The 1153433-nt window shown below is 45.2% G+C and overlaps 1 protein-coding gene across 6 annotated transcripts; it reads right to left on the reverse strand.

Annotated features, from left to right (window-relative positions):
• Window positions 1-271168: 271168 nt before the first annotated feature.
• NCK1 (NCK adaptor protein 1) lies at window positions 271169-870341 on the reverse strand. 6 transcript variants are annotated; one of them, XM_085634334.1, is made up of 7 exons: window positions 869942-870302; window positions 745661-745785; window positions 601951-602028; window positions 501874-501919; window positions 456355-456601; window positions 296594-297303; window positions 271169-271796 (listed from the first exon to the last, which is right to left on the reverse strand). In XM_085634334.1, exons 5-7 carry the CDS (start codon window positions 456581-456583, stop codon window positions 271602-271604), a joined length of 1134 nt encoding a protein of 377 aa, XP_085490460.1. In that variant the 5' UTR covers window positions 456584-456601; window positions 501874-501919; window positions 601951-602028; window positions 745661-745785; window positions 869942-870302; the 3' UTR covers window positions 271169-271601. The 6 variants fall into 6 exon arrangements, with proteins under 6 accessions (XP_085490460.1, XP_085490461.1, XP_085490462.1 ...); XM_085634335.1 differs by lacking the exon at window positions 501874-501919 and having other exon boundaries at window positions 869942-870301; XM_085634336.1 differs by lacking the exons at window positions 745661-745785; window positions 869942-870302 and adding an exon at window positions 675504-675783.
• Between the last annotated feature and the right edge of the window lie 283092 nt (window positions 870342-1153433).

Raw genomic sequence — 1153433 nt, forward strand, 5'->3', positions numbered from 1 at the left:
GAGGACCTCATTTATTTCAAAGTGCATAACGCGTTTTGGCGTGAGTGTCTTATTCAAATGCTGATGACTCCAGGGCTCTTTTGCACATTTAATTTGCATTCATTGGAGGAAAACTGACTGCGTCTCCCAGCATTCCCCCATTCCTCCTTAGAATGAAATAAATAAATGTTAAATGGATATATATAATATATATTACCTACTGACAGTCACCAGTAGCTAGTTATAGCTAAGACCTAGTTTCCATAGGAAAAGTGTTTTTTGTTTTGCTAATAACTTTTCAAAACAAGTACGCCAATCACTTCAGCTGCTGTCTGGAAAGTGTTGGGGTGATTTGTCTAAAGGGGACCGAGTAATGGGGGTGGGGTATCCAAAATGCATTTTCCCAATGCAATTTCCCAAAGGGATTTTTAGGCACGACTACAACCCAAACCCCTGGATATAATTACACCAAAGTGGCAGAAAGCTGTATCTTGGTCCAGAAAGAGCCCTTTTTGTAATTTGGTAGTTCAAGTTGTTTTGGAGTTATTAAAGAAAGCAGATTTATGTAGACCCAGGGACACGAATCCTCTACAGATTTGACAGATCTCAAAATGAGAACTGATTGGCTGCCAGCACTCCAACTAGGAAGTGTTGGCAGCCATATTGGGACTCGGCCCAGTCCCAAATAAAAACATTAAAAAATGACAAGGGGGCAGAGTAGGAATACCCTAAGCCTGGGACCCCGCAGAAGCCAAAAACGTGTTTTTTTCCAATGTTCCCATTAAACTGCGGTGGATCTGCAGGAACACTTTAAAAATGCAAGCGTGGTTACCTGTGCTTGCTTTTTTGGCCTCCCGAGTGGGCCAGGTCCCAGACAGAATTCATATCATTATTATGGCGAGGGGGCGCAAAAGGTGCCCCCAACCCAAGGCCAGATTTCAGAATCGGAGACCCAATCTCCCAGGGCCCGGTCAATATTGATAAGCGGAGGGGGCTGCATGGCCCACCTCCTGAGCCATTTATGGCCCTGGGTACCCATCCCCTGGGGCATGGCTGAACTGGAAAAAAGCGGAGGGGGGCACGGAGCCACCCTCTCAGGTCTAAATTGGCCATAGGGACCCCATCCCCCACAGCCCAGCCATACTTAAAAAGGGAAGGGGTCTGGGTGCCCCCCTCCCCAAGCTGATTTCGGCTCCAAAGACCCATCCACTAGGGCCCAGCCACAATTGGAAAATGGAGGGGGCCGCACTGCCTCCCTCCCAGAGCCATTAATGGCCCAGGGGACCCCATTCCCCAGGTCCGGCTCCAGCTATGTCCCAGGGTGCCCACCCCCAGGACATAGCGGTTTCTCTGCCTGCCCAGGCAAGAGCATGGCAATGCTCCTGCCAAGCATGAGCAAACACTACGGGCCAGATGTTCGATGGTATAACCCGTTTGCGCATACAAAAACCAATAAGTGTATGTACCATTCCAAAATAGCGAGTCGCTATTAGGAATGGGTGTTCCCTTCTAATAGCGAGCGGAACCCCATGTACAAATGTTTTGTGACCGCAATTGCAGCCGCAAAACACTTGCAAATTACCACCCTCTTCAAGAGTGTGGTAATGGGGTCGCAAAATGGAAGGGGTCCCAAGGGGACCCCTTCCCCTTTGCAAATGCAGAGCAAAATACTTTTTAAGGTGAGGCTGTGGTCCAAGGGACCACTGTCTGCCCTAAAAAATGTAAACGAAAATGTTTAATTTAAAAAAAAAAAAAAATCATGCATTCCATTTTCCTTGAAGGAAAACGGGCTGCATTTAAAAAAAAAAACTGCTTTATTAAAAAGCAGTCCCAGACATGGTGGTCTGCTGAGCCCAGCAGGCCACAATCCCTAGGAGGGCTGGTATTCCCAAAGGGCTCGCAAATTGCGAGAGGCTCATTAATATTAAGGAGCCTCGCAATTTACGACCCCATTGCGAATCTCAAAACAGTGTAATAATACTGTTGTACATGCCTAATAGCGCCTCGCAAATTGCGAGTCGCAAAAGACTCGCAATTTGCGAGGCGCTATTTTGTTCAGAGCCTTTTTGAACATATTGATCCAATCTGGTTGTGAAGATTTTTGTTATCTACAATCTCCCCCTTGTTCAGATGCAGTTTGTATGCAGGTTGTGTGATTTTGAATGTGTTTGAATGAGTTTTGTGAAACTGATGTACTTATATGTTTTTTCCTTTTTTTTTTTTTTTTTTCTTCTTTTTATTTCCTTGACAGTTCCGCTATTATAAACATACATGATTTCCATACAGAAAAAGAGAAAAAGAAAAAAAAAGAACAGAAAACCAAAGCCAGATCACAGATATTACGATGTACTTGTACTATCAGAGAGAAAACTCGTAAGGGCTCCCCAAATTGACATTCCTAAACATTTCTTCCTAGTTCCTTTTAGCGCATACAAATTCATTTCAATTTCATAAATACGATACAACTTGGCTCTCCAAAATTCAAAAGTCGGGGGCTCAGATGATAGCCATTCTGTTGCGATACATAGGCGGGCAACCGTCATTGCAAGAAATAAAAAATACCCATGTTCTTGTAAGACCTGATGACTGTATGTTTTTTGACAGCTTCCCAATAACATGAGTGAAGAGGAGATCTTCAGAGGACAAGCTAATACCAATGACATAAATCTTTCGACATTAGCAAGAAAATGCGACAGTTTTGTACAATTATAAAAAATATGCAACATATCAGCTTCCTGATCTCCACACCGAAAACATTTACCATTGTATTTATCTCCCCAAGTTGCCATACGTTTAGGAGTGTAATATAACCTAAAAATCGTTTTATAAACTTGAGCTTTTAAATTAGCTGCCAGACAGATTTTTTTAGCGAGACATAAAGATTCCACTATATCAATTTGAGGGTCTCCCAGTTGGTTGATCCAATACTGATGATATTTTTGAATATCATCGTTCCTATATTCCATTAAGATCATATATAGTGGACCGATCCTTTTTTGAAGACGGATCCCCTCAATTAAGTTATTGGGAAGAGCGTCAATCTGATTTTTTAAACAAAAGTCGCGAACTTGAAGATATTTAAAAAAAAACGTCTGTGGAAGCTGATATTTGTCCATTAATTCTGCGTATGTTACAAATGTTGCATTTTTATCATATAAGTCACCAATTCTTGAAATCCCTTTTCTAATCCATGTCTTAGCATTAGCGTCCCAGAACACAGAGGGAAGTATTTTATAAGCATCAAAAGGAGTGTAATATATGATTTTACCTAATTTAGTCATTTTCTTAACATTTCTCCACACTTTAAATGCTGAAGCAAGTACCTTAAATCGGGTGTGTTTGTAATAGTTGCCCTCTAATTCCTTTAATAAGCATCCTTTTGCCTGTTCTCCTAAAAGTAAAAAAAAGATGGATGGGGCATCCGCCTCGTTTTTTGGATGTTCCCCTGTCAATATATAGCCCATTTTTTGTAAGAAACAAATATAGTAATAGCAAAGAAAATCAGGCAAACCACGACCTCCTCTTTCTTCCGGTAACATAAGCCATTTCATGGCTCTACGAGGTTTACCAGGAGCCCACACGAATTTCCCACATATATTTTGTAATTGCTGTATTTGCTTAAGTGAAAATTCCAAAGGTATACTTCGAAATAAATACAGGATCTTGGCTAAGATATTCATCTTGATTATATTCCCCCTTCCGATTATTGATAATTGAAGTCTGCTCCATCTATCTAATGAATATTTAATTTGAGCTATAGTCACCTCCCAATTACTTTCAACAATCTCTTGCATTTGGGTTTTGATCTGAATGCCTAAGTAAGTAACCTCGTTTATAACCCGAAAATCATTAAATTGTATGTTCTTTGTACAAAGAATTTGGGTTTTTTCGGCATTTAACTTGTACCCAGAGATTATTCCAAAATTTTTGGCTAATGATTCGATCTCCACCATTGCCTCCCTAGGATCAGTAGTCACTATAGCGATATCATCTGCATATGCAAATACTGTATATAGAATACCTGTAGCTGAAAAAGGTTTGATACGAGGAGAATTCTGTAAACTTATAATAAAAGGATGAATGTATAATGCGAAAAGTAAGGGAGAACAGGGACACCCTTGTCGTGTTCCTCTAGTAATGTTAATCTTTTCAGATTTTAGACCCATAGCTGTAATTCTGGCAATTGGTGACTTATATAATACCTGAATTGCCGTTAAAAAAGCTTTCCCAAAACCCATCCTTCTCATCACTTCCCATAAATAAACCCACTCTACACGATCAAAGGCTTTTTCAGCATCAAGCAGTATCAAAGCTAAGTCCCTCTTTTCAACATCTGCAAGATCAAATAAAGTAATAACTTTATTGATATGAGAAACCGTACCTCTTTTTGGTATAAAACCATGCTGATTTGTGGTTACTAATGAAGATATGACTTTAGATATACGGTTAGCTATCATTTTGGAGTATAACTTACTATCGCAGTTAAGCAAGGATATTGGACGGTAAGATCCAGGTAGTTCAGGAGGTTTCCCTTTTTTTACTGAAAATGACTATGGAAGCGTCGTTCCATGTAGCTGGTGCTGTTCCAGTTTGTGCCATCCTGAACATTGCTAACAGTACATTCTTCAGTGGCTCAAAGAAGCATTTATAAACTTCCCCGGGAATAAAGTCAGGGCCAGCTGCTTTCCCATTTGGTATTTGCCTAACCGCCTCCTCTAATTCCCCCACAGTAAAGGGGCTGTCTAAAATATCTGCCTCTACATCATTTAATTGATTTGCAGCGGCGGCATCAGGAATCTGAGCCGTAGTAAAGTTTGATTGCCGGGTATAAAGTTCCGAATAAAATTGATGAAATACTTCTAGAATTTCCAACGGAGCTTCACGAACCACCCCGAGTTGATCCTGTAATCTCAGAATCAATCGAGAAGTAGACTTCATTTTTAGTCTCAAGGCTAAAGACCGACCGATGGATTCGCCGTATTCGTACATGTGTCTTCTATTTGCCAGATATTTACGAGCAATCTCTTCGGCCCAGACTCCTGTTATAGTTGCTTTACATTGTGCAATTTTTTCTTCCATAAGCGATATCTGAGTTAAATTATCTTTTTTTATCAAAGCTTTAGCAAGACCAGCTTCCGCTACCTCTAATTGCTCATAGAGCACCCTCATTTGTGATCGTAATTTATTTTGATGGTATAGTCCGAATTTTATCGCTTCTCCTCTAAAGCAGGCCTTAAATGTGTCCCAGACTGTTGCAATATTAGCCGATCCTAAATTGATACTAAAGAATTCTGTCATCCATTCCGTCATATAACTTCTGTATTGTTCATTGAGACAGAGCTTCCTATCAAATGAAAAGCTTCTTAAAGTGTTTATCTCAGCCAAAATTGAACAATCAATCATGAGGGGGGAGTGATCCGCAGTAACTCTGGGAAAAGTCTGTATCCTAATCTTAGTATGAATAGTTGAAGATGTAAAAAAATAATCAAGTCGGACAAGTTTCTTATGTGGTGCAGAATAGTAAGTATATCCTGGAAAGGAAGGGTAATTTTTACTCCATATGTCGACCAAGCCATGATCGTTAACTAAATTGTATAAGGCTTTAAAAACCCGTGGTTTCCGTCCCTGATAGTATGCTAAACCTCTCATTAGTTCCGTAGTACTTAAATTAATATTCAGATCTCCGCATAGGATTAACGGAACTCTCCAATTAGCTAGCTCTATATTTAATAATTCCAAAACTTCTGCCTCGTCCATATTAGATCCATATATTGAGCAAATTGTGAAAGCCCTACCACGTACTGTCAGCTCAGCTATAGCCCATCTGCCCCATTTATCAGCTAATTTACGGCCCACTGTGCAATATCCGGGTCTAGAAAGGATCATAACCCCTCTAGTATTATTAATTTGTTGGGAAGCTACATTCAACATATCGCCTAAATCAGCTATAAGAAACCTATTATCCCAAGAGAGATGTGTTTCTTGAAGGCAGAGAATATCTGGTTGGATAAAGCGGATTTCTGCAGCTATTCTCCGTCTTTTATTACAAGAGTTGAGCCCAGATACATTAAAAGAACAGATTTTTATACTTCGAGACATTAAACATTATTCTCAAAATCGATATCCAAAATACATTATTAATCCAGTCAAGCTGAAAATTGTACAAGATTAAATTCTTAACATACGTACATCGTTCGAAAATATCCGTTTCCTGACTGTCATTTGGAACCGCCAAGGAATTTTTTCCTTTATTCCCACCCCAACCCCGAACCCACCACCTTCCCCTCCCCCTCTTTCCCCTCCCCAACCCCAATATCCCCTTCCCCCCTCCCATAATCGAGGCTTTAGGACACAGTCCTATGGATGGAAATGAGCGTCAACCCCTCTGTTGACTCCGGCAGCTCTATCTACTCTATCGCAAAGAAAAAAGAAAAAAAGAAAACAAAAGACCATGGGGGAACCCCCTTCCTGCTATGTGTCATCTGAATTTATCTAAATCAGTAATCTTTAACCCTCCATCCTAATCAGAGGATGATCCCCAGGGCATAACTGAATATGTATTATAAATAGACTTTCACATCCATAAATTAATATAGAGTACTTCATATCAGTAATAAAGAGAAAAGAATCCATTTAAAGGTCCTTCAGAGAGTGTAAATACTCTTTAGCAAGGGCGACATTAGTGAAAAATCTCGATTTTTCTTTGTAAATCACTTTGAGTTTTGCGGGGTTCATGATATAAGCCTGCGCGCCCTTTTTTTGAAATAGATCCACCAGTTGTCGCAATTGCCAGCGAATATCCATTGTGTATTTAGAGTAATCGGGTACCGTAAAAAAAGTAAAACCTTCCGCCATAGATTTGCTGTTTGAGCGAGTTTGCAGGTAAACATCTTCTCTAGCTCGGAAGCTATTGAAAGCTACAAGAATCGGTCTCGGTCTTGATCTTGTATTTTGCCCGGGTCGAGACTGAATATTAAAAGGAAATCTATGAGCCCTTTCAATTTCTCGATCCCAATCCCATTTACTTAGGGTAGGAAACGCTTTCTGAAAGAGATCCACTACAAATTTTCGTGGATCTTGTCCTTCGTCGCCTTCAGAAATCTGTATTACTCTTAAGTTATTGCGCCGAGATCGATTTTCCATGTCAGCCATTCGCCAGAGTACGTCTTCTTTATTGCTACTCAAGATCTCCGTAGCCTTTTTTTGCTTAGATAGTTCATCCTCGATGTTGGATATTCGCGTTTCGACTTCCGTAAATCGTTCTCCAAAATCTGATTGTGCTTTGACCAGCCTTCTAATCGACCCCTGTAGCTTCCGACAAGAGTTTTGAATCTTCTGACTGTCTAATGCAGTTTTATCCATGTGACTCAAGATGGTTTGATATATTGTGGAAAGAGTGATATCCGCCGCTTGACCATCTTGAGAATCAACAGCGCCCTCAGCCAAAGATGCATCGCGACCTCTTACAGTGGTGGGGGTGTCCTCCTCCCCAAGCTCACCGCTAGCATTCACCTCGTCTTCAAAGGAGTCAGCTTCCCCCTCAATAGACATCTGTCTCGTATATTGCGCAGCCAAATCCTCACACGAGGAGGCAGAGTTCTCTGATACAGAATAGAAATCCCCGGATTCAATCTCTGACGGCATGACCCTAGCAGGCTCTTCGGGTATTAGACTTTCATTCACAGTTAAAGCCTCAGAGGGTGATAAACACCTGGGCTCTTTTTCTTTTAATTCGTTATGAATCACCGTTTTTGATGCATTATCGTCTCCTGCCTCCTTTAATACATCGTCTACAACAGAAACATCAGACCGAGGTGTAGAGAGGGTATTGTCTAATTGAAACTCATTAGTCGACATCCCTTGGCGTTTTTGCTCAGTATTAGAAAACAAAGTCATAATAGTTTGTTTAACTTTCCCTGCCGGTGGATGTATACCAGTATCTCTCTCACCTTTTTTAGTTGCTAGGAGAGAAGTTTTTGCTTCCTGACCACGGGCCTTCCGAGCTTGTTTTGGGGCCATTACCACTTTCTTCAGCCGATCCGACTCTGTACTGGCAGAGTATTCGCCGCGAAGCCAAGTCGGAACACCTGTGGCGGTCGCCGCCCACCACGCTCTTCGCAGCCTCCACAACGCGGCCACAGTGGCTGCCGCCTCCAGCATCGGCACTTAAAATGATATCGGCGTTTTACAGACTCTCAGCATACCCGTGTGTCAGGATTCCGGAGGTGAAGCAAAGCGGTGGCTTTTCTTGAAAGAAACGCTCTTTCAGAGAAAGAAAGATGGTCCGCTCTCAAAAACCGCAGGTAACGCACAGCATGTTGTAGAGCTGCAGGACAGAGGAGGATCAGCTCAAACGGCCGGCACGAAAACTCGCGCAGGCGCCATCTTGCCTCATCTGCACCCTTCCTTATATGTTTTTTCCAGGGGTTTCTTTGTTAAGTAATAAAATATATGTGTTTTTTTTGTACTTTATGTAATAACAGTATTGGTCATTTTATTGTAATGTATACACCTTCAGAATAAGTTTTAAAAATGAAAAATGAAATTTTATAAATTATATAAAGAACTGAAATAATAAAGAAAATGAGAATCAAATTGTAATTGTCAAGTGTCACTAATGTGATTTAACTGATTATTGAGCCCAGTAGTGATTCAGTCCAAAGGATAATGGAAAGATAGGCCTCGAGGGAGCATTCTTAGTGTGTTTTGGTTTTTCCCCTCTTCTCCCTGGCCTGAAAGTAAACTTTCTAGAGGGGGTCCCCATTTATGCAGTAGCTATTTTGCGCATTGTACATCTGGCCCTAGGTCCTCTCCCGGCAGGTGGAAGCATGAATAATAGGGAAACAGATGAAAACATTACCCCCGCCCTTAGGGAGCAGCATTTTTAGCATCTCGCTGCGGGCGGTAGCAATGCCAGCCTCCGCTGTAGGTGGCAAAACAGCTGGGGCCGCGGGCCATTGGGGCTTACCCCATGGTCCCCAACAAAAATGCAGTGGGGGCCCTGGGTGGACTCCAGGACACCCACCCTTTATTGGCTTTGCCCCAGGAATAGGGGTACCAGGGCCAAAACCAGCCCAGGAAAGGATGGGCTATGTGGCCCCCTCCCCCTGGCTTAATAAGCCAGACCCCGGGGACGGGTTTTCCAGGGACAAAATCCTCCCCTATTAATAATTGCATTGGCCTGGGGAGGGAGTGCTCCTTGCCCCCTCCCCCTTTATAATATGGCCAAGCCCCGGGAGATGGAGTCCCCAGGACCAGAAATTGGCCCGGGATGTGGGCTGCGTGCCCCCCTCCCATTACAATATGGCTGGACTCCGGTAGATAGGGTCCCCAGGGACGAAATAAATCAGTCTGTGGAGGTGGCCTGTGTGCTCTCTTACCCCATAAGTTAAGTGGTGGGCCCCATGGGATGGGAGCCCGGGCCAAATATGCCCTTGGGAGGGGGGGCAACATAACCCCCTCCCCTAAAGAATGTGCTGCACCCCAGGGGATGTATCCCCCGGGATGAAATCAGCCTGGGGAGGGGGGCTGCGTTCCCCCCTCCGGGTTGGCTGCCTTTAGGGGGTTGGAAACAACCTGCTGCGCACAGCCAAAAGCCATGCATAATGTTGGCTTGACTGCATGTGGGAGGTTAGCCACAGGGTCTGGCCCCAGGCCTGGAACTGTGGCCAACACCCGCCAGGCACAGTCAAAGGCTGTGCTCAGTGTGGAGTTGGCAGCATGCCTGGGTTGGCTGCATGCAAGGGGTTGGTCGATTTTATACACACAAAACCATAGAAATTCAGTGGTTATACTTATCTCAAGAAATTATAACTCATGACCTACCTTGCGCCCCTGCCATGTGCACAGTTTACTCATCAATCATTTTATTGGGAATGGTACAGTGATATTATCAATGACGTCATAGAAAATGTCATGACTGATGCGGGTTAATTAGCAGTGTATGGCGAGGGCATAAGTTATAGTTACCTTAGGGCACGAGTTATAGTTTCTTGAGTCTCAAGTTTGAATGCTGATAAAGCAACTTTAGCCTTCTGAATTCTCTAAAGAAAGGAGAGCTTGGTTGGGTTATTGTGCTACCTCATGTTTACAGGACTAATAAATCGTCAATCGACTGTAGCAATCACTACAAAAAAATAAGCATTGACAGTGCCAACAGGCTTTGCTTTTTTGTGCTTTTTTTCCAATGTTGTTCAGAAACAGATAACTCAACAGGCCATAAAGTGTTATGGTCTGGCAATATCCCAAAATGATCGAGTTGGACTCTTCACTTCTATGTTTACTAAAAACAGCTGCAGCGATATGGCCCAGCATGCAGCGGAGCGGGTAGGTGAGCCGGACTGCTCTGAGCGGGAGCAGCGACACTACGTTGAGTGTCCATATACTCCGCTGCGGTCTGATGAAGCCGCACTTGAATCCTTAAGAGGTTGGCTGCTTTTATCCGGAGGAACATCCTACCGAGAGAAGAAGTGGTATGTAGAACCACACCACACACTGTAGATAGTTTTCATTTAGTCACTAGGTCCTGAGGAATCGCCAACTGATCTATTAGAGACATTTTATAGGCGAGAAACATGTTGACCACTAAGGGGTAGAGCGTAATTTTTGTCAGATTAAAACGAAATAGTCGCCCTCCTTCTTCTTTTTACTTTTTAATCAGGTTGTGACCTCTCCAGAATAAAAATAACTATAGAGGATTCCCTTACCTGTTTTAACCCACACACCACATCTACATCTTACCAGGCCCCTCACACCCATGGCACCTATATGGCAAGGAACAAAAGATCTCCGATGAAGAGACCCCTTTATGGGTGCCCGTCAAGCATTGCAGCGCCGGCTCGACGAGGAGCAGACCCATATGATGAAGCATGACACCTAGCTTGCTGGGTGTGTGAGGGTCCTAGTTCCGAAAGGAGGTATTTCCCACCTCCCCACCACTCTGAGTACTCACCAGGTGGCCAACTTGCCACCCAGGAACACCGTACCTCTTTTGTCTTCTGGTGTTATTTACATGCCAGCGTTAAGCCATGTTGAGTGGCTTAACCCCTTCGATGCTTGTGACGGAGCGGTTCCTTCATGCGCGTCGGTCGCGCTGTGCGCATGACGGAACCGCTCCGTCACGGCCCCGCCCGCGCACTGAACCTTCCGCACGGCGCGGTAATCCGCGCCGCGCTGAAAGGGTTAACGCTGCCTTGTAAATAAAGCGAAGCCCCTATTGCCATGGGAACATCGCAAAAAGTGACGTTCTCATGGTGATAGGGGCTTATAAATATGCCCCTAAAATACTTACTAATTTGAGTATTTGTTTTGTGTGCACACGTGTGTTTATTTTTTTCGAATTACTGTTATAATGTTTGAATTTTAAATCCTACAAATTGCTTGGGGGTCCCCGGCTTCCAGTGGTGACTCAATAGGGGTCCGCAGTAGTCAAAAGTTTGGGAACCACTGCTCTAGAAGGATTCTTGATGCAGATGGTTCTCTAGCCGTGTTATTGTTAGATCTCAGTGCGGCATTTGATATGGTTAATCACTGTATCTTAATGCATCGACTCAAAGATCTGGGTGTGACAGGAACAGCCCTGAATTGGCCGTGCTCTTTCCTCGAGGGTAGATCCTTCCAGGTCTTCGAGGGCGAGGCCATTTCAAGCCCTAGGCCCCTTTTTTGTGGAGTGCCTCAGGGGTCGTCCCTGAGGCCCACTCTCTTTATGGTTTACATGGCTTCTCTCGCAGACATTGTTCTACCCTTTGGGGTGCATATAATTACATATGCCGACGACACTCAATTAGTGGTGGCATTTAACTACAAAAGCAGTTCCCCTACTTGTCTTGGCCCATGCCTCGAGGAGGTGATGAGGTGGATGTGCCATTCCCATCTAAAACTGAACGGTGATAAGACCGAGCTTATGTTGCTCGGTAATCCCTCCCCCCTCGAGGTTTCCTCTATCTGGCCAGGAGGTATGGGCACTGTGCCTATCCCCAAGTCCGAAATAAAGCGTTTGGGTTTCTGGCTTGATTCTGAGTTTAGCTTTTAAACCCAAACAATGAAAGTTGTTGCCTCCTACTTCGGTATTCTAAGACTGCTGCGTAAAGTGTTGCCTTTGCTACCCCCTCAAGTAAGAAATCTCGTGGTCCAGGCACTTGTCTTATCCCGCCTGGACTATGGCAACGCTCTTTATCTCGGTGCTCCCTGTGCGGTCTTTAAGAAACTTCAAATCATGCAAAATTGTGCCGCAAGGATTCTTGAGGGTACTCCAAGCCGCCAGTCAGCCAAAGCTGCACTTAGATCTTTCTATTCAGGAAAGAGTCCACTTTAAAGCCCTCTGCACCACCCATAAGATGCTAGGGGGTGTGGGACCGGCTATCATTTCTTCCTTTGCCCAGCCCTACCAAGCCAACAGGCGGGTATGTTCAAATGACCTCCACCTGGCGTCTGTTCCCAGAATCAAGAGGTCCAGAAGTGGCAGCCGGCTCTTCTCTTACAACGCCGCTAAACTCTGGAACTCCTTGCCGCTTCAGCTACGTAAAGAGCCAGACCACACCGTCTTCCGCAGGAGGCTCAGAACCTGGCTTTTTCCAAATTGATTGCCACAGCTTAGTGCGGTTTCTGCCCTAGCGCAGGGATGCCTTCGGGTAACCATGCGCTTTATAAATGCTATTTCATGTCATTCATTTCATTTCATTTCATTTCAACTGCTCTTGTGGAAAAAGGGAGGAGAAGTGCTGATGACAGAAACTCCATGGCTGGAAGACAAATGGCTTGCGATTCCACTTTTAAGGATATTTGGGACATTCTGTGATTGGAAATGTATCCCACTTTGTGAATGTATTTTAATGTCAATAACACATATTTAACCTTAAATAAACATGTGTATCTATTGGTTAAATTAAAAAATGTAATAAGCTGTAACCGGTTAGTGAAATGGGAAACGAATACTAAAAATTGGGATATTTTGCTCTTTCTGCCACACCTCTCACTCCGCCCACTGACCCAATCCATTGGTTATTCCCGCCCTCTTATTCTCCTCCAACAGTCCATCTACTTTTTTTTCCCCACTTCGACCACTGCCTGGCACTAACATGCATTAGAGACAACTGTGAGCTTTTACCACTGGGTCTCTTAGAGAATGACACCTCAGGTCCATACACGGGGGCTAAACACAGCACGTTTCTGGGTTCTCCGCACAACGTGTTTGCTATTTGACGCCAGACTTCTGCAGCATGTGTTGAGGAAATTAAACATCCCCTTGTGCTTGTATAAAACATAGCTGCCAAGTGGCATTGGCACCATGTCGTGTCCATTGGTAGCTTTTATCCAACAACACTTTGCATGCTGGAATGTTTAACCCCTTACTTAGATGGTCACAGCACAACTCCCAGAATGCAAGTCGCTGTTGGCTTAAAATCCAGGCCTGGCTGGCGGTGTCACACGTGACGATAGAGCCATTTGGAGGCAATGGTGAATCTGTAATTTCGCAGGCACGCCTATACTCTTAGTAAATTGCAAATACCGCCAGTGTTAACACACTGAGGTCTGAGGCCTCTGTTTGTTATGAACTAAGGCCCAGTCTGGTGGTTCAGGTCAGTCCTTGTGAGGGAAGCTGCTGGACTTGTTTTTACCATGCACTTTGAAAGTATTTTCACCTTGATGCAAGAAGAAAGTTGGATTGTTTTACAAAACATGCTTGATTTTTGTATATTGCTGGACTGGTGATTTCTTTATTTTGCACTTTGAAAGTATTTTTCTTTTGCTTTACTAACTACAGTTTGTATAGATTGTCATTAGGTACTTGCTGATATGGTTTGTCTTTAGGTCGAGGACCGTCCGGTCTGCCGAAGGCAGAACCGGAAGTCGGAGATTTAATGTTTCTGAGAGTGGCTCCTTAGCCCGCCTCTCTTTTTGCCTCTCCTCCATTGGCTGGCTTCCTAAACGGAGGCCAGCCATTGGAGGAGAGAGCCGTCCCTCCAAATAGGCTCCGTCTTTTTCAGATTCGGGGGCGTGTTTCGTGCTGTTCTTTCCACTTTTTAGCAACGCCCTTTTTTAGGTGTGTTTTTCTCTCCTCCTGCCAATGGCAAGAGGAGAGAAAAAGAAACACGCCCCCGAATCTGAAACCGCCGCTGCGTTTCTCCGAGGCATTTCTGCTTCGCCTCGGAGAAAGGCAGTGGTGGTGTGCTTGCGCGAGAGAAATAACCGTCCTCTGTACTTAGCCTAGACATCAGGTTCCTCAGACTGCCTCAGCTAATACGGCGCCCCAGCCTTGCCGATTTGCTGGGGCGGTGCGCTGCCACACACTGTGGCCAAACGGAAGGGCACGATTACTCTGACCCCCTCCGCGGCTGCCGACCGATCGGGTGCCTTGCCAGCGCACCCGGTTGACCTATGACCTCGTGTGCCGTTCACCATTGCAAATAGCTGGGGTGATGTGCGGCAACAGCCAAGCCCCTTCAGGCCATACCACTGGCGGTTAATGGGACAAACGTCCGCCCCACAAGACCAAAGCACTGCTGTGTGCAGGTAGCTGCGGCTTACGCACTACCCGCTCAAGGCACCTCGCGGCAGTAACAGAGGGCAGCCGCAGACACCGCATCTTCACAAGATGGCTGACGTAGAGCCGACCCAGGACAACCGACCTGTACGTTAGCTAGTCCGTCTTCAGTTTCCATGAGAGAGCAAGCCCTGGACAGTCTGAAGATGGCGGCGTCCGTGGTGCTGAGCCTGGACACACTGCCCACTGACCCTTTGCTGCTCATCCTGTCCTTCCTGGACTATCGCGACCTGACCAGGTACCTGGGGGTGTTAAATGGTAGTGGCACCTTCAGTTGATAACCTTCAAGTATTGCCCGGCGGTAATCGCCTCTTATACCATTCGATGATTAACCAACAAAAGAGGCAGGCGCCGGAGACTGGAAGGCAGGAAACAAAGTTTTATTCCGTCGGAGCAGAACACGTCAGATCGGACGGCAAGGTATCGTCTCGAGGTGCTCTACCCACATCTCTGAGGCCTGGCCTCTTATACACAGGTTTATTGCTTTATTATACGTGACACATTCTTGTTAAGACTTTGATGTACGGAAAGGCATCCTTGGAATCCCCACTTCAAGCTTGTTCCTACACATATCTACGGTGGAAGTCCCCACCCCATCCACAGTAAGAGATGGCTATCACACAGGTGGACATTCCGCCAATTCCCGGGGGTGTGTGCGACTGGTCGGGTCTCAGGGGGTGGGGGCCTTGATCTACTGTAATCTCTTTGATGTGAGGTGTTTCCCTTGTGGGGGGCAATAAACTGCATCCGCAGGGCTAGGTGATGGCCTGGGATCGGTCCGGACAATCGTGCGCAGAGGAAGGGGGTTATCAAAAGGACGTATGACCATGTATGGGATGAAAGGAGGTGTTGGTCAGGTGCGGTATGTGGTTCCATGGCAGGGTCGCGCAGAAGGAGAGGGTTTATGGCCCATGTATGAGAGAGCGGGGGTGGCCGGCGCGTGCGGGGGGGTGCTTGCAGCGCCAAGGGAACGTGCTGGTGATCGGCGAGGGGCAGAGGGGCCATGGTGCTTTCAAAATGGCTACTGCTTAAGTGAGCGGACGGGCCTGAGAGGGGACAAGGTGGCGCCGATTATGTTGACATCGCAAACCAGATTTTAACAGTCCTCCCTTTTCAACATATCTAGCCAGCTTGTCTAGCCGACATCTATCTTCGTTAAATTTTTAGCCACGACATCGTAAATGCTTTCATGCGTTCCTGTTTCAAAGTACAGAGTCTTAGGACAGACAGGAATAATCTGACACAATTGTACATAATTACATGTAGTTGATGTGATAGGCGAGGTGGTAGCACATACAGAGTTACATCAGCTGCGTCATATGTCAGACCCGGAGATAGGTGGAGGGAAGCTTGCTTAAACACAAACCTGATACCGTAAAGAGTGGTCTGACAAAACAAGGAATATTACGTACATTACTTAAGGCCTAGACTTCGTGTGGATCAAACTAAACAGCATAGTCATGTGTACGGCTGATGCTATACAATTGTCATTTATACTAAGTTAATGTTTCTTAACTATTAGTGTGCAGTTGGAAGTGACCGATAAAAGACCTTGGGAACTTGGTTGGAGGATAGTCAATTAAAAGGTGATTGGGAGAGGAATTTCAACTCAACATGAGTTACAGTCAGAAAGGGGGGGGGGGGGGGGTAATGTCCACAAGGAAGTTCTTCTTCTTTCGTTGGCACTGTTGAGCACCGGCGGTGGAGCTAAGGTCCAGCTCAAATCCAGGTTTTCATGTTGCAGGGTGTGACCACTCTTTGCTCTCTGATCACAGTCCTGTTTTGTCCTGTTCCTTAACTGATCTTATCATAGGTACCTTGAGACGGGGTACCCGCATTTCGTTCCTTTTTCGTCAAGTCAAGTTCAAAATCCCATATGGAAAAGAGAGGGGGGGGGAGTAGGGACGTGCCTTGGGAGGCCGTGGGAAGAGGGGGTGGAGTGGGATAGGATCAAAAAGCGGACCAAGGAGAGCAGAATCTTTTAGCACTGAGCCCATCAATCGGGCTCGACGGGCTGGGACTTCAGGCATGAGCTGATCAGTGAGCAGGGGGCTTCGGGATAGCCCTTCTTTTTATCGCTTTCCATGCTGAGAATGGTGCCTCGTCCCGCCTCTTTTTGCTCCGTGGCTCCCCCTTGGTCGAGGCCATAGATGTTCCATGATCCGCAGCCTGGCTGTGCGTCACGTCCAACCCCTCTTCTCCGATGGCCGCATGTTATCTTTGAATGAGTACAAAAAAACAAAATCTTAGAGAACTGGTAGGGAAGACGTTTACACATTTCATTCTTTCTCCCAACCCCAAGTAGTCGGGGAAACGTTTATCGGTCACTCTATGGTGGATGTCTATTAACTCTTATGTCGGTGTATGCTGCTAACTCATTAATCATTGCTGTGGTGCAGGTTTGCGAGTGTTCCTGCAAATTTCCATCATTGGGTCTGTTAGGTGTTGATTCCTGTACCTTATAAACGTGGCAAGAAGTCTGACATCTATCAACTTCCTGGTCTATCAAAATTGGAACCGGCTTCTCCGGTAGAGACTCGTCTTTCTAACACAAGCCCTGTTCATTCATAATTTTCTCCAGGGACTGCTAAGTTTATGAAAAAGTGCGAGGTGCTACTGCCATAGGCTCACAAGTATCTGTTTCGGGGAGGAACACAAGTTAAACATTTTTCTTGCTGGAGACAATAGTTAACCTTTATTAGTTTTAGGCGATGTATCTTTAAAAACAAGGTCATCAGCTGTATTGCTTAAATTGTCCAGGGACGGCTAGTACAGGACTGGGACTATTCTGGAAGGACGGGGTGCTTAGACGCTCTATTTCTGTACAATTGGGCGAGGCGATTCTGAGCGAGGGAGGTGGAGTCGTTAGAGCCCTAAAACAACAAAAACCACTGACATATAGTTCCCGTCATAAGGGCCAGATTGGGAGACATCAGTCATCTTACCTGTCCATTCTTTCTCAGCCAATTAAGTTCCATCATTTTACAGAAAGGAGAGGTAGTAGTGTGGCAAAATACGGTCGTTTGGCTTCTGTCAATTTGTTCGAACACTGTCGTGTTTAGGCCAATTATACATATACTGAGGACGTACTGTTTCGTCATCTATTCAAAAGAGGGCAAGGGAGCTTTCAGCGAGGAAGAGAGAGAGAGAGAGAGAGAGAGAGAGAGAGAGAGAGAAAAAGACGCGCGCACCAAGTAGGCTATTTGGTACACGTACGACATAAAACGAGAGAGAGAGAGAGACGTGCACGATAATAGGCTACTTGGTGTACACACAACATAGAGCAGCACGAGTCAGTTTTACGTCCAGGAACACAAGCTGGGGGAAAACATAAATTCAACGTTCACATACACACAAATACCGAATAGGGTGTAACGGTACATACATCGAGCACAGAAACCTAAGACGAAGACACAGGGCTATTTTCGGTATCATCCGTAATTCATTTTTTGGGGGGGGGGGGTTTTGGATGAGTCCCGACCTGGGGTATTCTTAACTTCTCTTATTTAGTCAGCACACGAATCGACTCACTGGTGGTACATTTGGGTTATCGGTTGGAGTCGGGTTCGTCGTACGGGAATGACCCTTCAAGTTTCTGGTGTAGGTCACCCTCCAATTTACTAGCTCCCGGGAGAGGGAGAGTCCTTCCTTTAAACGAGGAGTTTACCATATTCGGGTTTATTTTCCCATCCCCTTGATCGGTAGACAAGCATTTCAGTCATACAAAAGACATTCTCTTCAGCGTCCCAGGCATATGCAATACATACATATTCATACCGTACAATCAGGGCACATACGCACAGTCATACAATACAGCTTTTCGTGTTCTCAGTGGTTGCCTGCACTCCACGCACCATCTTACAACGTTTGTCTATGTCTTTCCCTACATTTGAGCATAGTGCGGTCCATGGCCACTCCATTCTTCAGTCGGGACTTCCGATGTAGCCTACAGGGAAGAAAAGAAAAGGGGGGGGGCAACATTCAAAGTACGTCAGCGCGCATAAACACGAAAAAGTTCTACTTACCACGTACCAGGCTAGCTGTAGGAGCGTTTAATACCACAGATCTACTATATCCTTCCTGTTTACTATACAAAGATGCTTCATTTTATTTGTCCCTAAATTCGAGTTCCCTCGTCGTGCAGTTGTTTCTCAATCAGTCGTATATTATAGGACAGAGTACCATACCTTGCATTCGGCAGATACCTTAAGCTACAGTCAACCATTTTCTAACAACTCTGGAAAAAAAGAAGACAGGTGTGATGGATACAAATTTTTCATCAATCCAAAGTTCAGGCAAAGGGTCTGTATTATCTGTCTTCTATTGTTTAGGAATTTTGGTCATTATTAAAAAACTTTCGCCAACCCTAATGATTTGCTATGACGCTGATCCCATAATTCATTCGAAAACCCTTTATTGAAAAGAAATGTCAGTACACAAATACGGGCCTACAACCGTATAGGCCGGCCGCGGTGCAAGAGGCGTCGAGTATCATGAGCAATACTACCTTAATGCGAAAATAAAAATAATCAATAATGAGAAGACCAGCATCAATAAGGTTGTCCGCATGTCCAGCCAGTACCCTCCCTGTCCCCCGCCCGCCATGTGCAAAAAGACCGTATACATATCCCTAAATATCAATGTCAAGTAACCGGAATGCCATAAGGAGTTGTAGGTCCCGCCTACATCGGCGCCATTTTGGGGCGAGGTCGGGTGGGTCCAGTGTACAGTCTAGATGTTTCCACTAGCTAACGGTCGGACCAGAATCCCTTTCGGCAGTCCAAAAAATTTCCATTAATGCCAACAGAAAGAACAGACAGCATGAATCGTGACTCGAAGGTGGGGAAAGCAAAGTTGTTTCCTACCGGATCATGCTGAGGTTCCACCAGAACTGATTCGGGTTGGTAGACTACAGTGTCTCCTGGTAATTCAAACAGAAACTGGCGTCAGCATGAGGGCACCACCATCTTGCAGCGAAGCCGTGGTCCTTTCGGAGAGCGGGACAGCAGGCGTGTCTCTCCGCCGATACCCTGAATCAGTCTCTCTCACGGCACCAAACGGGGACAAGGTGGCTGCCGCCCGGGGCAAAGGCAAGTTAATGTGGAATGATCGAGCGATAGTGGCGGTTGCCCCTACCGGAAGTTCGCGGGAGTCGAGGGCCAATGACTCCCGTAGAATCTGCAAAGCTGAGAGGACGACTTCAAGCGTGGGGCCCACGCCCGAGCAGGCAAGCTTCCGAGTTCCGAGGTAGCCCAGAGCCATCTTAGTGGACCAGGCCCGAATCCAAAGAGCCGGCCGCCATTTTTGAGACTCCTGTGGCAGCAGCAGTTCACCACGGCCACCAGAGTGGGTCCCCCGACCAACCAACTGCGGGGGCCCACTTCTTGGGTGGAACGCCAAGGGCAAACTTGGTGCAGAAAGGAATTTCCACCCGGGTGGTCGTCCGGCAGGTGAAACGTTTAATGGCTGCCCTGCTGCAGCTGGCTGGTGAGTGAAGCGTCAAGGGGTGCCCTACTGCAACTGGTGAGCCTCCACCTGGGGAGGCGGGGGAGGCCCGTTTGCATCGCCTCCCCCCACAGGGCACCCCACGCCGTCTTTCGGTGCTGCATTGTAGGACGGCCAGGCCGGCACTACAGCTTGCTGGACACCACCTCGATGCCGTCCGGGTATCGGCGCATCGTGTTGCCTCCGGCCTCTTCGCACAACGGACCGTCACTGATGCCGTCTCGCAGGCGGATGGATTTTGTAGGCCCTTTTTATAGCCCAAAGCCGACTAAGAGACAGCAATGTTGCTACTTCGAAGAAGGAGGGGCGGGGACTGTGTTACGCGGACGGTGAATGCTTTGGGGGTGGATGTTGCAGCAGGCTGCCATGTAAATAGTTGTGTTTTAACGTGTTTTACCCTGTTGGAGTGTTGCATATACCTACAAGTTATTAAAGCGTATTAATCGTACTATTTTGTTGGAGTGTGTTATATATATGTTGGGAGGGAGCGTATGGAGGGGGCATATAGGCGATCGGAGGACCTAATAGTAATTCGTCATTCACTCGTTGCTTGGAAGGTAACTCACGGTAGAGCGTAGAGGGGGTCCTAACAGGGCACTGGCCTGTCGTTTCAGACTCTTGTTTTAGTTTAGCTTCCTTTCTATCCTTTATCTCTTCCTCTAACTTTCTAGCGGCAAGGTGAGCTGCCTTACGCAATTCCTTTTCTGCTTTTACTTCTTCCCTCTTTTTCCGTTGTGTTGCTTCATTGCGCCACATGCCGATACTGTCAAGCATAGTAGGCGTTGTTTTATTGCTACGTAGAGCTATTTCTAGCGTTTCTATTTTATGATCATCAAAGGATCCCATCAGTGGCCACTGACTATCGGGGTCCTTCTTTGTATATTTATGCCATAGTTTGCTATAAGCTACGGCGACTAGTCCATATTTAGTAAACATGTCCTTATTAGGGGTGCCTTCCAGTGGAGCCGGATGGTTCATCTCTAATAAGCGGTCCGGGCATAACCAACTACTAATCAGTGGGGAGAAGATAGGCATGACGGGTTACAACGGGGACAAAAGTCTGCACTACCTATCTTTTCACTGCTTGCAAAGACTAGATAGAATATCTCTATTCTACGTTATTTGCAAGTAGAGAATACCTCCAAAGAACCAATATCGTACAACCAATGTTCGGACAATCAATCAATCAAATGGTGAGAAAGAGATAGGCACGACGGGTTACAACGGGGACAAAAGTCTGTGTTACCTACCCTTCACTATTTGCAAAGACTAGACAGAATATTTCTATTCTTCGTTATTTGCAAACAGAGAATATCTCAAAGAACCAATATTCTTCAAAACAATCAATGTTCGGACAATCAATCAGTGGGGAGAAAAAGATAGGCACGACGGGTTACAACGGGGACAAAAGTCTGCGTTACCTACCCTTCACTATCTGCAAAGGAAGAGAGAGTATTTCTACTCTTCCCCGTTTGTAGACAGCGAATATCTCAAAAGGAACAATCAAGTAAGCAATACTAGTATTTTCAATCAATCAATCAATCATTTCGCAATTCGTTGTGTTACACGACCTTACCCGGACCGCATGGACAGTTTCTCGTCTTCCGCCTCCAGCGCCCGATCGTCCTCTACTCTCCGTATTTGCCGCGGCACTCCTGATGGTTCCCAGTCAGGACCGTAGATCACTCGAGAGAGGTCTGCTCGGAACCAGTGAAGTTCGGATGATCGGCTGCCAGACGAGGGTCTATCGGGCAGGAGCTCTTCCCGATCGTTGCAGTCGTTCACTCTGTCGTTGGGACCTCTCCCGTTGGATCCACGTGTCGCTGATGGGCCCCACGCTTGGGACGCCAATTGTTAAATGGTAGTGGCACCTTCAGTTGATAACCTTCAAGTATTGCCCGGCGGTAATCGCCTCTTATACCATTCGATGATTAACCAACAAAAGAGGCAGGCGCCGGAGACTGGAAGGCAGGAAACAAAGTTTTATTCCGTCGGAGCAGAACACGTCAGATCGGACGGCAAGGTATCGTCTCGAGGTGCTCTACCCACATCGCTGAGGCCTGGCCTCTTATACACAGGTTTATTGCTTTATTACACGTGACACATTCTTGTTAAGACTTTGATGTACGGAAAGGCATCCTTGGAATCCCCACTTCAAGCTTGTTCCTACACATATCTACGGTGGAAGTCCCCTCCCCATCCACAGTAAGAGATGGCTATCACACAGGTGGACATTCCGCCAGTTCCCGGGGGTGTGTGCAACTGGTCGGGTCTCAGGGGGTGGGGGCCTTGATCTACTATAATCTCTTTGATGTGAGGTGTTTCCCTTACAGTGGGGGCAATAAACTGCATCCGCAGGGCTAGGTGATGGCCTGCAATCGGTCCGGACAATCGTGCGCAGAGGAAGGGGGTTATCAAAAGGACGTATGACCATGTATGGGATGAAAGGAGGTGTTGGTCAGGCGCGGGATGTGGTTCCATGGCAGGGTCGCGCAGAAGGAGAGGGTTTATGGCCCATGTATGAGAGAGCGGGGGTGGCCGGCGCGCGCGGGGGGGTGCTTGCAGCGCCAAGGGAACGTGCTGGTGATCGGCGAGGGGCAGAGGGGCCATGGTGCTTTCAAAATGGCTACTGCTTAAGTGAGCGTACGGGCCTGAGAGGGGACAAGGTGGCGCCGATTATGTTGACATCGCAAACCAGATTTTAACAGTGGCGGGGAGCAGGGAGGGTGTAGGGGAAGCGACGAAGAGCAACACGGAGTGCAGAGGGTCGATGTTAGCAGTGGAGAGGGAGCAGGAGCCTGACAGTGGGAGCTACTTCAGCTGATGCACTTTCCACTTTATATGGTGGCAAGTTGGTCGCTGTTACGTTTGACGCTTGGAGCCAATCTTGCCCTTTAGCTGACATAAACTGCTACTTTGGGATTTTAAAACTTTACCTTGACCTGAAAATATGCAAATTGCAGGTTTCTGGGTGAAGATGTCACACAGGATACGGGGATGGCCACCTGGCAGCTCAGTTAGTCATTACGTGTTTGGCATCACTGCTCGTACAGGCAATAGAGTTGTTGGCACGTCTCTCCACACCCCCACGTTAGCTTTAAGATGCCTGTCAAAAATGTCTAGCTCCTTACTGGGAGCCTTAATGGCGGTCGCTCATTCAGCCCAAACTAGCGTTTGACTCACTAGCACATTTTTTTCTGTTCATTATTACGTATTATACCTCTACTTGTATCTTGTATGTATTCACCGCATTGCAGACTGAGACTGGCAAATTCCGTGACATCACTTCCGGTGACACCACCTAACTTGGAGCGTCCCCGAACTTCTGTTTTTTAGGACTTGTGCCCTGGTGTATTTATATATTTCTATCTCACTAACTCACTTTCACTCTCTTTTACTACCTCTCTCTCTATCTCACTACATCACACTATGCTTATATATCACTACCTCACAACATCCCTCTCCCTCACTACCTCACTCTTTCACTACCTCACTCTCTATCTCACTACCTCACTCGCTATCTACCTCACTCTCTATCTAACTACCTCACTCTCTATCTACCTCACTCTCTCTCACTACCTCACTCTCTATTTCAATACCTCACTCTCTATCTCACTACCTCACCCTCTCTCTGCTAATGCAATAGGTATCACATATGCAAAAAAAAAAAGCTAATGCCAATAGAAATGACAATGCCATTTATTTAGGGATACAAAAATAATAAAAAAGTAATGAGCAATACCAATAGCTCTACCTATAATATTGCCGAGACCATTGCATTGTAAATGCTTGTTATTCTACATGCAGTGTTGTTTATGGTGTATTGCATGCACTTGTCTGTAATACGTGTACCTTAAATCTTGTATTTAGCATTGTTTACACTACAGAAATGATACATTAAAACAGACAAACATCTGCATCAATGTTCTGAAGCATCCAAACAGTTTTCTTCCTCAGCCTTGTTTGCCTGCCTGTTTTGCAGTGCTGACTAATAAAGACATTATGATTGAAATTGCTTCCTCAGTTCACGTTATTATCATGCACAACCCTTGACAGTCGCTAGTGTGTGGCATGCAGATAATTCACCAGTCTATTTCTCTTGACTTTCGCAGGATACTGAGTTATAGCTTGTGTACTTCTCATGTATATTGTCAGTCGAGTTTTTATGGAATTGCAGGTTTGGGTTGGTCTTTCAAAGTTTCAAGGTATTGGCAATTCTATTTCAGACCCTTCATAGTTGTTCTTTGTTCTTCAGCCATAGGCAGTTCCTGAGACAATAGGACCGCTCCTTGGCATTGTTCTGATTGCTGCCTCAGTTAAATAATCTGCTTTTGACAGTATTGTTACAAATGGCATAGCTTGTATGTTAAGAGCGTTTCCCACTTTCTCATTAGAACTTAGAGAAAGACAATATAGAGGCATTTCATTTAAATGTTGGAGGTTTCAAATCAAAGTATGCTAGATTTCTGGGTGGTAGGGCAAAGTGGTAGATGGAGGGCCGCGCCGCCGGGGGAGGGGGCCCCCTCCACGTGCTTTGCAGGGGGGCCCCCTCAAGTTTTGTTACGCCACTGATATGGCCAACGGTGTCGTTATTTAGAAGAGGGGGAACATTCAGGCCCTTTTCCACAGACGAATCGCCACGGCATGACGGGTTAAAAAAAACACATTCCAGTGCATGTTCCCTCATCACCGCACTGAAAGGAAAGTGGAGATCCACAGTGCCTGCTTTTACTTGTGCTTCTGTGAGTAAAAAATATATATATATAATAATCACCGGAAATCGTTGAGTCTTTTCTGTGTTGTGGTGATTACTGTGAGCTGGGGATGTCATTGTGCTGAAGATGCATGTGAGCGAGGCTACGCTGCAGTAACGTGCGATAATGTATAGTGCCTAGAAGTGTCAAAACCTCCATGTTAAAGAACAGGAGATGTTTCAGCACCCAGGATCATATGCTGCATAGCTAAATACTTATGAGGTCCTAAAGGATTGCCGGTTGCATTGCAAATGCCTGTTTTTTTCTATTTTGGCGAGGGTCCTACAGTTTCCCCAACAAAAACTGCAACAAAACAAGCACTGACAAAGCCAAAATGCTGTTGGGAGGCAACGCCAAACCCATTATCTTTGCAATGCTTGTGTGTCTTTTAGTCCTAAAACGTTTGTTATTTTATTTGTTTTGAACGCGGAACTGGAAACCCCATGCAGGACTAATACGGTCTGCTTCCTTTGTTCCAGGAACAGTCTCCCGCGCTGTAAATCCGGGGGTTGGTCACTTAAATATGGAGCTAGCGCCACCTTGTGCCAGGAAATGGTACCATGTTCAGTTTTCATTGGACTTTAGTTGTGGTTAGAATCTCTCAACGTTTGTTTTTAACGCTGAAAACGTTACTTTTTCGGTTTAAATGCTTTACATTAGGCCTGGGCAAAAATTTCGTTCCGTTCGCGGAAATTGCGATATTTTGACATTTTTGCGTTCCGCGGAGAGCGCGAAAATGTCAAAAATTCCGGTTTCCGCAGCTTGGCGATAATTTGTTTCTTGCTCGCGCTGTAAAATGATACATTCTCGCGCGCGCGCGATCGCCTTACCTGAATCCCTGCGTTCGCCGACAAGTTTTCTTGATCCGGTCGCGTTCTCCATGAGATGTTGTATTGTTTTTAGCCATTTGCGCTGTCTCGCGACAGTTCGCGCCCGCAGTGACGTCATGCGTCGCGCGATCACGTCTTTCTTCTCGCGATCATGCACCGCGAGAACAACTCAAAACAAGATGGCCGCGCCCGCAAGCAGCCACATGGGTAAGTTGGCGACCCGCAACCATGCAGAAAATCGCGCGAACATGCCGGAAAAAAACTTCCGCATCTTCGCGATATTTCTGCTTGTTTGCGATAATTTTAAACATTCTCGCGATAATTTGCGAAGGTTAATTCCGCAAATTCCGCCCACCCCTACTTTACATAACAATAAAATACATATATATATATATACTCATGGCAATTCAATTAATATAAAATTAGAACTGATATAGTATAGGAAAGTTAGATTAATAGACAACGTTAGGCTGGTAAATTCTGCACATACTAGCAAGAGACTGTTTCGGTTTTACAATGCAGTACGCTCAAACGTGTATTGAATGCCTCTTTTATAGATGTTCAGGTATTTTTTTCAATCCTTCGTCTATACAAAGTCCTTTGTTAAACATTCTGCGGAGGTAAGAAGCTCTTGTTTTAGAAAATATACTATCACCCTCATTTATAGCTGACGAAAATCCGTTTTTTAAAGGGTTAAACATGAAGAAAATCACGTGTTCCTCATATTTTAACCATAACTGTACTGAAGGACAAAGGGCGATGAAAACGAGGTCTTTCTATGAGTAAGTTACAGAAAATGTGTGTAGAAACTGCGTTTTTTTATTCCACTGTATTTATGCACACTTTCCTCCGAACGCCCTTCATAGTTCCAAGACGTTGTACCAGGACTGCGGAGAAAGCCGCAGGAATTCCACATGTGTCGTGGTGACGGTAACACCAGGGGCGGCTGGTGACATTTGAATGAATGAAAAAGCTTTATTCGGTAAGGCATTTACATACCATAAAAGCATTTACATAGAAGAAAAAGCATTTACATTTATACATTTAACATGGATTAAAAAGTGGTAAATAGTTTTTTACCTAGCTGAATAGCAATATGTGCAAATTGGCAAAGAAAAATATTCATATGGCTTTCATGACCATTTAACAATGACTAAAATAGTAAAAGTGCTAAAAACTGTAAAGACGGAACGAAAACAAACCCCCCTGATAGCAGATTTAAGATGCGTAGGAGGGTAATCCCAGTTCATCGTAGGGTATGTTTAGGTGAATCGTGGGTGCCGTCTTATTGGTTGTTTATAAAGGGGACAAATTTCGGTTTATAGGTTTGTTCTGTGTCGCACACAGAATTTTAAAAACTTTGCAATGTTTTTTGCCAATATTTCTGTTTCTAGCATTTGGAGAACCATAAGGGCTGGCCGACATTGATTTAGTCCCAGCTGTTTCACAAAAGGAATCAGGTATAACTTTCTTGGTTCGGTATAGTATTTACAAAACATAATTACGTGCAAGGTCGATTGGGCAGAAAGGTCGTCGCAGGGACATAGAGTCAGTTGGGGTGTCCAGTCATTTATCGCTGGGAAGGCGATAAGTCGATGAAATATGTTCAGTCGCAGTCTCGTCAGTAAAAATTTCTCATCGTTACTTAAGCTGGAATTCAGGTAAGGCTCTATTTGATCTGTAGTCTGGATAGGGAGAAAGAGCTGTACTGAATTTTTGTTTGATTCGAGGACCAGACGCAGGTCTGCTAGATGGCTTATGCACATGTCTCGTAATCTCTTTCTAGGGATTAGGTTTATTTTAAGGGGGTTGAAGAAAAAGTGATCGAGTCCTAAGTCAAATAGGAAGTTTTTAACATAAGATAGCCAGGTGATGTGTGACCAATACTCCAGTTTCATGCAATCAGAGATGAGTGCCTGCGTGAATTTTAGTTCCGGTGTGGACCAGACGCGATGCCATAAAAGAATTGGCTGCATTCGTATCACGTCTGTGATATATGGGAGGCCCAATTCACTGTGGATATTGAAAGTCGGAGTGGACGACGGGACTGCCAACAGAAATTTCAAGAAGGAGTTCTCTATCTTTTGAATAGAATCGACTCGTACGTTGCCCCAAATCCCAGCCCCAGAAATTGCCGTGCTAAGGCATTTTGAGTTATAAATGTCAAGCATTTCTTTAGAGGCTCTTTTGCCTAATCTCCGAGCAAACGCTCTCAGGGCCGTTGTTGCTTTTAGGAATTGTAGTTTTCTATTTTCTGTTGCACTTTTCCAAGTGCCTTTGTTGTCTATTACAACTCCCAAATAAGGGTAGATGGTAGTATATTCTATTTTGGTGTCGTTTAGATAGATGTTTTTCATTTTTCGGAATTGTTTACCTGATGCCATTATAAAGGTCTTTTTGGCGTTGATGTTTAAATCCAAATGGTTCATGAAATTTTTATATCTGTCCAGAGCCCGTTGTAGCTCCAGGGGGGTACGGGCGACTATGACTGCGTCGTCCGCATAGAGAAGGGCGGGGATCGGGCGTGATTGAACGTATGGTTGGTCCTGGCTACCCTTTAACAGGGCTACTTCTAAGCCATTGGTGTAAAGATTGAAAAGAAAGGGAGCCAGGACGCAACCTTGCCTCACTCCCCGCTCAATTCCAAACGTTGACTTTAACTGCCCCCCTAAGCCATATCTTACTCTGGTGGTCGTATTGGAGTAAATTTCCCTAATGTAATTGACCAGGTTAGTGTCAATTCCCATTTGTGTCATTATGGTCCAAAGCTTGTTGCGGGCTATGCAGTCGAAAGCTGCGGATAGGTCGACGTATGCCATGCATAGGCTGCCACCCTTTGCAAGGACATTCTTCCCTCTCAGAAGTGTGAGGTTCAAGACCTGTTCTATAGTGCCTCTTCCTTCCCTGAAGCCGAACTGTAGGTCAGATAAAATATTGTTTGCCTCTGTCCAATTTTGTAGGCGTGCTAAAAGAATTCTGCCTACTGTTTTGCCTAAAGAATTGTTAGAAATGGGATTTCTGGTTGGCTAGGGCTTGCGCCAAAGCCAGGCAGAAACCACCACTCTAGTCAGGGCAAGGAAGGTACACGCCAAAGATAACCCCTGCTCACCCCCTTGGTAGCTTGGCACGAGCAGTCAGGCTTATCCCGGAGGCGATGTGTAAAGCGTTTGCGCGCGCACCCAGCAACAACAGCCAAGGCCCACCACAAAGGAAACTCCACACAAGGTATTATATAAAAATAGCCTTTGTATTACCAAAACACATTAGATAAAAAGACACACTTTACAATGTGCCAACAGGCACGGGCAGAATTTACAAGGGATTATATGTACAGGGGACAGGGCCACATGGACCACTGTCAGGAATTAGCACTTTTAGAACTTAGCACTTAGAACATAGGATATAAAATTACTGTAGCACAAAATTACACCAGCACACAACCAGTAACTACTGGTAACCGGTAAGTACCACCTACGCAACCCTAACCCCCTTAGGAAAATACTGCGCAGGGAATCAGGACCTCACTAGTACCATCTGTACTAGGAGAAACCAAACAGCCACCTAACTATCACAATACCTGTAGGGGTAAACGCACATTACACATGATGCATCACATTCAGAGGTGTAGGGAAGGAAAACACATGATGCATAAACTACATTCAGCGGTGTAAGAACAAGGCACATGACGCATAAAAACACATTCAGAGGTGCAGGTTAGGAACAACAGCGCAAAAACTCACATAAGCCACCACCTGTGGCAGTCCCTAGGCCAACTGGCATCTCATGGGGGGGGGGGGCTAGGACGCCCTATTGTCAAATGTTATGGCAAGGCTGCGCCAGCTCAACCGTGGAGGGCACAACCTAAATGGTGCAGTTGCCCACTAAGTGCTGGGCAACTGGGGAAACTGAGCGAGGGCACCGGCGTGCCTCTGGAGCCTCCCTGGGCTCTACAATACGAAATGCCCTGAGCCTCGCAGGCTCTGAACCAAGCAATGCCTCCGTGTACGTGGGAGCGGCCCGCTGCCTTCCGGGGCCGCTCCGCTGGTCAGGAAATGCGCCCGCAATCCGAGTCCCTCCGGACTCTTGGATAAATCAATCCCCAAGTTGGAGCGCCTCGCGCTCAAAAGACAATCGCTGCCCTCGGTGGAGTCCTCACTCGGGGGACTCTCTAATGGCACAGATGCCCCCCTGAGCCTTGCAGGCTCTGAATTGGCTGTGGGGCGTGTGGGAGCGCACCAGCGCTCAGCAACCACCTCGGCTGCTTTGTGCACCCTCCCGGCCATAGCCCCACTCACCGGGATGAAGGCGCTGGTCTCGGTCACCGGCAGTGCTGAGGGTGGAGTCCCGCTCAGGGACTCAGGAAGCCTCCGGACGCCGGCACCACTCTCCTGGGCACCGAGGGACTTGTTCCGCCACTCGTCCCAGCGCGGGGTAGGCTCCCGCCTGGGTCCGTGAATCCGAGCGTCGCTTCCTTCCTCGTTAAGGCCCCGGTCACGTGGGTGACGCTCCCTGCCGCTGGACCAATCCCAGCTCGGCAGGGAGGTGACATCAGCGAACCCTCGGGCTGCCGGCGGTGAATTCAAAACGGCTTTCTCCGAAGCGCGGGGTGGGCTCCCGCCTTCGGATTTCAAGTATCAAATGGCAGAAACAAGCGGCAAGTTCCTGGCGGGGTGGGCACCTGCTAGGGATATTGATTCTTCAATAAAGCGGGGTAGGCTCCCGCTCGGGCACCACAATGCGGGGTGGGCACCCGCTTCGCTACCAGGCGGACTAGCAGGGAATCCCTGCATCGGGGTTCCCTCGCTAACAATTGCAGCTCTGTGCTGCTGGCCACGCATAAAGCGCTCCTAGCGCTATAAGTAAATGGAAAGCGCTTCCAGGCGCTTAGGGGTGCCAGTAAACACAAAAGTCCAGCAAAGTCCTTAGGGAGGTGGGCAGGGGGCAAGGCTGGGCCAGGGGCCAGCTCATTGGGCCCTCCAGGCAGGAAGGCAGTCCAAAGTGGCGGTTCCTCCTGGCCTCCAGCAGCAGCAGCCCCCCTCAGGATCCTGGAAGAGAACAAATTGTAAGGGGACACAGCCCCTTTTTATACAGTAAAAGTCTTTGTCTGAAGGTGCAGGGAAGGGGCGAACCAGTTACAACAGGTTCCTGAGCACTTTGTTTTGCTCAGCCCCTCTCCCTATTCACTGGGCAGGCCAGGGTCATCAGACGCGCCACAGGGGCCGGAGCCAGAATTGTGTGGGGAAAGCCCTGTCCTATTCAGGACCCAGGTGTACTCCTCCCCAGCCATCAGTATGCTAAACTCCCCATTCACCACTGGGTGACTCCTCCTGACCCTGGGGATTTCCCTAGTCCGTCACATGACCTCCACCAGCCAATCGCCAGACAAGCCACACATTTTACACTGCACACCGAAGTGCCCACTTCTAGAAGTGGCACTTCCACACTAGGTACATGCACGCCGCACACATCATCGCACAGCATTCAATCACACGAGTCCGCACATACCAAACTCGGGCCTGCACACCCCACGCATCAGGAACTACCAGGGACACATACATTCCCCATGCATTCCTATGGGAGGGCAGGCCTATCTCACCACATGCACTCAAGAGTGCGCACGCACTTTACCCTGGGACACAGGGAAAGTGCGCAGAAACCAAAAAGTACTATCACCAAGTCACCAATAAAAGCAAAAAAAGTTCAGGGGTGAACCTGCCAGAAGGGCCAAGTCCAACAAGAATCCAGTAGGGATATGGGTCGGTAGCACGCGGGGCTATTCCTATTTCCCTTTTTAAAAATGGGAACTAGGATCGAGTCTGACCAAGAAGTTGGTAATCCTACCTGTCCCAGTGCCTCTAAAACGTTAAGTAGCAGGGGAGCCCAGAGATCGATGTTCGATTTGTAGAGATCCATAGGAACGGCATCCGGTCCCGGGGCCTTTCCTGATCTGCTTACGTTCAGGGCCCTCTTCACCTCGGCGAGGTTGAAGTCCATGACTAATGGGTTGGTTCGGTCCATAGGGGGGCTGTGAGTCTGTCGACTTTCCCCTGCTGGGATAGAATTTTTTTTTGAGAAATGGGTGACCCACTCTTGTTCAGAGATGGTCGTTTCAAGTGTGCCACTATCTTTTGGTCCCGCCAGAAAGGACGAATTAACAATCTCCCAGAAGGTGACCGAATCTTTGTTGTAACAACTATCATGTAAGGCAGTCCAGTGTGCCTCTTTTATTTCTTTTTTCCTGGATGCAATTACTTTATTATATGTTTTCCTGGCTTGTGAGACCTCGGCGATATTTCTTGGGGATTTTTTAAAGGTTTTTTGAAGGGTTTTATAAGCTCTGGAGCATGCTGGGTTAAACCACCGAAACTTAGGTTTGTCCTTTAAAATTTTTTGCCCTTTGGGGGGCACTGTCAAAGCGTTCTTTACTTCTGAAATTATTTTCTCATAGTTGGCCACAATCTCACCGGGAGATGACGTCTCCGTTAGGCAGACTACAAAGGCTGAGCGGGCCGCGTTGATTATGGTTTCTAAAATGGCGGTGGGATCCGTGTTTGACCATTTGAGTGCGTAACCATTTGAACGGGGCATTGAGATGTTATCATCATGGTATATTGTTTGAGCCTTTTTTTGTGGGGCCGAAGTTTAAATGGTGATGGACAGTGGGAAATGGTCGCTGAACACGCAGTCGTGAGTAGTGACAGCGGTAATCAAATTTGGGGAAATATTTCCTGCCAAGATAAAATCAATACAAGAAGATAATCCTCTACCGTTAAAGGTTGGAGCAAAGGCGGTTGAAGGCACGGTAAGTTCGTTTGCGAAGGCTAATTGAAGGAGGGTCATGGTCTCATTCAGAAAAGACCCCTTATGAGAATGCGAAAAATGAGAGATGTTATTATTTAGGTGGTCAATATAGCCACAATTACCATTTAGGCTGCTCTTGCATAGTGTCAGGTTAAAATCCCCTCCCCAAATTATTATTGGTTCTTTCCCTTTACTAAGAATAATTTGTTTTTGTAGAAAGTCACGAATTTCTGTTATGACCTCCATAAAACTGGGGTCTGTAAGGTTGTTATAGATATTGACTATTAGGATTGATGGCATTCTACTTACGGTTACACGTATTATCTGATATTGTAACTCGTTTTTGAGAGGGTGGGCTTCCAGAGTTGGAGTTAGGTTTGAGACATAAGTGGCTAATCCGCCCTTTGCTCTGCCTGATGTTGAAGGTAATGCTGGGCTAAAGAAAGTCTTAAAACCGTTTATGTGAGTGGGGGTGGTTGCCCATGTCTCCTGGAAAGCGATAATTTCACTTTCTTTAATGAAATTTAACCATTCTTCATTGTAGGTCTTTAGTCGAAGGCCCGATATGTTCCAGAATGTTATGTTTAAGTCTGAGTTCTTTGGGAGAATTTTCTTACGGCTGGTGGGAATACTTGGAATGTTTAAATTAACCGCGAGAGGGTCCACAAATGGACTGATGTCGCCTTCCCTGCAAGGTCTGTCTGTCAAGGGGGATATGTTTCCAAGCGCACTGGTAAATTTAGAGTTGGGAAATTTCCCTAATTGGTCTGTGAGCGCCGGGGGGTGAGAAAATAAAGGGCCGTGTTCTTGGCGTTGTCATAGTTGAAGTCAGGGTGTCCGTTTGGTGTAGAAAGAGTCAGGGTAACGCTTAAGGGAGCGGGATTGTCGGGAGGTGTTGATTGTCAGTCCACCTCCTCTAATGTGGCAAGTTGTTCAAATCTATTTTGTGTGAGAATACACCCGTTCCTTCTATGGTCAGTTGTTTGCTCATTAAGATTGAAAAAGTCGAGTGACACCAAATTGATGTTCGTGGTTCCATGTGTTATTCCCCTGTTGATCCTGAGGAGGGAACGCACTAGACCCGGAGATTTAAAATTTATGTCTCCAGGGCGTTTTTTGTGGGAGTCCCCGATCCAACCCACTCTTCTGACCATCAGAATCTGGTTTATGTGGTTTGGGTGAAAAAAGGTGTTTTTGGTGAGTCAATTAGTGACCTTATTCCTAAGTGAAACCCATGTTTCTGTTGAGTCTTTTTGTAGGGGCGGAACGCCTGTTAGAACTAGGACGTATGGCCGAGCGGCCGGTGGTAGATTTAAACGATCTTTATTTGGAGTTGGAGAGGTTATGAGAACAGCCATTTTGTTGTGGTTTGAACTTACAGGGGCTCTTGCAGATGGTTCTACTGTTACGTTTGGTCTAGTCGCCCCCTTTATACCCTGGTTGTTTAACGGTGTGGTTGTAGAAGTAATAATAAGGGTGTTTGCAGTGGGATTGTTAGAGTGTTCTATTGTGGAGGGTATATTCTGTTCCTCTTGAGGGGTGGGTTGACTATTTACAGACTGTATTCTGGGGGAATTTAGTCGTGTTATGCCATCGAGTAACGTGTTTTTGAGTTGGACGAATTTGTCTTCAAAGACAGCAGAGAGTATGGAAATCATTTCGCCCAATTTCTCTTCTATATCTTGGGTTACTGCTAAATGAATGGCCTTTACGCTATTTTGAGCTGTCAACTCGATCTTTTCGCTCAGGATGTCTGGTTGGACGGAGGGAGCTTGGTTGTTTTCCTCAGTTTGTGTGCCTATATCGCAAGTGACTGAGTGAATTGAAATCTTCCCCGCTTTGAGAAGTTGGCCTTTTCTGTGTACCCCCTTCCAGTATTCGATTTAGTTTTGGCTTTCCCTCGAGTTAGGGGTCCTTTCGCTTGTGGAGGGGTGGGTTTTTGCGGTGTTCCTTTACACCCCGGTGAATTTGGAGGGGAGTGGGCCGAGGGGTCGGGGACAGGTATCAGAGTGGGTGGTTTAGTCAGTGGGGGTGGATTTGAGACATCGGAAATTCTGATTAATCTTGTGGAAGGTTCTAATGAAAGCCTCCTTTCGTTAGTTTGTATTTCCTGGTTAATTAAGGATTCTGCTCTTAATAAATAGGCATCTAATGTACCCGCTGTGCTTTTACGTGTTTCCATTTTTGAGGCGTGAGATTAGGTGCAAAACAGAATAAGCGGATTACACAGTACGACTCGGTTTAAGTTGGCAGGGAATATGTCTTTTCCAAATGTTAGTCTCAGCCGGTCCGTATGTGGCGGTGAAGTGGCAGTGGGCTTGGTCCCAGGGGTATAACGTACCTCTTTTTCGCAAGATCTGGGTAGGACAGCAACGGGGGTGGCCCGACCCGGCCTCCTCTGGCCCCGGACGGCCACAGACGGCCCGCCCTCTGCCCGGGCTCAGCCCGGCGCCGCCCGCGCACGTCCCGCGACGCGGAGGGAGCCGCTGCTTATCAAGCGCCTCCGGGCGCGCTGTTACCCGGAAGTAAGCCGGGCTGCAAAGGATCACGGGAGCTGTAGTCTCCCCCAACTGCGGCCTGCGATGTTGTTGGGCGGCGGGGGAGACACACAGCGTTGGCGCCCCGTCCACTGTCTGCTGTCCGCTGCTTCAGTGCCCAGGTGAGTTCTTTTAGCTGCTGACCGGTGTGAGACAAAGAGTCAATGAAAGGCCCCCCGCTCCACCGAGGGAGCCGCTGCTTATCAAGCGCCTCCGGGCGCGCTGTTACCCGGAAGTAAGCCGGGCTGCAAAGGATCACGGGAGCTGTAGTCTCCCCCAACTGCGGCCTGCGATGTTGTTGAAAATGGCGTGGCGTAAAAGGGCTGGAGGAGTGCCCAGTAACAAAGTCGCGTCAAAACGCACTCTGAAACTAGGCCCAAAATACCCCTTCCCCTCCATGGATTTTCTTCAAAACACTTGCAATCAAAATTAGACCTTCCCAACTCTCATCCCAGCTAAGCAAATCCACTCGGAACCACCTGCAACACCCTACAATCGAACCCCAAAAACATGCAAAACTCACGTTTAACATGGGCTCCTATGGCAGCTCCTTCCCTTCCTCGACTTTGCCAAAAAACACCCTTCCCATGGATCGATTCCTCCCAAACTTCCTGCACACCCATCAATTCCCCCTCCCTACCACTCACAGCAGCCCCGTTCCTGTCGATCCACTGGAACACCCTAAAAACCACTTCTCCACGCACCCCACACCGCCCATTGGATAACATTGCAATCCGGGCCTTCACAAAAAATGCTTTTTTTGGCACTTCCACTACTTCGATCATCTTCAAACTCACTGGGACACTAGTTCCAGCGATTCCTAACAATCTCAGCAAGAATTACACAAATCCATCCACTGGAACGGGTACGACTTTTCACCCAAACACGCGCCCCCAGCAAACCCACAAAAACACCCCAAATTCAGCCAAATCTGGATGGATTTTGACAAACCACCCTAAAACCTTCCCAACACCATTATGCACGAACCTGAATTGGGCCCTGAGCCCTAGACTCCGGGAACCCTAGCAAATTTCAACCCTAAACACCACCCCAACCCTACCACCTAACCCTAAACACCACCCCAACCCTACCACCCGCAGCGAGAGAAATTAAAATTAATAAAATTAAAAGACCCTTACCTGACCGCCTCTTCTCCTGGTCCGCGTTGGCGCCTCTGCCCCTTCAAACCGGAACACCACGTCAGCACTGGAGTCAAGTGACTGGCAACCCCTCAGCCAATCCTGGCGCTGCTGCAGCGCCAGGATTGGCTGAGGGCACAGCTTACGCTACGCCCGCCGCCTGCCCATTAGGAGACCGAGGGGCTCCTAATGGGCATGCGCAAGGCAGTAAAAACACAAGTACGCATGACTGGGCATGGGCTAAAAATTACTCTCCATGCCCACTCATGCGCACTTGTGCTGCCTTTCCCTGGCTTGTCTGACAATGCATGTCAGTCAACATGACGCCAGACCGCCCACGGTCCGATGTCATGCTGACTGACATGCATTGTCAGTTCTCCCCACCCTCGGCGTCTCTGAACTTAAGTAAACTAAGTTCAGAGACACCGAGGAGGGAGCTGCGGGCGCGGGCGGGGGGGGGGGCAACGCCCCAACGCCCCAATGGACGCACCGCGCCTGGGTAACACATTGTTCTGAGCAACGCCTAGTGATATAAGAGGGAATGAAAATGTATCGAATAAGCTTGATTGCTCTTGCTGTAATCATGAATAATTATGGCATATTGACCTATAGTGAAGCGCTCTGACACATTCGGGTAAAGTCCGCGCTATATAAAAACGCATAAATAAATAAATGGCAGAAACTCGAGCTTCCACAAGGGGGCAGGTTGTTGTTTCTTTCGGTGAACATAGAGAACAAAGATAGTGAAGCACTACTTCCTACCTCGAGCATGCTCAAAAAAACAGCAGCATAACGCACCTGCATGCTTCATGCTTTTAGCACCAGAGTGCCAGGAGCAGCTCCTCCGTTAGAGCGGAGAAGCGTTGCCCCACTTAAAAATCTCCCCTAAGATGAAAAATAAAATGGTCAGGATGGGAGCAGGGCCGCTGCTGAGTGACAGAAGCATGTCACTCAGCAGGGAGGAGGGGGGTTGGTATGGCACTGTTTAAAAGTGCATATGTCTTTTTGGCCGCCGTCTTGCGACGGGCAGCCACACATGTGCACTTTAACCCTTAGATAGCTGGGTTGAGAGACAGTGCAGGTCTCCAAGGCCCTTTGGAGTGCTGAGTGAGGCTGCTCGAAACCAATCCTGGCACTGCTCACATGCTGCATGTGAGCAGTGCCAGGATTGGGCACTGGAGTGTGGTGGCCCGGTACAGGCCACGCGTGCTGGGTGTTGGGACAGTGACCACAGGTAGGCTAGGTACTGCTTAACCGGAAAGACCCCGAGCGGTCTTCCGTAACTTTATTTATACCCCCGAGGCGAGCCCGCCTCGAGGGGTGGGGATGCATGTACAGAGTTATACATTGTATGGTAGAGGCCGAGTGGCTCTCTACATCCCTCCAACATTTTAGACAATGCCAATCATTAAAGTTCTCCCTTAAGGCGAGGGGCACATAAAGTCTCTGAGTCTTTGGCTTGGAGCAGGATTCCCTCGCAACCGGGAGCCTGCTCCTCTGCTGGAACCACCTCTGTCCTCCAGGCTCCGGGAAACGGACTCTTCTCTTTGAGCTCGGTTTTCCTGGTGGCTGCCTGCGGTTTGCTCTGGTTCACCCTGTTGCACGCCTTCGCTTCGCCTTGGGGATCCCCTCTCCGGGGCGGCCGACCAGTCTGGGGAATCGTCGTACTCCATTCCGATTTCTTCGCTGTCCTGTTCTCCTGCTAGTTCCCCGTCAACCTTCTTGAAGTACGAGGCATTCCTCGTCACTCTCACATCGCCACTTCTAGCCGTGATCATAGTTCCTTTTGTTGCTAGCACTGTCCACACCTCTGGTTCGAAAGGTGCACGGAACTTCCAGCCAGGGTGCCGATCTTTTACTACCACCCTGTCTCCAGCCACTAGGTGATGCTCTCGGGCTCTCCGGTATTCACTGGCCTTGTTATTCATCTTCTCCCTTCGATCTTGCACCGCTTCATCGTCATGTGCCGGTGGACTCCAGGACGGATCAGTCGGTATCCCGTCTCGCGGGGCTTCTTTGAAAAGGAGATGGGCTGGTGCACACTTCGTCGTGCAGTGAGGCGTGTGTCGATAGGCGTCGAGGAACTTGGTCAAAGCTATCTCCACATCTTGTCCTTGTTCTACTGCAATGCGCAGGGCTCTGTTCAGAGTGCGCATCAGTCTCTCATCGTCCCCATTCGCCTGCGGCCACAGAGGAGTTATCCGCCTGTGTTAGATAGCTCACTTCGCCAGGTATTCTCTGAATTCTTGGCCGTGGAAGGGCGGACCATTGTCCGATCGGATTACCTTGGGGTTCCCTAGCATGGCGAAAGTCTTTTCCAGAGCCATCCGTATGTGTTGGAACGACGTGGACCCCACCACCTCCACCACCGGGAATTTTGTGTAGGCATCCACCAGTACTAGCATTTGTCTTCCATCCGGAAAACTGCCGAAATCCACACTCACGTTGGACCACGGGTGATGACATGGTTCTTCGGTGATGACCGGCACTGATGGTGGGTCACCTCCTGTGATCGTGCATGCTCGGCATCGCCATACTAGCTCTTCTACTTTTGCGTCCATGGTTGGAAACCAGACTTTGTTCCTGAGCCGTGCCTTGGTTTTCGCCATGCCCTGATGGCCTTCGTGTGCCAGTTGTAGGAAGCGCCCTTGCAGTGTTCTTGGGACGACCAGGAGATGGCCTCTCAGAACTGCGCCACACTCCCCTATGCTTAGCTCGTGACGAACTTGCCACAGCTGTTGTTGCGCGTGCTTTTCTTCTTCCGTGAGCGCCTTGTTACCTTCCAAGAACCCCTTCCAGTCGTGAGATGCCAGGGCCTTCTTGACTCTGGTCAGGGTCTCGTCATTGTCCGTGGCTTAGCCAACTTCTTCCAGGGTCACCGCATCTGGACAAGCGTCACGGCCTATCATCTGCACGTAGGCGTCGGAGTATCTGACGTCCGTGGGGACGCATGCCGGGGGAAGGTCCTCCGGGTGTCGGGATAGGTAGTCCGCAGGGTTGTGTGCCCCTGGGCGAAAAAGTACCGTGAACCGGTATTGCTGCAGCTGTACTGCCCATCGTTCAATGCGGGGTGGTGCTAGCCGTGTGGTGCCTCCAAACAGTGGGACCAAAGGTTTGTGGTCCGTGATCACGTTGAAGTCTTGCCCGAACAAGTACAAATGAAAATGTTGGCATGCCCACTTTATTGCTAAGGCTTCTCTTTCAATTTGTGCGCACCTCGTCTCTGTGTGATATAGCGCACGACTGGCATAGGCAACTGGTTTCCATGTGCCTCCTTCGTGCTCCTGTAACAGCACTGCTCCGAGACCCACCGGGCTTGCGTCCACAACGAGTTCAGTCGGCCTTCCGGGGCGGAAGTATGCCATGACAGTTTTATCTTGCAATGCCGCCTTGATCTTTATGAATACTGCATTGGCTTCCACCGTCCACATCCAGGGCTGGTCACTTTGTGTGAGGACGCGAAGAGGTTCGTACACGGCGGCTAGGTTTGGGATGAACCTCCCACAGTACGTTGCCATCCCGAGGAAACTCCTTACTTCGGTGGGTGACTTGGGGATACTTGCCGACCGCAGGGCAAGTGCCTTCTTCGGATCCACCTTAAGGCCTTCTCGCGTGAACGTGTAACCGAAGAAGTCAATTGATTCTTGATAGAACACACACTTCTCCTTGTGTAGTGTTAGGCCATGGTCTCTGAGCCGTTGGAGTATTGCTCTCAACTGGGCATGATGGTCTTCTAGTGTACACGAGAATACCAGGATATAATCGCTTAGATTGATTACTCCTGCCAGGCCTGACAGGGTTTCCTTAATGGCGTTCTGAAATACCTCCGCCGCTGAAGATACTCCAAAACTGAGTCGCTTATACCTTCTGAGACCCACATGTGTAGCAAATGTCATAATGTACCTGCTGTTTGGTTCTAGCTCCAACTGGTGGTACCCCGCGTTAAGGTCCAATTTTGAAAACCATTTAGCGCCGTTTAGGTCCGCTACAATGTCGTCCATGGTTGGTGTTACATGGCGCTCTCTCTTGACGGCAGCATTGGGTAGCCTCATATCGACGCATAGTCGAATCGCTCCTGGTTGTTTTGGCTTAGGGGCGACCACTAGCGGAGATACCCAGGGCGTGGGACCAGTGACTTTCTCAATGACGTCCAGCGCTTCGAGCTTTGCCAACTCCGCTTCGACCTGGGGCCTCAAGTTGTATGGTACCCTTCGGTGCCGCAGGGCTACCGGTTTGACTGTGGGATCTATGTGAAGCCGAAATTGTTTTCCTTTCAACTTTCCTAACCCTGTGAAAAGTTCGGGAAACTCCTTCATAATGTCCTCGGCGTGTGCTTCATGTACTTCGTTTGTGAAAAACACAAGCCCCAAGTCCACAGCTATGTGGCAGCTCAGGAGGGTGCCCTTCCTTCCTTCTGTTACATGGAATCTGGCCGTGGTGGTGAGAGGACCGCTAGTGACGGTCGTCTAAAAGGTACCTCTTAAAGGAAGGGAGTCGACGTGTTGAAAGAGACCTCAGCTAGGCCTACCAGTGCAAGGGGTTCGCCCTTCTCTGCACAGAGTCCTCAGACAAACAGGAAGAAGTTGGCACAGAAACTGGAATAGAAAATACAAAGTTTAATAAAACCTCATGAGGTGGAACTACATTCAAACAGCACCCTTCGGTATTGAGTGAAGTAGCACACAGAGTAGAAGAACCATGGGTCTTTTATACCCACACAGGGGCTCAAAAAGAGGGCGGTACAAGCACACATAGGAGAATTACATACATAGATGGTCATACAGAAATGCACAGTCAACAGTAAAGGAGGAGCTAGCAGTTGCTGACTCTGGTAGAAACAACCTGACAGCTACAGGCTAAAAACAGATGTATGGACAGTTAGATTCTTCTGCGCATGCGCAGAGTAGCAGAGTCTAAGTATAACCAGTCCTTTAAACAGAGCACAAGGGTAAACAACAGTGAAGAAGGAAACAGCTATTGGTGAGCACATGGCAGACAAAATGGCTGCCAGAAATACAAAATGGATTCCACAAAATTGACAAGATAGCCTCTAAATACCAGATGGATTCCGCTAATGCTAATCCAATCGCAGCCAATTTACGACAGAGGACCCTTTTAGCATTAGCTGAAGACATCTGTTCCTCTGGGGTAATCTAAATATGCATCCCGTACATCTATTAGCATTATTTCGGCCACTTCTTTATTCAACATTTGTTGGGCCTTTGTCTCTGCAATATTTCTTTTGACAGGTATACAGACAGAAATGCAAATGGAGCAAAGCATTGGACCACATTGGATACATACACAGCATGTAAAAAGTATCAAAATAATTATACACAAGATAGTTAGTAGCTTCCAGCCCCAAGCAGAAACGAGAGTCCAAAACCATCCAGCTAGAGTCCAAGTACCAGTCTCTGGATGAATTTCTGCAGCAATCTTATGCAGCTTTGATATTGCGTCATATACTGAAGGCGAGTGATCCGGTATGAATACACAACAGCTGCTGCCGATGATGCGACATGCCCCACCTCGATCAGCCAGAACCACATCTAGAACCATTCGGTTCTGGAGATCTACAATCCTTGCAATTTGCAGCTCCTCCGTAATGTTCCACGAGTGCCATAGCTGTCTGATTGGTAACAGCTTCCACAACTCTAGTCAATCGTCTTATTTTCCTACTGTTTAATGCAGCACCCACAAAGAAGAACAAACCTAAATTAAAATCAAAATATTGTTGCAGAGTGGTATCAGTTTGGTCTACTTCGTCAACACTTATTGTCCTTTTATATCTATTTCTAGAGATATCGTCAAATAATTTAAGGTCCCGGTGGTAGGATGCAGGTGCCAGAAACACAGGGGGCAATAGAAAGGACACATAGCACACGCCTGACCACCCAGCAGGTAGTTGATATTGGGGGCTTCTCATTTGGTCTACAGGACAGCGGACTTACCAGCAGGCAGAACCGGGCAGCTCACGGGACACCGACGCTGTTTGTTCCCCCCGCCGCCACTCTCCATCGTTGGCCGCTGTCAAGAATTCCTGTCATGCGAGGGGAGGAAAACGGTAACCAGCGAAAACGGACTACATCTCCCAGGATGCTTAGCGGTTGAGAGGTTATGTAAACAGGAGAGCTGTTACATAACTCAAGGAAAACACGCCCTTATGTAAACAGGAGAGCTGTTACATAACTCAAGGAAAACACGCCCTTATGTAAACAGGAGAGCTGTTACATAACTCAAGGAAAACACGCCCTTATGTAAACAGGAGAGCTGTTACATAACTCAAGGAAAGCACGCCCTATAAAGGGAGGAACCGGGAGGTACAACGCTGTCGGATATTGTGTTTACACCGACGTACCTGCTTAGTGAAGAGCAGTGTTCCGGAGTGGTGCTCCAGTAAGGCAAGAACAGAGGTAGGTCGAGTCGTTACTCCCTGGGCCGTGTCTTGCCCCATCGTCACCTGTGAAGGACCCGGAAGCTCTACCGGATAACCATTGAGCTTCGCTTTTTGACTCGGCTGAGTCAAAGCGCAGTGGCGCTTTTGCTGGTTGGAGTCGTAACTCCCAGCCCGACCAGAGATACAGGGACTGCCAGCTGTAACGCACACCAGGAGGTGTTTGCCGCGTTACAGACTCGGAAGTCCACAGGATCGATCGAGCGGCTGCTCTCGGTTCAGTCTTCTTTGCTTGTGATTGGGGTATCGGTGACGCATCACCAGGAGGTGACTCCGCGTCCCGGTGCAGTCTGAGGAAGAGGTTGAGCGGCTGCTCCCTTCAGGTAGAGACCCCGGCTGGGTGTTTCCCTGACTCCTCGATTCTCCCCAACACTCTTCGTGCCCCCTCACAGCCTACCGATTGGCATTATCGGCCATTTCATTTCTGCCCTCTGTTGGCATACGCCGGGATCGGCGTATATGCAGAGGACGGTTAGGACCATCCGTGCTGTGGGCTGGTAACGTACTTAGCCTGGAGGATTCCAGTGACTATAACCTTTGTTTATTCCTTGTATTATTTTTGCCTTCATTAAAATAACTAAACCTTCACAAGTGGTTGCGTTCTCATTATCGTGTCTGTTCAACGATCCTGAGACGTTCAGGGCGTTACAAAATATCCGACCCTAATAACACTAACTGTCTCCCGGTCGATAACAGACATGGCAACACTTGATGATGTGCTGGCTGCTTTAGCGACCGTGCAAATTGAATTGGCTGCCTCCAGGCAAGAAACAGCCGATGTAAAAGCCAGACTGGATGCTATCCAATTGGACCCGCTCACGCCCAGCACCTCCCTCACGAACCAGACCCCTGCGGTAGTAGTGGAAATGCCGGTAGCCGTCCCCTTGGCAACACCAGAGAGGTACAGTGGGGATCCTAACACAGTGCAGGTATTCCTCACACAAGTGGCGCTACATTTATCGTGCAAACCAAGGGCGTTCCCCACGAGTCAGGCTCGTGTGGCTTTCCTTATTTCCTATTTGGCTGGAAACGCGGCACAATGGGCCGTACCTCTGGTGAGCAGGGACGACCCCATCTTATGTGATTGGGGTGCTTTTCGCGAGGAATTCCTGAAGGTCTTCGACAGAAGGGCTGACTCGTACACGGCGGACCGTGAAATGCTTGAGTTGAGACAGGGATCCAACGACCTGGTGCAGTATCTCAACGCGTTCCGAAGGCTGGTTGCGGAAACCAAGTGGCCTGTTGCTAAACAGACGGCGCTCTTCCATCACGGGCTGTGCGATGAGCTCAAGGACGCCGTGGCTCATATTGACCCACAACCCAAGACATGTGAGGGCCTTATCAATCTGGTATTACGGCTGGAACATAGGCTAAGTGAAAGAAAGGGGGATCATGGGAGAAAAGGAAAATCCCTTCCATCCTATGTGACAGTGGGAAGTCCTGAAACTTCCACCGCATCCAAGGGAGAACCCATGGACATCGGCGCAATACGAGCGAGCCTCACAGCCACGGAGAAAGAGTCACGCCGTAAACAAGGATTGTGCCTATATTGTGGCAAAAAAGGCCACTACGTACGTGAATGCCCTGCCAAACCGAAGACGTCACGTTATCGGGCCAACCGGTCGGTAACAGCCGTGGTGGACGTACCGGCGGAAAACTAGAGGACTCCCAGACCAAAGAAGGGGCATCTCGGAGTCACTCATCCATCCCTTCACTTTCCAACTCGGTCACTAAGGGACAACGACACCTGTTTCTCACGGTGCACGTGGGAGTGCATGACCAGTGGATACCCGTTGTGGCCATGGTGGATTCAGGGGCCACGGGCATGTTTATGGACCACAACGAGGCATGCAGGCTAGGGCTAGTGCTTCTTCCCAAAGCTGTACCCGAAGACGTCTATGCTGTAGACGGAAGGCGATTGGTGACGGGGCCCATCGGGCAGCACACGGGGGTCCTTCCGATGAGATGTGGGAGGAACCATTTGGAACAAATCGATTTTAACATCATCCGAGCGCCCCAATATGGCGTCATATTGGGATTGCCGTGGCTACAGAAACACAACCCCTCTGTGGATTGGCCAACACATCGCATCGAACTGACGTCACCGTATTGCATCCTGCATTGTGGAATAAGAACGGAATCCCTTGACGCAGATGAGAGCGGGAGTCAGACGGTGGCTACAGCGGCAGAAAAAGATGTGGCTCTCCCCCAGGCTTATCACAGTTTTGAGGATGTATTTGATGAGGTCAAGGCGGAAGTGCTACCACCACATAGACAGTTTGACTGCCAGATCGACCTGGTGCCAGGGGCCAGCGTTCCCAGCGGCAGGCTGTATGCCCTGACGGAGCCTGAAAACGTGCATCTCCGGGGGTACCTGGATAAACTCCTCAAGCTAGGATTCATCCGCCCGTCCAAGTCTCCGGCCGCCTCGCCACTCTTCTTCATCCCGAAGGCTAATGGGGAGCTGAGAGCCTGTGTGGACTTTAGGGCATTGAATGCGATAACCGTAAAGAATCGGTACCCCTTGCCTCTCATCAGTGTACTTCTGGAACAGGTCAAGAAAGCTCGTATCTACACCAAGTTGGATTTGAAAGGGGCATACCATCTGGTGCGCATGAGGGACGGAGACGAGTGGAAGACCGCCTTTAAGACCAGGTTCGGCCTTTTTGAGTACCTCGTCATGCCGTTCGGTCTGTGCAACGCCCCGGCAGCCTTTCAGTACTTTTTGAATGAGGTATTCAGAGAGGAGTTGGATATCTACGTGGTCGTATATATCGACGACATCCTCATCTATTCGTCCAGTGTGGAGGAGCACGTACACCACGTCAAAGCTGTGCTCCAAAAGCTGAGGGAAAACATGCTGTTTTGTAAACTCAGCAAGTGTGACTTCCACGTCACATCTGTGGAATTCCTCGGAGTGATGCTGAGTCCAGAGGGACAGGAGATGGCAGAACGAAAGATCAAGGCGGTGAAAGAATGGCCGGTGCCCCAAAGCGTGAAGGACGTCCAAAGTTTCATTGGCTTCGCCAACTTTTACAGGCGGTTTATAGATGGATTTTCAGGATTGGTGGCCCCAATCACACAGCTACTGAGGAAGTCCAAGGAGTTTGTCTGGTCCCCTGAAGCGAACAAAGCCTTTGAGGCCCTGAAAAGCGCCTTTGGTAAGGCGCCGGTGTTGGCTCACCCCGATCCGGATCTCCCCTACGTGGTGGAAGCGGACGCATCGGATGTGGCGCTGGGGGCTATCTTGTCCCAACGCAACCACGACACAGGGGTGCTTCATCCCGTTGCGTACATGTCCCGCAAACTCAACGACGCCGAACGCAACTACCATATTGCGGAGAAGGAGCTTCTCGCAATCAAGGACGCCTTCACCGAATGGAGGCATTGGTTGATGGGGGCAAGACATGTGGTATCGGTGTACACGGACCATCGGAACCTACAGTTCATGACGGCCACAAGACACCTTTCTCCCAGACAGCTGCGGTGGATGATCTTCTTTGCGGGGTTCAACTTCCGCATCACATATCGGCCGGGGACGGAAAACCGGAAGGCGGACGCCCTGTCCCGTCAATCTGCAGTTAAGGAACCATTGCCTGCGACCGAGCATTCCATCATTTCCCCGAGGATGGTATTGGGGGTTATCCAACCGGATACTTTCCTGAGGGGAATAAAGAGAGGGATCAGGTCATTCGCATGGCGGAGGTGGCTCCTCAGTCACAGAGAATGGCAGCTGAAGGACGGGATACCCCTGAAGGGCAGGTGCCTATTGATACCCACGCCTAGGCTAAGGAAACAAGCATTCATCTGGTGCCATGACTCTCCATGCGCAGGTCATTTGGGCTTTGAAAAAACGGTGGCTAGCATGGGACGGCATTTCTGGTGGCCAACCATGAGAGTGGATGTCAGGAGGTGGGGACAGGAGTGTCCTACGTGTGCTACCATGAAGGCCGACCATGGCCGAACCCAAGGGCTCTTACATCCACTTCCGACCCCGGATAGACCATGGGATAGCATATCACTGGACTTCGTGGTGGGCCTACCGGTAGACCAGGGGATGACGGCAATACTGGTGGTGGTGGATTACTTGACGAAAATGGGGCACTTCATCCCCTGCAAGAGAGTCCCTACGGCCGGGGAATTGGCGTCACTACTCCTAAAGAATGTGGTACGACTGCATGGATTACCTGGGGTGATCGTGTCGGACCGGGGGTCGCAGTTTACTGCGCAATTCTGGAAGACTTGGTGCACTGCGCTGCATGTTAAGACCGCCCTGTCCACCAGCTACCACCCTCAAACGGACGGCCAAACCGAGCGCCTGAACCAAACGCTCAAACAGTATCTGCGATGTTTTGTGGACCAGGGCAGGGAAAAATGGGTCGACTTGCTATGGGTTGCAGAGATAGCCTATAACAACGCCACTGACAGCTCCACACAGTCATCTCCGTTCTATAGCAACTATGGCCAACATCCCAGGTTCTTGCCATTTCTACATCCGTTCAGAGAGGACAGGATTCCCGCCACAGCGGACAGGGTGGCACACATAAAAGACACGTTGATGCGCTCAAGGGCTGTCCTAATAGAGGGCCAAGAGAAGATACAAGGCTGCGGCAGACAGGAAGAGAAGGCCCGGGCCACTGTACCGCACTGGAGACTACGTCTGGATATCCACAAGAAACATGAGGTTTCGAAAGAACAGTGTGTTCCATCCCAAGTACATGGGCCCCTATCGAATTACCAAGTGTATGGGTCCCGTGAACGTGAAGGTGTGCTTGCCCCAGTCATTGCGGATACACCCTGTCTTTCATGTATCATTGCTCAAACGAGCAGCCTCCAAGCCGTCTGGGACACCTAGGCCGGTATGCGTGGAGTCGGAGGTGGAGTATGAAGTGTCGGGCATACGGGCGTCCAAATGGCGCAGGGGGAAGCTGTGGTACCTGGTTGCGTGGAAAGGCTATGGCCCGGAGGAGCAGTCATGGGAACCGGCTGAAGGGGTTCATGCTCCGCGCTTGGTCTCCTTGTTCCATCGGCGTTTTCCTGCCAGCGCTGGACCCGTGGGGAGCCGCTGAGAGGGAGGATGTACTGTCAAGAATTCCTGTCATGCGAGGGGAGGAAAACGGTAACCAGCGAAAACGGACTACATCTCCCAGGATGCTTAGCGGTTGAGAGGTTATGTAAACAGGAGAGCTGTTACATAACTCAAGGAAAACACGCCCTTATGTAAACAGGAGAGCTGTTACATAACTCAAGGAAAACACGCCCTTATGTAAACAGGAGAGCTGTTACATAACTCAAGGAAAACACGCCCTTATGTAAACAGGAGAGCTGTTACATAACTCAAGGAAAACACGCCCTATAAAGGGAGGAACCGGGAGGTACAACGCTGTCGGATATTGTGTTTACACCGACGTACCTGCTTAGTGAAGAGCAGTGTTCCGGAGTGGTGCTCCAGTAAGGCAAGAACGGAGGTAGGTCGAGTCGTTACTCCCTGGGCCGTGTCTTGCCCCATCGTCACCTGTGAAGGACCCGGAAGCTCTACCGGATAACCATTGAGCTTCGCTTTTTGACTCGGCTGAGTCAAAGCGCAGTGGCGCTTTTGCTGGTTGGAGTCGTAACTCCCAGCCCGACCAGAGATACAGGGACTGCCAGCTGTAACGCACACCAGGAGGTGTTTGCCGCGTTACAGACTCGGAAGTCCACAGGATCGATCGAGCGGCTGCTCTCGGTTCAGTCTTCTTTGCTTGTGATTGGGGTATCGGTGACGCATCACCAGGAGGTGACTCCGCGTCCCGGTGCAGTCTGAGGAAGAGGTTGAGCGGCTGCTCCCTTCAGGTAGAGACCCCGGCTGGGTGTTTCCCTGACTCCTCGATTCTCCCCAACACTCTTCGTGCCCCCTCACAGCCTACCGATTGGCATTATCGGCCATTTCATTTCTGCCCTCTGTTGGCATACGCCGGGATCGGCGTATATGCAGAGGACGGTTAGGACCATCCGTGCTGTGGGCTGGTAACGTACTTAGCCTGGAGGATTCCAGTGACTATAACCTTTGTTTATTCCTTGTATTATTTTTGCCTTCATTAAAATAACTAAACCTTCACAAGTGGTTGCGTTCTCATTATCGTGTCTGTTCAACGATCCTGAGACGTTCAGGGCGTTACAGCCGCAGCAGGGGGGAACTACAGCTCCCGCCATCCTCTGCTTTGAACCGGACTTCCTGCCGGCCACCAGCGCGCCCGGAGGCGCTACTTAACCAGAGGCTCCCTCCACGTCGCGGGACGCGCGCGGGCGGCGCCGGGCTGAGCCCGGGGCAGGAGGAGGCAGGGCAGGGCCACGTCTCTGTCATTTGAATCCTGGGGTCCGTGCGTCCCCTCCTCTACATCCGGTGTTACTCCTTTCTAAGGTACTGAGCCGTCTCTGTGGGGCCTTCTGTTACACCCGTAGCGAAATTTGTTTGTACACCACCTAGTGCGATAGTGCTAGGGCCATAATGGGCAAAAGGAAAATGACGGATGCCAATGGCAGCCTGGCTAAAAGAAATAAGGCCAGAAAATCTAGCAAAAAACCCATTCCATCTACAACCTTACAACGCATTGAATCCCTAGTTGATGACTGTACTACGATTCTAGATCCTGATCTAACTACTACGCCTTTGTCCCCGTCGCTTTCAAGTAATTCTCGCCCAGGTCTTGTTACTATCCCTCAAATGTTTAGTAAAAAAACTGCCCCAATTTCACCAATGTCAACAGCCCAGGATAGCATGCAGAGCCACTCTGTTATTCCTGGACCAACTATAGAAGTTGTAAGTCCTTGTGCCCCTGTGGATAACCTGGTACCCCTTGAACCTACCGTGATTGTTTGTAAAAATTGTTTTGAGGTATTATCTGACCTGGGTAATGACCCTGTAGAATGTTTGGACATTACTTCTAGTTCATCTATACCTGTTGTTTTAGACCTTCCTGGCGATGGAGTTCTTGCTCTTGGACCACCTCCGCAAATGGATAGTCACCAACAGGGGGTGGGGGCAGATATAGATCCAGCGCCAGGTCTAATTATGGAAACCATAAATGCATTGAAGCTTGAAATTAGTGATCTAAAAGCATTAGTTAAGGAATTATTATTCATAGCCAAAAGACCCTCCATGCAGCCTGCGCAATTACCAATTGTTCCAAACAGCACTGCCCATCATCCACACTTATCAATAACTCCTTTACTCACTAATACTGATTCTAGTGTATCCACACTTCCCCATCCGTCAGTGCCATCCTCACAAGTTAGATCAAATTTTATACCACCGACTAGAACTGGGATCAACCCATCTACCCTTAATAAAAGAACGTACTCAATGTTGCAACATAATGTTACAACCAACCAGTCTCATCTTCCCTTAAAATCTACAGCTTCTGATTCGCTCTCCCAATCCTCTGTAGTGCAAAAACCTAGGGTCAATTTTCAGCCTATTGTCCACATGGTGGGAGTCTCCACGAGTGATAGGTATGAGAGCGAAGAATCCTTAAAGAACAAAGTTACCCATTGGATTCGCTATACCAGAGGCTGTCGATCTCTTATTAGAGGTGATCTCTTGAGGGCTCGCAGATTAAGATTTAATAATTCCTCAACGGACACGATTGAGCTGACCCTAGCTAACCACGATCTAGCTGATGGCCTCATTGCACTTGAGTATAGATCTTCCTCCCCTGACTCGTCTTCCATTCAGTTTAGACATCCTCCTACACCGAGTCACGTCCCAGCGGGGTGGAGAGGTGGGCTGCCCTACCAAAGGCTTGAGGGCAAATCAATATTGGGACAAATTGATTGACTAACAACTGTGCCCTACACATCATCAATTTCCACCGAAGCAACACAAGCCGCTCTTACTTCCAACTGTAGATTGACCCCTGAAACATCGTCCTCTATCATTTCCTATGGGGTTAGGGGGGATGGTGTACCATCACGGGTTGTCCCAATGTCGAACTTACCAGACCCTGTCACCCCCCCTTCCCCAGCACCAAGTATGACTCATAAAATTATTTCTTGGAACATTGCGGGTCTGAAAGCTAAACTCCCACTCCCAGATTGGAATAACTTTATTGCCACCTTTGACTTCTGTATATTCCAAGAGACCTGGAGCATCACACCTTTATTTAAATCTGGTTTCTCATGCTATTGCGTCCCTGCGGTCTCCACTGGTCGTGGACGCCCCTCGGGGGGCCTTATAATATGGATTAATGTTGCCCTCTCTTGCAGAGTTAGACATGTACGAAGTCCATCTCCGGACGTGCTGCACTTAACCTTGAGTGGGTTGAATGGGGGGCCCACTATCGAGCTTTTTAACATCTATATTAGGGGCAATCAAGGTGGATCCAAGTCCCCTATTGTTACCATCCTAGAAGAGGAACTTTCCTCTTGCCCCCCGAATTCACTCACACTGGTTGCTGGAGACCTGAATTGTACCTTTGAACCTCTTGCCTCAGAAGATATCTTGGATGTCGCAGAGGAAGATACTAGGTGGGGTATACCCTCCCTCACTGTCCCCCCAGTAACGAGATGGTCACCAGTGATTATTCAACTGAATGCTCTGGTTATAGAATATGGGCTAAGAGCTGCTAATGGTCGACTCCCTTCCGACCTTCACGCAGCATCCACTTTTAATAGAATCTCCAGCCCATCACGAATCAATTATATTCGAAGACTCTGGCACTATGCAGTGGATATGGTTATTGTCCCTACCATCGACAGTGACCACAATCCCCTGTGCCTGACTCTAAAGAGCTTATGGACCCCCGATCAACCAACCTCCGACCACTGTCCGACACTGCTCACAAGGGATGTCATTCCATCTAATTGTAAAAGATATCTCAAATGGCCTAAAATTGTAGTAGACAAACAAAAATTGTCCGCTATAAAAGAAATACTGCTATTAAAAACTGCTGAACTTAGGCAAGCATGTGAAGACACTAATGTGAAATCAAGGGCTGTGTCCATCCACGCAGACACCATTGAGTTAATTGGGTCTTTTTTCATATCCCTCTCCTCTAACAACACCCACAAACACAAAACACCTGGTTCTTGGTTCAATTCTGAGTGCAGATCCAGCAGGAAAATGCTTGCAACCGCTATTAAATCTAAGGATTGCATTTTAATAAAAAATGCTAGGTCTGCTTATAGGAAGGCTGTAGCCAACGCAAAGTGTACATGGGAAGAATCTCATTGGCTGGCTTTAAAAAACGCTAGCCTAGCAAGGGACGGGACCACATTCTGGAACCTTTGTAGATACTCCCAAAGTCCAGAACCTGATACAATTCCTAATCATATCACCAATCATGAATGGTTTACCCATTTTTCGAAACTTTATTCGGATGATAATATGCAATGTACCAGTGCTCTTTCTCCTATTATCCCCATAGACTTAACCCCGCCAAACAATGATTTCTTTAATGAAACAGAAGTTATGTCTGCCATCAATAGACTGGTCCCAGCCAAAGCTTCAGGCCCAGACGGCCTGCCTGGAGACTTGTTCCGCTCGGACCCCAAATCTTGGGCTGTGTATTTTACCATCCTACTTAACGCCTTCCTTAAGGGGCTACCCATCCCCGAGTCATGGAGGGGGGCGGAGGTTATACCAATATTTAAGAAGGGCTCCAGGGAGGACCCTGCTAACTACCGACCAATAAGCCTTATTGATGTTAGCCAGAAGGTGGTCGGCAGGGTTCTGCTGGAGCGAATTCTACTGTGGGTCACTGATAATGACATTCTATCACACTACCAAGCTGGGTTCAGGCCATTCACGAGCACGATCGACCAGTTCTTTAGGCTCTTACTGTTATATTGGAAAACTGTTCTGATTGGCAGGGGCAATCTCCATCTAGCCTTTATTGATTTGAAGTCGGCCTTCGACCTGGTCCCTCGTGACCGTCTATGGTCTGTCCTCCATGACTTGGGTCTTCCGCCTTATATCCTCGACCTCCTGGTACGTCTCCACGAGGGGAACTTTGGCAGGGTGAGATGGGGTAGTCAGGCCCAAAGAACTGATAAGATCCCAGTCAGCAGAGGAGTCCGCCAGGGCTGTGTACTAGCGCCCACTCTTTTTTCCCTTTTTGTGAATGGAGTGGTGAAATTTTTGCTAGAAGTCCCGGCGGACGCTCCTGTTTTGGCGGGGGAAAAAGTCCCCACTCTTTTATTCGCGGACGATACCCTGCTGATTTCTAAGACACCAGCAGGGTTACAGAAGCTTTTAGACAGATTTCACTTGTTTTGCTCAATGAGAGGTCTGGTCATTAATACATCAAAAACTAAGCTCCTCTCTTTTAAATCTCGCAAATCACCTAGTGTATCCATCATGTCTGATGGAGTTCCCCTAGAATATGTCAAATTATTTGATTATCTAGGTATCAGGATCTCCGACACCCTGAGCTGGAAGCCCCACATTCACAAAATGCTGCTTAATCATAAACGAGCCACGGGGGTAATTGCTAAAGAACATCGCTCCTCGAGGAGCAAGCCAATCACTCCCGCATTAATGATCTACCAGGCCAAAGCAGTAGGTTCGGCTATATATGGAGCCGAACTCTGGGGCTTCGAAAACTCAGAAGATCTTACTCTGTCCGAGAATACATTTTTAAGAGAACTAGTTTCAATGCCAAGGGGCACTCCTTTGAAACCTTTATTTAGTGATCTGGGTAGGCGTTCGTTTAAAGACATTGTCAGGCTACGCCCTCTGCTATTTTGGGCTCGCCTATGGCGTACCCCGGAGCTAGCAAAATATACTGAGGGCTTGAGAGAAATTATGAATACAGTTGGCTCCCAAAAAATAAGCTGGCTTCGTAATATTAAAAAATCTCTTATCCAGCTTGGTCTAAACGATCTCTGGGAGCACGGAGCCCCCGTGAGCAAGGTGGATCTCAAAAAAGCATACTGGGCCTGGATTGACAACCAAGATCTTGGTAGCTCAAGCTCTGGAAGATTAACCGAAGCTTTTTACATCTTCAAGCAGACAGTTAACTTTGAGCCTTTCCTTGAGTTTATATTAAAACCTAGGGACAGATCATTGTATTTTCAATTCAGACTCGAGATCCTCCCTACTCGTGAATTTACTAGTAAATGGAAGCCTCCCTACCAGACCCCTGCCACTTGCCCGACATGTTCTGAAAAAGTAGAAAGTACTGCCCACATTATGTTTGAATGCCCAGCGTATAGAAATCCGAGAAAAAGATGGCTAGCCCCTGCCTGCCGTCTCCTGGGCATTTCGAACTATCATGTCGCCTTACGTATTCTTCGCTCTGACACAAGTTTGGTGCTAGTCTGTGCTGTGGCCAAATTTCTGGGCTGGTCCTGGATCATTAGAAGCAAACTCAATAGTTGCACTAGTTGATATAATGAATTGTCTTCTTCATATATGTCTTTTATAACTGTATTTTTAACTTATTTTAATCGTATATTTAGCATGTCTCTTTTTAAATCAGCCATCAAGCTTCTATCACGATTTCCTGTAAAACTTGTTCCCTAATGAACTTCGACTTTTACTATGCTTTTTGTATATGCTTTTATGATAATTCTTATCGAAATAAGGCTTTTTGACTGACTGACTGATAATATCCGTGGCTACCACAGATAAAATAAGTATTGTGTGAGGCTATGAAAGTGCTATTATTTATACCTTCAATAGGCAGAATTACAGTACATTCGCTTTTCCCCACTGGAATTCTTCCAATACTGCTTACACATAAGTCTGCTTTAGCTCTACTAACAGAAATCACAAATTGTTTATTACTGGTAAAAGTTCTCATATTTGTGAAGATATATGGCGTTGAAATATTGTCCGGTTAATACTCTTCCCATTCCCATTTGGTCTCTTTGGCTTGAGGATAACCATCTTTATCTTGGTAGCATACTTTATTGAGGCGAAAAAGAAGCCCGCCTACTGTACGCCTTCCAGATGCAAACAGAAGCTCATACCAAGCTTGACAAGAACCATTATGAGAAAAGGGAAGAGGAATAAAAGGTGTTCCTCCTTTCTTTTGATGTGCAGGTATCATCCCACACACCCAACAGTTGGTAGTATTCGTGGCATTGTGAGTATGATGCAACATCTGGATAAAGGAATTATTTAAGTAGGATTGTCGATGCTTCCGCTCATGATAGGGAAGCGTAAAGTAGTGGTGTTCAACTGGTACTGGAGTAGTGGCGATCAAAAGTTCTCGAGCAGGAGCCACTTTCTCAACGAACCAGGTTATTACTGCTACAGCCACCATAGCAACAACAAACCCTATAGCACAAATGATCTTTCTCTTAGAAACAGTTGATCTCATTGTGGACATGATCAGCTTATTGTTGAAAACAATCGTTGGAGCGCTTATCCCTGGGCAGCCGTTGATTTCTTCACCGAGGGTCAAGACGGTTGTCGCTACACTATACAGAACTGATCCCCCCCCTTGCCACATCGGCATTCCGTTTCACTAACCCACGGAGGTTGCTCAACCAGTCTATTTCGACGATGCAGGCTCTTTCCGTTGTCTCAGTTGGTATCGGGATACTCCAGGAATTGTGTGGTCCGGGAAGACTTCCTCAGGTTCGTCAGGTGATATAGCTTGGCCTTTCTCTGTGTCCAGGATGTCCCGATGGTCGATCAAAGCAACAGGATCCACCAAGGTAGACGGTACTTTCTTGCAGTGGGTGGAGTGCACCCAGTTCCTCCTGTTCGTCACTCGAACCGCAGTTCTCGTTGAAAGGAGCACCTGCTCCGGGCCGCGCCACCTCGGTTCCAAGCTGCTCGACCTCTAGAATGATCGGATCATCACCTGGTCTCCAGGCCGAAGTCCATGGCCTTCACCTGCAGACCTGTCAGGAAGAGCTTCTCGAGCCTGTTGATGAATAGAGACCAAACTGTCAGTCAATTGTGATAGGTAGTCACTCATCAATACACATGGCACATCATGTATGGGACGTGGTTTAGGAATTCCCCAAATGTTCATAGGCCTGCCAAACACCACCTCATATGGTGTAAGACCAGACCGCAGATGTGGCACTGATCTAATGGACAACAGTGCCAAAGGTAATGCGTCTGGCCAATTCAAGGATGTGGAGGCCAGTATTTTCACCAGTTTTAATTTAAGTGTGGCGTTATACCTCTCCACTAACCCTGCTGATTGTGGATGAAAAGCAGCGTCCTTCAGGACATATTCGACAACATGCCCAATAAAATGGGGTCCGTTATCACTCCATAAAAGTTTACAAACACCAAATCTAGGGAAAAATTCCTTCAAAAGCACCTTTGCTGTAGTGAGAGCTGTATTGTCCTTCGTAGGGTATGCCTCAATCCATTTACTAAAGGCACATACCACTACCAAGACATACTTTAAGTTATTACAGCGCTCAAGCTGGATGTAATCCATTTGCAAAACTTCAAAAGGTGCGGTTGGCGTAGCAAACCCTCCTGTTGGAGTTCGTGTCCCTTCACCAGGGTTATGCTGAAGACAAATCAGACAAGACTGCACCATCTTTTTAGCTGTGCCGGCAATTTCTGGATGCTCCCAAACTTGCGTGAGCAATTTTGTTATCGAGGAGGCTCCAACATGTGCCGGCCCATGTGCCATATGAATCATAGTTTGTAAATAGTCTGTCGGCAATCTCCACTTGCTCATCTCTTTATTCCTCCAACAGCCCTCATCATCCAATGTTCCCTCCTTAGACCATTGCTCAATTTCTTCTGCAGAAGCAGATCTCTGCATATCTAGCACTTCCTGTCTGGTATCATGCCAACGTTCAGCCTGTGACTTCACTACATACATAGACGTGGTGCTTCGCTGCATGGCAGTTTCACGGGCTGTTTGGTCTGCAAAAGCATTGCCTTGTCCTATCTTATCAATTACTTTCTTATGTGCGCTACATTTAACAATTGCTATTCTCTTCGGGTATGTTAAAGCAGTCAAGAGATTATGTACTAATTCTCCATGCATTATTTGCACCCCGTGGGATGTAAGAAAGCCCCTCTCCTTCCAGAGTAGCCCAAAATCATGGGCCACTCCAAACGCATAGCGGCTGTCTGTATAAATGTTCACAGATAAGTCAGTACTAAGTTCACACGCTCGTGTCAACGCTATTAGCTCAGCTGCCTGAGCTGACTTCTGTGGAATACGAGCTGTCTCAACTACCGTCTGAAGTGTTGTAATTGCATATGCAGCTGACGTTGTACCATCTGGTAACTTCAAACAGGACCCATCAATCCAAAGTTCCCCATCAACACTTGAAAGGGGCGTGTCTTGCAAATCGACACGGCCCTTTGTCTGTTCCTCAGTAAGGAATATACAATCATGAGACTCCTGTGACTGAGACTGAGTCACCGGGTATGGCAACAAAGTGGCTGGGTTTAGTGTCGTTATCAAAAAATGGGGGGAAAATAGAGGTTAACGGTTAGGTTCACCCTCCAGCAGTACAAATATCTAAGAACAACCTGAACTAGTCAAGTCAAAAGAACCTAACCTCAAGGAATGGGTGGTGTCAGAAATCTATTGGATTCTGAAGTACACCAATTTGAGAGAAAGGGAATTTTTTCTTTCTTAAGTCCCCTCACTCACCAGGGTTTCCCCACGGTGACATGCTTCATCATTGGGGTCCTCCCTGTCCTCTATGAACTGAGGCGTGCTGCGACTAGCGGATTACGCAGGAGCACTAGAAATCAGAATATGTGTAGTGCAAGTGAAATGTGCCCCCCGAATTCACTCACACTGGTTGCTGGAGACCTGAATTGTACCTTTGAACCTCTTGCCTCAGAAGATATCTTGGATGTCGCAGAGGAAGATACTAGGTGGGGTATACCCTCCCTCACTGTCCCCCCAGTAACGAGATGGTCACCAGTGATTATTCAACTGAATGCTCTGGTTATAGAATATGGGCTAAGAGCTGCTAATGGTCGACTCCCTTCCGACCTTCACGCAGCATCCACTTTTAATAGAATCTCCAGCCCATCACGAATCGATTATATTCGAAGACTCTGGCACTATGCAGTGGATATGGTTATTGTCCCTACCATCGACAGTGACCACAATCCCCTGTGCCTGACTCTAAAGAGCTTATGGACCTCCGATCAACCAACCTCCGACCACTGTCCGACACTGCTCACAAGGGATGTCATTCCATCTAATTGTAAAAGATATCTCAAATGGCCTAAAATTGTAGTAGACAAACAAAAATTGTCCGCTATAAAAGAAATACTGCTATTAAAAACTGCTGAACTTAGGCAAGCATGTGAAGACACTAATGTGAAATCAAGGGCTGTGTCCATCCACGCAGACACCATTGAGTTAATTGGGTCTTTTTTCATATCCCTCTCCTCTAACAACACCCACAAACACAAAACACCTGGTTCTTGGTTCAATTCTGAGTGCAGATCCAGCAGGAAAATGCTTGCAACCGCTATTAAATCTAAGGATTGCATTTTAATAAAAAATGCTAGGTCTGCTTATAGGAAGGCTGTAGCCAACGCAAAGTGTACATGGGAAGAATCTCATTGGCTGGCTTTAAAAAACGCTAGCCTAGCAAGGGACGGGACCACATTCTGGAACCTTTGTAGATACTCCCAAAGTCCAGAACCTGATACAATTCCTAATCATATCACCAATCATGAATGGTTTACCCATTTTTCGAAACTTTATTCGGATGATAATATGCAATGTACCAGTGCTCTTTCTCCTATTATCCCCATAGACTTAACCCCGCCAAACAATGATTTCTTTAATGAAACAGAAGTTATGTCTGCCATCAATAGACTGGTCCCAGCCAAAGCTTCAGGCCCAGACGGCCTGCCTGGAGACTTGTTCCGCTCGGACCCCAAATCTTGGGCTGTGTATTTTACCATCCTACTTAACGCCTTCCTTAAGGGGCTACCCATCCCCGAGTCATGGAGGGGGGCGGAGGTTATACCAATATTTAAGAAGGGCTCCAGGGAGGACCCTGCTAACTACCGACCAATAAGCCTTATTGATGTTAGCCAGAAGGTGGTCGGCAGGGTTCTGCTGGAGCGAATTCTACTGTGGGTCACTGATAATGACATTCTATCACACTACCAAGCTGGGTTCAGGCCATTCACGAGCACGATCGACCAGTTCTTTAGGCTCTTACTGTTATATTGGAAAACTGTTCTGATTGGCAGGGGCAATCTCCATCTAGCCTTTATTGATTTGAAGTCGGCCTTCGACCTGGTCCCTCGTGACCGTCTATGGTCTGTCCTCCATGACTTGGGTCTTCCGCCTTATATCCTCGACCTCCTGGTACGTCTCCACGAGGGGAACTTTGGCAGGGTGAGATGGGGTAGTCAGGCCCAAAGAACTGATAAGATCCCAGTCAGCAGAGGAGTCCGCCAGGGCTGTGTACTAGCGCCCACTCTTTTTTCCCTTTTTGTGAATGGAGTGGTGAAATTTTTGCTAGAAGTCCCGGCGGACGCTCCTGTTTTGGCGGGGGAAAACGTCCCCACTCTTTTATTCGCGGACGATACCCTGCTGATTTCTAAGACACCAGCAGGGTTACAGAAGCTTTTAGACAGATTTCACTTGTTTTGCTCAATGAGAGGTCTGGTCATTAATACATCAAAAACTAAGCTCCTCTCTTTTAAATCTCGCAAATCACCTAGTGTATCCATCATGTCTGATGGAGTTCCCCTAGAATATGTCAAATTATTTGATTATCTAGGTATCAGGATCTCCGACACCCTGAGCTGGAAGCCCCACATTCACAAAATGCTGCTTAATCATAAACGAGCCACGGGGGTAATTGCTAAAGAACATCGCTCCTCGAGGAGCAAGCCAATCACTCCCGCATTAATGATCTACCAGGCCAAAGCAGTAGGTTCGGCTATATATGGAGCCGAACTCTGGGGCTTCGAAAACTCAGAAGATCTTACTCTGTCCGAGAATACATTTTTAAGAGAACTAGTTTCAATGCCAAGGGGCACTCCTTTGAAACCTTTATTTAGTGATCTGGGTAGGCGTTCGTTTAAAGACATTGTCAGGCTACGCCCTCTGCTATTTTGGGCTCGCCTATGGCGTACCCCGGAGCTAGCAAAATATACTGAGGGCTTGAGAGAAATTATGAATACAGTTGGCTCCCAAAAAATAAGCTGGCTTCGTAATATTAAAAAATCTCTTATCCAGCTTGGTCTAAACGATCTCTGGGAGCACGGAGCCCCCGTGAGCAAGGTGGATCTCAAAAAAGCATACTGGGCCTGGATTGACAACCAAGATCTTGGTAGCTCAAGCTCTGGAAGATTAACCGAAGCTTTTTACATCTTCAAGCAGACAGTTAACTTTGAGCCTTTCCTTGAGTTTATATTAAAACCTAGGGACAGATCATTGTATTTTCAATTCAGACTCGAGATCCTCCCTACTCGTGAATTTACTAGTAAATGGAAGCCTCCCTACCAGACCCCTGCCACTTGCCCGACATGTTCTGAAAAAGTAGAAAGTACTGCCCACATTATGTTTGAATGCCCAGCGTATAGAAATCCGAAAAAAAGATGGCTAGCCCCTGCCTGCCGTCTCCTGGGCATTTCGAACTATCATGTCGCCTTACGTATTCTTCGCTCTGACACAAGTTTGGTGCTAGTCTGTGCTGTGGCCAAATTTCTGGGCTGGTCCTAGATCATTAGAAGCAAACTCAATAGTTGCACTAGTTGATATAATGAATTGTCTTCTTCATATATGTCTTTTATAACTGTATTTTTAACTTATTTTAATCGTATATTTAGCATGTCTCTTTTTAAATCAGCCATCAAGCTTCTATCACGATTTCCTGTAAAACTTGTTCCCTAATGAACTTCGACTTTTACTATGCTTTTTGTATATGCTTTTATGATAATTCTTATCGAAATAAAGCTTTTTGACTGACTGACTGATAATATCCGTGGCTACCACAGATAAAATAAGTATTGTGTGAGGCTATGAAAGTGCTATTATTTATACCTTCAATAGGCAGAATTACAGTACATTCGCTTTTCCCCACTGGAATTCTTCCAATACTGCTTACACATAAATCTGCTTTAGCTCTACTAACAGAAATCACAAATTGTTTATTACTGGTAAAAGTTCTCATATTTGTGAAGATATATGGCGTTGAAATATTGTCCGGTTGATACTCTTCCCATTCCCATTTGGTCTCTTTGGCTTGAGGATAACCATCTTTATCTTGGTAGCATACTTTATTGAGGCGAAAAAGAAGCCCGCCTACTGTACGCCTTCCAGATGCAAACAGAAGCTCATACCAAGCTTGACAAGAACCATTATGAGAAAAGGGAAGAGGAATAAAAGGTGTTCCTCCTTTCTTTTGATGTGCAGGTATCATCCCACACACCCAACAGTTGGTAGTATTCGTGGCATTGTGAGTATGATGCAACATCTGGATAAAGGAATTATTTAAGTAGGATTGTCGATGCTTCCGCTCATGATAGGGAAGCGTAAAGTAGTGGTGTTCAACTGGTACTGGAGTAGTGGCGATCAAAAGTTCTCGAGCAGGAGCCACTTTCTCAACGAACCAGGTTATTACTGCTACAGCCACCATAGCAACAACAAACCCTATAGCACAAATGATCTTTCTCTTAGAAACAGTTGATCTCATTGTGGACATGATCAGCTTATTGTTGAAAACAATCGTTGGAGCGCTTATCCCTGGGCAGCCGTTGATTTCTTCACCGAGGGTCAAGACGGTTGTCGCTACACTATACAGAACTGATCCCCCCCCTTGCCACATCGGCATTCCGTTTCACTAACCCACGGAGGTTGCTCAACCAGTCTATTTCGACGATGCAGGCTCTTTCCGTTGTCTCAGTTGGTATCGGGATACTCCAGGAATTGTGTGGTCCGGGAAGACTTCCTCAGGTTCGTCAGGTGATATAGCTTGGCCTTTCTCTGTGTCCAGGATGTCCCGATGGTCGATCAAAGCAACAGGATCCACCAAGGTAGACGGTACTTTCTTGCAGTGGGTGGAGTGCACCCAGTTCCTCCTGTTCGTCACTCGAACCGCAGTTCTCGTTGAAAGGAGCACCTGCTCCGGGCCGCGCCACCTCGGTTCCAAGCTGCTTGACCTCTAGAATGATCGGATCATCACCTGGTCTCCAGGCCGAAGTCCATGGCCTTCACCTGCAGACCTGTCAGGAAGAGCTTCTCGAGCCTGTTGATGAATAGAGACCAAACTGTCAGTCAATTGTGATAGGTAGTCACTCATCAATACACATGGCACATCATGTATGGGACGTGGTTTAGGAATTCCCCAAATGTTCATAGGCCTGCCAAACACCACCTCATATGGTGTAAGACCAGACCGCAGATGTGGCACTGATCTAATGGACAACAGTGCCAAAGGTAATGCGTCTGGCCAATTCAAGGATGTGGAGGCCAGTATTTTCACCAGTTTTAATTTAAGTGTGGCGTTATACCTCTCCACTAACCCTGCTGATTGTGGATGAAAAGCAGCGTCCTTCAGGACATATTCGACAACATGCCCAATAAAATGGGGTCCGTTATCACTCCATAAAAGTTTACAAACACCAAATCTAGGGAAAAATTCCTTCAAAAGCACCTTTGCTGTAGTGAGAGCTGTATTGTCCTTCGTAGGGTATGCCTCAATCCATTTACTAAAGGCACATACCACTACCAAGACATACTTTAAGTTATTACAGCGCTCAAGCTGGATGTAATCCATTTGCAAAACTTCAAAAGGTGCGGTTGGCGTAGCAAACCCTCCTGTTGGAGTTTGTGTCCCTTCACCAGGGTTATGCTGAAGACAAATCAGACAAGACTGCACCATCTTTTTAGCTGTGCCGGCAATTTCTGGATGCTCCCAAACTTGCGTGAGCAATTTTGTTATCGAGGAGGCTCCAACATGTGCCGGCCCATGTGCCATATGAATCATAGTTTGTAAATAGTCTGTCGGCAATCTCCACTTGCTCATCTCTTTATTCCTCCAACAGCCCTCATCATCCAATGTTCCCTCCTTAGACCATTGCTCAATTTCTTCTGCAGAAGCAGATCTCTGCATATCTAGCACTTCCTGTCTGGTATCATGCCAACGTTCAGCCTGTGACTTCACTACATACATAGACGTGGTGCTTCGCTGCATGGCAGTTTCACGGGCTGTTTGGTCTGCAAAAGCATTGCCTTGTCCTATCTTATCAATTACTTTCTTATGTGCGCTACATTTAACAATTGCTATTCTCTTCGGGTATGTTAAAGCAGTCAAGAGATTATGTACTAATTCTCCATGCATTATTTGCACCCCGTGGGATGTAAGAAAGCCCCTCTCCTTCCAGAGTAGCCCAAAATCATGGGCCACTCCGAACGCATAGCGGCTGTCTGTATAAATGTTCACAGATAAGTCAGTACTAAGTTCACACGCTCGTGTCAACGCTATTAGCTCAGCTGCCTGAGCTGACTTCTGTGGAATACGAGCTGTCTCAACTACCGTCTGAAGTGTTGTAATTGCATATGCAGCTGACGTTGTACCATCTGGTAACTTCAAACAGGACCCATCAATCCAAAGTTCCCCATCAACACTTGAAAGGGGCGTGTCTTGCAAATCGACACGGCCCTTTGTCTGTTCCTCAGTAAGGAATATACAATCATGAGACTCCTGTGACTGAGACTGAGTCACCGGGTATGGCAACAAAGTGGCTGGGTTTAGTGTCGTTATCAAAAAATGGGGGGAAAATAGAGGTTAACGGTTAGGTTCACCCTCCAGCAGTACAAATATCTAAGAACAACCTGAACTAGTCAAGTCAAAAGAACCTAACCTCAAGGAATGGGTGGTGTCAGAAATCTATTGGATTCTGAAGTACACCAATTTGAGAGAAAGGGAATTTTTTCTTTCTTAAGTCCCCTCACTCACCAGGGTTTCCCCACGGTGACATGCTTCATCATTGGGGTCCTCCCTGTCCTCTACGAACTGAGGCGTGCTACGACTAGCGGATTACGCAGGAGCACTAGAAATCAGAATATGTGTAGTGCAAGTGAAAATGTGGTGGAGTGGGATAAGGAAAATTAAAAACATCAGCTAGTGGGCCGAATAAACTTTATTGATGCTCCTGGCTGATATGCTTAAAAACGGGGTGATATGCTAAAAGGCCCTAACTATAATGGATAGGTGTACCTAGCATATGGTCTGGTCAACTAGTTTCGAGCTTCCCCAGCTCTTCTTCAGGACTACACCGGGACCAGCCCAGTGTAAAGACGCCACTCCTAGTTAACCTGATTCAGGTGCAAAAAAGTGAGACGCTGCAACTGTAAGGCATGCGTTACAATTAATACATACGTAATGTACGTCAGGCAATATCTGTAGGATACAATAAGACAAATATTAAAGGGAAAAAATAGTCATATGTACTGTTGTCAATATTAATTGTGAGAACACTACACCCAAGTGTTCGTACACTCTTGTCTCTGATGTGCCTCTTAGTGGTTTAAAACAAGAAAGAAACTATAATTAGCTTTCTCCATGCCGGCGATGTGCTGAAAAGTGAGTCGAAAATTACAATATATACAAAAGACTAACGCGTCTGACACAACATACAACACACACACAAATAACGAAAAAAGACATTACATACATTTTAAAAAGCAACAATGTGCCTCATGGTCAACGGAGGGGGTGTGGCGATCTCGTACATCTAAGGAAAAATGTACATGTAAATGAGGTCGTTAGGACTGTGGCGTGCTCCGTATTCATGGTTCGCCCTTGGAGAGAGGAATAACGGGAAGAATAACTGTTCTCCGCGTAACGAGTAGGCATAATGAGCTTGCCTAGTGCTATCACTTACTTGTACGTGGACAACCACACTCACGAACACCTACTGGGGCCAAACCTCACGGACCGCATTCTGACGTGTCCCCGGTGCGGAGCTAGTTATCAATGGGTAGTTTCGCATAGAAAGCGAGGAGGGCTCGTGTTCGAAGTCCCTTCCGGGGGCGCCATTTTGGATTGGGCGGACTGTGCGAGAGAGTGTGTGTATAAGCGATGAGACATGATGTTCACATCTGATCAGACACTTAAGTTATGGTGAAAGAAGGGACTAATTTACAAAACAAGAGTTAATGCCTCATGCGTGGTGAATTAGATAAAAAGGGGGGGGAAGCAAAAAAGGGCGTTATCACCAAGGAGCGGCCATGATGGATAGTGCCAAAATACGATAGAAAAATTCGGTTTAATGAAAAAACTTAATCAACCTCATACCAGATAATAGACAGTTCGAAATACGGTACCTGTCCTGGTTCGAAAGGTAATCAGAGGTAGGGAATTAGTTACCCAATAAAGAGTGATAAAGATATTGGAAAAAGGGTTAGAATCACATGATTCATTTACATGATAATAAATGTGAGGAGATGTAGTGAAATTCACAATGAGACTTCTTTGAGGAGCACAGTAGGATTAAGGAAGATACATTGGGTCTCTTGTCATGTAAATTGTCCCCAGGGTATGTCATCATTCAGACCTCTGCTGTCAGAGCGTAACTTAAACACCCATCGTTGTTCTTTTTCGTGTAGTTTTGTTTCAATGTTTGGGTGATTGTTTACGTGTTCCAGAATAACCCAGTTGAGGTCATTAGGTGTGTGTTGTTTTTCCAGAAAATGAGTGGTCATTTTGGTGTTGCTGTGTTTACACCTAAAAGTGCTTCGGTGCTCAATTATTCTGGTGTTCACCTTCCTTGTGGTCATCCCCACATAGTGAAGGTTGCAAACGCAGGTGATAAGATATACCACCTCTGTCGTATTGCAATTGGTGAAGGATCGAAGGTTCCATGTCATTCCATTGTTATAGGTTACTGTTTTTGTCGCTTTGGTTAAATGACATACACTACAGTTACTACATGGGTAATGGCCCTCAGGTAGTGGATGGAGCAGACGTAGAGGACCAATGGTTTTCGTGGGGTTAGGGCGAGTATGAACTAGAAAGTCCCTCAGATTTTTGGCTTTTCGATGACTGAACAAAGGTTTTTGTAAATCCAAACCTCCACTATTCAGGATCCGCCAATGTTTTTTTATTATTTTGGTTACTTGGTTTGATGCAATATTGAAGGTGGTAATGCAGATTTGTCTTTTCCGGTCTTTTTGTGTGGTCTCGGGTTTGTCTTCCAGAAGTGCCTCTCTATTATTATTTGAAGCTCTTTTTTGAGCCCTGGACACAAGATGTTGTGGATATTGTCGTCGTATCAGTTTCTGTGATAGAGCATTGGCTTGAATTTTGTAATCTTGTCGTGTGGTGCAGTTGCGTCTTAGGCGCAAGAATTATCCAAAAGGAAGATTGTCTTTCAAACTTCTAGGATGGAAACTATCATACACAAGTAGGCAATTCCTTGCTGTGGGCTTAAAATGTGTAGTAGTGATTATACGTCCTTCGTGTGCTGTTATGTTCAGTTCTAGAAAGACAAGATTGGACTTACTCATGGTACTGGTGAATTTCAGGAAAGGGTCTTGTTGGTTTAGCCAAACTAAGAAAAACTCAGCCTCTTCTTTGGTCCCTTCCCAGATCACGAACACATCATCTATGTATCTTTTCCATAGTTTTATATGGTCAATGTGTGGGTTGTTGTGATGGAGAACTTTTTGCTTCTCAAGGTGATGTACATAGAGCCCTGCTACGCTCGGCGCAAATGTACTTCCCATGCTGGTACCGTGGGTTTGTTTATACAAGGAGTTGTTAAATTGGAAGAAGTTTTTAGTCAAGGCCAAATAACAACACTCAAGGACCACATGTCTGGGTGTGTGGTAAACCCAATTACTTTGAAAAAGTACCTCCTCCAGGGTATCTAGAGTGTCCTTGTGTGGGAGACTGGTGTAGAGGCTCTCCACATCCAAACTGATCAGTATACTGGTTGTAGGGTTGAATTCAAGGTCCTGGATTAGACAAAGGACTGCCTTTGTGTCCTGTAGGTACGTATCGGTGGCTTGGACCAAAGGTCTTAAGAAAGCGTCTGCAAACTTAGATAGAGGTTCCAGGATGGAACCTATTCCTGATACTATTGGTCTACCAGGGGGCGCTTCCATTGATTTATGTATTTTTGGAATTGTATAAAAATAAGGGATTATGGGTTTTTTGTTTTCCAAAAAATCCGCTTCTTTTCTACTTATCCAATCATTAGTCAAGGATTCTTCCACCAGACTTGCGATCTCTATCCGTAGACGTTCGGTGGGGTCATTCTGTATTGCCAGATAATTACGTTCATCAGCCAACAGGCGTAGGCATTCTTGTTGGTAGTCAGGTGTATTTTGTAGAACTATTGCCCCACCTTTATCCGCTGGTTTTATTGTCAGGTCTTTATCATTTGATAGTTGGTGAATAGCATCTTTTTCGATTTTACTGGTGTTGTGAAATACTTTGATTGTTTTGGGGTCTATTTCTGTGACCTCCTTCAATACTGCTTTTTCTAAGGCTAGTAGTTCAATGGGAAGGTTATTGGATGGAGGAGTAAAATTTGATTTTTTTTGTAATCCAGTATCCGTGGAAGTGTTAGTGTTAGGTTCCTTGTCTTTAAAGTAGATTTCCAATTTAATCCTGCGAATAAACTCTTTTAATTCGCAGACCAGCCTGAATTTATCCAATGAGGCTGTGGGGACAAAACCTAATCCTTTCTCCAAAACAGTTTTTTGAATAGGTTTAAGAGTTGCTTTGGAGAGATTGACTACTAAGCTTGGTTGTTGCTCGTTGATGGCATATTCGGTGGACCCATACTCCGTGTGTGGCTCCTCACTGTCTCCAGGGGCTGGGCCCATTGTACCTGTTGGCCTCGTCTGTTTTTTCCTCTTAATGGAGTCTTTCCTCTCCCTAAAAAAGACTGACTCTGTTCCTGGTTTTGTGGACCATCCCAGTATGGGTAAGGTTGTGGTGGGTAAGATTGGTGAAACGGAGGTGGTCCGTAGAAAAACTGTGGTGGTGGGGAGTATGGTGGCATGTTTTGATATGAAGGCCAACCAAATCTTGGTCCGCCTCCATTTCTTTGACGTCCTCCTCTCGATCGTCTGTTCCTGTTGGTAAAATTATAATTCCTACTCGAATCTGAAAGATCTGAACCAGTGTCCGAATTATCGCTATCCGTATTGTAGCCTGGATTACGATTTGTGTGGATGTAATCATCTCTAGTGTAAGGGTACACTTTTTCTAGAAAGAAATTCTTCTGATCTTTTTGTAGTTTAGCGTATTTCGTGTCCTTTAAACCTATTTCAAATTCGGTCATGGTCTTGTTGAGTTCTTCAAGTCGTTTTTTCAACTCAGCTGTGCTCTGATATGTTTTTAAACGAATTTCCAAATCATGAATGCCAATCTTCATTTCTTCAGAGAGGCGTGCTGCAGTTTTTATAATTAGCACAAGCCAGTCTCTGGTGCAATGCCAGGATATTAACGACCAATCCTTTTTAAAGAGTTTGTCGTTTTGGAAAATAAAGGGTTCATTTCTGACAATCAAGCCACGTGGGGCAATATTGGCTCTTACATACTCAGTCATCATGATCCCATGTATCAATGTTTTAATTTGTTCTCGTTTCAATTCTGTCAACTCATCCCAGCATTGGCTGGCTTCGTTGGTGTCCCTGGTACTGGTCCCAGCCAGGGGAAGCATGGATGCTATGATTCTATCTACCTCATCTTGTGAGTAGGTGAGACCTGTTATTTCGGTCATATTGATAGGAGATATTTGAAATGGTATGTGAAGTGGAATGTCAGATGGTGGTTAGTTATAAAAAAAGGGGGGGGTTGGTTTCCCACAGCTGCACGCTGTAAATAATGGTTATCAAAAAATGGGGGGAAAATAGAGGTTAACGGTTAGGTTCATCCTCCAGCAGTACCAATATCTAAGAACAACCTGAACTAGTCAAGTCAAAAGAACCTAACCTCAAGGAATGGGTGGTGTCAGAAATCTATTGGATTCTGAAGTACACCAATTTGAGAGAAAGGGAATTTTTTCTTTCTTAAGTCCCCTCACTCACCAGGGTTTCCCCACGGTGACATGCTTCATCATTGGGGTCCTCCCAGTCCTCTACGAACTGAGGCGTGCTGCGACTAGCGGATTACGCAGGAGCACTAGAAATCAGAATATGTGTAGTGCAAGTGAAAATGTGGTGGAGTGGGATAAGGAAAATTAAAAACATCAGCTAGTGGGCCGAATAAACTTTATTGATGCTCCTGGCTGATATGCTTAAAAACGGGGTGATATGCTAAAAGGCCCTAACTATAATGGATAGGTGTACCTAGCATATGGTCTGGTCAACTAGTTTCGAGCTTCCCCAGCTCTTCTTCAGGACTACACCGGGACAAGCCCAGTGTAAAGACGCCACTCCTAGTTAACCTGATTCAGGTGCAAAACAGTGAGACGCTGCAACTGTAAGGCATGCGTTACAATTAATACATACGTAATGTACGTCAGGCAATATCTGTAGGATACAATAAGACAAATATTAAAGGGAAAAAATAGTCATATGTACTGTTGTCAATATTAATTGTGAGCACACTACACCCAAGTGTTCGTACACTCTTGTCTCTGATGTGCCTCTTAGTGGTTTAAAACAAGAAAGAAACTATAATTAGCTTTCTCCATGCCGGCGATGTGCTGAAAAGTGAGTCGAAAATTACAATATATACAAAAGACTAACGCGTCTGACACAACATACAACACACACACAAATAACGAAAAAAAGACATTACATACATTTTAAAAAGCAACAATGTGCCTCATGGTCAACGGAGGAGGTGTGGCGATCTCGTACATCTAAGGAAAAATGTAAATGTAAATGAGGTCGTTAGGACTGTGGCGTGCTCCGTATTCATGGTTCGCCCTTGGAGAGAGGAATAACGGGAAGAATAACTGTTCTCCGCGTAACGAGTAGGCATAATGAGCTTGCCTTGTGCTATCACTTACTTGTACGTGGACAACCACACTCACGAACACCTACTGGGGCCAAACCTCACGGACCGCATTCTGGCGTGTCCCCGGTGCGGAGCTAGTTATCAATGGGTAGTTTCGCATAGAAAGCGAAGAGGGCTCGTGTTCGAAGTCCCTTCCGGGGGGCGCCATTTTGGATTGGGCGGACTGTGCGAGAGAGTGTGTGTATAAGCGATGAGACATGATGTTCACATTAATTAATATTGACAACAGTACATATGACTATTTTTTCCCTTTAATATTTGTCTTATTGTATCCTACAGATATTGCCTGACGTACATTACGTATGTATTAATTGTAACGCATGCCTTACAGTTGCAGCGTCTCACTTTTTTGCACCTGAATCAGGTTAACTAGGAGTGGCGTCTTTACACTGGGCTGGTCCCAGTGTAGTGTTGAAGAAGAGCTGGGGAAGCTCGAATCTAGTTGACCAGACCGTATGCTAGGTACACCTATCCATTATAGTTAGGGCCTTTTAGCATATCACCCCGTTTTTAAGCATATCAGCCAGGAGCATCAATAAAGTTTATTCGGCCCACTAGCTGATGTTTTTAATTTTCCTTATCCCACTCCACCACATTTTCACTTGCACTACACATATTCTGATTTCTAGTGCTCCTGCGTAATCCGCTAGTCGCAGCACGCCTCAGTTCGTAGAGGACTGGGAGGACCCCAATGATGAAGCATGTCACCGTGGGGAAACCCTGGTGAGTGAGGGGACTTAAGAAAGAAAAAATTCCCTTTCTCTCAAATTGGTGTACTTCAGAATCCAATAGATTTCTGACACCACCCATTCCTTGAGGTTAGGTTCTTTTGACTTGACTAGTTCAGGTTGTTCTTAGATATGGGTTTAGTGTCGCACATCTCTTTAGTGTAATGTGAGGGGCCAACAATGTCAATTCATATCCTGTCAGACGAGCACTAGTTAAATGCTGCGTCTTCGTCTGATTTAAAAGAGCATCAACCGCATGGGGTACTAGCACCAACAGCTTATGTGACAAAACTATCCCTTCACTCTGACGTATTGACACAGCTGTTGCTGCAACTGAACGGAAGCATCCAGGTAACGCACGAGCAACAGGATCAAGTACTGCTGAAAAATATGCACAGGGACGCTGTTTGTCACCGTGTGTCTGCACTAAAACTGACAATGCGCATCCATCTTTCTCGTGTACATATAATGTAAAAGGCTTCGTATAATCTGGAGTACCTAACACTGGTGCTGAACAAAGAGCTTGTCGTAACTGTCGGAAAGCAGTCTCACATTCATCTGTCCATGGGAGGGGCATTGGAGTATCTTTGGTCAAAAGTGCTAGCAAGGGTTTAACAATGTGTGAAAATCCTAATATCCATTGCCTACAAAAAGAAGTAAGACCAATGAATGCACAGACATCTTTCTGAGTACGGGGCACTGGTGTGTCTAAAATAGCGTGAATGCGATCTGGTGTAAGTGCACGTCCCTCCTTAGACAGAAGGTGACCTAAGTAGGTTACCTTCGGTCTACAATATTGCAATTTCTTTTGTGATACTTTGTGATGATGGGAAGCAAGAAAAGACAGCAAGGACAAAGTACATTTTTCACACTGTTCAGGGGTGTCGGCTGCCAACAAGATGTCATCGACATATTGTATGAGAGCCACTCCTTCAGGCAAAACGAAAGAATCAAGTTGTCTTTTCAATGCTTGACTGTAAATACTAGGACTCTCAGTATAGCCTTGAGGAACTCTACAGAATCTATACGATCGATTATTCAAAGTGAAACCGAACAAATATCGGCTATCAGGATGAATAGGGATCGAAAAGAAAGCATTCTTCAAATCTATCACAGAAAATGTAGTCGCTGTCGGGGGAAACAAAGTAAGAAGTGTCGTTATGTCAGAAACCACGGGGTATTGTGGTACTACAATCTTGTTAACTTCTCGTAAATCAATAATGAATCTGTAAACCCTAGTGTCAGTATCTTTTTTCAAAATAGGAAGAATCGGACTGTTACAAACATTGTAAGGAACTTCCTCAACAACCCCCACTTCAATGAGATCATGGACAATACGTATGAGTGCTTCTTCCCCTTCCTGTGAAATTTTGTATTGAGGCAAACGTGGCAGCACAGCGCCCTCCTTGACACTAATATGTACTGGTGGAAAAACCATTTGCCCTACATCGGTGTCTGAAGTGGCCCACAAAGTACTAGGGAGTGAAGCTAATGCAATATCCTCTTTAACAAGACAAGCTCTCTCCGTCACAGGATGGTTGTCATTCAAGATAACACGTACACCTTCTGGAGAACATCGTATCGTAGCCCTGAAATACTTAAGCATATCAAGACCCACAATATTATCTGGTGTATTCGGGGAAAGCAAAAATGGACATGGAGCAGTAAATTTATCCACATGGAATGCAAGAGGTTGCGACAATGGGCTAAGGGAAGGGGTTCCATCGAAGCCTATCGATGTAATGGTTAAGCCAGACAGGGGAGCCCTTGGAACCAATTGTTTAGACAAGGTGCTACGAGTAGCTCCTGTATCAACCAGAAACTGATCAGTGGAGCCCAAAACATTTGCTGTGAGATAGGGACCCCTTTGATCTACTGGAACTTCAACTGATTCCTTACCCCATCCTAGGCAATCCTATGCATAAGCAGAACCTTGAATATCAGATGGCACATAGTCAGACATTTGATATTGGTTCCTTCTATCAAAAGTGTTGAACCCATCCTGCCCACGTATATTAGCATCAAACCTAGCACGATCACCTGTACTTCCTCTAGGCCCTGAATATCCTGGACGATTTCTCATTTGTCCCCTACCACGTGGACACTGCTGAGCATGCAGTGCTGGACAATCGGAAGCCCAGTGGCCAAATTTCTTACAGTACGCGCACTGGTCAGCAGACAAATTCGAACGAGTATAAGAAGGGAAAGACGAACCAAAAGATCCACGTCCACCTCTATCACTACCTCTAAAAGGCGGACCATAAGCCTGAGCCAACATAATCTTCGTTTTCAATTCTTTAGTCTTTTTATCCTCATTACCCTTTGCTTCTAATTCCTGGCGTTCATAATACTGAGCCATAGTCAAGAGAGAAACCGGGGAAGAGGTAGTCCATGAACTCTCACTGGCCTTTAGGCGACTAGCTATTCCTGGCAACAGGTTTGCGACATATTTATCAACAAACAGATGTCTGCCTTTGTCATCTGTCAATGACTGGCCACTAAAATCGTGAAATGCTTCTTCAAAGCGTGTAAAGAAATCAGAAACAGATTCATCTGCCTTTTGCTTACAAGATGCTAAAACAGTCCAATCTATCTTTTTAGGGGGAATAATCGTTTTTAACTTAGCTAATATAGCTGCGGGAAGATCTAAAATTAACTGACATGGCTTCTGTGCGGGTTCCCTTTCTGCATCCATTTGTTCTAAGTCTCTCCATAACGCCCCAAAAGCTGCATGATCATCAATTTTACGAACAGTTCTCCACATATCAGGTGGTAATATCAATCCGAAAAATAAATCAATATCAGGCAAAGTCATAGTGCAAGAACTAATAGCACCTTCAACTTCCTCATAAAAAGCGGCTGGATTTTTCCGCGGATCAGGCAATGCAGTTTTAAGTGCCATAACATCCGTCCTATTCCAAGGAGTGTAAACCCAATTATAAATAAAATAACCCTTTGCATCAATAGAGGCCTTATCATCATATAAAGACTGTTTTTAATCGGAACTGTACTGTATTGCGCTCTGCTATCTTTTAATTCCTGTGTACTGTGTATTGTACTGTATTGCTTTGGGGAGCGGGGAGAGACGAAGGAGGGCATTGTGGAGTGCTGTGGAGTATTGTGATACATCGCCTGAATATTGTACTTACCCGCACTGTAAAACTCCTCATCCACTCTCGCACTTTGCGAGCGACAGGGCACTGGGTTGGAACATTGAGTCCTTCGCACGGGTAGTCGAGAAGCTTTTCCCCCACTTCCGGTTGACACCGGAGCGCCGCCATTTTGGTCGACGCTCTAGTAGTTGAAATACCACAGCCGGGCCCTATTTAGGAGGAGACATGCTAGCGCGCAGGTCCAAAGACCGTTTTTAATCGGAACTGTACTGTATTGCGCTCTGCTATCTTTTAATTCCTGTGTACTGTGTATTGTACTGTATTGCTTTGGGGAGCGGGGAGAGACGAAGGAGGGCATTGTGGAGTGCTGTGGAGTATTGTGATACATCGCCTGAATATTGCACTTACCCGCACTGTAAAACTCCTCATCCACTCTCGCACTTTGCGAGCGACAGGGCACTGGGTTGGAACATTGAGTCCTTCGCACGGGTAGTCGAGAAGCTTTTCCCCCACTTCCGGTTGACACCGGAGCGCCGCCATTTTGGTCGACGCTCAAGTAGTAGAAATACCACAGCCGGGCCCTATTTAGGAGGAGACATGCTAGCGCGCAGCGCGCGCGCGCGCGCAGCGGGCGCGCCGATGGCGCGCCGGAGGCGCGCCAGAGGCAAGCCCGTCTGCGCCCGTCCGCGCCTCGTCCGCTCCTAGCGCCAGATACGCTGTGCGGCCCGCACAAAGTCCTTTTACATATACAAAGGAACAACTGCTGGATATTAGGAACAAGGTCAGTGGGGGAGAGAGGGCCACTAGGGCGCCGCGGCCCAGCCCGGTCCTTGAATGTGGCTTGCTCAACTGTCGCTCCTTGGCCAAACACCATTTGGAAGTATCAAATCTGGTGGAAGATCTGCAACTGGATGTGCTATTTTTGACCGAGACATGGTGTAGTAGTGACTCCTTGGTAGAACTGGGGCTTGCCTGCCCGGAGGGCTACAAGATCTTTCATAAGCCCAGAACAACGGGGAGAGGCGGAGGGGTTGGGGTGATGTTCAGGGATATATGGGATTTTGCCCCGTTCAAGGTCGACGAGGTGGTGGGTATTGAACTACTGGGCTTCACCCTACAAGAACAGAGGGGAAGGCTCCTTACTGGGATGGTCGGATACAGACCCCCGGGCTCTAATACTCAATACCAGGCGCTCCTGGATGTCATCGCAGCCCAGTCACTGACACATTCCAGAATGCTGATCCTGGGCGATTTCAACCTATGGGAGAATGGCAGTTTAGATGGACACCTAAGAGATCTCAGGGAAACCTGTGAAAGCTGCAATCTGCATCAGCTGGTCCAACAAACCACCCATCAAGGAGGGCACATTCTGGATCTTCTGTTTGCAGACTGTAATGAAACTGAGGTGACCGACATTTTACCCCAGACTTGGACTGATCACTCGCTGATCCGGTTTCAGATTCGCATACCTGCGGGAGAAGTAACTAGGCCATCCCCCGTAAAATATCGTATGGGGAGAGATTGGGCTAAACTTATGAAAAGTCGGACGGAGCCGCTTTTTCAAAACCTGCCTCCTTTTGATCCTTACGAATCAGTGGGGACAAATTATTGTCTGTACCACAACTACATCAATGAAGTATTGGATCAGCACGTGCCTCGGAAGCGCCTGAAGGTCAAAACTAAACATTCTGCACCGTGGTTTACTGAAGAGCTGAGCACCACCCGCAGGTCCTGTCGGCTGGCTGAGAGGAAATGGCGTAGGCACTATGCCGAGCATGACAAAGAGGCTTTCAAAGGGGTGTTAGCTCGGTACAAGGAGTTGATCGTTAAAGCCAAGGCTGACTTTTTTGCCAACACCATATTGTCCTCATCGAATAGTGCCAGAGCTCTCTTTAAGATCGTTAGAGACCTCTCTACGCCCGCTAGTCTGGGAAATAAAGTGGTGGCCTCACAGGGACTATGTGACAAAATTGCCTCCCATTTTGAGGAGAAAATTTCTAGGATTGTTGGGGGCCTCTCGTTGAGTGCCGTCTCCCCCCAAAATACTCATAGTCAGAGGCCGATGGAAGAACCAGGGGTGGTAACCTCTCTGGAGCATTTTACACCGCTCACAGAGGAGAATGTGAGGTCAGGGTCTCCGCTAGACCCCTTACCTAATAAGATCTGGAAAGAACATGCACAGGCACTGCTTCCTCGGATGCAGCAGATATGCTGCCAATCCTTGGAGGATGGGGTGGTGCCTGATGCATGGAAGCTGGCAGTGGTCACGCCCCTGTTAAAGAAGCCATCTTTGGACCCAGAAGATCCCTCTAGTTTTCGACCTATCTCCTTGCTGCCTTTTCCTATAAAAATTCTTGAAAAGGTGGTGAGTAGGTCTCTCTCAAGGTATCTGGAAGAGTTCCATCTTCTGGATAGGAGTCAGTTCGGCTTCCGGCCAGGTCATGGTACGGAGACGGCTTTGGTCACCGTGCTAGACAATCTGCGGATGCGGGCGGACAGAGGCCTGTCATCTGTATTGGTCCTCTTAGATATGTCCGCCGCATTCGACACGGTTAATCACCGAATCCTGCTGAACAGACTGGAACTTCTGGGAGTTAAGGGACGTGCCATGAGGTGGATGCACTCCTACCTTACTGGGAGACAACAGGTGGTCACCCTGTCCCCCTTCACCTCCAGCAAGACCCTGGTAGAGCATGGGGTCCCTCAGGGGTCGGCCATTAGCCCCATCCTCTTCAATATTTACCTGCAGCCACTGATCTCTATAATCAAGTCACATGGGGTCGATGTGGTCAATTATGCAGACGACACCCAATTGGTGTTCTCATTGGAGGGGAAGGGTGCTCTGACTATGGATGACTTCCAGATATGTATGCGCCAGACCTCGGAATGGCTCAGGGCCAACTCACTGCAGTTCAATGGAGGAAAGACAGAGGTGATCTACTGTTCCTCTGCTGGAGTACGTGACATGCCCTATGATCTCAGACTGACCCCAGAGGCGGAACCCATTCTCCCTGTGGCTACGGTGCGGAATCTGGGGGTTATGTTTGACAACAATCTTCAAATGGCCTCTCAAGCTAAAAAAACTGCGGGGGTCTGCTTTGCTCTCTTGAAAGCCCTACGAAAGATTCTACCGCTTTTGCCAGCAGAGAAAAGACCTTTGGTGGTACGTAGCATCATCTTGAGCAGGCTGGACTACTGCAACTCTCTGTACCTAGGAGCTCCTCTTTACATCTTTCAGAGCTTGCAGAGGGTCCAGTCTCTGGCAGCCAAACTAGCGCTGAATAAGAAACGCGGATCTTCAACCACAATGGCGCTACAAGAGCTCCACTGGCTTCCTATAAAGGAAAGGGTTAGCTTCAAAGCCTTATGCATTGCCTATAAAGCGGCACACGGCCTCGGCCCGATCTCCCTGCAAGAGAAAGTGTCCTGGTATAAGCCTGAAAGGATGCTGCGCTCTTCAAATGCCTTTCTGCTAACCTCTGGCAAGGTCAAGAAAGCTAGGATGGGGGGCAGGGCCTTTAGTACAGTGGCAGCACGGTACTGGAATGATCTTCCGCTGATCATTAGACAGGCCAACTCTTTGATGAACTTTAGGCACCGCTTGAAAACCTGGCTATTCCCTAGGGAGAAGCCCCTGATCTCCTGATCTTCTAATCCTGCATCTTTTGGCCGACCTCGGCCTCTCTTGTAGGCTGCATGCGGCTACCTGACCGGTTTAAAGTTTCTTTCACCATCTCAGTCTAGCGCCAGGATACCCGTTGGGTGACAGTAGCGCTCTACAAGATTAAAATACAATACAATACAATCACTTGTACCCTGTCCTTTAGGAGGAACATACAAAGGCGCGGCCTCCCGCATAGGTTTCGCATGAACTATCATAATCTTATCTGTTCCGGAGGTAGAAGCTTGTGCCATGCCGGTCTGAGATGTCTGTGCAGCTACGTCTGCAGCCTTTTTCTCCTCTCGCAAATGGACTGCATCAACATGCAGTTTAACCAAACGCCTGATTGTATCAGCCACCTGGGAGAAAACAAAAAGACCGTCACGCATTTGCTTATAATTATCTGCTACATCGTTAGGCTCTAACTCCTCAGAATATTTCCTAAACAGCTCAAGGACCTCTGCGGCAAACACCTCAGTAAAATACAGCTGCTCCCTTTCATACCACCCTCTCATACTATCTAGAAGTTCAGAGGCGGGGGCAGTACTACGAACTGCTTTACGAGCAGCAGATCGGAGCTGGGACGAACGCGCAGCAGTCAACATAGAACGAGTTTCTCGTGCCTTAAATTCTTCCGAACTAGAGTCCTCATCTGACTCATGAGGGGCAGAAGGAACAGTATATGGAGGTGGAGGACGATCTAATAATAAGGAATCATCTTGTGGTTTATTAAGTATAGGATAAAGGGGCCGCCGAACAGCGTATTGGCCAGTTACCTGTAAATTGAGCTCCCTATCTTCTCCCTCTTTTAACTCTTTTATTTCTTTGTTCTTCAGCTCTAATGCTTTCACATAAATGTTCTTTCTCTGTTCTTTTTCAATTAAGGCTTGTTCACGCTTCATTCGTTCACGCACTTCTTTCTCCCACATTCGTACACAATCAAACATATCTTGCCTAGTCTTTCGCTTAAACATACATTGTTCCACATACTCAATCTTTTGCAAATCTAATGACCCATACATAGGCCAACGCAACTCAGGATCCTTACGCGTGTATTTATTCCATAATGCGCTGTACATTATGGAAGAAAGACCATACTTAATATACATATCCCTATTAGGCGTCCCCTCCGGGGGGGCCGGTTGTGCTTCATCTAGTTTCAAATTCAAATTGGTACCACTACAAAAGCAACACATCCTACGAAGTGTGCTAAAAACAGGCATGCCAAAAATAGTGCAAAATATGCAGTATTATAATCAAAGTAGCACTTAAGGTACCTTTAGTACAATGTGCCGTTCAAATCAATTCAGATAGAGAACATTCTCTTCATTACCTGCCTATATAGATTGCAACCTATATATAAATATATCATAACAAACCAAGTTGGCCAACACAAAATGCGCATTCCAGAAGCCACAGTAAGTGTTACTAAACTACCTTACCAATCCCAGGCATCAAAACCAACAGCAAGCGCCGCCAAAGGACACTTACCAATCACTTGGTATCCAGGTTCCAACTGCCAAGTTCTAAAATCGACCAATGGTCACTGCACGGCGAATCAACAGAAGAGATCTCAGTCGAGGACCGGCACCACCTGGATGGTCAGATCAGAAAGAAAGGAAAAACGCCGTGGTTGCCAAGACTCGGGTCTCATCGGGCAGCGATCGCGTCCAGAGCGAGATTCCAATCCTTCGTCGCGACCAATCCTTTGGGCATCCGAGTCCCCGATGAGCCCCACTGGTTGGGTGCCAATTTGTTGAAAGAGACCTTAGCTAGGCCTACCAGTGCAAGGGGTTCGCCCTTCTCTGCACAGAGTCCTCAGACAAACAGGAAGAAGTTGGCACAGAAACTGGAATAGAAAATACAAAGTTTAATAAAACCTCATGAGGTGGAACTACATTCAAACAGCACCCTTCGGTATTGAGTGAAGTAGCACACAGAGTAGAAGAACCATGGGTCTTTTATACCCACACAGGGGCTCAAAAAGAGGGCGGTACAACACACATAGGAGAATTACATACATAGATGGTCATACAGAAATGCACAGTCAACAGTAAAGGAGGAGCTAGCAGTTGCTGACTCTGGTAGAAACAACCTGACAGCTAAAGGCTAAAAACAGATGTATGGACAGTTAGATTCTTCTGCGCATGCGCAGAGTAGCAGAGTCTAAGTATAACCAGTCCTTTAAACAGAGCACAAGGGTAAACAACAGTGAAGAAGGAAACAGCTCTTGGTGAGCACATGGCAGACAAAATGGCTGCCAGAAATACAAAATGGATTCCACAAAATTGACAAGATAGCCTCTAAATACCAGATGGATTCCGCTAATGCTAATCCAATCGCAGCCAATTTACGACAGACGCCTCCATATGCGTATATTCTCGCTTTGGTTGGTAGCAGAGGGGGTCGGTGCGCCAGTGCTTCGAACTGTTGGGAGTCCATGACATTCACCGTTGCCCCGGTGTCTATGAGTGCCCGGAGATCGGTACCAAATATCCTGACTGAGCACATGGGCGGCGGCCTGCGCCGGCTCCCTGATTGTCCTACAAAGGAGACATAGTATACCTCGTCGTCCTCGTCTTCCAGGTTGAGATTCTGGTGGTGCGTTGCCCCCTTTTCCGCTTCATCTGGGTCAGCTATCGACAATTGCCGGACTCTTTGTGTGAACCCTCTCAGTTTCCTTGGGGCAAACCGTGGCTGACCACTGCGGCACACTTTGGCGTAGTGGTTCAATTTCCCGCAGCGGGGGCACTCTCGCCCTTTTGCTCCGCATGTGGCCGTGGGAGGATGATCTTCTCCGCAATTCCCACAGGGTCCTCCAGGTGGCGGTCTTGACCTGACTGGTGCAGACGTTGGTCGCCTTCGGATCACGTCGACGCGTTTCTCTTTGATCTGAGGAGGCCGTGTGGTGCTCTGTGCCGGGGCGGTTTGTGGAGGGCTGCGGCCATCTCTTCCGCCCTGACGTCCGAGAGTTCATGTGACCTGGCTAGCACCAGGATCTGGTCCAGCGTGATGCCTGGCTGACGCAGTATCAGCTTCCTGAGCAGTATTGATTTGCATCCCAGTATGATCTGGCTTCTTATCTCCTCCCTCTGGTCGGCAAATCCTATGGCCGCTAGCTTCCTCAGGCATGCATGAAACATGTCAACGGACTCATCCTCTAACTGAAGGGAGCGTCGAAATTTGAATTTCTCAAAATCTGGGTTGAGTTGCGGTTGTGTTGATTGAGAGCCGCAACTGCTGCGTTGTAATCGTTCGCGTTACCTGTGTTTAGGAGGGTCTCGAATAGATCATATATCTCTGTCCCCCATAGAAGATTAGCAGGGAGCGCTTCACCGTGTCGTCCGTTTCACGGGTCCCCGTGAAATAGTTGTTGAGCTGGCCGACCCACGCTCTCCATCGTGGGGCTGCGGTGGCTGGATCCGCCATTTCGCTGAAAGGCGGAAGTGGGTTGACTGTTGCGTGATTGTGGCGCGGGTCGTTCGCCCTTCCCCCTCCTCCTTGGGCCGCCTGCTGGGCCGGTGGTGCGTTGTTACCTGCTTGTGGTGGGACGCTCATGCTTGTTGGCGGGTGATGTCAGCGCGCCAGGCGCCGCGCACGTGAGGAGCGGCTGGACTGGGAGAAGTGGGTGGCTTACGGGCATGGTGCATGCAGGTCGGTGCACTCACTCCACCGTAGGATGTTCCGAAGCCCCTCTTCGCAGTCGGCTCCTGGCAGCAGGTAGGGAGAGGATGGCACACTCACACCCGGCCGGTGAAGTCCAGCAAACCTGATGGATCCCACAGCAGCAGATGGGGGACTTACCGTTGCCAATGCTTGTTAGATGCTTGAATCCTGCTGTTGCCAATGCTTGTTGGAAGCAGGGGTACTTGCTTTTGCCAATGCTGGTTGAATGGTGGAGCTGTACATGCTCTTTCAGACCGTCTTGGCTGCCGGCCAGGTGGTTATCCCCCAGCGCGCTGGGACACGCTGCCTCCGCTCCGCTGACATCGGGGGCGGGGCGCTCTGGCAGCCACGTGGAGAGGCAGACTCCTGCAGGCGAGGTTCCCCGGGCTCAGTAATAGCAGCCGGTGGTGCCTACGCAGCGCGCACAGCACTCACCGTGGGAACTTGGCAAGGACGCGCCCTGCCCCCGGAGCGTGTCTCCGACGGAGAGGGAGACACGCGGGCAGGCGCGGAGGAGCAGGGCGGCTGGGGCGCCGCTGCTGGGAAGCGCAGCTGGTCGCCGGAGGATCACCGGCAGCGACGAGCGTCGCGGGTGGGCTCCGCTGACGCTGCGGCAACAGCTGCAACTCGCTGGTGGCACGCAGCGGGACTTCCGGCCTCGTCGCCAGTGTGGTGGCCCGGTACAGGCCACGCGTGCTCGGTGTTGGGACAGTGACCACAGGTAGGCTAGGTACTCCTTAACCGGAAAGACCCCGAGCGGTCTTCAGTAACTTTATTTATACCCCCGAGGCGATCCCGCCTCGAGGGGTGGGGGATGCATGTACAGAGTTATACATTGTATGGTAGAGGCCGAGTGGCTCTCTACATGGAGTTCCAGCATCCGGTTCCAGTTTTGAGTTGAGAAGAGGTCCGGAGCAAGGATGCCCTCTCAGGTAAGTTTAATTGATATTTATGTGTGTGCCCCGACCCGATAGATGCAAGCCGCCACTGCCAGTGACTGAAATAGTCTACATACTTGGCTCAGTTAGGAGCAGCCACCTGAAACGCAAGAAACCCGCATCTTTATCGAAAGATGCATTTTTCCATAAAAAGTGTGCTATTTCATTATTCGCTCTTACAGCATCGCAGAGTTTGCATGAGCAAAAAATTTGCCGGTCAGGAGCATATAGCGTAGAAAGTATAAATGAGGCTTCATGATGTGTTGACACTTTTTCTGTGCTTAGCTTAGAAACCCTTTAGTGTGTTTACAACAGGTCACAATGAAAACATGTGACCGCATAGAACTGGTTCAGGCCCTTGAACACTATGGGCAGGAGAGAGGAAAAAAATCCTTGTAATCCAAAACTTTACATCAACAAACGTCCACAGTTCAATTAATCCGAGATGGTGTAAAACCTCAGTTTCACGAGGCAATGTGTCCCTGAGGTAAGACATCTCCCAACACATCAAATACCACAATACAGTCAATTACGTAAAGGTCCAATTGATAACTGAGTTCTAGATCAGCAAAATAAATGTAAGGGGTTTATTACAAAAATTCAAAAGATCCGGTACAAAATTGGTAGATGCAAATGCATGGTCATTGCAATGAAGGCTCTCAGCAAATAGAGCATTACAGACTAGTGCACAATCAGATATATTCTAAGTCCCAATTGGGAAGCAAAATCAAAAGACCAAACTGGCAGCATCCCTAGAAGCATGAAAAAGAATGTTGCTCAACTCCAAAATCAAGGGTTTTTATACACTATTTTTGCATATTAAATGACTACAACTGCTAAGTCATCATGGTATGATCATAAATGTTGGATTCTCAGCAAATCAGAGAACCGTTTTATTAAGTGCCATATTGCCTTAGCACCTAAGCACTATCCCACCACATGAACATTGATTCTGCCCACACTATGCCAATGTAATTCCGAGATGGTTGAACAAAGTAGATGCATGAACAACAGCAAAATATTATGAATGAACAGGGCACAGAGAGCAACCAAAAAAACCTTGCAATAAGTTACCGTTTTGTGACCAAGCTAATTAAAACTTCATTGAGAATAGCGAAAACAATATCAGTGGAAATAAACAAATATGACTGTGGGCTGCAGATGTGAAATGTGAAGAAGGAAACATCCATTTTTGCAAAACATGGCTGCCAGGCCCAAATTGAGGCCTAGTTAATAAGGGTCAGGAAACCACAATTCTGAATGGCATATAATATTTATTTCAGAATCACATTCTACATGTTGTTATTGATGTACTAAAATATGAATGAACAAAAATCTTTAACAACATTTAATTCCCATGCTCAAAAGGTAATTGTCTGAGGATGCTGTTGTTTAAGTAGGTGTTTAAAAGACAGAATGGTTTGTAATACAGAAGCATAGGTGTCAATTAGGATTTATCACAGGGGGCAAGTCTAGCACCCAAGGCTTACCCTTTGGTGACTTTGACACTGCTTTTTAAGTTCTGTTTACTTAATACAGTTTCCACTCCTCGCCCTTATCTTAATATCAAAATAGGATTCTGCCAGGCAAGGACTGGGGCAAGTGGACAAGTCATTGGGCTTAAAGGATGTAAGATGTAGTTTTTGCTAGCAGTGATTTTTGCAGGGTTCAATGTCCATGGACTGAATTCAAGTGTTTGAGAAATGCAGAAGATCTCGTGAACATATGTGGAACAGAGTAGATGAGTTATGATCGTGTATGAACCAGTTACTTACTGGTAACCTTCATTACCCCAATTAGGGACCCTCCTCATCCCAGTCCTGAACTATGATGGTCTTCCCTTCCCTGACAGCTGTATCAATGCTAAAAGTGGCCTAAATTCTGATATGCACATAAATCACTAACACATTATTTTTATTTCTTAAAACATAACACTAGTCTTTTTTTCTAGGTTTGTCACCACATGACTATAAATAATCCCTCCAGCTGTGCTTCCTTCTGTTCAATTACCAAGCTGAGAAAAAACTGAGGTGCAACACAGGAGGGAGGTGGTGAAGTGGATTTGGACAAGGAGGGCCCCTAATCGAGGTACTGAATATTACCAGTAAGTAACAGGTTCATTTCCCCCTCATCGAGTCTTCCTCGTTGCATTCCCGAACTATGAGGATTTACCAAGCTTCAATAAAGTTTCACCACTCCAGATAGATGCATATGAATGTTGTCATAGATAATTACTTCATTGCTGAAGCAATAATGTTTAAACCAAAATTCTTATTCATGTCATCTGACACAGAAAGCCTGCAATGTTTCCTAAAGGTCTGATGGAAAAACCAGGTTGTTGTTCTGCAGATTTCAACTAACGAACCCCATCCTGCCCCTGCCCGAGAGGTTGAAACTGCTTTAGTCAAGCAACCTTGAACTTTGGCAAGAAGAGTCTCTCCCATAGATTTGTATGCTTATGAGATGGCCTGCCGAACCCACCTTCCCAAAGTTTGTGTAGAAACTTCTTCCCTTTACAACTGACCCAAGTGCAACAAAGAGAGACTGCAAGACCCTAAAAAGCTCAGTACATCCCAGAGAAATGAGGAGGGCTCACCTTAAATCCAATGAAGGGGACTCAGAATCTGAAGGAGAATATTGGAAAACTGGTAATATTACCTCCCGAGTGAAATGAAAAGAGAAGAAGGAAACTTAGGCATAAACATAGGATCCAATGTTAGTGCTACACGATGAGGAAAAAAATTGATGGTGGCTATGAGAACCTCCAACTCATCCAATTATGCAGCTGAGGTTATGGCAACTAAAAGACAACCTTAGCCGACAACCAAACAAGATCTGCTTCCTCAAGAGGCTCAAAAGGTACCTCTTGCAAACTCCTCAGCACAATGGACAGATCCAAAGAGGGAACCTCCTTGCAAACCATGGGTCCTTTCAATCTGAAACAACTTTACACATTTAATACCAAGGGTGAAAGTATAGACAAATCATCAGGAAACTGTGTAAAAGGCTCTGATCACTGATCACTGGTTGATAACGTTTTAGGTGCCAATCCTTTAAGAAAACCATCTCTAAGAAAATCAAGAATGCAGAAGGGACCAATCAAAGTTGGATCCTCTAATTTGGTCAAACACCATTTCGAGAAAGAATTCCAATGTTTTTTGTAGGACAACAGAGTGGATTGCTTCCAAGAGTATAGAATCTCAATCGCCACCTGCTGAAAAAGCTAAACCTTCTAAGATTAATCTTTCAAATGTTAAGCCATCAGCATGAGGCATCAGATGAGATGGGGAGATAACTGTAGAAACTGCATGGGAGACACACCATGGAGGAGATGAAAGAAAAGATCCCTGTCTAGGGATAGAGGAAGGAAACCAAGGGTGCCTCGGCCAATAAGGAGCTATTAGGATCACACATGCCTATTCCCCTTGCATCTTCTGAATTACCCTTGGAAGAAGAGAAATTAGGGGAAAAGCAGACAACCATCCCTGAGGCCAAGGAATCACCATTGCATCCACTGCCCATGCCTGAGAGCATGGTATTTCCGTAAATATTGGGGCCACATTGCATTGTCCAGGAAGGCAAAGAGGTCCAACCATGGTGTTCTGAACCTCTGACACACCAGATTGAACTGTTGTACGGACAAATGACACCTCACTGAAGATGGAAGGTTTTTGCTGAGACTGTCTGCCAATAATTCAATGTGCCTTGAATGTAAACTGCCCTCATTGCTAACTCATGACTCTCTCCAAGCACAAATATGCAAGGCAACTAGATTTAGGGATCTGCTCTTTGCTCCCTCCTGCCTGTTCAAGTAACATCTCGCTAACTGGTTGTCGGTTCTTATAACCACATTTGTCCCCTCCAACAGATACTGGAACACCACCTGAGCCCTCATGCCAGCTGTCAACTTCTTCCAGTTCAAGGGCCGGATGCTCTCCAGAGAGTTCAAGGTGCATTTTAATCCTGCTCCCCATAGACTGGCCTCTGATGACAGAAGCACAGGTGACAGGAATTGAAAAGGAACCCCCTTAAGGAGATTTCCTCCACCAACCACAATGATAGATCCTGAGGTATCAGAGCTGTTAACAGAATCAGGTGTTCGTAATTTTCTCAAGCTTGGATCCCAATGAGACAGGATATGATTCACAACAGGCTTGAAGTGAAGCCTCCATAACAGGAGTAAGATTGTTTAACAGCATTAGCTGTAGACATTAAAGAGGTTTCTAAAACCTCAAAGTCTATCCCATTCCAAACTGTGTGAAAAGTAAAGGCCTTAATACCTATAAACTTCAACCTGTTCTAATGGGACATTATTAAGGAACCATACAAACTACTTTGTCCTCTTAGAGAAGGTAAGAGTCTTAACCTTGTCAACATTAACTGGGGGGCTATTGAGTTTGCAATATTCTACAAGAGCTTTAAGTTTACACTGCAGCCCTATAGGAGGTTAATCCATTAAACTATATGATCTGTGTATGTAAGACACGAGACATTAGATTCTTTTGGGCAGAACTAATCGATCTTTGATAGTGTTCTTGAGACATTAAAGATAAAAAGACTAAATCACACTAAAAAGACTAAATCAGACACACTAAAACACACCCCTGTTGTAATCTGTTTTAGACTGGGATTTTTTTGGACAAAGTAAGAAACCCAGTCAGATCTACCTTGATCCCGTTTCTGGAATGCACCTGTTGGATCATATGTAACAGGTTCTATGGGATGCTAAAATGCTTTAGTTTGTTGCACACTATTTCATGATCAACTAGGTTGAAAGGGGCCCGGAAATCCACAAAGCAGCAGAATAACATGCCATAGATTTCCTCACCACTGCTCACAACACCAAACAATGGGCGACAGTGTAATAGTTTTCTCCAAAGCCACCTTGTTCCTGTGGAAAATGGCAGCTCTCAAGATAAGTAAAAAGTGTTTTTGCATAAATATTTGAGGTAGTCTCGAGCAAGGAAACCATCCTATAATATGCGTAATACCCCATTACCTTTCTAGTGGATTTGTTTAAAAATGGCATCACACCAAGAATCGGGTATAATGCCTGAGGCCGTTATCGATTTGGAGAAAGGTCTCAAAGTTCTAATTGTGGTCAAATGAAGTGGATAAGTCTTCGACAAATTTTAAAATTGTTGTCTCAGTTCAACGTCAAAATTAAATTGGCGGTTTGGAAATTGGACCATTGACTTACTGATGAACAGAGATCTGGCAGAAGCCAACTGTTTATAAAACCTTGCAATTGGAAAATAAGCAGATTTGGGAATAGTTTTGAATGTCAACAGGATTAGAAGAGGGTTTCTTTAGAAGTAGTTGACTATTGCATGTTTTAAGTGCTGGGTGATTATTCCAGAATAAAAAACTGAGGTGTTGATCAGATTGTTGAGAACTGGAATGAATGTTGGAAGATCTATGTTGCTTACTGTGCCATTGTCTGGGTGCCATAAAGGGAATATTTTCTAAAAGAAGCTAATATGTTTCTATTGCCTGACACATTGACAGGGATGAACACACTAAGAAGAGCTGTAAAGTAAGTCATTGGCATGTCAAAATCTGCTTCATGAGTGCAGTCTTTTCCTGAATGTGTTGATTTTGTTTGCTAATATCAGGTGCTTTTCACATAGGTAATATGAGGAGGGCTAAATGATTTGCACTTGGCTTAAAGTCACCATCTCTTTTAGATATGGAAGTGTTTTCTGTTGAAATTCACAGCCTGCCAATAAGGGTCCAGTGGGCCATGATGCAGATTACATTGTAGTCACATCAGTGTATGTGAAAGGCAGCTGATAGTTTGGATTTGTAACAGCATCTTTGTCTGTATGTTTCCATTTATGTCGACCTTTCTTGAACTGTTTGTAATCCTTCACTTAATCAAGCTTGCGACTGATAGCAAGGACTCAGCCAACCTGATTCTGAGTGCAAAATCAGCTATCAGATCATGAACTGACTTACAATCCAGCTATCATGATATCACTAAGAACCTGCTTTTTAATTCACAAACGACTGTAAGAATTATACAAAGTCAAGCAAAGCCACTACAGTGGCTTTACCATTGTCTTCATGCCAAGTTTGGTGTAAATAGTTGCTCCCGCTGTGAGAATGTTCCTGATAGAATTTGACCAGGAAATTTGACTTGAGAACCTAAGTAAAGTCTACATGCATATATACATTTTAGAACTTTTCATGTACATTTCTGAAATGGAGTCACAGGTATTTGTAATTAACCGCGTTTGTTTTAGTGGTTTGCTCCTTCTTTGCACCAACATAGTGACATACACCGGTAGAACAAATATTTCAAGACCCCCTGGTACTATTTTTGCCCTGGCCAGTTTCAGACAATCACCAGAGGTTGGGCCAACTCCTCCTCATAGTTAAACTTGTATTGCTACTGAGTGTCCTGTTATATTGATTAATATTTCCTTAGTCTCAATACTGGAATCTAAAGGCGAAAAAAGAGTCACTTGAAAATATATATTGTTGATGATATTCTTTTATTTTGTACTTGGTATTTGCAGATTGTCCTGCATTTATTCATACTCAGTACTTGCAGCCAACACGTGTTTCACCCCTTACAATGGCTGTGCGGCGGGGGCCTTCTCAAGGCTCTTTTTAGAGTCCTGTCGGGAAGTTGATGCACTTAACACCTCGTCAAGTCCTTTCAAGCAAAGGGATACAGCAAAAGGGCTTGTAATGGTGCTAAATAAATTAGCATATATATTAAAGAGCTGTCACACTGCCAGCCTGAGGGCCCCATCAGAATACTGATGGGACCCCAGCAGGATCTCTTTTCATCTAGATTCCCCTTTTGCAGCACACACAAGAAGAGAAAACTTCCTTCCACACTGCTGCATTCTTTTAAAATGAGCAGCTAGGGAAGTCTTTCTCTACGTGCCGTAATCCGATGTGCGCTCCTGCAGAGGTGCTGGGCGCTGTGAAAATGTAAGGTTCACACACGCACCTTACAGGGAACATAGGTTGCCACATTTGCCACGTAATCAATTATCTGCTGCATAGTCTGCAGATTTTAGCATAAAAAAGGTTTCTTGCTCAAATGGATCAAAAGTTAATAACAACGCAGCGACACATGCTGCCCCCCAGTGGAAGGTCCTTCACAAAGGTTGACTGGTCACATATATGCAGCTTATTTGTATATTTGTGTGTTAAACTGGTACCAATGAGGTGCCACATATGGCCAGACAGTGTTAACAAGTGTAACAAGCATTGGTAATGCATCAAGTTTGTCTATGTGATGAATAATAAATCAATCACCATCCGGGTCTAATGAAAGAGCTCCCTTACAAGTATAATGGGTGTCAAGAGGATGTGGCGCAGTGGCCAGAGCTGCTGACTCGAGTGCTGGGGATCCCGGTTCGAGCCTCAGTGGCACAACATCCTCTGATTCTGGGCAAATCGCTTAATTTCTCCTGGAGATACATTGCGCTATATAAATATGGTGCAAGACAAAAAGCATTAGGAGGCAAACCTTTATGGAAAAATAGTTCCACCAATACAGATCTTAACAGTATTTCAGCTACTGGAAACTGATGAGAGAAGCAGATGAGGAACAAGCATTGGTAAATGCAGGAAAATATGCTACTGCCATTAGAAATGGAGGAAAAGTAAGTGGCAAGCACAGGAGCCAATTAAAAGCTAGAAAAGAGAGAGGGTGGGATGTAAAACCCCTTTTAAGTTTATATTAAAAGCAATAGATTTCGCAAGCACAAGCGCTGTGCAGGCGAAACCTAAAAATGACAAAATAGTGAAGTAATATTCTCACGAAATGTGCCACATTATGCTGCATAATTTGCCTTTTACTGTCACATGATTTAGTCTTCCCCTGCTGCATAATTCAAGTAGCCCTGGATTTTCAGTTATTGAGAATGAGAGGCTGATTCTTAGTTTCCATTGATTCCAACGCATTTCCAATTCCAGCTTTAATGGCTTGTTCTCTCAAAGAGGATTGTTTTGCAGAGTTTTGGTAACTGCCATTTTGAGTGCATGACCTGGGTCCTCATTTTTACATGTTCATTTCACTCCTATGTCCCTGCATAAATACTTAAATCTTCTACTGCCACTCTTCAAAAGGTACCACGGATGAGGAAAGCCTTTTTTGTAGGTAAATCCTTCTCCGGTATCACAGTAGAGAATTGTAAATACTCATCCTCACACTTTGTGAATCAGAGTTATCAATAGTCTTTCAATGTCTAGACTAGAATTGTTTGGCTAGATTGCCTTGTAGAATTTTCTTTAGTACAGGAATAACTCCAGAGTATTCTATAAGTTACAGGCATCCCTTTATTATCTCAAGCCAGAACTTTCAGAGGTGAGACTGCAGTTGTTCCCCTATTACCAGGGCACTAGGTCCTCGGATAGCACTGAAACATTGGCTTCTCAAACCTCATTCATTTTGGTTGAACAGACCTGAATTAGATCAAAGAAAGTAGTGCGAAAGGTAAAATTGGATACAGTACAACAGAAACATTTAATTTTCAAAAGAGGTTAAATATCCTGCCAGAATTGCATTTTTCTATAGAAGAAAAAAGTTAATAATTCCTTGGGAATATAAACATTAAAAAATATATATATTACGGAAGATCTCCACAATTTTTTGTAGACTTGCATTTACTTACAGAGTCTTCACTCTATAGATGGGATACAATATGGTGTCGATATCTACTCACCCATATCTAGTTCCACTTGCAAAGGCAGAAATGAGAGGGAGAAAAGAACAAGAAAATAACTATAAATAAAAAGAAAAATGACTCTGTAACTATCAAGGTATCCCTCTTCTTTTAGGATTATTATTTTATCTGCTGCTAAATTCATCCAATTTTTAACCCCACATTAAATAATTTTAGACACATAGAACTTAGGTTTGCACTAGCACTTTTTTACATGGTGGGCGGCTTCCCAACCATGACAATAGCGCTTTTCATTAACACTTGTGTTGCACCAATACGCTTAAAATAATCAAAGTTTGTTGCTGAGTGTAAGATATTTATTCTTAGCTATACTTGATATCCAAGAGATTCGAGGATTTAATGACATCTGAAATACTGAGGGGCCATGTCAATTAAGCATTTATGCAGATATAAGGTTAACATTATTTTAAGAGATGATATTTCTCTTCTTCTATGTGCCTTCTTTGAGTAATCCTGTTTTTATGGTTTTAATGAAAGGCAATGTTTGCACAGATCGGGTCATCTGACTTAATATAACATCTGATGTGATAACCATGAAATGTTAATGCATTTAATCAGTTATAATTGTTTTAAAGTTTTTAAATATTTAAATATGAAGGTATTTATTGATGTTGCATACATGGTTTTAGCAATCTAATGCTGAGGAAAAATCAAATGCCATCTATGCATTTATATAGATTTCAATATTAATGTGATGACTGACACGGCCCGTCATATAATTATGGTGGACCCACTGCAATATCGCCTGTCTAACCACAACTTTGAATAACATAAAGAGTATGAGTTAAGTGTGCAAATTAGAAAGCACTTTTGAAGAGAAAACAGACTACTCTCGGTGACACAACACAGTATGATGTCTATGTCTAGTTACCATGTGACACGGGGGAGGTGATTCACAGCAACATAAACATTAGAAGCGGACTGCATTCCCGCATGTGATCAAGGACACCGTGTTGTCCGAAACGCGTCATAACGGCTTTGTGCAATGAATAAAAACCTTTTTTGCCACTCGTAATTGGAGTCCCAATCTCTCTTATCGCCGGCTGGAAGTTGAGAGAGCAAGCTTTGTCTTCATATATAAATATATGTGTATGTATTAACAAAATAAATTACACATAGATACACAATTAAGTCCAATTGTGACAATTGTCCACAAAGTTACACTTACTGTTTATCATTAAACAATTGCACATGCAATGCTGTTCATAAATGAAAGGAACACAAGGGATGGCAATAATGCAAATCCTAAACCACTGGTCGTGATCCTTAATTAATCGTGAACACTGGAAAACATATAGCAACCACAGAATATTAAGGGTGGATGCTGAAAAAACAGAAAACAAATATCTAGCACAGTAAAAACAAGTGTTTCAGGTTAAGGACTAGAAAATATGCAATGACTATTGGTTTATGATTAGGGTTTGATGGACCCTACAAAAATGGATATCTCTTTAGGAGGTAGAGCGACTATAGGTCGAGTGATCAGACTTTGAGAAGCAAAAACTGGGACCGATCAGACATAAAGGTAGGACTAAAGCCTTTAGCCTAGGGTGACCCGATGTCTCAGTTTTTCGATGACTGTCCCAGCATCTGGACACTTTACCAAAAGTAACCAAATGTCCCGGTTTTGAGAGAGGGTCTGGTTAGCGCATTCACTGTGCTATGAAGACTCACGTTCTCACCGGCCCTCTAATGAGCCCTTCACTACGATCACAAGCTACCCTTGCTACAGAGGTGTGGTGTTTCTACACACACCTCTGTAACCTGAAAATTAAAGACTTCCTCAGCCATGTTGGGGTGTGTTTTCCATATATATACACACAACAAAATTCCCCTCTGTGCTTTAATTTATAGAAGTAATGTCAATCAAATAGTAACCACTGAACCAAGACCTTCCCTCAAAATAACTGTGTAACAAAAAAACACATATTCAAATCAATGTATTCATTAAATTCATATTAAAACATATAACACATGCTCTAAAAACATTTTTTTGTTAAAATCCAATGGAGATGGATTTCCCTTGTCAGGTGATTTTTAGCATGTATTTCAGAATCTCATCACCATTCACATGTCAAAACCAGTTAGACATTTATGTTCTGTATATTGAACAGTATAGCTTTAAAAATAGTTATAAACAATTATACATACAATATAAACAATGATTAGCATTAAATAAAACAAGTGTCTAAACAATGATTCACATTAAATAAAACAGGTGTCGACGCAGCGGTTTGGCGATTTTATCTCCGCCTTCTTCAGGACTTGTAAATCAAATATTGCTTTGTTGCTTTTTAAAACCCAATACCTCAATCAATGCCTTTATGGGTCAGGTTAGCTTCTATGTGCCTATCATCCAGATTAGGGTGCACGTCCTCTAGTTCGAGGCTGTTTTCTTCAAAATGTATCCATCCATTAGGAAAACAGTTCTTCAATTTTGAAACTTAGGACATTTCTGGCTTTATTCAAACTTTCACAAAGCTCCACCGATAATCGTTTATTATTTAGGTTACCACCCCTGATTGAATTTTGGATAATGTTCAGTTCAATAAGTGCATTCTTTATATAGTTTCAGTTCTCCTTCATCCCGAGATACTTATGATCATATCCTTTAAATTGTTATGATCCCCGGTTTCTCTGGTTGCCGGTATCACGTACGTCTTGGGCTTCCGATCTGGACACTTTAGCAAAAATAATCAAATGTCCCGGTTTTGAGAGAGGGTCTGGTGAGCGCGGTCACTGTGCTGTGAAGACTCATGTTCACACCGGCCCTCTAATGAGCCCTTCACCAGGATCACAAGCTACCCTTGCTACAGAGGTGTGTGTTTTTACACATACCTCTGTAACATGAAAATTAAAGACTTCCTCAGCCATGTTGTAGTGTGTGTTCCATATATAGCCATTGACATTGAAATAGGGCTAAATATTGACATGGCACAGACAGGTGTCAATATTTAGTTATTTTTATATATGGCCTGTTCCAACTTTTGCATAGATTTTTAAATACGCATATATATATATATATATATATATATATATATATATATATATATATATATATATATATATATATATATAAACACATATATACACATACACATTTACAAGGCTACGTTCACATAACAATAGGTATGGCAGAACCTTCACCCTGCTCATCAACCATTGATTCGTGGCATTAGTCCATTTCTTCCCTCTTTTGAGAAAATCCACACTGCTTCAGTTTGGTAAGTCTTGCCACTATCTATATGGAGAATAAAATAAGTCACAAACCATTCATAAAAAAAAAATATTCGAAGTCTAACTTACTCTCATTTATCCTTTCGATCTATTCTCATGATTGGTGTTCTCATATGGGGGCATCCAGTGCATTGCACATAGAGACATTCTTCACTGCGGCCAGCACAATCCAGAACTTCACACTGCAGCACCAGAGCCACAGTGACGGAGCATGCTTATTGCCAAGATAATGGTCCGCCAGCCCATTTAAAAGCTGGTGGACCATAGGTTTGGCTACGGCAGTGACTACCCTGCCACTGCTATAGCCGAACCTCTACGATGGCCCTTAGTCCAGAGAAATGGCTATTTGTACGCATACCTAATTAGGTTGGGCGGATATATAGCCACTTTATACTGTTCGTCACTGCCAAGCAAAACCTAGCAGTAATGGACAGTAACAAAGGAATAATATCCCCCACCATGGGACATTACTCTTATTGCGAGGGGGGCATTATATTTTCAAAAATTTTCTTTTCAAAATATTTAAAGTAAAAGAGAAAACTGATTGAGGCAGGTTCTGTTATTTAGCCAGAGCCCTGCACCAAACAGCGAAGAGCACTGACAGGAACTGCCATGACGGAGGTTCCTTCCAGTGCTTTATGCATGACCTCCAGCTTGAGAAATGTGCTAAATTATACAGAAATATCTCCGGTTTTCTTCCTTATGTGGCAATTTTATAATAGCTGCTTGAACAGAAGTACTTAACATTCAAAAATATGTACATATTTTTACCCTAATTAAATATGTAGTTATAAATGTCATGAATAATACTTGTTTGTTATTGATGTGCCTAACTTGTTAAACAATGTTAGAATATGAACTCTTTCTCTAGGTTTGGGTTAAATATTTTTATAAGTACTACTAACCAGCGAAAACATTAAGCCTCTACCTTGCTCTGTTACCAAAGGAAAACATTACTGAGCTAGGGTGCTCTTCCAGGTCTCTAAGTCACTACTCAATTTTGGCAAGTTAACTAGGCCTGGGCGGAGTTCTCGGAGTCACGCTACGCGGAGCTCCGTGAAGTGCTGAAAAAACTCAGGAGTTCTGCAAGTGGCAGAGTCTGGTACGAAGTGCTGTTTCCGCTGATTTTTAGCGCCAGGAGTTTCTCCTGCTCTATATATTCAGCTCAAACTGCAGAGAACTAGAGGGTGCTGCTTCTTTCTGCCACTCAAGAAGATTTTCTACTCAAGCAGCTGCTTCCTCAATGTGAGCCGCAGCTTCCTCAACGCAAGTGGCAGCTTTCTCTATGCGAGCGGTTGCGACCTGCCGTGAACGCCTGGGTTCAGAAATCTCGCTGGAGGTGGTCTAGCATACAATTTTTCTCGCTAACCAACTTAACACTGGCAAGCCACGTGAGGGGAAAAAAATCTGCTTTGCATCTCTTCGCTGAGTATTTCAGAACTCCGCACTCTGCGCAGAGCCCAGAAAGGTCAAAACTCTACTAACTCTGCCGGCAAAGCAGAACTCTTTGCTCACCCGTACTGTTAACTGCACTATTCCATTAATTTCTGTACCCAGGACAGGCTCTGAAGAATACCAATTTTTTCACTACTGAACAACAATATTGAACGAGTACGGTCCTGTTAAATTCACTTTGCTTTGGTTCAAAAGATTTTAGTTAATTAACCTTACAGGGATTCCACATATGCAAGGTCAGCAGCAGAGGGATTTCAGGTTTGCAGAGTTTCAGCACTGCTTCAGGTTTATTCATAGCCTCGAGGAAGCACACAAAATGCAGCTCCACATTCAAAAACCTCCACAGCAGCACACATGCACTTATTCAGTGTAGATCTTAGATACACCAGGGAGTAGCTTCACCTTAATTCACTGTCCTTGTCTGTTGGACAATAGCCTGATGCCTGTTAATCTAAGTGCAAACTAAGAGTTTGAAATTCAAACCAACCAGGTTGTTCATAATGTTCCTCCTCAAGGGGGATGTGAGGTAGAGCAAGCCTTGGTTGTTTGATCGTAATATTGAATCAAAAATATCTTGGGACACAAATATTGTGGAACAGAATATAGAAAGTAAGAAAATGTTTATTTAGGCACTTTGTATAGTTTTTTTAAACAATTGTTTGTTTTGTAAGGTATTCTTTTAATGTTAATTGTGTGTAATTGTTTTGTGATATCATTTCTGATTTGGTAATACAGTAAACAATTTTTTAAATTTGTATTTGAATTTATTTATTGGCAGCGTGTTGAGTTTGTAGGGGAATATTGTGAAAAGTTATTTATAATATTTATTGTTTGTTTATAAATATTTGTTTTACTTTTGGTTTGTTAAATTAATTATGTAAAATATTTTTTCTGCAAATTATATAGTAGATAATGTTAAATAAAATAGCAAACAATTGTTGTTTTTAATTTGTTAATTATATTATTAATTTAATTGATTTTAATAATTTGTATATTTTTTCATTCATTATTATTTTAGTATTATTACATAATTTGTGTTAATTTGTTTCAGGTATTATTTGAATTTTGTTTGCCATTGTTGGATTTTTGAGGTAGTAGTTTGGGAAGTGTTTTTAATATGTATATTAATGTTTTTAATTAGTGGGCATTTTAAGTTTAATTTTTCTATTCTTAATTGTTAATGTATATAAACCGAAAAGGGGGTCAGAGCTTAAAAGTCCAGCACCAATCATTAATATTTGTAATGGCCTTTTCGTTCTATACTATATCTCGGTGCATTGAGTCTGGGATGTGACCCACATACATCCCAAAAAAGAGTAGTTAAAAACTACCACTATCAAAGATACAAGATTGACCCTGCACCTCAGAGAGACAAATTCTTTTTTGTAATGATACTCTAGTACATCATAATTAAACAACAGAACTTCATATAATTAAATGGCTTCCCAAATGAAAAGGCAAAGGGTTGTATTTCTTGATTGCAGACAGAATAATTCCTTTATTGAAAACATCACTTTGTTCTTTAATAGTATCACACCATTGCTAGCCAACGCGTTTCATCCCTGATGGGACTTCTTCAGGGCTAGAAGCAATTACAAAACACTATTTACATTGGGATCACATTACATTAAAAACACATATTACACATAGTCCAGACAGTTAATTGTTATTGTACTAACAGTATTACACTATTGGTCAACACCATAGTTAATCATGTTTCTCATCATCTGAATGAATGAGCAAAGGGAAACCACTTTAGCAAAGGGAGGGAACAAAGCAAAAGAATCCATCATCAGCCTCTTACAACAAGCCTTAATCACTACAATGCGTTCTTTTTGGAAAAGGGGAGAAAAGACCATAGCATGTAAACAGTCATCTCTGGAGAGAGCAACATTCGCTTATATCCTGAATACCTTTAATTAAAATATGTTGGTACATTTTTAGGAACCATCGTTTTTCAGTGGTTCATATACTAGGTCTGAACGAACATTCCTATAATCTGTAGTCACATATAATAATATTTACACACTGGCTCATACCTTAAAAATTGATTTTCTCGATCGTGAACACATAATTCCATGAGCCTTTATCATAATATTCATACTCTAGTTCATACCTTGATAAGCAGTCTGCATTAACTGAGGATGTCTTTATCAGTTCTTGCCAAATATGAAAATAATGTGAGAGACCCAATTTATCTATAAATAAGCACAATTTGTATGTAGCTATAAGTGTATATTACGAATAATGTAATATTTTCTAACTAAATCTTTATTCTCATTCCATTATTTAAAAAATTCTTATGTATAAAAATGACTTACTAATATTAGTTGATCATGCGTCTGTGTGTGCCATAAAGATCAATACAAGATAATGTGAGCTGGTGAGTCTGTATAAACCGGTCATTCAAAGTGGTTTTCTTCTGTAAGGAAACATAGAAAACCGACATTACGCCTCAATCCACTATGTCATGTGCTTCTAAACATTTATTATAAAGATCAGAAACATATTGATTGCCAGTCCACCTGATATCATGCATGATGGCCCCTAGGAAACTCTTCGGCACAAGCAGTCTTGTTCAAATTAATACAGCATGCGTGTTAAGTGTTGGTATTTAACCAAACAATACAGTCAACAGCCTCCCACCGAAAGGAAAAGGCTGGTGGACCTGCTTTGAGCAGTTCTAAATAACTAAAAAATCCAAGAGTTTAAGACAGCGTCTCCAAATATCCCTATCATAGCCATTTACCAGTAACCCACTGTGGCTAGCGTTCCCTAGACAATTAAAATAACCCGACACCACACAGGTGATAAAACTCCAAGTCAGTCACACCTATCTCGGAACTTACGGGTAATATGAATTCCTCTCGGAGTATAGTGTAGTCCGGGTTCCTCAAAGTCGTGTGGAACCGAACAACTTTCTCGTACACCATTTATACAATGGTGAAGTACCCACACCTGTTGCAGAACATGACTTTCTGGTCATGCGACCCGGTCGCGTTGTTGAGCACCATCTTGAAAAGGTGCAGGAATTCTATGTTTAACAACTGCTAAATCTAGTTATTCTTTTATAGTGAGCAGAAATAATATACTGAAGATCTTGACATTGCCTATGTGGCGTTATATTTTATAATGACACATTCAGATTAGTCCAAAGTGGAAATTTAAAATAATGGCCAAAGAAAACTATCCGGTCACATGACCCAGCCGAGATACTGAGCGCCAACTTAAAAGGGTGCAAGGATTCTATATTTAACAAACACTAAATCTGGTAATAATTTAATAGAGGGCGGTTAGTCACAAGTCCAAGATGTTTACGTTATCTCAGTAGTGTGATATATTGTAATTCGACATTCAAATTAGTCCTAAAGTAAAAGTATAAGATAATAACCTCACTTTATCCTGGTCCGTAGCATTGCAGTCTGGAAAACTAGTCAGTCACATGACCTCGTCAAAAACTGAGCGCCATCTTAAAAGTTGTAAAAATTCTACCTTTTGAAAATCACTTAGTCCAGTGATTCTTTTATAAAAGGCCAATCAATCAAATACCAAAATTGTTTTAAAAAAAAAGTTTTTAATATCATCACCATGTAATGATGTGTGCAGACCAACATTCCATTTGGTCCCAAAGCGCAGAATACCCTAACTAGGTGCATGCCCAAAACGTCAGCGTTTGGAGAAGAAACTGAGCTGTTGGTGTGTGTAAATTTTCTATCTGTATAATCATTAAGTCTATAAGGTTTAGTAGAAACATGACTGAAACACTATTCAGATATATATTATCGTAGCGTATAATTAAAGCTCGTCATTATTGTATCAAGCAATATGCTAAACAATGAGTGAGTTCTGCATGTATTATGGTTTCAAAACTAGACTTTGTTATATCGCTTAACGGATATGCACTGAATACTTGTTTAGGGTGGATCACAGGATAAGCCAATGAGACCATGTATCCCTTATCATTTTAAGGCCTCTTCTATCAGCGCCGTTCAAAAGAGCCAAATCTAAATGACAGCAATACTCCTATAATCATGTGTGCTTGATACAGTTCTAGTTTCTTAAAAGTCACATGACACCCACATGATATTGTGGAAGGTCATTCACATATAATCACAGAAAATTTTGGAATTCATTATTGCAGTTGAGGCCTAATGTGACTGCCTTCAAGCGGCACATCCACATTGCCTCTGTCTGTCTTAATAAGGTAGTCCTGTCTCCACCTCTAACACCGCCTTTCATCTGGTCTAGAGGGTGAAAGGTTATATTTGTTCTCTCAGGATGCATTGTGTATATATGTTGGGCCACTGGAGAGTGCTCATCTTTATTCTTAATGTCCCTAACATGTTCCTGTATACGTATTTTTAAACTCCAAATACTACTGCCTATATAAATGTGATCACATGCACATCTTAACACATACACAACATGTGTCGTGTTGCAATTTATAAACAAGACAATCCTAAATATCCTTGAGTTGTTGTACTGAAAACCGACACATTTGTTAAGTCCCAGCTTGCAGACACAACAATTGCCACACATGTAAAAGCCATTTGGCTTCTCCGGCAGCCACAATTGAAGTGCTGCTTTAGGTTCTTTAACATGACTTGGGCAAAGCATATTCCTCAATGTTTTGCCCTTTCAATATATAACTTGTGGTTTACAGGGGACAATGTTAGATGGAAGAGAGTTAGATTGCAACAGATGCCAGTTTTTCGGTAAAATATTATAAATATGTCCACTGTACATGTTGTATTCTGTGATGAAAGACACTTGATCCTGAAATTTCCTGTCCACATTGACAGACTTGACACCAAAGGTGTCCTTTCTATCAAGTTTCTTTACCTTTTCTTCCACTTTCTTAAGGCAACTGGTGTTATATCCCCTGTTTTTAAAATCAGTTTTAATGCTGTTTATAGTTTTGTTAAAGTTAGCTTCTTGGCTACAATTACGACGTGCTCGTACCATCTCGCCGTATGGTATTACTGACATGGTGGTACTAGGATGGCAGCTATCAGCGTGTAAAACGCTGTTACAGGAGGTTGATTTTTTAAAAATGTCACTCTGAACATTGCCTTCTGATATATACAATCTCAAGTCCAAATACACGATCTCTTGTTTAGAGCTACTGATTGTGAGTCTGACATTAAATAGGTTGTTATTAAGATACAAAAAATACTGATTTAATTCTTCATTACTGCCCTTCCATATTAGGAAAACGTTGTCAATGTATCTAACATAAAATAGGATGTTCTCAATCCAATCACGTGCTCCTGGGCCCTAGGCATGCTCCATCTCATAGAGCCCCGTGAACAGATTTGCATATGATGGAGCAAACCTGGAGCCCATAGCAGCCCCCTGTTGTTGTAAAAAACATTTCTCACTATGCATAAAAGCATTCTGGGTCAGAATCAAGTCAGCCATCTCCACTAACATCTGAATATGTTCTAGGTGGCATGCATTCCTATTAAACAGAAAATAAGTTAATGCTCTGAGACCTTGATCACTTTCTATGCACGTGTAGAAGCTCTCTACATCCATAGTCATGAATGTGAAGACATCAGTTTCCCACTGGAGATCCTCCAATTTACAAAGCAGTTCCCTCCTATCCTTTATATAGGATGGAAGGTTCCTGACAAATGTCTGAAGAAAAGTGTCTACATACTCCGCCAGATATTCTGTAGGCCCCATATTGCCAGATATTATTGAAAGTCCTGGGGGGAAGAAACCTCCCTTGTGTATTTTGGGGAGTATGTAGATGCAAGGATGTCTTGAATTCTGGACTAGAAGATATTTGTATTCAGAATCAGTGATCAAACATGACTCATGCACTCGGATAATTTGAAGTTAATATTTCGCTCAATCTATGTAGTCGGATTTGAGTGCAATTTTTTATAACAGCTTTCCTGATTCAGTTGTCGATCTATTTCTGTACTATACTCAATATAGTCTATCAGTACTATATTTCCTCCCTTATCTGCTTCGCGGATTACTACATTGGGGTCCTCTTTCAAGGATTTCAAAAATAGTTTTTCTTCTTTAGTTAAGTTAAAGGAATGCTTACATCTGGTCTGAGAGTTGTGTGTTTCCTCTAAACGATACAGATCTTATGTGACCCTCAATGAGAATTCATCTATTACAGAATTAGTATGACTAGGGGGTATGAATCTAGAGGTGTTGCGTAAACCACTATCTATAGTCGTATCCTCTATGACTTCCAAATTGCAGGCAAAATCAACCAAATTGCTCATATCACCTTCATCATGTAAGGTTGCTATGACATGTGACACATTTGTATCTGCAATGGTGAAATCAGACTTAGGTGCAGTATTAACAGAGAAATTTCTATACAGACGGATGTTCAGCAAAATATTGTTTTAATCTTAGAGAATGTACATTTGGATTTATACAAATTTGTTCCTAAACTAAGTACGGTTTCTCTGTTGGACAGTAATTCAATCCTTTACACAAAACTAAGGTCTCTTTTTCTGTTAGCACCACAGAAGACAAATTGATGACATTTAAAGCATTTGTATTGGTCTCTCTATTTTCACTGCCCACATCGTGGTTCACAGTCTCATCATTCATTTGTTCTGTCCATTTGCAATTCTTGCTTTTGTCCCAGCCCGCGTATTTTTTGCCACCCCGCCTTGTTCGTCTGTGTAATTCTTCTTTTTGTTTCCTAGACCGAATTGTTGGACCTCGCGTAAAAAAACAGACGGAGGGTCTTGATTAGTCATACTAGTGCTTGGACCTTCACTTAAGTCACTCCCTATTGAGGAAAGGGAGGTAGTGCTAGAGGACACACTTGGTTCTTTAGTTACATTATTGGAGATTTGGGGCGCTTTGTTAGTGATGTCATCATATTTCCTAGCGAAAGTAAAAATCCGACCCTTTCATAGTCCCCCTGATCTCGTTGTATCTTCTGTAATTTTTTATCCTTAAGATAAATTTGAGAATTGGCCAATTCTTTCTTTAAGATGACATCATTTTTTTGTATAACCTCCGTCATATTAGTCTCATTAATTTCTTTCTCTAAAGATAATATGTCATCTCTAATCTTTTTTACTTTGCGCTCAGAATTTCCGATTAAGATGTCCATCATTTTATAAGAGGCATTGTACAATCCATCCTCCCATTCACTCAGGTGGTCAGGGTCTAAATCCTCATAGTTTGGAAAAATGAGAATACGGAGACCGCGTGGGATTCTCCTGTTCTCCAGATATTTTTTGAGTGTTGCTCCGTCCTACCATTTGGCGAGCTCTGGCTTTTTCAATCTTTCCAAACGCATACATTTATTTTTCAGACCCTCTGTCCGTGGTGTCTTTGCAGCGGCTTGTGCCGCGTTAGTGTCATGTTTATCGAATAAATCTCCCAATAGTGCCTCCCTGTTGTCATCAAAATCCATATTATCAGATTATTTAAGGCACTTGTATAGAATGTGCTGATAAGCCCAAATTTAAGTATATAAACCGAAAAGGGGGTCAGAGCTAAAAAGTCCAGCACCAATCATTAATACATGTAATGGCCTTTTCGTTCTATACTATATCTCGGTGCATTGAGTCTGGGATGTGACCCACATACATCCCCAAAAAGAGTAGTTAAAAACTACCACTATCAAAGACGCAAGATTGACCCTGCACCCGAGAGAGACAAATTCTTTTTTGTAATGATACTCTAGTACATCATAATTAAACAACAGAACTTCATATAATTAAATGGCTTCCCAAATGAAAAGGCAAAGGGTCATATTTCTTAATTGCAGTCAGAATAATTCCTTTATTGAAAAAATCACTTCGTTCTTTAAAAGTATCACACCATTGCTAGCCAACGCGTTTCATCCCTCATGGGACTTCTTCAGGGCTAGAAGCAATTACAAAACACTATTTACATTGTGATCACATTACATTAAAACATATAATACACATAGTCCAGACAGTTAATTGTTATTGTACTAACAGAATTACACTATTGGTCAACACCATAGTTAATCATGTTTCTCATCATATGAATGAATGAGCAAACGGAAACCAAAGGGAGGGAACAAAGCAAAAGGATCTGTCATCAGCCTCTTACAACAAGCCTTAATCTGTATAAAGACAAGCTATCACTACAACGCGTTTTTTTGGGGGAAAAGGGGAGAAAAGACCATAGCATGTAAACAGTCATCTCTGGAGAGAGCAATATTTGCTTATATCCTGAATACCTTTAGTTAAAGTATGTTGGTACATTTTTAGGACCATAGTTTTTCAGTGGTTCATATACTAGGTCTGAACATTCCTATAATCTGTAGTCACATATAATAATGTTACATACACAGTGAGAACAGTGGCAGGGTATAAGCTCCTGCACCAATTACTTGTGTTCCTGTACAATATCTAATACATATTAGTTATTTAAACCAGTAGTGGTCCTACAAATGCCCACCTCCCGAAACTAGCCACCAATTTGGTTTCAAATATAAAACAGATATACAGAAAGAAGGGAGAGGCAATGCTATAATGACCAAAGAGTTAATCTCTTTCATTCATCACAGACGATGACAGAATAAATGATTTCGGTAGCCAGAAATGTTCTTAGTCTTTTTTTTATTTCAGTTTTGTATGTATAGCAGCAAAACAGCCAACGCGTTTCACCCTTTCAGGCTTCTTCAGGGCAACTATAATGTTTTGCAGAGTCTTCGGCTCGGAGTTTCCAGATACTCATTCTAGACACTTTCAAATTTTAGGAAATACACTGTTATAATTTAGTATCAGAGTTACTGTAGGTACATATTCTGGTCCACGTTCCTCTTTCCAATTCAGCGGGTCCTACTACCACACCAATAAGTGAATGCGCTCAATCGCCCAATCTTGCAAAATCAAAAAGTTGTCCTTCTATGTGTTTGAGTCCACACCCATGGTAAATCCAAGGACCTCGAGTAATTGACAGTAATGGCGGCGCTCAATCGCTACCCCTATTCAGCGTGGAGACTTCTCTTCCATACACAGGTCCGGCGTGAAAGTTTCTAGAATGAGTATCAGGAAACTCAGAGCCGAAGACTTTGCGAAACAATCGTCAGACAATAATGGAGCTCATAGGTTTACACAAACAGTACACAAAATACAGTGTATAATCAAACAAAGTGGCTGAGGGACAATATACAAGGGTGGGATTCAGAAAAAAACAGAAACAGCACACAGCAAAAGAATGCTTTCTCTTCTTTTAGGGCAACATTAAAGCGTCAACGGCGTTTCAACCAAAAATGAACTTAGAAGGTCATCATCAGGACAAGACAATAAACGTAGGAGCGTCCAAGCAATTTTCAATAAAACAACTAAAAAGGAAAATATGTACATGGGTATCAGGAATATTTATAATAGCAACAGTCACTATTTAGAAAATATAGTGCAAGAAAGTTTAGAATAAATGTACAAAGAAAAAGATCCAAAGAAAAATGAGGGATAAGCCAAAACCGAAAGACGCACAACCAGTACAAAGTCAGACTCAGTGCGACAAAAGATTCAGTCAAGTCAGAGAATCCATTTCTAAAAAGAGAATTAATTGAGTGAAACATACTAAATGATTTATCCAGGAACTAATACAGATGAGAAATCACATGAAGAGCCAAAACTCCGTACGGATACAAATTGAACCGTTCCGTATTAAAACTGCAAAGTGAAAAAGATGAAGGAAAGATAAAGAAAATGACAACCAGGAACACAATATAATGGGCTGTCTAAACTAAATACTTACAGCCTCATTGAAGTATGACAATTCACGGCACAAAAGATGATAAAGTAGTTCAGAGGACTTCAAAAGTTATTGAAGGAGACAGGACTAAATGAGCTGGTCTCCACGGGTCCAAAACTGCAAAGTAAATATATTTAAAATAAAGAACTGTATAATAACCAGTAGTGCTATCCTGAAGTGGACAATCAAGACATACTATACCTACTAGTAGATGTAATTAGTGAAGAATTAAACAACCGGGCTGGTAAAGGAGATCACAGGCGGTGGACTCCCCTAATCTGAAAATGTATAAAGACCAATGTCAGAAGGTGGACTAACTATCAAGGGGATTATCCTTTAGTGTATGTGTACTTAAAAGGATGTACTAAGTATACAAAGGCACTCGGGCACTAAACTCAGCATAAATAAAATATAAATGCGGATTTAGGAACGCAACGGCCTCATAATGCAGGATGTTCACGCTGTGATAATTATGTCAAACATTATTTTTATATCAGTGCAAATGAAATGTACAAAAAGGTACCCAGTATACAGAAAACACTCCGGTATTAGACTTTTCTGGGATAGGAGAGGGTATGAATACAACAGTCTCGTAGGGAAGATGTTCACACTGCAATAATCATAACGAAGTATGCCATACCGATAAAGTGCACAATTATTGCACGGAAAATAAGTAATGACAAGAACCAGCCCCTCCTGAATTTTATAAGGGAAGAGATATGACTTAATGCAGTCGATTACAGATAGCAACAAAAGGAGCAGAAAATAGTCAGCAAAGAAAAACTAAAGCAAGATAAACCAGAATAGTACTCACTGCCCCTTTTCAATTTGCCCGGTCCCACCAGCATAACAATCAAGAACTCGTCCGGAAAACAGATGGAGAAAAGTGAAGCTCAACCGACGCTGAGCACATATAGCCCCTAGCCAACAGGCATAGAAAGTGGACTAGGATTTTAGCCTATAGGCATAGAAAGCGGACTAGCATGGTGGCCAGAGGACGGAAACACGTCGGCCATTTTAAAGCGCCATAGAAAGTAGACTAGGATTTTAGCCTATAGGCATAGAAAGCAGACTAGCGATTTCATGGTGGCCAGAGGACGAAAATACGTAAGCCATTTTAAAGCGGCCAATCTAAACTAACCTTGTAGGATTATCTAAAGACCATATCGACCAAGCACTTAAGAAAGGAAAAGAACAAATGTAGAATTTTTAGACCAAGACAGATTGCAAGAAAGACAAAAATAAAAATATTAATAATAAACAGTGCACCCATAGAAATAGATGTAGAAACAGAGAGCAAAATAAATACAGAATCCATCAATCTCTATAGAAAATTATGGATCCAAACATGCTCTAAATTTATTGTCAGTTCGTGAAGAGCAAATCATGAGCATTATATGTCAACAATACCCTATAAAACAATCATATCCATAGGGTGATGATTCGTTTTACAATACATATAAGAAAGATCAAATGTGAGCACATAATGGATCCAAAACGCACTGAATTCATTGTCAGATCGTGAAGAGCAAATCATTCGCGTTAGATGTCAACATATATAAGACAAGCATTTACAATGCAATGGTCTCAGCAATATTATAGGTAGAGCTATTGGTATTGCTCATTATTTTTTTATCATTATTGTATCCCTAAATAAATGGCATTGTCATTTCTATTGGCATTAGCTTTTTTTTTTTGCATATGTGATACCTATTGCATTAGCAGAGAGAGAGTGAGGTAGTGAGATAGAGAGAGGGAGGTATTGAAATAGAGAGTGAGGTAGTAAGAGAGAGTGAGGTAGATAGAGAGTGAGGTAGTGAGATAGAGAGTGAGGTAGATAGAGAGTCGAAAAAGAAACAGCATAGTTGGGAGTTCTCTTTAATAATACGAATTGATTTCTAGCCAAATTAACCCTTTTTGCAACATTAATCAATGTTCTAATAATGTATACTTTGCAGTGTGTATGCAGTTCTGGGATGAAAGTTAATAGCTCACCATTCTATATTAGGACTTTAAGTTATAAATGGTAAGTAACAGAAGGATGTCTCTTTTGAAAGCAGTAATCTGTTTACATCATATGCACCCTGTAATCTACTTAGTACACGTTCTATTAACCCTCTGCACTAACTTCATATGAGTCAAAACCTCAACTATACAAAATGCTGCTCGCTCTCCCGGAAGATAATTAATCACACGAGTTTTCTTGACATTTAAGTGAGGCCTGGTAAATGCCGGCGGAAAGAAACGCTGCAGCAGGTGCTTCAAAAGTTTAATAAACTTTTGAACACGGCGCCGCCAGGAAGCCAGCACCCGGTGTGGTGGCACCAGTCGCACAAACGCAGAGTCGAAAAAGAAACAGCTTAGTTGGGAGTTCTCTTTAATAATACGAATTGATTTCAAGCCAAATTAACCCTTTTTGCAACATTTATCAATTTTCTAATAATGTTTACTTTGCAGTGTGTATGCAGTTCTGGGATGAAAGTTAATAGCTCACCATTCTATATTAGGACTTTAAGTTATACATGGTAAGTAACAGAAGGATGTCTCTTTTGAAAGCAGTAATCTGTTTACATCATATGCACCCTGTAATCTACTTAGTACACGTTCTATTAACCCTCTGCACTAACTTCATATGAGTCAAAACCTCAACTATACAAAATGCTACTCGCTCTCTCGGAAGATAATTAATCACACGAGTTCCTAAGGAATCTAGCTGACCACACTGTATCCTAGTGCTTCTAATGCACCACACTGCACCGCACCCTGGAGGCACTTGCCTACCACGTCGCACTCCCTTCCTGGGACATGAACACTTTACAAAACTTTGTGGCCCAGGGGCGGTTATGCACCACACTGCACTGCATTATCATAGCCCTGATCCACATTACACTGCATGATACTGCACTAGACATTGAAGAAACTAACTCACAAAACTGCAGAGTCTGACTCACTAAATCATACGAAAGTATAACAGCATCACAGCCATCCTGAGGGGCCCGCACCAGCCATCCCTCCAGGCCTGCGGTCTACCACCAACTGTGAGTCACCGAGAAAGCAGCAAAAACAAGCACGAGCGCACAACAAAGAAATGCCCTCACCTCGGCGGAGGAGGCCAGGCATCGATCGCTGCACAGGACACTGCTTCCTCTCATATTTTGAAGGACATGTCAGCAAATGGATTGGTTAACCTTGGATTTTTTTTTATCTAGAAAACCCATTAGCAGTAGAAGTAGCAATTATTTTATTAGGTAATCATGTCATTGCTGAGGATTTTGGAGCAAACAACCGGTGGCAGTCGTATTACAGCGATGCATAGGTGATAATAATAATAATACAAATATGAAAAGAAGCAGGGCGTGAGGGACTGTGAATAGTATGTTTTGTCATGAAAATAGCTACAGGGAGACGTGATTGGAGAACCCACTGAGAGAGATGCACCCGCAGTTCAAATAAAAAAAAAAAATAACAACAAAACAAAAACAAGAGTGATAATAATATCGACATGATGAAAATAAACCGAGCGTGGGGCATTGCTATAGTAGTATTGGCAGTAAATAACGCACCTACCGTTAACATGAAGCGCAGAGAATAAGCACCACTTTGAGGAGGCCCCGGGCATGCAGTGCAGACCACAATGACTGCACAGTGCTTAAAATACTATTCTAATATTGATCTGAAGCCGGGAAAAAGAATAGATCCCGGATCGGCATATACACTAAAATAGTTGACGTGGGCCAATTGCGTTCTTGGTTGAGACAACAGAAAGCTCTTCCAAACAGAGCTTTGTAAACAAGTCAGAGCAACAGGCATCGCGCAAAAGTGAAACCGCAATGCAAAAGTAAACAGACGGCTGACTTTGCTAAAGCCGAATGGAAAGAGAAAAGCAAAACGATCATCGGTGGCAGACGAGACAAACAAACAAGGAAAATACCTTACAAATAACGCACAACAGCAAAAAAAGATCCTCACAGCCAGAGAACAATCGTCACAGCTAGAGAACAGCAAAACAATGGCGGCTGGAAGAATCGTAACTTTTTCGGATTCGGGGGCGTGTTCCTGCTGTTCTAAAAGGGCGTGGCTAAAAAGTGGAAAGAACAGCAAGGAACACGCCCCCGAATCTGAAAAAGACGGAGCCTATTTGGAGGGACGGCTCTCTCCTCCAATGGCGGGCCTCCGTTTAGGAAGCCAGCCAATGGAGGAGAAGCAAAAAGAGAGGCGGGCTAAATAGCCACTCTAGGAAACATTAAATCTTCCGACTTCCGGTTCTGCCTTCGGCAGACCGGTAGTCCTCGACCTAAAAAATCAAATGTGAGCACATAAGATTTTAACAAAATAGCAATCCTCCATTCAGAGGAATTTTCAATCAATTCAAACAATTAATAAGTTAACATAATAATTGTGAAATACAGAGTTTTGTAATCAGGATCGTAAAGATCACAATAAGAGTGCCTGAAAATCTGTGCAAACAACCATATTCTATTCATATGGATAAGTTTACACAATGATAGCAATCATGAATGAATAAACCCTCAATTAACTTAATGATCATAAATCTCAAGCAAGGAAGAAAGGATCACAAGAGTCATATAAAGGATCACAATGTACATTTGTGCATTTACATACATTATAGGTTCAGTCAAAAGACCACAACAGTAAAAAACCCAACCTAATGGGACATCACATGAACATATACAAATATAAAAGAAACTCATCCAGATATTATAGTATTGCACTACTCAAGGGTATTTAGACCTTTGTTAATACTGTCGCATCGAAGAATCCAGCGACATTCTGACTTGTTCAATATATTTGCTAGATGGTTTCTTAATCATTTCAATCACCTGCCAACGTAGTTTGGAAGGCGTATGGTTGTGTTCAATGAAATGAGATACAAGGGGATCATGTTCATTTTTGCACCTAATGCGGCTTTTGTGCTGAGACAAACGAAACTTAATTCGTTGAGTAATTTGCCCCACATAAATGAGCTGACAGGGACACCATATGTCATAGACCACATTTTGTGAATTGCAATTGGTGTGGTCACACAAATCATAGGTTATTGCACCCTGTAGGAACTGTTTGTTGTTAAAAGTTGAGTCACACATAAGACAGTTGCCACAACGATAGTGGCCTCCAATCTTATTAAGACCCCATAGTGTGGTCAAATCAGATGGATCAATAGTAGGTAAGGCAGCACAAACTAAATGGTCACCTATATTCCTATATTCCCTTCCTCTCTTGAAGGAGAATAGGGGTTGCTCCTCAGTAATGCCAGTGGATTGAATCAAAGGCCAATATTTTTTGATTTTTTTTAGTTATCTTGTCACTCTGTGTGCTGAATGTTGTAACACACGGTATACGTTCAATAGTTTTGGGTGTCCGAGGTGAGAATAAAAATTCCTGGTGATTGTACCAGGCCCTCTTTAAAGAACGTTTGAGAAGTCTCTTAGGGTAGCCATGATGTTGCAGCTTTTTAGATAGAATGTCTGCCTCACGAAAATAATCCTCCCAGAATTGGCAGTTTCTGTGAATTCGCAGAAACTGCCCATAAGGAAGGCCATCCTTCAAACTTTTTGGATGGTGATTGGTGTATTCCAACAATGTGTTCCGAGCAGTGGGATTGGTGTAAAGTTTGGTGGCTAATTTACCTTCATGGGGGATGATGGTAAGATCGAGAAAGTCCACACATTAATTGCAGGAATGAGAGGTGAATTTAAGATCCAAAGAACGTGAATTAAGCCAGTCTAAAAAAGTACAGCTAGCACTTCGTGCTGGGATTTTGTACCCTTATCCTTATGGAATAAATAAAATATAAGGTACTGAAGCTTAATGCTGAATATTTGATCATGGTAAGCAAATATAAGGCTGATGCTGCAGTGGCTTCCCAGGTACGTCGTAGCCGCTTAATCAGAAACTGCAAAAGCATTCTGCCTAAGTGAATGGCTACTGGTTCTGTTGCAAGTGTGGTGCCAGCAGCAGCTCGGTCTGGGCATTAAGGGGAGAGTATGTGCCTTAACGGCTAGAGTGAGCGACTTTGAAGCTGGGGAACCAGTTTCAAGTCTCAGCAGGTACGTTCAAGTATCCTGTGATTCTGGGAAAATAACTTAATCTCCCCGTGCCGAAAATGAAGGGGTCCGTCTATAATGCAACTGGTGCTTATGTACAGCGCTCTGATACCTTTGGGTCGAGTTTGCGCTATATAAAATGGCAACAAAGAAAATGTAATGGAGCAGGCAGGCTCGATGATCACTGTTGTGGAAGATGGGAAGAGAGTTCCCATTATGCATCAGTAAAAGTCCATAAAAGAGGTATCCATCGCCATGTTCGTGCCAGAAGACGATATGCTGTACACAATGCTCCCCTTTATTTAAACCACAAAATTAGTACAAAGGCACAGTAGGTTAGCTTTCAAGTAGGGGCATCTGTGGTCAGGAAACGTATGAACTGCGCCACAGTTTTGCTTCTTCAGAAATTTAAATACCTCTCGTCAGGCCCACAATCTATAACAATTGATGAAAACTGGAAGCTGCGTATGCCTGGCTAATCTTTACCCTGTATTTTGTATCCATAGCTTATTAACCATCTCTCAGGAAGCATTTTCACGCCCCTTCCTGTGGCACTGCATCGTGTAGTAATGACGTGCCAGTAGCCCTAAAGGACACACATCCCCATAGTTATAAACTATAATACATATGTATTATTACCTGCTTGCTTTTTCCTGCAGCCGGAGCCGGCGTTTCTCCATCTTCCTCTAAAGCTGGGAGAGTCTGAGTTAAGGTTTCACTAGCGGCCTACAGAGGTGTAACTGGGTTCAAGTTACAGTCACCTGCTTAGAGGGCTTAATTACATCGACGACCCCTCCCTCTACCTGCCAGCGACATCTACCACTGATTCCCCCCACCACTAAGCCAGCCACATTCCTACCATCCGTGCAAAATCTGAGCTTCCCTTCAGAAATAACAAAGAGCCAGAGGCCCCACGAACATCAGCTGTGCCCGTAAGTTGATCTGCGACAATGGAAGCTGTATTTTCTTAAGGAGTTACATCTCGTGTCCCAAGGGGGCAAAAGTAATTGAGGGACATTATCTCTTCGGCCTGTTATTTTGCTGACTTTATCGCTGAAATTGTGAGCCAACTAGGTTATTTACGGCGCCATGCACCGCAAAAGATACAGGGGGCAAAACAGGAAGGAATCAAGATAACGGTGTCCGTCATTCCACAGGACAAACGGTTTGGGGCTGTGAATGAGGCAATTTTAACACAACCCAAGTGCTCCAAAAATACACTTACTAGGGAGGTGCTGATCACTAAAAACAGGAGGTGGCAAGTGCAATGGCAACACGACAAAGGGTAGCGCTCGCAAATAGGATCATATCGCAGATATGCTTAAAGGGAAACAAGAGTGGCTGCGGGCCAGAAAGAGGCGGCGGGGACCATTCTATGCAAATTAAAGAGTGCCTGAACAAACAAAAAAAGAATTCAAACATAATGGCACTTGTAACAGGGGAAGTCACCTCGAAATTGAAACCACACCCAAATGTGGGACAAAGAGCAGCGTTCCACCAGTAAAAACAAACGACTACAGAAAGGCGCACAAAGGAAAAAATAGAATGAGGGGGGTGGTCTAAAATCACAGATGGATTACTGCATGCCTCACAGAGCAGCGCATGCGTGCAGCCTCTAGGCTCGACCTAAAAATACCTGAAATTGAGCCTTTCATATAGTAGATTTTCTGTCTGTAACCGGAAATGCACTGTTGCATTGTGGCCATGGACTATAGGACCCCAAGGCTATGCTTGTGGGATGGAACACAGTTTGTGCAAAAAGTCTGATACAAATAGTATCTTCAATTTGTTAACAGCGGTATTACAGGCTTAATTTCAATATGTATTCACTAGCTTGATATTAGGGGCTAATTAAGAGAGGGGCTGTATGGCATATCTGCTTTAGAATTGTAGAAGTTATATTCACCTACACAGCATTCTTCTATCCTTTTAAGTATCTTGCGAAAAGGCTGCTTAGTCATGTTGTAGCCTTGACAAACTCAGGCCCAGGTTTACTAAACTTTCCCAAAATGCAGCACAGCAAGGAAACTTGCTGTGCTGGGTTGCATGTCGGGGAGAGCAGAAGTATGCCATATATCCTAATAAATGGTGCACTTCTGCTCCATTCGTGCGCAGGAACACTTGTGGCAGCCTAGCACCAGCACAAGTACCCTTGCATCATTGTGTCATGCAGCAACGGTGCAGGCGTTGTGTTCAGGTTACTTTTTGTGCAATAAGAGATTCCTTCCTGCACAAAAGCTATCCTTAGAGGCATATTCCTCATTGTGTGTGTCCTGCAGAATGCATCACACTTGCAAAGAGGAAAGCATCAAAGAGAAATATAAATATTTCTCCTTGTTAGGCCAAGGTTCGGTAGATGCACCATTTTGGGGTAAACTCTGGTTTACGTCCATATAAATGGGTGGATGCACGAGAACACCCATGCTCCACCCATGTGACGCCTACCTGACCGTGAGTAACGCAAGGCAGTACAAGAAGGCACCCTGCATTACTTTGCAGGTGGAAAGTAACACAAGGGCACACATATATCAAATTGCATAGCTTTGTAAATGATTCTTGCAAGGACAATGCAAGTGTTTGTTAAATCTTGCCCACTGTTATTAGTAACATAATCTACGTCAACCACGTTTCTCAGCAGTTACTGTTATATGAAAGAATATGAAAGGGGTCGGAGCCACTTTGGACTCTTTTCTAGTAAGAGCAGCCAGCGTCCTCTCGCATGAGATCGAGCTGACCGAAAGGCGTCTGTCTATGGAGCCATTCCCTTTAACACAGGGCGCGCCTTCAGGCCTTGTAAATTATGATATTCCAGACACACAATCGATACAAACGCCATTGCCCCTAAATACTCTAGTCTTTACACAAGACCAACATGGGCCTTTGCTCTCTAACTCGAATACAGGGAGCACACCAAGCAGAGGTACAGGGCACTCCCCCTTGAATTGCTCATTATTGGATTCTTCACCTATTCCACCGGCTAAGCGAACCAGAGCAGGGGGAGTTGTTAGTGGAATAAAAGCAAAACAACCTAAAACCACTCGTGCGCCCAAAACTAAAACTGTCCAAACAAAAGTGCAGATTACGAATTCCAAAATACCGGCAGCTCCAGTGCCCCTCAACACACCATCGCTTCAGGCGCTGCAGCCAGACTCTTTCTGGGCAGAACTCTCTACAAGGCTAAACGATATAATGGCTCCCATCCTAACCAAGTTGTCTTTAATTGAAACTCGGCTGGGGGAATTGGAAGCGCAGAACTGTTTACTACTTGCCCGTATGCCCCCATTGAATGTTGCTTCTACGATAGCACCTAGGAATACTGAATTAGCACCATCAATAGAAGCATGAGGGCTGCCTCCATTTTCAATAATGACATTGACATCATCTATACTCCCTGGAGGCTCCTCCAATCCTGTAGCAGAGCCCTTAATCCCCCTCCCTAATATGAATGTAACAAGCGTTACTCAGCCTGGCCAAGGGCTAACTGAAGGGGACCTAGCTCGCCAGCAATTACTACCTAGGACGGAAGCTAGAGGAGTTATGCACCAGGCAGGGCTACCTGAGAACTTCACTGGAATACTTAAGCACCAGCCAAAACAAACTCTCCATCTCCCCCCTACCGCTGCACCACTGGCCCTGGTTTTGGCAAATGTCCCTCCCCTTCGAGAAAATCAAAGCGAAACCAAAAGACAATTAATGGACAAAGGTCTTCATTGGTTAAAAAGTAATGTCCATATGACCGAGGGGGGGAGGCGGCAACTGGCTAATGAAGTTATTATGGCCAGGAAAGTGGGATGGGTGGGGGTTCAAGAAAAGCGATTGTGTGGTAATTAATTTTTGACAATGCATACACAAGTGCCTCTCTTTTAGCTAACTCCCATAGCTTTTTTCAAAGGAATTCCCAAATAATACCTTTATCCCTGGAATTCTTTTATACTGACCAGGGTGTAACCATGGGAGGGGAATACAGGGGCAGACAACTGAAAACACCCTCTGGTACGAATAAGGGACCCCTTTTAAATCCTGGGATTGGGCTATATAATAGATTTGCACCACTGTCGAACTTGGAGGAATGCGACTGACTACCTACATCACCGCCCAAACTACTTAGTAAGGCAACTACTGTGGCCCTTGTAGAGGTTACCCCCGTTGGGGATTCCTCCGATTCCACGGTCCTCCGAGGCTGTAGTGTCCTCCGAAGAGGCCACTACAGCTGCAAATCTAGCACCCAGGGTTCGGGTACACGAGCACCCCTTGCCAACCTGTACGACTGATATTAGGGAACCAGACCTAATATGATATCGTGGAACGTGGCAGGTTTAGCTTGCAAAATAGCCAATCCTGAATGGACAAATAAGTGGCAATCTATGGAGGTAGCAATTTTTCAAGAGACTTGGGACATAGGGGGGTTTACTTACTCTATTCTCAAATACTTTACCACTTCAAATCAAAGTAGTTGGTCCTAGGCATACTCACTTTCAGATCTTTGAGTTGGGTAGTAGGAAACAGGGCATCTGGACAATTGTTAATTTTTACAATAATGAGTTTGGGAGGAACTCGAGCCAAGTGGCAGACTCACTAGCATTAGAGATTGAGAAATTGTACCATGGGGAAAATGGGGGTAGTGCAAATCTTGTATGGGTGGAGGATTTTAATGCTCATCTTTGTAAGTTTAATGGCACTAGGGTATGCGGAGTAGAAGACTTCTACAATAACCTCTTTTCACACTTCACACATAATGAGTATAGTGAGGTTTTGAATAGTTTGTTATAAGTGGAATATGTCCTTAATAAATATATCTGAAGAGGGTGGGCAAGGGTCCACTTTTAGAAGGGGTACCCAAGAGTCTATTATAGTCCATATTTTAGCCTCGGCACATTTACATGGGAAAGTTGTCCATACGAGTACCCGATTCTCTTCTTATAGTGATCACGCCATGTTATTTATTTACCTAAGTATCTTATCTGAACCTAAACAGTACAATAAGATTGTAGAAGGTGTAAATTTGTCTAGAAAAAACGGTTATCAGCTGAAGTGGTCACAAGCACAAAGATTAAATTTACACCCTGAAATTATAGCTCAAATAAAGGAGGAAATATTAGCCTGTCTGGAAGAGAATTCATCACCTCATTTCTTGGTCAGCCAGTTTATTGCTCTTTTGGAAAAAGTAAAACAAGCACTCACACAGGTTAAGTCCGCTAATGCTACCGTCAAAATGGGGTGGTTTGATACAGCCTGCACAACAGCAAAAAAGCCCTTGTTAAAGCTCTAAACACGCACCCTAGAGATTGCTCTGTAATCTGTGCACTACGCAAAGATTATAAATTAGCGAGGAGGGCAAGGGAAAAAGATCTTAGAGCACAGGCATGGGCAGATCTCGAGGAAGCAGCTATGCCAGGCAGCAGTAAAGATTTCTGGAAAATCGTGAATGCCGCACAATTTAAAGACATCAATGATCCTACATTAGACGTGCATGTAGAGGAAGAGGCATGGGTGAGGCACTATGAATAAATATTTGGTTTAGCAACCCGTCCAACTTCACTGTTATCCTCACCAGAGATTTAACTACAGGGAGGGTTAACTTTCTCTGTATTAGAGATAAGAAAGTTGTTGGAAGCCTGCACCCCAGGTAAGGCGCCTGGGCCAGATGGAGTTCCAGTTGATCTCTTTCAGAAGAATTATAATATCTGGGTGCCTTTACTTACAAACATTTTTAATAGCATCCAGATAGTAGGCCCGCCTCTCTCTTGGAACCAGAGTCTAATTGTGCCCATTTTTAAAAAAGGTGACAAGGGATCCCCAAAGAACTATCGTCCCATATCCCTCCTTGACACTACTGCCAAACTTATGGGACGGGTACTTTTGGCCAGATTGGAGGACTGGGCCGAATCACACAATATTTTTATGAAGGCGCAATACGGGTTTTGGAGAGGAATGGGGACGGTTGATCAGTGTTTAAACCTCTCCCTAACTATAGGGAAATACACTAAGGCAAAAGCCGGAAAACTGTACATGGCCTTCATGGACCTAACCTCGGCCTTTGACTGTGTGTCACACCCGAGGTTGTGGTCCATGATGGAGGGCATGGGTACCGATCCACCAATAATTGGTTTCATACGCCAGTTGTACGCCAATGTCACTGCCTGTGTAAGGTATGACAGGAAGGGGGAGTGCACTCGCCTCTTTAAAGTCGAAAAGGGAGTAAGACAGGGTTGTGTTCTTGCCCCGTTCCTTTTTTCAATCTAAACGAACGGGGTAGAGTCTGCCCTGTCTGCTCTACCGGTGGATGTGCCTAAATTTGATCGTATCCCCCTTCCGATTCTGGCGTACGCTGACGACGCGGTATTGATGGCCAGATCTGGCTTAGCCCTACACACGCTAATCACAGCCTACTCCGCCTTTATGGCCTCTCTTGACCTAAAGGTCAATGAATCTAAATAATTTATAATCGTATCTGGAGCCGCAAGAGGTGAGAAACATCCTCATTTCCAGTTGGCAGGCAAGAAAATCGAAACAGTCGACTCCTTTTCATACCCTGGAGTGCTTTTTAGGTCTCGGCTCGAAGGCTGCGCTTGCGCAGTCTCGATCCGAGATTTAATGACTTGGAGAAGAGGGGCTTGAACCCGCCCCTCTTCTCCCCTGTTCTCCATTGGCTGGCCTCTTGAATGCTGGCCAGCCATTGGAGAAGAGGTCCGTCATTCCGATTAGGCCCCGTCCTTTTCGGATCGGGGGCGTGTTTTTTTCAGAAAGTCTAATTATCTCCTCCAGCCAATGGCAAGAGGAGATAAAAGCAAAACACGCCCCCGAATCCGAAAACGCCACTGCGCTTCTCCGAGGCATTTCTGCTCTGCCTCGGAGAAAGGCAGTGGTGTGCTTGCCTTTTGCTCTGCCTTGTTTGTTTTGAGAATCTGGTCACTCTAGGTACAGGCCCCACCTGTGGCCGGATCCCACCATTTGTGCATTGTCCCTTTTCGTACATTTGTTCCGGGGCCTATTTTCTGTCGTAGTCCGACCCTGCCTGAGCTCTGTTGTCTCCGCTCCGTTTATCTGTACCCACACACAGCAGCACGCGCTGCCTCCGGCCGACCCCGTGCCACTCATGATTTCCCCCGGTGCAGAGAGTTAAGCAGTTTATCAGAGGCGCCCGGCCCGTGCCCTGGCCCGGCGCTCCTCACCGCTGTCAGCAGAGCCAGCTCCCCCCGTGCCCAGCTCCCGCCACCAGCGCTCAGACACGGCCTTGTGACCTTGGACAATGGCCTCTGCCTGCCGCTGGCACGGAACCCGTCCTCTGACAGCCCTGCCCCAGCGGCTCGCGATGCAAGGCGCAGCGCCTGCTCCTGCTAATGAGGCGGGCACCCGAGCACCAAGGGCCACGAAAACACTGCTTAATGGAAGTTTCCACGAAAAAAGGCTCTATTAAAATGGGAACACTTTGCAACATTTGACAGCTCGATGTATTACTGCGTCAGTCCGGGAGCGCATCCTTCACTTGCATACAGACATCTGTTGCCGTGTAATTACAGTCCACCTTTTTGTGTGTCTGAATTTTGAATATTTTTCATGTCTGTCTGTCTAGCTGTCGCGCCACCTATAGAAGTTCTCCAGTCTCGAGCCCGCTATGTAAATATACACGCTCACTCGTTCTTTCGAGTTTAGCCCTCATTACGGGACATAACCTGTGAATTCTGGCGCCTTTCGCGCCAAAATCTGCTTGTTTGGGTATTTACAGGACCTTTTCCCTTCGATAAATGTCAGCAGATTCGACATGCCAATATTTAAATGGGGTACGCAGACTTTATTGAACCTAGTAATAAGCTCTGACCCACTGGTAACTGCAGCACCAACGGCAAACAGGGGTTTGTGCAGGATTATAATTACAGAGGCATTTGTAATCCGTGCATTAGGTGTCTCTAGGGTTTCAGTACATTGAGTCCTGAATAGAAGTGCCCATTACAAACAAAAGTTTGTACAGGGATCAGAATTGAGTTGTGTGGCAATTACCTCGTTTTCGCACTCACAAAGGAGACCTCGGCAGCTGTAAACGGGCCTCTCCTGCTTAGAATCCCTCTGTGAATTCCCAGCAGGCACAACAACAAGCATTTACAATGCAACGGTCTCGGCATTGTTAAAGTTAGAGCTATTGGCATTGCTCATGACATTATTATTGTTTATGTTTTTAAAACATGTAAAGAAACGGCATTGTTATTTACAATGTCAATAGCTTAATCTGTGTGTGGGTGCAAATGCAAAAGGTCTCGCATTTGAGAGTGATTAAGCTATTGACATTGTAAATAACAATGCCGTTTCTTTAAATGTTTTAAAAACAAAAACATAAACAAAAATAATGTCATGAGCAATGCCAATAGCTCTAACTTTACCAATGCCGAGACCATTGTATTGTAATGCTTGTTGATAAAGACCATTCATGGTCTAATTTAGTGGCAGCAAGAGCCCAGGGCATGCAAAGGAGTGTTAACACTGTCAAAAGATTTGCTACGAAGTTGGGAGGCAGCCCACTGGATGCAATTAAGAATATATATTCAGCTAAAATAAAGTCTGCTGCACTATATGGGGCAGGAGTGTGGGGTATGGCTAATGTTGCACCACTACAACAAATAGACTCCTTTTTTTAAAACCGTGTGTCCTTACCGCAATCAGCCTCAAATCATATTTTACACTGTGAATTGGGGCTTCCTTATTTGAGCGACAACATAAGACTGGCTCCAGTCTTGTTGTGGCTATCAGTATGGCGGAGGTCTACAGTGGATTTGACACAAACCATTATCAAGGACTGTTGTAAATTAATTATTATAAAATAATTGGATGGTTAAATTACGTAGAGGTCCATCTGAAAGCGTTAGGGATGGGAGATTTATTTCAGGACCCTGAGTCCTGCAAAAGGGTTTCAAAGGAAAGAATAACTGATTTATTCATTAAGAGATCAAAGTATGCCCGAAGAGAAAAGAAACGTATTTATCATTCCTCAACTCTTTATGATGTGGTACCACCAAGATCGGGGGGAGGTTTTCAGTATTTATCACGCATAAATAATGCGCAACACAGATTTATCCTTTTGCGTTTCTGCATGAACATGATCCCGCTACTCCTGGGATACCCCCAAAATAAATATAAATTAGCAGACCTCTTACCCTGTCCCTGTAACAACTACGCAGTTCAGTCAGATCTACACATTGTATTATTTTACAAGACCTATACAGAGGAAAGGAAAACATTCATACTCCCAATCCTGAGGTACCACAATTTTAGGCAGTGCCGGGTGGCCGTGTACTTTTTAAAAACTCTACCGGATCCATTTTTATGCTGTTCTGTTGCCTCATTTTTGTGGGCTTGTCTTAGGAAAAGGAAAAAGGTGGAACAACTTTTTAGTAGCAACAACTAATTAATTAATTTTAAATTCTGAACTGCTTTTTTCATAAACGTTTTTATATGAATTTACCCGGATCACTGCAACTGTTTAATTCTTATTTTAAATGTGTATATATGTGTATATATAGTGTTGGAATATTTAGATAACTTGTGCTTTTATGATCCGTTTTAAAAAGATCAAATAAAGCTGTGTGACTGACTGACTGAAAGAATACAACGTAAACTGCGGCAGTCCTGGTCCTGGAAACTTGCTGTGGAGATATTGAAAATGCAATCCAGGTAGGTTTCCAGTACCCTCATTTGGTGGTTCCTTTTCCACCATGCCTACTGGACATGGTAAAATTGCCACCACATAGTTAGTCCCCCTAGTCAGTTCTTATCATGTAAGTTCAAATCACCTCAGGAGAAAAATATTCTGCAGATTTGGCATTAATTGCTAGTGTGGAGGAGTTGTACAATCCACTGCATAAGTGAATTACATGGTCTTTCTGGAAAACCAACTTTAAAGTTATAACTTAAGCCCAGGGATTTAAGTGTGAAAAAAATGGGGTGCTCTAAAAGGGGTGGGGCTAACCTCATAAAGGGGTGTGGCCTATCCAAGTAGAGGCGTGGTCTAAATCAAGATAACTAGCATTGTGTGCTTAAGAAAATCATAAAGTCGCATTCAGCAAAGGATAATAAAATAGACAAAAAGGTATATTTATTAAGTATAAGCCATAACAATACAAAACATGTAAAAATTATTTACATTACTTAGAAATCTATTGCAGGATTTCCCAAAACCCTTGAAGATATTCACTGTGTCTAGTTTGCTGGGGTTTCTCACAACAATTTTCTTCAGCAGATCTTCTACCTTTTGCCAGCCAACTCTTTACATATAGCTTTCCGTCAAATGTTTCAAAAGGAGGACCATTGGGTTTTACCCATAAGCATGAAGAAATGGTCTCTACAAGAAGAGAGGCCCTTGTTGGACAAGCAATTAAGTTCATTGCGCTGAAACCTCTCTCGCAATCTGCATTACTTGCTGGCAGGGTTTCCATGCAAACTACTAACTTTTGTAATGCTTCAGGGGTTTTCTTTCCACCAAAATCTTTGAAAAGTCTAAAAGCTTGGATTGTATTTCTTGCTGGCAGCTGACGCTCTGAACTTAGCTTTTGGATATCTGTTTCACCATAAAGAATGCATTCATCACCAGACGGCAAGTTGCCTGCATCTAGCACACTGAAGCTGGTTATAAGTTCTTTCTCAGAATCGGGGTCACAACGTTTATTGATTTTTACAGACAAATGTTGGTAAAACGGATTTTGATTAAGGGCAACAGAGCTACTTTTTCCGTGAAAAAGAGGAATATTCTTGAATATGCCCTCGCCAACTGCTCTCTGAGTCGCAGAAGCAAACTCACATGGTGAGTCCTTCATTGCTCTAAATATACATACTTGACTGACCAAAAGTCTGTGGGCATTAACAATTTAATGTCCCTCCTCTGTAAGGAGAGTGATAAGTCTTTGAGCTCCTGGAGTGCATCACACATTTCCCCCAAATCTCTGATAAAAGAATAGGATGTAAGCTTTTTCAAGAGACCTTCATACTTACTCCGGTCTCCTATGGTTCTAGATGGGTCTTTAGAAGCATTCTCAAAATATTTGCACAAGGCAGGGAAGCAGTTCCAAACAGCTTTTACAGATCTCTAACTGGATGCTACCCATCTAGTATCAAGCATTTTCCCTATCTTCTGAAGCTGTACACATAGCTCGCTGGCGGCCGGATTTATCTCTCTCTGGTTTTTGGGTGACATGCTGTATGTGGCATACAATGAGTCCATGAAAATCTTGAAGTGATTGACCCCTGCAACCTCATCAACTGTATCTGCCACAGCAAGTTCTAGTCTGCGAGCCAAACAGTGCCATGTCAGTACAAGATTTGGAAATTCCGATTTCAGCAATGCTACTACTTCTCCTTTTTAGGTCGAGGACCGCCGGTCTGCCGAAGGCAGAACCGGAAGTCGGAGATTTAATGACTTGGAGAAGAGGGGCTTGAACCCGCCCCTCTTCTCCCCTGTTCTCCATTGGCTGGCCTCTTGAATGCTGGCCAGCCATTGGAGAAGAGGTCCGTCACTCCGAACAGGCCCGTCCTTTTCGGATTCGGGGGCGTGTTTTTTTCAAGAAGTCTAATTATCTCCTCCAGCCAATGGCAGGAGGAGAACACGCCCCCGAATCCGAAAGCTCCGCTGCGTTTCTCCGAGGCATTTCTGCTTCGCACCTCGGAGAAAGGCAGTGGTGTCTTCCGGTGCCCTCGGCTTGTAAACAGACTCCGTGTCACTGAAAGCCTGTAGTGTAGTGCCCAGCTGTTTTACGAGACTTATGTGAAATTGCTCTTCGTAGACTGATGCGTGGTCCCAAACGATGTTTACCTAGGTGACGTAACTGTGTGTGTACCCTGCCCCCCCCCCCCCCAAAACAAAACAAAGGATCTCCCAGAGACAAGGCGCTTGAACCAGATTTGGGTCTGTGGGTGACATGGGGTTGGGGAATTTCACGTCAGGAATGCAGCTGCCTTCGCGGAAGAACGGGTCATATTTCAACACGACTTTCTTGGAAGACCAGATTAGATGCTCTGTGCGGTGGCTGGGTATCGTGTGGCCTGTTTGTCTCAGCTCCCGTGCCGTGGGCCTCCGCGTGTTGCAATGGGTGGGTGCGCTGTGGCTTCAGAATGAACTCGGAAAAGATCAGGTCTGTGCTTGTTGGGGATGTACACACATGCACCAGCTGTCGGTGACGAGGACTGGCTCTGTGCATGGGCCTCTCAGGGGCAGGACACAGGAGTACACACCTCCAGTTCCCGCTGTGCCACATATCAGATCTTCATTACTTAATATGTCCTCAAGAATTTGGCAATGCTTCTTTGTTACTTGCTGCAGGTAGCTGGCGGGAAGGCAATTGTCCAATTACACGTTGTGTGTTGGCGTGCGGTGTTTGCTTATCACATTAGCTGCGGTCTTCGGGGCTGCCTGGCACAGAGCTGCTATGTTTTAGCGCGTTAACTCTACAATATAAAAATAATGCGGAGAAAACCGGACTGGGCCAATGCTTGTCTCTAATACAAGGACTTATCGTTACTTCTTCCATGGCACACCACGCCGCCTAACATTAACAAAGTAACATTCCACCAGCGTTCAACAAAATGCGAATATCGGATGCAACTTACGTTTGTTGAGCTTCTTTTTAAAGAACATTTTTTTACACTATGTCAAAACGAACATGAAGTACTGTGGAATGGCATTTAGACCGACTTAAAAAGTAATAACATTCATTAGAACAACGCTAACAACAAAAACTAGTGTTTCCTGCTCCAGTTTGCACAGACTTGAACAACGTGGGTATTATTACCATAAGGCATGCTTCCTAAATCACTTGACCCGGCGGCCTGCAGTATGTAGCCACGACATCCGCAAGGGGAGGCCGAGTGACTCGCAAACCCCTCAGCAGGCCAGTCTGTGGCTGCCACGAAAAGCGCCCATACGGCCCTTAAATGAACGTCTGCAGGACATGCCTGGGCATGTTATCGACTCGGCAACCTCGATTCAGAGGGTGTAGTGCTGAGAGAACACGGGGACACCTCCGCTATCTGTGCAAGACATCTGTCGCACGAGGCAACCTGAAGGTTGGGGGCACCAGCCAACTGTGTGCAGCTGGCTGTCTCTCCCTCCCCTGAGATCAAGAGAGCTGGAGACCAACCAACTACGGCCTGTACGCACACCTCCTCCTGGAGCAGAGGGTGTGGCAGGGTCGTGGCCTCCAGTAGCCCGCTGGCACTGACCACTGCGTGAGGCCAGTGATTAGCAAAACAAATCTTCACTCGATTGAGGGGCGAGCGTCTTCCTGTGAACTGAGCTGGGTGCAATGTGTGGAAAGTGAAGGGCAGCTGTGCGTCATGTTTGAATCATACCACAAAGTTCAATTTTTTGCATCAGGCGTACATTTGTAGTTTATATTTAGCGCGAGGTTTTAGAGCGCTTTACAGGAGCACCAGTTACATTACACAAGGAGAAAATATTTTTGGGTAGGCTTGTGGAGATTAAGTGATTTGCCCAGAATCACAGGGTGTTGAGTCGACGCCGAGATTCGAACCTGGTTCCTCAGCGCCAAAGTTATCAGTTGTAATTCTTAGTTCATAGGCACGACAGTGAGGTCCTGGAATCCTTGCAATACTAATCGATGACTACGATAGCTCAGTCAGCTAGGCACGTGCTCCTCTGTTGTGCGCTCGCCCCTGGATTCCAAAGGTTTGCATTTAGCAGGGGCCGCTAAAGGTTTCATCCTTCCGATGTCGATGAATGCAAGTACGTTCAGTAAGAGGAAGGAGTGTTGAGCGCCCAAGGGCAAATCTGTCGTAGCACTGCTACCATGCAAACTATAGGATAAGCAATAGGTTGGTCGAACGTATTAAAAAATATTTGACACCCTGACCACCCTAAAGTTCTATATGTAACAAGTCAGCGGCCGTATGCGCTATGTCCTTGGCAAAGAGACACTGCATTCAAAGAACAAAAGCTTACACATTAACACCCCGACCAGAACAACACTGAGGTAAAACGTCCAAAAAATACATGTCATTATTTACCCCCGCAATTTGGGTGGTGGACAGTTGAACGTCAAATTTAAAGAAAAAAAAGGGGGCAGAGTACAATCTGTTTATATCAAGGCAACATAACTTTTCAGCTGTTGGATTTTAGCGTGAACACACCGATGGCCCAGCCTGGCCCGTAGCCTCAGGCCTCTCACGCAAAGATACGCAGCCTGCCATTTACAATAGAAGACGGGGACGGCTTGCCCAGGTCAGCAACTGCTGTGACTGGGCCAACACCCAAACAGGCACAGTGTGCCAGCGTGTGTATCCGTTAACACATTCTCGGGGCTTGCTGCTGTTTTTAGGTCGAGGATCGTCCGGTCTGCCGAAGGCAGAACCGGAAGTCGGAGATTTAATGTTTTGGAGAAGAGGGGCTTGAACCCGCACCTCTTCTCCCCTCTTCTCCATTGGCTGGCCTCTTGAATGCTGGCCAGCCATTGGAGAAGAGGCTTTGTCACTCCGAACAGGCACCGTCCTTTTCGGATTCGGGGGCGTGTTTTTTCGTTACTTTTCTAATTATCTCCTCCAGCCAATGGCAAGAGGAGAGAAAAAGAAAAACACGCCCGAATCCGAAAACGCCACTGCGTTTCTCCGAGGCATTTCTGCTTCGCCTCGGAGAAAGGCAGTGGTGTCTTCCGGTGACCTCGGCTTGTAAACCGACTCCGTGTCACTTTCCCTTGCTCGGACATCACAGGGACTCCCCCGCTGCTGGCTCTGCTAATAGACTCCTTCCTGCTCTGTATCCACTTCTGCAAGCCTCTCCACAAAAGGTAGGCCATGTGAGCTGTGGCGGAGTCAGTTGTGTGTGGCCCGACGCCAGCCTGCCTTTAAGAGCGCTATTGTGTGAAGTCTCCGGTTTCCCCTGCATACCCCAGATTGCATCTGCTCTGGTACACTGCGTGTAGTGTACCCAGTTCCCCTTCTGCTGCTTTCTTGCCTTCGTTTCCACCCCGTGTGCATCTGTCCAATATGCCAGGTCTACATAATTAGGCGATCACACGTGGGCGTTGGTTGTCATGTTCACTTGAATTGCTAATTTCAGGCAGGATACAGTGCGCGCCCTTTCCACCAGCTCGTGCGGCATCTGTGGCAAACAGGAGGTGGTTGCGTTGGAGTGGAGGGTGAAGGCCTGGTCATTGGGGACGGGGAAACAACTATATTGTCTTAGCTGAGACTGCTTGCTTAGAAGGTGGCACTCCCTGCTGCGTGCAGTATCTCTCTTCATTTCTGTCGTCACTGCCCCGCCTCTACAATCGTGATCTGCCCTCTTGTCTCTCTCACCCTGTTTGGGTATTTTTCTACGTCCTTGCCCTCTCTTTATTCCCCTTTCTCTCGCCACTCCTTTTTTTCCTCTCTGTTGCCCCCCCCCCCAGTCTTTCTTTTCTCTCCCCTTTCTAGCCACTCATCCCCTTACTCTCTTCACCATGCTTTTCTTTGCCTACTTCTGCTTTATTTATCTCTTTCCTCCCTCTCTGTGCCACATGGACCTGTGCCTACTAGAAAGTACCCTGCTTGACACACGGTTCTTCCGGTTGCAACACACAAAACCTTCCCCTTTCAGTGGCAAAGACTTCGGTTTTGTTCCTGAAGCAGAGGTCTTGGTGGAGGGAGTGTTTGGGGGGGGGGGGGGCGGTGTCTGTGTGTGTGTTTGTGTCTCCAATCTGTATTATGTCGCTTTTATGTTTTTTCAAGCTCTTCGAGCCAGCGGGGTGCGGAGACGCCGGCATCCTACGGGCCCTGAAATGATAGCTATAGAATAATGTCATGAGCAATGCCAATAGCTCTAACTTTAACAATGCCGAGACCGTTGCATTGTAAATGCTTGTTTACCAAATATTACTGCTGCTTCATCTAAACATACCGCAATCAAGATATCATGTAGCAAACGTTTTGTGAGTCCAACTTCTTCGAAGTAGCTTATGAGCGCTGTCATTTGTTTCTGGCCGTTTCCAGGAGGCCGAAATAGATAGTCACTGGGGTACTTTAATTTCCAAAAATGCCACGGAAGTAGATGATTAAGGTAGAAGTATTGCTAATACTGTGATCTTTGGTTTGTGTTGTCTGATATAACAGACTAATCTGTGTTGCATTTCGAGTGCAATGTGTTTGATTATTTCAGTTGCAGTCACATTGCTGTGCAAAACACAGCCCATTGCACTGCCATTCTTTGTCTGATAGAGAATTTGATAAGGGTGGTCCATGAAAGGGCGATTTTTTTTGCCAAGTAGTAGGCAGTGACAAATACCCTGCATGTGCTCTCCATATGTTTTGCATTACATTTGTGTACTGTCGCCGTCAATGTATTTTTCTGCTGAGCTGTAAGAATGTCTTCAACTGCCAAGTGAGCAGCTCTCGCCTTATGCTCCATAATCTTCTTCCTGAAAGTTTTTCCCTCACTGGAAGGACCAACCTTGCCATCTTCCCACCCTTTACTTATGTGCTTGCCCTGGGTGTTATTGTGCACTGAAAGACCTGTTGAGTTACCCAGTTTGCAGGAAGAACATCCAATATTGCCTGACTTAAGATACAACCATTTATATTCCTCTTGAAAGTAATACCACTGTTTAGTGTTCCAGCAGTCAGGGTTCGACAGTTTCTTTCTCTGGCACACATTGAAGTCTTTGTAAAGGTGGACTGTCCTTGGCAGACTCTTGCTGAGTTTTACTAGCATCATCACTAGCTGGTTGCGCTGGACAAGACTTCCCTGTAACACGCTGGGGCTTCAGTGATGGTAGGAAGTCAATCCTTGAAGACTGCAGAGACTTGAGCTTCAGAGCAGAAACAGATAAGCCACTAGTAGCCATGTTAAAATTTAGAACTTCCTTCTTGAAAGCTGGACTGGTATATCTGAAAAAGAAAAGAAAATCTTCCTCTGCTGATTTCCCCTGCTGATTTTGGTTTCCAGGTGATAAGGCCTTGCGTCACGCAGCGAGAATATTTAGCCTCTTATCTGCAACAAAAATTGAATAGTTTACTCCAGTGATCAACAATGTTTAATTGAAGTGCCATCTGGCAGGCAGATGTTACTCTTCATTTTGTGCTGCTCCTGAAAGTATCTCTCATTGTGCAGTGGAGTTGTAAGGTTTTCCTGATCTGGAGGCCCCAAAATATTTCTTGCCCGAGGTTCCAAAAGTCCTTAAGATGGCACTGGTACATCTAACCAGACTTATCACACAACGACACTCAAAACACACGGACATGTATAGTTTAGTAAATGCACTCTAAATAAGTGTTTCCCAAACTGTGGGTGGCAACCGATTTTGACTAATTCTTCTGTACTTTTCTGCAGACTCCATTGCCTTATCCATAGCATACATTAACAGGGCACAGAGGGGCCTGGAGCACTGCAGATTATGGGCACCGCAATCACACCAGTGACCAGCTGTGTTTAGGTCAAGCCTTCTAGACAGTACATGCTAAGTCTGTTGCAAAGTAAACTGTGGCTCACCATGAACATGGAGAGGCTCGGAACCTGCCCATTGCTTTCCATTCAGTGGCTTTCCTTGTCACTCTATTTGTGCGAACATCCTGCTCGCAATGGAGACGCTGTTTATCTTATAGCTATTTGTTTCAATGTTATCTAATATTATGGCATTGGTGATTGCTTAGTACACGTCTTCACTGGACTAATATCCCAGGCAGAAGTTGAAGGCCCAATACAACAATATGGAATGAGCCCCTCTAACTTTAAAAAAACAGACACACACTCTGACCACCCAGCCAGGCCACACAACTGAATGTACTCCCCGAGTAGCCCACATAGCCACTTCCAAAAACACACACATTATTGCTGTCTTTCTGTTCCACAGAAACACTCTGCTGCCACACACACTTCCACTCTGCACACAGTTTTTCTGCTGTTGAACATACAAAGCTATATGTACACTTCTCCAGTCTACTTACCCCATCCTGATTTACATACACTGGGTTTGTTCGCTGCATCACACACAGATACCAGTATACACTGCCTGCACACTTCTCTCACACACATACACACACTCCCTGCTAAGGCCCAATGTATTGTATTGTAACTTGATTTATGTTACGCTTACTACCCCTGACGAGGCGTCGCAGCGCTTTTTCGGCGAGTAGCACGCTACTATGGAACCCATAAAGGATTAGTGGTGAATTAGTATAGTGAAATATGAAAGTAATTTGAGTGGTGGATAGGTTAGTAAGTTATTTGGATTAAGAAGGATAGCGGAGGGATGGAAGAGGGAAAAGGTTTGCATTTAGATAGCGCTTGCTACCCCTGAGGTGTTGAATTGCTTTTTTCGGTGAGTAGCACGCTACTCCAGAACCCAAACAATACAAAACCCACAGAAAAAAAGAAAAGCCTACTGCATCACTGCAAGGTATAAAGAATATCCTGAGACACTGCCATCCTACTGCATCAGTAAGACGACGTTGCTCCTGCGCTTCAAAAAGAGAAGGGAAATCCTGAGAGAAAATGGCTCTCTTTAAAGGATTTCCCTTTCCCCTACAACGCAGCTCACCTGGCATGACGACATGACGTCATGCCTTGACCTCCACTACTCAGTAGTGAGCAAAATGAGCATGCGCACATCGATGTGCATTCTCTCACTGCAGTCCAAGAAAACGGACTACCTTTGCAAGGCCCCAAAGTAGAGCCCGATAGAGACCAGTTTCGAGGCCCCCTGAAAATAACTGCCAGTGCTCAGACCCGGGCCACATAAAGCCCTGCTTAAGCCTCAGAGGACCTCCTTTATTAGTTAGTGGAACTGCAGTAACTCTTAGTGGGTTGAGAGTGTGTGTTAACTTGAGGACCAGTGTAGACTAAGGCAACTGAACTGTCCATCCTCACCAACACATTGGAAAGAATCCAATGTTGTCTAAAGTGGAGAAAACCTTTAAATACTGCTGTTAACTCTCTCCAGTCGATGTCTTCAGTGACTCTACCAAAGTCCATCTTGCCAGGTGTGACTATTTCTCTAAAGTGGCACCTTATGCCACTGCACTGGCATCTGTTGTTAGCACCAATAGGGCAAAATGTCAGGAATGGCATGCCCTTGGAAAGATTGTCTGGCACCAGCCACCACTGAAGCTTCTTCCTTATATCCTGAGATACTGGTACCAAATGAAAAGCTGGTGTCCAATGTTTCTGACGGTGCCATAGTAAAGGTCTGAGATGCAACTTCGCCCACTGAACAGTGAACACAAAGGCTGCCTTGAGGTCCTCCTCTCCAACCAATTGAAAGCAGTTGCTTCTTCCTTCTGAGGCATCTGTTGCAACAAAATCTGTAGTCAATATACTGCTTCTTATGCAAAAATCACTCTTGCTAGACAGGTGTTAAAGTTTGCTTTGATAAAAACGAGATCCATTGATGGTTTGCTCTGTTGAGGAGAAGTCTGTGTAAGTTAGAATAGTTATGCACTGAAATATTTTTTAGCCAATTGATGGGATGATGATGCTAGAAACAACCAGTCATCCAGGTACAGAAATAATGCTATCCCCTGCAGATGAAGTAGAGCAATTAAAGGTGCCACCATCTTTGTGAAGACTCTCGGTGATGACTTCAGCATAAAACAAAGGAATGATTCTCTACACAAAATCTCCGATACGTCTGATGGGATTTCTCCTTCAGTACATGTAGATATATCTCTACCATGTCCAAAGTTGCTAGGTATATGATCCTTCTGAATTAAAGGGACTATGTGATGTAAGGTCTCCATCTTCAAGGAAATATTTCTCACAAACTTGTTGAGATGTTTCAAATCTATAATTAATTGAAAACCTACACACACTTTTCGAAATCAGAAAGACTACTGAATAAACTCCTTTCCTCATTTCTTTCTCGAAGAATAGGATTACAACTTTCTTCAACCACAATGCTTGAATCCCTTCCTTTAAGGCTACTTGCATCACTTATGAGCTCAGAACAGGAGTAGGTATGATTCCTGAGTCTAATGGTGGTGCTATGAACTCTATCTGATATCCTCTCTTAATTACCGTTCGCTCCCATTTCTCTGAGACAGACCTGCCCAAAATCCACAAAATTATGGATGCTTCGACCAACCTCTAATCACTGCCCATCTTTTTGGTGACTCCCGTCATAGTCAGAAGCATTGATCTTTATTCAGAGGGTCTTGTCTCTGCTTCATCTGGTACTTGCGAGGAATGGCAGGAAGAATTGTGTTAAAAAAATTATGATTTTGACTGCTTCATAAAGGAGGAGAAGTGTTTTCTCTCTGCTTGTCTTCCAACTCAGACCCAAAATAACTGGCACCTCCAAATGGAATTCTTAAAGCGCAGATCTCTGTACCCCCTTCCCTCACAAAGTACTGATTGAGATGAGGATGAGTTGGGCTAAGTGTTATGAAGATTATCTGTAAGTAATTGGGCCATTTCCCATAAGACTGTACCTCCTGACCTTTTTGTGTGAATATTTTGGGGTTGCAAAACCTGTGATTGAATAACATTGAACAGTTTTCAACTGCAAAAGAGAGTTTTGAAATGTACTAAACCCTCTTTATGAGTCTGAAAAGCCTTTTCCAACATCTGAAAGCAGTTATGTGATTTATTCTGATTTGCTATTAGAAGAGGGAGTAAAAGGAGTGTGCTGCTCGGTTGCAGGCACCCAAGTTGGGGAAGTATCTGATTGGCAACTGTGAAGCTGTCCCCCTGGAATATGCCCCAGAGTAGGTGTCTAAGTACCATTCAGTGGCTGTTTGCAAGCCCTCTGCGCCTGGCCTTTGACTGCAGGATGCTCATGAACTGGGGGGAAAAAACAGATTTCAAGCTACCTTGTGGAGACACAGAGAGTCAGTCTCACAGGACAATCATTGTGGGTGCACATTGTGTTCCTGATTATTGCTGATCAGAAAATACTGTAGATTTATTTCTATTTCCAGAGGAAAACACCCTCATTTGTTTCTATGACTAGAGAAAATATAAGTGTACATATTGTTATGTTGTGTTGTTATGTTACAGGTTCTTATAGAGCGCACATCCACCAAGCGGTCTCTTGGCGATATTGATGAAACTTGTATTAATCAGCATGTCTTTTCACTCATTAGTTCATAAATCCCCACTCCTCCTCAGTTAGCTCCAACATTCCAATAATGACATCACTGGTGGCATCAGCGCTGGTTGGCACTGGAACATTCTGAACAACAACATTCACTAATACACGCTGTACTGCTCAATAAACTCAGTCAAATGTGCAGCTAATCAGTAAACACAGAACATGTTGTTTGAATCCTGTTGTGGGTAACTGACACTATGAACACCGTACATGCAAATACTATTCTGTACATCCCTCCTCGAACAATCTACAGTACATGACTTCTGCTAAATAATCATTCTGAAGCAAGCGCTTGAATTGTTGTCCTCTTTGGCACCACATTTCTAAACTAAGGCCCTCATTTACGGGGATTTGGCATAGGGCAGAGTAGCAAGTCACCTTGATGTGCTGCTCTATGTCAAAGTGAAAGGGCAGGAATGGCCTGTATTTATCTAATACGGTGCATTCCTGTCCTTTCCCCCAAACACTGGTGCCATTTCAGCAGCCTACGCAAGCAGGCTTGCACCAAGGTGCAAGGGCGCCTGTGTTGTCAGCAGGATTGTTTTTGTGCAAGAAGGGGCACCTTCCTGCACAAAAACAATCCTGAGATGCGTGTTCCTCTTTCTGTGTGTGCTGCAGAATGCAACACACATGGAAAGAGGAAACAACTAGGAGAAATAAAGTTATTTCTCCTTGTTACGCCTCCCCTGGGGAGGCATAAGGTTTTGGCGCATCCCCAGGTTTACATGGTTTTGTAAATCTGGGAACACATCAAAATCCATGGGTGTTGCGTGGGAACACCCACCGCAATGCCCATAGAATGCCTCCCTAACACAGAGTAAGGCAATGCAGCGATTTGTGCAGCGTTGCCTTACTCAATTTCTACGAGGCCATGAAAATCCACACAAAGTAACTTTGTGTGATATCATAAATTTGATTTTGTGATTTGCGCCACCGGAGCCTCACAAAAAGTGATGCTATGGTGGTGGTGCAAGGGACTCATAAATATGCCCCTAAGATCATGCCAATAAACACCTTGAATGTTGTTAATTATGGCAACGTAGATCAGGGAAATAAGTTGGTAACTTTGGATAAGCACTTCAGGCGAGCTGACGCTGTCTTAAGGGTGTTTTAGATTATTAGATTGCACAAACGTAGATAATTTCTAAAATGCATATTATTACATGGATGTCATATCTCTAAAACTCAAGTTGTCACAAATGGTGTTGACATCTCGCACATATACACACTGAATGGATGGTAATGTCACATGTGAGCATACTTAATATTCCGCAGCTATGAGACCTGGCTGGTAAGTGATGGTGGGAACAGTTGCATAACTATTATGCACAGTTACAACCTTGTCAAACCCCAAGAGCTAGCTCGAAGGAATCCATACATTGCCCCTTTTACCCCCGGAGCGTATTGACGCTGAAAGTTTCTAATGTAAAGCGCGCAGGAAGTTCTATAATCCTTCCACTATCCTTCAAGCAGGATCTCTCCCAGTTTAGACTTATTTATGCTGTTAAATGCTTAGTAGAGATCCATAAATGCCATTGAACTACATTTAGCAACCATATATTTGTATAAAACGAGATTTAAGTTCAAGTACTGCTCATGAGCCCCTAAGCCACTCCTAAAACCATACTGAGCTCCAGTAAGTAAGTCACCCATTAAGTACCTTAACAAAAGCCTCTCCAGGACTACTCTCCTAATGATCTTTACTATTGAGTCCAGTAGGAGTATGGGGCGACAGTAGTGTGGATCCCTACGGCAACCCTTTTTGAAGACCTGTAGAATTATAGCAGATCGCCAGAATTGGAGAAGTCCTGTCTTATGTGCAGCATTTATAGTCAGTAATGGGGCCCAAAGCCCTATATTATCTTTAAACTAATTTTTCCAGCATACTTGGCTCAGCTCAGCCTCGTTCGGTCATGGACAGGCACAGACAGGCCCATTAATGGCTGTGTTTTTGCCAGGGCTGGACTGGCCATAGTGGGCACCGGGCATTTTCCTGCTAGACCAGAAGGGTAGGGGACGGTTCTGGACCGCGGGAGCCAGCTTTGCAGCAGTGATGCAATATCGGTCCCCAGTTTTGTAGCAGTGCTGCAATATCGGCCCTCTGTAACAAAAGCGCAGCAGCAGTGTTTCCATGTTTCCCATCAGCAACCCTACCAACCCCCGCCCCCCCCCAGCCGATTAGACGTAATTGAATTGCCTAGACTGGCCTTGGTTTTCATCCCAGCGCACTCCATGCACATCCTGCACTCCTGGTCTCAGGAATGCTCTGAATAGTGCTGCAGATAGGGTGCCGCATCCTCCACTACCTCCTGGCACAAGGAGTATGGTCTTTGTAGTCTCCAAGCCCCACAGAGTCCTTTTCTCCTCCTTTCAGTCATTTTTGCCTTAAATACCAAGCTTACATATTTAAACTGTTTACCTTTTCAATTGAGGCATGCCTAGCTAAACCTGTTTTCTGTGGTTGCGCTTGTAAGGCTCAACTCAATTACCTTACTTTTTCACATCTCTATTTTAGTTTTGTTGGACCTCCAGTGCGTATCTGTCATCACAATAAACTGCTGGAGTTCATTGAAAGTTCTTGTGAGCACTATTGACCGGTTACTTACCGGTAACCATCGTTACTCCGAGTCGTAGACCTCCCGGTCACAGTCCATACCGCATGAGCATAGCTCCTCCCCTCAGAACTTCCAAGCAAAACTCTTTAGCCCATCCCTACCCTCCAGGCCACCCCCACATCCTGTGGCAAGTAATCCATGACCCCCCTATTCACATCCTGTACCCCCAAGCACAAGAAGCCAAACAGGGAGGGAGGGATGGGAACCAGGACTGTGATAGGGAGGTCTATGACTCGGAGTAATGAATATTACCAGTAAGTAACCGGTCATTACCTCCTCGTCAGACCTCCCCATCACAGTCCGTACCACATGAGCAGATACCAAAGCAAGAATAGGCTTCACCCAGTAGAAGAAATAGACTTTATTAGCACAAGCAGAAATTCACACCACCTGAACAGAACGCAACACTGAATCCCCAAACACAGCAGACTCAGTCCCACTCACCACCAAACGATAATGGGACATAAAGGTGTGAGGAGAACTCCAAGTGGCAGCCTTGCAGATCTCAGCCACGGAAGCCTGCTGAAAACAAGCCCAGGAAGCAGCCACCTCCGAGTCGATCTTCCCTGCACCGACCCAGGCGCCAGAACCCCACAAGCATCATACGCAGGCCCCAAAGCAAGAATAGGCTTCTCCCAGTAGCAGAAATAGACTTTATTAGCACAAGCAGAAATTCACACCACCTGAACAGAACGCAACACTGAATCCCCAAACACAGCAGACTTAGTCCCACCCACCACCAAACGATAATGGGACATAAAGGTGTGAGGAGAACTCCAAGTGGCAGCCTTGCAGATCTCAGCCATGGAAGCCTGCTGAAAACAAGCCCAGGAAGCAGCCACCTCCGAGTCGATCTTCCCTGCACCGACCCAGGTGCCAGAACTCCACAAGCATCATACGCAGCCCCCACAGCTCACCTCAGCCAATGACAGAGTAGCCCCAGAAGGCTTCAGTCCTTGACCAGCCAGCCCAAGGGTCACAAAAAGCGAATCCACCCAACAAAATGGTTTAGTACGCAGCAAGTACACCTCCAGAGCCCGCAGAATGTCCAAACAGTGCAGCCGCACCTCAACCTTCGAAAGAGGATCCAGGCAGAACACAGGCAAAACCAGATCCTCCGAGCAGTGAAACGAGGAAGGAACCTTGGGCACAATGGAAGGATCAGGTCGTAGAACAACCCGATCTGGAAAAAAACACAAAAAGGTCTCCGAACAAAGCAAGGAGCCCAACTCCCCAATCCTCCGAGCCGAGGTAACCGCGACAAGAAAAAGTACCTTGATCGTCAAAAAAACGCAGAGACACCCCACTCAGAGGCTCAAAAGGAGCCCCCTGCACCGCCCCCAAAACCAAAGGAAGATCCCAACTAGGAGCAAACGAACTAATTGCCGGTTTCTGAATGAAACAACTCCTCAACAACTGGTACACCAAGGGAACCACAGGCTCACAGTCCAAACCCCTAAAGGCCCTCACAGCCGCCCACTGAGCCCTCAGGGAGGACACAGCCAGCCCTAAGTCGAAGCCATACTTCAGGAAATTCACGATACGTATAGGGTCCACCTCCAAAGCATACCAACCCCGAGCCATACACCAATCCAGAAATGACACCCAATGCCTGGTATAGGACTTGAGAGTCGAAGGGCGCTGGGACCGCTGGATAAATTCAGCCACAGAAGGAGAACACCCCAAAGCCACCAGATTCAGCCTTTCAACAGCCAACCCACCAGCCGCAAGTGGGCCACACAATCCCTGGGACAGAGGGGGAAACGGCAGGGGACAAGGAACCACCGACAACTGCCAGCAAAGACCCACCTCCAACCTCAACAATAGAGGGAACCAAGGCCTTCGGGACCAAGCAGGAGGCACCAGGACAATCGTGACCTTCAGCAGGACCCACGGAATCACGGCAATTGGGGGAAAGGCATACATCAGGTACCCCTCCCATAGGAAGGACAACGCATCCACCCTCCAAACTGAATCCGACAGAACCAGAGAACAAAACTTCTCCCGCAAGACGTTCCCAGGGGCCACAAATAGGTCCACCACTGGGACCCAAACAGGTCCATCAGGCACCCAAACACTTCCTGCATTAGGCACATATCAGCCAGGGAGGAAAACACCTGGCTCAGGCGAGCCGCCTCCAAGTTCAAAACCTCCGGCAGATGCAAAGCTCCCAGAGATAACAAGTTCAACTCTGCCCATTGGCAGATCTGCTGAGCCAAGAAGTGAAGGAAGCAACCTTCGCACTCCCCTGGCGGTTGACATAACACACCCCCACCGTGTTGTCTGACTGCACCATCACATCCCGCTGCAGGACCCAAGGAAGAAAATGAGTCAAGGACAACTGAACCGCCTTCAACTACCTCCAATTGGAAGACATCTCTGCAGCCTGAACTGACCAAATCCCTTGTACAGATTCCTGAGCCAACACCACCCCCCACCCCAGTTCACTGGCATCGGTCGCCAGTACCAACCTCTCCTAGGACACAAAGGGAGAGCCCTTCGAGAGGTTCCGCTCCTCCAGCCACCAGGACAACTCCTCGGCGATGGCTACACCCCCCGGAATCATCAGCTCAGAATCCTGAGATTCCAATGCCCCAGAACATGATTCACCAGGGGGTACAAGTGCAAACGGGCCTAAGGAACAATCATTAAGGTAGCAGGCATCAACCCCTGAACACGAACCACTAGTGAGCACCCAACACCTTTCGCACCAGAGTCAGTCTGCGGGGCTCTGACAGAAAAACCCTCCTCAACTTGGTGTTGAAAACCCCCCCAATGACCAGCAGTTCCTGAGTAGGACAAAGATGGGACTTCTCCAAGTTTAGAATCCACCCAAACTGCTGAAGGAGCCTGCAAACCTCCTGGGCATGCCCTTGAGCCTGAAGGGAAGAAGAGGAAGAGATCAACCAGTCATCCAAGTAAGGAAACACCTGGATCTCCTGAGCATGCAACAACCCCACCAAGGATGCCAACATCTTAGTAAACACCCGAGGAGAGGCAGACCGCCCAAAAGGCAATACCTTGAGCTGGTAATGATCGACGCCCACACAGAACCGCAGGAACCGCATGGGAAGCCACGTGAACCAGCACATGAAAGTAGGCGTCCCTGAGATTCAGAGAAGCCAGGAAATCCCCCACTGACAGGAAGGGTAGATTTAACTGCAGAGACACCATTTTGAAGGACCGATGAGGGATACACAAGTTTACCGCCTTCAGATCTGGGACTGGACGAAAGTCTCCATTTGGTTTCTGGATCAGAAACATGATTAAGTAAACCCCCGACCCTGTTGATTTACAGGCACCCTCACCACAGCCCCTTTGAAAACCAGGTCCTGAACCCCGTTCAACAGAGCCTGACACTTGAACTGAGATCTGGGAACAGGGTTAGCTCTGAACACATCCACCGGAGGAACACCAAATTCGATCTGGTAACCCAGTTCGATAATCCGCAAGACCCACTGATCCCGAATGTATTCCTCCCAGAAGGAAAAAAAGACGTGAGGCGACCCCCTACCAGCACCACCTCCGAATCCCTCACATAGTCACGACTTGGAGGGCCCTGGAGAAGAGGAGGCACCCTAAATTTTTTTATCATTTTCCATCATGTTTAATTCACTGCAATTACAAATTTAAAAAAAATGAATTTGTACAAATAAATTGTGTTCAGTCATATGTCGCACATTTGGAAAGGGTAGAATCTATAGTGAACATTGTAATATACCCTCTGATCAAGCCAGGTCACAAGGCTATCCTCTATGGTCCAACTCCCATCCCCTCCCCGACCACCCCCCCCCCATGGCCCGGTGAATACCCTTTTTTAAGCAAGCTAAGTGGACCTAACTCAACCCACCCTGGATGGGACTATGCCTGTAGGCTGCTGTGTGGGGGGAACACCTATGCTAAGCAGTTATTCTTTGAGCGGCTCCCAAATATCTTTTGGCCAGGAGGCCGGAGGCTGTGTAGTAGCATAAAGTTCACCATTTGTGTTACAAAATGTGAGGCTAGCAAGCCAAGCTTTCAATGGGGGGGAGGCTCTACTGCCCCGTTTGAGTGCTATTTCCCTCTTCGCTAGCAGGAGGGCAATGGCAATGAATCTACGCAACTTCTTTGGCACATTATAAACATATCCCAGCAAGGCGACCTTGGGCGTGGGATCAATCTCAAGGTGTGTCATCTGGGATACTAATCTAAAAATGGCTCTCCAATAGTCCCCGATCTTAGCGCAGTTTCAATTCAGATGGTCAATATCCGCCTGTGGGCTCTCAAGCAGCTGTGTGAGCGGTTGGGGTCGATAGAGTGAAGTTTTGCCAGGGACATATAGATCCTCCATAAATATTTAAAATGTATTCATTTATGTCTGCTGTTCAGAGAGACCTCTCTAATCTGAGTACAACAAAACAACCAGTGGAAGTCCTGAATCAGGTGCCCCAGATCACGCTCACACGCCTCCCAAATCTTTGTGTCACGGCAAGGGACCAAGGCCATGCAAGCCTTAAACAGCTTTGAAATCAAATGATTCCCCCCTGACTAGTAATTAAGAGAGTCAGTGGAGAAAAGGACTCTGGCTCCAATGGACATTCCGGAATTCTATCTCGGAGCGCACTGCAAATTCTACTGAAAACGAATTGGTCCATAAATGTCGCCTCACTAAACCTCCCACCTTCTGTGCTGGAGAAAACATTACCCTCAGGAAACAGGTCCCCAAACTTGACTATGGAATAGGAAGCAAGCGTACACTAGACCAGCTTCTCTTCCATAATAGGGAGCCATGGCTTATTAGTGATGGGAATTTCAGAAGAGTAGAGGTCATGGCCACCAGCGACCCCCGCCAGTTCATGCCAGGTACAGCTTGTTGACACTGTTTGAATGTCACAAGGGTCTCGAGGAAACCCCCGCCGCAGCACTGTATTCTGGGGGGCTGGAAGCACCAGATCAGCCTTAGGCGTCCTGTAGGGAATTTGCACGTCCGGGTGATACTAGGAGTGTGCAAAGCTACACTGTGCCACAAGATAATACATTTGAAAGTCCGGGGCACCAAACCCCCCCTCTCATGCGGCAAGGTCATTGTATCCAAACTAACCCTGCCCCCCCCCACGCCAGTCTGATGAGATGTGATTGGAGAGTGTGAAAGAATCTATTAGGGAGTTGAATGGGAATGTTGTGAAACAGATACAGGAAACTTGGTAGCACAATCATTTATCAGCGCGACTCTGCCAGCCAGTGAGAGAGGCAGGGAACTCACAATCCCACCAAGCCGTGCCAGTCGTCGGAGGGAATATCTCGGACTTGCTCCAGTTTATGCCCAAACCAGCGAACACTCCAAACCGTATAATCTCTCTAATGAGGGGATCAAGGTTTTCCCGGAGGTTACAGATATACAGGATAATTTAGCGAAATTAGAAGCGGACCTGTTTTAAACTGGAGACCTCTGTGTAAATGCCGCTCTAGGAAATATCTAACCAGGGGGTCTAGTGCCAATATAAAAAGCAGCAGGGAGAGAGGGCACCCCTGTCTGGTGCCGCGAGTGAGAGCAAATGGGGAGGACGATGTGCCATTCAATCGAAGCCTTGCAATAGGAGCAGAATAAAGTAGACCGGTGAGGTCAATAAAGCCCTTAGGGATACCCAACTTCCACATCAGTGCCAAGAAGAAAGGCCACTCCAGAGAGTCAAAGGCCTTTTCAGTATCAAGCAGCACAGCAGCTGCAGGGACGTCTGGTGATATTCTGTGTGTTACTGAGAATAGGGTGCGCAAATTCAGAGCTGTCGATCTATGAGGGACAAATCCTGACTGAGTAGGGGATATAATGCAGTCCAGTAGTAGTGCAAGTCTCAAGTAGAGGAAGCACCCTGTTGACCCCGGGACTTGTAGAAGGAAGGGACACATTCCCTACCACTACAGGGCTGGGCCGCCATTTTGGTTTGAAACGCCTGCCCAAAAGCCTGTTTATATTAAGCAAACTTTCCTCTCTGCGAAGAACAGACTGGAGCCAACAACGTTTTGTCTTCTGCCGTTTTCTTAATCCAGGTCTCCAATGGCTCCCCAAACAGTTTAGAGCCTGTGAAAGGAAGCTCTGCCTTCCAAGGTTTAAGCCACAACTGTCTCCTAGCAGCCACTGAGACCCAGGCAGCTGCAGCACTAAGGGAATCAAAGGGCAAATCCGCCAGGAAGCACAACTGCTGTTCCAACATTGTCAAAGATTCAGATGGGTCCTCATTCTGTAAGAGCTGCTCAGAAATACCCTGACAGTCCTTCAGAAGTGACTGAACCAGGTAGCTAGTGTAAGCCGCAGAACAAACTGCAAGGTTAGAAGCAGCAAAGGACCTCTTCAAAGCCCCCTCAACCCGTTTGTACCCAGGATCAGAGGGAACCGCATATTCGGACACCACCAGGCTCTGAGAAGCCAGACCCACCAGCAGGGAATCCACCTTCATCACAGACGGAAATTCCTCCAAGAACCACTGTAAAGGATATCTTTTAGCCAGAAACCGGGGAAAGGTATGTTTGTCAATATCCTTTCATTAATAACTAACACAATAAATGGGGGGGTCTTAGGGAATTAAAGACCTGTTTTAGGTACAGTCCCCAAACTCAACAATCATACTAACCAAAAAACCCAGAGGGTGTGGAGTCGGAGGACCTTTTCGCCAATTATCAGAAAAAGGAGCCTGGGTGCCTTCCTATTCATAAGTCTGTGAGGAATGTGCTGGAAGGGGAATGAAAGGATATTATACTAACCAAAAAGAGGTCTATTCAATTCCTACCAGTCTGCATAAAGTCTAAATATGGAGATTAGGAACTGCTAACTATTATAAGAGGATTACAAAGTAAGAAAAGACCCTTCTGAGTGGTTGGATTCCCATCAAACACAAAACCTTGATCAAGCTTATCATCTGGGTTTCCATCCTTCCATCCACTTGCTCTCTTGATCATAGAGGGGTCAACCTGTGGAATATATCATGAAGGGGGTCTGAAGACGAGACCTGGAAAAACCTATCAGATGTAGACGGACCCTATAAAGAAGGTCCTATCTAATAGTGTAAAGTAGGAAAAATGAGTGCAGTGCAGAAAGTGTAGGTGAATATAAAAAAGGATTTATAGCAGAAAAATATCTTCATTGGGGTATCTTCTATAATCTTAGGTTGAAAACAGTGCATGGAGGCAGTTTCATACGTCACTGCCTGCTTATATGGTCAACATGTTACAGCTTTGGGGACCGTTAGTCCCTAACTTTCATCAGGACCTACTTATTAATTTGTAACTGCATATATGTATTGTGCAATAAGTTCAAAAACTATATAACAATAATAAAATCACAACAGATTCTCAAAATATGTTGCAGAGGATTGAAATCAATACAACCTCATATTCCAAATGTATATCCTCTGTATCCCCAGGGTATGATTGCACCTGGAACAAGAGAGTCATAGAACATAATGCACCTAGTTAGACAGAATTATACAGAAGACTGGTGGTTCATACTGAGGTGTAAAGCTTTTACAGCCTCCAAATTACAGCAACCTTGTAATACACAAAGGAATGGGCCTCACCTCGCCTGGAAACAACTCAGGTATTCGAGGCCCGCTCTAAAATGTGTGGAAACAAAAAGGGAAAAAGAGCAACAGTACAGAGATAATCTCGTTGTGCATCTATATGAAAAAACCTCTCTTAGTAATTCATACTACCACACGGTTCGGTTCATAAACTTTATTCGACAGTTAAAAAAAACGTCATAAAAGTACATGGATTAAAACATACATGTCACATTACACAGGAAGAATATATATCATCATGGGTTGTTTACGGGGCATACAGACGTCAGCAGTAAAAAACCAGAGAAAATAGCTAAAAAACCATACTTTTTCTTGCAGCAACAGATTTCAGAATAAAAGTTGCTATATAAAAACACAAATCCGGGCTGGCAAGTGAAAATAACAATTTCATGGCATTTGAAGTAGAAGACACAGAATGTTTTTTAAATAACGGTTTCAAATAGACAATACGTAGGGCTTTGTAGAGGGGGCAGATTAACATAAAATGAAGGGTACTTTGCTTGGTTAATTCATCACATGGACAGGCAGATGTTGTATAGTGTTTCATAATAGGAAAGGCCACAAGATTGTGGACAATACCAAGCCTAAGTCTGGATAGGACGAATTGGTGAGATTGCCTGTAAATTATTTGGAGATAGAGAGGCAAACCGGGACCCTCGTTTGCATTGGAGGAATAAAAAGCATGGGTTGAATAATTACTTGTGTCTGCTTTCCGTTGGACGAATTTAACCCTCAAAAATTCCTCTTTCACATCCTTTTTGGATAAAGTGGTTACAATCTCGGGATCTTTGCGTACATCCAAATCAAAGATGTCTCTAAAAGTGGTGAACACATACTTTATCCATGGTATATTCTTGAAATTATCCAAGGACAGACAATCTTGGATAATACTCTTTGTGAAGCCTGTTTCGTCCTTCAGCCAAATAGACCTCCATACCAGAAGGGGTCTCAGTTCAATCAGATCGGCTACATGGTTCAACCTTAATTCCTCGTGGACCAGGTAGTTGGATGCCGATGAGGGTAAACAAAGTATCCGTTTCAAAAATAGATTTTCCAGAATTTGTAAGTCTTTGCTACACCCGTGCCCCCAAACCCCAGAACCATAAAGTGCAATTGATGAACATCTGTGTCTATAAATATTTAGCATTGCTGGGATCCGTCGGCTTCCCACACATATACAACTATATTGTCAATACAAACAATAAAGTGGAGCAACTAACTCACAACTACAATGTGTAGTATTGCTTAAGCACAACTAAAGTCCAAAATTATAAACAAGAGGTTTTTAAAAAAAAAAGGGGGTCGGGTATACACCAGCATGAAAGGTCTACAATAAAAAACTGGTCTATTCAATTACTTAGGTGAAAACCTATAGGTGTCAGATCAGGAGTTCCTCAAAAAGAACATCACTGTATCTTCGCAATTATTATGGTCAAAATAATGATAGCTTGGGTGAAGCTACTGTCAAACATGCCTCTATATCAGTTACTACCACCTTGAAGTTAGCATGTGACATCACTTGTTGTGAAGGGTGCCGTCTGGCAAAAATGTAACATCAAAAGTTCAGCACCAAAGGACAGGAAAGGCACAGAGGGGATGTAATCAATCTCTTACAACATGCAGAATTTAGCACTCTAGACTCCCAGAAAGCGGCAGAAAAACAGCAAAAAAAAGGGTAAAGAAACAGAACAAGCAAAAAGCGGGCGGCGCTCTGCCTGATTCAAACATCCGTCGCTCCTTACCTCTCCGTCGTTGCCCCACGCAATGCCTGAGCTGTGGGTGGAGGTAACGACAGGATGGAGCGAGCGTTCTTTATGGCGTGCAGACGTCACCAGCTGAAAACCATCAACTGTTAGTTATTTCAAACGTCATTATGAACTACAGAATGACGTACAATACACCGGAAAATGTAGTTCAATAAGTTAATTAGACTCTGCAATCTCTTCGATGTTTATGAAGGGGTAGTCGTTTTATAAAAAGATAAGTAGTTATTGCTCTGTTTATAAAGCTTAAAACGAAAAGCAAAAAACAGTTAAAGAGCTAAGTCAGCACTCCACAGCTTAACGCGCACGACTACAGAATGACGTCAACTCAGTAGGAAGTCGTAGTTACTATGCACTAGCGCTCAGAATACCAAATATAGACACCGAGGGAAAACAATAACAAGATGAAACTTGCCCATGTCACTCATGTTGTATAACATGACCACGCATCGGTTAGCTCATTAAAAGACACATTCCCAAATGAGTGTTCCTCGATTGCCGAGTTACAAAAACATCACTGAGTATGGCTAGATAGAAGGTTATATTTGTATCTTATACGGATCTTATGGTTACAAGGTGCAGGAAACACCAACTCTGCTCAATATAATATTTAACTCCATAGCATCATTTGACCCCTATGTCGTGTCACCTAACAGAGAAGGCAGAGATGGGAGAGGGTGTATGTGATCTCCTACTATCTGATCAATATAGTGCCATCCATTGGTTATTAGTGTAAAGCAGTCCATGGTATGATATCATTCAACCCAGAAATGTCACTGTGTAGTTTAAAAACCCACCTCTGTTCTCTATTAAAAAGAAAGTTTGTTACATCACTAACATGTGGAGGTATGTATGGTTTTTCCGAAACTGTCCAGCAAAATTCTTCTGCCTTGTGATCAAACTCAACAAAGTGTTTCGTCAATTTGGTATTAGTTTTTTTGCACCTAAAGGTGCTTTTATGCTCTAGCAACCGCAACCTGACTTTTCTAGTAGTCATTCCTACATACTGACTTTGGCAAGGACAAGTGATTAAATAGATTAGGTTGTCACTGTTACAGTTGGTAAAGCGAGTCTCTATCCATTGTCTCTTAGTGCCTATGTCAATTGTTTTTGATTGGCAAGTCTGTGGGCAGATAGTACAAGCCCCACAGGGAAAGTGGCCTTGAACAGCAGGTAAATTCCATAATGTACCCACGGGTCTCGTTGGCGCACCCCATGGTCGGATGTGAACCAGTCTGTCTCGTAGATTAGTACTTCTTTTCAGTGAAAAAAGAGGGAGGGAATCTTTTCACTACAGCTGTTAAGAATCCGCCAATGCTTACGGACACATTTCTGTACCCCATTTGTCAAATTACTGAATGTACTGACAAACGTCAAACGTTCTAATGGAGGTTTTTCCATAGGTGGTTCCAGAAGTGCCTCTGGATTGTTATTGATGGCACGTTTAAGAGAGCGTTTAACAAGCTTGCTCGGACACTTCCTAGCTGTCAGTTGATCTGCCAAACGTTTGGCATGTTCCTTATATTTACTCGGAATGGAACAATTCCTCCGGACAGGGAGGAATTGTCCATATGGCAGGTTAAACGACGACCCACCACCACCCTCAACAAGCCCCCCGCAGGAGCTGGAACAAGATCACCGGCGACCAGCTCACCACCTTCCTCAGCCAGAACCCCCCCACCAGCTCAACGGACCCCAACGAAGCCGCCAACAACCTCACACAGTGGATCACCAACTACGCAGACGCCCTCGCACCACTGAAGAAGAACCCCCCCAGCAGACGCGGCAGCAAGAAAGCCTCCTGGTTCACCGACGAGCTCATCACCTCCAAGAAGAACTGCCGCTCCCTGGAGAACACCTGGCGCACCAACCAGACCACAGACAACATGACGGCCCTCAAACACGCCACCCGCAAACACCACCAACTGATCCGCGCCACAAAGAAGAAAGCCTTCAAGGAACGACTGGACAACAACACCCACAACAGCAAGGAACTCTTCAGCATCGTCAAAGAGCTCTCCAACCCCGACGCCGGAAACAATGACATCACTCCCTCGCAGCCTTCTTCCACGACAAGATCGCCAACATTCACAACAGCTTCGGCCCACCAACCACGAACCCCACCACCGAACCGATGCCCCCCACCGCCACCCTCCGCACCTGGACCCCAGTCAGCACCGAAGACACAACACGCACAATGAACACCATCCACTCCGGATCCCCTACGGACCCCTGCCCACACCACATCTTCAACACGGCCGACCACTTCATCGCACCCCACCTCCGCGACATCATCAACGCCTCCTTCAACACCGCCACCTTCCCGGAGTTCTGGAAACACGCCGAGATCAGTGCCCTGCTGAAGAAACCAACTGCAGACCTCTCCGACCTCAAGAACTATCGCCCCATCTCGCTCCTCCCGTTTCCTGCCAAAGTCATCGAGAAGACCGTCAACAGACAGCTAGCCGCCTTCCTCGAGACCAACGGATCCCTCGACCACTCGCAATCCGGCTTCCGAGCCAACCACAGCACGGAGACAGCCCTCATTGCAGCCACAGACGACATCAGATCCCTAATGGACAACGGGGAAACTGCGGCCCTCATCCTCCTGGACCTCTCCGCAGCATTCGACACTGTCTGCCACCGCACCCTGGTACAGCGCCTGAACAACACCGGCATCCAGGAGAAGGCCCTGGAGTGGATCACCTCATTCCTCGCCGGAAGAACCCAGAGAGTCCGCCTGCCCCCGTTCCGGTCAGCGGCCACCGAAGTCATCTGCGGCGTTCCACAAGGGTCATCACTCAGCCCCACCCTCTTCAACGTCTACATGAGCCCCCTCGCAACCATCGCACGTCAACACAACCACAAGATAATCACCTACACCGACGACACCCAGCTGATCCTCTCCCTCACCAGCGACCCGGACGCCGCCAGAGCCAGCCTACACGAAGGGATGATAGACGTCGCCGAATGGATGAAGAACAGCCGCCTGAAACTGAACTCAGACAAGACGGAGGTCCTCATCCTGGGATCATCACCCTCCGCCTGGGACGACTCCTGGTGGCCCCCCGCCCTGGGAGCCACCCCAAGCCAACGGACCACGCTCGCAACCTAGGTTTCATCCTGGACTCCTCCCTCTGGATGACCAGACAAGTCAACGCCGTCTCGTCTTCATGCTTCAACACCCTGCGTATGCTTCGAAAGATCTTCCGGTGGATCCCCACCGAGACCAGGAAGACGGTCACCCAGGCCCTCGTCACCAGTCGGCTAGACTACGGGAACGCCCTCTACGCCGGCACCGCCGCCAAACTCCAGAAGAAACTCCAACGGATCCAGAACGCCTCAGCACGACTCATCCTGGACATCCCCCGACACAGCCACATCTCCGGACACCTGAGAGACCTGCACTGGCTCCCCGTCAACAAAAGAATCACGTTCCGACTCCTCACCCACGCACACAAGGCCCTCCACGACCTGGGCCCCAAGTTCCTCAACAGCCGCCTGACCTTCCACAAGCCCACCCACCAGCTCCGCTCTGCCAGCCTCGCTCTCGCCACCGTCCCCCGCATCCGCAGAGCCACCGCCGGAGGAAGATCCTTCTCCTACCTGGCAGCCAAGACATGGAACTCCCTCCCCATCCACCTCCGGACAACGCAAGACCATCTCGCCTTCAGGAAGCAACTCAAGACCTGGCTGTTCGAGCAGTAGCGTTCCCCCACCCCTAGCGCCTTGAGACCCTCCGGGTGAGCAGTGCGCTATACAAATGCCTATGATTGATTATCTCGCAAAGATTTTGGATGCTGGCTGTCATAACATAATAATGAGTTTCGAGCCATGGGTTTGCGATAAAGTTCATTTTCTAAACCTGTTGGTGTGGAAAGATAGACAGATCTAAAAATGCTAACTTGTTCTTGTCTAATTCCACTGTGAATTTCAAAAATTCATTCCTGGTATTTAACCATTGTTGAAAGGCTAGAATTGAAGCAGGATTTCCTCGCCATACCACCAAAATATCATCAATGTAACGCTTCCACAAGTGGATCGACTCGTGGAAGGGGTTATCGGAAGTCAAAACATGTTGTTGTTCGAAAGAATGGACGTATAGATTAGCCAAACTTGGCGCAAAGACGCTGCCCAAACTGGTGCCAGAGATTTGCAGGTATATGGTGTCCTCATACCTAAAAAAATTCTCCTTCATGGCCAGTTGAGCGCAGGCCATGATGAAATGAACTGGTGTTATAGAGTTTAGTTCTGCATTTGTCAAAATGGCACTGATAGTCTCTAGGGTTTCGTCTTGTGGAATCGACGTATATAGAGACTCGACGTCGAAGGAGACAAAAAAGTCTCTATCCATGTCGAATTCAACTTGCGGTAGGAGACGTAGTACGTCTTTTGTATCCTGAAGATACGTAGGCATTTTCTTCACTATCGGTCTTAAAAAATAGTCTACAAAGGTGGACAAAGGTTCTAAAATTGAACCTAGACCAGATATTATGGGCCTACCTGGAGGAGGTCTTTGTGGTTTATGTATCTTCGGTAAACAGTAAAAATAAGGCATAACTGGGTGTGAAGTTTGGAGGAAACCTGCCTCTTGGGTGGTTATCCATCCTTCACTTATGGCTTCTTCTACCAAGAAGTACTAATCTACGAGACAGACTGGTTCACACCCGACCATGGGGTGCGCCAACGAGACCCATGGGTACATTATGGAATTTACCTGCTGTTCAGGGCCACTTTCCCTGTGGGGCTTGTACTATCTGCCCACAGACTTTCCAATCAAAAACAATTGACATAGGCACTAACAGACCATGGATACAGACTCACTTTGCCAACTGTAACAGTGACAACTTAAAACCTCTTGTTTATAATTTTGGACTTTAGTTGTGCTTAAGCAATACTACACATTGTAGTTGTAAGTTAGTTGCTCCACTTTATTGTTTGTATTGACAATATAGTTGTATAAGTGTGGTAGTATGAATTACTATGAAAGGTTTTTTCAAATAGATTCACAACGAGATTATCTCTGTACTGTTGCTCTTTTTCCCTTTTTGTTTCCACACATTTTAGAGCGGGGTCTCGAATACCTGAGTTGTTTCCAGGCGAGGTGAGCCTGTTCCTCGTACCCTACGGGTGAGCAAGACATATTGAGTGTTTTGTGTATTACAAGTTTGCTGTAATTTGGAGTCTGTAAAAGCTTTACACCTCAGTATGAACCACCAGTCTTCTGTGTAATTCTGTCTAACTAGGTGCAATATGTTCTATGATTTTCTTGTTCCAGGTGCAATCATACCCTGGGGATACAGAGGATATACATTTGGAACATGATGTCGTATTGATTTCAATCCTCTACAACATATTTTGAGAAACTGTTGTTTTTTTAGTATTGTTATATACTTTTTGCACTTACTGCACAATACATATATGCAGTTGCAAATTAATAAGTAGGTCCTGATGAAAGCTAGGGACTAACGGTCCCCAAAGCTGAAACATGTTGACCATATAAGCAGGCAGTGACGTATGAATCAGCCTCCATGCACTGTTTTTAACCTAAGATTATAACAGATACCTCAATAAAGATATTTTTCTGCTATAAATCCTTTTTTATATTCACTTACACTTTTTGCACTGCACTCATTTTTCCTACTTTACACTATTAGATAGGACCTTCTTTATGGGTCCGTCTACATCTGATAGGTTTTTCCAGGTCTCGTCTTCAGACCCCCTTCATGATATATTCCACAGGTTGACCCCTCTATGATCAAGAGGGCAAGTGGATGGAAACCCAGATGATAAGCTTGATCAAGGTTTTGTGTTTGATGGGAATCCAAGGACTCAGAAGGTTCTTTTCTTACTTTGTAATCCTCTTATAATAGTTAGCAGTTCCTAATCTCCATATTTAGACTTTATGCAGACTGGTAGGAATTGAATAGACCTCTGGGTTTTTTGGTTAGTATAATATCCTTTCATTCCCCTTTCAGCACATTCCTCACAGACTTATGAATAGGAAGGCACTCAGGCTCCCTTTTCTGATAATTAGCAAAAAAGGTCCTCCGACTCCAAACCCTCTAAAGGACTAGGGAACCCCAAATTGTCTCGCACATGTTGCAGAACACAGTGAAGGTGCGCCCCCTGGACAAAATGACCCTTCACCTCCTCATCCGACTCCACATCCATCCGGATCATTATCTGCCGAGGCATCCAACTTCTGCCTCTTAGGCCCCTTGGGTTCTCTAGCCAGAAAGCCCGCAGCCACGGTGGCTTAAATCATCTTCTGCACATCAGCCAGGGTAGGAGCAGCGGAAGACCCAGCAACCACCACCTCCTCCTCACACCTGAGCTCACTCATCTCTGATCGTCTACCTTCCATGATGGAGAAGGTCAGAGGAGTACACACACCCCTTAAATATCCTTTATCAATCGACAAAGACCCCCAAGGGCCAATCTGCAACAGCCCCAATGACACGCAGCCAATTACCAACAGGCCCGTAGGCTGCCTCAAAAACCATCCAATCAGAGACCTCGTAAACCCAACAAAAACAACGCCCGAACCAGGCCCCTGCTGTAAGGGTCCCCATCAGATCCACAGAAGCATCACAAACCGGGAACTAGAGAACCAAACAGCAACACCCTGGAACACAGGTAAAGCTTCCAAAGCAACTCATGTTATTTCGTGTCACACTCCCCTACAAAGCCCCAGCTTTGCGGGGAGATCATGAACACAAGCGTCACCCTAAACAGCTACACCATTTAGCAGAGAGGGGAGCCAACCCGGCATGACTCCCACAGAGCGGGCCCATACCCGGACCCCGCAACGAAGCCAAAAGCCAATTCAAAGCACCCCCAAGCACTATGCAGTGCGAACCGTTCTCACAGACCGGCCGCAACAAAGAAAAGAAGGCACTTACCGGGCCGAGGGTCCGCTGGCGCCACGCCGACTGGCTCTGAACAACACAAAGGGGCAAACGCGATCCCGTAACCACGAGACCTGAGCCAGTGTTGAGACGCCCTCCTAGGAGGAGCCGCCACGCCGAGACAGCCAATGCCACGCATTCAAACATACCCCCCAGGCGCTCCTTCTAGAGTAGGGATTGAACCCGTAAGGGAGGAAGCCGCAGAAGGCCCACCACCACTCTAATACAACAAGGCAGTACGGCCAAAAACCATAGTCCCGCTAAAGCAGAGACTCAAAAACGTACCCAGGCAGGCATACAGGCAATCAGCGGATGCTAAAGCTGACCACCGCACACTTACTGCGAAACGGAACAGGAGGCATCATGCACCCCCCGTGGTGAGTCTTGCACAGAGTAACTCCACAGAAAAAAAAAACAGGATGTGAATAGGGGCGGTCATGGGTTATATGCCACACGATGTGGGAGTGGCCTGGAGGGTAGGGATGGGCTAAAGAGTTTTGCTTGGAAGTTCTGGGGGGATGAGCTATGCTCATGCAGTATGGATTGTGACAGGTAGGTCTGATGAGGAGGCAATGTCTGCATGCTTAGGAACATCTTGCCAGATTTTCAATAGCAGCTCGTTTTATATATGTTTAAAAGAAAAAGGGCATGCAAGTGCTAATCCTTTACCCGGTCACTGCTGGAAATTATTGATAGGCACCACCTTGACCCTTGTGTCAATGTTTAGTTCCTTTATTAGTTACGACTCTGTTGCAGGATGATGATTCTGTGTGTTTTTCCATTGCTGCTTCCCTCTTGTCAATGAGTCCTCCCTTGGATATTTATGAATCAATACTTCAGTTGTGGTAGAAAATGTGATTAGTCGCTTTATTATAATCTTTACCACTTGGGTGCCAACAGTTTTTGAATGACACTATCTGACACTTCTTGGTTTGCAGTGGATTGCTTTATGGCCCCTTTACACTTCATCAAGATAATCTCAAATGAAGGCTTACGAATTTCGTTTTTCCATAACTTAAAGATGTTTTCAGCCTCTTATCAACTGGTCTGTTCTGTTCAGATGGATTGACTTTGCCATAGGATAGTATTTGGGAAGGTATTTTGGATGGGGAGGGGGCCTCTTTCCACCACTATTGAGTTTTTAGGGGTAAAAGCTGCAGTAATCAGAAGTCAGTGACCTTGCTGGATATGGTGTTTCCTTGACCATTCTTTCCAATATGTGGGCCTGGATCTGGAGTGGCCCCTTTGAACAGCCCAACCTTGTCTAGTGGCTCGGTGGACTAATGTATCCACTCCAGGGATATGTGTTTGACCTCATGACCAGAGGTTTGAGTCCCAGCGGGTCCACTCAGTCTTTCTTTTGTCAAAGTTCAATAAAATGAGTACCATTGATGTCGGAAATAATTTCAGCACCAAGATACCCTTCAGCTCCCGTGATCCTTTGGGGCAGACAACTTCCGGACTCCAGCGCGCCCGGAGGCGCTTTAAAGACGACTGCTTCCTCGACAAAGCGGGGGCCGCATTCTTTCCCTGACACGAGTGCTAGCTGTACCTTACCTTAACTCCTCGCTCCTGGGACCAGGGCTGTGCATCACTGACGGGCTGCCTGCGCTGTGTGTCTCCCCCGCCGCCTTATCTTCACCAGTGGCCACTGTTGGGGGAGACTACAGCTCCCGTGATCCTTTGGGGCAGACAACTTCCGGACTCCAGCGCGCCCGGAGGCGCTTTAAAGACGACTGCTTCCTCGACAAAGCGGGGGCCGCATTCTTTCCCTGACACGAGTGCCAGCTATACCTTACCTTAACTCCTCGCTCCTGGGACCAGGGCTGTGCATCACTGACGGGCTGCCTGCGCTGTGTGTCTCCCCCGCCGCCTTATCTTCACCAGTGGCCGCTGTTGGGGGAGACTACAGCTCCCGTGATCCTTTGGGCAGACAACTTCCGGACTCCAGCGCGCCCGGAGGCGCTTTAAAGACGACTGCTTCCCTCGCGACGCGGGACGCGCGCGTGCAGCGCCGGGCTGAGCCCGGGCAGAGGGCGGGCCATCTGTGGCCGTCCGGGGCAGGAGGTGGCAGGGCAGGGCCATACAATTGTCATCTGGCCACAAACAACTCCCTTGCAGGACATAAGGTACTGTTGAGACTTATTAGTGTGCTGGTGCAGTGATTTGGGGGTGTGCATTGGATAGTGATTTAAACTGTACATTATGCCTAAGCCCACTCTCCCCAAGCGTGTCCAAGGGGCCCGCGCATGTGCTGCTAAACAACAAGCCATTCTAAGAGCCTCTGAGGATAAACTTCCGACTGCCATCGATCTAATGCTTCAAAAAGCTATCGGTGTTGTTACCTCGGAAATTGAACTAACGGAGCGCCGACTTTCTCTAACCCCTGATTTTCCATCTTTGGGTTCACCCGTTCCTCTTACTGGGCCAGATTCCAATGAAACATACACTAGAAAGTCTTGTTTTTCACCAGCTGTAACTATCCAAGACCCAATAATAGCGCCCATAATTAACAAGAGCTCTATACTTATACCCCCCAAATCTAAGGGAAAAAGGAAAGCTGCAAGAGTTGGAAGTAAGACCAGGAAGGCTAAGGGGAGTCCCACTAAGGAAACTACATGCTCCAGGACCCAGACCTCTGGCACTACCATCGCACCAACACTCTCCCAGGACACATCGTACCCTGGTTGGGTCCATTTAGCGGTGACCAATATTGTTGACCAATGTAGGTCTATTATAAAGGAGGAGATAGCTCCTATTTTAAAACTAGTCCAAAGTCTATCGACAATTCCCACCAACCCCCCCTGTAGCCCTAAACCCAGTACATCCAACGCACAAAATGCTGGCCTATCTACACCTCAGACCCTATCGATAGCCCCAGTGACATTTCAACGTAAGACTAACCAAACTAAGGTAACCCAGCCCTCCCTACTAACTGAGGAACCCTCTATAATTAATGGCACTAAAAGATTCCTTTCCCACGCCCCTTCTGTACAAGACCTGAGCTCTAATAACCCAAATCCTCCAATACTGATTACTAACACAAATGAATCTATAGCTAATCCTACAATAGCATGTAAAAAAGATCTGGGAAATAATACGGTGACCATGGCTGCTAACCTTCCAACGATTAATCTCCCCCCAGCCGCATCCCCGTATGTGACTATACTGACCGGTGTCCCCGAACTTAGGGAAGGGACCAATGAAAACCATCTTGACCTCCGTAATAAAGTTCTTTTTTGGCTGGCAAGATACAAACAGTTCCCCTATGAGATGGCCAATGAAATTCTGACGGTGAGAAGGGTTGCATGGATAGGTCCAACAGTAAAAAATCTAAGGGGGGATTGCGTGGTCATTAACTTTAGATATCCGCGGACTAATCAAAAGGTTTTAGACCATCCCACACTATCCTTAGATCAGCAAACCTCAATTAATGCATCCCCCCTTGAATTTTTCTATCCCCAGGTACCCTGGATTTCTGTCCCTCACCGAATTGGTCCTATTTTCTCAGATAACGGGTTATCCCAAAACGTGCAACATAGAATCAATTTGAATACACCACACTTTGGAATTTCTGTACGCAATCGATTTGCTCCGTTAGAGGACGTCGATTGACTGCTAGATCTGACTGACATCGGGCCATCTAATAGGGGTTTGTTCCATCCCCCGCTAAATGATGCTAATACCACGATCAATTTCAGCAATAGCTTGACCCTCTCTTGCCCATACACCGGTCCTCTAAACACCATCAATCCCACCAAACCCATCTCCATCAGTCCAATCCCAAGTAAGGCGTCCAGCTACCTTTCTCCCCCTACGTTTACTATCTCACCTCCTGAAATAAAGAACCCTCAATTAAACAATATATTAAAGGTACTATCCTGGAATGTCGCGGGCATTGTTAACAAACTTCCTTGCCCGGACTGGGACTCTTTTATCAACCAGTACGACATTTGCTTTCTCCAGGAGACTTGGGCAAAGGAAGACTTTACTAAAAAGGGCTTTTTTACAGCTAACATCTTAGCCCTTGTGGGTCCTAGGGGAAGGCCATCCGGTGGGTTGTCTATTTTTATAGGGTCACATCTGGGTTGTGTAACTTCAGAAATTCCCACGCAGACACCTGATCTTCAATGTCTACAGCTTACGTTTTCCTCAGGTTCTCCCCTTATCTTGCTTAATGTCTACTCCCGCCCCACTCAGTCAGGCAGTGAATCACCTACATTAGACACCCTGGATAAACTTATCCAATCAGTAAAATATAAGGGCACTCTGATTGTCGCTGGAGATTTTAATTGCCAATTTGAGCCTCTACCGGGGCTCATCGATCCTATCACCAGGGAGGAAGATGAACAATGGTCTATACCGGCCCTCCAAATTTCATCTGCCAAGGCCTGGACACCTTTAGCCCTGCAAATCAATTCTCTAGTACTAGCTAACTCACTCAGAGCTTGCAACGGGCGCTCCTTGTCGGACTTAAAAGGAAATCATACTTTTAATCGTCCTGGTAAGACCTCGCGCATTGATTACATCATGGTTGAGGTCAAAACGTGGTCGAGGGTGATGGATTTTGCAATCCACCCTCGACACGATAGTAACCATAATGCTCTGACCCTCGATTTGCCCATAGTACTGGAGAATAGTTCCACACAAAATAGCGGTAGGCCCCGACCCTTAAACCTCTCTGGTGACCGTAGACGCCTTAAGTGGCCGTTGATCCTCAAATCTCCCGATAAAATTAAATCTATCTATTCGGCTGTATATAATGCCCTTGCACAAATGTGTCTTACTTTGGACCAGGATACTGATCCCAGAGAAAAATGTGTGACCCAAATCCACGCAGATCTAGTCACTACACTGGGAACTCTCTTAAATCCAATGGCACCCAGGAAAAAGAAAATCCTGAGGGCCCTCTCCTGGTTTAACACTGAATGTAGAAGTGCTAAATCAGATTTACTGGCCTCACTAAAATCTGGTGATAGGAATAGGGTTGCTGCGAGTAGAGATGAATATAAGCAGGTTGTAAAAGTGGCTAAGCAGAATTGGGAACACGATAAATGGGAGGACATTAAAAGAGCCCTTATCAAAAAGGATATGAGAAAATTCTGGGCAATCATCAGATCAGAATCCAAGGAGGGCTTAATAGCAGACGACCCTAATATTGCATCGAGCCAATGGATCGACCATTTCCAGAGCCTATATGCCCCTTTGGTTCCTGTTACTGAGATTTTATCCCTCCCTGATCTGAATGATGAAGTCATTGATAATATAACTCTTAAGGAGGTAGAAAGGGCTGTAAACAGACTTCCAGCAGGAAAGGCACCAGGCCTTGATAAAATTCCAGGTGACTTATATAAGCACAAACCGGAGGTATGGACCCCTTATCTTTGCTCTCTCTTCAACGCTATTCTCCAGGGCGCTTCTATTCCCAATACTTGGGCAGGTGCCGAGATAGTCCCGGTTTTCAAGAAGGGCTCCCCCCTCTTGCCAAGTAATTACCGCCCGATAAGTCTAATTGACGTCAGTCAGAAGCTCTTTGCACGTATCATTCTAGATCGAGTGCAAGCCTGGATGGATGAAAAATCAATACTAACTCCCTACCAGGCTGGCTTTAGAGAGAAGATATCCACGGTAGACCAGCTTTTTCGTTTACAACTGCTTCATTGGAAAACCGTGAGGGTAGAGGGTGGCAGCCTCTACCTTATCTTCGTCGATCTCAAAGCAGCTTTTGACTTAGTTCCTCGGCAAACCCTGTGGGCGGTCTTGGCTGAGATGGGGATGCCTGCCCGCTTACTGGGGATTATAAAAAGGCTTCATAACGATAACTTTGCCCAAGTTAGGTGTGGCAAGGGGGGCAATTTGACTCCAAAGTTCTCTGTTAACCGTGGTGTCAGACAGGGATGTGTCCTGGCCCCTACCTTATTTTCCCTTTATACGAACGCACTAGTGTCCCACCTGAGGGGAGTCAAGGATATTGATGCCCCCAAACTTAACAACGAGCAGGTGGTCTCACTAATGTTTGCCGACGACACCCTTTTGGTGTCAAAATCCCCTATGGGGATCCAACGCGCCCTCGATAGTTTTTCTGAATTTTGTTTCCATAGAGGTCTTGAGGTTAATTCCTCGAAAACAAAATTTATGGTATGCAACCCACCTAAAAAAAGTGCCCCTAATCCGTCTCTTAATGGTGTTATCCTGGATAGGGTTTCAGTGTTTGAATATCTCGGTGTTACACTCTCGGACAGGATGGAATGGGGTCCCCAGCTAGCAAAAGCTAAACTTCGACACAAGCAGACTTGCGGTGGGATCCTTAAAATACACAGAGCATCCATCTCCAAACCAATAGCACCCGCCATTGAGATATACAAAGCACAAGCTCGGGCTGCAACTCTCTATGGGGTTGAACTATGGGGGCATTCCCCAACTGGAGACATCGGCAGATCCGAAAATACGTTTCTAAGGTCATTACTGTCCCTACCACCTAGTACCCCCCCTTATACCACTCAGAATGGACCTGGGAGTTAATTCTATCCAAGATGAAGTCGCTTTAAGGCCTTTATTGTACTGGCGTAGGTTGTGGGCAGCACCGGAGCTAGTTAATTACCAAAATGATTTAAAATCATTATTGACTCCCCGTGGCATAGATAACACACCCTGGCTACTTTACATTAGAAGGGAGCTCACTAGATTAGGGTTTTCTGCTCTATGGCACCATCCTGAATTAAATGCTACAAAAACCTCTAGAGCTGAATTGGTAAATGCATTCTGGTCAAATAACAAAAATAGGATGCTTACCAATAACAAATTGGGCTCACTGACCGTGGATTTTTTTAATACCAAGATGGAACCCAAAATGGAGCCAGTTTTGGACATAATTGAGCCCAATTTCTCCAGAAAATTATACATGCAATTCAGATATGGAACTTTGCCCCTTAGAGCGTTCACAGGAAAGTGGTCAGTAGATAATCCTTCTAATTGCCCTTTCTGTGGAGCCACAAGCGAAACAGACCTACATGTCCTCTTCCTTTGCCCCATATATAAATCTATTAGAAAACGTTGGCTCCTTCAACTATGTAGGAATTTGGGGACTACACATTGCAAAGTTGCTTATAGAATTCTGAAGACTGACACAGCATTACCTATAGTCTTCTCGGTATCACGCTTCTGGCATGCTGCGTGGCGAAGGAGATGTTCCCTTTTATTGCTTAAACCTTAATTTTAACCAAACAGTCATTGACTTTGTGTACCACTGTTTTTATCAAATTCTTAACCTTTTATTCTTTTATTTACTGTTTTAATCAATTAATCATGGATTCATGTAATCTTCATTGTACATACCTTTTATGAACTGTGACTCCTGTTTCATTGTAATATATGTATGCTCTTGTGGATTGATTATCTTTTATGGTCTATGACCGAAATAAAGATTACTTTGATTGATTGATTGATTGAAAATGCACTTTACAAATACACGTTCTGTTATGTCTTCATCACCATTTGCACCTGACATTCTGGAACTTTAGATTCAATATCACTATTATAAATCTAACAAATCGGTTCTGGTTAGCAGCACATTGTGGGTGTGGTAGAGCTGTCTGGAGGTCGCGGACCATGGTGCCAGACCACTGACAAGTCACAGTGTCTGGCAGGAGTAACAAACAGGTATCAAGGGAGCTTGAGATGGTGCTGTAATAACTTGCAATCCTGAGTCACAAATTTTATACCGCAAGCCTGTGTGACTAGTTATATTTAAAACAAGCATTTTCAATGCAATAGGTCTCGCATTTGAAAGAGTTTGAGCTATTGGCATTGTAAATGGCAATGCCTTTTATTTATCTGTTTTGTTAATTAACACATAAAAGGCATTGTCATTTACAATGCCAATAGTGCAAACTCTTGTAATTGCGAGACCTATTTCATTTCAAAGAAGCGGCCGCCATTGTCCCGGGCTGCTTGGAAAGTGAACGCAAGCATGGCACGCTGAATGTTGCAGGAAAGCTTGTTGTGCCTGCAGTAGGAGAAACTCTTAAAAGAAAATAGTGCTTACAGGCTAAATAAGACATACCGTGAAACAACAGAAGTTTAAGGGCCAGTCCTTATGGGAGGTTACAAATGGAGACAAGGCGGTACTAAGGAGGGACTAATAAGCTTATTAACAAATCAGAAGCCAGCATTTACGAAGGACAATGACACAAGCCAATGACAAATATCCACGGAGAGTGGGCGGGCTTCAAGCCCACACTCTAATTCAGAATGCCTCGCAGAGCAGTGCATGAGCTGCCCAGGCTCGACCTTAAAGGTACCTTCTTCTGCATTCTCACTTCTGGGTTAATGCATCATCTTCTTCCTGTCAGGAGGAAGAACATGCACATAAACAATCCGCTCGTAACACAGGCACCATGGTGCAAGGATGCCTGCATTGAGGCTAGGCAGCCACAGGTGCGCTACCCAGGAAGAGAGCTGAAGTGTGCCACACCTTAACTCTCTCCCATTCACGCAACCAGTGCATCTGTGCTGCACTGCGTTGCATTAATTTTTAATAAATCATCACCTGAATGCTTAAGCAAATTTCTGGATTCACATGCAAAGTATTTTATTCATTATATGCCTTAAGACTTTGCCAGAATATGGTTGCTAAATTCGGCAAAATAGTTCACTGGTCAATTGATTAATTTCCCTTAAAATGCCTGCAACTTAAATGGAAACTAACCGGAGTTCCTCCATCTGGTTTGCACAATGAATGAATTTCTCAGAGCCAATCTTTCTCCTCGTTATGTAGCCAAATAGAGATCCTGTTCAGTTCCTGTATCTATTGTTTCGATAACGAAAACCTAGCCAATAGGACGTGGAGCACTGTATATGGTAAAAGGAAGCTTAAAGTCAGCAAGCAAAACAGTGGCGGCTGGCATGTATTTAGAGTGGTGAGGTAGGTGGAACTAAAATAAAAAATAAATTAAAAAATGGCAACTACCTTCCTGGTTTGCTGAACGATGCCATCCTAGTCTCTCCTCGAAGCTTCAGAACCCAGGAAGCTGCACTACCCAATCCTGACACAGCTCTCATGCTGTTAAACAGCATGAGAGAAGCAGCAAACTTTGAGGGAGTGGCCTCTCTCAGCGCCCTTAAGAGCGCTGGAGGCCTGTGCTTTCTCGAACCCAGCTGTCTAAAACAGCTAGGTTGGGAAAGTTTAAATTGTGCATGTCAGACTGACTGTCGCAAGACGGCTGGACAAAGGGACATGCGCACTTTAAACATAAGTGCACAGCTTCCTGCCGCCACTCGCAGCAATTGCCCCACCCCGTCCTGACACTTGGTTCAGGACGGGCTGTTGAAAAATAAAATTATAATAAATAAACTTTATTACCATTTTATTTGTCAGCTCTGGGGGCATTTTGTTTAGCTGGGGACGCTCCTCCGCTCTTGTGGAGGATCCGCTCCTGGAGTGATAGGAGAGGAAGCGAAGTTGATTGTTAAATGTGGGTGTGATCGGGGTGAGGGAGGGTCAGCCATCAGGGAAGAGAGAGCGCATTTCTATGGCCCGACTTGTCAACTGCCAGAAAGTTTTTTTTAGTTCCTGGTGGTCTTCAAGGAGCCCAGGACTAGAGTGGCAAATGGTAGGCTGTGTGTAAATGTTATGCCACATTAGGAAATCCTAGATTTTTTCTTGAATATTGCAAGAGGATGGGTCTGCTTGGAGAAAGAAATAGTCGCGATAGTGTTGTCGCTTGAGATCATTAAATAGATATTTTCCATCTCAAGGAGACAATTGATCCTTTGCCACCACCTCCGACCATGTTTGAAGGTTTGCTGCCGCTCCTGCAACAGTGAATCAGGTTTTCCACCTAAAGAGGTTCCTAATACCACACACTTACCTCCAGAGGTACTTGGGAAGCATTCAAAGAAGCTGTGTTTCCACTAACTGAAGAATTCTTCGTCCTATAACGCTTTCAGCTCAAGTATGATTTGCATTATTTCTACTGCCTTTATTCAATCTGTGCCACTAGGTGGCTGCATTGCTTATTAATGCAATCAATTCTTTGTTTTTTGCTCAGTAAAGTAATTGAATTATTTGCCAATTTCTACGAAACTGTATTCACTGTCCACTTGTATGTAGTGTGTAAATTATGTTTTTCTTGTAATAACCATTAAAATACAAAAGGGGGAAAATTCAAAATAGTTAATTTAACTGGACCCGACTGTATGGAAGCAATACAGACCTAGACCAGAAAATGATGTGTTTTACTGTGTTCCTAAGGACATCGGATCACTGAAAATTCCGCAAAGGATGCCTGAAGAAGCTCTTATTGAACACAGTACTTCATTGCAAGGCTAATGGAAACATCTTAAAATGTAAAATGAAACAATTGAAGTTATCTGAATAGAAATTGCTTTAAAACCATCTACCTCGTGTTTATTTTTATTTTTTTACCATATTTGATGTGCAGGAAATGCCAGGTGTCCAGGTTCTAGGTGCAGCATATAGATGTCACAGAGAAATCAGTTTCCCATGGTAGCAAGTTAAACATTCAACATAGTAAACAACAGAAGTATAATTGGAGCAATCTGTTTATAAGAGGTAAGCACAGGGGCAGAGAGGAGGTAGGTGGTGCAAGCTAAGTATTAATAAACAATACAAGTATCCTTGTGGCAATCTGTTTAAAGGAGGGGAGAGCACAGATAGAGAGGGGGTAAACTGGGGGCATAGATGGAGAACGAGGGGTATCTGTACAGACTGAATGAGTGGAGAGGTGATTGTGCGATATTATTGATCGGTGGATGGTCGCCATCATTTTGTAGGGAGTTGGAGCATTCATAGGGTGATGCCGTAGAGAGCTCTTGGGAGTGAGAACATACGAAAGGATGCAGGAGGACCAGTTGGAGTGATCTGGTTTCTGAAGTAGCATTGATGGATAAATATTGTTTTGAGAGTAGCAGTTGTTTTAGGAAGTTTTTGAAGGACGTGTAGTCATTCAAAGACTATTTTCTATGGATAGGTTGGTCCAGAGTTTTCCTACAGTCCTTTCAGGGTTTTGCCTCTGAATGTGACCTGAGCCGTAGTAAGGGGCTGATTAGTCATCGCCAGCTGTACAAACAAAGAACATCTATACTGCCACAGCAGGAGGAATGTGGATGTCCCTAGACTCAAGTCAAATTACCACTCTTTGTAATTTTATTATTTTATTTTAGCATGGGCGTGTTGTTCAGGTTACACGAAAGCATTCATAACACTTTCTCTGTCATGCAGTAAACATTGCTTCAAAATGCTCACTCCAGAAAGCCTGCCAACCAGTTCGTTGATAGGCTGTCTGGAGTGAGCATTTTAAAGTAGTGTTTACTGTATGACAGAGAAAGTGTTATGAATGCTTTCATTAGTGCACATTCTAGGTCGAGGCAGCAGTAAAGTGCTGTGACGTTCATCATTGAATGTTGGGTTGGATTTGGATGAATACAGAGGGCCTCATTACAATGTCGGTCGAAAAGCATTCCGACCGACCCCTTGTGGGAATCGTTTCCAACCAACTCGTGTTCGGGAGTCCAACCAACCGATTACGATGGTTCTGAGCACTGTTCGGTCGGACTCCCATTGACTTTAATGGGAGCCTGTGTCCCGAACAACAAAACAGGCTCCCATTGAAGAAAGGGGTGGTTGCGAAAAGCCTTGCACCCTGAGGCGGGCACCCCATGGTACCTGCCACACTGTGCATGGTTGTAAAAAGGGGTCCCATGAGTACCCCCACGGTCCTCAACCAAAGGCCTCCAGGTGAAGAGGGGGCGTGCTATGGGCCCCCAAAGTCAGTTTCTGACAGCCGTTCCATAACAGACAGAACGATTCGGAAAGGCTGGTCGAATTTGACATTGTATTCGGTCGTCGGAAACGCGGTCTGTAGTGCTGTACAATTCGGCTCCGACCGACTCGGAGTCTCTGATTGCCGGTCGGAACCGAGTTGGAAAGACCAAACGGTTACCTTCTATTGTATTCGGTCAGTAGGGAACGTTTCCGGGTCGGTGGGAAACATGGTTTCTGGCATGGCTTAGAAATATTTGAATGCCGTTCGGAGCCTTTCCGACCGACATCGTAATAAAGCCCTGAGTGTCAATTGCTTATGGCTGGGATATGCAGAAGACTGGGAAAAAGCATTGTCCAGTAGGTCTCTGATAGACATTTTGCACAATTAACCTCAGGGTAGTTTTTGGTTCAGAAACCTAAACAGGGACCCTGCTATGCTACTGATGAGATGGGTTCTAGGCCCTTGAATTATTGTCCCTATTTGTTAGAGCCCACTTTTATACCACATTGGCACTGTAGATGAGTGTTAATAAGATTACAAATAAACCATAAGGATCTGATTTCAGTTAAATTAGGTTGTCCCCAGGCAGCAAGTAGACAGTACAGATGAGAGTAAGAACGTGGGTGACTGTTTTCTCCCCTAGAATGTCTTTTATACTTAGTATTACAGGATAAAGGCAAACAAAGCCTTACTCAGTTGCACAAGTCAAAGCAAGCTTGGTTGCACCAAGTGATAATCGCTATAAGAAAGACAATCATTTTGTGTGGTTGCCCATTTTTGGACTGAATACCTGGCATAATTGTGACCTTTGGATAGTGAAAGATTGCTAAACGCTTCCTGTGTTCTACACTTTAAAAGTGGTAAATAATTGTAAAACACTAATTTATAATATCTGACATTTAGGCAAGCCAAGATTAAAACTGTGCACAAGTGGCTTAAATGTTGAATTCGTGGAGGAATATTTTTGACCATGCATAATAAAGTAGGATGCAGAGGACAATCCATCACAAGAGCTCCATTTCTGGAGTGCCTTCATTTCCTCACACAGGGAACCCACCAGTTGATCATCAACATGATAAACATTAATACTATCACAGGTAAAACTACAAATACGCTATGGGTCCAATTGGTGATGTCTCTCCTCTTTAGATCCATGCTGTGGAGAAAAAGAATATAGGGAGCTTCATGGAGAGTCCTACATGGAACAGAACTTTCAGAAGAAAGGATGCACTGGTCCCAAATACCAACTTATCAGGGAAAAAGGTAGTACATGGAGACTGAACTGACAAGTTCTGCAGTCTGCTGATGTGGGACACAGAAGCAATGGCTAACACGTTTCAAGCTCACAGTACAACTGTGGTCAGGCTGGAAGGGAGAAAGATTATCATTACAAAAGGAGTGTGGTGAACATTTGTGAATGCCCTTTTAATAAATACATTACCAAGGATGACCGGAATCGTGAGGGCTAAACATGCAAAAAAAATAAGGCCGGAAGGGCCAACATGTAAACTTAACTGTGCCAACAGGCAAGCCTTGATGGGCAAAACACAATACAAACAAAAGACAATTAGACAGGTTTACCTATAAAATATCCGCCTGCTTCTCATCACACAAGGGACAAATTTAGCTCAATAGCATGAATAAAATATCTTCTGTAACAATTTTGTACATAATCTTTCAGCAGGTTCTAACTTTGCAAATACTTCAACCAGACCTCTGATTTGTCTAGAAAATGTTACTCCTGGATCCCCAACTCCAAGTGGTGGTACCACGAGGCTCCAAATCGACTTCTGGATGGGATATATCAAACACGAAATGACTCCTCATTTTTGTTTTCTGCTCCTCATGGAGGCGTGCGAAAAGGCAGTGAGAGCCTCGACAGTGGCAAACACAGTACATGACTTATCTAAATCTTTATAATCACTACACTATCTCATTAAGAGGAAGGAAGGGTGGTGAGGATTCTCAGGGAACATTACATATCCGCTAGAAATATTACCGAAGGGTAAGTAATGTTTTCTTCTGAGGGATAAATCTTCTGACAGATTCCTCGCCTTATAAATGTGTCCCTAAGCAGTAGCTCCCTTGGAGGTGGGATTGTGTAGAGCCGATTAACCAGGGAAATCAAGCAACACAGCTTTGGCAAAGTAGCCATCGCTGACTGCCTGAGACGTGAGGCAGTAGTGCTTGGTAAACGTATGCAAGGATGACCATGTGGCTGCCCAGCAGATGTCAGTAACAGAGAGGCTTTGGGAAACAGCTATGTATGGAGCCAGACCCATCTGGGAAAGAGCATGAAAGTCTTCTAGAGTCTTTCTTCGCCAGGGGATAGCAGATTTTGATACAAAGGATGACCCAACACAAAATGGTGCAAACTCAGCAAAGCCCACAGATTGGATCGTTCACGGTGTGCTGGCGAAGGTGGTCAATGTTGTGTAATTAGGTACTTCTGGGGTCCAGTCTATGCAGTTGCTCATCCTCCTTGCTTTGATGCAGAGGAGAGAAGAAAAAAAGAGTGATAGTTTAGAGCATATGAAAGGCCGAAAACATCCTCACTAAGAAGGGTGGGCAGGTACAACGAACCAAATGATCCAGATAGTAAACCATGAAGACCGGGTGAACAAAAAGGGCATGAGTTTCTCCAATCCTGCAAGCAGAAATAATCACCACCAATAGACCTTACTGACAATGGACGAGGAGGAACATGGAAGCAGGTTAGAAACGGGTCACGGGACTCAGCAGGGTGGTGCTAGACTCTCTCCCCATGCACTGTACTTTATAGTATTTTTCTCTCTCCTTTAACTACATTACATCGCATCACAACATATATATATATATTCATAGTTGCTTACTGTGTCCGGATAGGCACAGGGTGCAGCGGTGGCCTTGTGGACTTCTGGGCGCCTCTTTCCCTTAGGCACGGTAGAGCGACTGCAGCGAGGGTTCACTCCTGGGGGAGCAGAGGCAGCATTCAGGGCCAGACTGGGAACCGAAACCGGCCCTGGCAAACTGCTCAGCTGGCCCCCTGGGGGTGCGGCCGAGCAGTTTGCTAGGGCCGCTTTCAGAAGATTTTGTTACAGGGGGCCGATATTGCCGACCCCTAGTAACAAAAACAGGCCCCCTGGCCCAAAACCGGCCCCCACCCTGGCGGCCCACTAGGGAAACGTCCGGTGCCCGCTACGGCCAGTCCAGCCCTGGCAGCATTAGCCAGATTTGGAAGTGATGCAGCATGTGGCACGAGGAAAACTCAAAGAAACAACAGGGGGAAAAGCTGTATATCCAGGACACAATGAGTAGATGGAGTCCGGGGCTTCGAGTGATTGAATCAGCAGAATCAGCCACCACTTGTGAAATAAAAGTCATTTTTAGAAGGGCGAGATGAAAGGCAAAAGTAATGCAGGTTTGAAATGAGGAGAGCACTGCAAGGGGGAGCAATTCAGTCTTTTTTCAGGACATGTACACTCCAGAGGTATTTTAAAACCTGCAGTGAGTGCATTAGCTTCCCGGAGCAGGTAGACACTAAGAGCAATCAGTGTAAACTTACAATTGAGGATGGCGGCGTGAAGCCCAGTTGTAGAGGGGAAGGCACTGTGGCAGGGAATGTGATCACCATGAAAAAGAGGTCCAGACTTATTTTTTAAAAAGGGAACCCCAAGAATAGACCCTCTTCATTGTGATAGCATTAAAAAAGCCTTCACCATCACTGAACTCCTCTTTTAAGATAATGTAGCAGGAAAGAGTTTGCTATTGCATCTCAGCAGAAGACAGCGATGTAACCAAGCAGGTAAATCAGCAGCAAAGCCAAAGAATGGAAGGTATAGGAGGGAGGGGTTGCAAGGTATCACTAATACCCTGGTCCTAAGTTTCCCTACTGTCAATGGATTTGAGGCATTGCAAACTCTGAACAAGCAGGGAAGCCCTATTGTAGCAAATGTATCCCATAGAGACCAGAAAGGTACGAGAGACCGCTGGGCCAGGAGAGAAGGGGCTTCTAAAGCGACATTTCACTTCAGTTAGATACGACCTCCATAGAAGCTATTCTGCTGGACACAAGAGCAGAAGATATTACAAGATTTGAGACTATAGAGAGTAACCCAAAGAAAACACAAGGGTCCTGCCATGCTTTGGAATGTCAATTAGGTGGTCTGTCAGAGAGAACTAAGATCTTGGAAGAAACTATACAGAAATGTAATATTAATTTGCAGAAAAACACACGAGAGATGGAAACATTAAGACTGCAAAACCGGGCGCTAACAAAAGATATTGAAAGATTGTAAAATAATTCATGGGGTAATAATGTGAGGTTTTTTAATATGCCAGAAGGATTTGAAGGTAATGACTTGAAAGGGTTTATAATAAAGATATTGCAAGAAGGAGTAATGAGAGGCAATACAGAATGTAACCGAGAGGCTGAAATTCAGAGAATTCATAAAGACCTATGCATGCATAATCCTAACCCTGCTTGAAAATTTTGGGGAATTTTCATGCTTACAGACTTAAGTAAAATATATTAGGAAGTGTTATAAAATAAAAACCATTAGCATGTGAGAATTTAACTTATCAGATCAGATATTGGTAAAAATGACTGGTCAGCGCCAATGAGAACTGAGGAAGCAGACTACATAAATTCTAAAAATTTGGGCTATGGTCCAATTAAAATTCCCAGCTATGTTAAAAATCATGTGCAAAAATAAACTGTTTAATTTTAAGAAAGGAGAGTAGGTAGATGATTTTGTAAGGAAATGTAAAGAAACGTTTGTGCCTGATCTTCCCACACTTCCTGCAGTACACTGGATACCAGTGGTATTGGTGGATACATGTACAGCAGGTGCAGAGAGCAGCTGAACCGGAACCATACGGTGGGACGTATATGGCGAAAAACTGAGGACACATTCAGGTCTGGGTTATGGCGAAATATCAACAAACAGATACCCTCATCTGGAGAAGTCAACCTCTGTCATCTAGGCATGTAGCTCCCATTCATGGTCCTCCAGTGAGAGGTGACCGAGAGCATCCTCAAAGCAGTGTGGGAGCCTGCCAGGCGAATCACCACAGGGCAATTTCCTTTGCTGCACCCACTTCACCAGGCAAAAATGTACCTCCTCAAATAAAGTCCATGATCCCACACAGCAGTCTGTTGATACTATGGATGGTCGTGGTGTTCAAATTTGGATGTTGGCCCATGAGACGGAAGGGAGGAAGGCCTTCAGGGAAAGGCAGACAACCCAAATATATATGTTCAGGAATTACCAGTAGCAGCTACTGCCAATAACATGTGCTATGGCGATGGGGAAAGAATTTTTTTAAAACATAAAAGAACTTACCTCCCGCTGCTGCCGAACACGACCTCGGTGCTCCTCTGCTGCCATCCCCACCTAATCACGCCGCTGCTCTCCATGAGAGCAGCATTGTGATTGGCCTAAGAGGGCTGAAATGCCGCTCAGTTAGGGCCTGGGAGCCTGCGCTTGTTCTCCACCCAGCTGTTCAACAGAGCAAGGTGGAGAAATGCTAACTGCGCATGACGGTTTGGCCAGCCAAACCACCAGGCACACTTAAAATGTACCTACCACACCTCCTCCCTAGCTGACAACACTGGGATAGAGAGGATAGCCCTGCCCTGAGTGGACTGGGAGAACATTTACAAAAATGATAATAAAATAGTTTTATTATCATTTTAATCTGTTGCCGCTCTGCAGTGGGGCAACACTCTTCCATCATAGCGGAGGAGCCGCCCCAGGGTGTTGCTCTGACAAGGACCAAAGGCCCAATGCTTTTTTTTTGCCTAGATGAGCCCCCAAGCACAGCAATGGTGTGATTCGAATCACCAGTAGACTGAGCTTCCAAGGGACTGAAAGGGCTACACCTCAGGAAACTGTAAGGGTCCATCCTCTAGTGAAGATCTTGAGTCCCTGACTGGAAGATCTGTAACTGAAAGACTTCCTTGATGTTACAACCACTTCCTCTTTACCCTCATCCACCTTCTGGGTGTTGCATGAGGTCTGTAAATCCAAATAAAGGCCAGCGTCAGTATAATTAGGAGGCAAGAGGTGATATCAGATTTAGAGTCATCATCCTCCGTGCCTCCATATTCCTTATTCTCCATAGCAGAGGTATCTAAAACAAAATTTCCTCTAAAAGTGTGAAACTCTGGGCCCTGAAAGAGGTTCGCATAGTGGTTCATCATTGAAGTTCACTCTGAATTTTACCCTTGCTACACGAATGAATAGCTGCCAAGCTTTTAGTTTGATTAGGTGTGACATTTTTGTGTTTTTCTGTGTGACATATGTGTGGCAGTTTGAGAGAAACATCATTTTGGGTACAACAAAGCTGTTATGTCCAGGCAGTGAAAACACTCTTTCTGCATGAAATTTTGTAAAAGAAGCGATCCAAGACTACGTAGAACACAGCACGCTGTTAAACCGCACCCAGAGATTCTTAGTCCACAGCAACCTATCTGTTCATTCCCGTTATCAATCGATGTCCCTCAAGGCTCTACTCTGTTCCCTACCCTCTTTAATCTCTACCTTGAACCCTTAGCTGAAATTCTTCGCACAGCCAACATCTCCTTCCACATGTAAGCCGATCATACGCAGATATACAACAAAATCTCTTCTCTTCACCTGAACGACACCCAGAAACTGACTGTTCAATGGCTCGCCAATAACCAGCTCAAACTGAATGCCCAAAAAACCGAGTTCCTCCTCATCTCCCCCCCTAATAACTCCAATGACATCTGGGAATGGATTAACTCGATCACAGCACTCAACTGCACACCGACCATTGTGGATTCTGCCAAATCTCTCAGTATAACCTTGGACAGCAACCTGAATATGCGCGAACACATCAACTTGATGGCCAAATCGGGCAGATTCCATCTGAGCTTCTTGAGAAAACTAAAACCCTTCCTTGAAACTGCGGACCTAAAAACTGCAGTTCAGGCGTTAGTTATCTCCAGAATTGAATATGGCTACTCTATCCTATCTGGCCCACCAAAGACTTCCATGGCCCTCTAAACGCAGCAGCTAGACTCTTATCTGGCTCAAGAATATTTTACCACATTTCACCACATCTGAAGGCCTTGAACTGGCTTCCTCTCAAGGCCAGAATCCAGCTCAAGCTGGCCTGCATCACACACAAAGCCTTGTACACGAACTCCCCGGCATACCTCGCCCAGAAAATTGTGGTATCTGGGAAACTAAGAAACTCCCGGTCCGCCAGAGACCTCGTGCTACAGCAACCCGCTTCCGCAAGGAAAAAAATTATAACCGAGCGTTCCCTGGGGCTGCCCTAAGAATATGGAACTAGCTACCATCCTCCATCAGAAGAATATCTTTTCTGTCAATCTTCAAAAAGGAAGCTAAAACCTTCCAAATAAGCAAATTCCTCCAATAACTCTCCTTGATCGCACATACCGCCTTTTATCATGACTTGTTTCTGTGCATAATCTCCTGTATTGCTTGGCACTCTCTGTGTACCAATTCTCACTCCTTCAAATGTTCTACCGGTTCTCTCTGCCTTTTGCTATCTTATCCCCCATATACAATTGCTGATTTTTCCCTTTTTATCGCTTACATGTTGCTCGCTGACTTTGGTTCTGCACTGATTATTGTATATAACTCTGGCTGTTGTCCTATTGTGTTCATTTCCCTAACGACCATTCCTTGCTTTTTGCCTATGCCTAATGCTGTACGTAACGTGTTTATCCCTGTAAAGCGCTCTGATACCCTAACGTGTCATGTTCGCCCTCTATAAAACCTCAAATAAAATAAATGAATACTGAAGACTTTGTCATAGATGTCTCAGCGACATCTGTCAGAGCATAATCAATAGCAATTTTGTTGCTTAATCTCGGACAAATAAAAGGCTGAGTAGATCATGCTAGGGTTGAAACTTGTAACCTCCAGGTTTCTTAACTGGATATTATGTAATCAAATCTTTAGAAAATAATATCTCTTCAAATCTGATTGAAGAAGTCAGCAACACCGCAGACTTCCTTGAAACAGATATCCATATATGGAGACGGGCCACCTCTAGAACAAATGATACGAGCATGGACGTCATTTAGGGGTGTACAGGGGTCGCAACTGTGACCCTTGGCTTGCCCCTTGTCACCCCTGACCTCAGCGGTGGCAAAATCAGTGACAGGAACACAGTGGGAGCTCATCATTATGGAAATCGGTTGGGGCTCCACACTCTTTGTTTTCTGTAAAAAATGTTATTACATTAATGGTGAATAGTATTATTCACTATTAGCGTAATAAACAAATGGAGTATGACCTTCCATGGCAGCTGAGGTAAGCAAAAATGCTTTTAAATGTATGCTGTGTGTGAGGGTGTGTTTATGTGAGAGTGTGTGTGTAAGTGTGAATGTGTGTGTGCACGTGTAAGCGTGTGTGAGTGAAAGTAATGTCACTTCCACTATCCCTGACATTTTGGCGAATTGACATCTTCGGGCACGAGTTAGGTAAAAGATCTGCTCTCCATGGAACAAGCTCTGAAATCTGCTTAACCTGTCTTAAAACGGGAAACAGCCTTTACAACAAGGTTTTTACCACGTTGTGCCATTACCGCACATTTTTTAGCACGTATATTTTTACCATGTGCATGCCTTTACCACACATTTAAGGTAAGTTGGGAGGTGTAGGGGGTTTCCCCCCACAAATACATTGTTTTTATATATATATAAACGATGTGTGGTAATGTCCTGCGTTGTAAAAGCATATTTGTAGTAAAAAATGCGTTGTAAAGGCATACAATGTATTTACCTGTGTTGTACCGTTGTACAACTCTTAAAACAGAGGCAAAATCTACCTTATTAGTGAGGGCTGGGGTCAAAGAATAGCTGCCAAGTTGACCCCATGTTTATCTATGGTAACTGATAGATTTGACATTTTTTGAAAAAAACACTTTGCATTCTGGGGCAAGTAGTTTCACTTTTTCCTTTTAAGGCCTGGGCTTCACATATCAGTAGACAAGTGGTGTTGAAATAAAATTCACATCTGTATTTTTGAGTCCGACACCCAGCCTTTGAAAACCTGAACATTTTCCTACAGCTAATCACAAAAGAAGATAAGTGAATTATGCATACTTTACAGTTAATACAGCCCGCTTGACAATAATGGAGTCTGCATAGGATACACATTACTTATACAGCACACAGACATTCCACATGTAAACAAATTAATTGGAGCCTTTAATGTTGATAAAAACTTTATGTTGCACTGCACGTCCTAAAAAACTATATGTGCAACCATGCTATGTATTTTTAAAGGCTTAACGTATACAAATCATCCATTTCCCCAAAGATCTGAACAAAACATGTTTTAAGGCATTACAAATGTGAATATATTTCATATGTTATCTTTTTCTGTATTTATTTCCGTATTTTTTCAAATTCTTTGCTGAACCACCTTCCCTTCCTGCAGGCACCTTTTACAGAAAACGTGACTGGAAGGAAATGAAATAAAAAACAAGCATTTGTAATGCAATAGGTCTCGCATTTATGGGAGTTTAAGCTATTGGCATTGCAAAAGACAAAGCATTTTATTTATGTTTTCATAACGAAAAAATAAAAGGCATTGTTATTTGCAATGTCAATAGCTCAAACTTGCGTAAATGCGAGACCTATTGCTTTGCAAATGCTTGTTTCAGGTGCACATGGGCAATAAAGGCGAACCACTACAAACTGAAAACACATGATTATATTAACTAAAACCCCAGCACTGGAGGGCCGAGTCCCCAGTAATATGGGGTGATCTGGTAAAATTATGGTACAGCAAATGGTTGAAGTTGTTAATTCGCAAATGTGACTTACCAGACTGCAGTAATGCAAATGTCAATTAGCTCGATAACCCCTGCCTAACAGCTACGTTCGGGGATGGCTCCCTAGTTAATCCCTTGAGTTTAGAAGGAAGCCTAGCATATGAACCTTGCAGGGTTCCTAATCCTACTCCTGAACGTCGCAAGGTATTGTGTAACGACAGCTAAAGGTACTTTACAGTCGGACAGTCCGGAATTCTCGGTAGGCGAAATGCGTGTTGCAAATGACTGGGGACGCACAAGAGACAGAATACCCTGCCACTATACTTACCTGACCACTGCCGTGAGGGGAACGGCCAGCAAGGGCAGCAGCAGTCCCTCCATCGCCATCTGCCTTCAGTGGACCGCCGTGAGGGGAACAGCCAGCGGGAACTACATTGCCCAGAAGCCCCATGCTCACCCCAGGCGCTTGCCTTTGACGTCACTAGGCAGCGCCGGGGGAGCTTAAAGCCGATGCAGGTGCCCCGCAGCGCGGGATGCACAAGAGACAGAATACCCTGCCACTATACTTACCTGACCACTGCCGTGAGGGGAACGACCAGCAAGGGCAGCAGCAGTCCCTCCATCTGCCTTCAGTGGACCGCTGTGAGGGGAACAGCCAGCGGGAACTACATTGCCCAGAAGCCCCATGCTCACCCCAGGCGCTTGCCTTTGACGTCACTAGGCAGCGCCGGGGGAGCTTAAAGCCGATGCAGGTGCCCCGCAGCGCGGGATGCACAAGAGACAGAATACCCTGCCACTATACTTACCTGACCACTGCCGTGAGGGGAACGACCAGCAAGGGCAGCAGCAGTCCCTCCATCTGCCTTCAGTGGACCGCTGTGAGGGGAACGGCCAGCGGGAACTACATTGCCCAGAAGCCCCATGCTCACCCCAGGCGCTTGCCTTTGACGTCACTAGGCAGCGCCGGGGGAGCTTAAAGCCGACGCAGGTGCCCCGCAGCGTGGGACGCACAAGAGACAGAATACCCTGCCACTATACTTACCTGACCACTGCCGTGAGGGGAACGGCCAGCAAGGGCAGCAGCAGTCCCTCCATCGCCATCTGCCTTCAGTGGACCGCCGTGAGGGGAACGGCCAGCGGGAACTACATTGCCCAGAAGCCCCATGCTCACCCCAGGCGCTTGCCTTTGACGTCACTAGGCAGCGCCGGGGGAGCTTAAAGCCGACGCAGGTGCCCCGCAGCGCGGGACGCACAAGAGACAGAATACCCTGCCACTATACTTACCTGACCACTGCCGTGAGGGGAACGGCCAGCAAGGGCAGCAGCAGTCCCTCCATCGCCATCTGCCTTCAGTGGACCGCCGTGAGTGGGCGCGGGAGGCGCGGGCAGTGCCCGGGCAAAGCCCGGGCCAAGGGCGGGGCCGTCTAAGGCCGTCATAGGCCGAAGGAGGCTGGGCTGGGCCACCCCTCCAAGTTTGTTAGCAGAGGCCTGGACTCCAGGAGACCGTGATTGTGGTGGGAGCGGGCATGAAGGTAAAGACATTGGGACATTAAAACGCAGGTGGTGTTTAAAGGGGGTGTTGGAGGCCCTTACGGGTGGTACGGGAAACCTTGTAGGGGTCACGTAGATTGTGTGTTGGGAGTACAAGCTGCCGAATATTGTGTGAAAGTACGAGGCTAAACCATAGATAGAATGGCGGGCAAAGTTAGAACACGCTCAACTAAAACCAAGCCTAGGCTGCTAGATTGTGAGTTTGTGGATACTCCCCCTTCTTGCTCGCATGAGCTTAGTACCCTGGATTTACATTGTGCCCAGCAGATCTCCGAGGGGGAAACGGGGGACTTGATAATGGGTACACCAATAGAGGTATGTAGGAAACGCAAAGCCGGACCAATGAAATCTAAATTAAAGAAATTCAGAACCGGCAGCGCCCCGTCTAACACCAGAACTAAACCAGGGGAAGGGAGGGAGGTCGAGCCAAAACAACATCCAGTCGCACCATTCTGGCTATCGCAAACAGTGGCTGACCTGCGAACACATTTGGAAGCTTTTATTGTAAGCCAGATTAAACCACTTGTAAACAGATTGGACAAAATTATTAATGAAATGAAAAATAGAGATAGGGCATATAGGTCAGCGGTGGATACGACTAACACCACAAATGCAACTGTCCCTAATCTAGCTCCTGCAATAGAGAGTCAAACTAGCAGACCTGAGGAGGGACAAGCTTTGGGCATACAGACGCCAATACGAGAGGCCCATATAATGCAGCAGCCCGAGATTATTAGATCCAATGAGAAGGATCAGCATAAAGGAGGGAGAGGACAGGGTTTACATACAACATCGAGGGATCACTCAAGTTCCCTGAATATAACTCAGACAAATCAGGCGACTTATCAGTTAGTGAGTGTGCCTAGGATAGTACCCACTGCCCCTCTACCGACGATTAATCTACCCGCAGAGGCGTGTCCACTAGTGGTGATTCTTGCGAGGGTCCCAGAATTAAAGGGCGAACAGAAGGAGTCTCACCAGGAACTAAAAAATAAGATTATACATTGGTTGAGTCACAACAAACCGCTGCCAGAGGGGAAAGATGGGGAGATCCTCTTGGTTAGAAGGGTAAACTGGCTTGGAAATAGGCATAAAGACATCGTAGGAAATTGTATTATTATCAATTTCAGGGACAATAGTGTAGGCAAACATATTCTCAGTGAGAACATAGTTAATTACACTGGGAATATAAAACCTCTGCCCCTGGATTATTTCTATCCTCGTCAGTTTGCCCCTATTGAGGAAACACGCCATCAGGAAGGACGAAGGGAGAGAATGTATACAAGCTCCCACATGAACCAGTGTCATCATGGAGAAATGCTAGGGATGTGGGAAGGAGGTTCGGCTAGCTGGAGAAACAGGTTTACCCCCCTGATGTCCTTAGGGGATAATGACTGACTAATTTCCTCTCCCGTTTCATTGTCCTCGCAAAGAAATGAGGGAAAGTTAAAAAATGCGGTGGCTCTGAGGGAGGGACGGAAGAGCCCACTACAGGATCGCTTTCCTTTAGTTAATTGGCCCACGGATAACCCCGAATCATTAGTGACACTGAGGGAAGTAAGAATAGAAGAGATTGCTGACCAGTTAATTCCACCTACCGGAGAAACATCGCATCCTATTAGGGTGGAAAGGGAGATAGAGAGAGGTGAAACCCCCCAGGGTCGCAAGGGAATGAATAGGGTGTTAGGGTCTATGGGAGGGTTAAATGGGGCACAACAAAATATTCAAAGCCTGGGTCAGGCAAGGAAGGTAGAGGGAGGCTTAAGTATTATCTCCTGGAATACGGCTGGCTTAGCAAGCAAGTTTAATAACCAGGAGTGGAGGATAACATCGAACAATTTCAGGTAATTAGCCTACAGGAAACTTGGGTGACCGATAATATTTCCTTCCACATGCAGGTTTATAAATGTTTTTTTACCCCGGCTCTAAAATCTAGTTCAGGCAGAGCTATGGGAGGTTTGTCCCTGTATGTGGATTTAAGGGTGCAAGGCAAATGGTCCAACATAGCAAGCCCATCCCTCAATGTACAGGTTGTAAGGTTTGAGGGTAAGGGACTTGAGTAAGGAATACCCACATACAAATGGGGCAATGAACCCATTTAATATAATCATGGGGGATTTAAACATTCATTTATGCCCATTCCTGCTCCCAACAAATCCAGATTGGTCACGTTGCCCTGCCAAAAAAGGCCCTCATTTTGCCCATACTCCAGAAGGAAGGGCCCTAAGTAAGATTTTGTTTAGCCATGATATGGAACACACGATAAATATGATGGCCATGGAGAGTGATGGCACCCTCCCCCCGACTTTTAAGGGGAGAGGGAGCTCGTCAATTATTGATTATATCCTAGTCTCTAGGCCCCTCAAACACAGGATTGTAGCAGTTGGGATTGAGTGGAGTCCATTTAGTGATCATAACCCCCTAACAATGGTACTCCAGTATCAGGTTTTACCTAGGATACGTTCAGTGGGGGGCATTGTTGAGAGGGTGATAGATCAAGGACGGAGACTCAAGTGGGCAAAATTAGAGAGTGCCACATTCTATAGAGCCCTGATGGAACAAGGGAAGCAGCCCATTGAAGAATGCCTAGACCTTGAAACTGATGGGCCACAATTACTAAATGCATTTGGGCAGATAACCAGTCTGGTCGAAGGGCTTTTGACAACACGCACCTCACAAAAAGCCTTTAACCAACCGAGATAGTTTGACAGGGATTGTTCACGGGCCCTCAGGGAGTTACAAAGCTGCCTTCAACAGAAGCCCCGGGACACAAATAGGGTAATTCAGTGCAGAGCAAAATACAAGGTCGAGGTCAAAAGGAGAAAATTAGCACTACAGGGGGAAGTGTGGGCAGACTTAAGGGAGGCAGCGGAAAGAAGGGATATCGCCAAATTTTGGAACATAATTAATAATCCCTGCTTTCATGACAGCAGTGCCCGGGAGGTTGGCGCAAACATCCTACCGGAGCAGTGGGTCTCCCATTTTAAGAGCCTGTATAATCATGGCAAGGAGACCGCTGCTCCGGAGGAGGGTGCTGCCCCTCAGGAGCAGCTGGCCGAGTTCACCTTAGCAGAAATTACTGAGGGCATTGGGGGACTAACTAAAAATAAAGCACCCGGCCCAGACGGGTCACCACCTGACCTGTTCATTAGTAATGTGGAGTGGTGGGCCCCGATTATGACTAGGGTGATAAACGCAGCTATCATGTTTGGTCTGCCCCGATCTTGGTCAACTGCCATTATTGTCACTATTTTCAAGAGGATGTATGACGTTACAACGCATACCATTACAAAACGTACCTTTACAACGCATTTTTTACAACGCAAATACATTTACAACGCATGTTGTTACAACGAATACTGTAACAACGCGAAATAGAGTAAATTAATGATAAGTACTTTTACAACGAACACAATTATAACGCATACATTTACAACGCTTAAAAATATATATATATATTTTTTTTTTGTTAAATAAAACCTGGCACGGGATGCAGGGAAATTAGGGGTTTTTGGGTGGGGAAGTGTTTTAAAATGTAGAGAAAATCTGTACGTAAATGCATTGAACTACATATAATTCTACGAAATGAATACGCGAGTATTAAAATTAATACTTGAGTACTAAAATTAATACTCGAGTATTTTAGAAATGGTTAAAAAAAAACAATTCTGAATTTTTTAAAAAAAACAATAAATTAATAAACAATTTAAATTCAATATATAACTACTTCACCAAATAACTAATCGGATAAACAAACATTTTACATACACATATGCGCCATTTTAAACATTGTAGATCAAACAATTGTCCTACAACACTTTCCATTAAAATAATACCACAACACTACTTTCAAAATGGATGCCAAAACGGGACTAAAAAGCGACAAATACAGATCATCAGATATTTTTTTAAATTATAAGTTTCCACACCAATAAATACAATTTTAAAAAATATAACCAACGCTGTGTTTCTAAAAATTAACAATGACAATGACTCAAACTTATAAATACGAGCAAGACGCCATTTTTAAATCAGTTGATTATCAACTCCCAGAGAGAGCAGACGCCTGAAGCTGACCCTCTGACCTCTTGACCCAGAGAAGACCGGAATCATTTTCAGAACCATTATTTGTCGACATACAAGTAAGTTTCTAAAACAAATAACCTTACTATTTCTTTTTTACATTTATCATGTTAAACATTTCATAGGCTGCACCGAATATTTTTCTGTTTGCATTTTTGTTTGTCAAAACGAATATCAATGTATTACTATAGTATTCGAATCATATCTCAATAAACATATACAGTCAATATGTTTGTACTGAACAATATCTATTAATAATTGTTTCTTCAAGAAAATAATGTATAAGTAAATAATGTATTTTACTAATTTTCCAAAATCCTAAAATGTTTTTGTTTTTCTTTATCAGTACTTTTCTCACATGTGACGAAAAAGATTAATTAATAAAAATAAACTTGTTTTCCAAAATAACCTACACTCATCATCCACAATAATTTGGAGGTATTTTAATTCAAAAACGTATACACCATTTTACATTAGCAAGTAGCAAAAACTTGTGTCAACACATATATATTTTTTTTTCCACACAGAAATTCAATAGCGTGAATTAAAAATAATACCATCTTTCAAAATTGAAACGTCGAGTTATAAATAAGGTAAATATTTGGTTGGTAAAATAATACCATTATTTTCTTTCATCATTAATTCTAAAGACTTTGTGAAACTGTAAGATAGTGTAGTTCTTAAGCAAAATCAGATCATTACTTGAAAGTGCACCATTGTCGAAAATGTAGGATCGTATTTGATAAAAAAAAAATGTTGTTTAAATCCAAAATGGTACACAATTTCGAAACTGTGAAATTCTTTAGGTGTAACAATTAATAATCTAAATAAAAGTAGATGCAGCACTAGTGAAACTGTTGGATACTCTAGGGATAAAAACTACCAAATTACCTCCATAAACGTTTTCCTTTAGGAAAATAATTGGTAAATTTAAACGTAATAATTAAATTTGTAACTCAACAATGGGTCAGCTGTGGTTAAAGTATGGGATGGTGTACAGATAACATTTACTATTTTAAATCCAGAAACCTACAGCAGTATAGAAAGTGTGTGATAGTGTAGGGTTAAAAATTACTAGTGGCAGTGAAAGTGTAGTTTAGTATGTATTTAGTTAAAAATAATATCTCAATTATACACAGTATTTTGTACTTTGTAATATTTTCTAAAATGTTATTTTAATTCTACATTTACAAAAATGCTTTTTTTTCTCAGATACTGACATAAATCAGATCAACATTTCAGAAAAACTGGAACCCAACAGGACCAGACAACCATAAAATCAAGCTATCAAACTAGAAAGCAACCCAGAAAGAAGGGCAAGAAAAAAAGACAAAAAGCAAAAGGTATTTTAAATTAACAATCCTTACTTTTAACGAAATTAATAAGCTAAACTTTTAGAAAAATATTCATATAATATGTAACAATACAGAAATTGTAGGATGCTGTACGAGTATCAATTACTATTCTAATTCCAGGTAGGTGTAACAGTAGGGAAAGTGTGGGATGGTGTAGGGGTAACAATTACTATTCTATCTCCAGGAAGGTGCAGCAGTAGGGAAAGTGTAGGATGGTGTAGGGGTAACAATTACTATTCTAACCACAGTTAGGTGCATTAGTAGGAAAAGATTTTGATATTGTAGGGGTAACAATTACTATTCTAACTCCAGGAAGGTGCATTATTGGATAAAGTGTTGGATGGTGTATGGGTAACAATTACTTTTCTTACTCCAGGAAGGTGCAGTATTTGGCAAAATGTTGGATGGTGTATGGGTAACTATTACTATTCTAACTCCAGGAAGGTTCAGCAGTAGGGAAAGTGTGGGATGGTGTATGGGTAACAATTACTATTATTACTCATGATACGTACAGTATCAGTGAAAGTGTATTACAGTATATAGATTGTTAAACTTAAAATGTCACTTATACACAGTATTGTTTACATTTTTCTATTTATTAACCCCTTGAGTGCCCCGCCCTTTCCCCCTCCTGTGCCGGCCCTTTCATTAGCGGGCGGGGTCCATGACGAGATAGTCTTGTCATGGGCACAGCGCAACCGCGCTCTATGACGAGACTATCTCGTCATGGGCACAGAAGGGGTTAAAACAGTATTAAATGTTTTTATTTGCAAAAAAATTTTGTTTCAAGATACTGACATAAATCAGATCAACATCTGATTAAAACTGGAAACCAACAAGACCAGACAACCATACAATCAAGCTATCCAACTAGAAACCAAACCAGAAACAAGACCAAGAAAAAAGCACCTAAAGCAAAAGGTATTTTAAATCAACAATCCTTACTTAAAAATAAATTAATAAGCAAAAGTTATTAGTAAATAATCATATAATATGCAACAATACAGAAAGTGTAGGATAGTGTAGGGATAAAAATTACTATTCTAACTCCAGGTAGGTGCATCAGTAGGGAAAGTGTTGGATAGTGTAGGGGTAAAAAATACTATTCTATCTCCAGGAAGGTGCAGCAGTAGGGAAAGTGTAGGATGGTGTAGGGGTTACCAATAGTATTCCAACTCCAAGTAGGTGTAGCAGTATTGAAACTGTTGAATAGTGTAGGGGTAAGAATTACTATCCTAACTCCAGAAAGTTGCAGTAGTAGAGAAAGTGTTGGAAAATGTAGGGGTAACAATTACTATTCTAACTTCAGAAAGGTGCAGTATTGGATAAAGTGTTGGATGTTGTATGGGTAACAATTACTATTTTAACTCCAGTAACATGCAGTATTAGGGAAAGTTTGGATGTTGTATGGGTAACAGTTACTATTATAACTGATAATAGCTACATTGGCAGTGAAAGTGTAGTAGAGTATATAAATTGTTAAACTTAAAATCTCACTTATACACATTATTGTTTACATTTGTCTATTTAATAAAACAGTATAAAAGGTTTTCATTTGCAGATTTTTTTTTTTTTCAGATACTGACATAAATCAGAACAACATCTCATAAGAAGTGAAAACCAACAAGAACAGACAAAACTAGGAAGCAGACCAGAAGCAAGGGCAAAAAAAAGCACCAAAAGCAAAAGGTATTTTAAATCAACAATCCTTACAGAAAAAGAAATTAATAAGCAAAACTTCTTGGAACATATTCATGTAATATTCAACAAAACAGAAACTGTAGCATGATATACGGGTAACAATTACTATTCTAACTCCACCAAAGTGCAGCAGTAGAGAAAGTGTTGGACAGTGTAGGAGTAACAATTAGTATTCTAAATCCAGGATAGTGCAGCAGTAGGCAAAGTGTAGAATAGTGTAGAGGTAAAAATTACTTTTCTAACTCCAGATAGTTGTATGAGTAGTGAAATTTTTGGATAGTGTAGGGGTAACAATTACAAATCTAACTCCAGGAAGGTGCAGTAGTAGCGAAATTATATGATAGTGTAAGGGTAACAACTACTCTTCTGTCTCCAAGTAGGTGCAGAAGTAGGGAAAGTTTTGCATACAGTATTTGTAAGAATTACTATTCTAAATCCAGGAAGGTGCAGTAGTACAGAAAGTGTTGGATAGTGTAGGGGTAACAAATATTATTCTAACTCCAGAAAGGTGCAGCAGTAGGGAAAGTGTAGGATGGTATAGGGGTAACAATTAATAATCTAACTCCAGGTAGTTGCAGCAGTATGGAAAGTGTTGGATAGTGTAGGGGTTACAATTACTATTCTATCTCCAGGAAGGTGCAGCAGTAGGAAAAGTGTAGGATGGTGTAGGGGTAACAATTACTATTCTAACTCCAGGTAGGTGCATCAGTAGGGAAAGTGTTGGATAGTGTAGGGGTAACAGTTACTATTCTAACTCCAGGAAGGTGCAGCAGTAGAAAAAGTGTGATGGTGTAGGAGTAACAATGACTAATCTAACTCCAAGTAGGTGTAGTAGCTGAGAAAATGTGGGATAGTTTTAAGAATGACAATGACTAATTTTACAACAGCAAGAAAAATAATTTGCTAAATTTTAGAATAGTGTAGATGTATGAATTATTATTTTTGTTGTAAGCTACTTGAACAGTAGTGAAAGTGGAGGATAGTATAAATGCAGGACTTTCTATTGTAACTCTAGAGAACTGTGTTTGTAATTCAATACTATTATATAGTTATTTATGTATTTTCTTTTTTATCCACCTAGTAAAAAAAAATCATTTTTTCTTCACAGATAATGTCTTCACAACAAACTGCATGCTACATTAAATCCAGAAAAGGAAACAAATTACTGAAACATTCAGGATACATATATTGTAAAGAAAGGATAAGTTTTCCTAGAAATCATTGGAGGTGTGCGCAATACTACTCAACCCATTGCAGTGGCAGAGCGATTACACATGATAATATCATTATTAAAACAACAGAACATAACCACTCTGCCTCTGCAATGGAGATTGATGTTAGAGAAACATTAAACGAAATGAAAGAAATTGCAAGCACCTCCAATGATTCCACTGGATCCATATTAAGAGAGGTTGCACAGCATGTCCCCAGTCATGTTGCTAGTAATATGCCTACAATTCCTAATTTGAGACGAATTATTCAAAGACAAAAGCAGGCAAGTAACACACAAACCACAACACCTCATACCTTTTCTGACATAGTGATACCACATGAACTAACAATCTCTTTTGCTCATGAACAATTCCTTCTCCATGACAACGAAAACCCTCAAAAACGTATTCTTATTTTTAGCACACCACGTAACCTTGTTAAATTAGAAAATAGTGAAATTTGGATGATGGATGGGACGTTTAAAAGTACACCCCATCCTTTCACTCAAATTTACACTATACACGCAAAAATTAACCATAATGTGATCCCCTTAGTATATAGTTTGCTACCTGATAAGACTTCTGCAACTTACTCTGAACTTTTATCAGTTATTAAAAATTCTACATCAAAAAGTCCTAGGAAAATAATTGTAGATTTTGAATTGAGCATGATCAATGTAATCAGTAAAACGTACACGGATACCCAAATTCAGGGGTGTTTTTTCCAGTTTTCCCAGGCATTCTGGCGTAAGTTACAAAAAACATCCCTAGTTGCAGAATACTCAAGAGATAGCAAACTTCAATCTGAATTAAAAAAATTAACAGCTCTTTGGTTTGTTCCTCCCGAAAGTGTAGACGAGTACTACACTGCCATTACAGAATCTGAATATTACAATACTAATGAAGACAAATTGGCACCCATCCTAAATTATTTTGAAGACACATGGATTGGGCACCTAAGCAGATCGGGTCGCAGGAGGAAACCACGTTTCCATGTGGAGTGGTGGAACTGTTACACAAGCTGTTTAGAGGGAGAAGCTAAAACAAATAATGCCATTGAGGGATGGCATAACTCCTTCAACCATACAATTGGCAAACCACATCCTAATTTCTACTCTTTCTTGGAAACTTTGAAGAAGGAGCAAAGTTTTCAAGAAATGAGACTTTCACAAACATTAGCTGGTAGTTTAAACCCACGAGTTTCTCATAAAACAAAGGAAATGTCAGAAAGACTATTGGGTATTATACAACAGTTTCCGTTGTGTGTGGCTCTAGACTACCTTGAAAATGTTTCTAACATTCTAAACTTCTAATTAACTTTTCAACATTTACTTTCCTGCTTTGCATTAAATTTTCTCCAACACAAATTACAATTGGCAATACACTTTTTCTAAAACATTTTTCCAAATTATTAGTTGGGTCAAGCTACCTTTTTTTTTTTTTCAACAATAAATGCAATTATTCAAAAAACCCAATTCCAAAATTAAACCATACTCAAAATGAGAAACAACCTGTTCATTTTTTTCTTAATGTGACAATCCATACCAAAGTTGCATTTATTACCACCTTCCAAATAATACTGTGACTTTATGTTGGATTTTACAATTGTTAAAGTATCGCATTGTAAAAAATTTTTATTCTTTGCAATAATCATTCGTAAATATAGTAAACAAATTATCTTTTCTTGTTTCCATAGTTATCTTATTTTTACCTTTTTTTTTCTCCGTACCAAAAGTCAAGATCGTATTTCTAAGTAACCATTCAAACTATTTTCAACCAAATACCCAAAAACTGTGTATTATACATAAATTTGCATAAAGTATTTAGGTGCCAATTCCGATCCGGTAAAAACCGGGTACGAACCGTCGGACGGAGCCTTTTCTCCGTCCGACTCGTACCCGGTGCGAAATCCATCCGAAAATGCAAGTACGATTCATACGGAAACACCATTTCCGTACGATTCGAACAAAACACCGACCGAACAGAAACTAAACACAATTCCGATCCTGAAAGGAGCCGACGTGACGTCGGTACGCATCCAGCCTACGTTTCACGAACCAGGAAGTACGATTCGAACCGACGTCATCCCGCACGGAAAATATTTACCGGCTGCCAAAAACTGCCGGGAAATCAGGACGACACACGCAAGGAGCAGCTGGACGCGACGAACAGACATGGACCCGAACCTACGTGCCATCCCTGCCCTCCTAGCAGTCCACCTGGCGTACAGGAACCGACGCAGACGCCGCAGAAGGTCAGCACAACAACCAGGGGCAAAGGGGGGGGCAGGGGCAGGACACACAACACCAACACATGGTACCAAATCACACATGGCCTGGACATACCTGACCATCAGGGCCTGGTCACTTCCAGGGGGTGGGGGCGAGGCCAGCAACGCAAGCGTCCGCCACAACGGAAGTGGATGGTCACGCGAACCGGTACGTACCCTACCCAGGCCGCAAGAGCGTGGGTACGGAACGTACCACGCTTCCCCCTACGTCACTCCAACAATAGCGGTACGGCCCGTACCCACGTCAGAAAGGCCTTGGTACAGCTCGTACCAGCATTGCTGGGGTCATGTAGGGGTACGCGTGGTACGACCCGTAGCCACGCCCCCAAGGCCTGTGTACGGTGCGGACCCCACGGCCCCGCAACAATGGTGGGACGCACCGTACCCACACACCAAAGGCATGGGTACGGCCCGTACCCAGGCACGCAGAGCGTGGGCAGGGGTATGTACGGACCGTACCCCCACCCGTGGAAGTACGGCCCGTACCCCCACCCGTGCATGTACGCCCCGAACCCCCACTCGTGTATGTACGCCCCGAACCCCCACCCGTGTATGTACGCCCCGAACCGCCACCCGTGTATGTACGCACCCAAGCGCCACCCGTGTATGTACGCCCCGAACCCCCACCCCACCCTGGTATGTACGCCCCGAACCCCCACCCGTGTATGTACGCACCCAAGCGCCACCCGTGCATGTACGCCCCGAACCCCCACCCCACCCGTGTATGTACGCCCCGAACCCCCACCCCACCCTGGTATGTACGCCCCGAACCCCCACCCGTGTATGTACGCACCAAACCACCACCCGTGTATGTACGCACCAAACCACCACCTGTGTATGTACGCACCAAACCCCCAGCCGTGTATGTACGCACCAAACCCCCACCCGTGTATGTACGCACCAAACCACCACCCGTGTATGTACGCACTAAACCCCCACCCGTGTATGTACGCACCAAACCACCACCCCAGCCGTGTATGTACGCACCAAACCCCCACCCGTGTATGTACGCACCAAACCACCACCCCAGCCGTGTATGTACGCACCAAACCACCACCCGTGTATGTACGCACCAAACCCCCACCGTGTATGTACGCACCAAACCCCCACCCGTGTATGTACGCACCTAACACCCACCCCAGCAGAGTATGTACGCCCCGAACCCCCACCCGTGTATGTACGGACCGAACCCCCACCCCAGCAGAGTATGTACGCCCCGAACCCCCACCCGTGTATGTACGGACCGAACCCCCACCCGTGTATGTACGCACCTAACACCCACCCCAGCCGTGTATGTACGCACCGAACCACCACCCGTGTATGTACGGACCGAACCCCCACCCCAGCAGAGTATGTACGCCCCGAACCCCCACCCGTGTATGTACGGACCGAACCCCCACCCCAGCCGTGTATGTACGCACCAAACCACCACCCGTGTATGTACGCACCAAACCCCCACCCGTGTATGTACGCACCAAACCACCACCCCAGCCGTGTATGTACGCACCAAACCACCACCCGTGTATGTACGGACCGAACCCCACCCCAGCAGAGTATGTACGCCCCGAACCACCAGCCGTGTATGTACGCACCAAACCCCCACCCGTGTATGTACGCACCTAACACCCACCCCAGCCGTGTATGTACGCACCGAACCACCACCCGTGTATGTACGGACCGAACCCCCACCCCAGCAGAGTATGTACGCCCCGAACCCCCACCCGTGTATGTACGGACCGAACCCCCACCCCAGCCGTGTATGTACGCACCAAACCACCACCCGTGTATGTACGCACCAAACCCCCACCCGTGTATGTACGCACCAAACCACCACCCCAGCCGTGTATGTACGCACCAAACCCCCACCCGTGTATGTACGCACCAAACCACCACCCCAGCCGTGTATGTACGCACCAAACCACCACCCGTGTATGTACGCACCAAACCCCCACCCGTGTATGTACGCACCAAACCACCACACCAGCCGTGTATGTACGCACCAAACCCCCACCCGTGTATGTACGCACCAAACCACCACCCGTGTATGTACGCACCAAACCCCCACCCGTGTATGTACGCACCAAACCCCCACCCGTGTATGTACGCACCAAACCACCACCCCAGCCGTGTATGTACGCACCAAACCCCCACCCGTGTATGTACGCACCAAACCACCACCCCAGCCGTGTATGTACGCACCAAACCACCACCCGTGTATGTACGCACCAAACCCCCACCCGTGTATGTACGCACCAAACCACCACACCAGCCGTGTATGTACGCACCAAACGCCCACCCCAGCCGTGTATGTACGCACCGAACCACCACCCGTGTATGTACGCACCGAACCCCCACCCCAGCAGAGTATGTACGCCCCGAACCCCCACCCGTGTATGTACGGACCGAACCCCCACCCCAGCAGAGTATGTACGCCCCGAACCCCCACCCGTGTATGTACGGACCGAACCCCCACCCGTGTATGTACGCACCAAACCCCCACCCGTGTATGTACGCACCAAACCACCACACCAGCCGTGTATGTACGCACCAAACCCCCACCCGTGTATGTACGCACCAAACCACCACCCGTGTATGTACGCACCAAACCCCCACCCGTGTATGTACGCACCTAACACCCACCCCAGCCGTGTATGTACGCACCGAACCACCACCCGTGTATGTACGGACCGAACCCCCACCCCAGCAGAGTATGTACGCCCCGAACCCCCACCCGTGTATGTACGGACCGAACCCCCACCCCAGCCGTGTATGTACGCACCAAACCACCACCCGTGTATGTACGCACCAAACCCCCACCCGTGTATGTACGCACCAAACCACCACCCCAGCCGTGTATGTACGCACCAAACCCCCACCCGTGTATGTACGCACCAAACCCCCACCCGTGTATGTACGCACCAAACCACCACACCAGCCGTGTATGTACGCACCAAACCCCCACCCGTGTATGTACGCACCAAACCACCACCCGTGTATGTACGCACCAAACCCCCACCCGTGTATGTACGCACCTAACACCCACCCCAGCCGTGTATGTACGCACCGAACCACCACCCGTGTATGTACGCACCAAACCCCCACCCGTGTATGTACGCACCTAACACCCACCCCAGCCGTGTATGTACGCACCAAACCACCACCCGTGTATGTACGCACCAAACCCCCACCCGTGTATGTACGCACCAAACCACCACCCCAGCCGTGTATGTACGCACCAAACCCCCACCCGTGTATGTACGCACCAAACCACCACCCCAGCCGTGTATGTACGCACCAAACCACCACCCGTGTATGTACGCACCAAACCCCCACCCGTGTATGTACGCACCAAACCACCACACCAGCCGTGTATGTACGCACCAAACGCCCACCCCAGCCGTGTATGTACGCACCGAACCACCACCCGTGTATGTACGCACCGAACCCCCACCCCAGCAGAGTATGTACGCCCCGAACCCCCACCCGTGTATGTACGGACCGAACCCCCACCCGTGTATGTACGCACCCAACCCCCACCCGTGCATGTACGCACCGAACCTGCTATAAGAATGGGGTGTGCAAAACACCCCCAGCAGTGCCCAGACACAGGAGGGGTGGGTGCAGGGTCCTCCCAGCAGTGCCCAGACACAGGAGGGGTGTGTGCCTATCACTCCCAGCAGTGCCCAGACACAGGAGGGGTGTGTACCTATCACTCCCAGCAGTGCCCAGACATCGGACAATATACCCCATCAACAAGTTCAGTGACCTACAAGGGTGATACCCCAGATGCAGGCGGAGCCATCGCTGAGCCAGCATGGCTATATTGAAAGGCAACCCTCACACATCCAGGAAATGTAGGCACAGCACAGCACAGCATTTGGGAGACACCCTGCAGGAAAAATGGCCTGGGCCACAGAGGACGGAACACACCTTGGGACAATGTCACCATACAGTGAGAGCAAACATGACCAAATACCATTTGCAGAGACCTTTGTGATGGCACGCAGATGGCAGGGTACACCCCATGAGCAGCACACTCCAACATTTCACAGACCCCTAACACATTATCACCACCCCAACGCAGGGAGCACCAGCACCAACAGCAAGTCCAGGAAAGCATCAGTGTGCAAAACAAAAAGAAAAGGCTTTATTCAGCAGGAAAATATATCTGAGAAAATGTCCACTATGTACAAGGGCCATGGGCCAGCCCAACAGCAATGTCCGGGGGGGGGGTACACATCGGGACGTGTGTCCCCTAGCTTGCCTGCACAGTTCACAAGTCCATTTCATCCACAGAAGAGGGGGCATCAGGGGGGAGGGTGGAAACAGGCACCGCAGGGACAGGAGGGGAAAGGGTAGGTGTTGTGGGTGCAGGGAGGGATGAATCTGCCACAGGGGGGGTGCCAGCGCCAAAGGTGGAGGACAGAATGGCGCTGCACACGTCGGCAAGTTCCCCCAGCGACTCCCCCGTACCCAATCCAACCACAGGCCCCAAGGAGGGGGGGGGGGCAAAGGGATGGGTCGCAGCGCCACTGGGGGAGGGTGTGGACAGGGTGGGGGACTCAACTCCCCTGGCCGGGTCCCGCCTCCACCGCTTGCGGGGTGGTGTCATCCTGGGGCTGGGGGGCACACTCGCAGTGGATGATGCTGTCACTGACTGTTGGCCAGGAGAGCTAAGGGGAGTGGATTTGGAGGGAGTGGGTTGTGTGGAATGCGGACTCCCACTGTGGCTGCGTGTTCTACGTTTCCCCCCCAACCCAGTGGGTGTGCCTTCCTCACCCTGTGTGTGCGTGACAGGAGGTGTGCGCTTCGACTTCCCTGGTGGTGTGGTGCCTGTGTCTGTTGGGGTGCGTGCACGCTGACGTCTGGATGTGCGTGGGACAGGCACGGGAGTGGGAATTGTGGATGGGGCAGGGGTAGGGGGTGTTACGCAGCGCTGCAGGAGATCCAGTGCTGCAGTCAGTGTGGAGTCTATGGACCTCAGCAACTGCCGTTGGTCAGACTGCGCAGCCGACATGCCCTCCATGTATGCCTCCATCTGGGTCAGCACCTGGGTGTGGGCATGGAGGACATTTAGCATCGCAGTCTGACCAACCTGCAACTGCCTCAGGATGTCCACAGACTCCGCACTCACCGCAGCAGTGGTGACAGGGGCAGGGGGTGCGGTGCCTGGCAGGAAGGAGACATGTGGGGACCGAGCACGGAGGGAAGGGCCACGAGCATGTGGGAGGCCGGTGATGGAACCTGAGGTGGCGGGGGGATGTGGAGGGCTGCCATCAGCTGGGGGGGCAGACTCCGCCACCTCTGGGAGCTCAGCCTCGGACCCGTCTGCGTCATAGTCTGTGTTGGCAGTCAACAGGTCCTCCGCCTCACTCCCTTCGGCCTCCGTGCCACTCCATGTGCCAGACAGGACAGCACTGCTGGTACTGGTGCTCAATCTCTCCTCCCGGTCCGTGCTAGTGTCTCCTTCCGTGTCCCCCGGCGATGCTGTGGGCAAGGTGAAGAGACAGGAGAAAATCAGACACCTGTACACTTATGTCACATGAGTCAAATATACATAGGTCACATTGCATAGCCTGAAAAGCAACAGGAGTAACACCTACAAAACAATGTACACATGTAGGCCATGGAACACACAGTTTTTCTACCCACCATGCCACTGAGACACAATGGAGATCATGACACAACAGCAAATCACTGCACCTGAAATTTTAGAGAGGAGTCAGCCTCTGGGGACAAATGTGCACAGCACCTGCACCACACTGCGTCGTCAAAAAGGGATGAGCATGAATCATATCCATTTACTCTTGCCGCATGCTGCAAAGGCAATACATGAAACCAGGCCACACATGACAGGGTCACTGCACCTTGAGCGTATGTCCAGTCAAACATCACACACAGGCTAAACCCAGCAAGGAGGATGAAGCTTCTGACATGTAGGCCTTGTACGCACATACCACCCACACCTGAGACAATCTCATTGAGACGGAGAAAGTATGTACACCTCTTACTCTGGGATGGAAACACATGGCCTCCACTAATTCATGACTGTACACACACAGCCCCTGGTGGCCATGTCCACACATCATTGACAGGCAAACATCATCAGATTGTCTCAACAACACACACAGGTAATGCCCACTGTGAGTATGCACAAGCAAAATGGGTCCCCCTGTACAGTGGACACATGTAGCAACCTGTAGGTCCTAACAGTTGAGCCCAGGGTACAATGCCACCCTACGCAACCCATGGCAAAGACACAGTGAATGGCCATATTGTTGGATGACGCACATGATACCTAGGAAGAGGTGCCCCAGGGCACAGTAGTGCCCACACTCCTCCATGGTCCAGGATGGACATGACTGCAAATTAAGCAACCGTCCCTGCACTTAGCAGGCCTCCCACTCAGGCACATCATGTCAGAGGGCACACAATTGGACATGCATGCTGGAAGGCTGTACATTTTGGAGACACACCCCTATGTCGTGATTCACAATCAGTGCCAAGTGACATGGACACCACAATGACTGAAATTGGCCATGGCACACGCAAGGTCCCCATACCTGTGGCACATCACCCCCACACATGATGCTGATAGCATAGGGCACCTGCATGAACTGCCTGCCTAAATAACCTCGTGCAAGAGTGGCGACAGACCAGGGAACACATTGCAAGGAGGGGAAGGGAGGGAGTGAGAACAGCACTGTGCTACTTTGTGGAGAAGTTGACGCACTGCACAATCAAACCCTGGCAGTGTATCCATGCAACTGCACACTTACATTGGCTGGGGACACACAACTGACACACATGTACCTACCCCCTTCCTGCTGCTGCCTCTCCTGTAGGCGCCTGTCCATATCGGGGAAGACCACCGCCAGCACACGCTTCTGGATGTGGGTCAGACGACGGCGGCCACGGTTCTTACGGCTCTCAGGTGAGTCCCCCAGCAGGAGCCGTGCAATCCTCCTCGTCCAGCACCGGATGTCCTTCCAGCGTTTCCTCACCTGAGACAGGCTCCGCCTCCGACCCTCTGTACCCCTCACGGCACTGACGGCTTCCCTCCAGATCTCCCCCTTGGCAATGGCGCCTACCTGTGAGGATGCAAAAGAGAGAATACATTAATCCACATGAGCAAAGACACAGAGACACACATATAGAACAATCCTCATTATGAACAGGCCATGGTATGCATGCAACTAATTGCACCTTTGTCATAGGGACATTATCCACTGTGGAAGGCCAAATGCACTACGTGCCAGTGGAAGCACACGGGTGGCATGAGGGGTACCACACACTCACTGACCAGGGATCACACTGTGCCTCACAGGCTACACCAGGATTATGTACAGCACCTCACAGCAGTCACCTGCCCCAGCACACTGATGCTACCTCAGCAGAGTACACAGACACACACAGGTACAGGACAATCACATGGCATTGCCAACTGCGGGTACACACCTCACTCTGCCCATGTGCCAGTAGACGGGGGTGTCACAGGTGTGGGGCTGGCTCAGCACGGCATGCACACAGCACTGCTCCCTGCTCACATCCGATGGCCAGGCCATATCCATCCCTCATGCTGCTTGTGTGCAACACTCCCCATATGCACTCACCCACATGACAGGGGACTAACACACACACCAATGTGCAGGGGACGAACACGGCCTTTGGACACTCACAGCACAGGTACACTGAACAAACACACATCCATGGGTACTGACACCTGTCACACTGGGGGGAACACAGGATCACATCAGGACTGTGGAAACAACATCCCCAGGAGGAGTATGCAGGCAGAATGTGGCATGCACCTTGCATTCATTGTCACAGTAGGCACTATGCAAGTGAGGAGTGCACACAGGAAACACAGCATGCTCTGCATGGGTGACATGAGGCCTTCCACACCCTGGGACCCACTCCAAACAACAGTGCATGTCTGTCACACATGGACACAATGCCAGAAGTCACTGTCACACAAAAGGGGCACAGTCTAAGCTAGTGGAGTCTGCACTCACCTGAACCCCTGGTCGACCATACAGGCTCTGGAACTGTGGGAGGATCACATCTATCAGGGCAAGGTTCTCCTCCTGGGTGAATGGCTGTGACCTCTCCACAGTCCTGGACATGGTGCCAGAGGAATCACTATCAGCAGCAGTGGTCATGGATGAATGGATGTGCAGGCAAGTGCTCTCTCATGGGACCTGGCTGCCTTATATATGCCTGGCTGGCCTGTTCATGTATAGGAGTACAGATTGATTGGTCAGTCACATTAGCATCCTACGTTTCATCCAATCCCTTCAAACCTACCCCAGTGTGTGGCTTTGCATGGTTTCAGTTTTGATAATGATGTCAAGTCAACATCCACATTGCAACAATGTAGATTCTTTCAAACTGACTTCTGCTGTGCACCTGGTGCTCAAATTCAAAAATTTAACTCAGTCTCCATGGCAACCATCAGGCATTTAGGCCCTTATACTTGTCCCTCATGTGTCCCCTATGTGTTTTCATACATTTACACACAGGTACGGTGCGTTCCACGCCCTAGGGCACCCCACAAGCAGTGATACCGACCGTACATGCGCTTGTACGGTCCGGATCACAATATTGGCGCTGGCGTATGCGTACGCCACAGTAGTACGGACTGTACACGCGCTTGTGCGGTCCGGATCACAATATGGGCGCTGGCGTATGCGTACGCCACAGTAGTACGGACTGTACACGCGCTTGTGCGGTCCGGATCACAATATGGGCGCTGGCGTATGCGTACGCCACAGTAGTACGGACCGTACAAGCGCGTGTACAGTCCGTACTACTGTGGCGTACGCATACGCCAGCGGCAATATTGGCCCAGGGACCCTATACACGCGCTCCGAGCGTATGTACGGTGCGTATAACAACTGTCAGTGGTGACAGGCGGCACACAGACAGGAATGGAGCGGACAGGTATTGCCAAGGGTGGACACCAATGCATTGTCTGTGCAATACCACCTGTGTGTGACACAGGTGTGTCAGGATGTGATGTGGCACTTTACCCCTGAGGTGTGGGCAAAGCACATGTACGATGAGCTGTGTACACATGTCGTGTGTGATGGTGCGCATTGTACCACACATCCCCTGCACTCCTTTGACATGTGTGCATGTCGTACACACTAGTGGAGCCATGAGTCACTTGCATGTCCCAGTCACGGACACCCGCACCTGTCCCCTGATGCCAGGTACACGGAATATTACATATGACACGTGTATGGCTGCGTTGCATGCTGCAACCATGTCATGTGTGTGGCATGTCTTTCCATGATTTTGCTGTAGGTGTGTGGTTCAATGCGTCAGCAGTTGCTGCTGCCAACATGTGTCTGTGTGTCGATGGGCATGGCACACTGTTCCGCACACCAGCCCACATATGTGATTTGCCATGAGGTGTGTATGTATCCAACTACACGGAGTATCAACACAAGTACATATCCACATGCTCCCTATGTATGTTCTGTCTCGACATGTACTCCTCAAAGGCAATGTGTGTGGCCTGTCCTATTCCTATGACATGTGACCAGTGCATATCGCATCCAACTACCTGTCTGTACCATACGCATACTACTTCTGCACATGTGTGGATGTCTGTGAATCCTGTGATGCGTGTGCATGTTCACTTACACTGGCCCACAGCTAGTCTCATGCCATGTCATCGTGATCTTGCCCCCCTCCGTTAGTGGCTGTCCCTTGGTAGGAGTGTAACCTGACTGGCGTACGTGTCCAGGAACTGTGGCACAGACCTGACTCACAACGTGGCATATGTGTATTGGCTGTGTAACATGTGCTCAGTGCATTGACGATGTTGTTGTACAGTGCTCACTCTTAGGTGTTCCTTCCATTTCACTGCAGGGCTCCGCCTCTCCCTCGACGTATGCCAGACATTGCTGCCCTGCATGAACGGGACTGTATACGCCGCTACAGATTCAGCCAACGGTTGATTGATGAGTTGACTGGCCGGCTGGAAGCACAACTCCTCCCGCGCCACAGGTATCCAAGTGCACTGACACCCAAGTTGAAGGTGATGGCAGCCCTACATTTCCTTGCCACGGGTACGTTCCAACATACCATTGCTGATGTCGGGGGCATGTCCCAGACGATGTTCAGCCGTGTTCTGCATGATTTCTTAGAGGCCATGTTGGTTCACCTGGATGAGTACATTAAATTCCCAAATCGTGAGCAGTTGACAGATGTCAAGCGTGAGTTCTATGCCCTGGGAGGGATGCCCCATGTCATTGGGTCCATAGATGGGACACATGTTGCGTTGGTACCACCACAGGCACAGGAGGTGGTGTATAGGAATCGCAAACATTATCACTCCATTAATGCCCTTGTGGTGTGTCTGTCCAACATGGTGATTTCACATGTCTGTGTTCGCTTTCCAGGATCAGCACACGATGCCTTCATCATGAGGCGTAGCAGGGTGCCAGAAATGATGCTGCAGCTGCGGAACGAGCGAGCATGTATTGTTGGTGGGTAGACTCTGGCAGTTCAGTGTTTGGCGTCATCTTCCAATCTCACTGCCTGTGCTGACACACTTCTGTCCATGATGTTTCCTTGTAGGGGACGCTGGCTATCCCAACATGCCATGGCTGATGACGCCTGTCCGCAACCCCAGCACGGCTGCCGAGCACCGCTACAACAACGCACATGGGCGGACCAGGAGAGTCATTGAGAGGACGTTTGGACTTCTGAAGAGCCGATTCCGGTGCCTCCACAAGACCGGCGGAGCACTCCCATATGCCCCGGTGAAGGTGTGCAAGATCATCATCGTCTGCTGCATGCTGCACAACATGGCAGTGGAGGAAGCTGTTCCACTCATACTGGATCAAGATGACCAGGACCATCCACCCGTGGAGGATGAAGGGCTTGGTGACGGGGCAAGTGATGTGGAGGAGGAGGAGGCTGTGGAGGACATGCGGAGTCGGCTCATACGCAACTTCTTTGCTTAGTGGTGAGTTCCAGTGTCTGAGTGTGCACGCATTGGGCCGTGTGTGGCATGTGTTGCAATGTGTGTGTCCATCTGCATGTCTGCCAAGTGAGTCAGTGGTGTGTATTGAAGTGTCACTCAAGTGATGGCGCAATGGAAGGATGTTGTCTGAGGGTCATCATTGTCACCTGTCATGTTAACAACATGATACGTGTTAAGTACATGCTTGCGGATGTGCTCCTTTGTGCTGAATCCTTGTGTGTCTCTCTTCCACAGGTCCATGTGCATGCTGTCTGCTGGTGGCATTGTTGTGCTCCTGCTACTCCTCATGAACACAGCGACATGTGCTGATTCAGCGTCACATGCACGGGCAAGTGTTGAAATCTCCTCAGGGTAAGGGATGCCTCACGTCGTTTTGGGTGTGTGAATTGTTTGTAGTCTGTGTGCACTTCTCCGGTTCATGTGTGTTCCATTTGCATACATGGTGATCCTACATGGGGAACATGACATGGGGCAGGCTTCACCTGGAGCCATGCTCAGACTTGGTGACTGTCATGTGGCAGGGGATTGGGGATTGTGATGAGGCCATCATTGTGTGTAACACTGGCCTCGGAAACATACAGATTGCACCGGGTTGACATGGTGTGTGATTGCCCCATCAGGGCCTCAATGGTGTATAGCGGCCTCTCCGTGGCAGCAGGGGGTGTTTAGCTGTTATCCGTCACTTGTGTGCCAGGTCAATGGGATGCCAGCATCTGTGTTGCAATGGGGGGTGCCAGTGTTGCTCCCACATGTACATCCACATGACCTGTGTATGTGTTGACAGAGTATCATTGTCATTCCAACACACATGACTAATAAATTTGTCCCTCTGTCTCCAAGGTGCCTCTTCCCTGTCAATGGTGCCCTGTTGCCACTGTGCGTGCCGCAGGTCTGGCATAGTTTTCATAGGTGGTGCATATGTGTCTATGTGTAGAGTGACAAGATGCTAGGGGTTTGTCAGGGAGTGGGAACTGTATTATGCACAAGATGCACAGTTCCATCCACCTCAAGGCAAGAGAGACCATCCCCCAGGGCAACTACAACATCCGTGTCGAATCCTACCCTGCAGTCTACGGACATGTGCCTCACGACTCCCATGGTACTTGTCCATATCCGGAGTGCATCTGCACAGCTCTGCTACTGCGTCGGGCAACCAGGCCACATCAACGTCCTAACGGGATGGGGGGAATGTTTCACAGCCAGCTGCAGGATGACCTTCTAGATCCACGCCCACACTCATGATGCAGCCCACAACCCCAACACAACCATGTGGCACAGTGATCCTAAACTGCATTCTGGCATCTCCATGCATCCAACCTTGGCCTAGCCACCATTCTCAACATCCGCCTGACGCAAGCATGCTGCACATTGTAGGGACACATGTCTAGACATACCTGGGAGCGGCAAGCCAGGTCACTCCACATGATCCCTGACCTCTGCGCATGACTGTTGCTCCCCTGAATGTGTCTGTAGCCACAGTTGTGCGGGAACCACTCAGCTGGTTGGGCCCAGCACAGGTGAGTTTGGTACTCCATGTCTGTATCAGATGAGACATTGGGACCCATGTGTGTCCTGGGCAAGACTGCGACCCCACGGTTTGGATGGTTGGAGTTTATTCTGAGATCAGGCATGCTTTGACTGTACGACACACACATGTATTGTAATAATGTAGAATCACGGCATCATCTTGTAAGTGTGATTAATTTATTTGTGGTGGGGTACGGGTTTGTGGGGATGACAAGAGGTGCACAGCGGGAGTGTAGAATCCAAAGTTCACTGGGGGAGTTGGTATCCTTGTCGTAGCAAAATGTCAGAGTCCATGCCACAGTCTTCGTCAACATAGGTCAGACAGTGACCAGCAAGTCCATGTGGCAGAGAATGTCATGTGCTGCTATTGGGCCAGAGGGCCAGGTGCCAGGCCAGGTGACCTGGGAGATGGTGATGTTCTGCTGACTCTCACAGTCTTTTTCGTGGACGACCCACCTTCCTGCGGGGACCCTCGGAAGCAGTCCGTGACGATGTCTGTGACGCTCCGTCGGATGAATCCTCCTCCTCCTGATCCCTCCCTGTGTCTGGTAATGGCCTTCGCCTGGTGCCACAGGGAGGGTTGCCCATGTTGTCGGCAATCCGACGGAGTACACCGGTCATTTGGGTTTGCACCGCCACGAGCTCAGCCTGTCTATCCTCCATCCTTCCTTGGTGTTGCAGTTGACAGGCATGTTGCTGGGACTGCAGGGTCTTCATCTCCTGGAGGGTCCCCTTGATGTCATTGAGGGTGGACGCAATCTGGTCCATGCCCCTGGTGTCACGCCGGTATGTATCCAGGATGTTGCTGACCTGGGACACTACCGGGTCCTGAGCTGCCTGGTCAGGTTCGCGCCTCCGCCGTCCTCCACTCCCGCCACCCCTGCCCACGTGCACCTGGCCTGCCGTTGTGGGTGCATCGGGTCTCCGGGACCCCTGAGGGATGGCATCTGCGTTGCCGCCTGCCTCCTCCTGGGTGCCCGGAGGACCGTGTCCCTCCTGGGCAGACTGGCTGGGTGGTCGTGTGCGGGCAGGGCTCCTGGACGTCTCCTGGGATGTGGCAGGAATGGGGGTGGTGGTTGGCACAGTTGTACCTGACGCAGGTGCTGCAGGTGGTTGGACACCAGAGGGGCCAGGTTGGTCTGGGTCATCCACGGAGTGGTGAGAGTCATCGCTGGCGGTGGGGTCATCATCCCGCGGAGCCTGGTCCTGTGTGACTTCCCCCCCAGTGTTGGGGGGTGTTCGTCGACGTTGACCTGTGTGTGAGAGAGACAATGTTAACAGTGTCACATGTGGCATCCATGTTGCATGCATTTCTGATTTGGCACTCTTCCTCTGGGTAGTTGGATCTGTCCTGCATTCCTCTCACAGTGCACTTGTGCATGGCTATGTCCCTTGGCCACAGCTGTCAGGGCTTTACGCATGTGTGAGACACAATCTTAGTTGATGCATCTATTTGGGTACACAGTCAGCAGTGTGGTGTGCGGGCGTAGCGAGCCATGCAGAGGCGCCTTACGTGTTGCACTGTACGTGGCCAAATGGTGTTTTGGCAAGGCAATTTGATGTTGCAGGTAGGGGACTGAAGCATTTGTGACAGGGTTCTTACCGACACGGTGGGTGGGTATACTGGGTGTGTGGTTAGGTCTGTGCCTGCAGCACGGATGGACTCGTGCACAGATTGACACATGGACCGGTCTTCATCTACGGAAGGGGGGGTTGAGGCACTGCCAGACCTGGTCTGCATGCACACAGTCCACCGGCTGACGAGTGGACATGGCCACACCACCCAAGGGTGATTTAGTCTCCCTGTGTCTCCCTTCCTCCCTCCCTCTGTCACCCTCCTCCCTCCCTCTGTCGGTCTCCCTCTGTCACCCTACTCCCTCCCTCTGTCTGTCTCCCTGTGTCCCCCCTCTGTCTCCTTCCCTCTCATTCCCCCTCTCCCTCCCTCTCTTTGTCACTCTCTGTCACCTCAGGCCAGCTTCCTGGGCACACACAGTTAGCCGGTCTTTGAATGGCCATTGGCTTGTTCATGTGAGTTAGTCCCTGTTCTCCGGGCACCCATTGGGCAGTGTGTCTGAGTGTAGGCTGCTGCTGTGGCGGTGTGTGCTGAGACTCTATCAGAGCGATGCATCTTCATTGTCTGCTGTTATGTGCAAATTGTGCCTTCAGACCCATGGCATCCTGCATGGCAGCCATCATTTGCAGGCAAGACAGTACTGTGTGGGTACACACAGTTTGTATGGCTGTGCCCTGGGCCATATGGGCTGAGGGCATTGTTGTGTGCTTGTGAGTTGCTCAATGTTAGTTTTGCTGCCCCCACTCCCAGCATCGACCACATCCTGTGTTGTGTTGGTGTTTTGTGTGGCCTGTGACTTGGCATGGCCCTGATTGATGCATGGGGCATGGAGGCGCCAGTGGCATGTGTGTGTTTGTGGAGTGTTGTTGTGTCCGGTGGTGGCTTGGGGGGGGTGGCATGCATGATTGATTGTGTATGGCATCCCCCCCATGTGAGGTGAGTTGTTTGTGTACTCACCAGGGTCTGGGAGTCCTGGCAGTCCGTGTAGTCCCTCCACCGCCAGCGTGGACATCACCTTCTCCTCCCAGGGATGGTATTGTACCGGTCTGGGGGGCGGCCCTCCTCCAGTGATGTTCCCCTGGTTGTGATTGTCAGTCATCTTCCTCTTGACCGTCCTCCGCAGATCGTACCACCTGGATTGGCACTCGTGCCTGGTCCTTCTGGTTGTCCCAACAGCATTCACAGAATCGACGATCCTCTGCCACATGGCGGTTTTTTCGGATATGCTGGTCTGTCTGACCAATGTCCCAAAGAGCTGTGGCTCGACTCTGAGGATTTCGTCGACAAGGATCTCCAGCTCCTCCTTTGTGAACTTTGGATTCTTGGTGGTGGACATGGCGTGGGGTGTGGTTGTGGGGGTGTTGGTGTGGATGGCTGTGGGTGTGTGGGTGTGGTAGTGGAGGTGTGTGTGTGAATGTGATGAGGGGGTGTTTGTGTAGGTGGTTGTGTGAAGGTATGCAAGTGTGAGGTTCAAGTATGGTGGTGTGGGTCGTCTGTGGGCTCTGGCAGCAGTGGGTCTGTTGCAAAGGCTCATGGTTTGTGTGTGTGGTCCATTTTTATTGGTCCATTTGTGGGTGTGGCTGTGTTTGAAATTTGTGTGGGTGTGTTATGAGGAGTGATTGAGTTTTGGGCCTCTGTTTGGCAGTTTGGCAGTTGCAGGTGAGTGTATGTGATGTTTGTGGGGTTGTTGGGCCTGTTTGGTGGTGTGGGGAAACTCTACTTGACTCTCCTTGTGTAAATATGGTTTGTCCGGGTTCAGTACGTGTTTTTTTGGCGTCAGTACGGTCCGTACATGCACTGGTGGGGGTGCGGTCCGTACAATCCCTGGTGGGGTGGTGGTTCGGTGCGTACATACACGGCTGGGGTGGGGGTTTGGTGCGTACATACACGGCTGGTGGTTCGGTGCGTACATACACGGCTGGGGTGGGGTTCGGGGGCGTACATACACGGGTGGGTGTTTGGTGCGTACATACACGGGTGGTGGTTCGGTGCGTACATACACGGCTGGGGGGGGTTCGGGGGCGTACATACACGGGTGGGTGTTTGGTGCGTACATACACGGGTGGTGGTTCGGTGCGTACATACACGGCTGGGGGGGGTTCGGGGGCGTACATACACGGGTGGGTGTTTGGTGCGTACATACACGGCTGGTGGTTCGGTGCGTACATACACGGCTGGGGGGGGTTCGGGGGCGTACATACACGGCTGGTGGTTCGGTGCGTACATACACGGCTGGGGGGGGTTCGGGGGCGTACATACACGGCTGGTGGTTCGGTGCGTACATACACGGCTGGGGGGGGTTCGGGGGCGTACATACACGGGTGGGTGTTTGGTGCGTACATACACGGCTGGTGGTTCGGTGCGTACATACACGGCTGGGGTGGGGGTTTGGTGCGTACATACACGGCTGGTGGTTCGGTGCGTACATACACGGCTGGGGGGGGTTCGGGGGCGTACATACACGGCTGGTGGTTCGGTGCGTACATACACGGCTGGGGGGGGTTCGGGGGCGTACATACACGGCTGGTGGTTCGGTGCGTACATACACGGCTGGGGGGGGTTCGGGGGCGTACATACACGGGTGGGTGTTTGGTGCGTACATACACGGCTGGTGGTTCGGTGCGTACATACACGGCTGGGGTGGGGGTTTGGTGCGTACATACACGGCTGGTGGTTCGGTGCGTACATACACGGCTGGGGGGGGTTCGGGGGCGTACATACACGGGTGGGTGTTTGGTGCGTACATACACGGCTGGTGGTTCGGTGCGTACATACACGGCTGGGGTGGGGGTTTGGTGCGTACATACACGGCTGGTGGTTCGGTGCGTACATACACGGCTGGGGTGGGGTTCGGGGGCGTACATACACGGGTGGGTGTTTGGTGCGTACATACACGGGTGGTGGTTCGGTGCGTACATACACGGCTGGGGGGGTTCGGGGGCGTACATACACGGGTGGGTGTTTGGTGCGTACATACACGGGTGGTGGTTCGGTGCGTACATACACGGCTGGGGGGGGTTCGGGGGCGTACATACACGGGTGGGTGTTTGGTGCGTACATACACGGCTGGTGGTTCGGTGCGTACATACACGGCTGGGGGGGGTTCGGGGGCGTACATACACGGCTGGTGGTTCGGTGCGTACATACACGGCTGGGGGGGGTTCGGGGGCGTACATACACGGCTGGTGGTTCGGTGCGTACATACACGGCTGGGGGGGGTTCGGGGGCGTACATACACGGGTGGGTGTTTGGTGCGTACATACATGGCTGGTGGTTCGGTGCGTACATACACGGCTGGGGTGGGGGTTTGGTGCGTACATACACGGCTGGTGGTTCGGTGCGTACATACACGGCTGGGGGGGGTTCGGGGGCGTACATACACGGGTGGGTGTTTGGTGCGTACATACACGGCTGGTGGTTCGGTGCGTACATACACGGCTGGGGTGGGGGTTTGGTGCGTACATACACGGCTGGTGGTTCGGTGCGTACATACACGGCTGAGGTGGGGTTCGGGGGCGTACATACACGGGTGGGTGTTTGGTGCGTACATACACGGGTGGTGGTTCGGTGCGTACATACACGGCTGGGGGGGTTCGGGGGCGTACATACACGGGTGGGTGTTTGGTGCGTACATACACGGCTGGTGGTTCGGTGCGTACATACACGGCTGGGGGGGGTTCGGGGGCGTACATACACGGCTGGTGGTTCGGTGCGTACATACACGGCTGGGGGGGGTTCGGGGGCGTACATACACGGCTGGTGGTTCGGTGCGTACATACACGGCTGGGGGGGGTTCGGGGGCGTACATACACGGGTGGGTGTTTGGTGCGTACATACACGGGTGGTGGTTCGGTGCGTACATACACGGCTGGGGGGGGTTCGGGGGCGTACATACACGGCTGGTGGTTCGGTGCGTACATACACGGCTGGGGGGGGTTCGGGGGCGTACATACACGGGTGGGTGTTTGGTGCGTACATATACGGGTGGGGGTTCGGGGCGTACATACGCGGGCGGGGGGTGGTGGGGTGTTCGGCGCGTATGCGGGCACATGTCTCCATGGTTGCTATGGGAGTTCGGTTCGGACGGTGTTTTTTGCGTACGGTTGTGAAATGGGGAGGACGGGAGGGATCGTACTTGCGCAGTCGGACTTTATTTTTCCGCACGGTGGGTTTCTCGCCCGGGGACGTGTCGGTGACTTTTCCCGACCCGAGGACGTGTGGGGAAATCTTCCCAATGTGATTCGTATGGACTTTTTTCCGTTCGAATCGTACTTGGCAGTTTGTACGCTACTTTGACGATTCGGACGGAAAAAAATCCGGATACGAGTCGGACGGGGAATTTTTTTACCGGATCGGAATTGGCACCTTAATGTTTACAACTTAGAATTATAAAAAAAACATTTCACTTTCACTTTCACAGACCCGACATAGGCATACGCTAATAACATGATCGCCGACATGCTTTTTTTACATGTTTTACAAAACATTCAAACACCGCAACCTCTCCTTATCCTTTCTTCACAATATATGTATCCTTTTTTAATCTAAAATGTATAAATAAAGTTAAAATTGTTTCCTACCTGGACGTAGATCAGCTTCCAGCTGCTTCCTCCATCGATGGTCTTCAAAATGGCGGATTACGTTTACGTTTACGTCCTTACGTCATTTAAAAGTTCAAAGATTAAAAACGGACTATTTTTTTCAATAAACAATCGAAACCAGAAACAATGTTTTATTTATTTTTATTAATGTATTATTTTAACAAATACTTATTTATTCTATCTTTTTACTTCTAAAATAACCTAATTTCATCCTTACCTCTACCCTTATATCATTTTCTTTCCAAAGTTCCCCTTTCTTCTTTTTTCTCATCTTGCTTTCCATTTCCGCGGGACATCCAGCTTCAGCTATTGAAATAAATGAAGGACAATTTTACCCATACAAATCAACAATAAACCGTGGGAATGTTTTTCTATGTATCTTTGTAATTAAATTTCCTACTTCTAAATTATGTTATAAATAAAAAAAAAAATTTACATTTTAAAGAAAATTGTTGTCATATTTTTTCATGTTTATTAATTATTTTTGGATATTTTGTAAAGCAAAATATTTTCTTTTTATCTTTTCTCTATATCTCTATTTTTAACTGTTAATATTAATGTATATTTATTTTTTCAAGACTAATAATTTCAAAATTGATAGACTATTTTACGTAATAATTTTATTATTCATTTAATTAATTATTCACAGTACGTTTGATTGATTACTTATGGTAATAATTTGTTTTTTTCTTACATTAATTATTCTCAGTATGTTTTATATTATATATACTAGATTATTACTAGAGTATTAATTATATTTTATTTTGCTTTTTTTGATTAAGCATATTAATTTAATTGTTTATTAAATTTTATTCTTTTGCAATATATTTATTAATAAAAATAAAAAACTTTTCCTTATTTTATTAGTAAATTAATTGATCATTTCACTATTATTTTATATTAAATAATATTAATTTACTAGATTCTTACAAAACTATTAATTTTCTTTTTATTAAAAAATAATTTCTCTTATATGTTATATTAAATAATTGAAATTTTTAAACAAATAAATAATTAATTATTTAACTGTTAATATTAATATTTATTTAATTTGTAAAGAGTATTATTTTGCAATTTGATTGATTTTTTTAGTAAATATTTTATAAATAATTTAAATAATTAATCACAGTAGATTTTTAATTATATATACTAGATTATTACTAGAGTATTAATTCTGCTTTTTTTTGATTAAGCAAATAATTGTAATTTTTAATTAAATAAATAATTAATTATATAACTCTTAATATTAATATTTATTTAATTTTTAAAGAGTATTATTTTGCAATTGTATTTATTTATTTAGTAAATAATTTAAAAAATAATTTAATTAATCACATTTTATGTTTAATTATATATACTTAATTATTACTAGAGTATTAATTTTCCTCTTTTTTTTGATTAAGCAAATTAATTTAATTATAAATATAAATATCTTACATAGCATTATATTAATGAAAATATTTTATAAACTTCTCCTTATTTAAAAATTTAATTAATTATTCTTTTCATTTTTAAAAAAAAAAATATATATTAATTTATAAATAAATAATTCAAAATTAAAAATATAATACTTGCATTGTAAAAGTCTTTGCGAAATAAAGGTACTTACGTTGTAAATACATGCGTTGTAAAGGCATGCGTTGTAAAAGAAAATGCGTTGTAAAAATTGCGTTGTAAAGGTAGTGCGTTGTAAAAGTTGCGTTGTAAAGGTTGTTTACCTTTTCAAGAAGGGTAATAGGGACAACCCTCAGTGCTATTGGCCCATTTCGCTGATTGATGTCTCTGTTAAGATACTGGGAAGGGTACTTCTTAAGAGATTAATTGAATGGACCGAGGAAAAAAACATCATATCGGACATTCAATACGGCTTCAGATCATCGAGGTCAACTAGTGATCAATGTTTGAACCTTTATATGCTAGTCGCCAAGTACACCAAAACAAGCAACGAAACCATTCATTTAGGGTTCATGGACTTGGCGGCTGCTTTCGATCATGTAAATAGGGACAAACTCTGGCTAATGATGGGCGAGCTTGGCATTGACCAGGGCCTGATCACCATACTCAGGGAATTACACAGGGACACTACAGCTAGGGTACGTTATAGCACCGAGGGGGGCCTTACTGATCCCTTCGTGTGTACTAGTGGGGTGAGACAGGGCTGCATTCTTGCGCCCTTCTTATTCTCATTATACATTAATAATTTAGAGCAGACCCTAATTAATCTAAATGTTGATTGCCCAAAAGCCGGTACACGCCACATCCCAGTTCTGCTCTACGCAGACGATGCGGTACTGTTAGCCCGCACTCCGAAAAGCTTACAGATTTTAATCAATGGTTTTGTCAAGTTTATGGGAACTTTAGATCTTTCCGTCAATCTTGGCAAATCATTTGTAATGACGGCAGGCAATAAACCTCGGTCAGAGTTCACGCACAGAATTGGGAGTCATATACTGGAAAAGGTGCAGACCTTCTCCTATTTGGGCCTACTGTTTGACGAGATGTTAAAATTCACCCCCTTGGTAGAGGAGCGATGTGGGAAATTAATATCATCAAATGGTGCAATAACTAGTTATGGGCGGAGGCTAGGGCGATGGTCTCCAGAACAAGTAATGAATTTGTACAGCTCCATTTGTTGTTCTAAAGCCATGTACGGCGCTGAAGTCTGGGGATTTGTAGATATAGAACAATTGCAGCGGGAGGAAAATAAAATTGTACGGTCAGTATTAAAAATTCCCCAGAGTATTCCAGCTGTTATCACCCACAGAGAGCTGGGGAGGCCATATATTGAAGATATGGTCAAGTACAGACCTATTCTATCGTGGCTTAATATCTGGAGAAATCCAGAAGCAGCTATAAGTAGGCAAATATTGAGAGACTGCTTAGGAAGAGAAAGAAGCATGAACATACCTTGGCTCAAGTATGTTAAGACCAATTTGGAGAACCTGGGCTATAAAGATCTTTTTGTTAATCCATCAGAAATTAGAGCCCAGGATAAACCCATGTTAAAAAGATTGTTCCTGGCCCAAAGAAATATAAGTAGAATGATAAAAGAAGGGACCAAGGGAACAGTGAATGCCCATAGCTCCGTAAGGCCACCGAGGGAATGGAACCCTATCTCTACCTCATGCATAATGCACAGGATAGATTTTTAATATCCCGTTTTAGGCTCAATCTTTTACCACATTTATTAGCTGACCCATTAGTTTACACTGTTTCGATTGAGCAGAAGGGTGCCTGCGGCTGCGACAACAGGTCTCCGCAGGACACCCTTCATTTTGTACTTTTATGTCCTTTTTATTCGATGCAGAGGCGGAGTTTTTTAATTGATATCATTAAAAGGGCCAAACTGACTCAAACTAAACCCACGCTACTTTTCTTACAAAGGGCGGCTGATCCATTGACTCTGTGTTGTATATTGAATTTTATTAAAGTCGCACTGAGATTAAGAGCAACTAGAGGACAGGAGTAAATTGTGATTGCTATGAATTTTATGTACCTCTCCTGTGAATATGTATTCTTTTCTACCAAAGTTCTCATGAAAAAGTATTGTGTATATATATCTTTTTATGGTGTTTTTAACAACCGAATAAAGAACTACGGAACTGAACTGAACTTACTGGGCTGTACCCGCCGTCTTGCCTTTTCACTGACCTCTGCTCTGTCTTTGTAGGATCGCTGTCCAAAACTGAGTACCACGTCCCAGTACCCCCATGATTGCCGCCATGCTCTCCTCCTGCACGGGTCCCCAAGTGAAGTACTGGGTGTTCTAGAAGATGCTTAGCGTGCAGCATTAGGGAGCGACGGGGCCATATTGGAATGAAGTCTATCTGATTTACTTTAATTGACAAATGAACAGTTCATCACGTTTTTTTTTTAAGTATGTACGGGAAATTACTTTTTTTAATAGCATGTGTGGAGTCTTACTAATTAAATTTTGGGGTCACAGATCATAGTTTACATTTGTTTTTAATCGTCAGGAAGATGGTTTGTTGATGTAAACGTTAAAGTTAACAAGCATTTGCAATGCAATAGGTCCAATTGCATTGCAAATGGTTAATTTTAAAACTGAGCGCGGCGCCCTTCAAGGACACCGCGCTCGTTTTAAAAAAAACTTTAACACTGAGGGCGGTGTCCATGAAGCGGTGCCGCGCTCAGTTTTAAAGTTTAAAAAAACCCAAGCTCCTGCGCTGTTCCAGCACTGCAGGAGCAAGAGAGGATGGGTTTGACGTTGTACAACACAAGGCAACTGTTTCTCCAAAATCACATATCATGTGTTGGGAACATGTTGGCTGGATGTCATAGATCAATAATTTCCTTTGCTTTACAAATAACAACAATTTTTAGCGGTTGAAGTGCGCCTCTGAAGAAGACACGATCTGCCGCCCTCTCTGCTCGGAAGAGGTTACCATCCATGAGCAATCAGGAGCTACAAGAGTCCAGTATGTTAGCACAGTAAGGAGAGAGCCCATAGGAAATTGTATAATTTCTAGAAAAATATACGTAACCAGAATATATAAAGAGGAAATGAAAAATGCCTCCAACTCTTAAACCTTCAAATTTACAAAGCAAACACACTGGTTACCCAAAACACGAATGAAGCTGATAGTTTGGCTGTTGTGTAGCGAAGAAGTTTTTTTTCTCAAGTTACACTAAATACAAAGGACATCTTGTGGAACCGTAGTGTTGGTTTTTTTCGCAATACAAACACACACACCAATTATGACACAAGCAGAAACTACGTTGTCAGTGCAACAGAGAAGGAACGGGTCCAGCTCAACAGGCAGCTGTGCCACATGCACTCACACTGAATACTTGCAGCACAGACCAGTGAAAACCACACCCAGACACACAAAACAGGTTAAGTGTGGAGAGCATAAGTGCAAGGGTCACCTACATGAATCCACAATATGACGACGGGAACAATGCAAGCTTCAGTCACTCTCAGAACAGTTACAGCCAATGCAGCAGTAGTGCAGGTTTACAAACTGCTGCTGCTCCTAGAAGCCAAAGGTCCTCCACCAACCCAAGTACAGTGCAACAGTTGCAGCTTTGCTGCTAGTTCAGAACTGAGCAAATACTGCAACCTACCACAGCTGCTGCAATTCCTAGGAGCCCACCCTGCCTTCAGTTTTCAACCATGCTTCCGCTCCAGCTAGGGCGTGGATTCATTGAGAGAGTTCAAAGACATGCAGGGCCAAGTTCATAAGCACAAGACACACAAATGAAGGACAGAATGCAGAACAAATCAAACATTCACCCACAGTTAAGAGATCTGGGTTAAATCCATCGTTCTTTTGCTCAGTATGCCAACCCAGTTTGGACACAGCCATATGCAAATCAGTCTTGACCCTGCACCTCGTGGGAACAATACAGCCCTTACAGCCAAGCCAGGTCCTCCCTGGACCACAAACAAGCATCCTGGGACCGGATTCTAGGTATCACCCCTCACCAGCCAGGCTAGTTTGATTCCAGTGGCACAGGGAGCCTGGGATCCACGTATGGGCATACCTGGCGCACTTAGAGCAAGAAAGCAAAAGACACATGTACCAGCCACTCAGCCTGCAATAGGTAAAAAAAAAATCTGAATCATATCAAGGAGCACCCATAGTGGGCAGGTGCCGAGAGGTACATCTGGGGCAGTAGCATTGGCCAAAGGTCCACATGAGGGGCAGATGTACATCCTCGAGTGGCAGGCAAGAGGTAGTAGTCAGGAAGCCTGGGATCAGGAACAGCAGCGAAAGACTGCAAGGAAATTAAAGAGAGATTTCATCAAAGGTACCCCATTTACACGGGTACAGTAACAGAAGTAACACAAAGTAGAAAGAGGGGAAGCAGTTGGTCACCCTCTGCCGCAGGCCCCAAACCTTTTAGAACACACATACTATAGTTTCCTATAGTTAGACTAAAGCTCATAATCAAAAATTAAAATATGGCTCAACACCAACTATGACCACAGTGTTCGTATGTAGTGGATACAACACCAAATTTCTCAATGGAGGACATTTAAAACACTGCTTCTATCTAAAGCTGTAGAAACAAAAAGGTGGGGGGGGGAAAGAGTCTAAACGTAAAAAAATGTAAAACAGTGCAATGAAACTGTAAACAGAGATTTGAGTAGAACTGGACCCAAGTGATAAAGTAAGGAGGGGACAAACAGTACCCTAAATAAAGGCGGGGGGGTTATTTAACACAAATAAGGTTTAAAAGGGAGTGCATGTTCCTCAGGCATGAGGGCAGTGCCCAGACTGGCCCATCTGCAATTATTTCACTGCATGCCAGCTCCTTGAGTGGCAGTCGCCCGTGGGCAAGAAGGAGAAACAAAGAATGAGTAGGAAATCTGAAGTTACGTCTTCAGAAAAGAGCAACTAACGCGAGCACCGAAACACTGACAGAATATATTCACATACACAGGTCAACTCTAAATGGAAAAAACACTGAATACAAGTAGGGGCTCTACATGCCAGGGTAGACATTTACACAGTTTTACTCCATAACGAACGCCCCAAGAAGTGAAAATACAACTCCAATCACCCATGGCTTACGAAGTGGTCCACTGTCAGCCAGGCACTAAGCATGATGCCGTGCTTATGTCAAATGTCTGTATTTTCAGTAGAAATAAACTTCACAGAGCAGGTAAACCACAAGACAACCCTGGCAGAGCAACGCAATGCTTCCATCATCTGTTTCGCACTTTCGCAACACATCACATTACTATAGGAGCAAGATGACGCCGAAGGCCAAGTCCTTATCAAATGTCTTTTTTGGATGCCAAGGAAACAAAGTCAGACTGCACCCTCAAATGCTAACAGAGGCAGGACTGGTGTAACTCAGCAGAAGCTGCTGGGAGCAAAGTGAAGGAGCTGTGAACATCAATGCAAGAGAGGTGTGCCACAAACAATACAGAAGTCATTTTGTGAAGTACGAGAACAACAACAAACAAGCATTGGCCGCACGGCTAATAGCGATCGTGATCAAAGCGAAAGTGATCGCGATCGCGAGGACGGGGCGCGCTGTGTGGCACGCACGCGAGTGGTGCGCGCGTGCACGCTCGCGTGCACTGAAGCTTTAGGCTACAGGCAGCACTTTAAAAATCCCACATACAAAATGTCTCTGCAAGCCAGCGCATGCGCTGGGCTCAGCGAGACCTAATGACCATTGTCCACCACTTGGGAGCACCAATTTCAGACTGTAGTGGGTGCTTTGCATCATAGGCAGGTTAGCTCCCTGCTACATGGAGACTGGACTGATGCTGGCAAGAAAGTAATACCCACCCGAGCTCTATGCCCTCCCCAAGTGGTGGCTGCTCAGGATCCGAAGTAGTGGGGCAGCAGGGAGCACGGGGCACAGGGGGCACTTGGATACAAAAATAAGTACAGAAAAAATATAGAACTTACCTACCGCTGCGGTCGTCTCATTGCTCGTCTCTCGATCCTGGTCTGGTTGCAGACTGGTCACACTGCGCAGGCTCCCAGATGCTAATTCCGGATGCTTCTCTTATGCGGTGGGATTGGTCTGAGATCCCTGGTTCGGCATGCAGACAGGGTCTAGGGCCTGTGGCTTTTCGCCACCCGGCTGAAATGCTAAGTGCGCATGACGGTTTGGCCGTGCCCATCAACCCTCCTCCCCACTGCTGTTGCACATAGAGTGCATGGCATTGCCCCGCCCTATGATGCACTTGCTGCAAGCCCCAGGTAAGAAGAAAAATAAAAAATAAAATTATGATAAACCAATTCTATTATTTTAAGTGTTTAACTCTGCTGCCACCTAGTAGGGCGACACTCCTATGCTATAACGAAGGAGCCGCCTCTGTGACCTTCCCAAAACCTGACATCTTGCTTGAACTTATATGTTGCTCTTTCTCAGAGACAAATGCAAAAAGAACAATTGATGGACAGAATGCAGAACAATGTCATAGATTCACCCCAGTACAGAGATCTGGGCCTAAATCCATCGTTTTTTTGCTCACCATGCCTTTCCAGTTTGGACCCAGCCAAATGCAAATCAGTCTTGATCCTGCGCCCAATGGAAGCAGTCCAGCCCGAACTGCCAGGCCAGATCCTCCCTGGACTGGAAACAAGCATCCTAGGACCGGTTTCGAGCTTTCAGCCCTCATCAGCCAGGATAGCTTGACTCCTGTGGCATGGCGAGCACGGGACCCACGTCTGGGCATACCCGTCCCACTCGGGGTGACAAATGCAAAAAGAACAATTGATGGACAGAATGCAGAACAATGCCACACATTCACCCCAGTACAGAGATCTGGGCGTAAATCCATCGTTTTTTTGCTCACCATGCCTTTCCTAGGATGCTTGTTACCGGTCCAGGGAGGACCTGGCTTGGCAGTTCGGGCTGGACTGTTATCATGAGGCACAGGGTCAAGACTGATATGCATATGGCCAGGTCTAAATTGGGGTGGCATGGTGAGCAAAAGAATGATGGATTTAACCCAGATCTCTTGACTGGGGTGAATGTTTTGATTTGCTCTGCATTCCTTCCATCAATTGTGTGTATTTTGCTTTCTCGCCCTAAGTGCGCCAGGTATGCCCAGACTTGGGTCCTGGGCTCACTGTGCCACTGGAATCAAGCTATCCTGGCTGAAGTGGGGTGAAACCCCGAAACCGGTCCTAGGATGCTTGTTTCTGGTCCAGGGAGGACTTGGCTTGGCAGTTCGGGCTGGACTGTTCCCATGAGGCACAGGGTCAAGACTGATTTGGATATGGCCAGATCTAAACTGGGGGGGCATGGTGAGCAAAATAATGATGGATTTAACCCAGATCTCTTGATTGGGGGTGAATGTTTTGATTTGTTCTGCATTCTGTCCATCAATTGTGTGTCTTTTGCTTTCTCAGAGACAAGCATGACAGCTGTGGGCGCACCAGGAACTGTGAGCAGAGTTCGAGGTGAAGTGACAGGTCTGTGGCTCTGCGGGCAAGGCTGTAGGCAGCAGGAAGCACAGCCAAATTACTGTGTCCGGCCCTAAGGTCTTTTACTGCCTGCTCACTTGCAGGTGGTGGCGCTACATGTCACGTGTTTCTCCCGATTTCTAGTCTTGGCCGCACAACAGGCTGAAATTTGCTTTTGAAAGCAGCCTTCCATGGGAGTTCTGCACTTGTGAGCAGCTCACATGGAGGGAGCGTACCTGGCTGAATGGTGCCAGAAGTTAGGCGTAATCAGGACAATCCTGAACTCTCCTCGGCCTGGGCATGATCAGAGAGAAGCTGAAGAGGAAACTAATCAGTGAGGAAGTCTCCATGCTCAACTGAACTCACCACTGTCAACCTGAACTGGTACAATAATTTGAACGACTAGCAAAACTCTGAATTGCGTGACAAAACATTTTATTGCAGGGATGCGGAATAGTAACAAACGTATTTGTGACCTGATGAGTCACACTTGGCAGAGCTGCAGATGATATGATCTCCGATCAACTCTGTGGCTAGTTCTGGAGACCACTCTGTGGACAGCTCACCAATGATTTTAGGGTCAGCCTGGATTGAGGGCCCTAACAAACAGAGGACATTGCTTTAGTCAGTTTCAGCTTCGCCCGATGGGCCCTGCCCAAGCTTATTAAAGAACAGCATTGAGAGATGGAAGCTACAGGAATCACCAAACCCTTAGGAACAAACCCTCCCTTGGTAGTAGCCAAGAGAGGTGCAGTACTGAGCTGAAAAGACCCTGCAGAGATAGCTGGAAGGCTTCGACCTGTGTGGGGGTCAGCCTAAGGACTGGGAAACTCCAGCCTTTCAGGTGAGGGGGTTCTCCTGAAGTCAAGGAAGAGTCTGGCGAATGGAATCATGACCACAAATGGATCTTGGAGTTGGACCTCTTCTTCAAGGAACAAGCTGATTAATCTTTCCTAAAGCACTATTTGTTTGACTCTGTATTAACAGATGGCTCCTTGGGGTGAATTACTCTTTGAAAAGGGAGCTCCCTTGGGGAGTTTTCACTGCAGGCTTTAGTGATCTCCAGACTACCACTGCAAATAAGAGGCTTTTTTTCCATTTGGGATGTATTCAAGAGAGATATCTAAGCCACTGGCATTTGGTAAGTCAAGGCACATACTCCACCCCTAATGTGGGAGGGGTGGAGTAAATTATATGCCGCCCCATCATCATCATGTGGAAGGTCCGGTAGTAGCAACCAGAGTCTGATCCAAAAATAGACTCCATTGTTCTGAAATACTGTTGCAGAGGATCTGAAAGGGAGTCGACCCTTACATATTGTTGCTTTCATTATAGTATAAAACAAGGGCAAACTCGAACCCAAGATGGACCCAAATGTGGGGCTGGAGATGAAACTAGATCCAAAAATAGCCCTGGTGGAGGCAAAACTAATTAGAAATAATATAATAATGAAATACCAGCATTTGTAAAGCGCACAGCTACCTTCGGAGAGGTGTCCCGGCGCTGGTGGCCCTCGGGAAGATTAAGCGAGCTATTGCCCAGAGTCACAAGGTGCTGGGATAACCTGCCACCGGTGCCGGGGATCGAACCCTGAGCCCCCCGTGCTCCGGAATCAGCCGCCCTGGCCACTGCACCACACCTCTTCCGAAATGCCTGCGACACAGGAAATGCATAGCCTTGCACTTAAGCAAGCTGACATCCGAGGTCATCGGTACATGGACCCACTGGTGGAAGTTTAATCAAGGTACAATAAATGCATCTGTGGGGCAGAAAACGTGCCAGAGGAAGCCAGTATTTGAAAATTTGCAGCATGGCATCATTAAAGGCTGCAACTTGCTGCAGAGATGACAATAGCCAGGGCAACTCTGGGCACTCCAGCTCCAGGTTTGGCATTGCCGCCAAGGAGGAAGGCGAAACAAAAGTCTGATTTTTCCAACACTGGCTTTGGCGCATATCCTTCGGGAGGGAAGGACTGAACATCAAAGAGTCACACTTGCCCTGCCTATGTTTCTTCGATGACCCGTCTCTCGACTTCACAGTCAACTTACTGATGAGGCAATCTGAACTGGGACCGGCCCAGTTATCTGGATTTACCCCACTACTTGTGATGGGATGGACAGCTTGGTTTCCTGCTCCATGATGGCTTTAGGGTGAATTTGTTGCAGACCTTAGAGCCATGTTTGCTGCTGCAGGACCACAGGCAGATGTCATGCAGGTTTGCAACCGATATCCGTTTCCTGTATGGAGAACACTGTTTGTACAGTTAAACAACTAAAGAGTGACAAGGGAAAAAGAAGGAGCAAAAAAACACCTCAGTTCTGGAAAAGGGGTTAGGTTTTATACCTACAGCCCGTTTTGATCGTTTCAAACTGAGATGTGAACTCTCAAATTTCTTTAGGAAACTTAAGCTCAAGAGTTTCTTTGAAAAGCGTCCTCTAGACAGTACCCCGCCACAAACGAGTGATACAGGGTTTAAGGTGAAGTCCACTTTCACCCCCCCACCTCACGCGATCCCACCTGAGATCACAGCGTTTGAACAGGCAGTATCAAATGACATTGAAGCTTTCATGGAACCTGATCGTTTCAAGAACATGAAGGCCAGCGAATTCCAAGCTTTACACGCCTTAAAAGCCAACACGGATATCGTAATAAAATCAGCGGACAAAGGTGGCGGTGTAGTAATTCAAGATACCACGGCCTATGATAAGGAATGTAGACGCCTCCTCAACGATCCCATCAGCTATACTCCTCTAGATGTGGATCCCACTCAAGAACTCCACAGCACCATTCATGATTTGGTCGAGAACGCTGAACTCCAGGGCTTTATCACCAAACAGGAAGCAATTTTCCTCACAACCAGTGAGGCTACCATCCCTTATTTCTACACGCTCCCGAAAACTCATAAGAACAGGATACCACCTCCTGGACGCCCCATTGTTTCCGGGATCGGCTCACTGCTGGAACCATTGTCACGGTACTGTGACTTTTTCTTGAAGCCTCTCATCCAATCAACTAGCACCTATCTTAAGGATACGAAAAGTCTACTGGCTCTCCTACGCGAGATCACACTCCCTGATGGAAGTCTATTCTTGGTAACAATGGACATTGAGAGCCTCTACACCTGTATTCCCCAGGATGACACCATTGATGTAATAAGGAGCTCCCTGGAGGCGAGCACCTGGAACTACACAACTCCACGGGAATTTGTAATTGAATGTGCCACTCTTGCTTTAAAAAGGAACTTCTTTGAATATAAGGGTGATCTGTTTTTACAGTCAACTGGCACATCGATGGGCAGTACCTTCGCGCCTTCGGTAGCAGGGTTGTATGTGTTCAATTTCGAATGCAAGTTCATCCTAGACTCGCAAAATCCTTATTCGTCCAATATATTCTTTTGGAAAAGATATATTGATGATGTTTTGATCATCTGGCTAGGAACAGAGGAACTTCTACTGGATTTTTTCAACTGGGTGAACACATGTGATCCTCACCTCAAGTTCACACATTCTTATGACAGAGAAGAGATGATTTTCCTGGATGTGGTCATCACCAGGACAGGCGGGACCCTACAAACAAAAACTCACCATAAACCTACGGCTAAAAACAATCTGCTACATTTCACCAGTTATCACCCACGTCCATTGAGGGAAAACCTCCCTTTTGGCCAATATCTTCGTCTTCGTCGAAATTGCAGTGAGGTTTCCACATACAAGCTACAGGCAAGTGATCTCACAAAAAAATTGAAAGACCGTGGTTACCCTGAAAAAATACTTGCAAGGAGCAACAAACGCGCACGCAATCAAAACAGGGAAGCACTCTTGGAAGTCCATGAGAGAAACGATTCTGACTCAATACCTCTCACTTGCGTTACAACTTACAACGCAGCATCCAACGCAGTATGTAAGTCCATTAAGAAACATTGGAATATCCTTACAAGCAACAAACATGACTGGGAGAAACCCCTATTTTCCTATAAGAGAGCAAGGAGCCTTAAAGATTCCCTGGTACATACCCGTCCGAAGATGCCGGACAGAAACCAGGACCAATCCATCGTCAGTGCTTGGGGTCTTCCCCCTATTGTTGGCCATCACCCCTGCGGATCGTGCAGTGTCTGCCATCTTACATCACCTTCGAAGTATTTGGAGTTGGAACAAGGCAAGCAATGGACACAGAGAATGCATACCAATTGCAATTCCACCGATGTGGTATACTTAATCACCTGTTCATGCGGACTGAAATATGTCGGCATGACTAGCAGGAAGATCAAACAACGCATCTGCGAACATCGCAGCACCATTCGCTGTCGCAAGCAGAGCACGAAACTGACTGAACATTTCTTGCTGCTAAACCACACACCAAATGATATGAAGTGGACAATCATTGAGAAACTGAAGCCTGGACCACACACCCAACAACTACTATTCGAAAAAGAGCAACGTTGGATCTATCGTTTATCGACACATCTTCAGGGTTTGAATGATAATATTCCTTGGAGTTCGATATTAAAACACTGAATTACAGATCCTAACGAGCCACTGTAACGTCATAACCTAAAATAGCCTCCGTGCAGTTCTCTCCACATTAAATGCCTTTGATTTGCCATTTTTCGCTGTCACTAGACTTCCCCATCATTCCACCTTGATGGTGACAAGGCCTGTCCTGAGTCATTGACTTATTAAAAGGCTATTTACGTTTTCTGTTCTCCCCCCTGTAAAAAGGCGTTTTTTAGATTTATTAATCTCAGTTGTTAATATCATATTTACTGGGAGTATTAAAAATCTGCAGAACATAAATGCCATTTCTAAATTCACATAACAGAGGAGAACTAAATTGAACGCTTTCACGAAGATTTTCAAACATGTAAAGCGTATTCATAACACTTTAATGAGTTCCCTTCTATACGGTGTATTCCTCTAGGTATCCCCCCTAATCAACAACATGGTAATTTTCAGCATCTTTCGCATGGCGAACAAAGTACGCCAGTTCATTTTGTCCATTACGTAGGATGAACCAATAGGAGCAGGTCTCCTTACTCTTTAGACACACGGAATGCATCACGCACACCCATACGCCTAAAACGAACCACGTGACTGGAACCACGGAGTATTTACTTCCGCGTTCCCCATTCACTCACTAATATCCGGGCCGAGGAGGACAGATCGAGGCTGACTGCGGGAGTGTGCGAGCATGGAAGTAAGTTGGGGAATCTTTCCTTGGCTAGAAACTAGTTGCGGTCGTCTTATTTTCTGTAGAGAACGCAACATTCTAACTTTTGTCTTCCATCTGACAGAAACTATAGCTCACTACCCCCCTCCCGGACCCATGATGTTAGTAACATCGAGTACTTAAGTAAGATGATTTTAACACCCTCTTTTATCCATGCAGCTGTTTTTTCACAACTAATTTGTAATCGCTAGACATGCTCTGGAGCAAACGGCGCTTGGCAAACACCACAGACGCTTGTTTACAGCATGCCTATCACTGCACGAGTCCGCTATTCCTACGGCATACACAGTGGCATATTAGCCACTACGATTGCACTTTGTCAACAACCCTGACACCACATAGATGTAATCGAATGCAGACACAAATAGTGCACAGGGTCTTATGGAGAATACCTCTATGAGCTCCCCCTTTTTTCTGTGACGAGGAATCACTCGCTTTTGAGCGTTTCAAGCTACAATTGCTATTGAGACACCCACTCCCGCTCCACAACACGGGATTATCAAATTGCTTATTCACCAAAACAAGCAAAATTTAAACAAATGTAAACCGATGAATTTATGTCTTGGTATGTTTTTATATATGTTGCGTCTGTCTTCTTCCTTTTCAGACATTTATAGCCCCGGAAATACTAGGATGGCTACTTGGTAAAACCGTGAGTTTTGCCATTTCGTTCTCCACAGGTTAGGGTGCGCCTTAGCGTGCGCATACCGCCGTGGAGACCCTTGTGGTCCTGATGAAAGCTTAGCCAATTGGGCACATTTAAGCAGAAACATGTCATGTCGACCTTATCACTAATTGGTTAAGCTCTGGTTAACCTAACAAACCAGAACTTGCCCAATTCACGTTTTTATTGGTCTTTGGTTTGCCGACATTAAATTAGTTGACGGTTAAAACCATTTACCTTTTAATTTCACTCCCCTCCACTTTCAGAAACCAGCTCCGCTGTAACTCAGGCGTTGTAGCACACCAGAGAGGCACTCGGCCTCTCTGGTGGGAACCCGATGATGAAGCATGTCACCAACTAGGTTGGTGAGTGAGGGTTCTTTTAACAATTCTTTTTGGTTTTTGCCCGTGTTTTTTTGCTCCTTCTTTTTCCCTTGTCACTCTTTAGTTGTTTAACTGACTTAACCCTGGGGGAACAAGAGTGATATTCCCTCACCCTCTTAGTGTTTTTGGGGAACACTGTTTGTAGCCTGTCATCTTTCGAAGTAACATCCTTTCACACTTCTAAAATAATATAGATCTGCATCAGAAAGGCATGGAAAAAGAAGAACTGAATTAAACGCACAGGAGTGGCACTTGCATACACATCTGTGTTTTGTGGGACAGTCATGATGGATACTAATTGTGCCACCTGCCGGAAGGCAGGAGCTATTGCAAGAGTTTTCTGATCCAAACTGGTGCCAGAAGTGATACACAAGATCAGATTTCTGCAGCTAGAAGTATTCTTCAGAAAGGTTGATACTTTCACTCTTCTACATAGGCAGAAATTGTTTGTAGTGTATGTAAATAGATGTCTTTGGCACCCAAACCTCTAAAATTATGAAGTATGGGCATTAAGTTGTCTTCTTGAAGCACAATGGCGTTCTGGTAAAGCATCCCCTACAGTCGGCTCACTATCATTAAGACAAAGGAAAGATCATTACAAAACATACTGGTGCCGATTACGATCCTGTAAAAACCGGGTACGAACCGTCGGACGGAGCATATTCTCCGTCCGACGCGTACCCGGTCGTACAAAATTACAAACATGGAATTACGATTCGCACGGGAACACCATTTCCGTACGAATCGTAAAAAACCCCGACCGAACAAAATAAACATACAAATGCGAACCGGGAAAGCGCCGACCTGACGTCGGGATGCACGCAGCCTGCCATTCACGAACCAGGAATTACGATTCGCACCGACGTCATCCCGCACGGTGAATATTTTCCGGCTGCCAAAAACTGCCGGGAAATCAGGACGACGCGAACAAGGACTACCAGTACGCGACGGACAGACAGGACGACGCGAACAAGGAGGACCAGTACGCGACGGACAGACAGGACGACGCGAACAAGGAGGACCAGTACGCGACAGGATGACGCGAACAAGGAGGACCAGTACGCGACGGACAGACAGGACGACGCGAACAAGGAGGACCAGTACGCGACGGACAGACATGGACCCGAACCTACGAGCCATCCCGGCCCTCATAGCAGTCGACCTCCTCTACAGGTTCCGACGCAGACGCCGCAGAAGGTCAGAACAACTAAGGGAGGGGGGAATGTGGGGTGGGGTGGGGGTGGCAGGACCAGGGAAGGCCACAAACCCCCCACCAAAGTCACACAGCACACATGCCCTGGACATACCTGACTCCCATGCCCTGGTCACTACGAGGGGGTGGGGGCGTGTCCAGATAAGCCAGCGACCGCCACAACGGAAGTCCGTCACGACGCGAACAGGCAACACAACCAGACAGGTACGTCTGGTACCCACGCCTGAAGAGCGTGGGTACGAGTCGAACCACGCCCACACCCACGTCACTCCAACAATGGCGGGACGGCTCGTACCCACGTGGCAAAGGCCTGGGTACGGCCCGCACAAGCATCACATAGCGTGGGGACGGAAATGTACGGACCCTACCCCCACCCGTATGCATGGAGCGTACCCCCACCCCAACAGTGTAAGTACGACCCGTACCCACCCGCGTACGTATGGAGCGTACCCCCACCCCAACAGTGTAAGTACGACCCGTACCCACCCGCGTACGTATGGAGCGTACCCCCACCCCAACAGCGTAAGTACGACCCGTACCCACACCCGCGTACGTATGGAGCGTACCCCCACCCCAACAGTGTAAGTACGACCCGTACCCACCCGCGTATGTATGGAGCGTACCCCCACCCCAACAGCGTAAGTACGACCCGTACCCACACCTGCGTACGTATGTAGCGTACCCCCACCCCAACAGCATAAGTACGACCTGTACCCACACCCGCGTACGTATGGAGCGTACCCCCACCCCAACAGTGTAAGTACGACCCGTACCCACACCCGCGTACGTATGGAGCGTACCCCCACCCCAACAGCGTAAGTACGACCCGTATCCACACCCACGTACGTATGTAGCGTACCCCCACCCCAACAGTGTAAGTACGACCCGTACCCACACCCGCGTACATATGGAGCGTACCCCCACCCCAACAGTGTAAGTACGACATGTACCCCCACCTCGAATGCATGGAGCGTAGCCCCACCCCAACAGTGTAAGTAAGACACGTACCCTCACCTCGAATGCATGGAGCGTAGCCCCACCACAACAGTGTAAGTACGACACGTACCCCCACCTCGAATGCAAGGAGCGTAGCCCCACCCCAACAGTGTAAGTAAGACACGTACCCCCACCTCGAATGCATGGAGCGTACCCACATCCGTGTATGTCATGAGCGTACATATTGTGAAATTGGAGAGGTGGGTGCAGAGTCCTCCCAGCAGTGCCCAGACACAGGAGGGGTGTGTGCAGAGTCCTCCCAGCAGTGCCCTGAGACAGGAGGGGTGGGGGCCTATCACTCCCAGCAGTGCCCGGAGACAGGAGGGGTGGGTGCAGAGTCCTCCCAGCAGTGCCCTGACACAGGAGGGGTGGGTGCCTATCACTCCCAGCAGTGCCCAGAGACAGGAGGGGTGGGTGCAGAGTCCTCCCAGCAGTGCCCTGAGACAGGAGGGGTGGGTGCCTATCACTCCCAGCAGTGCCCAGAGACAGGAGGGGTGTGTGCAGAGTCCTCCCAGCAGTGCCCTGAGACAGGAGGGGTGGGTGCCTATCACTCCCAGCAGTGCCCTGAGACAGGAGGGGTGGGTGCCTATCACTCCCAGCAGTGCCCAGACACAGGAGGGGTGGGTGCAGAGTCCTCCCAGCAGTGCCCTGAGACAGGAGGGGTGGGTGCCTATCACTCCCAGCAGTGCCCATGGAACGCAAAGGGTGGAGTAGTCACAGATACCATGCCCACAATTGTCAGTCAGGTGCACAAAGACCCTGCAGTACATGTACCACATGTGTTCGAGGCTGGGAGTATACGCATGCATAGCGCAGAAAAGAAAACATGTACACATGAAGTCATGTCAATAGGCCACATACACAAGTACAATGACTACCAAGGATGCCACGAATGACGCAGGTGGAGACATCGCTCAGCATGCATGTGCAAAGGTGAAGGACTACGTCACACACCCAGCTAATGGACACACAGCTCTGTGCCTAAGTCAGGGGACACCCTGCAGGGAAGAAGTCAGGGTACACAGAGGAAGGAATACACCTTGGGACAATTGCAACATGCAGCAACTGCATACATGAATGGAGAAAGGTAGCTAACACGGTGTGATGGCACACAGATCCCAGGGTCCCCCCTATGAGCAGCACACTACTACATTTCCCACACACCCAACACATGACCAACACCCACAACCATGTAGCAGCCCCACCAACAGCAAGGCCAGCAATGCAGGAGTGTTACAAGGGCAAAAATAAATAGCTTTATTCAGCATGATAAAAAAACTAGTATGACGTGAGTCCAATTTCAACAAAGGCCATAGGGCAGTCCAGGAGTCCCAACTGGATGGGGGACACAGTGGGATGCGTGTCCCCTAGCTTGCCTGCACAGTCACAATCCGTCGTCTTCCACAGGGGTCAGGGCATCATGTGGGGGGGAAGAAACAGGCACCGCAGGGACAGGAGGGTGAAGGGTAGGTGTCGTGGGTGCAGGGATGGAGGACTCCACCACAGGGGGTGGGGCAGGGCCAAAGGCGGAGGCCATGATTTCGCTGCACACCTTAGCAAGGTCCTCCAGGGACTCCCCTGCACCCGAAGGAACCACAGGCCCCAAGGAGGGGGGGGGTCAGAGGGATGGGTCGCAGCGCCACTGTGGGAGGGTGTGGACAGGGGGGGGAATCAAGCACCATGACCGGGGACCTCCTTGACCGCTTGCGGGGTGGTGTCACTATGGGGCTCAGGGACAGAGCGGCCATGAAGGAGTCTTTGGGGGAGATGTGGCCAGGAGAGCTGAGGGGAGGGGATTTGGAGGGAGTGGATTGGGTGGAATGCGGACTCCCACTCTGGCTGCGTGTCACACGTTTGCCCCCCGACCCAGTGGGTGTGCCTACTGCACCCTGTGTGTGCGTGTCAGGAGGTGTGCAGCGGACCTTCCCTGCTGGTGTGGTGCCTGTGTCTGTTGTGGTGGTTGCATGCTTACGTCTGGGTGTATGTTGGACAGGCATGGGAGTGGGAAGTGTGGAAGGAGCAGGGGTAGGGGGTGGGACGTAGCGCTGCAGGAGACCCACTGCTGCAGTCAGTGTGGAGTCTATAGACCTCAGCAAGTTGCGTTGGTCAGCCTGCGATGAATGAATGCCCTCCAAGTATGCCTCCATGTTGTTGAGGACCTGGCTGTGGCCATGGAGGACATTAAGGATCGCAGTCTGACCAATCTGCAACTGCCGCTGGATGTCCACAGACTCAGCATTGGCGGCAGCAGTGGAGACAGGGGCAGGGGGTGCGGTGCCTGGCAGGAAGGAGACATGTGGTGACCGGGCACGTTGGGAAGGGACACGAGCACGTGGGAGGCGGCTGATGCCAATGGAGGGGGCGGTGCCAGATGTAGGGCTGCTGTCAGATGGTGGTGCAGCCACCGCCCACTCGGAGTGATCATCCTCGGACCCGTCCGCTTCATAGTCTGTTGTGCCAGTCGACAGGTCCCCGGGGTCACTCTCCACCGCCTCTGTCCCACTCGAAGTGCCAGCCCCGATGTCACCGCTGGCACTGGTGCTCGGTCCCTCCGCGCCGTCTGTGTCCATGTCTCCCACCGTGTCCCCCGACGATGCTGTGGGCAGGGTGAAGAGACAGAAAGTAATCATACACCTGTATACATATGTCACATGAGTACAATCTACGTAGGTTACAGTGCATAGCCTGAAACAAAGGATGAGTTACAACTACAAAACAAGGTACATACGTAGGGCCTGCAAGACACAGTTGTGTGACCCACCATGGCATGGAAAAACTATGGAGAGCATGACACAATAGCAAATGAGATGACATGGCATTCTGACTGAGGAGCAAGGCCCTGGGGACAATACAGCACTGCATCTGCACCACACAGCGTGGCAGGAAATTGGGATGAGCAGGGACCAAATCCAGGAACTAGAGGCACATGCAGCATAGGTAATACTGAGAACATGCCCACCCTGACTGCCACGCTGCACCTTGAGTGTATGTCCAGACAAACATCACACACTGGCCAGTCCGAGCAAGGAGATGACAGGTCTTGACATGTAGGCCATGGCCGCCCCACCCACCCCCTACATGAGACACATCTGTGGAGACACAGGAAGCACTTACATCTCTTAGTCTGGGTGAAATACACATGGGATGCAATAATTCAAGATTGCACACAAAATACCCAAGGTGCGGCTGTCCAAAGAATCATGTACAAATGGCCATCATCAGATGATTGCTACGAGACACACAGGCAATGGCCACCGTGAGTATGAACTTGGAAAATCATGTCAGGCTGGACAGTGGACACTTGTAATACATCTCACGTCAATAAACATGGTGCCAGGGGACAATGGCACAGAGCACAAGCGATGCTGTAGACACAGAGATTGTCGACATTCTCGGATTACACACATGATACCTAGGAAAAGATGCCCCTGGGGACAGTAGTGGCCACACAACTCCATGCTCCTGAATGGAAATGACTGCAACACACGCTAACATCCCTGCACTATGCGTAACGCACACTCATGCACATCATGTCACAGGCCACCACATGGGACATGCCTGCTGGAAGGCCTCGCACTCAAGAGATTAACTCCCATGTCTGAAATCAGCATTAGTGCCAACTGACATGGAACCCACAAGTCCAGAACTGGACAGGGCACAGGCAAGGTCACTAAACCTCTTACACACCACCCCCACACATGACGCTGCAGGCATTGTACACTTGGAGAAGGTGTCAGGCTACATTACTTTGTGATGGAGTGACTACACAGAGACCAGGGAACACATTGCAAGGTTGGGAAGGGAGGCAGGTGAGGCCTGCAACACTGTGGGTAACAGGATTGTCACAACACCATAAACCCTGGAAGTGTATCCATGGAACAGTGCACTTACAAATGCTGGTGAAACACAACAAACACACACATGTACCTACCCCCTTCCGGCTGCTGCATGTCCTGTAGACGCCTGTCCAAGTCAGGAAAGACCACCGCCAGCACACGTTTCTGGATGTGGGAGAGACGGCGGCGCCCGCGGTTCTTGTGGCTCTCAGGTGAGTCCCCCAGCAGGACCCGTGCGATCCTCCGCGTCCAGCACCGGATATCCTGCCAGCGTTTCCTCACCTGGGACAGGTGCCGCCTCCGACCATCCGCACTCCTCACGGCGCTGACGGCGTCCAGCCATATCTGCTCCTTGGCAGAGGCGTCTACCTGTGAGGATGAACAAGTGACACTACATCAATACACCTTGCACATGTCACGGGGACACAGATTAGAACACATTTGCAGTCTACAACAAGGCATAGTATGCATCCAACGCATTGCACCTTTGTCATAGGGACATGATCCTCTGGGGGAAGGCCAAAAGCAGTACGTGCCATTGGAAGGACACAGGTGGAATGAGGGCAATTACACAATCAATGATCCTGGCTCACACTGTGCATCACACCCACCCCTCCTGTCTCAGGGCACTGCTGGGAGGATTCTGCACCCACCCCTCCTGTCTCAGGGCACTGCTGGGAGGACTCTGCACCCACCCCTCCTGTCTCAGGGCACTGCTGGGAGGACTCTGCACACACCCCTCCTGTCTCAGGGCACTGCTGGGCGGACTCTGCACACACCCCTCCTGTCTCAGGGCACTGCTGGGAGGACTCTGCACACACCCCTCCTGTCTCAGGGCACTGCTGGGAGGACTCTGCACACACCCCTCCTGTCTCAGGGCACTGCTGGGAGGACTCTGCACCCACCCCTCCTGTCTCAGGGCACTGCTGGGAGGACTCTGCACCCACCCCTCCTGTCTCAGGGCACTGCTGGGAGTGATAGGCCCCCCACCCCTCCTGTCTCAGGGCACTGCTGGGAGTGATAGGCCCCCACCCCTCCTGTCTCAGGGCACTGCTGGGAGTGATAGGCCCCCACCCCTCCTGTCTCAGGGCACTGCTGGGAGTGATAGGCCCCCACCCCTCCTGTCTCAGGGTACTGCTGGGAGTGATAGGCCCCCACCCCTCCTGTCTCAGGGCACTGCTGGGAGACATCAGGCATTCCCCCCCTGGGACCCCCCCTGCAGTACAAAGCATGTGTGTCACACCTGGACACAATGGCAGACGTCACAGTCACTAAAAAGGGACACAGTCTGTGCCAGTGGACACTGAACTCACCTGATAACCTGGTCGCCCATACAGCATGGGGTACCGTGGGAGGATCACATCCACCAAAGCCATGTTCTCCTCTAGGGTGAATGGCTGTGACCTCTCCACAGCCCTTGACATGGTTCCAGGGAATCAGTAGCAGCAGCTGGGTCGTGGAATACAGAGATGTACAGGCAAGTGCTCCCTCATGGGACCTGGCTGCCTTATATCTGCCTTGCTGGCCCATCTCATGCACAGGAGTACAGAGTGATTGGTCACTCACATTTGCATCCTATGTTTCCTCCAATCCCTTCAAACCTAGCAGTCTGTGGGTTCTCTATCGGTTTCATTCTCCAGCATGATGTCAGCCCCACAAACACATTGCAACAAAGTAGAAGAATTCCAACTGACTACTGCTGTGCACCTTCCAGAACACATTCAAATTTTGAACTTGGTCTCCATGACAACCAGCATGCATGTAGGCCTCAATACTTGTCCCTCATGTGTCCCCTATGTAATTTGGAGCTCCACACACAGGTACGGTGCGTTCCGGGGCCCTAGGGCACCCCAAATGCATTGCAACGGACCGTACACGCGTGCCTACGTTCACTATCACTATGGGTGTCCTCGCGTATGCGTAGTCGTAGTGGTACGGGCCGTACACACGCCTGTACGCTCCCTATCACTACGAGTACGCATACGCGAGGCCACCCATAGTGATAGGGAGCGTACAGGCGTGTGTACGGCCCGTACCACTACGAGTACGCATACGCGAGGCCACCCATAGTGATAGGGAGCGTACAGGCGTGTGTACGGCCCGTACCACTACGAGTACGCATACGCGAGGCCACCCATAGTGATAGGGAGCGTACAGGCGTGTGTACGGCCCGTACCACAACGTGTACGCATACGCAAGAACACCCATAGTGGTACGGGCCCGTACACACGCCTGTACGCTCCCTATCACTATGGGTGGCCTCGCGTATGCGTACACGTAGTGATAGGGAGCGTACAGGCGTGTGTACGGCCCGTACCACTACGAGTACGCATACGCGAGGCCACCCATAGTGATAGGGAGCGTACAGGCGTGTGTACGGCCCGTACCACTACGAGTACGCATACGCGAGGCCACCCATAGTGATAGGGAGCGTACAGGCGTGTGTACGGCCCGTACCACTACGAGTACGCATACGCGAGGCCACCCATAGTGATAGGGAGCGTACAGGCGTGTGTACGGCCCGTACCACTATGGGTGTTCTTGTGTATGCCTACTCGTAGTGGTACGGGCCGTACACATGCCTGTACGCTCGCCATCACGATGGGTACACATACGGCAGCACTCCCATAGTGATATGGGAACGTACACAGGCCCTCTTCGCAGCAGTACAGCGGTTTTCACACATCACAGTGGTGACAGGCGGCACACAGGTAGGGATAGGGCGGACATACTTGTCCATGGATGGACATACTTGTCCATGGATGGACATACTTGTCCATGAATGGACATACTTGTCCATTAATTGACATCAAGGCATCGTCTGTGCATTACTACATGTGTGGGGCACAGGTGTGACGGCCTGTGATGTGGAACATTACTCCTGAGTCGAGAAGGCACCAGATGTATGATGAGATGTGTACAGATGTACTGTGTGATGGTGCAATGTGTGCCAGGCATGCCCTTGACTCCTTTGACATGTGTGCATATCGTACTGCACACTTGGGGTGAGCGTCACTGGCATGGCACGGACACCAACACACGGAAGTGTCCCCTGATGCCCGGTACAGGGGTTATCACACCTGACTTGTCACTACCCACGGTGCACAATGTGACTATGTCATGTATGTGTGGGGGCTTCCCATCAGGTTGATGTTGGAGCACCCTCAAAAGCTGCAGCCGTTGCAGCAACCAACATGTGTCTGTGTGTAGATTGTCATTGCACACTGTTCCGCACACCATGCCACATGTGGTATCGGATGTGAGGTGCACATGTATGCATGGGACACGGAGTAGCGTGACAAGGACATGTCAGCATCCTCACAAGGAATGTGTGGTGAGTCATGACATGTGCACCTTCATGGCAAGGTGTGTGGGCTGTCCTAGTGTAATGTCATGTGACCTGTGGCTCCAGTGTTCCGCTACCAGTCTCTGCAATCGGCATCCTACTGCTGCTGATGTGTGGGCGTATGTCACTCCTGTCTTGCGTCTGGCTGTTCACTTGCACTGGGACACAGCTATTCCCATGGCGTGGCATGGGGAGGTTCTCAATCTCCGTGTGTAGCTGGGTCTTGGTAGGAGTGTCACCTTGCATCCATACGTGTCCTGGGCATGTAGCACATACCTGACTCCCTATGTAGCATATGTGTATTGACAGATTAACATGTGCTCAGTACATATGAATTGTTGTCGTAGTGCACTCACTCTTCCTTGTCACTTCCAAATTACTGCAGAGCGCCGCCTCTTGCCCGACCAATTCCGGACTTGGCTGCCATGCAGGAGAATGACAGCATCCGGCTCTACCGCTTCACCCAACCGTTGATTCTGGAGTTGACGGCGAGACTGGCACCACACCTGCAACCGCAGCACAGGTATCCTACGGCACTGACACCCCAGCTGAAGGTAATGGCTGCCCTACATTTTCTTGCCACGGGTACCTTTCAATATACCATAGCTAATGTTGGTGGCATGTCCCAGAACATGTTCTGCCGTGTGCTGCATGATTTCTTAGAGGCCATGTTGATTCACCTGGATGACTTCATCAAGTTCCCAACCCCTGAACAGATGACTGCGGTCAAGCGTGGATTCTATGCCCTGGGAGGGATGCCCCATGTCATTGGGTCCATAGATGGGACACATGTAGCTTTGGTACCACCACACACACGGGAGGTGGCGTACCGCAATCGAAAGCACTACCACTCCATCAATGCCCTTGTGGTGTGTCAGTCCAACATGGTGATTTCACATGTCTGTGCTCGTTTTCCAGGATCAGCACACGATGCCTACATCATGAGGCGTAGCGGGATGGCTGAAATGATGATGCAGCTGCGCAACGAACGGGCATGTGTTGTTGGTGGGTACAGTCTGTCTGTCCTGTATTTTGCATAGCCTACCAGCACGACCGCTTCACCACTTCTAACGATGTCCATGTGCTTCCCATGTAGGGGACGCTGGCTATCCCAACATGCCTTGGCTGCTCACACCTCTCCGCAACCCCATCACGCCGGCCCAGCTCCGCTACAACACCGCCCATGGCCGGACAAGGCGAGTGATAGAGAGGACGTTTGGCCTGCTGAAGAGCCGATTCAGGTGCCTCCACAAGACCGGCGGCACGCTCCCATATGCCCCGGCGAAGGTCTGCAAGATCTTCATGGTCTGCTGCATGCTGCACAACATGGCAGTTGAAAGAGCTGTGCCACTCATCCTGGATCAACGTGACGAGGACCATCCACCCGTGGAGGACGAAGGGCTTGGCAATGGGGCTAGTGATGTGGAGGATGTGGAGCCGCAAGAGGACATCCGGACTCAGCTCATACGCGACTTCTTTGCTTAGTGGTGAGTACCAGTGTCTGAGTGTGCACGCATTGGTCCCCGTGTGGCATGTGTTGTGATGTGTGTCTCCACCTGCATGTATGGCACGTGAGTCAGGTGTGTGTGGGTGTGTCACTGGAGTGATGGTGGCAGTGATGGTTGTATTTCCCCAGTCATAATTGTGACCTAGCATGTTGTGATCCATACATGTGTCGAGTAAATGCACATGCAAGTGGCTGTGCTTTTTGTGGCTGACTTCTTGTGTGTCTCTCTTCCCCAGGTACTTGCGCATGCCGTCTGCTGCTTACATTGTTGTGGCACTGCTATTCCTCATGGACATGACATCGTGGGCTGACTCAGCGTTACAGGCACGGACACGTTTGGAAGTCTCCATAGGGTAAGGGATGCATCTGGGGTGTATTGGGTGTGGCAGTTGTTCACGATGTATGCACACTGCCCCTGTCGATGTTTGGTTCCACTGCAGCCATGTAGCATCACCATGGGACACGACATGCAGCTGTGTACACCTGAATAGATGGTCTGCCTGGTTGACAGTCATCAGTGATGGGATAGGGGATTGTGATGATGGCATCAATGTGTGTGACACTGCCCTCGGACACATACGGTTAGCATTGGCTTGACATGGTGTGGGATTTCCACATCAGCGGATCTATGGTGTATGGCAGGCTCTCCGTGAGCAGCTGTGGGTGTTTAGCTGTTAGCCGACGCTTGTGTGCCAGTTCCATGGCGAACACGCATTTGTGCTGCAGAAGGGGGGTGCCAGTGTTGGACCCACATGTTACTCCACATGATGTGTTCATGTGTACTTCAAGTTGCCTCTGCAATCCCGAAAACATGACTAATAAAGGTGTCCCTATGCCTCCAAGGTGCCTCTTCTCAGTCAATGCTGGTGTGTTGCCACGGTGCATCCAGCATGTCTGGCATGGTATTCCCTGATTGTGGCTATGTGTCAATGTGTCGAGTAGCAAGATGCAAGCTGTGTGTGTGGGCTGAGACTGTGTATTGGGCATGATGTCCATGACTGTGTGGGTATTGTGACATGTGCCATCCCCATGCATCCAACGTTGTCCAGGCCCCCATTCTCTGCATCCACCGGACTCAAGCTTGCAGGACATGGTTCTGCCACCTGTCTACACATACCTGGGTGCCCCCCAGGACACTGGACTGGATCCCTGACCTCTGCGCATGACTGTTGCTGTACTCAATGTGTCTGTCAGCACGGTTGTTCGGCCACCCCCTCAGCTGGTTGGGCCCATCACGGGTGTGTATGGTGCTCCATGTCTGTCTTGCCTAATACACTGTGACCCATGTGTCCTGTGCCAGACTCAGGCCCCAGGGTGTGGATGGTTGAAGACAAAAGATGACTCAGGCATGTTTAGACTTTACATGACACATGTTAGGTAATAATTAGGGGTGGGCGACAATTTCCGTTCCGCTCCCGGAAATTGCGACAATTCGACATTTCCGCGTTCCGACCGAAACGCGGAAATGCCGAATTGTCGCAATTTCCGGGAGGGAACGGAAATTGTTGCCTGGCCAACCACAACAGGAAGCACTTACAGATATAAATAAAGCAGGGGCCCGAGTGGAAGCTCAAATTCAGTAACGCTTTATCAGCACAAAACATTAGGGAGCTAGGTCGAGGCTGGGCAGGTGTGCTTTTCCCCCAGGTCGTCGTCACTTACCCGATCCGTGATTCCGACTCGAGCGCAATCCCCGCGTAGTCTCCAGGAGGTTCAGTCTCCTCATCTGCTGCTCTGCTCGGTCTCTGGCCCATAAACAGAAGGCATGTGAACTGCATGGAAGCCCCGCCCCACACACCAGCGGTGGGCAACGTCTTCCGCCCTTTCCCCCACTGATGGACCTGGACAGCTGAGCTGACTCGAGGGACCCCAGGAACGTCGGCGCCGCAACGTTACAGACACACATGGTCACTGTAACGGCAGCGGCAGGCCGGAAGCACCAATTCCCGCGATCACGGAAATATCGCGTGATCGCGGAAATCGCGGGCATTCTCGCGAGAATTGGCGGAAGTGCATTCCGCCAATTCCGCCCACCCCTAGTAATAATGCTACCAGCAGGCATCTACTCTTCATAGTGTGATTTATTATTGGGGGGTGGGGGGGACAAAGTGAGGGGCTTTCCGGGATTATGGAATCCAAAGTTCAGTAGGGGAGTTGGTGTCCTTGCCATTTGAAATCCTCAGAGTCCATGCCACAGTCTTTGTCAACATTGGTCAGCCAGTGACCAGCAGGGCCATGTGGCAGAGAATGTCGCTTGATGCTGTGATGCTGTTGCTCCAGTGGGCCAGGTGCCAGGCCAGGTGTCCTGGGAGATGGTGATGTAGCGCCGACCCTCACGGTCCTTTCCGTGGACGACCCGGCCTCCTGCGGGGACCCTCAGCAGCAGGCCGTGACGACGTCTGGGATGCTCCATCGGATGTTTCCTCCTCCTCCTCCTGATCCCTCCCTGTGGGTGGTGATGTTCTCCGCCTTCTGGCACAGGGAGGGTCGGCCATGTTGTCGGCCATCCGACGGAGTGTATCGTGAATCCCCTGGAACGCCGTCACTTGCTCAGCCTGTCTGTCCTCCATCCTCCGTTGGTGTCGCAGTAGACAGGCATGTATCTCCGCATGTTGCTGGGCCTGCTGGGCCTTGATCCCCTCGAGGACGGACACAACCTGGGCCATGCCCGTGGTGTCCTGCCGGTATGAGTCCAGGATGTTACGGACATGGGAAAATACCGGTTCCCCAGCCAACTGGTCAGGCTCGCGCCTCCGCCGTCCTCCACTCCCACCACCCCTGCCCACTTGCACCTGGCCTGCCCTTGTGGGCACATCAGGTCTCCGGGACCCCTGAGGGGTGGCATTGACGTTGTCGCCTGCCTCCTCCTGGGTGCCCGGGACACCGTGTCCCTCCTGGCCAGCCTGGCTGCATTGTGGTGTTGGGGCAGGGATCCTGGGTGTCTCCTGGGATGTGGCAGGAGTGGGGGTGGTGGTTGGCACAGTTGTACCTGACGCAGGTGCTGCAGGTGGTTGGACACCAGAGGGGCCAGGTCGGTTGGGGTCGTCCACAGAGTGGTGAGAGTGGTCGCTGCCGGTGGGATCGGGCTCCTGCAGATCCGGGTCCTGTGAGTCTTCCCCCCCAGTGTTGGGGGGTGAACCACGACGTTGACCTGTGTGTGAGAGAGACAATGTTAATTTTGGTCCATGCAACATCCATGTTTTATCAGTTTCAAAGTTGTGACATTTCCTCTTGGAATTGGGATCTGTCTTGCAGTCCACTCACAGTGCACTTGTGCATGGGTGTGTCCCTTGGGCACCACTTTGGCCCCTTTAACTATGTGTGGCATGGTCTTACTTGCTGCGTCAAGTGTGACTGCAGTCAGCAGTGGAGTGGGCAGGTGTGGCGAGCCATGCATTGGCGCCTTCCGTGTAGCACTGTACATGTGCACATGGAGTGGATCCACACACTTATATGATCCAGGTAGCGGTCGTTGTGCTCGTGAACAGGTTGTGACATGGCCCTGTGTTTTGCCATGGGGAAGAGGGGGGGTTCTGGGACTGGCCACCCTTGTCTAAATGCACGCAGTCTACCTGCTGACGAGCAGACATTCGCACACGCCACACGGCTGATTTGCTCTCCCTGTGTCTCGCTCCCTCTCTGTCCCCCTCTCCCTCCCTCCGTGTGTCAGCCTCCTCCCTCTGTCCGTCTCCCTGTGTCTCCCTCCCTCTGTGTCCCCCTCTCCCTCCATCTGTGTGTCAGCCTCCTCCCTCTGTCCGTCTCCCTGTGTCTCCCTCCCTCTCTGTCCCCCTCTCCCTCCCTCTGTGTGTCACCCTCTGTCACCTCAGCCCAGCTTCCTGGGCACACACTGTTAGCAGATCTTTGAGTGGCCCTTGGCTTGTTGATGTGAGTTTGTTTCTGATCTCCAGGCACCCATTGGGTGTGATGTGTGTCTGTGCGCTGCTGCTGTGGTGGTGTGTGCTGCCACTCTTTCACAATGTTGGCTGTTCATTAGCTGCTGTCATGTGCAAAACAGTGCCTTCACCCCCATGTGTTGATGCAAGGCGTCCGCCATTTGCTGGCAAGTCATTCCTGTGTTGGGACACACTGTTTGTCTGGCTGTGACCTAGGCCATATGGGCAGAGGGCATTGTTGTCTGCTTCTGAGTTGCACTATGTGATTTTTGGGGCCCAGCCTCCCGCCATCCGGGTTACCGTGTCATGTGTTGGTGTCTTCTGTGGCCTGTGACTTGACATTGTCCAGCTGGGTGCATGGGGCATGGTGGCAGCAGTGGCATGTGCGTGCTCATGGAGTGTGGTTGAGTCATGCGATGGCTTGGGGTGGTTGCGTGCCTGTTAGTGATTTTGGTTGTGGATGCCGTTCCCCCCATGTGAGGTGCGTTGTTTGTGTACTCACCCGGGTCTCGGAGTCCTTCTAATCCTTCGACTGCCTCCACCGGCAGTATGGCCATCACCCTCTCCTCCCAGGGCTGGTAGTGTACGGGTCTGCGGGAGGGCCCTCCTCCTGTGGCGTTGGCCTGGTTGTGTTCCTCCTGCCTCTTGGCTCGGACCCTCCTCCGCAGATCGTACCACCTGTTCTGGCATTCCTGCCTGGTCCTTCTGGTGTCCGCAACAGCATTCACAGCATCGACGATGGTCTGCCACATGGCTGTTTTTGCTGCAATGCTGGTCTGTCTGACCAATGTTCCAAAGAGCTGTGGCTCGACTCTGAGGATTTCATCAACAAGGACCTCCAACTCTCGGTTACTGAACTTTGGATTCTTGGTAGTGGGCATGGTGAGGGGTGTGGGTGTAGATGGTGGGGGGGGGGGGGGGTGGATGGTTGTGGGTGTGTGGGTGTGGTTGTGCAGGTGTGTGTGTGTGAATGTGATGAGGGGGTGTTTGTGAAGGTGGTTGTGTGAAGGTGTGCAAGTGTAAGGTGTGGTGAAGCTTGTAGTATGGTTCTGTGGTGTCTGGCAGCAGTGAGTCTGTTGCAAAGGCTCATGGTTTGTGTGTGTGGGCCCTTTTTATTGGTCCATTGGTGGGTGTGGCTGTGTTTGAAGTTTGGGTGGGTGTGTTATAAGGAGTGGTGGTGTTTTGGGCCTCTGTTTGTTTTTGGCAGTTGCAGGTCAGTGAAGGTGTTTTTGTAGTGTTTGTTGGCCATGTTTAGTGGCTTTGTGCCATTCGTATAGTGTATTCTTGTGTTGTTTTGTTTTGTCCTGGTTGTGTACGTGCGTTTTGAGCGTGTGTACGGTGTGTACATGGGCCATTTGGTTGTACGGTGCTGTCCTTGTGTGTGGCTTGGTACGACTCGTACATGCGGTTGTGATGTTGGGGCCTGGGGTGTGCTCCGTACTTAGGAGGTTGTGTTGGGGGTGCGACTCGAACGAACTGGGGTGTACTTAGACGGTGGTACGACACGTACAGAGGTGGGGGTACGACTCGAACGTACTGGGGTGTGGGTACACAGTGGTACGACACGTACAGGGGTGGGGGTACGACTCGAACGTACTGGGGTGTGGGTACACGGTGGTACGACACGTACAGGGGTGGGGGTACGACTCGAACGTACTGGGGTGTACTTAGACGGTGGTACGACACGTACAGGGGTGGGGGTACGACTCGAACGTACTGGGGTGTAGGTACACGGGGTATGACACGTACAGGGGTGGGGGTACGACTCGAACGTACTGGGGTGTACTTAGACGGTGGTACGACACGTACAGGGGTGGGGTACGACTTGAACGTACTGGGGTGTACTTAGACGGTGGTACGACACGTACAGGGGTGGGGGTACGACTCGAACGTACTGGGGTGTGGGTACACGGTGGTACGACACGTACAGGGGTGGGGGTACGACTCGAACGTACTGGGGTGTGGGTACACGGTGGTACGACACGTACAGGGGTGGGGGTAGGACTCGAACGTACTGGGGTGTGGGTACACGGTGGTACGACACGTACAGGGGTGGGGGTACGACTCAAACGTACTGGGGTGTAGGTACACGGGGGTATGACACGTACAGGGGTGGGGGTACGACTCGAACGTACTGGGGTGTACTTAGACGGTGGTACGACACGTACAGGGGTGGGGGTACGACTCGAACGTACTGGGGTGTGGGTACACGGTGGTACGACACGTACAGGGGTGGGGGTACGACTCGAACGTACTGGGGTGTGGGTACACGGTGGTACGACACGTACAGGGGTGGGGGTACGACTCGAACGTACTGGGGTGTAGGTACACGGGGGTATGACACGTACAGGGGTGGGGGTACGACTCGAACGTACTGGGGTGTACTTAGACGGTGGTACGACACGTACAGGGGTGGGGGTACGACTCGAACGTACTGGGGTGTACTTAGACGGTGGTACGACACGTACAGAGGTGGGGGTACGACTCGAACGTACTGGGGTGTACTTAGACGGTGGTACGACACGTACAGGGGTGGGGGTACGACTCGAACGTACTGGGGTGTGGGTACACGGTGGTACGACACGTACAGGGGTGGGGGTACGACTCGAACGTACTGGGGTGTGGGTACACGGTGGTACGACACGTACAGGGGTGGGGGTACGACTCGAACGTACTGGGGTGTAGGTACACGGGGGTATGACACGTACAGGGGTGGGGGTACGACTCGAACGTACTGGGGTGTACTTAGACGGTGGTACGACACGTACAGGGGTGGGGGTACGACTCGACCATACTGGGGTGTGGGTACACGGTGGTACGACACGTACAGGGGTGGGGGTACGACTCGAACGTACTGGGGTGTAGGTACACGGGGGTATGACACGTACAGGGGTGGGGGTACGACTCGAACGTACTGGGGTGTGGGTACACGGTGGTACGACACGTACAGGGGTGGGGGTGCGACTCGAACGTACTGGGGTGTACTTAGACGGTGGTACGACACGTACAGGGGTGGGGGTACGACTCGAACGTACTGGGGTGTAGGTACACAGGGGTATGACACGTACAGGGGTGGGGGTGCGACTCGCACGTACTGGGGTGTACATACACGGGTGGGGGTTCGACACGTACACGGGTGTACATACAGGGGGGGGTGTACATTAACGGGGAGTACGACTCGAACGTATGGGTGCTGGGGGGAGTGTTTGGCGCGTATGCGGGCACATATCTCCATGGTTGCAATGGGAGTTCGGTGCGGACGGTGTTTTAACCATACGGTTGTGAGTTCGGACGCACGGGTGGGATCGTGATTCCTCGGTCGGACTTGACTTTTCACGTTTGTACGGTAAATCGTCCGAGGACGTGTCAGACACATTTTCCGACCCGAGGACGTGTGGGGAATGATTCCAAATGCGGTTCGTATGGACTTTTTACCATGCAAATCGTGATTGCCAGTTCGTACGGAACTTGTACGATTCGTACGGTAAAAAGACCGGATACGAGTCGCACGGGGATTTTTTCTACCGGATCGTAATCGGCACCACTATGTTTAAGAACTCAAACGGAATTTCAGGTAATTGTAAGGAAAGAATAGGAACAGGGTAAAGTTTGGGAATCTGTCAGTACCCCCTTTCCAAGGGCTACAGGGTTGACTGGACTCAGTCATGGGAGTTGTAGCCTTTTAGTCGTGCTGTCCCGGAGCCCGGTTTAATATTGTCCGTGAGTATTGTTCCCTTAAAAAAAAAATCCTCTGTAAGCATCGATAATGTGTCACTGTGCACTGCAGCCAAAGCTGTGAGCGCTGAAGGCATACAACAACTTACTATGCAAGTTAAGTTACCAAAATCATTGTTATTTATCACTCCAATTAAGGCCGGTGAGCAATAGTCACTGGCAATGCAAGCAGTCATGTCAAAGATTCTTAATATGAAAATATAGAACAAGTAAGATGCTTCAAATAATTTTCAGCAGCTCTTTTAGGTGGCAGGGTACACTGCACTGCTATGTCCAGGACCTGTCCCAGAGAGCCACCTACTGTGCAGGAAACACCTGAAAACTGACTTGTACACCCAGTCCTTCAACAGCTATCCATCCCAATTGACAGCCCCACTCCTAACATGTATACCCTTAAACTCCAGAATGGATCAGGTGTGGCATGCTAAGGCACACGCTGCCAAGTACTTCCATCAATTTTCATGTAACACCACACACATCTTGTCGAAAGACTCTGAAACTCTATTATCTCCAACATTTCTATGAACAGCCAAAGCTTCACACACTGACGTAGATGAAATCAACTACTTTCTGTCATAAAACACATCTATACATTGACATAAGGAGACATGCTTGGCACAGGTGGCAAGCAGGTAAATCTCTCCTTTGTTCCACCTGCAGTACCTTGGTGCATGTCTACTAACTTCTTCAAGGTAAAACCCTCCATATGTGGAAATCCTTTTGACCTGACCAGTTTCCCTTTGCAGGATGCCAACCTCTGTCCCGCATCTTTGGAAATCTATCCTACATCCGGCTGGCATTTACAATTTGGGGAGCCTTTGCTGGCTTCGGTCTCTCCGCTCTTTCTTTTGCATTGGATTCTGTCCTTTTTAGGTCTCGCCAAGCTATTGCGTAGAAATCGCTATGCGAGACTCTAGTAAGAGGCTCCCAAAAGTGGATTGCATGGCGAGCACGCGCACAATCACGTGCATCGTGCCGCCATGCAATCCACTTTTGGGGAAGCGCTTCAGCTCACTGGCGACGGGCGTGCGGTTACACGCACAATGACTAGCAGAGGCGCCATATGGCTTTCCTCTCTCGTCATGGTGCGCGCACACCACTCGCCAGCCATCCTGCTTTCACTTTTGCGGGTTCCTGTATGCGAGGCTACTTTGCTGGCATTGTTTTTCTTCCATCAGCTTTGTTCCTATTTTCAAAGGCTTCCTGCTTTCACTTTTACGGGTTCCTGTATGCGAGGCTCGCCAGGGCCACGCTTGTTATATATGCTTGTTGAAAGTGTTTTACATTTCTGGATTAAAGGTGAGCTACTTACGCATTCAGGGGACTCCGGGCTCTGTGAATCAGAAAGGCACCATCTCTCTGATCTCCCTCGCTCCTTCTCTGTGCCTCCCTATCTCCCTGGCTTTATACCCATTCTCTCTCTCCCCCCCTATCACCTGCATATCCCCGTATATTTCACGACTGTCCATTTCTATCCATTGTTTCTACGCGCCATTTTATCTCTTTTCTGCCGCACTTGAAGACCAATCGCTCTGTGAATCAGAAAGGCACCATCTCTCTGATCCCCCTCGCTCCTTCTCTGTGCCTCCCTATCTCCCCGGCTTTATACCCATTCTCTCTCTCCCCCCCCATCACCTGCATATCCCCGTATATTTCACGACTGTCCATTTCTATCCATTGTTTCTACGCGCCATTTTAACTCTTTTCTGCCGCACTCGAAGACCAATCGCATTCTCCTCTATCTGAAAGTTCATTTAAATGTTCCAATGTTTGTTGCCCCACGGCTCCCCCCTCCACGTGGAATAAATGGAATGTGTTGCCCTGGGGAGAGGTGGGCGTATTTCATTTTATAGGTTATTAATTACAAACATTTCAAAATGAAATTTCATTACAGGCAGGCGATTTAATAATTCATGAAACAAACCTGTAAAAGTAATTAAGGGTCCATCTCTACGTTCTTTGAGGCCTGATGTGAGGTAATGTCTTTCATTTTTAGGCCTCGAATCTTTTTGCGTTGAGACCCTAAGACTTTATGGGGCTCCTTTCAGTAGCCCACCCGTGCTTCCAGCTCTCAACCAGTTGTGTGATATTATTGTACTTTAAAAATACAGTGATATCATTTACAGGTTTTTCCTGCTAATGAAGTGTGTACACTGGAGCGTGCTTGCCAAAGACCGCTGCACGTACTGGCGTGGATCTCTTCCCGCCAGGTTGAAAAGGTGGTCCTTGCATGGCCTGGTGGTTGGTCTACGACAGGGATCTTTGGAGGGATTACCCGGAATTGTTTTCAGTTAAACAACAAGCATTTGCAATGCAATAGGTCTCGCATTTGCGAGAGTTTGAGCTATTAGCATTGTAAATGACAGTGCCTTTTATTTACGTTTTAAAAAAACCAAACTTAAATAAAAAGCATTGTCATTTACAATGCCAATAGCTCAAACTCGTATAAATGCGAGACCTATTGCATTGCAAATGCTTGTTTAGGTTATCATCATTGTGGACCCGCAGTTAATGAATACTTTGCTACTAGGCCATACTATGAAAATTATACTTTTCATGACCTTTAAGCACCTTTCAAAATCTGAAGTGTGAGGGCTTTCTGAAACTTGATAAGTTTGAACATGTTGCTCCATTGACTTTTGAGCCAGTAGCACATTCAGTTCAAGGCTTATTATGTATGGCCCATACTGCCATCTAAACTAATGACTCTGGGTTTTCCTGGAATACTCACCATATTTTGGATGTCACTCTCACCATGAGACAAGTCAATTCCTTAGCTAAACACCTTTCAAGGCCAGAGAAAGCATAGATCAAAATATGTCTGCCAGGAGTGTCTCTGCAGCAGTGTCTATTCAACAAAGCAGCTCCATACAGGAATTGTAAATACAAGGGTACATTTTTCTGACAACTTCTGGCTTGTACCAGGTTCCTTGGGCTGATTGCTGGATAACAGCTCTAACCACAACTCAGTGATTGCCGGGGAGCGAGCTGGGGTAGGTCAGTACACACTAACACATTTCTGATCGTGATGTAAGTGCACCTCACTGATTTGGCTGCCGATCAAAACCTTCACAAATGATCACTATGAGGTAGTGTCTGCTCCAGACAGTGATGAAGGCACATGCAGTCGTGGTTGCTGTTGTAGTAGAAAACATGTACTGTAGAAGGAATATGCTACTTACCAGTATGCATCTGTTCTTGGCATGTAGAGCTGCAGATCTATACACTGTGCATAGCTCGCCATCTGGTGTTGGGCCCGGATGTTTGCAGTTTGTTTTTCCTCTTGGAAAGTCTTTGGAAGTCACGAGGTTGGTGACTCCTCCTTTGGTTCGTATTGCGCATGGGCTTCGGCTCCATCCTCAGATTGTTTTTCGCCAGCAGGGAAAGATGGAGCGTAGTGATAACAGTAAAGAAACCCATGTGTGTTGTATCTAAATAAGATAGACTGGAACGGATACAGGTAGCCGGGGAGGCGGGTGGGCGTGTATAGATCTGCAGCTCTACATGCCAAGAACAGATGCATACTGGTAAGTAGCCTATTCCGTTCGAGGCATATGAGCTGCAGATTATACACTGTGCATAGACTATATAGCAGTACCCAACCCTAGCGGCGACCACCGGCATCCGTTGCAGTTGTTTGGAACAGTGTTTTTAGTACAGCCTGGCCCACACTAGCTTGTTGCTTGGTTTTCACATCTACACAGTAATGTTTTGTGAAAGTGTGCGGTGTTGACCATGTCGCTGCTTTGCAGATGTCATCTAGTGGTATGTTTCCTAGAAAAGCCATAGAAGCCCCTATCTTCCTTGTAGAGTGGGCTTTAGGGGGAACAGATAGCGTTCGTTTTGCTTTGTGGTAGTAAATCTGTATGCATTTTACAATCCACCTAGCTATCCCTGATTTAGAAATAGGGTTGCCTTTATGTGGTGGAGAGAAAGAAACAAATAGCTGTTTGGTTTTTCTGAAAGGTTGTGTTCTTTGGATGTAGTAAAGTAAGGCCCTTTTAACATCCAGTGTGTGTAGAGCCCTTTCGGCAACGGTTTGAGGTTGTGAGAAAAAGACTGGTAATTCTACCGACTGGTTTAGATGGAAGGGAGAAATGACTTTGGGTAGAACTTTTGGGTTGGTGCGGAGTACCACCTTGTTATGATGCATTTGAAGAAAAGGTTCCTGTATGGTGAGTGCTTGTATCTCACTCACCCTTCTAAGGGAAGTGATGGCCACTAGGAATGCGGTTTTCCATGTGAGAAATTGCAGCTCACATTTATGTAATGGTTCGAAAGGGGGTCCCATTAGCCTTGTGAGAACTATATTCAAGTTCCAGACAGGTGAGGGTGGTTCTCTGGGTGGAATTACTCTTTTGAGGCCTTCCATAAAGGCTTTAATGGCAGGCACCCTGAAAAGAGATAGGTGCTGCCTGTTGTGTAAGTAAGCAGCAATTGCTGCGAGGTGTAAACGAATGGATGTATATGCTAAGTTACACCTTTGGAGATGGAGCAAGTAACATAATGTGCTGTATGGACACATTTAGAGGATCAATTGTGTTGTTGTGGCAGTAAACAACAAACCTTTTCCACTTTGCAGCATAGCATGCCCTAGTAGTAGGGCATCTAGCTTCCCTGATAATATTCATGCAATCAGGGGGAAGGTTAAGGTATCCGAATTCTAGGACCTCAGGAGCCAGATCGCAAGGTTGAGCTGAGCTGGGTCCGGGTGCCTGATCTCTCCATGGTTCTGGGTTAGGAGGCATGGTGAGAGGTGTAGCTTTTGGTGTGGTACTACTGAGAGTTCCAGCAGTGTGGTGTACCACGGTTGTCTGGCCCTTGTTGGAGCTGCTAGGATCAGTGTTAGGGAATGCTGTTGTAGCTTTCGCACCACTAATGGAATTAGTGGGAGAGGTGGAAAAGCGTATGCAAATTTGTTTGACCAGTTCATCCATATCGCATTGCCTTTGGACAATGGGTGTGGATATCTGGCGGCGAAGCTTGGGCATTTTTTGTTTCGTGGGTGGCGAATAGATCTATGTGTGGATGCCCCCACTTCTGAAAGAACGGATGAAGAACCTGTGGGTGAAGTTCCCATTCGTGAATCTGTTGCGTTTGTCTGCTGAGCAGATCTGCCACGGTGTTTTGGACTCCTGGGACATGTTGGGCCAGGAGAAAGATTTTCTGTGGAATTGCCCATCTCCATATGCTTTGTGCTAATTGAGAGAGCTGTGGAGAGTGTGTGCCCCCCTGTTTTTGAATGTAGTACATGGCAGTCATGTTGTCTGTGCGAATGAGGACTGCCTTGCCTGCAATCTGCGTCTGGAAGGATTTTAGGGCTAGGAAGATTGCCAGTAACTCCAAATGGTTGATGTGGAGTAACTTCTGTTGCGGAGTCCATGTGCCCTGTACTGTGAGATGTAACAGATGAGCTCCCCAGCCGGAGAGCGATGCGTCTGTTAGTATTATTTGTGGAACCGGGTCCAGGAACGGTCGACCTCTGGAAAGGTTTGTGGTGTTCCACCACTGCAGAGAGCGATGGGTGCGACCGTCTACCAACACCAGATCTGTCAGTTGCCCCTGGGCCTGGTTCCATTGGCGTGCCAAACACTCTTGGAGTGGACGCATCTGGAGTCTTGCATGGGGCACTATGAAGATGCAAGAGGCCATCATCCCTATCAGTTGCATAAACACTCTTGCTGGGAGAGAGTGTTGAAATATGAATTTCTGACACAGAGCCTGTATGTTTGCAATCCTGGCAGGATTGGGATAGGCTATGGCTTTTGAGGTGTCTATGGTAGCACCGAGGTATTGTTTTGTGTGTGATGGTACCAGGAGGGATTTTTGGTGGTTCACCGTGAAGCCTAGCTGGTAGAGTAATTGATTGAAGTGTAGCGGCGGTGTGTTGCACACATTGTTCGTAGGACGTGGCTTTTATTAGCCAGTCGTCCAAATATGGGAAGACGTGAATGTGCTGTCTTCTGAGGTGTGCCGCCACTACTGCTAGGCACTTGGTGAATACCCTTGGTGCTGTTGTTACCCCGAACGGGAGCACCTTGAACTGGTAGTGTTGCCCGTCCACTACAAATCTGAGGTACTTTCTGTGAGCATGGTGTACTGGGATGTGAAAGTATGCGTCTTTCAAGTCCAGAGTGGTGAGAAAGTCGTTCTGGGAGAGGAGTGGAAGAACCTGTGAAGGGTCACCATGTGAAAATGGTCTGAATGTATGTAAGCATTTAGAGGTCTGAGATCTAGGATAGGTCGTAGAGTCTCGTCTCTCTTTGGAATCAAAGTACAGGGAGTAGACCCCTAAATTTTGTTGATTGATGGGGACCTGCTCTATGGCTTGTTTTTGCAGGAGGGAGGTTACCTCCTGTTTTAGTAACGTCACATGTTCTTGAGACATTGGGCGTTGCCTGGGTGGAATGTTTGGGGGGGTAGATATTAATTCTAGGCAATACCCTGAATGAATAATTTGGGTCACCCATCTGTCTGAGGTGATGGTCTCCCAGACGTGAAGGAAATAGTGTATCCTGCCCCCGACCGGAGTGGAATGGTCTGGAGGGAGCGGGGGAAAGTCATTGGGTAGGCGGTGTGGCAGAGCGGGCGGTAATTGTCTTGCCTCTGCCCTTATTATTATTGCCTCTGTATCCGCCTCTTTGATAACCTTTTGTGAAGGTAGACTGAGGAGGGGATTTGTAGGACGTGGATGCACTATCCGAGGAGTAGCCTCTACCCGTGCCCCGAAAGGAAGAGCGGCGAAAAGAGCGCCTAGGAGTGTGAGACTGTAGGGCTCCCATGGATTTCGCTGTATCAGTATCTTTTTTCATCTTTTCAAGGGGATCATCAACTTTGGGGCCAAAAAGATGATCTTGGTCGAATGGGTGGTTCAATATAGAGGCTTGTACCTCAGGTTTAAAACCTGAAACTCTGAGCCAGGCATGGCGACGGAGAAGGACACTGGTGTTTATGGCCCTGGAGGCTGTATCTGCTGCATCTAGGGCACAGCGTATAGAGGTGTTAGTTATTATTTTTCCCTCTTGGATCAATTTGTTAGCCCTATTCTTGTATTTTTCAGGGAGATGGTGCATGATGGTCTCTAACTCATCATAATGCGCCCTGTCGTATCTTAAAGCACAGGCTGGGCCTGCTCCCCTGCATTCAAAATCTTCCAAACTGGATTAAAATAAAAGCTGATCCTCTTTGTCGGCTATGTGGCTTGGGGCAAGAGGACATGCTGCACTTGATCTGCTCTTGTGAGAAACTATGCGATGAACAGAAACACTTGTTGAAACACCACTTCAATCAGCAAGGGATCCGCACACGAAGGAAGGCAGTTCTCGCTTGCTTTTCTCCCCATGATCCTCGCTTGAACTGCAGCTTCGTAAAATTTATGAAGGCAGTGGGAAAAAAGATGCCAAAAATTAATCTATAATGGTCCCTGTATTATCGTCTTAACATTGCTTGTCGATTGACATTACTGACCCTATGAGCTCATGAGGAAACCGGGAAAGAAGAAATAATCTCACTAACATGAAGTTGATCAATCTTTAAAAAAAAAAAAAAAAAAAAAAAAAAAAAAAAATATTCAAGAAGCTGCCGCGTGTACAGTCGATGTAAGGAAATGCGATTGTTTTTATTCTAATTCTATTTAGAATTGTACTTTTATTATACTTGCTCTTAATCTATTTTGTATAGCAATGGTTTTAAGTAACTATGCTAATAAAATGACTTACTTACTTACTGGCTTATCTGGCCAACAGCGCTTGCGTATTGGCGATACGCCATATATTGGCGGCTTGTGACGCAGTGCGCTTCCCTGACGCGTCTAGGAGCTTGGACTCTTTGTCAGGTGGTGGTGCTTCGCCTGACGCCTGAGAATTTGAGCGCTTCCTAGCTGTAGATACCACTAGGGAATCCAATGGTGCAGGGCCTTTAATGTACGAAGGGTCTGTGGGGGCGGCTTTGTATTTTTTCTCTATACGGGGGTTTAGGACCCTGGCCCTGACTGGGTCTTTAAAAACCTCCGGTGCATGTTTAATTACTCCTTTTAACATAGGTAGAATGGCAGTAGACCTATGTGCATTGTCGAAGGTGTCTAGGAGAAAATCGTCCTCCACTGGGTCACTATGTAACTCCACCCCGTGGTAGTGTGCCGCCCTTTGTAACAGGTGGTGAAAGCCTAAGGAATCTTCAGGCGGGGATGGCCTAGATGGGTAAAGGTCATCCTGTGGGACATCTGGGATGTCCGGATTGTGATAGTCGTCCCATGGGTCTGGAGATCCAGTAGGGGTGGGATCTTGTGGCACGTCTGCTGGATCATAATAAGGGTCTCCTAAATCGTCTGGGACAGGAGACAAGGTTGGGGAACGATGAGGCAGGGGTGGAGAGAGTGGAGGTGGGGAGGGTGGAGAGAGTGGAGGTGGGGAGGGTGGAGGAGGTGGGGAAGGCCCTCTGAAAGGGGAGGTAGCAGTGTCTTTCCTCTTTGGAGGCGGAGGTGGAGCTGGTTTGTACAAGTGTCTCTTTTTTTAAGACAATGTCAAATGTCCAGTTTTTGGATCCTTGGTGAGTGTCTTTTGCAGAGGATCCGGTGTGAAAAGTTCCTGCGACACTGGTTTTTCGGTCAGCGCCAAGGTTTTCGGGGCCGACGGCTTTTTAGGCTTGTCTAAACCGTGCTTCTTTGGGACCTCCGATTTTTTGGTCGGTGCCGAAGAAAGCTTCGGCACGGGAGTGTCGGTGCCGAGGGCCTTGTGATGTTTGGTCGGCGCCGGAAGGGCAGGTTTCGACACCGAAGGCATTGGTGCTGGGTTCGGTGTGGAGGTGGAGGCCGATCTTTTCTTCGGTGCCGAACGGTGTTTTTCGGTACCGCTGGCCGGCTGGCTCGAGCCCGAGCTGACGGAAGGCTTAATAGGCTTCTTTACCGGGCCCGAAGGTGGGGTGGGAGAAGCAGTATCCTTGGTCTTGCCTAGGCCCGGAGGCGAAGGTGTGACGAAAGCCTTTTTGGGTATCGGCGTGGGTGCGGGAGGGGGTATTGTACTCATGACCCGCTGCGCCGGGGTGATGTCCTCCACATCTGAGTCGTCGGCCTCGGAAGCACTGACGAGGTCGTCGTCCTCTTCTTCGATGTTCTGCTGTCCCGGAGCTTCGACGTCGTCCCCGAAGATGTCGACTGGAGCGGAGGTCGAGGAGTGCGCCATGTTGCGTCTAGCCCGTCGATCTCGAATAGTCTTTGTAGAGCGAAAAGACTTGCAGGCGGGACAGTCTCGGGCCTCGTGTTCAGGGGAGAGGCAGAGGTTGCACACCTCATGAAGATCGGTGTGGGGAAACTTGGACCCACATCGAGGGCACTTCTTGAAGGGAGTTCTTTCCATCAGCCGAGACCGGAGCCGGAATAGGCCCGAAGGCCGCCGTCGACAACCGGAATCGAAGAAGTGCCGAAGAGAAGGTGATTAAGATGATTTATTATCTGAAGGAGCTCGATGAGCGAGGATTTTTGCGTCGATCGTGGAACTGGAAAAGTTCAGACCCGGAGCGCTAAGTATTACATCCGAGCCCGATGGCGGAAAAAAACAATCTGAGGATGGAGCCGAAGCCCATGTGCAATACGAACCAAAGGAGGAGTCACCAACCTCGTGACTTCCAAAGACTTTCCAAGAGGAAAAACAAACTGCAAACATCCGGGCCCAACACCAGATGGCGAGCTATGCACAGTGTATAATCTGCAGCTCATATGCCTCGAACACATACTTTCTCAACTCTTCTTATTTCACTCTCCCCAGGCCTATGTCAATTCTTCCTCTGAATCTTTTGCAAATCTCAATGCCTTGTTTATTATACTTTCCTGAACAGGCTGTTTGGTTTTATATTTCAGTGGGACTGCAAAAAAGCACCACTGAGCAACTCATACCAAAATATTCATACGTGTTTTGTAATGTTTCCTAGCATGATAGGCTGATTTGGGGAAGCTGGGAAATAGAAAGGTTAAGGTGACATGGTTAACAGTCACATTGCATGGTTTTCTTACCCAGGCCTGTTTCCAACCCCAACAGCTCTAAGTAAAAGGGAACTTGCAATTTAATTTTCCAATTATAAATAAGTATTGACCTACAAAAGTTGCAGCATACTTAGCGCTGCTGGCTAAAAAAGCAAGAATGGTTGAAAATCACCTTTATATTATGGTGGAAGTTGACAATGGAACATTTTAAATTAAATGCTTTTGTGTGTTTGAGGGGAATACATGGATGTGCATAGGTCTGAGTTAAATTGTGTTTTCTGACATTAGGAGAAATACCTTCAGTTTTCATTGTATTGTAATGCTTCTAAAATCACTGTAATCACCACCAAGGAGAAGAGGAATAAAGATCCAAACAATACTTTTACTGTAGCTTACCTAATTAACCCCTTGTGTGCGCACGACGTCTCCCGGCAGTCGTGCATTACGGTGGGCGTGTGCGCACGACGGCCGGGAGCCGTCGTGTTCGCGAACGCCGTTTATTTCTACCGCACAGTGGGAGAAATAAACTCGCGCGCAAGGGGTTAAAACACAGGGCCAGATTTATCAAGGTTTTGCGTTGGCCTTGCGGCCTGCACGGGGAGCCAGGGCGACACAAACCTTAAGTGAGATTTATCAAGCCATGCAAGCCATCTTGCATGGCTTCATAAATCTGGAGTAACACAAGGCAGCGCAAATTGCTGCAATGCGCTACTCTGCCCCAGGAAGGCGTTCCATGGGTGGAACGTGGGTGTTCCCATGCATTCACACATGCATGGAAAAGTAAATGGAAATTTGGATGGTTGAACAAGAGGATTAATTGATGGATGAAAGGCTTTATTATGGTTGGGTAAGTCAAAGGATGGATCTATGGGTTCACTTAGCCATTTACATATCCTTTCACCCAGCCGCGCATCCACCCCCTCGTCCATCTACATCTATCCACCTTTTGCTCCATTCATAATTCCCATCACCCCTCATTACTTTCATCCTTCTTTCTGTTTTCAAAACATCTTTCTTTCATCCTGATACTTCCCCACTGTAGCAAGGTGGCGGGGAAGGTTCAGGACCCCCCTCCCATGCTCAGTACCACTTCAGTAATGAGTCTATGAAAATACAATAGCTGTTCTACATGGGCCTATTATTCAGCACAGCAGGATGTCAGCAGAAGCCTTAGCCTGGACTCCTGTGCCTTGCTGGCCTTGTCTTCTAACATTTGGGCTTAAATAAAGGCGAGAGTGCCCCTTTGCGGATATTCCGATCCATGAAGTTTCAAACAAGGAATTGCTCACTTTTCCAAGAAGCAACCATGCTCCCTAGCTAATAATCATGGCTCTACGGTGCTCTCTTAGCAACTGCAAACAGCTGAGTTTTACTGTACAAACAATTGGCAGAGAAAGCGAAATTGACCGGCACTGGCTGTTCCAGTCCTCGCAAGCTTCCCTGATTGTTCCCCACTCTTCTGAGACTAAGCGTGGAGCTGACAGAGCTGGTAAGAATCCCCTTTTTCAGCCCTTGCTAATCTCCTTCAGTGGTGATGGGAAAAGTCTGCTCAGATGACAAGTCCCTCACCTTTGGCTTGTTTCTCAATCGAGTTTAGTGCTTCTCCGAGCAGTGCCGCGCACCAAGAGAAGCACTAGCTTTTATGCTAGTGTTTCTCTTCCGGTGCCTGAAGCAGCATGCGTGCTCCCAAAATGACTTTGGACGCAAGAAAAAACAATGCAACCTGCAGGGAACACAGGCTGTGAAGAACTGGGCCAAGTATTACTCCTTCGACATTTTTCTCTCAGTGATAGCACAGGTTGCACAGTCCAAGGCTGTTCAGAGCTAGGTATGTGCAAGCTCAAAATACCCACATTTCGGCCCGATAATATTATTGTATAGTCCAACACTTACTTTTGGTAGGAAAAGCCGTATTTATTTATACATACAAGCCATAGCACCCTAAATGATCCTCACATCAAATATCTCAAGGCTTGTGCCCTAGCAAATGGTAGGAGCATCGTCCCTCCTGCAGGTGCCCCACACCACGCCACAGGCAGATCTTTGAACGTGACCCCATAGGTGCCAACTGCGTTAGCAGTTTGCATCCAATTCTGACTTTAGCCTTGACAGTTCTTCTGGTGTTGACTTGTCAAGCTCATGCAATTCTCAAATGGGCTTGCAGTCTTACCTGATCATGACCTTTGGATGTATTTGGTAGCCAGGAATGTCTTCTCATGATCTGGCAACTAACACCATACACAGCGCCCTACCGTGGTGGGCGGGGCAGTACTTTGAGGCGATCCCAGACGAGACGGCTTTCGGGTGCAGCAGCCTTCTTCCTCGTGGTTCCTGCTGGAGCAGTGAGAATGCTGCAGAGTGGCTCCTGACCTTGATACTGAGCCCCTCTGCTGGTTGCGGGTCCTCTACCTGGCATATGGATCACGAGTATGGGCAATGGCTACAATGAGGTCGGTTGTATGGGGCGATAGCCCCAACAGTCTCACTGGCTGCCCTCCAGGGATACTGGGGGTGCTCCAACAACAAAGATCCCGACTGGACCAGGTACCTCACAAGCTACTCATCAGGATCCCCACTGGGCCTCACTCCCTCTAGGCTCTCTCCTCCTCCTCCTCACAGGGCACATTGGTCGTGGCAGGCAAAAGGCTAGTACACCAGGCACAGGAGAAGTGTTCTTGGTGTCCTGGGTCATGGCTCTTTACTCAGCTGGAACAATCACAGACCTTGGTCTCCAGTAGCTTACTCCTGATAAATAGTACTGTTGAACAAAGTGTGTGATTCATGCTCCCAACGTTATAGTCCAAATCCAGACACAAATATGATTTAGTGTTTTGGCCCTTTAGAAATGTGGCTGTGGCCATCAGCTCCTTTGGAGTGCCCTCTCCTCTGCCCTGTCTTTTGTCGGAGAGGCAGCCTACCACAGCAGGAGTGAGCCAAGGGAGGAACCAGAGATCACACCTGGCTGCCAGCCTCCACTCAAATATGCCTCACGAATGTATAGAGGCCTAAGCCTTCCCCTCTATCAAGATCCCCTTATCAGTCGCATATCTCTTGGACAACAAACCTATGCTTCAGTGACCAGTAACTCAACCTGGAATCAAGGACATCTTTGATGAACATGCACCCCTTTGCTCCAGTGTGTGTGTTTCCCACTCAAGCCCACGGGAAGCCACATCTCCTGTCACAGTTTGCAGTCCTCCTACTAGCATTTGCAGAACCTGGGTTTCCAAAAAAGGAACCCACAGGCCTCACTGTTATTATGTACCATACAAAGGCTCACATGTTTCCCAGTACATACACACAAGCATCATGTGATGTCCTGCACTACACAATGGCAGAACTTTACATGAATGGGCCGGTAGGCACCACTCCGGTGACACACGTAACAAGCATTTGCAATGCAATAGGTCTCGCATTTACGCGAGTTTGAGCTATTGATATTGCTAATAACAATGCCTTTTATTTTTGTTAACGTTTTCAAAACATAAATAAGTCATTGTCATTTACAATATCAATAGCTTGTCGTGCCAATACGAGATCTATTTGCATTGCAAATGTTTGTTTAAGATTCTTGGCAGAGAATAAGGTACTTTCAAGGTTAGGAAAAGGGTCTCTGTACACTGGTGTTTTACAAAGCTTTTGGCATTAAAGCTTATTGGACCTGAGACATCTTCCATGTGGTTATTTGGTTTGTCTCTATTAGTAAAGATGTAGGCAAGGAAAATGGACTCCCGAGTAGTGCCTGAATTACTTGCATGTAATCTTCATTACTCATATTCTTTGTCAACACAGTCCCTGCATTTCAACTGCCCTCCCCTTGCGTACTCCAAGGATTCGGACCCCAAGTCTTGGGGATCTTCAGGTAGTAAAGAATATATTCTAGTCTACTATGCAGCCTACACAATGCAGTAGACACAGCACGTTTCTTTCAGTAGTGGTACAACACAGGTTTCCTTCACAGAAGATCACCTTCGTCATTGAAGCCTCTGTGGAGGAAGAGTAGGACTAATAAATAATCAAGGTAGGAGTTGAGCACCTGCAGACACTTCTAAATATCATTGTAAGCATCCAAGAACGTGCATGCCTACGAACTAAACTCTAATGTGATCTAAATACCTAATGGCGAGTCCCTTATTTAATTGAATTAATATTCATGATGCTGCAAAGATAAATATTTTTCAGACATTGAAGAATTTGCCTAAAAGGTATTTGTTCTTTCTGGAATCAACATAAGATGTATAAGGAACTTGAGGAGGTCTAGGACAGAAGTACAAAATGTTTTTGTGGCTACAAACCCTGCAATTCACAAAATCACAGTTAACAACAACAAAATGAAATTTCGGAATATACTAAACCCCTTTTGCAGCTCAGAAAACTCGAACCAAAATGCAAAAGGAGTTTACTGACATTTTGGTTTACCATTATGAAGGGGCATGAAATGGGCCTCCTTTCTCGTATGAACTTCAATGAGATGCATAAATGTTTTGGGACAGAAATCGAATTTTGCACACCAGTGATTAGTTAAAAACTCCTCAAAGGAAGTGATAACCCAGTGGACCTGACTGTCTACCTCCAACCCCCCACGCCACCAGTGTGTTCCAGATGGGTTAAAGCAGCACAATCCCTGTGTTGGAAGCCAATAGTGGGCGGAGGGGTCGAAACTAGTTTCCTGGGTATTTATCATTCGTTAAGCAAGGTATTCTGCGACTCCCTGCGACAGGATATTTTGCAGCAGAACGTATTAGTACATTAGTTGCGCCGTAAACTTACAGGCAAATACCAAGAGTTGGTGTGCAAATTTAATTCGGGCCACTAGTTTTTAAGCCTAATTATGCATTGGCCATCAGAATGTTATTGTTGAAGCGGTGTCTGTTTGGTATTTGGGTCTGGTAGTTGATCACATGTTAAAAATAATTAGTTAGCTTCTGAAAGTTTACAGCAAAACCTCAGCTTAATACATTGTATCTTCTACACCCCTCTCCATACCCATGCAAGCATTTGCTATGTACAACATAAAATATATGAATATCACCTCTTGATTTTTTGAAGTGCGGTATTGTGAATTATTTTGGGTTTCATTATTTTTATTCCAAAGTGGGACACATGTCGCTCAGGATCGTCATTTATAAATGGCTGGAAATTACACCATTTAATTGCTAATAAGTATTATTGAAATATCAAAGTGCATGTCTATCTGCTGTTATTTTATAACATGTCAGTCCTTCAAATCTCATCAGGGATGTAGGGCCATCACAGATAAGGGGTCTTTCCTTTTACAGAATCCATTTCTAATCCACAGGTGAGCACTGGTCCCACCATATATGGAGGAATACAAGAAGGCACCCAGCGTACTTTGCACTCCCATTTCTGCAACATAAGTTCAACGGTTATTTTTGACCCGGGATAGTTTTTTCTTGTCTTGCTGATATTACACTTTAAAAGTAAAAACATATTTGCTTGGGATGTAGCAAAAAAAATCACATGCAGCTGCACTTAAAGAAATGAAATGTATATGTGTTACATCAAGGAGAATGCAAGGTGCGAGAAGATGAAGTAAACATTAAACCGCACAAATATCTTTTTGAAAAGTAAGGAATGAACATACTAAGTGGTTTCATCAATATTGTCACTATCAGCAGAAAAAGGGGTACGCACCATGCCTTAGCTTCAGCAGCAGTCAAAAAGATGGTTTTGTGATTGCACCAGTGTTCATTTTCTCTGATATAGCGCCTGGCAAGTGCAGCATGCTAAACTTCCAAGAGCCCATGCATGCGAGCCAAAGTTATTCCCGCCGTTTGCAGCTGGGTTGGTAACTTCTCCCCTTACGGCCGAAACCTAAAATATGTCTTTCCCCACAGGGGGCCCAGCATAGTTACAAAGGAAGTGCTAAACACAGGATACAGTACTACAGAGCAACAGAGAAACAATAAGAAGCAAAGAAGGGAAAGGGTATTGTTGTGTTGGCACGTTTGGTATCAAGGGTTCAGTCTCGGCGCTGAATTTGCATTCGCTTCTGACAAAGTATTGTTAGTCAATTACGCTTCGCCTTTAAGGAGAATACACCTAGGGAAGTTACACATTGTGAGTGATTAGCACTTCGGGTGAACATATTCAGGATCGAGAGCGCCTTCTTTCAGCACAGGTCAGATCTGTTTTTAGCAACATTTAGTTCCCGTAGTCTGTCAGCTGACTATTTTTTTCATCCGTGCATCCCAAATTAGCAGTAAAGCGCTTTGCAATCATGTTGGGCTTGTGTTAAAAATACGGGCTTTCTCAATAAAAACAAGCTGTCGCCATTGTAAGGGAAGTGGGATAAGGGAGGGGGTGGCAAATGGTGAGCACTTTCCGGCCGCTTTGATGTTCTCATCAAAGCGGCCGCGAAATGAGCTTTTGTAAACGTGGGATTTGAAAGTGCAAACTAGTGCTTTCAGGCTGCCAAATGGTGCGCGCGCCCGGCGCACATGCACTGTATTTGGAGGCCTGAAAAGCACTAGTTTGCACTTCCAGATCCCCCTTTTACAAAAGCTCTCGCGAGAGCAGCACTAAAGCGCTGGCTCAGACGAGACCTAAAAAGTCCTGTTAACGCTACTGATTCTTACTTACTGTTGGAAGAACTTCATGGAGGCAAGCCGGACTAGACGATGGCTGGAGCCCTTGTCGAGAGTGGTCCAGAAGCCTCTCTCTACCATCAGTGGGCTGGTGCCATAGGAAATATTTCTAACGGTTTGTGAGCTGTAGAAGTGACCAATATGAAGATATTCAGCTTTCTATGGGGACTTTTAATGTTTTCAACTCTGGGAGGACTGCTCTTGCTTATGGACTTGAAGAAAAGCATTTTTTCTCTGTGCCCTTTTGCTCCTATTCCTCTTCCACTGAAGTGATTTCACCTCAAGCTGCCTCCCAAGCAATGACAGCTTTGGCGTCCTGGGCTTCTATCCCACCGAGGCCTTTCCTGTTCTATAGGAACTTTGAGGCTGTTAAAAACAGGCACCAATTAATCTAGATGATTCCTTCAAAAGAAAATACTTCATAACAAAAACATGATCCAATCACAAATCAAAATGACATTTTTTTTAACCAAATTTGATATGGAACTTTTAAATATGAAAAGTTCCACATCAAATTTGGTTAAAAAAGTTTGGATTGGAGGAACAATACTGACTGTGCTACTAGTCAACCGAGCTCCCCTCACGGCAATAGCCGGCATTTGCTGTATTGTACACAATGATGACCTTTTTTCTTCTTCTTATCATCGTGTTCTGGCCGCAATATTCTAAACGGCATGTAATTATATTATAAATTAATTTTGTATGTGATTATCTATTTCTGCAACACTTGGAATATGTACTTCTCTGGGTAAAATAAAAAAAAAGGAACTTTTAAATATTAATTAATAAGTCTGTAAGAAGACTGCTAGACACTGGCCCTAAACCAAGCTCTGAGCACCAATGTAGGAAACCAGATTGATTTAACTTTGTGGGAGCTGCACCACAGCTCTCAGCAACATTGGGACTGCCACATTTCAGTTAAAGCATGTTTTCCTGCAATTACCATGGGTCTAACTGGTCCTCGGAAATATAGAGGTAATATAGTTATGTAGTACTGAGCTTGGGAGAGTATTTAATAGGTACATTCTCTGATTTTCTATCTTCTCAGGGAAGATGTGTTGGCATTTACTAAACACAAGGTTTAACCAATGTCGTGCTTGGGTTTTAATGTGATGGTGTCAGACAGCAGACCTAAATAAACACAGATAATCCAAAGATTTGTACGGTATAGGGAATGTTTGAATAATGTCTGTCACAGACTAGCGAAATACAAGTGATTTTGTATTCACAAACCGTGAGGTGAGATACAATTTAAGTAAAGTACTAGGGGCCAAGTTTAAAATGTATAGCCACGGATAATAAATGACTGAAAACGCATAACAAAGCTTAAGAGAGAGAGGTAATCTCGAGTTAACTCTGTAATCATTACCTGTTTGCAGATCGTCATCCACTGGTAACCCCCGAGATGCTGGAAGATTTCGACCTGTCATGAGGAGCCAGCAACAGGGTGTCTGTTTAGGATTACAATCTGCTATGGTATGAATTCCACTACATATATAATAGATGTATTTTGATTACATATTCCGATATTGAATATGTACACTGTTGGTGTGTGTTCAAATAAATCAGTCATTATCTGCAAACTGTGTGACAAATCTTTTGTTCAGAAACATCTCTGTCCATACTGCAAAGAATCAAGAAGTTGGAGCAGAGGGAATGAAATCATAAGCAACTGAATATTAAAGAATGCATTTTTTCTGAAGTTATCCTCTGATGATTGTTGGGCATTGAAACACTGCTATTGTAGTATAGAGTTATTTTGGACTTGTAGCAATAAAAGTGAAGCCCCCCTCCTATTTCCAGTAATGCAGCATCATAGCCAATGCACAGCCCATTGGAAGAGGGAGTGTAGTTCTTCATGATACCAGCGCCTATTTACTATAGGAAGTGTGTATACTACATATTAGACCACAAAAGGCCTACATGGTGTGGTGGGTGTGTTAAACTCTTGATGGCATCATTCTACACTGAAATGGCACACATTTTCATGTTCCTAAAACGTAGATGAATCAATTTGTTCTTGATAAGAAGTCTTCCTTCTCGTCTCCCTCTTCCGGAACTCTGAAGGGTGTTATATGCCCTCGAAGGAAAACATGAAGTTTCGGGTTAAAACAGAAGTTTTGAAAAACACTTACTGAAAATGTTTGAGCCAAACTTTTTCTTAAGCCACAAAACGGATTTCTGTCTGTGGTGGTGCTCATAATCTAGTATGTTGTTCTAAACAGAATATAACAGCAAAAGTAGTTTCGCTTTCAACATTTCTTTCAGCATTCTTTTTTTGCTCCATATATCTCCTTTTGCCCCGTCAGGCTAATGAGGGGAATAACGCATTGAAAAACTGGGAAATCACATGTCGGTACAAGGCATTCCTTCATAAGGAGTAGTTTCTTACCTGTAACTCCAGTTCTGTAGTAGGGGTATCTCTGTTATAGTCATAGTCTATGAATAGTCCCGCCCATGTGCGGGGACCCCGGAGCAATCAAAATATCTCTTAAGCTGTCCTGCATTTGCAAACCTGCAAAGACACTTAAGAGACAGACAAAATAATACAGCCTAATAACAACATGGCTGCACTGGCCAGCACTTCATCTGAAGTGAACACAAAAGCCAAAATATAGTTTAAATGTCATTTTTATTCACATCTGACATGTTCCTTTATTGTATCACACTCCCTTCACCAAAATCCCTTTAAACAATAGAGAGGAAGGGGTGGACAGACAAGCCCTATAGGCTGTCATTATGTGTCTGCTAAAAGGATACCGTGCCTTTAAGGAACTCTCCAGAGACCCCCGGTATCCCAGGATGCACAGCCAAAGCAAGTTACTTTCAGTTCTTTTTGAAGGTGTATAACAACAGGCCTGATACTGTCAGGTTACTCCACCGGGGAGGAGGGAGGGTCGCTTATGACTATAACAGAGATACCCCTACTACAGAACTAGAGTTACAGGTAAGAAACTACTCCTTCTGTAGTAGGGGATCTCTGTGTATAGTCATAATCTATGAATAGACTGGCAAGCCCATCCCAACCAACAAACAGCGGTGGAGTAAAAACCGAACACCAACAAATTACTGTGCAAACAAATTCCTCAGCGAAGCCTGTCCAACCTGCGCATCTGCCCTAGCATCAGAGTCCAGGCAGTAATGCTGTGTAAACGTATGGACCGACTTCCACGTGGCAGCCTTACAAATGTCAGCAATTGGAACATTCCTAAGCAAAGCTGTAGTCGCTGCTTTGCCCCTAGTCGAATGCGCTGTAGGCTTACCCCCTAACGTCTTATTAGCTTTCTGATAACAGAGCTGAATACAGGACACAATCCATCTGGAGATGGACTGTTTTGAGGTAGCTAGACCAGTTCTTACTGAACCATAATTTACAAACAGTTGATCCGACCTGCGGATGTCTTTTGTCTTATCTAGATAGAATTTCAACACTCTACGCACATCTAGCGAATGCAGAGACCTCTCCGCCGGAGAGGAGGGAAGCTGAAAAAATGTAGGCAAAGTTATCATTTGATTTACATGGAAATCAGATATCACTTTAGGCAAAAACTTAGGATGAGTACGCATTACCACTTTAGAAGCATGAAATACAGTATACGGCTCTTGACAACACAGAGCCTGAATCTCACTTACTCTCCTGGCCGATGTAATGGCCACAAGGAAGGCAGCATTCCAGGACAAATGCTGCAGAGAAGCCTTATGAATAGGCTCAAAAGGCTCCCTCATTAATCTGGATAACACCACGTTCAATTCCCATGGTGGAGAAGGTCGTCTAACAGGGGGAAACACCTTACGCAAACCCTCCAAAAAATCTTTAATCACAGGGATTTGAAAAAATGAGGTTTGGGAAGGGCCCTTTCTATACGCAGTCAAAACTGCGAGATGAACTTTAATAGACTGAAAATTAAGCCCAGATTGAGCTAACTGCAGCAGATAAGGCAAAATAACATCTTCTTTACAGGATGTAGGGTCAATGTCCTTTGCCGTGCACCATAAGCAGAATCTCTTCCACTTATAGGCGTAAGAAGTCCTCGTAGACGGCCTCTTCGCCTCTTTCAAGATCTCCATACAGTCCTGAGGTAGGTTCAAGTGTCCATACTGTACTAGCTCAGGAGCCATGCTGCCAAACTCAAGGACGAGAGATTGGGGTGAACCATCTGTCCTCCGAACTTCGTGAGAAGGTCCGGCCGACACGGCAGGTGCCGGTGTGGCAGAACAGACCGGTGAAGAAGGTCGGTGAACCACCATTGCCTCGGCCACTCCGGAGCAATCAGGATCATCCTGGCTCTGGATTGCGACAGCTTGATCAGCACCGCCGGAATCAGGGGAATGGGTGGAAAGGCGTAGAGAAAGCTGTTGGACCAGCTGATCCATAGGGCATTCCCCAGTGTCCCTGGTTGGTAGTACCTGGACGCGAAGTCGCGGCATTTGCTGTTTTCTGCCGTAGCGAACAGATCGATATCCGGAGTGCCCCACTCTGCGAAGATGTCTCTTAGCACGTCGTCGTTTAGCACCCACTCGTGATTTTCTTGAACGAGCCTGCTGAGCGCATCGGCTTGGGCATTCTGCACTCCCGGCAGATGGGTTGCCGTGATCGTTAGGTTCCTGGCCACCAGCCAATTCCAGATAGTCTGTGCCTCCCGAGACAGTGTGCGTGAACGGGAGCCTCCCTGCTTGTTGAGGTAATACATGGTAGTAGTATTGTCCGTCTGAACTAGCAGGGAGTTCGTCTTGAAGGAGGGATGGAACGCCTTCAGGGCCAAGTGTACTGCTCTGAGTTCCAAAAAGTTGATGTGGTAAGTCATCTCCGTCTGTGACCATATCCCCTGAATCTGAAGAGGGCCCGAATGCGCTCCCCAGCCCTGGAGAGACGCATCGGTCACTATGGTCTGGACCGGAATATCCTTGGGAAAGGGAGTCCCCTTGCAGACATTCTCTGAGGAGCACCACCATTTCAGAGACTGTAGAGCGTGTTGGGACAGATGAATCGTGTCCTCCCAACGCCCCCGCCTCTGGTCCCATTGATCCTCCAGACATTCCTGCAGAGGCCTCATATGCAGACGTGCATTGGGGGTGAGAAAGATGCAGGAAGCCATCGACCCCAGTAAGGAGGACACCGTCCTCACTGTAGGAGAGTGGGCTGAGAGGAGGTGCAGGGCCTTCCAACAGATAGATAAGCGTCTCTCCTCCGAAGGACACACGCTTGCGTTCAAAGTATTGACTGAGGCCCCCAAGTACTGGAGACACTGCACAGGGATCGGCACTGACTTCGACATGTTGATGTGCAGTCCCAGGCGATGAAGCAAGGCAGCTGTCCTGTTGAAATGACACTGGGCTTCCTGGTGCGTGGAAGCTTTGATCAGCCAATCGTCCAGGTATGGATACACAAACACTTTGTTCTTCCGCAAGTGTGCTGCCACCACTGCCATGCACTTGGAGAACGTCCTTGGTGCAGACTTCAGACCAAACGGGAGTACTGTATACTGGTAATGGTTGTTGCCTACCAGAAACCTCAGGAACTTGCGATGCTTTTGTGAGATCGGCACATGAAAGTAAGCGTCCTGCAGATCTATGGCGCACAGCCAGTCTCCTCGATGCAACTGAGGGTAAATCTGGTGCAGGGACAACATACGGAACTTTTCTCTGCGGATCCACTTGTTTGCTTGACGCAGATCTAGAATAGGCCTGAACTCGTTCTTGTCCTTTTTTCTGACGAGAAAGAACCTTGAGTAAAGACCTTTTCCTTTTTGCCTCAAAGGAACAGTTTCTATCGCCTTCTTCTTTAACAGAATGTCCGCCTCCCACTGGAGCTCTCGCACCATGTAGGGAGAGCGCACTGGTGGAATCTGCGGAGGCGGGCTGGTGAAACTTGTCCTGAGTTATTGTTCTCCACTCTGCCAGGTAGTATTGAATACTTCCCCCCACCGGAGCGGGTAACGGATGAGGGGGAAGTGACCTTTCAGGGCTTCGACACGGCCGGGCCTTTGTTCCCCGGCGAGGATTGATGCTGGCCTCTGCCCCTCTGGCGCTTTTGAAAGGACTGCCTCGGGAACTGTTGTTGTTGCTGGTGCTGGTGTTGTTGTTGACCAGACTGACGCCCTTGGCCGCGTTGTTTAGAATAACGCCTGCCATAGGAACGGAACGACCTCTTCTGTTCCTTGGGTTTTCCAACCCCACGGCCTTCAGGGTTTCTGCTTCGGCCTTCATGCGGGCCATTTCGTCATCCGCATGAGACCCGAACAACGTCGTGCCAGACAAAGGCAAGTTAGCAATCTTTTGCTGCGCTTCAGGCTTTAGAGAGGTAAGCCTCAGCCAGGAATGTCTCCTCATGTGTACTCCATGACAGTACCCATGGGCCGCCAGCAACGATACATCCCCCGCTGCACTGATGATCTGGTTGGAGACCATCATTCCCTCATTCAACACCTCCTGGAAGTCCTCCCGTTTATCCCTAGGTAGGGAGGCAGCAAACTGTTGCAGGGAGTCCCAAAGCGATCGGTCATAGCGACCCAGCAGAGCGGAGGCGCTAGCAGCCTTCATAGTCGTGGCCGACATAGAGCACATTCTCCTCCCCAAGGAGTCCATCTTGCGACTCTCCTTATCCGGAGGAGCCGTGGAAGAGGGCGTCGTGGAGTGTTGTTTCCGAGCCGCAACCACAATGACAGAGTCCGGGGGAGAGTCCGGGGGAGGCTTCTGAGGCAGCGGCTGAGGGAGAGGCTGCGGAGTTCCATCACTCCTTGCAGGAGAACCCGGACTAGCACTGTCCGGACTCCCGTCCACCCTTCTCTTCTTGGCGGGCCTATCCCATGCTGAAGTAAACGAGGGGGAGCGCCCTCTTCTCCTAGATCCACGACTGGATATTGTAATCACCGAAGAAGTGTTACCCGACGTCCTCGACGTCGAACTGAGCGTCGACCTCGTACGGTTTCTCCTCGCCGTTGACCGCAAACGGCGTCCCCCCGACGTCGAACGGTGGCCACTCGACGGCGATCTCCTTCGCCTCGACGGCGATCTGTGCCTCGACGGCGATCTCCTTCGCCTCGACGGCAGCCGCCGGTGTCTCGGCGTCGAAGTCGATCCATGAGCTGACGGCGAAGGAGACGAGCGGTTTCGCCTCGACGGCGAGCTGTGCTGTCTGTGGGGCTCGGTACGACGTCGATGGTGTGTCGACGTCGATGGTGTGTCGACGTCGACTGTGAAATCCTCGACGGCGACCTAGTCTTAGGTCTCGCCGGCCCCTCTCTCGACGTCGAACGTCGAGAACGCCGAGATCCAGAGCCCTGGATTGACGGCGAACACACCGGTGCTTTACCTCTCGCCGTCGTCGCCTTCGACGACGAACGCTATCTACCAGCCGGTAGGTGTCGTTTCTGCTCCTTTTTCTGCCCGGAGGTCCCTCCAGTGGCTGAAGCATGGGCAGAGGAAGGGGAATGAGATCCTCCATGCCCCGAAGTCCCAGCTGTTCTCTGCTTCTCCTGTCCCTGAAGGCGAATCTTCTCTCTGTCTCTCAGGGTCCTCTTGGAGAAGGTCTTGCAGATGTCACATGTAGCAGGGACATGTGAAAATGATAAGCAGAGAATACAGACATCATGTGGGTCCGTCTTGGCCATTTTCCTCCCACACTCTGGGCATTTATCAAATAAAGCCATGCTAAGAGTGGGTCAAACTGCACCAAATTGCAGGATGCAGCAGAGAAAGGCTCTAGACGTCGAATGAACAAACTTCTTTATCCACAAAAAACAATTTTTATCCAAAATATCCACCCAAAAGGGTAGAGCTCAAGCTTCAGGGTCCTGCTAGCAGGCGCCGGAAAAAAGAACTGAAAGTAACTTGCTTTGGCTGTGCATCCTGGGATACCGGGGGTCTCTGGAGAGTTCCTTAAAGGCACAGTATCCTTTTAGCAGACACATAATGACAGCCTATAGGGCTTGTCTGTCCACCCCTTCCTCTCTATTGTTTAAAGGGATTTTGGTGAAGGGAGTGTGATACAATAAAGGAACATGTCAGATGTGAATAAAAATGACATTTAAACTTTATTTTGGCTTTTGTGTTCACTTCAGATGAAGTGCTGGCCAGTGCAGCCATGTTGTTATTAGGCTGTATTATTTTGTCTGTCTCTTAAGTGTCTTTGCAGGTTTGCAAATGCAGGACAGCTTAAGAGATATTTTGATTGCTCCGGGGTCCCCGCACATGGGCGGGACTATTCATAGATTATGACTATACACAGAGATCCCCTACTACAGAACTGGGGATGACAAGCTCCCACTGCCAGACACTAGGCGCTATTTTAAAATGGTGTTCGTGAATACACACCGCTCTAGGTAATATTTTAAGAGACTTTCAACACATGGAAATTAGTTTGAGTTGGTTTCTGGTAGAGACTCGCCTCCACTACAATCTGCTGAAGTTGCAAGCGATTTGCTTGGCACTGAAAACATTCCTCCCCAGTATCAAGCGGAACAAGTGCAGATTCTCAAGGACAGCACTACCACAAACTGGGTGGACTGAGGTTATGGGTTCTGTGTCAGGAGACCTTGCGCCACTGGAAGCCACTGAACCCCCAGGGCTCCCCGATTGCCCAGCACCTGGCAGATCTTCTGAGTGTCCTCTGTAGGTCCAGGTGTAAACTGAAGAGTGGAAGTGGGTTGGAGAGCACTGCTTGCATGTAACAGCGCCATTACCCCAAAGCATCTTGGTAGTTGTAGTTCAGTTTTTCACACAAAGATCATAATATTTTTCAGCTAATGCCATCTTTCGAAATCGTATCTCTAGACACCAGTGATTCGGGATTCCTCCCTCATCAGTAGAGCATATGTACAGGTTGCTGGACATGCTGCCAATTCTCTCAGGTATAATCCCACTCATAGCGTGCAGGCGTTCCAAAGCTCGTCAGCTTGGGGCATCTCACAAGAGCCTTTTATCAGTGAAAGTGGGTAGGAGCGCACTGCTTGCATGTAACTGCGCCATTACCCCATAGTATCTTGGTAGTTGTAGTTAGGTTTTTCACACAAAGTTTATTATATTTTTCAGCTAATGCCATCTTTTGAAATCGTATCTGTAGACACCATTCTTTCGGGATTCCTCCCTCATCAGTAGAGAATATTTACGAAGAGTGGGTCTGAGGGACCTATTTTTATACCTGGTGCCAGCTTTGAAGTAGAATAAACTTCGGAGGTTTTCCCCAAACAGATGTTTTTTTTAATTTCCTTCCTCTCTTCCCAGGCTCCAAGGAGTCTGGGTGAGAAAAGGCTGGTGTTAAGTTCTTTGTGAGTGTGTTGAGGCAGCTCCTCAGAAATGTAAGCGGGGCAGGGATGAGCTCCATCCCTCCCACCCTGGCAAGATGGCCCATCCTGCCAACATCTATTCCACCTTTGTCTCCTTTTCTGGGAGAAATGCACAAAGGCTAACAGCCACTCTAATCACCGTCTTATGACCCCGTACATAGGATGCAGGCACCAAATGGTTAGGAGAAGAAAATGCAATTTTCTTAAAGTGACATTTTCAGAATTGAGACTTAAAATCTGACTTTACTGTTAAAGATCATTTTAAATAGCAAATTATCATCATCATCATCATCAGTTAAATTTATACAGCGCACGGCTACCTCAAATGGTGGTGTCCCGGTGTTAACAGCGGCAGCAGCAGAAATAAAAAAAGAGAGGGGGGGGGGGGGGGACTAAGGTAGTACGAAAAGCCAGGTTTTCAATGCCTTCCTGAACATAGGTTCTGACTCGGCCTTCCGTAGGTGGTCAGGCAGCGAGTTCCAGAGAGAGGCCGCTCTCACTGAGAAAGCTCAAACACCAATCCTGCTTTTTGCGAAGCGAGGAATCCGGATCAATACCTGGTTATTCGATCTTAAAGCCCTGGTCTGGTGGTATTTCTGGAGTCTCTGCTTCAAGTATATTGGGCCAATAATTCTTGTTGCTCTATAAGCAAAGGATAGCGCCTTGAACTTTATGCTCTTTTTGACTGGCAGCCAATGAAGGCTGCGCAGATGGGGGGTAATGTGGTGGCGGAGAGGTACATTTCTAATGAGCCTAACTGCAGCGTTTTGAATGGTTTGCAATTTCTTAATCAAATAAGCTGGGAGACCCAGGTACAGGCTGTTCGCATAATCAAGCTGAGACGTAACTAATGCGTGGACCACTGTTTTATGGTAATCCACATGCAGGAGATTAAGGAATCTCCGCAAGGCTTTCAGTTTCCAGAGCAAGATGAGGAAACTTGGCATATCTGGGCCTTGCCTGAGAGGTTGGAATCGAATCTAAACCCTAGATTTCTAGCTGAAGCAACAGGGGCGGGCGGAGGGTTTAACTCCGCCAGCCATCAGAGAGCGGATCGCGGAGGAGAAGGTTGGTTGAAAAACAATCAATCAATCAATCAATCAGTGACACTTATAAAGCGCGCTACATACCCGTAGGGTCTCAAGGCGCTGGGGGGGGGGGGGGGGGGTGCCGCTACTGCTCGAATAGTCAGGTCTTCAGCTTCTTCCTGAAGGAGAGGTGGTCTTGGGTCAGGCGCAGGTCGGTCGGGAGGGAGTTCCAGGTCTTGGCGGCCAGGTAGGAGAAGGACCTTCCTCCTGTAGTCGCTCTTCGGATGCGGGGGACGGCGGCGAGGGCGTGGTTGGCTGATCGGAGGTGGCGCGTGGGAGCGTAGAAGTTGACTCGGCTGTTGAGGTAGCTCGGGCCTTGGTCGTGTAGGGCTTTGTGTGCGTGGGTGAGGAGGCGGAAGGTGATTCTCTTGTTGACGGGGAGCCAGTGAAGGTCTCTCAGATGTCCGGAGATGTGGCTGGATCGTGGGATGTCGAGGATGAGTCTGGCTGAGGCGTTCTGGATCCGCTGGAGTCTCTTCTGGAGCTTGGCGGTGGTACCGGCGTAGAGGGCGTTACCGTAGTCCAGTCGGCTGGTGACGAGGGCCTGGGTGACGGTCTTCCTGGTCTCTGTGGGGATCCACCAGAAGATCTTCCGAAGTATGCGTAGGATGTTGAAGCACGCCGAGGAGACGTTGTTGACCTGCCTGGTCATGGAGAGGGAGGAGTCCAGGATGAAGCCCAGGTTGCGTGCATGGTCTGTCGGTTTGGGTGCGGTGCCCAGGGCGGGAGGCCACCAGGAGTCGTCCCAGGCGGAGGGTGAAGAGCCCAGGATGAGAACCTCCGTCTTGTCCGAGTTCAGTTTCAGGCGGCTGGTCGTCATCCACTCGGCTACCTCTTTCATCCCTTCGTGCAGGTTGGCTCTGGCGGCGGCGGGGTCGTTGGTCAGGGAGAGGATCAGCTGGGTGTCGTCGGCGTAGGAGATTATGCTGAGGTTGTGTTTGCGTACGATGGCCGCGAGGGGGCTCATGTAGACGTTGAAGAGGGTGGGGCTCAGAGATGATCCTTGGGGGACGCCGCAGATGACTTCGGAGGCCTCTGATTTGTACGGTGGTAGGCGGACTCTCTGTGTTCTTCCGTCGAGGAAGGAGATGATCCAATCCAGCGCCTTGTCCTTGATTCCGATGTTGCTGAGGCGCCGTACTAGGGTGCGGTGGCAGACCGTGTCGAATGCCGCGGAGAGGTCTAGGAGGATGAGGGCCGCTGTTTCTCCATTGTCCATCAGGGCTCGGATGTCATCGGTGGCGGCGATGAGGGCGGTCTCGGTGCTGTGTTTGGCTCGGAAGCCGGACTGTGAGGGGTCGAGGGATCCGTTTGTCTCGAGGAAGGCGGCCATCTGCTTGTTGACGGTCTTCTCGATGACTTTGGCTGGAAACGGGAGAAGCGAGATGGGGCGGTAATTCTTGAGGTCGGTGGGGTCCGCTGTTGGTTTCTTGAGTAGAGCGCTGAGTTCGGCGTGTTTCCAGCTCTCGGGGAAGATGGTGGTGTCGAAGGATGTGTTGATGATGTCTCGCAGGTGGGGTGCGATGACAGCGTCGGCCTTGTTGAAGACGTGGTGAGGGCAGGGGTCGGTCGGTGATCCGGAGTGGATGGAGTTCATCGTGCGGGTGGTGTCTTCGGTGCTGTTTTATCTGTGTTTAATTTCAAGCAACTGTCTGAACAACATTTCTACTTGGATGACAAACAGTGCTTGAAATTATCGAATGCTGCCTCAGCGTGATCTTTAAAAGAAAACACCAGCTGAGTGACGTCAGCATATGAGACCACTCTCACTCCACATTGCTCGACCAGCGATGCAAGGGGGGTAATATAGCCATTAAAAAGAGTCGGGCTCAAAGCAGAACCCTGGGGAACTCCGCACACGAGCGGCCTAGAAGAGGAGACAGGGGGGCAAAGAAATGCCAGCTGGGACCAGGCGTAGAGAGATGAGCGGAACCAGGCTAAGGTGGTTCCTGTCACTCCCAGGCATTCCAGTCTCTCCAGCAGAATCTGGTGAGATACTGTATCAAAAGCTGCAGACAAGTCCAGCAGCACGAGCATGGCGCAGCTGCCCTGGTCTAAGGTTTCACGTATGGTTTCCAACACCTCCAGCAGGGCAGTTTCTGTGCTGTAGTCCGATCTAAAGCCGGACTGAGAGTCATGGAGATAGTTGTTAGCCTCTAGGAAGTCAGAAAGCTGCCTTTGAACTTCCTTCCCAAGGATTTTGGCTGGTGCTGGCAGGAGAGAGATAGGCCTAAAGTTCTTAAGTTCAGCCGGATCAGTGTCCTCTTTCTTGTTGATCAGCAGGACGTATGCCTTTTTCCAAGTGGGGATAGCTTCCCGTTTTGAGAGACGTATTCCAGATGGGGTTTAATTGAAAGTTAAGCCAAGGGGCCAGCAGCTTGAAATATCTAGCTGGGCAAGGGGCGAGCCAGATTTAATTTTATGTAGTTCAAGAAGGGATGCTTCCAGGCAGAATGGGCGAAATTCGGACCATACATTGGAGTGGTTGAGTGAGGGTAATGTCGTGTAAGGAGACCCCGTCAATGGGAAAGAGGAGTAGATAGCCTGAACTTTCTCCTGGAGGAAGCTAGATACATTTTCACATAGGGTGGCAGAAGGAGCAATGGAACTTGCGGCTTAATGAAGCCCTGAGCAATCTTAAAAACTTCTTTAACAGAGTTATCGGAAGATTTCATTTGATTGGCAACATAGTCCCTGATGGTATTACGTTTCAGCCCATGAAATTTTGTTTTGCGCTGCTTTGTAGGCGCACTTGGCCTCGGAATTGTAGGTTTTCCGCCAGGCACGTTCAAGCTTCTTACATAAGCTTTTTTCCAAGCAGAGTTCTGTAGTAAACCAAGGGGCAGAGGGCTTAGTCCTAGCCAGTTTCATAGTCTTAATATGCGCAACCTTATCGAGGGCTGAGGTGACCCAAAAATTGAAAATAGAATTCTTTAGGGACCAAACATGACAGCTCTACCAGTTGCAAAAAAATAAAAAGTTATCACTTATTAAACGTAAAGAGGTAACCCAATGTTATCCTATGGAAGAGGTAAGCCTCCCAGTAGTGAAAACCAAATTTAGTTTTTTACTACCAGGACATATAAAACTTAAAAGTACTTCAAATAATTACACCGAATGCAACCTGCCCCAATTGACTGTTTAGCTCCTACCTTAGGGTTGACCTATAAGTATTAAAAATTGAGATTTAAGCTTAGAAAATTGGCCAGGTCGATTTGCCAGTTTAAAACTGCACACAGGCTGCTATGGAAGGCCTGAGGCATGTTTTAAAGGAATATTTAAGTGGGTGGTACAAAAAGTGTTGCAGGCCCACTAGTAGAATTGAATTTACAGGTCCTGGGCATACGTTCCACCACTTTCCTAGGGACTTCTACGGACATTAAATGTGTCAATCAAGTGTATGGCAATTGTACAATGTTCTAAGGAGTGAGCACAAGCACTTTCGCACTGGTTAGCAGTGGTCAAATGCAGGGGCGGCTGGTAACCTTCGCAAGTGGTAGAGCGAGCGGAGTGTCCCACCGCTTCCCAAATAACGAAATAAATGCTGCATCCCTCCAAAAGCCCAAAATAAAATACTTCCCTACAAAACCCCAAAATAAAACTACACTAATATTCACAATAAATAAATTTTAATAAAAGGTACTTATCCACTGCAGCACGCCCTCCTCTGTGTTCTGAAATTGCAGTCTGCTGTGGAGCTCCCCTACCTAATCAAAACGCTGCTCTCATGCTGTTAATCAGCATGAGAGAAGTGCCAGGATTGGATGGAGCAGGTTGGCTGGACACTCCTTTAGGCCCTGCTGGCCTGTGCTGGCTCGCAACACAGCTATCTAAGACAGCTTGGGATGGAGAGCTTCAAAGTGCGCATGACAGGCTGGCCATGGCAAGACAGTCGGTCAAACTGACATGCACACTTTGGAGCATCTAGCCAGCCACTGCTCCTGTTCTGCATGCTGCCAATTGGTTGCAGAGGAAATGCCCGCATGTCTTTTGGCTCGGGGGTACTGCTGTGCGCACACCTGGCAAAAAAATAAAATGGCAATGAAATAATTTCATTGCTATTTTTTTTTCACCCACAGCTCGCACTGACGCAGAAGGAAGGGGGCACCTTACATCACCCTCGTGAAGAAACCGCTGCTGGTAAAATGCACAGTCCTAAAGCCAACGCAAAACAAATTTGAACAGGAAGCGAGTAAAGGGTTTGAAGGAAGACCACCCTAAGGGTGACAGGTCCAACAACTGCCTTGAGAACTCCATTGTGCAGACGCTTTGACCCCGTGTGTTCTATGCGTGGTGAACAGATTGAGCTAGGGTTCTCCCCATTGCTGGAAGATGACCTTTGCCACCTCTGAGCGCAATTGCAATTCATGATCAGCTTGGCAAAGTCGACTGAGTTTGTCTGCCCTAAAATTTAAAGATCATGCCAGATGCTCGGCAATCAAGGAGATACCTTGAGAGTTCAGTGACTTCCTGACAGAGCTCACAACCTCAGTCCTCCCAGTTTGTTGCAGTACCACAAGGAGGTAGTGTTGTCCTTGAGAATATGCGCCTGTTCCCCTCGATACTGGGATGAGTGCTTTTGGTGCCAAGCGAATCACTTGCAACTGTAGCAGACTGATGTGGAGGCAAGTCTACACCAGAAAGAAGAGCACTCTGATCTTTACTGCTCCCAGATGACCACCCCAGCAAGGGAGCATCAGTCACGACCATCAGTTCTGGGTGTGGTAGAGAGAGGAGTCTGCTGCTGGTCCAAAGGAGGTCGAGCAGCCACCACTACGGATCTCTCGTAGCTTCCTTCGACACCTGTATGGGCTTGGACAAACCTCCTTGGTGGTGAGCCCACTAAGACCTCAGATCCCACAGCAGAGCCTGCATGCATCACCTGGTGTGCTCCACAAGCAGGATGGCCAGAAGCTTTAACTCTCACTGAGACCCACATAAGTGATTGAAATATCCTGGAATTATAGAGGTGGAGGGATGGCAAGGAAAACCACCAAATCTAGGATTCCTCCAATGAAGTGGAACTGCTGTAAAGTCAGGTGTGACTTCGGAACATTGATGGAGAAGCCCAACGATGTCACCAGGTTAGTCATCGTCTTGAGGTGACTTATGACTGTTTGAGACAAGTCCGTCTTCAGTAGCCAGTCATCGACTAATGAGAAGACTGGTATTTCCAACCTCCAGAAATGAGCTGTGACCACCATGTTAGTTTGAGCTGTGGATACCAGAGTAGACCATCCAGCTCTGTAAATTACAAACGGGACCACTGTCGTAGCAAGGCATTTTGTTTTGTCCTCTTGCCTGCTGTGGAAGAGATACATGCCTTGAGGTACATGCATGGTATGGCAGCTGAGAGACTAAAGACCCAGATAGGTTAGGAGGCCTGGAAGTGTGAGAATTCCTGAATACCACATGCTTTCCTGTATTCACCCATGGTGCTAACTGACCACAAAGTCAATAACCAGGAAATCCCAGGAACTGGACTTTCTTTGGAAGATTTACATAATTAACGTGTCCCTAGCCTGAAGTGTCAACATTCAAATATGAAACCATGCAGTTCCACCTCAGAGATAATCATGACTACCGATATAAATGACTTGCCCAATCTGCATTGTCCCACGTGAATGCTCTGAGATACCTGGGCAAATAACGTTGGTGCTACTGATTCTAGTGAAAACATAATAAAACATAATTTGGCAACAGATATTCCTATACTTCCAGTAATTAGGTGGGAGAAATGAAATCCACCTTTTCTACAAGGTCGCCCTGACTTTTTCCCATTTTGTGGATCTTAATTTTTTACAAGCATGACAACTCTGACATTGCTGTTCAGTACCACAGTGTGCAAAATAGTATTGATAAAATTGATCTCACCCAATTTGTCTATTGTGCCTTGCAAGCCAGCAAAGTGCCTAGTATTTAAAAAAAGTTGCAACTATATATTTGAAAAAGGTGCCCTCGCAGTGACTTAAGGCATAATGGCAGTTTCCCTTGTGTAGGGTCAGCTCCATGTTCCATAAAACTACTTTGGGTGTAATTACAATATTTATTTTACATCTTAGCTTGCAAATTTGCTAAATAAATCATTCAAAGTTATTTTCCACATAGTTTTGCAAATCTAATGTAACAGTGAAATCTATATTTTGACGAAGGGTTACTTTGAGAAAACTCTTGGCTCTAGCTTCAGCAGGACAGAGGTCCATTTCGGACACTGACAGACGGTGAGGAGACTGGCTAGGGGTCTGATTGGAGCACTTCTGGAGAGAAGGCGGCTTCAGGCATGTTGAATGTAGGACTTCTGGTTATTTTTTTACAGTAGTGGAGAGAAAGTGCTCAAATGAGGGTAAGAAAGTAAAAAGTTTTGGGAGCTGAAAATTCCCCAATCACTGGCCATAACACAGAATAAGACTGGCACTTCACCACCTCCTCGACCTTGCAAAACTATAACTGAAGAAGGGCCTGCTAGAAGGAATCGTCTGTGACTCCCGACAGCACCCAGGAACTGCTCACCAAATGTCAAGTGGTTAGGCTCCTGCTCGAGTGACAAACAAAAGCAGGACTACTGAGTCCAAGAGAATCCAGCTGACTAGAAGACGTGGCCCTACACGAGTCCCGGGTGGAGACAAGTCCACTCTGAGGACCTGGGGTGGGCAAGAATGAACAGAAGGACCTTTTCCAGTAGGTACCTAGATGCTTTTTGGCATATGTTTAAACATTTTTCCCTCTGGGTCCTCTTTTAATGAATTGTCTCTTTATACCAATTTTTCATTATTTTTCTAAATTAGCTATGGATTTTTGCGCTGTCTTCTTTACTTAAAATTGTTGGTATAGCTTGAACTTTCTACAAACACTTCTATAAGGATTGGGCGCTGCCTATGCCATAACTACCAGAAAATAAGCAGAGATTCTTTAAGAACTGTGTTTTGGCCCAAGCACACTGAGTTAATAAGGTTTGTAGGGGCCATATGCTCCTAAATTAATAACCCAATATCTGGCAATTTCCATTCAAAACTGCTAAGTGGTAACATATGATGAAGTACTATTTCGGGTGAAAAACATGCCCGTGTTTAGAATCAGAAATTTCTTAGGAAGTTATTGGGATCATATTAGCCCCATGAGTTAAGAGGTTAGTATGCTTCAGTTTGTTTTCCCATTTCCCCTTACTATTATTCATCAAAGCATTTCTGTAGAGATACATTATTACAAATATAATTATTTTTATTGAATTGGTTTGGGCATTACTGTCCTATTAACCCATCACAATAACTCTGCTACGACTTTGAGTAAGTACTCAACTTTAGCCCGTTAATAGAAGGTATAACAAGGGCATATTTTAATTGAATCTTTGGTCTGTATCTGCAAAGCTCCACTGACTGGAAACTTGAAGTTAGCCATATGCACCCTTTTCAACCTATCAAGTGAATTCCAACAGTGAGACACAAGAAAAGAATATTTTGAACTTTATTACAAAGCAATAGACCCCACAGTGCTAGTTTTTGTTCTTTTTTTTATTCCTTACATTTTGTCGATTTTGGAGAAGGGAAACGTGTAAGCACAGAGTCTGAAGCAAAGGAGTGGGAGGGAAGGTAAAGGTGTGGGCAGCAGAAGAGGCATCAGCAACAAAAAGAAACCAGATCAACATGGCAAAGAGGCCAATAATTACCATACACTGAGGACAAAGAGAATACACAAATTCATAATAGAAAAAGAACATAGGTGCAGCTGTAAATGGAGTCATAGTCGATATAGTTAGACATGGCTGTCTCACTGGCGGCCAGGCCGGCAGTGCACTTAGATTCCTGTCAGTCTTTGCTGAATACAGCCGCCAAGGTTTTGGCAAAGTTCTGTTGGTTTTTGTTCCCGGCCCAGTTGCGCATCAGGACAGAGGCTTGACGAGGTAGAGCTTCTCGCCCTGCTCACTTGTGAAAATGGGTGCTTTTTTGTAATGTTCCACTAGCTCCTCCATGGTGCTGAACTTGCGCTGCCCGATGCAGTAGGTGCTGTCCTTCATCTGAACTTTAAAATGCTTGTTCTTGCCTTGGGCTTTCAGCGAGATGGAGAAGTCATGAGGCTTAAATGGGAAAAGAAAAACACAGATTGAGTATTCATACTCGAAATAAACGTGGTTATTGCTTTTCTTGCAGCACTGTTCTGTTTCGTAGCAGACTGGGTCAGAATACCAAAAATTACAATTTAACCATGACTATTCTGTTTTTGTTTGCTCACTTTTATTGCCGTTTGTTTTTTTTAATGATGTGTTTTTAGTGTTTTACTATTACAGGAAATCTGTGTCAATGGCAGGAGACAACCAACTCAGCTGCTTCTTAAACTACGACAAAACAACCTGATATTATTTAACAGAGAAGAGAGATATTTTCAGAGCTGCAATCTATACGAGACATCATAAAAAACAATGTCCTCTGTAGTGGGGCAGCTTGGACGATTCAGATATATTTGTGATACCTGGTTTAAAATTTCTGGGTTAAATATGGAATCCTTTATTGCCAAATGGGGCTCAGAAGCCTATTATGTGCTCTTGTTTTTAGGTCGAGCCTGGGCAGCGCATGTGCTGCTCTGCGAGGCATGCTGTATTAGAGTATGAACTTGAAGCTCTGCCCATATTTTTCATTGGCTTGTGTCATTGTCCTTTGTAAATGCTGGCTTCTGATTCGTTGATAAGCTTGTCTTCATTTCTAACCTTCCATGAGGACTGGCCCTTTCACTTCTGTTTGTTACACAGTATGTCTTATTTAGTCTGTAAGCACTATTTTCTTTAATGAATTTCTCCTACTGCAGGCACAAAATGCTTTCCTGCAACACCTAGCGCGCCATTCGCGCTTTCACTTTCCAAGCAGCCTGGGACAATGGCGAACGCTTCTTTGAAATGAAATAGGTCTCGCATTTACAAGAGTTTGAGCTATTTTATTCATGTGTTAATTATCAAAACAAAACAAAAAAAGGCTTTGACACTTACAATGCCAATAGCTTAAACTCTCGCAAATGCGAGAACTATTGCATTGCAAATGCTTGTTTTTTGTTCCACGGTAAGTTGCCATAAACTATCAATGCTGGGATGGGGCTGGAGCACAAGTTTATATAAAATGTGGGCATGGACTTTTTCTGAAGCTTATCATGATAGTCTTCTCTTTTTCAGGGCTGGCACAGCTCTTGCCGTAATAAAGAGAAAGTTGACTTTCTGACAAACTTCTAAACATTTGCATTTCCTTGCTTTTTTATTTTTTACCGTATACAATGGGATTATTTGGAAATGTGCTCCATAAAATAATTTGTTATTGCATCCAATGATTTCTGGGAATGTCACTCCCAGACAACAACTTGCTGATTACACTAAGTCCTTGCGCTGTTGTTTAAAAATACCAGAGATTCCCACTGACAGAAGACGGAAAGTACATACCTTGCTAGAATCTGGGAAAGCACGGACTGGAGTAGAGGGAGGAAACTGCTTTAGCAACTAAAGTAACTCGGTCTCAAAATGCAGCACTTAAAACAGACTCAGGTTTACACTAATTGACGAGGATCAGTGGTCTACTAAATCCCAAGTCCTGATGAAGGCCCCTACAAATGAGAACCAGAGGGTCGAACTGCAATGACCATACTGAAGAGGGAGAAGTAAAATAATAAGACTAGACCCCCCCCAAGGAGAACTGTGAAAACGAACCCTTGTGATACACACCGCTCCCAAGCTCACAGTTCAGCTAGTGTATTATTTTTCTTCAGGCATAGACAGATTAAATCTCCACCTTTGCACTATTTGGACAGTTTTCAAACATTAAAAGAGACAGAAAGTAATGAGATGTAAAAGTTGTCTCCATAGCACGGGCAAGAGTGGAACAAGTATTGTGCTAATGGCACTTGCTTCTGTAGATATATATATATATATATATATATATATACACACACACGGTAATATATTGAGATATATCAATGTGAACATGTAAATCAAAAATATGAATTGTTCTAAATTGTCTACACAATACAAAAATCCACAAAGCTCAGATTAATAATCACTAAAATTTTGAGTTAGCCAATTTATTTACAGTAAATGTGAAAAGACAAGAAATGCATGGTTAAAGTAAACACACAAGAGCATAAAAAAGAGATAAAATACAGCATTCTTAAAAAATTGTTTAAATGACAGTTTGATGACTAATATACAATACAATAGCCACTTTTCTAAGCATCAAGAATCTCCAAAATCCCTTTCAAATGTGAAATTGTTATTCACTTCCATAGTGTTCTGTGCAGAATTGGCAATTGAATGGGTATGTCCCCTGCGTGATAAATGGGTATATATCCCTGCTCCAAGTACCCGACTGCACGCGAAACTGGTATTCTGGCTTTTTGCTGGCTTCGGCATCACTCTAATCCACAGTGTTCCCACAGGCCTAGGCATCTCTCTCTGCTACTGCCAGAAACTATTCTGTGATCTAGAGAGGTGTTCCAAGAGTGCCCTCAGTTGGCACTGGACTACTGTTCAGTGCCCATGATGTTGGTAGCGTACCTTGTTTTGAGAATCAGTAGTATATCCAGACCTGTCTCATGAGTGACAAGCCTACTCGCTCCTTTCAAGTTAAGTTCTGCTATTATGTGAAACTCAGAATCTCGCATTGACATTCCGCATGTGTGTTGAGTTCGAGTATGTGTAGTGAGTGTGTGGCACATGTATGGCAGAGAGACTCAGTCTTGTGAGAGCCTGAGTATTAGGAGCACTGGGATACTTTTAGATTTTCCTGAATTAGCATGGCACAGGATGGTGGATTGACATAGCTTGCAGAGACAGTGGAAGTGTGGTGCATTTATGTGGCTCGAGAGTGAAGATCTAGAGACTGAAGGATAAAGACAGGCTTACCTTTAGCAGCTTGAGGACTTTGTTAGCAAAGGGATGCTGACTGGTTGTTTTAGAGCACTGAAATTTGCTAGATGGTAGGGGTATGGTGGAGTTTTTAGGCAGGGCCTGCTCTTTTGAAAGTCACTGATTCTTGCTTCATGAAAACTAGTTATAGTCAGGTGCAGAGATCTCATACTCCATTGTTTTTTTGGTTTAAATACTTCCTGCTTGCAGCCGGCCTCAATGCAGTGAGAGGCATCTCCTTGGTCAAAGGCTATGTCTGAGGAACAACGAGAATATGACACATGAAAGACTACCTCAGACTAGTCCTGAAACTTTGGGCAATAGATCTACATCCACTCAGGAAAATGTGTATGAAAGTGGGATCCAAACCCATGTTCTTCATGAACAAGGAATGGAGTGCTCAGCAGAGTACCCGAAGGACTATGGTGTAACCAGGGCTGGTGTCAGCATGACAGTCTACCAAAGGTAAGGGTGCATCACCTGAGATCTACATCTTTCTGCCAGGAGAATTAAAAGGTATGCCTGGTGCCTAGAAGCCAGCCTGCCAAGAGAGGGTAGAAAAGTGAATGACTCTGCAGAAGAGAATATTCAGGAGGAGAAGTCCAGCATGATGTAATTGCAAGGAGCATCCAGAGAAGGCTGACTGCTCTAGAAAGTGAAGCTAGGACACATGCTGTGGGAGAGTCTGCAAGTACGAGCACCACAGAGTTATTTGGAAGCTGTTCTGAGTCCAAGAACTGGCACTCCCAAGGCCAGAAAAGAGTAGCCATCTCGTTGCTGATCTCAATCAACCTGGAATGCTGCAACAACAGAAGACACATTACTACTGAGGAATCAGTGGGAAGGTCCCAACTGACGTGCCTGGGAAGCGTCTGGTCACTGCAATGAGGGCAGTAACTCCTCTAGACATGGTGGTACTGTAAAGGACTTGAAACCCTGACTCCGCCCAGAAGCTGCTGTTCCTAAAGAAGCTTGCCACGGAGGCCCCCATGATAAGAGGCTGCCAATGCTATGAGCAAGGACATGAGCTGTGCCCGCCACACCACTAAATCTGCAACAAACATCAAGCATATGAAGTGGGACTCATTTTGCCAACGGAACGATGGGAAAATCCCACGCTTTTTAAAAAGAAATTGCCAAACCAGGTACCTTTTTTGTTTAAAAAAAAATACAGTTTCTGAATGGTTAATGCAGACCTCTAGTTACTGAAAGGGTGTTCTATTCCACTTTTTAGTGTGTGTACGTTTTTCTTATATTTATTTCCTTACTTACCCATTTTCTGGAATGGCCTTGACCTAGAATGCTGGGCACCGTTCTGAAATGATTTAAGTATTCTGTGTTAGGCAGCTACTAGGAGATTCGAGGACAGACCGTTTTTCATGTTGTGGGCTCGTTGTGAAGGATTTCACCATTAAATTTTGAATCCATAAGAAACCAGGTCCTTAGGAAAAACTGGTTATGGATTTTTCTGCACCTTTTAAACTACTACCTGGCAACATGGAGTATTTAATTCTTGATTATTTCTAAAAACGGCCGTTGTTACTTTGTTGATCAACCTACTACCAAGAACGTGATCAACTTTTCGGTAATCATTTTCTTGATTTAGGGGTCTTTAAAGTGTATAGTGAGAAATAATGGTGCCCATTTCATTTCCCACGACATGCAAATGTTTGCAGATTCATTATATTAATCACCTTAAAGTAGCTTTGCATTGTCCAGCTTCAAATGGTATGATGGATCGATAAAGTTTCCTTAAGGAGGGCATACTAACAGCTTTGTCTTCTGGCTTAATTATGGAGAGATTTTGAGGGAAAATGTTTGGTAGTACCTTATATTGCCGCATTCTGTAACTGATGTATTTCCCTTTAAGTTGTTGAGGGGAAGGGAACCTAAGAGTAAGTAATTACCCAAATGGTTAAGAACTTTCAAAAGAGAGAGTATTTCCAGTGAGGAGGACCATCTGAGAGACATGAGTCTTTGTGTATGCTCCAAACAGCGGAAAAGTAAATTGTATAATGATTCGAGGCGAGGAGAGAAAGTTTGAGATTGGGTGCCTATATGAAACCTTGTATAACACCGAAGGGGAACTCTAGGTACACAGGACCCTCACAAATATTGAAGGCTTCTATTTTATTGGAAGGAAATGGATGGTGGAATAAAAATAGCCTTATTCCTATCATTGTTGGATAGGAAAAGGTCATACATGATTACAAACTTAATTTGAATCCTGTATGTTTCTCCTGTAATTATTCCATTGTGTCCACTGATGTCATACCAAGGTTTGTGTCAGTGTTTCTGATAAGGAAACGTCTGGGGATGAGGCATGTCAGGACATTTCTAGAGCAGATAGTTTATCCACTACCAGATCAGAGGAACGGGATGATGTGTCCTCAATTCCTGAACCACGCACTACTTTCAGCAAATCTTCTTGTGTTATAATTTCAAAAGAGGATATTAAAAGAAAGTCAGCAAGTGCTAAAAAACGCTTGCACCTTGAAAATTTGCTGATTATATGATGTCATAAATCTAAGGATATTTTGTTTATATTTTAAGTTTAGCTACTTCAGTGCCATAAATATTTTCTCCTTACTTTATTTGGGGTTTGTCTGCTATATTCCTCTTTTTTGTGTGTGTTTTTCATATATTTATTTCATGACTTACCCATTTTCTATAATGGTCTTGCCCTTGAATGTCGGGCACCGTTCTAGAATGATTCAAGAATTCTGCATTAAGAGTTAGAGATTTGAGCACTGGCTGTTGGTTCGTTGTGAAGATTTCGCCTTAAACTTCAAATCCAAAGAACTTCAGCGTTTCCTGCTTATTTTGCATTTCACTCCCACTACAAAGGGTCTCCTCTATTGTGTCACGAGAGAAAAAACAGACCAAATGAGAAATAAGCCTTCCGTCCATAGTGTCTGATGCCCGAAAGAAAAGTAAATGTGTTGAATTGGTTAATCAGCAAATGTAAAGGCTGTTTGGGAGACAGTATGGGCTTAATTGATAGCTACTTGAAGCTTCATGGTGAAAGAGTTATTCTGCTGCCAGGTCTGGGATGGAAACCTGCAAGCTACAGGCTGATCGCCTATTATCCAGTACCAAGATTCGGAACAGCGACCCTCCACACAGACACACCTGACCCTGATCGCATTTCCCACCATTAGTTTAATTTCCATTTATCTTTTATTTGCGGAGTGAGCATGCTATGTTATATGCAGTTACCTGTGGGTGGAAGAACAATATCGTTACTGAAGAGTTGTTCTTTTATCTGGCCGCACCCCTCACTGGCCGCTGTACTTAGACCACTCTATCCATACTTTTTAACGCACTTCACCCGCCGCTCTTATCCCATTTCCGTGTGTTTTATTTGGTTAAGGAGAAGACGCTTGTGACGCACGCGCCACAGCAGCAAATGGCTGCTCTCCAGCCCCCAGAGAGGCGCTGATTAATGACAGCAGGCCCAGCTGAGGACGGCGCCAGCAGGCAAACACGCGCTGGTTACAGACTTCCGGATGCTTCATTTCCTGGGTTGAGATCGAGACAATAAGCGTAGGTGATTAACTGACGACAAGAGCTCATCAGGGAAGGCATCTTGAGACTCGATTTCCAATGTCTATTTGTGCTAAAGGTTGGTTCTTTAAAAACACAGAGACATGAGAAGCTCCCAGTGGTAAAAGCCATGTATGTTGTGGCACCACCACACACAAATCACCCACACAAGTTGAGAAAAAAACAACAGTACTTGACTTGCTACTTTCGAATGGCTCTTTTGAAGCACACCAGGATTTCCAGTGCATTCGACCACAACTTCTGGCACTCTACTTCCCGTGGATTACAAGTCTGGGAAGGATGGATGCGCCCTCTCATCGTGTAAGGGTGGAGGAGCGTCAACCCCCTGCTGCCAGTGCAGCAAAAGTGAAAAATAAAACGGTAATAAAATGAATTACAGTTTTATATTTCACTGCTCACAGCAGTGTTTGGGGGCGGGGAATTGCTGCTGACTGGTAGCAGGGGGAGTGGTGCTCACTCCAGTTTACACTGCACGCGTCATTTTGACAGCCTGTCTTGCGACGGCCAGCCTGACTTGCTCAGTGTAAACCTCTCCATCTAGCTGTCTCAGACAGCTGGGTGGAGAGCAGGGACAGGAGGCCTGTGTCTGCTTGAGCGTCGAGGCAACCCGCTCCAGCCAATCCTGGCGTTTCCCTCATGCTGCTCATCTGCAGCATAAGAGAAGCGTCAGGGTTTGCAGAAGGTTGCCTGAGGCTCCATGAGGTGCAATCACTCTGACGGCAACCTAGAAGAAAGAAGGAAACACGGAGGAGTGCAAAACACGGAGATGAGCGCGGCTAAGTACATTAAAATAAATTTTTAAAAAACTATCATCTGTTTGGCCCCCATGGGTTTGGCTCTCGGTCCCCTCAACGTCTCTCCAGTGTTGAGGGTCACTGCCCACCACTGGCAAGGGGTGGTTTTAAATTTAAGGTTGGACAGTCCGAAATCGGATTTTTCCGCTAGGCAGAATAGTCAAAGATTACTTGGGCATGCTTCGAGTTGCATGGTCTGGCAGTTTCGCCTGAATGTTTCTTATGGGCTGGAAAAAAGAGATTTCCATTTGATTTGTTCCTCTCTGGAAAAAAACAGGCTAAAACCAAAGGACAGAAATGAGACCCAGAGTAACTATCATTTGCTGAGATTAATTGCAACATTCCATCTATCACTTTTATAACTCCGGTTAGATCAGGCGTTATTGAAAAGCAGGGGGTTGCAGGGAAAGCAGCAGACAAGGGAAGTAAGATACACTGTCCCACACGTCAGTTGCACAAGAATTAGAAAAGTGTAATTGTGGCTAGAACAAAAATGGGTCAAATTTCAGAAGAAAATACGAATTTCGGGACAAAATAACCTAATTAGAAACATTTAAAGAACTACTCGAAACATACCATACTCGTCCCGAAATTAGCAATACGAATCCAGTCCCAATACGTGAAGGAATGTGAGTTAGCAAGTAGAGCTAGAAGTCAGAAGGTTAGCCCGGTCAGTAAGATTGGGGGGTTGAAAGCTTCAGATTTTCCGACTTTTACGCTGGCATATAATGTCAAAATACATTCTATGTCAAGCAGGACGCCTGAGAGGTGCTTAAGGGACAGAGGAAAGCGAGAGGATTGCGGACTAGTAGGAGTACTAAGAGAAAAGACAATATTTTGTAAAATAACCTACATTTTTTAGGTCTTTCAAAATAGCGAGAGGGAGACATTGTGTGTGCTTTTTAGTCTGTGTGCATGTAAAAATCCCTAGTGAAATCAGACAGACACCTCACCATACCAGACTGAAAGCCCCTGTACCCACTACTTATTAGAAAATACATTTATTAGGGGGCTGTAACACCCTAAACACCCCCTCCCCCTGAAGCTAGGCCCCTGCTAGAAGTCTTGCGCAAGCACTGTCAGACGGACTGCTACCAATTCAATGCTTTGCAAAACAGGCTCTATATGAAATAAGAATTAACCCAAACATACATCTGCTTTTGTTCTAACAATTAGTTTGAGTAAAATACCATATAGGTCTTGTTACAAGGCCACCCACTGAATGCGGATTATTCAGCAGAAATCTAGGTGCCAATAATTTCATAAGCAAACCTCAAGTCAATTACGCACAGGATTCATAGTGAATCGCTCTGTTCCTTTGCGAAGAATAATACTGAAATCCAAATGCAACATAGCAGCTGCTTTACGGACCCAGTCTGACTCTTTTGTCCTCATGCAAGACCCTGACTATGTTAAACCAGGAGACCATTAAAAACTGAATATCCAAGAATGGCCTTAATAGTTGCAGAGTCAATGTTTTCAGAAGTAATGGTACCTCGGGCTTAAGGCAGGGCAGTTAATAAAGGAACCATGACTTTGTCTCTTCTGTTCTTGAGAACCATTATGTAGGCACTGTGTCGGGGAACCACCCGCCAGCTTGTCTCAGACCGACATCCCATTCCGTAGCACCAGAGATCCACAAATCTCCCGCTCTCTTACTATGCCTCTCAAAGCCAGGAATGTTCATCTTAAAAGGGAGCTAGAATCTGCTGGGCCGTCTCAGACATCCAGGTGCTCCCAAACCATCATTTGCTGTAAGTTGAGCACTACATTACTCAATGTGTTTTAGACAACTGGAATACCACAAATGTATTAAAACACAGTAACTTTTTTTCAAAATATCACACCTAAATCATATCAAATTTATCATGACTTCTTAATTTGCCTCTATTATATGGGCTTATAAAAAGCAATGAGGTGACACTTTCGAAAGAGAGATAAAAGTGCTGAAACTGAGTAGCCTGAATGACTCTGGGATAAAGACTGTTCCAGCCCCAGCTATAGGTTGCCTAAAAGGAATACCATTGATCTAGATCTTTTTGCTGATAATCTGAAATCAACTGGTGTTATCATCCTTACAAAATTATGCTTATTTCAACTGCATTGTAAACAGGAAAAGTGAATAGACCCACTGAAACTGTGAACTGAAGAATGCCTTCTATCCGGGGCTCGAGTCGAGGGTATATGCGTTTAGACACCGTTTACCCACTATTTTCAGCTGCAAAGCAGGTCGATTTCAGTGAGGTGCCACGGTCCTTTCCTACTTCTTCTGGAATTCACGGAAATATGCTGAACTTTTCCCGGTGTAATTTCCAGACACCGGGACATTTTCATCAGCGCCTGCACGTTGTCTGCTTTTGCCACAGAAACGTGGAGGCGGGAAAGGGGCTTATCGGATTCCATCTCCACCCATAACAAAAGCTAAAGTTAAGGGGCCATTAGGTATTGTTTGTTGGAGTATCCTAGCTGGGAGCTATGGGAGCCTCACACAGATGTAATGGAGGGAAAACAAAGGCTCACATCTTATCACTTTACAGGCACTTAAGAAAGAAAAGCTTTTAACCTTGCTCAGTCCCTGTATGTAAGAGATATGCACACACTGTAAGAATGTAAGATGTGTTGGTCGCCCTAGTATTTACACAAATAACAATTTAAATACCACTATTTTGTTTTATTTCTTTTATAGTGCATTAGCACTACTGTAGTGCTAAACTGCTATTAAAGAAATAAAACAAAATAGTGGTATTTAAATTATTTATACGTGTGATGTAAAACGCTCCAACACCCTGCAGTGGGTTGATTAGTGCCAATACTCATCCCAATGCAGGGTGTCGGAGCACTTTACATCACACGTAGATTATAAATTGACAATATATCATATGTGTGTACAGCAATATAAAGGATGTGGTACATAAGACAGTGAGGGTTACGAGGTGAAGGCGCCACATGTCCTTCATACCTCACTGCGCTATATTAGAAGGATTACAACTTATGAACTGCAAGTAACAAAAGCATCTCTGTCTTGAAAGCAGTAACCCGCTTACCCTTTTACATAAAATAAAAATCTGTCATCTGCGTGTTACATAATATGCTTTACAAGAGACATATTAATCCTTGATGCTATTTTGATTCAAAACTAGGACTAGGCAAAACACATCTCTCAAGCAAATGCGTTATACTCCAGTTATCTTACCATTATTATTATTATTCCCCGGGATTTAGCTAGCACACAAAGATATCTGCAGCAGATGCCTTAACCCCATAAGATATTTTAAAATAAAGACATTGCAACCAATGAAGCAGAACATATTTACTGCCACGTTTATCCTTCTTACTAGTTTATTTGTGGCAGGGTTTAAAAAAAATATATAAATTGAGGGCCAGATTTTGCGTCGAAGGTAACGTCAATATTTTGGCACAACTCCAGTGCAAAATCTAATTTGTTAAATATTGTAATGCGCTCAAATTTACTCATGATAGACCTGCTAAATATATGAGAGGGCTTAAGATCTGATGTCACTTCCTGTGCATGGGTTGTAATGCCACAAGCAATGTCACTTCCTGTGATGTCAAACCCATTCTGCCTAGCTCGGTGCCTAACCCCACTTCTTTTTTTGAGACTTGAACTCTACTTTTATCTACGTATTAGGTACCCAATCCATAGAGCTGCCCTAATTGAAAATGACAAATGAGACAGAATATGATGACTCCTATATAGAAAGACTGATGAATGAAAGGCAGTCCCCTTGTACATGATTAATACCACTACAGGGGAAGGGGTCTAACAGTGCAATGGAAAACATGCTCTATGATCAATAGTTAGTTCATTGTTACCTGTAGTGCAGACCTACATCCATCCCAGTTCCTGATCTCTGTACAACGTGATGGAGCGTAGGAGATACTCACACAGACGGAGCACGGTCGACATGAAAAACAGGAGAAATTTTCTTCCAGCTGGGAGACTGGCTGGCATCCACATTTGCGGGCCATGCCACAGCCTTAAACAATGAAAAGCAGCACATGTTGCTACTGCAAAGCCTCCTGTGAAAAAACGATGCTTCAAATTCTCATGTGCGTTTAGTTCATAACTTGCAGGTCTGGCGTGTTAGGGTTTAAATCAAATGTACATATTACATCCGATGAAGCGAGGATAGCCAAGTTACCGCTGGGTAGCCCATTGAACACAATGGATCATGGACAAATTACTATTTCATGGTGCCTCGGTTATTCATTATTTATTGGGCTGTGCTTATCAACAGGGTTAGTTGTTATTAAGCAGACTTCTGTTTGAATAAATGTTTTTCATTATATTGGAGATGATGGACTGTTCTCCATACACAAGGCATGAAAAGAATTATCTGGCTTTCCTTTTACATTTGAATGGACACTGAATCCTGGACTGACAGACGGGAGGTAAATTCAATGGATGTGGATAGATTTTATGAGGATCTAGAATGCCATTAGCATAAATCCAGTGCTTCAGTGAGATGGTCAATAAACTCTGCCCTGGAACCAATTAACAAGATGTCACACAAAAGTGCAATGCAGAATGCTTCAGAGAGCCACATGAAGGCTTTCAAGCACAACACCTTAAAATCTTCTACCTTCTTTGTAGTCTAGCCATGAAATACTCATCGTCTGGATCCCGTGGAATCAAATTCCCACCCACTCTTGGAAAAACTGTAAACCCAATATTTTAGGCATTTCCTTTATGACAGGTGTCCTTGACGCTGGACAAAACCAGCATAAAGGCTCTACTGACGGCAGAGGGAAAGTAATTTGCAGCAATAGTGAGATTTCATTCAGACAGTATAAGCAGACTTCAAGTGAATGCCACAGACTTCTCAATAAGTCTGCAGCTCATTTGCACCACCATGTTGACTGCAACCATTATATCTGTGGATGGTCTTTATGGGAAAACAAAGGATAAAAAATGACCTTACAACACCTGCTCCCCAAAAACATAACCCAGTGAAAAAACTTGAGAAAAGATCAAACAAACTGTTGAAACCAACAGAACTGTCCAGCTGGCGCCATAATGCAGTCACAAACATTCACACTTGGCAAGAACCTTATACTTGGGGTAAGTCAGTGTGGTTGCTGATAACCTAACTGGTCAGATTCAGAATCTTTATTTGTCTGATTAATAAAAACCATTAAACAATTACACATACTAAAAACATTAGAAAATAACCTACATGATAGGAAGATGCATGTTAATACATACGTATTGAAATATGAGTATCAAAACATATGTATCGGAGCATACGTATCCAGATATACGTGGGTCCCCAACGTGCGTAAAGTGATTGAAGTGCTGTCAAATAATGCCATGGCTTAAGACAGAGAGGCGTTTCAAATTACTGTATTTTCCAGCCACTCAAAGTGTAAATCGGATCTCAATTCAATTAAAAACACAGATCTCGGGTACATTTCATAACACCTTCTATTAACGTCACACGGTAAATAAAGTGCAATCTGGAAGGCTAAATAGCAAACCGAGGGCACATTGCACAAGGCTCGCTAAAGCGATGTTAAACCCCCAGTGTGCATACAGTAGATAAATCACTATCTACACACTGCAGATCACAAACACGAACCTCACTAAAGACAAAAAAAAAGGGTAGAATCTGTTTAGAATAGGTTTGGTTGCGCGGCGATTCGAGATCACAACAGAGAATACGAGCCCTCTGTTTTCTCAACTACTCATACCTAAAGACATAACTGCCACACAAACAGTCTCAGCCTTGAAAAAATGCATATAAAAACGAGTTAATGGGTCGAAGGACATTCCAAGTTTGGTAAAGTTCGCCACACTCTCTAAAATTACTCCCTTAAAAAAAAAAAACAGGGAAAACATCAAATATGCAGATTTTTGTCTCACTGAACAGCAACGGACAAGAGGAAACATTATTTTAAGTGGAAAACAGGGCAAATATGACCTGGAAATTACATGGTTGGGCATGTTGTGAAGCGTTTCTTTTTTCCATGAAGTGATAGGTTTGCATAGAGCACAGCTGCCTACCTTATTAATACATATTTTATTTACAGCGCTGTCCCTTCAGTCTCTCAGCCCACGCTTTTAAATGTTTTTTGGGGGAGGTGGGCGGTACTTACTGACAAGATATAAGTGTTACAGAAAATAATTAAGATGAAAATGTAAAGGAAACCGGTTTTGGAGTCCCTTGAGTGGCATTTTGAACAGGGCACATTCTGAAATGTCGCCTAGCTTAAACATTCAGGGGAGTGGAATGCAGCCTGGCAGGCCGCTGAATTAATTAAAGACTGTCGAACTGTTTTCTTTTCTCCCCAAACATTTGCTACAGATTAACTTTGCTAAATATAAAAAAAGGCCTACAAGGTTTGCACAGCTCCCGGTCTTTAGCTAACTAGGGCCTTTCACTAGGCTTTGAGAGATTAGCATTATACAAGGATCTCTTTGTGTTTGTGCTTGTTCTCCTGCCTCTCTTCACAGAGGCTTCTCTTCCACCGCCTAGCATGTTTGTTTTCAGTAGCCTACAATTCTCACCACACTATGCTACACATGGCAAAATGTAGCAGCGAACGCAGTGGTGAAGCAAGCGTGGCATGAGCCTCAAAACAAGCAAGGAAAATGGGGCTCCTGGCACGCTTGCTTCCCCTGGCAGGAATACACCATTTCCATACGGACTGGTCGTCACAAGAAGAGACACATACAAAGCGGTTTAAAAACGTTCTACCAACCTCACTGGATCCCTATTCCCTACCCTTAGCCCTTTTATTTTTTTAGGTGTGTCTTGAAAGAGCTTTTACTTGAACCGCAAAATTAATCATCAACAAGAACTTGAGAAACACTGCTACCAAGTATACCATACGGCCCCTTTCACTGGTACCAAGCTCGTGGCTTACGGACCGGCAAGGTTGTGGGTGTTGAACTGCACCTATACACAGAAGAAGTCACTGACCATGTTATTATTCAGGTCACAGACTAAGGACAGCGAGACAGTGTTTGTGGTTAGCCTAACATGGTGGTCCACTGCCATTAAACACAGCCACTGCACTAACAACCATACACCAGCACCACCACTCTGAGGTTAAACTGACAACCGGCATAAAGAGCTAAAACAAATGCTCTCCCAATAGAACCAAGTCAAGTAAGTGGAAAATGCTGCACTATATTAAAAACGCCTGCATTATATAACACCCTCATTAACATACTAGTATCACACAGCTTCTGACCTGCAACCAAGTGCCCATTTAAACTCCCAGCACGGCACCAACACTGTCACTAATAACTATCTTCACCACCGCACTACCATCTCAAAAGCACAGCACTAGACTGCCACTTCACATTAATGCCTCACTACCAAGTAGAGCACCATCATTCCACACACCTTTTATAAGGCAGAACTCACAGCTCACATCAGACTCAGGAACCCCACGGCACTACCCTACAAATCCTGCCCACTACATTAAAACACTCCACTGAATGTCAACCACAAGCACTGCACATCCTCTCTCAACACCACTCTACCACAAATCCCCAGCGCACTGACACAACAATGCCTTTCTCACACTTCCCTACCAATCTCCGGCATCCTAAAACTAGCCCCCAGCACCATGCTTACCTACAAAGCACAGCACTAAAGTGCCACATAATTAACATCTCATAGTAACAGCACTATTCCTCAAGGGATCGAAAAATAGAGCACATCTTCATGCTCAGGAAACCCCATGCCACTACCCTACAAATCCTGCCCACTACATTAAAAACACTCCACTGAATGTCAACCACAAGCACGGTACATCCTCTCCCAACACCACGCTACCACAAATCCCCAGTGCACTGACACTCAACACTGCCTTTCTCACACTTCCATACCAATCTCCGGCATCCTCAAACTAGCCCCCAGCACCATGCTTACCTACAAAGCACAATGTGGGGAGAGACACAGGGAGACAGAGAGTGTTGAAATATTTGTATTGGGAATGCTTAAAACATGTTGGACATATTAATCATCATATGTACAAGTCTCATGGACAAGAAGCACTGCGTAGCATTTACTGGAAATGTAACCGACAAAATACTGTGCACAAGTGCTCGTGAGTTGTGACGGTGCAAGTGACACATGAAGTGATATATACAGCGGTGAAAACAGGGCGCAACAGGAAATACAGTGATACAATAAGTCTTGCAAAATTAGGGCATCCGAACAATCAATGTTGGAAAATTACAAAGAACAATAAAACGTATGCCCGTACCATAAGGGCGCCAAAATTAACGCTGTTGGAATCGATGGCGTTTCGGCCTGTAGAAATCTAGGCCATCATCAGGACTGGTTACATACAATTTTAGGGCAGTGTTGTAGCCGCACAGAAGGGAACAACCAGATGGACACGGCCTCGGTGTGATTCGAGAGGTCCGTGTGTACAGTCAGAAATGTGAAAAGAAGTTGCGGCTCGGAACCCAGTCAATGAGTAATAAATATGAGACTAATCAATCGGGCACAGGAAAATCCATGGCGTGCAAGGAGCCGGCGTTTCCTGTTGCGCCCTGTTTTCACCGCTGTATATATCACTTCATGTGTCACATGCGCCGTCACAACTCTCACGAGCACTTGTGCACAGTATTTTATCGGTTACATTTCCAGTAAATGCTACGTAGTGCTTCTTGTCCATGTGACTTGTACATATGATGATTAATATGTCCAACATGTTTTAACCCCTTCTGTGCCACGCCCTTTCCCCCTCCTGTGCCGGGCGTTTTATTAGTGGTGGGGTTCATGACGAGATAGTCTCGTCATGGGCACAGCGCGACCGTGCTCCATGACGAGACTATCTCGTCATGGGCACTGAAGAGGTTAATCATTCCCAATACAAAAATTTCAACACTCTCCGTCTCCCTGTGTCTCTCCCCACGTTGATTTACTCCTCTAACCAATTTTATATTTATTTTTGTTTTCCCTATTTGTTCCCTACAATGAAACCCACACTGAGACATTGTTGTTTGATATAATGTACAGCCCCAGTCTCACTGTGGTTTACGGGCTACCTCCTGTGGTCTGATATTGTCTACCTACAAAGCACAACACTAAAATGCCACTTAATTAACATCTCATAGTAACAGTCACTATTCCTCAACAGATTGAAAAATAAAGCACATCTTCATGTTCAACACACAAAACAAGTTTCAGTATAAAAACCACAGACCTACTGGCATGTCTCGAATCGTCGTATCAAAATTTTCCATTGTTGTCTTCAGCAGACCTCATGTCCAGCGGCTGTCCAAGGGGGACAGGATTTACAGCTGTGTCTTTTTTTCTTCCTGACTAACCATCCAGGCATCCCTGGACTTGCATCTATTAAATATGACCTCTTGGATCGCCATTTCCCCTTCACCTCCTCTATTTTTTTACTAGAGTTGCCATTTCAGTTCTTTATTTGAGCCAAGGCTATTTCCCGCTCATCATTGTCTAATAACATAACATGTGTATTTCTATAGTGCATGTTCACCCAAGGGTAAACTGGCGCTGAATAACAGATGTTTGTTACCCAACTCAATGGTACTCATTCTATCGACCTCAAAAGGGTGAAAGGGTGAGTGGCTCTGCCAGGATTTGAACCTGTGACGATGAGGATTCATTAGTCCACTAAGCCACCAGACCCGGCTAACATACTTACACTTCTCTGTTATGCTGTTCAATCAGCCCCCTACTACATTGGGTTCTGCCATTCTCTAGTCTTTCTGTAGCAGTCTTTTCTTTGGTTAGCCCAGATGCCATGGTTACAACACTCACCTCTGCATTATTGGCAACCGTTTAAGTCCTTTTAAACATAAATATAGTTTCTCTGTAGTGGAAAAGGGTAAAGCACAAGCTCGCCACTCTTCTTTCCTATCGGGCCATTAATGAATAAGCTACTAAGATCTGTTGCAGACCTTAATTATCCGTTTTATAGCCACTACCAGTCTTCAAATTGCTTCGCTGATTAAGACCGTTCAACCATCTTCTTATCCCTAACTCTTCTGCAGCCTTCCTGATCTCTCAACCCTGTATTAAAATTTCATTCTTCACAGGGTCTATCTAAATGTGCATTTCCTACGGTCCTGGTTCATTAACTCTTAAATGAAATAATGTTCTTCCTCTGCACCTAGGGCTTCTCTCTACCCCTTTATTACCCCATTTATTTGACTATCACAATAAAGAATCATTCATGCTCAACAACATTTTGTTTTAAATTCACACACTTTATTTTCTTCCTTGGGCTCTAGCCAAAGTAGTCATTGTTGGTGTTAAAATCCTCTGTTTTCTCTTTTAGATGGCATGGATAGGTCCTTTGACGTGGTCCAAAATATTCAATATTCGGTCTTATCCCACTGTTCAAATCAATGAACATTTATTTGATTATGAATAAATAATTCTAAAAGTGCATAAAAGCATAAATGCATGGGAACAATATTTAAGACTAAGATAAAGTATGTTAAAAATCAGACAACGATCAAACCAATATAGTATTTCTAAAGCAAAAATGGACACAAAAAAAATCATTCATCTCATAAAATTAACTATAGTAGAACAGCAGACGTTTGTAGTACTGAATGGCTGCTTTTAATAGGCCAACTGTGGCACGCCTCGGGCAAAGAAAGTATTTGTAAATAGAATAAAGCCAGTCTAAGTCTGTCAAAGCCCAATTGTTCTTAAAAAAGGTAACATATCAACCTTGGGAGGGCTGATAGTATTCGCAAAAAAATTTGAAATGCAACAATGTTTGTGGAGATATCTTACTGAAAGGAAACTGTTTCACATTGCCTCAGTGGAAAGAATAAGTAACCGTGAATAGAGCCCATTCCTCCTTTAGTAAGAGGAGCCCATTCCCACGCATGTATTACAGTATTAAGATGAGGTTCGACAGGCAGTGTGGTCCGGACCACCGCATAGGTCCTAATATGTGGTTTTTGGAGTTCCACAGCTTCCCTCTCCAGCCGCCTGGCATTCATGCAAGACCGCTTCGTCCATAAGTTATCTTTAGCAGGTACAGAACCAGGAAACGGACATAAAGAAGGTCTACCCAGTTCCGCGCATGATATAATGGAGTCAGGGAATTTTGTGGCCAAAATCACAGGATAAACAAACTTCACTTTTGTCTTTTGTTAAAGGATGCACACTCTTTACTACAAAGCCATGGATCAGCTAGTTTAATCAAATCCTCCACATAAAGGGTCCGCTCCCCCGCCTGGAATGCGCTCCCCCGCCCCTTCCAAGCGCGCGCGCCACGCTCCGCCGGACTGGTCTTGTTTTACCAGGCATCCATGTTTTTTGACCACACATGGCTGGCTGCCACGGCCCCGAGAGACAGCAGATAAACACTGAACTGTTCACCGGCTAACAGGCCACTGACTCTACCGACGTCATTCGGGACTTTCTTTCACCGTGAAGCCTGCACACGTGACTGACCTCTCTCCTCACGGCTTTCAGAACTGAACGTGCCTAATTGCCACAGCCATATGGGACATTCGGTGACTGCTCTACAGGTACTTTACTACTACTGTGCCTCGTGCCTGCAGACCCCAGGGAGAGCGACATGTCTCAGAATCTGCCCTGCTATTCCTACTAATAGTTCCCATGCCCTGCCAGTCACTGGCGACTTGGACACGTCACTGCGTCTGATCGAGGTTCATCGGCCTCTTGAGAAGTCTCCAGATTTCCGCAGCAACCAGCCCACCCCTCGCAGGTAGAAATCCCTATTCACATCAGCCACGCACGCTGCCCTCTACCACCCTCGGGCTGAGGCGGACATAACAAAACAAGTGCGTCAGGAACAGGCAGACACAGCAGCCAGTGATGAACCACACCTGATTGGAAGTGGGGCCACTTCTGCTGAGGCCCACTGTTCAATCTGCATACGTTAATGGGCGAGCTCCACTCCCCCCCCCCCCCCCCCCCCCAAATAGAAACCCATCTGCCTGGGAATGGCCGCCCAGCCCCCCACTGGACCATTGGCAGCATCTGAGACAGCACAAATCGGCCACCACTCTCGCCAAAAGGCAACTTAGGGCTGCATCTCCGATACACGCCCATTGCCCGAGTGCCCGCCTTAACAATCGCTCCTGTTTTGCAATTGAGCTGTGGACCAAATTTTTTTTTTTTTTTTTTACAACCGGTGGTGCTTTTTGACCAAAATGGCAATAAAGAAATGTAAACAAAGTATGTGCTTTACAAGGCATGGGAGAAGGCATCGTGCAGGAAATGTTTGTTGTAAGATTCGGGGAATCCACAGTAAAACCCGGCCCAATCGCCCACAAACAGTCAGACAAGCATTTGCAATGCAATAGGTTTCGCATTTATACGAGTTTGAGCTATTGGCATTGTAAATGACAGTGCCTTTTATTTATGTTTTAAAAAAACCAAACTTAAATAAAGCATTGTCATTTACAATGCCAATAGCTCAAACTCGTATAAATGCGAGACCTATTGCATTGCAAATGCTTGTTAAAAACAGGTCTTTTAGTTAGCAGGTCGTGACAAGGTACTCCCAGGCCTCCTTACGGATTTCTTTCTTCCTATTTGTCAATACAACCATATATGTTAATCTACAGATAGCGATTGTTATTCTAACCCCAGGTTTTCAAATCAGAGCTTTACAAAGTATTTTGTTTGCTTGTCTACAGACAACATCAAAGCATCCCGGGGGGTCGGGGGGGATCTCAAGTACTGACTGGCTTCAGTAACAGATTCTTTGGGCGACTGCATCAATTGCTGAGAGCATTCATAACTTCCTTCGCGCTAGGGGTAAACATTGAAAAATGTCTACCACATGTTTTTCAAGAAACTTGGTCTTCAGCCCCAAAAGGCTAAGAGACTTTCATACAAGCCTTAAGCCTTTATTTTTTGTTGAACGGTACGTAGCCCCACTTAAATCATTACTATTCGAGACCTAGGATGCTACTAGGGTGGCCCAAACAGTGTTGTGGTTACTGTGAAGACTACCGTTCCTTCCCACAATTCCTACAATACTAAGTTCCCAGATGTAAAAAAAAACCTAAAAAAAAAAAAAACGGGCCCTTTCAATGTTGTAGCCATCAAATTAAAACACATATTTCATTAAAATAGGGTAAGCCAGGACGCAGTTTATATATAGATATATCTAGTTGCTAGGCTGACATTTTTTATTTTTACTTGCAGTATATATATAGATATATTTTTCCAGGTACCTGTGATGATTTAATTGTGTATTGCAATCGGACAGATTGCAATAGACTTATGCAGGATGTGAGGGTTTTCTACAAAGGATACGCTAAATGAATTGTAAACTGTGGGATTTATGGGACCAGATAAAGTAACTTCTACAAGAATAATGTAGGGAACATTTAGTTGAAAAAGAAAAAAGCAAAGCCGTAGGTAAGTGTGGGTATGGCATGATTTAGGACTCGGTAAACACTAATTATCAAAACTATGTCCTAGCTGTCTTAGCTCTTCCCCGGTCATTCTTCAGAGACAGCCTGCAGATTATGCATCACACAACCAGACACACACTACTACTGAAAAGTTTATGCATCCAGTTTATTGATTGTGCCTGGAAAGAGTTTAATCCCAGTCAAACAGTACATTCAGCAGCTTCCTTGAGTGAACGCAGCCGCGCACAATACCTTTGTATACATACACATCCCCATCTCCTTGCTCTGCTGTTGAATCTGGTCTTTCTCTGACTGCACTACAAAGATACAACCTTGCTAGAGACTTAACTCCTGTTCTTATGGGATATTTTTGTTTGTTCACTTGCTTGGCGTTCTGCCACTCTGTGCCTAAGGTCCTCACATGCTGTGCAAAGATCTTACTTAAGAAACGTACCGTGACGTCCCATCAGTATATAAGAATGACATCACTAGATGTACAGTACTCCAGCACTCACACTACAAGTGTCAAAAAGTGTGCGTCTCAGACCTGAAGCCTCGATCTTAGCCACCCGCAAGGCCCCCGCTGACTGATCTGAAGAACATTTACTAGGATTACAACATACGGACACGACTTGGCCAAATTCATTACAGGAAGTACTCCATGATCATGAGGGTGAGCTGAAGACTCATTAATTTCCAAGTCCCCTCGCCCATTCAAGGGGAGTTGGGCTCACCGACCCATCCCACCTGATGCCTGAGCTTCAGACAAAGGACATTAGGGGCTACAGCATGAGTAGAGAAGAGTTGTTCTGGGAAGAGCTTCTAATGCTTGGGGCAAGTGTACAGATGTTAGGGTTGAGCAACAGTTTAATGCAGCCTTTGAGCTGATGTTTGGAGCGTTCAATTTGGAATATGTAATATTGGGTGAAGGCTAGATTCTAGGAGACTCAAGTTTGTCACAAATATCAATATAGTCAAAAAATGTAGGGTTACTAGGGGTGTTGAGTAAAAATGCACATATGCTCTTTTCCACACAAGTTGATCTCTCGTGAGTCCCCTTTTGCAACCGGACTCAAGACGGTCTGTAGCAACGTAATGATAGTGCTGCGCTCCACAATCGGGGGTGGCTCACAACTCCCGGCACCCATCTCATTGGGGTTACGGTGGACCTGCACGTCAGCAAGCTCCACTCATGCTGACTGTGTTGGGGCACTGATTGATAACTGTTGCTCTGCCAATTCAATTGCTTTCATTATGACCCCCACTGCACGCAATAGAAATCAATACTTGGACCTTCAAGGTATTTTTTTTAAGGTCTTCCACCTGCGTTGCAAGTACACCTTATGTTTGCTTCATGAGTGGAAGAGGCTTGGCCCAGCCCAGTGTCCTTCGACCACGAATGGCTGAAGACAGATTCGCTCTTGGCCCACTCAGTCTTTGCCCAGATAGTGCCCAGGTGCGACCCGTGCATATCCCAAACTGCTGGAGGTGAGTGTGTGCTATGTAGCACTTCGGGCTCCACCTCCCGCTTTGGTAACCAGTAGGGCTCGTGGGCCTTGAAATCCACATCTCCTACAGGCAGCAGTGTCACTGTGTCCCACAATGTGGAGGTGGATGTGTGCTATATAGCGCTTGGGTTACTGCCTCTTGCTTTGGTAAAAGGAAGAGTTTGCGAACATTGAAGTCCATGGCCCGCACAGTCAGAGGGTGTCTCTGTGTCTTGAGCTGAGGGAAGTGAATATGAGCTGTATTGTGGATTGTGTCTCGCCTCCTCCTTTGGTAACCAGCAGGGCTTGTGGGCCTTGAAGTCGAAGGCTCCTCAAAGGCAGCAGCTTCTGTGTCCCCACAGTTTTTAGGTCGAGCCTAGCGCAACGCACATGCACTGCTCTAGGAGATGACCTTTTGGAATCGGTCTGCTGTTTTGTAACACTCGTGCGTGTGGCGGCATCCACATTGTGGGAGCGAGCAGCGGCACACAGAGGCCATCTGTTTCTAATTAGCATGGCCACATGGCCGCTTTCACTTTCTTGCCTGTCTCTCGATCACTTTCACTTTCGTGCCATATACACAAACGTACTCTGCTGACGGCATTATTTTTATTTTTTTTAAACACAGACGGCATTCATGTATTTTTTAATTAACAATAAATAGATATCATCTCAATTGCCTCGGCCAAACAAAGCAAATCACTTACACATGGGGAGACTCAATGCCGAGACCCCTCGCACGCCCGTTGCCACTGCCCAATGCCAAGCCATAACAACCAGTGCAACTGTAGCCGTAGGAGGAGGAGCCAGCACTACCGAGCACCATGGTATGGTGCGAACCTGGGATCCCAGTTTGGCATACCACCTTTCACCACGAAGGGATACGGGAAGCAATAAGGCACCGACTAAGACTCAGTTATAACACCGGCGACAGCTGTGTACACTTCTGTAAGAAACGCAACGTCAATACAGGTCCTCTGCATTTTATAACAATCACAACACTTCTGCGGGAGGTGAAGCATCGGCATGGACATAAACATAGGACAATGGCATGAAACTTTGAACCTCCCCACACCTCGTGTAAGGAGAGGTTGCAGTCAGGTGAGAGACTAGGGATGTTAATTAGAAAGATCTGTGCCATCTGTTAATAATGATGCTCTCCCATAGAATAGATGATCGTGAAAGTATACCACCAGCGATACCAAACCCACTACAACATGCAACACTACTAATGTAGTTCTAAGATGGCCAATACATATGTAGCAATTTCACAAGGCACACCAGCCACTCTATGATTTCCGGAGATAGCACCTTTCAAAGCTCCCTTTGAATTCAGTGCATCATTTTGGACCCACTTTTTCCTTAGGGCTTTTCTCACTCTTCTGGAAGTAGACTGTACTATCAGTCTCAGGCAATTGGTCAGAAGTGTGTGGACGTTACCTATTGTGATTGGCCCAGTAACTTTAATACCTGTCGTCACTCGATGCGCATTCAATAAATTGGAATTAATCACCTTTAAATAGTTTGTGATAGTATTTCTGTTGGTGAAAGTATGTGGGGAAATTACATTTTGTGTGATCGCGTGTGTAGATAGATAATCATGCTCACGCATATTCATGTATCGTGTTTGTGTATACGTGTGTGCACACATATATTGCTGTACTTGGGATATAAATATATTATGGAATGCAAACATAGCGAGTACATACCACCATCTGCCCCTGTGATACCTCACTGACCGCAGCTGGACCACCACAGACTCAGGTGCAGAACAATGACCTTGGCCTGACAAAGGGTGTGGTTGAGGGAGTGACCCTCTTTTAATCAAAATCCTGTGTTTGCTTTTACAATCGGGATGCGTTAGTGATGGCCCATATCTGCACTGCCATAACCTAGTATGTAGCAATTGTATAGCTCCTCAATCCCTGGTGGCACAACACACAGAATAATTTACTGCATGGCTAAACACTTATAAGATCCCAAAGGCGAGACCTATTGGCTATGCCAGTGCTTGTTTAATTCTGTGGCCTGCTTTTCAGCAATTTGCACAGCACACACTACCCCAAAAGCTTAGAGTTGCAGAGGCAACTAATAAGCTAGTAAAATAGCTATACGTGTGTGTAGTTAGGAAGTTACGGCCTTGAAAACCTGACCGGTCATTCCTGCCTATCAGTCTCTGAGTTGGAAAAAGTGGGTTCAATTAAATTGGGTTAATAGTAACAACTGATATTTACAGTTCTTTAAAAAAGAAAAACTGTTACAGAATAGGCCATAAAAAGGACAAGTTTTTATTATTATGACAGTCGACTGGGGAATGCCGGTGTATCTTCTAATAAATAGAGCAACCTAATGGGAAATTTAAAATGAGTGGGGTAGCACAGTTGTATCACAATCCCTCTAAATGTCATTAAATAGTTTTGTTTTTAACTTTTTTAAAACAGGAATAACCTTCCAACAAGAGGGGTGAACGTTTGGGCTTTAAAATAACACCAGTTGCCTGATTGCTTGGAAGACATTTCAAATGCTTATTTTGTGTACATTATAGCGACCAGCCATTCCAGTCTATAGTCTATGCCATACCGGTGACATCATATGCCACTACTATGGCATAGGTGGCAGCAAATCAACCTTTCCATGGGAGCACTTTGGCTGTTTAGCCTCCTGTTTGAATAAGGATTTTAAAAGCATAAACTGACCCAATCAATTCCCATTCTTATATGTCTACACCAAATGTAATTCCCACAGTCCAGGAACTTTCTGCAAAGTACAACTTACCGAAGATTCACTGTCACGAATGAGGAAGTCTCCCTCATTCCCCCTCTCGTTCAAGGCCATTTCTGCTTGGTGCCGCGTCACCTTCCCATAATACCAAGGGTTGCCAGCAAACTTGCCCATGCCAGAGGGACCAATGTAGTCGCATTGTGGAGGGGTAGGCTCCTCTAGGCCGCCAATGGGCTGAATGTTTTGCATGATAGTAACGTAGTTCTTGGGAACAAGGCCCACTTGCTTGTTGCTTTTCCGACACTTCCACCATTCGGGGTCATTTTCTGGCTTCTCGATCACATCCATGACTTCCCCCTTCTCAAAGTTCAGCTCCTCCTCATTAGAGGAACTGAAAGGATAAAGAGCCTGCACAACATGCAGTGATCGCCCATTCATGTCATTCACTACTGCTGCAAGCTTCTCAGACAGGGTTCCCAGCTGGTCTCCTGAGGGGCTATCGCTCTCTTCCGTCACATAGTTTGAGGGGAACCAGCCCACCTGCCCATTGTAGCTGCCACGCCACCACCCATCGCTGCACTTCTCCATGACTATGACCTTTGTCCCCTTGACCAAGGAGAGTTCATCTTCACGCTCTGCTACATAGGTAAACTTCACAAAGGCAGGCATGCTGAGGTCGTAGAGGCGCTCGGTGTCTGAGAAGCCGTCGTCAGCGGGGCACGCAGAGTCGGGCATACTGGGTTTTCGTTTCACCTTTCCAATACCTGTTAAAAAATAGAGGGTCAGATTAGCAGTGCATCTATGAAGATATCCTTTAATACAATAGTGTATTACCTCAAACACATATTCCCATATCACCTACTGTTTCATGATGGCAATAATTGGGGCTTGGTACGCACCGTGTTGGTCACATCAGTTACACCACATGACCAGTCGAGCCCAATGCAACACTCTGGGGTGACCCAGGTTTTTGAAGGCTATGTTCAGGCCAATTTTACTTCAACAACTGTCGTACCTATTAGCACAGACTTCTGAAGCACTGGGACAATTAGCAACAGAAATGCAGAAAAGCATATAGAATGCCAAAGATGGCATAAAGGAGACAGGTTGCAGATGATGCTTCATCTCTAGTGAATATGCCATGTTTAGTGCTGGATCTTGCGTGTACACGGAGGCAGAGATCCAAAACCTATCATTCATATCTTGCCCTTGTTCTAACAGAGAACGCTATAGCAAACCTACCACCTAATCTTCACATGCAACCCCACCGTCATTAAGAAGTGACAACAGAGTTGGAGCACATTTCATGAGCCACAACTAAATTGATGCTTGCGTTCATTCATCATAAAGTCCCCTGCACACACATTTGGAAATATTCTCATAATAAAATGCTGGTTATCCAGGTTTTCTTCTTATAATTAAATCATTCGCTTAAAGAAGGGTCACAGAAGAGTCACACATTTCCAATAAAAGGATGCAGGTTGGTGGAGGTGGGTGTCGATGAGGAACTGGGTAATGACAGACCTGTAGAGAAGGTTTTGGGAGGACAGGCTTTTAGAGCGAGCGAGATGAAAAATGTGGGGGTAGACAAAAATGTCTGAAGTAAGGTGGAAAATAATTCTTGAAGAAAGTTAATATCACTTGAAGATGAGGAGGAAGATGCCCAAGTGAAGGGAGTAAAGACTCCTCAAGGGAGGAATCCAAAAGCCTAAAGGTATGGGAGTGAAGTAAGTGAAAGAAGACACCTAAAGAAGGTGGGATTTAAGTATAGAGAGCGAAATGACATCTGAAGAAAAGTAAGAGGGGCAACTCTCTAAAACGTAAGCAGGACAAAGCACCTTAAAGCAAAATGCCTGAGGAGCCAATATAGGAGGCACGAATACCTAAAGTGAAGGGGGTAAACAAATAAATCAGAGTGAATCGGAGTCAACAAAGGCATCTAATGATAGAAATAATACATCTAAATAGAAGGGGAGGAAACAACTAGAGGAAGGCATGAGAAGATGCAGAAAGTGAAAAGAGACTTCTTCTAAACTGAAATAAGAGAGAAGGTGAAAACCACCTAAATTAAAAGCCAGAACAGACGATCCCTTGGAGAAAGGAGAACAGCTGTCAATGTAGAAAGAAGGGAGCAGACCCAAAAGGAGTAAAGAGGAACAATTAAAGGTATGGAAGTGGATCATAAGGGGGTGGGGTGCCAATGCATAAAGCAAGGGGATGACAACCAAAGTGGGAAGGTGGTGCAGGCAACTGGCTGGAACGAAAGAATACAAGAGATGAGGGCATGATAGTTAGACAGAGGGGGAGATTAAGCCTAGATCGATGGGAGACCCCATGAAAAAGACGTCACAAAGGAGGTACATACCAAACAGATGGGTACTGACACCTAAAAAGCGGAGTGGGAGGCCATGGTAAGATAAGAGGAGGATGATGACAGTGTAAACGGATAAGATCCTGAACAGTAGAGGAAAATGACAACAAAGGAAAGACTATTTAAAGGGAGCGATAACCCGAGAGGGAGTGTGAGGAACTTGCCTGATGGAAGAAAAGGGGTTATAAAGTGGAAGAACAGAGTATGGTAAGTTGTAGTCTGAATGGAAGCCTTATTACCACATCGACATTAAAGCTTGTCCTATTACAGTTATTGACTACCAGTATCGGTTACAATTTAACCCCTTCAGCGCTGGGCGAATTCCGCCGCGGTGCTGAAGGGTTCGAGCGCGGGCGGGACCATGACGGAACGGTTCCGTCATGAGCACAGCTCAACCGTGGCTCATGACGGAACCGTTCCGTCATGTGCATGGAAGGGGTTAAAGTGGTGCTCATTAAAAAACACAATTCAGTTGTTTTTAAATGCTAAAAATGTTCTGCAGGCTAAGTCTATCTCTCTATAGCTGCTCTCCTAAACGGACATGCCCCTACCAAATCTGAGATGCAGAAACGTGCACTATAAATGTTGAAACAAGCTTGTCCGCATTGCAACATTGGCTGCTTAAGAAAGGTACATGTTTGGAATGCTGAAAGTAGGTCTACAAATCTTACCATGCTGCGATTGTCTTCTTAAAATAATAAAACCACACCCAATCTGACAATAGGGTATGTGTGCCACCTAAAACTAGAAGTGGCTGCCACCGGAATCTTGGAAGGTTGAGAAGGTGCAATAACGGTGCAGTACCTCTCGGATAGCTGTGATTTAGAAACGTGAATGACTGTCAATATACTAAAGAGAAGACAGAAGGGTAGTGTGTGTCTAGTGGAGGGGGTGATGTGGGATTGTTGGAATGATTAACTTGGAGACTTTAAGCATTTGCACGTGCATGAATTACACCAAGGGAAACTGAAGCCATGAATTGAAGCAGGCCAAAACAGACACTGCTATGTATGCCTGCCAGACACAGCATCATCCCAGCAGTTTATTCAAACAAATCCACTGAAAATTAAATGTAAAGGACGTTTTTGGTCACAAACAACCTGCCAGAGGTGACATTTTCTCATACCCGCATCACTGAGATGAAATGAAAATGATATTTATACAGTGCTCGAATGCCTAGAAGGCTGTTCAGCATGTCTGACTATTTACTAAATAACCAGGTTTTTAGAGCTCTCCTGAACTGAAAGGGATTTGTCATTTCCTTTAGACTAAGAGGTAGGGTATTGCACATTTTGGCCATGCAGATGACAAAACTTCTACCTCGCCAGGAGGATTTTTTTGAAATTGGGAACAGCTATATTCTTTTCTCCAGATAAACGCAAGAGCAGAGAGGGGATGTACCAAGATGTTTTTTTTTTTTTTTAATTCAGAGCCTGAGTTATAAAAAGCTTTGAAGGAAATGCACAATGCCTTAAAGGCCATCCGCTGTTTTATGGGTAACCAATGCAGCTCTTTGAGTGCCAAAAATACAGACTGATGCTTGGAGATCCCATATAGCAGCCAGGCTTCCGGATTTTGCAGTAACCGCAATTTGTTGAGAAGCTTTAGCTGCAGACTGGAATATAGAGCATTGCAATAGTCCAATTCAGGTAAGACTACGGCCGTAACCACTGTCTTTTGTTGATCCTTTGGCATTTACGTTACATGCCAAAATTGCAACTAGTTAAAGTTTCCATGAACTTTGCTATATTTCTTCACCTAACTCCAAGGGCAATCCTTAACATTTCCAGTTATTCAACAGTATGTGTCGATTAAGTTGGGTTTTAGAACACATAGCAATTGACTGCCCCGCCTTCAAGCAACATTTAGCTGCAATTTGATGAAGTTTCGATTTCGGACCTCGAAAACATCTATTTTTTATCAATGCTTCTATGTTCTAGTGACATAAGTAACATTGTACTACCTGAGCAAAATTCTTGCAAATTATTAATGAACGGCAAATTTCATTTGGCATAGAACACCAATGACCTGTGACTTGTTGGTTCCAAGAGCTTACATTAGAAATTAGGTATAGAGGGGAACTGGCTGGACATTAGAAATTGGATTAAGTGCAGTTACACAATGCTTTAACTAGTATCACAATACTTCAAGTACGAATTTTGAGCAAAGTTGTGTCATTACACAATGGGGGATTTGCAGATATTTCTAACACACTGATGCGCTAACTTCTGCCCCATTAGCTTCTCTATTGCATCGCTCATTTCTCCCGTTACGGTCCTCCACATATTTATTTTTTGGAGCGTCCAAGCTGCAATCAGCCGCATGGCAGCTCACTTTTTAAAACATGCTTTCACACAGGTTTAAATTCTATTTTTTTTTTATTTACCACTCCAAGTGGAGTCAGCCATTTTGTTCCATTAAATAAAAATGGAAACAAAATGGTGGACGGGTCATGGCATGTGTGTGCATGTTTGATGATGTGCATTTTTTCATCACGCAGGGCTGCCATAGAAATATGATACGTATATAAGCGCAAGCACAAAATGAGCTTGTTTTTATTTTACTATTTTTTTGGGCCGATGGTGCACAACAAAGCCAAAAAGCATGTAGCATTTGTAAATATCATGGGCAAATCCAAAAAGTCCAAAAGTTGAAATTCTTTGGTTTTGAAAATGCTTGTTAGAATTTCTAAGAGAACTAAAATCCGTTTCTGCTACAATCCTCCAAAGCTTGTACAACTCTCCCATTGTTCGCCATAAGGCGGTTCTTGCCTGCTCAAGCCACTGCCCCTTCTCAAAGTGAGGGAAAAGGCAATGAGGTTCGAAATGTTATTTATAATGTCCTCAGTAGTTAACAATGTACTCTTTAATGGCCTGTGTCCACTCGTGCCTCACCCAAGATGTCACGGATTAAAACAAAGTGATGGTAGCACAACAATGGTGACCTGCAAACCTAGTTTGAAAGAGAGTGGGGGACGTTTACTATGGGTGCCATCAAGCGAGAGCTATTAAAATTAAACTCAAACCCCGAATCAGCAGACTAAACGTCAGATATTACAGAGTAACAACCTGCTCAGATGCTTAACGCTAAAAGGCAAGGAACCCCCCAACCCCTCCCACTCTTCCTGGGAGATGTGCGCACCTCGCTGCAAAGCAGAGGTGTGAAATCTGGACAGTATCTGTCCGCCCAACTCACGTTTGCGCAGAAAGTCTGGGTCTAGATTTGAGAAAAAGTTTTTTTGTTTTGTTCTTGGCTCCCATGCCTCGAATAATTTTCTGCACTAAGTACTTCAGCTGGATGTTTTCACTCAAATCAAAATTACATTGACGAGTCCCTGCTTTAATGGTTTTACTAACGGAAGTTACAAATGTACTTCGTTCGAAACTACGCAAAATTATTAAGATGGGCCAAGCCACGCAACTTTACGCTCTCTCTGTTCCCCTTCCATCTTATGTCCTTGCAGCTTAAAGAACCTCTGCTTTTAGGCTGAGGTGGCACCATTGTCCAAAGCACCTCATTATGAAGCGCTGACGCACGGGATTCCTGGAGTGACAGCATGTCTTGTTTGTGAGGGAGTCTCTGGGACGGAGTCCGGGGTGAAGTCACCGTCTACACTGCAGGACGGTGCATGAACGTGGACCGGACACGAGGCCGAGCAGAGGGCCGGACACGCAGTTTCCTAAACAGCCGACGAGGCATTTGACAGGCCAAGCTAACGCTCCTTCAAACAGGGAAAATAGAAACGCAATAATGCCTAACCACTACACTGTACCGCACGAAATCGGCTGTTAATTCTTGGAGACGTGGCCAGCCCCCCCGCCAGGGACACTTTTGAAATGTTTAATTTGAGATGACAACTCCTGGCAGGACAGCACGAGCCCCGCCCGTCCTCTCTGAAGATGCACAATAATGGTCGGGCTCTGTTCCCTCCTAGGCTGATCAACTGTCGTTACCACTGCCAAGTCCGTTCGGCAACAACACTTCCAGGCCAGGAAAGCCCTCAAGGGAACCTCAAACGATAAACAGTTTAAGAATCTAACGGCTTGCTCCTTTCTAGATTTAAATAAAAGGATACGAGGCCTACGATATAAGGCGTTTTCGCGGGCCATGACGAAAATGCAGGCTCACGTCTAAACCAGAAGACATGGCCATGGGCTGCACTCATGGCTTTGAGACAAATTCTAGGCGCTCTTCAGAACATTCCAGATCTTACTACCGACGACAGGAGGAGCTGTTGCAATCATTGCATTTAATCCTTTCCTTTCAACAACGTCTTCTTCACAGGTATTTGCAATGATGCAAGAATAAAGAAAACATGTTGCTGGAAAGATTGGTGCCCAGAAATCTTGTGTGATGGCCTGGTATACACAGTGAGGAAGCGCCTCTCCTACTTTCTGGTAAATAGAGGCCCTTAACAGACAATTGGAAGCCCTTCCACAAACGTATGGAAGCCGAGGTGGCATGGGTTGAGTACTCCAGTTGGAGGCCACAATCTAAGGGAGCTTCGGCCGACACATCAACATCCTGCTTATCCCAGCTTCTAACTGACTTTCCACCCAATTTAGACCGCTGTGGGGTTGTTTGGGGACCTTGAGATTAACCTGGCTTGGTCAAAGTGGACTACAGCTGCTCTGCCTGCCAGCGAAGTCCAGAGTCATGCGAATCCAGGCGTGGAAGGGCAGAAGATGACCAAGTACAGCTATCAGAAGCCTCCAAAGGGGTGAGGTCAGACCCAAAAGAAGTTGTTGGTAGACGAACGAGCACCCAAGGTTCACCGCAAAGGACTTACCATGGGCCCTGAGGGCAAGCGAATAGACTGAAGATCAGCTAAAGGTGAGAAGAACAGCTTTGAGCCTGAATTCGGGATTGCGGCTGCAGGGACTGGCGAGGCCTACACAGCAGTTTAACCGGTACTGGAGAGGTGCAAGAGGTGATGGAGCTCACAGCCTCCTGTTGAGCAGTGGTGACAGAGGCACCATGAAGCTGTCAAGGACCTGTGGTGGACCGCATCAGCGGGCACACCTCTGCTGGGATGCACAGAAACCTTGCAGCCTATAGGACTCGCAGATTGCGAAGTTGAAGAAGCGGCTCCTCCATCGACCCCCCCCCCCCCCTTCATTTTCCTCATTCTTTCTTCTGTTCCCCTCACCTGCCAGCAGTCAAGCAGAGGGGGGGCAGGGAAGTGGAATGGGTACTGTCGGGCTCGACCTGCAGTGCTGGTAGCCACTTGCCTCCATCGACCAAAGCAAACCAGGAGAATAAATCTGGAGCACATATGACCCAGGACCTGCAGATCTGACTTGAAATCCAGCCTACACATTCACCCAACCGTTTGGAGGGGCTGTTATCTCCCCGGTCCAAGACACTTTGACTACACCTTAGAGACTCTGGGATGTGGGAGCCCCATCCATTATCTCCAAGGGGAAAGGATAGTGTGGGGGGAGTGCCATGATTTCCCATACCAGTCGGCCTCGCACACAGTGACCTCATGGGTAAGGATCAGGAACATGTTGCAGACAAACGGGGCAAGACTGACACATTTAAAAAAGGTCATGTCTGGCCCAGTAGCACAACTGTAACTTGCAAAATTGAGAAAGGGGAAACGAAGTCCGCTATCACAGCTGCAATTTTTCAGGCCATCTGTAACAGACGCATTGCCCTAGCCTAGAAGGTAAATTAAGTAAGGTCGAAATTAATGTCTCCCTCCACCAAGAAGACCTGAGGAATGTTGGGATTCCATAACTGAAGTGGAAGGAAGGCTATCTATGGATCAAGACACGTCCAACCCAGTCTCTAAAGGAAGAGGTCTCTCGCCTAGGTCAGGTCACCAAACTCAGTGACAGCAAGAAGAGAATGAGCAGGTTCTGCAGAAATAAACTTTGATTTGTGGTATCCTGAAGGGAGCAGAGGATCTGCACACAGATTGATTCCTGGTGGCCTGTATCCATTCCTGGGTTGCAGTGGAGTCATGTTTTTTCATCAATAGAGAACATAGTGCACGGTGTAGATATCACCTCTGGGTGCCCCTCATCACCAAGGTGCTCAACTATATGGACCACGACAGCATCCTGTGCATGGCCCTTCACATAGAAAACTGCTTCTTGATTACCCGCAGCAACATATATGCTAATGTACACAGCCGTACCGGGAGTGCTTAGAGGAGGCAAATTATTATTTTTTCAGTTGCTAGTCACTGCCTGGGATGGGCTTAAGTAAGAAAGATCATTAACTGTGAGGAAAGCCCAGTTGTTGGGATGCCCGGTCAAAAGGGCAGCGGCAGCTGACCAGCCCGAGAGGGTGCAAAAAAGACATAGATGATGTCAACACGTGGATGCACGCACATGAGACTGACCGCAGCAATGAGGGGATTGCACCTCAACAGATGAGTGTAAGTGCAGCCTCATGTCAACTAGAATTAAATAAGGAATAGTCGATTCTACAACCTGATGTACGGTAGCAGCAACATTTAGGATTTGTCGCTCTGCTCTCTTTTCTGTCTTTTTGGTGAAGTACAACCAGACCCTTTGGGATTCCTTTATCAGGTGGTGCCAAGGGGCAGTGTGTCTCGCTCCCTTTATTTACTTTTCCAGCCACCAAATATGGGTCGTTTGTGAGGGTGGTGGGCCCTACAAGGAGCTGAATGCCTTTTGGAGCATTTTCTGGAGCTCTAAAGACCGAGCGGTCACATTATAAGTAATGTTATTGTTTTAGTTACTGGAGGGAGTTTTTTTTATGAGCAACAGATACTTAGACTTCAGAGAACCTAGTGTGGGGTGGGGGTATTCATGGGGATTGGTTTTATAAAGTTTGTATGATTCAAAGTTTAAGTTTTGTAGACACAGCAATAACAGCTCGCTATCTCACCTCTCAATAAGACCCAGGCTAGAGTCTTGATTGAATATCGGGTTGTATCTTGGAATGTGAATGGTCTCCACAGTAAAGAGAGGGGTGACCCTAAAATTCACTAAACAGCACTCCCTGGATGTGCTTATGCTGGAAGAAAAAAGCTTTCTAGGCACAAACTGCAGCTTCCTGGGATGCCATGGTTCACACACAGGTTTCAGGTAGGCTTCACAAAAGGGTCTAGAGGGTTAACAATATTCTTGCAGGTCCTTTCGCCTTCATGGTCTCATTGATGCACACAGATAAGTTGAGGCGTTATTTACAAGTGACAAGTTCCCTTGAGGGTCTATATTGGACGCTCCTTAGTATTCATGCTCCACCAACACTCACTGATAGCAAACTGCGAGCCCTCACAGATCTTCTGGTGGACACCCTGCTAGGCATGACTATTAAAAGGGGAGACTTAAATGCCACCATGGAAAGCATTGCCTCCTGCAGAACATGACACAATGTGTAGGGAAGAATCAATTTTGACTATCTGGCAGTTTCATTGCGGCTGTGTGATGCCTGGCATACTTGGCACGGGGGGGGGGGATAGCCCACTTCGAACTGATGTCATTAGCAGACATGGTGTTGAAGAGCGTATACACGGTGATCTGGGGTACGGCAATGGCCCTCATCAATTGGAGGGAACAGCAGTGGAAATGTCATTGCATTACAACCGAAATCTGTAAGTACTTGCAATGCTTTGTCGGTTGGAGGAAGCCAGAACTCACCTAAAACAGATTACGGTTGATGTTGCCAGACTGGCATGGATGGCCTTGCAGTATCACCAGAATGAGGTAAGGGATAAGACAGGCAAGTGACTACCTTCACAACCAATTGATGCAGCTCTACACAGACTAGCCCTATTGGCATCCAAAATTAAAAACCTCATGAACTGAGACCTAATTAACTAAACAATCCGATGTTTATACTAGGGGGGCCCTGATGCCACCTTCACACTTGAGGTGGAAAAGGCCCTCGGCGATATACCACCTTCAGGTCCCAATAACCTCACGCTTGAATTTCACAGAATAATCACACCTCTCCCGAGTCTACATTCATTGGCAGCCTATGAAGCCTCCCTCACTGGTGCATAATATACGATTTCCGCAATGCAACTTTATCAGTTTTGCTAAAACTGGGAAAGCTTCCAGATCGGTTCTTTTCATAATGACCACGTTCAATTATCAACTTGGAAACCAAAATCCTGGCCAAAATATTTGTTAAGTGGCCAGTCAGGGCCATAAATACTATGGTCCACAGTGCCTTCATGCAGAGGACAAGCACAAGTCAGTGTCTCAGGCGACTGCCGCTGCTACTCGCTCCGGTGGGTGAGCATCTGTACCCTAGCACACTAGTTCTGTGACCTCAAGAATACCTTGAATTCGGTGAGTTGGCCCTTTATTCACCATGTCCTGCAAAAACGTAATTTCTGCACCAGTTTCTTCTAATTCATAATGTTTTTATACAGCTGCTTGTGGGCAAAGGTGTGGGTCAACAGCATCCAGTCCACATTTTTTTACCACTGAGTGGGACACGTGAAAGTGGTGCCCTCATCTCTTTTTCTGTTCCCTCTCATTGTGGCTCGGTTAGTGGAGTGGATTAAACTAGATGTCTAAATTGGGGGCGTTTGGTGGGAGGGGCAATGAAGACTGTCTTATTGTAGGTGGATGATATCCTCCTGTTCCTTTTGAGACCCTCTGCGGACTGGACCGTGTTTAATGCAAATCCTAATAGTCTCTTGGGGATGTTTTAGCCTCTCTTGCCCCAGTTCAGGGTGAGAACCTGGCAACCGGTTGTCCAGGAAACACTCCCAGGCAGAACACTTAAAATGCCTGGATATACACATCTCACTGGATCCCCAGACGTGCTAAGTAAAAAATACTGCTACTCTAGTATACACGGTACAGAAAAACATACAGAGCAGGGTCCCTCTCTCTCATGGTGTGGGCAGGTTTATTTAAGATGTTCTTGTTTCACAGGCAATATTTCACACTCCAAAACTATCCCGATGAGAACCCATCAAGGTTTTTTGAGGGAATGTACACCTGTATTTGACATTTCCTATGGGCAAGTATCCAACTTGGTGCATGATGGTGGCCTGCAAGTGGCAAATATTCAACTTTATAAATGGGAAGCACAACTCCTCTCCATCAATAATTGGTGTTTTTTTAGTACACTAAAAACCCTGAACACCAGTTGGAGAGCGACCTATTTGAGGGGTCTGGAGTGTTGATTCTTCTCAATGGCTCGCAATCCCCCAACTCACTTTCTCCAGTGATAAGGTCTACCCTGTACTGTTGGCATAAGAACTTTTAAGCGGACACGTCGGTTGGGGAGATACTGACGAGAGACTCCTCTATGGCAGGGATGATGGCTCACCCATTCAGTTTGAATAGAGGGCTTATGGGCATGGGACCCGATTGGGAATTTCAAGCTCGTAGACATGGGATAGCAGTCACATGAAATCGCACAACAAATTTAAGGAGAAAGTTGCCCTCCACAACTCTGAGTTTTATTGATATCTATGAACGAGGCATGCTTTAGGACGTACACAAAGTGGAACTAGCTGCACTTAATGATTTCAACCCACTGAGGGACAAATTGACACTGGGGCTTCTGGGGGAGAAAAGGGTCTCAAGCGCCTACCCTTATTGATAAATACCCAGGCAGCTCTGCAGGATCGCCAAGGCTGGTGGGAGCGAGATAAGGTGCCACTGGAGGAGCAATGGTGAGAAGCCAACACATTTTCCCTGTGCCCAATACAATTTAATATCTAAACCCCTGAGAGTGTGTGCAAGGTGGACAAGAGGCCAACCCCAAACAGCCTTAGATGTGATGCCACAATATAAACATTTTGCACATGACCTGGAACTGCCCGGATTCAAGAGTACTGGTCACAAATTCATTGCACCCTGGGGAGTATCCTTGAGTGGTCACTTGCAACCTCAAGACTAGTGGATGGATGAAAAGGCCTAGGAGTAATCAAACATTTGAGTGGATGGGTCCTCTCCTGCCAAGCAGGGCATAGCAAGGCACTCAAGATCAGATAATGCAACCCAATCAACGTTTGGCTCAGAAGAATGGACTACAGTACACTGTCAGAAGTAATCTATAAAGCAAGATGTCCCAGGAAGCACAGAAGGATTTGGGAACTATGGAGGGGGTATGGGAGTATATTCAAGAGGGGATACTCTAAATCCTATTAAATCTGCATAATGGGAACGTTTTAATTGTGCTGATTTACTGCCCAAATGTCTCAACGCACTTGTTTTGTTAGAAAAAGGTTAAAAGATTAAAGAAAAAGAACAATTAAGGGAAGCCTGGGGTAACCCTCTGCTCCACTAAGTACGCTCCATTAATGTCGGTGATCGTGAATGCCTATATAATCGTTGTGTTCTAATGTCACTATAGGGACCATTGTTTAGTATCTCTTCAGTAAGTTTGCCCGGTCCCTTGTTTACCAACGTGTGCTTAATCAGGGCAGCGGAGCGAAAGCATCACTTCAAAGTAATGTAATTTCATTAACAGTGTTGTAAGCAATGCTCCTAGCCTTGAAATGGGAAGTGCTGAATGAAACATTTGTTAAGACCTCCCACTTCGTGCTTTTGAGAGCTTTAGATTAAGTAGTCATTCTCCACAACAAAGCTTCCAAGTAAGTTTGCAGCACATCTCTGGGAATAAAACGTTCACAGCTATCTCTATTTGGGCGACTGAATGAATAGCTTACCCTCTCCAATGTGTTGCAAGGATAACAACCATATAAAATCAATACCAGCTCCCAGCCAAAGATGCTCAGGACTGACCATCAAGTCTATTAAGGTTTAGCTTCCTGGCCTTCAGAGAGCTTCTCTGTTAATAAGGTTGCAGTTCAGATTTATCACGGTTTGTCTGGATACAAATGTTTGTTGGACTGTTAGTCTTCGTCAATATCGGTTTGACACAAGGCCGAATGGTTGTAGGGAGTAAGACACAGCTTCTTTATCCATGAGACAAAAAGACCTTCATTACCTTTTCTAAGTGAAAGAAATAAACAGTTTGACCTCCTTCATTTTCAGCACCTGTATCCATTTGCCATTAAGTTTTGAAGTGATTGAATTCCACGAAGGCTTTTCCATGTCTGCTATACCTTAAACACACTAAAATGTACCTTTTTAGCTGTGGGCTCTGAGCTACCCATATGGAATGTACGACGTTATTCCGCCATCTTTTTCCCCGCTTGGAATCACAACGCAGTCGTTACAACGACCGCGTTGTGATTCCGCATACCATTACTCCGCAAGTCGGAACAACGACTTGCGGAGGGGGGTGCTGGATGTTGGAATAGTATAATTTACTATTCCAACTCCAGTGTGTGCGGACACTAGGGAAGGTGTTGGATTTTAAATCCAACACCTCCCCCCCGCGCAAGTCGTTCTTCCGACTTGCGGAGTAATGGTATGCGGAATCACAACGCGGTCGCATTGTGATTCCAAGCGGGGAAAAAGTTGCGGGGTAAACGTTGTTTACCACCCATATGTTGCCTACATATCCTGCGTTTTTCTCATCTGAACTATCTTCCCATTAACTTAATAGTTTTGTTCAGGGGTGTGGTGGACCTGAAGCACCAGTCAGACTGTAAACATCCCTGCATGCTTTTCACTATACTGGGGATGAATTTGTGCAATAGAGCTGGGCAAGAGATTTCACTCCAGAAAAGGGAGGCAGGCACAGTTGATGTAAAGCGGTCTCATTTTTAGTTGTTTCATAGAGGTAAGGGCTGCTTGTTGTGCTCTTTTCAGGGGCATTACCTGTAATGATTTGTGCTTTCAGCAGTCCCCTTAATTAGGAAGTCTGATTAGCATTGCCTTAACACCAGGATGTTGTAATACATTAAAAGAAGGACCAGCTTTGCTTTTTTAGTATGGGACAAGCACTGTGAAGGTCAGGAGTACGAGCACTTTGTTTCAAAAACTAGAATCCACAGTGATTTGAGGATTTTACATAAGTTCGTGGTAGTCCTAATGTTTCTGATTAACGTGATTGTTTCAGGCACATTTTGACACATTTAGTGATTGCTTAATTTTTTTCAGCTGTATTTTGCATAATTGTTCTAGAATCACAGAAGGTCATCATGAGGGACCATGCAATCCCGTCAGGATACAATGTCATTCCGTTACACTTTTCTCACAAAGTTAATTGATTTTCAGATCTCCTATTAACAGACGATGCATTTCGAAGTGCGTCTGCAACATTGAAGAGTTGGTAGGTCAATGCAAGCAACAATATTTCCCTTAAATATACTTGTATCCCATCGCTTAACATACGAACAATGTTTGTTTAGACATGTATGAAATACTGGAAATAACAAACCTGGCACAAATCATTTAAGTTAACATTGTTTCCCTTCCATGTTGATTGCTTTAATATTTTTGCTAGTGTTTGAAGAGGCTGTGATGGGTTGATTGTGCGGTCAAGCAATAGCCACAGGGTCTATATTGAGTATGAACAGTCGCAAAACGCTTAAAGATTAAAAGGAGCCATGACACCCACCACCGGCTCAGACTTATTTGCCACATTCCTGTTTTTAGGTCTCGCCTAGGCAGCACATGCGCAGTCTCGTTCAAGACATGCAGTATTTGCTTTATGGGCTTTTGGCACACCCATCAGTTTTCATTTGTTTGTTCGTGTGCCTTTTCAAATTTCTTGGTTTTGTGTGGTGAATCGTTTACATGTGTCCCTCCTCTTATCGTGTTGGTCACGACCATGGACACTGCCCCCGTTACATGTATTATTTCTCTTCTGCCGATTTAGGTGTCTTTCGTTGGTTTTTTTTTTCTTTGTTTGCCTTGGTTTGTTGTGTTTGTGCAGTTTGGAAACTAAAGCACTTAAACTGCAGGTATTGTTTATTTGGAATTCTGTTTGTTATTTAGGTGTGTTGACTCAAATGTGCTTATTCTGATGGTAGTTGCATTTGTGTTCAAAGAACGGTGCTTTAGGAGACGGCATTTTTATTATTCAATGTGTTCTATATTTTCTTTTTTTTGCCTTGCCTAGTGTTTTATTGGGGTGTATTGACTAAAATTAGCTTAATTCAATGGCATTTGCGTTAAAATAAATGCACTTCATGCCTTGGGTTGTTGTGTTTGTGGGGTCTTTAAACTAACATGCTTAATCTGACTGTACTATAAGGACTATTTGTTATGTGTTGTGACCATTTTTAGCTGATAGGATTGTGGTTTAGGCATTTATTTATATTTTAAAACAAAACGCACTCAATCAATGGAATATTTAACATGAGAAACTGCTTTATGAATAAAACGTGCACCAATTTTGGCATTTACAGTCTATCTGAAATATGGTTTTGTGACCATGCTTAGCTGACAGGATCGTGTTTTAGGATTTTCTTTTTTTTTTTTTTTTTTAGTAATTCCAACAACAACAGTGCATTACTCTAATAAAAAGATAAGGGCACATCTGCAAACCAATTATAGCTTATAAACTGGACTTTAACCTAATTTATTCATTTTGAAAGGGAGGCCACAAATGGCAAACTGCTATTAATTGCAGCCATTAAACAGAAAATAAATAGCCTGCAGAAATCAATAACACTGTTAAACAGTCACTTTTAAAAGTCACCTCTCTATATCATCTATAAGTGATCTACTTCTTCTACAAAAATAGTATAACCTGGTGACAGCGCTGCCTCTGTATTTAAAAAGTTTCTGCATAGATTTCAAAATACAAAAAAAAAAAATCTTTTTAAAACAAATATTACCTGAAATATCAATTTCAATTCTAAACAAGTTATATCTATTTTGTTAATAGACAATATAGGGGAAATGTAAAATGCCTTTAAATACATCCGTTATTATCAAAAGTGTCTCCTTTTAGTTTTGGTAATTACCAAAAGCAGCAATGCATTCCTATTTTCCTGCTTTGTATTTTACAAATTAACCGATCCTTACCCTATTAATGTTACAGATCTAAAGATACAGCAACTAATTCAACCAATAAAAGCAGGACCACTTTCTAACGCAATCATCATATTTGCACAAAATAAAAAATAAATAAAAATTAAGGCCACCATTTGATTACACAACAAATGCCTAAATGTAATAAGCAAAAAGTCTAAAGTTACCATAAACATTTCAAGCCAGCAAAAATAGAAAGCAAATTTTAAAAAAGTAATTGTTTGCATACATGCCAACATGAAATAAAAATTAGGCGGCAACCCTAATGACAAATATTAAAAATATATGCCAGCTTTTTAACAAACATCAATATATCAATATATTTAAAAATGCATGTACTAGCTCAAAACAGATATAGGGGCTAAGACCTAAAAACCAAATTAAAAAAATAACATTTCCACGCTTATATTTTCAGGAAGACAATTAAAGTTGTATTCATCGGCGGACAGGAAACAAAACTTGAATCAGTAATGATAAAATACGTAAAATCACCTTATGGAGAGAAACAATCAACTTTCCTATAACAGAGTTTATATTAAAATTACACATTTAACAGTTCGTGAATGTGATGGCGAAAGAATACTTAATACAACTAGACACGACTAGACACAATGTGCCTCAAGTACAAAACCAAACCAAACCAAAATGCATAGTATAAATGCTTATGGAATAAACAATTAAACGAACACTAATCTTTATCCCAACATTTTTTCACAGGCAACAGAGCAATCACCATTAACAATAAGTATATTGACCACACAAGTGGAACACACAGAAAACATTTTATCAATGGATATCCATAATGAACTTTTAAAACACTTGTTTGCTATAAATCCACAAGAGGAAGACTTTTCTGATGTGTTGATGCCAAATTTACCCATTAAGGTGAAGTAATATTTTGCAATAGAATTATTACAAATATATTACAAAAAAATGCTTCAATGTAAATACAGTTAAAAAGCTCTATATAAAAATGTATTGGAAATACTTTATTTTGCAATATAACCAACATTATACTAATAAAATGTACGAATAAATGTTTTTATGCAATACACCTATACAGAAAACAAATAATTACACTCATATAAGACGCAATCAATTATCAATGCATACAGAACTTATATAAATGAACTGGGATGTCATTTCAGGTTTTCTGCAAATTTGTTAATATGGCTAAAACAGAAGCCAAATGAGAGATGACCAGGAAGGCTTTTTTTTTAATATAGCTTAAATGCCTTTGAATATAAGTACAAGAATGAACATCACAAAACACAAAATTACAAGAATGTTGAAAACGTTAAATAATATGTTTTGCATTGTCTAACAAGGTCTTCAACTCAAAGCATATTTTAAACAGCCCATTCTAATATATTAATAATAAAAAATAAAAACATCTGAGCAATGTAGTGTCTCTTTTGTAATAGTTATAACAGACCTGGGCTGCACCACGAAAACTTTGATACTATGTTTATATTTAAAGTTGCATTTGTTGTATGCAGGTTTTCCTCTGCTACCTCTCTCTTATTTCTAACCCTCTTTCTTTGTCACTCGTCCTCTTCCCTAATTTTAACCTCCTACCAATATCTCACCTTCATCTTCATTCTCTCTCATATTCCTTGATCCCTCTCTCATATCCATTTCTCTCCCTCTCATCTCTCAAGCACACTAATCTTTTTTCTCATTTTCCTGTTTTCTTCTTTTACGCCGGAATTCCTTTGTCACTCTTTCAATCCATCTCTAATGCTCTCCTTTATTTTCACCCCTCTTTTTCTTGCTCTCAACCTACTCACTTTCTATATATTTCTCTCAATTTTGATGTCTAGATCTCCACCCATCTTAACTTTCCTTTTTCAAATCTTCCATCTTTCAACTCTAGTCCTTCCAAATCTAAATTCTAACATTACCTAAACTTTTACTCAAACGTTATTTCTTTCAAAAACATCAGTTCACAATTTGTTTCTTACTCACTTGTCACATTCTCACCTTCACTCCCTAATTTGCATACCTTTTCCTAAACTTCCCACTTAACTACATATTCATTTTTATCTCTTTCACACTTCCTCTATCTCCCTTACTCTTCTTACACTTTTCTCTACTCAATTTATCTCTTTCCACAATTACTCTCATCATTCTTCTATCCTCTTTTACGTTTCCTGTTTGCTACACCTTTTTCTAGCCATCTCTACTCTTTTGCCTTCGTTTTCTATATCTTATGTTCACCAGACACATCCTCTATTTCAATTAATCTCTTTTAAAGTCACTCTCACACACTTATCTAATCCCCCTCTCTCACTAAATCTCTCTCTCAGTTATTCTAACCCTCAACAACATACAATATTTCTTACTCTTTCTCTCCCTCTTAATTATAAATAAGCAGAAATAAGTTGCTCACAGCCTCACTGACTAACTTTAAGGTTAATAAGGTTTCTATTGCGAAAGCAACCAGTCCCTCTCTCTCTTATACTCTCTCCCGCGTGCACTTTTCCCACCTTTCTGATATAATTAATTTCAGATCTTCGAGCACAGTTTCTTTTCTGTGCATTTTCAAAGTTTTGTCCCTCAATCTCACACTCTCCTCCTCTTTCTCTTTTTAGGGTGACTTCTGCGTACACAAGTGCACCATTTTTATACGCATGTCGCCTGTTCTCCCCCTTTTTCTCTCTTTCACACACACTTTTCCTGCTCCTCTATCTGGACTTCACTCACCACTGAATGCACAAACAACCTACCCCTCTCTATCTCCCTTTGTCTATTCTCTGCAGCTCTCACCCCTATCTATTCACCATGCCACAAAATTCCACTACACAAATCTACTCCACACCACAAAATTCCACACCACAACTAACAATCACAACACAGCACACATAATTCCACTGCATACCACATACATCCACTCCATTCCAAACCAAAAACATAGGTAAAAGTAATTGTCATTTACAATGCCGATAGCTCTAACTTTTGCAAATGCTGGATCTATTTGCATTGCCAATGCTTGTTATCCTTTTTATCCACACAAGGTATTCTAAATTGCTCAACACAGAATAGTAAAGCATTACCACTTTAACCATGCTATGGATCAATTTAAAAATAAAAAAATAATAAGATAACTTGTTACATGATTTCCTGATGGAGAAAATAATAGAATATAGAAACTAACAGCTAGTTAGGAGAGTTACTTAGAACCAAACTCAAATATTAACATGTATGCCCAGCGTTAATATGTGGGTAAATGTTTGTCCTAGTTGTTCAAAATAGGTGAATAATGTGCACATCTGGAGTAAAACCTATTTACACACGTTTTTCTCCATTAACTGAAAATGAACAACTAGGTGCAGGTGCAAAACAATACCAGATGGTTGTTTGTCCATGATGTGAACGTCCTTTCACTTGTTTCTACCCCCTGGGTCTAAATGAGCGCATTCCTGGCAACTTAAAATCAATTTCTAACAGCCATCCCTTATCCAAATAACTTAATTCTAATATACAATCAGCCACCCTGTAGCAAATGAAACTCTTCACGTGAGAAAAATTGGAGTGTATCGAGAGGTGAGGTTTGTAGGAAAAACGAAAGGTGAAAGGAAGAACCAAAAGAGAAAAAGAATGCTGGAGAGAAAAAAACAGAGAAAGGTTGGATGGTCAGTGTGAGAAGTTGGCCTGGCATTTGCTGGTCACTAGTTAAAGTGGCCACCTTGCACCAGTCCAATTCGACTCTTATGGTAGATAGGTTTAAGAAAACCTTTTAAAGAAAGCTATCCTAGTGGTAGCTGTGGAGAGCAGCCTTCCGGCTACGTCTTAGAGGAATGTAAAGCAGCTTGTTTTACCTTATAACCTCTTGAATTACCAAATGAAAGGACACCACACAGGTATATATATCAAATATATATGTATTTATTACTAGACACACTCTACTAATCTCTTTATGAGATTAAAAGTCAAGAGCATATGCAAATATCAACGTTTCACAAGAAGTTAAGCACAAATATGGCTGGGACCCTAGGGGCGTACCGGACCATATACTAAAAAAAGAGGTTTAGGAATGTCAACTTGCAAGGAGACAAGGCCTAGGGCCTGTAGAATCGCTGTGGCCTCACTAATCCACCCAAGGCAGGTAAGTAAAGGACCCACGGGAGACGCGTGCAGTGTGAGAACACAGACGCGGGTTCCCTATTGATTTCAATGAAGCAAGTCGCGGTTGGATTTTTAAAGTTTTAGGGTACTTCGGAAGAGTCTACAAGCAAACCACTTACAAGGTAAGTAATTCGAGGGCCAACACGCAAAGGAGTGCACGAGTTAACTCACCCAGGGAAGCCGGGTGCATAGGTGTCTTTTGGTGTCGAGTCGCGTCGTCGTTTTCAATGGAGGCCGAAGAAGGTTTGCTGCTTGTGAAGACTGGAGAAGTGTCCGGTGGAATTCAAGGCTGGATTCAGAAGAAGGAAGACCTGAAAGCAGAGGAGACAGTGTTCACAGTCACTTGCCAGTGACCCGGGCCCAGGAAGATGGATGCCCACAGTCGTCGGGTGATTTCAGGTGATCAAGGGTGTTTTGACTCTTCAGCCACGAGGTCCAGGAGGCATCGCTGATGACCAGGAGCTGGATTCGGAGTGTCCCACGAAGTCTGCAGCTTACTGAGGCGTCGGCAACCGGATTGGAGCCAACAAGCCTTGGCAACAGCAAGTCTCGTGGAAAGTAAAGAAAGTCAACGGTGCAGACCACCAAGGTCTGAGGGACTCACCCAGCGAGGGTAAGTCAGGGCAGGCCTGGAGCAACCAGGGTAGCCCTTTGGTTCGATGAAAAAGTCTTCAGGGGACCCACAAGCCAGCCGGCAAGGGATCGCGGGAGCGGGAAAGTTTGCGACCGTTGATTCAAGTTTTTGGTGCCTGCCAAGCAGGGGAGTCACTCCTTGACTCCAAGGGAGATTCTTTAGTCTTCCAAAGGTAGTGGAACGTCGAAGGGCCAGGATTCTTCTTGTAAAGCGTCGTCCAGGGATATCTAACTTGCAATGGCAAGGGTTCCCCATCTTATATTAAAGGAAAGGAAGGGACTAGCTCTATGACCACTCCTATGGGAGGGTCAGGGGAGTGGGTGGCTACACCCACTTCCCTTTGTCCAGTTTCGCGCCAGAGCAGGGGCTGGTAGCCCCTCAACCGGTTTAAGCTGGCATATGCACAGAGGAGCCTACTGCTCCCCCAGTGCAGGACTTCAAAGCACTCTAGAAGTGCACCCTCCCAGCCCCAATACACTAAATCCTGTCTGGAAGGTGGTTACACCTCCCTGTGACAGGATGCCTATTGTTGGGCCTCCTCCACTGCGAGTTTCAGTCAGCAGCAGGAGGGCAGCCCAGTCTCTGTGCTGGTGGCATCCATTTTGTGATGCCAGGGCTCTTTCAGATTTCTACCGTGTTTCCACAGTAGGTACATGTCTTCCCCTCTAGAAGGGTGGGATCATACTCCCACACCAGTTACTGGTGTGGGGGTATGATTCCGATTCCAAGTTTTTTGACACCAAACACGACATGTTTTGATGCAGTCATTCCAAAGTTAGCATTTACCGGTAGGTTATAATGCACTTAAGAGTATATGGTTTAACCGCATCCACAAACAGCCACAGAGAATAGACTCTGCCAGCTGCAGAGGGGCCCTACTCATGCAGAGGCACTCTCTCACATTGTAAACCAAGCACCCTGCCCTCAGGATTGATAGGGCCTGCCTTAGGGGTGACTGATAGATTTATATGTGTGTGATGGTGAGATATAGGGAACCTATACCTCAGTGAGGAGTGCTAACGCCACCTCATCCAGGATGCAGTAGCAGGCCTGTGGTGTCAGATTTAGTCTGCTTCCCAGGGGTGGCATAATACATGCTTCAGCCCCTGGTAGGCCTGTGAAGTACCTATGCCCTTGGTACCTAAGGTACCATATACTAGGGGCTCATAAGGTACCACAGTATTCAATCACTAGTGCATCTAATATGCACTCAAAGTTGTTTAGAGAGAACAGAGAGGCTGCGGCCCCGATTAGCAGGGACCCAGACTATAGCCAGAAACCAGTGTATACATCAGAAAAAAAGTGGGGGCAACATAAGTGCAGATCCTACTCTCCTACAGTCAGTAAATACATTGGAGATATGAATGGCTGGTCTGTGAACAATTTCCATTTTAGGTACCCAGCAATTCAAAGTACTTTATTACAATGATTGCATCACCCGATTCCTTCCTAGTTCAAAAAGTCCCCATAATACCTAAATACCTTGCTTGTAAAACTGATCTTGACTTAAAATGTCTGAATGTTTCTTGAAGAACTCCTTTAATGTCTCACGCAGACAGCGCTTGTGCTGTCTCTTCGAGACATTTTGTTTACTGTTAGTGGGCTTAGAGCCCTCCTATTATGTACCGCTGGTGTGCTTCAATGCTACTCTCAATTGCTTGCTTCCTCCTGGTCAGTTCTGTGGTCAGCACTTCCCTCTTCTTGCATAAAGCATGGCCCAAGTACTTGTTTCCTCACACATTTGTGACCTATTTTTTATTTTTGTTGACCCACTCTACAGAGTACATCTTTCCTAGCTGGCTCGATCGTCTGCTCCATCCCATTGTCTGTCTGTCTGTGTTTTCTTGTTCCCTCTCCCTCCCATTTCAGAGCAGCCAACTTAGTTTATTTACCTTCCACCACTGTTTGTAACTACATTTCGGCCACATCCTTACTGTGTTTTTTTAAAACAATTATTATTTGCCTGAGTTTATGTGTTTAAGGCATGACTGTGAGGGGACCTTGCACGTGAGGGATTGTTTATTCTTAGCTTAAGCACACGTTTTCACATTTGGGGAACTGCTTGCCTTTTATACACACACACTGTCACATTCAGGTTCCTTTAAGATAAGAAAATGTGCTTCTCACCCCTCTTCACTGGCAATGTGACGGGGAAATTCTGTTTATCTTTGTTACAAGTGTATATTAATTGATTTGCACCATTTCCATCAATTTAAATTACATTATTTCGTAACTTAAAATTAAACAGTTCTTTCCACTACACACGATGCATATTTACAAAATACACTCCCCATTTCCACCTTACTTATTACCTACCACTACCCTTTCCATTCTCTAAATCAAGCACCTCCAACACCCCCAAAACGTGCAATGTTTACTATATCACAATACTTTTTTTTAAGACAGCAGTTGTTCTTGTTGCTACTTCCCTTACATCTCCTGTTTTAATTCAAATCTTGTACCATCTCTAGCGCATAAATAAATAAATGAATAATTTCTGTTTCATAGCAATTTAGAATAAAACTTAAAACATCCTGTAAAACCACAGTGCTGTACAACATGGCTACACTAAACTAAACCGTAGGTTCTTGAAGAGGCGAGACCTATTGCCTTTGCCAATGCTTGTTTTCTTTTCACCCTCTGCATTACTCCTCTATCTGTGCACAGCCTACTCCAAGTCATATGCATGTTTGCCTTAATCCCTATTATGGTATTTCTGCATATTGTCCAAACCACATTTCAAAGATCAAAACCTTTGCTTTAAAGCTATACCCCCAGAAACTAACAATACCTAATTATCCTGTAGCTAATCTATTATTCCTGCAAATCATTTGTATGAATTCACACACCCTTCACCCCAACTAAAGATCACATATACCTCCTATTATTTTGATCTGCCACATGGAACCTGGAGCAAGTGCATGGAAGGGTATCCTTTAGAGCAGAAGACTAATCCCAATAACCAACAATATCTGAAAAAGCAACCACTAAACTTGAGTTGTGGAGCAGTGGTGCTCCCTCTTGTAAAGTACTTCAACGCTTCCTCATGGGTAGTAAGATTTGTTTCTAATACAACTACTATATAATACAATATGTAACCCACACTAAAACTGATATTAATATCATAACACTCAGCAGTTGGTAAGTTGATTGTAGTTCATACAGTCTGCATAATAATTCCCTTATACTGCTCGACGCGCTTACTCTCGCAAAAGACAAAACTGAAATGGGTAATGTCCATCCACAGTACCCAAAGTCCATCCCAGCAGATCTCTCCACAATGTCTCCCTTCAAACCTATGCCTACTTTGGACCATAACATTTAAACAAAATATCTCAGAATGTAAAACCCAGTGCAGCAACCAACTAAGTGGACCATGAGCATAAATACCACAAAGAGGGTTGCAGAGCTGTTCAAAGCTGCCAGCGTAGTGACCTACATTGCTTTATCCTTCACATTCCTAAGCAGTGTGTTCCTTAAGACGATAACCTCACCTTGGTGGTCATCTCCCACGACCTGGAAACACTGCCCACATAGGATCAAAGCAAAGTCAACATGCATTGATCTAACGTGGTGGATTTTCAGCCAGAGGGAAAAAGGGAACCTACCCCATACTGATTGTCTTAGAGGACAAATCAGAGGGCCTTGGAGACTGCTGTAGCAGAGGAGGAGTAAGGTGGATTACTCCTGCCGTGATAATGTTAACGACTTTGACCACCACTGTGTCATCTGCCACAAAAAGTCTGAATTGGTTGCAGCACTGACTAAGAAGGTTAGCATTGCCAGTGAGCTAAATCTCTTAAGTAGCCACTGATCTTCCTATAATGCGTATTGAATTAACGGACTGACAACAGTTAAACCAGGGAGAGTGCTGTGGCATAACTATCCTTAAATCGTTCCGGGCCGAATTGGCTCTATCTCCGAAATACAAAGGGCATGTTAAAAAAAGACGCCTGGACAAACCCTGAAAATCCGACTGCTTACATCCATTTTGGGACCTGATCGGAGTTGGAAAGTACTGGGGAGGATGGGCCCTTTGATTGTTGGCCTCATGGCTTCTCACCTGAATTCAAGTGGCGAAAGGGGGAAGAATCCTGCTTGACCTTCTTACGCTTATGGAATCTTTTTTATATTGACTTCTGTGAGCATGACCTGGTGCAGGAAGAGAGACTGCTGCTTCGAATGCTAACTCTTATGTTTGGCGATGTAAAGCTTTGCTTCCACTTCCGACAGCCTTCGAGAGTATCGGGGACACAAAAAAGTGACGGGATGCGTGAATTAATCTGAGTCACGGAAAATTAATCGGGCCACATCCCAACCCATCATTGTTTTGCCCACCAGGCTACCTCCTAGGTGAACCACCCATATACAAATTAGTCATTGTCCTGCTCCAATAGGATCAGCCAAGCACGAACTGCCAAACCAGACCACTTTTTGAACTCTAACACAAGCAACTCTTGCCACGTTTCATACCATTTGAGCCTCCTCAGAAGGTTGCAGCTTGGTTTCAGTGGCACACTATTTAACTGTTTATTTCGGAAATCAGTTATCTATAAACGTTATACAATATCGTGAGTAAATCACACAAAATAAACAATTACTAATTATATTTTTAGAATAGAAATATCAATAAAAGTATCACTATAAATTGATCTAAGATGTCAGGAAGAAAGAACTTGATAAAAGTGCTGCAGAAACCACAATTAAATCCCCTCTTCACAAAATCAATCATAATTAATTGATAACACGTTCCAAAGTCTAACAGTAGCTACTAACAAACAACTTGCAGATTAACAAACCAAATAGTGATTTGTGCGCCAATTTCCACGTTTACTCTTGGTGTGGGTTCTCAAACCACAGTGTACAACTCAGCATTCCTCTGGGTTTGCAAACCTCGGAGGGGATTATGCGCCCACAGATGCCCTGTGCCTAAGCCCCACTACCCATGGTGTTATTAATTTAAGTACATACATCATGAAAACAGGAATGAAATTCACTGGTAAAAACTCAGTTAAGGTTCTGGTTTAAACACATAAAAATACTGAAATTCACCAGTTATAGTTACCAGCGCATACAACATGCCATAGCTCAATACATTCGCCATGTCCAATACAACAATTTGCCAACGGCACAGAAAGAAAAACACAGTTTTTGGCAGGCGGCTTGAGTCATGGTTATCAGAGCATACAACACACACCATAACTATCAAATTTCAGTTGTCTTATGCATTTGAGCCAGATTTTTAACTGTAAAATATATCTGAAATATATATTTATATGTATAGATACATCAATATATCGATACATACATACACACATGAAATCACTTGCTGGGATCTTTAGTATTACCAACTAGGATACCTACTTTACATCAATGAGACCAAGCTGGTGATCCGGCTGGAGAGTAAGGACCTATCAAGAAACTCATTTCCAATGGAAATAGGGACGGAATTCGCAAGATGGATGACTAGCATTTATTTGGCTGACTTTAAACTTGATCTACACTGAAGTCATACGTCTGACAATCTAGTTTTGAAACTGCTAGCAAACCAAGCACATAAAGGTTTTTTATTCGACTGAAATTTAACATCTAACCCCCCCCCCCCCCCCTAAAATATAACTGGTGGACATATGCAACAATTACTTTAGGAACTTGAAATGTTTCACACCTTCTAGCTGACCTCTATGTGATCTTACATATTTACTACCTTTTGTCTATTCACTTCATACTTAATTCCTAGTGATGCAGGTCGTCCTTATGCCTCCCCACCCAACACCTAGGTTAAAAAAATTCCGGCTGCCAGTCATTTAGCCTGAACTTCGAAGTCCTCTATTGCTTGTGCGCCACTATTTTATAACCAATGATGCCTTGTGCAAATTGCTGCTTTATCTTACACACGTATTCCTGTGGTGCGTCTATTTTATTGGCAATCCAGTCATCTACTGTCAACAAGCCCCAACTTGTATGACCAATGGTGCTTTAAGCTAATGGCTGCTTTATTCTATCTACATAATAATTCTTGTAATGCTGTACTTGTTGACTGAATACTGACAAGCCACACACATATTATACGGCCCCATATAGGCGCTAAACCCTATATATTGGTGCTCTTCTTTCACTGCCTCTGATAACCTCTGACAAGTTTCAAAATGATATATTATTTGCTTCGTCATATCGGTCATTTAAAGCACCTTTATCTACATCAGATCCACTTGCAATCCTCTGTAATTCTCAAACAGTGCATGGTAACCAATTCAATGCACAATCACCGACATTCTGTACCTTTCGACTGAAATCCTTCATAAATCACCAACAAGCGATGTAGCGTAAATAGTAATTGCCTTAACGACTCCTGCATGGTGCAGTCATACCCACCGTATATACAGTGTTCTGAAACCCTGTTAGGTTAAGGTTGCACTATAAAAGACCGACAATTAAAAAAAAAAAAAAAAAAAACACTGACACCAAAACAGCAGACATCATTGTGGCCAGGCTGAATCCTCATAGTGCTGATTCAATTGGCCTCTGTAACAAACTAATGCACAAAATAGAATTATTAATGCTTGAAGTAATGTGTATGGCTCCAAAACCACAACAAACGCATATCAAGCAGTTAAAAATACTCAACTGATTCCAATTTCTACAGGTATGAATTTGAAAGTGCTTTGCTTTTTACATTTAGTTTATGAAGAAAGTGTAGGAGAGGAGTTGTTGCATACACACTTTCTACCAGAAGAAGAGGTTGAAAACTTTCTGGGGCAAAAAAAGATTTGCCCACAACATAATGAGCTGTATGTAGCTACTGGTCTTTCACTTCCGCATGGTCGGGAAGATCAGCAGAACAAATGATTTCCTTCCACTAATACAATAATCATGCACATATGATGGAAACTTGAGCGCTAGTGGCTAAAAAGAGATGAGTAGTTTAATGTGTGAGGAATAAAAGTACGAAATTGGAACAATCGATGTAGAGATACTGAGCTGCTTCCTTTCCAAAATGTCACATGTACTGGAGGCTTACACTTTCAGTAAGAAATACAGAGCATTATAACTGATCCATGGTTGTGCCAACAGATTTGCATCAAATGAGTAACCTGGCAGATTATAAACATTTGTAAATAAGGAAATTACCGAAATTACCGAAAAGATTCACGTGCAATATGTTGGACGAAAGGCTGTCATTGACAGCTAAGGTATGAAGCCCCAACCATCTTTAGTTTCAACCTAAATTTGGATTTTTGGCTGAGATAGAAATCTAGTAAGTCTTAATATCCTTTGCACATTGTAAAGTATCAGAATTAGCCAAAGTGATCATAAGCCTGGCGAAAGCAATGTTAATTCAGTGGGCTGAGTGCCATCAGGAATCAAGGGATGACCAAGACTTTGTTGTATTTGTTGGCTCACATCTTCTTTGACAGAGAAAGGGCCATGCTCCAACAAATCGCTGAGGCAGCGACACTAAACAGAAGCATTTGATTTATTCTGCAAGGAAAACCTGATTGGGGCACTGGAACATGCTCAACTCTGAGATGTGTCCACAAGCACCTGATGCAGAGAGCATGTCTGAATGAAAGTGTTGGACAGTAGGTAGGCTGTCACTGTTATTCCCTTGGGTGGAAAGTAGGCGAGTAACAGACAAGTCAGTCAATCCGCTTTATACATTTAAAACATAAAAGTATGCAATCCCGTAAAATGTATGCTAAAATCAAATATACAAGCAACTACTCCGTTTAAACTGAAAAATTCAAATTAATACGGTAATACATAAATTTGCGTAACTTTTTTTTCGCGAATCACACGTCAGATATAGGTTAAAACTCTAAGCCAGACATCAACTGACTTAAACTGTTGTAAAAAAAAACAATCAGGGTGCGTGCTATTGTATTTTCTGTTATTCTCTCTTATAATGGGGTTGATAAACTTTTGTTCTTCGAGTGTGAAAATAGCAGAAAAGCAAAGTGGTGTTTGTCTTGTTGGGCGGTGCTATCACAAGGCAAGGATCTTGATCAATCATTAGAACTCATCATTGTATCGAAGTAATTCTTGGCAGGAAGTAACACTCTTCCCATATCTCTCAGAACTCCCAATATGGCGCACAGAGATCTTGAAGCTCCAGGTAGGGTAAATCTTCGGTTTTGCTATTTCCAAGATATTGGGAGAATGATTGATGCTTAACATCTCTGCGAGTACGGGTTGAACACAAAATGGTCCAGTAGGGATATTTTATTTGACTATATATACTTTTCGAATTTTTGACAACAGGTTATACAGCCTATTTTAATTAAACATAATGTAAGAATGAGGTTAGGTGTTATAAAAAGTTTGTATGAGATGGCGTTTTTTTAGATGTCGCCCGTGCTATAGGTTGGTTTTAGCAGCAGTAAGAAAATGGAACAAGTTGGAGGTAATGTAAGGATACTATGTACATTCTGGATGTTATTGTCTGTGTTAGGGTGGCTATTGCAAATGTATTTTATTGTGACAGACTTTTTCTCTCCTATATCTTTGATGATGGCATCATGTATTTTGAGGGATTTTTTTCAAGTATAAGGCATTATGTATAAAAAGTCATTTTACCTATGGACAAGTCTACTGAGAGATTCAGTTTATGCTGGTTGATAATATGTGGCTGGATATCGGGATTTTATGAATGTATTATATGGATTTTAACCAATATCGTCAGTGTTTGTGTCTATGTGTATATATATATATATATATATATATATATATATATATATATATATATATATATATATATATATATATATATATATATATATATATATATATATATATATATATATGGCGAAGAAGGAGTAAAAGATATTTGAGCACTTACTTTGGGTCTGTGTCCTACTTTGTTCGGCGGATTATTTACACCGGATTTGGAAAACAAGTAATATATATATATATATATATTATTTTTTTGTTTATAGAAATTGTGATATGGTTGAATAAGGTGTGGCTTAATAGACTAAGGTCCAGATTAACGTCTTTCCTCTTGGAAGAGAAGTAGGCATACATGCTTAAGGTCTTTCCTGCCTACTTTCAATAGTCGTGGTGTCATCAAATGAAGTGTGGTTACTCTAATGTGTGACCTAGTGCTCTGATGTTCCTGAGCCGTGGTATGTGACACGCACAATCAAGATACAAACAGTCCCTTACGATCAGTGCCTCTTGATTTGTCCATACCCTGTGCCACAAAAGGAGGTGTTGAAGCCTCATATAATCTTTTATAAATGCCACTTGTAGTTCGCTATGACACAGTATGGAAACACAGCTCAACTGAACTGATAACTTATGTAGTCATGCATTTTCTATCAGGTGTAACTTTGTAGCTGAGACTAGACCTATACTCCAGCCTGGCACCTCGCACAATAGATGGTACTTATTTCTTTCAAAGGCTTAATCCCCAAATTAAGTGAGAATTCAAAAAGGGCATTAATACCCTTTGCGAGCTAATCATATCTCAGATTATTCTGCTGCTTCCATGTGCCTTCCTCATCAAAAAGCATGCCTAAGTCAGGTAAAGTACTGATCCATTTTAATGGCACGTTCTGAATAGTAAAATGACAAGGGTGCACCTGCTTGTTCCCAGTGATCTTTAACAAATTATTTATCTAGATTAACTTTTAGGTCCAATTCGCCCATAAACGAAAAAGGTACTGGGCAGAGTCAGCATAGCTCTCGAAGTGCAGGCTTTCAGCACTGCATCATCCGCACACAGGATACGCGGACAGTGCTGAACCTAATCCGTAGCATATCCCTATACCTCACCATCTAGACCCTGTGTAAATTATTGATATAAATGGTGAAGAGGAAGGGCGCCCAGACACTGCCTGGCCTCATGCCCCTGGTAACAGCGAACTCATAAGAACCCTCCATATTTATTCTGTACCTCACTCTTGCTGTGATCCCAGTATAGATGTCTCTAAGCAAAATATGGATGCCTACGTCCGCCCCCATGCGCTGCATCAAATGCCACGGATTACTGTGCAATACACAATCAAATGTGCTGGACAGATCCTTTAAAGCAAGATATCAGGCACCCATTGTTGCAGCCTAGTACTCGTTAATCATAAGGGATAGATTTAGGCATTGTTCAACAGTGCCTATTCCCCTCCGAAACCCATACTGAATATCTGCCAGGATCTGATGTTCTTACGCCCAATCTTTCAACCTCGCTAGCAGCATCTTCCCCTGGACTTTAACCAGGGTATTGAGCAGGGATATCTGGCGGTGATGAGTTGGATCATTGGGACTGCATTTTTTAAAGATCAGAACAATTGAAGGTCTGACCAGATTTCCAATTTCCCTGTTCTGCATGCAGTACTCAAAACATTGGCTAGAAGAGGGCCCCAGAACTCAATACCAGCCTTAAATTAATTTGCTGGGATCTCATCGGTTCCGGGCCATTGGCACATTTTGTGATGGCCATGATCACCCCTTGTGGAGTGGGCTCAAAATTCACACCATCCTCAGACGACAAGTCAGACCAAATGGCAGGATTATGGACTGAAACTGGTGTACTCCCACCTCAAAATGCACACCAGTCTCTAACACAGATGTCAGGTTCAACATTTACAATTTTAACAGGGCAGAAACTGATATGAAAGCAGCAGAAATCTTCATTTTGCTTTACATGATCAATAAACCATTCTTCTAGAGAGGTATCGTATCAACTGAGCAATTTAAAACAGCAGGACACTGAACTAAAGGTATTTATATTGCAGATCCCAATCAATAATCATTAATATTAAATGGGGATAGCGCGGGCTCGGAAGCATCCATCATTGGTTCATGACACAAAGAGCAGAGGAATCCTGGGCACTTAAGATTTAGGCTTACTAAAAACTAGTAACTCTGCAAAAGCATGAGAAGAAATACTCTAAGACAGGAAGAACTGGGAGACTTGCCAACCGCCACTCTAATTGGGAAAGCAGACTCACTGGACTGGTGAGGAGAGGGTTTGGGTCACAGCTGCAGAAAATAATTTTCCCCCCGATAATGCTGAACTTGAATGGTACTTTAGAAATGCGGAATGTTATGTTGATTGAGTATTAATTTGTAGAGGGTAAATTTCATCCAGTAACTGCATACTGGTGCTAGACCAAATTCCCCTGTACAACTGCACCTTGCAGCAAGACAATTAGTGTTAAACTTCTGAAAATAAGTTTGTCAAATGGCTCTTGACGTTCTGGTCTGAGCATCCGAGTTTATTCAACAAAAGATGGCCTTTGCATGCCAGGAAGCATTATCTCGCGCTTCATTCCTAATTCTGTGCACCTAAAGCTTATGTTGCTCATTTACACAGGGGCAAAGTTCGAAAAGTCTTTTTTTAATTGCACATTAAAAAAAACTGAGCGAAGATGTTATGAATTACACACAAGCACGCACACATACATACATACACACACCTACCCAAACAACCTTGAACTGAATACTACTCGCTCATGGCAGACAAAGGAAATAATGTAGTGCATCAGAAACTGATGAAAAGCGTGATCGATTCCGCAAGGACCAGGTACTGCTGCTGGTAGCACACACTGCTATTTTGTCAAGATGTACTTAGGGACAGCAGCATGAATCCTCTCTGGCAGTGTGGACATGGCCAGGGCCAACATTGAGGGATCACATTGGAGCGTATCTAATCTAGGTGAAGAGGCCCATGGAAGCTCATCTTATTATGGTACATGATCATGAAGAGATTTTGACACAATGTCTCACATCTTGAAGGGTTTGCTCCCTCTGGCCCCTACTGTTCCTAGTTCACATGCAGCACCCAGCCTAGGCTATTCAGATGTTCCAACTGCAGCTGCAGATACAAACAGACGATGCCCAGATTCACCTCCTATTGGAGGATGCACCTGAGACACAGAAAGATACTATAAGCTGTATAGAGCACATGTGAAACAAAAGCAGGAGGGTATTGTGATGTTAATGAAGCACTAACTGAGGATTTAGTGATGGGAAGCTGCAAACCATGATTTCCCTATCTTTTTTATACGAATTACTCGGCAGGTCCAAGCCAGTGGGAAACAAGTCAGAAATGTAGGTATTACATTTGATACAGAACTTTAATCCTACTCCAGTACAGGATTGCTAAGGGAGATAACCACAAGCTCAAAATGTCAAGGAAGATACTTGCCGTTATTTTAAGCTTCGAACCCATGAGCTGATCAGCTGCCCTTGCTAATATGTTGGTCTAGTGCACTTTAGCATGTACCAATTGTATGCCTGATTCTAGTGTCTATCAAAAGTACAGAATAGGACACTCTTTACAGGCAAATAATGTTGCTTCTGTCTAGAGTCTTACATCCTCAAATTTTATGCGGTCTCAAAAAACGTCCTCTAAATTCATAACATACAGCATCAAAACCGACTTTGTTTACATTTTTTTCGCCTCATTCTTCCTTTTAAGTGACCCTCTTCTCCCTTTTCCATCTTCTGCATGCCTTTTCTCTCAGGGCATAACCTTTTCTAAGATACTTGCATATTTTCCTTAATCCCTATTAATGTATTTCTGCAATTCGCTTCAAAGATCCCAACCTGTCCTTTTTAAAAGTCATGTGCCTGAAACCAAACAACACCTAATCGCCCCTAGATCATCTATTAATCATGCCAAACATCTACATGAACTCCCTTACTCCGCCCACTAATGATAACACCTAACTCCTTTTAATTTAATCTATAACAAAAACTGGAATGAATGCATGGAATGCTTTGCTTGAGCACACAAGATTAACCCTACTAAACAATAATAAGATTAACACTGGTCTAACCACTAACCTTCGGTTCTGGAGCAGAGTGGAGCTCAGCGTAAATGGCGTCAACACCCCTCACAGGTAGGAAGTGCTATATAAATGGAATTACAATTACAACCTACTAGAACACGAAGATAGCCAGATATTTCAGCCAGTCAAAGCAGGTCCTTAAATTTCAAATATTATAAATTTAAGAAGACATGATGAGCATCACAGTTCAATGTACATTAGAAAAGGCTCTCAAATCCTCCATACATAACACGTAATTACATCCTTGTTGAGTAAAGGACTAGCAAACAGACCTGTTCAAATATTTCTTTGCAGAGTTTGACGTAAAGCTACCCCTTACCAGACAGAAGCAGACCTCAACACTATCTATGTAACAACCATTAGCAAAATCACTCGTCATCAACATCCTTAGTCCATTAATGAATTTCACAATTCATCCATGCTTCACACCGTAATCCGAATTACAATACAAATATTCACAGTAGGATCCAAAATGTCATCTTCGATTGATTGTATAAAACAAAGGCACTGTACCTAAACTTTATACACTACATTCATACTTGAACTCATTTCCCTCAGCACTTTTGTTTGCCTATATTTTTCAGGCGACTCTATAGTAGCTATCTTATTCTGCTACAAAATGTCATATTTACATTGTCAAAACCTACTTAAAACAAAGGCTTTCTTAGCTCCCCCTGCACACCCCCCAAAAAAATGTTATTCTGAATTTGCCTTTCTTTGAGGCAATTACTAAAAGGGAGCTCTCCTATCTTTACATTTCATTCTAGTTACTGTCCAAATCTTCAGACGTGTGATTATATATATATATGTATATATATATATGCTTGCTTTGTACCCGCAGAAGAGCAGTTTACCTAAGATCACCAAGCAGTTCAGATACATTCAAAGCAATGCTGTCCACCACATATTGTTATCACAGTGCACCAGGCTGTTCAGGTGTTTGTATCTGGGAGTTGGGTGAGATCGGTTCACTTTTGCAATCACACTTGACACCGTGTCAAAGAAAGGGAAGGAAAGAGATAAAGGCCTTTTATGGAGACGCGGCTTGTGCTCTATAAATTTATGGAGGGGAGGAAACATCTTTAGACACTTAAGAGTCATTCTCAACAACACAACCAACTCAGCAGTGCAGGGCCCTCCCCAGCTGGTTTAAATTTAGAGCCCTGGAAAGGACTGAAGCATTCCATCAGCACTTACAATGCACTGTTCAATTTCCTGTTTTGCACACCAACATCCTGCCCCTCCACTCGGAGGCTTGCTTCCCTGATCAACAAAGGCTTGGCTTCTAGGAGGATATGCTTTCAGAGATCTAGAGGACACTCATTTCTGGTAATGCTGAAGCAGCGCGGGAGCAAATCCTCTTTTTGCAAAGCGCCAAAAGTGGCCCTTAACTTTTCTGTCCTAAACAACATCTGCTCCCAAATTCGAGGAAATAAGCAGAGAACACAAAGAACTCTAAAACACAGCTGTTTAGCTATGTTTAGGAGACAGATGAATTTGCTCATCCAAAAATGGATGGCCTCGGTGCACGATGATTTAGGTTCAAACCTATCAAAACGGTAGTCTCTTCAAAACACATAATGATAGTTTATTGCTTTTTACAAATGTCAAAATTACAGTGGGCCAGTATCCAGAACTGGGAAGTTTTCCAACAAGCATGAGGCATGGACAACAGCGAGGTTAGCAGTGACCGGAATTGTGAGGCTGAAACCCTCTGGGTTGTTTTCACAAGCAGCACGCCTCTGTGTGGCCAAATATAGATCACCTGGAATTTGTTTTGCTGCTGATGACATCACCCATCATAATAAAGTTCCACACTTTCACAGGACCTGGTAAAGCGAGGAGCACTGAGGGTGAAGTTTAAGATAGTGTGCTCCCGACAGGAGCAGCACTTGCCCCATCAATGGGAAGATTCTATGGAGATCACATAGCACAAGGCAGAAGCATGCACTTTAAAGAGCAAAGACGGGCCTCACTCGCGGTAATTTCATTCATTACAAAACTGCACATTTGATATAGATTGTAAATATTTTACATCTCTGACGTCTGTCCAACATAACCAAGGCAGTTTGAGACTCAAGATTGTGCTTACCTAAGGCTAACAGCTGAAACTCTCTCCAGGGAGGATCACGATAGAAGAATACCCACAGATATATGAATCTTTCAGCATATTGGAGTGGTGGGGGGGTTTGAAGGTGGGAGTGAGATACAGTGGCAGGCCGGTCTGCTCCCCAACAGCAGGAGAGAGTGAAGGTCTGGAGTGAGGAACGCCTTTTTTAGCTTACAAGAAAGTCAGAACAGAAGGTGATACAAGTGATGGGTAAAGTGCACAGAGAGCTATACAAGGAGCACCAGATGAGAAACAGCAAAAGGTGAGGCAGGACAGAAGGACAATGAAGATTTAGGGATCCATGGAACATCATGTGGCGTTCGAACCACAAGAGATACATTGGCAGAGGTGTGTGGAATCCAGATGCCGGAAAGGCAAGGCTGCAGGAAATAGCGCTTCTGACCAAGAGTGGAATGAATTAGCAAAGCTGTGTGTTGTGTTCTAAAAGTTCAGTAGCAGTAAAGAAACAATGAGGTGCAGGCGGGTGGAGTGGTCCCTGGTTGCATAAGTAGCGGTGGTGCTATACAATTTAACAAATGTACCATAAAAGGTGTGAATACATGCACAGAGCTTTGCCATTTATTTGTAATTCAGGGGATGGTTCCTCCGCTAAGGCGGAGGAGCAACGCCCCACTTCTTTAAGGCAGTGCAGAGGAAAAAGAAAATGATAATAACGAAACGCATTATCATCATTTTCTTTTTTCCTTCCTAGGTGCGGTGCGGGGCTGGCCAGAGCAGGGGAGGAGTGGTTTGCCCACTCAAAGAGCACATGAATGTTTGACTGGCCGTCTTGGGCTGAACTACGGTGCTCAGACAAATCAATGCTGCATTGTGTGTTTGCGCATGGAGCAAGTACTGATGAATTTCTTTAGAAGTGTTCTTCCGCTACTCACAATTGGTTTGAGCCATTTTTCTGTTGCTTTCCCAAACGGTAGGTTTCTCGTCACTGTTGCTTGCCCACATTGCTTCCACCCATCTGGCTCCCGTTATTGTTGTTTGCCTCCCATCATCCTCCCAAAATTGCCTAAACAACTCTAATATTTTTTTTACTGTTGTCAAATGCACTTTGCCACTTCAATTAAAACAAGCACTGGCATAGCCAATAGGTCTCGCCTTTGTGACCTGCTGCATAACTAAATACTTGTAAGGTCCCAAAGGCGAGACCTATTGGCTATGCCAATGCAAGACTGCAGAAATATTATAACCACCTTAAATCACCATTCAAGAGGCCCAGGGGAGTGATCACGGGGCCGGGGAAGGAGCTTGTCAGCGGGAGACGCCGTAGCGCCCGATTTACAAGCACGCAGTGGTAGAGGTGCATGTGCGAGTTATTCTCTGCACACGGGTGCCTGGTGGTAAAGGGACATAGATGCAGAGAGAAGACAAGGCACGCTTCAGAAGTGCTGCGCTGCCCCTTTCTGACTTACCTTCCATGATACTAAAGCCACTGGCACCAGCACAATACATTCTGATGGCACGAGGACCACGTGTGAAGGCTAAGCACTGCAGGATACAAAGATTGTGTATGAGTTAAGCACTGCAGAGTACGCGGTGGTGTTATTGTTAATTTTAGTTTATAGAGCGCTTAATACCTGCAGGTCTCTAAGCGCTGTGAGCAGATCTACGGAAGTTCCAGGAGGGGCTGTATCGCAAAAGGGATTATTATGCCCAGGCTTCTGTGAATAAAAGGGTCTTTAGTTTCTTCCTGAAAGGCAGGAGGCTGCTTTCAGAACGAAGCTGACCTGGCAGCCTGTTCCAGAGTTGCAGCATAAGGGCTGAGAAGGTTCGACCACCTTTAGAAGAGTAGTGAAATCGTGGGCATTTTAGAAGGCCCTCCGTGGAGGGCCTTAGTGCGCGACAAGGGATATATTTCTCCAGGCGTTCCTTGATGTAATTGGGCGCTTGCCCAAACAAGGCCTTATGTGTAATGCAGAGGCCTTTAAATTTGGCCCTCTGCTTGATGGGTAGCCAATGCAATTGTTGCATTAAGGGTGAAGCCCGAGTGTGCGTGGGTAGTTTGAAGATCAGCCTGGCCGCATCGTTCATCACCACCTGGAGTCTGTGCAGCAATGAGTCCGGTAATCCGATATAGAGCGAATTCCCATAGTCAAGCCGGGCCAGGATCAGGGTGGCCACCACTGTCCTCATCGTTGAAAAGGAGAGGATGGGGGAAGAGTCTCCTCAGCTGCCTCAGTAGGCTCACACAGATTCCGAAAACTGTGGTGATTTGATTGGCCAGGGAGAGTTTGACATCTATCTTGATTCCCGGACTTTTCACCACCAAAGCTGGGGCAACACCCAGCTCGTCCGGCCAAAAATGGGAGTTCCAGGGATTGCTGTCATTAGTGACAGCCAACACCTGTGTTTTGTCTGGGTTAATCTTGAGTGAGTTGGCGGTCATCCAGCTGACCACAAATCTCAGAATGTCTTTTACCCGAGAGTGGGCTTGAGGGCTGTTATCTATTTGGACAATGATTTGCGTATTGTCCGCATAGTTGAAAACCTGGCAATTCATCAAGGCAAGATCCTTTATCAGGGGTCTGAGGTATATGTTGAACAGGAGGGGGGGGATAGTGCCGACCCTTGTGGGGATAGACCCCCTCTCTGACACCCAGTCCCCCATCTGAATTTTTTGGGTGCGATCTGTCAGAAATGACTTGATCCATTGGAGGATAGACCCTCCGATGGCGATGTCTTTTATTCTGTCCAAGAGTTGTGAGTGGTTGACTGTGTCGAACGCTGCTGACAGGTCTAGGAGGACTAAGACACATGGCTTCTTGTTATCTGCTTTAATCCTAATTTCATCCAGTACAGATAGCATCACCCGCTCCGTACTATGGTGAGCCATGAAGCCAGCCTGCCTGCCTATCCCCAAGCAGTTGATGGTTCTCCATGAATCTGGAGAGAGTTTGGAGGACATGTTGCTCCATAATTTTTGCCAGGAAAGGAAGCCGAGATATGGGTCTGAAATTCTTCATATTAGAGGTGTCAGCTCCTGTCTTTTTAAGTAGGGGATTACTCTAGCTTCTTTGAACTGTCTGTGAACTTTCCTAGTTTCCAGCGAGAGGTTCATCAAGGCGAGGATTTCTTCCTCAGTCGCTGGAAGAGCAAGTTTAAAAATCCTCGGTGGGCACGGATCGGCAGGTGAGCCTGATATAATTTTAGTTACAATTCGTCGCAAGGACGGTGTGTGAGGACTTCGCAGTGCTGGGTACGAGGTTCAGGCTTCCAGCCAGGATAAGTCTTTCAGGGCGCTGTGTTTATGTTTGACAGCTGAGCATTTAAATATAAAGGGACTCTCTAAAACGGCTGACATTACTCGCCTCTGATGGCTTTGCACTGCATAGAGCAGGAGCCAATGAGTGCTGAGTGCTTTGGTCATGTTTCAGAACTCAGCACTTTAAGACAGGGGTCAAGTCTGAGGGCTGACATGGGTCATGTATGGAGACGGAGCACCTCGTGATACACTGGTCTTAAGTTACAACACATTTCTGCCAGGACGGAGCAGGAGATACGATGGTGATATGAGTCATATATTGAGGGCTGAGAACTGCAGAGCACAGGGGTCGAGTGTGACGGTTCAGCGCGGTAGGCGCGCATGTGAGGGAAGAACAATGCAGGGTACAAGAGCCGGGTGTTAAGACTCAGCACGTCGGCACACACACTACCCCTAGGATGAGCACTGCAGGGCAAAGGGACTTGAGAATTGGAGTGGGCATATGTGAGGGCTCAGCACTGCACGTGTGAGGAACGAGCACTACACAGGGCGAACACTACATCAGAGAGATACAAGTGAGGGCTGAAGACTGCGAGCTGAAGGGGTCTTGTGTGCGCGCTGGTAACTCAAGGACAGAGGGGTCGCGCGTGAGGTCTCAGCAATATAGGAAATAGGGGGCGGATTGCGTGGTAGAGTAGCACTCCTGGGTGAAAGGGACTCGAAGGGGTAGTGTGTGCGAGGTTCTGGACTTATGTGCGAGTTGAACACTTCAGATAACGCGTCTTGTGTGATGACTGAGAAAAATAAAGGCATTCAGGTTTGAACAATCCTGTTAAAACAAGACAAGCCCGGAAGTGGTGAGTGCGCAAGCGCGCTTGTGCCCGTCGCAGCGAAAGTGAAAGCGCCGCGTTTGTCCATATGTTTCCAATTAACTCGACTGCGAGACGCGGCGCGATAATTAGAAACATATGGCGCCCATGCTCGCTCCCGCGGACCCTAGGCCACAGAACAGAGAAGGGGGAACATGCACCCCCCTTGGGCCAATTGCGTGCTGTCTTTCTTAGAAAGACAGCACGCAAAGCCCAATAGCAAGTGATAAATTCCAAGCCCACGCACGAGCGCGTGTTTGGAATTTAAAAGCCCTTACAAAATGCTTCGCAGAGCAGCCATGCGCGCTCGCTCAGGTGAGACCTAAAAACATAACCGACCTGGAAAATAAATAAATAACAGCATAATGCATTGAGTGAGAGGGTTTCCATGTTTTTGCAGCAAATAGGCAGCTTTGTCAAAAGGAGAATTACAGATATACAAAAGAAGATGCAATCTTTGTCCGTCTTCTGTCTCAATCGTGTCCTCCGCCTCTGATGGTGTGCACCATCAGTAAGCTGAGTGCAGACGCCTCCTCCTGCCACTCTAAGATCTTGGCGCTCCTGCAATGGGCATCACTTGTAGGGTGAGTGTTGAGCTCTTTTCCCTAGCTTTTAGCCATATGCACAGCAGCCTGCTTCTGTTCAACATGGCTAAGACACATTGACAAAGTCAATATCTCTCTCACAGGCGAGACCTCTTGGCTTTGCTAATGCATGTTTTGTTTATCCATCAGAACTCCATGACAGTGCATGTGTTTTTTAGCTCTCCCCTACGTCTACTACTTCCCTCTCTGAAACATCATATTGTTCCCAGAGTAACCCCCCCCCCATAGGCTCTTCCATTGCTTTCCATTAATTTGGGCCTCTCCCAACCCAGCTTCAGGGGCTTTCCTTGCCCCCTGCACACTCCCTGTTTGAACCCACGCAATGCAGTACTATTTTTAATTTATTGGAGTGCATGTGGTACCTATGAAATGACACAGCTGGCGGCAACCTTTTGTCCTCTGTTTTTTAGGGGGTGATATTGAAAAGCATTAGCAAAAAACACTTTTTGTTGCTGCTACACGGCATATCAAGAGCACTTGCAAAAAAATAAATAAATAAATCAAAAAAAAAATAATTGCCATAAAAGCGACACCTAATGGCTTGGCCAATGCTCGTTTAAAAAAAAATCTAGGCAATTTGCGGCCAAAAACATGGCTTACATATGGCATTGCTCCAAACGTTGTGATTCTGCAACCAGTTCAGCTCTCTCATTTGTAGGAATTCTAAAGAGCTACAGAACAGGGTAAAACCTGCTTGGGTAGATGACCCTTTACATTTTCAAGCTTTTCAGAGCATGTGGCCATTGACACCTGTCTTGAATTAGCCTCCAAGATCTTGACAAAGAGAGAAGGCAAAATCCAGATAGTATGTTTGGAAGAGAGTCGTCTTGCTTCCATTTCCTGCTGGGCATAAAACATGATCTCCCACTTTATTTCAAAAAGTACATCAGTGGTAACAGCTGCTAATGACCACAGAGATTATGGTAATGCTCTTGGTCTGGGCATTACTTGAAACCTAATCCAACCACAGGCATTACAAAAAGCAGAACTCCATGGGAACTTGAGAAACGTACGAACTGCAACTGCAGCAATGTCGTATATGTCATCACATGCAAATACCAATTAAGATACATAGGCATGACTACACGTAAAATTAAAACATGCATCAACGAACACCGGAGTACCTTTCGGTGTGAGAAAACCATCACGAAATTAATGCGTCATTTCCAATCGTCATGCCACACAGAGAACGATTTCCCGTGGACCATGATGGAGAAATTACCCACAACCATAAATGATAAACAACTATTGAGGTTGGAAAAAAGATGGATTTATTGCCTTTCAAGCACCACAATGGGATTGGATGAAGAGATACATACCTTGGACCACTTCGACATAGAACTTTCATTATGAGAGGGTAGATCCAATAACGAAGAGGAGGGTCCTCAAGGTGCCTGAATTATGTAAATACACTACAAAATGAAACACTCATGATCGAGATACGTTGACAATGCAGTGATCAACAGAGGTATGTCGTGGCCTGCTTAACATATATACAAAACATTTTTGACATCAATGAGATTATTTTGTAAAATCTTTATCATTAACGTACACGGTCGCTCGACAAACGACCAGTGTGGGTACACCAACCATGAACTCCCAAAAAAGAAACATATCACAGCTGGGTACAAACTGATTCCCTTCATTACTTTATATAAAAAAAAATCTTGGTACCAAAAAAGTTTATTAATAACGTACACGGTCACTCAAAGAAACGACCTAAGTGGATACATCAACCACGAACCCCAAAAAACAAACAAATCACAATTGGGCACACACTGGGAGACGGTATTCAACCTTCCATTTACCAGAAAAGATTGCCATAGAACTAGAATCCTGTGCTCGAAAAGGACATGTTTCCGAGCACGGGACTACAATTCCCAGCATCCGTTTGAAGATAGATGGATGCACAGCAAGATGACGCAGGTTTAACGAGCGCGACAGAGCTTCAAAACAGACCAATCCCGACAGATCCAGCACTCGGCGGCCATCTGAGCAGGGTTTATGAAGGTAATCCCGTGGTGCTGGAATCTTTGATGAAGTAAGTGGAGTGAATGATTGTATATGGATGAACGTGGCGGTTTTTTAAATAGGACACCGCTATCCCCCATGTGTCGAGTGAATGCGAAACAAACTGTGCACCGGCATGGGAAATCTGTGCGGAAACTGCACTGGGAGGGGAGCGGTTGATGTTGTTTCAGACAGTTCGAAGGCCGTATTACAGTACGAAAAGCCTTGAGCATTAACATGAGCATGCATCAAGGTCCTCTGGTACACAGCGGGCCCCTGGGCTGAGGAATAATAAACCAGATGTACCGATAGACGGATAGTGCATACCATCACAGTATTAAGGGACCGAGTAATTAACTTCCACAAAATAACGCATCAAAGCGCAACTAACAATGATATCGGAGAGCAATAGTGTGAATAGCGAACCACATAAAACTATTTTCAAAGGAAACTATCAAAGGAATCATAAAAACGACCAAAAGAAATCTGCATTAAGAAAATCCATGTAAGCACAAAATATTGATAAAAGCGTTCTTTCTCCTGTAGTGTTTGACTACAAGACAGCACCTCCTGCCTGATCCGCATGCCCCTTGAATACAAAAGACCAGTGGGTAAGCGCGAGAGTGCCGAAGCGTGATTGACCCAACAAGGTGGCCATCACAGAAAGAATGCAGAAAGTTATAATCACCACACCTAGAGATTGCATCTGGACCTATCAGATAGCTCACTGCCTATAAGTATATAGGTTTTTAGATAAAGGACAGAGTTGTACAAAGTCAGATCATGAACCACAGAAATATAAACAGTCACGGGATCACCTATTCATTTTCAGTTTTTAATAAAGAGATATAGGGGAGTCTGTTGCCAGAGTGTCAAGCACAAATTAAAGATATGCATAGAACACAAATACACGGTCAAACATTATGAATGGATGACACTATTTAATGGTCCAGATGAGTGAGAGAAGTAACAATGGCCTCTTCATCTCTCTTCTTTCTTAGATAATCTCCTGAGGAAAAATTAAGGCAGGTGAGCGCTTTAGGCCTCACATTTGTGCATGCTGTGCATGCACTATAAAGAAGCAGGGAAAAAATAAAAAGTATAAAGCCCTGACGAAGGGCCTAGACCCACGTGGGCTCTTAGCGAGGGCCGAAACATGTTGACACCGTAACAGGGGTATAACTGAATCATTATATTAAGTAAAACCCATAAATTCATATGTTATCCATACCCCAGGTACCCTCCAAATAAAGCATAGCATACCTTGAGGTATTTTTAACAATTGCTCATCTGGATCCCTGCTTAGCCAGTATTGCTTTATCTAAGAACTCCCATTTTATCTATGGTGGAGTCCGCCCAGGTAGTATCATCGTACCCGGGTGTGGATAGACACCAATGATGAAGCATGTCATGACAAGTGAGTGAGGCGTCTACTCCAATATCTTTGGATAACCCCATCCTCCCGGATAGGGCAGAGGGAAATTACTACATCCTGACAGAGCTTTTAAAAAAAGCCCAGAGTTCCTCAGGAGAACTTCCAAAGCAGCAGTTGCTTGTATGTGATAGAATTTAAAAAAGCAGACCTGAGCTTGCTCACTGAAATTCGTAGTGCATCTATGGTCACATCATAGGTCACCAAAATAAGCATAGAATCCAATACGATGCTCGGACCTAGGCTCATCAAGCTCATCCTCGAAGTCCTTTCTTTTTAGTGGTGTCATTGAAGCCTCATGCTCCCACTCTATCTCTTTGGGCTAAAACTAATTGTCATGAACGTTGCTCTGAAGAAACATGAATTACATTACAAATAGAAGGTTGTTGTGCACCAAGGACCTAACACTACATACCAAGATTAGGCTTTTTAACACCACCATAAAGTCGGCCCTTCTGTATGGAGCAGAAACTTAAAGGACAACAGTGACCACCACCAACTAACTCCAGACCTTTATCAACACCCGCCTGAGGAAAATCCTCCACATTTGCTGGCCAAATACCATCACCAACAGCGACCTATGGCAGCAGGCTTTCCATGAAAAGATGCTGAAGCTGGATAGGTCGCACCCTCCGCAGGCCACATCAAACACCACCGGGCAAGCCCTGACCTGGAACCCTCAAGGGAAAAGGCCGAGAAACACCTAGCGCTGAAGGCTTGAGGCTGACAGCAAGAAGATGGTTTACACCTGGAGTCAGAGTGAAAAAAAAAGCCCAGGACGGAGGTGGCTGGAGAGTCCTGGTTGGTGGCCTATACCCCAGGAGGGGAAGTAGGCATAAGTAAGTTGGGCAGCAAAGACACAGAACGTAAAATAAGTAGGTCACTACAAGTGACAGCATGAGTTTGGGCCATGCCCAGGTATATGCTGAGACCAAGTAGTCGCTACAATACAGGGCTCGAGTCGGGGGTACACACGGGTGGACGGCGTCAGCCCACTATTTTCACAGCGTGGACGCCGTCCACCCTGCCAAGAAGTTGGGCACCACTAAAAAATATGCTGATTTCGTCCCGGTGTTGTTTGCAAACACCGGGACACATTCTGCAGCGCCTGCACGTTGTTGTCTGCTTTCGATCGCAACAACGTGCAGGCAGGGACAGGGCTTCCTTGTTTCAGACTCCTGCTGGGCCCATAAGAAAAACCCAATTTGAAAGGTCATCAGGCCTCCTTTTGTTCAAGTCTCCTGGCTGGGAGCAGTTAGGAGCCTCACACCCTAGATGCAAATGAAGCGGAGGAGAAACAAAGACTCACACCTTGTTAGCACATCACACATACTTAAGAGGCAGCTTTTCACTTTGTTCAGTCCCTATTTACAAGATATGCATGCGCTGTAAGAATGTCAGATGCATTGGTCTTTCTCTATACTTACTCAAAATAAATGTAATTTATTTGGTGCTTACTACCCCGGAGGAGGCGTTAAAATAATTTAAGTACCACTATTTTTTCTTGTAAAGCACTATGGGTAGAGGAAGTTTGCGCTGACAAAAGGCAACATTGTTTTAATGCATAGCTTTCAAAAGTGTGAATCTTCTACCTCAATCAGGAGGGTTTGCGTGTATACTCCAAATGTGCTCCAATGTACTGATGATAGACCTGCTACACATATGTGAGGGTTCGAGATCTGATGTCACTTCTTATACTGCCACTTCCGGTGAGGTTACACGCCGTGATGACGCGTGCCATGATGTCACGCGCCACAGTGTCACACGCTGTGATGTCAGGCGCCATGATGCCATTTGCATTCTGATTAACTAGGTTAGTCCCCCCACTTCTTTTTTTAGGACTTGTGCCCTGCTACAATATGTAGGAAAACTGACAAGCTTGGTAGTGCTTTTGGTCTCTGCTGTCACTTTACGTTTGTGCAGACACACTTGCACGGCATCATGAACCTATGACATTAAGCCGCCTCTCTTGGGTGGTTGAACAGGAAACTCCACATCACAAATATTGGCCTAGAGACAGAGCAACTCTAAGATCATCGCATATGTTCTTAACAGGTTGTACTGGAGATGTGAAGCTTGGTGGGTAGCAATCAACCATTTGTGTTGAGACTGAAAGGCTCGCAACCTAACCGGCCAAGGCAACCCACGAACCGGGGGCGGGGACAGGTAACCACAAACACTAACGGATCACGGATATGGTACGTCCCGGATGATGTTTGTTGGTGCTACCACGAGTTGTGTGTTGTTAGGGGAATGTTAACCTCAATTCAAGATTGGAGTTGATAACACGCAGTGAAAGATCTCTATCGGGCCCGTTCATCGGTGCATTTGTCTAAAATATATATTTTTTCTTTTAAACGAAAACCGCCGACAGACGAAATAGCAATTACGCAGTGTGCATGAATGGAACGTCTCCTCGAGGGCATATTTAATAACCAGTCAAGGCTCGTCATTCGCGGCTCAGTGTTTCTTCCTCGAATTCGGACTTTTTCTCCGCCTGTGGCAAGTTTACAAACAGACACTACATTCTATATTAGCGGCCATCTTGAGCGCGTGTATTTATAGCAGGGAATTCAATGTGCAACAACCTGACATCATGAGAACCGTAATCCCCTCCCTCTGGGCCCCCACAGGCCTGCAGATCCTCTGACCCCAGACCTCCGCCCCCCGGGAGGAAAGGGCACGCCTTTCCCATGTCCTTGCTCCAATCGGAGCTTCATGGGAACAAAGGCGCCTCTGTGCTTTTCACATCACAAAATAAATCGGAACTTGCAGCATTTATTTCCTTGTTTGCCACAGACGTTGTTTGAGAAGTGGACCGCTAAGGTCCCTTCTTTAAATATTCACCTTTTAGACACACGCTCAAGCCTCGTAGTTGCAACCAACATTTCTCAGTATTTAGGACGTTTGTTGACCTACGTTAAACAATTTCAGAGCAGTGCTTTCAATTGCCAGGTACACTAAGGTACTGCGTGCCAGCCAGCCCTTCTTAGCCGAAGTGCATTACACTTAATTTGAGAGCGACAACACTTTTCAATAGAAAACGTACTCTAGGATACTGAATACGGGCACTTTTATATTTCCGTTTCAAGCACAGCCTTCGAGTCCTCCTACACAAACGTAAGTTATCTTTCGATTTGCAGTGCTAACGTTCACATCACAGGCCAAAACGAATATGGCTTGCTCTTAAATTTATTTTTGGTCCGAATACGTCAGAGGCTCAGAAAACTAACATCGTCCAGGGCCAACTACTGCTAACATAGGCAACAGCCCTCCAGTCACACACGACACCTCCCGCCCTCAGAAGAAACATGCCATCTACGGGTGAAGTCCCCTTGCCCTCATCAGAAGGTACCACACCGGTCCACACCTCAAACACATGCCCGCACTCACCAACAAGCTGGCAGCTCCATCTACGCATACACACCAGACGCGCAACGCCCATTGGACTCACAGGGCTTCAGCCCCCCCCCCCCTCCCCCCCTCCGTCGTGTTTGGCTGCCCGGGATGAGACAGCTTCCCGGGCACACACACAGCCGCACCAGAGTACTAGAGTACTTCACAGGTCTTTAAAAGACCTTTTGCTTGTTAACGAAGCTTTGATGGTTTTCACCCCTGCTTAGAGCCCCTGCTGCTCCACTCTGCCTTTTGCTTGAAGAATCAGCCCCCCACCCCGAAATTTTTACTTAGCCCCCCCCTGAAATGTTACTCTAGTTGCGCCTCTGATATACACCAAAACACAACAGAAAGTCAACACTTCACCCACAGACAATACGTCATGAGCGAGAGCACCTGAACCAGGGGTATTAATGTCACTACTACCCGAGGTATCCCAGATGCTCAGACTCCAGCTCTAATCTGTAGGAGAATGTTAAATTGGTAGGCGTTCTAAATCATTCTTGGCCATAGGAGCCCACCCTCCCTCCTTCAAGGTGCCAGGTAGGGATCCCCATCCAATTGTGAAAACCTGCATGCAATTTACGGGTGAACACGGGCACGAGCGCAGTTGCATGCGCCTGGACTCTCGTATGAATACTACAATAATGCAGGGGCTGTACTGAGCAAAGATAGGTTCATAATAGCTTTAAAAGATGAAGCATCTGACATTTTGAGTTCCTGGAAGGACTTACTTTGGCATGACAAAAACGTATCTGAGGGGAAAATACTGTCGATGGCGAATTTTCATGTGCTTCTATGTGGAGTAGAAATCGCTCCATTATATTCTGGAAAATGTAATCCTAATGCTTCGAGGCCCATTAATCTCAGACTAGTCAAAGCAGCAAGATCAAAGTTTCAACCTGACCCAGAAGTCTTGCACAGCAGTCTAGCTTGCAGGACACTTGTCTGGGGCACCGCACTGTTAACCCCGATACTACAAATGTTCTAACCTAGTGATGCTGCTTCTAAATTTCCAGATTCCTCCCTAGACTATCGCTACCGCACCCCAGGCCAGCATCATCAGTTCCAGTTCCTTGCAGTACTACTGCCTTAGCAGCTGTTTAGGTAATTCCCTTAGATGCTGTGGAAAACTGTCATGTGGGTAGAGGAAAGGTGCAGCAAAATTTGCACCAACCATATTTATGATTACCTTTCCACCAAGCCTGGCATGCACAATATAAGTGCCATTATGGACATCCCTCTAAATCCCCCACATTAATGCAGACCGCACATGCACACTGTGTCACTGGAACCAAGTTGTACCCAGCTGAGACCATAACTAGGATGAAACCGCTCCTGGGTTGCTTGAGTTTCTGTTCCAGGAGGACCTGGCTTGGCATTTCAGGCTGGACTGGTCCCAAAAGGAACGGGGTCAAGACTGATTTGAATATAGCTGGGTCCAAAGTGAGGTGGCATGATGAGCAAAAGAACGATGGAGTGGGACGCGGTCTGAGGGATTACCAGTGGCTGAGATTAATTCAAGCATTCCATCCATCACTCTTTTGTATAATTATTGTGTCAGTCTAAGTGGGACAGGTATACCCAAACGTGGGTCCCGAGCACACGGTCACTGGAACCAAGCTTAACCTGGCTGATGAGCCCATAACTAGGACGAAACCGCTCCTGGGTTGCTTGTGTTCCAGTTCAGGCAGGACCTGGCTTGGCAGTTCAGGCTGGACTGTTCCCACTGGAGCAGGGTCACAAATGATTTGCATATAGCTGGGTCCAAACTGAGGTGGCATGGTGTGAAAAATAACAATGAATTGGGATGCGGCCAGAGTGCTTACCAGTGACTGAGATTAATTCAAACATTCCATCCATCACTGTTTAGTATATTTATCATTCCATGCGCTGGCAGCACTAAATCGGAATGCCCTTTGTTAATAGTGCAATCAATGAGCAGCACACACACACGATTCACACCAATAACCATCAACAGTATACATTATGATAACACTTCCAGCCTTGGAAAAGGGCACCCCTTACTAGGAATACTTAAGCAGGCATGCCATAAAAGCACACGATTGTTATACACTTCCATCCAGGAGAGGTAGGCCCACTGCCAACTAAGAAATCACCGGCTGCTAATTCAGAAACTAAAAATGTGTACACCAACTGCCAACACTGCCAGGAGCTAAACAAGAAGGACACACGAAAGCTTAAACCAAAAATAAATACAAAGCGAATTCACTGAATTCATTTCGAAACATTCTGAACTCTACAGCTGATCCACAGTCCCACGACTCTTTTCTTCTTCGCGATTGAAGCTTTTCGGCGACAGATGCCATCTTGTTCCTTCCAAGGGCTGGCAGCGATTGCTGCCCACGAAGGCAGCTTCTTCACATCCTCTCTGCTCGCCAGCGAAGGGCAAAACGGTCTCTTTCCAGAACGGATAAGGGCAAAAGAAAGCCTTAGACAGGAAACTGGCACGCAAATAGTACCTTTGTATATATTAAGAGTTTCTTGGAGCTTACACTGTGGTAGTTAATATTGCACGACTCCAGGTACTCGTGTTGTTTGCTTACCTCAGGATGATATAAGTTTGTGCTGCTGCTGCCGGGGCTCATACCAGTGGCATGCAGACTGCACAGATTTGCGGCGTCAGGCGCTCAACCTACAGTTTCATATTTTTTTGTATGTGTTTTTACATACATCTGGTACACCTTTCTTTAATTTGGATGTTATCATCAAGAGGTTTGCAGCTGGTGTTCCTGCTAATCAAATGCAGTCCATCTCCGCAGAACTTGCACGATCATTCTCTAACCACATGGAGTGCACATCGAAAGATGTACAGGAAAGCAGTAGTAAACTTATTTAAGAAGACCGGGTCGGATTTTACCTGGGCGATGAATTTCCAGCCTTGGGATGACAGCATCCTGCTTTCCAAGTATGGTGGGATGTTCTCTCCTGACATCAGTGTCTATCATTCAGCATCCAACATGGATAAACAAAGAAAAAGTGATAGACGGAATGCCTGAACAGGTCCCCGCCACATCTGTTCTCCGGAGCCGCATTCAACATGTTTTTTTTTTCCTCACTGTGCCACTCCAGTCAGGGTGCAAACTTATGCAGATGACCTTGGTCCTGCCAATGTCATGTGAACCACCCGGCCATGTTCCCTCTGAAAGCAATGCAAGTTACCTCAAACTGGTTTCAGCTTTGGTGGGCTTCGTTACGGAGGCTTGGCTTAAGTCATATAGCATAAGGAGATACAAGACCCATGCAGGAACACTCAGCAACTAATGGCATCATTGAGGGGAAAAAAATGATACCATCACTTAGCCCTCATATTACCTCCCTCGCCAATCCTCACAGACTATCACCTGGTACTCAGTCCCTCAGCCAACCAAAAACTAGGCCTCAACCAGCATCAAAGACCTTCAAGAAGTTTTAAGACATCCTCAGCGAACCCTCACAGATTTTCCAGGATCCACTTTAAACCATCAGAAACCCTCAGTTGACACTCAGATCCTCCACTGCCCCTTAGTCACCATCAATTGCAACTCTGATGCCCCTCAGCCTTTATTCAGTCTGTAAAACCAATCTACTGGGTATCAGCATCCCAACTAATGCCACAACTCCCCTTCAGTGCACTACCCTTAACTGGCCTTAAGAAAACACAAGAGACAGTTAGCTAGTCAAGTGACACTTAACTGACTCTCAGATGTCCTTGAAAGGCCATCTCAGTTCCGAAACCAGCCCTCACGGACGTCAATTCATACGCTGCCAGTCTCCAGAGCATCTGAAATGTCTTTCCGGTCTCTTTGAGCCGATCACACAGCCAAAATAACTCCAGCTTGCACTTGGACCCTGTCTGCTGATCTCCAGGGCCTCACAAACAATATCTAGCACATAAGACCTCCTTTATACCCTAATACAATCACCTTTTCTCCCCTATGGCTCTCAGGTCCCTCCACTATCCAAAAACTCATTCCATGTCCGGCACAGCCAACAAGACTATCTGCCAATATGCGCTCAGCACCCCATCCAAGAGAGTCCTCCAAGCATTCGCACTCAGTCTGCAGACAAGACCTTCAGCAGTCTATAGCTCCTAGAGTACCATCTTCGCTTCAAGCAAAATCTTGGATGTAGCTCTGCCTGCTTCCAAAGGGATGTGTCCTTTTGAAGCTTTGTAGAGGCCACACTAATAGCGCTACTAAATTACAAGACTGTTAAGAAGTTTCATGTGAAACAAGTATAAATGCGTTTGTGTACAAACACATGGTACATACATATATATGTATCACATGCAACTTTGCCTACAAACCTAGTCCAAATACAACATTCTTACTCTCTGAGCCTGCCTCCCAAAGCTACAAAAAATCCACGTCTCACAACTTCCTAATTTTGAAACTACAGAAGTCCTAATATCTTCTCAGTACACCCAAAATTAAACGCAAATTTGACTTTAAAGTTAGAAGAATTCTCCCTATTTAAATAATCAGAAGTAAACAATTAATGTTCCACACACGACAATACATTTTTGCTGTTATCCCACACAAACTGGCACGGGAATCGCTCTGTAGCCTTCACTTGCTAAAGAAAATGTACACAATCTTGTGTCCCCATTTTAAAACAATCAACCAGCTCTAATCACCTTTAGCCTAGAATTCAGAAATGCCTTTTGGCCAGCATTGTGCTATCCTTGCTCTGCTGATCAAAGCGTGACCACATCTTCTGATTCAACAAGAACTCCGATGGGTTTATTTGGAAACCAGATACACATCTAAATCAATCAACTTTAATAGATTATAAAATAATCATAAAAACACAAAACATAGCGCATAAAAATACAATTAAAATATTACAAACGCCTTACATAAATAATCACATTATATAAAATTTAAACAATCATTAAATTACTTTGAAGTGATGCAGACTTTTAAAAAAGCCCACAGAAAAGCAAACAACTGGCATTGGACAACATTTATAAGGGAAACAAAGCTGGGTAACTGATTGAATCCGTATGGTTTAGAACGGGTAGTAAATATCGCGTCTTTAAGAGGTTTGTAATATTTACAAAAAAAGACATAGCGACTTAATGTCTGAGTGGACGTTTCATCACAAGGACTTATGAATAAAGACAACACACTTAAAACTGGAAGCCTTGCTTAAAAGGCCACCCACGCGAACAATCCCCTTATTGGGCCAGCTTCCCATCCATCTCCAGTGATCAAGGGATACTGAAGTACAGAGACACACGGAAAAAGAAACCTTACCATTCACGACACCCCAAGCTTCGGAACAGGCATTTATTGGACGAGTTGCCAGCTCTGGTACTCTCTATGCATGCGCGAGATTACAAACTCACTTTTTTGATAAGCACTTAAACTAGATCTCTTTAATACAAGTGCTCCCTCGAGACCTCTTAGTGTCCCTCAACTGGTCCCCATGTTATCCAATTTCTTCCCCTAACAGCAATCATCTCTTCTGCACTCTACACGTCCTAATTAGGACACCATGATACTCACCGATGTTTAATTTTATGTTATTCAATTAATTATACAGGTTGAGTCCACATTCGAAGCAGGCTCCTATCAATAGGTGCAACTGCACTGTGTAAAACTGTTAAATATGGCCACACGCACACATTTGTACTTTTTTACGTGCTATCTGTTGCAACAATTTCTCAGTTTACTTTTTCGAATATTGCGGACAATGAATTCTATACATTTGGCTAGTAAAATTATGAAGGGCGAAAACAATTGAGTTTTGTGTGCCATAAAAGAGGAATTATTAGATCATACACGATTTATGAAATATTCATGACTATGCAATGCTGTTGTCCTTGCCTTCAACGAAAACAGAATACAAACCACCTGCCAGAATTATAACAAACCGTTTAATAGATTTATTTGTCTCTTGGCCAACCTGTAAAGTGAAACAAAGTGTGACACACCCTGGTTTTCCCTGATAAACCCTGCTGAAGCTGGGTGTGAGCGTCACAGCTGGGCTCCTCTAGTCAGCCCTTTGAACCCAAGAAAATAAAGCAATGGAAAGCAATTAAAGATGGCCGAGGTCTCACTTGCTTAATTAATAAATTCCCATGGCTGCGCTTCAGTATGCAACGTTTAACACTGCAGCAAGCGGAGCAGCATAGGCAGCTTGGATCTATGTAGTGGATCTTGTGCCTCTAAAACTTGCTGCATCGTCATCGGGGTGCGGGGGCAGTGGTCCCAGAGTTTGATGAACACTCGTATAAGGTAATCTATGGCCTAAAGTGCAGGCACATTGCAAGATAAGTTACTGACAGGGTGTTGCAGCGAGAGATGACTTACTGTTGGAGGCCAGAAGTTATGGGGCTGTCTGTTTTTCGTTGGTCTTCTCTCATTATTGGGTGGGGTTTGCTTTTTTCTTATTCTTCTTTGCATGTGGTTGGTGAACGGTTCCATTATCTGCTACAATCAGCGTGAAAACTGATTTCCTGCATGAAGATTTTTACTGATCCAATTCTAAGTGTTATATGAGATGACTGACTACTTACACTCTTTGTTACAGGTGCCATGGTATAGGTTATAATGCTTCCCAGTAGCAAGTAAATTACTTCCTGCTTTCACTTTTATGTACTAGTAATTTAAGCATCTAAATTGTGTTTGTACGGTGTAGAGTGGGAGTACTGAAGACAGCATATCGGAGGAACATGAAATTGTGAGTAGACTATCGAGGGGGAACAGTTTGAAAGGTAATTTTGTTTAGATTTGCAATACCTACCTTCACATATATGTACCTTGGAGATATACATATTCAAGGTACTTATAAGTGTAGTTAAGAACAGTGAATCCATACCTCCCTCTGTGCACAGACCTCTCCAATATTTTGTCACGCAATATTCTGGTCACAATATTGTGACCATTCAATATTCTGCCCTCAACATTCCCTACTACAATTGTTTTTATATGGCATCTATCGCTTATTCAGTTGTTTGTTTTATATTGTGCTTGTTCTCAAAAAGGCATCTTGGAACTAAACAGAACCAAGAATCAATGAGCAGAAGAGCTTGAGAAGACCAGACAGCAGGGGTTTAGCAAAATAGCAATGTGTTGAAGGCTTTTCTAAAAGCAACGGGGTTAGGCGGTCTTCTCAAATAGATCAGCAGGCTGTTTCAGAGTTTTGGACCCAGACCGTCTAAGGAACGACCACCTCCATGACAAAGCTTAAACTTCTGAACAGAGAGCAGATGTAGAAAACTAGATGAAATGGGTCGGTGACCGGTTAATTCTGTCTTGAAGGCAAGTGTTATCAAGAACCTAGAAAATCCGGTGCATGATGCCAAGGACTGAAAACTTTACCCTCTGCTTAATGGATAGCCAGTGCAGCTTTCTCTTTAGATAAGGCAAGGTCAAACCTGTTAAGGCCTCACCCTTTCCTGATAGCCAAGTTATTAATGCAATGAAGGGTCCAAAGCCCGAGCTAAAGGAGGTTGCTTTAATCAAGTTATGAGGGAACACATGCAGAAAGGACTTTTGATTCGAGGTTATGGAGTAGAAACAATTGCACTCTACTCAGCGAAATAAAAGGGAATGAACAGGCGGCAACCACAGCATTGATTTGATTGTATAAAGTCAAGTTGTGATTGAGCCGAGATCCTGTAAACTATTGTTGGAGGGCCACCCAGAAAGAGCAGATAAGATGTAAATATGCAACCTATGTCTATTTTCGCCCACAAGTAACAACTCTGTTTTGTTCCTGCGTTGTCTCAAAAAAAATCTTGCGAACACGCATTTTGAGAACGCAAACAAGCAAAAAATTCAGCTAAGCCACAGAACGCAGAATTTGAGCAATTCTGTGTTCTCCGCGGAACGCGAAATTACCCAAATTCCGCAAACGGAACGGAATTTACCGCCCAGGCCTAATGCTAACCGGCCTCTCGTCGGAAGCCTTTGGCCATCGCTTAGGTCTGGTCTCCCTGTCACCAGAACCTGCTGATTATAACCAAACAAAACTAGGCAGTATTTGACTAAAAATCGATCATACACACAAAAGTATACATTGACACAGGAGCATAAACATTGTAGTAGATAACGAACACAGGACTTGGTCCTCCGGCTTCAAAGCCACTGTGGATGGTCTTCAACCATGTTTAACAGGCTTTGGGTGCATGGTAGGGATTCCAGCAATGTTCTAGATCTGGTCCCCCTCACACTAACGGGCAAAGCCTCTACCCATGCCTATCTAATTATGTCAGTTACAGTTTGTTGCGCATGTATGATAAGTAACATTCTATGAAGCACTGTTACCCAAGTCTATCACACACCAAATACAGGCTGTCACAAGATCATGCATGTATACAAGGCTCCCACTTTTCTGTTTTTACTGATTTTTACAGATAAATACAGACAGAAAACAATGTGTTTCCTGCCTGTATTTATTTTTAAAACTCGAAAATACAGACAATTTGGATTCTTGAGATTAGCTCCACATGCCGTCTTTCATAGATTTCAGGCCTACAGACGAGCAGATAGTATGGGGAGTTTAAAACAGCTTGATGTTTCCTTAAATGCAGGCATATGTTACCATGTATTTGTAGTAAAAAGCCAATATGTTCACGTGCGTATATTGTTTTGTTATCTGTGGCTACTTAATTTGCTAAAACAAGATTGGCATCAAGAAACAAGTCCATGATTATCAGTTAAATACATGTGGAAATGTACCATTTTCCCCACTTGATTTATTCTAAAAAATAAATATGGATAAATGTCAATAAGATGGTCAAAAAATAAATATGGATAAATACGGACAGAAAAAAAAAAAAAAAAAAAGTATATGTCACAAAACTGGGAGCCCAAATCACAAAGTGATATCCATGTTGTATTTTCACTTACTCATCTCTTGAAAAAAGTCACATAAAAGCACTCAAAAAGGTACAACTAAGAATTGGTGCGATTTCACTCAAGCCTCAACAGAGGACTAATTACAGTGCGAAGGAACAGCAAGAATGTGCATGGGGAAGCAGTCCTCGTGAGACAGCCAAAAAAGGTGTTAGGTTTAAGCTACAACAATGTATGGGTGTAGGATAAATGAGCAGAATGTCTTCTCACTTCCCAAAGAGCAAGCTAAAAATGTATCTTTTTAGTTTGAAAATAAAGCAGGAACCTTGTGGTTGGTCTCAACTAGGATGACGTGGTGAGCAAAATAACGATGGATTAAACTCAGATCTGTGACTGGGGGTGAATGTTTTGCCAATGTGCAACATTCCGTCCATCATCTTGTGTGTTTTTGTACACTTTACCCATCACATTTATGTTTACTGCATGATAAAAGGAGAGCCCTTTTGTTTCACAGTACTTTCGTATTTGACTTAATAACCTGATAATTTTTCCTTCTTTAACAGTGTTGTAGCAGTATTTGGACAGTAGTGTAACATACTGTAAATAGTACGTTTAAATAACACAGTTATTTTACTTAGATAATTCCGTTTGTAAAATGTATGAATGTAACAGCAATTTTCATTACTGGATCTTTTATTAGTAAGTACATTACAGTAATATAGTAAAATAGTCAAGTAACTGATTAAGTGTCTAATACAGATAAGGGGTATATGCATGTGATATTACGGCCAGGGCTGCTGACTTTGGAACTGGGTTAAATTTTCGGCTCAACATTCTGAGCAAATCATTTAATACACACTAATATACACACACACACTAATATACACACACACACTAATATACACACACACACACACACCCACACTAACACACACACTAACACACACACACACACACTAACACACACACACACACACTAACACACACACACACACACCCCCTACATGACAGGTAAACCGTTTTAAATAGACCAGAAAAGTGAAAAAAATTGCAGAAGAACACTTCGGGGCAGATTTACAAGCCCCTTGCAATTAAGCCCCTCAGTATTCATTTCTCCAAAAATATCGCAAATACAGACAGCCTTTTGAGTCCACATAACTTAATTTCCAAAGTACCTCATCATTAATTTGCAAAGCATACCATTTAGAGGAATTAAGTTAATTGATGTGGAGAACGTTTCCTGCCCATACCGCTTAATTTGGGAGGGAAACTAAAAATAGAACTATATCTACACGTCTACAAATGAGTTCATCCCCACCTTCTAGCCCTGTACAGCTTGTGTGTCGGTTGTCTACAATATGACAGAGCTAATGCGGAAGAAACGAGGCAAAGTTCTGGAGTTATTACTCTCGGTACCATGTTTGAATAATGCTTTTAGGTATTCAAGGGGAATGTTACTCCCTCCCTCCTACTTCGACCGAATGTTACTGGTATTTGAAATTGCTGGTTATATTTTTCTTCATGGTATGGGCTTTCCAAATGCAGCACTGCTCTGAAATAAATGTTTCTTTCGAGAGACAGCTTTCTGAAAACTATGATGCAACCATGGAAGAACGTCACAAACTGATTTCTAGACTGCAAACGTGTTAGGAAACTGTTACTTTCAACTTATCCTACCGCGTTAAAAGTATATTAACAACACTATGCACTCCGATATCCAGACGATTTACACCAACCATACATTTCTTGAATGTGGTGCAGAATCATGCTTATTCTTTAGATATTCTCTTTTGCTAATACTGCGGATTAATTAATTATTTAGGGCATGAAAGTATCTCCTGATGTGGAAAGTTAATGCAAGTCACCGAGGGGTTCCGTGACCATGTAGAGGAACGAGGCCGAAGGCTGAGGTCCTACATAAGGCGATGGTACTTCGAGATAACTTGTACACCGTGAAGATGTACCACATGTCTACCTGCAAGGCCTTAGCTCAAGAACGCAATTTGTGTGATAGGTAATGCTAACAAGGGGTGTGCAGACTTTCAGTCAACTATAGCCTTTAGCAGCTTTTCACAAAAATACCCATATCTGAGGACGCAAAGCCGATGAACGACTCTCAAACATTGAAACTAACAATGCTGCAGAATTACAAACTTGGGGACAATACAGGCTATGATGTCCAGAAGTACCACCAGGATCCAGGAGACTAACCCAATTAACAGTGATAATCTTACTGTGGCTGGAAAGAAGCCCCCGTTTGCAACCAGTGACATGACTAGAAGTTAGAGACTTCAACAGATCATCTCTTATTGCATATACATAAATCGTCCTACCAACTGTCCATGGTCTGCTGTGCATACTCAACAGCAATCGTGTTCTAGCTGATAGAAGAGGTTCTTAGCTAAGCCACATAGGAGAGGACGTTATGAAGAACCACAACATGATAAAGCTTTTGAGACAACAAATCCATAGGTCTCCAATTAATCAAGCTAATGTGTTCGCAATAAACATCATACCTTTGAAAGACGGACTCCTTATTAGAAATTCTATATAAAACGCTAACTGAAAACTCAAGAACAATCAACACCACCCTTATGGATGGCCTCATTTTGGAAACTAGAGCATCCAAATAGGAAGTTGGGTTAACGGCGGATAATAATCACAGTAGATGGAAATTAACACAAGGTTGTACGTTAATCCAGCTATGCTATTTAAGTGATAAGGCATCTTTCAAGAATACCTGCTATTAGACAAGACTTGAGGGCAACAGGAGCACGGGCTCCTAGTAAAAGTGCAATTCGTTAAAGTTTGAACGATGCAAATTTCTCTGGGATGCAGTTAGGCGAGAGGTACAAATGGACAAGAATGAATACATCATACGATTAAGAGAAAGGGAGCAAAGGTACATTGTCTTGTCTGTAAAGTCAACTAGTCACGAGACCCAACTTCTACTGAAGCAAGCAGGATTCACCAGGGTAATCAGGTGTGATCTTGGTGAATTGTGAGAGTCAAAGAGATGGCTGCAGTTGTGCAAAATATATAGAAAAAGGTTAGTCCACCAACCGTATATAGTCAGAAAAAAGTTGCTTCCTTTGATGTTATGACATTTGATCATTCTAAAGCAAACTATACATTCTGAAAGTTCTCTTGGGAGTTACTGACATCTGGCAGTGACAAAATAATCTGGGTGTTAGCTTTCAGAAATATTACTGTGAGCAAAATAACCCAGTTTAACAACGTTGTTCTGGAAAGTTGCCATTTTCTTCTAGGTTTAAGCATACCAGCTGCCAATTTCAGAACTGAGCTCCTTGCACCGTAAAGGCTCTTATAACAAATATATTTTTTAGGGAACCGGATATACTCTCAATAAGGGATTTGGATGCTGATTGCATGAGGCCTCCTGGAACATATGCACAATCTTGTTAAGGGCTCTATGGATTTATCAACAAGTCAATAATTTGAATCCACGTCTACACTGGTAACACTTTCAAAGAACATAGCTAGGGAGAAATGTGGTTAAACTTTTAGTACTCAAAGTGTACCCCAGTAACCTTGTGTTACATAAACTGCAAACTCTGAATCACATAGACTTGCAGGCAGAATAAGTACCATTTCCAAAATCCAGCCTGCAAGATACAAACAAGCATTTACCATGCAATAGGTCTCGCAATGACATGGTTTCGAGCTATTGGCAAGGAAAATGTTATCCCCCCCCCCCTTCGTGAAGCATTAATCAAGTAATGGCGCTGTAAATGACAATGTCTTTTAACCCCTGACGACCCCCGCAAAGCTCATCAGCATGTGCCCGTCATAAAAAGGAATATCTGACAAACGCATCTTAAACCTTTTGCAACAATTCTATAGTTTCACCACGGTTCTAAATTAAATTGTAAAATAAAATGTATATTCTCATAATATAAGCACATTGAATGCATTCAAATAAGATTTACAATGCAAAGCAAAATTAGCCACCGGTTCGGAACTCTTCCTACTGTATTGGTATAAATTCACATCAAGCATGATTTTTAGCTACATGAAGATAAAAAGTTGTATTTTCTAGAAAATAGTTTGATAAAACAGTAAGAACAAAAAAACACATTTTAAACAGTGCTTCCCAGGGGCTCCCGGGAAGGGAATTCACAAATGCACCATCTGTTACGCGCTGAGCCCCGAGCAGCGCACGCGGGGTCTGTGAGGTGGTCTTTGTGTGTGGGGTACGGGATGAGGGGTGCGGGGGCCGCAGGAGCACGCGGGCCACGGTCTGGAGAGCATGGGTGCGAACACGAGACGCTTCCAGTTCTGTGACCGAGAGATCGGAGATGTCAGCCCCACAATCAGACCTAACTAGGGACCTACACCCTAACTCTGCCCCTTAGTGTTTCTTTAGGTGGACACGGCAGTGCCGTTGACCAAGTCAGCATGGCAACTACTCTTCAGGGACTGTTTCTCTTTGAAGTCGAACAGATAGATTTTATCAACTTGATAAAAACGTTTCCGCTCTCTTCACTGCAAGAAAAATAGATAAATGCGAACTCCGCATTTCAACCTTTACCTCCTCTTATATTTATCGGCACAGTGGCTTGAGTATGGCATATATCAGTGCGCCCGGGGCAGCAACTGCAAGCGGGAGGAGTTTGCAAACAGCATTACCTGCAGCCGAGGCGCAGACATCTCTCCAGGGGACTGCAAACATCCCCCCTGGAGTGGAAGGAGCTATAGTGCCTAGGTGCGATGCCTGCACCCGGAACGTGCCTCGCCCTTGCACCAGGCAAAGCCAGTTTTAAGCGGCAGACATTCTGAACAGCGGGGGGTGTGGTTATTTACAGCGCTTGAAAACTACAGCGCTTCTATACAGCGCTATATAAAATGTGTCAATGTATGCTGGATAAATCTCAGAATAAGCTCTCAATCAGGCTTCATTGCCAGTCCAGGCATTAAGCCACAGTGGGCAGGGACACTGCACATCCCTCGCACACACAGGAATCCGGGCGGAGGTGGGCAGCGGCGAGTTTCATTAATCACAGAAACTTAAATTATTCATGTGGAGAAGTGTGGCTCAATGATTAGAGCGGCAGACCCTGATGCAGAGGTCTAGCCCGGGACCAGGGTTCAATTCCCCGCATCGGCGGGTCTTGGGCTCAAAATATTCCACGGACCTGATAATTCTCGCCTCGGTGCCATTCCAATCATGGAGTCCCACTCTGCAACTCTGGGCAATAGCTTGCTTAATCTCCACAACGGCCCCCACAACGCTAAGGATGCCTGGCCTCCACCTTGGGGGTGCCCAGGAGTGGATGCCTCACAGGGAAAGCCAGGATGGGTTCCACAGCGGTATTCGTACAAGCGCCTTGAGACCCTTGCGGGCGAGTAGTGCGCTATACAAGTATCAATTTACATTTACATTTTACCTCACCAGTCTGAAGCAGTAAAAGAAAGAGATACGAAACCTGAAGCTGAAAGGTCAAATAAACACGAAGACCCGATGCTTAAATCTGACCCAGGAAGTCCTCTTCGCTAACCCGCCAGACGCTTTCACAGAATGACGCGATTTAAGTGCGCACTTTAAGTGAAACGTTTTCTAAAATGCGTGGATGTAAAAATACTCAGTCTCGGGAGTGGTTAGGTGCGTTTGGGCCGAGTTTCTCTCTCTAGTCGGCGGGACAACCCTGGCCATATCTGTGAAAGGTGTTATTGAAATGATGTTGTTAGAGGTATCTGCTACAGGGGTGACGGATAAAGTGAGTCATGGCAGGTTGCCCAGTGCCAGCGGGGAGCTGGGTTGCACCCATGTCCTGCCACAAGTAGGACAAGCCTATCTGCAATTTCCTTCCCTTCCTTTCCAAGCATGACAGTGGGAATTTGCACGTTCGTTTCCGCCGTGCTCCATTCCAGTGGCAGCTGTTGTGAGGTGAAGGTGGCCCGACCCCAGGCTCTGCCCTCTGACCCCCCCTCCCCTCCCCTCCCAATCCCTAAAGCCTGCCTCCCCAGGGGTTATTCTGGCACATGATCTCCCATTGTCCTGGCGGCGGGCACATTACCCAGTTTGTGTGCGCCTCACTACCTCGCGCACCCCAGCGTGCAAAGCATCCGAGATTCCCCAGCATTTCCAAACTATTGAATCTATTGAATAATCTGGTCTAAATGCATTATGGGACAGCCGCTCGAGCAGGTTGCTGCGATCTGCAATCATTTGAAAAGCTCTCCACTTGTTAACAAACGGGGGGCATTTACCAGAGACGCCCCCCGGAGCTCTGTCACAGAAACAAACACCGCATGGTTGTGTTTAAGAAAGATACAACGAGCACGTAAGAGGAGGTTGAAGCGCTGCAAATTTTACATCAGATACTCCCGATGAAGGTTTTTCAACCAAAATGCATTAAGTAGGATGTAAATTGAATGTTATGGATGAAATTCGGAACACGTTCATTCATAGGCCTGGATGGGCAATACATAGAACAAGTTACATGCTAAAAGTTTTTCAACGAATTTCACAGCTTTTGACGTGATGGAATAATAAGTGGAAAAATAATGATGAAAAATGAAGAAAAAAAAACGGCCAAAAATTGATTACTCAGGTGGATGTGTATTACCTTGAGATACCAATGTGCATACGGCTGTGCAACCTGCTAACTTGTGGGCCACTATTCTACAATGTGTTTAAGCCAGCGCCACCCCCATAATCAACACAGCCATCTAGAAATAAGAGCGACGGTGCCACGTAACCTAGTGACGTTTACGTAGCAGGCGGTGTGTTAAAAACAAACCTGTTGCGTGAGAATGTGCACTACTTGTGCCCGTAACTAAAAACGTGAATGTAATACTCCTAGCTCACTGATGCTACTCAGCGGCGGCACGTTGGCACTATATGACAAATACAGATCGGAATTATCCGGGTATTTGTTCAAAACGCAATAACTCTTGGTTAGAGCTGTTTGAAGGAACAAAGTCCTGTTTTTGCCCAGTGGAAGAGGTGTGGCGCCACGGCCAGGGCGACTGACTCCGGAATCTGGGGATCACGGTTCGATCCCCGGCGCCATATTAGCCCAGCACCATGTGACTCTGGGCAATAGCTTGCTTAATCTTCCCGACGACGCCCCAGCGCCTAGAGACCCTTACGGGTGATTGTTCGCGCTTTACAAATGTGGATTATTATTATGAACATTATCCCTCAGATTTTGCGTTTAATTCACATATTTTTAAGGGGTGAAGTATGAGTGTTAATTCACATGCCAGTCAAACCAGTTATAAGCGTAGTCACGGTAATGATTTTAGTATTGTTTATTTTTCTATTCATTTTGCTTTTATAGCGCCACGAGGTGGCTTCGTGGTGGCGCATGCCACTATAGAAAGCACCACATATCATGAGAACACTTGGTTGCTGAAACTGCAATTTTATACGCTTTAGCTTCACATATATACGTTCTTAAGTGTGCATGTATGTAAGAATGTGTGTTGCCACAAAGCTCCCGGATGACCCTGCCTGGTTTCATGTGAGCTCTATATTAAACATACAAATAAATAGAGCAATAACATGTTTTCTTCAGATAAAAGCCTAAAAGTAAAATACGTTTTTCTTAAAAGCAATTAGGAAATTCTGACTTTTCCAGAACTCAGCGTCTTCATAGACTGTTTAGAAACAACAGTGGTTGACTTGCACCAGGAGCTCAGGAGGAGCACAGTTCCTCTCAGCCCTTCTTGGTGAGCTTTGGTTTCACCTTCGATCTATCTTTATGGGTCCATGTGTTTCTAATTAGCGTGGAGGCGCAAACTGCCCTGACCTCTCAAAGGAAAAATATCTTGACAAAATCAAGATATTTTCCTTCAGAGGTCGGGGCAGTGCGCTCCTCCACGCTAATTAGCAACACATGGCCCGATAAAGATAAGAAAGTGCTTCACGACAGCCGTGAAGCAGACGAGCCTGTCAGAATGGGCCGTCTGAAAAGGAGAAAGGCCAGCGACTACAAAACCCCATTTCCAATGGCAGGCCACCGTTTAGCATAAACAGTGACGCAAGCCAATGGAAATGAGGGGCGGGGCTTCGAGCCCCCTTCTAAAATCTCCTTTCTAACTATAGGTCTCGCCGAGCGAGCATCGCATGCTCTGCAATGCTAGGCGAGACCCAAAAATGCTTTTTGACCAGTATTCGGGGAGGGTACGACAAAAGGCAGGATGCTACGGTGGTGTCCACTGGTAAAAGTAGCTTTTTCGTCAACGCACCGGCGACAGGGGTTACAGCAAGAGCTCAGCCACCAGAACACTCCGATATCCACCCAAACTTGTGTTCTCAGGGAATACGCTCACTGATGACGTCAATAAATTCAGTATCTAGATGAAGGAGGCAGTCTAGGTTAACATAAACTCTAATCTGGTGGGATTAAGATTCAAGCAATTATTTTCTGCCAATACTGTAGTGCAAGTCAGGCAGAGAATACCCAAAACACACAAGGGTGTTGGGAGCAATGCTTGCAATTTGTCTAACCACAGGCAATCCCTTGGGGTATCATCCCAACCCATCGTTCCTTTGCTCACCATGCCACCTCAGTTTTGATCCAGCCATATGCAAATCAGTCTTGACGCTGCCCCTCAAGGGAACAGTCCTTTCCTAACTGCCAGGTGAAGTCCTCCCTGCACCAGAACACAAACAACTCAGGACCGGATTCGCCCCAGTTATGGGCTCACCACCTGGGTACAGCTTGGTTCCATTGACACAGTGAGCATGGGACCCACATCTGGGCATACCCATGCCACACACAAAAGGTAATTGGAGGAATATCCCACGTATAAAAACTGGAGTGACAGAAAAAGCTATAAGGAAGGTCTGATGGCAGTACTTAGTTTTCTGGATGTGTTTAGCATCCGCTTTAATCAAATCTCTAATGATAACGCAAACGATGTGCAGCAAAAGCTGAAGCAAATAAAAAAAAAGTTCACACACTTTCAGCAGTATTTCTTGGTATGTTAGACTTTCGTCATTAATCTCTCCAGCATGAAGCAGACACAACATATCCCAGGGTAATGACAACACTCTCGGTCTTGTGGAGGCCCTTCGTGCTGTGCTTCACTCACCATCAAGCATGCCACCTGGTGAGCACAAGTTGTACCCGTAGCTCAACCCATTTTACAGATTTGGCAGTCTACTGTGCAAGCCTTCTGAGTGAGCCATAGCCCCAGCTTCCCAACTGTAACCGTACTTGTTGTATAGTTTAGAGAACACGCTCCAAGACACACCAATTACACAAGCACACACTAAGAACTCCACCCCTTCGATAACTGCTCCATCACATCCAAATACGTTACTGAGTACTAAGAGCACCAGTGCAAATGAATCGCAAGACTAAATAAAGGGACTTAAAAGTACAAAGAAAGGGGGGAAGCCACGAAATTCCCGTTTTGTGAATAAAAAAATTTCAGTCCCAACTCCCATCCACAAAAGGGTCAAGAAAACGACCTTCATCAAATCTCTCGGTCAGAGCCAAGCTCTCTGAACAAAGAAAACATTTAATTTTGCAGAGCCTGGGGAAACAAGTACAAAAAGTCACTAGCATTATAACACTCTCTATAATGTTGAAAGAAAGGTAGCTAATCAAATTGCTCGGTTTACATCCCCTAAATACCACGACAGCTGAAGTGTATTCAATAGAAACGTGTGTGTGTGTGCGGGGGGGGGGGGTGAGAGAACAGGGCTGTTAGTAATCGTTGTTTACCTTCTCATGCACCCTCATTTGCAGCCCGGGCTCAAAAACATGAGGCCGAACCACTAGCGTACTGGGCAACGGCACGACGGTAGACCAAGACAAAACAGGAAGCGGAGGCAGAAATGGCGTCTTGTCGTATGCATTAGCATACTTACAAAATACAGGAACCCAATAAAAGTTGCTAACATCTTCAAATAAATATAAGAAAGGCTGTATAGATTTCGGAGAGGTACTCCTTGTAAGGGAGAACATGAAGAGAATTCCTCGTTATGAAGGGTCATGCTGTAAATATCCTTTTTGGGAGCTGGGTTTTGCGGTGTGTTATTTATTTCTTATATTTCTACACACTTGTCCCTGGAGGGTTTCATTTGAAGATGGCAAAAAGGATTCTAGATGTACAAGGAGCGGACTGGATCTAAGTCTTTGCAAGCTGTTGTTCACTGTAAAAACGATCTAATTGATCATTAAGGCACACTGTCATTCTTTGGAGTCCAATACAAACCAAACGTAAGTAAAGGTCAGCCAAAAAACAGATTTCCCCATACTCGGAGGTTAAAAGCTTATTCTGAGTAATACACACAAGTGCATGGTTTCAGGACTCCACCTTTGGTTACAGTATTTATCTTTTCAAAATACTAAGCTCTGATCTGACAATTTTGGTAACGGTCCCTAAAACAATTTTAAGAATCAACCAAACCTAATCTCTACTCGGTTCAGGCAGATATGGATTTTCGACATTGTACATGTAAGTGTTTTTTCAACATAAATCTGCTGCTGACATATGCCAGAAGAGCAGGTTACTTACCTTCAGTAATGCTCTTTCTGGTAGAGACCCTATCTAGCCACAGATTCCGCACATTTGGAACAGTCCCAAGTGTCAGTCTGGATCCGGAAACTTTATAGCAGGTATGCGGCGCTGTGCTGCTATGCACTGACGCTGTTGCACTCCCAGAAATGACACGTGCAGTCTATATAGGCACTACTAGTGCGCTGACATCAGATGCTACCAAGACTGTTCCCCCAGACACAGAGCTTCAAAAACAAATTGGTGTGCCCAATGTGCAGATTCCTAGATTTGAGATTTTATTAATAGATAGAGTCCAGTCACAGAGGAGGGAGGATCGTGAGAAATATGTGACTAGAAAGTCTCTAACCAGAAAGAGTGTAACAGAAGGTAAGTAATTTGTTCTTCTGATAGAGACTTCTAGCTGCAGATTTCTCACCATTTTAATAAATATCAAAAGCAGTACCTTACTGGAGGTGGGTCTGTGAATGGACTCAAACCCTGAGGAACCAAGTGTGTAAAATGCCCTCTCAGAGGGACCGATGGTAGTGCTTTGTGAACGTATGGAGAGATGACCATGTAGCCACCTGGCAAATGTCCAGGACAGGGACACCACGTGCCAATGCAGTGGTAGAAGCTTTGGCCCTTTTAGAAAGAGCACGCAATCAATCAATCGGAGGCTGCTTTTTAGTCATCCGATCTTAATACAGAGCACATTGAGCGGGAGTTGCTTCTCTTCTGCACAGCCTTGCCTTTATTTGCTTCTTGGAGCCCCACAAAGAGCTGATTGGCTACCTGTTAATCTTTGGTACGATCTATGTCAAAGCTCAGCAATATCCTGTGGTCCAACCACTGGAGTCTCTCCTTCGAGGGGTGAGACAGAGCTTAGACCGCCAACATGGTGATGGTGTGACTAATGCGGAAGACCATCACAACTTTAGGTAAGAACGATGCTCAGAAGCGCAGAACCAGTATGGTTAGGGAAAAAGTTGGTAAATGGCGGCTCGACACAAAGTTTGAAACTTAATCACCTGCAGGGCTGATGTAATGGCGACAAGGAACACCGTCTTGAGGGCCAGAAGTTGCAAGGGGCAACTCTGAAGTGGCTTGACGGGAGTATACCTCAGGAACTTCAGGACCAAATTAAGGCACCACTGTGGCATGACAAAGAGGGCCGGAGAAAATATATGTTGCAACCCTTTTAAAAAACAGATAACTGGAGACTTAAAGGCTGAGCTGCCAACTGCAGAAAAGCTGATAGCGCGGAAAGATAGCCTTTAACAGTGCCCAGTGCAAAGCCTTATTGCTGGGCGAAGGCTAAAACAAATTAAAAGTCTGATAACTTGTCCTGGAGAGTGGTCTATCTGGTGACGGAAGCACTTTGCTACAAGTCTGCCTTAACAATAGGAGTCTACAGTTTTAGTTGAGAAATGTCTGACTGCCAAGATGAAGTCAACCACATTCGGAGGGAGATCAAAGTTGCTCAGCTGTCGGCCCTCAATTGCCAAGCATGAAGGTGGAGATTGCGAAGACCCAGGTGCATAACTTGGCCCTATTGCTGTGACAGCAAATCCTCCCAGAGGGGCAGCGGATTAGAGGGCAGATGCTCAAGTCCAGGAGTTCTGGTTCCATACTGTCCGTGCCCAATTCTGAGCCACTTGGATGACTTGGGCCCAGCCCCGGTCAGTCCTGATGTTCATGAGAATTCGGGCAGGAGTGGTAGGGAGAAAAGGCATACTGGAGTTCCGAGTCCACGTTGCGGCGAAACGTGTCTCCGAGTGAGAGAAGCCATGGTAACTCCAGCATGAAAAAATGCAGACATTGCGCATTCTCGACAATGGTGGAGAGATTGAGCTAAGGTTCTCCCCATTTGCGGAATAGACCTCATCACGCCACCTCCAGATGTAACTGCCACTCATAATACACTAGATGCCAACAGTTGAGCTGGTTGCCCTCGCACTCCCGATCCTGCCAGGTGGTTCACCATGAGGAAGATCCCTTGGTGGTCCAGTCATTTCCACAGGCGCAGGGAAAACTTGCACAGGGTTTGTGATCCCACCCCTCCTGGTTTGTTGCAGTACCAAGTACCACATAGCGGGGGTGTTATCCATAAGCACCTGTCCCAGCCTCCCTCTCATGAACGGTAGGAAGGCTTTCAATGCCAAGCAGATGGCCTGCAGCTCCAGAAGGTTGATATGGAGCCAGGACTCCGCCAGAGACCAGAAGCCTCTGATCTCCACCTTTCCCAGATGACTGCCCCAACATGGAAGTGGTGAATCGGTCACCACTGTCAATTCTAGATGAGGCATGGAGAGCGGTCTGCCACTGACCCAATCGCGATCTAGTAACCACTGCAGGTCTTTTGCAATCTCGTCTGATATCTGGATGTGCTCTGAGAGATACCCCTGATGTTGGGCCCACTGAGACTTCAAGTCCCACTGCAGAGTCTGCATACGACATGCTCAACCTGCAGAATACAGGAGACCATCAGTCCCAGCACCCTGCTATGCGGAATTAACATTTTTCAAATATGCAGCAAGCCCTGTGATCATTCCTGCTCTTATGTTCGGGAACTCCTAGTTGGCATTCAGGTTTTTATGTTAGGTAAGGTAACCAATTCTATCTTTTCTAGCCAACCAATCTCCTGTGGTTTAAATGGGGTACCCATCGATATATTTAAATTACTTGTAAACCTATAAGCCTCTTTTTTAATTATAGTCCTAATTGGAAATGTGAGAGAACTGATTTCTGACTCAAGTCAGGACTCTAATAGCATACTGATCTTTAAGGAAGGACACTTTAGTGATATCAGCTGCACCAACCAATTTAACCAAAAGATTCTTCAGAGAAGTAGTAAGCAGAATGCTTTAAGTGGTTACAGGTATGAGCTCCAGCTAATAATATATTCGCAGAGGGACAATACGCGTTTTGAAGCAGGGTGGGGACAGGTGAGCAAGTTTTCTAGTTGAAACATTGGGTGAATAAACATGAGAAGATCAATAGGGGTTTTAACACCTTGACTTTACTTGACCTTCCCATGGTCTTTGATTGTGAGAACACGGCATAACAACAGCACAGCCGTCGACATAAGAGTGCTCCCAATATAACGGGGGACTGACGCTCCCAGATATTGAGAGCTACTTCTGGGCGGTACACCGAATTAATATTAATGACGAATTATGCCCCTTCGTGATCGCCCGACATTTTGACTCAAAAACGCGCTGGCCTGGGAAGGCGCTCCTATTTAAATTACTTATAAGGAGGGAAAGGTATCCACAGATTGGCACCAGCAACAAAAGTGTCACGGACAGCCTGGGGTAAGGCGACAAAGACATTGGGGTGGGCACATAAAATTAAATAGGAAACTTCTATGTGGAAGGGGACATGGCTGAAGGAGGTGACCAAGCTGTGAGGATTTGGGTTTTAGGAAATGATATCACCAAGGTAGGATATATGCTTAAGGCGGAGAAAATTATGCCTTTTACTTTGGCACAAGTGTATCACCTTCACCAGTCCCAATTCTTAAAGTATGCAGAACTCAGTCATGCATGGCAGGCGGAGGGGCTGGGAGTGGTGGAGCTCCTACAATGTGCCCCTCTAGAGGGGCATTTCCTGATAGAGGACTTAGGTAGGGGTGCGGTATTTCAGTAACACCAAACAATTAACAATAACATGCCATACTCACTGTGCCACCTTCGGGAGCAGTGGATGCGGGACCTTGGCGACTTTGCCTGGCAAGCTGCACTGATGCACCCTCGTGAGGTTGCTATTAAGGCACGCTTACGCCTCATCCAATTTAAAACTCTGCATAGAGCCAATTAAGACCGCCGCCAACTGCATAATATCGGTAGGGCTCCATCACCCACCTGCTTAAGGTGCACTAAAGAAGAGGGCACATACATAAATACCTTATGGGGATACCCCAAAATACAGATATAATAGACTGCGATCACTCAAGAACTCGCACTATTCTTGATGCACCATTGCCACTCGACCCCAAATAAGTTTTGCCTGGCATTCCAAATGACATAGATCTTCTACGTTTCAAGTTACTGTTAAGTGCACTGGGTTAAGTAGTGGCAAAAAGAGACCTTGCTAGACACTGGGGTGCATCAGAAGTCCCCTCTATACATGAGTGGCGGAGGAGATGAATCTCTACATGGCAGCTGAAAAATCAGTAGAGGCTGCTCCAGATAATTTCACAAGATTTGGGGCTGGTGAAGGGCATATTATGGGCTGGACTCTGTAGGAGAATGGGTCAACACAGCGGCTGATACACGGGACAGGCAGGGTCTGTCAGAATAAGGGGTATGCTAAAACGTTCTGTTTTAGATCCACTTACGGCGGCTAATCTCTAGTTTCTTTATGTTGGGTTGATAAACAATTGTATCTGTGTGCCTGCAATAGGTATTCGCTGATACTGGCGCTTGTTGCGCATAACTGTCTTCTTTTATTGTTTTTTTCTGCTAAAAATACATTGAAAAAATAAAAAAAAGGGCTTCAGCGGGTTTGTTTTTTTACCAGCTACATCACGTTGATGGAGTTTATATCTTTCCACAAATGTTGCTAAGCCACAACTCATGTCTCTTGCGTGAAGAAAATGTAGAAGTCTAGCTTAATATACATACAAAATAGGTCTTAACAAGCATAAAAATGTTTCCTTACTTAGGAATTTGTTTGGCCTTAAACGTGAACCAGGCCCAAATTTCTACAAAATATAGAACAATGGTTTATGCAGTCTCGGGGGGAGGTGTTTTCCTTTGCATCCAGATTTGTCTTTAAGCCACTACCCAAATGTTAAGCTATTGATCATGTGTATGGAGGTATGGAGATGTGAACCAGCAGCCAAGGGAAGAGATCGGATTTTAAGGATTAGAGCTAGCCAATTATTTTCCCTGCATGAGGAATTTAGAATAATGCCACCAAGTTAAATTAACACTGCTGCTCTGGACTTGGATCTGGTGCAATCCGATGTGCTTGTCAACCACCAAAATCCTGGTGCAATCCGATGTGCTTGTCAACCACCAAAATCCTGTATAACCGTTTAAAACTGGATAAATACAACAGAATCCTCGAACTAAAAAATACCCAGGCCGGATTCTTTCACCAACAGCAGTTTAAAACAAACATTGGCAGAGACAATATGCTCCATTTTTTTTTGTAAACATAGGCAATTAACATTATATGTGTAACAGTAAAGCAAAGTAAAACACTAATATCTAAAGGGGGTGTGCATAAGTCTCTTTGAAAAAAAAAAAAATGATCACAAAAAATACTTCTAAAACATGAAATGAAAATAAAATTGAGAGCAGAGATTCCCCTACTCTGAAATGGTCTACTTTTTAGACACACGCACTTGTGTGAGAGCCATATGCTCACACTCATGGTGTAGAAAACCAGTGTCTTAAGGAGGCTGACCCATTGCTCCATGTGGTAGGCGGTGGAAGCAAAATGTAAACGCCAATTGAGCAGACCAGTGGTTGAACACAAGGGTAAGAGGAGAGAGAGAGAAAATTCACATTTATGTATTTTATTTTTATTTTTTCAAAAAATATGAGGAACATGAGACAAAGTTATAGCTATCTCTAGGCATGACCTAAAACAAATATTAGGAGGGCTTTGTAAAGCCGTTTGGCATTATAATCAAGCCAACATAGATGGAGTGAACTTTGAAAGAGCTCTATTACAGCTTATTTACTGGTTTGGCACCCTGGTAAAATTAGCACGCCCTGAGCGTGGGGCACACAGGAGATGCGGGGAGCGAGCCAGGGGCAAGAGGGCGCCCAGCTCGCTCCCCGTGCCTTTTAAAGTGCAGCTGCACCAGGGGTGGCCGGCCCAGCCGGCCCGCCCCCCCCGACCCACCCCCCTGCCCCGGAAGCTGAAAAGCTGCTTCCGGGTCACGGGGGAGGCATCAGCCTATCGGAGGTGGGGGCGCGCCGCGCGCGTCATCGGCCCGCGACGCACCCCCATCACCGAGAGGCCGGGGGAGGGGGGGCGCCGCACCACCATGTGGGCGGGAGGGCCGAGCGGCCCCCCCTTTACATTAGGTAAAAAAAAGGGTTACTTTATTTTACTTTCTTGTTATGTTTTCTAAAAGATGAGCGATTTCGTTTGCCATTTGTTTTTGTATGAATGATTTACAACCCAGAAATGTGTGCGCTATGCTTTTTCTGTTAACATTTTTCATATTTCGCAGTCAGACATAAAATACTGGGATTGAAAGTGTCTAGTTTTAGAAGCTGCAGCCCGCCCTGTGTTCGTCTGTTACTCCTATCACTTTTAATGTGCCATATCGTTAATAATGTTTTTTATCTCAAGTGTGAGGCTCAGAAACCATTACTTTCAAGTTGCAATCTATCCATCGTGAGCTTGAGTTGGGTTCCTCTCCTCATGACAATTTCATCTTTCCCACCACTCAACTTTCTGATCAAGTCATAACCGCTCTCTCTGACTTTACATCTGATGGATCTTGTCAGGTTAAGGCCTGGTTCCCAATTGACTTAATTTATTTGAAAAACGTACTGGGAAACATTAAGTCTCGCTCCCCACTTGATCCCCTTCCCCCATCCAAGCTCAGATGCCTGGACGAGCTGGCCCTCAAGTTGATTGCTAAGCTTCTTAATTCCTCCCTAAAACTGGGCCAGTTGCCTCGTAATTGGAAGCACGCTCTTGTGCTCCCATTATTGAAAAAGACTGGCTTAGATCCCCTTTGCTGGTCAAATCACAGACCTATATCTCTCCTCGCCACTTTTTCCAAAATATTGGAAAAACACATTAACTCTCGGTACATGTGACAAAACAGAAGCTATTTCATCCATCACACTCCGGCTTTCGTCCTGGTCACAGTACCGAATTGGGTCTGTTGGGAGTTGCGGAGAACCTGAGGCAGCAGCTTGACTGTGGGGGCACAGCAGCGCTCATCCTATTTGATTTGAGTGCTGCCTTTAACACGGTCTCTCATTCTATTCTGATGAATCGCCTTGAAAGCTCTGGTGTAGCCGTGAAGTGGTTGATTTCGTTTTTAAGGGATCGCTCCTTTCAAGTATTCTCTCACACTGCTATATCTAGTCCCATGGCCTTAACATCAGGAGTTCCTCAGTGTTCAATACCGGGTCCTCTGCTTTTCAGTCTCTACGTTCGTCCTTTGGCAGACGTTGCAGAAAAATCTGGGTTGACCATCCTTTCAAATGCTGACGATGCGCAGATTATTTTCACTTTTATCGCCGGCTCAACACCAGGATTCTTCCTTACTTTAATTTGGTCTGCGTAACATCTCCTTGTGGATGTCCAGAAATGCTCTAAGGCTGAATGATTCTAAGACTGAGGTTCTCAACCTGGGGAGCAATCCTGAGCTTTGGGGAGCCAGCCATTGCATTGGCCTGTCTCTTTGGGACCTTTGCCTACCCCGGTTCCTAAGGTTAAGAATCTGTGTTTTTCCTTTGATAGCAAGCTCTCCCTCGCTGCTCAGATCTCGGGAGTCACCTCGGCCTGCTTTGCTGTCCTCAAGTGGTTAAAGAAAATTCTTTGGCTAATTCCACCGGCTGCTCAGAGCTGTTCTGCAGACCCTGGTGATCTCCAGACTTGAATATGGTAATGTATATGGTAATGTATTGAATCTGGGTGCAGACAGGACCTCTGTACATCGTCTCCAGCTCATTCTGAATGCCGCAGCCCACCTACTTTTTAGGTTGCTTCGGCACGCCTCTGCTTCCCCTTTGCTCCATCAACTCCAGGGTTGGTAAGGGTATCGAGTTTAAAGGGGTCCCAAAATGCATTTTCTCTATGTTAATTTCCATAGGAAACTTTAGACAAAGCTACAGCCCGAACTGCCGAACGGAATTACACCAAATTTGGCAAAAAGGTAATGCTTTGTTCAGATAGCGTTTTGTTAACTGGTTTAAATCCGTTCAGTAGTTTCTGAGAAATTCAAAAGCAAAAGAAAATACCGATATCTGGCTGCTGCGGTGGATCTGCAAACCCTCCAGAGCACGACCTTTATTGTGATTGACTACCAACACTTCAAACCAGAATGTGTTGGCAGCCAAAACATGCTGAGGGGGCAGGGTAGAAACACCCTGACCCCCTAGGCCTGCTCATGGGGCCCTAGGGCCAAAAAAAGCATTTTTTTAATATTTTCGGCGGGCTCCGCAAATCTGGCCGAAAATGAAAAAAACAAAATGATGCACGGACTCCTGCTCTTAGTTTTAAGGCCCGGGGGGGCATGCTTTAATATGTTGCGGGGGTCAGCGGGGGCCCCTGCAGCGGGGGACCACCACCTCCCCGGGGCTTTAAACACTAAGAGAGGGGGGGCCGCGCAGCTTCCCTCCAAGAGCCTTCGATGGCCCTGGGGACCACAAATCCCCAGGTCCAGCTCCAGCAATGCCCTGGGGTGCCCACCCCCAGGACATTGCAGTTTGCAATGGCAGTGCTCCCGCCCTGTCATTGCAAACTTCTGCTCGCTTCATGGAAGCGAGAGCAGAAAAACTGCTCTCATTTCCATGAAGCGAAGCAGAATTGCTTTTGGACAAGGGAACTGCATATCCAAAAGCAATGCCGGCCCCCCTCCCCTTTAAAATATTTTGAAAAGGAAAGGCCTAGCCCCGGGGGTGGGGTCCCGGGGCCGTAATCGGCCTCAGGAGTGGGGCCTCGCACCCCCCTCCTTTACCATAAAAAAACCCACAAATGGAACACGTCTTGGGGGGATGGGTCCCCGAGGCCCAAAAGGCTCACGAGAAGGGGGGGCCACACAGCCCTTCTTTTTAAAATAAAAATATTGTTTTTGAACGGCAACTTGCTGGAGGCACCGCCCCCTCCCTGCACAACTCTGCAACCGCACCTCCTGGCGCGCTCTGCGTTGGGGTATTAAGGCCCATCGCTAAGGGTCCCCGGGGGCCAACTAGGCCACCAGGGACCTCAAGAAAGCCCCACACTGTAGGATTGCTGAGAGGTGGTACGAGGCCTCGCCCATTTTTACACCACTCTGCAAACGCGCCTCTTGGGGCACTGCTGGTGGGGTGATGAGGTTCCCTTGTGTCCTGAGAACCTCAGGACACAAGTGGACTTCTTCCCCCAAGCAGCAGTGCGCCATGAGGCACGTTTGCAGAGTGGTGTAAAAAGGGGGCATGGCATTTGAGATGTCATCAGCAATGTCATTGACCAGGTCATGAGTGATGTAATATGTGTCGTCATCAGCAGTGCATTGCGAGGGCACGAGTTATAGTTAGCTCAACTAACTATAATGGCCGAATTTCTCTGGTTTTGTACGAGTGAAATGTCAGCCTAACTATACCGTCCCTGAAACCTATGTTTTTTTCAGTGAATTTCTAAGGTTTTTTTAATTGCAAATTACTAACTATAACGTCCCTGAAACCTTTATTTTTTTCAGCGTGTGTGTGTGTGTGTATATATATATATGTTATATACTGGCGGTCGCCAGTAGGCAGTTATAGTTAGGACCTATTTTCCATAGGAAATCCGCAACATTCTATTTCCAATAACTTTGGCGCCGGTCAACGAATCTTCGCGAAATTTTCAAAACTCGGTGTGCGCTCCGGTCCGCTCCTATCTTGAAAGTTTCGGGGTGATTGGGTAAGCAGGGGCCGAGAAAAAAGGGGGTCCCAAAACGTGTTTTCCCCATGCAATTTTCCATAGGAAACTTTAGCCGCGGCTACAGCCCGAACTGCTGAACGGAATTACCCCAAATTTGGCAAAGAGGTAGCCCTTGGTTCAGAAAGGTGCCTTTTTGTTAAATGGTGTAAATCCGTTCAGTAGTTCATGAGAAATTATAAAAAGAAAAAATATTGAAATCTGGGCGGAGCCTAACGACACATCCCATTGGCTGTCAGCACTTCATCCTGGAATTGCTGGCAGCCATCTTGTGACCAATATACAAGATAGCACCCCATTGAAATGCTTTGTAGTGAATAGAATGTTTTGAGGGTCACCAAAAGGAGAACTATAAAAGGTAATAACAGACTTTAGTTACATTAGAATTCATTTGTTGATGGTACCATACTAATTTTAGGAATTGTGGTGTGTTCTAAGGTGATTTTACCTTGTGAAAAACCTTCTGCTGGGATATCATGAATCATATTTGAGAGAAAACAATTTTCTCATGCTTGTCCCATAGATGTTTGGAAGGTGCTCCAGAAGCTAAAATGAGAGCATATTATCTTTCGCAGTCATGCGAGAATGAAGTCTGACATTCTCAGTAAAACATGTACATCCAACAAGGGCAGAGACTGTCAGTTGATTCCTTTGTGTCCTACTGCGTCTTCCCAGAGTGTTCTAAAGAACAACTAGAGCGCTAACAGTCTTACTTATGACAAAATTATGGCACACCAGAAGCCATCTTGATTGGAATAAACTGGTAACATTTAAAACATTTAATTTAAAAAGGAACAAAATGAGGGGGTTCATTTTGTCATAGAAATTATGGTTAGTGCTGTAGAAAGAAAAATTAGGGCATGTTTTAAGAGAGATCTCAAATCCTCTTCTATTTAATTAGAAAATTCTGGCATGCAGACTGAACAATCACTTTCAATACAAGCAGTAGACTTCTAGTTAACTCCCAGGTGAGCACTCCCCCCCCCCCCACACTACCCAAACACCACTGCACTACCCTAAACTCTAAATCTACCCCCAGCAAGACCCCTTACACTACACAAACACCACTGCACGAACCCATAAACACTACACAAACACTACTGCACTACCCTAAACCCTAAATATACCCCCAGCACGACCCCTACACTACACAAACACCACTGCACTACCCTAAACCCTAAAACACTACCCCATACACTACACAAACAGCACTGCACTACCCTAAAACACTACACCCAGCACGACCCCCTACACTACACAAACACCACTGCACTACCCTAAACCACTACCCCAGCACGACCCCCTACACTACACAAACACCACTATGCTACCATAAATCCTAAAACACTTCCCCCGGCACGACCCCCTACACTACCCAAACACCACTGTGCTACCCTAAGCCCTAAAACACTACCCCCGGCACGACCCCCTACACTACCCAAACACCACTGCGCTACCCTAAACCACTACACCAGGTACGACCCACTACACAAACACCACTGCGCTTCCCCAAACTCTAAAACACTACCCACAGGACTACCACCTACACTACCCAAACACCACTGCGCTACCCTAAACCCTACCCCCTACACTACACCAACACCACTGCACTACCCTAAACCCTAAAACACTACCCCCAGCACGACCCCCTATACTACCCAAACACCACTGCACTACCCTAAAACACAACCCCAGCACGACCCCCCTACACTACCCAAACAACACTGTGCTACCCTAAATCCTAAAACACTACCCCCAGCATGACCCCTACACTACCCAAACACCACTGCACTACCCTAAGCCCAAAAACACTACCCCCAGCATGACCCCCTACACTACACAAACACCACTGCACTACCCTAAACCCTACCCCCTACACTACACCAACACCACTGCACTACCCTAAAACCCTACCCCCAGCACGACCCCCTATACTACACAAACACCACTGCGCTTCCACACTCTAAAACACTACCCCCAGCACTACCACCTACACTACCCAAACACCACTGCGCTACCCTAAACCCTAAAACACTACCCCTGCACGACCCCCTACACTACCCGAACACAACTGCGCTACCCTAAAACACTACCCCCCAGCAGGACCCCTACACTACCCAAACACCACTGCGCTACCCTAAGCCCAAAAACACTACCCCAGCATGACCCCCTACACTGCACAAAAACCGCTGCGCTACCCTAAACCGTAAAACCCTACCCCCAGCACGACCCCCTATACTACACAAACACCTCTGGCACTACCCTAAACCCTAAAACACTACCCCCGGCACGACCCCCTACACTACCCAAACACCACTGCACTACCCTAAACCCTAAAACACTACCTCGGCACGACCCCCTACACTACCCAAACACACTGCACTACCCTAAATCCTAAAACACTACCCCCAGCACGACCCCCTACACTATCCAAACATCACTGCGCTACCCTAAACCCTACCCCAGCACGACCCCCTACAGTACCCAATCACCACTGCACTACCCTAAACCCTAAATCTACCCCAGCACAACCCCCTACAGTACCCAATCACCACTGCACTACCCTAAACCCTAAATCTACCCCAGCACGACACCCTACACTACCCAAACACCACTGCACTACCCTAAACCTTAAAACACAACCTTAAAACACTACACAAACACCACTGCACTACCCTTTACCCTAAAACACTACCCCCAGCATGAGCCCCTATACTACACAAACACCTCTGCACTACCCTAAACCCTAAATCTGCCCCCAGCACGACCCCTATACTATCCAAACACCACTGCACTACCCTAAACCCTAAATCTACCCCCAGCACGACCCCCTACACTACCCAAACATCACTGCACTAAACCCTAAAACACTACCCCCTACACTACACAAACACCACTGCACTACCCTAAACCCTAAAACACTACCCCCGGCACGACCCACTGCGCTACCCTAAACCACTACACCAGGCACGACCCCCTACACTACACAAACACCACTGCGCTTGCCAAACCCTAAAACACTACCCCAGCACGACCCCCTATACTACCCAAACACCACTGCACTAAACCCTAAATCTACCCCCGCACGACCCCCTACACTACCCGAACACAACTGCGCTACCCTAAAACACTACCCCCCAGCAGGACCCCTACACTACCCAAACACCACTGCGCTACCCTAAGCCCAAAAACACTACCCCAGCATGACCCCCTACACTGCACAAAAACCACTGCGCTACCCTAAACCGTAAAACCCTACCCCCAGCACGACCCCCTATACTACACAAACACCTCTGGCACTACCCTAAACCCTAAAACACTACCCCCGGCACGATCCCCTACACTACCCAAACACCACTGCACTACCCTAAACCCTAAAACACTACCTCGGCACGACCCCCTACACTACCCAAACACACTGCACTACCCTAAATCCTAAAACACTACCCCCAGCACGACCCCCTACACTATCCAAACATCACTGCGCTACCCTAAACCCTACCCCAGCACGACCCCCTACAGTACCCAATCACCACTGCACTACCCTAAACCCTAAATCTACCCCAGCACAACCCCCTACAGTACCCAATCACCACTGCACTACCCTAAACCCTAAATCTACCCCAGCACGACACCCTACACTACCCAAACACCACTGCACTACCGTAAACCTTAAAACACAACCTTAAAACACTACACAAACACCACTGCACTACCCTTTACCCTAAAACACTACCCCCAGCATGAGCCCCTATACTACACAAACACCTCTGCACTACCCTAAACCCTAAATCTGCCCCCAGCACGACCCCTATACTATCCAAACACCACTGCACTACCCTAAACCCTAAATCTACCCCCAGCACGACCCCCTACACTACCCAAACATCACTGCACTAAACCCTAAAACACTACCCCCTACACTACACAAACACCACTGCACTACCCTAAACCCCAAAACACTACCCCCGGCACGACCCCCTACACTACCCAAACACCACTGCGCTACCCTAAACCCTAAAACACTACCCCCGGCACGACCCACTGCGCTACCCTAAACCACTACACCAGGCACGACCCCCTACACTACACAAACACCACTGCGCTTGCCAAACCCTAAAACACTACCCCAGCACGACCACCTACACTACCCAAACACCACTGCGCTACCCTAAAACACTACCCCAGCATGACCCCCTACACTACCCAAACACAACTGCGCTACCCTAAACCCTAAAACACTACCCCCAGCACGACCCCTACACTACCCAAACACCACTGCACTACCCTAAACCCTAAAACACTACCCCCAGCATGACCCCCTACACTACCCAAACACCACTGCACTACCCTAAACCCTAAAACACTAACCCCAGCATGACCCCCTACACTACACAAACACCACTGCACTACCCTAAACCCTACCCCCTACACTACACCAACACCACTGCACAACCCTAAACCCTAAAACCCTACCCCCAGCACAACCCCCTATACTACACAAACACCTCTACACTACCCTAAATCCTAAAACACTACCCCCGGCACGACCCCCTACACTACCCAAACACCACTGTGCTACCCTAAACTCTAAAAAACTACCCCCGGCACGACCCCCTACACTACCCAAACACCACTGTGCTACCCTAAACCCTAAAACACTACACCAGGCACGACCCCCTACATTACACAAACACCACTGCGCTTCCCTACACCCTACCCCAGCACGACCCCCTACACTACCCAAACACCTCTGCACTACACTAAACAACTACCCCAGCACGACCCCCTACAGTACCCAATCACCACTGCACTACCCTAAACCCTAAATCTACCCCCTACACTACCCAAAACACCACTGCACTACCCTAAACCTTAAAACACAACCCCCTACACTACCCAAACACCACTGCGCTACCCTAAACCCTACCCCAGCACGACCCCCTACACTACCCAAACACCTCTGCACTACCCTAAACAACTACCCCAGCACGACCCCCTACAGTACCCAATCACCACTGCACTACCCTAAACCCTAAATCTACCCCCTACACTACCCAAAACACCACTGCACTACCCTAAACCTTAAAACACAACCCCCTACACTACACAAACACCACTGCACTACCCTAAACCCTACCACCTATACTACACAAACACCTCTGCACTACCCTAAACCCTAAATCTACCCCCAGCACGACCCCCTATACTACCCAAACACCACTGCACTAAACCCTAAATCTACCCCCGCACGACCCCCTACACTACCCAAACACCACTGCACTACACTAAACCCTAAAACACTACCCCCTACACTACACAAACACCACTGCACTACCCTAAACCCTAAAACACTACCCCGGCACGATCCCCTACATTATCCAAACACCACTGTGCTACCCTAAACCCTAAATCTACTCCTAGCACAACCCCCTACACTACCCAAACATCACTGCACTACCCTAAACCTACCACCAGCATGACCCCCTACTTTACACAAACCCACTGCACTACCCTAAACCCTAAAACAATACCCCCTACACTACACAAACACCACTGCACTACCCTAAACCTTAAAACACTACCCCCAGCATGACCCCTACAATACACAAATACCACTGCCCTACCCTAAACCACTACCCCCAGCATGACCCCCTACACTACCCAAACACCACTGCGCTACCCTAAACCCTAAAACACTACCCCCAGCACGACCCCCTACACTACAAAATACCACTGCACTACCCTAAACCCTAAAACACTACCCCAGCACGACCCCCTACATGATGAGGAATTTATGCAGTGCCTCGTTTCGTATCCTCCTTTACAAAGATTCCTGTTTGCAGTTTCACGGTTTCGCTTTTAGCATAGTTTGTTTCCGTGCCTCTAGACTGAGGAAAAGTATTTCACTAGAGCAATGTCACATAATTGAGCCCTCCATTCAGACCTATGAAAGTGCCTCAGTCCTTTTTCAAAGGTTTGTAACGGATATTTCTGCAGGCAGTTAATGCAAATGTAGACATTATTCAGAGCATGCTAAGCAGTAGCACAGTTGAACTCTGATAGATCGCTCGCCACTTAAACGGTAAGGCAGGTGTAAAAGGGTGTGTGTCCTCGGACCACCTCTCTGCAACGCAGCTCTGTAGCGCTTACTGGAGGTACCTGGTGGGCTAGTTGGCCGTCCGGGACCCTCAGGATTCAAGGGGACTTAATCCTCAAACTTACAACGCACCAGGGGGCGCGTTTGCACAGTGATGCAGGGAGGGGGCGGGGCCTGATAAAACAAATGTGCAAACGCGCCCCCTGGCTCATTGTAAATTGGGGGATTAAGTCCCCTTGAATCCTGAGGGTCCCTGGGGGCCAACTAACCCACCAGGTACCTCCAGTAAGCGCCACAGAGCTGCGTTGCAGGGAGGTGTAAAAGGGGGCGTGGCCTCGGAACACCTCTGCAACACAGCTCTGTGGCGCTTACTGGTACCTGGTGGGATAGTTGGCCCGCAGGGACTCTCAGGACTAAAAGGGACTTAATCCCCCTAATTACAACACGCCAGGGGGCGCGTTTACAAATGTTATAGTTTGAAATTAGCTTTTAAAAAACCTTTGAAATTCACTGATAAAACCATAGGTTTCAGGGACGTTATAGTTAGCTGGACATTTCACTCGTACAAAACCATAGAAATTCCTCCATTATAGTTAGTTCTGCTAACTATAACTCGCGCGCCCGCAATGCACTGCTGATGATGTCACATATTACATCATTCATGACATGGCATCCATTTTCTAGGTTTTTTTTTTCTTGTGATGAAGCTTTTGGTTTTGTTGTGAAGGGTATTTGGAAAGTAATGATGTGGTGATCAGACCAATCACATGGGGTGATTTCAATGTTATGTATAGCTTTTTCTTTAGCTATGATCCAGTCTAAGGTAGAGCCTTTGGAGTGGGTTGGTAGCAGACATTCTTGGACCAGCGATTGATCTACAAGGAAGGCTTTGAGTAGATTCATCTGATTGTCAGAATGATCCTCCCAGTGAAGGTTGAAGTCTCCTAAGAAAATATCATTGGAATGAGGGGTAGAGTTTGCTGTGATGATTTCTGTCAGCTGGTCTATAAACCTGGTGTTTTTGCCTGGGGGTGATAGAATGTGTGTAGTTTGCAAATTTGATTATATGGGGATCTTAGGGACATACCGAGATACTCACATGACTCAAAAGGGTCAGATTGAAATTTCGTGATGGCAATTTCAGATCTATGTATACAGGCGATGCCTCCTCCCTTTTTGATTGGCCTGTCTAGTCTCATAATGCAATAGTTCGGGGGGACTAATATATTTAGGCATGGGGAGGAACAGTCAGATAGCCAAGATTCTGTTAGTACAGTTACTTCGATTTCCTGGCTTAATATGAGGTCAGCTATGTCTGCAGCGTGTTTCTTTGCTGACCGACAGTTGAGTAGAATACACCTGATGTGTTTCTGTGGTTTGATCGTTGGAGAGTCTAGATTTTCGGGAATTATCATCAAATTTTTTAGGTTGTTGACATTTGGTGATCTATTACTAGTCTTAGCGATTCTGTATGCGTTGGTTGGGACTGACTGAATCTTGTGATCTAATTTAGTAGGAGGAATAGTGGCTGGTTCATAGGCTCGTAAAAGGATTAGTATCTCGTTGTCTGTCAGATCGCCAAGTTGATTTTGGGGATGGAGTAGTTTTTTTGTCGCCACCATAGGGATAGATTTTAGTTTCTTCTGTGTTTCGTGGGTGGATTTCTGTATGATCTCCCATTTTGATAGACATTTTTCTGAAAGGCGTAGAAGGTTCTTCATGTCTCCGATAGCGTGTTGTATGGCTTTATAGGTCTTGATGGATTGCGAACTGAGATTATTGAGCTCCATGTTAGGTTGGGGAGGGCACTGTGATTCTCAGACTCCGTTCTAGGTTGAGGAGTGATAGGAAGTTGTACGGATGACCCGGATGGTATGCTTTCATAAATTGACTCTGGGGGATTGGGGCTACACTTCGGCTTTACTGTGCCTATTTCCTTGTATCTTGCTGCTGTTTCACGTTTCTTAGTGTCAGTCCTATGAATACTTCTCCCGTTGTCCTGATCTAATACTGCTGACTCCAATCTAATGCCAGTTTCCAGTATTGGGTTAGAACCGGTGTTTGGGCTTGAATCAGAGCTAATGGCTCTGTGGTTGGTTGTGGATACTATTGATTATGGCAGATGTGGGCGGTTACTCATAGCTATGGGGCTACTGGAATCCTGTGTCACCTGTTGGGCCCATTAGCGATGCTGCTTTCTATCAAATCCGCTTGATTCGACTGTTGGGGCACATTATATATGTTGTTTACTATCAGAGCAGATTGATTCCTGTGTGGGGAACTGGCTTGCGAATTGTTATTTGGATGGATTCTAGAGGGAGGACTGTTGAGGACGTGTTCTTTTAAGGTTGAGAAGTATTCGTCAAAACGTTCCAGATCTTTGTTGGCGGCTTCAATGAAGATCGTGCCATTTTTGTAGCATGTTATATTTAGAGTTGTTCTTAGTTTTCGTGAGGGTATTAGCATCTTTGTGCCATAAGGAATGTTTTTCAATTCATGTACCTTCAGCAGATTATTTAGGGTATTGCGCCATTTAGACGTTTTGGAAGTAAAAAATATTAGGTCGTTAATGGTGGCACCTTTTTTTGTGTTGAAGGAGGGGTCCAATATTAAGGTTTCAGGGTTTCTTCTAAGTAGGTTATGCTTAAAATTTTTGGATGCATTTTTAGAAAGATTAGGGGGGTACGAGATTGAGTGGTAATTCCTTCCTTCAGGTGTGCTCCTGTCATGATTATGAATGATAATTTCATATCTTATTTTTATTATTAATAATCCTCTATTGATATGTCAGACTAGTAGAAGGGGATAAATATAGAGGTATCTTATTGTGTGTTATTGATGGTACAGTGACGAAGTTTCAAACTTCCTCAGGTGACTTAGCGTTTCATGGGGCAGACTTGTTTAAAGCTCCAGTATATTCCTGAATACCACTCTAAGATGGCTGCCATGTTAGCTCTGAACTAAGGAGTAGTCCTATAGCTCTTTCAATGAAATTGGTTTCTTAGGGAGGTAGTCCTCTGTCACTTTCCCTGAAAAATGTTTGTAATCGACCTTTAATCATAGTCCTATGTCTTTCCAGCGATGGTGATGAATGAATAGTCCCTTCTTTAATTAAGTTGTTAGACCGGCCATTTTGCGGTAGGGCACAGGATACTTTATTTTCCTTTTTTTTTTTTAAAGCAAACCTAACATGGGATCTCACCCTGCCCACCGGGGTGACCAAAACGACAGTTGTGCAAGAATAATCAAAAGTTATGGCAGGGGACTACCTAAATTATATTAAACCATTTGCAAAGTCAGCTCAAAAGGACTAGCTCCTCACCTGCCGATCGGGGTAGCCTCCAGAGGACCAACGATCCTCTCCTGAGTCCATTAAACTTGTAATTATTTGCTAGGCAATGCCACCAATATGTTCGGTCAAATGATTAAAACGCCGTGTTCTTCCAGCGCACTTTGCCGCCCGTTATCTCATAAAGGAGGTATGGAGGGACGGTCTCCACCCGCCACTGACATCGCTCCTGCAGCAGAGCACTCCCGGGGATCTGCACGCCTCCTCCAGCGATGTGGCTGCATTAGGATCGAGGCCGAATGCCGCCTCCGTGGTGGGGAGAGAGGGTCTCCGTCGCTCCTAACCCCGCTCCTGCAGCGTAGTAACTCCCGTGGCCCTGCGCTCCTCCTGCGATAGGCGCTGAGCTTGCCCCGAGGTCCGATCCACCGAACCTCCTCCGATGATCGCGTCTCTGCTGCGATGCATGCTCACCTCCTCCAGCGCTGTGTTAACTCCTGGATCAAGGGTAACCACGTCCCTGCTGGGGTGGACTGCAGGGGATCCACGGTCCGTTTTCTGCAGTGCGAAGAGACAGGGTATTGCAGAGGTCAGAAATCCCTCCATCGGCGGTGACCTTGTTGTTAAGCAGCGTCCACCCAATGGACCACCGGAAACTTGACCATCACTGCCGCAGGTAAGTGACCCTCCGTAGTCTTTAACCCTGCTGACAATGACGCTTCCTTTTGCAATTCGAGAAGTTCCTTAGTTAATTTTTACAGTGCCTTGTAGAATTGTCTTGAGGTGGCGAAGCTAACAGGGATATTGTATTAAAATTCGATCCCTAGCCAAGGATGTGGTAAAAAGATGTTATTGGAAAACAGAATAGAAAATAGAACCCATTACAATGGTGGCGACTTAGCAATTAACTCGCAGAAAGCACAGTGTGAATGTCACGTCCTGAACCTTTACTCATGCCAATCTAAAGAAAATTGAGCTTAAGAAAGCTGAAAACAGAAGTACAGACACATGACTGTTAGATTAGTTGGCAAGAGGGGTTGCATTGAATCAGGCACTTACACACTCATCTACCCACAACAAAAGACTTTTGAGTTCAGTTAGTGAGTATGTGTGTATGCACCAGGAAAAGAATAATCAGTCAGCACTTCCCCTGGATACATACAAACAAATCAGCACATCAGAAAAGAAAACAATATAAAAATATAACTCTAAAACCTACATAGAGCTCCTAACATCCACAGACAGCAGTTACACCCTTTCCCCACACCCAATTACAAAGACAGTACAGAAAGTAACAATCATTCTGTATTTCGTTTCTACAAGCATATGTAATAGAAATCCAAAGTTTAGAAGTGAAAACGCCGCTGTCGAAACATGACCTGCATATTTATATAAAGAAAATCGAGTAAAAGTGACACTGCGTTTGAGGTAGCAGTGCACGTGCAGATAGCTAAGGAATGAAGTGAGCTGACCCACTGCGACATGATGCATGCTGTGGTTGCCACTAGGAACGGATCATGGATATGTATAAGCCCCTATATCAGTGTTTATGTATATATATATTTTTTTATTATGAATCGTTTTGAAAACAAAAGTCGGCTATCAAAACTAAAGCTGGCTCTATGCAAGACCTAAAAAGGGAATAAGGTAACAAAATAGATCAAAATTCGCAGACACCCAAGCATAAAAGTGACAACACAAACTACACACACATTTTCACAATTACATCCCCCAATAGCTCTCCCACAGACAGTGTGACTTACGCCACCAAAGGCACATTTTGAGACACCTAGCCAGCATTGCACAGATACATTCACAAATAACCTAGTCAAAAATTTTAGAAATGAGAATGAAAGAAAATATCACATTTCAGCTCAGCCACATTAATCTACGAGCTGTCATTGTTTGCAGGACCAGTTAAACAACAAGGTAATGCGGCTTTATCAGTCACTATTTCAACTTACCAATCAAGTGCCCTTACCCTTGTAAAGACATCCCAATCCCTAATCGAAGATAAAATTAAAGTGGTTACGAAACGTAATAAAGAAGGACGATCAATGGCGAAAGATAGAGTGGAGGCATTAGCCTGAAATACGAACATACATACAGACATCTGAAACATACAATGGGGAAGAGAAGCCATATAATAATACAGAAGGAAAGGAAAATTCAGAAACTGGTAAAAAGCTGATTTGCTCCAACTGAACAGCGTGTTGTCTGGTTCGCCACAAGCTATATAAAATCAATGTACTCATTCTTTTTCTAACAGCCACCATTCTGCATAATGATAGTGAAGCAGAAATTCAACAAATCAGTGGTTCATTTCCCCATACTCCTGGGGCCATCACTGAACAAAGCAATCAGCTCCCACACAACTCCTCTTTCACCGCAAAGCAACGAAGCGTGAAGAAACCGGAGGATGAAAGCCTGGCGGCCATCTTAAATCTCCCGTTTAATTTCTCTATAGTAGTGACAGGGCCTGTTCTTCCTCCTCTCAACAGCTGCTGTATGGAATGTATACCTTCTCCGGTGACGCTGCGCACCGTTACTTTCCTCCTTTTGTCTCTTTTTCTGTTGTGTCTTACACATCTGTCTATTTTATGTTCTAATCCTTTTTACATTGACTTCACTCGTCACTTGCTCGTGACAGCCAAGTCCTCCCTATTTGTTGTCACGAAAAATGTGATACATAGAAATTGTATAATTCATCAAAATGGCTTTCAAGTACAGCGGGCCCATTAAGACACTACTGGTTAATTATGTCAGCCAACGCCGGACTTGCTGGCTTTAGCAATGCTTGTTTTAGGTCTGGCGATAGCACAGACCTTTAACTTTCACTAATATTACATGCATAATAAGCATATTTATAGGGGCTTTTAGCCAGCCCTCTATATCCATTGGTCTGTTACTGGGTCATTCACATTTTTCTTCCACTCACTACAACATACAGCACGAGGCACTGGTCAGCCCACTTCAGCCACTGGCTAACTTCATGGTGAGTGTTCGCATTCTACCCTTCACAAGGAGCACATCGACACACTAAGCAGTTCCCTTCAGTTCCAGGCACTTTGCTTTTACTCCCCCCCCCCCCCCAAACACCCTTTTATTTTATTTTTAAGAGTGAGGATGGCCTGGCAGCTTCCCCCACAATAAAACTTTGCAAAACCAGAACAAAAGAGAATATCACTGACAAAAGCCAAAAGAAAGGCAGAGACATCCAGACCTAATGGCTTTGCCTGTGCTTGTTTAAATGATCTGGACCATTAAAGAAATAAATAAACTAGCCTATATGCAAATAACCCTCTGTCCTTCCCCAATAGGAGTAGTCGAGATGGACCAGACTGCCACGACCCCTTTTAATGGAAACCAAGCCCCTCCAGAAGGGTGGGATTGGGATTAAAAATCTGGTCGGGCAAGCTAAAAAAAAAAAAAAGTGGCCCACATTTGCATATTGCCTTTCCACTAAACACTGCTTAGGTGAAATTTTCTATTTAAAAAAAAATAAAAATACACGGATTAGTTTATACTGATGAAACACACCTGAAAACAAGTGAGGCCACTTTTGCTCAGGCCCCCTGCTCCCACTCAATATGTATATAATAATGGGCCACCCAGCAAGCGAAAGGGAGTGACACCTGCCGTTGATAAAAGGGAGGCAATGGACGCCCATCTACCTCGAGAAAGGCCACTCAGGCACCCACTGGGCCACTGGCAGCATCGAACAATGCAGAACAGCCCCCCCCCCCCCTCCCCCCCCCCCCAAAAAAAAGCAGCCCACAGCTGGAACAAGGATACCAGCCCGTCGGGCATTGCCAGAGTTACTAATCCAACACTGCCCTCCAGACATCCTCTGGCCTTATTACAGCATCAGTAAGGTGCTGCTTCAAACTCTATGGCACAGTGAGTGAACTCTATGATCCAAGTCTTGTCATACCCACCTAAGCTGACGTCACGCAGACATAAAAAAGCACGAGGGATAGGAATGTTTGAAGCATATTTGAGGACTGTCCAAAACCATCAATGTCACAATGGGACTTAAGCTACGCTTTACTGATCAGCCCCAATTCAGCCAAAAGGCGCTCTGAGTTACTTGTATGCTCCATCAGGACTGACATGGCCTAGAAGTTAGTGACAGGGACAACCTTTCGTGTTATATACAACGATGCATGTGGTTGGATACAATCTGCAAGGTCACCACTAGAAAAACGAATGCATTGCAGCACCGCAGAATTGCTACTGTTTGAGATTTATTCAAGTATTACTTCCTCCACTGATCAAGCCTCTCTCTAAGCCGTAACTTAGCCATGAGTTTAAGACGAGCACTAACCATGTGATTACTCTGACCATAATACGAATTCTAATGGCAACCATAAGGTAACGCCCAGCACAGTGCTATGACACTAACAATGTTACCCCCTAGGTCAAAAGCACACGCTTAATGCCAATCAGTTAACTTTTGGCAATGTCGGTAAAAAAAAAATTCTTTTTTTAAAAGACAATGTAGGTTTAAGATAACATATCAAAATTAAAGTATTCTAACTGAAGATTTCCAGTAATTGCGTTTTTGGCCTACACTGTTTGCATACTTATCGACACACATTCAGGGTAAACAAATGTTGTAACATTTTGGAATTCTATCTGAAGGCTCGTCACCTCTTTTCTCGCTTCTACTGTCTAGCAAAAATATGGATGGTTTTAGATGCAAACACATGGATTTCATTAGCTTGTTGACGCTTTCCATTCTCTTTGCAGTTATTAAGATCTATAGTCAACAAGGTGTTGCTGAAACACCCTCTTAACCAATAGTCAGCTTCAATTACCTAGCAACAAGTACCCCACTGTGTATGCTACTGGTCTCCACTGGATGGTAGGTAACCAATGGGCACATGCTCCACTTCCCTGAAACATGCCAGTAAATTATTCCACCATCTGTCTGCCACAAAGAAGCCAAACAACAACATACAAATGAGAAGAGACTGCCCTTTTTAGTCCAGGAGGGGTGGTGAACCTTTCATGGATTATTAATGAGCAAATGTTTATGTTTGCCCTAGATGAAGTTTCACTGTTTTCAGTTTGCTGATGGAGTGGGCAGTGGAGAAATGCTAATATGAGCAAGGTACAATCTCCTATTGACTAGCAAGAAGTCAGGCAGTGTTTATGTGGTTACCTTGCCAACTACTCTGCTTATCACCTTTAATTTCCTCTTTAAAGGAGACGTCATGTCATTATGGGTCTGTGAGAGTAAACCTACAAGCAATATCTTACTTTGGCATGACAGGACCACTGATTGGCCAGCTCAGCTTTGATTTTTAGGTCTCGTCTGCGTTGCAGCGCGCAAGCGCTGCTTCGCCTTGGCGAGATGTATTGTCGTAGCTTTTGTGTCCGGCTTCTCTGGAAGCGGGGTTGGTGTCCGCCCTGTCGGCATTAGGACCCGCCCACCTGGACTGGAGATTTCGCTTGTGCATAGCGTGTCTTCTAGAAACGTGTGTTTATATATGCATAGCGCTTTCACTTAAGGTGAAAGCGCGATGCATATATAAACAAGCGGCAGACCCACGGTTCTGGGAGACAGCAGGATTCTGACCTGGAACCATTTCACTATAAACATTTCTTACATGGTTCACGCAGAATTATCGGTCTCCTGACTCTTACCCCCACTCCCCAGTATCCTTCCCAGCAAAAAATGCACTGGCTCGTTCTCAGTGCTGTGTGATAATACATTCCTGGGGGGCTTAGTCATCCTGGCAACAGGACACCCCCAGCCGCCCCTCTGGTGATGTAATGCAATGCTGGACCCGCATCACCTGCAAGGGAAGTGTGTTTGCAAGCAATAACAGAACACGCAGCCTTCTTCAAACAAAACGGCAGATCTGACGCCGGCTGCAATTTATGTATACTTCTCCTGAACGCATCACTAAATCCTTTGCAACGCAGATGCGCTTTTCGCAGGGGGAAGAATGCCAAAACATATTTTTAGTGACTGAACAGACTGAAGAGTGAGTGCTTAGAGAGCGACAGAACAGAGCCGTGCAGTATGTGAAAGGCGCTTGCTCCACTGCCTGGCAATTGCCCCAGTTTTTACAAAGTGTGTGCTGATGACATGCAGTAGGATGGTGTTTTGGTCATAATGGTGAAGTTGCGGACTGTTACTGCCACCTCTGGCACTGAATTGTCGGCTTTTCATGAGGCATTACAGCATTCTCGGCGCACACGCCCGTTCTTTTCATCAGCATTCCCACCCCGACTCGGACTTTTCATACATGACACCAGGGGCTTCCCGAGCATTTGCAATGCAATAGGTTTCGCATTTGCGAAACTTTCAGCTACTGGCATTGTAAATTACAAAGCTTTTACCTATGTGTTGATTATTAAAAACAGATAAATAAAAGGCATTGTCATTTACAATGCCAATAGCTTAAAATTTCGCAAATGCGAGACCTATTGCATTGCAAATGCTTGTTGTCCTTGCAGCCTATATCAATCCCAAAGAGAACATTATAATAAACTTGCCATGGGTCTGCACATACAATACAAACACCTCAATAGAAGAAACCAAGCTTACATTATAAATCGTTTCTTAAAGACATGATAAAGGATGCCTACTGAAATAGGAGATGGTCAAAATATCCTATTCTCAACATTTCATAAAAAATGATAACTTTTGTACACTTTCTCCATTAGTACCTCTTAAACCTAATGTGACAGCTGTGGTGCTGTCCTGCAGTGGGACAATTCCACACCTCTCCTAGGGACATGCTGGTTCGATAACGGGGCTGGTACTATAACAGGTAATGGACGGATCGGTGTAACTAGCAAGGCACCAGACCCCGGAAAGTACTTTTAAAATAATAGCAAAACATAGAAATATTAGAAGAAACGAAAGATAGGATTGCTAATACAGTAATTGTGTTTTTTCAGCATCTACAAATAACCACGTTGTGTGTGCAAAAACAAAACACGAAAACACGGTACACAATCAAAACGAAAAGACAGCGGCGAAAGGAATGATGGGAAATGCAAACTTATCGACTTGGTTCCTTAGAGTGATGATGCGTGTGCGTGTCTTATGCCAAAAAAACAAGCAAAATACATAGATAATAAACCAGAGTATTGCCAGACTCTGTCCTCTAGTCCATCGAGGGCACATACTCAAGTTGAGAAGATATTAACTCCTCACCCTAAAAAACAGGTGAGCTGTGTAATGTTTTCATCTAACAGTGCAGACGCGGAGTCCACGTGTGTGGGCTGACCAGCTTTGCAGACTGCACCACGGACTCGAGTGACCGACACACCCTTTCAAGGACAGCTTGCACAGAAAACTCCGAGATGCAAAACATTGTGCTGCATTAAAGTAAATAAAAAACACGAAAGGCCTTCAGCAGAGACAGAAATCAATCTATTTAGGAGCCAATGTGTTGAGATTAGATGCAATGTTGTATCAACCCATTAAATGACGTGCCCGACCATCACAAGCAACTGAACACGTTTTAGCTCTGTGTACCACGATTTTAGTTTCCAGTGTGGTGGGTCGGCTTGGGATGTTTTTGAGTGTCATAACAGGGATCCAATTAAAAATACTCTTCACCTCAAACTAGCTAAACAAACCAAATAACCGACAAGTCTTGAGTTTTTTTAAACTATGCATGTCAATAAGAGCTGGAAAAAAGAGGATAAAAAAAGGCTTCGGCAGTAGATAAGACGGACAAAGGGTTCAAATCAGAGAGTGAAACTTACCTGAGATGCTAAAATAACAACGACCTAGCCCAATATACTTACACAATACAACTCTTTCTAATACCATGACCCAAACCAGGAATCAAAATATTGCAATGCAAGTTCACTATATATGATCTGGCTCACATTTATGCACTTTTTCAGAAGCTCTTGCTTGTGGAACTTGCACTATATAAATGCTACCCTTTTTCCCTCTTCTATCCCTCCACTATCCTTCTCAATCCAAATAAACGACTAACATGTCCACCACTCAAACTACTTTCATATTTCACTAAACTAATTCACCACTAATCCTTTATGAGTTCCGGAATAGAGTACTACTCGCCAAAAAGTGCTTCGACGCCTCGTCAGGGGTAGGAAGCGCTACATAAATGCAATTAGAATACAATATCTCTTCGCTCGTTTGCTTAGTGTCTCTGCCAGTCCCCAGTGTACTCCTAGTGCACAACCTTGCTGTGTTTTCTCCCAGTCCTGCCTGGGCATTTGCCACTGATTTCACCTACTGCTTCATTGCAGTTCGTCTGTCCCTGCGAATGTGCTTTGCCCGGTATTAACCAGATCCTACATTGGGCCTCTGCCCTGTACCTTTATCAGGTCTCTGATCTCCAGCTCCTGGTCCTTTCTCATGTATCTGCTCTATCAATCTGCTGCTTACTTTGTGGGCTCCTGTGCTCTTTTCTCTCGTCTCTGCTGCCTACAGCTTTAACTTGATTGATTGAATAGTTGTATTCGATTTTTCAGGAAATTCAGAAAAGCACACAATATAGCAGATAATAGAAACGCCTACCAGCAAAATGCAACAATTCAAATACTTCAAAGCCAACTAAAAACCACAAAATACATGAATGAAAAACATTGGAAATCAGCATAAAAATAGATAACAGACTCATTATACAAAACATAAAACAACAGGGTCACAAAAAAATCATAGCCCCTGAATGACCACAGATAAAAAACGAGTCAAATAAAAATAAACAGAGGGGGAATTTAACGACTGCAGAAAAAGAAAGGCAGGCCTCGCTTGAGTGAAGTTCATAAGTAGAAGTGAGCAAATACATCCATGCCTAAGATGGCTAAAAATTGGACGAACCATGAGGATATAAAATGTGTCAGGTATGGAGATCTCATCACAAATACAAGCGAGGAGTTGTGAAATTGTACACCAAGATACTCTGGGCAACAGGAGCTGATGATAAAATAAGATAATAATCTGTGATGAAAATTAGACATCTTTAAAGCCAGATAAGGTTGCCCTCCAGGAACTGATTTTGTCATTACAAAATGAAGAACAAAACGCTTTAACAGGGCCCTAGCCTCTCGGTTGCAGCAACCATGTCATGAAAAGCCTAAGTAAGCCATGGTATGTCCCTCCTAACTATAGCTTCCGGAAATGTAAACAACTCAAGGCGACCCAATGACTTAAAGATCTGCCAAACACAGGCAAACCAGGGGATGCTCTACCTGCCATACAGAGCCAAACAGTCTCTTATAATAATCCTCTTCAGAGATAGGTCCTCCTTGAGCCAAATAGACAGCCAAAGTAGCAAAGCGTGAAGTCTAATCAAATCGAAGATATACCCCATGTCTACTTCCTCATGCAGAATCTCAAAAGCAGTGCTAGCTGGGACTTTGAGCAAGCTTCTAAAAAATGAGCTTTAACTAGCATTCTTCGCCTAACCTTCCAGTTTCTCTGAGCTACTCTTTCTGTCTTGTCGCTCCAGCTTTAGGTGTCAGTCTGCTTCACCTACAGATTTGCTCTCTACTTCCTTGTTTCTTACTACAGTACCAGAAGCATTGTCATATCTCGTGTCTCACAATCTCTTGTCTTACAATCTCTAGGTTCAGCCTTATTGTTGGCCTAGATTAAATTTTAATTACACCACGATGATCCGAGTAATTTTGCTGAACTCTTGTGCTGACAAATTACTAAAAATGATGCTTCTACATGCACTTGCATAAAAGCACAGAAATAGCTGCTATTCGTGTTCTGTTGCATGTAGCGCAATATTCTTACAGCAAAATGTATCTTCGGGTCCATTTTGGATGCCGATCGAAAGTAGCACTAAATGCAGAGATGCACTCCTCATGTCATTCTGCGTAATCGCTAAGAATTTACGCTACACCAAATTACGCAAGTTAAGCCCACCCCTACTTTATTGTTTCTTGTCTACAACTTGCTTTAATCCTACATCAAGTATGTAGTGCCTTGTTGTAGCGTGCAACTATAGTGTCTAGCCCTTCGCTGTAGCTTGTAACACCGGGCCCTGCTCTTCCAACTTGTTGGGTAGAGCCTACCACACTAGCTGCTTTCCGCAAATATCGGTTTTTACAGGTCACGTTTCTCAGAAACAAATCTACAGTTTTGGAAAGAAACCATGCTGGAGACATGTTGCTCCTCACTTCACTTGTCTGCACCGTTTTATTTTTCCAAGGTGTAACTGCTAAACGAAGCACAATTTTCCGGCTAATGCACTAACTACAAACCAATAAGTGACAAATTATACGGACAGCAAAGTGCACATGCCACCGTCAGAGTCCTTTTAGACGGCCAGATAAAGGCCTAGAGCATCAGCAAAGCTAAAGGTCTCTTTACATCAAACCAACATATGTTATCGAGATGTAATACAAATACAACATCTTGATAGAGTGGATAAAGTGGTGCCAATAAGGAACAGGGAATTAGGGGAGGAAACATTAAAAGAAGGCATATAAGGGCTATCGAAGAAATGAGCATAGTGAGGCGGATTTGCCTACTCCACCCTGAGTACAAAGCGTAAAGGGCAGAATATAGGTATGAAGCTCTCTCCTCTGAACTCAACAGCTCAATAATTCTGCAAGCAGTAAAAATATATTCTTTAATATGGAGAGATTTGAGATAAATTAACACTAAACTGACATTCTCCTCAGTAAAGCCTTTTAATAGGGTAAAACATTAAGGCCAGATGGGTTAAAGACAACATATAATTGACCACTTAGGTAGCTTGCATTGTCAAAGCTAACGGGGTTGGCCTTTTGGCTTTTTACCTGCAGACGCATTAACTTTGCCACTGCACATACTTTTCGCAGGTGCTGAACTGCATTGGCAACAATATTTCTTTTAAAGCGTGATGATGTACTTGTGCCTGTGCGATCATGCAACAGAATTTTCTTTTATGTTTACCAATCCAAGTTGGTAGATGCCGAAATGGAGAGTGAGGGAAAGCAACGCAACAGACCAGTTAGGGGGTGGTAGAGCAAAGAAGGGAGGCGGGTGTGTGAAGAGGGAAGGAGCACACAGGTAAGAGAATAAGAAAAAAATGCCCTTTTGGGGTTGCTAAAGCAAAAGAAAGGAGGACTTTCCAGAATTTAATAGTGGGAGGATACAAGTCACGCAATCAAAAGGATGGCAAAGAAGCTATGCTCCAAGGGAGGCAGGCACAAAAGCAAGAAGAGGAATCAAAGCTTCTGAATAAGAAAAATGCAAATGAGTGACGAAAAAGGCAACAAATGATGAGAAGTGGGCAGACCCAAGCCCACTGTAAGTAGAGGGATTATCCACAAAAGATCTTTAAACAACAGGCTATACGAAAACTGAACATGGATTCTTGCTTTTGAAACAGTTTTATTCCATGGCGTGAATTTCACCTGTTGATTATGGCTCTTATAGAAAGTCAACATCGTGAATATCTGGTTCAAAACCTGTTCATTCATAACATAGAAACTGAATCCCTGGCTAAAAGGCAATGATGGGGTAGGCCCTTACTTGCTGCCGCCCATCGGTCTAAACACTTGAAGAATGCTGTGGAACTGTAGATTAAAGTCCACCGTCTCTCAGGTCTCTGCAGACCCAAGGTAGACAGCAGCATTCTCTCTCAGCAGACAGGCTCATTCAGAATCGCTGTCAGTACAGTACTCTATGTAGGAAGATCCAGAGAATCAGTGGTGACACCAGGGTATTACGTCGCTTTCAACTGAAGTAGGGCTCCTAACCCCATAATGGAGCGCTTGGAGTTTGGGGCATTAGCTAAAGGCATGAAAGGGGCATTCATATACTTTTCTCTGTACCACATATCCTCATACTTTGCTAGTACTGGTTCGTCTAACCCTGTCTTTTACAGTATTCTACCATTGTAACGTTGCCCACATATATTCAGGTGGTCCCGTGCACTGATCTGAAATTGGCCTGTCTACCTTCAGTTAGCCCTGCAGATGGTGGTGGGGAAGAGTGGCAAAAAGTGAGGTTTTTTTTTTTACATATTGTAAAAGAATGATAACTAGATGGCTCTGTGAATTACACATGTATCGATGAAAATTGTGTGATCTTGATGTACTGAGTTTGAATCCTGGCAATGCCAAATCATCAAGGTCGCTGCACTGCATATCATTAACAGTTATAAATGCTATTTATATTTCTTAGAAGTGGCAATCTGATGCATTACGTAAAATTCCATGTTTTCTCCCTTAATACATTAGACGGGGAAGCCTGAGAAGATGTTTTTTGTGTGTTTATTTCCTAGGACTCTTCCCGCCCTGAAGTGCTGCTCTATAGGAAAAGCTTTAAGAGAGGGGTGTCTTTGAGAGCAGGGCTATACACAGAAAAGTTGTGGATGATGTAGTTACCAATCACAGGGAGGGATCAACATCCAGCTTCTAACTGATGACTGAAATGTCAAGCTTCATGCTTGTTGCCCAGGATGTCACCAGGATCCCATTGGTGACAATCAAACCTCTTACTTACAGAAACCCATCTATCGTGTTAAGGGTCACCACAACTGTCTGAAAATCACATCAGCCAGATTGGAGCTGGAATATTAGTCATCTTTACCATCTAATTCTCTTCAGTCGCCATAAAATCATGTTCAGATCAGAGCCCCACAAATCTCTATCATATCCGAAAGTAAACAACTCCGAGCAAGTCATTATTTTTGCAACCCTGAATATGGTCAAGCAACTGAAGTTATCCTTCAAGCAGGATGGATGTGGAACTCACTCCCTAGAGACCTCGGATGCAACCCCTCCTTCTCCTGCTTCAAAAGGGACCTGAAACTCCATGTCCTCAACAAATACTTTACCGACCAATGTCAACTAACCTAGACTCTAATAACCTACTTGACTCCCCTCTCACTTGACTATCAAGGATAGGTGGTTACTGGACTGTGTCAACCACCTACTTTTTTTGTCTCCCTCCCCCTCACTGTTTGCCTCATTATTATGCTTTTGCTTATATCTTTTTTTTTGCTTCCTTGGTTTATGCTATGTAATGCAATCTTTATCTCCTGTGTATTTGTAAAGCGCTCTGATGCCCACGGGTCAAGCTAGCGCTATATAAAACTTTTTTAAATAAATAACTAAGGAGTGCAGCTGTCCCGTAAACCTGACACTTCTGAAGCTGATGTTTTCTCCAATCTGTAGATCACATCAGATCACGTCAGCACCTGAGATTCTCACCTCAAATCCTTAGAAAGGTTTCTACTGACATCAGAGGATGGGCTTCTGCCAACTCAGGAGGCTTGTGGTTATTCCCTTCAAATCAGCAGCTGAGCAATTCCCACATCTGAAGCAGTGTTAATCCCCAAACACAGGGCGCCAGAATCCCCAGACTCCATCACATTACTTGGAACTGCGCTTCTGGCTTCCACTCTTCATCACACAGCAGAACCTGCCTCTATCTGAAGAAGAGACCATACCTCAGCGGGGTAATGTCTCCCTCCAGTCCGAACCTGACCCCCGCGTGAGTCTGTTCGTTGTTCATCTCATGCCGCATCATGATCCGGACAGGCCCCGCCCCAGCCCCACATCGGTGGCGAGTTTTCTCCTTATCTCACTTAGGGAGATGGGCTCATTTCCCCTTTTATCAGCATGCAAGCATATGTCCATAGCCAGACCTGGGATTCTACTCTACATGATTTGAAAGCGCCCCTATTCTACAGGAGAAGAGCTTTTCCCTAAAGACTTTACCCGCTTCTTCATAATTGGGAGCTGGCTTTCTCCCGGAATCGAGGGTTACGCGTACCCTAGTAACTTCGTACCCACCATCGACGTTTTGCTTCTATCTACCCTTTTTTCGGCAGATCGCGTAGGGAGGGGCTTCTTCAGCACACCAATACCTCTACACTGCGACCTACATGCCACTACACCTACATACACTCGGAGTACAACGTCTACCTTCCCCAACCCACACACTCATCACCCACTCCAAATCAAGGGATGGCCCGTCACTCATCCCACATCAGAAGCGGGCAACCACATCCCCCCCCCACCCCCCCCCCCCCCCAACACTGAAATCCAAAGACTACAATAACCGGCATGCAGAAGAAACTGGATCTCCGTCCCGCTCCATTAGGCAGACAAAACCGCCCCAAGTTGGTGCAAAAGGCCCCATTCGAAACAACCAGGGCCGGTGGAAGAGGCGAGAAGGGATGGGGAGGGCAGACCGGGCATGCACCTACCACCGTCAAGATCTGACGTGCCCACTTACTGAAAAAGTGTTTGAAGAGGTTGGGGAGGTCCATGGCTCCCCTCGCTGCAGTGCTCCGCGGGTGTAAATCAACACTGGAGGAATAAAATTCCTGCAAACTTCCTGCTAACACTCGGCTGCCTGCTCAGCTCCGCTCCCCGCCTGCTTTCATTGCGCCCTCCCCTAAGCACGTGACCGGGCACTGGGATAGACATCATGGCCGACTCCCCTCCCTGGGAGAACCAGGGGACCTGCCCAGGGAGCGCTGCGGGGCTTTGCCATGGCAACGGGTGTAGGCGGGGAGTGGGAACTGGAAGGAAGCGGGCCTTCCTCACTCGGATCCGAAGAGCCGAGGATTTCCTCCAGAATGCACTTCAAAGGTCTCGGCGTGTGTACACACGCCTGTTTGCGCCTACCGAGGGGATAGGCTGCAGCACGGGCAGAGGCCGTGGGGCTCCTCTCTGCACACACCAGATGGAACCTGCAAAGTAAACTACCCTCCCCGGCAACTCAGCTGTACCAAGGAAGGGACTCTCGTGGGTGATTCTGAAAAAATAAATAAAAGGGAGACTATATTTTCCCCATTTATTTATATTGTAGCTGCAGCGATTTTTGGGGGGAGCTAAAATAAAGCCAGCTGTGTTTGGCTTCTAAATCGGGAGTCTCCTGTCCGAATTGTGTCTGTTGGTATGTATGCTGGTGTAACATTAAATGCATGTGCCAAGTATAAACATGAGATGTTGGAGCCCCGTGTATATATCAGCGGATCTCACTGAACTTTGACGGGTGAAACCTACTGGTCAAACAGCCCAGGACTCTGATCACTGGGACATTTCTCTCACCAACGTCCATACAAGGGCCTTGCACAGGTCTTCATGACAAAATCACACCGAATTAACTACAGAGCCTATGTAACACATTTCTCTACACAGGGCGGATGCTAGGCATGGGGTGTGGGGGCAACTGCCCAGGGCAAGCACTGAGCCCAGTAACATGGGGGTCTGCACTAACACGCCAGCCAGGCCACGGCACACCTGTCCTCTTGCTCATCAAATTGAGAGCAATGTGTCTCATTGCAATTGTACCCACGGGGGGGGGGGGGGGGGTAGCGACGCGACGCTGGTCACAGCTGAAGGATACACATTTTGCAGGGTTCTTCTACAATCAGGCCCCCGAACCTGCTGCCCATACAGAGGTACCACAGATGCCCATTGTCCTGCAGTTTAGTGTCCCAGCAGTTTTGAGCCTCTCTTCCTATAAGCAAATTTCACACCTTCAGCCCTTCATGAGCTGTACAAGAGGTCCTATGGGTGCTGCGAGGGAGGGGCTGCAGATCAGGAGCAGGGTCATCTGTAGGGATACAAACATCCCTGAATGTCTCACGTTGTGTACAAATTAGAGGCGGCCTCTCACATTCCCTTTCTGTGGTGAGGGAAAAATCCTAGAACCACCCCTGTCTCTACAGGACGCCTACACTCGTTACAAATTCTAATCCTTTTAGTACAATACGGGTATTATCATTATTAATTAAATGCATTACCTCCCTCGTAAAACGACGGGGTCATTTTTGACAGCTACACTATCTAGATTAGAATGTAGATAGACTGAAAAAAGTTTGCTTTTTTTATTACTCCTTTACTGCCAGGGTTACAATGTAGTTATATGCGTTTAACGCATATACACAACATTAAGGTAGTGAAATGCAACTCGTTTTTATGGTCTGGCTTGACAGCACAGCTGTCACCAAAAAATAATGTGAGAATCACTAGGAGATGGGCCTTGGCACCGCCCACATCTGGGAGTCAGGAGCCCATGTTTTGCTTGGAAAAAAGTTGTGTTCTTTCACAAAAAAGTGCTTGTCTTCCACACAGCTATGTTTATTTGTCCAGCTTCCTGAGTATACACTTTCAGGATCACACATAAAACTGAATTACTATCAACGCGTCTAACACAACTAGATCATTTTTGGCGTTGTTCTCCGCCAACAGCACAGACTGAAGGAGGACAGTCATGGATTTTTAAACATGGCTTAACAGTGCAACGGTCACCTGACCTATTAACCTACGCAAATATTCTACAGTTCTTTGTTTCCACACAAATACACATCAATTCCCTTTCTATCTACTTCGATTGCTTCACATTACCATCCAACATGCCTTTAACCTCTTGGGTGCTGGGGATGGCTTTGAGCCGACCCCAGCACCAGTGGGCGCGTGCTGAGGACGGCTCCAAGTCATCCTCGCACCCACCCACAGGGGAAGGGCTGGTGCTACCCCCGTGGGCCACCCCTCTACTGGCCCCTAACAAGGATGGCAGCGGAAGCACTTAAGCTGCCACCCCCAAACCACCCCCCTTGGCAATCTGATGACGTTGGTGCGTTCATGGCACGCCAACGTCATCAAATGAAGCCGGGGACGCGCTGGAAGCTATTTGCTTCTAGTGTGTCGGAGAAACGACCTCTCAAAAGTGAGTCCTTCTCGGTTTCTTTTTTTTAAACATAAAACAGACATGTGGAAAGGAAAGTTTTTCCTATCCCCCGTGCCTCTTTGGCGTGAATTCCTGCTCCACGATCGCAGGCAGGGCCGCGATCGTGGAGCAGGAATCCACACCATTGGACCACCAAGGCTTTTTTGGGAGGGCCCCTTTGGCAAGGGTCACTTCCTTTAGGGGCACTATATTTGTGCATGTTTCGGCACCCACTGGGGGCTACTCCAGCTGTTTTTCTCAGCCGATCTGCCCCTCCCGGGGGTGGGATCAAAACTTACTAGACGCCAGTGATGATCTAATTAGCACAATTTCAGGGAGCAACACCCTGGGCAAGGGTTGCTCCCCTTGGGGGCTTATTTTTTGGGGGGATTCCGCCCACTAATAGCTCAGATCAGCCATTTTTAGGCCGATCTGCCCTCTGGGGTGGTGGACGTTCACCATACCACAGGGCTTGTTTAGTTGTTGGGGGAGCGACCCCTTGAGGGGTATTTTTTTTTTGTATTCCTACCCCAAAACCTGACCTGTTGTTTTTATGCCGATCTGCCCTCAGGGGGGCGGAAGCCACTAGTCACCAGGGATAATTGTTTGCGCAATTTGGGGAGCGGACCCTTTGGCAAAAATTCCTATCCTTTTAGTTGGGCACGTATTTTGGCCATTTCTGCCACCCCCCCACCCTTGGGGGCCAGATCAGACATATTTTTAGGCCGATCTGTCTCCAAGGGGGGCAGTAAGCCATTAACACCAAGGATCATTTTATGTGCATGCCGGGGAGCGGCTCCTTGGGCAAGGGTCGCTCCCCTTTATTGGGGCAATGTTTTTGCCATTTTCTGCCCGCCCCGGAGGGCAGATAGGCCATATTTTTTGCCCATCTGCCCCCTGGCTGGCAGTGTGTGTGGACTGGCACTTGCCTGGCGGTGTGTGTGGACTGGCGTTTGACTGGTGGTATGTGTGTGGCTGGTGGTGATTGTGGACTAGCGCTTGGCTGGTGGGGTGTGTAGACTGGCACTTGGCTGACGGTTTGCATGGACTGGTGCTTGGCTGATGGTGTGCGTACACTGGTGGTGTGTTGGTGGCTGGTAGCCAGTATGTGTCTGGACTTGCTTCAGGTGTGTTTGTTATTTGTCTGATGTTTGGGTGCTTGGTGGTGTGACTGGTGTGTTAGTCCTGTTGGCGTATGAGAGTGATGGGCTCTTGAATGGCGCTGTTTGTAAATGTAAGTGTTGTATTGTGTTGGGCCTGCAGCTGGCAGTGTGAATGTTTTTCTGTGTGTAACGCATGGACGGCATGTGAATGGACTGTAAAGTGGTTGGTTCCTTGATGTGGCTTTACAGCTCACAAACGGTAAGTCAGTGGTTCTCTGATCTGAGGAAATTATTAACAATGACTTTTGTGGATTTTATTTCGTAAAGTCATTAGAGTATAAAGTTTTTTTATGAACCATTTACTTACCCTCTTGCCAAATCCAACCAGTATGCCGCTGATTGACTACGAGCCCCGAGAGCCAAGAAAATGTTGCTTTACTTACACAAGATGTCACCTTATGCTTTCTTTTTACATTGTGCTAGGCCTGGATTATAGACTTGGGGTCTGTTCCATACAAACTTTTTGAATGCATTTGCACTTTAGTCGTAGGCTTTTATGGATTGTTACAAATTGCTGGAGGCATTTTTAATTATGAATTATTTGATAATCGTTAAAATGACCTTGTTTTGTATGCTGCTATTACCTAGCCCAAGAGTGTGTTGCTCCACTTACACAAGATGCCACCTAATGCTTTTCTTTTCACGTTGTTCTAGGCCTGGATTGTAAACTCGGGGTCTGTTCCATACAAAACTTCTTGAATCCATTTTCACTTTAGTCATGGACTTTTATTGTTTGTTACATATTGCTGGAGGCATTTTTAATTATGAATTATTGGATAATTGTTTCAGTTGCCTTGCTTTGTATACTTCTATTACTATGCAAATCTCAGCCATTTTTTAATTGTAACATGTTTTAATATTCACATGTATGTTGTTTTCAAGCCAGTATGCAACAAACACGACTTGTATGGCTGTATCTTTTATGGTTTTTAACCGAAATAAAGAGTTGATTGATTGACTAATGAATGGGTGTGCAATAATGTTTTGGTGTTTTTTTGCTTTTTACCATTAATGCATACTCTCTCTGTAGTGGACACCTTCTGCCCTTGCATCTTTTTTAAAACTGGTCACTAAGGGAAAAATATGTGGTATATTTTGTGTGGATCCCAAAAGGTTTACTTACCCAGAAGCCCTTGTAAATTTGATTAATTGACAAAAACATATTTTTTCCTCACATTTCGGATTGAGACAGTCATGAGATGACCAGGCCAGTACAAATTTCCTACCATCCCGCATTCCCCTAAGTCTCCCGAATAATATGGTCTTTCACTTGTGTGGGTGGGCCAAGTGTCCCCAACAGGGAAGGGCCCAAAATGTATTGTGCAGACATCAAAATGATCTATTACAAAACAATCTGGTTTTGCAAGGGGAGCCCCTTTTTTTGGCCCCGGACTCAGCGGAACCTACCAATCCGGACACCCTGGGGAGTCTAGGGAGGTGTGGCTTGTGTGGATCCCTAACGTTTTCCTACCCAAAATCCCCTGCAAACCTGACATTTAGCTAAAAAGTCACATTTTCTGCACATTTTTGTGTGGTAAAGTTGTGGGATCACCAGGCCGGGCTACTGCAAAAGCCAACACCTCTTGACACTGAGCACTTAGTAACACATACAGTCAACATCTAGTTGAACTGGTCTGAAAAGAGTGGTATTATTTTGCGGTTTTCCTGATCCTGTTATTTTGAAGTAACAAAAGGAAGAGAAGTGGCTGTAACCCATACAATCACCCTTCTGTCATCACTAAAATTAACAAAGAAAACAAGGGAACTGGTTTGCACATAAGGTGCCAAAGTTAAATCCAACGGGGGCACATTCACGTACATCAGCGCTTGTTCTGAAAATCTGGAATATATATGGCCATTCTGGGCCTCAGTTGGACACCCACAGATTAAAAAATAGTGGAAGGAAAAGCATGAGACTATGTAATATCATGAACCTATGTAATCCTGGAGTCATTGTGTTGTGGACATATTTGGACACTAGCCATTTCAAAGCAAGCAGTTACTGTGCATAGCACAAGTATGGCTATCCATTGGCATTAAATAAAATATAAATCAAATGTACTATTACCAAACTTGGTAGTAATCAAGACTGGATATTTAGGAAGTAAACAGCTATGAACAAATATTAGAGAAGTTACTTGTTTTCAGTAATGCTCTTTCTGGTAGGGACTCTATCAAGCAGCAGATAGCCTCACCTTCTCTGGGAGGCAGGCTGGATCGGGAAACCCTTCAGCACTACCTCTGCACACCAATAGGTGGTGTCTTGCGTCTCTGCACTGACGCCGTTTTCCTCCGGAAAGGATGTGCGCAGCCTGTATAGGCTTCACTCCAGTGCACTGTCAGTTGGTGTGACAAACAAGTTACTTACCATCGGTAACACCTTATCTGGTAGAGACTATCTAGCTGCAGATTCCTTACCTTAGAATTATCCCCAGGTGTCAGACTGGATCCAGAATTTTTTCTTGAGCAGTACCCCAGTGCGCCGGCAGGTGGCATCGTCGACATTGTTTGCGCTGGAAGTGTCGGGTGCGGTGTCTATATTGGTGCCATCCCAGCACGCTGCCTTCAGTTATTTTTTAGGCTTTCCATATCAGAAGCACGGAGCCACGAAGCACACACTGGCCATTTGTGTGGACAACTAGGGCCCTGAAAGGGGAAAGCCCTGTACCTTGAAATCCGTTCGCACAACAGGGAGGATGAGTTGGTCGGTAAGTAATCTGCAGCTAGATAGAGTCTCTACCAGATAAAGCATCACCAAAGGTAAGTAACTTGTGTATCTGATAGAGACTTCAAGCTGCAGATTCCTTACTTCAGAATGGATACCCAAGCAATACCTCCCCGGAGGTGGGTTTGCGGACCAATTTCACATGATGAGGTCCTGCGGGACCGAACGGGCAAAATGTTCATCCCTAAGTACCCAACTGTCAAGGTAGTAGTGTTCAGTAAATGGGAGCAAGGAAGACCACGTTGCCGACTGGCAGATGTCCCAGATCGGAACTGCATGTGCTAACTCAGTGGTTGCAGCTTTAGCTCTAGTGGAATAAGCATGTAAACCCTCAGAGGGTTGCTTTTTAGCCAACACGTAGCAGATCTTTATACAGAGCACGATGCGTCGGGAGATTGTCTGCTTCTGCATTGCCTGTCCTTTCTTCGCTCCAACATACCCCATGAAGAGTTGGTCGTCTTTTTGAGTTCAGACAGTGTAGTCGCTCATCTCCCTTGGAGAAATCAGGCAGAGCGTAAAAAGTAGGCAGAGTGATGGTTTGGCTTATGTGAAATGAAGTGACCACTTTGGAAGAAAGGAAGCCCTCGTACGAAGCACCAGTTTGTCAGCGTAGATGTTCAGATAAAGAGGCTTGGAGGGCAAGGCCTGAAGCTCACTGCCCCTCCAAGCAGACGTTATAGCCACCAGGAAGGCAGTCTTGATGGTAAGGAGCCTGAATGGACAGTTGTATAAGGCCTCAACTGGCGCGCACATCAGGAACGTCAGGACTGGATTAAGGTCCCACTGAGGCATAATGAAGGGAGAAGGAGAAAACATATGTTACAAACCTTTCTAAAACCTATGTACAAAAAAGGATTGGAAGACGGAAGGTTGGTCAGGCAACTGCAGAAAAGCAGATACAGCAGAAAGATATCCTTTAAAAGTGCCCAAAGCAGAGCCCTGCTGGGCAAGGGAAAGAAAAAACAGGAGAACATTGGAAAGGGGAGCAGAAAGAGGGTCAACTTGTTTCTCTGCACACAATGCCACAAACTTGCTCCAAAGGCAGGCATATACCGTTTTGGTGGAGGGACACCTGGCTCCCAGAATAACACTGCAGACTTTGGTCGAAAGCTGTCAACTGTCACTGCTCAATCTCCACGCAAGAAGGCGGAGAACCCTCCCCAGCTGCTGCAACAGAAGATCCTCCCAAAGAGGCAGCCTGATTGGAGGACAGATGGCCATGCTCAACAGCTTGTGATACCAGACACTCCGTGCCCAGTCTGGGGCCACATGGATGACTTGGGCCCGGTCGTACATTATCTTCATGAGAACTCAGGGCAGTAGTGGTATGGGCAGAAAGGGGTAAGGAGGCATGAACTCTACTCAAAACGAAAAGCGTCTCCGAGCAAGAGCTGCCTTGGAAACTCCAGCAGACAGAACTGTGATATTGAGCATTGTCGGTGGCGAACTGTTCTAACCAAGGCTCTCACCACTGCTGAAAGAGACCTTGCCCCACCTCCTGATGGAGAGGCAGTTTGTGATCCACTAGGCATCTTTGGCTAAGTTTGTCCACTCTGCTGTTCAGACAGCACGCCAGATGTTGACCCACCAGGGGTATGCCCTGCTGTTCCTGTCATGTCCAGAGACGAAGACCTCTTGACAAAGGATCCACAACCCCAACCCACCCTGTTTGCTGCAGTACCACATGGCGGTGGTGTTTTCTGTGAGCACCTGTACTATCCTTCCCTTGATGGAAGGTTGAAAGGCTTTCATTGCCAGCTGGATCACCCGGGGCTCCAACAGGTTGATGTGGAGTATGGATTCTGCCAGGGGCCACATCCCAGGAGTGTCGCTTTTGTCACTACTATCAGATCTGGTTAGGGAAGGGAGAGGGGTATGCCAATAACCTAATTGAGGTTCATTAACCACCAGTGCAGATCTCTTGCAGTTCCCTCCCATATCTGGACCATGTTTGATAGATTCCCCAATGCTGTGCCCACAGGAACTTTAGGTCACACTGTAGAGCCTGCATATGTCAGCAGGCATGCGTCACAAGCAGGATGCAGGAGTCCATGAGGCCCATCAGCCTCAGAGTCATTCTCACTGAAATCCAGGATAGAGGCTTAAGCATCAGTATCATTTCATAAAGCTTTATTCGACAGTTAAGTCATAAAAGCACACACATTTAAAAAGAATCACCACTAATTCCATATGCAACTCATTTTTAGAAACATCCATATTCGATCATTTTATATAAATAATTAAAATGTTATTAAATCCCTATGTTAACTGTCATGTTATATAATTAAAATTATAATAATGAATTGATTATAAAAAAAAATATTCATTACTAACGCACAACAATGGTTTTCATACAGATTATTTATCATTGCCATAACGAAATAAAAATAATAGATTGATTTCTTAGCAGCATAATTAAGTTCTGTAAACACAAGACTAATACCATAAGTGGGCAATTATATTACTACAATGTCATCCACCGAACTAGCCACTATCTGCCTAAACGCAGAATCTGTGAACGAATGGACCATGCCCAATTCAAAAATTTACCAATGGCTATGGGCGGAGAGAAATCGGTACCCAATATTCGTAAAGCCTCTACATGTCTTCTAGCATTACATATGGGCTTTTCCCACTTACAACGTGGAGCCACATATAGCGGGAAAAAAAACAGTAGATGAGATACAGATTCTTGTTGGTCTATACACATAGGGCATTTATCATTGGTTGATCCAAACCACTTAACGGTAAATAGCTTTGTTGGCAAAGTACCTACCCTAAATTGGAAATAGAGTTTACGATCATACGGTTTCTCAATAAGATCCCAATACTTCTCTAGTGCAGGCCAAGACTTATAGTCTAAGAAACGTCCAGTGAGATAGGAAGAAAGTCCTGTTCAGCAAGCTGATGTGAAAACCATTTCCCAATACCTTTCCTTCAAGATCTTCCTTGTAGGAAAAACAACCGTGGAGGGATCATCCCATAATGCGGTCATATCCAATCTGACTAACAGAGAACGGATCTCCTTAAGCCACTTAATTTTATGGTAGAGATCTGCTTGGATAACATCAGTGAGGCCCTGAGCATAATGTATTAATTCCTCAGTGCACCATATTCTACACCAAAATAATAAGGTACGAAGCTTGGCCATATCTGCTACTGCTTTCCTTCCCAAGTCCAAGAAAAGGGGCCTCATAGGGGTACTTTGCGGGACACCAGTTATTTTGCGTAGAAATGCATTCTCTGCTATAGTTAGGTGCTTTCGATTTTCAAACCCCCATAACTCAGCTCCATACAGGGCCGAGCTCAATACCTTCATGCCATAGATTTCTAATACGGGGCTGATAGGTTTGGTAAGGGAGGATTTGAATTTAGTTAAAAGAATCCCAGCTTGCTGATGATGTTTTAGGACTGCCAGGTCAAGTTGCCTTTTCCAACACATGTTCTTCTGAAGGGTAACACCTAAGTAAGAAAAGGCAGTGACCTGTTCTAAGGTAAGCTCATTCATATACACTCTTCCTTTAAAAGATTTATGCTCTTTAAAGGACATAAATTTAGTCTTAGCAGCGTTGATTTCCAATCCAAGAGTGAGGCAAAATTCCTCAAACTGCTGGAGGGCCCTCTGGAGACCACTCGGTGATTTAGAGATGATTAGCATGTCATCCGCAAACATGAGGATAGGGATACGAATACCTGCCAACACCGGCGCGTCAGTGGGGGTCTGGGAAAGATAATCTGCAACTCCATTGATGAAGAGCGAGAATAGAGTAGGGGCCAGAACGCATCCCTGGTGTACTCCTCTTTCAACGGGAAAAGTTTCTGTCACATCACCCTGTGACCCCCACCGGACCCAGGCAAAGTTATCCTCATGTAAGAGGACAATCAATGTCAACAGCTCTGGGGCCATCCCCATCTCCCGAAGAACTTGCCATAATTTACAACGCGGGACTAAGTCAAAAGCTGACTTTAAATCAACGAATACAGCATATAATGTCCCTTTACCTAAGACCACTGTTCATCAATATATTGTTATAAAACAGAATATTTGGTCTATCGTACTCGTGGAGGGACGAAACCCTGCCTGCAAAGGGGACAGGATATTATGCTCCTCCACCCAAGCCTGCACCTTACTCAATACTAATCGGCCCATGACCTTCTGCATTGAGTCAATAATGCGGATGGGCCTATAGTTACCTGCAACAGCCTTATCTCCTTTCTTGTATACAGGTATTATCTCAGCCCCTTTCCACGAGGGAGGGACCGCTGCTCCATGTGCTATAGCATTAGACAGGATGACGATATACTGGCGCCAAATTTTCTTTTCTTTCAAAAAAAACATCTGCTGGGATACAATCCATTCCTGGTGCTCTACCCTCTGTAACAGCATCCAATGCTATATCAACTTCCTCTGGGCTAAAGACCACACCAGAATAAAATACGTGAGAAAATATGCTGTTTGACATTTCGTCAGGACTACTAGCGTACTGTGGTTTGAAATAATCAACCCATTGATTCTGGGCTACGTTATTCTGTGGAGGATCTGGACATCCCCCCCCTATCTCATTTGAAGATGTCTCAAAATAATTTCAGATTTTTGGCCTCACACACTTGTCTCAGCTCCTGCCATCTACATTGATCCCATTGCTTTTTAGCCTCAATGTGTGTTTTCCTATAGCAATCCCGTGCCTCTCTTACTTTGTCGAGGTCCCTTACACTTAATACTTCACCCAACTTAGCCCGGGCTTTTCGGCAGGCCCCATTATACCACCCACTGGGTTTCCTATTCTTTACGCTCTTACCTAATCCTGGTTTGTAGAAATACGTTTTTAACCTGGAGAAGAGCTTAACATGGGCTTCGATCATAATCGAATGAAAATCTGGTTGATTGATACTAGCACCCATATCTGCTAGTACATTATTGACTTCTTTAATTATGGCAACCAGGGTATCGGGATGTTTAATGATTTTACTCCATTTAAGATGACGCATATCGTTGGTCAGAATTAAATCGGTTACTACGCCTTTGTTTGCAATTACCTCAACCCCCGCCTGGAAATTAAATATTGAACAGAGGGGATTATGATCGCTTTCTAAACGTCCCACTATCACCATATCCTTTAGAAGTGCCATCATTTTAAATTAATTAGCAAGTAGTCAATACGGCTAGACCTGTAGCCATTGTCATATGTATTAGCACCTTGCCTATCGGAAGGTGTACGACCATTGGCAGCCCTTAATCCTTTCCCCATGCACAGCCCCTTCATTTGTATGGCCACTTCACAATTTTTTTATAGATATTAGCTCAAGTTTGGGGATACCCCATCTAATATCTTCCTCGTCAGTAAGATCCAGATCTTCTTGCCCTAACGGTTCAAAAGTTGTGTTAAAATCCCCTGCTATGAGTGGCAATATGTTACAAGGAAGAGCTTCCAATATATCATCTAGGGCTGTAATTACTTCTGAACTACGCCCCCCACTTGGCCTCTTGCATAAATGTTATAAACATCGATACTACAACCTGTAGATAAACGTATTCTCACTGCAAGAATATCATTGTTTATGACTGATAGTAAATGAACTTTGTAACTTAGAGCCTGCCGGACCCAGATAACAAGTCCCCCTATTAGTCGACCTTTATCTTTCTTTGTCGCAGGAACCTGAAAATTAAGATAGCCTGTACGAAAAACCGGGTCCACGGACCATGTCTCTTGAAAGATACAAATATCATATTTGTCGATGAAATTAGACCAGTCGGCCGATGATAATTTGGACCCAAGTCCCTCTATATTCCATGATAACATTAATATTTTGCAATTGTTAGAAATCTTATCATCAGGACCATTAATCCTACCGGGATAACATTGCTGTCTTGATTCAATTATTGACCCTGGTAATATCTTTATGTTCGATACAGCTACCAAATGGGTTGGAATTACCTCAGGGCTAAATAGGTCCTGGACTACATCCTGGATTCTAGTTTGCTTTTTGGGAAGACAGGAGTCGTTTGTCCCAATCTGAGAGTTGACTATGTCAGCAATTATATTTCTCCCCCGAGGTGGATTGCTATCATTTGGTATCTCAGCTTTTACCTTCTGCTCAAAATTACGATATGTACCTAAGCGTCAATCGCAATCCTCCAAACCTGACAAGGCATTAAATCTATAATTCAATCTGATTTCCCCTCCTTTACACACAGCTTCTCTTCTACCCTCCAAAGATGTAAAAGAAGGGACTTTATATCCACATAGGGGACACTTTGATGGAGGAGGTCTACAATAAAAAAAACTCTAAAGTAAGTGGAATTATTGGGGAGCTCCTAATTTGAGGAGGGAAAAGGTTAATCAATATTTTTGGGAGAACTCTTGGGTTAGAAAAATTGATAATAACACAGTCACCTTCAAACAACTTCTTCTGCGTGCCCACCCACCCCACCCTCCTAGCCATAATAATTTAATTAGCCAACTGGTAGCCCCCCTCTTTAGTAATATTCATATTATTAGTCAACCAATGTAAACATTTATCCATTAACCCCTTCCATGCGGGGCGGATTCCCCCGCTGTGCTGAGCGCTGCTTGCGCGGGCGTGGTCATGACGGAACGGTTCCGTCATGAGCACAGCTCAACCGACGCTCATGACGGAACCGTTCCGTCATGAGCGCCGAAGGGGTTAAATGGCTTGTATGTTCTGTTTGTTTGGCTCTTAACTGGGGAACATTTGCTAAAACTATAGCCAAAGGTGCGGCAGCTGGAACAGGATGAAATGGCATCGGATGAAACTGTGCTCTATGTCTAGTGGAGGTTGATTTTGTTTCCCCCGACTTGCTTCTGACATTTTGAATTCTAACTGCCAAATCTGGGGTACATGGAGGGCCTTCTTTCGACACATTCCTGGAGCAGATATTTGTCAAGTAAAAATTAGATGCATGGTTGTTCAAACCTAATTCAGGAGGAGATGGAACAATGATCTCTGACGAATGATTGTCTGTGTCCCCCTCGTTTCCAGGCAATGGTGGGGATATGTTTGTCACCACAGACGGGTTTTGGGGCTCAAACTCTCCATCTCGTTGACCATCCTTATTATGGGCATTAGCAATAATAAGCCTATGGCGATTCTGTTTTCCAGTTCAGTCATCCGATTTTCCATAAGCGACAACCTTATTAAAACTGGTGCCATTAGATTATCTATCTTTGTAGCAATAGTTTCCCAAAGAAGATTGTTAGACTGAATTAAGGTGGAAGAAGAGTCAATGGACACCTTAGAACCCGTCAGCTTTTTGGAGGGAACAGGTTGTTTTTTCATATTTGTTTTAATAACCCGAGTAGGCCTTGTCTGCTTTGCTTTATTAGAAACCACCGTACCTCCTATTCTTGTACAATTGTCCTGTAATATTGGCAGGGAAATGGGATCAACCGAAAAGGAATCCATAGGAAGCACCATCAAGCTATCATCATGAGGCGAACCTATAAGTGAAACAGATAGAGGAGGGATTGCTTCTCCTTGAATAAGATCCCTTAGAATACCTGGTGATGTTTCGTGAGAGGGTGAAGAAGGGGCATCAGAGACTTCAAGAACGACTCCCGGTGTTAGGCTCCCAACATCCATGGATAATCGCCTTTCGGTACGCTCAATTTCATCCGAGCGTACGCTCGCTGCTCTGGTCAGATATGAATCCAGGGTGGCCCCCACCCCTCCATTCACCTGGTCTCTTAAGCCCCGACGTTTAGCCATTGCTGATAATAAATAAAATTAAAAAAGCACTATACCTTGTCTTACTCAGAACGTTGGAGCGTAGGCCCGGCCCAGCCTCTTCCGGGCTCAGACGGGCTCAGACGGACACACCCTTGGCCCGGGCTTTGCCCGGGCGCCGCCCGCGCGCTTCCCGCGTTGCGTGGGCACCTGTCGGTGATGTAGGCGCCTTGAGGCACGTGCTGCGCGTCAGTCAGCGTGACCCCCGTGACCTCCTGGGGGCTGAAGTCCGAGGCTGCTGCCGCTCTCCTCACGGCAGGCTCAACCGGCAAAAGAGCAACTAAACTGCAGGGTTCCGACTAGGCAAGGAGTACTGCGTTGCGTGGGCGCCTATCGGTGATGTAGGCGCCTTGAGGCGGGTGCTTCACGTCAGTCAGCGCGACCCCCGTGGCCTCCTGGGGACTGAAGTCCGAGGCTGCCGCCACTCACCTCACGGCAGGCTCAACCGGCAAAAGAGCAACTAAACTGCAGGGTTCTGACTAGGCAAGGAGTATCATAGTCTGAATATTTGACTTCCTGCCGCCCCATAGCTTTCCTAGGTGCTGACTATAAGATATTGGGCAAGATATGCCACTAAGTCCAAATACTGCCTAACATCATCCACCATGACCAGACCGGGGTAGTCCCCGGATGCAGCATGTCCCACAATCTCAAACGCTTCTTCCATGTGATGGACCAGGCATCAATGAGATTCCCCCATGCCGCAAGTCTCATACTCTACTTAGAAAAGACATTCAACACGCTCTTCCACGTTTTGGCTACGTTGGTCATTGGTGAATGTCTTCTAGCATACACAGTTACTGTATACTGATCCCACATGCCGAGTGCGAATTGGCCTCATCTCAGTCTCGAATGGTCGTGGCACCCGCCATGGTCGCCCCCTCTAACCCATCCTGTTAGCCATCGCCATGTAGCCCCTAGCTTTTCGCCTCTGAGTGGAGGGAGAACATTGGAGGATAGAGTGAGGAGGAACAACCCACACAGTGTCACTGTATGCCGACAATCTGCTGTGCATTTCTGTGATGTCTGAGCAGACGTTACGCTGGTCCGCGCCACCCTCCAGGAGTTGAGGCCGCAGCAGGCTTGTGAGTGAACAGGACGAAGTCCCACACCTTCCCACTCTGCCGGGATACCCCTCCACAGAACTCCTGACTCTGTGATGCCTAACTGACCTGAGTAGGGGATACAGTGCGATATTTCAGAATTCAATTATACCGCTCACAGTGACCACTTTTGGGGCAATATGAAGAGGGCCCTTACAGCCCTCAAACCAGAGACCAAGTTCTGGATGCGGCTACCCTTGGCTGTCACAGGTAAAATCGCCTTCTCCAAAATAGTAATCTTCACCCGCCTCCTACACTATTTCGTCAATGTACCGGTTTGCCCACCTAGGTAGTTCTTCAGAGAGCTAGACTCCATAAACTACAGCTACCAATGGGACAGGGTGGGAACACCCTACCTCTCTGAGGTAGGGTGTTCCATGAGGAATCTGGGGTCCTCTGGAGTGGAGCAATGATGGCGGGCCTTTGTCCTGTTGACAGAAGCCCCTGTGTTGGGATTGGACCAAGTCCCAAAAAGGACATCAGAAGTGCTTCATTAAACGGGAGAAGTGGTTCTAAGGCAACACTCCCGGCTGAAGCGCTTCCGTCAAGACGGAAGTCCTGACTGCCACAGAGGGCAAGCTAAGGTCCAGGACCTTGGCCGTCCTCCTCACCACCATTGTGAATGAAGCTCCCTCCTCCGTAGCCATGTTAGGGGAACACAGCAAGCCAGTATCTGGAGAAGTATCCAGTCTGCTGGTGTCCGTCAAATCCTCACACCAGTCCATGTTGGCATCAGATGGCTGGTATTCTTCAGTGTCCAGCGGCAGCTCCTATTCCGCCCGATTCCTAGCCCATAAGAATAGTCCTCAGGCTCCAGCCTAGAAGGCATGGCTCCCGTCGGCGCCAGAGGCGGCATCCGTTGATACCCCTCTGGCTCCTTGTCAGGGATATACGAATATGGCGCCATCGGGAGCGTCGGTCTCGAGACAGGCACAGAAGGTCAATATGGTACGACCGGCGCCAAAGCCGCCGGAGTGGATCCAGTAGGAGCCCGCCTGAATCCACGTGGCCCAAAGGCACGCCAGAGGGAACAGGCCACCAAAATATGAGAAGCATATTCTCATAAAACTCTCTCAATTGGGTGAGGGTCACTTTGGCTCCTGGAAATTTGGTGAGGTGCACGGTCAGTCCAGGTGCTGGCTCAACTGTGCATCCAGGCCTCGACTGACGCCCCCTCATCTAGTCGGCTGACGGACGAGATGAAGCCAAAGCGTGCATCAATGACTTTTACTTCTTGTGGAGGGACTTACCAGAATGGCCTGATGACTTCGAGTGCAACGAGCTTCTCGGACTCCGCAACCGCTGCCTGGACCTTCTCCTTGAACAGGATCTGGGTTGTTGCACCGTCACACGTCAAACTGCTGGGAGCTTGAGGAATCTCTCCCTCAAGGCCTTCAGGTGCATGGTGCGGTAAACGGAGCAGGTCTTCAGGTCATGGTCACACTCGAGGTGAGGTGCAGGTCCATCACCGACAGAGCGGTGGCAGGCGCGGCAGGGTTTGAAGCTGGCCTTTTAAGATGACATTCCTGCCACACCAGGAGGAAAAAAACTCAAAAAACGTAGAAAAAATGTAGCCAAAATTTGACTAAGGGGTAGCTCTTCCCGGATCTGCCCTGACTGATGTGGAAAGAAAAGAACAGATGTCAGCGCGCTGGGGTGGCAACGATCTAGGTAATGCGCACATCACTTCCGACGCAGACGATGCCACGTAGAGCCAAACAACACAACCTGCTGACGTGCAGGGGTACTGCTCAAGAAAACGTTCCAGATCCAGTCTGATGCCTAGGGATAATTCTAAGGTAAGGCATCTGTGGCTAGAACACTATCAGATCAGTGTGCAGATTACTAGACTTGGGATCGAATTAATGAATGTAGTCCAATCACATAATGGGGTGGATCAGCGAGGAATCTGCGGTTAGACAAAGTGCCTACCAGAAAGAACGTTACTGAAGGTAAATAACTTGTTCTTCTGACAGAGTCTTCTAGTCGCAGACTTCTCATTTTCTGAACAGATACCAAAGCAAAACCTATTTGGAGGTGGGTCTCTGGGTGGACTCAAACCAGAAAGTCCTGTAGGACCGAGCAAGCAGTCTTCTCTAAAAAGTGAATGTGGATGGAGGATTCTCCTTGATGTTGGCTGACTGAGACTTCATATCTCACTGTAGAGCCTGTATATGCCACCTGAGGTGCTCAAACAGCAGTCCTTACAACCTCACAGTCAATCTCACTGAAATCTAGGACCGTGGCTGAAAGATTGGGATCATGGAGCAGTTTGGATACTGGTCCAGAATGGAGAAAAGGCATTTATGCTGTAAAACATAGATCTATTTATGTACATCTACTCTGGCATCGCCTTCATGGTGTGTTTCCTTTAACGGACGAGTAGCTGCTGACATAGAACCTCTATGGCCTCCAAGTAGCAAAATATCCCCATTCTGCAGGATAACAACCACAAACCCTACACCGAGGTGGTAGCCTCACCTTCCTGGAGCCAGTAAACTCCTTTTCTAAAGTGCACGACGATGCCCATTTCTCTTTCGCTGATTACCAGGGACGTTGTCATTTGCTGTGGTTATGTATTATTTAAAGCACAAACACTGAGGTTGTGAACATAAAAGTTACCAACACGTAACAGAGTAGTCCATTTTGGCTTCGGTACACTTCATTTTGCAGAGTATTGATCGCCATAAGTTAGTGATCGCAATTAACCTTATGAACATTTGTTTTACTGCATTTTAATGATAATATGCTTTTAGTTGCAAGATTATGCCGATGTTTGTAATCATTTTGTGATTGCGAATACTGTATAATATACATAGCCAGGGGCCCTGGTTTTGCTGCCATATTATATAATATTCTTTTTTTATGTGCATTATGTGCATTATGTTGTGTCCTTTCCATAATTTAAGGTACCTTTAGTACTGTGAACATAACTATATATATCTTACGTGAGTAGTTCGGTACTCACAGCTCTGGCTGGACATTCATATCTTTTATTGCGACTGTGACAACTGTTTTGCACCATACCCGCTCTTGCCCAATCATCTTCGAGTTAGGCCATGACTACCATTCGTGAAAAAATGGATGAGCAAATGAGTCATGGTGAGACCAGCTGCCAGTCTAAGACTGGTTACCCGGTTCTGTGGATGGACACACCAAAATAATTGTACTTTTCCAGAGCACTTGGTGGCCCCTCCAGTGGCGGACCCCTGACAAAACACAATACAACGTGCCTCAAACAGCTTCTGTCCGTTATTACTCAACAGTACACGAGATCAACTTTCCAACAAGGGGCACATCTATAAAGGAAATCATACAATCCCAGACACTTGAAAAACATTTTGATCACTACTCACCAAGGTAGTAGCAGAGTTTTCTTTTAAAATGTGCTATTATCTCTACAGCTTTGATCAAATGATATTTATGCATTTGTGTATCTTCTTTTCCTGTTCGGGCATTAGGCTAGAGTTTGAAAGTGATATTTGGGGCACCCCACGTTGTTGTGCAATAAACACATTTAAATGTAAACCTAAAAGCGAGTAGGACGACAGGTGCATGTTTACAATTGGACTTCATATAGATCTTTAGAATCGAAAACATTATTTGTTACTAGACACAGGTCTATAAAAGGTAGAAATTTCCCCGAGAAGCTTGACGCTTTCAAGAAGGCATTCGTCAGCTCTGTAATATAGGACATCCACAAGGAAGAACACCATATATTTAGTAGCAGGATCAATTGTTGCAGAAGAATGATTGTGTTAAAAAATCAACTACTTCCGTAATAGATATGTGCTTAAAAAAGAAGGTCCGTGACAAAGCACATTCATTTCAAACCAGAAAGACGAGGTGGTAGGCATCAGCCCTCCGCCCTCTTCAAACTCAAACACGCAAAGGAGTATTATTATGGCAGACAGAAAAACTGGGCTAACATCTGATGGCATGTAACCTAAAGAGGGGTTTAGCACTCAAAATATTTCCACTCCCCTTTTAGACTTATAAATAGCTTTTGCAATATTTTTTTCGCCCTTACTAGTTTTATGGTAAAAATATAAGCTGAAGCGAACAAACTTTATCATCAACTCGCAGTACAATGCAAATACACTCATACATGAGTAAGTTATGTACACTGTAGGAATACGTTCTGGAGAAGTTAATTTTAGGAAATAGTAGCAAAACATTGCATACGATATTGTTTTTCAAAACTGCCATCTGAAAGGATAACATTTTTTTTTTTCAAAATACAAAAACACACGTCCCTTCTTTGAGCCTTCAAGATCGAGACCAATTTTATTTTCCTGAAGATCCGGAGGCACATGCTCAATGTAGTATAGGTGAGTGCTAGAAACATCTAAGTAGACACATTTAAGTGTCTAATTGTACGTGTGTTTGTCGAGATCTTATGGGAAAACACAAGGAGTACTGAAAATAACTCAGTTTTTGTAACTGAACACGGATTTTACCGAATCTGATGGTGCTCTCCAATTAATCAGTTATGTTATTGTATCTGATCATCAGGTGGCATAGTGAACAAAAAGGAATAATGTTCCGAAGATTATTTCTGATCACAGATTCCTCACTTTTAGAATATTCCCCATGCACCTGACTGGATAGGGAATATTTCATAGCAATGCTCCCGCATGCCACTAGGTGGTGCCATGCAGACCCACATTGACTTCATTCTACTCTGAATGTGAGGTGCCACATATAAGCGCTACACCACTTGGCAATATCAATTCCTTCCTTTCCGCGCTTTAGCACGCAAATTCGGAGCTCCGCTTCCTTTTGTCGGTTGACAACTTTTTTCTACAATTACTTTCCAGCGTGAAAGGGACCAGTGTCCCCACCAACGGCTACAAGGTTCCCACCAAGGATTGCAAGCTTCAAACTGTGTTGTGATTGTTGGAAACAGATGGAAGTGACAGATCCCCATGAGATCTGCCTCTGGTGCTTGGGTTCGAATACAAGCCAATGTGCCCTTGGACACTCGAAGGCGATCCATGACTCTGAGGAAACGCTGTATTTCGCCGAACACCAAAAGAAATCTTGGACCTCATGTAAGTCCCGCTTCATGGCAAGGGCGCAAACTAATTCCACTCTCCAGGCCGCTCTCACAATAAGTCCTCTACACGGTCGTCCGGTAAGTCAAATCAAGCAAGAAGTCAAAATAGAAATCGCCCTCATCTTGCCACTTTTATTCCAAAGAGAAGTTGGGAGGGCATCAAGGTGCCAACAGATCTCTCGGCCCCTGGTTGCAGAGCAGTATCATCAATTGATCTTGTTGTCCCCCATATTTCCTGGGTCATCGGCAACACTGCAGTGGTTGGGGCCTTCAAGTAGGCTATACTGCATACCTTTAACAATCCTCTGCCTCCCTCTGGCGTGGTCCGGGTCCCTAGGACCCAGAGGGGCCTCCAGTCAAGTTACTGCCTGCAGATCCATCTTCAGTGCTACCTCAGGTTCTGCACTGACATCAGGGCTGACTTCTCCTTTGGCTCCAAGATCTGTGCCAGTCCTCTTTTCACTGACGCATGCCCCAACGTTGCTGACACAATAGGTTGGGCCCTAGCCAACTCCAGTATCCAGCCTCATCCGCTTCAACTTCGACGAAAGCTGCACCTAGACTCCACTTCAGCGTACCTAATCACTGTATGCGCTGAATCTGACAAAACGCTTCCTTTTACGTGAAGCATCCCTCAGAGGCTTGATCACCATTTTTGGGTCAGATTGTAATCAGTAAGGCAATGACGACTAAGAGGAAGGGGATGATTTACCCCACAATATGATGTTGACATTTACATGAACTTGTAAGAGGCAAGTGGTCTGGATACATTGGAGGTTACAGGGGATAAAGGTTTGATGTTGCGCACTGGAACCGCTACAGAAATAAGTGCAACTTTTGCTGCTGTCAGGATTAGATGCGGAGCTCAAGTCCTAGATTTACAGCCATCCTCCGAGGAAGTGAAAACCAATGAACCAACTGAAGTTTTGCACCGAGGGCCAGCTTCATCTAAGTTTAGAGCAACTACTATAGTATCTCTCCCTGAAATGGGAGAGTTGAGGAGGTGAAGAGCAGTGTTAGTACTTTGTGATTTCTCTTTGATTTGTGTCATGATTTCTTCTTGAACTTATCTGAAAGATGGTGAATGGGAACAGGGTCGGGAATGACCTTGCAATTGGTGTGGGGACCAACCTTGTTTTTTGTATTTGCTGATGCAGAGTTTAGCTTCCTGCTCCCTGGTGGGATTCGAGTACATCAGGAATCATTTGTTGCATTTGTCATGTTTGGTCCAGAGGCACCAAAGAAGTACATCATGTTGGTCTCTGACAGACATCTGTTTGCGGCATGTGCAACACGGTTTATAGCCTGTTATTGTGGGTGGAGGAGGGGATATGCATAGACACTGGTTAGGAAAGTTAATGGTCTAAGAACTAAAGGAGCTAAGCTCTGTACTTGTAACGAAGGGCAAGGAAAAATAAGAAGTAACATCAGGAGCAGGGGAGGCACCTCTATGTGGCTCCATGTTATTGTGTCTGCTAAAGAAAAGGAACCATGATTGAGGACAATGGCACCACCTGCTGCCACTCAGGAGTTTTTGCAAGAGTTTTCCAGATCCAGTCAGCCACCAGTGGTGATTTACAAGGCGAGGAACAGCATTTAGAAGTATCATTAGTAACATCAGAATGAAGAAAAAGGATTTTGTTCCATATTAGCTGCTCACGACACGCAAAACATTTCTTTTATAGTTTATTCGAAGTTTATTAAAGCAAACCAAATGGAGCAAAATAGGAACATTTTATTAAAGAACATCATAGCTCGTGGACACGATTCATTCGTTAAAAAAAGGAACAATTATACATTTACAATTATATATTTAAGCACTAAGGAGAACATTAATAAACTGCCAGACACTTTCTTAGTTGCGTCAAGTGTACCGCTATTCAAGAAACATGCACCTTATATCTCAAGTTTGTTAAAGATACATCAAACCAAATAAAATCTTGCATTGGACCCATTAACATCAAGTTTGAAGAACATTATGAAAAATAATGTTTATTGACAGAGTAAATCTGTTCCTGTGAGGGTTAACCTAAAATATCAGTTTTTCAAAAAGTACAATTTTCCCAGCTTTTTGAAAAACTAATTTTCCTGTACTTTCAGGAGAACAAGTTTCCCACTAAGAAAGTGTCCGGTTCTTTTGAGGAATATACCAATTTATAGTTGACCTGGTGAATCTATAAATGATTTTTGCTATCCCCGATGGAAGTGCAGTGCACGGGTGCTTGCTCTTTTGTAATGGTGTTCCCAGTGCTCTCTCCTGTGGCCCCCATGAAACGGATGGGGCAAGCGTGCAGCATAGCTCGAGTGATAAGCTGAAATAGATGCTTATGTCAAATCAAATCCATTTGCGAATAATAACTCTCAAGAGACTGCTAAGGACTTTCGGCGGCTGAAACTCTTGTGAGAGAGCCAACATTTCCGGAAAAAGATGCACAGCCACAGGGCAAAATGGGGAAAGAACAGATCCCTGAGGTAAGGCGTTTTCAGAGATCCAGTTATACTAAGCAGTTAATATCTGTGTGCGCCCTTTGCCAAACATACTCCTACATTTTTGTTCACCATTCCAGAATAATATGTAACAATCAAAGCCTTAACAACCTCGAAAATTACTGATCTCGCCACCTATTGGTACATTAGTATTTGTTATACACACTTTGTAAGAGATGAGCAGTCCTTCTAACTTCTATTTATATGTATTTCATTAGAACACGACGCTCGCAAAGTTGTCAAGTTTACAGACAGCAAATGAAGAAATGTAGCCTTCATTCCCATAAATCAGAGCTTTAATGTTTTGGTAGCTCGTGTTATCAGTTTTTGGTAAGCTTTTGTTGCCCAGGTTTCACAATGATGCATAAAATGCTGAACGTGAGATCTATGATCACTGTCAAATTTGGAAGCAACTAGAACATTAAATTCTAGTGCTAACTGTTATTCTACTTATAACTTCAAAAACTCTCCTCCAGGTAGCACCTTCCAAATGAGATTAAGACCTACCCCCTCTTCTACTGCAGAAAAGGCCCAGCAACGTACAACCTATTTTCGCTCACAAAAACAGCACTTTTATATGAAGGAAGGATGAGCTGTGCACAGGCAAACATCATCTTGACCAGACACACCAGGACCCCTGTACCAGGCGCACCATGTTTGCGCCCCGGGGCACTGTCTTGAATCCAGGCCCAGGTATTACAGAAAGGAACGAGTGAGAGCAGCTGTTGCACCTCCTCCCTCTGCTCTAGACAGAGGGCTGGAAGCATCGCACACCTGGGTACCTACCTCATAACAAAGAACAGTGAGGTGCAGTGTTCTATAGCGTTGACAGGGTCATTTTAGGGAGCTACGTCCAGCACGGCCTAGGCCTTGCGGGTATAAGAATGCTGAATATACAAGGACGATGACGAGAAAAGAAATATAATATCACAGATTAGCAAGAAGCACTTGGAACAGGTAGCTCTAGCCACAAACTTAAAGCAAAGAACAACTACAGTCTGTATCTGGAGCATGTGGGCAGCGCTAACACAGGCAACAGAGTGTGCCAGGGGTACGCCACCGGGAAGCATACACCATGTTGGGGTGGTTGTCAGCTGAGTTGGTGTGCTTTTGGGGGACAATGCAGATACAGAGGTTGCCCATGACAAAGTGCTCGCTTGTAAAGACTTGTACAAAATAAAAGGCAGGCTGGAAGACCAAGAACAGGAATGGTCATCTATGTGAAGTGCATACATTATCAGCTTGGCATGTCCATTTGTAGAGTGCTTGCACAGCCATATAAAACACTGGGCAGCAGGGAATATGGCAGGTAAAAAAGGTGGTGGTGCCAGGGTAACACAAATGCATACAAACAATGCCTTGCACAGCAATTTCGAAGCGGGGGGCGGGGGGGGGCGGAACACTGGTGACCTGTACACAGAGCCAGGCAGAATGGACAATCTCAGAGTGGGCGGGTGGAGGTAGTGTATTTGCAGAGCCTTAGTACCATTTAGAACTTGTATACAGGAACCCCATGGGGTGGGGGGGAAGCACACAACAGAGAGCTAACAACACGAGGGAGACCGCAACATGGAGCATGGGGTGGACATTTGGCATGGGGGAGAAGAAGCACACAAGAGAGAGAGTTAGAAAACACAAGCACTCTTTGTGGAGTGCTTAGGCATACAGGAAGAAAGTAGTTCCCTAAAAGTGGGTAGTGGACAAGTCAGCAAAGCCAAAGATGGAAAAGAGGCTTTTTCCCAAGGGAGGAACACACACAAGATGGAACAAGATGGATAATGAAAGCCAATAAATGAGAAGTAAGCAAATAAACGTGACAACAAAGCCAATCAATGGGTAAACAATGAGAGGGCTGTAAGCCTACTGTAATTTATTGGTAACACCACAATAGTCTTTTCTAACCACTTTGGTCTGTCTGGTGGGCGACACCTAAAAAGCAGACTTTTAAAGGTTGGCGACACAGGGTGGAAGCTGGAGCACTTTAATCAGCAGACTTTTTCTTGGTATGTTGTTAAAGCAGATAGTGAAGAACTCATAAAATGAACCTCTTTAGGTGCAGGATGTTTTTGGGAGGCAGGTTATCTGTCCTAGGGATGATGTTTTAGGGATGACTTAAAATGTCATACCTGAATTTATGAGTTATGCTGGAGAAGAACTTGGCGAATTCAAAGTTTTTTTGCAGCTAAGTGGGGGTTCTCAAAGTGGAGGATTTGTTAGGACACATATCTGACAGATTCAACCAGTTTGTACACAGTTTATCACTACGTCTTCAGGTTTATGGCTTTGGCTAGTCCCATACTGCTACTGCAGTTTGATGTAGGCACTCAAAAGCGGGACTTACCAAATACCTTTAGAGTGAACATTTTAGTTTTCGACTTGTTGTACCACCCTGTTATTCCTCCCAAGGACTTCTTCAACAAGCATTTGCAATGCAATAGGTCTTGCATTTGCTAGAGTTTAAGCTATTGGCATTGTAAATGACAATGCCTTTTATTTATCTGTTTTGATAATTAACACATAAATAAAAGACATTGTCATTTACAATGCCAATAGCTCAAACTCTTATAAAATGCAAGACCTATTTCATTTCAAAGAAACAGTCGCCATTGTCCCTGGCTGCTTGGAAAGTGAAAGCGCGCATGGCCAGCTGAATGTTACTGGAAAGCATGTCGTGCCTGCAGTAGGAGAAACTCATTAAAGAAAATAGTGCTTACAGACTAAATAAGAAATACCATGTAACAACAGAAGTAAAAGGGTCAGTCCACATGGGAGGTTACAAATGAAGACACGGCGGTACTATGGAGGAACTAACATGCCTATTAACGAATCAGAAGCCAGCATTTACGAAGAACAATTACACAAGTCAATGACAAATATGGGTGGAAAGTGGGCGGGGCTTTAAGTCTATACTCGAATACAGCATGCCACGCACAGCAGCGCATGCGCTGCCCAGGTTCGACCTAAAAAGCACTTGGTGAGCTGAAAGCAGAAATGAAAGGCAAGAAAGATTTGGGCACTGAAATGGAGGGATAAACTTCGGAGTCTGTAAGTGCGCAAAAAAGAAAATCCACATTTAATCCGTCAGCCAAAAGAGACATATCCAACGGGAATGTAATAAAAAAATACCAAAGATGAACATGACTAAGCTTAAAATAAAATGTAATAAAGACAACTAATGTTCCCAAAATTACGCCCAGCGACATTCTCGTGTCGGGAGATGGATGCATCATGGTCAGCTCAAAGACGCTACTCTGGACTGGCCCCCGGCCACCAGGGCACCGATAATACAGGGGAGTTGAGGCCTCCAGATAGGCTATCTCATGCGCTGCACGCAGACAGCGCCAGACAATGGCCTCATCCCTGTATGCAGTACAAAAGCGGGCTCCAGGCAATTGCCCGGATCGGCAGAGGAGCGAGGAGCACATTGAGTGAAACAAGCATTTGCAATGCAACAGGTCTCGCATCAGAGTTATTGGTATTGTAATGACAATTTTGCATAATGGTTTTGTTTGGAGTGTTTAAATGTATTTAACAGGTAAGTAGTTGTATGTATGTGTTTACTAAGTATGTAATGTGTAATTGGTTTAGTTAGTTTTGTGGCAAGAGGAGTAGTTAGCATCAGTGTGCAGGGTTCACTATTGCAATTAATTGTTGCTTGGATGGTATGATGATTTGTAGGATTATTAAGGGTATCAATAATGTGAATTACAGTTGTGTTCGAGTATTAGTTGTAGTATTGTGAAAAAAACCCCAGGAAAAATATATGCGAGAATGCGAAACATTTGTACGGGATTTAAAAACAGTAAGCAAAACTTTACAATAGGCATATAAGAATAACAGGTTATATGTGCATAGAAACCGTAACTACGGTTACTTTTTAGGAGGAGGCAAAAAATATATTTGTGGGTTGACGGATTAATTTACAAGTATGAAGGGGAACGATTATATGCATTTAAATAATGGATTAAAAAAACATATATTGTTTAACAAATCTTTGAAATAGGAATGAAAACTTCGCTAGCCATACCCTCCTTTTATACCAACACCTGATGCAGTGCATCACTGTGGCGCAGTATACAATACATTAGTGGCATAGTACCCCTTTTGCAACATAACTGTAGAAAAGCGGAGCGTAGGAACACAACATGGTAGTAGGCAATGTCACTAAATGGAAAATAGTGGTGCAATGCTTTAAACTGCTGAGCAGTAAGCTGGTAAATATGCTTCAAGTCACGGCGTTGGCTCACTATTGTGTGATTGTGGTCAAATCAGTTAATCTCCCGTGCCTTGTAAAATGCAATATCTTTTTGTATCAATGTGTAACTATGTACCGTAACTGGTTGTCTTGTAAAGCTCTTTGTTAGTGCGGGGTTGACTTTGTGCTATATTAAAATGCAAAACAACCAGCCAGCATACTCCATAAAGTAAGAGCTCATTACACTGGCTAAAGTAGATTACGCAGGGTTATGAGCTGCACGTGTTTAAATAAAGGATAAGATTCTATACCGTTTACGGGTATTTGGAATAGCAAGCAAAACTTTGCAATAAGCATATGCAAAGTCAACAGCTGACCCGTTTAAAGCCATAACTCTAACTACATATTTAGGGTAAACATACTCTGCCTTTGCTAACATAAGGCGGAAGAGACAGGGATTAGTAACCTGCCCAGAATCAAAGAACAGTGAGCCGACGGCGCGCAGGGTCGCCGGGAGCTTCCGAGATGATCTGGAGCCGACGGGGGGAGGGAAAGTGAAAGCACGCCATGCGCGCGCTGTGCTGAAATGCTGAGGGAGGGAGGGAAAGTGAAAGCGCGCCATGCGCGCGCTGTGCTGAACCGCCATGTGCACATCTCCTGTCTGTACGTGTGCACATCTCCTGTCCCCCTTCGCAAGTAAAATCGACACCAATAGATCTCGCAAGCGAGCAGCGCATGCGCTGCATGGCTAGGCGAGACCTAAAAAAAAGAGGCTCGGCAGAAAAGCACGAAGAGTGGAGAAGCAAGAGGCGAGCCAGAGCTACCCCCTTGTTCATGTAACTGGCCTCGGTCGGCCAAGGGGACTGACGAGTGTCTTTGGGACTGCCATGTGTCCCAGGTATAGCCTCAAGCACAGAGTGCGCCAGAAAGCTATGACAGTGAGGAGGGTCTCCTTATCTCCCCTGGGGACTGCTGTGTGTTTTTGGTACTGCCATACAAACTGAGAATACGCCTCCACCTCCATTAATCACAGCAAGCGCCTGAAGTAGATGAAGACGAGGAATCTCCTATTTCGGCCTCTGAGCCCTTCGCCGACAATACCCCCCCCTCCCTTGGCCTGCTCTGCCTCACCAGCGTCCGTTCATACACTAAGGGGGTCACAGTCAACATTTATGCCAGGAGTTAGGGACCAACGCCCAGTACATCGTGCCTGGAGCTGAGTCGCCTGCACTCCCAACGTCTCAAGCTTGTGCCTATACAGTGGATCAATGGCCTCGTGACTAGTCCCTCACGGATAGCTCCCGCTTCACTGTCCCCTCTGGCACGTCATACCGGCACCAGCTTTGGCTTGCAGCTGAAGCCTGTTGTGCTCTGCCTAACACCTCCTCACCTCCTCTAGAGCCCCTGGTATTGCATGCAATGATCTGCAAAGGAATCTGCCTGACCCCCAGCTCCATACTCCACACGACCCCACAGCAACTCACTATAATACCCCAATCAGAGCCCACTGCCCCCGTCGACCTCCATCCAGGTGGAAGTGGAAACACTTCTACACCAGAACTTGCTACTGTCTACCTATAATCTCATCCTGCGAGTACCTTGTGTCGTTATGCTTACACTGATAGTCTACACTGTTATATGAGGCCTATGTGCTATTTTGCTCATTCAATGTCAAAACTGGTGTACATTGTTATTATAGGCCTATATGTTATTATATGTTTTTTATGCTGTCTTGCTCTATCCACACCAACTACACACACTTTTACCTAAATCGACATGCCCTACCGTAACTACCTCAGAACTACATCATCTAAATATCCTACTATCGTAGACCTTTCTATATACAGTGTTGCCTTATCTCTGTACTTACCATATCATATATTTGTACCTACTCCATTTGTAACTCGTACAACTGGGACTGTTTATAGTACACATCTTGTGTACACTGCGATTGTATTTGCCCATATGTAGCTGGAATTGCAATCACACGTATGTAACTCGTGCAAGTGTTACCCTGCCAACTATACCTCTGATACCTTTGGGTCGAGTTCGAGCAGTACAAAACACTATAAATAAATAAAACTTGCAGCTAGGCTGCATTCAGAAGGATGGAGGGATAAACGTATGTGCCTATATGTGCTCAAAAAGAAAATCCGCATTCCCCATCAGACAAAACATTGATCCAACGGGAATGCAATTTGAAAAACTAGTAAAGTTGAACATGACTAAGCTAAAATAAAAGGTAAGAAAGACCACAAATGTTGCCCAAATGATGGCCTGCGTCATTCTCGGGTCAGGAGACAGATGCACCATGGTCAGCTCAAAGACACTACTCTGATTCACCTTTACGCTTTTCCAAGCAGCTGGAGTGATTACCAGGAGCCTGTAATTATAGGTGGACTGAAGCCGACGCACAGGTAGTGGCGTCCACAGCCCCCATTTCTGCGGCTAGACACTAGTAATATCACTTAAAACCGGCCGCCACCACCGGTTGGATAGACAGGGGGGGGGATTATCAAACTTAGTTGTGACGTACTTTAGAACGAGAATCAAGCGCTTGGCCTATTCATTCACTTCTGCGATAACAGATGCAGCAAACGAAATACGAAAGATAAAATGGAATTGTCCATTAATTATCAAATAGACAGCAGCTCTTCCATACAATGACCAAAATTAACTAGCAAGGCCCCATCCCTCTCAATGATTGCCTATACACTGACTAAATCATAGGTGCAGGAAGTAGGGGGGTGGACGGTGCTGCAACACCACTAAAATATCCATGCTGGAGTTCAGAAGATGAATGGGCAATAAAGATGCCTTGAAATTTTGTTTTCATCTAGTCACATCTGCTGGGCGTTCAAAGACCAAGGTCCAATGTCAGGTTATGTCTTCTGTCAATCTGCTGCTTATTCTTTTAACACTGCGATTGAAATTTAATTTCTTTCTCTGACAGTAAAGTGAGATCATTTTCAAAAGTGAACTATGAGACCGTCTAGAAGGAGTGTGAGAAAAAAACTCAACAACATTTAAATATCTGTAAATTAGTTTTACAAACTATTCCACATGTCACCAGTTAAAGCACAAATGAAGCACTTTTTGTAATTCTGCAGTGACAGAAACATAGCTTTTAAAATGAACAAAATAGATCAAAGCACTTTACTTAGTGAGAAGAAAACGATAAATAATTGTGAACAACGATTTAGACACATTATATCTGTGTATCCCAATAATTATATCAGTAAAACAGAATCTCTGAGTAAATTTCGAGGCTATGTCAATGAAAAATGTGCTGTCTGTAAATCACTGCCGGCTACTACGGCAAGCTTTAGTAATATGTGTGTGTGACAGTGCGCTCCAAAGTGCACCACTAACTATATACCACACTCTTCCCACTCTCCTGCTGAATGGGTGGGGCTCACTTGCTACACTTGTACTTAGTGTAACACATGAAATTTCACCATCCCTGACGTCAGTAAAACAACAGTACCACTGGACTAAATAATCTTACTCACAACTTTCCTAGGCTGAATCCCCGGGCCCTCACACATTGACTTAACCTCCTAAGCAGGCATCCCACATGCCATACGATAACCAGCTCGTTATTCTGATTTCTGGGCATCCAAAGCGAGCCGTAACCAACCTTAACGGGCAGCTGGTCTCCTTCACAATGACCAATCATCAAGATCACTGGAGAGAAAGCCCAACCCCACCATGCCTGGAAGTATCTTTCAACCCTTCCATCTGAAGTCTGGACATAAACCTCTTTTTGAGTTGCACTAATGTCACAATTAGATTTAGAATGTTAGAAATGAGAAGCAGGACTTGGCCACTGGTCCTGCTGCCCCCCTCCCGCTCTGCTGCCCTTTCTAAACGAGTGGACGAGGCCTCTTAGTTTCAGTGGCAACAAAGTCAAACTATGGACTGTGCTGGCCTTCACCACCTAAAGGGAAACTTGAGGCAGGGTGTTAAGTTGATCTGATCACAGGAACCTTGTACAGTACAATACGTATTTATTCTTATAACTGAACCCCACCAACAGGCACACTCCCCCTCGTCCAATTCCTCCCTGCAACTGTCAAAGGCGAAGACACAGAACTCCAATATAGAATGGGAGCTCGCGCTTGACCGCACTGCAGCGACAGTACTATTCTTAAAGTTATAACACAACCCTTTCCGTTAAACATTAAAAAGCATAACTAATAACTGTGTATGTATGTATATACATTTATGTATATATGAAAAACTAAAAATCGTAAATTTGCACAGCTGAAAAATCACAATAAATATAAAACAAAATTAAAGAAAATACATATATACAAAATTAAATGCATCAATTACCATCTTTATATAAAATAAAAAAAAATTACCCTAAAACTCCCCTAGGATAAGACAGGACCCTTCAACCATTTCCCTTACACATACACTTAGACATTCACACAGGATCCTTTTGCAACCTTTTCCCTTCCATGGGTACCTAAACCCACATTTTCTTTCAACATCATCGAACTGACAATAAGTAACCTCTATCCCTTTTTCAAATCTTGCGTTATCCCGCATTCTTTCAGGACTAAAATGGTATCCCTTCTTCTAGGAGTCACTTCTTCTTCCCACAACTTACCATCAACATTCTTACTCACACTTTCTGAACACTTGGTTCTCACCTTTCTAAACAGCAATTCTTATGAGGTTCCATACTTTAACATCACTTAGACTTACGGAAATTTTCAAATTTTGTCTCACTTCAAAAGGGCCTGAAAATTGACTTTCTCCCTTTCTCACCCTCCATGTGTGTTTTTTGTTTTACTTTAACCAACATTCCAACTTCAACACCTGAACCTCCTTCAACTGATCCTCTTTTATCATAATACCTCGTTTTGGATTTCTTATGGGTATCCTCAATGGTTTTCGTGACTATCTGCAAATTTACTTTACAAGAAGTTGACTTCACTGACCATGCAGGATTACTTTTGGTTCTTGGAACACAGACTCTCATAATTTCAAATGGGGAATATTTTGTCATGTCATTAACTGTAATTCTATACACCCATACTGTTTTTTGAATTTGTAGCTCCCAATCTTCCTCATCACTCTCTGCCATCTAGGTTGCCCCTTTAAGCACTCTATTAAACTTTTCAATCATACCATTGCCACAAGGATTATAAAGAGAAGTGGTACAGTGTTCAATTCCAACTCTTTTGAGAAATTCCTTGGCTTTGCCGGACACAAACTGTACACCATTATCAGTAATTATGTTAACCGGTAATCCTTCCCATGTGAACACCCTACAAAGGAAACTCAAACCATGCCAGTGTCTACATTCTCCAACACCTTTACCTCTGACCATCTCTAAAAAATATCAATAACAGTGATGATGTACTTAGATTGCACTCCAATAGGACCCATAATGTCTACAGCTACAGTATTCCACGGTTCTTTAGGAACCGTATGTTCACTCAGATTGGGCCTCAAAGTTTAGTGATGTGTCAGCTTTAGCACTACTTACACCATTTATAACTAATCTTTCAATAAAGATGCCCACTCCTGGCCACAAATATCCTTTTTAACCGTTCACGTTGTCCTAACTAACCCACCATGGCCTTTATGACCTTGCATAGTAATATTCCTCAAAGTAGACGGTGGAATTACACTGCTTCCCTTCCAAATTATACCATCCACTGAAGTCAACTCATTCTAATCTCCCCAAAACTTCAAATCTAAGACTTTAGTGCTCCCTTCGTGGGCCAGCCATTTGCCATGTATACTAGCACCTCTTGTCATACCTTATGTTTACTGTACTCTTTCATCCACACTTCTTTATCTACAATAGGAACACCATGATCATGCACCCATGCTATGACACACGTCCTGCTTCAAAAAGAGAGGAACCAAGAGCTTTTTAATGAGGTCCTGCACAGTGCTCCAAGATATCGAGAACAAAACCAGGAGTGCAGTTCCTCTGGGAGAGGGGGGGGTTTAGAGAGGGGGGAGAGCGATTAGTCTCTATAGAATGCCCTCACACACCTAGCAAGGTGTCATGCTTCATCATAGGGCTGTGCTCCTCGTCGGGCCGGCACTGCAATGCCCGACGGGCTCCCGCGAAGGGGCTCTTTATCGGAGATCTTTTTAGAGACAGCCGTATAGGTGCGTGGGGGTAGGTGCAACAAGTGTAGTGAGTGATGGTGAGGTGAGTTAAAATAGGTATGGTATTGCCAATCGATGAACCATTTTATTCTGGTGGTATACCAGCCTAAGTAAAATCGGTGACCCCCGAGGGATTATAATGCTCCCTAGGGAAGTAGAAAGGTCGACATGTTTCTTGCTCTATGCCCATACGGGTCGGTGGCAATTCATCAGGATCAAGTGAGAATGTGCTCCAAAAATTAAATAATAATAAACTCTACTACATAATAGGTGATTCAAAAGTTATAAGTACATCACCAAGCAAATCCATTGGGTCCCTAAGAGGAGTGGATCCGCTGTTGCGGTTCCTAAAAGAAAAAAGAGAAAGAAGGACAACACAGACACATAAAACATTCCAGCATTTAAAATTGGGTGCTGTTAGGCTCCCGTGGGAAACCGTGCGTCTATATGACACACGTCCTATCAACATTCAGATCCTCTTTAATTTGTAGAGGCATTCTGGACAAGAAATCTGTGGTTATGTTGTTTTCCTGGCACATAAATAATTTTGTAAATACAATTTTGAAGTCTCAGACATTCTTGCTATACATGCAGATGCTGTTATCATACCTTCTGTGGTAATCTGATCAAAGGTTTATGGTCACTACTTAACAAACATTGCTTTCCCCATACACAAGATCTGAAGTGATCTAATGCCCACACGCAAGCCAGGGTATCTTTCTTAATAACTGAGTATTCAACTTCAGATAGTGTTAGAGCTCTTGAAGCATACGCAATGACTTCTTTGCCCTTCTCCTTAACCTGAGACAAAAAGCACCTATTCCCTTGCAACTTGCATCCGTGGTAATCACACTCATCAAGTTGAGATCAAAACTACTCAAAGCTGTAGCCTTAGCAATGGCTATCAATAATTCCATTTGACAGTCTTTGCTCCACTCAAATTTGCATTTTTTCTTAAGTAACTGGTGAATATTTAAAGTTCTAGTTAAAAAATGTTGTACATATTTAGAATAGAACTCTGTGAGACTGAGGAATGATCTCACATCGTCCTTACTCACGGGTGCTGGCACCAGTTGGATTGCCACTACCAATTCAGGTTTGGGCTTAACCCCATCCTTACTTATCACAGTGCCTAAATAAGTAACAGACACCGCAGCAAATTTGCACTTTGTCAATTCTACAGTTAAACCTTACTCATTCAATATTCCCAACCACTTTTCCAAAATTTCACCACGCTCCACTTTGTCCTTCCAAAAAATTAAAATATCATCTTGGAAGCATTTAACATTTGCTGTTGATGCATTATTCGTTGAAAGACTGCTGCCGCAGACGCGAGGCCAAAAGACATTCTTTTATACCAATTGCAGGCCATGCGTGAAACAAATATTTTATAGGATCTGCACCCTTCCTTAAGGAAAGTTTGGTGATAGGCTGCGGAAAGATCTATTGTGTTGAATCCATTAGAATTTTATTACAAGGACCATCATTTCAGAAAATATTGGCAAGGGAAATTGATCTACTAGGAAATTGTTATTTAAATTGGACAAACAATCTGATTTTCCGAATACTGTGCTTGGCCACCACAAAGAGAGAAACATACACAGATGATTCAACCCCTTCAATAATGTGATCTTTTACAAGTTTCCGTAGTTCTTGCCCCACTCCCTCTGTAAGAAAAATAGGAATATTTCTAGCTCTTTGTATTTTTGGAATAGCATCTTTTTTCAGAACAATTTCATGCTCAAAGTCACGCAATTTCCCAATTTTTCCACTAAGCACATTTGGAAATTTATTTAACATGGTCTGTGCTGTACTTTCCCTCTCATCAACAATCATCAAAGATTCCAGATTATTGGGATTCAACGTCATGTACAAGTTACCCTGACCATACCATCCAAGCACAGAAGGTCCCTTCTTAGCAACATACAATTTGCCAATAGCTTTACGATTTTTAAACCTAAAAGTGAGCATCTGGTATCCTAACATCTCACTTTTTCCTTCAGAATACTCTTCAGGACTGATGTCAGGTTTTTCAAACTTACTACCTATTCTGTCAACAAACTTGGATCTCCATACACTTTCATTAACAATGGTATACAGAGAACCTGCATACATTTGGATGCTTACTCCTCCAATCATCAAATCACATAAAAGTTGTTTCTTTACTTTTTGGTTATCAATATTTAACACATTAGTGATACCATCACTAATATTTAAAACAAACTTGCCTACACTTCCTCCTGATTAGTATTTTCCTCACTATAATCTTCTTCGTCTAAACATTTTATCTTTTAATTTCTCTTCTTCATGCAAACCTTGGAGAAATGGCCAACAATGCCATAATTGGAGCAGTTTTGTTTTATCGTCAGACAAGATTTGCTATATGCCAGATGAAACTTGCTATTGCAGCAGTAACATCTTAAACCTTCTCTATTTTTGTCACCTTCTCTGTTTTCGTCAGATTAAGATTCATTTTTTGTTTACTAACTTATTGCTGAGATTTTTTACTCGTAATTTTACTCACACATTCATTACTTTTCACTTTTACTTCTGTCTGAATAACTTTAGGACTCCTACTTGGTAACTCTGCCTTTAAAGAATTGCCAGAATATCTTTCAAACTAGCATCTCCATTAACTCAGGCTTTCTTGAATTGCAGGGTAATTTACATGCATTACTATTTGATCTCTTATTAAATCTTTCTGCGAATTTCCAAAATTACAATCCAAAGACAAAGACCAAAGAGCAGCTACCTAATCATCTATAGTTTCATCTGCATCTTGTTTCTTTTGAAAGAATTTGTATTTTAAAATATCAATGAATACCTTAGGACAAATGTAACGGTCGAAATTTAGCAATAGTATTTTGAAATATATTGCCACCACCCCCAACATCCATAGTCATTTGCTCAAAAACCTTTAACACTGCTGGTCAGAAAGAATGTAAGAAACCCTTTTTTTCTGTGCTGGTAACATTTTTCCTTCTTCATCAACACTTGCTATATAATTTAGAAAATAAGACTTCCATTTTGCCCATTTCATACATTAGTACTACCCGCTGGCACAAATGGTTGCAGAGGAGCCAAAGAGAAATTGTGTGCACTCATGTTAAAAAGAGAGGCCTAGCTCACTGTACCAAACCTTTATTACAGAGTCCGTTCTTCACCTCACTGGCACACTGATGACTAGTTCACTGAGAAATCCATTTCTCCAACTATCTATTCTTGTCCTCAGTGCAAGATGGTAACTTGAGATATATTTTGAACAACATAAAATATAATATTACCCCAGATCCGTGTGTGCAAGGAACAAAGCAGTTGCAAATTAAATCCAGTCACGCTGTACTCATTTTCATCACTCACATGTGCCAAACATGTGCTCTGAAGTATTTGCGACGCAACTCCAAACATATATGACTACATCTTCTTTGACATAAGCGCATAAATGGGGTCTTATAATTGAACACCAGCCAACAGGTACACTCATCTTGCGTCCAATTCCTCCCTGCAACTGTCACTGGCGCAGACACAAAACTCCAATATAGAATGGGAGATCGGGTAATTTCAGCACTGCTGTGACAGCTCTATTGATTAAGTTACAACACAATACAGGTCTTTAAATGGGAAGATAAAGTGGGGGCCTCTAAAAGGGGCTTGCCCATGGTAATTATGGAAGTTAATTAATTGTGTAAACTACATTCCTGTGAATTTTATAATGTGCTATCCGACCGGTGTTTTTGTGCCTCTCTGATCTTTCTATTATTACATCCATATTTATAGACCACACCAGCTGATATACACCCAAAACCAGCCAGTACTATTGGCTTTGTCAATGGCTGTTTGCTGTTTAAGATAAAGGAGTAAAAAAAATGATTTTGATTTAAATCATTATTGAAAATGTTTTAATTCTGAAATTATGAGACTGTGAATCAAACACTACTGGGGTTTGTAGAAGGGGCATGGATTCTCAAAGTGTCCCAATCACTACCGTTGTGATCACTCAATGTTCCTGAATGCACTCTCACAACTCCTTAACTACACCATACTCAAACACACAATGCACGCAATCACCTTTAAGCACTGGATTTTCTTTTACTTTCGCCTTGTCAATATTTAGAGAACTGTGTACCTTCTGTGCACTCATTGCACCGAATCACAACTGGAATGCATGACCACTGCTTTGTGTGCTCTGCTGAGACGCCATGGATTGGATGACTGTATTTCTGAACACCTTTCTGACTCACTGTGAGAAACTCACCCTGCCTTCAGCCTCCATGCTAGAGCTCTCAATCATGGGCCAGAATAAACAGCTGGAGAAGACTTAGTTCAAACTACTGAACAATACAAGAGTAATATGCTAGATGAAAAAATACAGAGACGCAACATCCTGGAACTAGCAAACACTCCTAGGGAATACAAGATTAGGTAAAACATGTAAACTATATATATGTACCCCTGCCATACATGATAAGTATACCGCAAGTCATCTTGAAGTTCCATGGCTGAGTAGAAAAAATAAGCCTGTTATTATAAATATCTCCTTTCTGCTTGTCACTAGACAGCTAGAAAAAAGACATTTCGTTCCTTAAACAGCTACTTTAATTATGCTCACTGATCTGACCTGCCTTTCTTCTCAGCTGTGGCTGCAGGCATTGTGAAATCAGAACCCAACTAGAATACGTTATTACAGTTGAGTTCGGATGTAATTTCTTTATAATAGGCGACTGGGTGCATGACAAATCATCTATTGTAAAAGAAATTAGATACCGGTTTTTATACAGGGATTGTAAAATCCCATGTATTATAAAAACGAATTAAATCACTGACATAGATTATGTCAATGTTTTTTACATTCATTATTCAAAAAATAATCAGTGTTTTTGCCTGTAAAGTTAAAGACATGAATACAGAGCCCAACGGGGACCTGTTTCAATCTACATTTGTAATTGCTATGGGGCCCAGAAGGACCTGGCCCACTTAAAGCCCTGACATTAGGTAAAGTTCACTGTAAACTTTGAATGTGCATTTTGTTTCGGAGGGGGGGGGGGGGTACATGTGCCTGATGAATAAACTGGTGTCGCACACCATCCAGGAGCCTAAAGGACCCCCTAAAGGGCCCCCATGGAATCACAAATTAAGCCAGGCCACTAAATTGAGGATTTTAGTGTGTCTGAACTCTGGATATTTTTCAACTATATTGCTTTTCAAATAAGTATTTTATATATGTCTTGCTAAAGTAATAACATGGTTATGTTGTGCAGATTTTCATAAGATAATGTTTGGAATACGAGGCAGGAGTACGAAATACTGTAAAGCAGCTAAGTAGTAGGATGAGCATTATTGATTCAGACTCCCTGATGGAGCCATGTGATTTCTTTTTATCATGTTTTCTTTAGGATGGGAGTACAATCTAATCTCTTTAGGCTATTCCTGAAGTAACTAGTCCGCATTTTAGGCCTGGCTTGACAGTGCAGGTATTAGACAACCTTATTTGACCAACAAAAAAAGAGCTTTCAGAGTACTACTGAGAAAGGGGCTTAGACTCCACCCACATGTTGGTCCCCTCAGTACAGGATTTAACTGGGTCGAAGTTGTGTGCTTCCACTGGTAAAAGTATTTGTATTTCACTTTTTGACTTTTGGAAAAGCTTATACTCATCACAACAGGACTGAATTTGGTTAAGCCAATGATCATAGTAGTAAGCCTGATATTTTTACTATGGAACTTTATGATAAAGGCAGCTGATGTATTAACTCTGAAAAGCATATGGTAAATTATTTATTAATTGTCTTTATAGAGCACGCCAATCATCCCTAAGGGGATATCATGGTGCTGAGATGTTCCCTATAATTTTGGTTGAGGCACTAAATAGAAATGAAAAGATAGCAATAAGCTCTAAACAGCCAGGTCTCTTTAGTTTTTTCCTGAATCCAAAATAGTCTTCAGTGAGGCGCAGCTCCAATGGTAGCCTGTTCCACTGAACTGCCGCCAGATGCGAGAATGAATGGCCTTCCAGATCTGACTGTTTTTTTATTCGTTTGGTTCTTGCCAGTGCAAGATGATCTCAGATTACGTATTGGAGTGTAGAATTCTACTCTAGCTTGTAGAATTAGTGGGCCCCTGTTATAAAGTGCTTTGTGCGCATGACAAAGAAGTTTAAAATTCGCTCTTTGGCGCGTGGGCAGTCAATGCGGGGTAGCCAGACAAGTAGAGGCAGAACTATAGCTGCCTGTACTGGAGATTAGCTTGGCTGCTGAACTGTGCATCACTTGGAGTTGCGAGAACAAGCAATCCGCCATGCCCACATACAGTGCATTCCCATAGTCCAGTCTACTTGTTACAAGAGCCTGGACTATGGTTCGTCTCCAATTGACTGGTATCCAGAAGAATAATCTCCTTAACAGTTTAAGAATGCCAAAGCACTTGCCACAAGTAGAACCGACTTGTTCCTGCATAATGTCTTTTCATATTGATATAACATACTGTGTATCATCAGCATAGGAGCAGATATAAAAGCCCCATGTTTTGACGATCTTTGCAAGGGAAGAAACAAAAGTTAAAGAATGTCGGGCTCAAAGACAAGCCCTGTGGGATTCCACGTTTGGCTTCTGGCAGTTCTGGGGACGTGATTTGAAGAAGCCAGCTAAACTGGTTGTGTTCCATTTCTTAAAAACTAAATAAATCATTGCAGGGTTTTAGAATGAAGTACGATTTCATGCAGTTTTTTGATCAATTGACTTTGCAAAACTGTGTTGAAGACCTCAGAAAGATCTAGTAGTATGAGGGCGGCACACTTGCCCTGATCTACCAGCAATCTAACATTGTCCTGCATGGCAAGAAGGGTGGACTCCGTGCCAGTGTTAGCTCTGAACCCTGTCTGAGAGGAATCCAATAAGTCATTGTTCTCCAAATTAGTAGTAAGCTGACCATTGACAACTTTTTAGTATTGTGGATAAATAAGGGAGCTAAGATAGTGGCCACTAATTAGAAAGAGTAGAAACGTCACTTGTGCAGACTCAACCGGAGGGAGGAGCACTGTAGTGTGTGATCAGCAAAAGGTCAGCGCGAAGAAGGTCGCTGCAGGTACAAAGCAAAACAACAGCACATCAAAGACCCAGAAACTTTCTCCCCTTTAGCCAGAAACTGCGAAATCATGTTGGCACAGACAGGACAAAATGTACTTCTGCACCAACACTTTCCGCCTTACCCGTATTCAAGCCAAAGACCTACAGATCGTATGGGCAAATACTCTACCTCACATCAAAAAACAGTTGAGGTTAATAATGGTTTTACTGGACACCTTTTTCACCATGGTCTTTCATTTAATTTTTGATGCCGTTTTTTTTTGTTTTAATTTTTATTTTGGGTACTCTCTAGCGGTAGCGGTCGCAGACGGGTGTCAGAGCCATTTTAGAATGAGTGGCTAAAAATACAAGTTTAAGGAGATACATTGCAGGGGTATCATATGTTTTTATAACATTGCACGAATTTCTAGATGCCACGACTCCCTGTTGTGTGGCACATTCAGCCTGTCCCTTCCAATTTACTCTTTTTTTAAATTTTAAACGAACACTAATGCTTTAAATGGCAAAAGCAGAACAAAACTTAAAACTAAAAGTCCAGGACTGAACAAAGTGTGTAGCACATCGTTTACTTGGCACTGTGCAGCTCAAGAGAAAAGTATTAGTTGGTGGTAAATGAATGGCTTCCAAAGGGTGGCGGAGTGAGCTAAAGAATGATGATGGATTAAACCCAGATCAGTTGACTGGGGGTGACTGCTTGCATTGTTCAACACTCCGTCCATCATCCCCTTTGGTTTAGCTTTTTTGTAACCCTGAACCTCACATTTGACCCTAATAGGCAGGGATTTTGGTGTTGGTGACTCACTCGAACAAACCAAGGGTTTAAGGGACGTGGACTACAATAAACTTCATTAGATTCTCCTAGGAGGCATTTTGTATTTTTTTTTACAACTGTAACTGTGTAACATTTTTATGGTATACAGAACGGTTGCCTCGTAGGAAACCATATGCTCAACACAGTAAGCCTGAGTTGGTTATGGTGACATGCCAATGATAAAGGTTATAGTCCTGGTTGTTTGTTATGAAAATGTTAGGATGAATAAAGGCAGTAGACCTGGTGTATTTATTGTGACAAGCATACGTTTAATTCAATAGGCATTTAAGGGTGGATAGTTACTACTCCGTATTAAAGTCTGCAGATAGCAATTTTGTTATAAGCAATCTCAATATTATTGTAGTAGGCAAGGGTGTTACTCACTCTGACAATCCATGGGGATAGACGATTTGCACTGTAAGAGCACTTGTCAGACCTTCTTAGGAGATATAGTATTTGGCTCTGCCAACTGTAATTTTGTATGCTGTGTAATTGTATCATTGTGTGCCTGATGGCTGGGTTGCATTGTTGGAAAGATTACGTTCAATATACAAGGCATAGGTTGACTATGGTGACAAACCAATAATGACCAAAATAGGCCTGATTGGTGTGCTAGGAAACGTTATGCCAGATGTCATAAATGTAGTGTGTTTGTTATTTAAATGGATGACAAATGCAGTAAGACTGCCTTATTTATTGTGAAAACCATTTGCTAAAGCTAATAGGCCTCCAACAGTGGATTATCATGACACTATGTTACAGGCAGAATACATGCATTTTTGTTACATGCAATTTCACAGATTATCAAAGAAGGCAAGAGTGTTGTTGTTGGTCACCAACTCTCACAAACCCTGGAAGAAGAATAGTTTTGCTGAGATGATTCTGGCCCTACTGACAAGGATTGTGTATTTGTTTTTCCAACTGTATTTTTGTACATAGTTGTGATTTTATTAGTTTATGAATGATGGTTGCTACCAGAGTCAAGTCAATGGTAGTGGCTATATGCCTCATCGGTTCACTGGAAAAATTAGGTCAGATCCATAGATTCATTAGATGAAATCTGTTTAAAATGAAAAGTTATGTCAAAACTCCTTTAGTCACCCCTACAAGTAGGTCTCTGTTGGGTCACATTGTGTCCCTGACAAAACAAAACACCTAGACATGCAGAAAGAACGGTTTGTGTTTTGATCCTAAGCTAGGGACCCAAGATTGTATTCCTCTATGGGGTTCAGGTTCTCCCTGTGGGCATTGTAAGCTGCTTTGGGTTTGCTCTACTGTTTTGAAATGTAGCAAATGAGACCGGCAACTGTGTAATATTTCTTGACATGCCATGATTAATGACGTGGCCACCTTCTTTTACCTCCCCCTCTCCCCAGCTCCTCTCACCTCGACATCCCCGCCCCACGGCAATGCTCTGTTGTACTGTTCTTATATATTAAATGCCAATAAAAAGGAAAAAAAAGTTATGAAAAAGAAAATGGAATGTGGGGTAGGCGTTTTATGGTAGATTGTTATTAGCTTGTGCTAAAACATGTAGACAGGTGCTTTGTTACACAAAATCTTGCAGATTGTGGTTGTAAGCAAGATTTTTGATGTTGGTCACCCACCAGAAAAAAACATGGAGATAGACTATTTGCACTATGGTAATCCTTATTAGGATCTATTAGAAGGGATTTTATATTGTTTTCTCAACTGTAATTTGGTCCCCATTTCTAATTTTATCACAGTATACCTGATGGTATCCTTGTGGGAAATCTATGCCCAACACAGTGGGTCTGAGTTTGTTATGGTTAGGGATCCCGGTTTTATGGTATTTATGTGTCATTTCCATCTATATCCATAGTTATTTTTTGTCAACTTTATCTGTATTTAATATGGGTTTTGTGAAAAAAGTAAAACTGAAACTGGTATATTTCCACATTTATTTAACCAAATAAATATGCAGTCATGCTTGAATGCCTGCCACATTTCAGTGATATGAACAACCGCAGAAGATAAATCAATGCACCTATATGAAAATTCGCACATTTCAGTATCAGCTTTGTGCACAGCTACTACTGTTTAGTAAAATTCCTTTCTTTTTTCACCCTCTTACCTATCAATCCACAGTTATTGACCTGTCAGTCAGTCATGGCAAAGTGTATTTAGAATCACTCAAAAAGCACCCAATTTCTGTTTTTATCCACAAGAGAATTAATTGTTTTCTGTCTGTATTTATCTGTAAAAATCAGTAAAAAAGGAAAACAGTGGGCCTTAGATAACCTCTTCGACGCCAATGACGGAACGGTTCCGTCATGCACGTCGGTTGGGCTGTGCTTATGGCGGAACCGTTCCGTCATGGCCCCGCCCGCGCTCAGAACTTTCAGCACCGCGCGGGAATCCGCGCAGCGCTGAAGAGGTTATGGTACAAGCCAATAATAAAGGGTATAGGTCTGATTGTTTATTATGAAAAGCTCCGATCATAGCAGTATGCCGGACACATTGATCATGAAAAGAATAGGTCAGTAGACATTTAAGGATGCATTGTAATAATTCTGTAATAAAGCCTACAGAAAGTCCACAGAGAAGAATTTTGCTACATGGAATCTAACAAATTACAATAGTAAGAAAGGGTTTTGGTATTGTTAACACCCTCTGAAACTGCGGGTGTAGAAGATTTGCATGCTGAGAATCCTTGTTAGATCCTATTGGAAGAGAAATTATTTTGCTTGGCAACTGTATAACCAATGGTTGCCTTGTGTCAAAGCTTAATCGTAATACAATGAAGCTGGGTAGGTTATGCTGACAACCCAACAATAACAGCTATCATCCTTATTGGCGAGCTGGAAAAACTTATGTCTGATGCCGTTGGTCTGATCTGGTTATTATGAAAAGTTATTACAAAATAAGTAGACTTGACATATTTACTATGTAACAGAAGGCTTTTGAGAGCGGATTGCTTTTCCACTGTGTTAGAGCCTGCAGTGAAGTATTTTGTTACATTAAATATTACAGTTGTGTGGAAGGAATTTGTTGTTTACACTCTCCTTCAATCCATGACAGTATACTGCACGGAGTAATGGGTCAGGCCACTACAGTCATTGGCACTAATGCTCTGTGAATGATGTCAATTTCTGACCACATGCACGTTCTCCTGAAAATTGGGGTGCTTCAGGCCAGGGCTGGTTGGCCAGTACTTTAGTTTTTAATTTCTAATCTTACAGTGACCCTTTCATTTGTTTGCTTCAACTGTTATAGTTTTAATTTGTCTCAAGATGATACTACAGCTCCCTAGATAGTACTTAAGGACCATTTGCACGCCACTCCTTTATATACAGTGCACCGCTTACCTCATGGCCTACTGAACAAGGCAGCCATTATGGAATGCTGTTATCCAAGTGCATACTTGTTTTACCTTTCCAAGATGGCCAACACATTTGTTCTAAATGTGGCAGCAATGCTAGTTCTTTAAAACTATGATAGACTATGTAGAATACCACTACAAAACAGACAACCAAAGGTAAGTTTAGTTCCGTTATTGCAAGCATATTCCCGCCATGTTTAGACAGCAGCATGTTTTCTTTTTTCCTACTTGCATTCTTTTAATTTATTTTGCATTTGTTGTAGAGTTTGTGTGGGTTTTAGTTGGGCTGTGTCTGAGGATGAATGAAAGAATGATGAATTAGTGGATGGATGAATGGATGGATGGATGAGGGCGAACAGGAGTGGCAGAGTACATGCATGAAGGCTTATGGTGTGCCTAAAGCACCCACTGACACAAAAGGTGCTTTCATTAATACGCCAGACCTATTGGCATGACCAATGCTCGTTTGTAAATATAACTACTTTGCCTGAATCAAGTGTGGTTAATTGGAACTAAGGGCATAATTTAAAACAGATTTGATAAGTGCCTATCTGCTGCTGTTTCCGTTAGCTTTGAAGGACCACATAGCACATATGCCACGCTGGGCAGAAAGGAGGGGCTACTGAGCTACAAATTGCAAAAGATGCTCCTGCTGCACGAGACACCCTCTGTACCCTCTCTGCTGTGGTTTGCTTCTCCTTTTGAAGGACACGTAGCCCTTAAACCACTCTGGACTGAGAGGAGGAGCTAAGGAGCTACAAATTGCACAAGATGCTCCCCAGTGAGCAGAATGTGCCCTGGCGAAGACAGGGCCAAAAGGGTCCCGTCTAAACTGCGGCTGAGCTGCACCCTCTGGCATCTATTATCTTGTGACGTCACTACTATAACAACGAAATCCAAGTGCACCATGGGCACACGGAAATCGATTTTTGCTATAAGGACTGTTGTTGAACCGTCTCAATAACTAGCTATTAACCAGCACTATAGGTATTATCAATAATTACATGAAGAATGTTGAGGGAAGGCTTAGAACTACGTAGGAACTTACCAAATTACTAAAAAACTCTAAACCTTTGTCTGAATTGAGTGAGGACATAGTTGAGCCCCCCCCAAGAGTACTGCAAGTACCAGTGAACAACCCCTACATCATGGCAGCTGAACTGTGTAATATTAGCACCTGCCCTAAACCACTACTAACAGATTTCTGCACAAAATAAAAATGACAGTGTCAAATGTCAATGTGAGGGCTTCTGGATCAATAAAGTAATCGACAAGGATTTCAGAGTATTAGCCACAACTTGGAAGATTCGTATAGCCTCAAGTAAGGAATTGATAAACCATGATCAAGTCTGTAATGAATACGTTAAAGTCTATGGAGTCTACCTTAAGTAATTTACCAGAAAGGGTGAATGGTATAGTAATCGACAGTTGGGGAAGGTTGCTGAAAAGGAATTATCCAATATTAATGAACAACCTAGGGCCAAACATAATAGAGACAAAAGGGGTGTTATAAAAAGAAGAGGCAGAGAATAATTTACATCACACAAGGGAGGGTAGCTAAGAGCCATGGTAACCGCCTTTGACCTCTAGATATAATATTACACCATACAGGCATAAGCAAATCCCTGCAGCCACCACATGTTATCGTTCTTAAGGGAATTATGCTTCTCCACCCTATTCAGCCTGCAAATTGTTATGTTTTGAGAAATAAAACCATTCATTGACTTGTTAATCATGTGGGGAACATACAATGCCTCTTCAAAGAAATACTAATGGATAAGAAAAGTCCCATGTGTCGAGAGGTCACAAAAATCCAGCAGTGGAGATTGTATAGTGGTCTATTTCTGTAATCTTAACTATGAAAGCCACATACTAAATACCTTAAGTCACTCATCACAGCATTTTAGCACGGCTATAGTTGTTCCACTAGAGTAATTTTATAGACCTGAGGATCTTAGCAAGTTATTTCAGGCTCACCCAATAAAGCAATCCTTAAGCAGTAACAACACATAATACAATGTGAAGACCCATTATCGTGTTGCCCTTCTTGATTCAATTGAGATGTAGATTAACTTAGCAAGGCAAAGATTGAAGCTATATCGGTCCCACTACCTGGAAATACAACAGTTGATGTTGATATTCCAGTCGTAGGTAGCAAGTCAGACAAAATTCCATGTACTAACATAGTCCAAAGGAAAGACCAGCTGAGAAAAATTTAACTTTGGTGTCATGGAACATTTCAGGGTTGCGAGTAAACTTACTAATAGCGACTGGTTAACATCTAAGGTAGTTAGTTTGCAAGAAACTTCGCAGTTAAATTCATTGTGGATGTTTTTACAATTTTGCTGGGGATATTTGTGGCAGAATGGCTAAACACATTCCTACTTTTAGGGTAGAGGGCCAACAAGTACAATTGATCACATGCTGGGGTCAGCCAATTTAACAGCTCCACCCGTGGCTATATATATACCTCATCAAGACAAATGTCCCTGACTTAGTGGGATATGTGGTGATTGTTGGACCTAATGGAGTCAGGATTAAATGACCCAGAGTTGATTCTACAAAACTCCTGTTGATATTGGTTCCCCTCAAACAAAATAGATTTTGGTACGTCTAGAGCACAATGTGAGAGCTGCTGGGGCCAGAGCTTCTTTTGCTTCCATTTGTGCATCTATCTATAGTTGACAAAATCCAAAGGTGCTAATAACGATCAATGTTGAGGATGGTTTGATTGCGCTTGTAGTCAGGCACATACAAAATTTAAAGGGTGACTTGAATTAAATGGAGGACTAGAGCCAGGGTCTCAAACTGCAGATCAAGGTATAAACAGGTATTACAATCTAGGAAAATGAAAATCAGAGTAGAAGCGTGGGTCAATTTAGTTAGGTCAAGCAATTCCAAAGACAATACATTAGTTCTCTGTATTTTAGACAGTCAACAGCATCTTCAACTGATACACTCATACCAGCAAGAGACTGGTTTAAACATTACAGCAATATACTTAACACAACAACGATGTGATTGACAACAGCACGCCACACCATAACCTTAGGTCTGGAAACGAGGTGCATACCATTTACACTACCTGATGTCCGTTCAGCCCTGAACAAAAGCAGCCTTGGGAAGGCAGCAGTTCCAGATGGTGTACCTTTGTACATCAAAAAGAACATTCCAAATCTTCGGGCGCCTATTCTAACCAATGTCCTAATGATTGTAGGGGCATTCTTTCAACTTAGTTCGAATCAATAATGGTCCCTATTTTTAAAAAGTGAAATAGAAGTGACCCAAAGTGCTATCGACCAATCTCTATATTGGACTCCTCAGTTAAATTGTTTGGGAGATTTTCTTTTTTTAAAGAGAAACTGTAAATGTGGGGCGAAGAAAATAATTTTGGGGACAAAGTTTAGATTTAGGATAGGGTTGGGTACGGTCGAGTAATGTCTCAAATTGAATCTTTTTATTGGACAATACACCAGGACCAACAAGGGCCTTTTTACATTTGGGTTTTATGAATCTATAAAGAGCATTTGATTGTGTGAATAACGCCAAACTGTAGCAAACTATGAAGTCCATAGGGGTAGATAAAGCCATTATTAATCTCTTAAGTCAACTGTAGCAGAATGCTACTGCTAAGGTCTTTTATGGGTCCAACAGGGAGTGTACAAATCCCTTTAAGGTAAAAGGTGTTTCAGACAAAGGTTCTGGCATCTTTTTTTATTTACCCTATACAGTAATGCTCTTGAATAGTTCGTAGTGAATGAATGCTTTGACGTGTCATTTGATTGGTACCCATCCTATTCCTGCATTATTGTATGCGAGTGACACCATTTCGATGGTTAGAATGGTAATGGTCAACAACCGCTTTCAGATGCTTTTACTTATTTCATGGAACAATTACATTTGAACGTATATTTAAGCAAACCTTTTACTATGATCTGTGGTAAAGGAGTATCCAAAATATGCTCTATTCAATAAATGACATCCAGATTTCTAGAGTAAATACCTTCTCTTACATGGGTATACAAGTGGATTCCACAAGAAATCAGGTGCACTTAAGGAATATAAAAACCCAACAAACTAGAGTCAGTATTTCGGTTTGGAATTAAGCTGTGAATCAAACCTATCAAGGAGATGTACACCATTTATAAAACTAAATGCTTGTTAGCTGTAACCTATAGTGCAGGTCTACAGGGTTACATCGAGGGTGGGCAATTACAAAAGGCGGAGAATTCCCTTTTAAGATGACTGCTATTCGTTCCCCATAGTACTTCTATTTACATTTGTCATACAGAAGTAGGTTTTGTGCATACTGAAAACATCCCTTGATTATGCTTCCAATATTCCTTGGCTTGATTTTATATAATAACAATGTACAGTTGTTTTGATGAATCGGTGCATTTTAACGTTTCTTTCAACATTAATTTATATTCTTAATCACTATTGAAATGTCCGTTCAAACAATTTAATCACGATTAGAGGGATCGCAGAGAATGTGAAAAACCAATAAGTCATGCACACCTTTTATTACTCACCAGTATGGGCATTCAACCATATCTTGTGATAATGTCAAACCAACAATATTGCATATTTATTGACACGCTTCTGCATAAACATTATTCATTTTGTGGTTGCTTTCCCAAAGATGAATCAATGGCACACGAGCAGCTCTGTTAGCCCAAATGGCTTTAAACAGCACGAAGCACGTTACGTTTTTCTGTAAGTTTTTATACAATTCCTAAGTCACATTTTGTAGAACCATTATTATTACATTTTACTCAAAGTAGATGAGCACTTTTTTTCACAATCATTAAAATCCTTGTATACGTGTCTAACTGTAGTGAGTTATGTTACGATGGCAGTCAAGATCATAAAATGTCTGTTGAATATGAATGGAGAGAATATAAACTGAATGTAACTCTTGACTTGTCCATATGTGATCATTCCACTTTTTCATGTTTATAGAATCTTAATTTTAGGTGGTTTTATTCCACTTTTATGTAATATCTTTCATGGCTTGTGTTACAAATTGAATAAGGATTAATTAAATGAATGATTGACTCTGTTATGAACTCATACAGTTATTAATGTATTTCTTGTAATCTGATACAAAACTCTTTGGACTTCGCTTTTTGGTTGCGTGTAAAGAGCACAAATAATGCAGGGTCTAGTAGTGCCACAAAAGTTGCACATTAATAAATGTAACATGCAGTACAAATTAGCCTGAAAGCAGAAAAGGTCAGTCTATACAGAAAGAAGAAGGAGCAAGAAGCTTTGTGCTGTTCCGAAGAGGTCTGCCTCACGAAGCGCTGTTTAGTAGGAATCCTGATCCTTTAGTTGTTCAAAAGTGCGATAGAGTAGCTGTCACAACCACAGCCTTAAATAAAGTCAGTTAGACTGCAGTGTCTGTTCATACGACTCAGATGTTGGCATTCTCAGTGACTAGCATCAGACTAGTCTGGAAGCATTTTCCGAGCAGTATCACTCCAGCATCACAAGTTGGCTTTAAACGCGACACCTACACATAATCAACACTATATCATTGAGAAAGGAGGTAGCGGGGTCACGAATCTGCAAGTAGATAATATATCCACCAGAAATATCATTACCAAAAGTGAGTAACTTACTTTTGGTAGATACATTTTCATGTAGAGTCCTCACCTTAAGTATAAGCCCCAAAGCATTATCTCCCAGGTGACGGGAATGAGCAGTATCAATTAACTATGGAAGACATTTCGCAAAGCCCTGTTAGAGATATGCAGAGATGACCATATCACCAACCGGCAAATGTCAACTACTAGAACGAGTCTGGCAAGATCCGTGGAAGCAGTCACGGACCTAGTGGATTTGGTACAACTGACTGCCCTCTGATGGATCTTTCTTTGCCAAGACACAGCAGATCGTGATGAGCCAAAGCGAAATGTATATCATCATGCCTTGTCTCTCTTGTTTCGGGCAATGCCCACAAAGTGCTGGTTGTCCAGTCAGACCTGTAGAGTGTGATCATAGTAGTAGACTGCAAAACTGAGGTCCAGTAAACACACGCTCTTCCTCCTTGGTGGAACAAGGAGAACTGAAGGAGGATTGAAAGGCAATAAACAGGGACATCTGAAAGGCGGAAACCACCTTGGTCAAGAAGGCTGGACCAACACAGTGGACCAACTTGTTTTGGTGGACACTATAAAAGAGGGGCAAACTGAGAGGGCCTGAAATTTTGTGTCCCTAGGAGCTGAAATTATTGCTACCCATGACACTGTCATCAAAGTAAGAAGTCAAACAGGACAGCTGTGCGTCATCTCTAAAGGGAATACTGTTAATAAAGTCAACACAAGATTCCGATGTCATTGAGGAACAATAAATGGAGTGTGGGTAAACAAGTAAGGCAAGCTTTTTTTAAAAATGTGTCACTAAAGACAACTCAAACAATTATGGTTGATCAGAGAGATGCATGAAAGCGGATAGGGAAGACAGGTAAACCTTCACTGTAGCCAATGCCAGCCCTTGCTGTGCAAGAGACGATGCAAAATGGAAGACATCAGAAAAGCTTTGTCTAAAGGGATCCAAACCTTCTGACTCAATGTACAAATCTGTTCTAGCATCTTGAATAAATGGATTTTTAGCTGGTTTTCTGGCAGCCAAGATGACAGCAACACTTTCATTATGGAGGCAAAAGGAATCCAGTTGGTACACCTCGGCCCCCAAGTATGCAAGTGTGGGGTTTAGGGACCTGACCATCCTCTTTGAGAGCAGCTTCACCCTGCATGGGAGAGGAAGAAGCAGCAAAATGCTGAAGGCCAACAGATTGGCATATGCGAGCCTCCTTGCCAAATCCGGAGCAAGCACGATCAACCACTGCTTAATTTGTTACAAAAAAAGTAAATAAGTGTCAGCGCCCTTGTGAAGAGGCTACTGCAGCTTTCACCAGCTATTGTCCCTGCCAGTACTGACAATGACAGTAACAAAACCACTAACCAACACACTCCTACAAGTGTGACCATTCAGACTATTCCAGGCCCCCAAAACTAGAAGAATGGCTTGGGCGGCAGGTATTCTTTATTAGAATTAATAAACAACTGCTGTTATGCTAATTTCTAAATTAGATAAACAGTGCCACCTTGTGACTGACTTTCAGGAGAGCCACTTGTTAATACTTGTGTGCAGAGCACTGGAAACTACCAGCTCAGCTTAAGCACTGGGATCCGCCATGCCCAAAGCCTGACTCCTTCCGCATGACAAAAGCTTTTACCATTTGCCAGAAACGGAATCAATGGAAACATGTACAGCAGGCACTGGAAGCCAATGAACATGAAGGAATCCATAGAGAACCATTCACAGGGAAGTGTATAGCACAGAACTGAGGATACTCTGATGGGCCAAGGCAAAGAGTTCAACTGATGGACACTTTAATCCAGAGAAGATCACCTGTATCACTACAATGTGTAGTTCATACTTATGGTCCTCTATGGACAGATCATTATAAGCAACAATGGTCCCTTCAAAAGGGTAATGGACAATGGAACACAGAACCACAATAGGACCTGTATTAATATAATTCAATTGGAGATTCAGTACATTTATTCAATACAAAATAATTTGAAATCATGAAACAAACATATAAAAACTACGTGGGCAAAAGGTTTCAAGTCAGCAGATTTCCGAACCGCAGGCATTTATATACATGGTGAGTTTGTCAGTAAATGCATATTCAATTAGTCACAATAACAAAGGCATCTTATTGCTCCACAAAAATACACAAGCCGATCTGGAGATAAGATACATCAGTCGATGATGTTTCAATCCCAACTAGAATTGAAAAGAATAGAAAAGATGGCAGAGCCATACTCTCCGGTTTAGAGAAGCTACCAGATGGGCCGATGCAGGAAAAATCCACTGCCACCAAACCCACTTCCACAGACAAACTTCCTCCCAACATAAGGTCCATTACTCCAAACTACTCTGCCTTTGATGTAATGGGCAGGGGTGTTGTTGTCAGATATTATCTGAATGGAGAACCCAGACATGGAAGGGAGAATTACCATCATGGCAAGCAGAACCCCTTGAAGCTCCAGCCCAATTATGTGTAGACGCTGCTATGAAATGGACCAAAAGGCCATCTCATCAAGAAGAATAGCCTAGCGAGGAGAGGTACGTAGCCACCATAGCCTGCTCTTGTAGATAGCTGAACAGACAACCCAAAACTGATTAGACTGGTTCACCCACCCACCAACGCAGGTCTGAGTGGACTGACTGAAACATCTGCACCACAGAAGAGGCTCCCTTGGTAATGGAACCACTGCTGTTGCAGGCATCACAGGATGGAGCTCATCGTACCAACAGGATGCTCGAGGACGAGTTCAAGGAGACATAAGACCTTTAGGACCAATATATGAGTTTCAGTCAGACACCATCTCCCGTATATACATCCAACTCTGAAGCATCTTAAACGCGTCCTGTTTAATGAACAGGCTCAGAAGATGGAGATTAAGAACTGGTCTCAGACCTCCGCCCCCTTTTGAGAACATGCAGTAAAGTGGGGGAGAAAACTGTGCCCTCTTCTTCCAGAGGCACCACCTCTATAGCCAACTTGCTCAACCGAGCAAGACCTCTGCTTCCACAATCAAGGCGTTTCTGCAGAGCACACACTGGCAGAAGGAGCATGGTTTGGATGAAGGGACAGGAGGGGTCAGGCATAGTCCTTGCGGATCTGCTGAATGACCCATCTGTACATTGTGATTGTTTCCCAATTGACTGAAAAGAATAAGATTTCCCTTCCACCAGAAGCTGGTAGAGTAAAAAGGGGGAGGAGTCCGAGGTTTTGAGGTGGTCGAGCCACCAAAGGACTGAAGGAACTGGGTCTCCTGCTGGAACTCTTAAAGCCATCCCTACCACAAAAGCAGCAGTGTGTTTGCTGTGTGGTCCAAACTAGTTGAGAGTGCTGCCTCTGCTGGGACCGACTGTTGAACTTTGGAATAGCGCCACAATTCTATGTTTTGACCACAGAACTTCCTTACTTGTGTAGCCAGGTCCAGTCAGCGAGCCACAGTCCTGCTATTGCTGAAACATTCGTAGGAGGTAGAACCCATTCTAAAGACAGGCGATTGAAGCCCATCTACAAATTATGGTTAATAAGTGTTGTATGTCTCTGAGTAAGTCTTTTCGAAAACTCTATTGAGCTATCTAGACGAATGGGTTCTTGAGAATAGCCTTTTTCCTACTGAATAGGGTGGGTTGTGACAGGGCAATTCAACCACAACTGCTGCTTTGCCTTGTGGGAACTCACTAAGAAATCTTTTGAATTGAATTAAAGACTGTGCTGTTGTCTCATTGACTTTTGCAGCATTTGGTACTGTTAGAAGGGGAAGCTAGAGGAGAAAATTAGAGCATTGACTGTACCCCAAAGTCTGCTATGTTTAACACAGGCATTGGTCACATCCAACTGGGCGCATGTGGAATTAAAACATTTGGATCCTCTTTTCTAGGAAAATTAAAAATATTCAACAGTCTGCCTCAAGGCTGTCTTGGCATCATTTCTTTTTAATTTATATGTCGCATATTTGCTCTCTGTTCTAGGAGAGCCCAAGTCTTTCTTACCCAAAATGGGTTTTATGTATATTCCGGGTCTCCTCTTTGTTATACACGACCACTGACCTATCGAGGAAACATGACGCTTTAGCCATATACTGAAAAACGTCTTGAAAATAAACTTAGAGAAAACAAAGATCATGATCTTTGGTAAAAAAGGATCACATTTTAAAATGGATATTTGACATTAACAGGAAGTTGGGACCCTTGTGAAAGCAATTCATATTTATGGTGGATCCTCAGTGGCTCCTTTTTTGATGGCTTATATGAGAAAAATTCCTCCAACTGCCCTGTGTGTTTTAGAAGTTTTTTGTTAGAGCCTCAGAACATCAGGAAGTCAGTTGAGAGTCCTGATCATAAAACACATACTTAGTTTACCAAAGGGTAAGCATTCACTGCAAACTAAAGTTTATGTCCTAGTACCACATAGCAAGCTCTCGTGTTCTCTAAGATTTTTAGATAAATCATCTCTATGTGAACCCTCCGCAAAAAATCTAAATTATGTTGAGAGGAAATTCTCACCAGTGAAAGAAAATGAGCCATGGCCCTGGTCAAAAGAATCAAGGAAATCAAAAACAGGTACACTAAACATAATTTCAGATATTCTACACTTCAGGTGTCCCAAAACTAAGATAGGAATTTTCTCTCTAATAAATAAATAAGTTAACTTTTAATACTGTAGGCCATGCAGATCTTTTTGTTACGTAACAAATGTACCTGATCCCAAGATGGGTGCAGAAATTTTAAAGATATGACTTGCTTGTAAAGTCAAGTCAAAATCAACTTTATTCTGCTGGTTAGAGCCATAAAAGTACACCAAAAAACATAGTATAAAGCATCATACACAATAAAAAATTCATGTCCTAATGATCTTAAAAACGATTAAAAATTTAAGCAAAGAAAACAGTGTTCCGCCTTTTTGACATTTATAAACAGGGATGTTGCAAAAAAGACAGATAAACAGCTACTCCATGGCACAGTGGAATAATCAATCTAAAATCAACACGAAATTCATAAACATCGCTTTAAAAAAAAAAAAAAAAAAAAAAAAGAACAGCCGGTTAAAATACAGTCCGTCGTAAAAGGGACGAGACATTCAGTTTGAAGGAAAAACATCATTGTGAGATTCATACGAGAAGTATTCATATAAAAAGGTCAGCCCTTTATGACACACTTCATCCTAGTGGTAAAAATTACAACATTACATGGTAAAAATAGCCCTTCGTTAGCTTTCCATGGTGGCATGTAAATTAAAAACAATCATATTAATAATAAAGCAGGATACTGGGAGCGAGTATATAGTCTCATTAAGATTATATTGCATTATTTAGGAAATAAACATATTTATGCTGCCATGGTATCCACAAAGGCTAGCTCAACGACAACCTATTCCTATGTCTAATAGCCCCAATTAAAAATGTTGCCACCCCGACAAAGACTATAGGAGAGGCTAGCATTTGTAAATAAATCAGAGCCGGCCTTACTTCCACAAAATTACGGCCTGTTAGCAGAGGCAGAATGAACTTCCTGCGCAAGGAGTCGTAGTGAGCGCAGAAAACATTATATGAAGAGTGTCTTGCTTAGAGAAGTTGTCACAAGGACAACGGTTTGTTGAGTCCGGTTTAGAGTAGCCTTTAGGAAAAAGCCAGTAACCAGGGAACCATATTCAATTGGAATCTCGTCAGAACAAAGATGGTAAGCTTTGTTTACATATGATAAATATGGTTGCATCTGCTGGCCCAGGCTTAGTGTGACAAACTTTCTCACCGAGGGTTTGATTAGTTCTTTTTCCTCCCTTAGGCCTTGTCATTTGTCTAAAACCTGCTGTTTGAAAGCTCTAATAGCGGACTTGCCCAGAGGAGTAGGGGTCAAAAACAGATCGGGGCAGCCAAGATTCTCAGTCTGCTCCTTAATATATTTCAGCCAGGAAATATTTAAAGCTTTCTCTAGGGCTAAACAGCCGCAATCAGGTCTGAAATATAACCCACTCCCAGTTCTTCATGTAAATTAGAAATTGGGGTTGATACAGGGACCGAGAGAAGTTTGCGCATACAATTGTTCTCGGCCCCTTGGATTTCTTTCACGTCTTTATAGCCCCAGATGTCGCTGCCATAGGTGGTCATGGGAATACACTTTGCGTTATAGACCTTCAAAATCGCAGGGAACGGCTTCGACCCTATTCTTTTCGCAATATCTAATGTAGCCCCCGCTGCTCTGGCTAAAACGTTCTTTTTAAGTGCGCGTTGAGCGCACTATGAACGTTGGTCATCGAAAAGTACCCCTAGGTATGGGAAGGTGGACACTTTTGTTAACTCGGCGCCCTTACAGTAGAATTTGGCCTTTGCCGCCCTCCTAGAGCCTATGGTCATGGCGTGCGATTTTTTTAAATTGGTAATTAAATCCAAAGAGTCCATGAAGTCTATAAAGCAATTTAAAAGTAGTTGCAGCCCCCTAACTGTTCTGGACACTAAAACCACATCATCGGCGTACAGTAGTGCGGGATTCATTTTGGTGCCTGCTCTTGGTATATATTTACAACAGGTTATTAAAGTATACCCTAGTTTGTTGATGTAGAGGGTAAACAGCAGAAAAGCCAATATGCATCCCTGCCGAACCCCTCTTTTTACTGCCCAGGAGTCAGTCAAGCTACCATCTTCATTAACGCGTACTGCAGCTGTTGTATTGTCATGGACGGTAGCCAGGAATTAAATCAGATCAGCATCTAGTCCCATATCACGAAGGATCAACCACAGCTTAGACCTATTGACGAGGTCAAATGCTGAGGTTAACTCCATGAAAGCCAGATGTCTTGCTTGTAATCCAAGTTTCTCAACATCCAAATTATATAGGGAAACAAGAGAAAATGGTGTGCTTTTTTTAAAAAAAAGAAAAATTTCAAGAATTGCTCCATGTCATGTTCTTATTGACTGTCCCTTTTTTTGTAACTGCCCGTATCAAGTTTTTAAAACTAGTCTTTTAAACTGTCAAACATTTAAGATCATTCAGGACATTGAGGTCAAATGAATCTAAATATAGCTGCTTGTTCCATAATTTACTCAGTCTAATTTGTTCTGGGATTATAATAATGTGGAATTAGGATCTTTTAGAATATTATGTTCAATATACTTTCTTTTCATTATTAACTTCCTGTTTGGGTCTACTATGTTGTACTATATTGTTATGAATTTACTTGCCTTTATTTTCTTTAAAAAAAAATTACAACACAAAAAAAGATGCGAGGCAGCTGCACTTTTGGGAAATATGCATTTTCTTAATGTTGCAGTAAGAAGTGCTCGATTTTTAATTACAATCGAAATCAGAGCCCTTGTTCTTGGGTAGTCCGCTGTTTTTAATGTTTGTTATATGATGATGATTTTCAAGGTTACTATTTTATAAGTATTGTACTATATATTTGTATGTTTTATGGACGTAAGTCCCAATAAACTTGTATTATACCTACCTAACTGCCATTCCTGAAACATTCAAGAGAGGTGTCAGCACTCTCTCCAATAAGCTGCTGGTCATCGAAGGAGATGTCCATCAGAGATGTCTGGACTGCTCTAAAGACACAAAAGAGCGAAAGGCACCTGGACATGGAAGTGAAGTGTGTCAGGTGAGTCTATAGACAACACAATGCTATTGACTGAAACCAAGCTGCACTTCAGGATCCGCCTAGAATTGTCCAAGCCATTCACTAACCAAATTGCAAAATCGTTAATTTATGTGTACTGGTAGGCTTATAAAGCCTGTTTGGCTGTTTCGCAAAAGGCATGGACATGGGCAAAAATCTGGACTCAAGCAATAAACTGTTTATCAAGGCAAACCCTGACAGAATCTTTAGCCACTCAGATTATTTCAGTAAATTTCAAGGGCGACACCATGCTTGGAGCAGTTATTGGCTTTAATGGCAGGATCCTGGAAGAAGGCAGATGGACAGAAGATGGCACAGTGGACTGTGATTTCCTCCCAGGGGTTGAGTCCAGAACCTCTGGAGGCATGCAGTCGGGAGGATTCAAAGCTGCCAGAGTCAAACAAGCCGAAAAGAAATCTGGATGAGTGACACCCAGGAGGCTATTCCTTAAATGAGGAACTAGCAGGAAAACATATCCACTAGAAAATATATTGTGTTGGCATTAGGGGTCCAATATTGTACTTGGAATCAAACTGCCATATTCCAGTGCTAGAATAGTGTCTGTGGTAATATTTCACCTTGCTTTAGTGGTTGTTTGTGACTGAAAGAAGACCCATGGGTCCTTTTCTAGAGCAGGCGCACAGAAGGGCATTAGCTAATCATAGGATACATCCTACTGTACAATGCACTACCTATTGCAAGCCTCCTGGTGTTCATTTTCTCAAGCACCTTGCTGCAATTTACACAGCTTGTTATGCAGCAGGGTTAGGAGGTCTTCTGTATAAGAAAAATGCACAGTAAGATTACAAGGATAATGACCATGCTGCAGAGTATGACCCAAGTACCTTCTCATTATACTTATAAAATACATTAGTTTAGTCTCAGCAAGGGACATGTTGGCTCGCATGTCACATCCAGTACAGCGTGTCCACAAACACTATCTTCAATCGTGGAACAAATACAAGATGTCAAAGGTATCAAACATAACATTTCTGCTGTGATGATATTTTAACGGAAATCATTTTATTAGTAAATCATGTTATTCATCGCCCCATTTATAGGTAATGCTCCAAAGCACAGCAAAAATATATCTCGTACTTCAAAAACTGCAACGTAGTGTGCCGAAGGTTGAAATAAATTAGTGTTCTACAACAGACAGCACTTAAAGTTATCATAGCATTCTGTGACAAAGAATGAGGATTCATTCTCTACATAACAAAAGGAAAATCGACTAGGATGTGAAACTCTAGTGTGGATTCCTTTTTACATCACAGACAATTGACATCTTGGCCCTGATAACTTTGACTTGTCAGCTGTCTTTCAGTGCTCTCACGTTCCCTTGCCATCAAAATCCATCTCTTAAACAAAGCCAATACATTGGCATGACCATTATGGCTCATGTACCCGGACTGCTAGCAATGGATTCTGTATAGTAAACAGTCAGGTCAATATAATGGCAGGCAGAGATAAATGCCATGCAATGCTTACTGATTCAGGGACATGCAACCTTCTTACAAGTAGAACTGAGAATGTACAGTCGGGACCTTACTTTACACCCTAACCATTCAGTGGTGCAAGTTGTTCAGCCAAATATGTTTTGACAAATACCGTCACCATCTTATGGACATCTGGAAGCACCGCAGTTTATCATGATTATGCTGGGTGAATCTGGTCTAGTTTAGCAAGAACGATGATCAAGCCTCCTCCTCCTCCCTTAATATATCCAGAATTTACATTTGTTGGTGACAAATATTGATAAACCAAATAATTAAACTAAGTTTATTGTGGTTGGGCAAAACTGGTACCCTCTGACTTAGAATTCTCCCTTTCTAAGCCAAGCCCCCATTAAGGTAAAATCACCTCTCATGGTTATTCTGGTATTCGTTATCCTTGCTCTCCTTCCTTCACCACAGGCAGGGCAAGAACATGCAACAGATATTGATACATAAAATGTTATGCCAGTAATAACTTGAAAAACACAAAGGCACTTTAATAATTATAGGGAAAAAAAAATTGCAGACACTTACTGGAGTGTTGTACTGAATTCCATTACAATCTACTTGCATCACTTTTCAAACTCTCCTGTCTCCTACTCATCTTCTAATCTACCTAGTCCCACTTTACCAATTTCCCTTCACTGTTTAAGTTCTACTTGGAAAAACAGCTAATATATGTACAATATTTGCAGATATATGTATAATATTTATAGAGACACTAGACCTACCAAAAACAATTTAGATCTGTCAATGTAATACCTTGTTGGTAAAACTACACATCACAGCTTTTAATCTTTTTGCTTTATATTTTATCAATCTATTTCATCAATGTAAATGGCAATGCTTTACAAGCACCAGCACTTTCCTATCAACGCTGCTCAGCATTAGTATTCAATAGGAGATGCTGCAGGGTCAGCTTCATAAACTTACCCAATGTGTCCCGTAGGTTCTTTACAATTGAGGCTTTGCGGGCGCTGTTCTTGCGCTCAACGTAGTTTGAAGGCACAAAACCAGTCTTGTGCATGGAGTTTCTCACCCGCCACCAAGACTTGGAGTCGTCAAGTAGCCAGAGTCGTTCATTTTTCTTTATGTCGAGCTCCTGGTCCTGTTGTGCCACATAGTCAAACTTGGCCACCACCATCACCTCTTCAGACGTCATCTTCGAGCGCCTGGGGCACTGTGAATATAAGCATTGTAACCTCAGTTGAGGAGCACAAGCAAAGCAAGACCAGGAGAGCAGATGTCTCGATAAAAAGAACTTTAAAAAAATAACACTGTAGCCCAAATCAATCCCAAAAACAACTTTCAAGCTGCTAGTTCTAAAATAGTTGCTTAGTGAGTTATACTTAACCATCAAATTCCTAGATTGAATCGATTGTTACAGCATCATTTACTACAATTCTACACAATTATTCATATACTCCAATGTACCTATATTACACAGTTGTATTCATGTAAATGGAAAAATACAAGATGTTATTGCATGCAGATGTAATCACTGAAAACATATCGAGCAAGTATGTTATGATGCTGCCCGGACAAAACGATACTGAATACATTTGTGAAGGCACCAGTTGGTTCTTGAAGGTAAATGTCTGATCATACATCCAACTAAACTTTTTGGGGCTCTGCCATACACAGGTTGGAAAGTTAGAGAGTTGATGCATTAAAACCCCCAAGAATCTGGACCTTCATCAGACCTCAATTATTCTGGCAGAAATGTACCTTAGTCACTAGTGAAGAAGAATAACAGCATTACTCACACACTACTCACAAAATGTATAAAATGTATAGAATGTCCAATATGTACTGAAATATTTAAAGGCATGATGCAGAATTTATCGTTTGCTCAGGCTGGAATACTTGATTAGTCTGAAGTCGACATCTTAGTAGAAAAGCGGTTCAACACATTCTTTTAGACTCATGAAATGCAGAAAGCAAAATCATGAGAAACACTTGCTTTGGAAATGCCATAGCCCAGCGAAAAAAACAAATTGTTAAATATCATGTGTGGTTCACAGCTAAATGTACTGCCATCATAATAATTAACAGACTGCAGAATAAGCTTTGGATTTTCAGGAATTATAGCAAACCAGCTACACACTGAAACAGTAACTGGATTAAGAAAACAACGACTTTTTTTATCAACTCAAGTAAAAAGCTAGGTGGACCAGCAGGCCCTGCTACTGTTCCACACATCAGAAAACACACACAACCCAGCTTATCCACCTCAATCATTGCTGCATCAACACAAACCTTGAGATTGAGCATCTAGGAAGCACACGGCTCTACCAGCACACCTCATCCCTTTGTTCTACTATGAGCAAAACTTGCATTCTACCACTGGGAATACAAAGCACTTTGCTACTCTACCTAAATCTTACCAAGCAACACCACCATCCTGATATTCTGGCCCTTGGGAAAGAAACAAACTCTGCCAATGTATCTCTTTCACTGTCTAATGCTGCACCAACTCTATTACTTCACCACTGGGAACATACAAAGCAATGGCACAGCACCTCACTCCTTCCCTGCAGCGCACGCCCTACTATTTTGCCATTCCAAAAAAGAAGATCTGCAAGCACATCTCAACCCTTTACTGGCAGCAACCTATCCTATAGCTCTAGTTTGAGGTTCACACATCCATTAATGCAATGCTGAAAATTCATACAGCCAATTCCTCATTAAGTCTGAAATCATTGTTTATGCTTCATTAAAACCATATAAAATAAAAATACTTTTGGCTATCATAACACAGCTCAGTAACAATTTATCATTTTTATTACCCTGGTGAGCTATATTCAGCTGTTTTGCTCTCATAGATATACTTCATACTATGACCAACAATTTTAGCTAAAATTCTCTTAAAACAATATAAAATTGCTTCAGTAACATGTTATGGAGGAAATGAAAGATGAAAACACAGTGCAACAGCAGACAACAGCAGAAAGCGTCACACAGCTACACATGGTGAAAGAGCAATGCAGGTCTACAAACCTGCTGATGAGAAAGAGGGGAAGAGTTTACTTGAGGACAGAGTGCATGACCTGTAAGGTCGTAGTTAAAGGAAAACTTGTGTGGTGCAAGCTTGAAAGAATTTGTGGCCTTAGAAACAGGCACACCGGCATGTATTCTGTGATTTCAATAGACTGAAACATGTTTAAACAATAGGAGCAGGAGATTGAATCAGACAAGAACCTATGGAATCTAATAAAGGGTCTTAGGAGCACAATGATAAAGCACACACACATTCAACCCAAATACACATGCATTCAAAAGTAGAAGAATACTTAGTTTGTTAAGCACTGTTAGAACTGCAATAAATGATGTGTAGAGATTTAGGTTAAAGTTTGGGGTCACAGGTGGCTTCATGTTTTTCCAACAACCAATATGTAACTGCCTAGTAATTCATTGTTTGAACATTTGTTACAAGCATTGTCTGACTGTGTATAAAAATAGCTGCCTATGAAGTAGCAAATTAAGACTAGCTGTTAACCTGTGTGGAGACGGTTGCTATCCCTGCCGCGGCAGCAGTAAAGAGCTGTTTTTACATTGCCACGAGGAGTGTGACTTTTTCTTTATTTTTAAGCTACCCTGCAGCAAACAGATCTTCTGTCTCCTGAGCGGAAAATGGATTTCAAATATTTTCTGGTTAAATCAAGGAAACCTAGACACAGACAAAATATATGTTCAAAAGTCTCATACCAGGAATTGCAAAATAAAAAATAATTTTTTGATTTCACGTTTCATCAATTACTTCCGAGCTGAGCTGCAAGCTTGAATAAGGGTATAAGCTTGTTGTTTAGCAATATCTTACTTATATGATGTTCAGAAAATACTAAATGTTTGCCATTTCTGATCAACACATCTTTAACCACTGATTTTAATGTGTGGTTTTCCGTACAGTAACAGTCAATTAAATAGTTTATTTGATTAATACAAATAATTGCCTTCAGCGGTGTTAGGCCCAGTTCAATTGTTAAACAACGCTGTGGAGTTATTGGTCTTGAATTCAGTAAGCTTCGTATGCAATTAAGAAATAATATTTCAAATGTTCCTATTGATTGAGACTCCTAGTTTAGTATCCCACAGGAAATTGTTTACTTTTTTTTTTGTTATTGTAGGTCCCATTTTCCAACCTCTACCCACACCATATTTTGTTGCATATCTTTTTATGGCGTTGGTTGCATTGTAAATTTTACTTGAAAGTAGCTATGGCACTTGGGAGGGATGGTGCAAGGTGTGTTTTGGCAGCCTCTATAGTGTGTGTATTTAGAAAAACGTGTATTTAGAAAAACCTGTATTTATTCTTCTTTCAATAAATTGAAGACCACCATTTTTTCTTAAAGTTAATATAACATGCATGGGCAAAGGCAATAGGTCTGACGCTGCTAAGAATGTGTTTTTTGTAGTTATTCTTTTAAAGTTATGTAATATTCAACAACAATTGGCAAACATGTAAAAATATTTTTCAAAAACAAAGGAGTGGCCAAACGTCCAAAGGTAATCTACTCTGGTCGTGAACTTCATTTCTTTTTAGGTGGCTATTAATACATGTTTAAGCAAAATGCTATTACTCACAGTGCAAGACAACCAATTAATGAAGTGGGCTAACTGGACACATTGCTGTTTGCTGTGGTGGGCAGAAGCAAAACATGAATGTTACCAGAAGAGACCAATGAAGGCAGCAGGATTACTGAAATGTGAATGATACCTGAACAGAGCAATGGAGGAAGAGGGCTTACTATCAGCACTTGTACTTAATTATATATATATGTATGTTTTATAGGCTGAATTGTTTTTGGGAAAACATAAGGTGGGAAAAAGCACTGACAGACTTGTTCATATTATTTCATTTCAAAATGGAAGGAGGCACAACTTAATCAGAAGTGGCTTGCCCAAAGTGAAATCTCCCACTATCCCAACCACTTCTGAAGGATCTCTTTTGCTAGTTATGTGTCGAGGAAGTTCCCACCCAAGGCACTTATGAGGCTTTGGCGTCTTGTGAAATTTCAAATGTATGGAGTTAAGACTATGTAACTGTATAACACTATGTTCAATTGTATTTAATTCTAGTAGTGCATTTATTTATTCACTACACCACGAGCTCCATGCACGTCCAGAAGTGCAGGGGGACAGATTTAGAGGATTATCACGGACAATGTAAATGAGGTCTAGGTACATTTAAAGTACACAATTGCATCACATGTGGATATCCTGAAAAAGTGTCCTTTATCTACACCTCCCAGACCTTTGCGTAATGCCCCGGAAGCATTTTCCTGCTTACCAAACACTATTTTCCTACACCTGAAAAAACATAAAAGTGTCAAGGTATTCTAATTTGTAACTGGCCTGTAACTGTGGAAAAATTTAACCAATTGTCCAAAAGCATACAACAACACAATACATCATAGTACAAGTCAAATCTGATGCGGATGTCAATTTCCTGAGGAGTTAAAATAAGAATGTCTCTTTAATGATTGGTGCCACAGAACACTGATCGACCACCACCAAAACAGTCGAGTGCCTCCAACATTGACATTGAACTTGTTTTAATAAGGAAAAGGATCTGTCATTTTACATTTCATTAAAGAGACCCAACTGCATTCCAAATATCAAAATCCACAAAGAATGACAAGAATTAGGTACATCTCATTCATGCTCACAGAACACCACGCAGTCCTTAACTGGCACACATGGAGGATACCGCATTGTGTCTCAGAATATTCTTCTGACACAGTCAAATGGATCACCACAAGGATTTAATTTTAAGACCCATCACTCAACTTGTAGAGGTTATCTTGTGTTACCAGTTTTATGGCAAAGTGATGGATGATATAATACATTACACTCTTAGTATAGATATCCCTCGTTTCCTCACATTCTGCTATGTTGAAGTGTCCCACGGAATAAGTACAAATTATAGGGGCAGTACACTGTTCCAAACGACACATACAACCAGCCGATGTAAACAGTAATGTGAGCAGGAGAGGTAACTGAAGGTGTGTGAGGGGGAGAGGATTAGAAGGGTTAGCCACAGGAGGGCGGGATCATTATAACAGTACCAGTTCGAAGTCGTAATGCAAAAAGAAAAAAAAACTGCAGGAAAAGGCACACAGCCGGGAAGATACAAAGAACCTCAAAGCAGTGACCAACCTTCCTCCAGCTCATTATGGACACTGTCTCCAGCCCTGAACGTTCCCCTACAAATCACTATTTTCAGATGAGTTGGTCTAAGTATCTGAATGGAAGCATAGCAAGACTACACTACTACAGCTGAATGAACTGGGATATCACACAAAGGTCCACGACTGGAGCAGGCCCGTAATGACCTCAAGGGGGATTGTCACACTGACACTAAACCCATTTTAAGCAAAAGTAGCTAGTTCCCTCAAATACCCCGAAGTTGCAAGGGCACTGCAGCTGGTTTATTCAAACCTTACATCCAGTCACAAAGCTTCAAACTGGACAAAATGGAGCATGTTTACACCATATGCAACAGCCAACCTCAGATGATAAATACATCTACAAAGAAGAAAAATGCAACGTACCCATGCCGTTACGAGAAAAGATTAAGCTAGTGGAATGTGATACAGGCTAGTAGTATGAACTAAACATTCCCTTGTCTTACAGGTTACCACAACACATGGTGGTTCACTACGAACATGCCTTAATGAACCATGCGGGAAGGAATGCTTCCATACTTCATCACAGCTGTATATTCTTACATAACATAGCTAAATACACATCATTATCTCTAACTACATGTACGGTAACTGCGAAAGAGCAGGGCACTTAATGTAACAAAGGAGCATGCATACTCATCTGCGTACATAACATATTAAAAACCCAAGATACTGAATATATTTAGGTACGACAACTATGGAAAAAGTGTTTTTACGACATGTAGGCAGTAACAAATAATAAGAATCAAAAAGGAAGAGCAACCAGTCAGACAATAATTGGAGCAGTCAGAGCATGGCAAGAGATAAGTGGAAAAACTCACACCACTGAACTGCATGGAGCAATCCGAAAAACATCATTCAAAATGGCTTGATGATCAAAGATGTGCCTTTGTGGGACATGCAAGCCCCCTATCAAGAGGTTCAATTATGAGACTTCAACTGGTGATAATATAATAGACTGCAAATTGGATACAATCGGCAATGAAAGGAACAAAATAATAACCATTATCAAAATATACTTGAAGATGTTGCTTATTTCATTTGAAATCCCAGTTGAAGATAAAGAACCTTAGTGCAGAGGTGTAGTAAAGATTTTCAATGTGTACTATGCAGCTTGTTTTCCACAAGAATATCTTTACTTATTCACTGTTCATGAAGGGGAACCTTCACTTATCTCTCCCGTGGCTACTACACTCATCTGTTCTCTTATCTTTCCTCAGTTCTTTTTCTGACTCACTTTGCTCATTCATGCTTTTCTTCTAATTGAAACGTCTCTACTCCCAATTCACACTGATCTTTTTGTCTTATGGTCTATTTCTTTCTCAGATCCATCTGTCATATGTATCACTCATCATCTTGTGCATCATTTCCAATCCCATGTACTTCCTCTCACGACAACCGTCCCACAGATTTATCCAAATTTCCAATCAGGGTCCTATCCCTTCCTTTTCTTCTACCCCTCCCAACAGCGGCCCCATCAGTTCCTTTTCTCACCTGACTTTCCATGTCTCCCATTGTTGCATCCCAGTCACCCATTCCAATAAATATCAACCTCTTCTATTTCCAGCTTAACACATCTTTATGGTTCTGTTGGCATTTGAATGTGAAGGTGCCCAGGATTCCCAAGCCTATTGAAGGGTAGGGCCTAGTTTAAGCGTAAACTATTCCTGCAGAATGAGTGAGAAATGATAAAATCTGTGTTCCAAATAGGAGAACTTCCCTTTGGTTGGCTCTTGCTAGGTTACATGAGGGTAATGTGTGAGACCGCCATCGTATATATTTCAGAGGGACTAATGCTCGTTAACAAGAAATTGCCTTTGCTTTGGTGGTTACTGCATGGACCAATATTTTAATTCCTGAAAAAGACCAATTTATTTGCACAACAATAGCTACTCCATGTTAGGGTTCAAGTATCAGGGGCTAAGGTCTGTCCCCTAGTCTTAACCATCTATGTTACACCTAAAGCTAGAGAAAAGTGCTGCAGTGTATTATTGTGTTGTACTCTACCTGTGTGGTACTTAACTTAAAGCCAGTCTCCAGGCAAACAGATCCACCACATTCTAAGGACAGGCGTCTCTCAAATAGCATACCCCACCCCATCGCATCTTCAGTTTGTTATTTCACAGTTGGTTTGCTTTCTTGTTTGACATTTTTCCTAATCTTGGAATCTTTAGCTAGCAGGTGAAGGTTCGAGCCCAACACCAGATGGCGATCTATGCAAAAGTGTGAATTCTGCAGCTCATATGCCTCGAACATGATGTCTCCTTTCATTTGTGTAAGGAAGTTTATGCAGCACATTTTAATTCACATATTGCCTTTCGATTTTATGGTTGATTTATTTTCTGAAATCAGGAGGGCAAAATGTTGTAGAGAGTATTGGCGCCACAACAATATTCAATACACAATATCTTGACTTGTCACTATGACAAGCTTCCATCCAGGACAGGCGATACATTTTTTCTGTGTATTTAATAGGCTGAATTATAGATTTGAACTCTGGAGACCATATGCTCAATGTGTACTAGACCGATATTTATACAGATTGTCTGATTGCACTTTGCATTTAATTTTATGATGGGTTATGCAAGTTGTAATTTGTGGTGTGTTCCAAACAGCTAAAGTCTATTTTCTATGTTTATGCCTCGGTGGTGATGGTTATTTAAACACGTATTATTTACGGGACCAATCAGATTGATAAAGGCTGCTGCGCAGCCGAAACGCGCATCACTCCTACTGCGGGGTCGAGGGAGATCAGGAAAATAAATAAGCCCTATTCTTACTTCCCTGTACTTACTGTTAGCCCCGTAGGGATTACAGAGACACATGAGGCTACAAGTTTAGAGACACTATGTCTATGAATAGCCTCCAACTTTCAGCCCATTAACAGTACTTCGACAATTGCCGGAGAGGTAACTTTCTTAGCACCATCAGATCCTTGCCACTAGAGCGAGCCTATTTTTATTACCTTCATACGCCCCATGCGGTAACAGAATAACTTCCACCATGGAATTACACTGGCACCCAAACCCAATGAGTGCTACCCCCGCAGGGGCCGTAAGCGACAGGATAAATGTATGATTAACAATTTCTATGTTCGTGCCTTCAACCTAGATCTGTTTTGCTAACTAAGACACTGTTGTACCAATCAGTCCCACAATGCAAGTGTAAGTTGTATATATTAAAACTGTACAAGTCTCAGTCGGACGAAAAGCAGGAGACGCCTACAGTAACGGGATGCCACTTCTATTTAAAAACTCCCATTAAGGATCTTGATTAGTCATATTTAGAAATCATGTTAATGGCAAATATACTAAATGGAATACATTACGGCTAATATATGTTGTGTATATTAACACTGTTTGCAATCAATATTATGAAGAAATAATATGTATATAGGCAAATGGTATTCACATACTAACTATGAGAACCCATTACAAAATGGATGCCATGGTATCAACTAGCAATGACTAGCCAAGGAAAATGTATTGTCCGTCTACTATGTCTAGTGATTATATGTATGGTGATGTTGCTCATTGTCCAGTGTGTGAGCAAGGGGACGGCGTTCCTCGAAACGCGTAACTGGCATTAAACCTTTACACTTGGAACAACCTGAGAGAGCGTATTACTTGGAATGTGTGAGAAATTGAAATTTACAGAGGGCTTCGCCGGAGCACGCTCAATTAACCACGGGCTGTGTGGGTCGGAAGGAGCTACACGAGAAATTAAATATATATACACATATATATACACACATTATCTACTGGCGGTCGCCAGTAGATAGTTATAGTAAGGACCGTGTTTCCAAGGGAAATCTCAAAATTCTATTTTGAATAACTTTGGCGCCGGTTGACGAATCCTCGCGAAATTTTCAAATCGAATGGGGCGCTCCGCTCAGCTCCTACCCTGAAAGTCTCGGGGGGATTCGTCAAGCGGGGGCCGAGAAAAAAGGGGGTCCCAAAACGCGTTTTCCCCATGCATTTTCCCATAGGACCTTTAGTCGAAGGTACAGCCCGAACGGCTGAACAGAATTACTTGAAATTTGGCAAAGAGGTAGTCCTCAGGTCAGGGATGTGCCTTTTGCATATATGGAGTCAATCTGTTCAGTATTTCCTGAGAAAATTGCAGTTAAAGTACATAAATATCTATAGCCGTGCACCGTGCGCGCACCGTGCGTGCACCGTGCGTGCACCCTAACGTGCGCGAGCGTAATTCTGATTGGTGGTTACATGTCAGTCAACGTTCGAATCGGTCGAAATCAGGAAGTGTCGGCCGCCATTTTATTTGTTTTGAGTGCGAGAGTGAAAAAGGAAGGTGGCGAACGTGAAAAGGGGGCAGGGTAGAGAGTTCCTGACCCCCTAGCCTTTGTCAGGGGGTCCCTGAAGGACCCCGAAGGCAGCAAAAAACATTTTAATTTTGTATTAAAAAATCGCGGGGTGCGCGCACCGTGCGCGCACCGGTGAAAAACCATTAAAAAAAATATATATAGTAATAAATACATAACTTAGCATTTAAAAAACCAAACAAATTCACTGAAAAAACCATAGGTTTCACACACGTTATAGTTAGGAATTAGCATTTAAAGAACCTTGCAAATTCACTTAAAAAACCATAGGTTTCACACATGTTATAGTTAGGTGGACATTTCACTCGTAAAAAACCAATGAAATTCCCTCGTTATAGTTAGTTCAGATAACTATAACTCGCGCGAGCGCAACTCTATCAAAAGGATGATGTCATCAGTGATGTCATGAGTGATGCCACTGACCATGTCATGAGTGATGTAATATGTGACGTCATGAGCAGTGGATTGCGGGCGCGCGAGTTATAGTTATCTGAACTAACTATAACGGGGGAATTTCATTGTTTTTTTACAAGTGAAATGTCCACCTAACTATAACATGTGTGAAACCTATAGTTTTTTAAGTGAATATATATATACATACACATATATTACCTACTGGCGGTCGCCAGTAGGTAGTTATAGTTAGGACCATGTTTCCATAGGAAATCCGCAACATTCTATTTTGAATAACTTTGGCGCCGGTCGACGAATCCTCGCAAATTTTTCAAAATAGGTGGGGCGCTACGCTCCGCTCCTACCCTCAAAGTCTCGGGGGGATTCGTCAAGCGGGGGCTGAGATAAAAGGGGGGTCCCAAAACGCGTTTTTCCCATGCATTTTTCCATAGGACCTTTAGACAGGGCTACAGCCCGAACGGCTGAACAGAATTACTAGAAATTTGGCAGAGAGGTAGTCCTCAGGTCAAGGAAGTGCCTTTTGTAGGTTTGGTGTAAATCTGTTCAGTAGATTCTGAGAAAATAGCCTTTAAATCAATATATACATCTGAGCCAGCTTACGGTGCGCTTACGGTACGCTTACCGTACGCGTACGGTGGCGTGCGCGAGCGCGATTCTGATTGGCTCTTAGATCTTAGTAAACATTCGAATCGGCCGAAACCAGGAAGCGGCGGCCGCCATTTTCTCTCTCGCACTACAAAAACATGTAAAGGGGCTGTTTAGACAGCTCCCACACACATAGACAGCTCCCACACACATAGCAATGTTGAGGGAGTCCCCAAAGATCCCCCAAGGGCAAAAACGGAATTTTTATTTTTTTGCTAATTTCGCCGATTACGCTTACCGTACGCATACGGTAAAAAATTATAAAAAAAAAAAATTATCCACACTCTCCCCACCCTGTCTGCAATCGGTGCCCGAAGGGCACCAATTGTGCATGGCTTATTAAAGATGAGTTAAACTAAAATATTTAAAAAAAAAATAATAAACAAAAAAAATTATCCACACTCTCTCCACCCCGTGTGCAAATGGTGCCCGAAGGGCACCATTTGTGCATGGCTTATAACATATACGAAAAATTAAAATATTACCTTTCAAAACGAAGTGCATCATATGTCCTCCATGTGCGCACGGTGCGCGAAGCGCATCGTGCGTACATGGCCCATCTAGCGTAACGTGGGCACGCGGTGCGCGTAGCGCACCGCGTGCCCACCGTGCGTGCACGGCACTAACTGCGTAAAGTGGGCGCGCGGTGCACGAAGCGCACCGCGTGCTCACTGTGCGCGCACGGTGCGCGAAGCGCACCGTGCGCGCACGGAACGAACTGCGTTAAGTGGGCGCGCACGCCACGAATGGCGTAAAGTAACTTGGCGTTTAAAAAACCGTACAAATTCACTGAAAAAACCATAGGTTTCACACACGTTATAGTTAGGAATTAGCATTTAAAAAACCTTGCAAATTCACTGAAAAAACCATAGGTTTCACACATGTTATAGTTAGCGGAAATTTTACTGATAAAAAACCAATGAAATTCCCCCGTTATAGTTAGTGCAGGCAACTATAACTCACGCGACCGCAATCTTCTGCTGATGACATATGTGTCTTTATGAAAAAAAAATATTTGTAATATATGTATAGCTAAAAATGTAAGGAAGAAGACATGGGCAAATAAGTGTCTAAATACAGTATTAGCATCAGCAGAGGATTGCGGTCGCGTGAGTTATAGTTGCCTGCACTAACTATAACGGGGGAATTTCATTGGTTTTTTATCAGTAAAATTTCCGCTAACTATAACATGTGTGAAACCTATGGTTTTTTCAGTGAATTTGCAAGGTTTTTTAAATGCTAATTCCTAACTATAACGTGTGTGAAACCTATGGTTTTTTCAGTGAATATATATATATATCTCACCTACTGACCTTCCCAATCCACTAGATCTCTAGATCGTTACTAATCAACCAAGAAATCATCTTCTCTGGTGCTTGGTTCTGCCTCAGGCCTCATCCAATGTTATGCCGCTACCAAGCGCTTTTTCCAAGTTCTAGAGTGGGGAGAGGAGATGATAGTATTGCACTGCATTGTAGTTGCAGTGATGTAGCGCTTCATCCCCTGTCGAGGCGCATTTGTGAAAGTGCAGCACACTTCTCCTTGGGAGCTCTATGCTGCATCTGTCCTGGCAGTGTTTTGAGTTGTGCGGTAAGATCAGAGTTGGGCTTTTATCATGTTTCATATTTGCACTTATGTGTGAGTTCTAAGTGAAAGGGAACGAGTGATAGATAGTTCAGCATTAGATGAAAGTGTATTAATTGAGAGAAAGTGTGCGAGGGCAATGTGGCCAATGGCGAAAAGCGCTTTGATGCCCTGCATGCATGACTGACTGCTCAAACCATGTCTTAGCCCGTGTTGCTACGTTTAATGGGGAAGTTCATTTTAGTGAACAATTAAGTCATCCTCCGGGGGTATAGCATGCCAATTTTTAGCAACGTATAGGAGGATTCGATTGGATAAACAGTTTTTTACCAAAACAATATTGGAAATGCAGCAGCCGTGAAGATTCACAAAACGCTATTTTACTAAACTTTGAAGCAGCGATGGCACTATTTTCCGCCATTAATTAAATGTCATACCTAGTGCGCCATTCTGTTGAGCAAGCTGACATGCATTTAGTCCTATGGGGCTTAAAGGCCCCAAATCCCATAAAAAATAATATGTACATGCCAGAATTCATGGTAACAAAAACAAGAGTTGGCTATTCTTGCTACCCTACCCTTACATGAAGTAAGATAACAAACCGTATATTAGTTAGCATTGCTCTACCACTAGACAACATAGTTCCACACATCACAATTAATGTACATGTTTGAGGAAGGCAGAATGCAAATGTCAATTTCAGAACACTTTATGTAACACCAATTTTATTGCGATCACCTGGACAACCATACAAAGGGAGTTATGTTTGAATGAGTACAGAACTGGGAAATATTCAATTTCACTGCTTTCCGTTATAAATTCGAAAGTTGATTTCTTTTGTCAAAGTTGGGACACGTTACATATTCTGGTAAGTATTTCTGATGTGTACTATAGTCTGATAGTGCCTACGGATAAAAAAAGCTACTTAAAATCAATGCATATTTAGTACTGTGAGAATCTGAACACCACAGATACAGAAAAGACTGGCTTGCTTCTGGAATATGTTTGTGCAAGTGTGAGAATTGTAACAAAAATATCACATTTGCAATATTACCAATAATACCACAAGCTAGATATATACATCTCAGGTTATCCGGCCACGCCTCTCTAAAGACAGCAAAAAATCTGGCATTTGTTAAGTTGAAGCCAACTCGAACGATCAGTGGTATAGTATTAGGTATATTGACGCCACTTTAGGAAAAGTCACACATATATCGGTTGAAAAACGTATGGAGAGGAGAACCACCAACCTCCCCAAAATTGTGACCAAGGCCGACACAAAAAAACAAGCATTTGCAATGCAATAGGTCTCGCATTACTGAAGGTTTGAGCTATTGGCGTTGCTAAGGCAATGCCAGTAGCTAAAACTTTAAGTAAAGCGATACCCAGTGGACCCTCTATGTATACATGTGTGAATATGTTAGAGGTTAATAAGGCAGCCAAGCGATCTCTTACCAAACAAGCATTTTTTTTTTAAACTCCCCTTGTTAATCCAGGCAGGTACCTTTACGTTATCCCAAGAGATCAAGAAAACGACATTGTCTGTCATGGAGCACCTGCTGGTTATTGATAAACATTGTTTCAAAGAATCCAAACTAAATTGTGTGCTGAAGAGTTCGAGTAGTGCTCTTTCCACCCCTGTAAATATTACCCGAATATAGGCATCCTTTAGCCTTACACTCAACTCGCAAAATGTAACAAAACATAACCCACAAGAACCAGGGCAACCAGCCGGATACCAGTAACATTCAACTGGAAACACCCCATGGGATTCTTGCAGCTGCTGGGCATGGTGAGAGAGATGTACTGTTAGAACACAGTGTCTGAAGCGGATTAGGTTCACCTTGGTTAATGTGTTTTACTCTTATCGAAATGGTCAATGTCAAGAATGTTCTAGTGTATTACAAATTGCAATAAGAAGTACTGTCATACTACTTGCCACAGGTGGGGATTTTGCCGCAGAAGTGCGTCTTCTGTGTCTACGGCATAATCTGCCAAGGAAAGAAGGACGCTGGTTTTGAAGTTAGGCGCACAGCCACGTGTTCAATGTGTCTGTGTTTGTGTACAGCGTGGCTAAAGCATTTAACAAGGTCGGCTGTCCGTTTTTAGGTGCACACATATCTACAAATGATGCAAGGTTTTTGTTCCTTTTAGATACCCATCCTCAGGGCACAAGTCGTAAAAAAAGAAGAGGGGGGACGCGGACGTCACAACCGAAAGTGATGTCATGAAAGGTGGCTTGCACCATCAGGCTCATTGCCTCCCCTCGCTCACCCCTTAGATGCGATTGCAGCAGAGAAGCCAGCGCGTGAGCAGCATTCTAAATGGGCTCCGATCTCGCCCCGAGAGGCCAAAGAGTGAATGTGTGGCTCCATTTGCTCCAGTTATCGAGCTCCCGGTAAAATAAGTGGGGGGACGCCGTCCACCCGCGTGGTACCCCGACTCGAGCTCTGCCCATCCTTGTTGGATCGTTAACCGAAAAGAAAACAAAGCAAAGTGTGTTTTTTAGAGGCAGGTGTGGGACTGGAACCTGCATAGAGGAAAGGGTGCAAGAGGGAGAGCGCGAGGGGAAGCTAAAGCTATACAGGAGCGAGCAGGAGTGGGAAGCAATGGGCAGAAGCACACATGCAATCGCGCGAGAGGGGCGAGACCCGAGAAAAAGACAGCAACACGGAGTGTACGCCGAGAGAATTATATGACAGATACAGCTTCAACATACTTTTTAATGCTACTCTATTAGCAACTTTTCAAAGATGGAAGACCCAGGTGCCCTCTCGGTAATCATTAGCACTCACCACAACTCAAGACACTCCGCTCTCTCATCCAGGACAAGAACAATAACAGCTGGTTCAACACCTCATTGGCAGTCCCAAAACAAAAATACATAATAACCAAATAAACATAATGCCGCCAACTATGCACAAAAATGTACTTCTAATGAATAACACAAAACTATCTTCCTGGAAAAATACCATTCATATTCAAAGCTCACTCCACAACTAACCACTCTGATCGGACCAGACCCCGGAAATCACCCCTGGACGCAAACACAATTTATAGTCTGCGATTCTGAACACACCGCCAGCCTCTCGCTAATGCAGCTCTACGGTACAGCTGACAGAGATGGCTACGCACTTTTTACTGGCACATGCTTTATTTACGAACACTCACGCAAATACCGGGCAAGTGTGGCAGGGGCAGCATAGGCTTCTGTGGTGGACGTAAGAAGACTGTGCGATGGGCGGCACATGCTCCCTTAACACTCGACCACTAAACAGACGTGTCAGTAACGGGACAAGCTTCCTTCACACCCAGAAGAGAGAAGAGGCGCACGAGGGCCAGGACAGGCTCCCTTCCAGAACACGCATCACGCACACACCACGTAGTGCAGCTGCCCACGTTTACCTCATGCGGGTGTACTGGGCGGCAGCGAGGGAGACCACTCTCACACAGATCGGTGCCTTCTGGCAGCGACAGGACAAGCATTAATCATACGCGCAGTGTTCAGGTGCACCATGGGCAGCGACAGCACAAGCTTCATTCATATACAAAGGTCAAAGAACAGGTGTACCAATGGCAGCGACAGCACAACCTTAATTTATATTCATACACAAAGCTCAACGAACAGGCGCACCACGGCAGCGGCAGCACACGCGTCATTCATATACAAAGGACACTGCTCAATGGGAGTGCATAATAAACTTCCTTCACACACAAAGTGTAGTGCTTCTTGAGCAGGAAAAGCTTCATTGTTGTACGAAGGAACCGTGTCAATGGCATTGCAGCGCGAGATTCCTTTAAACGCAAAGTAAAGCGCTTTTAGCAGGGACAGCACAAGCTTCATTCACACGCAAAGGCTGATGCTTCGTGGGCAGAGACGACACAAGCTTCATTCACACGCACTGGGCGATGCTTTTTGGGCAGAGACAACACACGCTCTATTCATACGCACAGGACGATGCTTTCTGAGCAGAGACAGCACAAGCTTCATTCACACTAACGGGTCAGTGCTTCACATGCACAAACGCAGCAAAGGGTAGATCGGTAAAAGCGGCCTAACCTCAACCCACCTGTGGACTGCCACTTGGTGGTACTATCTTCATCTTTGTATGTGCTATGCCCATTCATTCCTTGACCCCTCTAGTCAGATTACCGACTACTGGTGTAATAAGAGCAGGATCTGTCCACTAGCACGCCGCCTACATGCCGCGGGTTAAAGAATAACTGGCAAATTCTTCAGTGGGAAAAATCCGCGAATTCAAAGCTAACGAGCACGGAATCTGAACCAGTGGTGCGCGCGCACCACAGAGGAGCGGGAATCGAAACCAGTGGTGAGTGTGCACCACAGAGGAGCGAGGGAGCGCGGCAGCGAGGCGAACGCGCGCTGCTGTGCGTGCTAGGCACGGACGGGAATGGGCGAAGCAAAGGCGGGACATGCGCCCGCCTTTGCCCAATTGCGTGCCCAATTGCGTGCCTTTTTTTTTTTTTTAAACACGCAATACCCAATGGCTGCCGGCAAAAGCAAAACCACACACACGAGCGTGTGGTCAGCTTTCAAAACCCCCTACATAAGGTCTCGCGCTGCGCACTGCAACGCTAGGCCTAAAAAGCAATCCACAGCACACGCCTACAGTGTAACACCACTATAAATGCAAAAGTATGCACAAATTGTAAACACAGTGTTAGTAGTTCTTCGTTTTCTTTCTTTATTCTTTTCCTTGTACTTGAGGGTACTGCGGGCTGTTTGACGGACTACTATTTCTCCAAGCAAGCTCGTAATTCTGGATCGAACTGAGATCCATTACTATTGTGGAGCTGGACACTGGACTCAGAGAACGGATATTATCCTTATCCAATGTGGGATGGAATTATCACCACATAAGAAAGATCTTTTACCAAAGATATTGAAGCCTTGTTTGAGACAAAACATGTGGTGGCTGACAAAGGACTTTAAGATGTGACGCAAGGAAAAGAATAAAGTAAGAAAACTAAGAATTACTAACACTGTGTTCACAATTTGTGCATACTTTTGCATTTATAGTGGTGTTACACTGTACACGTTTACTAGGGATTGTTTTTTTTTTTTTAAATTACGCTTAAGCTTACCAGACAGCGAAGCGTGCGGACATTCTGAAAGATTCCATGAGAATACATTCCACCCATTTCTTAATTTTGGCTCTGTAGTTTGTAACTCACATTTTATGGCTTACTATTTGCTGGCTTTATTTATTTTAGGTTGTTCCGCATGTCTTCATCCCCCCCCCCCCCATGGAGCAAAGCTTGTTCACCACAGCTCCTTGTATTCGTCCATGAGTCCTCGACATCTGTAAACAGGACATTACGATTTGTTTTTATCTTGTGACATTTGCTGTGCGGTCAAAGACAGAGGTCAAATTTTAGGCTGTCTTCTTGGACTTCAAAGTGAGAGAATTTATGTGACAATCTTGCCCAGTACTGAGAAAGAAAAGGTTTTATTCTAACACTCAACAAAATGTACATGTCTGTAAATAAACTGTGCAAATATTTCACAAAATATCACAATTAGGAAAGCATGAATGAAGCACTTTTTTTGTAACTCTCAATCGAAATGGAAACAAATATTTGAATGCGATCAAAACAAATCAGTACACTAGGTGATGCCATTCCCACACATTATCATTTGTGCCCTGTATAGTTTTTATCAATAAAACTATATATGGAAATGTAATAGTCATTTCAATTAAAAATGTGTTGTGTGTAATGGCAGTGCATTACCATATCATGCATATTCCACACTATGCCACTCCACTCTACACCGTTCCACTTCTATGACATGACACTTCACTTTATGCCACTCACCTCTATGCCACTCTACTCTACTACACTTCAGGCCTCAATTCCACTCTCTGCCACTCCATGCCTCGTTACTTCACTTTATGCCACTCCACGCTATGCTACTCCATGCCACTCCACATCACATCACGCCACTCCACCCACCTAACTTTTAGCCATCTAAACATCAGCCACACTGGTGCACAACATGGTTAAAACACATTGGCAAAGTCTATAGCTCATGCATAGGCAAATGCTATTGGCTTTGTCAATGCTTGTTATTTTTATTTTGGACCGGGTAAGTAGCAATAGACACAGTAACCTGAGGACACAAATAAGTCAATTTCTGGCCCCGTACTCAAGTGAAATGCCAACACATTCCTGCCCAGCTACAACTGGGGTGGTGCATCAAAGTCTTCAGCACTTGGGTTTTCACACCTTTTCGGAATTTTGAGAAATGAAGATCAAGTCTGTTGTGCACGGGCAGAGTTCAGCCTTGATGATAGAGAGCTCCCTCCAAACCGCTTGTGTTTTAAAAGTAAGCTGCAAGCAGAGTCAACTATGCAGACTTGAGGTGTCTGGTTTTAAACTGGAAAAAATAGACAATTGAGGAGAACCCAGCTAACACTCTCCAAACCTATGTCTCAACCAACACCAATTTTTCTCCCCTTAATACTTTTAATACCCTATCACAAAAAGAATTTCACAACATTATCATTGCAAACAGATCTGAAATCGCCTTCAGACCCAACAATGGCATAAATACCAGCCTACTGCGATACGGCTTAAGGAACTCAATAGCACTTCAACTACATCAACGGAAGTAATGAACCTAGTGGTACCCAGGGTTTAGGATTTATTCTTGATACCACACATCAATAAAGTAAAAAAGAGCACATTCTACACCATAAAACAAAACACTGCTACGCAACTTCACTTACCTTGGATACCAACGAAAGCTATATTCTATCCTCACATTTGTAATCTACATGCCAACAAAGAGCATATACCCGACCCCCCAGTTCCATCATAAGCACCATACAATAAATACATAATGCTACCACAAGACTCTTCTCCCCTTTCACCCAAAAGAGTACATGATGCTGGTACTGCAAGCACTCCATTGGGTAGCTGTAGATATATGGGAAATATACAAGGCACCCTGCATCATCCAAAGGGCCTCCCAAGGAAAAGGACTCCTATATCTGCACATTAAATTCAAGCAAAACAAATAAAACAAGGCACTACTCTCCAGGCTTGTATTAGAGATCATCACTACGCCTTACTATCAGAAATTCTTAGGAGGCACCGTTCTATCAGTACAAAATGCCAGGCTCTGGAACAGACTAGCAGCCAGAACTCGAAGTATACAGAAGCATATATGGTTCAGAAGAGAGGTGAAAACATGGCTGTTTCCAAGATGACTACTAAGAACAAAAATCCAAGACAGAACCCAGAACAGTAATCGTTCCTTCCAGTACAATCTCAGGTCCCAATGTATGAACGTATAAATGGAACAGCCAACCCATCGCCTCCGAGATGGAGACATCTGCGCTTGAGCTTATCTGCTGGGTGAACCCCTACACGCCCCTCCACCACAGTACTGCTGGCTTCTCCACCCGCCAACATACATCTCTCCACTGCACAGACGCAACCTGCTGCTGCCACCTAGTTCATCCAGCCTATCCCCGCCCCAGTTCATGGATTTACTCCCAGATTGCATCAATGCGGCGGTACACTCTCCTCATTTATATGGACTCATTACCAGGGTTTGCATGCACTTCGCTATTTCACACGCACTTATTTCCATGTTTTCATTTACAATTTACTGCTCCTGCTATACACTGCTGTGTGTGTTTTGTCATCCTGGTAGACTCTGCCAATTGTAACTGTTGTTCAGAAAGAAAAACGTAAACATTTTTTTTAAAAATTTAACAGCCGACGAGTAGAGTCCCCTAATGCTACTAAACAATATCTTTCTATGACCAGGAAAATTATGAATTGCTGAACTGTGTCTAGTCTGGGTATTATATAATAATATAAATTCATACATCAGCAATTCAACAGTCTATTGTAGTTCAAACAGGCTGCATAAAAATTCCAGTACACTGCACCTTCTTACACTCGCAAAAGACAACCACTACAAGTCAAGTCTATCTCGCAGTACCGCATTGGTAACAAGCATTGGCATCGCCAATAGGTCTCGCCTTTGGGACCTTATAAGTGTTTAGCCATGCAACAGTTGCATAACTAAACACTTCTAAGGTCCCAAAAGCGAGACCTATTGGCTATGCCAAGCGGCCGTGCGGCCGCAAAAGTGAGCGATCAAACATCAAAGTGGCGGCCGTGAAAGTGAAAGTAATCACGGTAAAAGAGGCGTGCGCGCCCGCGCACCTGCACTGTAGCTCTAGGCTGGCCTGGTAGCACTTTTTGGAGCCCTCTCAATAAGTCTCGCCAGACCAGCGCATGCGCTGGGTCAGGCGAGACCTAACAACACTTCCATTCACCAGCTGACATGGCATGGGATAACTGAAAAGATCTGCCACACCCGCTGACTACTGGATTCTCTAATTTATTTTTGCACTGCAGGTCTCAACCACCATACAATGATCGCTTTCTGATGTCTCACAGTGACTGGGACGACTGTAACTAAGTCCATCCGAGTCGATCTCCTGAGAATCTCTCACTACTATCTATGTGCGCTCAGGCCAATAAAAATAAATAATGGACAACCTTCTGGGGTAACCAGTGGAGTAGACTGTGACAGTAAGAAATACGGCAAAGGGACCTAAAGACAGGGCTTTAAGTGGGCCAGGTCCAGCGGTGCTCAGCATTGGCAGTTTTTGGGTCTCGCTGAGTCAGAGGATGCGCTGCTCTGCAAGACATTTTGTAGTGTGCTTTTAAAAGTGCTACCCCAGGGTTCTGCTGGCCTAGCGCTTGCGTTCACGCGAGCGTGAACGCGCGCAGCCGCCAGCTTGCTCCATGTTACTTTCTCCCTGTTAGTTTGCTTCCCTTCCCTCCACCCACCGTGTTGCTCCCCTTCTCCCCATGCATTCCCTGCCCTCTGTTGCTTCCGCCGCTCTCCTATTGCTCCCCTCTCCCGTGGCGTTTGTAATCCTGCCCCCTTTGTTGCCCCCTCGCCCTCCACTGTGCTTGCGTCTTTTTTTTTTTACTTTTCGCGTGCTTGTCTTGCTTATCCTGCAAGTCAGGATACCATTTCTTAATCACTTGGGGCTTTCTTTTTGATGTATTAAATTTATATAGCACATGCATTACCAATATCGTCTCTAGACACGCATTACACCTTTCTCGCTCCTATAGAATTACTATTTTAGTCTCTCTTTGCTCTCACTCATAATCTTTACTGCTGTTTTATGACTCTAAGCTCAACACGTTCTAGTCTTTCTTCTCTCTCTGCTTCCAGCACCCGGCTTCCGATCTCTTTCAGCGCCTGCGCTGTAGGAGAAGCCTGACCTTGATTGGAGTCAACATGTTCTCTCGGGCCAGTGTCTTTGTTTTGTAGCCACAATGGTAATGGGTTTATTTCTCAGTTGTTTGTGGTGAACTCGAGTAAGGTGGGGTGGGAGGCATGGTATTCGAGGTCCTGAACACGCAGTAAAGGGCTCTCTTTTTGTTAGGAGAGCTGCAGTAACGCAAGCGTAAACCGCGGGACACTTTACTAAACCCCTCTGTTGGTTGTGTATTAATATTGATTTAAGAAGGCTGTGATTCCACATCGGAGTGTGCTTTAGGATACGCGTTTATTTGTTAATGCCCTTTTCTTCGTTGATCGGTCACCTTCATTTGATGCCTTGGTCATTACCGGAAGATGACCATGTCAGCCAAAAGGCCCTTGCTTCAGGTCACCCTCATTTAGAGGATACCACACGAACTAGATAAGCGACTCTCATAATTTGGAATCCGTGCCACTCATAACCTTCACCACCCTTTCGAAAACCACAATTCGTCTGAATTGAAAAATCCTTCAAAATAAACTGCCAGTCCCCTCCTCGAAAGCTCAACAGGCAGATAGGTGTGCATGTACCCAGCGAGAATCGGCCCTGGCACATTACGCCAGTGACCAAGAACACTTCGCATGTTTACAACTGTAAAGTGTGTCATGCCAATGAACACATTGTGAGAACTGTCTTTGGCTTTAAGAAAGCACATATCTGATATAATCTTATTTAAGGGCGTCACTTGAGTTCGTTCCCTCTCCTCGGTTGTCTACATGGAGGATCTGCGTCGCAGCATAATCTCAGTTAGGAGATTACCTTGTGTCCACCCCTTCCACCGCCCAACCACCACCTCCCATGTCCCCAGTGAGGAAAATTACGCCCTTCGACCGTAGTAACAAAAATGTTAATGTCCCCAGTAATGAAACTCCCCCCTCTTCATGCTATAGTAAATATAATCTCATAAGAAGAATGACAGCTGCAGACCAACGTTTTCCCCCCCATTTATAACCACCAAGTAATTCTCTGTACCAATGCTCCAGTTTCATTATAGGTTTTCCTGAATTCTCCTAGAATACTGTAGGTTGGCGACTACTCTGATAAGTAGCCTACTTTCACTTGCACTCCAATTCAAACTTTAATGGCTGATTTTCTTAATGTTTATATCGACCAGTTGATATTCAAATGCTGTGGATTCTCAGACGGCATCCTTTCATGCAGCTTAAACACGATACTTGTAGGGCCACTGGTTTTCTGCTGTGGCATCATTCCCTTAAAAGATGCCAGATGCCAGCTCCGATATACAGTTAGTGGGGACACAGGATGCTGCACACCTCACTTACAATCAACAACAAGCATTGGCATAGCCAATAGGTCTCGCCTTTGGGACCTTATTAGTGTTTAGCCAACAGTTGATGTTGTTGCACCAGGGATATTGTGCTGCATAACTAAACACATACAAGGTCCCAAAGGCGAGACCTATTGGTTATGCCAATGCTTGTTAAAAGCAGGTGTCGAGACTGGTCCCTTTTGGGCTCTCCATTTTTACCATCAGGGTGAAAAAAAAATAATACCTTAACTCTGCAATAGTACGTCCGGTAACTCAGAGACTCGTTTTTCAGTTTTATATAGTGCAAACTTAACGCGTTTTACATGAGCACCAGTTACATTATACAAGGGCATATTCATTTTTTGAATCACAGGACGTCAGGCTTGATTGAACCGGTTTTCTCAGCTGGAAGGTAAGCTGCTCTAGCCTTACGCCGCAACCTCGCCCACAGGAGCGAGTGACATTTTCAATATTATATACAGCGAAGTGATAATTGTTGCTCATTATCTTATGCAACTTACAACCATTGACAAAGCCTATAGTCCTGGCGTGTTGTAGGCACAATGTTTCGTGTTGTGTTATATGTCCAGATGAATCGACAGAAGCAGCAAAACACCAGTGGGGCGGCACACTAAGCCAAGCACATATTTTTAGCGTAAGTGTTTTCCCTTAATTACAGCTGCCACGCCCCTACGAGAACCCCCCCCCCGACCCCCCCCCCCCCCAGTTTTTCAACCCACTTAAAGCCCTGCCTAAAGAGCAGGTCAAAGTTTCCAGCTCATTGAAAATCATAAACTGCGTGCGTGTCTTCCACGCTTTTCCATACATCACACAGCATCCGATAACACCAGAATCATCACCGTTCGGTGGCCATCACACACAACATGGAAACATAAACGAAGACAACACCCTTCACAGTGTACAGTGCGCAGAGTTTCAGCTTCGCGTGCTCCCTCTTGTGGTGTGCACGCGAGCTCTCGTGCGCTTGAAATATCCGTTTCCGCATGCATGAAGCAAAGGACATGTTCACCCTGGAGGCAGAGGACAGACGGCAGAGCCACATATCTGAAATTCTTTATGGGGCATCCCGACAGAATATTTCGGCCTCAAAGAGCAAAAGTTAGTTATTTCCGTCATTCTTTTCAAAAAATATTTTTACATTTGAAAAAGCATATAAGACCTTCTTGTTGCTTCAAGGAGCTGGGACTGAGTCTACTTTATGGAGCTGGTTATACTGAAAGGCATAAAAAAATATTCACCACTGCTGCACGAACTTAAACTCTGTTCCGTACCACCACCTACACTCACCGCAGGCGAGCGGTGAGGTCTGCTGTACCCGTCCGGGCTTGTAAGAGCTATGTAACCAGGGATGCACTCTTGCTTTCTAGAACATTCGCCTGTGGTCACCTCTGCAAACTAAGTGCTGACAATTACCAGACAATACTAACTGGTGGCTCTACTGCCTAAAGCCTGTACAACTATAAGGGGAGTCTATGGTCTAAAACATGCATTGGTTTAATATTTGGAAGTCAGTTTATACGTGTTGCCTCAAGAAAGCGGTCTTACATGTGCCCTAAAATGAGGCTTGCCGCTTACCCGAAGAACGGCTCTGAAGTTCACCCCTGTAAAATGCATGTAGTCCAAAAACAGTTCTGTTGTTTGAAAGACTTCATCTGTAAAGTCTCTTTAGGCTGTAGCTCTGCAGTTAGTGCATGCCTGGATTCAGTGCACAGCATCTGCTTGTCACCCCCCCCATCTCCCACAAAACGAGGCGATACTGGACCAAGGATCAATTTGGGCCCGGCCCACACACGCTCCGAGTGCCCCCTAGTGGAAGACGCAGAGGTCCCACTCTCACGGTAGTGGGTGTGTGTGCGTGTGCTGGAGCCCAATTCTCTGGACCAAGGAAAATGAGCTATGAAAGGGCTTGAAATCCCCAAAAACGATGACACGGGCTACTGTGCTCTCCAAACAACAAGTCGGAGCCAGCAGCCAAAAGCTGCTCCGCACGGGTGAAAAGCCTAATTCTGCCGTCGGCATCTATTGGGTAAGTGAGAAGCAAAGTTGGCTTTATTAGCAGGTGGGCTTTGCTGTCCTTTTGAGCATCAGATGCAGGACCCAGGTTGGCACGCCGTGCTCTGTGTGTGGGGACAGAGAGGGGCAGCTTGCTGAAAAGACTCAAAACAATGTGCCTGTTACAACAATGCAGTGGGGAGAGAGCCTGGCATGTGTCTGCCAACTTTGCCTTGTATTTTATATGAAGGGCCATGTGAAAAAGTACCTCAAAATGCTACATCCTCGCGAACGTACATGGCAGGGGTGCTTCACATATAGGTAAATGTGAAAAATGGCATGGTAATGTGCAATGCACATACTGGGGAAATGTGGAAACGAGCATAGGGATGTATGTTTTATATACATCTCTCCCACCTTGATGAAACTCTAGGAGCGCCCCGCCCCGCTCCGTAGCTAGCTGGCACAGATACCAACCACTTTCAGATGTTGGGTATTTCTATCACTGATTTGAGACCCCAGTAAGGGTCACAAACCACAAATACTTATCGTTGCTAGCCACAACTGAAGGGGTATGCTCAATTAATGCCACTTTTTCCTCTTATGAGCCGCAAGGACTCCTAATGTGGACAATTCTATTTGTGACTCAATGTCTATTTGTAAATTTCAATGTCTATTTGTACATTTTGTGCACCACAGGCTTTGCGAGTGCCAACACTTTGGCACATACCAGGTACATAATGGATTTTTGGAGAATACGGTAAGAGCATTATGGTTGAGAACCAAAATAAAAACAAGCACTGACCAAGCCAATAGGCTTTGGCTATGTGGGACCTATTGGTGTTGTACATTTTTCTTTAAAGATGTTACACAACAGCGCGGGCTGCTGTGCTACATGGCTTAAAGTAAATAAAAACAAAGCGCTAGAGCACGACCAGCACTGACAACATCATAGCGCTTTTTTTGTTTACTTTAAGCCTGCACTGCGGTTCCCCATCTTTAGAAATTTTAAGAAAGCCAAGAAGTACTTGGCTTTGTTACAGATTGTTTTTTTGTGGTGAACAGGATGGCCAGAGAGGGCATTTAAAAAAAAAGGCACACGAGGGAGGTGCAGAAAGGAGAGAGGTTGCAGCAAGAACAGACAGCGATAGAGGGCGCACTGCAAGCACTCCATTGGGTAGCTGTAGATAGATGAGAAATAGTCAAGGCACCCTGCATCATCCAAAGAGCCTCTGAAGGAAAAGGACCACTATATCTACAAATTAAATTCAAGCAAAACAAACAAAATAGGGCACTGTGCTCCAGGCTTGCACCAGGGCTCATCACGCCGCCTTAGTACAAGAAATTCATAGGAGAGACAGTTCTATCAATACAAGTTTCCCCCCTTGCTAGTTCGCACCATCTTGAAAAGCAGCTGCATCATCTTCAAAGCCGTCATGACCAGCACCTTTACCATCTTTAAAAACATTAACAAAGCCAAATAGCTCTGCAAGAGTTATGTGGGTTTGTTACGGATTTATTTTGTGGTGAACGGGATGGCCAGAGAGGGCATTTAAAAAAGGCACACGAGGGAGGTGCAGAGGGGAGAGAGGTAGCAGCAATCACAGACAGCGATAGAGGGCTGTAGTGCTAGAGGCGCGCCCATGTATTGAGACCATGTGTTGGCCTTTGACTACCATTATTTTAATTGACTTTATCCTAGCTTGAATGTACGACATCATGTTTCCTGCATGTGCCTTTTTTCCTTGAAGATTTCTTGTGTGTCTCTTTGCAGTTTTAGAGTGGGAGCGCTTTGACAGAGTAGAATAGCCTTGCTGATAACAGAACGCGTGGGATGTGCATTTGAAAGCATGAGAGAGAGGTGTGGAATGTACTTCTTGGTCTTGGAGTGCAGTGGTGCTCAAATGTGCATTATGTTGTACATTGGGAGATGAAGTGTGTGATGCTATAGGCAGTGGTGCACAGATGTGGATTGTGCTGTACATGGAAGTATTATGAAGTTCTTACTATTGGCTTTGACATGCCCTCATGCCATCTTGAATTCTGACTCAGTCTAGCTTCAGCTTTTGCGCACATATGCAGGCCCCCAGATTACTCAAGTTTGTTAAACTATTCACGGTCAAGGTTGTTTTACTTTTGGAGATTGTTTTGCTGTACTGCTAGAGACTTTCGTAAGCTTTGTTTAGATAAGAGGCTGGAACATGTGAGAGCACAGAAGGAACGTGAGAACTCTTTTGCCTTTAAAATGCTTGCATGGAGAGTGGCCAACTCAAGTAAGTTTCCTTGGTGCAGAGGAGGGCCTCTCGGAAACTTCTAGTGCTTTGAGATTATAAAACTGGGATTTGTTGACTTGGAAACTGGGATTTTTGGAATCTGAATGGGGACAGTTGCATCTACTTCAGTGGTAGAACTCGGTTTGCTGAGGCTCTTAACCCCGGCTGTGAATCCCCCAGTTTGGAGTGGGCTAAGATGCAGTGTTTGCAGGGGGTGAGGTGTTTTATCTTGGAGTATTGACTTTGTGATGTGGGAGTGTGTCTGAGTGCACATTCAAGTCTCCACTGGTTTTAATCATCTGAGGTGTTTTCATTGTGATGTAAGAGTCTGTCTGTGGGCACATTCAAGTCCTCAGTGCATGTAATCATCTGATGTATTCAGTGTATATATATTTCTGATTTCTTGCAGTGGACGGCCATCATATTATTATCTGCTTGTATTTTATTTTATATTATAATCTGCTTGTATTTCATTCCATGCATTTAACATTTGCATTTGCCTACTTATGACATATATACATCTATATCTCCATATACATTTGAATGTTTTTCATTTGACATCTGGGAAAGCTTTTTTGTTAGCAAGTGTTGCACAAATAAAACCCTATGCCTTATTCTGAAAACAGTCGTTGATGTGTTTCATTTTATAAATGTGAAATCCTTTTCCTGGTGGTGTTTTTATTGCTTCGCCGTTTTTGCACCTCCTTGTAGGAGGGCGGTATTTTCTATTATTTGGGAGGGCGAAGCAATACAAGGTGGTAAACGAACATGAGGACGGTGCGCATGGACGTCGATTCACCAAAATTCCAGGGGTAGCAGTAGTGACATCATATACCCTTTGAACTTCATGATGACACAGGAAGTGACATCACATGACCTTTGATCCTGCATCGTCCCAAGAAGTGATGTCACACAACCTTAATCCAGATGAAATCATATTAATTAAAATGGCAGAAGTTACATAACTGAATAACTAATATTATATAGTCTTATAGGGGAGAATGAAGGAAGGGGGGTTCTCTTCCCTGAGAAAAGATTGAAAAAAATTGGCTTTACTGGTGCATTTTAATGCACAGTTTGCACATAAATTTGCTATAAAGCCATAGGCTCTAAAAATAAATAAAAAACATCACTAAATATTCAAATCCTTTCATGGTGTGCCAAGCAACTGAAATCTGACAGCCCCCATGAGCTCACCCAATTATGTTTTTAAAATGTCCTATGGGTGCCCCTTATGTAAAAAAATGACCTCCATTGCTAGGAACAGCATTTTGCCACGGTGGCCCTTTTGCCCAAACATTACATCCAATATGCCAGTGCCACATTTTCCCCAACACTGCTTCTCTTGCACTGTGGAGCTCCCTTATGTCAAAGGTTATATCTAATATGTTATGGGCCACATTTTGTCATGGATGTCCACATGGCCTTGCCACAGTTGTCTTCCCATATGCCAATAATTTCCTCCAATGTGCCATCACAAGCAATTTGCCACAGCTGACAACAATGCCAAGAATTTTCTCCAGGAGGCCAGAGCTAGCATTTTTTCATGCTTACTCCATGCCAAAATATACCTACAGAGTGCCCGCAGTAGCATTTTGCAGCGGGTATCCCATAATCAAGTATTGCCTCCAGTATTCCAGTGGCAACATTTTTGCAAGGGTGCTTCTATAAGCCAATAAGCTTGCTAGGTCCAACAGTGAATCTGCAAGCATAACACATGCTCACTTATATTCACTTATTCACACACAATCTTTCATTAGCACTGACTTGCTCTCATTAATTTTCACCAACTCTTGTGCACTCACTCTCACCATGAATCACTCATTCACACTCTCTCATTCACTCTTACTCACTTATACTTGCTCACTCATTTTGACACATGCACACACATCCACAATCCCATATACAACCAGACATGCTCACACATACACACTCTCTCACCCAAACTCACTCTCACCCAGATGCACGCACACAACATACATTAAAACCATTTTATTTTTCTTAACCAAGGAGCCAGTGAGGGTCCAGATGTTGTTGCACCACTTTTTATTACACTTATAGTGAATAATAAACTATTATTCACTATTAAATGTAATAGAAATGAGCAGAAAACTAGGTTAGAGCCTGGCTCTGATAATGCAAGACACCCCTGTGTTCTTGGCACTGATTTTGCCACCTCCAAGGCCAGGGGTCTCAAAGGCAGTGCCAGAGGTATCAAGGGGCAAGCTAGGGGTCGCAACCGCGTCACTTGGTGACCCCTAAATGGCGTCCATGGCGGTGCAAGGAGCAACATTGGACAGTGTGAGGGAGCACCAACATTGGACGGGGTGGGAAAAGCAGCACGAGGGAGCACTGAGAGATTACACGATTTGCCCTGAATCAGAGTATGTTGAACAGATTTCTGGGCTTGAACCTGGTTGAAGACCGCATCTCCTCCTTAGTCATGCTGGGTCACCACCACACAACACCATGACCCATCATTGGTAGTGACCCCAGGTGCACTTCACTGACGAGGAACACCGAGGCTGAAAAGCATCTCAGTTTGCTTATGTTGGTAAGTACAGGGGACATGGGTGAGCAGTTTGGGAAGTCTGCTTCATTGGGCATGCTCATACTTATTTGTGTATTTTCTTGGCTCTGTTTTGAACTGACAAAAATGACCTAAAACGGTATCTCAGACTGCTACGCAGAAGAATCCCTGATGGTTAAGAAGCTTTGGTCTAAGCATTTCTTTCCAGCACGTTTTGGTTGACCTGCCAGACTGTCCATAACTTTGCATTAGTGCGGAGCACTCAGGAGCACTCAGCAGTTCACCCCTGTTTCACCAGTGCCTGGGTTGAATCCACTTCAATATTACTCACTTAGGTCAATGCTAAAATTAGTCAATAAATATAGAAGTGGCCCCTGGCTTACCGCACCCTGGCATCGCATCAAGAGAATTTGTGCACTGGTACTCCAGGCGCTTAGCAAGACCACTTGCCTAGCAGCATTGCATTTTTATTATGTGTAGGAGCTAAGCAACGGCATGTAGCTTTCAATCACGTGATGTGTAAACCACAACTCCCATTCCATGCACTCCGCCTATAAAGCAAAAGCGATCAGGTTTTATTCTTGTTTCTTTTCCTAATGGAAAATGTGATAAAATAAACCAAATCTGTTCTACTCAATGGTTAAAAGTCAACAAGCTATCTTTAGTGCCTCAAAACACACAGGGAAGGTTTTCACAACAACATACAGAATTGGTGGGTGAGAACGAACATGAGGGAGGCACAGGGAACAACAACCACAGCAGGAAGACTGGGAGGTGGGAGGGAGCTCCAACAAAGGACAGTGAAAGGAGTAGTGGGGTGGGGAAAGCAACAAGAGGGAGCAGGAGGAGGGCAGGTACGAGGCACAGACCCTTAGAGACATGCAATAGGTCTCGCATTTGATTGAGTTAGAGCTATTGGTGTTGTAAATGACAATGTCTTTTACCCATGTGTTATGGAGTGTAAGTATGTGGTGCGTAGTGGAATTATGTGGGTTGGATTGGAAGTGTTAGTTGTGAAATTGAGGCATGGAGTGGATCTGTGTAGTGAAATTAAGTGGCATGGTGTGCAGCAGAATTATGTGGATAGTAAATATGTGTTATTGAGTGTATTGGAATTATATGGAATGGGATTGTGTGTTATGAAGTGTAATTATGTGAAATGGTATTTTGTGTTGCGGTGTGGAATGTAATGGAGTTTGTGTGTTGTGCTGTTGACATTTGTTGCATGATGTGGAATTGTGTGGTGTGGAGTGTATGTATGTGGTGTGTTGTGTAATTGTGTTGTTGAGATGAAATATGTGGTTTGGTGTCAAACTATGTGGTGAGTGGAGAACAGAGGGAGGGATCACACGGCCGGGACACACATCAGGGACACAGTGGAAAGTAGATGTGATTTAAGAAAAAAGTTTCTGCATGTTAAAGAAATACTTTCCTTTGACTTTTGAAGCAGCCGGATGGGACAGTTGACAAAAGGCTCAAAGGGAGCACTCATAAGAACAAGCATTGGCATAGCCAATAGGTCTCGCTTTTGGGACCTTCTAAGTATTTAGTTATGCAGCACAATATCCTTGGTGCAACCACATCAACTGTTGCGTGGCTAAACACTTATAAGGTCCCAAAGGCAAAACCTATAGGCTATGCCAATGCTTGGTGTGGTTGTGTGTGTGTGGTTGTGTGTGTGGTTGTGTGTGTGGTTGTGTGTGTGGATGTGTGTGTGGATGTGTGTGTGGATGTGTGCGTGTGGTTGTGTGTGGTTGCGTGTGGTTGTGCGTGTGGTTGTGCGTGTGGTTGTGCGTGTGGTTGTGCGTGGTTGTGTGTGGTTGTGTGTGGTTGTGTGTCTGTGGTTTTGTGTGTGTAGTTGTGTGTGTATTTGTGGCTGTGTGTATTTGTGGTTGTGTGTGTGGTTGTGTGTGGTTGTATGTGTGGTTGTGGGTGGGTGTGGGTGTGTGTGTGTGTGTGGTTGTGTGTGCAGTCGTGTGTGGTTGTGTGTGCAGTTGTGTGCGCTTGTGTGTATGGTTGTGGTGTGTGTGGTTGTGTGTGTGGGTGTGTGTGTGGGTGTGTGTGTGGGTGTGTGTAGTTGTGTGTGTAGTTGTATGTGTGTGTAGTTGTATGTGTGTGTGTAGTTGTATGTGTGTGTGTGGTTGTGTGTGTGTGTGGTTGTGTGTGTGTGGTTGTGTGTGGGTGCAGTTGTGTGTGTGTGGTTGTGTGTGTGTGGTTGTGTGTGTGTGGTTGTGTGTGTGGGGTTGCGGGGTTGTGGGTGTGGTTGTGTGTGTGGCTGTGTGTGTGGTTGTGTGTGTTTGTGGGTGTGGGTGTGTGTGTGGTTGTGTGTGTGGTTGTGGTTGTGTGTGGGTGCGGTTGTGGGTGTGTGTGTGGTTGTGTGTGTGTGGTTGTATTTGTGTGTGGTTGTGTGTGTGGTTGTGTGTGTGTGGTTGTGGTTGTGTGGGTGTGTGTGGTTGTGTGTGTGGTTGTGTGTGGTTGTGTGTGGTTGTGTGTGGTTGTGTGTGGTTGTGTGTGGTTGTGTGTGTGGTTGTGTGTGTGTGGTGGTATGTGGTGGTGGTATGTGGTGGTGTGTGTGGGTGTGGTTGTGTGTGTGGTTGTGTGTGTATGGTTGTATGTGTGGTTGTGTGTGGTTGTGGGTGTGTGTGGGTGTGTGTGGTTGTGGGTGTGTGGTTGTGGGTGTGTGTGTGGTTGTGTGTGTGTGGTTGTGTGTGAGGTTGTGTGTGGTTGTATGTGCGGTTGTGTGTGTGTGGTTGTGTGTGTGTGTGGTTGTGTGTGTGGGTGTGGTTGTGCGTGTGGCTGTGTGTGTGTGTGTGGTTGTGTGTATGTGTGTGTGTGTGGTTGTATGTGTGTGTGTGTGTGTGGTTGTGTGTGTGACAGTAATAATAAAAGCATCTCAAAGTAAAGGCACACAAACATCGAGTTTGTGGAAAGAGAAAGCAGGTTGTAAGTCAAACGGGTGCAGCAAAGCATTAACACATCAACAAAACAAACAAGACCACTTAGCGAAGACTGAGTGCTGATAATTGATTCACACAGCCCATCACCTTAAGAGTTCGATTGCAGCCAATGTGCACTCAAACCTGCCCCCTCCTTGTGAGTTGCACCCCATATTTCATGAGTTGTAACTGCTGCACCCACCATAGCGCTTTGAGATCTAAAGCGCTACATAGGTCTAATCGATTAACCAGTCGCCAACATGCTGTGCTTTTAAAGAGAATGTGCCAAACGTTTCCAGCTTCCTCATCATGTCCTAATGAAAGCGCCAACGAAAGGACTCCCTGAATGGTGCAACGGACAGGAAGCAGCCGCTGCGATCAGAAATAAACACCGTGAACGTTGTCCAGTTTCACAGTAACATTTCCTTAATGTTCTTTAAGTCACAAAACAGTAATACTAAAAGCATCTCAAAATAAAGGAACACAAACATCGAGTTTGTAGAAAGAGAAAGCACACTAAGTCAAACGGGCGCAGCAAAGCATTAACACAACAACATGTCCTTTGATGTTTGATGTTCTTTGAACGAGAACATCAAAGGGGCGCCGCGAAAGTGATCGCGGGTGAAAGTGATCGCGGGCGCTTAGTGAGCATGACTAGGTTTGCCAGCCTCTGCTCCTAAGCGCACGCCCACGCAACTGCACTGTAGCTCTAGGCTGGCCATGGTAGCATTTTTTGAGCCCTCACTAAAAGTCTCGCCAGACCAGCGCATGCGCTGGGTCGGGCGAGACCTAAAAATGAGGACCAAATTAAGGTCCTACTGCGGTATAACAAAGGGTGTGGGCAGAAACAAGTGAGCAACACCTTTCAAACACCTATCTACAATTGGAGACCTGAAACAGGGGGTTGGTCTGGCAGCCACAAAAAAGTAGATAGAGCAGAAAGATAACCCTTAAGAGTACCCAAAGCAGAGCCCTGCTGAACAAGGGTTAGAATGAATAGAAGAACAGTGGAAAGAGAAGCAGTAAGAGGGTAAATAGACCTTTCTGTACAGTACAATACAATTTTTTTTGACGTGTTTTATATAGCGCGAACATGAGCCGAATCCAATCAGGCATCAGAGCGCTTTACATAGCACCAGTTAACTTCTGCCAACAGCAGGCGTATACGGTCTTAGTGGAGGGCCACCTGGCCGCCAAAATAACACTGCATACTTCAGGAGGAAGATTAAAAGCCATCAACTGCCGCAGCTCAATCCCCACGCATGGAGGTGTAGAGTTGACAGGTTCAGGTGGAGGACCCTCTACAGCTAATGCGACAGAAGATCCTCCCAAAGGGGCAGCCTGATCGGAGGATCGATGCTCATTTTCAGAAACTCTGGCTACCAGACTCTCCTCGCCAAGTCCAGGGCCATAAGAATGACTTGAGCCCGGTTGTCCCGATCTTCTTCGGAACCATGGGCAGGAGTGGTATGGGCGGAAAGCGTACAGCAGGCCTGAGCTCCACTCGCTACGAAAGGCGTCGCCGAGCGATAGCCGCCTTGGAAACTCCAGTGCGCAGTATTGCCGACACTGCGCTTTCTCTTCGGAGGTGGACAGATCTAACCAAGGATCTCCCCAGTGCTAAAAGAGACCTTACGCAACCTCCGACTGGAGACGCCATTCGTGATTCGCAAGGCATCAACAGCTGAGTTTGTCCATCCTGGCGTTCAAAGAACCTGCCAGGTGTTGAACCACCAGGGTTATTCCCTGCTGTTACAGCCATGTCCAGAGATGCAGGGCCTCTCGACAAAGGGTCCACGACCCCACCCCGCCCTGCTTGTTGCAGTACCACATGGCGGTGGTGTTGTCCGTGAACATCTGCACTAACTTCCCCTTGACAGAGGGAAGAAATGCCTTCAATGCCAATCGAATTGCTAAAAACTCCAACAAATTGATGTGGAGCACGACTCCGCCAGAGACCAGTGTCCCCTGATCGCCACCTCTCCCAGATGGTCGCCCCATCCCAGAAGTGATTCATCTGTCAAAACTGTGAAATCTGGTTGGGGAAGGGAGAGGGGCCTGCCGTTGACCCAATCGCGATTCGTTATCCACCACTGCAGATCTCTCGCAGTTCCTTCTGAGATATGGACCACATCGGTGAGATTTCCCCGATGCTGTGCCCACTGGAATATCAGTTCCCACTGCAGAGCCAGCATACACCATCTGGCATGCTTTACAAACAGGATGCAGGAAGCCATGAGGCCCAAAAGCCTTAGAGTCAGTGTCACCGAAATCCATAATAGAGGAACATCGGAATCATAACCTGAATATCTTGGACTTGCTGCTCGGCAGGATAGGCCCGAAACTGCACTGTGTACAGAACAGCCCCGATGAAAGGGAGCATCTGAGGAGTCAGGTGTGACTTCGGCACGTTTATACAGATCCACAGCGAATTCAGGAGGTCCGCCGTAGTCTGAAGGTGGGAGACGACACCATCGGGGCAAGGACGCCTTCAACAGCCAGTCATCGAGGTAGGGGAAGACAGACACCCCTAACCTACAGAGATGAGCTGAGACCACTGCCATCACCTTGGTGAACACAGAGGGGCACTGGTAAGTCCGAAGAGAAGCACAGTAAACTGAAAGTGCTTGCAGCCTACCTTGAACCACAGGTAACGCCTGTGGCCCGGCAGGATGGGATGTGAAAATATGCATCCTGCAGGTCCAAAGCTACCATCCACTCTTCTTGGTCTACGGCAGACATTTGGAACGCCAATTAATTTTGAACTTAGTGGCAGTGGCGTCGACTCCGTGCACATCAGAATTCCCCCTAGGATTGATCATCTACTGGACCAGTAGTAAGTTGACTAGCACCCTTGAGTATTAACTCATGGCTGCTCTATTTTCTTAATAGACCTGCTTTATCTTCCTAGCCACTTGGGTAGTGTATTTTGTCAGATTCACCCTTTAAATTACTATCCCAGTCCTCACAGATTTCTTGGAATCTCCCTTTCTGTAGATCTTATGATGTGGGCAATTTCTTGACTCTTCTCATCTCTAGACTGCGACTCTTTTTTTTCTTTCTATATAGATTCTTTTTATATTTTTATCCTTGCACATCTCTCTTCGGGTGAAGTTGAGGTGGAAACCGTCCTTTTTTTATCGTATTTATCTTTGATATAGGGGAGAATGCCCATAATTGTTTGTTCATGTTTTCATAGCTTTTATGGAGCTGTTGGCTATTAGAAATGCACCTGTGACATCCAGGCGGAGCTGGTCTTTCAAACGTCTCCTCTGCCCCTGCCTGCCTGGCATTCACCACCCTAGCGCTCTCTTCAGAATCTTTATCTTCAAGTGCCCTGAGGAAGGTGACAGCTACTGTGCAGCTCAGCACCGAAACGCGCGTCGGCACCGTGCAAGTCAGAGACCCCAGGGCGATAAACCACTGATTATACCAACTTGGTGCTCCTCTGCCCTTCATTATCTGGGGGTCCCTGGCCTGCGTATATATTGTACATATTGAATTTGTATTATGCAAATTAGTGAGTGTGTTGTATGACTGGGTAGATTGTTTGATATATGTTTTCAAGTCTTTGCCATTTTAGTTTAATGCACTGTTTTGAGCTCTTTGGTGGGGTAGAAAGAATGTATTAATTAGTTCTAAAACCCATATCATTTGTGATTCATTTGGTATGTTAAAAAATTGTTTTTCTCATGCAAATATTTATTGTGTCTTTGTTTGCTCCGTAAACGAATTCCAGAAACACTGAATAACGTGTAACTATTATCTCTGATTAAAATTCATATGATACATGTATTTGTGTGTATGGTTTAGTTCTGTTATGTATTTAGCTCTCCCCTAAACTGCATGATTTGCTCCCCTTTCATCCTCCTTAGACGTTATTACGCTCTTGAAATATCTAGTGGCAGGTGACAACCTCCTTTATTGTCCCTAAGGTTGGAATTTTTGGACCTACGGCAAACAAGACCTGAGCTAAAGTGAGCGTCTTGAACTTCTTCTTGAGGAAGAGATGGACGGCCCGAAGATCTAAAATGGGCCGCAGCCCTTTGTTGTTCTTTGGAATAAGAAAGGAGTTGGAATAACAGCCCCTGCCTACTTCTGAATCTGGGACCCTCTCTATAGCTCCCTTGGTCAGGCGAGCTGTATAAAATGATCTTCGGCCAGCCTATCTCGATTTGGCAGGATGGGAGGAGGAAAAGAAAGGAAAGGAAGAGAATAGCCCTCCTGAATGATCTGCAAGACCCACTTGCCCGATGTTATGGACCTCCAGTGGAGGAGATGATGATGGATTCTCCCACCAACTGGAGTGGTGTGGTCTTGCAGAGTCAGACTAGGAGTGCTTGGAGGCTATGACTGCCGAGGGCAGGGTGGCTGATGACTACTGCCTTCCATTCCTTGCTCGGAATGAACCGCGTCCCTGCACAACTTGGGAAGTCTGAGCATGCTCTCTCCGCCAACTGTGGCTACGGAGGAGGGGGCATCATATGCCATGCTGGTTAAGAGGGCAGCCAAGGTCCTCTGACTGGAGTAGCCCTCTGTGCAGGTCAGGACTAATCTGACCAAAGGGCTTCAACCTGGGGCTTCCACCTCTGAACCCCTTTAGCCCTTCAATGAGGCACTTACTGATGTCCTTCTAGGCACGTGGTTCACGCCTAGCACAGGGGCGACCCAAAGTTCCTCAGCCAACACCCCACCCCTGAAAGCTTCGTGGTGCAGGCTTCTACCTCCCAGGGCGAGTTCCCTTCCGCCCCTCCGGATAGGGAAGTAGAGAGGCTGTAATCACGCGGAAAGAAGATGTTTTCTTCCTCCAGCCTGGTCCAGCTGGTGCCCGGTGGGCACCAGCGGCACTGACTTCAGGTCCGATGCCGGGGAAGGTCGCGTTGGCATGACCGGCGGCGTCCCGGATCCAGGATTGGATTCCTGAGGCATGGCTGGAGCCGATGGCATCCAACTAAATGGGGCCCCTTCCGACCCTGCAGCCAGAGGGCTCACCAGAGGGGTCGCCTGCTCAAATACACAGTGCATTGCCTCATAAAAATCTTTAATTTGAGTGGGGGTCACTCCGGCACCCGAAAAGGGAGGGAGGCACGAAGTCGACCCTGACTCCAGCTCGGCAGACCCATGCCTAGCACGTCGGTGCTCCTTACCTCGTTAGTCGGCAGACGACAGTGGAGGTGGAGATGAAGTGCGCTTGGACTTCTTTATCAGGGCTCGAAAAATTCAGTCGACCGCTCGCATTTGCGAGTCAGATTAATTCAGGACGAGCTAGTTTTAGGTCCTACTCGCCCTTACTGGCTTGTAGGAATACAAACTGACACTTTACCTCTGCCTCGGAAAACAGGGGAAATGTGACAAGATAGCAAGATTTAAAGGCATCTTTATTGCTCACAAAGTAAATGAGTAATAAAAATGCTTTTAAATCTTGTTAACATGTCACATTTGCTCAGCTTTCAGATTAGAGGTCAAGTGCATTTCAGTTGAGTCCAGGAGATTTTGTAGGTTACTAGACCTGCAGGTCTAGTGCATTTTCTATGATTTTTTTAGCCCTGTTTATGTTCCATTTCCCCAAGTGTTCCGATAAACTTGAGTTGAACGAAGAGGACTTAGGGCTCCAGGAGCGGTAAAACGACCTCCTCCTCTTCCATTGGGACCTGGACCTCCGCGGAGTCTCGCTGGTTGGTGTCGACTGCCGGGCGGCAAGGAGCTTCATAGTCCGCTCCCGCAAGGCCTTCGGAGCCATAGCCCGACAGTCCGAGCACAACTTCGAATCGTGGTCACGCTCAAGACAACAGAGACAGACTAGGTGGGGGGTCAGTAACTGGCATCATACGGTGACAGGCACCACACGGTTTAAATCTTGTCTTCCTCAAAGACATCCTCGCACAAGTTATTGAAAAAATTCCAAAGTCAACAAAAAGCCGAAAAAAGCACGTCAAAAAGCGACAGAGGAATAGCTCTTCCCGGGTCGGTGCTCAGCTGGCACGGAAAGAAAAGAACTGACATCCGCGCACCTGGGTGTTGCCTACATAGGTGACTGAGATGTCATAACCAATGCTAATGACGCCGACGTCACACGGAGCCGAATGGAGCCACCCGACAGCACGTGCAAGGGGTATTGCTCGAGCAAAAGTTTCTGGATCCAGCTTGAGGCCTGGGAAATTCAAAGGTAAGGAATCTGTAGCTAGAAGTCTTCTTCAGATACATAATCTACATGGCAAACCTTTCAGGGGTCAGCTCTGTGCATCTGAGTTTGTAAAACCCTCACTTGACACAAACGAACAAAAGCCCAACATTCGTTTAATTATGGGAGCACAGGAAAAGCAAGTGCCTCGAGGCAGAGTACGAAGGGAAGAGGGGCGAGAGAGACAGAAGGACAAGCATACATTTTAAACTTTTTTTGCAAATGTGGGCATGGCTTAGTAAGTTGAGTGCTAGCTGCTGATGACCAGGGTAGTCTAATGCACAAGAGTTCGAATCCAAGCATTATGTACTCCGCTCTAGTGCTTCTCATGTTCATAATTTTCGAATTAACATAAAAAAAGAGGGTAATTACACATGCAATTAATAGAGCTAAGAATCAACAGATGTGAGGTATGAAGAGCTAAACAACAAGTTATGAAGCAAACCTTCATCATCCTCCACTTCCCCCTCACACAGCGCTCTGAGTTTATAGAATGCTCCTTTCCTTCCCGCCCCACTGACCTGCTGTTCTGTGAGATCACCAAACATGACACCAGTATTATTAGGCTGACAAGTGTTCTTTAGTCAAAGCAGTATTTCGTTGCAGCTGCAGGAAACAAGCGTAGCAGATAAAGCAATAGAAAAACCGAAAGAGAGAACCTGTCAGTGTCAGATCCGCAGAAACTGGCCGCTGATGATATAACATTTACTCATCTTCAGCGTCTGAATATTTATTACATAAAATATCCACTCCGAGTGCCTGCATGTGAATTCGTTTACTGTGAAAAGCGTGGAATTCAAGTTTTTGGTTTCCTTTAATTGCTAGCTGGAGGCGGCTCACAATACTTATTAGTCCTTAAGAATTAAAGGGGTGAAGTGGCAAGCAGAGGGCTAGTCACCTTTGTACCAATGAAGAATGCCTCGAGAGCTGCTCTGTTTCAGCGTCCGGGAGGGCTGTTTGATCAATGAGTGTAATGGTGCGGATTTAGCTGGTCAGGAGTGAAAGATTGCACCGGGTCCACTTGTTATGAGCCTTTCGTGCGTCTCTTTCAAGTGCCCGATTACGTCTTGCCCGGTTGCTGTAAGGCTTTTCGAGTGCGGGTACTTTGTGGAAATGCATTTCATGTTGGTATATGGAATGCGTTTTTGCAAAGCTTTTTCATTTGTGCTTGAAAAGCGAAACAGCAATTCATTGCTGTTACAACGCAAATGTAGAATGCCTGCATACGAACTCCTGAGCTGAGGCAGGAAACAATTGAAAACAAGCGGGAGGGGGAGGTGCACCTCGGCAGCGTCTGCTGAAATGCTGTTTGTGCAAATGCAGTAGGGGGAATTGCAGGAACAGGAGCCCTAGGAAGCATCTAATGCAAGTCAGAGTTGGGGGGGGAGGGGGGGTATTGCGCAGCTGTGCCTGCAATGCCAGCTACGATGAAAAAGTGATAACAAAAAAGAGTGCTTTGAAACTGTAAACAAAACATACAGAGTAATGTTACATGTAAAAGGGGCTGTCCTCGTGGGAGGTAACAGAAGAGAGGGAGGTATTAAACAGGAAGGAGGGACTATTAACAAAATAAACCAATGAAATTAAAAAAAGAATACTGAAAGACACAAGGAGCCAATTAAATGTATGGGCGGAGCTTAATGTCCTGAATACAGCATGTCTCGAAAAGACAGCGCAAGCGCTGCCTAGGCAAAACCTAAAAGAAAATAGCCAGAGCCAGAGGCCAGTGGAAGGGCACTGGCCGCAGACAGGAATCGGTACTTGGTCCATGCCCAATGGTAGACATGTCGAAGCCCCGGGAGGAAGCAGGAAGGAGCAGGAGCTGCTGATCAATTAGAACAAAGGAAACAAGAGTGACATGGAGGCCAACTAATGGTAAGTAACATGTGGGGTCTAAGCCCATTTTAAGATTTCTTTTTGTTTACAAGAGATTGTACAAGCACTGTGGAGGTAAAACCTAAAAACACCTAAGTTTCCTACTGAAGAATTCAACGGTCCTGTGTTATGTCAGGTCAGCAGTGAAATCACAGATGACGTCCCTTTTGAGGACATTCATGTACTTAGAGCAAACAACTGTTGGAATTACACTTGATTACATTGTTTGTAATTTGAAGGCTACTACAGCTCTACAACGTGTAGTTGTTCACACTGTGGATACTTACAGAAACAAGAATGCATTTCCACTGTCTGCAAACTGTTGGGGAAAAGTGCAATTAATTGTGGCTTCAATATCATCGTTGATAATGTTATTTCACAAATCATCTGTAAACTTAGGTAGAGTCATGAGCAATGCATTTGGGGGCGGTGAGGTGGGGAGGGTGTGTTTCTGGAACCAGTGAAATTTCAGAGTTGTATGTTTTCATTTATTACCCTAATGCTTCCTCAAATTAATTTCCATTGGTTGATTTCTATGCTACTTGCTAACTTACTAATAGCAAAATGAAACTAGATAGGCAGTAGCTCAAACGAGTTGAAATTAAACCTTGGTCCAGGCTATGGTCATCAGTCGCCTGGACTATGGTAACGCCCTGTTGGCAGGGGTAGGAGACACCTTGCTAAGCAAACTGCGGGTGATTCAAAATACTGCAGCTAGGATGGTAATGAATCGTCCAGTGGGCTCCACATCGGCACCCTTATTGCGAGAACTCCACTGGCTATCAGTGAGAAAGAGATCGTTCTTTAAGATCTGTCTCACTTACACAGCACTTAATGGTAGACGCCCCAAATACCTCCAAAAGAGACTTACTAAGCCAGTACCTAATAGAAACCTTAGGTACGGTGCGCGGGGTCTCCTACAAGTGCCGCGTATAAGGCTGTGCCGTTCTGGAGGAAAATCCTTTTCGTATTTAGCACCAAGATACTGGAATGAGTTACCAGACCCCCTGCGCAAAATTGCTATTTATAGCACATTTAGGAAACAGCTAAAAGCCTTTTTATTCTAATATATCTTGTCCTTTTTCAGTCTCAGGAATATTTCTAGTTAAGCGCCGAGATGCCCCCGGGTGATTCGCGCGCTACAGAAGTATATATAACATAACTTGTTATCAGAGAGGCTAGCTATAACTTTTGCATAATAGGGTAGTCATTGATAGTCACACACCTAAATCGTTTCAGCTGAGTGTGGTATCCAACACCACTTTAAGATTGGACCAATTTAATTCTAAACTACCACAACCTTTTTAAATATAGATAAAAACCACTATGTATTTCCGGCTAAATGCGCCAAATATTTTTCTTTTGATACATAGCCAATGTAAGCTAAAAAATAAAAAACACATTAAAGCAAAAAAGAGCTCATTTTAAAAACTAACTTTGCTGCTACAATGTAAAGAAAAAGCTAAGAAAAATAGCAAAATGAAACTAGATAGGCAGTAGCTCAAACGAGTTGAAATTAAACACTGCTCATTCAAGGACACCAGTCTCCTCTGTGTAAGGTGCCTTTAATCACTGTGATGCCGTCTAGCAAGGCGTCAACTGTACATCAGACATGTTGTAGAAATCCATCCTAAAAACTAGCACATCTGATACAGACGTTTTCTCCCCTATGAAGGTCTACGTCAGACATCAGTAGAACCATACATGCCAAGATTTTTAACCAGTAAAGTGGGAGTTGTAAAAAATAAAAATAAAAACACGGAAATGTATTTTCCCCATTGACTTCTATTGAATCAGAAGCCATTTTAGTCTGGAGACAACTAAACTAAAGCAATTGTTGGCTTTAAAAATTGGGAATCTCCCACCTGAATCGGGTCTGTAGGCATGAATGGTTGAACTACACCTAATTTAAGACCTCAAAATCATCTAACTCCAAAAACCTACAGAAAATTCTATCTTCAGAAAAGGGAGCTAGCTACACACAAAAAGGTAAACAACCCTCCGATAGAACATAAACTACATAGAGAAGGCAAGCTCCTGACATAATTATGACTGACTTCAATCAAAGTCTATTACTCCAGTTGGAAAAAAAACTATAATAATAGAGCTTAAGGTTCCCAGATGGCAGTTGCAGGTTCTTTTCCATTCTTATGCCCTGCAAACGGGCTGATAAATCCAAGGCTACGGGAAAGACTTTTGGGAGAATATAACTTTCTACTTTTAGAGAGTGACAGTGAAATGTCTTCTCATTTAATAAAAGGGTAGTTCTCTTTCCTGGTAGGAACTGTTGTAAGTGGGCAAAAAACTTGAAATAAAAAAAAAATATTTCAATTTTAAACCTAGGGCATCGAAGAGCAGAATTCATACAACATGTACGAAAGTCAAGATTAAATCACTGGAGAATGTTCAGCACAGATGCACATAGATGGAACATCAAAGTTCAAATCAATAAGTTATATAGTAGTCGCTTCCATATTAAGGTAGACAATAGGAACACGAAGTATGGTTCCAACAACAGAGACAATTCTTTATATATGTAGTTATAATCCACATTTGTAGGAGACCGACATGCCGAAAAGCATAGTAACTGGCAGCCTGAACCGAATTTGACTACATAAATTTGGGAATTTAAGTGCTTAACCTTTATCTGTCGTTGATGGCTTTTTGTGTTTAAGAGTTTTATATAGCGCGAACTTGATTGGGTATCAGAGCGCTTTACATAGCACCAGTTGCGTTACATGAGGACACATTGATGTTTTTTGTTAGGCACAGGGAGATTACGTGATTTGCCCAGAATCACAGGATGTTCAGCGTCATTGCCGAGACTTAAACCATGTTCCCCAGGTTGGAGGTCGACCGTCCTAGCCGTTAGGCCATCTCCTCTCCCCAACTTGAACACAGATGCCAAGAGAGGAGAACCAGCACAGTTGGGCAGCGACAGATCATCAATCATTCAGCAGGGAGAAGATAGCCTACAATTTGCTATATAGTCAATGACGACTCCTGAAACTAGGGACCCATCGGCTCCAGAGTCGGTGTCTCATTTGAAAAGAAAGATGAAGTCAGATTGCTTGAATGCAGACTCTGAACTTCCTCTGAAGCGGGAGCGGCTGGATGTCGAAGAGCTATGTTTGTGCTTCTTAAACCTTTACTTCGACCTGTCCTACATCTTTGCCTTAGGTTTATCAAACGAGGGCACCTGGCTCGGCATCCACCTCATTTCTCAAGTTCAGGGCAGTAGAATTGAACTTCTACTTCCTGAAGGTCTTGGGTGTGTCAGAGATCATTTGTCACAGGATTTGGAGTTGTTCTTGGAACCAGGACACCACCTACAAAAAACATGTGGTTCTGTTACAGACATCTGTGTGCAAAAAGGTAAGAAGCATGTCGTCTTTGGGGCAACACCCTGCACACTGTCAGAAGTTTTAGAAAAACAAACCTTTAGCTAAGAAATAAAAAAAATCCATAGGATTGAAGGTCTAGGTCCAGGTTATCAGTATGGTGCAAATATGCAGCTCCATGTCTTCACGTCTAAAGGCAGGACAGAGGGCAATGGTGCCCCTTGCCGGAAAGCAGAAGCTTGCAGACCCATTCTGGCACCTGGGAAGATTCACAATGTGAGGAAATTGCTGTTTTTCATCGTAAATAACACACTGCTTTTTTGGCTGGAGGTATTGCCGTGCTGAAGAGCCCAAGCGCACAAATATGGACAGAAGGGAGCTGACCTCAAATCAGAATAAGGACAATGAACCAATAGTCAGCAAAAATCAAATAAACCATAAAACTAAAAAACAATGGTATTTCATTGGGCATACAATCACTAATGACCCTATGAAGGAGGCTAGCCAAAAGGCGCACGCCTAATAGAATCCACAGCTTCTCCCGTTAGTAGAATCGCATTTACAATTTGGGATGTGATAGGGACTACAAAGGGACAAGATGGGCATAGGTGAGTGGGAGGGTAATACTTTCAGCATGACTGTTTACGACTATTAAAGCAAACCCACAAATTCATTGCAGCTTTAAAGAACACAGGATTTGTGCTATCGAAAGACAGGGCTAATATCCGAGCTAACTATTGGAGGCACAAAGCCCTTTGACTTATCAAGAACAACTAAGGATTGTAAGACAACAAAAGGTTCAGCTACAACCTGATAATACTGGGAGTCCACACATCCCTCAAGGAATGGGGCATTAACCGAATGGATAAGAGGGATCTCAGCAACCAGCTAGCTTCAGCTATTTATAAGTTCCTCACCCAAGACATTGGGTCTACAAAAAATAAATATAAGGTAGAACATTAAAAAAAACCAAGGAACATGCGTCTGTGAGCGGCATGGACTGGCATCTTCGCAAAAGCAAATATCAATCAGTTATGCTGCTTGGAAGGAGACGAGACACATTGTTTCCCAGCTGATTTCACACTCCTATTACGCAATTAAAATGGAATGACAAAATACAGAAGGTGGAGAAGCTGTGGGAGCAAGGAGACATATTTTTGGGAAATTACGTACAAATTTAAGCATTTGTAATTTAATATCAGGAATAAAAAAAAGAACATTTCTTCTCCTCCCTCCCCCCTCAAATGGTTACCCCACCCGCGTGACCCTCTCCTGTCCATTAGTTCTCCTTGCTGCGCTCTCAGTGTTGCTTACCCCCACCTTTACCCCCTGTGTTTGATTTTTAGCCATGCTGCACAGCAATATTAAAAATCACTGGTAAAGCAGATAGGTCCCAAAGGCGAGCTCTATTGCCTTTGCTAATGCTTGTTAGCAAAAGTCTTGAGAGAACAGAGCAACAAGGTTCAGATCATACCTGGCACTAGAAGTTCTAACATAGAAAGCAATGAATAAGTGTTGCCAGATTTACACATACCTCCGCCACATCTAATCTGTCAGTTTGAAAGATGTCCAAACTTTATCTGAAAGTAAAAACAACAGCTATAAGCCTTTTAATGAATAGAGGTAAAAGCTGTATATTTATATATTTTCATTGAAAAAACACAGTTCAAGGTCAGTAGGGCGGCTGAAATTCATAAGTTACAGTGTGCAATACAATCCACACCATAACTCACGTCCATCCCATATTATGTTCTTTGTAGGTAGAAGCCTTATGTTTATGTTTTTTACATGCCATCAGCAAAAGGTGCATTGTGTATGGCAGGGTGTGAGTTATGGCATGGATAACTGGCGAATAGCAGGACTTTTTCTGATCTGTGTTCGTTGAGTCCTAATTAGCCTCCAACTACATCTTTTGTTTTTTTTAACTAAATTAGTGTGCTTTTTAAGATATCCTAAATTCACCAGCTATGTAAGGGCTTTATCTAAGAAGCCCCGTGTCCTTCAGCAGTTCCCAGCGAGGGCTGCTTGCAGTGCTTGCCTGGCCTGCACTGAGAATTTCTTGCTGCCAAACTGCATGCAGATTCACCGAACAGCACCAAGGTTATTAGTGAAAGTATTTTTGCCCCTAATTTATTTTTGCCTGCCCACCACCATGACGGATCTGCTTAAACATGCCATAACCAACAGAAAGCGAAATAGGCTCAAATCCTGTCAGATTTGTAAGTCTTCAAACTGTGCCAAACGTCTTAGCAGATGTTCCTCTGACACCAGGCCTCCTTGACATCTGTCCCACAACTTTGATGGACCTGTATGATACTGAGAAACTCAAGATTAGGCTAAACATTCTAAATGTCTTCCAAATTTTGTGCAGATCCATAAAAAGGTGTCAAAGTAATTAAAACGATTTCACTCCTCTCCCAATCTTCACCGATATGCACACAAACTGAAAAACCTACACTGGATGCAACTTAACAAGGCTTACGTTAAAAGCAACTGAACATCCCCCCCCCCCCCATTTAGCATAGCTTCTCTCTTTGATGCATCTGCACAAAATCCTGACACACCTAATCCTCCCAAGCCTCAGGCAGATTTTATGCAAATTCATGATACGCATTCAACAAACGTGTCAACTGACATTATCAATATCTCAAAAACTAATCAAAAGCTTTACATCAAACCAACTAAAGCACACAATGTTTTACTTCATTCCAAGTATGGTAGAAATCAGTTCAGCAGTTTTTGCTGCAGGTGCAAGCAACATTTCCTACAGGAGCTAAATAGGGAAAGCATCCCCCACATTACCTTTTTCCTTGCACAGACATTTTAGGACTGTTACTGGGTCCCCTTGTACTGCACTTTGAAGAGAACAAAAGTATAACGAGACAAGGTAGAGGTATCCTAACATTTGAGCCAGGTGGGAGAGGGCCAAAAGAAAAAAACATTTCTTCACACTGCGGATCCTGGGGTACTTCCACTCTCATCCATATGCTTTACTGTCTTCTCACCTATTGATTTCAAGAAAGTCGCCACCACGCCACTTCTCAGAACCCATCATTCTTTTGCCTTTAATCATTTGTAACTTTACAAAAAGGATAATTTTTGCTCAAATCCACTAGGCAAATTAGACCTCATCCTCTTTTGCAAAGTTAATGTTCAGGGTACTGTAGGATCTGTTGTCTATTAACAGTAAGCCTACCATTCTGGATCCTAACTAGCTTGAACAATATAGATTTCTAGCTTTCTTGTACATTAAAAATTAAGATCGATCTCGCAGCTAAATCTTAACTGGCCCTTCTTTTTAAACCGTCAAACTTGAGCAACATAACACCGTCACCCACTCAGGACTCAAACGTTTGTATTGCCTATGATGTATGTTTTTTTCAGTTACTGGTGCTAGATTCCTTGGAATGTGTTAAGTTATTTTTCCTTCTCTCTCCTGGAGTGACTCTTCCAGCAAAAGCACCTCGCCGCTCCCGCTGGTGCGGGAGCCACATCATTGAATTCAGAGCAGTGCAGCGGGACCAGGACTACGTGTCCCAGGGGGCTTGGTGTCCCTCACCTGTAGCTGATTGATTCTCGCCGCCTACAAAGCACCTCGCCTCTCCCGTTGGCGCGGGAGCCGCATCGTTGAATTCAGAGCAGTGCAGCAGGACCAGGACTACGTGTCCCAGGGGGCATGGTGTCCCTCACCTGTAGCTGATTGATTCTCGCCGCCTACAAAGCACCTCGCCGCTCCCGCTGGCACGGGAGCCGCATCGTTGAATTCAGAGCAGTGCAGCGAGACCAGGACTACGTGTCCCAGGGGGCTTGGTGTCCCTCACCTGTAGCTGATTGATTCTCGCCGCCTACAAAGCGCATCATCACTTCCGCTGCTCGGACGCGCGCTGGGCGAAGCCCGGGCCAAGGGCGGGCCCGTTTAAGCCCGTTCAAGACCGGTTAAGGACGGGACGGATCATCTCTCTTACGTCCATTATAAGGTGAGGCTCATCATTATCATTATCATCCTGCCCTATTACAGAGTCCGTGTTAAATCCACCTGGATATCTTCATAAGATCTATCGCGAATACAGTAGAGGTTGAAAGTACCAACTATGACATCTGTCACTACAACAATTTTACGAGAGAATAGTGTGACTAGTGCTGGTTCAATGTTGGGCACTTTGGACAATTTCCTTATACGGGTGTCGTCAGCTCTGGCTAAAGATATCGAACTGTCAGAAAAAAGGCTATCCCTAGACACTGTATTCGACAAACGGTCATCTATGGGAAGCCTGGCAGGGGTTAAATCTCCTGTCTTTATTGACACCGAGCCAGATGATACATTATGTTCATTGGATGAAGCCATAAGAAGCCCACTTATTTCTACTAAAGACCTTATTGTGGTTCCGGCCAAACAGGTTATTGCTACTTTGGGGAAGAATACAAAAAACCCCACTCAGATTCCTCTGACTTCTCCTATAATCAAAACCAGATCAGCACTTCTAGCCAAAAAGGGTATGACGAAACAAACTAAGGGCATGTTTGTGGAAAACAAAAGCTTGGGCGATAAAACATCAATACAAACGAAACCCAAGGGAAAAAAAAGGAAGCTGGGAAATGATGTACTAATTAAGGAGAGTATTATAAATAAAGATTGCTCCGGCCCACCTTGTCTAGCAAACAAAGAAATGTCCCCTAAGTTGGGTGCTGAGAGAGACTTTCCAGAGGAGCCGGGTATTTTGTTTTGGAAAAAAATTGAAGAAATGTTTAAAAAGACGATTCATCCATTTTATGGAAGACTGGACCGCATTGAGTGTAGACTCTCATGTCTTGAACTTTCGCTAGTATCAGTCCAGCAGACCTTGGGTAACCGGACTAGCGAGCAACCAAGTAAACAGATGTCATCCCATTGCCAAAATGCTGTGGGTAAAACTCGTAATGGATTGTTAAATAGTGGCAGCACTCCTGCTGTAAATAAGCCTGTGTCTTCTTGTGCTGTAATTCCTCCAGACAAAGTTGCTGTGGCCAGTCAAACTGAGCAGGGTGCCAAGGGCAAAAATGTGGGGTTAAGTAAATTGGCATCTAACGTGGTTACTACACCAACTAAACCCGTAGAGTTTGCGGCACCTAACCTACCTACTGTAGATCTCCCCCCCCCCGAATCTGTCCCCTACGTGGTTATATTGGCAGGTGTGCCATCATTGGGACCGGGCAAGAGGGAGACATATACAGAGCTAAAAAATAAGGGTTCATTTTGGCTAAATGCAAATAGGCCATTGCCCGTGTATAACAGGGCCGAGATTTTGTCCGTGAGAAGAGTAAATTGGGTAGGTAAAAGCATAAAAACAGTCGGGGGGACTGTGTGATCGTTAATTTTAGAGATAGGAGATGTGTTTAACACATCTGTAACTGGCCACAAACTGATTCCAGATCTCGGATTCAATCACTCCCCTTAACTTATTTTTATGCTTCTGTGCAAGATCTATGTAGCAAAATGTCCTTATGGAACGATCGCTTTAGCCACCCGGTTGTACGGAATTTAAGTTTATTTAATCGGTTCTCGGCCTTGTCCGGATTGGAGGATTGTGACTGACAGCAAAAGGAGGCTGGGGGTGAGTTTACTAGTTTTAGTAGTTTAAATAGAACCTCTGAGTTATACCCAATGTTAGGTGAGGAACAAATGACTGTTGGTATAGCTATAGCTGAGGGAGGGCTAAGTCCTGGGGGCAAGTGTTCGCAATAGCACAATTATATGTTCAGGTATTGATCTCTCTTTAGACTTTTGCCCACATGGGGTAGTTAATTCATCGTTTACGGTCAAGAATATGAAGCCTGACTTTAGTACTATCATTACTAGGGATGTACTATCTGAGGAACTCCCTTGTTTCACCTTAGGCCGAAATGCCCCTAGTAAGGTACCACTCACCATAGCAGCATACTTGTCGACATTCCCGTGTTCCACTGTGGATAGGATTGTAGTTAATGATGGTAAACAGATTTTTCCTGGATTGATTTCAATGTTATCGTGGAACCTTGCTGGTATTGGATCTAAGGTTGCTTCTCCGTGCTGGCTTGAATTTATAAATGATTTTGATATCGGTCTCTTTCAAGAGACCTGGTCTGTTGAACCAGTTTATAACCCAGGTTATTTGAATTTTTATGTCCCTGCTGTGAGAGGACCCAGGGGACGCCCCATGGGAGGATTGACAATTCGGTTCAAACAGCATTTAAGATGTGGCATTCAATTAATCTCGTCTGGGCATCGTGACATTATGGCTGTTAGGCTTGACATGTTGGGTGACTTAAAAATTGTTATTATTAATGTGTATGCCCGAGGAGTTCCAGGAGGGAAAAAATCTGAAGTATTTTTGGCCTTAGAATCCCTGATTGAATCTCAGCCAGATGGGGTGTTACCATTAATTGCGGGTGATTTTAACTCAACTTTTGAACCGCTATGTCTGGGAAGTACTAACATACTGGAAAAGGAGGACAGTAGATGGGGTGTCCCCGAATTGGAGGCAGGGCCATCAGTTAAATGGACTGAGGCGGCGCTGTTTTTGAACGGACTTTGTTTAGGTAACCAACTAAGAGCCGCAAATGGTCGGACTCTGTCTGATAAGAAGCGAGTAAAAACCTACGATAATGGGTTAAGGTCTAGTAATATCGACTATTTACTCGTCCATTTGAAGCTCTGGCATACCCTGGTGGACATGGAAGTTAGTTCTCGTGATGAAAGTGACCATAACCCTCTTGCTGCATTATTTAGGCTAGGGCTTGAGGGCAGAGCTTCCCCCAGTGAAGATTTACCTATCCCCCAGACTATCTTATCAAATGATGAGCGGCACCTTAAATGGTCCATAGTGAGTAAACAAGCTGATACACTTATCGCCATTAATGCTCAGCTTGACAAGGTATTAGATAAGATGGGTGATGGTGTGTATTCTGGGCTGAAGTTCTGCCGATTTGAGCATGATCATAACGAATTGTTTATTAATCTCAAAGCTAAGTTTTGTAAAATTGGTACTACTAAGCCCATGGTGAGCAAAAAGCCCGAGAGGTGGTACAATAAGTCCTGCAGGGACGCTCGGGCTGGCTTGAGTCTAGTACTAAAAACAAGGAATTTAGAGACAATTAGAGCAGTCCGTTGTAACTACAGGAAAATAACCTGTAGGGCAAAAAGAGAGTGGGATGACCAAGTGTGGCTGAATCTTAAAGATGCATGCTTAACAAAGAACCAGGCACTTTTTTGGGATATTTATAAATGGGAAGGTGGTGAGCTTGTGGATAGCCCACAAAATAACGTACCCCAAAATTCCTGGGTCGAATATTTTAAGCCGCAGTATGCTAATACTGAAGGTAACTGTTGGGGGTCGACTTTCGCCCCCAAATTTTATGAAGGCAATGTTTTTAGCCTAGGGGATGTGGATAGGGCATTGAATGCTGTAATTGCAGGGCGAGCTCCAGGGATGGATTGCATACCTGTGGACTTATTCCTTAGTGATAAAGTGAGATGGAGAGTATATATTAGTTATTTAGCTAATGCCATTGCCCAGGGGATGGCTGTCCCTCACACTTGGAAAGGAGCAGAAATTGTGCCCATTTACAAAAAAGGTGATAAGTCTCTAGCAAGTAATTATAGGCCTATTAGCTTGATTGACTCCTCACAAAAATTAATAGGGCGTCTGGTCCTGGGTAAGATACAGGACTGGATGGAAGAGGGGGATATCCTCAGCCCGTTGCAAGCTGGGTTCCGCTCAAGGACTAGTACGATTGATCAGGTCTTTAGATTTATTCTTTTGTACTGGCGCGTTGTGGTATTGGGCAAAGATACATTATATGCTGTTTTCGTGGATTTAAAGGCAGCATTCGATCTTGTCCCACGAGGGAAGCTTTGGCAGGTATTGGAGGAATTAGAAATGGCACGGGAATTGTTATCTTTGGTTGTTCGCCTTCATGAGGACACCTATGCAAGAGTTAGATGGGGTAGGCAGGGGGAGACTACAGATGCTTTTCCAGTAGAGAGGGGAGTGAGACAGGGTTGCGTCATGGCGCCTACCCTGTTCTCACTTTTTATAAATGGAGTGGCTAAATACCTCTCCCTGGTCCCAACTGATGCCCCTGTGTTGGCAGGTGAGTGTGTCCCGGTCCTCATGTTCGCGGACGACACTCTAATACTTTCTAAAACTCCAAGTGGTCTTCAGAAGGCACTTCAGCGCTTTATGAATTTTTGCGATATGCGAGGGCTCGAAATTAATAGTGCTAAAACAAAATTTATGGTACTCACTGAACCTAGTTGCCCAAAACAAATAAAATGGTTCAAAGGAAGTATATACATGGGCAATTGCCGACTAGAGCGGGTTAATACCTTCACCTATTTAGAGGTTAACCTCCAGTGTGATATGAGCTGGAATATGCAGTTAGACACAAGTATGTTGAGGTTTAAGCAACAATCAGGCGCCTTACTCAAAAGATTTAAGTCTTCTTTCACTAAACCAATCAGATCAATTTTAGAGATCTATGGGATGAAAGTTTTGGGTTCAGTTCTTTATGGCGCCGAGTTGTGGGGGTTTTCCAATTTAAAGCAATTGGCTACCCTAGAAAATGAGTTTTTGAGGAAAGTTACTTGTGTCCCCCAAAGTACCCCCTTAGTCCCCCTGTATTGTGATCTTGGCAAGAAGTCTGTGTACGACTTGGCCAAGCTGCGACCAGTATTATATTGGCGTAGGTTGTGGCCACGGAGGAACTGTATCATTACGCAAGGGGTCTTAAGGATGTAATTGAGAAGGACAGCTTTCACAAAATTAAGTGGTTGAAATCAATTGGTTCTCTTTTAGGGAAAATGGGGTTGAGGGATCTGTGGGATGATCCAACTAACACTGTTTTTCCCTCCAAGGCAGAAATGAAGAAGATTTATTGGGAGATTATTTTTACCGAAAAGTGTTATGTAAATGCTTCTGCCCATCTCACAGAACGTTTTCTCGAATTTAAATCTTACCCATTATTGGAACCCTACTGGGACTCAATAGAAAAACCATTAGATCGAAAGCTTTACTTCCAATTCAGGATTGGATCCCTCCCTATAAGGGCATTTACGTCTAGCTGGGCGGGGACTGATGGTGACAAATGCCGTAATGGTAAGGACAAGATAGAGACAATGAGCCATTTCCTGTTTTTTTGTCCATTGTATGTAGCCCCAAGAAATAAATGGGTCAAACCAATATGCCGTCTCATTGGGGTTCGGAAACATGAAGAGGCATTAAGAGTATTACGTTCTGATCCTAGCCTGCCAATTGCATTGGCCATGGCAAAATTCCTGAAATGGGCATGGTTAATTAGAGCCAAGGAAGATCGCTAGGTACATGAAATCCAAACAATTTTTAAGAAGGAGGTTTGCACCAGTTATAAATTATTGAACTATGGTTACTTTCTGTACATCCCCTTTTTATGAAACATACTCGACACTAAACATATGAAATTTAATTGCTTTTTATACATTTTAATTATTTATAACTGTTTTTATGACTTGTATCATGTTTTATGTATATTGCGATACATTTATGACTTACTGTCGAATAAAGTTTACAAATGGAATGGTATAGTCTCAAACATGCATGTTTTAGTTCTTGCAGACTGGTAAAAATGAGTTGATTTAAGCTTCTTGAAATCATTCCGCAACTGCGGATTTCATTCCTACTTTAAAACTGGAATGCTGCAGTAATTATGCGAGGAAGCTGTCAGGAAAATCTATGTAGAGCTTTTTAAGCAAATGTAGGACTAACTGCTATCAAAAACATTCCATTCATAAAAAGTACACCAACAGTCTGTTGTTCTAACACAAATCTTTGTTCTGCGGTTTACATAGGAGCTGAACGTTAGCAGAATTATTTTTTTGGTGTGAAAGATCTATTTGTTTAAACAGACTGTGCAATGTTCAGACTACAACAGAGGCTGAAATACATCTTCAACACGTGCAGCTTAACCTTAAGAAGCAAGTAGGAGGCTTCGATTTTGCTCTAGAGGGGCACGAGTGAATTGGAGCTGGGATCATAAAGCAGGAACTGTCTTTGGACCTAAAGTAAAAACTCCAAGTGAGAAAGACAACTGTTTATCCAAATGGAATAGTAGTATGCTCATACCAGACACCACTGCTTCATAAAGAAAAGGAGCAGGTGCACAATAAAAACATGCACTGGTCTTTACTTTGGCTGCCAGACTTTTGGATTGGTCAGTGCTCGCTTTTTTTGTCAGGGATTTTATAAACTTATTGTTGGCGAAGCAGCTGGATCCTCACAAAATACGAAAAACTATTAGTTAAAAGCAAAATATATTTGGGGGTTTCAAAAAGCACACACCGATATTGTAGTTCCTGGGACTATGGGGGATTTCTTTGTGTGAGGATTTGCTTCTTGTGAAAGAGCGGAATGCAGTCACTCACAGTGAAGTAATTTAATGGCTGAAGTGGCCTGACCCATTGTTCCACACTGTATACTGTAGTGTGCAGAAGGAAAATACCAATGACACAACAGGTCAAAGCTAGCTGAGGCCCCCATTGGTAAGTATATTATACATACTTTTAGTACAATCAAAAGGTCGTGGCAAATGCCAGACTTAAAAATGTAAAGTACAAAATACTAATTAATCAGCTACAAAGGTTGCTTAAAGTTAGCACAAGTAAAGGCAAAATCGCAAATCTTACTCTAGAATGACTCGGGTTTTCAGCTATAGAGACTGCGAGTAATAATTAGTTCGTCACTGACTTCCCCATACTCTGTTATAAAATGTTCTCATCCTTCCTAAATTTCCTGGACATGACCAGACAAGGAATAGGCAAAATAAAAAATCGACTTGTTTGATGGGCATTTATACAGTATTTCGTACCACAGACGAGGCTAGGAAGTGCTTTGATGGTAGCAGAACCCTTTCGATGTGTATGAATGGATGAGTGTGAGGTTTTGTAATGTGGCGTTTGTTAGAAACTCCGGGTGTAGTGTAAGACGTTCGGATGATGTAGAAGGCACCACTGGTAACTTGATTTAGTTGTTCATTACAAGAGAAGATGGAGCACATAATTACTCCCAAATTCACTACTCAAGTTGTAGGGGTTGGGGCCAAAATAAGTATGGGTGACACTTAGTGAACTTTCCACAAGTGAGTATGTCAGTTTTCAAACTTTTTTTTTTGCAGTGACTGATTAGCATCCAGTGTTCAGAAGCTTGTAAGCAAGCGCTAAAGTCACAAGAGCGAATATCTGCCAAATTTATAAGCTGTAGAATGTCTTGTATAACATTGACATCGTTCTGGCATGTGAGGTTAGAGGGGGTACAATATTCTAGAGAAGGCGGAGGTATGCATCACACAGAAACAGGGAGGTGAGAGAAACCTTGTAGCATGTCCGCTAATCATGCGAAAGGCAGTGAAAGGAATTGAGGAAAGGAAATGATTAGAGAAATGTCTGCATGTAGGAGGAAATCTATTCCAGAAGAGTACCCTGTACTCTAAATTGTCCAGTCTCTGTAATGATGTATGGTGATGGTCAGCATCAATGACAGTGGAAACGCCTAGCAGCAGGAGAGCAGAGCTCTTTTCAGTCAGCAGTGATGGCCATTGTGGTATTCTTGATATCAGTACATGTTTGCATAGTATGTAAGTAATTGTTAACAAGCTTAGAATGTTATGAGTAGAATACAATGTAATGACATGGTGACTTGATGATGTCGCTATTGAAGGCAGTTGATGCCTGATGTCCTGTGGATGAGACCTTGGATGATGTATGTCCTGAATAAAGAAGATTTATGACAGATTGGTGTCAGCAGCTTCTTCACACTGGCGACGATGGATGGGATCTTTTCTCCTAGATATACATCAACTGACTGAATTTATACCAAGGTCTCAACGCAACTTTCATCTTACTGCGTCTCAAGAAGGTATTTGTTCTCTTGTTCTGAAGTACTTCAAGGATACCGTGAGACTTTTTAATGGGAAGCGGTGCGGTTTTCATGCAAGCTGGGTCCTCTTATGTGCGAGAAACCTATTGGCTTTTGTGCTAGCTATTCTAAATTTATAGCAAAGGGGATCGTTAACTGGATTTTACTCGAGCCACGGACAGGGAACAACCCTCGAGACTCAGAGTGAAGGCGTTTTTGTCTGTGTATGCCCCGACGCTCAAGGAAGTGTTTAAACACATTGAAAGCAATTTCTTGGTTTGTGTACATTCAAAAGCTACCTTTGACGCTTGCCTGCTCGCGCTTCAATTTTCGTTGTGTTCGTCGTCTGGGCTCGAGGTGCGCCATTCCATTATCAACAAGGCACTCTTGGCAACGCCTATGCTGACGTGCTGAGCTCCTGTCCACGTCACTTGACGACCAGCATTGCATCCCTAGCAACGCTCGTGCTTGGTTGCGTTAACCTCGGAATGAACACAAACGACGGGCTCATGCTGCGCGTATCCAGGCAACGCTCGTAGCATGTTAAGAAACATTTCCTCTCGTTAACTCTGGATAGTACCGGGCCCTCATTTAAATAACTTAAAACGCAACAATCGAGGAAGTCAGTGTTTGGACCTGCAACTAAATACAACTCACTTTCGAAGATTTAGTTGCTACCTCAAGTAAATAGTTGCTAATACACAGGTCCTTTATTTAACCAAATAGAAGGAAATTGACAGACAATCACGCTGATGTGCACAGCTTTGAGGATAACACTCTGACGTGCACAGATTACTATTCAACTACGCTGATGTGCACAGCTCATGAAATAACACATTGAGGTGCACAGTTAAATTTTGTAGCAGCGCTACATCAATTTGTGATATAGCCATATTTACATATCAATCTGTTTACTGTGTTACTATTGTCATCTAATGAAACAAGCGATAGTATTTGCATAGTATTTACGGTTAACATTATCTCTGCTCCCACTGCCACATTATATCTCAATGATAATTGTATTTGTGCACTGAAAATAACTATTTCTCCTCTAGGTTCAATTCACAAGCCAAGTTTTTTTTTTTTTGTCTTTTATTAAAAAAAAAAAAAAATAGAAATGCAAAATGTAACCTCTGCTCCATTCTTTCTTTCTGACCCTGGTGATCCACCCATTCGTTGGTCAAAATGGAAAAAAGTGTTTTTAAACTATGCATGGGTGTGTGGTGTATCACTTAGCGCAGAAAGTAAGTCTGCGCTTTTACTACATTGTCTTGGTTCAGAGGGACAAGACGTTTTTGAACATTTACCCGACTTAAATGAAGAAGAGTTAGGAATTTAAATGAATTTGAGATAAACATAAAGAAACTTGATAAACACTATCTTCCGAAGATAAGTACGATCCTGGAACAATACCATTTTGGAAAACGAATACAAAAAGAAGAGGAATCTGTGGAGACATATGTTACTGCGTTACAAAAGTTGGGAGCTACATGCAAGTTTGAAGACTCGCTGGAGGAGCGAATACGCGATCAGTTCATGCTCGGTTGCAACATCGAAAAAATAAAGGATGAACTTTGGCAAAAGGATGATCTTGATCTGGACGAGGTCATTGCTGTAGCAAAAAGAATAGAGCACTCTCTGGTGTGTGTTGAGACGATAAAGAAGAAAGAAAAAAATGTTCCTGAAGAAAAAGTACTTCATATCAGCAAGAAACAATCTCACTTCAAGTTTATGCCTAAGTCTACTGGGTCACAACGAGCCTCCACGTCTTCTTCGAGTTTGGCTAAATCCAAAACTGAAGTTAAGCTAAAATGTTACCGGTGTAATGCCTTTGACCATCTGGCTAATGACAAATCATGTCCTGCGATTAAGTCAAAATGTCTTAATTGTGGGAAGGTGGGTCATTTTACGAAAGCATGTAAATCACAAAACATAAAAAAGGGTAGACGTGTTAAGGAAATAATGGTAGAAGAAGAAAGCGACTCAGACTATGATGATGTGGATTGTGGGGAGGTCTATTTACCTAATTGTGATAAAAAATGTAAGGGTCCTCTAGACGAAGTATGGGTCAACAATTCTTGCATCAAAATGCTTTTTGATTCAGGAGCTAAGATTTCGCTTATACCAAAAGTTTTTTTTGATAAGGAATTGTGTGGTAAAGTCAAGGTATTCAAGCCTGATATCAAACCACTAGCATATGGTGGATAGCCAATAAAATGATTTGGGTATTTTCTAGGTGATATTGAATATAAAGGGAGGTTAACTGCAGGCAAAGTTTACATCTCCTGCAGAGGCGACAGTATAATCAGTTGGTTTCATCAAGCCGATTTAGGTGTGTCATTGGTTCACGGCTGTGACCCCTGCATAGCTCTCAGAGATCTAGGTACTTCCACTAGAGATGCTTCTCATAATTCTATTGCTTTGAACTCTGTGTCATGCAATAGTAAATCAAGTACTGCCTGGCATTCTGAATTTCAACAAGTATTCAGTGATAAATAGGGTTGTCTCACTGGGTTTATTCATAGTATAACATTAAAATCGGATGCCAACCCGGTTACATGAAAGGTACGTAATGTACCTTTATCGATGCTAGAGCCTATGCGTCTTGAGTTAGAGAAGCTAGAAAGGGAAGGTATCATTGTGGAGACAGAAGCATGCGAATGGTTGGCTCCGGTGGTTTTGGCACGGAAGTCTTCTGGAGAGGTGCGTTTATGTGTGGACTTACGCGCTCTTAATCATGAAGTCTTAGCTGACAAATACCCTTTACCTAACATCACTACCATGTTAACTCAGCTTGGGGATGCGTGTGTTTTCTCATCCTTAGATTTAAGGGCTGCATATCACCAGGTTAAAATTGATGAAAAGTCAATGAATTTTACATCTTTCATAACCCCATTTGGAACTTATAAATTTACACGGCTGCCATTTGGATAGATTTCTGCAGCACCTGTGTTTCAAAGGGTTATGGAAGATGTACTGAATGGGATTCATGGGGTTAAAATATACCAAGATGATGTGTTAGTGCACGGATCTTCACAAGAGGAACATGATCTGAGATTGAGAGCTGTTCTAGAACGTTTTGCGGACAGGGGTTTGACCTTGAGAGAAAATAAATGCAAATTTAATCTTGCAGAGATTGATTATCTAGGACACTGTCTAACGTCTAGTGGAGTCAAACCCAAAGAGTGTCTTGTTAGGACCATAAGTGAACTTCCCGTTCCACAGTCAAGAGATGAGCTGGTTACATTCTTAGGAATGGCGGAGTACTATAATAAATTTGTTCCTCATTTCGCTTGCCGTACTCCCAATTTGAGATCTCTTTTAAAAAAGGGAGTCAAATTTATCTGGTCTTCCAAGTGCCAGCTAGAATTTGATGATGTAAAAATGGCCCTTCATTCTGCTCCCTCGCTCCAGAGTTTTGATATAACATCTAACTCCATACTTGTTACTGATGCAAGCTCACGTGGCTTGGGTGCTGTTCTTAAACAAGTCAGGAATGGGAAGGAAGTTACCATGCTTTTTCTTTCCAGAGCTCTTGTAGGCCCGGAACTTCTTTATTCCGTGATTGAGAAGGAAGCACTGTGCATATTCTGGGCCATCAAGAAATTAAAAAAATTCCTTTGGGGAAATACTTTTATTGTTCATTCTGATCACAAGCCTTTAAAAGATGTGTTTTGCAAGAAGAGTTTTGATGTAATCTCGTCACGCATTTGCAAGTGGGTGATTGCTTTGCAAGACTTTGATTTTGTGGTCAAATATATACTTGGTGTGGACAATAAGGTTGCAGACTGTCTTTCTCGTCTGATCCCAGCGCAAAATGAAGATGGGGTTCTGGGCGTTGAAGACTCATGGGAAGTTGATGAATTTAAGGTGTGTGAAATTGTTGATGGTGTGGTTACTGAAAAAGATTGGAGAGATGCTATGTCTGAGGATGTGGATTTACAAGAAATTTGTGAATTAATGCTGAAAGGTTGGCCTTCGTTGAAAAATTTGAGCGAGAATGCTCGCAAATATTGGATCGTGAGAGATGAGCTTTCTGTGAATGAAGGACTACTATGGAGAGGGACTAGATTGATTCCTCCGTCTTCGATCAGAACAAAAATTGTTCACCTTGCTCATCAAGGGCATCAGGGTGTATCAAAGACCAAAGAAAGGGTGCGATTGCATTTCTGGTGGCCTGGTGTTGATATTGTGGTGGAACGTTTGATAAGAGATTGTATGGACTGTAACACCTCTGACAAGGTATGTAAGACTAGGGTGCAACCCATGGTTATTCGTGAAGCGCCCACACGATGCTGGCAGGAGGTAGCGCTGGACATCTTAGGGCCAGTGTGTGGAAATGTGGATTTTCCTGATCAGTTATGTCCCCTATCTTGGACCCCAACGGTTCTATATGCATGTTACAAGTACATGTATGTTCCCTCCAGTTCCAGTTTCTAAGACGCAAACATATGTGTGTCTACCGTCGACATGTTCTCTGTCAGATCCGCCATCAATGGGCTGGATATTCGATTCCTAAGTATGAAAGGCCACCGACTTTATATGGCTAAGTTACTCCATTTTTACAGTTCAGGCAAGTAGGCCCGATTCTGTCCTCAAAGCCTTTCCCTGCTCTCTGTCTCTGACAGCTTCAGCTTGAGCTCGCATCTGTATCCATGAACTTTGTCCTACTCCCTGTGCAGCTAACGGTGCCTGCCTCGGCCAGTTTTCGCCTGCCTGCCAAGAAGCTGTATTTCACCTTCGAATTATCTATCTTGCTCTTCAGCCGATGCATTCCTGTCTAGTGATTTAGGTAAACATTTCCTTTAGCTCACAAGCAAAGGACTCAGCCTTTCCGTCCTCCTGCAAGTGATTCATAGCCCTGCTGCCATGGAAAGTTTTCTGCCTCTCGCATCTCATATAGACACTTAGGCGTTTGTGCACGCACACGGTCAGTATAGACTAGATTCTGTCCGAGAGTCCTTCCTTGTGGATAACATAGTTCTTTAAACATAGGATGTCAGATATGATTTGGGATTAGGTTGACTTGACCCCCCAGACTTCTCGTCTCCACATGTAGAGCTAAATGTCAAGTCCCTTCACCCCCTAGTTGCACGTCACTCACACGTCATGCTGCTGCGCGCGCATCTATGCCAAGTATTATCTTATAGATCCACCTATGTCTGATAATCCTAACCAATCATGTTTCTTTTATTCCTTATTACGCCTAGTTTCGATTACGTACCTGTTATGTTACTTTTCTTATCAAATGTTACGCCTTCTACATTCGTTTCATTGTAATGTACTTATTATAAAAATGCATGTCTGTCAATAAAGTATTGTACTTCACTTCCTGAACCCTCGTGGTGACGGAACCTGAAGGCCGCGACTCGAGTCGGCCATTTTGAGTGGAATAAAGCCCATTTAGAAAACCTCTTATACCACGGATTCTGCCTCTTGTTATTTTGAGCTATTTTACTTTATTTTAAGATTCCGTATGAAATTCAGTCCGGTAAAGAAGATTTTATTTACCACATAATGGCGCCCGAATAGGGACACTTTCTCATCTCACGCGCCGGCGGTGCGTTGCAGGCCCGGTCTCCTGCCACAGCTGGACGGACCATAAACGCGTACCAGCAGGATTTCCTGTAAGCTCCCTCCGGTCAAGCGGGGGCGACTGAGGCTGCGATCAACCCAGACGAGGCGGTGAGAAGTGCGAAGTATCCCGACCAGAGCCTAGCTGAGAGAGCAAGATCCGAGGTATACAGAGGCCCACCAGATATTTCGAAATCCCGATGTCCAGAGGGTCCGCTGTCCGCAGTCATCGAGTCCTGTCCATTCTCTGAGGCCTTCCGTTTCAAGGAGCTACTCGGTGAGTACCATCGCCGGGGAGGCGTGTTGACGCGCACATAGGTTGTGCCGGTCAAGACGGATTTGGGTACACAAATCCGGTCTGCACTGTTTAGCAGTGTATATGTACTGTTTAGCAGTATATCAAGTATTCCGAAGTATGCAGTTATTGTCAAGAATTCAGCGTGGTGATTAGTTAGGCAGACTGTCATCATTGTCGGTCATTGTTAAATGTTTAATGTTTAATGTTTTCAGAAATGTCTTGCATATTGTGGTATGAATGATTGTTCATTGTACACTGTTCATTATTGGGGTTTTTTCGTATTAAGTAAGTTCAAGAGTAAGTATCAGATCAGTTGTCAATATGCCGCTCTTCTCGAAGTTAAGACAGATTACTACCAGAAAAGGGGTGCTTGAAGAAGCAGTTCCTATTCCTCCTAGGGACACTCCAGGGCATTTTATGTACCATAAGCATGGCTTAGATGCCATATTGTTTCTTGATCTATGGGTAGATTATACCAAGGGATTGCCGGAAAGTCAAAGGTGGCCCGTAGCGGGAACCTGGGATGCAGAATGCATCATGAAAGTGGAGGAAGAGTTATGGAAAAGAAAGGTCAGACAATCACAGAAAGACGCTGTTGAGTTATGGCGTAAAGAATCTCATAGACGAACAGAAAAAGCACGTAGACAAGAAGAGAGGAGTAAAGAAAGTTCAAATAAAGTTCAAGAAAATCTATTAATTAAGGAAGGTATCCGAGTGAAATCAGAACAAGTAAATAGACAAAGAAATGCTCTTATGAATGGTATGTATCCCCTTCTAGCCGAAGGACTACCTAAGGCTGCTCCAGAGATGCCAAAAGACTTGCCACCCCCATTATTTCCAATTAAGGTACATCCAAAAGGGCATCCCAGAACCGCAGAAGATGTTTTTCTTTCCTCATATCTAGACGACGCAGCTCCCGAGTATGCTAACGCCGCACCACATAGACCGTCTGGTGTAGGGGTTCAACGTCAGGATCAGGTATCTGTCCCCGTGCAACAGCAAGTCCCGACACAAGCTTCGGCAAGCACATCTGTTTCCGCATCTGTCTCCGCAGTCGACTCTACAGAGGTATCGACACCCATAGTTGCTGTGTCACGTTCAACGAACCCATTCACACCCGACGCCCCAGATGGGGCCACGGGAGGTGCTAGCATTACCTTTACACCACCTAGAATAAATAAACTTGTCTTTCAAGAGTCAGCACATTCACGTACACCTAAATTCGTAAGTGAACGTACGCTTAAGGAACTCCTTGTAAATTGTAGATATGACCCGGTGGTTGGTAAAGAGGACGAAATGGTCCTGGCATCATTACGTATCAGGCGAGCCGCAGAGTATTTAGCAAGGTTACCAGGAATGACTACGCATCTAGATAACATATATCATTTTGTTCAAACAGGACGAGATCCAGGATGTATTAACAGAGCTATGGAATTCCAGAAAGTAGAAATACAGGGGGAACTGTTACGTTTCCTCATAAACTGTGTGATCAGAAATCAAGACCGCCCGGGGGTAGACCCGAATGCAATGCTTATTCTTACAAGATGGAGTCAGAATATATCAGAAGGGAGACACGATAAGCAAAATTGTATAATAGCCATGTGCCGAAAAATCCGTAAAGAAATAGAGCGTATTCATGAAGAAAGATTGGGAACAGACGAGTTTGAGCAAGATGAAGTGTCCGAATCAGGGAATTCCGCAAGACAGTCAGAGACCATAGCCTATGTAGGCAGAGGAGGATCCTGTGATAATGCTAGATGTTTTTCTGATCCCATACACTCAGTATGCCCAAATAATAGCAGAACGTATCCGACGCCTATAATAAATCTGAAGTCTCCTGAACATTCGTTTCAAGCCGCAGATAAAATACTACGAGAACGAAGGGGTTACCACCTCCTCGATTCCATGGATGAGCAAGAATTAGCCAGATCAGCCGTTCACTGGATTGACAGTCCTGAAAAATACGGTGATGAGACCGTAGCACACACGTTTTTTAATCTCAGTACAGATGAACAACGTTTAGCTGGAATCTATATGATTCAGCAACTCCTCATATTATATAAGAGCCAACATGCTGACCCTGGTCCTTTACCTGATATATTAACGGAACTACTCACGAACAGATGGAGAGGTTCTAGTAACAAGCTAATTAAAGAGATATTAGTGTCACGTAAGCAGTATGTCCTTTTTGTAAGTCCGGATTCTCTCTCGCTGCCCCGCAGAGAAAGAGCGCCGTACTATATGGATAGACAAAATCCCCTACGAGAAGTGCACCCAATAAAAGGCGAAGACAATGAGTTTCACCGTGTATTTGTTTACACACCCATATCAAAAATGGAATTATTAGAAATGAAAAAAGTAGTACCTAGTCATGACAAAGACCCAGCGGGTTTCCACCGAGAAATTAAAGACATGCTACTGATGGGAGAGTACACCTTTCCTGATATTATGACGATATTAAAGGTGCTTTTGCCTGCTGGCATTTATGAAAAACTGAAAGAAAAAGAGTGGGAAGTGGGTGACCAAAAGATAGACTGGACAGCATTAGCAGAGGAAGAAAGGGGCCGAACTGCAGGTTCAGGGCTCGGGGATAAAGTTAAACTGTTACCAGGTTTACTAGTACAGGTACTGCCACGTTTATTAACTACAAAAAAGGAAGATTGGGGTGCAATCACAGCCTGCAAACAAAAGCAAGATGAAGACACAAGCGATTATTATGCTCGATTTGAAAAATGTTTTGGTATAAATAGTGGTATAAAAGCAAGTAGTGACTCATATCCACATTTATTTGTGACAAAATTAGTGGAAAATGCATTGCCTCCAGTAAAGAATAGAATATTGAAATTCGAGAGTACCTGGCAAAGTAACACTCCGTCGCAAATGCTACAAATGTTACAGTATCATCACAATAGAATTAGGGATGAACAAGAACACGAGCATAGACGCATGAAGGATACAAAAATGAAAATGCTAGTTTCTCAGACAGTACCAGCAGATGGTCACAAAAAGGGTGTGACACATTCTGGTGATTCTGCAGTTCCTGTAAAGGGAACCTGCAATTACTGTAAACAACTGGGCCATTATGTACACGATTGTCCAGTCCTGAAACGTAATATAGCTACAGGTATTGCAAAGGAGAGACCACGATTAGTTAGACAAGATCAGAATGAACAAGGAGCTATGCAGCATGGACAGTCCATGCCAGTTCAACAACAGTCCATGCCAGCCTCACAGCAACCCATACAGTTTGTGCCAGCTGCACCACCGTTGCCTGCTACTGCCACACAAACCACAACACGACAAATGTATCAGACTGCACAGTATGAATACCCTGAGTATCAGCGTTACGCATGAACCAGCCTAGAGAGGGAAGTTGACTTACCGCTTATCGAGATTCCTGTAGATCAAGAAGGACCTTATGTACATAGTGAATTATTAGGTCAAGATAGAAAATTCTTACTCGATACAGGGGCAAGTCGAACAACCATAAAACGTAGTGAAGTTCCAGGGGCACCCCTCTCAGGCTCTCAAAATGTTTCCCTTGGTTTTTCAGGAAAACCTATCGTTAATGAAGTATCACAGCCTCTACCACTTACGATAGGACCTTTGACACGAACTACAGATTTATTGCTTACTAAATCATGCCCAGAAAATCTGTTAGGAATTAAAACTCTGAAAGCACTAGGAGCCATAATATGTTGTTCTCCGGAAGGAGTAAGGTTGTTTTTACGTGATTTTAAAGGTCACTATGTGTCTAGAGACATGGATCCCCGACTACAGACTTTACCAGTACATCTATGGGCACAAGGCCCTACGGATGTTGGCCGCATGAACATTACACCCTATCGAGTCACACTGAAAGCAGGAGTGGTACTACCACGAATGCGACAATACAAGTTACCGCATGATGCTGTAGTGGCTTTGCTGAAAATCATTGATGAGCTGATTGCCCAGGGAGTAGTTGTAGAAACAGACTCCAATGTATGTAATTCACCGATAATTCCGATTCTTAAACGAACTGATCCTACTGCCCCACCAGTGTACCGATTGGTTATTGATTTGCGTGAACTAAACAAGTGCATTGTACCACAATTCCCTGTGGTCCCTGATATATCATCATTGTTGACAGCAATTGATTCCGAAGCAACATTCTTTACTGTAATCGATCTCAAGAATGCCTTTTTCAGCGTCCCAATAGATCCGGAAAGCCAATACTTGTTCGGATTCAGTTTAAATGGGCGCAGCTTTAAATTCTCACGCGCTCCCCAAGGATTCACAGAAAGCCCCAGCATCTACAGCCAAGCACTGAAACGAGAACTTGACAGTATCCACATGCCAGTCAATACTGCACTGCTTCAATATGTCGATGATCTGCTGATCACAGCGAGAAGCGAGCCAGAATGTGAAAAAGCTTCTCTGACAGTTTTACATTTCCTAGCCGACAAGGGGCACAAGGTGTCTCCTTCTAAGCTGCAATTCTGTGTCCAGCGAGTTATTTATCTTGGTCACTCGCTGTCCAAGGAGGGAAGGCAGCTTACACCAGATCGCATCCAGTTAATTGCTAACATGTCAATACCCCAGACACAAAAGGAGGTGCGGGCTTTCATAGGCCTCACTTCATATTGTAGGCAGTGGATCCCTCAGTACGCATTTCTAGCAAAACCACTCATTCAGTTAACCACACAGGAGGCAGCCACATCGACTGTTCTCCCTTGGACTCAGGAACATACACAAGCTTTTGAAAGCCTAAAGGAAGCTTTATGTCAAGCACCTGTTTTAGCAACACCATGTTATAGCAAACATTTTACACTCTTTGTTACAGAACGCGAAGGTACTGCCTTGTCAGTACTCACTCAGGATCAAGCAGGATCACGCAAGCCATGTGCTTATTTTTCCAGTACATTAGATCCCGTAGCTCAGGCTTTGCCTGCATGCCTGAAATCAGTGGCAGCGACAGCTTTAGCAATCAGACAAAGCGATGCCATAGTATTAGGACACCCATTGACAGTACAAGTACCACATGCAGTAGAGGTTCTTGTGAACCGAACACAAACACAACACTTGACCATAGCAAGACTTACCGGTTATGAACTGACATTGTTTCAACCACACATAGAGATCCGACGGTGTAATACATTGAATCCTGCTACACTATTACCTGTAATTGGAACAGACCCACTAGCTCATGATTGTGTTGAAATCATTGAAATAAAGACGAAACCTAGACAAGACTTGACAGACGTTCCATTGTTAGATCCAGACCTGACGTTATATGTAGACGGATCGTGCATGAGAACAAATACAGGAGATTTAGTGACCGCGTATGCAGTCACAACAGACACTGAAGTTATTGAGACAAATTGTATAGATACTTTGTCAGCCCAAGCAGCAGAACTTATTGCTCTAACACAAGCCTGTATTCAAGCCACAAATAAGAAAGTTAATGTATACACTGACTCACGTTATGCATTCGGAGTTGTACACGACTTCGGCGTGCTGTGGCGAGAGAGAGGTTATTTAACCTCCCATGGTGCCCACATTCAGCACGGACCCCTCATTCATGCTTTGTTAGACGCAATACATCTACCCACTGCTATATCGATTATGAAATGTAAAGCACACACGAAGGTTACTGATACCATTTCTCAAGGCAATGATTTAGCTGACAGAACAGCTAAACAGACTGCTCAGAATCGCACATTAGACATGACAAAGCCAATAGTTCAGACACCAACACAGTGTATGACAATTAAGGATCCCGCACTTGACGTAATTGAAATACAGACACATGCCACAACAGAAGAAATAAAGAAGTGGACTGAACTAGGAGGGATCCAGACAGATCAAGGATGGATGACGAAGGAGAAATCTGTATGGTTTCTCCCTGATTCCATGGTTCAAGCCATTATAGCTACAGTTCACAGTCCAGCACATTTAGGAGAGAAGGCTATGCTAGACAGCATTCAGCACATTTGGTTCAACAAACATTTACGAGCAGCAGCTAAACAAAAAGTTCGTACCTGTATGATATGTTGTCAGTTTAATCCAGGAAAGAGTGTTCCCGTAGAGCAGGGTGGATTTCAGCCTCCTGACCATCCTTTTGAAGTCCTCCAGATGGATTATATTCAGATGGAACGTTGTCGAGGATTCAAATATGTTCTCGTAGTTGTCTGCGCTCTCTCCCGTTGGACAGAGGCGTATCCCGTATCAGATTACACTGCCCCGACTACTGCCAAGCAGCTAGTTCGAGAATTCTTCCCACGGTACGGTTTACCACGTGTTGTATATTCAGATAACGGCCAGCCTTTCTCATCCGAATTAATGAAACATGTCTCGCTTTTGTTGGGATATCAGTGGAAATTCCACTGTGTCCGACACCCCGAGGCAGCAGGTCTCGTGGAACGACATAATCAACTTTTAAAAATCAGACTGTCTAAAATATGTCAGGAAAAAGGTGTGGACTGGATAGTAGCTTTACCAGTTGCGCTATTTTACATGAGGATGGTAGCACACTCTCGAACAGGGCTATCACCTTATGAGGTGATCTTTGGTAGACCACCGAATATGTGGGGGACGCCTATACCCCGTAAAATAACTGATGTTGACTGTAATATGCTGACAGATTACCTGGCTTCCTTGATGTCTGCACTACAATCTTGTCGTTCACAGGTAGTCGCAGCTTTTCCCGACAACACCGAGGTGAAACCTCATGATGTAATTCCCGGCGATTATGTTCTCGTCAGGAATTTTGATCGGAAAACCCAACTGGAGCCAAGGTGGAGGCTTCCTGAGTTGGTCCTGCTGACAACCAGAACAGCTGTGAAGATCGAAGGGAGAAAAGGCTGGGTGCATTCCAGCCATATAAAGAAATTTCATGGACTTCCTCCTGACACAAACAGTACTCCTCGTGTGTCTTCCCCCCATTGACTCAAAGCTACCTTTGGCTGAAGCCAGTAGCACCGAACTCTATAAGCAGAAACTCAGGTCCAGATCCAAACTGTCGGACGATTTGATTGTTTAAGTCCTCTCCAAGGTGAAGCGGTTGAATCTGTCCCGACATGTATCCCTTAGGTCTGAATGATGTAGAGTCCAGAATCATAATAAAACGACATGCTTATTGTAAATTACTGCGTAGCCACTGTATTGTGACTTTATTAATTATGTTTTCCTTGAGTTTTTTAATAGTTACTGCAAGCATATTGTTGCATATGTATTATCCTGTTTCTAAACGTGCTTTCAATATAACTGATGAACATTCTTTTAGTGAATTACCCCCACATGAGTTGTCCTATAGACTTGCGCTGCGCAACAACACCTTCATTAGTATGTTACATCATTCCCATCAGACTAGTAATGCCACCAATTGTTGGGTGTGTGGCCGACTCCCTCCCTATCAGAATAACAAAGGAGTTCTGCCTTTCTTTCCACATCCGTTCACACACAATGGCTCCTGTGGAGCATGGTTTAGTTTATTAAATTCCATAGACCCAGACACAGCAGTTTATCAACAACATTGGATATGGGGAAATCTGAATCTAGTTTTATTCAAAGTCTGTCACCCTAATAAGGAGGGTCACCCCAGTAGAACAGGAACTGATTTAGAAAATGAAGTGTATAAATTAGGTAATTTTACGCCTAATCTTATGATTTTGAATGTCAAAACCGAAGTTGAACTAATTCTGCCCACTATGTCAGTATTTCCAGTTAAGGGTGAATTATGTGTAAGAAAAGTTGGTTCCATACACATGGGCCATAGCCAATGCGTTACTACAGTAGAATATAGTGATCAAGGTAAATCTTCATTTAGAGCTTCTCGCCATTCTTACTTTATATGTGGTCAGACTGCATATATGCGTCTGCCTCTAGATTGGGATGGTACCTGTTACATAGCATTCCTTTTGCCACCTGTTTTTCTAGCTCCCCCTGATTATTATCGAAATGTTCATTTAGTACACAATAGAGAGCGAAGAGATCTCCCAGTTGTCGATTATACTGAGACGGCATGGGACAAGTATGTAGATTTCAATAAAGGTATCTTTCCCTATATAGGTACAATATCAAATAGTAAGCTGATACGCAGACTCACCAAGACTCTTGAAGCTGTAGTAAACGAGACTATAGCCGCCCTAGGCAATCTGACAGAAGAACAATCAGTGATGAGAATTGTTGTTCTCCAGAATCGTCTTGTCCTTGACGTCATCCTGGTCGATAGGGGCGGAGCTTGCAGGGTCATCGGATCCAGCTGCTGCATATTTATACCAGAAAATTCGCCATCTGTATATAAAGCTATAACACGCCTTCATAAGATTGTGAGCCAGATACACGAGAATCCAGGCACTTGGACGTGGTCCGGGTGGTTTTGGAGTGTGATATCAGCCTGGGGATGGAGAGTTCTATCCTTCCTAGGTATTGGCCTTCTTATGCTTTTCAGTTGTTGTTTATGCCTGCAATGTGGACCAGCGATTTGTGGTCTGTGTGCCACATCATGCATTCCATATCACAGTTCTCGTTCAAAATGCCGGAAGAAGAAGGAAGAAGAAATGATGCTCCATGAGCAAATCGATGGAATGATGAAGATTGATATCTCTTGAAGGGCAAGTAGGGGACAAGGAGGGAATGTGGAAATGTGGATTTTCCTGATCAGTTATGTCCCCTATCTTGGACCCCAACGGTTCTATATGCATGTTACAAGTACATGTATGTTCCCTCCAGTTCCAGTTTCTAAGACGCAAACATATGTGTGTCTACCGTCGACATGTTCTCTGTCAGATCCGCCATCAATGGGCTGGATATTCGATTCCTAAGTATGAAAGGCCACCGACTTTATATGGCTAAGTTACTCCATTTTTACAGTTCAGGCAAGTAGGCCCGATTCTGTCCTCAAAGCCTTTCCCTGCTCTCTGTCTCTGACAGCTTCAGCTTGAGCTCGCATCTGTATCCATGAACTTTGTCCTACTCCCTGTGCAGCTAACGGTGCCTGCCTCGGCCAGTTTTCGCCTGCCTGCCAAGAAGCTGTATTTCACCTTCGAATTATCTATCTTGCTCTTCAGCCGATGCATTCCTGTCTAGTGATTTAGGTAAACATTTCCTTTAGCTCACAAGCAAAGGACTCAGCCTTTCCGTCCTCCTGCAAGTGATTCATAGCCCTGCTGCCATGGAAAGTTTTCTGCCTCTCGCATCTCATATAGACACTTAGGCGTTTGTGCACGCACACGGTCAGTATAGACTAGATTCTGTCCGAGAGTCCTTCCTTGTGGATAACATAGTTCTTTAAACATAGGATGTCAGATATGATTTGGGATTAGGTTGACTTGACCCCCCAGACTTCTCGTCTCCACATGTAGAGCTAAATGTCAAGTCCCTTCACCCCCTAGTTGCACGTCACTCACACGTCATGCTGCTGCGCGCGCATCTATGCCAAGTATTATCTTATAGATCCACCTATGTCTGATAATCCTAACCAATCATGTTTCTTTTATTCCTTATTACGCCTAGTTTCGATTACGTACCTGTTATGTTACTTTTCTTATCAAATGTTACGCCTTCTACATTCGTTTCATTGTAATGTACTTATTATAAAAATGCATGTCTGTCAATAAAGTATTGTACTTCACTTCCTGAACCCTCGTGGTGACGGAACCTGAAGGCCGCGACTCGAGTCGGCCATTTTGAGTGGAATAAAGCCCATTTAGAAAACCTCTTATACCACGGATTCTGCCTCTTGTTATTTTGAGCTATTTTACTTTATTTTAAGATTCCGTATGAAATTCAGTCCGGTAAAGAAGATTTTATTTACCACAAGTGTACAGTAAGAGTGGGCAGTTTTTTGTTCTGGTTCTCATAGACATTTATTCTAGGTGGCCAGAAATAAAGGTCACACAGAGCATACAGACAAGAAACATTACAAAGTTCTTGGAGGATGTGTTCTGTAGAGAGGGGTTTCCAGAATCTCTGCTGACAGACAACGGAGTACAGTTTGTCTCAAATGAAATGGGGGAGTTTTTAGCAAAGAAAGGCATTAAACATAAACGTTGTTCTCTTTATCACCCTGAATGTAATGGAATGGTGGAGAGATTCAACCGAGTATTGAAGGAATCTATCCAGTTAGCTAAGGCACAGGGGAAGGACTGGGTAGCTGGGATACATGAGAGAGTCAGGGTCTACAGAATTACACCTCACTCCACCACGGGTGGGATTCCCTTTGAGCTCTTCAGAGGCCGCACTCCGAATAGTTATTTGTTTCAATCTTGGATGAGGGAAAAAGGGGCCGAGGTCAGAAATCCCAGTGATGCTCAAGTGTTGGCAAGACAACGTATCAAGGCCATACAAAGGAAAAGTAATTTTGATTATAGACATGCTGTCGCTCACACAAGTGTACATGTTGGAGATCGTGTTAGGGTACGGTTTCCTCATAAATTGGCTGGGTCAAAGTTCTCTTCTCCTTTTAAAGTTTTTGGTAATGCGGTTAAACTGAATGATGGACGCATTTGGAACTTAAATAGGATATCACCCATATCTGGTAGTTTGTCTGAGTGTAGTGACAAGGTACCTGTTTCTGTAAGTAGGTCCACCCAAAGTGTTGGTAAGGCCTTGCTGCGTAGGAGCTCACGTGCTATCAGAGTTCCAACAGCTCTGCATGATTATGTGTTAAAGTGACTGTAACTTTTGCCATTTTACAATTGTATTGTTATTGTTGGTTTGGGGGGGAAGGTGTGTGGTATTCTTGATATCAGTACATGTTTGCATAGTATGTAAGTAATTGTTAACTAGCGTAGAATGTTATGAGTAGAATAGAATGTAATGACATGGTGACTTGATGATGTCGCTATTGAAGGCAGTTGATGCCTGATGTCCTGTGGATGAGACCTTGGATGATGTATGTCCTGAATAAAGAAGATTTATGACAGATTGGTGTCAGCAGCTTCTTCAGCCATGTCATCACAGGTGCCAATCAAGGTCGCTTCAGTGACATGACTAGGATTGAGTACAGTTTGTAATCAGAGAGAAGATGGTTACTTTCAATGATCATTAGATTCACAGCGTGAAGCAGTGAAGACATGGGTGGTTAAGGAAGGAAGAGAGTTTAAAGATAATGTCAAAACCTAATTGGACAATTTATTATTAAGAATTGGTAGCCTGTGGGATGGCTTTCTGTAGAGTAGAAACAATGTCAAATCTTAACCAGGTTTCAGGAATCGCTCACACAGTGGAAGAATCATCAATCTTTCACAATGCCCTTCTCACGTCAACTTTGAAAGTGCATGCAAACATGAATGCGCTGAGCTCTACCACCAGGGCTCAGCTCAGGATCTTACTGCGTTCCATGAATTTCTATATTTGAGGCTGGGCATCAGCTTTAATAGCAGTGCTGCAAATGTATCTTAACAGAATAGGTTCAGCCCCGCTAAAATGACAGCTCTTTGCGGAGGCTTGCTTCAATGATGGTGGTGGCCTTCACCATGCGAATTGCTCATCTTGAATTAGGTTTGTTGAAGTCCCTCTGTCTGAGCCCTGTATTCCCTATTATACTCTTCCTCATCTACATTGCCACCCTTATAATCCCACTCCTTCTTTATCATGTTGATTATATCTTCTATTGCCTTATGCGTCCTCTCCCCCATCTTCTTTCCCTTACTCTCTTATCCTTGTACTGGTCGGTCCACTCACATTGGCTCGATATCAGTCTATAAATCTTCCTTCAGGGTTTCCATTTTCTGTCCTCCCTTGCCTGTCACCCAGTGCGTTAGCATGATCATGGAGACGATCAGTCTTCCGCCTTCTCCTTTCAATGTTTGATCTATGCCTCACATAACCCAATCATCTCCATCCTTTACTTCACCTTACAGTTCTTCAACTCTTCCCTCTGCATAGCCTCCATCCCATCCACCTCCCTCCGGCTCACCCAGTTCACTAACTCCAGGAAGTCACAGATCCGTATGAACCCTTCACCCCCTTACTCTTCCCCTCCAGTCTTCTTCTCCCACTGCACACCTTCTCCGGTCCTTAACCTCTACCCACCATCTCCTCTGCTGCCTAATGACAGGAAGAGCAATGAACAAGACTGTCTGATCATCTACGGCATCAGTGCTGACCCATACCAGCACTGATTCAAATAAATAATCAAATCAAGCAGTCAGTCATCTTTAGTGTGTGATTACTTAAAATCATTACAAAGGTAATAAATATGACATAAAACAACAGTAGCGATACATCAGTTTGAGAGATTAAAATTGCAGTAATTACATTTAAAACATTAACAACACAAGACTCTAAAACCTAGGACAAATCATATTTATTACGTGGAATTTAGTAAGTTTGCAGGGGGACTATGCACATGCATACAATTAAATGTTAAATACTCTAGTGCGCAACTGTGCACCGGTAAGGCCAGATGTAACCAGACTACTCAGTAAAACTCCCAGAGGTAAGACACTGGCACCTGAATCCACCAGGAATTCAAAACATGGCTTGTCATTCCCGTTCTCAAGATGGAAACTATCAGCTTAAGATGCCACGTGCTGGTCATGAAAGTTTAGCAAGCATGCAGAGTGATGAAGTGCAGTTTACCCAATAAAAATCTTTCTGCATGCTTAAATATTCGGGAAGCAGGCTATTTGCTTAAAGTACCATGGGCTGGGGCAGAAGTGCATAGAGGACATACATATCAATAAAGTGCGACATGTCCTATGGTTAAAATATCCCATAAGAGCTGTAAGCTATTCACTGAAAGTTCCACATGGTAGACCAATAAAGTGCATATAAAACAGACATGACAAAGTGTGACAAGCCCTATAATAATATCACATGATGAAACAAAGTGCATCAATTCATAGCTATCATTCGCATTCACTCTAAGTTGCAGAGGGGCGTTTCCGCAAGTTCGCCCCTTGGTTGGCGAGAAACACGCAGGGGGAACTTGCCAATCCGGGATAATTCCACAGGGACATAGTTGTATAAATATATCTTAGCGCCTCTTTGAACGTCCTTATCCCGTTTTGCAAAAAGATTGTTCTTAGGAGCACTCGCCTTTGGTGTTGCAGAGCAGGGCAACAGCACACAATGTGCGCAGCTGATTCAGAAAGTAATTTTTCCTTTTTACGGAGTTTTATATAGCGCATACTTCGGGTATCAGAGCGCTTTACATAGGCACCAGTTGCATTACATGAGGACACATTCATTTTTGTTAGGCACTGGGAGATTAAGTGATTTTCCCAGAATCACAGGATGTTCAGCATCATTGCCGAGACTCGAACCCGGTTCCCCATATTCGAGGTCGACCGCTCTAGCCGTTAGGCCAACTCCTATCCCCAATTGACACAAGCAGCACCGCTCATGGCCTACAGTAATGTTTTTCCAATTTAGCTTGCATTCCATTATGGGCAGGGTCAGAAGCCTGGTCTGCATTATGTTCTGTAGGGCTAGTCTTCCCAGAGCAGCTTTCAAATATGGTTGGCACGAGTTGTCCTCGTACGATCATCTGGCAAGCCCCTCTGCACCCCGGGTGTTTCTAATTTGTTCTATATCCTGTTTCCTAGATACGCACTTGCCTTTCACATTTGCCAGGCTGTCCAGTGTTGTGCACACTAGGGGCAAGTTTAATAAGTTTCTGGCACTGCTCAAAAACTTTGCCCAGCTGCTTTTTGTGTCCTGGAATATCACATTCAGTGCCCCTATCACTGAATCAGGATCCACCCTGGACACACGAAAGTGACACTTGATCAGATCTATTTTACATTTGATGTCCATATTCACAAGATTGAATTGTAACAGGATCAATTTGCGCTGAATTGATTATGGAAACTAAATATTTTCCTATATGCAGCTATGTGGCATCACTCTAGTGCATCAATGAGCATCCCAGGAAAAGCCAGATGACCACAGATTATCGTTGGTACCAGTTTCACCCGCAAGACTCGTTGGATCCCCTTTGTCGAATGGCTTTACAGCTTATGATGTCATTGGCATAATGCATACGTGTTCTTGGCTGCTTTATACACAAGAGCCTTAGCTTGCAGGGTGGATTTATCTGTATCAGACGGCCAAACACCTAGTTATATTTAAGGGCTGTGCTTATTCTTAGCGGGTCCAAATGACATTCCAGCTGATGCTTCTTGCTCTAATTGCCAAAGATCAAGACTTTGATTTTCGTGGCATTTGCAAGCAGAAAATGATTTGTGTAATGCGTCCAAAGTCCTCTTCATGCCGATTCTGATTTCAGCCAATATCCCCAGATAGTCCACAAACTGCATAATGGGGAGTCTACTGGTACCAGCTTAGGTGGGAAGGCGTTTCCTTTCAGTAATTCCACACCTAAGTCCGCTGTGTATAAATTGAACAAAGTGGGAGCAATGACTCATCCCTGCTTTAACCCTTTAAAGGTGTACATTTTTTCTGTAGCATGGTTTTGGGTGTTCGTAGTCCAGACCCACGTGCCCGTGTACATCACTGTAATGGCACCAAGGAGCTTCATTGGTATTCACCACTACGCCAGTTTTGACCCAAGTATGTTACAGTCAATGCCATCAAAAGCAGAGCTGTAGTCAACAAAATAGGCATAAAGTGGCGGTTATGTAGTTTGTTTAGCGTTAGCTGAAAAATAGGAAAGGGCAATAGTGTTGTCAATGGTGGAAGAATTTTGTCTCAACCCCAACTGGTATTGAGGTATGATGTTATTCTCACTGATCCAAGCCTCCCGCTCGTTCAGAGTTCGTTTCTCGAAAGTCTCATCATCAACGTCCAGCAAGGCAATAAGCCTATAATTATCTGGGCAAGCGGCATTTCCCTTTTTAGGTCGAGGGACCGTCCGGTCTGCCGAAGGCAGAACCGGAAGTCCGGAGATCTTATGTTTCTTAGAGTGGCTATTTAGCCCGCCTCTCTTTTTGCCTCTCCTCCATTGGCTGGCTTCCTAAACGGAGGCCAGCCATTGGAGGAGAGAGCCGTCCCTCCAAATAGGCTCCGTCTTTTTCAGATTCGGGGGCGTGTTCCGTGCTCTTCTTTCCACTTTTTAGCCACGCCCTTTTTTTGGCGTGTTTTTCTCTCCTCCAGCCAATGGCAAGAGGAGAGAAAAAGAAACACGCCCCCGAATCTGAAACCTCCGCTGCGTTTCTCCGAGGCATTTCTGCTTCGCCTCGGAGAAAGGCGGCGGTGTGGGTGTTTTGGTCTTACTCGTGACTCTGCAAGTTGCGTTTCTTTTCTGTAAGTATTGTCTTTGTGCAGCGTTGGTTTTTATAGGTTCTGTTCCTTCCTGGTGACTTTGGTGTCCGCACTTAACTTGTTTTGTGTTTTAGGGCTCTGACGCTCGTCTCCTGTCCGAGGAGCGGGTGTTTGGAGGGGAGCGGGCGAGCGCTGGTGGTATGTTTGTTTTATACTCTTCCTAAATCCTCATTTCTTTTGAGTATTTTCGGGGAAGCGGATGCGGTCCGTCGGCTACACTGCCGATTTTGGTGCTGGAAACCAGAGTTCGACCCTCGGGGTCGCGTCCACGTCTTGTGATCCTGGGTAAATCACTTAATCCCCTCGTGCCTGAATGTGCAACGTAACCGGCGCGCATGTAAAGCGCTCCAATACCTTCACAATGTAAATGAGTCTCCCCTGAGCGCAATGCTAAGTGGGCGCCATTGGTGCGGAGGGCGCAAGAGTCAGAGGAACAGATGCAAGGAGTCTCTGGGCTCAACGTTCAGGTCCCTAAAAATATTTGCCATGACCCACAAAGGGAACTGCACACCTTTGCCCATCAGAGCCGTAATGTATGCAGCTTGGCCCAGCCCTCCTGCCCGAGCTCGATAATCACTGCCCCGGCAGCATCTGTGTTTGCTCCTGTGGAAACCCTTGTTCCCTGGACTCGTGTTTCATTAACGCACTAAGCACTGGTGACAAAACCGTGACTCGTCTCTCATTTCTAAGGCACTATAGACCAGATCGGGGCTTCTTAGCTGTGGACATTGCAACTTTTAATCTCCCCGTGCCCGAATTTGTAATGTAAATATTGTGCCTTTTTTCTCCTGCTGTCCCCTTTGCTGCCCCCGTGATTCTGTGCCTTTTTTCTCCTTCTGTCCCCTTCGCTGCCCCCGTGATTGTGCCTTTTTTCTGCTGTCCCCGTGATTCTGTGCCTTTTTTTCCCTTTCTGTCCCCTTCGTTTCCCCCAGTTACCCTTTCCCCGGCCTGCAGACTTCCAGTAGCTGCCCCGGTGTCTACCCCATGGGGATGTCGTTCATTTGTTCACCTCTCGTGTGCGCTGCGAGGGCGCCCCTCCACAAAACGCTTGAAGTTGTGGGGTACTGGATGCCATTATACCCATCTGATAAAAAAATAATGAGCAATACCAATAGCTCTACCTATAATATTGCCGAGACCATTGCATTGTAAATGCTTGTGTATAGGATGCAGAATGGAACAGTTTCATGAGTACTTAAAGGCTGATGTTGAAATACATGCATTGAACAGGCTATGCTTATAGGGAGTCCAGTAATCCCGTTCTTCATTAAAGATGCTGCCCGGTAGGCCATTTGGTCCATGGGGCCGATCCTTCCGAATGCTCTTCAAAATCCTTATTGTCTACTTTTTGGTTACTATAATTTGGGACTCCTCTAAACCTTCTAGGTTATTTTCAAGTGCCTTCTTGACGGAATCCCTGGTTTTATCTGGGTCGACATAAGAATCTTGTTGCATACACCACTCATTCATTTGCTGAAACAGCGTTCTCTTTGCAGCCTCTGCTTGTGAGGCTGTTAGCATATCCCCAACATTCCCTGCTCCTACTGGACACTAACAGGGAGTATATATATTTGTATTCCTCCTCTATTTGTTTTTGTTTTAATATACAGGCAGTTTTTTGAGTGTGATTTCCTTGCCTCTTTCAACATGCTTTCTTTTTGTGAGGTCTTATATGGAGGCACTCAGCCCAACAGCACTTCCTTTTACTTTCTTTAAATAATTTATTGTCAAAATTTGACAAGGGCCTGATTCTTATTTGCGCTCTTTGTAAGTTTTGACATTGTGTACAGTCAAGGCTTCATATAGCTTTTCATTATTGCTGCCCAATGTTTCTCAATTCCCATCGCCTGAAGATCACAGCCTAGTTTCCAACGTGGGTATCTGGCAAGGCATGCAGCATCCTATTTAATTCTCTTTATAGATGGACCAACATTGAAGGGGAGTATTTGACCTGCAGATTTGGATTCACTGTGCATCATCGCACTAACATTAACCACAATAGATATTGGATGATGGTAGATTTCGGTTCTTTCTTGGACTGGATAGGTTGCGCACCAACTTAGGAAGATGTAGTCCAGTGTAGAGATGTTTTTGAAAGTGGGCTTTCTTTTACCCGCCACAGAACCTGATTTACCACTATAATTGAGGTGGAGATTCCATCTATACCATTTATGCTGAGAATCTGCACATATTGTGAGCAGCTTCCAATCCTTTATTTGTACCTGCCGATCTAGATTCACATACACTGAGAGCCCTCCCATTGGTCTTCCAAATAGATTCTTCTTATGAGCCACACTGTGAATTGCCTCGAAACCATGAATGGAGCTGAGCATAGTCAACCATGTTTCCTGTAGGCATAAGATGTCACCAGTTTGTAGAAATTCCACAGAGTTAGCCATTACAGAGTTAAGGTCTGCCACATTCCAACTTATTAACCCAATTGTGGCTCAAGGCTTTCTCCCTTAGCCCCAATGAGCCAAGAGTTCCTCAACCCCTTTGATTGTAGAGCTGATGGTAACCAGGCCCAATCAGATTTCTCTGAGCATGTTCTGGCTGATGGTTCTGCAGTGCAGTGTCTCTCCCCAGAGCCCTTTGTCCCCTGAACTGTGATCTTATTTTCCCCGGGCTTGGGAGTGATTAGTGTAGTACATCTCAAAATGCTTATTGGAGATTTTCATTGCACTGGGTGATGTAATCTCTGTGTTAGGATTTTGGGATATTTTACCATTACAGAGTTGTTTATAAGTATACCTCACTCCTTAAATTGCTCTTGTCATGCAACAATATTTTGGACATCAGCCAGATCATCCCATTTGGTCAGTGTAGACTCCCTTTGACTAATGCAGGGATACTTCTTAAATGGTTCTGATGTTAAGTGTGCCAATGTGAGATAGGAAGGTGAGTGTATACTCTTTAAGTGGAGTAACATGTTAGACCGATTCAATGTATCACATGGCCCTCTTGTTTCAAACTCCGGGGCAAAGATCACTAGAGCAGGTGATGATGTCATCAACCTTTCTTCCTTTTCTCCACGTTTATTTTCTCGCGAATGGCCGTCATCCATGCTTTTGTGTTCGTAAATATTGAATTGTTGCCTGTCTGGTTGATCAAGTGGAGCTTTCTCCCTCACTTTAGGTTTCTGCGACATGACTCTGGCGATGTTCCTCAATGGGTACCATTTGATCGAGTCTAACCTCCGGTTTTATGAGGGAACTACGACTTCCCGAACCACAAATTCCTTAACAACAAGGTCGCAACCGTGACCTCGTCATAACCATGATTTGTTTTACCACGCAATCTTTTACCACGATTTTTTGTGGTAAAGGAATGCGTGTTAAAAAAAATGCTTTCTAACTAGTTCCCCGAACCCCCACCTCTTAAAAACTAATTCCCCCACCCTCAAAATAAACACGATCACCCACACACACTAAACTAATTCCCCCACCCTAAAATTAAACACAATTACCTAAACACCCTAAATACAAACACATTCACCCACACCCCCTAAAAACTAACCCCCAACTTCTAAAAACTAACCCCAACCCCTGTATAATAACCCCAAACCCCCTGCCCTCTATAAACGAATTCACCCACTCTAAAATTAATCATGATCACCCACAAACCCTAATAACTAATTCCCCCACCCTAATTATAAACACGATCACCCACGCACCCTAAAAACATACACAATCACCCACGCACCCTAAAAACATACACGATCACCAACACCCCATAATAAACGAACTCTACCCCCATAAAACTAATTTCCCCCTCTCTTAAAATAATCACCATCACCCCCACTTCCTAAAATCGCTCAACACCTTATTAACTAATGTCCCCACCTTATAAATAAATACAAACACCCATACCCTCTAAAAACTAAACCTCAACCCCTAAAATCTAACCCTAAACCCTCTCACCCCCTGAGAATGGACCCCTCTTACCTGTTCCTCTGTGACGCTGCTCCGAACTCCGCCCTGCCCGAACACTAGACTGACTCAGCCATAACCACGCACAAGGCTGAGTCGTTGTTCGGGCAAGTTGTTGTTCGGCTAGCGTGACTTCTGAACTCGTTGTTTCGGAGTTGTTCAGGATGTTTCCCCTAACCGCCTGGTGCAACTCTCCCATCCTGTTCTGTTTACCCAGCTGCATGTCCATTGGATTTCCCACAGGCCTAGTTATATCTACCTGAGCAACAGTTCCCCTATCCGTTTCATGTGGGACAGTGTTCTGCTCAACAATATACGATCCTGCTTGCCAGATAGGAGTATCTTTGTTGCCAGAGTTCACGTTCTGCAAGTTGGTTCTGTGCTATATAAAGCAATGTCTGGGTGAAGCTGTCCTTTTTAGGTCTCGCTGAGCCAAAGGCTCGAAGAGACATTTTATATGTGGGATTTTCGAAGTGCTACCCACAGTCTTTTGGCTGGCCTAAACCTTGAGTGCACGATCACATGCACGTGCACAGCTGCTCCCACTCCCCCCTCCCTTCTCTATAGCTTTGGCTCCTTTGATTTTTATTACACCCTCCCTTCTCTCCCCGCTGTTTTCACACTACCCCCTCCCTTCTAATCAGTTTCCTTTCTGCTCGCTTGATCGCGTCTCCGATCACTTTAACTACTTCAAATGCAGCGCGCGCACCCCTGTCTTTATTTGCTCCTCTCTGGAATTCCATGCACCTTTCCCCTGACTTGGCTTTTTAGGTCTCGCTGAGCCAAAGGCTCGAAGAGACATTTTATATGTGGGATTTTCAAAGTGCTACCCACAGTCTTTTGGCTGGCCTAAACCTTGCGTGCACGATCACGTGCACAGCTGCTCCTCTGCTCATTGCATTCCCCCCTCCCTTCTCACCCAGCCCTTTGATGCTCTACTCAATTACTTTCACTTTCGCCGCTTTGACCCTTGCATTCCCCCCTCCCTTCTCACCCAGCCCTTTGATGCTCTGCTCGCATCTCCCTCCTCCCTGGGCGTGAAGGGAGACAGAGCCATCCTGCTTGATTAATGGCTTTGCATTCCCATGTGTTCCCGTAGTAAACATGCCCGAGGCGCCAGCCGAGCACAAGGCTCACGGAGACATTCTCTTTACCCTCGTTAGTCCCTGTATCTCTATTTCCTTCAGAAGCTCCTGCTTTTCCTACCTTTCTGCCCAGCGATTTGCTTGTTTTTCTTAACTTTTGGTATAAGCGCGGCACCCGGGTGCCACGATTATACCAAAAGTAAAGAAATAGAAAAAAACATCTATTTCTTTACGTTTGGTATAATAGCAGCACCCGCGCTTTACTTTTAATGTTATAAGTAAAGCGCGGGTGCCGCGATTATACCAAAAGTAAACAAATAGATTGTCTCGGTGTTCCAGCATCATTCACTGTGTTCCCATCATGTTTATAAGGTTACACGCGAAGGTCGGATACAGCATCAAGATAGCTCAGTGAGTTCATGTGCCCATTGCGGAGCTGCTATGTGACAGTGACTTTACAGCATAGCGCTTCTGTTTAAACTTCTACAGTTTCTAAGCGTTGATGATGCGAGTAGTACCGCATCTATTGCAAATATTAAAACATCCATTAGCAAGAGTTAATAGTGCCCTCTCTTCCGGAGCAAATTGCTAACTTCTAATTAGGGGCTATTTTTGGTGAGAACTCAGGCCTTGCAGACGAAGTTGTGTAATTATGGGCGGGAATATATGCTCTCGGCCCAACCCTGCCTGTTTGGGCTGTGAACGCCTCTCTGGTTTCAGAGAGGACAGGACTCTGTGCTATTAATTGGGGACAGAAGCCAGCAGGGTCCCAAAAAATCAAAGCCACCTCATGGTCGGTATTATTAAGCCGTAATGTCATGGAACCAGTCCATTGTCACCGGGGGCTTTATATATTACATCATACTGCACTGTAGCGGTTGCAATAGCTAACAATGGGATGGGTTCTCAAAAAATTTTTAATGTACATCTTTAGTAGGTTTACTCCTCGGTGTGGGCGTACATTTACTCATTTTTGAAACTCAAAGGATTCCAGGAGTTTTCCTAAAAAAGCTACGTGCATTAATACTTCCTCACTCACGACAGCAGTTTTGCATGCAAATCTGTAAAGGATGTACAACTACCATGCAAAAATGTTTTGCCTGAATCAATTGTAGCTTTAAAAAAATGTTTCACTTCACCTAAACCCTCACCAATTTTGGAGGTATTCCTTGACCATTTCCACTATGGGAATGGATTTACTCCTGCTGTCGACAGAAGTAAATCTGTAACAATCTCCAAAAGGAGAATGAGCTGAGAAAAAAATTGTGAAAACCCCAAAACAAAAGCGTAGCAGGACATTCTAGCAACGTGACACTCAAAGAATACCTTATAGGGCATTTATTCACGCAAAAATACATGTGTGAGAAAATCTTTTCAAAAGCGGAAAAGCATGATTTTTTTTAATGATAAAAAGATGCTGTGCGCATGCACATAGGCGATTCCTCCACGCTACCTAAACGTGCACATGCTAATTGCCCTGACACTGTGTATCGTGATTTGCTAAGAATACCACGGTGGGGCATGCACGACTCACGAAGACAATTACACATGTACATTGAACTTACGTCAGCAAGTGGATTGTTTTGCGAGCAAGGGAGTAGACAGAGAATTAAAACACCCCTCACTTTTAACCAAAGCTCTTATGGCATGATGCAAGTCACTGTGACCCTCCCCATAGGAGTTCTCTTGTCTCTTCCACCCAAGCATCTATCCTTTCATCCTTCCAGCTACCCACTAATATCCACCTTTTCACCTTTACATTCTGCATCCATTCATTCTTTTATCTATCAGTCAGTCTTTCACAATTCTGTCTGCCCACCCACCCATCTCCAAACCTCCCCATCCATCTCCAAACCTATCCATCCTTTCTTTCAACCCTCCATCCAACCTTTCACTCATTCATCCATCCTTCCACCCCATCCATCCACCCACCCATCCAACCTATCACTCATACATCCCCTTTCACTAATTCATTCATCCACCCTTCGCTCAGCCTTTCACTCTTCCATTCCTCCATCCATCCTTTCACTCATTCACCCATCCTTTCATTCATCCATCCATCTTTACCTTATCAATCCATTTACCCTTTCACACATCCATCCATTCTTTCACTCACTCATCCATCCATGCTTTGACCATGTCAATCCATTCACCCTCCCTTTCATTTGCCCTTCCATTCTTTTACCCATGAATTCATCCTCCCTTTCACCCAACCATCGACTCTTTCACTGAGCCCTTTTTACAGCCATCCTTTCACTCATCCATCTTTACATCAATCCCTTCACCCATCCATCCAACCATCCATCCTTTCACTCATCCACCCTTTAACTCTGTCCATACATCCACCCATTCACTCAATTCATCCATCCATCCTCCCTTTCACTCATCTATGGACTCTTTCACTCATCCACTCTAACAGCCATCCTTTCACTCATCGCTCTTTACTCCAATCCTTTCACTCATCCATCCTTCCACTTATCCACCCTTTCACTCTGTCCATACATCCACCCATTCACGCTAGCCATCAATCCATCCATCCGCCCATCTTCACCTTGACTCATCCATCCTTCAACTCATCCATTCTTACATTCATCCACTTTCATGCAGTCCATCCATCCATGCATTCTTCTATCCTCCCATTTACTGATCCATCCATTCCATCACTCATCGATCAGTCCTTCCACTCATCCACCTTTCTACTCCATTTATCCATCCACCAGTTCATCTGTTTAGCTATCTCTCCATCCTCTCTTTCCCTCATCCATCCATCCTTAATTTCATTCATCTATCCATTCGCTCATTCGCCCACTCTGTCACGCAACATATCCATCCATCCTCCTTCACTCATTCATCCATTCTTTCCCTCATCTAGCCATAAATCCATCCTTTCACTCATTCATCCATCTTATTTTAAAAACTTTTATACAGCGCGAACGTGACCCTAGTGGGTATCAGAGCACTTTACATATGAGTTGAGGAACCCATAGGTAGATAATTGTGGGAGAACAACAATGATAAAACAGCCGGGAAAAAATGACAACAAAATGACATAAAGAGGCAGGCAATGGGACAATACAATTGCCAAGTAGGCCATCAATCAGCGGTACGTGATAGGACACAAAAGGACAAAAGTTTCTAGCTCAGCGCGGAGTTCATCAGTGTAGTTTTCACTTCCCTTTTGAAGACGAGTATAGAAGGAATCAGTCTAGTTTCCGGAGGAAGGTAGTTCCAGATTCTCGGGCAATACCTGAGAATGTACGATTGTAGAAATCCATCCATCTCCCATCTACGCTTTCACTCACCCTAATCCACCCTTTCACTCACACATTCATCCATCCCTTCAATATGCCACCCATGCACCCTCCCTTTGGTTAACGTTAATTATGAGCCTTTGTCTGCCGAGTTGCAGAAAAAGGAGGCCCATCAAGAACCCCCGCTGTTGCTGCTAAAGAGGGGGATTCACAACACCCCACTTTGCAAATGTGAATTCACACTCTGTAGTTCCAAAATGTGAACTTATAAATCTGTGTACATTAGATGGGTCTAAATCTGCTTCAATGGATGGCAAGTGAATGTTCCCTGTTGGGGGTGCCCCGGAAAGTCTATGTATACCCACAAACTTGTGAGTTTGTTGGCATTCACATTTTTAGGTCTCGCGCCTAGCGTTGCACTGCATAGCAGTGCTCGCGCAGCGAGAGTCCTTTTGTCCGGGGTTCAGAAATGGATCCTGGAATCGTACAAGCTAGTGCTTGTGTTTTTTGCTTGGTCTTCTATTATTCGGCTTTTAGTGGCTGGATTTTTTAGACAGAGTACGCAATAGGCCAAAGGAGGGCGCATCGCTCCACCCACGGTCTATTGGTGTCTGTTACGCGCACTAAAGCCTATCTGGTTTCAATTATCGTGCCCAAACACGGGCGCGATAATTGAAACCATATGGCTGTCTGTGGCGCGCGCACCATTGGCGGCTGTCTCTGCTTCCAAAAGCGATTGCTTTCGGTTTCGCGATCGCTTTACTTGTGGCTTTGCTTTCAGTTTTGCGATCACTTTACTTGTGGCTTTGCGGCTGCAATACAGTTTGTTGCCTAATTGGGAGGAATGCGTGGCTAATCTTTACGCGGTTACAAGGTAAAATAAATGAAGGCGGTTACAAGCCAAAGTAAATGAAAATATGCGGCAAATATTTACTTCGTTACAAGGTAAACAATGCGTGCCTAATAATTGCACTTTACTTCTCTTTTTCTAATGTCGCGTCAGGCTTACTGAAATAATTGACTGTATCTGCTTAGTTACAAAACAAGGACTCGTTGGGGCTAAGTCATACTTTCTGACTGGACTGAAAACGTGGGATTTTGGATAGAGTTCTTTCTCTTTCCGTTACCCGATTCCCTTAAGTTGTGTGTGGGTGTGTGTGTGTGTGTGTGTGTGTGTGTGTGTGTGTTTGTGTGGGTGGTTGTGTGTGTGTGGTTGTGTGTGTGTGGTTGTGTGGGTGGCTGTGTGTGTGTGTGTGGTTGTGTGTGTGTGGTTGTGATAGTTGTGATTGTGTGTGTGTGGTTGAGGTTGCGTGTGTGGTTGTGGGTGTGTGGTTGTGTGTGTGTGTGTGTGTGTGTGGTTGTGTGGTTGGGTGTGGTTGTGTGATTACACATCACAAAATTACACTGTATTCAATACAACATAAATACACTCGACATATCACTCAGTGCTACATGATTGCACATCCCATAATTACTCTCTACTTAACGCAAGATAAATACACTCCACACAATACCACTCTGTGCCACATTATAACACAACACATAATTACACTGTACTCAATGCGACATAAATACACACCTTTCACTCAAGTTCGTGCTATATAAAAAAAACAACAAAAAAAACAATTGCAATGCAATAGGTCTCACATTACTGAATCTTTGAGCTGCTATTGGTGTTGCATTATTATTAGCAATGCCAACAGCTCAAACTTTAATAATGCGAGACCTATTGCATTGAAAACGCTTGTTATAGATCTTATAGGGGTCCGAGGAGCCGAACAACCTGCGCTCGGTTTTCCAATTGTGTCCATACAGTGCGTGTTGTGTGTGACATGTTCCACAACATCCACATATGGGCGTTATTTTATTTGCTTTGACTTCTGAAGATGTTACATTTTGCTCCAATTCATCGAAAACCGGTGCGATCATGGACCACGGGTGTCGTCGTTAATGCAAGGCGGAATTAAAAGTTTCTAGTCGACATTTTGAGCGCTGTCCAACTCTTCAACTTTCGAGAATGGTTTAATTGGAAATTAGTGCCATATTATCATGAATTATTTTGCTATTAGGGGCCTAGCCTAGAAAGCTCCTAAACTCATTTTACAGTCATCAGTTCCGAATGGCTTTCCATTTCTTTGGTCTGGGACAGAATCCAAAAGTCGGTCTCTTAGGTGAGGCACCGATGAGTCGGGCTCAATCTACCCTCTGCCTTCTTGATTATAGCTGGTTGTGAACGTTAGTTGAAAGCTACGAGGGATAATAGCTTCCTGTCCTTGTTACCGTAGTCTCTCAACCCCTATAAAGCCAAGATGTAAAGTTTCGAACGCTGGCTGCCGGCCATCGGCAGCCACCTCACGAAAACGAGTTTTAAAGCGCAAAGAATCTAGCTTGAAATATGGGCCCTCCTGTAGGCGCGTAAAGGTCCTGGCACCAGGTTTGGCCGCAGCGGTGCTTTGCAATTTAAATAAGATAAACACAGAAGAGGGCGCGTGATCTAAGCCCGACACCATGGCGTCACTTTAATCTTAGAGACTAACGCCATTACCTGATTGGCGTCAAACACGTTGACGCACACAAAGGGCACAGCGCGGCTATGCCAATGTCACAGACTCATTGGCAGGGGCGGCACCGCAGAGCCCTGACTCCCAGCTCCGTGGACCAGGGAACTGCACCGTCTGTTTGCAAACGATAATGAATTTGGCACGATAGCGATCTCAGCAAATGACCACAGCAAGCAATCAGGCCAGCAACTCCAGGGATTTTTTTAAACCACCCTTCAACTCCAACAAGCATTGGCATAGCCAATAGGTCTCGCCTTTGGGACCTTATAAGTGTTTAGCCATGCAACAGTTGAAGTTGTTGCACCAAGGATATTGTGCTGGATAACTAAACACTTATAAGGTCCCAAAGGCGAGACCTATTGGCTATGCCAATGCTTGTTTGAGCTTGCATCTAGCAGCAGGCTTGAGTCAGCAGATTTGCTATCATTCAAGCATATTGGATTTTAGCTTCAGATGACTGTTTGGCGGTTCTTTGTTTTGTTTGAAAGATAGGATAATTTCCCTTTATACTGCTGTAATTTCCAGACTCTATCCCATTGGCTGGTGTATTTAGTGTGAGCATTGTGGCCTCCGTCTTTTTTTTTGCATAATATGAGTCAGTTTATTTTTTCTTTTACAGTTTTGTAGTGGCTTTTGTAGTTTTTTTTGTCATCTGGAGAGCTGTCCCTGTGTGCTCACTGTGGATTCTTTCATCTCTCTTTCCTGGTTAGATAGCACAACTTCTGTACTTATGGCGGGACTGGTATTATTATTGAGTATATTTACCCTTCCAGGGCCAGTAGGCCCGGTTGTTCTGAGGCTTGTTTGTTCTTCGGAGCCTGCTGTTCCTCCAGGTTTTTATGTTACATTGTACCTCCTTGTGTGTGGTTCGCCCAGATTGGGTGTTTTCCTGCATTTTATGTTGCTTGACCAAGCATCTTTACAATGATTTATTAAGGTTTATAATAGTTTAGGCACTGAATTACTGGTTAAAGCCGGACGTACCCTTGTATTTGTTTATCCAAAGTCTACCTTGGAGTTAAATGTTTGCAGTTTCTTGTCGATTGTCCGCACACTCTGTGTGAGCATGTGTATTAGCTCCACTTGAATTTCAAATTTGAGAGATTGCCACGTAAATGCCTTGACTGCTGCCAGCAAAGAGGAATTCATGGTGTTTATGAAATATTCAGGACTGTCTCCATTTGTGCCAGAGAAAACCGGGGCGTGATCCCCGAGAAGCGTGGCCCTTGTTGCCCCCTTAAAATCCATCTCCGTCTGTAAGGCGTTAACATCTTTGTTCGCTAAAAGGGGTGCACTGGGTTGTTGCCATAGCGCCTTCCTGGTTTTGTCCATGGGGTGGAGCAGTTCTGTTTGGGCCTTGTATCTACTGCATTTATAGGGTCGTATTGGGCATTGAGTTGCTGGTTGTTTGGTGGATGTCAAGTGCCTCTATTGTGACCTTCTGCCTTTTTTTAATTATAGCCCAATTACCTACATTGGGAGCAATGGACTTGTTTAATCTTGCTCCTGGATCATCTATGCTAAATCATGTGTCATATTGTGCCACTTGTCCCACCTGCATTCATTGTAGAAGAAATTTCTTTGACTTCTATCGGGTCCACATGCATAATTTTGTCGTGGAGATTAAGGGGGATCTTTAGAGGGTTGCTATTTTACACCACAGTTTCTGCCAACTTCGCCATCTCTACAATTGTTGATCCTTCAAGGCTCAGCAAGTTATGCAGTCTGGAGTGTAAGCAGGTGTGTTGCACTGCTTCGTCTCTTCAGGACCACCTGGTCTTGATTTGCAAGTTATGCAGTTTAGAGTATAAGCAGGTGCGTTGCACTGCTTGGTCTCGAAGAACAACTGGTCTTGATTCCTTCGTGGGAACCTCCAAAGCTCCTAGTTACCCCATGTGGGCACCCCCAATGATACCCCAATGCCTGCCATCATGTTTGTGAAGTACTTATGTATGGGGTTATTAGTTGTAACCGGACCACAGGCTTGGACCAGTGAGCCCCTGGAGAGTTCATGGACTGCTGCCTAATTTTTTAGCTTGAGTCAGACTTCTCTCTGGAGTGCAAAAGGACTCGAACGTGTGTTGACCAGGCATACCTCTCCGTTCCCCTTGTTGCTTCGCCCCTTCTGCTCAAAAGCTTATATCCGCAGGGTCTACTTTTAGCTGAGCTGTTCTTATGTTAGTAATGTGTCTACGGTCCTCAAAGACTATGAGAGAGTTTCCAGTTAGTGCAAAAGGGAGAGATCTCCAGCTGAGTCTAGCATATCCGAACTGTGGGCCGGATTTGCAATGAGGAGGACATCTAAGGGCATGCATTTGCTCGAATTTTTCAAGCTGACATGTACTCCTCACTATCTAATCTGCTTTGCACTAGCTTACTGTGCATTACTTTGATTTTAGCTTACTTTTAGTTTGCTTACTATTTTTGCTTTGAGAAGCTTTAGGTTGCTTGCTGCTTACGTTTGGAAGCCTTGCCTTGTGATAGAAATGAATGCTCTTGATGCAATCATAGGCACACAGTAACGTGCCTGATAATTGTAGGAATGGTATGAAGTGTGAAGTCTGGGTTAATTGGTTTTGCGGGCACGTATGCTCTAGACTGTCGGCTTATCAATCGTTTAATTGACCCCTTTCCCGAATTCTTCAGGCTCAGAAGGCTCTAGGGCTGTAAGGCTATGGTGAAGAAATCCTCCAAGTTACTCTAGGTTGCTTGCCAATACGTTGAGGGTTCAGAGTTAAAACCGCTGTTGCGCTATGGAGTCTGTAAATGCTGTTGTGGTAGATATGCTGTTAGTCCCTTTTTGGTCCCTCTCGGTCAGCTCTCTTAGCGATAAGGGTACGTTTTGGGTGGTGAGCAAGAAGAGGACACGCGGCAAAAGCCGCACTGGCCTACTGCCAGAAGCCTCTGCACCACAACCAGGGGTTGCAGGCTAATGCTGGTCTACTGCCTTGCTCTGCTCGTCGTCCTGATCCTGTCTCACCTGGTTCACCTCGCTCCGTTGGAAGGAGGGAGGGATGGCAGAGGAGTCCAGTTAGGGCCAGTGAAGGCCTGGAAGCTAAGGGGGGTACAGTTGTCCCGCCGTTAGTATACCGAAGTGTGCATCCGGGACAAGCGGGGATGCTCTGGGCGTGGCAGACAGGATGCAGGATATGTCGAGATATGCAATGTACTCCAATGTACCACGGTGTGCCGCGGGGCCTAGGGCATGCAGCCCTCACATCCTGTCACAACAGCAATACAGCAATCCCACTTGCAGCAATACCCCTCAGCTCTGTGCAGCCCAAACACGGCTCTCAGCTCTCTGCTCCTTATGCCTCGTTGCTCACATCACCACACCCTTCAAAATCAAGCAGCTGGACTGCATGCACAGATTGCAATACTCCCATTGTATTAACCCTGGGCGGTGAACTCCGCTCGCGGAGTTTGCGGAGTTTCCTGCACTCCACGTTACGCGGAGATCGCGGAGTTCCAAAAAACTTCGCTTTGCTGAGTTTTTTTCCTCGCTCGCGTTTGTCAACGTCAAGTTGGCGACCGGGAGCGAGGAAAATCAACCTCCTGGCATGATTTTTCCTCGTTCGCCAACATCAAGTTGGCCAGCGCAAGCTGGAAAATCAACATCCCTGCGAGATTTCTCAAAGCACGGGGGGTCAGGTTTCTCATTGCGACTGGCCGCGTAGGCTCGCGTCAGCTTGCGTTGAGAAACTGCCCGTTCGCGTTGAGAAAGCTGCCGCTCGATTAAAAATCTACTCGAGCGGCAGAAAAGGAAAGCAGGGACCGCTTGCACTGTGCATGGTGCCGTTCGCAATGATTGCACAGTGCGGACAAGCATCCGACACTGTGCAATCACAGTGAACTGCAGTTTACTATTGTACTCCGCCGCTCGCGTAGCGCGGCGGAGGTTTTTTTTTGCACTTCGTGTAGTGCTGCTTAGTGCAACTCCGCCCAGGGTTACATTGTATACACATAGCCGCTACTGAAGGCAATATTTTTCTTTAGATTCTGCTCATGCCCATTATCTTCTTTCAGGTTTTCTTAAATCAAATTATTATAATAATAAAAAATAACGGTTTATAAAAAAATATTCTAGAAATAAAGAGGGCTAACTCCCCGCCAAAAAGGATAGAACAGGTAAACATGATAAAGTTATTGTTTCTTCAGCAGCAGAGGATCTAGCAACAATGCTCTTTTTACAACTGTACATCCGAGAACTCTGCTTCTGGACTCACAAAGCACATGCCTCGGAAATAGAACCCAAGCAATGAGCTTTACATTAAATGCTGCACACGTTTCACTAGCTCTCGAATACATAACCACAAAGAATATAGACTCTCACTTGGTCCGAGCGGGGGGGTCGGGGGGGGGGGGGTCGGGGGGGTCATGAAGCCGTACAGGCACAAGAGTGATTTCTAAATTAGGCACCTGAGGGCTTGCGCTCTTCCCACACATTTTAACAACCAATTACATAAACAAGATTTGCCTCTGGGCATCTGATCATTGGAGATTTCCATCTTAGCTGAGCCGCTCAATTGTCTCCTAAACGCGTCACTCATATCTGACGACCTTGAGGGGACAGTCGCCCCCCCCCCGCCTGTCCGTTCTGCTCTGCTGGTGGATTCTCTCATCACATTTGGCGACAGCTTGGAAGTATCGGCAGAGATCAGAGGCGCTGAGGAAAGCTGCTAGTAACAGTCATTTGCAGATGGCCCGTCATCATTCTTGTGGCAGTTTCATAACGAAACCGGCAGCCAGTGAACCACTGCAGAAACCTCGGTGTCAGATATGAGAAATAAGAGAGACTACTTACATTATTTTTTTTACATTTTCTTATGCACTTTAAAGCACTTCCTCTACCAAATGCCATGGTTTCTTTACTATAACCGCGCGCTGAGACAGCAGGAGATGTACAGAAGCGATTCGGAACACTGCTTAGCAATGCGTCTAACGGCGCTGGGAACGAGCCTCCACATTTGAGAGGAGGAGAAACCACAACAGCGCCGTTCCCTCCCACAGTGGAGCGTAATTAACACCTGTGCAAGCAGTCCTACCCGCAAGTTGGGCAAACCGGTTTAAGGACCCCTTTCTCACACAAGCCAATTAATATCGGAAAATAGATCCATATATTTGAAAGACAGCAACCATTAAAGTCTAAGAAAACCCGTGCAAATGTTTATCCTATTTACATTTAAAAAAATTTTAACAAGGTTTCAGCGATTCCAAACGCATGATATATCTCATTAAATTAAAAGCTCTAATGATAGTGAGCTAGCTAATCAAATTCCCTTTTTTACCTCGGGAGGCACAAATGACCTCTTCACTATCAGCTTCATATACAAAGACAATAAGGCACGAAACCTATTATGAAGTGGTAGAGCCTTGCTGTGACTTACTTCCCTTACCTCAATAAATGTCTAATGGAACAAGCACGGACAATGCCATTAGGGCTTCGTCTTTTTTTGTGTGCCATTAATTAAATGTTTTATGCATGCGTGCAAAATGCAGAGAGTGACACTATTACATATTAGTGTAGTGCAAAGCCTTTGGGGTGCTAGTTTGGGGCTATTGATTGGTCTTAAAGTGCTGTGAGTGAAGAACCACGATGGAAGTATGGTGGTGGAAGGTGATAGTGGGTTTAAGTGTGGGTGGTTTGTATTGTGAGGGTGATAATGTTTCAGCGTGGGGTCGCAAGAAAGGAATGGGGGTGTTATGAACCCCAATTTACCCCAATATAGGGCTACCATTGTTCTACATAACGAGTCTGACGCTGACCTTTTACCTAGTTAGGTGCTACATGACTGTTGTGTAGTTTTCTGCCAACACTATCCTCATGTATTCTGCATGAGGATTCTCAGCATCACAGCAGGATTACCATCTTCTGCATAATAACTCTAAGTAAGGGTCACCTCTATCGCCATCCTTGCCCGACATGCCCATAGTACTCTTCTAGGTAGAACCCCTGAGGGTACCTTTGGGTATATAAGCACTACATCTTCGCTGGGCAAACCAGAGGAGAAAGACTTCCATGCCGACGCGAGAGACATATTCCTGCACGCAGTCACTCCAGTACGCAGTGGTCTGACATCCCTCGCGGGGTGTCCATCTCAAGACCACAAGGGGGTCCTTTGCTCTCCCACATCAGGTAATGGGATTGGCTCTATCCTAAGGGGATCCTTGGTTTTACACTTGCATGCAAGCTAGGTACACTTAGGTACATCTAGTTTGGGCTGCATTGTAGGAGTAATGGCACAGATGAACTAAACAACAGTGGACCAGGTGCTATGCAGAGGAATTCCCACAACATTAAATCAAGAAGTCCACCATTCACTTTTTTCTGTCCAAGATCACAGATGGGTAGGGCAATATCGTGATACTTTAACCTAAGATGCTAATCACCATCACTGGAACCTGTATTTAACCAATGTGTAATGTCCCATCATTGAAAAGACTGTACTACCATAAAAAGCAACATTAAGAAAGCCTTAAAATAATAAAAGCATTAATGCTGAAATGACCCAAACAGACAAGTTACTTACCGTCGGTAACGCCTTAGCTGGTAGAGACATGATCTAGCTGCAGATTCCTTACCTTTGAACTTCCAGGCGTCCGGCTGGATCTGGAAGATTTTTCTTAAAAGTACCCCTGCACGCCTGTAGATGGCGACGGTCGACTGATTCCCTGTGACATCGTTGGTGTCGTGTTTGTCGTCCTCGTGATGTCCGCGTCATCAATATCACCGCCACTCCGGTGTACTGACGTCAGTACTGTTCACGACTTTACACACCAGAAACGCGAAGCCATGAAGTGACTGACCATGGTGTGTTAAAAAAATAACTTGGGCCCTGAAAGTGAACCGCCCTGACACCAAAAACAATTCCGCAGTGAGGGGAGGATGGGTGGGTCGTTAAGGAATCTGCTGCTATATCATGTCTAAACCAGATATGGCGTTACCCAAGGTAAGTAACTTGTCCATCTGATAGAGACATCTAACCGCAGATTCCTTACGTTTGAACAGATACCCAAGCAATACCTTACCTGGAGGTGGGACTGCAGAAAAGTTTCTAACCAAGAAATCCTGCAAGACAGAGTGGCCAAACAGGCCGCGAACTTGAGAATCCAGGCAATATTGTCTGGCGGACGTGTGCAGAGATGCCCATGTGGCCGCCTAGCAGATATCAGCAATCGGAACACCACACCGGAGTGCCATGGTGGCTGCCTGTGCACTAGTGGAATGGGCCCTTAGGCCTTCAGGAGGCTGTTTCTTTGCCAAGGCATAACATATTTTGATACAGTGTATAACCCAGCGTGAAATGGTCCTCTTTTGAACAGCATACCCCTTCTTTCCTCCCACATACCTTATAAAGAGTTTGTCATCCACCCGGAACTCTTTGGTGCGATCAAGGTAGAAGAATAACGCTCTTTTTGGGTACAGACAGTGGAGACGCTCCTCTTCTTTAGAAGGGTGCGGAGGTGCATAGCAAGTGGGCAGAGTAACAGACTGTCCCAGATGGAACGGTGTTACCACCTTGGGCAGAAAAGATGCCCTAGTCCGGAGTATCTCTGTGTCTGGAAAGACGGTCAGGTAAGGAGGCTGTGATGACAGTGTCTGCAGTTCCCTCACCCTCCTGGCATAGGTGATTGCCACAAAAAAGGCTGTTTTGATAGTGAGCAACCGTAGAGGGCAAACGGTGCACACATCAGGAAGGTAAGGACAAAATTAAGGTCCCACTGTGGCATAATGAAAGGATAAGGGAGTAACAAGTGGGTTAACCCCTTCAAAACTCTCTGCACAAGAAGGGATTTAAAAAAGTGATGTCTGATCTAGCAGCCGGAGAAAAGCTGAGAGGAACGAAAGGTAGCCCTTCAAAGTGACCAGAGTCTTGCAAGACCAAAGAAAGGATGAACAGCAGAACATCTGACAGAGAGGTAGATAAGGGGTCAATAGAACTTTCTGCACAATATTTACAAAATGTGTTTAATCGGAAAGTGTATATCGATTTTGTTGAAGGGACGCTTGGCTGCCAGAATAACTTTGCAGACTTCGGGAGAAAAGTAAAAAGCGGTCAGCTGTCGTCACTCAATCTCCATGCAAGGAGGCGGAGAGTGGACAGGTTCGGGTGGAGGACCCTCCCCTGTTGCTGCGACAGAAGATCCTCCCAAAGGGGCAGGCTGATCGGAGGATCGAAGCTCATTGCCTGAAGCTCAGGATACCAGACTGTTCATGCCCAATCCGGAGCCACAATAACGGCTTGTGCTCAGTCGCTCCTAATCTTCTTGAGCACTCTGGGGACGAGTAGTATGAGCGGAAAGGCATACAGGAGGCCTGAGCTCCACTTGTGACGAAAAGAGTCACCGAGTGAGAACCGCCTTGGAAACTCCAACATGCAAAACCGCTGACATTGCGTGCTCTCTTCGGAGGCGAACAGATCTAACCAAGTCTCTCCCCACCGTTGAAAGAGTACTTTGACCACCTCCAGATGAGAGACGCCATTCGTGATCCGCAAGGCACCGGTGGCTGAGTTTGTCCGCTCTGGCATTCAGAGAACCAGCCAGATGTTGAACCATCAGGGAAACATCTGATTGTTCCAGCCAAGTTCCGAGACGCAGGACCTCTTGACAGAGTCCACGACCCCCACACCGCCCAGTTTGTTGCAGTACCACATGACAATAGTGTTATCCGTGAACACCTGAACTAGCCTTTCCTTGATTGACAGTAAAAAGGCTTTCAGTGCCAATCGGATCGCCCAAAGTTCCAACAGGTTGATATGGAGCCTGGCTTCCACCAGAGACCAGAGTCCTCTGATCTCCACTTCCCCCAGAGGGCTGCCCTATCCCAGAAGAGACGCATCCGTTACCACTATGAGGTCTGTGTGGGGAAGGGAGAGAGGTCTGTCTCTGACCCAATAGCAGGTTGTTAGCCACTACTGCAGGTCTTTCACAGTGCCCTCAATATCTGGACCAGGTCGGTGAGGTTTCCCTGATGCTGTGCCCATGGGAACATTAGGTCCCGCTGCAGAGCCCTCATGTGCCATCTGGTATAGTCCACCAGCAGGATACAGGAGGCCATGAGGCCCAACAGCCTCAGAGTCATTCTCATCGAAATCCAGGATAGAGGCTGCAACATTGGTATCATAGCCTGAATATCCTGGACTCACCACTCGGGAGGGAAAAACCCATAACTGTACCATGTCCAGAATCCCTAGCACACCAAAAGGAGTCGACAAAAAGTCGAAAAAAGTCTGTCAAAAAAGACAGGGGGTAAGCCATCTTTGACGGATCTGCTCTGGCTGGCACGGAAAGAAAAGAACTGATGTCAGCGCGCAGTGACTGCTATATTGATGACGCAGACTTCAAGACGAACACAACACCGTCATGCGGAGTCTACCAACGCCATCTACCGCCATGCATGGGTACTGGTAAGACAAATTTTCTGGATCCAGCCTGAAGCCTGGAAATTCAAAGGTAAGGAATCTGCGGCTAGATGTCTCTATTAGATTAGATATGACACTCAGTCTTGGCTTTTAAAACCAACAGTAACTTTTCATAATGACATTTTTGTTTAATTTCCCGTTATGGGTACAAGCCCACAAGTCACAGAACACACGTGCCGAAAGCAAACTGCTAGAAGAGGCTGAAAGTAAAAGACGCAATATATGGACACTTGACAGGAATGTATGCAAGACAATAAGGGGCCGATTACGATGTCGATCGGAAATGCTCCGAACGGCATTCAGATTCTCCTAAACCGTTTACGAACCTATGTTTCCGACCGACTCTGAAATATTTCCGACCGACAGATTACAATAGAAGTTAACCGTTTGGGCTGTCCGAATCGGTTCTGATCGGCACTCGGAGACCCCGGGTCTATCAGAGCCAATTCGTACAGCTCTATGGACACCGTTTCTGACCGAGCGATTAAGATGACAGATTCTGACAGTCGTCCCGAGTCAGCCTGCCCAACACAAAACGGCTGTCGGAAACTGACTTTAGTGGTCTGTCGCAGTCCTCCCTTCATCCTGAGGCCTCCGGTTGGGGTCCGTGGTGGTACTCAAGGGGCCCCCCTTTATAACCATGCACAGTGTGGCAGGCACTATGGCGTGCCTGCGACAGGACACAAGGTTTTCCGCAACCACCCCTTTTTTCAATGGGAGCCTGTGTTCTCGTTCGGAACACAGGCTCCCATTGAAGTCAATGGGAGTCCAAACAAACTGTGTTCGGAAACATCGTAATCGGTCGGTCTGACTCGCCAAACCAGAGTCAGTCGGAACAGATTCCAAAACAAAGTCGGTCATAAGAGTTTCCGACCGACATCATAATCGGCCCCTAAATATTTTTGGACTATATTTACTCACTTTTGTTTTAAATCCCTAACCCTTTTTGTAATTCACTTTAATGAATGTGTTTTCTTTTCAGCATGTGCACATTTTGCTAGAGACATACTTGGATGTTTCCACAATCCTGCCTTGTGTTGTACTCATCACTACCTTATAATTTGTGTTTGTGTAGGACACACAGTTTTGCAACAGCTGTACTCATGACCGGAAAGATAATTACTTGAGGTGCACTGTTGGTACAATACTCTCCAGTCATGTACATAAACACAGAGCTAACTAACTGCCAGCTGTTTAACTGTAACAATAATCCCCTGAGTGAAAGGGCATTAAAAAAATATTATATGTCAATTCCCCATCAGTTCTGCACCCTTCTTTGAACGTCTAGTGCAAGACAATGCAAGGGTATTTTAGATTTTGTGCTTATTCAATCATTGGCCTCTCAAGCAAAGTCAGCAGCAAAGATGCAGTTGTACAACATATCTGCAAAATTCCCTACTGTCATCTGAGATCCCCCCTCCCACACAGTACGACACTTTAGGTAGGCATAGTTTGTAGGCGAACAGCACTTCACATCTGGATACTTCCATTTTCACTTTTCCTATTACACAGGTGCAGTGCTGTTAGCTAAAAAGCCAATAGTGTCTCACATGACATGCATCACATTTGCTGGACAAGGCTATGATTGTGCTTTATGAACATGACGATATTGCCAGATTGTCAGCTTCAATGTCCTAATGTTTATTTCTGCATGGTGGACAGAACTGAAAACAAGACAGTACTTTTCCCTTATAGGCGCAATAAAAACTTAAAGGACCATGTAGTTCATTCGAGAACGAAAACTACACACAAATTTATTCAGAAGAGCATAGATTGCAATAGAGCAGTGGTAGGGAATTTTAAATGTACCTCCTGCAAATCATGCACCACAGCTATTGAAGCATCAACTTGACATTTCATTTTTTTTGTGTAAAACATGTTTATTGGCATTTGATATCATTACATACATCACATCTTTCATATCAACTTTAAATTTCAATGTTCAGGTTATATCTCCTACCAGTCTAAGTAACTGCAAAACTGCTGACGTAATCTACTTAAGATGCCCATGCAAATTGGGATATGTGGGTGAGACTGGTAGATCGCTTAACACCAGACTAAAAGAACATAGATCAGCTATAAGAACCAAGAAAACCACAGCACCCATGGTGCAACATTATGTAGAGAAAGAGCATGCACCAGAAGACATGCAATGGTATATTCTGGAGAAGATACATTGCAAATCAGGCACTACTACAGAAAGGATCAGAAAGCTCAGAGAAGTTTACTGGATTTTTATCTTGGGCACATCAGTAAAGGGACTCAACCAGGAGATACCTTGGGACCAAGCGATTAAATACAACATCTAATGGATCCCTTTTTGGTCTTTTTGTAACATTATATCAAATTAATCTAGACAAGAGGGTGATTTAACATTATACCAAGGATATGGAGGCTTTATTTAGATTTACTATACATTAGGATTCTATTGCAACTATCTCATATTGACTATAATACTGTATGAGATAACACTAACATAATAAGGAAAGGAGATTGATTCCACATAGACCTGATTGAGATTCCCTGCATATCTAAATCTTAAAGTTATTGGTTCACTCTATACCCATCAAGAGTATAGTATGATAAATATGTTACCTAGAGATGGTGGCCGTTCTGCGACACAGCATTTATTATCTTATATATAAATAATTTATTCTCAGCATACTATTTAGAAACGGGCAACTAGGGTCACGCTCAATCATGTTAACTCTCATTTATATATATATATATTTATTTATTTTCAGTTAGACGGGTCAAGTTTGATATTAAGTTTGACGCTTTCTTTAGTATAGACCTTACTATAAAAAGCACAGACTCTCTAATCTTGTCCATGTGATATGGGTAACACGATGGACCCTAGTGTCTTTTTATTGTGCCTCCACCTCATAATATCACCATGTTATGATAAAGCTTAACCTCGCTAACATGGCAGCCAGGTATTAGGTTAGCTATGTTTTATGCTTCCCATTCCCTTTCACGACACAATATAAGAGCACTCAGTCAAGGATAGCTGGTAATCAATGTCGGGTGTTGCCCATCAGGTCTTGAAATTTAGTAAATACAAATCATGGCCGCGATTTTTACCAGAGGTTAAAAATATAATATAACTGCGGTTATCATCCAGACGCATGTATACTATTGTCAGATCTTTAGGTTTAACTAACATTTTAGTATGTATTCCTTCATATCGGTACTAGTCGAAACCATATAGGTTATTATCCGACCAATAGTTCCCACATTATCTAGATATCCAACATTACAAGCCATTCTAAGATGGCGCGTAGTTAGTGTGATTATCTACCTTATGTGGTGCGGCCCCCAATAGTGACGTCATCCAGAAGAGACAAGGGTTGTTATTGATTTAAGATGGTGCCATTAGGTAAACTCTTTGCTTTCTCGTTGGGACAAGATGGAGTACGGCCGCTAATCCCCACCGGTAAGCAACACAAAGCTATTCTAGGTAACGATAAGCCGAGACAGGTCGGATAATATATTCCGTGCACTCTGAACCAACAATAGGAAGGTATTTCTATGTCAGCTACCATGACGCCGTGACAGTAAATAGAACCTCTCTGCACGGCATAATATCGAGGCTTGTCGTATATGCAGCCCACATATCCAAACGCTAATAAAAGAATGCATAATATAGTTTTACTCATATGAAATATGTATCCCTATTAGGGATCTAACAACCTTGCTAACTACTCTTATAATCGTACATGAGCATTTTATCAAACTAAGACTGGATAGGCTATCACAGTCACACCGATAAATAGGATGTGCCGTGATTCAGCTTTACACCATTTGATCTCATATACTCATTTGTTTCTGACCTTCCGTTCCATCTTTTCCCTCTCTCCTTCGTTTTCAGCATGTCAACAAGTGGATATGCTTTTCAACAAATAAACGATAAAATATAGTGTGTCATTGATTAAGTTCACCCAACACCAGCAGGTTAGTAATCTGTTTCTAGTGACAGCGTATCGTTTTCTGTTTGCATAAAAGGGGTAGTTCAGTGTATTGATGTTGTACATACACATTTGTTTAACCATTTAGGCAATCTACATTTGATGCCATATGACAAACTAATATGGAGAGACCTCACCGCCAGATGAGATAAAAGAATTGGAGAGGTAAAATTAAGTACTATTACCTAGCGTGCTCCTCTGGTTCGACATAGATATTCAATAATTTTTCATCCATCCTTCAGTTCTCTTCCTCTAATATTTTAAATGTAATCATAATTTTATATATTATGTTGTTTTCTAGGCTACAAGCCATCCCTATATCTATCCTATCAGGATCCTTGCAATATCGAGTCGTAGTGAATCTAGAAGTCTGAAAATAAAATTTTAAGAAAAGGTATTAATCATTAGATCTAGTAGAGTTAGCATCATATTGCATAGCAACCTAAATTCCATTTGGATATTACTGTGTTATAACTCTGCCCGTCTTATCCCCCTAAAACAGTTCTTGCATATTCAAGATAGAAATTCTCTATTTCACCACATTACTTGAGACCAGCCGCATTCAGATACGTAAGAGGTAGGTTGTAGTAATACCCCACTTTCGGGATATTTGATACTAATTCAAGCATGCACAGGCACACCCACAAAAGTAGGGTACATTTATCTGCTCTATCATATGTCTTGAAAATTGGAAGTTTGGTTCTAATCACTGACAACATAAAACACCGACACATGTATGAATCCTTAGTTTGGTACTGTCTTCTTTTGTCACATTAACAGCATGTAATTTGTGATTCCTGCTATTCAGGAAACTCTATGTTTCATTGTAAGTAATTGTAATATTCAGTGATTTTCACGCACTAACTCAAGGAAAGAAACCTTTCACTATATCTCTTTCTTAAAGTGGTTATCTAAGGTTTTAACAAATATTTTTAAATATTGGAAAGGGCTTCCAAACTCTAGACTATAATTATATGTATATATATATTTTTTTGTTTAGTAACCACTGTGACGGAGTCCTGATGAAGGCCTAGCCGAAACGCGTTGGTTTTTCAACAAGCCGCCAGTCTCTGTACATTTAGAGTAAAATGATAAAAAGTCAAAATTGACACGTATGCAAATGAATTGAAATAAGAGGCAATTGTATATATGGAATCATGAAATGTGCTATCAAAAATATAATATCATGATATTAATAAGAAATGTATCCATTATCGTAGGAAAAGCATACATGTGGTTCATATTATATCCTTAATATTGTATATTCATTTTGGTACACATTATTTATATGAAAAATGTTTTCTATATTATAAAAAAGGAATATCAATGAAAAAATAATAAAATATTTAAATGTATTATCTAGTAGCTATTTCATTTTATGATTACATAATTTTTGTGTTTGTCTAGAGTTGATATGCCTTTCTAAAGTAAATCACACTGTGCCCCGTGTTTCTGTTTTCCAAATAAGTATTTTCCCTGTCAGAGTTGTATCCTTTTTTCAGGGGCCCTGTTCGTTTTCCAAAAACAGAACTGAAAACAAGACAGTACTTTTCCCTAACAGCAGTAGTCTAGAAGACTGCCCCAACCGTTAGGGCAGATGAAGCATTCCACAGGGGAAGCACATACTCTAGTCCTAGCTTTCAATTCACATCTTACTCTTTTCAAGATTGTTCAACCAAGCAACGTGAACCAAGACTACAGCTCTAAGAAAGCACTAGGCTGTTAAACAGTAGCCCTTGGTTTACAGTATGTGGACTGCGGAGACCAGGTGCATCAGTCCTTCATACTTATCAATTAATTTTCACTTCATCTCATCTCCGCACCGTGGCCCTTTGCTCCTGATAAACACGAGCCACTTCCAGAGGGGTGAAGATCAATCATGGTACCAGAAGCTAATGCTACTAAGGGAACTTTAAGTCTTTCTTCGTGCTCCAATCCGTAATGCATTCTGGGACTTTTAGTCCTAGTTCACTTTTTAGGTCCCGCTGAGCCAGCGCGCACGCGCTGCTAGCGAGACATTTAGTAAGGGAGTTGTCAAAGTGCTACCGCTGGCATAGAGCTACAGTGCACGAGGCGTACACGCGCGCAAAGCAGCCATTTGGCTTTACGTCGCTCTCCCTCAGCCTCCTCTCCGCCCCCTTCCCTGCTGCTATTTCACACCAGTTTTCTTATCCACACGGCAGCAGATAGAACAATTAGAGAAGGGGCCAAGTGCGTGCACAGAACTCTCCCCCCCTCCCCCCCCTCAACCCCCCCCGTCCCCGGCCAATGCTTGTTATTAACATTTCGGGTAGTTTCAAATTCATGGAAACATCCCCTAGCTTATTTTTTCCCCGTTTCATCCTAATCTAACTTTGGCATTTAAGAGTGTTTTCCTATTTTCCATTTAGGCTCCGACACTGTTTTGCCCCATCCCTCTTATCGTGGGTCTGGCCTTGCCGATGGTTTTGGCTGGACCAGGGGCAGGCTCCGGTCATTGTTCAGGTCTTTCAGAGTCGCACCCCCCCCTCCCCCCCCCCCCGACACCTCTAACTCTGTCACAGGGACTGACTCTGGTCGTTGTTCTGGGCTTTCAGATGCATCTCTTGAAGCCTCTACCCCAATCGCCCGCAGGCTTTGTGGGTTCTGCATCACATTTCCTCGGTGGGAGGGCAGCGCCTCTACAGGGCAACAGCCCACGCATGGATAGCCAGCGACTGCCATTTGCTCCTTATCATTGAAGGCACATTTTACCCGACGCGTCTCACAAGCATGAGACACCAGGAAAACAATATTCGAGGAAAGCACTGGGCAATGGCTCTGCTGACACACCGCTTATCGGGCCGCCATTTTGGATTGGGCTACGGCCCTATTACTAAGTGGGATACTGCTGATCGCCAAGAGACACTGTGATGTCACAAAGTCAGTTGCAGTGTCTCCGGTACACCACTCATTGCCTTGCAACTCCAACAGATTTCTAGTTGTAGTAAATACACTTAGTCATTTTATTAATTAATAACAAATGTATTAAAATGCTCAACTGGACATCTTCAATGCGTCCTGTCCGGAGCGAACAAACGATTCCATGTCCTCCTAACGTACATATCTTTTGAACGCTAACAAGCCGTGTTAACTGTAATAGGCTCGAGAGAGAGAGAGTCCACGAGCATGCACATTCAAAGATACACATGTAGAACATTGTACGATGGCACGGGCTTGTGGAGTTTGAAGATAAACATGTTCTCGCTCTGCTTTGTTCGTGAGATGACCAAATCAAGAGGCACACGAACAAAGCAGAACGAGACACGAGACGCTACACTAGTGCCTCATTTTTATAGTTTGATTTGATTTGGCCCCCCTCGTCCTTTTTAATAAGGGCATTGCTGTCCTTCCAGTAGTTAACAAGCATTGGCATAGCCAATAGGTCTTGCCTTTGGGACCTTATAAGTGTTTAGCCATGCAACAGTTGATGTTGTTGCTCCAAGTATATTGTGCTGCATAACTAAATACTTATAAGGTCCCAAAAGCGAGACCTATTGGCTATGCCAATGCTTGTTTTAAACATATACACAATCTAAAAACAATGTGTAAAAGAAAAGCACAGAACTGGTTCATTGCATCACTGGTGACCTGGAGTCGCCTGGGACCCTTTCCAGAGGGAGTTCTCAGCTCTGGTGTGTTCACCCCTTCAAAATGTGGTTGTAGCTGGAGAAGAAAGTGTCAAAAGCTCTCCCCCAGCTGTACCCAAACACTTCACAACACCCAACCATAAAGCAGTGATAAGCTATTTCCAGGCACTTAGAGGTGGTTTTTACTCAAATTAGCATGAAAATACGAGTTTGAAATAGAAAGAGTTGCACATAGCCCCACGGAGTGGCCACCTCTTTCATTGTTGCCAAGACGGATTATGCCATATGACACTCAACAAGTCAGTCCTGGCTTTTACCTACCAGAAGATAGCATTCTGGGACTTGCAGTTTTGCTTTATTGAGAATAAAATTCCGGCATATAATGCCAGAGGTGGCTGAAGGCATTACATAGATGGCATGGAGGCCTCCTTCCACTAACTGATCCTGCAATAGCACCAGTCCTCGTACCACACTGACAAACACTGCCTAAAGAGCCAATTCATACCAGGCTTGCAAAGTGTATTTGTAGCCGCTCTAAGCACAGTGACACCAAAACAGCAAGCCTGATGGCAGGGACAGACAGTAGTTCTCATCACTATTAAAAACATTCTCCCAAACCAGTGCCAATACAACCAATGTTCATTAAACAAATATCCCAGATACACTGCACACCATTTCCAAAAAGTACAAAGAAGACAGGTTTCTTAGAAATATTGTTTGTCTTTTGCAGCTTTATATAGAACAAACTCGATCCGTTAAGTACTGCTTTACATGAGCTCCAGTTACATTACACGAGGACATCAATTTTTGTTAAGAACCGGGGGAGTAAGTGATTGCCGCAGAATCAAAGGATGTCGAGCCACGGCCGAGACTCGAACCAGGTCCCCAGGTCTAAAGTCGGCAGCTCTGGCTATTATGCCACATCCTCTCCCATGTTGTATTTCGACAATTCTGTGATTGCAGCAAATCAATTTTGAGTAAAAACATTAGAATGGGGTATTGCTTGGAGAAGAGAGACACCGGAGTAATACATTTATTGGCAACGTTTGTAAAGCATATATCCTTTCTAATTGCACACAATTTTCCACTGGGTAAAAATGTATCAGGGACTATTTCACCTGGGGTACAAAACTATACCTGCAGTACATCCGGCGTTTGTTCTGGGGATTACACCTTTTCTGATTGGGCCATGCTTGTATGCATTTGTTAATATTTTACTGGCATTTGTAAAGAACACCAGGCATCAGACGAGAAGCTGTCGGTGGGGAGGGGTATAGGTCTGGAGGTTACACACGGTCATCTGTCTGGATGGTGCATTTTTTGCACGTTAACGTCTCCTAGCAAGGAACGAGACGACAAAGGAGTCTGCCAACACAGAGCAGAGAGATCTCCATTAAGTATAGCAGTGGCGGCCCCACAATAAAGCACCAGCACGAGCAGTTGTTGCAGTTTTGGTTCGGTAGAGAACAAAACCAGGGGGAAAACCAGAAAGGGTGAAGGATGTGGGGTAATGTCCATGGCTGTCTATTTTAGACCTAGGGAATCGAGTTTATTTAAGTCTCGAAGTCGCCACAACATCCTGTGATTCTGGGCAAATCACTAAAGCGCTCCAATACCTTCCGGGCGAGTTTGCGCTATATAAAACAGAAACAGCTAAAAATAAAAGCGCTATGGAGGAAGCAGCAGGGAGTAGAAGGGGTAGGAAATTGTACTTCTATCACGTCAGGAGCAGTGGGCAGCAATTATTAATTTTAATCAATCTGTGCTTGGTCTCTCAATCAATTAATCAATCAGTGGGTCTTGTAAATCGCAGCTTGTTACCCGGGTGGGGGGTGTCTCCATGCCCTGCTCCACAGAAATGATCGGAAGTCACATTTGGCCTGCACTGGCCAATTAAGGAGGCTGCAAGGAAGAATGACAGTGCAGCCAACAAACGGGGAGAGGATGTGGTCCGTCGACTGCGCTGCCGCCTCTGGTGCAGGAAACCAGGGTTCGAGCCTCGAGGTCGCGTCCACATCCTGTGATTCTGGGCAAATCACTTCATCTCCCCGTGCCTGAATGTGTAATGTAAATACGGTGCTACGTAAAGTGCTCCAATACCTTCGGGTCGAGTTCGCGCTATATAAATATGCAAAAAAAAAAGATAAGCAATTGGTGGGCTCCAAGCACTTTTTGCTAGCAATAGTGTCTCGCAGACTTGACCCTAAAAAAAAGAGCTATTGGTTGAGAGCTCAGGGTCAGTTAGTTCCTCGGGCAGCGAAAACAAAACTCACTTAAGCCAGTGAGAAGAGCTTGCTTTAGTCAATGAGCTGGATTACATGAGGAAAAATAAAAAAAATTGAGGATGGTGACCAGAATTACATTGTGGAACAAAATAAGGCGCAAAAGGAAGCGGACCTAAACTCAGAGCAGGCCTGGGTTGATGATCAATCATAGAGATACAAAGTATAGACCACTCGTTCATCTGGCAGCAAGTGAAATCCCTGCTGCCTTTACCTCCGAAGGTTAAAATTATGACCAGCAACCTTGGGTAATCGATAACCATGACAATAATAACGAAAATGGGGGGAGGAGCCAAGATGGCGACCGGGACGGCAGCGTAGGCTCCCGGCTCCGTGAACCTCCGCACCCCGCACAGATATCCTGCACGAGATCCTTAGCCTGCGCTATCTACCCGTGTTGGTGAACGCGAGCGGCAACCGGCCGTGTGACCCCGAAGTTTCTGGCAGCGGTACCGCCGGAGAAATGCCCGTCTGAAGTTTGCGGCCTGTGCAGCCCCGGAGCCAGGATCTCGAGTGAACGCCGTGGCCGGGCGGCAGTGCAACAACAACGGCCTTTGGTGACTGGGTGGGGTCGGACTGCCGGAGTGGTGCGAATGTCGGACTGCGCTTCGCCGTGGTCGCTCCTACCACTAAGCGTAGCTGAACGAGTGCGTGCCTGAGGTGGCAACTACAGGACTCTCCGGTGATTGCTTCAGCCTTCGCCGGTGAGCTGCCCGGACGCCGCCCGTAACTTGTCCCGATTCTTGCGGGCTGCTCCCGGATTTTCGCGGGCGCTGGTCCGTGGTGGGGACGACTGTGGCCCGTGACCACACACCGGACACATTGCTTGCCTGCCCTCGGAACCCAGTTACCAGTGCCATGGAACCCGAGGCGCTTGTGTCTGAGCCCCGGTCCCGATCTGGGATGGACCTACCCAGCGGCCATTTTGGTATGCCAGAGTCCACCATCCTGTACACTGGGTTGCAGCAGGATTGGGAGGGTGTGACTCTGAGGAGCGTAGCGGAGCGAGCGCCGGGAGCTGTACTGGGGTACGGTGACCTTCTCGAGGCTCTCGGTGCCCTTCACTCCACCCTGATTCACGGAGCCTGGGTGTTGGGGAGCAAGCTCGATGGAGTGACATCAGCGTCGGAACAGTTGCCGCCTGCCTATCCCCAGGTACACTGGGACTTCTCACGCCGCGCACGGGGGGACAGTGTCGTGGCCGCCCCTGTGAATAGTGCACACCTGGACTCTCCGGACAGTATATTAACGTGCGATCAGCTGGCTGTGGATTTGGTCTGTTCCGGAGGTTTCGGATCTGAGCGGGGGGTGGTGGCCTTGTCCCGTGCGCGGTCTCCGACGACCCAGGCAACGTCCAAGCAACGGTCGCCCGCCCTGGCTGATTCCGCCTCCCTGGGCCTGGTGTGCAGTGTAAATCCTGGCTCGGCATCGGGAAAGACGATCCTCCCTAGAGCTGACTGTGTCGATCTTCAGAGCCCTCTACCCTACCTGTGTGTGTCGCTTCCTGAGTTTTATTGGACACTTCTCTTCCTGGTAACATTGGACATGGCACTGGGACGAGGGGTATGCATGGGTGGGTTTGCAAAGAGTGGCCAAGGATGATGCTGACCCTTCCGAGGTGGTCACCTACTAGGCGGGCGGGCTCGGGAGTTGTGTGCTCTCATGGCATAATTGTTAGTGTACCAAGTGCGTAATCCTCCTTACTCCTCTTTGACAGGGTCGATTTTGTGTTCTTTATTGTATGCTTTATGGGAAACCGTGTGGTGCGGGAGGGAGAAACCGGGGGCGTGTTTTGCAGGCCCTCCTCCAGTTTATTAATACTCTCTCTACCCCCCCGTCTGGTGGGGGCTCCTTTCCCACTTCTTTTCTCTGTTCTTCTATATTTCGGGTCTGGTTCCGGGGCGACAGGCACACTGCTGGGGGGGGGGGGGGCCGTACTCATTTGCAGAGGTGCAGGGTGGGGGGTTGGGGGGGGGGGATCCTTTAGTCTTTCACCTCCTTTTTCTATGGCCTCCTTTTCTTCTCTTATTCTTCTTTGTCTTTTTCTGGGATCAGCATGGTAGTACTCCTTTGTTGTTAATCACTGCTGTTTCCGGAGTGCCATAATTTCCGTGGAGTTTCCTGGGTCTTGGGGCAGGGGGTTGCAGGCGCAAATGGCCGTGTCATTCCTCCACATCCTGAACTTACTGTTTCAGCGCCATTGCTTAGATAGACTGCTGTGTATTGTTTACGTTCATCGTTCTGCCTGCCATTTTTCGCTGCTGGGAAACTGTTTGGCACCTGATCCTTCCATCCTTTTCTATTATAAAATGTAAACCTTTATTATCCTGGTCTCCTACCTGGGCTGTTCAGCGACTGGGAGTATGCTAGTGTCGAGATTTTGCTCCCCGAGGTACTGATTGTGATAGACCTGCTTTCTGTCATTCTGATTGTTTAGCGGCCGGCCCCGGGGGTTGTAGGCCCATATGTGTAATTGCTTGAAATGTCAATAAAGGTTTTCAAAAAAAAAAAAATAAAAAAAAAAATAATAATAACGAAAATGATTTGATGGACTGGGCTTATGGAATTGTCAAAATCAGTTAACTGTGTACATTGTTCTGCACACTCAAGGGCATATTACAGACTTTAGACTCAATAAGAACCGCACCCACCCCAAGTTTAAGTTAATGCACATCATTTTTGACACGTTCTAGTTTACTTGTGAAACAACATTTTTTAATTTAGCGGCACAAAAATGAAAATTTTGCGGCATTATTGCAGCACTTTATTTTACTCGCAATCATTCCTTTTCAGCCTTAAATCAATGGAACCTGTTTTAGCAGAGTATTCCACTTTGAAATAGTCATGTTTAAAGCTTCTGCAGCTCTATGGAAGCACTGCTCTAATCCTAACCACGTGGGAGGGGACCGTATTTCTGCCTGGGGTGTTCTAGCGCCCATGTATGCACCCCTGCCGCGGCACAACTTTCACCACTCTCTGGTTTCACTCACACAGCCACCTCCACTCTCTGGTGTCAGTCACACAACACCATTCACTCCCTGGGTTCAGTCACGAATTCCCCTTAACTTCCTACTTTTAGTCACAAAGCCCAATTCGCTCCCTGGCTTCAGTCAGTCTCTGCTTTGAGTCACACAGCCCCCTTTGCCCCCGGGTGCATTTCCACAGCCCCCACCTTCGCTCCCTGGGTGCTGTCATACCGCCCCCTCTTGTGGCACATGCCAGACTCCCTGTCCCCTCCCATGTCTGGTCTGGGCCCTCCTCATGGCCTTGAAAGCTTTACAGGGTCTCTCAGCCCCCCCCACCTATGATACTGAGAGTCTGTGAGGGGGATCCAGCAGGCAGACTGTAAGTTTGATACTTTCACCCTCTGCACCACTGATGGAAAGTGAGAACCCCCTCACCCCACGGCACCACATGCCCCTGTCAAGCCCCTGACACACCCTTTGACTACTCCCTGCTGATGCTTACATGATTCCATTGTTTGTCATTGCTAGGCACCCAGACTGTCTCTCGAAAAAGGTAAACAGATGAAAATGAAATTGGGGTAATACTAACTCCGATAGGGGTGTTGACCTCCAAGCTTGTCTAATTGTCCCTATAAATGATACGCGCACAGTGCATCATTTATAGCCTTTACAGAGTTTGCCAGCGAAGCGTTACTTTTGTTTTCTTGCATTGTAATGCGGCAGAGGAAGCAGGCAGCTATTACGGCTGTACAGCACCAAGTAGTGACGTATGCGCGTACAGGCAATCAAATACCATCTTTTTTTTACGTCTGCTGAAGATTTTTTTATGCAACACAGAAGATAAATGTTGCGGTCCTCCAGCTAGTCAGTTGATTTTGCAACTATTTCACGCATCACAAAATCCTGGAGGGTCTGTTTGAAATGCCGCCTCTTTGTGACAAATTAAGTGAACCAAAACAAATTTACTTTACAATTTTTCTCTGTTGACAATTTCCTTGTGGCAGATAAAAAGATAATGTACAAGTTGACTGTTAGACTCCACTTTTCATGGCTGTTCCTCTCGTGACTCCACCCCCTTTCTGCTGCCACACTTTAACACCCAATGAATAGGTTCTGGGAGAATTTTTTTCCTATGTCCAGCATTGCATGGATTCAGCCCTCTTGGAGATGCTCGGGACACCCCTGCCCTCGGCGATAGTATGATGCCTCAAAAACTGTCAGCAGCAAATTACAGACACCTCAGTACAGTATCATCTCCTGGGACTTGCTGGATATACATACATCTCAGCAGCCGGAAGCTTTAATAACCTAAGCTACCTTAAAATTAGGTCTGTTTGTGACAAATACAGTAGGAACAAGCATTGGCATAGCCAATAGGTCTCGCTTTTGGGACCTTATAAGTATTTAGTTATGCAGCACAATATCCTTTTTGCAACAACATCAACTGTTGCATGGCTAAACACTTATTAGGTCCCAAAAGCGAGACCTATTGGCTATGCCAATGCTTGTTACTTAGATGTACCTTATTTGTCTGGTCTCATGTCTCGGTGCAAATGTTGACAACACATTGATGAGTTTGAGACTATGTAGTAGATTTTCCAGTACACACCGTCCTAAAATTATTTTAGACAAAAAAGATCGTGCAAAACAATTGGAGATCACGCTCAATTCAGAAGGTGGAGTTTGAGGATGCCATGCCATGAACAGCAATTCCTTTCTCCAATGAACAGTTGCTACATGTCATGTGCAGTCTGTCCAGCAGTGAGACCAGATAAGGATGCATCAGTTTTATCGCTGATTTTGCTGGGGAACATTAGTAATAGTAGGTCAGCAGACGACATGGATTATGGCAGGAGTTCTCTTTAGATCACAGTTGTGCTCTATTGTTGCAAGAAAAAAGACTCTCAGTTGTCAAAATGACATTGTTCGCCATTAAGTGAAACTCTCACAGAGTGAAACTGCATAACCATAGAGGTCACATACTAAATGAGTGAGACCCAGGCATAAGACTCTTATTCAGTGAGTGACACTGCCCAGAGATGTAAGACACACACTTAGCGAGTGGCAATGTGCTCCAAGAATTTAAACCAGTACCCAGTGAATGGGACTGTGCTCAAAGAGTCAGATATAAACCTAATGAACAAGTTACTTACCTTCGGTAACGATGTATCTGTAAGAAACATTAGTTAGTTAGATTCCTCACCTTAGAATATTCCCAGGCGTCAGACTGGATCCGGAAGATTTTTCGTCAGCAATACCCCTTGCGCGTCGCTAGGCGTCGTCTGCGGCTCCGCGTCCGTCATCGGCGTCGTGCGCCGGAATGACGTCGTCGGAGTACTTAGACGCCGCCCTCGCGCGCTGACGTCAGTTCTTGTACATAGCTTTCCGCTCCAGGAAAGCAGAGCCATGCAAAGACCGACACTGGTGCCAAAAATAAAATCTAGGGGCCTGAAAAGGATAACCTTAACCCTAGATGTCAGTTCGCAGAACGGGGAGGATGGGTGGGTCGGTGAGGAATCTAACTAATGTTTCTTACAGATACATCGTTACCGAAGGTAAGTAACTTGTTCATCTGAAAGAAACACGTTAGTTAGATTCCTCACCTTAGAATAGATACCCAAGCAATACCATCCCCGGTGGTGGGTCTGCGAACCAAGATCACACCAGAAAGTCCTGGAGGACAGAACGGCCAAAGAAGCCATCCCTCCGGACTTGGCTGTCAAGGCAATAATGCCTGGCAAACGTGTGTAGCGAAGGCCACGTTGCCGCCTGACAGATGTCCTGCAAAGGGACACCCCGTCCCAAAGCAGTAGTAGCCGCCGTGGCCCGAGTAGAATGGGCGCACAGCCCAACAGGAGGGTCCTTTTTTGCCAAGGAATAACACATTTTGATGCACAAAATGACCCACCGAGAGATGGTCCGTTTGTGCACAGCTTTCCCCTTCTTAGCACCCACGTATCCAACGAAAAGTTGGTCGTCCACCCGGAACTGCTTTGTGCGGTCCAGATAAAAGGAGAGCGCACGTTTTGGGTCCAGACGGTGGAGCCTCTCTTCCTCTTTGGAAGATGCGGAGGCGGAAAGAAGGTGGGCAAGGTGACAGACTGCCCAAGATGAAAGGGGGTCACCACTTTCGGAAGAAAGGAGGGACGAGGCCGAAGGACAACCTTGTCCGGATGAACAGAGAGAAAAGGAGGCTTTGATGATAAAGCCTGGAGCTCACTCACCCGTCTAGCCGAGGTGATGGCTACCAGAAAAGTAGTCTTAAGCGTCAGCAGACGAAGAGGACAATTATGAAGAGGCTCAAAGGGAGCGCACATTAGAAATGTGAGAACAAGATTCAAGTCCCACTGAGGCATTACAAAAGGGACAGGAGGGAACGTGCGAGTAATGCCTTTTAGAAAGCGTGTAACTACAGGGGACTTGAAAAGAGAAGGCTGATCAGGAAGCCGCAAGAAGGCAGAGATGGCAGCAAGATAACCTTTCAAGGTGCCCAGGGCAGAGCCCTGCCGGGCCAAAGAAAGAAGAAAGAGGAGAACCTCAGAAAGAGGGGCGGAAAGGGGATCCACAGCCTTTGCTGTGCACCATGCCACAAATTTGTTCCACCGGCAGGCGTATACCGTCTTTGTGGAGGGATGCCTGGCTGCTAGAATGATATCACAGACGTCAGGAGGCAAGTCAAATGGGATCAACTGCCGCCGCTCAATCTCCACGCATGGAGGTGGAGGCTGGACAGGTTTGGGTGGAGGACTGTCCCCTGCTGCTGCGACAGAAGATCCTCCCGAAGGGGCAGACGTATCGGAGGATCGGTCAACATACTGAGTAGCTTGGGATACCAGTACCTTCGTGCCCAATCCGGAGCCACCAAGATGACTTGGGCCCGGTCGTGCCTGATCTTCTTCAGCACTCTGGGCAGAAGTGGTATAGGCGGAAAGGCGTACAACAGACCGCAACTCCACTCGTGACGAAAAGCGTCGCCGAGCGAGTGCCGCCTTGGAAATTCCAACGCGCAGAACTGCTGACATTGCGCGTTCTCTTCGGTGGCGAATAGATCTAACCAAGGCTCTCCCCACTGCAGAAAGAGACCTTGCGCCACTTCGGAGTTCAGACGCCATTCGTGATCCATCATGCACCGGCGGCTGAGTTCGTCTACTCTGGCGTTCAGAGAGCCCGCCAGATGTTGAACCACTAGGGTGACGCCCTGGTGTTCCAGCCATGTCCAGAGGCGCAGAGCCTCCTGACAAAGGGTCCACGACCCCACCCCACCCTGTTTGTTGCAATACGACATGGCGGTGATGTTGTCCGTGAACACCTGCACGACACTTCCCCTGACAGAGGGAAGGAAGGCTTTCAGTGCAAGTCGGATCGCTCTCAACTCCAACAGGTTGATGTGGAGACGAGACTCCGCCGGAGACCAGAGGCCTCTGATCTCCCCCTCTCCCATATGGCCACCCCATCCCAGGAGGGACGCATCCGTCACTACGACATGCTCCGGTTGGGGAAGGGAGAGGCTCTTGCCCTTGACCCAATCGCGGTCCGTGAGCCACCACTGCAACTGCTGTGCAGTGCCCTCCGAGATCAAGACATGGTCCGACAGGTTGCCGTGATGCTGGGCCCACTGAAACTTCAGGTCCCACTGCAGAGCCCGCATGCGCCGCCTGGCGTGATGCACTAGTAGGATGCAGGAGGCCATCAGCCCCAGAAGCCGCAACACTAGCCTGACCGAAACCCAGGATAGAGGCCGAAAGATGGGAATCAGGGCCTGAATATCCCGGACCCGCTGTTCCGGTGGATAGACCCGGAACTGCGCCGAATCGAGAACCGCTCCGATGAAGAGGAGCTTCTGAGAGGGACTCAGGTGTGACTTCGGCACGTTGATGGAAAATCCCAGCAAATGCAGGAGATCCGCCGTAGTCTGGAGGTGGGAGACGACTGCCTGGGGCAAGCCCACCTTCAACAACCAGTCGTCGAGATAGGGGAAGACTGGAACCCCTGATCAGCGCAGATGAGCTGCGACCACCGCCATCACTTTCGTGAACACCCGAGGGGCACTGGTAAGGCCGAAGGGGAGCACGGTAAACTGAAAGTGCTCTTGACCCACCGTGAACCGCAGGTAACACCGGTGGGCCGGCAGGACGGGGATGTGGAAATATGCGTCCTGCAAGTCCAACGCTACCATCCAGTCTCCCGGGTCTAGGGCAGCTAGAACCTGAGCCAAAGTTAACATCTTGAACCTTTCCTTCCGGAGGAAGGCATTGACGTTCCGGAGGTCCAAGATAGGGCGTAGGCCCCCTTTGCCCTTCTTGGGAACCAGAAAGTAGTGGGAATAACAACCACGACCTACTTCTGGGCTCGTAACGCGCTCGACGGCCCCCTTGGCCAAGAGGGCCGAAACTTCCTCGTGGAGAAGATTCAAATGATCCCCTGAGATACGGTGGTGCTACGGTGGCATGGCTGGAGGGGTCGTCTCGAAGGGGAGGGAGTAGCCCCTTCGGATGATTTGCAGCACCCACCTGTCCGATGTGATGGACCGCCAGTGGAGCAGGTGATGGCGAACTCTGCCGCCCACTGGCGTGGAATGGGCCTGAAAGCTCGGACTAGGAAGGCTTTGAGGCGGATGCTGCCGGGGTGGATGTGGGCTGACCGCGTCGTCCTCCAGAACCGCCTCGGCGGAAACCACGTCCGCGACCACGCGCAGGTTGGTTCTGCGGCTGGTGGCTAGGCGTACGTGAGGAGGCACCCCTTCCTTGGCCACGAAAGGGGCGAAAGGCAGAGGTTTGCGACCGCGGGGCCCAAGGACTTGGCCGTAGCCCGGGAGTCCTTAAAGCTATTCAGCGCACTGTCCGCTTTCTCGCCAAAAAGGCGAGTGCCATCAAAGGGCATGTCCATGAGAGTGCTCTGGACATCACCCGAAAAGGACGTGGACCGCAGCCAGGCGTGATGTCTAAGCGCCACCGTGGTAGAAATCGCCCTACCCAGCGAGTCCGTAGTGTCAAGCCCACATCGGATAGCATGTCGTGCTGCATCCCTCCCATCGGCCAGAGCCTGGGTAAGTCGTGTCTGGACCTCCTCCGGACACAGGGGCAGCACGTCCTCCACCGTATCCCACAGAGAGTGGGAATAACGGTCCAAGAGACAGGCGGTGTTCAAGGACCGCAGGCCCAAACTAAGGGAGGAGAACAGCTTTTTGCCAAACTGTTCCAGTCTCTTGGAATCCCGGTCCGGCGGAGCGGCTGGGAAGGAGGATTGGGAGGTAGAGGCCTGGATAACCAGGCTCTCGGGGGTAGGCTGTTGGGACAGAAAACTGGGGTTGCCCGGAGCAGGGCGGTGGCGCCTGGCGACGTTCCGGTCCACAGGAGGAACTGTGGAGGGCTTGGACCAGGTGCCCTGCAGAACGTCAATGAGGGCCTCATTGAATTGCAGCAGAGGCTCAGTGGAGCTTGCTGCAGACTGAAGCACCTCAGTGAGGACGTTAGTCCTCACAGCCACGGCAGGTAGCTCGAGCCCAAGGGCTGCGGCCGCCTTGTGCAGCAGCACAGAAAAAGCAGCACCCTCCTCCGAAGCCACAGTCGGAGGAGAGATGAATCCAGTGTCTGGAGAGGTATCCAGACCACTGGCCTCCCCCAGTTCATCTGCCCAGTCCTGTGACAGCTGAGCCTGAACGGCCATAGGATCCTCGGATCCCTCCCATTCGCCCCCGTCATCCGATTCCTGGTATGCAGGAGGAAGGATCGGAGCCGGGCGATAGACATAATGTGTCTCCAGCGGCGCCGAACGCGGCGTCCATCGACGCCGTAACGGCGCCGGGCCCGGAGCGGGGCTGAACTGGGGCTCGACGCCTCCTCTGCCGGCGTCGGAGGTGGTACCGGTGTCGACGCCGGCGGAGGAGGCGTGACTAGGTCGACCGGCGTCGGCGGGGACTCGGGAACGGGTCCCTCGGGCACTCGCGGCGTCGAGGCCGGAGCCGTCGACGGCGCCGGGGCCGGAGCCGCCGGCAGGCAAGGTTGCCTAGTCGGGTCCGCGGGGCCCGAAGGCACGCCAGCGGGCGTCGACGGCGGAGCCAGGTTCCTCATGGCCGAGAGGAAGGCACTGACTTCCGCCGGCGTCGCGTCAGTCCCAGGGACCGGCGGGTATGGGGACTTGCGCGGCGCCTGCGGCTCCGCTGGAGCCGCGGGGGTGGAACCACCCTGACCCTCGGCCGAGTCGCGCGACCGGCGAGGGGAGTCCGAAGAGCTGTGTCGCCTCTTGGACTTCTTGGAGTGCTTCGACTTACCCGAAGACTTGGATCCCGACGACCGATGATGACGTCGGCTGCGGCTCCGCGACCGATCCTTGGACCTCCTCCTGGACCGGGATCGAGAGGGGCGCGGAGCCGAGTGGCGAAGCTCGAGAAGCTTACGGGACCGCTCCTGTCTAGCCTTCGAGGTCAGGGCCTTGCAGTCCGAACATGACTCCGCGTCGTGGTCGAGGCCCAAGCAGTAAAGGCACCGGCGGTGATGGTCCGTAACCGACATCAAGCGGTTGCAGTCAGCACAGGCTTTAAAACCAGGCATCCTACCGGCACCGGAGTCGAGACAAGATCAAAAAGGATCAAAAAACGTAGTCAAAAAAGACTAAAAGGGGTAGCTCTCCCGGATCTGCGCTTACTGGCGCGGAAAAAAGAAGAACTTACGCGAGGGCGGCGTCTAAGTACTCCGACGACGTCATTCCGGCGCACGACGCCGACGACGGACGCGGAGCCGCAGACGACGCCTAGCGACGCGCATGGGGTATTGCTGACGAAAAATCTTCCGGATCCAGTCTGACGCCTGGGGATATTCTAAGGTGAGGAATCTAACTAACGTGTTTCTTTCAGATAAGAAAAACTATGCAGCAAGGGGTTTAACTTTTACACAATGAAACTGGGCATGAATTGTGGGAGAGAGACTATGCATCAAATGAGTGAGTCTGTGTTCCAAGACGTGGACTTAGCACCATGTGAGTAAGGATGCTCCCAAAAGTGAAACATACAGTGAGTGAGATTATGCAATAAAACTCACCCATAATGAGTCATATGCTCCTTAGAAACAAACCAGCATTTGCAATGCAATCGGTCTCGTCTTTGGAACCTTATAAGTATTTTGCTATGCAGCACATTATCCTGGGTGCTGCAACATCTACTGTTCTTTAACATGGAAGCTTTGACAATAATAGGCACATTATCGCACTGCTTTTAGGCTGATACAACTCTTTCAGCCATCTAGCTGTACATTTTAATACTGACATCTGGTCGGTGGCCTGCAGCGCCCGCTATGCCTGTTACCAGTTCCTTGCCAAAGGCATAACACTTTCGCAGATGCCATTCGAGGGGGCAGAGGGCCTGTCACAATTTAAGTTGTGTCGAATTCAGGGGCATAGGTATCATCAGTGCAGCATGTGCAGTGGCACTGGGGCCCAGGGTTAAGCTGCGCCCACATTACACTAAATATGACAAACTTTTACTAGCCAACCAGGGTACCCAAGGCACCCAAGGCATGTCTTCCCGTTTGCACTGGCGCCCAAGAACCTTTACACCATGCACATGTCCAGGGGTGCAGTAATACAGAACCAAGTCACAGGAGGAATAAAGCACGGGCCGGGGCACATCTCCACCTAAAAGCATCGCAATGGGCGAATCAAGGGCGATGGTTAACTAGCGAAGATGTAACAATTTTAGCCTAAAGGAGTCCATATAGAAGCTATGAGTGGTGTGAGAAGCTGTGTTTTCATTCTGAAGCACATGCGTGTGTGCCTCCGTACAAGGTAATACTCAGGTGAGCAGTGCTGCAGACTGAGCACGTCACCGTTCTAGAGTGCAAAGCACAACTAAGGCTGGGATGCACAGCAGTGCTGTAGGGCGATGCACCGAAATAGTAGAGGGTACACAACATGGCCGGGATCCTTATCAGTGCAGCCTCAGTAGTTCATGGCTGCACAGGACTGGTGAGGATGACACTACTATAGTGTAGTGCAAGACAGTGGTACAGGGTAGTGCAAGACAGTGGTACAGGGTAGTGCACTACAGTGCTGCATCAGCGGTGGACACAGCGCTGCACTCGAGATGTCCAGTGGTGCTAGAGCAGAATTGAATGTAGTACTACAGAGGGGGTGCATTACAGTACTACTGTATTCTCCAGTGCTACAGTGGCGAGAAAGGGCAGCGCTACAGGGGGAATGCAGGGTAGCTCGGTTGTGCTGGGATACATGGTAGGGGTATATCAGCCATGAAGAATAAAGAAAGAAATTTCAGGCATGAAAATCAGGGTGCTTACCTCAGATTTGGGCAACAGCACTTTGGTAAACCAACCAAAAGTAGCAACGAGCCGACATGGAGGGGGGGGGGGGGGATTGGCGGCAAGGGAAGATGCAAGGTGAGCACAGCAACAATCAGGTTTGGAAAACCTCTACCGCCATATTGTAAAAGGTTGTAGAGAAGCATTGAGCGTTCACCCATTTATGTGTTGGTAGATTGCGAGCTGCCATGTTAAAATCACATAGTGCACCAGAAGTAGTGGCGGCAGTACTAGCTGGAACAAGCATTGGCCGCGCGGCAGTAAAAGTAACTCCGCGCGGCCGTAAAAGCGAAAGTGATCGCGATCACTGTGAAAGCGAAAGTGATCGCGATGACGTGCTAAAGCACGCTAGGGATGCACGCTCAGCAGCGGGGGAGAGGCGGAGATGGTGCTGAAGGCGGCGCAGGAAAGGCAGATGGCTGGGCGAGAAGGGAGGGGGGAATGCGGGGAGCAGCTGTGCGCGTGCACGCCATCGTGCACTCGAGCTTGTAGCCAGCACAAAAATGTGGGTAGAACTTTCAAAACCCACCTACTAAATGTCTCGCAGCGCATGCGCTGGCTCAGGCGAGACCTAGAAAGGAACGTACTTTCACATTGCTCCGTGTTATTTCTCTGTGGGAGTTTATAAAAAAGAATGCATATGTACTTGTAGCCCTTAGGCTGACTGTCACGGGCTCCAACCAGGTGACTATGTTCTTCCCAGCTCCATTCCTAATGACACCTCCCCCTCAATTACTGGGTTGCTTAAGTATATTTATTCCACTTCCAGCATTGGTTCTTTGTAAAGAAAAGCAGCGACCGCCCATAAAGTTTTGGAATACGAAAAGATACAGGATGTTTATGCATGTAGAGGACGCACTTTACCTCTACTGGAGACACACTTAACAGTGCAACAATTAGGTCCAATGCTTGGTCAGTGTGGTATAGTTTGCCAATGAAGCACTACTTTAGTTTTCTCGTCTTTCTTTCAACAACACTGTAATGTGGCAGAAGAAGCAGGCAGCTTTTTAGTGGCCGAAAAGATACATTTTGCGGTCATCGCGCTAATCAGCTGATTTTGCAATTCTTTTGCGCATTGTGAAATCCCGGAGGGTCTGCACAAACGCAGACAGTAGCAGTTTGAGCGAAAATGTTTGGATGGCATTTGTGGTTAGACTCCTTAACAAGCAATGGTACAGCAAACAGATCGCCACTTTTGCATAATGATTTTAGCCATGCTGTACAGCATCTTCAGTGTTGTGCAGAAAGCTGATATGGAGGAAGCACACAAGGGAAAGCGCATCAAAGGAGTGTGTGGGGAGTAGCTCTCTGGCAGGGACAGGAAATAAAGCCTACAGAGACTAACGGAGCAAGAAATGACAATGAAGCCAACTATTGGTAAGCAATGAGTAGGATCTAAGCGTACTGTAAGCTGACAATACGTTTCATAACAGACAACGCATGTGTGGTCTGGTAGGCTAGACCTAATAAGGTGGGCAATGTAGAATCAACATTCACAACACAGGAGTGTACACTGGATGGCATATCCAACAAGGTCTCTGATGTTGAGGCACCAGCCTTGTCCCCGGAACAGGCCAAAGTTCAATTCCAAGCTTTTGCTGTGACATCTGTATGTTCGATTGGAGATAGAATTGAGAAGCTGGAGAACAGTAAAAGAGCTGCCAACCTCACACTTATTAAAAAGGTTGGTACAGGAGACAGAAGACAACCTGGAGGAAGTGCTTGGAGTTTTTCTGTATAACAAAATAGCCTCAAAGTGCCACCAGCTGATTTAGCTGGGAAGAAGTTCAAGACCGCCCAAGGCAAGGAGAACTACTACTAATTGTCATAGTATCGGACTGGTGATGCAGCAGGATGAGATCCAATATGAATGTGTATTGTCATTGGAGCTTAAAAGGATGGAGGTCATGTGCATGAGTGAGCAGCTCCCTTTCTTCAGACGGTCGCAAACATGACGTTACGGCATGCAAAACAATTTGTTGAGGAAGGCACCTAGGACAGTATCCAGCAAACAGACAGCGCTTGCTGGTGAAAGTGTTTCACAGTTTACACAATATGATGCAGCCATAGTGAATAGAGAAAGCCCAAGTACTTGAAAATGCTACTCGATGTGATGTTTCTGCTGAGGTCAGATGTTTTCTTCCCCTGTAGCTTGCTTGCTGCTGATACTCCTAATCCTATTTTTGAATGACAGTTACGACTAGCTTTGCAGCACTAATGATTTGCGTCCCAGTTTGTTAGCCCTGGATTTCCAAGAGGAAAGTAGTTGCAGTTGATAAATGTATCACTGTGTGTCTTCATTTTAGAATCCCATTTCCATTCCTACTTTTGAACCTTGCGTATTTCTGTCTGCAACTCTTCTGGCAGTGCTTCTTGTGTTTATTAGGGTTTCCAATATCTGGCAGTCATGACTTTGTTTCTGATTTATTAAATGAACTGCTCAAGTGTAATAACCCAATAAAATGTAAGAAATATGCACATATGCTGCCGACTTTAATGATGCCAACTCAGTTGCAAATAGGTCCCCAGAGCTTTAAACGAAAATATTAAAATATATATGGAAGCATAAAACACCCAAAACTGGAAGGAGGATTCTCTAATGGAGACTAAATGAATGAAAACATTCAATGGAGAACAAGTATGCAGTACAGCTCTAGCATACCCTAGGATAAGCCATCTCCACCCTACACAAAATCCTCACATCAGCATTAGATCTTATGGTCCAGAAGACATCACAGCAACAGGACATCAACCTCATGGTTGTACACGACGTTCTGAAACTAGAACATAACATTAAATCTTACAAAATGCACGCAGGTTTCATCAGAATATGATTCTCAATATTTGCATCTGTTCTCATGGACTAGACAAACCAACACTCTTCCAGGGCTGATGACACTTTCTCCTGTCAATTGCAATAATTAAACCTTACTGAAAAATCTGCAGCCAATAAATACCACAGCGCTAGACAAATAAGCTCTATATCTCATTCCCACACCTCTGCAAGACATCAACATGTAAAGTTATCAGGGTAACATCAGAACTATGTTCAACACCATAACCTCCTCCAGGCGGCAGGCAGGATTGAGAGTCACTGAGGAAATATAAATTCCACAAGTTAACGAGAGAATATACCCTCATCTCCATCTCCACTGAAAAAGGCCATCATGTCGTATTGGTATGGCCCATTAGCCACTTGAGTCAATCTGCTGTCGAGACATTCGTCTTTCGGTACGGGGGGAGGGGGGGGGGGGGAGTTGTGGTTTAACAAAAACTGCTGCTCTGTATTGTCTGAGTGCGACATACCCTCAGAATGACGCAATCTTAATTAAGCCAGCAGCCGTGATGGCGAGACCAAGGGAGGGGCCTCCAGCTGGCAGGCCTGGCTTTCCAATCGCATCTACGTCGATAAGAGGATTTCTTGGCACCCTCTGCCTTCCTGCTCCCCGCTACGAAACAATTAAGAGCGAGGTCCCGTTCAGAGCGGGATTTCTGTGGCAACAAAAGTCATTTCCTGCCGCAAAGCCTCTGCTTGCTTTCCAAGCAGAGTTCAACAAAAAGAGAAATAAGGGTGGAAGGACGAGGGAGGGAAGTCCCGTTTCATGAGCGCATGGAAAATAATGCAAAAGTACGATCGCCGGGGATAAACCAGAAGCACATCAAGCAAGATCAAAAGAAGGAGGTTTAATCGTGGAGTCCAGTCCCACTATGTAGAAATCTGAGATTTCCGGTCTTCCTTTGTAATAAGGCACACTGTCTCCTTATTAACAATGTGCAGCTTGGGCCAAAACACAATCTGGTCAAATTGTCCTTTACAGATTCAATTAGAAGTCGGCGCAGCAGAAAAATGGGAAAATTGTGTTATGGAAACCAACAGTAGGTATTCATCATTTGTAAGTGAAGCTTTGCAATCGGTTTTACCACCTACATAAAGCAGGTACTTACAACTACATGCAAAATAAAGCGCTTTAAAGTGGTGCTTGAAAGACCTTACAGCTTGTGGTAAAACGACAATAAAACACCCAAAAAGTCTTAACATTCCACACGAAGGGTAGAGAACTGAGTAAGGACTTGGACTAGAGATAAAGAGATAATGATTTGGAGTGCAAGTAGTACTAAGAGTAATGAAGGTTACCCAGTGCTTTAAGTGGAAAAAAAAACCTGGGGGTGCTCTAAAAGGGGCGTGGTTAATGTCTTGAAGGGGCGTGGCCTATCCGAGTAGGGGGCGTGGTCTAAATCAAAATAACTAGCACTGTGTGCTTAAGAAAATCATGAGTACCGGCACTTCTCCGTGTTCTCCCATTGAGTACCGGGACTTCTCCTTGTGTTAAGAGAGTACTGGTACTCCTAGTGGCATGCTGTGGTCAGTCTCTAGGTTATGGGTGCTTGACAGTTAATGTCGAGTGGATTCCGGCGCTAGGTTGCGGCTGCAGCCCTACACTCTGAGCCGGCATTTGATAAGATAGCGCCTTAGGCGGAGAGAAATTTGGCGCCCTTGCTAATAGAGACTGAAATGCGGCAGCAGGGGGTCCTTTTTGAGTTGAGCTAAGCAGTGACTGCCCCCTGAACCCAAACGCCTCGAGACCTCCCCAGCTCACCTAAATCACCGATAGTTTAGCTGCCTCACGGTGATGGGTCTGTTGGTGTGTGTATCAGCAGGGGTGAAACGGTGAAAGGAGCGCGAAGAAAGGGACAATGAGATGTTAAAACAGGCCGGCCCTGCTCACACCCTGACAGCGCAACAGGACAGGAAGACACCTGTGTTTTTCTAAGCTAGAGGTCTCGACATTGGAACTGTCGCGCTGTGAGTTATAGGGAAAGTTTGCAGATCCGTTGTCTGTCAGAGTGCCTTGAAAAAAAAAAAAGTCTGCTTTCGCGTAAAACTTCTGCTTCTCATGTTAATGCCCTCGGGCTAAGTTCACGCTATATATAGTTACAACAAACGCTAATTACACCCTGCAGCTATGGGCAGAACTTGGCCAAAGGCACTTTGAACAGTGAAGAAGAAAATGCTGATAGTGTACAAGGCTGCCTTGAAGCCACGCCCCCAGACACGCACCTCCCAGGCTCACCCCTATCAATTTGGTGAGTACCGGCACTTCTCTTTTTCCATTTAAAGCACTGCCTAACAGTGCAGCAACAGTGGGCAGAGTCTGAGCACCGGCAGTTTTTTTTTGGGCCCTCAAAACGGGTCCGAAAAAAAAAAAATAAAGAATGGACTACCTTTAGTAGCCACGAAAATAGAGCCCGATAGAGACCCGTTTCGAGGGCCCCAAAAAAAAACTGCCGGTGCTCAGACCCGGACAGACCCGGACCACTTAAAGCCCTGCATATGCCGCTACACAACAGCGTTGGGGAATGTCCCTCAGGAGTGGCACCAACAACAAGGTGATATGTTTCACAAGACATGTGTCACGCCACTGCTAGTCAGCCTGTATAACAAACGTGCAGTGACAGCATAGCAGTGCAGTGAGTGTTATGGGAGCTACACCGCAGCATTATCATGTGTCGTGTGTAGCGTTGCAGGGCAACACTTAATACAAAAGATGGACCACAGCTTCACAGAGCAATGTGTTTTGTAGGGGGTTTGTCTCAGTTGGGCAGTGTGTACTATGGGAGCAACACTGCAGCGTGGCAATAGCCGAACAATGTGTATTGTGTAGCGTTGAGGGGTAAGAGTCACACAAAAGACAAACATCACCACTGCAGAGGTTCTGTCACAGCAGGATAATGTTAATTATTGCACATGCAACAGCAAAGCAGAACAATTTGTGTAGTAAAAAATAAAATCAAAATGAAAATTAGTTTTATAAAGCGATTAAACGAACAATGATGGCCAGGGGAACATACTATAGCACCGACTTGTGTAGTTTTAAATCTTCAAAAAAGGCACAAAATGGTTACAATTGCCCACCTCAGAGTATGGTTTGCCACCAATAAACCACAAATATTAAGCTATTAATAATATTAATATCTTCTGCTATGCTACCAGCGCCAAGATGCCCTAGGGTATTCAAGCGCTTTATAAAACTCTGAACAGAGAGCTTTGAGAGGCAACATAGACATGCAATCAGAATATATACAGCACAAATGCCAAGCGCAAACACTTAGAACGAGAGGAGATCTTTAGATTTCTGATCCTATATTTCAAATATTTAGATCTAAATATTTGAAATAAAAGTGTTTGCGCTTGGCATTTGTGCTGTATATATTCTGATTGCATGTTTAAATTGACTCTCAGAGCTCTCTGTTCAGAGTTTTATAAAGCGTTTAAATACCCAGGGCATCTTGGCACTGGTAGCATAGCAGAAGATATTAATGTCCATAAAAAGCAGAGACTATAGATTGAAAAGCCGGGTCTTAAGGTTCCTCCTAAAGATTAACAGGGAAGAGCTGGTCTTTAAGTTGAAGGGTGGAGCATTCCATCGTTTGGTTCTGCCGTATGTGAAGTTTCTGCACCCTCCTCCCCCTCCCCCTGCGATCTTCTGACCTTGGGCACTGTAAAGCTACCTGCTGAGGACGATCGAAGTGTCCTGGTAGTAGTGCACAGGCGCGCAACACCCATTGGACTCACAGGGCTTCAGCCCCCCCCCCCCCCCCCGCCCCCCCCCCCCTCGCGTGTGGCAGCCCGGGCTGAGACAGCTTCCCGGCGCACACAGCCGCACCCGAGCACTTCACAGGTCTTTAAAAGACCATTTGCATGTTAATGAGGCCTTGCTGTTGTTTCACCCCTTCTGAGAGCCCCTGCAGCTCCACTCTGCCTATTGCTTAAAGTTCAGCCCCCCCCCCCCCCGAAATTTGGCTCTAGTTGCGCCTCTGGTAGTGCATCTAGTTAGTTTATGTTTAAAATAAACAGGGTCATCGCCATGACGAGCCTTATCGGCGATACACAGCATCTTGAAGTCTATCCTTTAATTAACTGGCATAGTATGTGTAGCGCTGCAATGCAGAGTGCTGTAGAAAGCAAACTACATCACTGCAGAGAAATGCCTATCTAAGGTTTTGTGTCATTGCGGGACAATGTGTATTACAAGCGATACAACGTAGTATCCAACACAACGTGTATTAAAAGAGATGCATTGCAGCACAATGGGATTATAATTGCTTTTTCAGAGCACAATAGTGCGATCTTCATCAGAAGAACACAGCAGTGCAATGTGTACTATTACAGTGCTGCGTCACAACACCTCAGGGACTTTTTCCATTTAAAGCACTGCCTAACAGTGCAGCAACAGTGGGCAGAGTCTGAGCACCGGCAGTTTTTTTTGGGCCCTCAAAACGGGTCCGAAAAAAAAAAAAAAAATAAAGAACGGACTACCTTTAGTAGCCACGAAAATAGAGCCCGATAGAGACCCGTTTCGAGGGCCCCAAAAAAAAACTGCCGGTGCTCAGACCCGGACAGACCCGGCCCACTTAAAGCCCTGAGGTTACCGGTACGTAGACGTGTTGCTTCTCCTCAGTCACATAAGGTTTTTTTTTTTTACCCACAGCTCTTTATTGATTTTTGTGCATGTTTATAGCATACATATTAAGTCCTATTGCCTTTCCCATATGTAACTTTCACTTGTTATATGTTTCGAGAACCATACATTATCATATCCAACAAAACATTTACTATACTACAACACCAAACATTAGGTCCTAGGTGTATGGCTATGATCATCGAAGATTATCATGTGTGAGCAAAAAGAAAAAAATAAAAGTAAATATTCTTGGGGGGGATAGGAGGGGGAGAAAAATAAGGGAGGCAGCTCATCCCAAACCTCTCGTACTACTATGAACTACCAAACAAGTCTTTCTATACTCTTCCTTCCTTCATCCTATTCATTCAACTAAAAGACTGACATGTCTACCACTCTTAATAACAATTTTTATGTCCTCCAACTTATCCACCTTTTGGTTCTGGAGTAGTGTGTTACTCGCCAAAAAGTGTTTTAAGCTTTGTCAGGGTAGTAAGCGCTACACAAATGCAATCACAGAACGGCACAGAAACACATTGGTGCATGACAGTCCCCTTTTTGCTTCTAATGAGTAAATTGTGGGGAAAAGAGTGCAGAAGATAACCTAGCCCAAAAGGAATTTGTGTCGAACTGCTTTGCCCCTACACTGATTATCTAACACTTAAGGAGGCTGCTGGTGTCCCTAACAAGCTAAAACATCTATTTTGTCTGCAGTATTCATGGTGAGGTTGTGGCTGAAGGAACTTGCCTGTTATTTCAGCAAGTTATCTAGAAGCATTGCATTTCAGGACACAGTCATAACTGGCTCATGCAGAGAATCTGCAGACATTCATCCTCCATGATCATCTGGTAACTCAAGTCTATGCTGGGCAAGAAGTCAATATCAAAATGGACACTTCAGACATACGCAGTGGAGAGTGCAGCATTCTGGAGCCGAATTACACCAATGACTATTCGAGCTAAGCTCAAGTTATGTTTTGAGGATGCAAGTTTGCTTCCCCGCTCTCAAACTAAATATAGTAAAGGTCACTCTTTGCATCTATCAAACTTTTGGTTTTGTTGTTTAGTACAACATTTGGTTATTGGTTGGTTGAGCAGTACGGAACCATGATATTTACTTGATTCACTATTTTTTACGTTTTATTGGGTTCATTGTAAAAGGCGGTGGAAGTAAATACAGTAATGTGGCATCTGCCCATCCTTCTGAATATTATCCACCAGCTGTATGCTTTAAACCCATAGAGCACTCAAAAGCTTCTGGTTCTCTGCATTTCTCAATTTATGTGAGGAAATCAAAGCTGTGTACAAGGCCTGTTGCTTTCCTACCTGCACATAGTATTCTTCACGGTAGCTTTAACCATAATGAATGGCTTTCTTACTAAACATGTTGGACAGCCACCAGTATCTAATCGAATGTATGCAGACAACAAAGTTTGGTTAGACAGAAAATCCATGGGGCAACATCTGTTCTTAGATGCATTATAAATCTAGAACACTGGGAATTGTTTGGGAGTCAATTTAGGGATAACTGTGCCAGTGAGTGATAGGATTTTTTCAATTGTAGTTTTAGGATTTGATATACATTTCACTGTGGCCATACGGTGTGGAATTTGATAAAGCATCTAACTGTTGAAGGGATAGTATGTTTCAGAAACTTACTTGTCTCACCTGGTGACATGCAGTGAGATGACACATTATGGCAGTCTTCTCATATCAGAGCCCTGGTAATAGCCTCTCTGATTAGGTTAAGACTATTATTATATCAGGATTTTGATTCTAGCTCAGCTTCAAAACTGCTACCATTCAGCAAATCAACATGCAAGTGCTGAAAGTAGGCAGGTAGCAGTAGTTCCAGAGTTTGAATTCACTGGGAACCTGTTAGAAAACACAACTTTAAAAAAAATTATTGAGTCTTACTGACATAACCACCAAACAGGGTTTTATGGTTTTCCCTCAGAGTCATTTTAAAATCCATACTATAATTTCCAACTGAGCCAGAAAGTTTGAACGTCTATCTGTACCTAGGAAGACCTCAAATATTTGTGTTAAGTTTGTACCGATGATTACATATTTTTCTTTTTCAACACACATGTTAACATCACTTTCTGCTGAGTCAGTAAATTATGGATCAAGCATGAGAGCATAAAGGAATTGAGCACAGGGTTTGAGGGGGAGCTGTGGGCGAGAACAAGGTGGATCTTGTCAGTAAAATTGCCTATGTTTCTGTTGTTTGAGTGACCTGTTCCCAAAGAGGGACTATTTTAGTCACATCTAAAACACACATAAAAGGTCAGCATTATTCATGAGGCATCTTTAGCATTGGTCAGATGGCATGTGATACATTCTGTGGTGATGGCTTGAAGTTGGATATGTGGGATGTACTACACTGTGTTGCATTCGTTTACATCTAGAGTTTCTAAATGCTAGTTGAAGGTATGAAATTATCGGTTTCCTATCTTGGACTGGCATGTTCTCATTTATGTCCATTACCCATGTACCCTTAGGCCTTGTAAGCTTGACTGTGTGATTGGTAGTAGTGCAGAGTATAGCCTGGTTACAGTATTTCCAGCACTGCCTCGTTCCAACACTTTTTCTAGTGCAATTGTCTGTTGGAGCATGTGGGGAGATCAGGGGGTGGAGGGTAGCCGTGCTATGAGCCAGGTTTTCTCTATCATACAGATCAGGGCATTATATATTATGAACTGACCTGTTGGAATGGGATATGTTTGCAGTGAATCAAATGTGTTTAAGTTTGTGCCGTCACCTATTGTTGCAATTCGTGAGTTTGCTCAAGCTAGCATATTTGCATCCTGCGCAGTTTGTGCCAGTTCAGGAATACACCAGAAAGATAATATTAGGGTTGGGGTGCAGGTCGTCTTTGTTTTAGTCTTGTGTAGAACACTTCGCTAGCAATGGTTTGCAACCATTAGCAGTGTGCTAGCATCCTGCTCTCAGGATGTATTTGAAAAAAACGAGTCAATTGTGGCTTGCCGCTTAACATTTCCTGTGTTGGGCCTAGGGGGGAGGGTGGTTCAGCAGCCTACTATGAAACCCAATGCAATTGGGCAGCTACGTAACAGTTTCCTGGGGTATGCCTTGGCCTTTTTAAATGAGTGGCAATTGTAGTTCAGTAAGGGTTAATCCAAGTCTCTGACCTTTCAGAACTTCACTGATGCACAGGAATGAAAAAAGTTCATCAGATTTCAATCTAACAAATATATCTTCTGCTGGCAAACTCTAACCACCAGGTATATGATGGTTTCATATTTCTATTTCAATGGGCGATGGATGTATTAGTTAGTGTAGGCGTAATTAATTTAGAGATTTGAGTAGTTACATAAAGATTTCCTCCTGTTCATATGCAACCCAGATATTTTGCTAAATGTCTCAGTGACTCACTGCATTACCCAAGTCCCCCTCTAGATCACGGAAGTACATCATTTGCAAAGAAAGGAGATGGTGTGAATCCATCTCCCTAAGAGAATACCTTGATTTGTCCCAAATTACGAAATGCTGCTGCTAGTGGTTCTAACTTAAGTGTGAACAGAAGTGAAGATAATGGGCAGCCTTGTCACATACCTTATTTGTACTGGGTCTGAGAATATATATATATATATATATATATATATATATATTCACTTAAAAAACCATAGGTTTCACACATGTTATAGTTAGGTGGACATTTCACTCGTAAAAAACCAATGAAATTCCCCCGTTATAGTTAGTTCAGATAACTATAACTCGCGCGCCCGCAATCCACTGCTCATGACGTCACATATTACATCACTCATGACATGGTCAGTGGCATCACTCATGACATCACCAATGACATCATCCTTTTGATAGAGTGGCGGTCGCGCGAGTTATAGTTATCTGAACTAACTATAACGGGGGAATTTCATTGGTTTTTTATGAGTGAAATGTCCACCTAACAATAACATGTGTGAAACTTATGGTTTTTTAAGTGAATTTGCAAGGTTTTTTAAATGCTAATTCCTAACTATAACGTGTGTGAAACCTATGGTTTTTTCAGTGAATTTGTACGGTTTTTTAAATGCTAAGTTATGTATTTATTATGAAATTTTTTATATATTTATTTCACAATAAACTACGTATTAATTTTTTTTTTTGTAATGGTTTTTCACCGTGCGCTCACGGTGTACGCACCGTGCTCGCACCCCGCGATTTAAAGAAAAAAAAAATCAATGTGTTTTTCTGCCTTCGGGGTCCTTCAGGGACCCCCTGACAAAGGCTAGGGGTTCAGGAACTCTCTAGCCTGCCCCCTTTTCACGTTCGCCACCTTCCTTTTTCACTCTCGCACTCAAAACAAACAAAATGGCGGCCGACTGACATGTAACCACCAATCAGAATTACGCTCGCGCACGTTAGGGTGCGCGCACCGTGCGTGCACATTGCGAGCACGGTGCGCGGCTATAGATATTTATGTACTTTGACCTGAGGACTACCTCTTTGCCAAATTTCAAGTAATTCTGTTTGGCCGTTCGGGCTGTACCTTCGACTAAAGGTCCTATGGGAACATGCATGGGGAAAACGTGTTTTGGGACCCCCCTTTTTTCTCGGCCCCCGCTTGACGAATCCCCCCCCGAGACTTTCAGGGTAGGAGCTGAGCGGAGCGCCCCATTAGTTTTGAAAATTTCGCGAGGATTCGTCAACCGGCGCCAAAGTTATTCAAAATAGAATTTTGAGATTTCCTATGGAAACACGGTCCTAACTATAACTATCTACTGGCGACTGCCAGTAGAATATGAAAAGAAAAAAAATATATATATATATATATATATCCAAACATCACAAGTTGCCCTGCATAGAGACGCCAACACGAAAGTAAGTATCACCTTCTTTATTTGCAGGCAGTAGGCAAAATGCGAAGAAGCATTTCCAGCAAGACGCCAAACGTTTCGGGCTTCATGCCCTTGATCACTGGCGTGTGTTGAAAGTCCCGGCAGCTGTGTGGACTTATTACCATGTGCCTCCGCCCATTTGGGACTTTGAATTGCAGAATTGCTTTATGGGACAGGTAGTCCTACTTGATGCAAGGTGGGTGCTCAGGGATTTTCCAACACAAATTGTCTTTCCCAAGTGGGTGCCAAAAAAAAGAAAAAACACACTGTGCCTGCCAATGTTCATTCCTGCAAAAATCGGCACTTACTTTCCCTCAGAGCGCTCGTATTATCAGGCGCTGTAGGTCCGCTGAATAGGCGGGGGGCATCTCTGCGGCGAGGCGCGCCGCTCTTAAATCCAAACATCACAAGTTGCCCTGCATAGAGACGCCAACACGAAAGTAAGTATCACCTTCTTTATTTGCAGGCAGTAGGCAAAATGCGAAGAAGCATTTCCAGCAAGACGCCAAACGTTTCGGGCTTCATGCCCTTGATCACTGGCGTGTGTTGAAAGTCCCGGCAGCTGTGTGGACTTATTACCATGTGCCTCCGCGCATTTGGGACTTTGAATTGCAGAATTGCTTTATGGGACAGGTAGTCCTACTTGATCCAAGGTGGGTGCTCAGGGATTTTCCAACACAAATTGTCTTTCCCAAGTGGGTGCCAAAAAAAAGAAAAAACACACTGTCCCAAATGGGCGGAGGCACATGGTAATAAGTCCACACAGCTGCCGGGACTTTCAACACACGCCAGTGATCAAGGGCATGAAGCCCGAAACGTTTGGCGTCTTGCTGGAAATGCTTCTTCGCATTTTGCCTACTGCCTGCAAATAAAGAAGGTGATACTTACTTTCGTGTCTCTATGCAGGGCAACTTGTGATGTTTATATATATATATATATATATATATATATATATATATATATATATCTCCAAGCTCAATTTCCTCCTCCTTGCTGAAGAAATACCGCACTCCGGGGGGACATTGAAAGTTATTCTTTATTCAACGGCAAATGACGAACAAACGCGTTTCGGCGTAGGCCTTCTTCGGTGTTCATGACACATCGAAGGAGGCATGTTTAAGAAGCGTTGTCATAGAGCTTCAAAATAAAGAAGGGAGCAACATTTTAAACATAATAACAGTGTCATTTTGGAGTGGTGCCTTGTAGTATTAGTTTCATTATTAAGCAGTATATCGGCATAATCCTCTATTGCCACCATCAATTTAATAAAGCTTACAGTCAAATGATAAAATAGCACTAGTATCAACACACTTCACACTTTTAAATCCGACATGAACTCATTAATACCGGATTACAAAAATATATCAGAATACATAAGGAAACAGCACATGAATTAATTGACAAATGAATGTCAACAAGGCACCGAACGGGAAAGCACGATCAGATCAATGAACATTAGGTCTAAGGTTGGTATATCATGTCGGATTTAAAAGTGTGAAGTGTGTTGATACTAGTGCTATATGAAGGGACGAAAGCCGATACACGGCAAGATTTATGAATTGTGTAATACGAGAGTGCCGAGGACTAGCTGAAAGTTTAAATAACTTGTTAAAATGCATAACATAGTGTGCCGATTCACGGCTTTACAATTGACAGAAATCAAATATAAACATGGCACATTGCAATCATGTTACACTAATGGATGTTATAATGAGAAATGTGCGTTAATCAAGGATTGCGCAACATGATAATTTTATCATTTGACTGTAAGCTTTATTAAATTGATGGTGGCAATAGAGGATTATGCTGATATACGGCTTAATAATGAAACTAATACTACAAGGCACCACTCCAAAATGGCACTGTTATTATGTTTTAAATGTTGGTCCCTTCTTTATTTTGAAGCTCTATGACAACGCTTCTTAAACATGCCTCCTTCGATGTGTCATGAACACCGAAGTAGGCCTACACCGAAACGCGCTTGTTCGTCATTTGCCGTTGCCGTTGAATAAAGAATAACTTTCAATGTCCCCCCGGAGTGCGTTATTTCTTCAGCAAGGAGGAGGAAATTGAGCTTGGATTACTAGCGGTGTCCACTACCGCAAACTGCACCCGTCCGAGAGTGCTTCGTATGAAGTTAAAGTGGAGGTGGAACGAGAGATATATATATATATATATATATATATATATATATATTTTGTTTCCAATTGCCTTAGCTTTCCAGGGTGCACTCGACAACGCGCCACCTCAAGGGCATTTCCATTCATCTCGCCCTCAGCATCCGATTTATTCAATTCGCCTGACGCGTTTCTGTGGCCAACTGCCACTTCATCAGAGGCTTTCTCCTGCATTTGCTGAATAGCGCTTTTTGTAGTGCATGCTGATTTGTTTCGTAACCATACGTGGGCGTGACTTAGTTCTTAATTGGTCCACACAGCATGCTGGACTTTGTAGTTCCTTCGCGCTTCATTTACCACCTTTAGTAGGTTTCAGTAAGTGCAGTTGTTGGAGATTGTATTACAAACCTTAGTAGGAGTCAGATTCGTAAGAGCGAGTCATTTTACACATCAAGCGCTGTGCTGACAGGAGCAGGGAAGTTCCTATTTCACAGCCGCTCGGTTCTTTGAGCTGGTGCATCCTGCACGGGAAGGCCCCCGTGTTAAAATTTTGTTTCCAATTGCCTTAGCTTTCCAGGGTGCACTCGACAACGCGCCACCTCGAAGGCATTTCCATTCATCTCGCCCTCAGCATCCGATTTATTCAATTCGCCTGACGCGTTTCTGTGGCCAACTGCCACTTCATCAGAGGCTTTCTCCTGCATTTGCTGAATAGCGCTTTTTGTAGTGCATGCTGATTTGTTTCGTAACCATACGTGGGCGTGACTTAGTTCTTAATTGGTCCACACAGCATGCTGGACTTTGTAGTTCCTTCGCGCTTCATTTACCACCTTTAGTAGGTTTCAGTAAGTGCAGTTGGTGGAGATTGTATTACAAACCTTAGTAGGAGTCAGATTCGTAAGAGCGAGTCATTTTACACATCACGCGCTGTGCTGACAGGAGCAGGGAAGTTCCTATTCCACAGCCGCTCGGTTCTTTGAGCTGGTGCATCTATATATTAATTCTAGATGTGGGATTAGCGAATAGAAGTTTGGTCCAACATAGTATCTGTGGACAGGTGAAGGAAATGGACATTTCAATTGCTCAGTATATTTTTGCATGTGCAGATGTGTGTGTATATTTGCTCATGAAAAAATGCTATTCATACAAGTTTGCTAGGAATACAGTCTCCAGGCTTACTTATGTACACTTTGCAAATCATCTACAAGTCAAAGATCTGCACCAATGCAGGTTCACACTCCTGCTGGTATACTTTTGTAACTTATTTCAAGAATCAGGTCCGTATTTAATTTTAATGTTACCTATAATGACGCCCGTAATGGTTTTACACCAACTGTCTATTAATAATCTTTTTTAAAACCTTGGCGTACATCAAAGACGTTTTACTAAATGATGCCTCAGAGATGTGCTATATAAAGTTACCGCCTATTATTGAATAAAGGTGTGTGGCTCTTTTGTTTTTTTCTGCCAGTAAAAAATAGAAAGTTGGAGTTTCTACTATAAACAGCACTTAATGTATGAGAAGAGTAAAGAGATACAGGAAAAACATCCAAAAGGTAAAAGAGTACTTGAACAGGCCCACGAGACCCGGATGCTAAACGTGGCCTCAAAAGAATGACAAAGAATCTATGGCGTAAAGGGTCCAATTTTGATTTACAGGTTATACCGATCCTGTCCCTTACGTCTTCAATTGGATCACTTCCCCAACAACACACCGTTCCCACTCAGGGCACCCCCTAGTCAAGATTCATGCTTTTGAAATAAAAAATCTGGCAGTGCGGGAAGCCTACTCCATCACCTTGTTTTTTTATACTATACTTTGGGCGTCCAGGTCCCACCAGGAACACCCATAGCCTATATATTTTTTCCTTTAATTGCAGCGCGGGGAGCTTACTACCGCCCTGGGGTGCCATTTTTTTTACATTTGGTTTGGTAGATGCTCCAGTCCCACTGTGATAGAGACTAGTCGACCTCCAGCAGTCATCCTGGGTGCGCCTCTGCTTTGCTCTGCCTCGCGAAAGCACTTTTCTTTCTGCTCTGACATGGCAGGAGTACACCTATTATCCCTGCTTGGAAGAGCTTGGAAGAGCATGAAAAGGGGGTTTGTGTTTGCTGCCTAGCATTTCCCAGGCAGAAAACAACAGTGTCCTGAGGGATGGGGTGCCCGGGACACTGCCTGCCTTAGGAAACTAGGGGGTGGGGGCTCAGGGGCCATTATGTGGCTCAGGAAGGTGGGTACCACGCCCCTCTCCCAAAATAAATATTACATTGGGCCATTGAATGGCTCGGAGATAAGTGCCGCACACCAACCGTCCCAAAAAAGGTAAAATAAGGTGCAAGGTCCCAGGGGAGGAGTTCCCCACGGTCAACAAATGTCTCAGGGAGGGGGGGTGCGCATGTGCACCTCCCCTCATAGAAATAATGTGGACACCCAGGCCCTGGACCATCCCTGGGGTATTCAACATCATGCTACTACTGCGGTACAGCCAACTAAATCTGTTTTTTGGCCTGGGAATTGGCAGGGTGTCCCCTTTTGGACACACCCTCAAGGCCTAGGAGGTCAGGGTACCCATTCCTGCCCCCTGTGTTTTTCTTTTTTCTTTTTTCAGGACACAAGTCCCCGAGTCCTAAAATGAATGCCAAAAAATCTTTGTTGATGTGAGACAGCCAAGCAGATCTTACATCTTTATCTGCATGTCTCCTGGTACTACTGTGGCCTGATACAGACATTCTGACCCTTGATTTCTCAAAAAACAATGAACAACTATACACCAAAACACAAAAAAGCAAGCTTTCTGCCAAATATAGTGTAATTCGGCAGTGTTTGTTGTAACTTTGTCTAACGTTCCTGTGTGAAACTACAAGGGGAAAATGGGTTTTAGGACCTCCTCTTTTTCTCGGCCCGCATAAGCTGCATCACCTTATAAATATCCAGGCGGGAGCTGAGGTGGATAAACCTTTGTTTTTGGAAAACTTTGTTTAGATTCATGAAACAGCACCAAAGTTATTAGCAAACCAAAAATTACATTTCCTATGTAAACACAGTCCCAACTAGAACTACAACGTGGCGAACTACACTGTGTAATATACACAAACTTGAGGAACATCTACATATGGATATAAAGCTTGCTTTCATGGAAGATAATGATATCTCACAAACCCATACTGTGGTACTGCAAACTGGCAGCCGAAGGGTTTTGGTCTACCTTTCCAGTGGATAAAATGAACAGGAAAATGAAAATGGACTACATAGTTGCATACAGTCTGGAAAAATGAGTAAGAACACTGTAGTGGGGTTACATTCACAAATACAGGCAGACACAACCACGGGGTATGGTTAAATAAAGGTTCCGCCTATTTTCTTGGAAAGCCCTAGGTGTGTGTGCTTGGTGGTAGGGATGGATTTACTGGTTGTTGGTAGTTCCTGCAGCATTGTCAAGTTCATTAAAAAAAATTGTAGAATGTACAACAGTGAAACTGGTTGTTCAAAGTGTTATGCAGTGGATGAGTAGTAAGATGGCATTTAAAACAAAGTACTTATGGACTTGCTGCTCAGCTCTGAGCAGTCCTGCGGTAGGGTACTTGTTTGGGTGTTGGTGTGCGTTTGGCTACTAGTGGGTGTTCCGGTGTTGGCTGTAACATTTCATTTTGTCTTTTACATTCATGTAAGAATCATTGTGAGCTAGTTTTTGTTCATTGGGTCTGTAAGCAAAGCATGTTCCCTTTTTGGTTGGTATCTTTACAAGCACATCTGAATTTTATTCCTTACAGAAATATCCAACTTGGTAAGCAAGTTAGTTACAGAGAAGCATTTTATAAATTTTTTCTTTAGGTTTTTTCAAACTATGTCATTGACGTCTTCTGTGATACCTTGGTGTGAAATGTAATACAACATCACTTTCTGGTGCGACATAACTTTCTGTGAAGTCCTCATATATAGCTCGCCAGATCTACAAAATAAATTAAATCTGGCTCTCCCATTAAAAAAGGTTGAATACCTCAGGTCTAGGGCTGAAGCGGATTGCTCACTACACCCGCTGCAGGCCTTCAAGTACCATAACAGGATTGTAATGTGTGTTTTTGTCAACAAGTGGAATTAGTGTCCCCATTCCAATCACCCCTAAAATTTCACTTTCCTATCACAAGGAAGAGAAGTATTTCAATTGGCCGCCATATACCTACAGATCAGTCAATGGGTTTGCATCTCTATTTATTATAGTACACATCTATTTATTAAGCAAAAATGGCACACAGATTCACTGTCAGGTTTCTGCACTGGAAGAATTCTGAAGGAAATGGCTGAAGAGGTCCCCCATTCTGTTACAGCCATTATTATCAACTCTTCGAAAGCTTATGTGGCATAACCCTGTTAAGTGGTCAACGCTAATCTTCTCATATCTGGTGAGTTTTTGCACGATTTCCAAACAACCTTACTAGACTAAACTGAACTGCTGCAATCCACAATAGCTACCCTCTTACAAAGCATTTAATGAACAATTTACCTTAAACCTTGTCAGAAAGGTTATGGAACTGGTAAAACCACTGAGTCTACATTATTAGCTCTACAGGGTAATCTCAAAATGACTACTTTGCCATCATCCTATTACATTTTTTTGTAGCTTCCGACACAACGGACCACCTCATCCCGCTTCACTGTTGGAAGACTGAGTTGTGGTGGTGTAGTCCTTGACAGTATCAATTCATTCCACAGACACACCACAACAAGTGGGGCACGGTTCCTTTAGTTCACCTCTAGTTAAACTGGCATGGGAAGTACCTAAAGGCTGAACACTAAGTCCCCTCCCATTTATTATGAATACATCTCTTCAACAAGCTTATTTCAGATTAAATCCTTTGTTTCTAAACTCATGCAGATGACACACATATTCAACAGTGTAGTGTTGTAGACAATGCAGCCACAGAACACATACTGAAGTCCGAATTGTATCTGTGATTCTTAGCATGCAGTCGAACTTTATGAAACTGAACAGAAGCAAGGCAAAGGCCCAGGCCTGTGGAGACCAGTCATGTTGAGCCTCAGACGTCTTGGGATATATGCCAAAGATGAAGTTGGTAGTGAAGAACCTGGGGTTCCTACAAAATAAATTAAGCTTTGCGAGCCCAAATGTGGGCTTCAGCGATATTATACCACTTCCAATTGGAAAATGTTAGTGCTCATAACTAGTTCTTCCTGAATACAGCCACCGCATGGCAGGTGATGTGCCCGAGGCTGAATAAATGTAACAACCTGCACGTGGGACTGCCAAAGGTAATGATAAATCAAATGCAGCGCCAACAAATGGCAACAGCCAGATTAATCGCCAAAAGTTAATGGCAGGATCGTATGTCTCTGATCCTGGCTCAACTTCACTGGTGGCCTGTGGAGAAAATGTTTCAAATCAGTCTACTCTGTACTGTACACAGTGCCCGTCAGAGTACCTAACTTGCCTTTTTTAACAACATGTACCAACGATATTAGCCTTTGTGGAATTTATATTCCACCACTAAGAGTTTTCTTCAGTCTTTTAAAATCTGCAGAGTAGGCATAGATGGTTAAGCTTTTGGGTTCCAAGCAACCAAACTGTGGAAGTCCATTCCTCTCAGGTTCCCGTTGTTTTGTATAATCTAGAGATGGTAGTGGCTATTCACATCTTAAACCTGGTTTTGTTACCGCAGAGATTACATATTCTGTTAATGGGTTCTGTTCTACGCCTCTATGAGGCCTTTGGGAAAGACGGAAAGAACGGAAGGTCTTTCGACCATGATCTACATTTGACTAAACACACAGACAGAGGCTGGAATGCAAAGCAGGGCTATCCTTGCCAATGTTATCTTTTTCACTGCATATTTCCTACAAAAAGTATATTAAGACATACAAGTAGTGTCTGTGATAATTACAGAAACAAATTGAACTAAAGGTCAAGCAGGCCAATTAAGATCCCGTGGAAATGTCATATGTGAAATACTTTTTGTGGGGGGTATCGCTGCTACTTAATTAAAAGAGAGTGAAAGTTTCACCAACCCCAGGATAATGTGATTAATGTTACTACGGGTATTAGGTGAAAATAAGCCCAAGCACAAATCTAGGTCATGGCAGGCACAAAAAAATCATTCTTAATTCTACGCAACATATATCCTCCAAAAATCTTTGAGGGGCTGTAAAAACCAAACTCAAACCAAACGGAGAGCTCTTCCAAGTACCAGGCATCAGGCATTAGACCAACGCAGTTTAATGTGGTAATCCGCATCACCACATTAAAATGCATTATCACACATTTTAGTGCCTATTTTCCACCTACACGCGCAGAGCCTGGTGAACTAAACAGGTTGTGACAGTAGTACAGCAGCGCAGACTCTGCGAGACTGTGCTCAATGTCGGGGCAGGGCTGGGGAAGAGCCATCCATGGCTTGCAGCCCGCATCAAGTCCGGCGTTGCCGGGTGGCAGGGCGGCTCAGATTGGGGCATGACTGAGCATGATGTGCGCTGTGCAGCAAGGAGGGCCCGTGGTACAGGAGGTCAGCCATGGCCTTTAAACTGCTCCGAGTCATGATCTCTCGGAGGGCGCGTCTAGCCTTAAGTATGTTAAATTCTCCTGGCACTAAGAACAACACACAAGGCCTCAAGCAGACCATAAAACTCTTGTCTATTTAAGAAGTGACTGTATAATCCCAGAGATCATCAGCGTGATGTTCTGCCTCTGGGATCTAACCACGCTCCGAAGGTCCTGCATTGTTTTGTGTTTTTTAAACTTATTTTTATTATTTTATGCTCAGTCATAAACTTGGTTAGAGTACATTATACACCATCAGAGATTGAAGTCATTTTGATTAGAGATAGGCAGATAAACAAAACGGACAATTAATTGTGTAGGAACATGCAATACCTTAAATGGAAAGACCCTCCACCCTTTCCTCCACTACAGCCCCCTATAAGTCCTCCAAGGGCCCCATATTTTTTCTAATTTTCGCCAACAGCCTATAGCTTGGCAGATAGTCTGTTCTGCTTGTCGGCACCAATCTAAGTCGGTTTTCCACTACGCTATTTTGGGAGGTTGTATTGCACCCCAGTGTTTTGCTATGTTACGTTTGGCGATCAAAGCCGCCAAGGGCAACCATATTCTTGTATGCCTGGGCCATTCCTCATCCCCTGAAATTGTCAGCAAGGACCATTTAGGCTCCAACTGAACCTCTACTCCTGTCACCCCCATCATAATATCTCACAGTTTTACCCAGTAGTTTTGTATCTTCAGGCATTCCCATATTATATGTATAAAAGATCCCTCTCGGTCACATCCTCTCTGGCAGAGCTTGTTGTCTGCTCGGCCTATCTTGTGTAGTAATGATCTAGGATAATAAACTCAGTGTAGGATCTTCAGTTGGATGAGACGGAATCTGGAGCGTATTACAACTTCTCGTGGGCTTTAAAGGGCTACTGTCCACTCTTCGTCATCAAGCTGCCCTAGTTCTCCTTCCCAGGCGGACTTTAGTGTTGGGTAAGGATCAGGGGAATTATTGAGTATTTTTTTAAATAAATTAATGATATGGCCTTGGTATCAAGGGGGTCAGTGAGCAGTCGATCCCTCCAGAGGCAAAGCGTGCCAACACCTCCCCTTCCCTTATATGCAGCTTTATGGCATGTCTCAGTTGAATGTACCTCAGCCACTCCCCTTGCCTCCTATCAAATTCAGTTTGTAGCCCTTGGAATGAGATATACGTCTGGCCTCTCCAGACATCCCCCAGAAAGTCCCTGCATTGTTGAGGAGGAACAACAGCACACAAACACTCCAGTACATCAATCGTTGGATACTCCATTTCAGAATACAGGTTTTTAGGAATTTTTCAAAAGGTACCCACTCGGTAGACAGTTTTGATTCGATCAGTTGGAATAGTATTGCAAAGTGTGGTTTCTGGTGCTGAAAATTATTCTACTCAGTCAAGCTTTACTGAACCGCAGAACTCTTTAAAGGAGTGGCAACGATGGCACCTGCTATCTTCCACAGAACAGGCAGGCAGAAGTTCAATATCCACATAATAAATCCCTAGTGAAGGCAATAAACTCCCGTCAGCCTGCCACAAAGTACGCACTATGGGGCAATTAAGATCAAGGTTAAACATAACAGATATATTTTTTGAGGAAGTACAAGTGGTAACGTTGGCCTTTTACGGAGGGGAGATTCATGTGAACTTTACACGCACCATAGAACACATGACACATTTCCCTTTCTACTGTGGCTCTAAGAGTTTTCGATTTACGCGGCACATATATTGGCGATGGTTTTGTCTTTAGGACAAACAAAATGTATGGAACCTTTATATGTACAAGTAATAAATATAGATAAATAAGGAGCAAAGTTTACCCTCTTACTGGAAAGAACACGCATTTGCAATGCAATAGGTCTCATTGTAAATGACATTGCCTTTTATTTGTGTGTTTAAAAAACCTGCAATAATGAAAGGCATTGTCATTTATAATACCAATAGGTCAAAGTTTCTAAAACGCCAGACCCACTGTATTGCAAATGTTTGTTGTTTACGAGCGCCCCATGCTGTGATTTCACGTTAATAGAGGCCACGCCCCTTTCTTTAGAAGAGCCATGTCTAAAGAAAGGTCCGCGGCTGCTATTAAAGTTAAAGTGCAGTATGGTCCGCTTTTACCCAAAAAAAATGTGTCTGTCAAGTTGACAAATGCCTTTTTTTGTAAAAGCACCTTGTGAAAGTGCGCATGGTGCACTGAATGTTCCAGGAAAGCATGTTGTGCCTGCAGTAGAAGAAACTAATTAAAGAAAATAGTACTTGCGGACTAAATAAGACATACCCTGTAACAACAGAAGGGAAAGGGTCTGTATTCATGGGTGGTTACAAATGAAGACAAGGCGGTACTCCAGAGTGACTAACAAGCCTATTAACAAATTAGAAGCCAGCATTTACGAAGGACAATGACACAAGCCAATGACGAATATGGGCAGAGAGAGGGCGGGGCTTCAAGACTATACCTCATAGATGTGAAACGATACACAAGAAACAGGGACAGACTAATCCTCAAAATGGCAAGAAAAGCAAGACTTCGAAACAAGCCTTCTCGTCCCCTCGCTAAAACTTTGGAACTCTATTCTGACCGCATTACTAGTGGCATTTTGGTAAGAACCACAAAGTCCATGTCCAAACAATATGTCACTAACCAAGGACAAACCAATCTTTCCAGTAACTGCTTTGTTGATTACACTGTGCCAAGCTCGTATTCCAATGTGTTTGTATAATGTGCAAATATACCTATACTGGACAAAAATATGGCATGTGCAAAGCCCTCGGTTGCCCTACATCTAGGTTGGCGCTATAAAATGCCACAGAGGGTATGCCTCTCAAATCGCCTGCATTTGGCATTCAATAATCACAGCTTGCTTCCTCTTCCCTGCAGCACTGGACACCATGTACTATCAGGGTTTATCAGTTCCAGGAAGGCAGTATAAGGTACAGTTGTGGTGTTCCTGATGTAAGCATACCGAAAGCAGTGCCTCAATCAGTATAATCTTCTGATGAGTTCAGTCGATGATCTGACCTTGCCAATCAACAGCACTTGTTTCTCCTGGGTTCAGTTACATCAATGGCATGAATGTCAGAAAGGAGGGAAGTTGGGCCAACGAAGCTGGAGCACCGTAGCTACATCCAGGCATTCACAAAATCGTTTGGAATGCAAAGTACAGTGCTCGACAGGCAACACCGTGCAATCCTCCTGATGCAGAATCATCTAGGCACTGGAGGTAGGCGACATCGTGAGCGACTGCCACCTTAAGCATCCGAAGGCAGGGCCAAGACCATCCGACCATCTGCCTTGCCCCTTGTAGCAAAGACTTGCCCCTGATCCAATCCTTCGTCTAACAGTCCTCCTGTTCTAATTTCACTTCCATCGCAATGCAATGCCACACCTCACCTCCTTCGTGGTGGCACACTTATTAAAAGCTAAAAGGACTCTGTCCTCCTTAACGAGTCTCACTGATCACATTCATAATTGCACACCACTTGTCTTGCCCATCCTCAAATGCATCCTTCCCTAGACCACTGACAATCTCCAACCCACCAAGCCTCCCACCAGTCCACCAAGCCTCTTATACTCCTCTTTTCCCAACCCTCTCCTCCTTATACCGGTCCTTCACAGCCTCACATGGCTCCATTTAAATGTCACGCACCCTTTTATTCCAGACCGTTCCACTCCAGTCTCACGCTTCTCCTTTCACACGCCCTCGCGTCCCCGATACCCAAAAGTCTGTCAGTGTCTGATGCAACTGGAGCCATATATGAACATTCGATAAACACGCAGTGTGTGTTCCATATTATTGGATGCATACTTTACAAGCATTAGGACTCAAACTAACATAATAGCTAAAGAAGAATGAACTATGGAGAAAAATAAGAATGAGGGCTGCTACATTCCCAAAATGTCTAGGCTGAGTGGGCTGTAGAAATGAAAGCGGACAAGACAAAAATGATATAAAGATCTTCCACAAAAACATCAAAACAATTTAAAATTCATAACGTCCATAATCTTGGCGACATTCCATTTTTTTGTTTTAGTTCATACGCATTTCGTTTTGTTGATGCACTCTTGTCCGTAAACGCATCAGACCGTAATCCCAACGTGAGGAAGCATGCCCATTGGTAAGAAACGGGCAGAAATAAGAGTGACCCCGGCATTAGTAAGAGGTTGTTTTGTGCTGGGCTTAGTGGCTAAGCAAAACGTGCTTCAATCTTTCCAAGGGCAGACTATGGCAGCGCATACCCAGGAAATTGCCTTATTTACTTTATCCGAAGGCTTCAAAGTAGCATCCATGGAAATAATGCTTGCACTTTTTAATTGCTGGGCCACCCTTAAGAACGTTGCAATTTTCTGCCCGATTTCTGGACAAGGTCTCTCATAAGCAAGGGTCAGTGAGAGTTGCCTATCCCACCCCACTCTGTGATGAGCTTCACTGATGGACACTCTGCCCTGGGCACTTCAGGGCTTAAAACCGAAGCGCCCAGGTCTGATTCTATCAGTGACGCATCCCCTGGTCATGAGGGGAAGGCTCACAGGAGTTTTTTTCGAAATGAGGGTGTCACGCCCACCGGGCTATAAAGCCTTCAGCCTGGCAATTTTCAGCTCAGGCAGCCAGGCGCCTGCACATTTAGTGCATGTACATCACCTGGCTGTCTGACCAGAACATGAAGAGTGTTAGGACTGACCAACATGGGGTGCAACAGGACAATAGAGAAGGGAAGAGATGTGACCTAATGGCAAGAACTGCCAACTTTGGAACTGGGTATCCAGGTTCGAGTTCCGGCATAGGCTCAATATCCTGTGATTCAAAGCAAGTCACAATCTCCCCATGCCTAAAAAAATGAATTTGGCCTTCTGCAACAATCTGGTGGTCACGTAAAGCATGATAAAACTGCAAACATAAAATACAAATAAAAACGGAGCATATGGCAATAGTTTAGACAGGTATAGCAGCTCTGTGTTCTGAGGCCTCACTGCAAAAGGGCTGTTCATCAAAAGAAATGTAACCACCTACAATCCAAATAGGTTGGACTTTGTATTCTATTTTAATCCACTAAACACCACAAGTTGGACTATGAACAGGACATTTATGCATCTCATTCATTGAAAAGTCAGAACTATGAAAATAAATTACAGGACACATTATAACAATTCTTCGTTACGGGCAATTTTTACATATTTAAATTTTCTTTTTTACAAAATACAACCATTCATTCAAAGTTGAACTGAACCTCAGTGAGGTTAGCAGTTGTGCTAGTATTGTACTCACTTGAGTGCCCTTGACTCGTAGCTGTATTTTGTAAGCAGCCTGTGGGACAACCGGTTTAAAAGTGTCTTTTCAGTCCATCTGTAATTTAAACATTAAAAAAAAGTATTATTTCCAAGTTCTTATCCAGACCATATGGCATTTACATGGCATCAACACTTTCATTCATTAAAAATTCACTTTGGGTGTGGAAAAAGAAAAGTGCTTTACATCATCAAAGATGCCAAGATCACACTATGGGATCAGTGACACTAATATGTGCAACTCAAAGTTGCCATTAAACTGGGAAAATCAAATAGTTTGTCAGTGTACACCACGAATAAATTTACAGGAGTGAAAACACACAAACAATTGCGCATTTAGTTAGTTAGTTCTCTTCAGCCAGGTAAAGCTTGGTTCCAGTGGCACTGTGAGCTTGGGACCCACATCTCCGCATACCCAGCGCACTTAGGGCGGTAAATGTAAAAAAATACAAGGTAATGGATAAAATGCTTGCATCAATCTCAGCCACGGACAATTGCTTGGCTCACATCACAATCCATTGTTTTTTTCCGACCATGCCTCCTCAGTTTGGACCCAGCCACATGCAAACCAGTCTTGACCCACCTCGTCATGGGAACATTCAAGCCCGAATTGCCAGGCCCGGTCCTTCATGAACTAGAACACAAGAAACCTGGAACCAGTATCGCCCTAAGTATAGCTTGGTTCCAGTAGCACAGTGAGCCGTGAACCCACGTCTGGGAATATTCGGAGCACTTAGGGTGGCAAATGAAAAAAACAATGGAATACTTGAATTAATCTCAGCCACTGGCAATCGCTCGGGCACATCCTAATCCATCCTTTTTTTGCCCACCATGCCTCTTCAGTTTGGACCCAGCCAAATGCAAATCCGTCTTCACCCTGCTCCTCATGGGAACAGTCCAGCCTGAACTGCCAGGCCAGATCCTCCCTGAACCGCAACACAAGCAACCTAGGATCGGTTTTGCCCTAGTTAGGGTTCTTCAGCATTATCTGCAGCAATTTGGTTGTCTTGAAGTATGTTCAGCTATGGGTTCATTTTTGAAGTCTGCAGTACAATCACGCAATTTCATTATTTTCTAATCTGATCTTTGTTTTACTGATTGATACGGTATGTCTGAATTGCTAATGTTCAAATTCTAAATTTTTATGGTGGATTCTGTATTCTTGATTTTTAATGACATTTATGGTGTTTTTATGTATTTTTATCTTTTGTGATCTGCTTTTAAGTGATCGAATAAAGAGTACTGATTGATTGATTGACAGGGACATTAGTTGGATAAAATGGAGTGGTATTTAATCTCCCTACTATATCACAATTTTCCTGTACATTAATCCAAAATCCGATTTACGGACTTAGCCCAAAACGACAAATCTTTAGCTTAAATCTCTTTTAAAATGTTTCCCCTGTTGCATGTTTCGGTGCAGTCTTCTAAGTGAAGGGAAAATGTCTTACTTTCTAGATCTGTCACAATCTTAGTGCATGCCATTGCCTCCATCTGGAGCTAGTGTACTTTTTAGCCTACCAAGGAACACATAGGTCTAGTTGGAAAAGACCTGTTGTTAGCTACCAAGAACCTACAAGGGGTTTAAAGCCGCTTATTGCATTACGCCCGTCACTCATTTCCTTGATACTTTTACGTTGTGTGTCCCAACCCTGGAGCACAGCACTCGTGTCCTTCCACTGCTCACTTTTAGGGAACTACTTTTTAGGTCTCGGCTGCGAAGGCTGCGCTTGCGCAGTCTCGCTCCGAGATTTAATGACTTGGAGAAGAGGGGCTTGAACCCGCCCCTCTTCTCCCCTGTTCTCCATTGGCTGGCCTCTTGAATGCTGGCCAGCCATTGGAGAAGAGGTCAGTCATTCAGATTAGGCCCCATCCTTTTCGGATCGGGGGGCGTGTTTTTTGCAAGAAGTCTCAAGGCGGAGACAACAGCAAAACACGCCCCCGAATCCGAAAAGGACGCTGCATTTCTGCTCTGCCTCGGAGAAAGGCGGTGGTGTCTTCCGGTACCCTCTGCTTGTTTGTGCTTAGTAGTGCTTGATATAGATCCTGGCGGGAAGGTCACACGGTGCAGGAGCCCTCGGTGTGGTTGTCCCCAACTCCAGTGAACCGCGTACGTGGGAGTGCATAGTTGTAAAACCGCCGAGCAGTGATCCTTTCAGAAGGTGATTATTTTTCAGAGAATTCCACCCCTTTCCAAAAATACCCACGTCCGGTGAAGCCCGCCCCTATCTCCTTACCGGGGTCATCGGCGTTGTTTCCCTGCTTACATCTCCCAGCTCCTGCTCCTTTGAGGTGAAATCCCGCTCTGGGTTTTCATTGGTGTATTTCTTGGGGGTATTCGAGAAATTTTGCTTTTATATCTGGAATGCCGTTGAATATCCCCGACACGTCAAAGCTCCTGGACGGGAATCCAGACCATGCTGCAGCGCGGCGACTCCTCCTGAGCCGCGCCACTGCTGCTGGCCCACACACCTCCCAGCGTCCTTGCAGCAGCTCTCCACCACCACCACGAAACATTGGGACCAACACGGGAAGGGAAGCACAAAGCCGCCGAAACCACCGAAGAAATTCACGGTCCCTCAAACTCCTTGCTCTTTCGCTCCAGGAAATCCTCTGCGGTAAGCACAAAACTGTTGCTCCTAACTGTGCACATCCACCATCCAGGCGGGAGAGCTCGCGACCGTTACTAGTTAGCGGCCGCCATGTTCCCCTTTCCTGTTCCTATAATTTGTACCAGAATGTCATTCAGAAGTTTGGTGGCAATTCTGGCGATCTGAAACACCACTTCCATACCAGGACTCCGATCTTCATGGCAGTTTCATTTTTTAACTAAATTTTGGGCCAACGGAGAATCTCTGTAAACCAGGTAGTCGTGACGATTTGAAATGTGCTGGTAACTGCGGCTTTCTGTTTCTTTTTCATTTATGAAGTTTCATTTGCAAAGTTGTTAGTTGTCTTTGTTTTTAAGCGATCCCTAAACATTTGAGAGTGAACGTGTTTACGCTCATTGCAGGACAGTTTTAATAGTGTGTGCTTTCATGGATGAGTGGTTTTATGTCATTTGGTTACTTTTTAACGCATTTATGCTTTCACTCGAGAAGCCACGATGCTAGCGGGGGGGGGAGGAAGTCGATGTCCACATGCCTGCGGTTTTACAGTGATGGATTCCGCGAGCGGGGGTGCGGGACCAATGCCCCCTGCTCATTTGGGATTTTCGAAGTCCACACTGGGTGAAGTCGAACAGTGACATTTGAAAGCGGTGTAGTGTACATACTCGCCTTGAATCAGCAAGCAATGGAAGGCTGCCACATCCTTGCGTGTGTGCTTAGGGCGCGGGCTAGTCGATCTGTACCCACTGAATACACATTAACTGCAAAGGAAACTCGACCAGATCTTTCGCTCCGTTGGCTACATTGCATTACACTGCATTGATGTACTGTATCGGATCAAGCACTTATACTTTCTAACTGGTAAAGTTAGAGCTATTGGCATTGCTCATGACATTATTTTTGTTTATGTTTTTGTTTTTAAAACATTTAAAGAAACGGCATTGTCATGAGCAATGCCAATAGCTCTAACTTTAACAATGCCGAGACCGTTGCATTGTAAATGATTGTTTCTTTTTGGTAATGCACTCCATGATAGTGCTTGCGTTTTCCAGCTCTCTACCCTCTGTGCTCCCCTTACACGCACCCCAGCTCAGTGCTTCTCCTCCCAACCCGTAAGCTTTTTCTCCCCCTGCCCCCTCAACTCCATTGTGTGATTCTCCCTCTACATTCCTGTCTCCCCCTTTACCTTACAGGTTGCTGTCTCCCCGGTGCACTGTTACTGTCTTAGCTAATTTCTTTCTCCTTTATTTTTTTCTATTTCCTTCTATCCTTCTGGGGCCTTATCTCATTGTCGGATTCTTTTCTCCTCTAGAAATTGGTGCTCACCTTTCGAACTGCTCTGCCAGGGTTGAGTGTATCAGCAGCCCAGTGAGACTGAGGGAGAAAAGTGGGAGCCCTAGTGAGAACATATAGGTGTGAAGTCTCACACTCTGCTCCCATCCAACTTAGGGAGAGAAGTGGGAGCCCTAGTGAGAATAGATAGGTGTGAAGTCTAACACTCTGCTCCCATGCAAATTGATTAAATTGAAGCTTTATGATTAGAACGCCGCATTTATGCTCGGGTCACGGTCGGCAACAGTGCAAGCAGGACTCCTACAGACAACATGTACCAGATCAGCTGCAACAGGCAGAGGCACACACAAACACTCATACCATTCCATGTGCAGCTCGGTCAGGGTTGTACCGTAAGACACTGCAGCAATGCATGGAGTATGCAGCACCTTTAAGAACTTGTTTACGAGCGAGCAAGCTCCTGCGTTGGGGAGTGAGCTCACATGTAAAACGTAAATGCATTCCGGTTGCTATGTCAGGGGTGTGGAATTCCTATAGCCCGAAGCCCAGGACATATTGTTTAGGGTAAAGGACAACAAGTGTTCATGTTTATATTGTCCTTGGGACAAGAAGGCCAAACCTCCTGCAGCACAAACCTCTTTGGCTACCAGTTTACAGTACCACATTATGGATCAGGGAAAGGCATTGTCTACATTTAAGGTAATATTTGGGTGCATCTCTTAATGTTGTTTGAACTTGTATTTATAGCTCATTAATGCAAAGACTTCATTATTAGGGTGAGCACTCTAGGGAAATGTTGTTAGCTCTAACAGCACTACTGACAGTGGTCCCAGTATATAAATGTGTACACACGTTTGCAAAGTTTAACAATATGAGGCTACATATAATGCTCCCACAATGCTTTCTGATTAGATGCAAATATTTACAGAAGGTTGAAAGCAAGATTGAGGATTCTTTGCTTTCAGAATAAAATGTCCATGAAAAATGCAACTAGGAAAAAGAAATTGCTAAACTACTGGGATATTTTAGGTACTATTTCTTTGAAGCATCATTTAGTAAAATGTGCTGATGTATACTAGTATTTCCAAAAACTATTCCTCGTGGAAAACAAGTGTAGCCAGTTCCAATAACATTATGGTAAACATGAAAATAAACAAGCATTTGGCAAATCCAATAGCTCTGACATTGGTGGTCAGCCTTTTGATTTTGTCAATGCATGTCTTCTTTTTACATCATTTTTGTAAAACTTTATTGTTGTTTGAGCTGCTGTGCCCTCACCATTATAACAAACATTGGCAAAAAGCAAAAATATTTTTTGGTCTCCAAAAACACACATTGCCGCAGTAGTTCCTGGCACTGAACAATACTACTTTGTGTGCCAATATGGTCCTTGTGAAAGAGAAGAATGTAGTTATTCTCAGTGAAGCTGGCCAATAGATAGATGAGAGGGATAGAATGTTAATAAAAACAAAATGTCTTGGTTAATGCAAGACCTAATTAGGGGAACAATTTCTAAAAAATTCACAAAATTGCACCCATGGTATATGTCCTTGCATTAATGCAGATTTATGGCTTTCATGGATTCACAAGAATTTTCAGAAGTAGGCAGGAAATCATACTCCTAGAAAATATTTTTTAGCTGCACTTTAGCACATGGTAATAGGCATGTGTAGATTTGCTTGTGTGAAAATCTGTTGAGTGTTTCCAAGTTCACTTTCCCTCCTACCACTTTTTTCCGTACCCTGAAAGAAGAAGTGTTACTTCTGCCCTTGTCAAAAGTAAATTTCCAACCTTTCTCAATATGGGAAGAGAATAGAGAAGAGCTAGTGAAAACCCCCAAAACATGCAAGTTAGTAGGTTTTCATATATTCAAAAGTGCTTTCCAACCATGGCACTATTGCTTATCGCTACATCCGGACCCATTATGTAGATCTGCGGAAAGGTGGCAAAATAAGGGAATTGCTAGTATTCAGACCCTAGTATAATATGAGCCGTGGCATAATCAGAGAGGTTATTATCAGAGCTGCCATAATTTGTCGCCGTGCTGCATGGCACCAAAATGGACAAGTGGATTTTGTTACAGGACAAGTAGATTTAAGAAGCGAACTGTCCTGTGGGCAAGTAAATATTTTATTAGACTACACACCCCTGTATGTTTCCTTTTAAATTACTGCTTATGGTTCGCGCTGCTGTCCTGCATCAGTTGCTCAGTCGTCGTTGGGCGTCTGATGCACGAGGACAGGTTGGGCGTAGGCTCCTTATTTATTAACTTATACTTCACAAAATAAATGCTGTACTTTTCCCCATTTGGCTCCCAAAGTCTCTATGTAACACATGGCGACGATTTAGCAAGAAATTTGAGACTTTTGGGATTTGGAGCCAAAAGCGTACACCGGATAACCCATGCTATCATCTGTATCATTTCACTCGTCTAAGCCGTTACCAGTTGAGTGCTTCTCCTGTACTTTCTGTAGCCCTCACAGCCCAAGGCTAATTTTGGGCTATTTCGAGTGCAGCACCGCCCATGTCTTCATTTCAGCTCTGTGTGCTCCAATTCTTCATCAACACGGATGAGCCACTGAGCCGGCACGGTCCTGTATATAATTTCTTCAGTTTACATGCCTGTCGTACAAGTAAATACTTAGCTGCATGTGCATATGTTCTCCTGGCACTAACTTTACTTGCCTGATGGGTTTCTGTTTTAATTATTGATGTTGTGCCAATATGCTCATATTTCAATGCCAGTGCTACATTGCTTTGTATATTTCAAGTTTACAGCAACGTTTCTTTATAACTTGAAAGTTTTTGTTTGAATTGCCTCAAGTGAACATGGAAATACTTACTGACCTCTCAGAACTGTGCAATTACCTGTATCAACTCATCATTCGATGGTGGGATATAAAACACATTTTCCAATGGCTTCTAACAATTTAGCTCAGCTCTCCCCATTTCTTCAACTTCCTGACAAGTCATTGATTAAGTGGAACGCGTGGTTAAGATCTTTTAAGAACTATTTAATCGTGGTTGGAATATATGGCTTTGAACCTAAAAGAAAGGCTGCTATTTTTAACAGTCATATGGGAAATGAAGGCCAGCAAGTTTGTAATAATTGGTCTCCATCTGCTGCCACATCTGGATAATGCGAAGATTCTAATGAGTGCTCAGAAGTGATTATAAGACTTAGAGTCAAATTCTCAGAACAACCTAGTGTTCTATTGGAGAAATTTTATTTTTTTGTGAAGAAACAAACAACGGATGAAACTGTTGAAGAATTTATATCAGCATTAAGGAGACCTTCCATTGTCAGAGGTTGTTGATCTGGCCAAAAGCATTGAACATTCAATAATGTCCAGTCGCAAGATGGCTCAGAAATCTACTCGGACATCTTCTCCAATTGTTAATGCTATGGGGTATTCTGAACATGTTGATGCTGTACAAATTAAGGGCAAAGTCTTTACGAAGGTTCAACATAACATTAACACTTTGTTTCAGGTGCGGATCTACATCCCATTTAAACAATTTTATGCAATGTCCAGCAGTAGGTAAACAATGCAATACGTGTACGAAATTAGGTCACTTTCACAGTGTTTGCAGATCTGGTAAACACCTAGTGAAAGTACACAGAGTTGTGAATGTGCCTATCCTGTCAATCTATCAAATATGGTCCTGAGCCTGGAGATGGACTCCTTGTCTCCTAACAAAATCAAGGAACCTCTATGTTAGGTATCCCTAGGTTCCAAAGGACCTCTTAACATGATGTGTGACTCAGATGCACCTATTAATATCATATCTTTATTTTGCCAAAACTGGGGGTATAATGTTATCCTAAGCACACTGGCTATACATCCTAAACCATATGGTGATCAGGATATTAATATGGTTTGGTTCTTCATAGACACTGTTACTTGCCTTGACAGGTCAATGTCAACTAAAGTCTACGTTGCAGTCAAGGGTAGAAATATAGTTAGCTGGCAGGTCCTTGCAAAACTTGATATTATGCTTGTGCCTTGTGCTGATCTACTAGTAAGGCTAGCAAACGTATCTTTACTCACTACTGCTGATTTTAACTCGGCTGAAGATATTGCTAAAAGATTTCCAGAAATTGTATCTGGTATGATTGGGCTCATTCAGAAATATGGGCACACGATTACGTTAAAGAGGCCTGCTATACCTGTTATACATAAAGCATGACCTGTATCCTGAAGTGCTAGAGCTGAATTGAAAAACCTATTAGGAAGTTAGTTGGAGATGGCATTATCAAACCCACTGACTCCTCTGAATGGGTAAGTTCCATTGTAATTGTGCACAAAAAGGATGGTGAGATTCGTTGATCTGTGCAGTCTCAACAGGAACATTGTGATTGATTGCCATCCTCTGCCCAAGGTTCAGGACTTACCTGCCAACATTGGAGACTCTAAATGTTTCACACTTTGGGATTTCAAACCACATTACTGCCTGAACCCATAAGATGAAAGGTCCCAAGAATTAACAACCTTTGTAACTCCTTTCGGCGCATTTAAGTTTAGCAGACTCCTTTTTGGATTGGCTTCAGCAGCTAGTGTTTTTCAGGGCCTCGTGGATAACATATTGGAGGGTGTGAGTGGGGTACAAGCTTTTCAAGATAATGTGATGATCTTTGCAAAATCCTAACCTGAACATAATCACACTCTTGAAACAGTTTTCACTAAATGTAAAGAGTTTGGTATCACTCTTGGCACAGATAAATGCAAATTGTTAGTAGAAAACACACAACTTAGGACACTATCACGCCCAACGGTAGATCTCCAAAATGTTCATTAATTAAAGGTATTGAAGATGCACATCCACCCAGTGACAATAGACACTTCAAACCTTTCTCAGGCCAAGCAAATACTATTCAAGTTTTGTGCACGGTTATGCTTTTATTTTGCAGCCCTTGAGGAATTTACTCAAGAAAGGAGTGAAGTGTATCTGGTCAGACTATGTGCAAGAAGCTTTTCATAACGTGATGAATCTCATTTCAGCCACAGCTTTATTTGTAGCAGGCAGAAAGTGTATCATAACTAGGTTTTCACAGTAATGCCAGTACAAAGAAGACACCATTGCCTTTGCCTCTTGCTCCCTTAGTAGTGCGGAAGGCAATTACAGCACCATTGAGCGAGAGCCAATGGCATGCTGTCGGGAGGTGGAAAGGTTCCAGACTCTCATTTGGGGTTCCCATTTTGATCTATTCACAGACCATAAACCATTGCTCCACCCGTTGAGTGGAAATGGTTCAGGGAAACCATCCTCACGATTGGTCAGATTGTTATCAAAGCTGCAAGTAATTAATTTTACAGTGAAATACATTAAAAAAAAAAATGAGAGCAGACTGCCTCCCCACGTTATCGATCAGAGGTGAAGAATCCAACACATTTCAAGATAAGGAGAAATGTCTCCTTTTGTGGAGGATATACTGTGGAACGAAGGGGTGATCACACAAACACTGGTTAGAAACATCCAAACAGGATCCTATGTTACAGTCGGTTTTTAAATTCATGACAGAAGGTTGGCCCAAGGAACGAAATGTTGAGGCCTCTTTGAGACCTTTTGTAAAAATTTCAGAGAACACATCAGTTGTCGAAGGGGTGCTAGTATGTAATGATATTTGTGTGCCTCCTTTAACAGATATTAAGGAGGCACACAAGCGTAATTTAGGGGCACACAAGGGCCATTTAGGAATCAGTAGCACATACAAATATATAAGACAATTTTAATCGTGGCCTGCATCAGAAGCTCAAGTTTCTAAGAATATTGATAACTGCACCACCTGCTTGGTAGCTGATAAGCACTGGAAGGTACATGAGTCACCTATTCGTATGGTCCCTCTACCGGAGAAAGCTTGGCAAAAAATTCCACTTGATTTCGAGGGTCGATCTGAGTTATTGCCTGTTAACAAAAGCTACATGATGTGTTTTTAATTGATTATTTTTCTGAATTGGTGTATTTTGGTTTTACCTCTGTTCACAACACTAACGCTACAATAAAAGTTTAAAAAAATATTTTTGATGTAGAAGGAGCACCCACAAAGATTGTTACCAACCACAGCACCCAGTTCACATCAGTGAGCAAGAAGGACTTCATTGAGGGTTTTCACATTACTCATATCAGAGTTGTGCTTTACTCTCCTTCTGCCAATAGTTTGGTTGAACGCATGAATAAGTTCTTAAAAGAGGGTGTGCAAACAGCCTCGACTATGGGTCTTAAGTTCGAAACGTTTCTCAGGGAGAAAGTTTGGTCATATCTAGTAACTCCACACCATCATCATCATCAACTTACTTTATTCGGTTTCATAATCAGCAAACCATAAAAGCACAATATAAAAACCAGGGTAAAATAGTGGGATACAATATGTACACTCTCAAGAACAGACCATGGCAATTTCATGGCTCATCAGTTATATGCAGAGTACAATACCTGGTTACACCAGAGATATTGAAGCAAAAACAATTTAAAAAAAGGAACAACAATGCATAAAAGTCACTAGCCCAATCCACACAAAGTTGCTTGTACAAGGACATGTGGCCCAGGGTCATTGTGGGGAGTAACCCGACTAATCACAGCTCGCTCCAAGTTTGATGGCCGATTTTAAAAAGCTTAAAACGTGAAAAACTGTATTGCCCGTCAGCATCTGTAAAAATATAAATGCGGGCTGAACTTGTTTAACCCCTTCAGTGCCACGCCCTTTCCCCCTCCTGTGCCGGGCGTTGTATTAGTGGGTGGGGTTCATGACGAGATAGTCTCGTCATGGGCACAGCGCAACCGTGCTCCATGACGAGACTATCTCGTCATGGGCACTGAAGAGGTTAAAGTTGGCCTGTTTCAAGATGGGGATTAGATAGGATTTTCTCGAGGCATCATAAAAGGGGCAAAACATGGTGAAATGAAGCATTTCCTGCGGAGATGAACCATCGCAGCCGCAGGGAGGAAGAACTTGCCCTCTTCTTACACCCCTAGGGTATGAGAGAAGTAAATGGAACATGTCAAGCCGGAACTTGGTCAAAAGAAATATATTGTGCGAGTTCACTAGACCAAGTATGTACGGCTCCGCTAACTCGGTGGTCCTTAACATAACGGAGCGACAGACACTTGGCTTCATAAGCTCCCTCTCCTCCCTTAAAGCAAGCCGGCGCTTACCAAACGCCTTCTTCAAGGTGGGTATCTCTTTTTTGCCAATTCCCTCGTGGTTAGTAAAGAGTTCTCCTCTGCTCAAGCATGCTAGATGATTTTTTATATATTTCAACCATGGTATCCTTAGCGCTTGATACAAAGATAAACAATCTAAAAGGATTGCCTTGTTTAACAAATCCCCCTTCTTGACCCAAATTTTTTGTCAGAGTGACAGCGGACTAAAAGCTATCTGATCTGTGATATAGGGCATTCCCAACTCTTCATAGGTGATAAAGGAGGGAATAACCTGGACAGCAGTCTTCTCATGAATTTGTTTAGAGAGATTTGAACGTCCTTTGCATCTACATATCCCCATATTTCACTGCCATAAAGTACTTTTAACAAGCACCTTTCCCTAAAAAGCTCCAGGAGGGCCCCCTGTGGTCTTCTACCCAGTCTTGTGGCAAAGTTAAAGATAGCGGCAACTTCCCTATTGAGATAATTTCTCTTGCGAGTGAGTTATGGAGCCCAGTTCAGTTTGTCGTCCAGGAGTACCCCCAGGTAAGAAAAGACTGATGTTTTGGGAATGGGGGTGGGTCCTACCTTAAAGACATATGATCTTGAGGGGTGGGACCCTAGTTGCAGGATATATGATCTGGAGTTATTGATTTTTAGGTCTGAATCTCCCATGAACTGGGCAAACAATGCTAGAATGGTTTGTAAACCCCTCTCTGTCCTAGCCATCAAGACGGCGTCATCTGCGTAGAGCAGAACCGGGAGGCCACGCCAACCTATCCGTAGTAGTCAGTCTTGGTCCCCAAAAGTATTTTCTCCAGGTTGTTAATATTGAGATTAAAAAGAAAAGGGGCCAATATGCAGCCTTGACTGACCCTGCTTTTTACCGGGAATGAGCGAGATACCTTCAATCTCTGCGAGTATCGCACTACCGCTTTGGTGTCCCGGTGAAGATCATAGAGAAAGGAGACCAGCTCCCTGTCTACCTCTAAAGCGAGTAGGATCTGCCATAACTTAGCCCTATTTACGCAATCAAATGCAGATGACAGATCCATAAAAGCCAGTAAGATGGTGCCGCTGCGCGCAACTGTATATTTGCTGGCGATTAAGAAAAGGTTCAGGGATTGTTCAATCGTGGAACGGCGGGCATCCAACAGAATGTTATTTTTGGTGGCCCAGGTCGCTAACCTATGCAGCAAAATCCTGCCGACAACTTTTACCACCGAATCTATCAATGAGATCGGTCTAACACACCGTGCTGTCCCTATCCCCCTTTTTAGAGACTGGCAAAATGATGGAGGTGGCACAGGAGGGCAGAGTACCGACCCTAGCAACTGCGTTAATTACAGAGGTGAGTACTGGAGCCCAGAGTGCCACGTCTGACAAGTAAAGGTCGGGTGGGATAACGTCGGGACCCGGGGCCTTGTTACGAGTCAGACCGGTGATGCCGTGCCTTACTTCTTCTTCAAGGACGACTAGATTTGCTGGAGTACCCCCAGATTTAGGTACGCGGGGGACGGGGACGGGTCTCCTTTGAACATGGCCTCAAAGTGACTGACCCACTCATTTTCGGTAATGTGCGCTTCTAAAACATTGGCGGCCTTCTCACCCAGGATGGGGCTGTTTATGATGCTCCAGAACCTGGCGCTAGACTTGTAGGTTGTAGCTTCCATAAGGTTGCTCCAAGCTTCTTCCTTCAAGGCCGCCCTGCGCTTGCTAAGTGCCAATTTATACTGTTTCCTATGGATTTTAACAAGCACAGCATTCCTCGGGGAGGCGTGATGGGCTGATTTCAGCCTCCAGGCTGCAAGTGAGCAGACAGAGTTAAACCATCTGCCCCCCCCCCCCCCCCCCCCCCCCAGTAACTCCACACAGTACAACAGGTATGTCCCCAATTATGATGTTACGCAAAAGATTTCCAAGGACTTCAGTTTGTCCTGACAGGGTGAGAGAGGTAAGCAAAAAGAGCACACATGACTTGCAGACTAATGCATCCAGAGTTGAAGCAATGCAAAGTCAGGTTAACCCCTTCGATGCTCATGACGGAACGGTTCCGTCATGAGCATCGGTTGAGCTGTGCTCATGACGGAACCGTTCCGTCATGACCACGCCCGCGCTAGAACCCTTCAGCACCGCGGGGGAATCCGCGCAGCGCTGAAGGGGTTAAAGAACATTTTTAAAAAAGACACCATGTCAAAGAATTAACATTGAAAGCAGGGTATTGGGTTCTGATCACAAATCGCAATAAGGTCAAGAAGGATTTATCAAAAGTTTCAAAACCAGTTTGTGTTGATAGAGTGTCTAAAAGCTCAGTATTTACTAAGGACAAGGCTGGTGGAGTAAGAGATCTGGTCAAGATTACCCAGGCAGCCAAAATTCAAGCTGTGCAAGGCTGTGATGAGCACAATTGCTCTCTTATAAGCACTTGGTGATAAACAACTCAAGAGCATTAAACTGATGGTAAACGCTCATCTCCGATTGATAATGTGAATGATTTGTTACTTACACAAAGGCAACCTTTAATTAAATGTAATGATTGCATTACATCCCATAACACCACAGCTGTACGCAATACTACTATGCCTTCTAAATGTGAGGATTACTATATGTCTTTAAAAAAAGATGTAGAGATGTAAAAATTGTGTTATGTTTATTTTAGGTATTTTTCTTTTACATTTTTTTACACTAATTATGTAGCTTTGTTTTTTTCAAAAAGGGGAAGGTGTTGTACCATAAGACATTGCAGTAATAAGAGTGTGCAGTGCCTTTAAGATATTATGAGCGAGTGAGCTCCTGCTTAGTGGAGCGAGCTCACTTGTCAAAAGTAAAAGCATTCTGTTTTTTTTTTTTTTTAAACAGACTTTTATTGATTTTCATGAAATTACACATTCAATCCCTCCGCCCACTGACTGGTCAACAGAGGAAACCAGTATAACGGACAACACACCAATCTGATTACAAAGTCACACCCATCGTCCCATAAGGTGTCCATGATACAGCGAAGTCCGTTCGCATGGTTGATCCAGATCAATGGTGTGATGCAATAAAAAGACCCCCCACGCCCTCCCTTTCGAAACTCCCCCAACAGAACCCCCCGCAAAAGTAAAAGCATTCTGTTGCTACGTTTCCTTTTAAGTTTCTGCTTTATAGCCTACGATGCGATCCCGCATCGGTTGCTCAGTTTTCGTTGGGCATCTGATGCACGAGGACAGGCAGCGTGTGGGTTCCTTAATTATTATCCTGTACTTCACGAAATAAACGCTGTACTTATCTCCGCCTGGCTCCCGAAGTTTCTATGCAACAGTCAGCAATAGTGCAAATATACTTTAAGCACAAGTTGCAATACTGCAAGTTTCATTAAGGAAGAATAGCCGTGAGAAACACAGTAAAAGTGCAAACGTCATACATAAAGAGCAATTAAAGCTCGGAAAACAGTATAAAGTTACTTTTTACAAAATCAAAGTAAAACACAGGTTGCAGCAGTTCAACCCTCTCTAAACCCAAAGACCAGGATCAGCATAGACAAGCAGCTGCACAATGCAAATATAAACAAACACAGCTGGTAATACATGGATGGCAGTGCAAGCTTCACTTAGGCTTCGAACAACTAAAGCACTGCTAATAGTCCAAGCTTCCCACATTCACACAGAACAGGCACCGAACAAACTCACTGCAAGCTGTCCTCAGACTGGAGTTAAATAATCAACATGCACTGGCAAGATAAAATTACACATAGCCATGCTGGAAGAGAAAAGAAAACAGGCAAATCTGTTAAGACAAAACAGAAACCAAGTCTAGTAACTGAATGAACTGAAAAGCTGGAATACAAGCTTCCCTGTTTTATCCCAGTTATTGTTGAACATGACTCACACGATTAAAGCAAATATTTCGGTGTACTCCGTGTTAAAAAAAAAAAATTACACAGGTAGGCAATACCTGCGGTCATTTAGGAAAAAAAACTATAAAATGCACCCCTGAACCATCCAAAGGTGCCCCAACTATTTAAGTCAGTATGTGTAAAACTATTATGGAAAAGCACTGGGAAGATCAATAGATTTTGCCCTTAAAAAGCTGACAAAATAATAAAACCTGCTGTGCAAAAAAGGATCGCTTTGTAAACCGAATGCATTGATGAGATAAATAATTAAATGTGTAATAACAGAGTGCCCTTCTAAAATATAAAATAGCCGTTCATGTTTTCCAAAGAAGGTGGAAGGATGCAACCAAAAAGCCAGTAGAAAGTACAATTAAAATATTCGTTTGAGCTTGTTCAAAAATCTGAATGACTAAGTCTCAAGTCGATAGCTGAAGCTTCCTGAGACCAAGAAGCCAATTGCTGAAGGAGGCTGAACCAAAACTCCTCAGATTATTTATAGAACATAATACGTTCGCCATGCACAGCGGTCAATTCAATCACACCTAAAAAGACCGCATCGGATCTGCAAACCCAGGAAAGTATCATATAATGTCTGACTTATCCTATTGCCAAGCATTTGGAAAGTATTGTAAAGGAATATCTCCTGAAACAGGAAAATTAACAATGCACTACAACCTGCTCAGTAAGGCTTCTGACCAGAAATAAGTTCAGCAACTGCACATCTGTACAATCTGGGAATGGAGCAATGGTGCAGGGCTCTATACAATTGAACGCATGAGTGAGCAATCTTTAGAATATTCCATTCCATCCACCTTCAGAGGCAGTGGACAAGGGGGATTGAATACCAGGCTCTGGATAGAAGGTTGCTCATCAGAACGAAAGCAGAGTGTAGAAATCCGAATGCAGGCTACACACCTGTATGACATGCAATAAATAAAACAAAATATAACCAAAAAACGTACTGTGTTCTGCTTGGTGTAGCAATGTTACCTGTGTTACATCAAACCGCCAAAGCAACGGATTTTTTTTTAACGTAGGTTTTCTATAGTTACGCAGAGGGATCACAGTTCCAGGTGGAGGAGGGCTCAAGTCAATCAATAAATACTTTACTTTATTTCGCATTATTTTAATGCATAAAAGTACAAAAAAAATAAGTTACAATATATTATATACATTAAAATTCCTCTTAAAAACATACATCAGCCTAAAAAGAAGACCAGAATAAGACCAGTGTTAAAATATCTGGAGAGATAAACGTCTACACTTAGCCACCGCCCATAACAAAGATGCGAGAGTATAACACATAGGGATCTACCAACTGTTGAATAAAGTGCAGTGCAGGTCTACATCAAACAAATTTATATTTACGCAACATAGGAACTAAAAAGACTTTCCTTTGGGGACCATATAATGTACAGAGGAATAAATTATGTAAAAGTGATTGTCCTGCTCTCCCATTACAGGGGCATTTCGGTAAATCGCTCACCGAATGGATATTAGCCAGAAAACCAAACATTACAGGAATGTAATTGAGTCGAAACCTAGTCAAGATGTACCGGTGGTGGGAGTTCTGTACAAAGGACAGATGCGATTGTAATACATCTATTACTGGGGGAAGCAAGCTATAAGCAATTACTGTGCTTTTTGTTGTATTCCTTTCCCATCTGTCTCCTGCACCTTTTGCTAGAAAAATCTTCTTTAATTTAGTTTTTAGAAAATTTGCACATAACATTGGTGCGGTTTAGTTCTTATTTTTAAACTGAGAACACTCTTATTTCGAATCGTTAACTGACAAGAACCCACAGCTTCAGGGATTTCCTGATCTTGGCCTAAAATGTTGATGTGATGAAAAGACCTGCTGGCAAGCAGTTTGAGAAAACTAATACCAAGGAATGCTTATATTCGTTTACATCTGTACAGAAAATACATGGCACCAATCATGCCTGATGTTATAGATCCTCCCAATGTCACATTGCACCTGCCTAATCTTTCCATTCCTTTGAATTAGAAGAATGCTGCAAAGCATTCTGATGCTTTTGGAGACCTCATTAGCGCTCTAATAAATAGACCTACAAATAAGTAATCTGATATTGCACATCTAACTAAACTGATACTACACTTACGTCATCGTTTGCACACAAACATTATGAATAGCATTGAGGGGGTGATGTGCACTGGAGTGCTCATTTAGGTCTTATCCACCAGAGAGCACAAGCTTGTGAAATATCTACTGTGGCCTTTCCAAATACTTTGTGAGGTGACTCTTGCTTGTCATCTGTGGCTTTATCATCATTCTCATTTGCTTGCCTCCCATTAGATGGCTTGCCTTCTTCCCCTTCGGTTTGTCCGTGCCCCAGATCACAGCTTTTAACCATCCTTTTGATTGGTTAGCATGTATCCTTTACCTGCTCACATCTAAAGAGCTACTTTTGTCTTCTAACATTCCATGAGAACACTTAAATAATCTATCTCTTTCCCTCCTGTCCTGCTTCCCTCCCACAAACACTCGCCTTGCCCACATGCATGCTTCACATTTCTTTCTTCTTTGTATGCTGCGTTTTCTCTGGCGTGCTTCTCTGCTGCCTCTGCCCTTCAGGTTGCTCTCTACCTTGTGCACGGCTCACTATCTCCTCTGCTTCTCCCCCGTCTTGTGTTCTGTGTTGCTCTCTCCCTCAAGTGCTGCTTTACCCTTCCTCCACACACCCAGCTTTATTTTAATTTTATCTCCCCCAACCACACTGCTTGCCCCCTCCCACTCCTTTCTTAATACCACACCCCACACAGGCAATTATTTTTCCATTTTTTGGAGAGTCGGACTGCTATAATTTGCTCCCAGGGGCTCGCCTACATGCAAAAGCGCTTTTGAATGCTTAACATATTTTAATATTGCATCAACCATCTTAGATCGGTAAAAAAAAAAAAAAAAAAAGATTTCTGTAGGCGGAGTAAGAAGCTCTGAAAAATGCACTGCATATTACCAATAGTTGATATGCAGGAAATCATTTTTTTTTTTTTTATTGAAATTTTTTATTAGGGTTTTGCATGCATTTTACCACATTGAACTTTCACAGGTATAAAAGTTAATCATTTTAGCACATCATCATGAACCTTTGTTCAGCCTGCAGTGGGTGGGTACCGTAGTCCATTAGCCACTGAATCCTCCTGTTATGACCAGAAGAACATGTCTCCCACAGGTGTGTTCTGACAGACCCATATGCATATCATCGCAGTAGTGTCTATATTTCCCATCTCGTTCGGGGTCAACTCTGTCTCCCCAATTTTGTCTATGCATCGTTCCCTTCTCTCCCAATATAATCGTCAGGTCATGCAACTAGGACAACGGCGTGTGAACTGCCGACGGGAGCAACTGCCACCTTCGGGGTGGCTTGAGAGGGGTCCTAGGGAGGGGGGAGAGCCTGAAACTGGAAGGAAGGGGAAGCAGGGAGCGAATCATGAAGGGGGGGGGGGGGGGGGGGGGGGTGCAGGGCTGACGAACAGGAAGTTCCCGTGGTGGATTGTGCATGGACTGATGGTAAGTGCGTGTAACGCGCTCTGGGGTGAACTAGGGGGAGGGGGGCGGGTCTACCGTTAGACGCGCTGCAGGAGACGGGGCCCGCACTCGCCTTTCGCATCTAGGGGTGCTACCTGCCTATTGAGCCGTCCGCGCCCTCTATTGGTCTGGGGTGATCGGGGGAGGCAGGAGAAGCGTGGGGGGTGGGTTGTGTCGTGTCCTGTATGTCTCCCGCTGCGTACTTCTGCTTAAAAAGAATGAGGAGTTGTGCCCATTCCATAGATATCGGATGTTTGCGGGCACCCTTCGCCTCCTCCTCCCTCAGCAGCTCTTCCTCTGCCGCTCCCCATTTGAGCAATGCACCCGCCCAAGCCGGTCCGGATGGTCCCGCTGGAGCCCTCCAATGCATCGCAATGTTCCTCTTCGCGAGGAGAATGGCCAATGACATGAACTTCCATTGCACCCTCGCGGTTTTCTTCCTCGGGGATATCCCCAGCACACATTCATCCCAGGTGGAGGCAGTCGGGAGTTCGGTTGTAGATCGAACGGCCTGGTGCACCACAACCCAGAAACGTTGTATGGATGGACAGGCCCAGAACATATGTTTGAAGTCGGCGTCTACCAGTTGACAGCGGGGGCATTCGAACCGCGTATCGGGGTAAATCCGGTGGAGCTTGTCCGGAGTAAGATACACCCGGTGTAAGATATTGAATTGAATATTTTTGAATCGCGCATTCCTGGACACCTTTTTTGGGAATTCCAGAGCTTTGCGCCACTCTGCGTCATTGAATACTCGGCCTGCATCGTCTTCCCACGTTTCCCGGAGTTTGTCCAGGGAGACGTCCATCAGCTCCCGGATCGCTTTATAATGCCAGGTGATTAGATGCCTGCCTGCTCCCATTCGCAGCACCGTGTGCAACACAGGATGCGTCGGGGGTTCCCCATCACGTAGTTTCCAGAAGTGGCTACTACTTTCCAGTATTTGCCTGTGTCGCAGTAACTGTCCCTGGGGGAGGTCATACCACTCCACCAGCTGTGCGTACGTCCTCAATTGCCCCCCCTGGAACAACGCCTCCACCTCTGTGATGTTATGGTCCGTCCATACTTGGAGGGCCCTCGCAGTGTAGTACCCGCTCCGCTGGGGGAATCCCACCAGGGGGAGTAGAGGGGAATATAGTGGCTGGCCCCCTGAAATGCAGGAAATCATGGCGTGGGCTTCACATTATGTGGTTTGGGTGGTTCCCAAGCTCGTTATTCTCCAAGGTAAGGATGGTAGTGGCACTTTCATATATGATTGATGTCATATTGTGTAAATCTTCCTCTTTCTTTTACACACACGGACCACCCCTCTACTCCATGAGCCATTGAGCCAGTTCTGCCTCCACATGATGCACTAGAGGGGGCTCCGCTGCTGTGTCCCAGCTTCTCACTACGCACGGTCTGTACCTCCACTTTGCTGCTGGCACATCTATCCATGAACCTGCCACTCGCAAGAACCAGAGAATGCAATAAGGTAGATAATTTTGTGCAACAACAGAATGTCACTGCTGTCATAAAGAGACAGCCCTTAGAAATAGGACACCAGCAGAGCCTGATCCATCAGAAAACTCTGTAAACTGTCCTGTTTTACTCACCCAAATAATGTAAGGGGCATCGGCTAGACAGGAGCCCAGTCAAGTGTCTATCCACGGTGCCAGGAGTGATGGAGCGCTTCCTGACCGTGGTCGAATAAGACAGGGGCAAGTTACAACAAGCAATCGCGGGACAGAGTCAAACCCATGGGGCAGCCATGGATAAAATCACCGAGGCCCTGGGACAACAGAGAGGTCCCACCACCCTTCCCTCCGTCGTTCTACAACGCTATGTGAGTGGGAAGACCCGGACTATTTCTTTAACAATTTCGAAAGGATGGCTACTGCGGCCTCTTGGCCAGTCGAGAAATAGGGCCAATACTTAGGACCTCTCCTGTCCGGGGATCTACAGGCAGCCTACCAAGCAGCTACCGTTCAAGGGGTGGTTCCCTATGTAGACATAAAAAGATGCATTATGGAAAGGCTGGGAGTAGACGACGAAACGTACAGGATGAAACTGAGACACATGAAGGAAGGTCCCCAGGAGACCCCCAGAGCTTTGTATTTCAGGGTAAAAGATATGGCGGATCGCTGGTAAAAACCAGCCACCACCGATAAGGACGGGATTACGGCCAAAATATATTTGGAGCAATATCTGACCTCGCTCCATCCACCCATTCAAAAGTGGGTACGCCAACAGGCTAATTTATCCCTGGAAACGGCAGTGGAAATCGCCAGTGCATATAACAGAGCCCAAGAAATTCAGAAAGGACGAGAGGAACCACAGGGAAGACAGGGGGTCCTGGACCACCTTGTCCTTCTCGTCCACCACCGGTCAAGAAATCAGAGCCCATAACTATCGTACCCGGAACCCCACTGCTACGATCACCTCCTATGGGTCCCCAATGTTTCCATTGCGGAGGGATGGGACACATCGCCCGATTCTGCCCCCAGAAAGAAGAACACATGGAAATAGGGATGGTTCGCAACTATTATTGCTCTCCTTCCGAAAAAAAACACCCCCCTATCGTGGCACGATAACAGTGAACGGACGTCCCGTGACCGCTCTGGCTGATACAGGGTGTCTACACAGCGTAGTCCGACCCCAGGATCTGGGATCCTCTGTTGGCCCGCCTGATGGGACTGTAGCTATCCGATGTGTTCATGGGGACACTAAGCCATATCCTACGACTCGGGTACAAATACAACACTCACATGACCCAGGGACCTCCCTAACGGTGGGACTGATACCTAATCTGCCCGAACAAGTTATCCTCGGGAACGATTACCCACACCTGTCGCAATTAGTGCAGAGTACCAGTCCCAAGGATGAAGAATGGTGGTCCACCGCACCCTTGTCTCAGGAGGTGGATAAAGAGTGGCCACCGACAAAACCAAGAAAAAGCAGGAAGCAGAGGCTGGCCGAGAAAGGAAGCAACTCATTGGTATTACCCATACTACAGGTCGAGAATCCCTGGGAAACGGACAGAAGTTTCCATGTTGCACAGAGAGAAGACCCTGTATTGCAAGAAGCATGGAACAAGGCCTTAGAGGAGGAAGATCCCCACCACGTAGGTCCTCACTTCTTTAAGAAAAACGGGTTACTATATAGAAAGGGGAACCCCTCACAAAAGGCCCAACTATTGATACCCAGCCCATTTAGGGAAAGGTATTATACCTAGCACACAGTCACTTATTGGGAGGACATTTCGGGGCAGACAAAACAGAGAAGCAGATTATGGAACGATTTTATTGGCCAGGGATAAACAAACATGTAAAAAAATACTGTAGGGAATGCCCGGTATGCCAAGGAAACAGTAGGTACCATCCTCTTCGAGCTCCTCTTCAACCACTACCCATTATAGATGAGACTTTTCGTCGTATAGGTATGGATATCATAGGTCCTTTATTACCTTCCCGTAGTGGATGCCGGTATGTCCTCGTTTTAGTTGACTACACCACCCGGTTTCCGGAAGCAATACCCCTACGGCGACCTGATGCCTCTAATATAGCTAAGGCCATGGTTACTGTTTTTTCAAGGGTAGGATTCCCAAAAGAGATCTTAACCGATCAAGGGACACCTTTTGTGTCCCGATTGATGAAACAGGTCTGTATGCAATTAGGAATTAAACAAATCAGGACAGCGGCGTATCACCCACAAACAGACGGGTTAGTCGAGAGATATAATTCCACTATTAAAACCACCCTAAAGAAACTCTTAGCGTTGGAATCAAGGTAATGGGAAGACATGCTACCTTTGGCTTTATTTGCTATCCGGTGCAAAGAACAAAAATTACCGGATATTCCCCCTTTGAATTATTGTACGGACATAAACCCCGTACCTTGTTAGAGATGGCTCAAGAAGGGTGGGAAGCGGAACCAAATGATTCCAAACCTTTGACAGAATATGTATCCAATTTACGTACCCACTTGTCCCAAATCAGGTACATCGTTCGAAACAACGTTAGAAGCAGCCCAGGCAGCCCAAAAAGGGCAGTACGATAAAAGAGCTAAAGAGAGGACCCTCCATGTGGGGGATTCCGTACTACTCATGATGGCCTCATCTGACCACAGAAGTTGTTGGGAAAGTGGCAGGGACCATACCCTATTGTTGAACAAATAACCCCTGTGACGTACCGCATTGAGACTGATCCGGTTAGACATGCTTCCCAAATATACCATATCAATTTGTTAAAAAATTGGGAGGGACCTTTGCCGATATCCATACATCTAGCAACTGAGTCAACTTCCGTATTCCATCAAAGCATCGATCCAGATCTTCCTCCCCTATTACGAGTTAGTCTATCACAAGTACTCCTACCACTTCAGGACACCTTTTCTACCTCTCCAGGTCGAACCACACTTATGGAACATGCAATAAAAACCCCTACGGGGAAACAGGTGCGCCTGAAACCCTACCGCATCCCGAGGCTCGTCGCCAAACTATAAGACAGGAAACCCAAAAGATGTTACAGATGGACATTATTGAACCGTCTGTCAGTGAATGGAACTCTCCCATTGTTCTTGTACCTAAGCCGGACGGTTCGGTACGCTTCTGTATTGACTTCCGAGAAGTCAATAAAATATCCGAATTCGACACCTATCCCCTTCCCAGGGTGGACGAAATGGTCGAAAGAATAGGCAGGGCGAAATATATCATCACCTTAGATTTATGCAAAGGGTATTGGCAGGTTCCCCTCAGAAAACAGGATAGAGAAAAGACTGCGTTTTCTACCCCGGATGGGTTATACCAGTTTAAGGTACTACCCTTTGGGTTACATGGAGCTCCCGCCACATTCCAGAGAGCTATGAATGCGATTTTACAACCCCAGGAAAAATACGCAGGAGCTTATATTGATGATATCATCATCTATAGCGGTACATGGGAACAACACTTGCTTCATTTGTCCCAAGTGATACAGACCCTAAAACACCATGGTCTCAAAATAAATCCGGCGAAAAGTCATCTAGCAGCCCAAACCTTGCGGTACCTGGGATATTTATTAGGGGAAGGAGTCATAAGACCCCAAGTGACTAAACTATCAGCAATCTCCCAATTACCATTTCCCCAGTCCAAGAAAGATTTAAGGGCTTTCTTGGGACTACTTGGCTACTACCACCGATTCATTCCTAACTTTTCCCAAATAGCAGCCCCTCTGAGAGATCTACTACAAAAAAAGGTCAAAACAGAGGAGAGACTAAAACATCCCACACCAAACCTAACACAGGCTTTTGAGACTCTAAAAACCTCACTGACCTCTGATACGGTATTAGCTAGTCCGGACTACTCTCTCCCCTTTGTGTTGCAAACCGATGCCTCAGATCAAGGACTCGGGGCTGTCTTGTCCCAAGAGACACTGCAGGGAGAAAAACCTATCCTGTATATCAGCCGCAAATTATTACCAAGAGAAAAGAGTTATGCCACTATCGAAAAAGAAGCACTAGCCATTAAATAGGCCATAGACACTTTGCGGTATTATCTTGAAGGAAGAGAGTTCACCTTATACACCGACCATGCCCCTCTAGAATGGCTGGCCAGATACAAGGGACACAACGAGAGGATCCTTAGATGGTTTCTATCCCTACTACCCTATCGATTCCAAACAAAACACCGAAAAGGGAGTGAGCAAGGAAACGTGGATTACTTGTCTAGGTTTCCCCAGGACGCCAGCCCTAGTAGAAAGACAGCTAGGGAAAGGGGATGTGAGGAAATGGCCAAGGGACCCACCTGGATAATGCCCGGGGATGGTCTTCCCTATAGGACTCGTGCTGCCTTCGGCGATCCACAGGGGAGGGGCCGTGATGGCCTGAGAGACCCATTCACCTCTCATCTCTCCTTGCAGAGAGACGCTGACCTGACCCCGGAAGTAGGCGGGGGTAAGTCCGGAAGGAATAGCCACCACCCAATGAAAAGTGGAGACGTCACAGAGGAAAAGGAGAAGGGCGGTTACGAGGAGACTGAAAGGACGAAGCCGGAAGAAGAAGAGGGATCACGGAGATAAGACGAACACAACGAGGACACGCCGGGAGAAAGCCTGAAAAACGAAGACGGAGACGAAGAACCGGACGACCGCTGGTGCGAAGAGTGGTGGTGCCCGCCGGAGGATGCTGGAGAGCGGCCGCAACTCAGAAGAGTTGCGGCAGGAGCGGTGAGTGTTACAAGCACGAGGGACCCAGGGAAGGACGCAAGGGAGGTGGGTGGTAAGCGGGGAAACGAACTCGGATAGCAGGGTTTCTTTCTATAACCACCCCTGTGTATGTTGAGCATGCAGACAAGCACAGACCCTGTAAGTGTAACAGGACCTTTTACTGGCTCTCTTTCGCTAGCACCCCGCATATCACTTTAGAGTGCCTCACGATACTATTGCCCTCAGCGTCCTTAGCATGCTTTGAACTCTCGTTTGTCTCCGCTTATGTTATATTTTCCTTTTGGAGCCTGCTTTCTTTAATTAGCGCATCTATTGTACATAGCGGGAGCCGGGTTTAACGTGACTGGAAAACTTTAATTTACTGATACACTTTAGTCAGGGCATTAATGGTTTACCCAAGGAAAGCCCAGCATAGGGAAAATAAGCATCCTAGTTCCTGAAAACGCTCACGGGTGTGGTGACAGGTACTTGGTCATAAATATCTGTCGAACGCTAAACTGACGGCTCCCTTTTTCCTCTCTTATGAGCCTCCGCGAAGGACACCCGTGCCTAGAAGAGACGGAGCCTGGAACATCCTCTACGACCCCCGGTCCAGTCCACTCAAGAGAGGAACAAGAAGAAACACCAACCCAACAACCATCTAGTTCTATATTTTCTAATAAAACTCATCCTTTTGGAATCTATATTCGGCCTCCTCGCCAGTTTATCAGACCTGCGCTCCCACACACATCTATAGAGATTAGCAACATGAAAATGGACATTTACATTTAAAATATAAGCAAAGCAGGAGGATTGTTTGGGGACTACTGGCGTACGGGACTGCGAGGACCAGCAGCCCGGTTATTTCATCAGCTGTGCCTTCTTCCGTTTGTCTCCGCCCCTGCCTGCAGCTTGCAGGTGTTGCCCCGCCCATTCCCTACGGGGTTTATACCACCTCTTCAACCGCATCGCGGGACGCGCGGGCGCGCGCCGGGCGAAGCCCGGGCCAATGGCGGGCCCGTTTTAGCCTGTTCAAGACCGTGAGAGACCGGACCGGGCCACCCCATTTCCGCTTGCTGCAAGTACACTTTTCATATCTGCATAGTCCAAGACACAAGTGAGTGGAAACTCCCCACTAGCATCATTATGGCTTGCAATTTGAGGAGTAAGACTTCAGCTGATAGAGCCCAACTAACAGGAACTCTGGATAACTTCATTACCAGGGCCAACTCAGTGATTGATCAGGGGATAACCCTCATGGAGAGACTAGTGTCGCAAGATCTTGTGATGGCTAAACGCTCTTCATTGGGTCACTTTGCCACTGCGCGTACACCGGATTGCGACGGCTGTAGCAATTTGTCTTCTGTTGAGGCACTTGTCCAACCCTCTCTTTCCTCACAAGACAATGAGTCTATAGTATTAATCTCGAACTCTAAGACAACGGAACCTTCAATGGATAATGACCCCTCTATTTTGGCTAACCCCACGGAGAATTTGGGAATTCGGAATCCTACGGAGAAACTCACAGGTGCTAAGTCAAAATCTAAGAAGAAGCACATAGCCACTGATTCATCTCGTACTAGGAAGTTGAATTTGGCCAAAGGACTAGGTGCTAGGGTTGTAACACCATCCATCAATGGATGTAATGTCCCTAGCATTCCAACTAAGCATGGCCTGCCAGCATCAAATGTATTGAGCTTAGGGCAGAAGGAGATAAATGTCGCCCAACTTCCTAGTGGAATACCAATGTCTGAGGATCTCTTGTTTACAAAACTGGGTGCTTTATGGAGATCTACACTGGGTCCATTGGAAGAGAGACTTGGCCGAATTGAGCATCGGTTTTGCCAATTAGAATCCGCCTTAATTGATGCTCACGTCGGCATAAAGTCAAAGTCAATTGGCCCGAGAGTCGATAACTCTGTAACTAACCCTGTGTCTGAAGGAGCCAGATTAGATCATACTCAGTCAGCCCCAAGTAGAGCTGCCCTCTTCAAATGCCAACAAAGTCCAATTCCTAATAAGGGCCGATTCCATGCTCTCAGCACCTCAAAACTTAGTTACGCAGTTACCGGCTCAGGCGGAATCCCAGGGGGTTAATATAATTGATCTACCGCCAGAAACCAGTCCATATCTGGTTGTACTGCCGGGAATCCCTGAGATAACAAATCCAACCCAGGAATCTTTTGCAGTACTAAAAAATAAAGTAACACACGGGCTCAATATTAATAGACCATTACCACATCATTTTACTAGTGAAATTATGATGGTACGTAGGGTTCCCTGGGTGGGCCGCAGCCCAAAGACCATCATAGGTGACTGTGTGCTGATTAATTTCAGGGATCCCCGTACAGTGGAGCATATTTGCAGCCGGAGTCACAATACTAGCGGGTCAACTATCCATTCCCTTCCCCTGTCATTTTTCTACCCTGTAACACCGGATTGTGGAGGTGGATGGCCTTGGGTAACACATCCGGGTAGAAGACGGCCAACGAGGGAATCGGCAAGGGCATTTAATCGACCAGTTTAATGTACCCACGCATAACCGATTTAGTGGCTTGGAGATGGTGGATTGACTACGGTACACTAAGTTGAACACCTCTTGTTCTATCCTATGTAGGAGTTATTCAAATTCAACTGGAAAATCAGAGCTTTCTAGCACCGGTTCACCCACCATTTCCAAGGATCCTGCCTCCCATCCGCAGGCCCCTAATATGTTACTCGTTCCTGAGGCTCCAAGAAGCAGAGAGTTCTATCCCACACCACAGACCCTAAAATCGAGTATCTTGAGAGAAGTTCATTTGGGCAGCACTGCATTCGGTAGTGACGTAACTGGCAGAGACCAAATTGCTAACAATGCCACTCCTTTGAAGCTTCTAAAAATGTTATCTTGCAATGTGGCAGGCCTGATGAATAAACTACACTGCCTGGAGTGGGGGGGACCTGGTGGACCAACACAATATTTCTCTTTTTCAGGAGACTTGGGCCAGGGAAGAACATTTTAGAGCGGGATTTGCCAGTTATTTTGTTCCTGCCAGGTGGGGAGGCAAAGGTAGACCTTCGGGCGGTCTCACCATTTGGGTCGCTCTTCATCTAGGCTGCATGGTGGAGAACCTGCTCACTCATTCTGATGATGTTTAATGTATTACTATTAAATGGCCTAATTCCGTCAAGTTAGCCATTGTGAGCGTATATTCACGCCCTGTAAGCTTGGCCACAGAGTCCCCTACTATAGATGTACTTTCCAACTTTCTTAGTTCATTCCCAGGTGACTCTCACCTCTTGGTAGCTGGTGATGTGAACTGCCACTATGAGCCTCTCCTGGGAAATAATGAAGGGGCCCTTATGGGAGAGGATGATTATTGGGCTATTCCACCTTGCCAATCCCCCCCGAAGCTAGGGACGCCCGCAGATTTTGGTCATTAGTTAGCACTGGCTCGGGGGAACTCAGACCGGCGATAGAACCTAATATTGCTCCAACGGTATGGGAAGCACACTTTGAAGCTTTATATTCAGATAATCAGCCAAAGGATGTTATGTTGGTACCCTTGGCTTTACCCACTTGTTCGGAGGTACTAGAATTCTCTTTGGAGGAGGTAACTTGCGTGATCCGCAAAATTGCTGTGGGTAAGGCACCGGGGCTGAATAAAATCCCGGGGGACTTATTCAGGCACCAACCAGGGATTTGGGGACCCTACTTTGTCATCCTCTTTAATGCAATCCTTAGAGGTATGCAAGTTCCCGATACTTGGTTGGGAGCGGAGATTGTCCCGATTTTTAAGAAGGGCTCTCCTCTGCTCCCAGTCAATTATAGGCCTATTAGCCTCATAGATGTCCCGCAAAAAATGTTTGCACGGCTGGTTCTGGATCGTCTGATGGTATGGATAGAGGAAAATGATATTCTAACTCCTCTCCAAGCAGGCTTTAGGAGGAACACATCCACCATGGACCAGATCTTTCGCCTGATATTACTATACTGGAAAACGGCAAAGATCGAGGGTCTCAGTCTCTACATGGTGTTTGTGGACCTCCGGTCCGCATTTGACCTAGTCCAACGGGACAAACTTTGGGGGGTCCTCAATAATCTTGGTGTTCCGAATCAAATTCTGCAGGTACTGATGAGATTACACGAGGGGAACTTCGCCAATGTTAGAAGTGGTAGAAACGGGGCATTGTCTTCAAGGTTTCCGGTTGGTAGAGGTGTGAGACAGGGTTGCGTCTTGGCACCAACCCTGTTCTCCCTCTTTATCAATGGTGTAATTGCTCATTTGGAAAATGTACCAAATAATGACGCCCCAAGGTTGGCAGGTAGGAGGGTTCCGGCGATCATGTTCGCCGATGATACCCTCCTTCTTTCAAAGTCCCCCATGGGAATTCAACGTATACTGAATGGCTTTGAAGATTTTTGTCGCATTCGTGGTCTGGATATAAATGTCAATAAAACAAAATTTATGATATTTAATCCTCCGCCTTACACTCGCGCTAGCCCGACCCTGGGGAGTGAAAGGCTGGAAAGGGTAAAAACATTTCAATATTTGGGGGTTACCCTTGAAGAGAATCTTTCCTGGGGTCCGCAGCAGGCCAAATCACAACTGAAACGGTCACAGCTCACGGGGGGTATCCTTAAGGTTTCAAACCCATCGTCATATAAGCCAGTGAGTCCAGCCTTGGAGATTTATAAGACCCAAGCAAGGGCTGCAGCCCTCTATGGTGGGGAGCTGTGGGGGCACCTAAGTGGCTCACCCATCGCGAAAATTGAATCTAAATTTTAAAGGCAGCTCCTGTTACTTCCTCAGGGCACTCCGCTTCTCCCCCTTAGGTTGGATCTTGGACTAGGCCCAATAGAAGATGAGCTAGCACTAAAACCTTTAAGGTTCTGGCGCAGGCTATGGGCAACACCAGATTTGTTATACTATAGGCAAGAACTCAAGCAGATATTGACCTATAGTAGCTCCGGGAAAATCCCCTGGCTGGCTTTTATCAGACATGAATTCTTGAGATTGGGACTAGCACCCTTATGGGATAACCCGGAAAGTTCTTGCTCCCAAGTCTCGATCAAGTAGCTTACCAGGATTTTTAAGGAAAAACATTTGAACTTTACATTCCATGCTTCCAACATCGGTACTTTGACCAAATCATTTTTAATTGTTAAAAATGTTTACTTTTTTGAGAACTTCATGGAAATTGTTTTTCTGCTCCAGGCAAGGAAACTCTTCTTACAATGGAGATATGGCACTTTTGCCTTAAAAGCTTTTACCAGCAAATGGTCAGTTACAGCAAACAAGCACTGCCCCGGGTGTAGTTGTGATGTAGAGGATGAACTTCATGTTCTTTTTTTTTTGTCCTGCATACACTAAATCCAGGAGGCAATGGCTGGTACCTCTCTGCAATAACCTTGGTTTTAAAAACTGCTTACCTGCTGTTAGAATTCTTAAGTCTGACTCGTCAAGTTGTATTGTTTTTGCACTTTCAAAGTTCTTGCTAGCATATGTGGACGAAGCGGCGCCAATTAATTGACATTGAATGTTAACGATTTAATACACTGACTTTTCTTTAAAAAAAAAAAAAAAAAGATGCTTAATGATTTTATGAAATTGATTTCCAGAAATGTAAATAACTTATTAATCATGTATTATTAAGTTTTATTTTGTACTCTTTTATGGCCAACATGGCCGAAATAAAGAAATTAAAAAAAAATTTTTTTTTAAATATCCAACTACAAAGAGATCCACTTAAAATACTCATTTCACTTTGAACCCGATGTCACGTTGTTACAACCAGGAGCAATGTACTCCATACATCAACTGTACCATTGTTTCTCTACTGGAAGGCACACCTTGAAGAACATGCAAATACATTTCTCGCATACTACGCCCTGAAGAAGTCCCCGGTGGACGAAACACGTCAGCTACTAATCGCATGATGTATTTTGAGAAAAGAACAATGAATAAAGAAAAAAATATTTTTTTTCAAAGAAGAAACTACTCATATCGGTTGTTTGAGAAGCTACTGTTCTGTTGTTCTTATATGTACACTATAGATTACAAAATCTGTCACAGTTACAATTGTTTGGGAAGTTGAGTGGTGAGCCACTTTGTGTGTTTTGTCTTGAGAATTGTTTCCCTTTATGGAGACATAGAGGGGTCATGTCTCTGGTTCATTGCACCACTGTATAGCTCTTTTTTACTCATCAATTTGTGCTGTTGAGTGCAGGACTTGTGTGCCTTCTTGTTGTTGCTTCATTTGGAATGAGAAATTCTTTTTTTAATCTCTGAAAAATCATTTTACTCCTAAAATTGTGGATTTAAATACCTCTACTTCAAAAGCTTTGCTGTAGCTCTGGCATCCTTTTGCTTAACTCCTATGTGGCTTGAGCCATTGCCTGGGTCATGTTATGTTAAATTTAATATATTCTGTAAAAACGTGCATCTACCAGAAAGGGGTCTTGGTGCTGTGTCTAAGAAAGTGTCACATCACAGGCAAAAAGAAAGACCTGATCCATGGACAGCAGGGAATAATCAGGTTTATATAAGCTTACTAAAGCTAAGCAAGTTTTTCTGCGCTCTTAGGAGAACCGGCAAAGCATTCCACAAAATGTAGGCATTGTAGAAAAGCTTTTTCCTCCCCAGGTGGCTTTCTTTATCCTGGGAACCACCACCTTATTAGTAGTTAGGGATCGGAGTTTGCGCAAAGGTATGTACCAGTTGATCTTGGATTGTAGAGAGCGAGGGCCAACTCAGTGAGCTCAGCGGATTGGCCATCTGACTTAATGTTCAAGCATTTCTATTTTAAAACCACTTCCTTACGTGAAAGCACTGGAGGTGGATAAGCTTTGAAGTAGCATTATCCTCACCTCTGGTCCGGACATTGAATATAAAATATCATAGCTTTCACAACAGAAAGTTTCAATTCTATAAAGGACAAGGAGGCAGGGACTATCCTGTCCGGGGTCAAGGGACGATTGCTTCCCCCTTACCTGGGACGGCCAGTAATCTCTGCCCATGGCTCTCCCAGCTAGTGGCACTCAAACTCAGTCCTGAGCCCACTCGCTCTCTCTACACCCACCACCTGACATCCTCTAGTGTCCATTCGTTTCTTTAATCATATATATGCTGAGAACACCCAGATATTTCTTATTTATCTAACCCCTCTCCCAGTCATGCATATCAGTATCTCAAAGCTACTCAATACTAGCTTGCTTTACATAACTCGTAGAATTCTTCAAAGACTGGGGCCTTAAACTTTTCTTCCTTCACAAGTGCCATCTTCTTACCAGTTCCCATCAAGTTTCCTCTATCAATCTATCATCTGCCCTTTCTGCCAAAAAGGAAGAGCTCCCCTCAATTCAACCCGGCTGGCTGACTTCCTGCAAAAACAGGGCCCTTTAAAAGTAATTAACGTTAGTCCTTAAAGAAGCTTAATCACTGCTTAGCATTTGACAAACTTTCTTTAACCATTGCCTACAATAACCTCCATCAGGGCTTAATTTGAGCTTATGGTTGCCGGTGGAGGCAACCACCACCTTTTTGGGGACCAGCACTTATTTTTCCGCAGCAGACATTTCCCAAGAGCGATCAAAAAACACAAACCGGAAAGACGAGGAAGAGAAAGACTGAAAACTGTCACAAAGGGGGAAAGCAGGAAGCTGTGAGAGATGAGACAATGAGGCAGGGAGTGTCTGGTAGTGATTATAGAGGCATGAGGTGGATTTAAGACAACCAGCTTTGGTATTTGGAACGCCGACATTCAATTATACCCGCCTGTTCTGCTCGATTTTCCTGGCCTTCTTGTGTTAACAAGTGATTGAATGTGACTTCAGTCTCTTACCATTCAAGCCTAAGGGTTAGAGTAGTGAATGGAGCCTATTTACTAGGCATTTCGACATGATTCTGTACTCTTCCCCATAGATCAGGGCTTGCACACATAGCCTAGGGGATAGATTCGTTAGTATTAGGGATAACCTGTCCTGTAGTGAGGGTATTTCATGGAGCCGTGCTGAATTCAGGCCTGGTAGGCCTCAAACGGGAGAGACTCCATCTTTCTTTCTGCTCCGGCAGCTTGGGATTCTTCTAGGTCAAGAGTAATGTTTTAGTTATGAGGTGTTATTCGCTTGGAGAGAACCGGTTCAGGCCAGCCCTTATCGAAGGATTGTATTTTTTCTTCGTGCCGAAGACACTACATCAGGCCGGCCGGCTGGGAACGTGTCCTTGGTACGGGGAGGTACAAGAATTTGGTGGGCGGCAGGTTACGGGCCAGAATTTTCCATGAGGAAATGCACCTCTATATTAGTGAAAGTCGGAGGCAGTTACATGTTCAGTCCGTAGGCGGCATCTAGCCGTTAGCAGTAAAGCTACTACTTATTCCAGGGAAGACAGACGCCATCTTGAAGGCGGAGAAGAACTGAGAGACAGATGCTTTCCTAACAGAATAGCCAGAGAGGAGAGAGTAGCCGATAAGGAAGAGGTCCCAGTGACTCGGAGAAGGGTGATTCCAGGCGAGCCGAGGCACAGACGAGAAGGGAGCCTAGATGACCACTGAGTGCAGGCTACATACTACTAAGGTGATGTCGACCCTTTCTTATTAGAGTGTACAACTTAATCTTTCACTTTTCTTCGCAGGTTATGTGTTATATCGTAATGTTATGTGATTGTATATGCAATGAGTAATAAAGTATCCAGTTTGTAGTGAACCAACATGTGCTGTGTGTTCTTGTATAAGAGGGTAGCCTATTCTTCTAGTCAGCTGCGGCTACATGAACAGATGTTAACCCTGATCAGGTAAGTGGTAACTGAATAGGGGAAAGAGGAGCCCCCCAAACCTGAGAACAGGCTATGCCCGAACTGGCAATCCTTGTGTGATCTGATGAATAGTGAGACTGATTCCCTTTTTGTATGTTATGGTGATCATAGGATGAACTGTCGTATGAGACTGCCGTCTAGGTAGAGAGGTCTGGATTCGTAGGGGATCGCGAGGCCGCCGATTGTGCTGAGACTGCCGTCTGGATAGAGAGGTCTGGGTTCGTATGGGACCGCGAGGCCGCCACTTGTGATACTGTCGTATGGGCAGAGAGGTCTGGGTTCGTATGGGACCGCGAGGCCGCCACTTGTGATACTGTCGTATGGGCAGAGAGGTCTGGATTCGTAGGGGGATCGCGAGGCCGCCGATTGTGCTGATACTGTCGTATGGGCAGAGAGGTCTGGGTTCGTATGGGACCGCGAGGCCGCCACTTGTGATACTGTCGTATGGGCAGAGAGGTCTGGATTCGTAGGGGATCGCGAGGCCGCCGATTGTGCTGAGACTGCCGTCTGGGTAGAGAGGTCTGGGTTCGTATGGGACCGTGAGGCCGCCACTTGTGATACTGTCGTATGGGCAGAAAGGTCTGGATCCATATGGGATCGCGAGGCCGCCGATTGTGAGGTCTTGGTATGCATAGTAGGAATCCCCTGTCCTTAGGTGATAGATATATGTGGTTGAAGGATTGTAAATAGGTTCTAGGGAGGGGGTAACGTTCTGACTGGGTTAGTGAGGCTCTGATGAGCGGGTTCTATCTGATCCGAAAACCCAAGCAGAACATTTGGCGTCACGAACCGTTTACGAAACCTGTGTGCGTTGTGGTTGTATTGTGTTTGCCTTCGGCACGTGCGTGGTTTTGTTTGTATATTATTTGTCTCTACCTGCGTGTAGTTTTCTTTTCTCTTTCTTCAAAAATGTTTTCTAGAAAGTCGAAATCTACTTTTAAGTTGCCCGTTGATATTCCCGGCTGGGATTCAACGCCTTATGAAGCCTTAGCCCGTGAGTGGGCTGATTCTACTGGTTTGAGTGAGAATTGGAATTCTTTTTTGGAGCTGGCGGAGCCGGCTAATGTGATTACTTGTTTACAGAAGGCGCCGGTATCTAAGGGTGATGAGCTTCCCGTTTTGGGGCGCAGAGGTTGGATTGTTCTGTCTGCGTACAGGATTCTCCATGAGAGGTTGTTGAAGTTGCAGAACTTGCATAAGGATTTGGAAGCGAACTTTGTTGAGATTCAGAATGCTCATACTTTGTTGCGGTGTCAAAATAAGTTGCTTGCTGATAAACTTGAGACGTACCAAACTATTGCCGAGAGGGCGGCTGTGCGAATTGCTCGTTATAAATACAAGAATCGGCGTGGTCGGGTTTCGACGCGGAAGGTGCGTCTGGTCGTGGCGAAAGCCGGACTGGATTGGAATCCTGATGAATGGGATGGTAATATCTGGAACTCGAGTGATTCTCCTTCCTCGGGTGAGGAGTCTGCCAAGCGCGAGTCCTCTCGCTCCGGCCGTGCTTGTAAATCTGCTTCTTGCGCCTCTGATGGTGCACCCCGTGATTGCGCTCGTCCTTCGAGCGGGGTCGATGCTTCTTCCACTGATTGTTCCTCTACGTGTACTGGTCGAGCTCCTTGTGATGCTCATCCCGCGGTCTCGGCGCATCCAGTTTTTCGACGGAAGGTGCAGCAGGCTCCCGGTGCTCCGAATGGTATTGCTTTAGACTCTTTGGAGGATTTTACTCAACAAGAAATTAGTGATATTTTGCAGCGATTTCGGCAGCGAGTTGGTGAGCCCTTGCTCACATGGATGGTGCGCCTTTATGAACTGGGCGCTGCTGGCATTATGTTGGATGCTGGTGATTGTTTGAAGTTTTGTTCCTTGAGTTCGGATTCTACTGTACAGGATCATTTTCGTAACTTTAATGGTGGTGGTCAAATTTCTTTGCTTCAATTGGCGACTGAGGGTTGTAATCAAAAATATCCTACTGAGTCTGACTGGCCTCTGAATGACAAACCGTGGTATACTTTGCGCGATGCTGCGCAACGTCTCAAAGAGGAGGTGATGAAAACGGCAATTTTTCTGAATACTGCTGACCGGTTGCTTGATGGTTTCTTGACATCTTCTGTGCGGAATCGTATTATTCGTTCTTCCCCTGTTGCTTATAAGCAGGTCATGATGACTTTATTGATTAATCAGACTGGTAACATGTTATCTGTGGTGCTGGAATCGGTACGCCAACTCGGTGAGTTGGGTGAGTGGTTTAAACCTGAACGGCAGTCCCGGCCTGACACTCGTACTCCTGGTGACAATAAATTTACTAGACGTGATATGTTTTTTGCTCTTATGGCTGATGGTGTGCGGAAGGAGGACATTGATGGTGAGACTACTTCTCGTTTGTGGGAAATGTTTTGCAAACGTGGCTTGGATCGAAAGGAGGGTGCCCGGCGTGTTCGGACAACTGAGTGTGATCGTGGTTTTTCTGACGGTAGCGGTGATGACGACCGCCGTGGGCGCTCTGATCGTCGTGATGATCGACGTTATGCGCGTGATTTGTCCCCCCGTCGTGAGAGAGACAGGGAGAGAGAGGGGGAAAGAGAGAGGGGGAGAGATGATTATGTTAACAGCAGACGTAGAGATGATAGGGATCAATCCCCTGAGTTGAGAAGGAGAGAGGATCGACACATATTGGCCGATCGAAACCCGCAGTACAATGCAGGGAACAGTAATCCATTTCGTAATGGAGATGGATATGAACAGGAGGTATCGATACCTAGGAACCGTGAGAGTCTTTATCCTGATTTATCCTGGTACACAGAACACAATAAAAAGGACTAGGAAATAGGTCAAGCTCCAGTACACAGATGGGCTCACAGAGATAATAGACCCTATGTAGATATTGATATTTATTGGAGACATCGTAATATCCAAAGGGCCCGAGCATTGGTAGATACAGGAGCGGAGGCCACTCTTATTCATGGAAAATCAAAGAAGTTTAAAGGTCAGCCTTTTACAATTACCGGATTAGGTGGAAAGGAAACTCCCGCAGTTCAAACCTTACTTGAAATGAGAATAGGTAGAATTCCTAGAAAAGAATACTCTGTATTAGTGGTGCCACTCTTAGAATTCATAATTGGAATTGATATTTTGAAAGGAATGACTTTGCACTTAGATGATGGATGTTACCAATTTGGAACTAAACATTATATATCGTCCAGGCCTGTACGGGTTGGTCGTTTAAGAATGCCCCCCATAAAAGTTCCCCAGGCGACAAAAGTGGTTCGTCAGAAGCAGTATCGTATTCCAGGTGGTCATGAAGAGATTAGTACCACTATTCAGGAGTTGGTGGATGCAGGAGTTATAACCCCAGTTACTTCTGCTTGGAATAATCCTGTTTGGCCTGTATGTAAGAGTGATAATTCTTGGCGCATGACTGTTGATTATCGAGAATTGAATAGACACACACCCTCTTTGACTGTTGCAGTACCGGATGTTATTACCCTAATTGAAAGAATCCAGAAACATCCAGGTACATGGTATGCGTCCATTGATATTGCTAATGCTTTCTTTTCGATTCCGATTGCCCCTGAGTGTCAGGAACAATTCAGTTTTACGTGGAACGGGCGTCAGATGACGTTTAGAAGTCTTCCTCAGGGCTATGTGCATAGTCCTACGATATGTCACCGGCTGGTGGCAGAGCATCTGGCTGAGGTACCAGTTCATCCACAAATTCAGATATGTCACTATATTGATGATATTTTGATCCAAGGTGAATCACAAGAGGAAGTTCAGACCCAATTGGATAGAGTCATTGAGTGCTTGCGTGAGAAAGGTTGGGAAATCAACCCGGATAAATTACAAGGTCCGTCCCAGGCTGTGAAATTTTTGGGTATTAATTGGCATGAAGGGCACCGAGAAGTGATCCCTCAGGTTAAACAGAAAATTCTTGATTTTGCAGTTCCGAGAAATAGGAAAGAAGCCCAAAGCTTCATTGGTTTGTTTGGATTTTGGCGCCAGCATATTCCTCATTTGAGTCAAATATTGGCCCCTTTGTACCAGGTCACTCGTAAAAAGAATGCATTTGAATGGGGTAAACCACAGCAAGATGCGTTCAGTCTGGCAAAAGAAGCAATTCAGCATGCTCTGGATTTATGGCCTGTATGTGATGGTGATGTGGATTTGAATGTGTCTGTACAAGGCCTTTATGCGAATTGGAGTTTGTGGCAGAAACAAGGCAAGAGTAGAGTACCGTTAGGTTTCTGGACCAAAAAGTTACCTGATGCTGGTGAGCGTTATACACCTTTTGAGAAACAGTTACTTGCATGTTATTGGGCTCTGGTGGATACCGAGCAATTGACTTTGGGACATGATATAGTTTTGCGACCTGAAATTCCTATCATGCAGTGGGTTATAAGTTCGCCGAAAACTCACCGGATTGGACACGCTCAAGAGGCGAGTGTGATTAAATGGAAATGGTATATACAAGACAGGGCACGTGGGGACAAAAAGGAGTTGCATCTTTGCATGAGCAGGTGGCACGGGCGCCATCAACTGAAACTGAGAGTGAATGTTCCGTACCTTTAGTACAGGAGTCTCCTGTTAAGTGGGGTAAACCTTTTGATGATTTGTCCGCAGAGGACAGAAACCATGTCTGGTTTACGGATGGTTCAGCAAGGTTCATAGGGACGAAACGGCATTGGAAGGCAGTGTCCTATAATCCGATCACACAAAAATTGCTGAGTACAACTGGTGAGGGTAAGAGCAGTCAATTTGCTGAACTCTATGCTGTTTATCAAGTTCTGAAACAAGAGTTACCTGGCACATGTCATATTTTTACCGATTCTTGGTCTACTGCCAATGGACTGGCAGTTTGGTTACCGACTTGGCATTCCCATAGTTGGAAAATCCATTCCAAAGAACTGTGGGGAAAAGAATTATGGCAGGAGATTTGGGAAATGCTCCCGCAGAGTACTGTTACAATCTTCCATGTGGATGCTCATACCCCGATAGACTCTCTTGACAAATTCTTTCATAATATTGCAGATGAGAAATCTAAAATTGCTGAGGCAGTGGTGGACACGCAAGATTCTGATATTGCGGGATTGGCGAAATGGGCCCACCAGAAAGCAGGACACTTTGGAGAAAAAGCCACTAGCAGGTGGGCGGCTGATCGAGGAATTTATATTCCCCTAGATTTCATTAAAAATGTTATTCTACATTGTCCCATTTGTCAGCATATCAGGCAGCGCAAAGTGCCCCAAATTGTTAAAGGTCATTTACATCGCGGGAAATTGCCCGCTCAAATTTGGCAGATTGATTACATTGGTCCACTTCCTATGAGTAGGAATTGTCAATATGTTTGCACCATTGTTGATACATACAGTGGCCTGTTGGTGGCCCTTCCCTGTAAGCAAGCTACCCAATTGAATACTATTAAAACATTGGAATTGATTATGATGTATTATGGTGTGCCATTCCAAATTCAATCTGATAATGCATCCCATTTTCGTGGAAGATTGGTACAGGAATTCTGTGTGGAAAACAATATTGAATGGGTGTTTCATATACCATATTATCCACAGGCCTCGGGTCTTGTGGAGAGGTTGAATGGCCTGCTAAAAGACCAACTGCGCAAATTAACAGATGACAAGTATAAGAATTGGCGAGATTTTTTGCCTCAAGCGCTATTGATTTTGAATAACCGTCCTTTTCTAAATGCTGAATCCCCACTTATGCGTTTGTTTCCTCCGAATGTTGATGCTAAGCCTAATGAGATCAGAGAGACTGTGATGTACTGGGAGATTACTCCCGGAGCTTTGGCTCCATGCAGAGCGACCCCAGGGTCGGCAGGTTTAGACTTGCATGCCATGGATGACACCATTATAAAAAGTAAAGATCGAGTCATCATTGAAACAGGTGTTGGTGTTCAGATACCACCTGGAAATTTCGGATTAATTGCCCCTAGATCGGGGCTGGCTTTAAAAGGTATTCAGGTGCTTGGAGGAATCATTGATAGTGATTATCAGGGAGAGATTAAGGTGCTCCTGCTGAATAGCAGTGAGGTTGACTTACTGATACATAAAACTGACCGAGTGGCTCAATTGCTAATAATGCCTGTCTTCAGTGGTGAGATGGCAAAAGGCACTGCCCCAACGTTGCTAACTGTACGAGGCCAGAAAGGTTTTGGCTCCACAGATAATCCTGGGGCCAGAGTTTGGGTGCAGTCGCCTAAGAATCCCCCTGAACAAGCAGAGGTCATTGCAACCGGTCAAGATAATACCATTTTAGTTATGAGACCAGGGAAAGATAGCTGGGAAGCAGTCCCGGCTGACAAATGTTACTTACGAGAATGAATAATGCCTGTATTTGATTCTCTTTCAGATCATTCTTTGGACTGTTGCTGCAGGATGTGTCGGCGTTGGACTGTTTTTGGGCTGGTACGACGAGAGAGGAGGGATCCCATCAACCCGGGATGAGTTGAGAACCCGAGTGTCGCGTTCCTTCGCTGCGTGGGATTCGTCGTCGAACTTTTGGACTTCACTAGCGAAACGGGTTACTAACGCCCCTCATTTCTGCTGGACACCGATGAGATCAGTGAATGACATTTTGGCAACTTGTTTGGTTGCTGTCCCTGCTTCGTTGGAGACTTTGACTCATATTTTCAATATATCAACTGCTCGCCCCAATGTTCTTCTGGGCGATTTCGCTACCCATGAGTATTGCCCCTTGTGTACTGAACTGTCAGACCCGATACCCCCCATCCAGTCCCAAATAGTTACCTATAATATCACACAAGGTGATTTGTGTTTTTTCCTTACGTGTAATCCTAGTGCAATTTCGGAATGTATGCGTTTAAAATTGAAAGGTGCCACCTCATTCACCGCTCATGAACGAACTTTGTGCCTTCAAAAGACACCGAAAATATGTACTTCTGTTCAGAATAACATGACTTGCAAGAGTATGGTAGTTGCCCCCAGTCATTATCGCACGATGTTACTACCTGCCGGATGGCTTTTCTCATGTGGTAATACTTCCTGGCCATATGTCCCCGCAAATATTTCTGGAGGCCCTTGTGCCATTACTAGATTGAGTTTATTGATGTTTTCCTCACATCCGAATGCCAACTCTCGTGTGATTCGAGATACAGTGAGGTTACAGGAGGATTGTGACTCATCTTTGCATTTATATTCTAAGTCCGAATACCTTAGCCTGGCTATTTCAATTATTGGTGTTCCTGCTTTGGCAGTTTATAATGCCAAATCTATTGAGAAAATGGCCTGCTGGATGGTGAAATCCATTAATAATACTTCTACAGTCCTGTCGGACATGCTATTAGACGCCCAGGGTGAACGAAGAGCTATCTTGCAAAATCGAGCGGCCATTGATTATCTTTTGCTTAAACATGGACACGATTGTTCTGATTTTGAGGGTCTTTGTTGTTTTAACTTGTCTGATCATACACAATCCATTCGAGCTCACATTAATAAGCTACATGACTTGACAGAAGAAGTTAGAAAACACATTGACCAGGGCTGGTTTGACTGGCTCTTTAATTGGTTACCTGATTTACATATGTTACGTCAAATATTAGGAGGTATTCTGATTACTATCGCCATTTTGATTTCCATCTGTTGCTTTATTCAGTGTATTCCTTCACTACTTCAATTCTGCACACCTGGTACTAGACATAGATCAGTTAGTTTTGTTTCATATTATTCTTCCACAGATGTTAGTTCTGTTTAATGAATGTATAATAGACTGAAGTCAAGGGTGAAATGTTCTGCTTGATTTTCCTGGCCTTCTTGTGTTAACAAGTGATTGAATGTGACTTCAGTCTCTTACCATTCAAGCCTAAGGGTTAGAGTAGTGAATGGAGCCTATTTACTAGGCATTTCGACATGATTCTGTACTCTTCCCCATAGATCAGGGCTTGCACACATAGCCTAGGGGATAGATTCGTTAGTATTAGGGATAACCTGTCCTGTAGTGAGGGTATTTCATGGAGCCGTGCTGAATTCAGGCCTGGTAGGCCTCAAACGGGAGAGACTCCATCTTTCTTTCTGCTCCGGCAGCTTGGGATTCTTCTAGGTCAAGAGTAATGTTTTAGTTATGAGGTGTTATTCGCTTGGAGAGAACCGGTTCAGGCCGGCCCTTATCGAAGGATTGTATTTTTTCTTCGTGCCGAAGACACTACATCAGGCCGGCCGGCTGGGAACGTGTCCTTGGTACGGGGAGGTACAAGAATTTGGTGGGCGGCAGGTTACGGGCCGGAATTTTCCATGAGGAAATGCACCTCTATATTAGTGAAAGTCGGAGGCAGTTACATGTTCAGTCCGTAGGCGGCATCTAGCCGTTAGCAGTAAAGCTACTACTTATTCCAGGGAAGACAGACGCCATCTTGAAGGCGGAGAAGAACTGAGAGACAGATGCTTTCCTAACAGAATAGCCAGAGAGGAGAGAGTAGCCGATAAGGAAGAGGTCCCAGTGACTCGGAGAAGGGTGATTCCAGGCGAGCCGAGGCACAGACGAGAAGGGAGCCTAGATGACCACTGAGTGCAGGCTACATACTACTAAGGTGATGTCGACCCTTTCTTATTAGAGTGTACAACTTAATCTTTCACTTTTCTTCGCAGGTTATGTGTTATATCGTAATGTTATGTGATTGTATATGCAATGAGTAATAAAGTATCCAGTTTGTAGTGAACCAACATGTGCTGTGTGTTCTTGTATAAGAGGGTAGCCTATTCTTCTAGTCAGCTGCGGCTACATGAACAGATGTTAACCCTGATCAGGTAAGTGGTAACTGAATAGGGGAAAGAGGAGCCCCCCAAACCTGAGAACAGGCTATGCCCGAACTGGCAATCCTTGTGTGATCTGATGAATAGTGAGACTGATTCCCTTTTTGTATGTTATGGTGATCATAGGATGAACTGTCGTATGAGACTGCCGTCTAGGTAGAGAGGTCTGGATTCGTAGGGGATCGCGAGGCCGCCGATTGTGCTGAGACTGCCGTCTGGATAGAGAGGTCTGGGTTCGTATGGGACCGCGAGGCCGCCACTTGTGATACTGTCGTATGGGCAGAGAGGTCTGGGTTCGTATGGGACCGCGAGGCCGCCACTTGTGATACTGTCGTATGGGCAGAGAGGTCTGGATTCGTAGGGGGATCGCGAGGCCGCCGATTGTGCTGATACTGTCGTATGGGCAGAGAGGTCTGGGTTCGTATGGGACCGCGAGGCCGCCACTTGTGATACTGTCGTATGGGCAGAGAGGTCTGGATTCGTAGGGGATCGCGAGGCCGCCGATTGTGCTGAGACTGCCGTCTGGGTAGAGAGGTCTGGGTTCGTATGGGACCGTGAGGCCGCCACTTGTGATACTGTCGTATGGGCAGAAAGGTCTGGATCCATATGGGATCGCGAGGCCGCCGATTGTGAGGTCTTGGTATGCATAGTAGGAATCCCCTGTCCTTAGGTGATAGATATATGTGGTTGAAGGATTGTAAATAGGTTCTAGGGAGGGGGTAACGTTCTGACTGGGTTAGTGAGGCTCTGATGAGCGGGTTCTATCTGATCCGAAAACCCAAGCAGAACATTTGGCGTCACGAACCGTTTACGAAACCTGTGTGCGTTGTGGTTGTATTGTGTTTGCCTTCGGCACGTGCGTGGTTTTGTTTGTATATTATTTGTCTCTACCTGCGTGTAGTTTTCTTTTCTCTTTCTTCAAAAATGTTTTCTAGAAAGTCGAAATCTACTTTTAAGTTGCCCGTTGATATTCCCGGCTGGGATTCAACGCCTTATGAAGCCTTAGCCCGTGAGTGGGCTGATTCTACTGGTTTGAGTGAGAATTGGAATTCTTTTTTGGAGCTGGCGGAGCCGGCTAATGTGATTACTTGTTTACAGAAGGCGCCGGTATCTAAGGGTGATGAGCTTCCCGTTTTGGGGCGCAGAGGTTGGATTGTTCTGTCTGCGTACAGGATTCTCCATGAGAGGTTGTTGAAGTTGCAGAACTTGCATAAGGATTTGGAAGCGAACTTTGTTGAGATTCAGAATGCTCATACTTTGTTGCGGTGTCAAAATAAGTTGCTTGCTGATAAACTTGAGACGTACCAAACTATTGCCGAGAGGGCGGCTGTGCGAATTGCTCGTTATAAATACAAGAATCGGCGTGGTCGGGTTTCGACGCGGAAGGTGCGTCTGGTCGTGGCGAAAGCCGGACTGGATTGGAATCCTGATGAATGGGATGGTAATATCTGGAACTCGAGTGATTCTCCTTCCTCGGGTGAGGAGTCTGCCAAGCGCGAGTCCTCTCGCTCCGGCCGTGCTTGTAAATCTGCTTCTTGCGCCTCTGATGGTGCACCCCGTGATTGCGCTCGTCCTTCGAGCGGGGTCGATGCTTCTTCCACTGATTGTTCCTCTACGTGTACTGGTCGAGCTCCTTGTGATGCTCATCCCGCGGTCTCGGCGCATCCAGTTTTTCGACGGAAGGTGCAGCAGGCTCCCGGTGCTCCGAATGGTATTGCTTTAGACTCTTTGGAGGATTTTACTCAACAAGAAATTAGTGATATTTTGCAGCGATTTCGGCAGCGAGTTGGTGAGCCCTTGCTCACATGGATGGTGCGCCTTTATGAACTGGGCGCTGCTGGCATTATGTTGGATGCTGGTGATTGTTTGAAGTTTTGTTCCTTGAGTTCGGATTCTACTGTACAGGATCATTTTCGTAACTTTAATGGTGGTGGTCAAATTTCTTTGCTTCAATTGGCGACTGAGGGTTGTAATCAAAAATATCCTACTGAGTCTGACTGGCCTCTGAATGACAAACCGTGGTATACTTTGCGCGATGCTGCGCAACGTCTCAAAGAGGAGGTGATGAAAACGGCAATTTTTCTGAATACTGCTGACCGGTTGCTTGATGGTTTCTTGACATCTTCTGTGCGGAATCGTATTATTCGTTCTTCCCCTGTTGCTTATAAGCAGGTCATGATGACTTTATTGATTAATCAGACTGGTAACATGTTATCTGTGGTGCTGGAATCGGTACGCCAACTCGGTGAGTTGGGTGAGTGGTTTAAACCTGAACGGCAGTCCCGGCCTGACACTCGTACTCCTGGTGACAATAAATTTACTAGACGTGATATGTTTTTTGCTCTTATGGCTGATGGTGTGCGGAAGGAGGACATTGATGGTGAGACTACTTCTCGTTTGTGGGAAATGTTTTGCAAACGTGGCTTGGATCGAAAGGAGGGTGCCCGGCGTGTTCGGACAACTGAGTGTGATCGTGGTTTTTCTGACGGTAGCGGTGATGACGACCGCCGTGGGCGCTCTGATCGTCGTGATGATCGACGTTATGCGCGTGATTTGTCCCCCCGTCGTGAGAGAGACAGGGAGAGAGAGGGGGAAAGAGAGAGGGGGAGAGATGATTATGTTAACAGCAGACGTAGAGATGATAGGGATCAATCCCCTGAGTTGAGAAGGAGAGAGGATCGACACATATTGGCCGATCGAAACCCGCAGTACAATGCAGGGAACAGTAATCCATTTCGTAATGGAGATGGATATGAACAGGAGGTATCGATACCTAGGAACCGTGAGAGTCTTTATCCTGATTTATCCTGGTACACAGAACACAATAAAAAGGACTAGGAAATAGGTCAAGCTCCAGTACACAGATGGGCTCACAGAGATAATAGACCCTATGTAGATATTGATATTTATTGGAGACATCGTAATATCCAAAGGGCCCGAGCATTGGTAGATACAGGAGCGGAGGCCACTCTTATTCATGGAAAATCAAAGAAGTTTAAAGGTCAGCCTTTTACAATTACCGGATTAGGTGGAAAGGAAACTCCCGCAGTTCAAACCTTACTTGAAATGAGAATAGGTAGAATTCCTAGAAAAGAATACTCTGTATTAGTGGTGCCACTCTTAGAATTCATAATTGGAATTGATATTTTGAAAGGAATGACTTTGCACTTAGATGATGGATGTTACCAATTTGGAACTAAACATTATATATCGTCCAGGCCTGTACGGGTTGGTCGTTTAAGAATGCCCCCCATAAAAGTTCCCCAGGCGACAAAAGTGGTTCGTCAGAAGCAGTATCGTATTCCAGGTGGTCATGAAGAGATTAGTACCACTATTCAGGAGTTGGTGGATGCAGGAGTTATAACCCCAGTTACTTCTGCTTGGAATAATCCTGTTTGGCCTGTATGTAAGAGTGATAATTCTTGGCGCATGACTGTTGATTATCGAGAATTGAATAGACACACACCCTCTTTGACTGTTGCAGTACCGGATGTTATTACCCTAATTGAAAGAATCCAGAAACATCCAGGTACATGGTATGCGTCCATTGATATTGCTAATGCTTTCTTTTCGATTCCGATTGCCCCTGAGTGTCAGGAACAATTCAGTTTTACGTGGAACGGGCGTCAGATGACGTTTAGAAGTCTTCCTCAGGGCTATGTGCATAGTCCTACGATATGTCACCGGCTGGTGGCAGAGCATCTGGCTGAGGTACCAGTTCATCCACAAATTCAGATATGTCACTATATTGATGATATTTTGATCCAAGGTGAATCACAAGAGGAAGTTCAGACCCAATTGGATAGAGTCATTGAGTGCTTGCGTGAGAAAGGTTGGGAAATCAACCCGGATAAATTACAAGGTCCGTCCCAGGCTGTGAAATTTTTGGGTATTAATTGGCATGAAGGGCACCGAGAAGTGATCCCTCAGGTTAAACAGAAAATTCTTGATTTTGCAGTTCCGAGAAATAGGAAAGAAGCCCAAAGCTTCATTGGTTTGTTTGGATTTTGGCGCCAGCATATTCCTCATTTGAGTCAAATATTGGCCCCTTTGTACCAGGTCACTCGTAAAAAGAATGCATTTGAATGGGGTAAACCACAGCAAGATGCGTTCAGTCTGGCAAAAGAAGCAATTCAGCATGCTCTGGATTTATGGCCTGTATGTGATGGTGATGTGGATTTGAATGTGTCTGTACAAGGCCTTTATGCGAATTGGAGTTTGTGGCAGAAACAAGGCAAGAGTAGAGTACCGTTAGGTTTCTGGACCAAAAAGTTACCTGATGCTGGTGAGCGTTATACACCTTTTGAGAAACAGTTACTTGCATGTTATTGGGCTCTGGTGGATACCGAGCAATTGACTTTGGGACATGATATAGTTTTGCGACCTGAAATTCCTATCATGCAGTGGGTTATAAGTTCGCCGAAAACTCACCGGATTGGACACGCTCAAGAGGCGAGTGTGATTAAATGGAAATGGTATATACAAGACAGGGCACGTGGGGACAAAAAGGAGTTGCATCTTTGCATGAGCAGGTGGCACGGGCGCCATCAACTGAAACTGAGAGTGAATGTTCCGTACCTTTAGTACAGGAGTCTCCTGTTAAGTGGGGTAAACCTTTTGATGATTTGTCCGCAGAGGACAGAAACCATGTCTGGTTTACGGATGGTTCAGCAAGGTTCATAGGGACGAAACGGCATTGGAAGGCAGTGTCCTATAATCCGATCACACAAAAATTGCTGAGTACAACTGGTGAGGGTAAGAGCAGTCAATTTGCTGAACTCTATGCTGTTTATCAAGTTCTGAAACAAGAGTTACCTGGCACATGTCATATTTTTACCGATTCTTGGTCTACTGCCAATGGACTGGCAGTTTGGTTACCGACTTGGCATTCCCATAGTTGGAAAATCCATTCCAAAGAACTGTGGGGAAAAGAATTATGGCAGGAGATTTGGGAAATGCTCCCGCAGAGTACTGTTACAATCTTCCATGTGGATGCTCATACCCCGATAGACTCTCTTGACAAATTCTTTCATAATATTGCAGATGAGAAATCTAAAATTGCTGAGGCAGTGGTGGACACGCAAGATTCTGATATTGCGGGATTGGCGAAATGGGCCCACCAGAAAGCAGGACACTTTGGAGAAAAAGCCACTAGCAGGTGGGCGGCTGATCGAGGAATTTATATTCCCCTAGATTTCATTAAAAATGTTATTCTACATTGTCCCATTTGTCAGCATATCAGGCAGCGCAAAGTGCCCCAAATTGTTAAAGGTCATTTACATCGCGGGAAATTGCCCGCTCAAATTTGGCAGATTGATTACATTGGTCCACTTCCTATGAGTAGGAATTGTCAATATGTTTGCACCATTGTTGATACATACAGTGGCCTGTTGGTGGCCCTTCCCTGTAAGCAAGCTACCCAATTGAATACTATTAAAACATTGGAATTGATTATGATGTATTATGGTGTGCCATTCCAAATTCAATCTGATAATGCATCCCATTTTCGTGGAAGATTGGTACAGGAATTCTGTGTGGAAAACAATATTGAATGGGTGTTTCATATACCATATTATCCACAGGCCTCGGGTCTTGTGGAGAGGTTGAATGGCCTGCTAAAAGACCAACTGCGCAAATTAACAGATGACAAGTATAAGAATTGGCGAGATTTTTTGCCTCAAGCGCTATTGATTTTGAATAACCGTCCTTTTCTAAATGCTGAATCCCCACTTATGCGTTTGTTTCCTCCGAATGTTGATGCTAAGCCTAATGAGATCAGAGAGACTGTGATGTACTGGGAGATTACTCCCGGAGCTTTGGCTCCATGCAGAGCGACCCCAGGGTCGGCAGGTTTAGACTTGCATGCCATGGATGACACCATTATAAAAAGTAAAGATCGAGTCATCATTGAAACAGGTGTTGGTGTTCAGATACCACCTGGAAATTTCGGATTAATTGCCCCTAGATCGGGGCTGGCTTTAAAAGGTATTCAGGTGCTTGGAGGAATCATTGATAGTGATTATCAGGGAGAGATTAAGGTGCTCCTGCTGAATAGCAGTGAGGTTGACTTACTGATACATAAAACTGACCGAGTGGCTCAATTGCTAATAATGCCTGTCTTCAGTGGTGAGATGGCAAAAGGCACTGCCCCAACGTTGCTAACTGTACGAGGCCAGAAAGGTTTTGGCTCCACAGATAATCCTGGGGCCAGAGTTTGGGTGCAGTCGCCTAAGAATCCCCCTGAACAAGCAGAGGTCATTGCAACCGGTCAAGATAATACCATTTTAGTTATGAGACCAGGGAAAGATAGCTGGGAAGCAGTCCCGGCTGACAAATGTTACTTACGAGAATGAATAATGCCTGTATTTGATTCTCTTTCAGATCATTCTTTGGACTGTTGCTGCAGGATGTGTCGGCGTTGGACTGTTTTTGGGCTGGTACGACGAGAGAGGAGGGATCCCATCAACCCGGGATGAGTTGAGAACCCGAGTGTCGCGTTCCTTCGCTGCGTGGGATTCGTCGTCGAACTTTTGGACTTCACTAGCGAAACGGGTTACTAACGCCCCTCATTTCTGCTTGACACCGATGAGATCAGTGAATGACATTTTGGCAACTTGTTTGGTTGCTGTCCCTGCTTCGTTGGAGACTTTGACTCATATTTTCAATATATCAACTGCTCGCCCCAATGTTCTTCTGGGCGATTTCGCTACCCATGAGTATTGCCCCTTGTGTACTGAACTGTCAGACCCGATACCCCCCATCCAGTCCCAAATAGTTACCTATAATATCACACAAGGTGATTTGTGTTTTTTCCTTACGTGTAATCCTAGTGCAATTTCGGAATGTATGCGTTTAAAATTGAAAGGTGCCACCTCATTCACCGCTCATGAACGAACTTTGTGCCTTCAAAAGACACCGAAAATATGTACTTCTGTTCAGAATAACATGACTTGCAAGAGTATGGTAGTTGCCCCCAGTCATTATCGCACGATGTTACTACCTGCCGGATGGCTTTTCTCATGTGGTAATACTTCCTGGCCATATGTCCCCGCAAATATTTCTGGAGGCCCTTGTGCCATTACTAGATTGAGTTTATTGATGTTTTCCTCACATCCGAATGCCAACTCTCGTGTGATTCGAGATACAGTGAGGTTACAGGAGGATTGTGACTCATCTTTGCATTTATATTCTAAGTCCGAATACCTTAGCCTGGCTATTTCAATTATTGGTGTTCCTGCTTTGGCAGTTTATAATGCCAAATCTATTGAGAAAATGGCCTGCTGGATGGTGAAATCCATTAATAATACTTCTACAGTCCTGTCGGACATGCTATTAGACGCCCAGGGTGAACGAAGAGCTATCTTGCAAAATCGAGCGGCCATTGATTATCTTTTGCTTAAACATGGACACGATTGTTCTGATTTTGAGGGTCTTTGTTGTTTTAACTTGTCTGATCATACACAATCCATTCGAGCTCACATTAATAAGCTACATGACTTGACAGAAGAAGTTAGAAAACACATTGACCAGGGCTGGTTTGACTGGCTCTTTAATTGGTTACCTGATTTACATATGTTACGTCAAATATTAGGAGGTATTCTGATTACTATCGCCATTTTGATTTCCATCTGTTGCTTTATTCAGTGTATTCCTTCACTACTTCAATTCTGCACACCTGGTACTAGACATAGATCAGTTAGTTTTGTTTCATATTATTCTTCCACAGATGTTAGTTCTGTTTAATGAATGTATAATAGACTGAAGTCAAGGGTGAAATGTTCTGCTTGATTTTCCTGGCCTTCTTGTGTTAACAAGTGATTGAATGTGACTTCAGTCTCTTACCATTCAAGCCTAAGGGTTAGAGTAGTGAATGGAGCCTATTTACTAGGCATTTCGACATGATTCTGTACTCTTCCCCATAGATCAGGGCTTGCACACATAGCCTAGGGGATAGATTCGTTAGTATTAGGGATAACCTGTCCTGTAGTGAGGGTATTTCATGGAGCCGTGCTGAATTCAGGCCTGGTAGGCCTCAAACGGGAGAGACTCCATCTTTCTTTCTGCTCCGGCAGCTTGGGATTCTTCTAGGTCAAGAGTAATGTTTTAGTTATGAGGTGTTATTCGCTTGGAGAGAACCGGTTCAGGCCGGCCCTTATCGAAGGATTGTATTTTTTCTTCGTGCCGAAGACACTACATCAGGCCGGCCGGCTGGGAACGTGTCCTTGGTACGGGGAGGTACAAGAATTTGGTGGGCGGCAGGTTACGGGCCGGAATTTTCCATGAGGAAATGCACCTCTATATTAGTGAAAGTCGGAGGCAGTTACATGTTCAGTCCGTAGGCGGCATCTAGCCGTTAGCAGTAAAGCTACTACTTATTCCAGGGAAGACAGACGCCATCTTGAAGGCGGAGAAGAACTGAGAGACAGATGCTTTCCTAACAGAATAGCCAGAGAGGAGAGAGTAGCCGATAAGGAAGAGGTCCCAGTGACTCGGAGAAGGGTGATTCCAGGCGAGCCGAGGCACAGACGAGAAGGGAGCCTAGATGACCACTGAGTGCAGGCTACATACTACTAAGGTGATGTCGACCCTTTCTTATTAGAGTGTACAACTTAATCTTTCACTTTTCTTTGCAGGTTATGTGTTATATCGTAATGTTATGTGATTGTATATGCAATGAGTAATAAAGTATCCAGTTTGTAGTGAACCAACATGTGCTGTGTGTTCTTGTATAAGAGGGTAGCCTATTCTTCTAGTCAGCTGCGGCTACATGAACAGATGTTAACCCTGATCAGGTAAGTGGTAGCTGAATAGGGGAAAGAGGAGCCCCTCAAACCTGAGAACAGGCTATGCCCGAACTGGCAATCCTTGTGTGATCTGATGAATAGTGAGACTGATTCCCTTTTTGTATGTTATGGTGATCATAGGATGAACTGTCGTATGAGACTGCCGTCTAGGTAGAGAGGTCTGGATTCGTAGGGGATCGCGAGGCCGCCGATTGTGCTGAGACTGCCGTCTGGATAGAGAGGTCTGGGTTCGTATGGGACCGCGAGGCCGCCACTTGTGATACTGTCGTACGGGCAGAGAGGTCTGGGTTCGTATGGGACCGCGAGGCCGCCACTTGTGATACTGTCGTATGGGCAGAGAGGTCTGGGTTCGTATGGGACCGCGAGGCCGCCACTTGTGATACTGTCGTATGGGCAGAGAGGTCTGGATTCGTAGGGGATCGCGAGGCCGCCGATTGTGCTGATACTGTCGTATGGGCAGAGAGGTCTGGGTTCGTATGGGACCGCGAGGCCGCCACTTGTGATACTGTCGTATGGGCAGAGAGGTCTGGATTCGTAGGGGATCGCGAGGCCGCCGATTGTGCTGATACTGTCGTATGGGCAGAGAGGTCTGGGTTCGTATGGGACCGCGAGGCCGCCACCTGTGATACTGTCGTATGGGCAGAGAGGTCTGGATCCGTATGGGATCGCGAGGCCGCCGATTGTGCTGAGACTGCCGTCTGGGTAGAGAGGTCTGGGTTCGTATGGGACCGTGAGGCCGCCACTTGTGATACTGTCGTATGGGCAGAAAGGTCTGGATCCGTATGGGATCGCGAGGCCGCCGATTGTGAGGTCTTGGTATGCATAGTAGGAATCCCCTGTCCTTAGGTGATAGATATATGTGGTTGAAGGATTGTAAATAGGTTCTAGGGAGGGGGTAACGTTCTGACTGGGTTAGTGAGGCTCTGATGAGCGGGTTCTATCTGATCCGAAAACCCAAGCAGAACACCGCCACAGGCGTCCGAGCAGAGCTAAGGACGCTGGCACTCTTTTTCAAACTAAGCACTACCTCTAGTCATAACCTACGATCTGCCACCCTCAGTCTTCTAGTTTCTTTCAAGTTACCCTGAACTAGACCTAGATTTCCATCCATCAACTAAACTGGCACTATCTATTAGAAATCGTGTCTAAGCAGGAGTGATTACACTAGAGTAATCTCGCATCAATTCTCTAATTACATGGTTTCACATAATGTAGTTTTAAGATACCGGCCTAAAGCATTTCACATTATTTTTACTACAGTTACATGTCTATTACCTGAAAGAAAGATTTTGCAATTTTACCCATCCTTACTCTCTACCTCCTATCATTGGGGCCAGTCCCTATATCCAGTAATTCATACCTGTTCTAAAGTCACCTCTTGGCACTTAAAGGAAAATGATTTGCTGACATCTCAACAATTAAACACTATAAATATGTTGATGAATGATTTAGCATTTTTGTTTATGTCTGCTTGTTTGTAGACTATATACTATATCAGTAGTTCTGAATTCCTATATCTGCACGCCTCAGCGGTGTTCATACTCAAACTGTGTGTATTACTCACATCACAATGTGTTCGCTATCCACCCACGCAAGAGGCTAATTGACTATACAGATCTGTTTGGAATGTTATTGATTTGGGATGCAGTTATATAGATTATATTCTGCTGCTAAATAAAAAAATAAAAAAATCGGATATAGAGAGGGAAGTGTGCCATTGGTTTATGGCCGAGAAAGGAGAATGCGGTATTGAACTAAAATTGCATTTGTACAACGCTTAGTACCCCTGACGAGGCATTGAAACGCGTTATGCAGCAGTATTTTGTGCACTCTGTCGTAGGGGAAGATGAGAAATTTTGATAAGACTTTGAAAACATGTCGGTTTGCTACAAATAACAGCCAAGGGCAGCGCAGGCAACTGAAGGAAGATACTAGGTTATCATATTTTAGTGCATTTAAGCAGGTCTGCTTGCATCATAGTTTTCGTGAATCAAATACCCGGCAAGATACATGGTTGAGGGTTCAAGGTGGTGGCAGAGGAAATGCGCACATGAGGATGTAAATCAAATGCATCCATGTTTCAGGGCTTGGAAGTGGTCAAATAATGTGGATTGTAGCAAAGGTGTGAGGTTACCAAACACTTTTTTTTAGGAATGGAGAAGGGGTACCTGTGAAATTGTTTTCTTTTAGAAATAGGGAATCACAGCATCGTGAAGGAGGTCGTAAGCGATAGTAAACAGAATAAGTAAGATAGCACGGTTAGAAGAGGGATCATTGGTGGGAACAGTGCTAATGTGCAGGAAATAAGTATGTGGGCCAAGAGTTTCCCTCAATCACGTTTGGGTGCAGACTGCATAATTGTTAGAGTGATCTGAAAGGGGCTAGGTGAACAGCGTCTTCTGTAAGTGGTTGCTGAGGTTTAAGTTAAGGTCCTCGAGAATTTCGCCAGGAGGGGTGGAATCTCGTGATTCCTACTAAAAGAATCTCATTCCTTAAACAAAGAACCAATAATACCTGTGGAGATAAAGTCTCAAAATATGACCTTTAAAAAGCCTAAAAATTGGGATAAAAATTCAAATGAAAAATAAATAGCGCACGAAATATAGCAATTGATGGGTGACCGTTAGCGAGCCAGCAGCGGAAGAGGCATTGGTCAGGTGATCTTCCTCATCACAGCCATCAGGTGACATCTCTAAACAAAAACAACATCTTCCATGGAGCAGTGTCTCTCCTGCTCTAAATACCAAGAGCTGTCAGGTAATTAACAGAGGATCAGGTGAGAAGGCAGAAATTACAGGTCTGCCATACCATGACTAATGCAGTGACCAATAACCACAACTTCCCAGGATCCTTGCGACGACTAATGTCTGAGAGATAATGCCAGACTCGGAAATCGTAAGTCAGGGTTTGAAAGAAATAAGTAGTCAGTTTTAAGGTTTTGTGTACTACGGCTTCCCCCACTGGAATAGAGAGATGACGGCAGCTAAAATGACATTCCCCTTTGGCGGGGATGGATTACCTAGATAAGAAGGTAAGCTGGCAAAAATACCCTGGGGAAACCTGTACTTAAAATGCAGCTGCAAACCCGTAGCAAGGAGGCTTAGTCGAACAACTCATAGGAGTCGTATTTTAAGATCCCCATCACCAGGCAGGATCTTGGCAGGTCGCCCACGGTTTCAAACGATGACGTTCCTATTGCTCCTTGTAATTATCATGAGATGTATAACTACAATCACATATGAATTGTAGCACCTCTTGAAATGCCAGTGCTACATCTAAACTTAGTTGGTTGAATTCCGTAAGAGAAAGGAGCTTTAAAAATCGCTTCCTGCTGAGCTTCTGGCACCATGGAACCCTACAGCAGTAGATGCAGAAATGTCAGCCGATAGGTGAAGGTTGCATTTTCATGGTACAGCACATCACATCTTAGTACTACTCATGTTCTCAATTTTCGGCTACACTAACTCTGTTCACTGATCTCCTTGATGAAGAATCAATACACCATTAATACATTAATGCACATTTAGCACTGCATTCTTGGACTTACCATTCATCTGAAATTAGCATTTCATGCTTCGAATCCCTAAATGTAGTTGATATTACTAATAGTATCACTAAATATTTCATTTTGTAGCTTGCTTATCTGTAAGTAAATTCATTAACTATAATACTGTGCATGGAACGCTAGCAAGATATGTCAAAGGGAATCAGAGTTGACTATACAACAGTAAACGTTTGTCAGCGCTAACAGCAGCCCCTCGTGATCTAAGAGTTAGCGTTGTTTCCATGCTCCCATGTTAGTTGTGTAATTTTGGGAAATTTGTGTAACAAGCATAAGCGAAATTTGCAAAAATGTTCGAGATTGTGATGCAGATCAACAATTCAGCTATTGAATGCCCTTAAAAAAACCTTAACAGAACCACAACAAGGTATGCAACTCACTGATATTGTCGAACACCACCACTAGAAATGGTCAAGTGGATTTATTTCAGCCAAGGAGACTTAAGTTTGATCTCAGTTTCACTACAAATATGTCAGAAATAAACATTGTATTCAAATTGCGGGCTTAGTCTCCAGCAGAGTGGCCTTTCACTTGAGGTAGCAGCCCCTTGGGCTTCACATCATAAGCAGCCGCAGCCCAACAGTGGGCTGTTTGGAAACTGTGAAACCAAGAGACAATGGTTTAATCGTGGCCTTGCCATTTGGCCAAAGTATGATCTGTTGAGAGATCACATTTAGAACTTATTCCACTACTTCCATGTTTTTTGCCATGGTTAGGAGTATTTAAAAGGACCCTAAAAGCAGTTAGTGTGTGATTAACAAATAACACACAAAAATGAACTGGACCCCAACACTTTTTGGATGTTAGCTTGGGGGGCGGGGGGGGGGGGGGGGGGGGGAGCAGTACCTGCCTAGTTTCCCGGGGTTATTCACCAAAATGTTCTATAGAAGAACATTCATAGTCCGTGAAGCTGAGAGTACTGTGTGGCATTCTCAGTTCTCATACTTTTCCAAAATGTCTGACAGTGGGCAAATCTACTCCGCATGTTCCTCTGTCCTCCAGAATGTCCCTAGCCACACAATCAGTGAAAGTACACACTGCTATTACTTTATTAAACTAGCATTAAACCTTACTCTTATTTCGAACGTTTTATTGTGCCTAGTCTTATTTTCACAAAGTATTTAAACCTGAAAAATAAACAGTCCAGTGTGGTTAAAATAAAGTCATTGCTTCTTACCAAGTTTTCCCTCCTCAAAGTAACCTAGTCTGCTGCTCATCCCCAACTGCCAATCATCAGAAATTGGAGTTTGTAAGTAAGACCACAGGTGGAAGATCAGTAAAGTATAACTTTTTGCTGCCAGGGAACTGTATGACATGCTATCCACGAGGAGTCAGAGGTAGCGCCTTTGAAATAGATTTGAATAAAATTTCACAAACCTTGAAACTCCAGATTATGAGCCATTGTTAAGTGAAGCAAAAAAAATTCTATAAGCATCACATTAAGAACTCTCGGAAATTTTGATTTGCCCTTCTTCACAAAAGTAGGCTCTTAATTTTTACCAGATCTCCAACCCACAACCTAACTTTCCTTCCAAACTTGCGATCGACATGTCTGTCCACTGACTTTTCAACATTCTTCCTGACTACACTATCTCCTCCAAGGATTTGTACTTACGAGAACCAGTGAGCCGTTCGGGATTAAAGTCAGTATGTTTCCAACCCTTGAGTACCTCAAAGGGTGTTAAACCAGTTGAATTATCTTGTGTGCAGTGATAGCACCACAACAAATTGGAAACATGCTTCTCAAATCTAAAGAAGCTTTTTTTTGCCAGTTGGACACCATCCACAATAACTTTATTGAAAATGTTCTACTAAGACTCTAATTTTGGAGACATACAGAGCAGTGCGAATATGCTTAACACCCCTTTTACTAAAATAACTAGTAAGCCTGGCAGAAGTGAACAACATACCATTGTCAGAAGTAATAGAGTTCAGCAAACCCTCTCTATGTAAACATTTCTTCATAAACTTCAGTCTAATTGAAAAAAAAACAATTAATTTGAATCAGGGTGTATCTCTTGCCACCATCGTACCCCTGATATGGGTCTAATAAGTTCACTGCAAGCTCATTGCATGGATCCTTTGGAAATTTGTATGCATGAATACTAACAGGAAATATTTTAAAACGTTTACCTGCACAGGGCAATGGACACAGTTTTAGACAAATTGAACAATTGTGAATACATGTAAGGACAACAATAAGTAGTCCTCACCTTCCTGATAGTTCCAGGTTTAGCACTATACCAACTATGTGATAAAGCAGTGATTTATGTGTGAAGCGATACCAGTGGAATTAACAGTCATCTTTCACAACGGGCTATCACTCGTCAGACAATACTTTATGAACCTTCCACTTGCTGCGTAGCTCAGTAGGCATTTTTCCCATTCAAAATATTCCCTCTCACTTAAATGGGAAGTGTGAATGTGCCTTCTTAGTACAAGTGCTGTTCAAAAGAGACAAAAACTTATGTGGTCAGTGCATAACCTTAAAATGTTTAGCACGTCAACCACAAGCAAAGTGCTCCTCTCTCTATTGTGGAATATTTAAACTCTGATTGACTTAAGGGTCTCTATGCAAAAGCAACAATTTTCTCCCTGACCGGCTTATGTTGAATGAAAACGGCACTTAAACCATCAGCACTTTCATTCATTGTAATAGTGCTCTAAGAAGACTGAAAAAAGGGACTCAGGGGTGAACAATTCGTTGTTCAAGAAGACAAAGCTTCATCCTGATCCTGACACCAGATGACCATGGCACGTTGCATGAGAAGACTTCTTAATATATATATATATATATATATATATATATATATATATATATATATATATATATATATATATATATATATATATATATATATATATATATATATATATATATATATATACTGAAAAAAAACATAGGTTTCAGTGCCGTTATAGTTAGCTGGCCATTTGACTCGTACAAAACCATTGAAGCTAACTATAACTCGCGCGCCCCCAATGCACTGCTGATGACGTCACATATTACATCACTCATGACATGGTCAGTGACATCACTCATGACATCTCAAATGACATCACTGATGACATCATCCAGTGAATGTGTGTTTTTCTGAAAATTGAATAGGTTTTATATATGTATATCTCAAGGTCGATGGAAGAATACATGGGTATATAAGTGTCTAAATGGATGATTTTTTTAATGAAAAATGGATTGCATAACTGACTGATTAAGTGTATCTTAGTGAATACATGGGTTAGTGAGTAATGTTTAAATATATAAATATCTGTATCAGTCTCTCACTTTGTGTGTAAGTGGCTGCATGCGTTGGTGAGTAGCCACATGAGTGTCTATATGGGTTATTACTTGGTTTTTCGAGTATCAGTATGAGTGTCTGAGTGTCTGTATGGTTCGGTGGGGGGTATTAGTGCATACATGCATGAATGAGTGAGTGAGTCACTATTTGTTTGTGTTGAAGACAGTATGTGTGCAGGACTGTATGGGTGGATGAGTGTGTGTATGGGTGTGTTAGTGAGTGATTAACTGTCTCAAAAGTGTCTTTATAAGTAACTAGATATATTTTAAACTAGTATATGTGAGTATTGGTGTATATAAGTGAGTATATGTGAGAGTGAGAGATTGGAAGACTTCCTGTATGAATAAGTATGTTTCCATAAGTGATTGTTCAAAAGAGTAAGTATGTGTAAGTTTCTGCAGAAGTGTGGTGATGTGTGTATAACTGTATATGCAAGTAAATGGATGTTTGATGATTCTTTATTAGCATGAGTGACTATGTGTGTGAGTAACTCTATGGATGAGTGGCAGTGTGTAACAGGATGTATAGGTGTATGAGTACATATGATGAGTGAGTACATGTATGAGTGACTATATAGGACTGTTGGTGAATGAGTGGATGTGTATGTAGATCTTAGAATTACTGAATAGGTTGTTGTTACTGGTATTGGTATGTCCATTGTTTTGAACATTTTAGTTTCTATTTTTGTATCTGTGTATCAAAGGTTATATTAGGGTGAGATGAGGTCTGCCACTCTATTACAAGGATGATGTCATCAGTGATATCATTTGAGATGTCATCAGTGATGTCATGAGTGATGTCACTGACCATGTCATCCGTGATGTAATATGTGACGTCATCAGCAGTGCATTGCGGGCGCGCGAGTTATAGTTAGCTGAACTAACTATAATGGGGGAATTTCAATGGTTTTGTACGAGTGAAATGTCCAGCTAACTAGAACGCCCCTGAAACCTATGGTTTTTTCAGTGAATTTTCTAAGGTTTTTTAAATGCTAATTTCTAACTATGCCTACAGAGATAGGACATGTGAAGAAAGAAAGAAAAACACACAGAAAGAAAAAAAAGAAGCAACATAAGTCCTCAAAGACGAAGAAAAGTGCAGGAAGAAGGAAAACGTGCAGAAAGAACAAACAGAAGAGCAGAAAGAAGCCTTGTTGCAAAATAATCCTGTACCCTCAACTTTTTCAGACGGATACTGGTGGTAACTGAGTCTGACTAACCAGTCCCAGAGCCAGTGCTACGTTAAAAGACACTTAGAATACAGTGAAAACACCTATATACACTAGGGAACACTATGCGTTGGGGTCCCCCCTGTGATTAATATGACCTCCTCTGTAAGCCCCTAGTATATAATAGGGCAGGGGGATTAAAACTACCTCTTAAAATGCGCCACAGGTCGTGTTTGCACACGTCACCTCATGCCCCGTCCCCTCCCTTCACCACTGTGCAAACACGCTCTGTGGACGTTTTAAGTTGGGAGATTAAGTCCCCTTGAATCCTGAGGGTCCCTAGGGTCCAACTAGCTCACTAGGTACCTCCAGTAAGCGCCACACAGCTGCGTTGCAGAGAGGTGTAAAAAGTGGCACGGCCTGGACCACCTCTCTGAAACGCAGCGCAGTGGCGCTTACTGGAAGCACCTGGTGGACTAGTTAGCCCCCAGGGGTCCTCAGGATTGAAGGGGAATTATTTCCCCAACTTAATACGCGCCATAGGGCGTGTTTGCACACGTCACATCAGGCCCCTTCCCCACTGTGTTAACACGCCCTGTGGCCGTTTTAAGTTGGGAGATTAAGTCCCCTTGAATCCTGAGGGTCCCTAGGGGCAAATTAGCTCTTCACCGTGATCTCCAACAGCCAGTTGAGCATCAGGAGCAGTCGGGTGAGTGGACAGTACCAGGAGACCACAAGCAATAAACGGGGAGGGACCAAAGCAACAAATGGCGCAAGACCAACATCTAACCAGATTTACGTATTGCCAACGTGTCCGCAAACTAAAGATGCCGTAAAATGAGCGCGTATTAGTAGGAAAGACCAAAATATACCACCATCCAAAAGCATGAGCCAACCCTAAAGCAAAAAAAAATAAAAAATAAAGAGTTCACCGAGAAAGACAAAAAAAAGAGTAGGGGGGACATGTAACAGGGGCAGTCTCCATGGGAGGGAACAACACACCAAAAGGAGGGACAAATAGCAATGTTTCGCCAATGAAAAGCAATAAATTTAGAAAGGCACATGAAGGAACGAAAGAAAAGCAATGGCCGTGATTAAAGCCCACAGAGTAAGCACAGCATGCGCTGCCTAGACGAGACCTAAAAAGTAAACAAAAGGAATGTGAAAATGCACGTAAGCAAAGAAGTGGCTGGTAGTAAACTGCAGCTACTGGGCCCTCCTAAACATAAAAACAAAATGAGCAATTAAAAATAAATCAGGAACAGAGAGGTAGAGGAACAATGAACGTCCATGACAACAGTAATCGGGGAGGGGAGGAAAAGGAGCGGATGAACCCATGAGGCAGGAGATTTTTTTTTTTTTAAAAGAGCTGAGCGGGAAAGCAACAGGCAAGCTGGGGATGGGAGGGTAACATGGAGAGAGGGAGTGTGGGATAAAGGACTCAGGGGAGAGCATGGGAGAGCAAGAAAACACATGCACTGCCAAGGAGTAGGCGAGCCAGACGTCCCAGATTTCCCTAGAGAGAGTCACGGTTGTCAGAGGACTGTGCTAGCGTCCTGACGTTTTTCTTAATTTTCAATACATGTCCCGGTTTTTGGGACAAAGGTCAAATCATGTTGCAAAGCAGAAATGAAACTATGCTCTCCTTTCAAGAATTGACTTTGAAGTGATTTAATTTATTATCGGTTTCTTTCAGGCAGCACAGGAGAAGGTTGTTTGCATGCACGCAGCAGAGGAAATACAAAGTGAGGAGGAGGGTGTAAGAAATAGCACAGGAAACTGATGAATTAAAGTATTTAATACTAAAAATTGCGGCACAGCAACAGGCTACAACTGCCCAGCAAACAGGAACAGTGCAACTGACCTGAGTGCTTAGCAGCCACATAAGATTCTCTGTGGAACTAGAATGTACATTAGTAGATGAAGCAACCTTAAAGGGGAAGGGAGATAAAGAGGACAGTAAAATGCAATTGTAACATATCTCCTCTTTTTAACAAAATGAAACCAAAAAACAGAGTGTAAAATCAAGTGACATAATCAGAAAATCTCTTTGGAGGACACCTAGAACGGACAGCCGTCTAAACTCTAGAAGCAACCGTATCTTTGGAGACTAGGTGTACTTCAGGTGTAGTTTTATTATAAATGGGAGGACATTTGGCAACGCGTTTGATGTTCCACAACTTGCCATCCTGAGTGATAACACTTATCAAAAACTTTAACAATTTTCATTGGTTTGCCAAACTTATCAGAACATTTAGAGATGAAACCTGGTCTTCTGATTCTGACCCAATCACCAACATCCAGATTTGGCGTTTTGACATTCCATTTGTTATGATACCATTTTTTAGCTTTTCCCTGTTTAATTTCCACCCTTTGAGCTACATCTCTTACCAACTCCTTTGAAAAAGATTTGTTCAAGCATTTGTCCTTTAACCACCAAGGACAAATTTTGGACGCAGGAGCACGCCCTTTGAGAAGGCGAAAAGGGCTGACTTCTGTCGTAGAATGTGGTGTGATGCGATATAGCCAAAGTTTCTCTCTTAACACATTTCTCCAATTACTCCCAGACTTGACAACATCAGACACAAACCCCTTCAAAACCCTGTTAAATCGTTCTACCAAACCATTTTCATGGGGTTCATAAACAGAAACAGTACAGTGTTTAATATTTTGACATTTTAAAAATTCTTCCATTTCCGATGACGTAAGTTGTACCCCATTGTCAGTCACCAGTTGTGAAGGACAACCTTCTCTTGCGAATACTTCTTTGAAAAATTCTATGACCATGTTGGTTGAGGCATTAGAAACAAATTTAACCTCTGGCCACTTTGAGTGATAATCAACCAGCACAAAGGCATAGCGAGAATCATTGGGAAGATACATAAAAGGGCCAGAAATGTCAAATGCCACTTTTTTCCATGGTTCAGTGGGCCAATCTGAATTCTTTAAGGGGGGCACATTGACTTTCAACATCTTTTCACTGCCCATGCAGACTTCACATTCTCTCACCTTGCGATCCACCATCCGATCTAAACCCGGCCACCAAAAATAATTCCTGACCAAGCGTTTCATGGCCAACATGCCAGGATGAGATTTATGTGCTAGATCCAAAATGACTTTTTGTATGCCAAAAGGTGGTACACATTTTCCACCTTTAAAAATCAAATAACCTTATAAATCTAATTCATCAGCTACGCTAAACATGGGCATAAACTCTTCTGCCAAATTTCTTCTATCAGGCCAACCCTCTAAAATGTACTTCTTAATGGCCTGCCAAGAAAGATCTTGTTCTTCCGAGAGTTTCCAAGACTTCTCAGAAATATCTTCAAATGATCCCAACAACACATCTTGTAAACAGGTAACAACGTCCAAATCATCAGGTTTATCATTACTTGTGATCTGACAAGGAAGTCGAGACATGAAATCAGCGATAACATTTTTCTTACTTGGTACAAACTCAGGTGTGAAACAGTACACCTGCAATCTAAAAGTCAGTCTAGCAATGCGAGCTGTTGAATTCCACCCACCACCTATAGAAAGGATGTTTACTAATGGTTTGTGGTCCGTTCTCAATATAAACTTACTACCCCAAATGTAGTTTCTGGAATGTTCAATTGCCCAAACACAGGCTGACAGCTCCTTTTCTATTACAGCATATCTTCGTTCAGTTTCGTTGTGGGTGCGAGAAGCAAAACACACATTCCACTCTTCTTTCCCACACCTTTGTGACAAAACTCCCCCAATGCCATACAAACTGGCATCTACCGTAATGACACACTCCTTGTACATACAGAAGGGCTTAAGAGTGGGGGCTTGAAGAATGTCAGCTTTGATTAACTCAAAAGCTAGCTGTTGCTCTTGTTTCAATTCAAAAGTGGTGTTGTGTCTAAGGAGTTTCCTAAGAGGTTCCATTTTGGATGCAAAATTGTTCACAAACTTGCTATAATACTCGCACATACCTGCAAAGGATAGCAATTGTTTTTTGTTCGTGGGAGCAGGAGCTTGGATTTTTTGGGAACAACTCCATCACCAGACAAAGTGTGACCCAAATATTCCACCGAGTTTTTGAACATTTTACATTTGCTTGATTTTAAGGTCAAGCCACTTTTCCTCAATTTTTCACAGACATCTCTTAAATGTTGTACATGTTCTTCTTCAGTACTTGAAAAAAATCAAAATGTCATCCTGAAAGCATATGACGAATTTGTCAAAATCTCTGAATATTTTTAACATAATTCTTTGAAACACCGATGGCGCAGAGGCTAAGCCAAAAGGCATCCTGGTGTATTGATACAAACCCTGCGGGGTGATGAAAGCTGTGAGATTCTTTGATTCCTCTGTAAGAGGAATTTGATGGTACGCTGATCTAAGGTCGAGCGTGGAAAAGACTTTTGCCCCCTCCAACATGGAAACCACCTCATTAATGTTGGGAAGGGGATGGCAGTCTACAATGATGCCAGAATTAAGTGCCCTGAGATCAACACACACTCTTACATTTTTATCAGGTTTCCTCACCAAAACAATGGGAGAAACCCATTCAGTAGAATCTATCGGCTCAATAATTCCTTCAGATACCAAATCATCCAACCTTTTTTTAAGTTCCTCTCTAACATTGATGGGAACACCCCTCAATTTTTGTTTGATTGGAATGACCCCACTTTTAAGTTTTATCTTTTAAGAATACTCTTTAATCTTACCCACACATCTGAAAAAACATCTTTGAATACCCTTTTTTATCAGATTTTCTTTCTCCTCAGAGCTGACTACTGCAATGCCATCTAAACATACACTTTCAACTAACATCACAGGTTCTGCAGCACGGGGATTAAGAATAATCCCAAAATTCCACTGATCTCTCCAACATTTACACCCTTGACAGCAATATACAACTTGATCACCATACACCTGGTTTTAAAACTAAGGTCTACTTCCCAAAAAACCAAGATATCAATTCTGGACCCATCAAAACTTTCTGCAATGATGTCAGACGGTAACATTTTTGCGATATCCAAAACGGAGCTTAAACGTATGTCAAAATAATCCTTAGAAATAATCGTCCAGGGTGATCCTGAATCAGCCATTAACTCAAGTTTAACACCAGCAACTACCACTTCACACAAAGGGCGTTTTTTGTATTGACAACCTGTGGAGTCATTAACATTAGAAATACCTTCAGTAAGATAAACAACGAAACCTTTCTTGTTTTCATTGCATCTACCACCACATTCACACTTGCAAACGGTAGAATTATCCTCTGAAATATATGACACTTTACCACAAGTGGTGGGAGTAAATTTCTTAACATCTCCACATACTGTAGAAAAATGTCCTAATCTGCCACACTTCCTGCATTCTTTGTTAATTGCAGGACATCCTCCATACGAGGCCATGTGCGTCCTGCTACCGCATTTGTAACACATAAAAGATTTTTCATATCTGTCAAATTTCTTAAAATTACCATAATTGTTGGACCGAGTGGAACTCGAACCAGCATGCACGTTGTCATTACCCTGCATTTCTGTTCGTTTGACAGCGCAAATTTCATCACCAGGCTCTGTTTTAGCGCCATTGTGGTTCTTAACAGTAAGCATGCATTTCTCAGATTGCTCTAAAGATTTAGCAATGGCAAATGCTTCAGATAACTTGGGATCTCCTAATTCCCAAAGACGCTCCTGTCTCTTCTTATTCTTATCATGCACAATGATTTGATCTCTCAACATTTCATCACACATATTACCAAAATTACAATGTAATGATAAGGATCTTAAAGCAGTGAGGAAATCGTCATGAGATTCTGCATCATTTTGTGCCCTCATATAAAATGTATATCTGTTAAGAGCTATGTTTGTAACTGGTTTAAATCTTTTCTCCAACCTAAGCAAAGCTTCTTTATATACATTTGTACCTTCACCTTCAGTGGGTGGAACTTGTGGTAAAGCTCTAAACACAACTTGTCCCTCTGACCCTAGACAATGTAAATACTTTTTTTCCTTTCTGCTCCCATGTGCTCCCCGTCAATAGCCTTCATGTAATTTATAAATTCTTCCTTACTTCGTGTCCATGGGATGGGTGGGTCTCCTTTGTTTTGCAAACATTTGTCTGGGGGATCGAACTGCATGGTATTAATATGATGTATGGATTCACACAAGAATGTCCCAGAAAATACACAGCGAAATTTGAAGAAATTTGAACTTGGAAGTACTACATATAAATAAAATAAAGCTATGAATAGAGAAGAAAGGAAAACACAAGAAATGAAAAAAAAAATATGTCAGAGTAATTTGAATGTAGCAGTTCAACTGGCAGTAACAAATGTCTTGATGTTGAGGTGTCCTTATCCGTACGTTATATTCCAGCTTCCCACATGAAAGTAACATAGGTGGTCTTTTGACAGGGACTAGTCTTTAAAAAAAAAAAAAAATTTTTTGACTTACTGCTAAAAATATCTTATTGTGGAACGAACACACTACCAAGCGCCATCTTCGATATTGCTCCCAAACGCTGTCTTCTTTAATCAAGACAGCTTTCCTTCGTTCCGTGACAGCGTTGCTATGGCACTGTTTACAACAAAAAAAAATGGCTGTCACGTTGTTCTCTTTGCATTTTGCGTGTACACGCATTCATTGACGTGCAACGTTTCAACGTAGGCGGCGGATGATGCAGCTGGAATCTGGAATCCTGCGTCAGATTGCTCACATCTCCCAGGCCTCGCTCCTCCGAGATGACGTCTTGTATATCTTCAAAAGGTAAAGGCGCGTGCGTTGTCCGCTGTTATTTGCAAAGTAAACTGCCTCCGGTATCCTGACAAAGTTATTAAAATCAGCCTCTCCGACCCAGAGTAACTCCCTTCCTCCGGGTTTTCGGCAAAATCAAAGTAACGGCTCTCGTCCTCCGAAACAAAACTTTCCACAGTATAAACCACAACGAAATTGATTACACGATCCAGGTTCACGAACACTCCACGCCTGTGCCGCTTAAAAGTTGGTGGGGGTGTTCTTTCCTACTCCTCGTCGCCAATTTGTAAGAAATAGCACAGGAAACTGATGAATTAAAGTATGTAATACTAAAAATTGCGGCACAGCAACAGGCTACAACTGCCCAGCAAACAGGAACAGTGCAACTGACCTGAGTGCTTAGCAGCCACATAAGATTCTCTGTGGAACTAGAATGTACATTAATAGATGAAGCAACCTTAAAGGGGAAGGGAGATAAAGAGGACAGTAAAATGCAATTGTAAAAGAGGGCAAGGTGAAGGTCCTGCCACAACTAATGTTATATAACATAGGGGGGGCACCATCTTACCGCACGGTGTGTGCAAACAGTGCACGTCCGCCACAGTGCATGGCTTTCAGGCTGCGATGGCTGCCGAGTGCTGAACGTGTGCAAGGATCTTACATCTGAGCAAGCTTGAGGACAGGAGGTGCTGCGGGTGCACATCTGTGTGCAAACATGAACATAAGCTGGCGTGTGTATGGCATGAAGGTCCAGCTATTCCTGGATACGTTATGGAAGGCTGTTGGTGTACTGCATGTACTGTACACTATGCTTGGCTGCTATGCTACACTGCTAATTCAGGCTGCTATGTTATCCTAACTTGATCTGCTATGTTATGCAAGGTTATAGTCAATTATACAATTAGAATTGGTTATGTTATGCTATGATAACAGTCAATGCATAGATGTGTCTGTTCACTTACGTTTGTACCATGCTGTTCTACTGAGCTGCTATTTTATGCCAAGTGTTTATGATAGGAGAGAGAGGGAGAGAGAGACGGAGACAGAGAGAGACAGTGACAGAGTGTACTAAAAAAAAAAAAGTTACAGGTACGTAAAAGTTCGATTCACATTTTACACACACAAAACCATATGAATTCAGCAGTTTTAGTTAAGAGTTATCTCAAGTAACTATAACTCACACCATAAGGTAACTATCACTCTCACCCTCGCCAAATAAACTGCTGATTCACCACCTATTACATCACTCATGACATCTTCTATGACATAACTGATCATATTAATGCAACATTTGCTGTAGGATTACTGATGTCAAAGCTGTGCATGGGGGTGGTGCGAATTGTAGTTGCCTTAGGGCACGAGTTATAGTTATTTGAGATAACCAACTAGACTTGTTGAAATCGTCACTTTGTACTTAAATGCAATTGTCAAAAATCATATTCCTGCATGAGTGCACTTATTAATACTAATAAAACATTTTAAGGAGTAAAACCTGTGCTTGTGTATTTTTGTTTATACAGTGTTAGCCATCAAAATGCAATTATAGAAATAGACCCTAGACTGTGTCACATTGTAGTAACATTACATTGCAACCACACACTTGGCACCTAAAGGGCTTTTCAGCACTTGTATTTCTATCAACCACCACCAGGCAATAATGACTGTACCCATACTCCTAGCCCCTAGAGGGTGCAATACTCCCAGGTGTAGAGCAAAACCTCCAACCTTGGAGGTGCTTAAAAATATTAACAAAATCGTTGAGGAGTTATCTTTTTAGAGGCCCACCCAAATTAGGGTGGATACTCTGAAAATTCATTTAGGGGGAAAGGCGTCGTCGTCCTGATCTCATTGGCAGTGAACCCGCCGTCCTGGGACCACCACAAGGGGAGAAACACCTTAAAATACAGTCAAAATGATCCGTCCCGGTAAGCATTATGGGGCGCTCCTTGGGAGTGCAGTTAATATTATAGTGTCGGCCCTCCCACTGAGCCAGGAGAGGCGTGAAGCTTCTTCTTTAGTTTTTCTTGTTTTCTTTTAGCGGTGCCTGGTCCCGCCCGACCACCCTCATGTCCCCCAAGAGTTGGGGGCAGTGGAGGGAGCCCACTCCTCGCTGCCACGCTGGCTCCCCCAGTGGCACGCACCTCTTGAGTTCTGTGGCGGGAGCCAGCAGCTTCCTTCTACCTACCTGCTCCTGCGGGCAGGGTGCTTTCTTCAGCGGTGGCCACCCCGCTCACCCCAGACTTTATCACGGGGTGATGCCATCACCAAAACAACTGTATTGCCCCCTCCACTTTAGCTTTGCCGGGGCCAAGGATGGGGTCCTGGCCCCCAAGAGAGGAGTACGCCCAAGGGATTGGGTCCCCGGGCGAATCAGAGGAGGGGCCCCACGCATGTTCCCTGCGTATGCCAATGTACCATCTTCCTTGCACCTGGCCCGTGGGGGGCATATAGAAAACAAGCGTTGCAGCCCGTGCTTTTTTCTCTTTTGATACACATTAGATTTGTGGATCCCAGTGAATATGTGGAAAAATAAAATAAACATTTTAAAAACAGTTTGGTCCCAGGAAGGGTCCCTCTGGGACACCACCACCAGACCTACGAGGTCAAGGTATTTATCCCCTGCCCCCCTGTCTTTTTTGTAATGCTTTTTCTTAAGACGAGTCTGAGTCCCAATATTGTTGTCAAGACTTCCTGGTTGAAGTGTTGGCAGCCAATCAGACTAATGAATGGATTTACACCAACTAACAAAGGACTCTTTCTGGACCAAGAGCTAGCTTTTTGCCAAATTTGGTTTAATTCCGTTCAGTGGTTCAGGATGTAGTCGTGTCTAAAATGCCCATGGGAAATTGCATGGGGAAAACAGGTTTTGGGAAACCCCACCCACCTTTTTCTCAACCCCTGCGTGACGAATCATCCCAAAACTTTCCAGGCAGCTGAGGAACTGATTGATGTACTTTTTTTTTTTGTTTCGCGAACATTTATCAAACGGCGCCAAAGTTATTAACAAAACAAAATATGTTTTTTTCTATGGAAACTAGGTCCTAACTATAACTACTTGCGACTGCCGGGAGGGTGGGTGTCACTCTCACAAACCAGGACAGGCCAGATATAAACGCAACACGAAAGACTTTAGTCCTACTTTTATGTCTGACCTGTCCCAGTTTTTGCGTCTCAACATCTGGAAACCCTACCAAAGATTGCTGAAAACAAGAAGAAAATTGTAGTTCTCTGAATGCAAGCAGAGGAAGGAAAAAAGTCATCTAATCAAAAGGATGGGAAAGAAGCTAATCTCCAGGGAGGGACAAGCACATGAAAGGAAAGCCAATGAGGAAGCAAGCAAATGAATATGACAAAAAAGCAACCAACTAAATAAAAGCAATGGGCAGACTCAACGTCCATTTTAAGTATAGGTATTGAACACAGTAGATCTTGGACAACAAAACAGCTTAAAAGCTGCCTATAGGCGAGACCTGAAAACGAAAGTGAATCTTGTGCAAGCAGCAACAGAGGAAGTGGTTCAAATGGCACTCAGACACAGCTCTTGTGTTTTCCTCAGTCTCACTTGCTCATAAAACGAATGCGGTATAAAACTCTGCACGTGTGAATGGGTGATGTATTTGGGAGAGGGCTAGGAGCAGTTCTTGTGTGTAGGACTGCAACCTTGTAAACACATACCAGCTTCTCTGTATCCAATGGAAAATCTCACTTCACCCATGCCATTGCAGAATAGGCTGGAAGCCAGTTCCACCCAAGCTTGTATCTGGTTGGTCAAGATTTTAAAAGTGCCCACGATTTAATGGGGATGATCACTTAGTGGGTTTTAAGCCATCAGCTTGCATGAAGACAAAGGGTGAGCTATCTCTGAGGTACTATGACAGCCACTGAATTCTATTGTACATAGAACATAATACCTATCGAAGGACCGGGACTGGCTTAACCAAGTAGTGCAGCTTCTCCTCAAGAATTACTTCATCTATTAAGCTTCTTTAATGTAGCTATGAAATGTTAATATAAATCAAGTGGAAACTGCCATTCAATTAGGGCATACTCTTTAATAGTAAGGGCTACCCGAATTATACAGCAGGGGAAGATGAAAGGACACTGGAGAGCTGTCTAAATATGTGGCAAGGAAAGCCGAATTATGTGGGATATTGAGTAACTAAAGACAAATGATGCAACATACTTTGTTGCATTATGATGTAGTTATTGGTATATTTTAGCAACCGGATGCAAAGGTGAACTCAGTGCTATGCTCAAAACAGATTTTTAAAGAAAGAAATCTGTAAACAGTCACCAAATAATATTCAAAATGTTCCTCACCAAAAAGGAGTATGTTTGCCTTACATCTAAGACTAGTAAAATCATTGTATTCACACTTTTCTTCCTACCTACCAGAGGAAACCAGATTGTGTTACGCATGCAAAACGTTGTATTTAACAAGTAGGCATGTAATATAAGGTGTACCACAATTAGCTGACCCAGACTGACAATGGAACAATGAACATAAAGCTAGGTAAGAATATCACACTTGGACAGGGGTTACGTTTAAAAGAGGCAGGCAATACATTTGTCTCAGACTGGGACAGGGAGACACTGGCAACGCACATGTTTCATGTATCTCACTCTTACATTTGGTGAAACATATTTCAAGCCTCGTTGACAAGTGATACTTAGCCTCAGAACGGCCCTTCATTCATTTTCACTGAAATGTTGATTTTTAATTTTTTTATTAACAATTTGCCTGTTTATGGTTTTATCAAACCTAAGTTGAAAATAATAGCGGGCTAAAAAAAACACGTCTGGGGATGCCAGTGAGGCAGGTGGCTCTCATTGGTCCCCTGTAAATGTTAAGCTTCCAAAATTGCTTATCAATTCATGACAGTCATAAAGGACATCATCCAGTGCTTAATTTAGCAATTTCTTTACATTAATTTACTATAAGAGGTGCATGCTGCTGGTTGGTGATTTGATGGGGCTACAAAGAGATAGATCGTTCTTTCTACAATAAGGAAGTTTATGCTTGCCAGTCACTCATTGAGTGTGCTCTGAATCTTTACCTGTCGTTGCCCAGTTTTGAGCTGATGAAAAAGTTTCGAAACATTTAAACGCAAAGCCCCAATTTTAATTACGGCATTTCCCATTGGGTAGGAAAGCGGAGAGTCGAACCAAGGCTTCTGCCAGAAACGACAGGGTGAAAGGAATTAGTGGTTTCTGTGGCTACTGGCACTGGCACAACCGATGATTCACAATAACACTATCAACCTGTAGGTACCGCCCGCTAAAATTCAAGTTTATGCATTGAGTGAGGGAACTGGTCGCCCACGCCGCTCTTGCACCATTCAGAATGCCAGTGCTTGTTTTGCAGAAGTTTTCGAAGACAACATCTCAGTATGTAATGTGTTACAGCATATCAACTGCTATTGTGCATGCATATGCCTCGATGCATTGCTAAACTAAACCCAGATCCATCTCAGCTGCAGTCTGTGCCCTTGTAGATGCATGTGTTTGCAGGGCTCGAGTCGGGGTAGGACGCGGGTGGACGGCGTCCCCCCACTTATTTTACCGGGAGCTCAATAACTGGAGCAAATGGAGCCACGCATTCACTCTTTGGCCTCTCTGGGGCGTGATCGGAGCTCATTCAGAACGCTGCTCACGAGCTGGCTTCTCTGATGCAATGGCATCTAAGTGGTGAGTGAGGGGAGGCAATGAGTCTGATGGTGCAAGCCACCTTTCGTGACGTCACTTCCTGTTGTGAAGTCAGCGTCCCTTCACTTCTTTTTTTAGGACTTGTGCCCTGTGTGTTTGCCTGTGTAAACATAGCTGCATGTGTGGGACCTGCGCACAATTTCTGACTAATATATTACAATCTGCTGCAGTTAAAAATCAAAAAATGTTTTTTTTCTACAAATTCAAGCGTGAGGTAAAAGGACACATACGTGATATTTTTGATATGTAAAAAAAGTTCCTAATGTATTGCAATGCAAGCACTACCTAGGGAACACAATGAAGAATCAAACAGCCAATGGCATGAGGCGACATCGAATTACCCCACTAGGCAGAGCTTTTTGTGTATTTTGGACAATAGGTAGCAAAAGGTATCCCAGACAACTGCGGTGTCAAGCCAGACCCAACTTTACATTTCGAAAGCACAAGAGGGTCGTGACCTCCTGATCCCAAAAAATACATACCGGATGCAAAAGGGTTTGTGAGGTTCTGATCCAAAAATAGATATCGAAGTCTAAATGTCAGTTACAGGAAAACTAGTGGGAAACTAACAACAAGCGACTCAATCTTGCACAACTGGGCAGCACAAATACTGTATTTTGGGTGCATTGTTTTGCATAAGGCCCTCAGCAAGCAAACAGTATGATGTAATTATTAACCAGAAACAATCCCTGTAGAAAGGCCCAAGACAGACATAGGCGAGTACAGCGAGACGGCATGCACTATTACAGTCAGTGCACATTCACCACTGACACCAACAGCAGCCCCTTCTGAGAACGTGTGCGAGTGACGGCTGGTGTGCTCAAGTTCTATACTAAGTTTCTTACAAATCGAGGGTAAATGTTTTTAATAGCCTAATAAGAAATGATGACGCCCACGTTACATTAGGATTGCACTGTCGACATCAAAGCATACTTTCCAGTCTTCTACACCCAAAACAAGCACAGCAAACTACAACTCTTTGTAGGTCTGCAGCAGCGTCCCCGCACCTGTGATCGGAAGTCTGTCTGACCTCATGGTGAAGGGGTGGCATCGCAGGGCAGTGCCACGAAGCAGAGGCCGCATGGAGCCCGCCACACAGCTAGCACGGAGCTCACTTTATTACATTATTCCCCGACTGCCCCATTCTAGGAGCGTCTCAGACATACTGCCCCATTCTAGGAGTGTCCCAGACATACTGTCCCATTCTACGAGTGTCTCAGACATACTGTCCCATTCTTGGAGTGTCTCAGACATACTGTCCCATTCTTGGAGTGTCTCAGACATACTGTCCCATTCTTGGAGTGTCTCAGACATACTGTCCCATTCTAGGAGTGTCTCAGACATACTGCCCCATTCTAGGAGTGTCTCAGACATACTGTCCCATTCTAGGAGTGTCTCAGACATACTGTCCCATTCTAGGAGTGTCCCAGACATACTGTCCCATTCTAGGAGTGTCCCAGACATACTGTCCCATTCTAGGAGTGTCTCAGACATACTGCCCCATTCTAGGAGTGTCTCAGACATTCTGTCCCATTCTAGGAGTGTCGACATACTGTCCCATTCTAGGAATGTCTCAGACATACTGCTCCAGTCTAGGAGTGTCTCACACATACTGACCCATTCTAGGAGTGTCTCAGACATACCGCCTCATTCTAGGAGTGTCTCAGACATACTGTCCCATTCAAGTAGTGTCTCAGACATACTGCCCCATTCTAGGAGTGTCTCAGACATACTGCCCCATTCTAGGAGTGTCTCAGACATACTGTACCATTCTAGGAGTGTCTCAGACATACTGCCCCATTCTAGGAGTGTCTCAGACATACCAAAATACCCACAAATCAATGTGAGCAGGGCAGCCAAGTAATACAAAAAGAGGCTGAATCTGTCCAGAACACACAGTTTATGCCACATCCCAAATATCATGGAGTGGAAATAAAACCTCATGCATTGGAAGAGGCAGAATGGATAACACAAAGACTACCGACTCTCGATCAAAGAAGCGTTCAAAAGGCCGGCGAGCTTGAAAACATTACTTAAAAGACCGTCTTACCCGATCAAAGCGATGCACGCCCAAATTTGGGGTTGACATTATTGTCCCTTCCGTGAGTCTGAGTTTGGGAACCGAGAGATGAGCTTTGTTGTTCGCCAGATCGGGGCAGCAGCAGCAAACGTCTCATTCCAGCCCCAGACAGAGTTAACATGCATTTTTCTGCTGCAAGCCCAGACCTCGCTTGGTTGGTGGGTGAGATCACACAGCAGCTCTCCGTGGCGCGCTACAAGCTCAGCGCCACGAGCCTGCCGCCATGGTGCGGGCACCAAGACTCTGTAATATCACAGTGCACGCTGCGTGACCTGACGTAACCAGTGCCGCAGATATACAGGAAGCAGATGTCTTGTGCAATAGAAAGACAAAAAACCTCATGGCAGCAAGCAGGCAACAGAACAACTTGATGCAAGCGAACCATCAGAGGGAAGCGCAGACACTTCGAAGTAACTGTGGCGAGCAAATCCCACCTCCAGCTGCTAACCATTGGCCGTTAAAAGCAGCTGAACTTCATCTTTACCTGTAGGTGGGCGCTGCCTGCTCGTATCTGCTCGCAACACTGGGTCTGCTTGGGCCAAGCAGAGACAGCCCACGTCTCTGCATTGACGCTGCCCTGGGAGGATGAGAATCTATTCTCATTCACGTAGCCCCAGGGAAGGAGGAAGATGCGCCTCAATCATTACCAGTGGCTCGGATTAATTAAACAAGTACTGGCAAAGGCAAGCCAATAAGTCTCGCCTATGCAAGCGATATTGACTTTGCCAATAAGTTTTAGCCTGGTTGTATACCAGCTCGGCAGCTGTTCAGAATTGCTAAACTTTAGTGGCGTAAAGGAGAGTGCCGTGGAGTGTTGTAAAGTAGCGTGTCGTGGAGTAGAATGGGGTGTTAAGGAGTGGCGCAGGGAGTTGTGGTGTAGAGTGGAGTGAAATGGAGTGGCACAAAGTGGAGTGGCATAGTGTTGGTGGGAGTAGAAAGTTGGAGTGGAAAAGCGTAGAGTGGAGTAGAGTGTTGTATAGTTGAGTGGTGTAGAGCTGAATGGAGTGTCAGAGTGGAGTAGATTATCACAGTGGAGTACAATGTCGTAGAGTGGAATGGCATAGAGCATTGTGGAGTGGTGTTGAGTGGAGTGGCGTAGAGGGTGTTGAGTCGAGTGTTATGGAGTAGAGAGACGTAGAGCAGAGTACAATGTCGTGGCGTGGCATTGAGTGGAATAGTGTAGTAGAGTGGAATGACATAGATTGTTGTGGAGTGGTGTACAGTGGAGTGGCGTACAGGGTGTTGAGTAGAGTGTTGTAGATAAGAGTGGCGTAGAGCGGAGTATAATGTCGTACAGTGGCATAGAGTGGATGAGTGTAGTAGAGTGGAATGGCAGAGTGGCATAGAGTGGAATAAAGTGGAGTAGCACGAAGTGGCATAGAGTGGAGTACTGGAGTGTCCTAGAGTGGAGTAGTGTGTTGTAAAACAGAGTTGAGTAAAGTGGCATAGAGTGAGTTGCATACAGCGCCATGGAGCAGTGTCGTAGAGTAGCAGAGAGTGGAGTGGAGTAGAGTAGAGTTTAATGGAATGAGCGTCACAGAGTGGAGTGTTGTAGAGAGGATTAGAGGGGCCTACAGTGAAATGGTATAAAGTACAGGGGTGCAGAGTAGATTAGCATAAAATGTAGTGGCTAAGAGTGCATTGGTTTTGAGTAAAGTGGGTACAGTAAATTGGCGTAGAGTGCAGTGGCGCAGGGTGGATAGGTGCAGGGTGGATAGGTGCAGGATGGAGTCGAGTGTCGTAGAGTGCAGTGGCGTAGAGTTAAGTTGTGCAGGGTAAAGTGGGGTGGTGCAGTGTAAAGTGGAATGTTGAAGGGTAACGTGCTGAGTGGCATAGAGGGCAGTGGTATAGAGTTGTACAAAGAGCAGTTGTGTGGAATGCAGTGGTGCAGAGTAAAGTAGAGTGCATTGGAGTAGAGTGGTGCGGAGTACATACAGTACATAGGTGTATAGTATGGGTACTCACAAACTTTCTCTCGGGGGCCAAATTTACAGTGTGGTTTGTGGCCCAGGACCGCAGCTGTGGGGGCGGGGTGAGTGGGGGGCAGGGCTAGAGTAAAAAAAAAAAAAGTGACCATGAGGTCAAACACAGGCCCTGCAGCGGATGCATTATTCCACTGAGCCACCAGACCCAGCATACACACACGTCTGTGTGTCTCAGTCTGTGTGTGTCTCAGTCTGTGTGTGTCTCAGTCTGTGTGTGTGTCAGTCTGTGTGTGTGTCAGTCTGTGTGTGTGTCTGTCTATGTGTGTGTCTCTGAGTGACTGTCTCTATCTCTGTGTGTGTCTCTGTGTCTGTGTATGTGTGTGTCTGTCTCTGTGTCTGTGTATGTGTGTGTCTGTCTCTGTGTCTGTGTATGTGTGTGTCTGTCTCTGTGTCTGTCTGTGTCTGTCTGTCTGTCTGTGTGTGTGTGTCTCTCTCTGTGTGTGTCTCCGTGTGTGTGTGTCTCTGAGCATGTGTCTCTGTGTGTGTCTCCCTGTCTCCGTTTGTCTCTCTATCTTTGTGTGTCTCTCTATCTTTGTGTGTCTCTCTATCTGTGTGTGTCTCTCTATCTGTGTGTGTCTCTCTATCTGTGTGTGTCTCTCTATCTGTGTGTGTCTCTCTATCTGTGTGTGTCTCTCTATCTGTGTGTGTCTCTCTATCTGTGTGTGTCTCTCTATCTGTGTGTGTCTGTGTCTGTGTCTCTCTGTGTCTGTGTGTCTCTGTGTCTTCCTCTATCTCTGAGTGTGTGTCCCTGTCTCTGTCTCCGTGTGTGTATCTCTGTCTCCGTGTGGGTCTCTCTGTCTCCGTGTGGGTCTCTCGGTCTCCGTGTGTGTCTCTCGGTCTCCGTGTGTGTCTCTCGGTCTCGGTGTGTGTCTCTCGGTCTCGGTGTGTGTCTCTCGGTCTCGGTGTGTGTCTCTCGGTCTCGGTGTGTGTGTGTGTGTGTGTCTCTGTGTATGTGTGTCTGTCTGTCTCCGTGTGTGTCTCTGTGTCTCTATGTGTGTATCTCTCTATGTGTGTGTGCCTCTGTGTGTTTGTGTGTGTGTGTGTCTCTCTCTGTCTGTGGGTAGAGTAGAGGCTGCAGGAGAAGAGGACGTAGAAGAGGACATCGTTGGCAAAACGAAACAGGAAGCTTCCCAAAATGTCCTTTAAAAGTCAGCTGTGAAAACGCTTACAGCTGACTTAACCGGTCTTTTAGGAAGCTTTCCGACTGTGCCATGTGTGAGGTCGCAGAGGCTGGCAGTAAACACAGAAGATGGCTGCAGGAGCATTCGTGGTGAATAGGTATTCACTACGTATGCTGCTGCGGTCATCTTCTGTGTTTACTGTCAGCCTCACTGGCAAGGTGTAGAGGGAAGTGGCGTAGAGTGCAGTGGTCCACAGTAGATTAGAGTCACGTACAACGGAGTGTGGTAGAGGGGTGTAGAGTGGAGTGGTGCAGTGGCATATAGTAGAGTGGCGCAGAGTGCCCTGGCTCAGAGTAGAATAGAGTGGCATAAAGTGCAGTGGCATAGAGTAGTGTTGCAGAGTAGTGTATAGTGGTGTGCAGTGGAGTAGTCTATTCATTTTTAGTAAAGTGATGTAGAGTGCAGTAACAGAGAGGAGTGGCGTAGAGTGGAATAGTGCAGAATGGATCAAAGGAAGGTAGAGTGCAGTGGCATAGAGTAGAGTGCCATAGAGGTCAGTATCGTAGAATGCAGTGGTGCAGAGTAGATTAGAGTGCATTGGCATAGAGTGCAGGGCGGAGAGTGGTGCAGGGTAGAGTATAGTGTCAGAGTGCATTGATATAGATTTTAGTGGTTAGAGTAGAGTGCAGTGGCGTAGAGTAAAGTGGTTGGAGCAGAGTGGAGTGGTGCAGCATAGATTGCGGTGGCATAGAGAGCAGTGGCGGAGAGAGCGGTGGTGTAGAGTAGACCGTTTCAAAGTAGAACGAAATGGTGTGGGGGGGTGCACAGGAGACTACAGTAGCATAGAGTGCAGTGGTGCAGAGTAGATTAGGGTGGCGTAGAGTGAATGGCAGAGTGCACTGGCATAGAGTCGAGTGGTACATAGAGTGCAGAGTGTCAGACTGGAGTGTCAGACAGGAGTGTGTAGAGTGGAGTGTGTAGAGTGTAGAGTGGAGTGTGTAGAGTGCAATGATGAAGAGTGCAGTAGTGCATAGTAGAGTGCAGTGGATTGGCGTAGAATGATGTAGAGTAGAGAGGCGCAGACCGAAGTAGCGTAGAGTGGAATGGTGTAGAGTGTAGTGACACAATGTGGAGTGGCGTAGTGTGAGTGGCGCAGAGTAGAGGGCAGTGGCATGGAGTGGAGCAGACTGGAGTGGGATAAAGTAGAGTATGCATGGAGTGGTAGCGCACTGCCATTATAGACAACACATCTTCAATTGAAAGGATCATTACATTTGCAGAGACATGCAGGTTTTACTGCTAACAGTATACAGCGCACAAACTATAATGTGTGGAAATGTCATCACCTAGTGTATGGATTTGTTTTGATGGTATTAAAAAGTCTGTTTACACCACACTTCCGAAGTATTCCCAGTAGCCAGCATGATTGTCACATAAACGCTCTCACTTTGAAGTCAGAGAAAGAAAAGTAAACACCAAGGCCCCACCCCCTCACCAGAAGACAGAGCTTACCATTTGACCTCAGTCTTTCAATGCACAGCAAATGTGACAAGATAAGAACAAGATTTAACGTCCCGTTTACAGAAATAGTGCACTCAGAAGGACACTGTAAATAAGGTTTGGGGAAGGGATGAACTCAAAGTGGACAGCCTAACAAATAAAGCCAACAAACAGAAAGCAAGAAAATGTGAGTTGCAAACCAGAAGGCCAATCAATGGTAAGCAATGGGCAGAAAGCAGTTCCAGGGAAACTTTCCGAATGTCCCAAAGTGTTGTTTGCAAACCAGACAGCTGGGCCGCCTGGTGGGTTTTGAACTAAAAATATGCACCTGTGCTTTCCAAGTTGATTTCAGTTACATAGGTGTGAACCAGTGCTTAATTTGAGCCAGTGGTTTCCAGTACTCCGCACCAGCACTTAATCATCAACACGGGTGCTTTTCATGAGCACCAGTTAAGGACAATTTACGAGGAGGTTAAGTGATTTGTCCAGAATCACAGGACTTTAAGCCAACGCTGAGACTTGAACCTAGATACCAAGCTTTGAAGTTGACCGTTCTGGCCATTATGCCACATCCTCCCCCCACTTTCTTCATGGTTAGTATTTGGTTCTGCTTTAGGCGGCAGCTAACAGGAGGATAGGATGGGCTGGTGCTAGCTGCCTCCTGACGAGAGCCCCCGCACTTTGTGTTTTTTTTTTCTTTACAAATTAACCACTGGTTTGCACAGACCACTTCAAAGCTCGCTGTAAAAAAGCATACCATCTACATCTCACTAATGGGTCCATATTGCTCCGCCCATCAAATCTGTAACACTTTGCTTCTTTAAATGCTCAAATCTACCAAAAAGAAAATTACACTCTGTTCTTCCTTGTGTGTATAAATGATCTGCCTGGGTGTTTTTACTGCACAAAATTTAATTAAGACTCCTATTTCACAGAGAATCATGAAATATGGAAAGTATTACATGGTTCCCTAGGAAATATGGTTCTCATCATCATAATACCAGCGCTCAAACCATTCAGTAGAGCTCAGCCATTGACAGGTCTACCAGGATAAAAAAGGCAATGGGGAACCACATTATGAAGCAGGATTAATTTATAGACCAGAAAATACTAATTATGCAGCACATTCACTGGCAGTATAACAGGGCACACGGGGGTAAACCTATAATTATTTGGTAAATGCTACAGCCACAGAATCACTTACATTCACTGCCACTCACCACTGTTCATCGTTTTATCAACAGTTTATTAATGAAAAGTAAACAAAATATTCTAATTTGAATTGGTGCCTACTGTTTGTTAGCTACAATTTGACGAGAAAGGCTTTTTCAAGCTAACTTCCCCAAAACAAACATGTACTAAATAATACACAATGGGGAACCAGTGTAATTAAGTCCTATATTGCCATTTCTGAGTCCAGCAGACATTTACAGGTCATTGGCCTCATAGTTTAGGATGTCACCAGAGACCATATAACACTCTTATCCATTCAGCATGATTATGTATAACTCCCAGTTGGTTCTGTGTTCACAATGAACAAAAATTCATGTGGGGTGGCAGTACTTAATTTGAGCTGATAGTTGCAGGTGGGGCCGGGGTGTGTGGAACGACCGCCAATGGAGTGAGCAGCATTGCTCAGAACTCTGATCGGCTGACCCCCCCCTCCCCATGAAATAACATACTGTCACCCCACGCCGAATTTGGGGACCCCAGTGAACTCCCCGGGAAGGAGCAGTTATTAATATACCTGTATGAGCTGCCATCAACCGTTTCTGCGACCACAAATACTGTGCAGACCGAAAGCTGGAGCCCGAAGCCAAGAGACAAAATAGCGGTGCCCTGTGACCACAGAGGCCTGGTGAGAGAGTGCTAAAGGGCTCCCACCAGGGCACATGGCCTAAAAAAATAAGTGGGGGGACGCTGACGTCACGACAGAAGGGACGTCACAAAAGGTGGCTTGCACCATCAGACTCGTTGTCTCCCCTCGCTCACCCCTTAGATGCGATTGCATCAGAGAAGCCAGCGCGTGAGCAGCGTTCTGAATGAGCTCTGATCTGGCCCCAGAGAGGCCAAAGAGTGAATGTGTGGCTCCATTTGCTCCAGTTAACGAGCTCCCGGAAAAATAAGTGGGGGGACGCCGTCCACCCGCGTGGTACCCCGACTCGAGCCCTGGCTCCCACCCTCCCCCATTGCCACTGACAGGGTGATCCGATGCCGGGCCTCTGTGGGGAGCCAAGACGCAGCAGGGCTGAGCCTGATTATCGTAGTGGAGGAACTAGCGTGCTGGGCGGATGCCGATGCGGCAGGGATCAACAGAGATGGGACCGCGATCCTGAGCAGAGAGGCAGTGGATGACCCGACGCCTGCTGACCGAAGGGGTAGTGAGTAGAGTGTGACCCTGGCCCCGGGACAAGGCCGAGCTCTGCGTGACACGATGTGGAGGGAGTGAGGCAATGAGGCTGGACAGCCCAGCAGTGGAATGCATGAGCTGCCGTCCTGACAACGCTACTAATAGACGGTGAGTGGGGGCAGGGCTGGGCCCGTTCGGCCTGTGTGTCGGTGGGCACCCTGGGAGGCAGTGGGCTCAACACAAGAGAAAGGCACCCCTGCAGCAGCAAGGGAGGTGGGTGCAAGCAGCCTGCATGACCAGCGATAAGGGCGCATAGAGGGCATACTTAGCCAGACACACAAGACTCTGACTCCCCTGGCACAGATTTGAGAGACACTACCAGGAGGGCTGCTGAGCAGTGGCTGAAAAACAAACAACTTGGGACCCATAGCCAACCAGCTACTCAAAGTGACATGACACAGAGAATGTGTTCACCCTACATGAAAGTGGCCAAGGAGGAAGAGTGACTGGCAGTTGGGGGCCGGTTGAAGAGCGGATTCCGCTGGACCCTCCTACGGAAGTGACAGTGTAGTAGTGATATGGCATGACGCTGGACTGAGGGTGCACTGGTTAGAACCAGCATTGCGGGAGCTCCAGTTGGAGGGCGTCAACCTCAGACTCAGCCCACTGCCACTAAGCGATTGAGGCACAGCCCCGGGGACAACTGCATACTCTCGGTGACCCTGGAGAGTGGCTTACCTGGGTGACGAACCCACTGGCGGCAGTGGCAATGGGCAAAACTTCCCACAGACGAGACCCAGACCCTGAGGAAATGGCAGGGGCCACAACTGAGAATGAAGGAGCATCGCCCTCTCTGACAATGAAGATATCTTACAGGAGATTACGGCATCCAGAAAAGCACTCTGAGCAAAGATTTACAGCCTGAGTTCCGACGTGGGCCTCCTGCGTGATGACCATAAGCGCTTGGTGGAGCGAGTCACTGCTACGGAGGGTACATTGGCAGAAATACCACCTACACTTGCTACAACATAGGATATGGATTTTAAGTTCTAGGATATGCATTTTGAATTCCAGATCCGAAGATGCAGAAAATCGCTCACGTCATAACAACATACAAGTGGTTGGACTGCCAGAAAGAGTGGAGGGAGCCAGTATGATCACATACTTGGAGCACTGGATACAAACAGAAGTAGCGCAGGAGGGACTCTACTTTCTTAATCCTTGATAGGGCAAACCAGGTCCCAGCACACACGCCCATGTCGGGAGCCCCATTGAGGCCGGTGGTGGCCAGTCTCCTACACTACAAAGACTGAGATCACATCCTAGCCCAAGCTCGCCACAAAGGGTAACTCCGCTTGGACAACGCCACTGTCCGGATATTCCTGGGCCTTTACCCGGAGGTACAATGACAAAGGGCCTCGTTCCAAGAAGCCAAAGGACAATTGCGCTAACTCAGCCTCCCATATGCAATGATCTTCCCAGCTAGACTGCAAGTGGTAGCGCAAGATGGCGTTAAATTCTTCCAGACACCTCAGGGCCTTTGGGACTGGCTGAAACGGTGCCTACAACAGGGGCCAGCAGACAGGCCACAGCAACAGCGCGCATGTCGCTCTCATTCTAGACGAGAAAAGACACCGCGTAGCTCCGAGGAACCATCGCAAGCTGAAGCACAAATGGAACAACAGAGCGTAGTGGAGGAGGTGGCGCAAACCAGTGCGGGAGACACTCGTCTGTCGATACCGGAAGAAGAGAATGCAGCACGAGACTTGGATTCAGACCGTGGCTGGACTAGCTCTACAGTCTCGACCCTCACACTCCCCAAAGTGACCAGAGATCGTTCGACGACCTCATATGATTCACTGCACGCCAACATACAGATACAAAGGGGGCCACTAAGAACTACTGAAAATACTATGGGGCAATGACTAATAAGATACTTTTTCTTACTTAGGGCTACATCAAGGTATCCTTTGGACTTCACTGGGTGGAGGGAAGAATGCCTGAGGAGCCCAGCTGAGCATCTCCCCCTACTATTAGAACCACAGGAGACCTCCCTAGATTTCCTAATTATAGGTTATTTGTTTGGATGGGAGGTGACTGCCTACTTGTCCTGGGGAGTGGGCATTGAGAAACTTGTTCTGTCTGTTGGGGAGTTCAGAGTCATACCATGTTACACACAGAGTTTGTGATACTCGAAGGCTGGTTAACTAATGGCGTAAGGAGGGGGAAGAGAAACACACTCACTGCCTATATTACACTAGCAGATGGCAAGACCGCTAATCTACAAATGCATGTCCTGGAACAAATGCCATATGCGCACTATGTCAAAGAGAGAAAAAGTGTTCTTTTACCTCAGTAGCACTCCTACAGGAGACACATCTCACGGCAAAGGAGGGGAAGTCGTTACAGAGACGATGGCATGGCAAGGCCTTCTACAACACATACTCTGCATATGCTAGAGGGGTGCTAACCTGGATCAGGGCGGGAGTACCATTCCAACATAGACACCTTGACAGACCTTGAGGGCCACTAGATAGTGGTATGAGGACGACTGGAGGGTAGGGCCCTACATATTGTGAATATATATGCCCCTACAGTAGACCAAACCGCCTTTCTTACGCATTTAACATGCCACCTGTCCCCATACCTAACATCCCCAACACTAATGGGAGGAGACTTTAATTGTGTAACAGACGTGCAGTTAGATAGATCACACCCATCGTTGTGGAACTCCCAGACGGTGCACACGGCCGGGCCTTTGGGGACTGGCATAGACACTGCTGACTGGTTGATTCCTGGGGAACCCTAAACCCCATGACCAGGACTGTTTCTTTTTCTCTGCATTGCACGAGATCCATGTTCGCCCTGATACAATCCTCTGTACTGCAGATGTACAATGCTTGGTCCAAACTGTTGAATACTTGGCCCGAACAATATCCGATCACAAGCTGATCCTCCTGTGCCTGAAGTGAAGCCCACCCCAGGCCCATCATTCCTACCTGGAGACCAAAGTCAGAATCTTTGGAGGACCAAGCTTTTAGGGAAGTGATTAGGGAAAAATAACCCAATACTTTATGATAACGAAGGTACGGTTTCCTCCCCCGGGTAGAGTGGGATGCCTTTAAGGCAGTCCGGCAGGGTCAGTGCCTCTCGGAGACTAAGGTGGGTATAGATACGCTCATGACTGAAGTGCTGGCAGAGGAACGGGGCTTGAGACAGGTTAAGCTGAGGCGACCAGGACACCTAGAAATCCAACCTAGGCTAAGGACGCTAAGGATGAGGTAGTGACGCAGATGGAGAGACTTAGCTGCTTCAATTTCAAGCAATATATGGATCGAACGCATGCCGACCATGACAAATCCGGGCCCCTGCTAGCTTGGCAAGCGAACCCGACCAACCGAGGCTCACCTATGGTTGAATTAGAAGAGGATGGGTGGGGGGGGCAGGACGTACACTCAGGATGGGATCAATTACTTTTTTGCTTAGTATTATTCCAACCTGTACCGTGGCGTTCCGACACACGAAACCACAACAATACGAGACTATTTGGAGTCATTGCAACTGCCACTCATTGGAGAAGAGGAAGCAGAGGACCTGGGTGAGGACATCACTCCCCAGGAAGTGAGAGCGGCCATAAAGCACATGCCTCGGAACAAAACTCTGGGCACAGATTCCCGGCAGAATTCTATGTTGCCTATTCAGAAGAATTGGCACCATGGTTGGCTGCACTGTACACTGCGGCTAGGAACATAGGGTCACTACCTGACAGCAATAGAGAAGCACTCATAATTCCGGTCTTGAAACTGGGGAAGCGGGTACATGATCGTACAGCATACAGGCCGCTGTCAATGTTAAATATTGACTACAAAATATTAAGTAAGATACTAGCGGCCAGACTACTGTCCCTCGTGCCCTAACTGATCCAACCAGACCAGGCGGGATTCATCCCAGGCCTGAACACAGCCACAAACGTCAGACAACTCCTGGCTTTACTGGATGCCGATGGTTACAATCAGAAGACAGTGGCGGTTGTTCACAGTGGATATAGAAAAGGCATTCTATTGCCTTCGATGGCATTTTCTTTAGGAGGTGCTGAGGCACATAGAACTCTGCGGAGGTTTCCGGACATGGACTAGGCTTCTATATATGAACCCAACGGACAGAGTGCGCACTGGGAAATCTATCTCCCCATGTCAGCGGGTGGAGCGGGGAACACGACAGGGATGCTCCATCTCCCCTGTTCTTCGCGTTGGCTATGTTGCCTCTGGCCAGCCTCACGCTAACGCGACGTGATTAGCGGGGACTGGACATACAGGGCTCACAACACCTCATCACACTATGTGCGCACTATCTTCTGATATTCCACCACAATACTGGGGAGGACCAAATGTTAGCCAGACACATGTTGGAGCACATTAGCCTGCTATGGGGCTTGAGGGTAAATTTGCAGAAATCCAGACTCTTCCCCACACAGAGTCCCGTCCCCCCCCCAGTCGAACTAGATTATGTAAAGTGGGAGTCCAACTGCCTGTCGTACATCAGGGAAAAGATATACCAGGATCCTGCCAACCTCTTGGAGGGTAACGTAGGTAAATCGATCCACTCCCTCCGCTCCTCCATGGAGTTTTGGAAGACACTGCTGCTGTCGGTGGCGGGCTGAGTGGTTCTCCTGAAAATGGCGGCACTACCTTATATACTTCTTTGGCACGCTACCAGTTTGTATCCCCCGACCAATGTTCCAAGATCTGGACTCCCTGATTACATCATTTATTTGGAGGAATGGCTGCAGACGAATAGCTCTGGCCACGGTCTAACTCTCCATGACGACTGGGGAACTGGCGGTCCCTGACTTTAAGACTTATTATATTGCGGCACAACTGAACTGGCTAACCAGTAGCTGGTGTCCAGGAAGAACCCAGACAAGACCCCGGGCCCATTCAAGCCGGCGTCGTCCGACCTTGTAAAGGTGTTGTTACAAATAAAACATTCGACTGCTGAGGACACCGGAGAGCTCAGAATCATAACTCAATGCTGGGCTAGATATATGCAGAAAATGCGCAGTAGGATCACTACTCCCTGGATCTGCCTCTCGCTATGTTGCAACACTTGCCAAACAGCGGATGCTGTGCGGACTTGATGTTTGGGCTGTAAGAGGGGTGACTACAGTGGGAGATTTATTTCAAGACACTGAATTACTTCAGTTCGAAGAATTTTGTGCTGAATTTGGCTTGCCTCAATGCCATTTTCTACTGCACATGGCTCTTCCCTCGACGTTCAGGAAACACTGGGGCACCGGATCTTCAGAACGCTGGCTCGGAGTTGCTGTCGTTATGTGGCCCTATTGGTGGGTACAATAAAGACGGTCTCTTGTCTATATAAAGCAATACACAGTGATCTACAACACCCAATGGAGCCCCTGCGAGTGCAATGGGAGGAAGATCTGGGGATTCCAATCCCTGCGAAGGATTGGGACACCATAGTGGAAAGAACACCAAAGGCCGCGAGAAATGCGTGCTATAAATTAATTAACTACTACATCTTGAACAAATCGTACCTTACCCCTGTGAGAATTAGAAGGTACTTCCAGGTGAATAAGGCAGCTTGCCCCCGATGCGGCGAAAGAAATGCACATATATTGAATATGCTCTGGGAGTGCCCCACCCAGAACGCCTACTGGGAGGAGATCATATCCATAGTCAATACAGTCATTGACAAGGAGATGGAATAGTTTCCTACCTGTAAGTCCAGTTCTCTTGTAGGGGTATTTCCATGATAGTCATAATCATGTGAATAGTCCCGCCCATGTGCGGGGACCCCGGAGCACTTCATTAGATATATCTTCTTAAGTTGTCATCTTCTGCCTTTCTTCAGGAAGGTTTTGTAATTTGCTTACAGAATAATTTCTTTTTGACAATTTATATTTTAACAATGCAGTTCTATCTGATTATGAACCAATCACATAAAGATACATCTCAAAAGAGTATATATCCCTGAGAAAACGATTAGAGCAAATCAATCCAAAACAACAAAGAAAAAGGAGAAAACACGGGTGTGTATAAAACTAATAAAGTTTATCATCAAGCTTCATAAAGGGTACTCAAAATAGAACAATTACAGTCATACTGGAAGGAGACATTCAATTATTTGTGCCTTCACTGTAATCATTTTATACACTTTTTCACAATTACAGTTGATTATTTTTCAAGAAAAAAGTGTGAGTCGACGTTTCGGTCGTTAGACTTTCGTTGGTAAGACCATCTTCAGGACTAGTGTATTAAAAAGTTAACCCCTGAGTTTCGTTTGTTAGCAAGTTCCAAACAGATTTGTGGACAACTGCCGTCTTTACTTTAGCGGTTGTTTTTAGGTTCTTAAATAGTCAATCTTGGTGTTTAGACACATTAACGTATGGGTGTCCGAAATTCCAAGTTGGAATGCCGATGAGTGCGACCGAGTATTACTGAAAGAGATTGCAGATTCAAAACTGCATGTCCATATGTTTCCCTGGCTGTAAATTAAGACGCCAAACTGTTCGGATTCTTTCTTAAATAATCAGAGTTCATCAAACAAGCTCCCATACGTTAATGTGTCTAAACACCAAGATTGACTATTTAAGATCCTAAAAACAACCGCTAAAGTAAAGACGGCAGTTGTCCACAAATTTGTTAGGAACTTGCTAACAAACGAAACTCAGGGGTCAACTTTTTAATACACTAGTCCTGAAGATGGTCTTACCAACGAAAGTCTAAAGACCGAAACGTCGACTCTCACACTTTTTTACTTGAAAAATAATCAACTGTAATTGTGAAAAAGTGTACAAAATTATTACAGTGAAGGCACAAATAATTGAATATCTCCTTCCAGTATGACTGTAATTGTTCTATTTTGAGTACCCTTTATGAAGCTTGATGATAAACTTTATTAGTTTTATACACACCCGTGTTTTCTCCTTTTTCTTTATGGTTTTGGATTGATTCGCTCAATTAGTTTTTTCAGGGATATATACTCTTTTGAGATGTATCTTTATGCGAGTGGTTCAGAATCAGATAGAACTGCATTGTTAAAATATAAATTATCAAAACGAAATTAATCTGTAAGCAAATTATAAAACCTTACACCTAACTGAGATTTTCAACTACATAACTAAGTATTTTAATAAATCCCTTGAAGGCACTTCTTACCTGTTCACTAATTTTGCCCGAGCCCTCAAGGGTAGATTGGGTTGTCCACTATACCCTATCACTTTCTTCAGGAAGGCCTGCGTAGACACTTAAGAGATAAAGAGACAATAATGCAGCCTAACTAACTAGGTTACACTGGCCGTTACTTCATCTTGAAGTGAAAAAAAGATAGCCAGTTAACTTTTAAATTTAGCAATTTTACTGAGTTTCAACACATAGAAAACTCCCCTTGACAAAACTTCTTTTTTCATGACAGAAATTAAAGGGTTGGACAGAGGAGCCCCCATAGGCTGCCATTATGCGTCTGCAAATGGATACCGTGCCTTTAAGAGTCTCCAGAGACCCCCGGTATCCTGATGCATAGCCAGAGGCAGTTACTTTCAGTTCTTTTTGAAGGCGCAGAGTAGCAATGCCTGCTGAGTCCTGGGAACGTCTGTTTCTGCCACCGGGGAGGCGGGCGGGTTGCTCATGACTATCACGGAAATACCGCTACAAGAGAACTGGAGTTACAGGTAAGAAACTAGTCCTTCTCTTGTAGGGGATTTCCGTGTATAGTCATAATCATGTGAATAGATTAGCAAGCCCATCCCAAAAAACAACTCCCCAGCGGTGGAAGAAACAGAGAATAACCTCACTATTGTGCAAATAGATTCTAAAGTGAAGTCTGCCCAACCTGAGCATCTGCCCCAGCATCAGTGTCTAGGCAGTAGTGCTTAGTAAATATATGGACTGACTTCCAAGTGGCAGCCTTACAGATTTCCAAAATAGGTACGCTACGAAGTAAAGCCGCAGTAGCAGCTTTACCTCTGGTAGAGTGAGCCCTAGGCTTACTAACAAGAGTCTTGTTGGCTTTCTGGTAACACAGCTGAATACAGGAAACAATCCACCTAGAAATGGATTGTTTGGAGGTAGCTAGACCAGTCCGGACCGAGCCATAGTTTACAAATAACTGGCCTGATCTACGAATATCCTTAGTCTTGTCCAAATAGAACTTCAAGACCCTCCTGACATCAAGGGAATGAAGCGCTCTCTCCGCAGGAGAAGAGGGATTTTGAAAAAATGTAGGTAATGAAATAGTTTGATTCACATGAAACTCTGAAACTACTTTAGGGAGGAACTTAGGCCAAGTCCTCATAACTACCTTAGAGGAGTGAAAAACTGTATATGGCTCTCGACAAAAGAGTGCCTGAAGTTCTCTAACCCTGCGGGCAGAAGTTATGGCCACAAGTAAAGCCGTCTTCCAAGACAGATGCTGAAGAGAAGCCTTATGAATGGGTTCAAACAGTTCCCTCATCAGTCGAGAAAGAACCACATTGAGCTCCCAAGGAGGCGTTAGACGCCTAATGGGAGGAAACACTTTTCTCAATCCTTCAAGAAAATCTCTGATGACTGGGATTTAAAAAAAGGAAGTTTGTGAAGGACATTTCCTATAAGCAGTTAAAGCTGCCAGGTGAACTTTAATCGAATGAAACTGGAGGCCAGATTGAGCTAAGTGTAGCAAGTAAGGAAGGATGACATCTTCCTTGCAGGAGGTAGGATACACATTCTTAGACGCACACCAGATGCAAAATCTCTTCCATTTATATGCACAGGAAGTGCGTGTAGATGGCCGTTTGACCTCCTTCAATATCTCCATGCAGTCATGAGGGAGATACAAATGTCCGTACTGTAAGCTGTATTAACTCAGGAGCCCTGCCGCCAAATTCAACGACGAGAGGTTGGGGTGCACCACCTGTCTGCCGAACTTCGTTAGAAGGTCCGGCCAGCATGGAAGACGGATATGTGGCCGGAGAGACCGGTGGAGTAGGTCTGTGGACCACCACTGATGGGGCCACTCCGGAGCAATGAGGATCATCTTGGCCCGTGATTGTGAGAGCTTGATCAGTACTGTCGGGATCAGGGGAATTGGAGGAAAAGCGTAGAGAAAGCCGCCTTACCAGTTGATCCACAGTGCATTCCCCAGAGTCCCCGGTTGGTAAAACCTGGAGGCAAAGTCACGGCATTTGCGGCTTTCCGCGGTAGCGAACAGATCGACCTCTGGAGTACCCTATCTTCCGAAGATGTATCGTACCACTTCATCGTTTAAGACCCATTCGTGATTTTCTTGAATTAGTCTGCTGAGAGCGTCTGCCTGAGCAGTTTGAACACCTGGGAGGGGAGTTGCTGTGATGGTCAGGTTCTTGGCCAATAGCCATTTCCAGATGGTCTGGGCTTCCCGAGATAACGCTCGAGATCTCGAGCCCCCCTGCTTGTTGAGATAGAACATTGTCGTCGTATTGTCCATCTGGACAAGCAGGGAACTGGTGTGAAATGACGGCTGGAAAGCTTTCAGAGCCAAATGAACTGCTCGAAGTTCCAGGAAGTTGATGTGGTACGTGGCCTCCTTCCGGGACCACGTGCCCTGTATCTGAAGGTGGTCGGAATGCGCACCCCAGCCGTGGAGAGATGCATCTGTCACTGTGGTTTGCGTCGGCATCTCCTTGTGGAAGGGAATCCCCGGAGGAGACTGCGGGGAAAATACCACCATCGGATAGACTGGAGGGCCTGCTGTGACAGCTGAATCCGGTCTTCCCAATCCCCCTGTTTCTGGTCCCACTGATCCTCCAGGCATTCTTGCAGGGGTCTCATATGGAGGCATGCATTTGGAGTGAGGAAGATACAGGAGGCCATGGAGCCCAGGAGAGAAGATACCTTCCTCACCGTCGGGGAAGGCATGGTCATGAGAGCCTGAGCCTTCCTAAGGATCGATAAGCGTCTCTCCTCCGAAGGACACACGTTTGCCGTGCGAGTATCAATGGTGGCTCCCAGGTACTGTAGATATTGGACAGGAGTCGAGACAGACTTCGTGTGGTTGATGTGGAGGCACAAACGAAGGAGATCGGAAGTCCGATTGAAATGCAGTTGCACTTCCTGAGACGTAGCTGCCTTGATCAGCCAGTCTGTCAGGCCGAGCACCCGGTAAACACTGACTGTTCCCATCCCGGTAACATCCGGAAAAAAACTACGTTTCCCATGAGGCACAGCGCGAGGCGCCTTGCACGCACCGTGTATGCGCGCGCCAAACCTATATCTGGGAACCCGGAAGGACGGACAGGCGCTGGTTATTCCTATGCTGTATGCAGTCCCGGCGTTCCGTGTGACGTACAGACCTGTCGACCAGCTCCAGAGGCTCCTGTTTCCAAGTCGTGAGTATTCTGGCGGAGCCTTTCCCAACCCGACTCCAGATCTTATCCCTGCTCGCTCCTCTGTTGGAGAGACGGTTGCGATGTCTCGTGCGGAGGAGCGCTAAAGCTTCGCGTGCCATTCACCAACCCGGCACTGTTTGTTCCCTGCTCGCTCCTCTGTTGGAGAGACAGTTGCGACGTCTCGTGCGGAGGAGCGCTAAAGCTTCGCGTGCCATTCACCAACCCGGCATTGTTTTGTTCCCTGTTCGCTCCTCTGTTGGAGAGACGGTTGCTACGTCTCGTGCGGAGGAGCACCGCCGTTTGCCACATATTACCAAGCCAGAGTCATCGGTTAGTCCAGCTGCTGGAGGATCCCCTGGAGGAGACACACCCCACCGGCAGTAAGACTCCCTCAAGGGAGACATTGCTTTCTTGTATCATTTCTGGCTGTTATGTCGGGGTATAGATGAGATTGGGGTTTTGGTACACTTTCCGTAAGACACAACCCCCGCTCACACCTTTACTGGTTTGCCTCACTCCTCTGTTGAGGAAAGACAATATTTCTCACAGAGAGTATACCGGTCTCCTTGCTTCCTGGTACCGGAGGTAAACCACACCGCGACCAACCCCGCATCCACTATTCTGTTCCTCCGCTTCTCATTTCAGGTAGGGGTGGGGAGGCCCCATATAAAGTATCCATCCAGTAATCACACTGTGTCCACGAAGTCTCTGTAGATATATATATATTGATGGTGCGCTCTCTCTCTCATTTCAGATCTCCTTCCCCGCTGTCCCTACCCTTTCCTTCCCTCGCTTGACCACTTCACCAGTCCGCGCTGTTTTATATTCCGGACTTGGGGAGGTCAAGAGGTGGACCCCATTCAGCATCAGCACAGCTCCGAGGAACCAGGGAACACGGAACGTGACACAGTCATCTAGATATGGGTAGACGAACACCTTGTTCTTCCTTAGATGTGCAGCAACTACGACCATGCATTTTGAAAAAGCACGGAGTATTGATAGTGGTTGTTGCCTATGGTGAATCGCAGGAACTTGCGATGTTTACTCGCTATGGGCACGTGAAAATATGCGTCTTGCAGATCTATTGCGCATAGCCAGTCTCCCAGATGAAGTTGAGGGTAGATTTGATGTAAGGACAACATCCGAAACTTCTCTCTGCGAATGCATTTGTTTGCATGTCGCAAGTCGAGGATGGGTCTGAACTCGTTCTTGTCTTTCTTGTGGACTAGAAAGAACCTAGAATACAGGCCTGTTCCTCTCTGTGCAAGAGGAACCGGTTCTATCGCCCTTTTCTGTAAGAGGATGTTGGCCTCCCTTTATAACTTGTCCACCAATAGTACTTTTTGCATTTGTAACTCGCGTAGCATGTCGCGTGAGCGAGTTGGAGGAATCGACGGAGGAGGGCTTGTGAAACGCAGCGAGTATCCATTGCGAACAATATTCAGCCCCCAATTGTCTTGAGTTATTTTCTGCACTCTACCAGGTAATTTTGAATGCTTACACCCACCGAAGTGGGTAACAGAAAAGGGGGAAGTAACACTTCAGGGCTTGGAACCAGAAGGGGCCTTGTTCCCTTGTCCAGACTGCTGGTTGGACCGTCCTCGCGACTGGCGTTTCTGAAACGGCTGAAAAGACCGCTGAAACTGCTGTTGTTGATTGGACTGACGGCCTTGAGATCGTTGGAACCTCTGGGAGGAATAACGCCGTTGGAATGGGCGGAAGGCTTTGCGCTGTTATTTAGGCTTCTCTAGACCTACAGCCTTCAAAGTCTCCATTTCCATCTTCATTTTTTTTTTTGTTGCAAAAAGCAATTTTTATTACATTACTCACACAGTTGACATCCACAATGTTCATCTGGCCAGTGGCCGCCATCCGCATATAAAACCACGTCCAAGTACAATCTGGGCCACTTCCACCTACCAATGCGCTGTCCCCAAACCCTCCCCTGAACGAATACATCCTCCCCCACCCACATGTCAGTGTGCCGAGACGACAACTACCAGGATAAACCTCTCTCAGAAGTAGCCGTGTTAGGAGCCACGAGCCACCCCCCACCACCACAGACAGGCCCCAAGCAGAAAGGAAAGCCCCCGGCCCCCATGAGCTAATCAGCTAGCCTCCCCCACCCCTAGGTTCCTGCCGGGTGCTCCAGTGCCGCAGGGCCCCCCTCCCCCTCTATTCCCCACCCCTGGAGATCAACCACTAGTGCTTCCCATGCCCGAGCCATGGCCAGAGCCTTGTCATCGCTTCCCCTAAGCGCAAGCTGCAGCCGGAGCGTGCCCTCGCTACCCGCCCAATTGGTAAATGTCGCTCTCCACCTCGTGAAGCTGGGACCCGTCCTCGACTTCCAGTGGAGGGTAATTTCTCGTTTGGCCACCACCAGCCCCAGGTCGCAAAACTTGCTCGTGATTTTCGTGCGCGGCGTGTGTGGAAACCATAGCAGCAAACAAACTCCCATCTCCACCTGCAATTCCCGCCCTGTCACTTGGGCCAAGCAGTCGATGACCTCTTCCCAGTAGCCGCTTAAAGTATCGCAGGACCAAAACATGTGCTTAAAGTCAGCCCCCTCCTCCCCACAACGAGAGCATTGCGGTGTGGGGCCCCCAAAATACTGAAACAATTTAGCTGGCGTCAGGTATGCCCTATGCAGGGTGAAGTATTGCACCAGTTGAAACCGGGCGTTACGCGTGCTCTTCCAGGCCCGTCTCTGTAGTGTAGGCCACGTCAGTTCCGGGATAGGTACTCCATTTCCATCTTCATGCGGGTCATCTCGTCATCCGCATGGGAACCAAAGAGGGTCGTGCCAGAGAATGGTAGATTAGAGATGCGCTGTTGCGACTCCGGCTTCAGTGAGGTAAGACGAAGCCAGGAATGCCTCCGGAGAGCAACACCGTGGCAATACCCGTGGGCTGACAGGAGTGAAGTATCCGCTGCAGGACTGATAATTTGATTCCAAACCATCAGTCCTTCGTTCAATATCTCATGAAAATCTTCCCGCTTGTCCCTGGGCAGGAGGTCCACAAATTGTTGAAGCGACTCCCACAAGGGATCGGTCATACCGGCCCAGCAAGGCAGCAGAGCTGGCCGCCTTCATGGATGTAGCTGCGGTGTTACAAACTTTTCTCCCCACCGAATCCAGGTTATGGCTTTCCTTATCAGGTGGTACCGTTGAAGTCAGAGCCATAGCATGCTGTTTCCTTACCGCCGCCACTATGACAAAGTCCGGGGTGGGGTCCAGTCGGAGGAAGGCAGGATCCGAATCAGGTGGGCGGTATTTCTTCTGTAGCCTAGAAGGCGCAGATTTTATAGAAGATGGTGTCAAGAACAGTTCCATAGCAGGTTCCAATAACCCAGGCACCAACGGTAGCAAGGGACGAGATGCTTGTCTCTGCTGAAGAGTTTCAAATATAACTGAAGTCGACGGCATAGGAGCAGACAAGGAGATGTTAAGTTTTGACGCCCCTCTGACCAGAACCTCCTGAAAGGTGGTGATATAATCAATGGGAGATACTCTTTGAGAAGGAGAGTCCGTTAAGAGTAGAAGAATACCTCCCCGTACTCGTGGAAGACGTGTCCTGGTATGCTGGGAGCGAGAGCTCTCATAGCGATGGTGATGAGATCGCATGGAAGACCGGCGGTGGCTATGGGATCGGTGTCTCAGCCGACACCATGACCTTGGTCTTCGAGGCTCTGCAGGACGCGTGGGCTGAGGAGCTGTGGGCCCAGGCTGAGGCAGAGAAGGAGGAGGTGGAGGAGGAGGAGGAGGCGGAGGTGATGGAGTTGAAGGCAGGTCCACCGGTTTGACGAGGAGCAGGAGGCATCCTTGATGGTGAATAGGTACAGGAGTACTCCGAATCTGCAGAAGAGACCAGCCTCCTCCGTTTTCGAGCTGGCTGCGAAGAAGGCGCCCTGGACTCAACGCCAGAACTCCCCCTCGACATCGATCTACTGCTCGACAGCGAACGGCGAAGTCTTCTGGTCCGTGAACTCCCTGTTGCCGTCGACAAGCTCACTACGGATCGAGTCCCGGAAAGGTACCTCGACGTTGAATGTCGGTGGTGACTCCTCGACGTCGACCTTCTCTTCCACTTCGACCTTCCTCTTGACGTCGACTTTCTCGTGGACATCAACGGTGATTGGCGGTGCCTCCGTGACTCCGATCGACGACGGTGATCCCTCGACGGCGATCTGCGTTGATGAGTCGACGTTGAACCTAGAGACATCCGCGACGGCAATCTCGTCCGAGATCTCACCGTCCTTCTCCTCGACGTGGAGCATCGACGTCGCTTCGACCCAGAGCCCTGAGTCTACGGAGAGCATATTGTCATCATACCTGCTCTCTGCATGGTCGGACTCTTCGACGTCGACCGGGACCGGCGTCTTTTTTCCGCCGTTTTTCGACAGGGGTGACCCCGAGGTCGAAGCATGGGTTTTGGCGGGGACTTACCCTCTCCTTGCCCAGAGGCTGTAGATGCTGCCTTTTGTCTTCGCTGCTCCAACCCTTGGAGTCGAATCTTCTCCCTGTCACGCACGGTGCATCTAGAAAAGGATTTGCAAATAGAGCAGGTGTCAGGCATATGAGAGACAGGCAGACACAGAATACAGACTCTGTGTGCATCAGACTTGGCCTTCTTCCTACCACAGTCAGGACACTTGTCAAACAGAGAAGGCATTTTTACAAGAAAACTGTAGAAATTCTGCCAAAAAAGGACAGCAGAAGGTAGATACAGGCCAAAGACATCAAGTGAAGTTGCAAAAATTCAAATACTGAAGCAAATTTTGAAGGAAATACCAAAAAGGTAGAGCTCAATGCTCCAGGGTCCTGCTAGCAGGAGCCGGAAAAAAGAACTGTAAGTAACTGCCTCTGGCTGTGCATCATAGGATACTGGGGGTCTCTGGAGACTCTTAAAGGCACTGTATCCATTTGCAGACACATAATGGCAGCCTATTTGGGCTCCTCTGTCCAACCCTTTCGCCTCTATCATGAAAAAAGGAGTTTGGTGAAGGGGAGTTTTCTATGTGTTGAAACTCCGTAAAATTGCTAAATTTAAAAGTTAACTCGCTATCTTTTTTCACTTCAAGATTAAGTAATGGCCAGTGTAGCCTAGTTAGTTAGGCTTAATTATTGTCTCTTTATGTCTTAAGTGTCTATGCAGGCCTTTCTGAAGAAAGGCAGAAGATGACAACTTAAGAAGATATCTAATGAAGTGCTCCGGGGTCCACGCACATGGGCGGGACTATTCACATGATTATGACTATACACTGACATCCCCTACAAGAGAATCTGTGCACCCTTGGTCACTGTCTAATCGGTTGGTTTCCCCACACAGACAAAACTAAAGCCACTGGAAAATTCCAGGATCTCTCATATAGCCTGGCTAAGCGAGAAATTGCCAGTAATTGGAAGTTACCGGGAAGGCCTAGATTAGCTACATGAAGGAGGGAAATGGAAAAGTGGGAGGGATGTGAAGGGAGAATACTTCTAAAGGGAGGCTAAATGTGGCATAGGCACCCTAGACAGAGCCAGGGCCTGGAAAGTGCTGGTAGGTGGACTGAATGCACTGGACTCCCACACCCCTGCGGCTTTGCCTGCAAGACCACAGCCTCTAGAACAAGGGTGAAGCATACTGAACAGGGGGCCGTCCCCTCTTTGCTCATTCCCCCGGCCACCTATACCTTCAGTCACATATAGATTAGCACACAGCGGCCTCTAGAGTACATGGACACAACCCACTTACTGACAATTCTGAAATGTGACACACACTCAAGGTGAAAGGGCGGGAGAGGAGGGATGGGAACGTTCGCCTTTATGAGGGGATTCGAGAAAGATATCTGAGCCATCAATGGCTCGATTAACTGTATTGAATGTACCCATGTGATGCGCTGTATGTGTATAATACCCCAATAAAATCAGTTTTTGTTTTTTTTAAATGGCTGCAGGTGGGGCCCATCGCCACTCATTTTTGGGGATCCACACTTATTTTTTCCCCCATCAGACTTCGTCCCAGAGCAAGAGAGCAAAATACAGGCACAAATGGGGGAAAGAAAGGCGAAGAGAAAGACAGAAAAACAGTGACAAAGTAAGCAGGGATGAAAAAGAACCTGAAACAATGAGTGAGTGATGCAGGGACTGCCTGGTGGTGGATTAAAGGGGAGCGAGGTGGAATAGAGACTGTTCTGCGCGTCTGAGCAATATTTTGTATCGGGCATTTATTCTTTTACAAATTAAGTGCTGGGGTGTGCTTGCCCAGGAGAGAACAACTCCTGAAAACAATTAACTGGTATCAAACTATTTGTTTGACATAGATAGACAAAAGGACAGACAGATCGATGCTGTTTATTTCATCAAAGACTGCATGTAATAATTACTGTACTTGAAAACAACTCTAATAGTTAGAGCTCTCTTTAATCTCATTTTACCTTTCTGCACAACTTTAACCATTTGCATTCTGGCTTTGGTCAAACACCTTATGTTACAAATACAACACACATGAAAGAATATCATGGCATAAACCATATAGGCAGATGATACTTAGTACCATTTTTAGGTCTCACGCCTAGTGTTGCAATGCGGAGCACTGCTCGCGCAGCGAGAGACCTCTTGTAGGGGGTTTCCAAACGGACTTAGGAATCGCACACGCTTGTGCATTTGCTTTTCCTTTTGGCCCACGCTATTGGCCTTTGCGTGTGTCTTTTTATAAAAGACAGCACGCAATTGGCCAAAGGCGGGCGCATTGCTCCGCCCATGGCCTACTGGTGTCTATTACGCGCACCGCTGCTATGTGGTTTCAATCATCGTGCCCAGACACTGGTGCGATAATTGAAACCACATGGCTCGCTGTGGTGCGCGCACCACTCGCAGGCTCACCGCCTGCGCCCCCTCTCGCAATTAACTTTTTTTTTTTAAATGCACTAGGAATGCAAAGGTTTAAATTAAAAGGGCTGCTTGATATTCCATAAGAACTTGGTGAAGGAAAGTAAATGTATGTGTGGTTCCTGTACGACAACGAAGAGCAGCAGGCCAGATGAGTGTAAAAAGAATTTGCTTCAGTTAACTGACCATTTTGTTTGGTATATAGATTTAATATATTTTATGCCGGACATAACTATTGTTAACCAATTACATGTTCACTACTCCCACTCTGATGCATACATGATACCGGTATTTAGTTTAAAGTCAGAACATACAGCATAAAATCCTGCATACACTACTGGCGCGTTATGCGATCTTGGGCGCATCACACTACATATTGTTGCAGCTAATCGATAACCAGAAGTCGGGGAATCCTACGAAATAACAGCGTTCCCTGGCTCTGCCGTTAGTGTAATGCTAAAACCTCAGACAATCAATATTACAAACCGCTCTGGATGGGCAGCCGGGGCAGCCTTTGCTGTACGTCAGTGAAGACTCGGGTCTGTCCTCTCTCTCGTAGCACACTTCCTCTGGATTCCTTCCGGAAAATACATCAAAGAACCGTGTATTCCAACCTTTTGCCTAAGAAGTTGCAGCCAGGAGGGTTCATCATCTCTATGCACCACGGGCTTCTCGGTACAGTGTTTTGAGGAACTCGTAACCATTAGGGCGAGACCTTAGCGTCACTTCCTGTTGCTGAAGCAGCAGCACTGACTCAGCAGCATGGCTTGGAGAGAGGCTAAGGAGGCAGTTTGAGGGAGCACTGGAAGGCGACTAAGCCTGTCAGAATTGTAAACAATGCCTCCACTCTCCGTGGACCTGCACTCTTACACAAGATACGTCACAACCTCTGCAAGGTTAAGGCACTTGCCTAACACACTCATCAACAAACAGTGCCAAGAGCCAGACTTGGCCATTGGATGAAATAAGGTGCCTGCAGCAGAGCTAAAACTTCAGGCAGGACTTAACATCATCCCAACTAAGACAGTAGACTACCATATTCCTCCTTGCTGGCCATACAAAAAACAAAATCATAGGCAAAGTCAGCAGGCTTCACCTATGACACCAGGCCACAGTTCTATTAGTCTTGCAATGATTGTTTTGGTTTTGATGTTGCTTAGAGTAAAAAACATCTCCTACATCCCTGAATGGAACTCCCCAGAGGCAGCGGAGTGTTTGCTGAAGAGAAGGCAGCATGACTTTGTCTCTCACGCCGGCACATTATAAGGATGTTGTTGCCACGCCACCCATAAGACTTAGGGGTTCCGTGTCGCACCTGTTTGGCAGAATCCCCACTAATGGCAGAATTGTCCGAGAGCATTACTGAGTGCTGGCTTGGCAGATCAGTGGGTGACGCCTGGAAGCAGGGAGGCTAAGAAGGATGGTAAACAGAAGGACTGTCATCTTATTGAGGAAATCCCCTTTCTTCATTGTATTCATAGCCAACTAGATTCTGTGCAGATCTTTGCTTCCTTTATCCACAGCAGTATTTCACAGCTGGGCATCTCTCTTGAAAGATTTATGCCGGGCTGTCTAAGAGTAATTTTGGGGCTTTGCTTTTCAACACTCGCGTCATTCATCACCTTCAATCAGGAGCTACCAACCTGACAGACCCTCAACAGATTGCCCAGGAGTTTGCTCAATATTGTGACTCCTTGTGCACAGTTAGGGATCCCCCTTCCCACAGAATGTGCTAACCCCATTATACAGGAGATACTAATGCCACAGCTCTCGGCTGCTGACAGCCACCGACCCGACAAACCCTTGACAGTGAGGGAGATAGCGGAGGCCTTGCTTATCTCCTCCATGGGAAAACGCCGGGTCCCAATGAAATCCCTTTTATTTATGCGTTTGAAAATCTGCAAGCTGTGCGTAAACAAGCACTTTGTACTTATATTCCTTGCTTATAAGAAGCAAGGCTGGCAGTCTGTTTTACTGCCAGCTTTGCTTTTCGTAAGCAAGGACTATACGTACAAAGTGCGTGTTTATGCACCGGTTGCAGATTTTCAAAACAAATTAATAAAAGACATTGTCATTTACAATGCCAATAGCTCCAACTCTCGCAAATGCGAGACCTATTGCATTGCAAATGCTTGTTGAGGCTGGGAAGGGGCATCATGGCCCACTCAAAACTGTCTCTTACAAAAGTAAAAGCTATTCACATTGGCAGTTGCAGAAATTTTCATTTACTTGCTTATAACTTTTGCACCTTGACAGATTTTCATAAAATGTGCCATTCTACTAACTCAATCAGCTAAGTTTCGGCATGTCAAGTTTTGTTAAAAATGTAAACAGGGAGGGAGGTGAAAAAGTTTATGTATTTCCATTTTAGCTCCTATAGGACGTTTTGTCAAAAGATGTAACAACATTTCTGAACGGATTTACATCCTAGTAAGCATTAAAGTGCCACTTGACACATAAAATGTGATTTTTTTTGATCTGGGATAAATACACTCAATAGTTTTTTGAAAGATTCGCAATCAAAAAAGGTGCTGGGCAGAATTTAAAAAGTTAACAAGTGCATCTCTGCTGTGTAAACTTGCGAGTCAATCCTATCAATTACATCGCAAATCAGTGCTGACTCGAGTTCTTTGTGCTGTGAAAAAATAAATTGCCACCAACATTTAGGGCCAGTCCCAAAGATGACCGTTCTATGGCAGTGGTGAGGTGTATCTGAACCTGTGGAAAATATAAGGCACTCCAGAGAATAAAGTGCCAGTGCGAGTCGGAGCAGACTTGTGAGCTCACCAGCAGCTATTTTAAGAGCTAGATTCGACCACCATTTTCCAACCTCTCTTATGTCGGAGACCTGTCTTACAAATTTCATGCAGTGCAAAAAAAAAAAAAAAACACTAGCAAAGCCAAACGTTAAAATGAATGCGTACACTTGGAAGGCAGACGGGCGGTATGGCACAGGGCCTGACTGCAGACCAGTCCTTGTGACCAAGTTCTGCTGCAGCACCCTCTGTCAGGTTAGGTGCAGGGGCTGGCCACAGCCAAGCCCTGTGGCCAATCTAAGCTGTGCACAGCTGAAGGCCACATGTAGCAAGGACTGAAAATTAAGAAAATTATTACAAAAAACGCAAAATTAAATTCACAGAAAAAACACAGTTACACAGCAAGGTATCTTGATTAGTCTTTCAGTTATTTCCCTACCTCGGCAAAACTGCTATTTTGAACATGGCCACTTGCACGCGTAATAGTACATGCTGTGTCTGTTGCTAATATTTTCCCCGCCACTCTGTCTTTTGGGAGACTCCGTAATTCTGGAAGATGTCAAACATAAAGCGTACTAGCAGAATTCTTTATCTGGAATTAGAAACCCAACCTAAATCCTGCTCTATACCTAGGCAGGCCCTAACAAATATATGAGATTTCACAGATGGTTTATTCAGCTCAGCCATCTTTTATTCTTGAGCGGCTACATTGTTCAACAGTGCAGAAACATTCTGTTCTTAGGATGGCAGTATTGTATCATGATGGCGATAGGACACATATGTTGAGAAAACTTGAAGCATCATGGATCACGAAACTTAGGGTGGTTGACTTCGGCCCAAGTATAGACAGGCAACGGTTTGCATTTCTAAAGGATTGAACTTAGAAAATACCACACTGGGGTTTAGTCATTTAGTACTATATTCTGAGAAACATGTTGCGATCATTTTCTCAATTATGGTACTATGTTTGCGACACTTGATGCTGAAGCTCTTTGGTAAAAAAAAAACGTTGTGTATTATAGAAATTTTCCAATGTAAATGTATATTATTGATTCATGCAAATTTACTTTTTTATCAAGTTTGTATCTGTATGCCTCTCTTTAGTTTGCTTACTTTGTACCGCATGCCTGACTTCAATGAGGCAATATGTGAAAGCATGTAAAATATAAGAAATATACAAGACTATTTGCATGAAAAAATAACATGTTTAACATCACATCAACACATTATTATGTAGATCAATTTCCTCTCTTCACGTCTTTCTCTTTTCCTAGGCACTAACTAGCACTCTAGCCGTGTTTTTCTTCCTTTCACACAGGTACGAATCTTTAAAGGTTACAGATTTTTTATATTCCTTTTTAGGTTATTTACAAGATTTGATTTTTTCCAAAACACTCGTTTTGTTAGAGAATTAACTCCAACTATTCAAAAATGGAGCTCATAGTTGGGGGGTCGGACGTTCAATGCAGACCACTTTCTATGTTACCCTCGTGCCCCGCTTCAACTTTAAATAGTTGAAGTCCCGCGACCCATGGTAGGCGAATATATTGGGAGATTACAGAATCCACTACACGAGTTTTGTGCTACATAGTTTAATTGAGCCTCATTAAGGGTGGCGTATTTATGATCTTTGGGATGCTCTGAACTTATGAATTACTTACTAAGGTCTGTGATATACTTTACAGACACATGTCTCCAGATAGGGCCGCTCCAAACCTGGTCTACAAAGCCTCCATTTACTTGCGTGGGGAACGCTACCATTACACTAGGTACTTGCTAATTAATTATACTTAAACTTAACACGGCTGCAGATTGTGCCTTTTGAATAATTCTACCTCATAATAGAATCAGAGTTGAACTAGGTTTCTCGCCAAAAACAGTGTGTTGATTACATGATTACATGACGCCTTGGCTATAAATATTCAAATTCCATTTGTTTTTCCTTATTGCTGACAGTACTTGGTGGTAAGTTAGATGGCATCCTCATAATGTAGGGATATTTTCGTAGAGTTGCAGACTTGAGTGCCTTGCCATGTATTCTGTCATTAAGTCATGCCGGAGGGGGGTGGGGGTTGAGGGTGGTGGGTGGGGGGAGGGATGTAGCGTGGGGTAGCTGTTTTTACGTTAGCTTAGTTGTTCCAATTGCACGGCGGAATCTTCTGAGTGGAGACTCTGCGACCTATGGGTATACGAGCTACCTACGTATGGGCACTGGATGGTGGACTTCCAAGGGGTACCCCACAAGGTCTGCTGGGGAGGCACTGAATTGTTCCGTCTATTGTGGAGTCATAATAAGGATGTTGGTGCAAAGGGAATTGTATATTGGTATGTTCCGGGCAAGTGTTGGGTGTTGATTGCACTGTATTTGAGTGATTTTCATGCAAATAAACATTTTCAAAAAAAAAAATAATAATAATGTAGGGATATTTTGGGGCCTTGATGACTTCGAGATATTCTGATTCGCTATTCGAATATTTTTTTCGTTTTTTTTTCAATTTCCCCTGAAGTTTTTTTATATATAAAGTCTGATTACAATAATTTCTTGTTGCTTTGGCGATCAATAACATGACATTTTGTTATCTCAAATCTTTGATTCTCCTGATCTATTGCATTTACTCTTTGCATTGTTACAGAATAATTGACCCACAGGTCACAGGGAGAGAAGACCTAATTGTTTTGGATACATCTAGTCTTTGAGGCTCCGATGACTCTTTTTTTGGCACTTTGATACGATGTGCTTCTAATTGTTCTGCCTCGTTTCGGAAGACATATGAGGCAATCTTCATTCAGGAGCACGTTTTAGTCACAGATCGGTGTATTCATTCTGGTTTTTGCTTTTGGGTTCTTTCTCTTTATAACACTATATGTATGTAGGCTATAAGATAAATTCTGATCACAATTGGAAGGGATACACTTTAATTCTAATTGGGTTTGGTCCCTTTCTTTTCAACTGGTCCCTTGTGGTTCTTTTCCTTTTGAAACGTTTTCGGTGCGAATTAAGGACATGATAGCTATATACCTGTATATGGCAATAACTTTTCCAAGTATGTCTCCATATGTTTTTCTCTGCACTATTTGGTTTCTAGTTTTTTTTGTAAGAATACGATATTAATTAACTTTCTCCAAGTATTTATTTCAAACATATGATGAATGTTTTTGAAACAGCCTTGAAAAAGTTGTCTTTTTGACGAAACACGTGTCGGCTGTTGTTTTCCATCTGATACTGACCTGCGGGTCAACAAACTTTGGATTCTCTGAAAATTAAATGTTGGATGTGCTACATTGACAGACCACAAATGTGGAGAGCTCTGGATTTTGTTAATAATTGTATCAGGATGTCTAAAAAACTATCCTGCATTTGGTTTACTTCAATGTGACACTGATATAGTCTAGCCAAGGTGTAGTGTTGTGTAAATAGAGAATGACAGAACTCTTGGTTCCTGATGGTTTTAGCAGACCTGTGACGTAGGCGTTGGAGGGTAATGAAGTGAATGTAGGTTTAGAAAGTGGAGTTCTTGATTACAAACTGAAAAATAAAGACATGTACAACTACTCTCCGTGTGTGATGTAGTCATTGAAGAGTGCCCGGGTTGGGTAGGATGCTACAAAAGGTACACCATTAGTGGTATTGATGGCAGTATATCTATCAGGATTCCTCTTGCTAGCTCAGCAAAATGAGTTCCTACTGCATTAAAAAGGTATAGGCTGAGTGAGGTATACCAAGAATACATGTAGACCATTTAGGGCATGCCCGTAAAAACTAATTTGGGCAAAATGAATTAGTCCCTCATAGAAGCCTTGATAGAATCACTTTACAGAAAGCAGAACATGTATTACAAGGCCTACCTAAGGAGATTTTATGTCACTGCACACATTTGACTCCTTACACACTGATTAAATACATTGGTTTATAAAGTCTACACAGAAAGCTTCCCTCATACATTACAAGCAGATCGTTTGTGCAAGCATGAGCACCGCACTAGAGTGGAATTATGGCTTTGAAGCTCACCATAAAGATATAATTTCAATGGTTTGTATTCCGAGGCTTGTAGTCTCAGTATAGACTGTGTGTGTGTGTGTGTGTGTGTGTGAATACACACACACACACACATATATACATATTATATGCACAGATTTGAAAGAAAACCACAGACAGGTGAATTCACAGAAGAACAATCAATACACGTGGTGGAATTCTATGTTTTGCTCTCAGCTGGGATCATCTGTTTCAATTACTTCGTTCATAGCCATACATATTACAAGTCTGGCTGTTCTTAGTGCATTGTTAAAGGCATCTACCACATTACAGTTTAGAAAATCTCTCACTTCTACAAACAGAATGTTTATTAACTAAGCTTGTTTCTTCTAAAATTCTACATTCTAAACTATGTAATTAAATATTTTACTCTTGTTTACTATAGATAGGCAAATAGCATAGTTCAATATTTAACTTGGTGTTTTAATACACACTTCTCGTCTTCAACAATTTTCAAGCGAACTTTCACAAAATAAACACCAACTTAAAAATTACATAATTGATAATAACATTTAATACCGTCTTACAATTCATATTTGGGTTCTGGCAGCATTTAAAAAACATTTGGGCGTCAGCACTGTGGGTTAGAGAGAGACAAATTTAGCCAGTAGTCACATTTTAATACAGAAAGTGCTGATGACTAAAAAGTCTGGACTGGATTAAAGCATCCCACATTACTTAATTAGAGACCATATTTTAACAAGCACTGGCAAAGTTAATACGGCTCATCTTGTTGACATATTGGCTTTGCCAATACTATTTGTAGAAAAAATAAAGTTGCAATGACGCAATCATTGCTGGCAGCCGTGACATTACAAAACCTGTTTGTTTGTTATTTACAGATCCAAGCTGACGGACCTCGCTTGGATTTGTAAATTTAAACAATGAAAAGGTTTTTTAGTACAAAAGTGATTTTTGCAAAGCAGGGAGGCCTGGCAGCATAAGACAGCAGCCAAGAACACCCCAAAAATAAAATGGAAAAAATATGTAATTAACCGTGAAGATGGGTGAGCATTGGAGCAGCATGTACGGAGAAGCAACAGGAAGTCGGTAGGGGCGAGGGAGCAATGAAAGCGCTCCATCAACTGCAAAGCGTTCCTGGAGCAAATGACAGCTGTCAAGACTTGCAAAATATAACAAGCATTGGCAAAGCCAATAGGTCTCGCCTAAGGAGTCACTTAACAAAAATATAAATTGTTTCCCGTGTTTCCACATAGCCGAACCAATTATCAGAGTACAAAAAGGACCCAGCTGCAGCGGATAGTCAACCAGCTCAGACCAACCACTTGTGCAGAAAGCTTCGACTGAGTGAAGTCTGCTTCCTCTGCAGCGTTGGACATCATGCATTGGCAAAGTCAATAGCACTCACCATTGTGGCCTATTGTCTCTGCCAGCGCTTTTAGCTCATTCTGTACAGCATACAGAATAACTTTAAAGGCATAATTTGCGTGCATGCATTTCAATAAAGTGGGTGCCCTTTTCCTATTCACGATCCAAAATAGACTAGTAACGTAGCACAAAAGCTTTTTTTTGGTTTAGAAGTAAATTTTAAAAAAATAATTAGGATTACAGGGGTGAGAGTAACTGAGGAGTGAATGAAAAGAGGTGAAAGCGGAGGAAACGAGAGACAGCAAAGATAGAGATCGGAGGAGAACACAAACGAGAAATTGATGACACAAGGACTATGCGCTATGATTTTGTTATATGGCATGAACATTGAAAAAATATCATCAATCTCCATGTCTACTGCATGTGCAAGCAGAGAGTGTTGAAGTAAACTTTAACTTGGGGAAAGATTAGTGCCTTCACGGTGCAGAGGACACCAGAATAAAGCGCAATGACAATGTGCATCATGCAAATGAAACAAAAAGAATCAACAGGGCGTACAAGGGGTCGCAAACAGTAATGAATGGAGGCAACTGCTTGCAACAGTGACGAGGAGGCAACTACAGGGGAAGCTGTGATGTATTCCATGACAGAGTAAGGGCTGGGTGACTTAAAGCACCAAACCCTGTAAAATTGTAGGGGCGGCCAGGTTTGAGAAGACACTGGACTGTAGACAATAAACCCATTTCCATGTAACTTAGTCCACCCCATCTTCAAAAGGCATGGGTTTGTGGTGTTATGTTATTTTGGACTGTACATTGAAGGGGTTTTCTAGCCTATAATGAGCTAAAGGACAGATCACATTTGCATTTCAAAAGAACCTTACATGACTAACCTTTGGGCCATACAGTTGTCGCAATATTGAAGGACAATGTAGATTTACTATGCTTTTCTCAATGATGGTGGTATACATCTTGTAGGTATTCAGGTGTGGTTAAGAATAGTACAGGCTAACCAATATATTATTACCATCACGATATTGCAATAGCAGATATTTTGGATACAATAGTCTGGCAGGACGATATTCTATTTAAAACCCAATATTTCAGAAGAAAACACTTTGTGCCTACTATACCTCGGAAGGTTCTTTGTGAGATTTCAGTAGTGCAGCACCAATATTGACGTTAACAGAGATATGCATAATACATGCTGATTAATTAGTGTTTTTGAAAGACACTAAATTGGGCGCTCAGTGTCATGATGCTGTTGGGTCAATAACAGCATAAGAGCTTCCTTCCTACAAAGTGTCTCGAAGATTCTGAGGTAGTTTGGAGGGCGGAGTTCTCATGGAGGAAGCTGTCCATCACCAGCAGCTTACATATTTTCGACCACATGGGCCTAAATAAGCATGTCATCCTTCCAAACTCAAATGAATACCATTGAGTCGGACAGTGGCGGCTGGTCCACAGGGGCGCCGGGGCAGCGCCCCACTAGGCAATCGGGCAGCAAGAAATGTAAGCAGACGAATTGACAGCTTTGACAATTCGTCTGTTTACATTTCCGGCTTGACCTGTGCTGGCAGCTGCTTCACAGCCTCAAGTGCGCATGAGTCAACTACAAATGAACAGCGCACGCAAGCGAGTCGAGCAGCAGGAGTCCAGACTTCGACTGCGCATCTGCGAGAAGAGCACTTTTTATTTAAGCCCCCCACTCCATTGACATTACATTAGGTATGCGCATGCCTAGTGTAGTGCAGGAGTCTGAAGATAGGATCCTGCTCGGGCGGTGACGTACAGTCGCTCCATGTCCTGTCAAATGCCAGGATACAGCCGAGTAGCCGCCCACAGTCGCATCCAGTCTTCTGATTTGCCACTTGCCAGGCAAGCAAAAGAGCGGGAGAAGTTAGTTCCACGTCTGTGAGAGGAGACGTGATGCGACGTGGGACCGGCAGAGGAGATGCCTGGTAAGTTTGTTTTTATTTTATTTGTTCATTTAATTAAACACCTCCCCTGCCGCGCGTAACAAGTTATTGTTTATGTGTGTTTACCGCTGTTTCTATGTTTTGTGTGTTTGTTTGTATATGCATGTGTGGCACCTGTAGGCGCTCTAGCACCAGTAGCCGTTTGATTCTGCAAAAAAGGGTGTTAATAAAGTGCACTGTAAAATTGGCGCCTGTATGTGCTCTAGTACCGGCAGTCCTTTGATCCTGCAAATATGGACAGTTATACAGTGCACTGCACACGTGGCACCTCTTGGAGCTCTGGCACCGGTATTCCTTTGATCCCGCAAATAATTACATTTAGACAGTGCACCTTACTCAAATTTGCTTGAAAATGCACCATTTGCCCACTCTTTCTTCAAAATTTTATCGGGGGAGAACCCCCGAACTCCCTGTGGTGGTTCGGGTTCGCTCGCCGCAGTGCAGTATTTACGCCTCACCACTTTCAAATGTCACCAGCCACCACTGGAGTCGGATAGTAAATGACACCTGATGTATAAGCAATATGAGACAAGTGAAAATGTACACTACAAATTAAATCAAGTGATGGACAGCCGAAAGATGTTCACGTTTAAATGATCTCTTTTAACCAAAACCTGTTTTAAAGGGGAATCTACAAATTCCCTGGGTGCAGTCAGAAAGAGATGAAGAAAGAGAATTCTAGAGACTCCTTACCTAGACAAGGGTGTGAGTAGAAGAAATCACACACTGTAACAGTAAATTAAAAAGTTTAACTGGCTCAGTGAGAAGAGTGATGCCTCACAAGCTCTTTATGCGAACAAGAAGTCAGGAGATCAAGTCCCGCAGTGCTGATGTTGCCTTCGAGTACTACGGCGTTAATGAATAATTATGGTTAATATTTAATACAGAAGCACGATTCAGTTTGTAGTATGTGCTTTACAAATGGGCTTTATATATATTTTTTCGTCTCTCTTAACATCTGCCTTTCACAAGATTGCAGCAAACGAAAAAGTGCAACAGACATTTTCTTGTAAAAGTCAGTGAAGCAACTTCGAAATATGGCGAAGTCTGGTAGTTGTAAAATTATTTATGAAAAGAAATTAAAGTGGAAAAATCTTCTTAGGTGTTCTGAACTTTTAGGACGTCTCAGATATGAAAGCCAAAATTATTCTCACAGAGTGCCCATAAATGTTGGGGGGAAAAATAAGTTCACACGGATTTCTGGATGAAATTTTTCACTGCCCCAGACATTAAAAACATCCAAAACCTGGGCCTTTATTTCTCCGGTGCTTTACCCCCTTGAACGTTGGCAGCTCTGGACCCGGTTAGGTAAGGCCTTAAAGCACCAAACCCGATGTTTTAAGCGTGGGGTTAAAGCAATGAGACACCCTGTCTGGCCCAAGGGATCACAAATGCTGGAGGTTAAGGGAGGGTATTCTGGAGGGCGCTCAGCTTGGTTTTATGAGGCGATGATTCGGGGAGGGGTGTTGGGGTGAGATCCGCTGGGATGTACTGTAGTGGAAGGACAGGGGCAAGTGGTACAGCCTGGAGGAGTGACATAGTGGTAGAACTCACAGAGGTTGGAAAGTAATGGGAAGAGGGGGTCAGCATACATGCAAGTGGCCATACCGAACAATCAGTGCCTTGTTACACACCAATACGTAAATCATTAGCCACCAGTGCACACACTAACACCTGTAAATGAGTGGCTGAACACACGGGAACATAGATATAGGTCTCAGAGCTCGAACATGTTTGCCACGTACAACTAAGACAGAGGTGCAGACACATACATCAGAATGAATCATTATCTAGGGCTGCGATCTGCTGTCCTGACATCACATTCCTCTGAGCATTAGCCCTCCCCTCTTTAACCCTGGTGCAGCTGAGCGGCGAGCTGCTGAGTTGGGAAGGAAGGAGGGGGAGGAGTGGCACTCGACCAGCCCACGCTACAAGCCTGCTATCGGCCAGCGCTTCGACTAATGGCTATGTCATCCTGGAATTCACAGTTTGATCAAGAGGAGTGGTGGGGGCGGGCTCAGGGTGACAAGGGGAGCGGTGCAGGTGAGACAAGGAGGTACTGCAGCTGCCGCCCTGCACGCCGCTGCTCGCTCACGCAGGCAAAGCACCGTGGGAGTAAACCTTTTAGAAGAGGTGGGACATGCACCCACCTTTAGCCATTTGCAGGCTTTGAGTCCAAAAAGACGCATGCAAAAGCTAACCCAATGCGTGGGAGGAGTTAGACCCACACAGAGTAATTACAAGAAGCCTCGCAGAGCAGCACATGCCCGCTGCGCTAGGCTCGACCTAAAAATGAAAGTTTTTCTTTTACTAAGGGGTAGGGGAGACACAAAGAAGCGAGTTCAGGGCGGATGAAGTGTAAAGGTGTTTTTTTTTTTTTTTTTTAAAAAGGCACAAGATTAAGTAGTGTTGGAAATGGTTAAGTCAAAAGACAGAGAGGTAAACATTACACTGTAGATACTTTTGACAAGCCTGCAAGCCAGCATTTTCATTGATCTTTAAGAACGCCTATGTGCCCACACATCTTTTCTTCATGAACTAAAACGTTGTAAATCCAAGTACTTGTTGTTATTACTTCAAAATAAAACAAATTAACGCTGAAGGCTGATTAAAGAAATATAATGTGTTTAAGACAGGCTAAAGCATCCAAATAGCATGCATCTCATAAATCATCAATTAAAATGTCAATATCGCAGTACAATCAATAAATACATCAAAGAAAACACACTGGCTCACATGTCAAATTTTCAGTCTAACCAAAGGACAAGCTGAAGTCCCATTACTAAAACTGAAAGGGAACATAAATTGAACAATGTAACCTTCCTGCAAATGCAGTGGCGTTAATGGGCAGCCTCTCCAAGCAATAGTAAAGGAAGAAGAACACGACAGCCAATAGCTGCAGGGAGTTGGTCCAAAGCCCACACTATCTGTCTCTGTTGTGCTTCCTATCGTATTTTTTTTGTAAAAATGTATGACGTGAGGGCATAATAAACTAAAGCTATCAAAACCAGACCTAAAATATTAAGGTAAAGTGGTGGGTGCACAAAATATGCTTTGGCTTTGAAGGGAAAAAAAGCCTTTGGCATTTCCGGATCAGTAGCACAGTTTGACAGTGAGAATTGCTACTACAGGGATAGAAATTGAGCTGCAAGCTATGCCCTCTCAAAATATGCATTGCTTACCCCACCTACTGCGTTTATTGAATGTACATGTAATGTAGTTTTTTTGCTGTTTTTATGTCCATGTATCTCTCATTCTTGCACTTTTTGGCTCCAATGTACAAAGGCTATAGTTTGCTTCTGAGCAAATTTTCCAGCTGCAATCAATTCAAAGATTTACAACCTCACACCTATACATGTGATTGTTCAAAGGTTGAACCGGCCTGCAGTGAAAGCTAATGTTTATTGACTGAATTAAGCAAGGGCAGAGCACTGCCAAGAATCGAAGACAAAAGAAAATACGCATTTGCAAAGTCAAACGGTCTCACCTTAGAGACGTATTGGCTAAATCAATGTATTCTCATCATGCGGCACAGCATCAAAGCAGATGTTTTCTAAACAAGCATTGGCATAGCAAATAGGTCCCGCCTTTGGGACCTTATTCGTGTTTAGGCATGCAGCACATTATCCTGGGGACTGTGTCCAGGGATTGAACAGCTATACAATTATCATACACTGGGTCATGCAGTGTGATTCAGGAATACATGCTTGCCTCAGGAAACATTTATGGACGCATTCCAAGGCTTTTTAACACATACACAGAAAGACAAGTACATTGATACAAGTCAACAGCACTATAATGTTCTGTGCGACTGCATCACTAGAGTATTGACAAGCCTATGGAGAAAAAAAATCTGTGAAGTACTTTCCAATGGCGGAGATATCACATCACTCCTCTCCCAGACCTCTATTCACCAGGCACCCTTTGCGAGAGCTTTCCATTCAAAACACTTCTAGCACCATCCATTTACCAGTAAGCCCCCCGTCCCCGAATTTCGGCCCTGTCCCCTGGCTATAGGAGCACTGGACATAGCAACAACAATAAAATGCTCCCATTTGTCAGGCACAGGGGAAATAATGAATAAACATGTGTCTGCATCACTTAATCTCCACATACCTAAAAACAAAAATATTTTACCTGGCCTTATGTAATGTAACTGGCGCTTTTGTAAAGGGCTCCAGTACCTTCAAGTCAGTTAAGTTGGCGCTCTTTATAAATGCCCCTTAAAATTATTCTGACCTTGCGTAACGTAACTAGCGCTCATGTAAAGCGCTCCAACACCTTCAGGTCGCTCAAGTTCACAATATATACAGGGGCAGTGCGTCCCTTAGTACGTAGGGACATTGCCACACTCATATTTAGCCCCCCCAATTACACATGCAAGTATGTAGTATCTGTATTTCACTAAGAGTGAAAAAATGATTCAATTTTGTAAACTTCAGCCTCTGCATCGCAGTATGTAGAAGCGGCCAGAGGGGTGAGGCTTATACATGACAGACAGATTCACTCCAGTAGTATGAAGTTAGCCAGCGCGGCGCGCATCTGGGCTCAAGTGCATATGCTGGGTTGGACGGCTGCCTTTCTCCGGCCAGCCCGACATGCGCACTAGAGGTGTTTCTACCTACCCATTAGTAAGCCGTTGGGTGACTCAAAGCCGCATCCCGCGGTCTCAGAAATGAGAGGTGAAGCCCCTTGCCCCAGCCAAACCTTGCGCTGCTGTAACAGCAGGAGCGGTGCCAGGATTGGCTAAGCTTAGAGAGTGAGACGGCGGGGTGGGAGGATGTAGCCGACAGAGGTAATAGCGAGGAGCCTGGGTTCTAGGGAGAAGAGAGGGTGGGAGGTAGCTTAGGGCATGGCATTGAATAACGTCTCATGTGGTTTCACTCAAATGATTGTCCAGAGCACTCGCAACGCACAAAACATCCCAAAGACGAGGCCCGAACTAGAAGTCCCTCAGGCCTCTGACAACACTGCAGGCAATTCTCTCTCACCCCAAGATAAGAGCAGCAACAGTGCTTAATGCAGCAAAAATGTGTGACACAAAGTGAAGAGGTTGACTGGTGGTAAAAGAGAACGCTTTAAGAAGTATTTTTATGATGCCAAGAGGCACAATGCACATCCACATTAGCATTAAGGGCAGAGACAAACACGATCACTGAAAACCAGACATCCCCTAGTAAGGTTTCTCGGGCGTCTGTGTCAAGGAAAGCCGCCTGGCATTTAAGTATGGAGCTCTGACCGATAAAAATGCAGATTTTTTTATAAAATCGCTGACAGGATTGGACTCTAACTTGGGTGGTTCAGAAACATCTCCGCAGTTCTTGCATTAGCCAACTCCGTGATCTCACAGTTTTTGATCACTATGGGAGGGGTGACGTGGAGATTTTAAGGTAAACTCTCATCTTAGGTTACCTTTACAGATACTTTTGCAGTGCACGTGGAGAGGGAGCAAATATTTCTTCAAAGGATGTGTTATTAACGGCTGATATAGCACTCCCCACTAACGAAATTGCCTCTTGGCGTTCAAATTCTTGCCCCCATCAGTTTGGTGGTACATATGTGTGTTAACTGTAAAGTGCAGGACAAGGTGTGCTCGTTGTATGGACCTCAGAATACCGCAACCCTACTTGGGCCCGTTGCCTGTAGGTAACCCACCCTTCTCCGCAGCCGGCGCAAACCCCAATGAGGTATTTTAAGCCTTCCTGCGCCAAGCGTGCCCGAGCGATGCCTGACGCTGCAAGAAGCTGAGGACAGCCTCCTTTGTGTCGTACCACACGGTGTGCGTATACAGTGCATGTCTGCTGCCGTGCATGGCTTTCAGGCTGCGATAGCTGCTGAGTGCTGAACGTGTGCCAGGGCCTTAGGGTTGAGCAAGCTCGAGGACAGGAGGTGCTCCGGATACACATCTGTGTGCAAACATGCACATAAGCCGGTGAGTGTGTGGCATGAAGGTCCAGCAATTCCTAGAAATGTTATGGAAGGCTGCTGGTGTACTGCACATACTGTACACTATGCTTGGCTGCTACGCTACACTACTAATTCTGGCTGCTATGTTATCCTAACTTGATCTGCTATGTTATGCAAGGTTATGGACAATGATACAATTATACTTGGTTATGTTATGATAACAGACAGCTGCCTTATGCTATGTTAAGTATGCATGGATGTGTTTGTTCACTTTCATTTGCATCATGCTGTTCTACTAAAATATATACTTCTATATTGTTCTGCTATTTTATGCCAAGTGTTTATGATAGCTGATTATACCTGAGAGAGAGAGAGAGAGGGAGACCGAGAGAGAGAGAATACATTTTAAATTACGTTTGTGCTATGTTTTACTGTGTGGCTATGCTGTATAGCCTTTTATGCTGTATTACATTATGCAATGGTCTACATGGTTATATTACATTATACTATGTAACACTTAGATACCGGTCATGCCTGCCCATCGAGGGTAAGACCGCCACCCTACAGTGATAAACCCTGTGCTGTATGGGCTTATGATACACTATTCTTCTGTGCTATGCTGCCATGGTTTGCTCCTCAGTAGGTCATCTGGTTAAGACTCAAGGTCAAACCTGCGCTGCTGGAAACATTTTCTTAAGTGTGTCTTGCACCCAATTTCCACATTGTATAAGGCAGTTCTGACCACTGTATATGAGGGAGACAGGCTCAGAAAGTAGCACATCCTTCTTCTCTACCGAGGCTGCCTGGACATTGATCCATGCTGGACCCCGGAAACACTAGGTGCAGTGAGTATGACAGTCCTGTACTGCCACCACAGATACTATGACATGGATACACAATATACACTCAATTACATACTTGCAGAAATACTTCTATGTCAAACAATTGCCCTGGTCGGAAACACCTGAAAGAAAACATTGTATGTGTTTTTGCTTTGATTCATTCTTCTGCTCCACTTCCTGGCACTTTTCTGTCATTAAAGCTCCCTTTTCTGACTGACACGCAGCTTAACCCCTACTTAAAGAAAGGCCACTTCTTATTCTCACAGAGTGTCTTTACAGGCTCCCTATCTTTCCTTTATTCAGACATACTTCCTTCTCTTTGGGTATCCCAGCTGACCATCCCTGTGCCCTTTGAAACTACAGGCCCAATTCACAAAGGTAAACTTAGACATTTGGTCTAAACTTATACTAAAAGTCTAAGTTTACAACTTAAGGTACTTACAAAAGGCATTTATGAGAAGTATCTTTACGTCCACACTCGGGCGGAATCTCAGAGATTCTGCCCCAAGTGCGGACATAAATATTACACCCACCACTTTCAGAGTTCACCAGCCACCACTGATTTTTTTATTATATAATGTTTCAAAGTCCATGGGGAGCTGCGGTGTATATACTTTGAAATTAGAGCTTTGAGAGGAGGACGACGACAGGAAAAGGCAGCAGGCAGGCATACATCGACATGGGAAGAGGTGGAAGGGACAAACACTACTACCATTTGTCAGGTGGGGTAAATAATGAATAAACCGGGGCGTCGTCAGCATCTCAATCTCTGCGCACCTAAAAACAAAAAAATTAACCTGAGCTTGTGTAATGTAACTGGCGCTTTTGTAAAGCGCTTCAAAACCTTTGACTCAGTCGATTTGCGCTCTATAAAAATGCCCCAAAAAATTTATCTGACATTGTGTAATGTAACTAGCACTCGTGTAAAGCACTCCAACACCTTTGGGTCGATCTAGTTCACATTATATAAACAAGCGTCAGAGAAAATGCAACAGGAGTTACCCAAGCCCTGCCCTTAACTGTGCTGCAAGGTTGGGCTGTTGTAGGTCCGGTGACCGAGGCTTGCTAAAGCAACAAACAGCAAAGCAGCAGGGGTTTGACCGAAATCCCTGCACTTTGAAGTCAGAGAAAGTTAAAGAGGCTATTTCAAAAACAGCATTTGACATTTCATCTCGGTATTTGAACGAGATTTGGAGATTAAGTGACGGGCGCCAAAGCGGCACGACCAAACACAGGCAAACAGTGACACGAGCAGGAATCAAAGAAAATAATAGTCCCCCAAATGAACACAAACACAGAAGCGCAATGTTAACAGTAATTGGGTGGTGCTCTGTGGGAGGAAACCAAACCCAAAAAGGAGGGAAAGAGAAGGAAGGGTTAACCATTAGCAAGCAAGCATTTTAGAACGACAATTGAAAGGACAAATAAAAAGGCAATGGGCGGGCTGTAAGCCCACAGAGTGATTACAGCATATTTCAAAGAGACAGCCCACGCGCTGCCTAGGCTCGACCTAATAAAAAAACCAGGACGCCGATAACTGGGCAACGGGCCGTGTCATTCTGTAAGCACCTGAATGCTTTGAACAGGCATGGACGCCTACAAAATGACGCGGCCGGAGTGTTCCAGAGAAGCCAATCTGTTTCCGATTGCATATGCAGGTAGGATATAAAAAAATACATCATAAAGTAATCATCCCCTTCTTACCTAATTTCGTACAACTAAGTTTCTGAATGTTGTTTTGGTTTAATAACTAGTGGCAAGGTGAAAATTGTGGGTGTTAATTGTCATACGAGGCTAGATTTACTTATTGTTAAGAATCTTTGAGGAATATAAGAGGGTCACATATATATGTCTAAAATATACAATCCTAACTGGGTGTACTTCTTCACAAAAGTGAATATTTCTTCTCAACGGCCATCAGAGATAGAAGCGCTGACACCAATCAAGTGGCAGGAGCTTATCCTCGCCCCATAAGTGGATGGAAGCAGAGTCGCAACTTGAGCCAAATTTGGGGGGGGGCTATTTCTTCCACCAATAGACAGAGTAGAGCTGCAGGGGCTTAAAAAACAACAAAGCCTCATTAACAAGCAAATGGTCTTTTTAAAGACCCGTGAAGTACTCGGGTGCCAAACACGACGGGTGGGGCTGAAGCCCTATGGGCGTTGCGCGCCTGGATGGGAGGCCGTGCTGAACTACCAACTCTGCACAAATGCTTAGTTAAACATGGAATAACGGCATGCGTTTCATTGTGCACACTTGCACGTCCTAGCCACAGCATTGATATCCTTTTAGTCAAATCTGAGGTTCAGCGTGAAATGAGCGCTGTCTAAACCCTCATATGCACAACGAGTGCACCAACAGGCCCTTTCTGATTCTGGCCATGGTCTTCAAAAATAAAGAAAAGAGTTGGTCTCTGGAGGGTCTCGTGGCTCGCTTACAACCCGAAACGCATATGTACACCAACTAAAAACAGAGGCAGGAAAATAATGATATCACGGTTGCGCAACAGGGTTGAGTGAGGGACAGATGTTTGCGGTCTGGGACAAATTCTATTTCCTCATCTTTTTTTCTAGAAAACGGGAAGGAAATCTTCAGAAACATGCATTTCACAACGGAATGTTTTTTATGGGAAAAGGACGATTTCACAGGCGGTGACGTTATCGTAAAACTTGCAGTAGAACTCTGAACCGCTGCTTCTTCCACTGAACCCCCTGCGCCGATTAAACTGGGATCGCGCCTGAAAGCTGTGCACGAATCAAAAAACGGTCACTGATAAAACACAGCTCAATAATGGGCGTTTTTACTTCCGCGTAGTGTAATGACATGCACGTGTTCGTCATTCCCAGGCGGTCATTCAGGTTTTCAGGGCACGTACGGTCACGTTCAGCAGCCGCGTATTTTCTCGCGTCACGTTTTTCCCGTCACTCAATTAAAATCCTAGAAGCTGGCTGTCTCTAGCGAGGCATACCGGAGTTTCTGGTTTATCACGGGTCTCAGGGCGGACACTTTATTCTTTATCATACACTCTCTTTTCAAATGTGCTCGTGCGCCTGGTTTTGCACAAGGCTTTGAAGTGGGCCAGGTCCGGCTGTAATTATCAACAGATATTGAAACGGACCCGTTACGGGCCCCGTATTCTTGTTCTTAACTGTACAGGCAATCACACTGATCGATTTCTGAACAATGACTGTCATAAATGTTAAGGTAATTCATGTCCTGTTTATATTTCACATGCTTTACTTAATCTTCCATTCCCGAAGATTGTTTGCTTTCTCCAGGATGTTGCCTTCTGATGTTTTTATTCAGGTAGCTTGTTACTCTTGTATAGGGCATATTTTGAACTAAGTCGCCTCTAGGTGTTTATTTCAGACCATGATTGAGACTGAGTCGTGGCGATGAAACAGAAGGCAGTACGAGTTTCTTGCATTGGCTTTCAGCAAGTCAAAAGGTTTTCAGAATACATGGTCATCCAATCTTTGGCATCTCTGCAAAGCGCCCTAGCAATGATCACGTATGCCAGTTCTAGTTGTAATTCTATGCAAATGTGTGTGCAAGAGGTATACACATGTCAAAATACTGACAAGCAAAATTAAAAGAAAATCCAGGGCTTACAGATGACTGGGTGTGTTTTATGTTTGGGGGTGATGTTGAAATTAAGGCGATGCAAGGCCGTACATGCAGGAGAGAGTTCCAAGAGGGTTCAGAAGAGGAAAGAGGAGATGTGGGGATGGAGGATTTCAGAAAGATGAGGAGAGAAAAAGGACTTGCATGTCTAACAGCTTACAGAGCAAAGTTGTGCGAAGGAAAGAAAGGCGCAACTGAGCCACTATGAGGACCTCTACTCGTTCCACACACCTTAGTAGTGTTTATTTCACGGTTTTGGGATTTCAGAAATAAAACCTTTCAATATTATTCACCAAAAAATCATTATTGTTACTCACTTATCTTAAAGCTAACAATCACTGACAAAGCCAATAGTCCTGGCTTGTTATAGGTGCATGTCAGTTGTGTTATATACCTGGATGTGATTACAGAAAGCTCAACAAGGCACTAAAATATTGGTTGACAGGCACGTTATTGGAAGCACAGAATTTTAGTTTACATGTCCGAGTCAGACCCTTCATTACATTGGCTATGCCTTTTAGGGACCTTCACTTTTTCTTTCCGCTTAAAGTCTTGAGCTTTACAGTTTATGAGACCCGCACTCGTCCCAGCTCTAGTCTCACAACTGCTGAATGGATAATGTAAACAACTCCAGACTGTGGTCTGTGCAGAGACCCTGGAGACCAGGTCACAAAGCTCTCGGTGTCTGAAACCTACACGCTCCAAAACCATACAAATGGCAACAGAGAGCAATACTGTTAACATCCATTTATGAATTTTATTTTGTAGAATTCAGGGTTGGCAGTCTCTTGTATCTACAAGTCAGACAACAGCAGAACATTACCGCCACTACTGGCAGGTCAAGGTGCGCATGCTGGGCGTACAGTTTTGCTACATAACTGCTTATTGAATGTTGGTACCTCGATGACTAGTATTGTCAGTAAATTTGTTGTTTACTTGAAGTGGGGTACTTCGTAGAGCCAACAATTTATAGTGGTTGAAGACAAATATTCTCCGCCATCATTAGGCCTTGATATGGATTCATTTACTAGGCATAGCATGCCCAAAACGATGACAGCTGGTATATGAAACAGAACATAGGATTGTAGCAGTTTCTAAGTTTCAGAACACCTTTAACTGGGAGGCAGTATGGTAAGTGAGACTTCACAAAACAGCCAAAATTGAGTGGAGCTTGACCACAGATGAAGACAGCCACCTCAGGCTGATGCTCTGTGGCGCCACTCAGGAAACAGCCCAATTCTAATGAGTGAATGCATATATCAGTGACTGCGGCGGTGGCCATCGATCTTGGACATTGCTTGATGCTGGGTTAAGGTCATTGTTGGAGCACAAGGACAGCCCAGTGCATTGACAACTCCCCACCAGACAGTGCCACTGAAAGTTCTACCTGTGAGCTATTGTGACTGAACTTGGGTGACATATAACCTGCTCCTGCACAAATGTCATTGGGACACAGATTGCGGAGAAGCGATGAGGAGAGTGATTCGCCACATGCACCTTCTTGTACAGGGAGGTGTTCTATGGATAAAATGCTTCACCCACCTGACTTGACTGATCGTAGGCACTGTCGCTAGTTGCCTGAGGCCCCACTCATACCACATCCATGCGGACACTGCCTCGGACCCCAGATCGTGGAACAACATCAACAGGAACTGCTCACAGTCAGCGAGTTCCAAAGATGAAGTGTTGACCTCCCAGTGAGACTAGGGGCACACAACTTCTTGTAGTCCTTGCCGCTACTCCAGAGGAGGCAGTGACTTTCTCTTCATAAAGGGCTCATTCTTGCCTCTACATTGAGATACTTTGTTCATCTCCAAGTTCTATAACATGTCCAAGTGTGTAGTGAAGTATAGTGCAGTAAATAGTAGAAGACTTGGATACTTCAGGAAGTGTATTTATTAGCCACAGCTGCTGAAGTCCCAGAGTAACTGTGTAAACTGGAATCTTTCCACTGCAGCCTCACACAGTACATTCTACATTCCAATGACATAGTACTATTATGGAATGGATGCCAGATCAGGTACATCAACAACAAAAGAGTGAACAAAGTAAGGAGCAAAATAGGAGTAACAGCGTGAGCAAAAAGTTGTGTTTTTAAGAGAACCCTCACTCACCAACCTGGTTGGTGACATGCTTCATCATCGGGTTCCACCAGAGAGGCCGAATGCCTCTCTGGTGTGCTACAACGCCTGAACTACAGCGGAGCTGGTTTTTGATGGAAAGGGGAGTGAAAAATTTAAAAGGTGAGTGGTTTTAACCAATAACCAATTTAATTCTGGCAAACCAAATACCGAACTAAAAACAAGTGGGTTGGACAGAAGCCGGCCAATTAGGTGGGACACGGCTTATCCAAAAGGGGGAAGGTCAACATGTTTCTGCTTAATGAGCCCAGTCGGCTAAGCATTCATCAGGACCATAGGGAACACCACGGCGGTATGCACACGCTAAGGTGCACCCAGACCAGTGGTGTGTTTGAGCGGTAAGACTCACTGTTTTACCGCAAGAGCCATCCTGTAATTAAGGGGCTAGTAACGCCTGTAAAGGGAAAAAAAACAGACATAACACACATAAAGACATATACAGATAGACACATTGTGTCACTTGAATATCTTATGCTTTACGTGATTCAGGTGAACACAATTGGTAGGCCCATGCTGTGAAGGGGGAGTGGGTGTCAAATAACGTTAAGTGGTTATCAAGACTCCCACACAAAAAGAGTGGTGCTCTGTGTGAGCTGTAGGACCTGTACTTTTATCAGCGTGTTTTCGTAGTGGTCCTGCGCACAAGTTGTGTCAGTGAAGTCAATAAAACAATGTATTGACTAGCCGGCCAGCGATGTGCTGTCGGCGTAGGCTGTAATAGCCGTAGTGCTTGCCTTTAAAAATATATACATATATACATATAGCGGACTCGTGCAAGTGGAGTACATGCTGAAATGAGCACACATGGTGTTTGCCAGGCGCCGTTGCTCCAGTGCATGACTATCAATTTGGTATTTAAAAACAACAACAACATGGAAAAAAGGGGGCTGAACTCTTACTCAGTAAACCAGTATTTGTTGCGTCATGGGTCCGAGAGGGGGGTAGTGAGCTATAGTATCTATGGGAGTAGATAAATAAGAGAACCTTGTTGGTCTGGGTACTCGTAAGAGAAACTCACTGGGACCAGAGGGACGCGATGGTAAAGGGAAACTACTTACTTCCATGCTCGCACACTCCCGCAAGGTACCTGGATCAGTCCTGCTCGGCCCGGATCTTGGTGAGTATGGAGTGAGAGCCGGAATAAATACAAATGCAAACCTATCACGTGATGCGGAGACGCGTGTCACGTGATAGCAACAGCGTCCGTAAACGCGTGACATCATCATCAGGGGCGTGTGTTAGCGGCCGAGCCCTCAGACCTAGTCCCATTAGGATTGGTTGATTAAGATGTGGTGGGCTGAAGTAGGATATGCTAGTTTTTACAGGGAGCATGACAAATAATGGCGAAAATACTTCGTCATAATTATTTATGTTTGAAAATAGTCGGTGATTATTGACTACTTAAACATGCCACGTAATGCCTGAAAACTGTTCAAAAGAATTACACTTTACGGGTGGATCCCCTAAGTGAAAACTGGTTTCATGAGGAAATTAACGAGAGGCGCTTTGTGTATTGTATCAATTGGTGACCCACTGCATTGGTCAGTTCCAATGAGAAACACAACAGGGGGGGTCTAAAGAAATCCTAGGCAGTGCTACAAAGAGGCCATCAAGGTGTTAGTCCTAATGGTGGAAATCAACCCATATTTCAATTCTTCAAGACGGAGTTCCACGGGATGTTATCATTAAGACCTGTGAGGTGAGTAGAAAGGCGATAGACCCACCTTTGCTCTTTTTCAAAGAGTAGCTGCTGAGTATTTTGTCCTGGTTTCAATTTTTCAATGATTGACCAGGTCATATCGTTCGTGGTGTGATTGGCCAAAAGAAAATGTTCTGTCAATTTTGTGCTTAGTTTTCGACAGCGAATGGTACTGCGATGTTCGCATATGCGCTGCTTAATTTTCCTCCCTGTCATCCCGACGTATCTTAGTCCGCATGGACAGGTGATGAGGTAAACCACGTCTGTAGAGTTGCAGTTTGTGTGCGTTCTCTGCACCCATTGTTTCCCTGGTTCAAGTTCAAGGTGTTTCGAGGGGGAAGTCAGGTGGCAGACGCTACATGAGCCGCAAGGGTAGTGACCAACAATAGGAGGGAGGCCCCACGCACTAGTAATAGACTGGTTTTGATCTTTGTCTGATATCTTAGGGCGAGTGTGGACCAAGGCATCCTTTAAACTCCTTGCTCTTTTGTAAGAGAATAAAGGTTTATCCCAGTTGTGCTTGTTGCTCGTCAGGATATTCCAGTGCTTCTTAATGGACTTGCTGACTGCGTTTGATGCTGCATTGAAAGTTGTTACACAAGTGAGAGGTATGGAATCCTGATCATCTCTCACATGGTCTTCTAGTAGAGCGTCTCGATTTTGATTCCGGGCCCGCTTGTTGCTCCTGGAAAGGATTCTGTCAGGGTAACCCCGAAATTTCAATTTCGATGTAAGCTCTTGTGCTTGTTTCTTGTATGTAGACACTTCGCTACAGTTCCGTCGGAGACGCAAAAATTGCCCAAAGGGGAGGTTTTCCCTAAGAGGGCGAGGGTGGTAGCTGGAAAAGTGTAACAGATTATTCTTTGCCGTCGGTTTATGGTGAGTTCTGGTTTGGAGGGTATCACCTGTTCTGGTGATTACCACATCAAGGAAGATCATCTCATCCTTGTCATGTGTGTGGGTGAATCTGAGATGGGGATCGCAAGTATTTATCCATCCAAAGAAATCTCTGAGGCGGTCCTCAGAGCCCTGCCAAATGATCAGCACATCGTCAATGTACCTTTTCCAAAAGAAGAGGCTTGACAGAAAAGGGTTGTTGGGATCCAAAATGAATTTTCTTTCGAAGTCGAAAACATACAACCCGGCTACCGAAGGCGCAAAAGTGCTGCCCATTGAAGTTCCTGTGATTTGTTGAAAAAGGTCACCCTTATATTCGAAGAAGTTCCTCTTCAGTGCGAGAGTGGCACAGCTGACAATGAATTCTCGCGGGGTCGTGTAGTTCCAAACACTGGACTCAAGGGTGTGTCTCACGACATTGATGGTGTCATCCTGCGGGATGCAGGTGTACAAACTTTCGATATCCATTGTCACAAGGAAGGATACACCTTCCGGGAGAACCATCCCTTGGAGTAGTGATAACAGACTTTTGGTGTCTTTCAGATAGGTGCTTGTTGATTGAATCAGTGGTTTCAGAAAGAAATCACAGTAACGTGACAGGGGTTCCAGCAATGAGCCAATCCCTGACACAATGGGTCGGCCAGGGGGTGGTATCTTGTTCTTGTGCGTTTTTGGTAGGGTATAGAAATAAGGGATCTTGCCCTCACTAGTAGTGAGGAAAGTCGCTTCTTGTTTGGTGATATCGCCATTAGTTTCGGCGTCATTAATCAAATCATGAATGATACCTTGGAGTTCCAAGGACGGATCCGTAGTCAAAGGTTTATAACTAATGGGATCATTAAGGAGGCGTCTACATTCCCTGTCGTAGGCAGTGGTATCCTGAATGACTACTCCTCCACCCTTGTCTGCCGGTTTTATCACGATGTCCGTGTTTGACTGCAGAGAGAGAAGCGCTTGAAATTCGCCCGCCGTCATGTTCTTGAAACGGTCGGGTTCAATGAAGGCTTCGACATCGTTAGAAACCGCCTGTTCGAATGCTGTGATTTCCGGCGGTATAGAGTGTGGGGGAGGTGTAAAGTTGGATTTGATCTTGAATCCAGTATCACTTGACGGAGAGTCGGTACTGTCCAAAGGTATTTTCTCAAAAAAACTTTTGAGCTTGAGTTTCCTGAAAAAGTTGGAAAGTTCGCATCTTAGTTTAAAGCGATCAAAATTTGCTGTAGGTATGAAACCTAGCCCTTTCTCCAGGACTGAAGTTTCATCGGTCGTAAGTGTTACGGATGATAAATTAGTGATCAGACTCATTGGTTGCTGGGGCCTGCCCGTTGTGTCTTGCTCCTCGTGTTGTCCCCCACTGCTTCGTCTTGCTGCCAATGGACCTGAGTGGAGCCTCTTCTTCGGCCCCTGCCTCTCCTGCCCCTCTCTAAAAAAGGAGGGCGGTATTGGTTCTGCTGGAACTGTGGAGGTGGAAAGAAACCAGGGTTCCAACCCATCATCGGGTGGAACGGGGGTGGTTGAAAAGGGGGTTGTTGGTATGGAAGCCAAGACTGGTTATTGTATTGTCGTCTGTTTCTTCCTCTCCCCCGCTGTCGAGCTTTGTAGCTGCCACTGCTTGAATCACTACCAGTGGATTCATCAGCTGAACTGTCAGTGCCGAAATCATTTTTGGTCGGCGGAGTATAGTCTGGGCTAGTGTAAGGATATGCTCGCACATAGGACCATTTGGACAGATCTTTCTGGAACTTTTGGGCTTTTGAGTGAGTGAGAGAGTCTTTGTATTCAGTCATTTCTCTGTTGAGTTCTTCTAGTCGTTTCTTAAATCCCACTAGTGTCGATTTGAAATGGGTTTCCGTTAGTTGGATTTCCACCATTATGGCCTCTGAGAGCCTCAGTGCTGTTTTAATAATCAGCACCAGCCAATCCCTGGTGCAGTGCCAGGCAATTTGGGCCCATTCCTTCCTAAACTGTGCATCATCTAGGAAAATTCGGGGGGCATTGGTGACCAGTAAACCTTTGGGTGCTATATTGTTCCTGAGATATTCTGTAAGGATTGTGCCGTGGAGAATAGTGCGTATCCGTCCCCGTTTCTGCTCACTTAATTTATCCCACTCAGTGGTTTGTGAAATAGTTTGAGCAATAGAAGGATCAGAAAACAGTGAGGGATCTGCCAAAAGGGCATCTACTTCCTCATTGGAGTAAGAGAGGCCCAGGTTATCCATGATGTTGTGTTGAAGAGTCGCTAAATATAAAGGCAAAAAAAGGGAAAAATACCCTCGCAGCTGTGCGCTGCCAAATATCACAATAACAACGAGAGGGTGAGGGACAGTCACTCTTGATCCCCCATGGTTAACGGTACATCAACAACAAAAGAGTGAACAAAGTAAGGAGCAAAATAGGAGTAACAGCGTGAGCAAAAAGTTGTGTTTTTAAGAGAACCCTCACTCACCAACCTGGTTGGTGACATGCTTCATCATCGGGTTCCACCAGAGAGGCCGAATGCCTCTCTGGTGTGCTACAACGCCTGAACTACAGCGGAGCTGGTTTTTGATGGAAAGGGGAGTGAAAAATTTAAAAGGTGAGTGGTTTTAACCAATAACCAATTTAATTCTGGCAAACCAAATACCGAACTAAAAACAAGTGGGTTGGACAGAAGCCGGCCAATTAGGTGGGACACGGCTTATCCAAAAGGGGGAAGGTCAACATGTTTCTGCTTAATGAGCCCAGTCGGCTAAGCATTCATCAGGACCATAGGGAACACCACGGCGGTATGCACACGCTAAGGTGCACCCAGACCAGTGGTGTGTTTGAGCGGTAAGACTCACTGTTTTACCGCAAGAGCCATCCTGTAATTAAGGGGCTAGTAACGCCTGTAAAGGGAAAAAAACAGACATAACACACATAAAGACATATACAGATAGACACATTGTGTCACTTGAATATCTTATGCTTTACGTGATTCAGGTGAACACAATTGGTAGGCCCATGCTGTGAAGGGGGAGTGGGTGTCAAATAACGTTAAGTGGTTATCAAGACTCCCACACAAAAAGAGTGGTGCTCTGTGTGAGCTGTAGGACCTGTACTTTTATCAGCGTGTTTTCGTAGTGGTCCTGCGCACAAGTTGTGTCAGTGAAGTCAATAAAACAATGTATTGACTAGCCGGCCAGCGATGTGCTGTCGGCGTAGGCTGTAATAGCCGTAGTGCTTGCCTTTAAAAATATATACATATATACATATAGCGGACTCGTGCAAGTGGAGTACATGCTGAAATGAGCACACATGGTGTTTGCCAGGCGCCGTTGCTCCAGTGCATGACTATCAATTTGGTATTTAAAAACAACAACAACATGGAAAAAAGGGGGCTGAACTCTTACTCAGTAAACCAGTATTTGTTGCGTCATGGGTCCGAGAGGGGGGTAGTGAGCTATAGTATCTATGGGAGTAGATAAATAAGAGAACCTTGTTGGTCTGGGTACTCGTAAGAGAAACTCACTGGGACCAGAGGGACGCGATGGTAAAGGGAAACTACTTACTTCCATGCTAGCACACTCCCGCAAGGTACCTGGATCAGTCCTGCTCGGCCCGGATCTTGGTGAGTATGGAGTGAGAGCCGGAATAAATACAAATGCAAACCTATCACGTGATGCGGAGACGCGTGTCACGTGATAGCAACAGCGTCCGTAAACGCGTGACATCATCATCAGGGGCGTGTGTTAGCGGCCGAGCCCTCAGACCTAGTCCCATTAGGATTGGTTGATTAAGATGTGGTGGGCTGAAGTAGGATATGCTAGTTTTTACAGGGAGCATGACAAATAATGGCGAAAATACTTCGTCATAATTATTTATGTTTGAAAATAGTCGGTGATTATTGACTACTTAAACATGCCACGTAATGCCTGAAAACTGTTCAAAAGAATTACACTTTACGGGTGGATCCCCTAAGTGAAAACTGGTTTCATGAGGAAATTAACGAGAGGCGCTTTGTGTATTGTATCAATTGGTGACCCACTGCATTGGTCAGTTCCAATGAGAAACACAACAGGGGGGGTCTAAAGAAATCCTAGGCAGTGCTACAAAGAGGCCATCAAGGTGTTAGTCCTAATGGTGGAAATCAACCCATATTTCAATTCTTCAAGACGGAGTTCCACGGGATGTTATCATTAAGACCTGTGAGGTGAGTAGAAAGGCGATAGACCCACCTTTGCTCTTTTTCAAAGAGTAGCTGCTGAGTATTTTGTCCTGGTTTCAATTTTTCAATGATTGACCAGGTCATATCGTTCGTGGTGTGATTGGCCAAAAGAAAATGTTCTGTCAATTTTGTGCTTAGTTTTCGACAGCGAATGGTACTGCGATGTTCGCATATGCGCTGCTTAATTTTCCTCCCTGTCATCCCGACGTATCTTAGTCCGCATGGACAGGTGATGAGGTAAACCACGTCTGTAGAGTTGCAGTTTGTGTGCGTTCTCTGCACCCATTGTTTCCCTGGTTCAAGTTCAAGGTGTTTCGAGGGGGAAGTCAGGTGGCAGACGCTACATGAGCCGCAAGGGTAGTGACCAACAATAGGAGGGAGGCCCCACGCACTAGTAATAGACTGGTTTTGATCTTTGTCTGATATCTTAGGGCGAGTGTGGACCAAGGCATCCTTTAAACTCCTTGCTCTTTTGTAAGAGAATAAAGGTTTATCCCAGTTGTGCTTGTTGCTCGTCAGGATATTCCAGTGCTTCTTAATGGACTTGCTGACTGCGTTTGATGCTGCATTGAAAGTTGTTACACAAGTGAGAGGTATGGAATCCTGATCATCTCTCACATGGTCTTCTAGTAGAGCGTCTCGATTTTGATTCCGGGCCCGCTTGTTGCTCCTGGAAAGGATTCTGTCAGGGTAACCCCGAAATTTCAATTTCGATGTAAGCTCTTGTGCTTGTTTCTTGTATGTAGACACTTCGCTACAGTTCCGTCGGAGACGCAAAAATTGCCCAAAGGGGAGGTTTTCCCTAAGAGGGCGAGGGTGGTAGCTGGAAAAGTGTAACAGATTATTCTTTGCCGTCGGTTTATGGTGAGTTCTGGTTTGGAGGGTATCACCTGTTCTGGTGATTACCACATCAAGGAAGATCATCTCATCCTTGTCATGTGTGTGGGTGAATCTGAGATGGGGATCGCAAGTATTTATCCATCCAAAGAAATCTCTGAGGCGGTCCTCAGAGCCCTGCCAAATGATCAGCACATCGTCAATGTACCTTTTCCAAAAGAAGAGGCTTGACAGAAAAGGGTTGTTGGGATCCAAAATGAATTTTCTTTCGAAGTCGAAAACATACAACCCGGCTACCGAAGGCGCAAAAGTGCTGCCCATTGAAGTTCCTGTGATTTGTTGAAAAAGGTCACCCTTATATTCGAAGAAGTTCCTCTTCAGTGCGAGAGTGGCACAGCTGACAATGAATTCTCGCGGGGTCGTGAAGTTCCAAACACTGGACTCAAGGGTGTGTCTCACGACATTGATGGTGTCATCCTGCGGGATGCAGGTGTACAAACTTTCGATATCCATTGTCACAAGGAAGGATACACCTTCCGGGAGAACCATCCCTTGGAGTAGTGATAACAGACTTTTGGTGTCTTTCAGATAGGTGCTTGTTGATTGAATCAGTGGTTTCAGAAAGAAATCACAGTAACGTGACAGGGGTTCCAGCAATGAGCCAATCCCTGACACAATGGGTCGGCCAGGGGGTGGTATCTTGTTCTTGTGCGTTTTTGGTAGGGTATAGAAATAAGGGATCTTGCCCTCACTAGTAGTGAGGAAAGTCGCTTCTTGTTTGGTGATATCGCCATTAGTTTCGGCGTCATTAATCAAATCATGAATGATACCTTGGAGTTCCAAGGACGGATCCGTAGTCAAAGGTTTATAACTAATGGGATCATTAAGGAGGCGTCTACATTCCCTGTCGTAGGCAGTGGTATCCTGAATGACTACTCCTCCACCCTTGTCTGCCGGTTTTATCACGATGTCCGTGTTTGACTGCAGAGAGAGAAGCGCTTGAAATTCGCCCGCCGTCATGTTCTTGAAACGGTCGGGTTCAATGAAGGCTTCGACATCGTTAGAAACCGCCTGTTCGAATGCTGTGATTTCCGGCGGTATAGAGTGTGGGGGAGGTGTAAAGTTGGATTTGATCTTGAATCCAGTATCACTTGACGGAGAGTCGGTACTGTCCAAAGGTATTTTCTCAAAAAAACTTTTGAGCTTGAGTTTCCTGAAAAAGTTGGAAAGTTCGCATCTTAGTTTAAAGCGATCAAAATTTGCTGTAGGTATGAAACCTAGCCCTTTCTCCAGGACTGAAGTTTCATCGGTCGTAAGTGTTACGGATGATAAATTAGTGATCAGACTCATTGGTTGCTGGGGCCTGCCCGTTGTGTCTTGCTCCTCGTGTTGTCCCCCACTGCTTCGTCTTGCTGCCAATGGACCTGAGTGGAGCCTCTTCTTCGGCCCCTGCCTCTCCTGCCCCTCTCTAAAAAAGGAGGGCGGTATTGGTTCTGCTGGAACTGTGGAGGTGGAAAGAAACCAGGGTTCCAACCCATCATCGGGTGGAACGGGGGTGGTTGAAAAGGGGGTTGTTGGTATGGAAGCCAAGACTGGTTATTGTATTGTCGTCTGTTTCTTCCTCTCCCCCGCTGTCGAGCTTTGTAGCTGCCACTGCTTGAATCACTACCAGTGGATTCATCAGCTGAACTGTCAGTGCCGAAATCATTTTTGGTCGGCGGAGTATAGTCTGGGCTAGTGTAAGGATATGCTCGCACATAGGACCATTTGGACAGATCTTTCTGGAACTTTTGGGCTTTTGAGTGAGTGAGAGAGTCTTTGTATTCAGTCATTTCTCTGTTGAGTTCTTCTAGTCGTTTCTTAAATCCCACTAGTGTCGATTTGAAATGGGTTTCCGTTAGTTGGATTTCCACCATTATGGCCTCTGAGAGCCTCAGTGCTGTTTTAATAATCAGCACCAGCCAATCCCTGGTGCAGTGCCAGGCAATTTGGGCCCATTCCTTCCTAAACTGTGCATCATCTAGGAAAATTCGGGGGGCATTGGTGACCAGTAAACCTTTGGGTGCTATATTGTTCCTGAGATATTCTGTAAGGATTGTGCCGTGGAGAATAGTGCGTATCCGTCCCCGTTTCTGCTCACTTAATTTATCCCACTCAGTGGTTTGTGAAATAGTTTGAGCAATAGAAGGATCAGAAAACAGTGAGGGATCTGCCAAAAGGGCATCTACTTCCTCATTGGAGTAAGAGAGGCCCAGGTTATCCATGATGTTGTGTTGAAGAGTCGCTAAATATAAAGGCAAAAAAAGGGAAAAATACCCTCGCAGCTGTGCGCTGCCAAATATCACAATAACAACGAGAGGGTGAGGGACAGTCACTCTTGATCCCCCATGGTTAACGGTACATCAACAACAAAAGAGTGAACAAAGTAAGGAGCAAAATAGGAGTAACAGCGTGAGCAAAAAGTTGTGTTTTTAAGAGAACCCTCACTCACCAACCTGGTTGGTGACATGCTTCATCATCGGGTTCCACCAGAGAGGCCGAATGCCTCTCTGGTGTGCTACAACGCCTGAACTACAGCGGAGCTGGTTTTTGATGGAAAGGGGAGTGAAAAATTTAAAAGGTGAGTGGTTTTAACCAATAACCAATTTAATTCTGGCAAACCAAATACCGAACTAAAAACAAGTGGGTTGGACAGAAGCCGGCCAATTAGGTGGGACACGGCTTATCCAAAAGGGGGAAGGTCAACATGTTTCTGCTTAATGAGCCCAGTCGGCTAAGCATTCATCAGGACCATAGGGAACACCACGGCGGTATGCACACACTAAGGTGCACCCAGACCAGTGGTGTGTTTGAGCGGTAAGACTCACTGTTTTACCGCAAGAGCCATCCTGTAATTAAGGGGCTAGTAACGCCTGTAAAGGGAAAAAAACAGACATAACACACATAAAGACATATACAGATAGACACATTGTGTCACTTGAATATCTTATGCTTTACGTGATTCAGGTGAACACAATTGGTAGGCCCATGCTGTGAAGGGGGAGTGGGTGTCAAATAACGTTAAGTGGTTATCAAGACTCCCACACAAAAAGAGTGGTGCTCTGTGTGAGCTGTAGGACCTGTACTTTTATCAGCGTGTTTTCGTAGTGGTCCTGCGCACAAGTTGTGTCAGTGAAGTCAATAAAACAATGTATTGACTAGCCGGCCAGCGATGTGCTGTCGGCGTAGGCTGTAATAGCCGTAGTGCTTGCCTTTAAAAATATATACATATATACATATAGCGGACTCGTGCAAGTGGAGTACATGCTGAAATGAGCACACATGGTGTTTGCCAGGCGCCGTTGCTCCAGTGCATGACTATCAATTTGGTATTTAAAAACAACAACAACATGGAAAAAAGGGGGCTGAACTCTTACTCAGTAAACCAGTATTTGTTGCGTCATGGGTCCGAGAGGGGGGTAGTGAGCTATAGTATCTATGGGAGTAGATAAATAAGAGAACCTTGTTGGTCTGGGTACTCGTAAGAGAAACTCACTGGGACCAGAGGGACGCGATGGTAAAGGGAAACTACTTACTTCCATGCTCGCACACTCCCGCAAGGTACCTGGATCAGTCCTGCTCGGCCCGGATCTTGGTGAGTATGGAGTGAGAGCCGGAATAAATACAAATGCAAACCTATCACGTGATGCGGAGACGCGTGTCACGTGATAGCAACAGCGTCCGTAAACGCGTGACATCATCATCAGGGGCGTGTGTTAGCGGCCGAGCCCTCAGACCTAGTCCCATTAGGATTGGTTGATTAAGATGTGGTGGGCTGAAGTAGGATATGCTAGTTTTTACAGGGAGCATGACAAATAATGGCGAAAATACTTCGTCATAATTATTTATGTTTGAAAATAGTCGGTGATTATTGACTACTTAAACATGCCACGTAATGCCTGAAAACTGTTCAAAAGAATTACACTTTACGGGTGGATCCCCTAAGTGAAAACTGGTTTCATGAGGAAATTAACGAGAGGCGCTTTGTGTATTGTATCAATTGGTGACCCACTGCATTGGTCAGTTCCAATGAGAAACACAACAGGGGGGGTCTAAAGAAATCCTAGGCAGTGCTACAAAGAGGCCATCAAGGTGTTAGTCCTAATGGTGGAAATCAACCCATATTTCAATTCTTCAAGACGGAGTTCCACGGGATGTTATCATTAAGACCTGTGAGGTGAGAGTAGCTGCTGAGTATTTTGAAAATACTCAGCAGCTACTCTTTGAAAAAGAGCAAAGGTGGGTCTATCGCCTTTCTACTCACCTCACAGGTCTTAATGATAACATCCCGTGGAACTCCGTCTTGAAGAATTGAAATATGGGTTGATTTCCACCATTAGGACTAACACCTTGATGGCCTCTTTGTAGCACTGCCTAGGATTTCTTTAGACCCCCCCTGTTGTGTTTCTCATTGGAACTGACCAATGCAGTGGGTCACCAATTGATACAATACACAAAGCGCCTCTCGTTAATTTCCTCATGAAACCAGTTTTCACTTAGGGGATCCACCCGTAAAGTGTAATTCTTTTGAACAGTTTTCAGGCATTACGTGGCATGTTTAAGTAGTCAATAATCACCGACTATTTTCAAACATAAATAATTATGACGAAGTATTTTCGCCATTATTTGTCATGCTCCCTGTAAAAACTAGCATATCCTACTTCAGCCCACCACATCTTAATCAACCAATCCTAATGGGACTAGGTCTGAGGGCTCGGCCGCTAACACACGCCCCTGATGATGATGTCACGCGTTTACGGACGCTGTTGCTATCACGTGACACGCGTCTCCGCATCACGTGATAGGTTTGCATTTGTATTTATTCCGGCTCTCACTCCATACTCACCAAGATCCGGGCCGAGCAGGACTGATCCAGGTACCTTGCGGGAGTGTGCGAGCATGGAAGTAAGTAGTTTCCCTTTACCATCGCGTCCCTCTGGTCCCAGTGAGTTTCTCTTACGAGTACCCAGACCAACAAGGTTCTCTTATTTATCTACTCCCATAGATACTATAGCTCACTACCCCCCTCTCGGACCCATGACGCAACAAATACTGGTTTACTGAGTAAGAGTTCAGCCCCCTTTTTTCCATGTTGTTGTTGTTTTTAAATACCAAATTGATAGTCATGCACTGGAGCAACGGCGCCTGGCAAACACCATGTGTGCTCATTTCAGCATGTACTCCACTTGCACGAGTCCGCTATATGTATATATGTATATATTTTTAAAGGCAAGCACTACGGCTATTACAGCCTACGCCGACAGCACATCGCTGGCCGGCTAGTCAATACATTGTTTTATTGACTTCACTGACACAACTTGTGCGCAGGACCACTACGAAAACACGCTGATAAAAGTACAGGTCCTACAGCTCACACAGAGCACCACTCTTTTTGTGTGGGAGTCTTGATAACCACTTAACGTTATTTGACACCCACTCCCCCTTCACAGCATGGGCCTACCAATTGTGTTCACCTGAATCACGTAAAGCATAAGATATTCAAGTGACACAATGTGTCTATCTGTATATGTCTTTATGTGTGTTATGTCTGTTTTTTTCCCTTTACAGGCGTTACTAGCCCCTTAATTACAGGATGGCTCTTGCGGTAAAACAGTGAGTCTTACCGCTCAAACACACCACTGGTCTGGGTGCACCTTAGCGTGTGCATACCGCCGTGGTGTTCCCTATGGTCCTGATGAATGCTTAGCCGACTGGGCTCATTAAGCAGAAACATGTTGACCTTCCCCCTTTTGGATAAGCCGTGTCCCACCTAATTGGCCGGCTTCTGTCCAACCCACTTGTTTTTAGTTCGGTATTTGGTTTGCCAGAATTAAATTGGTTATTGGTTAAAACCACTCACCTTTTAAATTTTTCACTCCCCTTTCCATCAAAAACCAGCTCCGCTGTAGTTCAGGCGTTGTAGCACACCAGAGAGGCATTCGGCCTCTCTGGTGGAACCCGATGATGAAGCATGTCACCAACCAGGTTGGTGAGTGAGGGTTCTCTTAAAAACACAACTTTTTGCTCACGCTGTTACTCCTATTTTGCTCCTTACTTTGTTCACTCTTTTGTTGTTGATGTACCGTTAACCATGGGGGATCAAGAGTGACTGTCCCTCACCCTCTCGTTGTTATTGTGATGGATGCCAGATCACCACAATATCTCCCTTCTTTACAACAAATAAAAACAGAAAAACAGTAAATAGAAAAACATAGCGTAAATACATCAATTCATAAATATACATTTGATAATTAATACAAATGAACATCAATCGCGAAATCTTAAAGGTTTGATAACATTTCGTCTATTACTCCTACGCTCGAGTTCAGGATGAGAGAAACACTTTGGTTCAGAAACAACAATGTCAGAAGAGGAGGGTGGAGGAACACGAGAATGCAAAAACGGTTTGGATGAAAGACAAGAATCATGAGAAGGAGCATCGTGAATATGCACCTTCACCACTCTTCCCCTATTCCACCATTCATTTTTGCTAGTTTTCACTGCATTCCTGGTCACAACCTCAATTCTGACAGGAGGTTTACATTTGGACATTCCCTTGGGAACATGATTGGGATCCTTGACACGAACCCAGTCTCCTACACATAGTTTATTTTCTACAGGTCTAACTCTGTGGGTAGTGTCGTAATGGCTTTTCATTTTACCTTGAAAAATTTCAACTTTTGGGCTCACAATTTTGTCCATATTTAACAATTGATCACTTTTGTGTTGACACTCTCTTAACCAGGCAGGGCACAATTTAGAGGCAGGTGGACGTCCTCGTAACATTTCAAATGGTGTAATACCTGAGACAGCATTTGGACAACATCTATGTGACCACAGCATTTCTTCAACAGAATTGCAAATATCAAACTTGTTTTGAATGGCCCATTGTATACTCTCAACTAGTGTGCGATTAATTTTTTCTACCAGACCATTGGCCTGTGGGTGGTATAAAGCAACACATTTGTGTCTGATAGCATTGTTGCTAAGGAAACTCTTCATTTCCTTAGAAACAAATTGGACAACATTGTCCGAGACAATTTCTTTAGGAAAACCTTCCCTTAAAAACAGATTGTTCAAGAACTTGATGACACTAACAGTATTTGGTTCTTCTACAAATTTCACTTCCCACCATTTGCTGTAGTGATCTACAACTACGATGGCAAATCTTAACTTCCGTGGAAGAGTGCCAAAAGGACCTATAAAATCTATGGCAATCTTTGACCAAACTGTTTTAGGTAATTCAACGGGTTGTAAAGGAACTGCTTCTGTTTTAAGACCTTTGTCACTAGAGGCACAGATAACACATCCCCGAACACTGGCTACAATGGCAGAGTCCATTCCGGGCCACCAATAACTATCTCTAATTTTCCTTTTGGTTATAGTTTGTCCCAGATGTCCCTCATGACCATACAAAATAATCCTTTCCCTCAATGAGACGGGTGGAATGAATTTGTCCCCCCGTACAAGCATCCGTTTTTCTTCAATAGATAATTCATTGTAGTGAAGTATAGTGCAGTAAATAGTAGAAGAGTTGGATACTTCAGGAAGTGTATTTATTAGCCACAGCTGCTGCAGTCCCAGAGTAACTGTGTAAACTGGAATCTTTCCACTGCAGCCTCACACAGTACATTCTACATTCCAATGACATAGTACTATGATGGAATGGATGCCACATCACCACAAAGTGGCTGTGAAATATAAAGCCTGTTAATTGACACCTTCAAAGTGGTACTTAAGGGGGGGGGGACCTCTGGTTTTGTGGCCCCTCAGCCCACAGTGTATGTATCAGCACTCAGGAGACAGTTTTGAATTATTTCACACGCTCCTCTCTAAAGACTTCCTCTGAGCTGGTGTTGACTGCATTTATGCAACCCAATTATGTGGCTCATACAGGGTCCACAGAGATTAGCCTCACAGTACACTCCCTTCAGTGACAACATTCAACCAGTCATGCCACTGCGGTCATCCTAGAGCAATGGATCCTGGCTACCTACCCATACTGCTACTAGCACACACAAATGTCATGTCATCTACGAAACTCTCAAGGTGACCACTTTTTGAGTCTCGCAGACCTAGCATTGCAGCGCGCATGCGCTGCTTGCTCTGCGAGGCATATTGTAGTAGGGTAGGTTTTAGAAGTGGAGTTGAATTCGCGCCAATCTTTTTAATTGGCTGGCGTCATAGTTTACGGTAAACGCTGGCTTCTGAGTGAAAATGAGGCTTCTTTGTTACAGCCATGTCTCCTTTTAGGACCTCCCATCCAGACTAGATCGTTTACTTGCGGCCTTACAGGGTTCATTAGTCAGTAGGCACTATGTTTTTTCAGTCGCCTTTGGCAAGGGCGGCCGCAAGTTTATTTTTGCATCGCGCTAAAGTGAAAGCACGATGCAAATATAAACAAGTTACAGGAAACTGGGTGATTCAGGACTGTGTGCCCCAGTCTTTGCACTGACCGCTTTGGCATGTTTCTGGCGCACACGCCTGTGCACGTCCTGGTTGTAAAGCAGCTTCCTTTAAATTAGCATCGGGACTGCAGGCACACAACCACAGATGGGCTTTAAAACACATGCTGAGGCTGTCCCTTCGCCGCCGCACTGTACTTCCAGGAAACTCGCGCAGACACCATTTGCATGTTTCTGGCGAAGGGTACATTGCCGGGAAAGGAGGTTCCCTGGAATCAGCCCCATATCCCACGCTTGCGATTCTAGTGGGTTCTACAACTCGTCCCCGTGTCCAAACCCCACTGCTGGACACCAGGCGCAGGTCCATGGTGGTGTGGAACAGATATCATGACGGGATTGACACTGACATCTGTTCTGCTGCTCTGGCCTCGTTGTGGTCCCCGCGGGGTGCCCACAGTTTACAGTCCCGGTGCCTACTTCCTTGTAGACACTGCTGGGCACCAAGCGCAGGTCCTTGGTAGTGTGCGGCAGATGATATGACGTGATTGACACTGGCACCGGTTCTGCTCTCCGGCCTCGCTGTTGGCCTCTTTTTTTTCTTTAAAGGTAAGAGCTGCACCCGCTACAGGGACTCCGCACTTTGTTTATGTTTTAGCCCTTTTGGCTTTGCCAAGGCTTTTTTATTCGGACGCCCTGCCAGCTTTGCTTTGCCTATGAACACACAGCCAGGATATCAGTGAGTTTTCCGGATAACCAAACAAAGGTGCCTCTCGTGGTGGCCAGTGACATCTTCAGCCTGAATACATAAGGCATGTATATGGCATAAACAATGTTCTCCTTACATCTTTCCACTTTACTAACAGAATCTCTTGGTAGTTGAGGCGCCTTATACATGCGGAAAACTAAATCAATCGCGCCACGTTTTCCATTGATTGTCGGGCAGCCCGCAGTACAGGGTTGAAGACCATAGCATATTTTTGAATGAAAACAAAAAGAAAGTGTCTGTAACATTTCCTCATCATGTCTACCTCCAGAGACAATGAAAGTCCTACAAGACACAAAATCAGGCCCAAAAATATCCAAATTTATTCACAGCATGAAAATAGTTAACGTCAGTCCCCGTTTCTTTCCTGTGTGCAGCTCCCCGATTTCTTCTGTACAGTATAATTTTTATGCATTACTTTCTGAAATACGAAACTGTTGTGTATGACTGAAAGCGTGGTGAATGAAGTTTCCTACGCTGTATGTGCATGCATTGTTAGTTTTATTATATGGCACATGGATATACAAGAATCGTTGTTGATTTTTTTAAAAATATCGTTCATAGTGTATCTTTTGTATATTTAAAATGTAAATTAGTTTCCATCCAGTTTGGAGACTTTTGTAAAAAGGTATTTCGTTTTCTATTTGTTTCTGCAACGATAGAAATGTGGGAACTAGATTCCAATTTATATTGGCTTGAAGATGCAGGCATTACACCTGAGCATCGCATTCTACCAATGCACTTTATCCTCCCTAGTTCACCTTTTAAAGGGCAAAAGCACTAATCCGCTGGATGGCATCTTATGGTGTTTTTTTCAAGACCTGTGATGCATCATTTACATGCTGAATGTTTTCACGGCTCGGCCTTTGCCTTATGACTCGAGCTGCCGACTTTAGAGCGGGGGAACCAGCTACCAGCCTCTACGTAGGCTCAGCATCCTGTGATCCTGGGCAAACCACTTAATCTCCCTGTGCCTACCAAAAATGAATGTGCTCATGTGTAACGTAACTGGTGCTCATGTAAAGTGTTCCAGTACCTAAAGGTAGAGTTTCTGCTGTATAAATCTGAAAAGAAAAAAAGAAAAGGCAGTCTCCTAACTTTGCTCTGCCTTGTTTCTTCCTAGAAATTCAACAGCCTCCCTCTCTATACCACCCTTTGGTGTTACTTTTTAACACAGTTTATTTATCAAAAAATTTGAAAGTTTTTACCAAAAATTATCACATACAACTAGTCCATATAAACACACGACTGAAGAGCTTCAGGGATTATTATGTGTGGTTTAAGAAATGTATAACGGTTTAGAATCATTAGTTTTACTTAAACAAGCATTTGAAATGCAATAGATCTCTCATTACTGAATGTTGGAGCTATTGGCGTTGCTAATAATAATGCAATGCCAATAACTCAAACTTTCAGATATGCAAGACCTATTGCATTGCAAATGCTTGTTATAAAGGCGTTTGGGGGAATAAATAGACTACATTACTAACAGCAATGCAACATTTCATCACACATCAAACCATAACAAGGGAAATCCCAACAGTTGGTGCAAAATTGGGCACAATCAACGCTAGGACCATGAAAACGACTTCTGGAGTCAAATCAACAAGGTCTTACATGGCCTCTTTTCATACTAGACTGGAGGCAGTACAGAAAAGTATGGGTGATTGAGAAAAAGGTTTGAAAAGCACTCCAGACTGGGGCCTCAAAAGCTAACATTAGTGACAGATCATCGACCAGAAAGACAGAGAAGACCTGCAAAAGTCTGCGTTTACAGCATGTAAGAGAAAATGTTAAAGGACTGTATGGAGAACCTGCTGGCAGACATGTTACCTTGACTGCTTAAGATAGATAACCTTTACACCCCACCTGAACTGCAAAAGTCCCATAGGATTTGCACTCATAAGCCATTCACTCAAGATTCGCTGCAACCCAGACCATTCACAGCATGATTGTTATGCCACAAAGAACTCCAATAAATAATCCAAGCAGCTCACCAAAATATCTTTGCAGCTTTCTCCCTTGGGAGCAACGTGAAGAGAAATAGGCTTTTTGCCTCTGAGGCATATACTCCATTAGTGGGACCTAAACGTCAGCCTACTGGAACCTTACATCACGTAGATCATAATGAAAAGGAAATCTTCTGAGAACACTGAACCAGAGGATCTTGAACAATTATTGACGGTTTAAAATTGTGCCACATAGAAATGACAGGTGTGGTTGGTAGCCCTTAGAGCACTACACCGGACCAATCTCCTACCTCTTCACGGAACCGTCATGGATGTAACAATAACCAATCTTTTCTCACACACTCTAGCAAAGACAATCTGGTTAGAGTGGTGCCAGAGAGGACCAATGACAAGGAAAGGGACAAGTCCAGATCCTCTCTGGAGCCAACTGCTTATTCTTGCACTACCTGGAACTTATCTATCAAATCCAGTTATTCAATACAAGTGGTGACTAGGCCTCGTCATACATCTAGGATATCTGACAATAGGTAATTCCATATTTGTAACACTTTCTTGCCGAGTTCCCCCACAGCCACCAAGAAGGGACACAAGAAGTATACCCTCTGCATGTATACATACTGAACACTGTCAAACATTCACCCGCCGTTCTGTCCATCATCTTTTTGTGTTGCTAATTTGCCCTAAGTGGGAAGGGTATTCCCAGACGGGGGTCCCCGTGCTCGCTACTCTGCCGGTTTCAAGCTAGCCTGGCTGACGAGGGGTTATACCCCGAAACCGGTCCCAGGATGCTTGTTTTCCAGTCCAGGAAAGACCTAGCCTGGTAGTTCGGGCTGGACTGTTTTCATGGGGAGCAGGGTCAATATTGATTTGCACATGGCTGGGTCGAAGCTTGAATGGTGTGGCAAGCAAAATAATGATGGATTAAACCCAGATCTGGCACTGGGAGCGAGTGTTTGACAATGTTCAACATACTGTCCATCATCTTTGTGTTGTATACATTTTGTGTACATTTCATACTCATGAATGCCTTAATGGTTTTCCATTCGTCCCCTTTTATTCCTTTCCCGCCTTAAAAGCTTTAGTGTGACTAACACGCATATATTCCTTGCCCAGCACTTTCTGCTTGTTCCCACATGCCTTGTCTGGTACCCTTTGCTTGATTATTTGCACCGACAATCTACATCCAGGAGTGATTTGCCTTCGCTAAGCCACTTGCGGCTACCCCCCACTGTTGCTGTACCAGGGGAGGAGCGGTCTTTTCTGCTCTCCAATCTCCTTTTCTCCTCTCATTCTCATACCACAGACAATCAATGTGTGCATTTCTACATAGACTTTCACATCCATCTTTTAGTGTCACCAAACCTCCTCAGATACCGACTCAAAAAAACAGATACCTCTAAGAAGGCTAGAATACAGATGGCCTGTAATCCGCGAGGGTGGATGAGAACACTAACAAAAGCAAGACAGATCTTGGGTCCAGATCCACTAGGCACTACCCAACCTGTTCCTCCTACTCTCGCTTTTCTTATCCTCTTAATCCCCTTGACCTTAGACCCAGTGTTTGGTAGTCTGTACACACTGACCAGAGCCCAAAAGAGCTTGATATCTCCCCCCCTCCGAGCCAACACTATACCACTTTGTTGCAGTATCAATTGATATAATGTACCCTTGAGCCATGCTATAGACCTACTCCTGATGCATACTCTGTGGATCTTGAACTTACCTACCCAAGGAGATACTTGAATTGTGTACGATTCCCTAACCACCATGGCAATAGATCCACTCCCAAATGCCTTTCAAAAAGTAAACGTACTAGGTACAAGGTAAAACCACTTTCCTACCTTGCTCCAAAGCATGCAGACATAGCACTAGTACACGACATGCACTTTTCACCAACAGTGTCCAAAATAACCTGCAGAGAGATTTGGTTGTTTGAGTATTATTCAGACACAGTTTACCGCTTTTTACAGGTCCCCCATCTACCCATCCTGCCTCTTTCAAAAAGTGCTGAGTGTCTACACTAGTCAAGAAAACACTACTGCGTGTAGTCAAAAAGGTGTTCATTGACTCATAAGGGTGATGCACATTTGCTAACTACTAAGATGTGCATGATCAGTGTATACTTCAAATGTCTCCCAACTGCCTTTTCATTCCAAAATATCCTGTGTTTTCTGGGATTTTAGTACAAGGCAGGCAGTTGTAATAGGGTGACTGAAATGTAGCCCTAGAACCAATTTTAAACAAGACTGAGACTATGGAGGACCAGTGAAATAATGATAGGGCTTTCACAGGTGAAGTATTGAAAGACAATGGTTTCTTAGATATTTGAAGATTCACTTACCTAATAGACAGATAATGTGCTTTCCTCTCCTCTACCGATGGTACCCTGTCAAGAATAGACAACTTACTCACCTAGCACTAACTGTGTTACCAGCTGCATGACCTTGGAAATACTCTCCTTCATACCATACTCTCATTTTGTTGCAATTGGAGTGGGAGCTAGTCGTTGCAGAAAAACTTGGCGCATTATTATTTCTCGATTCAAGTTGCCTGCTGAGAAAGCTCATTTGAACCAAATTGGAAGAAAATATTCATCTGGTTGAGTCCCCATAGGTATTGTGGTCATCCAGTAAGGAAACGAACATAGGCCAAGTAATAAAAGATTCTGCTACTAATAATAAACATAGGAGAAAGAAGTAAATGACCCGTTCCTAAGCTCCATAACCAACCAATGACAGTAGGATGGAGCTAGAGAAGGCTAAAATGGCCCTTAACACTTTTTACACTTTAAAGGCACAATATGCACTACACCACTGGAAGGGTAATTATTATGAGAGAGAGAGGAAACGGCTGGCAGGTTTTTGTCTGCCAAACTTAGGCAGGGAGAGGCATCAACAGCAATCCCAACCATTTATGAGAGAGTAAACCTTGTCAGACAGTTTTGCAGCCTACAGCAAATGTCTTTACTGTTCTGAATCCCAGAATGGCCTAGACGAAGTGTTAAAGCTGAGATGAAGAAGTCTTCAAATAACGGAGTAGTCAGTCATGGAGCATTTCCAGTATAATTTTATTCTGCTGCCGCTACAGCAGTGGAGTCTCTGAGCATTCGCCAGAGTCTGTTTAAGCTTACAAACTACTGAGATTATATACATTTGTAGTCACAAAGGAAATAGTGGAAAACAATGATCTAAAAAATATATCATAAAGCACAAAGGTCCTTGAGACAGCTTGCCAGTTATCATTAATATTAGGTGACTGGTTTCCTTCCTTTCTCACAATGTCTGGCTACACTTTAAGCAAACCATCATTCATAGACCATAACAACACAATAAGGAGTTTGCAGTATCTATAACTAATATAGAACATCTGTGCAGCATCCACTTTTAACCAGGTCACAGGCCCTTGTGACAGTATACAAAACTAAGTGAGAGGTAAATGCTTTCCTTGAGTGATCTTTGAACAGGAAGGAAAACATTCTGCAGTCAAAGCTTTTCCTCAGGCACATAATTCAACTAACCTTTCTGTGAGCCCAGCTGCACTCATCAAAACTAGATAAACATGCTTATTCCGGGAATACGTTCACGTAAAGGATACAGAGGAAAGAAAAAAGCAATATTAACAAGGACACTCTCTCTCAGAAGATGATCATATCTTCCGAGTATCAGGTTCTCAAAGTTAACACAAGAGAGGACAGAGCTTCTGAAAGGAGAGATCACGAAAGATGAAGTATCTGCCACTATTTTGAACTTGACATACAACATATCAATCAAGTAGAATGGATTACCAGTAAAGATTTTTTATATGTTGCATTTAAGCTATGTAGCCTATTAGGCTCTTAACAGGGATAAACAACTTCTTCCAAATATCAAGTTACAAAGTGCACTGGGACAAGAGTGAAGCAATGCCCATGTCCAGAATAATATTGGAATACATTGTGGGCTTTAACTTCCAGTAGAGAAGATAGGCTCAAATACCTGAGGGCTTTGTTAGCAGAGGCCTCAAATGCATGCTGAAATATAACCTAGCTTGGCTTAATATCAAAGCATCTAATAACTACTTGTGTTGTTAACAAGTAAACGGTAGGAGCATAAATGTGATACTGAGCAACTGTTGTTTCATGTTGTGTCTTCACAGTGATTTCCTAAGCCATGCAGCTGCACAAACCCTGGCTTCTGCACGTAGGCAGGAGGTGTGGGTAAAGTCAGAACTATTTATGCTGGTTAGCGTCCCCTTTGTTTTCAAGAACTGAAGGAACAGGTAGATAAGTAAGGACGATAACAGTAGATGTTGAAACCGCACGTGTGCTCCCAGCATGAGAATATATGAATGCTTTGCTAAGATTCCTGTCCGTATAAAGCTTAACTTACGAAACCAACCGTCTGCACACACACGTCTGACTCAGCTATTTCAATGAATGTCAATGTAGTTCATACAATATATAAAGATTGCGACAGCTACGTCTGGCAGAGCATACTTGGAAGCCTACCACATTGGATCTTTCAAGCTTCAGCATAAATAAACATACCTTCATGACTGTGTTCGATTGCTGTCTCTCATTAGCAGACAGTTGTACCCGATCTGTCCTTTCACAAACTGGGGACTCGTCCGGGATCCACCAAGTCAATTCAATTCAATAAATCTTTATTTGATCTTAAAAAGAACACAAAAGCAGAATATTAAAAAATACATTACGATAGATACACAAGATCAATGTCACAATATACTGATTTTTGTGTAACACAGTAGATAAGAAGATCAAAATCCTAATAAAAATCAAATACAAATAATATAAAACATATTTAAAACTGGTAAAAGCCAAAGAAAAACATAAAATGTAGCAAAGACTGTTCTGCGTTGCCGTTACAGGGACATGGAGGGAGTTCCTTACTCCATTCACCTTCCAAATCATAAAACCATACTATACGCCAAACCAAACCGGCCTAAATCTAAATAGGAGCGGCCTCTCCCATCGGGTTAATTCTAACATAACATACAAAGTAATTTCACCCAAAGCAAACTTAGAATAATAATGGCAGAGAGAATGCTTACTAGCAATCTCCTGTAACCGCAGAGAGGAAATGTTTTCTGCAAAACTCTGCTTAACCACTTTTTTGGTGGATTTACTTATCGAGCCTGGGGCACTGAAAAGTTCTGGAAGGCCAATATCAACTAATGATTTAAGCACATAACTCAACCAAGGTATAGAAAGACCCCATCCATATTCAAGGCTACTTTCTGCCAAAGAAAGGAGAAGGACTTTGCTGTTTGCTGTGTACCCTGCTTGAAGAATATCTCCAAGGGCTTGAAATTGAGCTTGCCTCCTGTTCTGATGACTCAGAGACATAAAGACTTCACCCCCAGTCTCCCCTGAACTCCTTTGCTGGGAGTTCTGACCTGCCGAGAGGTGCCTGCCAGTGTTCTGGGCCTCTGGAGTTTGTTTTGGGGACTTTTGCAGGAAATATGGGGTTGGCTGGATCGACATGTGCCTCTGCGATCTGGCTGGGAAGTAAGAGGCAAGCGACAGAGTAAGGCCCGGTAGAACCCTAGAGAAAACCGATGGCAAACTCCTGCCCCCTCCCAAACAGAGGTTATTTAGGAACAACGATAAGTTGTGGAAGTGGTGGTGTCCAATAGTGGTACAGGCAAGGGCCCTTCATCGCCAGTGGATGAGAACACTGTGAGGGACTCTGATTCAGACTGTCCATCCAGTGGTTCTGGCTTTTTCAGTACGGAGTTACCGTTTTTAACTCCTGGAACTTCAAATGACATCATCTAACATCGGACTGCTGGGGGTATAGTGCCTTAGGACAATTGTCCAGATGTGTGTGTATATATATGTATATAATCTACTGGCGGTCGCCACTAGATAGTTATAGTTAGAACCTAGTTTCCACAGGAAAAGCATTTTTTGATGTGCTTATAACTTTGGCGTTGTGTGACGAATCTTTACGAAAGTTTCCAAAAAGTTATTCTTTTCAAATCAGCTCCTATCTTGAAAGTTTGGGGGTGATTCGTCAAGGGGGGGGGATGACAACAAAGGGGGGTCCCAAAACGTGTTTTCTCCATGCAATTTCCATAGAAAACTTTAGACAAGGCTACAGGTCAAACTGCTGAACGGAATTACGCCAAATTTGGCAGGGAGAGAGGTCTTGGTCCAGAAAGCACGCTTTTGTTGAAATGGTGTAAATCCGTTCAGTAGTTTTTGAGAGATTAAAGGGAAAAATATATATCTGGACGGAGCCTAACTCCCGAGCACAAGCGTGCCTCTGATTGGCTGCCAACACTTCAAACCAGGAAGTGTTGGCAGACATCTTGTGCCTTGCATCGAGTTCCCTCCCTTGCTTCAGTCCAGACAGTTGTGGTGCGGGAACCCCTGACACCTTTGAAGTTTATGTTTGGAAAGCTGTTTATTTGGAAGACAACATTTTATTAGCGGTTTTCACTTGTGCTGGCTTTACTTTGGTCAGTGAACTCTTGAAGCCGTCGGACGAGGGTTCGGCTGGCAGCGCCTGATAAAAACCCTCGCCATGGGGAAGGCGCTTGGAATATTCCTTTTCCTGTGTGCGCTGGGACCAGCATCGGCCGAGCACGGTGATCTCGCCATGGGGAAGGCGCTTGGAATATTCCTTTTCCTGTGCGCACTGGAACCAGCATCGGCCGAGCACGGTGAGTAACTGGTTAATGTCGGTGGAGTTAAGACAAGAGAGTTGGGGTGATTAATTTATTGCTCCAGGTGACCTCTCCATATATGCTGGAAGAGACTCTTTAGCTTGCATGCCGTCCCGGATTTTCTCCCATACAAAGTAGAGCGACACTGTGCCACGAAAGGAAGACCCTCTGCCTTATCATGCATATTAATCCCCCGTCTTCCAAAGCGAACAGCAGCCCTTAACAGAGAAGTGCTTCGGAGGACAGATTAGAGAAACTCGGGGTTCAGGGGCTTGTGTGTTACTGGTTTTCCTATTCCCGTTGAGTGGCTGTCCTACCCCTTACAGTTCTAAACAGTCCAGTTACATCTCTCCTCAACCCCACAGGTTTTAACAGAGATTCACAATAAACCATTGTTCTGTGGCTTCTCAGAGCACCCGACTCCTGATATTTGCGGACCTCTGTGGTAATGGACAGTTTCACATAGATTTTATGCTGTACGCGCTGCAGAGCTTTACACAATAAGGGAGCTCGCTATTCAAACGACTACAATAGACATCTCGCTCAATTCGCTGTAACAGCATCCTAGAGAGAAGACTCACATGCTGTAAGAGACCCCCACCCCGCCGTCCCACCACAGAGTTTGAGAGTGCTTTCCTGAGCACAATGACCCCTCCCCTCACAGGCTGGCGCAGATCTTCCCAGAGTGAAGGAAGTCATGCTGCTGCTCGGGCTGAAGCAGACCGTCGCAGAGCAGAGACCTACAGAGAAGGCTGAACATAGAAGCCCCTGTCCACAGACTGAAGCAGCTTTCCCCACACTAGAGACCCCAGAGGTGGTTGGACTCACCATGTCAGTCAGTTTTCACGAGAACCGCAAATCCCGCACAAGTACTGGGTCAATGAACTGGTTAATCGAATTGCGTTCTGTAAGGACGTTACCAGGGTGTACTGGCACTTGGTACCATCCGAAAGTCTAACCTTACCTGGCACCAGCATGCCACTGGTGATGCCATTGTGAAAACTGTTGGAAGTGCAAGTGCCCTGATGCGCCCCTCCATAGTATGTGACGTCTAGAAGAAATGTATGCCTTTCTTTCGCTCAAAAAGTGACTTCTGCAGAGTAGCCTCCACCTTAATTTTGAAAACACAATTACATGTGCATATGTCACAGTGAACGCCCCCGACTTTTTCGCAATCTAGCACACACCCACCACCCGCATATTCTGTGAGCCCCCCGCAGGCTCCTCCATGACATAATGTCACCCGGTGTTTTGAATGTATGCCAAGGTGTGCCCAGCACGCAGCGGTGTTTTTCGCCAACACGCAGAACTGTTTCACCGTAGTAAATCAGGTTGCATCAGTGCGCTGAGAAGTATTTTTTATTTAAAGTGATAGTTTTCAGACGTATTTATTTAGTAGCATTCATTCTTCGGTGACAATGCCAATAGTGAACTAAGGCAAATCAGTTATATGCACTATGTGAGTGGCCTGTGTCCCCACTATACATAAACACTATAGTTTATTAAATCAAACACATGACAATATTTTGTGCAGTGTGCACCCTGTACTTCACTGGGCGCATTTGCAAAGTGGTGCAGGGAGGGGGCGAGTCTGATATAAAAAGTTAGCAATTCTGCTTTGTGGGACTTACTGGAGGTAATGAAAGGGGTAGTTGGCCCCCAAGGTTGACGTTGGGGGCTAAATACCCCTCCTGTTAACTCCAGTAAATCCCACACAGTGGGACTGCTAAATGGTGTTTGGAGGCCGTGCTCACCTTTCTCTACCACTCTGAAAAAGCGACTGCTATGTTATAGTTAGAAATTAGCATTTAAAAAACCTTTCAAATTCACTGAAAAAACCATAGGTTTCAGGCACGTTATAGTTAGAAATTAGCATTTAAAAAACCTTAGAAATTTACTGAGGCTCCAGGGACGTTATAGTTAGTTGGACATTTCACTCATACAAATTCAGAGAAATTCTGGCGTTATAGTTAGTTCAGCTAACTATAACTCGCGCCCCCGCAATGCACTGCTGATGACATCACATATTACATCATTCATGACATGGTCAGTGACATCACTGATGACATAACGGATGACATCTCAAATGGCATCAATGATGACATCACTGATGACATCATCCACGTGAAAATCTAATGCACCTCCTCACACCCTAATATAACCTTTCATACACCCACTCTAAAATACAGACTACCATTTTCCAAACCATAGACACACCAATACCAGTTACTACATACACACTCACTGATTCCTAGGGCTACACACACATCCACTTATTCAGCCATACAGATACTAACGCATACTTACTCTTATACAATCACTGATACAAGTACACACTCATCCATACAGCCACTCTCACAATCACTCACTCTCACATATACTTATTTATATACACCATCACTCACATATACTGCCTTTTACATATGTAGTTACTCACACAAGTACCACTGAGACATCCATTCACTCATCAACACACCCATACACACACTCACCCACCCACCCATACAGCTGTTCCCACATGCACTCTTGAACCCATACACTCAGTGAATCAACCACTTACACATCTATGCACAGTCACACACCTACCACCAACCCACCCACACACACACTCAGGCACCCATACAAATACTCAGGCAACCAATCAGTAACCCATATAGACACTCATCTAGCTACTCGCCTACCCATGCAGCAGCTCACACAAAACAGACAGACTGATACAGACATTCACACAGTTTAGTCACTAACCCATGCATTCAGTAAGACATTTAATAACTCACTTATACAGTCAGTCACGCACCTATTAAATACTCCATCCAGACACTTGTACACCCACTCATTCTTCAATACACCTTGGCATATATATAAAACATATTTAAACTTTATATAAACACACAGTCATTGGAAGATGTCATCAGTGATGTCATTTGAGATGTCATCAGAGAGGTCATCAGTGATGTCACTGACCATGTCATGAATGATGTAATATGTGACGTCATCAGCAGTGCATTGCGGGGGCGCGAGTTATAGTTAGCTGAACTAACTATAACGGCGGAATTTCTCTGGTTTTGTACGAGTGAAATGTTCAACTAACTAGAACGCCCCTGAAACCTCTGCTTTTTTCAGTGAATATATATCTATATCTATATATAGATATAGATATATATTGTATGTTTTATCAATACATCCATGAGTCATACATACATATTTAATGTATACCCATAGCCCAACAGTGTAACTTAATTAACAACTAACAGTGCATACTTGTTCATGTCATTCAATACAATCAATACAATGTGCATCCTAAGACCATGCCCTAGCGGACCGACAACACCCTCAGCAGTTCTGGCAGAACCCAGCTTTACCCTCGGATATCACCCACAGACCTAGTACTTGACTGATCGGAAAACATCAGGGTTCCCCAGTAGGTATGTTGTCACAGGGCTCCAAATATTTTTCGGCCTGGATGCAATCGGGAGCACCTTAGCATAAATATCTAGCTGATCTTTACAATACACAAGATCCTCAAGCCACGCCTTCACTGATGGCACCATCTTTTGGCCACTAGTCTCTTGGCCAGAAATAATGCAATAGCTACCTGTTTACGATAGCTCGGTTGAATTGCTTTCAGCAGGCCCAATAAACATACCTGCAGCGTGCATACAACCTTCTCCATAGTCAACTGTGAGATGATCTGCGTCACTTTACCCCAGTATAACGCCACATTTTTGCAGCCCCAGGCTATATGCATAAAGTCAGCATTCTCCACTCCGCATCACACGCAGCAGGAATCCTCACGTAACCCATATGGATGCAAGCGTTCTGGCGTATAGTACATCTGCTGCAGATACTTAAAATGTATTATCCTTAAGTTGCAATTCGCAATGATGCGCCCAGTCAACGCACAGCATGCGACTTAATCTTCCCATGCCATTGGCGCATCCGATAGAACATTCCATCTTTCAAACGCACCAGACGTGACCATTGGGTTCTCAACAAGAGAGGCAGTATACAGTCTAGTTATTAGGCCTTTCCTTTCTTCCATGGACAGCAGCACCTGAAGTGCAGTCAGAGGCCTCTGCTCATCCGGGTACTCCGGATAAGTCATACGGATTGCAGTGCGCAATCAGACATACGCAAAGCCTAGAATAGCAGTGTACGGATTGTTTGCAGTGAGGGCAGCTAAAGTTATAAATTTCCCATTTGGGTATAGGTCACCTAATGAAGCGAACCCAGCCTTTTTTAAAGTGTCCAATGGTCCCTGCTCCTGAGCGACAGAAATGCCAGGGTGCCCATCAAGCAACAAGGCCGGCGCATATAGATAGTCCCTTCTCGCTCTCACACCAAACTCCCTCCATGCACGGTTAGGGCAGGTCACTGTGTTGATGTACATCCTGGAGTTGAGGGGGCATTCACAGAGCACCGCCGCCGAAAGTGGAGTCGGGTGGATGTCATCCGCCTCCACAGCCAAATACAGCAGAAATCGTTGCGGAAAGCGCCAGTAATGCGTGGTGTGCCTGCGCACCAAGATAGTATAGGCGCATATCCGGCGCTTCAAAACCACGCCGCACCAAATGTTTGCACCAGTGTATCCCAGCTGCATTGCGAGTTCTTCCCTGCCCATACCAGTGTCAATAAACATGCCTGAAGCGACTTGGTAAAAGAGTTAGTCAGTACTATGGGTATGTTCGTGAACAAATACAAAAATCTAAGTAAAATCGTCATCTTTATAACTGCGATGCAGTCCACAAGGGACAGCGGGAGGTGCATATCCACCGGGATAACTGGTCTGTCAGCGTCGTGATCGCTTCTCCGTAGTTCATTTGCACCACTACCTCCAGATCCATACCCAAACCCCAAGATATTTGTCAGATTCAGCAGCGCACGTCAACAGGAGCTCTAACTCGCATGATGTCGTACACTGTGTGAGGATTAGTATTACTGACTTATCCCAATTTATATAAAGGCTGGAATACCCACCAAACTTTATATACTCTCTAAACCGGGGGTCTAGATTCAGCTCTGGCTCACGCACATACAGCAGCATATCGTTCGCAAACAGATATGGCAAGCGGGCGCTGCCAGAACCCCAGCGCTGCCTGTCTGTGCAGCTGTCTAACTTTACAGGCCAGAGACTCAAGCACAAGAGAGAAAAGCATTGGTGACAGCGGACATCCCTGCCTCGTCCCCCTGCATATTCTGATAGAATGGGACACTAACTTTTTGACCCTAATCCTCGACGTCAGCTCAGCATATAGCAGACGTATCCGTTGCAGAAAGGGAGGAGGAAGCCCCATACGACAGCACTGTAAACATATAGCTCCACTGTATGGAATCAAAAGTCCTGGCGGTGTCGAACAACACCACCGCAGCCTTCATTTCGGGGTCCAATTGATGCAATGTCGCAAACAGAGTCCTCAAATTATGCATTGTGGACTTCTCCTGCATAAAACCTAACTGATCTGGTAGCACCAGTACGAGTACCAATGGCTGCAATCTCATTGCTATTATTTTAGAGAGGATTTTCACGTCAATGTTTATTAAGGAGAGTGGCCGGTACGATTCACAGCGTTTAGAGTCCTTGTCTGATTTTAATAGCATGACTATTAGGGCCTCCCACAGCGTGGGCAGCAAGATCCCGCTATCATATGCCTCCGCATAACCCTCAAAAAGCTGAGGGGCCAGCTGGTCCGCATATGTTTTGTAAAATTCACTAGGCAGACCATCTGTGCCGCTGCTTTACCATTCGGCAATTTTTGTATGGCCTCTTTAACATCATCTACCGTTAGAGATTGGAGAAGGTATTCCCTCTGTCCCGAAGACAGCCATCCCAGTACCACATCCTCAAGATAATCAGCTATAACTAATGGCCATATCTACTGTAGTGCAGAACACCGGGTCTAACAAGGACACTGACTGCAATCGCCACTGTAACGGGGGTCTAGTGAACGTCGAAACTGCCATTTCCAATAATACTGGGGCATGGTCAGATAGAGTTCTCGCTAAATGTTCCACTCTCACCGCCCATGCACTCACTTCTTTAGATAACAGCCAATAGTCCAATCAGGACCATGAGCCGTACACAGAGGAAACAAACGTACCCTCTTTCACACCCGGGTTTCTCACCCTCCATGCATCCACTAACCCTTCTGCATGCATGATCTCTTGTTCTGTGCGTGCCGCTTGTTTCCAGTGACAGCAGACCTATCCATTCCCGGATCCAGATATACATTAAAATCACCACCCCAAATGACCAGGGAAGGAGGAAGTAGACCCAATTGCCTCCAGACATCCCTGTAGAAGGCAGGGTCATTGACATTCGGCCTGTACGTATTACTCACCACAACCCTTTACCCTCCCAGGGTGCATTGTACCAGCAGAAGTCTGCCCTGGTTGTCCCATTTAGTACTTAGACCCAAAACATACCACCCCCCCACACCTACTTCAGCCAACCCAACTTGCCAAAGACATTCCCTTTACACAGAACTTTGTGCACGCAACACTCGTACACCAGCAAATACATTTGGGGTGCTCCCATCAGGGGGCCACTAGTGCCTGTAAGTCCCTTCCTGATTAGAAGGGAGGTGGCAGAGGGTTCCTATTAACTCAGTGACCAGTGTACTTGTTTACAGTTTAACATCAAGCCGCCCCAACGTTGTACGTTATGATTGACAATCCGGTAAATAGGACATATAGGGAAGCTGCCAGGTGTCTCTCCAGCGCAGCGCCTTTATCCTGTTAGCAACCCTAGTGTCATGCACAAAAAAGAAATCCAGCATTCCCCGTCACCTAACTCGTCATTGGATTGTGAGTTCACTGGACTTGTCCTGTTGCACTGCTACGTTTTTACATACTCCATTGCACTCTTGGGAGTCACAAAAACCTTCTGTTTACCCCCCACTTCGATATGCAGCAGAGCAGGATACAGCATTGCATAGGTAATGTTCTCTGCCTGCAGCTTCTTTTTCACTGGGAGATATCCATGACTTGCCACCTGTACTGCAAAGGTGAAATCCGGATAGAACTTGGATCGCATTCCCTTCGTATGTTACCTTTTGTTTTTCCGTTGCAAGGCGCGACACAGTATCCCTATCACGGTATTTCAGGAGCCGTGCTGCCCCGTATCCTGATTGCGATGGATGCAAAATCCCATCTGCTTCACATAGGATGTAAGTTGTCGATTTACATGTCTTTCCAGCACCTTGGCTAAGGTAGGCAAAAGAGAGATTGGCCTGTAATTTGACCATACAAGAGGTTCAAGATAGGCCTTTTTTAGATCTCGCCTGGCGTTAGCAGCGTTCATGTGCTGCTCTCGCCATGCGAAGGCCTTTTGGAATCAATACGGATTCTATGTGCACGCGTACGGACGGACAAAAGATGTGCATGCGTATGGACAGGAGATGGGCACGCGTAAGGGTCGCGGCGGTTGCGCAATACTTTTTTCTGCACTAAGGAAACCGCACCAGCATGGCGCTACAATGATGTACTGTTAATTGCAGAGCCCCGCTGTAAGTATATGATGCCTTGTATGTCCTACTTCTACGCCAAACCCCCATTATGGATTTAGGTACAATATCGTTACAACGCGAGGAGCGTTGAAAAGGCAAGACACGGGGCGTTTTTATCTGGCGGTGGAGGCAGGGCTCAGTACTTACTAATTGGAATGGATGCCCGCCGCCCCCCCCCCCCCCCCACCCTTCATTTGAGCTTTGGTATTTCTTGAATGTGCCCTATGAGGCCACTCAGGCTTTCACTTGTCCTAGTGTAATGTAACTGGTGCTCATGTAGTCACGCTACATAAATCTGCAAACAATAAATGCAAATTTATAGCTAAATTACATACTTAAGAATAGGAGGCTTAACGTCTAATCCCAGCTTTCCATTTGACCAGAGTGTGATCTTGGAACAATCATCACCTCTCTCTGAGGCAGAGCCTTGCTTTCTATCGTCTGCTGTCTCAATGGAGGGTGCTTAAAAGAAATGAAGCAGAGGAGTAGCCAGGATGTCATGATCCTTAAAGCAATCTAGGAAAATTATTCGTGCCGCCATATTTAAAATTTCCATGCCATCTTCAAAGACCGCCGTCTCCGATTCATCGGCGAGGAGCGTAGCTGTGGTGGGTGTTACATAAGAGAGCGCTGTCTAATCTGACAATGCTGAGGCGGCGTAGACTGCACGTACTAAATGTAGGCCACTCAGGCGAGCGGGGGTCTGCGAACCTCCGTGCGCATGTGCGTGGGCTCCCCAGGGCTTGCTCACGCCTACCAACAGTAAAGCCACATTCCATACATAATCACCACCATCCATCCCCAAAGTCTACATTTAGAACGTTTGTTGATTGAAAGCGAAACCAACCTATATACTTCCTACTATGCCTTAAATATTTTTGTTTTAAAGAGATTGAGCATGAAAGCAAATCTAATTTGAAAGGATGATTTTATACAATAACCACTTTTTGCAATGCCTTAAATGGAAAAATAACAAGCGATTGCAATGCAATAGGTCTCGCATTTACGCTAGTTTGAGTATTGGCATTGTAAATGACAATGTCTTTTATTTAGGTTTTGGTTTTAAAACCTAAATAAAAGGCATTTTCATTTACAATGCTAATAGCTTAAACTCTCACAAATGCGAGACCTATTGCATTGCAAATGCTTGTTAGTAAGGGCGTCACTAGAGCCCTCTTCCAAGCTAAAGGCATCCTACCTTCAGCTAGGAAAACATTCATAAGCTGGCTGAATTGTATCATAGTAAATATGGCCAACTTACTCAATATAGAAGGGGGGCATGGGTCAAGCTGAGAGTCAGACCTGATGGCAGACAACAAGACTTGTCTTAGAATTACAGTGCAAGCACTTTTGAATTGTTACCACTTGATCTAAGTTTGAAAGAGGGAAACAAGCTGTAACTGGAGGGTGGTGAAGCGGGGATGGTCACAAAGCACACAGTTATACAGCATACCTGGGTTGTCAGAGGCAGCAACCCTAGCCCCTGGTCACTTTGGGGCGTGGTTGGGCACTGACGGGCTTCCCTTAGGTGCACCTGTGTGGCATTTAAATACACTGGTGTGGTGCTGCAAAAGAGAGGAGCTGCACCCTAGAGCTCTAACTAAAAGGAAATAATGGACTAAAAATAATGTCAGCCCCCCCAAAATTCCACCCACATTAAAAGGCTTAAAAACAATTAAAAACACATCGGATTCATCACATTTTACAAAGAAGTCACAGACTCAAGCACCTAATAATCTCATCAACAGTTTACAAACTGCACTGACCTCTTGGGGACAATAGTTAACACCAACACAATTGTGACTATTTTATTGACCTTTTAAAACGAAAGGAAAAATTGCCTAGTCAGTGTTTGCGCTTAGCTCTTCTGAATACAAAGATATACAACAGGTCAATTAACCCACTGAGCTACAATACCAGCTAGCTTCCCAGATAATCCTTAATGAAGTATAGAGGTATCACGGCAAACACATTTCGTGTCTCGGTATCAACATGGAAACAGTCAGCCTCCCGAAATTCTAAAGGAGGGATGCTGTACGGGTTAAAGCCCCTACTGGTGAACTCCAGGGCATCCCACAAGGATGGACAAATCAATACAAAGCTGAATATCTCTAAAGCTTGAGTTACTGATAACAAGTGCATCAAACATTTCAAACAGAGACATGCATGCCAACAACGCAGTATAGTTTACAGCAACACAGGTGCCCCAGCTTGCTAGGTCAGAGCTTTGCCACATCCTGTCACTGTGGAGCATGAAGCCCCACCTACAACACAGACAGCTTTGCCATTTCAGTTGAAATACAAATTGAGCAGTTCTAGAAGAGATGGTTTGTTCTGGTTTCCGGTAACTACATGTCGTACCGTTCATGGTCATTCAAGTTGAATGCTTTACCCACATACATGTGCAGATATTTCTGCAAATAACCCAAAAGTAGGACGGGAGTTTAAAGAGTAACATAGTGTATTGTAAATTAGACTTTGCTTTTAATTTGTTCCCAGTATCTGTTTTAGCACTTCTTTAGTTGCATCTGTTCACCACCGGTAGTGAAGACCCAGATCTTTGTGTTTTCCTTATATTCATAATCCTACTTCCTTGTGCTATCGTCATGAGTCTCTCAACTCAGTCTTAAGAGGTGTGATCGGATTTCCAATCAATCATGCCTACCAACATTACACCTATAATCAATCCACCATACCAAGAACTTTGCTTCAGTGTTAGTTACACTTTTCAGGAACATCCTAAGAGAGTAGTTTCTTTTGCGAACACATTGAACATAATCCTTGATAGGTTTATCTGACAAATTTAGTTTGTGAATTTTATCACTTGTGAAAGGTGCTGCATTGAAAGCACCACAACCTCAATTTACAGAGCCGCGCGAACTTCACAGGTTGCTTCTTTTTCCACCACCACAACGTCTATTTTGGTTCCGCCATAAAGAAGCACAAAGAAGGGAAGTTCTAAAAAAACATTTTCCTCAATGCAACTGCAATAGCTGAAAATTAAAACCAGCGGGAAGTAGTTCAAATAACATGTGCACATTCACTCGCAAGAGAGGTAGGTGTAAGGAAATCAAACAGCAGGTAGAAAGAAAAGATTGGGAAAGGTATAGAGTTTTCTTTCAAATAATCATGTGCAAAGCACGGCAATACTGCAAGTGCCACAAGCAAAAAGGTAGGCATGAAAAGTTTAGACACACATAATGCAAACTAATAAATAGTTGTACAAAATATCTCAACATCTCAAACAGAAACATAATCAGAAAGAAACGGATAACGATCCGTCAATCTAGCACTAATAACAAGTACAATTGTATTCTGTCCACAAATTGTCTTTTCCTTTAGGCCACCTCTTACCCATTTTATTAGACAATTACAGAACAATCTTGCCGAACGAAAGAGCGATGCAAGTGGCCTTTCTTCCTCAAACAGAGCTATGCATCTATTTCATCAGGTGCCATTAGTCACAGTTTCACCAAAGTTAGGGGCAAAAAAAAACAACAATTCGGCTTCCATTTAGATAATTCTCGACTCTACCAACATAAAAATTCCCACCAGAAAAAGTTTATTTATATTTAGCATTTGCTTTATTAGAGCACAAATTCCTGCCAACTGAGTATCAGAGCGCTGTACCGTTTAAGTTTAAAAAGTCAAGAGCTTGTTAATTTTAACTAATCTGCAAAACATTAGTATTATTCAAAGAGCAGTGAAAGTTCCAAGACAAAGTGGTCAAGTCCATATATTCATACATAACAATGAAGATTTTAACAAACTAAAAGAAGGCCATTTCCCAATCATAATTAGCAATGTCTATACATTTTAACATAGCATATTTACTCACAGAGAAGGAAAAATATTTAAAACTGAGTGATGCTGCATAACCCCAATTAAATAAATCAAAAGGAAACAGAGCATATTAAACAAATACGCTGTTAAACCTATGCAGCTAATCATTATAAGTACTAAAATACAGCATTAATCAACCCAGACATGCTAGGGTTATGTTTGATCCTATTACTCAGGGTGCAATCCAAAATATACGTTCATTATTATTATTTCTGCAGGATGCCTTTGAAGACACCAGTGGAAGGATTTCTGGCAGCTGGATTCAGGTGAATTTGCACCAGAGCAAACTCTGGACCAATACCTGGAACGACCTTGTGTGGACTGTGTATATAGCTATAGCTACTAATTATAAATTGCTTTATGTCTGCAGTACAGCAGTGGAACACGTTCTATTCAAGGAAACAGTGCGTTGAACCAGAATGCTCCTATCGGTGCCAGAATCTCGGCTGCTGACAGAGCTACTTCACTTGTGGGGGATCTTTCAAAGGAGGGACATTTTAAGTAGGGATTAATCCACCCTTCCACGCAAATAAGCATCTTCCTACAGTGGACCAAAAAAATTTAACTGCAGCACTATTGAATGAACTGAGACTGCAGGTCCACGATTTGGACAGCTGGCATTAGGGGCCAGACAAGCCTGGTCAGTGCTCGGGTAAAAGGATACAGTAATACAATGGACAGTATGTGGCAACTCACACAGTCAGATCTGTAAGCCAATGGGACAACAACTTAAGATAATTCGTAGGTCACTGAACAAATTCTCCGACACTTATTAAAATGGGTGCCTCTTCTTCTATGGAAATGTCAAAATAACTAGGAGTGTCATTATAATAGTCACACAGCAAATTATATTTTTCTGCATGAAGTACAAAAAGGTCCCTTTGCTGAATGTGTTTACTTCCAATCATCTCATGTGCACACATATCTGACTTAGGAATACTACACAAGAGACCAAACTGTGAAATCTAATTGGACTTTTCTATCACAGCAGTGTTCAACTGTATAGTCTGAAGAAGGCAAAGAGAAATATTCCATCAAGAAATACAATGCCTCTACCCCACCCACCCACAAAATGAGCTGCATTTGGACACCAGAATTTTACTCCTACAAGTCGATGACGCTAATGGCCGACCGATAAGTCTAAACCACAACTGATTGATTCAGCAAGTGCTAGAAACTGTTTTTTTTGCCACAGAACAGAAAGATGCACTGTCAGACAGGATCTTTAAGGCAGAACTCAAAACAAGCAATGGCAGTGCCAAGAGATCTGGCTTTAATGTTATACCTCCTGCACAGGCACACCACCTCACCTTGTACTCATTGAGAAGATGCTTTTCCCTCAAGCGTACTAGGAACAGGAGCATCTGTATGCTCTAAAGCGATGAACATTGACAAAACTGAAAGAACATGAGAAGAGAAACAAAGCATGCAAGAGCACATAAGACTGAAGCTGAGTTGAGGTACTAAGAGTGTCAGCAAGTTCCTCGTGCCCCAAGCAAAGTGTCTAAAACAAGATCGGTTTAGTCAATTGTGGAGGAAATAGAACTTGGATTTAACAGAAATGTGCTGAGATAAACAGACATGGCACTTGCATTTTGTACAATGGAGCTTTTAAGTACAATTCAGCTGCAGGAATTGTGAGTGACTTGAAATAAAAAAGCCCCAGAAACAGAAATGTTCAATAATACTCACACAAACAAATGTTAACAATATAATATAAGAAATTATTGACATGAGGTGAAGTGTCATGATCAACAAGGAATAATAAATGAACCCTGGGACACAATTTATAATAAGACTTTATGCAAAGAGGGGATTTGGTTTGTACTATCAAGACACGAGACAATTTAAGATCTGACCGCTATTTTCTGTGTTGAAATGCAGTGAGGTGCTTGACACAAAGAATTGGGCCTCCATCTCAAAGAAGGGTCGTCGAGTTAAGCAGACACTGCTGACATCTGGGTGATGGGCAGGTCACAAGTTTAAACTCCAGAAAGCTCAATTGAGCCTTTTATCTTTCAGAGGTAGAACAAATGGAGAACTTTTACATTCTAAATAGTGTCGCCTACTATTTACAGTGCTTAGAAACAGCAGAGTGTTGGGTTTTAAGGGCCACGGAATATCTATGTTCTTTATTATTCTCACCACTTCAACAATAAAATTACACCCACTCCTCAGAGATGCTCAGGCCAAAAGACCAAGCCAATTCTTAACAGGTTTGTTTGAAATGAAATGAAATATGGTATTTGTTAGAGCGCACAGCAACTCAAGCTAGAGTGTCTTGGTGCCTGGACAGCGAAGTTTTTATATTTCGATGAATTGGCCTCTCCCATTAAACTTTCTGCACACTGCACAAGAAATATATTTCTTCATTTTGGAGATAAACATGTGACGTGCAGAAGGAACAAAAGTCGGGAACTAATTTGAGAGGTCTCTGCAATTGCAATAACCAATGACTACTTGCCCCAGGGTGTGGAATTTTTATAAAATATTTACTTGTCTATGGGACAGATGCTTCAGAAATCCACTTGTCCTGTAAAAAAAAAAAAAATCCATGTGCACCATTTGGTGCCATGCTATGAGGTGACACATTTTATCAGTTCTCATCTATACCAGAGCTTTGATAATAGTCTTGCGGATTATGCCATAGCTCTTATTATAAAAAGATTTGGATTCTCACAGGGCTTTGACTTTGCCACCGTTCCGCAGATACAGGAGCTGGAAGTAGATGCGAAATGACAGTTTGAGTTGGACTGCCCTGCAAGTCTGTACACACACTCAACCTTTCATGTTTAAGGTTATTCGCCAAAACAGCTCCAATCTCTGCGTACATGTAAATGGTTTGAAATTTACTTTTTATAACTTACGAACCAAACTTTTTCCAGGGTTTGGAAAAAATTAGGCTTGGGGAAAGCGAATTTTAAAATTGCTCAGCACATTTTTCACATGAGCAAATACGCATGCATATAGTTGTTCATGCCAAAATGGAATTTAAACAAGCATTGAAAATGCAATAGGTCTTGCCTTTGATGAAGTTAAAGTCATTTGCTTTGCTAATGGTATTGTATTCTAGCTTTGCATTATTTAGTGTATATTTGTGATATGTTGTAGTTTTATGTAGTTAGAATTGCTTTGTTAGCTGTGTAGTAGTTTAAAGAATAGCGTTAGTAGGAAAAGAGCAATGTTTCAGATTTGGGAGGTGAATGAATAGAAAAATAGTATGTGTTCATTTCATATAGTGAGGATTACAATAGCATGAGGCAGGCGAAAGGGGCGAGGGGAGAGAAAATATATGCAAATATCACAAATATACACTAAATAATGCAAAGCTAAAATACAATACCATTAGCAAAGCAAATGGCTTTAACTTAATCAAAGGCGAGACCTATTGCATTTTCAGTGCTTGTTTTCTGGTCTCAATAGGAGTTCCAAATTTGGGGGGCCATTCCAGAGGAGCGATTGTAGTTTTAAATTTTTTTTTTTATCTGAAGGGCATCAGTAGACGGGAGCCTGTGCTTCTTAATGATCTGATCTCATCTGATGGGACAAGATAGTATCTAGGTCCATAATGTGTTTGCGGATTGAGTGCCTACACACAATAAGGGAAGATGCACTGGAGTTTGGGTTATCACAACTAGTTAAGGATTAGGATACAAGTTGTGTTAATGATATAAGGAAGAAGAGATCACTTGACCACATGCAAACATCATAAGTGGTTTAAATACATTGGCTACGACAGACTGGCTGTCCCACTGAAAACTAAGCAATGCAAGAAAGGATGTAACACCCCGACATGATAAAATATTAATTATACTCTCCAGTACATAAACTCCACAACAGAAAGGACATGTTCCTGGTTCAAATAGAAATGGTTTATGATGTGCATTTTACGAAATACCTTTGCAAGACAATATCGGAACATAAACTTTAGTTAATGTAGTTCTAAGGTAAGCCACTTCTGCTTATTCCCTCTTGGCAGTTGAAGGTGGCGCGGTTTCATGATGTGGCTTTTTGTGGTGTAATTGTTGGATCTATAGACCATAATTTCAAAGTAAATAGGGTTCTATGTATTAGAGGCACACAAAGGTAAGCCTTACACATGTAAACAAGGGATGAATGCATAAAAACAACTAAAGCTATTAGAGATTTTCTCCAGACAGAACTGTCAAATTTACAGAGAGATCTAAATTAACTTGAAACAAACTGTTCTCTTGACCAGACGTTTGAAGACAAATTGAATACAACTCAACAATGCTACTTCATATACCTATAGCGAGATATGTTTTGACAATAAAAATGATACCAATAAAATGAATTCGGAGACTGGCAAAGCAGGAATGCTACTAGAATCCTAGCTAGTCTCGAAAATAACTACACGTGAAGTAATTGCTCTTAGAAACCCAAAGGGAGACACACTCCACTCACAAATGGCTATTCAGGTATTTAATGGTTACAAAGCCCTGTATGCACACACCCCTATTCCTCCAGCTGTTCAAATGACAGAGTACTTGGCTACTGCAAACTTAATACAACATCACAAACCAAATTACTATACCAACCAGTTCCAGTCTAAGAGATACAGGAAACCATATGTAACTTGGAAAGAAATATATCACTTGGCTCAGACGTACGCCCTTTAGAGCGGCACAATAAGCGTGTAAACAACTTTTCCCAAGACTATGGTCACTCTTTTACCAGATAAATAAAACTGGAACGCTACCCACCCACTAGAGAAGCAGCAAAAGTCATCCTCTATGCCTCTCCTGTTAATGAATTTCGACTCTAAAATGCAATGTCATATTGAATTAGCTTATGCTGCCAATGTCCGCTCTGGTCCACCCAGATCAAAGCTGGTTCATATCAAATGAGTGGCTCTCCCTAGAAATAAAAAAAAACACAAACAAATGATATTTGAATGAAGCACCTACTCTTGTTCTCCTGTGAAATGCCCACCAATGGCGTCTGCTTGCAGGCCGGATGCTCCTGGAAGGGGCCAAATAGTCAACCTTACATTGTAATGCATAGGTCACTGCTACTCAGACAGGATCACCAACCTCATAAAACATGCTTGTCTTGTTGTTTATTTGCATCCGAGTCTTCGTGCCAGGGACATTGGGAGAAAAGCCTGCAAAGCTCATCCTATGGCCTTGCACTACAAAATGTTTGTGAGGTATGAAGGTCTAGGAGCAGAGACCCATAACTGACAGACCCACCAGATGAGCACCCAAGCTGTCAGAAACATCAATGATTACATAGCGAAGAGCAGATTCAAAAAGGTAATTCTCCAGATCCAGCAACCAAATAAGACGTTTAAGCACAAGAGGGAAAACAGGACAGTTCTTTCTAATGACTTGAAATCTGGGCACATTGAGACCGAACACATTATTTAAGGAAACCTGTGCAGATAAGAGATCAGGGAGGCAGAAGATGACATTAACCCCTGCAAACGCCAACTTTCAGGCCACCAGACAAATCTCCACCAAGTTCCCTAAAATCTTCTTCTGAATTCAAACACTCTTCTCTATAGTGGAGTAGAACAATCTTCTCCATACCCACACCAGATCCAGAAAAAACTGCGGTTGATAGAATAGAAGAAGATTACCCTTAGGGATGGGAGACTGGAAACCATTGTCTGTCTAGACAACATTAAAGGTGTACTCTTCTGAAGATGCAAATTGCAGTGAGTCCATATAAGAATAGATGTGAATGCGCCCTCTCAAGAATCAGCAACCACCACTGCCAGGTATTTTGTGAACAATACATGAACCAAAGGTATTTGCATTGTGCTGGTCTAATCATAAAATGGAAGGAAGCATCTTGCAGGTTTGCCTAGCCCCATAAAGTGTTCTCAGTTGAGAAATTAGGAGATGAACTGCAGTTCTCATCTTGGAACTTTTCTAAAGAAAGAAATGTGTTTAGGTGCCTTACCTCTAAAATGGACACCTTTTTCCCCCATCATCCCTCTCAAGTATAGATGCAGATCGGGTAGATACTAGGTAAAATATTTGCTGGAGCAGGATTTCCAGAGGAAATGCCAAAAACTGAAGGGTGTGCCATCAGGCCAAAACTTCCAACCCAAAAAATAAATCTATATATATATATATCTCTATCCCTGTCTCGAGAGTACGAGTATAAATATATATATATATATATATACATACACACACACACACACACACACACACTATGAATCACCTTGTACCTCACATCTGTGATCGAATTACGAGCACCGGAGTGTATCGGCGGATCCTCCACCTTTACTCCTAGTCATCATCGAATGCATGCCAAGGGTTCTGTACCCTCGATCACATCGACTGCTTGACATAGTGACCCACTCTGTTAGTATCCCACTCACGAGTGTTACTCCTTTAAACCACACTATAGCACATGGCTTCCTCTTATCAGAAAGGCACAAGTCCTCCAACTGCAGCAAACACAGCTACCAATGCACCTTTGCTTAGTCACGGACTTCCACGTTATTGAGTTAACGAACATAATATTTAGACCTTACTCTAAACTGGTACATACAATCAATGAAAATAATTGTATTGAGACAAAACAACCTTTGTTATTTAAATTGCACCTGTTATTTTAATTTAATATAATTGCAATTACATTATGGATTGATCCATTAATTAAGATTTCTTTCATGTTTATGAAATCAAAATGTGCACTTACCCTTTAAAAGCTGTGTAATGGAGATAATGGTCATGTGACCAAGACCACAGACGTGGTCGAAACGCGTCGTCCTTTTCTGCCTGACTGAAATAAACTGCTACACTGATCGAGCGGGCTCGTGTGGATCCTTCTTTTCCTTTGGATTAACATTTGGCGAAATATATACACATACACATATATATATATATATATATATATATATATATATATATATATATATTTTTTTTCTCAAATGTCGTTGCTCCTACTGGACCCGCAGACCCATGGAAGGTGGTGCGTGGGCGAAGCACACCGAGAAATTAAATGCCACAACTTTTTCCAAGGAAACGCACTCTCAGGACACAGAGAGATAATTCAATTCAATACTCAGACTTAATGAGCTTCACATAACTTGTGTCGGCTGTTGCGCAGCCTTGGTCACACGCGGGACAGCCGAAACGCGTTATGTGAAGCTCATTAAATCTGCAAATTGAATTATCTCTGTGTGTCCCGAGAGTGTGTTTCCTTGGAAACGATCGTGATCTAGATATAGATATTCACATTCACCACTGTGTAGTTCTACATTAGAAAGTTAAGTCACAATTCCCATACCATTTATAGGTATCGCCTGACGCAGCGCATGTGCTGGTCTGGCGAGGCTTTGTTTGAGGGCTCAAAAAAGTGCTACCACTGTAGCCTAGAGCTACAGTGCATGTGCGCGGGGGCGCGCGCCTCACTTTCGCGGCCGCTTTGATGTTCTCCGTGAGCCAGTTTTTTTTTCTCCTGTTTATTACTTCTATATAGTAATGGTGGCACCCGTGCGCCGTCATTACTACAGAGCTGTAATAAACAGAAACAAGCAATGGCATAGCCAATAGGTCTCGCTTTTGGGACCTTATAAGTATTTAGTTATGCAACTGTTGCATGGCTAAACACTTATAAGGTCCCAAAAGCGAGACCTATTGGCTATGCCAATGCTTGTTAACATTAGAATAACTTTGGAATCTTTCAAGACTTGTACACACTCATCACAAGGATGGTGGTGTTTCTGTATCATTGTTGAATGTAATTACGCTAATCTCAGTAATTTTGCTGTATGAAAGCATGGGCATGTCTACAACCTCAAGGGTGTATATATAGTTGCAACTTGCCAACACAGAAACAAAAGAGTAAGAGCAAGAATATCAAGGTATTTTCTTGGTATTAAAGATGTTGGTCCTTAACCCCACTGATTTCTTTCCAGAAAGAAGGATGACTGTCATGCATGTGCTATCAGCAAACCCCGCTTCTTGTCAAAAAACACATAATAGCCTACCCCTACATCGTATGGTAAGTATGTAAATATATTATTACCTCCAAAGCTACTTACCCAGGGTTATCGTGGGATGTGGCGATTAGGGTGATGTAGTGGATGCAATATTTTTGCAGTGTAATATAACCCCTGTGATATAGTGGTGATACACAAATGCAATCCATACAAACCAATAAAATCATCAAGGGCCAGAGCCATCTGGTAGACCATGGAAATTAAATATTTAAAAGTATTATATAAAGTAAAAAAGTTAATAGAGAGAAAAAAAAATAACAGTTAATTGAAATAAGAAAAAAAGAGCACAAAAGAACTACGTTGCAAGACAACACAACACAACTTAGTGAAATGGGGGAGAATTAAATGCAAAGAAGACCTGCCATCTATTCATCAATTTGAAAAAGGTTGAATGCTGAAGATCTCATGAACGGGTGCATCTCTTTCTTGTTTTCATAACATTTTCTTGTCTTAATTAGGGTCCCCTTGCCCGACAGAAAAAAAGGATAAACTCGCAGAATCAGAAAACCGCCACCCCTTGAAGCATGTTGACTAGCAATTTTCATAAACATGCCTTGCGGGAGCCCACCACCCCTCTGTCTATCTCTGCAATGGGCTAAACAGAACATCTTACATTGAATTGCAAACACTTCAATAACCTTCAGACTTACAGTAAAACGGCCAAAATTTCATTTAACAAAGGAAGATACTCTGATAGATCTCCAGGGCCGGACTGGGAACCGAAACCGGCCCTGGCAAACTGGTCGGCTGGCCCCCCTGGAGGAAAAGGGGGGTGCGGCCGAGCTGTTTGCTTGGGTTGGTTTCGGGCGATTTTGTTACAGGGGACCGATATTGCTGGCCCACAGTAACACAAGCATTGGCATGGCCAATAAGTCTCGCCTTTGGGACCTTCTAAGTATTTAGTTATGCAGCACAATATCATTGGTACAACAACATCAACTGTTGCATGGCTAAACACTTATAAGGTCCCAAAGGCGAGACCTATTTGGCTATGCCAATGCTTGTTTTGTTAGTAATTTTCCTACTGTTCAAACTAATATTCACGAAACTCTTCCACCCTCCCGACTAAAAAAATATTTATTTCTTTTCCCATGTTTTTGTGATTTGGTGGATTACCGTTGAAGAAATTAGAGCTAAAGTTATAGTAAAATCTGGACAGTTGGTCTCGCACGTGTTCCGCTGAAGTGCAAATTTACAAAATGTAAAAAAACTTAAATATTAAAAACATTCCTCCTGTGACTTATGTCTGACCTTAAAGCCAAAGGTATTTTAGAACGTTACAGAACAGAAAGTAAAATTTGAACTACCTCCCTCCCATGGCACTTGCTTTCATCGCAAGTCCAAAATGTCATGGCCAGGTGGCAGGCAATACAGACATCGAGTGCCCATCTTCACATGGCATCTTTCTTTTCTTCATACTTGCTACTCAACTTTAGAGACAATACGACATCTCAAAGAACTAAAAATAAATACATAACTAATACAACCTTATCACAGAAAGTGAATGACAATTAGGAAAAAAACTCCTGTGTGAATTAAAAAAAAAATATATATATATTTTTAAAAGCGGAAGCATTAGAAAAGCAAAAGAAATATATCAGGTTCTGCAATGGTGCTTTGAGAGCTTACTCTGGATAAAAAAATAAAATTAAATTACGGTCAAAAGGCCTACCTCAGTTGATCTCCCACTCCATGCATGCCCCGGTGTAAGCTCTACCCACTGCAGAAAAGCTTTAAAAGTTTTGTGCACTGTTTATAGTGTGCTTTGCGCTAGTGCCTTTCAGTTTAGTTCAGTTTCTGCATTTCCTTCTAAAAGTAAATTAATGTATGGCCAGTGTTTTGAAGATTTCCACAGGAAATATTATAGGATTATTAAGGAAAAAATCCTTTTATGAAAGAAGAACTTTTGGTCTCAACAAGTATACATCATCATAGCAGTCCCTTGCATAAAATGGATCTACTATGCGTGCTGAATGTGCTTCTTGAGAAACAACACAATGCAGCCTCTCACCGTGAAGTCAGAGAACAGCTAATGTGGGATGACCAACTGTGCATGAAAAATGTGAATGAGACAACAGACCAGTGGATGAAAGGCCCTTTAAGTAAGTATATTAGATGTATAATTTTACTAACAATCAAAAGGTCTAGTTTGCTGCCGTACATATCGCCATGCTTCACCTAAATTACAGATTTGTCCAGAAGACCAAGATGGGGGTATTAGGTGGCAGAATCGGACCCTTTATATTTCGATGTGGGATGTCATCCCTAAAGGTAAACAATAGGACATTAAGACTGCCATTAGACTCGGACAACAATTGCAGATCCCAACTGCTTAAGAATTTGAAAGCAGCTATGCACTTCCAGCTGCCCTCTTATACAGACCAATTGTTAGAAGGAAATGGCGTCAATGGCACCACTAGAAACTAAAGTTTCAAGGCAGGAGGCTGACTTGCATGCCAATATCAGCCATCCAACTCCCAGGTACGTGCAACCACTTAGAACAGGCACTGGGCAAGATCACACTCTGCTCACGGAAGCCACCTACATTGAGGGCTTGTATAAATATCTAAATGTACGGGGTCAAGAACCAGCTCTCGGAAATTAATGCAAAAAGGCTGATGTCCTAAATGGCCAGCAGATCCTGCAGACGTCACAGCTGTACGTTCTTCTCTGTCCATTGTGAATGACAACTAGCCTAAGAATGGTAAAATCCCTTTAAAAATTACACATATAAACTACAAGTAATGCAGATTAGCTTTTACCACTGAAAAAAAAACCATTATAACAACATCCAAGTGTCACGACTCCTACTTGGATTAGCCAAATAAGGGCAACAATAATCTTTGCATACAAACCACGAAACACCTACCAGTAGCAGGGTGTTCACTGTACTTACTTTGCTAGGTTAATTCTAGTGAGAAAACGTTGAAACAGAGTATGAAAACGAGGAACAAAGAACAGGGTTAATGGAGTTATAGAAACGTTACAACCTCTGCAAATGATGTTAGTCTTCACAGCTAGTGGGTAGAAATAGTCTAAAGTAGGAGCAGCACCTAAGAGACTGCATTCCCAGTGGAAAACACAATGCGAGGTACAGTATCTAGCAGCGAAGTCCTTCTGAGGAATGCCTTTCAAAGTTATTAAATCTACTCAAGTCCCAGAAAACCATAATAAACCACGAAACACGTTGGTGCTTCCGATACATCCGAATCACCAAAACGGCTAGCGATTCAAAATCCTAAGAGGTTCGTTTTCCCCGACCTACTGTCTAGACATGCCTGACAATCAACGGGTAGACAAGACTTTTCTTCACCACCCCTTCAAAGCATATACAGACTTGGACGCATAAAAACATCAGTTTAACGCATTCGTGCATTCAACAAGGGAGTGCTTCTCTAGCATGCTGTAGATTAACAAGCACATTCGGCAACAAAGGAAAAGTTACGGCCTGAAATGTACGTTTATTTTAGGGTGCAGTTGTGAACCCATTCTATTTTACACAATAACACAGACTGACGTGAAACATTCTATAATCTATTTAAATACACACACACCAAACTGAATTTCAAAACAGACTTTCCTCTGAAAAAACACATTTAACAACTGTTGTAAACAGCTGAAAAGTCAATCCATAGTACAGATGGGGGGGAGGGGGGGTTGTAAAATGTTTATTTTCCATACTAAATGTTTAAAGTAGTCAAAAATTGCATGAATGCGGTTCTCAGATGCTACTTCCAGTAACAAGTGTAACGCGTATAACACTCTGTATTTGCTCAACACGTCTGAATTATTAGCCAGAAATAAACATTTATATAGCCTTGCTAGTCTTTCAAGCGAAGTAGACAAAAGGGAAGGCGCTGTTATGAAAACAAATCCATCCACACTAATTTTCGTTAAAAGGTATACCAGACTTACAAGGATAACAAGATAAAAGTTCACGATCTAGTTACAATTTTACAAAATGTTTACAACCGCAATCGAAATAAATACTCAATCTAACTGCAATAAAAACGCACAATAAAACCGCTTATCCATCTGCCTCAATACACGTTCATATACCACCACAAAAATGCAGCATCGGATATCACACTAACTCGATTTATTCTCCACCAGTCTATCACGTGAATCTTTATCAAAACGTCACACGAGGCTGTGATCCTAAACAGTTTATCGGCAAACCATTTACCTGAAAGCATAATTGAACAACCGCTTGCCAGGCAGCAGCGGTTTATTTTTGCATCGCGCTTTCACTTTAAAGTGAAAGCGAGATGCAAAAATAAACACACGGCGGAGCTTGTCTTTTAAAACCACATGGCCCCATAAAGATAAGAAACCTTTTGCGACCCACGGAAAGCAGGTGAGCCCGTCCAAGTGGGCTGTCTGAAAAAGCCAAAGGGAGGCAACATGGAAGGCTCTTTTCCAATGGCTGGTCACCATTTAGCATAAACGGTGACGCTAGCCAATGGGATAGAGGGGCGGGGCTTAAAGCCCTTTATTGAAGCTACTCAAAAACATTAATTCTCGCCGAGCTATCTGCGCACGCTAGGAGAGACCTAAAAAGGTTGCTAGGAGTAGGGTTGGCAAAACAATGTGGCTGATATTTAGGATACAAGTGGAATGAGACTAAAACACAGATATTATGTACTGGACAAGTTGACATCAGGGATCAAAGGGTTGTGGTCAATGTGGTGTCCCTGGGTGCTGGGATGACGGCCATTTTAGATCAATTGGTGGAGTTTGATTTGGGTCCCATGTTAGATAAGATCAAGCTCAGCAGAACTGATCCCTTACATCTCTCACTATATGGCAGGTGTAATGTTTTGAAAATGAATATTCAGCATAACGTTTTACACCTTTTTCGATCTATTCCGCTGGAGTTCACAAAGGTATGGCTGTCTAAAGTAGAGTCACTCTGTATACGTTTTTTATGGAGCCATAAAAAAAAAAAATCAAGGAGAGCAGTAAAATACATGAAATTGCCAAGATCACTGGAGGTGGTCTGTACCCAATTTAAGATTATATTTCTGAGAATGCTTTTTACAACGTATACGATTGACACAGCAGAAGCCCTGTTGATTTATGAAATGGTGCTAGGAATTGAAGCAAATGCTTGCTTACTTAAGAATATAGAACCCAGCAATTATTATTATTTTTTAACTGATTTAAGGTGTTAATGGCAGCGTACAAGATATGGACTCTGATTACACGGGAATAGATACATTTTTACACTCCCACCTGTGTGTCACCATTACTGACCTTTATCTTTCAAGACGTTGTGATGGAAAGATGAAGACAAAACGGTATTACAACAATTGGGGACTTTTATATTGGATCCCAGCTTAGCTCTTTCTCTGAAATACAGGAATCTTATGGTGTGCCTTAGGGGAATTTCTTAAAATTCTTCCACGTCCGAGATTTTTTTGATCAGAAGAAAATAGGACTTAAAGAGTATGACTAAGGGAGGCAGTCAGCCACTGATATAGAATTATATATGATCTGTTGACACATACTCAAAGGAATGATTTAGAGGCTCAGAACCTCAAAGGGACGTTAGGATCTTAAAAGGAGGGGTTGCTTCTCCAGGAGTCACTTGAACAGGGAGAACATATTTTATTACCCGCTAAATTGAGGACCCAACATTTTAAGACAATTTGTAACTTCAATTATAACCCGGCCAAAATGGATAAAAGGGGTGGAGGTTCCAATGGTAAATGAAAGAGCTCTGGAATAGATCAGGAGAAAATTATTAATATGTTTTTCGCATGTCCAAAGCTAGAGCCTTTACAACAAAGGACCGGCGTATTTATGAACCATATTATAAGGGCGGGTTTTACTTAACCTTTAATGATGCTATTGGGGGCAGTAGATGAGACGGAGAACAATATGATGCTAAGGAAATAATGTTGCCTAATCTTTATTGCTACTGATGTAGCTCGGTTATGCATTGCATCTGTATGGCTGAAACTAGATCCCCGACATTTGAAATGTGGAGAGTTGGGTTTTTGGTAATATATAATATGGAGTTAAGTTTATATAGACTTTAGGGGCATAAGAAGCGATGCTAGGGCAGAGAGCGTTTGGTCTACTATGACTAACTGGATGAATGAATAAAGTACTTAGCAATAATTGTATTAAGAAGATTTAGGGCAGTAGGCTCTCAGCTGGTAACATTTGAGGAGGACTATTGTCTCAGTATGGTTTCCTAAATGGATCCAAAATATCTCCATATTTTTATGCGCTGGTATCTCTGGCATGATCTTTTTTAGAGCTGATCCTTTTTCCTGTGCACATTGTATTTGCACTCTGCACTTTTGACAATGGATTAAAGTAATACAGTATTGTATATAGGGTCGCGTATTTGACTCTCAGTTGTGCTCCTCTTTAGACACTGTATTTGAACTGGATTAAGGTTTTTAACCAGGTTATTGAGAATGCTTTGTTATGTCATGTATTAATCATCTGCAAAATTATTCTTGTATAATTGATGCAGAGATGCTCGTTTTAATGTTTTCTATTATTTTGTGTGTACTTGATGCTGTCTATTTCAATGTTTTGTCTTGGATTGAAATGTAAAAGCAGAGATATGGTTTAAAAATCAATAAAAATAAGTTATTCCTGCTTAACACCCCACATATTCTCCATATTGGTCGCCCATCGCATCTGTTGTTTCCTCCCCGCACTCTCCTGTGCTCCATCATCACATAGCATGAAGCAATGTGGTGTCCACCTTGACAGTACAGTTAGTATAGAAACAATGTTTTCTATACTTTCCCGTAGGCTGTCGCATTCTGTGACACAAGTGCCGTCCACCTTCAAAGTATAGAAAATAGTGTTCCTATACCTTTAGCATGGCTGGTCATCGCTATTGGCTTTGCCAATTCCGGGGCATCATAAAAGCACCAAGTATTGGCAAAGCCCATAACAGCGACCACGAAGCATTGGCATAATGAGCACTATTGGCTTTGCCAAAGCTTGTTGCACTGTCTGGGACTCAGCTCAGTGGCTGATATCTAGTTAGCCTGCATGTGATTGGTGAAGCTTAAGTAGTCCATCACACAATCGCGCTACAGTCCTATTTCAATGGGATCCATGCCTCCACACACGGATCCTACATATGAATCTCACAAGGTAAAAGTAAAGAGACATATTTGCAATCGCAAGCAGTTACACTGGTTTCCTCAGTGGGGAAGAGAAGATTGGGGGAATGAAAAGTAGAGAGAACAAGAGAAAGTTGCAGAGAAGAGTGTGCGTCTAAAAATGCAAAAGAAAATCCATAGACTACAGGAAGGAAGGTAGGAGCAAGAGTAATGAGATTTACAGAGAAGTAATGAAGCTAGAAAAAAAAGACTTAAAAAAAACAAAGAACCAGGAGAGTATTCTGCTGCACACACTTTGCAAGAGCATGCTCATTTCCGCGATCCAGATAGCTCAGAAGATTTCCTTTACTCCAATACACAAATATTTCAATCTAAGTCAAAAAAAGCTCCTGCGGAGAATTCACCAGGCAGTGAAAGAGCTTACGGCTGTTTCCCAAAAAGATTTTTGAAAACAGCTGAAACGCGGCTTTACTGAAAATAAATAACAGGTTTGCTGTGTGGGCGTCCATATTTTTAAAATCTGTTTACAATGATGCAATGTGAAATTTGCAGCTTTCCCACATTCCTCAGTGAAGACTAATGCTAAATCTTGCCAGGCAAAGCCACAGAGACGACTACATTTGCTGAATACACAGCACTGGACCAACAGGCGCTGCTAGACAGGACACAGGCTCTTTATGCTCTCGAACCGTTGGGGGAACCTCTTTATAGACAGGAACCATATTTCCAAAAACAGAGAAGACTGGCAGTCAAATCAGCAAGCATGAAAACCTGAAAATAAGCCTTACCAGTCTTTTGTGATACATGCATCAAATATATAGTTTCTTCAGTTTGTTTTTGAAGCAAACTCTTCCTAAAATAGAATTTAAAGCACCTTCTGCAAACCTCATCTTAAAATCTATATGGAGATTTATATGGATTAAGTTAGGTTTTAGGGGAGTTGGGAAGAACTATGACGGTGGCAAAGGATTGGACAAACATTTCTTCTTCTGGGGTCCCTAAAGATACGTTTTGTAGAGCTTGCAACATTTCGGCAATAGAAAGGTATATGCCGACCATCCAATGTTTAATAATGTGCCTTACACGTTTCCATGTTCATATACTCATATGTTGAATAATATTTCATTTTTAGGGGTGAAGAGACTGCATGTGTAAAATGGTGAAACAGTCGCTCTCACATTACATCATGAAGGACAATATTTTCTTACGATTTATTTATTTTATTTATAAAGTTTTGTATAACCCTGGGCGTAGTATGCATAGTAGCGCAACGCACTTCGCGCGCTATGCGAACTGCGTAGTCCAATGTGCAAAATGCCATTCGCACTGATTGTACAGTGCCGGATGCTTGTCCGCACTGTGCAATCAGTGCAAACCGCATCTTGCACAGTGCAAGCGGTCGTTTTCTGCCGCTCGAGTAGAGTTTCTACTCGAGCGGCAGCTTTCTCAATGCGGACTGGTAGTTTCTCATCGCGAGCGGTCGCGAGCATACGCGACCACTCGCAATGAGAAACCTGACCTTCCCGCGTTGAGAATCTCGCCGGGAGGTTTATTTTCCACGCTCGCGATCGGCAATTTGATGTTGCTGATCGCGTACAAGGAAAAAGTCTCGCCAAGGGATGTCATTTTGCGCGCTCGCGGTCGCCAACTTGACGTTGAGGACCGCGAGCAAGCAAAAAATGACAGCTACGCTACACGTGTTTGCACTGTGCTACGTGCAATTCGCGTAGTGCGAAGTAGCACAAGCGTAGCACTTCGCCCACGGTTAGTTTTGTATAGCGCGAACAAGACCCAGATGGGTATCAGAGAGCTTCACAATTTGGAGGGTCAGAAATAAGAAAGGGGACAAAAAACTTCATTTGAGAATGCAGGCAGGAACAGTGACAGAGGGCGTACAATAGTTTAGAGAATCAACATAAAAAGTGAAATTTCTGCCATTCTTTGGAACAGAGGACCATTTGGACTTCTGGGGAACTTGCTGTCTTCCTTTCAAGTCAACGGACTGAGAACACCCTACCTTCCCATTAATATAGACAGCATTGCAGGCTGCTCCGGGCTGTTTGCCTTCAGCTTTCAAATATGCAGAAAATATTGGGAACCACAAACAATGGCAATTATTTTGGCAATTATTTTAGTGCTAATCACCATTAGTCGAGTTTTATTAACTAAGGAGCTTATTTAATGTAGTACAGTCTGTGTTCAGTAATAATTATTTTGTTCATTTACAATCACTACATTTAATTTACCATCAGCTATAATTTTACATTGCTTTGCGTTAGATTTCATATAAATAAAGACTTGTATAATAATGTTTCCAAATTCTTGTGTGCACTCAATCAGGGAAAAGGATAAAGGACGTACTTTCTTAAACACTCTGTTTTCTTGACAGCTACATTACTGTTACATTCCAAACACAAACTTTCTCCCAGAACGTTCAGCAGAGATGTGTGAGACACCACCTGTGGGTTTTCTCCACTGTGAATGGTAAGTTGTTACATCAGTGCTTGTCTTAAGCCAAAGAAAATTTACAGGGTGTAATGGTGAGGTCAGGATTGACCCCCCACACCTTTCACCACAAACAAACACTCAACCATCCCTCGGATCTCAAGTTGTCATATTCATTTTAGGTACACATGTTCTGCAAGGGAATACTTCAATGGAAATGCTGGAGATGGAAGGTGGAGATTGAGAGTGAATTAGAGAGATGACAACAATGCTTTACATGGTCAGAACAGAGATAACAGTTCCACTCCAGGTACTCTTAAATAAAGGAGATGAAGCCATAATCGAAATTAGAGAATGTACAATGGAGCACTCAATTTCCGTCCAAAGAAGTCTCCAAGATAAGGACCTATGTAGTCAGGACCCATGAGAGAAATATATATAATACCATAAACTAATAAATATTACTGCTGAGTATCACAGACTCCAGTTTATTTTGTGATATTCTTCAGAAAACAGAAATTGGACCCCAATGTATTACTAAGAGATTTTTAAAGGCATGTCCTCGATAATAATGCCACACTTATGGGTGGCGAGTCAGGAGCAAGTGAGCCTGGGGACTCTCTTGGAACCTCAACCACTATTGCTATTATCCTGAAACAAGGCTGCCTGACTGAGAAGAACAGTTCTTACTGAATGCTTTCCTCATCAATACCGAAGATATTTGCCAAAGCCCTGGCCATTTGCCTAGTAAAGACAATCTTTACTCTAGTCCCTCCCAATCAAAATGGTGTCATGCCTTTTAGCGCAACTAAGCTTAATCTGAGGAATGTACATTTTCCCTTGCCCAATATACGTAGATGTCAAGGCCTTCTGCAATTTTATCAGTTGACTTTGAGAAGGCCTTCGATTTCCTGAGTTGGCACTGCTTACTCCGCGTTCTTGAGCAAGCAAATTTCAGGCCAAAAATTCGGAGCCTATGCTAAGCACCTAAACCAAACACTTGCATACTGATGCTTTAAAATGGGATGATTTTTCAAAAAACAGGGACTGATTTAGGTGAGGAACATATAGCCTGGAATCTAATAAACAGTGAAATTGAATATTGCCTCTATGACCATAAATTTGATACTTCTATTCAAAACATAGGTGAAGATTCTTTTCCTACGTTCCGGTTCAACTAATGAACTAGGTTTCTTGTACCAACTCAAATTCGTGGGTCAACAAGCAAAACATAAATAAATCAAAAATAGTCAATATTGGGGCGTGGCCAAGATGGCGGACGGGTAAGACGTGTGTTATTTCGTCTCCCCGCCCGCCGCTGCCCAGCTTGGCCCCGGATTGCTGCCTGGCCCCTTCTACAGTGATCGGGGAGCATCGGCGGAGCCCCCCCGGCCTCCCGGTCGCCTTCTTTCTGAGTTTGGGCGGCTGGGGGAGAATATTGTGCGCCTGGTGTGGTCGGCCTGGTGGAGCGCGAGGGGCGGCTAAGATGGCGGCCAGACCCCGCATGTAGCGGATTTTCGAAGGAGCAGCGGCGCTGGGCCTGTCGGGGGCCGAGAATCTAGGCGGAGCCTGCGGGTGCTGCTGGCGGGCTGAAACCGGTGGCGGTGACGTCCTCCCGAGCTCGTGGCCTGAGCTTTGGGGCTGGAGAGAGCTGCGGCCTGGATCGGTGCAGCCGACGCGGTGAGCTGCCGCGCGCCGCCGAAGCGGAGAGAGTGGCGGCGTGGGAGGCCTGAGCTTCATCCGCAGCATTGAGGAGCGATCCTATGGCCTGGACGCATTGGGGGACACAGGCGTTGCTGCATCAGCTGCGGCTCTGGTGGTGCCTTTGGGTGAGTGCCCAGCTGTACCGGGGCAGGCGCGAGGAGGCCTGGAGGCTGGCTTTCTCCTCGGGTCGGCCTGGCTGGTGACAGCGATTGGAGGGCGTCGGGCCTGTGTTGTCACCCGGAGCAGCTTCGGCCAGAGAGACTAGCCTGGTGTTTGGAGGTGGAGGTGGAGGTGGCGTCCTGGGGATCCTGCCCCTTGGTTCCTCTTGGATTGCTTTGGTTGGCGGAAGTGTCTGGCCCTTCTCACCTACCTGAGACTTTTTGCTGGTGGAGGACGGTTGGTGGCAGCGGGGTGCCCCGTGGATTGCCTTTATTCCCCCAGCGCGTGGGGTTTGGCGGTGCTGTGGTGGACCCTTATAGCTGTGGGCTGAGAGTGGCTGCGGGGTTTGCATTCTGCCCCTTTGGTGACTGGCTCCGTGAATACCGGGTGGCCTGGTGACCCGGGTGTACATCTAGCGGGGTGGCTGGGAGCGGCGGGGTTTCCTTGAGTGCCTCTCTGAAGTTGCTGCCCGCCGAGTTCACCTCCCGGGGTCTTGCTTGCGTAGGGCCTTTGTTCCTCTCGCGGTCTGTAATTTCTTCGCTGGAGTGACGTCATGTCCAAACAACGAGGGTGGAAGGAGCGGACCCTGAAGGAGATGCTTATTAAAGGGCCCCCTGTTAAAGCAGACCCTGAGGGGGATGACACCCCCATCACTAAATCCTTTCTTGAATCCCTCTTCAATACACTTCGTGATGACTTTCAGACCCTGAAGAACGAAGTAGCGGGAGAGGCGAGGGAGCTGCGGAGGGAGGTGGACACTCTTGGGGATCGGGTGGCAGCTATAGAGGACCAGGAGCAGGCAAAGGACGAGGAGGTCATGCAGCTGCAGCAAGACGTGATGCCCTTGAGGGAGCAGCAGATGGACTTGCAGTCACATGCCGAGGACCTAGAAAACCGCTCCCGGCAGAACAACATTCGCGTTCGCGGGGTGCAATCGGGAGTTGAAGGGTCCGAGATTACTGCTTTTCTACAAGGGCTGTTCCGCGATATACTGGGAGCGCCCCCCGAGATGGAGGTCCGTATCGATAGGGCTCACAGGGTGGGCCTGCATCGACGGGCCAATGCACCGCCACAAGATATCCTGGCCTTTCTCCCGGATTACCCTTTGAAAGAACGTATAATTAGGGAGGCTCGAGCGAAACATCCGGAACAGTACCAAGGGCTGACTATCACTTTATATCAGGACTTGGCTGCCAGCACCCTACAGAAGCGGAGAGACTTTAAAGCTGTCACAGCGCACCTGCGTGACAAAGGGGTGGCATATTCTTGGGGGCACCCCTTTCGCCTCATTTTCAAGTGGCAAAGCCGTCTGCACCAGATAGCGTCCCTGGTCGAGGAGAGTAGGGTGTTGGGGCTGCCGCTCCAGAGTCCAGCGAGGGAGAGTACACCAGAGTGCCGTCGGTCTCCGGCACGCTCTCGGACCGTTGAGAGGAGGCGCTCTGGGGTCGCGGCCCAGGGGCCTGACCCGGAGGTGGTAGCACAGGAACGCAGAGCAGCCATTGATGCCGTGGCTGCTGACACGTCCCCTTCGGGAGCCTCGTGAGGATGCTGGGCCTTACCGAGCATGCTTATGTAGCGGGGGCCAGGGGGGATGGGGGGGCGGATGGTGTTGCCCTTGCCGTGAGATGCCCCGGATTGTTTTGTTCTTCCACGAGCACACGTCTGGACATGGTGTGCGTGGGACTATTTGGGGGGGGGGGGCTTTGTATGGGGTGCTGGGGTTGGGGGTTGGGTGGGAGGGGGGGTGGAACTGGTGTGCTTCGGGGGGGTGCTTTTGTTTTTCACATGGAGTCTTGGGGGGCGGTGGTGCGGGAGGGCCGGGGTTTTTCTTTTTCTCAGCTAGCCGGAAGCGCGCGCTGCTTTCTTGTCCATTCATGCACGACACTGATTTAACTATCCTTACGCTTAATATTAAGGGCCTTAATGGCCCGAACAAGCGACGGGCTATCCTATCTTACTTGGAGAATGCTGGGGCAGACTTCTGCCTGCTGCAGGAAACACACTTGTTGGCCAGGGACTGGCATAGGTTGAAGTCTAGAATGTTTCCCTATCAATATTTCTCCTCTATAGCTGATTAAAAAGCGGGGTGGCGATCCTGGTGGCGAGGAAGTTTCGGGGGACGGTGGGAGACAAAGTGGCGGAGATTCAGGGGCGCTTGCTGCCTTACCGTTTTTGGATCGCAGGCCTCACGTTTACGATCGGCACGGTATACGCCCCAAATGTGGGCCAGGAGGTGTTCCTTCGCTCCGCTCTTTCCAGGGTCTTGGAGCCCCAGGATCACCTCCTTCTGGTGGGGAGTGACTTGAACTTAGTCATGGATTCAGGAGTGGATAGGTCAGGTAGCCGTCATTCCCAAGGGGGGGGAGGTCTCGGGCGATGGTAAACAGTGGTTACCAGAGAGGGGTCTGCCTGACCTTTGGCAAGAGTATCACCCTCGAGCCTCTCAATTTTCCTATTATTCGCATGTGCACCATACCTATGCTAGACTTGATCACTTTTTGGGCTCTGCGGAGGTTCGCACGCACATTAAAGACAGTTATATCCCTGCGGGGGCCTTGTCCGATCACGACGCGGTGGTGGTGGTTACATTAGAGGTCCCCACGGTGGTTCGGCCGGTGGGGCATTGGCGATTGCGTGAGATGATGTTACATAAACCGGCGGTCCAGGAGCAAATCCTTCGGTGTATCCGGAACTATCTGGAGTTGAATGACTCCCCTGACATCTCGGTTGCCACTTTATGGGGGGCACTCAAAGCCGTAGTGCGCGGGGAATTGATTGCCCTGTCGGCGGCGGAAAATAGGGAGCGCAAAGCTAAGAGGAGCGAACTTACAGCCAAAGTGCTTGAGCTGGAGAGAGCACACAGCCGCACAGGGGCTCCCCGAATCTGGGGCCAATTGAAGACTGCCCGAGCCCTGCTGGCGGGGCTCGATCTTGATAGGGCGGAATATGCGGCCCTCCGCCTTAAGCACTCTTATTATGTGGGCGGTGATAAAACAGGTCGGTTGTTGGCCACCAAATTGCGGGCGAAGACACAGCAGGGCAAAGTTAAGGAGATTACCACTTTGGAGGATGGTCGGGTTATGGACGATGCGGGAATTGCGCAGGCCTTTCGGGCTTTCTATTAAGCTCTATATGAAGGCGGGTCGGCGCCCACTCAACAGGTAGACGCTTACCTTCAACAGGCCCATACGACGGCATTGAATCAGTTTAATAGAGATGCTTTGGATGCACCTATTCACATTGAAGAGGTAGTGGGGGCTATTTCCTGCCTTAAACTCTTGAAGGCCCTGGGTCCGGACGGCTTTTCGGCCGGGTTTTATAAGCGGTTCTGTATGGTGTTGGCTCCCGTCCTTACTCGCCTCTTTAATTCTTTCACGGGTCCCGGGACGATCCCCTCGGAGATGCTATTGGCCTCTGTAGTGGTCCTCCCTAAACCAGGCAAAGACCATTATGTCTGTGGCTCCTACTGGCCTATTTCTCTACTTAACCTTGATCTTAAGCTGTTCACGGGGGTTTTGGCGGCGCGATTGGGTCCATTGATGCCGGGCATAATTGATCCTAATCAGTCGGGCTTTATTCAAGCCCGGCAATGTAGTGATAATACTAAACGGATCTTAACGGATCTTTCATCTCATAGATAAGGCCCATTGTACCGATCTGGACGCTCTTCTCTTGTCGGTGGACGCCGAGAAGGCGTTCCACGGGGTAAATTGGCGCTTCTTGGATAAAACTCTGTCCCACTTTGGCTTCGGGGATCGGTTCCGGGCGTGGATTTCGAGCTGCTACACCTCTCCCAGGGCAGTGATTAGGGTGAATGGGGTCATGTCCATACTGTTTGCGATCCAGCGGGGCACCAGGCAGGGGTGCCCGTTGTCCCCCTTCTTTTATCGTTGTATGTTGAACCGTTGGCGCAGCGGATAAAGGACAACCCGGACATAAAAGGGATCCTCTTTGGGGGAGAGAGACACGCGGTTAGTTTATATGCCGATGATATCATTGCTTCCTTGGAGTCGCCGGCGAGTTCGGTCCCTGCCTTCTTGCAGGAATTGGAGGAGTTTGGTCGGGTTTCGGGCCTTCGGGTTAACATCAGGAAGTCCTCAATTCTTTGGCTTCGGGAGGGGGGGGCGGCCGCTAGGGGGGTTTCTGGTCGATACGCGGGCATCCCCGTCTATTCTTCCATTCCCTATTTAGGCATAGAACTTGCGGCTTCGGTGTCCCAGACGGTTCAGCTGAATTATTCTAAATTCTTACAACGTGCTGTTCGGGATCTGAATACATGTAAGCAGCATTCGCTCTCCCTGTTAGGCAGGGTGGCCGCGGTTAAGATGTCGCTGCTGCCCCGTGCTTGGTTTCTTTTTCAGGCTGTTCCGGCTTGGACGCCTCCGGGGGGATTGTCTTCCCAGCAGACCGCTATTAATCAATTTATATGGGGAGGAAGGAGGCCATGGCTCCGCAAGACTCTGGGCTATTTAAAGCCCGACGAAGGGGGCCTGGGCATTCCTAATGTACTGGCGTGCTTTCGCATGGCGCAATTGCGCTACCTGGTTGAGTGGAAGCGTCCGGAGTCCGAGAAAAGCTGGCTTCTTCAGGACCAGTCCCTTGCTAGATTGGATCTCTGGAAGGTTCCCTTTCTGCATCGGGCTCATAGACCCCCTGGCCTTCCGGGTTCCCCCGTTACGAACACCTTGCTGCGGGTGTGGGATGGCGTTGCAGTACGGCGGGGTTTGACGACCTTCCCTTCTCCCATGACCCCCCTCTTCGATAATCCGGAGTTTTTCCCGGGAGTGGACACTCAGGCGTTTTCGGCTTGGAGGGCGTCGGAGTGCCGCTCGGCGGGTCACCTCTTTGATTTAGAGGGCATTCTCCCCTTCTCGGATCTCAAAAGCGTTTATGGTCTCCCGGACTCGGAGCGCTTTCGTTACTTCCAGCTCCGGCATTGGCTTTTACATGCGGATGTTGGTCCTCAAGTCGCACGAACGCTCACTAGGTTCGAGAAGTGGCTCTATCTTAAGAACACCGACCAGGCAATGATCTCGGACCTTTATGATATGCTTAGAGAAGGAGCCCCTGCAGAGCCCACCGCGGGTCAGCGTAGGTGGGAGAAAGAGTTGAGACGTCGACTGATGAGCAAAGAATGGGCAGACATTTTCTATTGTGCGAATCATACAGCGCGTAACACGGCTAGTAGGGAGGCAGCGGTGAAGGTGGCCATGTATTGGCATTTGACCCCGGCCCGTTTGCATAGGGGGAACCAGGCGCGTACTCCGCTGTGCTGGCGTGGATGCGCGAAGGAAGGCACTATGGTACATATTCTATGGGAGTGTGGAGAAATACAGGCCTAATGGAAGGAGGTGCTAGATGATATCGATACCTTTTTCGAGACCGAGATCCCACGCTTCCCAGTTTATGTGATACTGGGTCTGCCGAACCCCCTCCCTTATCCACTCAAGTCCCGGCGGGGCAGACTCATGGGGATAGCTTTAGGAGCTGCTACGCAGAATATTCTCTCGCATTGGGGTTCCCCGCGGAAACCGACATGGTTGTGGCATTCAGGCCTCTTACTGACACTATGGCTGGCTTTGTTGATGCTTGGCAGCCCCTGCTGGCTCTCTTATCGACCGAAATGAACGAGATCACATGTCCTAAATATCTCCGTCGCCTTCGGCTCGCCAGCTTGGCCCCGGCGCCATGATCTGCGGAGGTCTGGTTGGGGTCAGTCCGGCCAATGTCTCTCCTCTAGGTACATACGAAAGCACACCAGTTCGGGGTGGGATGGGAGGGTGGGTTGTTCTTTTTCTAAAGGCATTAATGCTATGTCCCTCATGTTTGTTTGCGGAGTGCTGCTTCAAGTGGCGACCGGGGGGTGAACTCTCGAAGGCAATTGTTGGATGTATAACTCTTGTTTCGCAAGTGGGGGCTTCTTGGTAGAGGGAGATGCTTGATCAGTATCAATGTCCCTAACAGGCATGTTTTGTATTCAATTTTGTAGCTATTGCCAATAAAATACAGTTAAACCTAAAAATAGTCAATATTCAGTTTTAGACATTTCATCAATGTGAATTTACTTCAAAATTACTTTATATATTTTGTTTTTTTAGCAAGGTTGGAATACTTATGGTTTTCCTTTTAATACTACTTTACATATTCATACATGATTATAATACAATACTCTATATACAGTGCATGAAAGACAAATAATAACCACAGCACTTGTTCTTGAACAATGTAATGAAACAAAAAGGGTCCTACTTCAATGTAGTCGGGATATTGTACTGTACTTATCCTTGATATTAAATCAATACACGGTCCAAAAAGGTGAAAAAGGTCAGACAACGCCTTAGTACATTTGGTATTAGTTTACACCACAATCTGTTGGCTAAACTAGAGAGTTCATAATCACTTTTTCAATTACGTATGGCGATACTCTTGGCCTTGTGAAGTGAAGGGGTAAGAGGAGGGTGTGCCGACGCATTTCGACCTTCGTGTGGGGACCAGGAGATTTTAAGGAAGGTCTTCCTCAGGCCTGGGATTTTCTGTGTAGGACAATACTATCAGTTAAGGCATGTCTTTCAAATGGAGTCCGGCATCCAACTTCCGTGTTCGTCTGGACGAACATGGAAGTTGGATGCCGTGACTAGAGCGCCAAAGAAGCTGAACGTGTGCGGCGGAGCGCGAGAACTCGTAATTGGAGACTGGGGTTCAGTTCATATTCAAGATAACAAGTGCACACATAAATGAAACCTGTGTCTGTCTGTGGAGAAACAATACCCGGACTTCATTTGAAAGACATGCCTTAACTGATAGTAGTGTCCTACACAGAAAATCCCAGCCCTGAGGAAGACCTTTCTTGAATCCTCCTGGTCCCTGTTAACTGTTGGTGGCCTGTTGTAACTAGAAAGGGTGAGGTTGTAGTGCGTAGTTGTGCACAGTGTAGTCGGAGCGATAAACACTTTGGTACATCTACACCTGTAGCATATCCCGTGGAATGTCCTGGAAAAGTTCTGTGCATTTTACAGCAACGAGACAGTTTATAATGCTAGTTGACCATCTATCTAGATGGGTAGAGGTCAAGGGTGTGTCTGAACCTACTGCAATGAACGTTATCAGTTTTCAGAGACACTTTTACAAGAGAGGGAACTCCATGTGAATTTTTTACTAATAATGGAGTTCAATGAAAAATGTCCTAGTAAACATGAAGAAACGTTTCAATTCTACACGGAGGCGAGGATTTTGCTCTATTTTCTTTTATTTCCATTCCAGCAGACTTCAACGATAAACTTTAAAAAACTAGCTTTCCCAAGATGCACAGGGAAAGGCCAACACAGATGAACCAATCAACAGTCCAGGATATCCATTAAGGTAGGAATCCCTGAATACCTACCTCTTTCTTTTCCTGCTTCCAGCAGTTAAGTGGTCTTTCCATTACTCTCAATTCACAATGCTTTGTAATAGATTGTATTTGTACTTATCCTTTGCTCATGCAGCTATCGCGCCACTACTTGTGGGGGCTGAGGGAGAACTTTAGTCAGCTTCGATGTAGCTGATGAGCTTGCGCCCTGCAGAGTTCGTGCCTGCCCACACCCCCTGGAAGCCTCAGATGCCATTTCCATACGGGTCTGTACCTTGTGCCCACAGCGATCATACACGCTCCACCTCAGTGCACCTCAAGCAGTTGCCCGGCTGTTCAGGGGCAAGGCCCAGGCATACCGACACCCTCGAGACACTCCATAGGGTGAAACCGCCACAGGATAGAGCCCCGTTTGCTGCGTGCTAAGCACACCCAAATTTAGACTGTCACTGGTTGCCAAACTGAGCCGTAGGCTACCTATATTCAAATAGATCCTGCATTACAGGAAGAGTGAGCTGACCTAAAGTGTGCAGCAGGTACACCTGCTTCTACATAAAAACCCCTTAGAATCTAGTGGTGTCATGGAGGAGGAATACACTGAAGAAGAGTCCTTGCAGGTCTTTCTCCTGGATAACGAATTTTGTGAGGCAGTAGATGTCTTCATATATCATGCAGTGGCGGCTGCCATGGGGCCCTTTGAGCGCCACCTGATTGAAATGGCTCATGCCTGCTTGGCCCCCAATCCACGCTGGAGCATGCCCATCCAACACTGAGGGTGGGCCCTCCTCATTTATACATTCGGACGCAGAGCAAGATGACTCCCACGGTGACTCCAATGATAAGGCCAGTCCCTCCCTGCAACTGGCGTCCCTCGTTGGTACCGGCTCCCTCAGAGTCCTTACATCATGGCACAGAGGACTCCTCTGAAAATACTATTCCCAGAGGACATTTTGCACCCCCGCTTTGCAGAGTGGGCTCTTTCTGAAAAGGAAACTTCTAAGAGAAAGAAGTGAGGGCGTGCCTTAGAGCAGAATGTCCCCTTCCCCCCCTATCGGGCAAGGATGCACTGACCCCGCAGAAGTACATTAGGGGCCCCAAAAAGGGCATAGATAGATCCTGGAAATCCTGTTAGGATAAAGTATTGGACATCTGTGGCCCTCTCACAAAGATCTTAGATCTGGCTGGGGTGGCTTGCCTCGGGTACCCCAGTTTTCTCTGAGGTGATCTTGGGGTGGGCGCAACGTGCTGTAATTTTTCTAGGGAACGCGAACTGAAACTTGACAACAGAGAGACGTTGCTCCTTACTTCTAAAAGTGGACCTCAAACTCAGGGATTTGGCATCCTCGAAGGCCTAAATTTGAGGTTGCAGGGGATTCTGGGCAAGAAAATGTTAGTGGATCTACGCAAACCACACCTCCCTGGACTCCCACGGGTGTCCAGTTTTCAGAAATGTCTGGTTTTGGTAGGTTTCCTTAGAAGGTCGCCGAGTCTGGGACCAAAAACGCAGGCGCAACTGAAGTTGTTAAATCCAGTGCATGGGTAGACATCCTTACATAAGGTGATGATTTACTTTTCTGGCAGCACTTACGCTTCCCCCTGCCTACTCCAATGAATGTGTCATTGTGTAACTGGTGAGCACTGAAAGCACTCCTATACCTGTGGCTGGTGTTAGCTCTATGGAAAGATAGAGGAGGGAACAAGCGCTCCAATATCAGCGGATTGTGCAAATAGAAAAAAGCAGCAGCGACGAGGTTTGTAGTGGGGGGATGGGTCAAGTAGGGAAGCAGGAGGGGGAGATGGCCAAACAGACGATGGAGCAAGTGCTCCAATACCATCTGATCATGCAAAAAAATAAAATAATAATAAGTGCTCTTCGTGTTTTAACGTTTTAAGAACTGTATTAATTTATGTACAAGCGCATGCATTTTGGTGGTATGTATGTATACAAGTAGACAGCCTGAAAACATACGTGCTCCTATGGAATGCTTGAAAACCAAGTAAATAAATAGCTCTGCAAACTGGGAGACATGTGCTTGGTCCAAACACTATGGGAGGGCCAAACACAAGATGGCATGACGTCCGCATGCATGCATGCATGCATGCATGACGAATGGCATCAAAGAAAATGAGGAAAGAACAGTTGATGGACAGAATGCAGAACAATGTCATACATTCACCCCAGTACAGATATCTGGGCCTAAATCCATCGTTTTTTTGCTCACCGTGCCATTCCAGTTTGGACCCAGCCATATGCAAATCAGTCTTGACCCTGAGCCCAATGGGAACAGTCCAGCCCGAACTGCCAGGCCAGGTCCTCCCTGGACTGGAAACAAGCATCCTAGGACCGGTTTCGGGCTTTCAAAGAAAATGAGAGCACTGCTTAATTTTACCAATGGTAGGAGATGGGTGGACTGTAAGACAACAAGTCTCTTTGAGAGAGTGCATGCGCTGTCTAGCCAAAACCTAAAAAGCACAGTAAGGAAAATTGAAACTCTGTGGGAAGAGAATAGGAGTAAGAAAACACAATGAAAAATAGGGTGGCTCTACATGGACACATTATCGGTCTGTGGCTTACAAAAATGACCCATCGTAACAAACGCAACAGCTCTTCTTTCCAATTCTTGGGTCAGACAGATATGCCCCAAACCAAAGACCTCAGGTACCAACAAACATAAAACTATCAGTTTGCAAATCCCTAACTCAAGGAGATGTAATGGCACCTCTAAACAGAAATCCGAATAGATGGTGTGAGCAAACCCGAAGCGGCTTCTTCTATTTTGAGCAAGATAGGACACTCCTTCAGCCAACATGTGCAACCTTTGAGCGAGCAGCTTACTGATAATAATTCAAACTGTAGCCAAGGGAGTGTCCAGGGAAAATCAATTTAAGATTTTTAAGAGAGAAATGTTTTTAAGGCGTCTGTAGTTTTTAGTGTTCCTATTCTAAATAGTCACTTATCCAGCTTATGTTTTTACACCATCTGTTTGTTGCTATACTGCGGTGTCCCACCATTAATAATTCTTAGCTATAAAAACACCTTTCCCCCCTCTGCAACCTACATCGTTGGTCAGATCTTCTTTGCTTGCCTTCCTTTTCCAGGTTTTGTTCATGTACTTTATTGAAGAGATTACCTTTTTACTTCTTATAACCCAGTATTATCTATGTCCCCAAGGCTGCATATCTTTGTTTTCTCATGTTTCAATGACCCTACTTCCCCTTAAAACTGAATAATGGCTGGTACATTGTACATGAAAGGCTAGGTTCATTCGTTAGGTTAGTTTTTACAAGCGGTGACTGAACTCAAAACCTTTTCAGGAGTCGGGGGTGCCTCAATTGTGCACTGAATTACTATTCTTAGCACCAGTGAAATGGCTTTCACTTTGTGTTACCGTATAAAGCCTACATGGAATGTAAATTGTTTCTCGTCTCGCCTGCTGCATCTGAAACGGTTTGGTGCAGAAGCAACAATGTATGCATCCATGCATGGTTGATAAGGTTATGTATTTTCATTTGAAGGAATGGGGAATTTGGAACCCATGCTGCTAGGACCCTAACCAAAGTTGTGTGTGTTACTATTACTTCCAAGAGATTTGGTTGTAATTGCTTTTCAGGCTGCGCCTGCAAACAGAGTGCATGCACAGCTGTCACTTGGCAACCTATTGTAGCTATTTAAACAAGCATTGGCATAGCCAATTGGTCTTGCTTTTGGGACCTTATAAGTGTTTAGCCATGCAACAGTTGCATAACTAAATACTTATAAGGTCCCAAAAGCGAGACCTATTGGCTATGCCAATGCTTGTTTCTGTTTATTACTGCTCTGTAGTAATGGCGCCGCACGGGTGCCACCATTACTACATAGAAGTAATAAACAGGCTCACGGAGAACATCAAAGCGGCCGCAAAAGTGAAAGTGATCGCGATCAAACATCAAAGCGGCCGTGAAAGTGAGGCGCGCGCGCCCGCGCACATGCACTGTAGCTCTAGGCTACAGTGGTAGCACTTTGAGCCGTCACAAAATGTCTCGCCAGACCAGCGCATGCGCTGGGTCAGGCGAGACCTAAAAAACTTAAAAGGGACTTTTCGATCACCGATTGCTTACCATATGTCGGCTTCCTTATCACTCTTTTTAACTGCCTTCTAATTCAGCAGCTCGTCCCAGTCAGTTCCTGAGTAACATCCATTCTGTATGTGGCGCATGGACTAATTGCAAATTGATTTCTCTTAAGTAGCGTGTCAGTTGCTCGCACTGTGATTGAGGTACTATTTCTTCTCTTTTAAAAAATGTTATTATAGCTCAAACTCGAACCAAAGGTATTAGAGCTTGAGCAACAGTTGCATTACACAAGTCACATTTATGTTTTTTTTTGTGTGCTTTTGGGGGCAGAGTTTCTTGTGCTGGACAGCAATTGTGCAAAGACGACCCCTTGTGAATGCAATTTTTGGTACGCCACAATACTCCACTCCACTCTACAACAGTCCACGCCACTAACTTTCAGCCATGTTGAACAGCAGCCACACTGGTGTATCACATGGCCAAAACACTTGCCAAAGTCAATAGCTATCGCACAGGCAAGATCTATAGACCTCACCAATGCTTGCTTCATGTCTGGTTCAAATATGCGTTAGCTATTTCAAAGACTCTAATGCTACGATAACAGAAAGATGACTTACAATAACATCCTTGAGCCCTCTACAGCAAGCTCTCCCATGCAACATATATGTGGGTCTGCCTACTCTTACACAGTAGTGCAGAGAGTGAACTGTATACCTGACTGTACTAAGAAATGGGTACAACTTTTCAAGAGAAAAAAAGAGCAAGACAGACTCATTGATGGCCTAGTCAAAACTTGTTTTAAGACACCCAAGGTAGTAACTGCTCCATACTTTTCTATAATTATACTCAGTGCAAGGGTCCCACGATAGCTTCTTTACACTGAATTGACTTACTTTAAAATTATATCACTGAAAGCTATTACATTTTTGTCCAGCAATAATTAATGCAGTCACAAACTATACTCAACTCTAATGTGCTGCTGCACGATTACAAAGCAAGGGTGTCCAGCGATGGCCGGAACCATTATTGATTTGCAGCATAGCCACTAGGGGTCTGAATTAGATTTTGGCGGACTGGTTACTCCGTCACAACGGTGACGGAGATCCCTTCCGCCAAAATATAAATCCCATAGGATACTATGAAATTTATATTTCGGGGGACGGAGTATCCGTCACCGTTGTGACGGAGTAACCCGTCCGCCAAAATCTAAATCAGGCCTTAAGTAAAAACATTTTTTATTTTTTTTTAGTCTCTGATCTCATACATTGTATGTAAATCTTATGTGGATAGTTTGAAGTGGCACTTCCATGGCTGTTGTACAAATTTGCCAACCTGCCAGTGTACATCAAGCCTGCGGTGTTCCACTCTTTTGAGGCAGACATGCGACAATTCATTTGGCATGGCGGCCACAACAGAGTGGCGTTCGCCAAAATGTACTTACCCATGGATGGTGGTGAAGTGGCAGACCCAAACATGGAGCACTATTACCTGGCAGCTCAACTGCAATGGGTAGCTCGCTGGCTTAGTGGGAGACAACTCGCTGACACCGCTACACAACAACAGGGCAATACTTAAGAGCAAATAACGCCCCTGTTTCATCTGGGTAGAAGAGGACAGGGTCCTACCAAGCAGCTGGTGAAAGTGGCGTATCCCTGCTTCCGGCGAGTCCTCCGACTTACTAAAAAGATAGTCACGTATGCACTCTCTCTCCCGCTGATGGGTACGCCAAGACAGCAACACGTAACCACGGCAGTGGAGTTGCACTCCTGGGAGAAAATGAGACTTCAGACAGTGGGGGACTTGTATCATGACAGGCAACTAGTCCCATTTGACACGCTTGTGCATGAATATGACCTGCCGCAGGGCCAGTTTTTATTACACGCAGCGCACATTAGATCGTTGCGGTCAATCTGGGGGGATATGTCAGAGGAACCACCGACACACCTAACACTTTAATATTTACATATTATGGGAACAAGCCGTCACCTAATTAGATGGTTATCAGAGTCACTGCGGACACATGCAGCAGTCCCGCTAGAAAAATTGAAAGGTCACTGGGACACAGCTCTGCGGAGACAAAGCACGGATCGGGAGTGGGCAATTATATTAGCAAGCCCTACCTACCTACAGACCAAGAAACGCCAGGTTTAGGCTCATACAATACTATGTAACGCAAAGAGCTTATCTAACACCAGCCTCAATTAACAGAATATTCAATCAAGCAGATGCATGATGCCCGCGCTGCGAACTGGGGGGAGGGGACTTGTTGAACATGCTGTGGGCATGCAGCAAGTTGATCGTCCTCTGGGAGATGATCATCACACACTTAGCACGCTGCACAGATGGCACATTGGAATGGAGCTGGGAGGTGTGCCTACTGGGGATATACCAAAGAAGGAAGAAACATAAGGTGACTACTCGTTTTATAGACCTGGGACTAATAGTGGTAAAGAGCCTCATAACCAAGCGCTGGAAGTCCCCTGACCCCCCTTCAGTGAAGGCATGGTATCACTCCATGATATGCTGGGCGCAGGCGGAAAGTGTGGCCTTTCGCCGCGAGGATGCTATTGGCATACGAAAGACTCCCCTAGCAATGGCCTGGAATACAATACTTCTAGACCTCCGAAATGCATGGCAGGAACACTCAGAGACATATAGTTCTTCCCAGGCAACAAGCGGGACACAACATCACACAGAGGGATCCCAACAACAGCTGGTGCCCTTTTTACCCTCCCTCTTTAATGGGCAATGATTCAGGTTCGGAATAGGTGGCGCGTACGCAGTAACCCCTAACACATATCCAAGTACACAGGCAATGCCAATGGGGCATAAGTACACGAAATGTCAGCAACATACAAGGCGACGGGGCCTATGCCATACACAATGATAGTGATGGAGCGGTTAATATGTTTTCTTTTTATGTACCCAATCCATTTATGTAGGTTTGTATTAAATCAATTAATAATTAATTATAATAAATAATGGTTTGCTGCATGAAGACTAATCAACCTTATTAACAGAAGAAAATACACGTGGGAATGCTTTGCATGGCTTAATTTGTGAACTAAGTTGGTATGCATATTAACATGATAAACGTTGCTTATGTGATGTTATTGTGATTTACGCTTAAATAAACAAGTACTAATGGCTTTGAACGGTGCAAATGGCTAGATAAATACACACACATATGGGTATTAGTAAGGGAATAACACTGTTTAAAACATTTCAATGTATTAATTACGTTTTGTGTTTCTTTGCTTAAGTTAACCATTTGGGCCTGTCATTAAATGGCTACCGACTGATTTCGACTACATAGAGAGACATCCGTAAATGGGACATGGAGAAGTGCGCCTGCGTAGACTTCAGCAGCCGTACCCTCTCGGTGACCTGCCACAACTGTACCAAGCAAGGCCACCCGGGCGAAGCGCCAGTTCCCCTGGATGTGCAACAAAGATACTTTGCACTATTAAAAATTGACAATAGACATTTTCACTGAAACTTTTCCCGCATGGGAACTACATCGAATGTTTCTTGATGAACCAAGACGTGTTCCAATGGACCAATAAGAAGCCCCTTAAACTTGTTTTGATACTTTTATGAATGTAAATTAGTATAAATAATGGTAGACTAGAGAGGTAACTACCACACCCCCTTTTGATGCTTGACAGTACGGAGAGAGGAGGACGTCATTGCCAGTATCCTGATGTTATGCTGACGGAGAGGACGGTGACTTTGCATGATAGAACAGAACTTTGACGATTTGATTAAGGACCAGATTCTGACTTAGAAAACGACAATTAGCCAGAATAGGTAAATATGACACAAGATTATAAATTGAATTATTAGGATTTAACCTGCAATTTTGAATTAGATAAAGAAAACCTTATTTGAATCAATGTGTTGGGTGGTTATTTTCCTTGAAATGTATTTTATATAATTTAGAGTATAAAGGAGTCATTGAAATAAATCCAACTAAATGATTTATCGACCTATTTCTTGATGGGAAGGGATGCTAAGGTTTGAAGTAGGGAAAGTGATAAATTCCCATCAAGGAAGCCGTGTGGTTCGGAACCAATTTTCCCTTCTGAGTAAGGTACGGATAGATTGATAGAATGAATGTTGGTGTTATGGGCCCCACCAGTGTATGATGTGTATGTGTGTGTGTGACTGAGGAATCATTCTGTCCGTGGTAATAGAGGGAAATTGAGGAACATGAACTGCACCAGTTTTTCTGGTAGCTAGAGATGGTTTTTATTGTTTTGGTTTAATGATTTTTGCCTGTATATAGCTGATCGATTATTGATTGGTATTGATATGTGTACTAACACTATATGTTGAAGTCGTATTGAGTTTTATGTAGTCTGTACGGCTTCTGGTATGTAAGAAGTCGGTAACAGTTCCGTAGTAGGGCAGAGAAAAGAAAACGCTGCTCTCGGGAAAGGCGGAATTGTTGGCCCTGTAGGTACGCAGGGAGAAACGTGTAACAATTGAAGTTGTGCGTCGCATTGTTTCGGTTCGATTTGGTGACATCGTCGTATGTGGCCGTTAGAGACATTTCTGTGCGAGAGAAGTGTGTATGATAGCGAAGGGTACCTGTGAAATTTTGGTCTTTAAGTACCAGGATACCAATTGGCATACCGATAACGCTGATCACTGAAAAGGTAGCAGGTGTTCTCTGAGCTTGTTAGAAGGACAAAGTAGAGGGAAGCGCTGCTTTGTTAACGTATGTCATAATTCTGTAGTAGGACAGACTGTTCGCTGTTCTCGGGAAAGACAGGATTCTGTGTGAATGTACTACATTTTCTTGTGTGAAAGTGCGTGAATGAAATAGCATTCGGGTTAATTGTGAAACTCTGGTTTTATTTCTCAGGAGCATTGCGTTTCCAACTATGTGTCTTAATTCTGGAGACACAGTTAATTGATGCTTGATAGAAGGGTGAAGTAGAGGGATGTGCTACTTTATCAACGGAAGTAACGATTCTGTAGTAGGGCAGAGGTAAGCGCTGCTCTCGGGAAAGACGGGATTCTCGTGAGAAAGGTCTATTGGTATTCTGTGGTTAGCGAAGCAGACAATGGAGATGTTTATATGTTGTAACTAACAGTATTGTGAAATTGAAACAAAGTCTACCGAAGAGTCTTGTAAAGGAGGGTTAGTCAGGAAACAGGAGTCAGGAGCAAGAGCTGCTGCAGCGACTGCTGACGATAGAAAGAACGCGCTGGGATTGGACAGTCGGTCAGAAGTGTAAAACGCCCCGGATTGGTGCATTAGTGTAAAGCCGCACTAGGATTGGAGAAGTACAGGGTGACGTAGACGCTCCAGGATTGGTGCGTTAGTGTGAGTCGCGCTAGGATTTGAGGATTGTGACAGTGACGTAGACGCGCCAGGATTGGTGCGTTAGTGAGAGTCGCGCTGCTATTGGAAAAAAGATCGTACAGTTGAAGAAAAGACTAGGGGTTCACGGAAGAAAGAAAGATGTATTATCATTCAGCCGAAAAGAAGAAAAAATCCTTGTTTAGTAAAATAAAAGGATGGTTTGTGAAAGACAAAGAGATTGTGACAAGGGAAGGACAGTTACTTCCTCCGACGAAAACACCCGCATCCTTCATGGTTGCGAAATATGGATACCATACTTGCATTTGGTTAGACAATTGGGCAAAGTACACAAGGGAAGACGGAGTTTTAGCGTTCCCAGAAAATGGTTCGTTTAATTTGGCAATTTTAAGGAATTTGCGGGAAAGAATGATGAGTTTAGATCCACGACCTAGACCGACACAGTTTGAGGCATTGACTGAGTGGGAAGATGAGATGCAGGAGCGAGAAAAACAGAGAAATGGCAGTAGATATAGATATATGTTTGGACGGCAAAATGATCGTGAAACTCATTGTGATCGAAAGAGAAGGTGGCGAGACGCAAGTATGACTGAAGGACTGTTTCCCGTAAGAGCTGCAGGAGAAAATGAAGGAAGAAAGTGTATAGAGAAAAGACATATTGTAGAACCTAGAAGGTATGGAGCAAATGAATCAGAGGATGATGTTCTAGATGATATGTTTTACAAAAATCCCCCACCGTACAGACAGGAATCAGAGATATTAACCTCAGGTACTCCAGTGAAAGAAACCCCGCGAATCATCAAAACAGAAGTTTTGACTCCAGAGGTGGAGAGAAGAAATTCTCTTAGGGAAAGAGAGAAGGAAATGGAAAATAAGGCTGGTAGTGAAAATTCCAGGGAATTAGCAAAAACCACGTTAGAACTAACAGAGAAAATAAGAGAATTGACCAAAAATCTATAAGCAGTTAGTCCCTGTAACCATAGGTCCAGTTATGCCCATTTTTGAAAAGAAGAAAGAAAGCGAGCATGGCCTAACAGTTCCGTAGGTAAGCAATAGACAAGTGGAACAACCCCTAATGAGAGCAAGGGAGAATCCTTGGAGACATACAATGAGTGAAGGTGAACTGAATGTGTCAAATAACCCGTTTTATAGTTCTGATTCTGTAGAAAGAAACAGAATAGTAGGAGGACCAATATTAGAACCACAAAGAGTGACAGAACAAGGGAATGTAGAAAAATCAGTAGGTATAACTACAGACGAATTGAGCGAATGGCTGAAGGGCTTGCAAGGAAAAGAAAAGGAATCCCAAACAATTGATGTGGCAAAATTACGCATGGTGTTAGAAGAATTAATAGTAGGGACAATCCCCACAGAACAGCTGAAAAATTACCAGGATGAGGAGCTGTTGTTTCTATGCAAAAGTGTCACTTGGAGAGCAAAGAACTTACATGACAGGTTAGAAGAAATAGCAAGTGAAATGGGAATTGAAATGGACAAGGTGAAAGCTTTACAAAAGCCTTATCGGGTGGATTTCACGGAAAAAGATATTGAAAACATGAACACTACAGGATGAATAGGGCAGATTAAGGATAATCACATTGTTAAGAAAATGGGGAGATGTGGATAAATGGAAAAGTAGGTGGTATAGAAAGCGAGATGATACCTCAGAAAGAACTTTCCCAGCATTTACTGTGAGAGAAAAGGAGAAGGTAGTGACAGAGTTTCCCATGAGAGAGATTCCAGGAGGGGGATATGTGCATGTCCCATGGACGAGACAGGACATTTTGTCATTTACAAATGACTTCCCTCGATTGCGAGAAAAGCCCGTTGAGTGGTACAGACAGGTGGACAGATTTGTTAAGCTGTCAAAAGTACTGTGGATTGATCTAAATAGCCTATTTGATATAATAGTTCCAGCAGACTTATGGGCAGATAGCAAAATAGTCATAGATTGGCCAGCTAAAGAATACCCGAGAGATCCCAAAACAGGAGCACCAGACCCCGAGGTAATGAAGAAATATGAACAAGTTATGGTATTTTTGAAAAACAAAGTGCCTCCCAAAGAAACAGATTGGGTAAAAATAGATCGAACACATCAGGAAGTGAAAGACTCAGTTCATGCTTACTATGAAAGACTAATACTAGCTTTCAAGCAGTCTAGTGGAGATGAGAATCTTGGTGAAAAGGATCTGAGTCATTTTGTGTACAGATGTGGATATGGTTTACGACCTGAAATTACTGAAGTGATAAAACAACACACAGTTGATTGGCAAAGCAAGAAAATTGACGAAATCCTGAGACATGCTAAATACTTTAGTGATGAGATTGAGGCAAAGCAACGAAAACTAAAAGAAAAGGCAATGTGGGCACAAGTGAAAGTTGCAGAAAGACAGGAAGCTCAGTTAGTCGAACAAGCAAATAACCCAGGAAGCAAACCGAGATTTGGCCCAGGAAAGGTAATATAGAAGAAGCTAAAAAAGTTTCCATGCCACAATTGCGGTAGGTTAGGGCATTGGAAATCAGAGTGTAAATATCCACCAAGTACTAATAATGAAAATCCATCATTGAATCCACAGGTGCAGTGTGAGGTGAGTGGCCGACAGCAGCAACAGCAGAAGGCTGTTAATCCACAGAATCAGGTGCCAAAACCGCCATTACCGCAAAGCAGAAACACCCAGAAATATAGTAAAGAAGTGGGATTCTACAATGAAGAACAGGTTAACAAACCGCAACGCGCAAGCGCTGTTTCACAATATTGGCTGCGAAATGACGAGAGTGATTCAGAGGAGAATTATTGACGGTGCCGAAGGGAGGAAGAGGAGTGCGTGCTTGGCGCAACTCTAGAAATAGATCAGACAGGACCATTTGTGGATGGGAAAGTTAATGATGAAAACATTACTTTTCTAGTAGACACTGGAGCTACGCGATCAACTGTCAGGTCAGAAGATGTAAAGAATCTTCCTGTTTCGGATGAAACAATCCAAGTAGTTGGTGTGTCAAACACACAGATTAGGACATATCTTACAGAACTAGTAAAGGTCAAAATAGGGAAATTCACAGACATGCATCATTTTGTGGTGTGCGACACCAGTCCTGTGAATTTGCTAGGAAGGGATCTTTTGTGCAAGATGAATTGCACTATATTCTGTACCCCAGATGGTATAGCATTTGAGACACCAGATGAGGATGTACTGTATAAAATGACAATAGCTAATCCAGAGAATGAAGTTACAGGAACGTATGCAGTATTTAACCCTGATGAATTACCCAAGGAATTGAAGCAGTCTGTGAAAGCAGGAGTCTGGGATTTTACTGGGGAAGATGTAGGCCTTATGAGAAATATAGATCCAGTAAAAATTACATTAAAAGAAGGAGTAGTTTATCCAAACATTCCACAATACAGACTGACACCTGAAATAATTGAAGAAGTGACACCTATAATTGAGAAAATGATTCAACAAAGAGTTTTGAGGGAAATAATGAGCAGTCCATGTAACTCACCTATAATGGGACTGAAGAAGCCTAATGGAAAGTTCAGAATTGTGCAGGATTTGAGAAAAATTAACAAAATTGTTGTGTCATGTTGTCCCATTGTTCCAAACCCATCAGTGATTTGGTATCAGATTCCCCATGATGCAGAATGGTACACAGTAATTGATTTGTGTCCTGCTTTCTTTTCCATTCCGTTGCATCATGACAGCCAGCCGATTTTTGCATTTCGGTTTGGAGAGCATATTTTGGCATGGTGCCGAATCCCACAGGGGTACACAGAGAGGCCCTCAATATTTAATCAGTTGCTGAAGAAATCTCTGGAAAGTCTAACAATGCCTGAAAATTCAGTTTTGGTCCAGTACATCGATGACCTACTGGTGGCATCGAAAACACCTGAAGCTTGTGAAACAGACACGATAGCTTTGCTGAATCATTTGGCAGATGGAGGACTAAAAGGATCTCCGACAAAATTGCAATTCTGCAAAAAGGAAGTACAATACCTAGGACATAACATTGAAAAAGGGCTGAGAAAAGTAACAATAGACAGAATCAGAATTATCAGAGGAATGAGAGCCCCAATGACATAAAGAGAAGTGAGAATGTTCCTAGGGATGGTTGGCTACTGTCGTCAGTGGATAAGTAACTTTTCCCTGATTGCCAAACCATTGGTAAAGTTGACAAAAAGTGAGGTTAAAGACCCCCTTGAATTGAACAAAGAAGAATTGGCAGCATTTAGACAATTAAAGGACAGCCTTTGTGAAGCCCCAGCTCTGGGTACGCCAGACTATGAGAAAGAGTTCGAGTTGTACTGTAGTGAGAGAAACGGATGTACACTCTCAGTGTTAATACAGAAACATGGAAGATTGAGGAGACCAGTTGCATATTTCTCGTCAATGCTAAATCCAGTAGCTGTAGGTTTGCCAGGATGTCTGAAAGCAGTAGCTGCTACATGCCGAAGCCTAGAGCAAAGTGAAGGAATTGTGATGGGATATCCAGTAAGAGTGTTTGTACCTCATGATGTGGCGATCCTTTTAACAAGGAGCCGAACACAGTTTATGTCACATAGTCGGCTGACTAAGTATGAGGTGGTCATTCTAGGTGCAACCAATGTGAGTCTGGAGAGATGTGTGAATGTGAATCCAGCCAAACTATTGCCAGATGCAGAGAGAGTGGAGGTAAGAGATGATGTTGATCATGATTGTTTGGATGTGCTTGATTTTTGCACGAAACCCAGACCAGACACAAGAGATTTACCATTGCCAGAAAGTGATTATGTGATGTTTGTGGATGGATCTTGTTTGAGAACGGATGAAGGATTGTTGAGTGCAGCCTATGCAATAAGCACTGTTGCAGCAGTCATAGAAGCATCACACTTGAAAGGAGTTAAATCCGCTCAAGTTGCACAATTAGTGGCACTGACAAAGGCATGCAAAATTGGGAAGAATGTGAGAGTGACTGTGTAACTGGCAGCCAGTACGGCTTTGGAGTTGTCCACGACTTCGGCCAACTTTGGCTACAGAGAGGTTTCCTGACCTCCAGTGGAACTCCTACAAAGAATGCAGAAGTGGTTGGAAAATTGCTTGAATCAATAAAGCTGCCTAAAGAACTGGCCGATATGCAAATGACATGGTCCAGTATTGTGCACGAAACCAGTATTCAATCAATCGGGCAAAGGAAAAAGAAAGGTCTTCTTGCTCCTTAATGTTTACTAATGTTGTGGGAACATGGGAAGAAGTGAGGCAGTTACAGGATGAAGCAGGAGATGAAGAAATGAAACAGTGGGTAAAAGCAGGTTGTGCACCAAGGGAGAAAGATCATGTGTGGGTCTATCGGGATGGAAGACCAGTAATGCCTGATAGCATGAGGTCAACCATGGCACGGATGTATCATGGCCAAGGACACATAGGGAGAGATGCCATGATAAGGGCCTTTAAGCAGACCTGGTACAATGCAAAATTCAGGTTGATAGCAGAAAGTCTCTGTCAAAGATGCCTGATATGCCAGCAATACAATCCTGGAAGGAAAACAGTGGTGAGCCTAGGCACAATAGGCCGAGAGGGAGGGCCCTTCACCAGAATGCAGATAGATTTCATTGAAATGCCCCCTTGTAACAGGTTGAGGTATGTTTTGGTGATAGTCTGTCTGTTCTCCAGGTGGGTGGAGGCATTTCCAACAAGAAGAAACAATGGAATAACAGTGGCTAAGCTATTGTTAAGAGAATTCATCCCAAGGTTCGGGTTCCCAGTGACCATTGAATCAGACAGAGGAGGACACTTTTACAATGAAATCATGAGATTGATCTGTGAAGCATTGAGTGTACAACAAAAACTACACTGTGCCTATCGACCAGAGGCTTCTGGTGTGGTTGAACAAATGAATGGTACGTTCAAAAACAGAATAGGGAAAATGTGTTTAGCCACAGGAATGAAATGGCCCGATGTCTTGCCTCTAGTCCTGATGACGATTAGATCTACTCCAGACAGAACCACAGGGTTGAGTCCTCACGAAATTATCATGGGACACGCCATGAGACACGTGTTTGTTCCAGTCAACAAGTTAATGACTATAACTGATGACATGGTTTTGGATTACTGTAAAGACCTGGCTGACGCGGTTCATTCTGTGTTTCACCAGTTGGAGCGGATGCCACTACCCTTGAAAGAAAACCAGCCCATGACTTGAGCCCAGGGGACTGGGTGAGAATAAAAGTCCACAGAAGACGAAATTGCTTGGTTCCAAGGTGGGGAAGGCCAAGGCAAGTTGTCCTGACCACAACAACTGCTGTAAAGTGTGCTGGACTGAAAAATTGGATACATGCAAGTCACACTTTGAGAGTTCCAAATCCAGCAGACAGCATTGGAAAAGAATATTTTGATGATTCAGAATAGAGTGCTGATTCAGACAACGAGAATTCAAAGACAAGAGAAAATCCCGAAAGGGGGGAGAAAGAGCCAAGACTAGCTCCAATGCCACGAGGAGAAATCCGGAGGAAAAGATTGCAAATTTCAGATACAAGTTCAGATTCTGGAGACGAGCAAAATACCAGTGGTGAACACAAAAAGAAGAAGAGAAAAGAAAAGAACATTCCAACAGAGGTGACATTTACACCAGATAAAAGAGTAGGAGAAGTTCCACCTGAGAAAATTCTTGAAGGGGAAGAAGGGACAGAAATAGAGAGAGGGACAGATTTCTGCGGAAAACCCCCCGAGGAGGTGTAGGGACATCCAACACTGAGTTAGGTGAAGGGACAAGTAGCAAGCAGAAAGATTGCGTGTCGGAGACCCGAGGAGGGACAGAAGTAGGGCAAACACAAGAGGTGGAAAAAGAAACTGTTGGAAAAGAAAAGCCAATCTGAAGACAGTGAAAATGAAATACCAGAGGGTCGAGTTCTGAGAAAGAGAACTTGGATCGAGGAGAGAATCATTAAAGAAGGCAAACTAAGAAGAAATGCTAAAGGAGACCTTTGGCCAAACAAAATAAAGAGACTGAGATATCGATTGACACGAGTTAAACCCTCAAACGCTGAACAAGTGAACGAAGTGACAAGTCAGCTCAAAGCAAAAGAGTCACCTGACTGGACGTATGTGGCACTGCCTGAACAAGGAGAAGAGGTAGATAGTCAAGGAAATCCAGAGGAGACTTTACTGAAAGTGGTGGAGGAAGAAGAAACAGCGGAAATCCTGAGAGTTATCCTATCCGATATTGGAGAAGAAGCGGAAATTCAGGAATTTCTGTATTTGGATGATGAGAAGGAAGTGAAAAACGATGAAATGCCAAACTGAGTAATTTCGAAAGGTCTTTGTAGAAAATATAAAGGATTGAATAAGAAATCGAAGGACTGGGATAACCTGATAAGTTCTTAGTTCTTTCAGGGGAAAGAACAAGGAGTGGAGTAGAAGAGGCTAAGTCAAAAGACACGGTCAATTTAACAAGATGGCTAATATAGATGATAATAAGAGTAGATGCACCTTTATGAAAAGATGGTGTAAAATGTGTTGTTGTTGTACAGGATTATTAATGCTTCTTTGGAGCATACTCGCTCTACTGATCTCTTTCAAAGTAACTTTAGATACACTAGAAGGGCATACAGAGAATATGACTAACATAGTGAAGAGTTCACAAAAGGTAGTTCCATTTAAAGCAAGCACTGAACATATACACAAGGATAGGTCTATAACTGATTTTTCTAGCAATGAGTTTTCTAAATTATTGTATGAATATGTAAAAACAATGGACGCAAGGGATTGCTACGTATGTATGCAGTTACCTGCCTCTGTTTCGGAAGGAGTGACTTATCATCACCTCCCAGCAACTTATGGAATAACATATAGTGTTTTAACCAGTATATTTTATCAAGTAGGGAAATTAGAATATAATTTGTCAAATATAGATAACATTCTTGGACAATTGCCCATGAATAACAAATTGAATCCTGCTAAAACTGCGAATGTATTAGGTGAGATTGTTATAGAAACTAAGGAACTAACATTAGAATATATTTTTAGAAACAATTTAACTTGTAGTTTGAAGAAAGAAGAGAAAACATTTTTAGATATGGTTGAGGAAAGGAGATTAAGAATGCATAAAAAGGCAGAAGGACATGAACTGAGGAAAACTGTTTGGGACATAGACGAAGAAAAGGAGCTGAAAAATGAAGCTAGTCCAACAATAGCTATAGATACACCACAGAAAGGCAAATTATGTATTATGAGGGAAAGATCCCAATATGATTATTATTATTTAGGGACTAGTGAGTGCCATGATACATATTTTATTGCATCCGGATGGGGATTTAGAGGCGGAGATGATCCAATTTTTCTTGGATTATACTACATTTGTGGGAACAAGGCTTATTACAGGTTGCCCGACCATTGGTATGGCACATGTTATGTTGGCCTGGTCTTTCCAAAGATCTTTCACATGCATAGAGTTGAAAATAATGGACAAAATAACATATTAATGCGTAGTAGAAGAGAAACTTGGTTAGAAATTGTAGGTGACATTTTTGGAGCCTTGATACCAGCAGTGGGAATATCTTTGAATGCAAATAATATTCGGAAACTGTCAACAATAGTTGATCACTTGTCAACAAGCACCGCTGGAGGATTTCTTTTGGTAAACACTGAAATGGTTGCTATGCGTGCTATGATAATGCAAAATCGACTTGCCCTTGATATCTTATTGGCAAAAGAGGGTGGAGTCTGTGGAATGCTGAAAGTTCAACATTGTTGCACTTACATTCCTGATGAAAGCAAAGATGTAAAGGTTTATATCAAAAATATTACAGAATTGCATGATGAAATAGTACCACTGGAGGTTGAAAGTATCTGGACTAATATTAGTAATAAGATGGCTGCTATGAAGAATTTCTTAGGTAAATTAGGTAGTACTATATTAGGGAAAATATTATTTCCATTAACGTGTGTAATTTTCATATTATTAATACTTAGACTAGGATGTATGTGTTGCAGACATAAAAGAAATAAGAAGAAAATTAGACGAGAAATTATCAAAAAGAAGGAAAAGAAACAAGAAAGAGATTTTGAAGAAATAGAATTGGAAGAATGGAAGGAGAGTATGTATGACAAAACTAAAAGAGAAGATGAAGGGGAAACAGAATTATAATTGAGCAAGAAAACATTTGCATTTCCGTAAAAGGGGAAGATAAAATGAATTTATGGGTTTTGTTTTTGTGGTGATAAAATCACCAAAGGGGGGATTGATGGCGCGGGTAATATGTTTTCTTTTTATGTACCCAATCCATTTATGTATGTTTGTATTAAATCAATTAATAATTAATTATAATAAATAATGGTTTGCTGTATGAAGACTAATCAACCTTATTAACAGAAGAAAATACACGTGGGAATGCTTTGCATGGCTTAATTAATTTGTGAACTAAGTTGGTATGCATATTAATATGATAAACGTTGCTTATGTGATGTTATTGTGATTTACGCTTAAATAAACGAGTACTAATGGCTTTGAACGGTGCAAATGGCTAGATAAATACACACACATATGGGTATTAGTAAGGGAATAACACTGTTTAAAACATTTCAATGTATTAATTACGTTTTGTGTTTCTTTGCTTAAGTTAACCATTTGGGCCTGCCATTAAATGGCTACCGACTGATTTCGACTACATAGAGAGACATCCGTAAATGGGACAAGGAGAAGTGCGCCTGCGTAGACTTCAGCAGCCGTACCCTCTCGGTGACCTGCCACAACTGTACCAAGCAAGGCCACCCAGGCGAAGCGCCAGTTCCCCTGGATGTGCAACAAAGATACTTTACACTATTAAAAATTGACAATAGACATTTTCAGTGAAACTTTTCCCGCATGGGAACTACATCGAATGTTTCTTGATGAACCAAGACGTGTTCCAATGGACCAACAAGAAGCCCCTTAAACTTGTTTTGATACTTTTATGAATGTAAAATTAGTATAAATAATGGTAGACTAGAGAGGTAACTACCACACCCCCTTTTGATGCTTGACAGTATGGCGAGAGGAGGACGTCATTGCCAGTATCCTGATGTTATGCTGACGGAGAGGACGGTGACTTTGCATGATAGAACAGAACTTTGACGATTTGATTAAGGACCAGATTCTGACTTAGAAAACGACAATTAGCCAGAATAGGTAAATATGCCACAAGATTATAAATTGAATTATTAGGATTTAACCTGCAATTTTGAATTAGATAAAGAAAACCTTATTTGAATCAATGTGTTGGGTGGTTATTTTCCTTGAAATGTATTTTATATAATTTAGAGTATAAAGGCGTCATTGAACTAAATCCAACTAAATGATTTATCGACCTATTTCTTGATGGGAAGGGATGCTAAGGTTGAAGTAGGGAAAGTGATAAATTCCCATCAAGGAAGCCGTGTGGTTCGGAACCAATTTTCCCTTCTACGGATAGATTGATAGAATGAATGTTGGTGTTATGGGCCCCACCAGTGTATGATGTGTATGTGTGTGTGTGACTGAGGAATCATTCTGTCCGTGGTAATAGAGGGAAATTGAGGAACACGAACTACACCAATAGCACCACCATCTACGCTTAATATAACAATTCAGTGAGATGTGAATCCTCCTTACCCTACTGTTATTCCCCCCCCCCCCCTTTTAAGGCGAAATGTCATTACAAGCAATGTTGTTTACACTCTAGTGGATCGTTTGTAGATGCAATATCATGTCGGTATAATAAATTCTGTACCCTGTTCACATTTGGTTTTAGGTAAAAAGTCTAGCAGCATAAGGGACTAACAGTGATAAGAAACGATTGTGGGCGACGCAGCTACATAATTTTCAGTTATTTGTAAATGCTGTAATGCATGAAAGTATGTAAAATCAAGAAATTTAAACAAAATGTGGATAGTCTGAAACCCTTCCATAGGTCCTGCCCTCTGGACATACGTGGGACACCGCAGCGGTTAGGGAGAAAGAAAGAAAAAAAAAAAAAAAAAGAAGGAGTGGAACTGCCTCAGATACCTTTTTCGAGAGAAACATGCTGGCTAAGTATGCCTAGGACCAGCTTGTTGAAAGCCACCTTTTTGCTAGTGGGAATTTGCAGCATCTGTGCTAACAAAATTTTGAACACAAACGTTAGAAATACAAAAGAAAAAAAAAAAAACAAAGAAAAATCACACAAAGGGCTTTAACTCTGGAAACAATTACTCAAGCAAGACATTGCGACCTTTCTGGGTGTTTCAAAGACATGCGTAACAGAAGACACTCAGTGAAAGCACAACTCATACTTTCTTGTTGCGATGGTTCATTCAGTTCTACAACAGTGCCGGGATGGGGAATAACTGATTAACATTGCGATTGCTACCTGACATAATAGGTGAATGGTGCAATGCATGTCCTTTTTGTAGGGCAACTAGAATTGTGTGGCAATGAAGGAACAAAGTGTGTAAGTAAGTAAAGGTTTATTGTGTAAGTTAATTAAAACCAATTACAACAATAAAGTCATAGTCCTAAAAAGATTCACAAACCAATAAGTTACTGTTAAAACTTCCTAAAAGATCAAAACTATTTTGACAATTCATAAACTGACTACTAGAGTTAACAAGCATTGGCAAAGCCAATAGGTTTCGCCTATCTATTAGCTTAGTCAATTTTTTTTATGTTGCACAGTGGTGTGAGCTGCTGTGCTACATAACTTAAAGTGAAAAAGGAGCGATATGACTTGGTCAGACAGTTTCATATCGTATATATTTTTTTATGATCTTTAAGCAATGCACGTACAAACGAGTTAAAATTGTTATTTTCCCTATACTTATGCAGTTTATATTCTTGAACAAATTCCCATTTCAGTTACCAACGGTTCAAAGTGTAGCTAGCTGGAACACTGAGCATGGAGAGGCTATGGCGTTACGGCCAGCACTGCAGACTTTGGAGCTGGGGAACCAAGTTCGAGTATCGGCTCAAAATCCTGAGATTCAGAGCAAATGACTCAATCTCCCTGTGCCTGTAAAAATAAATGTGTTCTTGTGTAATGTAACTGGAGCTCATGTAAAGCTCTCCAAGTCGTTCCAGTCGACTTCGCTCTATTAAAAATGAGTAATTAGGAGGAGGGAGGCAATAAGCGACGGGTGGGGAAGGCCCATGCAGCGACGGAAGTGAGGTGGTGGTAGGGAGGGGCAAGCAACGAACAGAATGCGGACAGTGGAAAGTAAATTTAAAAATCGGACAAGCAGTATCCTTACCTGAACTTCCTCAATACATAAAGGTAAATTATTTAATGAAATGGCACATTAAACCCCACACTGTGCCAGCCTAGGGATTGATAACAATGGTTCTACCTCTAAAAAGCGCAGCTTTGCAAAGGGCACAGCTCCGTCATACCCCCCATGACACTGGGAAACTGAAATCTAAACATGCACTGAACAGATTTGTTTTTCAAATGCAAGTATACATAAGTTTATTGGGAAATTTGTCAGTAAAACATAACCATGTACAATACAATTGTATATGTGAATAAAAGTGATTGAGTATGCACATAGCTAAGCCAGTATGCAAAATGAAGCTTGACAAACCAATGGGTCTGGTCTTGGAAAGCTAGTGAGTTATTTAACCCCTTAAATGGCACACACACTCACTACCTCCCTGGTGCGTGTAACAGCCATTGGCCGACACCAGGGAGGCCTTCCCAAAATCCTTTGGTGCAAAGCACAGGGGGTTTCTTTTCCTTTTTTTTTTTTTTTTAAACCGTGGGCAGACGTGGAATTGCTTTCGCGTCTCTCACCGACCTCCCTCCCACCAATCTGTGACGACATTGCGCACATCACAAACTGGCGATAGAGAAGACTCCAGGTAAGAGCTTGCTTGGCCATCAGTGTGGTTTGGGGTGCTGCAATGCCCCACCAGATGTCAGGGAGGCAAGGTTTCAACAATGCCTTCCTGGCACCGTTTTCCTGGTCCGGTGCCACGATCCACTGTCAGTATACAGCAGGGAATAAATATGTATGGGGGTCAGCCCTCATGCATGGCGGTCAGCCCTCATGCAAGTGGGCCAGCCCCCCATGGGGGCACATATATATTATATATTTTAAATCAATGATTTTCCACTAGTACAGAGTGATTTCTTCCCAGGATGGATCTGGCAGGGGGGCCAAAATATTTTTTTTATACAAGTGTGGTTTCCCTGGGGGCGGAGATCTGCACTCAGGGAAACCACACATATATAAATAAATAAATGATATCTATATCTATATATGGAGAAAGATATATATTTTTTTCCTCAAAGAGTGGAGATGCGGAATCACTTCTACTTCTGCCCTCGCGCTCCCTCCTGCCAATCTAGGACGTCAACGCACCTCACGGCGTACTGGCGTCACAGACCCCCACTGGAGCGGAGAAGCAGGCAGGTAAGCGCACTGCTGCCGCGTACAGTGGGGTTTCCGCCTATTAGGATGCTTCTCCATGTTTGTGGGTTGCATCGTAAGAAAAGGGAGTCTCCCCTTTCCAGCGATGCCACTCACAAACCTATTCCTGCTTGTGTATCGTGCTCGGGGCACAGTCCACTTGCTGGAATACCACTAGGCCATCAAGGACCAGTTGTTGGTTGAGGCCAGCCCTTGTGGTTTTACCAACCAACCCTGCCCCGGGGCGAATTTTTTTTCTAACAATGTGTTTTCCCTGGGTGCGCGATTGATTACAAAAAAAATGTAATGTGAGGGCTGTGAGTGTGGACTGACACTTGGCTGGCGGTGTGTGTGGACTGACGCTTGGCTGGCGGTGTGCGTGGACTGACGCTTGGCTGGCGGATGTGTGCTGGCTGGTGGTGTCTGCTGGCTGGCGGTATACGTGGACTGGCGCTTGACTTGCGGTGCACGTGGCCTGGGGGCGCGCGTTGACTGGCGCTGGATTGGCGCCACGCATGGACTGGCGCTTGACTGGCGCGATGCGTGGACTGGCACCTGCCTGGCAGCGCGCGTGGGCCAACGCCTGCCTGGCAATGCGCGTGGGCTGATGCCTGCCTGGCAATGCGTGTTCCCTGGCACCTGCCTGGCGGTGCTTGTTCCCTGGCGCCTGCCTTACGGTGTGCGTTCCCTGGTACCTGCCTGGCGGTAAGCGTTCCCTGGCACCTGCCTGGCAGTGCGCGTGAAGTGGTGGTTGGCTGGCGGGGTGCGTGGACTGATGCTTCTCTGGCGGTGTGCTTGGACTGGCGCTTGCTTGGCATTGTGTGCGGACTGACGCCTGGTTGGTCGTGTGCGTACGCGTGTGTGTGGACTAGCGCCTGGCTGGCAGTGTGCGTGGACTAGCACTTCACTGGCGGTGTGCATGGCTGGCGCTTGGCTGGCGGTGTGTGTGGACTGATGGTTGGCTGGCGGTGTGCGTGGACGGACGCCTGGCTGGCGGTGTGCATGCACGACGCTTGGCTGGCGGTGTGCATGGATGGACGCTTGGCTGGTGTTGTGCATGGACGGACGCTTGGCTGGGGGTGTGCATGGACTGGTAGCCAGTATGTGTATTGACTTGCCTGAGGTATGTTTGTCAGTTGTCTGATGTTTCGGTGCTTGGTGGTGTGATTGGTATGTTACACCAACAGGACTACGAGAGTGATGGGCCCTTGAATGGTGCGGTTTGTAAATGTAAGTGTTGTACTGTGTTGGTACCGCAGCTGGCAGTCTGAATGGGTTTCTGTGTGTAACGCACAAAAGGCGTGTAAATGGACTGTAAAGCAGTTGGTGCAGTACATGGCTTTACAGCTCACAAACTGTAAGTCAGTAGTTCTTTGAGATGATTTTGAAATTATTGATAATGACCTTTCCAGACTTTATCCCATAACGTCATTGGTGAATTTTTTATGAACAATTTACTTACCCTCGTGCCAAATCCAACCAGTATGCCAGAGACTGACTAGTGGATGTGCTAGTGTTTTTTTTGCTTTTTACCACCAGTGCAAATTCTCTCTGTGGTCAACAACTTCTACCCACATAGTTTTTTGGAAACTGGTCACTAAGAGAATAATATGTGTTATGTTTTGTGTGGATCCACAAGGTTTACTTACCGAGAAGTCCTTGTAAATTTGATTCTTTCACAAAAAGATTTTTTCCCTCACATTTCTCTGTGGGACTGTTGTGGGATGACCAGGCCGGCACAAATTTCCTACAACCCAGCGTTCCCACAGGTTTCCCGATAAAAAGCTACCTAACATGTGTGGGTGGGCCAAGTGCCCGGGATAAGGAGGGGCCCAAAATGTTTTGTGGACATATTAAAATTATCGATCACAAAACACCCTGGTTTTGCAAGGGGGGCACCTGCGTTTTTTGTCCCAGACTCGGCGGCCACCTAGTGTATCATTCTTATCGGGAGACCGAGGGGAACGCTGGACTGTAGGAAAATGGTCCTGGTGCGTTGATTCCACACAGAAATATGAAGAAAATGTGATTTTTAAATCTATATTTGATGTTTGTGGAGCATTCTGGGTAAGAAAACGTTGGGGGACCCACACAAGCCACACCTCCCTGGATGTCTCAGAGTGTCTAGTTTTCAGAAATTTCTGGGGTTTGGTAGGTTTCCCTAGATGGCCACCGAGCACAAGATCAAAAATAGGAAAACCTTGAAGGATCAACACAACTGACCCCTTACCGAATTAAGAAATGTGTCTAGTTTTCAAAAATGTATATCTTTCCAGAATCCTCCATGGGTTTCACACCCGCTTCCACCACTAACTGGGAGGAGACTGAAAGCACAAAATATAGGGAAAAGGATCTATCTTCCAGTAAAATGCCAGAACTGTGTTGAAAAATGTGGTTTTCTGATTGAAGTCTGCCTGTTCCTGAAAGCTGGGAAGAGGGTGATTTTAGCACCGCAACCCCTTTATTGATGCCATTTGCAGGAAGATAAAAACAGACGCTTTCTTCTGCAGCACTTTTTTACAGTTTCCCCCCCCCCCCCGAAAAACAACATTTAGCTCTATTTTGGCTATTTTCTTGGCCCCCTTCAGGGAAATCCACAAATCCTGGGTATCTTTAAAATCCCCATGATGTTGGAAACAAGTAGGCAAATTTAGCATGGATACCTTATGTGGAGAAAAAGTTATGGAAGCCTAAGAACTACCCCAAATAGCCAAAACAAGCATTTGCAATGCAATAGGTCTCGCATTTATGCAGTTTGAGCTATTGACATTGTAAATGACAATGCCCTTTATTAATGTTTTCAAAATATATATAAAAGGCATTGTCATTTACAATGCCAATTGCTTAAACCAACGTAAATGCGAGACCTATTGCATTGCAAATGCTTGTTTTCTTTTGTCTTAAGCACTCCTTGAGAGCGCATTTGTTTTTTAGCTGTCTCCCTAGTGTGCTTCTCCTTCCCACTCTCTGTTGCTCTCTTCCCCATGAGCTTCACCCACTATCTGTTATGCGCTTTCCTCCGTATGCCTTTCACCCCACACCCCAGGTTGCTTCCCTCACTCCAAGCTCCATGTTGCTTATTTGCCTATTTGTCCCTCCCACCCCACCGGACTCCAAGCTGCTCTCTTTCTCTCGCCCATTTGCTTTTCTCAACAAAGCCCCCACCCATTTACCCCTCTGCATGCCCGCACCTGCGCCCTTCATGTTGCTTCCACTTCCAGGCAGTAAATCAGTTTGAAACTGCACATATTTCAGCTTTTTATTCTGGTGAATCTGAAGTTCAGTGAATTATTGGAATATCAGTGGTAGGCAGTTTTTTTTGGTTCAGTGTGGCATTCCTTTCTTGAGGGTAGCATTAGAAAAAGGAGAGGAAATCTACGTTGAGGTGGCAGTAAATAAAAATTTGTTTTTGGAAGGATAAGTGATCTTTGCTCCTGGCCTGATTCCGCATGAGTGAGTAAAAGGTCAGAGACTTATCGTGACATCTAGTCATGTGGTAATTAGAAACCGGGGTCGAAGTTGAAGGAATCTTTGTAAGGAGGATGCAGCTGTGAGCTGTGGAATATGTGAACCCTCTGCAGCAGAGATGCACATTGGTCCCGCTTGATATTGCCAAATGAGTGACATTTCACATACGTTGAAACACTGTGGCATATAGATGAACACTTCCGAAAGTGCCAACGGATGTGCCAAGTACATGAAACACAGTTCTGTAGTAGTTTGCTAACATTTGCTAAGAAATACCATTGTATTGTTAGATGGAATTGGTGTGCGCTGTGGCTTGTGATCAATCCTCACATTCACCAACGTGCAGGCAGTGACATATTTGCTTAAATGTTCATTATGGTGAAGGAAACTTAATTCACATGGGCTCTTATCTGAAACCCACATATTCCTTTTAAGAAAAAGTGCCCGGAGTTCTGTACCATAACTCAGTGCTCTGACCAGATGTGTAGACCGTAGTAATGCTGTTAACAAACTGCACCATAACTACGGACTCGGGCAGCTTAGTTTGAAAACACGAACACGGCGAGCTGCAGTATTGGTGACCCAGTATGCGCCGCCTGCTTCGGAAAAAAAAATATTTGCCTCAATTAACCGCTTCGGTGCTCATGACGAGCCCAGCTCGTCATGAGACACAGTGGAGCTGGGCTCGTCATAACCGTCGCGGACCGCCCACGCTCGGTTGATTCCGCACCTGTGCGGGAGACTCAATCAGTGGGCAGGGTCGTGACGAGCTCAGCTCGTCATGAGCACAGCTCCACTGTGCCTCATGACGAGCTGGGCTCGTCACGAGCACAGCGCCACCGCCGCTACCCCCCCCCGCACCGCGGGGGAATTACCCCCGCGTGGAAGGGGTTAACAGAAAAATGGGCACATGCATCTCAGCAGCCCTGGCTTTGAAGCATGGAAGAAACAACTATAGCTCTTTAGGTTAATTTACCGGAAGCAGCAATACATGTGCAGCCTGCAGTCACCGGTTTAAATCCGAGAAGGTACGACACAACCTTACATTTTACATTAATATAATTGTTTGAAGTATATAAATCTGTCTTTACGATAAACAGGTATTACCTTCACTTTCCTCCTTCTGTTTATTTGCTCCCCTGTGAAATGGATCCAAAAAAGAAAAAGCTGTCGGCATTCTGCGAGCGCGCACACTGAATAACAAGGCTTGGCCCGAGGGAGGTGGCAACAGGAGCACGCCGAGGCACATTTTAAATAAGCTGTCGGTGTTGTGCAAGCGCGTGTGCATATCTCCTGTCCTGCGTGCAGACAGGGAGGGAGAGAGGGAGGAAACGAGCGAGCCGAGCCCTACTCACGTGAACATCTCCTGTCCTCGCACGCCTGCTGTTTTATGCTAACGTCTTAAGCCCTACGCGTCCACATGTCCTGTCTTCTGGGCGCGTGCACCAATCCTGTCCCGCATCGCAAAGCAAGTCGGCAACAATAGATCTCGCCTACGCGAGCAACGCTTTTGCGCTGCGTCGCTAGGCGAGACCTGAAAAGGGCTCAGCACTGGGGGAGAATAAGGCCCAGCAGTTAAAGGGTAACTTTTTTATTAGAACCATAAGCCAAAAAAATAAGCAATGGCAAAGTCAATAGGTATGTGTTTAATGTGCCAAAGCATACAGCATTAGAACATTAAAGTGAGCAACAAGGGTGAGAACCATCAGGAAAGAAGAAATTGGTATTGTTGTAAACTAGTGCTCCCTCGTCTAGTTCAAATCAAGTATTCCAGAGGAGGCAAAAAACAAAATACATCCAAACAGCATTGGGTGATAGATGAATACTCGACCTGTCTGAGCCAAGAGGTAAACCGCAAAACCAGAAGGCCTGAGCTTAATGTGTTAACACATGCAGTGTCAGGACATTAAAAGAAGCACTAGGGAAGGAGTCAAAAGGACAGGAATGACAGTGCTATTGTTGTAAAGTACTCCCTCGTTCAGTTCAATGAAAGAACTCGAGTGAGGGTGGAAGGATACACCCAACCAAACAAACGGTAACAGGTGAATACTCCACTGGCCTGAGCCAACAGGTGACTGACAGTCTCAATGGTTGAAAGAAGATGTTTGGAGGACGCCAACAGTTGAAAGAGGCACACCCTAAGCCTACTCTATGTATATTTCTGGTAATAGGTCTAATTGACAGCTGAGCTGTCAAAACACAGTACTAAGAAAACATGTCCCCTGCCAAAACATGATAGCCATATGCTTGCTCTAAAAATCTCTAATTAAAAACAATTGCTTATATATTTTTATAGAACCAAGCAGGTGCTTCCTAGCTTGTGGAACCTAGAACAAATATAGAAGCTCTTTTTTCTTTTAATTCACATCTTCACATCACGGGAAAATAGGACTTTTATTTGCACAAAGAAAACATACGATTCGCTTTGAATTACTGGAACCTTAAGATATAGCTTTAACATACAAAGATGATTAAACAGGCCCAGGTAACCAGATGCACTGTCTGCATAAGCATTATGAGTCTGATAGAAAACGCCATCCTAACTTGTGAAAGTACTCGCCAATGATTTTTTAGCTGAGTCAGAGGGGAGAGGAAAGGGGGCACACAAGTCATGCACACTACACCAACAGCTAAGCAGTTGTTTCCAGAGGCCTGCGAAGTTAAGGATTTCCCCCAAGATGGGGTCAAGCAGGTGAGTTGGGTCTGGTTATCTTCAACAGGTCTCTATATGTTGGCAGTGGATCATGTGTTGCCTGGCTGCGAGTTCATCTTTGGTGAAGCTCCACTGAGGTTTGTTTTTTTAAATCTTCCTAAAAATCCAGATCAATAGGGTGAGTGTGTCAGGCGCTACTCCACAGTGTAGCCCACAGGACAGTTTGGTTTGGCAATGTCTTCAACATCAGTACATCTGTCAACACTGGGTAGTGTGTTCAGTACTTACCAATTTCTATACAGAATATACATACAAATTGGAATTTGTAATCAGATAAGTATCTGGTCATCCCTTCTGCTGCTGTAAATCCATGACTCCTTTCCACAGGCTCTCTCTCTTGTGCCTGAGATTTTCTATCCTTCTCTCCCCCCCCCCGTCCCGTCCCCCCCCCACCACCCAAATCCCGAAGCCAAACCTCATGTTTCCAATGGCAGGCTTTTCATTTCCCCGTTTAAAACCTTCCACGTATCTGTTTCCCTCTTAACTATACCAGCTTGATTTTTAATTGGTGTTTGACCTGACTTAGGTGACCATGTGGACACACAAATGGGTATCCAAGCAGTGTAGTAACAAAGCCAGTGCATGTCACTGCTACTCAAAGTGTAGACCGATTTGCTGGTGGCAGTGGGGTGTAAGTGAAGTTGTGTGGTATTTACCCCTTTATTGAAGCTGTAATAAGCGAAGGTAAGGAAATATTCAATCAATGCCTTCTATGCACTATTACTGCCACTACACTTTATCGTTTTGCTCAGCTTTAACCTATTTTTACAGAGCCATATCTCAGTGTTTACATGTCCCAACCGTCTGGACAATGCCTGTGAAATACCAAAACAAGTCCATAGGCTCATCGTTGCTCCAGGTAGCAAAGTCAGAGCATGGCCATCACCGGAAGCAACTCGCCCAAACATTGAAAAACTGGGGGCCTGGGGTAAGGGGACTGCACCAACGACGCGACTCGGAAGGCTCAGCCGTCTAAGATAGACTTGAAAGACAGTCCAAACATCTGACCCGGGGCAGATCGACATCCACAGTCCTTCGGGGTGGAAGCTAAGCCTCCATTGTGGCCTTTTAAGCAAGCCGTTGTCCGCAGCTTTATGGGCCAACAGACAACAAACCGGGGAGTGCTCTTTCAATGCCCTAAAACTGTTGTATTCCGTGAACCACATGGATGCCACTGAGGAAAAGTAGCGTCTAAATTGTTAATCTTTGGCTTGCCTACAACCTATAGATTTCTAGAAATATTAAATTGTTTCGTTAGCTCCAGAGATAGAAAAAATAAAGTATTGACGAAGGCACAGAAAAACGGCAGCTGTCAGTGGATTCGAAGAACAAAAATATGCTACTTCCTGGTTACAAAGACAGGAAATTGTCTCTGGAGTCCACAACCGCACATAGAGTTAAGAGCTAGAAGCAGCCCGAGGCTTCAACTTACCGCACAAGAAGAAATTGGATGCTGAAGTTGGGCAAACGCATGAGGGGCAACATTCCACGCCTCGTGCCACAAAGTGAACAAGAGAGGCACCAAGACCATCAGCCACTAAAGAGTGAATCAGTAATGACAGACGATCTGGCGTGTTCATTAGAATAGAAAGAACAAAACATTTGGCTGACTGAGACAAATTAATCAACATATAAAGAAGTCAGGTTTATAGGAGGTACATGCCAAATGCTACGAAAAAAACAAACTTTACAACTTTCTATTGTTAGAAAAAGAAGCATACAAAGAGCACATAGCTATAGTAGTCTACATTCCTCCCATTTTTGTCAGTGTCCTTTTAGAGGAATTATCGGTTTGTCGTTCTTAGATGTTACTACAATGCAACTCAAAAATACCTTCTCTACTGACATTGGAAGGATAAATGGTTGATTGGACCGGTTGTGAACTGAACGTGTGGCCTTCAGGTTACATGTACTAATCCCTGCAGCACAACGGAATGGGTTATCTTTGCAGTGTGCAAAGAGTAAGTGTTCCAGAGGGTCAGATCGGTTCTACCAGTCATATATATTAAAAAAAAAAAAGTATGACCAAGCAAGCATTCTTGTGATGCAAAAGCGTCTGTGTAAAGAGTAACGCCATCTATTATATACCAGTTCAATTTAAAATGAAGCACTATATACTTCCCCATGCTCTTCCCAGAAAGCCATACGCAGGCGGTAGGAGGAGGCGCCTTTTCCTTGGTACTTGCGATCGAAGAAAAACCTTAAAATTTAATATAGGGCATCTGGCAACTTCTTCACCCACATCTACATTCAACAAGGAAAGGCATTATTTAAAATTTAATGAAAGTAAAAGGTTCTTACATTTCTTTTCATGGTGAAAACACATTCCAGCCATAGTGGGACAATGGAGGTCAGCAAATAATCAAGGTGCCAGGGGATGTTTTAATGTCACGGAGACAATGTATGGGGGGGTGGGAGAGATCTGCTTTAAGACTTTCCTTTGTTACAAAACTTTGATACCAAGACAGAAAATGAGACCATCTACGGTTAAATATTAATGAGCAACATATTATAACTGGTACGGATGCTGTTATTTAATGGGGGCACACTGGACACATTCTGCACTGCCAAAGAGATTGTTTTTATAAGTGGAGGCACACAGAATCTGCACAGCTACAGCGAGGGGCAATAAGCAGCAATAGTCTTGACCAATTGAGAGATTCAACACATGGGATTGACTATGCCGCCAACTGCTTAGAGCACAGGTCCTGTCACTTCATGCCGCTCTGATGGCCATGACGTCCAACAAGGAGGCACCTATAACATGGTAGCCTTCACCTATGAGGGTTGAAGAGACAACACATGAACAGATTGGAGGGGCACATTGACCAGTGCAGAACTAAATTGAAGATATGCTCCCAAGCTGAGAGGCTCCCTTTGTGCTGGAGGGATTGCTTCCTCAGAGACCAATGAAGGGCTCTGATCTGCCTCTGGCCTACCTCACCAACAAGATGCACAAGGCTATTAGACATAGCAGGCTTAGGATTTGCAGAACCAGGAGCTGTGTCTTAGTCAGAAACATCTGAACCATATCCCAAATATCATCAACAATCCGAGGAGAAGGAAAAGGCTTCATGGGGTTCGTGTCCAGAACTGCACCAAAGGTTAGCATATGTGTGAGAGTGAGATGAGACTTTTCGGTGTTGATGGTAATGCCCAAGTAGCAGAGAAGAATCATAGCACCAGGAAAAGGTTTCTTCATAAGCCCCATCCTTAGTCAGTCACCCAAGTACAGAAACAATGACCTCCTAGTCTACATTATGAAGCTATGACAACTGCCAGCACCTTCCAGACAAGACATGTTGCAGAATCTAGATCACACATGATGATTTGTTTTGAAGCATCCAAACTACCACTGACCGGATTTGAAAAAGGATTTCTTCATGTGATAATGGAGATGGACGATGGACAGTTCTGCCAATCTCCACAGAGTTTGGACATGGCGCATCAGACATCTAGCATTAACTGAGTAGCAGTGAAGACTGTCAAAAGCAAGGATTTTTTGTCTTACAGCTTGTTGCCCCTTGGACTTCTTTTCTGGGTCATAGGAAATGTGTTTGGATTTAATTTAGTAGATCAGGATTGGACCACTACACGTCTGATCGGGGATAACGCAACAAAAATTTCAAATCACATTCGGCAGGCATGTAACATCTGGCAATTTGTCTGTGGACTGCAGATGAAAACAAAGGTTTGTACCAGGGCTTCACGAGTGCCTCATTAAAATACAGTAGAAGTTCTGAAAATACAGAAGAAGGCTGCACTATTTCAGTTAAAATGTTAGTTTATATTTCCAGATGACATCGCAGTGTCACCACATCCATCATCACATTATCACAAATTTGGCCTCCCGGGTGAAGGCTGTGTTGGGGAGCCTGCTCCACTTTTCCTGCTGCTTTTCTCATAACTGAAGTGAACGGAGAAACTTTCTCTGACAGAGGCCCATGAGATATGGAATATTCTCTTCTGGAGAAGTGTCCATCTGGATTTACAGAATGCAGATTGTATGAAGTACTGCATAGGCTGACTTTGAGGGCTTTCAAGGCAGCACCATTGTCATAAGTGGCAAGGGACACAAGAAAACGACTCCCTGGATGGCACAGACCTCATTGAAGGCTCCAAAGCCAGAGCCGAAGGAGAATGAATTCAGGCGACAGGATCAGACCCATATTTGAGAAGTGACCTGTAGGTACAAGAGAAATCCTGAGAAGATCCAGCAAGGCTAGATAGGTTTGAGGTGTGCAGGTCCGGAAATTCCAGCACCATTTTTTAAAGATTTATTTTACATCGGTATCAGAACCGGCAATGACAAAGAAACCAGTAATGGGAAACTGTGACAGTCCACAGGAGTCTGAATTTTTTCCTGACAAAAAAAGAGGATCGCTTCTTCCTACGGCACTTTTCTTTTTTTTTTTTTTTTTTTTTGTTTTTTGAAACCGTTTATTGCAATCTCAAGTATATACAAGTATGGGCCTACAACCTTCCGGCCGGCCGCTAGAGTGACAGGAGCACCTGACAAACGTACAAAAAGGCACTTGGCGTTGCAGAGAAGTAAATCAGGAGGTATCAACGACGTGGGCCACATGACTCTAAGCCCACAATACGGTTTCATTTTATACAAACACAACAACACAGAAAAACCACACCCGCAAGGCAACCCGCAATCGAAAGTAACCGCACGTGCTCCTTAAATGAGGGACCCCGACCATCCACAGGAATCTAAAGAGGGGGAAGGGAAACAAATCCAGGACTGCGGGAACTCTGTGCCCGGGGCTGGGGGAGGGGGTCAACTAGGGGGACGGAGCCGGTGAGGCAGCAGGCAGCAGTGGTGGCTCGCAAATACCCCCGCGGTAGGCGTTCCAGGGGCCCCATACTTTCACCCACGCCCCAGGCTTACCCCTCGCCACATACACCACCTTTTCTCGGAACATGCACCAATCCATGTGTTCTTTCCAGGCCGACACCGCCGGGGGCCTCTGGGATCCCCACAGTTGAGCGATGTCACGCTTAGCTATCATATATCCCAGAGTCACCCATCGCGTCTGCGGAACCGAGTAATCAGTTGGTTCCCACACATTCAGCAAGCATCTCCTCGCTTCAGGCAACAGCGCGACATGCGTAACCAGTCGCAGGACCTCATGCACACCACGCCAGAATCGCTCCACCTTCGGGCATTCCCACAAAATATGCAAAAAAGTCGCCAAAGCACCACACCCACGCTTACACAACCCATCCTCAGCATAGCCCATACGCAGAAGCCTTGGCCCCGTCACGTAAACCCGGTGGAGTATCTTAAGCTGGACGAAGCGAAGGCGAGCCGGTATGGCCACCTCCTTCGGAGAGGCCACCGCGGAAATCCAGTCTTCGTCGTCCAACTCCAGCCCGTCGGCAACCCAAGCCTCACGGAGGCCGGTCAGCAGGCCCGAGCGGTCATTAATCAATTTTTTGTAAATAAGGGAGATCGTGCTGTCCGGAACGTGGCCATCCAGCACTCTATCCTCCAGGGGGGAAGACTCCGGGATGGAGGCGACGTCTGGGAAGACGGAGCCCAGCGCGTGACGGACCTGCAAGTACCGAAAGTATTCACTGCCCTGCAGCTGAAACTCCGTCTGCAGCGTCTCGAATGTTTTGAATCCCCCTCTCGTCCAGAGGTCCCCCACTTTACTGATGCCGATCGTGTCCCATTTCTCGAAGCCCTTCGAGGTCCACAGGGAGCCCAACCGCTGAGGCGCATACAACGGCGACGCCCGGGTCAAACGGTCCTTCCACCCCATAGCTGCATTGGCCGCGTGCCACACCCGCACCATGACACGCGTGGGCCCCGTCAAGCGGGGATCGGGCGCGCCCGAGTAGAGCGCTCGATTGTAGTCGCCACCGGGCAGGAGCATCTTGTCCATTTCAAATGCCGGGTTCAGGGCGGGCCCATAGAGGCCGTGATTAATTGCAGCTAGCTGGGAGGCCCAGTAATACCGCTTAATGTCCGGGAGGGCGATCCCCCCGTCGTACCACGGGAGCGTCAACTTCGCCAGGGCTATACGCGGCCTCCCGTCCCAGAACAGGCGGCGCTGTAGACTCTCCACCTCACGGAAGTAGCGCGCCGGGACTAGGTCCATAGTGTTCTGGAGAGCGTACAGGAAGCGCGGCAACGACATCATCTTAAACAATGCCGCCCGGCCGAGCGGCGAAAGCGGCAGGCGCCGCCAGCGCGCGACATCCTCCTTCAAGCGCTGGAGGGGGGGAAGCAAATTCCGCTCGTAGCGGGCCTCCGGGTCCAGCGTGATATAGACACCCAGGTACCGAAACCCCTGCGAGGCAATCTGGATCGGACAGCCCCGCGGGAGGACGGGAGCCTCCCCGGAAAGCACATAGACACATGATTTAGCCCAGTTGATGACGAGGCCTGAGTTACGGCCAAAGGAGCGCAGGACCACTTTTCTTTTTTTTAAAGTTCTTTTTATTAAAGACAAGATTGGACAATTCAGACAGTACACAAATGCGATAAACTACGGCATTACATTGGTGTACATTGGACAGCAAACACAAAAGCACATGGCTACGGCACTCTTTGTGTGTGTGTGGTTTTTTTTGTGGGAACATCTTTTGGGCGATTGTTCCAGGTCAGAAAATATAACTAAAGGAGAAGGGGAACACTTTACATATTTCTTTAGGCCTGGCCAAAATAACGACTTCCAGTTCCCCGATTTCCTTCAGGAGCATTGAGGATCAGGAGCTGCAGGCCAAGGGGTTCCATTCTCATGGAAGACACCAAAGCAGATGCCATGTGCATCCAACAACATCATCATCCTACAGCATCAGCCACAGGGATTAGATCTGTGAATATTAGGAAACATTTGACTTAGTCACTCCAGAAAAACGGAGGATGGTTTGTTAGTGAAACACCAGTAACCGCTCCGCACTCGTGTCAATAAAAATTAAAAAAAGGAACGGACACTAGTGCACTAGCTGGCACCTTATATACTGTTGGGTAAAAAAGGAATCTTGATCCAGTCTGGCACATGGAAGTTGTATCCACCAGAAGACATCTTATATGAATCACGTTTAAAAAAATAAATAAAAAAATACATGACAGACCCCACCATGCCATTTTTGTCAAAGGGAGACTGAACAACACCGAATGATCTTTCTTCTTACAAGGTACCCTGTCCGGTTAAAGAGGTAATGGCTATGAGAATCTACACAAAGACTTTTGCGCTTTTATGTGCTACTTAGGTACTTGTGGTAATCAGGTGCTGTATGAGGGGACAAAGCGAACCTTCACAATTGGCATCTGTAGCCATATTTCAAAAGTTGGTAACCAAGGGTTCACTTTCCATGAAATAAAAGAAATACACTAATTGTGAGATGCTACAATTACTTCATATCACCTGACCCCCTACTTCTAACAAAAACACACCTAAGCAATGGGTTTACTTGTCACACTATGAGTCCGGCCACGGTATAAAAGATCGGGGACGGAAACACACACACACACAACTGTGCCATTTCACGGTAGCACGGTCTTTAATTTAATGAGTACAAGAGTAAAGGAATGCAATAACGATGACATGACAAAGGGCTACATGGAACAGCTTAATGAAAACAAAACATCGACAGGCTGGGAGTAATTTTGAAGTTTTCAAGAACAACATCTGACAGCCACTTGCAGCACTCTGCTCTTCGAGGAACACTCCCCTGCATTTCAATTCATGCTGTCCTCTTTAGAGAGGAAAAGAAGCAGCTCCTAAGGTTTATACACACATTTCTTTTGTTTTAAACCCAAAACTGGCATACTAGATTTCCACCGTCTCGCCAAACACAATCTGGCCCTATTGACGCTGCTATAAATGTCCATCTACTTCCACGGAGGTTGCTGTCACATCTGCACAGACGAAAAACCTTGATGACATTATCTGCTGACCACAACAACACCTCACTGACTGAGGCTCAGTCACTAAGCCCTTAGCCTTGACGCAACCTTTGGAATGCATCGTGTAGGAAATAAAGATGGCCCAGCACTATCCCACAAAGGAGTTTTTGATCCTCTGTGCACATAACAAGGGTTTTCAACGCACAAGTTAAAGCAAAAGACAAGCTACCAGAGTGTGTGAGACCTCAGGAAGCAAGCAGGAATCCCAAGATGACCACCAGCTTGCTCTACGGGGGCCCGACGGAGCAATTCTATCTCAGGACCGCAGGCGAGGATTATGCAGTCCTTTCTTCACTTTTATTAATTAGCAGGTTCAAAGGTAAAAAACAATAAAGAACACTTGCACAAAACAACATCTCCCATGAACCTTGGGGAGCAACCATGGTAGCCAATAGTCCAATCCAGACACAGTCCGACAGTCTATCAATCACATAATGAAACGTAGTCCTTCCTCTTTCTTCACAGCTAACGATGTCAGACTGTCAGTTAAGTCGCCTTACTTTTCCTTCCTGAAAGTAACTGTTAGTGGGAGAGAGGGACTTTTTTTCTGACGATTTGCACTTATTACTTGGCTTGCAGTAGTGAATTGTGTCAATCATAGCGATTGTCATTTGCTTTGCCTAATCTCCTCAGGCACACCACCTGAGCGCGTCTTTTTTCATCCTGCGAGGTGGCGCTCTTTCGCGCCTTCCAACGCACTCTACGTGCGTCGGAGCGGCTTGACAGAGCTCCGTACGCGGCGTTGCACTGAAGAAAGGATTAAAAATTTGCAAACATTCGTGACAAGAATTTTCAATTCTATTAAGGACAAGGAGGCGAGGATTATGCTTTCTCATTTCTTTATTAGAAATGCCCAGCAGCCAATTAGAAGAACCGTTGTAGAACGAAAAAACTACAGTACCCATGAGCACCAGGGTACCACGTGACCAACCATAGAGTCTCACATATAAAAGATAATGCCAGTGAAAGTACGTCCTCTTTCTTTGGTGAGGAACAGTTCACAGGAAACAGGAAGTCCAATGGAAAACGATGAATGCCAGGTAACAGAGTCCATCAGCAACAGCCGGGAATCACCCTGACGAAAGTAAACACAGCAAACGCCGAATACAGGAGGCAGCAGACCATCCAAGCAAAGAGGCAGGTGGAACAGAAGGACCGCTATTTGGGGTCAGAACCTGAAAAGAAAGGCAGAGCCGTAATATTCATCCCATAAAGAGAGTGAAGTTAACAACAGAAGGGGGGGTAAAAGAGAGAAAAAACCAATGCATTAAACATAAACGAAATGCAAATATGACATTGAAAACATGAGAATAAATCATGACCTTGGGTGGGATAATCCTCGCCTCCTTGTCCTTAATAGAATTGAAAATTCTTGTCACGAATGTTTGCAAATTTTTAATTCTATGTCAGGACAGGAGGCTCCGATTATGCTTGTTCAAAGCTTATCCACCACTACAGAAGCAATATGTTCAATAGGTTTGTAATAAAAAGTTTTGAACACAGAGTCAGAAGACCAATCTGCGGTTTTCATGATGTCCAATAATGAAACACCCATCGAGAACGCTTTAGAGGCCATAGCCCCACGAGCCGAATGAGCACCAAAAATGGAAACATCAATTCCAGCCTCAGACAAGAGCCATCTAACCCAGCGCGCTAAAGTAGCAGGCGTAACCGGACGAAAAGGTTTTTGCAAAGCAATAAGTAATTGACCCTGTGGATCTGAACGGAAAGGGGCAGTACATACCTCATAATCCTTGACACACTGAACAACGCAAAGGTTGGGATGGTGAGGAAATGAAGGATAGGTAACAAAAGAAGTAGCCGTTTTGGTGCGTTTAGAAATAAGAAAAGTGACACCCTCGGGTGTAAAACTACGACCTGCCAAGTCTAACGCACGCACATCAGAGACTCGTTTGCAAGAAACAAGACATAACAGCATAGTCAGTTTGGCAGAGAGTTGCTTGCGGGAAAGCAAGGAATTAGTAGGCCAAGCCTTAAGAAACCTCAAAACAATGGAGACATCCCACAACGAGACATATTTAGGGCACGGAGGATTCGATAAACGAATGCCCTTAAGCAATTTGGAAATCAAGGGATGCTCACCTGCAGGCTTACCATCGATAGGAACATGAGCCGCTGAAATGGCGGAACGGAAGTTGTTGACCGTGCGATAAGCCAAACCAGAGGAAGCGAGAGAGGCTAGAAAATTAATAATCATAGCCACATCCGCTGAAGCGGGATCAGCTTCCCGCTGAACACACCAATCACACCATCGTTTCCATGAAGCCTTATATCGTTTGTAAGTACTGGGAGACCAGGCATCACCGATGAATTTGGAAGCGTCGCATGAAAGGCCTGGGAGCGACCAGCGATCCCCGAAATTCGCCACGCCAACAGAAGGAGAGTGCCTGACAGAACAAGGGGATGCGGATTGCCGAGGGGATCCAACAACAGATTCCACTTCTGGGGAAGAAGAAACGGGACCGCACAGCACATTTCCAAAAGAACCGGGAACCACGCTTGAGCTCGCCACAGCGGAGCAATTAGGATTAGCTCTGTTTGAAAGCGTTTCGAGTAAGCCAGAACCCTGGGAATCATCATGAACGGGGGAAAGGCATAACAGAGAGTCGACAGCCAAGTCTGCAGGAACGCATCCGTGGCTAGGGCTTTCGGATCCGGTCTCCAGCTGAAAAACAGAGGGAGCTGAGTGTTCAGGCGAGAAGCGAACAGATCTAGGTGACATTGACCCCAAGTCCGAAGGAGATTGCGAAAAATGCGCGGATGAAGGCGCCAATCGCTGAAGTCGCGAAGATGGCGAGAGTTCCAGTCCGCAATCTGATTGTGACAGCCGGGAAGATATTCGGCAATAACTGTGATCTTTTGTTGAAGACAGAAGTGCCAAAAATCCTTGACGATCTCCGCCAAAATCTTGGATCTCGTTCCTCCTAACTTGTTGACATACCGAACCGCCGAAACATTGTCCATGCGGAGCAGAATGCAACAATTGGACTGGAGAGGAGAAAAACACCGGATCGCAAAGGAACCCGCCAGGAGTTCCAGGCAATTTATGTGAAGAGACAGTTCCTGGGAGGACCACCGACCCCCTGTCGAGACGGGACCGCAGCGGGCTCCCCAACCCCATAGACTGGCATCGGATTCTATCACCAGATCCGGAGAGGAGCCGAACAGGGCTCGCCCATTCCAGGCCTCCATGTGGTCTAGCCACCACTGCATCTCGTCCCTCGCATCCTGTGAAAGGGGAATCAGATCGGAATATCGAAGACCTTTTTGGAGATGACGAATCTTCAACCTTTGAAGTGCCCGGTAGTGAAGAGGGCCCGGAAAGATCGCCTGAATGGAAGATGCTAAAAGACCTACTACACGTGCTAACGATCTCAACGACACAGTCTGTTTGGAAAGAACCGACCTCAATTCCCTCTTGATGTACCGAATCTTTTGGTTTGGCAGAAGAAGTTGACAGGAAAGAGAATTCACCTGGAAACCCAGAAACTCTATCACCTGAGTAGGATTCAAGATCGACTTCTGAGGATTGACAAGAAACCCCAGAGATTGTAAACGGTCGATAGACCACTCCAGGTGCGATAAGACTGTGAGGGGACTGTCCGCCATGATAAGAATGTCGTCGAGATAAATTATTAAGCGGACACCCCGAGCACGCAGACATTCCGCGACGGGCCTCAGAAGTTTCGTGAAGCACCAAGGTGCTGACGAGAGGCCGAATGGAAGAACCGTGTATTCGTACCGTGTCCCCTGCCAACTGAATTGAAGAAATCGGCGATGAGGCTTGAAAATAGGAATCGAAAGATACGCATCCTTGAGGTCGAGCCGAACCATCCAATCCCCCTCGCGAACAAGATCGCGCAATAGATGAATCCCCTCCATTTTAAAGTGTCTGTAAACGACATTTCCGTTGAACTCCTTCAAATTGAGGACCAGGCGATTGCCGCCCCCTTTTTTCTGAACCAGGAAAATAGTGCTGAGGAACCCTTGAGGGTGGGGGATGGACGGAATGATTGCCCCTTTTTTGAGGAGGGATTCGATCTCCGCCGAGATAAAACTTTGGTCCTGAAGAGAAAAAGTTAGGGAATGTGGAGGAAGGTATTGATGCTGGGACTGATAAAACTCTATTTTGAAACCCTGAACAGTTTGCAGAACCCAAGCATCGTCGGAGATTAGACGCCAGTTGTGGAGAAAATATCGTATTCTGCCCCCCAGAATCACGTCGGAAAAAGGAATCAGACTCACCTGAGGTGTTAGAGTCGTGGTAGGCACCCTGGTTTTCACCTGCACGGCCCTTTCGAAATTGACCTCTCCCTTTGCGGGAAGGGTAGAAATTGGAGCGGGAGTTGTATCCAGAGTCTTGACCTCCGCCTTTCTGGGACTGAAAACCCCTCTGGGAGGGATGATGAGATCCACGGCCGAACGAGCGTCCCCTATGTCGTCCGGCCCTGGCAAAAACCGGACGAAGAGCTCGTTTGATGGAAGCCTGAGCTTTATCTAGACCGCTGAAGGTCGCAACAAATTTTGTCAATTCCTTTAGAAAAGGTTGGCCAAAAAGAAGACCCTGAGCCACCGGACCAGATTCGGAAGTAGACAGTTCCGCTAATTTTGGGTCGATTTTTAGCAAAATAGAGCGACGACGCTCGCTCGAAATTGCACAATTAGCATTGCCTAACTGGCAAATAGCCCTCTGAGCCCATTCGATCAGGTCGTCAGGATCCACAAGGGAAGAAGATTCCTTGGCGTGAAATCCAAGATCCAGAATTTTAGTGAGTGGTCCCAGTAAATCCAGCATTTTATCCTGACAGGAACGCCAGGACCTGTCAAGACCCTTCTTCGGATCCTTTGCAAATTTTTTAAGGTATGACAGCATAGTTGGATCAATCTCTGGAGTGTCTGCCAGGTGGTCTGCGAGATCCGGGCGAGGGCACTCAGAGCGAAGGCGAGCCCTAACATCCTTTTCGAAGGGCTGCCGAATGTGCGCCTGAACATAGGCCGCTACAGCAGGGGAAGGGAGCCAGGAAGATGAATGCGGATGATAAAGTTCAGAAGGTTCAAATGTAAGGACCTGAGGGTGAGTGGGAGCATCGACATAATGCTCCTTACGAGACTTCTTGCGTGGAGGCGGAACATCCTGGTCCGAAGGAGAGGAAGGAGGACCATCGGAATCAGTCAGAAGTCCAGAAGAGGCAGAGGCGCCCACCGAAGGCAAGGAGGAAGCTTTTTCTGAGGCTAAAAATTTAGCCAGTCTTTTAAAATCCGACCTATGCGGATTAGCCGGAGATTTTGAGGAACTGGAAGGAGGCAACCAACCCTGTTGCTTGGCGTAGTTCGTCAAATGACGTTTCAGGGGATTAATGGCGTGGACCAGGGCCTTATTAACGGAGTGGGTAACCCCTTGGTCCAAATCTTCCACTAGATCCTGCTCTAGAAAATTAGAGTCATCATCTTCAAAGGAGTAATCATCGTCATCAAAATATTCCTCCATTTTCTGTCACAGAAATGTGATAATAAAGCCCACAAAATGATACTCCGAGTTTTATATATATGCCAAAGGCACAAATCAGGGGGAGTGAATAACCCCACAGCAAGCCAGAAGGAAAGGTAGAGAAACCTGACCCAAAATATATAAATAAATAAATTGTGGAGGGAGGGCTTGCTGCACAATCACTCTAGGCAGTGCCTATGCGCTATTATACAGCCCAAAGCCTTGAAAAAGCAATGGGCGTCGATGGGGCTGAATAACTTTCGAGGCTGTGGGCAGCGGTGTGTAAAACAACCGATTCTGAGAAGCTCCGTGTGGAAAACACAATGTAAACAGTTAAAATGGCCGCCGCGCATGCGCGGTAACGGCCGCCTCGAGAGAGAAATGAAAAATGAGCTCGCGCGTGAAAGCGCGAGTCTCACTGCCCCAGGACTCCCACTCCACCTGAAAAACGAGCACGGACGCTCCGACGAGCGTCCGGACCTCGGGAGGTGACACACGCTCCCAGCACAGCACCGCGCGTGTGTTAAGACACCGCGCGAACTAGAAACGAAATGCGCTAGAAGCGGCAACAAAGTAGCAATACAAATTGAGCACAGAAGCATGCGTATGAAGCAGTATCTAGAAAATACAGCAACAAAGTATCAATGCAACACATTAGCAATAGACAAATAAGTAACACTTAAGTGGCTGCGGAGCAGCAAAGAAAGAGGACGTACTTTCACTGGCATTATCTTTTATATGGGAGACTCTATGGTTGGTCACGTGGTACCCTGGTGCTCATGGGTACTGTAGTTTTTTCGTTCTACAACGGTTCTTCTAATTGGCTGCTGGGCATTTCTAATAAAGAAATGAGAAAGCATAATCGGAGCCTCCTGTCCTGACATAGAATTAGCGGTCCCCCACTGTATGACTCCTCTCCCCAACCCTCACCTGACACTGCAGAAGTGGTAAACTGACAGGGATTAGCCCGCTTTTTGAATAACCACGTGTGGCAGACCACGAGTGTGGCTGACAGTTCCAATCCTTTAAAGAAGTGTTTTTTTCACAGTGTCTTACACCGGCAAGGGGGCTGCCCATATATATTATTTCAGGGCGTTATTTCTTGGTGCTCTCACCCTCTTGAATAAATATGCAGTCTCAAAGAGACGATGACTATGCACCCTCTTGCACCTCAGAGGTGAACAGGTTCCATACCCAGGCTATATCTCAGGCGCTTGCCCCTCTGCAGGAAAGTGTCGCCAAGCTGCCGGCCCAGATGTACAAGGGCACTGGTATTCTGGGAGACAGGGGGCTGGGCCTAGAGGGGGTGACCTCGGTCCACACATGCAAGGCCTATAAACGTGACGCGGGACACCTGGAAGGCTTTAGCCTTCTGGCTGTAGTCTTCCATAAGAGTGCACACACGTTAAAGAACGCACCCTGCCCGGAGGAGGAAACACCCGTGATAATGAGTGATGACGTTGCGACGGACTTCTACCCCGAGGAGGGGTTCCCCGATTTGGGGGGAGGGTGATCTTGAGGATGGCGAAGATTTGGGCAGATTCTGGTGCCTGCATTCCACCGGTTCAGACTCACTAAAAAGGGACACTACCCATAGCGACATGTTTGACCCAGAGGGGCTTTACCGTCCAAGCTCCGAAGAGTGGATCCTGGAGAAGATAGCGGCGGACTACGTTGAGAGTAAAATCTGCCAACCCCTCAGCAGAGGAGGTCTACAGGCGGAATGTCCCAGACCATCCCTGGATGATAGGGTGATAGCGACCCCAGAGATCGACTCTAAATTATGTACTTTCTTCTCCGAATACAGGAAAGAGCCAAAAATGGGAATAGACCGGTCTTGACAAGCGTGTCGGGACAAGCTCCTGGATGTGTGTGAGGAGGTGCCTGCTTTCACCCCCATGGCAGACCCTCGAGACGAGTTCTCACCCATCAAACGGAACGCGCCCGACAGGCAAGGGTTAATTAACCCGAACTCCTCTTCCCCGCAGGAACGCCCAGAGAGGGAAAACACCCAATGGGTATAGACCTGGGGAAATAGAAGGGCGGACCCGGCGACCAAGTGGGAGTTCCCGGAAGACGCCTGGAAGAAGGAAGATGGCGAACGGAGGACAGACGCGGGAAGCCTGGAGGATTTGCAGCGGAGGACAGCGGGACTGGGACCGGACAAGGACCGCATCGACACCGGCGCCATCCACAAAGGAGAAGACAACGTTTCTGCCGAACCAGAGTCCTGGTCAGAGGACTGGTGGACACCCCCGGAGGACACCTGCATGCCGCCGTAACTCCGGAGAGTTACGGCTTCCGCGGTACGTGTTGAGGGGATTGTGGTTGTAGGGGTCACAGGGAGGGGATTGTAGCCACTTCTTTGGTTGTTTGTTTGTTTTGGGGAGGGGGGGGGGGGGAAGAGGAGCACAAATAGAAAGAGACTGTCAGCCTTTAATTGCCACCACCCTCCATGGTCCCTCAGACCTAGGAAATAGGTTGGATAACTGGTTCTGGCCATAGACGGCTCATCACCTGAAGCAAGGGGCGAGCTCAAACTTCTAAGTACGTTTTTGTTTTCCTACATTTCTTGCACGCCCTACTTTTCACCCGTGCATACCACATCATCCCTAGCCTGAGCACCGGGTGTGTCCCCACTTTCAACCTTGGTGACGGTAATTGCCCCTACGTTAGACAGCCATACTTACCGCCTGTTGTCTCTTCTCTTCCCATGGTACCCGGGGAACGTCATCACCACTTACCTGGAGAGGAAGCCATTGGCAGAAGAGTCTCAAGCATCACCCGCGAATCATCTACCACGGAGTTCACCTGTGTTTCTCTCTTGTTGTTCATTCTGAGTCTCTAATAAATAAGCCATCATAGATCCACGCATAAGACCTCCTCGGTTCTTTTTCCGCCCATCCCTCTCACAATGTGGTAGGCCCCCTGACTAAGATCATTGAGCTAGCGGAACAGGCCAAGCAGTCAGGGAATTCCCTGCCCATGGACGATGTCGCAGGCTGGGCCCAGATGGCGATCTGCCTACTCAGCAACGCCAACTGTGCACTCTCAGCAGAACGTCATTGTTCCTTGTTGGTCAAAATTGATTCCAAACTGGGAGGAACTCTCCTCCTCCGAGTCGGGCCTAGAAGCACAGGGTTCCCTTTTTGGCAACCTCTTCGTTAAAGAGCTTGGGAAGATTGTCGCCACGTTCTCGGCCCTAGACAAAGCTCAGTATTCGATGAAAAGGAATATGCTACTTACAAGTATGCATCTGTTCTTGGCATGTAGAGCTGCAGAGTTGTACACTTAGCATAGATCGCCATCTGGTGTTGGGCCCAGATGTTTGCAGTTTGTTTTTGTTCTTTGGACAGTCTTTGGAAGTCACGAGTTCGGTGACTCCTCCTTCCGTCCGTACTGCGCATGGGCTTCGGCTCCATCCTCAGATTGTTTTTCGCCAGCAGGGAAATGATGGAGCGTAGTAATAACAGTGAGAAACCCATGTGTGTTGTATCTAAATAAGATGGACTGGAACGGATACAGGTAGCCGGGGAGGCGGGTGGGCGTGTACAACTCTGCAGCTCTACATGCCAAGAACAGATGCATACTGGTAAGTAGCATATTCCGTTCGAGGCATATGAGCTGCAGATTGTACACTTAGCATAGATTATATAGCAGTACCCAACCTTAGCGGCGACCACCGGTATCCGTTGCAGTAGTTTGAAAAAGTGTCTTTAGTACAGCCTGGCCCACACTAGCTTGCTGCTTGGAATGCACATCTACACAGTAATGTTTTGTGAAGGTGTGCGGTGTTGACCATGTGGCTGCCTTGCAGATGTCATCTAAGGGTATGTTCCCTAGAAAGGCCATAGAAGCCCCTAACTTTCTAGTAGAGTGGGCTTTAGGTGGAACAGATAATGTTCTTTTTGCCTTTTGATAGCAAATTTGTATGCACTTTACAATCCACCTAGCTATCCCTGATTTAGAGATGGGGTTGCCTTTATGTGGTGGAGAGAAGGAGACGAACAATTGTTTAGTCTTCCTGAAAGGTTGCGTTCTCTGTATGTAGTACAGCAAAGCCCTTTTAACATCAAGTGTGTGTAAAGCCCTTTCTGCAACAGATTGAGGTTGCGAGAAGAAGACAGGTAATTCCACCGATTGATTGAGATGGAAGGGGGAAATGACCTTGGGCAGAAACTTCGGATTTGTACGAAGTATGACCTTGCTGTGATGTATTTGTAGGAAGGGTTCCTGTATAGTGAACGCTTGTATTTCACCAACTCTTCTAAGGGAAGTGATAGCTACGAGAAAAGCTGTTTTCCAGGTGAGAAACTGTAGCTCACATTTATGCATTGGTTCGAAGGGCGGACCCATTAGCCGTGTAAGAACTACATTTAGATTCCATACAGGGGAAGGTGGTGCCCTGGGAGGAATTACTCGTTTAAGGCCTTCCATAAAGGCTTTAATAGCGGGCACTCTGAACAGTGATAAATGCTGTCTGTTTTGTAGATAAGCAGCGATCGCTGCTAGGTGTAGGCGTATGGATGAATATGCCAGGTTACACCTGTGAAGATGGAGCAGATAGCATATAATGTGCTGTATGGATGCATCTAAAGGGTTGATTATATTGTTACGGCAGTAAATTACAAATCTTTTCCACTTTGCGGCATAGCATGCTCTAGTGGTAGGACGTCTGGCTTCCATGATGATGTTCATGCAATCAGGGGGAAGGTTAAGGTATCCAAATTCTAAGATTTCAGGAGCCAGATCGCAAGGTTGAGCTGAGCTGGGTCCGGGTGCCGGATTTCTCCATGGTTCTGGGTTAGGAGGCGTGGGGACAGGTGCAGTTTTTGATGTGGTACCACTGATAGTTGTAGTAGTGTGGTGTACCACGGCTGCCTGGCCCACGTTGGAGCTACTAGAATGAGTGTGAGGGAGTGTTGTTGTAGGTTCCTTACCACTAATGGAATTAGTGGGAGAGGTGGAAAGGCGTATGCAAATCTGCCTGACCAGTTCATCCATATCGCATTGCCCTTGGACAATGGGTGTGGGTATCTGGCGGCGAAGCTTGGGCATTTTTTGTTTTCGTGGGTGGCGAAGGTCTATCTGAGGATGCCCCCACTGTTGGAAGAATGGGTGAAGAACTTGTGGATGCAGTTCCCATTCGTGTAGTTGTTGCGTTTGTCTGCTGAGCAGATCTGCCATGGTGTTTTGTACGCCTGGAACGTGCTGTGCCAGGAGAAAGATGTTTTGGGGAATTGCCCATCTCCATATGCTCTGGGCTAAGCGGGAGAGCTGGGGAGAGTGTGTCCCCCCCTGTTTTTGGATATAATACATTGCAGTCATGTTGTCTGTGCGAATGAGGACTGCTTTGCCCGAAATCTGTTTTTGGAAAGATTTTAGGGCTAGAAAGATCGCCAAGAGCTCCAGATGGTTGATGTGGAGCGATTTTTGCTGTGGCGTCCATAGAACTTGCATTGTGAGGTGTAGGAGGTGCGCTCCCCAGCCGGAGAGCGATGCGTCCGCTGTTAGAATCACCTGAGGAACCGGGTCCAGGAACGGCCGCCCTTTGGAAAGGTTTGTGGTGTTCCACCACTGCAGAGAGTGATGGGTGCGGCCGTCCACCAACACCAGATCCGTTAGCTGACCCTGGGCCTGGTTCCACTGTTGCGCTAGGCACTCTTGAAGTGGACGCATGTGGAGTCTTGCATGGGGCACTATGAAAATGCAAGACGCCATCATTCCTATGAGCTTCATAAACACTCTTGCTGGAAGAGAGTGTTGAGGAAGGAATGTTTTGCGCAAAGCTTGTATGCTTGCGATCCTGGCTGAGTTTGGATAGGCAATACCTTTGGAGGTGTCTATAGTGGCCCTGAGATATTGCTTTGTGTGAGATGGTACAAGGTGGGACTTTTGGTAGTTCACCGTGAAGCCTAGTTGGTGGAGCAGCTGGATGGTGCTGTTTGTATGTTGCACACATTGGTGGTAGGACGCGGCTTTTATGAGCCAGTCGTCTAAGTAAGGGAAGACGTGAACGTGTTGACGCCTGAGGTGTGCTGCTACTACCGCTAGGCATTTGGTAAATACTCGTGGTGCGGTGGTGACCCCGAAGGGGAGAACCGTGAATTGGTAATGCTGACCGTCCACCACGAACCTGAGGTACTTCCTGTGAGAAGGGTGTATTGGAATGTGAAAGTATGCGTCTTTCAGATCCAAGGTAGTGAGAAAGTCTCCCTGACAGAGGAGCGGGAGGACCTGTTGTAGGGTGACCATGTGGAAATGGTCTGAATGTATGTATGCATTTAGAGGCCGGAGGTCCAGAATGGGCCTTAGGGTCCCGTCTTTCTTCGGTATTAGGAAATACAGAGAGTAGAACCCTAGATTTTGCTGATTGACGGGGACTTGCTCTATAGCATGTTTTTGGAGGATGGAGAGTACCTCCTGTTTGAGCAGTGTGGAATGTTCTTGAGACATTGGACGGTGCCTTGGTGGGATATTGGGTGGGGTAGATGTTAGCTCGAGACAGTACCCTGACCGAATAATTTGGGTCACCCATTTGTCCGTATGGACTCCCATGCGTGTATAAAGTTTTGTAGTCTGCCCCCGACTGGAGTGGAATGGTCTGGGGGGAGCGAAGGGAAGTCATTGTGCGGGCGGGGTGGCAGAACGGGTGGTGTTAGTTTTGCCCCTGCCCTTATTGTTGTTGCCTCTGTAACCGCCCCTTTGGTTGCCCTTTGAAAAGGTATTTTGAGGAGGGGACTTGTAGGAGGTAGAGGCGCTATCGGTGGAGAAGCCTCTGCCTGTGCCACGAAAGGATGAGCGTCGAAAGGAACGTTTAGGGGCCTGTGTTTGGAGTGCCCCCATAGACTTTGCTGTGTCTGTGTCCTTTTTCATCTTTTCCAACGCTTCGTCCACCTTTGGCCCAAAGAGAGTTTGTTGGTCAAAAGGGTGATTTAGTATAGACGCCTGGACTTCAGGCTTGAACCCTGAGATCCTGAGCCAGGCATGACGACGAAGCAGGACACTGGTATTTATGGCTCTAGAAGCAGTGTCGGCTGCATCGAGGGCACACTTAATGGAGGTGTTTGTGATTAGTTTACCCTCCTGTATCAGGTCATGAGCCTTGCGCTTGTGTTTTTCGGGGAGGTGCTGCATAAGAGCCTCAAGTTCATCGTAGTGTGCTCTGTCATAGCGCGCAAGTAGCGCTTGTGTATTTGCAATGCGCCACATGTTTGCAGCTTGGGAGGCGGTGCGTTTGCCAGACGCGTCTAAAAGTTTGGATTCTTTGTCTGGCGGCGGGGCTTCTCCTGAGGACTGGGAGTTAGCCCGCTTTCTAGCTGTGGAGACAACTAGGGAATCTAAGGGAGCAGGGCCCTTAATGTATGCAGGGTCTGTGGGTGCCGCCTTGTACTTTTTTTCTATTCTAGGGTTCAGTACCCTGGCCCTGACAGGGTCTCTGAATACCTCTGCAGCATGCTTGGTGACACCTTTAAGCATGGGCAAGATAGACGTGGATTTGTCCTGAATGTCAAACGTGTCCAGTAGGAAGTCGTCTTCCACTGGTTCGCTGTGCATGTCCACCCCATGGTAGTGTGCTGCTCTCTGCACTAAGTGATGAAACCCTAAGGAGTCCTCTGGAGTGGACGGCCTGGATGGGTATAGGTCGTCCTGAGGCATATCAGGTATGTCAGGGTTGTGGTAGTCTTCCCATGGGTCTGGGGTCCCCGGTGGAGTGGGGTCCATTGGGGCGTCCGCCGGGTCATAATCCGGATCCCCGTCATCAGGATCTGGGGACGGGGTCGGGGAGTGATGAGGTAAAGGTCGCGGAGGGGGAGGGGGTGGAGGAGGCAGAGGAGGAGGTAGTGGGGAGGGCACTCTGAGGGGAGAAGTAGCAGAGTCCTTCCGTTTGGGCGGTGGAGGAGGAGCCGGTGTGTCAAGGCGTCTTTTCTTGATAATTAAAGTCAATAGCCCAGTCTTTGGATCTTTAGATAGAGTCTTTTGCACAGGGTCTGGTGTGAACAGAGCCAGTGGCGCTGAATCGTCCGCTGGCGCCGATGGTTTCGGAGCCGAGGGCTTCGATGGTTTCTGTGTGCCATGCTTTTTTTGGAGCCTCCGGTTTTTTCGGCGTCGAAGGAGTTTTCGGCGCTGGAGCGTCGGTGCCGACAGATTTGTGTTTGTGTTTGGTCGGCACCGAGAGTCCACGCTTTGGCACCGGTGGCTTCGGAGTCGAGCTGGGTATCCCTTTCTTCGGTGCCGAATGGTGTTTTTCGGCACCAGGCGTCGGCTGGCTCGAGCCCGAGCTGCCGTGAGACTTCTGAGGCTTCGACACCGGGCCCGAAGGTGGGGTGATAGAAGCTGTGTGCTTGGTTTTGCCCAGGCCTGCAGGCGAGGGTGTAACCTGAGTCTCTTTGGTTTTGGGCGCGGGGGTGGGAGGGGGTACAGTACTCACGACCCGCTGCGCCGGTGTGATGTCCTCCACGTCGGAGTCGTCGGCCTCGGAAGCGCTGACGACGTCGTCCTCCTGCTGGGTGTGTAGTTGCCCCGAAGCTTCGGCGTCGTCTCCGAAGATGTCCGGTGGAGCCGCGGTCGAGGAGTGCGCCATGGTGCGTCGAGCTCTTCGATCCCGGATGGTCTTTTTTGATCGAAAAGACTTACAGGCGGGGCAGTCTCTGGCCTCGTGTTCTGGAGAGAGGCAAAGGTTACACACCTGATGGAGGTCGGTGTGGGGAAATTTAGACCCACATTTTGGGCACTTTTTGAACGGAGTCCTTTCCATCGGCCGGGACCGGAGTCGAGGAGGGCCCGAAGGCCGGTGCCGATGTACGGGATGGAGAAAAGTGCCGCTTCGAGAGATGAAGATATGATGAAGAAACTCGAAGAACGAGGATTTTCCGTCGAGGCTGGAACCGTAGAAGTTCGAAGCCGGAGCACGAAGTATCACATCCGAGCCCGATGGCGGAAAAAAACAATCTGAGGATGGAGCCGAAGCCCATGCGCAGTACGGACCGAAGGAGGAGTCACCGAACTCGTGACTTCCAAAGACTGTCCAAAGAACAAAAACAAACTGCAAACATCCGGGCCCAACACCAGATGGCGATCTATGCTAAGTGTACAATCTGCAGCTCATATGCCTCGAACAAATCTTTCCCGGGAAGGTTTTTGGAGGGGCCAGAAGAGGCAAGGGTCGCTCTTCCGGCCGCCAGTCCTACCAAGGCCCTAACAGAGCCCAGGCGAGGAGGAATAATGGCTGTCACGATGGTTGTCAACGCTCCTTCCACCCCCTCCGCAGCAGCAGCCGAGGAAAACACAACCAACCTCGTGGAGGATCCAACAACAAAGGATACAATGGTAAGGCCGTTTCTTGCAACATCTCTCTGGTTTTTAGGTTACACGCTTGTATTCACAAGTGCGCAGAGATAACGGCAGGCGCGTGGGTACTGGAGACCGTCCAGGGGTATCACATAGAATTCTACGAACACGGTCACAAAAGGCAAGGCCCCGTCTTCTAACCTTCTCTACCCACGAGGTGTCCCTAATAGACCAAGAGGTACAGGAACTACTTGCCAAAAATGCGATATGCCTTTCCCATCTGCATCCCGGGGTTTCCTCAGGAACTTGTTCCTGGTAGAGAAAAGGGATGGAGGCTTCCGCCCAGAGATAAATCTCAGGTCCTTCAACGAGTGGCTAGTATATCGCCACTTCAAGAAGGAGGGTATCCACCTCCTCAGGGACATACTATTTCAGGACGATTGGCTGACGTGCCAGGACCTCAAGGATGCCTGTCTGACAGTCCCCATCTACTAACCTCATTGCAGGTACCTCCAATTCAAGTGGAGAGGACAGATATTAGAGTTCCGGAGTCTCCCGTTCGGCCTATCCTCGGCACCGTGGTGCTTCACAAAACTACTCAAGCCAGTAGTGGAGTATCTTCAGATCCTAGACTTCAACCTGAACGATATACTGTTGATCGATCAGTCATGGAATCGCCTTTTGGCCCATCTGAACATGACCATTCACCTCCTTCAAGGCTTGGGATTTATCATAAACCAACAGAAGTCGGACCCGACGCCCCAGCAAACTATGACCTATCTGGGCTTCACTATAGACTCCAGGGCAGCGACCCTGAGCCTTCCGGGCCAGAAGATCAACAGGATCAAGAAAGAACTTCGGAGGGACAGCATTTCCCTGTGCCAACTGGCCAGGATTGTTGGCTTATTATCGTCCTCGATACAATCCATTTTCCCGGGCCCATTGCACTACCGCGCTCTCCAGAGGCTGAAGGCAGCCCACCATCGGAGAGGCCTTACCTATTCGGAGCTAGTCACTCTGAGACCAGAGGCCAAGACAGAGCTGCAATGGTAGATAGACCATATAGAAGCCTGAAACAGGAGAGTAATATCTGCATCCCATCCCGATCTGGTGATAGAGTCGGATGCCAGCCGTCTGAGCTGGGGAGCCAGTTGTGGCTCGATCTCCATGGGAGGCAGGTGGACAGAAAAGGAACTCTCTACACATCAACTGCCTCTAACTTCAGGCGGGCCCATTTGCTATTTGAGCGCTTACGAAGGACAGGATCTCCTGCTGTGTTGTGTTGTGGATGGACAACACCACATCGGTGCAGTATGTCAACCGGTTGGGCGATACCCGCTCTCGAGCGCTGGCGGAACTCGCCAAGGATTTCTGGCACTACTGCCTCCAGCAACAAATATCGGTGACAGCGTAATACCTACCGGGATCGCGGGATGGCAGACTGGAATTCCAGATTCCTCAGGGATGCCAGCGATTGGAGTCTCTGCCTGGCAGTATTTCAAGCTCTCATGTCACTGTGGGGTCTGTGCCAAGTGGACCTCTTTGCATCTAGATGGAACTTCCCACGCTATGTCCGCTGGAGACCGGACCAGGGGGCGGAAGCAGTGGACGCCTTCCTACAGGAATGGTCAGAGACTCAAGCCTATGCATTCCCACAGTTCCTGCTTATCCAGTGGGTGGCAGCCCAAGCCAGACATCAACGGGGCTCCCTGGTACTGATCACTCTGATCTGGCGCTCACAAGAGCGGTTCCCTTCCCTTCTGGAATTTGCTTGGGCCTCGCCGATTCGGCTCCCAACTGTTGCCGAGATCTTGACAGATCCCTTGGGCCAGCCCCATCCCGTGATCCTACAGCGCCGTCTTCACCTCATGGCATGGCGGATTTCAGGAGACGCTGGCTGGACCTCAGACTTTCGCAAGGAGCGGAATTCCTCATCCAGCAGGCGTGGGCCCCAGGAACTACCAAGAGGGACAAATCGGCTTGGAGATGATGGGTTCGTTGGTGTGTGGAGAAACACCTGGATCCCAACTTCCTGGCAAAACTGTTACAGGAAGCGTTGGCATATTGTACCATCAAATCCTTCAGGTTGGCTATCTCGGCAGGCCATTCTCCAGTGAATAATGTTTTGGTGGAACACCTGTGGGTAAGTAAGCTCCTCAAGGGCATCAGGATGTTCCGCCCCCCGAAGCCCCAGTACATGGGCTTGTGGGACGTTATTCTGGTCCTACGTTTGCTCACCTCCTGGCAGGACAATCAATACCTTTCCAGGAAGGAGATCTCAGCGAAGTTGGCTATGTTGCTCAGCCTCATCTCTTGCAAGAGAGCTTCGAACATAGGAGTTGTTGGCTTCTCAGCTAGAATTTTTACCCTGGAAGGGGTTCCCTTGCATATCTCCAGAAGGACAAAGACGAGTACCAGGTCGGTATCTTACCCAGCCTTACCTGATAACCGTAAGCTGTGTGTGGTCAGATGCCTTAGAACATATGAGTGAAAACAAGGAAGGCTTGGGTTCTGTACTCCCCAGACTGAACCACCCAAATATTGAAATCACAGTAAGGTGTCAATGGAGGTTTATTTTAAATATTCGCGATAAACCTAAGACCACTAATTCTGAGGTTTTTGAGCATTTATTCTGCTTAGTTTTGATAATTCAAAAAGACATTCATTAATCAATTGGACATGTTTTTTTTAAGGAAACACCACATTAGTAAATCACACAATTGCACACTTACCATTCCTAGATCCTGCACCGTTTTTAAATCATTATCAAGAGTTTACACACGCCCAGGAAATTTAAGGTAGAACCCTGTTCCATGATCCTTTGAAACACGATGCGTTTCTCATGTAGTACATCGTACATTTAATGCCTTGATGTCTATCTTTTCGTAGCCTCGATTAACACTATGAATTGAATAACAGATAATGGACATCTGTCTGCAGCACAATTGAGGTACCTATCATACATGTGCTGGCCATTAAGTTCTGGTTATACAAGGAGTCGACAGATTTATAGCAACATTTTTTCTTTTCATTTTTTTTTAGCCCAAATCAAGTCCGAATCCTGAAGAGAATCCCGGAATTGTTGGGGATTCGAAACGCGTTAGCTGTTGTGTGGGGGACGGTAGAACAGGGTGTGCCACGAGGGGACGGAATAGAAATTATTTCCCCCTTCTTCTATTGTCAACACCATCAAGTAGGATATGCATCCCCACCCTCCCACACAGGCAGGACAGTAGACATGTGTCTTTGAATGAGCAATTGTCCGCCTTGTGTTTTCAGTGCAAATGCAGGACTGGTTTAATTTCAGGCTGGCACACATAATTTATCGATGTTTGTCTTGTTATCATTGGTTTGTTGTATATATTTTTGTCACAAATAACGTTTGGTATTATGTATGTGTTGTATATATTGTCTCACATAAGAAATGGTTCTAAATCACACATACAAATGTGTTGCAATTGTGTGATTTACTAATGTGGTGTTTCCTTTTAAAAGACATGTCCAATTGATTTATGAATGTCTTTTTGAATTATCAAAACTAAGCAGAATAAATGCTCAAAAACCTCAGAATTAGTGGTCTCAGGTTTATCGTGAATATTTAAAATAAACCTCCCTTGACACCTTTCTGTGATTTCAATTAGAACATATGAGGACATGACATTGGAGGTTCCTCCTCCAGGAGAACGGCAACTCCTGATTGCCATCAAAAAGCCTTACAAGGACGGGTCATCTTTGACCATTTCCAGAAGGGTGAGATGGGTTATGGCAGAAGCCGGTATTGGAATCAGGGATTTCGGAGCTCATTCCACCAGGGGAGCTATGGCCTCCAAGGCTGTCCAGGTAGGGGGCAGACAGGAGGACATCATGAATGCGGCGGAGTGGTCCTCGGATTCTGAGATTTTATTTTAAACCAATCCATGACACAGCCACACTGGTGGTAAGTATGCTTTAAACATGCATAATCCTCGCCTCCGGTCCTGACATAGAATGAAAAATGTCCTAGTTAACATGAAGGAAAGTTTCAATTCTATTAAGGACGCGGAGGCGAGGATTATCCCCCCTGGTATGCGTTGCCACGCTCCTTGCCCTGGAACATAAATAGGGGTGGTTTAACTCTACGCGGTGCTGCACTCTCACGAACTGGAGACCTGTTGTATAGAGAAGTATTATTGATATTAACTAACTGCAAATGCAATACTTGGTTTCATGATTCTGAATTCAATGTTTTTCCCCTTATATGACAACTATTGCACTATATAAATGTTCCTGAAGGTTATACTTCACGAATAAGAAGTTGGTTAGTTACCATAATGACTTTTGTCAATATGATTTTTTTTTGGCATTATAACATCTGCTCATACCTAATTCTGGGTTATTTCGAGAATCTCTAACGTTTCTACACATATCCTCTTAGGTTCGGAGTCAAAGACAGAATGAAGGACAATGCGCATAACTTACGTCAGTGAAGACGAGGAAGGACTACGTTTCATTATGTGATTTGTAGACTCTCGAACTGTGTCTGGATTGAACTATTGGTTACCATGGTTGCTCCCTAAGTTTCATGGGATATGTAGTTTTATGCAAGTGTTCAAAATGAAGTAAGGACTGCATAATCCTCGCCTCTGCGTCCTTAATAGAATTGAAACTTTCCCTCCTGTTAACTAAGAACTTTTTCATGCCGGTAAAGTCTTTACAAAGGTGGACAATGAAGCGCCACTGGTGGACAAACAGCTGAAATACACGGAGGAGAATGGAAAAGGAGCGCAGAAGCAAAAACCGGGTGCAGAGACCCAGACGGAGAGAGAGAGATGGTAACTGAGGCGGAGCAGCACCAGTAAGAGACTGAGTGGAGTGCGGCAGGCGAAGACACCAAGAACGACCCCAACAAAGTGATCCAAGGACAGGGTGGCAGCAGCTATGGCGGAGGTGAGGAGCAGACCACATGCGATACGGCTTACAAACCCAGTAGTCCAGAGAGGCAGGGGGGACACTTCGGGTACCTCCTCCAGGGCTCTGGGGGAGGGTTGTGGCTACAGGCATGTGTCACTCTTGCAAATTCATACAATTGTGGTGGTGGTGATGATATGGGGAGTAAGAGGGAGAGCACCTCTCCGCGTGGGGTGGGATGAGGGAAGGGAGAAGTGCACAGGGGATGAGGAAAGAACCACGAGTAAATCATCTCTCAGGAAGAAGGTGGTGGGCAAGCACTAAAACAGAGAAAACCAGAGAACACCTACTGACAATACTATTGTGTGGTTTGTCCTTGGGACCTCTAACCTACTGGTGACTGGCCTGGGAAGGGGAAAAGAACAGGAACATTACCGGGACAAGAGACGAGAAGAAGGGGAAGAATGAGAAAGGACATCAGCTGGCAGGGACAACATTGAGTAACGTGATAATAAAAATCCACAATGTGTTAACAAAAAATAAATAAAAATAGTCTGAAACACTCTGATAATTGTTTAGCCTGCGCCATGAGCCCACACAGGGGTACACAATCTCTTTTTGGTAAACATACAACTTATAACTTCAAGAATTGTTTACAAAAGTATAAAACAATGTAAATCTAAAGACAGTATAAGTGTATGTAATTGCTAACCAATCATGAAGCACTCTGGCATGCCCCAAAGACGTAAAACAAGACTTTGGTTGTTATTTACTATCATATGAGGTCAGGCTACGACCGACAATCGTTCACAGCATAGGCACGAATGTCAGTTGTACAGTGTGATTTATAACTGTCAACACTCCACTTTTACTTCATTCTCTCTCCCGAGACTGAAGCGCATTAAGGCAGTTTAGTTAAAGAAGTGCTATATATGCTTTAGCTGTTCATTAATTTATTTATTCTAGGTGAAACTGTACTTAAGGCTGAACTCCCAGACGACTGATACCCTACATACCTGCACCCATAGCACAATGAACTGAATTGGTATTATATATTTATATGTGAAGATTTGCACTATTATCTGTAGCTACCCCCTTAATTCGCGGTTTAGGTTCACTTATGATTTTAGGTATCTTCATTATGGCACTGCTAGATCTTAGTATCTATTACAGTGCGATCTTACTAAGACCGACCTTTTATTTGTGTGCGTGTGTGGGAATATAGTATGTTACCTAGTAGTTTTTCATTCTGTTGATCAGCTCCGCACCAGGGGGCTCCCTGGTGAGTAATCAAGTTAGTGTGATGTGCAGGCGATGACTTAGATCTTACATCATTTCCGCTGCGTGTTTTGAACAGTTTTTAGCTCTCACTATTTGTATTTTTGCACTTATTAATTGCACTTTTGCACATTTTTGCACTGACGTCTGCACTTTGATTTAATATTTTAGACTGCCTACCCTACTGATGCTGCATGGGGGTGTATGTTGGTTACCAGACGAGATTCTGTTTATCGTTGATATTTTGGTATTTGTACCGACATATTTTGCACATGTAGACATCTCCGTTAGTGATCATATAATACACCATTAGTATATTATAAGGAACTCCAAGGGATAGAATTATGAATTTGTATAACCAAATGTTTTTATTGTTGCATTTTAAAACCATATTTTGAGAAACTCTGGAACTATTTATAAGGTGGTTTTACTTTTCTTGTTCATGTATTGCCAATTACTTAACCTTTGTACAAAATTAATTGATGCATTTGAGCATTTCACACACATTGTGTTGATATCTTTGTACTAGGGCATAATCGAGATCATAGCGCATATTATCTGTTATTTTCATGACTTAGTATTTTTTATGAATCATAGTGAAAACATTTGGGTTTGAAATTTATATTCCTTTTTACTAAGTATAAATTCTATTATGTTGACATTCAATACGACTACAATAGTTTGTGCAATCTTTCTTTGTCTCTCCCTGTATATGTGAAATACATACAGACATTTTTCTATGTAAATAGTCTTTGCAGACGATCAGTCACATGGTATGTGGGTCTTTAATTTAAACGTCACTTCCTCGTAACGTTATCATGTGAGCAAGGCCACTGCGTTGGCCGAAACGCGTTATGACCGTATGCACTGATTGAACCATTAAAACACCATCTCGGCAAGCATAACAGCAAAGTAAAGTTGTCCGTCTCTCTGCTTGGTGCCTGGAAGCGCTTTGGAGAGGTAACTCCATGGCGACAGGAATAGCTGCACAACAACCAGCAAATGACATTATAAAAATTACACACGAACTGGAGAAACTGCGGAAGGGAGAAATCGCCAAATGGTGGGAATGTAATTCCCTCCAGCGGTACATTGATGTAGGACGTGTACCAAGGGGCCGGAGAATTCTCGTAGCGCCTACCTACGAGAACCCCAATCCTGAGATGTTGAGAGACTGGGCGGACAATAGCGCAGACTCGTCAAAAAGAATGCTGCAAATATTAATTAAATATGCAACGAGTGACCGGGAGGAGATCCTTATGAAAATTAGAAGCTCTGTTCAAGGAACTGGAGAAATGTACTAACCAGGATGAGATCGGCAAAATAATGACAGACATGAAAATAAGACTGGGCAAATACGAACAATCCATTAAAGACCGAAAGGCTGTCAAATTTCAAAGAGACAGAAATGATTATTTGTATGGGAAAATATATACGTTTTCCAAAAAGTTTGAAAATATACGCCGCCAACAACTATCAGCGAGTTCAGAGATACAGATAAGAACAACAGAACTCAGTGCGTCAGAGTTAAGGTCTGAAATAGAATCAGACATGGAATCAACAGGCTTTGAAAAACAGAAAAAAACCACCGTAGTACAAGAATTAGTTTTTTTACGGCTAGAGCGATTAATAAGCCTGCGACCTCGACCACCCAGTCCAGAAGGCAATTATGCCCCCAGAAATCAAAAAGGAGGAGAAGAAAAGACAGACGTTGGGGCAAAGGAAACACAAAATCAAAACAAACGGTCATACAGAAAAAACAAACTACGGTGAAAACAGGTACAGACTCTACAAACACAGTCATCAATCTCACCAACATGGAGCTTACTATTGATGAACAAAAAATACTCTTGTTAGGACTCACGTTCTGTGCCAAAAATAACTTTGATTATGCTCAGACAAGAGTGGACCTTTTCCAATTTAGAAGAAAACTGAAATTACAAAAGCATTTTTTCCATACTTCCATCTTGAATAATGGCAATATTGCTAACAATGACATCAGTAACGCACTCACTGTGGGGGACATGTCTCTTCTACAGACCCTGGTCAATATGGAAGACAGAGAGTACCAAGAAACAACCCCAGAGTTTGCTGCATCTTCAGGCTTGGACATTTTAGGTACAGTGCGAACGAATTTAAACCTAAATCAATATTCACACCTATGATGCCAAAGGATGGGCTGGACATTTTTGCTGAGAACGTCATTAAAGACCTTAAAGAATTAGCCTACAAAAGCAGTAAGGAATTCGCTAGTACCAATCACAATAAAATGACCAAATACAATGAACTCATTGACAAAATAAAGAAAAGACAAGACATAGTGGTCCGCTGGTCGGATAAGGGCGGGAATGTCGTCCTTTGGCCACTGGATCAATACAATAAAGAAGCACAAAACCAACTGCAAAATAAAGAATGCTACAGCCGAATAAGTCTGAACAGCATTGTTGGAATCAAAGAGAAAGTCCACAAGGCCCTATATGAATGGAGAAGCATGGGATTGTTTTCTAAAACAAGAATTTGAGTTTTAAAGACGGATTACCCAGTAACATTATAGTTGTATTTAATTCCCAAAATACACAAAAATCCCTAGGAACCCCCAGGAAGACCAATCATTGCAGCAATAGGGGGACTCGTTGAAAACACGTCTCGATTTATAGACTATTTCTTACAGCCAATTGTATGTGATCTACCCGCATACATAAAAGATACGAGTGACTTTCTAACCAAAATCTATGATGTGGCATGGGAGAGTGACTCCTTACTGAGGACGCTAGATGTGAACACATTTTATACTAGCATCAGACATAAGGATGGACTAAATGCCCTTAGTTCTTATTTAGGCAAAAGACCTATGCACCTGTTTCAACATACTATGATGCTATTGCAAATGACAGAAATGTGTCTGGAAAATAACCTGTCTAATTTTGATAAGCTTACTTATAAACGGCTGCAGGGCACAGCCATGAGTACTTGCTTCGCCCCAGCTATGCTAATTTGCACATGGGCTGGTGGAAGGAGCAAGTACTCATGAGAAGCCAAAAGGAAAAAATGGCTGAAAATGTGGTCCTATATGTCAGGTACATTGACGACATTTTTATCCTATGGAAAGGGTCCCTAGAAAGTGCAAACATCTTTTCGGAAGACATCAATAACAACTCTCTTAATCTCACGTTCACATGTAACACCAGCACTAAGAGCATTCATTTCCTAGATCTCGAAATCTATGTAGAGAATGATAAAATTCAGTTGAGAACCTTTTGAAAACCTACAGAAGGGAACGCTATACTCCACTCTAAGAGTTTCCATCCTACCACACTAAAAGAGAGCATACCATATGCAGAATGCTTACCCATGAAACGGAACTGTAGCACCGCTGAAGGCCTAGAACAATCCACTAGTGAACTCTGCAATAGATTAGAGCTCAGAGGGTACAGTTCTGACACACTGGCAAAAGCAAAAACCAAAACAGCTAATATTCTGAGGAGGGACAAGAAAACAGAGTGTCAATAACCCCAAAAAGAACGACACCCCCAAGCTCATTACAGGATTCAATGCCTACCACACCAGTGTACGCAGAATATTACACAGGCATTGGAACACTGTACGCAATGACCCAGTTTTAGGCCCCGTTTGCAGTAAAACACCACAAATTACATTTAGGAGGGTTAAATCTATGCACCAGGAAATGGTCAGCAATTCCCCAGCTATCGCCAAAAGCTGTACATGGCTCAAAGCTTTATAAGGTTTTCACGAATGCGCGAAGTGCAAGGCATGTAAACATGGAGTCAATACTAGAGAGGTCCAAATGCCATTTCGCCAATCCCCATATGTTATTAGAGACAGTTACACCTGAAATCAGACTTTGCAGTCTATGTCCTATTCTGTACATGCGGCAAAGTGTATGTGGGTAGTACCATCCACCCTGTGCACGTCCCCATTCTCCAACACCTTAGGGCCATTTCTAATAATGACCCTACCTACCCTGTTGCAAGACACATCAATTCATCTCATGGAGGCAAGGCCCAGGACCTTTCCTTCTATGTGGTCGACACCGTTCCCAAAAACCCCAGAGGAGGTAACAGACAGTTGGCCCTTAGAAGGTTGGAGTCACGATACATCATCCTCTTCAATTCCAAAATCCCTAATGGAATGAATGCGGATGAGGCCTTGAGTGTGCATCTGTAATCTGTCATTGCTGCTTGTCCTGCCCCTTTCCAGACTCTGTAAACGTGAGGTCACATTCACCTTTATATTTATTGTTTTTTCACTTTTTCCACTCACAATAGGGCCCTGTATTAGTGACATGGTGTTATACACCAAATATTCATCACCTCTGCACCTGTGATAGTTTTACATGCGGATATGCATATGAGCTGCAAGCCTTAGCTACCCAGCCCACTTGGGCAGCACGGCTGTTCTCTTGAGGCTACAGAGCCTAAAGTACCGTCACCATTCTTTTATGTGAAATTACAATGTTTGTGTCTTTGACCCGCCATTAATTAAGTATATAATTGGTTCTACTTAGGGTTTCATTCATACACACTACGTTTTAACATTATAGAACATAATGCTAGCCGTAGGAACGATCACACCAAGCTGCATAGACAATATTTGCATCAGCCCCAGGTCTGCGCGCTCCCCCTCAGACAGAATACAGTTTGAAAGAGGCTTTGACTGTTCTTCTATGTCCATTCGTGTTAACTTGAACTATGTCACTATTGTTTTAACATTCACATGCAGCTTGTAATTTTATGTTTATTTTGTAGGCATTGTTGTGCAAACAATGTAAAGACACATTAACAACAATACTGTATGTTTTCAATTATAAATCTGTTTTCTAAAAAAAGTAAAAATGCACAGTCATTTAAAATAGACATGAGATACTTCTATGTCTATTACCTGGCCACTGGTTGCAGTGACAACCAACAGTGAGTGGTGCATATATCACAGAGTACCAGAATGTACCTGATGTAGTGATCAAGGTGTTCGCCGTCGAAACGCGACTAGGTCTATGTAGGATTAAAACTTCTTTATTGTCACCATATCACGGAGTCAGTGCCTATCTATTCGCCGCCGTCAGGATTGGTATAAAATACACATATATCACTGGTTGCGTTATTAATATAGCCCTTTATAGCCTTGGCGAAGTCTTGAAGAGCAAGGAGTTGTATCCGTTTCCTAGGCACCCTTCAGCGTGGTTGAAAGGGTGTTATTTGTGGTCTGGCTTGTATGCGAAATATTGGCAAGGTCTAAGGAAGTGGTGAACGCACAGCGCACTGAATGCCACTGTTACTGCACAAAAGTACAAACGGTACAGAAAGTGACAATAGACAAAGCCATACATGGAAGTACTTGCCATCTTTTAGTGGGCAGAGCTGTTTGTAGAAACCACAGTTAATGTGCTTCAGTGGGTCCATTATTGTGTGGAATGCACACCCAGTTATAGATATTGTTGAACCTCCAGGGTGTCTACCCAGAATAGACAGAAAAGCCTAACATTTGAGTCACTGTTGTGCTGCCAGGAAGCATTATAGGGTGCCATGCATCCTCTGAAATGCTGTACTTCAATCAATCTCGCAACTTCTTAATCAGCCAGAAACCCAAGCAGACTTCTCAATTTTTGCGTGGGAAATCATATTCTCAACAAAGTTGCAGGGCAGAATGTGCAGAATACTGGGATCTCCACTCCCCACACTCCACAACGTTGAGAGATTACTCAATGACCTAAAAATAGGAAAATGGATTGTATCAACAATTTTTAGTTTGTAAAGCCAAATACAAATTTGAGCCCCTAAAGCCTTCACCATCTCAAAACAGACCACCACCTCCCAATACTGGGATCAGGTAGGATGGCTATTGACTTACAAAAGAGCAACATCTACCATTGAGCATGCTTCCAGACAATCTATTGAACTTTTAGATACCCCACCAATTAGCACTTTCTTTACAACCCTGCTAATCAACTCTTTACAACCCTGCTAATCAACACCTCCCTTTCAGTCCCATACCCCAATGCGCAAAATGAGATTCAGTTAATTCGTCCATTGCTTCTGCAAATCTGTGCACAATGCTTCCGTTTTGCTGATGCAATGTATGAGTTTCTCAAAACATAAACTATGAATACAACAACTCCTGAGAAGTTACCTTTCCGAGTTATTAAAACAAGGAAAATGTTGCAAAAGAAATGACCTGACCTCTTCTGGTCTGATCCAGCGCTTACCCAAAAACAATCCATCCCCTCATCACCATATTACCCCCACCATGCCAAACATGGGAAGGTCCAAACATCTATAAAACTACGGACAATTTTGGGATTTTTTTTAATGAATTTGCTCTCTTCTGGAGGTCGATCTTCCATAAATATTAAGTTTACAATTCCATACAATTATACATGTTTACTTGTATAATGCTAATTTCTGCTGAAAAACAAGATATTGTAAGCACTGAACTAATAGGTAGACTCCTAACAACTGTATTAAGGAGGAAGGTAATGGAGAAAAAAATTGCCATGCCTAGACTCTTTATTTATTACACCCTTGCAAATAAAATAAAAAAAATCCAAGTCTGTCAATTATATAGTTTTGCTTAAAAAAAATCCAACCAAGAACAAAAGGGTAAAAAATACTGCCTGTTATCTAGCTGCGCGAACACAAAAAAAAAATCAAGAATGTATCTGACAATTGAAGCATATAAAACAATTGCAAATGTATGTGGATCAGGAACATAAAAAACAGTCATGAAAACATATAGCTATCCAAACATGATAAACAATGACGAGTGTATCCAACTACAGGAGCATTAAATATCAATTGTGAATAAAAGCGTAGAAAATGTACACTCCAGTACTTAGCTATGGGAACATTTATGCAGTTGAAACAAGATCTTCAAATTGTTCTCATTAATAATGTCAGATTATTTTAATATAATCATGAATTGCTTAAGTCTCAAAATATAACCCTATTCAGGATTTGTAGTTACTGACCTCCTATGAACGGAGGTTGAAGCAATCAGTTAAAATGTGTAGGTATACCTTTCAAACCTATGAGTACTTAACTCAAAGTACTGAATCTCACTATCATCCATGAATGGCATTCAATATATTAGGAATATAGGCACATCGACTTGATACTGGCGTCAGTCACATTAATTGTTTTTCAGAGCGTTTTTTTTACTGAAATCAGAAAGGGTTTGGAACCAACTTAAGGCAAGCAGGGTATAGCAAGGAATCAAAACCATTGTCCCAGAACGCCACAAAAACAAAGTATACAATAAAAACTTTCTGTTATGCATTCACAAATACTAAATTAAAAGGATATTATTTCAAGTGCACAAGGCTCGGCAACGACGCTCAACATCCTGAGGTTCTGAGCAAATCACTTAATCTCCCCGTGCCTAACAGTGAATGTGTCCTTGTGTAACGAAAATGGTGCTCATGTAGAGCGATCTGATACCCGATATCTCCGGGTTTGCGCTATATAAAACTATACAAAAAAAAAAAAAGTAGACTCCTATTAGAAATGGGGTCTCTAGCCGGCAGAGGTTGGCACCGTATCCAAGTAGGGACCACCACTCAAAAGGTTACTTATGACTGCAGGCCAGCTACAGCACCCAGATAAGTCACGCTGAAGAAATACCTTAGATGGAGCTATTGTCTATGTCGACTGCGTCATCATCGGGCCATACAGAGAGGTGCCCCCGTCGTAATCGACTCTGGTTAAGTGAATGCAAAGCTTCGTCGCACAGCCTCTGTGTCACCGTCGAGCCGCACAGGTTGTAGATTCTTCGCCATCGACCAGCCTCTCCGCCGGTGTCGAACGATGATGCGGCAGAAATTCTCACACAGTTGAGGCAATGCTTAGGTTTTTGCAGAACCTACATCTTCGGCCAAGGACTGAAGCAGGCACCTCAAACAAGGGTGGGACTCACAGATGGCAGAGACTACAGAAAACAAGAGGCAAGCACTTGAAGTCACTCTGGGTTCAAGTGAGAGGGGTCCAGTCCTTGTCATCCACAGGGCAGATATCAGTAGGTAGCAGGGCAGCTCAGCAAAGCAGAGCAGCAGTTTCTCCGAACAGTCATCACAGCAAGTTGGCAATCAGTTCAGCACAACAGTCTTTACTCCAGAAAAGTTCTTCCCAGGTCCAGTAGTGTACTTATTTGGTAGGGCCAGAGCCCAAGTATTTAAATTAAAAAATGCCGTTGATGTAGGGATTTAATTCAAAAGATACCTCTGAAATGCACAGAGACCCATTTCAGCCCAGTCCGGGCTGCTCAGCGATCTGTGGGGGGTAGTCAGCTCCTTTGTGTGAGGACAGGACACAGCCTACTCAGATGTAAGTGTAAGCCACCTGTCCCCCTTCCTGCCTAGGAAGGCTATCAGAATACAGATGAATCCCCAGTCACACCGAACCCTTCCTGTGTTGTTGCTGTCTAGACGGAATGTACAAAGTACAGCCGTCAACCAGCCCAGAAGTGTATTGGAAACAGGCTGCAGGCACACAGACCAAAATTAAGAGCAGATAAATGTCCACTTTCTACAAGTGGCATTTCTAAAATAAATGGTAATGTTAAATTCAATTTTACCACTAAATAGTATTTATCACCACCATTCCAAAGATATTTAACAAGAAGTAGCTACTCTTTTCCAATCAGGAATTACAGCTTAAATGGTTTTTCAAGAATCCCCAATGCCAGCCTATGGAAGGAGTGGGCCTCACAGCAGTGAAAAACAAATTTAGCCATTTGTTGCTACCAGGGCATATACAACTTAAAAGTAGGTCTTGCCTTTTAGTTACATAGCACCTGCCGTTAGGGTCACTTAGGGCCTACCTTAGGGATGACTTATGCGTAATAAAAGGAGTTTGGCAAGTGATTTTAATTGCATAGTCAAAATGGCAGTAGACTACACACACACAGATGCCTGAGGCAGGTTTGTAAGGCTACTTGTGTGGGTGGCACAATCAGTGCTGCTGGCCCTCTAGTAGCATTTAGATTACAGACCCTTGGTAAATGGTATACTACTTTACAAGGGACTTAAAAGTAAACTAAATATGCTAATCAGGTATATACTAGTGTCAACATGTTTTAGGGGAGAAGTACATGCACTTTAGCACTGATTAGCAGTGGTAACGTGTCAAGATTCCTGAAGCCGACAAAAAGATACAGCCAGAAATGGGAGGCAAAAAGCAAAACGTTAGGGGGAAAGACCACCCCAAGAATGACAGGTCCAACAACTCCTTATAGAGAAAGTAAGGGAAACGGCCAGACTACTCATAATGTGTCAAAAACAGTGCTACCTACTTGGCTATGCACAATGCCGCACCACATATCCAGAATATCATTACTCTGAGGAGGCAAACTCAAAGGCAGGTGACACGCCACCCAGTCTGAATAATTGACAAAGATCATACAAAGATCATACGCTGCATTACTCTTCACACCAGGCCGGAAGGTGCTAGACCATCTCAGTAAATGAGTATTTCTTCCCCACATGCTCCACTCTGAGCTGCAATGGGTGGGAAGCCTAGAGGTAGACATGAACAAATCATTAAGTTCTTTTCTTCTCAATCATGACTACCCTATCCATAAGGATTACATAAACAGTAGTTCGTATCATATTGTATCTTTCATTGATAGTTCGAAAAAGAAATTAGTGACTAAAATACATACGACAATCACAGTAAAACCAATAATACATTTTTTCAACCTGCGCAATTAAAAACAGCAATAAATAAGAAGACTAAAAACAAATATACAACAAAATTTCGTCGGAGGTTCTTTCACAGCTCATCATGACTTCATCAAATCCAATCCACTATGTTGATCAATCTGTCCTGCTACCAAATAGCGTTTCCTCACAGACCATGCTGAATGCAGGAACTTAAGACACTGCCACTACTACAAGCGTTGAAGTGTCACTCTTATATATTCTATAAGCCTCTCCTCTTTCTGCCAGATTGAGGAAACGACACACGGGGACTATCAACCTGCTCCTGGCTTTGGCATAGATATGGCAGAAGAATAGCAAGTGTTCACCTGTTTCTGCAATGGTTCTACAGTGGGAAGAGAAACATGACATTGGGTGCGCACTACCCCAATTGGCAGTGTAAGCTGCTACTGGAAATATTCCGTACCTAAATTGTAGAAACAGCCCGAGCGCGGGCTGGTCGTATGTAGTGTAAGAAATCCTAAGTTATGCTTTTAGATTTATGTTGCAGGAAAGTACCTGCCAGGATACCTGTAGTGGTTTGGAGTTCCCTAATACTGGTAACTTTCTCGTAGACCAATTATTTTTTCGTAGTTGGGCGTCCCCTGGCTGAATGGAGCATGGCTCCTCCCAGAATTTTTCCGAACCTAAATGAATCCAGGCCCTTTTTAATGGAGCCTACTCATGGTATCTTTGAAGTTGGGTTCATTCTTAAAATGTCTTGGAGACCATCTCTGTAGTGGGACAGTTCACTAGTGCTCCAGATACGTGTCCAGTGTAACAGTAGTCTTAAAGCAGCCAAGACTGCTATTTCATGGATGCCTAAGTACAGGATTAGGGGTTCCCCTCCCTAAACCAGTAAGGGATCTAATTAAGTGGCTAATAGGGGGGTCCAGTTAATCATATTTGCAAATTAGCGTATGGCCCCCACTCTGTGCTTCACTACAAGTGTTCTTTTTAGAATCAGCAGTTCCCATGTCCCGGTTTCAGCTAATCTGATGCCTAGGTAGTCGAACTCTCTCACTTTTTCCAGGGGTTCATTCTCCACTTTGATCACCTCTCTCGCCTTACGTCCCTTAGAGTAGGTCATGTATTTAGCTCTGGTGGTGTTCATTTAAAGACCAAACTCTATGCAGAACTGGTTGAATCTATCGATCAGGTTTTGCAGACTTCTCGTGGTTTTGGACAACTAAGGTGTGTCGTCCGCAAATAGTAGCGCTGGGATTTTGTCCCCTGCCAAAGAGGAAGAAATGTTAAAACAATTCAGGAGATAGCAGACACAGTTATTAAAACATCTGCGTAGTATAGAGCAGCCATCACCATGCCACCTCAAAAAATGGAACCAATTAAAACTTTCAAACTGTATTAAATAAAATAGTTTCAGCACTTCAAAGGAATAACCAAGACAGCTACCAAAATATCAATATCCAAGCACAACATTAAGTTTATATGAACACCTGTGGGGAAGAGATTTTTGGACCCGGCAAGTTTGTGAGCAAGAAGGGACTTCCTCCACTAAATCTATGGTGGACAGAGATGAAGAACTTGCAATGAGTGAATGCCTTGCAATATATGAGAAAGGAAAAAAATATCTTCAGATAAACCCCTTGGCTGGATTGTGGGATGTGATGATGTCAACATTTGAAACAGTGGAGGCACAAGCGGAGGTGGCAGCTATGTACAGAATGTGAATACCCCGAATACAGTCCCACTAACACCAGGAGTGGGCTAGTTTACGGACACATAATATTACATGGCACCCCCATGTGTGCCTGCAAGTCACCGAATTTAAAGTTCCAACCACACTATTTAAACTCACAACCCCTAGGCACTCATGCTCACACCACTACTCACCACTAAGGATTTAGTTGCAGGACTGTCAACCAGTGTAGTGTGCTCTACCTTACTTTAATCTGTGTTCATTTTCTCATAGCAAAATATGCTGTATATAAAATTGTACTGGTTTATAATAATATCTTACTCAACACCACTTGGGTGTGTTTAACGAGGCCAAGATGGTGAGCCAACTACCAGCCTCGATCCGCGAGGCACGGATTGTGGTTCTCTACATGCCAGGTTGCGACCCCTTGGATGTTCGCTTTTACTGCCCCCTCTCCTTTCTGAATTTGGATTGAAAGATACTGGGGAAGGTGCTCATACTTGCAATGCACAATGGTCCACCAGGATCTATCTGGGTTCTTACTGGGACCCAATACATTCCTCAATGTCCATCATCTGCTATGCCTCATGCGGGCTGCCCTAGCTTGGGCTCCTGGACAGACAGCGGTACCCCTGGACAAAGAGAAGGCATTTGACACCCTAGGGTGGGTCTATTAGTGGGCGACTTTAGAGAGCATATGCTTCGGGCCAAAATACATCGGCTGGATCGCTACCTTCTACAGCTGTCCCACAGCGAGAGTTCAGACGGGTCAAATGATCTCGGACAGTTTTATGCTACGGAGAGGTACCAGACAAGGCTGCCCCCTACCGCTCCTGAAATTTGCCACAGCCATGGAGACCCATGCCTGCAAATAACGCCATTAGGTGCAACAATGGGGTATCCAAGCACAGTATACACACCACATATTCTGACTATATGCAGATGATGCCCTGGTCTTTTTTGCAGGATGTGGCTGACTTCCTCCCTGGTCTGATGTTGTTACTAGATGACTTTGGGCCTGCATCATGCATCAGTCTGAACAGGGCAAATTTGTGCCTGTTTTCTGTGTCTCCGGTCCTGGTTCTGGACATGGGTGCTCTCCCAGGTTCCGCCTTACATGGTGTTATGATAAGTTTAAATACTTAGGGATGCAGGTATGCCACACGGATAAGGACCTACAAGAGGGCAATTGGTTCGATCCGCAGATACCTCCCTTCTGGCTGGCTGTTCTTGCCTCCATCTCCAATGGGTCAGGTGGCCTCGCTAAAATGCTTATACTGCCCCCCTCCTACATTTCTTTGTCGCTCTCCCAATTCTACTCCCCAAGCGATTCTTCAGAAAACTCCACGGTCTCCTCCTGGAACTGATACGGTGGGCAGGCAGACGCCAGGTGGTGTTATCAGAGATACAAAGCCCCCTGCTAGAGACCCTATTCCCCCAATTAAGAACTGTACTTTGTGGTGGCACAACTACAGTGGCACCTGCACTGGCTAGGCACGACCCCATGCCCAGAGCTAACAGATATCCTCCGGATTGTTACAGGAACTTGCATTTATACATGGCTGATTGACCTGGATGTTCGCCCTAACAGGGGAAAACGCACCAGAGGACAGTAGCGCCTCTGCTGGAGACTATATGTATTCGGGGGCGAGGGGCAGCGGCTCTGCCATACTCTCCACAAATCCCAGTGTGGCAATTGCCCGGCCTCTAGATTCGACAAGACACTATGGTGGGAAGCAGACAATAATTACCTTGGAGACTTCTACACTGACGCCATATTCATGCCCTTACCAGACATCATGAACACATATGGTATGGGCATGGGCCACTTCCTGACACACACTGCCATACAACACGCGATCAAGGCCACAAGGGGTCAGGGTGGGGCGGAACCAACGCAGTCGCCAACACTACACATGCTCCTTTCTAGTGACTGCACCGGACGAGCAATCTTGATCTTATACACAACAGTAACCGCTAACACATTTGCAATAGCCAAGGGGACATGTGCTAGATGGGAGCCTGCTCTTCCACAACCACTGAGACAAGAAATGGTGCCAAGCACTCCAACATGTGAAGGAGGTCTTCGGCAACCTCTTCTTTAATTCACACAGTTTCATTATTTACATCATGCATACCTGCTGCCGCCGCAATGGAAAACACATTTCCCATGATACTCGAGGCTGGATTCTATCCCATGGTCTGGGACTGTCAAGTACCACAGAGGGCCTGGGAGGAGGTCACAAATATCACTGCTGAAATTGCTAAACATACCTTAAAACTATCATCAGAGTTGTGTCTTCTTTGACTTCGGCCAAGGGAGACAAACATTTTCATAGATTTTTCAACCTCGCTTTTGTCCTATTCAAAAGGCAGATCGGAAGGTCATGAAGGCACCCTCAGCCCCCAATATCTGTCAATGGCTAGCCACCTTACCGAAGTGGTCCAGCGCAGAAGCAGATACCCTAAAATTACTATGAGCACCGGTCAGTGGGTGATGGTTGCTGGGAGATCTGTATCAGGAACATAGAGGCAAGGAATGATGCTCGCCCACCTTGAATGACATCCTAATTCGCCAGCCCCTTCCCACGCATAACAAGGACAAGCCCATGTGATCTTACGGTCAACCCAAATCAGACTGGTGGGGCACTGCTCACTCACCTGCGCGTCTACACCACTACTGCCGTATGCGGTTGAATCGCATTTTGAACACATTATATGAACCTTCAACTGTCTATATGCCACACTAAACTTCTTGTTGAGGTAAGATTTACCTCACCCTGCAGACTCCAGAGTTAAAGCTTTTTCGCTTTCTGTTTAAATATTTTATATGCCTCAGTGATATCCAAGTCTCAGAATTATGGTAATAGATTGTTTATGCTACTGTTACCTGTAATGTGACTATTACTTGATTTGCTCTGCATGAAAACACCAAAAACGTGCAAAAAAAAAAGTATATTCCAAGTCTTCCTATGCTCATGGTAGTTTGTATGCCCTTTAGGATTGTAACATTTTATTTTTGTTAAAGGAGAAAAAGATAAGAGAAAAAAAATCCAACAGCCGTCGCCTACATCCAATGGCCGGCAAGTGTGCCCTTTAAAAGCTTTTACGGGTGGACACCAAGCTAGCTGGCATCACAATTTGAACGTAACCACTAATGTTGCTGGACGATTTGTAAAAGGAGGAGGGGTGTTTGTGGCCGTTTCCAACTGCAACTGCACACTTAGGAAAATAGTATGGAAAACGTGACTGGGAGTGTTAGCAGATGTCCAAAAACAAATGTAACTTTGTAGTTGTACCAAACATCCCCACTAACTACTCCTTGCCTTCTAGTGGGCACTACTATATTCCCTCCAAAACTCAGCGGTATGTATGAAATCGACTGCATGCACACTATACAATCCTAGCGAAAAACTTTGAGACATTCCAATGTGCCCTGAGCTTCACAGAGTGAAAATGATTGAGCCAGAGCCGCATTTTGGACCACAGCCAGGAAGCATACGATTTATGTGCCATAATCAGGCTAACAGAAAGGGGAACAAAACTGACAGTTCCCCAACAATTCTTCACTCCTGTCATTGATGATCATGTTGGATCTGCTTTTCTTAACTGAGGTCTGACCAGTAAAGAATGCCTCTATGTACTTCCTGACTTTATGATGATTTATGTCATACCATAAAGGTGAGTGCATTCCATCCTTTAACACACTAATAATTTAAAAGAAACTCCTATGTCGCTATTAGTTTATGGTGTATCCTAACTTTGGATGTTTGAGAGGTACAGAAAGGTGCAAACATTTCTAATGTAAACAGAAGTCACCCAGTAACTATCCAAATAAGCAATTGCAGGATGAACAGCATTTTCTAAACTTGATGCCAATTTCTCATCAATGGTGGAATAGGACTAGAGAGTATTAAAATCACAAACTACCAGATTAGGATATCAAGGTTGCTGTTAATCATGGTACATACATGTTGATAAAAAATTAAATTGACCAATCTTTCCACACAATGTTTATGAGAGCTCCAAGAATTACTAATATTAGAACAAACACTTTCAATATACAGACCAATAAAATGTGCGCTACTATGCCATAGTCTGTGCAGGGAGTGAAAAGCGAAAGAAGCCTCAGGCATAAAGGTACACCCACAAAAATAAGTTGTAGAGTGGAAGAAGAAAGGCAGAGAGTAAGAAAAAACGAAAAGACGTGTAAATGTTTGCAAAAGTCTTCCTAGAAGGCCTATCACGCAACTTTTGATGTATGGGTACATGAGTGTAGGGTACCTATAGCAAAGCAGAGCACATTAAACAGGGAGACACATGTAAGTTGAAGCTAAAATCGGGATAGAGCAAGTCCCACCGAGCCTTAGGCTACAGGTTGTGATATGACTTTTCCATGGTCAGAGTTCACAGAATATGCTGGAATGGGTGAAAATGAGGTAAACGAATACCACAATATGTGCAGGTCCGACAACGGCAATACTAATTCATACAATATCAACCTATGCCATAACCTTTGCCCGCATGACCATGCCAATACTTGTCAATGCAATGTCAATGTATGTCATAACCTGTACACGCACAGCAGCGCAGACACCGGCAAGGACGATATCAACGTGTGTCACAATCCATGCACAAATTACGCTACTATTACTAGTAAGACCAATGTCAATGTACGTTATGACCTAAGCAAACATAACTGTGTCAATACCAGTAAGAACAATGTTAATGTACGCTATGACAACTGTATGCACAATAAGGATATCGATAAAAATTATACCAGTGACTGCCATATTATTTTCAGGAGTGCTAATGAACTCACATCATTGCTGTCGGAATCACCCACGGTGACCTCCCCATCAATACGGAGTCAGATATACGTGGTTAGACAAGTCCTACGACCCACATCCACACCTATCGAATACCAAGTCACAGGCGGGGTCTCTCTTAACCTAAAGACAAATATGTGCTGAGGGAAAATCCTGATGGATCCCACAGATAGTTGCAAAGAGGTATCAAAAACAGATATTTTTTAAATGTATCAGTTAATTTCGATATGCACTGAAAAATGACAATGCGAGTGCACTAAAAGTGGCGGACACATCATGTTTGGCTCTGTTTGCAGACTTTGATTGGTTTGGTGTGTATTTTTTGCAACTCTTTCAAAAGTATATGCAAATAATAAGGTGGCTATTGAGCACACGTTATGTATATTTCCATTAATTTTAGCGCATATTGGGATGATTATTAAAACAAAGGAGAAGCATTCTGATTGGTTGTGTTTCCCCCCCCCACCCCCAATGTTTGTAAACGTGTCAACCCCCCCCCACCCCCACTGTTTTATACAGCTTACAGGCAATCACAAGGCATTTCAATGGGTGGCCCAAAGCTGCATTGTCTACAAATGGGCAAATCTCTACCTGGCTTGTGTGAAAGATATAGGAGAGATTGAAAAATGAAAAGGGTATATATACACTCCGGTCTCTCCCCCACCGCCCTCTGTACTGGGGCAGTAGGTCTACATGTTTTTCACCTGGCTTTAAATTCAGCTGCAGTGTTCAAACAAATCCACCAGTCCATGTCGAATAGTCACCCACTTGAGTGCTGAGTTCTTTGCCACCTTGATGGCCAGGGGCTACCTTCAGCACGTAGTGCCATAAGACGAGGGCCTTTAATTTTCAGAGCAGGGCAACTTTAGGCATTTTTGGGCAGTGCAGGGTCCTCTACTTGTTATGGCACCTATGAGCACCTGAAGTTTGGTAGCCTTTACTTACGTAGTATTGGTAGCAACCACACAGCACAGATTGGTTGTACCACGGTCACACTGCCCATGTTCTTGGGCAAACACAGCAGGTGCCACAATCAGGCACTTATCCCAGCTTCAATTGAGTCAACCAATCTGGCAAAAAACTCCTGGTGTCTTGGCAACAATGATTGCGATAATGCACAGAGACCACCCAAAAACAAGTGGGCAGTGTTGTGGCTCCTTCAACAATGTTAGACAAATTGATCCTCCCTATCTCGTTAGTAGAGTCTGATGGATGGACCCCTTTGCCAGGGTAAATTACTGTAGTCTTCTCCTAAGTCAGCTCCTCCTGCATGACTGGCACAGTTTCTTGGTTCTCAGGCATAGTTCAGCAATTCCTCTTTCATATCGGACTCCAGGTGATGTTCCATAATTTCTGGAGGTTTGGTTTTCAGAATAACACCAACTCATCGTTGCGCAGTAATCCTTTGAGTACTCTGTACAGTACCCTCTTCCCGGTTAAAAAGAAGATAGAACAAATAAGTCAGCAATTCCCATTTTAACATGATTTTCGCAGGCAGAGGATGTAAATTCCAAAGTTGCCTATATCAAACCGGTTTGGGTTTGTTTCTCTTTCATGTGTCCCAGCCAGGCAATCTTTGTGACCCAGCCGTTACCTTGAGTGATGCTGCTCACAAAAGGGCTGTCTCCTAGTGGATCACCCACCACAGAGGTACAAAAGATGTGTGAGCGACTGAATTTTGGACATTAACAATCACATCTGACAGAGAAGACTAATTAATAGCCCTGTTGATCAGAAAGGACCTAAACAACTTCTAAAGGAAAGGTGCTGGTCTCCTTTGTCTCACTTCAGTGTCCGGCTACCCACCTCCCCGTGCATGAATGTCAGCAATACACTTTTGCTTTCAGGGAAAAGCATCTCCACCTCCAACTTGTACACATGCCCAGGCTAGTCATCACTCTGGCTCGTTCACGCACATGTACTTCATACTAGCACACGTACATACTCGGGACCTCAGGACTAGGAATTCGAGTTTACCGTCTGCAGCAGAATTTTCAGATGAAGAGACCAGTATATTCGCATTAACACAATTCACCACTGTGCAACACGCATGAAACCCATAACAGGGACAACAGTCCTCCTGCCACTACAAGTATTTGCTTGGTGCAACTCTTCAGGTTTGGGACAAGTGCAATCAAAGGTAGGCCTAGGCATTTGCACACACACTAGCTTAGTTTGTCGCAAAGCAAAAATCCAAGGATACGCAGGGCAAGGTACACAACTGTATATTATGAAGGGGACATTCCTGTTCCAACTGTTTTTTTCCCACTTTAATACACAATTTCTATACATGTGATGAGGATCCACTGTTTCAAACTGTAGAATCTGTCTGTGGTGGTTCCTCGTGCTGCTCAACAGACACAGCCTTTACGTAGCATGATGCTCCGCACAGCAGGCAGCATAGGGGCAGTTTCTAACTAGGAACACCCACAACAGAGGCACAAAGAGGTGTGAGATTTCTGAAGTTGGCTGTCCAACTGAAGGCGTAATAAGGAATGGGCGAAATGGCAAGTCTCACTAAAAACTTTCTCACTTTCGACTAAAGAGACTCGGTCCCACCTCTCACCCCATCATCCACCAATGGCAATGTTCAGCAAGACTAATCCAGGAGCTGCTTGCTAACAAAAGGCCTCGTGTAATTTCCAAAGGTAGCATTTTAACATTGTCTTCACTTCTGTGAGTGGAACTCCTCCCTCCAGCAACAGGAATGCATACTTTCACTGAAGCTCAGTCCTCACCCTCCATCCTGCACAGTCAGGTCAGGGACATCAAAAAAGGACCCCACTGGCCTCCATGACACAGTCTCACTCATACACACAACTTATTGCCATGCATGTGTTAATTACACTACACATGAACACATACTTGACATATGCATAGGATTTCAGCACTAGGATATTATATACATTATATATGGAACTTTACAAAGGTGGGTCTGTAGGTCTTACTACCAGTGACACATATATAAAGGTTTGTCACATGGCTGATCTCAGCTTTATGAACCATTCCGAGGACTAGGACAGTAATCCATTGCCCACAAGGAAGGTATGCTTGCTGTGTCCCTTCAGGTCACAGTAAAGGTCCAGAACCTCACACAGGCCTAGGCCTCTGCATACAGAATTAGATTAGTCTGAGACTAGGAACAAATTGAAACTCAGGTTACCATAAATGAATGCAGTTGGGCCCTCAGGACAGGGGAACACGCCTGTATACCATGCACAGAACATTCCCGTCCCAATAATAAATTATATATGATGCATACACGTATCAGATCCACAGCAGGCCTTGAAAACCATAAAAATGTTACCAGACCTGCAGGTCTAGTGACTTGAATAAATGTACTCTACCTAACTAATGTACTTGACCCCTAAACCGATTTCAAATTGTGAAAGCCTAGGCAAATATTTTATTTTACAAAGTCATCTTTTTCTTCATTATCACATATGAGAGCGCCTTCAAATATGTGAGTTAAGCATTTCTGCTGTAAAAGAAACTCTTTTGTTTGATTTAATAGTCTAAACTTTTGCTCCATGTACACTGAAAATCTAGCCCACATATATGGTACACATGACCCCGGACTTACCTCTTAGTTCACTAATAGAATTGCCATCAGGTCGGTGGCAGGAATGTTTCTCAGTGGACGTTTCAAAACTCATTTCTTTTCTTTTTAAATATATTAATAAAGCATGTTGTGGTAGCACATTGTCATTTACAGACAGCAAATTAAGATAATAAGATTTAAAATCATCTATGTTGCTCATTCACTTACTAAGTGAACAGAACAAGAGTTATTTTTCAGCTTGCCAGAATGGGCCAGTAGGCACTAAAAATAGCTTGCCCTGATAAAATCTGACTCGCCACAGTGAGTGGTCGAGTACATTTCTTGAGGCAGACAAAAACTTGATGCAGAGAGAGGGTTACTTTTAGGGGTGTAGGGCATACTACGGGTTCAGTAAGATACAGAATTACTAGTTTGTAGGCAGTGAAATAACAATCTTAAAGCTTCTGTGTGCATTGCTAAAACTGCAAGAGGAGCCTGTTTGCAGCAAATTTTAAATAATGTATTTCTCCCTAGCCCTACTTATTGCAGGTTTCTTGTTTCTAAGCACTGTAAATAACAGGTGCATGATGTGCTGAGCTGCTCTTGCTAGCATTCAAACTTATGACCTACAGTTGTGAGTAGCGAACACTCAATTCACTGAGCCACCATGCCGCTAGAGCAATACAATAGGCAGATATCCATGTAAAAAGCACTAACTGCAGCCAGTGCAACTTGTGAACTTTGGCATCCAATTCCAGAGGTTCTTCAACCAAACATGATAAATGATGCAATCCACCAAACAATCCATTTTGCAAGCCGGGAAAATAATGGGGAGCAATGCGAGCGAGTCCTTGATTAAGAAGGCAACTTAAGTAATGCAGAACATATTCTTCCTGTGGCAGGTGTGTGAAAAACATCTTGCCATATACTCATGGCATATTGTTTGGGATCAAAGGCAACAAGTTTTCATGTTTACTTTGGCAGATGGCCCAACGCCCTCAAATTACAAACCTTTGGGTGCGAATTTACAGTAAGGATCTGTGAAGGATGGTCTGCCATTAAATTACAAGAGGAGTATTTTATGTGTAAATGGTTTGAGCTAGTTTCATAAATGCAATGTCGTTACTATTAAAGCCAGCACTGTAAGGAAACGCAGTGAGCTCAGCTTGTATTACTGTATTACGTGTGCACGTTTTCATTAACAATTTGAGGCTCCTTATAATGCTTTCAGAATGCTCTTGTATTACACGCAGAAGTCAGAAAGCATGATGGGTGTATTTTTTTTTTTGCTGTTAAAATAAAATGTACAAAAAAAATCCAACTTAAACAAAGTCTTATACTAAGGGATAATCGGTGTAAAACCATTGTGAATAACATGAACATTATTTAGGGGCCAGATTCTTGAAGAAAGACATAAAAATAGTGTACCCATAGAAATATGTCCCTGCATTTGAGCAGATTTACAACATTCAGGAATTCACAAAAGTTTACCGAAGTATGCTTGGAAACCATACACCTGGCATCACCTCCTCGTCCTGTCTGCCCGTCCCATTCCTTAACAGTGAGCAGCTAGTCTGTTCCACAGAAACCTACTATCTAGCAGAGCTTTTCGCACTATCCACAATAGGTGACGATAAAGGGGGAAGTGCGTCACAGTACATCCTGTTCTTTTTTTTCTGCCTTCGCAGTTTACTTCGTTTCCTAGCAGGAGCTGTTGGGGTAAGTTTTTATATCCTTTTGTAATGTGTTGGGGCGGCCTACTTTAGCGGCTGCCTTGGTCTTTGATTTATGTGCATTTGTTGCTTTTCCTGGGGAGACTGCCACTGCCGAGGTCCGCTCTAGTGGCCGCTTGTGCCGGTTTTCCACCGCACTCACCTGTGTTGCTCGGCCTGCTTTAGCGGCCGTTTCTCTCCATGCCGGTCCCCCTGCGCCCTGCTTTAGCGGGCGGGGGTCTTTCGGCGGTGTTCCCTGCGGCGTGCTGAGTCCACGAGTGTTCTTGGCTTCCCTGGGGATTTTCTTCGGCAGCCAGACGCTTTTTCAGCGTCCTCCCCCTTTTCCTGGTCCCGCATGAGGACGGGACCTCGGGACTTCGTTTCTTTAAATGCGGGTCCTTTTTTCTTGGTTCCCGTCCTCTGTGAGTGCCTGTTTTGGTCCTCTGTTTTTCGCGTGGTGTGTGTCCTTCGGTGCATTCCTATCATGGACCAATGTGTCTCTTCTTCCACTCCTCCTATGGATGCCCTGCGCCTCCTTATTAATGAGGCGGTTGCTGCTGCCTTCCGGGCTCGGGAGGCTGCTGGCCCTCCTGTCAAGGTAAGCAAAATGAATAGAAGATGGCGGCACTCGGGGTGTGCAACGTTCATCAAGTGAATAAAGTAAACCAATGGTAAGTATTTTAGGGTGCCAGGAAATGGTCCCTTCCGGCCGGTAGGGACTAGAATTTGAACAACAGACGAAGGAGTGCAAGGGGGGCTTACACTGTTTCCAGGGGCACTCCGGTTGGAGAAAAAACTCCTAAATTACATCAGTACATTTCGTATAGTTCAAACACGTGTAATCGAGGTAATCAGGCTTGAAAGGTCGTTTATTTAGTGGGTCACATATTAAATCATCATAGTAACTCCTTTGTGAAACGAAGCATTAAGGAAAACGATTTAAACAACATCCATGGATCTATGCATTATCCCTATGCATTTCGGGCGGAGCCCTTCGTCAGGGGATAGCGAAGAATCGATGGGTCAGAGTCGCAACGCGCCAAGCGCCGTGTTGCCAAAGGTTGGTGAACGTCTCTTTCCCGGGGGTTCGACCTTCTTCCTCCTCTGACTGTGGTTGTGTTGTCCACCGATGCCAGTGCCGTGGGTTGGGGTGCTGTCTTGGGTGCTTCCACGGCTGAGGGTCGATGGTCCCGATTCGAGTCTCTCCTGTCCTCGAACTGGAAGGAGTTGCGGTCAGTTTGGTTGGCTCTCCTGTGGTTTGCTCCTCTCCTTCTGGGCCGTGCTGACTCAGTTCAGACCGACAACCAGGTTGTTCGGGCTTATGTCAATCGTCAGGGGGGCATGTGCCAGTCTCGGTTTCTCCTTTCCAGGGTGATAGGTCTTTGGGCCGCGCGGAATTTCTTGTCTCTGACAGCTGTCTATCTTACAGGGAAGAAGAATGGGCCTGCGGACTCTTTTAGCACGGTGTTCCCTTCCTCTGGGACTATGTTTCTGTCCCCGGCTCTGTTCGATCTGATTGTCCTCCTGTTCCGCCTTCCATGGCTGGATCTTTTTGCCTCGGAGGAGTCTGCCCTTCTTCCTCGGATTTGCAGCCTCGTTCCCTCCTGGATGGCCTGGGCGATCAAAGCTTTCTCCGTTCCATGGTCGCTGGGGCTCCAGTTTGCCTTCCCTCCGTTTGCTTTGATTCCCCGGGTACTCCGGAAGATTCGGATGGACCGGGCGGAGTTTCTTCTGGTGGTGCCGGAGTGGTCCCGTCAGCTTTGGTTTCCCCTGCTTCTGGCCTTGTCTGTGTGCCCCCATTGACGGTTTCCCCTGTGTCCCTCCCCACTGTGGGCTGCTCTTCTCAGGGTTGCCTCCCTGACCCGCCTCTGGCTGGGGGTTTGGCACTTGAAAGGTTTAATTTGTTGGGTCAGGGTTGCTCTGTTGAGGTTGCCCAGTGCATCCAGTTGTCTCGGCGCCCTTCCACTTTAAAGTCCTACACCCGTCATTGGAAGCACTTCTCCTCCTGGTGTCTTGGGAAGGGTCTCTCTTCTTCCTCCTGTGATGCTGTGAGGGTGCTAGATTTCTTGCGGGATGGGTTCATCCTGGGCTCGCTGTCTCTTCGCTCCGAGCGCAGTGGGCTGTCATTCTTGCCTTTCGGGGTTCCTCTGTGTCTTCTGTCTCCCCTTTGGTGGCTCGTCTTTTGCGGAGTTTTTTGATTCAGCGGCCTGTCTCTCACTCTCCTGTGCAGGCCTGGGATCTTCCTCTGGTTCTCCAGGCCTTGACGGGCCCCCTTTCGAACCTTTGGTCTCAGTGGACCTTAAGTTCCTTTCTGCTAAGGTTCTTTTTCTTGTGGCCATTACTTCTGGGCAGCGGGTTGGTGAGCTTGGTGCTTTGATGGCTTCACCCCCTTTTTTGCGTTTCTGCTCTGACAAGGTCATTCTCCGTCCTTAGTCAGTTTTTTCTGCCCAATGTTTTGTCCTCTTTCCACTGTCAGGAGGATGTTGTTCTCCCTGGTTTTTTTCCCCGGGACCCTGCCTCCCCGGAGGAGTTGGTCCTCCATTCTTTGGATGTGCTGCGGCTTTCCGCATCTATTTGGAGCGGACCTGTGGTTTCCGGAAGGTTGATTCCTTGTTTGTCACCTACGGCCTCTCTGGGAAGGGTCTTCGTCCTTCCTTGTCCACTTTGACTCGTTGGGTCATGGGTGCTGTTGTTTCGGCCTACGAGTCCGCCCACTGCCCTCTCCCTTCTTCGGTTCGGTCGACCAGGGGTGTTTCCTCCTCCTGGGCCATGTTCAAGGGGGCCTCCTTGCGGGACATTTGTAATGCTGCCACATGGGCTTCTCCCCATACCTTTGTTTCCCATTGTCACCTACAGTTGGGGATGGCGGCCTCAGCTGCCTTTGGCGCTCACGTGTTGACTGCTATACATGGTTTGTGATTTGTAATGCTTTGTTTTGATTAAATGGACCTGTTTACCGCGTTTTCTGGTCTGTTTTCTTACAATCACTGTGTGCTTAGGTATGGGCTCACTGTTAAGGAATGGGACGAGAAGACAGGACGAGGAGGTAATGCCCGGTTACTGACCGGTAATATTCATTACTCCGAGTCCCGGTCTCCCTGTCCCATTCCTGAGCCCTTCCCTCCCTCCCTGGTTTTTGTCTTTGGTGATGGTTTTCCTTTCTAGGATTTCTTTGGTATTCTCAGGATGTACTGTGACGCACTTCCCCCTTTATCATCACCTGGTGGAGACGCCATATTGGGGGAAGTGCGAAAAGCTCTGCTAGATAGTAGTTTTCTGTGGAGCAGACTAGCTGCTCACTGTTAAGGAATGGGACGGGAAGACCAGGACTCGGAGTAATGAATATTACCTGTGAGTAACCAGGCATACTTCAGTGAACTAGATATTCTCTTGAGCAAATATGCATGGTCACAGGTCTGAAACCCGGATGGTTCATTTCATCTGCCCAAGGTCAAAAACATGAGTACCATCGAACTGGATAACAATCATCAGTTAATTCGACACCAAGAGACCCTGAGGTAACTGTGTGCTTTACAAATATACTTTCTATTATATTTCAACTCATTTGGAAATCTGCTGAGCAAATTGCAAATTCATTTTATGTACACCTAAATTGTTTGCCCACACTCAAACAAAATCTACTCCTGGTTTTGTCAGCAGTAAACTTCCAACCTTTTCTAGTGTGGAAAATGTTGCAAATGAGTTGGTGAATACCCTTCACCATCTAATTTAGTGGGTGTGCACAGAATCACAGTGCAATCCAACCCTCTTAGTACTGCTCCTCGCCAACTTCCATCCCCTTTACATAGATTTGTGGAAATATGGATTCTAGCAAAGCTCTGAATTTCCCAAACACTGATAGAACATAAGCATCACCAGAGTGGCTTTTATCACCACTTTAATATGACAAGAACGCTGACATAATTTTTCATTTCACTGCAAGGCTCCAAAAGGGACAAGTGGATTAATTTTAAAGGATCACTTAATTTCTGATGCATCTCGTCTCTTAAACAAGTAGGATAAAACTCCGCACTCCTACGGTGGGTGCTGTCAGACAAGGGTGGTGGCAGCCTGGAGGATGTGGAGTCACAAGTTTCATTTTCAGAGCTGAGAAATAAGAGTATGCATGTCTACCAGGGAAGGTCGGTGCGATATGAGGGTCACAAAGACAAAAAAGGCTGAAGGTAATGCCAAAACGTTACACTTAATGGACATCCAAATGAGAAATTTTGGTCCACTAGGATTTTTTAATTGAAGCTCAGACTGCTTAGGCGATATTATAAATTCTCAAGGCAAAGTAATTCGCCTTACAATACATCTTGTGTGCAGTGGGAAGAGCTACTGCACTCAACAAACTACCTGTGGGGGAAGAACAGGCGTGACAAGGGGGTATAAGGATTACGTAACTATCAAGGTGGGGAACTGTATGTACCCTAAAGCAATTTGTTGGACGTCACCAAGACAATTCAGGGCTGTGCAGTCGGAAGCAATTAGGAGTCCAAGTGACACACCGAAGAAATTACAAAAATATGCACACATCAGATACATTGTCATACATACATAATAAACAAACAAAAATGTCTCATCCACGACATTCTTGACGTATTTCATGACAATACGAACTAATAATAAAATGCATCCGTATCTTTAAATGTCAATAGAAATTGGCTGATTACTGTATCTATGACTGCATCATTTAATCAAGAAACGATGCAGAGGCTGCAGAAACGAGTCCCGCTGGGGGCATCGGTACTGGGTAAACCGCGTCACACTCACCGTTGTAGCAGCAACTCCGGACGACCGCACTCGCCCGAAGCGGGTTGTAAACCCAGGTTGGTGACAGTCGTTTTGCGCATACGTGCAGCACTCCGCTGTGGTGGCACGGGGCGGAGCCTGGGTCCGAGCCGTGTTCCGCTAAAAGGCGGGGCTATAGAGAAAATACTTTTTCATTACGTACATTTAGGCCGGGTGGCTCTCAGTAGCGGGTGGCGCAACAGAAAGAGCTGAGCAATAGAGTCAGAAAGAATAGAGGCAGATTTGCCATTGAGCAGAATGTATTACGCGCCACAGTCAGGCAACCACAGAGCCCGCCTACTCACGGAAGGGAGGCGCAGTACAGTCAAATTTTGTGGAAAAGGCACGTGCACGCTCCAGGGTACCACAACCAATCAATAAGTCGCAAGATTATCCGCGAACTAATCCCAGCACTTTATACATGTGAGAGCCCTAAAAGCCAATGAATGAGAAGCTCTACAATAGCCAAAACAGAGAGCCTCCGCCCCAATCAAATCTCAGCCCCCGACTGTATAAATCGCTTACACTTTTACTCTATTGAGTTTTATTCCACGTCGCAATTTGTTGCTGCACTTTTAAAGCTTTTCTCGCTCTAAGTAAATACTGGCACAGAACCTTGGTATTATAGCGTTGCGACTGGCACCGGATTTCTTACTCAAACGGTGCCGGAAATGGAAAAACATTTACTCCGGGAAGACACTTGGCTATGTTGGGAGTAGCCCGTTGCGGCCAATATTTTTTTATGCAGTGCATCCTGAGACCCGAAGGTCTAATTTGATATTAGAATAAATATGACTACATATCCCGGAAAGCAAAGTCAAAACTTCGGCTGCATGAGTTACTAACGCCCGGAATAGCAAAATTAGAAAACTGAAAGACTGGGACCAGAGGCTGTGATTATGCTTCTCTCCCTTTACTGTATAAAATGAACAGTAGCCAATTAAAACATTACAAAATAAAAAATACATATCGCATAAACCCTTAGTCTTTTGCTGGACTGCCTTATCTCTCTCCTCCTCAGGTCCCCCTCTCTCCTCTCACCAATCTCAGCCTCCGACTCTTCTCCCCCACCTACTGCTCTCAACCCCTTTTGATTTTTAGGTCTCGCTGAGCCCAGCGCATGCGCTGGCTCATAGAGACATTTTGTATGTGCGCTTTTTTAAGTGCTGCTTGCTGGCCTAGCGCTTGCGTGCATGTGAGCGTGCACGCGCGCATCCGCCATGCGCTAGGCCAGCCAGCAGCACTCAAGAGAGCGTCATCGCGAACACTTTTGCTTTCACAGCGATCGTGATCGCGATGACGTTATAATCACTGCACCCGCGCTTTACTTTTAACATTAAAAGTAAAGCGTGGGTGCCGCGATTATACCAAAAGTAAAGTAATAGAAAAAACATCTATTTCTTTACTTTTGATATAATCGCGGCACCCGCGCTTTACTTTTAACGTTAAAAGTAAAGCGCGGGTCCCGCGATTATACCAAAAGTAAAGAAATAGATGTTTTTTCTATTACTTTACTTTTGGTATAATCGCGGAACCCGCGCTTTACTTTTAATGTTAAAAGTAAAGCGCGGGTGCCGCGGCTGCCTGGCGAGCGCTTGTTTACATTGAACGCTTTATTACAGAACGCTGTGTTTTATTAAGTAATTTTAATGGGAAACACATTTATCACCCATCGTTGTTTCAAACTTACTTTTCTAAGTGACCTAATACAGACCAGTTATTTTGCAAGCGTGTGAGATCTCAGAATATTGCTGCGGTCTGAGCTGAATATTTTCTCCCCGCTTGACACATTTATAATGTGTTCAGGCTGGAGAGATGGGCTCTTCAGAGCCAGGTTCCTGTGACTGACAGCTCCAGAGGAGAGCTGGCCTACTTACAAGCAGTGCTGCGTTAGGTTCACAGGCCGTGAATCCATAGAGGCATTCCTACTTTTCAGGAGGTCGAGTGGGTTCGGGGCCAAGAAATGCATTCCTAAGATACTGTGTCTTCATTTATCATTAACCCTTGTCCTATATCTGGTTTCTGTGTCTCCAGCTTAGATTATGTGTTTGTTTATTGTACCTGCGGTGCTGGTGGAAAAAGAGTTGATAAAAACGTGCCCAATATAGCCGCATAGTGACTGGCATGCTGGCTGACTTATGTGCTGCACCCTGTACAGGTACCCCATACAAACACCTGAATCTCAGTCCATCAATCATAAAAACACCCCAACCTCACTATAGCAACCCAAAAAAACACCGCAACCACAATGTAGCACCCTAAAAATACCCCAGCCTCATCTCAACAACCCTAAAAACACTGCAACCTCACTCCAGTAACCCTAAAAACACCCCAACCTCACTCCAGCAATCCTAACAAGCATTGGCATAGCCAATAGGTCTCGCTTTTGGGACCTTATAATTATTTAGATATGCAGCACAATATCCTTGGTGCAACAACATTAACTGTTGCATGGTTAAACACTTATAAGGCCCCAAAGGCGAGACCTATTGGCTATGCCAATGCTTGTTTATTTCTCCGTTCACTCTGTAAATATGTAATATATACTTGTCCAAGCCTAATCACGGGTAAAATGTAATCCTGAGAAAATCTACTATTTGTGTATATATATATATATTCCACGTTATAGTTAGTGCAGGCAACTATAACTCACGCGACCGCAATCCTCTGCTAATGACATATGTGTCTTTATGAAAAAAAAATATTTGTAATATATGTATAGCTAAAATTGAATGGAAGAAGACATGGGCAAATAAGTGTCTAAATACAGTATTAGCATCAGCAGAGGATTGCCGCGTGCCCACGTTACGCTGGATGGGCCATGTACGCACGATGCCCTTCGCGCACCGTCCGCACACGGAGGACATATTATGCGCTTCGTTGTGAAAGGTTTTCTATTAAATTTTTGTGTTGAAATAAGCCATGCATAAAAGGTGCACTGCGGGCACCTTTTGCACACGGGGGGGGGGGAAATATGGATTTTTTTTTTTTAATTACATTTTTACCGTACGCGTACGGTAAGCGTATTCGGCGTTTTTTTAAAAAAATAAAAATAATTTTTTGGCCTTGGATGGCCTTCTGGCACACCATAACCAAGGCTAGGTGGTTAGGAGCTGTCTAGCCTGCCCCCTTTTTATGATATCCAACTTTGTTTTTCCTCCACCCCTCAGAGTGCGAGAGAGAAAATGGCGGCCGACACTTCCTGGTTTCGACCGATTCGAATGTTTACTAAGATCTAACAGCCAATCAGAATCGCGCTCGCGCACGGCACCGTACGCGTACGGTAAGCTTATGGTGCGCGCTCGGAGCGCGCTTACAGATATATATATTGATTTAAATGCTATTTTCTCAGGAACTACTGAACAGATTTACACCAGACCTACAAAAGGCACTTCCTTGACCTGAGGACTACCTCTCTGCCAAATTACAAGTAATTCTGTTCAGCCGTTCGGGCTGTAGCTGTGTCTAAAGGTCCTATGGAAAAATTCATGGGGAAAACGCGTTTTGGGACCCCCCTTTTTTCTCAGCCCCCGCTTTACGAATCCCCCCGAGACTTTCAGTGTAGGAGCGGAGCGTAGCGCCCCATTAGTTTTGAAAATTTCGCGAGGATTCGTCGACCGGCGCCAAAGTTATTCCAAATAGAATGTTGCGGATTTCCTATGGAAAGAGGGTCCTAACTATAAATACCTACTGGCAACCGCCAGTAGGTAATATATATATATATATATATATATATATATATATATATATATATATATATATATATATATATATATATATATATATATATATATATATATATATATATATATATATATATATATATTCACTGAAAAAACCATAGGTTTCAGGGGTGTTATAGTTAGGAATTGGCATTTAAAAAACCTTAGAAATTCACTGAAAAAACCATAGGTTTCAGGGGTGTTATCGTTAGCTGGACATTTCCCTCGTACAAAACCCTAGAGATTCCCCTGTTATAGTTAGTTCAGCTAACTATAACTCGCACCCCCGCAATGCACTGCTGATGACGTCACATATTACATCACATAGGACATGGTCAGTGACATCACTGATGACATCACTGATGACATCTGAAATGACATCACTGATGACATCACTGATGACGTCATCCAGTGAGTGTGTTTCTGTAAATTTTAAATATGTTTAATATATATCTAGGGAAAACCCTATGGAAGAATGAGTGGGTGTATAAGTGTGTGAATGGATGATTTAGTAGGTGCGTGACTGACTCTATAAGTGAGTCATTAAATGTATCTTACTGCAGACTAGTGACTAAACTGTGTGAATGTCTGTATCTGTCTGTCTGTTGATGTATAAGCGGCTGCATGGTTTTGTGAATAGTTATATGAGTGTCTCTATGGGTTATTGATTGGTTGTCTGAGTATCTGTATGGGTGCCTGAGTGTTTGTGTGGGTGGGGTGTGTGTGACTCTGTGCATACATGTGTGAGTGGGTGAATCAATGGGTGCATGGTTTTAAGAGTGCATCTGTGATGGACTGTATGGTTGGGTGAGTGTATGTATGGGTGTGTTAGTGATTGAATGTGTATCTCAGTGGTACATGTGTGAGTAACTACATATGTGAAAGGCAGTATATATGTTTGTAAGAGAATATAAGTGGGTATATGTGAGAGTGTGTGATTGTGAGTGTGGCTGTATGGATGAGTGTGTGCATGTATCAGTGATTGTATAAGAGCGTAAGAATGTGGTACTATTTTTATGAGTAAGTGAACTTGTGTGTGTATAACTGCATAGGTGAGTAAATGGGAATGTGATTAATTATTTGCATGACTGACTAGGTGTGAGAGTACAAAAGGGGGTGGTGATGGACGGAGCATCAGAACCAATTAAACACTCACACCCAGTCAACAGATCTGGGTTTGATCCATCACCGTTCTTTAGCCCACTCTGCCACCCCAGTTCAGACATGGCCATATGCAAATCAGTCTGACCCTGTGCCTCATGGGAACAGTCCAGCCCGAACTGCCAAGCCATGCCTTCCCTGGACCTGAAACAAGCCTCCTAGGACCGGTTTCTGGCATTTCAGCCGTCTTCAGCCAGGCTTGCTTGAATATATTACATTATACATTACAATACAAAATATACTTTCTCAGAATGAAATACTTTAGTTTAAATACTTGGCAAATAGGCAACAGACTTTTAAATACAGTAGTTACAGTTGTTGCAATGGGCAACACAATTTCAAACAAAAAGCAACATTGAGCTCAATGTGAATTTCTAGTTAAATGCAATTAGTTACCTTATGGATTACTTTTCTAACCACAGGACTGGATCCTAGATTCAGTCCTTGGACATCTCCTGTAAACCGTTGAGTAAAAGCGCTTTGGTTACAGTAGTAATTTTTAAGGAATATTATTGTATTTTAAAACTTGACACTTAGAAACTTTTTCCCATAGATTCACCAATGTTATCCTATGGCAGAAAATTCACTTAGCAGGTAAGTAGTGTTATCGTTACTTTTTCTTACTCAGTGGTGGATCCTGGATCCAGCACTGGCCAACCTCCTGTAAACAGTTGAAAGAATGTGTTTAAGTCATACAGACGATTTTTTAGGAATATTTTTAGTTTGTGAAAATAGACACTTAGAAACTTTTCTGGTGAAAACCACACAATGGATTCCTATGGAAGGAATTACAAGCTACTGGTAAGTACGCTTAGAATTACTTTTCAGGGTCAGTGCTGGGCTAAAAGATGCAGCCCTGGGTTCTCTCCTGATAACAGGTGAGTAAATCGGTATTCGTAGTTCGGCTGATTTTAGAGGAATATTTGTACGTTTCAAAAATGGACACTTAAATTTTTTTCTGGTGAACACCACACAATGGATTCCTATGGAAGGAAATACAAGTTACTGGTAAGTACGCTTAGAATTACTTTTCAGGGTCAGTGCTGGGCTAAAAGATGCAGCACTGGGTTCTCTCCTGATTACAGGTGAGTAAATCAGAATTCGTAGTTCGGCTGATTTTAGAGGAATATTTGTACAATGGTGAAGGAAGGGGGAGGGACCTGAGGTGACGTGTGCAAACACGCCCTGTGGCGCGTTTTAAGTTGGGGAATTAATTGCTCTTCAATCCTGAGGTCCCCTGGGGGCCAAATAGCCCACCAGGTTCCTCCAGTATGCGCCAGGGAGCTGCATTGCAGAGAGGTATTCAGGGGCCACGCCCCTTTTTACAACACTCTGCCACACAGCTCCGTGGCGCTTACTGGAGGTACCTGATGGGCTAGTTGGTCCCCAGGGACCCTCAGGATTGAAGAGGAATTAATTCCCCAACTTAAAACGCGCCACAGTGCGTGTTTGCACAGATCTCACCTCAGGCCCCGCCCCCTACCTTCATCACTGTGCAAACGCGCCCCGTGGGGTGTTTTAAGTTGGGGGATTAAGTCCCCTTGAATCCTGAGGTCCCCTGGCGGCCAACTAGCCCACCAGGTACCTCCAGTATGCGCCAGGGAGCTGCGTTGCAGAGAGGTGTTCAGAGGCCACACCCCTTTTTACAACACACTGCAACGCAGCTCGGTGGCGCTTAGTGGAGGTACCTGGTGGGCTACTTGTCCCCTAGGGGACCTCTGGATTGAAGAGAAATGAATTCCCCAACTTAAAATGCGCCACAGGGCGTGCTTGCACAGTATCACCTCAGGCCCCGCCCCTACCTTCACCACTGTGCAAACGCACCCCGTGATGCGTTTTAAGTTGGGAGATTAAGTCCCCTTGAATCCTGAGGTCCCGTGGCGGCCACCTAGCCCACCAGGTACCTCCAGTAAGCGCCAGGGAGCTGCGTTGCAGAGAGGTGTAAAAAGGGGCGTGGCCTCATTACTCCTCTCTGCAACGCAGCCCCCTGGCGCATACTGGTGGTTCCTGGTGGGCTAGTTGGCCCCCAGGGACCCCAGTATTGAAGGGGAATTAGTTCCCCCCTCTGCATACACGCCAGGGGGCGCGTTTGCAGAGTGATGAAAGGAGGGGGCGTGGCCTCCTCCCCGATCCCGTTTAAAAAAAAAAAATCTTTTGTCCCCCTTCTTTTACTTATTTTTTGGCCCTGGGGACCCCATCCCCCAGGGCCTGCCCCCAATTTGTATATTTTTATAAAAAATTTAAAATAATCGGGAAGGGGGCCGCGTGGCCCCCCTCCCGAGGCCATAATTTGCCCCGGGGACCCCATCCCCCGGGGCTTGGCCTTTTTTAAATTTTTGTTTTTGGATGGGGGCTGCCTTGCCCCCTCCTGTGTCCCCTTTTGGCCCCAGGGACCCCATCCCCCGGGGCCGTTTTTTAAATTATTTATTTTTAGGAGGGGAGCCGCGTGGCCCCCCTCCCAGGCCACTACTAGCCCCGGGGACCCCCTCCCCCGGGGCCTGGCCCTCTCGTTGGGGACCGTGGGGGGGTCCCAATCCCCCCACGGTCCCAGCCGGCTCCCCGCTTCCTGCGGGAGCCGGCATTGCTTTTCCACATGGGGAGCAGCTAACATGCTGCTCCCCATGTGGAAAAGCAATCGTCTTTGCTTCATTGAAGCGAGAGCAGGTTTCCCTGCTCTCGCTTCAATGAAGCAAAGCAGTTTGCAATGGCAGGGTTAGATTCGCGAGGCTCCCGCCCTGCCATTGCAAACAGCAGTGTCCCGGGGGTGGGCACCCCGGGACACTGCAGGAGCCGGCACTGGGGTGTTGCGGTCCCCAGGGCCATCTTTGGCTCCAGGAGGGGGGCCGCGCGGCCCCCCTCCCACTTAATTTTAAGCCCCGGTGGTGGTGGTCACCGGACCTTGGGGGTCCGTAATGGACCCCCTATGTTAAATAATTAGTGCCCCGGGGAGGTGGCGGTCCCCGGGGCGTGTGGGGGGGCTCGAGCCCCCCCACACAGGTTTTTTATTTTAAACAAACAAGCCCCGGGGGTGGCGGTCCCCGGGGCTGCGGGGGGGCCATGAGCCCCCCGCATACATTAAATTAAAGCCCCGGGGGGTGGCGGTCCCCGGGGCTGGGGGGCCCCTCTGGGCCCCCCATTATGATAAAGATATTGCCCCCGGGACTTGGCCCCCCCGGGGGCTAAACAAAAACAGCCCGCGCTTCGTTTTTTTTTCGGCAGCGGGATACGCGGACCCTACGCGCATCCTGCAATTTAAAAATAAAAATAAAGCATTTTTTTTGGGCCTTGGGGGTCCTTGTGGGACCCCCTGAGCAGGCCTAGGGGGTCAGGGTGTTTCTACCCTGCCTCCTTGTCGCGTTTTGCGCCTTTTTTTTGGTTTTCTTGTGCCTCGGTTCTACCAAGGCACAAGATGGCTGCCAACACTTCCTGATCTGGAGTGTTGACTGCCAATTAGCATTCAGCTCGTGCATGGCAGGGTCCGCGCTAGGTGTGGGCAGGGTCCACGGATCCTCCCCGGCCATGGATATCACTAACTTTTAACTAAAATTTTCTCAGGAACTACTGAACGGATTTACACCATTTAAGCAAAAGGCACGAGTCTGAACTGAGGACTACCTCTTTGCCAAATTTGGTGTAATTCCGTTCAGCAGTTCGGGCTGTAGCTGCGACAACAGGTCCTATGGGAAATTGCATGGGGAAAACACATTTTTTCTCGGCCCCCGCTTGATGAATCACCGCAAAACTTTCAGGGCAGGAGCGGAGTGGAGCTGGACAAAAGTTTGGAAAATTTCGCGAAGATTCGTCAATTGGCGCCAGACTTATTGGGAATAGAATGTTGCGGATTTCCTTTGGAAAATAGGTCCTAACTATAACTATCTACTGGTGACCGCCAGTAGATAATATACATTACCTACTGGCGGTCGCCAGTAGGTAGTTATAGTTAGGACCTATTTTCCATAGGAAATCCGCAACATTCTATTCCCAATAAGTCTGGCGCCGGTTGACGAATCTTCGCGAAAGTTTCCAAACTTTTGGCCAGCTCTAGTCCGCTCCTACCCTGAAAGTTTCGGGATGATTCGTCAAGCGGGGGCCGAGAAAAAAGGGGGGTCCCGAAACGCGTTTTCCCCATGCATTTTCCCATAGGACCTTTAGCCGCAGCTTCAGCCCGAACTGCTGAACTGAATTACACCAAATTTGGCAAAAAGGTAGTCCTCAGTTCAGACTCGTGTGTTTTGCTTAAATGGTGTAAATCTGTTCTGTAGTTCCTGAGAAAATTAGAGTTAAAAGTACATATATATCTATGGCCTGGGAGGATCCGCGCACCCTATGCGCACCCTGAGCGCACCCTCTGTGCACCGTGTGTGCACCCTCCCGATCACGCGCTGAATGCTAATTGGCTGTCAAGTGTCTGTGAACATTCAAAACCAGGAACTGTTGGCAGCCATTTTGTGCCTCGGTAGAAGCGAGGCTGAAGAAGTAAGGGAAATAAGTGTGTGAAAGATATAAAGGGGGCAGGGTAGAAATACTCTGACCCTCTAGAGTTGCTTAGGGGGTCCCAGAAGGACTCCCAGGGCCCCTTTTTTTTTAAACGGCAAAATGCGCGCAGGGTGCGCGGATCCGGCCGTTAAAAAAAAAAAAAAAACGAAGCGCGGGCTTCCACGCTTCCTTAATAATTAGCCCCGGGGGGGGGGCAAATCCTGGGGAAAAATGCATAAACAATTAATGGGGGCCCCAGGGGGGCCCTCCGGCCCCGGGGACCCCTACCCCCCGGGGCTAAAAAATAAATAAGGTGGGGGGCTGAACGACCCCCCCAAGCCCCGGGGACCACCACCCCTGGGGCTTTATTTATTGAGGGATGGGGGCTGCGTGGCCCCCCATCCTGGAGCCCTCAAGGCCCTGGGGACCGCCACCCCGCAGAGCCGGCTCCTACAGTGTCCTGGGGTGCCCACCCCCAGGACACTGTTGTTTGCTATGACAGGGAGGGAGTCTCCCGCCCTCCCATAGCAAACTTCATTTGGATTTTGAAAGAGAGAGCAGGGAAACCTGCTCTCTCTTTCAAAATCCAACCCATATTGCTTTTCCACACGGGGAGCTGCATGTCAGCTGCTCCCCATGTGGAAAAGCAATGCCGGTTCCCGAAGGACGCGGGGAGCCGGCTGGGACCGTGGGGGCGCTGGGGCTTCCGCCCACGGTCCCCAACGTTTTTTATAAGCCCCGGGGGATGGGGTCCCCGGGGATAATAAAAATTAGTGATAGGGGCTATTTTTTTTTTTTATGGTAAAATTAGGAGTCGCGCATCCTATCGCGTTGGGTGCACGATTTTTGTCGCGTAGGGTTTGCGGTTCCTAACGCGTTGGGTGCGCGACTCCAAGCAATAAAACCTGAAATTTTTGGGAGATATACATCAAGCTTATGTGTTTCGATCTTGAGTGGCTCTAAAAAGAGCGTTGTGTTCATTGAGAGTTTTTGGTACTTATAAGTAAGCACGCACCGAGCGCGAATCCGCGAAATTGCATTTAAAAGCAATATAGGATTAGAAGTAAAAATATATTAATTTTATGAGTAGCTTAGATTATGTCATCCTTTAATATTTACATGAAATACATATATATATGTTTTTTGACATTTAAAATATTTTGTGGGTTTCGAGCACCCACCGCGTCAAACACGCACATGATGTTTTGTGGAAGCGCGCGAGCGTCGCGTAATGTACTTCGTACGTGTCGCGTATGGTCTTGGAGTCGTTTACTGGTCGCATAGCAATCGCGCATGAAAATACGTACCCAACGCATACCGTACACGGATCCTACACTACAATCGTAAAATGGCGACTATGTTCCCCGCAGAGATCGAGAAAGGTGCGCATAGAGTACCCGAATCCTCCCCAAAACTTGTCAAAAAATAATAATAACAAAGTATTAAAAATATAGTTTAAAAAATATTGAAAAAATATAAAAAATTGTTAAAAAATTTACAATTTAAAAAAAAAAAATTCATTAAAAACAAATAATATTTTTTAATTTTTAAAAGAAATAAGTGAAAAAAAACTTTAAAAATTGGTGAAAAACAATATAAAAAAAATAATTAAAGGAATTGATACACTGAAAAATAAAGATTTAGAAATACTCTGAAAATCATTAAACATCATAGGTTTAGAGATAAGTTATAGATAGGAATTAGCATTTAAAAAACCTTTGAAATTCACTTAAAAAACCATAGGTTTCAGGTATGTTATAGTTAGGAATTAGCATTTAAAAAACCTTAGAAATTCACTGAAAAAACCATAGGTTTCAGGGGCGTTATAGTTAGCTGGACATTTCCGTCGTACAAAACCATTGAAATTCCCCCGTTGTAGTTAGTTCAACTAACTATAACTCGCGCCCCTGCAATGCACTGCTGATGACGTCACATATTACATCACTCATGACATGGTCAGTAACATCACTGATGACATCACTGATGACATCTCAAATGACATCACTGATGACATCACTGATGATGTCATTCATGTGATCATTTGATGCATCTTCTCACAATCTAATCTAACCTTTGATACACCCACTCTAAATTACATACTGCCACTCTCAAAACCAAAGACACTCCAACACCAATAAGTACATACCCCATCACAGAGTCTTAGGTCTAAACACCCATCCACTCACTCACCCGTACAATCACTCATACTTACGGTCACTCAGTACAGGACTATCATATGCCCTCATACACTTATATAGACACTCACACACCACTACTCATCTATAGAGGTACTCACACACATACTCAGTCATGCAAATAATTAATCACACTGCCATTTACTCACCTATACAGTTATACACACACAAGCTCAATTACTCATACAAACACTAGCACATTCTTATGGTCTTATACAATCAATGATACAAGCACACACTCATCCATTAAGCCACTCACACTATCACACACTCTCAGTTATAGTCATTTCTGTACTCCTACATACATATATACTGCCATTCACATATGTAGTAAATTACACATGTACTAATGAAACATATATTCACTCACTAACACAACCATACACATATTCACCCACCCATACAGTCCATTACAGACCTAGTGTTGAAACCATGCACCCAGTGAATCACCCACTGACACATCTATGCACAGAGTCACACACATCCCACCCACACAAACACTCAGGCACCCATACAGATATTCAGACAACCAATCAATAACTTATATAGACCCTCATGTATCTATTCACAAAACCATTATTATTTTATTTTATTTTACAGTTTTATAGAGCGTGAACCAGACGCGTGAGGGTATCAGAGCGCTTTACAGGATTGAAGGGGGGGAATAAAACATAAGAGTGGGAGGGATCACACTGGGAGAGAAAGTTACAGGAGGGATACAGGAGGAGCGGATGTATGTCGTTACAACGCACACTTTTACAACGCATGCACTTACAACGCATTTTTTACAACGCACAATCCATTACAACGCATGACATTACAACGCAGGACACTACAACACATTTTTAAAAACTACCTTTACAACGCATTTCCATTCCAACACATACTACCTTTACAACGCATACCATTACAACGCATAATATTAAATTGCATTTAAGGTAAGTATTAGATAGTATAGGGGTAAAAATTACTATTCTAACTCCAGGGGGTGCAACAGTAGGGTAAGTGTTGGATAGTATAGGGTTAAAAATTACTATTCTAACTCCAGGGGGTGCAACAGTAGGGTAAATGTTGGATAGTATAGGGGTAAAAATTACTATTCTAACTCCAGGGGGTGCAACAGTAGGGTAAGTGTTGGATAGTATAGGGGTAAAAATTACTATTCTAACTCCAGGGGGTGCAACAGTAGGGTAAGTGTTGGATAGTATAGGGGTAAAAATTACTATTCTAACTCCAGGGGGTGCAACAGTAGGGTAAGTGTTGGATAGTATAGGGGTAAAAATTACTATTCTAACTCCAGGAGGTGCAACAGTAGGGTAAGTGTTGGATACTATAGGGGTAAAAATTACTATTCTAACTCCAGGGGGTGCAACAGTAGGGAAAGTGTTGGATAGTATAGGGGTAAAAATTACTATTCTAACTCCAGGGGGTGCAACAGTAGGGTAAGTGTTGGATAGTATAGGGGTAAAAATTACTATTCTAACTCCAGGGGGTGCAACAGTAGGGTAAGTGTTGGATAGTATAGGGGTAAAAATTACCATATTATGCGTTGTAATGGTATGCGTTGTAATGGTAGTATGCGTTGTAATGGAATGCATTGTAAAGGTAGTTTTTAAAAATGCGTTGTAGTGTCATGCGTTGTAATGTCATGCGTTGTAATGGATTGTGCGTTGTAAAAAATGCGTTGTAAGTGTAGTGCGTTGTAAAAGTTGCGTTGTAAAGGTTGTTCCCCAGGAGGAGCACGCAATTTAAAGTCAAGCTACATGAGGGAGAAAAATTGAAGCATGCAGAGTAACAATAAAAAGGTTTCCAGTCCATAAAAATATAATAGTTTGAACATGTAGTTATAAGGTACAAGAGGCAAGTCTATGAGGTGATTGTAAAGAGTTCGCTAGATGAGGTATTTTCCCATTAAGAAGGTTTTGGTCTCCTTCTTAAAGTGTGCCAAGGACGGGAGTCTTCTAATGGAGGGTGGAAGGGAGTTCCAGATTCTTGTAGCGGCTCCAGAGAAGGCTCGATTGTAGGTTTTTTTCTTCCGGAAGTGTGCTGGCTGCAACAGCAGGTTTTTGGCCGATCGGGAATTTCTGGCCTGTCCGGATATCACGAGTTTTTGTGGAAGAAATGACGGTGAGTTCGTGTACGGAGCTTTGTGAGTTATGCAAGCCAGTTTAAATTGTATTCTGGCCTCCAGGGGAAGCCAGTTCAGAGCTTTGAGGTGGGGAGAGATGTGGTCAAATGTTTTGAGCCCGTTATGAGTCTGGCAGCAGTGTTGAGGCAGGCTTTCAGTGGGACCAGAGAGTTCTTGGGTAGCCCTGCGAGAGTAGAGCATCCATATTCAAGTCTGGAGATAACAAGGGCCTGGGTAGCCATTTTAAGGTCGGACCTATCGAGGAAGGGTTTTAGGTTTCTTAGGTAGCTCAGGTGGAATCTAGCCGTTTTGGACATCGCATTTATATGGTTGTGCATATTCAAGCTGCCGTCCAGGGTTATTCCCAGGGATTTTGCCGAATCAACAATGGTAGGAGGGCTGTTTAGTGCCGTGATTGTCTTGATCCATTCCTGGATGTCTGGATTTGGTTTGGGTGGGGAGATCAGAAGGAATTCGGTTTTGTTTGCGTTGAGTTTAAGCTGGTTGGCAGTGAGCCAGTGGACTGTTAGCTTGAGTGCCTTGTTTAGGGAGAGAATGTCCTGAGGGGGAAGAGATTTTAATGTAGACCTGTGTGTCGTCGGCGTACATAAGGTAGGAGAGGTTGGCGGCACGAAGCACCTCGGTGAGAGGTTCAAGATAGAGGTTGAAAAGGGTAGGGGAGAGGGTTGATCCTTGGGGGACTTCCACGGAGACTGGAGAGGGGGCGGAAAGATCGCCATTGATGAGGACTCTTTGTGAGCGGTTTTGGAGGAAGGATCTAAATCATTCAAGGACGGTGCCCTCCAATCCCATCCTGAGTTTGAGGCGTTCAAGGAGAATTTCGTGGTTCACCGTATCAAAGGCAGAAGAAAGGTCTAGAAGGATTAGGAGACAGGTTTTGCCTAGATCAAGGGCTTGGAGAGTGTCATCAACAATGTGGAGGAGGGTGGTTTCTGTGCTGTGTCCCTGTCTGAAGCCAGATTGAAAGTCATCTAGCAGGTGAAAGTTGTGGATGTGAAGACTTAGCTGCTGTTGCACACATTTTTCCAGAACTTTGGCCAGGAGTGGGATGTTGGAGATGGGTCTATAGTTCTCGGCGGAGGCAGGGTCCAGCGTAGGTTTCTTTAGGATGGGGACAACTTGACCCGCCTTGAGCGAATCAGGAATTGAGCCCTGCAGGAGGGAGGCGTTGATTATTGAGGTCCAGGAAGGGATGATAGCCTTGGAAGCGGCGGCTAGGCAGTTAGAGGGGAGAGGATCGTTGAAGTGATTGTTCGGTTTTAGGGAGGCAAGAGTTTTCGAGATAGATTGATCGTCATATAGATTAAAGTTGGACCAGTGTGCTAGGTTTTTGGGTGAGGTTTGGGTGGACAACACGGAGAGAAGAGGTGGAGCTGGCTGATTTTGATTTTGGTGGTGGGTTGCAGATTTAAGCTCATTTCTTAGGGCCGAGATTTTGTCACAGAAGAAGGAAGAGAATTCCTCACTTGATATTAAGGGTTTCGGTGTTTCTTTGGCAGTTTTCAATAGTTTGTTGGATTGGTGTTTGACCAAGTCGAACAGCTTGCGAGGCCGATTTTTCGCATTTTCCAGTTCAGTTCTGAAGAATTCTTTTTTTGTGTTAAGTATTTTCTTGTTGTAGATATTTCTGGCCTGGCGAAGGAGATTTAGATGTGCTGCAGATGGGTGTTTTTTCCAGATTCGTTCAGACTGTCGCAGGGATCTTCTCTCCTTGTTGAGGGATCCACTGAACCAGGGGTTTCTGTCTTTGATCTGTGTTCTTTTTAGTTTTAGCGGTACCAGGTCATCAAGGATGTCGGATATAGTGGAGGAGTAGTGGTCCGCCAGGTTTGTGACCGATGTGCACTGTGGAGGGGGGGGAGGTCAGACTCACAACGGGCTGCCAATTTCTCGTGATCAAGGTTCTTGGTGTCCCTGACCCATCGTTTGGGAATCACGGGTTGGGGGGCCCATGCTTTGCGAGTGCTGGGCAGGAGGAAGGTGATGGCATGGTGGTCAGACCAATCACAAGGATCAATGGAGATAAGTTTGACCGCTGATGTCTTAGCAATGATCCAGTCGAGGGTGGCCCCTTTCGTGTGAGTGGGGAGGGAGCAGGCTTGGGTAAGGGCTAGATCGGCCAGGAGGTCTCTGATTGCATTAACCATTGCAAGTTAAAGGCACCAAGAAAAATGTCGTTAGAGCTTGGAGACACCTTAGCAGTGAGGATTTCCATGAGGAGGTCCGTAAAGCTGTCATTTTTGCTGGGGGGGCGGGTTGTAAAAAATGTGCAGTTTGCACAGCTGTGAGGTGTTGTTGGAGATGGCGAGTGCGAGGTATTCGCAAGAGTCTGTTAGGTCCACCAGCAATTCTGTAACAAGGAGGTTGGAGCGGTAGATACAGGCAATGCCACCCCGCTTTTTCTTTGAGTGTCTGTCCAGCCTTACAATACTATAGTTGGGCGGTACTAAGAGGTCAAGGTAGGGTGATGAGGAATCCTTGAGCCAAGATTCGGTCAGGATCACATGGTCCAATTTATGTTTCATGATGAGGTCGGCCACATCGGATGCATGCTTAACAGCTGACCGGCAGTTTATTAGGAGGCCGGCTAGGGAGGGGCAGGAGTGGGTGTCGACAGTAGAGGCAGAGGTGGGAACTTTAGCTAGGTTGCTGTTTACCACCCCTCAGACGCGGCGGGTAGCAGCTCTGTAAGGGTTGGTTGTAACCTTGCAGATAGGGTGTTCTTCTTCCGGGTCTAAAGGGCAAGGGGCTGAGAAGGCAGAGTCGTAGCTACGTAGGAGGTCAACTACTTCTTCCTCCGTGAGTTCTGAGGGATTGATCATGCCAGGGGAGGGTTTGTAGGTGTAGAGGAGAGCAAGAATTATCTCCTCAGAGAGGAGGCAGGGTTGCTTGTGAGGGCGTAGGTGTCTTTGGGATAGAGGTAGAGGGTGAAGGAGGGGCTTCGTGAAAGGGATGTGAGTCTCAGTCTGTGAGAGCCATATTTTGGAGAAGGAGAGTTCAGTGATGTGAAGGAGGTGCTTTAGGTCCAGAATCGATTTGTGGATGCTCAGTGTTAACTCTGAGGATCTGCGGTGGAGGATATCAATATCGTAAAGAGAGGAGAGTTCTGGTAGGCCTGAGGCCCGTTGCCGGGGCGCGGTTCTGATGTAATGTTCAGGTAACTTAGCGGTGTGATCAGGCGGGCTGAGGGCTGATGGCAGGTGAGCTATAGGGAGAGACTGAGCCGTTCTGACGGTATGTTCAGGTAGCCTCGAGGTGGGTTTAGGTGGGCTGATGGCTGGAGGCTGGTGTGCTATTGGGATAGAGTGAGGGGGGTTAGGTTGATCCGTGTCCCTATGTGAGGAGGGGTCTTGTGGGCAAGGGGATAGGCGGGTGGGAGCGATATCGCCAGAATGAAAAAGCAGTCTGGCGGAGGGTTGACTCGACTAGGGTTCTGGGTCAAATGAGGTGTTTCCAAATCAGTATTGAAATCCCTAACTGGGGTTACAGGGGGCCGGTAGCCGGAGGTTAAGGGTTTGGGGACGCTTCTGGTTAATGCTGGAAGTGAGATGGTGGGGCTGGGTAGACGAGAGGAGAGGATCCTAGGGGGAGCTACGGTGTTCAATGGAGAGGGGTTTCCTGGGAGGTCTGGGTGTGTTGGTAATGGGGCATAGTGGATGGCAGGCATGGGTGAGAAGGAGGCAGGGCCAGGACCCCCTAAGGCAGGGCCACTGGCAGGGCCGGGTCCCCCCAAGGCAGGGGTGGTTGGTGAGATGCAGGGTATACTAGACGGAGTAGGTGCAAGGAGGAGTGGCCGGAGTGGGGACTGAGTTGGGTTGTGAATATGATTTTTAAGGAGGGTGAAGAGATGGTGCCGCTGTTGTATAAGGAGATGGTAAGGTCTGCACGTAGATTTGCAGAAGGAGTGATTGTGAGTTTTTTCCCATGAGGGATGACCCTGGTTTCTTGAACTCTGAGGAGGCTTGAGAAGGCATTGCACCAGAGGGACGTTTTCCTGGAATGGAAGATGAGGTTGTTGATGACAGTGCCCTGGTTAATGCAGAGACGATGGTCAGATATCAGCGTTTCAGGATGATTTTTCAGGATGGAGTGTTTAAGGGTTTTGGAGGCAGATTTGGAGAGATTAGGGGGGTAGATAACGGTGTAATAGTTGGCTCCCATGGAGGACAGGCACAGTTCAGCCATGCTGGGGGGAGAGAAGAGAGTTTCAGCCCCGGTGGTCAAGTTACAAGGAGGTATGGGTTCGTAAATCCGTCCCACCTTCAGGGTATGCTGCTGAACTGCTGAAGGAGCTCCCTCGTCCGAGATGACCAGCCTTGGAAGTGTAGCAAAATAGGATGCCGGGCATGTGTGTCTAGAACTATATATAAATAAATATATATATATATATATATATTCACAGAAAAAACCATAGGTTTCAGGCACGTCATAGTTAGGAATTAGCATTTAACAAACCTCAGAAATTCACTGAAAAAACCATAGGTTTCAGGGGTGTTATAGTTAGCTGGACTTTTCACTTGTACAAAACCATTGAAATTCCCCCGTTATAGTTAGTTCAGCTAACTATAACTCGCGCGCCCGCAATGCACTGCTGATGACGTCACATATTACATCACTCATGACATGGTCAGTGACATCACTCATGACATCACTGATGACATCTCAAATGACATCACTGATGACATCACTGATGACATCATCCAGTGAATGTGTGTGTTTCTGAAAATTAAATATGTTTTATATATGTATATCTCAAGGTCGATGGAAGAATAAATGGGTATATAAGTGTCTAAATGGATGATTTGTTTTTGAAAAATTGATTGTGTAACTGACTGATTAAGTGTTTCATAGTGAATACATGGCTTAGTGAGTAATGTTTAAATATGTAAATATCTGTATCAGTCTCTCACTTTGTGTATAAGTGGCTGCATGGGTTGGTGAGTAGCTACATGGGTGTTTATATAGGTTATTAGTTGGTTTTATGAGTATCAGTCTGAGTGTCTGCATGGTTCGGTGGGGGTATTACGTAGTGCATAGGTGCATGAATGAATGACTCACTCTTTGTATGTGTTGAAGACAGCATGTGTGCAGGACTCTATGGGTGGATGAGTGAGTGTATGGGTGTGTTAGTGAGTGAATGACTGTCTCAATAGTGTCTTTATGAGTAACTACATATGTTTTAAACTAGTATATGTGACTATTGGTGTATATAAGCGAGTATATGTGACAGTGAGAGATTGAAAGAGTTCCTATATGAATAAGTATGTGTTTCTATAAGTGATTGTTTAAAAGACTAAGTATGTGTAAGTTTCCGTAGAAGTAAGTGTGGTGGTGTGTGTATAACTGTATATGCAAGTAAATGTATGTTTGATTCTTTATTAGCATGAGTGACTATGTGTGTGAGTACCTCTATGGATGAGTGGCATTGTGTAACAGGATGTATAGGTGTATGAGTACATATGATGAGTGAGTACATGTATGAGTGACTGTATAGGACTGTTGGTGAATGAGTGGATGTGTATGTGGATCTTAGAATTACTGTATAGGTTGTTGTAACTGGTATTGGTATGTCCATTGTTTTTAAAATTTTAACTTCTATTTTTGAATGTGTGTATCAAAGGTTATATTAGGGGAAGAGGAGGTCTGCCACTCTATCACAAGGATGATGTCATCAGTGATGTCATCAGTGATGTCATTTGAGATGTCATCAGTGATGTCATGAGTGATGTCACTGACCATGTCATGAGTGATGTAATATGTGACGTCATCAGCAGTGCATTGCGGGCGCGCGAGTTATAGTTAGCTGAACTAACTATAACGGGGGAATTTCAATGGTTTTGTACAAGTGAAAAGTCCAGCTAACTATAACACCCCTGAAACCTATGGTTTTTTCAGTGAATTTCTGAGGTTTTTTAAATGCTAATTCCTAACTATGACGTGCCTGAAACCTATGGTTTTTTCTGTGAATTTCAAAGGTTTTTTAAATGCTAATTTCTAACTATGCCTACAGAGATAGGACATGTGAAGAAAGAAGAAAAAATGCACAGAAAGAAACAAAAGAAATGCAGAAAGAAGCAACAGAAGTCCTCAAATACGAAGATAAGTGCAGGAAGAAGGATAACGTGCAGAAAGAACAAAAAAAAGAGCAGAAAGAAGCCTTGTTGCAAAATCATCCTGTACCCTCAACTTTTTCAGACGGATACTGGTGGTAACTGAGTCTGACTAACCAGTCCTAGAGCCAGTGCTATGTTAAAAGACACTTAGAATACAGTGAAAACACCTACATACACTAGGGAACATTATGCGTTGGGGTCCCCCTGTGATTAGCATGACCTCCTCTGTAAGCCCCTAGTGTATAATAGGGCATGGGGATTAAAACTACCTCTTAAAACAGGCCACAGGGCGTTTTTGCACACGTTAACTCAGGCCTCGTCCCCTCCCTTCACCACTGTGTAAACACGCCCTGTGTCCATTTTTAGTTGGGAGATTAAGTTCATTTGAATCCTGAGGGTCCCTAGGGTCCAACTAGCCCACTAGGTACCTCCAGTAAGTGCCACAGAGCTGCGTTGCAGAGAGGTGTAAAAAGTGGCACGGCCTGGACCACCTCTCTGCAATGCAGCTCAGTGGCGCTTACTGGAAGCACTTGGTGGGCTAGTTAGCCCCCAGGGGCCCTCAGTATTGAAGGGAAATTATATCCCCAATTTAAAACGTGCCATAGTGCGTGTTTGCACACGTCACCTCAGGCCCCGTCCCCTCCCTTCACCACTGTGTAAACGCGCCCTGTGGCTGTTCTAAGTTGAGAGATTAAGTCCCCCTGAATCCTAAGGGTCCCTAGGGTCAAACTAGACCACTAGGTACCTCCAGTAAGCGCCACAGAGCTGCGTTGCAGAGAGGTGTAAAAAGGGGCTTGGCCTCAGAACACCTGGCTGCAGCGCAGCTCCCTGGCGCATACTGGAGATGCCTGTTGGGGGCGCGTTTGCAGAGTGCTGCACGGAGGGGGCATGGCCTCCGGCACGATGCCAGTCTTTTATTTATTTTAGTTTTTTAAGAAGGGGGGCTGTTTGGTTCCCCTTCTTATTCTAATTTATTGGCCCTGATGACCCCATCCCCCAGGGCCAGTCTCCTAATTATATTTTTTTGACCCCAATCCCCAGGGCCGGCCACTGTTTTTTATTATTTTTAAAAAATATATATTTATAGACACACCTAGGACATGCTGGACAAACCGTACGTACCTATCACCATGACGATTTGCGTGATATTCATTAAAAGGCGACTATGCATGCAATGAATCCACGTGGAATGTATTTACACCACTAGTGAAGCTCTGACATGTCTGATGCCCTACCGTGCCTAATCCTGGTAGACACCCTTGTCGTTTATTTATACAAACATGGGTAGCTATTGACGGGCACATTTAATACACATGCACACCAAGCCATTCAAAGGGGATTCGACAAAAATTCGACCAAAACTATGCAAGAAACCCCCCTCACGGTTAATAAAACACACATCCACTGCCGGATGTGTAATACTTTTTATTTTACTCTCTGGAAAGGGGACGAACATCACTTGAGAGTCACAGCGTGCTCCTGACAGAGCCCAATGCTGTGTTACACCCACCATTGCCTGCCGAGTGCCACACACCTCTGTGTTGTATTCCACTAGCTAGTGCATATGCTATGACACTCTCTAGCCCATGTGCACTGTAACACCACCCCGTGAATATGTCATGCCACACTTGTCTTCGCACGGGTTATATTGCCCCATCTAACGTGCCTTTCTCGATGCCTATGTTATAACGCACAGTGCTATGCCATACATATTACAATCTGGGATCCATATCTTTGTCACAGTGCATATGCAACGTTACACTCCCCAGCACATATTTTATATTACAACTTTAGAGACTAGTTAGGTTACACAACACTGCCCTGTGCATATTACACTCCAAGGCGCATATCGCATAGCACGCGCTAGTGCCTGTGCTATCTCGCGCTCTCCCATGAATCTGTCATTGCGCACAATGTATTGCATATTATATTTCACGCCCGGTTCATCTTATATCACACTTTTTGGTGCATAGTTTATACCATACACTATATCTAGTTTTCATTTTCAATCGTGCTCTCAGGACTATGTTCTATATAACACTGTGTTCACCTACCCTTTTCACGCGCATTACATTTTGCGATAGGGGGTGGAGGGTCAGGGGGTGTTTCTGCCAAGTGAGCCCGGAGTCACAGTCACAAACGTCCTCTTCTTCCTGAATAAAAGTGAGATTATGCTGCATACTTGTTCATATTTTAAGTAGTTCGCACAGACACAATGTTTTAAAAACAATAAAGTTCCTAATACCCGCCTTCTCTGAACAGTTAGCTTGCTGCCCCATCCCCTTCCTCCCTATCCTCTGTTGTGTGAATCCATGGACTAGCCTCCTTCCTCCTGCCATGCATGGTCTGATGTGCTGCCACTGCCCTCAATTTAGTATGATGTACCAGTCCACTCCTCCTGCCCTCCATTGCCCAATTCTATGCCCCATCATTGACCTCCTGCTTAAACTCTGTGCTTAGCTTGCTGCCCCTATTCTCCTTCCCCCTGCCCTCCGATGTCTTTGTGCATGCCCCTGCTCCATCCTTTTTGCCCACCATGTCCCATGGACCTGCCACTCCTATCTACTCTGAGTGTTCTGTTGAGCTGCCACTCCCCTCCCACCTGCCTAGCATTGTCAGATGACTGTAACCTGTCCCTGCCACCTCCACCCTGCCTGTCCACATGCCATGCCCCTATCCTCTTCCTCCTGTCCTACATGGTCCATTGTACTGCCACACCCTTCTGCCCTCCCTGGTCTGTTGTGCTGCAACTGCTCCTCCTGCCTGCCCCGTGTGGTCTGTTGTGAGGTCCCTTCCCCTGAACTTTCTTGTCTGTGCACAGGTCCTGACCCTTCCTTCTATCCTCCATCGTCCTTTGTGCATGCCCCTCCACCCTCCTTCTTGCCCATCATAGCCATTGTGCTGCCACTAACCCTCCCACTTGCCATGCATGGTCTTCTGTGCTGCCATGGCCCCTCCCACCTTCCCTGTGTGGTCAGTTAGCTGCCCCTGACCCCCTCCCACCTTCCCTCCATGGTCTGTGTGTATGCCATCACAGTCTCACTGTTGCTCTTCATGGTGTGTCTTGCTTCTAGTGCCCATCCTGCCTGACCTCCATGGCTATCTTGCTGCTCCTGCCCTGCCCCCTTGCCCCCAGCCCTACTCCCTCCCTCCTGGCTTGTCTGTTCCATTGTAATGCCCCTGATCCGTCCCTCCTGCCCTTTATGGTCTGTTATACTGCAGCTTTCTCTCCTGTCTGTCCATTATGGTCAGCTAGCTACCATTGCCTCTTGCCCCTCTGTTCTCTGTTGTCCATGTGCATGGTCCTGTCCCCTCCCTCTTGCTTTCTATGGATTGTTGTGCTGCGCTCCCGTCCTGCATGCCCTGTGTGGTGTATTGTGCTGCTGCAAACCCTGATGCCTGCCCTGCAGGGTCAGTTTGGTGCACCTCTCCATGTCCCTCCTGTCCTCTGTTATCCAAGTCCATGTCCCTATCCCATTTCCTTCCATGATCCAATGTACCATACTTGCGAACATTTTGAACTTGGTAAGAGGGAGATTTTGAAAAAAAACTGGGGTATTGATTTTCCCCTTTGAGTTACATTGAAAAAGAGGATATTGTAGACAGGAGACAGATCAAATAAAGCCCATTTGAGCTTAAAAACATTGGACGTTTCCTGGCTGAATCGGGTCTGTTGGCATGTATGGTTGTACTACCATTGCCTCTTCCTTCTGCCCACAATGGTCTATTACATTGCCACAGCCTTGAAGGAGGGTAGATTTTGTATCACAGGGGGCCCCTGGCCCGTTCTGTCCACACCTGAAGTATGAGACCCTTGTCCTTGCCCTGCCAGCTGCATTTGTAGGCCGTATTAAATTGACCAGCGGGTCCTGTGTTGCTATATAATTATCCTGAGACATCCTTACCACTCAGCCAGCATAAAACCCCTGTGTAGGCCCTTCTGTTCAATATGTAGGCCTCTTTGTTAAATTGACCATAGCTCTGCAATTTTAGTGTATAGCAGTCTGAAGGCAGGTCTGCGAGGCCTTCTGATCCAAACTAGTAGCCCCCACCCTACCCGAGTGCTCCGTGCTCGGTATCAAAGTTCAACATCCCCCTGAAGCTGTCGACATACAGTAGGCTGCATCCTGGACTGGTACTTGCTTCCTGGGCAGGTTTCCCGCTTTTAAGGAAGTGGCAACCGCAGAGCGTCAAGTTAGGAGAACTGAGGAGATTTTATACATGAATATATTGAATTCCCGTACAATACCCATTATTTTCTGCTTGCTCTATGGAACTTACGATAAGCGATTGGCCTGAGAGACTGACCTTTTCACCCAGTCCATTGTCAGCATTAAGTGGGTAAATGACGAAATGTCTGGTAAAATCTGCAGACGAAGCTTTTGGGTAGCATACGTAGGTAGATGTAGCGTGCAAAGGAGCCCACAAAATGATATAAAAAGGGAGCACCCACAGATATCGACGGACTACCTCGCCGTCTGTATGTAGGTTAACAGGCAGTGCAGGTTTTCCCCAAGAGCTGGGAGCTCTTGTCTTCCTTTGCTTAAAATGTCTTGCTCTGCTTTGCTTGAAGTATCTTATTCTATTTTACCTATATGAAATGTCATGTTATGTTTAACCATTGTTCTCTTTACTTTTGCATTTAAAAGATTTTGTATTGTAATTGCAGGAATGCTTGCTCTAAGAGTAAACGTGAGTGTTCCTAGCTAACATTTTCCTTGGTGTAACTTGTTTCTCATGATGCATTTATAGATGTGTTTTCTCTCTCTCTCTGTCAGTACATTAATTGAGATACAGAGAATATTATGACAGCTGTATGATTATCTGGATTCTGTATTTTGTACTTTATGTCTCTATTCTGCGGTTTCTTTGAAGTTGCATCTTCTCATTAAACTGCCATTGTATTCTGCCTCCAATTCCATGTCTCATATGTCTGTTTTCTTCATTTTTGGAGCAAGCGTTCCTAGGCACCCCGGCTCAAATTAAGGTGCCCCTTTTGTCCCTGACTCACTCTCCTGCTCAGTTCTGTGGTGGCTCCCGGGGATCTGGGGACCGCCCCTAGCTTCCTTGACCTGTAATAGATCTTCCCTCCAACAGCCTCTCTTGCAAGTCCTGTATTGTTGGTTTGTTGCCCCTGCCCCCCTTTCCACTGCCCTCCATAGTCTGTTGTGCTTCCACGGCCCTTCCTGCCTGCTCAGTGTGGTTAAATTGTTGCCTTTGCACCCTCCTACCTGCCTTCAATTTTCAGAGTCCGTGCCCCTGGCCTCTGCCTCTCAACAGTATCCTAATGAACAACTAGATTGCTAACATTCTATATTTATTACAAAAGTGTGGAACGCCTGACATCATCTTGATGTAATCAAAACTGTAATACCTAGAGCATTTCCTTTAGAAATTACATATATGAGAGGGTCTTATTGGCATCAAAATTATGGTTAGTGCTCTAAAAGACTAAAATAAGGACATATTTTCTGAGTTTTCAAATAGCGACAAAGCACTTTTAAATTATTTGTTATCTTTATGTTTTTTTATCCAGTTGACCACTTGATTAAATGTTGCACTTAGGGGAGAGGATGTGGTGTTACTTCCAGAACTGCAGACTTTGCAACTGGGGAACCAGGTTGAAGTTTCTGCTTCAGCTCGACATTCTGTGATTCTGGTCAAATCACTTAGTCTCCCCATGTCTACAACCAAAATGAATTTGTTCTTGTGTGATGTAACCAATGCTCATGTAAAGCACTCCAATACCTGACAAGTCTGCACTACATAACACTGCAAAAACACAAAATAATAAGTGTTTTGCACACTTCTGTCATTGGGCTATATTTGGGCTACATCTGGGTGATTTTGGGCTACATTTGGGCTCTTTTGTCTCCGGTGGCCATCTTGGGAGATTTATTTGTTATGAAGTTTCCTAATTTCCTCATGTACTGCAGTCTCCTCAGTAGGAAATGCTTTCAGTTTTTTACTTTGATTCCATCATGAAGGTATTCAGATATGTCACACATTTGCCATAAATTCTGAATGTTAGCACTCTAGTTGCTCATTAGATCACTGTAGTAAAACTACTGCACCATGGAAGTCTGCTCCTGGTATTAAAAGTGCATGTTTCAGTCTGCATGTCAGAATTTTTTAATGAAATAGAAGAGGATTTGAGAAGTCACTCAAAATGTGCCCTCATTTTCTTTCTTCAGCATTAATCATAATTTCTATGGCAAAATGAACCTCCTCATTGTGTTCATTTTTAAATTAAATGTTTTAAGTGTTACCAGTTTATTCCAATCAAGATGGCTTCAGGTGTGCCTTACTTTTGTCATAATGAAGACAGTAAGCGCTCTAGTTGTTTTTAAGAACATTCTGGGACATTCTGTCATTGGGCTATACTTGGGCTACATCTGGGTGATATTTGGGCTACATTTGGGCTCTTTTGTCTCTGGTGGCCATCTTGGGAGACTTATTTGTTATGAAGTTTCCTAATTTCCTCATTTACTGCAGTCTCCTCAGTAGGAAATACTTTCAGTTTTTTACTTTGATTCCATCAAGAAGGCATTCAGATGTGTCACACATTTGCCATAAATTCAGAATGTTAGCACTCTTTTTGCTCATTAGATCACTGTAGTAAAGCTACTGCTCACCAGGGAAAACTGCTGCTGGTATTGAAAGTGCATGTTTCAGTCTGCATGTCAGAATTTTTTAATGAAATAGAAGAGGATTTGAGAAGTCACTCAAAATGTGCCCTAATTTTTCTTTCTGCAGCACTAATCATACTTTTTATGGAAAAATGAACCCCCTCATTTTGTTCCTTTTTAAATTAAATGTTTTAAGAGTTACCACTTTAATCCAAGCAAGATGGCTTCAGGTGTGCCATACGTTTATCATAAGTAGGACTGTTAGCGCTCTAGTAGTTCTTTGGAACACTCTGGGAAGCTGCAGTAGAACACAAAGGAATCAACTGACAGTCTCTGCCCTTGTTGGATGTACATGTTTTACTGAGAATGTCAGACTTCATTCTCACATGACTGAGAAAGATAATGTGAATTTACAGAAAATAAGCTCTCAGTTTAGCCTATAGATCACCTTCCAAACCTCTGTGGTAAAAGCATGAGAACATATTTTTCTCTCAATCATGATATCCCAGCAGAAGGCTTTTTCACATGGTGAAATCACCTTAGAACATACCACAATTCCTAAAATGAGTATGGTACCATCAACAAATGATTTATAATGTAACTAAAGTCTTAAAACCTTCTATTAACTGCAATGCTTTTTAATGAGGTGCTATCATGTATATTGGTCCCAAGATGGCTGCCAACACTTCTTGGATGAAGTGCTGACAGCCAATCAGATCTCAGGATGAGATGTGTGGTTAGGCTCCGCCCACATATATATATGCTTTTAAATGCTATTTTCTCAGGAAATACTGAACAGATTTACACCAGACCTGCAAAAGGCACTTCCTTGACCTTATGGCTACCTCTCTGCCAAATTTCAAGTAATTCTGTTCAGCCGTTCGGGCTGTAGCTGTGTCTAAAGGTCCTATGGAAAAATGCATGGGGAAAACGCGTTTTGGGACCCCCCTTTTTTCTCGGCCCCTGCTTGACGAATCCCCCCGAGACTTTCAGGGTAGGAGCGGAGCGTAGCGCCCCACCTATTTTGAAAATTTCGCGAGGATTCGTCGACCGGCGCCAAAGTTATTCCAAATAGAATGTTGCGGATTTCCTATGGAAACAGGGTCCTAACTATATCTACCTACTGGCGACCGCCAGTAGGTAATATATATATATATATATATATATATATATATATATATATATATATATATATATATATATATATATATATATATATATATATATATATATATATATATATAGATATGTATATATACATACACACACATATGCATATATATATACATACAGATAACTATATTATATCTTTATTTATTTATTTTTATTTTATGCAGTGAGGTTGGAGTAAAAAACCAATGTCTAGCTAGGTGACTACTGTGGAAGTCCTCTCTCTGTTGTTGTTGGGGGGCTTCTTGTTGTAGGTGGGATTTTGCTTAGTCCCCTGTCTGTTGCTGTGGAGTTAGCTGCGCAGTCCTCTTTCGATTACCATTAATGGGGCCGGTGGTGATCAGTACCCTTTCCCTATCATTAAAACTAGGAAATGCGTGCATTTAGATGGCCACCATACACAGTTTAATAGTTGTAAGATGGCGTCACAACCAGGCCAGGATGGTGGTGTTGTCCAACCCCAATCGCGCAAATAAAGCAAAGTAGGCAGCACGGCGCTCACCGATCCTCACCGTCAACATTAAGATGCAAGCAGTCAGCTGATAGAAAGTAGGCCACCGTTCCCCACCGTTGCAGTCAGCCGATTTAAAGTGGCTCTCCATTCCTCACAGCCAACACTGAGATGTGAGCAGCCAGCCGATTGAGAGCGGCAGTAAGCGAGCCGGACCACCACTGGGGCACTGTGACAGAGACCACGGACATCAGAGGCGGGCCCCAACACCACAATCCGCTTCAGTACTAGAGCGCAGTCATCTGCGGGGGGGGGGGAGGCAGGCCCCTCACGTGCTACGGAAAGGAGATCCTGCCCCGGCACTGTAATGTTGTGGAGCGACACGACAGGCACCACCAGCGGGCGGCAGGCCAGGCCAGATCAGGCATCCAGCATGCGGCAGAGCGGGCTGAAGTATCAGAGGCGGGTCGACGGCAGCCTCGGCTCATCCGCAGCTCAGCGTCAGCCCCAGTCGCAGCTCCGGCACCGAGCAGGCGGGAAAGCGGCCAGGCTAAGGCCTCAGGGGTGGCGGGCTGAAAGCAGGCTCGGGAAGCTCGGCGTCGGCAACCAATGCAGGTGGGGGCCGAGGGCCGGGCCGGACCCCCGTGGCTCACGAAAAGAAAGCCGGAGGATGGGCACCGCAAAGGCTGGCAGCCACATCGCCGGTCCCAGATCCGGCAACACCAGCGAGTGGAAAGCGACGTCGACGCCGAAGGCACCACCAGTCCGAGTCACGACCCACAGGGCGACACCAGGCAAGGCAGATCACAGACCGGCAATCCAGCATGGCGCAGAGATCCTCGGTGCCGGTAAGTCGAGAGAGCGAGAGCTTTTTCCTACTTGATCGTTGTTAGACGTATACCTGGGGCGTGCTGCGTCGAGGGATGGATGGCAGGGTTTTTCAGGGATAAAAACCAGATTTTGGTGATCCCCAACCCGGAGCTCTGGACAGAGCTCCTACACGGCGGCCATCTGGGATGCATGCATCCGCTTACACATCAACAAACAGACGCATACAGACATTCACACAGTTTAGTCACTAACCCATGCATTCAGTAAGATACGTTTAATCACTCACTTATACAGTCAGTCACGCACCTACTAAATCCTCCATCAGACACTTATACACCCACTCATTCCCCAATACAGCTTGGCATATATATGAAACAAAATTAAACTTTACAGAAACAGACAGACACTGAATGATGTCATCAGTGATGTCATCAGTGATCTCATTTGAGATGTCATCAGTGATGTCATCAGTGATGTCACTGACCATGTCATGAGTGATGTAATATGTGACATCATCAGCAGTGCATTGCGGGGGCGTGAGTTATAGTTAGCTGAACTAACTATAACGGGGGAATTTCAATGGTTTTGTACGAGGGAAATGTCCAGCTAACTAAAACGCCCCTGAAACCTATTTCTAAGGTTTTTTAAATGCTAATTCCTAACTATAACATACCTGAAACCTATGGTTTTTTAAGTGAATATATATATGTATAACTCTAAACACTAGTATATGTAGTAGACCTTTGTACTCACTACCCTTCCTATGTGGTTCTTAGAGTTCATCCGTTTGTATCTCTTTCTTGAGTGACTTTACAACTTGTACATTTGCAATTTTTTCTGTTTGTATCTCTTCCTTGTGTGACTTTACAGCTTGTACATTTGCAATTTTTTCTGTTTGTATCTATTATGTAACTTATGTAATCCTAAATCCTTGTGTATCGCAACTGGTTCTTTTGTAATGCGCTCTGACACCTTCGGGTAATGTTTGCGCTATATAAAATCAAATTAAATACAAAATAAATAAAAATAAATAAATAAGCATACGTGTCCAACATGAAGAACAATCTCACTATGTGAGGATGGGGCGGAGCCTCGAAGGGGTGGGGCCTCGTGCAAAAAGTAACTACAAGGCACTTTTAAACCCCACCCTCAAGCCCTCTCCTCCAAAAAAGCTTACGGTGGCTGGTGCTGATGTCCTGGGGTGTTTTCACACCCCTTACCTTAATTGACTTGGGCAGTTCAAACCCTCTGAAAACATGCTGGAAAACCATTATTTAAAGTGATTTTCAATTCGTTTTCCTTTCTACCATTTGATATCGGCTCTTCACCATGAGACCGTGTGATGAGAGCCGATACCGTGTGTCACACAGTGGCATAGTGTGAGTTGGCAGGTATGCCATAAGTAGTCACATGTTGCAATCCCCGATCACCCAGTCCTTTAAGAGCTGGCACCTCCATTTTACAATACCCTTTCTTTTCTGCTTCGCAGCAAGTTAACTGCCCTTTACCTAATTTGATTGTGAGGGTGAAGTGCCTTTGACCTAATTTGATTGCGCTGGTGTTTCAATGTACTAGATGCCGTTTGTTGCATAAGTTGGATCCATGCCCTTCGTTGCCAGGGACGCGTTCAACCGTGCTGCCACCCCGCTTGAGGCATTGCATTGCGCTTTATTTCCTAGTTGTGATATTTTCTTTCGGCCTCCTGAGCCAGCAATTTTTTTTTAATGCAGATTTATATAGAGTAAACTCGACCCGAAAGTATTGGAGCGCTTTACATGACCACCAGTTACGTTACACAAGGACACATTCAATTTTTGTGGTAGGCACAGGGAGATAGTTAACCTGTAAATCCTCTTTCCTGCATGAGCCAAGTAAACGGGCCCGCCAACAGGGAAGAACAGGTAATAGTACTGAGGAGAATCACAAAATCAAATTGTACTGTTACCACATAGTTTAACCTGTAAATCCAATCCTCTTCACGGCACGAGCCAAGGAAACGGGCTCGTCAACAGGGAAGAACAGGTAATAGTACTGGTGAGAATCACAATATCAAATTGTACGCACAGCCCATGAGCAATAGCTGCCTAGCCTCCAACTCCCTCGCATGAGCCCCTGGAAAATAGGACTCACCAACCAAGGGAGAGAGCTGTTGCTTAATCCCAAAAAGGAATGGAATGGACATCCATGAAAATTAAGGAGAACTGTGAGAACAAGTTTTGGTGCAACTTGCACCCTTCTCAGACCGGGACCTGGCCATCCGTCAGAATACAAATACTAGGCAGATCCACCTACCGTTCTTCCTGCTATATCCAGGTCACCTGACGTCGCGCACAACGGTGCGTCAAACATCAGGAAACCCAGGTACTGAAGGGAATTAGAGTTCCATAAGCTCCAGGACGGCTTCTCCTCATGGAGCCTGTCAGTGTACGTGGCTGGTAGTGTCTGAGACGCGCAGTCTGCAAGCTGCGAAACGCCAATGTGGCCATTTCCACCGAGCGCCGGCATTCCATCTTGATTCGGGTTGACCAGAAGTTAAACAAGGTGGCACAGGGCCTCCTATTCGGTTGTCCTTTGTAAAGGATTTAGCAAAGTTCGTATTGACTTTCAGCTCCCTAGACAAAGTCCAGTTGTCCCTGAAGAAAGTTCTACGCAACACCCTTTTCCACACGGCCGGACGATTTAGGGGCTGATTGTCGGGCCGTAACTACTATCAAGGTCCCCAGAGAGATTCTCCTACCACGGACGCCGCTATGAGCAGGACCAGTTAGCTGACAATACCTTTTACCCCATCTGGGCTTGTGCTGGACAACAGCGTTTCCACAAAGGGTACTACAGAGGTCAGCAAGGAGCCTCCCAAGATCCAGGTTACGCAGGTGAGACTTATTCCCCTTTCCGAGGTAGTGTTTGGAGGCAGGACAAAGTTGTTTTTAGAAAATTGGCAACGCCTGACCCAAGACCCATGGGTTCTCGAGTCTGTCCAAGGATTCAAACTCACTAGAGTTTTACAGCACACCCTCTCAACTGCAGCCTCTTCAGGAGCTATATTTTTCCCTGAGAGCAAGAGGTTATCTCAACGGAAATTTAGGTGCTCTTGGAGAAAGAGGCTATCTGTCGTTCTTCCCCTCATCCAGAGGGTTTCATTAGCACCATTTATTTGGTCAACAAGAGAGGGGGTGGTTCCGGCATAGTCCTAAATCTGAGAGATTTCCATGCCTGGTTAGTGTACGGACATTTCATGATGGAGGGGATCCATCTTCTTCAGGATATTCTGCAAGAAGATTACTGGATAGTCCGTTTGGACCTGAAAACACGTGTACTTGACGATCCCCATCTTTTCCTCACATTGTTGATTTCTCCAATTCACTTGGCTTGGTCGCTGCTTCGAGCTTAAGGCCCTTCCATTTGGTCTCTCCTCAGCTCCTTGGTGCTTCACCAAGCTGATGATACCCATCATAGAGACTCTTCAGGCCAAACAAGGTTTGATCATCTACCTCGACAATCTGATTCTCTTGGCCCAAGACGCTCAAACTGTGAATTTGCACTTGTCCTGGGCAATTCAACTTCTCCAAGATCTGGTGTTTGTCATCAATCAACCAAATCTTGCCTGATCCCATCATAGCACATGGAATTTGAGGGATTTCTGATCGATTCAGTGTTGTCCCAATTGGTTTTGCCTGCCCAAAAAATCCAGAATATCAAGAGTTGAGAGCTAAATTAGTCAGCCTGACAATCGCGTTTAAATCTGTGGCATGGATTGTGGGTCTCCTAGCGTATTCCATCCAGACCATTTTTCCGGGACCCCTCCACTTAAGGACCCTGCAGAGACTCAAAACTCAACATCTGCAGAAGGGCCTGTCGTACTCAGATCAGGTTCACCTCTTGGATTAGGCCAAGACAGAGATGACGGGGTGGAATGACCCGGTATGGCAAAGTGATCTTTGGCAGCTCCCCGTACATCATTCTGGAGTCAGATGCCGGCAGATGGGGCTGGGGGACCAGGTGTGGATCCCTTGCCACAGGGGGGTCGATGGTCAGAGACCAAGTTTCAGCTCCGCATAAACTGCCTGGAGCTCCTTACAGGTTCATTTGTGATCAAAAGCCTTTGCCCCTCTCAGATTGCTGCATACTGCTGAGGGTGGACAACATCTCAGCAGTTCGCTGTATCAACAAGTTGGCTGTATGAGGTCTTGGTTGTTGGCTGAGATTGCCATGGACTTCTGGCACTTTTGCTTTCAACACCAGATCTTGGACATAGCAGAGTACCTGCTCAGGGAGAGAAGCTCGGTGGCAGATTGGCACTCCCATTTTCTCAGACATTTCAGTGATTGGAGACTCCACCCGAAGATTATCTTCAGTCTCACACGCAAGTTGGGCCCTTGTTCAGTGGTTCTTTTCACCTCCCTTTTGAATTGGTAGATTCCTCTCTTTTTCAGTTGGAGGCCAGATCCAGAAGCAATAGTGACAGATGCATTCTTACAGGACTGGTCTCTCCATCTGAGGTATGTATTTCCCCTGTTCAACATGGTCCCCAGAGTCCTGCCTCAGGTGCATCATCAGAAATCAGAGATCGTTCCGATGACTCCACTCTGGAGGGCGCAGCCGTTGTTCCCTAAGGCACTGCAGTTGTCATGTGACACTCCTTTCTTGATTCCGGCTCGGCAGAACCTGTTGCTGGACCCAGTGGGTACAGCCGCATCTGCTGACCCTCTTGGGAAACTCCGATTGGTAACCTGGAGGGTTTCTGGTGTAGATGGCAAGTGCCTGGCGTTTCTCCACAGGCTTCCTTCCACATCAACCAGGCATGGGCTTTCAGTACCCATAAGCATTATGCTTTAGCATGGCGACAATAGGTTCATTAGTGTGACGAATGGAATGCTGATCCCACTGGGGCAAATGTCAGCATGGTAATTAACTTTCTTTCTTCTTTGGCAGCTTCTGGCCTGGCTTATAGGTCCATTAACAGTTATAGGTCTGCCATATCTGCGGGTCATCTCCCCATTGCGGGGAAACCTGTTGGAGAACATCTAGTGGTGTGTAAACTCATGAGAGGCATTCACTTGTGTAATCCCCCTCAAGCCAAATATTCTTTGCCTTGGGATGTTAATGTGGTCTTAAGTTTTTGCAGAGATGGCCAGAGAGGAAGTACCTTTCCTGCAAGCAGCTGTCTACCAAGCTTACTATACTACTTTGTTTAATATCTTGTAAGAGAGTTTCTCATGTCTGTGCTTTGGATCTCTTGGACAGAGTTTTCTCCCCTGATGGGGTTTTCTTTTCCATTTTTAGACAAACTAAGTGTAATACTAGGACCGTGTCTTACCCAGCGTTCATTAATAACACAAAATTGTGTGTGGTGCAATGTCTTAAAACTTATGAGGCTGCAGCCAGTAAGTTTTAGGTAGACCTGGGGGTACAAGTGCTCATCGCTTTGCAGAAGCATTTCAAACCTGCGGTGGCTGGCACGTTGGCAAGGTGGATACGTTGGTTGTTATCCGTAGCCGCTATTGATGTTTCAGTTTTCGGCATGCACTCAGCCTGTGGGGGTATGGCCTCCAAGTCCTTTGCTTTGGGTTCACATTTAGAGGATATTTTGTAGGCAGTGGATTGGTCCTCTGAGTCAACCTTGAAGTCGTTTTTATTAAAAACCGATTGTGGATGTTACTTCAGTGGTGGTGGCACAGTTTGAACAACCATAATTGCAGCCTCCGGTCCTGACATAGAATAAAAAATGTCCTAGCTTACGAGATAAGAATTTTCAATTCTATTAAGGACACAGAGGCGAGGATTATCTCAGCCTGATGTTGTGTGTATTACGCACTTTCCCGCCGCTGCCTCCCTGCGGCCCCACCCCCCCCAGCCCATTGGGCAACCCGCTCCCGCCACCCAGCTGACCCTCCCTCCTGGCTACCTTTTTAAGGAGCCCTTCTCCCATCCTCGGGAGCGACCGCTGAGCCTTGCTTATGCCTGGTCGCCCTCTTGCTCCTCCTGCTGCCTGCCTCCTTGCTCCTGTGCCCCAGCACTCGCCAGCACTCGCCTAGGGTGACCCAGGCGCCGCTGAGCCGCCCGCCCGCACCAGACTTTCCCGCCACTGCCTCCCTGCGGCCCCGCCCCCCGCCAGCCCATTGGGCGACCCGCTCCCGCCACCCAGCTGACCCTCCCTCCTGGCTACCTTCTTATGTCGCCCCCACGCACGCGCAGCGTTCATGCGCAGCGGGCGCGCCGACTGTGCGCCGAAGGTGCGCCAAAGGTAAGCCCGTCTGCGCCCGTCCGCACCTGGACCGCGCCCATTGCAAGACCCCCTGGCCCCCGAAGATGCCAGCCCACTCGCCGGACTTACGCCGCCGCCACCCTCAACGCACTCAACACCGGCCGGATCCCCGGCTGCCACCGAGCCACCCCAAGACGCACCCACGGACCCTTCACCTGCCAATCCTGCAAGTTCTCCTGCATCCGGACCTGCACCGCACCCGCCAAGACGAGCACCAGCAGCAACCACCTGAAGTGCATCCTGCTCAACACTCGCTCCGTCCACAGGCACGCCGTAGAACTCTGGAACCTCCTCGACACCACATCTCCAGACGTCGCCTTCCTCACGGAAACCTGGATGAACGCCTCCTCAGCACCCGACATCGCCATCGCCATCCCGGACGGATACAAGATCACCCGGAGGGACCGCGCCAACCAGACTGGAGGAGGCATTGCCATCGTCCACAAGAATACCATCCGCATCACGACCAACTCCGAAGACACCCTCACAGCCGCCGAACACCTGCACTTCCATATCCACACCGACCCCAAGACCACCCTCAGAGGCACCCTCATCTACAGACCCCCGGGACCTCGCACACAATTCAGCGAAGACATCGCCGACTTCATCAGCCCGCACGCCCTCCCCTCCGCTGACTACATCCTCCTCGGGGACCTCAACTTCCACCTGGAGAACAACAACGACCGCAACACCACCACCCTGCTGGACAACCTCGCCAACCTCGGACTCAAGCAACTGGTGACCACCCCCACCCACTACGCCGGCCACACGCTTGACCCCGTCTTCTCCTCCAGCAAGGACATTGCCTTCAGCCACGCCACCGGACTCCACTGGACAGACTACAGCTGCGTCCACTTCAGCTTCAGAAGGACCACGACTCACCACCACCCGCAACTGGTCCCCCGCAGAAGCTGGAACAAGATCACTGCCGACCAGCTCACCACATCCCTGAGCCAGAACCCTCCCACCAGCTCAGCGAACACCAACCAAGCCGCCAACAACCTCACGAGATGGATCAGCAACTGCGCAAACGACCTCGCTCCACTGAAGACCCCCCCCGCCAGACCCGGCACCAAGAAAGCATCCTGGTTTACCGACGAACTCAAGAGCTGCAAGAAGAACTGCTGGGCCCTCGAGAAAGCCTGGTGCAGAGACCCAACTACAGACAACATGACCACCCTCAAGCTCGCCACTCGAAGACATCACCAGCTGATCCACGCCACCAAGAAAACCACATTCAAGGAATGACTGGACAACAACGCCCACAACAGCAAGGAACTCTTCAACATCGTCAAAGAGCTCTCGAACCCTAGCGCCGGAAACAACGACATAACGCCCTCGCAAGAACTCTGCAACTCGCTCGCCTCGTTCTTCCACAGCAAGATCGCAGACATACACAACAGTTTCAGCACACAGCCGACGCACCCTACGACCGGTACAACGCCCCCCACCACCACCCTCCACGCCTGGACCCCGGTCAACACCGAAGACACCATCTGCACGATGAACTCCATCCACTCCGGATCACCAACCGACCCCTGCCCTCACCACGTCTTCAACAAGGCCGACTCCGTCATCGCACCCCACCTGCGGGACATCATCAACGCCTCCTTCGACACCGCCACCTTCCCAGAGAGCTGGAAGCACGCCGAACTCAGCGCCCTACTGAAGAAACCATCAGCGGACCCCACCGACCTCAAAAACTACCGCCCCATCTCGCTCCTTCCTTTTCCGGCCAAAGTCATCGAGAAGACCGTCAACAGACAACTGGCCGCCTTCCTCGAGACGAATGGATCCCTCGGCCACTCGCAGTCCGGCTTCCGGGCCAACCACAGCACCGAGACCGCCCTCATCGCAGCCACCGACGAAATCCGAGCCTTGCTCGACAACGGGGAAACAACGGACCTCTCCGCGGCGTTCGACACGGTCTCCCACCGCACCCTAGTGCAGCGCGTCAACATCGGTATCCAGGAGAAGGCACTGGAATGGATCATCTCTTTCCTCGCCGGAAGAACACAGAAAGTCGGCCTCCCCCCGTTCAGATCCGAGGCCACCGAAGTCATCTGCGGCGTACCACAAGGATCATCACTCAGCCCCACCCTCTTCAACGTCTACATGAGCCCCCTCGCAGCCATCGCACGCCAACACAACCTCAACATCATCTCCTACGCCGACGACACCCATCTGATCCTCTCCCTCACCAACGACCCCGCCACCGCCAGAACCAACCTACACGAAGGGATGAAAGACGTAGCCGAGTGGATGATGAACAGCCGCCTGAAACTGAACTCAGATAAGACGGAAGTCCTCATTCTGGGATCATCACCCTCCGCCTGGGACGACTCCTGGTGGCCTCCTGCCCTTGGCAGCGCACCCAAACCAACAGACCACGCACGCAACCTGGGCTTCATCCTGGACTCCTCCCTCTCCATGACCAGACAAGTCAACGCCGTCTCCGCATCATGCTTCAACATCCTACGCATGCTACGTAAGATCTTCCAGTGGATTCCCACCGAAACCAGGAGGACGGTCACCCAGGCCCTCGTCACCAGCCGACTGGACTACGGCAACTCCCTCTACGCCGGAACCACAGCCAAACTCCAGAAACGACACCAGCGCATCCAGAACGCCTCAGCACGCCTCATCCTGGACATTCCCCGACACAGCCACATCTCCGTACACCTGAGAAACCTGCACTGGCTCCCCGTTAGCAAGAGAATCACGTTCCGACTCCTCACCCACGCACAAAAAAGTTCTCCACAACCAAGGCCCAAGATACCTCAACGACCGCTTGACCTTCTACACTCCCACCCGCCAGCTTCGATCGACCAGCCACGCCCTCGCCGCCGTTCCCCGCATCCGAAGAGCCACAGCAGGAGGAAGATCCTTCTCCTACCTGGCTGCCAAGACGTGGAACTCCCTCCCCATCCACCTCCGCCTGACCGAAGACCACCTCTCCTTCAGGAAGCAACTCAAGACCTGGCTGTTCGAGCAGTAGCGGACCCCCCTCCCCCAAGCGCCTTGAGACTCTCCGGGTGAGTAGCGCGCTATACAAATACTTTGATTGATTGATTGATACGTAAGGTCTAAGTATAGTTCTTCTGTAGTAATATTGTTGATTTTGGGTTTCCTACCTTTCATGTGATGTTTATCCTTATGTGCTTTCTTCTGTTCCTATGCCTGTAAGTTCCTTCTGTGGTAGTGCTATTATAACTAGGTTTTTTGGTTCACAGGAAATTAACAGAAACAAACTTGAGGTGGACTGATGCACACAAGTCATCTCTTGAGCAGAAGTTCCTGTCATTGTGAAAACTGCCTCGTTCCTCAACACAAGTTTCGGAAACTACCTTGGGGGTGCTGTTTTACTCCCTCTCCAGTTGAGAGGGTTGGAGGATATTCCTCCTGTTTTGGACATGGTTTTAGTTCCAGGATGTTTGTTTCAATTTCAAAGAAAGAGGATTCTAAAATGGAGGTGGGTGCCTGTTCTTAAAAGACTGGGTAATCGGGGTTTGGAGCATGTGACTACTTATGTATTAGAGGTTCATGGGATATGTAGCTTTTTCATTTGTAGTGTTTTAATTGGCTTCTGTTAATTTTATGTAGTTAAGAGAGAGAAGCATAATCCTTGCCACTGATTCCTTAATAGAACTGAAAATTCTAATTGCACAAGCTAGACATTTTTTTATTGTAACTTATGAACTGCACAGTAACAAAACGATCTCTGTGACAAAAGCAGTAAGCCACTGAGCTATGCACATAAAATTCTGTTCTGTAATCTGCATAATACATGCTCTTTACAGCAGGCATATTAATCCTCTGCACTGCCTTAGATGAGTCAAAACTGCCACTAGATAAAACTCAGATCTATCTCCAGCAGGTACATTAATCACCAGATTTATCCTGGCACTTCTATTGTTGCCTGAAAACTTGTGAATATACAAGGAACTCTGAAGTACTTTTAAAACTGGTGCACTGCTACACCACGGCCCCCAGTCACAAAAGCGGCCCTTACCCTTCCAGCCTACTGGAGAAATGCTGATGCCCGGTCTGGCCAGTCCAGCCTTGGTTGACTGCTCTGACCATAATGCCATATCATGGGTTGAGGGAGGCAAACAGAAGCCACATGAAGGCTGGGCTCATTATGGGCTAAAAGACCTCGAGCTGAGCCAGAAAAATATTCAGGCTTGAGCCTAGCTCTTGCGCTCAGTGGCTCGCCCTTTTCCACTAGAGAGCTGGAATATAATAATAATAAACATATTCTGTTAAATTTAATTGGATAGAAATAAACCACATTTTTAGACAGCCTTTGCATTTTAAGATTGTTTATGAAATTAATGTCCCTGCTACAGAAATTTTAGGAATCTGAGTTTAGAACCAGGAAGATAACTCAGATGGTATACACTTGCTGGTGATTCTTGTATCTCAGTCTTCAAGTGTAATCATTGAATGACCCAGTTTCTAATGTACATCTCATTTTTATATGTATCTGTATCTTACCTTGGTGATGAAATTGTGTTTTTAGTCTATATTTATATGAACGGTATGGTTTTCCTTTTATGTGCTTTAATGGTCTATATTTGACCGAATAAAGATGTATCGAATTGAATCAGATCATTAAATAACCCACGCCATTGGTCATATGGTCCTTTGTTCGTTGACAAGGAAAATTGAGAAGGAGCAATCATTTGCATCAATTACCATGAACAGTGATGTTTAATTATCAATAAAGAAAGGTGGCGTGAGTTAAAGGCTTATATTTTAAATTTATTCAAATGTATTTATTTATTCCGCAAGTATTGATATCTAGTCATCATCAATTATAGATTCAAATAATTCATTAGTCGGTATTTCAAAACAAGGTAAAAAACCACATTAGTAAGGATTGCAAATAAATACTGAGAAAATACATCAAGGGGCCGATTCCGATCCTGTAAAAAGGCTGTACGAAGCATATACCCCGTACAACTCGTACCCGTTAAACTTTCTGTACAACCTAGGAAGTACGATTCGTACAGAAAGCCTATTTCCGTACGTTTCGTAAAAAAGCCCGTACGGGTAAAAAAAACTACGATTCTGATCCGGAACAGCTTGTATGCGACGTCCGGACGTTTTCAGGCATCTGTTTCCGGACCAGCAAGTATGATTCGTCCCTACGTCACTCCGTACGACTCTTTTTTTACGGGAGTAAAACACAGCCGGAAAAGCAGAGTCCGACGCGAACTGCTACGCAACGGAGCCCCGGTACGCGATGTACACGCCATGAACCCCGTCGTACGTGTCATCCTGGTCCTCTTGGCCTACGACCTGGTGCACCGCACCCGACGCACACGCTGCAGAAGGTGAGAACAACACCCAGGGGCCAGGGTGGGGGTGAGGGGCAGGAAACAAACCCCATATTCAAAGCCAAACCTATAATATGGAGGCCATACATTACCACCAGGGTCTGGTCACTTGGGGGGGCGTGGCCACAACCCCCAACCCCTGCGTACCGCAACAACGGAAGTGGACGTGTACGGTGCGTTGCACACGTACCCCTACGGCACCATTAGAACAGCGATACGGACCGTACACACGCAATAAATGCGTGGGTAAGGTGCGTATCACACTTACCCCTACGGCACAGTAGAACAGTGATACGGACCGTACACACACAATGAATGCGTGGGTACGGGGCGTGTCACACGTACCCCTACGGCACCATTAGAACAGTGATACGGACCGTACACACGAAATGAATGCGTGGGTATGGGGCGTGCCACACGTACCCCTACGTCACAGTAGAACTGTGATACGGACCGTACACACGCAATGAATGCGTGGTACGGTGCGTTTCACATGTACCCCTATGGCACAGTAGAACTATGATACGGACCGTACACACGCAATGAATGCGTGGGTACGGTGCGTACCACACGTACCCCTACGGCACCATTAGAACAGTGATACGGACCGTACACACGCAATGAATGCGTGGGTACGGTGCATACCACACGTACCCCTATGGCACAGTAGAACTGTGATATGGACCGTACACACGCAATGAATGCGTGGGTACGGTGCGTGTCACACGTACCCGTACGGCACCATTAGAACAGTGATACGGACCGTACACACGCAATGAATGCGTTGGTACGGTGCGTACCACACGTACCCCTACGGCACAGTAGAACTGTGATACGGACCGTACACACGCAATGAATGGGGTACGGTGCGTACCACACGTACCCCTACGGCACCATTAGAACAGTGATACGGACCGTACACACGCAATGAATGCGTGGGTACGATGCGTACAACACGTACCCCTACGGCACAGTAGAACTGTGATACGGACCGTACACACGCAATGAATGCGTGGGTACGGTGTGTGTTACACGTACCCCATTACGGCACCAGTACATTTGGGATACGAGGCGTACACACGCCAGGAATGTGGGCTTAGAGGACTGGCCCAGTATGTTACCTTCATATTGGTGTGTGTGTAGGTCCAGGCCAGCAGTGTACTGCTCCAAGGGGGTGCATGGGTGGGTGCAGAGGACTCCCAGCAGTGGCCTGCAATATGAGGGGTGGGTGCATATGACTCCCAGCAGTGGCCTGCAATATGAGAAGTGGGTGCATATGACTCCTAGCAGTGGACAGAGATATGAGGGGTGGGTGCATATGACTCCTAGCAGTGGACAGAGATATGAGGGATGGGTGCATATGACTCCCAGCAGTGGACAGAGATATGAGGGGTGGGTGCATATGACTACCAGCAGTGTCCAGAAATATGAGGGGTGGGTGCATATGACTCCCAGCAGTGGACAGAGATATGAGGGGTGGGTGCATATGACTACCAGCAGTGTCCAGAAATATGAGGGGTGGGTGCATATGACTCCTAGCAGTGGCCTGCAATATGAGGGGTGGGTGCATATGACTCCTAGCAGTGGACAGAGATATGAGGGGTGGGTGCATATGACTCCTAGCAGTGGCCTGCAATATGAGGGGTGGGTGCACATGACTCCTAGCAGTGGCCTGCAATATGAGGGGTGGGTGCATATGACTCCTAGCAGTGGACAGAGATATGAGGGGTGGGTGCATATGACTCCTAGAAGTGGACAGAGATATGAGGGGTGGGTGCATATGACTCCCAGCAGTGGACAGAGATATGAGGGGTGGGTGCATATGACTACCAGCAGTGGCCTGCAATATGAGGGGTGGGTGCATATGACTCCCAGCATTGGCCTGCAATATGAGGGGTGGGTGCATATGACTCCCAGCAGTGGCCTGCAATATGAGGGGTGGGTGCATATGACTCCCAGCAGTGGACAGAGATATGAGGGGTGGGTGCATATGACTACCAGCAGTGTCCAGAAATAGGAGGGCTGGGTGCATATGACTCCTAGCAGTGGCCTGCAATATGAGGGGTGGGTGCATATGACTCCTAGCAGTGGACAGCGATATGAGGGGTGGGTGCATATGACTCCTAGCAGTGGCCTGCAATATGAGGGGTGGGTGCACATGACTCCTAGCAGTGGCCTGCAATATGAGGGGTGGGTGCATATGACTCTGTGAGCGGGTAGGAATCACTGTAGACGGTTTTGTGGTTGCACGGGGTTTTATTGCAGTAAGCACACGCCTTTTCACCACTTTATGACGATAATAAGGTAGGGGTGTCTCTGTGTCGGCTTCTCTTGTTTCCGGTCGTCGTCGGTTCGTCCTCGTCCACCAGGTGGGGCGCTGTCCCTCCAGAATGAGGGGCCTGCTGTGTCGGTCCTCCGGTAGGGCTCCCCCGGAAAGAGAAACAAAAGGTTCCACGGTCAGTGACCAGCGTATATGCACTATAGTGTATTAGGGCAGGGGGGTGAGGGAACACTCGGTGCGATATTTACAAGAGGCGTGGTGAAGGGCTGTGCTCGGGGTAGGAGTAACCGGGATGTCCCAAACGTGACACGGCTCCGAGGTGTCCCTCCCCCATACTATCTACAAGCGGCGTCCTTTAGCACCCACCCAGCCCGTGAAACGATCGCGTACCTGGGAGAGCCACGCTCCTCCAGGAACGTGGCTGGGCGGCTCACGGGGTCGTTGGCCTCCTGGCTTCGCCGTTCCGTCTTCGTCTCCTCCTCTTCGATTCCTGCGATATTCCTCTCTCCTTCGACCTCCGTTCGGCTCCTCTGCACCTTCGTCCGCACTCCTCTCGACGTCTCGTCCTCCGGTGTCAACGCACACCTGTGGGAGAGCAGTTCCGGGTATTTCAGCCCATCCTACGTCGTCGTCCTCGGTAGGGGCTGGGTCAAGAGGAACGCCTTCCCACTTAAAGGTACGGTGGGCCAATTCTTCGTCAGGCAGTGGGTACTGAGGTCCGTCGGAAGTCCATTCCGGTTGCTGATGGGAAAAAAGAGGGGAGAAGGGGTCGATCACAGCATTAGTCCTGGGGGTAGCCCCGCTGTCTGTTCCTACACCGTGACACACCTCCCCCCTAGGATTCTCCCGTTCGGGGAGAGGGTAGCGGGAGAGGTAATCTGCGCTTCCATTGTCCGTGCCTTTCTTGTGCTTGATAGTGAAAGCGAACGGTTGTAGGGAGAGAAACCAACGCATGACCCTCGGGTTTAGAGAGATGTTACGACTCATCCACTGCAAGGGAGCATGGTCAGTGTACAGGGTGAAGGGGCGTCCCTCTAAGTAATACCTCAGCTTATCCACCGCCCATTTAATAGCTAAGCATTCCTTTTCAACTGTAGGGTATTTCAGTTCTCGTGGAAATAGTTTTCTGCTGACAAAAAGGATGGGATGGTCAGTGCCCTCATGGTCGGTTTGGGAGAGAACTGCACCTATACCGTAATCCGATGCATCGGTGTGTAGGGTAAAGGGGCGGGTGAAATCTGGTGAAGACAATACTGGACTGGTGGTGATCATGCGTTTCAAGGTGTTGAAAGCTTTCCACATCACAGGAGAAGGCGTGAGGAAGACACTAGGTCGGACGTCATGTTTGAGGGTGTCTGTAAGGGGGGCAGCTATCTCGGAGAACTGAGGGATGAACCTACGGTAATACCCCACTAGCCCTAGGAAGGCCCTCATATTCTTCTTGCTGTTGGGAAATGGAGTTTCAGCTATCGCTCTGACTTTTTCTATCTGGGGTTCTATCATGCCGTGACCCAGCATGTAACCTAGGTATTTCACCTTGTGGTAACCCACCCTTGACTTCTTGGAATTGACGTGTAACCCTGCGTGTTGTAAGGCCTCTAGCACTGTTGTAAGATGTTGTAAATGTTGTTTCCAGTCCGAGCTGAAGATGACTATGTCATCGAGGTATGCCGATGAAAACGCCCGGCAGTCCTGGAGGACGGTGTTCATTAGGCGTTGGAATGTTGCGGGAGCTCCATGTAACCCGAAGGGTAATACGGTGAACTCAAATAATCCGTTCGGGGTGGCGAAAGCCGTTTTCTTTCGGTCTGCTTCCCGCAAAGGCACCTGCCAGTAACCTTTGGTCAGGTCCAGCGTCGTAATGTATCTGGCCTCTCCTAGTTTCTCAATCAATTCGTCGATGTGAGGAATGGGGTATGCGTCAAACTGTGAGAACTCTCGTTCAGGGCTCTAAAATCCATACAGAATCTCGTACTCCCATCGGGCTTTGGCACCATAACAATGGGGGAGGACCACTCACTTCGGGACGGTCGGATGACCCCCAATTGTAACATGGACTCTACTTCTTTTTGTATTGCTGCTCTCTTGGCCGCGGGGATTCTGTAGGGCCTTTGTTTAACGGTTTTCCCAGGAGTGGTGTCTATCCGATGTTCTGTTAGGGTGGTTTTCCCAGGTCGATCGGAGAAGAGAGAGGCGAAGGGTGATAGGATTCTCCTGAGGTCTTCGTTTTCTGTATCTGTCAGCTCTTCGTTAACTACCAGCTCGTCCAAGGTGGAGAGGGAGGAGGCGGGCGTCGGTAGGGTGAGATGAGCTGTCTTTGGGGGGGGGTCCTATCCACAACTTCAGAAGATTTATATGGTATGTTTGCACCTTCCGGGTGTTTATTTGCAGCTGGTAACTGGTGTTCCCGATGGTCCCCACCACTTTGTATGGACCTTTCCATTCCGCCTGGAACTTCTTAGTGGACGAGGGAAGTAACACGAGAGCCCAGTCTCCGATGTTCAGTCTCCTCCAGAGTTTCCCCCTGTCATAGAAGGTTTTTTGTTTTATTTGGCTTTTCTCTAGTGAGGAATAGGCGAGATCACGTAATTTCCCGATCTTAGATTTGAGGGATTTCGTGTACTCTAACATCTCATGTTCCTGGTCTCCACTTTCCTTCTCCCACGCTTCTTTGGTCATCTCCAGAAGAGACCTCGGTTGTCGGCCGTAAAGCAGCTCGAAGGCTGAACATCCGAGGCTACTCTGTTTCTGTCCCCGGATGACATAAAGAGCAAGGGGCAGAAGCTGGTCCCATTCCTTCCCGTTCACCATCAACATCTTCTTCAGAGTGGTTTTCAGGGTGCCGTTATACCTCTCTACGAGTCCATCGGTTTGAGGGTGGTATACCGAGGTCCGTATGTGTCGCAGTTGTAAAAGCGTACACACCTCCTTCATTAGACGAGAGACAAATGGAGTCCCTTGATCCGTTAGGATTTCTTTGGGGAACCCTACTCTAGAGAACAATTCTACAAATCGTTCCGCTATGTGGGGGGTGGTGGTTGATCTTAACGGGAACGCCTCAGGAAATCTGGTGGCATAGTCGACTATTACCAAGGCGTATTGGTGCCCCCGTTTTGTTCGAGGAAGAGGGCCGATCAAATCCATCCCGACTCTTTCAAATGGGGTTCCTATGATAGGAAGGGGTTGGAGCGGGACGGCCGGGGGACGATGGGTGTTTCCCTTTTGACATACTTCGCAGGACTGGCAATGAGCCTTTATGTCCTTATATATCCCGGGCCAGTAGAAGTGGCGCACTACGTTTTGGGTGGTCTTTTCGGACCCTATATGTCCTGCTGTTAGATGTGAATGTGAAAAAAACATGATCTGCTCCCTAAATGAGGTAGGGACTAATAGCTGTTCGGGATCCCCCTTGTTCCCCTGTCTATACAGCAACCCTTCTTTAATCAGAAAACGGGGGAAGGAAGGGTTAGGACTGTCTTGTTCTCTGTGGGCTTGTTCCCATGCGTTCATTAAAGAAGCATCGTTTGCTTGAGCAAACCGGAAGCTTCTGTCTAATATCCAGGGCTCAGGAGTCGCTAAGGTAGGGAGAGGGGTCCCCGTGTCCTGTCTTGTACCCCCTTCTCTCATCTGATGGTGTAAGGTATCAGTGAATAGGTCTAAAAAGTTGGGGTTATCTGTCCCTAAAATGAGGTCTTCAGGGAGAGACTCCAATACTCCCACCCTGACTATGCTCTGTGTACCCTCTGGCAACTCCAGAGGAACGCGGGCTACGGGGTACGGCTTGACGTCTCCGTGTACACATCTTACGTGCACCTTTACATCGGAGAGGTACTGATGGGGTTTTACGTACTCAGCCTGTATGACCGACTGTCGGCAACCTGAGTCAAGGAGAGCTTTAATCAGGGTCCCGTTCACCTGTACACTTACATGGAAAGCGCTTCCCATCTCGGCGGTGTAAAGAATACTTTTGGGAACGTAGCCAATCTCCATCGGTTCTTCGGTCGGTTTTCGCTGGGGACATACACGAGCTATATGTCCCCAAGAGCCACACTCAAAACATTGAGGTCCTCTAAACGTCGGTGCCACAGGTCTCAGGGAGGGGGTCTTAACCGGTTCTGGTCTAGTTTTCTTCTCTGTTCGAGTACCTAGGGGTCGGGCTATCTTCTCCGGCTCATACACTGGTTGTTTCGGCTGGGCACGGGCGTACGTGGCGGCCATCTCAATGGCCTGGCGGGTGGTAAGGTGGGAGTGTTGCCGCAACCATCTTTGAGTGTTATATGGTAGTGCCTCCAGAAATTGTTCTAGGTAGATCCGGTCCATTATTTCCTCTTTTGAACTGTTGGCGGGGTTCAGCCATTTGTCGGCGGCGTTTTTCAGCCGAAAGAACAAGGTCTTTGGATTCTCTCCGGGGGTACCCCGTTCCTTACGGAATCTAACTCTGTACGCTTCCGCATCTAATCCCAGGTGGTCCAGGATCACTGTTTTAATCTCTACATAGGTGGTGGTGCCGCCCGGGTTGGCCACCTGGTAGGCCGCTTGGGCCTCCCCTGTGAGCAAAGGGGCCAAAAAGAATGGCCATTTCTCTAGAGGCCAGCCACAGGCCCTGGCAACCCGCTCGAAGTTGAGCAAAAAGGCATCGGGGTCTTCACCCGCTACGTATTTCTGTAGAGAGATTCCAGCCGGCCCCGGAGTCGTGGGACGGGGATCCGCTGGTGAAGAAAGTCCTTGGGTTTTCAGTACAACATGGAGCCCCTCCCATTGGGCCGAGACCGTATTCTTGAAGGCGTCCCTGTCAGCCTGGGCTGACGTCAGCTGCTGTTCCACTACCCAGCTTAGTTGATCTTGACCTTTCACCATGTGTTGTAGTAAAGCCTCCATCTTTTCGTTACAGATGGCTACAGTGCCCGCATTCTCCACCACTTGTGAGCGGGTAGGAATCACTGTAGACGGTTTTGTGGTTGCACGGGGTTTTATTGCAGTAAGCACACGCCTTTTCACCACTTTATGACGATAATAAGGTAGGGGTGTCTCTGTGTCGGCTTCTCTTGTTTCCGGTCGTCGTCGGTTCGTCCTCGTCCACCAGGTGGGGCGCTGTCCCTCCAGAATGAGCGGCCTGCTGTGTCGGTCCTCCGGTAGGGCTCCCCCGGAAAGAGAAACAAAAGGTTCCACGGTCAGTGACCAGCGTATATGCACTATAGTGTATTAGGGCAGGGGGGTGAGGGAACACTCGGTGCGATATTTACAAGAGGCGTGGTGAAGGGCTGTGCTCGGGGTAGGAGTAACCGGGATGTCCCAAACGTGACACGGCTCCGAGGTGTCCCTCCCCCGTACTATCTACAAGCGGCGTCCTTTAGCACCCACCCAGCCCGTGAAACGATCGCGTACCTGGGAGAGCCACGCTCCTCCAGGAACGTGGCTGGGCGGCTCACGGGGTCGTTGGCCTCCTGGCTTCGCCGTTCCGTCTTCGTCTCCTCCTCTTCGATTCCTGCGATATTCCTCTCTCCTTCGACCTCCGTTCGGCTCCTCTGCACCTTCGTCCGCACTCCTCTCGACGTCTCGTCCTCCGGTGTCAACGCACACCTGTGAGAGAGCAGTTCCGGGTATTTCAGCCCATCCTACGTCGTCGTCCTCGGTAGGGGCTGGGTCAAGAGGAACGCCTTCCCACTTAAAGGTACGGTGGGCCAATTCTTCGTCAGGCAGTGGGTACTGAGGTCCGTCGGAAGTCCATTCCGGTTGCTGATGGGAAAAAAGAGGGGAGAAGGGGTCGATCACAGCATTAGTCCTGGGGGTAGCCCCGCTGTCTGTTCCTACACCGTGACAGACTCCTAGCAGTGGACAGAGATATGAGGGGTGGGTGCATATGACTCCTAGCAGTGGACAGAGATATGAGGGGTGGGTGCATATGACTCCCAGCAGTGGACAGAGATATGAGGGGTGGGTGCATGTGACTACCAGCAGTGGCCTGCAATATGAGGGGTGGTGCATACGACTCCCTGCATTGGCCTGCCATATGAGGAGTGGGTGCATATGACTAACAGCAGTGGCCTGCAATATGAGGGGTGGGTGCATATGACTCCCAGCAGTGGCCTGCAATATGAGGGGTGGGTGCATATGACTCCTAGCAGTGAACAGAGATATGAGGGGTGGGTGCATATGACTCCTAGCAGTGGACAGAGATATGAGGGGTGGGTGCATATGACTACCAGCAGTGGCCTGCAATATGAGGGGTGGGTGCATATGACTCCCAGCATTGGCCTGCAATATGAGGGGTGGGTGCATATGACTACCAGCAGTGGACAGAGATATGAGGGGTGGGTGCATATGACTCCCAGCAGTGTCCAGACCTATGAGGGGTGGGTGCAGAGGACTCCCAGCAATGGACAGAGATATGGGGGGGTGTACATCACCATCAGATGACCACACCTACATGGTGGTATGGACCCATCCCTAACTTTGGACTATGATTTTAGTGCTATTACAACTAAAGTGGACAGAGATATGAGGGGTGGGTGCATATGACTCCCAGCAGTGGCCTGCAATATGAGGGGTGGGTGCATATGACTCCTAGCAGTGGACAGAGATATGAGGGGTGGGTGCATATGACTACCAGCAGTGGCCTGCAATATGAGGGGTGGGTGCATATGACTCCCAGCAGTGGCCTGCAATATGAGGGGTGGGTGCATATGACTCCTAGCAGTGGACAGAGATATGAGGGGTGGGTGCATATGACTCCTAGCAGTGGACAGAGATATGAGGGGTGGGTGCATATGACTACCAGCAGTGGCCTGCAATATGAGGGGTGGGTGCATAGGACTCCCAGCATTGGCCTGCAATATGAGGGGTGGGTGCATATGACTACCAGCAGTGGCCCGCAATATGAGGGGTGGGTGCATATGACTCCCAGCAGTGGCCTGCAATATGAGGGGTGGGTGCATATGACTCCTAGCAGTGGACAGAGATATGAGGGGTGGGTGCATATGACTCCTAGCAGTGGACAGAGATATGAGGGGTGGGTGCATATGACTCCCAGCAGTGGACAGATATATGAGGGGTGGGTGCATATGACTCCTAGCAGTGGACAGAGATATGAGGGGTGGGTGCATATGACTCCCAGCAGTGGACAGAGATATGAGGGGTGGGTGCATATGACTCCCAGCAGTGGACAGAGATATGAGGGGTGGGTGCATATGACTACCAGCAGTGGCCTGCAATATGAGGGGTGGGTGCATATGACTCCCAGCAGTGGCCTGCAATATGAGGGGTGGGTGAATATGACTCCTAGCAGTGGACAGTGATATGAGGGGTGGGTGCATATGACTCCTAGCAGTGGACAGAGATATGAGGGGTGGGTGCATATGACTCCCAGCAGTGGACAGAGATATGAGGGGTGGGTGCATATGACTACCAGCAGTGGCTTGCAATATGAGGGGTGGGTACATATGACTCCTAGCAGTGGCCTGCAATATGAGGGGTGGGTTCATATGACTCCTAGCAGTGGCCTGCAATATGAGGGGTGGGTGCATATGACTCCTAGCAGTGGCCTGCAATATGAGGGGTGGGTGCATATGACTCCCAGCAGTGGACAGAGATATGAGGGGTGGGTGCATATGACTCCCAGCAGTGTCCAGACCTATGAGGGGTGGGTGCAGAGGACTCCCAGCAGTGGACAGAGATATGGGGGGGTGTACCATCAGATGACCACACCTACATGGTGGTATGGACCCATCCCTAACTTTGGACTATGATTTTAGTGCTATTACAACACATCACTGACAGCAGGGTCCCACTCCCAGAACGATGGATGTCTGTCACACACTGCATGACACACCACATGTGGGTGTGAGGACATATAACACATGCATACCCACCCATGGCGGATGCAGCACAATACACACCCTGATTTCATGTCAACAGACTGTATTGTCATGTAACTGCATACAAAACTAAGATAGCCAAAGTGAACACACACGGTCACGCACATCCCAGGAGTGTTAGGAATGTACAGGTGCTGGTCCAGCCACCAAGATGTTGTCTCTCCTGGAAGGAATAGGGTTCAATTCCACCAGATACAATGCCCACAATTGTTAGTCAGGTGCCCAAATACCCTGCATAACAAGTACCATTTGTGTGGTAGGCCGTGATTACACACATACACAGTGCTGAAAAGGGCCAATTTGTCCCTGAAGGCATTCCTACATACCCAAAACACAAGTACAGTGACTAGCAAGGATGGCACAGACGATTCAGCAGGAGACATCGGTGAGCAGGCATGGCCATTGTTGAAGGGATCCCTCACCAACAAAGGAAATGTGGACACAGGTCAGGACAACAATTGTGCAACTGTTTGCAGGGAAGATGTCAGGTGCCACAGAGGAAGGAACACTCCTTGGGACAATGTCTCCAACCTAAATGAACACACACTACCAATGATTCTTTGCAGAGACATTGTGATGGCACACAGATACCATGGTCCACCTCATGACCATCATACAAAAACATTTCTCTGAACCCCAACACATTACCAGAACACCAACTCCCAGAACCTCATCACCAACATCAAGTACCTGAAATGCAATAGTGTTGAAAGTAAAAGAAAAGGCTTTATTCAGCACCAACAATAAATAAATTTAAAAGATACTATGTACAAAGGCCAATGGCCAGTCCATTTCTCAAGTCCAAGGGTGGACGTAGGGGACTGCGCCCACCCCTACCTTGCCTGCACTAAGGAACCTCAAGGTTCGTCAACCGGTGGGGGCATCATCTGTGGCAGGACCAGGCACCGCAGGGACATGAGGGGGTGGGGTAGGTGTGGTGGGTGCAGTGGTGGACGTCTCCACCACAGGGGGTGGGGCAGCGCCAAAGGTGGAGCTGAGCACGGTGCTGCACACTGCTGCTAGGGCCTCCATCCTAACCCCTGCACCTGAAGATACCCCAGGGCCAACGGAGGGTGTGTTGGGCGAGGGATGGGGTGCAGCGCTCTTGGGGGATGGGGTGGACATGGTGGGGGACTTAACTCCTGTGCCCGGGGACTTCCGCTTGTGGGGTGGTAGCTCAGTGGGGGCGAGGCCCAGCTCATCCATATAGGACTCCTTAGGTGAGAGTTTGGCAGGGGAGCTAAGGGGAGTGGTTTTGGAGGAACAGGGTTGTGAGGACTGCGGACTGCGACTGGCTGCGTGTATGTCGTCTGCCCCCAGCTCCTGTGGGTGTGCCTACATCCCCCTGAGTGTGCGTGCCAGGAGGTGTGCGCTGTGCCTTACTTGGGGGTGTGCTGGATGTGTCTGGTGGGGTGCGTGCCCGTGTCTGTCTGGGTGTGCGTTGGGCAGGCATGGGAGAGGGCAGTGTGGATGGGTCCGGGGTAGGGGGGGACGGAGCGCTGCAGGAGAGAAACTGCTGCCGTCAGGGAAGAGTCCATGGACCGCAGAAACCTGCGTTGGTCACACATCGTTGCTGACATGCCCTCCATGAACGACACCATCTGTGTGAGCAGTTTAGTGTGTCCATGGAGGACAGTCAGCACCGATGCCTGCCCAACCTGCAACTGCCGCAGTATGTCCACAGACTCTTCACTGAGGGCAGCAGGGGTGACAGGGGCAGGGGGTGCGGTGCCTGGGCCGAAGGAGACATGGTGGGACTCTGCATGGACAGAAGGGACGGGAGCAACTGGGAGGGCGGAGATGGTAATGGAGGAGGCGGGGACAGATGGGGGATGCTGCCAGTTGGTGTTGCAGCCTCCGCCTCCTCAGGGAGGTCAGCCTCGGACCCGTCGGCGTCGTAGCTGCTCTCGCCTCCAGACAGGTCCTCCGACTGACTCCCCTCGCCCTCCGTGCCACTGGCTCCTTCTAACTCCACAGCACTGGTGGCACTGTTGCTGGGTCCCTCCTCCAGGTCCATGCAGGTGTCTCCCTTGGTTGCGGATGATAATGCTGTGGGCAAGGAGAAGAAACCGAAATGCATCAGTCACCTGTATACATCTGACACATGAGCACAAGAACAATTGGTCACAGTGCATATCAGGCAATGCATCATGAGTAACAGCTAGATAACTCCGCACATATGTAAGCCCTGTACTGCCCAGTTGGTAGACCCACTATGCCACTTGGACACCAGGAAAAAAAGAACACAAAAGGCCACAACTTGAATGAGAAATACACTGAGAAGCTAGTGTCTCTGAACCGGTGAGCACAACAATACAATGAAGTCATGCCACCTCTTGTTTAACCTGTAAGAAACAGTAGTGGTGCACCCAATGTAAACTGACACACCTCAATACTCAAGGTGTCACCACACTCAGAGACCTGTAAGTACTTTGGAACACAAAACGGAAAAATGTTGCTACCTTGGAACTCACAATACTTTACACAATCTACATGTTTTGAATGTGCCAATTCGCCATTTCGTGAAAAGAACACTCATGTGCCTGCATGAAATATGTCGCACAAGGCAGTGCACACACAAGTACATTTACACTGTCATTGAAGAAGCTGGCACCTTTTCTAAGAAGCCACTGTTCGAAATGAATGGTGTTGTAGAAAGTACATATACATGGGCCCACGGAGGTCTTGATGTCTTGAGACTCGTCAGTTTGTATCACCAACAACAAAGGAGTCTCACAATATCAAGAGCACTGTGGGAACATGTATATGGAGAATCTGCAACACCATTTAATTCTAACAGTGGGTTCTTAGAAAATGTGCCAGTGTGTTCCATGAAAGTGGAAATGTCGTTTGGTGTGCACTTCCTTGGGCGACTTTTTTCATGCAGGCACATCAGTGTTCTTAACACAAATCATCAAATTTCCACTTTTAAAACATGAAGAACTGTTGACAAGTGCTGTGAGTGCCAAGGTACATTTTTTTAAGAGTAACAACTTGAATTATGTCAGTTGTCACATGGCCATCCGTCACCTGATTACACAGTTGGCCACACATATGACCTACTGTCTGTCATCTTGAGTGGCACACATGTCCACACCCAGGACAATGCATAAGCTAATGGGCCTGCAATTGGGTAGAAAAAAAGCCTAGCTGTACTGTGGGGACACCCTCATGGCAAACCAGAATGTACACACAGATATCAGCACACAAAGTCCAAACAGCGTTGCATCTGAACCACACACAGGTGCTAAAAATGTATGAGCAGGAATCATGTTTTTAAAAAAACTGACACAGGCTGCCAAGCAGGTAAATTAAGCACTGGCCTGCATCACAGGGGCACTGCAAGGTGATTCTTTGTACAGTCAAGTCTCACACACAAGTCAGACCTGGCAGTGAAAAATCAGGGTTGCACATGTATGCCTCTCCCGAACACCCCACCCCATGCCTGAGTCAATGTGATTGATACAGATCAAGAAGTGACACCTCTAATTCAGGGATACAATAACTGTGCTGGAAAAATAGCTTCATTTGCACAACATCACCTCGTGGGGCTGGCAACACATATTTGTGACAAACAACCATCAACAGATTGTTGTGAATAGCCACACAGGCACTGCCCAGTGTGAGTATGCACAAGCAAAATGGTGCATCCATGTCCAGTGGACACATGTAGCACACATTTGCAAAATACTAACTAGGCCTGGGAACAATGCCACCTAGGCAGACCTATGCTGAACACACAGAGAATGTGCACAGTGTTGGATGACACACATTATTAGGAGGCCAGGGTGTCTCAGGGGACTGTAGTGGGCAGACTGCTCAGTGGTCCTGGAATGAGCTGACTGTACCATGTTCAACCGTCATGGCAATATGCATATCTCCCACTCATGCACATCATGTCTGAGGCCACAACATTGGTCATGCATGCTGCAAGGGTGTTCAGTTGAAAGCTCACACTCCTATGTTGAGAATCATCATCAGTGCCAACAAATATGGACCCCCAACATAGTGAACAGGTCATGGCACAGGCAAGGTACCAACACAAGTCACAGACCACCCTCCCACATGATGCCAAAAGCAATGTGCACTTAGATTTACTGGCACCCTAGATGACCATGTGCAAATGTGATTACACACAGACCAGGGGACACATGTCAAGGAGGGGAAGGGATGAAAAAGAGCACCAGGTGACATTGGGGAACAGAAAATGCACTGCACATATTAACTCTGGGAGTGTATCCAGGCTACAGAGCACATCCAAAAGCTGGCGACACATAACACGACAAACAGCCATGTACCTACCTCCTCCTTGCTGCAGTCTCTCGTGGGGTCGAGCCCCAGCTGGACCCGGGCGATCCGCCGGGTCCAGCATCGGATGTCCTGCCACCTCTTGCGGACCTGTGGCAGCTGCCGACTACGCTCCCCTTCAGATCTCACGGCCCTGACGATGTCTTTCCAGATCACGCCCTTCTCGTAGGCAGTTACCTGTCAGGATGACAAAGTGACACAACATCAATACACCTGCTCCATGTCCCAGAGACACACATTTGAACAGCATTGAAATGTTGAACAGGGCATAGGATGCAGACAGGAATTACATCATACACAATAAGAAATTGGCCTGTGTGCAAGCCCCAATGAACTACATGGCATTGAAAGTCAACAGGTTGGCATGAGGGGTGCGACACACTCACTGATCATGCCACACACTGTGCAGCACATGCAACAGCAGGCTGAAGGCCAGCACGTGCCAAGCAGTCACATGTCCCACTCCACTGACGCACCATCAGCATACTAGACAGACACACCCAAGCACAGATCACTCGCCTGTCATTGACAACAGCGGATACAACCCTCACTCTGCACATGTGCCACTTGCCAGTGGGGTGTCACAGGTGTCATGCTAGCTCTGCAAGTCAGACACACATCATGGCTTACTTGTCACATCAGATGGGTTGATCTGTTGCCTCCTCCATGCAGCTGTGGTGCAACACTTCACATAGACACTCACCCACAAGACAAGGAACATTCACACACATCACTGTCCATGAGGTCGTACACATCATTTGGACACTCTCACCACAGGGCCACTCAACTCATACACATCTGTGGGTACAGTCACCTGTCACACCGGGGGGACCACTGAATCACCTCAGGACAATAGGTAAAAAAGCCACCAAGGATTTGCCAGGATGAATGTGTCATGCACTATGCAGTGAAAGTCACAGTAAGCACAATGCAAGTGAGGAGTGCACACAGGAACTACATCATGCTCTGCATGAGAGGCATCAGCATGTCCCCCCCCCCCTCCCCCGGGACCCACTCTAAACAACGTTGCATGTCTGTCCCACCTGGATACAATATTGACAGTCACACAACAGGTGCATAGGCAAAGTTAGTGGACTCAGCACTCACCTGCTCCCCTGGTCTCCCATACAGCTTGGTGTACTGTGAGAGGAAGACGTCCAGCAAGGCTTCATTCTCCTCCTGGGTGAATGGCTGGGCCCTCTCCACAGTACGTGACATGGTCCAGAGGAAGCAGAGACAGCAGCAGTGTGGTCAACTGGAAAGTTGTGCAGGCAAGTGTCCTCTCATGGGTTCTGTCTGCCTTATATCTGTCTTGCTGAGGGGCATTCATTTAGAGGAGTACATAGTGATTGGTCAGACTCATTCGCATCCTACGTTTACTCCAATCCCTTTAAACATACACCAATGACTTTAAACATACACCAATGACAGCATTCGCATCGTTCAAATTTTGAGCATCATGTCAAGTCAACAACCACTTTGCAACATTGTATTTTGTGGCCAACTGACTGTTCCAGGACACATGATCGACACTTTTCAACTGAAAACTCTGTCTCCATGACAACCAGCATGCATTTAAGGCCTAATACTTGTCCCTTATGTGTCCCCTATGTAATTTTGAAATCCACACACAGGTACAGTGCGTTTCACACTTACCCCTATGGCACAAGTACAATGGTGAAACAAAGCGTACACACGCGATGATAGCGGGTGTACGGTGCGTTTCACACGTACCCCTATGGCACAAGTACAATGGTGAAACAAAGCGTACACACGCGATGATAGCGGGTGTACGGTACGTTTCACACGTACCCCTAAGGCACAAGTACAATGGTGAAACGAAGCGTACACACGCGATGATAGCGGGTGTACGGTGCGTTAGACACCTACGAGTACGCACTAGTTCACACGTACGGGTACGCACTAGTAGTACAGTGCGTTAGACACCTACGGGTACGGACTAGTTCACACGTACGGGTACGCACTAGTGTTACAGTGCGTTAGACACCTACGGGTACGCACTAGTTGACACGTACGGGTAAGCACTAGTAGTACAGTGCGTTAGACACCTATGGGTACGCACTAGTAGTACAGTGCGTTAGACACCTACGGGTGCGCACTAGTTCACATGTACGGGTACGCACTAGTGTTACAGTACGTTAGACACCTACGGGTATGTACTAGTTCACACGTACGGGTACGCACTAGTGTTACAGTGCATTAGACACCTACGGGTACGCACTAGTTCACACGTATGGGTACGCACTAGTAGTACAGTGCGTTAGACACCTACGGGTACGCACTAGTTCACACGTACGGGTACGCACTAGTGTTACAGTGCGTTAGACACCTACAGGTACGCACTAGTTCACACGTACGGGTAGGCACTAGTAGTACAGTGCATTAGACACCTACGGGTACGCACTAGTAGTACAGTGCGTTAGACACCTACGGATATGCACTAGTAGTACAGTGCGTTAGACACCTACGGATACGCACTAGTTCACACGTATGGGTACACACTAGTGTTACAGTGCATTAGACACCTACGGGTATGCACTAGTTCACACCTACGGGTACGCACTAGTGTTACAGGGTGTTAGACACCTACGGGTACGCACTAGTTCACACGTATGGGTTAGACACCTACAGGTACGCACTAGTAGTACAGTGTGTTAGACACCTACGGGTACGCACTAGTAGTACAGTGCATTAGACACCTACGGGTACGCACTAGTTCACACGTACGGGTACGCACTAGTGTTACAGTGCGTTAGACACCTACGGGTACGCACTAGTACACACGTACGGGTACGCACTAGTAGTACAGTACGTTAGACACCTACGGGTACGCACTAAAAGTACAGTGCATTAGACACCTACGGGTATGCACTAGTTCACACGTACGGGTACGCACTAGTAGTACAGTGCGTTAGACACCTACGGGTACGCACTAGTTCACATGTACGGGTACGCACTAGTGTTACAGTGCGTTGGACACCTACGGGTACGCACTAGTTCACACGTATGGGTACGCACTAGTAGTACAGTGCATTAGACACCTACGGGTATGCACTAGTTCACACATACGGGTATGCACTGGTAGTACAGTGCGTTAGACACCTACGGGTACGCACTAGTAGTACAGTGCGTTAGACACCTATGGGTACGCACTAGTTCACACGTACAGGTACGCACTAGTGTTACAGTGCGTTAGACACCTACGGGTACGCACTAGTTCACACGTACGGGTACGCACTAGTAGTGCAGTGCGTTAGACACCTACGGGTACGCACTAGTTCACACGTACGGGTACGCACTAGTGTTACAGTGCGTTAGACACCTACGGGTACGCACTAGTTCACACAGACGGGTACGCACTAGTAGTACAGTGCATTAGACACCTATGGGTATGCATTTCACACGCTTAAAATGGTAATACAGGCGCACACATGCCAGGAATGGAGGGCTACGAGTCGCACAAGGATGTCCATCAAGTACTTGTCAATGCATACTGTTATGTGCAGGCCCTAGGTGTGGCAGCCAGTGATATTGCACAGGTCATCTCATCTAGTTGCACAATTGTTGTGTGATGACCTGTGTACACATGTCATGTGTGATGGGGCACTATGTGGCACACATCACCTTGCCACTTGCCACATGTGTGTCTGTAGTCCAACTGTGTCATGCACAGCAGCAGTGGGATAGCACAGTCATCACCACCCGCACCTGTCTCCTGATGCCAGAGACAGGGACACTCAATCAACTGACATGTCACGATCTGCGTGCCCCTTTGTGACTATGTCAGGTGTGTGTCATGTGTTCCCATGAGCTTGATGTCAGTGTTCCGTCAACTGCATCTGCTGTTGGTGCACCCAACATGGGTCTGTGTGGAGATGGGCATGGGACACATCTACGCATACCATGCCACATGTGGATTCCCACCGTTGTAGGGTCTGTGTGCATCGGACATCATATTTTCCCAGTCATACATGTCTGCGTTGTCTCAATGGCTGTGTCTTTCTCTTGTCACGTGTACCCCTTCATCGCAATGTGTTTGATATGTACATTTGACATTCCTTGTGACCTGTGCGTGTGCCTTGCAGTCAGCTGTGTGGATGAGATGACATCCTTCCTAATAAAGAAAAAAGTGAACACCGGGCACAGTGTAAGATCCACAATAGTTGCAAATCAACTTCCAATTAGACAAAAATACCTCAAGTTTCATAAACATTTAACATACATGCCTGACAACCATATATCTACATATAGTAAGACAAACAATTTGATATGTTTATGATATATCTCTTTAATTAATATAGAATATAAAATATTTTTTTGGATTTCATTTTCAGTCTTTTTTCCTCTAGTGAATTATTTCCTCTCTATAAACATGTACAATCATAGATAATAATATATCAATATATCATCATGTTACTCACAACTGTACAAGCATTAATGGTTTTGATGAGAAATCAGAGGCCATGAAGAAAAAATTTCAAGCCAGAGGTTATCCAAATAAAATTGTACGGGATGCCTATAAGCGGGCACGTTACTATGACAGGCAGCACTTATTAACAAATATAAAAAACAAAATAAATCCACCTTTGGTTTTTGTTACACGCCATTCCATGTTGAATGCCAGAGTTCGCCAAGCGGTATGTTGTAGTTGGCATATACTAAATGTGGATAAATCCAAAGAAAGGGACATAATACCTAAACCGCTATTTGCATATAGGCGTAATAAAAGCTTGAAAGATCACATAGTCCACTCGAGGATGAAAAATGAGACTATTTTTAGCCAAACTAATTTGGAAGGCTCCAAAAAAGTGGTGGGAAATTTTAAGTGTACATCATGTAAATCTTGCTCAATGGCTATTGAAGCATCGACATTTACATTTAATGGCGTCAACATTTCCCCTAACACACTGAATAATTGTAAATCTAAAAATGTTGTCTACTTGATTATATGTCCATGCCACATGGGATATGTGGGAGAAACAGGGAGATCCTTTAATGTTAGACTAACAGAACATAGATCTGCAATTAGAACTCAGAAAACATCGGCACCTATGGTGCAACATTTTGTAGATTTAGGACATACGCCAGAGGATATCCAGCGGTATATTTTGGAAAAGATTTGGCCACGAGCAGGTATACAGATAGACAAGACCAGAAAAATGAGAGAAGTTTACTGGATATTCATCCTCAACACAGTAACTTCCGGGTTGAACCTAGAAATTCCCTGGGACCAAGCCATTAAAAATAATGGCTAAATCTTCCTTCTCTCTGATGTTAGGTCAGAAAGATTTAAACCGTACCATATGCTGTGCTGGATTAATTGAAAAACATGGGGCATGTTTGTCGAATGACCTTTATAAAATAAGCGCTGAAGATAAAGACAAACTGGTAATATTCACGATTAGTACGAATTTAAAAAGTAACATTCGTTACTAGGACTTTATTATAACAAACTCATTAGTTTTCCGATGCTTATAAATAGTCTAGAATGACAGCGAGACAGATTGATCATTTCATCATGGCGCGATTTTAGCAAACATTATCTGGAGCATCACAAGTCCTATTTCCATGCTAGTGATTAGGTGAGCTAAGTACACGCACGGTCTAATGGCATTATCCGGCACGTTAGTAGTATTTCTATATCAATGATTAGTTACGTAAAGTAATCACACGTTCAAACAACGTACATAAATAGAGTAACAATGTCACAAGTCGGGTAGCCGCTGAATCAAACGAAGACGCAGAGCATATGAGAGAGGAGGTATGTTGAGTCTAGGTCCCTAATAAGGGTATAAAAGACACGACTTGGAAACCAAACTATTTTTAGATCTGGGTTGGTTTGTAAGCTAAATTCAAATTGGGACTTGATTTGCGTCATCAGGCGTTAAAAAGACTATAGTTCTAAATGATATCAAGTCTTGTACACGGCTATAACTTTGATTCATTAAAAATAAGACGGGGTTTTTTATCTAGTGTCCTTATAAACGGACCATGGGCAATATTGATAGGTGAAAGTTTAACTTAGCGGTGAGAGATTTGGCATGAACTGAATTATATGTATTCATGTTATTAACTAGGAGGACTGAATAGATCACTAGAAGAAGAAAGGATATCGTCGAAACAAACGATAAAATGAAAAAGAGTTATCATGGACATAAATAATCAAGATAATATGGATTAAGGTATGTGTATTTAAAACGTATGTGTAAATTAAGAAGGTTACAGCTGAGAATCAGCATTAAGTTAAAATATGCTCAACCAACAAGCTGTATATAAATATATAAATGAAATACCTTGTACCAGTGTAAAGAGTATAATCCGTTAGGCCTGATATAGCCAACTAGGAAATCATTGGTAGTAGCTTGGGTATATTAAACGTCTCTTAAGTGAAGGTTTGTTTCTAAATAGATTTAATATAAGTCGGGACAATACAATACACACCTCTATATATTTATACCCCTAGATCCAATTCCTCCTTTGAAGACAAGATAGAAGCTGCAATCCTTGACTATACACATTTCCTACTGGAAGCCACATTGTTTTCCAGATTATCACCTTATAACAAGTGAGTGACCCATGGAAGAATGATTGCTATGCCATGAGAACTGCAGATTAATCTGCACCTTAATTGTGATACATACATGTACCTTTCTTGTTTTCAAACTAGTTATAGCATACATCATCGTCAAGCGGAAGAATACAAATTGAGCTCGACTTATCAATTGAAGTTAAGAACGTGAATAGTCAAATAATAGAGGGTTAGTATAATATCGTTTTCAAAAGATCAACTGAGAGAAACAGACTTCTGTTTAATGATAGATGATACATATCAAGGCATGTCACTACTCAGGAAATTATTGACCATTGATATTAACCCATGGGTCTCGTGTCGAAGGGATTAAATAAATTGCAGACACCCATTTTTTGAAATATATTCACGACAAGCATAAGGATACATTTTTAATTCCATCATAGAAGTGTGGATCACAGTTGAGTTTTGAGACTATGGACTAGATTTGTTAATTTGTATAAAATTAATACCTTTTCAGTTTTGTAAATGAATAATGATTGCTATATTGACTCCCAATTTTTTAGATTGGTTTTAATTAGTACATGTTTCTTTTGTTATTATTTTTTACATGTAGTGTAAAATCAGAGCGGGTTCCTGACGAAGGCCTAGCCGAAACGCGTTGTGTTATTCGACCGCCTATGCGTCCATCTATCACCCACAAAACAAAGTGTCAATCGACCGCTTATATGTTCATTCTTTGTTTATAGAGTATGGAATCTGGACAGAATACCTTTGCACTGCTTTTTGTAACTTGTTGTTGGTTTTTAAATGATTAGTGAAGAATAACCAGAGCAAAAGAAATGAGAAATTATTATGGTAATACAAGCATGCACTGTAAATTTATTAGGTAAAACTAATCATGTTCTAATTAGAATCCATATATAGCATATTGAAATTGATTTATATGCATATGAGTAACATGATGATATATTGATATATTATTATCTATGATTGTACATGTTTATAGAGAGGAAATGATTCACTAGAGGAAAAAAGACTGAAAATGAAATCCCCAAAAATATTTTATATTCTATATTAATTAAAGAGATATATCATAAACATATCAAATAGTTTGTCTTACTATATGTAGATATATGGTTGTCAGGCATGTATGTTAAATGTTTATGAAACTTGAGGTATTTTTGTCTAATTGGGAGTTGATTTGCAACTATTGTGCATCTTACACTGTGCCCGGTGTTCACTTTTTTCTTTATTAGTTTATTCCCTGCTTGGGCTTTATCATAAGACAGCAGGGGCCCGTTACTTTACCAAACATGACATCCTTCCTATGCAGCTATGTGGTTGTGTGTCACTCCGGTGATATCTGTGGCTCTTCACTCAGACTGGCCACCAACTCATTTCAGGGCAAGCTGGCATATGTGTCCTGTATGTATTGCACACACCCGACTCCATAGTTACCTGATGTGTATTAGCAGTGTAGCATGTGCTATGTTCATTGACATTGATATTGGCAGACTCTCAATCTTCATTCTTACAAACAATGTCTTGCAGGGCACCGCCTGTCCCAAGCCCAATGCCAGACTTGGGTGCCATGAGGGAACGTGCCTGCATCCGACGTTACAGATTCACTCAACAGTAGATTGAGGACTTGACCGACAGGCTGGCACCACACCTCCAACCGCGACAGAGGTATCCTACTGCGCTGACCCCAAAGATGAAGGTGATGGCAGCCCTACATTTTTTTGCCACAGGTACGTTTCAATTCACCATAGCTGATGTTTTGTGGCATGTCACAGACAATGTTCAGCCGTGTCCTGCGTGATGTTTTAGCAGCCATGTTGGAGCACCTTGATGAATTCATCACATTTCCTACTCCTGAGGAGTTGACAGATGTCAAGGGTGATTTCTATGCCCTGGGAGGGATTCCCCATGTCATTGGGTCCATTGATGGTACACATGTGGCTTTGGTACCACCACAGGCACAGGAACAAGCCTATCGCAATAGAAAACATTACCACTCGATAAATGCCCTTGTGGTGTGTCTTGCTAACATGCTGATTTCCCATGTCTGTGCACGTTTTCCAGGATCAGCACACAATGCCTACATCATGAGGCGTAGCAGGGTGCCACAAATGATGCTGCGGCTGCACAACGAACTAGCATGTCTTGGTGGGTATGCTCTGTTTGTCCTGTGTGTTGCGGTATCTTTGGCTCTTACGGCATCTCCTGACCCACTTTTTTACATGATGTTTCCATGGACTCTGGGAATCCCAACATGCCATGGCTGATGACACCTCTCCGCAACCCAAGAACAGCTGCAGATCACAGGTACAACAATGCACACGGGCAGACCAGGCGAGTGAAGAGCCGATTCCGGTGCCTGGACAAGACAGGCGGGTCCCTCCCTTATGCCCCGGAGAAGGTCTGCCGAATCTTCCTCGTGTGCTGCATGCTGCACAACATAGCAGTTGAGAAGGCAGTGCCACTCATCCTGGATCCGGATGAGCAGGAACATCCACCCGTGGAGGATCAAGGGCTTGCTCACGAGGCTAGTGATGAGGAGGATGATATCCGGAGTCAGCTCATACGCAACTTCTTCTCATAATGGTGAGTCACTGGGTATGAGTGTGCAAGCTTGTAGTATTGAGTGGCATGTGTTGAAATGTGTGTGTCCAGCTGACTGAATGCAAAGTGACTTTGATGTGTGTTCTGATGTGTCACTCGAGTGATGATGTCATGCCACACAGTTTTGCGGAGAGACTTTCTTTGAAATTTACATGTGTCCAACATTGTTCATGTTTTGTAAATGTCCCTGTGTGCGGCGAGAATTCTTTTAGGTGACTTCTTGTGTGTCTGTCATTCCCAGGTTTTTGCGCCTGTTGTCTGCTCGTGTCATCTTTGTCCTCCTGCTATTCCTCATGAGGATTGCAAAGTGTGCTGAATCAGCGCTCCATGCACGGACATGTGGAAATGTCAGTTTGGGTAAGGATAGCAGCAAGGCTTTTTGGTGGTGGTACGGGTTGGGAATGTGTGGGCCTGCTTCTGTGCTTGTTGTGGTACCATGCATACATATCTTATCACCATGGAGCATATAACATGTAGCATCACTCCCATGACATGATAGTCACCCTTCTTGACTGTCATCTGTAGTGGAGTGTGGCATCTGATGAAGGCATCAATGTCTGTAAACCTTGCCTCTGAAACATTGCGGATGCTACGGGTGGACATAGTGTGGGGACATCACAACAACAGTCTCTATGGGGAATTGCAGCCTCTCCGTGTGCAGCAGGATTTGTTTGGCTCATCCCCTTGACTTCTGTGCCAGTTCATTGGGATTTACATCATCCGTGTCGTGAAGGGGGGGTCCAGCGTATGTCCCACATGTTCTGTCAACTGACCTGTGAGTCTGTTCACATGGATGCATTTCCCTTTGTGTGTGTATGTGGAATAAAGGTGTTCAGCACAATCCAAAGTGCCTCATCTCTGTCACTGCAGCTCTCTTGCCAGTTTGCATGCGTCATCTATGGCATACTTGTCAAATATTGAGCATATGTGTATGTCTACTTCGGCAACATGCATGCAGTTCTTCATGGCTAATAATATCTATTGTGCATGAAGTCCCTGGTTGTGTATGTATTTGTGCAGGTTGCTCCACACAATGGGACGTGAACACATGCTGATGGTGTGTCTCCTGTGCGCAGCTCCGCATTTTGTTGCCTGACCCTGTGACCGTCATTTTTGGTGACTGGTCATACATTTTCTCGTAGTGACCCATGAGTTACCTGACACTCCTTCCTTTACATACACCTGTTGCACTGTGCCTTTCTGACCTCCTTGTCTTTGTGTGCTACTTTTTGCTTAGTTTCTCACCCCATCTTCCTGCTGCTGCCTCACCTGCGGCACTGCCCCGCCGGGTGCCATGATTCTGCAACCCACACGCCTCCAAAATGCTCCTCCGTTCCCCCCTCCACCCATTCTTAATGCAGCCAGCAGCTTGTCTGTGTCACTGTTGCGCCAACGCCGTGCCAAAGGCAGGACCGTGTACGCCTGCAACGTGCACAGTGCCTGAGCCTCTGGTCTTTGCATGACCCACGTCACACAACAGGCTAATGCTGCAGCCAACCTCCAAGCAATGTCCTCCACACAATCATCCACCTGCTATCAGGCAACCCCTAAGCGCACACACGACACCTTCGCATGCTGAGTGTGCAACTCCAACTGCCTACACAGCGCTGCCCAGCCTACCAGACCCTGTCAGAACAACCAGGTCATGTGCCTCCTACTCAACACCCGCTCCGTCCACCAGCACGCCATTGGACTCTGTTCCCTTCTCAACACAACAGGGCCACACATCACCTTCATGACAGTAACCTGTACATAAGCATCCTCAGCACACGACTTCTTCATTGGCATCTCAGACGGATACAAGATCACCCGCAGGGACGGCACCAACAATCCCGGAGGATGAATTGCAATTGATTCACAAGTACACCCTCAGAGTCACAATTCCGGGTTTGCAGCAACTCCCTGGCAACCGTCAGAGTAACACTCATCTACAGATATCCAGGCCTACATCCACAATTGCGCTAAGCCATCAACACGTACATCTGAACGCACGCCCTCACCTGCACAGGCTACATGTGGCTGGGGGCCAGTAACTTCTGGCTGGAGGAGAACCACACCACCATCCATCATTGGTCCATCAACATTTTAATCGATGTCTCCGACAAGCAACACACTGCCCCGCACCATGCTAACGATCCCTCAAAGATGCTTGATGTAAGTCACCACAGACAAGCTGTGTGGGACACTCAAACAACACCAACGCAACACCCTGAAACCTCACGCACTGGATCAGCAACTGATCCAACAATCTTTCCACATTGACAAACTTTCCTGTGAAGCACAACAATAGTTAAGGCACCTGGGACAAGGCAGACCTACTGGACTCCTACAGACGTAGCCGGACACTTGTGCACACCTTGCAACACAAAGAGCCATCATTTACCTTACAGGCCAGGAAAAGACCACATACAGCCATCACCATATCATCAGCAAGGACAAGTGGAGATCCTTCAGATAGTGCTGAGACACAAAAACACACGACATCAAGGAGCTCATCAGCCTTGTGAGTGAACTGACAGCAGATCTCCATCCAAGACACCCCACCCTTACAAGGCAGATCACATCCCTTGCAACTTTGTACCACTGCTAGCTCATGGCCATACACAACACCCTTGGCACACAGAGGCAGACAGCACTATTATCCGCAGGACAAACCCCCTTCAGGTTCTGGACTCCCGTCAGCAGCAAGTACACCACCTGGCTCATGTGCACCATCCACTCTGGCTCTCCATCAGGCCCCTTCCCACACAACATCTCAACCACATCATTCCCCATCCTTGAAGCCCACGTCCAGCGCGTCCTGAATGTCTCCTTTGAGTTGGCCACATTCCATGGGTGCTGGAGGTATGCAGAGACCCAGGCCCTTCTTAAACAACGGACGGCAGTACCGCAGGATCTCCTGGTACATCACCCTGCTTCCCTACCCAGCAAATGTAATCCGGAAGACACTCAACAAGCAACTGACATATTTCCTCCACGCAACCAGCTCCAGGCAACCGGCACCAGAACATATTCCACAATAATTACACCACTGCAACCGTCATCATTGCCACCACCAACGACAACTTTGCCCTGCTCAACAATGGTGAGCCCACCCCCCTTGACCTCTCAACGGCATTGTACACCATGTGTTACCACACTGTCAGCTCACACATCTCCAACACTGGTATCCAGAGGAGGGCCAAGGATTCAATTAGAAAGTAGCTCACCAGCAAGGCCCAGGGAGTCTGCCTCCACCCTGCAGCATGTAGTACACTGGGGTCATGTGGCACATGCCCCAGGGCTCTTCTCTCAGCGTGATGATCTTCAATGTCTCCATGACCCCCCTCTCCACCATCACATGCGCACACGACCTCATCATCATCTCGTATGCCATTGACACCCAGCTGCTCCTCAAACTCACCAAAGAGCCAGCCATTGCCAGATCCAAACTTCAAGAAGGCATGAGATCCGTTGACGAATGGCTGAACATCAGCCACCTGAGGCTGGACTTGGACAGGACTGAGGTCATCATCTGAGGATTGTCCCCTTACGGCTGTGTCAACTCCTTGTGTCCCACTGGTCTGGGCACCGCACCAGCACCCAGTGGCCACGCAAGCTGGTGTTCATTATGGACCCATCGCTGACAATTACCATGCAACTCACCACCATCTGTACTTCATGCTGCAACACCCTCCGCATGCTGCAAATGATCCACAGATAGATCCACTACAAGGCAAGACAGACCGTCCCCCAGGTCAACGACACCAGCCGGCTCAACTACAGCACCGGCCTCTACGTAGAACAACAGCAAAACTGCAGGAGAAGTTGTCCACATCCAGGGTGCATCCGCACACCTCATCTTCAACATCCCCAGCCCCAGCCACATCACCGTCCACCTGAGATAGCTAGAATGGCTCACTGTCTGCTGCAGGATCACCTTCAGACTCCTCAACCACACTCAGGAGGCAGTCCACAACCCCAGACCCAAAACAAACCTTGGACGTTTGTCATCTAACACCCCGTTGGCCCAACTCCGTGCAGCCCACCTTGCCCTGGCCACCATTCATCACAACCACATAAACACTGCATGCAGGAGATAGTTCTCCCACCTCGCCAAACAGACCTGGACTCCCTCCCCGGGCACATCAACATGACCCATGACCTCTACACCTTCATGATACTCTTCCAAATTGGTCTGTCTCAGCAGCTTGAGGCCATCACGGGTGAGTATTGGGCTCCATGTCTGTATTTGGTGATACATTGAGACACATGTGTGTCCTCGACCGGACTCAGATCCAAGTATATGGATGGCTGGAGTTAGTTCCACACTCAGGCATACTTTGACATATCCCCACACGTATGTTGTGGACTCATGCTAAATGACTGCAACATCAAATTTCACGTATTCATTATTTAATTATAGGTCTGGGGCGTGATTTGTGCACTGAAAAAGGTGCAATGCAGGGACCATAGAATCCAAAGTTCACAGGGGGAGATGGGATCCTTGCCATTTGAAGTCATCAGAGTCCAGACCACAGTGTTTGGCATCATTAGTCAGAGTGCGACCAGCAGGTCCATGTGGCAGATGATGTCAGTCAATGAGGTGATGCTGTCGCACATGAAGGCCAGGTGCCAGGCCAGGTGATCTGGGAGATGTGGATTGTCCGCTGCCTCTCACGGTCTTTTCCGTGGACGACCCACCTTTCTCCGGGGACCCTCAGATGCAGGCCTTGACGACGCTTGGGACGCTCCGTCAGACGAATCCTCCTCCTCCTCCTCCTCCTCCTCCCTCCCTGTGACTGGTGGTAGTCTTCGCCTGGTGGCACAGGGCGGGTTGCCCATGTTGTCGGCGATCCGACGGAGTGAATGGCTTATGTCCCTTTGCACAGCCAGGAGCTCAGCCAGTCTTTCCTCCATCCATCCTTGGTGTTCTTGTTGACTGGCGTGTTGCTCGGCCTGCTGGTTCTTGATCTCTGTGAGGGTCAGCACTACCTGGCTGAACTCCCTGGTGTCACGCCGGTATGCCTCCATGATATTGTGTATGTGTGACATAGCGGTCCCTTCAGCTGGCTGGTCAGGTTCTCGCCTCCGCCTGCCTCCACTCCCACCACCCCTGCCCACACGAGCCTGGCCTGCCGTTGTGGGCACATCGGGTCTACGGGACCCCTGAGGGATGGCAGTGGCAGTGTTGTCTGCCTCCTCTTGGGTGCCCGGCGCTCCTTGTCCCTCCTGGTCAGACTGGCTCAGTTGTTCACTGCGGGCAGGGCTCCTCGGTGTCTCCTGGGATGTGACAGGAATGGGGTGGTGGTTGGCACAGATAGTCCTGAACCAGGTTCTGCAGGGGCTTGGACACCAGAGGGTCCAGGTTGGTCGGGGTAATCCGCAGAATGTTGAGAGGCGTCGCTGCCGGTGGGATCAGGTTCCTCCCGGGCCAGGGACTGTGAATCTTCACCCCCATTGTTGGGGGTACATTCATCACGTTGCGCTGTGTGTGAAAGACAGACAATATTAATGCTGTTTCATGCAACATGCATGTATCATACACATTCAAGTTGGCACTGTTCCTCCAGGTGGTTGTATGTGCCTGGCATTCTCCTCAATGTTCACTTGTGGATGGGTATGTTGCGGGGGACAGATTGATATGTTCTCCTGAGTCTTTGACATGTAGATTTTTGGCTTGGATGCTTCTTTGGCTATGTATTGGTGTTGTTGTCTTACATGCCCATTGTGACAGTGTGTAAATCCATTGCCTGTCCCGGGGGTGTCTGCTTGTGTAAGGGGTGTGTGTGACAGGGCCTGCTGGTGGGTGTAGTGTGATTTGGCAGTGGGGCTCCCAGGTGATGTAGCTGTCCCCCCATGGAGCATGCTGCCATGACAGTGAGTGTGAGTTCCTGTCCTAGAAATCTGACCTTGTTGTCTTGGTGTTTGTGTTTGCACTGGTCACAGGAGGGCCTTGTGCTACCTACACCCGGGCCGAGTGTGAGCTATCTTGTCAGTACTTTCCCAATCCCTGTGCATTGTGCATGGTGCATGGGTATGTACCTGGGCCATATGGGATGAGGGTAATTGTGTCTGATTTGGAGTTCAACAATGTGTTTTGTGCCATGCACCCTCCCAGCATACGGGACATCCATTCTTGGGTTGCTGCTTCATGTAGCATGGGACATAGCAAGGCCTTGCTTTCTCAATGGAGCATACACATGTTAGTGACATTAGAGTTATTTTTGACTGTGGTTCTGGCCAGTGAGGGCTTGGGGGTAGTTGCGTGCATTTTGTGTAGTTGGGTTGTGGATGCCATTACCCCCATGTTACGTAAGTTGTTTGTGTACTCACCAGGCTCTGGAAGTCCTTGCAGTCCATGTACTCCCACCGGCGAAAGCAGGGCCATCACCTTCTCCTCCCAGGGATGGTAATGTACTGGTCTGCGGGGCGCACCACCTCAAGTGATGTTGCTCTGGGCGTAGTCATCATTCATTTTGCGCTTGACCGCCCTCCGCAGATCGTACCACCTGCCTTGGCATTCATTCCTGGTCCTTCTGATGGGTGCAACAGCATTCACCCTATCGACAATCCTCTGCCACAGGCGTGATTTTTCAGCTATGCTGGTCTGTCTGACCAATGTTCCAAACAGCTGTGGGTCGATGATGGGATGATGACTTCATTGACAAGGATCTCCAGCTCCTCCCTTGTGAACTTTGGATTCTTGTCTGTGGGCATGGTGTGGGGTGAGGGTGTGGATGGTTGTGGGTGTGTGGGTCTGAATGTGACGGTGTGGGTGTGAATGTGTAGAAGGGGTATGTGGGAAAGAGGTTGTGTGACGGTGTATATGTTAAGGTGGATGGGTGCAGTTGTTGGTGTGTGCTCTCTAGCTGCAGTGAGTCTGTTGCAAAGGCTCATGGTTTGCGTGTGTGGGCCCTTTTTATTGGTCCATTTGTGGGTGGGCCTCAGTTTGAATTTTTGGTGGGTGTGTTATAAGGGGTTGTTGTGAGTTTGCCCCTCTGTTTGCCTGTTTGGATGTGTCCAGGTCAGTCATTTCCATTTTTAGTGCACTGTAGACGTGTTTTGTGTGTTCAGTACGGTACAGGGGTACGAGTCATACAGGCACACACCCCCCATGCGTTGTGTATGTACGGTGCGTACACGGCCATTGCTATGTACGGTGCGTACACCGCCATTGCATATGTACGGTGCGTACACCGCCATTGTTATATACGGTGCGTACACCGCCATTGCTTATGTACAGTGCATACACCACCATTGCTATGTACGGTGCGTACACAGCCATTGCTATGTACGGTGCGTACACCACCATTGCTATGTACGGTGCGTACACCGCCATTGCTATGTACGGTGCGTACACTGCCATTGCTAGGTACGGTGCGTACACCGCCATTGCTATGTACGGTGCGTACACCGACATTGCGTATATACGGTGCGTACACCGACATTGCATTTGTACAAGTCATTCCCCGTGTACGGGACGTTTTCCGTACAAATCGTAAATCGGAAAGCCGGTCCGGATCGTACTTGTACGCTCGGACTGTCTTTTTACGATTCGTACGGAAAAGTGTCCGGGTCCGTCTCGTACAACTTTTCCCGCTACGATTCGTACAGATCGGGCCGATCCGTATGTACTTTTTCCCGTACGAATCGTACTTCACGGGTCAGACGTGACTTGTATGATTCGTACGGAAAAAAATACGGATACGAGTCATACGGGAAAAAAAAATACCGGATCGGAATCGGCCCCCAAGTGTTAACCTAGGCAATTTCTTTAGTAGGCAAGAAAAGTTGTCAGTTCAGAAACCTAAATGAAGAGTTCTGATGAGAGATGGAAAATTTATAAGTATGAAGCCTTGAACTTTACCAATAGAAGATTTGTAAAGCTAGAAATGATTGTCAGCTAGAAATTACCCAGTCTCTGGGAGAGAAAGGGAAGGGCTCAGATGGGGTCTCTCCTGAAAGAATTCTACTTTGCTCTAGGAACACACACTAATATAAATCTGCTAAAACATAATTGCAACAATTGACACATTTCCCATACCCAGCGTCCAATCAATTCTTAGGAAACTCTGGGAGCAGGTAAACTCCCTAGTTTCTTACATCTTCACAATGGACTACAGAATCATGTTCTTGAAACGATTCATCATCCACATATTGTGTTTTAGAGAGTTCTTTCCACTAGTCACATTCCCTGCCATCTCCTCTCTTCACAGTGGGAACCTCACTATCAGCTGCCTAACACATAGCAGGATAACAGCGGGCTTCTGGAAAGTCACAGCATCTGCAATGGTAGGGAAAATATCTTGTGCAAGACGACAGTTTATTGCAAAAACAGGCCTTTTAACCCTTACGTATGCAATCAGCATTAATATGTCATCAGTAGTCAAGCTAACTTCAGTCAGTACATTGTTACTTCATTTGTGCTTGCAATGCCTATGTATAATTATCGTCTTCAAAAAATTGCAATTTACTATACATGTGTTATTCAGTATAAAATTAACAATTTTTAGTTACATTCGTTAAATTTGCAAAATGGGGAAATTTGTTCTATCACTTGCTGGACCTATCTGTGTAATATCTGGTCATTGGTGTGACGCAATAAATAGTTAATGGTTCATGTGTCTGTTCTCATATAATGTATATGTTGTTTTTTTACATTTCACCCAGGTTTGTCCTATGATGGTTCTGCAAACTGTGAGGCAGTGCATCCTTTCTACCCTTTACTCTCAACGTTGCTGGGGTGAGCAGTCAAAAGCTTCTCAGAGAGAAAGTGTGAGGGAAAGAGCTCAGAACTTAACAGTCAACAAACAGACACAATAGCCTATTACCCCTACATCCCTCATCCCAGTCATTATTAGTGAGGCGTCTGTCACCTCAAATCAGAAAACAAATCTGTAGGTTCCATGGAAAGCTGTTAGACCCACCCATCCCACATGGGTACCTATAGAAGATGCTTCCTTCTGTTTTGTTTCCTGTCGCTGGGCCAAGGATTGCGGGAGATTGCTGCTGGGCTTAGACCACCTTGATTGGCTGTTACCTTCCTTGAGAGTGAGCACCCCTTTGATGTGCAATGATGATGAAGCTGGTGCAGGAGGCTTTATCTTGCTGCCAAGACTTCTTCCTCTTGTGGTTTTGCATGAAAGTCAGCAGCGGCTACGATTCCCTTTAGCATGCTGGTAGCACCCTATGGAGGGAAAAGCTTTGCTTTTGGTTTGGGCATGTGCAGTTTGACCCATTATATATCCGCATGTGCGCATTTCATTTTTGACGTGCTTGCAGTAGCATACATCAGGGGGCATACATTTGAAACGCAGGTAAACGTTCTTGAGTAAATTGTGGCTCCTGCTTTGTGTGTTTCTTGCTTGAGGTGTGCTGGTTCCTTGGCATTTTGGGGACATGCAGAAGCATTCCATTGAAAGAAGGCATGTGTCCCCTTCTCCTCTTTCAGGCTCTTCACATTCTCTGGACCAGTCTCCCTCTCCTCAGTGTAGTAGGTCTGTAAAAGAAGAAGAAGAGCAGAGAATCTGTAGGATTGTGTTGCAGACTCTTTCCTCTCTAAAAGGAAGGCATCTTTTAATACGCAGAAGATGGTAGTGCCTTCGGAATTTGGAGAATCAGACAGTGGTGAGGAACTGCCAGACTATGTTGATTAGAAGGGTAAATATATTTCTAAGGATGTTTTGCCAGATCTATTCGCCCACATCAGAGATAACTGGAGTTATTCTTTACTTGAGACGTCAATAACCTCTGATAATACTGATAGAGTGTGGATGTTATCTTGCATCCATCTTTACCAATTCCTACCTAAGAAACCGATTTACAACACTTATTTAATGGCTGAGACAAAACATTGATATGTTTACCTACTGAAAGAAATTATATCTGCAAAGTCATGTTTTAGATACTGTATCATAAAAGCATGCAGAATGTTAGAATAATGATTATATGGCAATGAAAAGTTATGTTAAGAAATGACAATTTCATGCAAAAGCATTTACGTGTTTATGAGAAAAGATGAAAAGATGAAAAACAAACAGTAACCTAGAGAGTTTACAATGACAATATTTCAACGTGCATTAAAATGAAAGTATTTAATTTAACTGAAATCTAAAATGCGTATTGACATTAATGAAGTGTAGAGAATGCATTCAACAGAGAACTGACAGAGGGCCCGATTCACAGAACTAACTTAAGACAAAATCCTAAACTTAGTACTATTTTGGTATTCACAGAAGGCACTTACTCATTTTGGTATTCACAGAAGGTACTTACTCATTTCGGTATTCACAGAAGTTAGTAGTCCTAACTTTAGGACTCCTAAATGCTTCTGTGAATACCGAAAGTCTTAAAGTTAGGATTTTTATCAGTTTAGGAGTAGTAAAGTTAGGACTCCTAACTTTAGGACTCCTAAATGCCTTCTGTGAATACCGAAAGTCTTGAAGTTAGGATTTTTCTCAGGTTAGGAGAGAAAAATCCTAACTTTAAGACTTTCAGTATTAACAGAAGGCATTTAGGAGTCCTAAAGTTAGGAGTCCTAACTTTACTACTCCTAAACTGAGAAAAAAAACTAACTTTAAGACTTTCGGTATTCACAGAAGGCATTTAGGAGTCCTAAAGTTAGGACTACTAACTTCTGTGAATACCAAAATGAGTAAGTGCCTTCTGTGAATACCAAAATGAGTAAGTGCCTTCTGTGAATACCAAAATGGTAGTAAGTTTAGGATTTTGTCTTAAGTTAGTTCTGTGAATCGGGCCCATAGATTCTTAGAGGTTTTTCTGTAACGTGTATAATGAATATATGCATTGAAAAGTAACCTGCTGAAATAAGCTCACATGATAACGTATAAAAATAATACTGATATCCCACTTGAAAGAAGAAAAAGTTTAGTAGTGCTTAATACTGTCTTGTATTTCATGAGAGAAATATGTTTGAATTAGTAAGAAAAGCTAAAGCATTTAGAAATGTGTGATATTTAATTATATTAATATTGTCGTGATTCTGCTGTTTTCAATTTAGGCCTCAAAAGCTTCTTTCCTTAGCTAATGTAAAATTATGTGAAAGCTGTCACCCAAGTCCTATAAAAACTTTCTGTAAAGTTTCCACTTGCGTTCTAGTCAATCAACACACTCACATCTTACTTGTAGCACAATTGATGGACGTTTGCTAAAATCATCCTAGAGAAATGTGCCTGGCAACAGACTGACTACAGATGAGAAAAAGTACCTCGCACTTCTGAGGATATTACGAGGCACTAACCAAATGGAAGATAATGATCTTAAGGAAAAACATGAGAAAAGGATTACCCAATTCTTCCAGATTTGTATATTTTACCGATCACCACATAACAGCTCATAACGAACGACCAACAAAACCTCATGGACTGATGGAATTGATACTTTAAGGGGTGTAAACCTGGAAAAATATTGGAGTATAATTGCCCAAATTAAGGAGGAGTCACAGGTTGGCTATTCTGACCTTTTTGCATTCCCTGACTAGCATGCTGTTGGTTGGTCCATCGATCCACTTATGTTTGCTTTGTATTAAGTTTTCTTTCTCCCTTGCCCCTTTCCACTCGTTCTGGGCGGAACAGACTCCAACGAACAGAACCCTAAGCGAACTGTGACTTTATCCTGTGCTATTGCCAGCTGGCAAATGTGCGCAGGGAATAACCTTTCAGAAAGAAAGGTTACCTGACTCCTGCTGTGGCGATAGGTGCTGCAGAAGAGATACAAACTGATTTACCTGAGGACAGGACCCGAAACAAACTACATTGATTTGGTTTGTATGAGCATCAACTGAACCTGTAATTTCATGCTAAGTAGGTTAAGTCTTTCTTGGATGAGGAAGACTGGAATGTGCGGTGTGGCTTACTTTGCATGAACAATCTGTTAATAAATCTGATCTCTAAATGTATTTTTGCCCTTACCGTATTCTTGAGGCATTAGATAAATGATTTTGCAAAATTATCTCTACCGATTCTGTCTCATTCTTCTGGTGATTTTCTTTGTCTCAAGGAATCTATATTCATGGCTGGTGAAAGTGTTGAGCTAGGTTGTACATTTAGGTTGTGTTAACAATTATGTATTCCAGGTCCTCATAGGATAATTCTTCATTCCCCGCATATTCTATTCTCTTACAGCTCAATGCAAGATCCATTGGAGGACCTAAGAAATCATAATGGTAGTTGTTTTTAGAGGTGACTAGGGATCTTGATCGAAGTAATGATATGTTAAGAAATGGGCCTAGAAATTTGAATCAAACTTGTGATATAGAACATTTTCTGAGAAATAAGCTTCAACAATACCCTGCTTAGATGATTCAAAAGACCTCCTGGTGTGGGTTTACCCATTCTCCAGTTCTTCTTAGATGCTGTCAAGCAAGAGTGGAAGAATCCAGATAAAATTATTCTTCCAAGATTAATGACATAGCTTTATATTTTTGGTAAAATATGAATACAGTATTGCTGGATAGCGTTCATGTGAATTATGTGGTGACTAGCTTGGTGGGTTGCTCTTCAATGGTGGAGGAGAACATTTTGAGGGACCGAGCAAATAAAGAGGTGGATTCTACCCAAGAGAAATTCTTTACCGGATCCCTTGTTGCCTTGAGAGCCGGAATCTATGGAACTTACACTGTGTAGTCACTGATTTCTGATTTTTAGGTCTTGGCTAGACAACCCATTTTTTTAACACACTTTATTGGTTTTCTATTTTTTCCTTTTAACAAAACATGTATATTCGCAGGTAAATTTGCAGTAAATTGAAAATAATACCGTACATTGTATACCTTACTGTCATCAGTCTTTGGTACAGGTTATATTGCATATGCATTCCTACAGTGATTTTTTTTTTTTAAACAAACTTTATTGCAAGTTTATTACGACAAGACAAAATACAATACATTACAGTGATCACTGCAGGGTGGGACATACCTAAACAAACCACTCTCCCCAGGACCCCTGTCAAGCCCCCCTGATCAGGTTCCAGTATATCGGTACCCCTCTATCATCCCCTCTATAAGACAGGGCCGTTCCTAGATCTCTCCATGCTTCTACCCCGCTCTGCGGCTGTGGATGCATTCCTACAGTGATACCTGGAAAAGAAAGGCTATGCATGAGTGCAACTGCAATACCATAACATCTAAACTTCCCTACCCCCCACCTCTCCAGGCTGGCTCTACCCTATTTAAGATTCTCAGCAATGCAGTCTACCCTGGCTTCCGGTTTTGCCCACAGAGGCATGTGTAGAGTGTGGGGTCTGGAGAACCATACTACTTATGTATACTGTTCCGGGGCCGGTAACAGGGGGGAGTTGGAATCGATCAATAATTATCATACTATTCGTAATTTATTCTAGGGATGGGCACAGGTTCAAGGGCTTTAAGTGCTTCTAGTAACAGGTCCTATTTCGTTGATATCAGGGTCTTATGCAGGCCTCGGGCATCCTCTCGTCTAATGGCAGCGCTCTCCGCACTGCCACAATGCACCACCTCACTATGCCAAAAAAATAACTGATAGGGCCTTCGCCGACTTCCACCGCATTGTGATGGCGCATTTGGCAATAAGAATCACCAAGTCAATGAAGCGCATTTGCACCTTTTGCGATTTTGGGTGTCGGCGCAAGCCAAGCACACAACTGTTATCTGTCTGCTCTATAGAAGTACCTGTCGTGGTTCTGATCTGGACTACCCCCACCCAGAATTCAGTTAATATAGGGCATGCCCATAGCATGTGTAAAATATCTGCGTTTTCTAACCTACATCTGGGGCACTGGTGTTGTGTGTCCTGGAACATACGCTGTAAGCGGTGTGGAGTGAGCAATTCCCTATGTTATATCATGTAGTGTATGAATTTGAACTTGGCATTGCGAGACACCTTTTTGGGGTACTCCAGCAGTGTAGAACATTCCTTATCGGTCAGTTCTTTCCCAAGGTCCTCAGACCACTTGTTGCACAGGTCAGTGAGAGAGATCCCAGCATGTGCCCTAATGGCACGATATAGCCATTTCATGAGATGACGCCCTCTTCCCATGAGATAGAGTGCCTATGTAGTTTGTGCGTTTGGGGTTCCTCTCTGGTAGGGGCCCAGTGTTTATTAACATAGACAAGGAATGCTGCGTGCGTCATATATAGGTTGCTCGAAACCCCATTTTCTCTAATGAAGTTCTCATGGTCCATGAGAGTACCGTTGATGAAGAGTGCCCCCACTGTGGTGACCCCATCCTCAGCCCAACTGTGGGTAGTTCGGGTTGTAATTAGACCTGTGGGTGTAGGGATGCCTTGTAATGGCACTGTGAGGGATCCTTTTCCCCGATCCCCAACCCCTCACGCACTCCACCCGGATTACCTCCTCTCCGGAGTTCTCCCTTCCAGGACACGCCAAACAACCTGGTCTCCAATGAGTCTGTGACAACGAAGACCCCACCCTTCTCTCTCCTACAGGGTCCAATCCGATGCAACGACGGACCGGAAGGACTCAACCGGTACCCCGGAAGTACCTCCCCCTCCCAGGCGGACGATAACATAAAAGGCGGAACAGAGACGAATGAAGGCGTCGGAAGATCGTGGCAGGAACTCTCGACTGGCGATACGGAGGAAAGAGAAGACGGAAGCGGAGACCTCGAGGAATGGTCGGAAGACTGGTGGAGTCCTCCGGAGGTAGCTGAAGAGCGGCCGTAACTCAAAGGAGAGTTACGGCGGAGCGTGTGAGTACCTACCCCCATATTCTAAGCACGTTAGGCACGCTGAGTAAGGAAGTAAAACCCCCTTGTATATAAACTCCCTCTCTTCCACAGTCACGTTCAGCCACCTTGTAAATACTATACAGCACCTTTTTCACTGTATGAGTCCTGTTTCCTCACGACCCTCTCAGAGCACCCTTTCCTGTACCAAATCTTGCCCTTCCCCTTCTCGTCCCGTTTCCCCCACGGTCCGTTTCTGCTTCACCACCTTTTTGGTCTCGGGGACGGTATCTGTCGCAGACTCCCTGAAGGACTAACGGCTCCTCTGTTTGTTTCTCTTTCGGTCCTCCGAGGAGCATCTGCCCCGGCCTACCACCACCGAATATCACCAAGAGCTGGAGACGTCCCAGAAGCACCGGCATCGACGACCGCGACGAGAGACCATCACCCCGTTTCCCGTGACTCTCAACCCTGTACCGGAACTTGTGTCTATTAAAGAATCGCATTATAGCCCACTATATCTGGCCTCCTCGTCTGTCATTCCAGCCCGCCACACCCCCACGACCACAGGCACGTTATTAGTGTATGGGATGCTCCGGCACGTGTATTGCACCGCCCTGTGCCAGTACAGAAGTGCTGTGCGTAACAGCGTCGGTGCACTCTGTGGGACTTTTGAGTGAGGCAATACCAAAGTGTGTAGGACACCAGGTGTGATGTCACGAACTGTGTATCCCACCTCATGTAAATTGCGTCCTGCCAGCCAGTACAACAGCCATTGTAGTTGGCTTTGGTTAGCAGAATGAACAGAAATCAGTTGCCCTAGTCCACCCCTATCCGTCTCTAATTGCAGTTTGGCTAGGCCCACCCTTCGACGGCCATTCCCCCAGATTAGATCAGAGAGTAATGTATCTAGTGTTTTAAATATGGGAGTAGGAATTATCATCGGTAGGTTTGTGAAGAAATGCAGCAGCCGTGGGAGGATTACCATTTTTGAGATATCCACCTGGCCCATCACAGACAATGGCAAGAAAGTCCAGAAGGTCGTTTGGGATCGGAGTTCCCTAATAGCCCTATTCAGGTTGCCTTCTATTAGATCTTGCGATTCCCTATAGATGTGTATACCTAAATATTTTAACGTGTGTGGTGCTACAGAGAGGGAAAGTTGTCCAAATTGTATGGTATCTGGGTGTACGCCGGGGTGAAAAAAGAACGCTTGTGATTTTGCCTCATTTATAGCCAGACCAGAGACCAGTTCAAATTGTCGGAAGATATCTGGAGTGGGCCCTAAGTCATCAACCAGGTACTTGGTGTATAGGATTATGTCGTCTGCATATGCAGACAGTACATACATGTGTGCCCTAGCCTAATACCCGCTTGTTCTACTTCGGACCATAATTTAATGGCCATGGGTTCCAGTGCAATCACAAATAACAAGGGCGACAATGAGCATCCTTGACAAGTGCCTCCACCAACTGGGTATGTGTGGGAGATATGTCTCCCTCTACGGGCCCGCTCCGTGGGGGCCGTGTACAGCAACTGTACCCATTTCAGATATGCCGGTGGTATACCAAGTTTCCCCAGTGATTTAACCATGTAGTCCCAGTGGAGAGTATCAAATGCCTGTTTTAAGTCTAATGTGATGCAGCCTGCATTATGATCCGTAGCAGATGCGGTCCCCATAACGTGGTGTAGTCGACGAATATTCAGTGAAGTACTGAGCGCAGGCACAAAGCCACATTGGTCAGTGTGTATCAAATTCTGCAGGTACTGGAGGAGGCGGAGTGCCAGGATTTCGCTTAGTATTTTATATTCTGTGGCAAGTAACGAGACGGGGCAGTATCCTGAGATGTCTATGGCAGAGCGGCCTTGTTTAGGAAGGGACACTACTAATGCCTGCATTGTGGTGGAGGGGAGGAACACTGTTTCCAGCGCAGATTTGTATAGCTGTTCTAGTTGGGGGATCATAGTGTCTGCAAAGGTGTCAAAGAATTCTATCTGTAGACCATCCAGGCCAGGGGCCTTATTGCATGGTAACGCCCATATAGCTTCTTTAATTTCTGCCCTCTTGATGGGGCCTGATAAAGCATCTCGAGCGGTGCGACCTAGTTAGGGAAAAGGTAGGACATCTATAAAAGCGTCTATGATGTCATCTGTCCGCTGCGTTGAGGCTTGATATAGGGTTTTGTAATAATTGCAGAAGGTTTCATTTATATCCCGCTGGGTGGTTACAGTGTCTCCCCTCTGGTGTGGCTCTCTTGTGTATGACAATGGTGGAGGACACGTCACATAAGATACACGCCAGCAGCGCACCAGATTTATCGGCCTCCGTATGTTTTAACTGAGTATATGACTTATAGTCTATTATTCTGAGTCTTTACAGCAGTTCGGCGTGCTTGATACGCGCCTCCTGCAAATCAGCTGTCTTAGTGGGGTCCGGTGCTGCTTCCTGCTCTAATGCGTTCATGCCGTTTTCAATGGCTTTTAGGTTGTTGTGTATTTCCTGTAATGCCCCTGCCATGGTACTAATAGCTATGTCCCTGATCACAGTTTTAAACATGACCCATTCTATGTGTCTTGTGGAGGCAGAGTTGGCGTTTTCTGTAAAACAGTTTTGGATACCGACTGCCATTGTATTCTTGAAAACAGGGTCCTCCAGCATCTGAGGCCATCATTTCCAAGTGGGGACCGGGGTGAGGGTTACACCCCAGGCAAGGGTTAGTTCTAGTGGATTGTGATCGAATAAAGTCTTACCCAGATAGGTAGTGTGTGTGACTTGAGCAGTGAGGGGAGTAGAGCAGAATATCCTAACTATCCTCGTGTGTAGATGGTGAGTCGGGAAAAAGAAAGAGTAATTTCTGCTGGTCGGATAGTTGGAACTCCAGACATCTCCCACTGCCCAACCCTCCGACCATCTAACCAGTGCCTCTGCCAGTTTGATAGACCCCGTTCCTGGAATCGGGGGTGTGAACGGTCCATGGTAGTGTCCATGACCGTGTTGTAGTCACCGCCTAGTATCCATGGGTACACTGCCCAGTCCACCAAAACATCATTAATGCTCATCAGGAATTTATCTTGGTCAAAATTAGGGGTGTAAAGACTCCCCAGTATCACTTGTGCACCATCCAGTTTTCCCCTCACTAAGGTATATCGACCCTGCGGGTCTATGCGTTGTTCTAAGGCTACAAATGGGACCCCGCCCCTGACCGAGATTGTCGCCCTCCCTGGCAAAGCCAGATTATGATGTGGAAAAGATTTTACCTTTCCATTTCTTACGCATCTTAGTAGCTTCAGAGTCGGTGAGGTGGGATTCTTGGAGGAACACTATGTGAGCCCTGCACCTGTTTAGCTGTGCATATATTCTATGGCATTTGTGTATGGAACCCAGTCCCCGCACATTCCAGGTAATAATTGTATATGTATCTGGCATGGGATCTTGTATCTGTGTATATTGCGTTCAATAGGTCGAGATACCAGGAATCATGATGTGTGGGGTGAGCCAGTAACCCCAAACTCCCTTGGATTAACTTGAAATACTAGGTCCAGCGCTAGAACTACACTGGTCCAAACTAAAATCACAAAAGTGTGAACTGTGAACGGGTTACGAGGTGCGTTCGCTTTCTGGGGGGTGCTTCCTATGTTGTACATAGTGATGTATGGGATGTTAGAGCCCACAGTACCTGCACCCAATACATTAAATGACGTGTCTGTATCAAAGCTGGGGAGAGGAGTTGGCCTAACGGCTAGGGCGGTCGACCTCAAATCTGGGGAACTGGGTTCGAGTCTTGGCAATGACGCTGAACATCCTGTGATTCTGGGCAAATGACTTAATCTCCCCATGCAAAAATGAATGGGTCTTCATGCAATGCAACTGGTGCTATGTAAAGCGCTCCGATACCCGATTCGGGTCAAGTTTGCGCTATATAATACTCTGTTAAAAAAAAAAAAAGCTGGGAGAATGAGATGTGTGCCGCTATCTGCTGTTACCTTACCAGTTACCTTTGCAGAGTGTCCAAATCGGGCAATTCAAGTCCCCCCACCCGGCATTACGTTAGCCCAGTCATCTTCATTCTGAGGAGTCACAATTGAAAGCAAGGCAATACTGTTCTCCGAGTCAGAATGAGCAGTGTTCTCCTCAGAAAATTCAGATGCCGATTGAAGGTTAGTATCTCTGAAGGTTCTTGCCACTGCTATCGCCTCTGCACGTCCCCGTGGGGTCTGCTTCGGAGTGGGGTTACTGCCTTGGGCTTTCCGGACAAGTTTATTACGGCGTGATCTCCGAGTCATCAGAGTTTCTGGCTTTGAGGCATACTTTGTGAGGAGGACCCAGATGTTGTCGGGGAAAACATGATCTGCAGCCATTCATCAGCGGCCTCCGGATTGTCAAAGAAATTCATTTTTTGGTTATGTATGACTTTCAGATGAGCCGGGAAGAGTAGGGCATACTTAAGATCCAGAGTTCCAAGCCTCTTTTTGGTCGGCTGGTACGAGGAGCTTCTGTGCTATACGAGCATCGTGTAATCGGAGTATAATGACATCCTTTGGTTCTCATACTGTATTGGGGGCCCCTCTCTGGCCTTCTGAAGTAACATGTCTCGGTCCCTAAAGTTCAAGATCTGGGTAATTATGGGGCGAGGCATGGCCCCGGCCGTTGGCCGGCCTGATGGGATTCTGTGTGCCCTCTCTACACAGAAAAAGCCTGAGAGGCCCTCTGTGGCTACATGCTCCCTGAACCATTGTTCATGAACTTGGTGGCGTTGAGCCCTTCACAATGTTCCAGCAAGCCAATAACGCGGACGTTGTTGCACCGAGCTCTTCCCTCTGCATCATCAACCCATTCCTGCAGTCCCGTCACCTGACGTTGCAGTTGTGTTAGTTGCGTTGCATTCTCCTTATGTTGTGGCACCAGTTCAGTTATGGCGAGTTTGTCATCTTTTACGGTGGTGGCGAGTTTGGCAAGGTCTGCTTTCAGGAGAGTGAATCCTGTTGTCAAGGAGCCGATTTTTCTGCTCTATGGATATTCTAGAGTCCCATACCTCCTGGAGAATTAGATCCAGTTTATCGGGTTCTGAAACCATATTAGTTGGTGGGACGCAGCTCGAGAAGGGCTGTTGAGTGGTAGCGTCAGTGTCCTCCACCTGTTGTGAACTTGTGGTGGTGTTCTCCAGAACTTTGCCTTTTGGGTGCCCCATTTTTCGTTATTTCCCAGCGCAGCACCGGGAGTCAGTCCAATGCACCTAGAGGTAAGTGTACTTATTTGGGTTTGGTGCCTTAGTTGTTATATTAAGTAGGGCCCTGTCGTAGGAGATCGGCACTGGGTGGTCAGCAGGGTTTAGGATCTATCCACTGTGGTTACAGCAAGAATTATGATAGAAATGCTGATTCTGGCCTGGGCCGGTGAGCTCCAGCGGGTGACTCAAAGTAATGCTCTTGGCAGCTTTCCCCACCGTTCAGCCCTTTATCCCACTGGGTGTCTTCACAGGTACTAGAGGTGGTCCTCTATCCAGCTGCGTCTCAGCTCACAGGGTAGCGAAATTGTCCTCAAAATGCAGCACGTTCAGGCTATCCCCCAGTTGAAGACTGTTCCTTAGCTATAACCAAAGGAAATGATGGACGGAGTGTTGAACATTGCAAGCACTCACCCCCAGTCAACTGATCTGGGTTTAATCCATCACCGTTCTTTAGCCCACTCTGCCACCCCAGTTCAGACATTCCCATTTGCAAATCAGTCTGACCCTGTGCCTCATGGGAACAGTCCAGCCCGAACTGCCAAGCCATGTCTTCCCTGGACCGGAAGCAAGCTTCCTAGGACCGGTTTCTGGCATTTCGGCCGTCTTCAGCGAGGCTTGCTTGAATCCAGTGGCAAAGTGAGCAAGGGACTCACGTCTGAGCATACCCTGCCAACGTATGGCGAACAAAGCAAAAACCAAAGGAAATGATCTACGGAGTGTTGAACATTGCAAGCACTCACCTCCAGTCAACTGATCTGGGTTTAATCCATCACCGTTCTTTAGCCCACTCTGCCACCCCAGTTCAGACATGGCCATATGCAAATCAGTCTGACCCTGTGCCTCATGGGAACAGTCCAGCCCGAACTGCCAAGGAAGCTTCTTTCCGGTCCAGGGAAGACATGGCTTGGCAGTTCGGGCTGAACACCACAGCGGTCCCTTAGGCCGGCGCCGTCTTGTCAGCATCGGGATCGGGTGGCTTGATTAGGCCCCAGTCGGCGTCAGAGTACTTGCTCCACTCAGCCGTCTAAAGGCCCTCCAGTCAGTGTAGTCAGTGTTAGGGTGGCTATGTCTCCCGTCGGCCGCTCCTCGATATCACAGCTCTCCATGGGTGAAAGATGCACCCCAGCAACGCAGGATTCAGCAGGATATATTGCTTGGCGGTTAGCAACGGCCCTCTCGCTAGAGAACACATTTACTGTCTCGAAGAGACATGTTGTAAATAGGTGGTGGGCTTCTGGCCGCCCATAGGCTTCCCATTTGCTGGCTCCATTGTCGCCCTCCCATACTTTCTCCCCATTTGTCCATAGTATGCATGCGCCTTTCCTCAACCTGTGTTTTGCCCTCTCCAACAGCATTTACCAATTACTGCTATCCATCCATAGCTCCCATTTAGGCAACTATTTTAGGAATTACTTTTTAGATAGATCTTGAGCACTTCACACGAGCGCTCGTGCTTACACTCACGCCAAGCTCTGTTTCTGGAACCAGGCCTGTAAATCTTGTTCTTATCTTGTCCATTTTGCTGTGCATTCAAAGACCTAAGTCAAATGTTTGAATAGAAATGAAGGATAATAGCAATCCCTGAGCAGGGATAAGTCGCACTTCTAGTGGAAAGAAACCTGTCACAAATACAAAGGAAATCAAAGCGCCTGAATAATATCCAAAGTAGGGGTGCTGTACACACTGATAGCACTGATTACCCAACAGTGCTGGTCAACAAATCAAAAACCTGTCTCTACACGTGAGAAATTTTTCAGTAATAGCACTTCCCTGGTAAAGTTACAAATGGCAATGTATGCCTCAGGTTTAGCAACACAGATACTTGTATTTGCAAAAGAAAGTCCATTAATGCTGTATGTTCATCTTCTTTTTATTCTTTGTGTGCGAAACTTCCCAGCAGCAAATAAGTGAAAAACGAGCCAACACGTGTTTCGTCTGTACCACAGTAGGTATTCAGACTTTGTCAAGGCAAAAGCGTAGATAAGGCTCAAACGTGGTAATCCTGGTGTACTCTAAGTTACAGAATACGTCAAAGTCAAAGCACAATTAAATTGTGGTTAAGCATCGTAGCAAAACACTAAGACACCCTTCAAATACTCGAGTAGTCGTTGAGAGTGTCGACAATCTCAGTACATCAAAACCCTTGTAAATTAAATATCAAGTATATGATGGGTGGTGAGGATATGGCCATGTCTTAGTGGGTCCCGTTGTGAAGTCCGTGCAAGTGTAAATAAATGGGGCAGACCCGACTTGATAAGCCGGCTCCCTGTTAGCGATAGTGGTAACACGCGAACCGATCGTCAGTTCCAATGATAAACCGGTGAAGCACTCATATTGGGGCCCAGACCCCTGAACTTTAGAACTCTTTTGGACCAAGAAGACTGCCAAGAAGAAGAGTTGCAGAAGCTGTGAGGAGAAACTACCACTTTGCTGAGTGCTTTGCTGTGTTGGCCTGCAGTGGCTGCTTCTGTCTTGAGCAGTGAAAGGACTGGACTGGACTGAACTTTCTACTACTTCTTTCTTTGAGTATCTCCAAGGGCTTGAGGTAGAGCGTATTCCCTGTTTAAGAAGTCTCAAGAACAGCAAAAACTTCAAGTTCTTCTGCCCTCAGCACTAGGGACTGTGTGTTTTGTGCTGCAACAGAAGAAAGAGCAACCCAACACCGTCTACGATGCCGCTGCCGACTCCATGACCTGAAGGCACAGCAGAGAGCACCGCCACAATGCCACACCGCGTCCCTGGTCTCACTGACGACGCCATCTGATGCCGCCACCAAACCACTGCTCGCACCGTGACCTTTGGGCATCGCACTCCGCACCGCTTCGCTTCACGATGCCGCCTTGGTATTCCCGACAACGCCGCTTCACGCTGACATCGACGCCGCTGCTTGCACCGTGGTTAGAGGGCACCGCTCGTAAAGTTACTCGATGCACCGCCCTCATCCCACACCGCAGCCTTGGTCTACTGACGGCGGCACCATCAACTCCAATTCGTCAGCCGATGACAGCGCTTCAGCAACGACGCTGCTTGCACCGTGACCTGCCAGCACCGTGATGAGCACTGCATCACTTCGCACCGCGACCCAGGTCTCACCGACGACGCCATCTGACGACGCCATCGAGCCGCTGCTCGCACCGCGACCTAAGGGCATCGCACACCGCAGCGCTGCACTTTGCACCGCAGCACGAACGCCCACCGATGCCAGTGCTCCTGACTTCAACCATGAGGAGTTTGATCTGCAACGGGTGTGACTTCAAGGGCCCGACGACTCCTGCACCGACCTCCGGAACAACGCCTGCAGACGCCGTGCTTTCGGAAGCTCAACAAGAGGCTGCCAACGCCCTGCATTTCTAAAGGTACTGTTTTGCGGGTCTCCCCGACACCGTAGCTGGCCCGCGACACCGCTGTCAGCCAGTACTGTTTGGATTTGTTTGTTCACGACGCCGTGATAGCCCCGGACGGAGCTATCAACCTCAAGGAACTTTATTTCAAGGTTCTTTTGGTAACTGAAGATGTCTAAGTACTGTATTGTGGATTTGTATCGTTTTTGGTCTTGTCTTAAGTATATAAAAATATTGGATATTTTTCTAATTTTGTTATGTGCAATGCTTTACACACTGCCTCTAAGAGAAGCCTGACTGCTCATGCCAAGCTACCAAGGCGGTGAGCAGGGGTTATTTTAGGAGTGGAACTCCCTTATCCTGTCTAGAAAGAAGGGTCCCTACTTGGACAAGGTGCAAACCATTGCCAACTAGAGGCCCCCATTCCTAACATTGGTTGTCAGCGGTGAGGATAGGACTTGCGTTTGCACTTGACTTACAGTGATTGGTTGGCACCACTACCATATCGCAGACCATTACATCATGTTTTTTCTGTCTTTTTTTGTCTTTCCATCTGTCTTGAACTTTCCAGTACAACATGCCTGGCTCAATTTCATCATCTGCTGCATCCTTGGAGTGGCCTTTGAGGTGGAGAGGTTAGAAGCTACAATGTGAAGGAATTAAAGGCGATCTGCAAAAACCTCACAATCCAAATCAGGGGCCTCACCAGAAAAGAGGAGCTACAAAAGGCGCTAGGGCCTGGGTAGCAGCCAGACATGCTAGTGAGCTGTCTGGGGATCTTGTTATGGAGGAAGAGGAGCCTATGCCAAGGATGGATGTGCTTTTGGGAGGGGGGCACCCTCTAAACCAGACAGCAGTGGCTTGTCCCCAGAGCAGCTGGAGGACAGGCGGGAAGTAAGGAGAGTTGCAATGGAACTGGAGAAGCTTAAGTTAACCATGGAGGAGTGAAGGATGATGTTAGACCATGAGTCTAAAATGAGAGAGCTGGACTGGGAAGCTAGTAGGGCTCAGCACAGCCCAGATGGTGGCAGCAAAAATATTAGGTCCAGTACTGAGGATGAGGTACAAACACATACAGACTTGGTACCCTGCTTCAAGGAGGGGGTTGACATACACCAGGGGGTTCAGGATTGTGAGATTACTCCAGTAGTGCGCATGGTCCCTGAGGTGCATTGGGGACCGGATACAGGGGATCATATTCCTGGTGGTGGGAGGGACACTCTACTGACTCTGGATGACAGGTGCAGGGAGAGGGGTTCCCCCATGGTAGAAACCCTGGTAAGTGAGTATGGAGACCATCTAGAAGGGTATGGATTGAGGGACAGCAACAGTCAGACACTGTCTCACCAGTCTTGTGAGAATGATGTGGGGTACTTTTCTGAGGCACTGGATGATTGGGTGAAGGATAGTTTGGTTAACACCTGTGTGGGGCTGTATGAGTCAATTGTTGGAGAGCATATTTTAATTCCCTGTTTTCCAGAGCTATGCCAACACCCGGTGGAGTGTGAGTTCTCTGACCCCAGGGAGCTTGCACTGGAGGCAGACCTTTTTGTAGATTCCAGAGGGTCTGCAGAAGCATCTGGGGGTGAACCCGAAGGAGGTGGCTTGGGTTTCCCCTACCAGGCGAGGTAGGGGAGGTTGGTAGTGACCCAGATAGGTCCCATGTGGTGGGATGGGCGAGGGGTCCCACGTCCTGTCTCTCAGGAGAGGGAGTGGGGGTGGGCTGAGTCCCAAGGCCCCCAAGACCCCATCCCAGAGCCTGGTTGGTTCCATGAGGGAACACCAGGAGGGGGGCCTAGTCTCTGACCAGTGGCCATTCCCTGATGGGGATCCCAAGGTGTCAGGTGAGCTGGGGATACAGCTGTAACCAACATCCCACCAGAACTGGTGTCTGGCAGCACCACTCCAGTTAGGAGGGTGCATGAGTCCAGAGAAAAGGGTGAGGAGGGGCACCATCCCCAGTGGAAGGAACAGTGGGTCAGGGGTTGCCAGCTCTGAGGTCAGAGCACCCCAGGAATGACCCTGGTGAGGCCACGTCTGGCCTGGGGGGTCTTCATGCTCTGTCAGGTGGACAGGAGGCTGGAGACCTGTGCCAGGCAGACTCTTGCACAGCTCATGAGTAATGTGTTTCCCTCAGGGGGGGTTGGTGTACTCCCCCGGAAGTCCTGGGTTGCCAGGCACAGGTCCAGCCTAAGGGTACAGACCCTGAGTTGGAGGAGCAGGTTCAGGGTGTCCCCCCTGACCTGGAGGAAGGGGCGACTGCTAACAGTGCCCCTACTGATTTGTCTTCTGGGGGTGCCACTCCAGGTGGGAGGGTACATAGCCCCAGGGAGGAGGACTGGGTGTGGGAAAGACCACCCCAGTCCTGTGTCCAGCCTCAGGGTACAGACCCTGGGCTGGTAGACCAGTTGCAGGATAGCACCCCTGAACTGGTGGGAAAATTGAGCAGAACAACTGCCACAGCTGCCCTGACAATTCTGGAGTCAAGGGTGACTGCTCCCGGTGGGGGGATGCAGAGTCCCCTGGAGGGGGAGAGGGTGTGGGAGAGCCCACCCCGTCTCCTGTCCAGCCACAGGGTACAGACCCTGGGCTGGTGGTCCAGTGTCAGGATACTTGGCAGGAGGGAGAGTGATAAAAGGGTGCCAGGTACCTGGGGCATCCGCCCCCCACTCTTTGATGCCACAGAGGGTAAAGAGGCCTGAAAGGCATAACGCTTGGCTCTCATCACTGACAGCTGTCAGTGGCCATTGAAGGCTTGCCGTCCTGGTGGACAGAGTTGCCCCTGGAAGGGGAACAGGAGTCACACCCCAGGGGTGGACTGGGCCACCTGTTGGGACACATCTGTGGGCAAAGTAAGTTCAGGTGCTGCACAGATAGAATCTACATTTGAGGAGCAGGGTTCCCCATGTGTCAGTTTAGTGGGCCCTGAGAGTATGGATAGAGGGATACAACTAGGTTCAGGAAGGCATAGACCCCTGCTGTTGCGGGCCAGGTTCCCTGTTCTGTCGCCCCAAGCAGGGAAGCCCATCGAGGTATGGATTGGTCTACCCTGGCTTTAGGCTGGAAGGGGTTGTGTTGGAAATGGCACTTTTTGAAGGGTTATCCTCAAACTGTTTGCTTCTTCCTCCTATTTGTTCCTGAACTGCTGTTGTTGGTTTTAGGACTCTGGGCACCTTACCACTGCTATTCAGTGCTAAAGTGCATATACTCTCTGTATAAACTGTTCTATGGATTGGTGTTTCCATGACTGGCATATTTGATTTACTTGTCAGTCCCTAGTAAAGTGCACTGAGTGTGCCAGGGCCTGAAAATCAAATGCTACTAGTGGGATTGCAGCACTGGTTGTGCCACCCACAGAAGTAGCCCTGAAATGTAATTCTGGCCTGTCATTGCAGAGCCTGTGTGCAGTCTGGGACTGCCATGTCGACTTGCCAAGTGCACCCACTTGCCCGGTCCTAAACTTCCCTTTTCTTACATGAGTCACCCCTAAGGTAGACCCACGGTACCCCTTTGAGCAGGTGCAGTGTATGAAAAAGGTAGGACATGCCCTGATAGGTGTGGCATGTCCTGATAGTGAATTACTGCCAATTTTGTTTTTCACTATTGAAAGGCTATCTTGCCCATAGGAAAGCATGGGAGTTAATTTATAACATCTTATAAATATAACTTCCCATTGGCACCTGATAGGAAAATAAAGCTTAGTGTGCCTGAACTCAGAATGTTAAAATGTATCTTTTAGTGAGAGTGAATTTTACATTCTGTGTTTGAAAATACCACTTTTAGAAAGTAGGTATTTTCTTGCTTAGCCATCCACTCTGCATCTGCTAGGATGTGTATTGACTGTCTGGTTGTGGAGTGAAAAGTGCTGGGGAGGAGCAGTGGCTCCAGAGAGTCTAGATGAGTCAGGGCTGGGCTGAATAGACCTAGGCTGCATTCAGAGTAGTGGGAGTAGTTGTCACTAGCACCTGAATAGGCCCGGTCTGCATTTAGAGTGGTGGGAGGAGATTTCCCTTGCACCTGAATAGGCCCTGTCTGTCTTGGACAATGCTGTCCCCGCCTCCTGTGGGGAAGATGGGCCAGAGAGGACCAAACTGGTTTGGACTAAGCACAGACATTCGCTGCCTGGGAGGACAAAGGGATCCACTGTTCTTGGAACCAGGCCTCTACCCGTGGTCTAATCACATTATTATGCTGATCCCGCAGCTCAGGTATTTCGGGATGATATATGGGGTGGACCTCCCTCATGAGAAACTGAGATACTGTCTTCGGGCTCTTCTCAAGCAGCCTACTCCGATATGCGACCAATGTCGCAACATTACCAAAAACTGTATCAGGTGCCATATCAGCAGCATATACATGATCACTAATGTCATAAATAACCTGGGGTGCTACATCATTGAAACACTGCTCCCACAGTCCAATCAAAGTGGTCGACATGTGCTTAAGGGCATGCTGCTGCACAAAAGGCTCATAATCTTTCATCACACTCCACACATCTTCCACACAGTAGATGGGGTTATGAGCCCACTGGGCGGCCTGATTGGCTACCACCTTTTTCTCTTCATCTCCCACATCCGATCGTATCAATGTCTGCGGCAATCGCTCTCTGGCTGACGCCCAGTCTCTGTCCCCTAGTCCACGTAAAGGCGTTCCACTACTCAATAACTTCTAGGGATGGAAGAACAGGGTGGGAGGAGAAACAGAAGTAACAGTCACCAACATTGCTGCCGGCTGTGTCGTAGGTGTAAGGGCTGGCAAGAGAGATGCTGAAACGATAGGCTTAGCAGGGAGACTGGCAGCCATCGTAGCTGCAGAATGCGAAGTCAAAGAAAGGACTGGCAGCGCTGTGGCCGAAACAGCATGATCGGTAGCAGAGGAAACAGAAGCAGCAGAGACAGAAGGAACGGATGACTGAGGCTGTGGCACTGCAGGGTATATTCTCTGTGGAGCGTATGGAGGTGGAGGTTGAGTATCTAACAATTCCTCCACAAAGGTGTCCTTCCCTTCTTGGGCAACATAAGACTTTTCACATTATAACCGGAACCTCCTATCTGCAAACTCTATTCCTTTTTCTATATTTTCTCTATTATTCGCTAGAGCTTTCTGGGTAACTGTTTGCATTCTCCCCTTCCGGGCCTCCTTCTCTGCTTTAATTCATCTCTGTTTAGCCTCCTTTTGACATGTTCTGAAGGAATCAAACATTGACCGCCTACTCCTTTTTGCAAACAATTTCTCCTGTACAAAATACATTTTCCGCTCATCATAAGTGTCCGTCAACGGCCACTGTAACTCGGCATTGTCCCTCGTATATTTGTGCCATAATGTACTAAACACAATAGGGCCAAGGCCATGCTTCACATACATATCAAAATTTGGAGTGCCTTCTGGAGGCGCTGGCTGACTTTCTTCCAATTGATCATCAGCAGAACAACAATGACAGCCCAAACAAAACATTTTACTAAGACACAGCCTTTTAAAAAAAAAGAAAACAAGTTCACTACTTATGTCTAGCAGATATTTGCAAATATCTTTACCAAAGTCAGTCCTCAGACCTCATCAAATACAAATCAAAGTGGTGCCATATTCATAAAGAACTCAAACAAATTCAAGCGCTTGTCAAAAGACGATCCTCTGACCGTGTCAAATACAAACCAAAATGGCGCCATATCCACAAAAAACAAAAGCAAACTCACCTGGTGCACACAGGTCAAACAAATGTATTCCCCACTGCCGACTCTTCGGACCAAACGGTCAGATCCAGGGGTTTTGCTGTTCAGGACCCCAGTCGGGATGATTGCTGGGCGAGGCACCGCCCGGTCTGACAGACAGGGCAGCTGCGAGTTAAAGACTCTCTCGTACAGGCATCCCGGTCCGCCTGTCCGACCCCACGCCGCCCCGACCTACTCACCCGTACGCGGGCAAAGATGGCTCACCCGATGGAGTCCCTGTTCGGGCGCCAAATGAAGGAAGTGACCCAATTAGAATCACCCGGGTCACTCGTGACCACTTCTCAGCCTTCCACACAAATGAAGAGTCGGTCAGACAGTAGAGAATACAAACCAAAGGTCTGACCAGCTTCCTTGGATTGCTGCAGAGGGACTGGCTTCAGCCCGCGTAAAGATACATTAGGTACATTTCAAACCAACGAAAGCACCGGCCAGAATGGAAAATTCCAGGGTCATACAGCTAAAACAAAGGGGTACAGTAGGATAAGTTTCAACTCCAAGGATGGGTACACGTTATCTGTAATTGAAGGTCGTCCTGCCTGTGCCCGCAGCTGGGCTGGTGGTAGAAGGCCTCTATCTAGTGGGAAAGGTATGTGCTAATGAGGACAATGTGCTCAGTGAAAGACAGCATTAAACCTTGAGAAAAAGAAAAAAACGAATGGAGACATTTCTCAGCAAGCTAGGGTTAGTTTAAATCACAGTTCAAAATGGAGGCTCAACTTAAAATGGTGCCGCGAATACTAACTTTACATAGAATAATATGCAAGCAAAACTAATGTGTAATGTTTACATTTCAACATCACCACCACCGCAGGAAGCCCAGAAGGATTCTACAATGGAGGCAGAATTGAATCAACACCAGAGACAGCAATCAAGCTAAGACAGCAGAAGAAAGGGAAGAAAGAAGGAAAGAAGAATGCAGAGCAAAGGGACAGTAATAACGGGGAAGAGTTGCTAGAGGAATGGAATCAGATGAGATCACAGAGCGTACATGCCAAGTGCATGGAGGGGAGTGGACAGAAGAGGATGACATAGAAGACGAGCGATGCGCCCAACAGACGCAGCCAAGGAGGAACTGGAGATGTTGCACCTGGATAGTGATGGGCTTTCAGGAAGCGGCAAAACAAAGGCACAGAGATCACATCGATTGAAATGCCAGAACCAGAAGAAGAGGTCCTCATTTGGTTCTCGTAAGGATTAAAAGGAAAACAGGAATGTGAACAAACAGGGGACGAAAGGCGGTCATTGAGGTGTCACCCCCTCTTTTTTTTCTCTTAAAGTAATGGAACACGGACACTTATAACTATTGTTGAGGCAATGGCCATGTCTTTGTTAACCTTAAATGTCAGGAGCCTGAAGGACCAGCTCAGGAGTATTGGCACTTACACTTCCTTGCTGCTCAGATTTGAGACAGCTTTTTTCTGCAAGAATATGGGATTCCGTACACCCAGCTATATTGACAACTCAAAAGTCAGTGTTCACTCAGTCCATTATTCTAGTCAAGAGGCAATCACTGCAAGAGTCAACATTCTGATGGAGGGAAAGCACTTCACAGCTGAGATGGCTACCGAGCAGGTTAACATCAGAGTTCTAGTCTAGGACCAGAACTCTGCTGTTCTGTTCTTTGATCCGAGCTCTGCCTTTAATCTCCTCGAGTTTGTCATTCGTTTCTGCTTCTCTGGGGAAAATACACCCTTATACGCCAGTAGGGCTCATCAGTGTGTATGCTAACCCCTAGAGAAGAATGACCAGCTCGACATGTAATTGGTCCTTAGACTGTATCTCGTACCTTTGGGGCCATCTTGATTGGAGGTGACTTCAACTGCACCATAGAGATAGATGGCCGCACTGGAGCAGACTCTGTAGGGATTGATGTAACATCCAGGCGGCTGGTGGAGATGGTGGGCGATGCATCTGTGTGGGATGTCATCAGGTGCACAAGCAAGAAAGGCAGGAACTTTTACAGGAATCTCTTGATGGCTCTGTGTGTTCCTGGATTGACCTATCAACCTTCATAGCAGTGAACTACTTGAAGCTCCATGAGTCCTGTTCACTTCTCTGACTAAAGAGCAGTCAGTTTCGAGGGAGATCTTACAAGGAAGTTCCCCGCTGGCCCAGGTTTTAGGAAATTGTCTACCGTTGGGGAATGCGGAATTACTGCATATGTAAAGTGGAGTAGCATGAAGGATTCCTTCACTCTACTAGAGAGTGGTGGGAATGGATGAACTGAGATTTCAGAGCTTCTTGCAGCATGGAAGCAGAGCTGCTGCGCAGGAAAAGAAGAGTAAGTTCAGGCGGTTTCAAAACCAACTGAAGCAATTGTATGAACTGGGACTTAGGGACTGAGACGTGGGTGAAACCCTGGAAGAAACCCATAAGGGCATGCCAAGAACATCAGGGGAGAATCTGGAAAAGTCATATTCCAAACTGGAACCCAGAACCATTAGAAGGACAAGAAATACAACTCATTTCTCTTGAAGAAATTTTACTTAGGCCACACCTTGCTGGTGAAGCTTTGGGACTGAGGGAGAAACTTTCTAGCGTGGGAAAGGGCAAGTTATGAGAGTTGTTAAAGACTTTATGCTGAACCCTACTGACTAAAGTTGCTTGAGAGAGACACACACTCTGGCATTTCCAAAACGCAGGGATGCACCGTATTTCTAACAATACGGTGCACCACTGTGTTTTCCCTAGCGCTGGCGCTAAAATTAGCTGCCAAGCACCAACGCAGGCACCCTTGCACCATAGTGCAAGGGTGCCTGTGTTTCAGGGAATGATTGTTTATGTGAAGGAAGGTGTCCCTTCCTGCACATTAACAATCCATAATGGCGATGTGTTACTTGTATGTGCGCTGTATTCAATAGCACACATAGAAGTAGCAAATTATCATTATTTAATGATTGTTTATGTGCAGGAATTGACACTGTCCTGCACATAAACAATCATTAATGGCATTCTGCTCTTTCACTGTGTGCTGCAGAATGCAGCGCACATAGAAAAATCAAAAACAAGGAGAAAGAAAACATATTTCTCCTCGTTGCACCATTCTAATGCCTGCTTTTGCAGGCCGTTAGCGTTGCACCATTCTAATGCCTGCTCTTGTATGCCGTTAGTTTTTAGCGCTGCCTCAGATTTACACCACCTTGTAAATCTGGGGCAGCGTCAAAAATCAATGGGTGGTGCGGTGGAACGCCCACAGCAACACCTATTGCACGCCCCTTTCACGTCAAAAAAGTGATGCTTGGGTGGCGCGAAAGGCTTGTACATATGCCCCTGATTCTGAAAGAGAGAGAGGGCCTGAACACAACTTTTTCACTGGATGAACTTACCTAGCAGTAACGACCTCCAAGCGTGGTAAGACCACGGGCAGTGATGGCCTCTCAGTTGATCTCTGTGTCAAACTGCTGGACCTGATTGGCCTGGACTTGCTCAAGCTTTAATGCTTTTGTCCCAAAGCAGAAGGAGATAGAGAAGTCTTCAAAAACTGAGGGCATATCTCGCTCCTCAATGTGGACGCCAGAATCTTATCACAGGAAAGGGCAAACAACCTTAAAAAGGTAATCTCAAAGATAATCTACCCAGATTAATCCTGTGGGGTACCATGATGGTAAATCACGGATAGTTTAGCCCTTGTTTGGGACATGATTAAGAATGTCAGAAACTGGAGTGTCCATGCAGACTTAGGTCTTGATTACAAATGTGACGGATATCCAGTTCCCTGTATTACAATACCATTATAACTTGTAATACGGCGGATGGGATAGCCATCACATTTGTGACAGAGTATCCCATCTGCCCAGATCATAACCAGGCCCGTAGTCAGTCTAAAACAGGAAAAGGCATTAAACAATATTTGGCATGAGTTCATGGACCGGACACTGAAGGCAACAGGACTTAATGACTTCTGCTCTGGCATGTGAACACAATGTGTATCAATAGCATTGCTTTAGTTAGCCTTTTGAAATTAGACCCTTGCCATTCTGGGGTCAGAGAAAACTGCCCATTGTAATTCTCACCTGTTGTTTCCGCAGGGGCGAGGTGCAAGATCTGAAGATAGGTCCCAGCTTCCCACACCCGCCAATGTCAGCCCAACAGTGTCAAAGCTAACACAGTAGATTTGGGTGAAGAGGGGAAACAAAACAAGGAAAGGGAGAAGGGAAAACATGGCATCGACACGCATCAGATATGGAATTTCTTGTTGGATGGTCCTTATGTGATTCCTGTAGAAGAGATAAAGTGATATGTATTACCATGAGCATGTAGGACGAAAACAACACTGAGGCCCAAATAATGATGCAATGAGATAACTACCTGTAGAATTTCCTCTTCCACCTAAGTACATAGATAACAGCAAACACAGTCATTGGTATATATCTATATGGAAGCAATCTGAAATTATGAGCCACTACTCAGGACAGCAATATACAGTAATCAAAAAGTTACATATTACACTAACCTAAAAGAGGTTCAGCGTGGAATCCAAGTAGACCCAAACGTATTCATATCCAATAAAACCAGAAGAAAACCCCCAAAATTTTTCTCCCATAAAGGATAATAAATAATAAATATACATCAAATGTGCAGGCCTAATTACTAAGAATATAATTCAGCCCCTTCAAACTCAGTAGACTAAATATATATATCCTTCTTACTTATAGCTGTAGGAGAGTAGGATCTGCTTCTTATAGTTAGCCTCACTTTTTGCTGATGTTTCACTGTTTTTCGGCTTAGTCTGACTGGGATCCTGCTAATCAGGACCCCAGTCTATCTGCTTTCTCTCTAAAATGATTACCAGTACCTTAGGTACACTCCAGATTGGATTCTGGGGTACCCACATAAGTACCTAGTATATGGTAATGTGGTGCATGCACCCCTTACTTAGATATAGGTTCACTATATCTAACCATATCACTGCTCATATAAACCTATCAGTCACCCCTATGGCAGGTCTTATCAATCCTGAAGGCAGGGTGCCGGGTTTTATGTGAGAGGGTGCCCATGCATGAGCAGAGCCCCTCTGCAGCCTTCAGAACTTCTATTCCGGGGTTGTTTGTGAGCCAGCCATACCACATATACTTAAGTGCATTATAACCTCGTGGTAAATGCTAATTCTCAATGGCTGCATGGAAACATGTTGTGTTTGGTGTCAAACACCTTGGAATCATACCTCCACACCAGTAACTGGTGTGGAGGTATGATTCCACCCTACTAGAGGGAGAAATATGACAGCACCGGTACACCCAGTACCAGCTTTGCAAGCCCTGGCATCACAAAATGGATGCTGCCAGCCACAGACACGAGTCTGCCCTCCTGCTGCTGGATGAAACTCTGGGCAGGGGATGGCTGGACAATAGGTTTCCTGTCACTGGGAGGTGTGACCACCTCCCAGACAGGCTTTAGTGTATTGGGGCTGGGTGGGTGCACTCGGAGAGTGCTTTGATGTCTGAACTGGGGGCACATTTGGTGTCCCTGTGCATAGTCCAGCTCTAACCGGTTGCAGGGGCTACCAGCTCCTGCTCTGGTGCAAAACTGGACAAAGGACATGGGTGTAGCCACCCCTCTGTCCTGACCTTCCCATAGGTGGGTCCCCAGAGTTTGTCCCACCCCTTCCTTGGGTATAAAGTAGGAACCCCTGGCTACAGGACTTTAGATTTTACCTGGATGAAACTCTGCTACAGAAACCAAGTACTTCAACTATCTACACAACGCTGGATGACCGAAGAATCTCCCTTGGAGTAAAGGAGTTACTCCCCTGCAAGGCAGGCACCTAAAACGCATCTGACCGGTTTGCATCTACGCAGCTCCTGACAGATTTCGAAGAATTTGCAACACAGGAGGTGGTTCCTAAGCTTCCCCGAGGCCAACCAGTGCTCTCAGCAAACGTGAGATCTGCAGCCCTCATGGGGACCGTGCAACCTGAACCCCTGGACAACGTGCCCATTTGCAGCAATATATGTTTTTTGGCAATCCCTGAGGCTGTGCTTTGGGCTACTTGTAGTCCAGACCCCGAGCAGTGATTCCACCAAAGATTACTGGCCTACACTCCACGAGTGTTCCGTGGGCTGGTATTTAGTGATTCCTCCAGAGGTCCCTTCGCGATTGACATCTCCTGGTCCCCGTGGCTGCAGAGTCAAGCTTCACCTCATCGCACCTGAAACACCCGACATCGGTGGGCATTCGTCTATCGTGCCCCTGGTCACTGGCAAGTGACTCAGACTCTATCCCCTCTGCTTTCAGGTTTGTTTCATCTTCGATCCAGGCTTGGATCACCCCGGACACTTCTCATCTTCCCGGCAGCAGCACTTTGCAGCATCTCGCGATTGAATACAACGAAGATTCCTGACACCATTTGACACCTATGCACCCGGCTTCCCTGGGTTAGGTAACACGAGTACTCCGGTGCTCACATTGGGTGCTAACCTTAGAACCTTCCAAGTTTGAAAGGGTTTGCTCAAAGTCCTCTCCTAAGTGTCCTTAATCTTTAAAATTCCAACTGCGACTTTCCCATAGGATTGTACGGAGCTCGCGGCTGTGTTCTCACACTGCACATGTCCCCCGTGGGTCCCCTGTGTCACTACCTTTGGTTGGTTCCTTGAGGTCCCAGCTATTCCACGTGCTCTAGGCACTGTGTCTAGTCAAGTTGTGGTTCTTATACCACTTTCTTAATATATGGTTTGGTCTCCCCCTGGGGCCCACTGTGTATTGTGCTAATTACTGTCGTTTTAGTACTGTAATATTGTGTGCCTTGCTCTCTAATCTCATAAAGAGGTTAGTAGACAGTGTTTACTAATAAATATATATATTTTATATAGATACCTTGTGTGGTTCTCCTTTCATTTGGTCATTCAGGAGGTTATAATCTGGTAAACCAAGCTGCTTTACATTCCTTTGAGACATAGCCTGAAGGCTGCTCTCCATAGCTACCCGTAGGATAGCTTTCAATAAAGGTTGTCTTTAACCTAATTATCAATAAGGGTTGTTTGGACTGGTACAATGTGCCCACTTTAATTAGTGGACAGCATATACCAGGCCAACTTCTCACAATAGCCATCAAACAATGTCAGCAAGGGAACACAATCTTCATTCACCGAGAAGACTGTCTCAGGTAAGTTCCATGTATAATTCATGCAAAGTAAATAAATGTTACCACTTAAAAGCCTGTGGATTCTTTGTGATCAATTTCTGATGTTTTCAGAAAATCAACTGAAGGCCCCCGCGGTGTTGGGTGAACCACCGTACTTAGGGAAGGTTCTTGAAGGCCCCCTTGGTGTCAGGCGAACCGCCGTAATTAGGGTAGACTATGAAGTCCCTGGCGGTGTTGGACGAGCTCCGTAATTATGGAAGGGTTTGAAGGCCCCTGTGGCGTCGGGTGAAATCAATGGAGAAGAACAGGGTTTGAACGCCACTGCTGCATTGGGCGAATTCAGAGGCAAGGAACAGGATTCTGGTGAAAGTAACTCCAACAGATGTAGGAGCCACCCGGAAGGAAGTCAGAAAAGTGAAGTGAGGCAGGACAGGAGACACGCATGCGTCAACTAGAACACGAAGTGCTCTTCTGACCTCCTCAGCTGCTTTTGTTCCTGGCTCGCTCCGCCCCTCGCACACACACAATCGGTAGCGGAGCAAGCCCTACAGTACACTCCTCCTAGAAAACCCTCCACCTGTTTGGGTTTACCCAGATAGCATCTGTGGAACAAATGCAACAGTCAAGGGGCATGGACATGTCAAGCAGGTTCCCACGTACCAAACTAAACCCTTTCCAATGAACCAGGTATTGCAAACAAGTTCTAACTCTACAAGAATCACAATAACCTCCACTTCATATTCAGGGTCGTCGGCAACTAAAACTTGGGGGTGAGGGTTTGAACAGGTCAACTCGTACACTGCACACCTGGTTTCAATAACAACACATGAAAAACTGGGTGGATTTTGAGAAAGGAGCGGAGGTCCAATTTCAAGGCAACTGGATTGATTACCTTTACAATGGTATCAGGTTCTATAAAACGGGGTTTGAACTTTCATGCTCCCTTCACAGCTATGTTATGCATGGATAACCATACCGTGTCTCCCATAGCATAGTCAGGGGATGGCTGGCAATGGAGATCTGCATTCACCTTGAAAATGCTTTTAGCTTTGTTTAGGTTCATTTGCTCAGTCTTTTGTGTCTCATGAAGGTAGTTTACAAATTCTAGGGCAGCAGGTGTAGGTGTGGAAACAAGAGGAGGCAACAATAAACCAAGTAGAAAAAAGGAGAATAATCAATAGAAAATGCTTCCCATTATTAAAAGCAAACTCAGCCGCCCATAAAAATGTATCCCAATCAGCAGTTGAAAGAAGCAATTGACACCTTAGATATTGTTCTAAACATTGGTTCACTCTTTCCGTCTGGCCTTCTGTTTGAGGATGATGGGCAGATGAAAGATGCCCATCAATGTGTAACAAAGACCCCCAACTCTTTCCTGTATTTTGATGCAAACGGGAGATCTCGGTCAGACAGAATGATAGAGGGAAAACCATGTAATCTTACTATGTGTTGTAGAAATATGGTAGCCAACTCTTTAGAGGTAGGCAAAGTTTTCAAAGGAATTAAGTATGACATTTTGGTCAACATATCCACAACTACAAGTACCACAGCGAATCCCTGAATAGTTTTTGGTAACTCCACAATAAAATCCATGGAGTTGGAATGCCATGGAGGGGGGGGTATTGGCATGGGCATCAATAATCCAGCTGGAACCTGGTGAGAACTTTTTCTCTGAGCACAACCATGACATTGTTGGATATACTGGTGGGTATCCTGAAGCATAGTAGGCCACCAAAAGGATCTTCTGAGGAGTTATATGGTTTTCTTGTAACCTGGGTGTCCCGATAACATGTGAGAGTGGCACCATTCAAGAGCTCGCAGTTGTAGGGGTTTTGTGGGGAGCACTAAAGCTCCTTGGATGTACAGGAGATCCACTGTGTTTTTGTTCAAATATCTTAACTTCTGTACAATCTTGTGCTTTCGAAAACTCCCTCAGATATGCCTCTTCAAAACAGAGCCCCCAAAATGCGCTCCTGTGCTATGATAAGGGGATGATCTATGGAATTAACTGCTTCCTTCTAGCAGTATCGTGATAAGGCATCTGCTTTACCATGTTTTTTTCTGCCTGAAACTGTATAACTAAATCAAAGTTGCTTAAATACTGTGTCCAGCGCAGTTGTCTCATAGAGAGAGCTCTAGCTGCCCTCAAGAACTGTAGGTTGCTATGGTCAGTTAAAACGGTCACCGTATGCATAGCGCCCAAGAAATACTGCCGCCCCTCTTCAAAAGCATGTTTTATAGCTAGCAATTCCCTGTCTCCCACAGAATAGTTTTGTTCCGCGTGGTTCAATTTATGGGAATAGAAAGCCACAAGATGTAAATGTCCAGTTTTCTTATCTCTTTGTGACAGAATTCCCCCAATGGCAACCTGAGATGCATCTGCTTCCACTATAAATGTTTGGGATGGATCAGGATGTTTTAAAACAGGGGCAGTGACAAATGCGTTTTTGAGTTTAGGAAAAGGCTTCTTCAGCCACAGAAGACAATCAAAAGGAAATCCCTTTTTTCAACAGTTTAGTAATGGGAGGTACCAGAGCTGCAAAATTACCAATAAACGCCTATAGTAGTTAGCAAAGCCCAGGAAGCTCTGAGCTCCTTTTACAGAAGTGGGGGAAGGCTAATGCATGATGGCTGATATCGTTTGTGGGTCCATTGTTACTCCCTCAGAAGATAACACAAATCCGCAAAAGGTCACTTTTGATGTGTGAAACTCACACTTGTCCAACTTCACATATAAGTGATTCTCTCTTAAGCGTTCCAACATAGCCCTCACATGTCCTACACGTTCAGTGATAGTAGAGGAGTATATAAGGATGTTGTCCATATATGCTATCGCACATATATCCAACATCTCTCTCAAGGCTTTCTTAATTAAAAACTGAAAGGCGGCAGGGGCATTACCAAAGTCGAAAGGCATCAAAAGGTATTCATAGAGCCCACATTTGGTGTGAAATGCCGTCTTCCATTCATCGCCCTCTTTTGCTCTTACTAAATGATATGCTCCTCTTCAATTTAATTTGGTAAAGATTTTGGCCTCTTTAACCTGATCAAGTAATGATTGGATAAGTGGCAGATGGTACCATTTTTTAATGGTTATGTCATTTAGGGCAACGTAGTCAATACAACATCAAAACGTTGGATAAAGAAGAGAGGAGAAGAAGCAGGTGAACGAGAAAGACAGATAGACCCTATTCTGAGCATTTCGTCCAAATATTCCCTCAGGTAGATATTCTCTTTTTCAGTTAGAGCATAAATCCAACAACAAGGAATTTGTGCTTCATTGACCAGATCAATGCGACAGTCATAAGGTTGGTGTTGCGGCAGTCTAGGGGCCTTTTCCTTATCAAATACCTCCACCATATCTTGATAACAGGCAGGTAAAGAAGGTTCATTGGAATCTGTAAGTACAGCTATATCCTTTTGTTTTACAGGTTCTTGATTGCAATAGAGCTTTCAAAATATGAAAGACAAAAAATGGGACCTCCAATAAATGGTCGGATTATGTTGCATTAACCAGGGGATCCCTCAGATTTCTTGGAACTGAGATGAGTAAATGAGATCAACTGAACTGTTTCTCTATGTTAATCTACTATACGGAATTCCAGTTCAGCGGTAGCATGAGTGACGGGACTGGATTTTATATTACCCCCATCAATAGTTTTTACTTCATCCACTACGGACTTAGGGTCCACAGGAATTTTCATGCATTTGACCTATTGCATGTCAATAATATTTCCCATTGTACCAGAGTCAATCATAATCTGAGCATCGATTGACTGATTTTGGGCTAGGAGTTGGGAGACTATTAGTCCCGATCTTCCCGAGCAACTTGCCTCCATAGTCTTCGGGCTCTTCAGTTTCCCTGCACACTACGCCTTTTTGGTTTTACGGGACAGTCACGTTGGAAGTGTCCTTGTTTTATATGGTTTGGTCTCCCCCTGGGGCCCACTGTGTATTGTGCTAATTACTGTCGTTTTAGTACTGTAATATTGTGTGCCTTGCTCTCTAATCTCATAAAGAGGTTAGTAGACAGTGTTTACTAATAAATATATATATTTTATATAGATACCTTGTGTGGTTCTCCTTTCATTTGGTCATTCAGGAGGTTATAATCTGGTAAACCAAGCTGCTTTACATTCCTTTGAGACATAGCCTGAAGGCTGCTCTCCATAGCTACCCGTAGGATAGCTTTCAATAAAGGTTGTCTTTAACCTAATTATCAATAAGGGTTGTTTGGACTGGTACAATGTGCCCACTTTAATTAGTGGACAGCATATACCAGGCCAACTTCTCACAATAGCCATCAAACAATGTCAGCAAGGGAACACAATCTTCATTCACCGAGAAGACTGTCTCAGGTAAGTTCCATGTATAATTCATGCAAAGTAAATAAATGTTACCACTTAAAAGCCTGTGGATTCTTTGTGATCAATTTCTGATGTTTTCAGAAAATCAACTGAAGGCCCCCGCGGTGTTGGGTGAACCACCGTACTTAGGGAAGGTTCTTGAAGGCCCCCTTGGTGTCAGGCGAACCGCCGTAATTAGGGTAGACTATGAAGTCCCTGGCGGTGTTGGACGAGCTCCGTAATTATGGAAGGGTTTGAAGGCCCCTGTGGCGTCGGGTGAAATCAATGGAGAAGAACAGGGTTTGAACGCCACTGCTGCATTGGGCGAATTCAGAGGCAAGGAACAGGATTCTGGTGAAAGTAACTCCAACAGATGTAGGAGCCACCCGGAAGGAAGTCAGAAAAGTGAAGTGAGGCAGGACAGGAGACACGCATGCGTCAACTAGAACACGAAGTGCTCTTCTGACCTCCTCAGCTGCTTTTGTTCCTGGCTCGCTCCGCCCCTCGCACACACACAATCGGTAGTGGAGCAAGCCCTACAGTACACTCCTCCTAGAAAACCCTCCACCTGTTTGGGTTTACCCAGATAGCATCTGTGGAACAAATGCAACAGTCAAGGGGCATGGACATGTCAAGCAGGTTCCCACGTACCAAACTAAACCCTTTCCAATGAACCAAGTATTGCAAACAAGTTCTAACTCTACAAGAATCACAATAACCTCCACTTCATATTCAGGGTCGTCGGCAACTAAAACTTGGGGGTGAGGGTTTGAACAGGTCAACTCGTACACTGCACACCTGGTTTCAATAACAACACATGAAAAACTGGGTGGATTTTGAGAAAGGAGCGGAGGTCCAATTTCAAGGCAACTGGATTGATTACCTTTACAATGGTATCAGGTTCTATAAAACGGGGTTTGAACTTTCATGTTCCCTTCACAGCTATGTTATGCATGGATAACCATACCGTGTCTCCCATAGCATAGTCAGGGGATGGCTGGCAATGGAGATCTCTATTCGCCTTGAAAATGCTTTTAGCTTTGTTTAGGTTCATTTGCTCAGTCTTTTGTGTCTCATGAAGGTAGTTTACAAATTCTAGGGCAGCAGGTGTAGGTGTGGAAACAAGAGGAGGCAACAATAAACCAAGTAGAAAAAAGGAGAATAATCAATAGAAAATGCTTCCCATTATTAAAAGCAAACTCAGCCGCCCATAAAAATGTATCCCAATCAGCAGTTGAAAGAAGCAATTGACACCTTAGATATTGTTCTAAACATTGGTTCACTCTTTCCGTCTGGCCTTCTGTTTGAGGATGATGGGCAGATGAAAGATGCCCATCAATGTGTAACAAAGACCCCCAACTCTTTCCTGTATTTTGATGCAAACGGGAGATCTCGGTCAGACAGAATGATAGAGGGAAAACCATGTAATCTTACTATGTGTTGTAGAAATATGGTAGCCAACTCTTTAGAGGTAGGCAAAGTTTTCAAAGGAATTAAGTATGACATTTTGGTCAACATATCCACAACTACAAGTACCACAGCGAATCCCTGAATAGTTTTTGGTAACTCCACAATAAAATCCATGGAGTTGGAATGCCATGGAGGGGGGGGTATTGGCATGGGCATCAATAATCCAGCTGGAACCTGGTGAGAACTTTTTCTCTGAGCACAACCATGACATTGTTGGATATACTGGTGGGTATCCTGAAGCATAGTAGGCCACCAAAAGGATCTTCTGAGGAGTTATATGGTTTTCTTGTAACCTGGGTGTCCCGATAACATGTGAGAGTGGCACCATTCAAGAGCTCGCAGTTGTAGGGGTTTTGTGGGGAGCACTAAAGCTCCTTGGATGTACAGGAGATCCACTGTGTTTTTGTTCAAATATCTTAACTTCTGTACAATCTTGTGCTTTCGAAAACTCCCTCAGATATGCCTCTTCAAAACAGAGCCCCCAAAATGCGCTCCTGTGCTATGATAAGGGGATGATCTATGGAATTAACTGCTTCCTTCTAGCAGTATCGTGATAAGGCATCTGCTTTACCATGTTTTTTTCTGCCTGAAACTGTATAACTAAATCAAAGTTGCTTAAATACTGTGTCCAGCGCAGTTGTCTCATAGAGAGAGCTCTAGCTGCCCTCAAGAACTGTAGGTTGCTATGGTCAGTTAAAACGGTCACCGTATGCATAGCGCCCAAGAAATACTGCCGCCCCTCTTCAAAAGCATGTTTTATAGCTAGCAATTCCCTGTCTCCCACAGAATAGTTTTGTTCCGCGTGGTTCAATTTATGGGAATAGAAAGCCACAAGATGTAAATGTCCAGTTTTCTTATCTCTTTGTGACAGAATTCCCCCAATGGCAACCTGAGATGCATCTGCTTCCACTATAAATGTTTGGGATGGATCAGGATGTTTTAAAACAGGGGCAGTGACAAATGCGTTTTTGAGTTTAGGAAAAGGCTTCTTCAGCCACAGAAGACAATCAAAAGGAAATCCCTTTTTTCAACAGTTTAGTAATGGGAGGTACCAGAGCTGCAAAATTACCAATAAACGCCTATAGTAGTTAGCAAAGCCCAGGAAGCTCTGAGCTCCTTTTACAGAAGTGGGGGAAGGCTAATGCATGATGGCTGATATCGTTTGTGGGTCCATTGTTACTCCCTCAGAAGATAACACAAATCCGCAAAAGGTCACTTTTGATGTGTGAAACTCACACTTGTCCAACTTCACATATAAGTGATTCTCTCTTAAGCGTTCCAACATAGCCCTCACATGTCCTACACGTTCAGTGATAGTAGAGGAGTATATAAGGATGTTGTCCATATATGCTATCGCACATATATCCAACATCTCTCTCAAGGCTTTCTTAATTAAAAACTGAAAGGCGGCAGGGGCATTACCAAAGTCGAAAGGCATCAAAAGGTATTCATAGAGCCCACATTTGGTGTGAAATGCCGTCTTCCATTCATCGCCCTCTTTTGCTCTTACTAAATGATATGCTCCTCTTCAATTTAATTTGGTAAAGATTTTGGCCTCTTTAACCTGATCAAGTAATGATTGGATAAGTGGCAGATGGTACCATTTTTTAATGGTTATGTCATTTAGGGCAACGTAGTCAATACAACATCAAAACGTTGGATAAAGAAGAGAGGAGAAGAAGCAGGTGAACGAGAAAGACAGATAGACCCTATTCTGAGCATTTCGTCCAAATATTCCCTCAGGTAGATATTCTCTTTTTCAGTTAGAGCATAAATCCAACAACAAGGAATTTGTGCTTCATTGACCAGATCAATGCGACAGTCATAAGGTTGGTGTTGCGGCAGTCTAGGGGCCTTTTCCTTATCAAATACCTCCACCATATCTTGATAACAGGCAGGTAAAGAAGGTTCATTGGAATCTGTAAGTACAGCTATATCCTTTTGTTTTACAGGTTCTTGATTGCAATAGAGCTTTCAAAATATGAAAGACAAAAAATGGGACCTCCAATAAATGGTCGGATTATGTTGCATTAACCAGGGGATCCCTCAGATTTCTTGGAACTGAGATGAGTAAATGAGATCAACTGAACTGTTTCTCTATGTTAATCTACTATACGGAATTCCAGTTCAGCGGTAGCATGAGTGACGGGACTGGATTTTATATTACCCCCATCAATAGTTTTTACTTCATCCACTACGGACTTAGGGTCCACAGGAATTTTCATGCATTTGACCTATTGCATGTCAATAATATTTCCCATTGTACCAGAGTCAATCATAATCTGAGCATCGATTGACTGATTTTGGGCTAGGAGTTGGGAGACTATTAGTCCCGATCTTCCCGAGCAACTTGCCTCCATAGTCTTCGGGCTCTTCAGTTTCCCTGCACACTACGCCTTTTTGGTTTTACGGGACAGTCACGTTGGAAGTGTCCTTGTTTTCCACAATAAAGGCACAACTTCTTATCCCGGCATCGTTGTCTCTCTTCGTCACTCAGAGGGCCCTGCACACTATCTATTTGCATAGGTTCAGGTACTTCTGCACCTTGTCAATTTCTGCTTTCTTATCTTTATACATAACCACTTTGGGGTCAAAATGCCCTTTCTCTTGTCTCCGCTTATGTAGCTGATGATCTAATTCAGCTTCGAGATTAATAAGAACATTATAGGACTCTCGGGGATTTACTACTGGTGCAAGTGGTGCTATTTGGGTTCCTCAATTTCCCTCTACTTCCACGGACAGAATGATTTCTCAGTCACACACACACATACACATCATACGCTGGTGGGGCCCATTACACCAACATTCATTCTATCAAACTATCCGCGCCTATAAAGAGACAATCAGTTCCGCACCACACTGATTTTCTTGATAGAAGAAGCACTTTCCCTGAATCACCCTAACGATTCCTCCATCAAATGGGTCGATCGAATCATTTAATTGTTTTTTAGTTCAATGATACCTTAACACTCTAAATTAATCAATAGACATTTCAATGAAATAATCACCCGACACATTAATTCAAATAATGATTTTCTTTTATCTAATTTAAATGCAGGTTAAATCTTAATAATGCAATATCATCTTTTGTCATATTTACCTATTCTGGCTAATTGTCGTTTTCTAAGTCAGAATCTGGTCCTCAGTAAAATCGTCAGAGTTGTTGGTCTATCAAGTAGAGTCACCGTCCTCTCCGTCAGCATAACATCAGGATACTGAAAATGAGGTTCAAGAAGCGGCTTTTTTACCTCTCTAGTCTACCATTATTTATACTAAAATTTACATATTAAATGTTACATTTCTCATTTCCCAGTAATGTGATTGGCTGAATTCAAATACATCTCGGTACATCAGGAAACATTTTCAAATTCTCCCATGCGGGAAAAGTCTCAAAGCGAATGTATGGGAACGAGTAATCCGTGGTCCTAAATGTATCAGTTCTTTGAGAACAGGTCAGGTTCAACAGTTCATATTTTTCAATTGCAACATTTTCTTCACGTTCAGGGGCATTGGCACCTCGCCCAGGGTAGTCTTCATGGGCATGGTCTGACAGGTCACACAAGGTACACGGTCGAAGTCAGTGCAGGCGCCTTTCTCCATTGTTCAAATGGTGAAGTAATGTACTTTAGTTAGGCTTCAGTCGGCGGCCAACTTTTTGGTAGGCCAGAATAGTCAACTTAAGCAAAGAAACACAAAATCGTGATTAATACATGGAAGTGATGAAAACAGTGTTATTCCCTTGCTAATACCCTTATGTGTGTGCATTTATCTAGCCATATGCAACATCCAAAGCCATTAATGCTGGTTTATTAAAGCGCAAATCACAATAACATTACTCAAGCCACGTTTATCATTTTAATATGCATACAGACTTAGTTCACTTATTATTTTAGCCATGCAAATGCATTCCCACGTGTATTCTTCCTGTTAATAAGGTTGGTTTAGTACTTTCACATCACACTATTAATTATTATAATTATTCATTAATCATTTTAATATAAACATCTATAAATCGATTGGGTATAAAAAAAGAAAACATTTTACCCGCTCCATCAATCCCCCCTTTGGTGATTTTATCACCACAAAAATCAATAACCCACAAAATCAATTTATTTTCCCCTTTTGTGGAAATTCGAAATGTTTTCTTGCTCAATTATAATTCGGTTTCCCCTTCATCTTCTCTTTTTGTTTTGTCATACATACTCTCCTTCCATTCTTCTAATTCTATTTCTTCAAAATCTCTTTCTTGTTTCTTTTCCATCTTTTTAATAATTTCTCGTCTAATTTTCTTTTTATTTCTTTTGTGTTTGCAACACATACATCCTAATCTAAGTATTAATAATATGAAAATCACACACGTTAACGGAAATAATATTTTCCCTAATATTGTACTACCTAATTTACCTAAGAAAGTTTTAATTGCAGCCATCTTATTACACATTCTAGTCCAGATACTTTCAACCTCCAGTGGTACTATTTCATCATGCAATTCTGTAATATTCTTGATATAAACTTTTAGATCTTTGCTTTCATCAGGAATGTAAGTGCAACAATGTTGAACTTTCAGCATTCCACAGACTCCACCCTCTTTTGCCAATAAGATATCAAGGGCAAGTCGATTTTGCATAATCATAGCACGCATGGCAACCATCTCAGTGTTTACCAAAAGAAATCCTCCAGCGGTGCTTGTTGACAAGCGATCCACTATGGTTGACAATTTCCGAATATTATTTGCATTCAAAGATATTCCCACTGCTGGTATCAAGGCTCCAAAAATATCACCTACAATTTCTAACCAAGTTTCTCTTCTATTTCGCATTAGTAGGTTATGTGATCCACTATTTTCTACTCTATCCATGTGAAAGATTTTTGGAAAGACCAGGCCAACATAACATGTGCCATACCAATGGTCGGGCAACCTGTAGTAAGCCTTGTTCCCACAAATGTAGTACAATCCAGGAAAGACTGGATCTTCTCCACCTCTAAATCCCCATCCAGATGCAATAAAATATGTATCATGGCACTCACTTGTCCCTATATAATAGTAATCATATTGAGATCTTTCCCTCATAATACATAATTTGCCTTTCTGTGGTGAGTCTATAGCTATTGTTGGTCTAACTTCACCCTTTATCTCCCTTTTCCCATCTATGGTCCAAATATTTTCTCCTACTTCATGTCCTTCTGCCTTTTCATGCATCTTCAATCTCCTTTTTTCGACCATATCTAGAAATGTTTTCTCTTCTTTCTTCAAACTGCAAGTTAAATTGTTTCTAAAAATATATTCTAATGTTAGTTCCTTAGTCTCTATAAAAATCTCACCTAGTACGTTAGCAGTTTTAGCTGGATTCAATTCATTATTCATGGGCAATTGTCCAAGAATGTTATCTATATTAGACAGATTATATTCTAATTTCCCTAATTGATAAAATATACTTGTTAAAACGCTACATGTTATTCCATAAGTTGCTGGGAGGTGATGATAAGTCACCCCTTCTGAAACAGAGGCAGGTAACTGCATACATACGTAGCAATTCCTTACATCCATAGTTTTCACATATTCATACAATAATTTTGAAAATACATTGCTAGAAAAATCAGTTATAGACCTATCCTTTTGTATATGTTCAGTGCTTGTTTTAAATGGAACTACCTTTGGTGAACTCTTCACTATGTTAGTCATATTTTCTGTATGCCCTTCTAGTGCATCTAAAGTTACTTTGAAAGAGATCAAAAGAGCGAGTACGCTCCATAGAAGCATTAATAATCCTGTACAACAGCAACACATTTTGCACCATCATCTCATGAAAGTACATCTACTCTTGTTATTATCTATGTTAGCCATCTTGATAAATTGACCGTGTCTTTTGACTTAGCCTCTTCTACTCCACTCCTTACTCCTTCTCCTGAAAGAGCAAAGCACTTCTCAGTTTAACCCAGTTCTTCAATTTCTTATTCAATCATTTATATGTTCACCAATGACCTTCTTGAAATTACTCAGTTTGGCATCTCATCGTTTTTCACTTCCTTTTCGTCATCCACATACAGAAATTCCTGAATTTCCGCTTCTTCTCCAATATTGGATAGGATAATTCTCAGGATTTCCGCTGTTTCTTCTTCCTCCACCACTTTCAGTAAAGTCTCCTCTGGATTTCCTTGACTATCTACCTCTTCTCCTTGTTCAGGCAGTGCCACGTACGTCCATTCAGGTGACTTATACTTCTGGTTGGGTTTTCTTGATCTTTTGTTTTCTTCAGACACCTCTGTCTCACCCTCTTTTTCTTTGAGCTGACTAGTCACTTCATTCACTTGTTCAGCTTTTGTGGGTTTGACTCGTGTCAATCGGTATCTCAGTCTCTTTATTTTGTTTTGCCAAAAGTCTCCTTTAGCATTTCTTCTGAGTTTACCTTCTTTACTGTTTCTTTCCTCGATCCAAGTTCTCTTTCTCAGAACTCGACCCTCTGGTATTTCAGTTTCACTGTCTTCAGATTCTGTCTCGTTTGGCTTTTCCTTTTCAACAGTTTCTTTTTCCACCTCTTGTGTTTGCCCTACTTCTGTCCCTCCTCGGGTCTCCGACACGCAATCTTCCTGCTGACTACTTGTCCCTTCACCTAACTGGGTGTTGCAGTTCCCTACACCTCCTCGAGGATCCTCCGCAATCTGTCCCTCTCTCTCTGTACCTGTCCCTTCTTCTCCTTCAAGAATTTTCTCTGGTGGAACTTCTCCTACTCTTTCATCTGGTGTGACTGTTACTTCTGTTGAAACATTCTTTTCTTTTCTTCTTTCTGTGCTCGCCACTGGCGGTTTGCTCGTTTCCAGAATTTGTACTTTCTGAAATCTGCAATCTCTTTCTCAGGATTTCTTTTCTTGGAATTGGAACTAGTCTTGGCTCCTTCTCCCCCCTTTCAGGATTTTCTTTTGTCTTTGAATTCTCATCATCTGAATCAGCACTTGATTCCGAAGCATCAAAATATTATTTTCCAATGCTATCTGCTGGATTTGGAACTCTCAAAGTGTGACTTGCATGTATCCAATTTTTCAGTCCAGCACACTTCACAGCAGTGGTTGTGGTCAGGATTACTTGCCTTGGCCTTCCCCACCTTGGAACCAAGCAATTCCTTCTTCTGTGTACTTTCATTCTCACCCAGTCACCTGGGCTCAGATCATGGGCTGGTTTTCTCTCAAGGGTGGTGGCATCCGCTCCAACCTGGTGAAACACAGAATGGACTGCGTCAGCCAGGCCTTTACAGTAATCCAAAATCATGTCATCAATTTGTTGACTGGAACAAATACGTGTCTCATGGCTCGTCCCATGATAATTTCGTGGGGACTCAAACCTGTAGTTCTGTCTGGAGTAGACCTGATTGTCATCAAGACTAGAGGCAAGACATCAGGCCATTTCATTCCTGTGGCTAAACACATTTTCCCTATTCTGTTTTTGATCGTACCATTCATTTGTTCAACCACACCAGAAGCCTCTGGTCGATAGGCACAATGTAGTTTCTGTTGTACACCCAATGTTTCACAAATCAAACCCATGATCTCATTGTAAAAGTGTCCTCCTCTGTCTGATTCAATGGTCACTGGGAACCCGTATCTTGGGATGAATTCCCTTAGCAATGGTTTGGCCACTGTGAGACCATCATTTCTTCTTGTTGGGTAAGCCTCCACCCACCTGGAGAACAGACAAACTACCACCAGAACATACCTCAACTTGTTATAAGGGGGCATTTCAATGAAATCTATTTGCATTCTGGTGAAAGGTCCTCCCTCTCGGCCTATTGTGCCTAGGCTCACCACTGTTTTCCTTCCAGGATTGTACTGCTGACATATCAGGCATCTTTGACAGAGACTCTCTGCTATCAACCTGAATTTTGCATTGTACCAGGTCTGCTTAAAGGCCCTTATCATGGCATCCCTCCCTAGGTGCCCTTGGCCATGATACATCCGTGCCATAGTTGACATCATGCTATCAGGCATTACTGGTCTTCCATCCCGATAGACCCACACATGATCTTTCTCCCTTGGGGCACAACCTGCTTTTACCCACTGTTTCATTTCTTCATCTCCTGCTTCATCCTCCAACTGCCTCACCTCTTCCCATGTTCCCACAACGTTAGTAAACATTATGGAGCAAGAAGACATTTTCTTTTCTTTTCTTTTACTGGTTTCGGGCACAGTACTGAGCCATGTCATTTGCGTATCGGTTCCCAGTAGCGATGTAATCACTACCTTGACTATGAGCAGCACATTTAACAACAGCCAGTTCTTTAGGCAACTGTATTGCTTCAAGTAATTTTCCAACCACTTCTGCATTCTTTATAGGAGTTCCACTGGAGGTCAGGAAACCTCTCTGCAGCCAAAGTTGGCCGAAATCGTGGACAACTCCAAAGCCGTACTGGCTGTCAGTTATCACAGTCACTCTCACATTCTTCCCGATTTTGCATGCCTTTGTCAGTGCCACTAGTTCTGCTTCTTGAGCGGATTTAACTCCTTTCAAGTGTGATGCTTCCACAACTGCTGCAACTGTGCATATTGCATATGCTGCACTCAACAATCCTTCATCCGTTCTCAAACAAGATCCATCTACAAACATCACATAATCACTTTCTGGCAACGGTAAATCTTTTATGTCTGGTCTGGGTTTTGTGCAGAAATCAAGCACGTCCAAACAATCATGATCAACATCATCTCTTACCTCCACTCTCTCCGCATCTGGCAATAGTGTAGCTGGATTCACATTCACACATCTCTCCAAACTCACATTGGTTGCAACTAGAATGTCCTTCTCATACTTAGTCAGCCGACTATGTGACATGAACTGTGTTCGTCTCCTTGTTAAAAGGATCGCCACATCATGAGGTACAAACACTCTTACTGGATATCCCATCACAATTCCCTCACTTTGCTCTAGACTTCGACATGTAGCAGCTACTGCTTTCAGACATCCTGGCAGAGCCACCGCTACTGGATCTAGCATTGATGAGAAATATGCAACTGGTCTCCTTAGTCTTCCATGTTTCTGTATTAACACTGAGAGTGCGCATCCGTTTCTCTCACTACAGTACAATTCAAACTCTTTCTCATAGTCTGGCATACCCAGAGCTGGGGCTTCACAAAGTTTGTCCTTCAATTGTCTGAATGCTGCCAATTCTTCTTTGTTCAATTCAAGAGGATCTTTAACCTCACTTTTTGTCAATTTTACCAATGGTTTGGCAATCAGGGAGAAACTACTTATCCACTGACGACAGTAGCCAACCATCCCTAGAAACATTCTCGCTTCTCTCTGGGTCATTGGGGCTCTCATCCCTCTGATAATTTTGAATCTGTCTATTGTCACTTTTCTCAGCCCTTTCTCAATGTTATGTCCTAGGTATTGTACTTCCTTTTTGCAGAATTGCAATTTTGTCGGAGATACTGTTAGTCCTCCATCTGCCAAATGATTTAGCAAAGCTAAGGTATCTATTTCTAGAGTTGCGCCAAGCACGCACTCCTCTTCCTCCCTTCGGCACCGCCAATAATTCTCCTCCGAATCACTCTCTTCATTGCGCAGCCAATATTGTGAAACAGCGCTTGCGCGTTGCGGCTTGTTTAACTGTTCTTCATTGTAGAATCCCACTTCTTTATTGTATTTTTGGGTATTTCTGCTTTGCGGTAGTGGCCGTTTTGGCACCTGATTCTGTGGATTAACAGCCTTCTGCTGTTGGTGCGGCTGGCCACCCACCTCACACTGCACCTGTGGATTCAATGATGGATTTTCATTATTAGTACTTGGTGGATATTTACACTCGGATTTCCAATGCCCTAACCTTCCGCAATTGTGGCATGGAAACTTCTTTTTAGCTTCTTCTATATTACCCTTTCCTTTTCCTGGGCCAAATCTCAGTTTAATGCCTGGGTTATTGGCTTGTTCAACCAGCTGAGCTTCCTGTCTCTCTGCGACTTTCACTTGAGCCCACATTGCCTTTTCTTTTAGTTTTCGCTGCTTTGCCTCAATCTCATCACTAAAGTATTTAGCATGCCTTAGGATCTCATCTATTTTCTTGCTTTGCCAGTCTACGGTATGCTGCTTGATCATTTCCCCAATTTCGGGACGCAAACCATACACAAATCTGTACACAAAATGACTTAGATCCTTTTCTCCTAGATTTTCATCTCTACTAAACTGTTTGAAAGCTAGTATTAGCCTTTCATAGTAAGCATGAACTGATTCTTTCACTTCCTGATGCGTTCGATCTATTTTAACCCAATCTGTTTCTTTGGGAGGCACTTTGTTTTTCAGAAATACCATAACCTGTTCGTATTTCTTCATTGCCTCGGGGTCTGGTGCTCCTGTTTTGGGGTCTCTCTGGTATTCTTTAGCTGGCCAATCAATGATTATTTTGCATTCTGCCCATAAGTCTGCTGGCACTATTATATCAAATAGACTATTTAAATCAATCCACAGCACTTTTGACAGCTTAACAAATCTGTCCACCTGTCTGTACCACTCGACGGGCTTTTCCCGCAATCGAGGGAAGTCATTTGTAAATGACAAAATGTCCTGTCTTGTCCACGGGACATGCACATATCCCCCTCCTGGAATCTCTCTCATGGGGAACTCTGTCACTACCTTTTCCTTTTCTCTCACAGGAAATGCTGGGAAAGTTCTGTCTGATGTATCATCCCGCTTTCTATGCCACCTGCTTTTCCATTTGTCCACATCTCCCCATTTCCTTAATACCGTGATTATATCCTTAATCTGCCCTATTCGTCCTGCAGTGTTCAGATTTTCAATATCCTTTTCCGTGAAATCCACTCGGTAAGGCTTCTGCAAAGCTTTTACCTTATCCATATCAATTCCCATTTCACTTGCTATTTCTTCTAGCCTGTCATGTAATTTCTTTGCTCTCCAAGTGACACTCTTGCACAAAAACAACAGTTCCTCATCCTGGTAGTTTTTCAGCTTTTCTGTGGGGATTGTCCCTACTATTAGTTCTTCTAACACCATGCGTAATTTTGCCACATCAATAGTTTGAGGTTCTTTCTCTTTTCTCTGCAGACTCTTCAACCATTCGCTCAATTCATCTGTAGTTATACCTACTGATTTTTCCATATTGCCTGGTTCTGTCATTCTTTGTGGTTCTAATATTGGTCCTCCTACTATTCTGTCTCTTTCTACAGAATCAGGACTATAAAACGGGTTATTTGACACATTTAGTCCACCCTCACTCATTGTATGTCTCCAAGGATTCTCCCTTGCTTTCATTTGAGGCTGTTCCGCTTGTCTACTGCTTACATACGGAACTGTTAGACCATGCTCACTTTCTTTCTGCTTCTCAAAAATGGCCATAACTGGACCTATGGTTACAGGGACTGTAACTGCTTCTAGATTCTTTGTCAGTTTTCTAATTTTCTCTGTTAATTCTAACGTGGTTTTTGCTAATTCTTTTGAATTTTCACTTTCAGCCTTGTTTTCCATCTCTCTTTCCCTAAGGGAATTTCTCCTCTTCAGCTCTGGTGTCGTAACCTCTCTCTTAATAATTCGTAGGGTTTCCCTTACTGGAGTATCTGGGGTTGATATTTCTGATTCTTTTCTGTACGGAGGTGGGTTTTTGTAGAACATATCATCTAGGACATCGTCCTCCGATTCATTTGCTCCATACCTTCTAGTTTCTACATTATGTCTCTTCTCTATACATTTCCTTCCTTCATTTTCTCCTGCAGCTCTAACGGGAAACAGTCCTTCAGTCATACTTGCGTCTCGCCACCTTCTCATTCGATCACAATGAGTTTCACGATCATTTGGCCGTTCAAACATATATCTATACCTACTGCCATTTCTCTGTTTTTCTCGCTCATGCATCTCATCTTCCCACTCAGTCAATGCCTCAAACTGTGTAGGTCTCAGACGGGGGTCTAATCCCATCATCCTTTCACGTAGGTTCCTTAAAATTGCCAAATTAAATGAACCATGCTCCGGAAATGCTAAAACTCCGTCTTCCCTTGTATACTTTGCCCAATTGTCTAACCAAATGCAAGTATGGTAACCATATTTCGCAACCATGAAGGATGCGGGTGTCTTCGTCGGAGGAAGTAACTGTCCTTCCCTCGTCACAATCTCTTTGTCTTTCACGAACCACCCCTTTATTTGACTAAATAGGGATTTCTTCTTCTTTTCGGCTGAATGATAATACATCTTCCTCTCTTTCGTGAACCCCTAGGCTTTTCGTCAACTATACGGTCTTTAGTCCAATAGCAGCGCGACTCCCACTTACGCACCAATCCCGGGCGTCTACGTCACTGTCACAATCCTCAAATCCCAGTGCGACTCACACTAACGCACCAATCCTGGAGCGTTTACGTCACCCTGTACTTCTCCCAATCCTTTCGCGGCACACACTAAAGCACCAATCAGGGCGTTTCTGCTGTTCTAACCCACTGTCCAATCCCAGCGCGGTCTTTCTGACGTCAGCAGTCGCTGCAGCAGCTCCTGCTCCTGTCTCTTGTCTCCAGTCTACCCCTCCTTTACAAGACTACTTGGTAGACTTTGTTTCAATTTTACGATACTGTTAGTCACAACATATAAACATCTCCATTGTCTGCTTCGCTAACCACTGAATAGCAATAGACCTTTCTCACGAGAATTCTGCCTTTCCCGAGAGCAGCGCTTACCTCTGCCCTACTACAGAATCGTTACTTCTGTTGATAAATTAGCACATCCCTCTACTTTACCCTTCTATCAAGCATCAATTAACTGTTTCTCCGGAATTAAGACACATAGTTGGAAACGCAATGCTCCTGAGAAATAAAACCAGAGTTCCGCAATTAACCCGAATGCTAATCCATTCACGCACTTTCACACAAGAAAATGTAGTTCATACACACAAAATCCTGTCTTTTCCGAGAACAGTGAACAGTCTGTCCTACTACAGAATTATGACATACGTTAACAAAGCAGCGCTTACCTCTACTTTGTCCTTCACTCAAGCTCAGAGAACACCTGCTACCTTTTCAGTGATAAGCGTTATCGGTATGCCAATTGGTTTCCTGGTACTTAAAGACCAAAATTTCACAGGTACCCTTCGCTATCATACGCACTTCTTTCACACAGAAAATATCTCTAATGGCAACACACGACGATGTCACCGAATCGAACCCAGACAATGCGACGTGCAACTTCAATTGTCACACGTTTTTCCCGTGTACCTACGGGCAACCACAATGCCGTCTTTCCCGAGAGCAGAGCTTACCTCTGCCCTACTACGGAACTGTCACCGACTTCTTACATCCCAGAAGCCGTACAGACTACATAAAACTCAATACGACTTCAACATATAGTGTTAGTATACATATCAATACCAATCAATAATCGATAAGCTATATACAAGCAAAAATCATCAAACCAAAACAATAAAAACCATCAACCTGCTACCAGAAATACTGGTGCAGTTTGGGTTCCTCAATTTCCTTCTACTTCCACGGACAGAATGATTTCTCAGTCACACACACACACACACATCATACGCTGGTGGGGCCCATAACACCAACATTCATTCTATCAAACTATCCGCGCCTATAAAGAGACAATCAGTTCCGAACCACACTGATTTTCTTGATAGAAGAACCACTTTCCCTGAATCACCCTAACGATTCCTCCATCAAATGGGTCGATCGAATCATTTAGTTGTTTATTAGTTCAATGATACCTTAACACTCTAAATTAATCAATAGACATTTCAATGAAATAATCTCCCGACACATTAATTCAAATAATGATTTTCTTTTATCTAATTTAAATGCAGGTTAAATCTTAATAATGCAATATCATCTTTTGTCATATTTACCTATTCTGGCTAATTGTCGTTTTCTAAGTCAGAATCTGGTCCTCAGTAAAATCGTCAGAGTTCTTGGTCTATCAAGTAGAGTCACCGTCCTCTCCGTCAGCATAACAACAGGATACTGTAAATGACGTTCAAGAAGCGGCTTTTTTACCTCTCTAGTCTACCATTATTTATACTAAAATTTACATATTAAATGTTACATTTCTCATTTCCCAGTAATGTGATTGGCTGAATTCAAATACATCTCGGTACATCAGGAAACATTTTCAAATTCTCCCATGCGGGAAAAGTCTCAAAGCGAATGTATGGGAACGAGTAATCCGTGGTCCTAAATGTATCAGTTAGTTGAGAACAGGTCAGGTTCAACAGTTCATATTTTTCAATTGCAACATTTTCTTCACGTTCAGGGGCATTGGCACCTCGCCCAGGGTAGTCTTCATGGGCATGGTCTGACAGGTCACACAAGGGACACGGTCGAAGTCAGTGCAGGCGCCTTTTTCCATTGTTCAAATGGTGAAGTAATGTACTTTAGCTAGGCTTCAGTCGGCGGCCATCTTTTTGGTAGGCCAGAATAGTCAACTTAAGCAAAGAAACACAAAATCGTAATTAATACATGGAAATGATTAAAACAGTGTTATTCCCTTGCTAATACCCTTATGTGTGTGCATTTATCTAGCCATATGCAACATCCAAAGCCATTAACGCTGGTTTATTAAAGCGCAAATCACAATAACATTACTCAAGCCACGTTTATCATTTTAATATGCATACAGACTTAGTTCACTTATTATTTTAGCCATGTAAATGCATTCCCACGTGTCTTCTTCCTGTTAATAAGGTTGGTTTAGTACTTTCACATCACACTATTAATTATTATAATTATTCATTAATCATTTTAATATACACATCTATAAATGGATTGGGTATATAAAAAGAAAACATTTTACCCGCTCCATTACAAGTTCATGTTTAAGTTAATCTTTAAGCTCTTTATATAAAAAATAGCACTCCGTTTGGCCTCAAGCCACCCTGTCTCTGCCACCAATTTATTGAACCTGGAAATATAAGTCATCAAATCTTTGGACCCTTGTTTTAGATTTAAGATGTCTGAATTTCTAAAGTTGTGGTACAAGACTAAATAAATAGGAACCACCCTTTTAACATTCAACAAATACTACAATTCTTCTTCCTCTTTAGAAGAAGGATTAGGGAAAAAGGAAGGCAACAGTACCGCTTGCTAGACATGAAATGTTGAGAGAAACCGTGGGAAAGAAGGAATAAAATAACCCCTTTTCCCATAAATCTAAGCAAAGAAGGTTTAACAGTAAAGCTGTCAACTCCCCAATTCTTCTGGGGAAAGCTGTCGCCACAAGAAAAACCACCGTCATAGCTAGGTAATTTAAGTACACATAGAGCAATGGTTAAAACGGACCCCCCCTGCAAAACCTTTAAAACCAGAGGTAGATCCCAGGTGGGTAGAACTGGTTTAACCACTGGTTTAGAAATTGATGATTGAGGATTTTTAGACTAAGGAGAAGGCTGGTAAATGATGAGGAATGCTTTTTCTCTTTAAAGAAATAATGAAGTTTGTCCTTCAGTTCCCCCCTAAACAAGTGTGCACCCTCAAAGGTTATACGCAGAGTTGCCGACTTCCAAGAACCCTCTCTGCACCATCCTCAAAGGAACAAGTTCCTTCTGGCATCCACATTAGCACCTTCTGTTTGAGGAGAGAAACAACCCCCATTATAGACAGTGTCCAAAAGCAACTCAGAGTGTTTCTCAATAGCTTCCAATAATTCAGAGCACTCAGACCGGTCATGGACTGCCCTGAAGAGCTCCTTAGCATTCGAAAACAGGGACTGACTAACATTGGCCCCATAGATACCTGTTCTCATCAGTTTTGTAAAGCAAAGTACATTTTCTTATCTATTTGATCCTTTAAAATCATGTCCTCAGTGATAGTGGAGTACACACCACAAGCCCTACAAACCTAGATTCCACAGCCACTAGCACAGGTAACTTTTTCACTGCAAACTCTAGAGCATAAAGTCTAGCCATAAACCTAAGGACAATGATTTTATACTTGTCCTTTTCACTCATACATGAGTTCTGTAATACAACTGGTGCCACTCTCACTAGCCTCAATAGACGTTCAAACACAACAAAAGGCTGCAGCAATGCAGGATACATATCCTTACCTGTCTGTTGACAACTGCTTGTGTATGTATGCAGCCACACCGACCTCCAGAGACGGGAATCACAACACATAAATCGGCTATCCAGTGATTCTGATTCAAGCCAGTACTCTTCTGTCCCCTACTCCACAAAGCCCTTCGCCGAAAGTAGCGGGGGCACCCTGGGGTCTCCTGCCCAGCAGTGATTCCAATGTTCTACTTCTGTCTCAGTGAGGACATGGGAAAAAACAGGAAGTGCAATTAGGCATACTTGGCTTATATGGCTACAGGTGGTTTGGAGCAGTAGTTGATATTTCCTGTTTTTCCTCATGTCGCAGGTGGGTCTAACCTCATGTTTACTGACTTGGACGATGACGAAGGATATAGGACATGAGGATAATTTCTTTTTCAAATGTACAACTTTCACCATGATTTTCAGTTGAGCTTCTGACATATTGCTGTATGCGGTGTGCATATTTTGTCTTTCACTTTGTAGAAAACGCAGGCTGATGCACACCTTGCATGGCACATAGGACTTTGTACGTTGTTGCTCTGAAACCAACTGAGTTTGTTTTGGAGGGTACCAGAGTTCCAAAATATTTGCCATTTCCATCTGAATTTGACTTAACTCCTGGATTCCTTTAACCTCATCTAACTTCTATGCTTTCATTTTAGCAAGCATGTATCCCATTGTTTTCTGTTCTTTATAGGTAATATACTTAATAGCCACCTGAGAAGACAGGTCTCATTTTCGTTTGCATCTTCAGCATGTATATTTGTTAGGTCTGTTTACGTTTGGACCAACCTCACTCACTCATTCCTTGCCACATTCCTGTTTCAGGTCTTTAGCCAATGGAGTTTTTTCAGCTTCCAGATAAATCTAATACTTTCTCATTTGTATGCACTTAATGCAGACTGGTGTTTCTTGCACTAATGCCAATGATTGCACTTGTTTTCGACACCTCTAATTGCCCGGTAGTAATCTCTGGATGCTTACTGGTTTAATTCTAGGTGCAGTTATTATATGCTTTGATAAATGTATCTCAGATTGTAGTTTAATTTCACCCATTTGTGTTTGCAAATGCTTATGAATCTGTTCTCACTTCCCCTGTAGATTTTCACACTCTTACATACTTCTTCAGGGTGTGGTATTCTTGGCAGTTTTCTGAGTTCTTCGGTTCTATCATATATATTTCTGGTGACTGGATAGAGACACCTTCAGCTGTCTGTTGTAAGCACTAAAGTGATCAAGACGGATCTACTGCATTTTGTGAATGGTTACTCTGCACAGTTAACTTTAAATTAAGGTTTATAGGCTATATATACAGAACGTTAACAAATTTAGCAACTGGTATTCAGTCGAAAACTGAATACCGGTTGCTAAATCGTGGTAATGGAATTTTTGGAACCAATTTGCAGTCCTCAAGTTAGTGTTGCGAATGGTTTCCAAGTCAGTAATTTCGCGACCCCAAATGGTGAATTGCAAATAAGAAATAGTTATTTGCGACTCACTTTTAATGTGTTCATCACAGTTGCAAATAGTCGTAAAAACAGGAAATTGCACATGCAATTTACCACCACCTCGATTCGATTCACAAAACATTTTTCGATCCTACGCACAACAAAGATCATAAAAGCACAATACATCAGTGATAAAAAACATAAAATACATCCAATGTTACAATTTAAAAATGGTAAAATTCCAAGTACATCTCAATATTACTATAAATGGCAAAAAAATCCCTTTTCTTTATACAAGCCCAAAAGAAGTTAGCTACTACAAAGCTAATAAAAGGATTGTCGAGTTTTTGGAGAAATCTGACGGCTACTCTATATTGTCTAAAGTTATAATATCTCAGAGTCGGTAATATGTATCTAGGTCTTTCCACTTCATACAATTCACAGAATAGGATGATTTGAAGGTCTGATTGTTCTGAGACTCCATCACATGGCCAAACGGACAGGTCACAGACCTTATATTTTCCCGCCGGCTAACCCACCATCAGGGGAAACAGATTCATACAAAATCTTACTAGGATTAATTTGTGCTGTAGGTTCTGAATTTCCTCTAGATATCGATAGTCACCCTCTGCTAAAGTTGGGAGGTTTCGATATATCCTGACTGATAGTTTAACTTTGTTTATGTTGCACCAAGGATAGTCGCCCTCTGCTAAAGTTGGGAGGTTTCGATATATCCTGACTGATAGTTTAACTTTGTTTATGTTGCACCAAGGACTGATCCCAGCTTGATTCCACAGGAGTGAAAATGATGTTCCCAAAAACTTCCAGAAAACAGCACCTGGAGGGCTATTGGAAAATACACTCACAGGTAGCTGTTCCCTAAAAGTATGGGGAATAAACCATAGAGTGACCACCACTCTTCCCCAGAAGATGTCACTGGAAACTCTGTAGTGAGATGACAGAATATGCAGAGTGCTGCAAATAAAAGATTGCTCTTACTAATAGTGACCAATAATCATAACAAGGTAACATAGAACACTAATGCATATCAAGTTCAGTGATAAGCGATCCACGTACCCAAGGTAAATCCCAGAACTTCTTGATAAGCAGCAGTAGTAGCATCCAGGCTGTGATATAAGGGATTCTGCTTTGGAGGCTTTATAGAATGGGGACACTCTCATCCAGTCATTCATAAAAGATAAGATAGAGAATAACAGGTGGTGGTATAAAAACACAACTTAACGTGAGGAGGAAGGCTCAAATATTTTCATGAACAGATCGGGGGGGGGGGGGGAATGCGGAGTGACTCCTTAAATTAGAAAGTGCCAATTCGTTAGCGTGTGATGACTTGCTCAAGTATGAGGCAGAGCATAGCAGTCACGCAAGTGGGCACCTCTACCTATTCCCACAGCGTAGTGTGCTGGCCGACTCAATAGAGACCTGTGAGCGGAGCAGCTACACCTACGCTGATTCACCAGGCAACTTCAGGAGGGTAACACCTACTACACGGTGTGCTGACCGGTATATGAATCTGGAGCGGAGCAGCAACGCGTGTGCAGGTGATCTCAATAATGAAAGGGCAGGGGATTCGTGTTCTGACCGGCTCACAAACAGGAGCGTGGCAGCCGCGTGAACAGAGACCAGGGGTTGGTAGAATATGGAGATGAGATGCGCTGTCCGGCTCTGGGGTCGGAGGAGCGGTACAGACACGCACTCGCTAGCAAGGAGGGGTGAGACGTGCCGTTCGGCTCCGGGGTAGGAGGAGCGGAACAGCCACGCACTCGCCAGCAAGGAAGGGTGAAACGCGCCGTCCGTCTCCGGGGTAGGAGGAGCGGAACAGACATGCACTCACCAGCCAGAAGGTACCTCTCGGAAAGAAGACTCAGGAGGTCCTCGAGAGTCGGTAGTCGCACAACAGGAATAGGGAGGAAAGCTGAACGGAACGCCAAACACGGGTTTCGAGAAGCGTGGCAACCAGGAACTAACAAGAGATGGGGGGTGTTAGAGTCGGGGATCTCTGGTTGGCGCAAGGTTGCCCTTGTGTCAAGCAGGAACCCTCTCCTCCACGTCAGGGCGCAGGATAACCCCTCGCGAATGACCCTTGCTCACCCTCTAGGTGCGTGGCGTGAGCAGCCAAGGCGATTCCTCAGGCGTTGGTGGTTAAGCACTTACAATCGTACACACAGTAAATACATCAATCCCCCCAGAAACGGACACCAGACTTGGATATATATAAAAATACGATTCTTTATGTAAAAATAGGTATATATATCTCAGCAGACTTATCACAAGACCAATAACGTTTTCGCTATGCCACCAGGTTGTAAAGCGGGCAAATGTTCGTTGTTCGTAGCTTCAAATGGATACTTTGTAGTCTCTTGCAAATGTTACTTGTGGTTCCAGTACTCACAGAGATCGACTCCTGCGAACGGGGAAATAAGGCGTTGCGGGCCCCGAGCCCGATGCTGGAACTTCTTTCGTGATGAGGAGAGTCGGCACAGGTCGGTGCGACTCTCGGCTTAAGACGTGTTCTTGGGTCCTCACTCAGCAGGTGTGGGCACGTAGGCAGGCGCGGCCAGCGACCCTTTACCACGGCGGTGCAGGAGGGTCTCCACAGCGGGGGCGGCGCGGCCTGAGATGTCCGGGGATAGCGAAGCGGGGTCGCAGGGCACGGTTAGTGCAGCTGGGTGACCCGGCGTAGATCACAGTCGTCGGACGGCTTCCGGCGGGAGGGGTGATAGCGCGGTCAGCGCGCTCCAGTAGCAGGCGGTGACAGGGATGCAGGCGGCCTGGCCCGGGAACAGAGAGCGGCTCGGGACGGAGCGGGGCTCTCACGGGTTGGAGGCAGGCGAGCTTCTGAGTGTCACGGCCCTAGGAGGGGCGATGAGGGGCGCAGTCTCTTTTCCAGCGGGATGCCCACACGGCTCGAATTGGAGGATGAGCAAGAAGCACAGAGAACCCACTGGTCCTGGGGTTCAGTTCAGGGGGCAAGCTCAGATCAAGCCCTTGGAGAATGTTCAAGCACAAAGTAGCAAAGTCTTTTCAGTAAGTCTCTTCCTCTCCTTTCTCAGCAAGGCAAGCAGCAGGCCAGCTCCTCCAGCGTCTTCTTCTCCTTCTAGTCGGGCAGAGGTTCTTTGTGGTAAACAGGATTCTGATTTCTTAGGAGCCAGGCTCCTACTTTTATACCATGATTCTTTTGTTCTTTAGCGCCAGGGGGCCTAGGCCTGGCTCAGTCCAGTTCTGGAGCACTTTGTTATGGTGACTCTGCGCTTTCCTTTCAGCAGCAGGGCAGAGACATCAGCCGCCCCACAGGGGGTGGCGCCGGCTTTGTGGTGGCAGAGCACAGGTCTATTCACGAGTCAAGGTGTACTCCTCCCACCCATCCAGGTGTCACCTCTCTACCCACCACCTGGCAGCCAACCTGTCTCTGGGGATTCCCCAACCCTGCTCCTTACTGTTGCCAGGCAGAACACATACACACAGCAGAGGCGGACTGAGATGGTCAGGTCAGTAAATACTAACTTTCTAAAAGTAGTATTTACAAACCCAGGATATTAAAATAAACTTGACTACAAGAAGTATTTTATCATCCTGAGTTCAGGCATACTAAACTTGACACTTCTATCATGCTCTCTGAGTCCACTGGGGTCACAGCGTTGGCGTGATCCCGGCAGCCCATTCTGGCCTATGGAGAGCAGGTAGCCTTCAATAGTGAAGAACGAAAATGGCTGTAATTCACTACTAAGACATGCCACACACATCAGGGCATGTCCTACCTTATGCCTACAACGCACCCTGCCCTTGGGCCTACCAGAGGGGTGGCTAATATGTAGGTAAGGGAAGGTTTAGGGACTGGCAAGTGGGGGCACTTGCGTAGTCAGCGCTACGGTCCGGGACCGCGCACAGGGTCTGCGGTGGCAGACCCTAGACACACTTTACAAGGCCGCTTCCGTGGGTGGCGCAACCAGCGCTGCAAGCCCACCAGCAGCATTGGCATTCACAAGCCCTGGCACCCCTGGTGCACTTTACTGGGGACTGACAGTGAATCCAATAAACCAATCATGGACATCAATTACAGGTACATTTTACTTCGGGAGCACTTGCACTGCGGCACGGATTAGCCGTGGCGCAGTGCCCTGAGCGGACAACACCAGCAAAACAATCGAGGCACACCATCAAAAAGTGGAAGGGAAACTCACGCCAAGGTGCCAGGTCTAACACGTGTCCCCTCCAGCTGAAATGTGGGGAGAACTACCCTTGCCCAGGGGGTTCCTCGTCACTAAGGCGGAAATACCTGGACAGACCGTCAGCGTTGGCGTGATCTGTACCAGGACGGTGTTCCACCGTAAAGTCCATACCCTGTAGGGAGATGGACCACCTCAACAGCTTCGGGTTTTCACCCCTCATTTGCATCAACCATCTGAGGGGCCTGTGGTCCGTCTGAACCCGGAAGTGAGACCCAAACAAGTAGGGTCTTAGCTTCTTCAGCGCCCAGACCACAGCAAATGCTTCTCGCTCAATTGCACTCCACCTACTTTCCCGTGGAAGTAACCTCCTACTGATGAAGGCTACGGGTTGGTCCCAGCCCTCCTCAGTCATCTGTGAGAGAACAGCCCCTACACCATGCTCTGAAGCGTCTGTCTGTACTAGGAATTCCTTGGAGAAGTCAGGGGCCAGGAGCACGGGCGCCGTGCACATGGCAGTCTTCAGGGTGTCGAAAGCTTTCTGACAGGTGTCAGTCCAAATCACGTTCCTGGGCTGCTTCTTAGAAGTCAGCTCTGTCAAGGGGGCAACGATCGTTCCATAGCCCTTGACAAACCTCCTGTAGTACCCAGTGAGCCCCAGGAAGGCCCTCACTGCGGTCTGCGTCTTGGGGGGTTCCCAAGCCAGGATGGTCTCGATTTTGAGTTGCAAGGGTGCCACCTTGCCACTCCCCACTTGGTGTCCCAAGTACACCACGGAACCCTGCCCGATCTGGCACTTGCTTGCCTTGATCGTGAGGCCTGCTCGGCGCAGAGCCATCAACACTTCCCAGAGGTGGCGCAGGTGTTCGGGCCAGGTGGCACTGAACACTGCGATGTCATCCAGGTAGGCGGCACTGAACGCATCCAGCCCAACCAGTACCTGGTTGACCAACCTCTGAAAGGTGGCAGGGGCATTCTTCATCTCAAATGGCATGACTCGGAACTGGAAGTGCCCATCTGGGGTAGAGAATGCGGACCTCTCCTTGGCCCCATCGGTCAAGGCGATCTGCCAGTACCCAGACGTTAAATCAAACGTGCTGAGGAACCGGGCAGCCCCCAGCCGATCAATGAGCTCATCAGCTCTGGGGATGGGGTGCGCGTCAGTCTTCGTTACTGAATTGAGTCCTCTGTAGTCCACACAGAACCGGAGTTCAGGTGTGGCTCCCGGCGCAGCAGCTTTGGGGACCAAGACCACGGGGCTGGACCAAGGACTGCTGGAGGACTCAACCACCCCTAGCGCAAGCATTTTGGAGACCTCCTCCTTAATGCAAGCTCTGACCCTGTCAGTTACCCTGTAAGCCTTGTGCTTCACAGGTAAGCTGTCTCCTGTGTCCACATCATGGACGCACCAATCTGTGACACCAGGAACCAGGGAGAATCGGTCGGAAAACTGTCCCAGCAAGTGGCGGCAATCTTCCTGTTGTTCGGGCGTCAGGGTGGGTGAGAGGTTAACTCCATCCACTGACCCATCTTTCTCAGAGGCCACTAAGAGGTCAGGAAGAGGCTCGGTCTCCTCTTCCATTCCATCATCAGTGGCCAGCAGCATGCCCACTTCGGTCCTCTCTAAGTGGGGCTTAAGGCGGTTAACATGTAGGACCCTCAAAGGGTTCCTGGGAGTCTGCATGTCCACCAAGTAGGTGATAGGACTTTTGCGCTCCACAACCTCAAATGGACCTGTCCACTTATCCTGAAGTGCACAAGGCTCCACTGGGGCCAAGACCCACACCTTTTGTCCAGGTTGAAGCTCTACCAGAGTGGCATTCCGGTCGTACCACCGCTTCATCTCCTCCTGGCTGGCTTCCAGATTTGCCTCAGCAAGTTGCCTGAAACGCCGAGTCTGGTTTCGGAAGGCCAGCATGTAACTATATACATTCTGGGGAGGTTTCCTGGGAGATTGCTCCCAGCCTTCCTTCACCAAACTCAGAGGTCCTCTTACCGGGTGACCATACAGAAGCTCAAAGGGGCTGAACCCTAGAGACTTCTGCGGCACCTCTCGGTAAGCGAAGAGCAGGCATGGCAAGAGGACGTCCCACTTACGCCTCATTGGACCGTCCAGGCCCATGATCATGCCTTTGAGGGTTCGGTTGAATCTCTCAACCAACCCATTTCCTTGGGGGTGGTAAGGAGTGGTGAACTTGTAAGTTACCCCACACTCCTTCCACAGGGATTTCATATATGTGGATATGAAATTGGTCCCCCTGTCGCTCACCACCTCTAGAGGGAATCCCACTCGGGAGAAAATTCCCATCAGTGCCCGTCCCACCACGGGGGCCGTCACTGTCCTCAGAGGGATGGCTTCAGGGTACCGGGTGGCATGGTCCACCAAGACCAGGATGAACCTGTTGCCCAGGGCTGTCTTGGGGTCCAGAGGCCCCACAATATCAATACCCACTCGTTGGAATGGCGTACCGACCACAGGGAAAGGTTGCAGAGGAGCCTTATGCTTCCCTCCGCTCTTACCACTTGCCTGGCAAGTCTGACAGGTTCTGCAGTAGGAATCTGAATTCTTATGCATTTGGGGCCAGTAAAAGTGGGTGACAAGCCTGTCATAGGTCTTGTCCATCCCCAAATGTCCTGCTAACGGCACATCGTGAGCCAGCCCTAGTAGGAAGGTTCTGAACTTCTGGGGTACCACCAGCACACGGGCTGACCCAGGTTCAGCAGCCTTAGGCTCGGAATACAGGAGGTCACTCTCCCAGTACACGTAGTGTGTTTTGGCCTGAACACCATCGGCCTGGTCTGCAGCCTGTTGCCGCATACCCACGAGAGAAGGGCATTCTTTCTGCTCCCTGCAGAATTCCTCCCTGGAGGGACCTCCTTCTTGCTGCCAATGGGTCAGCTCAGGCAGATCTCCCAGTTCGGCAATCTGTTCCCCGGTAGGCTCCAGAGCATCCCCCTCAGGGTCTACTTCCTCCTGGGCCGTGGGAACTTCGGGGGCCGGTTTCCCGCGCCTCCTGCGCCTTCTCCCTAAGGCCGGTTCCTGGACCTCTCCCTTAGGCTCCAGGACCCTCTCAACACCCCTACTGGCTGCCATGGACCGGGTGGTCACGCACGCCCAGTCGGGTAGACCCACCATCCTCAGATGCGTGGTCTTCTCCACCTTTTCCCAATGGGAACTCTCCAGGTCGTTCCCTAGCAGACAGTCTACAGGCATGTCAGTTCTCACAGCGACTTGTAGAGTACCAGAGACCTCCCCCCACTCAAAGGGAACTTGAGCCATTGGACAACGACTCTCTACGTTGTCAGCATTGACAACCCTACAGTAGGCATTGGGTACAATTTGCTCTTGAGACACCAGGTGTTGCCTCACCGAGGTCACGCTGGCTCCTGTATCTCTAAGAGCCTCAACCTTCTTTCCATTGATGGTCACCACCTGCCCATATTTCTTAGTGTTAGAGGGCAGGTAGGTTACAGGGACCATCTCACTGTCTCCTAGCGAGACTAGGGTCATCTGCCCGGGACCCCCACCCTCCTGGACTGCTACCTCCTCCCCAAAGTTAACACTAGCTACTTGCCGGGGTGGAGCACCAGTGGGTGCGGTCTTACCAAACAGGCGACACTTAGGATCAGAGGCAATGTGACCCGGGTCACCACACCTATAACAATTGAAGGGCCCCTTTGGAACAGGTCTACCTGTCGGGGCCCCGTTCTGCTGCGGGGGTGGGGGAGGCTGAGAACCCTTCTGCTGGTTCCCTTGGGAATTACTTTGGGGGCCTTTTTGGAACCCCTTCTGTTTACCCTTGTCCCCCCCACTCTTCTGCTGGGGACCCTGCCCACCTTTGGCGGAGTCTCCCACTTGACCCTTGTGGACCCTGGTGCTGAGCCAGCGGTCCGCCTCCTCAGCAAGCTTCCTCGGGTTGGACAGCTTGCTATCTATCAGGTGCTGGCGTAGCTCAGGAAAACATTGACTGGACAAGTGCTCCCATGCAATTAAATCAAGCAGCCCTTGATAATCATTCACTTTGCTACCCTTCACCCAACCATCCAGCGCTCTGCAGAAAAAGGTCACATATTCCACATACGTACTCTCAGGGATCTTCTTGGTCTCCCTGAACCTCTGTCTATATAGCTCATGAGTTAACCCATACCTGGTCATTAAAGCTTCCTTCATATGGGGGTATGAGGTCTGGACTTCTAAGGGCAAATCTAACAGTGTGTCCCGCCCTTCCGCAAGGAACCTTCCCCACAACCCCGCTCCCCAGTCTTTCTCAGGGACCCGGTGTGAGGACATGGCCACCTAGTAGGCTCTAAACCACTGCCCTATGTCATCCTTTCTAAAATACTCCTTTACTACATCTTTGGGGATGTACACCTTGGACTCTACCTGCGCTGGTGGAGCGCTGCCACCAGAAGGAGCGGTGTCCAAACTTTTCGCCTTCAGCTCCAACTCCTTCAATCTTATATCATGATCCATTTGGCGTTGTTGTGCCTCCAGGGCCAACTTCTGCTTTTCCATTTCCATTTGTCCGGCCAACTTTGCCATCTCCATTGCATGCGCCCTGTCGGCTGCCCTGTCTGCCAGCTCCTCTGGCGACCGGACTCTGCTGGGTTCCTCAAGGTTGCCGGGTGGAACGATGTCCCCCGCATTCCGTGGGTCTCGTGACTCTTTCCAGGCTCTCAACGCCTTGGTGTACTGGGTCTTCCTCTTGAATCCAGCATGGGGGACTCTGAATTTTACACTGTAGCCTTTCAATTGCTCCATCGTGTAGCCTCCCAGTCTCTCCCAATCCACCTCATCTATTCCAGAAATCACGGAGAGCGCTCTTCCAGCAGAGAGTGAGCCAGGCATGGTTGCAGTAATGGCAGATGTCTCAACAAAGTTCAACCAATAAAAACCTGTGGCTGCGTTATTTGGTCTGCTCTCACTATCTGGTGATTAATAATTCACTGTATGCAAATTACAAGTGCAAATCCGAAATCCCAACCGCTGCCAACAATGTTAGAGTCGGGGATCTCTGGTTGGCGCAAGGTTGCCCTTGTGTCAAGCAGGAACCCTCTCCTCCACGTCAGGGCGCAGGATAACCCCTCGCGAATGACCCTTGCTCACCCTCTAGGTGCGTGGCGTGAGCAGCCAAGGCGATTCCTCAGGCGTTGGTGGTTAAGCACTTACAATCGTACACACAGTAAATACATCAATCCCCCCAGAAACGGACACCAGACTTGGATATATATAAAAATACGATTCTTTATGTAAAAATAGGTATATATATCTCAGCAGACTTATCACAAGACCAATAACGTTTTCGCTATGCCACCAGGTTGTAAAGCGGGCAAATGTTCGTTGTTCGTAGCTTCAAATGGATACTTTGTAGTCTCTTGCAAATGTTACTTGTGGTTCCAGTACTCACAGAGATCGACTCCTGCGAACGGGGAAATAAGGCGTTGCGGGCCCCGAGCCCGATGCTGGAACTTCTTTCGTGATGAGGAGAGTCGGCACAGGTCGGTGCGACTCTCGGCTTAAGACGTGTTCTTGGGTCCTCACTCAGCAGGTGTGGGCACGTAGGCAGGCGCGGCCAGCGACCCTTTAGCACGGCGGTGCAGGAGGGTCTCCACAGCGGGGGCGGCGCGGCCTGAGATGTCCGGGGATAGCGAAGCGGGGTCGCAGGGCACGGTTAGTGCAGCTGGGTGACCCGGCGTAGATCACAGTCGTCGGACGGCTTCCGGCGGGAGGGGTGATAGCGCGGTCAGCGCGCTCCAGTAGCAGGCGGTGACAGGGATGCAGGCGGCCTGGCCCGGGAACAGAGAGAGGCTCGGGACGGAGCGGGGCTCTCACGGGTTGGAGGCAGGCGAGCTTCTGAGTGTCACGGCCCTAGGAGGGGCGATGAGGGGCGCAGTCTCTTTTCCAGCGGGATGCCCACACGGCTCGAATTGGAGGATGAGCAAGAAGCACAGAGAACCCACTGGTCCTGGGGTTCAGTTCAGGGGGCAAGCTCAGATCAAGCCCTTGGAGAATGTTCAAGCACAAAGTAGCAAAGTCTTTTCAGTAAGTCTCTTCCTCTCCTTTCTCAGCAAGGCAAGCAGCAGGCCAGCTCCTCCAGCGTCTTCTTCTCCTTCTAGTCGGGCAGAGGTTCTTTGTGGTAAACAGGATTCTGATTTCTTAGGAGCCAGGCTCCTACTTTTATACCATGATTCTTTTGTTCTTTAGCGCCAGGGGGCCTAGGCCTGGCTCAGTCCAGTTCTGGAGCACTTTGTTATGGTGACTCTGCGCTTTCCTTTCAGCAGCAGGGCAGAGACATCAGCCGCCCCACAGGGGGTGGCGCCGGCTTTGTGGTGGCAGAGCACAGGTCTATTCACGAGTCAAGGTGTACTCCTCCCACCCATCCAGGTGTCACCTCTCTACCCACCACCTGGCAGCCAACCTGTCTCTGGGGATTCCCCAACCCTGCTCCTTACTGTTGCCAGGCAGAACACATGCACACAGCAGAGGCGGACTGAGATGGTCAGGTCAGTAAATACTAACTTTCTAAAAGTAGTATTTACAAACCCAGGATATTAAAATAAACTTGACTACAAGAAGTATTTTATCATCCTGAGTTCAGGCATACTAAACTTGACACTTCTACCATGCTCTCTGAGTCCACTGGGGTCACAGCGTTGGCGTGATCCCGGCAGCCCATTCTGGCCTATGGAGAGCAGGTAGCCTTCAATAGTGAAGAACGAAAATGGCTGTAATTCACTACCAAGACATGCCACACACATCAGGGGATGTCCTACCTTATGCCTACAACGCACCCTGCCCTTGGGCCTACCAGAGGGGTGGCTAATATGTAGGTAAGGGAAGGTTTAGGGACTGGCAAGTGGGGGCACTTGCGTGGTCAGCGCTACGGTCCGGGACCGCGCACAGGGTCTGCGGTGGCAGACCCTAGACACACTTTACAAGGCCGCTTCCGTGGGTGGCGCAACCAGCGCTGCAAGCCCACCAGCAGCATTGGCATTCACAAGCCCTGGCACCCCTGGTGCACTTTACTGGGGACTGACAGTGAATCCAATAAACCAATCATGGACATCAATTACAGGTACATTTTACTTCGGGAGCACTTGCACTGCGGCACGGATTAGCCGTGGCGCAGTGCCCTGAGCGGACAACACCAGCAAAACAATCGAGGCACACCATCAAAAAGTGGAAGGGAAACTCACGCCAAGGTGCCAGGTCTAACAGGGGGCGAGGTAACGTCACGGGAACAGTAAGCCAAGCAACAGCTTACGTAGGAGACGGCCTTTTACGTGTCTTAGGGGCCGTCTCCAAATTACCCACAGTAATGGATGGCAACATCCCTTGATCATGCATTAATGTCCGTTCCGTTTGCACCCTGATAACTTGCACTACACTCTACTCCTAACAGTTTAACTCCATACGTTCTCGCACCAACTTAGCCCAAAAAATTCTTTTAGAACCCTCCTAGATATTTGGATGCATTCACTGGGGTTTCTGTACAAATCCTCCAGACCCAAGGTGCTTAGGGTCGACCTTACATAATACAGCAATCCTATTTTATGCACATTATCTAACTCAAGGCAATCCTTTATAATATGTTGTGTTAAAAATAGCGTGTTCTTTCTCCAAGTTGAGTGCCATACGACTAAAGGGGCTAACCTTAACAAGTCGCTAATATAAGGGAAATCCAGTTCCACATGGCAATTGAAATTGGAGCATGATGCTGGGAGGGAAATCAGCCGCTTCAGGAATGTATCTGCGGTAATCTGCAACTGTTCAATTTGAGACATTCACCACATCCCCGCTCCATAGGTAGTTGCTGAAACGGTCTTAGCCCTATAGATGCTCTTTATGGCTTTTATGGGGTTGGTTCCCAATTTCTTGGCAAATTTAATAATGGCTGCCATGCTACTCTCCATCGCTAACACCTTATTTTTAACCATGTAGGCCCAGGTGTGACATTTATCAAACATGACTCCCAGGTAAGGGAAATAATCTACTACCTCTAGTTTGCAGGCCCCTAAGTGGAAAGATGGTACTTTCCCAAGCCCTGTGGGATTTTCTATTAAAATAAACAATTTAGATTCATTGACCATTAAATCAAGGGAAGTCATAAAGGAGGCACAAGCCGTTAACATATGTTGCAAGGCCCTGCCTGTTCTGGCCACTAGGACGGTGTCATCTGCGTATGCGAGCAGTGGCAAAGTTAGGGACCCAAATTTCGGGATATCTGGAGTTGTACTCGCCAATGCTGCCTCTACCCCATTAGTCTATAATGAAAACAGGAAAGGAGCGAGGACGCATCCTTGCCTAACCCCCCGTAAAATCCGGAACGAGCTGGTGCAAGCCCTGTCCTTACCATACCATACTGAAGCGGTAGTCTGGGAATAGAGCTGTGTAATAAATGTGAGGATTGGGGGGGTCCATTATCTCCCATAGCTTACTGTGATTTAGGCAAGCAAATGCGGCTGAGAGATCCATGAAGGCCATGTATTTTCCCCTAAGCCCTGGTATATTTCTCAATAACGAGGCCCAGGTTTAAGCACTGATCGATCATGCCCCTTCCCCGCTGGAAGCCATACTGAGCCGGAATCAATATATTTTTTATCACAGGCCCATTCTTCCAGCCAATGTAATAGTAGAAGTCCCATTAGTTTTGAGGTGCTACCTAGCAAAGATATGGGCCTATAATTGCTCGAGTCACTTCTGGCTCCCTTTTTATAGATTGGGACAATAATGTTTGTGCTCCACGATGTCAGGGGACCAGCCTTAACTATAGCATTAAATACGTTCTGCAGTAAAGAGGCCCATAAAACATGATCTTCGAGAAAAATATATATTGGGACCCCATCTGGGCCCAGGGCCTCCGCCCTACTGCACCTTTCCAGACCATTTATTATTTCCTCAACAGTAAACTCAAGGGGGTCTGAATGGACCGGAAGAGCTTCAGACTGCTCAGTCATCCGAGTTTCCCCTGACCCAAAGATTGTCTCAAAGTGAGCCACCCAGGCATCCTCTCCCACGTGGGATTCTAAAGTTGGATCACTGACGTAATTAAAATAGGGCTTGTTTACCACCCTCCAGAAATCCCTGCTATTGCTGGTTAGAGCTGCCCTTTCTAGTTGTTCCCAGGCCTCTTCCTTCAGGGCTTTTTCTCTCTGTTTTTTGGATTCTCTGTATGCCTTACGGAGTAGCTTTGTCCTCCCTTGGTCTCTAGGGGCTTCTTTCAGGGCTTCATTGAGAGCTTTTAATGATTTGGAACAGGCATGATCAAACAAGCGCCCAGCCAGAGCATTGTTTGTATTTTTATTACAGAACAGGGCCTTATTTACTGCCTCTAGTAATTTCGGTAAGTCACAAATGAGGAGGTCATCGTAAAAATTTATATCCAAACAGTTTTGTTTACAGTCCATATTCTTCGTTACTATTTCATGGATTTATTTACCTTGTCTACGCTAGCCAATTTTAATTGATAGCCATTCTTTCTTCCTAGAACCGGTGTCTCTATGGTTTTAATTTGCTTCTCAAAAGGGAGACCTAGTGCTATGGAGAGGGAGAGGATGGTGTGGTCCCTAAAAGTAGTGAATGTTTACTCCACTTGTGTCAATTTCCCACCAAGGGGTTCAGAGGTCAGTACGAAGTCAATGGTTGACTTGTAGTCTTTGCTTATGAAGGTCTTTATGAACTCCCCGGAAGGCTCAGTCTGACTATTCCTTATCTCCAGGTTTCTGGTGGATAGTATTCTATTCAGGCTCTGGCCATATTCATGGTGAGTGAAATGGATTGCCGGGGCCCCATCCATATCCATAATGCCGCAAACAGGGTCGGTGGAATATTTACACAAAAGTGTATTAAAATCGCCCACCCACACGATATTAAAGTTCTCTCTAGTTCCAGCCCCCATTTTATCGAGCTCATTCTCCAATTGTGTAACCACCAAGTGCATATTAACACCAAAGATGTATCAACAACCAGTCCTGTCCCCGTGAACCATCTAATAACAAGAAGTGAAAAAACTGAGACACCTTCAGGAATTTTTTTAAGCTTAATGGGAGGGTATTAGATATTAATGTTAAAAGACCCCCCCCCCTCACTCGGCCTGTGCATGCAGGGACTGCCTCCGTTTGGAAAGGATGATCCCCATCTATAGCAAGTTGATTGGTTGCCCAGGTCTCCTGTAGGCAAATTATATCTTACTTTTGCCAAACATCCAACCAGTGCATATTGCCCACTTTCCCCTTAATGCCTGCGACATTCCAGGAAGCTAGTTTTATCCAATTACTGTCGGCCCCTTCTGTAACCCCTGGGCGAGTTACCTACTCATTTATTATACCCTCTTCGTTGATCGTTACAGGGGTTGATTTAGCGGAAGATGGATTAGACAAACTTGGCGCTCCTTCGCTCGCTATCCGGAGTCTCTTTGATTTTGAATTTTTTATTGGATTTGGTTTTACTCTTTTCCCACATTTTTTCCTTTTAGCAACTGGTTCAGTTCAATTCTTCAATGGGGGCTTGATTATCTACAGAGACTGAAGCTAGATGCGAATGATCGCCGATTTGGGATTCAAAGGGAGATGTTTTGCGCAGTTTTGGTCAGGATACAGATAACAAAGGTAACGGGGCTGGGCGACCTCAAGTTTTTTTCAGGGAAAGTCAACGCTCTGTGAGTTCTATCTCATGCGACGTCACTAGCAGCCCTTAGCAGAAAGGCATCAAGTGTATTCACTACAACCCCGGGGCTTCACTTGTTACCTATCGCTTACCCATTGTAGGGGGCACTCCCTCCCGTGGAGAAACTGGTACTAGAACCCTCTTGGAGAATGGCCGTTAAAGGGGTGGCCCAGCCCTGCCTCCTCCGGGCGTGGATGGGCACACCCTTGGCCCGGGCTAGCCTGGGCACGTCCCTGTGCCCATCCTATGCCACGGGCCGGTGTCGCTGATTTATGCACATCCCAGGCGCAGGGGGAGTTGGGAATTGTAGTCCCTCTTCAAGGTGTTGAGCAGCTTCCCCCAAGCAGCTGTGAAATGAGTGATGGAACTGCCCAGCATCCAGATCAACTGCGAAATAAGGCAAAATTGTGGCTACACAAGCCGCAGGCCGGCGTCGCTGATTTGTGTGCGTCCCAGGCACAGGGGGAATCGGGAATTGTGGTCCCCCGTCGGCGTGTTGAGCGGCTTCCCCCCAACAGCAGTGAAATAAGTGATGGAACTGGCCAGCGTTCAGGTCAACTGCGAAATAAGGCAAAATTGTGGCTACACAAGCCACGGGCCAGCGTTGCTGATTTACGCACATCCCAGGCGCAGGGGTAGTTGGGAATTGTAGCCCCCCGTCGGGGTGTTGAGCGGCTTCCCCCAAGCAGCGGTGAAATAAGTGATGGAACTGCCCAGCGTCCATGTCAACTCTGTTTCCTGGAGGGCTAGCTTGGCTGTGCTCTTGGAGACGAGGGGGGGGGTTATCTGAGTGGGGGCTCCCCAATCGTATCACTCGCGCCGCCAAATAACTTGCGCTCGTAGCCGTAGTTCCCGTGTGCCCCCATCTGAGGGCAGCAGCATTCGTAAGTCGGGAGAAAGCGTCCCACCACCTCAATCCAGGTGGTAATAATGTGCAAACAATATAAAGTGCCCAAGAATGCATCAGAGCTTTTCCAAAATTACTGCTCTGTATGTCATGGCATGGAGAATGAGGATTTTGGCTGTGTTGCAGAGAAGGCGGAGAAGACAGGAGAGGATTTTCAGACTGAGGGTCACACTGTATGAACAAACAGAGGAGGAGATATACACCAAGTATAGGCTAAGTAGTAAAGTAATCATATATCTATTTAAAATATATTTTATTGTTTTATACCACACAAAACAATTGCATTCGATATCAAAGTACAGTTACGTTCACAGAAGCAGGTTATAAAATTGAATTATAACTGAGGAATACCTCACATATCTGACAAGCATGTGCAGCAGAAGAAATTACACTCCATAGGAGTTTGCCAAGTATGAATCGCCGTAATAACAAACGGAGTCCCTTTGCAATAAACAGGCCTGCTAGTGTCATATAACGATATCCATCCTCTCGCCATGAATCTAACAACACAAAATGCAACCCCCAGTCCCTCCCTCTTATCCCTTCCCCCTCCCCATTGGCGTAACAACTATATGTGACAGCTGTGTCGATAGTGAATAAATACAAAACAGCAAACAAGGATGCAATTCTCTGCTGTCAGAGGTAGTTCCCATGTGAGAAACCAGTGTAGTCGTCCCCCTAGGGAGGTGTATCCCCTCAGGGTGGCGCCTCTGATTCTGACACGCCCGATTCCTCATTGGAGTCAGTATTCGGGATTTTCAATAAATGTACTAGTGCCTCCCAAGCCCTTGCCATCTCTAATACCCTGTCGCTTTTAATGCGGGCCGCCAACTGTAATCTCGTGAACCCCTCACATTCCGCCCATTTAATAAACTCAGTGCGCCATCTCTGAAAACTAGGGCCCTTCTTGGCCTTCCAGTGAGCTGTAACCTCCCTCTTTGCCAACAAAAGCCCCAAATCTATAAACATACTCGTTACCTTATTCCTAGGGGTGTGGGGGAACCAGTGCAGCAAACACAGACCTATAGTGTATTCTATGTCCCTGTCCGTGACATCATGCAAAAGTGTTACCACCTCCTCCCAATATGTTCCAAGTTGAGGACAACTCCACATCATGTGACAAAAATCTATTCCCACCGTGTTACAGCGTGGGCACATTGCCAAATTCACATTAAAATATTTATTAATTTTTGCTGGCGTAAGGTAGGCCCGATGGAGAATGAAAAAAATGCACCAATTGAAAGCGCGCATTCCTGGTGCTTTTCCATGCGCGCTCCACCAGTCCCGCCCACGTCGTCTTAAGAATTTCATCGCCTAAGTCCTCTTCCCACCGCCGTTGGAGCGTTACCAATGGGGTCAGTCTCTCGTGTGTCATTCGGCGATATAAACATGTAACCGCCTTGATGGTACCAGCAGCCAGGACTACATATTGGCAAGCCGTTGAGGTTGGAGGTTCTCTGAGCCCCATTTTCCAATGCGCCTGGATGGCTGTTATGAGTGCCAAGTGCAATAAATAGTCCCCACGAAAGTAATCATATATCTTATTGCTGAATTAAAGCCTCAGCTTGAGAGACACACTTTATGTGGTAAGGCCATCCCCACCCATGTTCAAGTGTTATGCAGTCTGCAACTATTAGTGTCTGGTAGCTATCTAAGTGTGATTGCAGCAGCTCCCAGAGTTCACTGTCGCAATGTTTGCATGCATTTCTTGATTCTATTTTAATGCTAATCAATACCCACATATATTTACCTAGAAATGGCCATGACCTGTATACACCCAAGCTTCAATTTTACAGGATAGCAAAGTCCCCAAATGTCTTTGGATGTGTAGATGGCACATGTGTTAATTTGTCCACCCTCCACCATAGAGTATTCATTCAGCAACAGTAAAAATTCGAATTCTATGATCTATGAGTATACAAGTTCTGTGTGATGCAAAATATGTGATCACAGACATAGTAGCACATTTTCCTGGGAGCAGCCATGGATCATTAATTTTCCGAAACAGTGGCATCCGTGCGAGGCTACAAAGTGGAAAGTTTGATGACATATATTTTGGGTAATAAGCCTATGTTATTTTTTTGCTATAATAGAACTTCTTTTTTAAATGTGATGTATGACAATATACATCACTATTTCATGTGATAGTACATATGCCATTATGCAAAAGTTCCAACTTTTGCATAATATAGTACATATGCCACACACCCCTGGATAATGACTCCATATATGAATCCATCCACACACAGTGAGTGTCGCAACAATGTGGCACAAAGGAAAACCAGAAGTGTGATTGAGCGCACATTTGGAACCCAGACAAGTAGATTCAGATGACTGCACAAGAGCACTGGTGCCCTACAGTACTCTTCCGACATCTGCTGCAAGATTGTTGCAACATGTACAATTCTTCACAATGTAGCAGCACGAAGAGGTTTAGCTGTTACTGTACATGACTCTGAAACTGATGAGGGGGATGAACAGCTACCACTGTGTCTTCAACATGATGAATTGGGAGCAGCAAAGAGTTGAAGGCACCATGCTAACATTACTGAGAATTATTTTTTGAGTGAGTGAAATCTTGACAGACTAATACTAAATACAACTCATGCCATTTTGTGCAGGTAACACAAATAAAACTTTAATCCTAGTTTCTTCTAGGACTGTAAGCTTAAAAAATGACCTTACTTCATGTCACCAGTAGTATAGAAACATAATTTGACATATGGGTTATGACAAACAGGACAATCAACATAAGCACAAGGATATAAGAGTATGACTTCTGTTTGGTATGACTAGAAAGGCCGGCACCCAGATTTTCACCTCAAGTAGTGCAACTCCTGGTATCACACATGCTCGTGGTGTCACTAACAGACATACTACTCACACTAGAGTGGTCCTCACTCTCAGGGCATACTACTTGACTGGCACCTGCTAACTGAGTCGTTTGCAATGTCTCAACAGCAGTTGTGATCTGTACCAGTCCACGGGCCACATCCCCGCCGTAGTGTCCCATATCAACCTGGAGGTTAACAGTGCATCTTGATAACACACATGTTGCATGTTGTTAGACGGCGACCTCAGAGGAGCCTGGAAGGGGTCCGGACTACCCTGAGACCCACCCTCGAAGTATCGTAGCCGGGCACTGGCGGGAGACTCCCCAGGGGGAGGAATCTCGTATCTAGGATCGTACTTCTGGCACCACACGACACAGAGTGACCACACCAGGTATTCTTAGAAATCAATCTTTATCAAGTAGGTTATCACTGCAAATATGTACAAGGTGAGCACAGGCTCAATGAGTCTCGGAAGGGGTAGGGGGTAGCGGGACAGTCTCTGGTAAAGGTTCAAGGCAGGGACGTATCCGGCGCACAGCTCACAATCCTCGAGCTGGGGGATACGTTGTTGTAGTCGGGGTCCGGCGGGACCGTGAGAGTCTGTTGGAGCCGCGAGTCACTCAGCGGGCTCAGGTACAGGTTCGGAGGTCTTACGAGCTTCAAGGAGCCGCGAGTCACTCAGCAGGCTCAGGCACAAGTTCGGAGGTCTTACGATCTTCAGGGAGCCGCGAGTCACTCAGCAGGCTCAGGTACAAGTTCGGAGGTCTTATGATCTTCAGGGAGCCGCGAGTCACTCAGCAGGCTCAGGTACAAGTTCGGAGGTCTTACGATCTTCAGGGAGCCGCGAGTCACTCAGCAGGGCTCAGGAGGGTCCAAGTTTCAGGAGCCGCGACCACGTCGGCAGGCTCTTGTTGTTCCAGCGTTGAATCTGCCGGACAGACCCAGAGCACCCCTTGTTATAGGTCGACCCCTCTTTGATGTCCGGAGTCTGTGCAGGCAGGGGTCTTGTCACCTGGGGGTCGCTTGTCGGGATTTCCTGCTATTGTCTTTTGATCCTTTCAGGGCCGGGTCGGGAGGAGTCCTAGACACCCAGCAGGCACGGAGCCAGCCCTCAGGGAGGCCGGTGGGCCGATCGAAACCCATCGTCCCGGGGGAGTTCAGAGGTGCGATAGAAACTGCTCCTCCCTCTCTCATCCCCTGGAAGCGGGATGTCCTCCAGCCGGAGTGGCGCCTCTAGGCCCGGGTCGCGCTGGGGCCGGGCGGCCATCTTGGTGCATGAAGTGGGCACGCGGGCCCGGGGTGGCCGAAAGGAGAGAGGCCATGGACGGGGATGTCCGGGTCGGTGCGTGTGTCCTGGTGGGGAGGGTCGGCTGGGCCGTGTGCTTGGGCTGCAGGTACCAGGTTTCGGTGGTGCGGGGGCACGGAGGGCCATTCTACGAGGCCGGGTCCAACACGCGTCCCCCCCAGCTGAAAGCCGGAGAGAACTGCCCATCATCTTGGGGGGTTCTCTTCGCTGAGGCGGAAGAACCGGGAGAGGCCGTCAGCATTGGCGTGGTCCGTACCAGGGCGGTGTTCTACGGTGAAATCCATCCCCTGGAGGGAGATTGACCACCGCAGTAGCTTGGGGTTTTCTCCTCGCATCTGCATGAGCCATCGCAAGGGCCGATGGTCAGTTTGGACTCTGAAATGGGTGCCGAACAGGTAGGGTCGTAGCTTTTTGAGTGCCCAGACCACGGCAAAGGCTTCGCGCTCTATGGTGCTCCATCTCTGTTCTCGGGGCAACAGCCGCCGACTGAGGAAGGCGACGGGCTGGTCTAGGCCTTGGTCATTCACTTGGGACAGGACGGCCCCAATGCCATGCTCGGAGGCATCGGTCTGGACTATGAACTCCTTGGCGTAGTCGGGAGCCTGGAGGACGGGGGCAGTACACATGGCCTTTTTTAGGGCATCGAAAGCTTCCTGGCAGGCAGCCGTCCACTGCACTTTCTTTGGCTGTCTTTTAGACGTGAGTTCTGTGAGAGGGCCGACAAGGCTGCCATACCCCCGAATGAATCTTCGGTAGTAGCCCGTGAGTCCCAGAAAGGCTCGGACCTCCGTTTGGGTGATGGGTGGTTCCCAGGCCAGGATGGCGTCGATCTTTGGCTGTAGAGGGGCGACCTGGCCGCTCCCGACCTGGTGCCCCAGGTAGACTACGGATCCTTGCCCGATCTGGCACTTGCTGGCTTTTACTGTGAGGCCTGCCTGGCGCAGGGCGGTTAGCACCCTCCGGAGGTGCTGGAGGTGCTCACTCCACTCTGAACTGAAGACAGCGATGTCGTCCAGATATGCCGTGCTGAACTGCTCTAGCCCGGCCAGGACCCTATTCACCAGTCGCTGGAAAGTGGCCGGGGCATTTTTCATCCCGAAGGGCATTACGCGGAAGCGGTAGTGCCCATCGGGGGTGGAGAAAGCGGACCGCTCCTTGGCCCCTTCGGTGAGCGCAATCTGCCAGTATCCGCAGGTGAGGTCGAATGTGCTGAGGAACCGGGCTGCCCCTAGTCGGTCAATGAGTTCGTCGGCTCGTGGAATGGGGTGGGCATCGGCTCGGGTAACGTCATTGAGCCCCCGGTAGTCCACGCAGAATCGGAGCTCGGGGGCGACACCGGGGGCCACTGCCTTCGGGACCAGGACCACGGGGCTGGCCCAGGGACTGTCAGAGGGCTCGATCACCCCCAGGGTCAACATCTTCGAGACTTCCGCTTGAATGCAGGACCGGACCCGGTCAGGAACCCGGTAGGCTCGGTGTCTCACCGGCGGGCTGTCCCCGGTGTCCACGTCATGAACACACCAGTTGGTGACCCGGGGGGTCAGGGAGAAGAGGTCGGAAAATTGTCTTAGGAGCTGGCGGCAGTCCGCTTGTTGCTGGGCAGTGAGGGCTGGGGAGAGGTTCACTCCTTCCACAGAGCCATCCTGTTCCTTGACACACAGGAGGTCCGGGAGGGGATCCGACTCATCTTCGGCCCCGTCATCGGTGGCCAGCAGGAGGCTCAGTTCTGTCCGCTCGAAGTGAGGCTTGAGGCGGTTCACGTGCAGGACCCGGAGGGGATCCCGAGGCGACTGGACGTCCACCAAGTATGTGACTTGACTCTTCCGCTCAACCACTTTGTAGGGCCCAGTCCATCGGTCCTGGAGGGCGCCAGGCTTCACGGGGGCCATGACCCACACCTGCTGGCCCGGCTGGAACTCGACCAGAGTGGCATTCTGGTCGTACCAGCGCTTCATCTCTTCTTGACTTGCCTCCAGGTTGGCCTCGGCCAGTTCTCGGAACTTCCTGGTCTGGTTCCGGAGGGCCAGGACGTATTGGAACACATCTCGGGGGGTAGTCTGGGGTGCTGCCTCCCACCCTTCCTTAACCAAACTGAGGGGACCTCGGACGGGGTGTCCATAGAGTAATTCAAACGGGCTGAACCCTAAGGACTTCTGGGGGACCTCCCGGTAAGCGAACAAGAGGCAGGGGAGCAGGACGTCCCACTTACGCCGGAGGGGCTCTTCTAGGCCAGCGATCATCCCTTTCAAAGTCCTATTAAACCTTTCTACTAGGCCGTTCCCTTGGGGATGGTACGGGGTGGTGAACTTATAGGACACCCCACATTGTTGCCACAGGGACGTCATATATTTCGAGATAAAATTAGTGCCGCGATCGCTCACGACCTCGCGGGGAAAACCCACCCTGGAAAAGATCCCCATCAGGGCCCGGCCCACCACGGGGGCCGTAATGGTGCGTAGGGGAATAGCCTCAGGATAGCGGGTGGCGTGGTCCACTAGGACCAAGATGAAACGGTGGCCTTGGGAGGTGGGGGGGTCCAGTGGTCCCACGATGTCGATTCCGACTCGTTCAAAAGGGGTACTGATGACCGGGAAGGGTTGGAGGGGAGCCTTGCGCTTCCCCCCACTCTTCCCACTAGCCTGGCACGTGGGGCAGGACTTGCAGTGGGCTTCTACCGCTGCTCTCATTTTAGGCCAGTAAAAATGGGTCACGAGACGGCTGTAGGTCTTGTCCTGACCCAGGTGGCCGGCGAGGGGGACGTCGTGGGCTAAGCCCAGGAGGAAATCTCGGAAGCGGAGAGGTACCACCAGTACCCGTCCGGATCCCAGCTCCACCGACTTCTGCTCACTGTACAAGATGTTATTTTCCCAATAGATTCGGTGCGTCCCGGTCTGGTCACCTGCGGCTTGGCCCTCGGCCTGGCGCCGCAGCCCGACCAGGGAAGGACAAGTGGCTTGCTCCCGGCAAAATTCTTCCCGGGTGGGCCCGGGTGGGCCCGCCCTCGTGGCGCCAATGGGCCAACTCGGGTAGATCTCCCAACTCGGGGACCGGGGCAGGGTCGGATGGTGCGGGTTCGTCGCGGGCGACGGACCCTTCTGATGGGGGGACGGGAGGACCCTCGGCGGGGACTGTACTGGTCTCTTCGATCGGGGTGCTCCCGACTTCTCTCCAGGGAGTGAGTCGGGCTGACATAGATCGGGTGGTGGCGCACACCCACTCGGGGAGTCCCATCATTCCTAGGTGGGCCTTGCGCTCGACGTGCTTCCAGGGAGAACTCTCCAGGTCGTTCCCTAAGAGGCAGTCGACCGGCTGGGAGGTTCTTACGGCCACCTTGAGTTTACCTATCACCCCTCCCCACTCAAACGGCACCAGGGCTACCCGACACATACTTTCTCTATTGTCTGCGGATATTACGGGGCAAAAGACGTTGGGGAGGATCTGCTCCTCGGGGACTAGGTGCCTGAGGACACCGGTGATACTGGCCCCGGTGTCCCGCAGGGCCTCTACTTGGTGGCCATTGATCTTGACGAGCTGCCCGTATTTCTGTGTGTTGGAGGGTAGGAGGCTACCAGGGATCATCTCCCTATCTCCCAGGGATACTAGGGCCATCGCTGCGGGTTCCCACTCCTCGGCTTCCTCAACCTCCTCCCCCAGGGCTACGTTGGCTATCTGTCTCGCAGGGGTGGTAGGGGAGACTTGGGTGGGCATGGGGCACTCTGGGTCATTGGCGTAGTGCCCGGGTTTCTGGCAGCGGAAACATGTGACGGTCACCCGGTGTCCCCGTCTCCCAGGGGGCCCTGTCACTGGTGGGGGGGGCGCCGGGAAAGGTGGAGGTTGTGTCTTCGGAGGGCTAGGCTGGGACTCTCTCGGCCCTCCCTGGTTCCCTCCCCCTCTCTGGCGGGGTGGTCCCTGACTGGCTCGGGGGTACTCTCCTACCATGCCCCGGGAGACCCGGGTGTTGGTCCAGCGGTCGGCCTCCACAGCTAGCTTCCGGGGATCTGTGAGCTTGCTGTCAAGCAGATGCTGACGTAGTTCTATGAAGCAGTTCGCAGCCAGGTGTTCCCACAACATGAGGTCAGTGAGTTCGGCAAGGGTGGTGACTTTGCTGCCCTTGATCCACCCATCGAAGGCCCGACTGAAAAAGTTTACATACTCCACCCAGGTGGTGCCCGGGATCATCCTGCAGTCCCGGAATCGCTGACGGTACATTTCTGGGGTGAGGCCGTATCTTGTGAGTAGAGCCTCTTTCATGTGGCTGTAGGAGGTCTGCAGGGAGAGGGGTAGGTCGAGCAGGGTGTCCCTTCCTTCGCTCAGAAACCGCCCCCACAACCCCGCCCCCCAGTCCTTCTGCGGGATCCGATGGGAGGTCATGGCGACCTCGTAGGCCCTGAACCATTGCTGAATGTCATCGTTTTTATAATATTCCTTGACCACATCCTTAGGGATGTGGACCTTCTGTTCCGCTGGGGAGGCCGTCTCTCGGTTTCCCGGGGGCCTCCCTTCCTCGTTTCTGGCCTTGAGCTCGAGTTCCTTCAAGCTGCGTTCGTGCTCCAGTTGGAGCTTCCTTCCTTCGTGCTCCCGTTGGAGCTTCTTTTCTTCTAGTTCGCCTTGTACACGCATTTGCTCTACTGCTAGCTTTTTTCCGCTAACTTCAATTCGCCCTCGATTTTGAGTTTGGCTAACTCGAGTTCATGATTGCGACTTCTCTCTCTGTCCGCGAGCTCTTCCGGGGATAGGCCCCCGTCTGGTACGATGCCTCGCACCTGATTGCTGCTGCTTTCACTTTGGGGGGGTTCGGCTTCGTCGGGGCGCTCCCCCGTGCCTTCTGGGCGGGAGGCCCCGGTCTCCACCCAAGTTTTCAGTGCTTTCTGCAAATCTTCTTTAGTGTTGAGACCAGTGGTAGCGATTTTAAGTTCTTTGCAAAATTGCTTTAGCTCTTTGTGTGTGTATTCTTCTAGAAGCTCCACCTGGAACACCCTGTTGGCGTTGGTTTCTGCGGGGCTCACGGCGCTTCCTTCTGCCATGTTTGTCGGTAGTGCTTCCGTCGTTCACGGTACGATCTCTAGGTGATGGGCCCGAATCCCGTCGCTTGCCACCAATGTTAGACGGCGACCTCAGATGAGCCTGGAAGGGGTCCGGACTACCCTGAGACCCACCCTCGAAGTATCGTAGCCGGGCACTGGCGGGAGACTCCCCAGGGGGAGGAATCTCGTAACTAGGATCCTACTTCTGGCACCACACGACACAGAGTGACCACACCAGGTATTCTTAGAAATCAATCTTTATCAAGTAGGTTATCACTGCAAATATGTACAAGGTGAGCACGGGCTCAATGAGTCTCGGAAGGGGTAGGGGGTAGCGGGACAGTCTCTGGTAAAGGTTCAAGGCAGGGACGTATCCGGCGCACAGCTCACAATCCTCGAGCTGGGGGATACGTTGTTGTAGTCGGGGTCCGGCGGGACCGTGAGAGTCTGTTGGAGCCGCGAGTCACTCAGCGGGCTCAGGTACAGGTTCGGAGGTCTTACGAGCTTCAAGGAGCCGCGAGTCACTCAGCAGGCTCAGGCACAAGTTCGGAGGTCTTACGATCTTCAGGGAGCCGCGAGTCACTCAGCAGGCTCAGGTACAAGTTCGGAGGTCTTATGATCTTCAGGGAGCCGCGAGTCACTCAGCTGGCTCAGGTACAAGTTCGGAGGTCTTACGATCTTCAGGGAGCCGCGAGTCACTCAGCAGGGCTCAGGAGGGTCCAAGTTTCAGGAGCCGCGACCACGTCGGCAGGCTCTTGTTGTTCCAGCGTCGAATCTGCCGGACAGACCCAGAGCACCCCTTGTTATAGGTCGACCCCTCTTTGATGTCCGGAGTCTGTGCAGGCAGGGGTCTTGTCACCTGGGGGTCGCTTGTCGGGATTTCCTGCTATTGTCTTTTGATCCTTTCAGGGCCGGGTCGGGAGGAGTCCCAGACACCCAGCAGGCACGGAGCCAGCCCTCAGGGAGGCCGGAGGGCCGATCGAAACCCATCGTCCCGGGGGAGTTCAGAGGTGCGATAGAAACTGCTCCTCCCTCTCTCATCCCCTGGAAGCGGGATGTCCTCCAGCCGGAGTGGCGCCTCTAGGCCCGGGTCGCGCTGGGGCCGGGCGGCCATCTTGGTGCATGAAGTGGGCACGCGGGCCCGGGGTGGCCGAAAGGAGAGAGGCCATGGACGGGGATGTCCGGGTCGGTGCGTGTGTCCTGGTGGGGAGGGTCGGCTGGGCCGTGTGCTTGGGCTGCAGGTACCAGGTTTCGGTGGTGCGGGGGCACGGAGGGCCATTCTACGAGGCCGGGTCCAACACATGTGCACATTTTTTATGCTCTTATTAAGCCATCCATCCAGACAGACTACTGACGGTCCCTACGTCTGTGTTGTACATGGTCTGCATTGATATCTATCATAGGAGCTTCGCAGCTTCTTTCAGATGATCAATCTCAGCATTCATGCGCTGTTGAAAATCAGCTAGGTTTGCTGCAATGTTCTCCAATCCTGATGCCATACTGTTCTCAATATTAGTAAGTTTGTTATTAATCTGCTTTATTTCCCACTGTTGTAGATGCTGAACTTTCAGCATCGATGCTTCCAATTCACCAAACACCGTAACATTTTGTGCGATGTCACCACTTTCAAGGCTTGCAGGGATGGATTAGAGGACACATGGCGAGTATAATGTCTTCATCTGCCCCACTGTTCTCGTGGCCTGACTGCAGGGTCCTGGCTCAGTCTCAGAGTTCTCCCTGCACCCAGTACTTTGAATGACTGTGACTGCAGTTCACTATCATCAACAAGTGGCTCTTTCTCTTGCATTGGAATATCCTCAAGGGCCTCACCTTCAGACACATCAGTCCTATAGGCATGGATATCTGTTTAAAAAACGAATACATATCATTTAATGTATTATGGCTGTGTTAGATGAGTTTAATTTTATTGTGTTGGTATATTGAAGTTTTGAAACATTGCAGCATCCCTTTGTGAATGCACTACATCTCCCATGATGAACTGTTCGTGTGCAAGGATAGTTTAATCACAATAATATTTCTGTGTGGGCCACATATCATATGAATTTGGTATATACACTTTTCACTATCATGTACTAAAGATCTGTTTTTAATATGTATTTGGCGTGGTGATTAGAATCTTGTAGCACACTTACCTTGAGAGGTACGTGGCATCTCAGAAGTATCAATAGTTCCAAAGCCTTCCACTGCCTCTGGCTCCAATTTTGTTTCAAAAGGTTCCTCAAGTGCAGTGCGGGGCCCTCATCCAGTTCCTCTGGCCTCAATTAGCCAGGTTGCAATCTTCTCCTTTGCCCTGATCATAGCTTGTACAAGATTTTTCTGATCTCATCAATGGACCTCTGTGTGACTCCCAACGCATTTATTTTTACCTGCATTGCCTTTCATATTTTTCTTTTTTGGGAATCAGGCACAGCAAGTGAGGTTTACCCAAACAGTTCATCGTGGTGGGCCATACACTTCTCTGTCAGAATCTCTGAATCCTTTTTCAAAGGCCCAATCTTCCATGTTGGTGTCCTTATGTGATATGTTCAGCTTCTTTATGGGTGGATGACGAGCCCTCAGGGAGATTGAGAGAGGATTCTCACTCAAACTTCCAACAGCAATCTTCTCCAATGTTCACTGCTTCCTGCATACACTCTCATCAAAGTGGAGCACATGTATCATTCGCTATTTGCCAGCCGATTCATTTTAGGAAATCGCTATTTGCAATTCCCTAAATAGCGATCCGAATGAACAACTAATCACAAATACGACCCAGAGCAATATCTTACCTATGTGCGAGTCACACAAACACGCAAATAGGTTAGCGCTATTCTACTATTTCATTCGTATGTCCCTTGGTGATGTAGGAAAGTAGGGTCAGAGGTACAAAGACTTTCTGCGGCTGTAAACAGGCCGATTTGCAGAATTGTCCTGTTTACAAACACAAAAAAGCATTTTGTTATGCATCAATCCCAAATTGTTATTTGGTAGTATGTTACCAAATTGCAGTTTGAATTTGCAAATACATACCAATTTGATATTTGGAAAGGGCATGTTTAGGGCATCCCTCCCAAATACTGAATCTGAATGGGATATATTGATGTTTTATGACCATATTCCGTTTGCAAAACGTTTTAAATTTTACCGACACCTCGAAGGAAGTGGTAACCAATTCGCAAATGGGTAGGGGTCCCCATGGGACCATTTCCTGCTCTTAAAAAATGAAACTTCAGTGTTTTATTTTTGTTTATGCAATGCATCTCATTTTCCTTTAAGGAAAATGGGCTGCATTAAAATTAGGATTTGGGATTTCCTAATAGCGATTCGGTAAGAATCGCAACTAGAAAATTTGTGCAACTGGTTCCTTACTGCTCACTCAGCCAGCACACATCTATTAACAGTAAAAACAGATTCTTCAGTCAGGGCAGAGGCTTCACAAAGTAGCCTTGCAGCCCCAATATTGTCTGTCTGCCCTGTGAAATGTTTGACACATCATGCTTCATTTAAACTTTATGATTTTAAAATGAAACATATTAGGCCTTATTGAAATAGAGGAAAAACTATTGAATCAAAGAAATAATTATACATTAAAAGAAAGATAGAGTGGCAGCTGCCTTTTAGGGACAGCGTTGGCATCAGTATGATGCATGGCATCCTGATGAAAGAAGAGATGAATTATATACTATTATGCTCAGGCTTGCATAATAACTTAGTGAGTTTTGATTTAAGGGTGTGATAAGAATATTATGGGGTTTTTTTTACCTTTAAGGCTATGGCACTTTTATTCTGGCACCAGCAGGTACATCCCAGGAGTGGGGCAAGTCAGGCTTTGTCATCCACCACAAAGCACAAAACATGTTCCTACTATCTTTCCAACAATATTTTCAGCACTTCTTATTTAGTAGCAGGCATCAATCAGGTCATATCTCCTGTATATAATCCAGTTCTCTTCAGGCTTTTAGGTGTATTTAAGCCTAGCAGAGCATCAGGCAGATCACCTTCACCCTCCAGCATCATCTAAAGTCCATGATCATTGTCTTTCAGTTGGTTAGGAAACCTTAGGCTTCCATTGCCTTGAAATTGCGCCCAGAATTTGCGAGGTGCCTCTTGGTTACTGTTAAATTGCGGGCGCAAATCCTATTAATTCCTATGGGCCTCTTGGCCCATAGGAATGAATGGGATGGTATTCCTTCATTGTGAATCTCAAGTTGCGATTTGCAATTAAGGAATATTAAGGAATCGCAAATATTTTTGCGATTCCTACCTACATTCAATTTAGTGAGTCCTTAATATCGATTCGGTAAAAATCGCTATTAAGGGCTCGCTAAATTGAATTTACCTATATCTGGCCCAAAGTGTTTTGCAACCAGAATTCAGTCACAAAACAATAATACATACCATTTCAGTTCGGTATTTGAAAGGGACACCCAAAACACACACCTTCCTAATACTGAATTGGTATGCATTTGAAACCCTAAACAGCGATTCAGGAACATGTTACGCAATTCCAATTGATTCTGGTTATCAGGCCATTTGCGAATGCAAATAGACTTGCTACATTTGGCCCTTAGTTCCCAATTTACTTGTCCCTCTCTTCCCAGTCCCTACTGCCAGCGTGTATCAGGCTCTTAAATCCCATATGTGTTTCTGACAGCATTTGTGTAACGGTCTTGAAGTTGCAATCCCAGTAGGAGCATTTCTTCAAGCCCTGGCAGTGATGGTGAGTGGGTTTCCTGCTCCCAGCTGTCAGTCCTGGGGCTGCAACATCTTTGATCCCACTCATGGAGTTATTACTTTCTGATCAACATGAAATGATTTACTTTATGAGGAGAGAACTGATGTCTAGTTGCAATCCTAATCACAAACTGGAACACAGCCCATTGGCCTAGTCAAAACATTTGCCTTTGCTTTAGAAATTGCAGCTAATTAATGCGAGCATCTAAAGTCACTTCCAGATAAGTAAATGCAATAACACTCTTTAATTTCAAGTCTGTTTATTGAGTTTGTGTCGGACATTACAGATGGGAACAGGAGCAGCAGAAGCATTAGATCATGAAGTCATATGACAAATAGCAAGCAAGGTAGGCACAGTTATACTGAGTTCTATATAGAGGCAGCATATGGGGTGCAGTGAAGTATAATAATATGGGGTGCAAAGGGATAAAACCATACTTGTAGCCAAAGAAGGTTACAGATGTTAGGAAGGAACTACGTTTGCTCAATAGGCAAAGAGGAGCCACATTACACAATTACATGTTCAATCTTTGGAAGGGTGGTGTCTCAGGAGCAAGGAGGGGGGAAGGTAGACATGTGATTCATACATGTACTGTACCTAGAGTAGAGCAAGGGGGCCATCGGGCTCAGTACGATAAAGAAAGTGAACAATAATAAAGAACATGTCTACAGCATTTTCCATAAGGACGCAGTGCAAGCCATAGGTGTAAAGGGAGCGACACTGCTGCAACACTTCATAAGTCTTGGAAATGAGGCCTTTGGAGCCCTCATAATTCCATACCAAAGATATGAAAAGTGTGAGAGGCCTTGTGGCCCCCATGGTATTGTAGGGGAATAATGCCCATTGGCATAGTTGAAAATATTGGTGACGTGTCGTGCCCGGTACTTTAAACTCTGCCTTACACCTCTCAAAAGGTTTAATCATTTGCCCCTGGAATAGATTATGTAGGATCCTGCATTGACCCGTTTCCCATCATGGAAAGGACCCAGAAGGAGTGCAGGTGTAAAGTCATGATTGCCGGTGATTAGGGTGTGAGGAGAGGGAGAGAAGGTCAATCATCTGCCCTCTGCTAGCCTATCCCATATTTCAAGAGCTGTCCTGGTTGGCATTGCTATGTAGGTGCTGCGGGGACGGTGGTGTTTTAGGAGCCCTGCCAGGTCCCTTAATGATCTACAAGCCACTGCACTGTCCATGTGAAACCAGTTCTTTTTACTTTTGGAGACCACCCATTCCAAAACAAAGCGGAAGTGAGCTGCCCAGTAGTAGTGTAAGAGTTTGGATATGCCAAGATCCCTCTATCCTTTTGGTAGCATGAGCAGAGCACTGAAGATGTGGAAGCCCACCTTTCCAAATAAAGAACATAGGTCATGTTGCAAGCGTGTAATTTCATCTGTTGGGCAATGGGTAGGGAGTGACTGGACGAGATAAAGCAATCAAGGGAGGGTACTCATCTTGATCACATTTATGTGCCCCAAGCATGAAATGTGGCGGGGTTAACAAAGCCGAAGATCTTTGATGATCGGCCTGCAATAACACGATCAGTTGTTCCACTACTATGACTGGAGGGTTGCAGTGAAGATGAGATCAAGATACTGGATACAGTGGTTTTCCCATTGAAATTGGGCTGGCCCGTTCAAACATGGGAGCAGGGGCTGGGAGATGGTTAGATTGAGAACTTGCGATTTGGCCACATGTATTTTGTAGCCTGAGACTGCTTCAAACTCTTGCAGGCACTGGACAACTGCAGAGAGGGAGGATTCAGACTCTGTCATAGTGAGAAGCAGATCAGCAGCAAAAAGAAGCACTTTATGATTGTGGCCACCAAAGGGGATGCCGGCAATAGTCTGAGCCTGACGGATGAGGATGGCTAGGTGCTCTACCACTAGGGCAAATAATAGGACGAAAGATCCCTGGCGAGTTCCCTGGTGTATTGTGAAGGGCCTTGAGGTCTGGCCATTTACTGTAATAGATACCAATGGTGCTGTGTACACAGCCATAATTCTGCTAATTATGTTGGGACCGAGACCTACCTTGTGAAGGATCACACAAAGGCAAGTTTAATTCACCCTATCAAATGCCTTCGCAGCATGAGAAGGGAGAGAAGGAAGGCAGGGATGTTGTGTTTTTTGGGTCTTTTCCACAAGGTACATAAGCAGCCTGATGTTGGCTTAGCCTTGCCTCTATTTGATAAACCCCATTTGGTCCGATCTATCAGGCCAAGTAGATGGACATCAAGGTGAATCGCTATTAGCTTAGTATAGAGTTTAGCGTCAGTATTGAGCAGAGCAATCAGTTGGAGTAGAAGATGTGATCCTTGCCAGGTTTAGGGATGAGGGCAATCTCTGCAGCAATCATCACAGGTGGGAGGCCCGAGGAGTCTGTGGTAGAGTTATATAGCTGGAGGAAGTGGTCCTTTAACTGTGGGGGAAATGCAAGATAAAAGCTAACCGGCAGGCCATCTGGCCCTGGGGTTTTACCCACTGGCAGGTCCTTTAGGGCCCTGTGAAGCTCCTCTACAAGTAACAGGACATGTAATTCCTCCACATGTCTAGGGTCTATCTCGGTCACTCACATTCATGCAGACAGGAGGCAATAGCAGCTGAATCTTACCTACCACTAGTATAAAGCTCTTGATAAAAAGCAAAAAGGCTTCCTGTTTATCTGGCTTGAGTGCCGCCCAACCTGCTCCATCTGTTTGAATCTTTTAGCTATGTGTGCGCAAGACGTTTGATGGCATAGTCTGTAGGCCAGGAGGGTGCCCACTTTGTTAGCGCCATCATAGAATTTCTGTTTAATAGCCAAAAGAGAGCGCTTGGCTTTATTGATGCTGTGTGTACACAATTGGCACCTCAATATAAACAATTGCCATTTGGTGTGTGCAGTAGGATGCTGTCTGTCTGCCTGCTTTAAGGAATGGATTTCTTCAGTAAGGGAGGACTCCAGTAAAACAATGGAGATGGAGAAAATTATTCCCCCAGTGGTTGCTTTCAAGCCATCCCAAAGCATAGGGGGGTATTTGGAAGATCATTGAGTGTGAAGTGGTCAGTGAAAACCGTTTTAATGGAGTCCCTGTCAACTAGATCATGTAGGAGTTGAGGGTGTAATCGCCAGCCCAGGAGGGCCACATGAGGGGTCTAGACATTGCATCCAAGCCAATTCGAGGTGAGCATGATTGGAAATAGCAATGTCAGAAATCCGGGCAGAGTCCAGGCCCCATAGAAGGGAATGGGTGAGGAAAACATAGTCAATGTGAGAGTTAGAGTTGTGCACATGGGAATAGAAAGAGTAATCACTCACTCCCAGGTGGACATAGTGTCAAGCATTGACTAACTCAAGGTTGGCCAGTCCTTTTAAACGAATTCAACATGGCGCTGGCCCTTGGAGGTATGTCGCATTTCTTTCCAGGTCTGCATCTAGTTCTGCATCCTTTACCAGGTTGAAGTCTCCCCCCACCACTATATCCCCTCTGGCATTGCCCAGCTGTTCTCTCAGGATACTGCGAATGAATATGTCCTTGACTGGTTGGAGTCATATAAGTTAAGAAAGATAAGGGTACCTCTTTCCCCTTTCAATCGTCAATGTCAAAAACCTCCTGTCATGATCTCTGGATAATCGCACAAGCTTAGATGCAAAAGTCCTTTTTGAATAATATCGCTCCACCCAGTGTTTTAGTATCTGTGTAGGCCAAGTGTTGATGGAGGAACTGCGGGTGAGTCAAGCGAGGACAGTCCTCCAGGAGCAAGTGGGTTTCTTGCAGGAAGATTACGTCAGGGTCCTGCTGTTAAAGGTAGCTCCAGATTTGTCTGCATTTGGTACGAGAGCTAAGACATCGAACATTCAGGTAGAGGAGCTTAATGCTAATCAATCAATCAAGGGATTTGTAAAGCACAGAAAATCAGACGTGAGGGACTCAAGGCGCTGGAGTTGCTAGCTGCTTCATGGTGATCTGTTCATTTGAACAGCCAGGTCTTGAATCCATTCCTGAATTGCTGGAGCAATGAGGTGGTCCTGGGGTGTAGGGGAAGGTCGTTCCACGCTTTGGCCACCAGGTGTGAGGAGGAGCATCTTCCGCTGTTGCTTCAATTGGATCTAGGGGGTGTTTGCGAGGAAGAGGGAGGCGGATTATAGGTGTTTAGTCGGTTGATGGTAGGTCATGCATTTGTTGATGTATGCTGGTCCTTCATTGTGAAGAACTTTGTATGAGTGGGTGAACATCTTGAACTATTATCTCTTCTGGGTTGGGAGCCAGTGTAGCTTCTTGAGGTGGGGTGTGATGTTGGTACGTCTGGGGATGTTGAGGATGATATACACACACAAAGAAAAAGGGAAAAGTGGGATTCAATGGGAACAATCTGTCCCTGGGTGCCGTTTCTTTTCCGTTTTGGAAAAACCAAATGGGTTTTAATACTGCCCTCACACACTAAATAGTGTCATGCTTCATCATTGGGCCACATCTACACCAAGATGCAGATCAACGTCATTTGATGGAGGAAAAAATTTTTTTTTTTCAAAAATAATTGAGGCGTTTAATTCACACCCCATTGGGATCGGGATCCTCTCAACACAAAAACGATAATTAAAACTACCCAGGAGAATGTTAATAAAACAACTTTATTCTTAACTTCTCCTGGCAGGGTTAAAAACACTATCTTTGGGGTGTATTGGCTGTTTAGTATCCATACCCCCCTTATATATAGAGTTGTTAGACTATCAACATGTTTTGCCCATCCTTGTGCCCTTACCGGGTATCTCAGCCTTCTGCAGGATTAGGATCCCTTGGACTTCCTTGGGCTCCTTATTACCCTCCCCTATATACAGTACCTTAATGTTCAGGTATTGGTATGGGGATATTTTTCTTATTTTTCTTTCGATCTTCCCTCTTATCTTGGCAACATCCTATAATGGAAATACATTTCAACTCACCTTGTTCAAAGCAGCTCCCTACTTCATGTCACAAAAGATTCATTTTCTCTTTCTAAAAGGATAACAGTTTAATTCATATGATTCACTGTGAGATTGTTGATTCTACACACACTCTCATAGGTAAAAACACTTCCATTCAAATTCAATCCAACTATGGGATGTGGTCCCACACTTAGATAGTGTGTTTTTGCATCCTTTAGTCACTACTCCTTCAATACTGGACTCCAACATTACTCCAGTAAGCGACATAGTGCCTTGACCCTGTAGCTGGGGCTCTTTTTCAATCCTAGATCACCATTCCAATGTGACAAATGCCACTATAATAAACCCTCCTAGGGATATCCCTCAATCAAGACATTTTCTGCAGGGAAAAACATTCACTGACTCACAGGTGATCTTTATGTCTTGGAATATAGCAGGTATACGTCCTAATCTAAATGACCCGGAGTGGGGTAAATTAGTGGATAATTGCCATATCTGTCTATTTCAAGAAACCTGGGCAACAGAACAGATCCAGAGGGTGGGTTTCCCTGCATTCAGTATTGAAGCCAGACGGTCATCCTCTGGTAGACCTGCAGGGGGGATGCTGATCTGGGTTAAGACCACACTGGCATGTAAAATCAAGCGCATAGATTCACAGGAGCTCCTTGGTATTGACTTGGCACCGTTTATAGGTGGCACTTATGTTAGACTAATTAACATATATAATCAGTTTAAAAGTCCCCACAAGCCTTCTGACACTATGTCGTCACTTTGAAATTTCCTGGACAACCCTAAAAATGACTGCCACCTCATCATAGCAGGCGATTTTAATGCAACTTTTGAGCCCGTAGGTTAATGCCAGGAGATTGTTCAGGATGAAGAACATGCAAGAGGTGTTTAAAAGCTCCAATTACCAACCCTTAAAAGATGCACATGTGTTGGGCAACAAGTTTTGTCGTTCACCCTTGCTTATGGGGTGCGAGCATGTAATGGGCGGACATAGTCAGATGCCAACGCCAACTACACTTTAAAGAGGGGAAATGTCAAAAGCAGGATTCACATCATGGTCGATCTTGATATTTAGTCTCTAATTAGTGACATGTGTATTCTTAACCGTGATGACAGCGATCACAACGCACTGCTTTTAAGTCCTTCTGGGCTTCCTACCCTTCCGTCCCAGCCACCCGCAGTGAATGTGTCATTGGTCACAACTAACAATAACAGGAGAATCAAGTGGGCAAATGTAGTGTCTGATGGAAAGGCCCTCTCACACATTTATAGTAAGGTTGCTCAAGTACTAGAGAAATGGAGCAAAGATAATATAAATATGAATACCATTCTTACTAGCTACCAAGAATTGTCAAACAACATTCAGCCATATTTCAGTAACCAGGAAAGGCCACCATTGATTAGGCGCAATAATGTCCCATGGTATAATGAAGCCTGTAAGCAATCCAGGAGAGATGTTATAGTAGCAGTAAAAGCAGGGCTTCAGTCTGACATAATTAACAAAAGAAGGCTCTACAAGAGAATGCAAGCTGAAGCTAAACGTGGCTGGGAAATAGACGACTGGAGCACTCTAGTTGAGGCTTCCAGGCAGAGGGACAGTCGATTATTTTGGCATCTTTTTTCTAAAGGGGTAACCCACCAGGTAAGCGAAGAAGATTTGTATATACAACCATATTGCTGAGAAGAGTATTTCCAGGAATTATATTCTGAAAGGGACTGTGACCCAGTTGGGGAGGCAGTTGAGTTAGTTGAGGCCTATATTAATAAGTCTGATGACCCAGAGGCAGTTCGTTTTTCCTTAAAGGAAACTATACATGCGATTAGTACACTACAAAACGAAAAAGCCCCTGGGTTAGACATATTACCGGGAGATCTTTATAAATCTGCATCCAACATATGGAGCCCATTGCTCCACACAGTATTTAATGCCATCGAACACAGGGGTGATATACCGGCAACTTGGAAAGGCGCCAAAATCATCCCAATACATAAAAAAGGGGCAAAAGGTGACCCTACAAATTATAGGCCAATAAACCTTATAGATGTGTCACAGAATTTTTTTTAGCAAAATGATTATTTTACAGCTTCAAAGCTAGATAGGGAACAATAATATACTCTTGCATTTGCAAACGGGGTTTAGAGCCTCTACTAGCAACCTGAACCAGGCATTTCTATTTCTCTTGCTGATATGGAGGAGGTCAAACTACAGCAAGGTCATCTCTATGTAGTGTTTGTTGACCTTAAAATGGCGTTCGACTCTATAGACTGTACTAAGCTATGGGTCGTCCTTTGGGACTTCCCCCTGGCTTGCTCCAACTTATAATTTGTCTACATCAGAACAACTATGCCAAGGTCAGATGGAACCCTGATGGTAGTTTAACTACCAGTATACCCATCATGAAAGGAGTCTGTCAGGGATGTGTGCTGGCCCCAACCATGTTCACATTGTTTATGAATGAGCTTATAAGTGAGCTGTATGATTGCTGAGTTGATCCAGCCCTGTTATTTTCAGACTATACACTGTTTATATCAAAAACATCAATGGGCATCCAAAATGTGCTAACAAAGTTTGCAACAGCCCTTAAAGCTCGTGGCCTCAAAATCAATAGTCTAAAAACAAAGTTCATGGTCTTTAACCCCTACAGATCCATTAAAGGGAAAGTGAGGCTTGACACTCAATTATTAGAACAGGTCAAGGCATTTGATTATCTGGGTGTAAGAATTAGTGAAAATCTGGCGTGGTCCCCCCAAATCCAGAAAAGCATGTTGACCCTTCAGCATGCAGATTGTGCCATTGTAAAGAGAGTCAAACGCTCAACCTTTCGTCCAATCTCGCCTCCCTTAGAAATACAGAGAGCAAAAGGGTTGGGTGCGGCTCTCTATGGGGCCGAATTATGAGGGTTGGAGAATATTAGCCAGCTGGAAGTCACTGAGAATAGGTTTTTAATTGCTCTTTTACTTCTCCCTAAGAACACACCTATGTTACCCTTAAGCCTTGATCTTGGTCTAAAGTCCATTACTCACCTTGCTGTTCTCAAGGCGCTCACGTTCTGGTTTAGACTTTGGACTAGTGACACCCAAGTTCCAGTCAAGGACGCAGTGGAGGAATTATTAATCCTCCAAAGAAAATCAGGCTGCCTGCCTTGGTTTGGGAAAATCAAAAAAGGCTATTTCGATTGGGGTGGGAAATTTGTGGGATGATCCACACTCTATCACAAAGAATATGCTCCCACAGTTTAAAGCAACCTATTGGAACTTCATTGATTCTTCTGGCAACGAGTCCAGGGCTCTTGGCACTTTCATATCATGCTTTTTAAATGTTAAAAGTTGTTTTAGGAGGAGGAGCCTAGCGCGCAACCAAGATGGCCGCGTAGGCTTACGGCTGTCGAGGGCCTCCGCAACCTCCCACGTCTATCCTGACTTAATCCTGGTTTATTTGACGGGCTTTTGCAGATGAACTTGCGCTGAGGTGCCACCCGTTTTCCAAATTCAGATCGGACGCCGGGAGCCGGAATGGTTGCACTCCGAAGTTTGCGGCCTGCTCTTGCCTTGGTCCCGATCTCGAGCTGGTGAAGTGCCCGGGTACGAAGTGAACAACAGCGGCTGGCTGGGCTTGACCTGTCACGGACCCCGCACTTTCACTTTCGTTTTCAAGCTTGTTTTCTGATATCGGCTGAGAGACTTTGGTGTTTCAGAGGGGTGCGGACGGCGGAGTGTCTGGCCTGACTCTCGGACTCTACATGGGCTTACTGTCGGCGACGGCTGTGTTTAATTGAATTAGCCACCTGGTTCCCTTTTTCCTGGTGCGGGCGGGTGCCAACCTTGGTGGCCTCCGGACGATGGCGGCGAGACTAGACGGAGACAAGTCGAAACCCAAGTCAACCCGGAGGGGTGCCTATACCCAGGTCAATAATATGGATCGATATGCGCAGGCAAAGAGATCACCTAGTGGCTCGCATAAATCGCCTGAGAGGTCTAAAGAGGTCTCAGACCCATCGTCAGAATTGACTTTGCTGGACGTCATGGGCGCCATTGAGGAGATGAAGACCGCTGTGGGTCAGCAGTTTGATACCCTGGCTCATAAATTGGATGCGGTCCTGATCGATGTGAATTTGGTCAGGGCAGACCTGTCCAGGACTAACGAGCGGGTCGACTCCTTGAGTCAAGCGGCGTCGAGCTTAACTGTGGACGTGGCCGCCCTGCAGACGGAGGTCCGTAGGTTGCGGCTAGCCAGTGACCTGACGGACCGTCGACTTGAGGACTCCGAAAGCAGGGCTAGACGGAACAACGTTCGTATCATTGGAGTGCCGGAAAGATCGGAGGAATCTGCTGCGGATCTTTTTGTGGAGGACTTGGTGACCAATCGTCTTGCGCCCAAGGGACTGAGCAAGTTCTTTGCGGTGGAGCGGGCCCACAGGATTCCGGGTGGTGCGCCCAAAGTGGGTGCTCCCCCGCGGCCTATAATCGCCCGGCTCTTTAACTTTCGGGATAGGGATGCTATCCTTCAGGCGTCGAGGGTGGCCGGGCCGCTGAAGTTTGAGAACTCTAATGTCAGCTTTTACCCGAACTTCACGCAAGCGGTCCAAAAACAACGGCTGGGATTTCTGGGCGTCAAACGGCGCTTGAGGGACATGGAGCTGAAATATGCGATGTTATTCCCGGCTAGGCTGCGGGTTGAGTTCCGGGGTCGCTCACACTTTTTCGACCGGCCGGAGGCGGTTGGAGACTGGTTGGATGCCCTGCCTCGGGGACAGGATCGAGACAGTCGGACGGCGGAGAGCAGACGGGATTTGGTGGAGCAGGACTAGAACTTGGTTCCTGGTGATGGACTGGACTGGTGACGTTTTGTACCTTGGCTCAACTGGACCCTAGTTTGGCACAATATGCCCTCCAAATGCCCGGGGGTTGTGGGGAGCTTATTGGGGCCCTTTCCTCCTTCTGGGGTTCTTTTTGTGGTATATGTTAGGGCGACAGGCACACTGCGAGTTGGGGGGCTGTTTGGGCTCATGCAGGGGTGCAGGGAGGGGGGAGCTGTGGTTTGGGGATTGTGGGGGAGGGGGGTTGTTGGGGATTGTTTGTTTGTTTCGCAAGGCAATGTGAAGTTCTCTGCTGACTTATCCGGTTTGTGCTTTCTGGGATGTGGGTATCATGCACGGGAGTGGGATGGGGGGTAGGGGATTGAGAATCCTTTCGTGGAATGTGAATAGACTGGGGGACAGGATCAAGCGCGGGGTGGTGTTGCAGTTTTTGAAACGGATCTCGCCCGACATTGTTTTCCTGCAGGAGACACATTTGATTGGGAACTCCTTCCATGCCCTAAATAGGAGGGGCTATCGCCTTGCCGCTCACTCTGGTTTCACTTCTGGCTCTAGGGGAGTGGGCATTTTGGTTAGGGCCTCTCTCCCCTTGGAGGTGGACGAGGTGCTCCACGATGATAGGGGGCGCTATGTGGCACTGGTGGGGAGATGGGAGGGTAGGACTGTTTCGCTCGTTGCTGTGTATGTGCCTCCGGGGTTACAGACGGCTACATTTGCTGATTTGGGGCGTTTGGTCCTGGGACTCCCTGGGGGGGTTCTGGTGTTGGGGGGGTGACTTTAATGCTGTTGTCTCCGGGTTGGAGGACCGTCACCCCCCCAGGGATCTCCCTAGGGCTCAGGCCTGGTTGGGTGGCTTTTTGGACACTTTGGGACTTGTAGATTGCTGGAGATTGATGCACCCGGGACAGGCGCAATATACCTTTCACTCGGGGGCCCATGGGAGTCTCTCGAGACTTGATTACATGCTTATGCCGGCGATCCAAGCTGGTATGATTGGGGAGGTGCGTCATTTGGCCCGAGGTATTTCTGACCATTCCCCTATATGGTTGCAATTGAAGGTTGTCCCTGGGGCAGAGGGGAGAGTGGCACCCATTAGCCCCTGGTATATACGTAACCCTAAGATCCGCGCGGAACTGGTCAAGTCCACTGATCACTACTTCAATGATAATGTGGGGTCGGTGTCGTCGGCCGTCTCCCTATGGGAGGCTTATAAAGTGGTGATCAGGGGGCAGGCCTTGTCCCTTATCTCCCATGCTAAGAGGTGCGAGAGAGCAGAGGTGGTTCACCTGGAAACTGAAATAGCTGAAATGGAGGAGGACTTGGAGCGGGGAGTTACTGATGAGAAATTGCACGTTTTCAGCCTCAAACAATCAGATTATAGAGCGCTAGTCACGGAAGCCGCTAAAGGGATGAGTAGAGAGCAGCAAGGACGACTGTATGATGTGGGGGATAAGGCCGGAAAGTTGATTGCTTGGTTGGATAAGAAGGAGAGAGCGAGCAGGGTGGTGCCCGTTGTGGAGAGAATGGATGGAGTGCGTGTGACTGACCCGGTGGAGATCGTTGACTGCTTCGCGGATTATTTCCGCGGGGTATACTCTCCGGTTTCTGTGCGTTCGGAGGAGGACTCTCATCTGTTGCTTAGAGACATTGCATTGCCAACCCTATCGGAGGCTGATGCAGTGTTGATGGAGGCGAAGTTGTCGTCAGATGAGATCGCCCTGGCCATTCGCTCGATCGCATCGGGTAAGGCTGTGGGTCCTAATGGTCTTCCCATCGAACTATATAAGTTGCGTCCCGATAAGATAGCGCCGTATCTTCGGGACATGTTTTTTGCGGCACGTGCGGCGGGCTTCCTCCCCCCTGACCAACGCCTCGCCAACATAGTTGTGATACACAAAGAGGGGAAGCCGCGAGATCGCTGTGCCTCCTATAGGCCCATTTCGCTGTTGAACGCAGAACCCAAAATTCTGGCTAAGGTACTGGCTAATCGACTGGTTCGGGTCGTGGGCGACTTGATTCATCAGGATCAGTCCGGTTTCATACCCCATTGGAATACCGCTCTGAATTTGAGGCGGTTGCACGGCGTGCTTGCTCGAGCGGGGTTTATACGTGAGCCGGCCATATTGGCATCTTTAGATGCTACTATGGCGTTCGACACTTTGGAGTGGCCGTATATTTGGGCCGTGTTGGCGAAATTTGGGTTCGGCCCTGAGTTTATTGGTTGGGTAAAATTACTATATGCTGACCCACTGGCTCAGGTGGTGGTGAATGGTAGGGTGTCGGCTCCCTTCGCACTGGGGAGAGGTACGCGGCAGGGATGTCCGTTGTCACCCCTTCTCTTTGCACTTTCTTTGGAGCCTCTCGCCGCCTGGTTGCGTTGGGAGCCGTCGCTGCGAGGCATTAGATGGACGCCGGAGTTTGAAGACCGTGTCTCCCTTTACGCGGACGACATCCTTCTGTATCTCACCTCTCCCCGACAGTCGCTACTCGTATTGGTGGACGTGCTGAATTCCTTTGGTCGCAACTCTGGCCTGGTTATCAACTGGGCCAACAAAAAAAAAAAAAGTTGTTTTAACGGGGCGTGGCTTGGTGAGCCAAGATGGCGGACGCGCCTTAAGCCGGCTCCCGCCCGGCCGCATCATTTGTCCGTTTTAACTATCCTTGCCCTCGGAGCTGAGGTGCCTGCCAGTGGGCAGTGACGGGTAACTAGTGGCGGCGGCATCGGGAGCGCTCCTGACGGCCTGGGCCCTCTGCGAGCCGCGGGGTGGCCGAGCGGCGGTTTCGGCCTGTAACGGCGCTGGGAGCCGCGGCCTCGCATGAGCGAAGAGGCGGGGCTGGGGCTGCCTGAGAGAGGCTGCGGCGGCGAGGTGCCCTGTGCAGGCGGCGACCGGACGGCGACGCTGTGAGGCTGGAGGTGGAGCGGCGCCTTGGGGACGATGACTTGGCCCAGAGTGGAGGGGTCCGGCGGAGGCATCCTGGGGTGTCTCGGCTCGGAGGGGCCCACGTGACAGCGAGGAGTGGTGAGTGTCCCGGCCCTGAGTTGGGGTGGCGCCCCGGTCCCCAGTGTGCTGTGCTCGGTGTTTCCCCCCCCCCCCCGGATGTGCCAGAGATTTTGGGGGTTCGGCGGCCGATTCGGGTCGCGGGGGGTGAGGTGCCTGGTGGGGAGCGACGGAGGCTGCCAGACGGCCGTCCGGCCCGGTTGGTGAGGGCTGCAGCCTGCTGGACCCCGGAGACGAGGGGACACGACTGATTTGGCCGGCTGGGTTGTGGTGGACGTCGCGTCTGCCCCGGGACAGTATTGGAGAGGCAGCGCCTGGCTCATCTTGGCATAGATCGGGCCTGGTCCGACGCAGGCTGGGTGCCAGTGGGTCGGCTGGGCACCGACCCCCGTGGTTCCTCCTTGACGACTGGGGCGGAGGACTGGTAACAGGGGCATTATCCTGGAGGTAGCTACGCAAGGGGGGGGAGAAGATCTACCGTCGGGCCCGCTGGATCTTGCACGGCCGTGGCCTTGGAGTACAGGGCTGCGACAATGACCAAAGACAAACCTGGTGGAGGTGGGGCGAAGCAGGGGCCAATTGATAAATACACGGGCCCGGGCCTGGCGGGGACGGTCGCAGGGGGCCCCTCGGTGGTGGCGCCGGACAATGCAGCCCTCCTAGCGGCCATAACGCAATCCCGAGACATGCTGGATGCCAAGATTGGGGCAGTTGGATCGGACGTAATGCTGCTGCGCCAGGATCTGCAAAACACGGTGGCCCGCATTACAGAGACTGAAACCAGGGTGTCGAGTGTGGAGGAAGAGGTTGCGACGCTGAGGAAGCAGGTTGCGGCCCTGGAGTCGACCCAGCGAGGCCTGGCGGGCAGGGTCGAGGACGCAGAAGGGCGGGCCCGCAGGAACAATTTGCGCTTTGTGGGGTTTCCGGAGGGCTGCGAAAGGAACAACATGGAGCGCTTCCTCTCCCAGTGGCTGGAGGGCTGGCTCCCGCCTGAATCGCTGTCCCGCTGCTTCGTGGTGGAGCTGGCGCATCGGGCTCCTGTCCAGAAGCCGCCGGTGGGGGCCCATCCTCGGCCAATCATTGCCAAACTCCTGAACTATCACGACAGGGATGTCATCCTCTGCCAGGCCAGGGAGAATGAACCTCTGCAGTTCGAAAATTCCCGTAGTCTCATATTCCCGGACTATACACGTATGGTCCAGCAGCAGCGTCAGTCTTTCCTAGCGGCCAAGGCCAGGTTGCGAGAGCTTCATTTATCATACGCTCTTCTCTAGCCAGCGTGCCTGAGGGTCGTGTATGAGTCCCAAACACTGTTCTTCGAATCGCCGGAGGACGTATTTAAATGGACAGATGAGACAGTAAAGCTGCGTCCTCATACACCCCCCTGTAGAGAATCAGACTCATCCCACACTGAGGCGGCGGGTAATACTTCTAAGAGACAGCGGCGTTCCAGATCCCGCTGTCGTAATAAGTCCGGGGGGGCCCGGCGTGGGGCTGGCCCGGAGGCAGGCCGTCTGCCGGCTGGATCCTGAGGGCCCGGGAGCTCCTTGGGAGCAGGTTTTATTGGCCTCCGCGTCATGGACTTGCCGTCTGCTGCGTCATCCTCCTTGGTGCATGGGGTTGCCTTGGTCCTGGGGACTGATGTTAAGGGCGGCCACCACCGTAGCAAGTTGCGGGTGGGGTCCTTGGGGTTTGGTTGTGGAGGGCATGTTGGGGATCCATTGGTTGGGAACTCCTGAGGTTCACGGTTTGGGCCTGGGGAAGCTTCTCACCACGATAGGTACTTCCATGTTTGTGAGGTATGGGGTGGGGGGGTGGGGTTGGGGTGTCTGTTGGGTAGTTGGGGTTTTAGATTAGGGGTTGACCGCACCTTAGTACAGAGCTGGGCTTGGGCGGGGGCGGACGCAGGAGTCCCTGAGTGGCCATTATGTCCTGGTTATGTTTCCTATGGTGGCAGATTCCCGGGGGTCTAGTGGGCGATTAGCCACAATCATAGTGTTGAGCTGGAATGTTCGGGGTGCCCTAGATAGGATCAAGAGGGGGGCGATCCTGCAGTACGTGAAGAGGGCCTCGGCGGATGTGTTGCTCCTACAGGAGACACACCTGTTGGGGACGAAGGTGCTCTGCCTTCAACGCTATGGATACGCACAAGTGTTTCATGCGGGGTTTTTTCAGGGTTCCAGGGGTGTGGGTATATTGGTGCACAAGCGGGTCTCTTTTGCGCATTATCGGACTTGGGCAGACACATATGGGAGGTACGTTTTTGTTCTGGGGCGGATTGGGTCGGAGCAGGTGGTGTTCGGTAGTGTGTACGCCCCCCCCCTGTCCTGGGCATTTGCGGAACAGCTCATGGCGCACTGGGCAGACATCCCGGAGGTCCTGGGGATCATAGGCGGGGACTGGAATGATGTGATGGACCTTTCTAGGGACCGACAGTCCGGGGGCCGGGGGAGAGGGGAGGGTGGACAGATGAAACTTAACACGTTGGTGGGTGGCCTGGCGTGTGTGGCTGCCTGGAGGCGGTGCCATGGTACTACTCGTGCGTACACGTATTTGTCGGCGGTGCACGGCTCCTTCTCCCGACTAGACTACATTTTCCTATCGGGGGCCGCGGAGTCCCAGTTGGAAGCAGCGGAGATCCTTTCGCGAGGGCTTTCGGACCACTCCCCGGTGTCTGCGGTCTTACGGATGGGGGGCGTGGGGGGGTCGTTTCGCTGGCGGCTCTCGGTGTGGCACCTGCAACAAAATGATTATAGGGTGCATATGACTGCGGCGGTAGATCAATATCTGTCACGGAACGTGGGATCCGTGTCCGGGGCGGACATGTTGTGGGAGGCGCTGAAGCCGACACTCCGCGGAGCGGATATCTCCTTCTGTGCGGCGTCCCGCAGTGAGCGCCGAGCAGGGCTTGTTCGGGCGGAGGCTGAGGTTCTGGAGTTGGAGCGTAGGGGCCGTGGGGATGGGAGTGAGGCGTATTGTCAGCATCTACTTTATGCACAGCAGGCATATGGCTCCCTGCTTCTCGACGAGGCACGTCAGGTGTGGCTATCCACCAGGAGTCGAGTGTACCAGTGGGGGGACAAGTCGGGTGCAATGCTGCACAGGCTGTGTCAGGGGATGTATCATACTCAGGACCTCCTGGGGATAGTGGACCCCGGGGGCACGCCCATAGTGGACCCGGGTGCGCTAGCCAATAGCTTCGCTACATACTATGCAGGTCTATATAGTCCCTGCGAAAGCCTCACGGAAGCGGCCGTGGAGCGATTCCTGAGTGATCACCCTGTCACGGCGCTATCAGAGACGGCAAGGACGGCACTGGATCTTCTGCTAACGGTGGAAGAATTAGGGGAGGCGCTGGGTGGCCTGAACCCGGGCAAAGCCCCGGGCCCGAATGGGTTCCCGAGTGAGTTTTTTAAGAAGTATTTCCTACAACTAGGTCCGCACTATACGGCGGTGGTGGAGGAGGCCCGAGAGTGTGGATTGTTACCCCGGGACTGGAGGCATGCTGAGATTGTAGTGTTCCACAAGCCGGGCAGGCCCCCGGAGGAGCACGCCTCGTATCGTCCAATCTCCCTCCTCAATGTGGAGGCCAAAATTCTGGCGAAAGCCTTGGCCAATTGTCTCCTGCCATATATTGCCTCGTTGGTCCATCAGGATCAGGCGGGGTTCATGCCCTCCCGTGCGACATAATATCCGGCGGGCCCATGTGGCGATCGCTGAAGTGCAGCGGTTGGGGGTCCCGGTAGCCCTGTTGTTGGCGGATATGGATAGGGCGTTTGATTCCCTTAGCTGGCGCTATATGTTCCTGCTGCTGCAACGCTTGAACTTCGGGCCGCGGTTCCTGTCCTATGTGCGGCTTCTTTATACGGAGATTACGGCTTCGGTCAGGGTGGTGGGGGCGTCCTCATTGTCGTTCCACTTATGGCGTGGAACGCGCCAGGGGTGCCCCCTGTCCCCGTATTTGTTTGCCCTGGCCATGGAACCATTGGCGGTGTGGGTGCGGATGGACGCGCAGATCTCGGATTTGAGTGGGAAACTGGCCTGGCCGATCGTATAGCCCTCTATGCGGAAGATGTCCTCTTTTTCCTGATGGACCTCGACCGCACGGGGCCCCGGCTGCTCCGTATCATGCAGATATTTGGTGAGACGTCGGGTCTCTTCATGAACCCCCGGAAGTCCACCTTGTGGGTTTTAGGGGGTCCGACTCAGCTGCAGGGGTGGGCGTCCTCGGTGCGGATGGCGGAGGGGGGGCTTCAGTACTTAGGGGTGTTCTTATCACCTACTCCAGTGGTTTCTTTGGGGTGAAACGTGGTGCCCGTGTGGGAGCGTGTTTGTCGCAACATTAAATTGTGGACTCGCATGCCGCTCACTATCTTTGGCCGGTCTGCGATTTCCAAGATGGTGGCTCTTCCTCGCCTTCTGTACCAGCTGCAGAATCATCCGTATGTGATTCCACCGGACTGGTTCCGTCGGGTGAACTTGACCCTGGGTCAGTTCCTGTGGGAGGGTGGGGTGGCGCGAGTGGCCCTGCGGACGTGCTTCCTCTCAACATATGCCGGGGTCTGGCAACGTCGGATCTACTCTCATATTATCATGCCTCCCACCTGCTAGTTCTGAACGAGTGGTGGTATGGGGAAGGGGGGGGACCCGGCATACGCTGTGGAGCGGCAGCTCATGGCCCCACACACACTTCATACTCTGCTTTATTCCGCCGTGCATCGGGCACGTTTGCCACCGGTGACGCAGGTAGTCTTTCAGATTTGGCGCCAAGCGCTGACGCGCATTGGGTGGTGGAACGTGATTCACGTGATCACGCGGGAGACCCCTCTGTGGCACAATGGGTGGCTACCACAGATGGCGGCCCTGTCAGGGTTTGAGGGGTGGGATCGGATAGGCATCTCCACCATAGGCGATGTGGTGCGAGGGTGCGCTCTGAAGTCCTTCCAGGACCTTCAACAAGAATTCAGCATGCCGCGGGACGCAGTTCTATAGGTACCTACAGTTTCGTCACGCACTCTCCCCCAGCCTGGCGGGCTTAGACTCCATAACTGACTTTAGCCCAGTGGAGGCAAAGCTCTTTATGGGTGACCTCCAAGAGAAGAAAATCTCCAAGATATATTGAACGCTCGTTATCCACAGCGCCCCTTCGCTCCAGCAGCTCAAAGGGAAATGGGAGGACGATGTTGGGCCCCTCGACGAGACAGACTGGACGGATGCGCTGGCCTCGCCTCGGTGGGCGGCCATAGCTATCCGACTAAGACTCATACAATTTAAATACCTGCATAGGGCTTATTTTACCCGGAGGAGGCTGTGGCGGGCGGGCCTGATTATCTCTCCGGAGTGTCTCAGCTGTGGACGAGAGGAGGGCTCCTTCTTCCACACAGTGTGGCTCTGTGGGTCGTTGTCCCAGTTTTGGAGAGGGGTGTTGGCTTGTTTATCCGAGATGCTGGGTTGGGATCTTCCCGCAGACCCCAAGTTGATACTCCTGCACGTTATGGAGGATATTGGTGGCAACATATACAAGAGACATTTACTGCTGCTGGGCCTTACACTGGCCAAGAGGGATATCGCCCGGGCATGGAAGGCTCCGGTGGCTCCCTCGCTGAATGTGTGGAAGAGGGGTTTGGACTTTAGTATGGGCCTGGAGCTCCCCATATTTGCAGCTAGGGGGTACCCCCATAAACATTACAAGATATGAAAGCGGTGGGCAGACTATAGGGGTCTCCCCCTGGAGCCGGTTCCGGAGGAGCGGGGGGAGGTGTCCATCTAGTTCCCTGGGGGAGGGGTGGCGTGCGCAGGGACTGGGGTTGGATCTGTCCGGCTTATGCTCATTCAAGTTGTCGTTTGTTGGATACAGTACGGTGCGGTCGGGGGGGAATCCGGGAGGTGGGGGGGGAGAGTTGGGGGGATTGTTTTCATCTGAAACGCATTTCAAGTATCCTATTACGATAAAAATGTCAATGTCATGATTGGTGCAATGCTTGGGCCAGTACCTCTGGGACTTCAGGGGCCGGCAATGTAGGTGTTTATTGACGAATAAAAACAATTAAAAAAAAAAAAAAGTTGTTTTAACCTCAAAATCCATATGGACGATATTGAACCACCACAAGCACGAACACTTTATATACAATTTAGATTCGGCACCCTACCTCTGAATGCAATGAAAAGTAGGTGGGCGAATGCAGCTGTCACTTCTATGTGCCTGTCTTGCAATTCCTCCATAGAAACCATAGAGCATTATGGTTTTTTTTGCCGTGCTTATGCCAACTTGAGGAAAATATGGATTATCCCTGCTTGTAGGATGCTGTTGTTTACTCATCCTGCAGATGCTCTACGTGTATTTAGCTCTGATACAACAAGGTGGCTTGTCTTTACCTTAACCAGGTACCTCCTTAAGCCTGGTGGCAGAGATCCAGAGTGGTTAAAGAAGTCTCACTGTAGCTGGTTGGGCATAAACACAGTGGGTAGTCAGAATGGGTTCCTAGTCCAAAAAGTTGTAGAAACAATGGTATGCCTTGTTTTACACAAATTAAATGTTAATCCATTTTATATTTTCATACAATAACATTTAAACCTGTCTGCTATGACCGATTAAAAACATTTCTCTAGGATGTTAGCATTGATTGATGAAAGATTGACTACATATTACTATTGTGCATGGATTTTATTGACAGAATTGTATATGTTTTGTGATTTTTTCTTGTACTGTCTATGATCATGTTATTGGTCAAATAAATAAATAAACTTCCAGAAAATAATTACTTTCGCATATCACCATGTGCTAACTCATTCAGCCTGTTCAGTTTCATGCATGTTATTTTTCGTTGAGTTCTCTTACCCAAGTTTCATTGCATCAGTCTGAAACCGGGGTAGTGGTGGAAACGTCTCCCTTAGTCACACTCTGTGATTTAATATGGTACATGATTAGATATTCATTCCTATTCCTATTCCCACAGTAGATATTCTGCTTCATCTCTGAATACAGTATGCTTTATGTACAGTGTCCTCACCCGATAGGGGGAGCCATGCTCTCTCCCAACGGTCCACCACTGATTTGTCGTTAACGAGTGGCTTATTTCCTTAAGACTTTTCTCCCCTTTTGTCTGTGGTGCCCGCTTCCAATTACAAAACCGTCCCGTTTATTCAAAGTGCCCCATTATTTGTGGCCTTATAATGTCAGAATCTGACATATATGGTGACAGCTCCCAGTTGTAGACCGGTAACTTTACTTCAAAGTGCCCCCTTCATGCTCGCCTTTACGTGTCAGCACGAGACCTCCATGGCGGTCGGACTCTCATCTTAAAGCCCGCCTGACCACCACTATTGGTATTTCTCCCCCCCTGTGGGTGTGCAGGTCCAAGTACTTACTCTGTCAGGGTAGAAGCGTGATCTTTCTGCCATCCGCTACCCTCTGTAGATGGATTTCCTCGGATGCTCAACACCATGTAAGCTAGCATAAATCGTCACTTCCTGTGTGCCTCCCTTGCGCTCCTACTAAAGCGTAACTTCATCTTTTCCTTGTCTCTTTATGGCAACCATGTTGGTTCTCCTATTTCTACTTTTATTGACAGTTCTTAATGTCTACCCTACTTTCATATGGTTTATATGTGGGCGGTTTTAGTTTCCCTGTGTGAATGAGGTATTCTATTTTTCTACAAAGAGAAATTAACTCTTTCCACTTCATATGTATGGTTACTCCATTCTATTACCCATTTTCAAAAGCAGATTTTTATTCTGTGCTATAATGTCAGGTTCCTATCTTCATACAGAAAGGCGTTGTATTCACTCCAAATGTAGTTTGTGATGGAGGAACTCCTTTTTATTTTTTACTTTTTTTAAAAAGAGATATTTAGCTTGCTTTTATCATGCCTTTCTTGTATCCATGAACTCAGTTTCTTAATACCCCTCAATTATGGCTATTTAATTGATGCCATGAGATGACATCGTTCAGACATCTACTGTTACTCTTAGTCCTGAACACCCATCGTTGTTCTCTCTTCAGGACTTCAATTTTAACATCCGTACCCACTCTTGTCAGGGTTAACAAACTTTGAAGACCGAGCAAATGGGTTCAAAAGTAAAGCTCATATAATGGTTCAGGTACACATCACAAATGAAGTTCTTTGATTAAATGCCAAATGTTCATATCTTGTCTTTATTCCGTGATACACTTCTTCGCTGCAAGCCCACTGCAAGCCAACACGTGTTTCGTCCTGACATTTAATAAGTCATGGACTTCATCAGGGCTAAAGGCAAAGAAATAACTGAATTTCACAAAAGTATACTGATTATGACAAAGGATGCATGTAAATATTCAAACATCAATGAATAAAATACATTTAATAGTTAATAAAAAGATCATAAAGTGCTATTCCAAAATTAAATAAAAACCTAATAGATAATCATGACGGGAGGAGAAAACGGATATTATATGTTATGTCACCGAATTGAAATAAAAGAGGGTGAATAGTGTCTATAGGAGAGAGGGGAAAAAACACAGCGAGGGAGTAAAAGGGATAAGATGAAGTAAAAACCCAGTGAAGATAAATGTATGGAAAATCAAGTCCAAACTATGAGAAGGTATAGAAAATTATGGGGAGTTAAGGGAAATTAGATAAAAGGCAATACGTATATTAAGAAGTGTGCTTAAAGGAAGAAATTAATTTCATATAGGTAGAAGAACAAGTCTAACTATCCTAACAGTGAAGATCAAGTTAAAGACAAAGGATAATGTATAAATGTCATATAGGGCTTCCTGTTAAATTTTATAAGCTGATCAGATTTAAAGTAAATAGTTCAAAAGGACTCACCAATTCTTATTAGTATCTATTAGCGTATCATATGAGTCAAAGAACCAGAAGCGCAACGTCTGCGATCCTACAATTAAAGGATTATATAACTAAGATTTCGAATTAACAATACTTAAGTAACCACTTGACAAGTGGCATTTGCTAATGAAAAGCATACCTAGTAGAATCCTGAGCTGGAAAGGCTCCAATCTGGTTATCTTTCAATATATCTCTCAGGCGTAATCAGCTCTAGGTATCAGCCATATATCCTGAAACAAAATTGGAACTAAGCTTCACTGAGTAAACGGTAATAATAATCAGCAGTAAATTAAGTAGAAATAAAGCATTGGTACCAAACTCACTAGTAACGATAGCCCTAATGTACATAGTGCCTTTCTCAACAGTTAGCAAACTACGATCAAGAAAAACAAAAATTAGTAAATCCACTATCGTGAACAAGTGGACACAAGAAATAACAAAAGGCGAAATTGGACCGTATCAAATCATTGATACATTGTTGAGCTATAGGATTAATCATAATACCCGTTAGGTTAAGTAAATAGATAGATTCACTTAGATAACGAAAAGTATCAGTAGTAATGACCTGACATGTCCTAGCATAGTAACGGGCTAACGGAAAAGCGGCTCTCAAGTATCGGCGTATAAAAGAATTATATTTAACCAAAATAAACCAATATGAATTAGAAGGCCACAGTCCGCAACAATAAAATAAATAAGTGTTCGGTAGGACAACTGAACAAAATCCCGCAATTACCTTAAAGTAACCGGATAGGGTCCACAATCTAGACCACTCGTGGTATCCTCGGCGTCTGTAATACGCGCCATATTGGAAAGGGAATATATAGCCCCTTAAGAAAACGGACTATGTGAGTTCAAGGTTGACACCACCAGTAAGCGCCATATTGGAATAGTAATTGTATTCGTAAGATATACTAAGTAAAAAGGTCAATTTATGTAGGAAGTAAAAGGTCTTAAGACTGTAAGTAAACTAGGTCCAATAGCTCTTAAATAATATTGTTAAGCGAAAATATAAATCCAGTAACCTGAACGGGTCTCCAATCTAGACCACTCATCGCGTCCTTGGCGTCTAAATTACGCGCCATCTTGGGTTGGGACTGTATAGCCCCTTACGTTAACGGACACTGTCTGAAACCTAAAGTTAGTGGCCCTAATCTAACTCTTAATAAGTGTCATATTATATTGTTAGGTGAACATCTCTAACAAATTAGGTTGTCACAGCAGATGAAAAGTAAAGGAAGGGACATAAGCAGAACTCTTGTATTTACCGCCATAATGGCTATATAAGTCTAGATCAAATAAAACATTGAACTCAAACATGGAGAGAAAAAAGTAAAATTATAGGAAACCAAAATTGAACCCAAGAAAATAGATGTTCCTGCTAGAGAAAGGCCCACAGTAATAGAATACACAGTAATTCACGTCCATGGGTTGGTCAATTACACAACATCATCATCTTCAAACAGACTATTATACAGAAGAAAGATTATTTTTTCCAAAGTGAAAAGTTGCAATCATTATGTAATACAGAGGAGAGACATAAGGGAAAAAGTACATGAATTATTGGGGATGTTCAGTAATTAATGATGAGAATAATTAGAGATCTACTTTACAACCTATAACAGATATTATAATGAAAATGATTGGAGTACTAAGAATGTATTATGTACCCAAGAAATACTGCAGTTCATTCTCAATATTAATACCCATGTTTACCGCATGTAATCTCAAAATCCAACGTGCTTCAGTCTGCCGCAGCTTTAGTTCTCGGTTGCCACCTCTAATGTCGCTTGGTACAGTTTCCAGAGCATGAAATTTAAAGGACTGTTGTTTACTCTGATCTGAGCATTCTAAGGCATGATGAACTATTGGATATCTATCATCCATATTTTTCAGAGCTCTGAAATGTTCAGCAATTCGGGTTTTAAGGTTTCTGACTGTACTGCCCACATAAATCATTGAGCATTTACAAATAATAATATAAATCACAAATTTAGTATTGCAATTAATGTACTGATTAATATGAAATTTTCTGGACCCGAATTTTTCTTGGGATAACTTGGTCAGCCCAAGTTATCCTAAGAAAAATTCGGATACTATGTCATGGCTCCAAAGAAGTAACTTGGGTTTTCATAAATGTGGTGATTGCAGTATGTGCAAATATGCTTTATCTGGTATAAAAGAATTCGCGTACAATGGGTCCAGAAAATTTCATATTAATCAGTACATTAATTGCAATACTCTGGCTCGAAAGCAGCTCTGCTGACCTGGTTCTCTCCCTCTAAAGCAGCTCTGCTGACCTGGTTTCTCTGGCTCTACAGCAGGTCTGCTGACCTGGTTCTCTGGCGCTAGAGCAGCTCTGCTGACCTAGTTCTTAGGCTACAGAGCAGCTCTGCTGATCTGGCTCTCTGGCTCTACAACAGCTCTGCTGACCAGGTTCTCTGGCTCTAAAGCAGCTCTACTGACCCGGTTCTATGGCTCTAAAGCAGTTCTACTGACATGGTTCTCTGGCTCTAGAGCAGCTCTGCTGACCTGGTTCTATCCCTCTGGAGCAGCTCTGCTGACCTGGTTCTCACCCTCTAAAGCAGCTCTACTGACCTGGTTTCTCTGGCTCTACAGCAGCTCTGCTGTCCTGGTTCTCTGGCTCTAGAGCAGCTCTGCTGACCTGGTTCTTAGGCTCTAGAGCAGCTCTACTGACCTGGTTCTCTGGCTCTGAAGCAGCTCTGCTGACCTGGTTCTATGGCTCTAAAGCAGCTCTGCTGACTTGGTTCTCTGGCTGTAGAGCGGCTCTGCTGACCTGGTTCTCTGGCTCTAAACCACCTCTGTTGACCTTGTTCTCTGGCTCTAACGCAGCTCTGCTGGCCTGGTTCTCTGGCTCTAAAGCAGCTCTGTTGACCTGGTTCTCTCCCTCTAAAGCAGTTCTGCTGACCTGGTTTCTCTGGCTCTACAACAGCTCTGCTGACCTTGTTCTCTGGCTCTAAAGCAGCTCTGCTGACCTGGTCCCTTGGCTCTAAAGCATCTCTGCTGACCTGGTTCTCTCCCTCTAAAGCAGCTCTGCTGACCTGGTTCTCTCCCTCTAAAGCAGCTCTACTGACCTGGTTTCTCTGGCTCTACAGCAGTTCTGCTGACCCAGTTCATAGGCTCTAGACCAGCTCTGCTGACCTGGTTCACTGGCTCTAAAGCAGCTCTGCTGACCTGGTTCTATGGCTCTAAAGCAGCTCTGCTGACCTGGTTCTCTAGCTCTACAGCAGCTCTGCTGACCTGGTTCTCTGGCTCTAAAGCAGCTCTGCTGACCTGGTTCTCTCCCTCTAAAGCAGCTCTGCTGACCTGGTTTCTCTGGCTCTAGAGCAGCTCTGCTGACCTGGTTCTCTGGCTCTAGAGCAGCTCTGCTGACCTGGTTCTCTCCCTCTAAAGAGCTCTGCTGACCTGGTTCTCTGGCTCTAAAGCAGTTCTGCTGACCTGGTTCTTTGCCTCTAGGGCAGCTCTGCTGACCTGGTTCTGTGGCTCTAAAGCAGTTCTGCTGACCTGGTTCTCTGGCTCCAGAGCAGCTCTGCTGACGTGGTTCTCTGGCTCTAAAGCAGTTCTGCTGATCTGGTTTCTCTGGCTCTACAGCAGCTCTGCTGACCTGGTTCTCGGCCTCTAGAGCAGCTCTGCTGAACTGGGTCTCTGGTTCTAGATCAGCTCTGCTGACCTGCTTCTTAGGCTCTAGAGCAGCTTTGCTGACCTGGTTCTCTGGCTCTACAACGGCTCTGCTGACCTGGTTTCTCTGGCTCTACAGCAGCTCTGCTGACCTGGTTCTCTGCAGTCACGATGCACGCACCCGACTTCGCGAAAATAAATGAATATCTTAGATAATCTCTTGCCCTAATATGTATATTAAAAACACATACATATCATTTTGGAACATATTTTTTTTTTGCGGGAGTCGCACACCCAGCACGCCCCAGCACATATATGACGTCACGTGGGACCCGCAACCGCGCAAGCATCTCGTACCGTAATGCGCATGTGTTGCAAATGCGCGGGAGCAGGAGTCACGGACTGGTCGCATACCAATCTCACACATCACGTAATATTAAATGTATATGATGTAACTGAAAAACACGCAGCCGCCGCACACCGTACGCGGATCCTTCACGACTGTTCAAAAATGGCAGCTAGAATGTGCGCACCCACCGTGATGTTTACGCTTTGAGTGGGCGACTTCCCAAAAAATTGGATATATATTAATTTATTTAATGAATAAAATATTTATAAATAAACAGTTAATAAACTGTAGAAAATCAGTACATAAAAATAGGTATAACTACTATCACACTTAATAATTAGCATTTAAAAAACCTTAGAAATTCACTGAAAAAAACATAGGTTTCAGAGATGTTTTAGTTAGCTGGCCATTTCAGTCGTACAAAACCATAGAAATTCCTCCATTATAGTTAGTTCTGCTAACTATAACTCGCGCGCCCGCAATGCACTGCTGATGATGTCACATATTGCATCATTCATGACATGGTCAGTGACTTCACTGATGACATCACTGATGACTTCTCAAATGACATCACTGATGATATCACTGATGACATCATCCACTGAATGTGGTTTGGCTTGAAATTTAAATATGTATTATATAAATACCAATCTGTATTGAAGATTGAGTGGATATATAACTGTCTGGATGGAGGATTGAGTAGCTGTCTGACTGTCTTTTTAAGTGAGTAATTAAAAGTGTCTCACTTAATACATGGATTAGTAACTAAACTATGTGAATGTGTGCAGCACTGTCTCTGTTGTTGTATAACATGCTGCATCAGTTGGTCACTAACTACATGAGTGTGTATATTAGTTATTGTTTAGTTAGGTGAGTATTTGTGTGGGACACTGAGTTTGTGTGTGGTTGGATGGGGTGTGTGTAACTCTATGCATAGATGTGTGAATGGTTGATTGACTAGGTGTATGTGTTTAAGAGTGCATGTGGAAACAGTTGTTTGGGTGACTGAGTGTATTTATTTGTGTGTTGGTGAGCGAATATATGTTTTAGCTGTACATCTTCAACAAAGTAAAAAAAAAAGGCATTGTATGTGAGAGTTGGTGTATATAAATAAGTATGTGTAAGAGTCAGTAATTGTGAGAGTAACTATATGAATGAGTGTATAATTGTAATGGTGCTTTTTTAACATATTAACAATGAGTTACTATGTGTTTGAATAAATGAGGTGTTGTTGGATAATTGTGTAAGTGAGTAAATTTAAGTGCGATACATTTTTTTCATGAGTGACTAGGATGACTGCATAACCGACTAAGATTACTGCTGATGTGTCAATGTCTATATATGTGTATAAGTGCATTTGATAGTGTTCTATTAATTAATGACTGCATGTATAGATGATTCTGTTGTTGAATGGGTAGTTGTGTGTGTAGACTTAGGAATCAGTGAGTGGGTATGTAGTAACTGGTATTGGTGTGTCAATGGTTTCAAATATGGTACTCTGTATTTTACAGTGAGTGATGAAAGGTTATACTAGTGTATGATGAGGTGTATCAGATTGTCAAGTGGATGATGTCATCATCAGTGATGTCATTTGAGATGTCATCAGTGATGTCACTGACCATGTCATGAATGATGCAATATGTGACATCATCAGCAGTGCATTGCGGGCGCGTGAGTTATAGTTAGCAGAACTAACTATAACGGAGGAATTTCTATGGTTTTGTATGAGTGAAATGGGCAGCTAACTATAACACCCCTGAAACCTATGGTGTTTTCTGAGAATTTCGAAGGTTTTTTAAATGCTAATTTCTAACTATAACGTCTCTGAAACCTATGTTTTTTTCAGTGAATTTCAAAGGTTTTTTAAATGCTAACTTTTAAGTGTGATAGTAGTTATATCAATTGTTTTGTACTGATTTTCTACAGTTTTTTAACTGTTTATTTATAAATATTTTATTCATTAAATAACATTATATATTTTTCTGAAAATTGCAAAATTGTTTTTATTAAAACTGAAATATTGATTAATTTTACACATCACGGTGGGTGCGCACATTCTAGCCGCCATTTTAGAAAAGTCATGAAGGAGCCGCGTATGGTGAGCGACGGCTGCGTGTTTTTCAGTTACATCATATACATTTAATATCACGTGATATGCGCGATTGGTATGCGACCAGTCTGTGACTCCTGCTCCCGCGCATTTGCGACACATGCGCATTACGGTACGAGATGTTTGCGCGGTTGCGGGTCCCGCGTGACATCATATACGTACTGGGGCGCGCTGGGTGCGCGACTCCCGCAAAAAAATGTTATGTTCCAAAATGATAGGTGTGTGTTATGTTAAAAATACTTATAGAGCGCTCGTACACCAAACGGTTTCATGGCGCTAGTGGGAGAGATGCGGCAGAAGTGTAATGACCATGACTTATGCACAAGCCTGTGTGAATAGAAGGGTTTTAAGGAGGGTTCTGAATCGAGAAAGAGAGGTTGCAAATCTGAGGTCAATAGGAAGGGAATTCCAAAGTTGGGGGGCCAGGAAAGAGAAACTAAGGCTGCTGTGTTTTTCCGTTTAAAGAGGGGGACGACGAGGAAGTTTGAATGAGAGGAACGGAGAGCGCGTGAAGGTGTGTAGCGAAGTAACAGGGATGAATTAAAAGCTGGGCCAAGGCCGTCTAGCGCTTTAAAGATAGTGCAACCCAATTTGAAAATACAACGTTTTACTACTGGAAGCCAGTGAAGGCTCTTCATCAAGGGACGGACATGTTGATTTCTCGGTTGTTGGAAGATAAGTCTGGCTGCTTGGTTCTGAACCAATTGTAAGCGGTGAAGTTGGTAGACCGGTATGCCAACATACAATGAGTTAGTATAATCTATGCGAGAGATAACTAGGGCCATGAGAACTAAGGTGAGGGCCTCGGTAGTTAGAAATCTGCGAAGATGAAAAAAACAAGATGATACCACAGTGCTGATTTGAGCTTTCATGGTCAGATCTTTACTTATAATGACTCCAAGACTTTTCACGGAGTCAGCCGGTTGGGGGGGATTGCCTAAAGTAGGTGGCCAGTAGCTGTCATTCCAGGGGTTGGAGGTACCGCCAGTCAGGACAAGCTCAGTTTTATCAGGATTGAGTTTAAGTTGACTGGCGTTCATCCAGTTACTAATGAAACATAAGGTAGCCTAAAACCTGGAGACAGACGTGGTGGAGGAGTCAATTGTGAACACTAATTGAAGATCGTCAGCATAATTAAAAGTAGCCACCTCACAGTTACGTAGGAAGCAGATCAAGGGAAACATGTACAAATTAAAGAGCAAGGGGGAAAGAGAGGATCCCTGAGGGACTCCGCAGGTCAAGCTTGCCCTCCTGGCTGAAAAAAGTGTCTAGGCGGAAAGCCTGAGACCGATTTTCAAGGAAGGAGGAGATCCATTTCAGGGCGGTTCCCTGAATGCCAGCGTTCCCGACACGGTCGACCAAAAGATTATGATCGACCGTGTCGAACGCGGCAGAAAGATCTAGGAGAATAAGGGCCTGAGAGATGTTATTATCGTCCCCCTTTATGAGTTCGTTCATGACTGCAAGTAAGACCAGCTTTGTGGAATGAGCTGGTCTGAAGCCAGCCTGCTGGGGATCGAGAAAAAGTGAAAGTTCAATAAAGGAACTGAGACATTTGGTGACATGGGCTTCCAGAATCTTACTGAGGTAAGGAAGTAGGGAAATCGGACGATAGTTGGTAGGATTTAAAGGGTCGACGTTGGGTTTTTTGAGGATGGGGACAACCTCGGCGACTTTAAAAGAGTCGGGAACTAGACATAGTTTCAAAAATTTATTAAGAAGTGCTAAAGGGGGATCAGGACACGTGGAGAATGCTTCTTGAAGGAGGTGAGCAGGACAGGGGTCTGTAGGTGAGCCGGATCCAACCTTCTTTACGAGTGCAAGAAATTCCTCTTTCGAGATCAGAGGTATGTGATCTAGAACCTGCGAATTCTTGAACGAGAACACAGAATTTGTGAGGGGCGCTGGCGGGGGGATGCTACTTTTAATAGTAGCAATTTTCTGCAGGAAATAATCATTTAGAGTATCACATAACTGTGTCTTTAATATACATATTAAGGCAAGAGATTATGTAAGATATTCATCAAAATAATATATTTGTATATTTTCGCGAAGTCGGGTGCGTGCATCGTGAGTGCAGAAAACCAGGTCAGCAGAGCTGCTGTAGAGCCAGAGAACCAGGTCAGCAGAGCTGCTCTAGAGCCTAAGAACTAGGACAGCAGAGCTGCTCTAGAGCCAGAGAACCAGGTCAGCAGAGCTGCTGTAGAGCCAGAGAAACCAGGTCAGCAGAGCTGCTTTAGAGGGAGAGAACCAGGTCAGCAGAGCTGCTTTAGAGCCAGAGAACCAGGCCAGCAGAGCTGCTTTAGAGCCAGAGAACCAGGTTAGCAGAGCTGCTTTAGAGCCAGAGAACCAAATCAGCAGAGCTGCTTTAGAGCCATAGAACCAGGTCAGCTGAGCTGCTTTAGAGCCAGAGAACCAGGTCAGTAGAGCTGCTCTAGAGCCTAAGAACCAAGTCAACAGAGCTGCTCTACAGCCAGAGAACCAGGTCTGCAGAGCTGCTGCAGAGCCAGAGAAACAAGGTCAGTAGAGCTGCTTTAGAGGGAGAGAACCAGGTCAGCAGAGCTGCTCTAGAGCCAGAGAACCATGTCAGCAGAACTGCTTCAGAGCCACAGAACTGGGTCAGCGGAGCTGCTTTAGAGCCAGAGAACCAGGTCAGCAGAGCTGTTGTAGAGCCAGAGAACTAGATCAACAGAGCTGCTCTGTAGCATAAGAACTAGGTCAGCAGAGCTGCTCTAGAGCCAGAGAACCAGGTCAGCAGACCTGCTGTAGAACCAGAGAAACCACGTCAGCAGAGCTGCTTTAGAGAGAGAGAACCAGATCAGCAGAGCTGCTTTAGAGCCAGAGAACCAGGTCAGCAGAGCTGCTCTAGCTGACACTGACTGACTGACACTAACTGATTGACACTGACTGACACAGATTGACTGACACTGACACTGACTGACACTGATTGACTGACACTGACACTGACTGACTGACTGACACTGATTGACACTGACTGACACTGATTGACTGACACTGACTGACTGACACTGATTCACTGACACTGACTGACTAACACTGACTGACTGACACTGACTGACACTGACTGACTACTCTCTACTACTGACTCTCTACTACTCTCTACTACACTCTCTCTACTACTCACTCTCTACTACTCACTCTCTACTACTCTACTACTCTCTACTACTCTACTACTCTCTACTACTCACTCTCTACTACTCACTCTCAACTACTCACTCTCTACTACTCTCTCCCTCTACTGCTCACTCTCTACTACTCTCTCTACTACTCTCTACTACTCACTCTCTACTACTCACTCTACTACTCTCTAATACTCACTCTCTACTACTCTCTCTCTACTACTCACTCTCTACTATTCACTCTCTACTACTCACTCTCTACTACTCGCTCTCTACTACACACTCTCTACTACTTGCTCTCTGCTACTCGCTCTCTACTACTCTCTAGAACTCCCTCTACTACTCACTCTCTACTACTCTCTACTACTCACTCTCTACTACTCCACTACTCTCTACTACTCACTCTCTACTTCTCACTCTCTACTACTCTACTACTCTCTACTACTCTCTCTCTACTACTCACTCTATACTACTCACTCTCTACTACTCTCTACTACTCTCTACTACTCACTCTCTACTACTCTCTACTACTCACTCTCTTCTACTCTCTCTCTACTACTCTCTACTACTCACTCTGCTACTCACTCTCTACTACTCTCTAATACTCTCTCTCTGCTACTCACTCTCTACTACTCTCTACTACTCACTCTCTACTACTCACTCTCTACTACTCTCTACTACTCACTCTCTACTACTCTCTACTACTCTCTACTACTCACTCTACTACTAACTCTCTACTACTCTCTACAACTCACTCTCTAATACTCACTCTCTACTACTCACTCTCTACTACTCACTCTACTACTCTCTACTACTCACTATCTGATACTTTCTCTACTACTCTCTACTACTCTCTACTACTCATTCTATACTCTCTATTACTTGCTCTCTACTCTCTACCTCTCTCTACGTCTCTCTCTACTACTCTGTACCTCTCTACCTCTACCTCTCTACCTCTACACCTCTACCTATACACCTCTACCTCTCTACCTGCACACATATGCACATATATATATATATATATGCATATGCATTTATATATATGTATGTGTATATATATATACATATATAAAAATATAAATATAATCTGCATATCTATATAAATATAAATGCATGCAAACATATACATATACATATATGCATACATATGCATGGTATGTACATGAAAGTTTGAAAAACTCTAATACAAGCAAAGCTAAAAAGCCACCTAATTACAAACAGAATTGCTTTAACTTGAACGAGGGTGAGACCTATTGCACTTTCAATGCTTGTTTACTTTGATTCCATCAAGAAGGCATTCAGATGTGTCACACATTTTCCATAAATTCTGAATGGTAGCACTCTAGTTGCTCATTAGATCACGGTAGTAAAGCTACTGCTCACCAGGGAAGTCAGCTGCTGGTATTCAAAGTGCATGTTTCAGTCTGCATATCAGAATTTTTTAATGAAATGGAAGAAGATTTGAGAAGTCAAAATGTGCCCTAATCTTTCTTTCTGCAGCACTAATCATAATTTCTATGGCAAAATGAACCCCCTCATTTTGTTCCTTTGCAAATTCAATGTTTTAAGTGTTACCACTTTATTCCAATCAAGATGGCATCAGGTGTGCCATACTTTTGTCATAAGAAAGACTGTTAGCGCTCTAGTTGTTCTTTAAAACACTCTGGGACATTCTGTCATTGGGCTATAATTGGGCTACATCTCGGTGATATTTGTGCTACATTTGGGCTCTTTTGTCTCTGGAGGACATCTTGGGAGACTTATTTGTTTTGAAGTTTCCTAATTTCCTCATTTACAACACTCTCCTCAGTAGGAAATACTTTCAGGTTTATTACTTTCATTCCATCAAGTAGGCGTTCACATTTGCCATAAATTCGGAATGTTAGCACTCTAGTTGCTTATTAGATCACTGTAGTAAAGCTACTGCTCACCAGGGAAGTCTGCTGCTGGTATTGAAAGTGCAGTTTTCAGTCTGCATGTCAGAATTTTTTAATGATATAGAAGAGGATTTGAGAAGTCACTCAAAATGTGCTCTAATTTTCTTTTTTCCGCACTAATCATAATTTCTATGGCAAAATGAACCTCCTCATTGTGTTCCTTTTAAATTAAACTACTCACTCTCTACTACTCACTCGCTACTACTTTCTACTACTCACTCTCTACTACTCTCTCTCTACTACTCTCTACTACTCTACTACTACTACTCTCTACTACTCACTCTCTACTACTCACTCTCTACTACTCTCTACTACTCACTCTACTGCTCTCTACCACTCTCTACCACTCACTCTCTACTACTCTACTACTCACTCTTTACTACTCTCTACTACTCTCTCTCTACTACTCCCTCTCTACTACTCACTCTCTACTACTCACTCTCTACTACTCACTCTACTGCTCTCTACCACTCTCTACCACTCACTCTCTACTACTCTACTACTCACTCTCTCCTGCTCTCTACTACTCGCTCTCTACTACTCACTCTCAACTACTCACTCTCTACTACCCTCTCTACTACTCACTCTCTACTACTCTCTACTACTCACTCTACTACTTTCTACTACTCTCTACCACTTACTCTCTACTACTCTATTACTCACTCTCTACTATTCTCTACTACTCTCTCTCTACTACTCTCTCTCTACTACTCACTCTACTACTCTCTACTACTCTCTCTCTACTACTCACTCTCTACTACTCACTCTTTACTACTCTACTACTCACTCTCCACTACTCACTCTCTACTACTCGCTCTCTACTACTCTCTATACTACTCACTCTCTACTACTCTACTACTCTCTACTACTCTCTCTGCTACTCACTCTCTACTACTCACTCTCTACTACTCTACTACTCTCTACTACTCTCTCTACTACTCACTCTCTACTACTCACTCTCTACTACTCTCTCTCTACTACACACTCTCTACTACTTGCTCTCTACTACTCACTCTACTACTCACTCTTTACTACTCCCTACTACTCGGTCTACTACTCACTCTCTACTACTCTCTACTACTCACTCTCTACTACTCCACTACTCTCTATTAATCACTTTCTACTACTCACTCTCTACTACTCTCTACTACTCTCTCTCTACTACTCACTCTCTACTACTCACTCTCTACTACTCTCTACTACTCACTCTCTACTACTCTCTCTCTACTACTCTCTACTACTCACTCTACTACTCATTCTCTACTACTCTCTCTGTCTGCTACTCAGTCTCCACTACTCACTCTCTACTACTCTCTACAACTCACTCTCTAATACTCACTCTCCTACTCACTCTCTACTACTCTCTACTACTCACTCTACTACTCACTCTTTACTACTCTCTACTTCTCACTCTAGTACTCTCTACTACTCACTCTCTACTACTCACTCTACTACTCTCTCTTACTCACTCTCTGCTACTCTCTCTACTACACTCTACTACTCTCTCTCTATACTCTCTACTCTCTATTACTCAACCTCTATTCTCTACCTCTCTACCTCTCTCTACCTCTCTCTCTACTACTCTCTACCTCTCTACCTCTACCTCTCTACCTCTCTCTACCGCTCTCTACACGCACACATATGCACATATATGCATATGCATTTATATATATGTATGTGTATTATCTACTGGAGGTCGCCAGTAGATAGTTATAGTTAGGACCGTGTTTCCATAGGAAATATCAAAATTCTATTTTGAATAACTTTGGCGCCGGTTGATGAATCCTCTCGAAATTTTCAAAACTAATGGGGCGCTCCGCTCAGCTCCTACCCTGAAAGTCTCGGGGGGATTCGTCAAGCGGGGGCCGAGAAAAAAGGGGGGGTCCCAAAACGCGTTTTCCCCATGCATTTTCCCATAGGAACTTTAGTCGAAGGTACAGCCCGAACACTGAACAGAATTACTTGAAATTTGGCAAAGAGGTAGTCCTCAGGTCAGAATTGTGCCTTTTGCATATATGGAGTCAATCTGTTCAGTAGTTCCTGAGAAAATTGCAGTTAAAGTACATAAATATCTATAGCCGCGCACCGTGCGTGCACGGTTCGCGCACCCTAACGTGCGCGAGCGTAGTTCTGATTGGTGGTTACATGTCAGTCAACGTTCGAATCGGTCGAAATCAGGAAGTGTCGGCCGCCATTTTGTTTGTTTTGAGTGCGAGAGTGAAAAAGGAAGGTGGCGAACGTGAAAAGGGGGCAGGGTAGAGAGTTCCTGACCCCCTAGCCTTTGTCAGGGGGTCCCTGAAGGACCCCGAAGGCAGAAAAAAACATTTAAATTTTTTAAAAACTATAACTAAACTATAACTAACTATAACTACCTACTGGCGACCGCCAGTAGGTAATATATATACATATATATATATTACCTAATGGCGGTCGCCAGTAGGTAGTTATAGTTAGGACCGCCAGTAGGTAATATATATACATATATATATATTACCTACTGGCGGTCGCCAGTAGGTAGTTATAGTTAGGACCTATTTTACATAGGAAATCCACAACATTCTATTCCCAATAAGTCTGGCGCCGGTTGACGAATCTTCGCGAAATTTTCCAAACTTTTGGCCAGCTCCGGTCCACTCCTCTCCTGAAAGTTTTGTGGTGATTCATCAAGCGGGGGCTGAGAAAAAAGGGGGGTCCCAAAACACGTTTTCCCCATGCAATTTCCCATAGGACCTGTTGACGCAGCTACAGTCCGAACTGCTAAACAGAATTACACCAAATTTGGCAGGAAGGTAGACCTTGGTCCAGAGTCGTGCCTTTTGCTTAAATGGTGTAAATCCGTTCAGTAGTTCCTGAGAAAATCAAAAGTAAAATCACATATATATCTGGGCGGAGCCTAACCACACATCTCATCGTGAGATCTGATTGTCTGTCAGCACTTCATCCAAGAAGTGTTGGCAGTCATCTTGGGACCAATATACATGATAGCACCTCATTAAAAAGCATTGCAGTTAATAGAAGGTTTTAAGACTTTAGTTACATTATAAATCATTTGTTGATGGTACCATACTCATTTTAGGAACTGTGGTATGTTCTAAGGTGATTTTACCATGTGAAAAAGCCTTCTGCTGGGATATCATGAATCATGTTTGAGAGAAAACTGTTTTCACATGCTTTTCCCACAGAGGTTTGGAAGGTGATCTATAAGCTAAACTGAGAGCATATTTTCTGTAAATTCACATTATCTTTCTTAGTCATGTGAGAATGAAGTCTGACATTCTCAGTAAAACATGTATATCCAACAAGGGCAGAGACTGTCAGGTGATTCCTTTGTGTTCTACTGCAGCTTCCCAGAGTGTTCCAGAGAACAACTAGAGCGCTAACACTCCTACTTATGATAAACGTATCATTACAAAAGACGGGGTAACCCAATCTGGTCAAGGACCTGGGTAATGTATATTACAAAAAACAGTGGTCCTGAACCTATATTTTGTGAATGAATTAATCAAATTACTTTGTATTTTATGATTCAGTTAAACATAACATTAAATGAATTAATACAGCAAAAAAGAAGAACGACCTGGAAAGGAATTCATCATATGTTTATTCAATGATGTATTGGAAAAAAGCCATACATGTTATATTAATCAAATGAATTAATCAAAAGGAGGTTGCACCAGAAGAGAATGTGCAGTGAAAAGGAGAGGGTGCTCAAGTGTAAAGAAATCAGAGAAAAGAATACTTCAACATATTATCTGGAATTTAATATGTCAGGGCAAGGAAGCGCGGTTACAAGTCACCGTCTTAGCTGGTCTGTCCCAATGTCATTCATATAATCTTGGACTTTTGTTCAATCACAGAAATCAATTCTGATGCAGCACATGGAAGGGGGTATTTCGGGTACAGACTAAATACAAAAGGGGCGTCGACGTTTCGATCCGACTTGCGACCATAAGGGAATTTAAACAGCCTCGGTCTTGCGGATCTTCATCAGGACTTGGCCTGGGCAACCTAAAAGGCAATTTGCGCCGATTAGTAGGTCGTTGCATTAAAAGGAGGTTAAAATCAATAAAAGGTTTACAGGGGCTCACCTATCAATTATAGGCGTTTGGCGGATTCATGGTCCAAACTTGGGGTCCAACAGAATGAATATAGTCAACCTTAAAAGACAAATGTAATCAATGTAGGATCAGTTAAATAAATAACCTTCTAACTACTACATCGGGGTACAGAGAATTTACCTTGACAGTGAATGTCCAAAAGTAAACCACCAGAGGCTTCAGGGGACGATTACAGCCAACTGTGTAAACAAAGAGGGAGCTGGGTTGTAGCCTCTGTGCATGTTGAATGGTACGATTTAATTACGTTACTCAGTGGGATTACAGTAATATCCATGGAAACGCACTACCACAGAGACCCAATTTATATGATAGCAAAGAGTCTAAAGCTAAAGAGCTTCTATTAAAAGGGCCGTATAACTCATGGCGCTCGACATTAGTTGAAAACAACGCTCAGAGGGTGCCTGAATGTCAATTAGAGCCGGTGTACTACGTCCCACAGCGGGGGAATTGTATCGGATACATGTAAGACAAGACGACTGACTATTTGAGCTAAGCGCATTAATTAGGTCTAGCGTGTCACGGCCGCGTCTATAATAGACCCTCGCGATGATCCAAGAGCTGGGGAGGGGGTTCTTTGAATAACTTACTGTTCCAATGTAAAGTTAAGCGGTCAACTGGGGTTCCGTTGATTATTAGGTATAAGCGCGCCTCGTCAGTACGCGGTCGTCACTGTGGAGTCAGGCACGAATGAAGCGGGAGGTGGACGATGTGCACGTTAGTTATAACGTTACCGGCAGCGTCAGGCAGTACGTGACCGGTATGGGAGTAGGAAGGGAGGAAAGACTCCCGAAATGGTAGCGAGTGACACAGCAAAAAACAAGATATATACAATTACATACAAACTTAATAGCAGTGTTATAACAGCACAAGCCATGTTATAATTATGAGAGACATGAGCAAAGAATATTAGATAGACCTCACAATGAAGGTGATATGGCAAACCCACAGTATTGCAAATACATGAGGGCCATAGAGATGGAATATTTTAAAAACAGACAATAATTCAATTAATGGTAGACACCAGAGCCCTAATGGGTAAACCGGTCAGATGTAGTGCAAAGGGATACAATTAAATTAGTAATTCGGGAGTATTGAGACCTGTCTACTGATCTCTTCAAATTCGTTAAGGCCTCGGGTTACTGTATTAAGAGAGTGTATCCATTTACACTCGCGTTTATTGAGTGTTATACTGAAGTCTCCCCCTCTGGGGTTGGGGCTAACCTTTTCTATAACCCACCATTGAAGACTGTTGGCCGCATGGTCGAATAGTGTAAAATGCTCCACTAGGGGGGCACCCTGTACTTTACAGCGAATACGGCTACAGTGTTGTAGTATACGGCACTTGACTTTCTGTATGGTTTGCCCAACATAGATGAACCCGCAAGGGCATTGGATAGCATAAATCACCCCGCTCGTATTACAATTACTGTGTTCCTTTAAGCTGTACGTGCACCCATTGTATGTAAAATCAGTCATTTCTTTGGACATGGAGCAGGCCTTACAGGTACCACACTTATGATGACCATTAATGGGTGGGAGACCCCATAGAGTTGTCTGTGCATCGATCCTGGGAGTGTCTAACATGGATTTAACCACATTGTCCCTAATATTTTTGGCTTTTTTGAAAGCATGTAGGGGGAGTGGTATATTTTTTAACTCATCGGAAACCAGATGCCAATGTTTGTTGATTACCTTTTTAAGGGCGTTACTCTTTGTATTAAAGGTAGTGACACAAACCAGGCGTTCGTCGTTATTCTCCATTCTGACCTTTGGGCTTAGCAGAAGGTCCCTAGGGTTGTGCCATGCCCGTTTGCGTACCTTTTTAAGTAATCTGACGGGGTAACCTCGTTCACTTAGTCTAGCAAGGAGACCCGCCGACTCCTCAAAGAAGTCCTCTTTTTTAGAGCAGTTTCTCCTAAGTCTAAGGAACTGGCCAAAAGGCAGATTGTCTCGCAAATTACGTGGGTGGTGACTTGTGTATCTCAGCAGAGTGTTTCGTTCACTGGTACTGGGCATGGCACAACCCTAGGGACCTTCTGCTAAGCCCAAAGGTCAGAATGGAGAATAACGACGAACGCCTGGTTTGTGTCACTACCTTTAATACAAAGAGTAACGCCATTAAAAAGGTAATCAACAAACATTGGCATCTGGTTTCCGATGAGTTAAAAAATATACCACTCCCCCTACATGCTTTCAAAAAAGCCAAAAATATTAGGGACAATGTGGTTAAATCCATGTTAGACACTCCCAGGATCGATGCACAGACAACTCTATGGGGTCTCCCACCCATTAATGGTCATCATAAGTGTGGTACCTGTAAGGCCTGCTCCATGTCCAAAGAAATGACTGATTTTACATACAATGGGTGCACGTACAGCTTAAAGGAACACAGTAATTGTAATACGAGCGGGGTGATTTATGCTATCCAATGCCCTTGCGGGTTCATCTATGTTGGGCAAACCATACAGAAAGTCAAGTGCCGTATACTACAACACTGTAGCCGTATTCGCTGTAAAGTACAGGGTGCCCCCCTAGTGGAGCATTTTACACTATTCGACCATGCGGCCAACAGTCTTCAATGGTGGGTTATAGAAAAGGTTAGCCCCAACCCCAGAGGGGGAGACTTCAGTATAACACTCAATAAACGCGAGTGTAAATGGATACACTCTCTTAATACAGTAACCCGAGGCCTTAACGAATTTGAAGAGATCAGTAGACAGGTCTCAATACTCCCGAATTACTAATTTAATTGTATCCCTTTGCACTACATCTGACCGGTTTAGACATTAGGGCTCTGGTGTCTACCATTAATTGAATTATTGTCTGTTTTTAAAATATTCCATCTCTATGGCCCTCATGTATTTGCAATACTGTGGGTTTGCCATATCACCTTCATTGTGAGGTCTATCTAATATTCTTTGCTCATGTCTCTCATAATTATAACATGGCTTGTGCTGTTATAACACTGCTATTAAGTTTGTATGTAATTGTATATATCTTGTTTTTTGCTGTGTCACTCGCTACCATTTCGGGAGTCTTTCCTCCCTTCCTACTCCCATACCGGTCACGTACTGCCTGACGCTGCCGGTAACGTTATAACTAACGTGCACATCGTCCACCTCCCGCTTCATTCGTGCCTGACTCCACAGTGACGACCGCGTACTGACGAGGCGCGCTTATACCTAATAATCAACGGAACCCCAGTTGACCGCTTAACTTTACATTGGAACAGTAAGTTATTCAAAGAACCCCCTCCCCAGCTCTTGGATCATCGCGAGGGTCTATTATAGACGCGGCCGTGACACGCTAGACCTAATTAATGCGCTTAGCTCAAATAGTCAGTCGTCTTGTCTTACATGTATCCGATACAATTCCCCCGCTGTGGGACGTAGTACACCGGCTCTAATTGACATTCAGGCACCCTCTGAGCGTTGTTTTCAACTAATGTCGAGCGCCATGAGTTATACGGCCCTTTTAATAGAAGCTCTTTAGCTTTAGACTCTTTGCTATCATATAAATTGGGTCTCTGTGGTAGTGCGTTTCCATGGATATTACTGTAATCCCACTGAGTAACGTAATTAAATCGTACCATTCAACATGCACAGAGGCTACAACCCAGCTCCCTCTTTGTTTACACAGTTGGCTGTAATCGTCCCCTGAAGCCTCTGGTGGTTTACTTTTGGACATTCACTGTCAAGGTAAATTCTCTGTACCCCGATGTAGTAGTTAGAAGGTTATTTATTTAACTGATCCTACATTGATTACATTTGTCTTTTAAGGTTGACTATATTCATTCTGTTGGACCCCAAGTTTGGACCATGAATCCGCCAAACGCCTATAATTGATAGGTGAGCCCCTGTAAACCTTTTATTGATTTTAACCTCCTTTTAATGCAACGACCTACTAATCGGCGCAAATTGCCTTTTAGGTTGCCCAGGCCAAGTCCTGATGAAGATCCGCAAGACCGAGGCTGTTTAAATTCCCTTATGGTCGCAAGTCGGATCGAAACGTCGACGCCCCTTTTGTATTTAGTCTGTACCCGAAATACCCCCTTCCATGTGCTGCATCAGAATTGATTTCTGTGATTGAACAAAAGTCCAAGATTATATGAATGACATTGGGACAGACCAGCTAAGACGGTGACTTGTAACCGCGCTTCCTTGCCCTGACATATTAAATTCCAGATAATATGTTGAAGTATTCTTTTCTCTGATTTCTTTACACTTGAGCACCCTCTCCTTTTCACTGCACATTCTCTTCTGGTGCAACCTCCTTTTGATTAATTCATTTGATTAATATAACATGTATGGCTTTTTTCCAATACATCATTGAATAAACATATGATGAATTCCTTTCCAGGTCGTTCTTCTTTTTTGCTGTATTAATTCATTTAATGTTATGTTTAACTGAATCATAAAATACAAAGTAATTTGATTAATTCATTCACAAAATATAGGTTCAGGACCACTGTTTTTTGTAATATATGATAAACGTATGGCACACCTGAAGCCATCTTGATTGGAATAAAGCGGTAACTCTTAAAACATTTAATTTAAAAAGGAGCAAAATGAGGGGGTTCGTTTTGCCATAGAATGTATGATTAGTGCTGCAGAATGAAAAATGAAGGCACATTTTGAGTACCTTCTCAAATCCTCCTCTATTTCATTAAAGAATTCTGACATGCAGACTGAAACATGCACTTTCAATACCAGCAGCAGACTTCCCTGGTGAGCAGTAGCTTTACTACAGTGATCTAATGAGCAACTAGAGTGCTAACATTCTGAATTTATGGCCAATGTGTGACACATCTGAATGCCTTCTTCATTGAATCAAAGTAAAAAACTGACAGTATGCCTACTGAGGAGACTGTAGTAAATGAGGAAATTAGGAAACTTCATAACAAGTTTCCCAAGATGGCCACCAGAGACAAAAGAGCCCAAATGTAGCACAAATATCACCGAGATGTAGCCCAAGTATAGCCCAATGACAGAAATCCCAGAGTGTTTTAAAGAACAACTAGAGCGCTAACAGTCTTACTTATGACAAAAGTATAGCACACCTGAAGCCATCTTGATTGGAATAAAGTGGTAACACTTAAAACATTTAATTTGCAAAGGAACAAAATGAGGGGGTTCATTTTGCCATAGAAATTATGATTTGTGCTGCAGAAAGAAAAATTAGGGCGCATTTTGACTTCTCAAATCCTCTTCTATTTCATTAAAAAGTTCTGGCATGCAGATTGAAACATGCACTTTGAATACCAGCAGCAGATTTCCCTGGTGAGCAGTAGCTTTACTACAGTGATCTAATGAGGAACTAGAGTGCTACCATTCAGAATTTCTGGCAAATGAGTCACATCTGAATGCCTTCTTGATGGAACCAAAGTAAACAAGCATTGAAAATGCAATAGGTCTCGACCTCGTTTAAGTTAAAGCAATTCTGTTGGTAATTAGGTGACTTTTTGGCTTTGCTTTTATTAGTGTTTGTCAAAATTTCTTGTACATAACATGCATATATTTATATGTATGCATGCATTTATATTTGTATTTATATAGATATGCAGATTATATATATGTTTATATATGTATGTGTATATATATATATATACACATACATATATATAAATGCATATTTATATATATGTGCATATGTGTGCGTGTAGAGAGAGGTAGAGAGAGGTAGAGAGGTAGAGAGTAGAGGATGAGTAATTGAGAGTAGAGAGTAGTAGAGAGTAGAAGAGAGAGTAGCAGAGAGTGAGTAGGAGAGAGTAGTAGAGTGTGTAGTAGAGAGTGAGTAGTAGAGATTAGTAGAGAGTGAGAAGTAGAGAGTAGTAGAGAGTAGTAAAGAGTGAGTGGTAGAGTGAGTAGTAGAGAGTAGTAGAGAATGAGTAGTAGAGAGTAGTAGAGAGTGAGTATTAGAGAGTGAGTAGTAGAGAGTAGTAGAGAGTGAGTAGTGGAGACTGAGTAGCAGAGAGAGAGAAGTAGAGAATGAGTAGTAGAGAATGAGTAGAAGAGTGAGTAGTAGAGAGTAGTAGAGAGAGAGTAGTAGAGAGTGAGTAGTAGAGAGTGAGTAGTAGAGAGTAGTAGAGAGTAGTAGAGAGAGAGTAGTAGAGAGTGAGTAGTAGAGAGTTACTAGTAGAGAGAGAGAGTAGTAGAGAGTGAGTAGTAGAGAGCAGTAGAGAGTGAGTAGTAGAGAGTAGTACAGAGTGATTAGTAGAGAGTAGTGGAGTAGTAGAGAGTGAGTAGTAGAGAGTAGTAGAGAGTGAGTAGTAGAGTGAGTAGTAGGGAGCAGTAGAGAGTAAGTAGTAGAATGAGTAGTAGAGTGAGTAGTAGAGTGAGTAGTAGAGAGTGTGTAGTATAGAGAGAGTAGTAGAGACTAGAGAGTGAGTAGTAGAGAGAGTAGTAGAGAGTAGTAGAGAGTGAGTAGTAGAGAGTGAGTAGTAGAGAGTAGTGGAGATTGAGTAGCAGAGAGAGTAGTAGAGAGTAGTAGAGTAGTAGAGAGTGAGTAGTAGAGTGAGTAGTAGAGAGTAGTAGAGAACGAGTAGTAGAGAGTGAGTAGTGGAGAGTGAGTAGTAGAGTAGTAGAGAGTGAGTAGTAGAGAGTGAGTAGTAGAGAGAGAGTAGTAAAGAGTAGTAGAGTGAGTAGTAGATAGTGAGTAGTAGAGAGAGAGTAATAGAGAGTAGTAGAGAGTGAGTAGTAGAGTAATAAAGAGTGAGTGGTAGAGAGTAGTAGAGAGTAGTAGAGTGAGTTATAGAGAATAGCAGAGAGTGAGTAGTAGAGAGAGTAGTAGAGAGTGAGTAGTTGAGAGTGAGTAGTAGAGAGTGAGTAGTAGAGAGTAGTAGAGAGTTGTAGAGTAGTAGAGAGTGAGTAGTAGACAGTGAGTAGTAGAGAGTAGTAGAGTGAGTGGTAGAGAGGGAGTAGTAGAGAGAGAGTAGTAGAGAGTAGTAGAGAGTGAGTGGTAGAGAGTAGTAGAGAGCAGTAGAGTGAGTAGTAGAGAGTAGTAGAGTGAGTAGTAGAAAGTAGTAGCGAGTGAGTAGTAGAGAGTGAGTAGTTTAATTTAAAAGGAACACAATGAGGAGGTTCATTTTGCCATAGAAATTATGATTAGTGCGGAAAAAAGAGAATTAGGGCACATTTTGAGTGACTTCTCATATCCTCTTCTATTTCATTAAAAAATTCTGACATGCAGACTGAAACATGCACTTTCAATACCAGCAGCAGACTTCCCTGGTGAGCAGTAGCTTTACTACAGTGGTCTAATAAGCAACTAGAGTGCCAACATTCCGAATTTATGGCAAATGTGTGACACATATGAATGCCTTCTTGATGGAATGAAAGTAAAAAACCTGAGAGTATTTCCTACTGAGGAGACTGTTGCAAATGAGGAAATTAGGAAACTTCAAAACAAATAAGTCTCCCAAGATGGCCACCAGAGACAAAAGAGCTCAAATGTAGCACAAATATCACCGAGATGTAGCCCAAGTATAGCCCAATGACAGAATGTCCCAGAGTGTTTTAAAGAACAACTAGAGCGCTAACAGTCATACTTATGACAAAAGTATGGCACACCTGATGCCAGTTTGATTGGAATAAAGTGGTAACACTTAAAACATTTAATTTTCAAAGAAACAAAATGAGGGGGTTAATTTTGCCATAGAAATTATGATTAGTGCTGCAGAAAGAAAGATTAGGGCACATTTTGACTTCTCAAATCCTCTTCCATTTCATAAAAAAATTCTGACATGCAGACTGAAACATGCACTTTGAATACCAGCAGCAGACTTCCCTGGTGAGCAGTAGCTTTACTACAGTGATCTAATGAGCAACTAGAGTGCTGCCATTCAGAATTTATGGAAAATGTGTGACACATCTGAATGCCTTCTTGATGGAATCAAAGTAAACAAGCATTAAAAATGCAATCGGTCTCACCCTCGTTTAAGGTAAAGCAATTCTGTTTGTAATTAGGTGGCTTTTTAGCTTTGCTTGTATTAGAGTTTTTCAAACTTTCATGTACATACCATGCATATGTATGCATATATGTATATGTATATATTTGCATGCATTTATATTTATATAGATATGCAGATTATATTTATATGTTTATATATGTATATATATATATATACACATACATTTATATAAATGCATATGCATGTATATGCATATATATGTGCCTATGTGTGCATGTACAGAGAGATAGAGAGGTAGAGGTGTATAGGTAGAGGTGTAGAGGTAGAGAGGTAGAGGTAGAGAGGTAGAGAGTAGTAGAGAGAGAGGTAGAGAGAGGTAGAGAGGTAGAGAGTAGAGAGCGAGTAATAGAGAGTAGAGAGTGAGTAGTAGAGAGTAGTAGAGAGTAGTAGAGAAAGTATCAGAGAGTGAGTAGTAGAGAATAGTAGAGTGAGTAGTAGAGAGTGAGTAGTAGAGAGTGAGTATTAGAGAGTGAGTAGTAGAGAGTAGTAGAGAGTGAGTGGTAGAGTGAGTTGTAGAGAGTAGTAGAGAGTGAGTAGTAGAGAGTGAGTAGAAGAGAGTAGTAGAGAGTGAGTAGCAGAGAGAGAGTATTAGAGAGTAGTAGAGAGTGAGTAGCAGAGTGAGTAGTAGAGACTAGTTGAGGGAGAGTAGTAGAGAGTGAGTAGTAGAGAGTAGTAGAGAGAGGGTAGTAGAGAGTGAGTAGTAGAGAGTGAGTAGTAGAGAGTGAGTAGTAGAGAGAGAGTAGTAGAGAGTAGTAGAGTAGTAGAGAGTGAGTAGTAGAGAGTGAGTAGTAGAGAGTAGTGGAGTAGTGGAGAGTGAGTAGTAGAGAGTAGTAGAGAGTGAGTACTAGAGAGTAGTAGAGAGCGAGTAGCAGAGAGCAAGTAGTAGAGAGTGTGTAGTAGAGAGTGAGTAGTAGAGAGCAGTAGAGAGTGAGTAGTAGAGAGTGAGTAGTACAGAGTGAGTAGTACAGAGTGAGTAGTAGAGAGTAGTAGAGAGTGAGTAGTAGAGAGTAGTAGAGTGAGTAGTAGAGAGTGAGTAGTAGAGAGAGAGTAGTAGAGAGTGAGTAGTAGAGTAGTAGAGAGTGAGTGGTAGAGAGTAGGAGAGAGTGAGTAGTAGAGCGAGTAGTAGAGAGTAGTAGAGTAGTAGAGAGTGAGTAGTAGAGAGTGAGTAGCAGAGAGAGTAGTAGGGAGTAGTAGAGAGTGAGTAGTAGAGAGTGAGTAGTAGAGAGTAGTAGAGAGCGAGTAGTAGAGTGTGAGTAGTGGAGAGTGAGTAGTAGAGAGCAAGTAGTAGAGAGTGAGTAGTAGATAGTGAATAGTAGAGAGTGAGTAGTAGAGAGAGAGTAGTAGAGAGTGAGTAGTAGAGAGTAGTAGAGTGAGTAGTAGAGAGTGAGTAGTAGAGAGTAGTAGAGAGAGAGTAGTAGAGAGTGAGTAGTAGAGAGAGAGTAGTAGAGTAGTAGAGAGTGAGTGGTAGAGAGCAGCAGAGAGTAGTAGAGTGAGTAGTAGAGAGTAGTAGAGAGTGAGTAGTAGAGAGTAGTAGAGAGTAGTTGAGAGAGTAGTAGAGAGTGTAGTAGAGAGTGAGTAGTAGAGAGTAGTAGCGAGTGAGCAGTAGAGAGTAGTAGAGAGTGAGTGGTAGAGTAGTAGAGAGTGAGTGGTAGAGAGTAGTAGAAAGTAGTAGAGTGAGTAGTAGAGAGTGAGTAGTAGAGAGTGAATAGTAGAGAGTAGTAGAGAGTGAGTAATAGAGAGAGTAGTAGTAGACAGTGAGTAGTAGAGAGTAGTAGAACGTGAGTAGTAGAGAGTGAGTAGTAGAGAGTGAATAGTAGAGAGTAGTAGCGAGTGAGTAGTAGAGAGTTAATAGTAGAGTAGTAGAGAGTGAGTAGTTGAGAGTGAGTAGTAGAGAGAGAGTAGCAGAGTAGTAGAGAGTGAGTAGTAGAGAGAGAGTAGTAGAGAGTAGTAGAGAGTCAGTAGTCAGTCAGTGTCAGTCAGTGTCAGTCAGTCAGTGTCAGTCAGTCAGTCAGTATCAGTCAATCAGTGTCAGTCAGTCAGTGTCAGTCAATCAGTGTCAGTCAGTGTCAATCAGTGTCAGTCAGTGTCAGTCAGTCAGTCAGTGTCAGTCAGGCAGTATCAGTCAATCAGTGTCAGTCAGTGTCAGTGTCAGTCAATCTGTGTCAGTCAGTGTCAATCAGTCAGTGTCAGTCAGTCAGTGTCAGTCAGTCAGTGTCAGCTAGAGCAGCTCTGCTGACCTGGTTCTCTGGCTCTAAAGCAGCTCTGCTGACCTAGTTCTTAGGCTACAGAGCAGCTCTAGATCTACTACTCTAGATCTAGAGTAGTAGAGAGTGAGTAGTAGAGAGAGAGTAGTAGAGTGTAGTAGAGAGTCAGTAGTAGAGTAGTAGAGAGTAGTCAGTCAGTGTCAGTCAGTCAGTGTCAGTCAGTCAGTCAGTATCAGTCAATCAGTGTCAGTCAGTCAGTGTCAGTCAATCAGTGTCAGTCAGTGTCAATCAGTGTTAGTCAGTCAGTCAGTGTCAGTCAGTCAGTGTCAGTCAGTCAGTGTCAGCTAGAGCAGCTCTGCTGACCTGGTTCTCTGGCTCTAAAGCAGCTCTGCTGACCTGGTTCTCTCTCTCTACAGCAGCTCTGCTCACCTGGTTTCTCTGGCTCTACAGCAGGTCTGCTGACCTGGTTCTCTGGCTCTACAACAGCTCTGCTGACCTAGTTCTCTGGCTCTAAAGCAGCTCTGCTGACCCAGTTCTATGGCTCTGAAGCAGTTCTGCTGACATGGTTCTCTGGCTCTAGAGCAGCTCTGCTGACCTGGTTCTCTCTCTCTAAAGCAGCTCTACTGACCTGGTTTCTCTGGCTCTGCAGCAGCTCTGCAGACCTGGTTCTCTGGCTCTAGAGCAGCTCTGTTGACCTGGTTCTTAGGCTCTAGAGCAGCTCTACTGACCTGGTTCTCTGGCTCTAAAGCAGCTCTGCTGACCTGGTTCTATGGCTCTAAAGCAGCTCTGCTGATTTGGTTCTCTGGCTCTAGAGTAACTCTGCTGACCGGGTTCTCTGGCTCTAAAGCAGCTCTGCTAACCTGGTTCTCTGGCTCTAAAGCAGCTCTGCTGGCCTGGTTCTCTGGTTCTAAAGCAGCTCTGCTGACCTGGTTCTCTCCCTCTAAAGCAGCTTTGCTGACCTGGTTTCTCTGGCTCTACAGCAGCTCTGCTGACCTGGTTCTCTGTCATTTGAGATGTCATCAGTGATGTCATCAGTGATGTCACTGATCATGTCATGAATGATGCAATATGTGACATCATCAGCAGTGCATTGCGGGCGCGTGAGTTATAGTTAGCAGAACTAACTATAACGGAGGAATTTCTATGGTTTTGTATGAGTGAAATGGGCAGCTAACTATAACACCCCTGAAACCTATGGTTTTTTCTGTGAATTTCTAAGGTTTTTTAAATGCTAATTTCTAACTATAACGTCTCTGAAACCTATGTTTTTTTTCAGTGAATATATATATATATATATATATATATATATATATATATATATATATATATATATATATATATATATAAAAATGAAATGTTTTCATATCTAGTTCAAGTATGTGTTCCTTTTCACTCATCTAGCCACAGTCAAGTACTCCATGAGTACAACCTCTAATCCGAGAGTAAATTATTTAAAGACTTTTGTGTGAGTTGAAGAAAGTGACATTTGTTGTTTGACTGTCTTAAGGTTTTATCTGATAATAGATTCGATTCTGCTGAAAATTCAACCCCCATTGCTTGCTAGTTTTATCACAACATCATCTTTTAATAGGAGATGTCAAAGTGCAGCATTTTTTCTCAAAAAGAAATGATATACTGCTTTGACTGTCCTGTTGTCAAGCAGTATATTAGAAATATTCTGTGAGAAATGTGAGAAATCCTACAACAGCAGTCACGGATCTGTTGATTTATGAAAGAGTGCTATCACTGTAACATACTAAATCTATGTGGGCCTTATCGAAAAGGCGAGATGTTTTCATTGGCTGTGAAACAATTGATAACTAGTCAACATTATAATTGATGAGTTGTATTTGTATTACTCTTAATTATTTTTCCCAAAATCTCTTTATTGTTTTTATACAGACATCATAATGCAGTAGAACTTAAATTCATGCTGCATATACACACTGGCAGGTAAGTATAAACCTAAGGCATCTTGTGTAAGGCTTGAGTAACATGGGAAAGAAAACAACCTCTTCACGTCTACTCCATTTCCATCCACTCAGATGAACATGCCTTCCCACCACAATCTCTTAATTATTTTTGATAATTTGTTCTGATGAATGTCTAAAATTAGACATTGATGCTTCAGCTGAGGCTTCCATTTTGTTGCCGTTCTTCTGTGTCATTTATCTTACAAACCCTTGACAATTCCATGAAAATCAAAGAAACTCAATATGGAGGCTGCATTGACTCACTTCCACTGGTTGGACGAGCCAGAAGTACCTTTGATGATACTCCATTATTTCTTGGAAGACAAATAAAAGGTCTTTGTTTTACTCATCAGGCTAAACTGCATGCCTGAACATTTGTGGACCTATGCGGCCACGAGTGTAAATATACTGCACATTTCTAGCCTTGCTTTTTTTAATCTGCTATTTCTTTAAATGTTTGTATTTTCAAACTTGCCATTCTTTTGTGAATTGTCAACTCCCTGAGCTTTTTTTAGGGGTTTGCACTAGAAAATAGTAACTTTGCATCTAAGCATATGGTCCTGAGGTGCCTTTTTTAAAGTTTATGATTTACTGCCACACGCTCTGTTATTGGCAGAGCTTTATCCTTGTGTCTGTGTGTGCCAATTCCCCTTGTGTACTGTGATCTTTGCTCTTCAGGTGTTTAAACTGGGATTTTGGTATTCATTAAATGGATTTGTCTACACTTTTTTTAAAGTATTCACCCAAGTGGGCATCTATGATTTATTTTATTTTATTTTATTTTAGGAGTTTTATATAGCGCTGACCTGACCCGAGGGTATCGGAGCGCTTTGATTGTTTCTGCAGCACAGTTAGTGCTTATAACTGAACCTTTTATTGTAGAGTTATGTGAGGAATCTGAGGGTTGTTACTTCAGCAGTTCAATTATCTCCCCAAAACAGAAAGGTGAGCTGAGATTACTTCTTTTCTAAGAGTCCAAGTTATGCCTGATACCATTTCCAAATATTGCTGGATTGCCTGCTTGTGTAGTCAACTCAATTCCCATGTCACATGAGCAAGTAAGCAAAGATATTTTCATGTTTACATACATTTAAATTACTCTGTTGATAGAGTAAAATTGAGTAATATGTATGAATGCAAGTTCCAGTTGAAATATGTAAAGTTTTGCCTCGTCGTAGCTATTGTGTTGAGTTCAAACACATAACGATGTGGTTTGGTTACAGACGTGGTGTGATTTACATAAGTTAGTGTTATATTTACTGACTTACGATATCAGCATTTGATACAACAGCGGTGATGTGCACACCTGATGTGTACACCCGTATTTGGATTCGGTGATTCTGCGTCTGTAAAACATCTGTGTAATTTGTGTAGTCTCAGACAGCGGGTGATTGTATTCCGCTTTCCCCAGGACTGCTTTTCTTAGCAAACTTGCCTTCTGCAATCCTTCTTGATTGAGAACAGATCACTGTTGTAGCAGTAAGCATAAGTGACTGTTATTGTAATGGAAGAGATTTTGAATCTACCTGGTTTTATTTTAATTGTTTAAAATTGATTGTATGTAGTACACACTAAAGGATACATTGTAATTGTATTTGTTCCTAATGATAGTACATCAGCATAAAGGGACTGGAGGACCAAAACTCCAACAGTGCAATGCTGATCCCGTAAATGTTAACAGATATGATGCTAGCTACGTTTATATAGTTTACCTGCATATCTGTACTTGCTCAAAGAAAGGTCTCTATCTTGAAGAGTGTGTTGTATTCATTTGAATTGTTCTCACTCATTGTTGATAGGCTCTCACTTAATCTTTCCTGGGTTCCCTAAAGCCTCGTTAAATATTTTGAAATACTCTATATATAATGCTTGTGTACTTCTTTATAGCACAAACAGAACCAAAAGGCAGCTGGGGAGCTCTGTACAGGGTCAAAGGCAGGGACACAATCATAGAGTTAACCTAGGCAGGGTGTGCTAGGTGCTAGGATCTTAGAAGGGGAAGTTGGATGGTAAATGTGTAGCATTGTGGTGTTCTTTTAACGTGTGTTTCTACAGCTGTTTCCTAAAGATAAGGCTAGCATGGCTGGTCCTTATGTCAATCCAAATCCTGGATGTATAGATGCCTAGTTTTTTGTCATGCACGTATTTGTCTCCTGTCTGCATGTATTCTCGCTCCATGTGTGCAGAGACCACCGAAGATTTTGAGCTCATCAGCCACATAGGCGGTAGTGCTAGAAGTGATGGCTTTGCGGATATCACAACTAGCCTTGAAGCACTGTAAAGTTTAACAGAATACAAGTCATCCAGATACCTTTCCCGAATCTCATTTAAATAAGAATCTCTTCAGGTAAAAGTATTAATGAATTGCTCATGGACAATGGAGGTATCACCAAAATTTAGACACCGGATGGATTTAGGCTATATAAAAAGTGAAAAGAAATACTTATTGTCACTGTGAACTGTTGTTGGCTAGCCTTAGTCTGTATCCATGTAACTTTTACTGAAGAGGTTGATGGCATTGTGCTTTTCTGTGAAGTAAGGGTTCTGGCAGGGAGTTAATACAGACCACCCATAGTTCACTTCACCATCTCTGACTCTCAGTACACCATTACCAAGCATCATGGCTCTTCCCACCGCACCTGGGGCAAGGTACATGAAACACAGTGGACACAGGTCCTCAGCACCACCACCCGAAGCCTCATCAGATCTCGACCACGCCGTCCAGAACTTCTCTGCTTGGATCACCAAATCTGCTGACAAAGTTGCCCTGATGAAACCAGCAAAAACCAATAAAACCACAAAGCAAGCCATGTAGTGAGTTCTTCCTGAATACGCACATACATTGTTAAGTTAGCATAACCACGTTAGATGTTAGAATGCCATCTTTCTGCTTTTGCACACGACACTGCGTTTACATGTTATTTCTTAAATAAACTGCTGACTCGAGACTTGCTTCACACGAGAGCAATCTGTTGTTACCATCCCAAGCTCTGCGCAGCGACCTTGGTCTGTACATGGTGTGACAAACAGTCTGGATTATTACACAATGCATGTTTTCCACTCTAGGTTGATCGACCCACTATTTAGCCATAACACACGCGCAGCTGCACATACCTGAAAGTTGGTGCTTTTAATATCACAGACATCATGTTTATTATTCAGACCGAAGACGAGCCTTCCTGCGAGAAGACTCCTGATGCTCCTGTGATGTGATTTCACTAAGCTGATCTTTGAGGTATGGGGTCCCCTATTCAAGCCTAAGAGACCTTCTATTAGCATAATAATAATATTAGCTTCTTAGTAAAGGGAAGGTGGTAGTATCCACTGTCATTATAATATGATTACCCCGTTTATATTCTATGGTATTGTAACTATGTTGCTGGTTTTGATATTAATCATTTGTCTGCTTGTATTAGCCAAAGTACTGCATCTTAGGACACGTGGTCTATAAAAATAAACTCTTTTTATTTACACCGTGTCTCTGTTGATTATTGTTGTGGACTGATGTGAGAATAATATACGAACAGGTATTTCCGATTCCCACCATTCCTGAGTATGTACTGAGTCGCGTGTTCTGGGTTGTCTTTTCATTGGGACCGCCGAGCTAAATCTCGGATAACGAATGGGACACTTATGCTAGCCGGATACTGGGTTCTGGGTTCTGAGGTGAGTTTCTGGTACACCACAATTCACTGAGGTCCTGGGGTTCTAAGCATAGTTCTGTGTATAAGCAGAATCCCTGCAACATGGCACCTAACGTTTGGTCTATGAGTTGAAACGCCTTAGTAGTGCTTACATTTAGTCCACAGCACCCTCATTCTTGTTTCCGGATAACAAGTCTGACGGATTTTAAACCTACCTAGTTCTATTGATATAGGTTCCTTCAAGCTTGATTATTAAAAAGGTTATTGAACCCTTGTGCTACTAAATACTTGAAGTGTAGCTTGTCCTTATGGCGATAAATATTGCGGCGCATAGCCGTGCGGCACTGAAACGTCACTTGACGCAATATGGAGTGTCGGACGCGGTCATGGACGTCATCTTTGTGGTGGGAGCCGATGCGGCTCATCCCTTTGAGTTATTCTACTCTTGGGTGACGATTCCGGCAGTCAGTGGTAATGATAACACATTTCATTCTTACACGGCCACTGCCGTGCCTGCCGCCTATGCACCGTATAGGACACAGGAGATACCAATATCTGCTTGGCAACATCAGATTTGGTTTAATGGCGCCCTCCCCCATGTGGTTATACCGCCGAGAATGGGCCCTTTATCAATTGCGGGGGCCACTTGGCCGGTACTAGCCGGATTTACGCCTCATCCCCGTTACCTCACGGTGACGGTGGATGAATTGCGTGTACTACACACTGCCCTTATAACAGTATATAGGGCGTTAGTGCAGTATGTGTCACGCACTGTACAGGCGGGGGCGCCTGTTAGTGCGGGACAACCTAGTGATCGTCACGCGGTGGTCATTAGTCCTGTTATGGTTAATTCTGTTATGGGCAAGCGTCCCCCCACAAGGGATGATTATCCCTTTTGGCTTGCTGAAAAATTTGACCAAATAGAGGCGGTTTATCCGCATACAACTCCTGTGGAGAAACACAGGATCCTCACCATTAGTTTGCCTAAAGATTTAGTTCCCCATATGGATGATTGTGTGTCCTGGGGTAAGATTTTTGCTGCAACGTACGCGCAGTGCTTTGGCACTCCGTCTATGTTACAGCTGCCCTCCATTATTAAACAGGTTCAAGAGGACCATAGAGCGGAGTCTGCGATAGAATTGGGGATGCGGCTCCTCGGAGATTTTGGCCTGGTGGCTACCATGATAATGGGAAACCTTAAGGGTGATGCGTTGCACTTTCAGGTTCGTAATGAACTGAAGAAAGTTGCTGAAGAGGACAAACCGCAGGAATTTGCAAAAATAATCTCTGAGGCATATCGAGATTTGGGTCGTAGCTCTTTAGGAGTTAAGCCCGTGATCAAAAATCCCGATTCTAAGCAGCAAGGTAAGGCAGAAACTCCTGGTAAGGATGGCCGGCCAGCTTTTCAAAAACAAAATTGGCGGTCAAAACAACAGGGAAAGCAGCAGCAGAAACAGGGCTCTCGGCCTGCCTCTCCCGTACAGTCAAGTAGTGAACACACTTATGATCTTCGCGATCGTGCTACTATTAAGTCTCCTGATAGATTTCAGGTTTCTGAACCGCGTTCTCCTCGTTCTTCACAGGAAACATCGGCTACACAGTCCGGTGGCGGAGGCGGTGGCAAAGGTCGGGGTGCTCCACAACAGCGTGACCAACCTCGACAGACTGAGGGAAAAGGCAAGCAGGACGAATTTGCTCGACAAAGACCCCCGTTTCAGAAGAAGAAAGTGGCGGCTCTGACGGCAAAGTATGCCTCAGATAGTGCGGACACAGCTTCGGAACAGGACATGGGCGCTGACGCTACTGGACAGCGCGGCGGAAATTACCATAGTCCGTCAAGCTCTGCGTCCATTTCTGGCGGCGACAGCAACTGATGTATTGGTTACTGTTGAAACAGCTGACACCAGAGTGGCTCCCCTTGACAGACTTTATGAAATAGTCTTATTAATAGAGGGTGACATACAACGTACTATAAAAGGGATTTTTTGGGATAATCTGACCACCACCTATGATATCCTCCTAGCGGAGGCAGATTGGCCTCCAGCCTTCATTTTGGAAGCTCCTAAAGGGGAGGAGAAAATCCTCCCGTCCTTTGCGCACACAGTGCCTAAGGACCAGGCTGAAATGTACGCTGGAGAGTGGGCGCTGGCGCTTGCGCCAGCGGTGTATCGTACTCAGGTGGGTTGGGACCGATTGTCCCCCTGCCATGAGATTCCATTACGGTCTATGCCCCAGCCTCAGCCCCAATATCCCATGCGTCGTGAAGCTAGACCCCACGTCGCGGCGATCCTTGAACAATTGGAATATCAGGGTGTGATTGAAACTTGTGTGTCCCCTATGAATAACCCTTTATTCACTGTAGCGAAGCCTGACGGCTCGTACCGTTTAGTTTTGGATTACCGGCACCTAAACTCCCATTGCCGGACCTGCGCGGTACAAAATACACATAGCTCGGCTCTAGTCGACAGTCTCGTGCGTAAAAGATTTAAAACGACACTTGACATTTCCAATGGCTTTTTTAGCCATAACCTGTCCACACTGAGTAGCCAGTGGACAGCGTTTACTTCGGGCGGAAAACAAAAACAGTTTACCAGATTAGCCATGGGGTATAAAAATAGCCCTGGAGTCTTTTCCGCTCGCGTGGTTTCTCTCTTAGAAAGAATAGACCCCGAGGCATACTCCTATGTTGACGATATCTACCTCACGGATGATGAGCTGTTGCCACATCTGTCTCGAGTCGACAATATTATAGTGAGTTTTGCTGACTATGGCTACAAATTCAATTTTGCGAAGTCTCACATCGCGGAATATACGGTGTTGTTTTTGGGCTACGAGCTCAATAATGAAGGAAAGGGGTTAGCTCCCCACTTTCTGGAGAAGTGCGCATGCTTGAGTGCGCCTACGACACTAAAGAAATTACAATCTTTGCTGGGCTTTCTGAATTTCGGCCGTACGTACATTCCTGATTATGCCCAGCGTATCAAGCCACTTTACGCCTTGGTACAACCTACATTTTTGAAGTCTAGCTGGCAGCTGGAACATTCTAAAATTTTACAGTCTTTACAGGCTGACCTTCTTGCTTCACAATATTTGCTGACACGTGATAACCGCACTAACCTGGTAATACGAATAGTGCCAGGCGCCGTGGGTTTCACGTATTTGACGTTTAATGAGGGCGATACCGTCCCCATTGCGTACAAATCCCACTTGTACACCTCTGCTGAATTACGTTTTTCCGCGGTCGAAAAAGTTCTGACTGCTGTACAGATGGCGATCCTTAAAGAACGCGCACTGTCACATGGGAAACAGATTCTGGTTGTAACACCCTATCCTGCCTTAGAAGCAGTGACAAAGGCAAGTGTACCAAATTCTAAAGCTTTGCATCCTCGGTGGATACAATGGGCCACAACACTGACGTCGCCAGACGTCACCTACATCTTTGATGCCTCATTACAGACTCAAGAGTTCTTGCAGTATGAATTTGTTCATCCGGCACCTCTGTCTTTGCGCCCGCTCGAAGAATACCATTGTGTCATATACACTGACGGGTCTGCGCAGCCCGCGATTGGATCGAAGCACGCTTACTCAGCGGCTTGCGCTATTGTCGTAGGTACATTCGTAAATGGTGAATTCCAATCTGATGCAGTGCATACGCAGTCATTGGGTGATTGTACCGCGCAATTGGCGGAGCTCCGGGCTCTAGTGCTTGCACTGGAGTTTGCTGATCCCCGGGTCACTACTCTTATAGTGAGTGACTCCTTCTACTGTGTCCAGTCCTATAATGACAATTTACATTTCTGGTCTCAGAATGATTATCGAGACACAAAAGGTAGCACAATTAAGCATAAAACGCTTTGGGTTCGAGTGGCAGATTTTAAAGACCGTCTCCCTCTCGTGAATGTTATTCACACTCTTGGTCACCAAAGACTTGGTGTCCATGCTGTCGGCAACAGCTTGGCTGACGAGGCAGCAAAAACAGCAGTGGCTACATACTTAGTGGCAGCAGTTACCAGATCAAAAAGTAAGATTGATGATGACATCTTGGCAGCTATTGCTGCTACAGAAAAGGGAGGCGATTACCCGAAGGGTTTTCCTTCTCGTTACATTTACCATTTAAGTCCTGATAATGTCCCATTAGTGAGGATTAACGACGTTGGTGACAGAATTATTCCCAACGCGGACTGCAGGCCAGCACTGATCTTGGCTGCACATGAGGGGTTGGCGTCTGCCCACGCCGGTGTGTCAGCTACAATATCTCTGCTACAACAACGTTACTGGTGGTTTGGTTTATATAAACAAGCGCGTGCTTATGTTCTTGATTGTGACATTTGCCAACAGATTAAACCTTCTACTGTTGCGCGGCCACCACAGACACAGCTGTACATCTCTAATAAGCCATTTGGTTGTGTTTATTTAGATCACTGCGGTCCTTTTTCCTCTGATACTGCGTACAAGTACATCTTGGTTGCAGTGGATTCGTGCACACGTTTTCTATGGGTATGGCCACAAAGGAGTGCTGACTCGCGGACTGTCATCAGGGATTTGCGTGTCTTTGTGGGAACTTTTGCGTGTGGTACCTTCCATTCTGATCAGGGCCCTGCGTTCGCCTCTAAGGCTTACAAGGAGGCTATGAGAAATTTGGGGGTCCTAGTCAAATTTTCGTCCCCCTACCGACCTGAGGGTAATAGTGTGGTGGAGCGAATGAACCGTGACTTAAAGCAATCATTGACAGCACGTGTTTTAGGCACAGGCCGGAACTGGCTAGCCCATTTGTATAACGTCCAACGTGCACTTAATAATCTCCCTAGAAGGTCTCTGGGTGGGCGGACCCCGTACATGATGCTCTTCGGAATCAGAATGTTTGTCCCAGACCTTGATGGTCTAGACATTGCGGCGTCGACCGCACCCTTTGACGTAGATGATCACTGTGCTGTTTTACAGACTCTACAAGAAGCCAGAGACACTCTTTCGAAGGAACATTTGCCCTCCACATCTGAAGCTGAAGTTCAGGTTCCGGTAGTCGGCTGGCTACCCCGAGTTGGAGACCTGGTCCGTGAGAAGGTGGAGAACAAGAAGGAGTTTGGCCCCTCTTATCGTGCACCAGTTCCAGTGCTTGGAGTGCAGGGTACAAGAACAGTCATTTTACCTCCACTTCCTGGTCGAAAAGAAAACAGGTACATCTCTATTGACAATGTCAAACTTCAGCGAGTGGCCGATACTTCTTAGCCTGACTCCAGCAGTTTCATGCCAGACGATGCAAAGAAATTCAATGTTGGTTCCTGCTTCTACCACCTTGCCTGAGGTTGCCATCGAGATGCAATCTGTTACTGATCCCTTGTTGATACCATCGGCTGGTGGTTTGCCTGAAGAGACTGAGTATGCTTATCCTACACGTGGTCCCTCGCCTGTTTTACAATCTACAGCACTTGGCCAGTCCCGTTTTTCCTTTGACACTAACTCGTTACCCTCAAGCCCCCCATCAAACATTGCTGTTTTTTTCAGCTGGTTTAAGAGACATTTTTTGATTACCCCTTGGACATACATCTGGTTGATGCTTTTTACTATTTTTTTGTTTATGTCAATTGGATTTGTAATAGTTTTTTTCCGTCTTGTGGATGGCCACTATCTGAGTGAGAGATCGACAATTAGACTTATCAATGGAACTTTGGCCCCCCACTCCTCGTCCCACATCATGAAAAGGGACCAGACTTTTGTGAATATTACTGCCTGGCCCGTCTTGGATGGAATCGCATGGGATGCTGTTAAATTCCAAATTCATGGGCCTACAGAGGTCATTAATGTACCTAATGTATTTCGTGTTTCTATGGGTGATGTGGTTAGGCAGAACATACGTTCTGATGATTGGGATGTACACGCCATTGAATCACTGTTTTCTGATTTGAAATATTATGCCGCTTTTGATGCTGAAGATTTATATGAAAATGCGGCTAATTATGCGGAACAGTATTGTTTTCAACATTATGGCAATCACTTCCTGCATAAAGCAAATACATTTAGAAATTTTGTAAATTTTACCCAATGGGAACACTGTCCTACTCCCGCATTCGGAAGTTCACAAACACTAGTTAACAAGTATTCTTATTTTACCGATTTCAGTGTTTCCAACCCGGCAGCGTTTTATTTTAAGGTGCTGCCTGAGTCTGCCGCAAAGGTTCGACTGACACACACAAAGTTGCTTTATTCCAAGTCCTTTATGGACGAGTTGTCAATCAAAGGTTATGATCTATGGAAGGCTACTATTGATCTAAAATCGGTTTGGGGTTCCAGACCGTGGCAGGTTCAGGGTACAGAGGCTTTACATCGTGCCTGTCTTATACCAAATCATATTTTGTTTCTAAATTCATCTATCTTCCAGACCACCTGTTTTGGATTGGCTACTTCTAAACAATTAAAGTCCCCTTCAGTGCCGGATTTGGGCGCTTATCCCAATTGGGATAACCACGCAGATCTATCCCTTACTGCTTTGCAATCCTTAGTTTCAAATACATCTTTTAATTTTTCGAAATTTAATAGTGAGGGTTGGTTAGTTTGGCAAAGCAGTTCAGACACCTGTCAACGTCGTTTTCTGGGACTGAAACCGGGGTATACTCGGGAACGCGTAGACCCTCGGTTTGAGTCGTCACATACTGTAACTACATACTCTGTGGGCAAGTTATGTCAATCTTGGCTGCGACATTCCACCTTGGCGTCTGTCAAAGTTCATTTATCACAATTACATGACAAAATAGATTTGAATGATTTTGTTAAGGGTCCTGTGGGTGGCAGAACCAAAAGGTGGGCGTATGCTATTTACAACGAAGTCTGGAAGTTGTCGCAGATTGAGGCGGCTTCCAGATTGAGAGCTATTGACCAAGCAAACATGGAGAAGGTTTTAGCCGTTATAGATAATAGCATTAGCACTCTCTCTTCTAGGATTTATACATTAGATAATATTGTTTCTTCTGTTGTTGATATTGTGCATGATGATATGTCTGTGTTATATCATGGTCAAAACCAGTTGCGTTCTGTTATGCAGTTTGCATGGACATTGCAGACGTTAAAGGCAGGGAGAGTCCCTTGGGACTATCTGAACACTACATCGTTATTCCTTCCCTTTAACCTTACTGACAAGCAGCGATTTATGTCCATGAAGGATGCTACATATTCATTGTTACATATTGAAAAGTTAGAACCGTTGCCTTTTTCTGTCGCGGAGATCAATTCAGCTACGTGGTTAGTACACGGATTGATAACTCTCCTTTTCGCACTTTTTAAGTTTTCGTCTTGTATGAAACATTATGCTTTGGGTAGATATGAACCGCTGGGTACCGCTTTCATACATGAGGTTTGGTCCCTCCCCTTTACGTATAGATGTACGAGGGATGGAACTGAGGTTTATTTGAAAGGCGAGGAATGTACCACGACACCAGACCATTCCTTGGTATGTAGGCACATACAGTTACACGGCGCATGCAATGTACAAGCACCGAACTTGGCCTGCGTCCTACGAGGTATCCCAGTGCCTGGGATTACACCTTCTTTCACGCTGCTTGCAAACGGTAGTTATTTAATTTTGAATAATGAAGCTTGCTGCGGGATGTTAGTGGGAATCCCGTACATAGTAACTGTCTCGCAGAAAGTTGTCTGCTGCAATAATGTTCTCTTTCCACCCCCGCATGGGCGGCTGGATGTTTCTATCTGGCCTTCGATTCCAACCTTGAAAGCAGAGTTCAACAAGTTGAGCAGAATAAGAGCTCTATTGTCCCAAAAAGAGGTGCCATTGACTTCCTCTCGTGAAACATTTGTCCTTCACGTTGCTAATACGCGCACTGAGGTACAGGCGCTTCTGAATACTGACCTCCCCCTACATTTCGGCACTTTGATCCAAACTATTTTTAATGCCTCGTCCACGACCGGCCTGGCTCATTTTTTTAAACTTGTGGGCTCGGGTCTCGTGACCTCTTTCAAAACTATTTTTGGTGTGATTCCGGCATTTTTTCATTCACTTTTCTCGAGCATCTTTGGAGGTGTTCCGCTGCTTCTGGCGCTGGTGGCAGGTGTGCTGCTTTTACTTTTCATACTACGGAATGGCTGCTCCTTCTGTGCCACACGAGCGCCTGTCCCGCCTGCATCTTCTTCGTGATAGGATGCTTGACTTTTATGGAACTCTGCCGTTGGCGACCTTAAGCCTGGCATATGGATTATCCTTCAGGTATTCCTACTTCACCTGCGTGCAGCCTGTATTTCACTGCCTGGATTGTCCCTTTGAATGGCCTTTGGATTTGTGCTTGACCAACCTGGTGTCTCCGGTGCCGGATTTCGATCGACTGATGAGGCCCTTAGTGTCTCACGAGTTGGCCTGTTCTGGTGTCCGGATTATGGCCTGTGGTGCGGCGCATGGTATCCTGGGTAATTGGGACATCTCAACAGCTGCCTACAACTTCTTGGCTATGAGCTATTTGGAGGAACATTCCGGGTGCCCTCTGATCGTGCTAGAGGCTCCGATGGTTGAAGAACACGTATGTTCCTTTTCGTTGATGGATTGGATGGCTGAGACTTTCAGTGGACCTGCAAACGATTTTTTGTTGGAAGCAGTGGCCACATATGCTGCCTATACATTCATGGATTAACTGGACAGTCGTCCTTTGCGCCTGTGCTACTGGACAGCACCCTAGCGCAACATTTCTTCTTTTCTTTCTCTTTTTTTCCTGATGGTCGTTTTGAGTTTTTTTTTTTACTTCCATTTTTTTATTAAACGACACTGGTTTATATTTTTGTAGTTTCGGACTTTGGCGCATTCTGAAACTCTGCATTGGTTACGCCTTGTTCTGCTCTGACGACACTGAACTCTGCGTTCTCTCTTTTCTTGCCTATTAAATAGTGCTTCGATCAAGGGGGCGTGTAGTGAGTTCTTCCTGAATACGCACATACATTGTTAAGTTAGCATAACCACGTTAGATGTTAGAATGCCATCTTTCTGCTTTTGCACACGACACTGCGTTTACATGTTATTTCTTAAATAAACTGCTGACTCGAGACTTGCTTCACACGAGAGCAATCTGTTGTTACCATCCCAAGCTCTGCGCAGCGACCTTGGTCTGTACATGGTGTGACAAACAGTCTGGATTATTACACAATGCATGTTTTTCACTCTAGGTTGATCGACCCACTATTTAGCCATAACACACGCGCAGCTGCACATACCTGAAAGTTGGTGCTTTTAATATCACAGACATCATGTTTATTATTCGGACCGAAGACGAGCCTTCCTGCGAGAAGACTCCTGATGCTCCTGTGATGTGATTTCACTAAGCTGATCTTTGAGGTATGGGGTCCCCTATTCAAGCCTAAGAGACCTTCTATTAGCATAATAATAATATTAGCTTCTTAGTAAAGGGAAGGTGGTAGTATCCACTGTCATTATAATATGATTACCCCGTTTATATTCTATGGTATTGTAACTATGTTGCTGGTTTTGATATTAATCATTTGTCTGCTTGTATTAGCCAAAGTACTGCATCTTAGGACACGTGGTCTATAAAAATAAACTCTTTTTATTTACACCGTGTCTCTGTTGATTATTGTTGTGGACTGATGTGAGAATAATATACGAACAGGTATTTCCGATTCCCACCATTCCTGAGTATGTACTGAGTCGCGTGTTCTGGGTTGTCTTTTCATTGGGACCGCCGAGCTAAATCTCGGATAACGAATGGGACACTTATGCTAGCCGGATACTGGGTTCTGGGTTCTGAGGTGAGTTTCTGGTACACCACAATTCACTGAGGTCCTGGGGTTCTAAGCATAGTTCTGTGTATAAGCAGAATCCCTGCAACAGCCAGCTGGTACAGAGCTCAGAGCCACAAAGCACAACTGCTAAAGACTCGAGAAATTATGGTGTGCCACAAGGAACCCTTCCAACAGAGCCGCTTACAAAGCAGCCCTCAGCTCCTACCACCTGCGCATCAAGGAAGCCAAGAGAACTGCCATTACAGACTGCATTGATACAGCAGTAACCACATGAAAAAACTCTTCAAAATACTCAAGGAATGTTCCAACCTGGCAGCCACAGATAATACAATCCACCCCTCCAAAGAACTCTTCAACACCCTCTCGGACTATTTCCACAGCAAGATTGCCACCATCTAAAACAACTTTGACCCCCAACCCACGGCTCTCAACCTCAAAAGCCTCGACCAACTAGCGCACACCAGCTGAATAATTACAACCTGATCTCCGCTCACCACCCAGACCACCACAACCATCATAACCTCGATCCACTCTGGGCACCCACCGACCCTTTCACCTACCCCTTTTTCAACCTCGGAACCATCCCAATCAGCACGGAACTCACTAGCATCATTAACACCTCCATCACCACAGCAGCCTTTCCGGACGGATGGAAACACACAGATGCCAGACCCCTCCTAAAGAAACCCTCTGCCGACTCCTGCAAATGAAAACATTATTGACCGATCTCCATGCTCCCTTACCCTGCCAAAGTACTCGAGAAGGCCATCAACCAACAGCTCACCAAATACCTGGAACTAAACCACCTTCTTAAACTTGTTTCAATCTGGATTCTGTGCCAACCACAGCACTGAGACTGCGCTGATTGCTGCTACAGATGACAGCAGAACCTTCCTCGACTGCAGAGAGACTGTGGCCATGATCCTCATAGACCTCTCTGCTGCATTTGACACTGAATCCCACCACATCCCACTCATCAACAGACTCTACAACATCGGCATAAAGCAAAACTCCCTCAAGTGGATGTCCTCCTTACTTCCAAGACTCACACTGAGCATCCGGCTGCCTCCTTTCACTTCCGAACCCAACAACATCATAAGTGGCGACCCCAAGGGTCACCCAGAGAGAGAGTCAAAATTTGCTTTATTCGGTTAAAATGTTAAAACCATCAAAGCACAGGACAGAAATTCGTGATACAGGCAAATGCAATTACAGAAAATAATTAACACAAAAATTAAATACAATACTGTTTGGCGCAATATACAATAAAAGTATGTTTTTCAATTAATTCATTCATTCAATAATAAAACATTCTAAAAAAATCATGTCTTCTAAAAAGGCTCTGTCCACAACAACATATTAAGAGCAATGCTCATTAGTGGATAACTATATAAGCTGGGCCCTGTTTCTAGCTCTTAATGCACCCACAATAAAACAAGCAACCCCGAAACAAGTCAAAGGAGAGTCCAACATTTGTAAATAGGTCAGTGCAGGCCTTGCTTGCCTAAATTGACAATTCTTCAAGATCGGCAGAATATATTTTTTACGCTGAGAAGTGTAAAATTTACAGAAAAATAACATATGCAACAAATTTTGTTCAGAAATGTTGTCACAAGGACAGGGCCCCAAAGTTCCCTCTTTAAAAAATCCTTTTGGGTATGCCAAGAGCCAAGGGAGCAAACCATGCTTAAACCTTATTAGCAAAAACATGTGGAAAGGTTTGTTAATGAAGGTTAAATAGGGCTGAATCTCGCTCCCTGAACTTAACATAACAAACCTCCTAACTGACGGTTTCCCCAGTTCCTCACCTTCCCTTGACAACAATGCTCTGGACAAAAACTGATGCTTAATGGCCTTAATTTGTTCTTTACTTAGTACACAAGGGCTGGTGAACAATTCCAGACAGCCAAGTGATTTCAAATTGTTTTTAATGTAACGTAACCACGGAATAGACAGGGCTTTTTCCACGGACAGGCAATCTTCGATAATTTGTTGGTTTAGGTTTGGTGGCTGTTGTGCCCAAACCCTCAACCAACCTAATAGCGGTGCAACAGCTATTTGATCAGCAACATATCCCATCCCCAAGTCCTCATGAATGTTAAAAATAGGAGCAGAGGGAGGGAGAGACAACAATTTCCGAAAGAAGTTGTTTTCGACTACTTGAATACTAGGAGCAGCCTTGTAACCCCAGACCTCGCTTCCATAAAGTGCCATGGGCAAACACTTTGCGCTATAAATGTTTAATAGAGCAGGAAGTGGTTTACACCCTATGCGTTTTGCAAAGCCCAGCAATGCGCCAGTAGCTCTGGCTAAATTGTTCTTTTTCTGAGCGCGTTGTATAACCCAAGATGATCTGTCGTCAAATGCAATCCCCAAATAAGGGAAGGACTGAACTTTGGTTAATTCCTGCCCATTACAGAAGAATTTCACCCTTTTTGCTCTCCCCGAGCCAATCGACATAGAGTGGGATTTTTTAAAATTAATTATTAAGTCTAAAGAGACCATAAAATCATAAAAACCATTTAAAAGAGCTTGTAATCCTCTCGCAGTTCTGGCCAATAAAACTGTGTCATCCGCGTATAGCAATGCGGGGATCATTTTGGAGCCGGCTTTCGGAATGTCTTTACTAGTTGCAATTAAAACCGGACCCAAGTTATTGATGTAAAGCGAGAAAAGTAGGGGTGAAAGAATACACCCCTGCCTTACACCACGCTTTACCTGCCAGGCATCAGTCTGACTTCCGTCTTCACTGTAACGAACAACTGCAGTGGTGTCCTCGTGGATAACAGCCAGGAAAGAAATCAGAACTGAGTCAAGCCCCAGAGTGGCTAGTAAGGCCCATAGTTTTTGTCGATTAACAAGGTCGAAAGCGGTGGACAAATCCATAAAGGCTAGATGGAGGTCCCCCTGCTTAGCGACCGTGTACTTTCCTATGATCAGATGCAAGTTAAGGCATTGGCCAACAGTTCCCCTTCCTTGTCTGAACCCATATTGTAGGTCAGAAATTATAGATTGCTCCTCCAACCACAATGTTAAATGGGCAAGGACAACTTTACCCATAACTTTCACGGCGGAGTCCAGGAGAGAAATGGGCCGGTAGCAAGCCGGGTCTTCTCTTGAACCCTTTTTAAAAAGAGGGACAATAACAGCTTTGCCCCATGATCTTGGAGCTCCGGCCTCAGAGGCAGCGTTAAAAACGCGAGTTAAAACTTTCGCCCAAAACCCTGGGTCAGCCTTATAAAGGTCCGCAGGCACTCCGTCCGGTCCTGGGGCTTTGCCTAATGCCATTGCCTCAATGGCCTCTAGGACTTCCTCCTCCTTAAAAAGGATTCTTGAGGCTAATGTGTGGTCTGCGTAATTTACTGGGTTAACATCCTGTATCTCCGAGTATAGGCCACTAAAATGGGCCTTGACTCCCCAAAACTGTCTTCCCAGCCAAAAAGTGAAGGGTTTTGTTTTTCAAGGAAGACCAGTGCTCTTCCTTGCCGTCACAAGTCTTCGGGACATTAGCCAAGATGATCGTATATGGACATGCCTCTGGTGGCAAGTTTAATGGACGTTCCTTGTGTGTCGACTGTCCCTGTACTGGTCGACTATCAGTAGTGTCCCTCAGTCCTGGTCTAACACCGCTAATGCTCCGTACAGGTGGTGAGGGGATTGTAGGGCCTGCCACAGAACTTGCCATACAATTGACCATGTCCGACACTCTAGAGGTGACTTCGCCCAAGGGAGATAGATCAGAAGGAGTGGGCCTTGACACCTGAGCGCGTTGACCAGCGATGTGGCGTTCGATAAGAGTGAGTCTATTGTCAATCTCGCTAAGTCTATCCAAGACTGGCAAAATAAGCTTACTCAAACTCTCCTCCAATCGTTTAATCAAGTCAGCTGACATGTCTTTCATGGTGGCAGTGCTCCCTTGAGCAATGGACTCAATTAACCCGTTTCCTAAATGAGTGGTAGCCTCAACCGTCAAACTACCAATCGGATGAATCAGCCCCTCACCAGGATTTTTATTTCTGGGTTGCTTAGCGTTTTGGCAGTTTCCAGTAGGGGCACGAGTAGCTTTTCTCTTGCCCTTGGGTATTTTAACAGGAACAACAGAGGGGGGCTTTGATTGCCTAGAACGTAAGGCAGGGGGGGACAATGAAGGACTAGATACATTCAACAAAAGTTGATCGCTAGAATGACCAAACTCTGAAACAGTCCCAGCAGAAATAGAATGAGGTGCCTGGGAGGGCGCAGATATCAGAAGCTGGGTAAGGGGCTCTAAAGACAACCTTTTCTCAACGATCTCAATTTCTTTAGAGACAGCATGTTCAGCTTTTTTTAAGAAGGCATCTAAAGTCCCTGATCCCGCCACAGTTGAGCACTTACTGTGGTTTTTTGCCATAGCTAGTACTAAGCCAAGTCTCTTGGGGCAGTTATGACCACAGTTAACACGACATATCAAACAATTGTTAACCAAACCTTACAACAGGCTTTATACAGCGACAGCAACAGATAGTCCCCGAATGCAGTGGAAGCTGGTTAAGGGGGTGGCCCAGCCCAGCCCTGTCCGCCCCCGGACGGCCACAGATGGCCCGCCCTTTGCCCGGGCTTAGCCCGGCGCCGCCCGCACGCGTCCCGCGACGCGGAGGAAGTGCCGGGTCTTTAAGCGCCTCCTGGCGCGGGAAACGCTGACGGCAGGGCTCTCCCCCTCTCGGGCTGCTGGGAGTTGTAGTTAAGGTAGTATCGTCCCCGCTCAGCGGCCGCTGTTGTTAAAGGCGGCGGCGGAGGACGGAGAGATCAGCAGGGCGAAGCGCACAGGGCACAGGGTGCACCAGGTAAGGCCAGCAACAAAAGTAGTAGTGCACCGTAGGTCAGGACAAGAGTCACCCAGTTCAACACCTACATGATATTGTCAGTTCCCACAGCCTAAACACAATTTCCTACGTGGATGACACTCAACTTATCCTCTCACTCACTGAAGACTCCTCCACCACCGAACTAACTTCTGTGACGCCATGACCAAAGTAGCCCCCTGGATGAGCGACAACTGCTTTAGATTCAACTCCGACAAGATAGCAGTACTGGTCTTCGATAAGAACACCTCCGTATGGGACCACAGCTGGTGGCCAGGGGAACTCGGACAAACACCCACACCTACAGACCACGCACGCAATCTAGTCATCAACCTCCACAGCCCACTGACCATGAAACGGCAAGTCAAATCAGTCACCTCCTCCTGCTTCCACACCCTTTGCATTCTCTGCATAATTTTCACATGGATCCCAGTCAACACCAGAAAGATCGTCACCCAGGCCCTCGTCACTAGCTACCTCGACTACGGCAATAATCACTTTGCCAGCATCTCCACCCAGCTCCTCAGAAGACTCCAGACCATTTAGAATGCTGCAGCCAGACTCATCCTGGACCTACCCAAATGAACCCATGTCACCCCCTACCTCAGGAACTTTCACTGACTCCCCATTAAGAAAAGATGCCAGTTTAAGATCCTCACACACGCCTACAACGCTCTACACAATCTAGGACCAGCCTACATCAACCACCGACTCAACTTCCATCTACCCACAAGACACCTGCGCTCTGCCTCACTAGACCGTGTGCACACCCTCCACATCTGTTGCAGCTGCAGCAGAGGCTGCTCCTTCTCCTACATCGCTGCAAGGCCAGGAACAACCAGCCCCATCATCTTCGAACAACACCCTCCCTGGCAGACTGCAGAAAGACTCTCAAGACCTAGCTCTTTGCCGGAGACATCTCACCCACAGCGCCCAGATACCCCTAGGGATGACAGTGCTGCACTTTTACAAATGCTTATTGGTTGATTGAATGATGGATTAAAAAATTAGGTTGTCTATCGAGAAGTTTTTGAGGGATCTGAAAGGTTTGGTCTTCTCCTTTGGGATTGCCTTGGTTTTTGTAGGACACTGTGTAGGGAGATAGGGATGGCAAAGTGGTCAGACCAGTCCCGAGGTATGGACGGGTTACATTGGATTGTTGGTGAGGTTGTGAAGGCAAGGTTGAGTATGTGGCCTTTGGTGTGTGTTGGTTGTGTGAGTTGCTGTACCATGTTGAGTGTGTTGATAAAGTAGAAGAGGTTGTCACTTTTAGCTTATGTTGTCTGGGAGGTTAAAGTCACCCAAGAGGATGGTCTGGGCATGTCGGATGGAAGTGATGGAGAGGACATCTGTGAATCAATCAATTAAGTCCTTGTTCTGCTTAGAAGCCTATAGTTGATATGGAAGGTTGTGGTCTGAGTTGGAAAGAGTGTGAAATGGAATGTCAGTAGCTCCTTGGAGGTGAATGCTATTTGCTTTCCCAGAGTGCAGGACCAGGAAGATTTATGGATGGCTGCAAGGCTTTTCTTATGCGTGTGGACTACATGATGTATTCTGTAGTCTCTAATGTGGGGAGAAGGGCATCATTCTTGAGGTAGATAATGAGGTCTGCAATGTCTGGTGGGAAGAGTACTGCAGAGCACTTGTTAATGAGCAAGAATTGGAATGTGAGTTCTGTAGCTTCATGGTATGTGGTAGTTAGTAAAATGTGTACAAGGTCAGGTCTATGTGTAATGCGATTGCTATGTAAGTGTTTAGGCCTGTGTGTGATTTTTGGGATTGAGAGTATCGGATGCTGGGTGAGGCATATGCTTATATTTTATCTTGTAAGTTTCAGTATCACAGGGTATGTGGCCCAAGGCCCTTGCTGATTCTAACAGGCTCAATCTGGCAACCCTTGTCTGTGCTGATCTTCGCTTGGAGAGCCTGGGCTATGGAATGCCCTGAAGTCCTAATTAAAGTAAGGAGAATGCAGGAAGTGATGTCACTTTCTGAGCAGTTAGATGGTAGGAAATCCAATGGTGTTCCTTCCTATGTAGATGGGTGATTTGAAATGAAGTCCTCTTGCGTTGTTTCTTCTTTTAAAGATGGTTTTGGCTGCAAACTAGTGATGCCACTTTCTGGGAAGAAAGATGATAGGAAATGATATATATATATATATACACACACATACACATTTTACTTACCAATTGGCCAGGCAGGCCCTCCAACTTACCTCTTCTGCACCACCATCAGTCACTTGGTGCTGAATCCAGTATTTAAACCCTGGTTGTCTGGCTGGAAGTCAGAAACTTACCCACTTGGACCACACTGGTTTCCATGTCAGTAGTCTATCAAATTTTCCCTATATCATGGTCATCCTTTTCATGTGCAATGGAAGCCACAGGCAATGTCACCAGGGCCTGTATGTTGCTTATAGTTACTACTGCAAAGGTATAGGTCACCAAGGAGCCATAGTTCAGTGGCAAGTCTTGTTCCTTTGGTGTCAAAGGCTCTCACATGACAGGGTTTCAAATCCTGCCAATGCACTAAACACATCCTAAGGCGGCAACATTTCAAATTGTGCTTTTATTTCCATTTGCTAAGTTTATTTTCACTTTGAAAAATAGAGGACAAAAGTGGCAACTCTTTTTGGCACGTGCAGCGCCCCACAATTTCAAATCTTTTCCCTCGTGACCTCCCACCAACCCCCTTTTTCCTAAGTAGGGGCAATAGAGAAAAAGCCTTATCTTTTTTTATCAATGTGTTCATTCTTTATCCTTTAAATTTGGTTTATTTTAGAGCGCAAATGTGGCCTTAGGGGGTGAAACTGAGCACAAGAATGCGGGGAAGGTGCTACACTGATAGTAAAATAAATTGGATGGTGGTGATTTTTCATTTTGGTGTGAGACGATATCTCAAATCAGGGGTTTATTGTTTGTAAGGTTGGCCAAGAATAAAGGTCATGTACGAGCTCTGAATAATGAAATGATGGGTAAAGTTTGAGGCAAGTGAAACTCCCTTTATTAGGTGCAACAAGAAGCTAGACAGGTTGTTTTCTTCAAGAGGCAGAAAAGGGCAAAGTCAGGCCTTTTCTCTAGAAGGTATTCATCATGCCTGCTGCAGCAGGTAAGGTACTGGAGCATCACAGCACCGGGCTGGGCCAGGACTTGAAACATCCCCTTTCTTCCTTTGAACAAAGTCCTCGAATGCCCATGTTCTATATAGAGGATGCCTGCAGGCAATTTAGGACCCTGCTAAATGAGGGTGATATCCCCAAGTGCGGCCTTTGAGTGGCAAAATCTTTAGCCTAAGATAGCTGCTTTTGAATTCGGCTGAAGATCTGATGTTGGAGGCAGTATCACGGCTATAGTTGGCGACCGTCTCAGAAGAAAGTATGCATGGGAGGACATTATTTGCATAGGACAGCCCTCTTCTCAGTCACATTATTATGTTGCAGTTGCCGTGAGGCGTTACTAGAGGGCAGCAGTATGAACATAAAAGCACACTGAGGCTTTTCTTCTGCTTGCTGACATACCTCTTGCTCATGTTAGATTGCAGAGTCTAGGGAGTGGAGGACTGTGATGACTGAGTGGATGAGTAATGAGGAATGGCCGGCCTATATTTGTGGTGAAGGGGGAAGGTTTGGTAGGTAAAGAGTAAGATGAAAGTGTCTAAGCATACATGTTTGCTGAGTGATTGAGTGAGTGTGTCACCTCTCTTTGAAGGGACATGTGAGAGAGGACCAGCAGCTCCATAGTCCTTAGTTAGGAGAGGAAGCATAGATAAATATTTCTCTCAAATAAAAACATTTGCACCACCTCAAAGCTGGCAAGTGAGATATGATGCTTTGCAGGTGTAAGGATTTGCCATGTATGGTGCATAAATACGCATGGTTAGTGAGGATTTTCCCAGAATGTCAGTAGTGCACCCTTTGGGAGTATCCTTAGGCCAGAAAGGTCAGGCACTCCTCTCCGGGTATGAGGCCAAGAAACACTTTGGGAACCTTGCTCCAGTCATCTGCAGGCTTTAAAGATACTGGGGAAAAGTTACAGAGGGAGCAAGGCTGTACAACATTTCGTTACTGTTGGATAGAAATCTTTAGCCGGGTCTTTTGACCACCCTTCACTGTGGGACCAGGATCCCCATACCTCTGTGCCTCTGACACCTTTTTTGACCTCTGGATACCACCATCTCATTACCCCTCACATGTTCCCTCCTGGTACCCCAGCTTTGGTAGTGCACCAACCACGTTTCAATCCTTTGATTGACCACAAACACCCTTCCTTTCTGCCCTCCATTCAGATTCCATCAGTAACCCTGCTTCTTCTGTCACTGTTCAGTCTCAAGTGACGGCTTTGATGCACATTGATTGGGTATCTATACAGGCACTTACCGCTCTGTACAGCCCCTCACTGCACACGAAGACTACACTTCTTTAAATCATAAATACATGCTCTGCCTAACAGTAAGGCCTGGCCTTCCCTCTGTGGATTATCCCCCATAAGGACAAATGAATTGAAGAGCATGCCAAACTCTCTACAGACGCTGCCAAATGAATGCACTAATCAATATTTGCATGCCATGATTATTCTCTATGACCCATCCAACCAATTGCCACAGGTACCCTCGCCCTGCCCCATTCGTCTTCCACTGCCCCCCTTTATTTAGCAAATGTTAGTGCTCTCAGATTTCATAGCGGGAATCTCTATACTATCTGTTTGCAATAAAACATTCCCAAGGGTCCCTATGACATGCCGCACGGAGGGGAGGCTGGGCAGTAAAATCTTAGGGAGCCCCGACTGCAAAAATACCACCACATGCTCCTTGTTGTACCTTTCAATACCATAACCGCTGTAGGATTGTATGGTGCCCCCTTGTATTTGGTAATTTCAACTGTCACAAACCTGTTTACCCTCCCTATCCCCCCTGTTGCCCCTATCCTTTTTGAGGTGCACCCCATAAGGGAGGAAGGGAGCAATACAATCTAAGGATAGCCCCCCAAAATTTCCCAGAAGCCATGTCATTCAGTGCACCCACCACCCTTCATAGTGCACCTCCAAACCCTTTTAATACTGCTCCCCCAAATGTGATTGCCCCCGAAATCGGAGAGGGTAAGGGGGGTGCAGTAAAAAGAAAAATTGGGATCCCCACCATAAATCCCGATCTCTGTAATCACCCTATCTATGTGCTGAGCTACCACTGCATGAGAGCCCACCTGTGTCCCCACTCTGCTCACTCCTCTCTTCCCCTGACTTGCTGAGTACCCCGGCCCCTCCTCCTCCATCTATGACCCCTTCTTAGTCTCTTGAGCCCCAATCACCAACCCTTGCTTTCCCCTACACCTGTGCCCCTGCACTCTGAATCCACCCACTCAATCTGCCTAGGCTCCTCCTACAACCCCTCCTCACTCAACACATGCTACCGCTTTTTACCTGTGTCTGTTCCCGACCCTTGCTCTCATCACACCCATTTTAATTACCAACCACTCTGCGAAGCACCATTCGCCAGGGATGATGTCACTCTTACGCTACACACACACACACACACACATACACACACACTGACATTTTTGCATCCTGTTGTTGCCTTTGTGTAATTTGCAACATTAGTCATACTGAGATTAATGTTATATGTGGACCCTTGTGGCTAACGTGGTTCATTTTGTGTAAATAATATAATAGGCCTAATAAGTGAGTATTAGTGAAGATGTGTGAATGTTTTTCAATTGTGAAGTATGATGCAGTAGTCTTTTTTTATGATTCTATTTGGTACAGTTTAAATTAATTTATAGAACTTTTAATAAGCTTTACTTAGAAATGTTGCCTGATGAACCTCTTGAAATGTTTCACTCTTTCCCTATATTTTTTGGTAGTAAAGGTTTTGAGAATTTAAAGAACAGCCGGATTTAACACAATTGGCGCCTTGTGCAACAATGCTTGTTGGTGCCCCCCCCCCCGCCCCCCAATGACCACCTCTGCCACGGATTCCCTCACTAGCACCCTTTAACAGTGCTCCACAAGTCTCAATATCCACTGTGTCTCAGATTCGCTATTTTTACAGCACTACTCATGCCAGTGTTAGGTGTCAGAGCACTTTACATCACACACACATTGCACAGAGACAATCAGATGTGTGTAAATCAGTGTATAGGAAAATTACATCAGACAGGACTGCAAGGTGTAAGGTAGGAGTGACATGTCATCGATACTGATAGGTAATATAGTTTGAGCCCTTATTCTTTTAAGCACTCATTCAGAAATTAAAACCTAACACCATTGTTAGGGCTTCTCTTTAATAATAAGAATTGTTTTCTACCCAAATGAACCTTTTTGGCAAGATTAGGATAATGAAAGACTGGGCAAAAAAACATATAGCTCTAACATATACCTTGCAGTTTGCATGCATCGCTTTGAGGACAGTTAATAGCTCACTGTTCTATATTAGGATTTTGACTTATAAACGACAAGTAACAAAAGGAGCTCTCCTACACAAGCAGTAACCCACTGACCTATTTACATTATATGCAGCTTGTTAGCAGCATGGTACACGTTCTTAGCAGCAGGCATTTTAACCCTATGCGCTACCTTAGGATGCTTCAAAACTTCCACTGAACAAACCTCCGGTCTCTTTCCACGAAGAAGATTAATCACCAGTTATCTTGACATTTCAATTGATGCCTGAAAATTGCTGGAGGCCAGGAACGCAGCAGCAGGTGCTCTTAAAATAATAATATACTTGCAAAAATGACGCCCCCACCCCAAGTCAGCGCCCGGTGGGGTGGCACTGATCGCACAGCCCCAGCTGGTGAACATCATATTTGGCTATCATTTCCTAGGTACAGTTAGCCCACCCCATGGTAAATATCATATTTGGCTATTATGTCCTAGGTACAGTTAGCCCACCCCATTACTGTGCTTTACCTTGCTCAAATAAGTAACATTTTAAAATGTTAAATATACATTTTGAGAAAATATTAGCTGCACTGTTATTTGTTGGTCTTCAACCATTTTTTTTACTGAGAGAACTCCGAATATAAAATTTGAAAACGGATGATGTAGTACATGGGGCAGTGAGCCACCAAAACATCCAGCGATCAGGGAAGGGGTTGGCTCCTTGAAGCATTTTGAGTAGCATGCAAGTGTGAATTTGGACACTTGCGCTTCCATTTTGAACCTTGGTCTAATTCGGCAAACACACATTCATAAGTTTAGTGATGGTTTGGAGCACTCACTAAATTAGTCACCTGTTGGATGAGGTAGAGGAACCCACCTGAAGCATCTACTGCATGATCTGCAGGAGGCTGTGGATGATGATGACTAGATGATCTTCTAATGCGTGAGCATGACAAAGGCAACAAGCATTGGCATGGCCAATAGGTCTTGCTTTTGGGACCTTATAAGTATTTAGTTATGCAGCACAATATCCTTGGTGCAATAACATCAACTGTTGCATGGCTAAAAACTTATAAGGTCCCAGAGGTGAGACCTATTGGCTATGCCAATGCTTGTTTTTAGAGGGCTGGCATGCAGTTTTAGATGTAGGCTGGTAAGAAAGGTGCCAACCCGAGGGGCAAGGTCTAGAGAGAAATAAGATAGGAAGAGAGGTGAGTTATAATGAGATAGCACAAATAGAAAGGTGAAGCACAGAATGACAGGTCAGGTAAACAAAGTAGTGAGGCAGGTAGAGCCGGTGGGATGAAAAATAGAAAGTTATGAGAAGTAGAGAAAAAGAGGTGCAGATGAGGTAGAGAGATGAGGCTAATACAGAGGAAGTGCATGGGAGAATTAGAGAATGGTGAAATAGGGAGAGAGAGAGACAGATGTAAGACAGATATATTAAATGAGCGAGACAGTGGAAGAAGAGAGAGTGAACGGACACAGTGAAGGAGACAGAAAGAGAGATGAAAGCAAAGGGAGTGATAGATGGAGTGGAAGAGGGAGAGCATTGTAGAGAAAGAAATACAATTATGGGAAAAGCGAGGGAAAGAGGACATCAATAAAAAGAGAGACATAGAAGGCCAATAGGTGATGTAAATTGAGAGTCTAGATAGTGTATGAGAGGTGGGGAAGAGAGAGATGAGGCAGTGAGTTGTGAGGCAGAGAGAGAAATGAAAGAGAGAATGGTGAGGACACAAAGAGGCATGCGAGAGGTAGAGAAAGGTAAGGTATAGATGGCAGAAATGATAGAAAAGACAAGATAAAGAGAGATGAAATTAAGAGGGAGGTGAAGTAAATGGAAGAGAAATGAAGGGGGATGAGATGCAAACAGAGCAGCAAGATGCAGAAAGAAGAGAAAGGAGAGAGAGTGAGAGAGAGAGAGAGAGGTGGCAAGTTGAGGTCATGAGTGTAAGTGCTGTGGGGCACTGAGGTTTATTGAAAGAGAGGTGTGACGTACAGAGAGAGAAGACAAGGACGACGTACAGAGAGAGAAGACAAGGACTGGAGAAAGTGTCCACACTGACCTTGAGGTTGGTGATCACCCTAAATATATTTATTAAAATAAAGCATTAAGAGAATGCACTGTTACAGATTTCAGAGTGTGCACCATCTTGCATTGAAGATGTCAAAAGAAGCCATTTTGGCACAATAAACACATCCAGCATGCAACATTTAGAATAATAGAGCAGATTAAGAAATGTACTTAGGCATAGGATGAAAAGTACACTACTAATAGGGTGGCTACCACACTGTAGGTCACAACAGACTATCTCCAGTCCTGAACTATTCACCTACAAACCACTGAGTGTGTTAGTGTAATTAGGTCAGTGGAAGATTAACAAGACTACAATACCCATAATACATTAGGCTATCGCACAAAAGTCCGGGAGTGGAAATAGTGTCTCTGGAGGGAGGTGGTCACAGTACATTACACTCACTTTTACCAGCTACGATTAGCAAGTGGGCATTAGAGTGTGCGGCTAAATCAGGGTGCGGGCTGGGCTCTGGGTACTTGAGAGAGTTTCAGGAGTGAGGACAGGCTTTCCTGTGGCTGATACCACTGGTCCCATGCTCCACTTACTCTTTAGTGGATGATCCAATGCCCGCCACTCAACCAGGATGCCCACCGATTTAGAGCAAACAGCTGTGCAGCAAACAGCTGTGCTCAATAATTAAGGTATAGTGCGCACAACTTGCCAATTAAAACAAGCAGCATACTGTACCCTCTTAATAATTTACAATGCATTGTCAAACAGAAAATGTAGAGGGATCTAAACAACAGCCAATAAACGCAGCTGCCAAAGTATTAAGTGCTTATGTTTAATTTACAAACTACGTCCTGATACAAAACGAATGTGGGAGAAGACAGAATGTTAAGTATACCCTAAAATAGGTGCCTGGAGAATTATCAAAATGCAAACACTTATATCGCAAAACACATGCCCACTAAGAGGTTCGAACTCACAACCTTCAGATTATTAGACCGAAGCTCTGCCTTTTAGGCTAAGAAGGTTCAATGAAGAATTGAAACACAAGTTTTTCAATCGGAGTGCCATGTATTCAAGTTTCCTTCTTCAGTGAGAATACAGCACACAAAAACTTCACTTGATGTGCTGAACAGTTGTGTGAATAAAAACGTTTGCACCGATTCATGGACGGTGCTGTTGGTGCTAGCTGAGGCAGTGGAACACTTGATGAGCTTTTTGAAAACGATGAAATGTCCTCCGCTGGGTCTGTTAATTCTGTCCTGTCTTATAACCTTGTGCCTGGGGAATAGGTGTGGTAATGTCGATAGAATCAGCCAGGTTTCTGTGAGGAAGAGCAGTTTCACTGTGTGGTCGTGCAGCAGGTCCCATATTTTAGTAGCGTGTTTATTGAGGGAGGTGTTGTTGAGGAGAAGACAGAACAGGGAGGGGTGGGGAGAGATGTGTAGGTGTGCATGGCCGAGGGAGAGGTGAGTGTTGTGTGCGGTGCATGTGAGGGTGGTGTGAAGGTGTGGGAAGGTGCAGGAAAAGTGTCAGGTAGAACAGGGGAAGGCACCTTCGCAGTCGACTACCGAGGCGTAGCAGCAGCGCTGGAAGGTGCATTCAAGGTTCAGGGTGAGGAGAGGGAAGCAGAGACGTAGCAGTGATGGGAGTTAAAGCAAGGGGTCTGGTGTTGGGCACGGGAGGGGCGCAAACGGGCTGTGCATCCAAGCTGCGGCGGACATGAATTAGGAGCGGGGGTCTCTGGGGCAATGGGTTGGGCTAAGTAACTGGCGGGAACCGAGAAGGGAGTGTGGCATGGGAGAGGAGGCAGGGAAGGTCACAAATTCAGGAAAAGGGCAGAAAGAAGAGCAAAAGAGTGAGAAAAAGGAAGAAGAGGAGTTAAGAGAGCAATTGAGTTTGAAACTCGAAGAGAAGAGCTGAGACTAAAAGAAGCCAAAAGCAGCAAGGATTGAGTGAAAAGGGCAGAGAAAAATGTTAAAGAATGAAAGGCAAAAGCACAGAAGATCAGCAAAGAATGAATGAGAAAGAGTGGCAGATGCCCAGCAGATCGGCACAGAATCAGTGTAAAAGTTCAAAAAGCAGCAAAGAAAGATTGCGGAATAATGAAAAAAGCACATGAAAGTGGCAGAAAGAGAATGAGCGATGCACAGAAAACAGCAAAGAACGAATAAGAAGGAAGGAGTAATGCACAGAGAAGTAGCAAAGAAAGACTGAGCCTGTACTCCTTACACAGTGATCCTGGGTGACGTCCCCCACCTACGATCTAATGACCAAGAGACCTGTGAATCATTAAAGAACAAAGCACTACACTGGCTGGGGGATAGAATGGGTGACACTCGCATATTATTCGAAGAATTTAAGATGATTCGCAGAATAGGATGGATGGGAAGCTCTAGGAAAGCATTTACTGGTGACTGTCTGGTACTGACCTTTCGCTCTCCCTGGTTAGTTAAAATAATTTTGGGGTTAGCGCCCAAAAATATTCTTGATCCAGGAATCAAGATACTTCCCTTGGGCTTCTTTTATCGCCCTCCTTCTGAACTAATGAAACCAACCTACCACCTGCCCATCCCCAACCAAACTTTTAATATTCCCACACACAACCGCTTCAGCGCACTTACCTCATTAGAGGACCCAGATTGACTACTCCCAACAACAATAATAAGAACAACGAGTCAGGCTGGGAATTCTGACACCAGCTTACCTATTCCTCCCCATAGGGGCTTACTTGAGTCTGAGACCGAACTAGCAGATGAAGCTAATTGTGCCCAGGGCCAAACACAGAAAGGAGCAAAGCAGTTGATTAGCCCTGCCTTTCGCTATATTAGGGAGGATAACAATCCCTTATCTCGTAAAGGGGAAGGAGACATAAATATTACATATTGGAATATATGGGGCCTACACTCTAAATTGCATAATGATATATTTCTTGATTTTGTTAAGAACACGGACATACTTTGTCTCCAAGAGACTTGGTCGCAAAAAACCATCAATATTAATGGCTTCAAAACATTTCATACACCAGCCTCTCCCTCAACCCATGGAAGGGCCAAGGGAGGCTTATGTATGTATGTCTCCAATCTAATAATAGTGGAAATTTTTTTATTTGAGCCACCTAACCCTTATTATCAAATCCTCACCCTTACTATGGATAGGAACGACACTCTAACAATCGTGAATTTTTATAACAATATCCCTAAAGAGAACGAACCTGAAGTCATCGATCAACTCAGACAAATGGTATACAAGATCCAGATGACCAATCCAGGTAATACTCAAATCATCTGGGGAGGGGATTTCAATATTAATCTGTGCTCTAATAATAATAACTATATTTGCGGCTTGAACGACGAGGAAAACTCCAACTTAACTCACTTCCCACATAATACTCTTGGGAGTGCTCTGAACGAGACTATACTCATGTTGAATTTGAGTTTCGCAAATGAATTAGTAAATCCACAAACTGCCTTCTCACCGACCTATAATGGGAATGGGACCGGTTCGGTGATAGATTACATCTTGGCATCAAATAACTTCGGGAACAGGGTAAAGCACTTCACTACCCACAAAATAGTCATAAGCGATCACTTTCCACAAACTTTAACAATCAAGAAGAAGAATTCCACTCCCCATAAAAAGCATAAAAAGAATAAATTACATTATACCCATCCAAATCTTACTATGGATAGGATGAATGGGTATTCATTGAAATGGGAATTAGTCGATCCAGACACCATTACACATTCTGTGGTGGCTAAAGCCCTACCGCATATCCTCTCCTCTCTGAATGAGAATTCCTCGCCCTCGCTCATTCTTGAAAGTTTTAATCGTATTACAGCAATAATAAAAAGTTCCTTGTCCGTTGAGAGGAAAAATGGGGACTCTCAAAAACCAAGATGGTTTGATAGCAACTGTACGAATGCTCACCGTATATTAAAAAAAGCAATACACAATAGGGACGGAGTTGGTTTAGGAGTGCAACAGGCAAGGAAACTATACAACCAAGCTCTTGCGACCAGGAAAAAGTTAATAAAAACTTCCTTGTGGGAAGATTTACACAGGGCTAGTAACCAGAATGATAGTAAGGCATTCTGGAGAATAATTAGGTCCCCACTCCTTCTTTCCGATGGCTCTCCCTCTATAGAGATAGCGATAGATGAGGCGCAATGGGTGAGTCATTATACAAAAATTTTCGGCCTCCAAGTGCCGATAGATACGATAGCCCTGCCGCCACCACCAGTATATGCACATAACATCTCCTTCCCCATAGAGATATCCTTCTCACTCGATGAAGTTTTAAATGCATTAAAAGAAAGTAAAGGTTCTAAGGCCCCAGGACCTGATGGGGTCCCCGTAGACATATATAAATATAATACAGATCTATGGGCCCCAATTCTGACTCGCGTCCTTAACGCAACCTCTTCACAAGGTCTCATTAATAGCTGGACAGAATCCATCATGGTCCCTATTTTCAAAAAGGGCAACAGACAGGATCCTTCCTGCTACAGACCAATTTCACTCCTAGATTCACTGGGTAAAGTAGCAGGAAGGATTCTTCTCACAAGGTTACAATCTTGGGCCACAAAAAAGAACGTATTGTCCGACCTACAGTTCGGATTTAGGGAAGGTCTAGGGACAATAGATCAGGGGCTTAACCTGACGATTTTGATGGGCAAATATACGAGAGCGAAAAGAGGGAAAATTTATTTAGCGTTTGTCGATCTCTCTTCGGCCTTCGACTGCGTTTCTCATGGGAAACTATGGCATACCCTAAAAGAAATGCAAGTAGAAGACTCATTAATAGATTTTCTGAAGGCCCTATATAGTAACGCCACAGCACGAGTCCAATTTGGCAGAGCTGGTGAATGCACCTCTTCATTTAAAGTCCTTAGAGGGTTAAGACAGGGGTGCGTCTTGGCTCCATTTCTCTTTACACTATACACTAATGGCCTTGAGAAGGCCTTATTAGAAGGAAGTCAGGACGTTCCCCAGGTCCAACAAGATCAGGCCCCAAGACGCATACCAGCACTGCTATATGCGGATGACGCTGTTATTTTAGCCAGGACCCCCTTAGCCCTTCAACAGGCCTTGGACTCGTACAACAAATATATGCAAGACATTGACTTAAATATCAACGCCTCAAAAACCTTCGTGATGAAATGTGGGAAAGGTAGCAAAAAGAGTAAAGATATTTATTTAAATGGAAGCAAATTGGCTACTACATCCACTTACTCATATCTGGGTATCCTCATAGATGACAAGGGCTTATGGGGCCAAGCAATCACAACAAGAAAACTTCTTTTCGTTAGAGCTACAACCGCCCTTGTCAATTTTGCCCAAAAATTAGGAAGAAGACCGCCCCTGGAATTGATAAAAATATATAAGGCAAAATGTACAAGTGTAGGAACATATGGGGCAGGGATATGGGGCCATCGGAATGTTTCCGAACTGCAAAAAGTGGAAAATGCTTTCCTTAGATATTTATTGGCGGTCCCGGCTTCTACGTCCACCTACGTCTGCCACGCTGAGTTGGGAGTTTCATATATTACGGATATTATAAAAATCCAACCCCCAATTCTCTGGCATCGTATTTGGAAGTCTGAGTCAAACTGCCTTAATCAGGCAGTCCTTCAAGACGCCCTTAAATTGGACCATTGTCTCGACATAAAATGGATCAAATATGTGAAGGATTTCATGACAGACATTGGCAACCCTGAATATTTTAATAATCCTCCTTCCATGTTAGCTATTGCTAGGAAAGATTTTAAGAAACGCTGTATGTATCACATGGAGAGCCTGAGATTTGCGAGTGAAGCCACAAAACCGTCTGTTTGCCAAAATCTTATGATATCAACCTCATTTGGCATGCAATCGTACCTATACAAATCTGACAAAAGATACGATCGATTTGTTCTCACTCGCTTTCGATTGAACATTTTTCATAGGCTGGTGACATTTCCAACTGTTAATAATTGGTCAAATGACTTACCACATTGCCCGTGTGATTCTGTCTCCACGCAATCAACTATCCATGCAATTTTATTTTGTAAATTTTATGAAGATTTGAGAAGGAAATGGATAAAACCAATACTCAAAATTTGGGGTATCCGCCAATGTCGTCCAGCATTTCTGGCCCTACAATGTCTCGATAATGACTGTGTAAATTACAACATTACTGCTTTTTTAAAAAGTTTGATCAAATGTCGAAATAATATTGATTCAGGTCCATTGTGATAAGAACAAAAAGCAGAACGTTAGACTAACGAAACCAAACGTCGTTTTGGATTTACCCCCCAAAGCATCATAACAATGCAGTAGGGGGTGCTCGTTTCTTCTTTTTGCTCTAAAGTTGTAATCTAATCTCACTGCCCTAGGAAAATGAATGCTAAAATATGGGATTAACGTTTTGTATTTTTTGTCATTGTCATTGCTTACTCATTATTTTTAACTGTCTATCTATCAAAATGAAATGTTGTCCTCTTTGAGTTTACTTGCTGCTATATTCTGCATTTTAATTAGAACCATGGAATGAGTTTTCGTGGACATATGGTGTTTAATAATATTTTTATAAACTATTTGTTTTTAAATGTTTAAGACGATCTGTTAAATTGTAAATGCTTTTATGGATAGAAATTAACTTTCCGAATAAAGCTTATTCTGATTCTGATTCTGACTGAGAAATGCACATAAAAGTGACAAGTAATGAAAGAATGAGCGATGCACAGAAAACAGCAAGGAAAGGGCGAGAAGTGTTCAAACAATCAAATGGTGCACGCGAAAGTGATTGGGAGTTGTGTGCGCGCACGCGCAAAAAGTAAATAAAACAAGGCGTAGAGAGGCACGCAAGGCTTAATGAGCCTTGACAGAAACACACATGGCGGCTGCGCGCGTGCACGCGTGCGTGAAAGCAAGCTTGAGGCCAGCAAAAGCCTCTGGTGGCACTTTTAAAAGCCACTTACTAAATGTCTCGAAGAGACAGCGCATGCGCTGACTCAGCAAGATCTAAAAACAGAGAATAAAGAAAAAATATATATCTCCGCTTTATGAATATGTCTGTCCGTGATAAGGCATACTTATATATTTCTAATGCTCCATATTAAGCAAACTTTGATTCTAGAAAAGACTCCTATGAATCCCTTAATAAAATAGATGTAATTACTAAGGAGACGGGATAAAAAGGGGAAGCTACATGGTGATCTAGGTGGCTACCGGCTATATATTAGAAGCCCCAGAGAGCACCGGGTACTTGGTTGCGAGTCAACAGCACGTACAATTAGCGGAGCTTAAAATTAGTTTCTTACCTTACTGAAAAGTTTTCAATATATGTCACGGCGCTCAGGGGGTAGATAAACGTGTCCTGATGCTGATACGGCAGAAGCGATATGAAGCACAACTAAGTGGGTTTAAATAAGACCGACAAGAGGGAAGATGACGGCACCGCATAACGTATGTAAATATGCCAATCAAAACAGGAGAAGGCATGTCATGTGATCGCGAGTGTCTAAAACAAGGGAAAAAGACTAGAATGTCTATCTTGATGTGCTTAAATAGCGAGTGCTCTAGTATTGGTAAGCTAATTGTGAAACAAGCATTGGCCGCGCGGCAGCAAAAGTGAAAGCGAAAGTAATCACGATCAAAAAGTGATCGCGATGACGGGACGCTCTGTGAGGTAAGCACGCGAGTGGTGCGCACGCAGCAGTGATTGGCGGCTGCTCGTGTGAACGCAAGCGTTAGGCCAGCGAGGTCTGGTAGCACTTTGGAAACCCGTATACTAAATGTCTCTCCGTGCAGCGCATGCGCTGACTCAGGCGAGACCTAAAAACGGGAAAGGTTCATTTAACCGCACACAAGAGGGTAAGATCAATGAACTTGTGGACAAGTTCACAAAATGACAGTCAGTGAGAACAGAGGATAAGACAATGAGCAAGGGGAAAGACTAAACAAACCTGTGGCCAACAAGACAATGAAGTAAGTCAAACTGTGGTCCAAACAAGGCAAGCTCAATCACCCAGTGGGCAAGAATGCAGGACCAAGCAGTTAGTGGGCAAAAGTGCAAGCCAAGTCATAGGCAAGAATGCAGGATCAGGTGGACTAAGGGCAAAAGTTCAGCCAAACTGTGGACACGTGTTCAGAATTAGCCAGACTGGGACAGAAATGTAACATTCCCAGAATGCCTCATACTGACTTTTTGTGTTGTATTCGCACAGCGTTACCGCATACTTTCATGGGTGAAGAACGAGCCAACATGATTAACTTTTAAAGTCACATGGTTTTGTAAACAACTTAAATATAGATTGGGTATTTATTGAATGCACATTCTTTTTCTAGAAATTTTGACTCATTTGTCTTTGCAGGAGGCATTTATATTCCATTCCTTTTTATCTGTTGAATTTTTTTCTTCTGATCTACAGACAGACGCAAAAAAGTGTGAAGATTTTGTGCAAACAAAAATTGTTTCTGTTTTGCACCCGGAATTTCTGCATTTTAGGAATGGTGTGCTTTGCCACCAGGCCAAAGCTGTTGGTAAAAATAAGTGCAAGCCTGAGTGAGTGCTATTTGCACTCAACTCTGAGTTGCTGCTAGTACAAAATACCTTTTTGATCTAACAAAGTCTATTTGACCTACTAGGGGTACATAAAGATGCTGACTCCATTGTTAAAATGGGCGCAAACTGTATTTGCAGCCATTTTCTCACTTGCACTGATTATGAGCTGCACGTCAATTGCATGTCTGCATTTCTTATACTTAGCAGACCTCTTCCTCTCTCCACTTCGCTTCAAGTTCATGCAGAGGCAGAGCAATAAAAACAAGGTAACATCACAACTCTGTAGCCCAAGCATGGCATCTAATCTATCAAAATACCAAAATAGGCCATATGGGAAACGCACCATACACACATGGCACTCCCATGTTGTTTAAGCACCAGGTCAAGGGTAAGAAGCTCTATAGAGGATTTTGTGCCCAATTTATACAGCCAAACCATTTATTTTCTCCTCCTGTAGAACACGTGATCCTTCTTAGCCTTTTAGCAGCTGAATATGAATGGATCAGGACACCAGGCTTCACAAATAATTGGATTGGGAGAACTAGGAGAGCAATGTTATTAATTTCACTGTTCAATAATTTTCAGACTTGGACTTGATCTCACATGGGATGAGCTGTTTATTGTGTTTCCAGCTTTTTTCTTGAGGTGCCTCTGGCCCTGAGGCTGAAGTTCAGTATTAAATTTGCAATGCTTATGTTGGCAGTGGTGACCACTGATGTATTCCAGTTCTGAAAAGAAACAAATTTAAACACGAATAAACACATGTTGAATTTTGCTACTGGGGGCCTCATTACTTGGTCCCTGGAATTTGCAAAGGGGTCTGGTAACCCCGGATGGTATCACTGCTGATATAAACCCTCAGATAGACCCTGACTATGAACAGTTTCTATTAATGCAATTCAAACAAAATAGGGTCAGTTGGGGGCTTTCCATATACATTTATGGATCCTGGCGAACCTTGGTGAAATCAGGGATCCCACATAATCAAAGAGTGCAGATCATCCAATTTGTGGCAGTTAATACCAGCACCTTGAGACCCTTGCGGGTGAGTAGTCGCGCTTTAAAATCCCCTGATTGACTGATTGATTGATTGACATTACTCACCTAGGAAGATCCCTGGAATACTCAAAATCATGCCCATGACCATGGGAATGGCATTCCCAATCATGGAAGTAAAGAGAGAGTGCCAAGATAGAGTGTCCAGGATCGAGCAGCAAGTCAACAGTTGTTCAATGAATGAAAAGTAGAGTCCCCACTGAAGCAGTTACTGTCCCTGGAAGGATTAGCACCAAGAAGGATGCCTTGCCAAAGCACGCTGATGCTCAGCCTATTAGTGCAAGTTACTTGTATCCTTTGGCTTCCAACTTGGTCTTTTTTAACACGCGCACCAATAACAATGAGCCCCTGCCATTTCGCACTGGAAACTTGGCTCCATGAAGGTAGGCCTAGAACATTTCCTTTATAGTCCACTTGAGTCCAGGAACTCTAATTTGTGCATGCATTAGACAGTGCTATTCAGAAACTGTCCTCTACTTATGAAAGTGATGGGCTATCTTTGCTTTGATATATAACCTTCCTAGGCCTTCTTGACTGTAGAATGTATGTACGGTAAATGTGGATCTTTGTAGGCTAGCACTCAGGCAGCAATGGCTTCCTTGATGAATAGGTTAAATGTTGATATACCACTGAACAGTTCAGATGAGATCTGTTGTCATCTGTGACACAGACCTACCTTATTAGCGAAGTATTCATTTGGGGACGGAAAGGCTGGCAGTGTACCCCTAACATCGATGCCACTTGGTGAAAGGGCTCTGAAGGCCTCTGCAGGAAGTATCACGCATAAGCACTTGAGCGCAAAAATTAGAGCACTGCATGTCCCATTAATCCACAGAACCTTGTCATGTTTGAAAATAGTGGCAACCCATTTTAAGATATCCAGTATACCTTTTCTCTTGGTATAGAGTGTCCTTGCCAGACAGTCGAGACACTTTTTGTGATGCATCCAGGACACTGTAGCCAGACACTCTGAACACTTTGGAGACAGGTTGTTTTCAAGTTGGGAGCATGTTTCAAGTCAAAGCTGAATGTAGAAAAATATTCTAAGGAATTTAATCGTGCATTGATGACAAACATGGAAAGTCCAATATTTCAATGGCACTATAAGTTCCATTTTTTTGTTGCACGTTGGATATTAAACTATGAGGGGAATGGGGACTTTCATCACCTTAAACGACTGTTGACAGCTTCCCGATGTATATATTGGATTTAAGGTAGTATTATGTCTTTAGGAGAGTGATTCATTGAAACTAGTTCGAAGTATGTAATCCTGTTGAATATCTGTTTATAATGCACTTCAGCAAACAACCTTGAATGTATATCAGAACCAGACAGTGTGTGCTCACAGAACAGAAGATAGTTGCCTTCTCAGAGAAGGGAGTGAGGTTATGCTAAAACTTTAATATCAAATATATAGATTAAATTTAAATCCCACAGAGTCTGAGGCATAGAGATATATTAGAGGTATAATATTTGTTATAGGAGCTGCTACATGACTCTATACAATGATAATGTATTGAATGTATAACTCTTGTCTTTAGATATCCATTACGACTCAGCAGATGTCAGCACCAGTCGAGTAGATGTCAGCATCTCACTGAGTGATGGGTCAGTCTGATGCTGTCCAGTGCCTCTGTTTCTCTCTTACTCTGAAACCCTTTCCCTGGGTCTCTTGCTAACCAACATATTTCCATGGTGTATGGTTTGCTGTGGATTCAGTGAAGTGTGGAAACCTGCATCACTCCTGTTGGATCGGTGATTCAGGTAAGTGCGTTCGGACAAGACTAAATGGGTTGACTACTTTCTGTCAAGGGGTATAAGACTTTGTGTCTATTTTCACGTCTTTTTTTACCTCTTCGCCAGTTCGATGTAAGGCTTACAGAGTTTGTAAGATCCTGCTGCAAATCTGTGCTAGTATCCACAGAATCTCCAGAAACATTGTTGTTCTATGAAAGTATTTGGAGTGGGCTAACTTTAAAGTACTTACATTTCTACAGGGACCAACGGAGGCGTCGTTTGCCAATAAGATATGTCAACATATTTCACACTGATTTGGCAAACATTGTGATTGTATAATGAAAGTGGGAATCCTTGTTTTTTATGTTTGAATCTGTTTATTGGTTTTTAATCATGATAAAAGACACATACAACATTGCGTAGTACATGTCCATAACAGTTACTTCACCCAGAAGTGGACGGCAAATGCATACAACATTTGTGTCTAACAGTATAAGATGGTTCCTAGTATACAGTTCAACGCACGAGCCCAAATCTATTGTCTATTTTACAGGCAATTGTATCAGAGCTGGTAACCAGTATACATAGCAAAAGGTGGATTCAATGTTACTCTATTGAGAAGGAACAGATAGACTGGTATTCGTCAAACAAAACGAATGAAGCCCGGGTCCACCTCCCCCAACACAGCAGAAAGTGGTACTGTCCATCAAAACAGCGGTTAAAAGAGATCTCAGATCAGCACAATCGTTCAGTATGTGTGGGGAACAGCAATGTGTTACATGGATGTGTGTCTAAAGGTCCCCAAACAGGTCTACCACCGCCACCCTGGCTTCCGGTGAGCAGTCCAGGGTGCTGTTTGTGTGCTGTAAAGCAGTGTGAAGGTTAATCAGGATAGTGTGCCAGTTGGCTGCGATGGGGTATTTAAGCAAATCCTTTGTGTCTCCCTGCGCACGGCAGTGCTCTCTGCTTGAGCCCACGTAATCATGGCCTATGCCCATGCTGCAGGTACTGGGGGCACAGGTGATTTCCGTTTTCGAGTGATTAGGCATTTGGCTACAATAAACCCAAGTCTAGGAAACAAGAGGGTGCCCTGTGTTGCTTGTCCCTGTGGTGTAGACCCAGGAGGCATATCTCCCATGTGTGCAACAAGGAGTGCCCTGTGCAAGTGGACAGATGCAAGGTAACCCCCTGCCAGTACTGATGGAGACACGGGCAGTCCACAACGTATATAGAAAGTCTACATCTACCTGATCGCAGTGGGGACAGGCGGCATCCGTGCCTTGGAAATAATGGGTAATCTTATCGGGGTCGGAGAGGCTCTGTGGATAACATACAACTGAATGATTCTGAAACAAGCATTCTATGGGACATGAACATGAACCCGGCTTTCCAATAAGGTGGACCATTTCTTATTCACGCATGGGGGAGTCAGGTCCGTCTCCCAGCATTGGACTAAGATGTAAGTGGCAGAACTGCGTGTGTGTGCAGTGAGTCAGAAAACCAGCACGTTAGATGTGTATCTGCTCCTAGCACATGGACATAATGTATGGTGAGGCTCATCTGATGTTCCTATGTCATATCACCCCATTTGTTCACCAGCACCCGAAGAGTGAATTGTAGAGAAGAAGTGGCCAGGGGGCAAACCTTTTTCTTCCATCAAAGACTCACGTGGGATGAGAGCCCACTCTATGTACAGGTCCCTCAGGGAGTGTAGACCTACCTCTTGCCAGGAGACCAGTTCTGCTAAGGAGGTGATATGGCCTCGCCCAGGCATGCCAAGCAAGGCTACCGCCGGGGGATATGGGATCCTCTACCTCATAATGAAGAGACTCTGTCGATAGCAACTATGCGCTAACGGCAAGAGATGAAAGTGTGAATCCTTTTGCTGTCACTCAGTACAGATCCTTCAACAGTAATATTTTATGTTGTTCTAGCTTTCTCCAAAGACAATGATGTCATCTAGATATATCTGCACCTCTAGATCATTCATGTCTCCAACAGTCTTTTGTTTTGCAATTGTTAAAATGTAGTTTGGGATCCAGATATGCTTTGGGCATACATTTTGAATTCAAAGAATCCAAATGAACATAGGAAGGTTTAATCAATGTCTGGGCGCTCAACCGGATCTGGAATCATCTGCTGCATAGATCTAGTCGAAAAATATATGATTATGGGGACACAGTATATGGCATTTACCACTCTAGTCATGTACTGGTTTGGAAAAGTTCTACTGGACTGTGGACAGTAATCAATGCAAAAAAAGGATATCTGTGTGTCTGTCTCTGCAGATAATGATTGGCACTAAGTGTGGCCTTCGTGGGTCTCTGGTGATGCTGAGACACTAATCCCTGTAGATGTGATTGTACATCTTCAACATCAGCTGGTGCCAAGCGTCTGGATCACTCTCGGAATAGAATGTCATCAGACAGGTAAAGTCAGTGTATTACATTTACCTTTGTCACATCTCATTCACATAATGCTTAGAGGCATGTGGCTTCTGTGCTTCAGTTTAGCTTACTCTCAGATTCACCTTCTCTCCGTCAAACCTCCAGGATCAAGTTTAGAAACGTTTCTTTACAAACTAAAAGCACGAGCTTCCGTGGGTGTGAGGTGAAATCTGTCACTCTTTTTTCCTTTTACCTGAGTAATCTCAGTATCGGTGATAATGGTCATCATAGCGTAAAAGGAATGCCGTCTTTTCAAGTCTGTGGGGTGTTGCATCAGGACTTTTCCTGGTAAAGTAACTCTCTGGTGCTGCCTTGGGTCATTCACTTTCCCCCTTCATTACTCTCGAGGTATTTGGACACAGCTTCTCAGGCTGTAGAGCTTGATAGTAGGACATTTCTCACTGGTCCATTGGGTTCACAGCCGGCATCTTCTCCTTTCCTCAAACAAGCCCGCTGACAGTAGTGTATACATCATCAGATGATGGCTTAGTAAGATATAGACGATGCAGTAATATTTTGCCCTTGGCACCAAAAAGGGCATAATTGATTTCTAAGATACAGAATATTTTTCCCATCAGTTGTTGTGTTTGTATGAGTGCAAGTGTGCTTTCTTCTGACTGAACTCCAAAGACCTCTTGAGAGATTTGAATCTTCAGCTTGTTGCCAATGTAGTCACAAGTAATATCTCCAGTGCCTAATAAAGATTACTTTATCATCGCCCTCAAGGGCAGAAGCTTAGGACATTTTTCAGAGTTTTTCTGTTGTGCGTATCATATGTGAAGATGAACAGGTGTCCATTATGAAGCAGTTAAGCTGTCTGCCATCCCTCAACCCAGAGACCTACATATAGCTTCTTCCCTATCGGTTCATGTGGTAGTCTGGAGTTTCCAAACGATTACATTGTCTTACTGCACTTTTATCAATTCCCATTCCTGGGAGATCAAAGGTGCTCCTGACCTGAAACTTTCTGACTTTTCTAGACTCTTTGCACAATGAGTCGCTGTTCAGCTGTGCAAGTTCTTCAGAAATGCCCTTGTAGAATTCAGCTTTCTTGCACAAGTTAGCTATGTAACCATATCCCGGCATTTGTGCCAGAAGCAACAAAGCCAAGATGCAGTCTTGCTTAATTCTGGTTCAGGTATGGTGTGTGGTTCTTTGCACTCTTTGGTGCTGCTGCTTCTTTCTTTTCATTGTATTAACTGTACCTATAAGAGTAATAGTGTGCACAGAGTCCATTGAGTCCCCAAAGGTATGGCAGAGGTTAAAGTAAATAATACCTTACTCTCAATTTAGTGATAGCTGAGCTGAGCAGTTAGGCTTATCAGAGGGTAGTGTGACTGCATTAGTTGTGTACACTCATGCAAGACAGAGACACACACTCAATGGCAAACTCCAGACCAATGTTTTGCAATAATAGTACCTCAGTTACTTTTATTTTAGGAACCAAGTTGAACTCAGTACCAGGTAGGCAGGGCCGGACTGGCCGTAGCGGGCACCGGCGTTTCCCCGGTGGGCTGCCAGGGTGTGGGCCGATGTTGTGCCCCTGGGGGCCATTTTTGTTCCAGGGCCGTTTTTCCATACTGGCTGCAAAACCGTCCCGAAACAAAATGGGCCGAAACCGGCCCTGGAATACAGCTCAGCCGGTCCCAGGGAGGCCGGCCGAGCTCTTTGCCAGGGCCAGTTTTGGTTCCCAGTCCAGCCCTGCAGGTAGGTAATACTTTCAAAAAGGCAGTAAGTGTAATTTATGGTCTTGGAAATACTTTGGTATTGTCAATTTCGAAACAGCAACATTTAGTTCTGGCACAAGAGAGACAGTTGTAGGTAATCACTAGAATGCAATGCAATCCCAAGGAATGAAAACAGGGTTATGCATCAGCAGGTAAGCACACAACTTACTTTTCCTATCTTCGGGGGTTTTAGATCAGCCCTGGGCAAGGGTAAGTTTATGGTAGGCACTGCACTGCCAGCGGCACTGGGGTTGCCAGGTGCAGAGTTTGCTGAGCCCAAGGGTAGTCAATTGAGACTGGGGGCACCCCGGAGAGGTGCGGAGTTTAGTATCTACTCTGCGGCGGTCGATACAGGCAATGATGATTGCTCTTGCAGTCGGTGGAGAGCAATGGAGAGCAATGGGGGTGAATTGGAGACAGCAGGCCGCCAATGCCAGGAACATCGTGGTCGTCATCAGTGAGTCACTGTAGGTCGAAGGGAGGCACCACCAGCCCAGCAGTTGTGGTCGTAGTCGTGGGGATGGAGATGCACAGGGGATCGAGGAGTTCCGCCGATTTTGGGCTGTCTCGATGAGGCCACTGTCCAGCTGCAGTGCTTTCTTCTGACAGGGCAGAGTCGTGTCCACACAAGTGTTGGTCCTTTACCACTGAGGTCTTGGGGTTCTTTTTGTAGTAGTGAGTCACGTCGACACAAGTGTCGATCCTCAAGTACTGCAATTCTTGGACCGTCGGGCGCAGGGGACTAGAGCCTCTATCCCAATGGGAGTTTCATGGAAATTGGTTGAAGGCTGGAAGGTCTCTGGGGTTTTTTAGAAGCCTGACAGAGTTTCTGGAAAGACAGCAGGTCCAGTTGTCGAACCGGCTACAGGCGGTGAGGCTCTTGCCGGGTTCTGGCTGCAGTGGTTCAGTTCCTGGTCTACAAGCGGTCTTCTTCCGTCTTCTTCTTCCGTCTGTTGAATCTGAGGAACAAGGTTCAGGGGAGCCCAAAATATTTAATTTATGGGCATTACTGAGGTCAGGGAACAGCAGCCAATGGCTACTGTCCCCTAGGGTGATGACACCTTTTGGGTGCCCCTCCCATTGGGAAGAGGTGCACATCCCTGTTCCTATTGGGCCTAATTCTCCAATTTAAGATGGAAAATTTCTAAGAGAGGGATTCACCTCAGCTCCTGGTGACCCTAGGGGTCCAGGGAAGGCATGGCTTTGCAGTTCGGGCTGGACTGTTCCCATGAGGCACAGGGTCAGACTGATTTGCAAATGGCCATGTCTGAACTGGGGTGGCAGAGCGGGCTAAAGAACGGTGATGGATCAAACCCAGCTCTGTTGACTGGGTGTGAGTGTTTCATTGGTTCTGATGCTCCGTCCAATCACCACCCCCTTTTGTACCGCTTTGTTCGCCATAAGTTGGCAGGGTATGCTCAGACATGAGTCCCTTGCTCACTTTGCCACTGGATTCAAGCAAGCCTGGCTGAAGACGGCTGAAAGGCCAGAAACCGGTCCTAGGAAGCTTGTTTCCGGTCCGGGGAAGGCATGGCTTGGCAGTTCGGGCTGGACTGTCCCCATGAGGCACAGGGTCAGACTGATTTGCATAGGGCCATGTCTGAACTGGGGTGGCAGAGTGGGCTAAAGAACGGTGATGGATCAAACCCAGATCTGTTGACTGGGTGTGAGTGTTTGATTGGTTCTGATGCCCCGTCCATCACCACCCCCTTTTGTGACCCTAGGGGTGTGCCTGGCTGAGGTGGAAACTCCCACTCTGCTTACTAATTTTCCCACCTACCCTGCAGCCAAGAGTGTGGCCTGGACAGGGGGTCGGCATCTCCACTAGTTGGAGCTGCCCAAATCAGCACATCACAAGGTGAGAGCGTTTGAGGCTCACCGTGAAGTGTGACTTTTCTTTGCAGGGGGAGGTGTGAAGCATCTCCAGCATGAGCAGGCTTTGTTCCAGACTTCCAAGAGCACAAAGGCTCTTACCCCATGAGGTCAGAATCCTGTCTGGTGTGGCTTGCCGGTGGGGACCAGTCAGCCAATACACTAGAAGTCAGCCGTTTTTCAGGGGGCATTTCTAAAATACCCTCTGGGTGCATTTTATACTAAATCCAACACTGGCATTTGTGTGGGCTTATTATGCTGAGAAGTTTGGTACCAAACTTCCTAGTTTTCAGTAAAGCCATCATGGAGCTGTGGAGTCTGTAACAACAAACTCTCAGCCCATGCACTCAAAATGACTTCTCTGCACTTACAATGCCAATGAATGTCACATACACTGTAGATGCATAGTGCTCATGCAGCTATGCCCTCAACTGTGGCATGGTGCACCCTGCTTTGGAGCTGTAAAGCCTGCTAGAGGGGTGACTTTCACATGCCACAGGCAGTGTTGGTGGGCAACATCGGACAATATACAGGAGAGTTTAATCAATCCTTACAAGTTAAGTTGCAGTTACATAATGCCCCGTAACCGATATCCACTTTAACCGCCCTCCAGAACACAGTACATTGAAACATAACACTCGAGAGTGGAGCGTGACCTCCACGAGCATAGAAGGGAAAGCGCTCGTGGAAACCACGCTCACATATGTAAAACATATACAACAAATCTTGCCCCTTTATTATTATTTTTTTTTTTACATATATACTAATCCATAACATAATCTTTGAATCTCTCAGGACAGTGATGTTCATGTTTCCTCCTGGAAGAATCGTTGTCCCAATAGGAGCAATCGGGATCCTGGTTAGAGGAGACATCATTGTGTACATCATCTAAACATGCATTTTTGCTAGTATCCTTAGGTGAATGGGAAATGCCCTTGAACAAAGTAATCCTGTTCAGATTCCAAACACTTCCTCCCTCTATTCTCACCGCATTGTTGAACACTTCTATAATTTTCTTTGGATCTGACCAACATTGAGAACCTGTAAGAACAATTTCTTTTCTTCTTAAACGAACAAGGTCACCGATAACAATTTTTTGTTTGCTTCCAGAACCTCTCTTCTTATCCATGACCTGTTTCGTTTTTTCTTTGTACATCTTGACCCTTTATTTAACTACATCATAGTCAATAGCAGTCAATTTATTATCACTTAAACTTTTTTTTAACCACCATGGAACTAAACTAGTATTTGGTTTGCGTCCCCTCAAGAGTTCAAATGGGCTAGCCAAAGTGACTGAATTGGGAGAAGTCCTATATGCTAGTAACATGGATTGCAAAGCATTACGCCAATTAGGACCCCCCTTTATAGATAGTTGGATAGCATCCTTCACAACGCGGTTAAAACGTTCCACTTGACCATTGGCCTCTGGATGGAACACAGCTATCTTTCCATGAGTTATACCACATTTTCCAAAACATGACTCCATCGCCTTACTAATGAATTGAGGACCATTATCCGTAACAATTTCTTGCGGAATCCCTTCTCTGCAAAAGATATTATCTAGAAACTCAATCACACTTTGTGAGGTGACCTCTTTGACCATCTTGACCTCAGGCCACTTTGAGAAGTAGTCAATTAGGACAATGCCAAAGCATTCAACTTTGGGTAGGACATGAAATGGACCAATGATATCTAGACCCAATTTCCTCCATAGACCAACAGGAAAATCAACAGGGTGAGATTCAACACGCACGCAAAGGAACAGCTGATTTATCGCTATTGGAACATTTAGTACACTGGCGTACAAAGTGCTCGACAGAGGAATCTATTCCAGGCCACCAAAATGCTTCCCTAATTCGTCTCCTAGTGAAGGAAATCCCAAGGTGTCCCTCATGACCAATCTCCATGATGGTGTCTCTCAGAGCAAAAGGTGGAATTATTTTATCCTCTCTCATGACTAACCCATTTTCAATAGCCAATTCATCATGAATCTTAGAGAAACTCATCATATCACCAGACAATTTCCTTAATTCTGGCCAACCTTGCACAATGTATTTCTTAACAGTATTTAATTCAACATCCTTTCCATTTCAGATATCCAGATATCCTCACACAAACTTGGTTTTAAGTTCACATCATGTGTGGTGAAAGCTACTTCACAATCATCATCCTGATAAATTTTGTCATTAGCAAAAGGTAACCTAGACATACAGTCAGCGTGCATATTCGCCTTTCCTTGAACGTACTCAATACAAAAGCAGAAAGATTGTAATCTGGAGGATAATCTGGCTAACCGTGCAGATTTAGATCTACCTCCACCAGGAGACATTAAAAATACAAGTGGTTTATGGTCGTTTTTGATAATAAACTCAGTACCCCACAGGAAACTTCTAAAGTGTTCTGCACCCCATACACAAGCAAGTAACTCTCTTTCGATAACAGAGTAGTTTTTCTCTGCATCTCTTAAGGCTCTAGAAGCATAAGCTACAATCCATTCATTACAATTGTCTTTTTGTAGTAAAACACCACCAAGGCCCAAACTGCTGGCATCTACCATTACTATACATTTTTTTCCAGGAACAAATGGTTTTAAACATGGTGCATTAACGATAAATTTCTTCAATTTTTCGAATGCTTCAGTCATTTCATTTGACCATATGAACTTAGCATTTTTCTTAAGCAAACACCTGAAAGGGTCAACTTTAGCTGAGTAATTTGGAATAAACTTTGCGTAAAATTCAGTTAACCTAAGGAATGCAACTAACTGTTCTTTTGAAGAAGGTAAAGGAGCATTAACAATACTTTCAATGTGTTTTTGTTTCGGTTTGATGCCCTTCCCACTGATTGTGTGTCCTAAATATTCTACTTCCTTTGCTTTCTATTTTGCTTTTATCCAAGCGAAGGGTAAGGCCCTTCTCAGATAAAGCTGCTATGACATTGTATAAGTTACGGTCATGCTCCTCATCATTCTTTCCGTATACCAGAATGTCGTCCTGGAAAGCAATGGCACCAGATAATCCCTCCAGAGTTTCTTTCATCAATCACTAGCCAGACCAAACGGCATGCGGCAATATCTGAAAAGGCCCTCAGGTGTAATGAATGCTGTAAAAGTTTTAGAGTTTTCAGAAAGAACTACTTGGTGATACGCGCTTGCTAAGTCAATGCAAGAAAATACTTGTGCATCAACCAAGGTAGAAACCATTTCATGCAAATTAGGAAGGGGTGTGCATCAACCCAAATGGCACGATTTAAACTGCATAAATCCACACACAGCCTGAGTTCGCCTGAAGATTTTACCGAAATAACTATGGGAGAAACCCACGGGGAGGACTCTTTAGGTTCTATGATGCCCTCATTGCAAAGATTCTTTAGCATATCTTTCAACTTCGAATTTTCGTGTAGTTTAATAATATGCTCAAATCCTTGATATTTCCCTAGTTTTCCACTGAAAACCCCTGGAAATTCCCTGATTAATTTATCAATTGAAATAGGTTCATAATGAGCAAAAAAATCAATGGCAAAAACGGGTGGATTGGCTCTGGGATCAAATCTAATACCCAATTCATGTTGATGTGGCCATCCAAGGTGAGATTTCCCTGACTTCGCAACATAAATTTTGCTGAAGGTATGGCGGACAGAAAATTTGAGATCTGCAAAAAAGTAACCTATTAAGTCAATCCTGTGCCTAGTGTAGCCCCCAGGAGACACATCAGGATGAATAAGAGGTCTGTTGGGCCAATTCTCGCAGAAAAGTTTTGAAGATATGATGGAATACCAAGCACAAGAGTCTACCAAAAATCTCAAACTGATTCCATCAACATTGATGAAACAAGAAGGACATTTTGAAACCCCATCATCACTGCAAACATTGATCACAGTATTGATCTCATTTTCAACATTATCATAGGGAGTGTCATCATCATCTAAACATTGTATATAATTGACCTTCCAAGGAGTAGTTTTACAGCACTTACTAAAATGGCCTTTCTTATTGCGCTTAGAACAAACTCTATCAACAGCAGGACAACCCTTAAAGTTCGATAAATGACTATTATTTCCACATCTAAAACAGAGTAGTGGTGGATTGCGTCTTTCAACTTTTGCGTTCGAATTCTTGTATTTGCTCTCAGTTTTGTTGGAGTTGTCAATCCTTTGATTAAAAGTCTTTCTGTGTGTATCAAGGTCTTTGGACGCTTTGTTGAGAATAAACACATCTCCTTTTTCATTGCCTCTAATTTCTTTTATGAATTTCTTAGAATGTTCGATGGATTTGGCGATATCGATGGCCGCATTTAATGATAAATCAGAGGTGGACCACAATTTTTCCTGAACTTTTTTGCTATTGGTTCGCATTAAAATTTGGTCTCTCAGTACCTGTTCATATGAGATACGTTCGAAATCACAAGAGGCTGCAAGGGACCTGAGTGCTGAAACATAGTCTTCAATCGATTCATCAGGATGTTGTTTGCATGAATAAAATATGAATCTTTCCATAACAACATTTTTTTTTTCCCAAAACGCAGATTGAGTTGTGAAGAAGCATACTGGTATACGTTTAAACTCTTTTAATCCAAATCCTCCTAGACAATGGTTTAATAAGGATAATTTCCTTTCAGGTTCACAATCCTCTCCTTCCATAACCTCAACATAGGCCAGAAACACAGGTTCCCACACCTCCCATGACATAGGAGGCTCACCAGATGATGTGAGGAAAGAAGGAGGTGGTACGATGCCCGACATGTTAAGTAACAAAAAAAAACAGTAGAAGATAAAGTCACAAATTATTAAAATATGCTTATAAGCACATCAAATTTCAAATGAGAATGTTATCATAAGAAAAACGTATTTGGCTTTGTAGTCATTGAATTTTATGTCCTTGTTTAGCAAGTGGCAAATAATGTAAAATAAAAAAATAAAAAATAAAAAAATCGTGAGTGAGTGAAAATCTAATAATGTACCTCACAACACGCGGTGTGCGTGTCACCGAAAATTTCTTTTCTCTGTAATATGTACTTCACAACACGCGATGATCGTGTGGCAGCAGGTATTTAGTTCCAGTAAGAATGCGTGTGCACTGCGCTTTTAAAATCAGCTGTTCGTGGATCTCCGTAATAAAGTGGCATTAAAACAAAATGGAGGCACGTAGGGTTAAAGGTTAGTCAGTGCAGCGTAACGCAGTGAAGTCGAGTCTTTCTTTGATGTCGTGCGTGCTCGACGAGGGTTCAGAGGAATGAGATAGAAAACAAGGAGGTCCGAGGATTCTATTTTAAAGCGGTGAGTGAACCGAAATGCAAATTCAAAAGATGCACAGCAGCGTTCAATGCTCACTTAATTAGAAGAGTACAAGCAATCCACCACCATTCCAATTTCCCATACTCACTGCGTCCTCTTGCCAATAGTCATGCACAGGAGCTCCTTTTCAACACCAATAATTGCGCAGGAGACAAAGAAGCGTTTCTCACGTGGATAAAAGAAAAAAATAATTAATAATTTGGAAAGTAGTCCGTAGCGTAATGACTCAGTAGCGCAAAAGAAGCATATCCAATTAATTTAGGTAGTGATAACCAAGGAACGATGCCAAAATACGATAAACAAGTTTCCGGAATTTCCCCCCCCCCCAAAAAAAACAAATCCTAAATAAGCATGGGCAGATCCGTACCCGCTCGTCGCAAATGTGGGAAAAGTTAAATACATCCAAGGAAAAATGATGAGAAAAACATCGGACGATATCCAGGAGAGTTTATTCATTCCTTACAAGTTAAGTTGCAGTTACATAATGCCCCGTAACCGATATCCACTTTAACAGCCCTCCAGAACACAGTACACTGAAACATAACACTCGAGAGTGGAGCGTGACCTCCACGAGCATAGGAGGGAAAGCGCTCGTGGAAACAACGCTCACATATGTAAAACATATACAACAAAAGGTACAGTTTTGGGAAAGAACACCTGTGCTGGGCCCTGATTAGTAGGGTCCCAGCACACACTCAGTCAAGTTGGCATCAGCTATCTGGCAAAAAGTTAGGGGATAACCATGCAAAAAGTGTCACTTTCCTACAGAGGTTGTGTCCCTGTTCAACAGCAAAGTTTGTTGCGTCAGTGTAAGTTGCTGCCATCTGAAGCATTTTTTCATTACACTCTTCAACTGTTCAGACTAACTTGGTGGTATGTTTTCACTATCAGAGCTCCACCTTACTTTGTGCGTGAAAGGGCAAGCTGTAGAGAGGGTACACATTGGATCGTCTTTCAAATAGCCCTCATGCATTTAAATGTCTCTTGTCAGTTCTGCATAGAAAGGTGGATTGTTTCTTCTGTCATTGAGTTTCAGGAGCATTATGAAAGCATGTTCAGCTTCCCAGAGAATCAGTTCCAATCTGACTAAAACTATATCAATAGACTGGACACCCCGCTTTGTATATGCTGGTTGCTGTTACAGATGTCCTTCCATTACCTTTATGTGGATTGGAAATGGATCAAAACCTTTAGGTCTCGGGATTTCTAAACTTGCTATTTAAGGTCCTAGTGGTGTTGTCAGCAGTGACATCCCATTGAGTTAATCTGAGGCATCCGTCATTGCATGTCTTCATTGGTACTTGCTTCTTTTTCTTTGTTCGGTCTCTGAAACTCTCCGATCCGGCAGAACTTGTGTATTTAAGAGCTTCCTCTGAGAAGGTGGGTAAACTGCCTCTGTCTGGGCTTGACAAGGGCTTGACCCAAAGTGCTCATAAGGCTTAATAAATTTGTCTCAGCTGAAATAGTTGGGGTCACAGTGTGTGGCAGGGCTGTGATTGCAGTCATATTGCCTTGGTTTTTAGTTTTCTGGGTGTGCTCTTGAGATGAAATGTCCCCAGCACAATACGTTAGCCAATTCTGTCAGCAGGTCTGCACATCTTCCTATTATCTGGAGGCTTTACAGCTTTGCATTCAATAGCTCTATTACTTTTAAACTTTTACTCATGGAACTTGCCTCGTCATGTTATCTTGAGGCCTTGCAGCTCTTTTTTCAATGGTTTTAGCGCTTGTAAATGGTGAATGTGGAAAATGCTGCATCCACCTCTTCCAGAATTACATATTTTACTGAGTCTATACCTATTCACCTCATTGCATTTCAATTCCTTTTTCCACTTACATGCTCAAGTTTATGCAAGTGATTTGTTACAGTTATAAAGTAGTGATTGTCAAGGACTGGATCCAAAGATAAGAGAAGCACTGTTGAGTCCCCATCTTGAGTACCAGAAGAAAGGGTGACTCCTCCAAGTAGCCATCTTGACCCACTAAGCAGAATAGTATACATGAAAGGTGTCCAGGGCCAGACAGGCCTTAGCGGGCATCGGGCGTTTCCCCGGTAGGTCGCCAGGGTGAGTCACCAGGGTGAGTGCTGGTTTTGGACCCTTGGGGTGCCATCTTTGTTACCGGGGGCGGTTTTGCAGCATAGCTGCAATATCGACCTCCTGTAACAACAGCAGCTGCAGTGTTTTCCATGTGCACCCCCCACCCTACCACTCCACCCCGGCCATGCCGAGTCTTTTGCCAGGGCCGGTTTGCATTCCCAGTCCGGCCCTGCCTACTTAAGGGGTACCCAGTTAGGAATAAAATATGTGAAGGGTAAAAGCCTCACTGGCGATCTTGCAGCTCCCGACTAAATATGAAGATAAGCAATTAAGTAATAAGCAAGTTACATTACTCTTCCTGCAATCTAGGAGGAGGAACAAGTCATTGAAAAAAACGGAAGTAGAATCCAGAAGACACTCAACCAGAGACATAAAGAGTAACATGGGACGAAGATTGCAAAGAAATCTTTAGGGAATGAGAACCTTGCACCACATCTTCCTCTTGTGATCACCTCCATTACATAGGCTTCAAGAAGGTACTGAGACCACAGTAAAAGACTCCATTGCTTCTTGGATTGGGAACCTCAGATAAATCCACGAAAAGAGCAGCTTATAAGGTGGGTCTACTCTCCATTGCTGGATTTATTTGGCAAGCAACGAAGAAGCCCCAGTTTGACATTCATCATGCCATACTCAATTGTACAGTCCTGGCACCACCATTTATGGTCCGTGCTCCAAGCAACTTGTGGAACATCCCTCTGGGTGACTGCCAGAAAAATGCAGGTGGCAAGTATGCCTGCGAATGACATCAAACAATAGGCCATCACGCAGCATGTGGAGCACCTCTTCCTCCTCTGAATGTGAAATATTTCTGGTAAGCTCTTGGGACTGCTCTCGGCACATACCTCAACACATAGGCTGCAGTAATTTACTCTCTTACAGTTCATGCGAGGGACCTGGTGTATTCTATAGTTTAATGAATGAATAATAATAATAATTTCAGCAAGGGCCTCCTAATTTTACCATGTTTTGGGTATCTTCTCTATGGATCCCTTTACGTAGGTTATGGTGCTTTGCTTTCAAACCCTTTGGCGCTGCTCCATGCAGCCCCACCCAGGAATCTGCAGATGAAAAGTTAATGTTGGGAAACTGACAATCCTGCAGTAATTCTCAATGATCACTATTCATGTACATTTATTAATTTAGTTTATTTTTTGTTTTATATAGCACAAACTCGACCCGAAGGTATCAGAGCACCTGATTTTGTTGGGCACGGAGAGATTAAGTGATTTGCCCAGATTCAAAGGATGTTGAGCTCCCCTGCATTAACTCGAACCCGGTTCCCCACCTATGAAGTGGGACTATCAAGCCGTTAGGCTACATCCTCTCATGTGTTAAAATAGGTGAGGTAATGTGAAGCGATGACTGCAAAGAACTCCACAACAATTGAAAGACACCAAGTCTGAGGTAGATGGCTTTGTACCGGTAATGTCAAGTTCGAAAGAGACCATCTAATATAACACTTAAATTATGTGTTGTGGAAAAAGAAAAAAACACTCCTTAACATCTGGATGAAATAATCAGCATTTTAGTTGTAATTTCTATATTTTTATAGTGTGCTATTTATTAAGTCTCATAAATTACAAGTGAATAACACAAGAACCAGTGGCTGAGGGGACCCTGACCTTGACTTTCTTTCTGTAGACCAGAGGTCTTCAATCTGTCGGGTGCGAACCCCCGGGGGGCAGTAGAGTCCTGGAAAGGGGGGCCTGCATTTCCCAACCTCACTTGTGCCTGGAGTCCAAAACCTTTGATTTTGTTTTGGAAAAAGACAGTTGTCTTGGGATGGCTAATTTTGATCGTTAAAATGCTTCAGCTGAAGTTTCATTAATTGAGTCTCCTGTTCTGTGAAAAGCTTTCATGCCATGGTGCCTGCTTGCCTGAATGAAATGCAAATGTGCGCTATTAGTTAATCTGCAAGTGTAAAGGGTGCTTGGGAGCCATTGATCGAATCACTCCTGTGATGACAAATAATTTTTTTGTTGTTGTAGTGCAAAGAGTCAACAACTGGGCTTTGAAGTGTGTGCTTTTAATCATAATTGTATTTACACAGCCCTTAGTACCCCGGAGGTGTTGAAGGGACATGTATGTAAACAAAAATGCATTAATTATTACTAAAATCTACATTATAGAAGCATCATTTTACCGTAAAACTATCTGCACATTTTATAGAGGTCTAGTTCATATGGTGTGTAATGCAAGTATAAAATAATGACATACATGATCACAGTGTTTTATGTCAAAGGCTGTGACCTCGTGGCACTAAAAATACACGTCACTATTCTCCACTGCACCAACCCAGATTTAATTCTGTGTCTCTTTGGTTACACACAGACCTCTGCAGTGCATTAACTAATAGAGGTTTCATAATGTACTATAGCGATTTCCCACTGAGTAACAACTTTTTAAATGTATTTTTCATTTAAGCTGCCCATTTATTTATATGTAACTACCTGATGGTGAAAGACCTAAAAAAACGTACAGATTTTTTTTTAGCTTATTTATGAGAGGCTTGCGCCACCAGAGAATCACTTGTTTTGTCGCTCTGGCGGCGCAAGGGTCCCAACCATACTTATGAGGCGGTGAAAAGTCACCGTGCATGGCTTTGCATGGCCTCATAGATATGGAGTAAGACAAAGCAGAGCAAGTCACTGTGTTATTTAACTCTGTGTCAAGGAGGCATCCCATGGGCCTTGCATGGGGGTTCCCAAGCAACACCCATGGATTTTGATGCTGGCCCAGATTTCCAAATTCATGTAAACCTGAGGCACCGCAAAAACTTTACGCTTCCCCAGCGGAGGCGTAGCGAGGGCAAATGTTTTTATTTATCCTCATTTTTTCATCTTTCCCTGTGTGCTGCATTCTGCAGTTCACATAGAAAGAGGAAAACGCCTCTCAGGATTGTTTTTGTGAAGGAAGGTGCCCCTTCCTACAGAAAAAAATCCTGACTATGTTGGTGCTAGGCAGCAATTTGTGCGCCAACGCAAGGTGAAAGGACAGGAATGCATTGTATTTCAGAAATACAGTGCATTCCTGCACTTTCACATTGGCGTAGGGCAGTGCAGCAAGAAGACTTGCAGCGCTACCCTACGCCAATTCCTCATAAATGAGGCCTTTTGTCTTTAGCGACACCACCTTTGACCACGCCCCCACGCTCACTGACGTTTGGTTTTCGAAACAGTGCTTAATTATTTCCCCACCGTAAAAATTATTTGCTACGGGAACTGGGGGAGTTTATGGTTGTCGATAGTTGTCGATGATGAGAAGTACCAGGTTCTAGATATGTTTGTCAGGAGGGGTTCTTTACGCCTAAAAGATTTTGGCAAGGTGGGTCTGGTGTCAAAAGGTTTCAAGACCTTTGCTGTAGACTATATACACTCTTGCGACAAAACTAAATTTGTGATTAGCCAGACCTAAAAAAGAGGTGGCTATTAGAAATACAGTACAAAGTGGAAAAAACATTTTTTATGTGTTTCTTTATCTGTATCCATTTCACACATGTTCCATTATGATGAAGACATTTCAAATGTTTAATATTTTTTTTTAATTATTGCTGCAACAGTGAGATTATGTCTTCAACAAATGTTCCTTGATCAAAACTGGCAGAGTAAGTGCACACTGCTGGAGTCCTTCTTTGGCACTGTTAGAGTACAGTTCTAGAAGTCCAGAAACATTCTGGCAGTCAAGTTTTAAATAAGCTGTAGCATATAACATTGGTATTTAGGTACGAACAGGTACAATGCTTTGCAAAAAATAGTCTTGGTGTGAGATAGCGATTGAACGAATGACCAGGCAAGATGATGTTAGCATGCAGAATTAGCAATATCTTTCTCTAAAGTTTCATATAATAAAAGCAGGAAGTGTTGAGCTTAGTGACCTGGCCTGAGCAATCAAGTTTATTGTCAAAGGCGAAGCCTGGATTGCACACCATTGACATAGGTGTAGGACAAGTACCACCAGTCCTAAAACAGAGAGATTGAGGGCCCTCCCCATTCAAAATCATTATCTTTTCGGAGTTCAATTTGAAGCAGTTTCTGTTCATCCATGATACCAGAAATGGAAGTGCCACATGAGTCCCATGAAAAGCACAAAAATAGGCCTGCTCCTCCTCAAAAATAGAATTTGATTTACATAATTAAGTCAGTTGTTTATGGACTTCCTTTTCGGGAATTTTTGCTATTAAAAGGTTGCAAAGAAATAGGGCTGAAACTGCTGGTAATGGTTGAAGTTGCTGGGAAAGGTTGAATCTGCATTGAATATCTTAAGAAGTGGGACCCCAATGGCTTGTTTTCAGCAGTAGGGAATTGTTGCAGTTTTATATAATGCATAACTAAGAGAAGATATGATAGGAGGGTAAAACAATTTACAACACATAAGATTGCTATCAGTGATCACTTCCCTCAAACAATAAAGGTTATGAGTAAAAATCCCACCACTCACAATAAAAATATAATGAAAAAATCACATCATACCTGTGCCAACTTGGCTATTGATAGTATGAATGGCTATTCTCTGAAATGGGAACTCGTAGATCCTGACACTACCACATCTTCCGTAGTGAATAAGGCCCTAGCCCATATTTTGACAACTTTAAACGAGACTTCTCCCCCTTCATTGGTAAGAGAAAGTTTTAATCATATTACAGCAATAATAAATAACTGCCTGTTCGTGGAGAAAAAAATGGGAGACCATAAGAAAGCAGGTTGGTTTGATAAAAATTGCACAAAAGCTTATCGTGCCTTAAAAAAAGCCATCCATAATAAGGATAGAGACAAATATGCTGTCCAGCAAGCAAGAAAATTATATAACCAGGCTATTAGGACTAGAAAAAAGACAATAAAAAATTCCTTGTGGGAAGACCTACATAGGGCCAGTATCCAGAATGACAGTAAAGCATTTTGGAAAGTAATTAGGTCCCCATTCTTTCTATCCGATAATTCTCCCTCTATAGAGGTAACGATAGATGAAGCTCAATGGGTGAGCCATTTTACAAAAATCTTTGGCCCTCCGGAGGTGTCAGAAAGCACGGATATATCATTACTACTCCCTCCTGAACACACTGAGGTCCACCCAATTGAGATATCTTTTTCATTAGATGAAGTCTTAGTTGCATTAAATGATAGTAAAGGCTCTAAGGCCCCAGAACCAGATGGGGTACCTGTAGATATTTATAAATACAACACAGACCTGTGGGCTCCGATTTTAACACGCGTCCTTAATGCGACTTCTTCGCAGGGCCTTATCAATAGTTGGACAGAATCCATTATGGTCCCTATTTTTAAAAAAGGTAATAGACAGGATCCCTCCTGCTACAGACCTATCTCACTCCTAGATTCACTAGGGAAAGTAGCAGGAAGGATTCTCCTTACGAGGTTGCAAACATGGGCCACAGAAAAGAACATACTCTCTGATCTACAGTTTGGTTTTAGGGAAGGCCTGGGGACTATAGATCAGGGCCTTAACCTTGCTATCCTGTTGGCTAAATATACGAAGGCGAGGAGAGGTAAACTCCATCTAGCTTTTGTCGATCTCTCCTCGGCCTTCGATTGCGTCTCTCACACGAAATTGTGGTGTATTTTAAAAGAAATGCAGGTAGAGGAACACCTAATCGACTTCCTGAAAGCGCTCTACAGTAATGCCTCAGCGCGTGTCCGATTTGGTAGAGCGGGCGAATGCACTTCATCATTTAGGGTCCATCGAGGGGTGAGACAGGGGTGTGTCCTGGCGCCATTCCTTTTTACCCTATATACCAACGGTCTCGAGAAGGCCTTATTGGAGGGAAGTCAGGATGTCCCCCAGGTCCAACTTAATTCGGTTACCAGACGCATACCAGCATTGCTCTATGCGGACGATGCCGTTATTTTAGCAAGAACACCCTTAGCTCTCCAGCAGGCATTGGAATCCTACAATAAATTTATGCAAGGCATTGATTTGAGAATAAATGTCTCAAAAACCTTTGTGATGAATTGCGGCAAAGGAAATAAAAAGGTAAAGGATATCTATCTAAATGGGAGTAAACTGGCCACTACTTCCACTTACTCATACCTGGGGATTCTAATAGATAAAAAGGGCTCTTGGAGTCAAGCAATCACTTTAAGAAAACTCCTTTTCATGAGAGCCACTTCCGCACTTGTTAATTTTTCTCAACAATTAGGAAATAGAGCTCCCTTGGAATTACTAAAAATATATAATGCAAAATGCAGGAGTGTAGCGACATATGGGGCAGGGATCTGGGGACACCGCAACGTTCATGACCTGCAGAAAGTGGAAAACGCTTTTTTACGATATTTATTGGCGGTTCCACCTTCTACATCTACCTTTGTATGTCACGCGGAGCTGGGAGTCCCCTATCTTACAGACATCATAAAAATCCAACCCGCTATCCTGTGGCATCGTATTTGGAAGTCAGAGACAAATCGATTCAATCAGCTAGTCCTACAGGATGCTCTTAAACTGGATCACTCCTGTGACATAGAATGGATAAGATATGTGAGGGACTTCATGAAAGACATTGGGAATCCTGAATATTTTGACAACCCTTTCTCCATGTTGACTGTCTCAAGGAAAGATTTTAAGAACTGCTGTCTGAATCACATGGAGAGATTGAGATTTACGAGTGAAGCTTCAAAATCTTCTGTCAGCCATAACCTTATGATTTCATCCTCAATTGGCATACAACTCTATTTACTTAAAAGTGAAAAAGGATATGACAGATTTGTTCTTACTCGTTTTCGGTTGAACATTTTTCATAGGCTGGTGGCATTTCCAACTGTCAATAACTGGTCAAAAACTTTACCAAAATGTCCATGTGATTCTGTCTCTGATCAATCAACCATTCATGTCATTTTATTTTGTAAATTCTATAAAGACCTGAGAATGAAATGGTTAACCCCAATCCTTAAAATCTGGGGCATTCGACAATGTCGCCCAGCATTTCTGGCTCTCCAATGTCTTGATAATGAGTGTATAAATTTTAATGTTACTATTTTTTTGAAAAATCTTATCAAAACCCGAAAGAGTATTGCTTTAGACTCTTTTTAATAGTGATAGCACACAAGTATAATTGAGGATAGAGCATATTGTTTATTAGAACTGTTGTGATGAAGTATTGTAAATAATAGGAACCAAACGCTGGTTTGGAGTTAGCCCCCGACGCATCCTAATACTGCAGACGTGGGTTATTTTTCTTCTTTCCCGCTCTAAAAACATTATTAATCTTTTCTATTATGTCTGATTACCCAAAAAAATAGTACTTTTATAAGTTGTATCGACTGTTTTAGAGCTGTTGTGATGAAGTATTGTAAATAATAGGTACCAAACGTTGTTTTGGAGTTAGCCCCCGACGCATCCTAATACTGCAGACGTGGGTTATTTTTTCTTCTTTCCCGCTCTAAAAACATCATTAATCTTTTTATTATGTCGGATTACCCAAAAAATAGTACTTTTATAAGTTGTATCGACTGTTCCATATCACTCTTTTCTTAATTGAAAGCCAAAACTCATAAATTTATAAATTAAAGATGAAATTACTCCATGCCCATAGATTGCCATTTGCACATATACTAATCAGTACTATCTACATGAAAGTCTCTTGCTACCTAACTTGTACATATATTTTTAAAGTTATTTGTTTTTATTGTATAAAATGAAATATAACATTGTATATGCTTTTATGGACTGAAATTAACTTTCCGAATAAAGCTCATTTGATTGATTGATTGATTGATAGGAGCCAAAATTTGAATGGACATTTGAAATAAATTGGCATGGCAGGGATCTAGCAGGCAACCCAGAATTATGGTTTTAATGTTATTGATGCAAGAGAACTATAAAAGAATGGTATTGTTGGTGTCAAACTTTGCTATTTCAGTTTTGTGATGGATCAAAAGAGTCTCATCTGTATCAAAAGTGGCATAAACAGCCTCAATTTTGGAGTAAAAAAAGATGAGTTTCACATAGATCAAGTGAAGGTAATTTTGTCTTATCACAAGACAAGTCTTCACGTTCCTTTACAATCTTAAAAACTGCTGTAGCATTGTTCTCTGTTTCATATAGTCGTTAATGTCATTGTTATAGTTATCCTTGAAAACAATGTCATAGTCTGTGTGCTAAGGTCTTTTGAGTGTCTTACAAGTGTATTTAGACAATCTAAAATTCTTTGAGTATCAAGAGGCTGAAAATGTACCATTGGAAAAATGTTTCCCAAAATAAATTTGAATTCATAATTCGAATATATTTTATTGTAATATGTGTATTCTCACCTCCCTGATTAGCTCTGCGCTTTGTTTCCTAGCTGCATTACTGCTTGCCTCGCTTGAGGTTATGTTCTATGATGGCTGTCGTAGTTCTGTATCCTCAGGGTTGGAGTGATGCTAGTATGAGTCCACCTCTCAATAGCTTTCAGTCTGATTACTATATCAGCACAGACTATTGAAGTGAAATGGGATCAGCAGGGAGGGAGACCTGTAAATAAACAGAACCCTACTTAAAACCAACACTTTTCCTTACTCTCTCTCTCTCTAAATCTTAATCACGTATTTATATGAAATGGCAATACCTGTAAAAGAAGTGTACATGACCTGTTATGCCTGTAGCAAGCCAGAATGTTCTGCAGTGTTAGCCTTAAAGATTGTGTTGGTATGCACCGCTATTAGAAGAGGAGAAAATCCCTTTGTTACAAAATGTGTTATCCCCAATAGAACGTATTATATACTTTTTGCAAAACTCCTACATACCCCTTTCTTCGGGCAGTTTCGCATCACAGGGGAGGTGAGAAATATTATTCCAAGGGTCTGCCACAATCCCCCTGCTATATGCATAAACATAGAAAACAAAATAAGCATGCTATTCCATTCACAGCATCTATCTATCTATCTATCTATCTATCTATCTATCTATCTATCTATCTATCTATCTATCTATCTATCTATCTATCTATCTATCTATCTATCTATCTATCTATCTATCTATCTATCTATCTATCTATCTATCTATCTATCTATCTATCTATCTACCTACCTACCTACCTACCTACCTACCTACCTACCTACCTACCTACCTACCTATCTATCTATCTATCTATCTATCTATCTATCTATCTATCTATCTATCTATCTATCTATCTATCTATCTATCTATCTATCTATCTATCTATCTATCTATCTATCTATCTAGCTATCAATCTATCTATATATATATATCTATACATATATGTGGGGAGCCTCGTTTCGAGGCTCCCCGGCCTCCTTTTTACAGGCTTATGTTCCAACCTTGCGCAGTGACGGCCCTCTTTTATTAATTCTCACGCATGCTTTCATTGGTTGATAGCCTCCAGTGGGCTGTGCTTAGTGCAGGTTATAATGCTAATGCATGCTAGGACTTGTGGTCCTATCGGGCAATTAATTACTCCCTCAATGTGGATTCAATGCGCTTGTTGTTTATTCAAACTTAATTACACTCCTTCAGAAGGAACCAGTTCACTATGGCAAAACATTCCTCATATGCGGCGCGCTGTGCTGAAAACGGCACGGAATAGTTCCAACCTCAGCCTCTCTTGTGTAGCGAGATGGTGCATACCGCCATGGCGAGGGACGCCGTGCTATCCTGTGAGCCAACAATGCCCTTGTTGGCTGAGGTTGGAACTATTCCGTGCCGTTTTCAGCACAGCGCGCCGCATATGAAGAATGTGTTTCCATAGTGAACTGGTTCCTACTGAAGGAGTGTAATTAAGTTTGACAATGGCTACCTTCGCTGTCTTGCCTATCTCATGTTGCTCTGATATTCTTTCAGAGCGAACCTATAAGGCAGGCAGAAATCCGCACCACAGCCTCTGACATGCTAAGAGGGATAATACTGGTTTCCCAGTGTGGACACTGGAACGCCCTTTGTAGATAGTTTATGTAGCCTTGCATGTTGATGCCACGCATGTGACTGTGCACGAGTCGCTTGAGAGTGGTGGAACATTAGATTAAATGAGACCTAAACTAGGGGAAAGTGTGGGAGGATGGCAAGTTCTAGTCATATCTGCACTGTGTAATATGCATCCCCCGTTGGGAACTCATACAACTATTGTATCAATTAAATGGTCATATGCATTAGTGGGAGGAATTACACACTGTCAGAGTGCGCTTGGTGGTAGCTCTCATCGAAGGGGCATTGCTGGTGAGCTCAAACTTTAATAGCTTTTCTCAGAATGCCGAGAGTGCAAAAACCATTTGTGCCGGCTGGGTCACATTTTATACACCTGATTTTTTGTTTTTTTCATCATTGAGGGCATGCAATGTCTGTTGTGAGACATTTTGCTATCTTGTTGTAGGCTAAGACCCCATCCATTACTTACCATCGCTTGGTTACCGTCTCCCTCTCATGTATTTACTTTTAATTTGTCAACTTCTAAAGGCTTGCCTTCCTTTTCTTGTGTTTGTCCCTCCCCTGGAGCATGGGCATATTACTGTATCTTTCCATTGCTCTCTTATTCAGGTGCAACATTTTTCTTTTTTGTTCAAGCACTCAACCAGAGTGGATGTGTGTTCCTTCTGTCCCCCTTGTGTTCCTTTCCACTCTCCGTGTTCCTCTCCATTCCCCTTTTACCTACCCTCTGATGTCTGTGTGCTTCCCAGGCCCTTCCACACACACTCTGTCCTTTTGCTTCGCACTGATTTTCGGTTTCCTTACCCATTCCATTTCACCCAACCTCTGCAGCGTGTGTTCTTCCCCCACACCTATCACCCACCCTCCCATGTCACTATTTTCCCCAGCCATTCTCGTACTCACTCTTGTCTGTGTTCTTGCCCTGGCGCCCACCCTGCATTGTCCGTGTGTTCCACCACCATCGTTCGCCAGTCCCCTCCCTATCACTTGCCATTCTCTAATGCACCTCTCTCCGTGTTCCCTCATACCCCAAACCACTCCTCCTTTTGTTTGTGGAGTGAGTTGGGGGAAGAGGCAACACAGAGGGGGGAAGGGTAGGCGAGACTGACGTGGGGAGAAGACAGGCGATAGGGAATGGGAAGCAGATGGCTAAAAATAATATCAACAAGCATTGGCATAGCCAATAGGTCTCGCTTTTGGGACCTTATAAGTGTTTAGCCATGCAACAGTTGCATAACTAAACACTTATAAGGTCCCAAAAGCGAGACCGATTGGCTATGCCAATGCTTGTTTTAACTACTGCAATCTATTGAAGCCTCACGGAGAACATCAAAGCGGCCGTGTGGCCGCGAAAGTGAAAGTAATCTCGGTAAAGCGCGACTCGCGCGCCCGCGCACAGGCACTGTAGCTCTAGGCTGGCCTGGTAGCACTTTTTGGAGCCCTCACAAAATGTCTTGCCAGACTAGCGCATGCGCTGGGTCAGGCGAGACCTAAAAAACACTCTGACGTGGGCAGAGCTAATGCATTAAAAAATATATATATTGTTGACCATGCTGCTTAGCAGCCGTGCTGCCGTAAAGCATGGCTACAATCATTACCAAAGGCAGTTGCTCTCATAGGCCTTGCCAAGGTTTGTCACAAAAGTGTCTAAGCTATCCCTTTTGATTGCCCAGCTGGAATGGAGTTAACCCTGAAATGGGACAGCTGGAAGGAAACACGACCAGAGCACTGCTGGCAATGTGGAGGTCTCTCCCACTTAAGACTGTGTACAGGATATTGCTGGCGGAGTGATTAGATTGTCTGTATGGCAGAGAGTAGGCCACAATGGCAGCGCACTGCAGGGAGGGGCAAAACACTGCAGGATGCAGTTGGGAGAGAGATCACATTGTAAAATAGTGCTAGGTAGGGCACAGCTGAGAGAGGGCAGGTGAGAGGTGGCGGCTCACCCTGCGGGCTCTGTTGGGAGGGTGTTCAGACAGTCTGGGCACTGCATGGAGGGTTAACACACTATAGCAAGATAAGGAGCTCACTCTAACAGGGCACTTCTGAGCACAAGATTACACCACAGGACAGCCGATTGCCGCCCTGCGACGGTCGCATTGAAGAGCGGGGGTGGGTGCAGAGCGATTGCCACTCCAAGATGACAGGTAAGAGCGGGGGGCTTGCAGTAATAGAACACGTTTGAATATTGGGGGGCTACAAGGAGCCGACAAAAGGAATACTAGAGCCTGGAAGCGGTCAGCTAGTAAAGGATAACTCTTTCCATCTCCATGTGTGACACTGTCACAGGTTAATATATTTCACGGATTTTAAGGATAGGTCTAAATTTCCCTTCAAAGACAAGCAGTGAATTGATTTATGCTGTTATACTCCAGTATCTCTAAATTCTACCTCAAGTGTACAAGAATCATGATACCTCTAATATAATTGAAATAAAGGTCCTGTTTTTTATTCTGGCCATATATTTGGATTTAGACCAGAAGATAAAGGAACACTTCTGGAAAATGTGTTTCTTGACAATGGATAGTGTTTCCATAAGCGGAACCAGCGTGGGCCTGAAAGTGAAATAGTACCGCCTAATTGTGAGGGAGAGTCGGGATGACATTGGGAGAAGGGATCATAAGAACCATGGCGCAAAAACACAGATTGTGCAGGAAAAACACAGGGCAGACTAAAGACTCCAGCCACATACTCCAGTAATAAGGGGTTGTATGGGAAGGATGAATGCAGGGGAGAACCAGGCAGTGGGATTTGGGTGGAAGAACTAAACCCTTTTGTATACTCATTTCCAGGTTAGGCCTACCACTTCAGGGACAGACTAGACAACGGGGTATTAAAGCTCATAGTTAGTGTGCAGAAACTGCCTGAAAACGTTGGGTTTGTTGTGTGGCTTCTGGATTTGATCACTATTTACCATTCCACTTTCTAATTTTTCCTCTTTTCTGGTTACCACTTGTAACTGTGCTTTAGGCAGAGTGCTTACTATTCTGCGTAGTTTTCTATGCTTTCTTATCTCATATGGTATTCCTGGTTTCCTGGTGTCCGGAGTTCCAAGCTTGTATCCTGGTTAGCTCAGAGCTCAATACAGTGCATTATAGTACTCAGTTTGTCAAGAAATACTCAATACTCAATTCTTTGTTGGGTTACATGTCTACAAGTGCCTCACCTGCCAATATATATATTTATTTGTCATCAAGATTGTATCCATCTCTGAACCTGCTGGCCTTCTTGCTCATCCCAAGAAGCCTATGAATGGCACATGTGTCTCTCTCCCTCCCTCTCCCCTTTTGTCATCATACTTTCTGTTGATGTGAATATTTTCCACTTGTCAATAGGTAGGGAGAAGGAGCAGCAGGATCTCTTTGGCACTTTAGCCCTTCACTCAAGCTTGACACTAATACAGATGAGTAACTTAACAGGTGCTCATCTCAGTTTTGATAAATAAGAGAGAAAACACACCACTTTTCTATTCTGCTGTAAAACATGGTTACCTGCAGTGCTCAGGCATATTGGCTCAGAACATGAGTAGAAGAAGGTTCTAGGTTGCCTTTTAGGTAATCGCAGTCCCCTGTTTTGCAAAAGGGACACTGAAATAACGTATAAGATGTGCAGTTTTTAAGGAATGCAGCTAAAGTCTCCAACAGAGGCTGGAACACCTATCTTTTAATCATATAAAATTGCTGAACAGTATTATAATATTGGGATAGATCAACTTGTCAAATCACAGTTTCTAAATAAAAATAATAAAAAAATTCTAATTCCATATCTGGGAAACTGCAGAGTTAGTCATGACAGTAAAATAAATTGAATTTAAAAATACAATGCACTACTATTCTTCTATTCCACTACAAAGTTCCTAAGAACATCAGAAGGTTATTTCATCATTAACGGTTAAAAAAGGTGCCTTTTTAAATATAGACTTTCAAGGTCATCATCGATTATGTGAGGCAGTGCCAATCTAAGGAGGTGCTGTCACCATAACTGATTATTAAATATTAACTTTCAAACTAGTTTTCATCATGTACCTGAACCTAGCACATACATAGGAGATAGACAAAATTGTCTCTGGTCCAATACATTTCAGAATCAAATCTCCTTATCCAAACTAGGATCAACCAAGTATGAAGGTAACTGCATTGGGAATAGAAGGTTCACAACAACTTACCTCCAGTGGTTGGGTTATATACGTATTAGCAACACAAAATTACCTCAGGGAAATAGCTATGACCCATACAGATTTTTCATCAACAAATTGTAATATATAGAGCTTACCACTGTAAGGGTAGTCAAATAATATAAGGATACCTGAATGTATTTCCTAATGTAATTCAACCAAGCAAGTTGAGTGTCAGGATTCCTGCCACAGCTCACCTCTCTTGACTATCACAATATACCGGCATGACTCATATCATTCCCCCAACATTCATGAATGAACAAACGTCTTGTACCCTAACTATTGTCCATATCACATGCTTTTGGTAATAGCTAGCTGCAGCTGGTGTTCCCCGGTTTGTTTGAAAAGGCAAAAAGCTTTTGCAAATGTTTTACCATGCATATGCAAGGTCAGGTTTCAGGCGCCACGGGAACATCCTGAAAATCCACAAGAATAAGCATCAAGCAACCAGCATAGATGACCTCAATGTGAAACTTCCGGAAGACAGTGGTGGAGCAGGCAAAACAAAATTTTGTATACCTTCTCTATTTTGCATGAAAATACTAATTACGTAATCAGTCTAAGGATTAACCTGTATTAATTGTTTGGAGTGTTGTGATATTAATCAACAAATTACATCTTAATAAACACAAGATACACGTGGGACTAAAATGCAAATTGCATGGCTAATAATTAAATGATTAACTGTGATACGCAAACTAACTATAGGATGTGTTGAAATAGAGAATTGCATGATCTATGTTGCTTTTGTGATGGTTTATACTCCTGGCATTGCCGAATGGTGAGTATTATTGCTTTAAATGTTGCTATAAGCTAGGCAAATACTAATGTATATTAGGATTAGTGTGGGTTTAAACATTAGAATCTTCATTTCCGGGTATTAATTATCTTTTATGTTTATTTTGCTTAAGTTGGCATTCGGGCCTACTAGGCCGCAGTATTCAAAATGGAGTTCGGAAGTGGCCACCGTCATTTGAGCGCGATGTCTACTGCGCAGACTCGGATGGCTCTGAAGATCTCCAGGCGACCTCCAACCATGATGCTACGTGTTCCTTGTCAAGGATAGGAACGTGGAGGACTGCCAAGACCCAGCAAGTGTGAATGACTGAAAATACAATGACGATCTGTACCCGGAGGTCTACATGTTGTTACTTCGGAACTTTCGCTTGAGAGCCCGAGGAAAACTTACAGATTTGGGAGGTGTCGTATTCTGTTCCATGAGAACCAAAAACTCTTGGGAAAGTCACCACTTCTTGCAACTTCAGGGGGATTTGGCCAATCAGGACAGTTCTGCTTTTGAAATTTGTAGCAAACTTGGTCTAGAAGTAGGGGAATAACATATAAAAGAAGGGGTATTAGTAGAAGTGAGGTAGTACCGTATTTTCCATTGGTGACTGTGGGTGTGGAGTTCAATTTGATAGCGCGATTGCCTGGTCCCTTGACTACCGGTGGGACTGTGTCGTGCTGAGCTAAAGAACTTTCCCGGACTTATGTGGGTCTTAACCTGCATTTGAGTGGATGATTTTGCCAGAAGGGATTTTGATTTATGCAGGGCTGACGGGTTTTCTGTGAATGGTCACCAGTGCCAAAGATTTCACTGAAAATCTTGATTTGATTAAAATTCTGAAGATGCCAATAAGAACGAATTAATTAGATAAAGTAAGTGTTGATTAACAAAATGAGTTTGTGATTCTTTAACAAGGTATTGCTTGATCAAAAGGTTCAGAGGCTTTAAATGTATTTTAGCTGGTTCTAAATCACCATCAACCAGTCCAACTAATTGGTCCATCAACCAAGTGGTGGGGTGCCTTGATGTTAAAGTTAGGATTCTATGAGTACTAATGTATATAATGTAAAGTTTCCCTCTAATAGGTAACAAGGTACCCCACATGTCCAGCGCTCTTTTCCTCCTGCGTGCAGATTCGAAGTGAGACGTATGAGTGTTGGTGTTATGGGCCCCACCAATGAATGCGTGTGGGAATGAATTAGTGTGATGACGGGTCTGTGACGCCGGGAGGATATGTAAATTTGCCCCATCACGCTGAAGCAACAGCCCTCATCAAAGTAATCATCTGCACCTGTTCCTTGCTATAAGAAATTTAAATGCAACATTTTTTGGAACATTCTAAAACACCTTCTAGAAGACAGCCTCATCAAATTAATCATCTGCACCTGTTCCTTGCTATAAGCAATTAGAATGAACTGTTTGTGAACATTCTAAAGCACCTTCTAGAAGACAGCCTAATCAAATGAATCATCTGCACCTGTTCCTTGCTATAAGCAATTAGAGCGCAACCTTTGTGAACATTCTAAAGCACCTTCTAGAAGGCAGCCTCATCAAGTTAATTATCTGCACCTGTGCCCTGTTACAAACAGTTAGAATGTGACCTTTATGAACGTTCAAAAGCAGTCTTATTTAAAGACCATCCACACTCCTCCCCTTCGCTTAGCCTCTTTGCCTGCCACTTACCTGTATCCCGGCTTCCAGGACTCTATCTTGCCAGCTCTATTGATCCTCCCTCTTCGACCTCATCGCAAAGAATGTCCAGCATTAGTCTCGCATCTGGATGGAAAATAGAACAAGAAGAAAAGGAGAAACGCATTAACAGACTTGATTTTACTGCGCACTAAGCTCAGTCGCAACATCGTGCTGCAAACAAAGGTAACCATTATTTTTGTTCAGCTTGTACAGGCTGTTGGTAGGGCTCTGCCAGATAGAAATTAGATGAAGCTAACCCCATTTAAATGTGATTGTGGGTTTGATGCTGAAATCATCATCATAAAGAACTTTATTTTGGCGTAGCCATAAAAACAGACAATAAATAAAACATATTTCGTATACACAGTACGCCAGTATTAACACATAGTCATATTAATCAGCTTATTTGAGTCCATTTCAGGCAACAGTCACTATTCACTTGAAGCACAATCTGTTATACCCTACTTAGTTGTACAATATGTACTCCAGCCCTGCTGCCTCTAGCTGCTCAGCCAGAGGATGAGATGGTCATGGAATGTTGGTGTGCCTGTGATGCGTGGAATGCCTGGGTGTCTGAGTGGATGAGTGTTGGCAGTTAGAGATGGGCTGAGCAGCTAGGCAGGCTGCTCCTGGTGGGGCTGGTACCACACCTGTGCTGGCTGGATTAAAGACTGATGTAACCTGTACTGGAGACTGAATGAAGAAGACTTAATAATACATCCTGGCTCCAGGTGTCTACCTTCATAGGACACAACATTATTTTGATGACAAGCGGACTTGAACCCTAGAGACTCTTGGTACAGCACAGAAACAAAGGAACTACAAAGAAAATACAAGAGAAACCAAGAGATCCTACAAGCTACTACATCTACAAAGAAAGTATTTCCAGGCAAGCCAGCGCCAGCCCCACCAGTGTCCTTTCCAACGGACAGCCCCACCGGACAATGTCATCACCCATTGACTCTTCAGCCGGGAAATACTCAAATGGATTTATAAAGCTACAGTGAGTTGGAGGAGTAGTTCACCTACAACCGTATTTGGTGTTCCAACCACAACGTTTGCTATCTAAAGGATTACAGTGAGTTGGAGGAGTAGTTCAACTACAGCCGTATTTGGTGTTCCAGCCACAAAAAGGAAGATAAAGACAATTTGGGATTTTTAGTAAAAAAATGCTAAAACAAACAGCGTGCAGTTGCTGCACAGAGGAAGATTGCAGCAGCAGATTGTTTAAAGAAACAATGGACCTGCTTCAAGTTTGTCAACCTCTGGATGGCTGTTCTAGAGGCGAATTACCAGCTCAATGTCTTTGGGCACCCTTGGGCTTCTACACGTTGGTTCCTGTCTACATGGAGCAAAGATCCCCACACTGGGTCTTGCTCAGGAATTGTCTAGCACAATGGCAGCAGTCTTCATCTTTGAGTGTTCATCCTCATTGACTTCAATCCTACAGTGACTACAGGCTACCTGAACCATAGTGTGTGCAACAGTGGCAAAACTCTACGTGCAGCCCCTGCTCAAATGGTGACATTTTAACGTATTCGAGCTTGTGTGGAGGCCGTTTGGTGAGGTGATCTTCCCTTTCCATCGTGTTCACTTATTCAAGATTGGGGATTAGTTAGCATTTATTAATTTTGGATACGCCGCCCACTGACTTTTGCCACTTCAACCGCTCTCCTCACATTCAAATTTTCAAGGTCCTCCTCATGCTACTCACCTTTGTTCGCCGTTCCGCGAGGCTGCTGTGGAACTTTGGTGATGTTTTATCCAGTTTGCTGCTCAAACACCACCTATGGACGCTTTTCAGCCTTGACGTGCCGTGTGTCATCCGGCGGGACGTCTGCAACCTCCCGCCATCTTGTGCTTGGCGGTATTCTCCGCATTTTGCCAACCACGCTATTGAACTTCTACTAATTAAGTTTTTTTCCCTTTTCTGACCAACGTCGTTTCACACACGGAGGTGTGCGTATTGCACAGAGTTGGGTGATGTCAATCAGCGTTAAGCATGGTCCAAAACAGCATGGCAGGTCTCAAGCTCAGTACTTCATCGGCACAATAGTAAAGGTACATTTCTCAGTTTTTTTTTACCCTTCTGTGAGGCCTCGTAGAGTATGAGGACAACGCGGCTGCTTTGCATCTGGACTCCTTGTGACGCTCTTCTAGTGGGTGCCTCAGTTTCAAGTATGTCTAAGGCAGTCTACATTTGGCATGTTGACTGTTATGTCCTGCTTCTCGAAGAGAGCCATCGTGACTTTTGGTATTACCGTGTTACCCGGTTTAATCTGCACATCCGACGTAGATCTTCTCGCCCATTGAAACCTTTTGGGTTTTAATTGATGCTCTGCTTGACGATGACATCAATGGTTATTCCGCAATGCCTTTTCATTTTTTTTTTTTCTTGAGATCATCTTTCTATTTAACCCAAGGGGACGCGGGGAGAAATTTGTTTAAAGCAATGTTGGTCACAGCCGATCTCTTTTTGAAAGGTTTTCATGCATACTCACATATCATTATTCAGTGCACATCTCCACAAGATTTGATCTATCTTGGGTGTTGTCGTAGCTCTCGTGGTATGTGTTTATTATTTAATGTCTCGAGTGAGGTGCACAGTATTATTGCATGCATATGTATGCATTATTTGAGTGACTCGTTGCTTACTGGCATGTGCCACAGTTTCCCCGTGCTCTACAGTTAATGGAATTGCTTTATTGTTTAGCTATCTAACAGTTTTGTGTGTTGTGATGCCACAGGTTTATGATTTACTAAGGATGGGTTTTCCTTTTGCTCTTGTGGGTGGCCATCACATTGTTCCCATACACGAGGGAAGGTTGTGGGTAACAGCCCTTTGCTCAGTTATGTTTGTTACTCCTACATGGGGGTATGTAACCTCCACATGGGGGTTAGGAGCTCTTTTCTCATTTACGTTTTGTTACTCCTACATGGGGGTACGTAATCTCCACAAGGGGGTTGGGACATGGGTTCAGTTCCCATACATACACAGTACCTAGGTTAACCCTTACACTGGGTTGGGATATGGTATAGTCCATTAAAAGTTGCGCGCAGTACTTCACAGGCGTTTCTATGGGTGACGACCCATTTGTTTTTTGTTTCCCTTATTCTTGGGATTGAGGTTGTAGGGTATTCTATCTTTTTTGCTACTCTACGTTATGCTTTTTGGCATTTGTGTTGTGGGGTCTTTTACCCTTTGCGTTATAGAACATTACGTCAAAGTGTATTATACAAAATGCTAAGAAATGTATTTCTTGTAATGTTACCCTTTTGCTTACGCTTCAAAATGTTTTATAATCTCTTTTTAGGGGGATGGGGGATATTGCTGTTCAAATGTATATATCTTATCCATCCTTTCTTGCTTTAATGGTTCTTTCTCCTGCGATGTTTTGTCTTTATTGCTGCATCCGAGAGACTTGTACCATTATTCATTTTTCTTGTTTATAGTTCTTGCTTGATGTTATATTACTTTCATTTTTAGTTTTCTTTGAAGAAAAAGGGATAATGTTATACCCTACTTAGTTGTACAATATGTACTCCAGCCCTGCTGCCTCTAGCTGCTCAGCCAGAGCGTGAGATGGTCCTGGAATGTTGGTGTGCCTGTGATGCGTGGAATGCCTGGGTGTCTGAGTGGATGAGTGATGGCAGTTAGAGATGGGCTGAGCAGCTAGGCAGGCTGCTCCTGGTGGGGCTGGTACCACACCTGTGCTGGCTGGATTAAAGACTGATGTAACCTGTACTGGAGACTGAATAAAGAAGACTTAATAATACATCCTGGCTCCAGGTGTCTACCTTCATAGGACACAACACAATCCATTACAAACAATATTCCCTTTAAGTGATAGTTAATAATCCTGATAAAAAGTCTACAAAATCAGCTAAAACCTTTAAACATCTTTAGTGTTATTAGCAGCAATAGTGGCCCTCCTTTGCCCACATCAGGTTCAAGAATTTGGTAGTGGCACAAACGTACAGCGATACACTGTCCGTATGTAAAATTTTTGATTGAAGCTACATGGTAGCTAGCAATTCCTAACTGCCTACAGCCTGGTGCAATCCAAGCAGAACGGACCTTAACATACAAAGGGCATCAAATTACACATGCGGAACGGTCTCTTTGTCCTTCACAGAACGGGCAGTCCACCCTGTCACCACCCTTCCATTTCACAGTGAATGCATTTACAGGAAGCGTGCCCACTCTAAACTGATGATAGAGCTTTCTATCGAGCTGGACAGTTATCAAATCCCAGTACTGCTCATTCCTGTGGGCAAGCTTAAAATTCACTGGTAAGTGAGGCATTCCTAACTCTCTCCTCTTCTTTCTGCATGACATAGGCTCAGTAATATTTTTTCATTACATCTTTTGGAGGGATTTTTTCAGTCTCTTGGTGCAGACCAAGCTCACCAAGGCCAATTACCTTCAATAACTGCTTTACAAAGATCAGCCATGGTACTCTATTTGATTTGTCCAATCTAATCAGTTCAGTCAATGCCGCGGCATAAGGTGCTAGCTCCGGGGTTTACCAAATTCTTCGCCAGTATGATAAAAGATGCAACTGAGCCTTCAAGGTTACCCTTTTAATGCCCAAATCCTTAAGTAAGGGCAGCAGTGGGGTACTCACTGTGAGCACACAGCCAGTTCTCTAGCAAATTTATACTCAGATTTTACCAATCCTATTGTGTCTACACACATCCACAGCTCAGCCCCATACAGTGCGGCCCCCAAAGCCTTAGCTTCATAGATTTTCGATGCAGGAGCAATGGGCATAGTGTAACTACAATGCAGTTCTTTTAAAATAACTCCCACACTTTGTTCATGTCTTAGTGTAGCTATGTCAATCTGTTGACCCCAGGATACGTTAGATGTAAGTTTAATCCCTGGGTATGAAAAAGAGTCAACCTGTACCAAAAACTCACTACCTAAGGATAACTTTCCCTTCATTTTTTTACAATGACTAAAGATCATGAATTTAGTCTTATCAACATTAATCTGCAAGCCCCGCTCCACACAAAAGTCGCTAAAGCTAGCCAGAAGTTTTTGGAGGCCATTCAATGTTTTTGAAATTAGGAGACTGTCATCCGCAAACAACAGCAACAGCACTTTACCATTCGCTAAGCTTGGAGCATCAGCCCCAACATTTAAAATATGATGTGCCAGCCCATTCACATACACAGAACATAATATAGGAGCCAGAACACACAGACACCCCTCAATGCTGGAATGTTTTTAGTCAATTGTCCCTGGGAGCCCCACCATACCCTGGCAAAGTTATTTTCATGTACTCTGACCAGAAATCATACTCACTACAGTTTTGAAAACTTTGATAAAGGAGCCTCTACGGACAATCTATATGAAAAACAAAACAACAACAAAACTAAAGTTTGGTTGAGATTTGAGATTTGAAAAGCTTTTGTGTGGTGATACCTTTAGAGATAGAGTTAATACTAGACTAAAGCCTTATTATTTGTCTGTTTATGTGTACAATATCTGCCAGTACCATTCATCAGACTGGTGTGAATGTCTGCTGCAGTTTTGCTGTTGAGTAGACGAGCCAGAGCATCTTTGACTCCTACACACTCTCTCCATCCCAACCTCCTTCTCCTTGGGATTTGCCACCGGAGCATTGTCTCCTCCTGTAAACTGAGGCAAGTCTCAGGAAGATTCAGAAACTAGCTTCGCCGCCCCAGTGGAATAATCTGGGATCCAGGTAGGTGGCTTATGACATTGAGGCAGGCTTCATATGCATTAAAACAACAATAGATAACCCAAATATACATTATAACACTTAATAAAAATCATTGATTTTCAGCATACCCCTTAAAGAGAAATATGAGACAAGCAATATTATAATTATAGTTCAATAGGTGATAAAACGTTGGAGAAGTTTTAGCCTCACTGCTGAAAAGAAGTTATACAACTTTGTTAGATTGCCTTACACCAGATTTTAGATTCAGCGATTGTTACAAACATAGCAGTAACATGTAACTCATTCTCCATTCACATGGTATAAGATCGAAACCCATAATCTTGATAGAGATTGCCTTAAATAAAATTGGTGAGATACAGAAATTCACAAATGTGCATTGCAAGATAATCAAAGAAAAATCAACAACATATCATCTTTATGCGTTACAAAGGTTTTCATAGCTGTAAACTGAATTGAGATAAATATTGCAGATTGTCAGTATACTTCTTCTTAATACATTGAGTCCATCAATGGCCCCTTGAACAGGGCTCAAACGATTGGGATGTGGGTGCACATATGCTTCTCTACAGGTACTCAGAACAAATGCCATACAATACTATTTCAAAACGAGACAACATACACACATATTTACATGAAAAGAGCAAACACATAATTGACTCACCAATTCCAATACTGAGAATGATACAGGAAGTTTTAAAAAAGCCCTTGAAAGCGGGGTGAAAATACTCCTGTGGTGACGGCCTCCTCCACAAAGGTATATATAGATTGGTAAATTACTAAAAGTTGAAGACATTTTAAAATCTCACTTTTCCCAAACATGATTGTAGTACTCACCGTGTTGTCATGAAGTGAGTTGACTTATCACCCAAACTGATCACTCTCACGCCATCTGTTCCTCGAGAAACACATTTCTATATACAATTCTGGATACCCGTCCATGCAGCTAACTCAGACTGCAACTCCAAAGTACAAAATGTTTGATAAGCATCGTCGAAATATGTCCCCAAGCTCAGTCACAGAGTTAGCACAAATCAAACGTCTGTTCATAATTGTTATCTAACTTTCAGTATGCTGCTGGGCACATAATGATGCAGCCCCTCCCCAGAGACTGCCTTAAAACTCACCCCACACCCATCCATCACAGGCATCCCCAGTCAGGTAATCCTGCCAATCAAGGGGGCCAGGCGCATATGCCCTTAGCCTGTTTAGCAACAATACATCCAGTATCTGTGTTGTTATTCCTCACCCTTGTGGTCTAGGGCCCACGATTCTACCTTGGCAGCTTCATGCCGCCATGGTTTCTGTAATAGCAGTCTGCAATAAATGTCACGATTGAATTAAACCGTGCATCTTATTATGCAGCTTCATGCTGCCATATTTTCTGTAATAGCAGTCTGCACTAAATGGCACAATTGATTGTAATCATGCCTCTTATTATGCCTGCACTTATCTGACTATAGCAATTACCCAATTAGCATGTACATTAGTTACCACCAGGTGGTTGACTTCTCTCTAAATATGTCTTCTAATATTGTTTTTTTTTCTGCCCTTTTCCCATTTTTCCCTTGTTGCACAGGCAGTGTATTGTTTCTGGCTTGTATTACACCCGTCCTGATGATGATCCTAGTATTTTTTAAAAGGATCGAAACGTCGTTGACTTAGTTAAACAGTCTGCACGTTAATCCAATGTGTTAAAACCAGTGCTGTACCTGTTAAATTGAAAGCTTGCCCCTATTAGTCATATTGGCCAGAAGCTACTTTTGTTTTGCCTGAAATGTTTTTGTCCACATGTAATTGTTTTGTGTTTTTGTAGGACGCAGGACTGTGTCCCACTCTATTATTGTGTTCTTGAATTTTTCTGAAATTTTGTGATTCATTAAATTTATTGTCCGGCTGGACATCTTGAATATAGCGCTTATTCTAGTCTATACTGGAAAAACCATCATGTCAGTCCCTGTCTTGTGCGTCATCACTACCATCCATGGAGCATCGAAAAACAGTGAAGTCCATCACATCTATCAAGATTAGAGACAAGATGCACCAGTAGCACTCAGAAGACACAGTCAACCTGAGACTACCTGCACACCCTGCCTGCACTCTGATCCTGGTGTCAAGAGCGAGTCTTGACCAAGACCTATCTACCTCTGCTGTTGCACGAGTGACTAGGCAGTGGCTCCCCTGTGATCTTGCAGCAACCCAGATGTGGCACACTTGTAGCCCTAGCTTAGATCACACGCAGTCCTGTGGCAACCCAACCAGGGGGCCTCCCTCCACAAGCACAACAGATGGACTTGACATTGCTACATTGACGGATGCCAAGAGCTAGTTGGGCTTACAAGCAGAGACTTCAACAGATTGCAGCATGCCAAGACAGGCTTCAAGAAGTCGAGAAAAACCACCAATGCAAGCTTCACGGTGGACTTGGACAACGCTCCTGACGTACTCTGTTTTGAAATGTTGACACCAACCATGAATCATTTGAAGTATCAGCGATGTGGACCAACTCCACACTATGGATATGACTCCAACCAGCATGGTGCCAAAAGGTATTGGACTTCTTTGAACCAGAGTTTGTGTCTTGTCTCACACAGGTTAAATTATGAAGGCGTGCAAAGATTTCCTATTGCCGCCAGCATCATCGGTCTATACCTCCAGTGCTGTCCTGCTGATTGGTATCCAGTTTATTTTTCTTTTGTTTCCACAAGCTGAACTTGTTGTCTTTACATTTGGATTTTGGTAGGAATTTAGTGTCCTTCTTCACACATAATGATGCAGCCTCTTACCAGGGGCTGTCCTGACATCCACCCCACATCCATCCATCATAGGCGTCACCAGTTAGATGACCCTGCCAATAAAATGGGCAAGCGCATGGACTCTGGGCCAATTTAGCAACTATGCATCCAGTGTCCGTGTCGTTATTCCTCACTCATGTGGGGCAAGGGCCCACGATTTTATATAACTTACACTGCTGAACGAGCATTTCTCCGGAATAGTCTTCATTTCTCTATTTCCCAACATGTACGAAAGGAAAGACAACAACCGCCACAGCCCTTTTAGGCCAACAACAATGGCTAATTTAAACACTTATAATCACCCATTTTTTTACAGAGTTTTATATAGCGCGAACTTGACCCGGTATCGGGTATCAGTGCGCTTTACATAGCACCAGTTGCATTACACGAGGACGGATGATAAATAGTGGCAGCGACAGTGACCCTGTTACAATAGGCAGAGCTCAACTTATACTCCAACAGCAGGCACCATTTTGTGACGGCAATGGTGACAAACATGGCCTCCATTTTGTAGAGGACACAGCATTCATAAAAGAGGAACTACGAAAGATCTGTCAAGCAACCACATTCCAGCAGAAATGCACCAGGTTCTTACATTTTGGTAGACAGATATGACACATGGTTAAACAGCAACACAACAAAAGTATGTTCAGCAATGCTATAAGAGCAGCAGTCATAACCAGATTACTTCAAGCTATAAAGGTCGTCCAGTGTTCTAGCCCAATACAAAGTTTATGTTGAATTGACTACCCTCAATTGGCAGAGACTCTCTTACTTATGAGTGCCTAATATATGGTAACCAGGGTACCCAGGATATGTAAGGCAGATTGTCCACTGCCACCCTGTGTGTGACAGAGTACAAACTGGCCCCCAGCCTGCCACTGCAGACTGGGAGAGCAGTGTTAATACTGCTAGTTATACTTTGCCACTCAAACCAATGGCAAAGCCCTCACTTTCCTTAACAATATATTTGTAAGTCTCTCCTAAGGAAGGCCTATTGAGCCTTAAGGCAGGGAGTTGTATATTATTCGGTGTCATGTATTTTTAGGTCTCGCCTGACCCAGCGCTTGCGCTGGTCTGACGAGACTTTAAGTAAGGGCTTCAAAAAATGCTACCGCCGGCCACAGCTTGCAGTGCATGTGCGTGGGCGTGCGCTTGAGCAGAGGCGCCATATGGCGTGATTACTGCTGCACGCGCACCACTCGTGCACATACACTGCAAGCTGTGGCCGGCTGTAGCATTTTTCCCCCGCGATCACTTCGCGGTTAACTTCCTTGTTTTAGGACGTTCAGATTTCAGTTCTTCTATCTCCCACTGGGGGGCGGCTCTGCTCCTTCCTTCTCTTCTTGCTGTCTGTGGTGGCTCGCAATTTCTTTGCACAAATGGTCCGAGACAGTTGTGAATAAGCTTTGTCTAGCTGTGAAAATATCTCCACTTGCTGTTTCCAGCGGTCCAGTGGAGAAATGCAAGTTCACGGGGAACAGTGGAGTTGTTTCTGTCTGGAAAGGCTTGTGTTTGTTTGACCGGTTGTGCACTCTTACTAGTCCGTCTCAACAAATCTGATGAACCTGAATGTATCCTGAGCTGGTTGCGGTGCTGAACTTGGAGAAGACGACAAAACGAAACATTAAATCGCAAAATGTAGCTTGCCAACACTAATTTAAAAAAAGCTACGAAAACAAAATGCGAACGAAGTTCATGTAAAAAAAAAAAAGAAAAATGTTTACTTTCATTTGAATGCTTTCTGCAAAAACAAAGACATTGAATATATAAACTTTGCGTAGCTAATGTATATTGGACAACTGCTCTGCATCTTATTTTTATTTACAGTGCTTATATAAAATGATAATACTCAAATTCATTTTTCCAAATTGTTTCTAGTGGAGTCTTGTGTCCTAAAAGGTTTGTCATTGCACTTAGCGTCTAGAAGCCTACTTCCCAGAAAAACCTCTACCAGCCCATACTCATGCACACATATTCTCACTCTCTTTCTCTTCTTATCTTTCTCTATTATTCTCCCTCTCTCTATGTCTCCTTGCATCTCTCTCTTTCTCTTTTTAGGTCTCGCTAGCGTAGGCTGCACACATACGCAGTCTCGCTGGCGAGATTTAACGTTTTATGGGTTTTTTCAGTAAAGTGCTTTAAGCCCCGCCCCTCTTTCCCATTGGCCGGTGTCACCGTCTATGCTAAACGGTAGCCAGCCATTAGGAAAGAGCTGTTGGTGACGTTTTCGCTCAGCTTTTTCTTCCGTCCCACTTGGACGGCCTCGCCTGTTACCTTCTGAAGTAAAAGGTTTCTTATCTTTATGAGGCCAAACACATGGCCCCATAAAGATAAGAAACCTTTTAGCAGGCGAGGCCGTCCAAGTGGGACGGCAGAAAAAGGCAAACGAAAACATCATGGCGAGCGATTGTTACAGTTATGTTCAACTTTGAGATCTTCTCCGGGCGAGTTCAGCATCGCACCTAACTTCTTCTTTTTAAAAATAATAGTTTTGATTATATTTCGCCCTGCACCTTTCTGTCTGTCCTGGCTGAAAGCTGCGTAGACTTCAGGACATTCACTTTATTCAAACTGGTTCTCGGTTCGAAGTCGAACCTGCGCTTTCGTGACCTTTGCGCCTCGCAGCCATTAATTGGGCTGCTGGAAACACGTCACCGTGCAGGAGCAGCGGCTTCACGCGGTATTTTTAATAAACTTGTTCACATGATCCCATCAATCAATCATATTTTTTAATCGACCACTAATGTATGCGATGCAGACCACACACAACTGTCTTGAGCTCTTTGCGTAAAACGTAATATTTGCATTTCCGGGGTAAAAAACAGGTGAATTCAGTGATTTGGGAATGTCCTGTCTGCAGCGGATGAAACAGGTCACTAGCGTAAGCCACACAAATGCGTATTTTGGGGTGTAGTGAAGGTGAGTGCCCCCCCTTGAGTGTGCTCAAATGCCCCCGTCTCCGTCCGGCTGGGTGTGCCCAGGGGCTGGCATAGAGCTCTCCATGAAGTGACACAACCGCCTCGTTTTCATCTTGGGAGCTCGCGTGGGCACCTCGAAAAACGCCCCACCACCCCCCAGACAGACATCAGACAGGCAACCATACACCCCCCCCCCCCGGGCAGGTGCATCTGTCCGCACCCCTCACCCCAGCCCCCTTGTTCCCCGATTTAATCCCGGCTGCTTTCTTTTTAAAAGCCCAGAGAGGGCTTCTGAAAAAAGTCTAAAGGAAAAAAATACAAACGTCATTACGGGAGCCCTGCGTCCGTCATCGTCGTCTTTTAAAGCAAAGGGGCTATTGTTGGGAGGCGTCTGCAGACTGTGTCCAGGAAACTGCCTTTTTACCAAAATACACCAGAATAGCGGGCTTTATTTGGACAAACAGGCCGGATATTTGCAAAGAGTGTATACATATTTATTTTACACTCCATGGGAACACTTGTTCTAGTGTGTACCGTGTGCACAGCAAGCCGCTACCTGCGATTTATAGTAAAAAACAAAGCGAAGCTGCAACATTCAGGACAATGCGCTTTTCATCTCGGCCCGGCTTTTTTTAAAGTTTCCAGCTGGAAAATTTTCTGCGCACAAGCCATGAATTCCTCGGCTCCGTGGTGTTTGAAGCTTTATACTGAATTAGTAAAGTTTTATTTTTTTTAGCTTTTTCAAGAACAAAAATGTATTGTTTTTCCAAATCTGTTGACAGTTATCTCTGTGAATTGTCCTGTGTACAATTACACAAGATGTATACGTGATGCGAGGTTCGGGTTGTGTGTTTGCTCTGGCAGGGGATTTATAAATAGAGGGTGGTAAAATTACACAACACGCTGCCTTTTTGCAAACTGAACTGGCCTTCGAATACTTTGTTAAAATATGCGCCCAATGAGTCAGCCTTTCACCTTTAAATGTGAAAGCCTCGGGTTCACTGCAGCCAGTCGAAACTCCACCATTTTCTAATAAATCACACATGGAGATTGGAAACCGATTTTTTTTTTAGCTCAACACACACATACGCACGGACACGCACACAATGGTGCAAACTCGCGCGCACAGACATACAGAGAAACACACTTGCATGCATATAGACACACACACATGCACACAATAGCACGCACACTCACAAACGCAGGCATGTGCGAGCACACACACACACACACACATGTTGTTTTGCAAAAACACTCCCACAGAAAATGATAAACACCCACATGCACCCATTCACATGGAAACAGTGACAAACACACACACGCACGCACCCACAGATTCACACAAACACTTCAACAAACAGATGTCCCTTCAACCTTTTCTAACAAAGACTGACTGAGACACACAGACCTTCTCAGAAGAAATGCTCGAGAAAACGGACAGGCGCGTGCTGCAGCGTGGAGTTCAAAATCCCTCCCTCCGTCACAGACCAAAGATCTCACAAACATACACTATCCATACATTCGCTGGTGGGGCCCATAACACCAACATTCACTCTTCATCAATCTGTGTTTCTCGGGAGGCGATTATCTTCCAAACGCTGACATGAAAGGAATTACCTCTTTACCCTAATGAGCAACAAATCTACACAACCTTCTGTTACTCATTAGGCCCTGAACTTCACCTTTAGTATTCCTCTCATAAATCGGGATGGATCAGTTAGTTGCAGGTTTAGGTTGACTTCCAATTCTCTAATTTACCTTTAAATTAAAACATTTTCAATGAATAAACAACCCAACTTATTCTGTAGTTAATCAATTCCATCTTTATCTAACTAATGGAAATTAAATCATTCATTTAATCAAGTCGCCCATCATATTTACCTAATCTGGCTAATTGTCATCCTCTAAATCAAATCTGGTTGTTTCACAAATCTATGCCCATCAAATTTAGTAATTCCAGTTCATCAGGAGTTTGGGCATTAATTCAGTCCG

Source organism: Triturus cristatus, chromosome 11 (genome assembly GCF_964204655.1).
Source record: "Triturus cristatus chromosome 11, aTriCri1.1, whole genome shotgun sequence".
Classification (NCBI taxonomy): Eukaryota; Metazoa; Chordata; class Amphibia; order Caudata; family Salamandridae; genus Triturus; species Triturus cristatus.

Coding starts and splice junctions, on each gene's coding strand:
- NCK1 (XM_085634333.1), bottom strand. CDS start 820,980: ATGATGTCGTTGCCGCGCTTCCTGTACGCTCTCCAGAACACTATGGAC.